The 1,079,787-nt window shown below is 46.5% G+C and overlaps 21 protein-coding genes, 2 long non-coding RNA genes, 1 other non-coding gene and 1 pseudogene across 87 annotated transcripts; 10 read left to right on the forward strand and 15 right to left on the reverse strand.

Moving 5' to 3' along the window:
* Positions 1 to 2,687: 2,687 nt before the first annotated feature.
* CORO1C (coronin 1C) lies at positions 2,688 to 82,492 on the reverse strand. The gene is made up of 11 exons (XM_017652983.3): positions 82,335 to 82,492; positions 47,425 to 47,624; positions 27,024 to 27,146; positions 15,210 to 15,339; positions 12,385 to 12,566; positions 11,221 to 11,340; positions 10,314 to 10,418; positions 8,448 to 8,593; positions 6,568 to 6,625; positions 6,215 to 6,460; positions 2,688 to 5,109 (listed from the first exon to the last, which is right to left on the reverse strand). The coding sequence occupies exons 2-11, from the start codon at positions 47,617 to 47,619 to the stop codon at positions 4,990 to 4,992; spliced, it is 1,425 nt and encodes a 474-aa protein (XP_017508472.2). The 5' UTR covers positions 47,620 to 47,624; positions 82,335 to 82,492; the 3' UTR covers positions 2,688 to 4,989.
* A 27,137-nt stretch (positions 82,493 to 109,629) lies between these two features.
* Positions 109,630 to 163,557, reverse strand: SSH1 (slingshot protein phosphatase 1). Of its 6 annotated transcripts, none has more exons than XR_005057558.2 (16): positions 163,361 to 163,557; positions 158,787 to 158,827; positions 139,455 to 139,558; positions 136,272 to 136,336; positions 135,707 to 135,828; positions 131,357 to 131,425; positions 130,237 to 130,302; positions 127,454 to 127,648; positions 126,147 to 126,240; positions 124,977 to 125,105; positions 122,539 to 122,585; positions 120,965 to 121,111; positions 119,221 to 119,421; positions 116,750 to 117,317; positions 113,813 to 115,664; positions 109,630 to 112,076 (listed from the first exon to the last, which is right to left on the reverse strand). XR_005057558.2 is itself a non-coding variant. In XM_073223685.1 (16 exons), exons 1-16 carry the CDS (start codon positions 163,427 to 163,429, stop codon positions 111,994 to 111,996), a joined length of 3,129 nt encoding a protein of 1,042 aa, XP_073079786.1. In that variant the 5' UTR covers positions 163,430 to 163,557; the 3' UTR covers positions 109,630 to 111,993. The 6 variants fall into 6 exon arrangements, 5 of the variants coding, with proteins under 5 accessions (XP_073079786.1, XP_073079787.1, XP_073079789.1 ...); XM_073223685.1 differs by having other exon boundaries at positions 114,536 to 115,664; XM_073223686.1 differs by having other exon boundaries at positions 109,630 to 112,921; positions 114,536 to 115,664.
* Positions 163,558 to 174,525: 10,968 nt separating this feature from the next.
* DAO (D-amino acid oxidase) lies at positions 174,526 to 192,929 on the forward strand. Its single transcript, XM_017643512.3, has 11 exons — positions 174,526 to 174,680; positions 179,106 to 179,308; positions 180,352 to 180,466; positions 181,710 to 181,786; positions 182,462 to 182,527; positions 183,952 to 184,006; positions 185,159 to 185,263; positions 186,106 to 186,188; positions 187,273 to 187,390; positions 188,056 to 188,154; positions 189,291 to 192,929. The coding sequence occupies exons 2-11, from the start codon at positions 179,115 to 179,117 to the stop codon at positions 189,420 to 189,422; spliced, it is 1,044 nt and encodes a 347-aa protein (XP_017499001.3). The 5' UTR covers positions 174,526 to 174,680; positions 179,106 to 179,114; the 3' UTR covers positions 189,423 to 192,929.
* A 2,024-nt stretch (positions 192,930 to 194,953) lies between these two features.
* On the reverse strand, positions 194,954 to 274,686 carry SVOP (SV2 related protein). 6 transcript variants are annotated; one of them, XR_012125847.1, is made up of 17 exons: positions 261,930 to 262,176; positions 245,008 to 245,168; positions 242,106 to 242,191; positions 240,979 to 241,077; positions 236,619 to 236,690; positions 228,183 to 228,307; positions 218,451 to 218,514; positions 216,875 to 217,000; positions 214,926 to 215,054; positions 212,770 to 212,843; positions 210,921 to 210,997; positions 205,607 to 205,714; positions 203,163 to 203,274; positions 202,174 to 202,255; positions 197,860 to 197,949; positions 195,600 to 196,584; positions 194,954 to 195,158 (listed from the first exon to the last, which is right to left on the reverse strand). XR_012125847.1 is itself a non-coding variant. In XM_073223622.1 (17 exons), the coding sequence occupies exons 4-17, from the start codon at positions 242,181 to 242,183 to the stop codon at positions 196,378 to 196,380; spliced, it is 1,443 nt and encodes a 480-aa protein (XP_073079723.1). In that variant the 5' UTR covers positions 242,184 to 242,191; positions 245,008 to 245,168; positions 272,694 to 272,780; positions 274,491 to 274,686; the 3' UTR covers positions 194,954 to 196,377. The 6 variants fall into 6 exon arrangements, 5 of the variants coding, with proteins under 5 accessions (XP_073079723.1, XP_073079722.1, XP_073079720.1 ...); XM_073223622.1 differs by lacking the exon at positions 261,930 to 262,176 and adding exons at positions 272,694 to 272,780; positions 274,491 to 274,686 and having other exon boundaries at positions 194,954 to 196,584; XM_073223621.1 differs by lacking the exon at positions 261,930 to 262,176 and adding exons at positions 272,694 to 272,780; positions 273,005 to 273,173 and having other exon boundaries at positions 194,954 to 196,584.
* On the forward strand, positions 273,258 to 304,142 carry USP30 (ubiquitin specific peptidase 30). Of its 5 annotated transcripts, XR_012125848.1 has the most exons (14): positions 273,258 to 273,488; positions 277,835 to 277,944; positions 279,015 to 279,197; positions 283,759 to 283,862; positions 289,008 to 289,106; positions 289,693 to 289,738; positions 292,940 to 293,034; positions 297,664 to 297,723; positions 298,224 to 298,310; positions 298,961 to 299,041; positions 299,138 to 299,357; positions 301,031 to 301,151; positions 301,727 to 302,266; positions 303,358 to 304,142. XR_012125848.1 is itself a non-coding variant. In XM_017664905.3 (13 exons), the coding sequence occupies exons 1-13, from the start codon at positions 273,406 to 273,408 to the stop codon at positions 301,989 to 301,991; spliced, it is 1,554 nt and encodes a 517-aa protein (XP_017520394.2). In that variant the 5' UTR covers positions 273,258 to 273,405; the 3' UTR covers positions 301,992 to 304,142. The 5 variants fall into 5 exon arrangements, 4 of the variants coding, with proteins under 4 accessions (XP_017520394.2, XP_073079725.1, XP_073079724.1 ...); XM_017664905.3 differs by having other exon boundaries at positions 301,727 to 304,142; XM_073223624.1 differs by having other exon boundaries at positions 299,168 to 299,357; positions 301,727 to 304,142.
* A 164-nt stretch (positions 304,143 to 304,306) lies between these two features.
* On the reverse strand, positions 304,307 to 316,188 carry ALKBH2 (alkB homolog 2, alpha-ketoglutarate dependent dioxygenase). Of its 3 annotated transcripts, none has more exons than XM_037004334.2 (4): positions 316,066 to 316,188; positions 306,370 to 306,811; positions 305,611 to 305,809; positions 304,307 to 304,632 (listed from the first exon to the last, which is right to left on the reverse strand). In XM_037004334.2, exons 2-4 carry the CDS (start codon positions 306,650 to 306,652, stop codon positions 304,326 to 304,328), a joined length of 789 nt encoding a protein of 262 aa, XP_036860229.1. In that variant the 5' UTR covers positions 306,653 to 306,811; positions 316,066 to 316,188; the 3' UTR covers positions 304,307 to 304,325. The 3 variants fall into 3 exon arrangements, with proteins under 3 accessions (XP_036860229.1, XP_036860227.1, XP_036860228.1); XM_037004332.2 differs by lacking the exon at positions 316,066 to 316,188 and adding an exon at positions 307,389 to 310,860; XM_037004333.2 differs by lacking the exon at positions 316,066 to 316,188 and adding an exon at positions 307,251 to 307,381.
* On the forward strand, positions 314,871 to 325,638 carry UNG (uracil DNA glycosylase). Its single transcript, XM_037004328.2, has 7 exons — positions 314,871 to 315,668; positions 316,315 to 316,524; positions 317,084 to 317,179; positions 319,421 to 319,518; positions 320,170 to 320,258; positions 320,993 to 321,171; positions 324,496 to 325,638. Exons 1-7 carry the CDS (start codon positions 315,537 to 315,539, stop codon positions 324,634 to 324,636), a joined length of 945 nt encoding a protein of 314 aa, XP_036860223.1. The 5' UTR covers positions 314,871 to 315,536; the 3' UTR covers positions 324,637 to 325,638.
* A 4,550-nt stretch (positions 325,639 to 330,188) lies between these two features.
* ACACB (acetyl-CoA carboxylase beta) lies at positions 330,189 to 428,429 on the forward strand. Of its 3 annotated transcripts, none has more exons than XM_017664895.3 (54): positions 330,189 to 330,394; positions 338,110 to 338,321; positions 343,034 to 343,686; positions 355,867 to 355,999; positions 358,514 to 358,652; positions 360,730 to 360,839; positions 361,051 to 361,132; positions 362,470 to 362,568; positions 363,569 to 363,678; positions 363,781 to 363,891; positions 365,492 to 365,701; positions 365,988 to 366,158; positions 367,822 to 367,983; positions 369,324 to 369,487; positions 371,273 to 371,423; positions 371,533 to 371,636; positions 372,680 to 372,761; positions 375,096 to 375,241; positions 376,324 to 376,474; positions 377,728 to 377,862; positions 380,616 to 380,762; positions 382,223 to 382,411; positions 383,907 to 384,007; positions 385,528 to 385,616; positions 385,705 to 385,829; positions 386,498 to 386,611; positions 386,750 to 386,863; positions 387,390 to 387,479; positions 390,382 to 390,500; positions 393,010 to 393,147; positions 393,935 to 394,034; positions 394,122 to 394,229; positions 395,793 to 395,849; positions 396,068 to 396,109; positions 397,070 to 397,285; positions 398,646 to 398,801; positions 399,662 to 399,865; positions 400,762 to 400,917; positions 403,695 to 403,817; positions 403,926 to 404,195; positions 404,970 to 405,067; positions 406,075 to 406,195; positions 416,602 to 416,712; positions 417,581 to 417,724; positions 418,296 to 418,416; positions 419,875 to 419,971; positions 421,537 to 421,633; positions 422,177 to 422,312; positions 423,354 to 423,531; positions 424,974 to 425,086; positions 426,022 to 426,176; positions 426,788 to 426,930; positions 427,067 to 427,203; positions 427,825 to 428,429. In XM_017664895.3, the coding sequence occupies exons 3-54, from the start codon at positions 343,043 to 343,045 to the stop codon at positions 427,863 to 427,865; spliced, it is 7,254 nt and encodes a 2,417-aa protein (XP_017520384.3). In that variant the 5' UTR covers positions 330,189 to 330,394; positions 338,110 to 338,321; positions 343,034 to 343,042; the 3' UTR covers positions 427,866 to 428,429. The 3 variants fall into 3 exon arrangements, with proteins under 3 accessions (XP_017520384.3, XP_017520382.3, XP_017520385.3); XM_017664893.3 differs by having other exon boundaries at positions 330,190 to 330,394; positions 426,788 to 426,958; XM_017664896.3 differs by lacking the exons at positions 330,189 to 330,394; positions 338,110 to 338,321; positions 343,034 to 343,686 and adding an exon at positions 349,136 to 349,383 and having other exon boundaries at positions 426,788 to 426,958.
* Positions 428,430 to 433,342: 4,913 nt separating this feature from the next.
* MYO1H (myosin IH) lies at positions 433,343 to 568,286 on the forward strand. The gene is made up of 33 exons (XM_017664909.3): positions 433,343 to 433,369; positions 437,934 to 438,007; positions 526,669 to 526,830; positions 530,055 to 530,170; positions 531,318 to 531,516; positions 532,283 to 532,363; positions 534,611 to 534,790; positions 536,921 to 537,019; positions 537,894 to 538,007; positions 538,321 to 538,392; positions 538,978 to 539,097; positions 540,025 to 540,092; positions 540,425 to 540,530; positions 540,818 to 540,898; positions 542,186 to 542,277; positions 543,944 to 544,038; positions 547,404 to 547,450; positions 549,938 to 550,018; positions 550,678 to 550,783; positions 551,652 to 551,769; positions 554,364 to 554,477; positions 556,853 to 556,929; positions 558,226 to 558,294; positions 560,728 to 560,812; positions 561,524 to 561,683; positions 562,304 to 562,387; positions 563,168 to 563,261; positions 563,460 to 563,515; positions 564,358 to 564,493; positions 564,909 to 564,979; positions 565,113 to 565,210; positions 566,204 to 566,303; positions 567,325 to 568,286. The coding sequence occupies exons 3-33, from the start codon at positions 526,705 to 526,707 to the stop codon at positions 567,379 to 567,381; spliced, it is 3,102 nt and encodes a 1,033-aa protein (XP_017520398.3). The 5' UTR covers positions 433,343 to 433,369; positions 437,934 to 438,007; positions 526,669 to 526,704; the 3' UTR covers positions 567,382 to 568,286.
* FOXN4 (forkhead box N4) lies at positions 433,608 to 461,723 on the reverse strand. Of its 5 annotated transcripts, none has more exons than XM_037004295.2 (10): positions 460,906 to 461,723; positions 460,029 to 460,117; positions 445,410 to 445,555; positions 443,364 to 443,488; positions 443,148 to 443,258; positions 442,705 to 442,832; positions 442,002 to 442,098; positions 440,760 to 440,967; positions 438,512 to 438,886; positions 433,608 to 437,484 (listed from the first exon to the last, which is right to left on the reverse strand). In XM_037004295.2, exons 2-10 carry the CDS (start codon positions 460,112 to 460,114, stop codon positions 437,225 to 437,227), a joined length of 1,536 nt encoding a protein of 511 aa, XP_036860190.2. In that variant the 5' UTR covers positions 460,115 to 460,117; positions 460,906 to 461,723; the 3' UTR covers positions 433,608 to 437,224. The 5 variants fall into 5 exon arrangements, with proteins under 5 accessions (XP_036860190.2, XP_073078617.1, XP_036860189.2 ...); XM_073222516.1 differs by having other exon boundaries at positions 442,705 to 442,775; positions 443,148 to 443,261; XM_037004294.2 differs by having other exon boundaries at positions 443,148 to 443,261.
* A 155-nt stretch (positions 568,287 to 568,441) lies between the features above and the next one.
* KCTD10 (potassium channel tetramerization domain containing 10) lies at positions 568,442 to 592,973 on the reverse strand. Of its 2 annotated transcripts, none has more exons than XM_073222522.1 (7): positions 592,722 to 592,973; positions 586,661 to 586,874; positions 579,751 to 579,920; positions 577,023 to 577,109; positions 576,652 to 576,704; positions 574,884 to 575,079; positions 568,442 to 570,912 (listed from the first exon to the last, which is right to left on the reverse strand). In XM_073222522.1, the coding sequence occupies exons 1-7, from the start codon at positions 592,956 to 592,958 to the stop codon at positions 570,688 to 570,690; spliced, it is 1,182 nt and encodes a 393-aa protein (XP_073078623.1). In that variant the 5' UTR covers positions 592,959 to 592,973; the 3' UTR covers positions 568,442 to 570,687. The 2 variants fall into 2 exon arrangements, with proteins under 2 accessions (XP_073078623.1, XP_073078622.1); XM_073222521.1 differs by having other exon boundaries at positions 577,023 to 577,112.
* An 86-nt stretch (positions 592,974 to 593,059) lies between these two features.
* Positions 593,060 to 646,736, forward strand: UBE3B (ubiquitin protein ligase E3B). 11 transcript variants are annotated; one of them, XR_005057560.2, is made up of 30 exons: positions 593,061 to 593,229; positions 593,434 to 593,569; positions 594,755 to 594,854; positions 596,214 to 596,316; positions 597,572 to 597,753; positions 597,894 to 598,014; positions 599,368 to 599,427; positions 599,817 to 599,921; positions 601,383 to 601,479; positions 602,780 to 602,865; positions 603,748 to 603,830; positions 613,892 to 613,997; positions 614,292 to 614,412; positions 615,408 to 615,585; positions 617,111 to 617,274; positions 618,442 to 618,609; positions 621,642 to 621,813; positions 623,410 to 623,528; positions 624,160 to 624,274; positions 624,998 to 625,097; positions 628,962 to 629,081; positions 633,434 to 633,610; positions 633,741 to 633,851; positions 635,199 to 635,336; positions 635,685 to 635,750; positions 637,559 to 637,617; positions 640,004 to 640,186; positions 640,697 to 640,808; positions 643,340 to 643,636; positions 644,555 to 644,667. XR_005057560.2 is itself a non-coding variant. In XM_017664897.3 (30 exons), exons 5-30 carry the CDS (start codon positions 597,581 to 597,583, stop codon positions 644,744 to 644,746), a joined length of 3,219 nt encoding a protein of 1,072 aa, XP_017520386.3. In that variant the 5' UTR covers positions 593,062 to 593,229; positions 593,434 to 593,569; positions 594,755 to 594,854; positions 596,214 to 596,316; positions 597,572 to 597,580; the 3' UTR covers positions 644,747 to 646,736. The 11 variants fall into 11 exon arrangements, 9 of the variants coding, with proteins under 9 accessions (XP_036860222.2, XP_017520390.3, XP_017520386.3 ...); XM_017664897.3 differs by having other exon boundaries at positions 593,062 to 593,229; positions 643,544 to 643,636; positions 644,555 to 646,736; XM_037004325.2 differs by having other exon boundaries at positions 593,115 to 593,229; positions 593,496 to 593,569; positions 643,544 to 643,636; positions 644,555 to 646,736.
* A 14,770-nt stretch (positions 646,737 to 661,506) lies between these two features.
* On the reverse strand, positions 661,507 to 672,821 carry MMAB (metabolism of cobalamin associated B). Its single transcript, XM_017664892.3, has 9 exons — positions 672,655 to 672,821; positions 671,451 to 671,512; positions 669,712 to 669,805; positions 667,339 to 667,396; positions 666,298 to 666,370; positions 665,961 to 666,058; positions 665,572 to 665,636; positions 663,819 to 663,878; positions 661,507 to 661,916 (listed from the first exon to the last, which is right to left on the reverse strand). Exons 1-9 carry the CDS (start codon positions 672,768 to 672,770, stop codon positions 661,817 to 661,819), a joined length of 726 nt encoding a protein of 241 aa, XP_017520381.3. The 5' UTR covers positions 672,771 to 672,821; the 3' UTR covers positions 661,507 to 661,816.
* A 190-nt stretch (positions 672,822 to 673,011) lies between these two features.
* On the forward strand, positions 673,012 to 739,391 carry MVK (mevalonate kinase). 5 transcript variants are annotated; one of them, XM_073222518.1, is made up of 13 exons: positions 673,012 to 673,168; positions 674,069 to 674,160; positions 675,061 to 675,208; positions 677,906 to 678,050; positions 679,796 to 679,951; positions 683,549 to 683,652; positions 684,279 to 684,324; positions 688,122 to 688,212; positions 688,575 to 688,691; positions 691,659 to 691,812; positions 705,071 to 705,127; positions 707,028 to 707,148; positions 708,092 to 708,125. In XM_073222518.1, exons 2-13 carry the CDS (start codon positions 674,083 to 674,085, stop codon positions 708,108 to 708,110), a joined length of 1,236 nt encoding a protein of 411 aa, XP_073078619.1. In that variant the 5' UTR covers positions 673,012 to 673,168; positions 674,069 to 674,082; the 3' UTR covers positions 708,111 to 708,125. The 5 variants fall into 5 exon arrangements, with proteins under 5 accessions (XP_073078619.1, XP_073078621.1, XP_073078618.1 ...); XM_073222520.1 differs by lacking the exons at positions 707,028 to 707,148; positions 708,092 to 708,125 and adding an exon at positions 739,162 to 739,391; XM_073222517.1 differs by lacking the exons at positions 707,028 to 707,148; positions 708,092 to 708,125 and adding an exon at positions 721,284 to 721,483.
* Positions 739,392 to 780,367: 40,976 nt separating this feature from the next.
* Positions 780,368 to 839,133, forward strand: FAM222A (family with sequence similarity 222 member A). 6 transcript variants are annotated; one of them, XM_037004320.2, is made up of 3 exons: positions 780,369 to 781,465; positions 809,448 to 809,575; positions 836,663 to 839,133. In XM_037004320.2, exons 2-3 carry the CDS (start codon positions 809,494 to 809,496, stop codon positions 837,937 to 837,939), a joined length of 1,359 nt encoding a protein of 452 aa, XP_036860215.1. In that variant the 5' UTR covers positions 780,369 to 781,465; positions 809,448 to 809,493; the 3' UTR covers positions 837,940 to 839,133. The 6 variants fall into 6 exon arrangements, with proteins under 6 accessions (XP_073079884.1, XP_036860215.1, XP_036860213.1 ...); XM_037004318.2 differs by lacking the exon at positions 780,369 to 781,465 and adding an exon at positions 784,436 to 784,549; XM_073223782.1 differs by lacking the exon at positions 780,369 to 781,465 and adding an exon at positions 785,042 to 785,145.
* Positions 790,257 to 795,592, reverse strand: LOC118969688 (uncharacterized). The gene is made up of 3 exons (XR_005057559.2): positions 794,413 to 795,592; positions 793,721 to 793,948; positions 790,257 to 790,940 (listed from the first exon to the last, which is right to left on the reverse strand). It is a non-coding gene; the product is annotated as an uncharacterized lncRNA (long non-coding RNA).
* Positions 818,487 to 818,593, reverse strand: LOC118969690 (U6 spliceosomal RNA). The gene has a single exon (XR_012125976.1). It is a non-coding gene; the product is annotated as a U6 spliceosomal RNA (small nuclear RNA).
* Positions 839,134 to 846,884: 7,751 nt separating the features above from the next.
* On the reverse strand, positions 846,885 to 882,785 carry TRPV4 (transient receptor potential cation channel subfamily V member 4). 3 transcript variants are annotated; one of them, XM_073223779.1, is made up of 17 exons: positions 882,686 to 882,785; positions 873,827 to 874,130; positions 869,312 to 869,728; positions 865,733 to 865,905; positions 861,976 to 862,128; positions 861,152 to 861,292; positions 860,253 to 860,551; positions 858,701 to 858,880; positions 857,172 to 857,330; positions 856,861 to 856,953; positions 856,495 to 856,568; positions 855,609 to 855,774; positions 855,322 to 855,388; positions 851,005 to 851,321; positions 849,601 to 849,728; positions 848,050 to 848,171; positions 846,885 to 847,619 (listed from the first exon to the last, which is right to left on the reverse strand). In XM_073223779.1, exons 3-17 carry the CDS (start codon positions 869,695 to 869,697, stop codon positions 847,462 to 847,464), a joined length of 2,616 nt encoding a protein of 871 aa, XP_073079880.1. In that variant the 5' UTR covers positions 869,698 to 869,728; positions 873,827 to 874,130; positions 882,686 to 882,785; the 3' UTR covers positions 846,885 to 847,461. The 3 variants fall into 3 exon arrangements, with proteins under 3 accessions (XP_073079880.1, XP_073079881.1, XP_073079882.1); XM_073223780.1 differs by lacking the exon at positions 882,686 to 882,785 and adding an exon at positions 880,949 to 881,316; XM_073223781.1 differs by lacking the exon at positions 882,686 to 882,785 and adding an exon at positions 874,596 to 874,616.
* A 9,186-nt stretch (positions 882,786 to 891,971) lies between these two features.
* GLTP (glycolipid transfer protein) lies at positions 891,972 to 913,439 on the reverse strand. The gene is made up of 5 exons (XM_017652713.3): positions 913,164 to 913,439; positions 899,496 to 899,554; positions 898,340 to 898,473; positions 895,450 to 895,600; positions 891,972 to 893,141 (listed from the first exon to the last, which is right to left on the reverse strand). The coding sequence occupies exons 1-5, from the start codon at positions 913,264 to 913,266 to the stop codon at positions 892,959 to 892,961; spliced, it is 630 nt and encodes a 209-aa protein (XP_017508202.1). The 5' UTR covers positions 913,267 to 913,439; the 3' UTR covers positions 891,972 to 892,958.
* A 16,182-nt stretch (positions 913,440 to 929,621) lies between these two features.
* TCHP (trichoplein keratin filament binding) lies at positions 929,622 to 942,966 on the forward strand. 2 transcript variants are annotated; one of them, XM_017652711.3, is made up of 13 exons: positions 929,622 to 929,817; positions 931,095 to 931,288; positions 932,004 to 932,214; positions 932,804 to 932,860; positions 934,566 to 934,634; positions 935,329 to 935,502; positions 936,191 to 936,303; positions 936,487 to 936,553; positions 937,518 to 937,690; positions 938,544 to 938,625; positions 939,938 to 940,123; positions 940,700 to 940,843; positions 941,526 to 942,966. In XM_017652711.3, exons 2-13 carry the CDS (start codon positions 931,095 to 931,097, stop codon positions 941,556 to 941,558), a joined length of 1,503 nt encoding a protein of 500 aa, XP_017508200.3. In that variant the 5' UTR covers positions 929,622 to 929,817; the 3' UTR covers positions 941,559 to 942,966. The 2 variants fall into 2 exon arrangements, with proteins under 2 accessions (XP_017508200.3, XP_017508201.3); XM_017652712.3 differs by lacking the exon at positions 929,622 to 929,817 and having other exon boundaries at positions 931,155 to 931,288; positions 931,939 to 932,214.
* Positions 942,967 to 947,759: 4,793 nt separating this feature from the next.
* On the reverse strand, positions 947,760 to 948,461 carry LOC140846575 (SOSS complex subunit B2-like; annotated as a pseudogene).
* A 3,103-nt stretch (positions 948,462 to 951,564) lies between these two features.
* LOC140846396 (uncharacterized) lies at positions 951,565 to 954,027 on the reverse strand. 2 transcript variants are annotated; one of them, XR_012125429.1, is made up of 2 exons: positions 953,774 to 954,027; positions 951,565 to 953,049 (listed from the first exon to the last, which is right to left on the reverse strand). It is a non-coding gene; the product is annotated as an uncharacterized lncRNA (long non-coding RNA). The 2 variants fall into 2 exon arrangements; XR_012125427.1 differs by having other exon boundaries at positions 953,748 to 954,027.
* Positions 954,028 to 956,183: 2,156 nt separating this feature from the next.
* On the reverse strand, positions 956,184 to 1,008,849 carry GIT2 (GIT ArfGAP 2). Of its 17 annotated transcripts, none has more exons than XM_073222455.1 (20): positions 1,008,655 to 1,008,849; positions 1,004,594 to 1,004,727; positions 1,003,028 to 1,003,140; positions 1,002,307 to 1,002,412; positions 999,643 to 999,729; positions 999,401 to 999,531; positions 997,290 to 997,384; positions 989,745 to 989,790; positions 988,573 to 988,621; positions 985,347 to 985,419; positions 984,998 to 985,095; positions 983,815 to 983,926; positions 977,188 to 977,330; positions 975,089 to 975,193; positions 971,071 to 971,319; positions 969,321 to 969,410; positions 965,382 to 965,464; positions 964,586 to 964,774; positions 959,962 to 960,025; positions 956,184 to 959,446 (listed from the first exon to the last, which is right to left on the reverse strand). In XM_073222455.1, the coding sequence occupies exons 1-20, from the start codon at positions 1,008,704 to 1,008,706 to the stop codon at positions 959,234 to 959,236; spliced, it is 2,232 nt and encodes a 743-aa protein (XP_073078556.1). In that variant the 5' UTR covers positions 1,008,707 to 1,008,849; the 3' UTR covers positions 956,184 to 959,233. The 17 variants fall into 17 exon arrangements, with proteins under 17 accessions (XP_073078556.1, XP_017508188.1, XP_073078555.1 ...); XM_017652699.3 differs by having other exon boundaries at positions 975,044 to 975,193; XM_073222454.1 differs by having other exon boundaries at positions 988,573 to 988,624.
* Positions 1,008,850 to 1,012,236: 3,387 nt separating this feature from the next.
* ANKRD13A (ankyrin repeat domain 13A) lies at positions 1,012,237 to 1,044,648 on the forward strand. Of its 2 annotated transcripts, XM_073222466.1 has the most exons (16): positions 1,012,238 to 1,012,675; positions 1,015,391 to 1,015,457; positions 1,021,601 to 1,021,733; positions 1,022,361 to 1,022,485; positions 1,024,529 to 1,024,574; positions 1,025,711 to 1,025,854; positions 1,026,477 to 1,026,666; positions 1,030,431 to 1,030,497; positions 1,031,812 to 1,031,893; positions 1,032,812 to 1,032,873; positions 1,033,601 to 1,033,731; positions 1,034,183 to 1,034,340; positions 1,034,989 to 1,035,102; positions 1,040,133 to 1,040,293; positions 1,041,824 to 1,041,891; positions 1,042,616 to 1,044,648. In XM_073222466.1, the coding sequence occupies exons 4-16, from the start codon at positions 1,022,396 to 1,022,398 to the stop codon at positions 1,042,809 to 1,042,811; spliced, it is 1,509 nt and encodes a 502-aa protein (XP_073078567.1). In that variant the 5' UTR covers positions 1,012,238 to 1,012,675; positions 1,015,391 to 1,015,457; positions 1,021,601 to 1,021,733; positions 1,022,361 to 1,022,395; the 3' UTR covers positions 1,042,812 to 1,044,648. The 2 variants fall into 2 exon arrangements, with proteins under 2 accessions (XP_073078566.1, XP_073078567.1); XM_073222465.1 differs by lacking the exon at positions 1,015,391 to 1,015,457 and having other exon boundaries at positions 1,012,237 to 1,012,675.
* A 2,063-nt stretch (positions 1,044,649 to 1,046,711) lies between these two features.
* On the reverse strand, positions 1,046,712 to 1,059,932 carry C15H12orf76 (chromosome 15 C12orf76 homolog). Its single transcript, XM_037004335.2, has 2 exons — positions 1,059,763 to 1,059,932; positions 1,046,712 to 1,047,928 (listed from the first exon to the last, which is right to left on the reverse strand). The coding sequence occupies exons 1-2, from the start codon at positions 1,059,893 to 1,059,895 to the stop codon at positions 1,047,843 to 1,047,845; spliced, it is 219 nt and encodes a 72-aa protein (XP_036860230.2). The 5' UTR covers positions 1,059,896 to 1,059,932; the 3' UTR covers positions 1,046,712 to 1,047,842.
* Between the last annotated feature and the right edge of the window lie 19,855 nt (positions 1,059,933 to 1,079,787).

Here is a 1,079,787-nt window from a genome sequence, read left to right on the forward strand (position 1 = left end):
CCTTCACACTGTCATCTGTGTGCACAGATAAATCTGGACTTGCTGGCCATGAAGGTGGGGAGGTTCTTCATTTGTATTTGCAGCCCTGGCACACTGGGAGAACCCGGGGCCAGCCTAACTCCTCAGTCTTCCACTCTGCAGCACAGCTGCTCGTCCCTTTCAAACCGAAGCTGTCCTTACACTTGCAACTGCCTGCTCAGCCTTTGTCCGAAATCATTTCTCCCCACCGCAGCTCCAAACCTGCTGTGTCATCCTGTCCATAAATATCCATTTAGTCTTTGAGATCAGTGTGAGAAAGCCCCTGTTAAGAAAGCACAACACTAAACCCCCGTGGTTCTGGTAAGAGAAAAGATGTGTCTACTTGATTTTCAACTGCCTTTCAAGCTCCTGAGCTGAGGTACTGAAGTGGGCCGACCTCTCACCTTCTGACCCCTGGCCCCCAGGCATTGGGACTAGCATTGATTTCCCTTGAGCTGTGTTCCTTACCCGAACTCCTTGCTAACTCTGCCTCTTAAAACCAGTTTTCCTACCGTTTCCTTTCCAATAAATGTCAAAGATCCCAGCAGCCTCTCTTAAAGTCACCTTCCTCTGCCTTCCAACCAGTCTAACAAAACCAGCAGCCACCTTATCCTTGAGTATCTCTGCATCTGGAGCAATTTCTCACTCCCCCCTTCTCCATTTCACCTTTTCCAGAAGCTTGCAATTGATGAACTTTCACAAAGTTCACTGTGACTAGTGTGTTCTAGCAAACTTTCACTTCTAAGTTTCTGATAAACTGTTCGCAGGTGTACGAAATATATTTACCAGTTTCCATGGCCTTCATTTTTTTTGACATATTGAAGTCTTAGGTAATTTGATTTTTATGTAGCTAACCTTTCCCTTCATGATTTATTCCATTGCTTTGAGATTTAAGATATTTTTTTCGTTCCTAAGGTAAAAAGGGACTTTCTTCTTCCAAACTTGCAAAAAACATTTCCCTTCTTTTCTACTCACTCCATTAATAAGAATGTATATTGGTGTTGCTGGGAGGCCGCAAGGTGTTCCCACCTCCAGAGCTACTCAATGTCCTTGGCCGATTCCCTTCCCCACCACTGATTTATGATGCTTTAGTGTATTAATTTACCATTCATACGTTAATATTAGTTAACTTCTATCTGGGAATGAAATATATTATTTATAGGAAATTCAGGAAAACCCAATTAAATAAAAATTACCCACAACTGCTACCTCCACATAGCAACACTTATAGTATTTATTTTATATATAAACATGCATTGTATATGCTTATATCCTTTAAACGGTTTGTCAGAAACAATGTTTTGGGGTGCTTAATTATAACCAACCCTACTGGACCAATTTTTACTCTTCTAATTCTTGAATATATTTCCCACTAGTTTCCTTGGGACAAAATTCCCAGGGATTAAAATCCTAAACCAAAGAGTCAGAACATTTCAGACTTCTGGTAGACCCTGTCACACTGCCCTCTAGAAGGCTGCACAGATTTGCACACCCCTCCCTCTAGCAGTGGAGGGAAGAACTTTTTGAAGTTACATGGAATTTTAAAAATTAAAAGAGGAGGAACCAAGGGCAGTGCTGAGCTTGGACAGCAAGTGTTACCCGTCTGTAGGAGGAGAGGGTGCGTCCTGGACCACGATGTACGCCCATGACCCAGGGACAGCTTTAGGGACATTTCAGCATGCCAGCAGAGAGAAGGGCCATTCAGAGTTAACAGATTCTTCAGAGTCAACAGGAAGTTCTTCTGGACAGTAAACACCGAGCACAGCAAGGGAAGTAACCTTTAGAAAACAGAAGTTCTCCCTTGACCAGGTCTGGCCGGCTGTCTGGGGGCTAACACGGTGACCTTAGGGTTCTGGCAAAGGAGACCGGAGGAGGAAAGCCAGCCAGTCGGAAACACCTCCCACCACGCGCCTGCCCCCTGACTGTGGGCACCAAGGGGCTACAGACAGCAGCTGCCAGCCTCTTCTTCCTACAACCACGCTTGGGCTGACCGCAAAACCGGGCTGCCATTCTCACAGACTACAGCAACTTTAGAAGGTATTGGGGAGGGGGGCTTCAAGCCAATTATTCACCATATTTATAAACATTTAGAAAAACCAAACAATGGGAAATTCTTTCCTACAGTCACTGAAAAGTCATGAGACAATGTTTTAGTGTAAAAAGGAAGTAAAAAAAACTATGAAATTAAAATGATCCTGAAAACCTTCTGTTGGGATAAAAATCACAGCCAAGCACAGAGAACTGTACTTCTACTGAAGGAAAAAAATGCTTTCAAAAGCCCTGTGGGGGCATCAGCTTATCTTAACAAGGGCAGCAGCGGTGCAGCCAGGGCTCCTTGTGTGGCCAAAGCCGGAGTATTTCTCTCTTCCGAACTGTACGCAGTTCTCATTTCTCTTTCAGTAACAAAAGGGACTCATCAAGATTAGGAATCTGCCCCATCACACCACTGTGCCAGGCAGGAGGCAGGAGGTAAACATCAGCAGGTCAGGAAGGGCCCCAAAACACTCCACTCTGCGGGCGCTGAGCAGGGCCCACCCACACTTCCCGTACTCACCCTGAGAGAGGAAAAAGTCACCTGGCTCGTTCCTCTGGGTCAGAGGACACGCATCAGGCAGACAGGTGTGGGCTGCCTTGAAGACAGCTGAGGTGTGAAATAAACACGGACACCATTCTGTAATCAATGATTTTTTATCTTTGAAAATGGAAGCAAGTGTTTTGACAGAATACTATGGTCGCTCTATAAGAGCCGATCTAGGAGTAAATTCACTGGTTCTCCTCTGGGATAGCATGGCTAAAAAAAAAAAAAAGACAAAACAGGAAAAGTAATCCACAAAGCTTCAGGCGGCAACTCTGAGCCTGGCGGGGCATCTGCTCATTAAATAAGTCATAAGCTACACACTAAGACCAGAAAAACTTTTCCTTGCCCTCCCTCTTCTCTTGGAACCACATGCCCTGTGGTGCTTCATCACCATCAATAACAATTTTGTTTACTTAATTAATTTGATATCAGAACCTTAAAGCATTCCTGGATCTTAAAAATGAAGGTCCTCAGCAGATTACATTGATAAAGAAACACATACAGGTTTGAATATAAGTCACTGTAATTATTGTCTTTACATCTCATTATCCACTTCAATATTAAAAACATACACATACACACACACACAACCACACCAAACATTCTGAGGCCCTGAAATTGTGGAGACAGCAATCCCAATATTGGGAAAAAATGCAGTGCCCTTCCTACACAGACATCACCTCTGCTTGGCTGTGCCTTCCAACCAGCGTCCCCACACTGCCTCCGTCCTGTTCCCTGTGTACAGATGCTTCCAGCCAGCTCATCCCTACAGCACAAGCAGGTGCACGAGTCCCCAGCGTGGTCCCAATGGCACTACACGTCTCACGTTCCATCACAGACACTCAGCCCTTCCAAAACAAAGGCTCCTTAAATCTTGTTTCTCCAGCATGCAATATGAGAAAATGGAAATGGAGAGTTCTAGCTAACCTAGTAATGAAACGGGTGATCAGAGCTCAGCCTCTGGCCCCACTGAGTCTGGGGAGCCTCTGTGCTTTGACACAGCCCTGGGGTAAGCTGGAGGGGTGGAGCAAGCGTTTGCATGGAGGGTGCAGAGAGATGTATTTGTACACATTAAAGCTATAGCACAGGTCTGTGCTCCTGGCCTTGCTCCCTTCTAGACTATTCTCCTCAGTCTCAATATTTAGTAGCAACCCCAGCCTCACTCATCTTAGCTGAGTGGTTAGGGCTGAAAGGCAGAAAGGAGAGAAGGAATGGCTGGGGGAAGCCCTGAGACAGGTGGCCGCGGAGGTGAGAAGAGGGGAGGGCAGGAGCTCTGGCGGTGCAGGGCGAGCCACCCCTGCCCCCAGCACAGCACGGGACGCGGGAAAACAGAGGATCGCATGGGGCAAACACTCCCCTCCAAGTGCCCTGGTCTGCAGTCCCCTGCTGTACTCGAGGGCTAGGCAAGCTGCTGCAATGGGCAGGAAGGAACACTCCACAGTACGTGGGGCTTTTTGTCCGGGGCGCCCTTGTCAAGTACTGACCAAAACCTGAAACATGATGTTACAAGTGAGGAATGCAGTAGGTTCTCCATGGATAACAGAACTGCAGAAACACATGCTAGTTTCGGTTAGAGTATAATCATCTGAAGCACAGGATAACCAAGAAGCAAAATTCCATTCTGGTACAACCACGCAATCTCTAGGAAAGAGAAAGGGAAGATGGGAAACGATACGCTCGCTATGAGCTTTTTTGATCAGAAGACTCAATGAAATGATGGGGGTGGTAATACGAATCCGCGTGATATTTTCAAGTCTTCCTCTCGTACAGCCATGAAGGTGACTGGGTTTGTGCTGCAAGTGAGCCAGCACGTAGTGGCCACTGCTCTGATTGTTCAGATGAACGTTTATACAAAATAATATCTTCATTTAGTTTATAAACATACACAGTGCTGTCCCTTTCAAATTAAGGAAAAAAAAACCCCACAAATACTGCAAAGTAGCAAAAATACAAAAAAAAAAAGCTACTTTTGGTTTTGGCAACATTAAAAAAAAAAGAAATATAAAAAGCAGTGTGGCATTGGTCCCTGTTTGTAAAAAGAAAAAAAAAAGGTACTTGGGCACGACACTGAATCAGAATTGGTTGGTTTTCTAAAATTCAGAATATCTGGGATTTTAAAAGTAGCACTTTTGTCTTTTAAAAGTTCAACAAGTCACGTAACACTTAAAACATCAAAAAAACTTTCTGATAAAAAAGCTCAGCTTTTAAATCACATTTTGTTTCCGCAAATTTGGGGGACGAACTGAGTTCGTACTGGAATGTGGCCTATCGCTGGTTGACAAATCTGAAATGGAATGTCTCCAAATGGCAGTGCCTCCCTTTGCCACCCCCGGGGACCACACCAGCAACCAGCCACCAAGCGCAAGTCCTTGCTCCCGTGGTGCAGTGGGCCTTCAGGCTGCTATCTTCGCCATCTGCTGTTCCAACTTGGAAATACGCTCGTCTTGATTGCAGATTGTGTCTTTTATAGATTTGATCTCTTTTAGTATCTCATCCAACTTCGCTTCATTTTGCTAAGGAAACAAAAAAGGGGGGAGGGGAAGAAGGTGACTGAAAAGTAAACAGAGTTCAACACAGGTAAGAATCTGTGAGGCAGAAGACGGACTATCTACTCTGGAAGTGCTAAGCCACAGCCACCGTGCTGGGCCTACGGGAAAGTGATTAACACTGGTCAGTCTGGCTGGCAGCCCACAGCAAACAGCGGTGAATGCCAGCTCTGCTTCTGGACCCTGTGCCTGTGTGTTCTCGGGACACAAGGACACTGCAAGCCAAGGCTGACTCCTTCAAGGCCACCCTGCACCCAACCAGCGCAATCGTGCGACTCCATCAGGTGTGGCTGCCACGTGAGTAGGGGGAGGCGTGAGCTTCCAGAGGCTACAGGCTCCTGCTACCTCCTAGGGAGGGTTCTACCCCTTGCCCTGCTTGCTAACTTTTCTAAAGAGACCGCAGCTGACCCCAACATGCGGCTGATTCTTCTAGAAACCTTGTGGTCACCAAAGTCCATGGTATCCTCAGTCGTGACCCATTCCAGCTCCTCCTCTACCTCCTCATTCTGCTTACCTCATTGACAACTCCCGGCCCTGGCTGCCCTGTCCTGTCCTCCAGCCCTGAGCCTGCCTGCCCAGCAGCAGCACCCTCCGGTGGCCAGGCGGGTCCCTGCATCAGGCTTCAGCTCCCCAACCAACATGTAAACGGTTTGCGTCAAGATGCCCAAAGTCGTTTTCGTTCTTAAGTTTCTGTCGCTTGGAGGCTGGACAATATCTGAGCCTCTCACCACTCTTGGGAATCCCCTCTTCCTGGCAGCTGTGACCTCCATGCTTTCACGTTTCATTTCTACCCAAACCAGATGGGTGGAAACAGTTTGGGCAGACAGTTAAGAAAAACCCAAGGGCTCCTGTTTACTCCCAGAAACGGACAATAGACCAACTTCTATCCCGGTCTTTATAAAAACAGCAAAAAGAGCCCCAAGCAGTCACGAAGTCCTGAATGTCAAGTGATTAGGTTCTCATAAACGTGTTACCATTCACAGAAAGTCCTGTCTGTGACAGACCCAACGAGGCCCAGGACAAGACGGAGCTTTCAAGAGCCAAGCACATCCCTGTCTCCCGTGGTCCTTACCACACTGGCCATGTCTGTGGTTTTCTTGGGGACGTTGATCAGGTCACACTTCTTGTTTGCAGTGGGCTTGCTGTCCAGAATGTTCTTCTTGACCACCTTGAGATCCCTGTTTTTGCCTGGAATGTATCCATGCTTCAAGGAGATGAGGATTGGATCTGCGTTCTTCCCCTCGAACCACTCTTCTGCCTCCAGTGCTGCTTCGGGCCCCGCCGTGTCAGGATACAGGTCATCTTGGAAAAGGTCAGACTGTAAGAGACATTTTGGGAAAACCCAAAAGGTAAGGCAGTAGAAAGGTCTGGGATTTTAAAAATTTTCTCAAAGTATACAGACCACCTAGAAAACTGGGCACTTACCTTCCTGGGAACAGTCATGATAATAGGCTCACACTTTCTCTCATGAAGTTTGAAGAATCTTGAAAGGGGAAATAAAGGCAAAGCTGCAGTAAGGTGCACTAAGAAACAGGCCAAGTAGTAGGCTTAGTAACAACTGCTCTTCTACAGGCTGGCTGGGCTACGAAGTGCTTGCCTGCCCTCACCGCGGCTGAGCCACGTAGGGAGTAGGCAGAACTTCACGTTCCCCACTTGCAGATAAGAAAACTGAAGCCAAGAGCAGCGAGGCTAGGAATGACAGACTGGAGACAAGAACCGGGAGTCATGGTCTATGTATTACGGTGACAAATTCCAGGTATGTGGTGGCAGATCAACTGTGATGGAAATGTTAGCACCAACGCCAACAACTCACTTCTGAAAAAAATTACCAAGTCAAACGCCTACATACTAGAGAGTATCAATGGCCTGGATGTCAGGTCTGCCAACGTGAAACAGGCAAACATACGTTGCGTAAATATGATTTTTAAAAAGGAAAAGAAAATCCTAGGAATTAAAAATCTGGCATCCAAGCAAACCACATCATGCATAACACTTAGGAAAAATTTGAAATTAATCCAAAACATGGAAAGAGTGGGAACATTAAGCATGACACTTCTGCACAGTGGTGAGAAGGACTGAGCCGGGGGCCTGACTCTGAGCTCAACTACAACACGCGAGTGCTAACAACCTCAGCAAGACCGAGGTCCTCATCCACAAAGTGGGGGTAAAAGCAGCATCTACCTCACAGGGCTGTTACTAGAAGGGAAAGGAGTCAGTCGACTGAGCATGTTGAGCACAGTGCCTGGCATATACTGAATGCTCGAGTAACACAGTAACAGGAGGTGTCCTAACAAATTGTGCTGACAGTCTTTTAAACTTGAAGATGCCAACAAATAAATACCTTCCCAAAATACTCAATTTACTCTTAAATTTGGATTCAATCTATTTTGAACCATATTTTGATTAGTTTGGTTTAAACCACAATTTTGAATGATCTGTGACAGCTTTCCTTCATTACTCCAGCTATAGAGAATTAAGTGTATTTTTAAAAAGTCACAGGGATTCATATAAAAATGGCTTATAAAATTTTTTATTTTTTTAAAGATGTGTCAATCATTTAATTGTGACCAAAAGAGCATACTCAGATAACCATAGCATTATACAAATGTGTGGCATGACCACATTAATGAGTAATGTAGTGCTATTATCCTGTTGCTTTAAAATGGTCAGTAGTCGATAAGTCTGAGTCTTCCGTTGACTGGTATGAGAAAAAAGCCTGTCCCCTAGGAAGCCTGCTAGCATTATGCAATATAAATTTTTAAAAAACCCACAGTAGTACAGAGAGACAGGAATCATTTCACTGAATTTCCTAAACTGAGCTAACCCAACGCCCCACTCTAGACCTCTGGCTTCTCTAGTTTAGGATCCACAACCCAGTTTGGAACCTGGTTCATCCCCCCACAGGGCAGGAAAGTCCTCCCTCGTTCCCATCTCAGGGACAGGCTTCCCCTGGATGCCACCCAGGAACACTGGCCACAGCCTCCACTTGAAAACAAAAGATGAAGGTTTCGCTTTCAACAGTGTACAGTACACCCCAGCTAAGCCACCTAACTGGTGCACCTCGAGGTAGATCATCTGAAGAATGGAGAAAGGCATGGTTGGATTAAATGATTTTGAAAGGTTCCTTGTTGCTCTAACACTCCATGTTGCTAAGCATGGGCAGGAAATGAGATACCAACTCCACACCACAACCAAAGGGTAGAAAGGCCCGGGCACTACAGCATTACTTGCAGTTCCTATTGCTGTTGCACAAATAACACAGATGGTGTAAACAATCTGAATACTTAATGACACCAATTCTTTACCTGGCAATCTCACATTTGTTAACATCAAGTCCCCTCTTGGGCATGTAGCCCATTCCTCTCTGAGGCTCCTTGCTGCTGAATGTGTTGAGGTAGTGGACATATGGGGATTCATCTGTGATCTCAAAATAGCGGATACTGCTGTCACCCTACAAGAAACCGGAGACAAGTTTGCCTTTAAAGTTAAATGAACCACATGGATTACAGGGGTGTCTCCCTGCCCTAGAAAGACAGCCTAATAGGAACTCGGCTGTAGCGGCTGACCTTTTCTTCCTCCGAAGAGGTCTGCCTGAGATATTCAGTGGTCTGTCTTCCTGGCAGGGAGTAAGGCCTCACTTACCAAACGCTGGCTGGGGTCTCCTCTGCCTCCTACTGAAGGCTCAAATTCTACTCACTGAGCCTAGACACCAAGTCAGAGTCAGAGTGAAATATGAACACCAATGTCCAAACAACTGCACCAAATTCGACTTCAAGAATGAACAGAACAGAAGACGAGGAGGACTTCTGGGAGGACAATTACTATTTGAGTCTTCCTTCACCAGCATGTTCCAGGTGCCAGGGCACTAACCCCAGATATGCAGGTGACATAAACAGTAAGGTTTTTTCTAATTAAGAAATACCAGTTGTAGTGAGTATCCATTAACTTCCGAAGGTAGTGCTACCTGACTGCAATGTATCACATTCTAGAGTAACTGTGCTTAGAAATGGTCAGACTTTCTTGGAGATCTGAAGCATGGCAGTTTCCCTAAAGTGTAAATAACTGCCACACAGTTAGACCAACCTGAGTGGTAAAGGCAATCCTTCCTGGTAGAGGGGAGATACATGCATACGGTAACAGTAGCTGGGCGGTATGATGCCCTCACCATTCTTCTCAGTCCTTATGATTTCCATTTGTTTCAGTGATGTAAATACCTAAAGCAATGGTAATGAAGCTAAACGCATACTATTTTCTGCAAACTCAAAATAATTTCCACCTACTATTAATAACATCTGGGTAAATGCTCCTTTTGTTTGTTTTTTTGATGTAATCTATAGCAGCTGTTAATATCTGAAGTAAAATAGTTTTCAAGGAAACAGACAAGATCACGGTTTCTTAGCAACCGACTTCCCAAGTCTGCAGTGCAGGCCTGCAGCGGGCTCCTCAGTCAGCTACCAGACAAGGGCAGCCCCAGCTCTCCCCTGCATGGGCCATCTAACAGGTCTCGGGGAATTACATCACGGCTCCAGTTTTATTAAGCCATTTATTCCAACTACAAAAATTCTAAGGAATATTCAATACCTAAAATAATAAGGATATTGAGGTTCCTGCCTACTAAAATGAAGTAATAATAAAAATAAAGCTACCAACACTTTAGTTGGGTGAGATCATAAGGCAGAAGGTGGGTTCTTAAAATTTCCGTGGGAGTCTTCCTGTAACAACTGCCATCTCTTGAAACTTTAGTCAGGCCACATATTTTCAACCCCAGGGCCCTCACACTGAACTCCAAAAACAAAAACCCTCTGGGGAGTCTCTGAGGCCCTCAAGGTTTATACCCACAAAGCACTATTCTCTCTACAAGTCCGGCATGAACTTTTTCTTACTAGAGCAACCTGAGCCCAGATTTCTCTGCCGGCCTGTGCTCCGGCACCGTAGCTCAATCCTTGCTTCAGCCACACAGCTGGCATGTTCCTAATGGGCCAGTCTAAAGACCTCAAACATACTGAGATCATCTGTCCTTATTTTAGCTTAAGACACACACACACATACAAACCAAACAAACTAAGATATTAAAATGATACAAAACATTGTCCATCTACTAAATCTCTGAAGGATAAACTCTGCCTCTTACAGGATTAAATTTAGTATCAAACATCAAAGTTCCTGTTTACCTTCCCACATAAGTAAATGATACTGGTGTCCGGGTCATAGAACGGCAGCAATACCCCATTGCTAGTGTCCATTTCATGAAGAGCAATTGGTTCTTGCATATTTTTCTGGGGGAAAAAGGTATATACATGCATGTACACACACATTTTTAAGAGATTAATTTTTGTAACATACATTCTTTTATCCCTAATTAGGTTTAGCCATTTCCCTAGAATGAAAGTTTAAACAATTGACATATAATATTCATACATGTAAACACCAATAGGGGTATTCCACTGAGAACTGTGACTTGACAACATAATTAATGCACAAATCAGTGTGATTTCATGACAAAGATGAGAACCCTTCTCCTTTGTGGCTCCTTTCTTTTTTATACAAGCACTTTTCCTTATTACAAAATAGATATGTGTTCTTAAAAAAGTTAAAGATGCAGGAAGCATATAAAAGTCATCATATATTTCATAATCCCACAGTCCAGTGGGTGGCACAAGCAATTACCATTTTGGTCTAGTTCCTTCTGACACACATGTAAACATACAGATTGGAATTATTTCTTAGAATCTTTTTTTTTCACTGTGCTATTGTGAACATTTTCCTGAGCATGACTACTTTGATTAAGGCACTTTATTAGAACTTTTGTCCCAAGTCTAAAAACACTGGATTCTTCATGCATTCTTTTAAAAATATATAGTCAAGACAGAGATTCCTTGGGCGTATCAAGAATGCATTTTTGTAACACAGTTAGCAAATAAGTCTCCAATGAGGGTAAGAACATCACATCCAATTAAGATAAGCAGGAGTTCAGAAAACTACACTAAGAAGCCCATAATCTACTTACTAACCCCAAAAACCTGCTCAGAAAAGAGAAAGCTCAAGTGTAAGCCAGTGGGAAGGCCGCAAAGGGCATACCGGATTCCAGAGAGCCAGCTGCCGTTCACTCATGCGACTAAAGCCAGTGGTAAAGACATTCCCATCAGCCAGAAAGATGGCTCTCATGGGCCTTGCTCCTTCATGTGCTTTCTCCTTCTCCTGGGGAGAAAAGAAAAATCAAACTACAAGAAGGAAGGGTGGGAGGGTGAGGGCTCATACACAGAATCCAGCCACACCCCACCTGTGAGAGAGAGAGAGAGAGAGAGGGAGGGTTAACCACCTCCCTCCCTAGAAGAGGAAACAGAGATGCCAGGTGATCTGGCCAAGGTCCCTCAGCCAGTTAGCAAGCAAGAAGGCCTCCATCCTCCCACCACACCCAGCTGCTATCCCAAGGCCATGCACTGCAAAAATAAAACACATGAAAGGGCTCTGCCAAATGTGTGTTTCTCATGAGGATAACCTAATGCTTGGATAGAATCTGCAGTTCTCACCAATTGTGGAGGACAGAGGAAGTCTAGTTTATTAACCCAATTCCTTAACCTCATTTGCTCAGTGAGAGTGCACGGATGGGCATTAGCTCTTAAAGGTTCTAGTGGAGAAACCACTCTGCACGGGGCACCAGTCCTCGAAATGGACCAGCCACAATCACTGCCCGACCCGCAAGAAGTAATCCTGCTGAAGAACCATCTTATCGGGAGAGGCGCAATTCCAGGGCCTCGGCATGGGGCTGTCATGAGGCATTCTTGGATTCAACACTTACGGTTTCAACCCTCACTAAAGTCCCAGATCTTCTGTCATGGTTCGCGATTTGGGGAGGCCTAGTTTGGGTGGCAGAAACTAAGACACTGAGCTGATGACAGAACCTGGTGCACCTTTGTGACACACCTTCGTGATAATTTCTGGAACAGGGTAGGGTATCAATTCATTAATATTCAGCACTAAGCCAGGACTGCAGTTAATTATTTGAGTTAGCTAATCTAGACTTGTAAATTCTTAAGGACTCTGGTGAACTGATAAAAACTTTGGCTCCATGAGAACAGAAGTTCCTTTCTTTGGGACCCCGCCCTGTGTCTCTCTTCACCTGACTGTTAGCTTGTATCCCTTAGGGTATCCTTTATTAAACTGGGGCCTGCCTGGGAAACCAGAAAGTTCACTCATTGAAGTGCTTGCAAACACCAGGGTTTTTGTCCTACAAATACTTACAGCAACAATCTCCTGTTTCCTAGGATCGATGACTCTCACTTTCTTGTCTTTGGAAGCCGTGCAGATCAGACTGCCGTTCCGGTTCCAGCTGACATTGTAAATCATGTCTGAATGCATATCATCCAAGTTTATAAGGGCTTCTCCTGTCCCCACATTCCAGATGATGATGGCATTATCACAGCCTGAAAGCCAGCAAAACCACACCCTCAGAGAGTAGAAACATCTGTACAACAGCACATTTGTGAAAACTACACATACAGGGAGGATATATGTTCACGGAAAGGAAGGCGCCTATTTTAAGAAGCCGTATGTACTTACGGTGAATTAAAAGCTGACGTGACAAAGAAAAAAGACATTTGTATAAAAGAAATACTAAGGAGTAACACAGCTTACGTCTGGGTTCACATGAAACAAAAAAACCCCACCAATAAACAACTGCAAAAAAAAGAGAATCCCATGGTTTTGAGTTAACTGGACTGGTGGACCCCAAGCGATGGTACATTTCCTTTTCTAGTAAAAGTAGTATCAGAATGAATGGTTTTTCTTTCCCAGAGGAACTAAAAGTAGAATGTAAATAACTGTTTAGCACACTCAACAAAAATGCTGAACGGCAGGTTATTCAAACCAGTAATGCTCTGAGACATAGTCTTGGATTAAAGCACGGTAAATTGTAGTAAATGAGAAGGAAATGTAAAGACTGGCCTAACCATTTGCTCACCACAGATCTTTACCTTTCAAAGAGGAGAAAAATAAGCTAAGACTGGCCTGATTTGAGAAGCCCAAACCATAAACTATAATCAAGTATGCATGTGGATTCAGAAACTGGCCCTGCTCCCAAGAGGCCGCAATGCCAACTCAGCCACAACCATGCGGCTCCTCAGCTCCGCCTTCCTTCAAGTTTCCCCCCGCCCCGTCTCTGAGGCTCCTTTAAAGAGAGGCACCTAACTTCCAGGACATTAAGTTTAAGGATGAAGCAAAATAAGACATGGACATCCTAGAGGTGAATTCCATTTTGCAGGTACTTCAGAAAAATTGGGGGTATTTCTCTGCACATACATGAATGATTTTACACAAGCAGGTGGGTTTAGACACTCCACGTGACCTGCTTTCTGCACTCACTGGCATGCTGTGGTCCTTTTTGTGTGCCATAATATCTAGACACCTGAGTTGCCTAAAAGTTACAAGTACAACTGAAGAAAAAACCACACAGCAGGATGAAAGCTGGAGCTGAACTCGGATGGAGACTTGACCCTTCCTCTGCCTTGTTCATCACAGGCAAACAGGTAACTTCAGCCACCACAGATGGATCGTTTTGTCTTAAAAGATGCAGAGTACTGCCATCACCTATTCTCCTTTGCCTGTGAAAGGGAGAGTGGGGGTCAGGCTGCTGATGGCACCGTGTGTGACCTTGATGAGAAGGGCAGCAGGACATTTCCAGGATGGAGTTCAACCTTTAGGATCGTTTTATCTCCTAGCAGACTGAAGTTCTGAGTAGAACATCAGAAGGATTGCCAGGTGTAGTCCAATTGTGATTTTGAAAAAGGAGAAAACTATATGTAGCATCTTAAAAAAAAAAAACTAGTCCTTGCTTTTCATAGGTACCTGGCAGTACATTTTCTCATTTAAATTATTATATCATTAACACCCTCTACTCCCAGTTAAAAACTGAACTGTTCCTCACTCCCCTTTCCTTTTAATTGTTGAGGGGAATGATCTCTAGAATTCTGCCACTAACATTAGTATTCCTTCCTTCATAAACCAATTTTATTAAAAGTTTAAGTTACATACAATACAATGCACTCATTTTAAGTATAGATTTACTAAGTTTCAACAAATGTTCATGTGGCCATCATATAATCAAGATATAGAACATTTCCACCGTTCCACTAAGCCTTGTGTCCTTTGAATTGCTTCTAGAAAAGCAATTCAAAAAAGATGAAATGTCAAATTTTAGAGAAAAGAAAAGATTTTTATAAGATAAAACTTGGAAGCTACTGGAGTGGGAAACCAGTAAGAACATTGGAACTTATCACAAGGGTTCCCTGTAGTGCTGTTTAACAGTGAAGAATCAGAAACAACCTCCATGTCCAGAAATAGGGGACTGATTAAATAAACGGAGGTATCTGGACAATGGACTGTTAATGGTGTTAAAAATATCACAGGAAGAACACTTAATGGCACACAAGAAGGGTCATGGTATACCAATGAGTGCAGAAAGCAGGTCACATATAGTGTCTAAACCCACTTGTGTGTGTAAAATCATTCATGTATGTGCATAGAAATGCGGAAAGAAACATCCAGTGAGAATGATGATGTTCCCTCTGGGTGGTGAGATTACAAGTGATTTTCATTTTCTTTCTTTTGCTAATATATATTTTCTGTGACATACATGTACTAAAGGAGAAAAATGAAAATATTTTTTGCAAGGCAGGAAAATATTTGCCTAACAGGATCACCCCTGGAGTTGGCAGCCCAGGGCTCCCAACTCCTGCCCTGTTTCCTTCTGCTTTATCAGGAATAGTTAAGAATGTGGTCCCTGGGGGGGCCCAGAAGGTACCATTAACTTGCTGAAATCACAGGTAAGTAGGTACGTATTTGCTCATTTCTCCACACAGGGCGACTACAGCATCCATCGACAGTCAAAGTGGCCTTAACCCACGTGTGCATGTTAGAGAACCACCGCATCGCAGCACCTCATCACGGACTCCTGACAACCCGCCTCAAAACTGTACAGACACTATCAGACCACATTTGCTGCTCTCCTCCATACAAGGGGCTGCAAGACACCTTGGCAAGGGGGGAGGAGAGGACCGCTCAGCTCCTACCTGCACTAAGAAGCACGTTGCGGGCTGTCGGATGCCAGGCCACGATGCCAACCCTCTTTGAGTGGCCTTCTAAAATCACCACAGGCTCAGTCAGGGAAAGGGTGAGTCCATTTTCTGGGATCTGCCACACCTGTTGGAAGGGAAGAAAGATGGTCCATGTGAGAGCTATCGCCTTTCACTCTCACACTCCCTGTGACCATCCAGTTTGAAGACTTGCTCTGTACAGCGGGAACATACAGTGGTCTTTGGGAAGGCGGAATATTGTGAAATGACTATGTACAGTTGTTTTAAAAATCTAACAGGTATTTAAGATTAGAACATCCATAAGGCCTACAAAACGTTACCTCTTCTCTTTTTTTAAATGTTAGTTGAGATTTTATTTTGAATTCCCTGCTAAGTGTAAGATTCTGGAGTTAGAAGCAAGCAAAAAATTGAAAGAAAAATACAAAATAGTTGAAGGACCTATAAAAAGAAGCACTGGGGAGAAAACCCCTGGCTCAGTCCATGGTTCTGAGTGGTAGTAGAGGGAATTGTATTTTGCAGTTTTTTAAACACTGTGTTTTCTGTAATTTCACATTTGGGAAATGAAAATATACCCAACAGTTCTGTGACATGAACCAAAGAAAAAACAAATCTTGCAAGAGAAAAACAATGATAAATTGAATCCCATCAAAATTAAAAACTTTTGTGTTTAAGAGGACACTAACAAGAAAGTGAAAAAACAACTCACAGAATGGGAGAAAATAAATGTCAAATCATATATCTGATATGGAACGTTTATCTAGAATACATAAAGAACTCTTACAATGCAACAATAAAAGGAAAATAACCCAATTTTCAAAACGGGCAGGGAATGTAAAAAGACATTTCTTCAAGGAAGATACACAAATGGCAAAAGAGCAAATGAAAAGATGCTGGATGTCATTAGTCATTAGGGAAGTGCAAATCAAAACCACAAGGAAACATCACACACCCTTAGAATCAAAGAGACAGACAACAAGTGTTGGTGAGGATGTGGGGAAATGGGAGCGCTCATACACTGCTGGTGCGAATGGAACCGGCACAGCCAGCCACTTTGGAAAATAGCCTGGCAGTTTCTCAAATGATTAAAAATAATTGTATGACCAGCCATACCATTCCTAAGATATCCACTGGAGAGAAATGAAAATATACATCCAAAGACTTATACACAAATGTTCACAGGAGCATTATTCATAATGGCTAAAAGATGGAAACACCCAAATGTCCAGTAACTGAGAAACGGATAAACAAAATGTAATATATCCATACAATGAAATCTTTGGCCACAAAAGGAATTACATACTGATACATGCTTTAACTGATACATACATGGACAAAGCTTGAAAATATTATGCTAAGTAAAAGAAGCCAGTCACAAAAGACCATGTATTATAGGATTCTGTATATATGAAATGTCTAGAATAGAAAAATATAGAAAGACAGAAAGTAGATCAGTGGTTGCTCAGTGTTGGGGGCACTGGGAGGGGAGGGTGATAGCTAATGGGCCAGGGCTTCTTTTTGAGGTGGTGAGAATGTCCTAAGATTGGCTGTACTGATGGTTGCACAATATGTCTGTGAAGATACTAAGATTACTGAATTGTACACTTCAAAAGGGTGAACTATATATGAATTGCATCTTAATAAAGCTGTTCAGAAAAAATCCTCTTGACTGGTGAAGACACACAGAAGAGTCACTATATCTAAGTGGGGCCATGGCTGGGCAGCAGGAGAACAGAGGGGTAGGAAAAGCATCAGAGCAGAAGGAAGAGATTTCATGTTTAACAACGGAAGGCCTGAGTTTCAAAAGGCTAAGAAATACTCTCTATGAAGAAAGGGACTGAGTCACACTAGGTGGAGAAGCACCAAGAATCCTGTAGACAACCAGATATTCAGTAATATTTGTTTTTGAAAAAGCTAAAGTTTAAAATACTTATCATCTTATATATGAAGATTAAAATAAGCAAATTTACCATAAAAAAGGTTTTAAGGAACTAGTTCATGAAAAATTTAGACCTGACAGGGAAAGATCATGCTTGACAGTGGAACAAGTAAGAAACAGAATTTTCCTTTGTTGGGGATTTTTTAAGGAGGGGACGAATAACTGTCTGTTTCAACTGCTTAGTGGGAGGCAGAGATCTGGAGTGAATGAGTATTTATGGCTCAGCTCAGTTCTGTTGTCCTGTAAAAAATTAGAATAAAAATTTTGCCATCCTGAAGAATGGGGAAAAAATCAGAGATTAGGTGATCACTCATGTTTACAGCTAAACTCTGCCCAGGCTAAAGAGCATCCATTATGCAAATTCTGGCAAAATAAACCTGCCTTTTGAAGACCCAGGTGTAGGCTGCCACTTACTTTCCCGCATCATCCAGCAAATCTTAACAATGTAGCTGCAAACAAGCATATAAGGCAAAAGGAAAACTTCTATCCCTCCATTCCTCACCCAGACCCCAGCATCTCTCCACCAGACTGTGACCACATCTCTCTCCCCTGGGATGAGGGTATTTGCTTACCACCCCCAGCATTGCATGTCTGCTTTCATACTGATGATATTCACTACTTTTGTTCAAGGGTTTGAATTTGGTAAAACAGCTCCAAATTGGACTTGGCTATCTGAATATAAAGGATAGAATTTTTGAACAGAAGGAACAGAAAACAAGTACTGATTTGATCCAAGCCTGAACTCAGCAGAGAAACAATCACAAAATGGGACTTTGGTGACTGACTAGGAAATGTATTTTGCGAGATGCTTAGACCTGAGAGTGGTAACACCACCTGCCACCTCCAGATGGCATCCTAACCATGCGCTGCTGGGTTTTCTCGCAAGGACTGCAAAACCTCTGTGCCGGACTCTATGATGAAAACGTGCGTTTTCTACATCGCCAGTGAGGTTTGCAGTGATGGAAAGCTTTGGTTATAATAGTATTTCCAATCTCAAATAGGAGGGCAGAAGCAGAGTTCATAATGGGACCTCACTTTTTCCTTTCCTGGCTTCTTCATCCATCTCTTCCTTGGGATTGTGGGGAAATTTTAATGGTGGAGCAAACATTTATTATATAACTTAAAAAATGAGGACAATTTGTTCCTTTTTTTTTACCTCACTTTCGGCAGATTCAATGGTTCCTTCAGCTAGACTTACGCATTTAATACAGGTACCTAACCCATTTTGCTGCCTTGGATACTCCTTCAAAGCAACATGTTTCCTGAGTAGCTTCTCTAAGGCAGGCTGTGACCAGGCAAGGCAGAAAGGGTGACTATACACAGGCCCTGCTCTCGAGGGGTATACATCTAACAGAAAGCAGAGACTTCTAGGAGACCAAAAATCAAAGACACTAAAGATAAGTGGTGTGATGTGGATGGTTGGAGCATGGGCTCTGGCCCAACAGACCTTCATTCAAATCCTACCTGGGCCATTTACTGTGATGGTCCTGGACAAACAACTCAACACCACTGTGCACAGAGGCAACGTCATGCCTGGACTACCAGGGCTGCCGGGAGGATTCAGTGAGTCAGCAATGCCTCACGCCTTAGAACAGTGCCTGGCATACAATCAGTGCCCCCAAATGTACAAACAGCACAGTGCAGCGGTTAAGAACACGGGCTCTAGAAGGAGAACAGTATTCAATTCCTAACTGGCACATTATCAGCTGTAAGACCTTGGGGATACACACCTAACCTTCGTTAGGTTAGGGCCTTAAGTTTCCTCATGTATAAAATGGGAATAATAATGACCATGCTCTCACTGGGGTTGTTCTGAGGACCAATGTGGTAAAATGAATCTAAAGCATTTAGAGTAACGCCTGGCATAAAGAGAGGCTCTCAGTGACCGTTGCCATTGTGATTGCTGGCATTCTGTACTAGGAAGCCGCAGTGTATGTAACCAATGCCCTGCCGGTTATAGGCCAAGTGAAGAATGAGAATGCAAGTGTCACAGGTCACCTTTTGGCCACCCAAGTCTGGTATATCCAGAAGAGCTCCTGAGGGGATGACCTCTCAGGATGAACAGGAGTCAGATGACAGGAAGGAGAGAAAAGGAGGAAGGAAATCAAGTCTCTAGGTTCAAAAGAAAAATAGATGCATATCACAACTGTCTGAAAAGTGGGTGCCCAGAGGCTGCCTGAGGGGCTGACAGGGAAAAGGCCCCACCCCGTAAAAAAGGTAACACAGGCATGAGTATTTACAGTAGAAGGAGAAAGTGCCTGGAAAAGTCTGTGAAACCAAATAAAGATGACAGAACTCTTGCTGGTACAAAAAGGTGGTGGTGTCCTCCACTGGGGACTGTGGAAAAGAGCTGGGAGATCTGTTTGTCTGTCCACATGAAGCACACACACCCCTGGCCCCACTCACAGACCTGTCATTATGTGGCCCTCCACCCTCTTTAGGGTTGTCTACGGCTTCCACTTTGGAGTGAGGAGGTCTTCCTCCTGCAGCACAAGGACAGCAAAGCAGAAGTCCCACTCAGAAGTTCAGTCATCTTGTATGTCATCTGTGACACAGCGCAGTGTGGGGGAGCAGACGCTGGCCTGGACGTCAGAAGGCACAGGCTCCCAGCAGACCTGGGGCGCTGACTGGCCATGTTAGCACTCACTTCTGACAGTTTCAACTATCTTGTTTGATACTAGAAACAAACAGCATCAGCTCTGCTTACCGGGGCTCCTGGAAGAGTCAAGGCAGCTAAAACATTTTGTATGACCAAAATACCACCCTAATGTTAAATATTGTAAATAGGATGACCTTTGACCAAACAGTGACTCCTGGGCCTGTGTTTCTGAAGTTGTAAAATGGGACATACTCCTGCCTGCTGTTACAATGATTAAATATAATTATGCCCATAAAGACTTAAAGACTTAAAGCCGTACTTGGCAAAAAAAATTGTCAACTCTCTGTTCATTACTATTTTTCCTGCTGTTTGACTCCAACATATATTTTTAGGCATGAGTCTTGTCTTTAAATTAATGCTGCACTGTGCCCAACTCTCTAATTTATGTCCAAGATATCATGTGTGTGAAGGCTCCAGTGCATGCCTGGGCCCGTTAGCACAAATGAGGACAGCTCTGATCTCTGTGCAGGCCAGTTAATCTTTCTCTGTACCAGGGCAGGCTACAGGCTAGCATTTTAACACCAGGAAGCTTTTTCAAAAACAGCAGGAAACAGGCATGCAACAGCCTCTGCCCAGAGTGGGCACCTCAGCATGGTGGGGGATACATGCTAGCCCCATTCCACTTGACTTTTTGTTCTGTCTTGTTTTTTAAATACAACTGTGCGTTCCCTGAAATTTCCTATTTGGACAACACACTGCTATGGCCATGTCTTGTTTTGTTTGGAGAAAAGAAAAAAAACCTAATCAGTCTCAAGGGCTTCCAGACGAAAAAGTAAAAAGCAAAGACCCATCGTGGTTCTGGGGAAAAAAACTACTTTAAGCACACATTCAAAACTGTTGTATCACTGCATCCTTTTCACATGTGAAATTCTGAATATGGAACAAGGACAACTCAAAAGAACAGTTCTGATGAGAAAAAAGCAGGGAAAATTAAGAAACTTGGGTTCCTCTCAAGCAGCAATTTTAAAGTGCAAGTTATTTGATGGTTTTATTTCTAAGCATAGTGCAAATTTAAATGCACACAAAGGGTTCCCATTCACTGCTCCCCTATTTAATCATCCATCATGAACTTACTACTGGGCTGAACACTAGAGTTATAGCCATAAAAAGCGCTATTCCCCTCAAAAGGCCATACTGTTTAAGAAAACCAATTCTGAAGGGAGAATGAAGAAAGAGATGCTCTTAAGCAACAGGCCGAGGCTGGCAGACCCCTGCAGCAGCGGCTGATCCAGTAACCCCAGGAGTAGCATGGAGGGGCCTCAAGATGTTCCTAATGAACCAGGACACTGAGAACAACACTAGTTTAAGAACTGAGAGTTGGCTTCTGAGGTGCAAGGCTGTAATACCCACTGGCAAATGGCCCAGGGGCAATCTGTACAAAGTGGACGTGACATGAAGCCCCAGTGAACCACAGAGGCGCAGGAATTCCAGAGAATGTGCTCTCTTCATGAGTGACAACACCACTTCCATTTTTATTTCAAGGTGAACTGTTTTGGAAAACTTATAAAAGAAGTAAAAATGTGTAAAATAGGGAGTTCCTTTTTGTTGATTTCCACAGGAGTGTAAGACTGATTTGGGAGAAGGGAAAGCATCCATTTAAATATAATCATTTGGGACCATTCAGAACATCTACCTGGAGTCAAAGACTACTCTGCCTGCAAGACTGCTCCCTGTGCCAGACTCTGGAAGAAACAATTATGCAACCCCAATGTTTGAATTAGCCCTTTTTTTGCATCTGTGTTTGATTATTACTCTGCAGGTAAGAGCTAATGCTGAATCAACATCATTCACTAGACTTAACAACCTGCTTGCTCTTTGTATTATTTTGAATCACTATTATTTTCTTAGAGCCCACATTTTTGCAAGTAAAACACTTAGTAGACACATCTTCAAAACTCCATGTGAGGACACTGTTGGGAGAAAAGAACTCACGTTACCAAAAATCTGGAAAACCTAGGAGCAGAGGAAAATTTCTGGGAGGAGGATTCATATAATTGCTACTTAGCAGTATAAAACATTGCTTCAAAAACTAGTACATTGAAGTGTGCCAATATAATCTACTTTTAGGCTGCTTAAAGAAGTCACCTCCAAAAAATGGGGGAGTGCACCATCAGGTCGGCATTCCTCGCCTAAAGCTACAACCAATGTTGACATCACTGTCACTGAATCAATGCTGCAGAATTAACAAATCAGTGCTGGCATGCTGAGGCCTTAATGGAATCATACTATAAATACAAAAGGCAGCTTTGAAAATCAACCCTTTTACAGATCATTTGATAAACTGGTTCTCCTATATTTTTCCTATTGAATTATTTGCTAAAGACTATGAGTCCACTCTAGGTACACATCAAAACTCACTGAAAAAAATAGCAACTCACTGTACATTCCTTCCTTCCTTCATCCTCTCTGCTGGCTTTATTATTATTACCTTACATGTAAGGCAACTGAGGCTGAGAGCATTTAAGCAGCCTGCACCTGCTCAGAACTCCCAGTCTTGGGCTTTTCTTGATGTCTTTTCTCTACTAGAACTATAGCATCATTATAACATCTACTATTTGTACCTCAAGGGTTACCACTAACAGCTTAGGCTTGGGAAACTTCAGCGGGCTTCCCTGTTTTGTTTTGTTTTTAAAGGTGTTAGCTGAAACCATTCGATCTATCATAGTGTTCTTTTACCTTCAGGAGAGCAAAGAAGAAAATGAAATATTAAGAAGCAGCTGGGGTTGGAGAAGATCCCATACTTCTTTAAAATTTCATTTCAATTGCTAAGCTATAAAAACTTCTTGTAATTACCCCAATAACAACAACTGGTTTGGGAGACATTAAGCAACTGAAGTATCAGTGCCATATTTAAAGGCTTAAAAAAACAAACAAACAAACAACATATGAGGATTTATCCCAAAGCATTATTTCATTTACAAAATGTTCACTGTGGCAATACCCATAAAGGGGCAACATTAAAGGATTCTTGGAAGACAGTGTCAGTGGCAGCTTAGTTTTGGGATCTTCCCAAATCCTTCCATAAAAAAACTGAGATTATAAAACAAAAACCCAGGGGCAATATTTATGTAAAACTAGGTGATAACCCCCAAATGCAAGTGTGTTCAAGAAGGCCTCAATCTAGACTCATGCCCTAGAAATCAACCAGAAAGGGCTCCCCTTCGAGACAGGCCCCACCCTGAGGAGAAATTCCAAGGAATGGAATCAAATCTCAGCATGGCAGAAATAAGAACAACAAAGGAATGAGAAAGACCAAACAAGAGGCAGGCCAGGAAAATTCAGAACGCGAGTCATGTTTCTGAACACTACCTGAAAATGACAGAAGGGGGCGCCCTGAGAAGTCAGAACAGCTAAGAGAACCAGGCCATCTTCTAAAAGCTCAGAACACTAAATTGACATGAAAATAAGAGAGAAAAAATGAAGGTTCCAAACGACTGTAAGAAGAAAAAAAAGAATAAGGTGCAGAAACATCCCTACAGACAATACAAGAATGCTAGGAAGACATGCTCAAAAAAGAGAAAAACCATTAACTATTTCAAAATAAGATTAAAAAAACAAGAAATATTATACATCAGAAATTGAAAAACTCAAAAACAAGCTAACAGAAATTTTTCACAAATTAGAATTAAAAGAAAAATCACTTTAGAAATGAAGACTAACCAAGAAACAACACATTGAAAACTTAACAATAAAACAAAACAAAACAAAACAAAACTTAACAATGCCCCCCCAAAATAAAAGGTAAAAAGCAGGAAAAGTTTAAAGTCTAAAAGAAATGAGTAACAAAGAACGTTTGGAGAGAAATGGACAAATATTGAAAAAAGGTCAAGAAGGCAAAGCATATGGACAAAAGGAGTCCCTGAAAATGAGAAGCAAAGGAGCAGAACAAGTACTGAAGACTGTCACCTGAGTACACCTCGCAGAAAAAGAAACTATGCATTGAAAGAATACACTATAAACCTAGAAATACAAACTCAGAATAACCAACAATATTCTAGTAAAATTACTATATTTTAAGAAAAAAAATTACATGAACTTCTGGGCAAAAAGAACATACAAAGTTTACAAGGGAAAGAAAAATAGATTATCATCTGATTTTTTTTTTGACAGCAATACTTTACGCCAAAAGAAAATGGAATACTATATTTAGATACTTGAAAGCTGTGAGCCAAGAAATTTATATCTAGAAAAACTCACCTTCAAGTATATAAAAGTCACAAATAAGCTATTATTGATACAGAAGAACTTAGCAAATATTGTTCCATGAGCCTTCCCTATTTGGTTCTATTCCTTGGAATTTCTCTCCAGGTGGGGCCTGTCCTAGAAGAAGCCCTCTCTGGTTGGTTTCTAGTGTACTGGGGTCTAGAATCTTCCAGAGAAGGAGCTTCAGAAGAGCCAATTGACTAGAGAGACACTGGCCTACGGACGGACGGTGAGCACTAAATGTAGTTACTTCCAGAACTAAACTAAGACAGGGGAGGCTGTTAAATGTAATGGCTCTGTGACCTTGAAATTTCAGAGTACATCCTTTTTAACAAGGAGAACAGAGATAGCATAGGTTTAAAAGTATGTTTTTTAAAAACTGTTTTCAGTAATCATAACTGGCGGTGATACTAGTATTTTGTCCGAGTCTACTGTATGTGTACTGTGATGAAGCACATGAGAGACATCAGGGTAATTTCATTCATCCTCTGCAGTCCTTTGAGAACTGGGATTCAGAGCTGGAAGAAAGGAGATAGAGCTATAACATTAAAGAGGTTAGGCTGAAATTCTTTAAGTCCTCAATTTGAATAGGAAATATTAAGATGAAATCACAAGGTATTATATATATCTTTACATTTTATGTATATTCTAGCCCATTTACTGCAGTGTCAAAAACAATGATCACCTGGTTAACAATGAGGGTTCCTAGCATCCAGACTGTGATCTAGAAATTCCATTTTCCCATTAAAAGAAACCAAAGCTTCTGAGATAAATGGCTGATTTGAGGTGTGGGGCAAGATGTTTAAGAGGAACCTTGAACAACTTAACATGCCAAACAGCAAGGGGGCTACCAAAAACAATGAGGGTCACATCAGAAGGACTCACGACCTTGAAGAGGTTCCCAGTAAGACTGGATGACGGAGCACTGAGGTAAGAATGTAATGCACCTAAACCCATGATGCTCAAATCCATGAGTTCAACATGAAATGAAAGGGGTGGGGGAAGCTAGTTATCTTCTGAGGAACATAGAGAGCCAATTCATTATCTTGAAAATTGGATAAGTAAAAGGAAAGAAGCATTTATCCTGCTTTCCTATATGAAGCCTACTACTGGGTAACTAAGCAGCAGGTAAGAGAGCATCATCTTAAAAAAGTTTTACCAGCTAAAAACTGAACACAAAATAATACAAATTAGTATCCCCATTTTGTGACCCCTAATGAATTGCTGGATCTAGCTGTGCTGTCAATAGCTTCACAGATAAAAAAGAACAAAACCCAGACATCTTGACATCATCTGCCTCCTGACAGAAGAATGTAACACTAGCTACAGTCTAAGAGGTTGAAGCTACATCTGATCACACTTCAGGATCCAGCTGCCAATGTGCAGGGAATTCAGAGGACAGGGGAGCTTGCTAAACTGCACCATAAGCAAGCAATCAGAAAAATTCAGATGGCTGAAAGATACAGGTCAAAGGTCAGGCTTCTTCAACAGTTTCATTGTTAAGGACAAGATAATGATAGAGGGCAAACCTACTTAAAAGACACACCAAGTTTTTTAAACTGACAAGACAAGCTAGAGGGTCTGGAGATGGACACTTGGGTGGTTAGAATCATGAGAAAGGCAAGGAAGTGAGTATCACAAAGGTCAGGATACAGGAAGGCAGGAGCTGTCACTGGCCCAGCACAGGACGAGTCGGAGTGGACGGGAGAGTTCTCTATCTTGAACTGGTGGTGGCCACAGGGGTTCACTTTGTAATGAATCACTCAACTCACCCGAATTCACTAAACTGTTTAGTGTGTTTTATAATACAAAAATCGTTTTACAAGGGCAGTATAACAATGCTGGAGACACTAAGGGATGGATCAGAGCTTCTTCTTCAAGAGAGGGTGAGACCCTTCAGTTTAAGATTTTGGCATGAGGTCTAAGTAATGTTCCTCATCCTCAGCAAAATGTGTCTGCAGCCATTAAAATGATGAGCTCAGCAGGCACAGTAATCAGAACAATTCCTTTTAACAGCAGCATATTTCTTTAATATGCTTTGGCTGCCAAAACGATGAGATCCCAGGAGGAGCTGTCCTCAGCCAGAAGTCCATGAGGAAAAATGTGTAAATGTTTAAACACATTTAGTTCAGGAATTAATTTATGTTTATGTAAAATAATCTTAATAAATACAGCCCTCCTAAAAACACTGCTGCAAGCCTTCTATCACTACTTATTTCACCATTCCCTATCTGTACTTACTTTACGCCTAAACTTTTCAACATATTTTGGGTTAGGATTCAAAATTAATCCAAACCAATAATTACATTTTAGGGCTAACAAGAACATAATCAACAACAAGAAGCTTTGCACTAAAAAGTACCCCAAAGCCTGGCTTCATATACAACCTACTTTTGGAATCTAAATGAGGGAGTGTAAAGAACTTATTTTTAAAATCTTTCAAGTCGTTTGTACATCTGCAAAAAAAGGACTTAGCAGAGTCCACTAGCCAGAACACACCTTAGGCATTAGTTTGGAAATAAGCACTTGCAAAAAAAGTCTTTAAATTTCTCCATATCTGTTACATATCTCATTTTATCTGTATAACCTTCTTATTTCACTATCACATATAATTCATGCTAGTGGCTTTTTTGGGGGGAGGAGGAGTTATCTGGTCCAGCGGCATTCACAGAATTATTGGAAAACCATTTTACTTCCTCTAAAACCTTCCCACGGAGCAGATGTATCCGCGCACCCACACCCCCCACCACACACACACTCTCTCTCTCTCTCTGACTCACTCACTCATACAAAAGAAAAAAAAGACAATATAATACAACCTCTTGATGTAAAGGCTTAAAAAAGGCTTATCTGTATAGTTAAACTTCATAATGTCCCTAATGGACAACCAAAACTGCAATGTCTGCTTTTCAAGCCTCTACATACACAAACACTTTGAAAGCAGGAGGTGAATCTCACTGGCCTGTGGGCATGCCACGCCCTGGGAGCTTACCATAACTGTGCAGTCCTCTGAACCGCTGGCAATGACCTGATCATTGTGTGGGCACCAGTCTATGTCGAGCACTGGTCCTGTGTGGCCACATACCGTAGGGTAGGATTTGTCAATTCGACCGGTCTAAAAGGAGAGAAACAAACCTGTTATTTAACATCAACACCAGAGTCTGTGTGTTTTCTCAGAACCACTTTTCTTTTATTACTGCCACCCAAAAACTCCCACCACATGTCTTCTTATGATAACCTTCCCAGTCAATGTCAACTAGCAAGAACCATCACCTTTTATTTCTATGAACAGTTACCACACGAAGGACACTGCTTCAAATTATAAGGATCCAGATTTCTAGAACCACAAAGATTTTATTCAATCAACTGACCCCCCCAATCAATTAATCGGTCATAATCGGTCACACAGTATCAAAAATCACTAGGCCCAGATGGCTTTACAGGTAAGTTTTACCAAAAATTCAAGGAAAAGATAATCTTAGACAAGTCTTCCAAGAGAACAGAAAAAAGAGGAACACTGCTGGACTCATCACCTAAGCAATATGAAATTTAAGCCCATGACTTAAAATACTGATGCAAAGACCCCTCAACGAAACAGTACAACTAAACCAAATTCAGTGCGGCCTGTTCTCAAAAACATCAGCAAAGTGAAAAGACAAGTTGCAGAGACGAGAAGATACATATGCAACATACATACCTGTCAAAGTCAACAAACAACCTAACAGGATAAAGGGCAAATGATGGGGAATTCACAAGGAAGGAAACCCGACAAGCCAAGAGACCTATGAAAAGATACCTAATCTAACTGGTTACCAGGGAACTGCAAATTAAAACATTTTACACCTATTAAAATTGGCAACAATTTACAAGTCTAAATACAAGTGTTGGGAAAGAGTAACTCATAAAAACTGCTCACAAGAGACTATCTTACCACAATTCCTTTTGAGAGCAATCTGGAATTAGCTGGGGATGAGGATGCCCATCCCTTAGCAGTACCACTTCTAGGTGTGTGTGAGAGAAATATACTTGTGTTTTGCACAAGAATAATATCAATCGCATCCCTGTTGGGACTGTGACAGTTAAAAAAGCAGACTCAATCTAACTGTCCTTTGGTATGGGAATAAGTATTACCTACATAAAAGTTTGACAAACGTAACAACAGTCTATGTTACAGATACATATACATGTAATAGAAGTACAGCAATATGATACACACAAACTCTGAAGAAATGATTACCTCTGGGGAAGGAGAAAAGAAGAAAGGGGAATGGTATTTTAGCTACATCTGTTGTACTTTGTTTTTTAAAAAAGGGAGATATGAAACAAACATGGCAAAATATTAACATCTTTAATTTTGTGGGTCGAGTGTCCTATTTTCTAAAAAAATAATAATAATTAAAATGTAACAAAATTGAGAAACCAATGTATTGTCATGAACTTTGCATTTTAAAAAACTCTACTCCTCAGGAAAAAAGGTTTTCTATCTGAATTATTTTACCTCAGTCTTTGCACTCTTAGGCTCTCTCCAGCAAACTGATAAGGAAAATATTCGACACAGCCATCAAGGTCAGCAGAAAACCCTCCGCCCCCCTTTGCTTTTTCTCTCACTCCCCCGGGCTCTCCATGGGCAAAGTCAGCAGACCACTCCTGGCCACCTCCCCTCACTCCTCTGGGCTCCTTTCACCCTGCTTGCTGCACATGCCAAAATGCCAAATATCAAAGTATGAATTGCTCCCCTTGCTTACGCTCAGGGCTCAGAACTTTGCAGATCACTCTGCTCCGACCCCACCAGTGTAAAATAAACCTCCACCCTCCAAGACCTCCGAGTGCCACTTGGTTCTTCCGTCAGGGATCCAGTCCAGGTTTTCCGATTTTCCGTAACAAAACCTGACCCAGCAACTTAGTGGCAAAAGGTCACTGAACCCTGAACTTCCAAGGACACCAAATATTTTTTTCAATCTGGACTAAGAAGACCTCCTGCTCAAATTATAAAGCAATGTTGAGGAGAATGTGGGCACTAACACTAGTTGTTCCTAATTATTCTGAGAAGCTTACTAAATGATTTTTTTTTTAGGTTAAAATCACACAACTCTGGCTAAACGTTAAGTTATTCACCAGTATTCTTCAGTCAAGTTAGGATATTTAAGAATAGTAATAATCCTTTCTGCCATTCTCAACTCAGCCCTTACAAGCCTACAAGCAACATAAAAGTACTAGAGCCCAACATCTTCAGAAAAATGTGAATGTCATTTAAAGAGCAACTGCCATTGACTCCCTCCTTTCTTTCAAAAGCAAATAATAAAAACAGCTAATACTTCCAGAGTACTTATATTGCATACTAGGAACTGTATGACGACCTTCGTATCTTCATTCTCACAACTACCTTTACAGTATACTGACTTTATTATCCCTATTTTCTAAGTAAAGAAAACTGACGCATAGAGAAAATCAAAAAGCAGAGATCTAAAATATCACTGAGCATCCATACTAGATTTCTACAGGGAGAGAAATTGTCCACTATGCCACAGGGTTTATAAAAAAGACACAGAAGTAACACTGAAATTGCTGGCTTCTGGTCATCAGAAACAGAGTCAATAAAAAATTGTATCTCACCAACAGCTGCTCCTTCTGGTTGTAATATCAGCATAAATCCTTACAACAAATAAAACTGGAAAGTAGCATCATATTACAGCCCAACAAAATGGGAACTGACTAAATATCTGATAGTGATAAAGGAGAAGAAAGTGTGAGAAGAACTGGCATTTAAATGTGCAATGATTGTTTTACATATAAGATGTTTACAAGCCATGATCAGCTGTCTTGATATTAAGGGCTTATGCTTCCAAGTATCTTCTTACCCATAACAAAATCAAATCAGAAGAAAATCACAACAGATTTCACCCAATGAGTATATGGTATTAACACGGCTGGAGCTGGGCAATTATAAACTGCTGAGAGATCAAGTATATGGAAACTGCAGGAATCCATACAATGATGGCCTTATATGGTAAAGATGAGGACACACCATTTCTGAGGCATCTTGCACCAGGACCTAATGAGAATGCATTTCGCATTCATACCCACGACACATCCTCATTTATCATCCAGTGAATAACTGAGGAGTCCATTACTAATTTGCTAGATTGTAAAGGAATAGTCACAACTTCACTCATTGCAAGTCATGGTGACAACACCTGTACCTCTAAGCAGTGAATTTAAATGAATGCTGGGGCTGGAAGGAAGATTTACAAGAGTTTAATACCAGCTTTTAAGTATCTCTTTTTTACTAAACGGTGATTTAAGAACCACTCATCAATTTCCCAAGGCTTATATATAGAAATATTTCATTTACTAAACAAATAAGTCCATGTTACATTAAGGATGTGTCACCTTGGTTGCATTACCTAAAATATTACTACTTTTTAAGCATGGAATTGAAAATTTAGCTGGAGTATAGTCAGTCAGCTGTTTAGACTACTTTAAGTCTGGGGAGAGGAAATTCCGGGGCAAAATACCTCTAAAAATCAAAATCAGTCAAAGGGAGAAATAACCCATTTATTGCTTACAAACTGCAGTCCAGCACCATCTCTCTCCCCTGCTCCTGAGGAAGCAAGCAAACAAGCCCCTCCCCTTAACCTCTCAGGTTTGGACATGACCTCGGTGGCCCAGGTAATACCCATTGACATGGAGATGAACTTCTCCCCACCCCTGAGGATATGTGTAATGCACCAAAGCCAGGCAACATACTCTGGAAACGTTACAATTTTACCCACAGGCTACCCCTCCAGAAATCTCACTTTACAATCTACTCCTTCCCCCTCTTCCGCAATGGTCCCTTGGGCGAGAAAACTAGAGCATTGTGACCAGACTAACGACATAACAATAGCAACAGCAATAAAATTATGACAATCCTCAAGACGGAGGATTTGGCTAGGTTCAAAGTCTTATGTGCAGATTAAGTCCACAGCCCATCCATTCCATAGGCAGGCAGTAGCTGAGGGTTCAGAGAAATCATCACGCGGCAGCTGCAGCCAGGGGGCGCGTTCAGGCCACAAGGACTGTAGGAGAAAATAACCTTAAGGGCGAGGCAGAGGCAAATCTTGTCCATCAGGTAGGACACATGCAAGAGAGTGGTCTTGTGATAAAACGGTGGCAGGAATGGGATCTCGTCCCGGTCTAGTGTACCAGACTTTCACCCACCTCCCTGTGGGAGTTAAAGATGGGTTCACACATAGGGCTACAGGAGGTACATGCACTGGCCATAAAAAACTTCCCTGCAAGATGCTCTTACCTCCTGGACATTTTGGGTACACTACTGTGACCTTTGGGGGCCATTGAGCTGTTACTCCAGGAATACACACGAGGCCAGCTTCCAGGACTTTCCCCAAGGTGCCAGAAGGGCCAGCCATTGCTGGTCCATGTGTTGAAATGTCCAGGGCCAGTTCCATTCAACAGTGTCTCCAGAACTTACTGCAGTAGGGGCTGGCAGCAGGATGCTGCTCTACTGGCCATATCCTGGCTTCAGTAGCTCTTCTTTGGTTTGTATGTACAATTGTATACGAGAGGCTGCAAGGTGTGTGAGCATATCCACAGGAATCAAAGCTCCTTTTCGGGGCTTCTCATTCACATGCCACAGCACTGTCCATAGGCGAACTGACCAACCCTGTAGACTATTGGTGTCCGACTTCAGGCCAGATTTCAACACACCGTTGTACCTCTCTATCATGCCTGCCCCAGTAGGATTATATGGTACATGAAATTTCCACTTTATTCCTAATTGCTGCACCCATTCTTGTAACGCATGTCCAGTAAAGTGGGAGCCTTGATTGCTCTCAGTCACCTGCGGCTGGCCATAGGCTGCAAAGAGACACTCCAGGACCCTCTTGGTGGTTTGCTGATCTGCACGATGTGCAGGAAAAGGAACCATAGTCCAGCAGCCATGTCCACACAAGTCCTGGCATACTGATATCCTTCTGATATGGGCAGAGGCCCAATGTAGTCTATTTGCCACATGACAAGGGGTATTGACCCCCTTACTATTATCCCATGTTGCTGTGGGACTCGGTGTAAGTCACTCTTAGAGCACACAAGGCACTCCTGAGCTTTGCTGACTTCTTCAAAGGTCAATGGCAAACCCCACCTATGGGCTACAGCCCACATTGTCTTTGCCCCATGTGCAACAAATGCTGGTGTAGCCACTGGGCCACATCAGAGGCATGCTTTCCTTCTAGCCAGTGCACCTGGGCCAGTGTGTCTGCTTCATCATTCCCTGGGGATGCCAAAGGCAAATGGCCAGTCACATGATATACAGTAACAGTCTTAGTCTGATCAGAGGGCCACAGGTCTTGCCACAACTCTTGCCCCCAAAGGGGCCAGTGACCAACCATTCAGTTGGCATGATACCATGTCGGTAGCCACAGGGTCAAGCCCCGATAGACGGCCCAGCTGTCAGTGCAGACAACTATGGGGGAGGCCTTCTGGGTGACCACGAGCCATACTGCCTGCAACTCAGCCCATTGGCTGCTCTTCCCCTCTCCATCCTCCATCCATATTGTCTCAGTCTTAGGGTGGAGAGCCACAGCCCTCCACTTCAGGTGCTGCCCACGACTGGAGCCGTCTGTATACCAACCATCTCCAGGTATAGGGGCTTTTCCCTCCTGATAAGGAGTCTCAGCTACCAAGGGCTGAAAAGCAGGTTCTTCCTGCTTCCCACTGGTATAGGTCACTGGCCCCAATAAGCGTTGAAGTTCTCCACTTAAGGGGCTAGTAGAGAGGGCGCTGTGCTGCTCCTCGTAAATATGCACCCCATTTGGCCAGTGTAGGTGTCTGTGCCACGCCACTCCATGGCCTTTGGGTCCAGTCTCACACCTACCCCGCGACGGGATAGATGATTATTACCTTGGTCAGAGCTGTTCTGGTGATGGGTTCCTCAGCCAGCAAGCGTGATACACAGCAGCCAATTGCTTCTCTATCGAGGTGTACAGGAACTCTGCTCCTTTCCATAGTTGTGACCAGAATCCAATAGGTTGGAATATCCATTCAAGCCACTGCCAAAGACCCCATCCATAACCAACTTCAGTTACATGAACATCCAGTTCACAGGGCCTTGATGAGTCCATTACAGTCAAGGCTTCACGGCCTTGACTGCCCACTTGGCAGTAGTAAAAGCAGCTGCACTGTCTCATACCAGTCCTACCTGATGCCCTTTTGTACCAACTGGTATAAGGGCTTCAGAATTTGTGCCAAGTGTGGGATAAACACTCTCCAGTAGCCCAAAAGACCCAAAAACTCTTGTAATACTGCCACAGTGGTAGGGGTGGGCAAAGCCTGGACGGACCTTGTCTGTGACTGCTTCAGGAACAACTTTAGTTTTACCCAACCAGAAAACCACCAAGAATTTCACACACAAACCAGGTCCCTGAACCTTGGTGCTGTTCACAGCCCATCCTTTTTCCTACAGAAGTTGCAACAGCCTAGGAACTGCCCCTTCTAAATCTGAAAGAGAATCAGATGTGAGCATAGCATCATCAATGTAGTGATACAACCGCACTGTTTTGTGGTTTTTCCCATGTGGCCAAGTCCTGGGCTACAAGCCCATGACAGATGGTGGGACTGTGAAGGTATCCCTGTGGAAGGACAGTGAATGTCCACTGCCGGCCTTCCCATGTGAAGGCAAACTGTTCCTGGCTTTCCTGTGCTATGTCAATAGTGAAGAAAGCATTAGCAAGGTCTACTACATAATGATACATTCCCAGCTCATGGCTGAGGGTGTCCAGAATGTCTGCTATAGAGGGGACAGCAGCATGCAAAGGGGGTGTGACTTTATTCAATTCCCTATAGCCCACAGTCATACGCCAGGAGCCATCTGGCCTTTTCACGGCCACACTGGGGAATTAAAAGGACTATGAGTGGGCTTTATGATGCCCACCCTTTCCAATTCCTGTACAGTTTCTCCAATTTTCTTGTGCCCTTCAGGCAATTTATACTGCCTAGTATTTGTCACCCACCGAGGTACGGTCAGAGCTACAGGTGGGTGCTTTGCGTGTTCCCTCAGAACTGCCTTTACCACACATACCCACAGTCTGAACTCACCTGCAGGGGTCTGTGACCACAGGCCCTGCAGGTTATCTACCCCCAAAATATATTCAAGGATGGGAGAAATGTACACGGTATACTCCTTTGGGGGTAAACACCCTATCCCCAGTGAGATTTGGGCTTTCTTCACTCTAACTGCCTTACCCCCATCGCCATCTATCACAGCAGGGGTCCCGGGAAAACGCTCAGAGTTGCCATGAATCAAAGAACACTAAGCTCCTGTGTCCACTGGTGCCAGGACACATTGTATACTCACAGGGGACCAATGAATTGCTAATTCTACATGTGGCCTCTGGTCCCCACTATGTCCCCCAAGGTGGGGACTTTAACCAACCCCCCCCTTCAGTCGAACCGTGATGTCCAATCATTCTCCTGTGGGGGTGAGGGCTCAAGCGAATCCTGAGTACTGTCTCCCTTGACGTTTTGCAGGGACACAGGCTGGGCATGAGGCCTTGTCTCTGGTTTCCGTGTCCTGGACCTCAGCGGCTGGAACTGCTGCTCTGGCTTTAATTGGCACCACAGTTCTAACAATATTCTATCGGGCTGCCCATCGGGTTTTTCTTTCCCTACCCCGGCCTTTATCAAATCAACCTACATCTGGGTCCTCGAGACCTTCACGGGGCCTTTTGCACTTCTCCTTTCAGTCATGGCCTGTACTTCCCTCTGTGCCCTTATTGTTTCAATCTTCCCCAGATCTGCTAAAGTACTGAGTAGCCTCACTTATGGGTCAGTCTTCCCCAGATCTGTTAAAGTACTGAGTAGCCTCACTTATGGGTTGCCCTAGGTGGGGGGCAAGAGTATTCACTAGGGACCCAAAGAGAGATGTGGGAGCTGTATGCAACACCAGGTTTCTCATTCTTACAGTGAACACCTCCTCACCAGGGCCCTGGGGGTCCATATTATAGATGATATTTTTTGTACCCAATTCCCGCAGTTCCTGTTGGAGCTCTGCATACATTTCCCAACTACTGGAAAATATGGTAAATCACCCTGATTAGGCCAAACTACCTGATGGCAGCTGTCAGGCATTCCAGGAGTGTCTGATTCCCTGAGGCATGATGGGTATTTTGCAACCGCAGCCGGGGGGTGGGGGTAGTGAGTCGTGAGGGAAGCCATTCTACTCATTTCAGTACCCGTCAACAATGTTTTCCACCCCCATATCATATCCCGGAGATGTAAAAGCCATGTAGGCACAGATTCCTATGGCCTCTGCCTATACCAGACGCTCATGTCCACCAGCTCATCCTGGGTATAGGGACAGAGCATGGAGTGCCCCACAACCGGGGGAGGGGGCTGCTCCTCCCCCTGAGGAGCCCGCAGTTGTTTCGTTTTTATTTTCTTAATTACAGCTGGGTGGGCCTTTAATAAAACAGGAGAAGATGGTACCTCCAGTGGTGGCCTCGGTAGCAGACCCGCCAATGGCCCCGCCTCCTCTTCTTCTCCCTCGGGCTCCTCCACCAATGGCTCCTCCTCCACTATTTCAGGGGCTGAAGGCTGTACTCTTTCTTCCCCCTCCCTCACCGACTCCTGCAGCAAGGCTTTTCCTGCTGCCTCCCCCCTTGCCACTAAGGAGTCTTCTGGAAGCGCAACCTGCCTTTTCAGTAATTGTCTCTCTTCTTTAATAGCATCCCATAGGTTATTGCCCAGCTCCTCCAAGCGATGCTGAAGTGTGTCTCTCTCCCGCCTAAGTCCCTCTCTCTCCTGTATAATATTTTCCACTATCTTCATGAAAAGAGAACCTACAATGCCAGCCGCTACCTGGCCCCATAACGTCTCCACGCAGTCTTCCAACTCATGGAGGGCTAATTCTGCAACTTCCGGTGTTTCCACCTTTCCCCTGGGGAAGGCTCCACCCCTCTAAGAGGTACTTTACCCTAGACTAATTCCCCACTAGGGGTTCCCAAATTGGAAGCCCCACAGCTGGGGGGGATAGTAACAGGTGAGCTGCACCCTTTGCCACTGCATCCAGTGAGGCCTCCCCGCCATCCACAGGAGCAGACCTCCCAAAGGTCGCACTGATTATGACAGATTTTGGGTTCAAAGGAATCCTGCCAACTACACCAGATGTAAGTCCAGGGATAGGAAATCCCGGGGCAAAATACCTCTAAAAATCAAAATCAGGAAGAAATAAAGTTTAAAACCCATTTACTGCTTACAAATTGCAGTCTAGCGCCATCTCTCTCCCCTACTCCAGAAGAAGCAAGCAAGCAAACAAGCCCCTCCCCTTAACCTCTCAGGTTTGGACACACCCTTGGTGGCCCAGGTAATACCCATTGACATGGAGATGAAATTCTCTCCACCCCTGAGGATATGCAAATGTACCAAAGCCAGGTGAGATATTCTGAAAATGTTGTAATTTTACCCACAATTACCTACTTTAATTTTTTAAAAACATACTGAGTATTTACTAGTCCCAACTACATGACATAGGGCAGCTCTTATTGTATGTCTCCAGCTAGAACTCTAAGTGATGGGAATTACCAGCAAGCTGCTCAAAGGGAGAAAATGACCAGCACTGAACAAGGTAAGTTACCAAACTCTGGCCCACAGCCCAGTCCATAAACCTATGGGACATCAGTGAAATAGGTCAGGGCTATTAGCACTGGCTAACAGACTATTCTTATCTAAAAAGGGCTGGTGGCCCACCAGGGGCACAGCAACATAAGCCCCAGGGAAAATCCAGCATCCAAACTATGTGTACAGCTGGCACAAGAGGTCTGACAGCATAATTCCCATGTGGCTGGTCCCAGCTGAGGCTGATGGCTCTGACGCACTCCAACCAGCAACCCTAACGGTGGCAGAAAACCACCTAGACACCCATACTGTCGTTTACTCTGGGTTTGGGGAAAGTTCTCAAAGATTTCAAAGCAGCCAAAGGACTCATGAGAGCTCCTGGAGACTGATGCTTCCCCTGAACCCACAGGGTTTGGCAACACTTCCCTCTAAGAGGCGCTGGGAGGGGTGTTAATAAAAATGTACCCATCAGTGAATACGTAACCTGCTCTAACTTCTCCCTCAGAAGGAATGTCAGTAGTTTTAATTAACTTTGCAAAACATTTGTCTTTAGGTATACAAACTTAATGTGACTCTTACGAAATCAAAGTTATAGCTGCAAAGACATTTACCATCAATTTCAAAGGGTAGTCACAACTGCTTCCATTTACATCTAACGGCGTATCCTATTTATGTCTCACACCTCATTTTAAAAAGGAGTATGTACTCAACACAGGCACTCACACCACATGCTGAGGGCAGTTCTGTGTGATCAAGAAATTCTGAATACATACGAACATGTAGAGGAGTCTTCTCTGGATTGTGTTTTTAAAGACACTTACGGTATTACAGATGTACCCATAGACATTTCCCCCTCCTGGATTCTCAAAATTCAATGTTGGGATGCTACTAATTTGACTTAGATCATCCAAATAACTGTTTCTTACTGTAAGACCAGCCCTCACATGATCGTTTCCAAGCCACACGTTAGCTTGCTCACTATCAGGGTGAAGATGCTACCAAACTGGTGCTCAGGAAGATCAATAATCCATCTGGTTCCTTCAGCATGTAACATTTTGTTAAAGCCCTACAACACTTTACCCTGCAGGCTTACTCCTCCTCACAAATAACGTTTCCACAGAGTTAAGACATTCCCATGGTGCTCAGAAGTGACACACATTAGTTTTGTCAGTCAAATCAAATATTCCCCTTTAAGATACTCAAGGTATCCCACATACAGTACCTTTCTAGCTTACATTTTAGAGTTCAAGCATTATAAACTCAAACTGTTGAAGGGCGCTGGGCCCTGACTGCCCCTTACCTAACCTAGCATAGCACAGGCAGCTTCCCAGTACTGCTCCAACTTCTAATCTGCACTCTTCTCCTTATCCCAGCTACCTTATAACCTGTTATTATAATATGTGCTTATTATCCAGACTTACACCACCCTCCACCCTCAGATGGAAGGGCCTAAACAAGCAGCCCCCAACCCCATCCTGAGTTCAAGGAACAACGCATAAAGATTTTACAAACTGCTCATCCCTGCTTTATATTCATATAAGTTTTCATTTTAAGAAAAAATGCACATCAAAATCACTTTATGTGCCCACAACTTCAATAACTTTATCATACTGTCCATACATTGAGAGAGATTTTTACAAAGGCACTGAAATAACTCCTTACTGCCTGGCCTCGGAGTAAACACCGAGAACTCCTGAACTCTCGGCAAGGAGAATCCAGTCAATCGTGTAGTCGGAAGCAAAGGAAAAGTTTTCAGCACGGGTATAAAGTTCCACTCACACTGTGCTGGGTTCAAAGGAGTCCAAAAAGGGCGTCTACTGAAGTGGGTTTTCCTCTTTGTTCAACTTTCGTATTCTTGTAACAGTATTATTTGTGCGGCTGCAAGTTCTGTGGAAATCTCTCATGGCCCCATCGCTCCACAGGGAGGAGCTCTGGCAACTGGCTCTGGGACAGAGATGAGCGGCGCTTTTAACAAGACAGGGGCTCCAGCAGCAGACCAGGAAGCCTGAGGAGCACAGTACCTGACCTGCTGGACAGGCTGGTCACTGAGAGTGACAGCTCACAGCCGGGCAATAAAACATTCTGAGCAGGTTGTTTACTTTAAGGGAACCAGAGACACCAACCTTGAGGGCGAGAGGAGGTACCCTGGAATAAAATGTAGAGATTGGGTTACCCGGTCCTGTAGAGTAAGCCGGCCACTAAGGCTGCCAGGCAGAGGCGGTGTGCTTTGTGGAGGCCTCGCTGCCTGCAAGTGAAAAGGAACAGCCTTCATGGGCACAAGTGAAAACGCCGACCGAACCACCGTGGCGCCACAGGCCCTCTTCAGTGACTGAAGTTAATGCTTAATAGACCATTTTAAAAGTCCAGTAAGAGACCCAAGGAAGTTACTGTAAAACTATGGATTTTTATTATCAGAGAGCAAAAAAGTAGAAAAGTTAACATTTCCTGACTCAATCATGCCTAAATACGCAACAGCAAATAGAGAAGGCGCTGTATTTCCTAACTTCCTGACTGAACAAAAAATTTCTAAGTGCAAACCTCACAGTGGAGACAAACAATTCCATGTACTTCTGAGAACAAAAATGAGGAACCCAAGATGAGGCAGAACCTAGTCAAAATCCAGCTTGAAAGCTGAAAAAGCAAAAGAACTGTCAAGAGAAGGGCAAATATAGGAAAGCAAAACAAAGCACTCCCTATGGATCAGACAGGAGGCTCCCTGTTGCCCAGCCCCTTGTACTGAGCAGAGGACACTGGAGATCCCTCCCCCCAGGACCCTCTGTGACTGGTGAACAACTCCAGAGCTGCCACCCCTTTCAATCCCAGCTCTGTATTGGTTTTCCCACAAGCCTCAGAATAAAAATCCACCCTCCTTGTAAGTGGGGATGAAAACCAGAAAAATATCAACTTTTTTTTAGGTAAATGTCTCAGGCTCCATGGTCAAGGCAGTTCACATTTTGCAGCAGCTGTAAACAAGCAGGAGGCCCAGAGGGTAGGCCCAGTTCAGCAGACGGTGTCATTTACTCATGACCTAAAGCTCAGCCAGAAAAGAAACCCAAGTCACTGCTCCTCCAAGAAGGCCAACACGTGCTCCATCACTCAGCTTCCCGGCTCGACCTTCCCTGGACGCCACTCAGGTCCCACCCACAGCCAGCGCAGATAATTTCACTTGGCAGGAGCAGAAAACTTGCTACATATGGTTGCAGGGCAGCTTCTGGACAAATCAGGACTGTGGAAATGTGTCTATTAAACCCGGAGTCTATTTCAGTAATCTGTATTCAGACACCTTTTCTTTGCTGCTTTCCCAGACCTGGGTTATGTTCATACAATGAGGACTCCTGCCAGCAGCACTTGCCCGCGTGCTCAGTATGGACTCAGGCTCCAGAAACACCAGGAAAGAGTTAAACGTTCTTTGCACTTGACTCAGTGGCTTCCCTCCACTACAGGCTCCCAGATCCCACCATTCTCTGAGCGGTCGAGCAGCCAATCAAAGCAAAGGAAGGAAATTACCCTGGCCGGCTGACAGCCCCAGAGCTCTGATGGCCATATATGGTAAAAACCACTGTCAGAGCCCTGTCAGGCCTGCGGCCGGCTGTGGACATATCAGTGAACTGCAGCAGGAGAAGCTGGCCAAGGAAACTCGCACAAAGGACAGGCTGCCTGCTCATCTCCAGGGGAGGGTGGAAGCCGTCATCTGCCAGGGCCCACTCTGAGTCACAGCCACTCACTGTAATCAAAAAATAGCCCCAGGGTGCATTGTGAGGTTCCTTCTGCCAGGACTTTGTGCTCCATTGTTAACTGGGGGTGAGTAGGGTATCCCCTCCACCCGCCCGCCCCCACCAGACTATGGAAAACAGTTACTGGGAGAAAATGAAAAGGCCCTTCTGTGGCACTTCATGTGGTAATGAGGCTGTGCAGGGCTCCTGTGGCTGGCAGCTCATGACATAATTTGGAAGTCATTGTTCTGCACCTGGTGCCTCCCCCTGCATCCTCCTCCCCCACTCCGCCTCCCAGTCTCTCACAGCTCATACAATTGACAGTTTAAGGTGCTCAGGGCATCAGACAGCATAGCATCTATTTCAGGAGGTGGTAAATGGACATCCTATAATACATCAGGGTGCTGGCACTGACTACAGTCTCCTGCCCCAAACCCCAAAGCTGCCATGTGCCAGATGTCCACATCTGTACAAAGGGTTACTGGAATTGCCACCCTTGCCAAAATGGAGCACTGCTATTTGTGGGAATGGAAACTGCCTGTCAGCAGTGTATACAGTAAGGGGGAGATGCAGCCGATGCAAATCCAGCAGGTGCTGGCAGTGACTGGAGGTCACAGAGAAAAAAAAGCACCATCGGGAGACTGCCATGCCTTTTTGAACTAGTCCATGAAAGAAGGCACTTACCAGCACGGCGCCTGGCACTTGAAGGAAGCTCTCAATAATGTGAACTGCTGTGATTTCATCATTGTCAGTTTCCTCAAGGCACAGTGTAGAACATGTACTTTCTGAACCTTAAGACAATTCTCTGAGCTGACAGAAGCAAAGTCCTGACAAGCCAGTGTTTTTGTTATTAAGACTTCTAATCCCAGAGAAAGAATGCCAAGGATTAACTGTCAACTGGACCACAGCTTCCATACAAAAAAACCTTTCACACTCAGTGCAGAAAAAACGTTAATCAAAAATACACATGTAAAATCCAATAAAGAATCAGAGACCTAGGTTCTAATCCACAAAAGACCCATAGCTCTGGGCATTTCACTCATTCTGAGTTCCAATTTCTGCAACTGTAGGACAGAGGTATGACAGCAACCCCACCACGTGCAAAAACCAAGACACCATTTACGAAGGGAGCCCTCTAAGCACATTTTGATTATCATTTTGGTGTCTCACATTTTTAGGAATATAACATGAAGTCACTGCCTTTTCCTGAAGTAGAAACAGAGGAAAGATATTATGTTGATCCAGTTATAACAATAATCCTAAAATGTAGAACAGTGCTTATTTTCTGGTTCTTCTCCATATAACGATCAAAACATTAAAAACATTAATTTTACACTATATACACTGGAAGTAAAGGAAAAAAGATTCAAGAAATACATGATTTTTCTACCAAAAAACTACCCTTCGGCTCTTTATACCACTCCAATCAAACACCCATTTCTCCAATACTAGAAAAGTTCTTTTCAACACCCAGAGATCCAGGAATCCGAAGGAGGAATGTGGCCCCCATCTCATTCTTTGCCTTCCTAGGAACAGAGCTCCTCTGCTGTTTCATTCCCAGCTCCTACACACAGGTGAAACCGGAATTCCAACAACTTTCTCAGTGATGACTTTGACTTCTGAGTCTCAGTTGGAACTCATCTCTCATTGCTGAGTCAAAGCACTTTATGCACACCAAGCTCCCCGCTGGGAAGACTAAAGTCAACTGGTATCAAAGCTTTTTAAGAGCAAGAACCCAAAACAGGCCATGGCACAGAGCAGGTACTAAAATGTCTAAGGATTGAGTATGTGAATGAATGAATATGACTTTTTAAAAATAATTTTTAGACTTCACCAAAGATTAAACAACAATTACCTCTTTACATATGCTTTGGTAATATTGCTAATACTTTTTAAAAATAATCTGTATATGTAATACATTCATGGTAAAACATTTTGGAAAAAGTATACAGGTAATTATAAAGAAAATAAAAAACACCTTTAGTCCTACCATCAGTGTAAACATTCCAGATTTTTTCCCAAAAACCAATAACATAATTTGAAGCTACTCATAAGATAGTGACTATGACCTTATGACACATTTTTTAGATTATTTAAGAGCATTATCGAATACTGGATAACCAAACATTGCCATACAATATAACACTTACTACTGTACAGATTCTCTTATTCAAGATTTTAGAATTCTATATATCTATATGTATTTATACACATATATATCCATCTACATAGAGTTTTTAAAGAAGTGGGAAGAGTGCTCAAAACTACCAGATTTTTTTCGGTCATTATAAATTACTCATTTATTGATGCATTGTATGACCTAACATTATGGGTGAAGCACTATATTCTGAGAATATATGTATTAGCTATCAACTGCTGCTTAACAAGTTACCCGAGAACTTACCTGCTTAAAATAAAAACATTTACTGTCTCACAGTTGAGGGGCAGGAATTCAAAAGCAGTTTATCTGGGCGGTGCTGGCTCAGGGTTCTCCTAAGTCAAGGTGTCAGCGAAGGTTGAAGGATCCACTTTGTTCCTTCTGTTTTCCTTTGTTTTTATATTCCACAACAAGTGAAATCACGTATTTGTCTTTCTCTGCCTGGCTTATTTCACTGAGCAGAATACCCTCTAGATCCATCCACGCTGTTGCAAATGGGAGGATTTTTCTTTTTATGGCTTAATAATATTCCATTGTGTATATGTACCACATCTTCTTTATCTATTCATCTACTGATGGTACACTTAGGTTGCTTCCATTATCTTGGCTATTGTAAATAGTGCTGCGATAAACATAGGGGTGCACGTATCTTTTCAAATCAGGGATTTTGTTTGTTTCAGACTTACAGGTTCACTGTGATCTGAAGTTTAAGTTTTTGTGTGCACGTGTACACCAAGCCCCAAACATTGTTGTGTTTGTGTGAGCCACCACAGTTCATAAAAGGGATGGCAATGCCTCAGTCCCACATCACGAGTGCGGCTTCTCCACACAGAAGAGGCTTGTTCACGCCCACGTGGTAGAGTGCACAAGGGGCTGAAACCTGTGTGATCTTGTGACAAGGCAGCCTATGCAGTTATGGGGGAAAAAATCCCTATAGCCAAAACCACAAAGCCAATTTCTGCTCAACAAGACTGCTATTATTCATCCTCTGAAAGACCAAAGAGTAAGAAAATGTACTAAGCCACACCTTGAGAAGTCATGACAGAATGGCATGCCACAGCTTGACGGAAGCATTACAAAAGAGATCCTGAATCATGCATGAAATTTTAAATTACCCCACCTCAGGGCTGAGTACTTTTCATATTCCTCCAGCAGTGACCTCTTAAAATCTATTTTCTCTGATAAAACCTAACACAAACCTCATAAACCTATATACTTAAAATAAACATGCATTCATTCTTAAGCTTCCCTCTTGCTGTGTGTATGTTTAAATGTATCTGTCCCTTACTACCCTTTCCCCTTCTGATTTTAAGTCCTGGAAGACTGAGACCATGATTCTCCCAAGAAGCTAACCACAGGCCTCACGAGGTTGCCAATAACAAGCCCTATTTACTGTTGATACTAATTAGCTCTGAAGAGAAATTCATGAAAGGCCACGTTTTTAAATAAAGGAACTTTTCTGAAAGAGTCACAATACATGCATATTCAACATTAATATGTACAGAGCTCCCAAAGCACCATCAAAACCAACCTGTCTATAACCAGAGGCGGGGTGGGGGAAAAGACGTTACCAGAAGTCTCTGGTAGTTATTAAAAACCATACCCATCTCTTAAAATTCACGTTTAGAGTAATCCCAGACTGTTATCAACACATACTGGAGCTCAATACACACCTAGAGCATCATTTCCTACAAGCTTGATTTCAAGCATCACGTTATATTCTATGTGGGAATTTGGTTTTTCTTTGCTTTTAAACAAAAGCAGCACACCTCATTATAAAACTACTTCAAAGCTGCCAAGACATTGAAGTTGTAGAAATGCCTTTCCAGGGCAGAATCCTATATTAGGATTAATGGGTTCACCATGTACTTGAGGTCCCCACTATTTCTCTCCTTCAGGCTGCAATCCTAGAGAGGGGACAGACACCACAGGACCAGCAATCTTCTGAGGGAATTAGGGAACCAACCTCAGAGGAAACTAGCTGCAGGCACTCCTGGGGGACACAGGTGCTGGCATCCAGCAGACAGCTCACATGATCAAGCCATCTGATCCCACATGAACAGTCAGAACAATAAACACTTTGTACTGTATAAACAATGAAATATCACCTGTAAAAATGTAAAACTTTTGACCCTTATTCAAATATTCATTATTATACCCAAATTATAAGATGGGTAGAAACCAAGAGGTCAGATCCATAAAGCAGATAGAAATGTAGGTATTCTGACAATGTGGAGCATAGTTCTACTTTCTAGCATCTACTTATGGAGTAACTAGTCAAGGGACAGGGTCTTAGGAAGGAAAGACAGGGGAGTGTCAACTGACACTCCAGGGCTCAAGCCTAGGCTCTGCCACCACCGTGGATCCTTCTAAGAACTCCCCGTGCACAGGACCATCTGCAGGGGTCACAAGACTGACTGTTCTTCTTTGCTAGGCTCAGTCTTGACAGAAAAGCAGCCATAAGTAAAAAGGCATCTACTTTCCAAACTTTGGGGCTAAGGAAGGAAAAAATGAAATGATGGTGTTTCCTTTGCTGAATGTTGGATACCAAATCAGCTGCATTAGAAATCACTCTATAACTGAGGACCACAGGAGATGAGAGGCACTTCTGAGATCATCTCAGATCATCACCAAGGCAGAAAATCACTTTTATATACTGCCCCTCGTGTTACAGATAGAGAAATGCAAGAGCACAAGGACAGAGTGACGTATCTATGTCCCACTACAAGTTAATGACTAAAGCCAGGACTGAACCCCCAGCTCCTAGTTCCCAGATCTGTGTTCTTTCCTCTACACCACCCTGACCCTCAGGACTAAATACACACACTTTAATACATGAAAACCCCATCAATTTTAAAAGTCAATAACCCTAAAAACTGGCTTTATTTCCAGTGGATGTCACTGGGCTTAGTTTACACCAATGTCACCTCCTCCAAAAAGAATATTTAAGGAGCAAAGCTACACAGACAATAATATAATTCAGCCTGGGAAAAAGACCCTCGAGGCTTCTCCAACAATCAACACTTCATCCATAATTTTTTAAGGCAACTTACCGAACCTTAATTCCTATACGGCTGCTTAAACAACAGAACACTAAAATCTATTTATTAAATGTAGGTCACTTGGGGCAAGTGAAAGCCAAATTATAAGATCCAGTTATCTTAGGACTGCAAACAGGTTCCCTTTAAACTGTATAAATGAAACTTAGAGTTTCCTGTTGTTTGTTAAAGGAAAGATGGACTACCCTGAAGAGAACTATCTGCACACAGAGGGAGATGAGCCATTCAAAACTTATTTTGGGCTTCTTAACTGGCTTGTTCCATTTCTTTGAAGCAAAAAATTTATTACATTAATCCCTCCGCCTGTAAAAGGGGGAATAAAAACTCTTGACTCCAAAAAGACCAGGGTGCTCCACTGCCTGATCCCTGGCTGACAAGCTTAGGTGTCTTCTCAGCTGGACGTTGTAAAAACCCACCCTAAGAAGCGGATTTTCCAAACGCTCCATGCTCTTGGTGAACAAGCAAACTAGAAAGTGATGAAGACCAATGCAAGTGGCATTAAATCCAAACTCCCACTCAAAGACCAGGTAAGTAGTTGTGACAGTGTGATGTATTATTTGCAGTTTTATCCACAGAAGTAAAAGTATCTAAGCAGAAAATTAAATTTCAACGTGGTAAATTTCTCCTTTAAAATATGATCGATAACTTTGCCAATTTGAAAACACATATCAAACTTGTTCCCCAACGGTATCCATCTCCTATTTCTCCCGATAGCTGTGTAATATCACATCAATCTGGCCACTAAGGTAAAAATCACATGTTAAAATAAAGCAAGTCAGTCATGAGCATCTGAGAGAAAGAACTGGAGGTATTCCCAGTGAGTTTTCCTAAGAAAAAAACACCAAACTGTAATGGCAAACAATACTTTGACAGGAATTCACTTTACTGTAACCACTTTCAGAATCACGTGATGCGTTATGATGAGATGTACCCCTAACATGCACAAAGCAGACTCGGAGACGCACTGATCTCTGCAGTGGAAGCAGCTGTAACGTGACATTCTCACCGGCACTGAGCCCCTATCATGAGAGCTCAGGACTTGCCAAATGCATTTTCCTCCTAACCGCTAACTAGAAAATGACTCTTTCCAGGCTTGCTCTCTTTACAGCATCACCTCCCCACATCATTTGCAATTCTGGGATTTCCTGTTAAAGCAAGTACAGATTTTCATCTACAATATTCAAGAATAGTCAAAAAAAGTCACAGATCTCCTATCTTCTTCACCACATTGGAGAGGGCTCTCTGGAATGACAAAGTCAGGAGAGTGGAGGAATGGCAAGTCCACTAAAAGCTGATGGTCACAAGGAACCACTTTCAGTAAAGATCCTTTATTTCTACCACTTGCTACCACTTCCTCCTGTCCAGACTTGAAATGTGCATTGTTTGGGGACACTTTCTTGAGTTCTCATCCCATTTACATTTTTTAAAAAAAGAACAAAAAAGAAGACTCAGGACCTATGACTTTACAAAAAAAGAGATAATCTTACAAATTTCTGACCTTTTAAAAAAGGTAACTTTTTTAAATTGCACTTTTTGGAAAAACTTTTGTGAAAAGTAGAGGATTACACACCAAATCATAACATTCCTGTGCATGCCCACACTCACAGCATCATTATAATAACCTTTTCTAATCCATAAAGGGCACGCCCAGAACAGAGTTCACTATTCTGCTACAGAAAAGCTGATGTGGTTAGTAAAGCATGTGGAACTTCCTCAATTACACTAGAATCTAATAGTCTCGGTGTATTATCGATCTTATTCTTAGTGAACTATCAATCTCCAAAATCAATCTACTATGGAATAAACAGAGATTACAAGAGGCTATCTAGTAGAATGGAAAGTCAGATTACTTACCTTGTGCAAAGGAAGAACGAGGAATGCTCCTCCCCCACTCGCTTCTATGATTATGGCAACAAACCTGGGATTGACGGCACAGAAGGAACTATCCCAGGTCACTCGAGAAACCCGGATGTCATCGTAACACTGGTCATTTTTCACTGCTTGTCCAAATACATGCCGAAACTTGCTCTGTCGTACCACTCGCCTCATTGTGTCTGTAGAAGAGCACAAATTATGTTAAAATCATGTACCTAACTGAAAACTTAAGTTTTACAAATGAAAAACTCCCAAGTAAAAAAAAAAAAAAATGGTACGGCATTTTGTCTGCACTCCTCAGAGGTAGTAGCCAAGTGGCAAATCCAAATTTCCTTCTAAAGCAGCACATACCCAGAGAAGACTGCAAAATGTGTTGGGGAAAGAATTACAAAGAAATGAAAAATTCCTTATTCAAGATCCAGAAACACCTAATCAGTTTTAATTTCAGGAGAAAGATCAAGGCAAAAAAATAAAGAAAATAAGCCTTCCAAGGGTTGGGTGGGAACTGAAAGATAATTCACTCCAACCCTCCCCTTTTATAGAAAACTCCGAAGTGAAGTTATCTGGTAGACTTGAAGCTTAAAAAAAAAAACCCAAACCCAGAAGTTACAGTAGCATACTGGACATACAGAGAGAAGAAGTAGAAGCAGCTAGCAGCAAGGTGCTGGGCTAAGAAGCTATGACCCTTAACCAGCCTAAGAAAAGCCTGGATGATTATGGCACGAGTAGGGGCCAGAGGAAAGGGAAATCTCTGGGTTGGGGGGAAACAAACTGAGGATGAGTTTTCATGTGAGAGTTTATTGTTCACCAGAGCCCTGCCCAAGTAAACCAGGGGCCCCGGGGGAGAGGAAGGGACCCCCATCTGGTGTTTCTGGGCTTCCTCACGGGTCATTTCAGAGTCCAAATCCCATTAGATTGTCCAACAGAGATGGGCACTGAAAGCTTCATGGTTTAGGATCACAAGGCCCCACTCAACTGAGGTTTCCTAGGTTGCACCCAGTGTGATTTTTCTATCTGCTAATGCAGGACATTCTGTTTATATTAGGTTGGATAGGAGCCCAGTGAAAACTTAAGTGGAAATGGAACACGGTCAAACCTTGACAACTCAGCTGAAAACCAGCTCTCCTGAGCCCTACGTACCGAGTAAGGCTCACACCTGTCCACTCATGCCAAATGGGATACATGGTGGCCTACTGCTAATTCCTCATGGCTCTGGGTCCACTGCTAAATGCAGAGGAAGGTCATTTTATTTTTACCAGAGCCTCCTTCTACCCTTCCAAGGCATGTGCAAAGTGGCCTCTCCCCAAGCCTGGGGCAAGTGACTGGACTGAGACAACAGACCCTTGGCAGGCAGGTGAGCACCGCGTTCCTCAGCCCAGCTGTGCCAGACCTTTCCAGCTGACTACCAGGACCACACCTGGTATAGGAGATGGCAAATGATTCACTTCCATTTGGCCAGGGTCCTTCATTTGTGAAACAGTAGGAATACTTCCCAAGCTTGAGTAGGTAAGACAGCTTCCATGAAGTGGGAAAAACCAAAAGAAAAGCACATCCATAACAAAAAACAATGTATAGCCAGCTGCTCTCAGGATCCACTTCCCTCCACAGCCATCTGTACAAGTTAGCAAAAGCTGGAATCCCTGCCAGTACCTTCCAGCAAGTGCTTCAAAAGTAAGTTAACACAGATGAAAGGATTGTACCATATGTCAATGAGTTATTTATCTTTCATATATAAAGCTTTTACAAATTCAAAACATAAATATCCCAAGAGAAAATTACACAATGGACATGAAGAGATAATTCACAAAAGAAATACATGCCTAAAATCCTAATAAAATGACAGTAAAGAAATAAAAGCAGGTATAAACACCAAAGGACAAGAGAAAGGACACAGGAAAGGAGCCTACAAGAAATAAAATGTGACAGCAGACTCTGCAGATGGAATGCTATGCTACGGTGCATGTGTAACTGACTGAGGTATTCTCCACTCAGCTGAGCGTCTCAGGACAAGAGGTTCACAAAAGGATGTCAAGGCCCACGTGAAACCTCAGAGCACTCCGAAGAGAAACTATATCTCTACAGATAGGGATGTAGGAGAAAGGCTTGCAGAAAATGGACTGACCGCCTAATTAGAGCCGCTAGACACCCAGATCCCCTCCTCCAGTGCTACAAAACCAGGGCACCGCCTGACATTCACCCTAGCAGAAGCCAGACTGCATGCAGGCCCTGGAGAGAATGACACCCAGTATAGGTGAGCGCAGGCATGAGCACGTACCACACTGACAACCTGTTCCATACAATGGAGCCTCCAGCCTCTTGCTCTAGGGCTCCCAAAACACTGCTCCTTGACCTACATACCCCCAACCCCACCCTTCAGGAGATTAGTTCCTCTGTGGGGTCCATCATTGAACAAGCCTCATACCCACACAGGTATCAGGTTAGCTTTTTGGGGTTCACTTTTAAATGTGTATGGACTTTTGAGGATGGCCTCTAATTTGAAAAATGGAGGCAATCATTCCTCTTCACTTCAATAGGCTAGATACTATCTAATCTCACCAGCAATATGAATATTAATAGGAACATGTTAAGTGCTTTGAATATCTTCATTGCAAGATATTACACAAATCTGCTAGCTGGTTTACATACTAAAATACCTTTAGAAGTCATTTCTGTATTACCCATAATGACAACTTATTTTCATCCTAACTACACAGAGTCAGAATCATATACACTACAACCATGGAGTAGAGTGCTAACTACAGGGCACAGAGTGAGTGAGAAAAGAGGGTGCTTCCTCAGCATGCTGACCGAGCCAGGCATGTTCTGGAGCTTGAATGGCAGCGAGGGCCCATTCACATCCAAGGCTGAACCTGATCTGGGCTCAGCTGTCCACACATGGCACAGCTGCTTTGCTGCACACAAGAGAGAACAGCGGTTCCAAGGGCAGGCTCCAGCCAGCCAGCCACGTGAGTGAGAAGCACAGCTGTACCATTCACCTCCTGGCCTGGTTCAGCAGGGAGAGCCCCTCAATCTCCCTAAGTGTCAGATACTCTATCTGAAAATGGGTACAATACATATAAAGTTGAAGTTATCATTAAATAAGCACTTGATGATGGGATTTTAGCAGGAGATTCATGTTAAAGAAGCTTGTATGACTAGACACAACTAATTACAAAATATACGTCAGCTATTGTTATCATAGTAATACTTGAGATAAAGTACAGACATAATCTGGATTTCAATCCCAGTTCTGCCACTTATTAGTGTATTACTTAACCTTTCTGAGCCTCAGTTTTCTCATCTGTAAAATGAGATACCTATAATAAGAACTAAAAACAACATCTGACAAACCCCAGGTCCAGACGGCTCTACCACCAAAGACTATCAAACTTTTTAAAATTAAAGTATCATTGATATACAATCTTATGAAGGTTTCACATGAACAACATTGTGGTTTCAACATTCACCCATATTATCAAGTCCTCATCCCCCCATTGCAGTCACTGTCTATCAGCATAGTAAGATGCTACAGAGTCATTACATGTCTTCTCCGTGCTGTACTGCCTTCCCTGTGACCTACCTATATTGTGATTGTGAATTACAGTGCCCCTTAATCCTCTTCTGCCTCTCAACCCACCCTCCCCAATTCCTTCCCTTTGGTAACTGCTACTCCCTTCTTGGAAGGACTATCAAACATTTAAAGAATCAACACAAATCTCCCAAAGAATAGACATCCAGATTGGAAAGGAAGAAGTAAAACCACCTCTGAATGCCAATCACATGATCTTACATACAGAAAATCCCAAGGAATCCATTAGAAATCTATTACAATAAACAAGTCCAGTAAAGGTGCAAGATAAAAGATGAATACATAAGGATCGATTGTATTTCTGTATACTCATAACAACCTGAAAACAAAATTAAGAAAATAATTCCATTCATAGTATCAAAAAGAATAAAATACTTAAGATTAAACCTAATCAATATGGTGAAAGACTTATATACTGAAAACCATACAATAATGCCGAAAAAATTAAGACACAATTCAGGAAAGACACCCCATGTTTATAGGTCAAAAGACTTGGCAATGTTCCCCAAACTGAGCTACATATATTCAGTGCAATCTCTAGCAGAATGCCAGCTGACTTCTTTGTAGAAATTCACAAACTGATTCTAAAATTCAGATGGAACTGCAAGGGACCCCAAAATAATGAGAACCATAAAAAATAATAATAAATTAGGAAGATTCACACATCCTGATTACAAAACTTAATACAAAGCAGTAGAAATCAAGACAGTGAGGTACTAGATAGAACAGAGACAGACATATGCAATGGAATAGAATTTAAAGTCCAGAAATAAATGCATACATCTTTGGCCAAGCGATTTTTGAAAAGGGTACCAAAGCCATTCACTGGGGAAAGAACAGTCTTTTCAACATATGGTGCTGGGATGACTAGATATCCACATGCAAAAGCTGGAACCTGACATCACATCACATAAAATCACTAACTCAAAATGAATCAAATATGTAACTACAAGAGCAAAAACTATAAAGCTCTTCAACACAGGAGTTTATCTCCACAATGAAAATGGCAAAGGATTCTCAGGTAGGACACCAAAAACACAGCAATAAAATTAAAAGAGATGAACAGGACTTCATCAAAATTTAAAACTTGTGCTTCAAAGGAAACAATCAAGAAGTGAAAAGACAACCCATAGACTGTAAAGTTTTCCAAATCATGTACCCAGTAAGGCACTTGTTTCTAGAATGTATAAAGAACTACAATTCAAAAAAAAAGAAAAATAATCAAATTTCAAAGTGGGCAAAGGACTTGAATGTATATTTTTCCAAAGAAGATATATATGTCCAATAAGCACATGAAAAGATGCTAGACATCATCAGTCATTGGGGAAATGTAAATCAATACAAAAATACCACTTCACACCCACTAGATGGCTAGAAACAGAAAGAGAATGACCAGTGTTGAGGATGTAGAGAAATCAGGACCCTCAGCAGGAAAGTAAAATCTACAGCTGCTTTGGAAAGCAGTCTGGCAGTTCCTGAAATGATTAAACAGAGTTACCATATGACCTAGAAATTCTACTCCTAGGAATGGACTCAAAAGAATTGAAAACAAGTATTCAAACAAATACTTGTACATAAATGTTTGTAGAAGCATATTCACAATAGCCAAAAGGTGTAAACAACCCACATATTGGATATCTATAGGATGAACACACAAAAAAAGTGATAGATCCATACACTGGAATGTTATTTGGCAATAAAAAGGAATGAAGTAAAAAATATTTTTTAAAAAAGGGATGAAGTACTAATACAGGCTACAACTTGGATGAACCTTAAAAATATTATGATAAGTAAAAGGAGCCAACCACAAAAGTCTGTATATTATGATTCCATTCATATGAAAGTCCAGAATAGTCAAATCTATAGACACAGAAAGGAAGTGTTTGTCGGGGGCGGGGTGTGTGTGAATAGGAGGTTATAGCCAGAGTAGGGTTCCTCTTTTTGAAGTAATGAAAATGTTCTAAATTGACTGTGGTGATAGATGTACATATCTGTGAACACATACACTAAAAACCAATTCAACCACTTAAAGTGAACTGTACACTTTAATGGTTGAATTGCACAGTATGTGAATTGTATCTCAATAAAGCTGGTTTTTAAAAAATCTGCACTGTACCTAACACAGAATCTGTAGCATAGTAAGCACTGTCTAATAAATATTAGCATTTATTATTTAAGAGCCCACTAATAGGTTTCTCTACCTAAGGAGAAAAACCCAAACCAATTCCCTACTGACTATAGGCTGAGGGCATACTTCTTATATAAGAAAATCAGCATCAGTTATTAAGGATACTTTACAAAATTTCATGTTCCCGATTAACAATGGCGGTATGAGAGGTGAGACAGAGGCTTCCTCCTAAATCTGCATATAATACGAAAATATAATTAATACAACTAATCCTGAAAGAGCAACAGGAAAGAGGACTGCGCCAGACTGCATACACCTGGAGAAAAGAATAAACCTCACAGAACAGGGTAATGTACCAAAGCCGTGGCCCGGTGGGACCGAAGCCCTTCCCCCACCCCACCTCACGGGCGGGAGGAAGAGAAACAGAGCAGGGAGGGAGTGGAGGCCTGTGATTGCTGAATACCTAACTCTGGAGATCTGCGCAGGGAGCACAAACTTACTTCATGGTGCTTGCATGGTACTCTTGTGATTAGGGGGTTGGAAGCTAAGACAGGCAGAATTCCTGGAGAGACTGAGATTCCAGCAGCTTGTGGAAAGCAGGGATCCATATCCGGCTCCTCTGAGACAAAAGAAAGGCGAGCAGTCTGAGAGCCTTCCTAACAGCAAGAGGGCTGCTAAAGGGGCAAGGACTGCACAGAGCTTACTCCTCAGGAGAAAGGACAGGTAGACAAAATTGTCTGCGTGCACTCTGCCCAGCAGGTTGGGAGCTTTCATGATTTTCAGGCGCTCCAGCTCCCTGGCTGGCTACACAGCTCCAAAGACCCCCTCCGTGATAGGCAGCCTACTGCGCCTTTCTCCAGGCCAGCCCCACCTGGCTCGCAAACCAGCAAACCCTACCCTGTGTTAGGCCAGCCAGAGGGAAGACCTGTCTACAGCAACTACAAATGCAAAACACAGAGGCTTATACCTGTGTGACTGGCCCACTGGTTCAGGCAGTGAAGACAGGCATAGTGGCTGGGAAGCAGGAAACAGCTCTTTCCTCCCTCCAGGCACCAATACCACTCCCCTACGACCCCCAACATTGCTTCAGGGGCAGAGCAGCTCCAGAAAATAGAGCTTCTGGGCACTAGAGGGCACCATATACAAATATGAAACGCCAAAGGAAACCAGTTCAAAGTAAAATTATGAATACAACTCCTGAGAAAGATTTAAATGACGTGGACCTCATGAATCTTCCTGAAAGAGAGTTCAAAATAAAAATCATTAACATGCTCATGGAGGTACAGAAAAATATTCAAGAACTCAGGAATGAATTCTGGTCAGAGATCCAATCATTGAAGAGCACAATGGAGGGTATTAAAAGCAGATTAGATATGGTGGAAGAGACAATAATGAAATAGAAACTAGAGAAGAGGAATACAAAGAAGCTGAGGCACAGAGAGAAAAAAAGATCTCTAAGAATGAAAGAATCTTGAGAGACTGTGTGACCAATCCAAACAGAACAATATTCACATTATAGGGATACCAGAAGAAGAAGAGAGAGAAAAAGGCAAAGTGTCTTTGAGGAGGTAATTGCTGAAAACTTCCCCAATTTGGGGAAGGAGATAGTCTCTTGGGCCATGGAGATGCACAGATCTCCCAACACAAGGGACCCAAGGAAGACAACACCAAGACATACAGTAATTAAAATGGCAAAGATCAAGGATAAGGACAGACTATTAAAAGCAGGCACAGAGAGAAATAAGATCACATACACAGGAAAGCCTATCAGGCTATCATCAGACTTCTCAACAGAAACCTTACAGGCCAGAAGATTTTCAGGTGCTCCAGCTCCCTGGCTGGCTACACAGCTCCACGTGGCATAATGTATTTAATACAATGAAGCAGAAGGGCCTTGAACCAAGAATACTTTATCTGGGAAGATTATCATTTAAATTTGAAGGAGGGATTAAATGTCCAGATAAGCAAAAGCTGAAAGAATTTACCTCCCACAAACCATCTCTACAGAGTATTTTGTAGGGACTGCTATAAATGGAAGTGTTCCTAAGGTTTGATAGTTGTCACCAGAAGTAATAAAACCACAGTAAAGAAAGTAGAACAGCTAATTACTAAGTGCAAAATTAAATTAACTATCCCTAAAGTCAATCAAGGGATAGACTAAGAGAACAGAATATGATACCTAATATAAAGAATGAAGGAGGAGGGAAAAGGAGGAGAAAAAAAAAGAACCTTTAGATTATGTTTGTAATAGTATATTAAGTGAGTTAAGTTAGAATCTTAGATAGTAAGGAAGTTAACCTTGAACCTTTGGTAACCACAAATCTAAACCCTGCAATGGCACTAAGTACATACCTATCAATAATCACCCTAAATGTAAATGGACTGAATGCACCAATCAAAAGACATAGAGTCACTGAATGGATAAAAAAAACATCTATATGCTGCCTACAAGAGACTCACTTTAAACGCAAAGACATACACAGACTAAAAGTGGAGGGATGGAAAAAGATATTCCATGCAACTAATAGGGAGAAAGAAGCAGGAGTTGCAGTACTTCTATCAGACAAAATAGACTTCAAAACAAAAAAAGTCACAAGGGACAAAGAAGGACATTACATAATGATACAGGGGTCAATCCAACAAGAAGATATGACCACTATAAATATATATGCGCCCAACACAGGAGCACCTACATATGTGAAACAAATACTAACAGAATTAAAAGGGGAAACAGAATGCAATGCATTCATTAGGAGACTTCAACACTCCACTCACTCTGAAGGACAGATCAACCAGACAGAAAATAGGTGAAGAGACAGATGCACTGAACAACACATTAGAACAGATGGACGTAACAGACATCTACAGAACTCTACACCCAAAAGCAGCAGAATACACATTCTTCTGAAGTGCACATGGAACACTTTCAAGAATAGATCACATACTAGGCCACAAAAAGAGCCTTGGTAAATTCAAAAAGATTGAAATTATACCAACCAGTTTTTCAGAAGACAAAGGTATCAAACTAGAAATAAATTACACAAAGAAAATGAAAAATCCCACAAACACATGGAGGCTTCACAACATGCTCCTAAATAACCAATGGATCAATGACCAAATAAAAACAGAGATCAAGCAATATATGGAGACAAATGACAACAATAATTCAACACTGCAAAATCTGTGTGAAGCCAAGGCCATGCTAAGAGGAAAAGTACACTGCAATACAGGCCTACCTCACAAAAGACTAACAATCCCATATAAGCAGTCTAAACTCACAATTAACGAAACTAGAAAAATAACAAATTAGGCCCAAAGCCAGAAGGAGGAGGGACAGAATGAAAATTAGAGCAGAAATAAATAAAATAGAGAAGAACAAAACAATAGAAAGAATCAATGAAAGCAAGAGCTGGTTTTTTGAGACAATAAACAAAATAGATAAACCCCTGGCCAGACTTATCAAGAAAAAAAGAGACTCTACTCACATAAACAGAATCAGAAATGAGAAAGGAAAAATCACTATGGACACCACAGAAATACAAAGAATTATTAGAGAATACTACGAAAAATTATATGCTAACAAACTGGATAACCTAGAAGAAATGGACAACTTTCTAGAAAAATACAACCTTCCAAGGCTGACCAAGGAAGAAACAGAAAATCTGAACAGACAAATTACCAGCAACGAAATTTAACTGGTAATCAAAAAACTGCCTAAGAACAAAACACCTGAAACAGATGGCTTCACTGCATAAAAAAAATAAAATAAATAAAAAATAAAAATAAAAAATAAATAAAAAATAAAAAATAAATAAAATAATATAAATAAAAAAAAATAATAAAAAAAAAATAATAAAAATAAAAAAAATATAATAAAATATAAAAATAAAAAAAATAAAAAAAAAAATAAAATAATAAATAAAAAAAATGAATAAATTAAAGATATAAAAAAAAAATAATAATATAAAAAAAATAATTTAAAAAAAAAAAAAAAAAAAATAAAATAAAAAAATATAATTAAAAATAAAAAAGTAATAAATATTAATAATAAAAAAATAAATAAAAAATAAAAATAAAAAAAAAAAAAATAAAATTAAATAAAATATAAATAAAATAAAAATATAAATTAAAAATAAATAAAAAATTAAAATATAAAAAAAAAATATAGATAAAAAAATAAAAAATAAAATAAAAATTATAATAAAAAAAAAAATAAAAATAAAAATAATAAAATAATATTAATAAATAAAATGAATTTTATCAAACATTTAGTGAAGACCTAATACCCATCCTCCTTAAAGTTTTCCAAAGAATAGAAGGAATACTTCCAAACTAATCCTATGAGGCCAGCATCACTCTAATACCAAAACCAGGTAAAGACACCACAACAAAAGAAAATTACAGACCAATATCCCTGATAAACATAGATGCAAAAATACTCAAAAAATATTAGCAAATTGAGCATGTATAGTACGTGGGGAGCACGGGGAGGGCTGTGCAACACAGAGAAGACAAGTAGTGATTTTATAGCATCTTACTACGCAGATGGACAGTGACTGTGAAGGGGTATGTGGCGGGGAGTGGGTGAAGGGGGGAGCCTAGTAAACATAATGTTCTTCATGTAATTGTAGATTAATGATACCAAAAAAAAATTAGCAAATTGAATTCAAAAATACATCAAAAAGATCATCCATCATGATCAAGTGGGATTCATCCCAGGGACACAAGGATGGTACAACATTCGAAAATCCATCAACATCATCCACCACATCAACAAAAAGAATGACAAAAATCACATGATCATCTCCATAGATGCTCAAAAAGCATTTCACAAAATTCAACATCCATTCATGATAAAAACTCTCAACAAAATGGGTATAGAGGGCAAGTACCTCAACATAATAAAGGCCATATATGACAAACCCACAGCCAACATTATACTTAACAGCAAGAACCTGAAAGCTTCTCCTTTAAGATCAGGAACACGACAAGGCTGCCCACTCTCCCCACTTCTATTCAACATAGTACTGGAGGTCCTAGCCACAGCAATCAGACAACACAAAGAAATAAAAGGCATCCAGATTGGCAAGGAAGAAGTTAAACTGTCCCTGTTTGCAGATGACATGATATTGTATATAAAAAACCCTAATGACTACTCCAAAACTACTAGATCTAGTATCTGAATTCAGCAAAGCTGCAGGATACAAAATACACAGAAATCTGTGGCACTCCTATACACTAACAATGAACTAGCAGAGAGAGAAATCAGGAAAACAATTCCATTCACAGTTGCAACAAAAAGAATAAAATACCTAGGAATAAACCTAACCAAGGAAGTGAAAGACCTATACTCTGAAAACTACAAGACACTCATGAGTGAAATTAAAGAATATACCAATAAATGGAAACAGATCCCATGCTCATGGATAGAAAGAATTAGTATTGTCAAAATGGCCATCCTGCCTAAAGGAATCTACAGATTCAATGCAATCCCTATCAAAATACCAACAGCATTCTTCAACGAACTAAAGAAAATAGTTCTAAAATTCATATGGAACCACAAAAGACCCTGAATAGCCAAAGCAATGCTGAGAAAGAAGAATAAACCTGGGGGGATTATGCTCCCCAACTTCAGGCTCTACTACAAAGCCACAGTAATCAGGACAATTTAGTACTGGCACAAGAACAGACCCATAGACCAATGGAACAGACTAGAGAGCCCAGATATAAACCCAAGCATATATGGTCAATTAGTATACAATAAAGGAGCCATGGATATATAATAGGGAAATGACAGCCTCTTCAACAACTGGTGTTGGCAAAACGGGACAGCTACATGCAAGAGAATGAAACTGTATTATTGTTTAACCCCACACACAAAAGTAAACTCGAAATGGATCAAAGACCTGAATGTAAGTCATGAAACCATAAAACTCTTAGAAGACAACATAGGCAAACATATCCTGAATATAAGCATTAGCAACTTCTTCCTGAATGCATCTCCTTGAGAAAGGGAAACAAAACCAAAAATGAACTCATGGGACTACATCAAACTAAAGAAGTTTCTGTACGGCAAAGGACACCATCAACAGAACAAAAAGGCATCCTACAGTATGGGAGAATATATTTGTAAATGACATATCCGACAAGGGGTTAACATCCAAATATATAAAGAACTCACATGCCTCAACACACAAAAAGCAAATATATATATTTTTTTGAGAGGGCATCTCTCATATTTATTGATCAAATGGTTGTTAACAACAATAAAATTCTGTATAGGGGGGTCAATGCTCAATGCACAATCATTAATCCATCTCAAGCCTAATTCTCGTCAGTCTCCAATCTTCTGAAGCATAACGAACAAGTTCTTACATAGTGAACGAATTCTTACATAATGAATAAGTTCTTACATGGTGAACAGTGCAAGGGCATTCATCACAGAAACTTTCGGTTTTGATCACGCATTATGAACTATAAACAATCAGGTCAAATATGAATATTTGTTTGATTTTTATACTTGATTTATATGTGGATCCCACATTTCTCCCTTTATTATTATTATTATTTTTATTTTTAATAAAATGAAAAAGCAAATAATTTAATCAAAAATGGGCAGAGGATATTAAGAGACAGTTCTCCAAAGAAGAAGTTTAGATGGCCAACAGACCCATGAAAAGATGCTCCACATCACTTAACATCAGGGAAATGCAAATTAAAACCACAATGAGATATCACCTCACACCTGTAAGGATGGCCAGCATCGAAAAGACTAAGAACAACAAATGCTGGCGAGGATGCGGAGAAAGGGGAACCCTCCTACACTGCTGGTGGGAATGTAAGCTAGTTCAACCATTGTGGAAAGCAATATGGAGGTTCCTCAAAAAACTAAAAATAGAAATACCATTTGACCTGGGAATCCCACTCCTTGGAATTTACCCAAAGAATACAACTTCTCAGATTCAAAAGAAACATATGCACCCGTATGTTTATCACAGCACTATTTATAATAGCCAAGATATGGAAGCAACCTAAGTGTCCATTAGTAGATGAATGGATAAAGAAGAGGTGGTACATATACACAGTGGAATACTATTGGGCCATAAAAAAGAAACAAATCCTACCATTTGCAACAACATGGATGGAGTTGGAGGATATTATGCTCACTGAAATAAGCCAGGCAGAGAAAGACAAGTTCCAAATGACTTCCCTCATTTGTGGAGTATAACAACGAAGCAAAACTAAAGGAACAAAATAGCAGCAGACTCTCAGACTCCAAGAAGGGACTAATAGTTATCAAAGGGGAGGGGTGTGGGAGGGAGGGTGGGTAGGAGGGAGGGAGAATGGGACTGAGGGGTATTATGTTTAGTACACATGGTGTGGGGGATCACAGGGAAAACTGTAGCACAGAGAAGGCAAATAGTGATAATGGCATCTAACTACACTGATGGACAGTGACTGCATTGGGGTATGGGTGGGGACTTGATAATATGGGTAAATGCAGTAACCACATTGTTTTTTCATGTGATACCTTCATAAGAGTGTATATCAATAATACCTTAATAAAAAAAAATTTTTTAATTTCGTGTTCCCCCACCTCAGCAAGGTATCTACTATACATTATCTTTCCCTCAAAAGACAGAAAAAATGGGAACTATCTCAAATAGAAAAACTCCACTCAAGAGAGCTGCCTGAATTATCCAATGGTATTAGTGTTTCACCAATTTTTTATGTTACAAATTTCCAAGAAGTCTTATCATCAAACTTAATAGTTCTTTTGAAATGTTTATAAATTTCAAAATTGACTTTCGATGGGAGAAAATGAAATGTGGTTTTTAATTTCCACAAACTTTGGGAAATAATAGTTACCTAAGGCCTTATAATATGTAATTATCATTCTGGCCATATTCCAACAGATGGGGGTCTATTCTAAAATGGTTTTCATGACACTACGAACTGGTATGTCTTTGAAAGACAAGGTGAGAATAGGCTGAGAGCACGGGCTCAAGTATGAAATGTTCTTCTGTGGGAACTGGTTGAAACCCTATTTTGGAAACATGGACCTGCACAAGTTTCCAGTGATACTCAAGGCCAAGAAAGAGGATTAACAGTTAGGTCTCAACCGTCCAGCAACTATCATAATAAATTTCTTACTTTCTAAAAATTTCTTTATATTTTTAATCATCACCACACTATAGATTACATCCCCAGGACTTATTTATCTTAAAAGTGGCAATCTGTACCCTTACTCTTTCCCCCATCTCCGGCAACCATCGATCCTGTTCTGTTTCTATGAGGTCAGGGTGGGTTCTTATTTTAGATTCAAGATAAAAATGATATCATGCAGTATTTGTCTTTCTCTGTATCACTTTACTTCGTATAATGCCCTCTTTGTCACAAATGGCTGGATTTCCTTTTTTTTGGCTGAAGAGCATTTCTCTGTGTATCACATTTTCTTTAACTGTTCATCTGTTGATGTACACTTCGGTTGTTTCCAAGTCTTGGCTATTATGACTAATGTTGCAGTGAACATGGGGGTGCAGTTATCTTTTGAAGATAGTGGTTTCTCTTCCTTTGGATAAATATCCAGAACTGGGATTGCTGGATCACATGGTAGTTATAGATTTAATTTGTTGAGGAACCTCCATACTGCTTTCATAGTTGTCACACTAATTTCCATTCTCACACAAATTTCTATTCAATAGATAATATACTTCCATTTGTTATCTTCAAATAAAGAAAAATCTAAAAGCTATTGATATTCATATTATTTAACTCATCTAAGGTAACAAAAACAATTAAAATTTCCTTTACATGTTGGCTGAACATCTTAACCAATAACAAGTTCTAAAATTAAGGTCTACTTCTATGGTTTAAGGACTTATTTTTTAAGTGTCAGTGGAAAGTTTGCTAGAAATCATTCTCAGAATAAAACTTCATCGTAAAGTCAGCTGATAATCCTCAGCCTCTAGGAGAGTGTAAAGGCTTCTTATGGTACTGCCACATCAAGTTATACACAGAAAATTTATTTCATAGGCCATGTAAGAAATGTGTTGGGTGTTAGGACAAGATGTAGACAAGAAAGGGTGTTTACACTGTAACGGTACCAAATAAAATCACTCAAAACACCTAAATAAATGCTACCATTTTCTATGTCTACTTCCGTCGATCTCATAAAAAAATGACCACAATTTTGACATTTTCCTGTTTGTTGAGAAGGTATCTGTTTAAGGATTCCAGCAGATGTACTTCTATGGTTCATATAAAAGGAAATGCATCCGGCTAGGAACACATACAGGAAAACCCCTATGAGTAGCAAAATCCTGCTTGCACATTTGCTGAGGCCACTGCACAGCATCAACTACTCCGGTGCTCAGCAGACTGAGAAAGTTCCCTAGCCAGACCAACTGCAAGAAGACTCCAGAATGTCCCAACAGGGAAAGAACACATGCCCTCTAAGCTGCTGCTTTTAATGGTAGGCAGGTTTTAATGTGGGAGAGATCAGATGCATTATTTAATAGAAAAAGGCAAGTAGGATATTAAATGAGGAAACAAATGTCCTAAAACCAGCTATTTAAATGCAATGGCAAGTTAAAAATTCCTTTTAAGAAGCTGGAAATGTAATGTTAGCTTACGTAGAATACATGTTCACAAGAGAGCAGTCATCCAAAGCAAATATTTTGGCTAAATGCAAAAATTCAACATTCATCATTGCTGGACAGGCAGGAGATGGCTGAGCTGCACAAAATTTTCATAAAGAAAACCTACCAGTGACACTTGAAGAGCTCACCTAACAAATTATTTTCACTGCACCCAATTCCTTAAGTAAGATTCACATGAGACAGCCCAAGGAAAAATATTTGGAAGAGGGAGAATAAAAAACCACATGCAGCATTTGCTCGGGAAGTCAGATACACAACCACCTCCTACACAGCAGCAATGGCTGAAAGACACTTGTCCACTTGATGACACTGAACTGCTGGAAAAAAATTAGAAAAAAATGTTTTTTTCCCTAAAACAACTACTAACCATGTAAGACAACTGACTGCAAGTATGTTACAGCTGCCAGGTCGGTTCAATTTATCATGACATTAAGAGAGGTAAGAGAAAAGGGGGAAACAAAAGTAAACTCAAAATGGATCCAAGATCTGAATGTTAAGTCACGAAACCATAAAACTCTTAGAAGACAACATAGGCAAAAATCTCTTTAATATAAACCTGGGCAACTTTTCCTGAACACATCTCCCGGGGCAAGGGAAACAAAAGCAAAAATGAACAAATGGGACTACATCAAGCTAAAAAGCTTCTGTACAGCAAAGGACACCATCACAGAACAAAAGGCATCCTATATTATGGGAGAATGTATTTGTAAATGACATATCCAACAATGGGTTAACATCCAAATATATAAAGAACCCACATGCCTCAACACCCAAAAAGCAAATAACCCAATTAAAAAATGGGCAGAGAATATGAACAGACAATTCTCCAAAGAAGAAATTCAGGTGGCCAACAGGCACATGAAAAGATGCTCCACATCGCTAATTATCAGGGAAATGCAAATTAAAACCACAATGAGATATCACCTCACACAGTTAGGATGGCCAACATAGGAAAGACTAGGAACAATAAATACTGGCGAGGATGCGGAGAAAGGGGAACCCTCCTACACTGCTGGTGGGAATGTAAACTAGTTCAACCATTGTGGAAAGCAATATGGAGGTTCCTCAAAAAACTAAAAATAGAAATACCATTTGACCCGGGAACTCTGCTCCTAGGAATTTACCCAAAGAAAACAAGTTATCAGATTCAGAAAGACATATGCACCCCTATGTTTATCGCAGCACTATTTACAATAGCCAAGAAATGGAAGCAACCCAAGTGTCCATCAGTAGATGAATGGATAAAGAAGAGGTGGTACATATACACAATGGAATACTATTCAGCCGTAAGAAAGAAACAAATCCTACTATTTGCAACAACATGGATGGACCTAGAGGGTATTATGCTCAGTGAAATAAGCCAGGTGGAGAAAGACAAGTACCAAATGATTTCCCTCATTTGTGGAGTATAACAACAAAGCAGAACTGAAGGAACAAAATAGCAGCAGACTCATAGACTCCAAGAAGGGACTAGTGGTTACCAAAGGGGAGGGGTGAGGGAGGGTCGGTGGGGACGGAGGGAGACGGGATTGAGGGGTATTATGACTAGTACACACGGTGTGTGGGGATCATGGGGAAGACAGTGTAGCACAGAGAAGACAAGTAGTGACTCTGTGGTATCTTACTACACTTATGGACAGTGACTACAATGGGATATGGGGGGTGACTGTATAATATGGGTCAATGTAGTAACCACATTGTTTTTCAGGTGAAACCTTTGTAAGAGTGTGTATCAATGATACCTTAATAACCCAAATAAAAAATTAAAATACCATGGCTAGGACCTCCAGTACTATGTTGAATAGAAGTAGGGAGAGTGAGCATCCTCGTCTTGTTCTCAGTCCTAAAGGAAAAGCTTTCAGCTTCTCACTGTTAAGTATACTGTTGGCTGTGGGTTTGTCATATATGGCCTTTATTATGTTGAGGTATTTGCCCTGTATATGCATTTTGCTGAGAGTTTTTATCATGAATGGATGTTGAATACTGTCGAATGCTTTTTCAGCATCTATGGAGATGATCATGTGGTTTTTGTCTTTCCTTTTGTTTATGTAGTGGATGATGTTGATGGATTTTTGAATGTGGTACCATCCTTGCATCCCTGGAATAAATCCTACTTGATCATGATGGATGATCTTTTTGATATCTTTTACTTGCTAATATTTTGTTGAGTATTTTTGCATCTGTGTTCATCAGGGATATTGGTCTGTAATTTTTTTTCGTGGTGTTTTTACCTGGTTTTGGTATTAGAGGGATGCTGGTTTCATAGAATGAGTTTGGAAGTATTCCTTCTTCTTAGACTCTTTTTGAAAACTTTAAGGATGATGGGTATTAGGTCTTCACTAAATGTTTGATGAAATTCAGCAGTGAAACCATCTGGTCCAGGCGTTTTGTTCTTACGTAGGTTTTTGATCACCAGTTCAATTTCGTTGTTGGTAATTGGTCTGTTCAGATTTATTTCTTTCTGGGTCAGCCTTGGAAGGTTGTATTTTTCTAGAAAGTTGTCCATTTCTTCTAGGTTATCCAGTTTGTTAGCATATAATTTTTCATAGTATTCTCTAATAATTATTTGTATTTCTGTGGTGTCCATAGTGATTTTTCCTTTCTCATTTCTGATTCTTTATGTGAGTAGAGTCTCTTTTTTTCTTGATAAGTCTGGCTAGGGGTTTATCTATTTTGTTTATTTTCTCAAAGAACCAGCTCCTGCTTTCACTGATTCTATTGTTTTATTCTTCTCTTTTTTATTTATTTCTGCTCTAATCTTTATTCTGTCCCTTCTTCTACTGGCTTTGGGCCTCATTTATTCTTCTTTTTCTAGTTTCATTGTGAGTTTACACTGTTCATATGGGATTGTTCTTCTTTCTTGAGGTAAGCCTGTATTGCAATATACTTCCCCCCTCTTAGCACGGCATTTGCTGTGTCCCACAGATTTTGTGGTGTTGAGTTATTGTTGTTCTCTCTCCATATATTGCTTGATCTCTTTTTTTATTTGGTTATTGATCCATTGATTATTTGGGAGCATGTTGTTAAGCCTCCATATGTTTGTGGGCTTTTTTGTTTTCTTTGCGTAATTTATTTCTAGTTTCATACCTCTGTGGTCTGAGAAGCTGGTTGGTACAATTTCTATCTTTTTGAATTTACCGAGGCTCTTTTTGTGGCCTACTATACGATCTATTCTTGAAAATGTTCAATGTGCACTTGAGAAGAATGTGTATCCTGCTGCTTTTGGTTGGAGTGTTCTGTAGATATCTGCTAGGCCCATCTGTTTCAACGTGTTGTTCAGTGCCTCATGTCTCCTTACTTATTTTGTCTGTTTGATCTGTCTTTCAGAGTAAGTGGTGTGTTGAAGTCTCCTAAAATGAATGCACTCCATTCTATTTCCCCCTTTAATACTGTTCGTATTTGTTTCACATATGTAGGTGCTCCTGTGTTGGGTGCATAGATATTTATAATGGTTATATCTTCTTGTTAGACTGACCTATTTATTATTATGTAATGTCCTTCTTTGTCCTTTGTGACTTTCTTTGTTTTGAAGTCTATTTTGTCTGACAGAAGTACTGCAACTCCTGCTTTTTTCTCCCTATTAGTTTCATGAAATATCTTTTTCCATCCCTTCACTTTTAGTCTGTGTATGTCTTTAGGTTTGAAGTGAGTCTCTTGTAGGCAGCATATAGACGGGCTCTGTTTTTTTATCCAGTGACTCTATGTCTTTTGATTGGTGCATTCAGACCATTTACATTTAGGGTGATTATCAATAGGTATGTACTTATTGCCACTGCTGGCTTTAGATTCATGGTTATCAAAGGTTCAAGGGTAACTTCTTTACTATCAGTCTAATTTAACTCACTTAATACTCCATTACAAAAACAATGTAAAGGTTCTTTTTTTTCTCTCCTTTTTCTTCCTCCTCCATTTTTTATATATCAGGTATCTGCTTAGTAATTAATTGTTTACTGTGGTTTTATTTCCTCTGGTGACAGCTATTTAGCCTTAGGAACACTTCCAACTACAGCAGTCCTCCAAAATACATTATAGAGATGGTTTGTGGGAGGTAAATTCTCTCAGCCTTTGCATATCTGGAAATTGTTTAATCCCTCCTTCAAATTTAAATGATAGTCTTTCTGGGTAGACTATTCTTGGTTCGAGGCCCTTCTGCTTCATTGCATTAAATATACAATGGCACTCCCTTCTGGCCTCTAAGGTTTCTTTTTGAGAAGTCTGATGAAAGCCTGATGAGTTTTCCTTTATATGTGATCTTTTTTCTCTCTCTGGCTGCCTTTAATACTTTGTCTTTATCCTTGATCTTTGCCATTTTAATTATTATATGTCTTAGTGTTGTCTTCCTTGGGTCCCTTGTGTTGGGAGATCTGTGCACCTCCATGGCCTGAGAGACTATCTCCCTCCCCAGATTGGGGAGGTTTTCAAAAATTACCTCCTCAAAGACACTTTCTGTCCCTTTTTCTCTCTTCTTCTTCTTCTTCTGGTACCCCTATAATGCAAATAATGTTCCATTTCAATTGGTCACACAGTTCTCTCATTATTCTTTCATTCCTAGAGATCCTTTTTTCTCTCTGTGCCTCAGCTTCTTTGTATTCCTCTTCTGTAATTTCTATTTTATTTACTGTCTCCTCTATTTCATCTACTCTGTTTTTAAATCCTTCCACTGCATGTTTAATTTCAGATACTGTATTCTTCAATGTTTGTATCTCTTTTCTGTATTCCTCTGAGTTCCTGAATATTTTTCTGTAGCTCCATGAGCATGTTCATGATTTCTATTTTGAAATCTGTTTTAGGAAGATTGATAAGTTCAGTTTCACTTGGCCCTCTTTCTGGTGTTTGTGGGATTTTTGTTTGAACCAGGTTCCTTTGACATTTTTTATTTATAGGTGGTGCCTTCTAGTGCCCAGGAGCTCTACTCTCTGGAGCTGCTCAATTCCTGGAGCAATGGTGGGGGTCGCAGGCAAGTGGCAGTGGTGCCTGTCAGGAGGAAAGTGCTCTTTCCTGCATCCTGGCTGCAGTGCCTGTCTCCACTACCAGGGCCAGTGGGCTGAGCACGCAGGGAAAAGCCTCTCTGCTTTACACTTGTAGCTGCTGTAGGTGGGGCTACCCTCTGGCTGGCCTGGCACAATGGCAGGGACAGGCGGCTTGTGAGCTGGTGCTGACTGGGAGGAAGGTGCAGAAGGCTGCACATTGTGATGGGGGGGGCCTCACAGCTGTGTTGACAGCCTGGGGGAATGGAGTGCCTGATGCTATTAAAAGTTCCCAACCTGCTGGGCAGAGTGCACACAGACAATTTTGTTCACCTGTCCCTTCTCCTGAGCAGCAAGGTCTGTACAGTCCTTGCCCCTTTAGCTGCTCTCTTTCTGTTAGGAAGTCTCTCAGACTGTCCGCCTTTCTATTGGCCCAGAGCAGCCCGATGTGGATCCCTGTTTTCCACAAGTGGCTGGAATCTCAGTCTCTCCAAGTATTCCACCTGTCTTAGTTTCCCAACCCCACTAATCTCCAGAGCACAGTGTAATTTAGGTTCATGCTCCCAGAGCCAATCTCCAGGTCTGGGTGCTCAGCAGTCCTAGGCCTCCCCTCCCTCCCTGCTCTGTTTCTCTTCCTCCCTCCAGTGAGCTGGGGTGGGGGAAGGGCTTGGGTCCCTCCGGATCATGGCTTTGGTACTTTACCCTTTTCCTTGAGGTCTGCTGGTTTCCCCAGGTGTAGGCAGTCTGCCACAGCCTTCTTTCCTGTTGCTCTTTCAGGATTTGATGTATTTGCTATATTTTCATATTATATGTGGTTTTGGGAGGAGGTTTGTGTCTCACCTCTCATGCCTCCATCTTTAATCCTTGATTATCATTTTAGTTTTTACATGTTAAGAACAGAAATAAAAATGGAAAGACAAAAAACACAAGTCAGATCTACCAAGAAGCATCTAGGCTCTGTCTTTAAAGAAGCCTGGAGTGGAAAGAGTTCCAAAGCTCATCTATTCCAGGCCCTTCATTTTCAGCCCAGAAACATTACGTGATTCGCCCAAAGATAAGGGACTTCTGAGAAAGACACAAAGACCTCAAACCACAAAGGCAAGTTCAACTTTCTACCCTTTGAACTTTCATACTTTTTCAATGATAAATTCCCCATCACACATACAATGTGGCTTCCCCAGATCAACCAATGATGCCACTCAGAGTTCCTTCATGGGGGTGCTGCCTCAACAGCCAACAGCTCCACCTGGCCTGTTTGTGCAACTTTTAAATATGAAATTGCACTTTGTTCCCATTTCATAACATACAGACACTGGCTCTAAGCACTCAAATATACTGAGACAAACAGCAGAGAGCATTCGGTATGCCAAAGGAAGCAAAGCTTTACTTCTGCCTGAAAACCCAGTGGACCATGTGCTCCACTGTCCAGAACAACCATGACAGACCATGCATGGAAAGCTGGGGATCTACACACCAAGGGCAATTTCTGAAAAGGTAAGGCTTATACTTTTTAAAGCTTTCTAACAGGAGAACTTGTACTTTACACATTTTACAATTTTGTACCCATTTAGGAATTTGTTACAGAGAGAGGTTGGAGACTACCCATGAGCATTCGCTGAGGACCTGGAGGAGAATGTGAAGCTATGAAAATAACTGCTAAAAACAAAGTCTGACAAGAAGTGAAATGTGCTATATACAGAAATCAAATCACCATGAAGTATGCTTTAAATATCTTATAAATTTTATATGTCAATTATACCTCAATAAAGCTAAAATGTTTTTAAAAGAAATTAAATGGGAATGATATGAACAGCAAAAGAGTGACATATAAAGATCCTAAATACAAAAAAAATTAAAACCCTCAAATTAACTTTCTCACAGAGTTGTATTAGAGACCCTTTGTCAACTAAAAGATGCCATAATAGGGCCTGTAACTCACTTAAAATATAACCAAAAAACATTATAGAAATTTTGCAGTTACTAAAACGCGAAATTAGAAGGTGTTAGGGGTCATCTCTAACTCTTCAATAACAGAAATATGTATCTTTCATTACACTATCAAAATAAGAGCAGGTTTTTCCCAAGATAATGTGCAGAGATGACATGTTTACAATCCCTAATATCTCCCCATTTTCTGCTTATCACCAGCATCTTTATAAACACAACCACCTCTCCCATCCCTGGAGCTTTGAAAAAGGACTGCTGAAGAAACCTCTGTCACAGTGAGTGGGGCAGGCTCTACCTACCCAAAGAACACTAATAAAACCCTCTGGGGCTGCAGGCATCTCCCTGAAGAACACCCCAGGAGAGCAGGCTGAAAAGCTGAACTCTGCCTCTCTCTTCAAAGAGCCAAATTAGTCCCAAGAGCCCTCACACCAACTGCAGAACTTTTACAGACATGACAGACCCAGCAATCTCACTTAAAAGTTAGTGACAAATGTGTTTCAAAATATTTTCTATACTGATGACCTACTTTTCTTATCAACAACTGGTAAAAAGTATACTGTGTATGTGTCCAAACTTGCTAAGGCGGTTTCCACTGCTTAGTCAGATGAAGTTTCTCTTGGAATAAAATTTTAGTAATTCCTTAGCAATATACTTATACCAGGAAATGAAATTACTGGACTCCCAGATCTTTTTTAAGGCATTTTTATGAAGATCTTCATAAGTTAAGTCACAGGCAAAACTGGCAATGTCAAAGAACAAAATAATCACCTCCTACTGAAGAGTTTCAGTCTTCCCTTTTCAATACCCTATAGCCTGGTAAGCAGTTACTAAATAAAAATACTCTTGACAATGTTTCAACAGAACAGTGAGGTAAAGTAGGAAAAACTCTGGCTTGGATGCAAGACACAAGTTTATCCTGACACAGTCACCTAAATAGTAAGTCATTTTGGTCCTATGGTGTTGGTTTCTCATCTATAAAATGGGAGAACTAAAGTAAATTATTTCAAGGGTCCTATTATAATCTAAAGCTTACAAGCCTATATGGAATGCTTCTTTCACTGGGATCCAGTCCACATTCTCCCGGAGAAAACACACACAATTCATTAAGAACTGAATTTGTTATTAGCACCCACAGGGTTATAGAGTTAACACATACATTCAACTGTGAATACTCACCAGGTCTTTAATCCCAGCCATTCACCAGTCATTTATTCAAAGAGTACTTACTGAGCTTTGACCATGAACCTGGCATCATGCTAGATGTCGCAAACACAGTGATGAGCACGGGGCCCTGGCCCCGGCCCTCACGGAGCTCCCAGTCTGCTGGAGGAGACACACCGCTATCAAACACACACACACTAATGTGCTGCTGTGACTCATGCTGGATGCAAAAACACAGAGGGAGGGAGTCAAAGGCCAGGGCAAGAACTACCTTATGGTAGTAGCGCCATAGAGCCTTCTCTTTACAAGTAGGGTGTCTGAAAAGAGGAAAATCCTAGGGAAAATATTTAAATTACTTATTGTACCTTTTCAGATTAATGACTGGATGTGCGCCTGCCTTTAAAAATGAGGTATTTGCCCAGGGAGGCACCTAGACCTTGAAAATAAACATACTTAGCATGCTGTTTGAAAATGAAAGTAACAGTTTAGAATAAAAATCTCCGTTTCCAGAATTTTCAGACATTATATAGAAATGCAAAAGTACACCTCTTAAACTCTTACTACACCTTAGAACAAATATTTTGGTCTAACCCTTTTTTAGTAAAATTAAAAATCATTTCCTTATCAGCAAACCTCTCTTCTAAAGGGGGTTAAAAAACAAACATAAAAGCCCTACAGAATATCAGTACCTACAACAGAGTATAAGAAACTGTAAGAATGTAATTACATTGGTGAAAATGTAGGTAGTTACTACCAAATGAATACTTTACCACCACTCTAATACCTTCCTAAGGTCTTGGTTCTTTAGGAGGAGAACACTACACATCTTATTTCACCAATAAAATGGAAATACCTCCAGGGAACTGTACACAAACAAATAAGGCCCACTTTCAGGAGGAAAACATCTGGGCTAGTAAGTAATTTGGGAGTGACAACTCTATCACGAGAGCTTTTACCAGCTGTAGCTGGTAAGACTATAACCGTAACCATCCCAAATCCAGTTTCCTTCCAAACTGTATGAATATTTGAAAAGAAAATCATAGCCCTTAATTCTTTATGTTAAATTGGACTGCACAATATTACTAAAAGAAAAATTCTATATGCCTCAAATGAAGCAGGAAGAATCCTTGTTTTGTGAGTAGAAGGCTACAGCAGGAAGAATGGGGAGTGGGGGGCCTCCCATCCCTAATACTCCTTAAAAACAACCTTTATATCAACAGCCCCAATAACAAGAAACCCTACACTTACGGTTTGTGGTGATCTCTAAGAAATGCCAGAAATACACACACACACACACACACACACAAATGCAAGTACAACACAATTCTTTTCTTGTGATCACTTATCACAATTACAAAACTATTCTTTTCTGTTACCACATATCATCAATACAATATAAACTAAAGCCTACAGTTTTTCAAGTTTTAGTATTGCACAAACGAACTCCTAAATGATTCAACAGTTGAAATGATGCACCATTTGCCCTATGTTCACATACTCAGTTCTTGTCAATTTCCTAAGTCAAATGAATCCAAATACAGTATATCCTGGCAGTTCCAGGAGCCACTAAAATGACCTGAGACCTGCCCTGTGGTTCCTCTGGGTCTGGGCCTAGAAGCCCCTCGGGGTCCACTGTGGACACTTTACAGTCAGTCAGTGCATTAAGGGAAAAAAACTGGAGAACAGAAAAACAAAAAGAAAGTTTTTTTTCCATGGTTATCTTACCTTTAAATCCTCATCTTGAAGCAAATTACGTTTCTTCCTATGTCTGTTTTGACCAACACTCTCAGAATGAAAGTGTGCCCCCACTAGGAGGTTCCTCTGCTGCATCTTTCTCAAGGCAAAGCTGCTAACCACCCTACAAAACCAAGCCCTAAGAACCCCACACTACCAGTATTTCCAATTTATTCAAGAAGTCAGTTAAGTAAATTTGCAATGAAGTAACAATATGTAATATCCCCCTTTTTCATTATAATTCATGCTTTAAATAACCAGAAGTCCAAAGTTTGCTTTGCAAAATAAAATGTGTTTCAATGAATAAATTTGTGTGTATGTACACACGTGCACACTTTACTAATATTTATTTACAATGAGAATTATGAGGTTAGTTTATTGTAAGATAATTAAGCAAATGCTTACAATTAGCAGCCCTTCCACACCACAGAAAACTTCCTCTAAATGGGAAGAATGAGACAACCTCTATCATAACTGCATCAAAACTGAAATTCAATTATTCAACTAACATTTATTGAGCACCTACAATGTGCTAGGCCATGTGCTGGCAAATGGAGGCACCAAAAATGTATGACAGCCTCTGCCTTCAAGGGATGTGGAATACGATGGTACTAGTGTTCATTTTCACAAACTGAAATATAATTCCATACTTGTATTTATTCTTAAATTTTTAGTCATGTAGCCCAAAACGTTATTAGAATTAGCATAGAAATCACTACCAATAGTGATGCCCACAAATTACATTTTCATCTACCTTTATAATTCCGTATCTAAACTACATTTACGTTTTATTCAAATGCATTCTATAAATGTATATTCTATTATCATGACTTTCCACAATCTGGGCCACCTCCCCTATCCATCTTACACTATTTTCCCCAATTACACCTGTTCCAGATGAGCCCAGTGCTATTTTGCACACCCTCAGGCAGGGCCCACAGACACTGGCTCTCCAGCACCCTGCAGAACTCAGCAACAGATCTGTACACGAGGGCGAAAGGAAGCTTGTAACAGATTTTTAAAACTATTTTCAAACATTTTAAAAGTACAACACATTAAGCTTGCCATTGACACTTTGTAAGACTTTATTTTTAATTGCACCAGAGAAATCAAGTCCCGAATCCCTATAACACTTAACATCATACCATGTTTGAATGAGAACTCCTTGGAAACCAGACAATCCAAACCCTTCAAAGAACCAAAAACAAAAAAAAGAGGTCAATTATTTCTCATTCTTTGAGGAAAGAAGGGGCTTTTGGTTAGAGTTTGTAAGAGAACAAAAAATATAGATAGATATCAGCCCCTCGCTCTGGCCAGCACAAGCTGTCCAAACTTTCAACCATTACCCTGCTTGATGCACTTCTCAGGATTACCGAAATCAGGCACTGCTAAAGCCGAAGACCCTGTCAAGCCATGGTTCCCAAATGGAAAGAGAAAGATCATGAGTATTTTGGAAAAAACAGCAGACTCACTGTTTCAGCGGTAACAGGAAGACTCTTTCAAAAGCAGGCACGGCCTCTTCCTGATTCCAGGGCAGCCTGTGTATGGACCCTGCCTGATCCCACAGACTTTTGCTCAACATTTCCTTTGAAACCTTAACACTGACTGAACACCAAAATTTTACTGAGATGATCTGTTTATCAATAAGGAATCTCCTTTTAAAAAATATTAATACTGTACCTCTGAAAAGGTTCAGGGATGTGAATGAGATTAGATAATACAAATAAAGCCTGTAGACACCAAGCACTGAATAATAGTGGTAATTTAGTAGAAACGGTGGCCATCCAGCAAACACATCAGTAGAATTGAATCTGAACCATCTGCTTTGCTACTACCTTAAAGGAGATCGGCTTACCCAGGGTAGTAGAAGCTTCAAACCACAAGAGAAGGAGAATGAAGAATTTGGAGGGCTGCTATGGCATGAGGTCACTGGATGCCACACAACCTGCACAGACAGGCACCTGGCAGGCGGACAACAGTTCCTGACTTCCATTCCACATGACTCGCAGCACCCAAGATCCAGAATTCCAGTACCACCATTAACAGTTTAAAAAGCTGTACTGTGAATTAAACAGATTTCTTCAGTCTGGCTGGGAACTTACCCATCATTTATAATACTGAATCTACAAAACAAAAAGCCATCTGAATTCCAAATAACTGACTTAGACTTTGGAAGACAAACCAGTTCTGGGTTGGGGACTGAATGTACACGCTGCCTCCAAAACAGAAATCGCATCTGGGCTCTGAACCATTCACTTTTAGAGAATCAGACAGTTCACAGCTATGCTTTGCAGGTAAGATGTACTATTTGTTCCACTTGAGAAATGTAATTCAGCCCTGTGCATGCAAGACATGTTCACACTACAAAAAACCTGCAAGTCTTAGGTTAAAAAAAAAAGACTTCCAACATGTCTTCCTATAGTTGCACTGTAAAGCAATAGTGGCTCACATAATAAGAGCCTAAAGGATGATTACTGTATTTCTAAAACAGATTGTCAGGCATCTTATTAAATATCACCCCAAAGAGTTGTGGACAGCACTCACTGGCTCTGGCCTCTCTCTTGCTTGCCAAGAAAAATTAGGATGACAATGTTAAGCTAAAGACACTACTAACCACAAAATTAATTCACCATCTAGCTTGTAAAGTGACTAGGAGATGATAGCTCAAGTTTACATGTGTTACTCAGGCAGCATTTAAGTTTTTATATTAACAAAATCAGACTCAATTCTTTAAGTTCTTAAGAATGAAAGGAATTAGAATCTTTAACAAGAAAAGAATGACCATTATGAAAAGGAATTTAAGTATCTTTCATGTGAAGTAAGCAAATAATGGAGATTAAACATTTCTCCTAAGGAGGAGGTGCTTGTGAAATTTGTCAAGAACCCCTACAATGTCAAGTGTGAAAAATATATCTCTCAAAGGCTTCACTTTCCCAACACTTCCTTTCCCACATGCGTTTTTATGGCCTTTTATGAAACCGAAAACCTAGTTTTCATCTTCCAGGAGAAGACCTTAGCAGTTATCAGAACATGGGGACACACATCTGATTCCACAATGGGGCAAAAAAGGCTCTTCCACCAAACTGCCATGTGACCAGATTCCCAGTCTGTCTGAGTTCCCCAGAGACAGAATGCCCACACTGTGAAGCAATGATCTACTTCTGCTAATTCCAAGGGGTTTTTATTCCACTTACAATCTGTGTAGTTACAGTCCTGGATGCATACTGCTCCTGTCAAACCTGGCATTTTCATAAACATATGGCCTTATTGGTACAGACTATTGTGGCAGGACACAATTGCAAGGGCACCTTTGCAGTATTAATTGGTCTTTGAAACATCTGAGATAAATTCTTCCAACCACTGCTTATACTAGTGGTCAGACTGTAAGACTGAGGAATTAAAAAGGGACTGATAAGATAGGAACTTAGCATTAAAACTAGGAAATCAAGTCTACCAAAGGGTTATCCAAGAGATTCTGTGTATTTTCAAGCTTCCCCAAAATGTATCTAAAAAACCCTGAAAATCTGGACCAAGCTTCATAGTTTAATACATGTACAATCCAAAGATGTGAGGAAAAAACCCACAAACACTGTACTACCACCTGTGATGATGAACAGAAAAGATAAACTCTGTGAGCAGGCTCAGTTTGTAGATCTGGCAAAAGCCCACGGTGGAAGGTCAAGAGGGAACCGTTACACTGGGTCAAGGACTAAAAAGGGAAAGCATGCCAGGTTCACACCATGTTTAAAAAAATGTTTTCACACTCTACTATAAATCTACCAACTATGAAAATGAATTCACACCACAAATAAAAGGAGGTGGAAGGGAAGTAGGGGAGGAGGGAAGGGACAGTTAAAGTTCCTGATCTTGGGCAAGTCTCTCAGGTTCCATGAGGAATAGACCAGTTAGGTACTTTCCGCTCTGGCTGTGTTTCAGAGTCACCAGGGAGCTCAAGCCCAGGCAGCTGTATTTATAAAGATCTGCAGCTGACCCTCATGGGCACTCAGGAATGAGGACCACTGGACCTGAGAAATGATCTCCTAAACCCACCTAAAAAAGATATATTCTTTAAAAGGTGGTGAGATATTAGAGTTACATATGATCCATTATTCATAACTTTAAAAAAGAAATGTGGCTAATTGCATGACCAAAGGGGGGGAAATGTGCAATGTGAAATTACTGCCTTCGGACATAGAAAATATAAGCCTTCCTACTTCCATTTACATTCCAGTTTCTCTCTGCCACTCTGACCTTTACATTAATATGATGTAACTTCTCTTTACTGTGACAAACAGGAGGAACTGTTTTTTTTTATTAATGTTAGATTCAAATGACAGGCCTAATTTAATGACCCATGAAATTACAGAGGCTTTGTTCTTTTTTCCCACGTAGAATGCTACACTTTACCACAATGCTGCCATTCACATCCTAACCAGATGACTATGTCTCACGCCACGGTGCAATCTCCTTCCAAACCCTAAAAAGATAGATCTTTCAGAGGAACTAGACCTTCTTCCTTAAAATGGAAAGACTTAAGACATCAAATACAAGCCTAAGGCCTTGAATAAGAGAAGCTTGTCTCAATGGACATTTCTAATTCAGAGGGCAAAAAAACTGCCTCATTTTTAATACAACCTTCCTTTCTGCAGATTAGACATTTTTCTTCCTCTTCAGTAATTCAACTTTGATTCAAAGTCGAAAATGCTGAGGTGGGTGGGGAATCCACACATTAATAGCATAACATCAGAAATAAAATGTATTAAAACTTACTCTATTTGATTCTTCCGAGTTCTACTCATGAGCAGACATTTAAGAATGAAGACGAGGGAATGCAAATTTATTGTGTCGACTCAATAACCCAGAAAGGTACCATTAACATCTCCACACTACAGAAGAGGAAACTGAGGCTCAGGGAGGTGAGCAAATTGCCAGTCACAGCTGTTAAGAAGTGGAGCCAAGCGCGAACCCTGGCTCTAAAGGCCTGCACCCTGAATTGCCTCACGTTCTCTGAGTACAAAACTCTCTCAAGAAGCTACGTAAAGAAAGTATGGAGAGCTTGCTGAGCCTGAGACAAAAGAAGAAATGTGAAATTTATTTTTCTTCTTCTCTTATTATGTTACTACAACCCAACCACTTCAATGAACACAAAAAAGGAAAATGTACCCTCCAGTGACCACTTGATTTCTCCTAACTCTCAGGAAGATACTAAGTATTTGTAAAAGTATTAAAAATGAACATAACAGAAAATATAAAGACTACTCTTGGAGTCAGATTCTCTCAGAGAAATAGGAGCATGAACAAAAGAATGAAAAGGAAGAAAGTGTAAAACCCAGTTTATCCCCATTATCAGGCACACACAGGGGTAGTTCCAGCGCTGACTGACTCATACCATCAGGGCGGGTCTGTTGCATTTGGTGTGCCTAAGTCCTACCAAACTACATGTGTTCCCTGGCCATCTGCCCTACTGAGAAGGCTGTGTGCCAGTTCATCACTGTTCATTAGGGGGAAAGAACCTGGATGAGAATGTTCTGCCCTCCGGAAAATGTTGCAAACAATTTTATATCTGAGCAATTTATTTGCTAAGAGCTGGGTTGGGGGGGGCCAGAAAAGCAGAGGGAACTTACCCTTGTACTTCATGTTATTTTAACACAGGCAACAAAGATGTAAATAATAATCGGAGAAACGCGCTTAGAGATCTTTCCAACTAACTTCAATAATCCTTCACTCAGCAAATATCAAGTAGGCGGTGGAGACCTAGCTGTGAGTAAAAGAATCTCAGTATGACTTCCATGGGAATTTCTCTCTCACATGCTGCCTTCCATAGGAAGGCGCCTTTCAGACAGTAAAGAGCAAGTTCAGGCCCAGTTCGCCTTGATCCACAACCACAGTAAGAAGCCTGAACTTCAACCATATACGACAGGTGAACCTTTTTGATATAGAACTATTTCCAATCTATTACTGTCCCTTTCACATTTGGCTTTTAATTTATATAACCAAAATATTAATGATGATGTGACTTAAGATTTAAATAATTTTAACTCTATTATTATCAATTCTGACTCTATTATGCATAAAATTAGACTTCACCACAATTTAAAACTTTTGTGCCTCAAAAGACACCATCAATAAAGTGAAAAGACAACTCAAAGAATTGGAGAAAATTTTTGCAAATGGACATTAGCCATCAGGGAAATGCAAATCAAAGCCACAAGGAGATAGCACTTCACACCCACTAAGATGGCTAGAATCAGAAAGCCATAGAGTAACAAGTGTTGACAACAATGTAGAAAAACTGAAATATTTACATACTATTGGTGGGACTGTAAAATGGTGCAGCTGCTCTGGAAAAGTCTGGCAGTTCCTCTAAGAGTCAAACATGGAGTAACCAATATGACCCAGCAATTTCAAAAGAGAAATGAAAACATATGTCCACAGATAAACTTGTACATGAATGTTCACAGCAGCACTATTCATAATAGCCAAAAAGGGGAAACACCCAAATGTCTTTCAACTGATGCCTGGATGAACAAAACATGGCATATCCATGCAACAGAATATTATTCAACCATTAAAAAAGAACAAAGTACCAACACATGCTACAATACAGATAAACCTTGAAAATATTATGCTTTTTAATAAAAGACAGATGCAAAAGACCACACATTGTATGATCCCACTTAAACGAAATGTCCAAAATAGACAAATTCATAAAAAGAAGAGTAGATTAGTTGTTGCCTGGGGCAGGGAAGGGGGGACCGCTAAATGGGTATGGGGTTTCTTTTTGAGCTGGTGAAAACGTTCTAAAAATGACTGCACAACTCTGACTATAGACAATTTGGATGGGTGAATTACATGGTTTATGAATTACATCTCAGTAAAGTGTTTATAAAATAAAAAAGATTCCATTATGCACTACTGAAATACAAAATAAGCTCCCAAAAAGGAGTGAAGAATCTTGTTCACTCATTTTAAAGGATCTGAACTAGGGCAATGAAAACCCAGAGAGATTCTATTACTTAACATTCTAGGTACTAGGTCATACTGAAATATTCATGAGGATTTGTGTTTTAATACAGAAAAGGCATCTTAAGTTTAAAAAGACATACTCACAAGCATCAGAAAAGAGCTTTCATAACTCAGGAATAGGACACAGGGAAGTCGTCAAATGGAAAACAAACATGGATTTGTACCCTGAATATGGAAATGGCACCCAATTTACTACTGTTCCACCTCTGAAAAATAAGTCAAAGGGTAAAATAGCCCAGTTAATAATGTCTGTTTCTAAAGAACCAATTTGTGACATTCAAAGTATTGAGAAATGAGTTGCTATCATAAAGAACTGAGTCTCCACATTCCCAGTTATGTAATAAGAACTGATCATTCATCCCTTTGAACATTTCAACATTTCATTTCATAGGCATTAGAGTAACTCTCCTCATGGTTGGAATGGATCCCAAAAGTGACAGATGCAGTAAGCATAAAACTTAAATAAAAATCCAGCAGTGTATATAAAAAATGCTATTTGTCAACCCTGAATCTAATCCTAAACTATATATAAAGTAATGGACATACATGCTAAATTAGCACAACGTGCAGGCAAAGTAACAAATGGTCATGAAAAATTCAATCCTGTGTGCACTGCTATCTCATTGGTATATGTCTATTAAAATTCATCAGGCTTTAATGTACCTTCCACAAACACGGAAAAGGCACACTCTGTAATTGTCAAAAAGTTGTGTACCTGACCTTTATACCAATGTTTGTTCAATCCTCAGTCTCACATGACTATCACCTACCACAAAGCACTGTACTTCCAGACCTAATATACAACACAATTCCAGTTTTATTTCTCTTTTTTCGATCTATTTACTTATGCAACCTTTCAGATCCAACGGTTACTATTAGGCTTCAAATCCAAACATTGAGACTCCAAAATGTATCTCCAAGCCAATAAAAATAAAAAATAAAAAATAATTTAGTTTCCTTACAGTAGCTCTCTGAAATATAATCAAGTCCAAAATAATTTTTTCCCATTTCATCAGTTTTACAGGGAATGCAGGAAATAATATAAACATTTCCATTTGCCTTCACAACTGAACAGACGGTACAAAGCAACTGCTTATACTTAATCATGTTTTTGTCTATTCTAGCAGGCCCTGGTGTCAGGAGAGAGTTCTGCCAGATAAAGACAATGAAATGCATTATTATATAGAGTGACTAAGAACCCTGCAAGTGCTTTTTTAGAATGTAATCCCAGGCAGGAAAACTCAGGTAAGAGGGTCTAATATTTTGTGATAATTATTTCCAAAAGTAAATACATTCACCACCCAGCACCAGTTTAAAAACAGGCACTATATTCTATTCTGTTTAAATGTCTTACAGGAAAGAAAAGCTTTGTATCTTGCTACCCTGGGGGAGATCAACAACTTGCAATTTGCTTCTCACACTGAATCCCACGTTTGCAACATGTAGAGCAAGGACTTCAAACACCACAAAATAAGGGCAGCCTACAGTAAGGCCAAATATAGAATGTGATTCTAAACCATGATGCAGTAAAAGCCTACGTTTCCTTTTCCAGCCATCAAAACCCTTTGAACACTCCCAAAAAAGGACGGCAGGGCCAGCGCTTCCCTCCAAGAGGAAGCCCCTTTCTTCTCGGCTCCCCCTGCAGCCTGCCACTTCCCCCAACACGTTCAAATCAAACGAGAGACCGAGAGCTAGTGTGTGCGCGCCTGTGTGGCCAGGCGGGAGAGCTTGGTTCCTGTATTTCCATCCTCAACATCTGACCTCATCCTCAGTCATTTGGGCGCAACAGAGCCCCACCTGCACCTCGCTCCTTTTTACTGCGTTCCTCGCCAGAGGCTCCTCTATTAGGGAAGCACATCTCTGAATCACCCAGTTCACTCTGACGCTCCAGGTCCCCGACCCTGCGGGGTTCCGGCTTCGTTCTTCCTCTCCCAACCCCCCGCCAGTCCCAGCCCTCCGCTCCCATTGCGGGGCTCATCCTCTTCCAAGCCGCCCCCACCCACACTACTCCAGCTCTAGCCGTGCCCCGCCCTTCCGACCCCCAACCTAGATCTTCGGAGCCCAGGGCCGGCCTCTCACCCAAAGCCAGAAAACCCCCAGGCCAGACGGCCGGCCGCGCCCCTCCCACGCCGGGCCAGCTCGCCCCGACCCCACGTGAGCCCGGCCCTTGGCCACCCCCAGCCACTCGCTCTCTAGAGCGGCTCTAGCCCCGCCCTCCGGGCTGGCGCCCCCAGGCTCTGAGCCCTACCCTCGAGATGCCCCTCCCCACCTACTACCCCACCCAACCAGACGGGTCCCTGGCCCCGAAAAACCTTCCTCGGGCAGCCGCGTCTGCACTCGGCCCGCGGTTCCTCACCCGGCCACGGAGGTTCCGGACTCCTAAAAGCCTCCCTTGCCCTGGGCTGCCTCCTCCCCACAAGGACCTCGGTTCATCCTCCCCAGGCCAAGCGACTCTGGCCCCAACTCCCTTCCTTCCCCCAGGATCCCGAGCCTCGGTAGCAGCCCCGGGCCCCACGCCCTGCACATACGGCCAGGGTGGGCCCCCAGCCCACCGTTGCGCGCCCACCACACCCACGCCACACCGGCTCCTGTCAGTCGGAGCCGGCACATGCTGCGAGGACAGGTCCGCCCGCCGGGTTCGCTCCCGAGCGCCCCGCCGGGCGCGCGCTACTCACCAGGACCGAGGTGCCTGAGGCTCCGCCGCCACCGCCTTCGCCGCCGCCAAAGTCGCCGCTGCAAAGCCCGGCAAAAGATCCAACCGCTGCCGCCTTCTGCCTGGCACTAAGCGCCGCGCGGGGGAGGGGCGCGGGCTGCCGCCTCCGCCCCCGCACCGCCCGAAGACCCCGCCCCCGCGCCGCGCCCAACCAGGGCCTCCGGGCTGCGGGTGCCACGCCCATTTCCGGGAGGGGAAGCCCTCTTCCCACCCTGTTCCACGCCTCGCTTTCTCTCCCTAGCGCCCCCTCTGGTGCGGAAGGATGCAAGTGTCCAAGCGCACGCACCGCCCACTAGTCATCCGAGTGGCCGGAGGGCCACGCCCACAGGCGCCTCCGAGCCACGCCCACTGCTCCGCCCAGCCAGGAGAAGCTTCTTTAGAGCTCCACCCACTGACCCGCTTGGCTCTTTAGGGTCACATCCCCCAACTCCTCAGATTCTTACAGAGCCCCTTAAAACCAGAATATCAGCACCCTGTAGGTGCTGCCCACTGCCCTATCCAAACCCTTAACTAGCCTCCTGTCTCCCTAAGACCCGCTGCCCTCCCATTGCTTCAGGGCTGGCCCTTTTGGTGCCACGAAACCCCGTCCCTCTTCTAGAAGCCCCACCCACGGGCCAGCAACCCTCTTCACAACATAACAGGCCACGCCCACCGCTCATCGAGCTGCTTGAAAGTCCAAGCCCCGCCCCTAAGTCTCGATCCAGGTCTCTGGCTTTCGAAGCCCCGCCCCTAGTCCCATCACACCCTCCCACTACTATCCCTGGGAACTCCCGACGCTCCGGTCCCCCTACCACCTTCCACTGTCAAATTCCCAGTAGTACAGGGTGGCTGCCCCTGGGTTGGGCCACACCTGCGTCATCACCACCAGTGCACAAGGAGGTCGTGTCTTGACCCCATTTCTCAGGTGAGGAAAAGAGGGATACGGGGTTCCTCCCTTCCTTTTCCGGGACAAAGTCCCTCACCCACTGCTTAATAATAATAACTGGGCCGCCTAGGCCTGAAAAAGCAGTAGGACTTGAGTCCCAGCTCTGCTGCTGTCAGACTATATATCCTAAGTCAGTTCTCTTTACCTTTCTAGGCCTGAGTTTCCTGATCTTTAGCGTGACATTGTCCTGTTAATAACCAGAGTCCATTTTTGAAATACCAAGATTTGAGGAATCTGAGCAAGTGAATTAACAAAGCAAGCCTGCTGTGGGATAGAGCTATTCATTTCCCAATCAAGATATCTTCGCAAAAAAAAAAAAAATATCTTTGCAATTTACAGGGGCAGTGTAAATTCTAAGCATCAGTCTCAGAAAAGCAAGTTGTGTAAATCAAAGTCCACCTGAACCAAAACAGCTATCACAGCAAATTACCCCCTTTCTAAGCCTCAGTTTCTTTACGGTAAAGTAGGGATAGTAGCAGCTGCTTCCGGGAAGGATTCCATGAACTCACCTTAGTAATGCACTTAGCAGGGTGTCTGACTTACGATGAGCCGATGAGCCTCACTTACCTGTTGCTGCCACTGTTGCTGCTACTGTTGTGCCCGACATTATGAAGGGATGAGTCTCACCTTGCCCTCAGGTGGCCGTCACTCACAGGGGGTGCTGAGCACGCTCCGCAGCGTCTTCACCACTCACTTCATTTAAATGAGATGAAGGTGGTGAACGCCCAGCGCAATGTCAGATATTTGGTGATGCATAAAACTACCGGCTATTATTAGAATTCCTATCTTTAATGAAACAAAGGCCTTGATAGCAGGCAAGTTCTGAGTGGTGTGGGGAAAAGGAAGCTTATAAAGTGCTTTGAGATGAAACGGGGTACAAAGCTGGCATACTCTTCGGAAAGAGATTATTGCTAACATTTTCCATCACTTACATATTCCAGACTCTGAGTGCTGTAAGTGCACAACCTCCTAGAATCCCCTCACAATCCAATGGCCACAAAAACAATTCTTAATCCTCATCTCTAAAGGTGAAGAAAGTAAGCTAAATTACTTGTCCAAGGTCACATGGCTTGAACCAGGCAGAGCTAATGATAGAACCTACATCTATCTAATTGCAGGGTTTGCACGCTTAGCCAGCTACTCTTTGGATTAAATTGCCTCTATGGCAGGATGTCAGGATAGAAAAAACATGGACTTTGGAATCTGACCGACTTGGCTTTAAATTCAGGCTCCACCACTGACCAGTTGTGTAACTTTGGGCAAATCGCTTCCCCTCTCTGAGCCCCATTCTCCTCATCTGTATAGTAGGATTCATTCAAATCCTTACTTAAGAAAGTAGGTTTGGAGATTCAGGAGTTTAGATTTAGTGAATTAAGGCAGAACAAAGCATCCAGCACAATACCCGGCAATAGCAGGTTGTTAAAACATGTTGATTCCCTTCTCCCAATTCATTAAATGATGAAATTAGAAGTAAGATTTCCCATGACATAAACTCCCCCCAGGTGACATCACCATACAGCAAACGTGGAAACAGGCTGATAAAAAAAGACCCCAAGGCCTTTACCTACCAGTTGCCTGTTTCAGTTCCTAGTTTTATCCCTGGGTTGGAGGAAGTGATTCTTGCACAAGAAGCATCTAAAGCCAGAATTGATGGCATCTCAGCCCCCCACCCCAAAATCTGCTCCAAATGTGGCCAGCTGAGAGTGGTTACTCCCAGAAGCAGCGGGAAAATTGCATAACCTTTTGCTGGGAGAAAACCTCCATCATCTCGTTGTCCTTGAATCCACAGCAATCCTTTTGTGGGCCCAAAGGAAATCTTGGCTATGTCCAAGCTCGCCCTAAATGGAAGCATTCAGCCCAGGTAAGATGCTGGATTTGAGGGTCTTTTGCTGCTGTAGCTGGTGATTTCTGAAGTGGTTTAAAAGAGATGCTAGATGAAGAATTTAATGATCAGGAAAAATAAGAATGAACTCAAATCCCACGTGATACAAGTGCCAACTTATCTATGAAGAAGAAAGAATTGTGGGACCTGCATTCAGATGCACCTTAGCAAATCATATTTCTAGTTTCTCTTAGTACCAAATGGGGACATTAGTCTTGGGTTTCCAAGGCAACCTGAAAGCTGAGTGAGTTAGCCCTGTGGAAGCATTAAAAAATAATAATAATAATAAATAAATGAGAGACTGGAAGCCCCTAGAGTAATCTCAGAAGGCAAGACCCCTAATTGAGTGACAGAAGAGGACAAAGCCCAGACACTATTAAAATTCACCCTACATCCATAAACCTTGATTCTCACTTCTTTGAGTGCCGCTTCTGCAAAACAGGAGCTGGAAATGCTTGCCTGGCTACAGATAGATTGCCTCTTTTTAAATTGTTTTTATTATGAGATCATTGTAGATACACATGCAGGTATAAGAAACAAGACAGATCACATGTACCCTTTACCCAGTTTCCCCTGTTGGTAACATCTGACAAAACTATAGTACAATATAACAGCCTGGATATTGACACTGATACAGTTAAGATACAGAACTTTTCCATCCCCACAAGAGCCCTCTTTGCTCTTTTATAGTCATACCCACTTCCCTCCTTAACCTCTGGCAATCACTCACCTGTTTTCAATTTCTATAATTTTGTCATTTCAAGAATGACAAATGAAGTTGTATAGTATACAACCTTTGGGATTGCCTTTTTCACTTAGTATAAATCTCTGGGGATGTATCCAGATTGCTGTATGTATGAATAGTTCGTTTCCTATTACGGTTGAATGGTATGGACATACCACAATTTAACCATTTACCCATTGAAAGATGCCCTGGTTGTTTCTTGTTTGGAGCAATTTCTTATGAGTAAAGCTGCTACAAACATTATAAACATTCATGTACAGGTTTTTGTGTGAACACAAATCTTCATTTCTCCATGAAAAAGTACCCTGGAATACAGTTTTGCTGGGTCATACAGTAGTTGTACGTTTAGTATTTTAGGAAACTGCCAAACTGTTTTCCAGACTGTACCATTTTACATCCCCACCAATCAGCAGTCTATGAGTGATCCAGTTTCTCTGCATCTTCACCAACATTTGATGTTCTCCGTACTTTTTATTTTAGCCATTTGGAAGGTATATGTTAATATCTCACTGTCAATTTAATTTGCATTTCTCTGATAGCTAATGGTGTTGAAAATCTTGCCATGTGCTCATTTGTCATCCACATGTCTTTTCATGTGTTTTGCCCATTTCTCAATTGGACTGTTTTTTTTTTACAGTTGAGTTTTGAGAGTTCTTTATATTCCAGTACTAGTCCTTTGATGGATATGTGGTTTGTAAATATTTTCTCCCAGTCTGTAGTCTGTTTTTTATCCTCATTTTGACAATGTCCAATTTATCAATTTTTCCTTTTATGGATCATGCTTTTGGTATTAAATCTAAGAATTTTTTGCTTATATCCCAAAGATCCTCTCGTGTGTTTTTACTAAAAGTTTTGTATTTTTATATTTTACATCTAAGTCTCCAATCCATGTTGTATTAATTTTTGTATAAAGTTTTTAAGACTTAGGCTGAGGCTCATTTTTTTTTTGGCCTACAGATGTACAATTGCTCCAGCATCACTTGTTCAGAAGGATATCTTTCCTCCATTGAATTACTTTTGCACGTTTGTCAAAAGTCAGTTGGGCATATTTGTATGGGTCTCTTTAGGGACTCTCTGTTACATTGATCTATGTATCTATCTTTTACTTTTACTACACAGTCATGATTACTGTAGCTATATAATAAATCTTGAAATTAGGTAGACTTTCCTCCCACTTTATTCTTCTTTTAAAAAAATGTTTTAGCTGAAAAAAAAATGTTTTAGCTGTTCCAGCTTCATTACCTTTCCATATAAATTTTAGAATAATCTTGTTTATAGGTGCAAAAAATTTTTCTGGGATTTCATAGGAATTGTGTTAAACCTATGTATCAATCTGGGGAGAAATGACAGCTTTAGTATGCTGTCTTCCAATCCATGAACATCACATGTCTATTTAGATCTTTGATTTTTTTGTGTTGTGTAGTATATATACGCCTCAGATGTGTTTTGTGAGATTTACACCTGATTAATATTTTAGCAATTATAAATAACATTGTATTTCTCAAATTCAGTGTCTGTGAGTTCATTCTACTATATTGAAATACAATGGATTTTTTTTTTTTCATGTTTAACTTGTATCCTGTGACCTTGCTGAACCCACTTATTAGTTCTAGGAGATGTTTTGTAGATTCCTTGGGATTTTTTATGGAGACAACCATGTCATCTGTAAACAGAGACTATTTCATTTCTTCCTTTCCGATCTGTATGCCGTTTATTCCCTTTTCTTGTCTTATTTCACTGGATAGAACTTTCAGCACTGTGTTGAATACGTAGTGACAACGAACGTCCTTGCCTTGTTCTTGACCTTACTGGGGAAAATCCTTCATTATTAACTATGATGTTAACTATAGATTTTCTTTATATATGCTCTTTATCAAATCATGGAAGTTCTCCTTATTCCTATTTTTCTAAGAGTTTTTATCATGAATAGATGTTGAATATTGTCAAACACTTCTCTACATCAAATGATACGAGCATGTGATTTTTCTTCTTTAGCCTATTAATGTAGATTACATTGATTGATTTCTGAATATTAAGCCAGCCTTGCATACTGGAGTAAACCCCACTGGGTCATGGTGTATAATTCTTTTTATATATCACTGAATTCTATTTAATAACATATTGTTAAATATGTTTGTTTCTGAACTAATGAGGGATATTGGTCTGTAGTTTCCCTTTTTTTGCACTGTCTTTCAATATGAGAATAAAGTGAGTTGGATGTATTTCTTCCTCTCATTTCTAAAAGAGATTTTGTAGATTGTTGTTAATTCTTTAAATGTTTGGTAGCCTTCTCCAGTGAAACCATCTGGATCTAGAGATTCATTTTTCTGGGAGCCATTAAATAAAAAATTCACTTCCTCAATAATAATATTGCTATTCAAATTACTATTCCATAATGAGGGAATTTATGGTAGTTTGTATTTCTTAAGGAATTGGTCCACTTCACTTAAGTTGTCAAATTTATGTGTGTACACTTGTTTGTAGATTTTTAAAAATATTTTTTGAGATCTGCAGGATCTGTAGTGATAGCCCTGTTTCATTCCTGGTATTTGTAATTTGTGTCTTCTTTTTTTCTTTGTCAGTCTTAAAGATTTGTCAGTTTGAGTGATGTCTTTAAAGAATTGCTTTTTGTTTCATTAATATTCCCTATTGTTTTCCTGTTTTCAGTTTTATTGATTTATGTTATTATTTCCTTCCCTTTGCTTTTTGTTTTGAGTTTATTTTGCTCTTGTTCCACATTCTTGAAGTGGGAGCACAGAGTATTGATGTGAGACTTTTCTTCTTATATATGAATTTAGTACTATATAATTCCCTCTCGGCACTGCTTTAGCTTGTTTGCCACAAACTTTGATATTTATATTGTCATTTACATTCAGTTCAATTTTTAAATTTCCCTGGATACTTCCTCTTTGACCATGAATTATTTATAAGTGTGTTGCTTAGTTTCCAAGTGCTTGGAGATTATGCTGTTATCTTTCTGTCACTGAGTTCTGATTTGATTCCATCGTGGTCAGAAAACACTCTGTATAATTTTAATTCTTTTGAGTTTGTTGGAAAAAACTTAATGGTTCAGCATATGGTCTATCTTGTCCTGAGGTACTTGAAAAGAATGTGCATTCTGTTGTTGTTCAGCAAAGTGTTATGTAATTGTCAATCAGATCCTTGGTGGATGGTTCCTTGCTGATTTTCTATCAAGTTGTTCTTTTAGCTATTGAGAGAGTAGTGTTAAAATCTTAAACTATAACGACGGATTTGTCTATTTCTCCTGTTAGTTCTATCAATTTCTGCTCTGCACGTTCTGCAGCTCTGTAGTTTCGTGTGTACACGTTTATGATTGTTGGACTTCTTGGTTGACTGCCCCTTTATCATTATAGAATGTTCCTCTCTGGTAATTTTCTCTGCTGTGAAGTATACTTTATCTAATATTAGCATAGCCATTCCTGCACTCTTTTGATTAATGTTTTCATGATACTATCTTTTTTCCATCCTTTTACTTTCAACCTGTCTGTATCAGCATATTTAAGGGGAGTTTCCAATAGATTGCATATAGTTGGTTCATGTTTTTTAATCCACTCTGCCAAACTCTGTCTTTTAATGGATGTATTTAGACCATTTACATTTAATTATTGATATGTTAGGACTTAATCTGACGTTTTGTGCTTTGCACTTGTTCTATTTTTCAGTCTGTTTTCTCTTTACTGCCTTCCTGCAGGTTACTTGAACACTTTTTAGAATTCCATTTTGACTTATCTAGAGTGTTCTGAGTGTATCTCCTTGTATAGTTTTTTAATGGTTGCTCTAAGTATTATATTGTAGAGAAAAGCCTATATCAATCTATATCTACATCTATATACTGTAAATACATTCACAGACTACTGGTGTCATCATTTTACTAGTTCAAGTGAAGTACAATGACCTTATCTCCCTTTATGGCCCTTTGTTTGTAATATAATTGTCCTAAAGATTTCCTCTACATACATTTAGAACCATACAAACAGTGTTGTCATTTTTGCTTCAGCTGTCAATCATTAGCATCCTCTGACAGCCTGGGAAGGTGTTCTCAGACAGTGGTGAAAGTCCAGACTCTCCATTATGCCTCCTCTGATACCATCCTGAAGGAGAGAGATGAGCACATCATTTCTGTCAGGTTGGGGTGGAAATCCAGTGACACCAATGGTTGGGGGGAGCTCACGACCACCTAGTGAGGATAAAAGCCCCCACTCCCTACTCAGCCTCCTCTGACACCTCCTCACAGTGTTGCAGGAGCATCCATGAGAAAATGCAGGTTGCACACTCGGCTCAGGGCCCAGCACATACTGGGGGGTGAGTCCATGCTTGATAGCCCTATACATTAAGCTGATGGTAGAAGCCCTGATGTGACAACTGGCTCTGTTACTGGTCCTGGCTCTGTGATCTTGGGTGAATCATGTCACCTCTCTGGGCCTCAGTTTCCCCATCTCTTCAGTGGGGAGAAATGATGCTAACCTGAGATTATGTTTATGAGAGCACTTGCCACAGATACTCAATACAAATAAATACTAAGATGGAGCTGATACTTATTAAGCACTTACTGCTTACCAGGCCCAGTGTTACCAACTTGCTAGGCATTAACTCAATGAACCCTCATAGTAAGTTGATAAAAAATAATATAGCTTTTTAAAATCCCCATTTTATAGAGGAGTAAGCTGAAGTTTGTTACACAGCAAGAGCTGACTGATAAAAACTCAAAAGACTTCAGAAAAGGTATTCTACTTGGGCTCAGTAATTCCATTTTCAGAAATTCATCCTAAGGCAATAATCATGGTCACATGCAAAGATACAGTCAGTTCTCATTATTAACTTTATAGCTATAATCTAAAAGGTTACCACAAACACTGAATTAATGAATCTTTGCTTCTAGGGGAAATACATGCAGGGTTAGGTTTCTGCAGAATCTGTTCACAACATTTTTATCGACCAATCAATATGTAACTTTGTTTTATATGTATTTTGTTTTAAAGTCACCTTATTTAATTATACATTGTTGATTATACACACACACACACACACATATATATAATTGATTATTAACAATGAAATCACAGCCAATTGCACAATAACTCATGTCTGAATGAAGCTTATCTAACACATGTATTTTCTCCATAAGACATATTGCAGCCATCTGGTGCTCAGGAATACTAGACAGCACTTAGCACTATACTTGGGGGCCATTTTTAATAACAAAATTACGTCCTAAGAGCACACAAATTTGGCACCAAATTTACCATGAAAGGACACTTGTTTACAGTACAAGAGCTAAAACCAGAAGGCAGAGTATTGCCTTGTTCAACCTCAGCTGGCAATGTATACATTGACCGACTCAAATTTTTCCCCACTCTGCAAGCACAAGCCCACAAGTGACTTCAAGACAATCATGAGTATGGCTTTTGAGGTTGCAAATAAATTTTATCAAGTATTTGAATTGGCAAATACAGAGTCTGTGGACAATGAGGATCGACTGTATATGTGTAAGGATGTTATTACACCACTGTTTGCCTTGGAAACAACCTTTGATGGAAACAGGACAAGATGGACAGATACATTCCAAGGCAGTAACTGGACAGAAGGCCACAAATGAGAGATACAGTCAGAAAGGTAGACTGAGACTAGACACTGGAGAAAATGGACAGCAGCCAAAGACGTCTGTACCTCATCCTGGAGGCAAAAACGACTTCCTAGAACCCGACACCTGCCTTCTGTCTTCATGAGGTCTGTGGTCTCTGGCCCCATGAGTCCAGATTACACCTGTAAAGGACTATAGTTCACCACTTTTCCTCTTGTGAAGCCCGATTATTCCCAGTCTCCCGGGAGTCACAGAAGGTTTTTAAGCAGGAAATATAAAAGAATTTTGTGGAAGACTATGTGTTGCTTAATGATATATAAAGGTGCTCCGGATGTGCTATTAGTTGAAAAAGGCAGGTCAGAAAGCAGAATGTCCCATTTTTATAAAACACACACACACACACACCACACACACACACACACACACACACAAAGGGGTAGAAATTATCTCTGAGTGACAGGATTCAAGTTATGGGTAAGTTTCCTTTTTCACATTTCCTGGTCTGTTTTTTCTCTTTTCTGCAAGGGTGCATTCAACGGTTTAAAACTTTAGGAAGGTACTTTTTTAAAGGAGGAGAAGGAATTATGTAAGTTCAAGGTGTTCTGTCAAAACTCCCAAGGTTCTATGAAAAATTTTCAAAACCCAAATATGAATCTTGGCACTAAAAGTGCTCGCTCATCCGTGGACATCTCATTATTGAAGTAGTAAACCGTGCAACTGCTTGTGCCATCTGCAGCCGCACAAGCTACAGCCTGCAAAGCCCAACCCGGCTAGCGCTCCCCTCGTAGATCAGGTATCTCAGCCTCACATGCGAAGGGAATTATTTGTTCATTGATGATAACAATGAAGGCTTAGACCAGTGGTTCTCAACCAGCGCCCATCTCGCCCACAACTCAAGGGACATTTGGAGTTGACTGTCTGGAGACATCTGGGGTTGTCACAGCTAGGAGGGGTGGTCCTGGCATCTAGTGGGGATGGGCCAGGGATGCTGCTAGATATCCTACAATTCCCTGGACAGCTTCCATAATGCCCCACAATGAAGTATTAGGCCTCATTTGTCAACAGTAGTGAGGCTGAGAAACCCTGGCTCAGACATGGAGCCTTACTAAGTCTCACTGGGTGAAGAGCTTTATAGGAAGTCCTCATTTAATCCCCACAGCAATCCTAGTGAATAGACCTCCTCTCATGCCCATTTTACAGAAGAAGAACTGAGGCTTTGCGAGGGGAGGGAACCTGAGATTGTATAGCGGTATCTTGCAGAGTCGAGAATGGCATTGCATTTTTGACTTCAGAGCCTGTGCCTCCCCCTCCCCACCTTCTGCATCCAAATTGCTTTGTTATTGCTGTTTGTTTTTTAATTATGGTAACTTTCAGATATAAATGAAAACAAGGAAACCAATCGAATGAGCCCCCTTCAGAGCTGAACTGGGGACCTTGAGGACATAATGCTCTCCTGCAAAATCGAGAATTCCAAACACACCGGGATAAAATCACACCAGGCTCACCCTCTGGACACAGGAGGGACTTCGTTCCCTTTTCCTTTGTAGGTTTATAGGTTTTGATCATAGCCCCCATCAGCTGTGGCCTTTCCAGCAGAAGAGGTAGGTATAAGATCATCTGTTCTCTCCCCAAAGATGTGCCATCTCCTTTTCCAAGAGGTGACAAAATGGCTTTTCTCACAGGAAAGCTGAGATTGGAGAATATACGCTCTGAAACAGACACTCTTGCTACCAACGATGTTAGCAGGAGGAAGGGACGATCTGCACATGGGAGCCAAAGCAGCTTCTCCATGTGTGCCTATGCACATAAATCCTCATGGGAATAGGGGACAGCATCTTTTATTCAAACAAATGCTCTCTGGTTCATACTCTGTGCCAGGATCAATTGTGCTCAATCCTGGAGGACAAGCAGTAGTCAGCTGGCTTCTTTCAAATGAGGCCAGACCTTCATGGTAGGGCATGAGAAACCAGGTCTATAACCCAGATAGAGGCTTCTCTTAGTCCCTATTAATGTTTAAACTGAATTACATGTGCTGGGAAAGCAGTTGAAGGGATAGCTATGAACATGAGCTTTGGAATCAGACAGGCCTGGGTTCAGAGTCCAGGCATTTCACTAATTAGCTATGTGACCCTAGGTAAGTTTTCAGTCTCTCTGAACAACAATTCTCTTACCTAGAAGGTGAGGACTGTTCATTCAGTATGTTTTGCGTCCCTACTGTGTGCCAATAAACGATTTTTATTAACTACTACTTAGAACCCTATCATTTTTCATTTGTTCTTCCCAATATCTCTGCCAGGGACACTGAAGCAGATTGTAAAACTGGTCACAAGTTGTTTTCCTCCATCCAGCCATGCCCTGTGGAGTTGCTCTTCACTCTAACTCTAGCCTTGACCTTGGCCAATGGGACATTAACAAACATGACACACGGAAAGACTTGATAAATGTTTGTGCGTGTATCTTGTGCTCTCGCTGTACGTGGATCCCAAGCCACCATGTAAAGAAGCCCAGGGAGAAGCAGCTAGCCTGCTGAATGATGACAGTCCCATGGCCGAGACACACCCTGTCACCCTGGACAGCCAACCACACATGAATGAGGACATTCTAGACCATCCAGCTGTGAGCTGAACTTCCAGGTGGCCACAGGTGCAGAGCAGATCCACAGCCAAGCCAGCCCCCAAGGGATGAGCTAAATAATGTATATTGTTTTAAGCCACTACCACTTGGGGGTGGTTTGTTATACAGCAGTAGATAACAGATGCATAGTACTTGTCCTCCCACTTTACAGATGAGGAAATTGAGGTTCAGGCTTGTCTGCAGCCATGGAGCTGACACTCAGCCTCTTTCCCCTACACCATGTGGTTAGGCCCCCTCTGCCATCTCTAACCCTGAAACAGGGCTGGTTATTGGTAAGAAAACTGATGGGTAAGGGCTGTGCTCACTGCCTCAGCACAGTGGCCTGCTGGGAGACCCTGGCCATGCCCTTGGCCTCATTAGCCTGGTGGATCTATAATTGGCTGCTTAGAAGCTTTGCAGAGATACGTCCAGCCTGGAACCTGGGGCAGAGACCCACACAGTGAGTTAAAGGATACCACCTCTTTGAGAACTCACCATTCACTGGGGGACCTTAAATGTCCGTCGGTCCCTTCTGTGTCCTGGACACCTACTCTGTATAAATGACAGCTAGCACAGGGTGGATTTATGACCTATCCAAAATGAAAAACACTTTCCTTGGACTAGAAAGAATAATACAGGCAAAAAATACCCAGCAGCTTCCTTTATAGAGCAAACCCTATGTTACTCTGAGCTCAGCACTTTACTCGTGTCGTCTGATTTTATCTTCCCCCAAACCTGCAGAGTTAAAAGTTCAGAGCCCTGGCTGGGGACTCAGCCACTTAATAGTGAGTGATCTAACTTCCCCGTGCCACACCTTGCCCAACTGTAAAATGGGGATATAAAATAGCACCTACTTCATACAGCTGTTATGAAAACAAATGAGTTAATTAATATGAAGTACTTGAAACAAGGTCCAGCACACAGCTGATGCTCCATTCATATAAGCTGTCATCATTAACACTATGTTACAGATGAAGCCACAAAGGTTCAAATAGGTGATTGCATTGATCAAGTTCATTTGTCTAAGTCGATGGCGGAGCTGAATTTTGTACCCTGGTCTGACAGACTCTTAATAACAAACCCGCTGCTTCTGGAAGTTCCAGGACCATCTGCCCACCACACAGTCCTGCCTCTGCAGCCAGAGTTCCTGCCCCAAAGTCAAATGAGAAGTTGATCTTTAAGGTCCTAACTACACAAATTGATTGCAGGCTGGTTCCTCAGAAATCCATACCCAGCCCTCAAAACCCAGGGGAAAGACTTTTTTTTGTAGCATTTATTATACTCTATTGCCATTATTTGCTTTTCTATCTTCTCTACAGTAGACATAGCTACCATATATTGTGTATCTCTATGTATTGAGCATCCATATGCACATATTGCCTTATTTAACCTGCACAAGAAACAATCCAAATACAGTTCAAGCCACTGAGGCTCAGAGTGGTAAAGGCATTTGTTTCATGACACACAGTTGGGATTCAAATATGGGTCTGCATTATTTTGTGATGTGGGCTCATTCAAAGCACTGTGGGACCTTCTACTTCTAACAATAATAAATGCAGCAATGGTTAAACACATGCCATACTCCAGGTCCAATAGCATTTGTTTCATATGCAGATCTCATTTAATCCTCAGAACATAACAAATACATATTATCTCCTTTTAGAAGACAAAACTGAAGCTCAGAGAGGTACAGAAACCTGTTGAGGGTCACACAGCTAGTAGATGGGATTTGAATCTAGTATAAACTACAGTATCTATGGGCTTTTTACTCAACTTGCTGACTGAATGAACCATAAGAAGCACAAAGACCATGATTTCCACTCCTCTGAATGTTCTCAAGTGTCTGGATGCTAAATATTTACTAAACATATTAATAATTAGATGAATAGAACCCTCAATATTTCTCCAAGTGCCTGTGTAGGTTCTCTGGGCCTGCATCATGTGGGGGATCTTTTGAGCATGTGAGCCAGAGAAATGGAAGCCAGCTTTCTTACCATAACCCTTATTCTGGTTGTATGGCCTCTGATGAAATATTCCTTCAAGAGACAGATGTTTTTGCTTACATTCCTTTAAAAGCTTTTGAGAATACAGAGAAAGAAAGGAGCAATTAACTTACAACAGGCTGGGCTTTCTCTGCTGCCCTTCTTGGGCTATTAGATGGTTTAGCTGGGCACAGAAACAAGCTGTGAACATCTCTTCCTGGAAGTGCTCACGGCCACAAATCGAAAACCAATCTTCATGTGGAAACAGTGTGGAGAGGGCTATTGGTCACAAATGGGGCTTTCCAAATATACTCCACATCCTCAAGCCAACGGGAACTCTTCTCAGGAGTTTACTGTGGATCACCAGGCCAGTTACATGCCAGTGTAAGAGCTGACAATCTGGTAATAAGAAAAGGCAAGGAAAAATGGCATTCTTCATGCTGAGTCTTAGGAATGCTCTGGTCTTGTTCCGGTATATTAGTTACCTATGGCTGCAAAACAAAACACCCAAAATGTGTTGGCTTAAAACAACAAAATCATTTATCATCTCTTGTGGGGTGGGAATTTGGGAGCAGCCTGGCTGCGTGGTTCTGGCACAGAGCTTCTCATGAGGTTGCCGTCAGATGGAAGCTGGGGCTACAGTCAGCAGAAGGCTTGATTGAGACCCCATTATTCTTTCCAAGTTGGTTTACCTGCAAGGCTGAGAAGCTTATGTGGCTGTTGATAGGAGGCCTCAGTTCCTCGTCAGGTGGGTGTCTCCTCATGACATGGCAGCTGGCTTCCCCAGATAGAGAGATTCAAGAGTCTAAAGCAGAGGTTGCAATGCCTTTTATAATGTCGCCTTGTAACTTTGTGATTTCTGCCCTCTCAGGCCAGTTCTAACTCAGTATGGAAGGTGACTACATAAGAGTGTGGCTATTAGGAGGTATGTATTTCTGGGGGCCCCTGTGGAGGTAGGCTACCATTTCTAAGAATCAGGTCTAAAGGAAGACAGCAGGTGTTATAAATGCTTTGGGTATAAAGATGTTCATCACAGAGTTGTTTACAATAGTAAGAAATTGGAAACAACCTATGTCTCCTTCTACATGAGATGGGTTGAGTTAACTCTAGCACAGCCACACAATGGAATGGTGATTACTGTATATATCTATAGATGCCCAGAGAAAGAATCACACACTTTGAGCAATGGGTGGGCATGTGATTGAGTAGTATGGGTTGAAAATTGAGGCTCAGGGTACCCTAATATGGGACCAGTGAAGGTAGTTGGCTCTTCATTTATAAATCCATCCTGCTGGGCTGCTGTCTCCTTAACACCCCCAGAAAATTGAAGCTGACCATTTTGGTATCTGAATACCTGCATGGCTGAGACACCCCTTTACCCCAGATATAGCCTCTCAAGCCAGAGTTTTATCAGCCCCATATATGGTTTGATTCCAAGGAGTAGATGGCCCAGCTGGATGTCAGGGATCAGTTCCCTAGTCCTCTCCATTAGCCCATCGATTAAGACACTGAGAGTTCTCTCCAGCACCTAGGACAAGGAAGGGCCGTGGGGATTCTCCTCCTGTTAATTAGAAAAAACCATTCATTTCCTGCCCCCTTCCCCTCCACCAGTTCAGTGGGAAATGACTAGCCACTTTCTTGACCCCCAACACATTAATTATCCGGGAATTGCAAAGAAAATGAGGCTGTTTCTGGAAGAAATCTGTGGCTCCATCTGTCCCTAATTCCCTAAGGCTCCCAGGTCTTAAAAAGATTTTAATAGAAGCAAATTACAAGTTTCTCCTAGCCAGCTTGCTGCAGTCTCCCTGCAGATCAAACCGAGTCCTTTCTCAGGGCCTGAGCCAATCAATTACATCCCTACGGGAGAAGAGGATGTTGGGTGAAAGTTGGATACTAACTGTTCCTCCACCTCAGTCAGCAAGCTGGAGGTGACAGCGAAAAAGTAATTTTCTGCTGTCATTTTAACACCGATGAAGCAGTTCGGCAGATGAGCACATGCTATGGCAACAACAGAAACCGTTTTGATTTCCATCTCTACCAAAGGCATGCTGTGTGGCCTTGGGCAAGTCATGTCACCTCTCTGTGCCTTCATTTCCTCACCTTAAAAAAGGAGACAGTCAGGATCTTCTGCTCTAGGTTGCTGTGAGGTTTAATGGGATCACATTTAAATGCTTAGCACAGTATATGGCACACAATAAGAGCACAGTAAATGGCTTTGGGGATTATATTATTGCAGATACACACTACACCATATTCAGGAGTGGGCTGGCAACAAGATATATGTGTGGTACATTTGGAAGTACCACCAGTAACAAGAGTATTCCTTGCTCTTTCTGCCCAAATTACTTCCACTTGGGAACTGTGGTGCTTTTTCCCAGAAGGAGAAGTGTGAAGGATGTGCCCTGGGGTCACAGCTAAAAAAGCTGGATTCAAGACCAGGCCCTCAGTTTCCTCATCTTGGAAATGGGAATAAATAAGACATGCCCACCGTGCTGGGATGTTCAGATCCGCTGCAGGATCTGGTGTAGACTGTCAAGCGAGTTTGAACCCCACCTACTGGACCTCACTGTGTGAATCACACCTACCTTCTGCCTTGGTCTTCAGCTGCTTCCAAACCCATTTCCCCTTACCCTGGTAACAGGCTCAGGTCTTCCCATGTCAAGGAGGAAATTCCTTTTCCCTCCCCTGCATAACCCTTCTGTGGCAGCGCTGACCCTTTCACCCAGCTTCTCAAGAGCTGAAGCCACTCGCTGCCTTCTCTTCCTCACTTCTGGTCTCCCTGGCTGGCTGGCTGGCGGCTTCTCCCTCCGCACCCTGTCTGCTCTGTCCCAGGTCACCAACCACCTCCTATGGCTGGGTCCAGGGCCTTGCCGTCCTCGTTCACAGGCCTGCCCGAGGCCCCAGGCATTTCCAGCACTGCTCACTCCTGGCTTCGCTCCTTCCCCCCTGGGCACCTCTCCACTGTCCGTGACCCCAGGGCCCTCACCTGCTCCCTTCCTCCTGCAGCGGCATCCTCTCCTGTGTGTGCCCAGCCATCTCCCAGAGGCCAAGGAATGCAACGGCCTCTTAGACTGCTTCGTGTGACAGCTTGAACACAAGCTTGTCCCGGTCCCCACACCTACTACCTCCCTCCCAGGCTCCCATCATAGGCAACAGCTCCACCATCCATTCAGCTGCCCATGCCAGAACTGAGGCGTCATCTTTAACTTCTGAATAGTCACCCTGGCTTATTGATTCAGCCTCTTGATGTGCTCTTGAGATGACCCTTCCATCTCCAGCCCCATCACCTCATTCTAACCCAGGCCATTCATTTATTCAACAGACCCTTACTAAGAACCTACTGTGTTCCAGGCACCATGTTAGGCACTGGCCACTAGCATCTCTCACTGGATTCCTGACATGCCATCTTCACTGGTCTTCTCTGCATATATTTCCACCCAGAACCCTGAGTGATCTTTCTAGCACAAAGCTTTCCATAGAACTTTATAGAAAATGTTCTATAACTGTGCTACCGATACAGTAGCCACTTGCAGCTATTAAGCACTTGAAATGTGGCAAGTGCAACTGAGGAACTGAATTTTTAAATTCAGTTTGAATTAACCATGTGTGCATTAGTTCAGACTGCCATGACAACATACCCCACTTGGGGGCTTAAATGAAAGAAATATATTTTCTCACAGTTCCGGAGGCTACGAAGGTCAAGATCCAGGTGCTAGCCCATTCAGTTCCTCGTGAGAGCTCCCTTCTGGCTTGCAGACAGAGAGTCCTCACCCAGCAGAGACTAGCGCTGGTGTCTCCTCCTGTGTTTATAAAGGTACCAGCCCTTTAGGTTTAGGGCCCCACAGTTATGACCTCATTTAACTTTTATCACCTATCTCCAAATAGTCACCCTGTGGGTTAGGGTTTCAACATATGAATTTGGGGGGTGGGGTGGGCACAAACATTTAGTCTATAATAGCACCAGCAGCAAGAACAAGGACCCCGGGCCATTCCTCTGAGAACTCACTCCTGCGGGTTGGAGGAAATTATCTGAGGAGGCAGCATTTTTAGTGGAGAGACGGTGGGGCTTTGAAGTCAGACAGAAGTGGAGGTCGGAGCCCATTTCTGCAGCTCCCATCTGCTCACTATGACCCTCAGTTTTCATCCCAGCAAAATGGGGTCAAAGAACCTCCCTGGGTGTTACTGTGAGAATCAGACCTTGTAAGACAGGAGGGCACGCTAGAAGCTCTGAAGCCCTTAGTTTCCCTGGAAGGGGGACAGAGAGGCAAGCACCAAGCCCTGTAATTACAGGGCCCCAGGTGGGGGCCTCCCCCTGTGAAGGAGGAGGAACTGAAGTCTTGTTTTTCAGTTTTAAAGGTGGAAGATCAAGTCCAACTACTCATGGCAGAGATAAGGGAGATGAAGGTCAGAGAGGGTCAGGAGTTTGCCCTAAATCACGGGGCGAGTGGACAGCAGTACTGAGAAGGGAGGTCTTCCAAGGTCCTCCCAGCCCCTAGGAAAACTGTCCCCACAATCTGTAGGTCCACTGGAGGAGAGGGAGACCTCCAAGGTGCTCACCTTTTCGGGTGGGTGAAGAACTGTGCCTTCTTTCTGTGGGACTTTGGGACCATCTGCCCTCTCCGGGGAATTGGAGGCTGTGATGCCTCCCCACGTCCTCTGGGGGGCGTACTGGAGACAACGCACCCGGAGGCCGGTAGCCCCTGGGCCTTCGCTGTGGAGACGCTGAGCACGCGCTCTGCCGCGGACTGCGCACCAGGGGCGGGCGGGTCCCCGGCTCCCGGGCTCCCCGGCTCCCCGGGAAGGGGTCTAGTGGGTATCTGCGTGGGGCCCCGCGGCGCTGCGCCGAGATGCAGCGGGCAGAGGTGCTCAGTTGGCGGGGTCGCGGGGGTAGCTCCGGTCCCCCAATCCCTCCATCTGGCCCAGCGCGACCCCGCCCTGCCCCGTGGGGCTGCGGAAGCCACCTCGCCACCCTTTTACCACGCTGGGAGGCTCTGGACCCGCGGGTGGAGGGATAACGTGACAGGGCTTCCCCTACCCTGCACTTTGGGAGCTTCTAATAACACCCCAAATGCTTCTGACCTTTTGTTTCCTTCCCCCTCGCCTTCCTTCCCAGGATGGGGAGGTCTATTGAACTCCCCTGTGGATAAAATGAGAGTTCCTGTGGCCCGATTCTCACCTGGCCCTGGTTGACTAGCTCACTGCACACCTGTGGGCAATACATGGCTGTTGACTCTATTATAAAGAGCTCTGCCCAGTGCTCTGGGCACAACACGGTGGCAGGGCTGCAAAGCTGCAGGAGACCAGAGCAGAGCACAGAGGCCCAGAGGATGGCTATGCAGGACTGCTGTGCAGAGAGGCCGGGAGGATGGCTGTGAGGACAGAGGGGCCCAGAGGCAGAGACTGGCTTGCTGCATGCACACTCGCTCTGAGTGAATGGGATTCTAGTGACTGACCTGCCACCCGGAAATAAAGTTGCATATAACCCTGTCACCCCAAAGAGCGTTCTGCTGTCAATTTTCTTTGGTCACATTGAATCCATAGCGAACTTGCCGGGGGCTGAAACAAGACATCCCCAAACCACAGAACTCACTGTGTCCCTGGACTGGCTGCTGTCTCCTCATTTAGCAAACAGATGTGGCTCTGGGGTCGAGCTGCATTCCCCCACTGTGTGCTTGGGCAAGTGGCTTCACCTCCCTGAGCCTCGATTTCCTCATCTGTAAAATGGAAGTGACAATAATACCATAGAATTTTCATAGAGTATTTTAGGATTTAGTGAGAAAACAACAAAGGCTTTCAGCGAAGGGGGCTGTCACTGTTGCTCTCCTCCACCCCCACCCACGGTACCCCCTCGGCCCAAGGGGACCCCTGCCTGGTCTACCAGAGGACCAGCCCTGCTGGTGACCGGGGAGAGCAGATAAGATAACAGCTAGAACCAGCCAGATATAGGCTCTGCTACCGTGGATAAATCACTGGCCCTCTCTGGGCCTCAGTTTCCCCATCTGTGGAAGATAGGAGCTGTTCTGTGAAAACTCTGGGACCGCAGAGCTTGGTACATTTATGGAGCACTTCCTGTATACTCCACCCTTCACCTGTTTCCCAACAACCCTTGGGGGCCGCCAGTATCAACAGCCCCAGGAAGTGAGGCTCAGAGAGGTGAGGTGATGTGTCCACCCTCACACAGCTGGGAGTAGTGGGGCTCAGTCAGCCCCCTCGCCCCCATGAGCAGCTTGGTCCTGTGGGGCGCTGGTCTAACTTTGGAGGGGCTTTCGCCCCACTCCCCACCTCCTCTCCAGCCTCTGTGGGGAGGAGCAGCTGCTGCCCCGCCTCCACCAGGCTCTGCGCAAAGGCAGAAGCTCTGCTGCGCTGTCCCCACGCAGTCAGGAAGTGAGGTGGGAACACAGGCGAGGTGGCCTGGGTGGGGAGGGCGTCTTGGGGACCTGTGCTGACTCTCTGGGCCCGCAGCCCAACAGCTGCAGAAATGATATGTGGATCCTACAGCAGTCGGCGCACCTACAGTGTGCCTGGCATGGAGCAAGGCCCTGCGGGTGGGGCAGAAAGAGTGGGAGAAGCCCATACTTCAAAGAGCTCTCCGGAAATCACAGAAGCCCATACTTATGGGGAACTTCTTACATGCACTCCCATTTAATCCTCTCCATGCCAAGTGACATATCTGGAAAATGAGGTCCAGACAAGAAAAGTGATTTGTCTGAGGTCATACAGCTAGTGAATGTTGGAACTGAGCTCTGAACCCTTACAGCCTGACTTGGGGCTTGAATTTTCTCTCTATAGTAGTTACTGAGCTCCCACTAGGTTCAGTCATTGCGGGTCATCTCAAACGCTCCGCACAGAACATACCCTCATTTTACAGAGAGGGAAATGAGATTCAGAGAGGTTAGGTAAGTGGTCCAAGGTCACACAGCCAGGAAGTAGCAGAGTAAAGATTCAAACTCAGGTCTGCCCGATTCCCCCAAACCTCTCATGGCCCAAAAGGGGAAAAAGATCAGCCCCATTATTCATCGCTTATTGATTGATTCATTCAACAGATATTTATTGTGTACCTAATATATCAGGTACTGGGTGGACCACAAGAAACCTGACCATCCCCCAGACTCAGGAGACTCACATGGTCTTGAATATGCCCACAGGGTACTCAGACTAGACAGCCATCTCTTCCAGTTAGGGGGTTGCTGTCAGGGATGGCTTCCAGGAAGAGGTGGCTCTGGAATTCTGTCTTCCTTCTGGCTAAGCCATCTGGGTAAGTCATTACGTTTTTGAGTCTCTTCACCTGAAAAATTGTGATAACCAAGCCCAGCTTGTCCAGTGTGGCTCAAGAGGTGTCACCTGTTGTAACTAACATTATGATCTCAACCAAGCTCCCACTGCAGGGCAAGGAAAGTGGAAGGGAGGGAAGAGGTGTAATGTCACCGAGAGGACAGGCAGGGAGGACTGAGACTCTTGGATTCCAGGAGCAGAGGGCAAACCTTGAAAAGAATGCCCAAGGGCCTCAGACAGGGTGTGGCCTCCATGAGTACAGGACCAGAACTGTGACCTCAGCTAGACCCCCGGGGCCTCCAGCAGGAATGAGGTCAGGGCTGTGGGCAATGCGGCCTGAGGAAAGAAGAGACCTGGTGAGGCTCTCAAGAAGTAACAGAAGCAGCAAAGGAGGTGGCAGGGAAGATTCTGGGCTTAGAGCTGTGGTGTTGGTGGAACCTGGATTCAGACCCAGACTGGACACTCATTAGGGCCTTTAAGCAGGTGGTCACCTCTCTGAGCCTCAATTTCCTGCTCATGAAAATGTGTTCCTAATACCTACACACATGCGTAGAATCAGATCATTTAACAGTTGCATGCATAGCTTGCGCCACAGGCCAGGTGCCATTCTAAGCACTTTATGCATGTGTATTTTAAAGAGAGGCACACAGCACAGGGGCTAGCTCACACACCACCAGTGCAGCTATTGTTGCTCCTCCATCATGTGCTTTTGTTATAAAGACTGTGTTTTACTTTCTAATGAGGAAAAACAACGATAACAACCAGGAAAGCAAATTCCATTTTGGGAACAGGATGGAGCCTAGGGCGCCCCTCTTGGAGCCTGGCTGTGAGCTAGATAAGGATGGGAGTTCAGGAGGGCCCCGTCCTGCCAGGGCTGTGTGCTTGAGATAGCAGGTCCTCCCTGTGGGAAATCTGCCTGTCCTGGAAGGCCACCTTGCCTTCCAGACACACGGAGCACCTGCGTGTGTGTGCGAGTTGGAGCGGGATAGGTGGTTCCTGGAGATGGGGGAGGGCTGGTTTCAGGGAGGTTCCCCAGATCATTGTCCAGCTCCAGGGCTTGCTCTTGCCCCCTGCCCACCCCACCCTCCCACACCCCGCCAGCCCTCACCCATCCATGGCCCCGCTGCCAGCTGCCAGCCCCCGCTGTCTGTTATGGCAGATGTTTGGCTGTGCCATGGCAACGCCAGAACAGGATGTACCTCTGGATCTCGGCAGGGACGAGCCCACGCTCAGAGGCTACCCACACAGGTCCCATCCCCAAACGCTTGTTGTGAGGAACCACTTGGGTCCAGGTTGGGGACAAATGGCGTTTGTACTGCCAGTGTCCTTTTCCCGATGGATTAGCGGCTGGGGGTGGGGGGGAAGCATGCACATGCGGGCTAAGCTCCTCCTCCTCCAGTGAGCTCGCCTGTGCTTCCCTCTGCCCTTGAGCCAGGCTCAGAACAGGGGGGGGAAGAGGAGCTGCCTGTCAGCAGGGTCTGGTCTGGGAGGGGCCCACCAATGTCTTTCCCAGATTTATAGAGGCTACTCACTTTACTTTGTGCCAGGACTTGTACCAAGTACTTTATTTATTAATTTTTTCCTTTATTTTTATTAAGGTATCATTGATATACAATCTTATGAAGGTTTCACAAGAAAGACAATGTGGTTACTACATTCATCCTTGTTATTGAGTTCCCCCCTATGCCCCATTGCAGTCACTGTCCATCGGTGTAGTAAGATGCCACAGAGTCCCTACTTGTCCTCTCTGTGCTACACTGTCTTCCCCGTGACCCCACACACACACCATGTGCACTAATCATAATACCCCACAATCCCCTTCTCCCTCCCTCCCCACCCGCCCTTCCCCACCCCTCCCTACCCGCCCTTCCCCACCCCTCCCTTTGATAACCGCTAGTCCCTTCTTGGAGTCTCTGAGTCTGCTGCTATTTTCTTCCTTCAGTTTTGCTTTGTTGTTATACTCCACAACTTAGGGAAATCATTTGGTATTTGTCTTTCTCTGCCTGACTTTTTTCACTGAGCATATCCTCTAGCTCCATCCATGTTGTTGCAAATGGTAGGATTTGTTTTCTTATGGCTGAATAATGTTCCATTGTGTGTATGTACCACATCATCTTTATCCATTCATCTACTGATGGACACTTAGGTTGCTTCCATATCTTGGCTATTGTAAATAGTGCTGAAGTAAACATAAGGGTTCATATGTCTTTTTTAATCTGATAACTTGTTTTCTTTGGGTAAATTCCTAGAAGTGGGATTCCCAGGTCAAATAGTATTTCTATTTTTAGTTTTTTGAGGCACCTCCATACTGCTTTCCACAATGGTTGAACTAGCTTACATTCCCACCAGCAGTGTAGGAGGGTTCCCCTTTCTCTGCATGCTTGCCAGCATTTGTTTGTCTTTTGGATGGTGGCCATCCTTACTGGTGTGAGGTGATATCTCATTGTGGTCCAAGCACTTTATATAACAAGTGATATCAAAATTCAGATTTGCTTTGTGCTAATTCCACAGGCTAATCCTTATAATGCCACACTGAGGTTATTCCTATTTTGCAGGAAACTAAGGCACAGAGAGGTTAAGTCATTTGCTCCAGGTCACAGAGTGGGTAAGTTAGAGAGCTGGGATTGGGGACCCAGGGCTGTTTTGCTCCAAAGCCCTTAATCAGCTATGTAATTTGCAGCGCCCAGTGCAACATGAAAAGGCCTGGTCTCTGTTACAGAATTCAGTGTTAGGGGCCAACCTCAGTGCCCTTACAAGTGCAGAGCCTCATGAAGCCAGCCCTGGATGCTGCCCCGCTGCCTGCCGTATGCTCAGAGGGGTGGGAATGATCAGCCTGGAGAGGCTCATGGCCCAGGGTCTTCAGACCTCCACCTGGCACCTCTGAGCTGCAGCAATCTGAGAGCACTATGTCTGTTCTAGGGGGCCCATGCTACCTCACCAGAGGGGAGAAAGGACCCTTCCTCTCTCTAAAATGCTGTGTTGAATTCCCCAGGGCCATGAGCCTAGTTTAGAGTGCAATTTTTAGCTCAATACAAAAACATCCTTTTATTAAACTCTTCACATTTTCTTGTTTTATTACAAAGGTAACAAAATCCTGTTGCAGAGATTTTGGAAAATAGATAAAAAAGGAGGAAAAAACACAAACCTTGGATTTTACCCATCCAACCTGTTAGCAGCTGGAATGGATGGATGTTATAAAAGGGCCCTGGTTTGGATGACCTTTTAGATTGTTCTGGACTCTGCAAAATGCAGGATTCTTTGATTTATAGCTAATGGCAGTGTTGCTCGGAGGTTAACTGCAATGTGCCAAGCCCTTGCTGGGGTCCCAGAGGTGACTGAGACACTGCCCTGCCCCACAGGAACTTGGTTTCGGCATTCATGGGTGTCCCCAAGCTTTCCAAGCCTTGGTGAATGAAGCTGGGACTCATTTTGACAACATATTTCACTCATTTACTCTCATCAAAGATTTATTGAACACCTACTCCATGCTAGGCATTGCACTATGTACATTAAAGACTATTTTTTTTTTGGAGAAGATGGTGGGTTAAAAAGTGTATGAATTTGGAATCAGGCACCTTGGACCTCTGTCTCTTCCTGGCGGTGTGGCCGTGACCCATTTTACCTAACCTCTGAGCTTCCACCTCTTCATTTGTAAAGCACGATCACATCTGTTGTGAGGCTCAACTTGATAATACTTGGGCAACACTTGCAATTAGTAGATGCTCAGTATAGGTTCCTTCCTGCCAGTACCAATAACAACAGCCACCACTGATTCAACATGTATACAGTGCACCAGGCAGAAGGGGGTTTCACACATTATCGCTAATCTTCAAAAATTGGCCCCATGAGGTAGGTGGCATTGTCCTTAACCCATTTGGATAGCCAACTGCAAAACCAGAAGGAGCTTGCCACCTCCAATGTGGCACTTGTGGGAGAGTGTGTCTCTCAGCACCAGACCCTGTGCATCGTTTCCAATGCTGGGAGGCTGCTCACACCAACACCATTTTCTTGGCTGGAACAGTTTACAAAGAAAAAGGAATTTCAGGCTGAAACTGGACCCTTTACAGACTTCAGGATGTGTGAGCAGTTTCCTTTTAAAGGCAAAATAAGATCAATACAGTTTGGGGGAGAGAGACACACCTGTGTTGCCCAAATAGCCTTTGGAGCACAATGTGGGTCAGATTTCCCAGGGTCTGGAAGCTTCATTTCTGAGTCCTGTATTTTCTTGCTGATACCTAAAGGGAGATCAAGATGCAGCTTTAGCTTGCTTTTTTCTGCTTCTGGGGTGGGGAAGGGTTTCAGGTGGAGAAGCTGTGCCACCTGGCTTCATGACTTTTGAGCTACAACCCTGGGCAAATGACTTATACTCTAAGGACCTGTTTCTTCATCTGTAGACTGAGGATCATGCTAACAGGGCAGGCGGGAGGACTCAACGGGATTCCTTATGTAAAATGCTGGATACACACAAGGCATGGAAGAATCATGATCTGTCCCCTCCTGCTAGGGTGCAGGATGGGTGGGTGGGTGGGTGGTGGTTTCTGGGTAGGGCTCACTTTGTGTGCTGTTGGTGGACATCTCCTTTAGAGAAGGCTTCTCCACCATGGCCAGTCATCCTCCAAGCTCTGCCTTCTGGAGCCTCTTGCGAACATCTCGCCAAGAGGGGCTTTCTTAGGCGTAAACACAAGCAAGCATGGAGGTCCTCCCCTGCAAGACCAGCCCCGCTGAGGTGTGATCTAGGATCATGCTCAATCTTGGGACTGTTATACTGAGCACAAAGTTAGGGTAAAAAGCAGTCAGCCATAGGAGCGTTCTCCTAGGGTCTTTGGTAAAAATGAGTATCTGACAAGTTTTGGGAACACTTGTATTCTGTTAAGATGATGTGGGTGTTGTCTCCAGAAAGCAAGTGTGGAATGTGATTTAACTAGCAAAGTGGAAGCCTACTCGATTGCATCATCTTATTTCGATGGTTTCTAAATTTGGCCATCAGAATTCCCAGGGACTCCATCAGGAACACAGGGAGTGCTGGACCTCAGTCCCAGGCTCGAATTCACATTTGGAGGCTGAAGAAAACACTAGGTGTCCCCAGCCTTGCCAATGAAGACTGTGCTGAACCATGACCCTCAGTGGTCCCGTTTCAAAAGCATCTTCCAGAAAGGGCTGCATTGCAGCCTGGTGGCATTTACCATTAGATCATCCCACTAAGTCTTTTGCTTTGATTTCATACTCAATAAGCAATTCCTAACCACAATTTGGCTTCAAGCATAGATTTATCTAGAAGGATGCAATGTGCTAATTGGCAAGTGAGTCATCTGGCCTGCTGGACAGCTTTCTTATTGTAGAGTAATACATTTGCATTCTGACTTATCTGTCAGTCTCCTGTGAGTCCAAGTGAGAGCCAGAGCAAGTCTAGGTGAACTAAATTAAGTATTTCTGGCATGTTCTGCAGGCTCTGGAATTTAGTGGTCATGCCAAGGTATTGTGCCTAATGGCCAGTGCTCACCAAGTGTGTGCACCTCACATCTCCCAACACCCTGGCAGTCAGGGTGAGGCCATGTGACTAGGTCTCGCCTATTGGAACGTAAATAGTGTGAGGTATCACATCCACACAGAAGCAGTTGAGTGAATGTGAGTTCCCACGCTCTTTCCCCTGACTGCACAGCTGGACGCTTAAGAACTCTAAGATGGCAGAGTTTTAAATGGAAGCTGCCTGGCTTTGTGAGTCACTGAGGGAGAAGAGCCACCTGAGCTGCAGTGGCCTGTGACATGGGTACAGGACAAGCCCCTGCTGTGTCCAGAGACAGATACTCCCCGGGATTCCTGCCTTGGCCACTGGCAATAATCAGCTGCCACAGTCCCCTCTCCCATGAGGGGTGGTGGGAGGAGCACCGGTGGGTCTCTGAAGCCCACTCTGGCTTTATGTTTTATGCTTGTGTGGGAGGAGATGCCACCCAAAGTCCAAGTCCCACCCTGGCGAAGACAGTTTTTTTGTGGTATACAAATGACCACCCACAAGTGGACCTGTTTTTTCTTACTGATAAATCAGGAGGAAGAAAGACAATTCTTGGAGAAGTGAACATGTCTTCCCTTGGTTCTCTTTGGTCCAGGTTTTTAGCAGGGGCTTAGCACACAGCAGGTGCTTAGTAAAGACTGGCCATCATGGCGATGAAGATGCGCCCAACTATCCTTTCAAGGCTTGAGGAGGCAGCTGACTTTGCACAATTCACAGGTCACCAGCATTTATAAAGAAAAAGTTTATTTTCATCACAAGAAGCACACAGACTATATACAGTACACACCAACATAAGTAAAAAAAAAAAGTGCATTATGCATCTTCTACTGCAAATTCACAGTATAAAAGATACTGCCTTTTAAATACATAATATAAAAAAACAAGGAAAGCAATATAATTAAAAATCATCAATATCATAATGCAACACATTGGAACCCACCGGCAGTTTCTGAAACCTGAAGAACTTATCTTGTGGAGCTCCTGATCTTGAGGTGGGGGGTGTTATTTGTACCTACACCAACAGAGAGGAAAACAGGGTGGCCTAGGTGGTAATAAAATCTGCAAGAGTACAATTATGTGATGGGAGAAACGGGGGGTCGGTGGGGGTACGTGTGCTGGGCTGAAGTCCAGACAGGGCCGTGGACTGTGCCATCCCCCAGCTGGCTACCAAACCAAGTTCCGTTCTTTCCTCGCTACAATGGCACGAAGTGTGAGTCAATGCCTGCCTTGCCTGCGGGAACTACCAGCGCCATTTCTAGCAATGCTCCTCAGGCCGTTGTGGGCACACGTGTCAAAATGTACGAGTAAGGGATGGGCGAGCTCCAGCCCAAACGCCAACCACCACTGACAAGGCAAAGTTTCCAATCACAGAAAGTGAGAGCTTAACAGTTTCCCTTATAAATACACAGTATTTGTAAACTATTATTAAGGCACTCCATTGTAAAACAATAATTACAGTGTAGGAAAAGAGGGAGGAAGCAGCCATCTTCTGGCGCAGCACGGCCAACGTAAGGGCAGCAGGGAACTGGAGGTCTGGTTATAAAGACCCCTGCTTGAGGGACTGACTGAAGCTGGGGCCATAGCACCTACCACAGGACAAGGCAGTCACATCAGATCTGCCGAGGGTAGCGCTGTGCGGTGTCCCGCTGAATCGGTCAAGGTGGCCTGCTTCATGCTCAGTGGCGCAGCATGTGTGTGGGTGAGAGAAGTGATGCACAAGATGATCTTATTCAAGTTTTAAATATGCCTGTATCTATACACGCAGTGGACTCATACACGTGGGTATTCAAATGCAGAGCAGACAATAAAAAAACCAAGTAGTTGAGCACGGGGGGTCAATCAGCTTTTGTTTGGCATGTGGCATCTGCAAGACCCTGAGGGGTGAGACCAGAGCAGGTACTGCACTGTGCTGTCCCCATGTCGCTAATTTCCTGGGCCATCTAGCTCTCCTGCCAGAGAGGCCGTCACCCTTGCTGCGTCATGTGTGTTTTGGGGAAGCCCTGCTAGGTGGCGAGCAGAGTAGGGTTGGGTGAAATATATTCTGGCACCAGGCACTTCTGCTCAACAGAGCGGTCCCTCTTCAGACACCCTGGGTGAGGTGATGTGTGTGATCTTGACTAAATGGTGCCACATTTGTTCTCACTAGGAAGAAATGACCCCAGGGAAGAGGGGGAGTCGTCAACCTTCTGGCATCCTGCCCATGTGGAGGTAAGAGTGCCAAAGTACAGGGTTTACTGAAGATGTTAACTCTATTGCAACTTTGTCTCCGTCCTGTGGCACCTCTGCACTTACCCACAAGGGGCTTTAGAATGGGCTGGAATGCTTCTTAGCTGGAGAGGGTCGGGTGGAGAAGAGGTTGAACAGTGCAGCCACCTGTGAGCACCTGTGAGTACTCTGAATGCCTGGACAGGGTGCCCCTCCCCAGCAGCCCAAAGGTGGGCCTGGGTCCCCACACTGAGATCACAGAAGCAAGGAACGCTAAAAGCAGTACACCTTGTTCTTAAGGTCATGCAATGACGGACACTGCTCCACGACCCTGAAGCAGCCCTAAGAGAAAGCTGGCATTGTCAAATCATGCTCAGAGGACAGCCTGGTTGCCAGACAGACCTCCCTGTATCAATGCAAGGAGATCTAGAAAAGTTTAGCCTAACTTTTGGTACGGCACATGAATGAAAGTGGAAGTCAAAGTGAAAGAAGAAATGCAGCTGACTACACAGGGCATCAATCAAGATTTAGAAAAGTTTTCATTCTCTGTTAATTCAGCAAAGGCATTCCCTGAAAACGGCCGTCACCAAAATCAATGGTTTTCACAGCATAAACCCCTGCCGCTCACCCTGCCACTCCTGTTCAGAATCTTCCCCATCAGCTAGGACTTCAGGCAAAGTATTGGCCAAGGTACGGCATATCTCATGGTGCAAACTTTCTTTTCAGACTCTGGTATGAATCCGTCTTTACCAAGGTGCCCCCAAGCCTGGCAGGATGCTTGTTCTGTCAGTATATTTTCAAGAGCAATTTGTCATATGCTTACATGCAGCCAATCTGGGTCTTGGGAGAAACACCGGTCCTTCTCTCCAGGCCCCAGTGACACCTGTCAGCGCGAGCACGCTTCATTCTGCTCCGATGATGGGCACCTGAGCCCTGGTCTGTTCAGCTGCTGCTGTACGAGCTGTGCTTCTGAAAATGAATGGGTAAGTCTGCCAAAAGCCAAAGACCCACTCATATTTGTAATCCTCCCCCACCTTTTAACTGATTAAGAAAAATTATGGCTATCAAAATTAAAGTTTTTTAAACCATACTGTTCTTATACACAGATGAGCCTAAAAAACCAACATAAGCCTGTCATCACCAAATCTAAAGGATTATTTTGACACAAAAATTGATCCACCACATGAAATTTACTTTGGCAAAACATCGAACTTGATATATTTTATGAGAATACGCTTTTGCTGGCAGGGAAGAGGGGGACTCAACAGGGCTTAAGTAGGTAATCACCATTTCAGATGATCTCAATTGTCAGTGGTGGAAAAATAAATTCTTAAGGTATAAAGTGAAATAATGTATGCTTACAAAAACAAAAACAGAAAACAATGCCAGGGAGAAAAAGGTCCTGGAGAGAGGGTTTTTGCAACGACTATTCACTTGTTGAAATGGGGGCTAGTCTTGCTCCTGAAGACCCTGCCTGGGGTGCTCTCTGGAATGGCTGCTTCGGGAGGCCCAGTTCTGACCAATGTAAGGTGTACGATGGCGACTCATTCGCCCACTTTCAGAAGTGGCCTGGCCTTTGGAGGCTTTCTGGTGTCACCGAATCACTCTGGCTGACCCAGCGGAGAGCGAGTTGCAGATGTGGGAGCACTTCAGCGAGCAGTGCCCCTGCGTGTACAAAGCCACCCCACCTGCAGGGACACAGGTGGGCGACAAAGTCCGGGTGGTGGGGAGGGAAGGGCTTGGCATGACATGTTGAAGAGGCAGGGAAGGCCTTCAAATTTACCCAGCTTCTTCCTGGAGGGCTCTGGGCAGGCCTGTGTTGTCAAATAAAACCAGAGGTCAGCAATTTTTTTCTACAAAGAGCCTGATAGTAGATATCTTAGGCTTTGCAGGTTACATGGTCTCTGCGGTGTATTAGCTTCTTTTTTTATAATCCCTTAAAAATGTAAAAACCATTCTCAGCTCATGGGGCCACACACCATAGTTTGCTGACCCCTGAATTAAAACTTCCTGCCTTCTCTACCAAGCCTCTTCCCTCTCTTCAGAATATTTCATCATCCTGTCTTGCTGACAGTAAGTGAGTCCCTCCACTTAAGCCCAGAGCCTGCAGCAGCATGTCCCACAAAGCTCACCTAATTCTCAAAGGCGCTGCCCCCGAGCCCAGCCAGGGACTACAGACCCCTCCTTTACTCCATTCTCACTGCTGAGAAGAGTGGGAGACAAGCAGGAAGCAGTAAACATCCGGGAAGCTTCTCTACAGTCCAGTTCCTCACAGAGAAGCTGCTTCTGAGTTGCTCCTGAATAGGGACTGACAGGAGAGCCTCACCGCCAACCAACATTTCCTCTCCCTGCCAGACAGGAGTGGATGGGACCTAACAAACCCATGGGCCGGACTGCTGGCAGGGTGACCCCATCTCAGAACCACACCCCTGCCAGACACGCGAGCGCTTTCAAAACCACACAGCCACACTGGGTTCAGCAGCAGGTGAGACTCAACAGTGCTCTGGAGGCCAGGTGGGGAGCAATCTGAACCTCACCATTAGCCCCAGCAGAGGACATCACATCCCCCCCACCGCACCCAGTGCAGGCCAGACACTCATCACTCAGCTGCGACAACACAGCAGGCCAGAGAAGTCCACTGCACAGAGGGTCTCCACGCACCACAGGGCTGGTGCCACAGCATTTACGCCTGTGTATGACTTTACCTGGCAGTGCGTGGTATGGTCCACTTTATAGTCTTAACACTTTTTGGGGTCCCAACCAAAAAAATACAAATTTTGTTTCCTGACACAGCATTTTTCCCTGGAAGGAGCCTTGGTCATTACTGTATTTTAAAAATCAAAAGCACAGCAGGAACAGAGGTAGGACTTATATTGCCATCCAAGAGTTTTCCCAAGAGGGCCTGAACGAGCTAGGAACGTGCCCCAGGGTGATGATCCCGTCACCACAACTATTCTTTCGCATGTTGCAGAGTACAACAGTATGTGTGCATATCTGTCTATGCTCTTCTTTAAACATGATTGGTTTTGAAAAAGAAACACATGACTTGGGGATTAGAATTTTGTGCCTACTGGTTGACAGCTTCTGGTTCCCCCAGGCCACACCACTGACATCTCCCCTTTCTTCTTGTGCTACGTGTTAAGTTATTTTTGTTCCTTCACCTCCCCTGGTGGCAAGAAGGGAAGAACAGTTAGGAGAATGCCAATTGTTACGAGAAATCAAGATGTACTGGGCTGAGCAAAATGCACAGTGAAACTAAGGGAAGAATCATGTGAAAATGTTAAGTCCAATCGCAGCAAAGGCGGGTCAGCTTTTGCTCATCGACGAGGAGCTTCTCAAGTTTTCTGGGGCAGATTTCCCTGACTGTTCAGAGGTTGCGGCTGGATTCCCTGCGGTTGCCTGGGACGCGTTCAAGAAGGAACACTCACTCAGCTTGGCACCCTGGGAGTCGGCTATTGTGGACACGTCGGCCTCACAGGACAGGTCCTCGGTCGAGAAGTTGAGACTTCCAAGCTTGGCAAGAGAGTGGGAGCGCTTCAGTGGGGACGAAACCGTGAGGCCTGCCAGGCGGAGCCGGGTCTCGATCTCCTGCGTCCGCTGCTTCACCAGGCCCGGCTTCCCACGGACGCTGTGGATGCTGTCACTACTGGAACTCCGGGTCAGGTTGGAACTCATGGAGGAGGAGGTGGGTGTGTAGCAGATGGTCTTCAGAAAGTCTTTTGAAAAATGACTGGTGTGGTCCAGGCGGCAGAGGAAGGGAGTGGGGCTTTTCAACGAGGCCCCTTCCGGTGGGGGGTGGGCAGAGTCTGACTTCTCGCCCCCAGCAATGCTGGGTGGAGCCGGGGGTCCCGGGGGAGAGACAGCAGCCAGATCCTGGTTCTCCTCTGGTATGCTGGCCTCCAGCCTGCTGCTGGCGCTGTCCCTGAAGGGAGACGCTGGGTCTGCAGGCATGCCCTTTAGCCTCTCCAGTTCTTTGGTGTGCTTGCGGACCAAGCCTGCCTTCTGCAGCTGAATGATGGATTCCTGGTGCTGCATCAAGTAGCTGTTGGTTGTGGGTTTCTCGGATTCTTTACTGAACAGCAGACGCAGGTCCTTGGCCGGCTTCAGATCTTTCTTAGATGGCGGTTCCTCCTTCACGACTTCCATGGTGGGAGAGTTCTTATCACAGTGAGAGTTCTTCAAAAGGAGGGACTTTGGCAGGACTTTTTGGGTCTCTCTGGAAGGTTCCAAAAGGCTAGCTGGTAGCTCTGGGACAGCCCCTGCCCCAGAACCACTGGAGTCTGGCCTCCTCGAGCCTGCTGGTGGTAGAAATGGGGGACTTTTGGTTGGCCCAGAGGCCAGCTTCTCCAAAGCTCGGGACCTACAAGACATGTGGCCCACAGGAGAAGAAGTGAGGTGGGGCAGGAAGGCTGGCTGGGTGCAGATGGCAGGAGCACAGGGGTTCTCGCACTGCTCCCCCAAGGCCTCTGGAGCCCTGATGGCTGTAGGGTACATGCAGTCGGCACAGGATTTGTAGGAAGGCTTCACTTTGTTAAGGATCCCAAAAAGGGCAGCATGCTGAAAGGGGACAAGAACGTCATGAGAGTGCAGCCCTGAGCCAAGACCACGACAGACCAGCAGGGCATCGGGGGCCAGGGCAGGCGCCGGATGGCAGTGCTCGGATCCCGACCGACCGTGAGTAACAGAGGCTTGGTAGAGGGAGAGCTGTGCAGAGGGCCTGGGGTGGGGAGAAGGGAGAACAAGACAGAAGGGGCAGCAGAGCTCCACCCCCACACACCTCCCAAGCTGTGGATGTCTGTCCTCACCCCATCCTGAACCACTGTCAGCTTGGATTCCCACTTCCAGTCTCTCCCAGGCTGTCTGAAAACCACAGCCAGAGGGCTTCCTAGTGCCCTGGAACATTCAGAGTCCTGCCATCATGCTGGAAGGCTCCATGAATCCCGGCCACCTGTCCAACCTCACCTCAGACCACTGCCTCTCAACGACTGCACCCAGATCCTGTCCCTCACGCACCCACCAGGCTCTCTGCCCTCAGGGGCTTGGCACCTGCTGCTCCTTGGGCCAGGAAGACCCTCCTCCTGGCTCCTTCTCATTTCCTCCCCTCCAAGTTATTTCCCACCATGCCATGGTTTCTCTGTCACTGCTGACCACCAGCTGTACCTGTGTTACATCCTTATGTGCTGACCCTCTGTCCCTAGTTATCTTATAGCTGTATCCCCCCACCAACCTGGCCACACAGTTAATAAACGAGTTGAACAAATGAATGAATGTTTGTCTCTAGGTCCGGCACCCTAGATAATATCACCCATTCAGTCAAATTCTGGCCAGGAAAGGAGGGCTGCATCCTTCATTTACCTTCTTCTCCAGGTTGAAATAGAGTTGGAAGCTGTTCCTGAGACATGAACAGGGTGCATGGGTGAAGAGGGCGTGCAGGGATTAGTCATGTCCCCTACGGATCCCTGATCCTCAGTATGTCTACAGCCCCCATTAGCCTGCAGAATTGCTCTGAGATAAGCCCCTGGTTGCTGGGGGTGAGGGCTGCCGAGCTGGCGGAGAGGAGTGCCAGGGGTGTGCGGGAGCTGCTCTGCGGGGCAGGATGGAAGCCTGCGGCCCGCTGCGCCCGCCCACCGGCCCGGGCTTACCTCAAAGTCGTCCGGGCAGCTCCTCTTGCTGTTGTTGTTATTTAGGTTTTCGCAGTTGAGCAGGGTTTTGTCAAGCTGGGCTGGGGGCTGCCCCCACCTCCCTCCTCCGGGGCCCTCCTCCCTTTCCATCTCCTCCACCTGTGGCAAGGAGCCACAGCGGGCTTCGGGGCTCCCAAACTCTAGTTTCTTCTTCATTTCCTTCTCACAGAGTCCAGAACCTTCCTGGGCATGTCTGGCAGGCTTGTGACCCTCTGCTGGCTGAGCCGTTTCCCCCAACAGAGCGTCCCTCTCCAGGTCCTCCAGGGGGACCACGCTGGCTGTTTCGTCATTCAGGGAGTGCAGGACAGGGTCTGAGAGTCGCCGGAAACAGCAGGGAAGAGCGGGTCCTCCTGAGGACCTGCTGCCTGGGAAACCAGGCTGGGCGGCATCGTCCAAGCAGGGCAGCTGGCCTTCTGGGGTGTCATCCAGGGTCTCTGGCAAGAAGTCCCCAGGCCCTGCAGGGTCATCCACAGGCTGCTGCAGGCAGCTCTTGGTCTGCTGGCGCCACAGCTTGTTGTGCCGCTGTTTGCTGAGGGAAGGACAGAGGAAGGTCAGCAGAGGCCAGAGCCTACTGTGTCCTGGAAGAGGGTGGGGGTGAGCTAGCAAGGGACAGACAAGGCGCGCTTAGGTAAAGCTGCTCTCTATTCATCTGTCCCCAGGAAACACAAGGACGACAGAAGTAACACTAGGACCCTAACTCATGGCCTCCCATCATGGGAAGCCTTGAACGACTTTCTGTCGTGGGATGATGACATGAGGAGAGTCCAGACTTGAAATGCTATCACGATCCTACTGTCCCATCTCATTTTGTGAGCTTATTAGCCATGCCACGTAACGTTTCACCTCTCGGTTTCTCCATCTGCCAAAAAAGAATAATTCTCTCCTAAAAAAAAAAGAATAATTCTCTCCTACCTATATTGTAGGGAGTCAATGGAGATCAAGACAGAGTGTAAATAAGATTTATAAATGCTAACATGATGACGTAAGCATGTAATACACATGAATAAAGTTGGGAAGATCTGAGAAAACTGGAAATGTTTGTCTAGGTCAGAAAGACTATGGGTCAGTTTTTAAAGTATGTCTTATAATAATGTGGTATTATTTTTATAATACATTTTTAACATAAGGGTGAAAAGAAGAGGATGAAAGAAAAAGGCTTATAGTGAAATAAGTAAGTCGCCCCCAGGAACCTCAGAGCAATACCAATGCCACGGGGCTTTGAAGGTCAGGACAAGAGAAAAGTGAATGCCAAAGGACGGCATAAGCTGAGGATTATCGGTTGTTCTTCAATGCAAGGGAGCACCATTGTCATTCTTGACCATTTGCCCCTTATGCAAGTTCCGGGGAAGGCCAAGAGGGCCCTCGGATTGGGCTGTAAAGCCCTGATGGCAGCAAGTGACAAAGAGACAAGGGAAGGTAGAGCAGGATGCAAAACGCCCACCCCGTTCCTGGGGCCCCACCCTGGGGTCTGTCCAGCCACCCTCTGGCTGCGAATGATGGAGTCCAGGGATACCCAGAGCTGTTCCCCAGACTGGACCCCATGGGGCACTCCCGCCTCCCCAAACATGCAAGGAGGCTATCTGTGGACTTGGTCTGCGGCCTCCTCACAATCCAGTCAGAAATAATCCAGAGGGGCTTCATACAGACTGAATAGAGAGGGAATGGAGGAAAGTGAGTCCCAGAGTCCAAAGGGATCCACCAGGGGCCAGCAGGTGGGGAGCCCCCAAGAGGACAGGAAAACCTCAGGGCCTGTCTGCCCTGGAGCTTTGAAGGCTGACAGCCGGACATGTGTCTCCCTTCTGCCACCCACCAGCTGTGTGATGTGGGGCAAGTCACTCTCGAGCGTCGGCTCCTCAGTCTCCCATAAGTTGGGGATAACCTGTACTTTGCAGAGCTTTTTAGGGTGGGGATTAGACATTTAAAAAGAAGCCACATTATTATTAACATGAGTCAGATCCAGCAAAGTGCCTATAAACGTGAGATTGTTCAATACTCATATAAATCTCACGACCCTGTCAGGTGGGCTTCAATTCTTAATGCTGAAGGGGAAACTGAGGGTGAGGGTGACTGACAAGCTTGCCCTAAGCTGCCCAGCTCATCAGCGGCAGCATATGGTCTGCTCTGCAGTCTGGGAGAATGCTATGCTGTGAAGCTTGGCACAGGGCTGGGCGCAAAGCAGATGCTCGGCAAACGGGTGTCCAACATGCCCTGGACACACACGGAGTCATGCCCTGGTTTAGAAGTTAGGCACCGTTCCCTCCAGCAGCAAACTAGCTTCCAGTGTGCCAGCAAAATCAAAACAGATCCCTCGTGGAAACCACTCCTTAAACCCCAGGGGCAAAGCGGTGGAAGGACTGGGGTGGCAGCCCAGCCGGCTTGGCTGTGTGGCTTCTCCAGCTGGGTCTGCCAGTCCTCTGCAGACTGTCACCCACCTCGCATCCAAGATGCCTTCATACTCAGACAGCTGCCTCATAAAGCCTGCGTTGGGGCGTGTAATGCTGCGCTTTTGCTTCACATAGTTGTAAGCTTTCTCCAGAGGCCAGCCAAATTCCTTCATGGCATAGGCTATGACGGTGGAAGCCGATCGACTGACACCCATTTTGCAATGTACCAGGCACTTGGAGTGGTTCCTCCTGCAGTGGTGTGGAGGGGGAAAGGGTTGAAAGCTTAAACAACATTATCTTGGGTTTTACCCAACAGATTTTTTTCCAACCCTGAAGTTCCCTCATTGCTCAGACTCTTGTAGGTCCTGATGTTTATGCAGCAGATGTCCACACACCCTGGAAAGGAAATAACTTGACTGCAAAAATCAATTAGCACACAATGGGACATCGAGATAAACCTGTCTTTGCCCGCCAAGTTTTGCAGGGGAGCTCCCCAATCTGGCACACCTTTAGGGACAAAATGAGACTGGCCGCCTTCAGGGACAAAGTGGGAGTCTTCCCACATGGCTGGGATAGGCCAGGTGACAAAACCTCCTTTGCGGGAAGCAACCGAGCAGCTAAAGGGATCTTTGCGGAAGCTATTCAGCTGCTGGAGCAGATGGAGACGGGGAACCGGTTGCTGTAGAAGAATGGGATCAGCGAACCCAAGCCTGCCAGGCCCTGGGGACAGCGAGATGCTCACCAGACAGGAGCGTTGGGACGCCGGAGCAAGCACAGCAGCAGCGGAGACCCACCGGGAGAGAAAGAAGCCAAAGACGACAGGGCCTTCAGGGTGTCTGCAAGGAGGAGGCACTGGCCCTGGCCTGGCTGTATTTACAGGTAAGGCCGGGACAGCGGCTCTTCAGGCCTCACTTCCCCGAGATGGTGAGGGAACCCCACACTGAAGGGGCTGCACTGCCCCTATGAAGCTTTTCTTGTACAGGAGGCAGACCGACCACCCTGCCTGCTTATGTGAGAAGCAATCTGCTGGTCAGGTGGGCACAGGCTCATTCCCTACACTCTAGGCCTAAAATCTGACCCCAATCTCAGGTTTTTTTTTTAGAATGCTGGTCTGAAGTCTATCCCCTGGGAATGCAAGCAAACTAAGATTTGGCAAGGGATTCTGTGCTTTGACCTGGAGGGGTACAAAGCAGAAGATGGGGTTTCTCTTGATTGCATCTCCAAGGGTTCTCTTTCTGTTCTTGAATAAGAGCTGTTCTGCAGGAGAATAAGGTGAGGGCAAGATGGGTGACACTGGTGACAGGCTTGGAGCAGTGGGGACCTCTGATGGTCTGGCCCAGTCCACGAACAGGCAAATGCACTGACTCAGATGGAAAGCATAGGCCATGGCCGAGGGCGTTCGCCCCAGGCCCCAGAGGGGCTCAGTCCCGGGCGACCGGCCCTACCCTCCTTCCTCCTTTGGCTCACTGACTCCCTGTGGGCTGAGCTCCTAAGAGTGTCCACTTAGTATCAGATCCTTGCTGGAACCAGTGCTGATGATGAGACTGGGGTCAAAGGTCACCATCAACACTAGATGGAAGATAACAAGCTCAGTGGCGTCTCCTCCTGGTGAAGATAAACTTTGCCCCTTTGGTGTTCAGGATTCTGGGGTCTAAAATCAGAAGTCCACCAGACACTGAAGCCTCCACAGACCAGGAGAAGTCTGTGTCTGGGACTGTCATTAATCTCTGCCCACCCGGTGTCTGCCAGTTTCTGCCTCAGCCCGGTTTCTTTGGCTTCTCCGCCCACTTACTTCGCTTTGTTTATGAAATGGTAAGCTTCGTTCCAGTGGGCAAGAAGGTCAGTTGTCTCTTCATCATACACTCGGATGTTATGATACGCAAATAAGCCAGGAAAAAAATTATCTATCTCTCTAGTGACATTCAGAATGTAGTCCACGCTGCAATGAGAAAAAAATAAACAGCAAATTTGGAGAATCAGCATGCGGAACTGCAAAAAATCAGAGTAACAACACATACATTAATAAAGAGTATATGTTGATGGCAGTACTTTTATTTTTCCTTAATAGTGTTTTTTTTTGTATTTCTCTAAATGCCCTCTATGGGATGAGGGAGCTCCCATGACAGTCAGGATCGAGGATCCCATGTACTTTTAATAAAAAGCAAATCTCTTTATAAAACACGTGTAGAAGACGACTCAGCCCAAAGCATTGTTAAGCAATGTTAATTCTAGAAAGTAGATACATTTATTACTTCAATACATTTTTCGACTTTTCTAAATTTCAAAATTTCTAACTATTATATAGAGTGTATAGACGCTCTAAAAAAAACAGTCTCCACTTTGAGATAGCTAAAAAGCAGAATATATCTATCTGTTATTTATGTCCTTGGGAACTGCTTTAAATCCTTTTTGAAACAGGGCAGCCTATAAATAAATAAATACTTGAGAGGGTCTGCTAACCCAGGCTCTGTAGTTTTCTAAATGTAATACTTAAATTCCTGGAAGACCAAAACAATTTCAGGAGTTAGAAAACACCTCAAATAGATTTTCAGAAAGCACTTCTAAGTGCTTTTAAAATTACCTTTAAAAATTATTTCTTTATTTGCAGCAAGAGAAAAAGCACTGAGAGGATCAGCCTACATTTCATGAATACTTTCTGTTGAAAGGACACATTTTAACCAGTAGTTCTAAAAATGTATTTTAAGATTTGTTTAGTCTTGATTTTTAAACGCAGTAATTCAAGAATGCCATCCTGTCAGACCCACAGAATGGTGATTTTGTGGCTGTGTTATTTAAAAAAAAAAAAAAAAGTCCAGACATCTGTTCTTGAAGGTCTAGATTTAAACACTTTTTATTCTTGCTGCTGAGCATTTCTCAGACTAAGACAGGCATATGTTTCTGGCCAACACTGAGTATTCAGTCACAAGATTCCCATCAGGCCCAAATATGTAACCTCAGATGGAACCAGGAGTGGTCAGGGGGTCGGAGTTGCTGACTGGCCCAGCAGTTATGTGTGCCCACACCAGGACTCCCAGCACCTCTGTTGGGCAGTGGGGCAAAGGGAGGGGGGCTCACGGAACTGTCAGCATCCAGGCTGTCCTAGACCATTTGAGTGTGATTAAGAATCCTTCTCTCTGACACACACAATCACACAAAACCCTAGTAAAATCTAAAATCCATGAATTATTCAGGAGGTGGCATTTTGAAGCACATCTGTTTAGCTATGCAAATCAGCCCAGCAGCTGCTTTGGGGACGGGGTGCAGGGTGATTACAGCCAGGCAGCACAAAAGCTCAACCTCCGTGGCAGAGCCGAGGGTTTCTACACAGACTGGAGGGACGAGGGGCAACGAGGGGAGCAGACTCACCCTGAGCCCTGCAGTTCCTCCAGATTGGATGCATTCCATTCCGAGCCCTGGGGGACAGATCACACAAACCCATGAATGTCACATGTCAGCCTCAGCGCTGCCTACAGGATGCAGGGCATGCTAGGCCTGATGGTGGTGGTTATTTTATGGGCCCTTTGCCTCGGAGAACAGAGAGAACTGAAGGGGAGTTCCGGGGGCATTCACAGTGTCGTCAGCATGAGTGGGAGGCCCTCGCTGGCCCCTTGGCCTTCAGGGAAGGAGCAAGTTCAGAAAAACCTGCCTCCCCGTCCTCCCCGACCCACTGCTTCCTTTGCTAAGACTCCAGCAGGGGCCTGGCACCAGAGGCAGTGACCTCTGACCTCTCACTCAGGACAGGGCATGTTCACACCCACTAATTAAAGCAGGATTTGGTCTACATTTTTCTGGGAAGCAGTTTTAAAAGTTCCCATCCTCTGACCCAGGAATTCCATTTATAAAAAGTTACCCTGAGGAAACACCCAGAATTTGCACAGAGATTTATGTACAAGGATATTTACAGTTAATTATAACAAAGCAGTGGAAAAAACCCAAAGGTCCGACAAGGATAAATTATTATAATAAATGATGGTGGCTCTGTATGATGGAGCTGTTGAAAATAAATCATACTTTTGGTGGAATTTAATGACACAGGGAAAAACCACATAGTGAAAAAAAAATTTTTTTTTAAAGAAAGCAGTTTATAAAACTATATAAAGAGTATGAGTCTTTCCTTCTTTCTCTTTAAGAAGCTATATAGGCATAAAAAGAAAAAAAACTAGAAGATGGGAATATAAATAAACCAAAACGCTAACAGTGACTACCTCTGAATTTGTAAAACTGAGACTGCATTTTGTTTTCTTCATTAGATTTACCTGTATTTCCTCACTTTCTATAACATGTTTTAATACTTGTAAACTCATATTTAAAAAAAAAATCAAACCCTCCCTTTCTGGGCATGCAAAGAACACAGTAGGGAAAAAAGAAAAATTATCACTCTGCTTTTAGGAAATGCGAATGACAGTCATAAAAACTGCAGAAGGACCCATCTTTACAGTCTTCTATCAAATTTGCCAAGAGGCAGACCCCTCAGAACGCGTGGGCCCTGATGGAGTGGGCAACGTGTGGGTGTTAGCTGGGTTTTCATACTTGAGGGAGAGGCTCAGGCATAAAAATTCCTTTAGTATCTCTCATGGAAAAAGTGACATAAAGCACCAAATTGCACCAAAAAAATAACGGAAGCGCCACTAAGGCTGGGAGCGCCCTCTTGCCTTGATCACCACCTAGTGGAGAGAGGAGCTGACATGCCTTCTGATCCAGTTCCACCAGGGAAAATAGTCAACTGCTTGGAGATCAGAGCCCAGGGCTGCCCCACAGCTTTCAAGATAGAGGCCTCAAATCCACACATTCATATATTTTAATATATGGAAAGACCGATATACATAAATACATATATATGTAAATATATTCATATATATCATGCCATATGCATTTGGAGAACTATGACTTCCTAGGGCAGAAAACGAAACTGGTCATGCCTTTGGCAGCAAATACACTTTCTCAACTTACCCAGGAATCGGTTTCTGCTCCTAAAGATGTGACCATTTACCAGCACCTACAGAAACTGTGCGCAGTGCTTCAGATACGCATTTCACTTCTCATAATCAACTCATGCATAAAGCTGAGGGACACGAGGAAGAGACTTGCCCCCAGTCACGTAGCCAGTCAGGCTGGGGGGTGGGAACTCGGCCCTGGTGGTCTGATTTTCATTACACTGCGCTGCCGCTCTAATTTTAGTAACGTGCCTTCCTCTATAGTCTCTCTGACTTGGGAAACTTGCCAGTTGCCTTCTATGGAGATTTACAGTACTAAGAAAATGTCAGCAAGGGATGGAGGTGAAGAGAATCCCACAGCCACCCCCTTGCCCCTGCCCCCCAGCTGGTGAGTGAGGCCCACACCCTGTGGGCTCCGGGAGCAGCAAACAGAGGAGCTGTCCAGGGGGAAGCTGCGTTTCAGATGTCTGGTCTGTCTTCCCTACTGTTTCTCATGTCTTGGGACACCTAGGCATAATTCTGGGGTTTGGCGAGCATGCGCCTTTTAGTAGCTGGGGGTTTCAGCCTGCAAACTCTTTGGAGGAGACAAAGGATGGAGAGGGTCTGAAGGCAGGCACCAGTTGACTGTGCCAGAGAGCTTTCAAACAACTCCACGCTGCTCAGCCAGGAGCCACATCTCCAACATCTGGCTTGAAAGCAAACCACTAGGCTGCAGGCCAGAGGCGGGGTTAACTGGGGGAGCTCCCCTGACAGTCAGGATCGAGGATCCCATAACTCAAGTCTCTCCCCCTCTCTCACTTGCAAGCTCCAAACAATCCAGGTCTGATTGATGTTCCCAAACCAGACCCTGCCACGTGCTGTGCCTCTTACGAGATAAAGATGATCGAAGATCAAGGAGGGTTTGTCCATCTGTCCCAGGATAAGCAGCATCTCGTTGTCTATGAATTCTTTGAATTCTTTCAAGTTACAGTTCATCTGTTTCTCTAACTCATTACGGATCTGTGGAGCAGAAAGTATTAGGAAGAGTGATTTTGTAAAAACACAAACAACAACAACAAAGACAGCTGTCCACCTCCAAGGAACTAAAGTCACAATGAATTGCACCTGTTTTCAAAAAGGTGCTGTTTTTCAGTCAGCACATATGCATTTAGTCAGATGCCGTGAACACGTGGTTGATGGGAACACAGGACACTCAGCCTCAAAGTAAATTTTGGCTGGGGGAAGTTTATTATTTCAAATAAGGAATCTGACTCCCGTGGGGTCTTTTCTATTAGGTTTATGGCACTTATAATTTTACAATTTAAATATCAGATACTTCACAGTGAAAATGTAAAATCAGTTTCACCTTGCTATGGAAAGTATCACAATATGATTTTTTAAGTGTATTAATTTAAAAAAAGAATACATACAACATGTGTAACTTGAACCATTGTTGTATATTTGAAACCAACATAATATTGTATGTCAGTGATACTTTAATAAAAAAAAGATTATGTATATGACTTTTTAAATGGCCATTCCAACCTCTTACATCTACCTAACCTATAGCTGTTGTTATAATTCATTGCATTTCTTGAACAAAAAACAACTGGAAAAAAAAAGTGAGCTAGAAAAGCATGAAAAGGCAGCGGGAAGGCAACTTGTGGCTTCATTGTAATCCTGTGAACAAATAAGAGTTTGCTGGAGCTCAAGGAAAACATAAGGTGACACGGGGCAGAGGAGTAGGTGCTAACAGGGAAGTGCTTCCCGGTGCAAACGGGAGGTCTCAGGAAATCCTCATCGAAGTCTTACAGGTTTAGAGAGGTCAGGCAACTTGCTTAAGGTCTCAAAGCTGGTACACCACAGGCTGGATTCAAACTAGAGTCTGACTCTAAGGCCTGTGCTCTTTCTGCTAAGCCCTTCAAGAAAAAGCCTCTGAGAGCTGGTGAGCCCCTTGGGAACAGAGGCCAGGTGCAGGACCTGCCTTCATTGAGCTTTGGGCAATAGGACATACAAACACGGTGTGACTCTGCCCAGCGAAGAAGGGAAGAGCTCTCTTACTTCTTTGGAGGTCACGTTTTCTAGATCCTGGCTCATCATGATGCTCCGGAGTTTGGCTTTGATGAGGCGCTCAGTCCTTTCCCCTTCAGTTGGCCTGGAAAGAAATGCCGTTCAGGAAAGTACACAACTATAGGAAGCCTGAGGGCAGCATTTACAGAAACCCCAGGTGTTCCTGGGCTAAGCAGAGCGTGGCTTGGACTCACAGAGCTAACCTCTGGGTGTGCACGCTCTCAGGTAAGGGAAAGGGTCAGAGAAGTCCTGCTCGGTGTCTAGGACTCCCACAGGTGAACACCCAGTGGAGGGCAGTGGCTGGGACGCACACTCCTCATTCCGATCCTGCAGAGAGTCAGACTCCTGGGGCAGAATGCTGCACCCGCCCCAGGAGCACTCCCACGCCACTGAACCTTTCCGTCCCCACTTCGGGTGCAAGGATGTCACTGCGTCCAGAGTCAGCCCATGGTCCCAACTGTGTCCAGCTCCTATTATCTTTCTTACAAGGAAAACCCATGTGTTTCCCTTAACTTCTGCCCTTCAGTCCTGGTTCTAACTCTTGGGGCCACAGGGACCAGGATAATCCTTCATATATTCAAAGGTGACTACCATTTCTCCCTAACCCTCTTGGAATTTCTCTGAGGCCTCGTATAACGTGGCTCCGGTCCTCTCCTCACTCAAGTCTCTCCCCTCCATCCACAGCCCTTTTAAATGAAGTGTCCCAGAGGAATGTGACGCTCTGGGGGGGGTAGGGTCCTAACCAAGCCACTTCCTTCCTCTGGAACTGGACTTTAATTTAGCGTGGTCTCAGGCCTCATGAGCTCTGCGGGTGGCCACGTGACACAGGCCACTTGCTTCACCACTGCTCCTCTAAGGCAGGGTGCCCTCAGCCTCTGTTGGTGCAGGTGTGTTTGGGGCCCAGATATCACATTCACAATACTCCTCAGAGTGGAGGAAGAGGCCATGGACATTCAGTCTTGTCAACCAGAGGAGGGAAGGCCAGACCACAGAGCACTGCCCAAGAGCTGTAATAACGTGGGCTATGTTTCCTTTTGGGATCTGATGAAGTGTTGGAGCTGTTCCCCAAAAATGCATGCACATCCAAATGTGTCTATCCTTTTAAAAGGTGGGTGGTGGCCACAGACCCCTCCCCCAGCTAAAGACTGCCCATGGGCCACAGCTGAGGCTCCACTGCTTGCAGTGCTGGTTCTGGGGGAGCAGGCCCTCGTCAAGGGACTGTAGGGGAGGTATAACTGGAGAGGAGACTCAGGTCCCCAGGGGTGGGAGCATGGGGGTTGCAGAGGTGCCGCACTTACTTGTCCACGAATAGGGCTGGGGAGTCGGGCCGCGTGGACTCCAGGTCCTGCATGGCATTCCACTCGTTGATGCAGCTTTGATCAGAGCTGATGCAGCTCTCATAGTAGGTGGCCCAGATGAGGGCCACACCCCCGGGGAAGTAGTTGTGCCGTCGTGCCACTTCACAGGCCTTGTGAAGGACCTGCAGGGCAGACCTGGGGTGAGGAAGGGAGGAGCGTCAGGTCTGGGGGGCACACAAGGAGTGCTGGGTTTTCTCCTCCAATAAGGGTTTCAACGGGGTGGGAAAGGGCAGTCCAAAAGGACTCAGTTCCAGGGTCATTCTCACATGTGGGGGATGCAAGGCAGCCCCAAACTTACAGCCTGCCAGGTGACAGAGCCAGTCCCTGTGACATAGGCACTGAAGCCAGATGCAAAAGCATTTCCAACAAGGTAACAAACCCTCCCTAACTCTCCCAATCAGGCTGGTTCATGCACCATTTCGCATGCCATCGATCAACTCCCAAGAATTAAGATTTACTCCGGAGGTTGTGATTAACCTTGAACGTAGGAACCACAACTAAGCCAAGCAGTTGGAGGGGAAGAGTCTTTAATAGGCAGCAAAGATATTTTACTGCATTCTAAATAACTTAATTTTTAACCCCCTGCCATCAATGTTATAATAGCTTAGACGCTTGGGTTTTGCAAGGAAATGAGTTCTAGCAACTCATTTTAATACAGGAACTCAATGAAGAAGAGGTTCAGGAAGGCAGAGCGGGGCAGGAGAAACAATACTGAAACACCTGTAATAGTCAATTTGATCATCTATTTTTACTTTTTTACAAAAATATAGGCTGAAAATTTCTCAGTGAATGGAGTGAACTAGGCATCAATGAAGCATGGAAGACCGAAGCCTTGGACGAAGAGAGGGTCATCAGAGACTGGCTCAACACTGCTGTAAAAACCGCTGCCATCCATGTCACTGCCCAGTCACACATATTTGTCCTATCTCAGGGCTGGCTGAGGGAACAAACTTGAGCTGAATATTTACTAAATTTAGTTTTGGTTCTGAAGTTTTGGAAAAACACATGGGCCAACTTTTACTGGCCTGTAGAGAAAGAGATAACAAATTATCCCAGGATACAAAGGAACAACTGGCACACCTAGAGGATTATGATTTCACGATTTTTCCCGTAAGTGATCCCGAATTGACTGCGGTGTGGAATAACAGAGGTGAAAATGAGGCACAATATTAACTTACAGTCCAGGGGGAAACTGTATTAACTCTCACGGTCCCAGACTAGAGTACTTATTCTGAAACACTGGACAGAACTCTTCTCAGCAGATGCCACCAGCTTTCTCCTGAGTATTTTCCAGATTATTTGAGAGACCGTAATTTTGATTTTGCTGCATAAGTGGTGTGTGAAACCCCCCTGAGGACAAGAAAGGCTCTATGGTGTGTGCCTGGTTCAGGGAAGCTCTGGCTGTGTGCAGCCTTTACCCACCGCTACCTCGTCCCCAAAACAGAGTGTCCATGGAGGCTCTACCCCTGCCCAGGCCCTGAAGGAAGTATCCTGTAGCCCAGCACCCTGGGAAAATGCCTTCCCAGCCCTCGTTGCTATAACAGGACTTGCTCCTGTATTTATGGCCACCTCCCTCATCAGACTGGAAACCCCACAAAGACAGGAATGCTCCCAGGTGCCCAGAGCCTAGCAGAGATTTCCTTCATGGAGCAAACTGAGTGCCTACTGTGTGCCAGGTGCAGTGAGTAGGCGAATGTGCTGGAACGACATTTTGTCAGCAGAAACTGTAGATATGTAAAAACAGTATACCTTCAACTACAAAACCACCCAATGAAAAACTGGCTGAAGGACCTGAATAGACATTTCTCCAAAGAAGATATACAAGCAGCCAGTAGGCACATGGAAAGATGTTTGACAATTCTTAATGTGGGAAATTTAAACAAAATCATAGTGCGGTCACTTCGCACCCACTATGATGGCTATTATGACAAAAAATAAAAAACAACAAGTGTTGGAGAAGATGTGGAGAAAGTGGACTGAAATTGTGTACTGCTGGTGGGAATGTCAAATGATGCAGCCACTCTGAATAACAGTGTGGTGGTCCCTCAAAAAGTGAAACAGAATCACTAGATGCTCGAGCAATTCCCCTTCTAGGTATATACTCAAAAGAATTGAAAGCAGGGACTCAAATAGATACTTTGTTCACCCATAGAAACATTAACTCACAATAGCCTAAATAAGGGTATAAATAACCAAGTGTCCATCAACAGATGAATGGATAAACAAAACTGTGATCTATCTATACAATGGAATATTACTCAGCCCTAAAAAGGACTGAAATTCTGACACATGTTACAGCATGAACTAACCTTGAAAACATTGCAGTTAAGTGAAATAAGCTAGACACAAAAAGACCATTATTATATGATTCCATTTATATGAGGTCCCTAGAAGAGGCAAATTCACAGAGACATAAAGCAGAACAGAGGTTGCCAGGGGCTGGGGACAGAGGAGCTAGTGTTGAATGGGTACAGAATTTCTATTTGGGATGATGAAAAACTTCTGGGAATGAATGGTGGTGACAGCTGCATAACATCATTACGTGTCCTTAATGCCACTGAATTGTACACTTAAAAATGGTAAATTTTACATTATGTATATTTTGCTACACACACAAAATCAATGCGCCTATATGAACTTTTACATAGAAGGGGTTTTTCTATTTATGCTGTCAGCCAGGAAAACATTTCTGAAGAGACAATAGTCCCCAAAACCACACTCACCACATGGCCTGGACGGATACGGGCTTGAAGACGTGCATCCTTCCTGCTGTGCTGACACTGAATCCGCTGAGAATGAGAAACAGAAAGGGAACCCCAGTGAGAGAGCAGACCCCCTAACTCACCCCTGTGGCGATGGGGGCGGGCCCACCACGCACCTGAGGACAGGCGTGGCTCAGGCTGTCTGACAAGGGCCTACAGGTCTGCTGCGTCAGACAAGGGCAAAAGCAAAAAAATGAGAAAAAGAAAAAGGGATATGTTCTCAAATCTGGAGACGTGTTTGTAACCCAGCAATGCGACGTCTACCAAAAATGGGAACTCCGGAAAAGGGCACAAGGCAGCAACAGCGTTCGACGCCATCCCATTCCTGCAACGGTCCCACCTCCAGCTACTTTCTGCCCCGCAAACCTCACCTATTTTCTTTTTGTAATTGCATGGAAAATTTATTAATGGAAGACAAAATTCTAAAAAGGAAAAATATTAACCATAATTCTGCCTCTTTAGAAAAAAATCACTTCTTACTTTTCTCTCTCAGTTTTATGAGGCGACCTAACTGTCACTGTGGAATCTCTGTGTAGGGACAACGTCTGTTCAGCTTCTTTCCACTCGCTGTCGACCGTGTATCTTTCCCAAGAACAAATGTTTGTGGAACCCAGATGGGCCCTTTTTTCCCGTCTACCTGCCCAGGCCGAGCTGAATGGCTCCCCCTCTGCAGCCACCAGAGGCACCTGACACGCTGCTCTGTCTGTCGGCGTACGTCCCTCCCTTCAGCCCCGCAGGCCGTGAGCTCCTGCTGGCATGCTCCTCTGTGAACCACACGGAGCGCTCAGAGTGAACATTAACAAATCCAGGTAAAAGAATGCCAGTTCCTACTGTTCTCAACTTTCATACAGCAGTGGCTCTCCTATAATATTCTTGGGTCGATACTTCATGACCCAAACTCCCTCACGTAATGCCCGAAATGTCCCCTCGCTTGTGGGACTCCCTGGAGGGCATGTTTCATCTCCTGGTGTAATACATACATCACACATGTGATTCTGTTGCTAATGATTAACCAACAGTGCCCAAACCAAGTATGTTTCAAAGTCTACAGTGAAAGAGTCTTTTAAAGAGATCTCCTTACCCATCTCCGTCAAGGTGGATTTTTGTGTCGCTCCACAGTCGGAGGACCATGCCAATGGTGCAGCTTTTACTACTCGGGAGGAAAGAGAAAACGTCTACGGTTAGGGTCACCCACTCATACGGTCCTCCCTCCTTGTGTCTCCGCCCAGCCTGCCCAGCTCACAGAGACCTGAGTCCAGCTGCTGGGTGCGTATAAGGAGGAGCTCTCGGGCCATCTGGGAGGGACCACTCACTGCTGGACTCTAGAAGACTCAAGTCTGGGATGGCCCTGCAACAGGCAGTCGCCAGTGACCCCCTTGGGGAGAATCACAGGATACTGTGGCCCCACCCTTTTGTGTGGATGTAGCTCCATAAATGCCAGGTCTCAACTGTGGCTCTCAGGGCACAAGGACCAGCCAGCGGACCACACGTCTGCATTGCAGCGGGGGACAGGCCACTGATGGCTGGCGCACGCCGGGCACCAGGCCACATGCACTCCGGGGTACACAGGGGAGCAGTGGCAGCCAACGAACTGCAGCCTCCTGTCCCAGGGCGACGGGGCAGAGAGAGTGCCAACCACCGCTCGAGTTCATTTCCGGACCTCTGCTTCTGTACCTTTGTACCACTGCCTTTTAAAAAACCAGCTTTGTTTTGTGTGGCCCATCTCCATGGTGAAATGATGCTTAATGAATTTAGAGACTGGTGCAGCGGGAAACACGGGGAAAAAGGGGCTTTATTGGAGGGTCTCCTCAGATTATAATGAAAATTCTTCAGGCACTTCAAAAAGAGTGCTTGGAAAAAACTGCTGTAACTGTCAAGACCATCTCTGACAACCTCCAGGGAGCCTGCACGTACATGCCTGCCAGCACTTTACAGCCCCCCGGGGGGGGAACAGGACCTACAACTGTGCAGCCATGGGGTGGGGCTCCCAGCATGTGACCCCCCCCCCCCGCATCTGCGACCCCGTGGAACTCTTTCCCACCCTCTGCTTCTGATCTGTGGGGAAGGTGGTTTCCAGCCTTTGGGTCAGATTAGACTGAGCCTTTTACATAAGGCAAATTCTCAGGTCCCCCACCTGCATTCCTACCCATTCTTGATGGGCTAATTCTAGGTCCTTTGTAGAGTTTCAAAATAAAATTTATGGAGACGCACAGAGCTCCAGGTTACTTGGTCATATCAGTGCTTGGGGGGCATGGAGGGGGCCCTCAGGCCCAAAGATGAGTTATACTCAGAGGGCACAAGTCCCCAAGGAACTTCCTTCAGGGCCTCAAGCTGGAGTCAAGTCAAGAGCACAGAGCAGGGCCCATGACACGATCGTAACAACTCTACAAGTTTCCTAACATTTCCTTTTCTGTTATTCTTGTGAGTTTCCAGTAGTCTTGTAGTGGTCAACACTAACATGTTTGCATCACAACAATTCAACAATTCCTGTGGGTTTACCTATCTGAGAACCAGGGAAAGGATATGTAGTCAGGGATACTGGGTCTTTAGAGGAAGAATGGTCTTAAAAGAAAAAGTGGCGGAGTTGGGGGAGACAACTGTGGTAGAAGAGAGCAGTTTCGTCTGCACACAGGACAGAGAAGCCAGCTGGGCTTAGGTGAGGACTGGAGGTCCTGGCAGGAGACAGGCTTGTCCCAAGCTGCACTGTGGAGGCCCTTTACAGTCTGCAGAACACCAAGTGGGGGCCACTGTACGTGCTCTTGGTGTTCAAGGTGTACCCAAATCGGAAAGAAAAGTAATCCAAGATGGGACCTGTGGGGTGGCTGCTCTGGTCTCCCAGGAAGCATGTGAGAAAGGAGACTCAGAGAGAACTCAGGGTGTGCGTTCTCTCTTGCCTCTCCCTGGGAACCCACTGACGTCATCCTTTGGGGACAATGCTCATCTCTTTTTTTATTTTTTTGGACTAAGGTAACAAAATCTCATAGTAGGAGTTTAGAAAAGTAAGCATGTCAAGGTCTCAACAGGCCAAAGGCTTCTGTAAGGACCAGGCCTTTGTTTCCAAGCCAGCGATGTATAAAGTGCCTGGCGCCTGGGAGTGCAGGAGCTGCAGGAGAACGCCTGGTTCCCGGCCCCCACAGGCCTGGGCGTGGAAGACGGCTGCACAGGACCCACAGGGAGGACCACTTAGCTCCCAAACCCCCGCACGCTCTCTGTAGCCCCTCAACCTACCTCCCCAGCTATAAGGTATCGCGCTGGGCAGCACTGCCCTCAGGCTGTGGCTCAGAATCAGACAGTGGAGGGAACCCTGGCCTGAGAGCACAGCCCACAACAGAGACCAGAGGTCCCAGGGAGAGGGGACCCCACGAGAACAGAAGGGAGATGCCAAGAGCCGGCAAAGGTAGGAAAGGGCACCTCAATGTGTGGATGAGAATGAGCACACACACAGGCCTGTCTACTCCAGCTGGTGAAGAACACAGATGGAAATATCTGGGGCCATGGCCATGCCCTCCAGGCCATGAGCTCGGAAACAGCAGAGACTGTCTCTCACTGATGTGGCCCCGGCACCTGGCAGGGTGGCGGGCATGCCCAAAGTGCCAAAAAGTATGTATACAGCATGTTTATGAATAAATGAATGAATAGGGACATGTAGACGAGACAGCAGCAACATTTCAAGGAAAGGGGTCTACACCGCAGGTCTATACTAAAAGCCCTGATTCTGAGTCCTAGCTCTGTACGAGGATGGCCTTGGTGTAACCACCCCAACCTCTTGAGATGTGACTTAGGGCTGTCCACCATACAGGGTGATTTGAGGGTTAAGTGAGACGCTGGTGAAGCATTTTATCAACTGCGCTGTACTCTCCAACTAGAGGAACAGAGGTGACAGGGAGGAGGGCAGACCTCCAGCAGTTCGGGATGAGACAACGGGCATGTTCTACAGGGAGGCTTCAGCACAGGGCCAGAAACTGTTGCTGGATTAGACCACACTTGGTAAGGGGAATCCTTGCCCCTGAAGGATTCAGAAAGCCTGGCTAATCACTCAAACAGATACAACAGCAACTCGGTCAAATACTAAACACCTCTCTGCCTCACAACCATAACACAGTGGCCAAAAAAGATAAGAGTGTTCTCTGCTCATGGCTGAGAACACCTGCTTGGTGGTGGTATCCTGACATCAAGTACTGAGCCCTCTGGTCTCCAATGGGGCTCTACAGAGCTCAGCTCCTAAGACAAGTCATGCTACAGATTCTTCCAGACCCAGATGTCCCACCAAGCCTGAGGCTGCAGGGCCAGCTCACACACATCTCCCTCAGTGCACCTACTTGTAAAAAGCAACAAAGTCTTGGTCCCAGCATGTGACTAACAGCCGCCGCCTCACGGGAACAAAACTGCCTGGTTGCCATGCCATTCATCACCACCGCTGTTTTTTCCCTCCAATTTTGTCTGAAATGCTCTTTGGGTGCAACCCCCTGCTCTGCCCCTACCCCTGAACTTGCCCAACTGTCCACTTGTCTTTAAGTCTCAGCTTAGCCACTGCCAGCCCATGCGGCTTTGGCGTGCCCTGTCTGCACCTGCACTCTCCCCATGCACCTGTCCACCAGCCCCCTGGGTCTGGTTCTCTTCCTGCTGAGCTGATAGGCACCCTGCAGGTGAGAGCTCGGTACTGCTGTCTCTGAGGACCTGGGCCCAGCCCACTGCCTCACACACAGGAAAACACACATAGGGCATCTGCTTAATGAATGAGTAGATTAATGAACATGAATAAAGGGAGTCTACTTTAATCCAGTTTTAACAAATCTAAGTTCTGCAATGATCTCACACACAAGAACATCTAGATGTAAAAAGAGCTATCCACCCACATTTCACACACATAACAGGGGCTATGATATAACTAACCTTCCTCCAGTGATTGGGAAATTCCAAACCGTGCTTCAAGCCTCTGACCAAGGAGCGGTCAACAAGGACCTGGAGTCCATGAGATGGCAATACTGGGTAAGGTGCTCGATAGGACGCCTATCAATTACACACTTCCACAAGGGCCTGTCTGCCTGGAGTGTGCCTTCAATGCTTCCCCTCACTGGCTCCTGCTGGTCCTTGGGTGCTCACCACAGCCGTCACCTCCTTCAGGAAGCCTTCCAGGCTAAGATGCCTTCTTATATAGCATACTAACAGCACCTGCTGTTAAGCCCCTAACCACAGTGTAATTTTTCTCTCTTCTTGGTAGACCTTTGGCTGAGAGCAGAGACTGTATCTAGCACTGTGCCTGGCATGTGAGAGCTGAAACGGTGTGTTTTACTATTCCCAGGGCCTGATCACCTGTGTGCCACCTGCCATTATGCTTCCCACCATCATCTCTTTGGATAAAGAGAAACCTTTATCCAGCAGCAACTCTTGTCCCCATTGTAGAAGGGAACCACCAGCCCATTAGACTCACCTTTCCTTACTGGAAAAGTCGACTCCCAGCAAGATGCTCTCCTCAGTGTCCTGGCGCCCGCTGCTGTCCACCACCACCATGTACCGGACCCGCTCCGCCCAGGCACTCTCCAAGCGCACAGCCTAGACAGGCGAAGATGCTTTCACTGGCCTGCCTTTCCAGGTGGTGGCCCCTACCTTCGCCAAATCAAGGTTAAGGACTTTTGTTTTCTCCCCTTTCCCCTGTGGGTTTAGGAATGAAGATGAGATTCTTATGGACAGGAGCCACATTTTGTTTACACCTCCAGCACAAGGGATAGGTAGTGCCTGACTCAGAGACCTCCAAAGTTTGTTAAATAAGTGAACAAATAAAATCCAGAGAAAGAAGATACCAACTTTGCACAGACCAACATAGAAACCTAACATATCCCTTTTTTGGACCTTCTGTGTACTGAGGGGCAAATCTGGCTTCAGCTTTGGTGAACAATTTGGGAGAACTTGTGGTAATACAAAAGCTCCTCCCACACCGCACCCTATCAAATTTCACAATTAAAAATTACACACTTGCCACTATCGTCTCTTCTTACCAGCTTGATTCTGTCTTCACACCGCAGAAGGTTGATCATTACTTGAAGATGTTGGGGCAAGTCACCTGTTGGCCCAACGAAGAAAGTTTGAAAAGGCAGAAGCCTAGGAGAAGCTCATTTTAAGGGTCTGGAGGAAGACACAGAAGTTAAGATTCCTCTGTCTATACCACAAAACCTCCAAGTCTCAATTTCTCTCACCCCACTCCTGAACGTTGCAGGATGAGAATGGGTAAGATAGAGCTAACTGCCATGTTTTTAAAGGTTGCTTTATTTTCTGAAATACTCAAAATACAGGTTTTCTTTAATGCAAAATATGGAAACTACAGACAGAGCCTTGAGGAGAAATTGCTAAATTCAAGCAAACATTACTTTGCAGGGTGGGGAAGCAGAAACTACAGAAAAGGCTAGAGTAGGGGATGTGCTAAGAGTTGGTCTGAAAGAAAAAGATCTTTAAGCTCTTCTACATTTTTTTGTAATGGAGCTATTACTTCTATAAGCAGAAGGGGAAATGTTTAAGTGACTTTACAGAGAGCAGATATGTGTTAGATGCCCAGAGAAGTAATTTGAGTCAACAGGAATCTGTCATTTTCTTTTTTAAAAATTATGTACTCATTTTTATGCGTTAGTTATTTAAGAGAGGCAATGACAGATTTCAAACTTTTCTTAGCAGCCCCAGGGTCCAGAATGTGCCTCTGGGATGGAGTCTCCCTGGCCACACAGGGCCATCAGCCCCAAGGCGCAGGGGCCCCTCATGGAGGCTCATACTGGGCAAGTAGCAAGGGTGACTCTGATGGCACTTTTCTCCTAGCTTATACATTATAAAAAAAAATGTCTTCATGGGTTTCTTTCAGAAGAAAAGATTCATCTGTAAAAATGCTGATCTAGAAGAACAGTGTGAGTAACTCAGAAAATATATATTAACTTTGATTAATCAAAAAGAAATAGAAATTACCTTAAAAAAATTACTTTGTAGATCACAATTAGAACCTCAGAGGAATCAAGACATTGGATTTGTTCCTTTTGCAAAAGCATTTTTTACATTTTGAGGCAGGTTGACAGGATGTCCAAACTGGAACTCCTGCCTCCAGGAGGAATCAGGTCGCAAGGAGTTTGCGCCTCCAGTCTGTTCTCTCCGTGATAGGATTCCTCAGAGTAAAACACTACCCTGGTGCCACTTTCCAGAGGGAATGGTTCCCATTAAAGGGCACAGAGCTCCCATTCCCCTTCCTCTACCTGACAACACCCTCACCTTCACTGTCACCAACACCGCAATGGCCACAACCACCACAGCTGGCTCCTGGCTTGCCAGGGCCCCAGCATTGTTCGTTCCGAGTCACAGAAGCACACAGATGGAAGCAGAATCCAGCCCCTCTGTCTGATGAGTGCCTAAGTGAAAGGGACATCTTCCTAGCATACTCCTTTCAGTGGAACTGCTTGTGGAAATGAGGGATTGCTGAGGGCCACCACTGCCTCGACATGCCGAAGTGTTCACTGAGCACTTGCAAAACAGTCAGAGAACTAAGACCAAAGCATAGGCCCTAGAAAGAGTCTCAGGTTGATGCAACCGGCGGAAATGACCTGAATTACTTTGATGTGGAATTAGCCTTCAAGTGTGCTCAGCTCTGCGTGGTGATTACTGACGGGCCTGTGGTAATTCTAGAAAAAGAGGAACTGAGGTAAAGTCTGGTCTGTGCCTGCCCCAGGGCCGTTTGCTGAGAGTCACCGGACAGTCAGTAGTCCCCCTGCCTTCCCGAGTGCACCAGCTATTCCAGACTTCGGGGCAGAAGAAACAACAAGGGGCTCCCTTTTGACTCTCATGTGCATTCTAGGGATGCACGAGCCAGCTTAACTGAGGGTTTTTACAAGACGGTTTTGCACTTATATCCCTGAACACGCATGCAGTACGAAAACATTACTTGAATTAGGAAACATTTTATACTTAGGGAACAAGATTTTATACTTGAGCATTCGCTTTGCTGTATGTATTACGGTTAAGACATGAACAATGGTTAAATTCCTAATAGGGCAGAGCCACCAGCAAATTCAAGAAGGTAGGTTCTGTTCATGGTTTTACTGTGCTAGAAGTCACTGTAGTGATGAATATATAGCTACCATACCCTAAGCACATGAGGAGGTATGTTACTGCATATATTCTAAATTCCTTATTGTCTGAGGACCTATATTTTGTGCCCATTGTGAAGATTAGGAAATTGAGGCTCAGAAGGTGACCATGACTACCCAGTAAGGTGCAGAACTGGGATCAGAGGCCTCCTTGTGCAGGACAATTCTTTTCTTAGCTTGAAACAGACTTAAATCTTGATTATAAATATCAGTATGTGAAAATACTGATGGTGTCTTAGTGTTTGCAATAAATTGTAAGATAGGAAATTCTAACCTAGGTGCTCTGATCCAAAACTTTCTTTCACCTGTTGTTCTGAGCGTCCAAGGCCTCTCTACCTCACGTTCAGATGTGTGCTGCCCATCCATGAAGTGCCTGGGAAGCTATCCACCCACTACAAAGACTCACTTATACACAAATGTTTTCTGAATAAATTGCCTTTGGTTTCAGAGTCAAGTGACCTAAGAAAACGATAGGCATTATTCCATCATAGGCATTTATTTGCTTGTTTTTGGACCTAATACTCAGTTTGATCCTCACTTTATTAGTTCTGTCTACTTCCAAAAACTTAACCCACTGTTAGATGATAAAAACTTCCCACCACAGATGAAAGGCTCATAAAGAAATTCCCCAAATGAGAGTTTTCCAAATGCTCAGAGAAATGACAGTGTCCCCTGAGACAGTACACACCAACCTAAAGTTGGTATTTTCAAGGGGACAACATCCAGCTATAATGCATTCTGGTACATTTGTTCAAGAGTCATATTGTAACTTAAAATCTGCAGTTCACTGATGAGTAGGAAATCTTCACATCCAAACACAACACTGCTGAGTACCTGACTTCTTACGTAGACACGTGTGGTCAAAACGGTTGCTAGCTCTTGATGCCCCCTGGAAAACACATGTGGCCTGCTTCAGAAAAGAGCTTCTGCCTGTCACTAGTCATTATGTGTCTGTGTTCCACTATTTCTCTGCCCTTGAAAACCAGCAAACTGCTCACCATCAGTAAAGGAAGGTTCCTCTGCTGTACAGAAAATCTGTTCCAATGAAGAACTTCAGTTTACCTGCATGCTTGTGGGGATGCTGAAGACTCCTCTGGCCTTGAGGGCTGTTTCCCTGTTGTAAGAAGAGGGCTGCTCCTTTCACCATGAAAAAGCTCTCACTTAAGCTGGAAAGAATAAAGCCAGAGCCTCTTTAGGCTGGAATTCAAAGAGGGAAATGGGCAAAGACATGCTGCAGAGGACAAGCTTTAGTCTAGATACATGGCATGCAAGATGCAAAGGGGATAAAATAGATTTTGCAACCATTTCACACTGTGACTCTTCCCAAACCTTTGCTACATGCTTGCTGCTGGACAGTCTATGTGAAATTACGCTTTTGCTAAAAAAACCCAAGGTTCTTTGTGGACTCTTCCAGGACCAATAGCCCCTTCCTGCAGGATACTGTAGAAGGATCTCGCTGTAATACAGCATCTAAATATAGAGACCAACCCTCTGATTAGGAGAGGGTGATTCATTTTGTGAATCTTTCAGACTCTTGATGTTGATCTGTGTTTCTAGCTCCCTGACTTTTAACAACTTCACTGCCCCTTGGTGACTTCCCTTAATGGACTACCAGGAGGAGGAAATTACACCTTCACTCTTCACTTATATCTTAAGAGAAGTGGGTGACTACTGATCTATGATTTAACTTTATCCGGGCTGCTGTGTCCACTACTACTGGAGAAAATCTCAGGTGACCTAATGAATCTCTCAAGAGAATGAATCTCTGGTCTCTGTTACTTTAGGTAGCAATAATTTTCAGGTTCAACCCATAACTTTAAAAAATTACAACTAAAAAATTTTCACTTTCATAATTTGGCTATCAAAAAAATCTTTAGCTTATATAGAAATTAAGACTGTATAAATTGAGACTGCATTAACTATTAATTACCAATTACTAAAAAATAGCATCAACTCTGAAAATTACCCATAAAATACACCAAAATTATTAACAGTGTTTTTGAGGGGTTGGACCCCACACAACTATCTTTTTTCTATTTTTTGTATCTCCCTAATTTTCTCTGTTGAGCAAATGTTAACTTTTTTAAGTGATTATTTTTTGTTTGATTTTTAAAGTAATACAAAACATGTACTATACATTATAATGGAAGAAACATTTTACTTTTATTAATTTTGTGAAAGAAGATCATAGTTCAAATTATAGGTAATGTAAAAATCATTAATTCTCTCTTCTGAGCAACCAGGTAACTTATAAGTGATTTGAAGGGAAATCACTAAGAAAAAACACGTTTTTTCATTTTATAGAAAGCAAATCAGTTTCTGAAAAAAATACAAGGGCTTTTCTGTAATATAAAAAAAGCAAGATCGCCTTTGCCCCAGACATCTAATGTGGGTGGTTAAATGTTCTAATTCCGAATAGAAAACTCAGCTGAGTCTAAGGTAAAACTCTAGGTGCTAAGAAAATTCACCACATGAACTAGCATTTATATCAGCAGTTCCTGAAATCAGAAAATCAGTTATTTTCTATAATATTAAGTCCACAATAAAACAGATCAGTTTTTTTGGTTGAATTCTCATGCTAAAAATAGTGACTACTCAAATATCAAATAATAAGGCTGAGTTCTGCCTCTCTCATTTGGGCCTTTGAATTACTGAAACCGGTTTTATGTATTTCATAATATCAATACTTTACATCTATACAGCACTTCTTCATTCATTACTGCAAATGTGCTACCAAGCCATCCTTTTCATTCTGATAATCGTACGTTTTTGCTGCAAATTTCAAGGATCGAGCACCCAGGATTATAAATAACGAAAGAAACCAGCAGCCTCCTTTACAGTCTCACTCTCACCAGGGGACACAAAAAGCTCTTGGGCACCCATATGGCCAGTTTAAAATCCAGACTGACTTATTTTAGCAGGCTGCAGAATCACCCAACACTTTGCCACCCATAAAACCTGCCACCCTCCTTCCTTCAAGTTTTACCACCAAGTTCATTGTCTGAGATATTCTGTTGTGGACACAGATCACTTACAACTCAGTCCCATCAAAATTTGAAAGAGCTGCCCACTCCAAAATCCCTGCAACTTAAACAGCAAGCCGTTCATGGAAGCAGCTGGGGAAAACCTTTGCAAGGCAACATCAACCTCTTTTGTTTATGAGTTTTAAAAAAAGAGAAAAAAAAAAATCCATACTGACCAGAAACCTGAGCACTCTGGAAACAGCCAGCCATTAACAGTGAGTGACCTTTGCCTTGGAAATCACGGGCAAAAATTCCCCTTGGTTTCCCTTACATTCCTTTGGGAAAAAAGGGAACAATGCAAAAGAATAGGCTGGTTTTATACTGTGATCACTTACAAGGCAGTGGTTCCCGTGTTCCTGAGCCTGATAAAGAATCGGGCCTCCCATCTACACATGAGGTCAGGGGGCTATAGGGATGGGGCCCTGGAACACTCGCCTCTGTCCTTGGCACCACAACCAGGCATGTGCATTTAATACTGTAAAGAGCGAGATGTAAAGCTGTGGGGAAGCCCACAGAGCACACTGTCCCAAGCCTGGGGGACCACCCTGCATCTGGGGAGACAGTAAGCAGGCGCAGCACAAGACTAACTGCACCAGACAGATTTCCAGGGCCAAGGCCACACAGTGCGGGCAGTCACAGGACTTCTGAAAACAACATGCAGGTATTCTTCTGACCCTGTCTCCCGTCTTCTGTTCTGAGCTCCCTCCAGGCCCACGGCCTCATATGGCCTCTGGGTGGCTGATGCGAACACAACCCCCCTCTGTCAGGGCTCCCGTGGGGTTCTCCTGCCAGGCTTTCCATACTGAGAGTCACAGTGCCCCGATTCATCAGTCTCAGGATGCCCTGTCGGGGATGTCCCTTAAGAAATCCATGTTGGCAATGGCACACTCACTTTACTACGTTCTGGGGGCAGGAAGCACAAACACACCCATCCCTGCTACAGCAAAACCAGCCTCTCCCAAAAGATGCTGGAGTCTTAAAACGTACAACTAGAGTTCCAGAAGCTCAGACCCTGACAAGCAAAAACTGTTTTCCTCCTTCCCTTTAAGAAAAATCTTGATAGGGGATTAAAAACAAGTTGAGCCCCTGCCCTCCCTGCCCCCATCCCCAGCTTTTATCTCTACAGACATGGTTTCAGGTGCTGGTTACTGCCATTGTAGAAGACGACACAAGATTATAGAGTTTTTACAAGGCACTGAAGACAGAGGGAAACTTCAATCACTGCACCTCCCAAACCCCAGCCCTTAGAGCACAAACAGCCAGTGCCATCCAGAAACTGACACATGGTAGGAAAACAGAAAGAAGGGGCGGTGATACATACTAATGTGGGCTGCAAACCTCTGAAGAGCAGAAGTAGTGAGTTGGCTGATAAGAGATGCAGAAGTCAGTAAAATAAAAAAGGTGGGTGACTGTCGAATTCACATCTTTAATTGTTCCCAACTCCTGCCTTCCATGCCCTCCGGAGATGAAAGGGGAGGCAGAAGCTGGAGTCCTCCAGCGAGAAGTCCTCATCCTCAGATGGTGTTCCCACCCCGAGAGCAACTGGCTCTTATGGAACTCTTGTCTTCCCCTGATATTTGGGTTTAAAAAGGCCCTTGTCCCTGCATATCCTGATGAAAGAGGGCCATTCAGAGAGAGCAAAACAGCTGAAGTTCCTCTAATCACTTTACTCCTACTGCTTTTTTGTGGGCCTTAGGAACAAGCAACAGGGTGTGTATTAGAAATCAGGAGGGAAAAACAGCTGGCCGCCAAGTCACAAATCCCAAGCAATGAGGACTCTATTCTTGTTAAAATCGACATATTGAAAGGTTTCTATTTCTTTCAAATCACCATCCATTCACTCAACAGAGACTGCAGTGGGCAGCTGCCACAGTTATTCCGCAATTTTCAAAGCACTTTCACATTCTGAAAATTCTTCAGTCATGCTAATTGGTCCGTAAGGAGGCAGATCTGGGTGGTGGGGGGCTGTTGTGGGGGGCGGCATTCCAGGTAGAGGAACTGCATATGCACACACACAGCTGAAATGTGCAAGAGGGGCCCAGGGCAGGGCAGGATGCAGAGGTAAAGTGGGCCCAGGTTCGGGAGGGCCTGACACAGACCCCAAAACCCACGTGGCATGAGCCGGCCAGGAGCTGTCTGTGTGTTTGGCGCTTCTTAAGGCCAGTGAGCTAAATGAAGGATTTGAATAACCATAATGCAGGGCAGAATGGGGTAAGTGCGCTAAGAGACGGACCCTGCCAGTGTCTACAAGAGGGATGAGCAAGCACCCAGCTGGGGGATTCTAGAACACTTCACAAAGGAGACAGCGCTGAGCAGCCTGTGGGGAAGCTCCCCCCAGCTCCCCAATGACAAATTCATCCCCACAAAAGGATTCCGTGAGACACATACCATGATGACTCTCAGTTTGCAGATGAGGAAACTACAGCTTGCCCAGGAACATACATCTTTACCAGATGGGACTAGATGCACATCTCTCTCTCCCATGCCCACCTTCTTAACCCCTGGGACGCCTGGTTCACTCTTCAGAGTGAAAATGAGAGCCACTGCCCTGCCAGCTAACTGCAGTGCGGCTGCTCTGGCTCCGCTAAAGCTCAACGTCACCAAGAAGTTGGAATCCAGACGTGTCTTCAGCCGTTCTTCCCAGCGTGTGAGATCATCGTGCAGGGAACAGAGAGAAGGAATGATTCAGGGAAACAGGAAGAGCACACTCAGCGCCAGGTCCTTCCGCCACTCCTGTTATGGGACTGCCACAATCACAATTATGGGACAGGCCACCTCACTTGGTCCTTCAGGACTAGACCCCTCCCGAGGAGGAGCTCTGTGGGCAGCACCGCGACTGCGACCAAGAAGCTTTCACAGCAGGTTTCCACCAGCCGTCCTGTCACTTACTGAGCTCCTGCCATGTGGCTGGGCCTGTACCAGGTGCTCAGCTATGCCCTGGCACCCAGTTCCCACAGCTCTGTGGGCAGGCATTACTTTCTTTGTATGACAAAGGAAGCCAGGCCAGCTCCTGCAGTAGAGTCTCCAGGGAGAGCCAGGGCAGCCTCATTGCTAACGGACTCCCTTACGGACTCTGGTGCACACTGAGGTTTAAGGCAATAAAATGCAATGGTCTGGGAATCCCTATTTATGGGTTCTAATTTATGGTTTATCAAATGCATGTTCTGATATTCACTTAAAGAGGTCTGTTCATTCACTCAAGTAACTAAATGTTAGTGAACTAAGGAATACAGGCCAAGCCAAGCCTGCCCAATTGTTGATAAGGGCAAAGATAGATAACCATCCTCTTTAAGTGGTGGGTACATGCTTGGGTGGTCTGGGTGTTTGCCATGCCACCTGGAAACTTAATGCCTTGAAAAACAGAAATGTAGACACTACACTACAGAATATTATGCTGTGCCCCAATTTCTAGCTGTTTATACATCTGAAGAACCTATGAAACTTTTAAAACATATTCACACCCAGGCCTAACTTTGGCCTATTCTATTTCAGAATGTCTACTTTAAGTTCAAGTATCTACTTTTTAAAAAGTTCCAGAAATGCTACTGATGCATTATCAGGGTTAAGAACCCCTGAACTTAGTAATAGAAGACACAGACAAAACTGCCTTCCCCCATGGGCTCCACAAAAACACCTTACACATAGTAGGTGCACAGTAAATAAATGTTTTCTGTGGGTAAAAAAATAACAACAATAAAAAAGCATCATCTCCTTAGAAGGAGAGTAACACGATTCGGTACAGTGAAGGGAGGAGGTTACGCTAGGTCAAAAAACAAAACAACACCCTCCTTAGGAGCAGCAAAACAGGTTAGCAAATAACTGCATGTGCCCATTTTGTACCAAATAGTTTCAGAGTGACAAGTGTTCCTGCTCTTGAAAGACAGCCCTGCACAAGGGTTTGAAGGACAAGCATTAGGATGCTAGGCCACCCCCCCGAGCAGCTCTGCTGTTGAGAAAGCATTCTGGAGAGTGTCAGCTCATTGATCTTCGTGGAACCCAAGGCAGACTGAGCAGGCATTACTATCCCCATCTTATAGATGAGGACACAGTATACATTATAAATGGTATGATTTTAGCATTTCTAACGCTAAAGCTCACACAAAATTGGAGAATATGAGCCTCAAGCAGAGGTCCTAACAAGAGTTCCAAATTGACTGGACTGGTTGAAACGACCTGAGCTACTTTTCAATGGATGATAGTTACCTCCCGATTGCACCTGGCCCTGCACGGAGATTACTGAGTGGACTGTGGTTCTCCTAGTGGACTTGATACCTTCTAGAAAAAAAAAGGAACGAAGGTAAAGTTGTCACTACAGAAAAGGTGGATGCCAATGAGCACTTCCAAGACAAGGTTCCATTAATTCCATTTAGATTAACAAATATTTACTGTGCCTAGTCAGTGCTAAGCCCTGGAAATTCAGACATGAAACAAACACAGTTCCTACCCTACAAGAACATTACCTTCCAACAGGTCAGACGGACGCCGGTCAGAAAGTGCAATGGCACACAAGTTTCACAGTGGAAGAATGTATCAGGATACATGCAGACACACAGGAGGGATGCCCATCCCAGCCTAGGGGTCCAGGGAGATCTCCCTGGAAAAAAACACCAAGCTGGGCCTCGAAGGATCAGTCAGCAAAAAAGAGAGGGGAGCAAGACAGTATGATTATGTTACATGTACTATACAGTGAACACAGAAAGATTTGGTCTCTGTTATGAAAGGCCCCATTGTGAATTCATAAATATCTACTCTGGTTTATATATCTGTTCCTTATAAATTTGGTTAGCATAAGTTGGTTTCTCAGGACTTGATCATTTCAGAGTGTACTAATGAATTCAAGTTTCAGAATGTGCAAAGCTAAGAACCAAACCTTGGGCTTTATGGTTGGTCCATCAAGCTGTCAACGTAAGTTCTCAGCTCCTAAATGTCTAGGACACTCATATGTCATAGGCACTCAGGGATTGTTGTTTAAAATGATACCTTCTATCTGAATGGTGCTTTGTAGCTTACAGAGAGCTTTCTCCTACGTTCTTTCACTTAATTCTTACAATTTCATTCTTCTGATAAAAGAATCAAGACAGAGAAGACAACTGACTGGTCTGTGGTCACATGGCTCGTCTGTGGCAGAACTGGATTGAGAGGCTCCAAGTTCTGTGCCCTTCCCACAGAATCTCTAGATCAGTGGGCAGGATGGTCTGACTACAGCAACATAGCAGCAGGTAAAGCCGGATGGATACAGATCGACCTCAGAACCACTACTGGTCATGGTTTGGATGGATTCAGAACCTCATTCCGAGGCTAAGAGGAGTTTATGAAGATATAAAGAAGACTGAAGACACTATCTGGAGAGAGATGGGCCAAAGACTGCAGGTGAAGGTGGAGTTTCTTTCCATGGCTCTCCCACAGAGTCTTCCCTCATTTGGAACTCACGTTCATAAGTCACAAAGATCCTGAGTTGTACCAAGGCCCTGTTCTTTTTTATTTTGTGCTTCCCAGTGGAAGTTGGCAGGGCCTCGCCCCAAACACCATTCTTCAGAGCACAAGAGAACAGGTAACTCACCTGACCCATCTATCAGCTTGGGCTCCCAAATTCTTCCCCTCAACACATAATGCTGAGAATACAGAGATTCTGGCTCTGCAGGGAATGGGGTCACAGGCAAGAAACCCTGGCAGGGCTCATTACAAATGTCTCTGCTGCTGGGGCATGTATTGTTTGGCTAGAAGGCGTAGGCTTCTCTCAGAGAGAAAGAATGTCCAGAAGTATTTCAGACAGTAAGAGACATTCTCTGAGACCAGCTACACAGCTATCCTTCATACCAACGGGTAGGAGCAAGCCGCTGAATATACCAGCAGGTTTGCAAAAGTAGGACTTCCCCCACTCAACACACACATAAGTAAGGCAGCAAATGATGTGCCTTGAGTTGGCTCAACAAACCTTAGGATAGTTCCCCGATAGCACCCCAAGAGCCCTCAGGCCTGTGTGCAGAAGCCAGAGCTAGTGCTACCTTCCTCTGTACACCTGGTATACCAGGATTGTGCCCCTGAGTGAGGGCAGAAGGTAGAAAGGCTGCATTGTGTGGAAAATGCAATGGCAGCAAAGACAGCTTAGCCAGCCAGAAATAACAGACACATGAAGGAAACGTTTTCAAAACAGCTAAGAAATTCCAAGAACAGATTGTCTCAACTGGTCCCAGGTGCTTAGGCCTTCCTTCAGTGTGCAGCCCCATTCCATATTCACTGGTCACCAAGTCCTAACCTTTGCAGGGGCCACTTCCTTCCCAGCCCCTCAGTCCCCACCCCAGTCTGGCCCTTCTCATCCCCAGGAGCCATGTAACATCCACTGGGTCCCAGGCATCATTTGTGTGCCTGGCTCTACGCTAGGTACTCAGAATGTCCCTGCAGGGCAGTTTTGTCCAAGAGAACAGACATGTTCTCCACCCGCACTGTGCAATACAGTGCCACTAACCACAGGTGCCTGCTGAATACTTACACATGGTGAGCATTACTGATGGACTGAATCTGTCATTCTATTTAATTTCAATTCAATTCAATTTTCCTGAGCCATGTGGGGCTAGCCACTATGGTATGAGCAGCAGGGCTCCAGCGGCTTGCAGCCTAATGAGCATCAGGGCAGAGACCTCTGGCCTCTAACCACTCCGAGTAGCTCCTAACCACTGCTCTTGTTACATCATTTCCCAGTTCCAGAACTTTCAATGATGTGACATTATCTCCAGAATCCAAACTTCTTTTGTTAGCGTTCTATGGCAGCCACAATTAGCCATTAGATGTGGTTAACTTAAATGTCATTCATCTCATACTCTCTGACCTCAGGCGCTTATAATACCATTCGAAAAAGTGATTTATATAAAAACCTTTCTTGCAGTGCCTCTGACACTCTTTCTCTCACACTGCACGCATTCTCTGCTCTTTCCCTCTCTACGTATTGTCCTCATAAACTCTCCCACTCTGGCTCTCTATTCACAGTCTTCTCTCTCTTGATCCTGTCTGCCTCCCCACGTTGTGTCCACCTTCCAATGTTCACACCTTCTCCAGGAAGCCTTCTCTCACTGCCCTAGCTACAAACCATGGCTCTTCCCCTTCAGCATCTTGGAGTACCTTTTCTCATTTTACAGTGAGGACATCGAGGCTTAGAGGTCAAGTCATTCATCCAAGGTTATATCCTCAGAAAGTGACAGGAACCCAAGGCCCCCAATTCCCAAACGGTGTACCTGGACCTATGTACCTAGTCACTGGTAGTGAAATTATCATAGTACCAGTATATTTAGACTTTGCAAATGGAACTTAAGGGCCAGGACACATATAACTTTCTAAATCTCCTTCCCCAACTGACATACAGTAGATTTTAAGTAAATACTCATATACAAATGGACCAAGTTGTCCTCCCCCTTGTTCTCAAAGCATTTCATGACTAAGTCGCCTTGGTAATCTCTGAGCAGCTGGAATGCTGGGTGCTCAGCATACACGGGACGAACCAGACAAGACTTGCTGTATAAATGTTGTAGGGGACGTACAGTCAGCTGGCAGCCAGCTGGGTCCTCCAGGCGACCAGGTGCTTCAGACAACACAACTAAGTTCTCCATATCACCCTGGGTATTTTGAGAGCTAAGGCTATGACTTCTCCTCCCTGGGTCCCTCTCAGTGCCAGAAGACAGTGCACACTCAGAAAATGTAACATTAACACAAGTATCTTCGTTGAGTGTCATGCTAAGCACATTATACACATCAACTAACCTAATCTTTGGCATCCATCTGTGAGTATTTTATACATAGAGAAACTGAGGCTCAGAGAGGTTAAGTTGCTTGCCCAAGTTCACATGGCCAACAACTGGAAAAGCCAAGAAAGGAAACCAGACTCTTGACTCTCAAGCATTGTACTTCTGCTGAATTGACACCTCAGGAAAACACAGCATCAAAAATTTCACTTCTCTTCCTGAACAATTCAGCCCTAAAACCATTTGGTGGGCAGAGCAAAGCAGGCATCTCAGATTGGGAGGGGGTGTGATGAGCTGGCGAGGAAGGTAGGGAAGCGGTGGCTACAGGGATGGGAGGTTGGTTACAGGCACTGAGACCAACCCAACAAGTATTTTAGGGACAATTGGGAGCTGGATTTCTCACTATCAGAGAAGGGAGTTAGAAATACAGAGGGAAAACTAGAAAGAACCCCAAGGTGCTGGATCAGAATTGAGGGCACACATTTAAATACATAAAGCTGGAAGCAAATATGCATGCATATGCACCTACAGACACATATTCCCTAGCTCTGCCCACTGAGAGGGCCTGAGGATGGCAACAATAATAGTGCACCTACCTCAGCTGCTAATTCCATTCCCCACTGAATGGAGAAATGATTGGTTCCCGAGATGGGGTATGGAAAGCACAAGATGAAGCCTGGAACATCTGGTGCCAGCAACATGGAAGTGCTTAAAAGATGATGTGCACATGTCAAGGGACACAGAAGCCAGCTTGAACGAGATCCCCCTGGCCAAATCGGGGACAATGTGAACTTTCAAGTCAAGAATACAACTAACAGATTATAAACCGCTGAGTAAAATAGACAAACATGAGCCCATACAGATGTAAATAAACAGAAAACTTGATGGGGGACAGGATATTAACATAATTTTAAAGTATCCCCCCAAGAAATACTTCTTCATGAAAAAGGGGAAAAGAGTAACTATACAGTAAAGAAGCCACGCAAGCCCAGCTCGGTGATACCACCAGTAATCGGACAAACCCAAATCACGTACCATCTGATGGGATCAGTGAGAAGGGCAGAGCACCGCTCCTGTGCTATTCCTGCCAAGGACATGTGACCTGAATCTAATCTCAAGGGAACATCAGACAAACCCAAACTAGGGGACATTCTACAAAAATGATGGGCCTGTCACCTTCAGAAGTGTCCCGATCACGAGAGTTAGAAACTGAGGAATGTCCCAGATTGAAGAGGCAGGACAACTACATGTAGCGGGTGATCCTGAACTGGACCCTTCCACTGAAAAGGACATTGTCAGGACAAGGGGTGCATCTTAAATGGGGCCTGAAGATTAGATGGCAGCCGTGTATCAGGGTCAAGGTCTGCTCTGTACAAGGTCCTTGCCTGTAGTCAAAGGGTGATGGGCATCAGGCTGGCAACTTAAGACAGTTCAGAAAATAAATAATTTGTACAATATTTGCAGCTTTTCTCTAAGTTTTAAATTGTTACAAAATCTAAAAAATTATTTTAAAAATTTCCACTTAATTGGATTTTGGTAAAACAGTACTTGCAGTTTTTCTTCACTGGCCAGTGATGAAAACTTTAGACCATTTTCTTGGTCTGTGCCACTGGCTTATTTCACGGCTTTCCTCTTCTAACCTCTGGATGCTTTTTTACTACCACCCCCACCACCACCCCACCCCCAGTGAGCTCTCTCCCTGCCTCAGGACGCCTTCCCCTCTGTGTTTTACAGAACGGGAGCAGCCTTGCTTCATGTGGAAGGCAGTGGGGCATGACAGGAAGCCCCATTCTCCCGGTTCCTTGGGCTGTGTGTGTCCGGATTCGCGCACACACAGCCCGGGCCCATGTAAAACCTAATTTTAGTATTTCTCTGCTAGGAGACCACACTTTTGGAACAGTGGGAGGCTAACCTGCCCGTGAGCCTCCCATTGTGAAGGGCACATAAGTCAGGATGCTGCAGGCCTGCAGGATGTGACTCAGCATCCTGTTTTCAATGTTTGGGGCGGCCAGCAGCTCTGGCACCGAGCACTGCTGCTGACTTCACTCTCATGACCACAGATACCCAGGTTAATTGGTAGGATGGGCCCGCAGCATGAGCTCTCCCTGTGGGGCTCAGGGCCAAACCTAAGACAGCCTGCTTGTCCACCCATCACACTGGGTCTTCTTATGAACACCCACAGGTGACTTTCAGGAATTCTTCACAGGAACTGACCTGGTGGTATTTTTAAGGACACCATGAGTCAAGCAAGAGATCTTGTTTCTCTCTTTGCTTTGCCTCCTAGGAAGCTCAGAGTCAGATTTACAGCTAAACTCTGGGAACCATACAAATATTGTGCCATAATTTCCATATACAAACTTTCCTCTAACTTCATCTTATTTCCCTTACTTTCTCCACATCCTACTTTTCTCACTAATTTTAGGTTATATTGCTTGCTATAAATTTAATAAGCTGTTTCAAATCCCTTTTGGACAGAGCTATGGTAGACATAGCGCACACACATAACCTCTGGAGGGTAAGGACTCTTTCTGACTTAACATGAAATTCTCAGCAGTGAGTATAGAATCCAATATATATGTAGGCACTAAATACATGTTGGCTAAATTGATAAATAAAGCAAATAACTAAATAAAAACTCCCTCTGTTACCAGCCTGTTTCCCAAGAGATACCTCTCTCTCCCACCCCACATGTGGGGTCTGCAGAGGGGTGGCCAGGCCTGGGGAACAGGCTCCTTGGGGATCTCTCTTGCTACGTGGTTGAACAGGCTCAACCCCAGGCCAAAGAGCCATTTCCATGTGTACCTGCTACAGGCCCAGCACAGAACAAGCATGTCTGGACATCTTGGAAGTGACAAGGGATTTCTAGAGGCAGCAGCTGGCCTGGCTCTTTCCAAACTACACAAATGGTCCCCTCGCCTTGTGGGAATTCTGACCGGACCCAGATTTGGGGAAACACACCTTAGGAACTCTTGGCAAGCTTGTGCCAACCTTGACCAGGAATTCCTCTGCCAGCACCCAGTGGCCCCCAGCAGGGAGAGCACCAGACATTTCCTAACACAGGATCTGGGATTCTGATGGCTTCTTTGAAACAGTTTTTAGGCCAAGCATTGATTATTCTTCTGCCTAGATTCAGCTTGGTTGGCCTTTTGGTATTTCTGTCCATCCACAGAGGGGAAGAAGGTTGGGAAGTGCTGCTGGAAGGATTCTCAGTACCATCAGTGAAAAGAATAGCTACCATGTGTCAGGCAGTACCGGGCAAGCCCAGAATGGATTCTCCCTAAGCCCCACAAGCCACTAAGAGTGAGGACTTCTCCTCAGTTCCAGAGAGGGCAGGTGGCTGGCCCAAGGTCACAGTTGCCCAAGTCATTGGGTGGGGGGCCTGGGTCCTGATCCAGGCACAGGCCTGCCTGCACGACCTCTGTGATTCTCCCCGCCACCCCACAAGGCAGGCGGGCGCAGTCTCATCAGCACACACCTCTACCACGGGAACCCCGCCCGTCCTGGCCACACCCCGGGAGTGGGAGCCCCACAGGCCAGACTCACAGTCTTGTCCCGCCCCCAGCTCAATCACTGCTTATGTCGATTAAGCCCATTTTGATTAATTCTGTTTTCTTACTGTAGCCTTCCTTCAAGCAGAATGACTCATTTGGATATTCTCTGAGTCTTTGGAATTTTCTAATAAGCTGTCCAAACCCAGAGATCTGACCTCACCACATGCACCAAAGAAGGGTTCTAAAGGCAGGGGCCCTTTCTCAGCGGCTGCTGCTGTGTGTGTGGCACTGACACTGAGGGCGCGGAGTGGCTGGCTCACCACTCCACTGAGGAGGAGGTGGGTCTGTGCAAGGGCCTGCTTCCTCCTCGTGGTTTGCTGGCTCAATGTCTTGCCATAACCACTGTTACAGATCCACAGCGAACAGGGGTGCAGTGTAACACAGATCTAGATGGGGGGCGGGGTGGTCTGAGGACTTCATGCTTGGACTTGGAAACCATAATCTATTCTTGTCTCTTCAACTTTACAAAGGGGGAAGTGGAGGCTTAGAGACACTTAGTGACTTGCCTAAGGTTGCACAGCAGATAATACAGCTTGGAACAGAACCCAGGTCCTCTGACTCCCTCTCACAGCTTTGTTCCATTTACCGTAAGGGTGGTCGCTGGTTGCCAATGAAGAAAGAGCACGGGCATTCCTGGTGTGTGCACATGCTCCCCTAGCACACCAGTGTATGGGAAAGATGAAACCAGAGTCCCACAGCATTATTTTGAACTCTTAAGTACCAGTATTTTGGAAGTTTAACAAAATCTACTAGACTCTGAGCAAAATTCAGTTAAAGTTAACCTCATTAATCAGTTTAATTAAGTTCCACCAGAATCAAATTAACTCTACGCCTCTGTCCCCATTTGTTTCTACTCAGATGAGTTTTTGAACAACAAAATTTAACACATACCGGAGGCAGGTTCGGATTTTAAAGGCAGATGTTCCAGCAAACCACCAGAAATAATACCCGAGCTAAACCAGATGCAGCCGCACACAGTGTGATGGCCCCAGAATTTAAAAAGTCTGTGGACCCCAGTGTTTAAAATTGGAAGCCAATGAAAGACTACTGCCTATAATCAGGAAGCAGGGACAGCAAAGGATGAGCTGAACACAAATTTGCAAGTCTCCTGTGCAGGATCAGAGCAGGAAGGGACATGGGTTTCTGAGTCACAGCAACCTGCATTCAAACCTGGGCCCTGGCCTCCCACCAGCCTGCAGTTTCCTAAAATGAGGCAGGCAGTCACTTCGCAGTCGTTGCAATGACGGAAAGAGATTAAATGCACCAAGTCCCAAATCCAGCACCTGCACCTACAGGTACCCAATAAACAGAAGTGAGTACTCCCCGGGTGCTGCCAGGTGAATCACGGAAGGGGTATCCTTGACAATGCTTGCTCTAAGTGGAGTCGGGGAGGTGGGATGACAGCACTTGGCTCAAGCACACCGCTCATGGTAAGACCACTAGGGTTCGAGCCGCAAGAATGGGCTGCAAAACCATGGTTCTTCCGGATAAACTCACTCAGTCTCCTGCTGGGAGACCTGAACCATGTGAGGAGGATTAGTAGAGATGGCTCTTGAATTTTGGGGTTAAGAGAACAGGTTTTGAGACAAAGAGACATGGAGTATGAGGTCTTAGCACTACCAACTTCCTATGATATGAAATCAGTTACCTCTCTGAAGCTTAGTCTTCTAGTCCAAAGAATGGGAATAAAAATGGTGCCTTCCTTACAGGATTTCTGCATAGATTAAATGAAATGATGCATGAAAGGTAGTTCACAGAGCATGTTTAAAGGGTTCACTTGCAGGTCCTCTGTCCCTGTGCCACTCTTTCTCCTTAGCACTTATGGACACACTATTAATCTATTTGTTTACTCTCTTGTCTCCCCGAACAGAATTAGCCACAAGGGCAGGGATTTATTTGTTTAGTTCACTGCCATACTCCCAGCTCCTAGAAATATGACACTAGGCACACAGTAAGTGCTCAGTAAATATTGGTTGAATAAATGGCTCAGAAGCAGGCAGACTAAGACAGAGGGGTACTGAGTTTGATATAACAGTGACTATAATGGCAAACTGCATGGGGAAATTGCAGGAAGAATCTCTTTGTTCTTTGTTTCCTATATGTCATCTAAGGCCACTTTGAGTTCAACGTGAAACAGAACACAGAAGATTCAATTTATGAGACCTCAATGGCCCGTCCAGTGCAGGCCAGGCACTAGGAGGTAGAGGCCAGGAAGGCCCAACCTTTATTGGGGCTCACAGTCTTGTGGGCAGACGCCCTGTGCAGTCACCAAGGCCCCGGGCTCAGGAGGGCCCTCAACTCGGTTAATGCTCTGCTGTTGCCCTCTTAGAATTCTTTTTTTTTTAGAATTCTTCATTTTTAAACAAGGGGCTCCACAATGTTCATTTTGCAGCCAGGCCTGCTAGTGGAAAACATCTCCATACTGAAGTAGATACTACGAAGCAAGATCCAAGAAAATATGAAGGAGAGAAAAATGCACACGGGAAGGAAAAACAAGAGCCACAAGTCACTCCCTACAGAAGCTGGTCCCTGATGGAGGTACAGGCAGCCAGCATCAGCTCAACGTCCTCCGTGGGAGAGGAGATTCATGTAATTATCACAATTACAACTCTACACATGTGTATGATTTTGCCCAGTGGACACTCAGGCCCTCCCAGGGTCATATAATAGCCGAGTGAAGCAACCGATGACAGAAGTGGGGGCCAAACCCAGGCCTATCCCTCCGTAAGGTCAAAATTCATGGAGAAAGATGTAAGGGTCAACAGAGGTGGTAGTTCAGAGGCCAAATATTCAAAGTGGGAGCGAATTCTAGAGATGCCAGCTGCAAGTGTGAACAGCCGTGTAGTTGCTGAGTGGAGAGAATGGGACAGTCATTTGCACGGTGGTCAAACCCTGCAGGATCCCCAGTGCTCCTAGCCTCTTCCCAGGGGGACTGAGCATCCCTTAGTTGGCATCAATTTTCGTGATGCTCCCGTCTTGTCGTATCTGTAAATGGAACAGAAATCTATTTGTTTATATGTCACCCAGACTGAGACAAGTGGGCAGAATTCTGAGATGGACACAGACTCCGGGCCCTGGTGTGGGTGCCATGGGCGAGCCCCATTCCTGAGTGTGGTGGGACCAGGGAACGGGGTGAGGCAGTCGCTCCCTTCATCAGGATATGCTGTATGGCCCAGGTGATGGGAGGGTTGCTCCTGTGACAGCAGTCCCTTACAAATCCTGCGGTGGCAGAGTCTCCTGCTGTCTTGAAGCAGCAAGCTGCTGTGATTCCTATAGTTGTAAGAAAATGAATTCTGCCAGCAACCAATATAAGCCTGGATGAGGACCTGAACCTCAGATGAGACCCCAGCCCTGACTGCAGCTGAGTGAGACCCGAAGCAGAGGACCCAGCTACACCTGTGTCTGGATTCCTGGCCCATGGCAACTGTGAGACAACAGCTGGGCACTGCTTAGAACCACTGAGCTTCAGTAACCTGTTACACGCAGCTGATAACCGATAAGGCAACTTGCGCACCGACACCTTTTGGCAGGACTTAACGAGACAGACTGTCAACAGGGACAGGGAAGTTCAATGTAAGAAACCACCGAGAAAGAGCAAGGAACACCAACAGGTAGACAGGCACAAAAGAAGAAGTACTGAATGGCCATGGGAAAGCATCGCTGGGGAGCACAGACATCCAGCCCTCGCCCATCCTCGTGGGGGAGGGAGAGAAGGCACCACCACACTTCGGACGGTCATAAGCAGAGTGGGTTCCTCTGGGGAATTCCAAGGCCAGACCAAAAGGGGAAGGGAGCATGGAGGATGAGGCAGGGGTGTAAGGGAGTTTACGGTTTACCACTAAAACCAGATTAAGACAAGGAGGCCAAAATCCTGCTGCTTTGGCCTATATGTTTGCTTGGGCAGGCAAGAGAAAAAAAATTGTTTAAACTCTAATGAACATTTTCCTGTGCTTGACTTGGAAACGCTGGATTAAAAAAAAAAAATTCACTCCTGATCCACACTCTGGAAACAACACAACCGTATTCTCTCCCCGGGGCCCTGCCTGGCATACAACCGCTTACGTCTCATGCCAGACTGAGGCAGCTCCTAGCAAAGCCACCTGCTCACCAGTTCCCACAGTCTGAACAGTGTAGCTTCCAGAGGGTATCAGAGGAGGCCGGCAGCAGCCTGCACACGCAGCAGGCAGGGGAAGAGTGAGAGAACTGGATCGATCTTGCTCTGCATCAGTCAGCTTCATTCTGGGCCTGAGATGGTCAGTTCTTGAGACATTTCCCAGAAGGCCTTTGGAGAAACTGTCTGAATTACAACACTGATTCTGCAAAGTGTACATCCCTATTTGCACCTTACAGGGATGTAGCTGGGAAAGGATATAGGCTGCTCCCTATCACATAGCATTCAAGGTGATAGGCCCCTCTAGGGGCCTGCCCAGCATGACACAGTGGACACAGCACGTGCAGGAGTCAAACCCTCTATTCCCGGCTGTGAACCAACACCGATACGCTCATCTTAGGAAGAACACAGGGAGCAGCCATCCCCCAAGCTCATCATGGACCTAGCTCTCTGCACAGAGCCCCACAGACCATGCCACAACCCTGAAAGGTACTGGTCAGAAGGCACACGTATTTTCCTATCATTGCTATTTCTGAGTCCTTATAAACTGAAACAATTAAAAATACTATGCTGTCAGCTTATGAAGGGCAATTTAAAAAGACAAAAATTGTTCTTTGCCCTAAAACCAATGTAAGTGAGAGCGCTAACTGCTATCTCCTAGGCAAGAGCCCTGGGAGAAAGGGATGGAGGAGATCCCGACTCTGGGCCAGCGCTGTAGGCCCAGACGCAGCTGCTCTGAAGGCCTCCCAGGGGCCAGCAGGCCCTTCTCCCAGCACCTCCTGTCCCAAGTAGCCCCCAAAGAGCAGACTTCCACTTCTCCCCTACCCTGCTCTCACCCAGAGAGCCCAACCAGAGACTGATCTACAGTGTGGCCCATTACTGCCCCCTCTTGGAAGTCTGGCTGATCCCAGCCTTCCAGTCCTGAGCTAGCCCCGAGCAAGAAAAAGCCCCAGGGGAAAGAGTCAATTTGTCACTGGTCCTTCCTTGAGCATAACATTAAAATGAGCACCAGTGATTGAAATAAAACATGTCTTTCATTTTTGCATGCTATTCCTCCCTTATACACACAATCTTCAGAAAGAATGCATGCCCCAACAGGAGTGAATATTTTCCCTCCCTTTACTCCAACACACAAACTTCAAAGACAGGCTCAACACATTTCTGCCACTTCTGCATGTGAGATGAACCGGGAGAACATGCTGCTCTGGGTAGAGAGTGGCTGACCCCAGTTTCTGAATACATTTCCTTTTCCAATTAATTTTCCTCCTCCTCACAAGATGAAACAGACTTTCTTTTTAAAAAGAACAATATCCTTGAAACTCTTGTTTACTTTTTTAAACCCTGAGAGTTAGAGTGTAAAACTAGCTCCTTGGTGCAGAATACATTGTATAAGGATATATTTTATAATGCGGTGCTAAATTTTCTGTAAACCAACCAAATACGCAGTGGGAAGGCCTTAATTTTTGGCAAGAACAGAAATGCTTTTGGTTGTCTAGTCATGAAGACAGCAACTGAGGACCACACCTTAAGGGATTTTTTAAATGAGCATACCTCAAGATTTCTCACAAGCACAAAAAACACCTTGAATTAATAAATGTAAGGGGTTGAATGTCTGTTTCAAATCAGCAATGTGCTTACCTCTAAAGGGATACCTTACTAAAAGCAGGATGGAAAATCGAGAGCATAGTACAATGATTATTTCTCTAAAAAGCAGAGATAAAATCTGGAGGGTGGTGAATACTGGCAATTGTTTTCCTTCTTGTCTTTTGTGTTTTATAATGTTATGAAGGTGGCTGAAAGGTAAACATACATGTAATTTTTAAAGCACTACAGTATATACTTTCTGTATAGTTTTCAAAGCACTAGTGAAAAATCGCTATATTCTTTTTTGAGACTGCTCCCTTTTGAAAGGAACAAGAGTATATCTTAGCTGCTTCAAAGAAAGGCTTAAGAACGAAAATGGAAAGTCTGCTTACCTGAGGTTTAACTTCCGATCTTCATCGCTGCCAGCCTCCAACTACGGAGAAAGAAAGAGAACGTCACATGGCTGGCAAGGAACCCCAGGTATAAGTCTCGCATTTTCTGCTCTGGTGTCTGAAAAAGATACAGATGTCCAGGAAACCTGGCTGTTTCCAAACAGCCACACCCGTTCCTTACCGATCCTGCTCTGCTGTTCCTTTGAGTAATTTCCGTGGAAGAATTTTCAAGTTTCCCAATGTTTACCCACAGTCCTGCCACTGTGTTGTGGACGGCCGCTGTCAATTGCACATTCCTATCTGGCACTCTTACTCAGCGTCCTCTTCTCAGCTTTCCAGGGCTGTTTTGGATCTTACTGGTTTTTAAGGGGAAGGAGCTATGTTTTAAGAGAATCCATTTCCTCCATCAAGCTAGGCAATAGCTGAGTGATCAACACGATTTTAAGCCCCAACACATGGGTTTAAAAAAAACAAAACCAAACCATTCTGGACAAGTCTTTCACAATGGAAGGTGGCCAGGATTAGGCTGTCTGTCTGTGGGTTTCCAAAGCTCTTGGTGGTTCTCAAAAAGCCTTAAATGTTTAATATAAAACTTTGTAAGTTATTGGTTTATTTATATAAATGAAAGAAAGGGACATTTAATAATTTTTTTAAGTTTAAAGGCTCAGAGGGTTAGGCTTCAATAGTAATTATAAGTCTTAGGCTCCAACTGCCATTTTTCTTTGTCCTTTCAAGGAGAAAACTGAAATGAGAAGAAACTCTCCCCCCGACCTCAAACAACTCTGCACTGCTGGGACTTGGCATGTTTGATATGTCACACAGAGGGACCCACGGAATGGGAAAAGGAGACCTGGAAAGCAGTGGTGGCTGGGAGAAATGCGAGGCTGATCGAGGACAGAAACCAGACAGAGGCCGATGGCAATGGGAAAAGAATACTGAGCTAATGGTGGTAGTGGTGGAGTCAGGGGCAGGCCTGGGCAGCAAGGGACACACACCAGAGGTGCCAATTCCAATGAAGAATGAGGAAACCAGAGCGTCCCAGGATCCCCACCTGTGATTGGGGTAATATATGTCTACTGCTATAAAGAGGCATACACTGGTGGCCAGTCAGTCAGTTCTCAGGCTCCCTACCCCACAGAAGGAGAAATGGGAAAGCCAGGCAGGCAGGGCCTGCTGACCACAAGGCCATGTGCTTCTGCCCCAAGTGAAGCATAAACAACTCACCCACCACCAACAAATGCTGAACAGAATGTTGGGTTTCACCTAGTGGTCTTCCGCTGGGGAAATTTTTCTCACCAGAACACTGGGCAATGTCTACAGCCTTTATTTGGAGGGTGCTACTGGCATCTAGTGGGTAGAGGTTAGGGTGCAGCTAAGCATTTACAATGCCTGCGACAACCACCAACAGAGAATTTTCGGGCCCCAATGTCAGCAGTGGCAGGATTGAGAAACCCTGACCTAACCCAAAAAAGGGGGACTGGAGATTGCCCATAAAAATTAGTCACCCTGAATCTCTGTCAAAAACAACATTACAGTCCATTCCTGAAAGTTACAGTCTACCTGCTCTTGCGCTCTCTGCCTGTTCCCACAAAGGAATGACACAAGATTAACAGTAAAATGACAGGCGTGAGACAGTTAATGATTGGGGAAATTTTTCAGAAAGACAAGAGGGCTGCTTTGCTGGTCAGGCTGTGATCTCCCTCTGCTCCCAGGCCCAGGGGCAGGATGGGCGGGGTCAGGAAACAGCTGCTCTTTAAGAGTCCCTGACCCAGCGAAGGAGCTGTGTTTTGATGAGTGAGGAAGTGAGTTAGGGAGTAGAAGCTTCAAACCCACTGACTTCTCAGTCACTCTCTGAGATCCTCAGAAGGAAAGGCAGTGTAAGGTCAGTTACTCCAGAAAAGCCTGTGGATGCCAAGGAACATACCTAAGAGGGACACCAGCCCCTTCAGAGGTGGCCCAGGGCAGCGCAGTCCAGAGGCGGAGCCGGTCTGGACCCACATCTCCGGACTCGGGGTGCAAGTACCTGCTCTATTGTCTTGCTTCTTCATGCTTCACCCCACCTGGAGGAAAGCCTCCCCTTCCAGGGAACATCCCAGACTCTGCTCACTGTGTAACTGATGCTGCTGATGGACTAAAGTCAAACAAAGCTGGCTGAGTTTTCTTCTATGCTAATCAGGCCACTGACACTTTGTAAAAATGATGCTTCAATGCGTCCAGTGGAGACAACCCCTATGTCCCACAAAATATGGTTCATCCATATGGTGGAATATTATTTGGCAATAAAAAGGAACAAAGTAGTAACATGTGCTACAATGTGGTTAACTTTGAAAACATGATAAGTGAAAGACACCAGGTATAAAAGGTCACATAGTGTATGATTCTGCTCATAGGAAATGCCCAGAGTAGGCAAATCTATGGAGGCAGAAAGTACATTAGTGTAGCCCAGAGTTGGTAAGAACCAGGAGGGGAGGTAGGGAGGTGGGGAGGGGGGCCGTGGGTGGTGGCTAAGGGGTGTGGGGCTTCTTTCTGGGGTGATAAAAATGTCCTGGAATAGGACAGTGGTGATGGCTACACAACCTTGTGAATATATGAAAAACCACTGAATTATACACTTAAAGATGGTGAATTTATGGTATGTGAATTATACTTCAGCTAAAAAATAATAAAATAAAATATATAAGATGTCTTAAGACCTAGGAATAGATCAGGCCTTAGGAACACAGGCAAGAGGGGCTTAGAATCAAAGACCTAAACTGAGAGGTTCTTCTGTAATCCCTTCCTGTGCCCCAAATCTTCACTCATCCTGCATAGTTTTTGAGAAGGGAACATGAGATTAAGTGCATGGAAGTACTTTGTAAACTGCAGTAATGGTAACGATGTAGAAGAGCAGATTTCTCTGCGGGAAGCAGAGAAGCTACTGCGGCCTAACTTCTCAGTTGCAGGTAACTGGCCACCAATGTTCCTTTGCCTCTACTAAGCGTGTAGAAGAATCTTCTGCCTACAGACAAGATAACTCATTAACGGCCTCTCCTTGAAAGAGGAGGGGAAGGAGGGTTCAATCTTGCAGCCTCTGAAAATGTTCTTGCCAGTCCCTGCACAATAGGCCAGAGCTACCCTGCCAGGAGCCGAAGGTCAGCCAGGGCTGCTGAGGTAAAGACAGGTTCCTCTTCTCTCCTGCTCCCAGCCACACGCAGACCTTTGCGTGTTATCAGTCAACTTCCCCGTGCTCTCCCACAGAGAAGGCGCCTGAGTCACCCAGATACTGGCAGGGCCATTTCCTGGACCTGCAGGGCTCCCCATCCAGCTGTTCTGTCTTCAGGCCAACACCCAGCCTCGCCATGGGCAGGAGTTTTGACCAAAGGCCTTAAAGAGTTCTCTAAGAGAACGTGGGAGATGGTAGGGTCAGCCCTGCAGCTGCAGGAGTGACCTGCTCAGAAGCCTGAGACCCAGCCAAGCGCAGTCCAGACCAACTGTGGACTCAGAGGACCAATTCCCCAATTTGCCCAGAGCAAGAAGCAGCCGGCCAAAGCCAGGCCAGGTCAAAAGCAGTCCCACAGAAACTGTCACGGTGCAGCCATGCACTCTGAGCCCCAGAATGCACCTCTGCAACCACAGAAACCCCAGAATCGGCTGCAGCCATAGACAGACACACATAATTTTGCAGCCCCAAATGATAATATGAAGAGGAAAAACCCAGATTCAATTGTATACAGACATTAAGACACACAGGTACACAGCACGCTGAGCTCACTCAGTCACTGTCACACAGCAACTCACACCAAGAGGCAGACCCAGAGGGGTGTGCAGTCAGGGAAGCAATTTGACATGAGCACCCCATCACCTCTCTCTCAGCATCACAGGCAGTTCCCAGAGGACAGGTCACAGAGCCACACGAGTGAAGCCACATACAGTGTCAGACACAGCCAGGCACACAGGGAAAGGCCCGAGCAGCCCCAGGATCACAACTCACAGACCAGCATCTCACACGGTCACCAATCAGGAGACCCGGTCACACACCCGGCCTCCCACAGTCACTCCCAGAGGGGGTTCACACCCACACACAGCCACTTGTAGATGGGTGTCACACGCACATCCTCACTGCGGTCACCCGCAAATAAGTATCACATCTGTCCACAAACACTTACAAACGGGTCGCACCCGCACCGTCACTCCAGCAAGGCGGAGGGAGGGTCACACACACACACACACACAGTCACCCCAGACGGGATCACACAGTCTCATGCATAGTCACCCCCAGACAGGGGTCACACCCTCACATACAGTCACCCCAGGGAGGGGGTCACACACACGTCACCCCGGACGGGTGTCACGCCCGTACACAGTCGCTGCAGTCACCCCAGACAGGGGTCACACCGCACAGTCACCGCCGGACCGGGATGACACCCGCACACACGGTCTCCCAGACAGAAATCCCCGGCTGGCTGCCCCGGCGGGGTCGTAAGCGCGTCCCCGCAGGTCCGGCCCCCTCGCAGCTGTTCTCCGCCCCCCACTCGCGGCCCAGGCCTGGCGCGGCGGCTGCTGGGCCGGGCGGGGGCCGCGGGCCCGGGGCTCACCTCGCTGTTGCTGGCGGAGGAGGAGGCGGCGCTGGGCGTGGGCGAGCGTTGCAGGGTCACCAAGGCCATGGCTGCGGCGCGGCGCGCGAGTGCCGCCGAGACCCTAAGATAGAGCCGCCGCCGCCGCCCGGGCCGGGCCCGGGGCGCTCCAGGAGCCGCGCGCGGGCGGCCGGGCCGAGCCGGGCCGGGCCCGCCCCTCCCCCTCGGCGCCCGCCGCGCCCCCGCCCCCGCCTCCCGCGCCGGCGCGCGCCGTGCCCGGAGCGCTGACGGGGTGGCCGGGGCGGGGCGCGGGGCGGCGCGCGTGCGCGTGCGCGGCGCGGGATCCCGGAGCGGCGGCGCGAGACCCAGTGGGCCAGTCACGTCCCCTGCGCGCGCCGTCCGCGGGCCCCCGTCCGCGCGCTCCCCTCGCCTGCCTGGGGACCGGGACCGCGCGCGGCCGCGAGCACTTCCGTCTTTGCAGACGAGCCCTCAGCGGGTAAACTGAGGCCCGGCGACTGCGCAGCTAGGAGCGGGCGGGGAGGTGCAGGGACCAGGAAATAAAGACCTGGTCGCTGTGCCGCGAACCCCCGACAGGCAGTCTGCAGAAATTAATTCGTTCGTTCATTCGTTTATGAAATATTTATTGAGCATCTACTAAGTGTCAGGCATGGATATGCAACAGTGAGCAAAATAGATTTGGCCAGCCCTCAGGGATTTTACAGAGGTGAATCCAGTTACTAAGTATGTTTTTAAATTATTTTGCTGATTCTTATATACATGAATGTCTTCTATTTGTCCATAAACCCATCAACACCTTGGGAAGTTGAGGAAGGATTCTCAGAGAAGGGGACGTTTGCTCTGAGTACTGATGGATGAGCAGGATTAACGGGTGAAGGGAAGAGAGACGGCCCCGAGTGGGTTGTAGGGGACAGACCCTAAAAGTGGAAGGAGGTTGCCCATCAGAGGCCAGATCCCAGGGAGGGGAGGAGGGAGAGAGTGGCAAGTTGCTCTAGAAAACTCTGGGTGTTGCATGAAGAACAGAGGAGTGAAGGGAGACGAGGAAGGGGGCTGCTGTTGTCATCTTGAGGAGAGGTGACCAGTATGGGGCTGGAGAGAGGGATGTGGAGTAAGATACCAAGAGAGCAGCACTGGCTTGACTTGGTAATAGGAAGCTTCTCTTTCATCCAAAATAACCTCCCTCAACTTTGTCTCCACGGGTATTGCACAAGGACCCCCGCATGCAGTAGTCCAGTTCTGCATCTTAGCAAAGGGCTCACCATCCATCCCACTGTCACCCAGAAACCCAGGTGGTCATCTGGCTCTCTCCCTCTGCCTCCCTCAGATCTGCAGGCTGGGATCTCCTGTGTATTCCTGAGATCTGGCTCTCAGCACCATTCATCTCCAAGATGGGTCTCAATGGGGCTACTACAGCCCCTTGGAGTGTTTTGTTTTGGGTTGTTGTTTTTTTTAATTAAGGGGAATATTTTTGGTGAGTAGCTGGAAAGCAGAGAGTCACTGACATTTAGAGGGCAGGATCCAGGAGGCTAAAAGTCCTGAGTGTCCACTGAACAGTCCCCCCAAAGAAGAATTGCTCCATTCCCACAAGACACCTGCGTAGGTGAAAAACCCTTTCATGATTATCTGAAGCCAGAACCTAACTCCATTTTATGTATCAACACAAAGGATCTTTCACTGAATTTTCAAAAATGCAACTCTATTCATGTAGAGGGAAAAATAGACTGTCCTGTTGGAGAGCTTTGTCAGTTCACTATTTGCCAAAAGTCTACAGAGGACAACACCACCCCAAACAGCAGAGCAGCTGACCCAACAGATTTGCATTTGTAGCTATCATCTTAGACAGACAGCCACACTTATTTAGCACTTACTTAAAAATATCAAATATAAGATAAAATTGTGGACACAATTTAGCTGGATAGTGAATATCTTGTTTCTCAAATCCAAATACACTCATTAAAAATAGACACAAGCTTCTGTGACTTTGTTACTAAGTACTTACATATTGAATTGCATGTTTCCTTATGACTATTTTCCTTTATGTCTCCTTCACATTACAGTTAGGGTATTATAGAGTTGGGGTCTTTATATTACATGTGTAGGTGGGCTTGATTATTTGTAGATTTTGTTTTTGATTAGTAATCACAAACTATTTGTAAGAGGGGTGTGGCTTTTAGGGTCTAGAACCCTAGGCCAGAGGTTCTCAAATTTGTTTGAAAGTCTAAAGGAAACAGACTTCTAGGTCCCACCCTCCAGTGATTCTGATTCTCCCAGTTACGGGAGAGACTGGAAATTTTGTGTTTCTAACAATTCCTCAGTGATGCCAATGGACTTGGTCTGGGGACTACAGTCTGAGAACCATTGCCCAAAAAAATGCTGAGGCCTTTCTACTGGTCTTCCCTCCCTTTTCTTCCTCTCCAATCCTTCAAGAAATCCATACCAAGAGGAGCTTGGATGACTTTTCCAGAGGTCATCTCCATTCTTTCTGTTAAAAAGACAGAGCCAGCATGGTCTGACTTCTGCTAGGCCGAGTTGCCAAACTGTGGTTTAACACCTAACTTAATTGCAGTTTCAATCTCCCCAAGAAATGTGGTCAGTCAGGAATTTTCTGGTCAGCTCCGATAAGAGAAGGTCCCATGTGTCCTCTCCATCCCCCAAAGGAATCTCAGTAATGAGACCCTTTTGTCCCCAGATGAAGGAGATGACATCCAAAGTATTTTTTTTCTTCTTATGACTTCCTTGTTCTGCCTTAGAAAACCTCTCCCTTTCTGTAGCCCTTTGGGGCATCTCTCTACTTGCTAGCAGGTATGCTGCCCGATTGATGAATTGCTTAATAAAGCCCATTAGCTCTCCACAATTACTCGGATGAATTTTATTTTTTAACACTTCTCATTTCCTCCAAGAGCTGGGAGGCCCTCTTCCCTCCCATAGCTAACTCCTGCTAGACACCACCTTCCCAAAGCCCCTAGGCTTAGTCCAGTGTCCTTCCCAGGATTCCACAGCCACCCCACCCCCCACCCCGTCTACCTGCAAACACACAGCAGGTGTCACTGGGCATTTTCATAACTACCTCTCTGTCTTGTCACACGGTCCCAACGACAAATCTCAGGAGCAGGGCTGAGACCAGGGTGAGGATACAAAATGTAAGGGGGCACCAAAAAACCTCAGTAACCAAGAGAAATATTATTTTGATACAACATTTTGGAGAATCAACGTTAATGCCAAAAAATCCACAATGAACAAAATGTCAACATTTTCAATAAAAGTAGAATCTGTACTGTTATTACTGATTTTCTGTTTATTTTCAGGGCATTTCTTTGATCCTGTCTTTATTTAAAACTTTGGTCATGCTAAACCCTTCTGTGGAAATGTTCTGTGGACTGAACTCTATGGCCTTTAAGAGTGGTAGGGCTGTAGGGGGAGGAATGGAGAAATGAAAGTCTCCAGGCCTCAATCTGTCTGCCTCAAGGGACCCCAGAAAGGGAGGAGGGGACCCAGCTAGAAGAGGCAGCTCCAAAGTTTTCTTACATCCAGTAAAACCCTTTCATTCATTATCACCATAATTTTTAAATCATAATTCAGTTAATCATCTTTGACCTCATCCTTGTGGTCTCAGCTTAATTTTGTAACTATTAAAAATGACAAGTTACTGAGTTATTTGCTGTCTGCTAGGTATTACGCAAAGTGCTCTGTGAGTGTGCTGGAGACACAGTTTATTCACACGTGAATGTCCCCCGTGCATACTCCAGGGTCACCTCTTCCAGGAAGCCTTCCCAGATCTGAGACTGGATTTGGTAACCCTTTTCTGTGCTTCTGCAGCCTCAGTGCCCAGTCCTGGGATGTACTGCTTTATTTGTTTCTTATCACACTGCTGTGATTCTTATTTCGTGAATGAGGAAATCGATGGGAAGAGTAGTTAAATCACATGCCCAAGGTCACATAGCCAGGGAGTGGTAAAGCTGGGATTGGAAGTCACGTTTTCCTGCTTCCAGCAAAAGACAGAGGTTCTCCAGGACAGCCGAGAAGAGGGGAGGGAAGAGAACTCTACTGCTAGTTCCCTTTTTAGAGCAACTAATTTGCAATTCCTCCTTAACTATTTGGAAATGAAATTCAGAGGTCATAAAACTCTTGTCAGCTGAATAATGCCTCTGTCCCCCAAAGATGTCTACATCCCAATCCCAGGAACCTGGAAATAGGTTACCTGACATAGCAGGTGATTTAGCAGGTGCGACTAGATTAAAACTGTTAACGTGGGGGGAGGGGTTTACCCTGGATTATCCAGGTGGGCCGGACAGAATCCCAAGAATCCCTGTAAGCAGAGGGGAGGAGCAGAGAGTAGGAGCTGTGACAACAGAAGCAGTAGGTAGGCATGATGTGAGGGAGGCCAAGAGCCAAGGAATGCAGGCGGACTCTAGAAGCAGGGCCGGAGACACAGTTCTCCCCCTCACAGTCTCCAGGAAGAATGTAGCCCTGCTGTCACCTTGATTTCGGACTTCTGACCTTCTAGAACTACAAGAGAGTAAATTTCTGTTGTTTTAAGCCACTGCCTTTCTGGTAATTGGTTAGAGCAGCAATAGAAAATGAATATAAAAGCCAAACTACACATGTACTGTTAAAAAAAAAAAAAACTTTACCATATCATAATCCAATATGTTCCAGGCACTCCTTGGACATTGAATCATTTCCTCACAACCTCAATTTAGTCAACAAACATTTGTGAAGCATCTATACTCTGCTGGGCACTAGACTCAGAATTTGGGGTCTGTCAGCGAATGAAACAGAATCGCTATCTTCGGAGGGCATCAATCAAGTGGGGGAATATAGTCAAACAACAAACAAGCAAACATAGTGGCTATAATGTATGTGAAATATGTTGTATTTAAATGAATTAATGTCAGTAAAGTTCTTAGAACAAGACGGGCACAGATAAGCATCAAATAAATGAAATATGATGTCAAGTTGTCCAAAGGACTTGAGAGAAAAACAAAGCAGGCTAAGGGGAAAGGAGGATAGAGGGAGCTGTTTAGACAAGTGGTCAGGGGAACCTCTGGACAAGGTGATATTTGAGCAGAGGAATCACATGACAACCCCACCGGGTAGGTGCAGAGACCTTGAGATCTGCTTGGTTTAAACTGCCCCCCCACCCCCAGCCTAGGAGCTGTAGGGCTCCAGGTGAAGCATGTCCTCTGTAAAATGGGGATAAGGATGGCAGCACTTATTTCAAAGACTGGTTGTGAGGAGTGAGTGTAGTAATGTGACTAAAAGTTACAGGTGCTGTCCTGCTCACTGATGTTACCTCGTGTGATGGGTTAAATTGTGTCCCCCCCAAAAGATGCTGAAATCCTCACTCCCAGGACCTGTGAATATGACCTTATTTGTAAATAGGTTCTGGGCAGATGATCAAGTTAAGATGAAGTCACTAGGGTGGGCTGCAGCCCAAAGTGATTGTGTCCCCATGAAAACGGAAACTTTGGACACAGAGTCAGAGACACAGGGAAGTCACCACGTGAGGACTGCAGGGACACTGTCACAAGCCAAAGAACACCCAGGACTCCTAGCAAACCACCAGAACCCAGGAAAGAACCATGGAGCAGATCCTCATAGCCCTCAGAGGGCATCAACGCTGCCAACAGCTTGATTTCTGACTTCTGGTCTCCAGAACTGTAAGGCAACAAGTGCCTGTTGTTTAAGCCACCCATTTTGTGGTACTTTGTTACAGCAGCTCTAGGAAACATATACATCCAATATTATCATTTCCTTGGATGCAGAAACTGAGGCTCAGAGCAGAGCTAGTACTCGAACCCAGGCCGAGCAGCCCCCAGGGCTCATGTGTCCGTTGCCAGCTTTTCTAGCCTGAGAAGTAACAGTTTAGATGTGCCCACTGTGCAGGGAATAGTGTTCTGAGGATTCAAAGCCTTGGCCTCTCGGCACGGTGTCCAGGGATCGATCCGGCAGTTGCTGGCATGCAGAGCTCCTGCCCAGGCATCTCCCTGTGCGGGTTGATGTGCTCCAGCAGCCAGGCAGCCTAGCACTCCATGTTCCTGTGTAGAGTTGGCTAAAGGCTCCTTTCCTCCACCTACCCTCTGATTTAACCTGCTTTTGTGGGTTTTCCCTGATAGGTAGGGAAACTCTGCTTCCTTCCAGGCCTCCCCTAGCCTTCCCAGTGGGTTACTCATGAGACTTGGGCTAGCCTGCTTCGGCCTCTCACTTGAAGTGCGACCACAAACAACACAGGAATCCTTGCTGGGCCTTGCAATCTCAAGTTGTAAGGTGGAATGATTCAGGGTCCCATTGGAGGGATAAATCTGGGTACATGCATATGATGGCCTTCCTAGATGGCCCTCAGGGATCCCCATCTTGTGGTATTCATGTCTTGGGGAGCCCTCTCCACAATGAGGACTGACAGATGGAACACTAGGATATGACAAATGGGCAGCATGTGGCTTCCGAGGCTAGGTCATACCAGACTCTTACATCTTGTTCTCTTTTGCATCACGCACCCTGGGGGAAGCCAGCTGCCATATCTTGAGGACTTGCAAGCAACCCTATGGAGAGAGGTCCTCATGGCAAGGAACTGAGGCCTCCTGCCAACAGCCAGCAGCAATCTGCCAGCCATGTGAGTGAATTCCCTCGAAAATGGATCCTCCAGCCCCAATCAAGCCTTCAGAGGAGGCTGCAGTTATGGTCAACATCCCGACTGCAACCTCATGAGGGGCACTGAGCAAAGACTACCCAGCTGAGATTCTAGACCCATAGGAAGTATATGAGATAAAATGTTTTAAGCTGCTAGATTTTGAGGTAATTTGTTATGTGGCAATAGAAAACTGATACAGCAGCCGTATAAAAAGATATTATAAAACAGCACGACTGTGAAAGATTTTCATAAAATAATTGATAGGAAGAAAAAGTAGATCATTAAACAGTATATGACAGGATCCCAGTTTTGGAAGGAAAATGTAAAGAGTTTAAAAAAAAACTCTATAGAAGAACAAAAAGAGAGACAAATGGAGAGATGGAGAAGCTTTGATTTTGGATGGAAAAACTCATTTTAGTAGTATTATCAATCTCTTTAAATTAAATTAAATGCAATTCAAATGAAAATCCCAACCTGATTTTTTGGGGCATAAGAGATCCTGACAAGAGAAAACTGAACAAGCTGACATTTATAGGGCACATACTGTGCACTGTGTCCTGTGCCTATCACTATCTCATCATAATTCCACAATAGGAGAAAATCTCTAGTTATTTAATTTTTCCAATAGTAAAGTACTATTATTTGCCCTCTCCACACCTTCCACATATTGGCTTCAAGGAGAAACTTGTCTGAGATCTTGGGGACCATGAGGGGGTGGAACTGGGGGTTGACAACAGTCATATTTGACAGTAAAGTGTGTGCTTTTCGACCTCCTGCCATGTGGCCTCCCAAGTGCACACTGCATTCCTTAAATACCAGGCCAAGACCACACAGGCAGAGATGGCAAAGCTGGGGCACCAACTGAGTCCACTTGCCCAACTCCGGAGTCCCTATATCTTAATCACTAACCCCCGCCAGACAGGTAAGCTTGGGAGAAGAGGCAGGCAATCTGAAAAACAAGAATAAAGGAAAAGGATCTGTTCTACCAGATATTAAAACATAGCAAAGCTTCAGAAATTAGAACAGAAGGGGTACTGGCTGCAAAAGCCACAGTCAGAGCAATGCAGAGCCCAGGAATAGACTTAACTCTACAGGAAAGTTTAGTGAATGATAAAATCAGGTAGGTATCAGTGGAGGAAACATGAATGACTCCACAAATGGTTTTGGTGTTATTGCCTAGCAAGTAAAGCTAAGAGTAAAACTGGCAAGGAAAACCTGCTCCCCTCCTGTTCTCCAAAATTAATCCCCACTGAATCAAATGTCAACAAACCAACCAACCCTCAAAGGTTCTGGAAAGTCTCTGTGAATAATTATAATACAGGGCAGGGAGGAGGGGAAACAAGTTTCCTAAATATGACAGGAGAAAATAGGTTTGACCACAAAAAAGTTTTAAAGCCTTTGCACAGCAAACCAGTTGGAGAAAATACTGTCAACAAAAAGTCACTTTATAAAGAAATTCAAAAGGTCCAGCAACGTATGAGATGATCTGCCGTCTCATTAGCAAGCAGGGCTGGAACTAGGCTGAGGCAAGTGGTGGGGGGAGGGTGCAAAATTGAAGCAGGCTTTTAATCTGAGGATGAGAAGGGTGGGTACCTGAGGGTGGACACCTCCTCAAATTTGTCAATTGATGGAGCCCTTCTGGAAGGCCATCTGGCCAAATGGATGAATATTTTAAATGGGCAAAGTCTTTGGCACAAGAATTCAATTTTTAGGAATTGGCCCTAAGGACAAGTGCACCAAGAAACACATCCAGGATATTTGTTTGTAATATCAGAAAATTACAGGGACACTGACTAAAAAGTGTTGCATTCTTATAGGACGGTATCCTGTGTGAAGCAGGTGCTGCAGTTCTATGATCAGAGAAATTCAGTGCGTGCCATGTCGGTAAGTGAACAGAATACACAACAGCACACATAACACTGTCTCATTTTTGTTCTGTGAATATTCACCCAAAATGCTAATGGCCCCAGTTGCTTGGTGGTGGGATTGGTGGCAGGTAATGAGTCCCTTCTTCCCTGTGCCTCTGATCGTATATACATTTGCAGAAGTTTTGACTACCGTAATACTTTTAAAAGTTATAATATAGCTGATTTCATGGGAGAGAGAATGTGTGTGGATTACCTTGATGTTCTGTAACTTCACATGGTCCCTAACAAGAGTTCCGCCTTGTGCAGAGAATTCTCCCAGCAAAGGATCCTTCTGCCCTGTGGGGATGTATTTCAGAAGTGCTAGGAGGCCATGTTGTTTATCCACCAGCCAGTGAGTCAGAAGGCTCTTTGGCTCCTTCCAACCCTGGCAAATAAACAGAAATTGCTTCCAAAAGTCCTCTGGGACTCCTGGGGACCTTCTGTCAGTATTACCCGTGAACTCTGGACTTCACGGGTAGTTTCTCAACGGCCTTGCCCTCACCAGACTCAGTGAGCCCTATACCCAGGTGGCACTTAGGGCACAGCCCTTCCTCTCTCTGGACCTCAGTTTACTCAGCTGTAGAATGGGCAGATGCAGCCAGCTCAGTATTTTTCAACTTCTCAACTTTCTGATAAAGATAAAAAATCTCACATACCTCCTGATAGCTCCCACCTAATTCCATATCCAAGCATTTTCTGTTCAACTTTCTGTAGTTTGTATCATAAAAACAATAGGTATCTCCTCAGCTCATTTTCTAAAATTAAATAATAAGAATGAATATGCTTTTGCACACAGCACAGGACTCCGGGGCCACAGCTCACCTCCAGCCCTGCAGTGTGGGGAGTTCCTGGTGCCTGAGGCCTTTTTCCACTTTCAGCTAAGCCCTCTCGCATGGTGGCTGAGGGCTCCAGCTCTGGAGACAGACTGCCTGGGTGATGGCCACCAGATCAAATGTAAAAGCAGGATGTCCTGTATTTTTAATCGCTACATATGGCAATCCTAACCTGGGTGCAAGTTTGGGCCTCTGCCTATAAGCAGTGTTACTATGAGCAACCACTCTCTTCTTTCTCTTTCTTCCTCCTTCTGTCCCTTCCTCCCTCCTTTCTTTCCTTCCCTCTTTTTTTCTCCCTCTCCGTGCCCCCTCTCTCTTTCTGTGTCAAGCACATTAATCTGAATCCTAAACATGCAGTCTGACGAATGTGTACACATGCAATCACTCCTGGAACCACCACCCAGATTAAGGTGCATGCTTCCAGCATCCCAGAAAATTTCCTTGGGCTCCTTCCTAGTCAGTACCTCCCCCAGGGGTAATCACATTTCCTACATCCTCTGTCACCATCAATTAGTTGTGCCTTTTCTTGAATCTCATTTGTATGGAAGCAAGCCTTATGGGTTCCTTCCTGTCTGGCTTCTGCTCAGCACCATGACTGTGAGACTCATTTTGGTGTGTTGCGTATAGCAGGATTTGTCTTTTTCATTGCTGTGTAATATTTCATGGCATGAATTGTCTGAACACATAATTGTTTTATCCATTTTCTAGCTGATAGAGATTTGGGTTGTTCCCAGTTGGGGGCTATGACGTTCTTGGCCAAGCCTTTTAGTTCATGTGTGTTTTGTTTCCCCTGACTTTGTGCTTAAGACTAGGATGGCTGGGTTGAGGCACTTGTTTAGTTTCTGTGGAAACTAGGAGCAAGTTTTTGAAGTTAAAGAGAGCAACTAATAACAGCACTTCGTTTAAATTCACAAAACACGCATCACTGCTAGGATGGGAGTGAGGGGTCCATGAAGATAACTGGCTAGCTTTGGTTGACTTTTAAGTGTTCCTGTGATGAACTAGAGGTACAAGGAATTTTCCTAAGGTGTGATATAAAATACATGAACAGTGCACACGCACCAAAGAACTTGTGAATGTAATAGACATATAGAGAGTAACAGGTGGTGTTCACCCCATCCTTTTTGTTATTATTATTAAAGAAAATTACTATCCATTAAGTATTTTGCAAGCTTTTTCTTTTTCATCTTCACCTTTTTATTGAGTGCTGAAGGTAGCGGGGGTGGGAGCTAGATGACTCACCCAGGGCTGGTTGGTCCCAGTTTCCATGTTCGTACAGGGAGGTGCCTGATCTTTGGGCTCCGATAATCACAGCTCCAGGTCCAGCTCTAGCAGAGGAGGAACCTGGAGTCCTGCCCCTCTTGTCTCTGGGATACGGGAGCAAAGAGCCACACAGCCGTTATGGCCCAAATTTGTTTTCTGACACCTTGAGTGTCTCCTTGGCCCCGACCACCAGCATCTCAGAAGGGCATTAGGTTGGCCAGCTGGTCCTCAGAACCTCGGTCCCTAGGGGGATGCCAGGCTGACCACCCCCACCTCGCAGGCCAGGCCTCCAGTGGCTCAGAGAACGACCCTCCCCTCCCCCAGGGTGGCAGCAGGAAGAGAAAAGAAAGAGGATCGTCTCCAGCTGGCCCGGGAGACAGACCAACGTGTGCCCATCGGCCTTGCCTCCTCCCTCCCCCAAGGCCTGTCCACAGAGGCTTGGGATCAGCCAGAAAAGTCAGGCAACTTTTCAGGGACCACATGGAGGGGAGGGGCGGTCTCTCTCAGCCTGTGAGCAGTGAAGTCCCAAGCCCCACCCCTGCTGTGCCCTGTCAGTAACTCCAGACTTTGACCCTGAGCTCCAGTCTTGCCTGAGGACAGGATAGCCCAGAATCAGGAGCCTCCTCTGGGGAGACAGGAGCCTGTGCGCACGGCAGCTACCTCTTTTCTCCAGAAGTTTGGCACAGCAGGTGAGTGGAGGTGGGGGTGGGGGGGCAGCAGAACTCAAGGGCCTCCCAGTATCAACACAGAGGGCTCCACATTACAGCCAGAGGCAGGCGTTGGGGTCAGGCAGGGATGGCAGGTAAATGCCTTCCTTCACCTCCAAGTTTCAGTTTCCTCATCTGGAAGATGGGGTCATAATCACCTCTTACAGAATGAGTTTGAGTATTAAAAGAGGGGATGAATGTACAATGCTTAGCACAGAACTGGGCACATAGCAAGTGCTCAATAAATGCTAATTATTATTTAGGGGACTGGAAGCTGGTATCCTGGTTGTCAAACATTTATAGAATCTGTTTCACTTTAAAGATAGACTTTAAAAATGTCAGCTTATAGTAGCCACATGGCACAACCTGGAAGAGCTGATTATGTTCATCTAAATACCTCACCCATGACTTACTGGTTTCTTATGACAAGTCTTTCCTATTTTTTGCTATGCACATGTAGCAATCAAAGGCATTAGCTGCCTCAAATCCCTTTCTACGGACAAAGGAGGTTATAAGCAAACAAACACAAGACTGGAAAACAGAAAAGGCTTACTGCTGGCTGCCTGAATGGGGTTACAGCACAGTGAAGAAAGCTCACGGAGAACTGAGCTTGGTCCTAACGCTGCCCCACATAGGCTGTGTGATTTGGGGAGAGTGACTTCGTCTCCCTGAACCTCAGTCTCAGGTCTGTAGAACCTCCCAGAGTGTGAGAGGATTAAGAAGAAGTCTGTACTGCATCTACATATGTCTGGCATAGCAGACAGCCAAAATTCCCTTCCTGCTCCATGCTTACGCAGACACGTGCATGCGTGTGCACACACACACACACACACACACAGATAAATGCAGTAACCCCAGTTGTTGCACAATCCAAGCATGTGTGGTTGAAGGAATGGCATAAATGAAAGGAGAAACGAAACACTAATAAAAACAACAAGAAAATGGCTGGCTTAACCACTGAGACAGGTGTATGCGAGCCCAGAAGTTCATTACCCACATGCATGAATGATTTTACCTGAGGCCGGGTCTGTCACATCCTGCAGCCTGGCTTTCACTTCTCGTAAGAATCTCATGCATTTCTATTGTACTTTAATACACACATACACACAGTTGCTATAATAAGGATCAAATGTGAGTCACCAAGTTATTAGGATAATCAGCTTAGAATGCACATTTTCCCTTCTCAGTTCTGTTCTATGCATATCACCAACATACTAAAAATCCCCACAGATACTATATTTTATGTGTTCTTCAATGCAGGACCCTGAAATATTGGCTGTTTATATCCACCTGCTTGACCCTCAGATTTTTCAAATTGTGCAAACTGCCAACATTGAAAGATGTTTAAGCACTCAGACTAGTGGGTCAGGCAGCCGAAGTTCCGCTTCTTCCCAGCTGGAGTCTGAGCCTCAGTTTCCTCATCTGTAAAATGGGCATAATAACAACCCTGAAGGTTGTTAGAAGATGAAAGTAGAAGACGCATGGTGACTGCCACATACCGGGAGCTGAGAAGCTAGCAGCTGCTCTTTTTGTCTCCAGATGCCAGTTCTTTTCTTGCCTCAACCTATTCCTGCCTTTCACAGACTTTTTAATCCCAAGACTCCATGAGCCCTTTTGTCACCAATGGGTGGTTTTGGCTGAGGCTCTCCTCTTCTCCAGGCCTTAGTTTCCCCTTCTGTCTAACAAGTCTAGCTCGCCTTTAGAATTTTACGCACTGGCCAAACAGCCCCGTGTCGTTACTTGTCCCTCTTTACCTTGGCCATTTAGCTCCACAAATTGCTCTGGGTTTTCTCTCATGCTCTTCTCTTGGGCATAGGCCGCCACCGCCCCTAATCAGAAGTTTTGATGCACCTTATTGGACTTGTAAGGAGAGACCTGTCATGTGACAGCTCTGCTTCGGTCTGCAGCCTCTTCCTCCCCACCCAGAAACCTCTTACAGGCTTTCAAACACTCTCCTTCAATCGCCTCACACATTTCTATAATATAAGCAGCTCCTTTCCCCCCGAGTCCTTTGCTGTTTTCTTAGATGGCTTGAGAATTGGAAAAAGTCCGGCCCTGGAAAAGGTAGAGCTGGGCTCGTACCCTGCCCTTTTCTGGCTCTTGCTCTGAGACATGGGATAGTTGACCTTGCTCTCTTCTGGCCTCAGCTCTTTCATCTGTAAAATGGGAACAATTTTAATCCACTGTTGTCATTTATGATCTCCCAAGGACTTAACCAGTATTTTCTCTTTTACTCTTCATAAGAACTCCATTCATTCATTCATTTGTTCACTTATTCATTCATTCAGAGTCCCTGCTATGGGCCAGGCACTGAGGATAGAGCAGGAGACAAAAATCCCCACCTCCCTGGAGCTGATATTCTGGAGCTGAGACAATAGGCAGAGAGCTTTGTTAGTTAGCACTTTAAGGTTTATAGAAGAGGAAACTGAGGCTCAGGATGACCAACTCATTCTAGTTTGCTCCAGGACCCTCCTGGATTTAGCACCCAAAGCCCACATCCTAGGAAAACCCTCAGTCCTGGGAAACCAGGGAGGTTGGTTCGCCCTGGCTGCATCACATTAAGCATCTTGCCCAGGGTCACACAGCTGGTATTGCCAGAGCCAGGCGGTGAGCCTGGGTATGTCTGCCCCTAAGCCTGGGCTGTTACTGCCACCTCCCCATGCCACACTGCCTCCTGGATTCATTAAGGGGAATTTGGAAAAAACAGGAAAGCCCTCTATGCCTGTCTTCTTGTTGTTAATATACAAAAGTGGTCAACTCTCCAGAAGTTATGTAGACAGTCAGAAGGCCCAGAGAGGAGAAGTAACGTGGCCAAGGTCACACCGCGAGCCAGAAAGGAAGCCAGGTCTGACTCTCCCTTCTTCCTATCTCCTCCTCTACATCCCTTTACTCGTTGCATTGTTATTTCCAAGGTGCTCGGGGACAGAAGGCTGCCACTTTGTATGGAGGGCCTACTCTGTGCCAGGCCCTGTACTAGGAACTTCTGCCAAGCGAGTCGTCTAATCTTCAGGATGACTCTGTGAGATCGGGGTTAACCCTATTTTACAGAGGAGCAGATTGCATCTCCTATGGGGAGGCAGGGGAGGGAAGAGGCTGGGGGTCGGTGAGAGGGTCTGTCCCTGCAACCAAAGCCAGGCTTGCAGCTGGAAGAATTGCCCAGAGGAATGATGCCTTTCCATTTTGTGGTTTTATCTCCAACTTGGCTGCTGAAACCCCAACAGAGTCCAGTTCTTTTAGGCTGGAGCGATTTTCCCCCTGTTCAAAACTAGGCCATATTGAGAACGTCCTGCTGTTCAGGGCCACAGGCCCTAGTTGCCAGGAGGCAAGGTCTGTGGGAAGAGGGTTGTGAGTAAAGAGGAGGGAAAGTTGAATTTGGCCCTTCCGGGCACAAAAAGTGCCCTTGTTCTGCCTCAGCAGGAGCCGGCAGAATACGTCCCTGCTGTGCAGGCCCAAGCAGCTTCAAGGGCAAAAGCTGCTGGGTCTTCTAAACTTCCAGGACCCAGCCAGTCTAGCATCCCAGGGCAGGCCCTGAGTGGGTATGCTGGGGGATCTCAGTCCTGAGGCCAGAGACTGCATCTCACATGCTCCAGCTGCTCCCACCAGCTGCTCCCACCAGCTGCCAGTTGGCTTGCAGTAGGTGTGCAATAAGTGTTTGTTGAGTTGACTTGAATTGAAATTAAATCCCAGCAATACCACTGACTGACTGTGTGACCTCAGATAAGTTACTTTCCCTCTCTGAGCCTCAGTTTCCTCATCTGTAAAATGGGGCCAGTAACACCAGTTCCTCCCTTCATAAGAGTGTTGGGAGACTTAGATGGAAGCAAGCATGGGAAGCATTTAGCTCTGGAGCTGGCACACAGTAGGTGCCCCACAAATGTCAGTAAAGCCACTTCTTTTGCCCTAGATATCGTGTTAAACTTTTTACATTTGACATCTTTTTAAATCTCCCGTCTACTCTCCAAAGCATGAGTTATTTTTCCCATTTTCCAGAATAAGTTGATGCTCATGAAGCATCTTGCCCAAGGTCATGGGCCAGCAGGTGGCAGAGCGGACTTGAGATTTGAAGCCAGAGCCCTTTATCTTAACCACTAGACTCCCCAGCTGGCTGGGTACTTTGCTAGGCCTTTTTCATTGCCCAGCCTGGGGATGGGATGTTCAGGGCAGCTGAATGATGATGGCCCTGCAGCCCAGAGAAAGCTGCATCACTTACCAGCTGTGTGACCTTGGGCAACTTGCTTTGCCCCTCCGCCTCACCTTTTCCGTTTGTGAAGGTCATTGACAAGATCCATACAGACAGGGCTTGGTGGCACCTGGCACTCCCTAAGCCTTCAGTGGGTGGCAGTGAGGTAGTGGTGATGACAGAGCTGATGGTGATGATGACATGCCTCACCCCTTCCTCTCCTGCAGGCTGGCACGATGCATGTGGTAGTGGTGGGAGCAGGGATCACTGGGCTGTCCACCGCCCTCTGCATCCATGAGCGCTACCATGCAGTCCTGCCGTCCCTGGATGTGAAGATCTATGCAGACCGCTTCACACCACTCACCAACACCGATGTGGCTGCAGGCCTCTGGCAGCCTTACCTCTCTGAACCCAGCCACCCACAGGAGGCGTGAGTGAGGTTCCCCCAGGGTGGCCTGGGAGCTGGAGGGGCTGAGTCTGCAGAGGGTATGCCCCCTCTTAGGGCTCCTGTCACCCCAAACAAGCTCCCTATCAAGGCTTAGAAGAAAATACAAATACAGGTTAAGCCCCTACTATGTGCTAGGCGAATGGAGTCTTTGGCATTCCTCCCCTAAACTGGGGGCCTGTTGGTGTCATACACATTGACGAATCAGGAATACTTCTGAGTGGGTGAATTGATGCTCAGGTTTAGCAAAGAAGTCGCAAAGGTTATTATGTTAGTTTAGAAATTGCCAGCTGCTTCAACAGAGGAATTCTCAAATGAATAAACAGAGGCTTCATTCTTACTCCCATAAATTCCAAAACCAATGTTCCTGATCAGTGGGCAGCCATTCAGGAGCCCAGGCTCCTTCCATCGCACGGCTTTGTCATCCTCCTCTGTGGCTTCTGATGTCACCAACCATACCTGTGCCACTCACTGTACCTTCTTATGTCATCATGCAGTGATTGTGGAAGGAACACACAGACTGAGGACCTCGTGTGCAGAGTCTTTAGGGTCCATTGACCAGCGTGCAGTCACATGGCCACACCTAGCGGCAAGGAGTCCAGGGAATGCAGTTGAGTCCAGGGGGGAGAGGAAATCATTTGGGAGCAGTAAGCTAATGTCTGCTGCTGGCATTTACAGTGCAGGGTGCCCAGAGAGAGCCTGAACTGTGTGGCTCTGTTCCCAAAGCAGGTCAAAGCCTTTATTTAAACTCATAGCAACAAGATCCCAAGCCAGAGGTGGGCTCCAAATGGTCGTGATGGAGCACCCTTTGTTCCCTCTCTTCTCTATCCTAGTAATGAGTAAATATGGAAAGTTTGAGGAGGGGGAAGACCCTTAGGCGTTTGGGGCACTGCAAAAATGAATGTGGTAATTTCTGGATTTGGACACATCTGCACCAGCCTGATCACGGCCCCGTGCAAGCCAACCCTTGGAGCTTTCCTGCCCAGCTTGAGGTATTAGGTGACTGAGACTCTGGGGGCTCCTTCCAGGCACTGGAACCAGCAGACCTTTGACTATCTCCTGAGCCACATCCATTCTCCCAACGCTGCAAACATGGGCCTGACCCTAATCTCAGGCTACAACCTCTTCCATGGAGCTGTTCCGGTGAGTGAGGGGCCCTTGACCAAGGGGCAGAGTCTTGATCAGAGACCAGGGCTGGGGCCCCAATTCTCAGCAATACTTTGAGCAACAGACTCCTATGCTCAAACCAGGTTTACTTTCAATTCTGTTTGCTTTTAAAATATTTTTGTTCCCAATTTTGTTATTAAATTGGCAGAGACCAAAGAATCTTCTGATAAACGGGGGGGAACTGACCTCTGATCTGGTATGGGTGCGACCCAGACAATCCTGCAGTGTTGGATCCTTGGTGCTAACGCTGCAAAGTTCCCCGACTTCCTGGAGATCCCAGGGCTTTCCATCAAGACGGACTAAAACACGCCAGAGAGCACAAACTTCTAAAGCACTTATGTGCCCGGCCCTGTCCTGACTACTTTACAACTAGTGACTCATTTAATTCTCTTAATAACCAGGAGGTAGGTGCTGTCAGGATCCTCTTTTTACAGGTGAGAAATATAGAGGCTCAGAGAAATGGAAGGCTTTGCTCAAAGCCACAAATCTCTTAAATGCCAAAGCTGGGATTTGAACCCAGGCAATCTGCGACCACATGGTGCCCTTGCGCTAAGAAGGATGTAGCCCTGGGGGACGTTCTCAAGTTGCTTGGAGAGGGTGGACTGGCTGGGTGCCCGGAACTCCAAGCCAGCACTCCAAGTTTAGTTAAAGTTTAGCACTGTGCTAAGGGCATTGCCCAAGTTATCTGTTACTTCCCATGGAACCAAGACTGGTTATTAACTACATTATACAGGCAAGAAAACTGAGTCTCAAAGAATTCAAGATGGTCAGTGGTGAGGCCCAAATCTCCACCCAGGTTGTCTGACCCTACCTTCTGCTCCTCCCATTCTCATCCCTTGGTGACCCTGATTGCTGCCCCTTTTTTTATCCCCTATTTCTCCCCTTTACCCTATCACTCACTCCCATCTTTACCCTGAACCTTACGATAGCACAATGGTTAAGATCAGCAACTCAGAAGCCAAACTGTGAGGGTTCACATCTCAGCTTCTCCATCTATTAAGCAAGGTATTAACCTCTCTAAGCTTGAACGGGGCCATCTGTAAAATGGGGATAAAAATAGTATCCACCTCAGTGAATTATTGTGAAGATTAAATGGAGTGGTAGAAGTAAAATGCTTCAAACAGGGCCTTACACACAGCAAGTATTATGTAAGCTTTTGATATTATTGTTATTGGTGATTTTTACCCATTCCTGTCCTGCCCTCTCTCTTCCTCTGTAGGATCCTTCCTGGAAGGACACAGTTCTGGGATTTCGGAGGCTGACCCCCAGAGAGCTGGACATGTTCCCTGATTACAGGTAAGGTAATTATCATGGACAAAGGGGTTGAGGCCCCACAATTCAGACAGACCTGTCCAGAAGGCAGCAGCAGGTGAAAGCACTAAACAGTGAAGACTCCCAGGCCTAGAGCTCCTGGTACCCTGGGTTCCTAATGCTCTGTCCAACTCCTTCAGAGAGACCACCCACCCATACTTGGCCTTGGGCTACAGAAGTGGGGGATATAGAATCACAGGTCTGAAGCTCAGAAGCTCTGTATCACTATCCTCTTTATTGTAGATGAGGAAACTGAGCATCAAAGAGGCTAGGTAACTTTCCAAGGCCACACAGCCAAGTGACCAAAATGGGATTCCAACCTAGTCTGTATGACTCCAAACCCCTCTATTCTTTTCCCTCTAGCCTGATGCCTCTCTAGTCCCTCTTCACCCCACCCCACGCCTGAATCTCCTCTATGCACATGCGTCCAATCGCCACTTGCAAATCCCAGTGTCAGGGATGGCTTTGTCTGATAGAAAATCTTTCCTAGTATTGAGCTAAAAACCACTCCCCACTTGAACCTTTGAACCAGGTTCAAAAGTGGTCCTGGCTCTACCTTTAGGGGCCCCCAAATGAGACAGCTCCCACCTCCATTTGACAGCTTTCAAAAATAGCTCTGATTCTGATCCTTTATTCCCACTTTTGCTGCTGTTACTCAAGCTATGGCTGGTTCAACACAAGTGTGCTTCTGGAGGGGAGGAGGTACCTGCAGTGGCTGACTAAAAGGTGAGAATTTCAACTTGAGTTTGAGGAAAGCACCTGCCAGGGACCAGCATTATAGGAGATGACTGTTCATGGGATTCGTCTTTGTATTAACCAACTCCAATTGTTAAAGAAACCCCTAGGCTTGGTGGGAGCTATTCTCCGTTCTGATCACCTTTGTGCACTGAAGCAATGGTTCCTATACCTAGTCAGGCATCAAATCATGTGGGCAGTTCTTTACATGTGATATTTATTACTCACCTCACTAAAATCAGAAGTCTGTATATTGGCTGTAAATAGATTTTAAGTTTTACAGTTATATTTACATCTACAAAACATAAGTTGCCTTTTATTTTTATACCTTTTATTTTTTCTTGTCTAACTGCTGTGGCCAGTACCTTCAGAACAATGTTAACTAATACAGGTGATAGTGGAGGTTTCTGCCTTGTTTCTGTTATTAATAGGTACCTTGTAGCATTCTAGATAAACAAACATTAGCTTAAGAGATACACATATTTATATTCACATACATTCATATTAAGAAAGGTTCTATATATTTCCCATATATTATTATTTTATTAAGATTTAAAAAAATCTGGAATGGATGGTTTATCAAATGACCTGGGGAGTTTTTTAAAAATATAGATTTCAGGACCCCACATCATATCTACTGAAATCAGATCCTCGGGTGGAGCGCAGAAGTTTGCATTTTAAGAAGTTCCCTGGGTGATTCTAATATCAGTCAGGTTTGGAAACCATTGTATTAAAACATGGCTATACCTCTCCTAACGTTGGAACACTTATGCCTCCCGTCAAGACTCTTTCTGGATGGAATGATTCCAGTTTTTCCATCTTGAGCAAACCATGTAGATACAATAGTCCTGCGGTTATATATCAACTTTTATATGGTATACTTCCTTCATTTTTGGTGTTTCTACTACATTGCTAATAATGACAGATATTTTTCCTCTGGGACATTTAGAGGGAGAGGTAGGTGTTCCCAGCCCACCTCTCTCCTCATGCCTTGCTTCTGACGAAGGGGCATTTGACATTGGTCCAATTCTGCTCCTTCTCAACCTCATATCTCATCCCCTTCGATGGCACAAAGCAATGTGGTGGTAGTAGGAAGCATTTTGAACTAAGAGGCCTGGGTTTGAGTTCCAATCCAATCACTGACTCATTGCATGACCTGCAGCAAGGCCCTTCTCCCATCTTCATCTGTCTACTGAGGCTTGGACCACCTCAGGTTTCCCAAGTGACATTTCATGGACCACTAGTCCATCAAAACGTTCATGAATTGCTTTGACTGCACAGGCATTTTCTTAGGAACATGTTGTGGGACTAATATCCACAGAAAGTTCTTTGGGAAACTTTCCCCATGCCATTTTCTTGGAGGGATGGGACAGAGAACTGAATACCTGGGTTTCTGATGGGTCTGATCATTCCAGGTTAACTGAGAGGGGAGTGAAATTCTTGCAGCGGAAGGTAGAGTCTTTTGAGGAGGTGAGTTGCAGGGCTGGAAAGGGGCTGACTGTGAGAGGGAGTGAAGAGGGAGGCCCCTGCTTCCTGTTGTGGGTGGGGGGCCCCTCCTCAGGCTCCTAAGATCCTCCTGAGACCTTAAGCCTTTTCTTAATCCCAGAAGGACTCAGGAATTCTGTCTTGATGTTGGTGGCAGAAACAAAGCGACTGTGGGATCATGGTAGCCCTGAGGGGCTAGTCTACAGCTAAGTCTCTGGGTTTTGGGCCAGAGAGCCACCTGTCTCTTACCAGTATCAGCTGTACCCTGCCTCCACGGTTGCTTCCTACCAAAATCTGCATTAATGTTTCTGCCAAGTCAAGGCTCTCAGCTGATTCATCTCCAGAGTAATACCACCATCAATAATAATGATAGGAGCAGCTCCCATCGTCAGGCAATGGCTATGTACCAGGAGCTTTGCTGTATGACTTTGCTCAATCCCAGCACCTAGAATAGTGCTTGGCACATGGAAGGCACTTGGTACATGCAGCAACTAGCATTATACAGTGAGCAGCTTCCCTGGGTTGAGCCCCCATAGGCATGTGGAATACTCAATTGACTCAGACTCAGCCCTCATTCCCAAGAAGCTCACAGTCCAGGATAGCAAACCCTGGCTCATGAACGATAACAGCACCTTGCAATGTGTGTGTGTCCCATGACTGACCTGTAATGGGAGCTACTGGGGCTCTTGCTGGGAGGTTGTGTGTCCATCATGCTACATCCTTGAGCTGTCGAATATCCCTTACACACACAGAACTAAGGGTCCCAACATACAGATGACTTGCATCATTTCTGACTTCTTCCAGAAGATTTCAAGAAGTTTTCCCCCTCCTAGAGTACTCCTTTGCAAGCACTTTTATGCCCAGAGCCACACTGGATCCTTATAGCAGCCTATAAAAAGATATTACTAGCTCCATTTTATAGCTAAGGCGGCTGAGCCTTGGGGTGATGGGACACATCTGATGTCACACAGTGGGTGAATTGCAGAGCAGATATTTGGAGCCAGGCCCGTGGGTTCTTCCCTGAGACCCCTCCCCACTGTTCCCCAGGGAGCAGAGCGCTGCAGGGTAGAAGGAAAGGGAAGGGAGGGGAGGGGTTTCCATGGTCCTCACCCCCTCACACCTGTTGGTTACTGCCAGGTGGCGAGAGAAGGCGCCAACGTGATTATTAACTGCACCGGGGTGTGGGCTGGGGCTTTGCAACCAGACCCCCTGCTGCAGCCAGGCCGGGGGCAGATCATTAAGGTAAGTATGAAGGTGAAGGCTGAGACGCCCTGATTTTGTTGGTAGAAAGATGGTAGCTGCCTGCTTATTTCATTTCCAAATATAGAGGACGTGACAGAGACATCTGTTAGAAAAGTCCCTAGTCTTTAAGGAACGATGTGTTAAAAAAAACAAGAAGGACCAGCATAACTCTCCCCAGCATTCTCTTTGGGGTTTCTCCTCAATAGCAAAGCATGTGTGTAAATGTTTGTATATATGTGGAAGCTGCATATGTTTGTGTTATAAAAAAAGAAGAACCAGCATTTACTGAGGGTTTACTAAGTGCCAGGCACAGGCCTGAGTACTTTATAGTGTTAATAACTTAATCCTTAACACAACTCTTTGAGGTAGGATCTATCATATCATCACTTGTACAGATGGGGAAACTGAGGCACAGAGGAATTAAGTAATATGCACAATTTCATACAGTCATAAGTTGTGGAATTGGGATTAGAACCCAGGCAACCTGGTTTAAGAGCCTGTGTTGTGAGCATCATTCCACGTTGCCTCTGTGAAGCATGCCTATTTGTGGAAACCTGTGCATGTGGGAGTGTACATGCATGCATTCACAGGTGTGTGTGGGTATATGGGTGTTCACGCATGTGCGCTGGGCCTTTCTGTGGACCTGTGGGTGAGAGCGTGCAGTGCTTCAGGGGGTGGGTGGCTCTTCCCGCAAGAGTAAGCAGTCCGCTGCAGGCCTGGGGCAGAGGGCTAAGGAACCGACTTGGTGGCCCCGCCAGAACATCAGGTCATAGAGGGGAACAGGGCAGGCCAGCCAGCTGGCCCACCTCCTCTGATGAGACTTCTCCGTTCTCAATCTGCAGGTGGATGCCCCTTGGATGAAGAACTTCATTATCACCCATGACCCAGGGAAAGGCATCTACCAGTCCCCGTACATCATCCCAGGGTGAGACTCTGACATCCTGCGGCACGCTCATGCCCTCCGTATGCTCATGCCACCCAGCTCAGGCCCTGTAGATTTTTTCTTCAGTTTTTTTATGTGAAGTTGATCCATTATATCCCTTGGGAAGGAAGGCAGGACTCAGCCTTAATTGGGCTCTATTTTGAACATGCTTTTGGATGACAGTAGTGGTAACACTGCAGCAAAGGTAGTAGATGGGATGGCAGTGACGTAGAAGTGGTGTGAATGTCGGTAATGGGAATGGCAGTGGGAACGGTGATCGGGGTTGATGGCAATGACATTATGGCAGAGGTGCTGATGTTATGCGGATGGCAGTGGTGTTGATGGGATGACAGTATTGTCGGTGGGTTGATAGCAGTAGAGATAGTATTGTTGTTGATGAGGAAGTCACTGATTGTGGGGGTGGTGATGGCGACATGCTGGTAGATGTATGATGTTAATGGCGGTGGTGTGGCATTGATGAAGAGGTCAATGGTGGTGGCGATGATTGGAAGTGGAGGCGGTATTTGTGCTGATGGAAATGATTCTATTGATGATGATGCTAATAGTATGGCAGAGAGACAGTCTTGGAAACAATGTTAATGGCGTGGCTGTGCTGACTATCTCGGTGGTGACGTTAGTGGTGGTGGAAATGGTGAATGGGGTGGATGGTGATGACATCTCAGTGGTAGCAAGGAAGGCAGTAGTGAAGATGATGTCGATGGAAATGACATTGTCTATGAGATATAACTGGCATACAACATCATGTACATTTAAGACGTACAAGTGGTGATTTGATATACACGTATGTTGAGAAACTGTCACCATAATAAAGTCAGTGAACACATCCATCACTTCACATAATTATGACTTCTTTATGTGTGGTGAGAACACCGAAGACTTACTCTCTGAGCAATTTTCAGGGATGTCAGTAGTGTTAACCACGGTCACCACGATGTGCATTAGAAGAGATGACAAGGTTGGCAGTGATGATGGTAGAGATGGTGGTAAAGGTGAGCATGGTGATGACCCGCATGCATCCCAAAGGCTTTGTTCTCCTTCATCGTTGACTCCTCTCCCTTTTATGTAGGATCCAGGCAGTGACTCTTGGAGGCATCTTCCAGCTGGGGAACTGGAACGAGGTAAACAATATCGAAGACCACAACACCATCTGGGAGGGCTGCTGCAGACTGGAGCCCACCCTGAAGGTAAGGGCGGGGGGCGTCAGTGTGCTAGACCAGGTCCCGGCAGCCTGATCATGAGGGCACGGGAGGGCACCGCCACGGGGATCTTGGGGCAAGTCAGTTCCAGCAAGGGACTGCGGAATGCACAGACTCTGACCGTGTACAGGGAAATCCCACTGAGGGCCGGTGAAACCTACCTGTCCAAAGGGAAGAAATGCTCTCTTTTGAGGTGGCCTCCCTAAAACAACTTAGTTTGTCTTCACAAGGAGGAGAGGTATTTGTTGCCGAAATCTGTTTTCACATTTGCCTGCTAGCGGCAGTGACCGCTGTGAAGGTGGTGAGGGTGGGGGCCGAAGTAGGGGTTGGGGTTGATGGTGATAAAAATGCCGAGGCTGGTGATAATGGCAGTGATGATGTGGTCACTGCTGATAATACCACAGGTGAGAGTGTGGTGGTTAAGGTTGGGGTAGTTGGTAGAACTGGTGGTGAGGTGACAGTAGTGATAGTAAGGACGCTGGTGGCTGATAAAGGTGGTGATGATGTTAGTGGTGATTAATAAAGTGACTGTGGTGGTATTGTTTTTGATATGATAATGAGGTTCCCAAAGCTAACTCTCTATCACCCAAAGATGGCAGCATCAAAAAAAAAAAAAAAATCCAGAGATGAATCACTAACATTTTCCCTTCCAGAATGCAAATATTGTTGCCGAATGGACTGGTTTCCGGCCAGTACGCTCCCAGGTTCGGCTAGAAAGAGAACAGCTTTGCTTTGGATCTTCAGTCACAGAGGTATGATCTCCTGGCAGGGAAAGCAATGCCCTCCCCTGTTCCTAAGAGGGCTCTGGGATCTCCAGGGAACAGTCTCACCTCACCTCCAGCTGCACACAGCCTCTTAGCAGGCAGGGGTAGTGCCAACACCCTTTCTTCTATAAATGGGGAAATTGAGGCTCAGTGATGGAAAGGACCTGCTCAAGTTTACATAGAAGGCAGTGGCTCAGTTTGCTAAAGCCTGGGGTTAACTAGAAGGAAAACGGGCACTAGTGGAGCATCAACTTTGTGCCCATGACGTGAACGACCTTATTGACTCCCTCCTACAGCTCTTTGGGCTGGGGACTGTTTTCCCCACACTTCAGATGAGAAAACTGGGGTCCAAGAGGTGAAATCGTTTGCCTGAATCAGACTAAGGGTGATGGCCATGGCTGGGATGCGGTTTGAATCTGACTCCTCCTAGATGCCCGTTTGGTGGCTGCCCTGTCATCTCTCTGGGGTCCCCCTCCTCCATTCCCTCCACTTGGGCAGGAACTGTCCCGGGCTGAAGGAACCGACCCGAGGAGTGGGTGCTGGCTAGGCTCCCGCCGGGAGAGCCACCCTCCCTTTTCCCAGGCGTGTGGTGTGTGGGACGGGGATAGTCACAGGTGCAGTTGAACTCCCTGCTGATGGTTTTAGCTCTGAAAATGGCCCCAGCGGTCTTGCCTCTGTCCCCAGGATGAATTAGTTTGCCAACCAGAGTCCACCCATGCGGCACCCCTGCTTTTCTTTCCTCCTGAGTTACCTTCTGCTTACGCAGAAGAGTCTATCTGTTAGCACAGGAGGGCCGAGAGTCTGGAGCAGGATGGAAAAGAGGAAGGTGATTTGGGGAACTTCAAACAATTTGATGTGATGGGGGATCTCTGAGCTCAAGGTCTAGGTGATTCTGCATTTTGTGTGCTAAGTTCATAATGCAGGTCCATCTCCTTAGCAGAAGAGGAGTCTAGGGTGCCACCTCCAGCTCCCCAAAGGACCCCTCTTACTGCTGTTCTGGGGTCCCGCCAGTCCCCCAGGGTTCTTAGAGAAGCCCCAGTGCACCATGCCTCTGCCTGGGACCCTTCAGGAAGCTCTGGAACCTTCCAAAGCAGACCTGGCCACCTTCTCTCTTGCCTTTCCAGGTCATCCACAACTATGGTCACGGAGGCTACGGGCTCACCATCCATTGGGGCTGTGCCCTGGAGGCAGCTAAGCTCTTTCAGAAAGTTTTGGAAGAAAGAAAGTTGCTCAGGATGCCACCGCCCCACCTCTGAAGATGCCAGTGACTACTGCCCCCCCCACAGGAGCTCCCCGCTTCCCTTGGCCAGCTGATCACTGTGTTCCTCTGTACGTGCTCACCCCCTCCCCACTCCGCCTCTTTCCTCAAGAGTCATGAGATGAAACCGCAAGGTCAGTCCCTGGAGGTGACTCTGGCCCCACTTGGGGGCCTCTCTGAGGTCCCTCTACCCTCTGTGGGTCTGACATATGAAAAATAGCTGAAGGCTGTTACTCCATGAACCCTCAAATGAAAGGAAAGCTCAGAAAATCAAGAAGCAAGCAGAGAATTGAGGATCATTGAGATTAAGTAACGTGATGACAAATCACACTAGCATATTAAAGGGTCTGAAATGTCCTGCAGCAACGACATCTATCCAATGTTGTTTAATCCAGTCTTCCCAAACCTATCTGGCCATGGAAACCCTTTTCCCAGAACAGCAATGCCACAGAACGCACTCGAGGGAACGCTGTGATCTTGCTGCAGGAAGTTCTAGGTAGGACCGGAGCGTAGAGGAGACAGAAGAGGTAAGACATTGAATGAGTAACACATGATGTCTGTTCCACATCCAGGATTCCAAATGGCACCAGCTGCCCGAGGGGCCCCATGGGCACCATGGAAACGTTGAGGAAGGGCCACTGGAGGGAGCAACCCACAAGGAACCCCTTTATCGAGAACTAAACTCACCGAGCATACTCCCTGTTTGGGGGGCAGATCTAACATCTGTCTTACCTCCCAAGATGGCAAGCAGGCTCCCAGATGGTTTTGGAAGCCTCGAATGAGCTAGAAGGTGCCTCGCATCTCCATCCCTCATCATCTGCCTCAGCCTCTGAGGTTGAATTTTCATCGGTCTGGATTTTTGTGAAAGTCCAGAGCCGTGTAGTCTTCATGCATCCGGGACTAGTGACACCCTATGTGCTGCGAAGAGGTCTTGATGGACGCCTGCCATGCCCTCTGTGTCCATGCCCCTACGTCTGCTCCTTCCCACGACCTCTCACTTGATGGGTTCTTCACAAAGCACCTGCCATGATTTGGCCAGCCCTAAGCTAAGCAGGGTGAGAAAACTGGGATCTAAGTCAGTTTCTACCCTAATAGTGATAATGATAATAATAATATTTAATAATTATAACTATTATTATATAAAAATTCATTTGCATTCTAACCAGGTACCAATGCTAAACTCTTGCATGCATTATTCATTGAATCCTGATACCCCCACTAGCAGCCCCGTGAAGTAGCTATTACTCCCATTTCATAGGTGAGAAGATCAAGGTACAGGGAGGCAGTGCAGTTCAACAGCCAGGAAGGCATAGAATGGAGATGCAGGGCCTGAAATGATGTGATTCTAGGGTGTCACCTTCAGCCACTGCACAACACTGAATCCCAGCTTGGGTGGGGGCGCAAACACACGGTTATGAGGGAATCATTTAGCCTTCTTCCCCAAGGCTGTCTGCAAAACACACTGAAAAGGAACTAGCTCTCTCCTCCGCATAGCCGCATTTGAGCCAAGACGCGGGCACTCTTGGAAGATTCAGGGAAGGGGTACTTCCTGGTGCTGGGAATGAACACATCATTTAGTTTTTGACCAAAGCCATTACTTTACTCGGCTTAAAATTCCCCAAGGAGATCAACCCCCTACTGGTCAAAGTCAGCTGTCAGCAGGAACTCTAAAGGACTCACAACACAGTGAACTCAGAAAAATATCTGGGGTCAGGAAAGTCCACAGTCAGACCCAAAGTGACCCTCCTATTCTTTGTGCAAATGTTAAGGACCTTTTTGCAATGCGGCTGCCTCTCGATTCTGTCCTAAAGCTTGGAATAGAAGAAGTAGGGGGATATTCTGCAACCCCCAAGGCGTGGTAGAAGATTTGGCAAGGCTTGCTGTCTTCAATTTCCCTTCACCTGACATTCCTACCCCCTCCATGAAGGTGATCTGTGGCCACATTTCTTCAATGAATTCTCAGAAGCTTGATGAATTCAGAAAAGATTACCTTTCCCCACTAAACTGTCTCGGCACTTTGGTCAAAATTAATTGACTATCAATGTATGGGTTTGTTTTTAGACCCTCATTTCTATTCTATTGATCCATATATGCTAGTACCACACTGTTCTGATTACTGTTTCTTTGTAATAAGTTTTAAAATCAGGAAGTGTAAGACCTCCAACTGTATTTTTTTTTTTTGGTGACTATTGTAGTTCCATATGAATCTTGGGATCAGCTCACCCATTTCTGGAACAACAACAACAGAAATCCAGCTGGGATTTTGAGAGGGATTGTGCTGAATTTATAGGTCACTTTGGGGAGTATTGATTGACCCCTCAACAATTTTGTCTTCTGATCCATAAACATGGAATGTGTCTCCATTTATTAAGATCTTCAATTTCTTTAAGCAATGTTTTATAGTTTGTACAAATCTCACGTTCCTTTTATTCCTAAGTGTTTTATTCTTTTTGATTCCATCATAAGTGGAATTGGTTTCTTACTGATGAGTTTAGAAAGTGCTTTGTTCTCTGGCATGGTGGGGGTAGGAGTATTTGAAGTGGTTCCTTATCAGATGGTCTTGATTAACCGAGGATGATTATATGTGAAGTATCTGGATGTTCAAATGTCTATACCACCATGTGGAATACAATAAAGTACCACCAGTGACTAAAGTCTGACTGAAAGTCGCTGAATCTTTGAGGAGTCCGAAGGGGTTTCAGGATGATGGAGGGCTTTAGGATTGGAAGGCAGTTATAATGAACAGACTCAAGAGTTTACATATGCGTGTAGTGGGTTCCAGACATACCGATCATTATGCCACCTTGCTGAAAGGGCAGGCCAGCCACCATGTTTGTACCTCTTGACACCACCCCTCTCTGACCCAACTTAATTGCACTAGGCGGGGACCCAACACTACACTGGGCCCATCAGCTTCCTCTCCTGAGAATTTGGGAGTGGGACCCTGAACAGCCAAGTCAGCTATGTTTGCAAGCTGAGCCAGGGTGCAGAAGCCATGTGCACGGGGAGGCATAAGCATTAGCCATAAGGAGGCAGGAGCAGGCTGGTCTGTAGAGAAGGGTAGACGTGAGGCCCGCAGATCTAGAGAGGGGGCCGCCTCGGGCCTTGGTAGCTCCCAGTACGCTGTTGCATTGTGTGAGGTTGCACTTTATTTCGGAGAACTTTCTGACCTTTCAGAGGCTGAAAACTGGCAGCCCATTAACCAAACCTGGCCTGCAGACAGATTGCATGGGACTCACACATCATTTAACATTTTTTGATCCAATATATTAACATTTGGAGATTTCACATAAAAATCCAGATTCCTGTCTTGCAAATTGGAAGATTCCCACTGTTCAACAAACCTAGGGCTGAGTGGTAGCTACCCTGTTTAGGACCTGTGCTCTTACTCTGCCATATTCCTGCCCTCCTCCTATTGTTTCTTATAATTCTGTTTCACACATTGATGTTCCCTATATTAACTACCAATCCCAACCTTATAATAAAGCTGTACTCCTAATTTGAATTAACCTGAGTCCAATTTCTATTCCTTGCAATTAAAACAGCCTTGATGGGAGCTCTGTGGCAAGGCCCCTCTCTACCATTCCCCGGCCCACCTCTATCACCTTCCTTCTTCATGTAACAGAATCCCAACTGTGTGTTCAAGATGCTGTGGGTATCCTTTGATGCTGTGGGACGTAGGCCCTTCCTTCCCCAGCCCTTGTGTTAGTGAGTGAGGACTCATGCTGGGATGGGCATGTGACCCAGGTCTGACTAAGGCAGAGCTATGGTAAATCTGCTAGAAGACTTCCCTTTCCAACCCAAACAACAGACCTTTTAGAAAGCAGGCCTTTTGTGACTGCTGCTTCCCCATTTTACCTTCTTTGAAAAAAATGTGATGCCTGGCACTTTAGCAGCCATCTTGTGACCATGAGGTTTCAGCCATAGGGTCAAATGGCAGAAGATGCAGAAGATGGCAGAGAGGAAAGGCAAAAAAGAAGCTGGGTTACTGATGACATCACTGAGCTGTTGAACCTTCCCTGGAATTGCCTGACTCTAAGCTTGTTAAATGAACAATTAATATTCTAACAAGTTAAGCTATTATTGACTGTTCTTACTGTTGCTTGTAGCTCAAGGTTATGCCAGTCCTTTGATGTTTATTAATAGTAATATTAATAGGGAGATTCTTGATCGCATCTTTCAGGGCTCTCTGTTCTTTAACATTACTTAAAAATAATGAATATCCTATTTATTTCAAAGACCATCCCTAAGACACCCTTTTATCTCCTTATCAACACATCTCATTTATGTGTTCCTAAGAATATTGAAGTATAGGAAGGAAAGAAAGATTATAGCCCTGGCCACACTGAACACCTCTTGCCATTTTCTGAAATCTTCCCTAACACTAAGAGAAACAGATGACATCTCCATTAATGGAAACAGGAGCTTTTGGATAGTTCAAAATTAGATACAAATGCCTTCAGTTAAAGGCCTTGTGTATTTCAGAGGCTTGGGCAACCTCTGTGGCAGCTCTTGTTATCACTCAATAATGATTTTTTTTAAAAAAGAGCAGGCAATTTGGAAGGCAATGAGTTTTCAACTTTCATTCTTCCAAGAAGAGAAGGCCCTCAACTGCAAGCCCCTTTACATCACCCAGCCCTTGCAAAACATTCTTGCCCACCAAACACACCCCTTCCCCACCCCAGCCCCTGCTCCTCCAGGTTATTTGAGGGTGATGGGAGTGGACATGGTCATTTGGCAGAGTCTGGCCATCTGCACAACAAAAAAGACAAGGAAAGGTTTGTTACCCAGGAGAGCTCATGTGGGTAAAATTGCAATATTTCCAGTATCTCTCGCCTGACTTTGGTGCATCTCCATACAATAGGTGTTCCCAAAGGGTGGAGAGAAGTAGCCCATCTCCATATCAGTAGGTAATTACAAGGGCTAGCAAGGACTTATCTGTACCGGAGAGGTTGGGTGGGGGGCTGGGTCTCTTCTTCGGCAGCTGGATCGTGAGAGACACAGGAGAGTGGGAAGTGGACTGCTTGTAAGAAATAAATGGTTTTCTCCCACTTTATTTCTCCCTTTGACTGATTTTGGTTTCAAAGGTAATTTGCCCCAGGATTTCGCCCCGGAGTTACAGCTCAGCAGACCAGAAATAATTAGAGCTATAGCCACTCCTGTTCAAGGAGATGTGAGTGTCAGGGAGACAGAGATCTGCCAAGCTGCCTTCTCTCTGGCTGCCTGGGCCAAGGAGGTTGCAGCCCATATTCCAGAGACATGGGATTGTTTGCAGTCGATCTAGGACCTGCGCTTGAAGAAGTCATTCATTGTGACCTCCTTATCAGAAGAAAGTAATTTCTCCAACAACTCAGAGTCATGATGTTGGCAGCCAACTGTGCAACTTTCCCTTCTTGGAAAGATTATTAAAAGATTATTAAAGATCATAGTAAAGCATTGAGATTACCCTGGATGGACAAAGCTGGCAAGACCATTGAGGTGAAGTGTCAGGACATCATGACAAATGAACGAACTTCAACCCTTGCAATGTCCATCACCAACACATTTTAATAAGAGATGAACGTATACATTTGGCTTTGTCCCAGTGTTTACCCACGCAGATATCTCCCAGCGGAGGGTCAGTCTTCTCCGGCCTTTGATGGGATCTGGCAGCTTCCTCCCTCCTTCTCTAGGTTCCCTGCTTTCACGATGGGGAAAAGGCTTGAGTAAACCATATCCTGGAGGTGGATGTTGTCTGCAGAGACACGGCAGCAGCTCTTTTCCCGAGGCCAACCCGAAACCCAACTGATCCCTCTTCTCTTCCTTTGAAAATGTGCACGTTTCACACATCTGGGCTCTCCTGTTCCTCCCCAGCCTAGCGTTCCTGAGGACCAGTGCTGGAACCCCTGCCTCATGGAAAGACCAAGCCAGCCCTTGACAGCAGGGGTGGCAGAGGAGCTGGGCAGGAAGGATTCTTGGTCTCCAGACCCCGATGGGAGCTGGGGGTTGGCATCTTTTCAGTTTTTCCTCCCACTTAGCAAGCCACCCATGCTCAAAATCCGAAGCGCTGAAACCTGAGTTAATGTTTTCTTTCTCCAAGAGTCACCAATCAGCCTGAGACCCAGATGGGGCCCAGAATGGCCTTCAGTGCTGCCAAAGGGGAGGCCCCTGCTTTGGCTTTGGGCTTGATTCTCACCTCCTTCATCCCCAGTTCCTAGGGTAACAGCTTTCTGAGGCTGTCATCTGGGTGCAAGTTCAGTTGTCCCAATGCACCTATTTGGATCCTCTGGAGCCAGGAACAGCCACTCCAGAGGGGGCCAGGTGGGGGCATGTGGCTCAAGGTCAAATGCATGTCCATCTTCCCGAGTCTCCACTAGTCAGGCCCTGGGGAGGCAAACGAGGGGCCCACCTGAAGGAGCATTCCTCAGACCCAGGAAAAAGCTGCTCAGGCCACCCCGGGTCACCTGCAATTCCAAAGAACAGAGCCTGGGGCCAGGGGGCTAGGAGAAACCTACTGAACAGGTCCAGTGGGTGGGCAGCAGGTGTGGACTCGCTGGGTGGCAGGCCTCCCAGGGCTCTGGGTCTGGACTGTATCTACAGAGACCTTTTGGCTGTTCACCGAGGGTGTGACCGGCTGACTCTGGTTGGCTGCCGGCATCACCGGGCACTCCGATGTGGCAGTTTCCCCATGCAGATTATTCACATTCACAGGTGATTACCAAACCTCCACACACACACACACACACACACACACACACACACACACACACAGAGCCCCCCAGTGCAAATGCCTCCCCTTCCCCGGGTGGATCTTGATGAATATGAGCGAACGGAGTCAAGACACAAAACTGTTGGTCCACGTAGACTCTTGGGTGAGTTCTCGATGTCGGCAGTGATGGTCGGTGCCCCAGCTGAACTCCACCAGCTCCCTGCACTCTGTAGCCTCAAAGACCAGCTCAGCCTCCCATTGGTCACTACTCCTGAGAGCCAGAGTTCGACCTGGTCACACCTGTGCCATGCGTCCCTCGGCCAACCATCTCCTGGCCCCACTCCCGGTGGCTGGACTCCTGTAGTCCTCGGCCTTTGGTCTCGATGGGCAAAAAGCAGGAGGCCAGGGCAGCCAGGAGGCAGCAGCCACTGTAAACTGCCAGCGTCAGGTACACAGAGGATTCCAGCATCACCTGGGGGAGGGAGATGCATGCCGGTGAGAGAATAGCCCTTCTAAAGCGCTGGCTCCGCCAAACATTCAGAGAATGTCCGTAACACCAGGTCCTCTTGCAAGCACTCTGTGAGTGTCCCATTTCGTCCTCACAATAGCTCTGTGAGGCAGGTACTTCACCCCCATTTTACGAGGGAAAAACTGAGGCTCAATGGGGTTAAGTAGCACACCCAAGTTCATACAGGTACTGAGGATGGGGCTGGGATTTGTACCCGGACCCCATCAGGCTCAGGAGTCTTATTATATTCCTTATAACTATCCTCTCTTTAACGTCCTATCTTTATGGCATGGGGCAAATCACACAGCAGAGCTAAAGCTCATTTCCTATCTGCCAAATGGGCCTAAGAGCCGTATCCACCTCCTGACCAGAGGACACTTCAGGGGGTCCTGGCCCCATACAGGCACATGGCAAGCCGTCATCGCACCGATACAAGCAGTGACATGCAGGGGTCAAACACCACAGTGCAGACCAGAAATACTCGGCTAAAACGTGTTGGAGTTCTGTTTATACGAAATATCCAGAAGAGGTAAATTCATACCGATGGAATGCAGACTGGTGGTTGCCAGAGGCTGGGAGCCTGGGGGGTGACTGCTTACGGGTACAGTTTTATTTGGGGGTGATGAGAAGGTCGCAGAACTAGACAGAGGTGATGGTGGCACGACACGGTGAATGTGCTGAATGCCACTGAATTGTGCACTTTAAAATGGTTCATTTCATATTGGGGGACTTTTTACCTTAATAAAAAAAAAGTGATAAAAACAGAAACAAAATTGAATATTAAAAACACAGAAAGACTTCAAAATAAGATCCCTAAAAATGGATAGAAATGCTTCAAGTCACATCAACAGCTGCAGGATTCTGCAGTTTCACCTAATTATCCAACTCGGAAATCAGGGTCTGGGACATCGTTTCCCACGAAATCATGTTGGCCTACTTGCTTTCATCCACATTGTTTTTGGCCAAATCACAAAGCACCTACAGCATCTTCTGCAAAGGAAAGACCTGGGCTTGACTCCCTGCTTCTCTACTTTCCAGCTGCGTGACCTTGGGCAAGTCCCCTTACCCTTCTGAGCCTCTGTTTTCTCATTTGCAAGCAATAGTCCTTTCACAGCCTGGATTGTTAGGATAAAATAAGATGATGTGCACAGAGGGCCCTGCAGAAGCCCTGGCACAGAGTAAATGCTTGCCATGCATTTTGTCATGCCCATCCCCTCTGTGTTTGGGGATGACACCTACCTGAGCAATGAACGGCGTAATGAGAGCACCCACTCTCGCCATGCCACTGCAGGTGCCCAGGCCCAGCGCTCGAGTTGCCGTGGGGTAGACCTGAAACACAGCCACCAGTGTGGACTTGAGAAAATGCAGGTCCCTCCCTCCTCTCTAGCTCAAGAATGATGGGACTGACTCCCCACCGGTGGGCCAGAAGTTAGGGTGAATCCCTCAGGTGTTGGTGACCCTATTTAGGGGTAGGGAACCAGGGTAGGGAGTCTCATCTCTGAAGGGCTAGGAGCAAGCTGTGGGTGGGGTCCAGTAATGGGGTCCTCCCTGTCCTGGGTGGTCCCTGAAGACTCCACCAGGAACCACTGCACATTCAAGACCCAGACAGTGTTCCACCGCCACATTCTGTTAGTTCATCTGGAAGCACTGGTCACAGACATTCAAGGCATTTCATAAAGAAAGAGATTGAAAGGTTTGCCTGGTTTCTTAGTCTGTACCCAGGAGAGCCCCTTGCTGGCTCTCCCGTAGGCAAAGTGGGAAGGGACCATGCAGCTGCCAGGCCAAGGAAATTAAGAAGTGGGCATGTCTTCTCCACTCCTCTCCCCAGTGTGTGGGCCAGAAGGACTGCAAGGCCCTGGGGCACGGCACTGTGGGCATTTTGTGACAAATCAGTCTTTGTGGTGGGGGCTGTCCTGTGCCTTACAGAATGTTCAGCAGAATCTCTAGCTCCGACCCACTAGACACCAGGAGCACATCCGCCCCAGCGCTCCTGAGTTGTGATCACCCCAAATATCTGCAGACATTGCCAAATGTCCTGTGGAAGGGGGTAAGGGGCAGTGTAAAATCACCCGTGGTTAACAAGTGCTGGATAAGGAAAGTCACAGGATGCAAGGAGCTCTGGTCCCTGAATCACTATGGAAACAAAAGCTGCCTGCCAATCTGGAACACCTACATTGAACTGGTTCATAAGTGAGAAATTTCTGTTACATCAGTACATTCCATTAGGGGAGTTGCTTGTTACAGCAGCTAGCATGCCTCTAACAATATGGTACTTAGTACAGAAAGCCTGGAGAGAACGAAAAGCATTAAGTGGAAAAAAAAACTTATGTAGGATCCCAATACTCAGAGATAACCACTGTCACACTTGCATGTATATTATTCTATTCTTTCTATGATTATATACACATATGTATCCATTCATTTAGTCATTCGTTCAACAAATACTTTTTGAGTGCATACCATATGCATCTATGTATGATATTTTAATTCATTCAATGACACAAACAATATATAAATATACTCTCATTGAAAAAAATTAAAACGTCAATTCTGTTTGATCCATTCTGTCTCTCAGGAAAATTCTCCCCACAGGACCCCACTATTATGAAGTTTGGAATGTATCCCCCCCCAGCTGTGTTGAAGTATATGTGTACAATATAGAACATATTTAACAATACTTTTTAAATATAAATGGTATCAAGCCATATACATCAGTGTGCAACTTGCTTTTTTCATTCAGCAATATGTCTTAAAATCCTGTCCACATCAGTATAGATACCTACCTCATACTTTTTGGCTGCTATAATTGTATTCCACAATGGATATTCCAGTTTACAGTTCAATAAATTGATGGACATATTAAGTGTGTGTGTATTATATATGTGTGTATATATACATATAAAACATATATAACAAAATGTGAATGTATACTATATATAGTTATATATGTTAATATATCAAATAATTTATACATTGATATTAATATAAATTAGTGCATTATACATTTATATATTAATATATTATATGACTATATATCATATATAATAAAACTCAGCAACTACACATATTGAAATTCATTTTAAAGGAAGTACAAATGTGTCCAAGAATTTCTAAAGCAGTTCACGTCAGCACTGTAATAGTTGAAAAATTGGAAAACAATACAAATATTCCTTAGTAGGAATTACTGAGTACCAACCATGTTAACATAGCAGCAATTACATAGAAAGATCATGTACAACATGTACTATATAAATAGTCCATTTAGAAGTTATTCAGTCCAAGCATATGCTAGGCAATACATATATAACATACATATATATATAGCATAGTGTCTATATTTATGTAACTGCATACTTTAAAATACGTAACATATATAATTATATGCAGTAATACATGTAATTGCATATATGCAATACATACAAATGTGTGAAATTATGCATATATACACTATATGTTATATATGTAATATGTATGTGCAGTATATAATGTATATCATATATAATTACATACACTATGTAATATATATATGCAATTGTTTAGCATATGATTGGCACTCAAAACTTTTTCAAGTGGATGAATGAATAGTACTAGATTCCCATTTTTCCTTTCTGTCTTGGTGAACTTCAAGCACAGACTAAGCAGAACATGTAATGAACTCTAGTCTCAAGCACAATGCCTTGTGTTAGTTTCAATCACACCCCCTCACTCACTTCCTTTCCCTCCTGAATTATACTGAAGCAAGTCCCAGAGGTGGATAATTTCTCCACTAGACATTTCTGTACATGCTCTTTTTCCTTTTAAAAAAAAAGATTATGGACATTTCCATGTCCATGTTGCTCATATAAATGACTGTCTATTGGATCAGTCCTTTATTTAAGCAACTTTTCATTGTTGCAGCTGGATTAGTTTAAGCCAAGAGTCAGCACATTTTTTCTTAAAGGGCCAGAGAGTAAAACTGGGGGCTTTGTGGGCCATGTCTCTGACAAGGCCTCAGCTATGCCACTGAAACACAAAAGCAGTCGTGGACATTAACAGTGCATGACTGGGTGTGGTGTCTTCCAATAAAGCTTTATTAATGAGCACTGAAATTTGAATTTCATATAATTTTCACATGTCAAGAAATATTCTTCTTTCAAGTTTTCATTCACCCATTTACAAACCACTGTTAGGGCTTGGGCTGCACAAACACAGGCTGCAGGTTGGATAGGGCCTGTGGGCTGCAGCTTGCTGAGCCCTGGTGTACACCATCGTAGACCATGGGCTGCCAGTCCTTGCAGGGCACGCAGCATTCTAGTGCCTCCTGATGCCCTCCAGGGAGGCTCCCGCAATCAATCCATGAGTCTTTGCTGAGGTGGTGCTAGGCCAGACCCATAAGGCAATCAAAAGGGAGACCCAGGCCCTGCCCACAGGGAGCCTTAGTAGGGGTCTCCCTGGGGGACAGGCTGTCTGGCATGACCAAAATTACCCAAACTACCACAGACACTGAGGGTAAAAGGAGGTCAGGGGAGGTGGAAATCTGGGGGGACTTCCTGTAGGAGGCAAGTTTGGAACTGGGCCCAGAGGGTGGGTTGGAGGGAGCAGGGTTCAGGATGGTGACTCAGAGTGAGGCCTCTGGAGTGCCATGCAGACCTGTGGGCAGGAGGGACAATCTAGACACACCCCTCCCCCGGCACAGCATCTGGCCCATCACATGCCCTCCTCCCTTCTTTTGCTCCCATCTAAAGTGAGATGAAAGGGAATCCCATCAACACAAAATAAATAAGCTGTGATCCCTGAGTGTGGGAAAATGGATATGCTCAGGCGATATTGTGTGGAGTGTGAATTGGTGCAACATTTTAGAGGGTGCACTTTCAATGTTTGTAATGCTTACAGGCACTAGCTCAGCAATTCCACATCCTGACATTAATACTAAAGGAAGCACACCTGTGCACAAGGTGGGAGGGAGGAGAGCAGCTGGGGTATTTATTCCCCTGTTCCTTCCCTTCCAAGTTGGCTCAGGCTACCTCAACTAAAGGTCACATCTTCTCTCTACGCAACTCTCTCCTGGGACCCTATAACACCCTTCTGTCTTCACCCAACAGCCTTGGGCGGTAGCAGTGCTCCCAGCCACATTCACCCCATTGCAAGCTCTGGGGTGCTGCTTTATCACTTCTGGGTTTCTCTAAGCCCTGCCCCATGCCATTGTAGTTAGGCCCTTTTTAGACTATTCTCAATTCCTCAGTTACTCAAATTTATACATGTACTAACATTACTATGTGCCTCGAAGAAATCTGGAGGAATACACACTGACCAATTCAAGAAGATTGTAGGAATGGGGGGTGTGAGGCCCTTTCATTTTTTGGCTTTATTCAGTTATGTAGCATTTAGAACTTTTACACTGAATGTTACCTTTTATAAGCAGAAAAAAATGAAAGACAGCCTGAAATAATGAAGAAGTTCACAGTCACCACACAGAGCCCAGGACAAATTTCAGCTGGAGGAGCCCAGGCTGGGTGTTTCTGGGGGCAGAGCTCCCTCCCTCCCGCCCCAGCCGCTCCCAGACACCCTTCCTACCTCAGGTGTGTAAACATAAGCTGCCTGGAAGCCTCCAGAAATAAACGCTCTTGCAATGAAGAGTAACAGAGTGAGCATATTTCTAAGGAAAGAAAAAAAAAAAGCAGGTGAGCAGGTATTTTTTCTACCAGCTTGTTTCAATAAAGTCCCAGGCAAAATTTAAATCCTAGAAATTGGCAAACCCACCTGCACCCAAGAATTCATGCAGCCATGCAGGCATGCAATCCCAGTGCCCTCTTAAAAGCCTGCCTGTAAACATTCATCATTCTCCAAAGTGCCAGGCTGAGAGAGGAAACATCTGTGGCACTCGGGTTGGAGGCAAGGTTGGGGAGGAGGGATATAAACAATCAAAAACCCAGATAGGACTTTGTGGGGACAGGAATTGAGTCAGGAGTTAGCTGAGCCAGGGAAAGTAAACTTCTATTCATTATTTTTAGAATGATCCTCATCCTCCTTCCTCTGCCCTATTATTTTCACAAATGTCTAAGAATACCATTGTTTCAGGGGCTAAGCTGTATCTCCAGACCTTCCAGACTCCTCATCAGGTTTGGTCTGGGGCTTCTCAGAGGTCAAGGGTGGCACAGGCCACTTCCATATTTTGAGGCTCTCGATGGATGGAAAAATGGAGAAATGCCAAAAGGAGATTATAAAACAGGACCTTGAAATATTTCCATTGAGCAAATGAACGCTTTTAACTCATATGTGAACTAAACAGCTATAGGCATGAACTCACTGGGAGATGATGTCAGAAGTCTAAATGTGATGGCATTGGAGCAAAACCTGAACCAAAGTGGGGACCTGCCCACTCCCATCCCCATCAGAAGCCCCAAGTTTGAGCCTGAGTTTTCGGTCAGTTATGCAGCCAAGAGCCTCAATCCTAGGAAGGGGCTGGGGTACCCCTCAGAGGACACCCATGGGGTGTAATCCACACCTGCAGGCCCAAGGAGCCCATGACCATGATCTGAGAGAGAGCTGGTTTCATGACCCACCTTCCAACACAGATAAACAGCAGAAGGCTGCAGAGGGAGAAGATGACGAAGCACAGGGCCATGGTCTTCTTGCGGCCCAGGCGGTCGATAATCCACAGAGTCACCAGGACACCTGCAAAGCAGCGGGATCACCATGGAGGCAGCTTCTGATGTAGCTCCCAATGACCCCCACCTCCTGGTAGGCACACCCCATAAAAAAGTGGGCTGGACTCAATGACTCGCTTCTCATGACTAGAATACAGAAAAGCGATGGGCTGTCACTTCTCAGAGGAAATCATAGAAGACTGTGGCTCCTGTCTTGCTGGCATTCTCTCCCTTCAGGGCTCTTTGCGTGCACGTGCCTTGATGGAGAAGGCTCCCTGGCAAGGAACTGAAGGCGGCCCCTGGCCAACCGTCAGGGAGGAGTTGAGGCTCTCAGTCCAAGAACTCTGGAGGAACCGAATCCTGCCAACAACCACGTGAGTAAGCATGGAAGCAGATCCTGCCCCCACTGAGTTCTCAGATGAGACTGCAGCCAATACCTCCACTGCAGCCTTGTGAAGTTTGCTGAAGCAGAGGACACAGGGAAGCCACTGCCAGGTTCCTGACCCTCGGAAACTGTCAGTAGTAAATATGTATCGTCTTAAACCACTAACATTTGGGATAACTTGTTACACAGCAATGCATAACTAATACAGGCACCAAGGGGAGTGGCATTCACTAGAGCCAGGCAGTGGACACCTGGGAGTCAGAAACACCTGGGTTTTCAGGCTTCATCTTGCCACTAACTGGCCATGTGGTATAGGGCTAATCCCTTGCTTTCTCACAGCCTCAGTTACTTCATCTATAAAATGGGACTAAATAAAAATAGTACCTCTACCTCAGTAGAGACAGTATAGCATAGTACTTATTACTACTAACAATAATTAAGTCTAGGCTAAGCACTTTTACATCTATTACCTCATTTAATCATCAAAACAACCTTCTAAAGTAAATGCTATTAGTAGCCCCATTTCTCACATTTATTCAGTCAATAAATGAAGTGCCTACTGTGTGTCAGGAACTGTTTTAGGAACTTGAGATATGTCAGTGAACAAAAACCATAAAATGATAAACATAATCAACAAGGAAAAATCTGAGTTTCAGAAAGGTACAGTCATGGAAATGGTGAGTGCTTAAAGCCATGGGTATGGCAACTGGCAATGCTGGGTCTAGGTCCAGAGCCTTTAATCTGACCTATAAGATTCTACCTATAAGATATACTCAAAGCTGTATGGGGAAAGGGTTTTGGAAGAATGATAGTCTTAGACTAAGAAAGGAGTGAAGACTCTGGGCTTTGGGATGGGAACACAATTCGTAGCTCTGCCAGCTGTAGGATACTCAGTGTCTTAGCTGGGTTTTCCCAGATGCAGATTCAGTGACAAGTGTCCAGGTGCGAGTGTTTACTTGGAAGGTAACCCAAGGAAGCAGCAGTAGGAGAGGGGGCAAGAAAGACGGGGAAGGGAGGGCAAGAGTGCATATCAAGCAGATTACCACTGTAGGCAACTGTGGCTGCATTCTCCTGGAGGACTCTGGGAGTCAGGGTGGGGCATGCATGTTCGAATTCTCCTGCCTGATAGGCGAGGGGGCTGCTGTACTTACACACTACCTCCTGCAGTTGTTGTTGGAAGGCTGTTTCCAGGCATTAACTCCCTGACACTTCTGGCCCCCCCTTGCTTGCTTTTAGATACTGAGGCTCTCCATTCTACCTGAGATACCCCTCAGACATGGAGATGCAGAAACTGGCAACTGCCAACTGTAGGAAATTTTTGCTACACTTGTCCAAGCCTTGGTTTCTTTAGTCATAAAATGGGAATAATTATACTACTTCACAAGATTAAATGAGACCATATCTATAAAACATTTAGCATAGTTCCTGACATACAGACTAAGCACTCAATAAATATCAGATATTATTGTTATAGGTTGTTTGTATGTATAGCCAATGGCGTTGGAAGGTAGAGATACTGTCTCCTTCTAGAGCAAAGGACAGGTCAGTTTACTATTTGATATAATAAAGATAATGTTTCTCTCTGGAGCAAAGGCTAGGCTGGTTTCTGGCAGCCCATTATCAAAGATTTGGGTTCCTTAAGCTTGAGATTCCACAGCTGTTTTACAAACCCACTGCACTGATACACTAAGCATGCTGTTTACTGTACCGTGCGTAATGATCTTTTGTTTCTGACCCAGAAGTCTCGTGTCTTCTGCCCACATGCCCGATACTGGGCAGCTTAACTTGTTAGCCTGGAGCAAAATATCAGCTCCTTCACGGTTCTGGACAACTTGCAGCTAAGCATTGAAAAAATAATCCCCAGCTCCTGTAGAAATGGGATTTGCCTGCAGGTAACACCAGGTAGAGCCACCAGATGAACAGCTGCCGGTTTCAGACTTCCCTGCCCCAGCCCCCCCTCCCCCAGGTCCCTCACCTGGGAACTCCGAGAGGGTGGTCCACAGCAGATCCATGTAATCCTCCTCACTCAGGTACTCGCAGGCCAGGCTGCATTTGGCCTCTACTGCCTTCTTCTGACTGGAGACTGGGAGGTGGGAAAGAGAGAGCAGGCAAGTGTCATGCACAGAGCCTTGGGTCAACACCCTTTTGCTCCCCACACCTCCTTCCCTGGGTATGATTCAGCGGGGGTGCTATGGACAGAGCCCAGGCTCAGGAGTCAGACTTAATCCTCCGCTTCATCTCTCTGAGCCTCAGTTTCCTCATAAAACAAGGGCTAATAAAACCACTAGGCAAGGTGGTTCAGAGAGTGAAGTTGGGCTGGGCACAGGCACATGCTTTGCCCAGAATTGACCTGTACTAGGTGCTTTTGTGGCAGACAGACTCTAGGGTGGTCCCTGTTACTTACCTGAACCCATCTTCTATTTCTATCTCCCTTGCTCTGCTCACTCTAACCCAGTCACAAAGGTTTCCTTGTTGCTCCTTCAACATTCCTGCCTCAGGACCTTTGCAGGCTACCCTCTCTTCCTGGATTTCATTTCATATGTCCCCATGACTAATTTCCTCACCTCCTTCAAGTCTTTCCTTAAATATCACCTTCTTAAGGCCATTCTGACCACCCGATTTAAAACTTCAACCAACCCACTGCCCCTTGCTTTGCCCCACACTCCTGACCTCCCTTATCCTAGTCTACTATCTTTTCCCACCATATTATTTACTAGGAAATAGGGTGAAAGACTTTGAAATGAGCAAAATGTCCTGTCTCACATACCCTTATGATTATCTCACCTTTCCTTATCTTTGAGCTATTTTACAACTCTGCACATTAAAGAACACTCATACTAATGCAAACTATTTTTGTCAATCGAAACGCAAACTGTGTCTGGTGGTGATGTGATCGGTTATTGCCTCTAATTGTAAATCCATTTCAGCACTTTTTATTGCCCATATGAATGCGTGTTTTGCATTCTCCTTTGAACCAGTCTTAATATCTTACTGGTGTTAATAGATAATTCTCCACACATCTCTCACATTTTTGCATGTTTTATAAGCAGAGGCCCTGGCTGCCTTTGTTCTGCACTCTTTTCAAGGACTTCTTTTTAGCAAACAGTGTTGAAAAATAGAGTATTTTGCTTTGAAACAAAGGGCAGATTTGCTTATAGCCTTTGAAGATATAGGGTCTCCCTGCATGGCAGAGTAGGCAGGCTTAACATCCAGTATAAAAGATCTGGGTGCCTTAAGCTCAGGGTTCCTCTCTCATATATATTCCAATTCTTTTGCTAGTGTTCCCTCCCCTCCTCACATTGCCCTGTGGGAACTGAAGCTCAAGGAACTGATGTAAGGAAATATTAATACTCAAGCTGCTGCTACTACTGTGAGTAATAAGGTCTTTTGTCTCTAACCCAGAAGTGTCATGTCTTTTGCTAGCATCTGTGGAAACTGAAATACTGACTTGTTAGCTTGCAAATAGGTAAAAGCTCACACATTTCACTCTTCTTAACAACTGGTTCATTCATTAAATCATGAAGTAACTAAAATAGAATATTTGACATGTGTTTATTTTATATTTGTATGAGAGGCATGATTTCACCTTTAAAAATATTTCCTTTAACATACCTATCACCTTTTAACATGTCATATAATTTCCTTACTTGTTATGCTATTCTTTCCTTCCTACTCTCATTTTCTCTCCCCCAGACAAAATATAAGCTCACAGGGTAGGGATATTTGTCTTTTGTATGCACTGATTTATCCTAACACCTAGACCAGCACCTGACATGTAGAAAATACTTATTGAATGAACGACTTGCCCAAGATCACACAGCTACTTGGTGCTAGAACCCAGGCTCCCTGACGTCCAGCTGTGGGTTTGTTCCACAGTAAGACTTGAAATTAGAAAGCTTTGTACAGCAAAGGACACCATCAACCAAACAAAAAGGCAGCCCACAGTATGGGAGGATATATTCATAAATGATTTATCAGATGAGGGGTTAACATCCAAAATATATAAAGAACTCATACAAATCAACGCCAAAAGAAAAACAAATAACCCAATTAAAAAATGGGCAGAGGACCTGAACAAACATTTTTCCAAAGAAGATAAAACAGATGGCCAATAGGTACATGAAAAGATGCCCCACATCACGAATCATCAGGGAAATGAATATCAAAACCACAGTGAAATATTACTTCACACCAACACCAGTCAGAATGGCCACCATCCAAAAGACAAGAAATAACAAATGTTGGTGAGGAGTGGAGAAAAGGGCACCTTTCTAAACTGTTGGTGGGAACGTAAACTGGTGCAGCTACTGTGGAAAGCAGTATGGCAGTTCCTCAAAAAAATAAATATTGAAATACCATACAGCCCACTGACTCCACTTCTAGGAATTTACCCAAAGAAAGCAAAATCTCTGATGTAAAAAGATGTATGCACCCATATGGTTTTGCCACATTATTTAAATAGCCAAGAAGTGGAAGTAACCAAAGTGTCCATCAATAGATGAATGGATAAAGATGATGTGGTACGTATGCACAATGGAATATTATTCATCCTTAGAAAAGAAATAAATCCTAATCATTTGGGACAACATGGACAAACCTACAGGGCATTATGCTAAGTGAAATAAGCCAGGCAGAGAAAGACAAATATCATATGATTTCACTTATATGTGGAACCTAAAAACAAAACAAACTAAAATGAACAAAACAGCAGTAGGCTCACAGACACTGAGAAGTGAATGGGGGTTACCAAGGGGGAGGGGTTGGGGTGGGAGGGAAATAGATGAAGGGGATAAAGAGGCACAAAAGCTCAATCATAATATAAATTAGTCATAGGGATGAAAGTACAGTTTAGAGAATATAGTTATTAGTTTTGTAACATCTTTCTAGGTTGATAGCAACTACACTAGTTGGGGTGAGTATTTAATAATGTATATAACTGTTGAATCACTATGTTGTAGACTGGAAGCCAATATAATACCTCAATAGAAAAAAAGAGAGAGATTTTTAACAAGGGTTGGCAAACTCACCTGAAGGCCAGACCGGGTCTCCTGCCTGTTTATGCCTGGCCTGCATGCTTAGAATGTTTTTTTTAACTTTTTAATGATTTTTTAAAAAAGAGGAACTTACATTTTATGATATAAAAAGTAATCTGAATTTCAAGTCTGCATTTTATAAATAAGGTTTTACTGGAGCACAGGCAATGCTTGTCCACTCATGCATTGTCCACAGCTACTTACCTGCTGCAGTGGCAGAAGTGTGTGGCCCTTGCACAAAGCCTAAAACATGTGCTCTCCAGGCCTTTTTAGAAAAAAATATGCCAAGCCCTGCTTTATTTTTCCCCCCTCTTTTCTTTTCTTTCTTTTTTTTTATTGAAGTAGAGTTGATATAACCCCTGCTTTATATCACTCCCCTGGATCCTCTTTGTGATTTTTGCTCCATCAATACCAAACCCTAAATCTACAATTGAGCCAATTTTTCAGAGTAGTTTATTTAGACTCTCACACCGCCCAGTGAGATGCGACTCCACTATCTTATTAAGTCCCTATACCAATAAACAGAACTATTCACTAAGATTACAGATGCTTAATATGAAAAAGACAATTGGGCAAATCCTGCAGGCAAGCAAGAACTTGATCCCTTTATCCCCCATCGTGGGTTCAACATCGGAATCTAGCATATTCTTAGAGACTGAATGGTTTGAGAGCTCAGACATCTTGTATATAGACTTTGCTTTTTATTCCTTCTTTTGTTCAGGGGTTCCCACCTCCAGCTGCACAACAGAATCATCTGGGGAGCTTTTACAACCCACTAATTCCTAGGTCACACGCCCAGAGATGCTGATTGAATTGGTCTGGCCATTGTTCAGTGGGCACTGCATTGTTTAAAAGCTCCCCCAGGTGATTCTGTTGTGTGGCCAGGGTTGAGATTCAACCTGGCTCTCAGACTTAACATGCCCATGAGCATTGCTGTGCAGGGTCATAGCCATCAAACTCGGTGCTGGACCTCCTAGAACTCTTCAGAGGACATAAGATGTGACTCTGCTGTAAGGTCACTGCTGTCATGACAAGATTGTCCAGGTTTCTACAGAGCATCTTGAAAACCACAGCCCAGATCTTCTGTGCTTAGATTTTGCAGAACATTCTCCCTGGGGTTTGTGGGCTAAAAGACACTGGAATTTGTACGAGGCCGGGCCTGCTAAGGATAGACCTTGGATCAGGCAGACAGATATGAGCGGGATGAAAAGAAGGTGGGACCCACCAAGAACTCAGGGAGTTAATCAGATAAAGGCAGAGAACCAGAAAGGACTCCCTGAGTTCACACCCTTTGCCATGTGAGCTCATTCCGCATGCTCTGAATCTGGGCTGACCTTGAGGCTTGCTCTAGCCAATGCAGGTGAGATAGGGCCGAGCATGGGACAAGCATCATGATTAATTTTCCTAAAAATGCCAAGATACGAATAGCCTAATAAGAACAGGAGGGACTTATCTTAAGGCTAAGATTCCATTTTAAAAGAGAGTTGGGACGTTAGATTCCTGGCATATTCTTTGGTAATCAGCCAACAATCTATCTTAAGGCAGCGCGAGCAGTCTTAACTGATACGTTCCCAGTGCCTGGGGACAGCCACTCCCTTGGAGAACAGGAAGTCTACCCTACAGATTATCTGGAGGACTGACTATGGATAATGACATATTGTCTCTCACTGGAGACAGACATCATGAGACTGCATGACAAGCCTACATGCCCCTAACCTTTTACTTTATCCCATTCTTGAAGGCCCTAAAAGACAGAATCCTAGGCCCCTAAGTGCATCTCGTCCCCTCAGATGTTGCCCACACTCCCCTTCCCTGGAGTGTGTATTTTTAAAAGACTTCTTACTGCTCAACTTACTACATTTGTCTCTATCCTCTTCCAGGGGTGCCTCTGTCACTTTGCTATTTCATTCTACTTTTCAGACTTTAAGCACAAGCCTTCCCTCCCTGTCCTACTTCAGATAAGTGGGGAGGGGCTCCTGAGAGCTCTGATTGAGCTTGCAAGTTCCTGTCTATGAGCTTCCCCTTCCTCTCTGCTTTATTCAAGTAAAGCCTTTGTCTATCTTGCCTCTGGCCCGCTCCTCCCTTGGAGCTTATTTGAATAAAACTTTTGCTCCGCCTCATGACTGTGTCTCTGCCCTTCAATTCTTTGGTGCGGCAAGAACCAGGGAACAAAATCAACCCCTAACACCTGGGGTGGGAATGTGTGTATGACCGTGTGTGCTGGCATTGGACTGGTAAAGAGGGGCTCATACTCACTGCTGCAGACATCTCCGGCCTGAAAGAGCTCGGTGGTGAGCAGAACTAATCCATAGTAAGAAAATGCATTGGAAAACCTGCCAGGAAGGAAGCGAGAAAAGGTAAAGAAGCGATCAGAGAAAGGCAAGTCCCCTTTCCCTATCCCCCCAGGAAGGATTTGAGCCTCAGGAGGGAGCCAGCCTTTGGGCATGGGCCACCCTGGCCTTTGCAGGCTTTCCTGGGGTCCAAAGCACAATGAGGTGATAAAGGGATGTGATCTTCGTCCTCTGAAAAACCAAGAACTGTATTATATCACAGACATGCCACCCGCAAGGCTCTTTACTCAAAAGGTTTGGGGCACCACAATTTGGAAGAAAACCATCATTGTTGACATCTGTTAGGGCTTCTGAGTCAAGTTGGCCAACTTGGATAGGAAGAGGAGGGAAAAGCGTTGGTAATATAGAGAACTGGGCTCCAGCCCTACCTGCCCCCCACCGCCCCCCATTCCTGAGAGCTGAATCAACTCACCGAGCCTTTATTAGACACCTGCCGTGTGCCCAGTACAAGTGTGGAGTCTGCAGACTTCACTAGAATTCCACATCAGATTGACACAGCTAATTAATTCCCCACTGTCCCAGGAACCACACAACTCAAGTCCACAGGGTCAGAGCGTTCACATCCTGCAGTACAGTTATGTGGGAACTCGGTCATAATCAGACATCGATGACTGATTTCCTTGGGTTCCAATGTGTGCTAGCAAATTTTGTGATTTCCATAGTGTGAAAAAATGAAGTCTTTCCTTGCCTCAGTATGCAAGCAAGCAATGGTGACTCAACAGAACCACAAGCACTCAAAGATAGATACTCTCAACTCTGTCTCCCCGTCCCCAACTCCTGTTGGAAAAATCCTGCAGACTTCGCACTTGTACTGGGTACACAGCAGGTGTTTAATAAAGGCTTGGTGAGTTGATTCAGCTCTCAGGAATGCAGGGGTGGGGTAGAGCCTGATCCCAGTTCTGAATATTATCAAAGGTTCCCCCCACCCCCTAAAATTGACCACTTTCAGACACTCCCTGCTAACTAGCACCTCTGCTCAAAGATGAAAAAGCGAAGGGAGAACTGGTTAAAACAGAACACAGACTCAGCCAGCGGAGTTCAAAGAAGAGCTGAAATTTGACCAGTTGTGGAATTTAAGGTAATTACTCTCCACAAATGCACCCTCCACCCCCAACCTCCAGCCACTGCCGGTGGTTGTTATTTAAGAAAAGTAGAGAAGGACTGGGACAGAAAGTTCTAAGGATTACATATTGACCAAATCAGGGGTCCCCAAAATATAGGCCTATACCACTGGGGGTCCCCAAGACAATGCGAGAGGAGAGGGGAACTGATATACCATAAATAATAAATCTCACTGTGAAAAAAAATTCCCCTTTAATCTTCCTTTCCATGATTGTGATCATATCCTAGTCTCACTCATGTGCTAATGAGTCCTTAACACCTCCCCTCTCTGTCTCTTAAATACAGAGGCTCCAGAGCCTTGGCAAACCATCAGTCTAGCTTTTGACTGTATTTATCTTTGAGTGACTTCTATTTCTGGCCTGCAATTAAGGTTTTCTCTTTTAAAGCATACATATAAAGTTTCCTTTTAAAAGACATTTATCTGAGTAAAAAGTGAGTCAAATGTAAGAACAGGACTAAGAAAATAATAGTACAGGTGATACCTAGATAAGGCAGAAATCAGGAAAATGATGCTCAAGCTAGTGAACTTTGTAAATGATGCTCTAGATCAGAGTTCTCTGTGCACTGCACTAAAACAAATCCGCAAACAGGGCACCGACGAAGGGGATCAAACATCAGGAAACAGCGCTTACCATATAAACCACAGCAACAAGGTTGTCCATCTAAAATGGGGTGTGAAAAGGTCCCTCATTCTGCCTCGGTCTTCCTGTTTCAAGACAAGGACATGCCATTTACTCTCCTCCCCTCCAGATGTGCGGCCACCGGCTGGTAGCCCGACACTGGTGAACACCCATGACTGGGAGGCTGGAAGGGAGGTTTCTGGTGGGCTGGACACTCAGGATCCAAGACCCCAGGACTCAAACCCTCAGGGAGGCCGATTGAGCCTCTCTTGCCAGGACCCAGCAATGCGCAGAGACTTGATTCCCTACGGATGGAGATGCTCATCATCTTCCCCACCCCCACCCCTGACCTGGAATGCGGGGGCTGGGAAGCAGACCCCCTCAGGCTTGGCCACCTTCCAAGGCCTCTAGGGGTGTCCCATGGACCTAGAGAGCAGAAAACCAGTCCAAAGGGTGTCCAACCATTTCACGCTCCCCTCAAAGCTGGCTCTACGTCAAAGAGACAAAAATTAATGTGCTGAAATCAATTCACCAAAAGCCAATTCGCTAAATGACCAATTGGCCAAATTCATATGATAAATTCTAGTGAATTTATCAACCTTTTGCTTTACAATGTTCTCTTAAAAATATGTATTCTGTGACTGTGATTATATCTTTCTCAGACATATTTAATGAACATATTTTTCTTAGTAGCAGTTTGAGAAATGCTCACTTATGTAGACACGCTAGAAGTGTTTTTAAAAGGCTACAGGTTATTGGTGGTTTAGTCTACCTATGGATGTTATCTTCCTGAGTAGAAATATTTTTATACTGTATTCTTGAATAAAAACACAATATGCATTAAATGTTTACTGAATATATTCGAGAAATTCTCTATTTATTGAATATATTTTTGAATAGTTCATTAATATATTTATAAAGAGTATATTGAGGAATAGATGTATTAATATAATAGGAAAACTGTATTTTGGTAAATTGATATATCAGCAAGTTAATTCAGGAAAACTGGCTATTAGAGAATCGGTCTGCTTCTGGAAAGCCCTTCTCTCCTCTTTTTACTTGTCTGGGGATTCACCACCCCGTTGGTACCTTCCTGGAAGATCACAGGGGAAGTGAGCTCTCTCTCCATGGGCCTCAAGATCCCTGGGGCTGCACCTGCTAAGTACCCGCCCCAGTGACCTCCATCAAAAAAGATGGACTCCTGCCACTGGGTACTGGGGAGCACACAGATGCCCCAGGGGTGACAGCTGCCTTCCAAGGGAAGCCCCCAGCTGGAGCCAGCCTCGTCACTTTCTCTTTGGGAACCCACTGTGTACTCTCTCCAGCCAGAGCGTCTCCACACGACCATGCAGTGAGGATGGGAGGCACATGAGTCTCCCTCAAAGGCCTCCTGCCCTCTGGGCTCTTTGAGATGACCCCCACCCACCCCTGCAGTCCCGAGGGTTATTTGGGCATGTCTCCAGGCCTCCGTTCTCAGACTGTGCCCAAGACCTCTCTCAATCAGGTGAAATTCCATTCAGTTCTTTTTTACATAATATAGAAACAATCAAATGTAACTTGATTTTAAAAGATAATTGCCTTGTAAAGTCTGTTGTTTGCTTAAGGTATTTATCATGTTCTCCAAGGCACTCAAGATGAGGGCAGGGACTATATAGCCTTTAAGCAGGGTCCCTTCTCTCCGTGTGCGCAGCATGCCTGTGCATGTGGTGGGTGCTTATAAATTTTCACTGTGGTGGATTCTTTGACAGTGTGGCTGGGGGACTGAGACACCATCCATTAAGGACGTCTACACAGGTATGGTTTGGTCCCCTAGATCTAAGCCTATCACAGCACTTTCTAATGTGGTTTTATTGTCCAGCCTTTATCAATTGATCACATTTGCTAATCAGACTTCATCCGTGCTGAAAGGTGGGTCTGAAGCAGGCAGGAGCAGCTACCGGATCCATTAGTGGGAGCCACATGACATTTCTTGCTAAATTCTCTAGGTGGCACTTTTAGGACTTGGCAGTGAAAACACAACAGACTGGAGTTGCCAGATTCCCCTTGCAGGGCGACCGCACCACCACCCACTCCATGTACACCCACAACCACGCAGACACGCACGCAGGCCCACCCACATATACGTGCTCGCGGACGTGCATGCTGCAGTCAGCTGGCCAGGCACTGACCTGTCTGGAGATGATGAGTTTCCCCAGTGGCATGGGGGCTCCGTTTTCTGTCGCTATCCTCTTTAAGGTGGCAATGGCCTTTTCCTGGTTCCCAGAGAGCACATCATACCTTGCACTCTCTGGCAGCCACTGTGGGTACAAGGGACCAGGCATGGCCAGTTAGGGTAGAACAGAACATGGGGGCACAGCCCCCCACTCCCATCTGTGTGTGCACCCTTTAAGTGAGGGTTCTGGAGCCAAGTCCTGGCTTCAAATCCCTGCTCTGCCATTGACTGTACTGGTTGTTGACCTTGAGCAGTTACCTGACCTCTCTGTGCCTCTATTTCTTCATCCACAAAATAGGGACAATAATAGATCCTACCTCTTAAGATTGTTGAGAGGATTCAACGGGATATTCTAGACAAAGTACTTAGCAGAGTGCCTGGAATAGGTTAATGTACTTATTGTTGCCATTGCTGTTACTATTATTTGGTGCTGTTGTCAGAGTTCCAGGTGAAGTCTGAATGAAATTAAAGACTGCTACAAAGAAAAACACACACAAAAACTGCCACTCTCACCATCATCAGAAATCTTTTCCCCATCTCTCAAGAAACTACACCTCACCAGTGTTCAGCATCACCTTGCAAACTCAGTCTAAATGACAGAAAAAAAAAACAGGAAGATCTTTAGGCCTAATAAAGTTCCAATCCCAAGTGACTATATAAATACATTTCTGTGAAACAGAAGCAATAGCAATCTGTGAAATGAGAGAACATGAGAGCTGGAGTTAGAAGATCTGGTTCTGTTGTTTATTTGCTGCATGCCCTTTGACCTGTCATCCAGCCTCTCTGGGTCTCAATCTCCTCATTAATAGAATGAGAATGCGGCAGAGATTGCTAATGCCATCGAAATCTGTGCTTCTCTTTCCATAGCCTAGAGCTGTCCTTGGATATGGCTGCCTGGCCAGGAACTACATTTCCCAGCCTCTCGTGCCTCTAGGTGAGGCCATGAGGCAAGCTTCCACCAATGGGAGATGAGCAGAATATTTCTGGCCAAGTTATGTAAGTGAGTCGGCATCTCCACCTGCTTCCCCAGTGTGTATGTAGAAAAGTCCAAAAGCCCTAGAGGATGCAGAGCTATCAGCTGGAAGGAACCTGGGTCTGGACTCTTACTTGCCAAACAAGAACACCCATTCTGGATTGTCACGTGAATGAGAAATAAACTCCTATCGTGTTAAATTACTGAAAGTGTGCTTTCCTTTACTTGTTGCAGCAACTGCTGTCATCCTAACTAATATAGGGGTTCATCTAGTCCTATCTCATATGGTTATTGGAAGAAATAAATATGATAATACAGGCAAAGAACCTACCACAGAGCCTACTCCACAGTTATGCTCAGCAATTATTAATACCTATTGTCATTACCAGGAATTACATTATTTACCATAAATGGGACCTATCCACCTACAGGCTTATTTTGGGGCCCACTGGCTGTAACATGTTCTGTTTGTGGTCTACAGATGAAGTAAGCGTGGTGTGATCTTGCTGGGGGGTGTGGTTTATGCAGAACTCAGATGGAGAGATCATTTGAGCCTCTGGACACAGCCATGCCTGAAGCCAGATATTTAATCCTCTCTTTTCCTCCCGTCAGTTTGATTTGGGTTTCTGTCTCTTACAACTTAAGAATATCAACCATTCCAGTATAGTCACCTTAAGGGTCTTGTAGTAGTGGGGCCAAGGTATCCCTTCATCCTCTGCTGTCTCCCTAAAGAACCTCCCAGCAGTGTGTGTCTGGGGGAAATCCAACACTCCGTGTTGGGTAGGCCCTCTTCCCTGTCTCCCTTCCTGATTTTCAAAAATAATCTTAAAAGTTGGGTTTGGGACCCTCCTCCACCCTCTCTCCACCAAAATCTAGTCACCAGCAGTAGGAGGCCAAGTAGCAAAGGCTGAGCTCTCTTACAGGATACCTACAAAACACAGGACAGCAAACAGCAGGAGCGGGACAGCCGAAAGGATGAGCAGCCAACGCCAGCCCAGCGAGGGCATCACAAACACAGCCAGGACGACCTCGAAGACTGTCCCGATGGCCCAGAAGACCTGGCACAGGAGAATGGGGTTCAGTGATGGGGGAAGCATGGCCAACACCGAGAGCAATTTCAGGGTCATTACAGACAAAAGACTATCGATATGGGTAAGGGGTCCTTGGGGATCAGCAAGGTCACTTTTCCTGTGGGCCATATGGCTGGACCAGGGCCGCCACGTTGTCCATCTCCCCAGGGTGTCAGCCAAACTGTATTAAATTTGCATGGCACCCACCAGAGTGTGCAGTATGGCAGCTCTGGTTACAGTGACCAATATGATCAATGTTGTATGAGATCAACAACGGTTTTCGTCTACTGTATCCATTTCCCTTGCCCAGTAGTGCCTTAGCATCCTTTATTGGAATTGTGTCTACCCTGTGGGGCTGAATATCTTCTGACTGCCTCTCTAAGTTGCCCCATCCTTCTCCACCTTGTTCTTTGTGTGGACTGCATCCAAAGGCCTCCCTGTATCCTGGCAGTCCACTCTGGGCAGCCAGTAGAGAGCCCCATGGGAAATGGGAGGAAGGAGAGATTGGGCATTTATTCCCCTGGCTTCTTCTCACCAGGATGGCCATGGGCTGGGTGCATCCCTAGCTGAAAGTCACCGCGCCTGTCCACCAGCCCTTGCCATATGACTCTCTGGGCTGCTAATAATTCCACCCTTTGCCCCTTTACCTGGGGTGGTAATACCCCTACAGGGACTTCATAAATAGTCCCTTTATTAAACCTTCTTCAAATTATCCTAATTTAAACATGCTGCCTCCTACCGGGACCCTGACTCTAAAACTACAGTTCACTCCAAATCAGGGTCTTTCAGCTTCCCCATCGGTGTTGGGAGTCCCCAAGAACCCATCTGAATTCTCTTTTGCTTCAATTAACCACAGTCTATTTCTGTCGCTGATACCCAGGGGTGGTTAACCAGGGTTAATTCTTTAGTTGCTGGATTATGGGGAGTTCCAGCAGTTCTAGAGGGGATGGGGTGTCAGGCAATGAGAGGCAGTCAGGGTTCAGGATCAGCTGGCGCAGACACATTTCAATATCTAAACAACTGGTTCATCCGTACCAGTGTGAACCAGCTGACTACCATCCTGACTGGGCAGGGGTGGACGCGGTTGGGAGGGTTTAAGTTGGGCTGTGGAGTCAGTGTGGCCATGGTAACTAGGAAGGTCAGAGCGGCATCAGAGCCATCCTGGGGGACATCAGTGTCCAGCAGAGGCAGATAAACCACCTGCCTGTCACCATTTTTTATAAAGATTAGTAGACAGAATTTTCTTGTCCATTGAAGAATTTATCCGTATTGCAAAACAACCGTGTTGGCATTGAGATCACTGATCCTCTTAAGCCTTTGCACACTGAGTCTGGTGTTTTTCTTAAACTCGCTGTTCCTTGTCCTGTGGCTCAAGATGCCTGACAACCTCCTACTCAGAAAGTGAGCGCTCCCTAGAAACCCAGACCACCCTCCTTACCTCAATCAACAAAATACACTTAGCTCTGGCTTTCATAGGCAGGAACTCAGCATACAGTGTCACCCTGGGAAAGCAAAGAGACAGAAAAGGAGTTACGGTCACGCCTGAGTGGGAAGATTGATACAGTTTTCTGAGTTTCTAGGCCAGCATCCCTCCAAGGGTGGTCTGGGAAGCACTTACATCAGACTTTCCTGGAATGATGGCTAAATGCGTAGATCCCCAGGCCCCGACCCAGACCTTCAGAAACAGGCTTTCAGGAGGGGGGCCATGGCATCTTCATTTTTAATTAACTCCTCACGCGATTCTCAAACTTAATAATTCCTGTCATTGAGAACTACTCACAACCCAGTAGATCTAGGGGGAGAAGGGTGACGGGATGATGAGGACTTCCGTCCAGAACAATTCTCAGGCTCTCCCTGATGCTTCTGTCTTGAATGATCTTAAAGAGCATAGACCTGTCGTTCTGAACGTGGCCTCACATTCTGAGTCTATCTGATGTCTCCTTGTGGCCAGACTCAGGCCATGTTTTCTGGGCAGGAACCCCACAGAAATAATGCAGAAGTCTTCCCCGTGCTTCCTATCAGGAGCTCCTGGTGTCAATCCGTCATTAACCATCACTGGACCAGATTGGTGTCTGACAGATTTCTCTACCCTAAAGTTATCATTTTTTCTCTTTGTGATTAATAAGTACTTTGTAGGGAAAAATTTAGAGATTACATCAATGTTCTGTTCTCCATAGACCTCTACCCACCAGACTTAACAGCCCATTCATTGACTATTCCTGCCTGAATCAACCATGACTCTGATGGTAACAAATGGCATTTTCTATTTCCATCATTCTTTCCATATTTATAATTGATATTCTACTTTAAGGAAGAGCTTTCCTGTCTCCCTTTTATCTATCTATCAATCATTTACTTATTTATTCATTTAATCAGTATGGGCTTATGGAGTCCTATTTTATTCAATGGGTTGTAACCCAGTACTACGATTTACTCTTTTGATGGTCAGACTGTCCCATTCTGGCCCGTAGGAGACCTTATAAGCTTATTCCTATGGTTTTTTTTAACATATCCCCATCATTCCTTGAGCTCTTATTTTCTGGCACAGCAAGATGTCCAGAATCATCTTGTATTTTCCTTGCTCCAGCCATGGAGTTGGCTTTTTTCTAAGAAGTCCTGGCTCCTTTTGTGAGAGGACAGTATTTAGAAACCAAGATCTGAATGCTCAGTGTGCTCATTGCTACAGGGATGTCAATGCTTCTCGGCCCTCTTAGTGGACAAAGCTAAGAGATTTATGTCTATGCATCTCTGTCTTTCCATTTCTCTTTCTACATGCACACCATACATCTATAACTGTTTCTATATCTATCTATACATAAGTATTTAAAAAAACAATGCGTTCATGTGGATAATTTAAATTCCAGTCCAACCAGACAGTTAAAGTTCTTTCCAACCTTCCCAGTTTCCATGCTTGTACTTCCCTTTTCCAACATTGAGAAACCTGGGTCTCATTATCCTCAATGTGTTTCTTATGTGCTCAGGTTACTCATTTGCTGAATGTAATCAACATCTTAAATGCACCGGCTGCCTTCTCCATCTGCTACGTCCACACTCCCTCCCCTCCCTTGCCCCTCCTCACACACCTGGACATGCTAAGAGGAGGAAAGTTCTAAGCTACACTCTCATGCTTCCTTCCATTTTGCTAGGAAGGAAAGGCCTCTTTCTCTCACCTAAGCCAAGCAGCCAAGCTACTACATGGCTTCATGTTACTCCTGGCTCCTCAGAAGGGAGGTGGGTAGAGGGAAGCTAATTAACCCTTTTGAGGCAGATGGTGCTGGTGACCCATCTAGATCTCCTGGGATCCCTTTACTAGATCCGTGTGCCCACTTCCCAGTTCCTGCTGCTAATGGCTCATACCTGCAACCTTCTTAGTATTGCCTCACACAGATGTACCTGGGAGTTACACCCCTTTTCTTCAGGGCAAGCCTAGACTGTTATTTCTGTGCCATTTCCAATCCTTTTACAAACATATATTTCATCATATGCATGAATCATACTTTCTTAATAATAACTATCTTTTACTGAGGACCTGCTATGTGCCAAACACTCATGTTTTACATGGATTATCTCACTCAGTAAATGTACAGACATTGCAAGTCAACAGGGTAGGTGACTATAATTCCCACCCTGCATCTTTAATCCCCATTTTCATATTTATATTTATCTATTTAAGTTATTAGTTGACCAGGATCACACAGCTAGTAAGTCAGTAAGTAGAAGAGCCAGAATTTCAACCCAGGTGTGTCTATATTATGCAGCTCATCAATCACTTTCCTGGGTAGATGGTTTCACAATTATAAACAATACTTCAATAAACACCTTTAGGCTGGAATCTTTGTCTTCACATGGTTTCCTAAGGATAGATTCCTGTAAGTAGAATTTGAAGTCAAAAGGGCATGCATATTTTTAAGAGTTTTGATACATATCAAATTGGTTCCCAAAAATGTTGATCCAACTTAACATTCCTACAAGCACCTCTATCAACAAAAACCATCAGCAATTTCATTAACTCAGCTCTGAGAATGGAGACCAAGATGACAGTGATTGCAGAAGATCACTGATTATTATGATGGCTTCTTTGAAATTTTATTCTATTCTCCAAGTGCTGTACTTATATTATATTTAAAAATAAAAAGTAATAGAATGAGAAGTATGTTTACCTTTCCCCCACCAAATTCAAGTCAAACTACTAACCATGCAAAAATGTACAGAAACATCTAAGGGCAAAGCTATTCCTATCCTTACCTATCAAAGATTTATTTTTATAATGAACCTATAGCAAGAAGTCTCCTTTTTTTGTTACAGAAGTAGCACATGAATGCTTTCTCACTGTAAAGCAACTTACAGTTTGCAGCCACACAGTATATGATAATTCTTCCTCTTTCCCATTACTCCTACTTCCAGTCCCTTCCCCCAAATCCCTATCTATGAGTTGGTGTTGCTGCCTTCCAACCCCTTCTCTGTGGAAATAGATAAATGTAAGCAACATGATACCTTTCTTTTCTCTTCCCTTCCCTTTTCCTTCCTTTTCTTAACATACGCAGCACACTCTCGCTGCTCCACCCATACATAGTGCCCCGAATCTCACCACTTCCGAGCTTGCCAGCCCAACGTCCAATTGCCAGCACCTGACACTCTTCCCTGAACGCTCTCTCGGGTTCCTGAAACTTGCTTTGCCAACCTGTGTGGCCGACCAGAAGTGCCAAGGAATTTAAATTTCCCAGGAGCAGCTCTCAACAAATGGCAGTTCCCTTGTCCCTCTAACTGCACAATTTGGAGATGGCTGCTGCAGAGTCTGCCAGAGTAAACTACCTGCTCTTGCATCTGTGTCAGGATCCGCTTCTGATAAGACAGCCTGGAAATCTCCCCATGTTGACATACATAGACCTACTGCGCTATTTTTTAACAGCTGTAACCCTTTTGATTAAGACTTCGATTGTTTTCAATTTCTTGTTTTTGCAACCTGTGCCTCAAGGAACACCTTTTCCTGTAATTGTGCCCCACATTTGGCCATTATTTATAGCAACTCATGATGAAAAGTAGCTGTTTGATCTTCATCCAAACTATGGTGGTTATTACAATCACACCAAAGAATAAAAGACTGAGCAATGAAATTAGCAATGCAGGCAGCAGCCAATACTGGCATACATAAATTGCTACTGCAAATAATTGCATTGACAGCACTTGGCAATTAGAAATTTGCCATTTGGATCACATGCTTGGGAAGAAATGACCTGTGATCTCCAGTTAGCATTTCTGCTTGGTCTTTGGGGGAAAGAGTAGAGCCAAGGACAGGTTTGTGAGCAAACGCATCCTAGAGCCCAATCTGAAGAATCTTTGGAGGCTGGTTTCAAGGTAGAACAGGTGGGCAGCTACCTGGGATAATAATCTTTAAGAGTGGCTAAAACACAAGCAGTGTGCAAGTGACCACAGCCTTGCATCTCAGATTCTTAGGTAAGCGGCAGTCTGCCAACGAGTTTCAGCCCCGGGCAAGTTCACTATGGATTCAGTGAGACCGAGGAATGGAGCGCTCTTATGATGAAAGGGGTTATTACCTGGCTTTTTCTCCTGGCAATAGGTCAAGCACTAGAATCCCGTCCACTCAGAGCGAGTCTGCGTGCAGCAAGTCAGTCTCTGCCTCTGGGCCTCTCTACCCCCGCAGCTGTCTCAGTCTCTGTCCTCGGCGCTGCCAGCTCTCCAGTGTCTGCTCTCCTGCAGCCATGCAGCCGTACGGCCACGCCACTGTGTTGCCCAGAGTACTGGGCGGAGCTCTTTATATAGAGTCAATAGCGACTTAATTACCCACACTTGTGTAGTGAGCTAGCCGACCAGGGCCAGGTGAGAATCCGGACCATAGGAACCTTCCCTTGATCCACAGTGGTGTTTCTGAGGAAGTTCACAGCACCCTCTACTGGAAATAATAATGGATCGGCCCTGGTGCCGATCTGTATCTTGTACATTTTGGTAGGCGTTACATGCAATAAAAGATGATGATTACTTTTTAGTGCTTATTTGCATTTTCTAAATTTTCTAAAGCAAAAATGTATTCGTTGCTTTTATGATAAAAATATAGTTATGTGTAACTCCCTTGCTTGGATTACTGTCTTTATACTTCTCCATGGACAGAAAATGTAATTACTCAGCATCCTAAAAGTGATTCCTTTTTGCTGTCTTAATTAAAGGCAATAGAACCTGCTCAGAACCACCAGTTCTGCATTCCCAGTATTACCTTCAAATCAGTACCAGGAACCCAGCAGACATTCAGGACTTACCAGGACCTTCTGACTATACAAGCTCAGAACCCTTTCACAGTATTTGTTCAAATGTAAAAGCTCTGGCTCTAGACAGACCTGGATTTGAACCTAGTCTGCGTGCAGTGGATGGTTTGCAAAAGTTGCCCCCCTATTTTCCCTCTTTGTATCTGTGGATAAAATGAGTTCCTGTGGCCAGGATTCTCACCTGGCCCTGGTTGACTAGCTCACTGCACACCTGTGGGCAATGTGACTCTATAAAAAGAGCTCCGCCCAGTGCTCTGGGCATGTCATGGTGGCAGGGCCGCAAGGCCGCAGGAGAGCAGAGCAGAGGCTGGGGTGGTGGCAGCGCCGAGGACAGAGGCCCAGAGGACGGCTGTGTGGGACGGCTGTGCAGATAGAGGGGCCCAGAGGCTTGCTGCATGCAGTGACTGACCTGCATGCCCAGTGACTGACCTGCAGATAGAGGGGCCCAGAGGCTTGCTGCATGCAGACTTGCTCTGAGTGAACAGGATTTTAGTGACTGACCTGCCACCTATAAATAAAGTTGGGTATAACCCTTTCACCCCAAGAACGTTTTGCTGTAGATTTCTTTGGTCACACTGAATCCATAGTGAACTTGCCCAGGGCTGAAACCCGTTGGCAAGACAGTATCTATGCTCCCATGCGCTGTGACTTTGTAGCTCACTGAATTCAGAGTCTATTTTCCCATCCCTTGATTTTGGGCCTTGTGCTTGCTTTTGATCAACAGAATGTTGCAGAAGTGATATTGTGCCAGTTCTAGCCTTCGGCCTCAAGAGGCTTTATGGCTCCTGCTTGCTCTCCTGGACCCCTGCCCAGGCGCCATGCAACTAGATGCCTGGGCTAGCCAGCTGGAGGATGAAAGGCTTGTGGCGCATAGATGAGTCGGCTGGGGCCATGCCTAGCCAGCCCCAACCGATTCACAGTTGACTGAAGACACATAAGTAAGCCCCACTCTGACCAAAACAACCAAATTGCCGAACTGCAAAACTGAGTTAAATAAGTCATTGTTGTTTTAAGCCAGAACTGTTGGGTGGTTTGTCACAAAGCAAAAGATAACTCTACACTCCATTTAATTACCATCTGACCATAAGCAAGTCACTTGCAAGCTTTGAGCCTCAGTTTTCTCATCTGTAAAATGGGGATAATAGGATTGTTGATGGGCAAAATGAGGCAGCATGCAGAGAGCACTTAGCATAGTGCCAAGCACTTGGTAAGCGCTCATTTGACATTATTATTATCAGCATCACCATTAATGTTATTATCATTGTTGCAATTACCAAGAACCAATGTGAACAACTGTTTTGGGGGAAAGAAGAAGGAGAGGGAGAGAAAGAGGCACCTAGAAAGGCACAGATCAGGGCAGAGGGATGCACTTCTTATTAATAATGTAACTTGTGATGAGATGCTGGATGTTGACTAAACTTACTGAGGTAATCATTTTGCAAGATGCTTAAGTCATTATGCTGTATACCTTAAATGTCTACAGTCAATTATATTTGTAGTCAACTATATGTCAATTATATTTCAATAAAACTGAAAAACACTTTTTAATTATTTTAATTAAAAAAGAAATGTAATTTGTATTTATATTAAACATTCAGAGTACCTTCTAAATATTTCTGGCTGTTGAGCTTTTAAAAAGGATACAGCAAAGTTTTATTCATTTGGTTTCGTGAGGTGATACAAAGCCTAAATGAATGGTAACTCTCAGTGACATTTAATTACAGAAAAATATCTTCAACTAAATGTTTCCAAATAATGAACATAAGGGGACCATTTTTATAACTAGATAAGAACACTTCATAATTAAGATGTGATTATTTGTATGTAAATGGCTGGGGTGAAAATTCTGGGAAGCCAGGGGCTCTCTTGGGTGGCTAAATACTTCTCCCATAATTTTGTCTGCGGTTTGTATTTGCTGTCCTCATGGACAAAATGGCTATCGAGTGGAGTAGTTAAGAGAATACCTTTGGAGGGTCAAGCGATGTTTAAATCAGAGATCTGCCATTTATTAGCTGGGTGATCTTGGGTATGTTACTTCTTTAAAGCCCCAGGTTTCTTATCTGCAAAAATGGAGATAATAATACCTATGTCTTAAGGTTTTATGAGTTCTTAAATGGCCATGTGTAGAAAGCACATGATCCAGTGCCTGGGATGTAGTAATCACTCAATAAACAGAAGGGCTGTGGTATGTTAAATAGATGAACAACTGCATGAGGAAGTGTGACATGGGGTGTGGGAGTGGGAACAGGTAGGCAAGCTGGGGACCCTTAGACATGAAGTGAGAGAATACATTTGAAGGGTCACTAAACCTTTCTACACCTCAGTTTCTTCATCTCTAAAATGCGGATAAAAACATACATACCTTATAGGGTCACTCAGAATACTGCACAAGACATGTTCAGTGACCTTCCTGGAAGCTCTGTGTCCTTTATTTTATGGTGTAGTGTCTTGTCCTCTCTCCCTGAAGATCGCCCCCCTTAGCAGTTTCAGGAGGTGGTTTTTCTCTCTAGTTATTCTGCCACTGGAATCCCATCTACTTACAACCTTCCACAGGTTCCTCAGAACTAGTCTGCTCGGGGCACCCGCTCCTTGCTGTCCAGCTCTGTTAAAGATCTATTCTATTGCTTACACCTTTCAAGTCATTTTCAAAAAATGTGGGGGAAAAGGAAGTAGAAACGAGTGCTTCTCATCACACCATCCCAGACATTCTGAATCACTGCGGGCCTTCTCGGTATTCAGTTCCTTTCTCTTCGCTCCTTGGGGTGAAGATCAAAGCGGGGTTTGGAGGTCGGTTCCCCTGTCTATGCGAACATCCCAGCAAAGGAATTTGCTGTGTATTCCTGTGAGTGCCTTCCCTCCAGACACTAGGGCAAAGCTGTCCCCTCATCCATGAATGGCTCATGAATGGACCAGTGGCTGTGTCTGCAGGAACTTCTGGAGTTGGGCCAGACGTGGAGCTCGCTGGCCACAAGCCCCTGCCAGCCCAGATTTATGGGTTTGGCCTAATGGCCTCTTCTTCAAGCTCCAGTAGTTTTTAAGGCCATCCAGGCCCAGGAGTGTATGTCTCATGCCTAGTCTGCAGAGCCCTGGAAGGATCGATAATGAATAAGGGAGGGAGGGCTGAGGATAATGGAGTCATTCACTGTCCTTCCAGCTTCTAAGTGGCAGAAAGAGTCCGGGGATTGGTTCCTGTGCTAAATCCTTGTAGTCACACCTTCCCTCTCCCCATTCATTCTTCCCACAGTTACACACCCAGTCCATCATCTGTCACACTGACAACCTTCAGCAGACCAAACACATGCTCACATTGATTGTCCTGGGCACTTCACATGTCCTGTCACTTAATATTCTAAGTGACCCCATGAGGCAGGTAGGTTATAGTGCACACTTTAGAAACGAAAGAAACGGAAGCATAGAAAGGGTAAGCAACTTGCCTAAGGACACACAGGCATTATGTGACAGAGTCAGGATCCGAGCCTGGGGGATCTGGTTTCAGAGCCCACGGTCTGGCCACATGACTTCAGCATTAGCATTACCCTCTTGGCCACTTCTCCCAGTCTCCCCATCCTGACGCTCAGCAGGCTCCAGGAGCCAGTTACAGAACTGTGAACTCTCTGAGGGCAAGGACGGCAGTGGTACAGAGCCCTGATCCTCACCCACCAAACCCAGTCTCTGCCAGCTGCAGAGACCACAACGGAGCCCGCAGGACAGAACCGTCCGTGTTACTTGGTGGCAACTCATTCACGCTGGGCGTCTTCCATTTTGCAAGGAGAAGTGATTCATCTTTCCCAGAACCGGCACAAACCCTGGGTACTGGCTTGTGCTTCCTGCCCACAGGACCCCAGCCAGCACAGTGATCTGAGGGCTTTCAAGTATTTGACCCATTGACGTGCGATCGCGCCTGGGTTCAGGTCCCCGCTCTGCCTCCTAGCTGTGACACTTGGGGCACGTCAGTTTCCTCTCTGTGCCTCAGTCTCGTCTCTTTGTTTGTAAAATGGGGTGAATAACAGAATTTACCTCATAGGGAAAATTTGGGTGTTAAATTAGATAATCTGGTAAACTGTTCAGAACAGCACCTGCCTCTTAGTAAACACTAAATATTGGCTATTATCCTTCAGGATGGGGTCTACACCCTTTTTCTATACAGGGCCAGATAGTAAATATTTCACGGTTTGTAGGCCATAGAGTCTCTGCTAAGTCTACTCAGCTCTATTGCTATAGTACGAAAATGGGCCCAGATGATATGTAAGTGAATGGGTGTGGCTACATTCCAATGAAACTTTATTTATAAAACCAGTCAACAGATCAGAGCTGGCCCACATGACATTGTCTGCTAATCTCTGTTTAGGATTCCCCAGTCTCCCAGGAGAGAGTGACTTCTTCCTATAACTGACGGCTCTCGGTACCTTACGCACAGAAACAAAAGGCACGCAGCTCACATACAGTTAGCCCCATCTCCTGCCTTGCACTTAGGTTAGAAGGCGGTGAGAGCACGCATGGCAGAAGAGTGCAACTGCTGTAGGCAGACAAACTCGGGTTTAGTTCCACCACGCTGTGTGATCTGGGCATGTGACTTCACCCACGGAATCTGTTTCCTCAACTGTGAAATGGGGATTGCCATCTTGGATAATCCATACCTCCTGGGGCTGCTGCAGTGTGGCAGAGAGAAATGTCTAATTAATGCAAGATTGTTGTTAGTATTTCCCATTGATGACCTTCCAGCTATCCTGTTGCTTTGTTGTCCTGAATCATTACAATAGTAACAATGATGCCATTCTCTGGCTGCATCATAGCTCCTTGAAACTAGAAGCCCATCTTTGCATCCCTCCTAAGCCATCAACACAGCTGCCTGGCTGCCTGGCTGGATGGTCAGAGCTGGGGTATTTACTTACGACTGGGGCACCCCTCCGATCCCAAAGCCCACGAGGCCCCGGAGCACGAGGATCCAGCTATACACGGGCGCAAAAGCACTGAGGATGCCGTAGTACAGAGTCCAGAACACACTGATCTTCAGCCCCTGCAGAGAAGGAAGACACCGAGACACAGGCTTTTCAGCACCTCCAGGTCACATGGCCCCTGCACATTTAAAATCACCAACAGGATCGTGCTGAAAGGTAACCCAAGGGGATGCCAGGACTTTTCTATGTGGGTGGTGCCAGCGCCTACAGGGTGTGTGGGAAAACTGTGGGGCTTTCTTGGTTGTCCCAATGGTTGGCATTTAATAGACATGACTCAGAGCTGTTAGATGTTCCACAGTGCATGAGACCCAATGAAAACTTGTCTTAGTCCTGCACCAGCTCAAATCAAATGTCCCACTCAACCATTATACAGCTGAAAATTGCTTATGATTATTTGCACCTCAACCTTTACTCTATTTTACTTATAAACAGGATTTGGGAGGTGGGGGACATAGTTGAAATATACACTTAGTTTTTTCGGAATGTAACTTGTGGGTAAAATCAAAGGAAGACTGTGCTTTGTTTTATCTGGAATTTTACAAAATCATTCATTGTTTCAGAAAACCTTGTTGTCAATGGCAACACTATGTATGGTATGAGTCACTGAGGGAACATCTCAGTATTCACCTGTGTTCACTGGGCTTCCATGAATGCCTCTGAGTAGACTGAGCTGAACTTTATTTCATCATGTCAAATCCACAAGATTCAGTTAAATACAAGCTTATTTATAATCAGGAACAAATATGTACTACCTCCCCTTATCTACAGAGTTGTGCATGAACATTTGCATATTGAAAATAAATTTTATTTTATGAATTACTCTCCTTCAAACTTTCTCCCTCATATCATAATTAGGGCATTATAAATGATTTCAGTTTTAAATTATGTGACTATATTATTTTTGAAATTATTTCTGGATAGACATTAGTAAAAATCTTATAGCTTTTTTTAAGTTAAGGGGACACTGTTTGACAAGGTCAAGAACTACGCAGCAACACAGTGTTGTAGGACATGCTGTGTATTTCTGAGCTGTTAGTTACCCTTAGAGATTGAGAAAAAATTCAAGGTGAATGTAATTTAAAACATAGTTGTTGTATCACAACTAACACCAAATGTATTATGGAGCACAATGCAAGTTTTATGTGAATTTCAGAATTACAACATGAGATCTGCTCAGGTCTCTCTCCCTAGCAGCAATCTCAGATCTCTGGGGTTGAGTTCACCCTCCTGCCCCACTGGGGACACTTTAGGGGACAAGTGAGAAGCATACTGATTTTAGCTTTAAGGTTACAATGAATTAAAAGGCACCAGAGAGAAAATTCGGAGGTCTACCAGATGATTTCAGTTCTCTCAGAAAATGATTTTAGGTAGTAGAGAGACTATTTTAAAGAACTGTACATCACCTTGCAAGAAAGTGATTTCTTTTTCATTTCAATCTTCAGTTCTTCTGATCGTATCCAAGAGAAAGTATCCATGTAGTGTTGGTCTGTCTTTAAAACCTTTTAAAACACCTACTATCTCTTTTTTTAACAGAGAGGGCAAGGGGTTAACCATACCCAGCTAGAATTTAGTAACACTGTTTTGTTTTCACTGTATTTATTTTTGCAGACATTTCATAAGGGTAATTGCTACTGATTTCTCATTTAAGACTCTCTATAAAGTTTCCTTTTCCAAAAACATGCAATTCAGGTGTTTGTTTTTTTTTAATTGATATAAAGACATCAAGTATGTAAGAGAATAGGTGAAACAGGAATTACTAAAGTCTAGGAAGCTCTGGATCTACTGCAATAATAAAACAGCAGCATTTCTGCACTCCTAAATCCATGACTACGAAATTGGTACCTGCCACATGTATACTGAATTCCTTCCTTTCGGGTTAAGCTAACTTAACAGGGATATTCTTCCCTGAAATCCACGGAGTCTTGAATCAGAAACAGATCATCATTAGCAATAAAGAAGATGAAAGGAAAGAAGGAAAACAGAAGAGAAGAGGGAAGAGAAAAGGCTCATGGAAGCTAAGCCTCCCTCAAGGGGCTGCAGGGAGCTGTGTTAGCCCAGTGAGGTCACTGCACGATCCATGCCAAGCAGCAAAGATGGGCACGTGGACCTGTCCTGTTGGGTCACAGTCGATTGCAGCTGGCTCTGCCTTTGCCCGCTGATGTCAGGGCTTTCCAGCTAGCTGCCCAGAAAATGAGAACTGAGCAATCATTTGTAAGTGCTTGTCATGGCTACTGCACGCGAGCCCCATCCAAACACTGCTAGGGGACGGCAGAAATGTCTCACAGGCCTTTCGACTTCTCATTAACTACACTTCTCATTCTGCCTAACATCTGTCCTGCCTTTTAGATTGTTAGCCCCTTTTTCCCTCTCTCCTCCCTCCCTCTCTCCTTCCTTCTTGCCTTCCTTCCATCTTCATTTATTGAGCATCCCCTGTAATGCCAGCCTCTATAGATATATGCATATACATTCATTAATTTGCTCATTCAATTATTCATTCAACAATAAGCATATATTGACTGCTCGCTGTACACCAGACACTAGAGATATTGATATATAGTATTCATTTATTCAATACACATGTAGTGAGTACCTGACGTGTATCTAGCACTGGAAGTACTGATTCCTTCTGTAGGAATCATTCATTCATTTGTTTATTATGCATGTATTGAGCACCTGCTGTGTGCCTGGCAGTCAAGGTTATTATTCAGTCATTCGTTCATACATTATTCATTCATCCATCCATTCACCATGCATGTATTGAATGCCTGCTGTTTGCTAGGCACTGGGCTTTGTCCTGGACTATAGCAGGGAACATGACAGCCAGAGTCTCTGGCTTTATGGAGTTTTCGTTTGTATTTTTTAAAGCGCTGTCACATCATTACACTGGATCCTCGTAGCAACAGAAAGATGTTATTTTCATTTCCACTTTACAAATTAGCACGGTGAGGGCCGAAACTGTTGAGTGATTTGTCCAGGACCAGCAGTCAAAAATGCAGTTGGGACTTACAACTCTGAATGCACCACTATTCCCCACCACCCCCAGGACTTAGATGGCTGCCCATTACCCCAGCCACAGGCATAATGCAGGAAGGACAGGTGGGCCCGGGTGAATGGAAGAGAATTTGCCCCATCTTATCAGCCTCTATTCAGCTCTAGCCAAAAGTTGCCATCATAGAATATGGATCCTGGGCTGCCAGATAACCCGATTTTCAAAAAACACCTATAACTTATTTTTATGCAAAAGACATCATTTTCAAGATAGAGGCAACTGATTCAAAACTCTAAGAAACATTGTATGGGATAAATAAAACACATCTGCAGGCCATATCTGGCTCATGGATCACTAGTTTGCAACCTGTAGCCTGGAAAGGCTTTGAGCTTCTGTTCCAAGAAGCTAAAAGTCTGGCTGCCACTTTGGAGCCAGGCCTGCAACCCCCAAAAGGAGCATGGTACTATCAGTTCATGAGCATTTGCGTCCCTGGTAGACTGTCTGACTCACACCCCCCTGGTATCCTCCAATCAGGCTCAAGTACAAGGAAAATACTCACAGGCGAGGAGACCCAGAGATCTTCAAAATATTGAAATGGAGGCCTAGCGCCTGCCAGCACTTCCTTTTTCCTCCTTAGATATAACATGGATTTAGAGGCTTTGAACTAGACAATGAAGCATTCATATTCTGAATTTTTAAAAATTTGAGTCCAGCTAATAATAGATAACATTGGTTGTGAGATAACAATGCATCAGTAAATACTGTTCTAAGTGCATTATAAACACTTTCTTATTTAATCCTCCTAGTAGCCCCTGAGCTACTACTCCTGTCAATATCATTTTGAAGATGGGGAAACTGACGCACAGGGAGGTGAAGCAATTTGCCTGAGGTTACCTTGCTTGACAGGACGGCATTGGGATATGAACCCAGATATGTTGACTTCCATCCCTGCGAGGCCACACACACGTGTCCTTCCTTTCTGTGGCTCCCATGAGCCCCCAGGGTGTAGAAACTTCTGGAGGAATCAAAGTAACCCACTGAGTCCTAACCTTATGTGTGATTCCCCTGCAAAGTCACACAGCGGACACCCTCACAAAAACCTCCCAGCTGGGCCAAAAAAGATCAAGGAGCTAAGAAAGAGGAGATTCTCAGCGCTTGCCAAAGCTTGCCAGCTGCCCGGCTCGCCCGCTGTTCCTGGAAGAGTTCTGGGGGAGCTTTATAATTAGGGCTGATCCATCCTTCCTGCGGTTGGTCCAGAACTCCATGCAGGGGAGGACGGGGCCCTGCAACCTGGGGAGGGCTTTCTCTCCTCTGCCTCTGGTCATGCCAGCTTGATGTTGGCTGTGGAATCCAGCAAGCTGGTCAGCAGAGCTGGAGGGGCGCTCTGCAGGTAGCCCCCCAGGCTCCATCTGTTTGGGATGGATCAATGTCCAACTGATCGATGGAATCCTGGGGAATAATCCAGTTACATCTCCTGCCACCAAGGTCACGGTGAAGAATGTGGACCCTGCAGCCAGACCTACCTGCATTTTAACACTGGCATTGTTAGTTACTGGCACCATGAGCTTGGGAAACGGTAGGAATAATAATAATGGACATTTATGAAACCCTCTGTGCCAAGAGCTTTCTGTGCAAGGGCCTGTTTACTCCTCACAGCAGCCCTGTGGGAGAGACTATTATTATCCCTCTTACAGATGAGGAAACTGAGGCGCAGAGGTTGAGTAACTTGCTCGAGGTCATGCAGCCTATCAGTGGAGTTGCTGGGATGTGTACCCGAGCAATCTCGCCTCCCAGCCCATGCTTTTCACAATGATGTTATATCAATGTTTCACTGTTCCAAATGAGCCCCTCGGGTAAACACTGAGATGAAAGAGGAGCAGTCCCTGGGGACACAGTCATCTGATGAAATAACTCTTCACAATACTGCAACTTGCCACTCACTGTAGAGCCTGTTCTCATCTCGGCACCATTCACATCTGGGACTTGGTGATTCTTTGGGGTGAGGACTGTCCTGTGTACCTTGGGATAAAGAGCAGGATCTCTGACCTCTACTCACTAGATGCCAGGAGTTCCCTTCCCTTGAGCTATGACCACCATGTCTCCTGACATTAATAAGTGCTCCTGGGAGGGGAGAGTCGGCAAAGCCTGCCCTCCCACAACCTCTCTGAGAACGACTGTTTTAGAAGGTCAAATGTATTGAAAATTCACAAGACTCAGTAAATGGTGTTACTGAAAACTCATCTATGAATCCTTCTAAAATGTAAGCATATAGCTTTGTCCTCTGAGGCCCATCATAAACATGGAGACATCTATATTTCATAGTGCTACCTCCTGGGAACACCACGGGAATGACAGATGTTTGTAGCAGAATAAACATTCTCTTCCAAGGGAAGTCAGGATCGTAAGCTAATGAACTCCACGGGCTTTTTGGGTAAACAAAGAACACTCATCAGTAAAATTACTTTCTGGTCTAGATGGGAGGAGAGAGTGGCAGAAAGAGAAAAAAAGGTGATCTGATTTTCATCCATCCAGCTCAGTCACTCAAAAAATATTAATTTAGTGTCTTCTATAAGGCAGGTGCTATGTCAGGTGTGGGAGCCACATTAGTGAGCAAAACAGGCACAGCCCCTTTCCTCATGGAGTTTACTAAACTCTCCCGACCACCTGCCTGTCCTGTGCCCATGGCAGACATCACTAATGGATCACAGCTCTGATCCCCCTGAGCCTTCTGACTTCTAAAATCCATGTGCCTGGCATCCCCTACTGATGATTAGAATACACACAAGGGGCAAAAGCTCATTTTTCTCCTTAATTCTGGGAATTCAGTAAATGGTAGCAATGGTAGTTGATACTAACTCAATTAACATCAACTTTTATCTAATCCAATCTCCTCTGATGTTAAGGAAACTGAGGCCCAAGGGGGTGGAATGATTTGTTTTCACCATCCAATGGCAGATCCATGCCCCAGATTAAGGTATTTTTACTCCATCACCCTGTATTCCTCATGGCTTCATGGCTCAGCAATTGGCTAATAGAATTTGGGGCACAGTAAAATTTCTCATTATGGCTTCCTGCATTTTTTGTGCATATGCATGTTTGCCATAGGAACAAGTAAATAAAAAATGTTTTCAGCCAGAGACAGAGGAAGGAGTCAGCTACCTCCACGCCCAGTCTGTGCAGGAGAAAGCCATGGTGAGACTTTACAAGAGCTTTTCCTGTGATTATTTTAAAGCGGGAAGATTAATGTTAAGTCCAGCCTCAGAAAGCCACAGTTTTACAGTTAAAGACCTGTTGCAGCCACGGCAAACACATGGCTCTGCTTCAAGAAGTGCCTCTCCTTCCCTCCCTTCCCTTCCCTTCCCTTCCCTTCCCTTCCCTTCCCTTCCCTTCCCTTCCCTTCCCTTCCCTTCCCTTCCCTTCCCTTCCCTCCCCTCCCTTCCCCTCCCCTCCCCTCCCCTCCCCTCCCCTCTCCTCTCCTCTCCTCCTTCCTTCCTTCCCTTTCCACATGCCCTTCCTCCCTACCTCTGTTCCCTCTCTTTGGCTCTGCTCTGCCTTCCAATCAAAAAGCATCATGAGAGCCACGAATCACACCCTCCACAGCCGGGAAGTGGGGCGGAGAGGAGGCGGGGGGCAAAGTCTAGAGAGCTGCCCCTGACAGAGTGATCCGGCTCCTGTTCTCTTCGGGAGGCCTGAGGAGGTCTTCCCACCTGACCTCTCCAGCCCCTGGCCCTGCCACAGCCCCTTTGGGGCAGCTTGATTAGCCAACATCTCCCAGGTGCCTGCTGGCCCACGTGTCTCCTGTCCAGTCACATGGGGAGGAGCTGCAGCTGGATTCTACTTCCTGTACAGCACTGTCCAAACATTAATTCATTCATCGAGCCAAAGTACATTCATTAAGCACCCACAGATTCAAGCCCTGCACAGCATGGTTAAGGCTAGGGTCTAAACTTAGAGTGAGACCTGCTCTGTGACACACAAACTGCAGCCTTGGGCAAGTTGCCCACTCTCTGTGCCTATTTCCTTTTCTGAAAAATCATAGTGAAAACAGTACCTACTTCAGTGGTTGTTATGGGGGTTGAGGGCACATTGCCTGCCTTACAGGGCACTGTTTTATTTTCAGTCCCCCACATGCTGGCTGTAGTACTCCTTACCTACTACCTACTCAGCACCCGTATCTTCCTTCCTGACAGAATTCTGAGTTTGTTTAGATATCTGCACCATTCCCAGCTCCAGGGAGTAGATATTTACTACTCTAAGCCAACAGTTCTCAAAGTGTGGTCCTGGACCAGCAGGGAACTTGCTGGAAATGCTCTATTGCAACACCAGCTCATGTGCCCCATGCCTATGATATACCCAGCATTGCACAAAACCATTTCTACCCATGGCCTTTAATCAACCTTTCAGTGTAGATCCTGTCATTTTCTTCTTTTTATATGTGAGGAAATTGGTGCTCAGAAAGGTCAGTTTTCTTGCTGAAGGTCATACAACCAGGAGTGGCAGAGGTGGGACTGCACCCGGGTTCGCCTGACTTCAAAGCCCAAGCACATAACCACTACACCACCCTGCCTCTGGAGGAACTGCAGGCTGATGAAGAAAGTCCAAGGAGAACTAATAAAGCAGTCAGGGGGTGCGATAGCTCAGAATGTGCTCTGGTGAAGCAGCGGCTTTTCCTGAGGAAGTAAAGCTTGCCGGGATCTATGGAGATCTTTTCCCCTGCTAAGGCCCTAGTTTATAGCTTAGAGAACTGTAGCCCCACGTGCTGAAAGAACCAAAGAGCCCAGTTGCAGTTCAGTGGAACAAGAGCAACATAAAATACAAAGGGGACTGTCAAAGTCATAAAGTAACAAAACACTGGGAGCTCCATGCAATTCCAGGCCTCTAAGTTCCCGTCCTCCTTCTTGCTCGCAAATCTATTTCACGTCATGTCTTAGGCTGGGCTTCCCCCAAAGCAGACCCTGACACAAGGATTCTAGTACAAATAGTTTATTTCGAGGGTGATCCCAGGAGGGACAGGGAAGGCAGACAGTCCAGGTGCCTTCCTGAGCAGGGACCCCGGAGCTCAAGCCTGCTGGGATCAACAGCTGATCTACTTTAGGGCAAGAAAGCTGATGTCTTTAGTCCCGTGCGAGGGTACGGTGAGTGCCAAGGGGGTCAGGGTGGGCATCAATAGCATCACCCACATTCTGAAGTGCACATGCAGGGGCCCCGCTAGGAACGTGACTTCAAGAGACTCCAGCCTCAATGCAATCTCTTCTCATTGCATTTGAACATAGCTCCTAGTTGGGCCTCCCAGGTGCTCGAGCAGCACAGGTTCTTGCTACATGTCAACCATCATGGGGATAACCCAGAGGGCTCATGCTTAGAAGAGGAGGTCGCCTTACTGTTTTCCTGCCATACTGGTCTGAGATGTTTCCCCAGAGGGTGGAGCTGGACATCATGCCGACAAAGACCACCTGTGGGTGCACAGACAGCTTCTGTTAGACAGTGACACAGAGCATCACAGAGAAAGGGAACAACAAACTGAGCCAGTGACAACACACCCTCCTAATAGCAAAGAACCAACACTTACTGAGATCCTGTTAAGGTGCAAATATTATCCTATGTGCTTCATGTTACCGTTTAAGCCTCAAGACAATTTTACAGGGTGATTGTAATTATTATCCCATCTTACAGATGAGGAAACTGAGACTCAGAGAGGGAGGGTCACTTGGCCAGTGTCACACAGGTATAACTGGCGTAGCCTGGGCTGGGATCAGGCAGTATGACGACAGAGCTAGCATTTCACGAATTTCTCACCGTACCAAAGAAATGTCTTGCCCTCTTGCTAAGAAAAATATCAAAGATTGCAACAAGAGAGAGTTTAGAAGATATGAAGAACAGGAGATAGGAGGTTGGGATGGGAACTGTGTGCTATCGGTAAGGTTACGGACTCATGGGTTCATGCCTGTGTGCCTGGTAGAGTCATCCTTGAACAGAACTACTGCAGTTGAATTTTATACTCATACAGATGGGGAGCCTCAGGCACAGAAGGGTTAAGAAAACTGAGGTAGGCTAGAATAGGGAGCAGAGGGACAGAGTTCAAATCAGAAGGTATGAGATAACAGGATGCTTACAAAATACAAAGTAACAGGATTCTCAGGGTTCAAAACAGGATGATTGCAGGCCTGGACATACAAAATAAAGTCTCAATGGTCTGCCTACCCAGTCAATTTCCTCTTAAGAAGAAACACCTTCTCTTTCCCCTACTAGGCTTGTGCAACCCAGCCTATTAGGCAAATTGCCCTTCCCTGCATACATGAATATTCACCCCATAGTTAATAAGACCCTTTTTAACCCCTAAACCACCACACCTCTGGGTTGCTCACCTCTCCAGCATGCTGGGCTCCCTCCTTGAGTATGTACTTCTGCTTTAATAAACCGCTTACACCTGCTCAAGATGCTCATGAATTCTTCTCCAGGGTTGAGGTCTCACCTAGCCACAGGGAGACCTCCCCAGATTGGATTTCCCTTCAACAAACCTGCTCAGTATCCCAGGGAGGAGAGGGCACAGGTCTTACACACAGGCAGCCTGTCCAGAGCCTTTACCACCGTGCTCTATCTTTTCCCTGGGGATTCACCAAGTGGTGGACACTCTCTAAATGCTTCATACACACATCTTAGCAATGCTTACAGCAGCCCTACCAGATGGGTGCTATTATTATCTCCACTCTGCAGATAAGGTAACTGAGGCCCAGAGAGCGGAAGGCTCTGCCCAGGGTGGTCTGATCCCCAAAAGCATTCTTGCAGGTGTCCTAGGGTAGCAGGCTACAAATGGGGGCCTCGCAGAGGTATTTTAAGGGAGGAGCAGACATTGCTAAATTTAAAGGAATTAATTTCCGGATCCTCAACTTGTGCACAGACTCTATCCTGAGGACAGGTCAGAGGGTTCACCTGCTCCCTGCCCCTCCCTCACTTTCGCCACCACCTCCCCCTGCTTCTCACTTCCCCATCTGAGGAGTGCACCTCACAGTGCCCTGCCTGTTGAGGCGAGACCTTGAAGGAAGCCTTCAAAGGGACATCAGTGACACAGTTACAAATCCTTTGACAAGTCATCTGAATTCCAATTCCTTTTTATTATTTTTAACCAAATTGAAGGAGAGCTCAATCAAACTGTCACCAAATTAGATCACTAAAAATAATTTTTCATAAGCGATGGCCCTGTGCTCTTCGGCATGTAACTTGGAAATTGTTGAAATAATACAGCGGCATTAGTTTATTGAGTGATTGCAAAACTCTTTCAATACCCCCAATTTTTATTATATGTGAATAAAGCTTTTCATATTCTCATCCATTCAGTAAAAATGAAAAACAGGAGTGGAATCACTCTCTGAATCCTGTCCCAAGAATACATAACATAATTGGGAAATACTCCATACCCCTCATTAGGAGGGACATTCCAGATAAAAATTTACTTAAGTTTAACAGTTATTTATCAAAATTAATTATTTCCTGTTTTAATTTATTGCATATTACTGAAAATTATGATAATTAAGTGGAGAAAAATTTTCATAGTCATACGATCTCTGAAAATTAAAAACAGTCATTTAAAATTTATATAGACTTTGTCCCAGAAAATCATGAGAGGGTGGTAAATGAAATACTTCCAAACATAGTAAAATATTACGGATAACTTACGTGAAGAAATGGAATGGAAGTACCAGTTCAAGAAGAAAACAAGACAATGCGAATTTTCCAAATTCTTCTGAACACCTTATTCATGCTATTTTAAGCAGAGGGTGATGGGTATCAGGTATTTCAATTCCATTAGACATATTTTAAAAAGGGATATGAAATTTTATTTAAATGTCTAATCTTTCAATACACTGGAAATTAACCTGCAACCTACCATTTAAAAGCATTTAATGTCCATTTTAAAGCCTGTGAGAACTGCATGATTTTTACACAATTCTTTTCTAGATTTGTGAAGATTACTGTCTTGGGATAAGGTGTTACTGTAGTCAGATACTAAGTAATGTCCTTGCCTCCTGAGAGGATTACAGATCACTCCAAACATGGCTTTTCCCCATTCTCTGTTGCCCAACGGAGGGATTTAGCTACAGCAGAGTACCAGTTATACCAGAGTCACTGCAGTAATCTCCCGCAGTATTTTCCGCGACGGCGATGACAGTCCATCTCGCCCTCCTTCTGTATGTCATGCTGCTAAAGCAGCTCTGGCAGTGTTCCAACTTTTCCATTGAAAACTTGACCAAGGAACTTAACAGTTTTATCTAGCCCATGAGTCCAAACTTTGTACCGAAAGCGAGAAGCCCAGGGCAGTGGCCGGGAGCAGAGGCTCCGAGGCCGCCAGGTCGGACCTCACTTCTGCGTCTGCCTCTGGCTCTGCCTTATAGGCTGTGTGAGCTTGGGCAAGCCATCCCACCTCCCTGAGCTTTGCTTTCCTAATCTGTAGGACTGAGAATGATAGTAGCACCTCTGTCACTGGGTTGGGAGTGTTAAAGAGAGAATGTATAAGCCTGGCACAGAATCAGTGTTCAATAAATGGTGGGTCTTATGAACCAATGGCAAGAGACCAGAAAGGCCCTGCATTGCAAAAACACAGGCCCCTGGTTACTCTTCAGGGCCCATCAGGGAGAACGCGGACTGTAAGAAGGAATTTCTCAAGCCCTACCATGTGCTAGGCACTGTGTGTGTTTTGTTGCCATCCACAGAGAAACAGGCTTTATCACCCCCATTTTGCAGGTGGTGAATTACAGCTGTAAAGGGCTTCACTGTGGTCACACAACTAGGAGGTAACTAAACCACAAACACTAGGTGTAGGTGTTTATGAAACTCTTCCCACTGAGCTGTATGACCTTATTGCTAATATCAGACTTAATATCAGACCTGATGTTGCTGAAGGCACTCCAACTATTCCAGATCAGTTATCCACATAGAAACAGCATTCTGGGAAGCATTCTTAGCAATTACTCTGACACTAGCTAGGCTGTTTGACCTTTCATGAGTGACTTAACCTCTCTGTGCCCCATTTTCCTCATCTAATAATACTGCCTATCTCATAGGGCTGTGAGGATTAAAGAGCACAATGCATATTATGCATAGACTGCATATGGTATATGTAAAGCCTTTTGTACAGTAAGTGCTCAATAAATATTAACTTTAGTGAATATCCTTATCATTATCCTCTTATCAAGCCTGTCTTTTCCCCTCCTTTTTAGAAGGTTGCTGCTGAACTCCCCCTAATACAAATTAATAATAAAAATTGAGGATTCTGCCTAACTCTCCTTCAAGTCTTAATTCAAGGAAGTGGGAGCATTCCACCATTTATTGAACATCTACTATGCATCCCACACACACTGTGTTGTTTCCAATCTTCAAATCACCCCAGCATGGGAGGAATTGGCATCTCCTTCATGCCATCAAGAGAAGTGGGCCTTCAGGGTTCAAGCCTTAAGGCAGAGAGTGATATGCCCAGGAAGAGTTCCACCTTCCCAGCAATTGAGGAGGGTGTCTGGGACCTCCGGGTAGCTGGACCCCTGGGTGGAATGGATTTGGCTGCAAACCTGCCAGGATGTAAGAGGTGGGGTGGGGAGCAAAGGAAGCCAAACAGGGTCATGGTGTTTCCATCCAGGGCTTAATTCTTTTCTGCCGAGTCCTTGGCAACAGCAGGAGGAGGGGGCACCCCGCAGAACACGCCAGGGCACAGGGGTATACACAGCGGGAGAGAGCTGCTGGGCTGCCTACCGAGGTCAGCAACGCCACCTGCCAGCTGGGGAGCCGCCACTCGCAGTGCAGCTGCGGTGCCAGGATGCTGAGGATCATCATTTCCATGGCATCGGCCATCTGCAGGGGGAAGACAACTTCATGAGACCAGGATGCTGCCCCCCTCGCCAAACCCATGACTCCAGAGAGAACCCGTCTTCTACTGCCTGCTGAGTGCCCTAGCACACATCAAAACATACTGAAAAACAGTATGGGATATTCAGGAATTGACAAACAGGCATTTAACATTCTCTGTGTGTGTGTGTGTGTGTGTGTGTGTTTAAAAAAAACAGAGGCATTCCCTGAATGAAATAGGAAAACATCATATTTCTGAAATCTAAGAAAAAAAAATTTGTATAGAGGTAGCAAGACAATGATCTTTACTCTTTGGCTCAATTAAAGACTAGTCTGTCTCTGGTGAATAGGTCATTCTTCACGTAGAATTGTCAATATATTTAATAAGTATAACCTTTTACTAGATTAAAATATACTAGGAAGCCCTGGCAATTATACACTGTGGTACCTTTATGGGACTAGACAGATAGAACCATGGGACAGAAATGAGAGTCCAGAGCAGACCTGTGTGGCCATGGGCATGTGATGGATGATATAGGTGGCCTTTCAAATTAATGGAGAAAATGATGTGGGGACATCTTAGATCCATTTGGAAAAAATACGCAGTTAGCTTACTACTTTGCACTATTCACAAACATTTGTATCAAAGGTCTGCATGAGTTCTTTGTTGTAGGTAGATTAGGGGATTTTAAGCTACCTAGGGGATTTTAACTTCTCTTGAAAAAGTTTTTCTAGAGTGAGCCCCACAATGACATCATAATCTCATAGTAGCCCTAAACTCCAGAGATTGAGAACCACTCAATTAACCCGAAGCTTCAACTCCAGTTGTGGAAGGCAATTGCCAACCATGCCCGACTCCCCCTAAGCAGAGACCTTCATTATGACCAGGGCCACCCAATTTACACGTTGCTAGTTCAAGCAACAGTTCTGTGTGAAGGGAAATGTGTTCTCCCTTAAGCCGGGGAGACCCCGTTGAGCAGCAAGAAGTTTCCCTGGAGACGGAATGTGAGGTTACTGCCCCCAGATATACTTGCCCAAGCCAAGCCGGTGAGAACAGACAGCTTCCATTGAAATTTTCCGAACCCAATGGCTTCCACCGCATCTTCCACCATGAAAGTATCTGGGAAGGAGAAAGGGGGAGGGGAGGAAAACTTAATCATCCTGCAGCTGTCCTAGTCTGGGGGAGCGGTCCCTGCCAAGCTCATTAAGCTAGTGCATGCTACTTCTAGAACTTATCCTAGAAAAACATTCCAAAGAGTGTGAAGAGATATCTTGCTGCCAAGTCCACTGAGACATTATTTACAAAAAGGAAAACTGGAAAACCCAGAATGTCTATCAACAGGGGTTGGCTAAAAAAATCATTATATATATTATAATTATATATGAATGTTTATGTAGCCACATTATGAAATGTGACCTGTTAAGAACGTGCAGATACAGAAAGATGCACACAATATATTGTTAGCTTTTAAAAACAAAACAAAATAGACAACGAATTAGTATGGTTCTTTTCTTGGAAATGTATGCATGTGTGTATATATGCATATGCCTAGAATATATACACAAAACTACATTATGGTTTTGTTTTTTTTTGTCTTTCGAGGGAGGAAGGGAGAAATCATAGGAGACTTTAGCTTTCTTGCTAATTTATGACTTTCATAATCAGGAAAAAAAGTAAATGCCTTGTAAAAGCAGAATTTCATCTGCACTCTGATGGACAGATGCTCACCCCATGCTGGTGAGTGACAAAGGCATCCTGTGGAGGGCAGGGTGTTACCAGAGCTCTCTTTGCGATACAATTGGATGTACACGTGTGTGCACCACTCCTGGCAAGTGAGACTGAAAGTCAACAGGGTCATCTGTGAGGACAGAGCTCACTTTCCTACTTTGTACATTTCTATAATGTCTGCTTTCCAAATAAACATGTTATTTTTTCCAAATAAACATGTTATTTGTATGCTCAAGAAAAACAAGGATATAATTCATAAGCTAAGTGTTTTGAAAAATACTGAAAGAACAAATACAATGAGGTCTGCTAGAATGTGTGCTGTGACAGCATGCCAGAGGAGCTGGTGAAATCTGTACAGAGTCTGGGGTTTAATAAATAGCATTATGCCAATGTTCATTCCTTAGTTTTGACACATGTACCATGGTTAGGTAACAGGTCAATGCCAGGGGAAGCTACATGAAGGGTATATGATATGGTGGCTCTCTGAACTATCTTTGCAACTTTTCTGTAAATCATCTTTTTGGAATTCCAATCATGGGCCTCTTACTTCAATCACAATTTTCTCCAGAAGTGTGAGCTGGGGCTTATCACACCAGCAGGGGTCATTTCCTCCAGCAAAAATACCGAGGAGAAAGCAGAGTGAGTCCTACAACGTCATCAGTAATAAGAACAGTAATAATAATATAATGGTTTGTTTACTGAGTGCTCACCATGTGCCAGGCACTGTACTAAGGGTTGATGCACAGTATCTCATTAGTTCCTCTCACAGCTGCTAGCTCAGGCCCAGTCTTAGCTCCGTTTACAGAGGAGGACAGTGTCGCTAGTGTCACAGGGCCTAGCCACTGCAGCTCTGGGAGTGGAGCCCAGGCAAGCGTCAGATGAAAGCCGCTGCTCCTAACCACTGCCTCCCCTCTGCAGTCATCGCCCCCTGAGATCCACCAACGCCAGGCCTTGGGCTCAAACCATCACCTCTCTCATGCTGGGGATCCGGGCCTTTCAGGAATGCATGGGGTGTTTCAACCATCAGCATCACGTGGTCCCAAAGCACCGCCTCAGGTCCCTTGTTTGATCAGCTCTGCTCTGAGGCAGAATAGGGTCCTGGGTGAGAATGTGGGCTCTGAGGCCAGAGGCCTGGGTGTAAATCCCGTGTGCTTAACTTCCAGCTGTGTGGCCTTGGGCGGGACACCTAAGCTTCCTGTGCTTCAGTTTCCTCTTCTGCAAGATGGGAAAGATGATTGTAATAGTTTCAACTGAGACATTTGTGAAGATTAAGTGGGCGATATGTGTAAAGAGCTTAGAACAGTGCCTGGCCAGAGTAAATCCTCGGCCAACGTCAGCTGCTCCTGCACTATTGTCACCACCACAGGCACCACCACTATCACCACCACAGCTACTGACATCACCATCACCACCACCACCACCATCTCACCACCGCCACCGCCACCACCACCTCACCACCACCACCATCACCACCATCACCATCACCACCATTACCACTATCACCAGCACCACCTCACCAGCACCAGCACCACCACCACCACCATCACACCACCACCACCACCACTACCATCTCACCACCGCCACCACCACCACCGTCTCACCACCACCACCACCACTACCATCTCACCACCACCTCACCATCACCACCACTACCACCTCACCACCACCATCACCACCATCTCACCACCACCATCACCACCATCTCACCACCACCATCACCACCATCTCACCACTACCACCATCACCACCATCTCACCACCACCACCATCACCACCATCACCATCACCACCACCATCACCACCACCACCTCACCACCATCACCACCATCATCACCACCACCACCATCACCACCACCACCTCACCACCATCACCACCATCATCACCACCATCACCATCACCACCACCATCACCACCATCACCACCATCACCACCATCATCACCACCATCACCATCACCACCACCATCACCACCATCACCACCATCATCACACAGTGATGCTGACTGGTAGAGATGGTCATGTAACCTTGCCTGCTGAAGTGAGCCATTTAGGCCTGGCCCACACTTCTGGTGTCACCCCTCGGCCCTCTGGGCCCTCCTACTGCCCTTTCACCAGATCCCTCTGAAAGCACCATCTGGGGAAGCAACCTGGCACTTCAGAGCCCCTGACTGTGATCTGTGCTGATGCCCCAGCTTCAGGGTCCCCTCACCGTCAGTGGGATTGGCAAACTCCTTGGGCACAGCTGCCCCATCATCCAGCTCAACGGCCTCTAGGCCTGTGCGGACCCCTTCGATCTGGACCTCATGTTCTCCCGAAGCTGTGTCGTCCTCTGACCTCGCACTCTCGCCTGTGCGACGGAATTTCACCACCCTAGGGGACAGAGCAAATTTGGTCATGATGGCTTGAATTCCCCTTCAGTGGCCTTGCTGCACAGCTCTTGTGCCCAAGACAGGTGGAAGCCTTTCTCATAGTCCATAGAGCTGAATGGGTGGGGGAGTTGGCATTCCTGGTGAGCTGAACTATGGGGATGTGGGTGACAACTTCAAGAATCACCTATCAGGGCCATCCATCAGTTGTATAGGTTGGGCACTACACACAACTCCATGAGGACCCTATTCATACGGCAGGCTATGTGAATGAGTGTATCTTTGTTCTAGACCTGAATACTGTTTGTAAACACGTTTCGGAATTTAGATGCATCTCTCTGTATCTAACAGAGGTAATTTGTTTATCTAAGGGTTATATTATGCTCACAAAAAGCTGTCTACACAATATATATTTTTTAAAAGTTAAGGTGGATGCCAACATTTTTTAATTGAGAGAATTTACTTGAAAAGTCAGATTCCTGACATCTCAGTAGAAAGTAGAGTATTTGGCTACCCGGGGCCCACATTCCTGAACAGTGTGTCTGGATCTGGGCAGTGTGCCCCTGTGAATGGGACACACTCCACATTGATCACAGTTTCTTTGTCTCCAAATCCTGCCCTGGGGGTCCTTTGCCACATATCCTGGCACTTGCTCTGCGTTCCTCTCATTTGGCACTTTCCCCATTTGTCTGGCTCTACGGGCATTTGAATTTGAGACCCCAGAGACTCCGTTTCATGCAATGCAGTCCCTTACACTGTGCTGTTTCTTGTTACTCTGGGAAAGCCTTGGTTTCTCTGAGAAGCAATTTATCTGAGACTTAAAGACAAAATTATCTGTCTCCTTCCAACTTCCTCTCTGCCAAACACAGAGCTCCTGCTATCTGCCAGCCCTGCAGTGGGTTCTGACATCACATCAGTGACAAGACAGGTATGTCCCTGCTCTCGCAGGAGAGAGCAATATGGAAAGAGTAATGTCCGTTTCTATCAGGGCTTTGAAAAGAGAACCTGGGATGTCATGGACATGAATGGCAGAGGGCTACGTGCGCAACTGGAGGGCAAATCTGGGCAATACTTTAAAAAGGCAAGAAAGGAGACATATCTAAATAAAATATACCTCCATTATTATTAGGAATAATTCATTGTTGCATTATTCCATGTATTTCACCAAAGAATAACTAGTGCTCTGGCATAGAAAGGGTAAACCTTCAAACTTCAGAAGCGTGGGGCATATGTCCTGCTTGTGAAGTTGGAGAAGAGACTGATGAAATCACAGCAGTATTATAAATACCTGAAACACCACTCGTTGCCAAGACTGGGCTTGGAAAGCCTGAGCTGTCAAGCTCATCTTGGGCTAGAAATGTGGGGCTGAGCACAGATCACAGGGTTTGCAGGCAGACCAGCTGGGATTGAAGCCTGGAGCTAACACTCCATCCCACTTACCAGCACCACCACCACCACCACCAGCTAGTGGCACTGAGCTTGTGTGCTGTGCCTCACTCTAGGTGTCGTTTTGCCTGCCCTTGATCTGCACACCTGCTCTGTGAGGTTGGTATTATTGTCACCATTTTACAGACAAAAAAACCTGAGGCCCCACTCGTCACATGACTTGGCACAGCCACACAGGGATCAAAACCCTACCCAAAGGCAGGATGCTACCACTCCAAGCCCTTCCATTGCTCCCTGTTTATTCCAACATTTTTTATAAAGATATTTTATTTAGAAATATTTAAAGCATATAAAATTATATACATAACAATGAGAGAAATATCTTTGCTTCTACTGTCCTGCTTAAGGACCAAACACTAGTGTTAGTTCAAACCATATGAAATTGCCAACACTTGACCACAACTGTCTTGAAGGCACTGTGCCTCCTCGCCAACCTCCTTCTTTCACATCTTTGTAGGTGATAACTTTTCCTTGATCAGGGGACTTTACATGTTTTAATCTTATTTGATTTAGTTTGATTTAATCCTCATAATAACCCTGGGAGGTGGTGACTATCATCATCCCCACTGGATAATACATACAGTCGCTCTGAGTCTCAGTTTATCTCATCTATAAATCAGGTGTCATAATTGTGCCATAGGTTACGTTCCCTAGAAGCAGAGCTTGTGATAGGATTTTTTTTTCAATTGTGGTAAAATACATATTACATAAAATTTACCATTTCAACTATTTTTAAGTGTACAGTTCTGTGCAACCATCACCACCATCCATCTCCAGAACTTTCTCATTTTCCCCAGCGGAAGCTCTGTAACCATTAAATACTCTCTCTCCCAGCCCTTGGCAACCATCATTCTCCTTTCGGTCTCTATGAAGTTGATTACTTTAAGAACCTCATACAGGTGGAATCATACAGTACTTGACCTTTAGTGACTGACTTATTTCACTCAGCATTATGTCCTCAAGGTTCATTCATATTTTAGCACATGTCAGAATTTCCTGCCTTTTTTAATGCTAAATAATATTCCACTGCATGGCTATACCACAGCTGTTTATCTACTTATCCACTGGTTCTTCCATATTTTGGCTATTGTGAATAATGTTGCAATGAACATGGACATACAAGTAAGTTCCCACTTTCATTTCTTTTGGGTATATACCCAGAAGAGGAATTGCTGGGTCATGTGGTAATCCTATATTTTACTTTTTGAGGCACCTCATATTGTTTTCCATAGTAACTACACCATTTTACATTCCCCTAGGCAATGAACAAGGGCTCTGGTTTTTCTATATCCTTTTCAACACTTATTATTTTCCTTTTTTTTTCATTATAGCCATCTTAAAAGATGTGAAATGGTATCTCATTGCGGTTTGGATTTGCATTTCTCTAATATTGAGCATCTTTTCATGTGTTTACTGGCCATTTGCATATCTTCTTTGGAAAAATGTCTATTGAAGTCCTTTTTAAAATCAAAGAGCTAAACCTATAAAGCTCTTAAATCAGGTTGTTTGTTTGTTGTTGTGATTTGTAGGAGTTCTTTATACATTCTTGATATCAAACCCTTTTCAGATATATGACTTGCAAGGTTTTTTTCCCATTGCATGGGTTGCCTTTGTGCCCTACTAACATGCCCTTTGGTGCACAGAAGTTTTAAATTTTTATATACTACAACCTACCCCAACTTTTTTCACTTTCAACCTGTGCTTTTAGTATCACATATATATCCAAGAAATCATTGCCAAATCCAGTATCATTAATTTTTTCTCCTATATTTTCTTCTAAGAGCTTTATAGGTTTAGCTCTTTGATTTGTTTTGAGTTGATTTTTGTATATGGTGTAAAGAAAGAGTCCAACTTCATTCTTTTGTACAGGGATATCCAGTTTTCCAAGTACCATTTGCTGAAGACTGTCCTGTCCCCACTGAATGGAGTTGGCACCTCTGTCAAAAATCATTTGACCACACATGTAAGGTTCTGTTTCTGGGCTCTCTATTCTATTCTATTAGACTATGTAGTTGTTCCCTAGGCAAGTACCACACTGTTTTCATTGCCATAGCTTTGTACTAAGTTTTGAAATTAGGAAGTGTGAAAGCACCAGTTTTGTTCGTATTTTTCAAGATTGTTTTGGCTTTTCAGTGTCCCTTGAGATTCCACAGGAATTTTAGGATGAATTTTTCTATTTCTGCAAAAATAAGATGGGAATTCTTGTGCAAGTGATTTGTTGAGGAAACACTCTCAAGAGAAACCCATTGTGAAGTAAAGGAAGCAGGTCAAGGCAGGGGAAAAAACTAAGCAATGATATGATTTCTGCTGGAATCTGATCCCATGGGGAGCTCCGCAGTATGAATTATACCACTGAGAGTGTTTTACCCATAAGTCAGTCCTTAGCACACCATCCCAGGGGTGGAGGGCGTAACCTCCCAGGTATCCTCAGGTGAGGTGGCTCTCCTCAACCAAGGGCAATCTGCTAGAGGAGACTCCAGCTGTGAGCTGTGAGCAGCCACCCCTGGCAGCAGCTGGGGGGTGCACCAGCCTGGTGAGGGGCATCTGGACCAATGGTATCTGCTGCCAATAAGCCCTTCCAGAGTTGTTATGCAAACAAATTTTACAGCACTGTAAACATATGAGGAATGAATCATTGAATTCCTCTCCCTCAAACTTCTTAGATAATAGCTCTCAAACCATATAGCTATCTATTGAACATTTGCTATTTGCTAAGACCTATGCTATAAGCCTTTTACATTCTCTCCTATTACCCTGACAATCAACCTATGAATCCAGTACCATTATTTTCCCCATTTTACCAATGGGGAAATAAATGCTCAGAGAGCTTAAGGCACTCATCCAAAATCAGCTTGAAGAAGCCGAGGTTTCAGCCCAGTTATCTTTTGTATTAGAGATCTGGGTCCTCATCACTGGGCATCAGTGCCACTCCCCAGAAATCACGTGTCTGGGGGATGAATTCAAGGCCTGAACTGAACTGGCCTGTGTGGGAGACTTTCCCTACAGAGGAAAATGGTGTCTTCTGCAGCAGAAACCAAAAGGCACAGCTCAGTTCCAATCTGACTGACAATTCTTCAGGTCATCACATTTGTGCAGGGGTTCTTGAACTGGATGGAGCTTCAGAACCCCACAGGGCTTGTTACAACACTGATGGCTGGGCCCCACGCCCAGAGGGTCTGATTCAGAAGGTCTTGGATGGGGACTGGGATTTTGCATTTCCCAGAGTACCCAGGTGGTGCAGCTGCTGATCCAGGGACTGATTCAGGCATCAGCGTCCGACAAATGGCTCTGCTCTCTCCCCTCCTCCACCCTATGTCATGAAGCAATTATGCAGAGGATCAGCTCCCCAAGAGGCCCAGAACCCCGATGACAGTACTTAGACAAATGTCCTGCAGTCTGGAGCAGGGGTATTCCTTGCAAAGGCCAGGAGACGCTGCCTTAGGTCTGGAAATATGGTTAGAAGTTGGGATCTGGGGCTTTGCTTAAGCAGCACTCTCCCAGCAAGAATACGGCTCTGTTAAGAGCACGTGTTTATTTGCGGTCCCTTTGAGGGAATGCTGATGGAGATGATGGCAGTGCTACCTACAAATCGAATCTCAAATTCAACTCCCCAAATCACACTGATGTGCAGCATTGGCCAGTATCTGTGGGGTGAGTACTCCACCCAGGACCAATTATAAGCTGCCAACAGTTAAATAACAGGCCCTGAAAATCCCTGATTATTTAACTATCAGTCTGCTCTGCAGAGCCGGCACGAGCCATCTCAGCGCACCACTGTACAAAGTCCTCAAGCCACCGACACGCCACAGCGTGGAGGAACCGTGAAACATGACGCCGAGTGAAAGAAGCCAGTCACAGATGGTCGCATGGGCATGGGTCCATGTATATGAAGTATCCAGAAAAGGAAAACCCGCAGAGACAGAGCACGGTGGTTGCCAGGGGCTGGGAGAGGGAGGAATGGGGAGAGACTACCTAACAGGCACAGGGCTTCCTCTGAGGTGATGGAAATGCTCTGGAACTAGGAAGATGAGATGGTGAGATGGTTACACGCCTTTGCGAATGTACACGTATGGTCATGGCAGCAGTGTTCACTACAGTCCAAAGGCAGAAACAATCCAAATGCCCATCCATGAGTGGATGAACCAACTGTGGTACATCCATTCAAGGGAACATTATCCTGCCTTAAGAAGGAAGGAAAGGAGATTCTGACACATGGTAATGTGGATAAAACTTGAAGACATCACGCTACGTGAATAAGCCAGCCACGGAAGGACAAATATTGCATGATTCCGCTGACATGAGATACTTAGGAAAGTGAAATTAGTGTAGAAACAGAAAATAGAATAGAGGTTGTCAGTATGGGTAGAGAGGGGGAGTTGGTGTTTCTTGGGTGCAGAGTTTCAGTTTGGGAAGATGAAAAAAGTTCTGGAGACGGATGGTGGTGCTGATGATTGTACAGCAATGTGAATGTATTCTATGCATAGAAATGTACTCTTAAAAAATGGGTTAAAGTGGTAAATTTTATGTTGTACGTGCACCAAAAAAAACACAAAAACCCAAACCTTCAACCTTAGCGCTGCCATGGATGGTACTAGAATCCATTTGCTCATTTATTTAACAAATATTTATTGAGCACTAGCTCTGTATCAGACCCAAGGGTGTTGCTGGGATTCCAGACATGGCCAGACTCAGGCTCCTTCCTGCGGTGTCCAGTCTACCGGGAGGGCCAGGGGAAGACAGGCCTTAGAAATTGTTTTATGCGTATGCATATATAATATGTATCTATCACTACACTGATGTCTTGTATCTTGTGAGAAATGCTGCAAATCGAATAAGCTGGGTACAGTGAAAGGCTAGCCAGAGGGTGACATTGTAACTCTGAAACCCCCTGCGGGTTCCAGGAAGAGAATGGCCAATGAGCAGGACCCTTTGACCCCAAGAAGCACCCCCAAAATCAGAAACATAAGAAGTCCCTCAAGGTATTCACAGAAGATAGACATACAGAGAATTATTAGACAAAGGAAGGAAATGAACATTTACATGCATTCTCTTTTCATTTTCAGAGATGAAGGGAAGGTCAATGGTTTGCCCTTGATGCTGAAGGTAACATCACAGAAGGAAATGAATTCTGTGACCTGATAATTTTCCTTGAATTCTGTTTTTATCACACCCTCTCCTCAAGGACCAGCCAGGGCTCCATACTCCCTTCTGTACTAATAGCAACTATTGCAACCTATTTGGAAGGTAATCTGTGATGTCTTTCAAAATTTTAAGTACTCTGTGCTCCCACCCAGAATCGTTCTGCTGGCATTTGTTGAAGGAAGAGACACAAGTGCCAACAATTTGTCGTACGAATAACAGCTGATATGGATTGTTAGCTTGCCATGTGTCAGGTCCAGTGCCAACAATTCAACCAATTGTTGAATTCAATCTTCGTTTTCACTATCCCCACTTTACAGATGAGGACACTCAAGGACAGAGGGGCCGGAAGCTTGCCCGAGGTCACACAGTTGGTGTCTAAGCCAAACTTTGGCAAAGCCACCTGACTCCAGAGACCCCACTTCCGGCCACTCTACTGTATTCCCTTCTGGTGCTAGCATGCTGTTTGTACCTTTGCTGTGATAATAGAAAACTAGAAACAATCACCAGGAGAGAAATAATTAAACAAATAATGGTCTATCTACTTAAGAAAATGTTTTAAAAAAATTTAAGTTTATTTGTATCTCAATAGCCAAAGGCAGAAACAACCCAAGTGTCCATCAATAATAGATGAATGGTAAACAAATTTGGTCTTTAAATACAATGGAATATTATTCGGCCTTAACAAGGAAGGAAACCCTGACACATGGCACAACATGGATGAACTTCGAAGATATTAACATTACATGAAATAAGCCCAACACAAAAGGGTAAATACTGTATGATTCCACCTATATGAAGAGGCCTACAATAGTCAAATTCACAGAGACAGAAAGTAGAATGATGGTTACCAGGGGCTGGGTGGGGGTGGGGAATGGGGCATTAAGTGTTTGATGAGACAGAATTTTAGTTGGGCGAGATTAAGAATTCTGGAGCTGGATGGTAGTGATGGTTGTACAACACTGTGAATGTACTTAGCTGTATGCTGAAAATCGCTGAAATTGTAAATTTTATGTTATGTGTACCTTTTCATAATAAACACACACACACACAAACATACACACAAGTTGATCTGTAAGAGCCAACAGGGAAAGATTTGGGGGGGGGTCCTTATTAATATGCTAAAATAAAACTCCTGTGATCTAGGTCCTTCTACTAAGATTTATGTGGTCTTGAACCAGGGGCTCCAGCATCCCCTAGGGGTTGTTAGAAATGCAGAGTCTCAGGCCCTGACCCAGACCGACTAAATCAGACCTACTGCATTTCAACCAGGTCCCCAAGCAATCTGTGTACACAAGTTCAAGTCTGAGAGGAACAGCTGAAGAATATGTATGCTTCTACAGTCCTAGACTTTCTGGAAGGTTACCTAAGAAGCTGCAGACGGTTTGCTTCTGGGATGGACGACTGGATGGAATTGGGGAGTTCTGAAGGAAAGGAATTTCTTTTTTGCTCTTCATTTTGGACACTTCTGTAACATTTGCCATTTTTAACGTAGGCATCTATTACTTTAATAGTAAATATAAATAACAATAGTGGTTGAAACAACCACATATGAGCTCGTTGATCATGTAGCATCTGCTAAGCAAGTGAAATGGGAACCAAAATAGGCTTGTAGGACAGTTGTGAAGACTGACTGAGCTTGATGAATGGGAAAATTGTGGGCACATGAGTAAATATTAGTGCCCCTCTGACCTAGCCTCACTTAAGTCATCTTTCTGCAGTGAGCATCATTGACCTTTGTGAAATGAGACATTGAGAAAGTGGCTTAGCTCCCTGCAGTTTTAAACCAGGATCTGTTCACATTCCTCCTCCTGAAAACCCACTAGAAGCCAGGGCATCTTTATTTATGAACACTTGTTTTTTAAGACAGAATGTAAAGAGAAACCTTTGACATTAAGTTATACTCAGAAAGCCAGACTACATTTTGAATTGGTTGGGTTCCTAAAAGTATTTATCAACTACATAAGCCAAGATTTCCTAAGGAAATAAAATGCAATATGAAAGAAAAAGAAAATAGCAGTGGCATATGTTAAATACAGGAGGGCTTTGAAACAGGCTGGCTCACAATTTCTTGGCATTTGTTGGATATATATATATAGGATATAATTTACCAAAATAGCAAGGAACATTTATTTTACATAATTTTGCTATCTAAAGAAGAGAAGAGCTTGAGGAAATATCTGTCAACTTAAAGATCTCGTTTGTACCATCATGTAATTCATTTCAGTACCCTTAAATTAGGGTCTGAGGCTTGATTAGGGTATTTAGATAAGGATGTGTTTTCTCTTTTCATCTGAGCTTCCGGGCTTTTATCCTGTGAGTTTATCAGTCAATCAGACTGAAAAGAAAGCTTAAACTGACTGTGATTATTGCAGAGTGGCATTTAGTGTCCTGCGTGAAGAGAGGTGGTCTGCCAGAGGGAAGCATAGAGCCCAGCGGTGGCAAACATACTGAGGGGTTTGAAGTCTCCGCCCATGCCGTTCAGTTTCTGGGCAGGCTACTCTACCCCTCTGAGCCTTAGTTTTCTCCCTGGTAGAATGGAGTAGGTAATTGCTACCACACAAGGTCGCCACGGAGATGGAAGGAGTCAATATACAGAGATCTTGGTACAATGATCGAGTATTTCAGTAAGTGCTCATTTTGGGCTGAGGATGCACAGGAGGACCAATAGAAGTGGCCCCTGCCCTCAGGTTGACACTGTAGTTGGGGAGATGGTTACTTTACAAGTAAACAAAGAAACTGTTATACTTTGCAAATGAAAGGCTCTTGAGAAGGAAACCAACAGAGTGCGGAGATTAAGAGCAATTGGAGGGAGAAACAGTGAGCACAGACCTCCCTGAGGAGGTTGAGGTCCAGAGGGCAAAGACAGCCTGCACAGGTGAGGGAAGAGAGAGAGAACAGCTAGTGCAGAGTCCCTGGGGGAGAACCAAGGGGTAGGGGTCAGAGAGCCGGGCTGGATCACTCAGACTTCTGGACACCACAGTAAGGATTCTTCATGTTATCCTGAGACCAGTGGGATGCCATGGAAAGGTGAGAGGGTGGAAGATGATCAGAGGTGAGTTTTGAGAAGGCCACTCAGGCACATTTTTTTTCCACAAGAAGAAGACTAGTGGAGAGTGTTTTGAAATATAGGTTTTATTAGTATTTAGGTATGGCAAGGTCAACAGATCAGGAGACAACTGCCTTTGAAAACACATACTTGGTTGTACTCCCAGATCCCAAGGGCACACCACGCCTTGGGGAGCCATAAGAGGAAGCATCGGGGTCAGTAAAGAGGCAGAGAAGGGAGGGGAAAATGTGGGCAAGAGCGCTTAGTGTGGTTTCTGCTGGAAAGAACAGGCCAACCAGGGTAAGCAGGTTGCAGACTGGCTATTCTGAATAATATGTGCAGGCTCTGAAGTACAGGGGCTGCCCCTAAGTTGTCTGGTACTTTGGGCCCTGGGGTGATGAGGCTCCGGACTGTTTGCTTATGAAAGGTGCACTGGCAGTAGGTTACTAGTTAACCTGGGAGGGGCAGTCCCTCCAAGGTTAGCAAGACCCCAAGATGTCAAAACATCAGAATAGAGAAAATAAAAGGCATGGTTAACGCATAAAGATGGCGAGAGGAAGCAGGGAGACCAGGGAAGAGGATGTGTGTGGAACTGGGTGACAGGTGATGGTGGCTTGGACTGGGGGTGGGAGTGGGGAGGAACGGGGGTGGGGGGTGCTACAGCAGGGGAAGAACCTGAAGCCTTTATTATTTATCCTCCCTCCCACAGCCCCACTCCAATCAGTAGAGGAAGACATCTGCACAGGGAGGCCCATCTGCAAGGCTAAGCAGCAAAGGGCCAAGGTATAACAAGTGTCCGCACGTTTGGGGAGCTCAGTGACTCAACAACATGAGGACCGGCACCCCTCAGCTTTGTCCTTGGTAATCAGCTATGTCACACTGTGACTTCTTTGCAATCTGCCTCCCAGTGGCAAAGGGGGTTAGATGCTGTGGACCCAAAGGAGCAGAAACTGCCAAGGTCACTAAAAAATGGACTTGTTTTGTCTCCTTCAAGACAAGACCTGGCCATTTCCTGATCTGTATGATTTGGAAGTGTCTTCTCAGGGGCTGAACCTCTGTCTTCAAAGATTTGAAGTTCTGGCAGGTGAAAGAAGGTGCTTGTTCAACTTGGACCCAAAGAACAGAGCATGAAGAAAGTATAAAGCAGATTTCAACTCAATATAAGGCTCCTTCTTAGTCAAGTCCAGAGATGATACAGATTGCCATAATAGTAGTGGGATCCCCTTCATAAAAGGTGGACTAGGAGAGGCTGGTATCCATGTGTTAAATCCATCATTACTCAGGAGTAATGACGTTTAATATGCAACATTTCAGCATCCCAGAGGCAAGCCTCTGAGCTATGTATACTTACTATCTTGTGCAATCTGTTCAATAATCCTAGGTGGGAGGCGTTATTAATTTTCCCAGGTCATAGACCAGTAAACCAAGGCTCAGAGAAGTCACACCAATTGGTGCAGGTCTGCTGGAGAGCACATAGCGTACTAAGTCCCTGACCTGAGTAGCTCCAGAACCCCTGATCTTAGCCGACCTGCTGATGCTTCTCTGAGGCCAAGAACACCCTGAGGGAACCAGTTAAAATGCTGATTTCTGGGCCATTCTCCAGGCCTAATACTTGTACATCTCTGCAGAGTAAGGCCCAGGAATCTGATTTTTAGTAAGTTGTTGAAAGTGGTCATAGATATTTGAAAGTCACCACTTGATGCCTTTCTGCCCGACTTGGGGAGATGATGTACAAAGGGTTGGATGTGATGGCTTTTAAGGTCCCTTCCATTCCTGAATGTCTAGAAGTCTACAATTAAAAGAAACCTTAGTTCTATGTGGATTTTATTTTATTTACATTTTCCTGCCACCCCCATCAACCTGAATAGCATTGACCCTGTTCCCTGGATGGTGGACCACTAGCTTATATTCTGGACAAAAGGTAAAGATGACAAGTAAATAATAGCTAACATTCATTAAGCTTACCATGTGCTGGTAGCTCCACTAAGCACTTCATGAGCCTTACGCCCTATAAGGTAGATGCCACTGCCATCCCCACTTTACAGATGAGGAAACTGAGGACTGGAGAAGAAAAGTAACTTGCCCAAGGTTATCTCCCAAGCAAGCAGGAAAGTCAGGATTTGAATCCAGGTCTGCTTACATAGAGAGCTCTTGCACTTAATCATTCTGGGACATGGCCTTACTGGAGGGGGATGGGTAACTTCTACCAGGGAGAGCAGAAGCCCTGTCTATAGCTTTCCAGGTAGTTTGTTTTTGTAACTTATTTATTAAGTCATTCAACAAACACGTAGTGAGGAACCTTCTATGTGTCAGACTAAATTCTTGCCCTCACGGGGTTTATAGTCCTTTCCCAAAGGCCTACCGAGGATGGAGGAAGATGCACAAGTTGCTGCCAGAACTTGTGCTAGGTCTTGACATGATTAAGGGAAGAAAAGTGAGATTTAAAGAAAGATCTGAAGATGCTCTAGAAATAGACCAAATAACTTATTGTCTAAACTAGAACACTTTAAAGCAGCAGTTCTCAATGTGGGGTGATTTAGTCCCCCAGAGGACACTGGTAATGTCTGGAGACAGTTTTGATTGTCACACTGGAGGGGAGGGTGGCTGTGATATCAAGTGGCTAGAGGCCAGGGATAGTGCTAAAAACCCTATAGTACATAAGACAGCTCACACCACAAAGTACTCTCTGGCGTAAAATGTGAATAGCGTCAAGGTTGAGAAATCCTTCATTAAAGAGTAAGCAAGGGGCTATTAGTACGTGCACCGGAACAAGCGCCATAATCCAGGATGGTACCAGGCACACTTGTCTAGACAGCTTAGAAACACAGTCTCTTCAAGCTGAAAATGCCCAGGCACCCGCTTAGGTCTCAGGGAAATTAAATGAATGGCCCCAAGATCACACAATGATTCACATGCAGATCTACATAATTCTTTTAGATAACCCAGAGATGAGCTTGGCTGGGGCTGGAACGCCACCACCTGGGCCATCAGGCCCGGGGACCATCCTCCCTAAGACCTAAGATCATCCAAGCAATGGCGTCTTTGCAAGGAGTTCTTTCTTTGGACTCCAGACTGTTCCCCTTAAGTAACTGAAACATACATGTCTAGAGTTCATGAAGCTGGCTGGCATGTGTTTGAAATGATGGGGTATAAGCAGCTTTGAGCTTGAGGTTCTAAAGGGTTTTGCTGGATTAACCTTGAGGATTCAATAACTCCCTACTTTTTGCCTGTGTGGGTGACAATGAACCCCTATCTCTCCTCCTTGGCCAGGGATCCTATCCTCTCCTTTTGGGGACATTTACTTAGTGTTCTGAAAAGGAGACCATGACTTCCAGGTGCTTTGCTATGTGAATGTGTTGGAGGACACGGGAAACAAATCCAGAATGGATGGAGGAAGGCAAATAACACCAGCTCTGTTAACCGAGACCATACTTGGAGCCAGGCACCGTGCCGACAGCTCCTGCTGATCATCTCCTTTATCCTCACAACTGCCCTGCCACGCAGCTATGCCATCATCCCAACTTGACAGAAGGCACCCAGCCTTTGGGAGATGAAGTCACTAGCCCAGTGTTCGAACCCAGGTCTGCCTGAATCAGAACCCATACTTTTACCCCTGCTGTTGATTAATCCCAGGACGTCAGGGGAAGATTCATTGAGGAGATGAACATAAACTCAATCTTGAAAGACAGGGTTTGTAGCAAAGGAAAGAGAGAGACTGGATTGAACAAACACAGAATGAAGTTCCAACTCCTTGTCTCATACTACGGGGTCCGGTAAGGCCTGGTTCTTGCCATTCTCTCAGCCTTCCCTTGAGCCACTGGTATTCTGCTCCACTGGCCTGATTTTGAGATACAACACTTTTTTTCCACTTCGGGGCTTTTATCCACACAGTTCCCATTGTCTATAATGCTTTTCATCCCTTCTGTTTCCTTGGATGACTTCTACACATCTCTGAGGGCTCAGCTGCAGTGTCACTTCCTTCTCCGATCCTCTCCCTCCCTCATCTAGAACAAGTCTCAGTGCAGCCTGCACTCATCCTTGGTAGCCCTTAAGACAGTTCTCATAATTACTGTGCAATTATGTGTTCAATGGCTGCCTCTCCCATCAGACCAGCACTCTCCAATAGAACTTTCTGTAGTTATGGAAATGTTTTAGATTTGTGATGTCCTATATGGTAGCCACTAGCCAAAGGTAGCTATTGTGCACTTGAAATGTGGTTTGTGCAATGGAGAGATTGATTTTTCAAATTTCACATATTTTATTTATAAATTATATTGTAATTGGTATATTATCCTATAGAGATTATTTTATATACAGGTTACATAATTTAAATTTAAATAGCCACATGTGGCTAGTGGCTACCAGCTGCAGCCCTAGATTGTGAGCTCCTCAAGGGCAAGGAGTATGCCAGCCTTATTCAGTTGTAGAATCCCTTCTACCTAGGACGGTGCCCAAGTGAACTGAATAAATGAATGAATCAATCAATTAGTCAATCAGTCGATGTAGTCTGCAAAACTTGCTTTCAAAAAATCTTCTTAGGAGAGACCCAGACACACAGAGACCCTGACTTGCACAAGGTCTCACAATGAGGCAGAATTAGATAGAAAATCTCAGCCTCTTGAACATTCTGTGCATGGTCCTGTGCCATGGACAGCAGGTGAAAGGCAGAGGTTGTTTGTGGTCTCAAATGAACCATCCTCGAGCTCTGTGAAGGAGCCTCTAAAGTGCAAGGAAGGGCAGTTTTCTTAGGCACTCTCATCCCCTTTCCCTCTTCCCTGACCCTGTAAACTACTTAGTGATTTATAATCTCTCAACACTTGGCATCCCATGGGACTGAGCCTGTTCCAAAGTCTACTTGCCAACCCTCTACAAGGTACTATGTTTTTTTAAAACCATATTGCTCTTAGGAAATTTGCTGCCTGCAACCTGTGCATAATATACACAGGGTGTGGTTTGAGAACATCTAAGTCGTGATTTGTAAACCCACTCAGATTCATATAGTTGTTTCTTTTATTTACTTGTTTTTTATAAATCGAGGTTCAACATATTTCAGAGTTAATTTTGATTTCATTCAAACGTTTAGTTTAGGGTTTGCAGATTACAATTTTTGTGAGTCCAGCACAGGAAGCCTGTATACTTTGCTTTTATAAATTATTTTTCAGATGTAATAATAATTATAGCTAAGATGTGTTGAGTGCTTTGTATCTGCCAGGCATTTAGCACACATTACATTATCTAACTTCACAATAGCCCTATGAATCAAGTACTTTTATGACCTCCATTTTCTAGGGAAACTGAGTCTCAGTAGGGTTAAGTCAGTTGCTCAAGCCACATAACCAGGAAGTGGCAGTCAGGATCTGAACCCAAGTCTGTCTTACTCAAGAGCCAATGTTCTTAACCAGTATGCAATTTGAGGTTTCTAATATATATTCTCTGTATTTGCATGCATAAAATATCAGAAAGAATAATCAAGACACAATACAGGGCTTTGGGAAGAAAGACTTACTGTTCATTCTTGTACTTCTTTTTGAACTTTATTTACCCTATTTATAGATTATACTATACAATATATATTAGTATAGAAGCTAAATTAATTTATAAATTTAAATAAGCAAAATCTTCATATTATTTTCACTTTTTTTTATTAAGGACGAAACTGTCACAATGGCATCATGTCTTATATTAGTAGATTAAATACACATGAACCTGAGTAATTTACAAAGTTCACATGCTTTGTGAGCACGACATTATTTGAAAATTTATCCCAGTAAAACTATAGCTCCAATATGAACTGTATTCTTATTCTGAGTACCAAATTTTGTATTTCAGTTTCTGAATTATTTGTTATTTTGATATAATAGGTTGGCTTTTGAACATGATATTTATTTTCAATGAAGTGGTATGCTTTCCTTGAGAAATTTACACTTGGATATGTACATTTTTTATATTCATGCATCATCTTCTGTACATGATAACATCCTTTAGCATTTGTGAAATAATGCTGAATTACATAAGACATACTATTTGAGGATTAATTAATAAAGCTTAAAAGTAAACTTTAAATTAATTAAATGTTTTAAATAAAAATTAATTTCACACTGATTAAGAAGTAAACATTGCAATATTCTTCAGTACTCAGAGCCTCAGAGAGCTTTATCATTCACACTAAAAGTCACTTGGGAGAATTCATCAGTGGCTCAGAGAGAAAAACAATTTAAGTCAAGGAAATACACACATCCTAGCAATAATGTATCCTTTCCAACAAATCCAAATGGTGCCCACTTTTACCGTCTAAATGGCTAGTGCTTCTAAAAAATAAAACAACAATCCTCACTAATGATCTTGCCCCATCTAATATTCTTGGGATTTGCTTAACAAGTTACCATTGGCTTGTGGTAGGAAAAATCTGTAAGCCCCTCTGTAAGGCCCCTGTCCTTGCTTGGTTGGGTTCCCCCGAGATTGTGAGAGCAAATCTGGTATGCCTTAAAAATCCCATCCTCCAAGCAGCGTATTCTGATGCTCCCAAGGATAGCCGTAGACAGCGAGTGTCACTCCAGCTGGCTGTTACAGAAACCTTTCATTCAGAAGAAGGCAAGAGGTTTCAGAGACTATGCACAGCCTTCTCATCCACTCACTTTATAAACCGGACTTCGCCCAAGCCTTTTCTAGGAAGGAATTCCAGCTTTTTGGAAACCAGTCTGCAACACTGGTATCCTTCCCTTCCAAAAGACCTTGCAGAAAAATCAGGAATTTCACAGCATAGGATAAGGTCTGGAAAAAACCGATGTCATTGCATGGACTCCTCAATTCAGTCCCCATTTCAAAACAGCAGCTAATGCTTTCTTAAAGCACACAGACTTCAAAATCCCTTCAGGACTGAGAGCAATTAAAAAGGAAAACATAATACCCATAACTCCTCGTAAGATTCTGACGGATCTGAAAAATCGAACTAAGAAATACAAGAAGCTGGGCTGCTGGGGTAGGAAAATGGCTTGTTTCCTCCAGGCCTAATTTTCTCCTCTGAAACAGTTCCCTTTAAATTCAAGAAGCCATGCAGAGATGCCCCCCTGCAGGATTTTCATTTTTAAAAGGAAAGCCTGTCTGCCTCTCACTCGCCCCCAGGATACTCACGGCAGCTGCCTTAGCTGGAATAAGTCCTCCTCCATGTCCGCGCTGCGCCAGGACGAGCCCTTTTCATGGCTCTTACATGGTGGTGGTGGATGACGAGCGCTCGGGGTTTCAGCACCGGGGTGCTGGACAGCTCCGGCTCTGCTTCCTCCCTCCAGCGGCAGCTGTTGGGGAGGGAGCCGCCAGGGACCGACCCACGAGACAAAGCCGCCGCCGCGGGGAGAGTGGGCGGAGAGGAAGAGGCGGAGGGCCGAGCTAGCTGCGCGGGGAGAGGGGGCAGGGAGAGCCCTTCTGATTAGAGGAATTTACAGGTTCTCTGTGGCTGGTGGTGTTTTACTGGGGTGCCTGGAGGGCACTCGAGCCCATGAAATGGGTGTCGAGGTACCAATGAGTATCCTTTGGTTGACGACGCCTCTCTAAATGTTTGTTTGTGGGGGTTCGTTAATGCTGGTATCAGTATAATATTCTTGAAACTCAGGCTGCTATAACAAATGCAGATAATGGAAGTTTTAAGGATATATTCGTGCATTAAAGTACTGTTTACTGAGCACCAACTGTGTGCTAGGCACTGTAATGGGCGCTGGGCATATGACAAGAGCACAAGTTAGTCATGTTTTTGTCATCACAGACCTGAAGGTCTAGTGAAACAAATCAAGAAAAAAAGTTTAGTATGAGAAGGCCAAAGATCACTCACTCATTCATTCAACAAGTATTACAGGTGATTTATATAGTAGCCCTGACACTGAGGAATCAAAGATAAATAAAACCAAATCTCTACTTTCAAAACCCTCCCCATCTAGTTCAATGGTTCCTCTCACTAAAATGTCTGCTCCCTTTACAACTTAATCTCCATAAAGGTTGTTGATGTGTCCCCAAGGGCCTAGAAGAATAAAACTTTATTTATGGACACTGAAATTGGAATTTAAATATTCTTCACTAGACTTGATCCCAGGGCTTTGCATTGTGGGCATTCAATAAATGAAACTGAAATCACAAAGGTGAGGAGGGATTCAGTATTTATTTTAAGTGATGGTTGCAGGGGGCATGGTTTATATCAAAGGTGGCACTGGGAGGTCTATTGGTAGGGTATCCAACTCATTCTGGTTTGTGCCGGACTTTTGAGTTTCACCATTGAAAATTGCACGTCCTGAGTAGCCCTGATCCCAGGCAAACCTTGGCAGTTGGTTACTCTACAGGTATAACCCAGATCCAACATAGAGATGTGTTTTGAGTAGCTTGAAGGTTTAAAAGAATACTTTTAAGTGTAAGATTTAAAACTTTAAAATGCATAGAAGAAAGCATAGGAGTAATCTTAATGGCCTTGAGTTAGACAATGGTTTCTTAGATGCAACATCAAAAGCATAAGTGACAAAATAAAAAGATACATTGGACTATATCAAAGTTACAAGTTTTTATGATGCAAATGATACTATCAAGAAAGTGAAAAGACAACCCAAAGAATGGGAAAAAATATTTGCAAATAATACATCGAATAAGAGACAGATTCAAAATCTATAAAGAACTCTTACAACTCAATAATAAAAAGACAAATGACCCTGTTTAGAAATGGGGCAAAGGATATGAATAGACAGTTCTTTAAAGAAGATAAATAGCCAATAAGCACTTGATATCACTAGTCATAAGGGAAATCCAAATCAAGACCACTCTGAGATAGCACCTCACACCCACCAGAATAACTAGAATAAAAAACACAGACAGTAACTAGTGTTGGTGAAGATGTGGACACTCTCCTCATATGCTGCTGGTGGGAATGCAAAACGGCACAGCTGCTTTAGACAACAGTCTGGCAGTTCCTCAAAAATTTAAACACAAAGTTACCACATGACCCAGCAATTTCTAGAACCACACCTAGAAATGAAAACTTTTACAGAATGTTCATGGCATAATTATTCATGATAGCAAAAAATGGAAACAACTCAAATGTTCATCAACTGATGGATGGATAAACAAAATGTGGTCTATCCATACAATGGAATATTACTTGGCAATAAACATAAATGAAGTACTGACTCATGCTATAGCATGACAATAGCCTTGAAAAATTATGCTAAGTGAAACAATCCAAGCACAAAAGGCCACATAGCATATAATTTTATTTATATGAAATATCAAGAATAGGCAGATCTATAGATACAGAAAGTAGATTAGTGGTTGCCTAGGAGTGAAATTAGGGAACATGGAATGGAGATTGACTACTAATGCATGTGAGATTTCTTTTAGGGGGAACAAAGATGCTCTAAAATTAGATGTGACAGTTGCACAGCCATGTGAATATACCAAAAAACATTGATTGTACACTTAAAAAGGATGACTGGCATAGTATGTGAATTGTATTTCAATAAAGCTGCCCTTTTGAAAGAAATAATTATTTTTAAAGTTGGTTTCCAATTTTCCCAACATTTAAATAGAATGATTTCACCTAACAGGATTATCATCTTCTTGGGAAAAGAGAGGCAGTGCTCCTCCAAAGGGTCTGGTCACTAGCAACGGGGGTCTGAAAGTAGTCGGCCTGGCACTGTTCAGGCTGCAGCCAGCCACGGCAGGCTTTGCACATTCATATTCCCAGCCTGGGCTCTGGAGAATTTTGAGGGACATACCCTGAAAACTGGGAGAATAGTACTTAGTATATCATAGACATTTAAAAACATCTTAGAGATGGTAAAAGGTCAGCCTCTTCAGCAGCTAGTGTTGGCAAAGCTGGATAGTTACATGTAGGAGAATGAAACTGGATCACTGTCTAACTCCATACACAAAAGTAAACTCAAAATGGATCAAAGACCTGAATGTAAGTCATGAAACCATAAAACTCTTAGAAAAAAAACATAGGCAAAACTCTCTTGAATATAAACATGAACAACTTCTTCATGAACACATCTCCTGGGGCAAGGGAAACAAAAGCAAAAATGAACAAGTGGGACTATATCAAACTAAAAAGCTTCTGTACAGCAAAAGACACCATCAGGAGAACAAAAAGGCATCCTGCATTATGGGACAATATATTCATAAATGACATATCTGATATGGGGTTGACATCCAAAATGTACAAAGAGCTCACACACCTCAACAAACAGAAAGCAAATAATCCAATTAAAAAATGGGCAGAGGATCTGAACAGACACTTCTCCAAAGAAAAAATTCAGATGGCCAACAGGCACATGAAAAGATGCTCCACATCCTTGGTCATCAGAGAAATGCAAATTAAAACCACAATGAGAAATCACCTCACACCAGTAAGGATTGCTACCATCCAAAAGACAAACAAATGTTGGTGAGGTTGTGGAGAAAGGGGAACCCTCCTACACTGCTGGTGGGAATGTAAATTAGTTCAACCATTGTGGAAAGCAATATGGAGGTTCCTCAAAGAGCTCAAAATAGAAATACCATTTGACCCAGGAATTCCACTTCTAGGAATTTACCCTAAGAAAACAGCAGCCCAGTTTCAAAAAGACAGATGCACCCCTATGTTTATCACAGCACTATTTACAATAGCCAAGAGATGGAAGCAACCTAAGTGTCCATCAGTAGATGAATGGATAAAGAAGATGTGGTACATATACACAATGGAATATTATTCAGCTATAAGAAGAAAACAAATCCTACCATTTGCAACAACATGGATGGAGCTAGAGGGTATTATGCTCAGTGAAATAAGCCAGGCAGAGAAAGACAAGTACCAAATGATTTCACTCATATGTGAAGTATAAGAACAAAGAAAAACTGAAGGAACAAAACAGCAGCAGAATCACAGAACCCAAGAATGGACTAACAGTTACCAAAGGGAAAGGGACTGGGGAGGATAGGTGGGAAGGGAGGGATAAGGGGAAAAGGGGGCATTATGGTCAGTACACAAATGTTGGGGACGGGGGCACAGGAAGGCAGTCTAGCAGAGAGAAGACAAGTAATGATTCTATAGCATCTTACCATGCTGATGGACAGTGACTGTAATGGGGTATGTGGTGGGGACTTGATATGGGGGGAATCTAGTAACCACAATGTTGCTCATGTAACTGTATATTAATGATACCAAAAAAAATCTTAGAGAATGAATTGCTATGATGTTTCTCTTCTTTCTTAGAAATCTGGTTATATTTTTTCTAAATCAGTAGTTTTCACCTTTGAGTATGGGTTAACATCACCCAGGGGACTTAACACACAGATGGCTGGGCCCCACTCCCAGAGTTTCTAATTCAGCAGGTTTGGGGTAAGGCCTGAGAATTTGCATTTCTAACAGGTTCCTGGGTGATACTGATATTGCTAGTCTGGAGATCATTCCAAGAACCCCTGTTCTAAAGTTATTTATCTGGATGAGATTATAAGCCAAGAAAAATATGGTCCATGTTTGTTGATACCTCTGATCTTTGAGACATCCTTGAGCAGATAGGGATAGTATAAAGGTAATTTCTTCCAGCCAACCACATTATCCTTCTATCTGGGAAACTGGGGCATGCCAAAAAACAGATGGGTTTTATTTCACATCATGATTTCCCCCCTTAGAATTTTAAAACAAAACTGAAAATTTTTAAATAGAGCCTGGAATAAAGATTGACAAGCTGCCCCTTAGCCTGAAATACTGAATATAAAATCATGTGCTATGTACAAGTGATTCTCCAATCAGCTGTGTTCTACATTCTATTTTTATCAAGACAATATTCTACCAGTTAGAAAAACGGCACTTAATTTAAGAAAAGGAAGCCCATGGATTTAAACTCATAAAGAGATTTGTCTTTTTCCCTTGGAACTGAAATTGGATTAAAAAAACCAAAATGGCACAATTGGTGGTAGATCCCTGCTCTGCTAGCCATGCTGGTGGCACAGCCCTTCCACCTGTAGTCACTCCCAGAACCCTGGCATATACTGGAAGCTGTTAAGTTCCTCCTGATTTGTCCCAGGAGCCAGCTAAAAGGGGAGACTGGGCTCAGAGGTTAAGCTTTTGTTAAAAAATGTAAAGGCATGCAACTTAAAGAGTCCCTCAGTCACATGTCCCATTCTGTTATGAAATACAAGATGTCTAATCCAACAACTAGAGAGACCTGAAAAGGGTAGAGAACATTTGTGTGGCTGATGCAAAGCACAAACTCTGAAACTCTAATAAAACCATGACCCCTCAGACGATGTGTTTTCCAGAAGGATGTAAAATAAGCAAGAGGTGGAGGTGAATTAGGGGCCAGTAGACCTGTCCAGACCTAGGGAAGAAGTTAATGACCAGAAGCGGTTCAAGACATCTGAGAAGTCATCAAAGAAATGGTGGTCTTCTTTTCAAAGTATTGTGACTTGTGTTTTCATTTTCATTCATTCAAAGCACTTCCTAATTTCCCTTGTTAATTCTTCTTTTACTTACTGATTATTTAGGAATGTGTTGTTTAATTTCCACATATTTATGAATTTCCCAAATTTCCTTCTGTTATTGATTTCTAATTTCATTCATTATGGTTGGAGAACATACTTTGTATGATTTCAATCTTTTTAAATTCATTGAGATGTGTTTTATGGCCTAACATATGGTCTATCTTTGAGAGTGTTCCATGTGCAGGGGAGAAGGAGGTGTATTCTGATATTTTCAGGAGGAGTGTCTCCGGATGTCTGTTAGATCTAGTTGGCTTACAGTGTTGCTAAAGTCTTCTTTTTCTTTGTTGATCTTTTGTCTGGTTGTTCTATCCTTACTGAAAGTGGGATGTTGGAGTGTCCAACCATTAGTTCTGAATTGTCTATTTCTCCTTTCAGTTGTATTCTTTTCTTCTCATGTATTTTGAGGCTCTGTTGTTAAGTACACGCATGCTTACAATTGTTATGTCTTCTTGATGGGTTGACCATTTTATCATCATAAGAAGTCCTTTTGTCTCTAGAACAATTTTTGTCTTAAAGTCTATTTTGTCAATATTTAGCATAGTAAGTCCAGCTCTCTTTCGGTTAATGTTCGCATGACAAAACTTTTTCTATCCCTATATTTTCTCAACCTGTTTGTGTCTTTGAATCTAAAATGAGGCTCTTGTAGGACAGCATATAATTGGATCATGTTGTTTTATCCATTCCATCTCTGGTTTTTAATTGGAGAGTTAATCCATTTAAATTTAATGTAACTAAACCACAGATCGGTCATGGATCATGTAGAAAAAAAATCCTGTTTTATGTCTCTTGTTTCTCAATTCCTCCATCACTGCCTTGTTTTGTGTCTTTATGTATTTTCTAGTGTACCATTTTAATTCACTTGTCATTTCTTTTAATACATATTTTTTAGTTATCTTAGTGGTTGCCTTGAAGATTAACTTTACTTCTCAATTTTTAACAGTCTAATTTGGATTAATACCAACTTCAAGAGTATACAAAAACTTTGCTCCTATATATCTTCATTTTTTTCTCACCCCAGTTTTAAGATGTTATTATCACAAATTACATCTTTATCCACTGTGTGCCCACTCAATGAAGATTTATAATTATTGCTTTATGCAGTTGTCTTTTAAATCAGGCAGGAGACAAAAAGGAGTTACAAACAAAAAATAAATTTTTTCCATCTTTTATATTTACCTACATAGACACCTTTATTGTTGCTCTTTATTTCTTCATATGGGTTTGAATTACTCTTTACTGTCCTTTAATTTTAGTCTGAAGGTCTAGTTTTCTCCCACACCAAGAAATTCTCTGCAACACTAGTTGGTTGTCTACAATTTAACTCAATTCTGATACTGTCTACTTCAGATGCCAATCACAGTTAGCAGGTCCCCCAGGTTGCCTACCACTTCTTTCCCATTTGGCTACAAACTGGAGTTTCCCACAACCCCCTCCACAGTTCGATTAATTTGCCAGAGTAGTTTACAGAGCACAGGGAAACACACAACCGGATTATTAAAGGATGTGAATAAGGGATCCAAATAAACAGGTATTAAAGAGATACACAGGGTAAGGTCTGGGAGGGTCCCAAGTGTGCAAAAGCTTCTGTCTCCATGGAGTTGGGGTGCATTCACCAACTCTGAAGCTCTCCAAACCTCCTACTATTGGGATTTTATGGAGGTTCCTCACGTTGGCATGATCAATTATTAACTCCATTTCTAACCCCTCTCTCCTTTCTGGAGTACGGGGGTTAGAGCTGAAGAGTCCAGGCTTGTAATCATGACTTGGTGTTTCTGGTGATCAGCCCCCATCCAGGAGCCAACCAGGAGCCCACCCAGAGTCACCTCATTAGAACAAAAGACGCTCCCAGTGCTCTTACCACTTAGGAAATTACAAGGGTTTCAGCTCTGTGGCAGAAACTGGGGGCAGATACAAACACTTTTGAAAAACTGGCAGTTTCTTGAAGGAATGTGCTAAAGCCTTCTGTTTGAACAGGAAGAAGTGACTTTGAAGTTAATGCCATTCTTACAGGGGAGAAAAAAAGGAATCTAGTCAATGTTTGACAACACATGAATTAGCATCAAATAGGAGGAAACACGCACAATTAACCATATCCAAGTTCTTAAAAGCCTCCAGGGGCTTGCTGATTTAAGAAAGTGAATATATGTGATATAGGAGTTGATCAATCATATAAATTAGGTACTGATTACTGCAATTATTGCAGGTTATTTTTGTAAAGGATTTATATTGAAGAGCTACCTAGGAAAGCTTAAATGTGGGTTTGTTATTATGAGGATCTGAGGTAAGATAGTTTAAAAGCTGGGTTTTAGAATCTCTTTAGAGATTGGAGATCTACCAAAACAAGGAGGCTATAAGTTACAAGGCTACAACAATTCAGAACTACTGCATAAAGACAAACTTAAAAGAATCGTCTTTTTAAAATTGTTTCTCTAATTATAAAACCAATAAATGCTCATTGTAGAAGTTCAGATAATACAGAAAAGCATTCAGAAAACAATAAAAATTACTACTAATTTACCACAAAGATAATCAGAGTTGCCAGTTTGGATACCCTTCCAGTCATCTGTCAGTGCCAGGACACTAGTATGCAAATATCTTTTTGCAAATTCGAGATCATATTTCTGTATCAGATGGTTTGTTTTTTTCACTTTTTTTAAGCCTTAGTGAGCCTTTTTGGACAAGAAGGGATGTCAATTTTGATGCTATGTTTCCTCTATGTCTTCAAGTTTTAAATTTTTAATTATTTTTAAAATAAATAATGCATGCCCATGGTACAAAATTCACAAAGGACAAAGGGATTTCTTTCCCTGTCCTCAGTCACACAGTTTCCTTACCAGAGGCAAACAGTGTTCCCAGTTTCTTGATTATCTCTATAAACACTATTATAAAACATTTGTTGGTCAGTGACAGCCACATCCTACTGGTGAGAGGAACAGCAAGCTGCAGGAAATATTGTTAACTTCTGTAATATGGAATACACATCTTCCTCCGCTTAGACGGGGTTGCATCCCAATAACTACATCGTAAATTAAAAATGTAAGTTGAAAATGCATTTAATACACCTAACTACTGAAAATCATAGCTTTACCTCGCCTATCTTAAACGTGCTCACAACACATTAGCCTACGTTTGGGCAAAATCATCTGCAAAAAAAGGCCAAATTTATAATTAAGTGTTGAATATCTCCAGTAATTTACCGAATACTGTACTGAAAGTAAGCAACAGAACGGCTGTTCGCATACAGAATGGTTCTAAATGTGTGGGTTATTCACCCTGCTGATTGCCTGGCTGACCGACCTGTGCCTTTCAGCTGCTGCCAGCATTGTGAGAGAATATCCTACTGCATGTTGCTGGTCCAGGAAAAGATCAAAATTCAAATCGAATGCCCAGTGTTTTCACACCATCATAAGGTTGAAGAAAAATCGTTAAGCTGAAACATTTTAAGCCAGGGACTGTCTATACTGTTGTGACTCATGTGGTCATTACGAGAATTCAATAGAGATAAGGCTTGTAAAATGCTAAAAAATATTTGTGAATTGATTGGCCATACTCTATAAATGCCAGTTACTTAAAAGAGCCTAGAATGTAGACTCTGAGCAGATATGGGGATGGGAAATCAGGGTATTCACTCAGGAGGCTAAAGTAGTGGCTGCAGCATAGTTACAGGAGCCCTTCTGGGGCACCCATCAGGGGGGTGTTGAGGTCAAAACCATTTGCACAAAACATTAAGACATTATTTGCCTTTCCCATTCCATTCACTCATGAGTGTGCCCTGGAGTTTTCCAGAGACTACACAACATGTGATGAGGTCATGGCTTTGATGTTTAATGGAATGTATGCTTTGGTATTCCTGGGTTTAAAATTTTTTCTCAGTCTTAATTGGTGGTTTCCATCTGCTCGGGTTGGATAGAGGAGCTGACTACAAAGGGACAGGGGGTAATGATTTTAGGGGGGTGGTGATTCTATATGTTGGTTATGGTAGTGGTTACATGACTATGCATTTGCCAAAATTCAGAACTACGCACTAAACATAGGTGAATTTTAATGTATAAAATATACTTTAATTTTTTAAAAAACTAAACATTATTTCTCAACTTTGTTTTCTAATAATATAAGTATAGTTAGCTATAACCCCATAAATGAAAGCTCTCCATAATGTTTAAGCCTACCAAGGGGTCCTGAGATCAAAAGTTTTGAGAACCCACTGAGTAAAGCATTGATTTCTTTACTAAAGCAATGACAATTACTTGCTCTGGAGTTGGGAAAGTGATTAAAAGGGAGGCAAATTCTCTCTAGCTCTGTAAGCCGTGTGGTCCAGTGTGGTAGCTACTGGCCACATGTGGCTATCAAGCACATGTTAGTTCAAATTAAGGTGTACTTAGAACAGAAAAATAATGAAAATATTTCATTAATAAATTTTACATATAAAGGACAATATTTTGGACATATTGGGTCAAATAAAAGCTATTATTAAAATTAATTTCATCTGGGTTTTTAACTAACGAATTAAAAATTTTTAATCTTTTTTATTTTTAATGTGACTACTAAAAATTTAAAATGCAGCTTTCCTTATATTTCTATTGGACAGCACTCTCTGGAGACACATGGTCTGGACTGCCAATCTTGTTTCTACCACTTACAAGCTGGATTACAAGACATTGCTTCTCTAACCTTTTTGGGTTTCCTGGGCTGTAAAATGTGTGTAATGTCAGGCAGGGTTGGTGTAAAGATTTAATATGAATTTTGCATGTGATGTACTTAGCAGAGCATTTAAGTAAACAATACGTTTGGTGGCTGTTTTTATTCAATGCCTCAGTTTCCATTCATGCCTTCAGAGACGGGCTCTTTACATGCTTGGTAAAGGTCCTTCCTCTGTGACCTGTTTCCATTCTGACGACAATAATATGGTGGCTGAGGCCTCTTCACACCGAAAACTTAAAATGACCCAGGGTCCTTTCTGGAAATGGTGAGACAGGGACCATGGGCTTAGACAGAATAGAATGAGGGCCTCTGGAAAAAGCAAGGCAGGATATTTGCAGTCAGAGCAATGTAACTATATGCAAGGAAAACCCCCTACCAAAACTCTGTGTTGAACATTAAGCTCTAGAGTCATTCTTCAGTGAGATCAGTTAATATTCCCCAGGTAAAGAAGAGTAGAACATGTTTTTATTATGCTAATCATTTGTAATCATGTGTAAGATTCACCTTAGCATGCTAAAGGCCCAGGCCTATGTGCTGTCTTTCCTCCTTCAGATCTGATAAGGTGATTTTGCAAACTGGGCAACTAATTCAGCATGCAGACCCAGCTGTAAACAACATAATAAAAGGCAAGAAGCATTCCACCTTAAAGATAAGATTCCATTTTATCACCCAGGAAGTTTAAGAAGATTCTTAACTTACTCTTTAGCAAACAGACAATACCTCAGCCCACCTCAGGGGCTGGGCAGGCGGCCTTTTGATACGTTCCTAGACCAAGACGCCAGTATCCTATGGAGAAATCAGAGCAGTAAATTTCTTGTGTTAGGTTTTAATATTCAGGGACCACTTAACAAGTCCACACACCTAAGCTTTTTATCTGGTTTCCAAAAGTCCTCAACTGCCTATAAAACCCCTAGGCAATGCACCACTCCGGGCTCTCTTGTCCCCTTCTGGCTCGCGCCAGGCGCTCTGTCCTCTCACTCTCTCAATAAAAGTCTCCCTGGCTCTCCTACCTTGATTGTTTGCTCAGTTCACTCTTTGACTCCTCAAACAAGAACCCGGGCATCAGTGGGACATCTGTATTTATGAAGGGAGCTGGGGCAAAAGTTGCCAACCAAGCGTCCGCGACCGCAAGGCCTCCCTTAGTAACCGACGCCTGGGCCCGTTGCTAAGGGGGAAAAGAAAAAAAAAAGGACATGGTCCGTCGTCTATTGTTCTCCGATGGTAGCTGCTTCCGGTTCTCCCGGGAGTCCGTGCTTCGGTCTATCTTCCCTGGAGGAGCTGGGACTTCGGCCGCAGGTTCCGCCGTCTCGGGAGCCCGGGGAGCCCTCTGTCCAGCCGCGGTGGTAACGGCGGGGACAGCGGCGGGGACAGCGGCGGGGGTGGCGGCGGGCCTCCTGCGCGGCCCTGAGCGATGTTGAGCTCCGGGGCCGAGGCGGTGATGACTGCGGCCGACAGGGCCATCCAGCGCTTTCTGCGGACCGGGGCGGCTGTCAGGTGAGCTTTGGGGGGCGGGGCGGGCGGAGAGGCCGGGACTAGGGTTCCCAGCCTCGGTCTGAGGCAGCCTTTTCACGCCCTAGCCAGAGTCCCGAGGGCCGGAGAAAGCATTCCGCAAGCTTCTGCGTCCGGCAGGTTGGAGGCCCAGGCCCTGAGGCGGGAGGCGGGAGGGGCGACCGGCCTCTAGAGCCTCCACTTCTTTGACAACGCCAATTCTGGCTGCACGCCCCAGTTCTGCTAGCGCCCCAAATTCTGTCAGTGCTCTCCCCCCGCCTGCTAGTGCCTCCTCCATCCTGTCATTGTCCCCAGGACTTTCAGGGACCCTCAGGCTCGTCGAAGTGCTGAATTCTGTCAGTGTCCCTAGGACCTCTCAGTGCCTCGCAAGCCTTCCAGGACCCCTTAGTCCTTTAGAATCACAATCCTTCTGGGCTCCCGAGTCATATCAGTTCCTGGCCTGCTAGCGCCCCTCAATCTTGTCAAGCTCCTCAGCCCTACTATGGTGCTAACAATCCTGTAAAAAGTGCCCCGGGTCTGCTAGCACCTCCTACCCCCCGCCCTGCCACATTCTGTCAGGACCCCTATTCCTGTCAGCGCCCGACTCCCAGGTATGCCAGGGATCCCTTATTCTGTATAAGTTGCCAATCTTATTAGTGACTTCTTATCTTGCAAGGATCCCTAAACCAATCAGGGCCTCTTAACCTGTTAAGGCCCCCCATTTGTGCTAGGACCCCCAATAATATGGGTCCCCAATCCTGCGAAGACCCCTGTATTTCCTTTCCTTCTGCCATCTGCCCTCCCATGGGCTCCAGACGTCTGAGCTGAGCATTGCAACCTCCATTACTGACCCTATATGACTGAGACCTGTTGCTCAGGTCAGCTGCCCTCCTCTGGGACTGGAATGGGCCTAAAGAGCTCATTATCCCAGGGCTGGAAGCCCTCAATGGTTGCCCTGTCCAGTACTCCCATTCTGTTGATAGGAAACACGCTTTGAGACAGCCTTACCTATAGTCCAATGGCTGGGGGGAGAAGGCAGATCTTTTCACACCCAGGCCCAACTCCTCTCCTCTCCTTGCATTGTCACTCTGCAGAGGAAGGGGGTTTTCAGAGTCACCACTTGCCCCTGGGTTTTCTTGTCCACGCCTGCTAAGGACCAGGGCAAGTCCTCTCCCCCACCCCTTTGACACTCTGTCTTTCAGCTTCCAGCATGAGCTTTGTGATTCAAGCACTGACTTGGCAGCCTGACAGACAGGAGTTCAGCTGTCTTAGTCACCTGACCAAGTTGGCTGTGTCTCTTAGTTTACTCATCTACAAAAATGGAGATGATAGTAGAACCTACCTCCGTGGGATTGTTTCAAGAATGAGATAAGGTTATCACAGTGCCTGGCATAGAGCATGTGCTCTTAAGTATTAGTGTTTGATTGGGGATTTAAAAGTACTTGTAAAGTACTGTAGAATTTCAATAATGGTCCTTTTGAAACTTTCCAGGCATTTTTATGACTACACATATTGTGTAAAAGTCAGCACAATGATGCACTGAGAGACTTCAAGAATAACTTTTGTGAATGAAACCGAGATTATAATGCTTAATAATCCTAGCAGCTAACATTGATCAATCAATTACTATGCAACCTATGCATTAGCGCTTATTTAATCCTCACAATTGCATGAAGTAGGTCTCATGATTGTTGTACAGATGAAGCTTAGAAAGAAAAATGATGGCCCAGGGAGTAGAACCAGATTAATGCCATTCCACTTTCTTAACGAAGTCCTGTGGATGTTCTACTGACTCTGTCTTGGGAGAACAAAGATTTATTTGGAATTCAGTTATCAGTTATGGTAGACAACATTGTAGACAGACTTAACTAGTGTCACTAGTGACTCTTCATTGAGTTAATGTGACTGAGCTGAGATCAAAACAATTATTCACATGATCCAAATTGTGGAATAAGAATGTATTACATGTATGTGCAGGTCTATGTTATATATATACATACATGTATTCCTGTCTTATTTTGTAGAAATACATACCTTTGTGTAAGAAATGTTTTAAATTGCTGGTGAAATTTCTTCGTTTGTAGTAAAAGAATAACATTAGTTTTTAAGCCTAAAATTAAGAAATCTTTAAAAAATATCTAGAAAACCGAAACATATATGGTCAATTGATATATGATAAAGGAGCCATGGACATACAATGGGGAAATGACAGCCTCTTCAACAGCTAGTGTTGGCAAAACTGGACAGCTACATGTAAGAGAATGAAACTGGATCATTGTCTAACTCCACACACAAAAGTAAATTTGAAATGGATCAAAGACCTGAATGTAAGTCATGAAACCATAAAACTCTTAGAAAAAAACATAGGTAAAAATCTCTTGGACATAAACATGAGCGACTTCTTCATGAACATATCTCCCTGGACAAGGGAAACAAAAGCAAAAATGAACAAGTGGGACTACCTGAAACTGAAAAGCTTCTGTACAGCAAAGGACACCACCAATAAAACAAAAAGGCATCCTACAGTATGGGAGAATATATTCATAAATGACAGATCTGATAAAGGGTTGACATCCAAAATATATAAAGAGCTCATGCATCTCAACAAACAAAAAGCAAATAATCCAATTAAAAAATGGGCAGAGGAGTTGAACAGACAGTTCTCCAAAGAAGAAAGTTAGATGACCAACAGGCACATGAAAAGATGCTCCACATCGCTAGTCTTCAGAGAAATGCAAATTAAAACCACAATGAGATATCACCTCACACCAGTAAGGATCGCCACCATCCAAAAGACAAACAACAACAAATGTTGGCAAGGATGCAGAGAAAGGGGAACCCTCCTACACTGCTTGTGGGAATGTAAATTAGTTCAACCATTGTGGAAAGCAGTATGGAGTTTCCTCAAAAAACTCAAAATAGAAATACCATTTGACCCAGGAGTTTCACTCCTAGGAATTTACCCTAAGAATGCAGCAGCCCAGTTTGAAAAAGACAGATGCACCCCTATGTTTATCGCAGCACTCTTTACAATAGCCAAGAAATGGAAGCAACCTAAGTGTCCATCAGTAGATGAATGGATGAAGAAGATGAGGTACATATACACAATGGAATATTATTCAGCCATAAGAAGAAAACAAATCCTACCATTTGCAACAACATGGATGGAGCTAGAGGGTATTATGCTCAGCGAAATAAGCCAGGCAGAGAAAGACAAGTATCAAATGATTTCACTCATCTGTGGAGTATAAGAACAAAGAAAAAACTGAAGGAACAAAACAGCAGCAGACTCACAGAACCCAAGAAGGGACTAACAGTTACCAAAGGGAATGGGACTGGGGAGGATGGGTGGGAAGGGAGGGATAAGGGCCAGGGGGAGAAAGGGGGTATTATGATTAGCATGTATAATGTGGGGGTGGGGGCATGGGGAGGGCTGTGCAACACAGAGAAGACAAGTAGTGATTCTACAACATCTTACTATGCTGATGGACAATGACTACAATGGAGAATGTGGGGGGAACTTGGTGATGGGAGGAGTCTAGTAAACAATCTTCCTCATATAATTGTAATGATGCCAAATAATAAAAAAATTAAAAAATTTTAAAAAAATCTAGAAAACTTTCTATATTATTTTATGTCCCATCCCCATCTAATAATGTAAACAATGAATTCATTTCTGTATGTTTTCTCCAGTGTGCAATCATTCAATAAATATTTCTAAGTGGGGAATCTACTAAGTGCCAGGCACGATCTAGGCATTTGGGATACATCAGGGAGTAAAACGGAGATCCTGCCCGCAGGGACTTTACATTCCAGCTGAGGGAGGCAGACAGTAAACCAGTCACTTATAAATGTTTCAAGTTAGTGAATAAGTGAATCTAAAAAAAAAAAAAAAAAAGGGAAAAGTAGAACTGGGTAAAAGGGACCAAGAGTGCAGGTTGTAATAGTTTGTTACAAGTGCAGGGGAGGTGAGGCAATGTGCCAAGCAATGATCTGGGGGGAAGAGCACACCAGGCAGAGGGAAAAGCAGCGCAAAGGCCCTGAGGCAGGAGCCAGGCCAGGGTGGTAGGGGAGTGAGAGGCAGGGTAGGAGGAGAACCCTGGCTTCTCCTCTGAGTCAGCTGGGCCTTTTGGAAGGTTGTGCTCTGACTTGGGTTTTAAATCCTTCTGTGTTAACATGCAGATATTCAAGACATCGTCCTGTACCTGTATTATTACTTTAACACGAACATTAGGCATTTGGTGGGCCTGTGGGTTATTTTGACATAATGTTATTTCTGTGTACTTATGTCTGTATATACACATGTTGTGTGTGTGATGAGGGAAGACAGTAAACTTGTTTTCTTTTTTTAGATATAAAGTCATGAAGAACTGGGGTGTTATAGGTGGAATTGCTGCTGCTCTTGCAGCAGGAATATATGTGATTTGGGGTCCCATCACAGAAAGAAAGAAGCATAGAAAAGGTAAGGAGGAGGCCGCTGCATCATGGCCTACAGACCTGCCCCAAACCCTTCTTACCAAAAATGGCACCAGAAGAGGTGGGCGTGTTTGGTTCTCTCAGATCTTCACTTTTATAACTGGATTTTGCTTAATGCAAGAGTTTTATGACTCATTATCTTATCTCCTGTGGTAAAAAGATTTATAGTTCATCCCCTTTAGAAGTCTTGAGACGTGGCTGTGTAATGAAAAATTTCTCGTGGCTTAATTGCCTGTGTTCTCATTAATATGGCAATTGTGTTTTTCAGTAGTACAGCTGACTAATTGCATGACGCATCTGTGGTTTCCCTGACTAGCATTTATGGTTTCAGTGACTAGCTGCTAGTTTGCAGTTGTGTCTTCATGAATACAAATATCTGTTTCTTCATTTTTTAAAATGCCCCCTTTTGTAAATGTTGCTCTACCTATAATGATTAAAATTCATCTAAAAAAGCTGGAAATGGAGGGAGAGGGTGTGGAGGGGAGATAGAATGTAGCAGAATGTGGATCACTGTGAAATCTGGGGATGGCTATAATTGGGGTTCATTGTATATCTTCTGTATTGTGCATGTTTGAGAACTTTCATAATAAAAAGTTTAAAAAAATTTTTGGCAGAAGAGGGAAGTAAGTCAGAGGGAAGGATTTTGCGGATCTCTTTGCAGAAAGATAATCAGAATTGCTATAATGGTGGCTTTCCCACTGATTATAAGAATGAAATCATTGTCTTGGGGAGCAACAATAGAACAATTGTTTTCTTCTGTTGTGAGAAACATTGAGAGAGAGAGAGAGAGGCAGGGGGAGAGAATGGGGTGGGGGAAAGAGAAATGTTAAATAAGTGTTTTTGTACATTCAGTGTAAACCAAACTGTGCCAGACACTTTCAAAAGTAACATGCAACAGGGGTGCCCCCCCTACCTCCTCCCTGTGGATGGGGACTTTCTGAGACTGGGATTTCATATTCAAGGCCATAGGGCAGAAATTCTGGGATCCTAATGGGAGAAGGAAAAAGAGTTGGTCAAATGTGATGTACTTTCTCTTCTTCTCCCCACTTTTTTAAGGGCTTGTGCCTGGCCTTGTCAACTTGGGGAACACCTGCTTCATGAACTCCCTGCTGCAAGGCTTGTCTGCCTGCCCCGCTTTCGTCAGGTGGCTAGAAGAGTTTACTGCGCAGTACACCGGGGAGCAGAAGGAGCCCCCCGCACACCAGTATTTATCCTTAACACTGTTGCACCTGTTGAAAGGTATCTAGATGGGAATCTAAAGGGGATTGTGTGCATTTTCAGAAATTTCAGAAATCTTTGTGTAGAAAAAGATCATACAGATTATTATGCAAAAAACACTAAGAGCCCAATAATACAAACATATTTTTAAAAATCAAAGATGTAACTATTTATTTTAAAAGTTGTCAGTTTAGTAACAGCTTTTAAGGGATGAAAATAATCCATTGCCAGTTAAGCATTTTGATTGTACTCTGGTTTCAAAAATATTAAAGTTTTCTAAAAAAAAGTACTCTTAGCCTAGCAAATAAGGTAATTTTCAAAGGAAATAAGAGAAATTGTATTTAGATACATACAAAGTGACCTAACATTCAAATATTTAACATGGCCATCATCAAGGATATATAAATAACATAATAGTAAGGTACTATTTTTTTGCCTGTCAACAAAGATAGACAAATGCAGAATCCTGACCACCAGTGGACATGTTCATACACACTGGTGGTGGTGTAATTTAAAGCAGTGTTTCTGGAAAGAAGGTTGGAACTACACAGTAATAGCTTACAAAATGTCTAGTGCTACTTGACCTAGTAATTCTGTGGACCATGATTTACACTCGCCTGAAATGGAGTTCAAACTAGCAAATGAGTTTGGGAATGACCAGCACTGGCCCCAAGGTTGAAGAGTCACAGTATACACACTTTGGTAAAGTTTTAAGAAGGTACCAATGTAATTTCATTTTTCAACCATTTTTTTACTGTAAAAGTGTTGTTTCCTCCCCTTCACATCTGTTAAGATCCTGAGGACATTCCACAGAAGACAGTTTGGGAAGGGCTGTTATATGCACAAATGCTGTTATAACACTAGTTATAATGTGGTGAAAAAGAAAGAATGTGGTTGCCCCATAGTAGAGTGAATAAGCAATCTATGGAATATTACGTAGCCAGAAAGAACCATCTTTATGAGGTTTTTTTTTTTTAATTTGGGAGAGGGCATAGGCTATAATATTAAATTTAAAGGAGCAGGATACAAAATATGATATAATTTGACTTCAGCAAAGCAAAACTTTCCTCAAAGGCTGGACAGAAAAAGACCAAAAATGTTAACCATGGCCATTTTGGTATTGTGTACTTGATAGTTTAAAACCATTAAACAAACGAACAAAAAAACCCTAATTGTACTTCTCAAACTTTCAGCAATGAGCATATGTTACCCTCACAATCAGGAAAAAATGGATTTAAAAAACACTCAGTATTTAATAATGTATATAATTGTTGAATCACTATGTTGTACATCTGAGACCAAAATAATATTGTATATCAACTATATTTCAATTAAAAAAAGAAATAGGGGAAAAAAACCCACTCAACTTAATATTGCTTCCCTGAGGTACTTTCCCAGGCGACCTCAGCTTGACACAGCAATCTTCAAGAAACAGGCTCTGGTCTTCTGTATAGGACCCGATTTGAAAATAAGTTCTTGTACGACCCTGTTTAACAAAGAAAAAAACATTCCGGAGGCTGAAAAGCTGAAGCGTCCACATTGGTGTTCTGTGCAGGTTTAGGAGCTGTCCTGACGGTGACGGAGCCATCCCAGGGCGGCAACACCTAGAATATGTGCTCCCTTCTCTGCGTCTGCTTCTCAATGTCTTTTATTGGCTTTTAGAGCTTAGTTTTAATTATAAAAGTAATGCATGAATCAATTCTTGTAAAAGGTAAAGCATCACAGATAGGGCAAAAGTTCCCTTTATCATTACCCCAATCCTATTCCTCTCCTTTCCCAAAAGGAAAATATAAGTGCATTCCCCCAGACCAGAATGCATTTAAATATGTTTGTAAGTACCCATAGAAATTGTATATTGCTTTATATTTTTTTATAACCAAATAACATAATATACATTAGAGAAATTTCCATTTCAGTACCTGTAACTCTACCTTGTTCACTTTTTCTCTATTTTAGTGAGTTTATTGGTCTTTTGTATTTTGCCTTCTATGAATGGCTTGCCCATATCCTTTGCCCATTTTTTAAAAATTGTATTAAAATATCCATCACATACAATTTACCATCTTAACTATGTTTAAGTGCTAGCGCTAGTTCTGTAGCATCAAGTACCTTCACATTGTGGTGCAACCATCACTGCTGTTTATCTCCAGAACTTTTCCATCGTCCCACATTGAAACTGCGTATCTGTAACTCCCCATTCTCTGTTAGCCCCAGATGCTAGTGACCACTATGCTTTCTCTTCCTGCTTTTGACTATGTACCTCATGTAAGTGGAATCACAGTATTTGCCCTATAGTGTCTGGCTTATTTAACTTAACATAATATCCTTGAAGTTCATCCACATTGTAACATGTGTCAGAATCTCATTCCTTTTTAAGGCTGACTATGAATAATACTGAATTGTGTGTGTGTATGTATATGTGTATATGTGTATAGTTCATTCATAAGTCAATGGACATTTGGATTGTTTCCACCTTTTGGCTAATGTGAATAATGCTTCTATGAATATGGGTATACAAATATCTGTTCAAGTCCCTGCTTTTAACTCTTTTGGGTATATACCCAGAAGTGGAGGTGCCAGACCAAATGGTAATTCTGTTTATTTTTTGAGGAACTGCCATACTTTTTTCTCTAGTAGCCGAACCATTTTACATTCCCACCAGCAGGGTACAAAGGGTTCTACTTCTCCGTATCCTAACCAACACTTGATATTGTCTGTCTTTCCGATAATGGCCATCATAATGGGTGTGAAGTGGTATCTTATTATGGTTTTGATTGGCATTTTCCTACTGATAAGTGGGGTTGAGGATCTTTTCATGGACTTATTGGCCACTTGTATGTCTTTTTTGGATAAATGTCTATTCAAGGTCTTTGTCCATTTTTTACCTGGGTTGTCTGTGTTTTGTTGTTGAGTTTTAGGAGTTTTTTCTATGTTCTGGATATCAATCCCTTATTAGATATGTGATTTGCCATCTTCATTCACTTTTATGATTGCACAGTACCCATAATATTGAGATACCCCAACTTCCTTAGCCGTTGCCTTGTCATCTGGGGCCTTCCAGTGTCATTGGGTGTCATCCTGCAGTGAACATTCTTGTACATGCCTGGTGTGCACATGAGCATTTGTTTCCATAGGATAGATCCTGAGAAGGTCAAAATGCTGGATTGTAGGCTGTGAATATTCGTAGACATTACCAAATTGCCTCACAGTGTTTTAGTCAAAATTGGGCTAAAGGGGACATTAAACTTTTCCTCAGGAGAGTAAAAGCTAACAGAAGGGCTGCCAGAGGAGTATGGGAGGAAGAAGGAAGTACAGTTCCTGTTCTCAGGAGCCCTCTTTGTTCTGGGGAGTAGATACCTGACTTCAGAGTAATCTGCACTGGTAAGACACACCCCAGGACTCCTCAGCCCTGCCTGCTAGGGCTGCTGTGCTTGCACAGGTCACCACCCAGGCACAACCACGTACAGAGGGGTGGTTTAGAACTTCCAGAGTGCAAGAGGTCGTCAAGGGAATCTCTCAAGTTCACTGACTGCAAATCAGAGAGAAGAAACAGGCTCGTTTAATTTATCTGGAGCATTATGTGTCACTGAACCTCCTGGAAATTACACTGAGAAGGCAGGCCCTGTGCTTTTATCTCCCATAGCCCAGCAGTACTGGTCCAGCCTGATGTACAGTGGAGGGGGGCGATCAAGATCGGGAATTAGCAAACTGTGTCCCATGAGCCACATCTGGCCCACCACCTGCTTTTGTTTTCCTGCAATTTTTTATTTTTATTTATTTTTTATTTTTTATATTAAGGTATCCACCTGGTTTTATAAATAAAATTTTAGTGAAACACAGCCATGCCCATTTGTTTACCTACTGTCTATGGCAGCTTTTATGCCGCAACAGTAGAACTCGGTAGTTGCCAGAGATCATACAGCCCTTAAAAGCCGAAAAGTTTACTTCCTCATGCTTTACAGAAAAGTTTGCCAATGCTTGATCTAGATGTAATTATAAATTCATAAGCCCATCAGATTTTTATTTTTGTTTATGGGGCTTGATTCTACTCAATGACTGAAAAGTAAACCACCCAGCAGACCCCTTTCAGTCTGCCACATGCAGCTTGGTGGTTCGCCGTGATAATCAGAAGCTCAGATGCAGACAAATACAAGTGAAGGCCTTTGGCCACGGCGGAGAGTCCTGTGAGGGAGGAGCTAAGCACTGAGTGTGGGGCTGGGCTACTCGAACGTTTAAGGTCCCTCTTGCTCCTGAGAGTTGTGAGTTAAAATCATTTTATTCAATAAGAATCTTGCAACAATCTATATTGATCATGGTAATTCAGATATCTGAAAATCAGTTACTTCATCTAAGTGCTGCAGCCTCATGAAAAATTATATTCATTCAACAAACACAAAGTGCCTAGTAATGGACAAAGCATTAAGTAAAACTATAAAGAAGAATGATAAAAGAGATATAATTCCAAGGCAAATTTTACAGTCCTTAAATTTTTAATTAGTTTTGATATGTTGTGCTGTGCAGGTTTTCTGTTTAGTTGCTTTGCTGGTGAATTTAATAATTGTGTTAACTTTTTTATTCCCAGCTTTGTCCTGCCAGGAAGTTACTGATGATGAGGTCTTGGATGCAGGCTGCTTGTTGGAAGTCTTAAGAATGTACAGATGGCAGATCTCTTCATTTGAAGAACAGGTGAACATACATTCAAAACAATCCTTCCCACTAATGTGTTGGGGCCTGAGCTCACAATGATGGCTGCTACAACATGAAGAATAAATGCCAGTATTGACCATGCAGTTGCCCAGCCTGAGTGTACATCTCTGTGACATTTTGGACAGCCTTAGTGTTCTGGGACCAGATCACAAATTGTGTTCCTGTTCTCATCAGCACAGAGGAAATACAGCTTTTCATCCAGTGGATGAAAAGATTAGCAGGAAAGGGCATAAAACACAGGTGCCAAAGAACAAAAATCTTTTTAGTTTTGGGATGACTTTGCACTTCAGTGAATGATAGGAGTACCTGGGATCTGTAGAGAGAGGCAGGTGGCTTTACCTTAGCGGTTTGAAGGTTCAGGTAAGACCTTTTCTTTGGATCACACTGTCATAAAAAAAGAAAAGTCATTCTTCAGAGGCTAGTTTAATTCAGGTGGCCCCAAACCTCGAGCAGCTGTCATTTGCAACCCCCGGGCCTTTTTCCAGCCATTCCTAGCCAGTGCTGAAAGAGTGAAGTTCTAGTGTTGGGAAAGAATTTGGTTTGGAGGTGCAGAGAAGTCAGAATACCAGGTGAGAAAGGAATTCATTAAAGCGAGAATAGCAGGGAATGGCAGCTGACTTGGAGGAAGCAGAGAGCAAGGAAGAACAGAGGCAGGAAAGGGAACCTCATTGAACTCCTGCTCGGCATAGGGCAGATCCCTTGCCAACTCTAAGGCCAGGGTTACCTGGCATTCAGTGTCCACTTGAATCAGTACAGCATGGGAACTGAGTCTCTACCATCCCAGGATTTGGGGGAGCCACAGAGCACATTACCATAATGTTCTGGGAACATTCAAAGCAAAAACGGAGATTTTCAGGCAGGCTGCTAAAGAGGATTGTACAGCTGCAGTCCCATCCGGGTCACCCAGGCAATGGGAACTTGCAAGCTCAAATCAGAGCTCTCAGCAGCCACTCCATACTTATCTGAAGTAGGACAGAGATGGAGTGAAGACTTGTGCTTAAGTCTGGAGAAGAAAATGAAATAGCAAAGTAACAAACACACCACTGGACAAGTCTTTGCAGACAAAGTACAATGAGCAGTAAGAAGTCTTTATTTAAGGCAAAAAGGTGAACACTCAAAAAAAGGGGAGTGCAGGCAACCTCAGAGAGGAGGTGCCCTTAAGGGTTTGGGGTTTGGAGTGTTATAGGGCCTTTTGGGTAGGAGTCAGCATAAAGCATGATGTATATGGTGATCATTGTTCCATTGAAGTTTTTTTTTAAGAATATGGTTGTTTAGGTGACTGTATTGGTCCAGATCTCAGCATTCTTTGTCCACAAAGGTACACTTTGGCGGTCTGTCTCCTGCCCTGGTTACAAAGTCACTTGATTAAGGAGCTGGAAGAAGATGAAGAACAGCATATAGATTAAGTTAAAGAATAATCTGGGCCTTTTTAGCAGCCTAAGTAGATTTTACAATGGAGTGATCTAATTGGGGCTACTCTCTGATACTTTTCTTTACTTGGGGGATATCTGGATGTTCCAAGTTGCTCCTGGACTTTGAAACTTCAACTAATTAATTCTTTAACTCTGTGAGTCCTTTCTCGCTCTCTGGTTTTATCTGGTTAACTCTTGAGTCCCATTTAGGGCGCTCCACTGGCCTTATTCTCCCTCCACTGGCTCATATCTTGTCTTTTTGCCTAACACTAGGCAGGGCTGTGCTGGCACCTGCTCCCCAGGCACACTTCTGTGTGCCTAGACTGGGGAGGCTGCGTCTAGCTTTGTGTTGGCTGCTTCTGCCTCCACCATCCAGACTCTGGAACAGAGAAATGGGAGCTGGCCTTTGGGTTCCCAGAAGCGTGGGGCTGAGCGAAAAGCAATAAAAACCCTGAAGAGTGAGGTGGGAAGGCTTTCTAGCTCCCTTATTTTTCAAGATTATCTGTTTCCACTTTAATATGAAGCCATGTGTTACTTTTTAAACATGATGCTGATGAATTCTGTACTTTACTACAATGCATCTTGGTTAATCTAATGTATGTTGCAAGGTTTACCCATTGAGAAAATTCTCATTAAACCCTCCTCTAGTAACTGGAATTATTTAGCTGCATTTTTCGTTTCTCTAAACTGAGAGGGTGACCAAGATTTAGTCTCCAAGGCTGTCAGATACCTTTTCTAAGTCCTGCTCTTCTGTCGAGGACCCATTTTAAGTCTCAGTTCTTCCTTGGAAGTATTTCCAGCATGTTCAGTTCATGTAATCACTGAGTCACGGAGCTCTGTAGTCTGGATGAAAAGGAGATGAGCATGTATGTCTGTCCATCTCTTCCTCCTTGAAGGCATCGGGAGCATCAGCACGGGGCCTTGTCTGCATGTTCATCATGATTAACCTAGTCAGTCAGCAGCAAACCTCCACTCAGCCACCTCGCAGCCTCAAAAGCTAGAGCTGTGGGGGATGCATTGGGCCGAGGGCTTGCTTCCTGTGGATTATCTGCTTTGATCCTCACAACAACCCTATAGGGAGTTCCTGTTATTGCCCCGTTTTACCAGTGTGAGCACTGAGACGCGAAGTGACTTGCCCTAAGTCAGGCAGCCCTCTAAGTGGCAGAGCCAGGATTCGAGCCAGGCTGTGAGAAGTATGCATTTCAGCTCCACTGTCTTGTGTGAAATGCTCCTTTTCTCAAGGCCAGGTGGTTACATGGCTGACTGTGACAGCATAGGGTTTGGATCCAACTCCACTCTGTCTTAGGACTTTTCTCCCGGAGGAGCCCCTGCTCGTGCTGCCACGGTTGGCCCAGATGCCTGGCTCTAAGTGCTCCCTAGATGCCTGGCTGTAAGTGCTCCCTGGGCCTCTCCAGAGGAGCTGATCCTCCGCCAGGCTCCTGGGCTCCTTGGTGGGAACAGGGCTGGAACGCTGTGCTGATAGCTAACAGCTAGGCTCCACTTGGAGCCCTGGATTGTGGGTCCCTCCAACAGCGGTGCCTTATTTATCTCTGAATCTCCATCACTCACTTGCTAACTGCCTGTTCTTAGCCTAGGAGGGGATTCCAAAGTACTTAATGCCAAGTACTTATTGAGTGTCTGCCTGGGGCAGGGCCTGTTGGGGGCCTGGGGTTGTAGCAGCAAACATAACTTTCCGGGTCGCTGCTCAGGGTGCTCACACTCTCCTGGGGCTGGGGGCAGTAAGCGGAAATTACAAGGTGTGCTCACAAGAAAATAAGTGTGGTGGTGTGACAGGGTGTGAATGTCAGGGGCTGGGAGCTGGGGTGATTGAAAAGCCTTGGGGAGCCTACTTTAGATGGGGAAGAAAGGGTCTTCTGGAGACTGGAGGTTTTGGCTGAGACCTAAAGTCTAAAAAGCAGTGAGGCCTGTAGAGATCTGGGTGCAGAGTGTTTTGACAGAGGGACAAGCCAGGGGGAGGCCTTGAGACAGCAACAAGGATGCAGTGTTTGGAGCAGTGGCTGGGATCGGATGGGGAGCGCTGCAGAGGAGAGGGCGTTGCAGACGTTGGCAGGGAGCAGCTCAGGCAGGGCCGGGGAGGTTGCGGACAGGGGTTGGGCTTCTGTTCTGGGTGCTGTGGGGACCCATTAGAGGCCCTGGACAGGGGACTGCTTTGATCCTATTGATGTTGGAACAGGATTGCACTGGTCGCTCTGTACAGGAGAGATGGGAGGCAGGCAGGACGGAGGCAGAGAGGACAGTTGGACGGCAGTGAGAGATATCCAGGCCGTGGTGGCATGGCTCAGACAGGATGAGGTGGGGAGAGAGCGGGGCCTCAGGGATCTCAGGTCTGTTTTGGAGGCAGAGCCTGCAGGACTGTGGCTGAATTGGCCAGGGCTGGGGCAGCTGAGGGGGACGACCTGAAGGCTGAGGAGGAGGCAGCCACGTAGAGGTCTGCACCAGGCTCCACAGGCGAGAGCACATGAGAGACCCAGTCCTGAGATGGGAACCATCTTGGTGCTGTCAGGCAGCAAAAAGAGGCCGGCAGGGCTGGTGAGGGAGAGAGTGCTGGGCCGGGTCAGCCACTTGGGGTGCTTTATTCTAGCAGGGGAGCCTTGGAAGGTGGAAAGCAGAAGAGTAAGTCATTTGCCTTTTAAAGATCACACTGGCGACCCTGGAGAAGACTGCAAACGGAAGGAAGCCAGGCTGGTGAGAGTCAGTGCCTGCAGAGTGCGGGGAGGAGAGACCTGTCCCTCCAGAAGGGCAAGGCTTCGGCTTTGGGGGAAAGGGACACCTGAGCTGGGTTATAAAGGGCAGTCCCTGCCATGTAATGGAGCAAGTCCCCTCCTGGGTGTACCCCCGGAAGGACTGAAAACAGGAACTCAAAACAGATACTTGTATACCCGTATTCTCAGCAGTATTACCCACAGTAGCCAAAAGGCGGAAGCGACCCAGGTGTCCATCAACAGGTGAATGGATAAATAAACTGTGTGTGCATGTGTATGTATACACACACCGGTATATACTTATGTTACACATACAAGGAATGTTACTCAGCCTGAAAGAGGAAAGACATTCTGACACTGGCTACAGCCTGGATGGCCCTTGAAGACCCTACACATAGTGCAATGAGCCAGTCACAGGAGGACACATACTGTATACTCCCACCTGTATGGGGCTCTTAGAGCAGTCAAGTCCGTAGACACAGAAAGGAGAAGGTGGCTGGCTGGGGCTGGGAGAATGGGTTGGGGAGTTACAGTTTAGTGGGGACAGAGTTTCGGTTTGGGAAGATGAGAAAATTCTGCAGATGAATGGTGGTGATGGCTGCACAATGATGTGAACGTGCTTAATGCCACAGAACTGTACACTTAAAAATGGTTGAAATGGTAAATTTTATGTAATGTGTGTCTTTTGCCATAATTAAAAAAAAAATGTCAGGTAGAATGGACGTCTGGACCACCTCGATAAAGCCAAAACATGCTCAAAGACAGTTGGCACTGTCTTCCTTTTCTTCTCTCCCCTTGGGCCTCTCTGTGGGGGATCTTTACTGTGAAAATGTCTAGGATGCGACGGTTCCAGTTTAATGAGCTGGAAGGGGGGAAAGTGCATTCTGCCCCATTGGCAGTAGGGGGTCTGCCCGGTGGTCCACGTGAGGGTGGTCCTGAGGCTGCCCGGACTCCTCGGCCTTGCTGAAGAATGCTTTGCCCTTTGACAGGACGCTCACGAGTTATTCCATGTTATTACCTCATCTTTGGAAGATGAGCGGGACCGGCAGCCCCGGGTCACACATTTGTTTGATGTGCATTCCCTGGAGGTAAACCATTAATATTTTCAATACATGTAATGTGGTTTGTACGTATTTAATAGATGTAGGGGCCACATGTATATACTTTGTACAACTTTAAACTCAAAAGTAAGATTCAGTAAAAATCAGTAGTGGGTGTGGGGCTAGGGAGGGGCTTAAACTGCATACTTTACATTTGCTGGCTTTGGGTAACGATGTCAGAGCTCTTTAAAATGATCCATCGCTGCAGATCATGTTGGCTTTGAGAAGAAAGAATGTATTTTTCCCCTTTTTAATACAGGGGAACAGGGAGCCAGAGGAATGCTGAATGAATCCTCATTTCCCTGGAACATTATAAATGTTAAGAGAGTTGATGAGAGTTAGCTAGTGAAAGGGGTAAACACTCAGAGAGGAAATGTATGTTAATTGCATTTGATGAAAGAATAGGTCCAGTCACTGAGTTGGGGATAAGTAAGGCTCCTTCTAGAATCCTCTATGAGAAGTTGCCTTTGAGTGGTGCAATCAGCACAGAAACTCGTAAGAGTTAGGGATGGGAGGAAAGTGATGGGAGGATTGCAGCTGGGTGCTCAGTCTGGTTCTTTTTCTTCCCCTACAGCAGCAGTCAGAAATAACCCCCAAACAAATAACCTGCCGCACAAGAGGTAGGCTTTAGATGTGACAATAATGTGCTTATTTAAGAAAAATTTTTTTTCTGGTGATGTCTAACCCAGCTTGAACTGTGTGTCCTTGCTGAGGAACTTGTGTTTTATTTATTATTTATCTATTTATTTATTATGAGTAATTTCTTTTTATTTTGGTATCATTAATATACAGTTACATGAGCAACATTATGGTTGCTAGATTCCCCCCATCACCAAGTCCCCACCACATACTGCATTACAGTCACTGTCCATCAGCATAGTAAGATGCTATAGAGTCACTACTTGTCTTCTCTCTGCTATACTGTCTTTCCCATGGTCCCGTCCCCCACATTGTAATGCCCCTTTTCCCCCTTATCTTTCCCTTCCCACCCATCCTCCTCAGTCCCTTTCCCTTTGGTAACTGTTAGTCCTTTCTTGGGTTCTGTGATTCTGCTGCTGTTTTATCCCTTCAGTTTTTGCCTTGTTTTTATACTCCACAGGTGAGTGAAACCATTTGGTAATTGTCTCTCTCCACCTGGCTTATTTCACTGAGCATAATACCCTCTAGCTCCATCCATGTTGTTGCAAATGGTAGGATTTATTTTCTTCTTGTGGCTGAATAATATTCCATTGTGTATATGTACCACATCTTCTTTATCTATTCATCTACTGATGGACACTTAGGTTGCTTCCATTCCTTGGCTATTGTAAATAGTGCTGTGATAAACATAGGGGTGCATATGTCTTTTTTAAACTGGACTCCTGCATGCTTAAAGTAAATTCCTAGGAGTGGAATTCCTGGGTCAAATGGTATTTCTATTTTTAGTTTTTGGAGTAACCTCCATACTGCTTTCCACAATGGTTGAACTAGTTTACATTCCCACCAGCAGTGTAGGAGGGTTCCCCTTTCTCTGCATCCTCTTCAGCATTTGTTGTTGTCTTTTGGATGGTGGCCATCCTAACTGGTGTGAGGTGATACTTCAAAGTGGTTTTAATTTGCATTTCTCTGATGATTAGCGATGTGGAGCATCTTTTCATGTGCCTGTTGGCCATCTGAATTTCTTCTTTGGAGAAGTGTCTGTTCAGATCCTCTGCCCATTTTTTAATTGGATTATTTGCTTTTTGTTTGTTAAGGTGCATGAGCTCTTAGTATATTTTGGATGTCAACCCCTTTTAGGGCATAGGTCTTTCACTTCCTTGGTTAGGTTTATTCCTAGGTATTTTATTCTTTTTGATGTAATTGTGAATGGAATTATTTTCCTGATTTCTCTTTCTGCTAGTTCATCGTTAGTGTATAGGAATGCAACATATATCACTTATGTATATATTCTCCCACACTGTAGGATGCCTTTTTGTTCTATTGATGGTGTCCTTTGCTGTACAGAAGCTTTTTAGTTTGATATAGTCCCACTTGTTCATTTTTGCTTTTGTTTCCCTTGCCTGTGGAGATACATTCATGAAGAAGTTGTTCATGTTTCTATTCAAGAGAGTTTTGCCTATGTTTTCTTCTAAGAGTTTTATGGTTTCATGACTTACATTCAGGTCTTTGATCCATTTCAAGTTTACTTTTGTGTATGGAGTTAGACGGTAATCCAGTTTCATTCTCTTACATGTAGCTGTCCAGTTTTGCTAACACCAGCTGTTGAAGAGGCTGTTATTTCCCCATTGTATATCCATGGCTCCTTTACCATATATTAATTGACCATATATGCTTGGGTTAATATCTGGACTTTCTATTGTGTTCCACTGGTCTATGGGTCTGTTCTTGTGCCAGTACCAAATTGTTTTGATTACTGTGGCTTTGTAGTAGAGCTTGAAGTTGGAAAGCAGGATCCCCCCTGCTTTGTTCTTCCTTTTCAGGTTTGTGTTGGCTGTTCAGGGTCTTTTGTGGTTCCATATGAATTTTAGAACTATTTGTTCCAGTTCGTTGAAGGATGCTGTCTGTATTTTGGTAGGGATTGCATTGAATCTATAGATTGCTTTAGGCAGGATGGCCATTTTGACAATATTAATTCTTCCTACCCAAGAGCATGGGATGAATTTCCACTATCAATGTCTTCTTGAATTTATCGTAGGAGTGTCTTGTAGTTTTCAGGGTATAGGTCTTTCACTTCCTTCTTAGGTTTATTCCTAGGTATTTTATTCTTTTTGATGCAATTGTGAATGACATTGTTTTCTTGATTTCTCTTTCTGCTAGTTCATCGTTAGTGTATAGGCATGCAACAGATTTCTGTGTATTAATTTTATACCCTGCAACTTTGCTAAATCCAGATGGAGCTTGTGTTTTAGAGCAGCTTTCAGTTATTCTCTTGGTGAACATTTGAATTGTTCCCTCACCATACAGTTTCCTCCAAATAGGCTTATTTCTACTTCAAACAAGGGTTTTCTTTTTACTTCTAGAATTGACCTTGTGAGGAATTTACAAAGCTGAAACTGTCATGTCCTCAGCATGTCCACTTTGACCAAGTGTTACTGAAAATTATCACAGTCCTTAGAAGGAGATCATTGTTTTCTTAAGACTTCAAAAAGAGAAAAAGACATATTAACTCCTTTGTTCATTAGCAGTAATAGGAACCATGAGCTTTTGAGCCCATACTGTGTGCCAGATGCTGCATTCTCTCATTTAAGCCTCATAATAGCACTATGAAATTGATGATAACTGGGGATAATGGGATAATAATTATTCCCATTTTCAGCAAACCAAAGCTTACAGAGATGAGGTGACTTCCCAGGGCTCCTAACTAGTAAGCAAACCAGGACTGAGCCCAGGGCCACCTGACTCCAGGGCCTAGCATATCACACTGTTTATTCCACTAACCCCCTCTTTTACCCAGAACAACCTCCAGTTTTTCAGAAGTTGCTTATTCTCATGATTTCAGAAGTTTATCTCACTTTATGGAATATTCACTTATGGAACCCTTCTTTTGACATCTCAAACATTTTAAGTATATGTTTGTAAAAAGACGTTATTAACACAAATTCCTTTTTTAAATGTGGCTGTCCTCATAATACGGAAACCACGTTTAAAAACCTGTATAAATTCTCCTGTGAAGGAAATGGGCTTTTTGATGGAAGTCAATAAGGGAAGCAATTTCCATTTCTTTTTCAGGAACATTTTTTAATAAAGAGGGGGTTTCTACCACATACTAAAAAGGAGGGTGAATTTTGAAGTTGGTACCATAGGTTTTAAGGTAGCATGTCAAAAGATGTTTTGTGTTCCAGGGTCACCTCATCCCACATCCAATCACTGGAAATCTCAGCACCCTTTTCATGGAAGACTTACTAGTAATATGGTCTGCAAACACTGTGAACACCAGGTATGGTACCAATACTTGATATTTTCTGGCAGTTTTTCCTTTAAGATTCATGAAGGATCAAGCGAGTGTGGACCAACACGGGTATATGGCATTTGTGATTGTCTGGGCTCTGCACACTTAGCAGACGTATGCCTTCCTGTAGTCACTGCTAACATTCATTTGGTCCTCAGATGGTGTCTTGAGCAGCACCCTATTGTGGATTGGCAAGAATCTGAGTCCTAAGGTTGGGTCTATACTGACAATGGACACAACAGATTCTAGGACTGTTGTTTTGGCTTTTTGTTTTTGAGGTTTTAAAATAATTGTTTATTTGAAAACTTTTCAACATAATCCCAAAATAGAGACTTGCACAACTATTACCTCAATCAATTTTAGAATATTGTTAGCACACCCCAAAAAAACGTATGCCCGTTAGCAGTTGCTCCTCATTTCCCCCTTACTTCCAGTGCTAGGCAACCACCAATCTACTTTCTATGTCCAGAGATTCACCTGTTTCAGGCATTTCATATAAATGGTATCATATAATGTATGGTCCTTTGTGCCTGGCTTCTTTTCCTTAGCATGTTTCCTTTCTGTGTTGTAGCATGTATCAATACTTCATTCCTGTTTATTACCAAATCATATTCCATTGTATGGATATACCACATTTTGTTTATCCATTCATTTACCAGTTGATGGACATTTGGGTTGTTTCTGCTTTTTAGTTATTATGTGTAAAGCTGCTATGAACATTTATGTACAAGTTTTTATGTGAACATATGTTTTCATTTCTCTTGGGTATATACCTAGGAGTAGAATTGCTGGCTTATCCAGTAACTCTGTGTTTACATTCTGAGGAACTGCCAGACTGTTTTCCAAAGTGGCTGTACCATTCTGCATTCCCACCAGCAGTGAATGAGGTTTCCAGTTTTTCTATGTCCTCACCAACACTTACTAGCTTACGTTTCAGTCGTAGCCATCCTAGTGTGTGTGATGTGGTGTCTCGTTGCGCTTTTACCTGGCATTACCCTGATGACTGATGATAGCGACTCTCTTTTAAAAAAATAAGGTCCATACATTACAATTCATATGTCTTAAATGTCTTTTAATCTAGAAGTTGCCCATTCATCTTTCTTATTTTTTCCTTGAAATGTGTTTGTGTTCTGGTGCTATTGTAAGCGGAATTTTTGTTTGCCACTAGTTATATAAAAATATAGTTGTTTGTATATTGACCTTGTACCTCGAGAGCTTACAAAAATTCCTTTGTTAGTTCTAATTTTGTTGTAGAATCCTTAAAGTTCTCCATGTATGTAAACAATCATGTTGTCTGTGAATAGAGTTTTACTTCTTTCTTTCCAATCTTTATGCCTTTTATTTATTTTTCTTGCCTTAATACCCTGGCTAGAACCTCCAGTACAAAGTTGCATAGGAGCAGTGATAGGAGACATCCTTGAATTGTTTCAAATCTAAAGAAGCAACTATTTGATATGTCATAATTAAGTATGATATTTGCTTTGGGTTTTAGTATACCCCTTTTATCACACTGAGAAACTTCTATTCCTAGTTTGCTGAGAGTGTTTATCAAGAATAGTGTTTGAATTTTGTCATGCTTTTTCCACATGTAGTGAGAATTTCAGTGACTGATTTTTCTAATGCTACACTAACCTTGTGTTTCTGGGAGGAACTCCACTTTATTGCGATGTATTATTCTTTTTATATACAAGTGGGTTTGATTTGCTAATATTTTCCAAAGGATACTAGTATCTATGTTTATGAGGAATATTTGTTCTAGAGTTTTCTTGTAATGTTTCTGTCAGGTTTTGTTATAAGGATTATACTAGCTTCATAAAATACACTGGGAAGTATTCCCTTTGCCTCCATTTCCTGAAGGGCTTTGGTTAATATTGGCATTGTTTCTTCCTTAAATGTTTGCTAAAATTTGTCTTTTTCTTTTTCTTTCTTTAACTATATTTTTGCTGAATTCCTTTTGAAGCTTTGCTATTAGGCACATACACATGTATTAATAATGAAGAGTTACTGTCCTGATAAAATGTCCCTCTTCGTCTCTGGGAGACTTCTTGTCTTGATGTCTGTTTTGTCTGATGAGTTCCATCTAACTAGGGTTTCCATGGTAGATCTCTTTCTGTTCTCTTATTTTTTACCTATCTTTGTCTTTGTATTTAAATGTGGCTTTTGTAGACAGCATATAATTGGGTCTTGCTGTTTTATCCAGCTTTTCATTGTGCCTTTCAGTGGGCATGTTAGTCCATTTACATTTAATGGAAGTACTTATATGGATTTAGGCCTATTACCACTTGTTTTCTGATTTATTTTTTGTTCCTCTGTTCCTCCTTTTCTGCCTTTTTTGGGCTAATTGAATAGTTTTTAGTATCACATTGTAATTCCTCTGTTGGCTTTTTAGCTATCCCTCTTTACATTTGTATGTGTGTGTGATTACAACATGGAGTTTTAACTTACCATGGGCTGTTTCGAGTTAGTATTAAACTGTGTAAAGTACAGGAAACTTATAAAAGTGTAGCTCTATTACCTCATCCTTTGTGCTATTTTTGTCATATACGTTTACATCTATATACATTATAAACCTCACAATGCCAACATAATTTTTGCTTTAAATGGTTATGTGTTTTTAAAAAAATTAAAAGGAAAAAAAATTTATATTTGCCATTTTTGGTGTTCTTCATTCCTCAGTAGGCCCAAGTCCATTTGATGTTTTTTTCCCTTTAGCGTAAAAAGATTCCTTTAGTGTTTATTGCAGGTCTGTTGGCAAAAATTCAGTTAGAATTTTATTTATATGAAAATGTTTTTGTTTTGCTTTCATTTTTTATATCTATAGAATTTTGGGTTGACAGTGTTGCTGTTGTTTTGGTTTGGTTGATTATAAATTAATCGTTTTACAGGCATTGTTTTCTGTTGTCTTTTGGCCTGACATTTTTTCTAATACAAAGTCAGCATCATCCATATGTTTCTGTAATGAAGTGTCACTTGTTTCTCTGGCTGCTTACAAGATGTTCTCTTCATTTTTGGGTTCCAGCAGTTTGACCATGCTGTGCATAGGTATGGTTTCTTGTTATCTGCTTGGAGTTTGTTGAATTTCTTAAATCTGTACACTTATGTTTTGTCACCAAATTTGTAACTTCTTTTATTATTTTTTCAAAAAATGTTTTGCCCCATTCACTGTCAGTCCCATGTTAATCCCTAGGTTTTGGAGGCTCAGTTCATTTTCCTTCAACCTCTTTCCTCTTTGTCCTTTGAATTAGATCATTTCCATTGGCACATACTTGAGTTTACTGACTGTTTTCCATCTGCAGTCTCTGTTTGCTTGTGCAGTGAATTTTTTGTTTTAGTTGTTATGCCTCTTGGTTGCGTAATTTCCCTTTGGTTCTTTATAATTTTGACTTCTCTTCCAAAATTCTCCATTTGTCCTCCACTGGAACTAAATAACTCTATCTTCCTTTATGTTCTTGAGCATGTTTATAATAGTTCTTCTTAAGGTCCCTGTGCTAATTGCAACATCCAGGTCATCTCATTTTTCCCTTTACTATGGTCACATCTTCTGTCTTTGTATTTTATGTCTAGTAATTTTTTATTGCATATTTACCATTGAAGTAGAGACTTTGGATTCTGTTACATTTCTCTAAAAAATAATGAATTCTGTTCTGGTGGGCAGTTAACTTGGCTGACCTCAACTCCAAATTGTGTCTTCCCTATATTGGGCAGCAAAATCTTTGCTCAGTTTTTTCAGTTTCAAGCTGCTGCTTTTTGCCAGGCCCCTGTGTGGTCCAGGGGTCAGCCGTGATATTGGGTAGGGATTTATACACCGGTTTGCGGGCTGATCCTTTCTAGAACTCTGCTGTTTCTGGGATTTCCCCCAGCCTCTGCAGTAGCCTTGAACTTTGTCTTCTGATACCTCCATCCTGTAAGACTGAACTGCATAGATCACTGAGGTACTCCCCTCAGGCGGAAAGCCACACAGGACAGCTCTCACCCACGGAGTTCCTGTTTCTCTAAGAGTTGACTCCTTTCCCATTTCTGCCTGATTTTGGTAGCTCTCCAGTCATTCAAATTATTTTGTTTTGGTCCAGATTTTATAGTTGTGATCTTAAGGAGAATTAGTTTAGCCAAGCTGCTCTCAGTCTCCTAAAGCAAGAACTCTTATCCTATCATCTGTTTTTTTGCAGTGAATAATACAACATGCACATCTTTCCACATACTCATGCATTCTTCTACTACACTATTTTTGATACAGTGTTCCATTCTGTAGGCATGATATAATTTATTTACTCATTCCCTAGAATTTCACCTATTCACATTTTGCTGTTATAAATAATGCTATGATGAACATCCCTGTAGCTATGTCCATGGTTATTTCCTTAGGATAAAGTTGACAGATTGCTGGGTCAGGTATATTGGAGTTTTTCCAAACTATCTTTTAGTATTATTATTACCTCTTAATGTTTGTATATAAGGTTGTTTTTTAATAGAATTTACTTCTAGGTAAGTACCTTATATTTCATTATTTTTATGTTGGCATCTAAATATTAAACTGTTTCACAGGCTTATATCTCCCCATCTGTAAAGCTTTGAATTGAACCTAAATCCTTTCTGGATTTTCTGCAATATTTGTTTCAGAGTCCTGTTCGATTTGATACCTTTGATAGCCTTTCACTAAGTATTCCAGCTGCCACATGGGTATGTACTGATCCATGGTTTATTTTGGGTCTGTTTTGGAGGCATTTACATCTGAAAGGGACTGGGGGCATTTTGTGTCACCAAATACTATGTGTTACCCAGACACATGGTTGAACCGTCTTAATTTTTATGTATGGCACCATGGCCCAGTTTGTGGGGGAAGAAGGTGGGCAGTTTCCTCTTGCTGCAGAAGTTTGGGATTTTTTTTTAAATGGAAACACACACACATATTAAACTCAAATTCAAAGATATCTAAGAAGCCCATACTGCAGAAAAGTTATGTCCTCATACCCTTGAATCTATCTGTAGTAGCAAGTATTAGGGTGCTAAGTGTACTCTGAACTCCACATTCATTCAGGAAACATCCAGTTGTGTATTTGAAGCTTTATTACCTACATAAGCAAAGATAAAGCTGTGGGATTCACATTGCCATCTATTAATAGTTTCAGTATAGCTCTCCTTTGAGTTGTAATAATGAGTTTTCTTCCTCTCATGTGTAGGGTCATCCATTGACCCTGGATCACTGCCTTCACCACTTCATCTCATCAGAATCTGTGCGGGATGTTGTATGTGACAACTGTACAAAGGTATGCCTTTAACCCCAAATGGCATCTCCCCAATGGGCCTGTGTGTCCTGATATGGTGCCTCTCACGTCATTGGTCCTGTGCCCTTCTAATTATACCCAGAGGACCTTTTCAACCATAGCCATTTCTGCCTAACGTGGTTAGGAATTTGGCAGCCCATGGACCAAATTGCTCTCCCAAATGAGTTTTATTTCATCCACAGAATGTTTAAAGAAAAACACTGGACACTTTGCTTTGAGATGGGACATGCCTTCTCCAATTTGCTACAGCCCCCTCCATTCTCACTTGTCTCACACCTTCCTTACCTACACTACCTGCCTGGTGCCCCTAAGCAATTGAATTTCATCCTCTGAATTAAGAAAAACTGTATGGAACAGAATTTTTTAAAACAAATTTTTTGAAGACACAGAATAAAAGTCTAGATGCCATTGTCAGAGCCTCAGTGTTGTGCTTCATTCCTCTTGCCTCTACTCGCAGTTACATAAATGACTAAACAGGGAAAACAACTCACAAATAGCTGGGCAGCTGCATTCTTTCAGCAGGTACAAGTCAGATGCCAGGTGAATGCAGGTGTAATACCAACCTGACCTGCAGCTCCTCATACACGTCCTATTTCAAGAATTTCTGCCGAGAGATGTTTCTTTTATTTCAGATTGAAGCCAAAGGGACGTTGAATGGGGAAAAGGTGGAACACCAGAGGACCACTTTTGTTAAACAGCTAAAACTAGGGAAGGTGAGCACACACCACACACCTTGTCGGCTTTGCTCTCAAGGATGCCCTGTGTCCCGCTGTGGACACATGGCTCTGTCTGGTCTCTCCCACGCGCAGCTCCCTCAGTGTTTATGCATTCACCTCCAGCGGCTGAGCTGGTCCAGCCACGGCGCGCCCCTGAAGCGGCACGAGCACGTGCAGTTTAATGAGTTCCTGATGATGGACATCTACAAGTATCATCTCCTCGGACATAAGCCCGGTCAACACAGCCCTAAGCTGAACAAGACCACAGGGCCTGCACTGGAACTGCAGGATGGGCTGGCGGCCCCCAGGTCAGGTGGGTGCTGGGGAGTTAATGCAGCTGAAATTTGCAGCCCAGAGAAAAGGAGTTGGGCATCAATGCCTTCTAAGCCCTTATGCCACGAGGGCGAGGTTTGTCCAGTGGTTGCTTAAATTCTTGAGAACAGCAGGATTGGGAGCGGCAGAGAGAAGATTTCTTAAAAGAGATTAAAATTATGTAGTGATGAGATGTGTAATTTAAAAAACTGGATCACAGATAAACTAATATAGGAAGAAAAGCTTACGATTGCTTTCTGGTCTTTTGACTAAACAGTAATTGGCTCCCATCATTCCAGTGAGTTTCTTCTCTTCCCGCAGTACAGTTATCTCAGTTATACAGGAGCTGCGGGAGGGAACATTCTGGCCAAAGACCAAGAACATCTTATTTGGGTTGATACTTCTTTCCTGAATGACTTACTTACCTATTCCGTTACTGTCCTCATTGGAAACTAGTCATAAGGAAGGGTCCCCATGGAGCTGGGTTGCTCCTATCATCCTCAGTCTGGCTAAGATTGAGGCTCCTGGAGGGGATGCGACTGGCCCTAGGGCTACATCAGTCCTCTGGGAGAAGAGGCCCTAGAAGGTGGTGTTGGGGCAGTGTTTTAAAGGTATTTTCTGTAATTCGTTGAGTTCTTTAGAGTTAGAAATGAGGAAAACCCACTGATTTTCAGTGCTCTGAGCCTCGGCTCACACCTGCGTGGTGCTCCCCTGAGTCGGGGCTGCCTGCCCCACACCCTGCGCCTTCCTGACTTAGCATCCCTCGCTACTTTTATTCTCTTTTGCCTCCACAGTTGTGTGGCCTGGCAGGACATCCTTCCCAACAGATCCATATTAATGTCGATCCATAGATTAATGTCAGGGGCCGCTGGGGAGGGAAACAGGCTGAGTCTTTGGCCTCGCTTTAAATCTAGGCCCTTGTTGCCTAGCTGCCCTCTCCTGGGTGGCCACCGACCTACTCATGCTCACAGCACAGCAGCCACGGTTGAAGAGGCCAGCAGTGACCTGCCTGGTGTTTAAAGTTCCCCACATACAACACTTGAAAGGAAAAGATCTGTGAATATCTCCTTAATTATTTTATCTACATTCATAGACATTAACTCCAGTATATGCTGATGCTCCTTAGAAGCCGATAATTAAAGAAGAGGGGATGTTTAGGTCAGTGGTTCTCAGTGGGGAGATTTGCCCCCCAGGGGACATCAGACAATGGCTGGTGACCCTTTTGGTAGTCACAAGTGGGAAAGGGGTTTGACGGGCATCTAGTAGGTGGAGGCCAGGGAAGCTGTTAAACATCCTAGGGTGCCCAGGGTGGCCCCATCACAGTTATCCAGCCCCAAATGGCAACAGTGTTACTGGTGAGAAGCCTTGGGTTAGGTCACAATGCCAGTAAATTAACTACTGCTTAACTCTGACTTGTCTTTAGCAAACAAGGGCAAGAATCTCAAAGATCCACAAAGTGAGCAGTAGGCCAGGAGCTAGATATACTTTTCCTATTTGGGATTAAAACAGGGGCACAAAGACAGGAAATTTTATGAATTAATGTAACCAAAGTGAAATACTTGGTTTTGTTCTGTAGCATCATCAGGGAGTTAAATTTCAAGGCAATCAAAGCCACGTTCTGTTTCCCCAAAGCCACTGCTAATTTTAACTGCCTCAGCCTCTTTTCTCTTGCAGTTCTGAGTCACCCAGGGGGCCCCAAAACCCAAATTTTTATGAATGGCGCCTGCTCCCCATCTTTGCTGCCTACGCTGCCAGCCCCGCTGCCCTTCCCCCTCCCAGTTGTTCCCGACTACAGGTGAGCTGCTCTTGGGAAGCACATTCTTCATCGCAGGCTGCAGTTGCTCTTGATTTCCAAAATCAGCTTTTCACAAAAATAAGCGACATTGCAGAAATTGTTTTCTTCCCTTTTAAGGTGGAACTTTACTATCACACGTTCCCATTTTTGTCCAAAGTGTAAGCCACTTTAAAAATAAGAATTATAAAAGCTCATAAAATTTAAATATGCTTATGTTATGTGTATGCGTGTAGATATGTATGAACCTATATATAAATGAAGCATGAAGGAGAAAATTTTAAATGTCTTGGGAAAATCACCTAGAGATGACTAGTTAAATCTTTAAGGGTTTCAACACTGTGAAGTTGTGTGGGTGTCTGTATACTATATAATGTTCGTATACTCACCGAGTGGACATCTTACCATGCCAGCAACTATTGATCAAGTATTTTAATGGTTGAATAGTGTTCAGTTGTCTGGATGTACCACTGCATCAATCCCCTATTGTTGAACAACTAGGAATCTTTGATTTCTCATTTTGCTTATAAACCTTCTGTTTTGTTTGTAAACCACTGGCATTTGTTCCTACTGCTCAGCTCCTCCACATATCTCTTCCGGCTGATGGCAGTTGTCGTCCACCATGGAGACATGCACTCTGGACATTTCGTGACTTACCGACGGTCTCCACCTTCGGCCAAGAACCCTCTCTCAACCAGCAACCAGTGGCTATGGGTTTCTGATGACACTGTCCGCAAGGCTAGCCTGCAGGAGGTCCTGTCCTCCAGTGCTTACCTACTGTTCTACGAACGTGTTCTGTCCAAGACACAGCACCAGAGTCAGGAGTACAAGTCTGAAGAATGACTCTGCCCCAGCCCCAAAGCTAGAGCTGATGTGTCCAAACTGGCCAGGAAAAAGGCAAAACCAGACGTGTATGTGTGTGTGTGCAAGCAGCCCCACTAGAGCCCTTCAGCCTCCTGGTGTGTCCTAGGAGCAGGCTGCATCCGGGAGCCCGTGGTCCCAGTTCAAACCAAGCGAGACTCCCTGAGCAGCTGGGCTGGTGTGCACTGTAAAGTGTCTCCATCATGTTGGGAAGGCGTCCATTGTGTCCAGAGTGTCTTTTTACTCACCTGATACAGGTAATTAAAATAAATCAGACTCTGGAAACCACCTTTTTTATATTCTAATATGTTAGGTGTCCTCAAAAGGGAGTTAACTTTATCTAATCCTCTGATGTTTCAGCATAGATCTCTTATTTTTAATAAGTAGGTCCGTAAAAATTGTTGACAAGAGTTAGTAAAATAATTAAAGGCAACAATTGAGAAGAAAAAGTGCCTTTCACTTTCAATTGCTTTTGTAGCACGTCCATTCTGGAAAATACAGTGTCTAAGAGTCATATAAGCAATTTTTGAAACACTCCACTCCTCCCTAAGGTACTCAGTGGCTGGCAGAGGGTGGCTAATAGATGCCTAAAGAATACCTGCCCTCCCTTTTGTATGTCTTTTTCTAATCTTTCAATTCTTTGTATGCAGTAAAAGCTCATCTGCCAGATCTGCTCCTTGGGGACATCCTTTCACTACTTTGTCAATTCTGAGCGATCCCTGACTTGCTGCTTTGTCTTTTACCTACTGGGCTGAGACGTGATTATGTATTATAAAACTGTGCAAACAGTCAGAATCGAGCAGTATCGCCAACACCTAAAATTGCTCTGTAGGAAGCCCTTTCCCCCCCAGAGTCCACTGGGTGGTTTTTCTCACCTCTTTACTTATTGCCCATGGAGAGCTCCTCAGGTTTACAGGTGAAGCCACAGGCTGTGTACACAGACAGCCCCTGCCTTGGTTTGAGAGCTGGACTGGGAAGGAAGGGTGCTGACACTGGGTCTGCAGCCTCTCCGGACTTGGCTCTCCTCATTTGTAGAGTGAAGAGTTAGATTTCATAACCACCAAAGTTCAGCCATTTCCACAAAATAGAAGAAAGTTTTCAGTCTTATTTAAAACATATTACTACAGCTGATACTTAGCATCATTTTCTTATAGATCCACCTTGGAACATCTGTTCATTTCCAGGAGACTAATACAAAAAGACTAGGGTGAGCATTGTCTTCCCTTTCCAAATAAGTCTCCTAAGTGCAGGCCAGGGCCGAAGGCATTGTGATGACACGGTAGTATCTATGCTTTTAGCTAGGCTTTTTTAAATCAAAAAAACAAACAAATTCAAACTGTCTCTTCAGAGAGAAAGGAATAGACCTATCCAAAAGGTCACCTGAGGTGAGGCGAAGAACCCTGCTTCCTCTTTTGGGGCGAGCTGGCGGACACCTCGAGACAATGCCTTGGGGTCAGCTAAAAAAAGCCCAAGAGGCCCAGGTGATCACCATTCTGCTGGGCCCAGCATGCATCGTGGGGACTCAAAACTCTACCTATAGAATATACTATGAAGGTTGTCCAGACCACAGACATCAAAGAAGGTTGCAGCTTGAAGCATCTGAATGTTCGCTGCTGACGTCCCTTCCCGATTCCCCTGCAGACCCTGGCTTTGAAGCTGAAGTCAGCGTACCTGTCTGATCCGAGTCTGGTGGAACAAATGCCCAGTTGTGTGCCCTTAAACTGCATTGCCAAGCTGTAGCTTTGAGTTACTGCTATTCTGCATTGCTTTACTCTTTGAAATCTGCCACTGAAGAGAGGTGGCTGCCAGGAAAGGGGTAATCCTTTGAACTTCTCTGGTCAGAGGCCAGGGTTTGAGCCAAGGTTGTAAATGTGAAGATAATATGTGCAAAGTCTCTTGGCCTGACTTAAAGCTGACTTCCTCATTTCGTAAGTTATTAGACATCAAGTAGCAGCCAAATAATCTTATTTCTACTTTTAAGTTATTTACAAGGTAGCTTCTTTTAGCAAAGACCTAAGTTAAATTAGTAGTTTATACCATAGGAACTGCTGATTTATATATTTGCTAAAGGTACCTTTTGTATCTGCTGTGTATTATAGCAATAAAAGGATCTCTTTGTTAGCAAAAAAGCAACTGGTTTTCTTTCATAATTTACTAATTGGATACAAACGTTCTCTTTCTGAATTCTGCATTGTTACGTTATAAGCTCTATTCTTGGGTTAAACCTTTTCTCTGTTCCCTGTTGGTAAAAGGAAGCCCAGCTCCCTCTTGGGAGTAGAGAGGGAAGGAGAGAAATACACAGTGTGAAACATGTTTTTACTTCTTAGTAGGCAGAATTTTACGGAACGTCAGATTGACCCGCGGAGCCAGAATCTTCTTTCGGACAGGGAGACTGTGGTACCAGTGAGTGTTGGTCGGGGGGTTCATCATAAGTAAACTTCCGTGGGCCAGCTGAAGCCTGACCACCTCCACCCTCCTGGAGGGGTTTCCCCCTCGAGAATCCTTATGCCGGAAGAAGAAATCTCTGCAGGCCCCGAAGGAGACAGAGGCAATGGGGCTGCCCGGAGCCAGTTCTCTTTCATCATCACGATGCTCACCAATGTGGTCACAGCCATCTTTGTACCTGCAGTGAGAACAGCATGGTTTAGAAAACAGCCCTCTGCTGAAATGCACCAACACTGCAGAATCGTCATTTTCTTACAGTCTGGAAGGTGCTGTGAGTGTCCCTGCTAGAGGCCCTTTTCCAGTTCTACACATGAGCTAAGCCTGAACCAAACCATTTTCACTTTGTTATCAAGTCCTATTTGATCCTTGAAAACCTAACACCCATACAAGCCAAAAACACATTTTCTAGTTCTGGTTCATATATTAAACTTATATCATATAAAATGGTTTCTCCCTCCATTTAGAATAAAATCCATATTTCCTGCAGGTTCTGGTCTGAGCTCATGCCATACCCTTCTCTCTCATTCATTGCTTTCTGGCAATATCGGGGTTTCTGCTCCATAGATAGTCCATGCCCCCTCTGCTCTTCCTCCCCATGTCTGTGTGGCCCGAGCTCTTTCTCCATAGCTATGGGCTTCTCCTCTAACCACCTTCCCCTAAACCCAGAGTTGTTAACCAGGGTGATCTGACCCCCCAAGAAGAGCAGGCAATATCTGGAGACATTCTGATTGCTGTGACTGGGGGAGGGGGTGCTACTGGCTTTTAGAGTGGGGAGGCCAGGCAGAGATATGCTTCACATCCCACCATGCCAGAATTATCTGGCTGAAGCCATCAATAGTGCTGTTGTTGAGAAACCCAGACCCCTCCCTTCCAGCCATTCTTAGTCAGCTCAGCCTGTTTAATTTCCTTCAAGATGCTCGTCTACATCTGAAATTGTCTTGTTCAACTGCTCATCGGTCAATCAGCCCTCACCCCCCATGCACATGAGCTCCAAGAGTGAATGCTCATGTATATTACATCCCTGGCACACCGAAGAACTCTTTGTTGTACAAATGGGTAAAATATGGTGGAACCCTAACCTCTTCCTCCTACAAGAGGTAAGAGTTATTAAATTCAGTCCAGTGGCCAAAAATACAAAACAAAACAAAACGGTCACCTGTTGACAAGCACAAAGTTGAAGGTCTTTCCAGTCACCAAAGAAACGCAGTCCCGGACGTGCTCTAGAACTGGGACCCAGGGCTTTGGAGACAGAGTAAGGCCTGAGAACGTGTAGGTCAGCCCAGCGTCGCCATATGTCGCCTGTTTCCTGGGCACACTGTGCCACTTCCCAAACACCTGGACCCTGGCCAGTGCACCTGTGCAGATGAAACACAGCAGCTCAGAAAACCAGGCAGGTGAGTTCTCCACACCTGCTTCCTCAGTATTCAGGATCGAAAAGGAGCAAGTCCTCCAGGAGACGCTGAGAACCCCTCTGCACAGGAACTACCTGGCTATCTGCCATCTCTCCTGCTGGACCAGGGCTTCCCAGCCCAGGCTGCACACTAGAATCCCCTGGGAGCTTTCCTCAAACACTGACGGCCCAGGCTGTATCCCTAGCTATTCTGATTCAACTGGCCTTTGGTAGAACCTAGTAGTTTTCTAATCTTCCCAGATGATGCAATCAGTAGTCAGGTAGCAATTCACTCTCACCCGCCAGCTGCCTGGCAGGCCAAGCACAGCAATCCTGTTTTTTCCCAAATTTGTATCCCAAGTGTCTATCAAGATGCTTGGCCCAGAGATGCCCAGAGAATAAGTGTTGACTGAGTTAATGGACTCATCAATAATTAATGGCTCCTGATTTCAGATTTCTGCAAAACACAGACCACTAGTTTTGTCAACCAAGCCTTCAACCCACACCCCTCCATCCTAGGCTTACCTGTAAAATATTCCACTTCTTGCTCTAACTCTTGGAAAATCCTGTCTGCTTCAGCTTTGCCAAACAGGACTGTGTAATCGCAGTCCAGACCCTCAGCTCGAATGCGCCGCCAGCTGGGGCCTGCTAAGTCAGTTCCATTCCCAGTCCCTGGGGTTTCTCTCCTGGGCCGTTTCCTGCTGCTTTCCTCATCTCCTCCCAACTCTGCAGGGCCTTCTCCAGAATTCTCCTGCTCTTTCATTCTCCAAAGGCCCCCGCAAGCTCCCTTCACCAGGAATCTGTCCATCTTGTCTCCACAAAGCAAAGACCTGGCTGCCAATTACTGGGTCGAGAGGGCTTGCACAGGCTCTGTCCCAGATGCAAAAACTTGCTTGGTGCAGAAAGGTCCCACAGCAGTATTCCTCCTCAGTGTTTTTAAGTTTATTTTAAAGTTTAACACCATGTCCTAGAAAGGAAGTAGAGGAAAAGAAAATGGAAGGGTTCCTTGGGATGATCTGGGGGGCCGGGTGGGGTGGGAGTTCAGGGGTGGGGTGGGGGGAGCCTGGCTATGCACCAGAACCGGCTGGCTAGCTTGCAAAAACCCAAATACTTGCCCTGCACCAGCAAACCCCTGAATTTTTTAAGAGACCCGCCCTTCCCTTCCCAGGAATGCACATGCCACCGAAAAAATTGGAAAGTACAATCCAAACCGTCATTTTACTGGTAGGAAAACTGATACCGGGAGAAGGGGAAGGATTTGCCCGAAGTCACTCATAAAAGCAGTGGCTCTATCCACTTCACCTATAACCAGCCTTCCTATGCTTGTATTAAAATAAGTATAGTGATCCTGAAATGGATAGGATTCAGAATTTAAATGTAAACCAGTTAAACGTGGTTATACACACACGCCAAATTCTGATGGAAAACACGAACGTGCATGGGGTCGAGACAGCGAGTATTCTCATTAAAATCTATGATGGCACTAGCGAAGCTCCGATCCTGTAACAACGTTATAAGAGACTGGCAGGAAAGAGAACACTCACCCCCGATCGCAGCACTGCTTCCGGGTAGGTCCCTGTTGCAAGCTAGGAAATGCAGGCCAATTTGCAAAACAGGGTAGCGGGCGGTCTCATGGCGCCACCTGTAGGCCTTCCGGGCGCGTTGCAAGCATTACAGTTCCAGAGTAATGCCAGCGTTGAGGATCATCTGCGTTTGGGGAGCTGTTGTTTGGTGTCTTCCCTCCCTGGGGGTTAACTTGGGACTTGAGCCACTAACATATTGTGGCAGGTAGTTCAGCACGAGTTCTGCAGTCTGACCCCGTGGCTCCCTTTTCTGTCTCTTCCACTCTGGCTATGTGCCTCCTACAGGTCATTTAACCTCTCTGGGCTTGAACTGCCTTATCTGTACAGCGGGAACCATAAAATTTATGCCACTGGAGCACCATGAGGATTAAATGAAAGGATGCGTGAGAAATGCCTCTGTGCTCCAAATAAATGTCAGGTTCTGTTGGGAGGAAGTCGGTTCAGAGACGCAGGGAAGTCAGAGTACAAGGTGAGGAAGGAATTCATTAAAGCAAGGGTGTCAGGGAGTTGCAGAACAGAATGATGAAGGAAGTTCATTGAACAGCTACTCAGCATGGGGCACATCCCCCGCTAACTCCTTAAGCCAGCGTCACCTGGTGTCCAGTGTCCGCTTAGACCTGCACAGCGTGGGAACTGAGCCCCTACCAGCCCAGGCTTTAGGGGAGCTGCAGAGCGCTTGCAAGGGTTCTGTGAACTTCGTAGGGGCAAAGAAAGGAGACCTGCAGGTAGGCTACCAGAGAGCAGGACTGTAGGCTGCAGTTCCATCTGGGTCACCCAGGCGACGGTAGTTTACAAGCCAAGATCTGAGCTCTCAGCAGCCCCTCCCTACTTATCTGAAATAGGACAGAGAGAGCGAAGATTTGAGTTTAAATCCCGAGGACTGGAATGAAAAAGCAAAGTAACAAAGACACCACTGTTAAAGTACAGAGACAAAACGTTAGAAGTTGAGCAGTGAGAAGTTTATTTAAGGCAAAAAGGTGCACTTAGAGAAAGGGGAGTGTGGGCTACCTCAGAGAAGAGGTGCTGGAAGGTCTAAATTTTATTTAAGGCTACACACAGAAAGTATGGGTGACCTCAGAGAGGTGTGTGCTAAAAGGTTGGGGGTTCTCCCTTTTAATGATTTTTTTCAGGAATGACAAAGGGGTAGGGAGTGCAGACTTGTTTAGTTGTCCCAAGATGTTTATCTCTGAGGAGAGACATTAAGTCTCGTAAGCAGGCGCCAACGAACAAAACTAAGAACCTCCCAAACCACACCTTCTAATAGTCTCATTAAAATAAAATTCTGGTTTTGCTCCGCCCACCTGCCACGGACTTTTCTGTGTGCAGTCTGGGAAAAGAAGCGGGCACAGAGGAGTGGGTGGAAGACTGGCGCTGTCAATCAAATAACCTCACCCTGTCAATCAAAGGAAGTGCCTCCAAGCTAAGTGGTGATAAGCCCTCCCCCCAAAGTTCCTTGCCTTTGTCTACCTTTAGTCTGGCGCTGTCTAGAAGTTCCCCTCTGCTTCGCTGTTGTGTCTCTGCCTTTCAATTCTCTGTTGCTGCGGGGACAAGGGCCGGGGAGTACGAAGTCAATTCCCAACAGATTTGGCGCCGGGTCTCGGGATAGCGGCTCCCGGCGAACCGCGTGTGTCTCGCCGCCCTGGCCGGAGGCATTCACCACCTACCTGTTCTCTGGGAATCCCTCCCTTCCTTTTCTGTGTTCTCAGATTTCTCTTACTCGCTGCATTTCTTTTCCTCCCCTCCTCACTTTTGGGTCACCTATCGGTCAGCTAATTGGGACGACCCCACAGAGACCCCATCTCATGATGCCCTCAGCCCGTAAGAGGTCCGCAAGACCGGCCGGAGGCGGTGCCCACGGGTGCGAGGCTTGCGGGAACCCCTCTGCGGGAGGCGGGTAATGACTGCGTCCTCGGGAAGGTCGCCCGGAGCAGCCCGCGGTTTCTCCCTTTCACCAAGGGCGCCCCCCGGGAGCTAAGAGCCTTCTCACCCGCCTTGATCCTAAGACCCTTTGCTCCTTGTGCGCTTAGATGGGCGCGCCCGCTCCTGCTCTGTTTGCTCTGTTTTCCATTTAGAGAGAACTGAGACGTTTGCTCTGCGATGGGATTTTCAGGTCTGACTTGACTCCGCCCTCCCATCGCGAGCCCTCTGCTCCTACCTGAGGCGTCTGTGGGAGCCACAAAGTCTAGGGCCAAAAACCTCTTCCTCAGCAAGGCAGGTTTTTTCTCACAGCTGCCTTAACCCAAGGCAGCCGGAGACCGTCTTTCCTAACTAGTTTGATGCTCTCTCTCTCGGTTCCGGACCTTGACTCAGGCCTCTCCGTACTGACCCCTGACTAGGCTCTCAGATCTCCAGGAGGCTTGCCTGGCCAGAGCCCTCCTTCTTTGTGTTCTGCTGACTCTGGGGGCTCAGTTGAGAGCTGCCTCCCTCTTCTTCCTTTACCCTGGCACCTGTAGCTGCTGACAAAACCTTGATCACAATAGAGACCCAGCAGGTGTGAAGACCAAAGTTACCTTGAAGATCACTCCCCTAGAATCCTATTCTCCCATTTCCTGTGCATATGATTGGCGGTGGCTCCACCCCTGCCCCTTCTGATAAGGGCAAACAATCACAGGGGCCACCCACTCAGTGCAATGCTTCAGCTTAATGTGTGAGGTTTCCTGGAGCCAGGAGTGTTACCCCTTGGGGGTGCTGTCCCTCCAGATTTCAAAGACTAGGGTTCGCCAGACTCTTTACATGACCCTCCACCCTGGGGATGTCCAAGAGGCACCACTTGGAATCTCCATCTTTGATCCTGAGCCTTGCCCTAATCTAGTGAGTTGCCCTAATCTAGATACATGGGAACCGATGGCAGTGAAAAGGTACCATTTCAGCTGTCACAAACACAATGCCTGGGGACATCCATCCAGAGCAGATGAAAACTAGGCCACTGAGTGACAGACAACCTCAGGATGCTGGGCTTTCTCACTCAGTAGTCCTTCTTCACATCCATTCTAGATGGGGAACCAACACTTGACTCCCTGCGATAGCCCCTCGGGTTGCATCCTCAATACTGGGAATGTTTTGACCCCCGAGACCCTGAGGAGATCAAGGCTCAAATTTATGCATGACAGCCTGATCCCAATACAAATTCCCCAGTGGGAAACTTGACCCCCAGAAGGGAACCTAAATTACAATACCATCCTGCAAGTACACCTAGTCTGCAAATGGCATGGTAAATAGCCAGAGGTCCCCTATGTCCAGGCCTTTCTCTTGGAGAATGGAGATCTGTTCCATAAATGCAAACTAACAACACTGGCTCTACTCCCTGCAGGCCTCCCCTGAGACTCCCCAGAACCTAAGCTTTCTACAGAGGGCAGGGATCCAAACAAGCCAGTGCCCTCTGAGAAACCTCTACTCTGTCCCACTTTGCCCCCTTACCCTGGCCTTCATCAGACTGCAACCCCCTGGGGCCGTCAACCCCACCCAAATACCCTGCTACTCCCAAATCTTCCCATATTCCAGGTCTCCCTGTGCCCCCAGATGTTCCCCTGCTCTGGAGGGCCGCCCCACCATGGGACAGCAACTATTACGTCCACAGAGGGTCTGCCCCCTTGTGGAGGCAGCAGGGGAATTGCCGCCCCCCCTCCCCACTTGTCCATAAGTCCTTCTCTCTCACCGAACTTAATAAAACAGACCCGGAGTAACCACATTGTTTTTCATGTGAAACCTTCGTAAGAGTGTATATCAGTAATACCTTAATAAAAAAATTGTAATAAAAAAAAAGACCCCGGAAGCTACACTGACCATCCTGATGGTTATATACTGTCCCTCCAAGGATCCCAGATGGGACTGTAATCTGACCAACGCTGGTTTCAGGACCATTATTTGATTTGCATAAAGGCTGGGCTTAAGGCTGGCAGATAGGTCATCAGCTGTACAAAGTCTCTGCTGTGACCCAGGAGCCCACTGAGAACCCGCTGCTTTTCTAGAAAGGCTTGAAGAGGTGTTCAGTAAACATACCAAGCTAGACTTGGACTCATAGGAGCGCAGGGTCATCCTGAAAGATAGATTTCTGACCCAGTCAGCACCGGACATTAAGAGGAAACTCCAAAAAGTAGTTCAAGAGTCTGACTAGATACTGCTATTTGGGTTTTACAGTAACAGACACACCCTTAGCTCTTGCCAATACATCCTTCCCTGGTGATATCCCTTCTCCCCCCAGCAGTGGGGCTCGCAGCTCTCCTGGGAACTGCAGGGGCAGCCACTGGAGGCTCCTCCCTAGGGATTCAATCCCAATTATTCCAGGAAATAGAATGTCCACCAAACAGCTGCTGCCAGGACAGGGCTTTGGAACCATCTAGACACAGTTGCTGGTGGCTCTTCAAACTGCAGAGCATTAGACCTCTTCACTGCGAGTGGGAAAGGAACCTTCCTATATCTAAGGGAAGAATGATGTTTCTACACCATCAGGCCAAGCACAAGGAGACATCCAGAGGGTCCTAGACTCCACGGATAAGATTCAAAGGTTGGACAAGGAGGCCACAAGCTGGAGCCTAACGTCTCTCCTTCACCCTTGGCATTTCCGTTTTTATTTGTTGTAGCCCCTGCTGCTGGACCTCCATTACTTCACCTCTTTATTTGATTTCTCTCTTCCCGGCTTCAGACTCAACCATCTGCAAATGATTCAAGATACCAGCCAGTTCAGACCTCCTTACCCACCATCTGTATGGAACCTCTAGATCCACTAGAACCTTAATCTGGGCATAATGTCCAGATCCTGGGCCCCACAGGCCTCAACCAGCCAGTCATAAACCCCAAACCGCAACTGACAGCAAGCATTGGGACCCAGTTCATGTGCACCACCCCTCCTTCAGCAGGAAGCGGCTAGAGTGGTCATCGCCCCAGTGCCCACAGAATTGGGTCCCACCTGCTTGAGGAGGATTGTTAGGTAGAAAGATAGACCTGAGCAGCAGGGTAAGGGGAAGATAAGGTGCATGGAAAAAAAACCTGCCCGAACTCTGCCCAGGTAGGGGGTCCCTTGTGAAGACAACAAAGGCCTTTCTGGGAGATAACTTCTTGCCTATCGGGACCAGACCAAACCAGTCCCAACCAGGCCCCAATTCAGGTGCAATCGAACTAAACAGAACCACCCAAACTACACTTCATAATCTCATTAAAGTTGTGATTTTGCATTATCTCCCCACCCCCACCCGGGGTCTGAGAAAAGACCACACCAAGAGGAATGGGTGTAGAACTAGAGCTGTCAATCAAATGGTCTCCTTGTCAATCAAAGAAAGTGCCTCCCAGCTAGGTGGTGATAAACAGATCCTCCCCTAAAGGTTCAGTGCCTTTATCTACCATCCTTCTGGTCTGCTGCTGTGTCCCTGCCTTTCAGCTCTTTGTTCTACTGGGGACAAAGGCCAACAAGAATGAACTCAACCCATAAGAACAACCACCAGTCACAGTCAAGATCTAGAACAGTTCTACGGCCCCACAAAATCCCCCCAAGCCTCTTAGTTATCAATTTCCCACCCCCACCCAGCTGGCACCTGGCAACCACTGATGTGTATTCTGTCCCTACAGAAATTCTTTTTCATAATTTCTTACAAATGAAATCATAAAATATATAGCCTTTGTGTCTGGCTTTCACTTTGCATAATGCTTTTAGATGTATTTGTATCACTTTATTCCTCTTTACTGCTGAGCAATGTTCCATTGAACTGATAGCCCACAGTTTGCTTACCTGTTGGAGGGCAGAGACAGGAGACAAGCATCATGATTAGTTTCCCCAAAAAAGCCGAGATACAGTAAAAGCAGGAAAGAGTCCATCTTAAGGCTAAGAGTCCATCTTAAAACCCAGGGAGTTGAGATTCCTAATGTATTCTTTAGTATAAACAGACAATAACCCACCTTAAAGCAAAGCAGTCTTAACTGATAGTACACCCAGAGAGAAGTCACTATCCTGAGAAGGTACCGGATCAATACATTTATTTAGCCAAATTAGCCAATTTAGCCAATAGAGGAGACATGATGTCTCTCACCAGAGGTAAGGATCTTGAGACCACTTAACAAGTCTACACCCCTTGGCCCTTTGTCACATTCCTGAAAAATCCTTAAGAACCTAGAAAACTCAAGACCCCAAACCCTTAGGCACACTTCCTCTCTGAGGTTGCCCACACTCGCCCTTCTCTGAGTGTCACTCTGTTCTACTTCAGATAAATAGGGAGAGGCTGCTGAGAGCTCTGATCTGGAGCTTGCAAGTTCCTGTCACCTGGATGTCCTGAACAGGACTGCAGCTTTGCGATCATGTTCCTTAAAAGCCTACCTGAAAATCTCTTTTCTTTGCCTTTGGGAAGTTCTCGGAACATAATCTCACTTCATCCTGTGCCCCATGGCTCCCCCAAGTCCTGGGGTGGTAGAGGCTAGCCCCCACACTGTGCAAATCCAAAAATCCAAGCGGACATGGGACACCGGGTGACTCTGGCTTCAGGAGCTGGCGAGGGAGATTGCCCTATGCCAAGAAGTTCAGCAAGCTCCCGCTGCACTTTCATGCTCTCAGCTGCCTGCAAGGCCACTGCCATTCATTACTTCTCTTGCTCTAATGAATTCCTTCTTTACATACACTCTTCCAACCTGCTCAAGAAAGTCTCGTTCAGAGTCAAGAACTTGCCCCTGCCCAAAAGTTTACCTAGTGCACAGGGAGAGACCTTCCAGATGCAACTGCCCGGCAACATACCCACCTGCCTATTGGGGGACATATGGGTTGTGTTCCAGCTTGGAGCAATTACAAATAAAGTTACTATATAGATTCATGCATAAGCTTTTGTGAACATGTCTTAATTTCACTGGGGTGAATACATCTAGAAGTGGGCTTGCTGGGGCACATGGTAAATGTTTCACTATACAAAACTGCTGCACTGCTTTTCAAAGTGGCTATAAGGGCAAATGATTTTAAATTATGAGCTGCTCTCCTTTCACAGCAAGCTCCCAGTCCTAAGCGCTGGAACACAAAAGCAGTTAAGGACAAGGTCCTTGCCCTCACCCAGGTCACATTTTGGAGATGGAGACAGAAAATAACAAGGAAAGAATAAACACAGTCATCTTAGCACACAAGCTATCAATAGAGTAACAAGCTAGAAGGTAAGTCAGGAGGCGGCCTTTCAGAGCAAAGGTCCTGAGCTGAGATCTGAAGCTTTCCAGGCAGGGGTACAGCATGTGCAAGGGTGTAAAGGCCACACTAGGCACCAGCTGGATATGCCAGTGGATATGCTAAAAGCCAGCTTCAGTCATGGCACAGTAGAAGGGGCTTTTGTCAGAGAGGGAAGCAACCTTGCCAGCAGGGTAAGAAGGGGAAGTTCTGTTCTAAGTCTATTTGGAAACTAGAAGAGGATTATTAACCTGGGGATTGTCATAATGTAATTCGCGTTTCAAAAGGACCACTTGGGTAGGAAAGGGGAGACCAGCTGGGACTGTAGTCAGGAGATGAAGAGCTGCAGTCGAATTTGGGGTTTATTTTGCCGACGGATCCAAGGGGACCTGTTGATGGTTTGGATGTGATGAGGGAGGGAGAGAAGAATCCCAGGTGTTCCTAGGGGTACTGGTGGTGCCTTTGAGAAGATGACTAGTTTCAAGTTTAACTTTCACAACCTCAGACTACTTGAAACCACACAGGTTATGCAAAATGTTGGTCCTCTCTTGGCCATAGTTTGCAGTCGGTAAAATAGGTTATAAAAATTGGCTGAGATCGTGTATCTATGAGCAAACCGAATACTATTTTAATGCTAAATTCATACCCTGCGGGCCAGGTACTTCTTCCCAATGGCGGAGAGGTGGAGAGACTTCCCTAAGGCAGAGGTAAATGAGTGAATACAATGAATGAAAGAACAAATAAATGTGAACCCAACCATGGCCTTGCCCTCGGCCACTGTACAGTAAGCCCCACCTCGCTTGTCGCGCAGCAGCCCCCTCCTGCACATGCGCACTAGGCTCTCCGCCGCCCCCTGCCCAGCCCCACGTCCCCCATCGTCGGAGCATGCGCGGGCCGCTTGGCGCCAATTGTAAACCGCCTCTGCTAGCGCCAGCCTCGTGGGTCCCCGGGCGGCGCGTGTTTGCTTCCTCCTCGGCTCCGGGATGATCGGCCAGAAGACACTCTACTCCTTCTTCTCCCCGAGCCCAGCCAGGAAGCGACGTGCCTGCAGCCCCCAGCCGGCCGACGCGGGGACCGGCGTGGCGGCGGTAGCTGAGGAGAGCAGGGATGAGGCGGTGAGGCGCGGCGGGGGCCGCTGGTGGAGACGGGGAAGGGAGAGGGAGGAGGGCGGCGGGCCCCGTGCGACCAAGGGACTCATTTGCGCCGCTGGCCGGGTAAAATGAGTCCCCGTGTTCCAAACAGCTTCCACGTGTTCAAAACAGCCGCCGAGGTGCTCTTCGGCGGCCATGCCTTGGGGCCTGCCAATGGGGACGAGCTTAGGAGCCCATTGTGCCAATCAGGGGCGAGGGGCCCTCCCTGCTCGGCAGGCCGTCCAATCAGAGGAGGGGGAGGGCGGGCCCTCGGGGGGAGGGTTTTTGCCGCGAAAAGGACGCGTGGGGACGCAAGTGGTGGGCCCAGCAGGCTCCGCGGGGCGGGACTCCGCTCCCTGCGGTGGTGCAAGGCTTTTCTTACCTCGAACCCTTCTGGAGACGCCGCGAACCCTGCGCACAGCCTCCCACAAAACTGGAATTTTGGGGCAGCGGCCTGCTAGTTCCGGACTGTGTTCCCAGAGTCCAGTTTTGCTCCGACTTGCCGGGTTCTGCTGAAGCCCCAAGGATGGGCGTCTCCCGCTGTGGGCCGTTGGGTTGGGGGCGGAAGCTGCGGGCGCCCGGGAGAGGCCCTCTGCAGCTCGTGACCCGCCTCTGCGGGGACCACTTGCAGGCCAGCCCTGCCAAGAAGGCCCGGGCCGGGCCGGAGGAGGACTCCTCCACGCCGCCCTCCTCGCCGCTGAGCCCCGAGCAGTTAATCCGCATCCAGAGGAACAAGGCTGCCGCCCTGCTCAGACTCGCTGCGCGCAACGTGCCGGTGGGTTTCGGTGAGAGCTGGAAGAAGCACCTCAGCGTAGAGTTCAGAAAGCCGTACTTTATAAAGGTAAGCGTGAAGACTTGGCGCTCTTTGTCTTGTTTGTGTAGCAGGCCCCACCCACTATATAGGAAACTGGTTTCGTAGGCTCCTCTTTCCCCCCCTTCAACGTTTTTTTTTTTTTCAAGCTACGAGGATAAAAGTAAAGCTGTGAATCCGCACATTTCTATTAAGGTTTTTAAGAGACTGTAAAATGATACCGTGGCATCTCTTTATTTTTATAGTCCGGACTCTAGGAAATAGGGGCAGGGCAAAACCACAAACCGAACTGAATGAAACCTGGTTGGGTCTTTAAAATAAAATAAAAAAAAGAGGGAGTGGTTGGCACCAAAAGAAATCCAAGCAGCCAGACCAATCAGCTTTACCCAGCTACAGGAAAGGAAAAGGGTTTTGAAAGAGCGGAGCAACTTAAATGGGGGTCAGGTTCGGTTTTTCTTTGTTACTTTTATGAAAGGATTTGGATATAAATCTTGGCAAAGAGCTAGATAATGCTTCAGTTACGTTGGAAACACCGAGTTCTTACCTTTTCCAGTGCCAATCTGATTAAACCTAAATTTATTTAAATTAGCTGATGGGATTCGTTGCAGAAGAAAGAAAACATTATACTGTTTATCCACCCCCACACCAAGTCTTCACATGGACCCAAATGTGTGACATAAGAGATGTAAGTACAAGTTGTTGACGACTTTTAATACAAGAGGACTGGGCATCAAATAATATTTCTCAGGTACACTGGAGTTAGCTACTGTCCATAAGTCAGTAGCAAATAAAATACTGAAATTGTGAGGTGTGGTTGGCTATATTTTAGCCTATATATATTTTTTAACTTCAGCATGTTCTGTTGTATGTAGACCTTGGGTTTACATGCTCTGATTTCTTGTATTTTAATCCTGAAACCAACGCCATGCCAGTGTTTTGTGTTACTGTGATGATGATAGGGAAACTGAGGCATGGGACAGTTGATCTTTTTCTGCTGGTTATAATGGACTCCACCTTGATGTGCTGCTTAGTATTCTGTCTGATCACACTGTGTTTTGTTAATGTATTTGAGCTCTTTGGCCTGAACAGTTTTGTGTCCTGTTAGCAAATCACTTTGCTTTTGTTTATTTTACACAATAGCTGGTGACTGGTCACTTGAGTCTGCTATTCAGAAGCTTGTTTGTGGCTTCACATTATATGAACTAGGAGAGCTGAACATGCATTGGCCGTGTCCTACTTCCAAGCCTCACCCCCACCTCCCATTCTCCTGCTTGAGAATTGGAAGTGTGGCAACCCTCTCTTCACTTCTGTCTTTTGAAAACCAACTAGACCCTTTGTGATACCTTCTTCAACCTGTTGCTTACCACCTTTGTGATCTGATTTCCCTCTAAACACCTCCGGTTCATTTAGTATCTGCTTAAACTGGAGGCTTTATATTGTGTTCTTATGCTTTTTCCCTCCCCCACTTTGTAAGCTAAGGGCTGGAATCCTGCCATTTGATAAATACATGTTAAGTCAAATAGAAGTGGAATAGGTGAATAAGCTATCTTGATAAGGTGGCCACACCTAATGCCAATACCTAATAACAAACTTTGTGAAATTTTTTGTCTTTGAACAAGTACTTTGAATATCGCTCCTTGTTCCTCAGTACTAGTTTATGCCTTGTTTGAATGGTGTGTCCTGTTTGAATACCAGCAATCATTATAAATAGGTAAGAAAAAGAAAAGCATGTATCAGATGGCCCAGTAGGCGTGTGTGCAGATGAAGGTATGGAGGGTCAGGGAGGTAGAGTGGCTGCCCCAAGGTCACCCCTTATCTAGGACCAGAGCCAAAAGCTTCTGTACTGGGACAGGTTACTTAGCTAGGGATAATAAGCTGAGGGTGCTGTGACCACCAGTGGGAAGAGCGGAGAGGTCATGAAAGCTGATCGTGGGAATGCCTGAAGCTGGACTTTGAAGGTTATAGTGTATATTACTATGGTAGAAGATCAAAGAAGGATCAGCATGGGCAGAAGCATGAGAATGAAGAAGAGTGGACAGGTACTGGATGGAAAGGACTTGCTGTATTTTAGCACCGCCTGTGACAGTGATCCCATGACTCCCCATTGCATTGCATCTAGTCATCTCCCATGGTTGACCTGGCCTCATTCTCTTCTGGTTTCATACCTTATAGGATACAGGGGAACAGGTACCTTTGTATGCTGCTGGTGGGGGATTTGAATTGCTTCCACTCATTGAAAAGCAATTTGACGTGTATTTTCAAAAACTTAAAATACACTTATCCTTTGACCAGCAATTATGCTATACTGAATCTATTCCATAGAAATAAAAGCAAAAGTATGTAAGGATCTAAGTACTGGGATATTTACTGCAATATTTTTTGTAATGGAGTGAAAAAAATTGGGAAACAAGCTGGCTTCCCACCAGTGATTGAGTTCTCATCCTTCAGGATGCCCAAGACATATGATGTAAGAAACACAAAAATGTAGGATGATGATTACAATAACCCTAGTTATGTAGGCACTTAAAAATGATTGAGTCATAATGGGATGGAATGGCCAGGAAATAATAAGCCACTTCATGTTTCTGGATGGTTGTACTTGTGCAAAGGGCATGTTTGGTTTTGTAATTTAGAAAATGAAAGGGATAAAAAACAAAGTTCACCCCAACTTGCTTCAAGCAGCTATGTCAGAGGTGGGAGTGGGGTGCTGCAGCAGGGTGGTGGGTGAAAGAGAAATTTGGCAGTGGAAATCAATGGTGCTGCCAGTGACCTTTCCCTGGGGTCAGGAGGGAGCTGCCCTTTTCCTCATTATGTCACTTTGTATAGGTACATATTTATATAGGGATATATGGATATCAGTCAGCCAAGTGCTTGTTTGAACTGTCTATGCTACAGTGTTTAATTTCTTGCCACCTGGTATTCGCAGGTGAAGGTTGTGATCCTGGGGCAGGATCCATATCATGGACCCAGTCAAGCTCATGGGCTCTGCTTTAGTGTCCAGAGACCTGTTCCACCTCCACCCAGGTACGATTGCTTTACAGGTGACTCAGGTCCAATGGTGATTACTTTTAGATGTGTACTTTGCAAATTACAGGCATGCCTGTTAGGGGGTCTTTTACTAGCCTTTGGAGCCAGGATTTTTCAGTCTTGGCACTGTTGACATTTGGGGCGGGGTCTTTGTGGGGGACGAAGAGCCGCCCTGTGCATCGTAGGCTTTAGCAACACTCCTGGCCTCTATCTTCACTAGATGCCAGCAGCACTGCCCCCCTAGTTGTGACCAGGAAAAACCTCTTCAGATGTTGCCAGAAGTCCCCTGGGGGGAGGGGGGACAAAAAAAAACCCTGGTTAAGACCACTGCTTTAGAGGATTTTACATATTGTATATGTAAATATAATACATAAAATACATACAACTGTGACCTAGCATCATTTAGGAGGGGCTTGTAACTTCTGGGCTGGTTTACTGAGGTTTTCCAAAGTGCTGTTCTTGGTGCACGCACAGCCCAAAGTAAACGTCTCAACCAGGATTTCTGTCAGGAGGAATGATGGTGTTTGCTCCTTAATCACTGGTGTTTGTCTCAACATGCTCATCAAGGGCTGGCTTTCCGGGCCATATATTGAACTTTCAGAATTGTGCTCACACGTCTTTTTTGTTCTTTTTCTGGCTTGCTTTCAGTTTGGAAAACATTTATAAAGAGCTGTGTACAGACATAGATGGCTTTGCTCATCCTGGCCATGGAGATTTGTCTGGATGGGCCAAACAAGGTAACATATCCACTGCTGGATATGTTTTGGTGGATTTCAACAATCTCTTTTTGGTCCTGCTTACTTCTGTTTGTAGAAGACAGCCGTGAAGAAGTAGAGAGTGCTGATAAAATGGCTACATTTATATAAGTCAAAAATTTTATCCTTCAGCCAGTGTTATCTCTCATGTTTTAATCATAATTTGAAAGAGAAAAGCTTGTTCCTTGGTACTAGTATTTTAAGTTTATCCACTTAACCTAACTGACCACTCAGAAGTTGGCCTTATTTCGACACACAGGCCTTAGTTCATGTGTTTAATACTTATCTGCAGGACTTCATTTTTTTTTTTTTTCCTTTCTTAACAAATGAATTATAACCAGAGTAAGGAAAGAGTATTATTCTTTGGTTTCTTGCAGGCAGATTTTTGTTTCAGTGAAACATTTTGGCCTGGGGTTATTCATTATCATTTAGGATATTTTTTTTAAAACAATCTTTCTGATGACTGCTAGAACGCACGTTCACGGTTATAAACTCTGATGTAGAAAGTGCACAGGCACATGAGAGAGTAAAATGCCCTCAACTTGGCCCTGTCTGTACCCACCCATCATGTCGTAATGCTGTTGTTATGACCTGATTTCAGATAGCTGCAGTGTATTGCATCCTGGGAATGAATGGTTTCACCTTGGGGTGAGCCCGTTGGGTGTTAGCTGACCCTTCCAGCCCACCTTCAACCCCTCTCTTCTGTGTGTTCGCAGGCGTTCTCCTCCTCAATGCTGTGCTTACTGTCCGTGCGCATCAGGCCAATTCTCACAAGGAGAGAGGCTGGGAGCAGTTCACCGATGCAGTTGTGTCCTGGCTGAATCAGAACTCAGATGGCCTCGTCTTCTTGCTCTGGGGCTCTTATGCTCAGAAGAAGGGCAGTGCCATTGATAGGGTAGGATTTTTTTTTTTTTTTTTTAACACTTCAGACCAGTTTATACCAGTCCTTGCTCTGTGGTTCTGGAGAATCCATGTCACAAGGTAGCATTTATTTTGCCATAAGTCTGTTATTAGCATGGGGATTCCCATTGAAAACTGAGCAAAATTCAGACAAATTTAGGTGAGGATGAGAAAAGCAACTGGCCAGCTTGTGGTTTAAATACGTTGTAATATAGGCATCAACTTGCCACATACATAGGAAGATACACAGCTCCTGGGTACCATTCATTTAACAAATCATGTCATAAATGACGAATAGGGTAACTTTCTTGGCTTCATGAAGTTTGAGAGTATATAGAAAACACCAAGAAACTTCATCACTTCATCGCGAGTGTAACACCCCCGCCCCCCGCCATGAGAATGCTGTTGGTGATAATCATTAAGCCAGTACCCGACACTACCCCCACATGACCCTCCTGCATCCTTCTCTTGAGGTCCTTCTCTGCCATTTACTTAGGGCAGCACCTGCATACCTGGTTGCTGTGGTGGCAAACTGGAAGTCATCTTTGCATCCTGTCCTTTACCTCCTGCCTTTAAGTCCAGTCAGTAAGTCCTATCGCCTTGCCTCCTAAAAACATCCCAGCCCTGCTGCTGCTCACAGCCAGCCGCACTGCTGCCACGCTGGGGTGAGCCTGTGTTGCTTCTCCAGGATAACTGGACATGACGGCGGTCCAGTGGAGAATGGGGTAACGGAGGAAGAGAGGTGGGGGCTGGAGGGAGAGGGGAGTCAAGAGCGAGTGTTCAGCTGGAGCTGCTGGAGAGACACCGAATCTAGAAGTGGAGGTGGGGGAGAGGTTGTAAACATTTAAGCGAAATAAGGGGAGTAACTGAGGTCACCCAACAGTACTTTGTCGTGTATCAGCAGGAGGTAACTGGTGGACCAAAAATGTGCAGATACACTGTCCCCTTCCCCTTGTCAGGCATCTAATCAAGCACTTTTGACGCAGGATCTTGCCTAATACTCTCACAGAGGCTAAGAGGATAGGCATACTCTGTGCCCACTGTGCACTGGGGCTCAGAGACTAAGTCACTTGCCCCAAGTTGCCAGGAATTCGGGGAGCCAAGGTTAGAGCCTGCCCTGGAGCTTCAGCCCTCTCCCCTGGCTGGGCCCAGGGTGAGAGCCCTGCGTAGCCCACAGGGGAGTGTGCTCGGATTCTAAGCCAGGCGTGGAGTCTGAGTCTGCCGACTCTACTCGTAGGTCACCTATCTCCGTTTTCTTTTAAAGGGAATTGGCCTTTATTTTGTAGTTCAGGGTCGTTTTTAAGATTTTTGATGCACATGATTAAAAAATAGAAAAAGATACCAAGTTGTGTTGTAAGAAGTCTCCCAGTTGGGTCCTATCTGCTGTTGCTCCTGGACTTAGATGAGCACTGGCTTATAGTGATGTCTCAGGCCAGTGTCTTTTTATGCATAGAAAAGCAAATAGCAAGAGTGTGTAAGTCAATTAAAAGGCTTCTTTCTTTATAAAGATTCTTGTGATGGCATGAGATGATAAAACGCCTACGTCATGAGATGAAGTGAGGTGAAGGACACAGGCACTGAGATGGAGTGTTAGGCTTTAACTGGCCTTCTCATGGCACCTCAGGAGGAGGGTCATCTGCTCCCAGACCAGAGGGTTACAGCAGGTCACTGACACCAAAGGAACTTGTGTCATCCATGTACCTCGTTTCATCTCATTACAAGGGCATTTTATCACCTCACATCATAGCAAGAACAGTGAGTTCAGCTCAATAAGATACTATGACAGAGCACATTCACATTTTTATGTGAGTATATAATTTTAAATGTTCTATTTTATTATTAGTTATTGTTAATCTCTTACTGTGCCTCATTCATAAATTAAACTTCATCATAGTCCACCCCTCAGCCACAGCTCCCTTCTCTCCGCTTTGAACTCTAGGCTAACTGGACTGACCCGACTCTTGTCTGTCCCATTGAACGTCCTGCTTCCTCTGTCCAGAAGGTGGAGGGCTTTTCCTTCCCCAGAGGCCAGCTCGTCCTTCAGAGCTAAGCACCTCTAGTATTTTCAGGGGCCTGCACTGCATGCCAATGGTGCTTGACCTGCATCACTTCTAATACTCTGTACACATGGTCTGTCTTTTTGTTCTTGATTTCATAAGCTAAGCGCTGTTCTAACCAGTTTACAGATGAAGAATGAGATGCAGTTTAGACATTTGGTGACTTCCCCATAGCTGAAACTATGCAGCAGAACCAGGACTTGACCCCCAGCAGCTGGCTCCTGGCTTTGTGCTCGTAACCACAGTAAGCTGCTTGGCTTTAATTATGGCCCCTCCTGGATCGAGGTACTTAAAGGCAGTGATATTTTGAAAACAATTACTTGTCAGGTGGCTTTTGTTTAAGTACAGAAAAGAATGATGGGGATAATCTTCCTCCTTTGCTTAGTTTAACTACAGTTGACATTTTGTGGTGAGAGCGCTCAAGGCCCCCTTGCTCCAGTGGAGCTGCTCACCCCTTTACCAGCCCTTGCTAAGCCCCGGGAGGGTTTCCGGGGAGCGTGTGAGCTGGACAGTGGCCAGGGGCTCTAGGATGGGCCCTGTTCCAGTCAAGAGTTGCACCCTGAGCCCCAACAATTTGGACAAAATACTCCATTTTTGTTTCTTAAAGAAAGGCACAAAATAGAAAGTAGATGCTTTCTACTATTTCCCCTAAAGGAACTACTAAAATAGTGTCTCGGGTATTTCAACCTCCACCCTCCATTTTTAGGGCAACTATCACTTCTCTTTTTTTTTTTTTTACCCCTTGATGTATTTTGGAGGTCTTCCTCCAAACTCAGCATACATAGCCTGACCTGGTTCTTGTAGCCCCGTGGTGTTCCATCGTAAGAGCTTTAGAAAGATCTTAGTTGTGCGACACAGACATACATTAGGTTTTAGCTGACGTAAGCAGTGCTGCAGTGAACCTCATACCTGCATCTTTGTGTAGGTATGGGCATCATGGGGTCCTTTATTTATTAGCAAATTCATACCTAGCAGTGGAGTTGCTGGATCATAAGATACCACAAAAGATGGTACCCAGTTGCAGGCTGAGACTAGCCCTCTTTTCATCAGCACTAGCACGGGTAGTCGCCCTATGAATGAACAAATGCACTGACATTCTAGTATAGATGCTGAAGGTAGATGCACTTTGAAAAGTGGGAGAATTTAGAGTGGGCGAGGGAGAAGTTAGGGTAAGACAGCTGTCTTAGAGTGCAAGCCATAGTCCTTTTTTTTAAAGTCCCAAATATGACACCTTTCATTCATTCATTCTTGTCCTCTTTCAGAAGCGCCACCACGTGCTGCAGACCGCTCATCCCTCCCCGTTGTCCGTGTACAGAGGCTTCTTCGGATGCAGACATTTCTCTAAAACCAACGAGCTGCTGCAGAAGTCTGGCAAGGCTCCCATCAACTGGAAGGATCTGTGACCCTGAACTGGAGGGGTCTCTGGGTAGTTTTCTAGAAGATGCTTTTGAAGTATTTGTCAGTTAAAAAGTTGGGTTGAAAAAATAATTTCCCTAGGCTTTCTTAAGCATTCTGCATAAGGGGAAAGTTTTAGTACAGCAGCCATGATGTACCAGGCTGCGCAGGAGTGGCAGCTTATCCAGCGAGAAGCAACAAAGGCTGGGCCCTGTGACCTAATGTGTCTTTTCAACGTAGCTTTGGCCCAACACGTGTTGTCAAGTAAGTTCTTGGAAGAGAGATGAGGTCAAATACTCTAGACTGTCCTCCCCTTTACCTGTATGGTTAAAGTGGGAAGAGAGAAGCACCTTCTGGGTATGGCCCACTGCTGCTTGTTTTTCATTGGTTAGACTTCAGGTTATTAGGTATTGGGATTTTTATTTAGAAAGAGCCCCCCTTTGCCCAGCCCAGCCCAGCATTCCAGTCTGGGCCAGGTACACTGCCCCTTTGATGGTAACAGCCCTGAGACCCCTCCTTGAAGGACGCATGAGGATGGTTTGCAAGTTCCCCAAAGTACGGGTCAATTCCCTGATTGTAGTGGAGGTGAAAATTCCTAAGCGATGACCCTTGGTGTGCGCCTTCAGACAAGCTGAGGCAGAAGTGAGCCGGGTCTTGTTTATGCTGTTACTCTTAAGTTGTTTCTAGGAATAAGCAGTGGAAGTTAAATAGGAAGAAGAAAGGGTTTATTTTTTTTTTTTTTAAGAGCATACATGCTTTTCTTATAGGTATATCCTGAGTTGGCAGATGCATTTTTTTATGGACTGAAATCACTTTGGGGAAATCTTTCTGAACACTGTTAAATTCTGCTTTTTTAAAGAATGTACCAATGTGTGTGTATATATATATATATATTTTTTTTAATTCTTTAAGAGACAATCTTTATTAGGTCTGCACTTCTAGCCTGTTCCGCTGTTAGCCGGGTTAAAGTTTTGACCCTGCACAAGTTTGGTAATAAAAGATTGTTGACGTTTCGCTCTGCCCAGTGCTCTTGAGTGCCGCCCCTCCGCTCGCTCTGGCCCAGGGGCTTCTGCAGGCGCCCTGGGGCCGTCCTTGGATGGGTAGCCCGTGTCGCCGTGGCAACCGTTGTGGGCCGGAAGGGTTGCCCCGGCACGTCCTTTCTCCTGCCCCCGCCCTCGGTTCCCGGGAGCCGCCCACCCCTGCTTCGCCCTGGGTAAGCGCTGGGCGGGGTCCTGGGAGGGCCAGGGAGGACCTGAGGGGCCTGCACGCTGACACTAATAGGGCTGCCCCGGGGCAGGATCCGCGGAGACCCTCTGGGCGGTGCTGCTGGCTGGGAGAGCATTTCTTCCGGGGTCTTGGCATGCCCATCATGGCTGCGTGTCCTGCCGAGCCCTGGGACAGTGCTGGGGCCTCCCCCACCCTCCTGCTGGAGTTGTGGACTTACTGGGAATCCGCCCTTGAGGTGTGAGGCCTGGGCATAGCACTTGGGTATAGTGGTTGGGGCGAGTCATCAGGATGGAGGCTGGACTCCCCTGGGGGCAGGTGTAGACAGCCAGGAGTGTGAGGTCTGGTAACGCGTGTGCTGGTGTTTGGGTAGGTGAGAAAGCACATCTCCAGTGAGAACACCTAGACCGCATCTATCATGAGCGCAGGGATTTGGAAACCCCTGTTGCTGGAGGATATTGCTTCCCTTCCTGGCCTCGGTTTTCTTATGTTTGAAAAGAAGGGTTTACCAAGTGGCATCAGAAGCAGGCTTTTAAGAAGGAGGATGCAGAAAAAAGATGGCTTCTCAGTTTGCCCTCTGGTAACTTCGGGGTTCCGCCCCCCACCGCCAAATATTACAATGGACTCCGTTATCCGAGGGAGAAATCAGGCGATGCTATTTCCCTCAGTTATGTTTAGACATTTCTCCCAAGGCAGGACTAAGTAGGAAGCAAGCAGTGAGCTTAAGAGTTACCACAAGTCAAAAAGCAAACCGACTACATATTTTTAATATATTGAACTCTAGAAGTATACTGATGCTTTAAACAGGACAGATCAAAGTTAAATGGTCCATGAACAACCTCCCCCACCAAATACAAAAGGAATACAAATTCAATCACTGATTTTTAAGAAAAAAGGCTCTTTCTGATAAACTTTTTTTTTAGGTATGTATTTGTAATTTTTTTCACATGTTTTCAGTTTTGCTATGATTACAGCACTGGGTGTGCAAAATGAATAAAAGGCAGTCTTGGCCTTTTAGGTCAGGAGTTGGTGTACTTGCTCTGTAATGGGGTCTGATAGTAAATATTTTAGGCTTTGCCCCCATCCTGTTTCTGGGAACTGCTCAACTCTGCATTGTAGAGAAAGCAACCATGTGCAAAATGTAATTGAACAGGTTCTGATAAAATTTATGGACACTGAAATTGAAACTTCATACATTTTTCATGGCATGAAATCTTGATTTTTTTTTTTTCTTCAAACACTTAATGTGAAAACCACTCTGAGTTCGAGACCCATGGGAAAGGAGGCCATACGGACCATAATTTGTGGACCTGTTCCAGAAGCTCCCCCTCAGGTGTCCCCAAGGACAGCCATCTGTGGGTCCCTCTTACTCTGGGCAGGACTGTGTGGCTTGCCCTGGGAGCATGTGAGAACCTGGGCAAAGAGGATTCCTGTCTGCTCCCTGCTCAGGTGAGGAGAAGAGTTTCTGCTCGAGGGCATTTGGAAACAAGGAAGTCAGTTACACAAAATGTCCTGTCCTAGGAACCCCAAGTTGTAAAATTAGCGTGTGAAAGTCATTATCAGTGAGGTGAGTCCAGCAGGGGCAAGGTCAGGAGATGGGGATTTTTTTTTTTTAGACTTTAGCATGCTGTTAGTACATCCATTATTAGATAATCCATTCCCTCCCTTTTAAAAATGTACTCTTTGTTTTGGTTTGCTCCTGGTTTTTTGAGTTCCCATAAATGAAGAATTAACCTGAATATTCCTTTTTTAATATATTGGACCTTAGAAGTGTAGTGATGCTTTAAATGGTTTTGGATCAGAGAAGCCAGCTTCGGTGTGTGCATGTGTGGCAGTGCCTTGCGTCCTTGTCACACCTTCCAGATGTACAAGGAAAAACAGGTACGGGGCTCTGGGCAACCTAAGAGGGTCGTGGTGTGTTGACTGATGGGGACTCAAGCTGAGGAAAGATCAGAACATGTGCCTGCTGCAGACAGCCTCTTTTCCTACTTAAAGAGTCCTTCTGACACTTTTAATCTGGGTCTCACACCCTAAAGTTACCTTGTGGGTTCTCTTGAGTTGTACCCGGTTCTCAAATTTTTGAAGTGCGTTTGGAAATAGAAACAGTGATGAGTGGGCAGAACCAGGAGATCAGTAATTTGCATGCTTTGCTGCTCAGCTGTTTATTTCCTGTGTCCGAGTGTCCCTCTCAATTAGTGTATTTGGTGTGATGGAGAGGAATGGGATTTGGAGGCTTCAATCAAGGTGTTAGTTTACCCCAAGCTCATCAAGAGGAAGTGAAAAAATACTGATGCCAGGCCCACTCCCAGAAATTGTGATTGAATTGGCCCTTGGGAGCAAGAGATGCCAGCATTTTCATAGTACCCAGTTTGCAGGGCCAGCAGCTTCCTTCCAGCTGCCCAGTTTCCTCGGGCCATGTGGTCAACTTTATTTATTTATTTGGTCGATTAAGTTGATAAGTATAATTTTCTGAATCTAATGTGTTTGAAGAAGTACATCTTTCTATTAACGTTCTTGTGTTTGGTGCAAAAAGTTTATGAATAGCTTTGGTTTCAAGCCTTCCGTTTGGCTTCTAGAAGATGCCTGTGCTGTAGAGAGTGTCAAGGGAGGGCTGAGCTGCCAGAGAGTCGGGGTTGGGGAGCAGGCGAGTTTTCCTAGACTGTGAAAGTAAGAAGTTTCATTAGAAAGATGTTATTAAGTGCTAGTTGTGAGCATGCCACTGTACTAGAAGCGCAATGTATGTCATTTTATTTAATTTTCTCAATCATATGGTAAAGTAGTTGGATGAGGAGACAGACTCAGTCATTTGCCCAAAGCCATAGGTAACAGAGCTAAGAGTCAAACCCATGTCAACCTGATTTCAAAACCCTATAGCACTATAGATGCTGCCCGAATCATTGTTATTTGACATCATTGGGAAGAATTTTCCATGGAGCTTATAAAAGAAATTTCCCTTGAGTCACAGAGCTCTCCCAGGAAGCACATCTATTGAAAGGTGCCTCTTTCCAAGGATCGCATGAGCTGCTCTAGAGTACCGTTGGCCAGATCACTAAGCACCATCCATCTGGGGGGCTCTGATTATCAAGAACCTAAGGTATGTGGGCATTGTGCCAAGACCTTGAACTGCAGTATTTCATCCTCAACTGCTGTAAAATAAGTGAAGCTCTCCCAGGTTACGGCTGATGATCCCAGGGCTTTAAGAGGACCCAGGGGGCAGGCAAGAAATGTGCTTCCTGCTTCTATGTCCAGTGGAGAAATTTCAAGAAATTGCTATGTGGTAATTTTCCCTTCTTGGAAAACAAGCCCACAGATTAAGTTGCTCCAGGCAGAGTGAAGGCTGCACCTGTTGTCACAGTTGCTGTTTAATCGTTTTGCCTAAATTCAGCATTTTGGGTTTTTTTTCCACGTGCCATTTAGGGAGGGCCATTCTGGTTTACTGAAATTGGGGCCCCTAAAGTGCTCTTTCCCCTTACCTTCTGTCAGAACAATGCCCTTTTGTGTGGCCTCTGCTTTACACGCTCTGGTTTGGACCCGGAGGTGACCTTTGTCCTACATGCCTCCAGCCCTCCCCACGTGGCAGAACATTCTGTAACTGCTGCAGACGCTGGATTTCCATCTTCTCTGCCGAGCCAGAGTGAGAGCCAGCTGACCCTGCGTGGGAATGGAGCTGTTCCCCGCCCCTCCCCACCAAGCCACAAGAAATAGGAAACACTTCATTGAGGGGTGTTTTTCATGGAGAGGGTTTTACCAAATCTTTTCTGGGGAGAGAAGCCAGCGATCTTCTGATAGTGATCACCTAACCCATTCAAGCTTTCACCGTGCACTGTTGCAGAAGCCATTTTCCAAATGACCAACAACCTGTATCCAGTTAATTTTCAGCAGGCCAGAGGAGGGTTTGAATGACTTTGTATTGCTTACAACAGCTTGGACTTCAGACCCCACATGGCTTAGATATCTAAGAATTTTGAAATAAAGCCAGTTAGGGGGAGGAAAGGTGGAAAGCAGAACGCCGTGGATGGCAACCCCTTCAAGTGGTTTGGTGCAGGAGCCTTCTCCGCTTTGCCTGGGTTTTTACTGCTCTTCAGCACCCTGAAGGTTAAGTGCTCCGGGATATTTTTAAACAGCAGGGGCTAGTTAATCTAAAAGTGACATTTACAGTCTCAGCAGTGAGCAGCTAGCTGGCTTAGACTCAGGCTCTCAGCAAACAAGGAACCTGGAAAACAACCCTGAGCACACAGGGAGAGGACATGGGAAAAGGTGGAGAGGGAAGTGGTGAGTTCAGCCCTCCCTTGGGTCACTTGGTATAAAGCCAGCGTCCACGTGAGCAGGGTTTCAGTGCTCAGTGAGAGCGGCCCCTGTACAGAAGAAGTATGCACGCAAGGTTTCCAAGGATGAAACAGTTCTGTTAGGTTTGCGGGAAGCTGATCCGAAGGGCCTGCCTGAAATGTACTATAGAGGAGAAGGGCCTTTCTTCGCTTCTATAAATGGTTATGTTACTGGGAATCTCTGCAAAGTCTTTCATCAGTTCTACAAAATGAAATGGTAGGTTTGGGTTTTAGGTTTACCTACAAGAGTGCTCTGTGATTTACTATGTCCCCAAAGCTTCTGTCTTAAGGAAGAGTATTCTGTTTCTCATAGATGTCCAATCTCTCAAACTGTTGGTCATTTTTAAAAAAGAGGCTCTGAGCATAAAGCATGTGTAGTGGTCCTGTATTGCTAGAAAGATAAGATTTTCTGTAACTCTTAAAAAGTGCACTATAAAGTAAAATCAGGTAGCACACAGTTGGGTGTAAAAATTCCCAGGCCTTGCTTCCGGAGGACCTTTCATTCTGTGCACTCACCTGGTACAAAGCTTTACCCTCCACGCCTGTCGTTATTAAATTAAATGGGCTTCTCCATAGGTAGGGTGACCATAGGTAAGTTGGCCCAGGTGAGGGGAAGTCCTGGGAAGTGAGGCTTTCCATGTAGAACCTGGAAGATATAGACATTGTTTTATAAATTGTGTTTTCCTTATAATAGTGTCTCAGGAGATCTTTACAAGGCGTGATTTCTTTACTGACTTATCCAGGTTTTAAATGGAAAGACCCAGCCAGGCCTAAATCATGTGATCAAAGGTAGAAACTTCCCCAATTCATGACTTTCCTTGAGCAGCTCTAGGGAGGCTTTTAATGTTTATGCAAAGGAATTCTATTGGTGGGTACAGTGTAAACTCCTTCCTGGCTAATCACCTTTAGATCTAGAACAAAAATTAGAGTTAATGTTTCATGACGTACTTGATCGTTATGGGAAAACATATTTTAATCTTTTGAAATGGAGGCTTTCTCCGTATTGTCTATGTAGAAACTTTGGGAATCCTTATCCCAAAACTTCCTTTGAATTTCGACCCTGGTATCTTTATTTTTTAGTGGGGAGCGCATCTGTACTGAAGGAAGCCTGGAAGCATAGTAAGAAATCTTGCATTTTATCTGATAACTATGCTGATTTCACATTCTATTCTGATAGATCACTTTGTTTGTTATATTGGTAAACTTATGACCAAAGAGTAGAAGTGGTTCTCTGGGAAGAGAAGCCGCATTCATTAACTTCATGGATCTCCAGGGCTCTACACTGGACAGTCCGGCTGGGCACAGCAGGGACCCGAGGTATGGCTCATTGAGCAATTGGCGTGCACCAGGTGTTTAATTCACACTAGGGCCATCTTAGGAGGGGGTGTTGTATACTCCGTTCCACAGACCAGGAAACCAGGGTTCGGAGAATTTCATGACAGGCTCAGGTCTATCAGATGTAGAATAACAGTCTCCACCCAGGTCAGCCTCACGCCTGAGGTGCTGCTCTGTGGTCCTCTCTGGGCCGCCCAGCCTACCTCGCACCCTTACCTGTGCTGGGACCCCAGGAAACAGCTACTCTTCATTAGCCTGAGGTTCTGTGCCACTCCTGTGGACTAAAGCACCTCCTTTTCAAATTAGACCAGGAGTGAGAGTGGTAGGAAAGAGTTCTGGACACTCACCTTTCTATTTGGAAGTAAATTGGTCACAGGCTCCAGTAGTAACTAGAAAACTGGTTGTTAGAGCACCCCCTTTCACAGGTTTGCCCCACTTTGTTATAAAAAGGCTGTGATCTCCTATTTCTGCATTCCCAAAGAAGTGGAACTTTTGGAGCCCTCCTGTTTGGAATGATAACGCTTGCAAGGAAAAAGGGACTCTGGTTCCAATCCATTTGGGAAACATTGGGCTGCCTGTGGGGAATCCAGACCTTTCTGGCAGGACTTCTCAGAGCCTTTAATGTGCTTCCTTGCAGTGAGCCTCTCCAACATGTGCCTTTGGGATCAGGCAGGGATGCGGACCATCTTTCAGGGCTGGTATCCCATAGCCACTTAAGAAACACTGAACAATTTCATTTCATACCTTTCTCGCTTTCCTTCAGAATCCTCCAAGGCAGGACTGTGGAGTGGGTAAGGTTCCCAGGCTCGAGCTGTTGTGCAGGGCTCAAAGACTGCGCGTGTGTGTGTGTGGAGAATGTTCCACATTCTGGATCTGGCTGATCATCTTCCAAGTGTCATTTGACATGTTCATCTGTCCTTAAAATAAGTACTAAGGTTTAGAGGCTTGAGTCAGTTCAGGACCATATCCTTGGCAAGACTACAAAGATGTTGCTGTGTGCGCACTCTTGCATCACATCAAGAAGAAAATAATGTCAAGGCATCCCACTTCAGTGATGTTGAATCATCAGTGAGTCTGGGGATGTCAGCCTCATCTCTTCTGTAAGGTTCCCCATTGATCTTTCACCAAATAGTTGTACAAGCCAGTGATCATCAGAGTCTAGATCATTATTATTGCAAATACGGTTTTCTACTTCCATCATCCTACCTTATTAATCAGCTTTCATTGTTCTCTACCAGACGACCTTCATCAACCATTTGATGACCCTGAAATAGAGCATCTTCCTATAAGAAAGGCAGGATAAATGCTTGATTACATCCTTTTTTGTTAGTCAATTTTCAGAGTAATGACTAGTGTCACAGCAATCTTCCAAAGTGTCAGTGAGGTTGTTTTGAGTAATCTTATGACCTGATTTTTGAAAATTGACCTATTTCCAATCACTGCAGCCCCAAGTATCTTCTCCTCAGCAGGGCAAGTCCCTCAAGGGTCCTTTGCTTTCCCGTAGGACAAGAACTATATCAGAGCATTGTGTACATTTCTGCCTTAGCCCTGGCATCAGCCATTTCTCCAAGTAGTCCTGGTTTCTTTTAGTGGGAAATAAAGAAGAAATCATAATCTGGACACCAAGGGAGTTTGAAATTTTTTTTACAAGATCCTCCTGGCTTCTCTTTGCACAATGGACTGGAGGAAGTGAGGCCGGGAGAAGGGGCTGGAGGCTTGGGCAGTCGTTCAAGTGAGAGATAACAGTGGCTTGAACTTGATCTTAAGTCAAAGCACTTAGCACAATGCCTGGTATATCACGGAGAGTGCAGTAAATTATTAGCACACTCATTATTTGTGCTATTGTAGTTCATGTAAACCTCACCAAAGCTATGAGGAAGGTGTTCTTGTCGTTCCCATTGAGTAAGTGAAAAAGCAAGGCTTAGAGAGGTAAGGAAAGTTGGTCAAGGTCACACAGGAAATAAAAGGCAGAAGTAGAACTTGAATCTAGCACTTCCAGATTCCATACTCCAACCGATAAACTGGTGCCTCGAGGGGTCTTCATTTCAAACTCAAAAATTACCTAGATTAGGTTTGGGCATAAAACCTGATCCATTGGTGAGGCTGGCTGGTTTACACTTGATCAGATTGTATGCTGAGATTCCAGCAAGGGGCCTGAGGGCTGGGCCATCTTCAGAGCCTCTCCCTGCCCCTCAAGATTTCTGCGGCAGTGCACGTCAGCACTGAGGAGGGCCAGGCTCCTCTTGTTTCTGGACTTCATGTCTCCTGCGCCATCTGCCTCCAATACTTCCTCCACCTTCCCGGCCCCTGCCCCTTCCCTAGGTCACACTTCCTCCCAGCTCAGCAGAAACATCCTGCTTTGAAAAAGCCTTCCCTCACCTCAAGAGACCAAGGCAGGGTCCCCTGTGACGTGTTCTTGTGGCACAGCAGGGGCTCTTCGGTGGCTATTTTCCTGGCTGTGCCCTTCCCTTGGTCTGTTGTCTCACACAGTGAGTTTGTAAACCCCGTGTAGGCAGGGGCATTCCTGTCTTTGCTGTGTCTCCAGCAGCCAGAACCACGCCTGCCTCGTGCTCAGTGAATACGCGCTGATGAATGAGTGAATGGTTGAAGAAGGCAAATTCCTGGTCCAGAAGGAACAGAGGAAGACAGGAATCATCCATCTGCAAAGATGACAGTGGCCCAGGTCCTAGGCTGTGCTGGACAGTCAGCTTCAACGGTTTCTGCAGGGATGGCTCAAGTGGACGCTAGTGGAACAGATGAGCTGATAAGCCCTTTAAGACAGTGGAACAAGTTTTCCATTGAAGCTGTGGGACTGGCCCCTCTTACATTTCTCTAAGACAGGGGCAGGGCTGGCACCTTTAGGCCAGCTTTGCCTGGGCCTGCAGGTCAATCCCATCAAAAGATGGGTCTGGCTTCCAGGAGGAAGTTGAGCACCTGCAGTGTGCCAGGCACGCCGGAAATGCCCCTTTTTAGGTCAGTGCCCCCAGAGGCCCCTGGGACTTCTGATAACCTGAGCCGTTTCCTGACTGGGGGAAAGCTGAAATTCACAGACTTTTCTCACTGAAAAGTTCCTCCCTAAAGTTGTCCCCAGGTGGGCAGTCCCTCATGCTGCACTCCTGCTTGACTCTAGGATCAAGTTTTTTGGGATTTGGCACAAAACCATAGAGATGGAGATATTTATGCTTATTCTAACAGTATTTGCTGGGATTCTCCAGACCTCCAGGTGTTCTGGCATGTAATAAACGTTTGAGAACTGCCAACTCTGGGTCTCATTTCCAGACTTCTGATTCTACCCATCCACGAGGGTAGCCGATTAATCAATTCAATCAACAGCTTGCTCAACACCTATTACCAATCGACGCTCTGGAGTCAGGCCAAGCAGGGTTGAATTCCATGTACCTCCAAGCTGTGTGACTTTGGACAAGTCACTCCTGTTTGGGCTTTGGGTTTTCATGCCCCATCTGTGAAATGGAACAAAGATGATCCGTCCCTTGTAGGACTGCTGAGAAGAGTAAAAGAGATCCTGAATGCAACAGCCTTGTTACATGGTGCCAATGGAAGGTGGTGTCATTACTGATTATTAGTATAAGGCACCTTAGTATTGGTGGTTAGGGAGTACAAAGAGCAGAGTGTCTTAAAGGTGAGGGCTGGCTGTCCCCAAGCCTTTCCTCCTCTGGGCTAAGGAGTTGTGACATCATACCAGTGCCTTCAGCCACAATCACAGGGGAAGACGAGGTTCTCGATTACCCAGGAGCCTTCTCAGTCTTACGTTTATAGGGAGGGTACACTTTCCTCCACTGTCACCTGAAGATTGTCACATATCTTCTTCAGGTGCAAATACATTAAACAAATGATTATCCCTCACAATAGAACCAATTTGCTAATTGCTGTTCCTGATTTAGTAACTAGCAGAATTCCCACCTTTGCCAGCAAAGGTTGCATGGCGCCAAAAGTAAATTCTTCTGGAGATGTCCTGTTAGCAAGCTGGTGAACTCTTATCCAGCCTTGAAAGGCCCAGAGTGGATGATTCCTATTATCTCTCCCTCCCACCCATCCCTTCCCCTGGAAGGAGTTCTTTCTGCACTGCCTTCCAGAAGTGGCTTTTCCTGATTCCAGGATTCTAGTGGCTAGATCTTGATTTGAAAGGCTTTTTCTTTATTTGGGCAGAACTCTCCTGCCTCTCCCAAAGCTTTCCCAGGAGAAGACCCCATGTATAAAGTAGTTTTGTTATTTATTTCATGGATGTATTTTAGTTCCTTAGGAATGGACACAGAGTTTTAAAAACAAACCCACAGCTCTAAGAAACCAAACAGTACACTTCGACAGGACCTGCCTCTTGAGTTGAGATCTTTTTCAAGGCTTGGAGGGATATTCTGCACATAGAGAAAGAAGGCATTAGGAGCATGGGCTTCCAAGTGAGGCCACATGGGTCCCCAAAGTATGGACCTGGGGAGTGACAGCCTGTTTCCTCACCTATACGAGGGGAGTAAGAAGTGGTACCTGTTGTGGAGGGTTGCAGGAGAATTTGATGAGATCATGCATGTAAAACATATTGTAGTGGCTCTGACAGATTGCACACTCAATAGCCACTAATGACAGAAAATCACTCTCTCTGCTTTATTAGGAGTCTTGTTTCTTAGAGGAAAAGCTTTCAGCTTTTTACCATTGAGTATCATGAATGGATGTTTTTCTGCATCTGTTGAGATGATCATATGGTTTTTATCCTTCCTTTTGTTAATGTGGCGTATTATGTTGATTGATTTACAGATGCTGAACCATCCTTGCATCCCTGGAATAAATCCCACTTGATCATGGTGAATGACCCTTTTGATATGTTTTTGAATTCACTTTGCTAATATTTTTGGGGGGATTTTTGCATCTATGTTCATCCAAGAATATTTGTCTTCAGTATTTTTTCTAGTGTCTTTGTCTGGTTTTGGTATCAGGGTAATGCTGGCCTCAGAATGAATTTGGAAGCATTCCATCTTCTATTTTTTGGAATAGTTTGAGAAGGATAGGTATAAACTCCTTTTTAAGTATTTGGTAGAATTCACCTGTGAAGCCCCCTCGTTCTTTGTTTTGGAGGAATTTTTTGATTAGTGATTCAATTTTATTACTCATAATTGGTCTGTTCAGACTTTCTATTTCTTCCTTTTTTGTCTTGAAAGATTGTATGTTCCTAGGAATTCATCCATTTCTTCTAGGTTATCTAATTTGTTGACATGTAATTTTTCATAGAATTCTCTTATAATCCTTTATATTTCGGTGGTGTCATAACTTCTCTTTCATTTCTAATTTTACTTATTTGAGTCCTCTCTTTTTTTCTTGATGAGTCTGGCTAATGGCTTATCCATTTTGTTTAACTTTTCAAAGAAGCAGCTCTTAGTTTCATTGATCTTTTCTGATTTCTTTTTAAGTCTCTATTTCTTTTATTTCCACTCTGACCTTGATTATTTCTGTCCTTTTGCTAACGTTGGGCTTTGTTTGTTCTTCTTTTCCTAGTTCCTTTAGGTGCAATGTTAGACTGTTTAAGATTTTTCTCATTTTTTGAGGCAGGCCTATATCACTATAAACTCCCCTCATGGAACTGCTTTTGCTGCATCCCAAAGATTTTGAACTGTTGTATTTCTGTTTGCATTTGTCCTAAGGTATTTTTTTATTTCCTATTTGATTTCTCTGTTGACCTATTTATTGTTTAATAACATGTTGTTTCACCTCCATGTGTGATTTTTTTCCAGTTTTTTTTTTCTTGTAATTCATTTCTAGTTTCATACCATTGTGGTTGGAAAAGATGCTTGATACAGTTTCAGTTTTCTTAAAATTTTTGAGGCTTCTTTCGTGCCCAACATGTAATCTATCCTAGAGAACATTCCTAGTCCACTTGAAAAGAATGTGGGGCTAGTTGATTTCTGCTGTGCATGATGCCTCAGTATAGAAGAAATACTGGCCTGGAGTCAGGAGCATGGTGCTGGCCTTGGCTGTGGTGACATGTGACTTCTGGCCTCTGCTCATTTATAAAACAAGGACACTGAATTTGCCAATCCCCAAGTATCTCCCATTAGGTGACTGGTTGAAGCAGGTGGTTTTTGGGAAACGCTGTGACCTGTGACACACTCGTGGGCTGCTTGCATTTTAAGGTGTACACCAGTCAGTGTGGAACACCCTGGCAGCCTCATAGGGCTTGCTCCTGTCACCTTAATTATCCCTGAATTTGCAAAAGGACATTGTGCCATCCACCTGCCAGCTGGAGCATCCTTGGCCACCCATTCTTTGCCCTGACAATTTCTCTTTCCATCATACCCAACTTGGTCAAAGCTAGGTTCTGCTGAGACTTACCCTCCCCTCCAGGTAGGTGCCCTGATCAGTGAACGTGTAGGAACAAGAGGTTGTTGAGGTTATGGGGGTGTTTAAAACATGCTCTCAAGGTGCACAGTTGGGCAAGGAGCGATTGCTCAAGCAGCAAAGTGGGCCTGAGTTCAGCAATGTGGCAAGCCAGGGGGAGGTAACCTGTGGACTGACAAGTCCAAGAGCACAGACAGACTGTTAAGTACAGGGGAGGGCTGAGCAAGGACCTTCACGAGTGGCTTATATTTGCAGGTGACAGATAAGGGCATGCTGCACAGCTGACGGAGAGGAAAAGTCACCCGTGTTGGAGCACTGGCCCATCCAGACTCCTCCCCCATGGCCTGATGCATGAAACCAGCCTCCCGCTGAAAGGTGACACTCTGTGGGACAGGTTCCCTTAGTCACCCTGTGGGCACTTGTCAGCCCACAAGAGAATGGAGCCGACGGCTGTGTCCGCAGTGACGGTAAGTGGCAGCAAGCACCTGGAAGTTCATCCTGGTGGGATGAAAAATCCAAGTGCGAAGCAGGACTGCTGGTTTAATGCTGACATTCTGTGCCTTGGCCCCTCTAAGACCTTGCCAGGTGGGTGTGTGTCGGTGCGGGAGCTGGGGAAAAGGTATATGATGCCCTCTCTCACCAGCCCTTGTTTGGCTGCTGCCCAGCACTTGTTGGGACCCAGCAGTTTCCTGCATTCATTGTAGCCAGGGCCCTGGTTGCTCTGGCACTGGCAGCTATTTTGCTTGGGTTCAGTTTGCAAGAAATAAAAATAGCTTTGCCCACTGCTTGGTTATTTCAGTGAAGGGCAGCAGCTTGGTCCGCAGAGGTTCACTAGAAGGACTCCCCTGGCTTTGACCGCCCAGGACTCAAACCACACATGTATTTTTCCTTGTGGGTACTGTGCACATTTGGCATTGTTAGTTGACACATCGCCTGTTGCTCCGTCTTCCGGGGATACAGCCAGGTGTCTGGTTTTAGGATTATGCTTGTAACATCCTCCACTTTATGGAATTTATATCCAGTTTCGGAGGTGGAGCAGCGGGAAAGGTATGGTTGTCGGGCCTGGATTTGAGCACAGTCAAGGCACCCAGCTTGTGTGAGCCACAATTTACTGAATTGTAAAATGGGAGTAAAATAATGACAACAGCAACAATAATACCCATCAAGTTGTTCTGAGAATTGGAAGCTGGAAGGTGCTCTGCGTTTTGATGGTTTATGTATGTGTAAGTGCTATGTATTTTTACACGTTATCCAAAGAGCAGCCGTAAAACAGGTGAAACAAGAACTAGTATTCCCGTTTCATAGATGAGGAAACAGGCTCAAAGAGTTTCTTCGGGGGCTGTCTCAAACAGATCCCTGTTTGTCTCCATGTACTTGCTTGGGAAAATTTCTTATGTTGTGACCTTTGGATCCCATGTTTTCTCCACAAAGAAAAATGAAAAACCCCGAGGTGATTTTTTTTGGCCAGGTAACCTTTGCAAGTTAGGTTTGGGGTGTTCGATCAACTGACCCCCATCAGAATAACAACAGGTCTTAAAGGATTTGCAGGGGGAGAGAGGAGGCCAAATGGGAGAGAATATTGGATGCTCTATTCATTAGTGCTTTCACTTTAGAGCTTGGCAGCTTCGCCCACCATCCCTTGATTGCCTACCGTAAATATATCTCTCCACCTTACCCATCTGCCCATCCACACAACCCCTCTCCATGTACCAGCCGTCCACCCTTCCTCCTGTAGTTCCAATCAGCTATGCATTCCTCCAGCCAGCCAGGATTTCCTGAGCAAGTTCCCAAAGAGCTTGTTGCAAAATTGGCATCATTTGATTGATTTTCCAATGGGAACCAATGTAGAGAATGCATTCTCAGGGCTCCTAAATCCCAAATCATTGGAGCATATTTTTGCCTGGATGTTACTCTTTTGAAGTTAGAAAACCTCGAGTGTTGGGGTAGGAGGATGCCCAGCATTTCAATTTTATGTACTTACGATTTCTTGTACCTCATAATTTGAAATGTACACATTTCAAATGTGCCCACAACTGGCCACATTGGTATCAGGTGTCCTGCTTGGCACTGAGACCTGCCCTGGAGACACCCAGCTTGTTCACCTGGCATTCCCGATACACTTTCAAAAATGAGACTGTCACATCAGAACTCCAGCTCTCCTCAAGACATCAGTCGGTGCTCGATGTGTATGCATGGACTTACCATTCATTCAGTACACATTTTCTGAGCACCTACTATGTACTGAGCACCAAGCTGGCCACAGGATTCAGAAATGAATGACAATTGGTCCATGTCCCCAAGGGCCTCTGAATCAGCCAGGGGAGACCCACAAACAGGCTGTTTCCATGCTGTTGTCTCTGTTACCGCAGTGGAGGTCATATTCACTGGTTAAGTCAGTCAGGGTGAGCTAGGCAGAGAGAGGGCTCTGAGGGAGTGAGGGAGTGAGCTGCCAGGTTGTGAAAGCACGTGGCCTCTGTGGCCAAGAGGGCGTGGAGGGGAGTGGTCATGTGGCAGAGATCTAGAACTTTTTTTTAAAAATTTTTTATTAAGGTATTATTGATATACACTCTTATGAAGGTTTCACATGAAAAAACAGTGTGGTTCTATGTAAGAACTTATTCATCATGTAAGAACTTGTTCGTTATGCTTCAGAAGATTGGAGACTGTTGAGAGTTAGGCTTGGGGTTGATTAAGGATTGTGCATTGAGTCCCCTATACAGAATTTTATTGTTGTAAACAACCAGTTGATCAATAAATATGAGAGGTGCCCTCTCAAAAATAAAGAAATAAAAAATAAAAAAGAAACAGTGTGGTTACTACATTTACCCATATTATCAAGTCCCCACCCATACCCCAATGCAGTCACTGTCCATCAGTAGAGCAAGATGCCACAGATTCACTATTTGCCTTCTCTGTGTGTGCTACACTGGTTTCCCCGTGACCCCCCACACCATGTGTACTAAACATAATACCCCTCCTTCCCCTTCCCCCATCTCCCCACCTGCCCTCCCCCACCCCTTCCCTTTGGTAACCACTAGTTCTTTCTTGGAGTCTGAGTCTGCTGCTATTTTGTTCCTTCAGTTTCGCTTTGTTGTTATACTCCATAAATGAGGGAAATCATTTGGCATTTGTCTTTCTCCACCTGGCTTATTTCACTGAGCATAATGTCCTCCAGCTCCATCCATGTGTTGCAAACGGTAGGATTTGTTTCTTTCTTATGGCTGAATAGTATTCCATTGTGTATATGTACCACATCTTCTTTATCCATTCATCTACTAATGGACACTTAGATTGCTTGCATATCTTGGCTGTTGTAAAAAGTGCTGTGATAAACATAGGGGTGCACATATCTTTTTGAATCTGAGAAGTTATATTCTTTGGGTAAATTCCAAGGAGTGGGATTCCTGGGTCAAATGGTATTTCTATTTTTAGTTTTTTGAGGAACCTCCATGCTGCTTTCCACAATGGTTGAACTAGCTTACATTCCCACCAGCAGTGTAGGAGGGTTCCCCTTTCTCTGCATCCTCGCCAGCATTTGTTGTTCTTAGTCTTTTCGATGCTGGCCATTCTTACTGGTGTGAGGTGATAATTTGCATTTCCCTGATGATTAGTGGTGTGGAGCATCTTTTCATGTGTCTGTTGGAGATCTAGAACTTTCATACCCCATTATGTCCTTCAACCTGGGGAGGGTATAGGACTTTAACCTGTTAGGACTTGGAGGAAGTGAGAATAGCCTTTGTAACTAACATTTTTGATGATGCTGTCTGCCAAGAAATAATTTCAGAATTTGTCCTGAGGACATGCATGAACTGGCAGTTTCAGGAACACTGACCTTTTTTGCCACTGCTCTTTAAGCTTTTGTTAATGACTTACTATGTGCAAGAGATGAGTCAGAAATAGACACTGTCCCCAGAACCTCCCACCTCACCATCTGGCACAAAATTGGCTCAGAAATTTCAATATGTTCAGGTCATGTTTTTATTTGTTTGCTTTTTACTAATATTTCCTTCCAATAACAATGATCTACTCACTCATAGGGCACAATTAGCCGGATGGGAAGAGGCATGAGTTAGGAATCAGACTATCTGAATTCATTTATTCAACAAAATGGGTTTTGTCCTTTGTTGAGCACTCCCCTCTACCAGGCACTGATCTAAACCCTGGACCAGAACAGACTCTCCTTGGTCTGGTTGCACTTTCATTCTAGTTAGAAGTATTCCCCCTGTTGGGTGTGCTAGGCTGTGAGGAAGATCGGGCATGGTGCCTGTCCCCCTTGCAGGGCCGTGATGGTGGCTATGATGGCAATACAGTAATACAGCGATGACGATGATGATGGTGATGAAGGTGGTGGCGACAGAAGCAACAGTTCCCTTATATCTACAAATTGGAATATAGTAAAGAGTCTTATGTAACAGCTCTATTGAGATATACTTCACATAGTATACAATTCTCTTATGTAAAATGTACAATTGAATGGTTTTCAGAGTAGAGTTGTATTCAGTATACCCACCACCCCAATCAATTTTAGAACATCTTCATCACTCCAAACAAAACCACTCAAAAACAAAAAAAATACCCTTTAACTGTATATCCCACTAGTTCTAGGTAACCACTAATCTTCTTTCTATCTATGAATCTGCCTATGGTGGGAAAATTTACATACATGGAACCATATACAATGTGGACTTTTGTGGCTGGCTTTTTTTACTTAGTGTACTGTTTTCAAGATTCATTCATGTTGTAGCATGAATCAGTTTTTCATTCCTTTTCAAGGCTGAATAGTATCCCATTGTATGGATGTACCACATTTTGTTTGTCCATTTGTGTTGTTTTTACTTTTTGGATATTAGAATGCTGTAAAAAGAGTCCTTTGATATGCACGATCTCATTTAGTCCTTTCTCACATGCCTGTGTACGATTTACAGCATACATGTGTTAGTATACCTATATTAGGGGTGAGAAATGGAGATCCGGAGGGGTTCAGGAATGTGCCCAAGACCACAGAGCACATTGTGGACAGAGCTGGAAGGAGACCCCCTTCTCCACTCCGTCCTGTGTTTCTCCCGTCTAGGTCTCTTAGCTAAACACACACAACCCCAGCTGCCTTTCACCCCACTAGCTCCCTTAAGAGAGAACTAGTTATGTGGACCCTAACACATCTCTCCTTTTCTCCTTACAGATTTTGTGAATGATCCTTCTTCTTTTTCTGTCTTCTCTGGTTTTCTCCTGCCTGACCTTTTCCTGGCTAAAAATCTGGGGGAAAATGACAGACCCCAAGCACGTTGCCAAGAGTAATTTGGAAGCAAGCTCTGTTCCAAGCCAGGAGCCCTTTCCAGCCCCAGACAGCTTAGAGGAGCCACTGCAGAAAAATGACAGCAGCTCTCTGCCAAAGACTCCTAAGCAGGCTGAGCCAAACTCCTACAACAGCTCCAAAGATGCCTGTCGGCTCAGAACCTCCGAGCCACCCCTTTGCCAGGATCTTCCCCCGAAAACCCTTTCCTCTGATGACGCCTCCCCAGCACCCCAAGCCAATGGGATGGGACCCGAAGGCATGAAGCCCCCAGAGACCAACGGCCTGTCCTCACCAGCCAGGTCTCAGGGCCAGCACGCCAGACCCCTTTCCAAACACGACAAGAAGCAGGAACACATCAAGAGGCAGCTGATGACTAACTTCATCCTGGGCTCCTTCGACGACAACTCCTCCGACGAGGACCCCGGGGCCAGCTGGTTCCGAGAGTCTTCGCGGAAGGGCAGCCGAGCCAGCCTGGGAGCCCTGTCTCTGGAGGCTGCTCTGACCACAAGCGAGCCTGAGACCCCTGTCCCCACTCTAAGGTAATGTGCCCTTTGTCCTCCCAACTGGGAGGCGCAGAGCCGGGTGGAGTCTGCACCCTTCCCCTCTCAGTCCAGCTTTCCTCTGATGCCAAAGCTTGAAGGGTAACTATGTGGAAAGTAGAAGACCTCAGCCTTCTCTCCTTCCGTTCCTCCTTTCAAAGTCATTTATCGAGCATTGACTGCGTGTACAGGGCCCCATGCCAGGAAACTGGCTTTCTAGAAGATCTCAGCCCAGGGAAAGATGACCTTGTGTGTAACTAGTTCTAAGTTGAGCTGAATGAGCCACCAGGGCTGATGGGAGACTGGAGGAAGGCACAGTTTCCCTGCCTCCTGAAAAGATAGTTATTTACTTTTTTGTTCATTAAACAGGCGACTAACAACTGAAAAACACACATTCTCCCAGTGATGCTTTAAAAGCAGGAACTCAAATACTGTAATCACATCCATCAGTTTGATTGTTGGAAACAAATACCTATAGGTCCATTACAGGGCGGACCATCTCAGAGGTGCGGCTGGTGGCTTTGATTTTTGTTGTCATCAAGCTTTGCCACCTCCACCTCCGCATTACAACCAGAATACAGCAGTTCCAGGTAGAAAACCTGGGACACAGAGAAGAGCAGAGAGAAGAAAAGAGCTACCAACCATAACTTTGCCAGCCAGAGAGAAGTCTTCTCCAGCTCTGGTGTTCTTTCTTCCAGGCTGTTTTCCTTCCCTGGGGGTAGAATCTTGCTGGCTCTTTTTTTAAGCCTCTTGCACCCTCTCTACCAAATGAGAAAAACCTAGAGGAGGAGATGGGTTCCTCCAGTGGCACCCATGTCCCTAGTAGGCTTAATTTTTAATCCTGATTAAAAGTAGGAGATAAGGAAGAGAGAAAATGCAAGCATTCCCTATACTGACTGTCTTCAGGGCAAGACTCTTCTGAGTATTGGAAGGGTTAAAAGAAAAGGAGGCTTCAGGGTCCGGTACAAAGAGCAGGCTTTGGAGTTGACGCAGAGTTGGGTCCAACCCTGGCTCTGCCAACTTGCCCTGTGTGGTCACCTTTGGGCACAGCCCGCCCTCTCTCCCAGCCTCAGTTCCTTCTCTGTAAAACACTCAAGGGATTAAATGGGATAATGTTTGTAAAGCATGCGGAGTTTGGTGCCCAGTAAGTACTTAGTAAGCCATAGGTTCCTCTACAGCTCCTTTCCCAGGCCTGTCCATTGCCCACCAGGACAGGTTCACGTTTGCACAGCTGCGGTTCTGAAATCCGAACTTACAGAACTGAGTTTCATAAATTGGCAGTGAGCTCATTTAGCAGCAAAACCTGTGAAGTTGTTGTGATCTCTGTTTATCCCACGTGGTGTAAATAGTCAGTACTAATAGCCTTCAGTACTAACACGAAAATGTGACATAAATTTTTACCTTCCTAAAAAAAAAAATATCCTAATTCCAAAACATATCAGGCCCTGGGAGTTTTTGGATAAGGAATTGTGGACACTTGTATGTAATGTGTTTAGAACATTCCCTAGCACAAAGTAAGCACAAAAAAATGCTTGTGCTTAATAAATATGTGTGTGTGTGGCTGGAGATGCTATAAGGAGTGTCTCAAAATAGTTAATATTCACTGTCTTCAGTAGGAACAATTTAAATTTTCTTTTTCATTTCCTAATGTCCTGCTATAAATATTGTTATAGAAGTTTTAACATTGTTTAATAATAAAACATTATAAGAAAATATTGGGGGGAAAAGTGAACCAGTCATCTCCCTTCCTAGATAAGAAGCTGATAAGAAGAGGCCCAGGGATTGTGTGGGAGGTCTCCCAGCAGGATGACTGTAGGCCCAGAGTGCCGTTCGGACCCAGGCCCTCAGCAGATGTGGATCAGAAAATGGTCTGTGAACTCCAGTGTTTCTGCCTAACATGGGCCTCAGCAAGGGCACCTCTACCCTCCTAACTTGTTCTTTCCTTTAGTGGGAAAAGTTGGGAGATGGGGTAATTTCTAGGGCTGCCATCAAACTGTGTGACCTTGGGAATGTCACTTCCCCACCCAGGGAACTAGATTGGATGCTCCAAGGTCTTCTGCAGCACTGAAGTCTCTGGTTTTCTTTGTTATGGAAGGATGTGCTGGGGGTGCTGCGAGATGGGGGAATAGAGCGGCAGGAAAACTGGGAGAAGTTTGTTAACCGTGTTCTCCTTGGCCGATTATTACAGGTGGTCTGGGCTCCAGGTGAGCATAAGGGTGACTAAGAGATGAAATGGTCAAGTGAGGAGCTAAGGTTTGTTGTGTCCCTTCATGAGCTTGGGAGCATTTATTGCAGCCCTGCTGGGTGCCAGGCACTGTGTTTGGCACAGAGGGTGCAGAGACGATGAGACTCGGCCTGAGAGGCCACAGCCCAGAGCACTTCCTGTCCAGGTGGAGAGAGTGGTGAAGTGGTTAGGCACTCACGCTGAAGGCCGGCTGAGGGCTGGCCGGCTGACTCCACTGCTTGGCCAGCAGGTGGCCTGGGGTCACGTTGTTACATCTCTGTGCCTCGCGCCCTCCAGAAGGAGGTCATAGTGGTGCCCACCTCACAGGGCGGGTGTCGGGCTTACCTGCATAGCACTGAAAGCAGTGTGGTCATTGTCATTCAGCGCAAAGCACAGTGTCATAGTAAGGGCCCAGGTCTGGGGTTCAGATCTCACACCGGTCCCATGACCTCTCTCAGCTGCAGCTCCCTTCTCTGTTGAAGTGGGATGATAGTAGTGTCTACCTCAGAGGCATGCTGAGCTCACGAGAGAGGAAGCCAGAGGCTGCCTCGGTTAGCTGAATGGGCATCTCCCAAAAGTTCTCGCCTGTGGCCATGGCTGCTCCCAAGCCCTGCCGGGCATACACCTTTAAGGTTTAGCATCCTGTGTCCACAGAGGAAGAAGAACAATGGGAGAGGCAGGTTTCTGATTAAAGGATAAAATACAATGTAGTATGTAGGTGTTGGCTCTTTTCCCCTGCCATCTCCTAAACTGCTTACTTCCTGCTGGGAGCTGAGTTTAAAAGAGGTTTTGCAATGCAGACTTCAGATCCCAGGAAGGTGAGTGAAGGTTGGTGGCTTCTGTGCATGAAGGAGGGGCTCAGCCTGGCAGTGCAGGAACACCAGGAAAGCCATCTGAGCCCTCGAACCTTGCCTCAGCCTCCCATCCCAAATAGCCTCCTGGGTGGGCTTGCAGTGGGTGCCCCCTACCCCCAGCTCCTTCCTGATTAGTTGCCTTCTGTACCTCATTAGCTCCAAGTAGGGAGCAGGTCATAAAACCTTAAATCGTCTGTAAATACTTTTATTTGTCCTTAAATGGAATGCCACAGATCTTTCAGTGTTTTACTTATTCATTTATAAATTTAGGAAGGGACTGGCAGAAACTCCATTTTCAAATCTTTTTAGCTCCTAAGATGTTTTCTGAGAGTTTGGGAGAAAGAGAGTCCCTGTCTTTGCATTGTTCTATTTGTGGAATGGATATTGAGGTGGGGGCGGGGGGAGGTTGACTATTAATAATACAGAGTCCAAAGCAACTAAACCCTCTGACTTTCTCCTCTCCCTTAAGCATGAATATCCTGCTTAGAAAAATCATTCACGTCGGCTCTATATTTAATGTAATGTTTCCCCCATTACAAATTGAAAGGGATTGTTGTGTTTTTCTTTTAATGAAAGCACACGTATGGGAATGGCTTTACAGATGGGGAAGTGGAGAGAAGGGATCCACCCAAGGTTGCACAGTGGATAGGGGCTAGCTGGAGGCCACTCGTGGCTCAGTTCTTTCCTCGGTGCTCTTAGTCACTCGCACGTGAATATTCTTGTTGATTTTGTGCGTGTGTTGTCATTGACCTGTCTTTTCCCTCAGCAATTCCAACAAGTTAAATTTAGCCTCTGAAGAGTCTGAGGACTTACAGCACGAGACTGCAATTAGAGCCAAGTTTAAATTGTTTCATGGAGAATCACAAGTATCGATGTTTGTGTTTGTATAGAGGTAGTGTTGTGCATAAGGATGCATATTACTCTTTACTTCCCATCTTCTCTTCCCTAATAAGGCAGGCAGAGAAAAATCCAAATCATTATCCCTCTGATGGCATGCAAAGCCCAGCCGTCTAAGAGAAATTCCTTTCATGAGAGCTGGATGTGTTAGGATGTCTCTAAGGTTATATTGGCAGAGACTTTAATATATCTACACAGTGTTCAAGTGTTTGACAATACGGGATAAAAATCTAGAGCAATTCAAGTAAACTGGTAAGACTTCCCTCCCGAATGATCCTTTGGTTAGGGGAGGGGTGTTTTGAAATACCTTCATTGCGTGATTTTAATTGTTTTCCCTATTTTGAGGTAGTAACATTTAAATTTGGGTCACTTGAGGGGTATGAATACTTTTGGTTTTGGTTTGAAACTTAAAAAATAGGCATGAGATGGGTTTCTTTTTTGGAGGGAGTGAAGACAAGGCTGTGAAGGACCTCCTAGAAATTGAAGAACTGAGAATTTTGTTCGCCTGTTTTTTCTTAGACCCATTGTTAAAACATTATTTAATATATGGTTAAAGCACAGCTAACCAATGCCCGCAGGCAGGGCTGCTTACACAACTCTTAGGGGAGTTCAAATTGTGACTGTGTGGACAGCGCCTCCTGGAGGCGTGGCCCTGGACTTGAAGGGAATTCATTTGAAAACATGTACATTGCTTTTTGCTTGCTGTGAACACAGGACACATTCTTGTTTAAATCATAACTACTTGGAGAAGCTTTTATTCATTTATTCTAACTGGAATCAATCTGCCTGGGTTCAAGTTCCCGGGGCTGTTGGGAAACATACATCTTTGGGTCATTCTTCCTTACCTGCGTTATGGGAATAAAATCAGTAGGACCCCTTCGACGATTAAATAAGGCAAAGGCACAAAAGAGCACTCAGCCACAAAAGAGACAGTCTGGGCCCTGGGGCCGGAGTCGGCTTCAGGGTTTTAGAGAGTGCAATGCTCTGCATCCCAGTGAAGCTTACCAGAGAGAAGCGTATTTAGGGTCAACAGGGCAGCTGGGTCTTCCCTGTCTCGAAGGGCTCACTTTTCTAGGGGACCCAGGTTGTTGAAAGTGTGTGCAGAGGTGAAAGAAGCAAGCAAAATAAGAACTTGGAAGACAAAAGTTGACAACAGGGGCATTTACCAGGCACCGTGGTGACATCCGACTCACATTTTAAGTGACCCACATTTTCCACCACTTCCCTATTTTTTGCGAGTTTTTTCTTCAGCTGCCAGTGCGTAGGGCATACCAGCTGGAGAGGAAAGTAGCCAAGAGGTTTTTTAATCTTCGAGGTTCTTGCCCGGGCCCAAGGTCAGCTGCGGCTCCGCAATTGGCGGGTCCGTGGGGCGGGACCTCGTCGGGAGAGGGCGGGGTCGGCAAAGGGGCGGGTCCTCTTTGGAGGCGGGGCCTGAGCGGGCGCTTCTGCCAGGGACTCTTGCGCGCAGGATGCATTTCGGGATGGAGGAAGCGCGGCGCCGATTTGGTGCCCTGCAGGCTGCAGCAGGGTCCGGCCAGAGGTGCTCTAGAACCGCGCCTTCGCCTCCCTGTGACAGTCTGGGCCCTGGGGCCGGAGTCGGCTTCAGGGTTTTAGAGAGTGCAATGCTCTGCATCCCAGCAGGTTCCCGGTGGCATTGGATGGCCGGGCGGTCAACATGAGTCCTGCCCAGTGCAACGTCTGTTTCCCTGAACTCAAAGTAAAGTAAGTAAGCCTGAATCTTAGTGACAGCTAAGTTAACTTTCAGCAGATGCGGCGTCCCCCCAACCTCTCGCCCCAGTGAAGACAAGGTGTGTGTACTCTTAGCACCACCCCTTTTTCCTCCCTCCACGCAAAGAAATGCAGACTTAAGTTTGGCCGCCGGGGAGAGGGAGCTCGCCTTGTAAACACGAGCTGGCCTTGGTGGTTGAAGAGGAGGCCGGATATGGCCACTATGTGGATCGAAGGAAGGCCCGCGTCTGACCGGTGGGGGCGACGCTGGCTCCCGCCTCCTCCCCTTAGCTTTGATAAAGGCGGTGGTAGTGGAAGTCTTTTCGAAACCTAGTGATGGTGAAGGTCCGCTCAAATCACATCACCCATTCAGGGTTAGTTTCTGAGCAGTTAGTGTGGGCATTTCTGTGCCTGAGTGCTTCTTAGCCACACCAGCTTTATTTTGTTTCCTCTTGTCATTTTGTGGCAGTTTTTAAAATTACCAAAGTGATGCTCTGTTTGTTGTTGAAAATTCAGAAAAGTATAGATCAAAAAGGGACGAACAAAAATCACCTATAACTAGGCCCCCCATGACCTTTATTAACAGTCGAGGTACAGCAGCCTTTTTTAAACATGTGGGTGTATTTTAGCTTATGGACTTGAAGTATACAGAACATTGTATTGTAACTTTTTTAGTCACCATTAAGTACTCTACCACTTTCTCAGCTACCATGGCCTGCAGACTTCGCATGGCTTGCAAGCAAAGGTTTTTAAATATTTAGATGACTGGAAAAAAATCGAAAGAAGAATACTATTTGGTGTGACATGTGAACATTTAGATAAGATTCAACTTTCAATGTCTACAAATTAAGTTTTATTGGAACACAGCCACGTTCATTGTTTATGTAGCCTCTGGCTGCTTTTCCAGCTTCAAGGCCAGGCCCAGTGCTGAACCGTGGGCACACATTCTATGAGGGAGGTATTAGTAATATGAGGGAGGTATTTTCATAGTGTGAAGAAATTGAGGCAGAGTATTGAAGTACCTTGCCCGAGATTATAGAGGTCGGAAGTACTGGATTATAGATTGAAAGCCTGAGATGATGGCTCTGCTCTACCAGGATTTCTCAGCTGAGGCACTGTTGATGATATATTTGGGACCCAGTAATTCTTGGTGGTAGAGCCTGTCCGGGGCATCATAGGATGTCAGGCAGTGACTCTGGCCTCCACCCACTAGATGCCAGTAGCATGCCCCTCTTAGTCGTGACAACCAAAAATGACTGCAGATACTGCCACGTGTTCCCCAGGGAACAAAGCTGCCCCCAGTTGAAACCCCTGCATTATACATATTGCCTCTCAAATGTTAAGACCTTATTTTGTAAAGTCTAGACGGAAGAGGTACTTCCATTTATCGCAGATATCTTTCTGCTTTGAAATTAGGTTCTGGGAGTCAGATAGACTTAGTTTGAAAGCTAAGCTTTGCCCCTTTCCAGCTGTGGGACTTGAGTTCGCGGTGCCGCTGAGCTCAGTTTCCTCCTCTGAGCAGGAGATGATGACCTCCCCGCGCAGGGCTGTGGGGATGCAGTGAGAAGCCCTTGCGTCTGATCCATAGCAGCACTGGAGAATGTCCCCTCTTTCCCAGTGTGGTTCTGCCTGGTCCGGGGCCTGAGCAGCTGACTGGCTTTGGTGTTTGGCTGACAGCTCTGCTGCTTAGTTGACTGTACCCAAAGCCATTTCCAAAGTCCCCTTGGAATGGTTCAGCCTCCACACTTGCCTTGGAAGAAATGCTGGCCGAAGGTCAGCCCTCCAGAGCCATTATTTGCCTCCAGGTTTTTCAAAAACGAATAAAAACAGCCACTAGCCTGGAGACAGGGCCTGAAGCAAGGGCACTTCAGCAGCTTGTGTGTTCGCTCACCAACTTTGCTGGGATGAACTTGTGACCCCCACTGAGAGAGGGACACTGTCACCAGTTTTGAAGCCAAAATGGCGGCCACAAATGGTTTTTCCCAGGCCACAAAGTTTTTCTAATGGTTGACTTTTCCTTTGTTGTGCTTTAGGTCAAATGACAAACGTTTTAATGTTTGTGTGGATGGAAATGGGATGTCTCGGACTACCTGAGGCCAAAGGGTCCAGCCAGCTGGTTGGGGATGGTCACGGGCAGAGTCGGGAGAGTAGACAGGTGGGGATCAGGTCCCGGGCAGAGGGCGGGCCTGATGCTTTCCCTGGTGAGTCTGGGGAGATTAGCCGCTCCTGGTCCTCTTGTCATCACTGCACTGAAATAATAATACAGAGTTGACTGTGTTGCCACACGCCATCTTTTACTCTCTTGGTATTAATTTATTTCATCTTCACAACCCAGTGAGGTGTGTGCTATTATTATTTTACAGTTGAGGTTACTGAGTGCCTTACCCAGTGGATACCAGAACGGCCATGGCTTTTCAGTATCCCTATTACAAAATTAATAGTTTTTTATTCTTACTGAAAATAGTACATCATTGCAGAAAAGTTAACAAATATAGGCAAAGAGAAGAAAACAGAAACCACTCATAGTTAGGCCATCCCGAGATAACTGCTGTTAGCATTTTGGTGTCTATTTCCCTAGATCAGGGGCCTGCAGATCGTGACCCTCAAGCCAATCTGCTTGTTACTATAAAGAAATAAACTTAAAAACAAAATGAACTACTTGCTGGTTAATGGAATATAATTATGATAAAAGCATTGTTCACATTTGCAAAATTATACTGACCTTCCAAAATACTCTTCTAAGCCCCATTTCATTCAGCAACCCAATCCTAGGATGTTTTAGTAGAAAAGCTGCTTGCAATTTATAGGAGGCGGCAGAGTCATCCCAAGGGCCTGAAATCATTTGCTTATTCATTGAGGCAGTGTGCACAAGCCTAGGTAGGCAGAGAAAGTCTTAATTGAAAATACATACCTTGTCGTGGCCTATAAAATGTAATTCCTCTTTTTGTTGCCCTGGCCTGGAAATCTGTTTCTCTTCGTCTCTGATAGGCAGAGCCTTTGGGGGCTCACATGGGAGCAGGGGACAGACTGCAGGTTTGTAAAAAGCTTTTCCCATGGGGACCTGGACTGGACAAAGACACTTTTTATAGCAGGAAATGTCCGTACCCAATATTTCCTGGTTTGGTGGAGAGAATCCCAGGCCTGCTAATTTGCAGAGTGAAGGAAAAGGTCTGATGAAGCAGACAGAGCTCCAGGCCTACTGCTTTGCTTGGTGACCCCTTTGCCTGGCCAGGCCTCAGTTTGCTCATCTATCAAGATGGAATTTCTCTTCCTCGACTGCTTATTTGCTTTCAGTTTTGCTTTTCCCTGCTCAGACTGTCGATGGAGGTGTGCTAGTGGTGCTCCCTATGATCGGTCAGTTCTCCACCAAAACTTTGGCTGCCTGAACCCACTCAGTCCCCCAAGAGACCTGATGACACAGTAGGTGGACAACTGCGGGGTGGTTAACCTCCAGCCTAGTTCCGCTCCGCGGACGGCTCCCAGCTTACCCTATTGCCGGATTAAGAGAGTGGACTGAACGTGTGTGGCAGATTGTGCTCCTGTCTAAACCCCACCAAGTGACAGCAGGGAGATTAAGAGAGAGACACCATCAAGCCTGGTGGAGCAGGAGGGGAGATGAGCAACCATATTGTGAAGCTAAAAGCATATGGACAAGTGGTAACTGGCTTAGCAAAGCCAGGAGGGCCAAGCCGTATAGCAGCAGCGAGAAAGGCTGAGAACCTACTGGCTCTGTACCCCAAAAAGCGCAGGGACTGGCAGCATCAGGTGCCTCTGCAGTAGGGGGAAAGGGAGCACCAAAATGAGAAAGCCTTGGGGGAAGGCTCTTGGGTCCTTCACCTGCTCTGGGAGGCTGGGGGCTGCCCACTCCCCGCTAACAGAAGTCACGTGGTTTATTCTCTGGAGAAGGAACAGCAGAGGGTTTTGGGACTGGGGCTGATGGGCACAGTGAAAGGTGTGGGGCCCATATCCCTAACAAAAAGGTAAGGGTCTGTGTACGTGCTGAATCCTGAAACCTACCTTGCCTCCCAGACCTGTTCCACCTACCCCTCTGCCCCTACTCCCTAGGCTCCTAGCCACTTGGTAATTGGACCAATAGGAGAGGAACTGTAAAGATATGTGGGGGGCTCCCCAACACACAGACCTCCCAGGTCACCCTGCATTGAGTTCAGGGTCCACTGGCCTCACCACGTGCTCATTCTCATCAGCCCTTTAGTTCCTGCTCTTGGTCATGAAGCAGCCAAGGCTTACCAAACATTTGGGTGCAGTCTCTAATATAGAAGGCAGACCCCAAACAAAGGGACCAGGCAAAGTTGGAAGGAACAGAAAGCATGCTAGGAGAAGCTATTGATTAGCTATCATTAATGCCCTTATCCAGGTTGGGTAAGATGCTGCAAACTTAGGAGCAGGATGCCTAAAAGGGAACAATTGCAGACCAAAAACAAGCTCTTGGACATTAAAAAAATGCAGAAGTGAAAAACTCCCCTGTTAGAAGGCTGAGGGAATCTCTCAGAAAGTAGAAGGGAAAAGAAAATAGGAGAGGGAAGTATACATAAACTAGTGGACTAGTCTAGGAATTTCAACATCCAAATAATAGGAGTAATGGAAAGAATAGAGAACCAGGAGGCAGGGAAACCACAAAGGAAATATTTGAAGACAAATTCCCAGATATGAGTTTCCACATTGAAGGAGACTGGCAGATTCCCACCCTCATTAGTGGAAACAGACACGTATCTGAGCATAGCCCTGTGAAATGTAGATGTGGAAGAGGAAGGGAAGGTCCTGTGAGTTTCTGGGTATGAAAAAACAGGTCACCACCCATAGGGCAGGGACCTTTGGTCTGTTCTCTGATGTGTCCCAAGTACCTGGAACAATATCTAGCACATAACAGGCATCCAATAAATATTTGTTGAATAATAATAATAAAAAAAAACAGGTCACCCACAGAGGATCAAGGATCAAGTAGAGCTCTGGTTCTAGCATCCTTGGAAGCCACAGCATAATGGCACAAGGCTTCCAAAATTCTGAAGGGGGTTTTCCTTCCTGGAATTCCATACACAGCCAAATGATAGGGTCAAATGTGAGGGTAGAAGAGAGACAGTATGAGAACTTGGAAGGCTGCAAAAACATTTACCCGCTAAACACCTTTTCTTAGAAAGCTCCTGAAGGATGGCTTCTGCTGAAACAAGAGTGTAAACCAAAGAAGAGCAGCACATGGGAACTAGGAAACAGAGATCCGACATAGAATCAAAGGGAATCTTCAGGGTAATGTTGACAAGGGGACCCAGGGCAACCAAGAGTGGGAGCTGACATGCGAAGGCACCATCATCATGTGCCCTGCCATTGTATCATCTTTTTAGTAGGATGAAACTGCTGGAGATATGCCCCAGCAAAACAAGGGAGTCCACTAAAAAAGAGGGAGCCTTCTAATCCCCCAAATTAGGGGTCAAAGTCCGAGGAAAGGCAAAGGGAATCCTAAGGACGTAAGCAAACGGAAGTCCCAGAATGGTGGCTGTGTAGGGGTCTAGTGAACAGTCAGTCCGGATGAAAGGGGATGTAGCCAGTGGAAAAACAATGGAACCCGTCAGTTGTTCTTACGTGTATTGGGAGGATAGGAGGAGCAGAATGAATTAGAACAGGTGTGAGGAAAACCAGGTAAATGAAAGAAAACCATTAACTCCAGGGGAAAAAAGTCACAAAGAAAGAAAGAAAAATCAGGTCTATCACAAACCTCATCTGTGAATAATGATCTTAGATTCATAAAACACTGAGTACTGAGTTTTCCAAAATGTAATATGCCTGTGTTGAGAGGCTGGGGGAAGGGAGTGGATGAGAGGGCTGCATAAGAGCGCTGAATTCTCATCTCTCAAGGTAGGAAGGTTGTCGATGGGCATCTCAGATGGATGACTCCTAAGATCGCAGACATTGTTCAGAACTATGGAGGTGTATAAATGCCAGAGAGGTGGTTTCCTTTGGTGTGGGGTTCTGGAGGGGGGACAGGGGCAAGCAGTCTCTTTTGTTGTTAACACGCTTTTTGTTTTCAGTTTTTAAAATAATTTGATATACACATGCTGAAAAGTGCACGAAAAAAAAGGCATTGATACTGTTTAACAAGTCTAAGTATTAGACTGTGTGGACTTTTTCCCTGATCATAAACTTCCCTGCCATTATAAGCTTTTTAGTAGTATTTGAGTTCCTAAATGAGGAGCATACAAAGTAAAAATTAATTTAGGATTAGAAATCTAAGCATACAGCTTGGGGCAGGTCAAGGGATCAATCCTGCTTCATTCGTGGGCCAGCTACTTGAGTGTCCCTGTGAAATAAATGTTTCAAGGTCTCCTGAGAGGGACTGCAGAACGGGGGTTCTGATGGGCTTCAGCTTCTCTGTTCACATTGCTTCCGGAGGTGCCGGGCACCTGACTCCCTCCATGTGCGTCCTGGCTCCCTGGCTCACTGGAGTCTGTCCTGTTCCCTCCACAGGCCCAGCATGTCAGGGCTCCACCTGCAGAAGAGGGGCCGCGAGCAGAAGAAGCTGGACTTGCACAGAGACTTTACCGTAGCTTCCCCGGCTGAGTTTGTCACACGCTTTGGTGGGGATCGGGTCATCGAAAAGGTACAGATGGGGGTCCTTGAAGGCTGGGATGGGGTGGGCCCCCCTTCCCCCAGTTGGAAGTGGGGGCTTCTGCTTCAGGCTCATCCTCCTGCTGCAGAGAAAGGGCCAGGCCTGCCCTTCAGTGAGCACTTGCTAATGCTGGGTGCCGGATGTCAGCCTCTTAGCTGTAAGACAGCCTGAAGCAGCAGGTGCATGGCCCCCATTTCACAGAGAGGAGACTGAGGCCTCTGAGCAGGGTTGGGAGGCTCCCTCCAAGGACCCTGAGCAAGGGAGCTGCTTTCTAAGTTATTGGGAGAGCATGAAACCCAGCCCTGTCCTCCGGGCATGTGAGCTCCTCAGAAGAGACCCATGTCCTCAAAAGGAAACCGTTCTAACTTGCTTTTTATGAAGGCTTTCCACATCATTTCCCATTCCATCCCTGTAAGGCCCTGGGCCACAGACTGTTTGATTATCCCCATTGTATTCATGGGGAAGCTAGGATTCAGAGATTTGGTATTGGTTGGTTATGCAAAATCCCGCAGCTAGTAAGTGCTGGGGCTGGGGTTTGAACCCAAGTCAGTTTGACTAGAAGGCCTTGTTCTTTGCTATTTTACTTGAGTGTGGTGGTAACATGAACACTGACAATAATAATAATAATAATCATAATAATACTTCAGGGTGATGGTAATAGTAACAAAACCAGCAATAAGAACAATAATAATAGCAGCAGCCATGGTTTATTGAGGGCCTACTCTGGGCCAGGCATCCTGTCAACTTTTACATCATCATATCTCACCTAGCCATGCCCACAGCCCAGCCAGATGACACTGAGGCCCAGAAGGGGAGCTGGCTTGCATAGGTCTTACAGCTGGTCAGTGGCAGAGCTGGGATTTGAACCCTGGCTGTCAGACTGCAGAGCCCATGCACTCACCCAGGCATCAGAAGTACGGTGCTGTGCAGTAGAGATTCACACAGGCTCCCAAACGTAGCTGCCGTCCATCTTGCTGGCTGAAAATACTATTCCTCCGTCTCATCCCAGACGCCTGGAGTTAGAATCTCCCAGGTGGGGACCCAGAGGCTGCATTTTGCCACGCTTACCACGTTCGCCAGGGGACTGTGTTGCAGCCAGCCCACCTTGTGGCTCGCATTCTGCCCTCAGGAGTTGAGAGGCTAAGGTGGCTGCCAAAGCCTCAGCCCAGAGCAGCACAGTCCCTGGCTTTGGAGCTGACCGTGGCTTGCCCTCTCCCTGGACTCCTCGCGGGAAAGTTGCAGCGGTGGAGAATAGAACGGCACGCCAGCCTGCAGCAGCCTTCCCACCCGGGGGCTCCTAGAGTGTGCTAGAACAAATGGGGCCCAGGGAAACTGACTGTAGTCCTTCCCTCTTGACCAAACCTTGCTTTGGTGGTAAGATGGGGAAAGCTGAAGCCTAGCTGTTCTGCATCACTCCTGTAGAGGCATTTTTGAAGAGGCGAAGGAATGCTGAACCGGAGCTCTGGGGTCCAGCTGCTCTTGGCCACTATGGGAGAGGACATCTGAGCTCAGTTTCCCCTTCTGAAAGGTAGAGGCAGCCACGTTCCAGATCTCTAATGGGACTTGCCCTTCAGATGAAGCTCAGAGCAGAAAGGAAACTGCCTAATGTCCCCTGGGAAAGTTCATGAATCCAAGATCCCTTCTGTTGTCCTCTGTTGCTGGAGACAGCCCGTGTCACTGCTTTTCCTCCATACTGTATCTGGGACCTTTAACCTTCAGGATGCAGAGGCCACCACAGGGGGCAGTTCAGAGCACAGGTCACACTGGAGTGCTCACATGTCCCAGCTCTGCCACCTAATAGCTGTGTGACCCTGGACAAGTGCTTTAACTCCTCTGAATTTTAATGTTTTTAACCCCAAGTAGAGATAACAATACAACCTCTGTTAAAGGGCTGCTGTGAGGATGGAATGAAATAATGTTGGTGAAAAACATTGTGTGATAGCTTGGTAAATACTAAATACTGAAAAAATGTTAAATGATGATCATGGTGCCATAGGAATTAAAATCATCCATCCATCCATCCATCCATCCATCCATCCACCTATCCATCCATTTATACATCTATCCATTTATCCATCCACCATCCATCCATCCATCCATCCATTCATCCATCTGTCCATTTATACATCTATCCATCCATCCATCCATCCATTCATCCATCTGTCCATTTATACATCTATCCATCCATCCATCCATCCATCCATCCACCTATCCATCCATTTATACATCTATCCATCCATCCATCCACCATCCATCCATCCATCCATCCATTCATCCATCTGTCCATTTATACATCTATCCATCCATCCATCCATCCATCCACTTGATCATATTCATGCAGCCAGCAGACTTTGAGCACCTGCTCTGTGCCAGGCTGCATGCCGTAGAAATACAAAAAGGTACTGCAGAAGGCTCTGCAGTTGTGAGATGGACCCCAGGGTAGCATGCAGCCCCCACCAGAGGTAAGTGTGCAGCTTTGGCCCCTTCCTCATTTTCCCTGTCCAGGTGCTCATCGCCAACAATGGCATCGCTGCTGTGAAGTGCATGCGCTCCATCCGCAGGTGGGCCTATGAGATGTTCCGCAATGAGCGGGCCATCCGGTTTGTAGTCATGGTGACTCCAGAGGATCTGAAGGCTAATGCAGGTACCTGGGCCTTGACTCCCTCTTCTCCTGCCTTGCCCCACCCTTACCTGCCCTCACCCCCTCCACCCAACCTGGGGAAGTCCATTCTGGACCCTGGAGTCCCAGTATACCTCTCTTGAGCCTTTTATTTGCCTTTTCATTGTTTGATTAAAATGTCTGCTGATAACAAAAGCAACTCATGGGCCTTATAAAAATGCGAATGGTTAACATGCAAAGTGGAAATGCCATCTTTGAGAAGTGTTCATGTCACAGCAGGTTGGTGTCTTTTCCTCCAGATGTTTTTTTCTTGCAAATGTATATACTGTATTTCAATCATTCATTCATTTTTCTGTTTACTTACTCCTCTGTGTCTATGAGCATTGAATCAGTAACTGTTGGACAATTTGCTTTTTTCCCCTGAATGGTCTCATCCCTTTACAGACCAATCCTGTCAGCCCCTCCTTAAACGCTTCAGAGGCTGCAGTGCCATCCCTAACACCAGCATCCTCTGCTCTGTCCTCAGACCCCTCCAGAGTGCAGGCCGTGGGTGCTGCCCTGCATAGATGCAGCCTCCTTTTTATTCACAGCAAGCAGTGAGGACAGTGATTGTCAGCCCCATTTTATGCAGGAGGCAGTTGAAGCACAGGGATATAAATCACTTACCCAGGGTCATACACAGGTGGTACATGACACTGCAGGATTGGAACCCGGGGCTCAGTTCTCAGCCTTATCCTGTGGGGTCTCCCATCATGCTTGGACTAAAATTCCAGATCTTCCCCTAGGCCAGCTAAGCCCCCACACGCCTTGGCTCCTGCCCGCCTCCTGGCCCCATTGCATGCCTCACCGTCCATCCCTGGGTCCCAGGCACACTGGCCTGGCCTGTTCCTGGCCCAGCCAGGTTCTTTCCTGTGGCAGAGACATGGGATGTGCTGGACCTTGTGCTGGCAGCAGGCCTCCTCCCCTCCTGCCTGACCTTAGGGTCTCGCCCTTCTGTGCACCTCTCTCAGAGCCTCGACACCGACCACAGTCAGTGGTTAGTGTGTTTGTTTCTTGCTTGTCTTCTCCAGCATTAGAATAACACGTGACGGGAAGAGAGGGAGCGTGTCTGACTTCTCGCTTTATAACCTCTGGAACATCCCCGGTGGCCCACGCTCGTGTGTTCCATAAACATCAGAGGGAACCTCTTGGTTTTCTTTCCAAGGCTGCACATAAAGTTTCCACTGTTCCTTCTCAGGATATAGAGGATTCCGCAGTGCAAATGAACTAACCCTCAACTTTGGATTGAATCTGACTTGTCACAGTTCAAAACATGGCCCAATAAACATCCTCTTTCATCACTCTTTGGCTTCACTGATGAGCGGGTTTTTTTTTTTAGGACATATTCCTAGAAGTGGAATTTCTGGCTTAAAGAGCATGAATATTTTAATGAAAACATTGTATTATATTCAGCCTTAAAAAGGAAGGAAACTCTGACCCATGCTATGACATGGGTGAACTTGAGGACATTATGCTAAGTTGCAATAAGACAGTCACAAAGGACAGATACTGTGGGTTCTGCTTATGTGAAGTCCCTAGATAGATTCCTAGAGACAGAAATTAGAGTGGGGGTTGTGGGAGGGAAAGGGGGCAGTTGTTTTATGGGTACAGAGTTTCAGATCTAAATGTTGTGGAGATCTGTTTCACAACTCAAATGTCCTTAACACTTTTGAACTGCACACTCAACAAAACGAGTAAGATGATGAGTTTTATGTTACGTGTTTTTTACTGTGATTAAAATCAAACATTGTATTGTTTCATGGCAGAACAATATTGAGATAAACCTTCAATAGGAATAAAAATAAAACCCTGCCTCTAATTCCACTACCCTAATAGCTTGCTTCCTTCTTTTTTCTCTTCTGGGCCTGGACCAGATGTATGATTATTGTCATAATTAATAAAGTTATACTCAGTTTTCTTCTGATTACCATGCTGTGCATTGCCATAGAATCTTCATGGTTATCCTTCACGGCCGTATGTGGTGATGTCTTACAGACGTCCTGCAGCCCACACACTTCATTCTCTCAGTTGGTCTCTATGTTTCTCTCCCATTTAACTCCAGAGTTTATCAAGATGGCAGATCAGTACGTTCCTGTTCCAGGAGGGCCCAATAACAACAATTACGCCAACGTGGAGCTGATCGTAGACATTGCCAAGAGAATCCCCGTGCAGGTAGGTCGGATGGAATGCCCCGGACTGCCCAAGGGGAATGATGCCCTGACCTCTGAGCAACTCAATTCTGCATTTCAGAAGGGGTGGGGGAGCCTGGTCCTGCAAGACTTTGACATCCAGGGCTGATATAACACAGCAAAGAGCTTTCGTTGTGTGATGGGAGGTGAGTTCTTGAAGAAAGATCTTCATTCACACCTCTCTGTGTTTGCAGGCGGTGTGGGCCGGTTGGGGCCATGCTTCTGAAAACCCCAAACTTCCGGAGCTCCTGTGCAAGCACGAGATTGCTTTCTTAGGTAGCGTGTCTCCATCGGATACGTGGGAATTGGGGTGTTGATAGGTCACTCTGTGAGGCCTGATTCTGTTTTAGTGCAGCCCTGTAAGGTGAGGGACGGTTTGATATTCTCACTCACTCTTTCATTGTTAGGGGGCAGGTGAATCCAGGAGTGGGCGGGCAGCCCAGGGAAGGAGGAGCCGTTACCATGGTTACCACAGTGGACTGATGCTGGGGCAAACAGAACCCACTGCCGGTGTTCCTGTTGGTACTGAGACACCAGTCATATTCAGATTTCTGACTGGGTTTGGTGGTCACATTTCTGATAAGCCCACGCCTTGGCTTGGGGCTATTCCCAGGCCTTTGGAATGCCTTAACCCCTTGGGACCCAGAGCCCTCATCTCTACTACTTACTGGGCAAAGTGATACTTACTGTTGATGGCATCTGTTTGTTTCAGTATTTGTATTTGTGTTTGCAAGCTTTATGTGTGCAGTTGTCTGACATCTGGCAGCTAATTGCACATAATAATAATTAGAATAATTATCAGCTATCTGACCTCCTTGTGTGGTTTAGGGAAATCATTACCTAATTATGTGACACTAATGCATAATAAATGCCTGTTGCTGCTCCTTACCTCTGGGCTTGCAACACAGACTTAATATGAAGCAGCTCAATGCAAATCAACATCTGATATTCTGAGGGCCTGCCTGGTGACCTTTCCCCGCTGATGCTTTTCTCTGTCCATGATCCTTGGTTAGCTGCCACATGGGACTCTCATCCCTCAGTTTTATCTCCTTTCGAGGTTGATGATCCAACCCACAAGCTGGCAAACTACAACCTATGGGTCAAATCTGGTCCCCTGCTTGTTTTTATAAATAAAGTTTTATTGAAACAGCCCTGCTCATTCATTTATGTATCGTCCAAGGCTGCTTTTGCCCAACACTGGCAAACTTGAATATCTGTGACAGAGACAAGCAGCCCACAAAGCTTGAAAAGATTTCCTGGCTGCTTGTTGTAGGGAAAGTCTGCTGACCCAAGGTCTGGTTTACTGAGGTGCCAGCTTGCCCCCTTGGTCTCGCTTTTTGCCCTCTCGCCCCAAAGTGAATTCTGGGTATGCCACCCAGCGTAGGGTGTACCTCAGGCCAGGCTTACACTCCACATGTGTGGAAAGCTGCACGCTTCATCCACACCTGACAAAGTGCCAGACTGCCCACCAGACGTTTCCCTCCCAGGCTTGATGTCACACTCCCTAGGAGCTGGGACCCGAGTGCTTTTCTGGGTGCCCTTGGCTGACCCTTGGCTGCGAGGGGCTGGTGGCCGGCTTGACTCTGCCTTCCCCATTGTCCCCGCTTCCTCAGGCCCTCCCAGCAAGGCCATGTGGGCCCTAGGAGATAAGATCGCCTCCACCATCGTGGCCCAGACGCTGAAGATCCCAACGCTGCCCTGGAGTGGAAGCGGTAAGCAGCCCTGAGCTTCGCCCGTGGGAACTTCTCGGCCCAGTCCTGCTGATGTGCACAGAGAGGTGGCCGGAAGATGCGTTTTTATTCTTTCACTTAAATATTTGGTTAAACAGGTGATACGGTTTTATTGTAGAAAACCTAGAAACTGTGAGAAGTAGAAAAGAGAAATAAGAGTCATCCATAATCCTACGACTTGGCTTTGAACATTTGTTACCCTGTACGTATCTGTCTTTCCAGCCCCTTTTTAAGGCACATCCTTTAAAAAATACCAGAGACCTTATATTTATTGGTTTGTGACTTGTTTTTTCACACTTATCTTCCTATATCAACATTTACAGCACTTAAAATGCCTGCATAGGATTATGTCAGATAGCTGTACCATCATTTACTTCACAGTCTTCCACTGTTATACATTTAGGTTGTTTCCAGTTATTTTGCTCTAATTATAATAATATTCAAAGCAATAGAGCCTTGTTAATCTTACAGCTAAACCTCTGTGTACATTTTCATCATTACCTTAGGATAAAATTCCCAAAAGTGGAATTTCTAGGATACATTAAAAAATAAATAGGAAAAAGTCTCAGGAGTTTCCTATTCAATTTGATTTTTTTCCTCCAAAGATTGAATTTTAAATTTGGAATGGAAAGTCTGCCTTTGTTTCTGCTTTTTATTCTTCACAGGGTTCTGGAAAATAAAAAATGATTCACGTGTCAGTGACTCCACCGGGTAGAACTGGGAATTTTTTTTTTGGATTCAGGTTGATAGGGTTGTTCTTGGTAGACTCAGCCTGAGTTTCTTAAGCTTGACTTCCCATTCAAGGTTGAGTCATTCCTTAAGAAAGTAAAAAGCCACATGGGAAGCCGAAGGACCATGTGTGTGTTCTGTTGGTCCAGGGGCCAGGTCTAGTGCAGTGTGGTGAGGAGAGGCCCTGTGGCTTCTGGGTTGTGTGTGTGTCTGCCATCCTTGGGAGGACTCAGCTTTCTCTGTGACTCTCCAGGTCTGACGGTGGAGTGGACGGAAGATAGTCTGCAGCAGGGGAAAAGAATCAATGTCCCAGAAGATGTTTACAACCAGGGTTGTGTGAAAGATGTAGAGGAAGGCTTGGAGGTAAACAGAGCCTGGGGGCCAACGTGCTAGAACCTTCTCATTGTCCTGGTAGCGTGGAAACTGTCTAACCTCTAAAGAGGTCTCTTTGTCCTTTGCCCCCAGGCAGCAGAAAAAATTGGTTTTCCATTGATGATCAAAGCTTCTGAAGGTGGTGGAGGGAAAGGAATACGGAAGGCGGATAGTGCCGAGGACTTCCCAATCCTTTTCAGACAAGTGAGCTGTTCTTGTTATATTATTTTTCCATATGTATCTGGGAATTGTGTTTATCCAGTCGTTGGCCACCAGATTATTTCCATTAGCATTGCTGGGTCACAATCAAGATGTTTGTGAGATCTGGAATATTGCTGTGTTGTGATTGTAGATTATGTAGATCATGAACCTTTTTACCATATTGTTCCAGTCCTTACAATTATTTTGATGGTTGTACAATATTCCCTGTGTGGCTGTTGCCTTGTTTATCAAACCTTTCTTTTTTGTTAACTGTTAAGCTTGTTCCCATTTTCATGATTCTGAATAAGGCTACTATAGTATGATATGGTATTTACTACTATAAATAATGCTTAGCTTTTTCTTCTGAATTATTTTCTTGGGTGAAGATCATAGGGGGAGAAGGACTTAGTTAAATAGCATGCACCTTACATGCACTTAATACATACCAATAAATTGCCTCTAAAAAGGCTTACCAGTGATGCAGCTGCTAGCAGTATGTGTTACATAAAGCAGCGATTTCACTACCATGGGTTTCCGTTGGGGTGTATGGGTTTTGGGTTACTCTGGGGAGAAGAATTTATATTTTCAGGCAAGTTCCCGTCCATCCTCCTCTGAGTTTCCCCCTTGTTAGCATCTATAACTATGTCTGTCACAACCAAGAGATAACAGTGTGCGTATCTGTTAAGTAGACTCCGGACTTAATTCAGATCTCACCATTTTTGCCCACAAAAATCCTCTCCTGTTTTCAGGATTCAGTCATGGATCCTACATTATGCTTAGCGGTTGTCTAGGTTTTAAAGCTTTTTTTCTCTCTTTTTATAAAATTAGGCTTTACTTTTTAGAGCAGTTTTCAGTTCACCATAAAAACTGAGCAGAAAGTGCAGAGTTCCCACATACTCACCGACCCCACAATGCACTGCCTTTCCCAAGCTTTTTTCTTTTAATTTCATGTGTGCAATAGGAAAATGTTCTTAGAAAACACTCAAGTGTTTCAGTGACTTGTTAAGAATAAAAAAGGGAAAATTCCCTTTTTATCATCACCTCCGGCCCCTCCCTTCTCAGCTGTGGCCCCAATTTACAGCTGGGCTTTTTCCCAGCACTTTTACTGTATGTGGTTTTATATAGACACTTGTACAATTCTGCCTTATTATTTTTCACGTAAGTGGGGTCATCCCATATGTCATTGCTTGCTTTTTTACAAAAGTTGTCTGAGGAATCATTCCATGTGCATACTTAGTTTTTAAATTTTCTTTCTTTGAGAATCTCTGGACGACATGCCTGTAAGAAAATGCCTTTTAGCCATTAAAGGCTTGGGGTTTGTCTGTCTGTAGGTTCCACCGTGAAGAGCTGGCTGGCAGAGGGCGTTAAATAGGAGTCAAAGAAAGCTCCAGAATAGTGTGTTTTGGTCCTATTTTCATCTAAAGAAACTGTGTGTGTATGTTACTGAATGTGTAGCAGAAAACCAGTTGGTACCCAACTCTTAATGGCACATCATCTTTAAGAGATGGGATTGTAGGGAAATTTCAGTTTTTTCAGCATCTATCTTGACCATGTCTGACCTAGAACAGTGATAATGTAAGGCCTGTAAACGCCTTCCCCCCAGGTTCAGAGTGAGATCCCAGGCTCCACGGTCTTTCTCATGAAGCTGGCCCAGCATGCCCGCCACCTGGAGGTCCAGATCCTCGCGGATCAGTACGGGAACGCCGTGTCTCTGTTTGGGCGTGACTGTTCCATCCAGCGGCGGCACCAGAAGATCATTGAGGAGGCGCCAGCCACCATCGCCACACCAGCTGTGTTCGAGTTCATGGAGCAGGTGGGTCCTGCTGAGGTCACGGGCATGGGGGCCGTCACAGATCAGAGCTGGCGAGGACTCTCTACAATGTGCTCTGCTGAAGCAGGGTGGGCGTCCAACAAGAGACCAGGAGCCCATCACAGAGATGATTTCAGTCTCGCATGGGCTTATAGGAGTATGATCTATGAGGTCCCAAGGTAATTGACACATAGCAGGTGCTCAGTCTGTATTTGGTGGGGGAACTAATGAGCCACCACTGAAACTACCCAAGAATGCCAGTAGAAACCCTTCATCTCTTTTTTTACAGTGTGCAGTCCACCTGGCCAAGACTGTGGGCTACGTGAGTGCAGGGACGGTTGAATACCTCTATAGCCAGGACGGCAGCTTCCACTTCTTGGAGCTGAATCCCCGCCTGCAGGTGGAACACCCCTGCACGGAAATGATCGCTGATGTCAACCTGCCAGCCGCCCAGCTACAGGTAAGGAATGGGCTCCAAGCCCTGGGGCTTCTTCTACCTGGGACGGGGTGCCCTGTCCTGCTCAGATTAGACCTTCCTGCCCATGCCTTGGCTGGCTGTCCCTGGGGAATGACTGTTACGATGTGTGAGTAGCACTGGGAGCCGCGTAGTTTGCCACCCTTGTCTGGCCCTGTAGCCCTTTGAGGGCCAGCAAAAGCTGTTGACCTTCTCCCTGGAAAAGAAATATATACTTTTCAGGCATTCATGGATCCCCTGACACCCTCTGATTCATAGACCCAGAGAAGTGTTTCTCAACCTTTTTTTTTTATTATTGCCCCTTCCCCCACTAGGAGTCTTTTTAGACATTTTCCCTCCAAATTTCTCCCCCATGAAATTTCAATATCGCAGATATCCTGTGTATCTGTTTGGGAATTGTCAGTATGTCCATGCTTTATACATACAAGGAGTATGATTTTTCACCCCCAAGAGCAAATACTTGCCCCCCTGGGGTTAGTATCACCTCCCTGGAGGGCTCCTGGCTGGGAACTCACCTTCGTTTTATTAATGTCTCTTCCTCCCTGTCTTTCTTCCTTCCTCTACCAGAATTTCTGTTTTCTTATTTTGTCTCTCTCTTTAGTTGGAGAAATTTCAGGGAAGTTATAAGAATAACACAGCTGACACCCATTCCCCAAACCTAGCTCTACCTGTTATTAGCTTCTCACCTACTTAATTTCTATATGTATGTCATTCAAAAAAAATTTTTTTAAACTATTTTGTATAGTTTTTTTGGCTTAACCTTTTGAGAGATGTCTTGACTTGGGACCTTTGTGGCACTTTGCCTCTGAATACCTGAGTAAAAGGACCTCCCGAGAACAATTCCATAATAAAATCAACATACTTGGGAAATACAGTCTTAATGCTACCGTGTATTTGACTAATATTAGTCACATCAACATTTTCCCTGTTGTTCCAACAATGTCCCTATATAGCTGTCTTTTGCTTGTTTGTTTTTTAAAATCCAGGATCCAATCCAGAACCACGTATTTCGTTTCACTGTCATGGTCTCTAGTCTCTAACCTGGAATAGTTTCCCCAGTTTTTCGTGGCTGCTGTTCTTGACCCTGGCATTCGTGAAGAGTTCAGGCAGATTGTCCCTCAGTTTGGACCTGCCCGATGGCTTCTTCCTGACGGGAGTCTTGCCTTTAGTCAGGACACCACCCGGGTGCATTGGGTCCTCCTCGGGGTGGCGTCCGAAGACACAGGATGTTAAATCTGATCATTCGGGTAAGCCGGTGTCTATAATTTTCTGCTGCTTACTCATTCTTCGAGGCCAGCTTTCTCTGAGTACTCTGAAAAGCCTCTGACTGTGCAGCTGGACTCCCTTACCCCTCACTTTCCACGGCACTAGGAATCTGTCCCTTTCATTTGACATGCATATTTTCTGGCATGATGTTTCATGAATATTGTTTCTTTTCTCAAGGACACTGTGTGCTCCTGGGAGCAGAGTCAAGCCTTCCATCTTCCTCTTTCCTTGTAGCACAGTGTTGTATGCACCGTAGGCACACATTTCATCTGAAGTCATTCACTGAGTCTCTTCCGCCACTGCACGCAGTGCTGTGCTCCGTGTTTGGGGGCCAGGGTTCTAGCATGACTGACAGTCTGTGGGATGGGATTCTTGATTTCAGATCGCCATGGGCGTGCCGCTGCACCGGCTGAAGGATATCCGGCTTCTGTATGGAGAGTCACCATGGGGGGTGACACCTATTTCTTTTGAGACCTCTTCCAGCCCTCCCCTCGCCCGAGGCCACGTCATTGCAGCCAGAATCACCAGTGAAAACCCAGATGAGGCAAGTTATGGGGCCTGCTGTGCTTCTGCCATCTCCAATCTCTGTGGGGCAGACCCCAAAGTTAGCCTTGGACGAGACACCCAATCTTCTCAGTTTACAGGGAAACTGAGGAGTGGGAAGGGACAGACTTATTGATACATAATGTGTGCCAGGCACCGGGCAGATCCCTTTGTGCACCTCATTGCTCACTGACATGTCAGCCCTGGACACTGTTACCCCATACTCCAGCTCAGGAGGTGGGGTTACTGCTTCACACCTGGGACCTGCTGAGCCCCCTTGTGGACTCTGAAGGCCATGTCCACATTTGGGATGAGCAGTCAGGTTTAGAACCCAAGTCCGTAGCTTTCCAGCCCCATGTACTTTTTGCTGCAGCATAAATTCAGTCTGGCCCTTTGTAAGGAGCTCCTCTGTGCCACCTTCTTACTTGTGCCTCAAAAAACCAGCCATCTGGCATCTCTCACTGTTTACACGCTTATGTGCCTGTGATGTTGGTTGTCACATAATCTTACTCCACTGCAACCTAATTGTTTAATGATTACATTCAGGAAACTTGGGCTAAGAGACGTTATTTTCCTCCCCTCCCCACTTTGATTAAAGAATTATAAGCTACGGTAGCTGTATTAGTTTGGGGTCTTTGGCTGCAGGCAAACTGATTCCAGTGGTGGACAAGCAAATGGGAATTTTTCAGAGGATAATGGCTTTTTTTACAGGTGCCTGGGAGGATGGAGGACCAGGTATGGAAACAGCCTGGGCACCTGGAATGCTCCATCTCTTACACCCAGCCACTTCTTCTAAAATACTTGCCTCTGTTTCCTACTTCAGGAGGCCTAATCCCATGGAAAGGGTCCATGTCCACCCTCTTTACCAAAATTACACTCCAGAGGGGACGGGCCATTCCCCCAAAGGGAATTAGATATGTATTAGTGTCAGCAAGAGCTAACACTAGATTTCTTTATCTGCTGGAATTTTCATAATCTGTAATTGGAAATTCAACTCTTTTATTTAAACTTTTTATTATTGGCAAGGTCAAGTGTACAAAATCAGAACGTGCCTTTAGTCCATTTCATCAGTGATTAGCACTTGGTCATATTGTATCTGCACCTCTCCCCTCCTCCCAAGTTGGTTATTTGTTTTTATGAATTTTTTTGAAGTAAAAATACTATGTCCTACTGTGCTCACATGGATATGCCCACACCCCGAATGCGAGGTACCCATATGTTACTGATCATGCTGGGCTCTTTGTCATGGCGCAGGTTCTTAGGTCTACCCAGGACTTAATTCTGATGAAACTGTATCCGGAGTAACGACGTCTTCCGTTTGGCTCTCTGTCTGGACTACAGGGGTTTAAGCCGAGCTCCGGAACAGTCCAGGAGTTGAATTTCCGCAGCAGCAAGAATGTGTGGGGGTACTTCAGCGTGGCTGCTACTGGTGGCTTACACGAATTTGCGGATTCCCAGTTCGGACACTGCTTCTCCTGGGGAGAAAACCGGGAAGAGGCCATTTCGTCAGTATCTCCCTCTCTCCTTCCCTCCCTCCTTTCCTTCGTCCCTCCCTTCCTTCAGGAAACTAAGTTAGCCTGTGACTCCAGACGCAGGAGCGCTTTAGGTCAAGGGAGCTGAGTCGCAGAGCAGACTCTATGTTAAATGACCTAAGTTGAAGTCCAAGATCAAAGTCTGCTTTCTTCCCGTCTTGGAGGTCCCGGAAGGACCATGGGCTCACCAAGGGCATTTGATCTTGAGCTTATTACAGGCTGAACTTGAAGGAGATCCAGAGAATATGCAGGGTGATTCTAAAAGTTTAAAAGGTGCTGAGGACTGTAGCTTTATAAGAAAAAGTGTGTATGTGTGTGGGGGGTACTCCTTTAAATGTAAACCCCACAAACAGTCCCTGGAGAAACCCACACTGACCACGGGGCCCCTGCATCTTACATTTCTCCTGCCTTGACCTGGGCACCAAAAGGTGAAAACCAGTTCCCATTGTAATGAAACCTTCTTGTGTGGGTAGATAATTGTCCTTTAGGGTGAAAAATCCCAAAGACATTTGGATATTTTGTTTAAAAAGCATTGAAATCTGTCTGGCCCAGAGCACTTAGTCATTATGAATAAAATTGGGTTTAGTGGTTTTGATGAGAGGACTTTCTTTACTAGCTTCAAATAATTAGTGTTAATCATGCTCAGTGAAAAACTAAGGCCCTGAAGCTGAAGGAGGATTGCAGCAAATGAGGTGAGAGGGAGGCCACGCAGCCCTGTCCACTCAGAATGAAATGGCCTGCGGCTTGTCCCATCTGTGAGTGAGCAGTAGTAACTTTAACAGAATTCAGAGGAAAAGATTCAGCTTTTCCATTTGCTTGTCAGAGGGGGGAATCAACTATCCCAGTTTTCATGGGACTGAGGGTTTCCCAGCATGTGGGATTTCTTGGGGCAGAAACTGGGAAAGTCCTGAGCGAGCTGGGACAGCCTGGTCACCCTTGAGTCCAGTGGTTTGCATCTTAGATGCAGGTTTCCATCCCCAAACTGACTTTCCGTAACCTATTGATGCCCTCATCTGACCTCACTGCATCTGCATTTTCTCACCCCCAGCTGGGGTTATGTCCCTCTGCCACACCTGCTAACAGCCCCAGGAACAGGTGTGAAGGCTCCTCTCTCCGAGGAAGAGAAGTGTTCTAATGCCTCTTTTTCTGGTGCATTTGCCCCCAGATGCTCCCTTTGATTTCAGCCCTTTGGCCTGGAGGCCCAGTGTGGGGGAAGGCAGCCCTTCTGGTAGGTGGGAGGTGACCAACTACTGTGGCACATGCAGGCTGGTGACCACCACGCCCCACTGGGGTAACAGCATCGGCCATCCACAGGTGCACCCTGCACTCACCGGGCAGAGCAACCGGCCCAGCAGCACCAGGGCATGGACATTAGAATAGGTCTTGGGAAGAAGAGAGGCAGAGCAACTGGCAGTGGTTTGCAGAACTTGTAATCACAGTAATTAATCATGTTCATAGCCCCTGGCGGTATTTATCAGCAATTGTGTGCTTTATATAGATCATCTCATTTTAATTCTCAAGCACCTATGTGAAGGCAGGGTTATGTTCCCATTTCCCAGATGAAGAAACCGAGGCCCAAAGCAGTTACATCACCTGCTTAAGATTACTTGCCAGTAGGTCCTGGAAGGAGCTGGGTTTTTGCCTGGGCTGACTCAGGGCCCTCTCAGTTTCCCTGCCGTTCTGGCTTTCTGAGAACCAGCAGGAGCTCTGTTGACACCTGTGTAGATTTGGGAAACAATCTATGCCTTTCCTCTCAAGGAACATGGTGGTGGCTTTGAAGGAACTGTCCATCCGGGGTGACTTCAGGACCACCGTTGAGTATCTCATTAACCTGCTGGAGACGGAGAGCTTCCAGAACAATGACATCGACACTGGGTGGTTGGACCACCTCATCGCCGAGAAAGTGCAGGTCGGGAGCTGCAGGCACCTCCCCTTGGGGTCACAGAGACCCCCCATCCCCGTCGCCCCACTCCCTGTGAGCTTGGTTGCCGTGGTTCCTGAAGCACAGTCTTTCCTAGGCTGAGAAGCCAGATATCATGCTCGGGGTGGTGTGCGGAGCCTTGAATGTGGCCGATGCAATGTTCAGAACCTGCATGACGGATTTCCTACATTCCCTGGAAAGGTGGGGTGCATGGAGAATTCTTTTCCCCTTTTGGGGTATGTGTCAGGGGCAAGTAAGGCAGAACATGCTTTGTTTGCCAATGAGTCACCAGGCAATTAGCACATCCCACTTGTCTGCTTGCCTCTGAAATTTCTTGGATAAACGTGGGCTGCCCTGCAAGAGGCTGGTGGGGCTGGGATTCTCCAGGCCAAGGCAGCAGTCAGCATACAGATAGTACGTACTCCTGACGGCTTGTATAGGGTAAAAATCATAACACTCAGGAGGTAGAGAGGAGGTAGTTTGAGAAGTGAAGTGTGTTGTAAGTCACCTCTACACACGGTTCTTTCCCAGACCCTCACCTGAACCAGAAGGTGGCTAGTGAAGCGGACCAGCACGGAAGCCGTCAGGTGCCCACTATTAGGGCAGATTGGGCATTCTTCCTCAGCCTCGGCACTATTGACATTTGGGGTTGCTGCCCTTCTTTGTTGTGGGGGCTGTCCTGGGCATTGTGGAAGGTTAGCCATATCCCTGGCCCCATCCATAGTGTCCACCTCAGGAAGTCACGACAATCAAATATGTCTCTGGACATTGCCAAATGTCCCAGGGGTAGAGGCAAACATTGCACTTGTTTGAGAAACACTGTGATGGCGGATGAAAGTACCAAAAAGAAGAGGAGGATAAAAGATTTCAGCCCTTGGCTGTCATGCTCTTGAATGGCAATAGAATCTCAATGCATGCGTGCGCTGGTTTCTTTCCTAATCAGGTGGCAGGATTCCCAGGCAGGGGATTTTTTCCAAGAAGAAGCCGTTATGGAATTTGCTTCCTAGAAAGCCCTTTTGAAATTTCCCATCCTTCAGCAAGTGTTTCCTTACGTTCTGAGGAATGTCAGGTTCCTTGGGATTATCCAGGTTCCTTGTCATTTAATCAGATTTAGCTTTTTTAGTATGGCCAGGTATACATGCTTAGGAGGGGCAAAGAGCTGGGAGATATTCTTAAATCCAGAGGATGCCTGCAGAGTTCTCAGTGACTCCCAGGGCTGACAGCAGGTCTGTCTTCTCTTTCAGGGGCCAGGTCCTCCCCGCAGATTCTCTGCTGAACATAGTGGACGTGGAATTAATTTATGGAGGCATTAAGTACATTCTCAAGGTAAACACCCCATGTTTCTCTGATATCTCTAACATTCTGGAGGTTTGAGGGAGTTTTATTTGTGCAATGAGCCATTCCTAGACTGGCTTTTCTCAGGCTTGGGGTGTCAGGACTCCCCGTGTGGTCTCATGACCTTGAAACTAAGCACTTGGGGTTTCTGAACAGGTTCTTTTGAGCAATCTGCACTGGGAGTGTGTATTAGTTTCTTGTTCTAACAAAATACCATAAACTGATAGCTTCAAACAACAGAAAGTCATTCTCTCACAATTCTGGAGGCCAGAAGCCCCAAATCAAAGTTGCCCTGGGAGTGGCCTCTTTGCAGGCTCCAGGGAAGAATCTGTTCCTTGCTTCCCTAGCTCCTCCTGGTTCTGGGCAGGCCTCGGTGTTCTTTGGCTTGTGGGCCATCACTCCCATCTCTGCCTCCAGCTTCATGTGGCTGCCTTCTCTGTGCGTGTCCGTCCCCACTTTGTTTTCCTTCGATGCCTGTGTGTCTGGGTCTCTTCTCTTACATGAAGACCAGTCACATTGGATTTAAGACCCACCCTAATCCAGCATGAACTCATTTTTACACGTGCAAAGACCCTATTTCCAAATAAGGTCGCATTCTGAGGTTTTGCGAAGGACATGAATTTTGGGGGACGCTGTCCAACTCAGTGTGTTGTGTGAGCAGGACCATCGCTAAGCTGGCATCGTGTCCAGGTCTGCAGGCTCTGAGGCTGCCTTTTCCTTGTGTCTCTGCACCAAGAATCAATGTATGGGTTTCTGACCTCTTCCTGGTCCACCTCTGGCTTCCTTGGATCTTGCTTAGGGGTGCTTTCCTCTGCCAGAAGCATCAGGTTACCCTTCCTGGGCTGTCCGAGGCCAACTCAGTGGAGATTGTCAGAGAATATCTGAGATATGCAGGCACAGGGTGAGGTCCTGGGTCCAAACTGGGGAACCTGTGGGGCATAGTGTTCCTTGTAAGGCAAAGCCAGCCTGGCACTTCCCAACTTTACATTCTAGGGAGAGAAAAAATGACAGGTTTATTTCTAATATTGCTAAGCACATGTTGAACTTTGAACTTTGGCAATTTTCAATCTTAGTTCAGCCAAATGAGCATGCTACCCATGAGGTGTGCTGTAAAACCACTCCCCTTTTACCCCTTCTCCCCCAAGCTTCTTGGCTGCCTTTGGGGACCTGGGTTCTCCAATTCAATTTTAAGTACAGCACATGCTCATTGCATAAAATTTCAAAGTTTCAAACAAGCATAAAGGACCTGAAAGACAAATCCACCACGCATTGATCCCTGGAAATGATCCCTATGAACATTGCAGCAGATTTCTTTCTATTTTTTTTCTTATCCATTGCTTTTACAAAGTTGAGATCATGATGCAAATACAGTTTTCCTGCTTTGATGTCAGCATGGCATAATGTCTTGCTGTGTTATTAACAAGTTTAACATCAGTTTAATGTCTGCAGTACTGTCCAATAGAACTTTCCGTAGGGATGGAAATGTTCTATATCTCCTCTGTCCAGTGTGAGCCACCTGTGACTATTGAGCCGTTGAAATGTGGCCAGTGTAACTGAGGAATTGAATTTTATGTGTTATTTAATTTTAATTAATTTGTATTTGCATAGCCATGGGTGGCTACGGGCTACCTTATTTGACAGTGGAGGTCTTGAGTATTTCATTGGGAGGTTGTTGATAACTAGTTCGGTCCATAAGTAATGTTGCAATAAATATTTCTTTATTCCTTGCTGTCTTTCTGTCTTAAAATGTGTGTTTTACAGGTTGAGGGCTCTTCAGGATGTTTTTTTTTCTGAGAGAGAACACACACATTGAACTGAGGGCCAGTCAGGGCTGGTACTTCATATTGAAACTCATAGGCCAGGACCTGCCCCCTGTTCCTCTCCTGAGTGTCCCAAACCTCTCGCGCCCGGGGGCAGAGCCCTGGTTACTAGTGGAATTTCCAGGGCTGCCTCACCCACAGTGAGACCCCCTCCACCTGCTGCTTGGGGCGGATGCCCGGAGGCGGGAATTAGAAGGAAGCCCCCAGCCCCCAAGGGTGCACAGGTGGCCAGGGATGGCCAGACAGGGGCTATACCTGCAGCCAATGGCCATTAGCCTACCCATGGGGCAGGTGTGGTGCACTCATTTCAGGCTCTTGCCAGCCCCCCCTGGCTGCTCCCTTGGGGGGAACTGAAGTCTGGGAAATGAGAGGTGGAGGAGTCCACCTTGGCACTTCTGTAGGGGACACTAGCCCTTGCTTGGCAGGGGGCCAGATGGTGCTCTGGAGGCACGGGGACAAGCATGCATCCTGAATTTAGGTGGGGACATTGCTCCTGTCTCCCCAGGTGGCCCGGCAGTCTCTGACCATGTTTGTCCTCATCATGAATGACTGTCACATTGAGATTGATGCCCACCGGCTGAATGACGGTGGACTGCTGCTGTCCTACAACGGTAACAGCTACACCACCTACATGAAAGAAGAGGTCAACAGGTATGTGGGGCAGGGCCCACACAGAGCCGGCCCTCTCCAAAGTACAAAGCCAGCCTGTGCACAGTCCAAAGTGCCTACTCCTATAAATGCCGGAGCCCTCGGAGAGGTTAATCTCTTGGCTGGAGTTCCACGCAACTGGCAGATAATCAGGGAAGGCCCTCAGCCCCATGGCCTGTGGGGTGTGTGACCAGATGCCAGCTGCCCTGTGTCTGAGCTGCAGTGTCCCCACTCATCTGAGCACAGGCTTGGAGGGGATGCGGCCATCCAGTTAGGGCAGCAGCTGTTAGTGGAGCCTCTGCTTGAACTGGGCACAGGGCTACGGGTTGGGGTAGAACCACGGTCATGACTCTTGGAACCTGTGGGGGAACATGGTCCCCACATTAAACAAGGAGACAGTGGCAGGAAGTGTTGCTGTGTGCCTGGGAGGATGAAATACAGAAAGCCTTGGAAGCACCCAAAGACCCTCCTTTCCGGTGTGCCTGACCGCTGACCTCTTGCACTGAAATGTAGACCAGCCCTGCTGAGCAGGCAGCACAGACCCCGCAGCCAAGGAGAATGGGGTGGGGGTAGGAATGGGAGTGCCAGAGGCCCCATGCCTGAACAAGCTCCAGCTATAGTGGAGTCTCCGTTTGAATCCTCGAGGTTTTGGAAGAAGGAAGACTAGATTCATCCCAGGCAGAGCAGTGTTTTATGACCTCTGCTCATGCTCTGTCTGCCAAGAATATTCAAGATTGTCATTGGCCCCACACAGGGGGCATGTTTTCCCCAGTTACAAGGGGAAGACTTACAGTCAGTAAATATTTATTGAATGACATTTATCGATTGCTTTCTCTGCGCCTGTTTGAATTATGTCAGCAAAAGGACTAGGTTTTAGCCAGAAAAGGGTCGTGCCCTCTGCTCACCCAGTTCACTCCCATTATCTCTACAGTAACTGTCAAACCACCATTTGGGAAAGTGAGTCCCCCAAACCATAGGGTGCACTCATGGCTGCCTTTAGGAAGGGGGAAATACTGTCAGAAGCCTAACTTGGGCATGTTGGGTCAATAGTACCCCCCAATCCACTCTCCCTCACCCCCACTCAGTTACCGAATTACCATCGGCAACAAGACATGTGTGTTTGAGAAGGAGAATGATCCCACAGTCCTGAGATCCCCTTCGGCTGGGAAGCTGGTGCAGTACAAGGTGGAGGATGGGGGCCATGTCGAGGCTGGGAGCAGCTACGCTGAGATTGAGGTGAGGGCTGGCCCTTGGGGTGGGGCTGCAGCCAGGCTTCCCCTGAACCCCTGCTTCCTCAGGGAGGGCCATCTGGCATTGCTTCTGTACCCACAGGCCTCACTGTCATCTGGGCTGTTGTGTGCAAAGACCTGAGAGGGCCAGTGTGGAGGGTTTAGCCCCAATTCCCTGCAGTATTCAAAGGGAAAATCTCAAAAATGTACACCTCCCTGGGAATGAGTAAGAACTGATTAATCAGTGACGGTGACAATTAAAAAATGGTCCACCAACATTGCAAAGCACTTACCACATAGCAGGCACTATTAAAAGCATTTTACATATCTTCAATTACCTTCTTTAATTTTCTTAGCAATGGGATTGATTAGGCACAAATATGTCCCTATTTTATACATGAGGAAGCAGAGCCGCTTCAGGATCACACAAATCAGGATTCCGACCCAGCCTCTATCCCATGCTACCAAGGAAAATAATAATGATAATGGCAAAGAAAATCCAGCAATTGCAGGAGTAAGGTTTGTTGGCCTCCTTTCATGTGAAGGTTCTTCATCTTGTTTAATCCTTGTAAGAGCCCCATGAGGCAAGACTGGTGTTACTCCCCACTTGATGGGTGGGGAAACTGAGGCTCAGAGAGGGGAAGGCACTGGCTGCAGATCATGGAGTGATGGGTGGGGTGCTGGGGTTCCAGCCCAGGCCTGGCTGACTTGGGTGCCCCAGCTGTGAACTGCCAGACCAGCCCTGACTGTCTGCCGCTCACACCACCGCAACAAAGCTCATCACATCCACGTATGCAGACCCTCAGGCCACTTAACGGGGCTGATGACTATACAACAAACACACTCATTATTTTACAAAGGGTACCCAGAGGGTTTTCTCACTGCTTTTAAAAAAGAAGGTGGTCACAGAATGCACATTGTAGTAATCAACCTATGCAGTATGATTAATGTGTGGTCCTAAGAGAGAGACTTTACTTTTGAAAAAGAGATTCGTTTCCTTGTCTGTAAAATGGGCACTGTAAACACCCACCTTCCCAGCCAGCTTTGCCGCTGGAGAGGATTCACGAATAGCACTGGCACACAGGAGCCTTTGGTAAATGCTAGTGCCCTCCAGCCTTTCCACTTGAACTCTGCCCAGGGAGACACTCTATTTAAATGACACAGTTCTCATGCTAGAGTTACTAGTTCTGAGTGACTGGGTGTCACATGCACAGGCCAGTCCTGCTGGGCTCCTTTATATTTACTCTTTCTGCCAAACAGGTGATGAAGATGGTCGTGGCCCTGAGCGTGCAGGAAAGTGGCCGGGTGAGATACATCAAGCGCCCCGGGGCCATGCTGGAAGCAGGCTGCCTGGTGGCCAGGCTGGAGCTTGATGATCCTTCTAAAGTGCACCCGGTATGTAGCCCCTGACACAGCACGTCAGACTTCTGGTTCTTCTGCCATAACTGCTCCCAGCAGCCAGCATGTTGGGTGCAGAAACAAGGCCACCTTTGCTCAAATCCCTCTTAGTGGCTCCCCACCCAGTTACAGTAAAATCCAAGTTCTGATGACCAGCAAGACCCCAGATGAGCTGTCTTCCCCGCCTTCCTCCTAGGCCCATCCTCTCTCCTTCCCTTAGCAGAACACACTAGACCCCTCTGCCCAGGGCCTGCTCCCTCTGCCTGGCAGGACCTTCCCCCTTCCTTGCAGGGCTCACCTTCTTGCCTCCCACAAGCATTTACACTGGGATGTCATCCCCCCACCGAGGCCTTTCTGGTCCACCTTAAAAATTTTATATATATATATATATATATATATATTTATATATATATATATATATAAGAGCAGTTTTAGATTTGCAGGTATATTTGAGCAGACAATATAGAGAGCTCCTATATGCCCCACCCAGCGTTTCTGTTGGTAACATCTTGCATTAGATGGTACCTTTGTCACAATCAGTGAAGCGATATTGGTATGTTACTAAAGCACACACTTTCTGCAGATTTCCTTAGTTCATTTTTTTAAATTGTGGTAAAATATATATAACATAAAATGTACTGTCTTACCCATTTTGAAGTGTACAGTTCTTTAGCATTAAGTACATGCTTGTTGTGCAGTCATCATCACCATCCATCTCCAGAACACACTATTTTATGAAACTAAAACTCTTTCCCCATGAAACACTTAACTCCCCATCCCACCTCACCCACCTCCGGGCAACCACTATTCTACTTTCTGTCCCTCTGAATTTGGCTACTCCACAAACCTCTTATAAGTGGAATTATACATACTTAGCATAATGTCCTCAGGTTTATCTGTGTTAGGGCATGAACCAGAATTCCATTCCTTTTTAAGGCTGAATAATATTCCATTGTGTGGGTATGCCACATTTGTTTATCCACTCATCCGTTGATGGACACTTGCGCTGCTTCCACCTTGACTATTGTGGATAATGCTGCTGTGAACTTGATGTATGATCCCCTTAGCTATAACTAATGTCCACGATCCTGTCTGGGTCAGTGCATTATTAATAGTTGTCATATCTCCATATGACTTCTCTTTAAAGTTGCGTGCATACACAACACACACACACACACGCACACCCTGTTTCACACTCCTGTCCTCCCCTTGATATCCTCTCCCAAATGTTCATCACTATCACACTGAGGATGTATCTCACTGATTGTCCTATTGACATATTGTTTGGCCTTCACTAGATTAGAAACACTGTGAGAACACTGCTTTTCATTTTTCTTAACCATTGCAGATTCTCAGTGCCTAAAACAGGGCCTGGCACATAGTAGGTGCTCTATGGGTATTTGCTGGATAAACATACAACTGAAGTGCAGCTGCTGTGGGTCAGCATGCTGTCCTGGGGACCAGCGGATAGTGTGCGACTGTTTGTTGTGTGGCCCCAAACTCAGGCTCCTGCGAACCTCTGATTTAGATCTTGTTAATTAATCGTTCAGCATTTGTTAAGCCTTCCTGTTATTAAGACTGTGAGTTCTGAGGTCAAGGACTACTCTTTTTATCATTGTATCCTTGGTCCCTAGCACAGTGCTTCAGGGCATAGAGTGTATTCAGAAAAGAACAGGTCTTGGTGATGAATGGATGAATGTCTCCACCCTCCTAAGAAAGCCATGCATATAGGGAGGTAGCCAGGCAGTCATGTGTGTATTGTTTTTTTCTCTACAATAATTAGTATATGTACCCAGAAAAAAAAGCTGAAAAAGCATTTTTTTAAATCAAATGATCTCTTTTCACCAGAATATCCTATTAGTTCTGTTTGTTTTTTCCTCATTTAAAAAGTTATTCTCTTTAGGGGCTTCCCCAAACCAGAAATAGACTGAGCGTTTTTAGGTCACTGGGAAGATCTATGTACCTACATCACGACTCCTTTGAGCCAACATTTCCTGGCACGGTTCCTGAGATAGGGCCCAGCCACTAGTCCCTGTAGGCTCATAGATGCCTGAGATAAGCCCTTGTCACTCAGTGAATGCAGTAGGAAGGGGCTGCCTTTGGGCCTCAGCTGTGGGGTCCGCGATGGAGAAGCCAGCATCAGATTGTGAGGTAAACCCTGCGGTTAATCTTGGGTTAATCTTGAAGGGCGGGAGGAGCCTGCAGGGCTGGGGGCCAGCAGAGCAGCACGTCTCAGACCTCCGGGGTCTCCGTGCCTCACACAGGGTGGCCTTCAGTGGACAGTCGTAGAATGAGTTAACAGATGAGCGGGCACACCAGTCAGTGCTGCCCCTTTGGGGAGCCTTCCATTTTCTGGTTCCCTAAGGCTCAATGGTTATGATTTACAGAAAGCAGGTAGATTTGTACGAGCATTTCATAAATTTCCAGCCTGCTGGGCATTTATTTTTGGGAGACTGAAAATAAATAGAGAAAATAGGGAGATAATCTGGGTTAGAAAGCCAAAATGAACAAATCTAACCCCCTCCAAAATTATTTGGGGTACATAATAACTGACTGCGGCATTTGCAAAGAACGTTCAGGAAGCACTAAGTCGTAACTTTCCAAACAGATGTTTTTTTTCAGTTTTTTTCCTCAGGCTTCTTCCAAACTATATTGTCTATATGTGCGGTGGTAGATCTGCCTCCAGGGCTGGGCTGTCTGGGAGGCCGCGGTGGTGTCCTTGACCTCTGCTTCCTGTTGTGTCTCCTCAGGCCAAGCCATTCACAGGAGAGCTCCCTTCCCAGCAAACCCTGCCCATCCTTGGGGAGAAACTGCACCAGGTTTTCCACGGGGTCCTGGAAAACCTGACCAACATTATGAGTGGCTACTGTCTGCCAGAGCCTATTTTTAGCATAAAGGTAGGTCACGGGTGAAGGGCAGATGTGTATTCTACCCCCGTGTGCAGGTCCATGTGAAGAGCCGGAAGGATTCCCTCCGTGAGATCAGAGGTCGTCTGGGAAGCAAGGCATGAAAACGTCGGGCGCCCTCCGCTCTCTTTACAAAGGACCTGTTCTCAGGGAATTCGTCTGTTGGATTGTAGCCATTGGTGTGTGGTTTTCTTTGATGGTCAACTGTTGTAAAAGGTGCATTGGTTTTTTGTGGTCCGACTCAACACAGCTCAACACCGAGAACGTTCAGTCCTAAGTGAAGAAAGAAGTCCGTATGGGTCACCCTCTGAGAGAGAGAGCGCGGGGGGCGCCTGTCACAAACAGTGCTGTGGTTCTTCATCGTCCGGGCAGAGGCTGTCTACTCGCTCTCTGGAGAAATAAGAAATTACATATTCTCAGTCGTCTGTGGAAGGCCTGTAGTGCTAAACTCGACATCTACAGCAGGGAAACAGAGCTGCGTCTCAGAACAGCAAATTGTGGTGGTGGTGGTGGCAGTGGTGACAGATCGTGGTGCTGCTGCTAATAATTAGGCGGGGCCTGTAATGCCAGCCCCCATCTAGCACATACTGTGTGCCAGCTACTGCTCTAAGCCCTTAAAATGTACTGAGTCATTTAATCCTCCCATCAGCCTGTGAAATAGGAACTGTTTCCATTCCCATTGTGCAGGTGAGGAAAATGAGGCCCAGAGAGGTTAAGAAACTTGCCCTGTCTCACCCAAGAAGAGGCAAAGATGGTATTTGAACCCTGGCTTCAGGACCATGCTCTTAGCTCCTATGCTCTGCTGCCCAATTGAGTTTGCTACAGTTGCAACATTATTTAGTCTTTGTGCTTGCCTGCAGCATTTCATTTTTAAGCCTCACAGCCATGCTACAGGGTCAGGACCATTATCCTTCTCATTCAGAGGCGGTCAGCATTTTGGCTGCTGGCAGACCCTAGGACAGCTGTTAAGGGTCTCTGGGGCTACATGGCCGGAGTTTTCTTCTTACTAGCTGGGTGACTTTGGGTAACTTAATTAGCCTCTCTGTTTCATTTTCCTCAACTGTAAGTGGGCATAATAATTTACCTACTTTGCAGGGTTATTTCTGAGGATCAAATGAGAACATGCACTTACAGGTTTAGAACAGTGTCTGGCACGAAGCAAGTGTCCCACAAATGTTAGCTTGTCATAAATGAGACCTTTTTCCCCTCACCCCGTTGGCCGTCTGCATGCATGGAGGGGGAGTGGGGCATTCTGGGTGGTGAAACTGGGTATTTCCCTGGTGGTCAGGGGGCCATTCCATCCTGGACTGTTCCAGAGACCACTGAGTCCAGATCATTGGCCACTCGAGCATGTGGGGCCTGCACCAGTCGAGTGTGTTGGGTGCCCCATGGTGGGTCGTGGTGCCCCCACCCCTGCAGGGCCTCTGGCCAACACTGTGTTTCCGCTGCAGCTGAAGGAGTGGGTGCAGAAGCTCATGGTGACCCTCCGGCACCCGTCGCTGCCGCTGCTGGAGCTGCAGGACATCATGACCAGTGTGTCGGGCCGCATCCCTGGCCCCGTGGAGAAGGCGGTGCGCAGGGTGATGGCTCAGTATGCCAGTAACATCACCTCGGTGCTGTGCCAGTTCCCCAGCCAGCAGGTTTGTGTCCGCCACCCAGCCCCCGTGCCTCCTCAGAGACTCCCCTCCGTCTGTCTGGACGCCGGGCCTCCGATGGTAGGCTTGTGAGGCCCATGTACAGCCCAAGGTATGGGGGGGCTGAAAGTTCTTTTGAGCCTCCTCTGCAGAATCCCCGCATTTTCCCCAAAGCAGCAGCAGTTTAGATGCACATGAACAGCTGCTAGGCCCCACTCTGTAAAACTCAGATTCAGAACAGCAGCAAGCCGTTGGTGCAAACAGGGCAAATGTCTTCCAAAAACACGCTGGCCACAATCGAGGCATCTGAGTTTTGCTTGCAGCTTTTCTTCCTCTGGTCTTTCAAGGTAGTGATCTTGGGACTATATGTATATGTAGTATTTTTTTAAGATTGGAAACATTCCCAGGGGTGTATAAAATATCGCTAGTCATTCTATGTTGGCCTCATTTGTTCTTTTTAAAATTTTTTTGGTGGGTTTTTTTCTTTGCTTTTCTGGTTTCTTCTGTCAAGCCTTTTAAAGGTAATTTGCATTTGGAGGAGCCCCCTGTGCCAAACCGCCTTTTGCCCTCTGTGTGGTTAGAAGAGCCACCTACCACTGTCACTCCCCTGCCCCCAGGAATGATTTGGGGAGCTAGAGGTCAGCGTAGGTCAGATCATTCTCAAAGGTCAACCACTCTAGAGGGTGGAATATTGTTCTACCATAAAAACGTATGAAATACTGATTCATGCCATCACATGGCTGAACCTTGAAGCTGTTTTGCTGAGTGAAAGAAGCCAATCATGACAGACCATGCGTTGCATGATTCCGTTTAGGTGAAATGTGCAGAGTAAGCAAATCCATGGAGAAAGAAATTAGATTAGTGGCTGTCAGGGGCTGGGGAGGGGAATTGGGAATGGCTGTGAATGGTTATAGGGTATCTTTTTGGGGTGGTGAAAATGCTTTCAGGTAGTGGTGATGGTCGCACAACTCTGTGGCTATACTAAAACCACTGAATTAATTGTACACTTTAAAAAGGGGAAATACTACGGTATGTGAATTATATCTCAACGAAAAAATAACCATAACAAAACTCTAAAGGACCCTGATTGAGAAAAGTAGACACTTGGACCTTTCAGGAATTTGTCATTGATGCAGGTTTTTCTCTTAAAAATTTTTTTGTTGTTGACAAAAGCAATACGCCTGTAACATTACATTTAATTATAAAACGAGAACCCCCACCCAGTGCCCTTATTCTCCCAAGGTTGGAAATTCCCTTCTCCTCTTTCCCCAGAGCATTCCTGTCTGTGGGGAGGTATATTATGAATGTGCATACATCTTTCTATTGTCTGAGCGGAATGAAGAGAGCTGTTTCTGGGTGGCCAGAAGGCTTTGGGGCTGGAATTTTGGGGTTTTGAATAGAATCTCCTTGAGAGCCCTTGGTGAGCCCTTCCTGTGACTTCTGTGCGGCCGCAGAATTGTGTGCTTGCGAGTGGCTAACCCTGTCCTGTTTTCCCACCCAGATAGCCACCATCCTGGACTGCCACGCAGCCACCCTGCAGCGGAAGGCTGACCGGGAGGTCTTCTTCATGAATACCCAGAGCATCGTGCAGTTGGTCCAGAGGTAAGTCCCGGGTCCCCCACGGCGTGCAGTTGTCACACTGACTCCTCCCATGTGTCGCACTAATATGGTGCTTGTGCTTGGGGGCTCTCTTAAGGGCAGGCTTGAACCAGGAGATGACACATGGGGTCCAAAGACCCTGATTATGGCCCTGGCATAGCCATTGCTAACAACAAACACTGGGCAAGACTTTACTTCTGAAGATCTCAACTTGCTAGTCTGTAAAATGGGAAAAATAACACATCACATACGTAAGTCATTCTGAGTTAAGAGTGGATTAACTTTTGTAAAGTGCTGACACGCAACGAGTACTCGTGGTAGTTTTGATTATGAGACAATTGGATGAAATGCTTTATGTGCCAGAAAGAACAATGTAAATTATCAGGGCTCTTTTAAGGGATCATTGCAAAGGAGAGTTGATGAAGAATTTGTATTTTGTCGTAAGTAGCTGTTGAGTGCAGAGAGCTGTTCTGATGATAAAAAGAACTGCCATTTTGTACGAAAACCCTCCCTAGCAAGAAAGCTTTGCTTATTCGCAGACTGTAGTGAATTAATTCAGAGCATGTTTACCAGGTACAGACAAACTACCAGAAGTGCAGAGAATGTAGGACTATAGGAGACTGCCCTTCTTTTCAGGGAGCTCCCTGGCTCGTGGGGACTCATGTTGACAATTTAGGGTTGCAGCTGAGGAGGGGGATCTTAGTGGGGATTCCCCACGAAGAGAGGATCTCACAGCCCAGGGTTAGGGGGAGAGTCCCTCTCCAGAACACTTCAACTGCTAACCTTAAACCCATCCATTAGCCTCAGAGAAATGCCTAGAAAAGAAACAAAAAAATGACAAATTAATCAAATTCCCTAGCAGATTTTTATAGGTTACACATAAATATCAAAGCTCTGTCCTGTGTGGCCTTTTTTTTTTAAAGTCACATTTGAATAAATGAATGTTGTAGGTTCTTTTTCTGTCATTGTCTTTGATGATTCTTAGGTTAAACTGGTTTCAACGTCCCTAAAACTCAGTGTCCCATGTCCTAAGAAACTAATTTCCCTGAGTTCAGAAATTATTTAGAAGAGGAAATGTTTTAGGAAGCATCCAGGTTAGAATTTGGTTTTAAAAAAGAAGTGAAATTTACACAGGGATCTTCTTGATACTGTCTTTTTAATTTTTTTTTTCAAACTTATACCTTGGATGGTTAATAGGTAGTTTTTGTTTTCAACCCTGCTGATACCTTTCAGCATCCCAAATCTGTATTTTTCCTTCTCTCTGGGGGCAGACAGGCGCCATCCACAGGCTCAGGTGTGGCCTCTGGTCTGATGTCTGATGTTGGGCAAGTCCGTGCTCTTTGGCCTGCAGGGTTAGTGCAGATGGGCTGACTCATGCATCCCTCTCAGGCATGAGGATTAGAGCATGCAGCCTCCAGATACTTTGTCTGTTTTCTCCTTTGTGAAATCGTAACAGCACTGGCTGTAGATACTCAGGGAGGCCAGGAAGTGGAGTTGATCATTAAAGCAGCCTTCCTCCCCAGATACCGCAGCGGGACCCGCGGCTACATGAAGACAGTGGTACTGGATCTCCTGCGAAGATACTTAAGCGTCGAGCACCATTTCCAACAAGGCAAGGGTCTCCACTGGCATTGGTGACAAGCCCACAGGGCATGAGGGGACCCCAAGCCCTAACGTCTTGGCCTTTTGTCTCCCTCTAGCCCACTATGACAAGTGTGTGATAAACCTCAGGGAGCAGCTGAAGCCAGACATGTCCCAGGTGCTGGACTGCATCTTTTCCCATTCGCAGGTGGCCAAGAAGAACCAGCTGGTGATCATGTTGATTGTAAGCAGGAAAGGGCACCCTGTGCCTAGAGCAGGAGTGGCTGAGGGGTCTGCATACTTTTTCTGGAATGTGACAGAGAGTAAATATTTTAGATTTTGCTGGTCAGGGAGTCTCTGTCCTGACCTCTCAATGCTGCCCTGCCATTGAACAACATAAGTGAATGGGATGGCTGTGTTCTGCTTAAAAACTTTGTTTGTAAAACCAGACAGTGGGTGGGATTTGTCAGCCCCCCTGGGGGAGATTGTAATTTAACACAGAGCACCTACTGGGCCTTGGGCATCCCAACATGCTTTGGGCAAGGCATATTGCCCCTCCCAGTCTCAGTTTCCACATCTGTAAAATGGGGATCATGATAGTAACTCCTCAGAGAGTTGGGAGAATCTGGGGACCTGAATATGAAAGGGTCTTTCCTGGCACATAGTAAGGACCTCAGAATCACTGGCTACTCATAGTGATGCAGAGACTTGTTTCTCTCTTCTTACCGGGTGTTTAGAGCATACTTTGAGGTGGATGAATGGTGGGTACAAGTGCCCAGTGGCTGAGAGTTTATTAGGCTGCGCCAGGTGTGTTCAGAGAGCTGAGCAGCAGTCTGGCGTGGGTGAGTGAGTGCTGGCATGTTTCCTTGTGGTGGAGAAAAGCCATTTGGCTTGGGCTTCTGTCCCCCAAAGGATGAACTCTGTGGCCCAGACCCTTCCTTGTCGGACGAGCTGACGTCCATCCTCAACGAGCTCACTCAGCTGAGCAAAAGCGAGCACTGCAAGGTGGCCCTCAGAGCCAGACAGGTAGGGCTGCGAGGTGCCATCGTCCCCGCTGTACACAGCCCCTCTGCTGCCCTCCCCCGCCTGACCTGCACGGCCTGGCCTCGGCTTCTACCCTGTGAGGTTGGGTCACCCCCGCCCCTCCATCTCCTCCCCGTGCAGGTCCTGATTGCCTCCCACCTCCCCTCCTACGAGCTCAGGCACAACCAGGTGGAGTCCATTTTCCTCTCTGCCATCGACATGTATGGCCACCAGTTCTGCCCAGAAAACCTCAAGGTGAGGCTGTCTCCTGTCCTTCCATCCACCTTCCACAGTGTGCACTGTGGCCCCAGGGGGGCCTCGGGGAAGTGGCTGCCCCTGCCCTATATGTGCTGGCCCTCAGATGGCCAGGGCTGCCCCAGGGGGCCTCAGGGAAGCTTTGGGAGAAGTTCCACCCTGCAGGACGGACAGCAGCAGGTGGCAAGGCTCATCCAGGAGTGTGATTTAAACAATTCAGATGTGATGGAGCATGTTTGAAACTGCAAGCACTCACATGGCTGAGACATGGCTTCATCTTTCCAGGGCCCCCCCACCCCGCAACTCTGGCTCATTAACAAGCTTCCAGGCACCCTCTCTTTGTGGGAAACCAAGAGCCCTAGGTACAGTCATCCAGGGCTGCTTCCTGTCCCAGACCTTACAGGCCTGGGGCACTGGCAGCGTTTCGTGATAATGATGACACCACTGGCTTCCCCTCCTTGCCCCCCACAGCTCATCTGACTGTTGGTTAAAGCCTCCTATTTCCTCTTTTCCCTATTTCCTGTAGAAATTAATACTCTCAGAAACGACCATATTTGATGTCCTGCCCACTTTCTTCTACCATGCTAACAAAGTCGTTTGCATGGCATCCTTAGAGGTAAGTAGGCAAGAGGCCCACATAGCAGCGTCAGTACTGACATGCCAGTTGTAGTATCTGCTGTCTGTCTGCCACATGCCTGACCTCAGGCCTCACGCCCTGCAAATGTGATCTGTCAATCTCTACAAGGTAGGTACCGTTACTGTACCCACTACAGAAAAGGGAAGTGAGGCTCAGAGAGGTGAAGCAACTTCCCCAAAGGCACACAGCTAGGAAGAGGCAGAGCCAGGATTCACACTAGGTCTCCATGCAGAGTCCTTGCTGGTAAGCCCTGCTGTCTCGTGTGCCATTCTAGCGCCAACTAGGTAGGGCATCATTATGTACTGGCCGCCAAAAGCTGAGTCCCTGGTACCTTTCCAAACTTTCCTGCTCCCTTGCATTGGATACCTTTGAAAGACCTTCCTACCTGGAACCACAAGCGCTGGAAGGAGCCGAGGAGATGATTTAAGGTGCCCTTCCTGAGGGATGGGGCTGAGAAGGGCCTGACAAGCAGCAAAACCCCGCTTAGAGCCAGGCTGCCTGCTCCCCGTCTAGGCTTCCTGAATTCAGGGGCTGAAAGCTTTTCTGTTAGTTTCAAGACAACACAGAGTTAAATTTGCTCCTTGAGAATCCTTTCAAGGAAACAGGGGATGATGTCCTGTTTCCAGTTGGACTGTCTTCCCTTGGTGGTTTTTCCTCACTTCTTCACGCTATGATCTTGGAGTCTTGGTGCCCTGTGGCCACCACGGCGCCTTCTAACATCGTTTAGACTCTGTGGGTCACCCGTCCTGGTGCTGGAAGGTTGACTGGGTCTCCATGGAGACCACTTCAGGCTTGTGAGTATTTAATAGCCAGAGAGTCAGTCCACTGGACCTGCAGTTTTTACCTCCTTCCTGGTTTTGACTCAAGGAGTCCTGCTCAGGACCTGCTTTTCGTTTTCAGCAGTGAGACACAGTGCAGCTCTTACATGCTTTGCTATCCTCTCTCCAATTTTTCAACAGCATTTTTTGAGCGCTCCTACCATATGCCAGGCCGTGGGAATATAGCGGAGAACAACCAGAGTCTCTGCCCTCTTGGAGCTCCTTTCTGGCTGGGGAAAGACACATGAAATATTCTTTTAGTTACACACGGGTCATTACAGAGGGAAAATACAGCCTTGGGGAGAATCGGAAAGCAGGATTTCACCCTACGAAAAGCTTCAACTCAGGCTTTGATGAGAGGGTCATATGGAGGCATATAAAGAGCAAGCACGAATTGGTGGGAGGGAGAAGTGGAGAGATTCCAGGCAGTGAGAGCAACACCTGCAAGGTCTGAGCTGTTTGATGTCTGGCAAGTTTCTTTCCTTCTTTGGACTTTGAGAGCCTCATGCTTTAGTAAGGCGGTGACACCTCCCTCACAGAATGATGTGCAGGTGAGTGAGTGAGCATCTGAAGTGCGTATCGATCACTGTTGCTGCCTGTCATCCAAGCATCTAACCTATTTGGGGGGGGATCCTATGTCAGGTGGAAAGCAGCAGCCTGTGTTCCTCATTTTCAAAGTGCTAAATCCCATTTATTTCTAGGAAATTTTCTAGAGGGCTTTATGCATTCCATCACTTTGTTCAGATTGATTGAACATAATCCAACCTTTCCTCCATGACTCAAGATGAGCATTGTGAACATAACATTATTACTTGGGCTCTTGAGATATGTAGAGTTTTGTTCTGCTTTAAATGTGTCTGGAGCCCCCAAGACCACCCCATTTCCAGGTTTGCTTTGCTAGGAAGGCTCGTGCCCACAGCCGTGAGGACACAAGGCACAGAGCAGAGGGAACAGCTGCAGGGGTTGAAGTCCAGAGGAGACCGGGCACAAGCTTCCAGTGGTCCTCCAGGCACTTCTAATTCCCTAAGCAACGGGTTGTGACAGCACAAGTGAAATGAAGCTCATTAAACACTCAGCACTCAGGGTTTTTATTGGTGGCTGGTCACAGAGGCACTCTTTGCCTACCATGTACCAAAATTCTAAACTTCCAGAAAGAAGGCACATGTTCAACATAAGTCAGTATTTGCATATTAGGTGCCATGAACCTTTCTTATTTGTTCCCCAAATCCAAGATCCCAGATATTAGCTAATGGCCAGCCTTGCAAGCCAGGCCTTTTAAAGGATGGCAATTAGGCCTGTATGTTAATTCTTATGACACAATCGTTGGATTCCTCATTCAGTTAAAAAACTCCCAATTGTTAAACTTCAGAAGTGTGCTGTCCAGTAGGACAATCCCAAGCCACATGTGACTTAGTGGGCACTTGAAATGTAGCTTAGTTTGAATTGAGCTGTGCTGTAAGAGTAAAATACACACTAGATTCTAAAGACTTTGTATAAAGAAAGGATTTTAAATACCTCTATAATTCTTTGTATTGATTACATGTTGAAATGATATTTTAGGTTTGGGGGATGAAATGAAGTATATTATTAATATTACTTTACCTGTGACCTTTTTGTTAAGTGGCTACCAGGAAATTTTAAATTAATTTAAGATTACCTACATGGCTAGTATTCCATTTCTATTGGACAGTGTTACCCTAAAGCAGAAGATGGTGACCTATAGACTGTGAGCCACATCTTGCCCATTGCCTGATTTGTAAATAAAGTTTTATTGAAACACCGCCATGCCCATTCATTTACATGTTGTCTGTCGCCACTTCCATGCTCCCACAGCAGAATTAGTTGCAATAGAGATTATCTATCCCACAAAGCCTTAACATATTTACTATCCAGCTCTTTGCAGAGCAAGTAACATTCTGAAATGTGAGCAAATTTGCTTAACTACTGCCTGGAGATCATTTAGAGATCATTTCCTGTATCCTTGTAGTCTGAGTTTTGTCAGGTTTTGAGGGCACTGGGTGGTGCCCACTGAGAGAATGTCTCCTGCGCTTCTGCCCCACTAGGTTTATGTGAGGAGGGGCTACATCGCCTATGAGTTAAACAGCCTGCAGCACCGGCAGCTCCCAGACGGTACCTGCGTGGTAGAATTCCAGTTCATGTTGCCCTCCTCCCACCCGAACCGGTATGGAGTGGTGCGCACTGGGTGGGAGTGGGGGAGGGGCCGGTGTTTCTTTGCTACCTGACCCCTGCAGTCCTGTCCCTGGAGGGACCCAGCACATATGTCTGGGAACACTGCTGGGGAGATGTCAGGGGCCCCACTTCTGCACCGTGGGGCCTCCCCATATCGCCGTTCTCTCCTCTGCAAAATGGAGATAATCCATTGCTACCTTGTACACCTGAACTGTCTCATATGGTAACCACTACCCACATGTGGGCTAGTTAAATGAAAATGAATGAAAATTAGATTAAAAATCCACTTCCTTAGTCATCCCAGCTGAATTCCAAGTGCTCAATAGCCACATGTGGCTTGTGGCTGCCATATTGGACATTGCAGTTCAAGAACATTCCATCACAGAAAAGTTCTGTTGGGTGGTGCTGTCCTAGACCATCATGAAGAGCAAATGAGAGAAGGCACATACAGCATTTAGGACAGTGCCTGGCCTGCAGAAGGTTGTTGGTGACTGTCAGGGACCCTATAATGATGATCACAGATGCTGTGAATAGTATCCAGCCGTGCGTGGCCAGGCGCTGTGCTAAGTGCTCCTACCCTCTGTTTCGTTCAGCCATCACCAACTGTTGGCCAAAAATGTGTTCTCATCTCCACTTTACACATGTGGAGCCTGGGGCCTTAGCGTGATGTGGGCCCAGCTGCTTCTCCTCGCTGGGTGGGAATCTGAGCAGGGGGGCACTGTCCCCTCAGTTCTTCCCGCAGCACTGGAGCACCCTCCGGGGCCGGCAACGGGGCGCGTGCTGCCTGTCTGGATCCCCACATTCTCAGCTGGGGACGTCCCGGTGTGTCTCTGTTGCTCTGTCAACACGTCTTTTTTCAGTCCGTTTTTTTTCAGGACCCGAGGATCCACTCTGGTCAGGTAGAGAGCAGATGCACTAACGCAGTCTCGTCTGCCCCGATGTGGGCGTTTTCTTTCACTCGTCCTTGTCCGTCTGTGTCCAGTTCTCTTGGGAGTTCCCGAAGGCCTTGTTTATGGCTGGAACAGCCTCATCGTGATGTGAGCGTTGAGTCCATCAGATCTTACGTCTGTACAGACAACAGGGTTCATGGCTTTCTTGCAGCAGGGATTTTTCTGGTCTCGGGATTTAAAACAATACATTTCTCTTCCCATTGGTTTTAAGAAGAAGGATGTTGCTCTGTTATGGATGAAGAAAAGGAGGCTTCCCCAAGAGGTGCCTCCTATCATATTTATCATTTATTTTTACCTTTCTTATCTCCAAAAAAATGACTAACATTTTGTGTGATGGACAGAAAAGGGGACTCAGCACTTTTGGCCTGGAATCGTTTTGGGGACTGTGGGAGGTGTGGTGGTAAGAACTTTTGAAACTGCCTGCCCTGAGGAGAAATTCTTTTCCTTCTTTGACTTCATTGTCTCGGCTGTTCATGCTTGGGAAGGGAAGGCAGCCCTCCTGAAGTCCGTGGGCCGCTCTGCCTTGTTAGGAGGGACCTGCACTGCGTCGTGGTGTTGGTTGTGGCCCTTAGTTTGGGCATTGGGTGCTGTGTTGATCCTCAGAGACCGTGAGTCCTGGAGGGGTTCCCTGACCCCTTCAGGTCCTTGCTGTCGCTGTCAGCTGGGTGTGCCAGAAGCCCATGCTGGGCCGCGGCCTCCGAGGAGAGCCACCTGCTGCCATCCCCACACCTCTGCTGTTCAAGGCCTCCTTACGGGAAGGGCCATGAGGAGTAAGGTGTCACCCCCAGGAGGCCTGGCTGGGCTCTCCACACCTGTGTGTTAGAGCCAGAAGCATTGTGAGTTGGGTCAGAGGACCTCGGGGGAGGTAGGATGAGAGGCCAGCAGGGCTTCGTGGGGGCTGCAGCCAGGACAGGTCCAGGCCCAAGGGGCTGTGAGCGCAGCCCAGAGGTGGGAGCTGGAGAGTGTGGCCCTGCTGGAGGGGCTGCTGTTCTGGCTCCAGGGAAGCAGCCCAGTGAGGCCAAATCTTTCCACATTTTTCTCCAAGAGAAACAAAATATCTAGACTTAAAAAAAAAAAAATCCCTTAACTTTTCAGTAACTAATATATAGGAGTACATTAAAAATGCTGCATGGACCAAAATCAATCTGTGGGCCAAATTCAACCTCCAAACCAAATCTGACCCCTTACCAGCCGCCTGGGAGTGGGGGTCTCCAGGAGAAATGGGGGCTGAGTACTTGTTCTCTGTGGCTCAGTTCACCGCCCTGGATTTCCCTGGGGACCGTGTTGGGCCGGGACTTGTTCGCATACGTCATTTGCTCAACCCCTCACTTGTTGAGCTCTTAGTCTGCACCAGGTCCTGGGGAACCAGACGAGACTCTGCACCCCTGCCCAGATATCAGCCCCTCCCACCCCCAAATTCAATACAAATGAGAGCCCATTTGGGAGGGCTCTCATGCCAGTCTGGCTCGCTGAGGCTTCCAGGGCAAGAACAGCTCTTGGGGCCAGCTCTGCGACCAGCCAGCTCACTCCCCACTTTCCCTCTCCCTGCAGGATGGCCATGCCCATCAGCATCACCAACCCTGACCTGCTGAGGCACAGCACTGAGCTCTTCATGGACAGCGGCTTCTCCCCACTGTGCCAGCGGATGGGTGCCATGGTCGCCTTCCGGAGATTTGAGGATTTCACCAGGTACCCAGCATGGCCCGGTCTCCCCAGCACCCTGAGCAGAGGGGCCAAGCGAGCTTCTCCTGCTCCCCTGCCTTTGGGGGTCCTTTTGACACATGGGATGGGTGCGGCACAGTGAGTTAATAATAGCAAAATAATAATATCAGAGCCAGGAGTGTGGGCTTTCAGGTCATCCCACCTGCATTTGAATCCTGGCCCTGAGCTTCCTAACTTTAAGCAGGAGCAAATTATTTAACCTCTCGGTTCTGTAGTTTTCCCACCTGTGTAATGCAAATAAGAGAAGGACGTATTTCATAGGATCACCATGAAAATTAAACAAGATAGTATATATTCAACATTGTATTTAAAGTATAGTTAATATCTAAATAATATGCTCATTGGATGTTAGCTGTCAGTCCTAATATTATCGCCCTTTTTCCAACCCGTTCCTCTGTGGGATGCATTGTGCCTGGATTATTTTGTTGTGTCTTCACAGCAGTCTCAGGAGGTGTAGCGATTACTTGTATTCTCCTTAGTTGACTCGGAGAGGTGAGGTGGGGTTGGGAGGGCCTCCCAGCTGTGGACAGGAGCCCAGCTGATGCCCCAGAATGGTGGACATCCCTGCCCAATCTCAGCTCACATAGGTTCATTCTTCGCTTTTGGGAAAGACCCAATTGGCGGCGCCTCGGAACTGAGCAGGCTGCACGGAGTTGGCTGAGCTCACAGCGTGGTGGTGGGAAAGAGGAGGGTCTGATCTGTGGCCACGCGTGCAGTGGCCCCTCAGCCTTCCCTCTCTTTCCCACGCTCCTAGGAACTTTGACGAAGTCATCTCCTGCTTCGCCAACATGCCCAGGGACATCCCCCTCTTCAGCAAGGCCCACGCGTCCCTGTACTCTGAGGACGACAGCACAGTAAGTGTCCGAGTGGGGAGCAGGCTGAGGAGGGGGCGGGGTGGGGCCCCAGGCCCTTCCACCACCCACCCTGTTTTGCTCTCCCAGAGCCTCAGAGAGGAGCCAATCCACATCCTAAACGTGGCTATCCAGTGCGCCGACCACCTGGAGGATGAGGAGCTGGTGCCGATTTTCCGGACGTTTGCACAGTCCAAGGTATGCTGGGCATGCCTCTGTGCCTGGGTCCCTGCAGGAGGGGGAGGGGCTGTCTCAGTGAGGCGTCCCATGCGTCCAAGTCCTGCTAGGTGCTTTAGAGCCAGAGACTTGGCCCCAGCCGAGTCTTCCCCCTCCTTGGGGCCGGAGACTGTGGGCAGCGGTGGCTGGACATGGCAGGTCTTAGCTTCTTCCCCAGTAACACCGGGCTGGCATGTCTCTCTCCGAGGATGTTGCAATGATGAAGTAACACAGTACATACACCACTTAGACAGAAGACACATACCATAGGTAGTTTTGTATTTAGGGGGATGTTTTTGTTGAGATAACCCAGAAAACTCGTAATTTTCAGATGATTACTTACACTGACAGCCACGTATGTAAATAGCCGCAGGTGGTTTTATAAATACATGGAAGCCATTGGCATATATTCTTGCCCTGGTGGTAGGGACAGCTGCTACATGCACTTGAGGACCTCAGCTGCAGACAGATGTGGAGCAGCGTGGCAAGCGTGGGGAGCAGATCCCTACTTTCCCCATCTGTAAAATGAGATGCTGAGATTCTTAATAAATTATACATTTAGATTATCATAAATTAATCAGATCTGCCAGCCATGCTATCTTGCTGTTAGTTCTTGACCCTCCTGACTTTGTCTCCAAGAAGACTTTGCTTTTTAGTTTCTTTTTCTATTTATGTGTTGTATTCTCTGTATTATCCTGGTGAGCAGGACACCTCTTACCTACTCTGACTTGACATCCCTCAGGGGACCTGGCCTGACATTTCCTAGGCAGGAAATGTTGGGCAAATGATGCTGTGTTGAGGATACTGCCATGAAAGCTCAGGGACATTATCGTTGGTGATTCATTCAGCTTTTATGTGATTAATCAACAAACGTAATGATGTTCATTGTAGAAAATACTTAGGGTGCAGACGTATCTGAAAAGTAAGTTTTAAAACCAAACCCACCACCCCACCATCATCCAGCCACGTGATGAAAATATCGGCCTGTTTCCCTCCAGCCTGGTTTTTCTTGACAGAGCTGACGTCCTTCCTGGATTTTCAGCTTGGCATTCCCTGGCATAGATAAGGTGACCTTCAAGCTGGTGGAGAGTTTGCCTTCCCCCCAAACCAAATCTACTGGCATTTGGGTACTTGGTGTCATTTACCTGAGAGGGCGGTGGGAGGGATGCCAGAACCACCCATGGAAGGTGTGAGCCGTGAGGAATCCTGCAGTGTGGGTGATCACGATAATTATATTTTAGAACATTTTCACCTCCCAACCTCCCCACCAAAAAAGACCCTGTACGCATTAGTGAACACTCCCATTTCCCCTCAACCCCACACCCTTCCCCCGGCCCTCAGCAACCACCGATCTTCCTTTTATCTCCATGGATTTTCCTATTCTGGACATTCCACATAAATGGAACCAGACAGTATGCAGTGTTCTGTCTGCCTTTCACTCAGCATCACATCTTCAGGTTCATCCATGTGGTGACGTGTACCGGCGCATCATTGCTTTTTGTGGCTGAATACTGTTGCACGGTGTGTTTGGTTTTTTTAATGCAGAAAAACATCCTTGTGGATTATGGGCTGCGAAGAATCACGTTCCTGATTGCCCAAGAGGTCAGTCCGCTCCTCCGTGTGTCCGCGTGTGCCTTTTCTGTTCCAGACTCTGTAGATGGGGTGGGTGAGATCGATCTCTGAGGGGGAAGAGACAGCCTCCCCAGTGATTCATGCTAGAAGTGGCTTGGGTCGTGGTTTAAAATCGCCAAACAAGTATACACACGTTCATATCAGTCTGGCTTGATTTAATCGCCTTTTGTATGGATTTCTTTTTGCAGAAAGAATTTCCCAAGTTTTTCACATTCAGAGCAAGAGACGAGGTATGATGAAAGGGAATGACATTGTTCTGTCTTCCTGGCACCTTTGATATTCAGGAGGAATATAGTCTCCATTCCTAATTGTCCCCATATTCTGAAATATGCAACTTTTGTATAGACTCCAGGCTTCCTCTGGGCTTATGGTTCCGGTGAGAGCCCTGTGTTTCGATGTGGCGCTCAGACCTTGTGCTTCCCACCTGCCAGCCTTCTCTAAGCTTCTCTTTCATGTGGATAATTTTTGTGGCTGCTGGTGTACCCAGGCCAGTTTTCCCAACCTCTCTGTCTTATGTTCTTTTAGAGCAGTGGTTGGCAAGCCATGGCTTACAGGCCGGCCTCCTGTTGATTGGAACATGGCCACACCCAGTTGATGGCGTCTTACCAACTGTGGCTTTCTCGCTCCGTCGGCAGAATCAAGTAGTAGTGACACACTTAATGGCCCATGAGCCCAACACCTTCCCTCTCTGGCCCTGTAAGAAAAACCTGGCTGACCCCTGCTCTAGAATAGGTGGGCTTGCCCCTAGCGAAGATTCAAGACTCCCCCCAGTTCAGTATTTTGTATTTTAATTTATCCAAAGCCTTAGTTAAGACCCAGCTTTTCTTTAGGTTCTTTATCTTCTCTCCAGTTGTTTCCAGCACTGTGAGTTGCTTCCCTTTGGGGACCAGTTTCCCCAAAGAAACCAGGGTTTAGCGACTTGCTGAGAAATGCTCTGTGCTGTGACAGTTGGAGAGTAGCCCGGGTGTGCCGGTGGGTGCTGCGGACTAGCCAGGCTCACCTGGCAGCTGTGGCAAAGGCCAGCACACCAGACTTGCAGTGCTCATGGCTTCCTCCGGACCTGTGCAAAATCCCAGATCTCGTGAGCCCTGGGGGTTGCTTACAGTGACTGGTACAGGGTGCAGACCAGTCAGGGGACCCCATTGTCAAATTCCGTGTCTGTGTGTCTGCTCTCCCCGGACGGCCTGCAGTTTGCCGAAGATCGCATTTACCGTCATTTGGAGCCCGCCCTGGCCTTCCAGCTGGAGCTCAGCCGGATGCGCAACTTTGATCTCACTGCCGTGCCCTGTGCCAACCACAAGATGCACCTTTACCTGGGCGCTGCCAGAGTCCAAGAAGGCACAGAAGTGACAGATCACAGGTTCTTCATCCGTGCCATCATCAGGCACTCGGACCTGATCACTAAGGTAAAGCGTCCTGGAGGGTTTCTTTCTCCCTCTGAGTTTGTCACTCATGTGCTGGCCTTCCCTTCATTGGGTTCCTGTTCTGAGCTGCATGCTGGGGACCATGCGGTGCCCTGAGTACACAGAGCCTGCAGCTGTGACGCTCTGGCCTTGGGGCAGGCAGATAGCAAAATGGCCTATTTTTGTGTCGGCTGGTGCCCTGCGGGTCTCTTTCCATGTTTTGTGTGGATCTCTCTGCATAAGGAAAGAATTGAGAGAATAGAAAGATACTGGTTTATTCAGGGCATTTCTCATATTTACTTTTTGAGTACATGATCATTTTTCATTGTTTCTTGCACTTACAAAAGTTTTCCTTGATTATATTGTGAACATTTCAAGTAATACTGAAAACCACTTTTAAAAATCAAGGAGAAGGACCCAGAATCCTGCCATGTGGGTCAGTCCTGTTGGTGACCCCCTTTTTAGTCATAATTCCATACATAAAATTGTAGGTGTGATGTTACAGATGGGAGCTTGGGGTGGACTGATCATTTGAAGACTGTTGCTTTTTGAGTTTTAGAATTCTTTCCATGCTAATGAAGATGATCCGTTTCCTTGCATGGATGTGCCGTGTGTGTGTGTGTGTGTGTGTGTGTGTGTGTGTGTGTGTGATCGTTCGTTTTACTAGTCCTCTCTTGATGCACGTTGACCTAATCTCAGATTCTTGCTGTTTCAGTCCACTAGATATTTGAATAGGTTTTGGTATTGTTCAGGTGCAGTAAAGCCAATGGATCAGGAGACAGCTGCCACTAAAAAGATTGTTACTCACAGATTCCCAAGAGGAGTGTGTGTGCCACACTAGGGGGCCACGTTGGGGAGCACCAGGGTCGGTCAGGAGGTGGGGCAGAGGGGGAAACATGAGCAAGAGCCTTTATTATGGTTTCTGCAGGAAGGAACAGGTGAGGCAAGGTAAGCATGCTTAGAATTGGCTAATTTGAATAATTTTCATGGGCTTTGGGGCACAGGGACTGTTTCTAGGTGTCTGGTAGCTGGGCCTGGGGTGAGTCGAGCAGGCGGATAGTGACTAGGCTTGTGCTCAGGGGTACATTGTTTGCCATCTCTAGAAATGAGTGGTCCTGGTGGGGGCAGGCCTTCCAAGGTCAGCAAGGCCCCCAAAGCCAAAGCATCAGGATCCAGACGGTGAAAGACATAGCAGATACACAAGGCAGCCCTTGGCAGCCCTTCACCGTGGAGCCAGGGCCCTGCCGTTCTCCCCAGGCGAACTTCCTGGGGAAAGGGAACACGTTCCTCTCCCCCTGCCTCTCTGAGGCCTCGTTTCAAGCCCCCTGCCCTTGCCTTAGTGCCTACCCCTCTGCTTTGGCAGGAAGCCTCCTTTGAGTACCTACAGAACGAGGGTGAGCGTCTGCTTCTGGAGGCCATGGACGAGCTGGAGGTGGCGTTCAACAACACGGCTGTGCGCACGGACTGCAACCACATCTTCCTCAACTTTGTGCCCACCGTCATCATGGACCCCTCCAAGGTCTCACCTCGGGGGCTCTCGCCGGGCTCTGGAACCCACTCCCCAGGACCTCTGGCTCTCCATGCTTTGCCACTCTTAGGTGTCATCTCTTGGCACTCAAGACCTGAGTTCCAGGATGTTTTTGTGCATGCTTGAGCCTCAGTTGCTGTGGGTGAAGAACAAACCTTGTGTCATTTCATTCTAGAGCCATATTTTATTTTAGTCAGTGCCCTTGGGTTTATCCCTGTCCTGATGTTCACCCTCCATGGGCATGCTTCACTTTTAGGACAACACATGTCCGAAATATCTTGCAAGACAAACTTTTGTCCCCAGCCCCAGGCTCTGTTGGGGACTGCATGTGGGGGCAGTCGGGGAAGAGAACTCTTTTCCACTCTATGGATCTTCATGAGCAGGCAGAGTTTATGGTGGTGATTTTGGAATGAAAAAAGTCCTGGGACAGCTACTTGGCATCTGTGGGGTGCAGAGGCCCATGCTGATGCCCTGACTGTACCAATCCACATAGTGAACAGAAAAGAAAATGGAAAGGCTTGAGATAAATGATGTAGATAAAGATGGTGTAACAAAGGAGCACCAGCCCTGTGCCTTACAGCCTCAGTTTCCCCATCTGGCAAGGAGGGACAAAAAAGCCAATCTTTCGGAATAATTACAACAGTGAAATAAGATAACACACTTTAAATCCTTAGAAAAGTGCCTTTGGTTACTATTAGCTCATAGTTATTGGCTACTAAGTCCAGGCGTTTTGCATTCAAGATATCTTATCCTAAAATCATCAGTGTTATAACTATTATAAACAGTGTTATAACTATTATAAACATGTGTGGGATGGACTCTCAAATTGGAATTGCTGTGATTTGGGGCAGATCGAGGAGTCTGTGCGCTCCATGGTTATGCGCTACGGCAGCCGGCTGTGGAAACTCCGTGTGCTACAGGCTGAGGTCAAGATCAACATCCGACAGACCACCACCGGCAGGGCTTTTCCCATCCGCCTGTTCATCACCAACGAGTCAGGCTACTACCTGGACATCAGCCTCTACAAGGAAGTCACTGACCCCAGATCTGGAAACGTAAGGTTGGGCGGGGCCACGGAGAGCCGAGTCAAAGCAGAGGCCAGTCATTGGGGAGACCAAGATGTAGGTTAAAATGACATTTGGTGACTGCCGTCAATGCCGTGCTGGATTGCGGTAGCTCTCAGAGTGTTTGCTGAACATGTTAGCTTCTGAATCCCAGTTGTTCATTCCTGGGAAGGAGAATAAATCCAAAGTTTAATCCATTCTAGGACCATATTTAGGTTAAGATGTGGAGTACCTCGTTGACTATAAATGAGCTGCCAGATTAGCTCACTCAGAGAAATACGGATATTTCCCCCAACCATGTTTTAAAACACATTTGTAAAGTGAATTAGATACCCTATTGACTGCCTATATGATTACATTATATAATGTTTTATATATATATATATATATATAAAACTTTATTTCAAAATAATTAAAGATACTCAAGAAGTTGTTGTAAAAGTAGCACAGAGGGGGAAAATAATAGTATAGAGTTCCTATGTACCCTTTACTCAAGTTCTCCCGATGAGAACATCCTTGCATAACCGTAGGACCCTGTCAAAACAGGAAATTGACATTGCTACAGTACTGTTAAATCAAGTACAGACTTTATTCAGATTTCACTAGTTTTTATGCACTCTTGTGTAGGTGGGTGTTGTGCATGTATAATATTATGATAATTACATTTTTGGAGCTGTTCCCACACCTCCCGCTGTTGCTCCTTGTTCTGGTTGCCCACAGTGGCAGAGAAGTGGAGCTCTCCCTGCAGACACCCTCTGTCACTTGGCATGACAGGCTTTGCTTCCTCCCCCTGTGTTTCTGTCGAGGACTGGGTAGAAATAAATTGGGCAGGAGCATGGTTCTCTGAGATGTGCCTCCCTCACTGTTTCTCTTTCTTCTTGGCCCAGATCCTGTTTCACTCCTTTGGCAACAAACAGGGACCCCAGCACGGGATGCTGATCAACACTCCGTATGTCACCAAGGATCTGCTTCAGGCCAAGCGCTTCCAGGCCCAGTCCCTGGGAACCACCTACGTGTATGACTTCCCAGAGATGTTCAGGCAGGCAAGTCCTACAGCTCTGGGGTGGCACCACCCCAGGTCCCCTTAGGGACTCCATCCGCACGTCCACCTGTCGTTAGTTACTCTCCTGAAAACCCCTGGCTGAAGAACGAGGCCTTCATGAAGTTAAAAAGAAATTAAATTGGGGATGACCTCACAGTATTGTTTTCTAAAATAGACCTAATGTCATCCCGAAAGTAATTAGAAAGTGCAGAAAATAAAAGAGTGGAAAGAAGGAAAAAAGTGACTCATAGTTCCATGTCCTAAAGACAGATTGCTTAACATTTTGATATGTTTCCTTCTCGTCTCATTTCTTATTTTTAATACTCATTTCTTCGGTGCCCACTACTTGCTAGTGACCCTTTTAAAGATGAACAGATCATGAGGAAGAAGGTGGAGTCACTGCTTCTGAGGAATGTTTAGTCTACTTTTAAAAGATAATGTCTTTCTGATTATTAAACTATTGGAGAACACAGAAAAATAGGAATAAGCAAATAAAATTTCACCCATATATAATTTATCCATCATTGATGAATATAATATCATTTTAGTGTATTTCCTTTAATTTTTCCATGTCTTTATTTTTTTTATGTGGGGCCTTTCAAAGAGACTGAGCATGCTAATGCTGGCATTGGTGACATGGATGTCTGTTTACCTCCCTTCCCATTGCCTTGTGAATGATGTTCATGAAACTGAAAGTCTCGGACCTTCTCCTGCAGGCAGGAAAACATTAGCTCACTCCAGGCATAGGATATGCAGAATAGTAGAAAACGCTGCTACATAGAGTCACTCAGGCCTGGACTTGAATCCTAGATTTGTCCTTTCCTTTGCTTCCTGTGTGCCCTTCGGCAAGTTCCTTCACCTCTCTGGGCCAGTTTCCTCCTCTGTAAAATCAGGATATTAATAGGACCTATCTCACGAAGTTATGAGACATATATGTAAAGTATTCAGTAGGTGCTTAATAAGTGGAAACATTTATCATTAAGAATGTCATTATCTATATCCTTTTGCTTCAGACCTCAAGGACCATAGGATAAGAGACAAATCAGGAGCAAATCCATCTCCTTTCTTGTTCCTTTTAGATAAAGAAACTACTATGGGCAACCATAAATTTGAAAACATGAAAATTTCTAAGAAAAATATATCTTATCCAAACTAAGAAAAAATAGAAAATCTAAATAGATTGCTAGCATTAATGAAATTGAATTAATAGTTCAAAGAAATTTATCTTAAAATTGGGCCCAGGTGGTTTTATAATTTCTGTCAAACCTTCAAGGAACAGATAATTCGCTTTATATACAAATTCTTTAGAGAGTAGAAAAAACAAAGGGATAGATTCTTTTTGTTTGTTTGGTATCATGAGTCATTTAATTTTTTTTGTATCATTAATATACAGTCACATGAGCAACACTGTGGTTACTAGATTCCCCCCATTAGCAAGTCCCCACCACATACCCCATTACAGTCACTGTCCATCAGCATAGTAAGATGCTATAGAGTCACTACTTGTCTCCTCTGTGCTGTACAGCCTTCCCCGTGCCCCCTAACCCCCGCATTATGTGTGCTAATCGTAATGCCCCCTTTTCCCCTTCTCCCTCCCTTCCCACGCATCCACCCCAGTCCCTTTCCCTTTGGTAACTGTTAGTCCATTCTTGGGTTCTGTGATTCTGCTGCTGTTTTGTTCCTTCAGTTTTTCTTTGTTCTTATACTCCACAGATGAGGGAAATCATTTGATACTTGTCTTTCTCTGCCTGGCTTATTTCACTGAGCATTAATACCCTCTAGCTCCATCCATGTTGTTGCAATGGTAGGATTTGTTTTCTTCTTATGACTGAATAATATTCCATTGTGTATATGTACCACATCTTTATCCATTCATCTACTGGTGGACACATGGGTTGCTTCCATTTCTTGGCTATTGTAAATAGTGCTGTGATAAACATATGCATGCATATGTCTTTTTGAATCTGGGCTCCTGCATGCTTAGGGTAAATTCCTAGAAGTGGAATTACTGGGTCAAATGGTATTTCTATTTTTAGTTTTTGGAGGAACCTCTGTACTGCTTTCCACAGTGGTCAAACTAATTTAGATTCCCACCAGCAGTGTAGGAGGGTTCCCCTTTCTGCACATCCTTGCCAGCATTTGTTGTTGTTTGTCTTTTGGATGGTGGCCATCCTAATTGGTGTGAGGTGATATCTCATTGTGGTCTTAATTTGCATTTATTTGATGATTAGCAATGTGGAGCATCTTTTCATGTGCCTGTTGGCCATCTGAATTTCTTTAACCCCTTATCATTTATCATTTATGAATATATTCTCCCATACTGTAGGATGCCCTTTTGTTCTACTGATGGTGTCCTTTGCTGTACAGAAGCTTTTTAGTTTGATATAGTCCCACTTGTTCATTTTTTCTTTTGTTTCCCTTGCCTGGGGAGATATGCTCATGAAAAAGTTGCTCGTGTTTATATTCTAGAGGATTTTGCCTACGTTTTCTTCTAAGAGTTTAATGGTTTCATGACTTACATTCAGGTCTTTGATCCATTTCGAGTTTATTTTTGTGTATAGAGTTAGACAGTAATCAAGTTTCATTCTCATTCTTTTAAAAAAAAGTCTTAAGCAACTATGGAAAAATTATGATTTGGGAAAAGTATGAGATAGGTACTTGGGTCTTTATTTTTTTATTCATGTTTTTCTGTGTGCTTGAAATAGTTCATGATTAAAAAAGGAAATTGTGCATCCCTGCCGATGACTTGAGGTGCTTCTCTTTTCTCTCTTCCCCCAGGCTCTCTTTAAACTATGGGGCTCTCCAGACAAGTACCCCAAAGACATCCTGACATACACTGAACTGGTGCTGGACCCTCAGGGCCAGCTGGTGGAGATGAATCGACTTCCTGGAGGAAACGAGGTAAGAACTCCGCAGACCCCAGCCCAGGGTTGGAGTTGCCCATTCAGAAAATGTCCCCCTGAAGAAACAAGTCCGTTCTCCTTGTTCATTCATTCATTTCCTCGCCAGGTGGGCATGGTGGCCTTCAAAATGAGACTTAAGACCCCAGAGTATCCAGAAGGGCGGGACATAATTGTCATCAGCAATGACATCACCTTCCACATTGGATCCTTCGGCCTGGGAGAAGACTTTCTGTACCTGCGGGCGTCTGAGATGGCCCGGGCGGAGGGTATCCCCAAAATCTACATTGCAGCCAACAGTGGGGCCCGTATTGGCCTTGCGGAGGAAATCAAACACATGTTCCAGGTGGCTTGGGTGGACCCAGCAGACCCCTACAAGGTGCGTGACGAAGCTGGGGCAGCGGTGTGACTCACTCCACTAGGATTGTGTTTTCCTTGGAATGATAATGAAGAGAAATTGTAAACACTGAGCTGGTATATACTGCGCCTCTCCTGGGTGCAGTGTGCCCTGAGACCATAGAGATAAAGAAGACATAGACTCTGGCTTCAGAGAGTTCTTCAAAATCATCTGGCTGCAATAAAAGGCCAAATGAAAGAAAAACATGCATTTTGTGATGTGCATGTGCAGGGCACAGGGTCATTCTTTGCAGCCAGAGCATGCATTCTCAAGGGGAGGATAACATCGCCACGAGAAGGGGCAAATTTTTTTTTCATGTAAAAAGCATACGCATATATTTGTATACATACACACCCATATATACATATACAGCCATACACATAGTACATGAACAATATATTTATAATAAAATTTCATTGTTGGGGAGCTGGCAATAAGGAAAATAAAAATATCAGAAAAGGCTCCTTAGGAGAGTGATAATAGAAAGATGATTGAGAAACACTGCATCAGAGAGACCAGGAAAATAGCGAGGTGGTGGAGTGAGGATGAGTGGGAAGCACTTAGCACAGGGCAGACCTTCCGTTTGTCGTGTTATTAATATGGTATCAACATCAGACACGTTAACTGTGTTATTAACACCTCGTTGTTGGCCTGTTACTAAATCTGCCCCTACAGTGTGGATGATTTTTTAAAAACATTGGCTGTTGTGCACAGGAAACTGGATTCATAGCCTTACCAGAGTATGTTTTTTTTAAGGGATTTAAATATTTGTACCTGACCCCCCAAGACTACACCAAAATCAGCTCCCTGAACTCTGTCCACTGTAAACACATCGAGGAGGAGGGAGAATCCAGGTAAATCCTCAGGCAGCTCCCTCACTTCGCCTGTGGTTCATTTCAGCTACCGGTGGGGAATCCATCTCTTCGCCTCCCGGCGATTATTTTCAAATGGGCGGTGGTGTTTGTGCAGTGGAGCCTCGGAGCTTCTGGGCACTGATGGCTTAGGAATCTGGGCCATTCTCCAGAGTGAACCCATCCTTGTCATTCCAAAATGACTCATGAGTCTCACGAAAGTAGCACATCACATAGGGAGAGTTAGATTGGATAGCTCGATGTCCTTGGACCTACAGACTCACATTTGGTGACCAGATTAGCCAAACTGGCACTGAGGTAGGTGATTTGGCAAGCTGGGGAGGTGTGGGCAGGGTAGGAAGCTACTCCATAAGAACATCAAAGGGGCTGTCTGCTCTCTTTTCCAAGGAATGTTTTAGGTTTATTTTTTAGTGAAGTTCACTAAATCAGAATTTGCCAGGCTGGGTTTTCTAGAATGTTAGTTGGTAATTGGTGGGGAGGGGAGAATTTCCACAGTCAAGTAAAATTGGAAAACACTGGGTTAAATGAGATCTAATGAGCATCTTTACTGCAGGCTTTCTCAGAGCCTTCAGTGTGTGAGATGTCCTGTGAATCTAACAGGGGTTAACCTGTACAGTGTCTCTTACATGGCCGTGGAATCTTGATTGTGGATTGTGAGCTAAGTGGCTTCCTCTTATAGATCCTCATCTCTCTATAGACCAAACGCTATTCTAGATTACCTTTGGAGGAATATGGGGTAGGGGTAATGTTTTATTATGACAGCCTCCAAATAGGGAGACATCTTTGGTTAGAGGGTGATAATTATTGATGCTGCACTTGCCCTTTTAGAAACTTTAGGGCCTATTGTGAGGGTCCTAGACCCCTGCTTTTCACTTCACCTCTGGCTGCTTGATTGCCCATCCTTCCTGCCTCGGGTCCTGGGGAAACACACCCGCTGTGGGTCTTTCTGGGCTGGAGCTTGGTCTGTAGGCCGTGTTTGGTTCTTGAAGGTACGTCATCACGGATATCATTGGGAAGGACAATGGCCTGGGCGTGGAGAACCTGAAAGGCTCGGGCATGATCGCTGGGGAGTCCTCGCTGGCGTACGACGAGATTGTCACCATCAGCTTGGTGAGTCTCCTATTCTATTGCCTTTTACTGTCCAGCTTTTTATTATGGAAATTTTAAAATAGTCTCAAAAGACAAGAGAATTGATAATGAGCCCCATGTGCTTATCATGCAGCTCCAGCAATGGTCAGTGTGCAGCCATTCCATCGTCCCGGCCCCTCCGCCCCCACTGCTGTGGAGTATTTTCAAGTGAACCCGCTTTACATCTTGCCCTCTGTAAAGTTCCTCAGTGTGGAACTTTACTGGATAAAAACTTTTCCGCCTTTATTACAGAGCCACGATGCTACTGATGCACCTGACAATGATAATTCTTTAGTATCATCAGAGCCCCATTCATGTTGTTTTAACAATTATCTCAAAAACATATCTTTTTAGAGTTGGTGTGTTTGAATCAGGGTCCAGTCTCCTCTTACGTAAAATGTATTGAATATTTAAAATAATTTCTGTCTGATTTTAACTGGAACTGAATGAGTATCTTCCCCTTCTGCCCTCTTGACCTTTCCAAAAATATTTTCTGTTTCTAGTAGTAGTAGTAATACTCTTTAATGAGCTTATTTTACCCTTAGTGTTATATCTTCAGTTTCCAAGGTGGAAATGCTGGCCATGAGTGGAAATGCTAGCCTTAGGCTTGTTTTCTAGATGTCATTTATATATACATCTTACGTATTTCAATATAAAAAGACACATAGAGATATAAAGGTATAAAATATATTAAAAGATATGTATGTTTTTATATATCCCAAAATCAAAATTATATGTGTGTATATGCGTGTATATATATATACTTTAAAAAAAAATATTTTCAGACTCACCAGAGGTCACGAGACAGTATCCCGAGGTCCCGTGTCCTCCTCACCAGTTCCCCCCTGATAACCACACATAACCACAGTACATCCTCAGAACCAGGACACTGATGTCACATGCTCTTAACTCAGTACAGACCTTACTCAGATTTCCCCAGTTTATAAACACTCCTAAGATGCCCTCTGGTTGCATGAGAAACTGCATAGCTCACGAATGCCCCAGCTCAGCAGAGATTCATGCGGGAGCCTGCCTCTCAAAGCAAGAGCCAGAACATTTGGTGTCTGTTGTCTGTTTTGTTTTGTTTTGTTTTGTTTTGTTTTGTTTTTTAATAATCATTATATTTTTTATTCAAAAAATCCATTTAATGATATATATTGAGAACCATATAGTCATATCCTTTGATCAAATATTGCTATTTTAAGAAATTCATAATAAATAACCCAAAAGGCACAGAAGTATATGCTCCAAGTTATTAATGACAGTTACATTGATTGGAAGTAATCAGTGAGTAGTTAATTAGGTCATAGACATCTTCACAATAGGATATACTATTTTTTTTTTTTTTTTTTGAGAGGGCATCTCTCATATTTATTGATCAAATGGTTGTTAACAACAATAAAATTCAGTATAGGGGGGTCAATGCTCAATGTACAATCATTAATCCATCTCAAGCCTAATTCGCGTCAGTCTCCAATCTTCTGAAGCATAACGAACAAGTTCTTACATGGTGAACGAATTCTTACAGAGTGAATAAATTCTTACATGGTGAACAGTACAAGGGCAGTCATCACAGAAACTTTCGGTTTTGATCATGCAATATGACCTATAAACCATCAGGTCAAATATGAATATTCATTTGATTTTTGTACTTGATTTATATGTTGATCCCACATTTCTCCTATTATTATTATTATTATTTTTATTTTTAATAAAATGCTGAAGTGGTAGGTAGATGCAAGATAAAGGTAGAAAACATAGTTTAGTGCTGTAAGAAGGCAAATGTAGATGATCAGATGATCAGGTGTGTGCCTATGGACTAAGTACTAATCCAGGCTAGACAAGGGCAGCAAGACATCCACGGATGCAGAAGATTTCTCTCAAAGCAGGGGGTGTGAGGTTCTGAGCCTCACCTCTGTTGATCCCCAAATTCTCACCTGATGGCCCCCCTGCGACTGTGCCTGTCTTAGGTTCCCTTGAGGAATTCCCTTGAGGATTCCCTTGAGGAATCTTACCCGTCTCTGGCTAACCAGTCATCTTCCAGGGCCATACAGGGAAATGTAAAGTTGGTAAGTGAGAGAGAAGCCATATTGTTTGCAAAGGTTAGCTTTTTACTTCTTTGCAGATTTATGCCCTGTGGCTTCTATGCCCAGCACTTGTCTCGAGGTATCTTTACCACCTGGAGGAATTATGATACTCGGTAAATTCGATATGAGGCACGAATTCTATTTAAGGTTTGTAATTAGGAAGGAAGAAGAAAAGCTGTAGATGTAGCATATGAAGGAAACTTGGGAGGATTGATTATTTCTTTGATATATCTTCTTGTATAGTACCTTAAGTATGTATAGGTTTTAAACTACTAACTAATTTGCACACACATATTAACATAATAGGAATACGGTGACATAAACAAAGCAAATCTATAATTACCAGCCATCTCCAGTGAAGCCAAGAAAACCATTTAGGCACCCTAGGCATTTGTGAAAATTTATCTATGATATGATGGATATTTTCCAACTGTACTTGAACCATCAGACAAATTAAAGCAGCCCATTTCTGGGATCTGTTCACATCCCATATGTTCTTTTAACCATAGATAGTCTATAGTCATGAGATTTTGGGGTGCTACAACTTGCACCCCTCCCAACTCCTGGTTGAGTTCCAACAGTACAGATCCGGTCAAATTCATTGTCTCACTTATGCACATGCCAGCCTAGACATCTCCCTCCTCCTTCTTATGGCAAGTCCAGGAGACGGTGGGCTGGATGCAGCCACAACCGCAGCATCGTCCGGATCCCTGTGGAGGCTTTTTGATGATCATCCCCCGGCACGAGTCCTCCAGAGAGTGCTGATGCCGGAAGCTCCTCCTCATATCGTATCTTAGTTCATTTTCTGGGTATCCAAGCTAGGCCTTGATCTTCTGCGTAGAAACAAACAGACCCTTTGCCCACACTTTGACATGCCCTCTATACCACTGTGCAGAACTCATTGGAGGTCAGCACACAGTAACTGCTTTTTTTTTTTTTTTTTAATTAAGAGAAAGGAATATTATCAGAAAAGAGTACCTCCATAGCTGATCATCTGACACCCTTTAAGTGATCAACATTAAGGATATTTAAAGCATGCGTTGATCTTTGATTTACCAATAGTTTTATCCTGTTAAGGAGTAATCCCCCTTTTCTTTCTTTCTTTCTTTTTTTTTTTTAACTTTTTAATCTACACTTACCTGAAGAATACTATGTTTACTATGCTCTCCCCTATATCAGGTCCCCCCTAACAACCACATTACGGTTACTGTCCATCAGCTTAGCAAAATGTGGTAGAGTCACTACTTGTCCTCTCTGTGTTGTGCAGCCCACCCTCCCCTTTCTCCCTCCCCCCCATGCATGCTAATCTTAATACCCCCCTTCTTCTTCCCCCCCCTTATCCCTCCCTGCCCACCCATCCTCCCCAGTTCCTTTCCCTTTGGTACCTGTTAGTCCATTTTTGGGTTCTGTAATTCTGCTGCTGTTTTGGTCCTTCAGTTTTTCCTTTGTTCCTATACTCCTCAGATGAGTGAAATCATTTGGTATTTCTCTTTCTCCGCTTGGCTTATTTCACTGAGCATAATACTCTCCAGCTCCATCCATGTTGCTGCAAATGGTTGGATTTTTCCACTTCTTATTGCTGAGTAGTATTCCATTGTGTATATGTACCACATCTTCTTTATCCATTCATCTACCGATGGACATTTAGGTTGCTTCCAATTCTTGGCTATTGTAAATAGTGCTGCGGTAAACATAGGAGTGCATCTGTCTTTCTCAAACTTGATTGCTGCGTTCTTAGGGTAAATTCCTAGGAGTGGAATTCCTGGGTCAAATGGTAGGTCTGTTTTGAGCATTTTGATGCACCTCCATACTGCTTTCCACAATGGTTGAACTAATTTACATTCCCACCAGCAGTGTAGGAGGGTTCCCCTTTCTCCACAGCCTCGCCAACATTTGTTGTTGTTTGTCTTTTGGATGGCAGCTATCCTTACTGGTGTGAGGTGATACCTCATTGTAGTTTTAATTTGCATTTCTCTGATAATTAGCGATGTGGAGCATCTTTTCATGTGTCTCTTGGCCATCTGTATTTCTTTTTTGGAGAACTGTCTGTTCAGTTCCTCTGCCCATTTTTTAATTGGGTTATTTGTTTTTTGTTTGTTGAGGCGTGTGAGTTCTTTATATATTCTGGACGTCAAGCCTTTATCAGATCTGTCATTTTCAAATATATTCTCCCATACTGTAGGGTTCCTTTTTGTTCTATTGATGGTGTCTTTCGCTGTACAGAAGCTTTTCAGCTTAATGTAGTCCCACTTGCTCATTTTTGCTGTTGTTTTCCTTGCCCGGGGAGATATGTTCAAGAAGAGATCACTCATGTTTATGTCTAAGAGGTTTTTGCCTATGTTTTTTTCCAAGAGTTTAATGGTTTCGTGACTTACATTCAGGTCTTTGATCCATTTTGAGTTTACCTTTGTATATGGGGTTAGACAATGGTCCAGTTTCATTCTCCTACATGTAGCTGTCCAGTTTTGCCAGCACCATCTGTTGAAGAGACTGTCATTTTGCCATTGTATGTCCATGGCTCCTTTATCAAATATTAATTGACCATATATGTTTGGGTTAATTTCTGGGGTCTCTAATCTGTTCCACTGGTCTGTGGCTCTGTTCTTGTGCCAGTACCAAATTGTCTTGATTACTATGGCTTTGTAGTAGAGCTTGAAGTTGGGGAGTGAGATCCCCCCTACTTTATTCTTCTTTTTCAGGATTGCTTTGGCTATTCGGGGTCTTTGGTGTTTCCATATGAATTTTTGAATTATTTGTTCCAACTCATTGAAGAATGTTGCTGGTAATTTGAGAGGGATTGCATCAAATTTGTATATTGCTTTCGGCAGGATGGCCATTTTGACGATATTAATTCTTCCTAGCCATGAGCATGGGATGAGTTTCCATTTATTAGTGTCCCCTTTAATTTCTCTTAAGAGTGACTTGTAGTTTTCAGAGTATAAGTCTTTCACTTCCTTGGTTAGGTTTATTCCTAGGTATTTTATTCTTTTTGATGCAATGGTGAATGGAATTGTTTTCCTGATTTCTCTTTCTATTGATTCGTTGTTAGTGTATAGGAAAGCTACAGATTTCTGTGTGTTGATTTTGTATCCTGCAACTTTGCTGTATTCCGATATCAGTTCTAGTAGTTTTGGAGTGGAGTCTTTAGGGTTTTTTATGTACAGTATCATATCATCTGCAAATAGTGACAGTTTAACTTCTTCTTTACCAATCTGGATTCCTTGTATTTCTTTATTTTGTCTGATTGCCGTGGCTAGGACCTCCAGTACTATGTTAAATAACAGTGGGGAGAGTGGGCATCCCTGTCTGGTTCCCGATCTCAGTGGAAATGCTTTCAGCTTCTCGCTGTTCAGTATAATGCTGGCTGTGGGTTTATCATATATGGCCTTTATTATGTTGAGGTACTTGCCCTCTATTCCCATTTTGCTGAGAGTTTTTATCATGAATGGATGTTGAATTTTGTCAAATGCTTTTTCAGCATCTATGGAGATGATCATGTGGTTTTTGTCTTTCTTTTTGTTGATGTGGTGGATGATGTTGATGGATTTTCGAATGTTGTACCATCCTTGCATCCCTGGGATGAACCCCACTTGGTCATGGTGTATGATCCTTTTGATATACTGTTGAATTCTGTTTGCTAATATTTTATTGAGTATTTTTGCATCTACATTCATCAGGGATATTGGTCTGTAATTTTCTTTTTTGGTGGGGTCTTTTCCTGGTTTTGGTATTAGGGTGATGTTGGCTTCATAGAATGAGTTTGGGAGTATTCCCTCTTCTTCTATTTTGTGGAACACTTTAAGGAGAATGGGTATTATGTCTTCTCTGTGTGTCTGATAAAATTCCGAGGTAAATCCGTCCGGCCCCGGGGTTTTGTTCTTGGGTAGTTTTTTGATTACTGTTTCAATTTCTTTGCTTGTAATTGGTTTGTTTAACTTTTGTGTTTCTTCCTTGGTCAGTCTTGGGAGGTTGTATTTTTCTAGGAAGTTGTCCATTTCTTCTAGGTTTTCCAGCTTGTTGGCATATAGGTTTTCATAGTAGTCTTTAATAATTCTTTGTATTTCTGTGGAGTCTGTCGTGATTTTTCCATTCTCATTTCTGATTATGTTGATTTGTGTTGACTCTCTTTTTCTCTTAATAAGTTGGGCTAGAGGCTTATCTATTTTGTTTATTTTCTCAAAGAACCAGCTCTTGGTTTCGTTGATTTTTGCTATTGTTTTATTCTTCTCAATTTTGTTTATTTCTTCTCTGATCTTTATTATGTCCCTCCTTCTGCTGACTTTAGGCCTCATTTGTTCTTCTTTTTCCAGTTTTAATAGTTGTGATGTTAGACTATTCATTTGGGATTGTTCTTCCTTCTTCAAGTGTGCCTGGATTGCTATATACTTTCCTCTTAAGACTGCTTTCGCTGCATCCCACAGAAGTTGGGGCTTAGTGTTGTTGTTGTCATTTGTTTCTATATATTCCTTGATCTCTATTTTGATTTGTTCATTGATCCATTGATTATTTAGTAGCATGTTGTTAAGCCTCCATGTGTTTGTGAGCCTTTTTGTTTTCTTTGTAGAATTTATTTCTACTTTCATACCTTTGTGGTCTGAAAAATTGGTTGGTAGAATTTCAATATTGTGGAATTTACTGAGGCTCTTTTTGTGAGCTAGTATGTGGTCTATTCTGGAGAATGTTCCATGTGCACTTGAGAAGAATGTATATCCTGTTGCTTTTGGATGTAAAGTTCTATAGATGTCTATTAGGTCCATCTGTTCTAGTGTGTTGTTCAGTGCCTGTGTGTCTTTACTTATTTTCTGCCCGGTGGATCTATCCTTTGGGGTGAGTGGTGTGTTGAAGTCTCCTACAATGAATGCATTGCAGTCTATTTCCCTCTTTAGTTCTGTTAGTATTTGCTTCACATATGCTGGTGCTCCTGTATTGGGTGCATATATATTTAGAATGGTTATATCCTCTTGTTGGACTGAGCCCTTTATCATTATGTAGTGGCCTTCTTTATCTCTTGTTACTTTCTTTGTTTTGAAGTCTATTTTGTCTGATATTAGTACTGCAACCCCTGCTTTCTTCTCACTGTTGTTTGCCTGAAATATGTTTTTCCATCCCTTGACTTTTAGTCTATGCTTATCTTTGGGTTTAAGGTGAGTTTCTTGTAAGCAGCATATAGATGGGTCTTGCTTTTTTATCCATTCTATTACTCTATGTCTTTTGATTGGTGCATTAAGTCCATTTACATTTAGGGTGACTATTGAAAGATATGTACTTATTGCCATTGCAGGCTTTAGATTCGTGGTTACCAAAGGTTCAAGGTTAGCTTCTTTAGTATCTTACTGCCTAACTTAGCTCACTTATTGAGCTGTTATATACACTGTCTGGAGATTCTTTTCTTCTCTCCCTTCTTATTCCTCCTCCTCCATTCTTCATATGTTGTGTGTTTTGTTCTGTGCTCTTTTTAGGGGTGCTCCCATCTAGAGCAGTCCCTGTAGGATGCCCTGTAGAGGTGGTTTGTGGGAAGCAAATTCCCTCAGCTTTTGCTTGTCTGGGAATTGTTTGATCCCACCATCATATTTAAATGATAGTCGTGCTGGATACAGTATCCTTGGTTCAAGGCCCTTCTCTTTCATTGCATTAAGTATATCATGCCATTCTCTTCTGGCCTGTAGGGTTTCTGTTGAGAAGTCTGATGTTAGCCTGATTGGTTTTCCTTTATAGGTGACCTTTTTCTCTCTAGCTGCCTTTAAAACTCTTTCCTTGTCCTTGATCCTTGCCATTTTAATTATTATGTGTCTTGGTGTTGTCCTCCTTGGATCCTTTCTGTTGGGGGTTCTGTATAATTCCATGGTCTGTTCGATTATTTCCTCCCCCAGTTTGGGGAAGTTTTCAGCAATTATTTCTTCAAAGACACTTTCTATCCCTTTTCCTCTTTCTTCCTCTTCTGGTATCCCTATAATACGAATGTTTTTCCTTTTGTATTGGTCACATATTTCTCTTAGTGTTGTTTCATTCCTGGAGATCCTTTCATCTCTCTCTATGTCAGCTTCTATACGTTCCTGTTCTCTGGCTTCTATTCCTTCAATGGCCTCTTGCATCTTATCCATTCTGCTTATAAATCCTTCCAGGGATTGTTTCACTTCTGTGATCTCTTTCCTGACATCTGTGATCTCCTTCCGGACTTCATCCCACTGCTCTTGCATTTTTCTCTGCATCTCATCCCATTGCTCTTGCATTTTTCTCTGCATCTCTGTCAGCATGTTCATGATTTTTATTTTGAATTCTTTTTCAGGAGGACTGGTTAGGTCTGTCTCCTTCTCAGGTGTTGTCTCTGTGATCTTTGTCTGCCTGTAGTTTTGCCTTTTCATGGTGATAGAGATAGTTTGCAGAGCTGGTACAAGTGACCGCTGGAAGAGCTTCCCTTCTTGTTGGTTTGTAGCCTTTTCCTGGGAGAATAGCGACCTCTAGTGGCTTGTGCTGGGCAGCTGTGCGCAGACAGGGCTTCTGCTTCCTGCCCAGTTGCTTTGGGGTTTATCTCCGCTGTTGCTGTGGGCTTGGCCTGGCTGGGGCTGTTCCTCCAAAATGGTGGAGCCCCGTTGGAGGGGGAGCAGCCGGGAGGCTATTTATCTCCGTAAGGGGTCTCTGTGCTCCCTGCTGCCCAGGGGGTTAGAGTGCCCAGAGATCCCCAGATTCCCTGCCTCTGGTCTAAGTGACCTGTCCTGCCCCTTTAAGATTTCCAAAAAGCACTCTCCAAACCAAAACAACAACAGCAACAATGAGAGAGGGAACAGAAAGAAAGAGAAAAAAAAAAAAGGAAAAAAAAGGAAAAAACAAGCGATTTTTTTTTTTGTTTGTTTGTTTGTCCTCAGGTGCAGGTCCCAGGCACCCGCTCACTGGTCCTGCTGCCCTGTCTCCCTAGCACCAGGGTCCCTGTCCTTTCAAGGCTTCCAAAAAGCACCCACCCACCGGTCCCGCAGGGAAGGAACGCTCGATATTCTTTGTCCTCAGGCACTGGTCCCACGCACCCGCTCACCAGTCCCGCCGCCCTGCCTCCCTAGCACCGGGGTCCCTGTCCCTTCAAGGCTTCCAAAAAGCACTCGGCAAAAAGAGAGAAAAAAAGGGGAAAAATGCGCGATTTCTTCCATCCTCAGGTGCCGGTCTCAGGCACCCACCCACCGGTCCCACAGGGAAAAATGCGGGATATTCTTTGTCCTCAGGTGCCGGTCCCAGGCACCCGCTCACCAGTCCCGCCGCCCTGCCTCCCTAGCACCGGGGTCCCTGTCCCTTTTAGGCTTCCAAAAAGCACTCGCAGAAAAGAGAAAAAAAAAAGGGGAAAAACGCGCGATTTCCTCTGTCCTCAAGTGCCGGTCTCAGGCACCCGCCCACCGGTCCCGCAGGGAAAAACGGGGGATATTCTTTGTCCTCAGGCGCCGGTCCCAGGCACCTGCTCACCAGTCCCGCCGCCCTGCCTCCCTAGCACTGGGGTCCCCGTCCCTTCAAGGCTTCCAAAAAGCGCTCGCCAAAAAGAGAAAAAAAAAAAAAAGGGGAAAAACGCGCGACCTCCTCCGTCCTCAGGCACCGGTCTCAGGCACCCGCCCCCCGGTCTCGCAGGGAGAAACGCGGGATATTCTTTGTCCTCCGTCGCCGTTCCCAGGCACCTCCTCACCGGTCCCGCCACCCTGCCTCCCCAGCAACGGGGGCCCGTCCCTCTAAGGCTTCCAAAAAGCGCTCGCCAAAAAAAAAAAAAAAACCGCTCCGGTTTCTCTCCACCCGCCGGGAGCCGGGGGGAGGGTCCCGCCGGGCTGGGGCTTGTATCTTACCCCCTTCACAAGGCGCTGGGTTCTTGCAGGTGTGGATGTGGTCTGGATGTTGTCCTGTGTCCTGTGGTCTCTATTTTAGGAAGATTTTTCTTTGTTATATTTTCATAGCTCTATGTGTTTTTGGGAGGAGATTTCCACTGCTCTACTCACGCCGCCATCCTGGCTCCGCCCCTACTTCTGTTTTGTTTTGTTTTTTAACAGGAGAGAAAACCACAGTTGAATGATGTACCTACAGGGAATCCACAGACGTAGATTCCCTGTTGTCTGTCTGTATTACACTGTTCTTCACTGACCACACTCCTTCTGGATAGGAAGCCTAGAAAGCCTGAGGAAGAGGCTTGTGTCTCTGCTGTTTGGCTCCCAATCAGGTTGCCCAGTGGCCAAGCTGTAGCTTCCATTTATACCCCGAGGATTTCTGGGCAGCACCCCACTGTGGGGTGTAGAGCACGACACTGTCAGGAATTCAGAAGGGATCCTGTCTCTGCAGGTGACCTGCCGAGCCCTCGGGATCGGGGCCTACTTGGTGAGGCTGGGCCAGCGAGTGATCCAGGTGGAAAATTCCCACATCATCCTGACGGGAGCAAGTGCTCTCAACAAGGTGACCAAGACGGGGCCTGTGGGGCACGGAGGTGCAGGGCCCAGGGCTCATCTGAACATCCCCGTTTCCCTCTGATGGGTTTTCTCAACAGGAAACCAGTTTCATTCCTACTAATGTATGAGCTGTTTTTCCAGTTTGCAGTTATCTGGGCCTCTTTGGAGCCAAAGAAAAGAAAAAGAAACAAGTACTAGGCTCTTTTGGTGAAAGTAACTCCTTAAATTACCAACATTTAAATTTAAAAAACTACATTTTAAAACATTTTTAAAATGGCATTGTACCTTGCAGAGAATTTGAAAAAGACAAAAAGAGTGATTTTGATTTTATTATAATTTTGGTAAATTTCCCTGTTCTGTTTTTATATGACTCCTGGAGAAGGTGTAGTTTGGCATTTTGCTCTTCTCACTGTATTAAAACTTTCCCCACATTGTCAGAAAACCTCCATAATACATGTCTGGTAAAATCCCCCCGAGAATCTCAGAGTCTGGTCCCTGGACCAGCAGCATCAGCATCATCTGGGAGCTTGTTAGAAATGCACATTCTCAGGCCCCACCCCAGACCCACGAATGAGAAATTCTAGGTAGGGGTTTGCTTTTGAGATAACCAAAGCAGCCAGCAGGGTCCCTGCCTCTCAAAGTGGGCCACATATTGGAATTATCTGGACATTTGGAAAAAAAAAATACTGATGTGTGGGGTCCCAGCCCCAAAGATGCTGATGTAATTGGTCTGGGTGCAGCCTGAGCATCGGGAATTCTGAAAGCTCCTGGGTGATTCTAACATGCAGTCAGGGAGGACCACCAAGGGGTGTGGTTTCCAAGCAGGAGGGCCCTGGGCTGGGCAGGACCTTGCTAACCATGCCGTGTCAAAGCAGGTCCTGGGCAGAGAGGTGTACACGTCCAACAACCAGCTCGGCGGCGTGCAGATCATGTATTACAATGGTGTCTCCCACATCACCGTGCCAGATGACTTCGAGGGTGTCTGTGCCATCCTGGAGTGGCTGTCCTATATGCCAAAGGTGCAGTATCCCCCATGCAGCTGAGAGCCTGGAAGACTGTGACTAGGTTCCCTTGCTGGGTGGTGGTGAGGGTTAAGTGTTCTTTACTCCTCCTCCCCCACTCACACCCAGCCCTGTACCAGCTTTTCTTCGCTTTTTTCCCCAATGCCATTGTAAAGATACTGTTAGTCCTTTAAAAAGGGGTGGCAATGGCTCTTGTCAAAACAAGCATCTGCACAATAGAGAATCCTCAACCCCTGCAGTCAGGCTGGACTGGATTCCTGGCTTCCTCCTCCACAGCAATGAGACCATGGGACAGACTCTTAATCTTAGCCTCAGTTTCTTCATCTGTGAAACTGGAATAACAAAGCCCCTGGTGTTGTCATGATGATTGATTGAAATGATGTTTAGAGCCCAGCACTTGGTAGGGCTTTGCCAAATACTACTCAAAGTTGAGATAATTGTCTGGTGTCCGTTGGATTTCTGCTGCATGACCAGGCATAATCATAGAAGAGAGAGGCACCAAGAGCAGGTCACAGGCATTGTGGAAAAGCACAGGAGACTGGGCTGGAGACCTGGCTTTCTTTTTTAGGATAACCACAGTCCAGTCCCTATCATCACGCCCACGGACCCCATCGACAGAGAAATTGAATTCACCCCAACCAGGACTCCCTACGACCCCCGCTGGTTGCTTGCAGGAAGGCCTCACCCAAGTAAGTCCCAAAGTGCTTGGCCTGAGACCTGGGTCTTTTTCTTTTCTGCATCTGGGATAAAGGACTGCTTAGGGGGAAGCATTGCTGTTGGGTCAGATATCCCAGGAGGGCTATCAGAGTTCAAATGCAGAGAGAGTGGAGGAAGGGAGAATTTCTTTCTGTACTTTTCCTGAACTATTGACCAAGAAGGGGTGGAAACAGCTTCCGGTGTCTGGCGCTGATAGATGGAGGTGAAGTACAACAGAGATCACGGCCTCCCTCCCTAACCGGGCTGCATAGGTGGAAAATCTAATGCTGAAACATCAGAGTTTCAGAGACGAAGGCATCGCTCTCTCACTTTCTTTCTCTATTTGGCTTAACTTTAATAAGGTAACTCTCCAGCAGATTACCTGGGAGGGGCAATTTAGCCTCTTCTACACATACACACGCACACAGTACGAACACACATGCATAAACATGCACACACATTCTCTCTCTTTCTCTCTGAAAGGGGCAGGTATGTCTCCTGGAGGTGTATGATTACATTCTGAACAGCCAGACAGAGCAGGAAAGCTGAGCTACCCCCGTTACCATAATCCCAAGTCTAGAATTTCACATGCAGCCAACCTTTAGAAATTGGCCTGCTCGTCCAGATGCGTGGTGCAGGAGAGATGCCTCTCGGAAGCATGCCAGACTCCACCAGCAAAAGAGGCCCGGTGGCTGCTGTGCTGTCTTCCATTTTTCTTGGGCTTTCTCACCTGTGAACACTGAAGGGCTAGCACTATCTTGATTTTTTAAATGTCTGACTTACTACTGACAGTTTACTCCATTTAAAGAAAAGATGGGCTGCTTCATTTCCAGCCTCCCACCTGCAGTTGGAGACCCCTCTTGCTGCCTGGCTCCTTTCTTATGTCCAAATTGCAGTTCATTATTCCCTGGTGAGGATTCAAGTTGCCCTTCCTTCTCCAGGGATGGCTGCACTTGGCACCATCACATTCTTATATTCTTTCTCTCTCTCTCTCAGAAACTGAAAGCTTTCCTGCCAGTTCTATGGTTATTAAATAAGCATTATTAAATGGTTATTTCAAACCAATTAAATAATGGTTATTAAGCTGCAGCCAGCAGATTGGGGATGAATTTTTCGGGGTAGGTGGTCCCTTCCTGAGATCTCACCTTCTGAAGGTGTCCTGAGCTCTCTCTGCCTCTTGGAGGACCTTTGTGATTAGCACATGTGTTTGGCACTGATGGAAGCTGATGTGGTTAAACGTTCCATAGGGACTCAATTCCTAAGTGGGTATATTTGCGGCAGCTCAGGTTTGTTTGTGTTGGTTTTTTGGAAGGGGGGTGGGATCTGGGCATTCAGCTGTCGTGGTCAGGCTGCCCTTAAAGAGACTGAAGAGCAGTCTGCCCCTCCAGTGGACCCTGGGGACCTTCATCAACCTGGGCCCTCGACCTGGGCTTCTGTTCTTCTGCCCGCAGCTCTGAAGGGATCCTGGCAGAGTGGATTCTTCGACCAGGGCAGTTTCAAGGAAATCATGGCACCCTGGGCCCAGACGGTGGTGACGGGCCGTGCAAGGTAACCCTGCATGCACCTGGCCCCCCCGGGCGCTGGGACTCCCAGGCACCAGGCCAGGGGTTCTTTTCTTACAGGTGGCTCCCAATGACCCTCTCTTCTTGGCCCCAGGATTTTCTGAAAGGAAGAATCAGTGTAGGGGATGCTATTCTGGTTGATGAGCTGCTTCATAAAGTCTGTGGCCTTAGAAGCCATCTCAGCTAACTTCCTTCTGGGGGCCAGGACCCTTTGCCCTCACATCCACCCCTGGGACAGGGCTCCCTGCCATGGGGCCACAGACCCCTGGGAATCAGAAGGTGGCCCTGGGTGCTCTCGCTGGAAAACTACACAGACACTCAAAACGGTGGATTCCGTTTTAGGAGGGTCGTAAGCAGGACCTCGGTTGCATTCCACAGCTGGTGGAGGGCTAAATGCCTGGATGCCTTTAGAGCTGAGCGGCTCACTCCTTAGCCGTGGAGCCCATCTTTTTGGACAGCTCCGGCTACCGGAAAGTTCCTTCCTATACAGAGCCCAGAGGAGTGTGCTCACAATTTAGCACCCAGAGTCCTGGAGTGATGTCATTGTCACAGGTCCAGGCTCTGGAGTCAGACTTTAGGTCAAGCTCTGTCCCTCACCCTCTCTGGACCTTCACATCCTCATCTGTAAAATGGGAATGATAATTTTACCCCCAGAGGATTGCTGTGATGATTAGAAGAGATCACCTATGTCAAGCACTTAAAATAGCATAAATGCTGCATAAGCGATAGTGGCTGCAGTCATCTTGTTATTATTATTATTTACACCCTGGGTGAGAAATATTAAAGTATTCCATACAAAACCTAGTATTGGCACTTAGTCACTTCTCCATAAGTGTTTTACTTTAAAAACACTTTTTTAAAGCCTTGGATGAATCTCCTCCTCCCATGTGGAAGCCCCTCCTTTACTGGAAGACTGCATTCCCGCTGCTGGCCTCGTACGTTGTGAAGGAAAGTGATTCATTAACACACACCCTGCACAGGGCCAGCCGGTGGCAAGCAGACAGTTACTGATGTCATGGCATCCCCTGAGCAGAAGCCCCTTCCATCTCAGCATCCCTCTACCCTTTCCAAATGTGATTTGGCCTCTAGACCTGTCCAGCATAGCATCTGCTGGCCATATGACAATTCAAGTTTAAATTAGTTAGTTAAAATGAAAGGGTGCTCAGTAGCCACATGCAGCTTGTGGCTGCTGTACTGGGCAGTGCAGAGAGAGAACATGGCATTGTCACAGAAAGTTCTAGTGGACAGCACGGTTCTAGTCCCTGCAGTGACCTGAGCCTCCCCAACCCCCAGCAGCTGTGGCCCCAAGGGCACAGCTTCCCAGCCTGCCAACTAGTAAGGAGGCTTGTATTGCTTTGAGGAGCTTCTATCCTTCCAGTAAGATAACCTGCCAGAGTGAAGCCAGTGCTCTCTTGTGATGCCGCCTCCCAGACCTTAGCAAGCATGTACCCAGAATGCCCATAGAACAACAGCCAGGGCTGAGGGGCCCATCTGTCCCCAGGTCCATAGGCGTGCTGTCCATGCCCTGCTTCCCTGTGCCCCACCTTGCAGGCTTGGGGGGATCCCTGTCGGAGTAATTGCCGTGGAGACACGGACTGTGGAGGTGGTGGTGCCTGCAGACCCTGCCAACCTGGATTCTGAGGCCAAGGTTAAGGGGACATGGATCTGGGGCTGCTGTTTCCTCTGGCTCAGCTGCTCAGAATGGGTCCTGGGTGGTCGCATGCCTGTCTTTCCAGCTCAGAGACTGAGAGGAGCCCTTGGTCCTGGGGGCTCATTACCTTTTCTTCTGGCTCTCTCTCTGTGGGATGCATGTTCCCCACTGTCTTCCTCCCTCCTCAGGGGATGGCAGGTCCCCAGACATCCCTCCTGCCTTTCGTGCCCCCTGCTCCTTGCTACTATGGGCTGCAGCACATACTGGGAGGAGCTCAGGAGTCAGAGGGCGGGGCCTGGGCCTGCCCTTGTCACTCTACTAGCATGGCGCTACCCCCCACCACCCGCCCAGTCTGGAGATGGGGCCACAGGAACGTTCCCAGCTGCAGTGTGTGGGTCGCTCCCTGGAGCCCTGGCGCTGGTGTTGGCACCAGCTCGGAACGTATTGCCCACCCTCCAGGGAGCGGTGCGAGTGGCTGTCCCTGCATCCTGGGGCTGCTCTTGCAGGAGAGAGTCTGATTCCAGTTGCTCTGTGTTCCAGATACTCCAGCAGGCAGGCCAGGTGTGGTTACCAGACTCGGCCTACAAGACGGCCCAGGTCATCAATGATTTCAACAGGGAGAAGTTGCCCCTAATGATCTTTGCCAACTGGAGGGGCTTCTCCGGTGGCACGAAAGGTAAAGCCACCCCACTGTGGGTGCCTGAAGCTGCGGGTCAGCACCAGGACAGGGCAGCCCTCTCAGAGTGACGACATTGTTTTTATGAGTATAGTTCCATTGCTGCTGTAGCCAAGCCCCCCTACAATCCTGAGAGATGGGAGCAGTTCAGGTAACATCCACCCACTTCACAAGTAATGGACTGAGGGTTTCCGATGTCACTTGCTGGAGGTCATGCCATTGATTGCGGGCGTTGGGGGGCAGGAGTGGCCCTGGGAAGCTGCCCTGTGACCTGGACTGTCACCTCCCTGCTTGGTAGAATGAGGAGGTACGCCTGCACTGCCTTCCTCGGGTCCACTCGGAGCCCCAGGGACCTAAAGCCTCCTGAGCTTTTGGAGATGCAGTGGCTCTCAGTGGAGTGGCAGAAAGAGCCAGACTGGGAAGCAGGCGGACCCGGCGTGAATCTTGGCTGGCTGGGCAACCTCTCCTGGTCTGTTTCCCTCCTCTGTGAAGTGGGGTAAGGACAGGATCGACTTCAAAGGGCCGAGGTGAGGATGTGATGAGCCAATCACTGGCCCGCGGTGTTAGCTCCCAGAGTGATTAGTTATGGTTCATTTTATTGCATCATTGTAACCACACAGGGTGCCATCTTGGTAGAAAATAAGGGCCATGCTGGCTGTGGGCAGGAGGGACAGGCCTGTGTTATGGTTGGGGAAGGTTCTGGGTGCTAGCCACGGCGGGGTAGGGAGGGGCAGTCATGGGTGAGCGCATGTCAGAGTCAGAGCTGGAAGGAATCTTAGCAATTACCCTACGTCTCCTTTTATAGGTGGGGACACTGAGGCCCAGGCAGGAAGAGTGACTTGTTAAAGGTCACGAGATAGTTACGGAGTTATCTAGGCCTGGTTCCCCCTTCTGACTCAGCTCGGTGCTCTTTCCACTGTGAAGCCCCCCAGCTAAACATGCTCTCTCAGGACCCCCAGGACGATGAAGGGTGTTGGCTTTCCGTGTAGCTGGGTGCTAGAGCCCAGAGTCGCCTCACCAAGTGGCTGCTTTGCTTTCCAGACATGTATGACCAGGTGCTGAAGTTTGGGTCCTACATCGTGGATGGCCTCAGGCAGTACAAACAGCCGATCCTGATCTATATCCCACTCTGTGCGGAGCTCCGGGGGGGCTCCTGGGTGGTCTTGGATGCCTCCATCAACCCCCTGTGCATAGAAATCTACGCAGACAAAGACAGCAGGTAGGTGTATCATCGTCAGTTTGGCTTAGCCTTCACTTGTTTTCATTCCTAGTTCTAAGGCACCATCACTTTTGAGCCACTGGCTGGCAATCATGGGGGTGTTCTGAGTTTCTAAAGGATGGAGAGCCCCAGTTTGAAACTAGCAGAAATACAGTATGCAGTTAAATTTTCTCAGTAGAGTTTCTGGCTAGGCTCCAAGATGGCAGAGGAATTGTTTGTTCTTTCACAACTTATATTCATCTGCTTCCCAAGAAAACTTGCAATCAAAAAATAAGGAAAGAGCTAAAGCATCTGAGCTTCCTGGTAGCCAGGATGAAAAGGGGAATGTGAGTAGTCATCTAGTTCTCACTTGGTTCTGAGTGTCTCCCAAACTATTAGTTCCAGTAAGGGCTGTGTTTTATTTCATTTCATAACTCAGGGCCTAGCACAGTGCCTGGTCCCTAGTGGGTGGTTGGGAAATACTGGCTGAAAAAATGACTGACTAAATACTTCCATGAGAGGATATCAGTTCTTTAGGTGAGAGAAAACTTTCTTGGCACTCTTTTTAGGAGGAAGTCATCTTAGGAACTCTTATAGAAAAGATGACAATAGTACTTACAGTCCAGTATAAGCACCTTGAGTACCTTCAAGGTGAAGAGTCTGCGACATGTCTTGCAGGACACAAAGGCCTCACGAGTATTTCTGCCCCAATATGGGCACCTCCTTCCTGTATCCACTCTTACTCATTCATTAATTCAATGAATATTTACCAAGTACCTACTGTGTAGCAGTCATTACATTTGGCACTGTAATATGGTGCAAATGAGCCAATCCTGTCTTGCCTTCTCAGTTTACCTAGATTCTCATGGGGTGCTGCTGAGGTCAGCTTTCTAGGAAGATGCAGGACATGAGCAGCCTCAACTGAGGTCATCTTTAACTTTCCACCCCAGCCACCAGGAAGCTCAGAGCTCATACAGTATTCTTCAGGGCTTCCAAGCTATGGAGAAAAAAAAAGGGGTCAGTGGGAGACTGAGGGGTGAGTGAAAGGGTTAGAAATGAGAGGTCAGCTCAAACTGGACCATGTTGAACTCCTCATTGTGTCTGTGTAAGCCTTAAGGAGAGAAAAACAGGCTCTGGGTCTAGGAGAGTGGAAATTAGGAAAGTGAAAAAGGACTGTGGCTGAAGAACAGGAGGTTATACTGTTCTGGAGAAAGTTGTATACTCTTGGAGCTGAAAGAGCCTTCCAGAGTTCAGAAAACTTTGTTTTAAAAAGTTGGCTCTGTCTCTCATTTTATGGATATAGAAGCAGATGACCAGAGAGGGTAAGTGACTTGCCCAAGGTCACACAGCGAGTCCATGAAAGAGCTGAGAAATGACACCCAGATTTCTTGGCCCTCCTGCCTCTATGTCTGTTGCTTGTTGGGGGACCTTTCATGCACACCCCCTAACCTCTTCTTTTTCAGGCAGAGTATTTTGGAGCCAGAGGGAACAGTAGAGATTAAGTTCCGGAAGAAAGATTTGATAAAGACCATGAGGAGGATCGACCCAATTTACCAGAAGCTCGTGCAGCAGCTAGGTAAGAGCGTCTGAAATGCATTAACTCTGAGAAGTGACCTCTAAGAGAAACTCAGCCTTCTCCGTTATTGGAGATTTCTAGTATGTTAAAAGTCAAGTGAAGACATATTAAAACACAGCCACAAAAATTGTGGGATGTTTTAAATGTCCTCATATAGCAAATCAACCCCTTTAACATTAAAAAATATGAACAATGCCTTAGTAAATTTATTTTTCAGCACACATAACATAAAACAATTGAGGTATTTTAGGCCAAATGAAGAACATCAGAATTTTCATGGCAAAATGTCCCAATTTCGAATGAGACATAAAATATTTTACCAATTTTGTTTGAGTGATAGCTTTGTTTCACTTGTAACCTTAGATGTAATTCTCTTTAAAAGTCCTTATTATGTGGTAATGTCTTTATAACTGTGCTATTCATGGGATTCATTACTCTGTGTGTGTGTATAATTTCTTTGGTTAGGTGTCAGGGTAATGCTGATCTCATAAAATAAGTTGGGAAGTGTTCCTGCCTATTTCCTGAACTCAAATTGATATTATTTCTTTAAATCTTTGATAGGAGGTTTTTAATACAAATTCATCTAATTTACTATATATAGGACTATTCCTGTTATCTGTTTCTTCTTAGGTGAGCTTTGGGAGTTTGTTGTATATTTCAAAGAATGTATTTGTTTCATCTAAATTGTTCAATTGGCATAGAGCTGTTTATAACAGTCTCTTATTATAGTTTACAATTTGTATTAAAAAATAGTAATTGGTAGTGTCATATAGCACAGCTTTGATAAAAGGGGCAAATTTAAAGTTGCATGTGCAATGCTGTTTCCCCCTTGTGAGTGTGTTTTGGGGATTGTATGAGCAACTGGATTTAGGGGGACCATCACAGAGAAAGCTTAGGCCTGTCCTGCAAACCTTGCTCTGGGCGCTTGCCTGCAGGAACGCCTGAGCTGTCCGACAAGGACCGCAAGGACCTGGAGGGCCAGCTGAAGGCCCGGGAGGACCTGCTGCTGCCCATGTACCACCAGGTGGCGGTGCACTTTGCTGACCTCCACGACATGCCTGACAGGTTGCTGGAGAAGAGCATCATCTCAGTAAGAGCCTGAGGCTGCAGGGCCCAGTGTGCACGGCCCATCCGAAGGGCACCAGCTTTCCAACACACGGAGTAGATTTGGGCTCAAACACTGCACGTTAGAATCATCCAGGGAGCTTTAAAAATTCCCAGTGCTCTGGTGACTTTCCAAACCAATTAAATCAAAATGTCTGGGGGTGGGAGCCAGGCATCAGTATTTTTTCAAATCCTCAAGTGATTCCAATAGGCAACAAGATCTGGGAACCTCCAGCCTGACTTCTGTTTGTGACTGTAACTGCCGGGCTAGATTTGGGGACCACTACTACCCCCCCCTGCTTTCACCCATCACCGTCACAGCCCTGTCCTACTGCCCCACCCCTGAGAGGACCTCCCGCAGTCTTCCACCACCCCTGTGTCCAGAGCTCCTTTCCAGCTGATGCGAGCCTTCCATGCCTCTGGCAAGCCAGTCTAGAGGCCTGACAAAGTCCCAGCTCTGCCACTGCCTGGAAGGCGCCTCAGCTTCCTGGGCTGTAAAGTGATCACAGAGCCTGCACCCAGTGTGGGGCCGGGTCCCAGGCAGTGTCCTGCATCTCCTGCGCCTTCCTGGGGCTCAGACCTGGGGCTTGCCCGCAGGATGTCCTGGAGTGGAAGACCTCCCGCACCACTCTGTACTGGCGTCTGCGCCGCCTCCTGCTGGAGGAGCAGGTCAGGCAGGAGATCCTGCGGGCCAGCAGCGAGCTGAGCCACGCGCACATCCAGTCCATGCTGCGCCGCTGGTTTGTGGAGTCCGAGGGGGCCGTCAAGGTGGGCCTGGGGTGGAGCCGGGGCCGGGGCTGGGTACATGCCATGGGGGATGAGGGCTGGCCTGTCCCACAGTGGGGACCCCCTCTGAGGTCGGCTACCCTTCCCCAGGCCTACCTGTGGGACAACAACCAGATGGTGGTGCAGTGGCTGGAGCAGCACTGGCAGGCGGGGGACAGCCTGCACTCCACCATCCGTGAGAACATCGGGTACCTCAGAAGGGACTCCACCCGCAAGACCATCCAGGGGTGAGTGGCCCCTGGCCCACCCACCCATCCCTGACCCTTACTGGCAAGTCCCGGAGCCGGGATTCGCCTCCAGCCTCCTGACCAACTGTGCTATGACCACACGAATCCTTCACGCTGCGTGGTCGCCGGGCCTCGGGTGCTGGGTCCACAGCTCAGGACTCCATTCCTTGTGGGAGTATAAAGGGAGCTTGTGCAGGGTCGTGGCTAGAGTGTGTTTGGCACCCCCGGCCTTAGGCTGCTTGCCCCATTTGGCATCAGCCTCTCTGGAGGCCTTCTCCCTGCATTGCCACGACTCTCCTCTGAGGCAGGTAGTGGGTCACGTGGGACCCCGTTTGGTGACTGAAGCTGAGATTCAGGGGAAGTGCTGTTTGTTCAAGTCATGCGCTGAGTGACCAGCAGGGTCCTCTGTCATTTCTCAAGCCTTCTGATCCCCGAGCCATATCCCCTCCTGCCCCACGGGACTGTCCCCTATGAGGTGACCACAGCAGGAGATTCGGGAGCTCTGGGTTGTTGGCCCCCAGGAATGTGACAGGCACTGCACAGGGATTCGAGGGGCCACCCTAGGGCCCATTGAACTTAATGGTAGGAATGACCCCAAACCTTCTCTCCTGTCCTCTGCAGCCTGGTTCAAGAAAACCCTGAGGTGGCTGTGGACTGCATAGTATACATGAGCCAGTTCCTCAGCCCGACTGAGCGGACCCAAGTCATTCACCTCCTGTCCACCATGGACAGCCCAGCCTCCACCTGACCTGGCCCCCCAAAGCAGGACCACGGGCCAGAGAAACCATGCCAACCCGCCGACCACACACGGGCCCTCACTGGGACCTTGGGGGGTTGCCTTAAGAAAAAAAGATCCTGGGCATTCCTGCAGGGCTGCAGGCCCCCAGCTTACGTCTGTCTCAATAAAAGACCCCGGAGCACCTCCTTCCAAGCAGCAGCAGCCTCCTTCCGTGACTGGGAAGTGGGTTCTGTCTTATGTCTTGGGACAGCATTTTTGCTGCATCCCCGGATCAGCAGGACGCAACACCCCCGCCCCCCACTCCATTTGCCTTGGCCTTCCAGTGCCTGGCATGCAGGATCTAGGTGTTCTTCCCATGCTCGTATTGTATCAGATCATGGAATCTTTTATTTTTTTACTCTGAGACCAACTCTGGATGTAAGCATCTTAAATATTTCAGCAGAATAAACAGGCCAAGGGAAGAAATACAGATATAAGAAAAACCTTATTTTTGTAATGATGCTGATTTGCATGCTGGCAAGTCATCCACAGAAGGGTATAGATGATTTTTTATTAAGAGCATCAAATGGTATTTTGTTCCCCAAATGGCCCCTAGTGAATCACTAGGAATGTCCTGTTGGCAGACCATGTTTAATCCTTATTAGCAGAGATTCTCTTTTGAAGAGGGAGAGAGTAAGATGAGCAGAATTTCCTGGCGGTAAGCTCCAGGGCACTTGGAGGCTGCTTCTACGTGGCTCACAGCCCTCCGCCCTGCCTTCGCTCCCAGGAGAACAAGGACCAGCCCCCTCCCCAGTCACGTGCCCTCCTGCCCGGGCTGGGAGCTCCGAGGCAGAAGGGAAGCCTTCGCAAACTCACAGCCCCACTTGCCTACAAACGTCCCTGCTGTGATCGCCACCAACCCCTCGGAGGGCCCATTCAGGCCACCATCACCCCCTTGCCAGGCAAAGCTGTTGGTTCCCAGGGACCCGACCGCGCCCATTTGCTCGGGGAGGCCTTCGCGACTCGCACAGCAGCACCTGGCGCTGAAGGCGGCAGAGTCAGCATGACGGGTCCCTGTCACCAGCGATGGGGGGATGTGGCCCTTCTCTGCTGCTGTGCCGGGCAGTTTGTGTGAGGACACCGTGTTACGCCTGGCCAGTTTGGAGGCCAACAGGGTTGCCCAGGTAAGCCCCACCAGCTGGAGTGCTGGAGGATGTCTGAGTTTACGAAGTCTGGTCATCAGCCAGTGACAGCTCTGGCAGATGAAGGTGGCACGGGGCAGTCAGGAAGGTGAGCTATCTGTTCTACCCTGCAGCCAGTGGGCTGGGGGAGTCCATGCTGCTTTGGGAACCTATCATTTTGTGTGTGGGCAGGCCCTTGGTTCGGGAGGGAAACTCCATTCATGGCTAGCTGCTACCCAGGAGCCGTGGGCGGGAGAACCTCCCAGGGGATGTGTGGAATAAAGCATTTTTTAAAGAAAGCACTTTGGCCTTGACTTACTGTCTGGGACAGGAAAGGCCTGCGGCCTCCTGCACCAGCTGAGATCTTGAGCAAGCCCCCATCTCGGAAGGACAGAGTTCTGCGTCAGGTTCATATCCCAAAGGCCACAGGGGACTACTTAGCCTTTTCCGCTTGATTTCAAATACAGACATAAGTGGCTGTCTGCCGGCCGAGGATACTGAGTTCACCCCATTGGAGACAGCTGCTGGTGGCTTCCCTGATGACGTTCCTTGCACGGGGACTTAGCACAGGTGTCTCCAGCGAAAGGAGAAAGGAGCAGACCCCTGAGTGTGGACGGAGGCTTTGGTGGGCAGCTCGGGTCCAAACTGAAAGCTCAGGGCAATGGCCGCAGGCTGTGTGCAACGCCCTGGCCTCGTCCCACACAACCCTCACGAGCCTCCGAGGTGCGTGCTACTCCACCCTCATCTTTATAGACAGGAAAACCCAGCTCAGAGATGAACACACTTGCCCAAGGTCAAGCTGGGAAGAGGCGAGGCCCGGCATCCAGGCTGAGGCAGACCCAGTCCACTATGTGTGATTCCCTTAAATCCTGAACCGTTCCAAGGGTTACGTCCTGCGGTGCGGGGACGCCGCAGACCAGGCCCCACTCCTTCCCTCTCTCCCTGGCTAACGCAGCCAATGTCGCCATTCAGATCCTCCTCAAGATCTCACTTCCCTGCCTCACACTGGGACGACCTGCCCTATATCCTTTCACCAAAGTCTCTCCCTCGATCAGCAGTTCTGGTTCCCCCAAACCACTCCGATGAACCCCATGTCCTCGTACATACAGCTTTTCCAGGTCATGAGTGTGAGGTGCTGCCAAACGTGGCACCCCCCTGCTGAGTCACCCCAGCTTCTGCCCCTTCCTTTGACCTCTACTTCATTTTCATTCTCAGCTCCAAGAGTCAGTTGGCCTTTATTCCAGGGTCATTTTTTCCTTATACAAAATTCTCTAAACACCGAAAAGTTGGATTTATTTACAGCAGACTCCAGATTACCCACCATCTGACACTGTCACAGACACGGTCCTCTTGTATCGGCTTCACTGCCTGTCGGTCCATCTGTCCATCCCTTTGTCAATCTCTTCATCCATTCTTTTATTTTCTTTTCTCGATCCATTCTTATGTTGACACATTTCAGAGCAAATTGTAGGCATTAGCATACTTCTCTAGGGTTATTCTTTTCACTTCAAGACACTTTTTTCTTTAAATCACTTCCTGAGCTTATCTGCAGCCACCGAGAATGACAGAGCTGTGTTGAGACGAAGCGGCCAGCTGTGTGGCTGGAGAGGGATTCTCTACCTTGCAGTGCATGTGGCCCCAGCTAGGTAGTTTCATCGTTATTTATCAAGCATGTACTCTCTGCCAAGCATCATGTGAGGGGGCTCAGCCATGAGCAAGGCAGCCTACTCCTGCCCTAGGGAGCTGACGTCCAGGTTTCCCAACAGCTGTTAGTGGTTAATCACACGGAGACCTCAAAGGTCGTAAGTACTCAAAACAGTTTTAAATCCACAAATGTCAAAATGTGTTTTGATGTCCTGTTTCTTTCAGAGACAGGTCCACCTTTCAAGATCCCTGTGATAGGTATGCGATGAAAGGAACTAGGTTCACCCAGACAGACCACAGGAAGTTTCCCCAAATGACCACCAGGCACAGGAAAGTCTGTGTAAACTAGTGTGGGCACCCCACCCACTCGGCTTTGCTCATGCAACTGATGCTCTGACCCATGCCAGGGCTCTCTGCCAGGAATCTACCCTCCATAATGCATCCTCTGCTCAGCAGCCAGAGGATCTACCCCAAATGCTTTCTTGCTCTAAATGCACCAGGACAAAGGTCTTACTCCATCCCATAAAGCCTGGCATGAGCCAATCCCAGCCCCCACTCCTCTCCCACTGAGCCTGTCATCACCCACCAACCAGACTCAATTGTCAGTTCACCTCTTGTTCACCTCCAGGTGACTACAGATGGGTTCTGCTAGAAACACTTCCCCTTGGCCTTTGCCTGGCTGACTCCTATTCATCCCTCAAAACCCAACTCAGATGATGCTTCCTCAGAGCAGCCTTCCCTGACCACTTCTGCAGTGGGTTAGGAGCCCATCCTCTAGTCCCACAGCCTCTGTGCTCCCACTTTTGTATACTGTATATGAAATGTGGATTTGAAAGTGAAAGGTATACTTAGAGAGCCCTCTGGCTGCTGAGCTGAGGGTGGATTTTGGAGAGCAGTCTACTGGCAGAGAGATGGTCCCCTTCTGGAAGATGAAGTAAAAGGCTGCACGTTAGCTTGTATCTGGTGATCCCCTAACTTATGGGGTATATCTGAGTGGCATCACATCCAGAAGCAAAGGGCAGGGACCTAGAATCTTTTTTTTTTTTTATTGTGGTAAAATAGTCATAATGTGAAATTTTTAAGTGTACAGTTCAGAGGTATTAAGTAAATTCATGTTGTGCAACCATCACCACCATCCATTTCCAGAACATTTTCGTCTTCCTAAATGGTAACTGCGTCTGTTAACTCCTATTTCCCTCTTCCCTGTGGTGGGCAGCCCGTGCCAACCACCATCTCCTTTCTGTCTACGAATCCATCTGCTCCAGGAGCCTCATGTATGTGAAATCACCCAGTGTTTGCCTTTGTCTTACTGCATCCGCATGAAGTCCTCCTGGATCACGCATTTTGTAGCATGTGTCAGAACTTCCTTTACAAGGCTGGATAACACTCCACTGCACGTATGTACCACTGTCATAGTTTGGGCTGCTATCACAAGGGGCCACTAACTGCGTGGCTGATAAACAACAGAAATGCATTGCTGAAGGCTCTGGAGACTGGAAGTCCCGATCAGGGTGCTGATAAGGCCGGGTGGGGCCCTCTTCTGGGTGGCAGACTCCTCGTTGTGCCCTCACTCGGCAGAGGGGGCAGGGAGCTCTCTGGAGTCTGTTACAAGGGCACTCATCCCATTCATGGGGGCTCCACCCTCGCGGCCTCATCGCCTCCCAAAGGCCCCGCCTGCCTCTGCCACACACAAACATTCAGACCACATTTTGCTTATCCATTCGCCCATCAGTGGACAGTTGGGCTGCTTCTGCCTTTCGGCCGCTGTGAATAAAGCTGCTGTGAACGTGGGTGTGCAAATACCTATTCGAGTTCCAGCTTTCACTTCTTTGGGGTAAATACCCAGATGTGGAATTGCGGGATGGCAATTCTGTGTTTTTAGTTTTTGAGGAACCTCTACCCTGTTTTCCACAGGGGCGACACCATCTTATAGTCCCACCAACGGTGCACAAGAGCTCTGATTTCTCCACACCCTCCTCCACACTTCCTGTGTGTGTGTGTTTATAGTAACCATCCTAATGGGTGGAGTAAAAATTAGAAGTAATTTTTACTCAAAAGCCATTGAACCTTTTTGCTTGCATCCCTCAAACGTCATAGACAGGATATGCAGACCCCATCTGTGAGCCTTTAAATCCGGGATTCCTCGGCCTCTGCTTCCACTTGCCCCGCCCACCCACTGCTCCTGTCCGGCTGCCCTGCCTCCCTTCTTTCTGAAGAGGAAGCTGCCCACGTTTCATCTGCCAGCTTGGTTTTGTCCTACTACCCCTGGGCTCAGGCGGCTGAGACTCCAGAGATGAAAGGCTCAGCATCCTCAGAGGAACAGCCTTTACACAACCAGCATTGCCCAGAGGCTCCATCCCCTCCTCTCCCACTTCTGCTCATTTATTCCTTTCCCTAAACCTCCACCAGCTGCCCTTCGGGTGCAAACACAACAGCAGGCAGCGAGGTGTTGTGGAAGAGGCTGGTTGATTTACGGACCTGAGCTTAAGCCTCTGCTGTGTAATCTCGGAGTTTTTGCTCCTCTTCCAACCAGCAAGCACATGGCGTCAGCTCGCTCGCTGACATGGATTATAGTCAGTGGGGAAGCAGAGAGTCGTTGGAACCAAATCTCTACCAATCACAGGTAAGCTTCCTAGCCTCTCTGAGCATCAGTTTCTTCTCTAAAATAGGGGTGCTGGTTCTCTACAGCTGCTGTAACAACACAAACAGGGGCATGAAACAACACAGATTTATTCTCTTACAGTTCTGGGGGTTGGAAGTCCCAAATAGGTCTCACTGGACTAACACCAGGGTAATGGCAGGGCTGCGGTCCCCCGGAGGGTTCTAAGGTGTCTTGCCAATGGGTTTCAGCCCCCAGCAAGTTCGCTGCGGATTCTGTGTAACCAAAGAAATGACAGTGGAACGTTTCTTTGGGGTAAAGGGGTTTATTACCCGGCTTGTTCTCCCAACGGTAGGTCGAGCGCCAGCATCTCAGCTTCCCCCCAGAGCACTGGGCCAGCACTCTGAATAGCACAATAACAGCTTATTGTCTAAAGGTGTGGAAGCGGTAGCCTAGCAACAGGCCATTCACATCATCAGGTGGTTTAAGTTCAGTGAGGATTCTGGCCATAGGAACCCCAACTTCCCCACATAAGGGCATCGGTTTTGTTTGCTTTATTTCGCTTCTGGAGGCTGCATTCGTCCTTCAGAGCCAACCAGTAGAGTCTTCAGAGCTGACAGCGCCCCTCTGGATTCTTCCCTCTCTTCACATTGAGTCCACCTGGATAATCCAGGTGCGTCCCTGTTTTAAGGGCAGCTAATGAGCAACTTTAATGCCACCTACTACCTTAATGCCCCTTGCCATGTAACAAAGTCACAGGTGCTAGGGACTAGGACATGGCCACCGTGGGGACCATTCTGCCTACACCGGCAGCATTCCCCTGTGGGGAGCAGGAGGAATAAATGAGGTAAGCCAAGCCACAGTGCACGCAGCATGGAGCAAGCGCATACACGTCAGCCTGTGCTGGTTTCTTGTTGGAATGTGGATAATTTCTCATGGTGAGGAGAGAAAAGCTGCATGATCACAAGCTCGGAGACTCAGTTTTCTCATCTGGGAAATGGGACCATCCCACTGACTGGGGGTTGTGCTGTTTCAGGGAGTTGAACTTGGTGCAGCACACAGCTGGTACTCAAAGGGCAGAGATTAGGATTTTGCTCCTATTAGTTGCCCAGCTGCAGAGGGACCTCAGTGAAGCCTCATCGCCCGGGTCTCCCCATGCTTGCTTCTCGCGTCAGCTTGCTCCCTGCCCAGGTGGGGCTCTGGTGTGGCTGGGGCTGTTGCCCACAGCTTGTGAGCCTGTGACCTTCGCATTTTTGCTTCGACCCTGTGCATACCTGGCGCCACTTGCCTGTGCTAAGAAATGGTTGTCAGATCTGGGTAAGGGCTCCCCAGCCCTCTCCAGCCACTCAGGCTTCATCCTCCCAGTCTAGCACCCCAGGAGGAGGATGCCCCTGTCCTGTAGCTTCTAGAGTCCCCAGGTGATGCTTATTGGCTGTGGGCTCCTGTCCCCTAACCGAGCCGATCACTGGGGGTGGCTGGGGACTGTGATACTATTTTGGGCTGGGCTTGGGTCACAGTGGGGCCTGAAGCCAAGCTGAGGAGGGGGTGCTACAGGCACCCTCTCCCTGCTACCTGCCTGGTCTCCCCTGAGATAAGGCCTCACGCAGCACTTCCTGATACCTGCACCCCGCCAGCCCCATGATCCCCTAACCCTTCCTTACTAATCATTGCATGTGTGTGAATCTGATTTCCCCAGTGAGGCTACAAGCCACTTCTTGGGGGGGGCTGAAGAGTTCGACGGACTCCTAATTGATATACCCTTTTGCTGTTACCTTGGATGGCAAGTCACCTCCTTTGTTCCTCTGAGCCTCAGGTTCTTTATCTGCAAAATGGGCATATTAACTAGGCCCTGCCTCTTAGGATTGTTGCAAAGATTGAGCTAATGAACAGCAGTGACTAGCCCAGGGCCCGGTGCCGAGAAGGACTCATCTCCTACCTTGTTCCCTTCCGGAGTTTGCACCAAAGAGGCAGCATGGAATGGCACCCCTGGGCTCCGCGGCTCTGGAGCCTGGCACACAGATGTGGTCCTGCCCCTTCACCTGTCCCCGAGACCTACCAACTCCTGAGCCTCCACTTTCTGAGCGATAAATGGAGTTCACATGCCAGCCTGAGACAATGCCTGTCTAGAGCCTGGCACTGAGGGACCGCGAATGGCAACTCTGCTAATTTTATGGATGATAACAACCCCTCCGTTTCCAGTGTGATGGGAGCCAGGTAACAGAGACCTGAGTTCAGTGTTGCTGTTGTGTTGCCTCTCTGGGCCTCAGTTTCCCCATCTATTAGTGGGAGTCTCCCCTGTGAGGGGCGGGTGGCACACCTCCCTCTGAATCACAGAGCCGCCGTTCAGCCTTTATTAACAGAAGTCCGCTCTCCTACGCCACACTCAGAGTCTCTGTATCCCTTAAACATGACTCTTCATTAACAACAGACACCTTAACTTATCAGGGGTCATGTCACACAGGCAGCTGAGCAGGGCTGGCCAGATGGGCAGCACCAGGCTGTGTCTGAGGATGACAGATGCTCGGTGGAAAGTTCCAGAAACAGGAGTACTTACAAATGGCCTTTCAAGACAGGCCTAAATACCAAAGCTCCCTGGCTGGCTGACTGGATGAATTGAAAAATTCTGTCCTCAGGGCTTGGGAACTCAGAGCCAAGCCCCTAGCTGGTCAAGCGTGGACAGTGTTGTAAGCCACCACTGCAGTGTTTCTGTTTCAGTGTAGCTGGAAGACTCCTGGTTGCCTTCTCTTTCCCCAGTCCACTAACCCAGCTGTCCACAGAACCCGCCACTTGGAAAACTGGGACTTGGCAATGAGAAAAAAATATATACAAATGGCCGTGGGGCAGTGGCTAGGCAGACGCGAACCTGTGCTGCCCCTGCGCCGGCTGCCACTGGCTGCGGGAAACCGCTCTTCTTTCCGTCAGGAGTGCCTTAAGATCCAGTACAAAGAGACCCCCCGGGATCCCTTCCATTCCCATCCTGCTTTGCCTTAGAAAGCTCCAGAACCCCAAACTATGGCTCCTTGCCTTGCCTCTTAGGCGTACATGGGAAGAGATCTGAATCATGATTGAGCAGTTAGAAAATAACTGGTCTCAGATTTTTAACAATGTGTTTGATAGTATTGGAAGTGCTTGTTCTAAAAAGCAGCCCAAGTCTGCAGAGGGTGGAAGAGCCAGTGGAAGATGCAAGTCATTGATGATTTAGGTGTTAGGATTGCAAGGGTGTGGGGAGGGGCCTGGGAGTCTCAGTCCAGGGGCCACGGGCGGGGTTTGAACAGCTTGTGTGGATGGGCTCCAATAAATATAAATAAATGTACACAAGGTCACAGTGCCTGGCAGGGCCAGGGGATCTGCTCTGTGATGGTCTGACAGGCTACTGGAGAAGTGGGCCTGGAGGCCGCAGGGGGAACCCATTTCAGAGTTCAGCCTGTCTGTCAAAAGGTCTGCCAGCTGCTCCCAGCCTCAGGGCCTGTCCGCTGGAGGCTAAGGAGGAGGTTTCATCCCAGAAGAATAAATTAAAGGGCCCTCCAGCCGGGGTGTTTCCCCGGCACACCAGTGAGTCCCGAAGCAGGCAGCAGGTCGCTGGGAGCACAGCTGGGAACCAGGCTGGAGATGGCGTGTCTCAGGTCTGGGAGGAGGGTCAGGGGGCTGGGGAGTCCAGGATGCCTGTCCACCCTCTGTCCTCCCGACTGGGGAGGCCTCAAGGCTCCCAGTGGAGGTGTGAGGGCCAGGGGCGCCGACAGGAACTGCTTGCCTGTAAGCCAGCAGCCCCACCAAAGTTTCAGAGGCCTGTGGGGACAGGAGGGGCCTTGCTTCTGGGAACACTTGGCTGGGTGGGCGCTCTGCCTGGGCCCCGGTTCCAGGGCAGGCAAGGCTCTTGGCTCAAAGCAGGGCTATGGGCTTGTTGCCCTGGGCACCTAGGTACTGAGAGGAGGAGGTGGCAACTGACGCGGGTACGCTATCTGGGGTCGAGTATGCAGTGTAGAGCCCTGTCACCTGCAAGTCTGGGAAGGACTGGTCACTGCTGCCAGGAATGGGGGTCAGGCCCGAGGCCCCGAGGTCACAGCCAAGTGGGGAGTCTCCGAAGGCCCCCAGCGTGTCCAGACTGAAGCCCTCCTCCTTCATCTCCTCCCAGAGGTTTCCTTTCAAAGACAAAAGCATTCAGGTGAGCTGGCTTCATGCCAAACAGGTGTGAGTTTGAATCCCATGTGTGGGGCTTAAGTCAGGTGTCGCACAAGGAGAGCAAGGGGCAGCCAGAGTTCTGGCCCTGGCCCCACCCTTCCCACTGGGTGTCCTTGGGGATGGTGTTGGCATCTCGGAGCCTCAGTGTCCTTGGGGAGAAATGCAGATGACCAGGGAAACCACCCAAGGCCTGAATGAGGGGAGGTGTGGAGAGCACTTGGCTCTCACTAAGTGGTGCCCTCAAGGTCAAGGCAGGGGACAGACCAATGGTCTCCCTCTCCTCAGCACAGCCTAACTACACAAAAATCCTGGGGGAGAGGCAGGGAGGCTCTAACATACCTATTTCACAGCTCTAACTCCCTGACTAGCTAACTACCTAACCTGCTAACTCGTCCATTTCCCTCTCTAGACACAGAACTTGAGGATGGAGCAGGTCGTGGCCATTGGCTGGCACACAGTAGGTGCACCAGTGTTGCCGAATGGGTAAGTCATGGAACCTGAACTTCCCTTGTTCATTCGTTCATTCATTCATTCAGTTCCCACATATGGAGGATGACCATGTGGCAGGATGCAGGGCAGCATGTGGCCTGGCATGAGGTTGGCACATGCACGTTGTGGTTACTGAGTAAAAGTTGGGGGTCAGACGGACCTGTTGAAATCCTGGCTCTGCCACCTACTAGCCAGCTGACTGTGGGCCAGTGACTGAACTTTGCCTCAGTTTCTCATCAGCAGAGTGGGGATGTGAAATGGCAGTGGCCTCATAGGACTGCTCCAGGGTGAGATGGGATGGTGCCTGGTACACAGTAAGTGCTCATTCCATGCTTGCTGTGATTCCCCCACTATTAGGTAGTTGGGAAGTGTTTGTGGAGGAATGAGCAGAGGGGTAGATGCAGACAGCCCTCCTCTCCGTCACCCTCCTCCGTCTCTCTGGTCCCCAAACCCCCCCGTCCCCCTTCTATTCCCATCACCCGTTTCCTCCAGCCTCACCCTGCAGGGCAAAGTCTATGATGCTGGGGTCCAGGGCATCCACCTCGGTGTTCATGTCGGTGCTGATGTTGATGAAGTCCGCAGGCGCCCTTCCCATGGCGGGCTGGGGCAGGGGGCTGGGGCTCAGCTCCGGCAGGGTGTGCAGGGGTGGGGTCTGAGCCAGTGCAGGAGAGTCCGGGGCGAGATGTGCCTGGGGCTGGACCTGGTGGTGCAAGGGGACCGACTGCAGGGACAGGGTCATCAGTGGTTGGGGTGGGAGCTGGGAGACAGGTAGGCAGCCATGCACCATGGCCACAGTGGTTGCATGGGTCAACACGGGGACCTCAGGGCGTCGGCAGCTCTCCGGTCGGTCTGAGATCAGCTTGTCCAGCTCCTCTGCAGGCAAGTGGGAGAGGTCACTCAGAGCCACCCTGCAGTTCCCAGGCCCCAATGTCACCACCTGTGTGGCCGTGGCAAGCCTCTTGGACTCTGAACGTCAGTCTTTTCATCTAAGGATGGCATCATACACTCTGCACAGAGTTGTAGAAATGTAAAGAAATCACACATTGTATAGGGTCTTTGGGAAATCAGAGGAGCCTCAGATGATAACAACAGCTCCTCTCATCGGGACAGTGCCCACAGGACAGTACTATCACTCTGGGGCTTCACTTGAACTTCCTAACAGCCTTGTGAGGGGAGGCAAGGCAGTGACTACAAATCCCAGGAGACTGGGGCAAAGCTTATTAACAGGCAAGTGGTCCTAGTCACTCCCTGCCACTGAAGAGACATTAAGTGTGGCTGTGGGCTGAGAAATGGAGCCTCCTTCATGCTCCTGGATATAAACCAGACTGAAATGACTCTGAAAGTATTTCTGTTGTTGGCTGTGTCTCATTGAATGTAACACCAGTTTGAGACGGGACCATTAAGGTTCCAGGATCTATTTGGGTTGGACCCATTTAAAAAATGAGGACACTTGAAATCGAGACGGTGAAACGGCCTGCCCCAGACGTCACAGCAAGTCTGTGTCAGGGCGAGCCCTGCGCCTTGGACCAGACCCGGAGCTCCGCAGGGCGATGCTCGGCGGTGCTCCCTGGGCTCTTGGGTCCTGCTCGGCTCTTTCCTCTCTCTCTGGGATTCTCATCTCTGACCGGTACTCCTATCCTCTTTCCTACCCAAATCCATAGGCCCAGGCCAGATATTCCTAAGGCTGGGTGAAATTTGCCTCCTTTCACACATTCTCCATTCATATATCACTTGTCTGTTCCTTTCACATCTCTTAATTTTAAAAAAAGCAGATGCAGTATATTTGCCTACCATTAAAGTAATTCATGAATGGGGTGTAAAATTTGGAAAATATAGAAATGTGAAGAATATAAAATTATCAGCAGTCTCTCCATTCACAGGAAAGATATTTCTTCTAGTCTCTGTACACATGTGTGTATATACACATATATACATATATACATAAATGGGTGTGGATATATGTATATCTATATATACATGTATGTGTATGTATGTATTATATGTGTATACACACATGTACATGAATGGAATGGACATCCAGGCATTTTTAAATGTCATGCTGTGTATATTATTACCTCCTTTTCACTTATTGGGAGCATTTTTTTATATTCCAAAAATATTTTTATTCTAATACTTGCATAGTATGACGTATCTATCTAACTAATGCCCTATTGCGGGATGTCTAGATTGCTCTCAGTTTTTCACTATTAGAAATAATTTTGTGATGGGTAACTTTATTCATAAACCTCTTGCTCAAATTCTTTGATTTCCTCAGCATACATTGCCTGAAATAGAATAACCGAACCCACGAATTGGTACAGTTTGCAGGGTTTTGATATATGACTTTGCCCAGGAAAAGTTTAACTTACATTCCTGCCCGTCACACCTCAAGGTACCTGTTTCTCCACATCCTAGCCCACACTGGGTATTATTATTATTTTTTTAATTTTAAAAATCTGTGCCAACATGGTGATAGGAAAGTAAGAAAGCAATGTTATCCCACAGTTGTTCAGTTCAGCATTTTTGTGTGAGAAACTAGGGGTTGCTCAGTGAGATCCAACAGCTCTTCATGTTTCTGATCAGGCCTCAACTTCCCAGCCACTGGGTAGGGCATGCAGTGGGGGAGGGAAGCTCCCTAGGCATCCGTGTCCCCCGCCAGTGTGGCTGAGACTTGCAGCTGGCTGGGGGGATGCAGGCGGAGCAGGGCTGCACGGGGGGCGGCGCAGCGGGGAGCACCTGGCCTCACCGGGGTTGGCCATGCTCCTGCGGATGGCGGCCAGGTCCTTTCTCTTCCACTTGTGCATCTCCTCCTCCATCTTGTCGATGCGGGCCAGGTTCAGCGCCCACAGGCAGCCCTTGCGCGAGGAGCCACTCATCTTGTTCTCCACCTTCTCGAAGCACTTGTTCAGGGACAGGTTGTGCCGTACTGAGTTCTTCCAGCCGTCAGGGGCCGTCTGTGCGGGGGAAACGAGCATTCAGAGGACCCCTTCCCTTCAGAGAGCTCCCTTAACCCTTTGTCTCCAGGGGGATCTCAAACTCAGGCCTAGAGGGACAGGGAACAACAGTGGCAGTGGTAGAATGAGTATCCAACACTCAACCTTGAGTTGGGAAGACAAAAGAGAGTGGTGGGGACTGTGGCAAACTGGAGGGCCATGCCCTGATTAAAGGGGCAGCTGCACATCAGCTCCAGCCAATGGTTACTACATGGAGCAATACCCAGGGTGGCCAGATCTTCCTCTCTTTCTCTCCCACTCAGGAAGCAAGCAAGATGATGCTAATACATGCATAACTGGCAGAGTGTATTAAATGCAAATCATCTTCAAATACTTACAATGCACCATATACCCTATTCATTTCCACTTTCCCTCACTCCCCCCACCACCTTTCTATTACACACACACACACTCTCTCTCACTCTCTCTCTCTCTCTCTCTCTCTCTCTCTCTCTCTGCTATAATATTTCTGCTAAGGATACTGTCCAGACCGGGGACTCCAAGTCTGTTACCCTCTGATCAGTTGCTCCTTTGTGTGCTTTGATGCCAACAGGGAAGATATTACTAATGGCCAACCATGTGCCAGGAGCTACGAGGCTATGAGGCCCTTTACATTCAGAATCCTCACTAACTTTGCCAGGTGGGTATTATTCTCCCCATCTTACAGATGAGGAAACTGAGGTGCAGAGAGCAAAGGCTGTCGTCAGGTCTGTGTTTTGCATCATTAGGTTTTACTAGGTTGCCCCTCTACCCTTTGCCCCTTGGGATGCCTGATGAGCTCCTCTTCCTCCTTCAGAGCCCAGCTCAAGTGTCCCCTTCCCTTCCTGGATTTCTTTGCCCATGTCTGTGGGAGTGTACACAGACAGGCACCTATGGACATAACAGGGGGCCTAAAGGGTGGCTCAGTTTGGCCTGGGACCAGTCCTGGGTTCTGGCAATGCCACGGGAGGCCAGAGAAGCTCCAGCCCCCCCCACCCTGGGCTGGGACCCTTCACCTTAAAGTAGGGGAAGTGCTCCTTCATGAAGCTGTAGATCTCGCTCACCGGCAGGCTGCCTGTCTTGCTGTTCTTCAGGGCCATGGCAATCAGACAGCTGGGGGCAAAAAGTGGGGCAGGCCGTGTGTGAAGGCATATTAGGCTAACAGTCCAAGGTCCCATCCAACAGGAAGGCTGCCCTTCTTGACCCCACTGGTACCAGCCCTGATAGTTTTAGCTCTCGATATCTCCTCATGGCCCTGCGTCTTTCCTATCCCCTGCCCTTCCCCTTTGACCCTGTGCTCAGCCATTGGTACTGATTTGAGACACCTTGTCTTTCTCTTTATCCTTTCCCCATAAATTAATTTCTATGAGCCTGTAAACTTTAGGCTGCTTCCCCCTTCCCCAAGCCCCTGTGAGGTACCCAATACTGTTATGTTGATGACCTTTTGCATCAGAGGGAACTGAGGCTCAGAGAGGTCAAGCCACTCCCCAAGGCCGCACAGCTTATGAATGATGGAGTGGAGCACTGAGCTCTGTGTCTGGGAGTTGACTGAGCACATGATAGCCCTTCTGAGAGTGGGGCCCACCTGAGTTCCCACCTTCCAAAACCTCCTGTTGGAAGTCTGGGCCTCCACACCAGGCTGCCCCCACAACCTCCACCTGAAGGCACCTTCCCACTTCTCCCCCAGGCCCCCAGGCCACAACCCACCCTGCACCTCACCTGTATGAGTAGATGGGCTTGGGGTAGTGTTTCGGGTGCAGCTCCTGAGATGAATGCATGGCCACGCGGGGCTGGGGGTAGAGAGGCCGTGCCCCAAATGGGGAGCCATAGAGGCCCACAGAAGGGCACTTCCACAGGCAGGGGCAGTGCGACGCAGAGAAGGGCAGAAAGAGCAACACTCACCCACTGTAGCCCACCCCGCCCACCCCAGTCTGCTTTTGAAGCGAGGGGAGGTTTACAGCCCATGGAGACAATCTTATCTCTGCCCAGTGCATAGTTTTGGGGGAACTAAATGAACAACCCCACCACATAACATGGGCATGGTGGAGAATGTTACCCCCATGTTCCAGATGGGTAAACTGAGGCTCACAAAGTTTCCCTAGCCAGCCCACACCAGGGGCATGTGCCTCTGAGTCCACGCCCTCACCCCACAGCCGCAGTACCTGCTGGGTGCCTGCGGGGAGTGGGAACTGTGGTTGGGAGGTGGGGGAGTACAGCTGTGGCAGGTCCTGCAGGCCAGATGAGGACTGGGCCACCACAGGGAGCTGGTTCATCTGCTGGGGCCGGGAGAGGGCAAGACAGAGGTCAGGATGGCGGTGGGGCACCCCAGTCCTGGAGGACACCCACCCCTGCTCCCCGGCCCATGTGGAGGCGCTTACACTGGCTCCGTGGCTGGCCATGGGGCCCAGGCCCAGCACGCCTGGGGAGGCTGTGCCAGCCAGGCCATGGAGCAGTGGACCTGGGGTGGCTCCCATATGCAGGTCAGCTGTCCTGGTTAAGGCACCTGCAGGAGTGAAGCACAGAAATGCCACTGGGCTGGAGGCATGGTGGCTGCAGACAAGGACATCTCAGTCCCTGGGACCCCCAGAGCAGGAGACTTCTCCTACCCTTGGGACCAGATGCTTAGTAGGTGCTCGGAAAATCTCTTCCCTGGGTGTAGTGGTGAAGTGGGTTCCTACCAGCTGTGTAACCTTGGGTCAGCCTCAGTTTCTCCATCTGTAGAATGGAGCTACTGAGGTTACCAACCTATACAGTTGTTGTGAGGCTTAAATGAGATAATGTCTATAATCTGATTAGCACATTGCTGAGCATGTGATAATATCTCAATAAATATGAGTCCATAATAGTAACAGTGATAAAGATATAGTTAATACATTGGTTTCTTGCCCTTCATGTAACTAAAACATCAATTTATTGTTCATCTCTCCTCAAAAACATGCCTTGGTTCCCCCCACTGCCTCTAGGTTTAGACCCAAATGCCTTTGTACCTTCCTTCCCCTTTGCCAAGCTCTGCTCTCCTGCCAAGGATTAGCTCAGGAATAACAGAAATACATACATACATACCCCCAATCCCATGCTGGGCCTGTGACAGACATTGCTAATCTATCCCATATTCTCCCTGCACCAGCCTGATTTTAGGCAGTCACCTCCAATCAAAAAAGTTGACCCGCAAGATGATCCTGCCCTGGGGTCATCTCTTCCAGGAAGCCTTCTGGGTCCCTGCCCCAGCTTGCCTCGAGTTCTGGCTGCTACCTGGGCTCATCCTTTGTGCCTTTGGTCTGTCTGCTTTATCCTCTTTGACCAGACCCAGACCCTCAGCTGCCTGAGAGCCAAAACCACATCTTACATGACTCAGGGGTGCAAACGCCTGGCAGAGTGACAGTAACACGTGTGGGGCAACACAGTAGAGAAGGCAACAGGTCAGAGAGGAAGGTACTTCCCTCAGGTCACACAGCTGTCCTCTGGAGGTTCTAGATCTGGGTTTGGCAAACTATGGCTAGCAGGCAAAATCCAGCCCACAGCACGTTTTTGTAAATAAAGCTTTATTAACGCACAACTGCACCCACCTGCAGGCTGTTTATGACTGGTTTTGTATGGCAACGACAGAGTCCAGTAGTTTCAGCCAAGACTGGATAGCCTATACAATCTAAAATACATACTACCCGGTCCTTTACAGAAGAAGTTTGCTGACTGCCGCTATAGATGTTTTAGCCAAGAACAATTTGCTCAATGAAAGAAATTCTCCTAGACAATAACTTTTCAACTACTGGTACTTCTCACATATTGTGACGATTGTATTTGTTGATTGTTTTTCTTCAGTGCTTTCTGTGTCTCTCAGCATTTAATCCACTTGCTATGACTGTAATTAGCGACTATTATGGAGCCCCTGCTGTGTGCCAGGCCCTGTGCTCCGCACTGTCCATGTATTGCCTCTTTGCAGACAGACCTGGCATCAGTAAACAAATATTTTGTTTATAAATAAGGGCCAGAGAGCAAATAGTTTAAGCTTTGCCAGCCATATGGTTCTGCCTTCTTTGTTTTGGTACAACTGTTGGAAAGTGTAAAAAACAGGTTTTTTTTGTAAAAACCATTCTTAAGATAAAGGCTGCATAGAAGTGGGCTGCAGGCTGTTTGGCCCGCAGGCCACAGTTTGCCAACTGCTCTAGGTGTTCAAGGTGTACCAGGGTGGGGGCAGGTCTGTCTTTATTCTCCACTGAATCTTTGGCTCACATAGAGTCTGGCACGCAGTGGTGAGCCAGGAAGTGAACCTCCTGTCTCCGAGAAAGCACAATTAGTCACATTTTACAGATGCAGAAACAGAGGGAGAGAGAGCCCTTGGCACAGACACACAGTGGGTAGGTGGCAGGGGGTGTTGCCCCTCCCGTGTCACCCCCCACACAGCCCCCTCTTGCCCCCAAACCTACCTGGGTGTGGGTGTGGCGTACTGTGGCCGCCCAGGTCCGCACGGCCACTGGCCATGTGCTGTAGCCGCGGCACATCCACGGCCGTGAGCCACGACAGCGACTGCAGGTCCCCAGGAAAGTCATCATCACCAGTAGTGGCCAGGAGTCTGCAGGGAGGGGCAGGAGCTCAGGCGGGGCGGGGAGCTCTGGCCAGTTCCTGGGGGGGGTCCCCAGCTCTGGAATCACCCCTGACCCCTCCCCTCTGTAAGCTGCCCCAATCTGCCCAGGGCTGGGCCTGGGAACCCAAGCCCCAGGACGCCTTCCTTGGTAGCCAGAACACACATCTCCAAACCATTCCTTCACCTACTTACTTATTTAACACATCTTAGCCCCTTCCTGAAAACAATGAACATTAATGCTTGTTGCACACTTACTATGTGCCATGCACCATATCAAGACTGTCACAGGTATGAACCCATTTCATGCTCCAGGAGGCAGTTTCCCATTTTACAGATGGGGCAACTGAGGCAGTGGGCACCATGGGCAATAGGCAGTCCCATTCAATCTCCAGAGTAGCCCTGAGAGGTGGGATATACCCACATCCCCTTTCACAGATAGGAAAACTGAGGCTCAGAGCACTGAGTCACTTGCCCAAGGTCACACAGAACAGGAAGTGGTGGGGCTGGAACCCAGGCAGCCTGAAGCCCAAGGCAGCCCCCGGAGGCTCCAGCTGGCACCCAGGCCCACCACCCTCACCAGGTGCATGAGCAAAAGCATCACTTCCCAGGGAAGGGAAAAGGCTGCCAAGGATGCCAGGCAGGGGCCCCGATTGGGAGTGATGATTCCCCAGTGCCCTGAGGTCGTGCCTGCCACACGGCTCCCAGGGTTCTGGGCCCCACAGTGGCATCTGGCCCATGTTTTAATGTGTCTGTAAACAGGCTGGGAGCCCAGGCCAGCTCCCCCAACACCTGCCAGCCCCGCAGGCCCAGAGAGCTCATGTTTGTTGTCCACAAGCCCAGGACCCAAAGTCTACGGGGCAGGTTTCAGAAACAGGTGTCTCGGGCTTCTTGGAAAGGAGGACAGAGAGAGAACAAATGCAGTCTCTGGTTTCCGGGTGCAAATGGCAGTGGTCCCCAGTGGGACACTAGCCTGTCCCCGGCCCCCTGGGAGGCTGTCTCAAGCTGGCGCTCGCTCTCCCGTCTCGCTGTCTCTCTCTCTGTCTCTTCCCCTCCTTCCCATCTCTCCTGCTCTCTTTCCTTGTGTTTTAGGGCCACAATTAGTGTTGCCATGGCCACTGTTGCTCAGTTGTCGAGGGGCCTGGGCCCTCAGCCCACCGAGCTGGCATCAGGTGACTGCCCGGCTGCCTCGGCGATTGGCTGCCTCGAAGGAAAACAGGGCCTGGGAATGATTTGAAAACTCGGCAGGCCCATGTCAGCAGCAGCAGTTGGCCTGGCTGCCGTTCCCTGGCGGCCCATTGTGTGACAAACGACTGTTGCCCTCATGGCACGTGGCCCCCATTGTTCTGGGGTCTCCATGCAATTGTTTTTGCAGCCCCCTGGCTGCCGCCCTTCCAGCCCGCTCGTAACTCATCTGGCCTAGTGACAGCCACGGCCCAGGCCTAAGCGATGCCATCTGTCCCCTTGGCCCCATGGAGACCATGGGGTGAGGCAAGGGGAGGTCCTGGTGTGCTGCCTGCTGTCAGGGTGCCTGGCCAGCCCCCACCCATGGCCGCAGACCTCCCAGTGTCTGGGGGTGTGAGCTCCGCTCCTGCTCACTCACCTGCTGTGGCTCCCCATGGCCCTGCCGCTCTGCCTGGTGCTGGGGAGGTAGGGAGCAATGGAGGTGAGCCCTGCGGCAGTTTTCTCAGGGCAGGGGACCCAGCAGAGGCCCCTGAATGACAGTGGGAGGCTTAAAAACAAATGAGGTTCCTGGGCGCCTCTGTCGAGCAGAGTCCCTGACAGTGGGCAAATCTGATAGGTGCACCATGAAGATTAAGAGCGTGAGCTCGGGGTTCTAATCCTAGTCTCCATTTACCTGTGTGCCTCGGGCCCTGATTTAACTTCTCTGAGCCTTTGTTTTTTATCTGTGAAATGAGAATGATAACAGTTCCTGTCTCTTAGGGTATTGTGAAAATTAAGTGTCATTTCACGTCTTGGAACAGTGTCTCAGTTGTCATTACTAATATCTATATTAATTTACAGATAATAGTAGCCCAGTCCCCAGAGGATGGAAGTACACTGAAGCTTTGGGCTCTGGGGTCACACAGACCTGCCCCTGCTATTGCAACCACGAGTGGCTTCCACTTACTGAGCACTTCTTGTATGCCCGACCCTGGGCTACAGGCTGCCCCCATTTTACAGAGAAACAGACTGTCTCCCATTGAGTGGAGGAGCACACAGTGTGACCATGAGCCGAGCACCTGGTAGGGCCGAGTGAATGGTGCCATCCCAGTCGCTCTTTCTCCCCTGCTGTCTGTGAGCTCAGCTGGCTCCTCGTCCCTTGGGCCCCACGCAGGAAGGAGCAGCAGCCACTGCAGCCACCTGGCGTGCTTCCTGTCCCTGGCGCCCGGGAGCGGGCTCACCCCCAGGCCTTTGCACCAGCCGCTCCCCGTGCCTGGGGTGCTCCTCCCGTACCCCCACACACACCATGCCCATCCCTAGAGGCTCGGCTCACTTCGAATTCTGTCTTCTGGCCTCTCACTGCCAAAGTCCCTTCAGACCCCACCTGACCACACCCCTCCTTTTACCCCTGCGGAACCGGAGGCCAAGATGAGGGAGGCCATCTGCACCCAACTCATGGTCCAGAAAAGGGCCAGAGCTGGGGCTCTGGCTCCTCAGGCGTGGACCCCCAGGAGTGGCCGTCCCTCCGGGAAGTCTCTGTCACCCAGGCCCCAAGCCAGGCCCTGTGAGTCCTACACTGCCATCTCTGCCCACACACAGTGGGGCTACATAAAACCTGCTCAGCTGGTTGAAACATGCTGACCCCAGGCTATTAACCCAGCGAATGGTGTGACAATGGCTGTCACGTCCAGTACTTTTAGTGCTCACAGAGCTGTCCTCTGCCCCCTCAAGTCCTTTGATAACCTTAGGACAGGGATGGGGACAGGGACAGGGAACAGGCGGCTCCACTTTACAGATGGGGAAACTGAGGCCAGACAAGTGAAAGCAAAGGTGTGACCAGGACCTGAAGCTGGGTCGTCTGCTCTGATCTCGGGTTGTTCCTGTGGCACCACAGGCAGAGAATCAGATGTCCTCTGGGGCAGGTGTCCCACCCTCAGTCCAGGTCTCTCAGCCAGGGACCTATGTGAACCAGCATCACCCAGGAGCTGGTGCAGAGTCAGAGTCCAAGGCCCAGCCCAGACCCTGGGGTCCTACCCGCAGGAAGCTGTATTGTAGCACGTCCCAGCCAAGTGCAGCCCTGAGGGGGTGTGGCAAGGGCTTGGGCACAGCTCAAGCTTCGATTGGACACATCGGGGTTCAAGTCCTTGTGACCCCTCTGGCTGTGTGACCTTGGATAAACCACTTCAGGTCCCTGAGGGTCTCCCAGTATTTTCTCATCTGGAAAATGGGACATCAGTGTATGTCCCTGGGTGGTTGTGAGGATCAAATGAGCCAAAGCGTATTTCACTTCTAACACGAGCCTGTCCCCCATTCTCCCTTCTTGGGGGTTCGCTGTTCATTCGTGGGGGTCCATGACCAAGCCCTGCTCTCCTGGCTGCCTCAGGCACCCCAGAGATGGGCTGGCCTCCCTCCCGCCCCAGGCCTGCTTCAGGGGGCTTGACGCGTGGCCCTGGCCCCCCTGCTGCTCTCCTGCCACGGACGTGGACACCCCGAGCTGGGAGTCCACTGGCCCCGCAGCCTGGCTGGCTTCCTGTTGTCTTGTAGGGTCATGTGGTGCTCAGGATAGCACTTCACGGGGCAGGAAGCAGGGCTGATGTGCCGGGCCTACATGAGAGTGTCCCACTGCCGCTGGCTGGCCTGGGTCCTCGGCCATCCCTGTCCCCTTCTCCTCCCCTGTCTTCTGTCCCCACAGAGAAGCACATGAGCACAGCCATTCCCCCGGTGGCATGTGCAGGCACCCCAAGGCTCTCCCTCACCAGTGCCTGGAGCTCCCTCACTAAATATGCCCCCAAGTGTCCGCTTCTTGCCGTCTCCTAGTGCTTTACTTCAAATGGCATAAACCACAGGGTCCCTGACCTATGGCACAAGCAAGACGTCTTGGTTCAGGAAACACTCTGGCTTCCCAGCCAGAGGCCCTGTTAAGGGCAATGAATCTCCAGCCTTAGTTTTCTCACCTGTAAAATGGGCACAAATAATAATAGCAGTCCCGTGTACCCCCCAGGACTGGCAGGGGGTGTGGAGTTGAAGGGGCTCAGTGAGCTCCCATTTCAGTCTCCTGAGGGGGTTTTCCTCTGCTGGAAAATGACAGGACATTTTGTGATTCAAAGGAAAAGGCAAACCCGGCCCCACTGCCCTGGGGTCTCCCAGGATGTGTCCTGCCCCCTGGCTCTGGCTCTGGTGAGGAGGAAGTGAGCCCCTCCTAACCCGGAGTCCCCACGTCACTGACGCCTGCCCCCCAGAGTCACCTCCAGGGCTGGCTGCAAGAAGGAGACTTCAGAGAGCCCTCTGTGTCCGCCTGCCGTGCCCACTCTCTCCTCCAGCCCTCGTGCCACCCCACCCCTCTGTTCTGACTCCCCCACCCTCTCCTTTTCTGTGCCTCCTTCTGCCTGTATCTCTGTGCTTCTCTCTGGGAATGAGACTCGCTCTCTCTGTCACTGTGACGGGGGGCCCTGTGATAAAGTCCTGGCCCCACTCCTCCTGCCCGGTGGCATCAGATGTGCTTCCAAAGAAGAAAAACCTTCCTGAGCCTCAGCTGACTCATCTGCAGCAGGGAGTCGTGGTGTCAAGGCAGAGCACCCATGGGAGGCTCCCAGCAAACACCCATCATCTCCTCTGCCCCTTGCTCTCTGACATGTGCCTAAGGTTCCCTGGTCCTGCAGAACCACCACATTCCACACACCCATCGATCCCGTGTACCCACCATCAGGGCCACCCAGAGCCGCCAGGTCAGGTCTCCTGGAGATGAGGCCAGCACCCGCAGTCAGCACCCTCCTGCCCCCACGCGCCTCGCGTGCCCAGGGCTGGGAAGCCGTGGCCCCAGCCCCGACCTGCAGCCAGCTCAGAGGGCCCCGTGCTCCACCAGGGGCATGACTTGTGATGGGCCCTCTGGCCCAGGGTGCGCTGTAGGCCCCAGGTGCAGCCAGGTGTTGTTCCCAGCCCTCCTGCACACCATCGCTGTGCCTTTCTCTGTGCCTGCGCAACTTCTGTTCCTTCACAAAGGCTACCTTTCCCTCTCCCTCTCTGGACCTTTCAGGGCCCCCCGACTTGAGCCCCTAGGGAGCCCCTCATTGGCCATAAGTCTCCACCTTCTCCTGAGGTGTCTGTAGGGACGGCAGAGGCTATAGCCCCAGGTCTCAGTGGGGAGAAGGCCAGGACAGAGGCCAGTGCTGTGTGCAGGTGGCCCTAGGGGGACTGGCCACTGAAGGGAACCTCGCACCCCTGAGAGAGGACCCGAACCCTGAGAGCCCAGCACAAGGCCAGGAACACAGAGGGTCCTCAGGAAGTCCTCACAGACTGGACCAATGAGCCAACAGACCCAGCTATTTCCAGATGTCCCAGGCCCTTCTCGCCCCCTTCAGGGAAGGATTGAAGAATGTGCTGTGAATTCTAGAGAATTCCTGCACTGTGCTATCCAGTCGGTAGCTGCACGTGACCGCTCAACTTTAAATTCATTAAAATGCAGTAAAATTACAGATTCAGTTTCTTCATCACACCAGCCACATTTCAAGGGTTCAATGGCCACACATGGCCAGCAGCTGCCAGGCTACACTGGACAGCAAAGATGTGGAACATTTCCATCACCCAGAAAGTTCTACTAGGAGGCAGTGGTCTGGAACATTCTTTTCAATCCTGATGGGAAAATCAGTGGCGTTTCGACATTGCCTTAAAACAACTGGAAATTTGATTTCAGTTTGGAAATTTTAGGAGCTGATTTCACAGAAATTCGAGTTTTAGTATGTTTTATTATAAAAGATTCCCCCACTTCACCTGCCCCCCCATGCCCCCTCCACCGAGCATGGCCAGTACAGGAAAGGATGCTGTAAAAATGGGAGGGACCCACATGCTAAGGCAACTCATGTAGTAGTGAGCTCTCCACCCTGGGAGCATGCAAGCAGGGATGACCTGTCGGGCCCCTGTGGGATGAAAGACAAGCCCAAACAGCCTCCCAGTCCCTTTGGATGCAAAGACCCTATAATTCACGGGAGTGATCTGTAGGTAAACCCCCTGGCTGCATTTCTAAGGTTCTGTCATCTTGGGCAAGCCCCCTTTCTTTCTCCAGGCCTCAGTTTCCCCATCTGTATGCAGCAGTGGTGGAACAGAGGGTCCCTCAGGGCCCTGCTGGTGCTTGGGCTCCAGGAAGGCAGAGCAGCAGAGCAGTTAGGAGCAGGCATGAGCTCTTCCTGGCTGGGTCACCGTTACCTGCTCTGGCCCTCAGTTCCCCGATGTGTAAATGGAGATAGCACCAGCACCTGCCCTAGGGGGGCTGTTGTGACTATGGTGACAGTCCCTGTCAGTTCATTTAAGCACCAGGTGAAACTCGACCATGTTCTCTGCTGAGGAGGCAGGTGCCACTTTTAGTTCAGGGGCCCCAGAGCTGGCCCTGAACTAGGCATCCTCCTCAAACCAAGTGGGGGATTTGTCATTACAAGGGGTTCCTCATCAGTGAGTGGAGAGCTTTGGGGACAAAAGGGAAATGAAGAGATGCATCTGGCGCTCTAGAGTCCCCTTCCGAATTCAGTCGTCACCAACCGCTCACCACCCCATACACGGGGCACTTCTTTCTTTTCAAAGCCTGGCTACATCCCCATTTTCCTTATGAAAACACACTCCTGGGAGGCGTCATCACCCCTTTCATGGCTGGAAAGGTGAGGCTGAGCCAGGTGAACGTGCCTGCAGGGCCTCTCAGGGTTGGGGACTGAGGAGGGGATACCTGCCTCAGCACCTCAAACCTAGGCCTCGGTTCCTCCATCTGCAGAGCCAGGGGGTCGAGCACCTCCCATCTCTGTGGGGCCAGCAGGGCCTCTCAGGGTGGGGGACTGAGGAGGTGGGCAGCCTGCCTCTGCTGGGAAGTGGGGGGATGCTGAAGGGGATGGTCCCATGCTGAAGGGGCCCTGATTAGGAGAGAGGCGGTACCAGCCACATTGTCCCGGTGCCTCCCAGGTGTTTATCACTTTACCTGTCTTACCTGTGCACCTTGGGAATTTTGTTCAGAAGGCTCTGGGCTCATCAGAAGGCCCAGGGCCTCCACTGTGCCACATTCTGAGCCCATCCCAGTGGGGAGCTCGGGCCGTTGCCCACCCGCCTGTTGCTGTCTCTGCGGCATTTCAGTGTCGTGGTTACCAGCACAGGCTCTGGGGTCACCAGACCTAGGTTTGAATCCCATCTAGCCACTTCATTGCTGTGAGACTGGTCTGCAGTCAGCTACCTCTCTGAGCCTCAGTTTGCTCACCTGTAAAGTGGGGTGCTAACAGTATAAGGGTTGAGGGAGATGGTGCAGGGGGGCACCCAGCCCATCAGTGTGCATTGCATGGTGGTGGATCACACTGCGGTAAACGTCCTCTGGAGTATGAATTCAGCATGAAATGGGCTCTGTCAGGAGGGCCGCTGGCAGAGTGTCTGACATTCAGTAAGCATGTTTCATTCCATAAATATCTCCTGAACTTGCCAGGCCCCGTTGTGGCAAGCCTATGAAAGTCCCTCTGTCCAAGCAGAGAATTTTCTAATTCGCCAAGCAGCACAAACGAGGGGAGGGCCTCCCCATGCTGTGCCTGGCCCTCTTAGGTCTCTATCTCCCTCATTTTGACAGCCTGTGGAATCGCTACATATACCTGTTTTACAGATGTGACAGCTGAGGCCCAGAGAGGGGAAATGATACCCTTCAGCCACATGGTGTGTCAGCAAAGAAGCTGGGATTTAATGGGGTCCTGTGCCTCGGACACTCGGCCAGTCTGGCTGAAATATATCAGCAGAGGAAGGGTGAACCATCCTCAGGGTTTTTAGAAGGATCTGCTAGGTGCCTCCATGGTGACAGGGCCCCTGATCAGGGGACACTGTGGTGGTCCTGGACAAAGCAAGACACCACTGGGGTCTGGGCTGCCATCCTACACTGTCCGGGGGGCCAACCTGACAATATTAGTGAACAGTGTCCTTAATTAATTGCCATGTTGCCAGAGGGATGCAAGAGGAACTGGGAGAGCAGGGCACTGCAGGGGTGAGCCCAGGGGGGCCTGGATTCCAGTCCCAGCTCCACTCCCAGTGGGGTCCTTGTACAGGTGCCTCAGTGCCTGTTCCCTCATGTATGGAACAGAGGTGATAACCAGCCTCTTGGTTCATGGTAAGTAAACCACAGGAAGGGTGCGCTACAATGTTTGGTTCGAGTGCTAGACAACTGTTTGTGGAATGGACGGATTTAACAGCCAGCAGTCAGAATGACCTTTTAAAAGGGACTTCAGAACCTGTCACTGCCCTTAAAACCCATTGTGGGGTGTAATGGTCCAACTCCTTGCTGTGATCTGGCCCCTGGTCACCCTTCCCCTTCTCCTCCACACCCCTTCCCTCCTATCCCCTCTGCTCTAGCAAACCTGTTTATCTTTCAGTTCTTCAGATGTTCTAAGTTCTCTTTGCACATGCTGTTCTCTCTATATTGAATGCTGTTCCACACACTCATTCATGGTTGGCTCTTCCTCATGCTTCTGGTCTCAGCCTAAATCTCCCCTGCTCTGAGAGGCCCTCTCTGGCCACCCACTCCCAGTGGTCCTTCCTGTGTGTGTCTGCATTGAAAAATATACCATTTTTCAATAAGGCATTCATTTATACATGTTTCCAGTCTTTCCACTCTAGGACGGCAAGGACTGAGAGGCCCTCTATTTTGTTTAGCACCTAGTATAGAACCTGGCACCCTGGGGGTATTTATTTCATACCAACTTCAGCAGGGTACATAATAAATACCCCCAGTCCAGCCCAGCTCCAACATAGCTTGTGTTGCCCAATCTCTATTTCCTACCCAGCTTAGACACCACCTCCCCCAGGAAGCCCTCCCAGACCAGTCCAGTGTCTCCTAGTCTTTCCATCTCTTGGGACTGATGTCAGTAATGTCTACACATAGCATAGGCTCCTGAGATCACCCATTAATTTTATTCAGGTGTGTGTTCTTATCTAACCCTGCCTTCTAGATGCTAAACTCTTGAAGAACAGGGATGGCTTTGTCTTACACTGAATGTAGACCCAGAGTGACCAGCCCAGCTTTCATCCTTTCATTTGACAAAAATTTGTCCCCCAAGGCAAACTGGACCCACACAGCCACTGCCCTTTGTTGCTGTAAAGGTGAAATGCAGTGGTGCACTTGCTGAGGGGCTGGGCAGGTGCCTGCACAGGGCCTCACATGTTGGATAGCTTGCATTTTCTGCAGTGATTTTTGCCTCCAGAGCTGAAGTCCAGAATCTACACTTAACTTTTTATTTCCTGTCTTGGGGTTCCTTAGAGTTGAAACAGCAGTTATGAAGTGGAAGGAACATCTGTTTGGGATTCAAATCCCATCTAAACCCCTTTGTAGCTGTGTGACCTTGAACAAATCAGTTCACCTCTCTGTGCCTCACTTTTCCCATGTGTAAAATGGAATAAGAGTTCCCACCACAGAGGGCAGCTGTGAGAGTAAGATCAGATAACCTGTAAAACAGCCGGGTACACAGCAGGCACTCAAAACGAGTTCCTTCCTCCCCAGTGAGTTCTCTCCTCCTGCCTTGCATAATCCTGGGTGGCGGGGTTGCCCAGCGAATATTGTCTCGGGGAGCGGGGTCAAATCCCAGTGGCACAAAGATACACCTAGCTGGGCCTGGGATGTCACTTCTGCTGTGTTTACAACGAGGAGGTTCCACCTGCCTTCTGGAGATGTGGTTATGAAGAAACTGTTACATCACCACAAACAGTTCTTGTTTCTAATCCAACCTTTACACAAAAGGGATTAAGCACGCAGGAGGTGTTTATTTAGCTAACATATCTTTTGTAATATATTTTAAACCGTTTACAGGACAAAGAAAACCAAGAACACCTAAGCAAGTTCAGAAATTCTCAAATGGGCCAAGAGTGAGCACAATGTGAAGTGGCTTGATTAGGAATTTGAAAAAGAGAATCTTTCCTTTCTAGAACTTGGTTTGGGATTTTGAGACAGAGAGAGAGAGAGAGAGAGAGAGACAGAGAGAGAGAGAAAGCGTGCGTGCGCCTGCACATGTTTCTGGGGGGTGGAACTGCAAGACCCCAACGGAGGGCTGGACCCAAAAGAGGGATGCCTCTCTCTCCCTTGCCCACAAGGTAGCCTAAGGAGCTGTTCTGGCCACCCTGAAGGTGAAGGGGTGTCAGGATGTTGGGATGGTCACTGCCCCTGACAGATGGAGCCCTCCCCCTCCCCCCCGCTGCTGCAAGGAGGTTGCAACTGATGGGTGGACCCACACTGATATGGGGGTTAAACCATCCCCAGACGCAGCTCAGTGTGTGGGGCTTAAGAGGAAAGGCAGGTGGCATCTGCCTGCCCTGGTGCACGTGACATGATTCTGTCATTTGAGCATGAAGCCTCTCTGCATTTCCATGGATATATTTTTTCTCATGTGACAGTCATGCAGCTATCTACCCAATGAATATTTATTAAGTATCTGCCCTGTGCCTGGCACTGTAGGTCACAGATGAGAAGGGTTTTGCCCAAGGTCACCTCATTTCTTAGAGGAACTGAGGATCTGGCACAAGGTTCTGTAAGGAGAGCCACTGAGCCGCATGGCCCTGGGAGAAGGTGAGGAGCCGAGGAGCCAGCATCTCATCTCTCACCTCTCCAGGCCTCGGTTTCCTGATCTGTAATAGTTGGTGGTCGGACCTGACCTCTAGAGTAAGTTCACCAAGTTGGGGCAGGTGGTTGAAATGTGCTGTCCCATGCCTTCCCGGATGTGTGCCTGAGCCTCATGCCTCTGGGCCTCAGCGTCTGTGCCTGTAAATTGGGATAATTCCAGCACCCACCTCACGGTTGTTACTGAAGATGAAACGGGATGGTGCACTTGCTAAGGGGCTTAGCAGGTGCTTGGCACACAGTGGGTGCTTGGTGACTGATTGTTTTCCAGGACCTCTGAGGGTGGACTTCCCTCCCAGCTTTGAGCCAAGGGGGGATGGGCTTACCATGTCAAGCATGAGCTGTTTGCTGTTTGCTGTTACCCAGGAGGCCAGGGCTACCCCACCCCCCAGCCCTGGCCCCAGCATGGCAGGAGGGGAGGCTGCTGCCAATTTGCTGTCTAGGCGCAGCCCCTGACTCCCAACAGCTCCCTGGGGACAGGGCAGTCACCTCCAGCTGCTGTCTCCCCACCCCACTTCACCCCTTCCCTCCCCGCACACAGCCATTGAAAGCTAACGGCCACAGGCAGTCCTTGGGGATGGAAGGGCAGGCGGCTGTGTGGAGGGCTGTGTGGGGCTGGAACCAGGCTGGACCAGCAGCCTGAGTGGTCCTTGGAGCTGTTCCCAGGTGACAGGGCAAATGAGAAGCCCATAAACTCACGGGCTATTATTTGGGGGAGAAAAATGGGAGTGGTTGGAAGGGGCAGAGAAGTCACTGCATGGTCATGAAAGTCACTGCATCATGTGTCACCATGAGAAAAGGCTCTGTCCCAGGCCTGGCTAAATACCTTTTCCAGATGGAAAGTACAGAATCCTCCCAATGACCTGTGAATTGGGTTCTCTCATTGCTCCATTTCACAGATGAAAAAACTGAAGCACAGAGATGGACAGTGACTGTCCAGGGTCACACAGCTGTCAGATGGTGGAGCAACTTGTTCTGTTCCAGCCCCTGCACTCTTCACCCGTAGGGCATGGTAGGGGTTGTCTGATACCCTCTGGTGGGACAGCCTCAGGTTCATGTCCCACTTTACCCATAACTACCTGCACCATCGCATTCAGCCATTTAGTGTGGCTGGGCCTGGTTCCCTCACTCTACCCGACGTGCACAGAGTGCCCCTCTCATGGGATGGTTGTGGCACAGAGCAGGCAGGAAGTGTGAAGGTTAAGAAGCCACCAGCTGCTGTGATTATTATTGTTATTACTCTGTTATGCTGCCTTCTGAATATGCTAGCTATTTAACACAAAAAAAGCCCTGAATCCATGCAAACAGAATGGCAGGAACCCTGGGCAACTGTGGATTCCTAGCAGATGACGGTCTCCTCCTTCCCTACATCTCCACACCCCTCTGCCAGCTGGTTGGTGACCTGGGTAGGCATTGCCAGGTCCTCCCAAGTAAGCTCACTGCCTGCCCTGTTTCTGGAGAGGGACAGCTGCCCAGTACCCTAGACAGTTTGCAAGTTGGACTGTCCAGTAGTCACAGGACGAAGACCCGAGGGCTTGGAGCTGGGGGGAGCCCTTTTTGGGGATTCAGGGATTCTACCCTCAACCCTCATTCCTGCACAGCCCCACCCCGGAGGCCCTCCTTCCACAGACCCTGTCTCTTGCAGAAAGCTGGAATCATTCACGTAACTAAGTTGTAAGACAACAGCAACTACTGGGTCTGCGTCTCTTGCTGCACAAGCTTATTTACTTAGTCCTCCCGGCAACCACAAGACGGACATGCCCTAATCATGCCCATTTTAAAGATGAGGATGCCAAAGCAAGTCACATGACCATCCAAAGCTGGACGTTGAACGTGCATTGACTCCAGAGCTACTGCTCTACCCATCTGACTGTGTCCTGGGTGCTTTTATGGGGCACTTTAGGCAACAATAAGAATCTATGGTTAGGACTTTTCCAGCCGTTCCAGGCAAAGGCCCAGCTCTCAGGCCTCCAGCTGGGAGGACAGAAGGAGATTCATCCCAGATACATGGAGTGCCTGCTGGCTGCTGCGTAATTTCACAGATGCTGCATTTAAAACTCTTGAGACACACCTCTTATTATCCCTATTGAAAAATGCATGAAGGTTCAGAAGTGAAACTACTACCGAGGATCATATAATTGGCAAGTGGCCATGTCAGAAATCATTGTTTGTAACAACTCCATGCAGTGGATAACTATTTCTATTCCCATTTTATGGATAAGGAAACAGAGGCTCAGAGAGCTCCACACAGCCAGAGAAGCTGGGAATAATCACAGTTTAAAACTGATTTCAGAGCCCAAGCTCCTAACCCTTAAGCTGCCCCCACTTCACCTGCCATTATTTAAACCCTTTCAGTGCTGGAAGGAAGCCCGGACGTCCTTGGTTGTGTGATCTTGGGAAAAAGATCTTCATTTCTCTGAGCTTTGGTTTCCTCGCCTGTAAATGGGGGCTCATTAGTGCAGCTCCCAAAGTGGGCATACAGTAGGTGCTCACAAGCTGCTGCGTGCCTAACCCACGTCTGGGGTGCCAGCTCTGCACACAGCAGACTCTCAGCAAATACCTGTTTGGATTGTTGTCTTCATTTGGGTCTCAGAAGGTAGCCTCCAGGTCCACAGTCATCTGGAAGCAGCCTCCCTCTAGCTGAGGCTGCGTTCTCCCCCAGAAGGCACTGGTGGTGAGTTGCAATGGCCCTGGAGGGCCAGACAGCCCCTGGGCACAGGGCTGATCCAGGGTGACAGCACGCTCTTCCCAGGCCAGCCCCTGTCCTGTCCTCACTCCATAATCTGAGCTGTGGCTCTTCAATGCATGGACACGGTGCTTGCCCTGGGGGGTGGGTTGGGGGGCACTAGGAACCCAGTCAGGCCTCAGGCTCAAGGGAGAGGGTCTGGGAGGACTCAAGAACCTACCTTTTCTCCCCCTCCCTCCCTTTGCAATGTGGCCTTTGATAAGCCCCTTCTCCTTTCTCGGCCTCAGTCTCCCCATCTAGAAAAGAAGAGGGCTGGACCAGTTGACCCCCTAGGGGCCCTTCCAGCTCTAAGGTTTAAAGACAAAAAAGATGAAGGGCTCTGAAGAGCTACCCCCAACCTGTCATTTGTATCTTCATTCTGTCCCAAGAAATTCTTTATTTGAGCACCAGTCTCCCTCTAATTTATTCTTCAAATACTCAAGACCCAGCAGAGACCTGAGGATCATCTAATTTAAGAGCACCATTTAACTGAACAACAAAACGAGGCCCAGAGAGGGCAAAGAACTTGCCGCAAGTCAGTCAGCAGGGCTCAGAACCCAGGAGTTCTCCCAGTGTTTGCAGCATCCTAGGAGGAGGGAAAACAATTCCCCCACCCCCAGAAAGCTTTTGGGAGGGCATTCCTGGAGCCCTGTTGGGGCCCCTGGAGGGAAGCAATAGCTGCTACTGTCATCTTAACCTTCACCAGGATGCCCAGTCTCACCCAGGAGGGGACTGCTCTTGGCGGCCACAAAAGACTGCAAGCATTTAGTAATCCCGTTGCCCCAGGCCACAAGCACACACATCCCAAGAGAGATCTACTTTGAAATCAAGATCTTCTAGCTCTCCAGCAAGAATCACAGAATTTAATGTAGCAGTAGTTCTTGGGTCAGTTTCAGAAACCACAAACAGCGCATAAACACTTCGAACAATTAAAAAACAGATCCCTTGCTATTGCTGAAGCTCACCTGTACTCCTGTGGAGAGGGGTGGTGATTTTGCCCCGAGTGTCGAATAATTCCTGACATCATGGAAGAGATGTCACTTTCTATCATCTCCTTGGGGGAAAAGACAAGCAGAAAACAAAGCTTCCATCAGCAACCAAGTGGACAGGGCAGAAACCCACAGTTTTCCCACAATTCAGAAGGATGGAGCTCAACCAACCAACAGAATACTTAAAAAAGAAAAAAAAGTACTAGAGGATTTCTGGGCGTCACAGGTCACTTTCCCAGGGGAATTCTACAGGGTTTTAGAAGCAAATGAAGAGAATGGAATGAAATTCCAGGTTCTTTCCACCTAATGGGGGAAGGGCGGAGAAAGGCTCTAGACTCCAAATGTCAGGTCTTGGAAAATGTGGACTTGAAAAATAGGAATCAGAAAACCCTGATTCCCTTCCATGCCTTATATTTTCAACCGCAGCTCAGTTGTGCTCACTTTGAAAATAAAAAATGAAAGGGAGAGCTTGACGTGCCACCAATTTCCCGGGGAGCCAATTTCCCACTCGCAAGGGGAATAATCCCAGGAGAGCGCCCGCCCTGGAAACACCTGCAGAAATGCCGCATGCCTTGCTGTAAAACCACCTCACCCCTGCCACACACAAACACGACTTAAAAAAAAAAAAAAAAAACTTCCCTAAGTTTCTCGAACTCCAAGCCTGTAACTAACACGGAAATCCACCAAAGACTCTCAGTTGAGACCCGAAAGTCACCAGGGATTCCCGGGAAGGAGGGAAGGGGAGCTGAGAGAAGTTGCCCCCACAGCCCCTGCGCCCGGGTCTCCACCCTGGGGATGCCATGCAGGGCACTGCCCGGAAGGAGGGAGCAAAGCCGACCCCGTAAGGCGGTACCTGGAGCCGATCCACGCCGGCCGCCGCTGCAGGCGCTCCTGGGCGGGAGGGGGATCGGAGGGGGGTTTCCCTCGAGCTCGCCCCTCGCGTCCCGCACTTTGGTAGCCGTCGCGGCTCGAACCGTTTTTAAATTTCCCTCTCTGGAGCTGTCCAACTCAGAGCATGCGCAGTAGCGGTGCGGGGGGCTTTTCCCCAAGGGTCAGTTACAGGGCAGGGTCAAGGGGTTTGCAGCGGGCGTTTCCCAGCAGCCGCGAGCCTTGCACGCCCCGGGGCTCCGGGTGGGGCGGGGCGGGGCGCAGGGGTAGGGACACCTCTCTTTAAACTTTGCCGGCAGTGGCAGCAACTGCGTGCCCGCGAGCATGCGTTGAGGAGCGGTGGGAGGGTGGGTGATTAAGGCCAAAAGAATTAAGTTGCCAAAGGATGCTGGGTGCATTAAAACTTGCCAGCCGCCACTGCCCAGAGAAAAGGAGGTGGGTGGCGGGGAAGTCTGGGGCTCTCTCCTGCAAGGGGGTGACCGGCCGGGAGGCCGAGGCGCGACCCCAGGTGGACGCGGATTCTGGCCACCTGTCCCTTTAAGAAAGTTGCGCCCGCGTTGGCGGGCGCGCGGCGGAAGGGGGCTGCGGGGCCGGGAGCGCTCGCCGGGAGCTTCCACCTGCCGGGGCCGCGGGGAGGCCTGTCCGAGCGCCGCGGCCGGTCTGCGCGCCGCGCCCCGCGTGGAGAGGGAGTCCGCTCGGAGCGAGCGCTGCCGGACTCGGCGGCGGCGGCGCCCGGGGTCCCGCGCAGCCTGCGGAGCCTGCCGAGCCGTTGGGGGCCGCGGCCCGCCGGTGCGCCCGCGCTCCCGCCTTCCCCGCCGCCCTGCCCGCGCCCCGCCCCGCCCGCCGCGGGAAAGGTGGCGCGGACCGCGGTCTGGCGGGCGCGCGGGGCCGGGTCGGGCCGAGCCTGGACAAAGGTCTCCCAAGACCCCGTAGGGGGCTTGCACTAGTTCGATCCCTGAGAAAGTTTGCATTTCTGGCGCCCTAACTCTTGAGCGCTCGCTGGAATGATTTGCCATAGTAACAGCAATATAATAGCCACGGCCCCCTTTTATTTACATATTTATTTCCGCCTTCTCGGTTAGTCTTCACACCGGGGGTAAGAAGATCTCCTTTTTGCACGTGGGGAAACTGAAGCTCTGAGTGGTCACTAGGGGGCCAAGGGCGCCCAGCCGGGAAGTGGCCCAGTCGGGAGTCGAACCCTGTCTGCAGGATTCCACAAACGCCCGCACCCGCTGGTGGACTTTTCGACTCGAGTGCGTGCAGCCCCGGCTGAGTCAGGCCAGGAAGCCAGGGCTCCTTGAGTTTCTCGCGGCTGTGCTCGCGTTTTGAATCCCGTAGCCTGCGGGGGAACCGCGTCTCTGCACCGTTGTCGGGAAGTCTCTCCTCCCCTGTGTTTAAGTTCAGGAAGGAGACCGGGCTCTCTAGGCTGGCTGTTCCTGGACTTCATTTTTCATTCAGGTGGGCTGTGACCTTGGCGCTGGTCCATGTCCTCCTGAATGGTTTTCTTGCAACACCTGGGCACTCTTACACCTTTCTTCTCTGCCAGGAGTAAATAGATCAGCTTGCCTTCTCGCGGGGGGTGAGGGAGGGAATGTAGTTTACAGATGTTAAGGTCATTGTCATGAAACTTTCTCAGTTTTAATCTCTCCCTGACCTGCTTATATTTAAAATTTGTATTTTGACAGGCTATGAAGGTAGTTTACCATTGCTTTGAATGACCTATAATTAATTCACGGATTAAGTTGTAAGTATTCAAAGCATTTGAGTTTATTTCTGTTAATCCTTAATGGAGTTGTAAATAAACAGGGGTGACTTGACAACCTCTTGTTGAGATAACAGTCTTTTTCATTAAAGAATATTTTTAAAGTGGTTTGAAAAGAAAGTCTCTCTGAAAGCCGATGGATTCAGTAAAGCTTTTTAAAAGGTATCTGGTATGTGAGTTTTGCAAATCTGTGCACTGTGGAAAAGAGTAGGACCTTTCATGGAGAGACCAAACAAATAAATAAAAATTCAGGATGTTATGGGCAGCCCTCAAAACTCCTCTTGTCCTTTGAGGACTTGGCTTCTCTGCCTGGATTTGTGTCTGGGAATTGTGTGGCCAGTTCACTAGCAAATCGAGATTTTGAGTTCTCAGTTTCTGGAATGGTTGGTAAAAACATTGCCTCTCAAACTCCTACTGTTGAGTTGTTCAGAAAACCTGGCTAACTTAACAGAAACTCTTCTTATGCATTAATGTATTTTCCCCTTTTATAAATTGTATGGATTGATACCTTCATACCATTACAAGTGGTCTGAATTATAAGAGTTGCCTGGAAATTAGAACCATAAAAGGGAAGAGCTAGAGAATCCTTATTTTTTAACAAGGGTCAAAGGTGATTCTGTGATCAATTAAGTGTGCGCACATGTACTCGGTGGGTGACTCCTTTACGGAGATGGCCAGTACCGTTTTCTGTTTTTAATGAAAGAATGTGAAGTTCACCTGTGTCCACAGCTATATAGCACCTTATCACTTGCTTCTGGGGAGGCACAGTGTTCACATTGGTCCTGACTCTGCACATGTACCTACGAGCAAGATTTCCACCGGCCTGAACAGAAACCCACTTTCCCAGACTTCTGATTATACAGAAGCAAAAGCAATAGGTATTCGACTTTTCTACTTACTGTCTCATTGGATGTAGTGGAAAATGCTCTAATCTGGGCCTATGTTTGATACATTTTGATAGTTGAGCGGTAGAGTGACTTACCTGGTCTGTTCAGAGCCAGGGAGCCCATGGCTATGTAAGAAATATTTGTTCATAATGTTGGTGATGAACTGTTAACTCAGCCGTAACTGGGAAGACCAGTTCCTCATATGCAACGTGTAGGTACAGGATTCATGTTGAAGGATTAAAAGCTATTAACTCACTTAGAAAGTTGAAAGCATGTTTTGTTTGAATAAGAAGAAGCTCGATTTTATTACAGGCCATACCCATTTCTTCTCCTTGGACTTTCACTTTGCTTATTCAGGCTTTTGGGTAGTAAGGAGAGAAAGGGAGCATGGCCAGCAATACATGATATGTGGCATAAATAAGCAGTTTTCTTTCTTCCACTCTGACCCCTGGCTGGTGTGGTGAACTGCAGGGCATATCCGTGAAGCAGAAATATCAAAGTGTTTTTTGCATGACCAGTTTATACTACAACCACTGCCCTAGACCAGAGCACTCTGGACTGCATCTGGCACGTAGTAGGTACTCTGGAGATTAGCAGGCTTTAAGATTTGTTTTCTTTGCCAATTGCTATAAACTAGCTAGCTAGCATTTTCTTGTAAGAAGATTCTCAATGGAAAGCTTACCCAGTATTCACCCATGAAGGATCGGGGCACCTCCAAACGTAACTTTTGATTCTGATTTCCTAAGATGTCGCTTCCGTATCTCTGGGAAGCCACTGTTTAGTGTCTAAGTGCAGCTTCTGAAGATGGGAACGCAGAACTTTTTTTTCTTGTGGGAGACCATGAAAGTACCCTGATGGCTGATCCCCTTTACTCTTGTTAGCGTGACTGATATGTGCAGTATGGTCTCTTTGGGAATGGTCTGTAGAGGAACTGATGCTTACAATTGCTGTCATGCATCTTATTTAATAAAAAGACGCTCAACCCTTGGATGTTTCCAGGAAGGGATGTTTTTGTGTCTTTATGATAGCCTACTGCCTCCGCTCAGCCCCAGTTCATCCTCTGTCCTCCTCAGGAAGGTGGTTAGTAGCTAATTAAGTGAAGCCTATTAACGTGCACCAAGCAAACTGCAAGAGTCTTTATTTTTTCATGCTTTCCTTTCTCTTGCCTTTTCTAATAACCTCATTTAGTAGTTGTTTTTGGCCCTATGTCTAGGCATTCCTCTATAAAAAAATTTTTCTTTTGAGATTTTTTCTTGAGAGTCAAAAGAATAAAAACCAGAGGATTTTTTTGTCTGTGGTTCCATGAAACAGACAAGATGACCAGATTGTAGTTTCCGTGGCTTATGTTCATCGGTATAAGAGAAAGCTTTCTAACAATTAGAGTGACCCAGGCCAGCTTTTCTCCTCTGATGGCAGGACACACCCTTCACCAAGCTGGTGAGGCAGATACTGAGCTCAGGTGAAGGGGAACTCACAAACCAGACAGACAAGTTGGAGTGGACCTCTGAGGCCCACCCAATGCCAAAATTCCATAGTATTCTACATTTCATCTTTGAAGTTCAATGCCAAGGCCGTGCACTTAAACAGCAAATTTTCTGTTGAATGTGGGCAATCAAGTTTCTGATGTTTTAACAACTTCTATATTTACATCTAATTGTAGTAATTCTGAGGAGTGCCAAAATACATGCTTTGAGAAGAAACTTGAAATAATCTTGTATCGTCTTCATGCATCTTGCTAATGACTGCACTGAAACTACTAGGTAGTTTATCTTTCTACTTGCCTTAAGTTTAAAAGCGCAAGACAAAGAGTTTAGAGACTAAAACGGTCTCCTCACAGAAACAGTGTCTTAAAACTGGGCCATTTCTTGGGCTGGTATTACTGATTTTCTACATTATAATGCTAACTGATATCAATCTGGCCCGGGAAAACTCAGAGATACCTTTTGAAGCAAAACCGACATTTCAAGTCATTTGGTGTAATCTTAACCTCACCCATATTTTGTTTTTGGAAAGTGAATAATCCCTGTCATTTTAACATAGCAATTCCTTGTGAATTAGAATATTTATTCAGAAGTGCCCATTCCCTGCAGACTCTAAACGTGGTGACAGCTCTGCAGAGGAGGGCTTCGTGATGGCTCCGCTGAGAGCCCAGCCAGGGTGCAAATCTCTGCGCTGACCTTTCTTGGCTGAGGGGCTTTGGGTGAGTTATTCCTGGTGCCTGTTTTCCCACCTCTTAAAAAAGGAAGAGCAATACCCATCTTACCAGGCCCTGAGAGGCTGGAGATAGCACCGAATGTGTACAGTAGGTGCTCAACCAACAGCGGGGCTGTTTCAAGTGCTTTTGTGTCTCCTGAGACTCTTCTCATTGTTTGGCAGCAAGATTCTCCTGGAGAAAATAAGGCATCAGCCAAGTTACTTTAGGAGGCTCTCTCAGCTTTGTAAATCAGTAGAATCTGGGTCTGCCACACAGTTTCTCTGCTGATCTGAAAGGTCTGACACAGCCTTTTCCTAGCTTCCAGGGAGAAAGGAGCTTAAGCTCCCTCAAGACAATGATGCATTAGGTGTTAAAAAATATTCAACACCCTTATCGTCTGCCCCAGTCCATCACTTTACCCAATCAAAGAAAACCCTTCTCTTCATGATTCCAGCAGGAAATCCCATTCAGCAGTCACCACTGGGGGAGAGCTGTTTTGCCCCTAAATTCTATCATTGATGTAATCTGACTACTTTGTGTATCTCTTGTATTTGCTCACAGGGCAGGGCATACTACTCCAGTCTCTAAATCTGTGTTATGGGTATGATTAATGTACAATTCCACATCTCATCTGTGTCTGTTATTAAACAGAACTGTGGCTATTACTCTATTCTATAACCCATTTTCTTTGTTTCCTGTTGGCTTCTATGGATGATCTTGAACCAAGGGTCCACAGGCCACATTCAGCCCCAGACAGGTTTTGTTTGGTTTACAGCTTTGAAAAAAAGTTAAAAAAGAAAGACACTTGACTTAGAAGCCAGCATGTTAAAATCCTTCAGCTGGGATTTCTAGCTTTTCTAGACAAATCTGAGAAGTGGCTCACAGTAGGTCCACAGTCCCTCAAGGCAGCCAGCAGCTGGGACTGCATGCAGCTGCCCCCAGTTAGAGGGATAGTGATACGCTCACCAGTTTGCCACAGGCTCCACCACTCCTTATCACCCAACTCCAATGCCTCCATCTTTGCCATTTGTCTTTGAACATGTTTTTCACTGGTCTTTATTTTTCTAAGACAAAAAAGGCACAAGTAAATTTTGGGGGTGCTCATGTTACTATGGAAACCTCAGAAAGATTGTCAGTAGCAAATAAAAATAATCTAGCCTTTTTGTACAACTTACTCGGCTCAACAATGTGCCAAGTGCTTTGCAAGGTATTGAGTCCTCCTGGTAGAATGCTGTGAGGTGGGTGTTACTGCATCCATAGGAGAGATGAGGAAAGAACTTCGATGTGGCTCACTAATTTATCTGATCTCTGCCAGGGTCGGGAGAGGGAGGAGGTGGTGCATAGGACTCCTCCCTCTTACTTTTTGGCACCACATGGTTTCCTATGGGCAGAACTTTTAAGGCATCTCTTAATGTTGCATGGCCTGGGATAAGGCAGGTCCCACCAGTAAGGATACAGCTCCCTCCCAGGGAATGGCTGCCCCTCACACTGACCCCATAGAGGTCATGCATTTTGTTAATGAGGTAAATTAAAAAATAGAGTTGAGCAAACCTGCATAGACCACTTTATGACTCTGTTAAGGAACTGGTTCTAACATCTCAACCATCTTATCCTTAACTACCACAAAAATTTCAGGAAAACAAAATACCTATATTTGTTTCAATCTAGTAGAAAGGTTTCATTGTTAGTAAAGTAGATGAAAATGTCCCAATACTTGGTATCCTTTTGGATAACATATTTTGAAATTCATAGTTATAACTTTTGGAGTATTACCTTTTGTGTAATAATCTAAGACACGGAAAGGTGCCTCATGGAAAGGAATAAATTCTCGGCATGCTTCAAACCATCGCTTTTTAATATCACAGACTGATTTTGGAGGGTCCTCTTTTGTACACAAAAAGGCATTTAATAGTTCATTGTTCAACAGAGAATCCAAACAGGTTTTCCACAGCAAGCAGCTTTATCCAGCAAATACCAAACAACACTGAGTGGTTTTAAAAACGCTGCTCCAAGCACTCTGGCAGTCTTACCAGTACTGATTGTTTAGATTCTGTTTCCCAGTAACAAAAAGCCAAAGGCAATGTCTTTGCTTCTTAAAAACCCCCTCCCCAGGTTCTGGACTGTTCCTGTTTTGTTTTGTTTTAATCTCTCTTCTCATTTGTGTCCAAAGGGAAGTGAATGGAGAACAGCAGAACTTGTTAGAATATAGCACCCCATGGACACTTTCTGTTTTTTATTGCAAGGTAACAATCCCGGCTGTTTGTTTTAGAAATGGTAATGTTGTATCATTGTAACAAATTATACTTAAAAATCATTTAGTGTGAAATTGCAGATTAATCCCATAGGGACAGGGTATTAACAATCACCCAGCCCTTTGGAGCGTACAGATGGTGAATCTGAGATTTACAATGGGAACAATCGCTGATTACATGCATGGGTGTAACGGACAAAAAGACCTCCACAATTTCTGCCTGGAGAATACAGTGGAGGTCCTAGTGCCTGACTTGTTTGGGATACTTGGGTCCCAAAGAATGTTTGCATTTATCACCTAGCTAGCCTATGTGTGCTTTGAAATCGGCCAAGTGTGTATGCAGAAGCATTCTGTCAGTATGCTTGGCTTGCACCTACACTCCATGAGAATTTGTTTAAAGAGCAGCTTCCCGGTGGAGTGTGCACTGGGAATTTAGCAGGTGTTCCAGTGGTGAGAGCTCCTTATCAAAACCAATACCTGCTGTTCCCTAATGGCTGGGAAGAAAGTCCTCACTGGCTGCGTGGACTGGGGACTGGGAAGGGCTCACCTTTATAAATCAGTCTGCACCTTGAATTGGAAAGGACTTAAGCACAATGCCCCTGATTGCAAAACTGTCATTCTACGGAGCCACAGACTGAGAACCCCATGGTGTGTTTGCTTTTGAGAATGAAAAGGGCACACTTGCACCCACAGTCTTGGATACGCACCATGTTACAGAAAATGCCCAGCCAGCATGTGCTTGGGACTCTAAGCAAATAAGGCTGTCTTCTTTGAAACCATTTATATTTTTTTAATATTCACTAAATTTAAAAAAATCAGAGAGTAGCCATTTCTGTGGTAATGTAGATTCATTTACAACTTCTGATTACACCCCAGTAAGTTCTCCCCTGTAATCTCTGGTTTAGTTTCAGATGCAAAAGTGAGAAATGACTTTCCAATCAGGAGAACAGGTTATTTCAGAAGAAAACCAAAAAGCCAGAATGCTGAAGGAATTTCACACAATGCTCTTGGCCTTTTAGGGCTTGGTGCTCAAAGACAAAAACCTGTATCAGAATGAACTCTTATTTATGCCAAATGTTCTTTTTCCAAACACTATTTTGTTATACAGCTCAAGGGAAATAAACGTGCAAGTGGACATCATGTCTATGTCTGACTGTAGGAGCTGTCTTGCTTTTTAGGCATGTGCATCCCACACGGGTTTTATTGCTTTTCCCAAACCTAGCGATGCATGTGCATCCCACACGGGTTTTATTGCTTTCCCCAAACCTAGCGATGTCTGGCAGTGATAGGCCAGCTGAGTGATAACAGTGATGTCCTCTCTCTCTCACTCACATGAATGACCTTCCCAGGAGGGTTTCACAGCTCCGTCTTGGGGGGACGCTTATAACCTTCTCAGGATTATTCTGCAGGTGCTTTGCAACTGGACCTTAATTCAGCCCTGTCCCTGAGGCACTGGGTTGGATAACATCTAGTTCAGAATGATCAATGTGGCCTTCATTGTCACAGCTATTGCCGACATTAGTAACACTGAGGCAAGGCTCATTCTTTGGAAAAAGCTTGTTTTTATCAGCTTTGAAACACATTAAGGTATCGAATGCAAACTATATGGTTGTTGATACACTGTTTTAAAAAGGCAAGGAATGGCCAAAAATCTTCGGCAATTTTTATTACATTTATTACTTTATACAATTATTATAAAGTTTTAATAATCCAAAACGTTTGGATTATAACCCAAAGTGTAAGGTAAATATCCATGAGTACATACACATATAAATGATTGAAGAAACTGATAAATGAAGAAGAGACAAATATTCTTTACAGAAGAATCGCAACTGAGGTCTATACTCCCTCTTTCCCCATCCTCCTTCACTGGTGGGCTGCTCTAACTAACTCACCTCCAAATAGCAGGGGGAAAGGGGGAAAATAGGACCTTTATGGCGGTGCAGCATGACACACACAACCTTAACCAAGCAGTGAAGGTTAACATCAGCATCGATGGCATGTGGATGCCATGACCTGCCCCTGATGGGACACAAGAGGGTGAGAAGGCACATGGGTACTTCACCTCTGTGATATTCTTTCCAAATTCCTAACTTCAGTCTGTTTGTGAGAAGAACATGAGACAAACCCAGACTGAGGCACATTCTAAAAAACACCTGATCACTAACTACCCTTTGAAACTGTCAAGGTTATGAAAAACAGGAATGAATGAGAAGCTGTCCCAGGCCAGAGGGGACTGGGTGGGCATGACAGCTATAAATGCAGTGTGGTGCCCAGACTGGATCCTGGAAGAAAAAAGGACATTAGTAGAAAAATCGATACAACCAAATCAAGTCTGGAGTCTAAGGAATGGAAACGTGCCACCATTGGTTTTCTTAGTTGTGGCAAATGTGCCGTGGTAATGGGAAGTGATGGCAGTGAGGACTTGGGGAGGAGCGTAGAGCAGCTCTCTGTATAATTTTGCAACTTTTCTGTAAATCTAAAATCATTCTAAAACAGCTTATTTTAAATTAAGTAAATGAAACATCCAGGCTCCATAACATTAATCACAATAGCCAAGAGGTGCAGTCACACCAAGGGTCCAACAATGGATAAATAAAATAATACATACACACAAGGGAATGTTCTTCAGCCTTAGAAAAGGAGGACATTCTGACACATTCTAGAACATGGATGAGGCTTGAGGACATTATGTTAAGGGCAATAAGTCAGTCAGAGAAGGACAAATACTGCTAGGATTCTACTTTTATGAGGTTCCTAGAGCTGTCAAATCATAGAGACCAAAGTAGAACGGTGAGTGCCAAGGGCCTGGGGCTGGAATGGGGAGTTTGTGTTTAATGGGTACAGAGTCCTCTATTTTGAAAGATGAAAAAGTTTTAGATATCAGTTGTACAATAACAGAATTAAACACATAAACATGGTTAAGATGGTAAACTTTATGTTATGGTTTTTTTCTACCACAATTTAAGACATTTTTTTGAGGATTAGGGAAATATAACAATTGTGTGAATTAGGAAAACCTTAGCTTACCGTGAAAAATGCCCATGACAGGGTTCTTAACCTTGGCGCCATTGACATTGATATTTGGGCTTGATGATTTTTTGTTTGTGGGGGATGGGGGCACTGTACTGGGTATCTTAGATGTTCATTTTTAGCAGCATCTGTGTCCGTGAGAAACCAGGAGCACCCCTTCCCTTCATTGTGACAGCCAGAAATGTCTCCAGACAATGATAAGTGTCCTCTGGGGCTCAGGGGCAACATCACCCCTGGCTGAGAACTATTGGCCTATTGAAAGGCTGGGTTGGAAAGGAAACCCAGCCTTTATTGTTCTTTCTTAAAACATTGTGGTATATTCTTGTCTCCTTTGTTGCATATTAATTGGCTCCTTTGTCATAAATTAACATGAGTTTATTTCTGGGCTCTGTTCCATTGATCTATGTGCCTGTTTTAATGCCAATACCATACTGTTTTGATTACTATAGCTCTATAATATAGTTTGAAATCTGGAAATGTGATGCCTCCAGCTTTTCTCTGTCTCAAGATTGTTTTGGCTATTCAGGGTCTTTTGTGGTTACAAACAAATTTTAGAATTGTGTTTTCTATGTAAAAAATGCCTTTGGAATTTTTTGATGGGATTGTATTGAATCTATAGATTGCTCTAGGTAGTATGGACATTTAAACAATATTCTTCCAATTCATGAACACAGAATATCTTTACATTTATTTGTTTCTTCAGTTTCTTTCATCATTGTCTTATAGTTTCAGTGTACAGATCTTTCACCTCCTTGACTAATTTATTCCTAAGTATTTCATTCTTTTTCATGCTATTGTAAATGGTATTACTTTCTTTAATTTCTTAATTTATCTTTCCAATAGTTCATTGTTGTAAAACACTTTTATGGAGAAAAGGTCTAAAACTTTTAAGTGTCTGGAAAAAAGACAGGAATGAATGGAAAGAAATACTTTTCATAAATGGGATAATTATTTCTGATAGTAAAGTATACATAACTTAAAACCTACCATCTTAGCCACTTTAAAGTATACAGTTATGTAGCATTAAGTACATTCACCTTATTTTGGCACCCCTCACCACAATCCATTTCCAAAACTTTTTCATCTTCCCAAACTGAAACTCTGTACCCATCAAACACTAACTCCACATCTCCTTTCCCTCCAGACCCTGGTAACCACTATTCTTTCTGTCTCTATGATTTTGACTATTCTAGGAACCTCATATAAGCAGAATCATAATACTTGTGTTGTGATTGGCTTATTTCACTTGGCCCAATGTCTTCAAGGTTCATACATACCATAGTATGTCTCAATTTCTTTCCATTCTTTTTGAAGACTAAATAATGTCCCTGTGTATGTGTATGTGCGTGTGTGTGAGAGAGAGAAAGAGAGAAGAGAACACACACACACAATATACACCACATTTTATTTTTCCATTCATCTGTTCATGGACCCTTGGGTTACTTCCACCTTTTGGCTATTGCAAATAATATTGCTATGGGCATGGGTATACAAATATCTATTCAAGTTCCTGCTTTCAATTCTTTTGGGTGTACACCCAGAAGTTAATTTCTGCATCATATGGCAGGGACTGTTATAGAAGGAAATGAGTACAGAATCCTTACTAGATTGCTCAGGCTGCTATAGTAAAATACCATAGAATGAGTAGCATAAACAAAAGACATTTAATTTCTCACAGTTTGGGAGGCTGGGAAGTCTAAGATCAAGATGTTGGCAGATTTGGTTCTTGGTGAGGGTCAGAGGGCCATCTTCTTGCTTTGTGCTCACATGCCTTTCCTCTCCCCCTTCTTATAAGGGCGCTAATCCCTGTGTAAGGGTTCCAGCCTTGTGGCCTCATCTAAACCTAATTACCCCCAAAGCCCCCACCTTCTAATACCATCACACTGGGGATTAGAGCTTCAACATATGAATTTGGGAAGGACACAAACATACAGTCCATAATAGAATCTCTATAGATTTTTACCCTAAATCTTTTATAGTTTTTCCCCCTACTTAATTTAATACAAATTAACCCCCAGGCCACAATATCTTTGTAAGACTTATTGAGAGATGTCTGTGCACTCAATTTTCATTGGTTTACCTGAGGTTGAAATGAATTTATTACAATAGCAAGTTTAATAGGTACAAATAGGTTTGGGAACAAATACAGGTGATTTTTAAGCATTCAATCCAACTGGTGGGGAAAGAGACTCATAAATGTTCTAGATAGCCCTGTTTCTCAGACTTTGCAGTACATATAGGTCATCTGCAGATCTTTTTTTTTTTAAGGTATGATTAATATACACTCTTATGAAGGTTTCACATGAAAAAACAATGTGGTTATTACATTTATCCATATTATCAAGTCCTCACCCATACCCCATTACAGTCACTGTCCATCAGAGCAGCAAGTTGCCAGAGATCCACTATGTCCTTTCTCTGTGATATATTGTTTTCCCCGTGATCCCACACACCATGTGTACTAAACATAATACCCCTCAATCCCCTTCTCCCTCTCTCCCCACCCGCCCTCTCACACCCCTCCCCTTTGGTAACACTAGTCCCTTCTTGGAGTCTGTGAGTCTGCTGCCATTTTGTTCCTTCAGTTTTGCTTCATGGTTATACTCCACAAATGAGGGAAATCATTTGGCATTTGTCTTTCTCCACCTGGCTTATTTCACTGAGCATAATGTCCTCCAGCTCCATCCATGTTGTTGCAAATGGTAGGATTTGTTTCTTTCTTATGGCTGAATAGTATTCCTTTGTGTATATGTACCACATCTTCTTTATCCATTCATCTACAGATGGACACTTATGTTGCTTCCATATCTTGGCTATTGTAAATAGTGCTGTAGTAAACATAGGGGTGCATATGTCTTTTTGAATCTGAGAAGTTGTATTCTTTGGGTAAATTCCAAGAAGTGGGATTCCCGGGTCAAATGGTATTTCTATTTTTAGTTTTTTGAGGAACCTCCATGTTGCTTTACACAATGTAGCTTACATTCCCACCAGCAGTGTAGGAGGGTTCCTCTTTCTCTGCATCCTCACCAGCATTTGTTGTTCTTAGTCTTTTCGATGCTGACCATCCTTTGCTGACCATCCTTTGCAGATTCTGATTTAGTAAGTCTGAGATGGGGCCTGATATCATGCAGTCCTAAGTGCTCCCAAATGGTGCTGCTGCTGGTCCCAGACCTTATGCAACAAGGTTCCAGAAGGTCTCTTGCTGCTTTTGAGAGTCCAGCAGGCCTGAGTGCCATCAGCGTGTTGTTCAGCAGGGTATGGAAAGCAATGGCCAATCTTGGAATTTGGTTCATGGATGTTATTAAGACATTATATTCCTCGTTGTTTCAGTTATTACTGGGGAGTAACAAGCCACCCAGACTTAGTGGCATAAAACAACCACCCTCTCCTTATGCTTGCTGGTTCTGTGAGTGGTGAATTCAGGCAAGGCACAGAGGAGTGAGCTTCTCTTTGTCCCTTGATGTCTGGGTCCTCAGCTAAGACACTGGAAGGCTGGGGTGGGAGTGACTTGAGAGCTGGGTTTGAACCATCTGAAGACTTGTTCGGACTTATGTCTGACCTCTGGCTGGAGGGATGGAGGACTGGAACTGCTGGCCAGCAGGCCTGCACACAGCCTCTCCGTATAGCTGGGCTTCCTCACAGCATGGTGGCTGATCTCTGTCTTGGCCCTAGATGCCCCACAGACTCTCCTCTGCCTCATTCAGTTGGTTACAGGTGAGTCACAAGCCCACCTAGATTCAAGACAGGGAATTAGACAATACCTTTTATAGGGGAATGGAAAGATCTAGAAGAACAGGTGGAATGAGAGCTATTGTTATGACCATCTTTGGAAAATCCAATCTGCCAAACTTAATTTTAAAGCTTTTTTTCCCCTCTGTATGATTAAGATGTTGTGTTTTTTTTTTTTTTTTTTTTGAGAGGGCATCTCTCATATTTATTGATCAAATGGTTGTTAACAACAATAAAATTCAGTATAGGGGGGTCAATGCTCAATGTACAATCATTAATCCATCTCAAGCCTAATTCTCGTCAGTCTCCAATCTTCTGAAGCATAACGAACAAGTTCTTACATGGTGAACGAATTCTTACATAGTGAATAAGTTCTTACATGGTGAACAGTACAAGGGCAGTCATCACAGAAACTTTCGGTTTTGATCATGCAATATGACCTATAAACCATCAGGTCAAATATGAATATTCATTTGATTTTTGTACTTGATTTATATGTTGATCCCACATTTCTCCTATTATTATTATTATTTTTATTTTTAATAAAATGCTGAAGTGGTAGGTAGATGCAAGATAAAGGTAGAAAACATAGTTTAGTGCTGTAAGAAGGCAAATGTAGATGATCAGATGATCAGGTGTGTGCCTATGGACTAAGTATTAATCCAGGCTAGACAAGGGCAGCAAGACATCCACGGATGCAGAAGATTTCTCTCAAAGCAGGGGGGGTGAGGTTCTGAGCCTCACCTCTGTTGATCCCCAAATTCTCACCTGATGGCCCCCCTGCGACTGTGCCTGTCTTAGGTTGTTCCTCCCTTGAGGAATCTTACCCGTCTCTGGCTAACCAGTCATCTTCCGGGGCCATACAGGGAAATGTAAAGTTGGTAAGTGAGAGAGAAGCCATATTGTTTGCAAAGGTTAGCTTTTTACTTCTTTGCAGATTTATGCCCTGTGGCTTCTATGCCCAGCACTTGTCTCGAGGTATCTTTACCACCTGGAGGAATTATGATACTCGGTAAATTCGATATGAGGCACGAATTCTATTTAAGGTTTGTAATTAGGAAGGAAGAAGAAAAGCTATAGATGTAGCATATGAAGGAAACTTGGGAGGATTGATTATTTCTTTGACATATCTTCTTGTATAGTACCTTAAGTATGTATAGGTTTTAAACTACTAACTAATTTGCACACACATATTAACATAATAGGAATACGGTGACATAAACAAAGCAAATCTATAATTGCCAGCCATCTCCAGTGAAGCCAAGAAAACCATTTAGGCACCCTAGGCATTTGTGAAAATTTATCTATGATATGATGGATATTGTCCAACTGTACTTGAACCATCAGACAAATTAAAGCAGCCCATTTCTGGGATCTGTTCACATCCCATATGTTCTTTTAACCATAGATAGTCTATAGTCATGAGATTTTGGGGTGCTACAACTTGCACCCCTCCCAACTCCTGGTTGAGTTCCAACAGTACAGATCCAGTCAAATTCGTTGTCTCACTGTATGCACATGCCAGCCTAGACATCTCCCTCCTCCTTCTTATGGCAAGTCCAGGAGACGGTGGGCTGGATGCAGCCACAGATGTTGTGGTTTTTTGACAAACCACAACATCCTTTCAATACAACTTTTATTAAAGTTGTCATTTGATTAGAGTTTCGAATCTTGCTCAGGCAACTAGGGTTAGAGGTAATGGAATCACACTAAATTCTTTCCAAGTTGATCACCCAGACAGCCTCTGTTTTGCTTCCTTTAAGGCTACACAAGTCAACTGCATCCTTGATAACTACTCTTCATTCCTGGAGAAAGGCCCTGTCTAGAAAGCATTTCTGTGCCACCTGAGGGCTTGTTGGCCTGTAGTAGCCTTTGCCTGAAGAACCTGATCAGACTCCTTGGGAGCACCCTGCTGGCTTGTCTGTACCTGTCCAGGTGTTCCTTCCCACCAGGTGAGGAGTCCAGCCCTGTCCCCGCTGCCCAGGACCTCAGCAGTCTGTATGTTTCTGCATTCCTTCCTGCTGCGTCCCCTCCACAACCACTCAACCCCATTACACCGTCTTTGTCTCTCCTTTTCCATTCCCAGGCTAGCCGGTCCAGTTGACAGGAATGCTTATGTCATTTCTTAGTTGAGACAAATGTACCAGGTTATGTAAGATGTTATCTTTAGGGGAAGCTGGGTGATGGGTATTTGAGAACTCCGTATTGCTTTTGCAACTTTCTTATAAGCTAAAATTATTCCAAATAAAATGCATGTGTGTATGTATGTATTCACACATAAACACACACGCATACACACAGACCTGCATGAAGTCAGCTGTACTTCTTTTTCAGTATCTTTTAAACATTTAAATGATATGGTCATTATTAAAAAGTTTTTAATATTAATAGACGCGCCATTTGCTGAAAGTATATCCGAATGTGGTGGAGTATAAGTGGCTGATGGAGGAACGTCTCATGGGGTTACCCCTGCTTCCTTATTTAATAACTGGATTCGTGAGGGCTTTGTAAGCCTGAGTGACCCATGCTTTGTTACCAGGCCTAGCCCAGTGACCCCTACCAAAACCCCTGTCCCAATTCATCTATCAGAAAAAAATGAATCTATTTCAGGAACTATCAGTCCTCATTACTGCTAATTGGGTCTGGCGGCTGGAGACAGGCCTCATTATTTTTAATTGGGGCCCATCGTTCTAGAACGAAACACCACCCAGTTTCATGCAGATCATGCCCCGATATTTGCTTGCAAGTTCAAAGTGAAATTACGTTGTGGGAGTTCTAGGAAATCACACAATTCCCCATCCTTTTGTTTCGCCTAGCTTTATACTTGTCGTCTTGGGTGGTTAAACCAAAAACAATCATTGGATTGGGACTGCCTATGTTAATGTCAGAGGGTTTTTTTGTTTTATTTTTGTTTTTGGCATGTGGGTGACACTGGGGGATGCTTTTCTTTCAAAATTAATGAATGTTATAATCCAGGACATAATTTGACAGATTGCTCACTTATGTAGCATTTAAATGCTGCTTTGGGCCTGGCATTATGCCATGGATAAATTTTCCCTGTTTCAAGGGACTCATTTTTGCTAATTCTTTGAATTTACTATAAAATAGATTGGGCTTCACATAGCATATGCTTTTGCATTTCTTTAATATTGTCCTGAAGTTACCAAATCACCAGCTGGTAGGAAAGTAGGAAATCCTTTCTAGAAAAATCTACAAGGGTGTCTGTCTCCACTATTGATTTTTGAGCGTTTTCCGTCGTCCCAGGTTTCATAATATATTAGCAATCCAAGATGGCAAATAATGCTTCCTGTGACAAGCTTGTATGCCTTCTAAAAGCTCTCTGAGGACATCTTCAGGACGAAGTTCTGCGATCCGGCAGGTCACAACCCTTGAGAGGGCATGCCTATGTTGGCTGGGGACACTGAGGTCTCCAGATGCCCTGCCGAATGTTTAGACAAAAAGTCTGGGCCCTTCTTAGAGCCAAGAGCTTGGGACTAAAGCAGGCCACCCTGGAAGGAGAATTTTAGGAGTGGCTTTTGCTTTGCCTCCTTAGGGAGACTTTTGTTGTAGACCTTTCAGAAACAAGAAAAAAGGCCAGGGTGGGCCTTCCATGGAAGTGAAAAGGTCAGTATGCTGGGGTCCATTCCTTCCGATCCCATGCAATGGTTTCTTCTCCCTCCTACATGCAGCTTTAGAGCATAGCTCCTGTATTAAAACTGGAGATGAAGGGCTTTTGTTTAATTTGCTCTTAATGCTTTTCTACTTCGTGTAGTTCTGTAGCATATACACAGCTTAACTTGGTAAGGATTCTCTGGCGCACACTTCTGTTTGAGATTTAAAAGATATATGGGATTTGGTGCTATGCCTTTTGGTGACATAAAATATGGGGACTTGTCACAGATCTTTCTGAGTTAATCCTGAGCAGCTGAAGACTGATATCTCACTTTTTAATAAACAAAAGGAATGTGTCTTGCAGTTCTCTTTGCTCCATGGATACTCAAAGAATATTTACCAATGAGGACGACAGTTAAATAATGTCAGAGTTGATAGTCACTGATTTCCACAAGTATAGGCGCTGCTTTTCCTCGATGTGTGTAGAACATGTTTACAGTTCCAGGTATCAGCCCAGTGTAACCTCTTGATCAGCAAAATTTGTCCCTTTGCAGAGAGGGGGAAAAATATAACCCCGTGCTCTCTAATGTGTGGGAAAACCTTTGGTCACATCATGACAAAACTATTCATTGAGGACATTCTCTAGACCTTACATTCATCTTTCAGTTTATTCTTTTCACAGCAGAATTGGACATAAGGTGCCTGGCCATATTTCTCCCTAAGAAGGGGTCCTGTTCACTGTTTCCTCAGAAACACATGTAAGAGGGATGCCAGGCTTGTCTCCCGCCCGCAGGAGAGCCCCAGCGTTTTGATGCTCAGACGAGACTTGCTCGCTGGGTTCGTGTGTGTTTTATACCCTTGCAACTTCATTTTCACAGCATGTTCGAAAAGTCGGCTATCTTCATGTCTCTTAAGAAATCATTTCAACCCATTACTGACACAAGTTGATAAATAACATTTTGGTTTTATCACACCTTATAAGATGAACGTTTTCAAGGTATAATTGAAGAATGTGTGGAGTATAGAAGAACTAAGTTCTATAGCTGACTCCCCAGTGAATTATTTATCTCATCTGTGCTTTGTTTCCTCAAAAACAAAGAATAGCAGGATCTATCTTGTGGTTGTTATAAGCATTAAATGATGTGATACGCTTAGAATAGTGTTGGCCACGGAGTAAGTGCTGGGTCGGGATTTGCTGTTATTACCAGAAGGCGGCAGGATTTTCATGAACCTCAGTCCTCTTCAAGCCACGTTCCTACGATAGGTGGCACCTAGAGGCCTTAGCTGCTCTGTGCTGCATCCTGTCCTCTAATGACTCAGCCATTCGCTTACTCATTACCCTCTCTTTCTATTTGTCCATGTGCTAGCTTTCTCTCTCTCTCTGCAGCGTCCAGTCCCCCCTAATGTTCTTACCCTTACAGCCTCTTCCTATTCAGCCTGGTCCCTGCCGCCTTATTCTTTTCCTGGAGATGCACACAGATGCACATGCCTGTGTCTGCCATGAGTTGTGATCCTACTGTGTGCCAAGGTCTGCATATGAAGTTCACAAACTTGCGTACCAACCCTGGGAAGTAGATATTCTTATCCACATTCTTACAGATGAGAGCATGAGGCTCAGAAAAATTAAGCAATTAGCAAAGCCAAGACTAGATCCATTGGAAATGCCAACTGAAGCTACTACACTTTTTTACCACCTCAAGTCTCCTCCTCTTCAGCAGGATGTTCCCTTGGCCATGTATCTAGATGCCTCTGCTTCATTTATAAACTTCTCCCCTTCTCCTTACAGTTAGCATGCTTGTTGTGTGGCTAATTTTTCTTCCCTGTTTATTACTGTTTTGCTTTTTTATAACAGTTTTATTGATATAATTTGCTTATATAAAATTTGCCCTTTGGGAGTGTACAATTCAGTGGGTTTTAGTGTATTCACAAAGCTGTATAACCATTGCCATTATTCCAGAACATTTTTATCACCTCAAAAAGACACTATCCCCATTAGCAACACTGCTTTTTCCCATCACCACTCAGTTGTTGGCAACCACAAATCTTCTTTCTGTCTCTGGATCTGTCTGTTTAGGACACTTCGTGTAAATGGAATCATTCAGTATGTGATCTTTTGTGTCTGACTTATGTCACTTAGTTTAATGTTTCCAAGGTTTATCCATGTTATAGCATGTGTTAGAACTTCATTCCTCTTTATAGATGAATAATATGCCATTGTATGGATATATCACCTTTGTTTATCCATTTATGGGCATACCACATCTGTTTATTTATAGACATTTTGCTATTTTTTTCACGCTACATAACTTCATAATTTCTATGGTCTTTTGGGAATTGACTGGATTAGGAAGCTTTGTGGCAAATGAAAGCATTTCTTCTAGCACTATGTACATATTCCTTCCCTTTTTGACAATATTGTGCAGAATTACTCTCTTTATAGTGTAAAAGGAATCAATCACAAATCAGATTTTTTTTTTTTAACAATGAGCTTTGAATCTCAGCAGGCCAGGATGAGGCAAATGAGACAATAGCCTCAGGTGGTCAAAAAAGAAGCTCAACATAAATAATATTTTTAAAAGTCAATATTGATGAAAAAATCCACAAAGAATAAATAAAAGTAAAAAAAAGATAGGATAAATATCACAAAAATACTGTATCTTCCACACAGTATGACCAAGCTCTTTACTGGTAATATAATATAATCAAACCTTAGAGAACTCTGAATCTATAATGAAACATTTGAGACCTCTGCGTTGGCACCACACCAGTTTCTGTGAGATCCGCATGCAGGCAAGAACATTTGGAAAAGAAGTAAGTCTCACATATACCTTTGCATGTTGGGACCAGGTGGAATAGAGGAGGAGGGCCTGTTTTTTGGCCAACAAAGAAAAGTGCAAAGAAAGTTCAATGTTTAAGAACAGTTTAGGGTGTGATACTGTGATTTATAAGAAGTACATGTTTGGTGTTTGTCCATAGTTCCTGGCTCACAGCTCTCCAAATGCCTGGAATTTCCTAAGCGTTAAGAGTGTCAAAAGTCTTTTTTGTGTGTGAATGAGGTGACTTTCAGAAAGCACCCAAGGTTGGGAGCTGGTTTCCAATCAGCCAGCTTTGTGATTAGAGGGTTGAAATTTTCAATCCTACCCCCTGACCTCCAGGAAGGCTTGAATCAGTTACCAATGGCCAGTGATTTAATCAGTCATACCTATGTTGATAAGGAAAATATTCAACACAGCCTTGAAGGTCAGCAAACCACTTTTTTCCTCCAGTTGGCAAAGCACTCCCAGCTTCCTACTCCCCTCCTCCAGGCTCTTTTGCCCTGCACATGCCAAAATGCCACATATCAAAGTAATATAAATTGCCCCCCTTGCTTGTGCTCAGGGCTCAGACCTTGGGAGAGACTCCCCTCTGAGCCCGTCGTTGTAAAATAAACCTCAACACTCCAAGACCTCCGAGTGCCGCTTGGTTCTTCCATCAGTGACCCAGTCTAGGTTTTACAGTATTTTCCGTAACAATGTGATGAAGCTTCTATTAAAACTCAAAACGGCAGAGTTCCGAGAGCTTCCCAGTTGGTGAACACATGGAGATCCGGGGAGAGCGATGCTCAGAGAGGTTGTCCCTGAGTTGTATCCTTTTATAATAAGCTGGTGATCTAGTAAGTAAAATGTTTCTCTGAGTTCTGTGAGCTGCTCTAGCAAATAATCGAACCCAAGGAGGGGCTACGGGACCCTCCGGTTTGTAGCCAGTCAAGCAGAAGTACAGGTAACCTACCACCTGGGATGACGACTGGCATCTGAAGGGTTGTGGGGGACGTTCTTATAGGACTGAACCCTTAACCTGTGAAATCTGATGCTGTCTCTGGGTAACTAGTGTCAGAATTGAGCTGGACTGTTGGATACCCAGCTGGTATCCCAAGAATCACTTGTTTTTATGTGGGGAGCCTGCCTCCTCACACGGGAATTTGGTGACCAGAAAACAAAAAGAAGAGTCTTTAGGAATTTCTTTAGGAATATGACCAATATAACTAGTCTTGTAATTATCAGACACATATCAAAACCAAATCTTGGGTCAAAAGAAAGAGTGGTTATGTTTTGTTTCTTAATTTTAAAACCTATTTGCAAGAATAATAAAAGTGCCAGCATTGTCATAGTACAAAAACCACCATATACCCTTTGCCCAGATTCACCCCTTGTTAACACTTCATCCCATTTGCTGGTCATCTGTGTTCCCTTTACCCCCACATCACTTTCCTTCTAGCATCCCCTCCCCTCCCGTGCAGGATTCAGTCTAGGGTCAGGTGCTGCACTTAGTTATCATGTCTCTTTAGCGTCCTGTAACTGGAACTCTTTTGTGGCCTTCCTTTGTCTTTACCACATTGACGTTTTGGAAGAACACCGTGCCTCTCACCCCCATTTTATTGAAAGAAACATTCCTCGTCTTGTGTTTGGCGTTTCCTCCGGATTTGATTCTGGTTTTGCATTCTTGGCCACAAGACTCAGAGATGCTGTTGCGTCCTTCACCGGGAGTCACATCTGGATGCCGACGATGTCCCTTTGCCCCTCATTGGTGATGCTAACTTTTATCACTGAACAGTCTGACTTCTCCACTGTTTAATGACCGTTTTCCTCTTTCTGCTAATTCGCAATCTGTGGGAGGATATCCTGCAACTCGTCAAAATTTTCTCCTGGATTCAGTATCCGTTGAGGATTCTAGCTTGATCTAGTCTTTACTAAGATGGTTGAAAATGCTGAGTTAACCTTTCTAAGGTTGCACAAAGACTATAGAAAAGAAAAAAATCACTAGAAGTTTTTGTTTTCATTATGTCAGGACATGCTGAATGAGAGCTGGCTGCACTCCCCCGGCACCCCGTGTGGTGGTCAGGAGTACCAGCTCGAGTGTACCCGTTGTCACCGCTTACTAGCTGGTTGACCGCAGGCGGGTGATTTGGTTTCTCAGATCTGTAGCTTGCCCCTCACAAAACGGGGTTACTAAGATTTGACTCAGAAGGTGCTTAGAAGGTGCGATGTTTATTGCCAACCTGACTGGGCTAAGGGATGCCCAGGCAGGCAGGGAAACATTATTTCTGGGTGTGTCTGTGAGATTGTATCCGGAAGGGATCTTAGCATTTGAGTTGGCAGGCTGAGTAAAGAAGGTTGCCCTCCCCAGGGGGTGGGCATCACCCAGCCCACTGAGGACCTGAACGGAGCAAAAAGACAGAGGCAGGGTTGATGCTTGAGCTGGGGCGCTCTTCCCTTCCTGCTTTAGGACAGCAGCATCGTCGGTTTGCAGGCCTTCAGACTCAGACTAAATTGTAACATCAGCTTGCCTGGATCTTCAGCTTGTTGACAGCAGATTATGGGACTTCTTGGCCTCCATGATCACATGAGCCAATTCCCATAATCTCTCATATAGAATATATATAATATTATATAAATAATATATAATTATATATAATATTTAAATATGTAATATCTATCTCCTATTGGTTCTGTTTCTCTACAGAATTCTAATACATAAGGATTAAGTGCAAAAATGTATACACATTGCTTGGCACATACACAGTGCTTAGTAAGATGGTGGCTGCTGTTGTCTCACATCCCAAATAGAAAAAGGCTGGGGGAGCATATTTTTACCATGTGAACATAATTCCAGGCAATTATGAATGTATCTGATGAGCCCAAATATTAATTATGCACCCCTTTTTGCCTTGAATATGCTATCTTAAATCTGAATAACGGTGATGTTGGAAGGAGAAGACCATCTGTGTTAAATTAGTATTTTCAAAATGTGACCTTTGAAATACCTGCATATTAGACACAGGCTGTGATGGGTGACATAGTTGGTGCCCCAGAACCCCCATTAGAATAAGATCTTTGTTGTTTCTGCCACGTGACATTCTTTTAGTGACACTCATAAGCAAAGAAAAGTAACAACACAGAATGATGCTCATACCCAAACATTTTCAGTGAATGTATATCTCATGGAATAAATCAGAAATTGCAGAGTTTACCCACTTCATGGATTTAAGGTGGTTTTAGGTATCAGACAAGTTGAGTGGTTTTTAACTTTTCTTCATATCTATTCATGTACCTAAAATAATAGTTATTGTAAAGAAAAGCCCTATGCCCATAGGAATCTTGGGTATTACTAAAGGAAATGAAGAATAAACTTTGTAAAAAATAAGTAGTTACATTTAAGGAATTCTTGGGTCACCCATACAACCATCAATACCTATTCATTTGCGTATGCATCTATGGTATAGGAGGTGCAGTTGTGCCTGGGTGCAACACAGCCATGAGGATACATCCTCGTGGGTGGGGTAGACAGATATTAAAGAGTTACACTACTAATTAATGAGTTATTTTTGTGGAAAATGCTACCAAAGAGAAATATACATATTAAGAGGCCTGAGTCCATGGAGCTAGTGAGAAGCAGATGTCCAGGAAACCTCTCTGAAGGAATGACTTCTAAGTGGTCATAAGACATACGAGATGAATAGGAATTTGGCAGGATTATTTTATATATACACACCAAGTATATTCCAAAGACCTTGATGTATGAACAGGTCTTTTGGACAGGGACTTGGAAATACTGCTCTTTTTCTCCCCAAAACCTCCTTTCCTCATCCCTTTGAATAGGTCGGAGGGAGAGAGTCTCAGACAAATGGGAATTTGTCTTTAACACTTCTATTCACCACCCTAGAGGTACTGATGATCCAGACAAGTAAGTTTGAACAATTGCAGGTGGACACAAGCAAGGCAAGGAACCAGAGTGGGTAAAGTCATTGGTTGGAGAGGGCCTTGGGTGACAGAAAGGGCAGAAAGCCCTTGGACACACCAAGAGCCCAGTCAGCACATGGATACAGAGCATATTCTCTATTCTTAACATAAACATAGTGAAGTAAAGTTTCAGCTGACATAAAATATTAGTTGATCTAAAGAATGAGACATTTCCCATTTTATCAGAAGTCTTTTGGTTGCTATCAGGTTTATATAATTGAAAATTCCAGAGACAGGATGGGCTTCAGGCACAATTTGATCCAGCATTGATTAATGGTATCAAGGGCACCCCCTTTCTCCCACCAGTCCTCAGTTTCTAAGTGGTTCTCTCAGCTCTGCTGTATGTGTGGCCTCATTCTCAGGCTGGTCCTCTCGTGGTAGCATTAGTAACTGCAGGGATGCCAGACCTCATGGGCTTCTACCCCACCAACAAAAGGAAGGAAAGAACCACTGCCTGTTGTTTCTGTAAAAGAGATGAGAATCTTCCTTTCTGGAAGGATCTTCCTTCTCTAAGAATGTTTCCTTGTTTCCAGTTGGCCCCATTTGCACTATCTGCTCATGGGACAGTTGAGGACTGAGACCAGAGTCCAGTCCAAGAGTGGGAGGGATGGACTCACTTCCACACATCCATATGGCTGGGTATTCATTGTTAGGAAGAGGAAATGGGACATGGGAGCTGGATGGGCAGCCACACATATCTGTTACATTCATGGTTCAATGTTCAAGCAAGGTATCCACTGTGTTAGCAGAGAGAGAGTACCTATCTGATGGGTGTTTGGGAGTAGACTGTGCCTGTGAGGGGGAGCCAAGGGCCTCAAAGACCCCCTTCCTAAGGGAATTTTTTCATAAAACCTCTCCTGAACTCCAGCTTCCTCCAAAACTCTTAACCATCCCAGCAATAACACCTCCCTTGATTGGTCTTCTCACAGTTTGGTGTCTCAAGTTTCAATCCCAGCCATGCCTTCTCTCCCTCCTGTCATTGGATATTGTGGGTCATCTCGCTCTTGTTATTTTCTTCCTTGCTGTTATTATACTCCAAAATTTCCATGAGTACTTTATTTATTTTCCTGCCCCAATGGACCTAACAGGGCTGGGATTATGGGGAAATGAGTAAGGTGATTCATGTGGGTATGGGGTCTGATCCTGTCTTTATCATTGCATTCATCACGGATTTTGTTTCATACAACAGCTTTATAGAAATTTAATTCACACCCATTTAAATTGTATATTGCAATGACTTAGTATATTCAGAGTTGTCAGTCCTAGACAACAGTTGACCTATTTTCTATATGAATTTGCCTATTCTGGACATTTCATGTAAGTGGACTCATACATGTGCCCTTTTGTAGCAGCCATCTGTCACTTAGTATAATGTCTTCATGGTTCATCTGTATTCTAACATGCATCAATCCTTCATTCCTTTTTGTTGCTAACATTCCATTACATAACTATGTCACATTATATTCATTTATTTTGGATGGACATCTTGGGTAATTTCTACTTTTGGCCTACAATGAATAATGATGCTATGAACATTTATGAATAAATATTTACATGGGCATATGTTTTCATTTTTCTTGGGAATGCATACAGGAGTAGAATTGCTGGGTCATGTGGTAACAGTGTTTAATTAATTGAGGAACTTCTGGACTGTCTGCCAAAGTGGCTACACCATTTCACCTTCCTGCCAGCCTTGTATGAGGGTTCTAATTTCTCTACCTCCTCGTCATGGTTCTGGAGGCTGCAATTGCTTTATAGATTCGCTATAGATTCTTAGCTTATAGATTCTAGTCATCTTAATGGATATGAAGTGGTATCTCATTGTGGTTTTGTGTTTGAGTGGTTTTATTGAGATATAATTGACATGTAACACTAGTTTGAGGTGTACAACATGATTTGCTATTTGCATATATTGCTAAACGACCTCTACAATATGTCTAGTTAACATCCATATATGTGGTTTTGATTTTAATTTCCCTAATGTCTAATAATGTTGAACATCTTTTCATATGTTTATTGGCACATTTGTGTATCTTCTTTAGCAAATCTTTTGCTGTTTTTTAATTGGGTTATCTTTCTTTTTAATATTGGGCTGTAAGAGCTCTTTATATATTTTGAATCGAAATCTCTCGTCAGATGTATGATTCACAAATATTTTCTCCCAGATGTGAGTGTTGTCTTTTCACTTTCTTGATGGTCTGTCATCATGGATATTTTGTATTAATTTTTTGCTTTATAAAATATTGCATTAAAATATTATTTATCTTGATTCCTGCTGTGAACTGAATTGGGCCCTTCCACCGCCAAATTCATATGTTAAAGCCCTAACCTACAATGTGATTATGTGGAGATTGGGCCTATAAAAGAGGTAATTAAGGTTAAATGAGGTCATGAGAGTAGGAGGCTGATCTGATAGGATTTGTGTCCGTTTAAGAAGAGACATCAGAGAGCTCTCTCATTCATGCACCACAAAAGGTCAGGCGAGGGCCTAGTGAGAAGGCAGCTATGGGCGAGCCAGGAGAGCTCTCACCAGAAACCAAATCAGCTGGTACTTTGATCTTGGACTTTGCAGCCTCCAGAACCATGAGAAAATAAACGTGTAATATTTTGTTAGGGCAGTCCTAGCTGACTGAGACACTTGCTGCGTGTTTTGAGCCTCTCTTAAATTTGCACCCATGTTAAGTCTCATTTGCCTCAACCTACTGCTGGCCCTGCTGGCCCCTGAGCTCCCTGAAGTCAGGCATCTCATGTCTTGTTCACTCCTGCATGTCTAGTATGTGGCACACAGTAGGTCCTCAACAAATATTTATTAAAGGATACACTAATGATTGCATATGGGCATCCCACCTGGGCTCTCTGGGCTTCATGGTGACTGTTCACACCATTCACAGAAGAAAGGGGACCTAGCATCTGCCTCACCTTGGAGTATGATTCATCACCAGGCATCAGCCTCGTGTCAGCTGCAGTCAATGCCCAGTTCGCGTGCCCTACAACTTGCCACTTTCAACTGTACGATTCAATCATCTTCAATATATTCAGAGTTGTGCAACTATATACGTAAACATAGAACTCTTAGAGCTCTGTAATCTCCTAATATCTTGGTAGCACAAATCCCCCTCAATCAGAATCTTGTCTATTATCGCCATCCTAACCAATTAAAAGTTGAACTCTCTTAATCAGTAGAAAGTTAGGATGCACTGCAACGATTTTCTGATATCTTTATGAGTGTACACACGATCTCTCCACAGATACAAAAAGTTGCCAAGATTTTAGCAAGGGTTCGATTTAGGGGCGGTCTGTATCAGAAACTGAAAAGGCCATTTAAGCAAAGAAAAAGGAGAAAATGTCTCTTAAAAGGTAAAGGGCTTAAAATCATTTAAACTATCAGCCATTCACTAAACACGAGGAGCTTTGGTGTACTGTACTTTAACCTGGAGAAAAGAAACTGTAGGCCCAGTATCTGAGTGTCTTCTTAAGAGGAAGTCTGTATAGTGAATGACAGCGACTCAAAGGGCAGAACAGATAATGTCTGAGGTCCAGGATCCCAGGTCTCTTTATCCTGCGGCTCTGCCATCCCGTAGGGGCTCTTCCATTCACATGGTCGAAGCCAGCTTTCCACCAGGTCTGCAATCCAGCCCAAAGCAAAAGGAAAGGTGGGAGGAAGGAGCCACACAGTCTCCTGTTAGGGAAGCGATGCAGAATGTGCGCTCATCGCTTCTGCGCTTGTTCTGTTGGGCAGAACTGGGTCACGTGGCTGCTGCTACTTGCAGGGAGGGTTGGGAAATGTAATTTCTAGCTGGGCCGTGATGTGCCTGGCTAACAGCTGGGGAAGTGTTTCCTGAAAAGAAGGGGAACATGCCATATCGGGTCTTTGCTGTTTGGCAACCTGAAGTGAAGGAAAAAGAGTTGTTTTCTATGCTAAAACCTCACAGAGGACCACAGGAGACTCACTACAGTTTGCCTGTCTAGCCAGCTGCTTGCTTCTAGGTATCCTGAACTCTACCCAAAGCTAAACATTTGCTGATTTTTCTGCGAATTTTTAATTACCTTTGTCTAGAAAGCATTTTTTACCCTACCCTTCAAAGACCATCTCAAGTATCCCCTCCTGCACAAAGGCTGGAAATGGATCATGCACATGGATAGCCCTTCGCCCACCTCTTTCTCTTGGCCTACTATATTGGTTACTTGTAGTCTTGCCTCATCCAATCACTTGCATTTTGTGCTGCTTGGTGGGTGACTGTGTGTCTCTTACCTCCTACATAGTAGCTGCTTAATAAATGGGAGTAGCTGACATCCTTCCAACTTTCATTAAATGGTGTCGATAATGAGTCAGGAAATCATTCTGGGCTCCGTGGGCTAATTACGTCCTTTAATCCAAAGACAATGCTGTGAGGTAGGGAATATTGTTTGCTCCTATTTCACAGATGTGAAAACTGAGGTGTAGCTGGATTAAGACACTTTCCCAAAGTTACTTAGGAAATAGTGGAGATAGACCTCACACCCAGCCCATTGGTGTCCAAAAGGCCTTTTCCCTTACAGTATTCCCTGTGTTCTTGAAGTCAATTGGATAAAACTTTTTTCTTTGTTTGTTGGGAGTGGGAAGGGAACAATAATGTTCCTAACTGTAGCTCTTGCGGGAAGGGTTCTCCTTCCTGGTGCAAATTCTCCTATGAATCCGGCAAAACTGAAGTAAGGCAAGGGGAAGGGCGGGCTGGGAGAAACTCTTTTTACTGCTCACGAGGAGGCACCGGCTGCACCCGCGCCTCTGGCCCCAGAGCACTCTTTGCTTCTCCCCACTCACCCCCTCTGGGAGGAACTCCATAGGCAGGTCTTTGGTGACTGGCAGACGCCAGACCAATTACATACCAGGAATGGAGCTGGGGAGAGAATGGCTGTGTTCTCTCCACCTCTTACCCTGGACCCACCGGAGGCTCAGCCATTGGTATGTAAATGAACTAAGGGTAGGTGGGAGATTTTGGATATTCTGCCATTTACCCCACACTACCATAGTGCTTATGCTTATAGGATGCTTTCAAAATCTTGTATATTTCCCCATAAAAGAGTGGTTCACTCATAGCACCTCATCGTTTCATATGTAAATTTTCAGGGGGAAACAAGGGCTTCCCATTGATAAGTTACTATTTCTACTTGAAGCCATTGTTGTCCCCCTCAGAGACTAGAGCCCTTAGAGTACCATAGATCCTCTTTGAGCAAAATCCCAGCCTAGGAACCATAAAGGAAAAGACGTCTAAACAAATTTAATTATAGTTGATTGAAAACAAATCTTGGAAAATCCTAAATGTCAAAGGGCAAGAAACAAACTGAGATAACTGGAAACATTTGCCAGAGGGCCAATTTCCTTAAGTTACAAGATGCTTTTACAAATCAATTACAAAGAGTTCAACAGTCCAAAGTGGGGATGGGTGGGCAAATGAAAGATTAAAGATAAAGAAATTCACATGAATTTTAAACATGAGAAAAGAGGCCCAACCTGCTTTACACTTGAGAAAATGCTGCTTTCTGTCCCTCAGATGCCACAAGTTAGGCTTCTGATAATACGGATCGGTAGCCAGCAAGCCATGTTGTGATGGAAACCACACACATCCTTAGTCCCTGATGGGAATGTAGATTTGTGTATCCTTGATGAAGGACAGTCTGGCAGAATGGAGCAAAATGCTAATGGCATTCTAACCTTGATTTAGCAATTCCACTTAGGAATTCAATATCCTACAGTTTTCTGTATATTTGTGCCTCAAAGTCAGATGTACAACATTATTTATAGTAGCAAAAAACTTGAAACAACCTAGCCTGGGGTCTGGTTCATTATGTGATGGTGCAGCCACACAACAGGAACCCATATGGCAGTGAGAAAAAACATTAGACCATATAGTTGCATATCTGGAATATCTGGCACTTACAGAGGGCAGTTTTTATACCCTTCTCTTCTACACAACAAAATTATTTTCAGTGACAATTATGAAATGAAAAAATTGCAAAATGGTCAGAAAACAATGGAGAGACTGAAATTCGTTTCACTGAAATTTGTATGTATAAAACCATGCCCGTGAAGGGGCTCAGAACAAGCCTTCTCAAATGTGCCATTTTCGCACATTGACTGTTTTGAGCTGAAGGCCATCAAGGCTATGTGAGCTCAAGAGAAACTTTTGCTCCTCCCTTATATACCCAGAAAAATCTAAATTGAGGTCTTTCCAAAATAAAATTTTTTTCTGGTAAAAACTCTTTTCCAAGTGACTCATATATACAGGGGGTAAACATCTAGTTACCAGACATTTCTTCTCGTTGCTGCCCTGTGAATTGCCCTTGTCCCCTTTGAAGTCCCAGGTCCCCATCTATTCCTAGCTTAGAATGGGGTATATATACCTCATTTTACCTTTCTGTCTTTGAATCTCTCATGTATGTACATATGAAATTAAATTTATTTTTCTCCTGTTAATTTGTCTCACATCAATTTAATTCTCAGATGAGCAAAAAGAACCTTGAAGGGTAAGGGAAAAATTTTCCTTCCCACACCAGCAAAAAAAAATGTCAAAATTAATATAAATATTGCAGTACAAAATAGGAAAAGAAGTAATGGATTAGTACTTTGTCATTATACTTAGTACTTTTTTGACAAAAAGGGGAAAAGTTATACCTATATATTTGTCTGTCATAATAATGAATAATACTTGTTTTTAAGCCTTTTGTAAACTTGTCAATGACTTCATCAATACTGATTGATCATTTTTGCATGTGTGTTCAATAGATATGAAGCAACAGATATACAAATAGGAAAAGATTTACATGTAGGAGAAGTTTGATAGAGATTCATAAAAATTCCTTTCACAATACAGTCCAGAAATGGCAATATTATCCATGTCTTTGTTTCCTCAGATCAATTGTTGCAGCTTTCAAAGGTTTCCATAGTCAAAAATTTCCACTAAAATAACTTCACTAGAGAATGCATTATATTTAGTAACAATTTCCAAAGTTTTTCTTCTACAAAAATCAGAGTAAGTGACTGAATGATAGTAGCTGTAGAAATAAACAGAGACCAACTAAATGAAAACAAAGGCTATTTATTCAGAGCTTACTATAACAAGGAGTCCACTACTAGCACTTGTGTTTTGGCAGAGCCTCTAAGGCAAGCAGAGTCCTGGGAGAGAGGGAAGGCTTCAAGTAAGCTCTGCGAGGAGGCTGTTGGCCCAGGGAAGCTGGAGGCAGGCTAACGACACAGGGCGTCCTGTGTGATTGGCTAGAATGCTTATCTGGCTCCCTCTGGTCAGTCCTAAGTTGGAAATAAGAACATAAACTAGGGAAGTTGGCAGTTATGAATCAAATCCTGGCCATTCTGAGCCAATCCTTATAAAGGTTTTGCTTTCCTGGATTGTTAGTAGAGATAGGTAACAGTCTGGCCTCCTGAAAATTTGATAGCAGTCTGGCTTGCTGGGCGTTTGTTAGAGGTAATGGGTTGGTGTCCTGGGCAGGTTGCGGCAGGTTGTCGGTTGGAGTTCTGTTTTTATATATGGGCTGGCCATTATCCATTTGTATAGTCAGTCTCTCATAATACTGATGTTACTTCATCCTTTGCTTTAAAACAAAACTCCAGTTGTCAGTGGAAACAATAGAGGCATTTAAATAGAGGCAAATAAAAACACAGCTGTTTTATTTCTGCCAGTAAAACCAGTATCTTTTGTTGGTTCTTCTGAAAATCTCTTTTTTATTACATTTTCTTATTTACTTACTGAAATATAGTTGACACGTATTAGTTTCAGGGGTACTGCAATAAGTGTAGTTACCATACAAAGTTATTATAATATTATATGTATTATAATGGTATATAATAATATTGCATAATAATATAATATTATATAATAATAATATAATATTCCCTATGATGTACTTGTCATTCCCATGACTTATTTTGTATTTGGAAATTTGTACTTCTTTATCCCCTTCACCTATTTTTATCCATCCTCCATCCCCCTTCTCTCTGACAGTCTGTTCTCTGTGTCTGTGAGTCTGTTTCTGTTTTATTTTGTTTTTTAGATTCCAGATATAAGTGAAATCATAGGATACTTGTCTTTCTTTGACTTATTTCACTTAGTATAATACCCTCTAAGGCCATCCATGTTGTCGCAAATGGCAAGATGTCATTCTTTTTTATGGCTGCTTAATATTCCAATGTGCGTATATACCACACCTTTATTATCCATTCATCTATCAATCAAATGGACACTTAAGTTGCTTCCATACCTAGGCTATTGTAAATAATGCTGCAGTAAGCATCGGGGTGCATATGGGTGCATATATCTTTTCATATTGGTGTTTTTGTTTTCTTTGAGTAAATACCCAGAAGTGGAATTACCGGATCATATGGTATTTCTCTTTTTAATTTTTCAAGGAACTTCCTCCATACTGTTTTCCATAGTGGCCGCACAAGGTCACGTTCCCACCAACCGTGCACAAGAGTTCCCTTTTCTCCACATCCTCACCAACAATTGTTATTTCTTGTCTTTTTGATTCCTTCTACTCTTTGAAATTTGTTTTTGGTTTTTTTTGTATATATCCATTCTTTACCTTTTGCTGATGAATAGTTAATGGCTGTCACACAGTTTCTGTGTGAGGATCTTTAGGGGACAGTTTTAAAGGCTGGTGTTCAGGCTGATTGTGGCTCTTCATAAATATTTTAATGACTGGTTAAGCTCATTTAAAATACCACATAAGAAAAAGATAATTCTGAAAAGAAAAAATTGCACGTAGCTATCATTATTTCTAAGCCACGGCTTAAGCTCAGGGACTTAACAAGGACTGGAGACACAGCACACCCAACATGGGCTGAAAAATTGTGATTCAATATGACCTTGCTCTCCAAAAGGGGCACACGTAACTGAGTCTGCGTGTGTCAGAGGGTGAACACATAACTAGGAATTCTCCATATTAACTTCTATGTAGAATTCAATGCTTTGAAGGATAAGCCACAAAAATGTGCTCATTTGAAGTTTATATATGGATTATTAAAATTCAACAGAAATAGTTGAGCTATAATTATTTAAAATTTGGACCAACAAAAGCTTCTTTGAGGGGAGAAGTATTTTATCACTGGCATTGTTTAGAATTGCTGGTGCCTGGTGATAATAAAAAGCAAGACTGAGTTTTAGTTGGTTTCATTATGATTTGTGAATTCTCCACAGACCCCTGGGTGCCCCTGGGGTTTCTGAACCCCCACCGTACACCTCTGGAAGTGTGTTAACAATGGAATGATCCCCAGGCATGACTAAGGAAAAAATCAAAAGCAGGGAGTAGAATGAGCATATGTTGCACACTCCCAATGGCATGTATTTTAAGTGATCACATATTTCTATATGTATAAGTATTTAAGCATGGAAGGACTACAGAACAACATAGAAGAAACTGTTCAAATGATCAATTTCAAGAAGAAACCTGGGAAACTAAAGGTTGGAATGGAGGCTGATTTCGGTCTGGTTGATTCTATGGCAACAGTGTCTGTTCGTTGAGGACCTCGCTGGATCTAGACTGCAAGGTCAGGAGAATTTTTTTTTATTTATTTTTGTAGCTCACTGAAGGTCCTGACTGTAACAGTCAGTGACTAGTCAGGAATGTAAGTGACTAACCAATGATCAGCAGTGGCTGCAATGTAATCTCAAGGGAGGTCCGGTTTCCAGTTCTTATTACTTCCCAAGCAGCCCCGTGTGCCCACAGATGGGTGGCCAGAGAAGGCAGTCACCTCCTCCCGCGATGAATTATGAATGCTGCTCCACCCAGTGAGCTAGAATTGCCTCATACCTTGCTGAGAGTCGTGCGTTGCCGGATCATAAGCCAGTGGGAAGCAAGCTGTGAATGGCTGAGGTGGAATAATTGTTAACGACTCACTGTCCTTCTGTGCAGGATGACGTCCCAGGTTTGTGACTGGGAGGTGGCCTCCCTCTGATGCCCTCTCTTCCACCAGGTGTCGTCTAAATGGCAGTGGCCACTAGGCCTCCAGTAGGCATGGAGAGAGACCTGGGTTCATTCTCTTAAGAATGTGTGTTTGGTGAAAATTTCACTTGAGACAATCTTTAGAGGCCCACGCGTATTGGCTGGAGGAGGTGTGGTCATTTAGAACAGAAATGTGGAGTGTTACCCATTCATTTCAAACTGGTCTAGAGCAGTTCTGCCAAATTTCCTGTGATTATGGAAATTGTCTATATTCTCCATGTCTAATGCAATGGCTGCTGGCCACACAGGGCTAGTGAGTGTTTGAAAGGTGGCTTGCGGACTGGGGAAGTGAGTTTTAAATGTTACTTCATTTCAGTAGCCACATGTGGCTACTGGCTGTCCTGTTGGGTAGTGCAGTAGAAACTTAAATAATAGATGGTGATCTGATGTTGAAGAAAATTACAATAATTGCCCTTACATGTAAGACTATTTATAACTTTTCTTTTTAAATCCCAGATATATTCTGTTTACTTTTAGATCTGGTAACCCCAAGTTGTCCCAGGCAAAGATCCCCGTAAGAAGCTAGAACTGAGCTATTTTCACTAGCATGTAGACAATGAAAAAATGTTTGTGGGGCAGTCTGAGGCAGAATTTGAGTGTCAAACCTATTGTATTTTTTCAAGGAGTTAATTAAAGGCATAAAGATTGAGAAGGACAGTTTTTTCCGGTCTCTCTTTTTTCCCCTTTTTTTTACATAACCATCTCATGTGTTGTCTGTTTAGAAAATATTTTTTGTTGAAGGATTCTTTCTCCGTTAGATAGCCCAAAAGGTTATAGAAGCATTTATATGTTAGAATAATTTAGTAGCTGGCCACAGAAACCTCATGCACAATGAGGAAACTCTAGCTGCAGTCTGTCATCGATCCATTCAGTCCATGATCCATTTCTATAGCACCTAATAATGTTGCCTTGGAGACGGTAACTTCAAATGGCATTGTCCTTGATCAAAAATGTATTTGACCTCTTAGAGGTCCTGGTTTTACTTACCATTCCTGCAGTACATCTCAAAATTGTAACTCTAGGAAGCATAATGCCCTGGGAGAAATACTTCAGCTGACTGGTGGCAGAGGAACAAGTCTTGCAGAGGAAATGTACCTGGAAGTCCCATCTGCAAACAAGGTCTCACGTGGCATATTCTGTCGTGGCTCTGTGCAGGTCATGTGCTGGTATATATGCAGATTTATCAATGCGTAGTTGTACTTTAAAAAAATGAATGAAGCCGTCTTTCCTTGTCAATTAATTCCCAGAGTCCCTTGGTAAAACATTATTTGAGTGAGATTCTACTCCATAATAAAGAAGAGCTAGCTATTGATATATCCAACAACTTGAATGGATCTCAAGGGCATTATGCTGAGTGGAAAAAGGACAACCTCAAAAGGTTATATGCTAGTGGACTCACAGACACCGAGAAGGGACTAGTGGTTATCAAAGGGGAGGAGTTAGGGAGGGAGAAGGGTACTAAGGGCACTATAATTCACAATCACAATATAGATAGGTCATGGGGAAGGCAGTACAGCACAGAGAAGACAAGTAATGACTCTGTAACATCTTATTACGCTGATGGACAGTCAGTGACTGCCATGGGGGGTGGTGAGGACTTGATAATATGCGTGAGTGTTGAAACCACTGTGTTGTTTATCTGAACCTTCGTAAGATTGTATATCAATGATATTTTAATAAAAAACTCTTAGTAAAAGCAGGTTAAATGCTATACGACTCCATGTATGTATCATTCTCAAAATGACATGATTATAGAGGTGGAGAACATACTACTTGTGAAGTTAGAGAACTGGATGGTATGACTATCCTTAGAGTTGATGGAGCAATTCTGAATCTTGACTGTCATGGTTACATGAGTGCACGCATGTGATAAAATTCGATAGAAACACACAACAGTGCATATAAGGATTAGTGAAATCTGAATAAAGTATGAAGATTGTCCCAGTGTCAATTTCCTGGTCCTACATTTAGTTACCTTTGGGGGCAGCTGGCTAAAGCATACATGGGATCTCTCTGTACTAGTTTTGCAACTTCTTGTGAATATATAGTTGTTTCAAGATAAAAAGTTAAACTTATTTGGAAATAATAGAGACAGAGCATTCAGAAATGACCTCAGGGGAGCTGGGTTTGATGAACAAAGCAAAATGAATAATGATGCTGATGTTAACCCAGCATGTGCTTTATGCTTTTTGACTGGGCATCCTCCACACATTGGCATATTTAGTTCTTGGGTAATTCATTCAAAAGCTCACTTTCTGCAAATCATCTGGACAGCTGAGCCTCCAGGTTAGTTGGGTTGTAGAGACTGTCAGAAATCAGTAAGATCCCCTGTCAGATAAGAAGAGACCCATGGTTTACATCCATGTCCAGTGTTCCTAGAGGATGACTTCCCCATATTAAAATAATAGGTACTTTGCCATGGTTCAAATATACTTTTGTGACTTTGTCTATTTTTGTGACTTGATAACACATCAAAGAATCAAAATGCAATGGGTAATTTCAAAAACCTTTCTGTTTCAATATACTTATAGATTCACAAAGAGTTGCAAAAATAGTACAGAGAGGTGTCACATACCCTTCACCAGTGTCCCTCAATGATTACAGCGTATATAGCTGTAGTGCAATATTCAAACCAGGACAAATGACATTGGTATGATGTGCGTGTGTAGTTCCACGCCATCTTATCGTATCTAGAGATTTGTGGAACAACCACTACTATTGAGAGTACTTATTTTTAGAGGATCAAATGCTAGTTAATTAGGGCCATTAAGTCTTTAGCAGGTTCGTCCTCATGTTAGGACAGGAGGCAGTTTAACGAGAAGGTAGGCACAATGGCATCCAGGTCATCTGTTGGGTTCAGAGGAGAATTGGGTTAAATAAGCTGCCTCCTGGATCTTATCTCCAAATCTTCATTTTTAATTTTGCAACTGATTTTTATATGACTATTTTAAAAGCAAAGCTACGTCTATACCAGGCTGGTGTGTAAAAACTATGAATGCTTTCCTTTGGCCAACAACCCCCATTCTCTTTTGACTGACAAGCGTTTTATATGGAAATCTTGAAAAGCAAAATCACACACAATCTTACAGCAGAGACTTAGGACGCTATTTTAAGTAACTTCCTAATAAGCCATTTTTAAAAATTGCAATCTGAGTAAAAGCCATTTAAAAGGTTAGGCATTGAGTCCATGTTGTTCACTGTTCCTATAATTGTGTTTTATTTCTGAAGAGATTGTACATTCCTGATCACCAAGTTCTTCCCATAATGCCTTGCACACAATAGATGCTCAGAAATGAATTGATCAAGTGCTGAGTTCAGGTGAAAAAAAAAGGAAGAAAGCCCCCATAATTATGATGGTTTCCATCATGCCTGTGTCCCCCTATATTATTAAAATCACTCAACTTTCTAATGTGATCATTTGCTTCTTAGGTTGACAATATACTTCCTATGGCCAACATTTCCAGTAGTAGTTGAGCAACTGAATTTAACAATAATTGTTATACAGTTATTTCATTTTGTCCCTGCTTGTATCAAGCATCGCCCAGCAGAAGATTCTGTGGTAGTTGGAGAAGCTGGTTCTAATTTGCTTTTTAAAAAATTACCACTATCAAGACTGACGAGAATTAGGCTTGGGGTGGATTAATGATTGTACATTGAGCATTGAGTCCCCTATACAGAATTTTATTGTTGTTAACAGCCATTTGATCAATAAATATGAGAGATGCCCTCTCAAAAAAAACCAAAAACAAACAAACAAACAAAAAATTACCACTGTCAGAGAAATTCAATCTATTTTCCTTCCCATATATTTTCCTAGATAATCAGGATTCTGTCAGATAAAGCTTTGCTCTCTTTCTTTGCTTCAGAATTTTCCCAGTGACTGGAACAAGAAGGTACTCTTAAGACAGTTTAGAAAATGATAGTTTTTCCCCCTCATTTCAGGGGTAGATCCCTTGTAATCACAAAAGCGTGACTCTGCTCATAATTTCACTTTCAATAGAGGTTTTAAAAGATGATATTTATTGATGAAAATAATTCTAGTCCTTAGTGTTAATACTTGAATCAGGAGTACTTGGGCAGAAGATTGATAAGCAATGCCTCTGTGGCTCATAGAACTTATTGGGAAAGTAACTGTTGTCTGAATTTTGATTTCTAACCTTGTAATTCTGGCTGTTCAAATCCAGATGATTTCACACTATGTGATATTTTTAGAGTCATTCTTAATTTATGAGGATTAATCATGTTATTTTTTTTAAGTGACATAAAACCATATATAAAACATTATTTCAGTATTTTTATAGACACACATGTACAGGCTTGAGAAGCACTAGAAGGGATATTCCAAAATGAAAACAGTGATCATTTCTGAATGGTGAGATGACAGATGATTTTTATTCTCTTTATTGCATTTTTCCAGAATGTCTAAAGTGAACGTGTAAATCTTTTAAAGTTAGACAACAACAACAAAAAAGATAGCATTTTAAAGAGCTATATCCATGGGGGGGCTTTTAATAGTTGCTTAATTAGTAAGTATACTTTTCATCTAATTGTGCACTGAATCTAGTAGAATGGTACATGTCCTTTATATCTCAATTTAAAAAGTGTGTGCAAAGGGGACAAAAACTATAAACTTCCAGAGATCTTTCTTCCTAACATTTATCGTTGGGAGGTAGAGAAGTCTAGGCCTTGAGCTTGATATTTTTTAGTCCCTACTTAGGCTGAAAAAATACGGCCATATAACTGCAAATGTTTTTCTCCACCTGCAACTCCCAGGGGGCAATTAAGAATCCATGAACTGCTCTAATTTTTCTCAGGAGACCATCCAATCCCTAAGGTAATTTAGAAGCATTATTCTGTTTGCCGATAATCATAATTATACTCATTCAGTAGTGATTAAGAGGCTGCAGTTGGATAATAAAACACCAACAGTCTTCTTGTCATTTGAAGAAAAGATGGTCCCTCATTTTAAGTGCTGAACTGTCAGTGATGAGCAAATCAGATACATGAAAACTTGCAGTGTTATGATGCTTTTATCTCTCAAGTTTGATCCTTGTTGGTTCCACAGCTAAGATCCCTTGAATCAAAATACTGGAGCAGCCTTTCTTTTGGGATTCATTTAAATTTTAGCTGCCGCTGAGTACAGCCACTCAGAACAGGGGACAGCACCCTCAGAAGGGTTACTTTGAGAGCTAGACATGTCTGTCTGTCTGTCTGTCTGTGGAGTAAACACTCATTAAGTTCTGCTCCAGAAACTGCTACCTGCTGTTTGCAGTGAATTCGGTTTGTGTCTAGTGAGCAAGGGATCAAAAATGGGTTTGGAAAGGTAACCTCTCCACTTGGGTTCCAAATGACCTTATTTTTCAACACTGTTAGGCACTGTCGAAGTAGAGAATACAAAAGATCTTAATTAAGTAACACAGCTCTTAAGTTGAGGGATATGTCATAAACCTTTAAACATTTCCTTGGAAAGGGTTTTATGTTTGAAACTCCATTTTGCTTCTCTAGGTACACGGGGTTTTTAAATACCATGGATTCAGAAATCTAGTTCCTAAGGAAAATAGGTGCTAACCAGGATGTAAGATTTCCCAGCAAATATTATCTGTAAAGGACCAGATAATAAATATTTTCAGCTTTGTGGGCCATCCAGCCTCTGCTGCAAACACTACACGTATCTATTGTAGAATCTAAGCAGCCACAGACATACAAATCATAAGTGTGTCTGTGTTCCAGTAAGTATTTATGGACACTGGTATTTGAATTGCATATAAATTTCTTATGTCATGGCATATTCTCTTGATATTTTTCCCCTCTCAACCATTTAAAACTAAAAACAGGCAGCTGTCTGGATTTGGCCCGGGGGCCACTATTCTCTGACACAGAGCAACAAAACTGTTTTTAGAGTATCACTGACCACTGGCCAAGCTTCTAGGCTTGGCTTCATTATGAATTTTGCTTTTTCCTTAACTACTCACTGAGCTAATCTAGTATCTTATCTTACTGTTTGACTCTGTGACCAGAGGTAGTTTTTTTTAAAAATAACACAGCATAGATGATGAAGAGAGGTAAATGTACCATGCAAATGTCAGGCTTGCTGTATTAGGGAAAAATACCAATACATTGGCATGAGTCATTTTTGAGAATCTATGAAAGCCATGTGGCTCTTTATCAGTGCTTTCTGGAAACATCAGTAGGTACACACACCCTGTAGCATATGCAGAGTAGAAATGACACTAGAAGTATTTAGGTCTGTACAATTCCTGTATGATCAGCAACATTCACAAGTGAATCCGGCCTGACTGTCAGGATTGGTTTTTTTTCCCACCACTTTGGGGAAGGGTCTTCTCGAACGTCTTAGAAAATGGCTATAAGACAACTATTTCCCAACCTCTCCTACTAAGAGGCTTCTAGGTCTTTGGGTCTGATATGAAAAAATGGAGACATTAAGGGAATATACATCTCGTCTACCGGGAGTCGGTGTGTGGATCCGTTGCTGATGTAGCAAATCTTCCCAGCTGTAGTTATTAATGACAGGTTTGGGGGGCTGCCCCGGGGGGATGGCCCTTCGCGACAGGAGGGTGGGAGGTGCCCCGCTAACTAACCCGCCTGCGGGCCGCGTTTCTGGCCTGAACTCAGATGTCTGAGCGCCCCATAGCTCATAGGGAACCTGACGGGCAATTGTATTATGAGAGCTGACAGGCTGAATGGGCCGCTTTTAGCGATATTCTTTACCTGTCTCTTTGTGTTAAAGTGGGAAGAGAAGCAAAGTAGCCGAGGAGAGGGCCGAGGAACGCGGGAGGGAGCCGGCAGGTGGAATAAAATATGGGGCGGCTCCATGTGTGGAACCGATGTAGACTGTGTAACAAGAAAGGGTGCACAGAACAAATCTCTTTTGTCCCCTGTCATCTTTAAATGAGTGTCAAAGTAGGCAGGGGGCTTTGACCGTTAACCGCACAATTTAGCCGGCCTGTTGTGTCCCGCAGGCCCCACCTCCCTGGAGTTTCTCAGATTAGAAAAGAAGGCCCCGGCGCCTCCTAAATGGGCCATCTCTTGTTCTTTGTGTCCAGACTGCACAGTGTGAAATGCACAGTGACGTTAAATGTTTTCTAATGAATAATTCCTGAAAGGAAATGGAGGACTATATGTGTAATGGATTGTAGCGCATGAAAATGTTTTATTTTGCGCACAAAAATGTTGTCCTTCACAAGCACCCTGATTGTTGCAAAAAGGCCTTTGTGCCGGACCTGTTTCAATGGATTATCTGCAAGCGTTTGCAACCCAAGTGGGAATCAAAGGCCGCCTTTGGCAAACTAATGTTTTTCAAGATGGCAGCCATGAAACACATTTAGTATTTAAAGTGGCGGGTTTTAAAGGAATGTCTGAACTCGGGAGATTTTCTCACTTACTTTCCCTCCTTTTGATTTGGGGACGTGCAGTGGCTCCCCCGACCTCTGTCCCGGCGGCCGAATGGTCACCTTTACAAGCCTCTTGGAGCCTATTTCTCAGCAAACATGCAAGGGGTCCCGGGAGTGGGTGGCCTGCATTTTCTCTTTGGCTAAATGTTCTTTCCTTCTTTTTTTCCCCAATGTGTGTGGATAAATATGAGATTGCAGGGAATTTCAAGTGTCACCTTGTTGTGAACTTATTAAGGGTCTCCCAGTGGGTTTTACTAGGGAAACTCTTGGGATTTGAGTGGCTATTCAACGTCTAAAGTCCCGAGACGCTCGGGTCTGTGCACCGGCTCTAATCGGTTTAGGACAAAACTAACCGGAGTTTCTGTGCTTCTTGGATCGGTGTGGAGATGTCAGCGTCAGAGTCTCAATGCTGTTCTCTTATCCATGAGACAATCGCCATAGCAAGGGTCTTCCCTCTCCTTCTGGAACTTGACCAGTAATGTTAGGGAGCTGGAGACAAGGGTAGCTGTGCGCCTTGCTGATACTTGTGGGCTAAAATTTTTTGAAAGGTGTAGTAGATTCCCAACTGGTCATCTGCCTTCATGGGATAGAGGTAGAAGTGTTAGTTCCCTGGAAAAAGCAAACTTTGGTCCTCACTGGAGATTGTGTGAACTGGAGTCCAAAACCCCCACAGTCTAGTGTTTCTCTGTGGGAATGACTGTATGCAAGAAAGATAAATGGTAATAAAAAATGGTAAGTTTCTCTTCTGTGAATACGTCTTGGTGGCAAGACTCTGCCTCAAACCCTTGCTGGTTTTAAGCTTTAGACATGAGGCAACTCCAGGATTCTCGGTGAGAGAAGAGACAGAAGCAAAAATCAACACTTCTTAGAAGTACAGCAGAACTGATATATTCTCGTTTCTGACACCTGAGTGTACCACCCATCTGCCAGTTGTTCTCTTTTGATCGATGCTATTCACCTGTTACCTCCTTAAGCCTAACCAATTTTTCAAATGAAACAAGTCTTCTCAGCAATTTGGCTTCTCCCTCTACAATTTTATAAAGAATGAGTGAAAGCTAAAGTGGCATTCCTCATGGGTACTGCTGTCCCGTAGCCTCTACCGTGAAAGGAAACGCAACAGAATCAGGACACGTGATGTCTTGTAAAGGCATTTTTATTGTGGGATATAATGCACATACTGAAAAGTGCACAAAACCAATGTGCATCTCAGCTACTGTAAGGCACACCCTCATGGAGCCACCATCTGGGACAAACCATAGAGCATTCTAGCACCCCAGACACCCTTCAAAATGCCTCTTTTATTCAATTCCCTCACTTCCTACCCACTAAAGACAACCACTACTTGGATTTCATGACTTGTTCTTCAGTCATTTGCTGAGTGGTTCCAAGAAAAAGTGACCACTTAAAAAAATCAGACTAGTTTCACAAATTGGAAGCATCTGGATGGCTTCTCACTGGTACAGACATGAGCATAGTTATATCTTAATGTGTATCATAAAAAATAACTAGGAAACCCAATGCATCGGTATTGAGGTACTATTACTTAGCATCAGACTAAAATAAGCTCTATTGTTAGTCATTCATCAATGCAAAACAAAAACACTCATGCACACACGAAACATACGGAGTCAAAATGGAAAAAGCAAGACTCTGACACAGCAAAACTCACAACGAAAGTGTGGCGCCACGGGATTGATTGATGATTGTCTTTTGGATTGGGGTGGATTGCATTGTGTTTGAGTTTGGAAAGAGAAAGCAAACAGCCAACAGGATTTGTTGCTCAGCCCCTAAAGGCTTTGTAATTCTGTCTTAAAAAAATGAGTGTTTTCCCCGTCAACCTCAAGTCACTAAATAATTGTTGAGAAGCATCAGGGTGAACGGTGTGTCCTTAGTTATTTTGTCAGGGGAGGGTGGGACTCCGCTGACTGAATTGAGACATAGCCCTGCATTCAATGTGTGGTTTTATAAACTGGAGCTCTAATGTGAGCCAAAAAATAATCTTTTCTCTTCTGAATTGAAAACTGATTATTAAAAAAACTCTAGCCACTATGTTTTGTTTTGTTTCATTGGTTGCAAGTGTTAGAAACAACCCCAACTTATTCCAACAAGGAATTACTTATTTCTCTTCTTTTGACCTTTGATGCAGGTAGTAAAGATGGAGTGTCCCCAGTTCCCATCACACAGGCACTGGGGTCTTTTTAAAGCTTCCCTCCTGATTTGTTTTGCTTCTTTCATTTCCTTTCAATTCACCTCCCCAGTTAGGGACTCCTGCCCCAGTGCATTAAATACGGCTATCTCCCTGTGCAACACATAGCTTTGTTTTGCATATTAATCAATAGCATGCTAGTTAAATGGTACATATGTTTCTTTTTCCTTCATAATGCATTTAACATCTTTCCTCCATGCTGTGAGAGTATTTCCCAGGGTACATCTCCCATGCTAACCTAGTCCCTAGTGGTGGACATTGGGCTGCTCCCAAACCAGGCTGTCAGCAATGGCCATTCGGCTTCTTTACACCCTTCTCGTTGAGATCTAAGTGGAGAGAGAAATCTGAATGTCTGTGCTGTCTCTTCTTGGCTAGAGGTGGGAGCATCTTGTTGGACTGTTCCAACCAAGACCTTCCAGTGCGGGGAGAGGACACACCCCCAGGGGAAGTTACAGGGGGAGGCACAAGGGACAGGAGGGCTAAAACAGATATCTAACCCCACAATAAGAAAAAAAATAAAAATTCCCTTGGACTCAGTGTCTGACCAGTCAGTGGGGAAAGCAGACAGACACCAGAAATGGAAACGGTGTGCACAGCCCAGTAGCTGCCCCTGCCCCCTCATGTCCCAGTCCAGTCTGAGTCCACATGCAAACATATTTTGTAATTATAGTGCATGTATCCAATTGTATTCTGTTACTCTCACTTAAAAGGGAGAATCATTACATAATCTTCATAAGCACTAATTTAATATCTTCATATTCTGTCTAGCCGGTGTCATATATTTGTTTGCTCTGGTAAATTTAATGTAAATCGCCATTTTAGATAATACCACAGAAACATAGATTAATGCTTTAATTGTTTGAAATATTTCCTTAGTAGAAATTCTACAGAATAGTATTCATGGGCCAAATAATATAATAGTTTGAATGACATTTCACGTATGACACTGCCTTTCTAAGGGACAGTCAAACTTTACAGTACTTGCAGTACATTTGGGTTGTAGTTTTACCTCAACCTTGCCAGTATTGTGTATTATTTTTTTCCCTTTGTCATTTTATGGTAATAACATGGTACCGCTGCTGTTTTCATTTGTATGCATTTAATTGTTCCTGATGTTGAGCATCAAAAGGTCATCTTTGGTCAGGATGCCAGGAACTGGGTTTCAGTCGCAGTGACGCAGTGCCACATGGGGAATGCCACCTCCTCCTTCCAGTTTTGTTCCAAATCTGAAAATACTTCCTAGGCAGACAGTGGAATCTAGCAAAACCGAAGTAGATCAAGCTTCTGTATAGAAGGAGGGCTTTGGAATTTTCTTTAGCGCTTTCCTTCTATCTCATCCTTCTCCCCATGGGTGCCTGGAAGCGTCTCTGGAGATGGTGAGCACGAGGTTGGAGGTAAGAGCTCTGGAATCAGGCTGCTGGGGAGGATCCTGCCTCCCTCGCTTACCACCGGTGGGCTGTGGCTGGTGCAGCCAAAGTTTTGTGTTTTGAAAGACACCTACCACAGCAGCTTTGGAGGGATTGAAAGATGATCCACATGAGTGAGGCCACCTAGGGCTGCATTTGGGGCCCATCAGCCACGACAGTGGGGGGTGAGATGCTTCTGTGACCACTCAACCACCCACACCACAGGAGGGGTCACCACGCGGGCGTGTCTTTCTGGGAAGAAAACATACTTTTCCTTTTCAATTTGCTTCTTTTTCCCAAAATGCCTTAAACCTGTGTCCCATCAGCTTTAAGCATCTCAATGTAGCCCAAAGCAAAGGGGTCCAGTAGTGAATTTTTAGCCAATGCTGCAGTTTATCCAAGACGGAAAAAAGTTTGGAAAAGATAGGGGGCTTTCTGTACTACCCAAGTCTAAACACATAGGAGCCCTTTAAACAGCTTTAGGGCTGGCTTGACATCATTGCAGCTGGGATTTTTCATTCTGTGGGTTTAGTGAGATGAGCAAACCTACTCAAGATTCCAAAGCAGTATCCTTGCTACAGAACCGGAAGATCCAAATGCAGTACAAATCTGTGTTTCTCACAGATGCAGATAATTATAAATTCAAAGGGATAAAAATGGGGCATTCAAAAAGACATAGGAAAACACTTGGATATTCTGTGTAAGAGGTGGAGTTGAACAGGAAAGAAGAATGAGTTTGGAGTGACAGATGTAGGATGAATCCCAGCCCCACCCCTTACCAGCTTTAGGAATTGAATCCTTTCTTTTTATTACTTTATCATTATCTTGTTATCCAATCCTACTGGGGGAAGGACTATTTTTTTATTTGGTGCTGTATCTAGTTAAATATTGTTATCCTTACAACACATCTGTTAAATATTGTGACCTAAATTTATAATGAGCTAGAGGATTATATTACCAAGTTTTAGAAAATACAAGCCCAGTCCAGTGAATTCAAGAGTTTATTTTTGTTACAGGTCACAAGAAACTCAGAGGGATCCAATAAGAGGTAAATAGTGATGGAATCTTTAAAGGAGAGAAATCATTTTCATACAGTTAACTGCATCAGATAGTTCTCTGCACTAAAGATTCCATAATCAAAGTCAAGGACAAAGGGCAAATGGGGAAAAATATTCCCAGCACATGGCAGAGGGCTAACTTTCTAACTTCACAAAAAAGTTGTTCACATAAAGACAAAAATAAGGTCTCTTTTAGAATCTAAGGAAAGATATGAGCAGGCAGGTCACAGAAAAAGAAACACAAGCACCCAATAAACTTACAAACAAATGCCCCCTCCTGCTTGCCATTCATAAAATGCTCTCATGTTCATAATTAAAAAGATCCTTGATAGCAGTATTGGAGAGATTTGGGGAGAAACTGCATTTTCATACCCATTTTGTTGAGGGGAAGTTGGAGCCATCTTTTGGATGTGTGTTTGCTTAGCTGGCTTCCAAATGTCTTTTGATCCAGCATTTCTTCCCGTGCCAATGTTTCCCGCTGGTCCCCTTGCGAAAGAGGGCACATTGCAAGTGGCAGGATGCCCCTGACAAATGCTTTGTGACCCTAAGAATTAAAAAATAACCTCATGTCCATCTGTAGGAATGACAGCTCCTCAAGGATGGGGATGATTTTCTGGCTTGTTCAACTGATGCATCCCAAGCAAAGGCCCCTAGAATGGGGCCTGACACATAAGAAGGGCTTAATCAATATTAGTAGATAATTGAAGGTGGTAACCAAAGAGATAGTATGCTATTCATCTATCTATTCATGCTGATGCTATTCATGCTGGTATAATAATAAATCTAGGATATATTGTTAAGTGAGGCAAAAAGCAGATGTTATATGCCAGATAGTATGTGGTTCCATCTGCTTAAACAGAAAAATCCAATGCTATATATGCATAAATTTTCAGGAGGCACAGTAGTAAACCTTTGAGGAGAAAACCTAAGGTTTAAAGAGTTGAGAAAGGCTTTTTAAAAATTTTGGGGCGGGGATTGTTTAACATTTAAGAATTGCAGATATTGTATGTCAACTATACATCAATAAAATGTTATAAAATCATACAGGTATTATATTAATATTGGAAAGCTTCCCCCCTCCCCACAGTATATACACACGTACACCAAGTTACAAAAGGTGGCCAGATCTAATGGGAACCAAGACGTTATGGGACGGTTCTGAGTGTATCTTTGTCTGTCTCTAGGACAGTCAATTGCTACCTTCGCATCTACGTCGGCTAGCATGGCCAGGAGCGCTGTTGTCGTAACCTTGCAATTCACGTCTCCGTGATGAAGACAATTTAGGTCCATAGGCTCCCCAATCCAGATTCCCAGGCCAGATTCTGTTCCCCCCGTTTAGGCCTATTCCCCTCCCCATCTGAGGCCAGGGGAGGGCCATGCCCTGGCCCCCCTGTGACCGGTTCTACTCACCTCTGAATTCAGTGGGAGCAGGAAGGAGGATGTAGGTGGGAAGGCAATTCCTGTCTACCCTGCTGAGGTTCAAGGGCCTCAGTGACAGGCTCAGCGTCATGCAGCAGCTTGGCAGTGGGGCTAGGCTTTAGACAGGTCCCAATCCCGAGACCTTCCTACAGCTTCCCTGTCACTGCTCTGTTTTTACTTTCACAATGTGAGGGAAAGGCCATCTATGTGATGAGTTGTCACAGATATTGCATGACAGAGATATTTGTAAATTGCCAGGGCACCATGCACTATACATAGTACAAATGCCATAAATAGAAAAGACTGCTACCCATTTTAATACTACATTTTATTGGCAGGAATACATTTGGATATACCGATATTGATAATCTTTGGTTAACCTGTGCTTTCTCCCAGACCAAGGACTTTAGCTGCAGTGACCCCTCTTCAAATTCCCTAGATTGTTTCCAACGTGTATCAAAGTACAGACTTGGAATAAAATTCTGATTCACCCACTTGAGAAATTTACTGGGCTCCTATTATGTGGCAAGACCTGAACTAGAAGCTGGGGATGCCACAGTAAACAAGATTTACTCTAGAGAGGCTTCTAGAAGGTGTTGGCCTAAGATCAAGGAATCATGTAATTAAAATAGCTGCAAGTTGTAGAAAGTCAAATAAATAAATAGGGTACAGAAAAATAAATTTTTTTGTAAAATTTCTTTTAAAATAGATATTACAAATGTAAGGTATAAGATTCAAAATACACAAACAGGTATACAGTGAACCTCAAGCCTCATTTTCCAAAAGCAACCACTGTTGCCAATTTCTTTTGCGTATTTTCAGGGAGATGTCATGAAGTTGTAAGTACATATGTTTGTGCATGTATATATATTTTTGCCTTAAAAATGATAATCTATTCAGGAAGTTCCATATCTCTAAAGTATTCTGTCGTATTGCATGTACCATGATTTAATTTACCTGTTCTCTATTAATGGATATTTTTATTTTGTTGATGTGAGAGCATATTTATAGGATAAATATCTAGAAATGAAGTTACTGCATCAAAGAATATGTATTTAATTTTTAAAATATATTATCAAATTACATTTCATAGAGGTTCTACATATACATACCCTCCTACCTGTAGAAGTCAGGACTTCTTTGCCCCACTCCTACCAAGCATATGTTCTCACACTTTATCTATCAGATTGCCAAAAATGAAAACTGGTTTCTCAATGTATTTTAATAGCATTTCTCTTTGGAGTAAAGCTGAGTATCTTTTTCTTATGTTTAAAAGACAAACTTTCATTTTCTGTTCTGTGAGCATTTTTATCTTTTGTCTACTTTTGTTGTGTATGTGGGGAAGGGGTTGGACTTTTCTTACTGATTTATGGAAGCTCAATGTATTAAGGAGGAAACTAGTCACGTGTCTGGCATGTAAGCTGCATATATTTTTTCCAAAATCCTTTTTGTCCTTTGACTTTGATTGTGGCATTTTCTAAGCAGAAATTTTTCTGTCATTGAATTAATTAATATTTTGCGGCCTCTTAGTTTCGCATCATATTTACAGAAGCATTCCTTCACATACATTTTCTTCTAGTATTTTTTTTTGATATTTGAATCTTTAATCCAGCTGGCATTTGTTTTAGTATAAAGTATGAGGTAAGCATCTACCTTTTTAAAAAAATAGATCTATCTAGTGTCCCAGTACAAATATTGAAAGTTAAGTTAATAAAGGTATAATTTATATGCAATAAAATTCACCCTTCTTAGATGAAGAGTTTTCTGAATTTTCACAATTGCCTAATGCCATTTAAGTAATTCATTTTCTGACGATGAATTTGAAGTCCTACCTTAATTACTTTATAAATTCACCAGTAAGTTTGGGACAAGCTCTAGCTTCTGTATTCAGAGACATTGAATTGCTTGTCTATTTATGCACAAGCATACACCATTGAGTTTTATTGTATTTTCCTATTGATTAAGACTGGTACCTTCTTATTAATCTTTCTGTTTCTTCCAGAAACTTCCTGGATATTCTTACCTACCTTTCCAAGGTGAACTTTAGACTGTATTTTAGTACCTAAAAAATCATGAAAATAATTTTAATGGGATTTTATTTACTTTATTGTTGAATTTAGTGTCTTCTTCTCCAAGAATATGGTGTGTTTTTCCATTTATTCACATCTTTTGTGGTCCTCAGTAATGTGTGAAAACTATTTTTATGTAGACCTGGCATATTTGTTGATAAGATTTTTCCTATATTTTGCTCTTCTGTAATATTTTCAGTCAAGTTTCTTCTTCCATAAGATTTCTAACTAATAATTATTTGGTTATGTTAAAGCTCTTGATTTATGATTATTAACTTTGCATTTGGCCTGTATGTATATATCATGTATAATTTTTGTTTGATTTCCTCAGATTTTCCAGGTAAGCATTTAGACAATCTGCAAATACTTTCATCTTTTCTTCTCCAATATTTCTATTTCTTATTTTCTCCTCTTGTCTAATCACGTTGGCTGTTACCTCCAGAACAATGTTAAATAGGTTGATAAAGGACATTCATGTCTTATTCCTTACTTAAGAAGGTATGCTTCTCTGTTTACTATTAAGTATGGTGCTAGCTCTTTGTCCTACAGTTTCCCATTCTGGATTTAGGTGAATGTAAACTGCATGTTACTTAAAGTGTTTTTCATTCTTCGACATCCTTTGCGTTAGAAGTATAAAGTAGACCTGTGCTGTATAAACACTAGTTACTAGCCACCTTTGGCTATTTAAATTTAAACTAAGTAAATTAAGATTTCAGTTCCGCAGTCCTACTCACTATGGTTGAAATGCTGAGAGGCTGGGCATGGCTAGTGGCTGCTGTATTGGACCGTGAACCCATAGGACATTTTCATCATCTCAGAAAGTTCTGTTGAAGTGGTAGTCTAGAGGCTTGATTAGATTCTTCCTATGACTTGAATCATTTGAAATTTGAGATTTGCTTCATAGCCCAGGCTGTGGTCAGTTTTTGTACACAGTTCTATATGCTTTTTAAACAAAAAGTATACCTTGCAATTGTTGTGTACAGTATTAAACTTGTGTTAGTTAATTGTATTATTTAAATTTTCTATCTAAAAACTATCTTCAGAATGTTTTAATCTTTAGAAACTTCGAAATGCTACCTTTAGAATTTCTACTGATCGTTTTGCATTGTGTCCACTCAGTTTCTGAGAGACATTAGTTAAAAGCTTCCACTGTGGGGCTATCTGAGTAAACTATAGGATGGTACATGCATGCAGTGGAATACTTTGCAGCTCTAAAAAAGGAAGGAGGAATGTTGTTGTAACCAGCTCTAAAGTGATCTCCAGGGTAGGCTTCCCAGTGAAAAGATAAGGTAGAAAAATAGTATGTAGAGTTTGCAAATATATGCCTAAGAAAGGAGCAAAAGAAATCTACACATGTGTTTGCTTTCATTTAAGAAAAGAAATGGTTATTCACAGAAGGAAGGGTGAATAAGACACAAGGGACAGAATAGAAGCTAGGTCTTTGAATATGCCTTATTTTGTTCTTTGGAACCATTTAAAATTTCACATAATTATAAAATAAAACTTAAAAAGTAATACCCCCCCAAATAAGGAATATAACAAAAGAAATGAACCTTAGCGTGTAACTTTTTCAAGAGAGCTTTAAAGCACAGTACTATACCTATGCAACTCCAGTGACTTACACTCTGAAGACAAATATTTTTAAAATTTCAAACTGTTTTTTTGGTCATCATGTTGGTGATAGCATTAGTATTGTTATTTTGAAACTATTGTATATGTGTTGTGGCATAAACCAATGATTTGATTCTGTCACTGAATTTGTATTTTTGGTTGGAGACAGGGGAAGAGATGAAAGAAAAACAAAGTACAAACTCCTTAGTTATGTATTTCAATTGGTAGAATCAGAATAAACACATGATGTATTTGATTTAAAAAATTCTTTCTTCCTCTAAGATCAGGAGCAACACAGGGTGCTTATTTTCAGTAGTCCTAGTCAATAAAATATTGGAAGTCACAGCCAGAGCAATCAGGCAAGAAAAAGAAGTAAAAGGTATCAGAATTGGAAAGAAGATTGCTCTATTTGCCAATGACATGATTTTATATTAGAAAACCTTAAATACTCCACCAAAAATCTGTTATATCTATTCAATGAGTTCAATTAAGTTGCATGGTACAAAATTAACATTAAAAAATCAGTAGGATTTCTATACACTAACAACAGATTATCTGAAAAAGAAGTAAAATGATACCATAAAAGAAAACTTTCTTGTCCTCTCTACTGCAAAGGCTTAGAAATAATGACCAACCCAGTAGCAATGAGCACCCCTAGTGTCAGATTGTGGTATCTGCCACTTCCCTACTGAAAGAAAGCAGAGCTCATGGGCACATGTGAGGTTTGGATTATGAGTATAAGAGAGAAGTCTGAGATAATTCAGAATCCTCATAAGGAATTATCAAAGGCTATTAAGACCATGTAGAAAGGACCCAAGGGCCCACAAGTAGGTCCTAAAATGGGTAATTTAAGCCAAAAATGGGTACTTTGAGCATCAATAAGGATAATAATTGCCACAGAGTGAAACACAACAGACACATTTAAATCCATGAACTCGTGGTGATTTAGAAAACTCATTGTCATCTTTGGAGGATGCTACAGAACCAACTTGTCATTCTGAAAACAAGTAAATCAAGCATTTATCCTGTCTTTCCCATATAAGCTATACCTCAGGGTAGCCAAATGGTTGATAATGGAAGTTTCTCTTTAAAGAAAGATCCCAGCTAATAAATGAGGAAGGAACAATAGAACTGGACTATTACTATTTTTCTTTTGCAAACTCCTAGAAAATTTGGATTCAGACGATGTGCATGAGAACAATGGCATCTCTGAAAGACAGCCAGACCTTACGTGTCTTCTGCTGGAAGTCTGTTCTTCACTGCCTATGAACTCTGATTGAAAACAAATCAATCCTGTATTTCCTCAGGCCTCTAGATCAAACTACTGGTTTTCAGGAAATGCAGGAGACAGAGGAACATGTTAAATGACCCCATAAGAATGTTAATGAATACAATCCAGAATGTGGGAGATTCTGTAGGAAAAGTTGTCCAATTTCTTCAACAAATCGCAAGAATAAAAGGGTCGGGGGAGGGATTCTGCAGAGCAAGAGACTTGAGAGACACGTTACCTAAATGGGATGCATGGACCTTGCTTGGATCCTGATAGGAGCAAACCAACTGCAGAAAGTATAATCAGAAATTTGAACACTGGGATGATACATTAACGAAATATTGTGAAGTTCTTTATGTATGATAATGGTGTTGGGTACATATATTTAAAATAGTTTTTATAGAGATACCTACTAAAATATTTGTAGGTAAAGTGTTACGATAGTTGTGACTTACCTTGAAAGTATTCATTGCTGGGAGGAGTTGGTGGGGCCCAGCAGAAATACGAGAGGCCACAGGTTGGTATTTATTGAAGCTGCGTAATGAGTACATTGGTTTGTTTTGCTTTGATACTTTTAGGGATGAACATTTTTCATAATGAAAGAGTTAACTGTATAGGAAGAAAAGCTATTTAAAGAAATACATGAAGTAAAAAAATAGTACTGGTTGTGTACGGGTATGACTATAAAAGTAAAGGAAGTGCTCAAATAATAAAGCCTGGGGAACATGATTCAAGGGGGGTACAGAGGGGTTTTGCAAACTCTCTGCTGCCCAGGAGTTGCCAGACTGTCTCCCACATGTCCACGGGCAACCCAGTGAGACTTTCACCTTTCCTTTAATCAGAAAGGCTCTGCTTTCCTTAATTTTATATATTGAGGTTTCTTATGGCTTCCCTTAAACAAAGCGTTCTAAAGCATAAAATAAAATTCTAAAGCTCTGACTCTAGGGCTTATCTTCTCCCCTTAATAAAAGGCTCTCTTCTTATCTTCTAAACTTTAGTAGACAAAACAGCTGAGGTTAATGTGCAAGAGCTGTGACTCACATTCAAACTGCTGTTCCTCCCAATGGAAGAGCCCTTTTGAGAACCTGTATTAGTCAGGATAAGAAACCTTAGGCTACAGTAACAAACAGCACCCACCCCCCCCAACCCAATTCTCAGAAGTTTACCGTAACAGGAGTTTATTTCTTGCTTACACGAAGTCTACTGTGGGTCTGGATGATTCTTGAGGACATCTCTCCTTCATGTGATTACTCAGAAATCCAGGCTGTTTTAATTTTGTGGCCAGCCCATTCAACAAAGAACTTCTGTAATTGCAGAATTGAAGGAGTTCTCACAACCCAGTGGAGGGTTTGCACAAATGTCACTCCTCTTTACAACCTGTTGGGCAGAAGTAGTCATGTGACTCTACATAACTGCAAAGGGAAATGTCAGGAAGCCCAGGGAATATTTCGCAGGCACTTTGTCTCTGCCATATCATCTCACCATCTTTATACCCATTGTGTACATCGTGCGCACACACACACACACACACACACACACACACACACACACACAGTCAAGTGCCAGATTACATAAAACGTGGCATGACTAGATGGTCATTGAGCATACGACATTTCCAAAATAATGATCCTGGCAGGAGCATCTCGTTGAGTCCTTTACCATCAGATAAGCGAAATATCTAAACCATCCAAGATAAAGGGTGGCTTGCTTTATTTTGGAGTGTCTGCTGCAGAGGTTGCAAACTAGTGTCCGGCAGGGATAAATATAGGTTATGAGACGTCACATAAAATTCTAAATTTCTGATTTTTCTTGAATGATTAGAAGGTCTGGTGGCACAGACCTTGTATTCAGACCTGGTGTCAACTAGCTGGAGCAAGCAATGGCTGCCCACCATAGATGGCCATTCATTACCTGGTCTAAGTGAGCCCCCAGCAGCTTGACTAACCCTGGTACCTGCCTGGTACAAAACCTGTAGGCAGCAGGGTTTGTGAGCCTGCCCGCTGGGTTTGCACAGAACGGCCCTCTACAGAGTTCCAGCACGTCAAAGACAGAGTCATAAAGACCTCTCATTTGGTCACTTCTGGATTTAATATTGTATTCATAATAAAGTCTCTTAATCATGTTCTTTTTGGCCAATGCTAAATTATTTCAATTTCTCTATTCCTCTGTCTCCTTCTGCCAAGTATTTATCCCTCTGGCCATTTTGTCACTCTTATGAGGACACCCGAGTTTCCCCCTTGCTCTTTTCAAGATCTACTGAAATGAGCTAGATAAAATGAATCCAGATATTTGAACTGAAACATTGTGGCAAACCAAACTCCATTCTGAAGTGGATGGAGTACATGTTGGTTCTTGCAAGTTAAAATCACTGTCACATGCCTTAATCTTTGCGATTTTGTCAAATCTCTTAGGGCTGAAAGTCTCAGAGGGCCCTGGGACTGCCTGCAGGGCTCACTCTAATAAGCACACCACCTTTCTGTTCCCTCTGGGTTAAGGTTTGTTCATGTCTGCACCCTCCACCTGCAGAGCTCTGACTGCAGAAATATTTGTGGGTGCAGCTCCAGACATTATTTCCAACTTTAGCTTACTCCCAATTTGATAGGGGCTTGTTGACTGCTAACAAGATTTTTTGCTTTGTTATATTCTTCTGATAATCCTATTATTAATACTAATGAAGACAGAAGCAAATGTTCACAGAGCCAACATTGTGTCTGGCACTGTTCCAAGTACTTTCATGGGTCTGTTCAAACCAGCAACTCTTGAAGTAGTTGCATCTATGAGCCCATTTTACAGACATGAAACAGACGGGGGCTTGGCGAGAGTAAGGGACTCCCAAGATTGTACCACTACCAGGAAGTGACAGAAATGGGATTTGAAACAGGACAGGCTCATGTTTCAAAGTCCTTGTATTTAGTCACTATCCTATCCTGCCCTTCTTATACAAAAGCAAACAGTCTTTAAAATGGGAATATTTGGAATCACTAAAATATTGTTTGATCCAAATGCATCGTTTTGATCCTTAGCAGGTGATCGATTCTAGCTCCATTTAGCTAGTGTAGGGAGACACCTGGTGGCCATTCTTTTTTTAAAAATCTTTCATAATAAAAAATTTAAAATACAAAGTAAACAGCTGTATAATAAACCCCTCCTGTACCCATCATCCAGCTTCAACAATCATTATCACTGTCTGCTTTCACTTATGCCTCTATCCACCCTTCATCCCCTCTCCACTTAACTATTTTTTATGCAGTGATTTAAAAAATGTGCAGATGTTGAAATGCACAAAATCTTAACAAGAAATCTTGACAAATAGATTCACCGTGTAGCTCCCAGCCCTACCAAGAGAAAGAATGTTTCCATCACTACAAAAATGTCCTTTGCCAGACAATCCCCTAAGCGGGAACAATTCTGATTTTTCACTGTAGATTAGTCCTGCTTGTCCCGGAGCTCCATGTCAATGGAATCATACAACATGCGCCCGTCTGCGTCTGAGTTCTTTCACTCAGCATAATGTCTGAGAGAGTCACCCGTGCCATTGTGTGAACCAGTTGCTTCTCTTCTATCACCGTGGCCATGCTATTGTGTAGACGTCCACAGCCGTTCTCCAGCTGATGGAAATTTGGGTTGTTTCCAGTGTGGGGCCATTATGAATAAAATTGATGTAAACCTTCATGTTCCAGTCTTTTTGTGGACATGTGTTTACATTTCTCTTATGTAAATACCTAGGAATGGAATTGCTGGATCAAAGGGTAGAGACATGGTTAACTTTATTAGAAACTGCCAGACCTTTTAAAGTGACTCTGTCACTTTACATTCCTACCAGAAAGCCGTTTCCTCCACATCCTCGCCAATATTTGATACTGTTAGTTTTTCTCATTTGAACAATTCTACGGACATCTCCCTGTGGCCCCGATTTGCATTTTGCTGATGACAAATGACGTGGATTGCTTCTCTACGTGATCATTGGCCATTTGTCTGTCTTCCTTTGTGAAGTGTCCATTCAAGTCTCCTGCCGAATTTTTACTGGGTTTGAATTTTTGTTACTGAGCTGAAGGAGTCTTGTTCTGGATACAAATCTTTACAGGCATGTATTTTTGGAACATTTTCTGCCAGGCTGTAGCTTGCCTATTCATCTTTTTTTTTTATTAAGGTATGATTGATATACACTCTTATGAAGGTTTCACATGAAAAAACAGTGTGGTTACTACATTTACCCATATAATCAAGTCCCCACGCACACCCCAATGCAGTCACTGTCCATCAGAGCAGCAAGATGCCACAGATCCACTATTTGCCTTCTCTGTGCCATACTGTCTTCCCCGTGACCCCCCACACCATGTGTACTGAACATAATACCCCTCAGTCCCCTCCTCCCTCCCTCCCCACCCACCTTACCACATTTGCAACAACCATTTGCTACAACATGGATGGTAACTGCTCCCCTCCCCTTTGGTAACTGCTAGTTCATTCTTGAAGTCTGTGAGTCTGCTGCTATTTTGTTCCTTCAGTTTTGCTTCATTGTTATACTCCACAAATGAGGGAAATCATTTGGCATTTGTCTTTCTCCGCCTGGCTTATTTCACTGAGCATAATGTCCTCCAGCTCCATCCATGTTGTTGCAAATGGTAAGATTTGTTTTCTTCTTCTTTTTTTAAATTTTATTTATGTTTTTTTATTTTTTCTTAATTTTGTTATCATTAATCTACAATTACATGAAGAACATTATGTTTACTAGGCTCCCCCCTTCACCAAGTTCCCCCCACATACCCCTTCACAGTCACTGTCCATCAGTGTAGTAAGATGCTGTAGAATCACTACTTGTCTTCTCTGTGTTGTACAGCCCTCCCCATGCCCCCACCCCCACATTATACATGCTAATTGTAAGGCCCCCTTTCTTTTTCCCCAGCCCTTATCCCTCCCTTCCCACCCATCCTCCCAAGTCCCTTTCCCTTTGGTAACTGTTAGTCCCTTCTTGGAGTTTGTGAGTCTGCTGCTGTTTTGTTCCTTCAGTTTTGCTTCATTGTTATGCTCCACATATGAGTGAAATCATGTGGTACTTGTCTTTCTCCGCCTGGCTTATTTCACTGAGCATAATACCCTCTAGCTCCATCCATGTTGTTGCAAATGGTAGGATTTGTTTTCCTCTTATGGCTGAATAATATTCCACTGTGTATATGTACCACATCTTCTTTATCCATTCATCTACTGATGGACACTTAGGTTGCTTCCATTTCTTGGCTATTGTAAATAGTGCTGCGATAAACATAGGGGTGCATCTGTCTTTTTCAAATTGGGCTCCTGCATTCTTAGGGTAAATTCCTAGAAGTGGAATTCCTGGGTCGAATGGTATTTCTATTTTGAGCTTTTTGAGGAACCTCCATACTGCTTTCCACAATGGTTGAACTAGCTTAAATTCCCACAAGCAGTGTTAGGAGGGTTCCCCTTTCTCCACATCCTCACCAGCATTTGTTGTTCTTAGTCTTTTCAATGCTGGCCATCCTTACTGGTGTGAGGTGATATCTCATTGTGGTTTTGATTTGCATTTCCCTGATGATTAGTGATGTGGAGCATCTTTTCATGTGTCTGTTGGCCATCGGAATCTCTTTGGAGAACTGTCTCTTCATATCCTCTGCCCATTTGTTAATCAGATTATTTGCTTTTTGTGTGTTGAGGCATGTGAGTTCTTTATATATTTTGGATGTTAACCCCTTGTTGGATCTGCCATTTACAAATATATTCTCCCACACTGTAGGATGCCTTTTTGTTCTGTTTATGGTGTCCTTTGCTGTACAGAAGCTTTTTAGTTTGATGTAGTCCCATGTGTTCATTTTTGCTTTTGTTTCCCTCACTGGAGGAGATGCGTTCAGGAAGAAGTTGCTTGTGCTTATATTCAGGAGATGTTTGTGTGCTGTCTTCTAAGAGTTTATGGTTTCATGATTTATATTCTAGTCTTTAATCCATTTCAAGTTTACTTTTGTGTATGGGGCTAAACAATAATCCAGTTTCATTCTCTTGCATGTAACTGTCCAGTTTTGCCAACACCAGTTGTTGAAGAGGCTGTCATTTCCCCAGTGTATATCCATGGCTCCTTTATCATATATTAATTGGTTTATATCTGCGCTCTCTAGTCTGTTCCATTGGTCTATGGGTCTGTTCTTGTGCCAGTACCAAATTGTCTTGATTACTGTGGCTTTGTAGTAGAGCTTGAAGTTGGGGAGCATAATCCCCCCAGCTTTATTCTTCCTTCTCAGGATTGCTTTGGCTATTCTGGGTCTTTTGTGGTTCCATATGAATTTTAGAATGATTTTCTCTATTCGTTGAAGAATTCTGTTGGTATTTTGATAGGGATTGCATTGAATCTGTAGATTGCTTTGGCAGGACGGCCATTTTGACAATACAATTCTTCCTATCCATGAGCACGGGACGTGTTTCCATTTATTCGTATCTTCTTTAATTTTTCTCTTGAGTGTCTTGTAGTTTTCAGAGTACAGGCCATTCACTTCCTTGGTTAGGTTTATTCCTAGGTATTTTATTCTTTTTGATGCAATTGTGAATGGAATTGTTTTCCTCATTTCTCTCTCTGCTAGTTAATTATTAGTGTATAGGAATGCCACAGATTTCTGTGTATTAATTTTGTATCCTGCAACTTTGCTGAATTCAGATATTAGATCTAGTAGTTTTAGAGTGGATTCTTTTGGGTTTTTTACGCACAATATCATGTCATCTGCAGACAGGGACAGTTTAACTTCTTCCTTGCCAATCTGGATGCTTTTTATTGCTTTGTGTTGTCTGATTGCTGTGGCTAGGACCTCCAGAACTATGTTGAATAGAAGTGGGGAGAGTGGCATCCCTGTCTTGTTCCCGATCTTAAAGGAAAAGCTTTCAGCTTCTCGCTGTTCAGTATAATGTTGGCTGTGGGTTTATCATATATGGCCTTTATTATGTTGAGGTACTTGCTCTCTATATCCATTTTGTTGAGAGTTTTTATCATGAATGGATGTTGAATTTTGTCAAATGCTTTTTCAGCATCTATGGAGATGATCATGTGGTTTTTGTCCTTCTTTTTGTTGATGTGATGAATGATGTTGATGGATTTTCGAATGTTGTACCATCCTTGCATCCCTGGGATGAATCCTACTTGATTATGATGGATGATCTTTTTGATGTATTTTTGAATTTGGTTTACTAATATTTTATTGAGTATTTTTGCATCTATGTTCATCAGGGATATTGGTCTGTAATTTTCTTTTTTTTGTGGTGTCTGCCTGGTTTTGGTATTAGAGTGATGCTGGCCTCGTAGAATGAGTTTGTGAGTATTCCCTCCTCTTCCATTTTTTGGAAAACTTTAAGGAGAATGGGTATTAGGTCTTCACTAAATGTTTGATAAAATTCAGCAGTGAAGCCATCTGGTCCAGGTGTTTTGTTCTTAGGTAGTTTTTTGATTACCAGTTAAATTTCGTTGCTGGTAATTTGTTCAGATTTTCTTTCTTCCTTGGTCAGCCTTGAAAGGTTGTATTTTTCTAGAAAGTTGTCCATTTCTTCTAGGTTATCCAATTTGTTAGCATGTAATTTTTCATAGTATTCTCTCATAATTCTTTGTATTTCTGTGGTGTCTGTAGTGATTTTTCCTTTCTCATTTCTGATTCTGTTAATGTGTGTAGACTCTTTTTTTCTTAATAAGTCTGGCTAGGGGTTTATCTATTTTGTTTATTTTCTCAAAGAACCAGCTCTTGCTTTCATTGATTCTTTCTATTGTTTTATTCTTCCCAATTTTATTTATTTCTGCTCTAATCTTTATTATGTCTCTCCTTCTACTGACTTTGGGCCTCATTTGTTCTTCTTTTTCTAGTTTCATTAATTGTGAGTTTAGATCGCTTATATGGGATTGTTCTTTCCTGAGGTAGGCCTGTATTGCAATATACTTTCCTCTTAGCACTTCCTTTGCTGCGTCCCACAGATTTAGTGGTGTTGAATTATTGTTGTCATTTGTCTCCATATGTTGCTTGATCTCTATTTTTATTTGGTCATTGATCCATTGGTTATTTAGGAGCATGTTGTGAAGCCTCCATGTGTTTGTGGGATTTTTCATTTTCTTTGCGTAGTTTATTTCTTGTTTCATACCTTTGTGGTCTGAGAAACTGGTTTGTACAATTTCAATCTTTTTGAATTCACCAAGGCTCTTTTTGTGGCCTAGTATATGATCTATTCTTGAAAATGTTCCATGTGCACTTGAGAAGAATGTGTATCCTGCTGCTTTTGTAGATGTCTGTTAAGTCCATCTGTTCTAATGTGTTGTTCAGTGCCTCTGTGTCCTTACTTATTTTCTGTCTGGTGTATCTGTCCTTCAGAGTGAGTGGAGTGTTGAAGTCTCCTAGAATGAATGCATTGCATTCTATTTCCCCTTTTAATTCAGTTAGTATTTGTTTCACATATGTAGGTGATGCTGTGTTGGGAGCATAGATATTTATAGTGGTTATATCTTCTTGCTGGATTGACCCCTTTATCATTATGTGATGTCCTTCTTTGTCTCTTGTGACTTTGTTTGTTCTGAAGTCTATTTTGTCTGATACAAATACTGCAACTCCTGCTTTTTTCTCCCTAATAGTTGCATGAAATATCTTTTCCCCTCCCTTCACTTTCAGTCTGTGTATGTCTTTGGGTTTGAGGTGAGTCTCTTGTAGGCAGCATATAGATGGGTCTTGTTTTTTATCCATTCAGTGACTCTATGTCTTTTGATTGGTGCATTTAGTCCATTTACATTTAGGGTGATTATCAATAGGTATGTACTTATTGCCATTGCAGACTTTAGATTCATGGTTACCAAAGGTTCAAGGTTAACTTCCTTGCTATCTAAGAGTCTAACTTAACTCACTTAATGTTATTAAAAACACAATCTAAAGGTTCTTTTCTTTTTCTCCTCCTTTTTCTTCCTCCTCTATTCTTTATATATTAGGTATCATATTCTGTACTCTTTGTCTATCCCTTGATTGACTTTGGGGATAGTTAATTTAAGTTTGCATTTGCTTAGTAATTAGCTGTTCTACTTTCTTTACTGTGGTTTAATACCTCTGGTGACAACTATTAAACCTTAGGGATACTTCCATCTATAGCAGTCCCTCCAAAATAGACTGTAGAGATGGTTTGTGGGAGGTAAATTCTCTCAGCTTTAGCTTATCTGGAAATTGTTTAATCCCTCCTTCAAATTTAAATGATAATCTTGCAGGATAAAGTAATCTTGGTCCCAAGCCCTTCTGCTTCATTGCATTAAATACATCATGCCACTCCCTTCTGGCCTGTCAGGTTTCTGCTGAGAAGTCTGATGATAGCCTGATGGGCTTTCCTTTGTATATGATCTTATTTCTCCCTCTGGCTTTTAATAGTCTGTTCTTATCCTTGATCTTTGCCATTTTAATTACAATATGTCTTGGTGTTGTCTTCGTTGGGTCCCTTGTGTTGGGAGATCTGTGCATCTCCGTGGCCTGAGAGACTATCTCCTTCCCCAGATTGGGAAAGTTTTCAGCAATTACCTCCTCAAAGATACTTTCTATCCCTTTCTCTCTCTTCTTCTTCTTCTGGTATCCTTATAATGCGAATATTATTCCGTTTGGATTGGTCACACAGTTCTTTCAATATTCTTTTATTCTTAGAGATCCTTTTTCTCTCTGTGCCTCAGCTTCTTTGTATTTCTCTTCTCTAGTTTCTATTTCATTTATCGTCTCCTCCACCATATCCAATCTGCTTTTAATACCCTCCATTGCGCTCTTCAGTGATTGGATCTCTGACCAGAATTCATTCCTGAGTTCTTTTACATCTTTCCATACCTCCATTAGCATGTTAATTATTTTTATTTTGAACTCCCTGTCAGGAAGAGTCATGAGGTCCATGTCATCTTTCTCAGGAGTTATATTAATTTTACTCTGAATCACGTTGCTTTGGCATTTCATATTTGTATATGGTGCCCTCTAGTGTCCAGAAGCTCTACTCTCTGGAGCTGCTCAGCCCCTGAAGTAATGTCGGGGGTTGCAGGGGAGTGGTATGGGTGCCTTGGGGGAGGAAAGAGCTGTTTCCTGCTTCCTGGCTGCTATGCCTGTCTCCACTACCTGAACCAGTGGGCCGAGCACACAGGTATAAGCCTCTATGCTTTGCGTTTGTATTTGCTGTAGACAAATCTTCCCTCTGGCTGGCCTAACGCCAGGGTAGGGTTTGCCGGTTTGCGAGCCAGTTGTGGCTGGCCAGGAGAAAGGCAGTAGGCTGCCTATCACGGAGGGGGTCCTTTAAGCTGTGTAGCCAGCCAGGGAGGTGGAGCACCTGGAAATCGTGAAAGCTCCCAACATGCTGGACAGAGTGCACCCAGACAATCTTGTCTACCTGTCGTTTCTCCTGAGCAGGAAGCTCTGTGCAATCTTTGCCCCTTTAGCAGCCCTCTTGTTAAGGGTTTCTTGTTAGGAAGTCTCTCAGAGTGCCCGCCTTTCTTTTGTCCCAGAGCAGCCAGATATGGATCCCTGCTTTCCACAAGCAGCTGGAATCCCAGTCTCTCCAGGAATTCTGCCTGTTTTAGCTTTCCAATCCCCTAATCATTAGAGTATCATGAAAGCACCATGAAATTTAGGTTTGTGCTCCCAGAGCAGATCTCTGGAGTTAGGTATTCAGTGATCCCAGGCCTCCACTCCCTCTCTGCTCCTGGTTTCTTTTCCTCCCGCCGGTGAGCTGGGGTGGGGGAAGGGCTTGGGTCCTGCTGGGCCACAGCTTTGGTACATGACCCTGTTCCATGAGGTCTGCTCTTTTCTCCAGGTGTATGCAGTCTGGCGCAGTCCTCTTTCCTGTTGCTCTTTCAGGATTAGTTGTATTAATTATATTTTCATATTACATGCAGTTTTAGGAGGAAGCCTCTCTGTATCACCTCTCATGCCACCATCTTTAATCCCAGCTGCCTATTCACCTTAACAGTATCTTCTCATGAGAGGTTTTAGATTTGATGAAGTCTAATTTCTTATTCTTTTTTCTCTTGACTATTTCTTCATGTGTCATAAGAAAACTTTTCCTTATTCTGGATGCAAAGATATTCCTCTCTGTTTTCTCCTTGTATCTCTACAAATTTTGCATTTACACTTAGATCTAAGATCTGTTTCAATTATATATAATATACATATGGTTTTATATATAATATATATATGTTTTATATAATAGCATATATATTATATATTAAATATATATTAAAAATATGTTATAAATTTAATTTGTACTATAATTTGTATTTGCTGATATACAGAACATATATAAATGTATATTTTATATATACATATATATATAATATATATACACACACACACACAAACCATCTATCAAAACAATTCAGTACAAGAAAGGAAAATCTTTTCAACCAATGATGCATGACCAACTTGAAATCCATAAGGAAAAAAACTTAATTTCAACCCCTATCTCATACATATATAATAAACATAAAGATATACACATATAAAAATATAAAAAAATATATTTTATAAGATATGTTTCAATATTATATTATTAAAATATCATTTCATAATACATATTTTATTTGAAATATAAAATCTATTGCGATAAGGGTTGTTTAATATATTAAAAATTTTTATAACACGTGTTTTTTTAATATATATCTGGTATGGGTTGAAATTTAATCTTTTCCTTATGGCTACCTAGTTATTCCTGTACTACTGGTTGAAAATATTTCCATTTTCTGCACTGGAATTGTTTTGGTACCTGTCAAAAATCAACTGACACAGTCTTACTTAGTTCAAGTGAAGAAGTGTAAACCCACTAGTTTTATGTTTCTTTTTCAAGGTTGTTTTGGCTGGTCTAGGACCTTTGCATATCACAGATGCCTGTTGTCAATTTATTGTCTCTCAAGTCCAAGTGTACCCTTTAGTATCTGTGTTGTGATCGGAAACGCAGGCACTTTTCCTTGAAGTGAGCATGATATTAATCTTTATCGCCAGAGGGCGCTGGAGGGACATTTCTCTAGCAGGGTTGTGTTTTGGCTCCTTTTGCGAACAGGGTGCTGTGTCTGCTCTTCAGCGGCAGTCAGCTGCATGGTGGCATGTGAGTGGGACATGCACTGCCTGTGTGCCCAGAGCACAGAGTCCCTTGGTGACTTCACAACCCAGGCCCAGGCCCAAACCTTGCTACAGCCCTCCCAACAGACACCCCACACTCCAGGCTACCTGCTACAGCAGCCCCACGGCCTTCCCTCTGCACAGCCTGCAGCCTCAGCTTGCCTGAGCCCAGGAGAGCTGTTTCCCCACCCTACTGATTCAATGGGGCAGCGTCAGGTCTCCCCCCTCGAGCAGAGATCTGACCCTTTGTGCTCGCCTGTGCCCAGCAGGGTTCTGCTGCCCAGGAATTACAGACCAGCGCCAGTCCTGGCAACCCAGAGAGATTCTCCGCTGTCCAGTGGGCTGTAACACCTTCTCCAGGGGGAGGTCTGACGCCCTGCCTTGGGGAAGGGACCCTCCTAACTTGTCCTTCCTTGAATACTCCTCTGTAACAAGAAATTCCTATTCTGGTCAAATTCCTCACCACCCACCTGGGAATTACATACTGAGTTTAGGCGACTAACACTTAGTGAGTACATGGTCAGAAAAGCAGGCTCTGAGGCCAGGCTATCAAGGTTCATATCCCGGCTCTGCCTTTTGGCAGGCCTTGGACATGTGTTATAACCTCTCTGTCCTCAGTGTCCTCATCTGTAGAATGGGCACAATAATAGAACTTACTTAGTTCTTAGGGTCAAAATGAGGACTAAAGGCGAATACGCATGTCAAGCACTTATGTAGCACCTAACACAGTAAATGCTCAGTTCCTGTCAGCTGCTGCTGTTGCATCACTGTTGCTTTTATTATCATCATCTTGTACCACTAACCAGATCATAAGCTCTTAATGAAGAGAGGATAATTTAATCCCAGCTCTCTGCTAACCCCAGGGTTCAGTGTTTTGCTATTTCCATATTAGAAGTGCAGGAGAAATTAGAAGCGAGCTGCTGAGGAATGTTCTGTTTCCCATAGAAAGAAGCAGCGAGGACGAAGCACATCCGTCTGCACATGGAAGGCGCGCTGACCGCCCGGGACAAGGTCGGGGTGCAGGATTTTGTGCTCTTGGATGCGTACACCAGCGAATCTGCTTTTCTGGACAATCTTCGGAAGCGTTTCAGCCAGAACCTTATCTATGTAATGTAACCCATTCCTCAGCTGTTTTCCTATGGTGGCAGTTCCTTTCCTGCCCTCACAGCCTTGAGAATCATGAACAATATTGTTTGGCAGAAAGACAGATGTGAGTGGAATGAAAAGAGGGTGGGGCTCACCAAGAACTCAGGGAGTTAATCCAGAAAGGACTCCCTGAGTTCACGCCCTTTGCCATGTGAGCTCATTCCGCATGCTCTGAATCTGGGCTGACCTTGAGACTTGCTCTAGCCAATGCAGGTGAGATAGAGCCGAGCATGGGACAAGCTTCATGGTTAATTTTCCTAAAAATGCCAAGAGACGAATAGCCTAATAAGAACAGGAGGGACTTACCTTACGGCTAAGATTCCATTTTAAAAGTTAGATTCCTAACTTATTCTTTGGTAATTAGCCAACAACCTATCTTCAGGCAGGGCAAGCAGTCTTAACTGATGTCCCTGCACTTGGGCGTAGCCACTCCCTTGGAGAAGAACAAGTTTATCCTCCACAATTGTCTAGGGGACTGACTGTGGATAGTAACAGTGTTTCTTACCAGAGATAGACATCATGAAACCGCCTGACAAGCCTATGCTCCCTGACCCTTTACCTTTATTCTATTCTTGAAAATCCTTAACAGACAGAATCCCAGCCTTTAAGCACACCTCCTTTCTGAGGTTGCCCACACTCTCTTAGAATGTGTATTTTTAAGACTTCTTACTGTTCAACTTACTACATTTGTCTCTATCCTCTTCCAGTGGTGTCTTGGTCATTTTGCTATTTCATTCTATTTTCCAGACTTTAAGCACAAACCTTCACTTTCTCTGTCCCACTTCAGATAAGTGGGGAGGGGCTCCTGAGAGCTCCGATTTGCTTGCAAGTTCCTGTCAATGAGCTTCCCCTTCCTCTCTGCTTTATTCAAGTAAACCTGCCTTTGTCTCCCTTGATTCTAGCCTATTCCTCCCTTAGAGTGTATTCAAACAAAGTTTGTGCTCCGCTTCCCTGCTGTGAGTCTGCCCTTCAATTCTTTGCTGCGCAGGGACAAGAACCGACTCAGCCCCCTAACAATATCCCTGTAGTAGGTTAGCCATTAAGGGAGATGTTGAGGGATCACGGTCTGATGCACTTTGTTCCTTTGTGTTAAGGCCTTTATGGCTGCCAGGGAACCCAATCTAGGCCCCAAAAGGGAATCTGTCAACCTATGTAACTTTAGGGGCTAGGGATAGATCTAAGGCCTCGGATGCCATCTTGAGGACTCTTTTTCATCTCTCTGCTTTCTTTTGCATTAGTTTCCTTCTGGGGCAGCCTCTCTGTCCCAGTGGCAAGATGACTGTCAGCAGGACCACGCTGGCACGTTATTAATTTAGACACGTTATCCACTGAGAAGATGGCAAGTCCTCCTGGAGATGGATGTTGGTTGGCCCTGATTGGCCCATCTTGGGTCATGTGCCTATCTCTGACCCAATGCCCATAGGTGGAAATGAGGGATATTCTGATTGGCCAGGCTATACCCAAGCCCAGCCCTGGAGGTGAAGGCTGAGAGCTAGAAGTTTCCTCAAAGGAATCTGTTGGATAAAAGGGGACTAGAGGCCAGGAAGACAGAAATAAGAGATGTCTACTGTCCCATGAATCTTTCAGGGTCAAGACTAAAGCCCTTGGCCAGAACTCTTCTTGGATTGCTCTGGGGGCATTTTTATTAAATTCTCTATGAATCACCCCCCCACCCCCCGCCCACTTGTGTGATTGGTCACTTTTCAAGTAAGGGCTTCAAAAAGTTGAAGAGTAATAGAATCCACCACGGAAATCTAGGTAAATTCTACAGTGTCTCTGTGTGTGTGGCAGGTGTTTATTAAATGTGTTTAATTTTATTGAGATTTATTACCTTCGGTAAGAGTAAGACAGTCAGAAGCAGTTTAAAAAATTTATCTTGCAGTTATTTTGTCTGTGACTTAATCTATATGTTGAAAGTAAGGTTACCAGGAGAAACAAGCAGTGTGCCTCTCAGGCTATGTATTTTTAGTTGTAGAAGTAGATTTTATATGTAAATTCATCTTATGTATAAGCCAAGAGAAAGACCATGGCATGCAGAGGTATAAATGCGATGACAGGATCATCATATATAAACTAAATATTCCCAGTTTGAACAGATACATTTCAGAAACTACCCCGGAAGGTGTCTACCGATTGAAGCAATGCAGGATTTTAGTCAAAATACTCGTCTCTGTTCCAGTTCTCCGTTCAACTTTGTCCTGGAGATTTGGAAACATTCATTGGAATGATTTTAGCATAATTTCTTATAAGCTTGAGTACTGCCAGTATTTGAGACTCTGGAATGAGAAGGCACCAACCAACTCAGAATCTGAAAACACCAAATGCGTTTTCAAAGGAGGCCACATGTTTTTTTTTCCTATATGAGTTTAGTGCTTTGTTTATTCATAACTATATTCTGAGAAGTTTTGCATTCGTGGTCCTATTACAAATGTAAGTACTTGAAAAAGCTGAAGAGTAATAGAACCCACCACGGAAATCTAGGGAAGTAAAGGCCAGTAGTGGGAGCGCTTGCCCAGCTTGAAATGGCTGGCATGCATACTCGCCCTTTCACGCAAGGGCCAGAGAGCCCTTTGTGGAAAGTACGTCAGAGGACCGCGCTCCCTGTTCAAGCTGTCCGCCTCACCTCACAGTTACATGGCACGCAGGCGTTTCATTCCAGTAGGGACAGTGGGTCTCCACCACCACTGCATTAGGAATAAGCCCCCAAGGGCTCCACGCCCTGTGTGATCTGAACCTGCTCCCTCTTCATCCCCATCTTTTACCATTTTCCATCCTCCCCTCCCTCCCTGGCCTCAGACGTAGCCAGCCTGCCAGGCTTGTCACTTCAGCCTGAAATGCCCTTCCTGCCGACTTTCCTCATGACTGGCTCCTCATCCTCAAGTCTGGGTTCAGATGTCACCTCTTGAAGAAGCCTTCCCCGCGCCCGCTGGCTAAGGCAGGCTTCCTCAGCCGCTTGTTCCCATTACCCTGTTAACACCTTTGTCACCCCATTGAAGCAGTCTTCATCCCTTGGCTGTCTGCCCCACGCCCCCGCTTCCACTCAGTGGCAGTTCCCTGAGCGCAGAGACGGCACTTGTCTTATCTGTCATGCGCTATGCCCGGCGCTGAACGAATGCATGGGGATCTTGGGCCGTAGCCTTGTGCACTCCGGAACTCCTCACTGCTGCTTTGGTCCGCTCCTCTAGACGTATATCGGGACGCTCCTTGTGTCTGTGAATCCATACCAGGAGCTTGGAATCTACACCAGGAGCCAGATGGGACTTTATCAAGGGGTCAATTTCTTTGAACTGCCACCACATGTGTAAGTAGCACCGATGAGGTCATCAGGAGTATTTTTCTATTTCTTTCCATCCTCTCTTTTTTCCTTCCCTCTCTCCCACCGTCCTATCCATCTATCCATCCATCCATCCATCCATCTGTCTAAATCCTTGATAAACATTCATTAGGTTCTGTGCCTAGCTTACTGTATCCACCTTCCTGTGAAATAAGTCTTTCAATGCAGTAGAAAACATCAGATTATGGTGAAATCTCAACTCAGATATGATAAGAAATGGAATCTTTGTGTGACTGTGGAGGAATCCAAGAGCAATGGCTCGAGAGGTGTCTTCTCTGGGAAGTGGGCTGCTACAGTCCCTCTACTGGTGCCTGAGTAGCAAGGCGGCTAAGAAGAAGGCCCATTGGTAGAAATTCACCAGGGCAGCTGATCTGAGAGACAAGCAATTTCCTGCCTGGCCTATACGTGACTCAGCTTTGCAGAATTTCCCATTTCTCCTTTCTGGTTGACTTCTGGGCTAATATTTGGGTTCTCCCTCCATTTTATCTTGGTGACGCAGCTATTTCACCTCCCAAAGCATTTACAAACTTCTGCATCACTACCACCAGTGATTCTGAAATAGCCATCTTTCAAACTTGGCCGGGTTATACTCTTGGGAGACCTTCAGCCTTTGGTTTCTGATCTTGGAGGTAAAGTCCATACTTTTACCTTTTGTCCTAAATATAGCACAGAAATTTTAAAAATCTTTTTGGTTTTCTGTCTTTATCCTCTGTATTCTAGGTTTTGAGGGAAGGAGAGAACATGAGATCTATCTATCTAATTTAATATTTAGACAAGATGTCATTTCCACCTACAGTGAATAGAATATCTCTTTGGGATGTAATTTAGTATCTGGTTCATTCTGATATCAATGCTGGTGGCTTTAAAAAAATAAACTAATAAATGTTCAAAAATAATTCCCCGATTGCTTAAATTCTTCACTTCAACTCTCTACTATTTGAGTTTCGCTATCTAGTACACGCCACGTGTGATCAGCCAGTGGTCGTGGTGGGGGGTTGCTCTCTGTCTGAGCTCAGTGTCCTTGTCCAACAGTATGCATGCGGCTTCCTGGAGGCAGGGGCCTTTGCCCTTAGGCTCTTGGGGGTGTCAGAGCCGCTTCCCACTCCTTCCGCAGCTATGCCATAGCTGACAACACTTACTGCACGATGTGCTCTGAGCTAAATAACCACTTCATCCTCATTTCCGGAGAAAGTGGGGCAGGGAAAACGGAAGCCTCCAAGAAGATTCTCCAGTATTTTGCAGTGACCTGCCCAATGACCGAGTCACTCCAAATAGCCCGTGACAGGCTACTGCTCTCCAATCCAGTGCTGGAGGTAAGCAATCCTTGAGGACCGCGAGAGGGCAGTCCAGGGAGGTCACTGAGTAAGGAGAGCCCTTTGCCCGGGGAGCTCACTGAAGCGGTCGGGTCACAGTCTGGGTAGTGATGGCACTTACCTGCGTGCACAGGGTACCTGCCTCTTAGGAAGTTTGGAGGGTTAAACATGATGAATGCATAAAAAAATATGCAGTACTTGCATAATGCTCTATTATTTATTAATTTTTTCTTATTTAATGAAAATCAATTCATTATTAGTTCTGCTGCTGCAATCCACTGACTTGATGATTTGAATGTTATGTTCTCCTGAGCTTTTGTTGCCCTTCATGTGAAAGATGTTTATGGGTTGAAGGAATTTTCCCAGCAGACCTTTGGGCTAAATGATTTATCTCATTGATACAAAAAGGGTCTGGTGATGGAGGCTGTCAACTGTGCCTTCTAGCATAGGAAGGGCCTCGGGTCCTATAATCCTCTCCTTAGGCCATTTCTAATCTAGCCCTAGACTGGATTCTATAGAGAAGATATTTTTCCCTTCTTTTCTCTGGGACCAATATTGATGTGTTTATCATTAAATCCTCTGTACATCGTGATTCCTTCTTAGAAGATAAAGTATTTAAGACAGCTTTTATCCCTGGCTTTCCCCGCCCTCCTCCAGTTTCATAATAAGCATATCATTTGGAGTTAGGAATCTGATGAGCATGGTGAGCTTAAATGACAGTAGAAAATAATTTGGTTCAGTCTCTGCCCCTGCTTTGTATTCCAAGGCTTTTGGAAATGCCAAAACACTCCGGAATGACAACTCCAGCAGATTTGGAAAATACATGGACATACAGTTTGACTTGAAGGTACATGGAAGTTCCTATTACTGGTTCATAGGGACCCCTCCACTTGTCAGTGGCAGATTCCCAACCCAAGGCACCTTAGGGGCAGAAGGGTATTCACTGGTTCGAATAGTCAAAAATCCAGGATTAGGGCTAGTTTTAGGAAATGCAAACAAAGACCATATTATACCATCTAGATGGGTAGAAATTAAGAAGTCTGATAATTTCAGGTGATGGGGAAGTTGGGAGTCCTTAGGAACTCTTACATAATGCTGGTGGGATGCACATTGGTGCAACCCATTTGGAAAATAATATATTGTGAAATTGAAACCACATAATCTCAGGTGGAGCCATTTCACTCCTGCAGATATTCCTACACATGTGCAAGGCTCCTGATGGTCAAAGGACTGGTAACAACACCATCTGGAGAGGACTGAATGTCCATCAACAGGAGAACAGCTGAACTGTGGGACAGTCTCACAGGGAGGTGTTTTATAGCAGTGGGAGCCAATGAACAACAGCTACACCACATGGACGGCTCTTGGGAACACACTGTGTCAGTGTGATGACATTTCTTACAAAGCTTGAGAACAATCAAAAGTAAATAATATTCTGTTTAGTCATACATGACTATATGGCATGGATTGGCAAACATTTTCAGATGGGGCCAGATAGTAAATACTGCAGGCTGCATGGGCCACAGGGCCTCTGCTGCAGCTACTCAGCCCTGCTGTTGCAGCATAAAAGCAGCCAGAGACAAGACATTAAGAATGACTGTGGTTGTGTCGTGCCCAGAATTTGATGGGGCTAATAATGCCTGTGGGAAGCTCTCAAGGACATATGATTGCAAGTGACAAAGTGACACTTCGACTGGAGAACAAATGCAGGCTGAATGTTGAATATAGTTATGAGGATGACTGGCTCATGTTTCCCAGAGGCTGGTACATGGCCTTCTAGTGGATTGCATATAGACTCTGAAAAAAAATATTAATAGGTATGTTTTCAAACTTTGTATGGAAATGCAACACACATAGTGAAAAGAACAAAAGACATGAATACAGTGCAATGAATTTTTACATGTCTCTACCTGTGCAGCCACCATGCAGCTCTAGATATAAAAATTTCTAGCACCTAGAAGGTTCTCCCATCTTTTTCTGACAATTCTCCCCTTCCCAAAGGTTGCCACTGTTCTGACCTCTATGGTCACACATTAATTTGCTGGTTTTTAAATTTCATATAAATGGAGTTATACAGTATGCTTTGTGTCTAGCTTCTTTCAGTCAACATGTCTGTGAAATTCATCTATGTCACTGCCTGTAGCAGTTCATTTTTGATTGTACAACTCTTATCACACCTGTTCTCCTGCTGATGGACGTTTGGGTTGTTTCCAAGGTGAGGCTATTGCAAATGATGCTCTGAACATCCTTGCACATGTCTTTTTGTAGATGCAAAACACTCATTCACACAGGGTATATACCCTGGAGTGGCACTGCTGTGTTCTTACAGCAATGTTATGATAGTTACTGACAGTTCCAGTTGTTCCACACCCTTGTCGACATTTGGTATTGTCAGTTCTTTAGTTTTAGGCAGTCTGATGGGGTCTTTTGTTTATATCTCCTCACTGTAATTTGTTTATATCTCCCTGAGTATTAATGAAGTTTTGTTCATTGGCAACTCAGAGATCCTCTTTGATGTTGAAGTCTTCTACCTATTTTTAATTGAGCTGTTTTTTTCTTATTGATTTGCAAGAGTTCTACATATATTCTGAAATACAAATTCTTTAATGGATATATTAAAAATAATAAGACAGTGTGATGTTGATACAAGAATATGAACAGGCTAATGGGCCAGAATAGAGTCCAGAAAGATCTCTATGGATATGGTCACTTATGCTTATGACAATAGCATCTCTGTGATTCAGTAGGGATAGGATTGTCCTTCCAATGGAAATCCATACAGATAAAAAGGTCTTTGAACTTCTACCTCACTCCATGGTCAAAAATAGTGATGGATCATAGCCCTGAAAGAAAAGTAAAACAATCATGCTTCTAGACAAGAACATAAAAAATATCTTCATACCCTTGGGTAGGCAAAAATCTTAAAAAATTTTTTTTTTGCAAAATCTTTTTAAACAAAATCCAGAAAATGCTAAGCATAGAAGATTGATAGATGGGACTTCATTCTAATTAAGAATTTCTGTCCATCAGAGGATACCAGTAAGAGAGTGGCTCGATAGTTGTCACTGCCACATATTTTTGTCCTATTTCAAAGGGCATTCCCATAGGCGGGCATATCATCTGTTACCTGATAGAGAAGTCTCGAGTCGTCTATCAAAACCAGGGCGAGAGGAATTTCCACATCTTCTACCAGCTGCTAGAGGGTGGCGAAGAGGACCTTCTGGCTTACCTGGGACTTGAGCGAGACCCCCAGCTCTATAAATACCTCTCACAGGTCAGAAGAACCAGTACCTAGCTTTGGGAGCCCTTTGCAGGGGAGAATCTGGGGTAGTTTGTGTGGGGTTAGGGAGTACTCTGTGGAATGTTCAAGAACTTCCTCATTACTATCTGGAGGTATCCTCCTAACTGGTTTCTTGACACTTATCATAGCCCCTCTACTTGTGCCTGGCAGCCATATCATCTTGGTAGAGTGGCCAGTATCTAGATGAGTCATTCTCGGCCCTGGCTGGTATCAGAGTCACCCATGCATCTTGTTAAACACACAAATGCCTGGGCTCTACCCTCCAGAGATTTGGATTTAATTGGCCTGGGGTGGGACCTGAACATCAGGCTTGTTTTAGACATTCCCCTGTGATTAAAGATATTTACATCATCCCCTGGTGATTCTAATGCACAGCCCAGTAGGGAACTGCCGGGCTAGGTGTGACAGCACACGCTGTCGATCTGTGCCCACAACCTGTGCTGCTTTATTCTGCTTTCAAAACAAGTTTGGAAGACTTGTTCTACCTTCCTGCCTGCTACTCTAGGATTGTTAGCTGCCAAATGATGTACTCCTTTGCAGAAATAGTTCAGGCCATGCCCGTACGGATTCCTGGGACCTAGTGATGTAAAATTGACTTTCGGAATATAATTTCCCAGCACTAATTTTTCTGCAGCCAGCACTGAGGCTCTAGAATACCCAGACTGTGTAGCGTTTATCAGTATTTGAGATCACTAGAACTTTTTTGCCCCAAGATTTTTGGGTCTTTCTCTTCTCATTGGGCCTGACTTTGAATGGAGGTCACTTGACATAGTTCAAGTAGGGACCTCATTTGAGAAAGAGAATAAGATCTTATAAAGTGAATCTTGTAAAATGAGGACCAATGTTTCATAGCAAGCCATGGGGAAAAAGCAGACATAACTGAAGCTTATCTTGAAAAGTGAAGCTAAATAATGAAAATAAAATAATCCTATCATTTCATTTTATATTCAACAAATTTTGTACTAATTCTTAGAATGAAGAATGAATCAAATTTGATTTTTTTTCTTTTTGAGGACCTAATTTTTCCAGCAGAGCTGTATGGTAGCATCACATTTGGCTTTTTATAGCATGACTGGAGAGGATCCGTTTGTAAAAATATTTGAGGGCTTCACTCGTTTTCCCAAGGGCTTCTCCTAAGCCTTTGATGATCAGATCATTTTCTTTTGGCATGATTTCCTCGTGCCGCAGTGGCTCTGGAAATGGTTTGGGCAATTCTCCAGTTTTATTTCGATCATGCTAATATCTCCCCAAACCCTGGCAACCTTTGTGGCTTGACTTTGCATTGTGTTTGCCCAGCTTCCAAACCTCAAGGTGTCTTCCAGGGACTGACTTAAACTGACCCTACCCTTGCGGGTGTGGGGGCAGATGCTTCTGGTTGAGTGGGAGCAGGGATATTTGGGAGGCTGCAGATATAGCCCTGGCCAGTTCACTGGTAAATATTTTCATGGTATGACGTGTTTCGTTTCCCCACACAACAAGGAAATCTCTTAAGATAACAAATCTTCAGATAACCAGGAAACTGGGAATACACTCTAGAGTGCTTTCCCTTTAAATTGTGACACTGGAGGTCTGTTATTTATTTAAAAGATACCTTCTAGATTTAGTGGGCAATCACATCCATACAATCTGTGTTTCTCTACAGGCTTGGCTTTACTTCCTTGAGTGAGGGTCTCCTTCCGGCTAGTCCTAAAGTGAAGTTTCTGCTGGAGGTTGCTAAGTGCATCAAGATAGTTTTCTGGATTTAAATACTGTCATTTCCTTGGTGTTTCAGCAGATGTTTACTCAGACAAACAACTTCCATTTGCTTAGCAAAAATGGCAAAAGCAATTTTTAAGAACACATACGAAGAGATATACCAAGAATATGTAACTTGGAAAGTTTTCCCCAAACAGATAAAATTCCAAATAAACGTGAAAAAATCAGCGGCTGGCAAATCGTCATCACATGCTAGACAGAGTAAAACCCATTTTCTCACAGTTCAGAACAGTGCGGACACTAGCTCTTGCACGCTTGTAGAGAAAACTGTTTTGATTTAGGAATAGGTGTTCACACGCCTACCTCTCATAAAAAATGCTGTCAAGTGACCCAATTTTATGTCAACAGGGTCATTGTGCCAAAGAGTTGTCTATTAATGACAAGAACGATTGGAGAACTGTTTCCAGTGCCTTTTCTGTCGTCGATTTTACTGAGGATGACCTTGAGGTATGGGTCCTGAGCGCAGAACAGTCAGTATGGTCAGGGAGTGAGGGAACAATCCCAGTTTCCTGGGGACTTCGTAGTAAGGTTGCTAGATTCAGGAAATAAAAACACAGGACACTTAGGTACATTTTCATTTCAGATAATGACTTTTTTTTAGTATGAGTATGTCCCATCATTGCATGGAATGGAAAAACTATACTGAAAACTTAGCCCTTGCTTATTTGAAATTCAAATGTTAATGGGCCTTCTGCATTTAATCTGGCAGCCCTAAATTTCCCCTGTGTTGTGTGCAGGGAGGAAGCCATGTTTCCCTTCCCTCCAAGACCAGTCTCAGATATTTAGATCCCCTAGAACTACGGGATTATCACTTACTGGTGCTCCTATTTGGGAAACAACTGGAACAAACTGTAGGATATATAAACATTTTTTTACATCTTTGTCCTTTTTCTTGATGATTAAAACTATTGTTCTTTCACAGACCAGAATAGAATTAAAAAAATACACATATGCACACACACATGCACATGCATATATATATATATATATATATATATATATATATATATATATATATATATATATATATATATATATATATATCTGAGAATATGGCATTTGAACATTAAATGGTTTATTGCTGGGGCGGGGATGGGGAAGATATAAAAATAGAAGTGTGCGCTGGAGAGGGAGTGAGGCATCTTCCCCACCCACTGCTAAGTTCTTGCCCCAACTTCCCATAATATCTGAAGTAGATAAGAGGCTGATTCCTGGGGAAGGAAGAAACTTGGGGTGATTGTCCTTCAGGCACCTCCTCTGATGGCATAGCTAGGCAGCCACCATTTTCTCTCTCTGTCCTCACCTCTTCCCACATTCCTAGAATCTCTTTGGAATTATTGCCAGTGTCCTACACCTGGGGAACATTTGTTTTGGAGAGAATTACCAAGGCTGTGCCACCATACCAGACACCCACGAGATCAAATGCATCGCCAAGGTGATGTTGCGCTTTTGAACCCAGACTCAGACCCCAGGGGCAGGGGAGGGGAGCTTGAGGCTGGATGCCTACGTCCCAAATGGCTAAAACCATGTTCTTCCAGCCCGTACTGGTCAAGTTTCCATAGTGTGGGCAGGGAAGGGGGCTGGTAAAAGCCAGTTGGTTGAAAGATCAACTGTGATCTGTTTTGCGTTAAAACACAATTAATTCTGTCAGGGAAGTAAATCTGGGCCTGGAAATCCACGAACTCTTTATAAGTTAACAGAAATCAAAATCCAGTTGCTGAATGGCATTTTGGTTCCCATTTATTCAGCTCCTGGGGGTCCACCCACCGGTCCTTCTGGAAGCTCTCACTCATAGGAAGATTGAAGCCAAAACTGAGGAGGTAAAAATGGCTCTAGATGGAGATGCGCCTGCCTTTCTACCACTGCTGCCTCCCTTGGATAACAGGGTGGAAGTGGCCCTGGAGGAGGCTGGATCCCTGAACCCAGCCTAGCAGGTCCTGTGTGGTCCAGCTCCTGTGGGGTCTCCTGTGTCAACCCCCGCCACCCCTACCCTGTCACCCCATTACTAGTTCTCCATGCCTGCCCACCACGGGGCCTTTGTACGTGCTGTTCCCTGTGCTTCCTCTAGTTAACCCCTCATCCTTCAGTTCCCTGGTGCTCACATCTTCCAGGAGCCTTCCCTGATCACCCCCGCACACTTCCGAAAGCACCACATGTATCTCCTTAGGACATCTAAGCTGTGAGCCCACAAAGACTGGAACTGTTTGTCTCGGTTATGGCTGTATTAGCAGCCTCATACTATGCCTGGCACATAGTGGGCACTCAAGAAATAGCCACTGCATGACAGGGTGCCTGCAGGGGTGGCATCTTTCCCTAGCACGAAGCCTTTGCTGGTCATCATTGAAGACTAATTTGAAAACTTGGAGAGCTTTTTTTCTCTCTAATGATGCACCTGTTTTTCCCAGGTGGTCTGCCCATTGACGCCAGGACTCTCTGTGTACGCCAGAGACGCAATGGCAAAGGCTGTCTATGGAAGAACATTTACTTGGCTGGTCAATAAAATCAATTCCTCCTTAGTGAACAAGGTTAGTCCCCATGTTTTGGGTGACTTATTCTCACTAATGGGGTTAATGTTCCATTAATCAATGTTGTTACTTAAAGAATTTGAGAAACTTCAGTGTAAGTTCCTAATGGGCAGGGGTGGTTGTCTTTTCACGTCTGCATTTCTAGTGTGAGACTCCCAAAAATGCATGCCAAGTGATTGTTTCAGTGTGACCCATTTGAAGTATGCCAGATGGTTTTAAGTGTAAGAAGAAACTTTTAATTTTAATAGTTTATTTCAACACATATAAGAAACAAAACAATGACTCCGTTGAACATTTTGTTTTTCAGTGGAGATACTTAAATGAAAAAGGAAGTTTACTCAAAGCTAGAAATTAAGAAAATGATACTGAGCATGGAGTATGTGGGGAGAAATTCATAGAGGTGGGATGCAAAGGGCAGATTTGGGAGGCATTCACACAGCACCCCATACAGAATGTTAAGTTGTGTAAAAAATAACAACACAAAAAACAAGCTTATTCTCTTTAAATATCCATCCTTGCTGGACAGCACTAGGTCCTCCATTTAAATTTATATCCGTACCATCTGTCCACCTGTCCTCTCTCCTGAATAAATATCTCCCTGGCTGCCATCTGTAGGTGTCCGTCTGTGTCTCTCTATGACTGAATAAGGGTTGGGGAGACTGCAGAGGGTGGAAGCAAGGGATCGAATCAAAAAGGGAAGATCTCATTTCTCTAGTGACCAGACGGAAGCTCCAGGGCTCTGTCAGGTGGCAGGCAGGTGCGGGCCGGGACATTTGTTTCCACCCTTTGGTTCCTGTGTGCACCATAGCTGAAGAGAGAAGACGTGAGCTGTGTAGCCAAGTCCCAGCTTGGGGGACAGCTACTGGTTTTGAGTGTCACAAAATAAAAAAAAATGTAACAGTTAATGGTGTGTGTTATTTTGACAAGGATTTCACCAGGAAAACTGTGATCGGATTGCTGGATATCTACGGGTTTGAAGTCTTCGACAAGAACGGGTGAGTTTGCTGCTACCCAGCCGTCCTCGATTTTTCTTTAAGGTCTGAGACTGGTTGGAGCATCTCTAACGTTATTGGAATTGATTTTCCTCTCCCCAGGATTCTCCATAGTCCCCTAGCCCCTAATTGATAGACTTATGGAAGTGGCATGCCCATTGAATAGACAAACGTCTTTTAGCTCGACTCTTCTGATCTAGTTAGGAAATTAGTTGATGAATAAAGACTTTGCTTTTTCTGTATCTACAAGCATCATTAAAAAAAAAGTAAACACCATTAAAACAAAACCGGTCTGCTCACATAGCTTTACTTATTTAAATCGTTTGCATCTCTAGTTTTGAACAGTTCTGCATAAATTACTGCAATGAGAAACTCCAGCAGCTGTTAATTGAGAGTACCCTAAAAGCGGAACAGACAGAATATGAAATGGAAGGTATAGAGGTAAATGTTATTTTCTCATCATCTGATTTCTTCATCTAATGAAAGACATTTACTTGAGAAATATTATTTCATCAGAGATTTTTCCTGCTTAGTATTAAGAATTATTTTGCACTTCTTCTCTGCTTATTTCCTGGGAAATTATTTTGATATCCATAAAGTCGTATTTTTTAAAGTTAGACATCAGAATCAGATTTTGAAAAAAAAGGTTGGAAAATCTATTTAAAAGCAATCGACTTTTTGCTCCTCAAAATCCTCCTTGGAGAGTTATTTCTTTTTCATCATTCTAGTGGGAACCAATTCAATATTTCAACAACAAGATCATCTGTGATTTGGTAGAAGAGAGACACAAAGGAATCATTTCCATTCTGGTGAGAAAATTAATGTTGACTTACAGCCCTTTCACACCGTGTTTACAGCACATGGAGAACTTTTTCCCAGGCTTGAAAAGGGTTCTGTGTGGAATCCGCTAGATGATTTAAGGATGCAAATGAAGCTTTTTTGCTGAATTCTCTCTCGGAGCTCTAGGCTGAGCTTTCCCCTCTCATTTAGACTCACAGACCTAAATTACAGCCCATCGAGACTAGCAAAGAAAGACCTTTGAAATGGAAGCATGCTTGTCAGTCTTCCATAGACGTGGGAAGGTGCGCCTGGGGCCGAGGGGCCCAGTGGAGGCAGGTGCTTGGTGGCGACTGGGGGAGAGCTGCTTTCGTGCTTAGTACTGAGCAGAACGCCAGGAAACTGACGAAAGGACGGCTTCCCAAAAAACACCCATTGATCCTGAACTGAGGCTCCTTGGAGAGGGCCCGTGACCTTGTTCTGAACTATTGTGGCTTCTGAGATCAGTATCCTCAAAGCCACAACTGTGCAAACTCAAACATTCATTTAAAAAATATATCCTAAAGGTCAATGAGAAATGATTTCCTTGATTTGCTTTTCTTTGGGGATCATCTGCACCACAGCTTGCCTTCCTCTTAATGAAAATAACTGGCCCCCTTCCTCTTCCTGCACTGCTCCCCTCTACAACCTAGCTGCTCTGTGGACCCAGCACTCTAAAGCACAGCAGGCACATTAATGGGTGGTGACTGTCGTTACCAGGAACACAGGCACGACCTCGATTCAAATCCCAGCCCCATTACTTACTAGCTGTGTGACCTTAGGCAAGTGTCTAACCTCTCTGAGCTCCAATTTCATCATCATTAGATGAGGATAGTGATCACAGTCCTCAGGAGGTGTGAGGACAAATGAAGGGAGATAATACAGGCAGAGGGCTTAGAACTATGCTTCATAGCTTTCTTTCCAGGAGGACTTTGCTTCTAGTAAAAGAGAATAAGTTCTTGGCCAGCAATGACTGGTAAAGAGAAAATGTAGTTGTATGTTTAAGTAAGCTGGTCATGGAAGCTGCAGAGTGTCCTTGGGAAGACTTGGGAAATATGGGTCAAATGGGTGGGAAAGTCGACTTTGCATGGAAATTCCAATGTCTCTGAGAAGCTAGGCACATGCAATGGATTACTGCCCCCACCTCCTATGTTCACCTGACTCATGTGAGATGGCAGGATTTCAGTCCCGTACATTCTGCCTTAGCTGGTGAAAGCATTTAAACTTGGAATTGATGGCATGTGATGTTATGGATCGAGGCTCCTCTTTTTCTTTTGAAGGATGAAGAGTGTATTCGCCCTGGTCCTGCTACTGACTTGAGTTTCCTGGAGAAATTGGAAGAGAGAGTGGGCAAGCACGCACACTTTCAAACGTATGTATCTCATTTGACAAGCTGTTGCCTGGGGGAAGATCATTGAATGTCCATTTTCTGGGGCAAGGGCAGTGCTTCCTAAAAGTACAGCTTCTTCTTCATTCATAGAAACAGCGTCATGATATACCAATTCATATGCACGCATGCCTTTTGCTAGTAGAAATCAAACTCAAATGAATTCCAAGTAGAATTTTTTTTGTGATTTTAATGTCTTGCTTTATTCATGATCATTGCATTGTGGACATGCCCACAGGCATGAAATAGTATTTTTTAAAGTCAGGTATGACATACATACAGTGATGCATGTAGATCTAAAGTATATAACTCAATAAATTTTTGTATTTGTGGGTACCCATATAACCACTACACATATCAAGTTTTAGAGCATTTACAGCATCCCAGAAAATTAACTAGAAATGTAACAGTCTTTGAGACAGAAGGAGAGAATTTAAGCTCATATGCTCTGGAATCTTAAAGACCTGGTTTTGAATCCCAGTTCAGCCACTTATTAGACACAACACCTTGGGCAAACAATACTTCCGCATTTAAATCACCCCTTCTGTGAAATGGAATACGAGTACACCTACCATGCACCACTATGCAATTAAGTAAACTGGTCATGGAAGCTGCTGCAGAATGTCCTTGGGAAGACTTCAGAAATATGGGTCAGATGGATGGGAATTTCCATGCAAAGTCGACTTTCTCACCCATCTGACCCATATTTCTGAAGTTTTCCCAAGGACCCTCTGCAGCTTCCGTGACCAGCTTGCTTAGTAAATAACTATATAAATTGCCTAGTGTAACTTCTGGCCATGGTAAAGTCCCAATAAGTGATAGCGGCTTTATCAAACCTTTTGTAGAATATTGCAAGGGTAAGTAAATGGAGTTGGATAAGCAAATGAATCAAGAACAGAGAAATGTCTCGTGGTATAGTCACAAATGAAATAATACATAGCCTTGAGAATTAACAATCTATAACTATATGCAATGTGGGTAAATTACACAAACATGTAAATAAGAGCAATCAGACACGGAAGAGTACATGTTATATGAATCCATTTCTATATAGTATAAAGCAGGTAAAATCAATCTATTTTGCTAGCTGTCACGTTTACTGGAGAGGGTTCAAGGTGAGGCGTTCTCACAGGTCATGTTCTGTTTCTTGACTGGGTGTTGGTTACACGGGTGTGTTAAGTTCACAAAAATTCATTGAACTGTACCTACACTTTGGATATGTGCAGTGTCAATATATAGATATATACATTTCAAGAAAAAGGTATAAATTATAAATCACCAGAATCTGAAGAAAATGACGTTTCATGAGGATATTAGTCTCTTAACATCATAAAATGTAATGTAGCAAAACTTGTTCATCACCTGAAGAAATAGAAGTTATGTCGTACAAATAAATATGTTTCTATGACTCATGTTTGCTTTTTACTCCTCAGTTCTTATGAGAAGGAAGGATCTAATCTAGACCTTGGTCTATAGCCTGATGAAGTAGGTGGTGGCATCTGGGGGTGCTTCCTGGGAGCTGCCAGGAGTGGTTAGCTTTCCTAGACAACCTGTCACGGACTTCTCTGTCATGCTTTATTTTATATACTGGTGCATTTTGTTTCAGTGAGGTGGAAATGTTCAATGCATGTCTCTTTCTGTCTGCTTATAGCCGGAAGCTGGCAGGTCCAAAGGGCCGAAAGAGGATTGGCTGGATGGAGTTCCAACTCTTCCACTATGCGGGTGAGGTCACATACTGCACCACAGGTGAGTGCCCAGGTCACAGGTGACAGCCCTGCAGGTGCCCCTGCGTCCACTGAAGAAATGGCTGCATAGCTGTCTTGAATATTCCCTAGTCCTGCATGCAAGCATGCCCTTTGAAAAGTTATTATTTTTATGTATAACCACTTTATTGTGATAATTCACATATCATATATCTCACCCATTTGAAGCATACAATTCATTGGTTCTTAGTGTATTTTCTAGATAGTTACGCAAACATCACCACAGTCTACTTTAGAATACTTTGCAACCCCAAAAAACTGTTGACAGTCACTCCCTATTCTCCACAGCCCATCCCCCACAGCCCTGGGCTACAAACTTATCTTTTTCTGTCTCTATACATTTGCCTACTCTGGACATTGCATATAAAGGGAATTACACAACATGTGACTTTTTTGTGGGGCTTCTTTCACTTAGCAGAATATTTTCAAGGATAACTCACGGTGTCGTTCCTTTTGACTGCCAAATACTATTCCATTGTATGGATAGACCACCTGTTGTTTATCCATTCATCAGCTGATACACATCTGGCTTGTTCACAGTTCCTGGTTGTTATGAATAATGCTGCTATGAACATGCCTGAATACGTTTTGTGTGAACGTATGTTTCATTTCTCTTGGGTCAGTACCTAGGCATGGAATTGCTGGGTCATACGATAATGCTGATTGATCTCTTGAGTACCTGCCAGACTGATTCCAAAGCAGCTGCACCGTTTTACCCTCCCACCTGCAGTATATGAGGGTGCCAGTTTACCTCGTCAACACTTGGTATTGTCTGTCATTTGTTTGAGTATGAAGTGGTGTCTCATTCTGGCTCAATTTCCCTAGTAACCAATGACTCTGAGCATCTTTTTCATGTGCTTATTGGCCATTTTTTATATCTTCCTTGAAGAAATGTCTATTCAGATTCTTTGCCCATTTTTTAAATGGGTGTTTTGTCTGTTTACTATTGAGTTGTAAGATTTCTTCATATATTTAAATATAAGTCCCTTATTGGATATATGACTTGCAGATATTTTCTCCAATGTGTGGGTTGTCTTTTCACTTTCTTGATGGTGTCCTCTGAAACACGGAAGTTCTTAATTTCGATGAAGTCCACTTTATCTTCTTTTACTTAGCATAATGTTTTCAAGGTTCATCCATGTTGTCATTCTGTTTTTATTGTCAAATAATATTGCCTTGTGTAGACAGACCACATTTTGTTTTTCCATTCTTCAGGTAATGGGCATTTGGGTTGTTTACACTTTTTAGCTATCATGAATAATACTGCTATGAACATTTTCTTACAAAACACTTTAAAACCATTTTCTTTCATTGCTTCTGCTTTTGGTTCCAAATTATTTTTACTTCTAAATAAGTTTATTTCTCTAAGAAGCTTCAAAAAGTAATATAACATGTATTAGGATTTTTCCCCTCAAATACAGTAGTACAAAAAATTTTTTAAAACTAGGGTGAATCTCTTTATGAAGATAATCTATTGATTTTTGTTTAAAGAATACAATAATGCACATGTAAGGCTAGAAATTACTGACAGTACAGAAACGTACTAAAAGTCCCTTTTACTCTTAATGTCTCCATAAAGTTACTACAGGAACCCACAGTTTCTTGTAATTGCTTTCAGGAAAATATAAATATTTCATGCATATACTTGCATATGTGGGGATACATACACATGCACACCTAAAGAACAAAGATTGTTACTTTGTGTTTTCTATCTTGCATTTTTCATTTCATGAATATTGAAGATCATTTGGATTCCAACTAACACACATTGAGCACTTACTATGGGCCAGGCGCCAGGCCAAGTGCTTGACTTCTGTTGTTTGTCTAAAGTGACCCTGTGAGATGGGAGCATTATTAGTCCCCTTTTAATCTGTAAGGCATCTGAGCTCAGAAAAGTTAAGTAGCCCAAGGCCACATAGCTAGCAAGTGTCAGAGCTGAGGTTCAGACCCAGGCCCTTTGCATCCAGATCTCCACCACTCTTCACAGCAGCAAACAGATTTCACCACATTTCTCTCAAAAGGCTACAGGCATTCACCACAGGACTGTGTCTGTTCATCCATTTGATAGACACTGGTTATTTCCAGCTTTGTCTCTCATCAACACTGCTGCTGCGTTTGGTGTCTATTTCACTTGGCCAGTGTGTTCGCGTTATGTACGTAGGATAAATCCCCAGGAGAGATGTTGCTGGGTTAAAGGTTCTATCTATACCCAAAAGAATTGAAAGCAGGGACTAAAACAAATGCTTGTTATTCGCAGAAGCCGAAAGGGGAAAGCAACGAGAGCATCCATCAGTGGATGGATGGATAAACAAAATGAATCTGTATGAACAATGGAACACGATTCAGTCTTAAAGAGAAAGGAAATTGTGACAGGCTACAACATGGATGAACCTTGAAAACATACTAAGTGAAATAAGCCAGTCACAAAAGGACACATACTGTATGACTCCACTTAATACAAATTACCTAAAGTAGTCAAATTCGTTGAAACAAAAAGCAGAATAGTGGTTATCAGGGGCCTCAGAGGGGAGGGAGGAGGGAGTCAGTGTGTAACGAGTATGAAGTGTTAGTGGGGAAAGGAGGAGTTTTGGAGATGGACGGTGGTGACTGTTACACAACGTAAATGTACTTAGTACGACTGAACTGTACACTTAAAAATAGTTAAAGGTAAAATTTATGTTATGTATATTCTATCACAATAAAAAATATTAGTTTTGAGAACTCTAGTTGTCTCAGAAGTTTGTATCTTAGACATTTTTGATGCATATCTTTTTGCTCTGTTGTGTATCTTTTTCAGCTGGTTTTGATTTTTACAATGTTACTTAGTTACTAATTTAGTTATTAACTGATTAGGTTTGAAGTGAGCATTTATAAGCCAAGTTTTAACATTGGAAATGACATGTCTTCCTTTGTATGAAGTGTCATTGGGTACCATTATCCCTGCTGCTTGAGTCTGATTTTTGTAAAGGGTAAAAATGATTGTCTCATCCATCTACATAGTCTAACCTGGCCACCACTGAAATTCATTAATGCTACATTCTTTCGATGTAATTCATTGTATGTCTCCTTTGTTACTAGACTAGGATGCGTATGCACTCCTTAGTGTAAAGGCTCTGCATTCACGTGATAGCCCATCAGAAGGCGCTACTGCCCTCTACTGGATGGATGCCAGATATGCTGTTCAACGCCCAAAGTGCACAGGACAGTTCTCTTAACAGTTATCCGGCCCCAAATGTCAGTAACGCCAAGGCTGAGAAACTCTGATCTAGTCCCAAGAAATTAATGTTAGGATTTCTCTTTTTTAGACAAAGCCATTGGTTCAATTTTTTTAAATTCAATGTTTTACAGGATTCTTGGAGAAAAACAATGATCTCCTCTACAGACATCTGAAAGAAGTAAGTCTGAAACATGTGCTTCTGTAGGTTACAAGGTATCGCCCATGACAGTGATTTGGGGGTTGATTTGGCCTTCTGGATTTTTCTCTCCTGTGCATTACATGAGAACTCCAGCATATCGTGGCCAGAAGAGACATTTAAGATCATCTGTAGGAAACCTTGACTCAACAGATCTATTCAGATGTCCATGGTGCCCCTCCTGTGTGCCAGGCACTCGGCCAGCTCTGGAATTTCTCAAAGGAGAAATACAATGAATGGGATAGTCTTTGTTCTCAGGGGGCTTATATTGTGGGGAGAAGTAGAAGGAGAGTGGCTGAGAATAAATATATATGCAAATAAGTTACCCATAAGTGAGGAGTGCTATGAAGAAAATAAATAAGAACTATGATTGAGGGAGGGCATTTTCAATTTAGTTTAGGGAATCTGAGAAAACACCCCTGTGGAGGTAACTCTGAGTTGAAACCTGAATGAGAATGATCTTGGCCATGGAAAGCTTAGAGGCTACTCCCGGTAGGCAGACCAGCATGTGCAAGGGCCCTGGGCCCCCTAACCAGTTCAGCATGTATTCAGTGAGGGGTATAATGTTAGGAGCAGAGACTGAGGGCTCAGCAAGTGAGGGCTCCAGGGAGGACTAGAGGTTTTATTTTGGTGCAGTGGGAATACAGTGTGGTGACATCGACCGAGGGTAAGCAAACACACCCAGAGAGGTCTGGACTTGCCCAAGGTACCATCCTTAGGTGGAGCTGGAGCTGAGATTAGCCCCTGGGGCCGCTACTAAAACTCCCAGTCTCCTTCCATCTACTTCACCAGTCAGAGAAACCTTGGACTTTTGAAGCCTTTATTTTGTATTGAAGTAGTTAACCGTTTTGTAAAAATCGGATTTTATTAATTAGCTTTGTTTATAAAAACCTTAAACCTAGGGAGACATTTTCCAAATGAACATGCAAATAGTTCATCTCAGGAGTGTTTCCTGCCCTTCTCAAGGTTTGCCTACCTCTTCTAGGACCACTCGTCCCACACTCTGGGATTCAGGACAGATCCGCGATTCCTCGTGCTGTGACCTGCTCCGGGAGGTGCTGCCTGGGTCCGAGTCTCAGCACCCGCTTCCTGGCTGGGAGTCTCGGGCAGATCTCCCCATCAGTGAAGTGGGTCTGACGGCCCCTTCCTCTCGGAGTAGCTGTGAATGATGCCCAAGTGGCGAGGCCTGGCTGACAAAAGATCTTAGACCTCTCATGGTTTCCCCCACCAGGGGCCATGCCCATCTCCTCACAAACCCATCGGCGGAGGGTGCTTCCTGCACAGAACACCTTGAGTTCAGTTCACTCACCAGGGCTGAAGTTCCTTATGCTTTTGTTTGACTTTGAAGATGGGCCACGTCTAATTTTTTCTCTCCTGCCTGCTAATTATTCCTTCATGCCACTGTACATCCAGAATTGGAATGGATTAAATGAGAGAATCTTTTTTATTTTAAAAAAACTTTAACTGTGGTAAAATATACATAATATACAATTTACCATCTCAACCATTTTTAAGTGTGAGTTCCGGTGTTCAGTCCATTCACATTGTGGTGCAATCTCCAGAACTGTTTTCACCGTACAAAACTGATGAAACAATTTACTAGATCATAATTTCCCCCTAAACAATAATTAAAAGTAAATTCCCATTAAGCAATAATTCCCTCCTCTTCCAGCCCTTGGCATCCACCATTCTGCTTTCTGTCTGTATGAATTTGACTATCTAGGTGTCCCATATAAGGAACCATACAGTGTGTGTCCTTTTGTGACTCGCTTATTTCACTCAGCATAATGTCCCCAAGGCCCATCCATGTTGTAGCATGGCCACAATTTCCTTCCTTTTTAAGGTGGAACGAACAAGTCATTGTATGGATATAAGGAGAGAAATTGTAGTGTCGAATTCAAATTTTAAAGCATTAAAGACGTTTGAGTAATATAGATTATTTTGAAAATATGTGTCCAGGGGAAAACAGTCGAAGTACAAAAGCTGGTGTCCATGGCCCCGTGCCACCAAGTCCCTCTCCTGAAAGTCAGTGGCTCTAACCAGTATATCATGTATCCTTGCAGGAATACTAAATGCCAGGATGTGTGTGGATGCATCACCTTTTTCTTTTCTCTTCATACAACAGCCATGCACTGTGCATGTGGTCCCACATCTTGCTTTATTCATTCCACATTGTGTCTTGGAGATCATTTTAAAGAACCTCAGTATTCCATGGTGGCTGGGCTGGGAATAATGGTTGCTTCATCCTTCAGAGGAAGAGCAATCAGATGGCCCTCCCAAGTAGACAGAGCAGTGGATTTAGTATTTAAACATTTCCTTCCACATGTGACCATTTTTTTTACCCCTTTCTTCAAATGCTCACAAAGCAAATGACTGTGGTCTGCTGTGCACACTTACATGAGCTTTCCTGAAGACCCCTAAGTGATTGCTGTAGCAGCAAATGTGGAGCTCATTTCTCTTTACTTCCAGGTGCTATGCAGGTCCAGAAACAGCATCCTGAGAGAATGCTTCCTAGTGGCTGAGTTAGAGAACCGGAGAAGGCCACCAACGGTGAGCAGGAAAAATGCCCATACAAAACTGGAAAGGTGGCCAAAACCCCCCAGAGGATGGAATTATCTCCAGTTACCTACCCTTTTTCAGCCACCTTTCCCTTTCTGGAAGTATCACTCTCTAACAGGTTCTTTAAATATATACTTTCCAAGCTTAGCCACGAGTGCATTCAATTGTAGACATTCACTGAGCACCTACTGTGTGTCAGGCACTGTGCGGGGGCTCAAGGGATTTAGCAATAACAAAACAGGCAAGGTCCCTGCTCTCATGGGGTTTACGATCTAGTGGGAGAGCGTATAGGAAGATGCCATCAAATAAAGAACTTGTAATTGTGTGAGTGTCATCAAGGAAGCTTGGTACCCAGGAAACAGGAAGGTGGTGGAGGTAATGGTCTCAGGAGCGATGCCGGCTCCTATGAGGTACTCATCACGTAATTGAAAAGTAGGAGAAGCATCCTGGACAAATATTACCAGTCTCTGCTTGACCAGACTGAGCTTGGGCTTCTCAGGACAGGACATCCAAAGCCTTCTCTTAATGGGTAAAACGGTAGCAGGTAGGACAATCTGTTCAGAGTTTGGACCTAGAGGCCCAGAGTCTTCTGTCCTACTCTGTATTAATTGGGAGCAGCAATGTCTCCTTAGCTCATTTTCTTTCTGCAGGTGGGGACTCAGTTTAAAAACAGTCTGAGCAGCCTTCTGGAAATTCTCATCTCCAAGGAACCTTCGTACATCCGTTGCATCAAGCCCAATGAGAGGAAAGAACCCGGTGAGTCATGAACTGTCCTGGGCGTTGAGTAGGGAAGAAAACCAAGGTGGTGTGGGTTAAATCCTGAAAACCATGACCGGCTTGCTCCTTGTCCTCTGTACATGAATTGGTTTTCATTTTTAAATAGTAGAAGGTAAATGAATAGGGAGGGAGCCTTCTTTTGGTGGTTCTGAGTGAGCATTCCTCAGAGCCTGGTGAATTTCAGGAGCCACACAGCTCAGACAGGCAGAATTCAGAGGTAAGGGGAAGCAATATTGCTTTTCTCTAGCCAGGGAACAATCTTTCCAAATGGTCTATGACTTAGGTATTTTCTAAGCTTTTGCCATGGTCTATGATAGTACCACACAGTCAAAGGCTTACAGAAGCCGGGCAGGAAAAGCAAATGGATGAAGCAGGCTGTGTGTAAAACAATAGAGAGTGAAGGGGACTGCGGCAAACTGGAGAGGGCATACCCTGTCTAAAGGGACAGCTCTACTTCCTTCCAGCCAGTTGTTGCCATGTGGGACTCTAGTTCCAGAATGGCCAGATCTCATGGTTTTTCAAGAGAAACCAGAAATACATATTTTCCTGTAAAATCCTGCCATTAAGCGCACGCACGCACACACACACACACACACACACACACACACACACACACACACACACACACACACACACACACACACACACACACACACACACACACACACACACACACACACACACACACACACACACACACACACACATATATATATATATATAATTGGGACTTAACAAGACATGTCTGTGGCCAGACCCAGCAAACAGCTTGCAGCCTCTGGCCTGTCTTGATTGAAAGAAAGCCAGCGGGTCCTTTACTGTCACTCTCCCTTCTGTGTTTCCAAAGGCAAATTTGACGACTTCCTCATAAGGCATCAGGTCAAATATCTGGGGCTGATGGAGCACCTGCGGGTGAGACGGGCAGGCTTTGCGTACCGGCGGAAATATGAGCATTTCTTGCAAAGGTAAAGTTGTTGATCTGAAACCAGTAAAATCACACACCCACTATGTGCAAATCTCCAGATGTGATGAATAAAAGGCCACCTCCCAGGGAGCTCAGTTGGCTCTTAACTGCTGAACTGTGACACTGATGAACCCTGACATTTCAGAGAATAGGAGGCTTACTCAGTTCACCACCTTCCCTTCCCTTCACTAAGCCCCTAACTTCTTAGAATCCAGGAAAACTCAAGGGCAAGTGCATAGACCGGCCTCCAGGGGGCAGACGTGGACAGTCCGCCGCTTGGGTTTGTTCTCCGCTGGCGAAGAGCCTCCCGTGGTGTGACCCCAAGTGCTAGTTTCGGGCCAGCCTGGAAGCAATCCCTTGGCCACATCGGCTGTTGAGAGAAATTACTGTAGTGATGGGAACACGGGCACCGGCGCCACAAACGTGGGTGGGAATCTTCATTCTACTTGTTCTAGTTGCAACTATTTTGTTATGTGTAAGATGGGGATTCAGTTGTCTGCTGTCAGGAAGTTCCTAGGATTTAATGATATAGCCCCACCACACCACTACCGTTGCCCAAATTGCTTGTGCACCAATATTTCATTGGCTATGAGCTGCACGTGAGTTTGTGCTACCGAGAAAGTGACACATTCTCACACTTTCAAGAGAAGCTAATAAAATCATTTCTGTAGGTTAACATAGTTGAATATCAGCAATTTCATATTTCAACCTATTACTAGGCTTTCTTTGAAGTGCAGCTTTATAAAAATCATGTGCATGATCTTACATTTTTACCTGAATTTCTTGCATCGCAACTAACCTCAAGATCCTGCACTCTGAAACATCAGCATTTTCTTGCTCTTTTTTAACCCCTAATTGAAGGATCTTGATTTTTCTCTACCAAGGTTTGTACTTGTTTTTCTTCCACAAACCTTGTGTCTTGATCATTGAGGATCTACTTACATGCACTTATTAATAATCTCTTTCCTCACTGTTACTTTAATGATTTACATACCTGCTTGCATCTGAACCTCTGATGGGTATAACCAGCATTAACCTTTTGAGTTGATACAATTTCCCCTAAACGCACTTAGGGTTTTATTGACTTGTGTGGTCCTACTTTAAGGATTGACATAATTGTCTTTGGGATTTGGAAACAATGGAAACAGTTACAGACAGTTCCACCCCCAGTACTGCCTTTGAAGGCTCCCTAGGGGGAGCCCACGTTTGTACAGTTTTGATTGTTCATGTTGTACAAGTGAGGAGGGGAAATGACATGCCCAGCTCCTGAGCTGGGCTCGGACCCAGGCCATGCTGTTCCAGTCCAGAGGCTTTAGCTTGATTGCTTCTAGCCTTGGTCCACAGGCACTTTCAAATTCTGCATTCACTTATTTCATTATATTACAGACATCATGGTTATCTCTACAATGACCACATATTAGAAGGGAATTCCATTTATTTTGTGCTGAAATCGGTTTCTTAAGACAACTTCAGGTCCCAAATGATCCTTGAAAAATCCCTCCTCACTTACCCAGCATGGTACCTTTTCTGCACATGCTGGACCACTTGTATTTATCACTTTTCCACTGACAGACATTTGGGTTGTTTTTACCTTTTATGTGTCATGAATAATGACACTATGAATCTGCATTTAAATGGAGTGGATAGAAGTAACTGCTTGTAAATCTACATAAATTCCTAAGAAATTAATTCTCCAGGCTCTAGATGAATACAGAGTAATTTTGGTGTATAATTTTGCATGGACATATGTTTTCACATCTCTTACATACATACCTAGGAATGGAATTTGTCGGGTCCCCTCCCTGCCTCTGACTCGCAGATGAGGGAAGAGACGCGATTGTTCATCGAAGATCTTAAGGACTAGCCAGGGGCCTCAAGGCGTGACAGCGCAAGAGTGGTGCCAAGAAGGCATCTCTCATATTTATTGATAAAATGGTTGTTAACAACAAAATTGGGGTTTCCATGCACAATCATTAATTAAGTTCAACTCTCAACAGTTTCACAATCTGAAGGATAACAAACAAATCCTCATGGTGAACGAACACAGAAACTCTTTCTGTCTTGGCTACTGTTTCTGTCTTGACTACAATCATGAACCATAAACAAACCATCAAAGAAAAAGTGCTTATACATATGATTTTCATACTTTATATATAATTCCATATAATTCCCACAGGAATTGAGTTTCTTGGGTGGTGTCTAATGATGTCATTGTTCTACAAAGTAGGCCAAAACTTCTGTCTTACTGAAACTATTCCTCTTTTATTTCTTGCCAAGTGTATATCATTGATTTTTTTTTGAAGATTATTTCTTTGACATATCTTCTTGTAGAGTAACATAAGCATGTATAGGTTTTAAACTACTAATTAAATTGCGCACACACATTAACATAATAGGAATACAGCTACATAACCAAAGCAGACCTACAATTACCAGCCATCTCCAGTATATCATTGATCTTAAGAAAGTTAAGAGTGATGAGTCTATTACATTATGCTGAGTGGCTGCCACGCCACGGCAGAATGAAGCTGACCTCTAGGAGGTGCTAGTGTTTAAGGTCTGCCATCTTTCTTCCTGTGCCTCTCTTCTCCCTAGGTACAAGTGCTTGTGCCCAGACACCTGGCCGCACTGGCACGGGCCCCCAGCAGAGGGTGTAGAGCGGCTGATCAAGTACATTGGGTACAAACCTGAGGAGTACAAGTTAGGGAGGTAAGTGGCTGGGAATTTGCTGTCAACATGTTTCATGCAATGACCTGTATCCATCTAGAGCCTGGACAATTAATTTCTTAGGAATTTATGTAGATTTACAAGCAGTTACTTCTATCCACTCAATTTAAATGAAGGTCTTTAACACAGAAAATCTCCTGTGGGTCTCCCCTACTCAATACTCCAAATTCAGAGCACCACAATACTCTGGCACCTGCTGGCTGTCCTTCAATGTAACTCAATTCTGATGCTGTCTACCTGGAGGTTAAGGGCGGGGTCTCATAAGACCATCCCTCCTCCCTTCAGACACCAATTGCAAGAACAGGCTGTCACTTGTATTTCTGACTAGCTAGCTATAAATCAGAGGTTCCCGGGACCCCCTCCTTGGGTTCAATTAATTTGCTAGAGCAGTTCACAGAATTCAGGAAAACATTTTACTTGCTGGACTACCAGGTTATTACAAAAAGATATGACTTGGGAACAGCCAGATGGAAGAGATGCATGGGACAAGCTATGTGGGAAGGGGCACAGAGCTGCCATAACCTCTTTTGGTGCACGCAGATCTCCAAACCACGTCCTTTTTGGGTTTTCATAGAGGCAGCTTTACATAAGCATGACTGATAAAATCATTGGCCATTGGTCATTAATTCAACCTCCAGCCCATATGCCTTCCCAGGAAGTGGGGCTGAAAGCTCCAACCCTCTGATCTCAAGATTGGCGCCCCTGGCAACCAGCCCCCATCCTTAGTTTATCTAGGGCCTTCCAAACATCTCTTCAGTAGCATAAACTCAGGTGTGGTTCAGCTGAAAGGGGTCTGTCATGAAGCATAAAAAGCAGCCATTTCACTTTGATCACTTTGCAGCTATTTCAGGAACAAATACCAAATATTGTAGAAAAAGATGCCCCTAACCCTATAGGAAATTACAAGGGTTCTGGGAGGTGTGACACTAGAATGGGACAAACACCAAATATATATCTTAATATAAATCTCAACATTACAAACTCTCAGAGGTTAGAAGGACTCTATTACTGCCTTTTGGGGGAGATTATGTTATAAAGGAGTCCTGTGTTCTCAACCTAATGGGGCTGGGATCAAGCTTGCAAAAGAGTGAGGAGACCAGGGTGAATCCCCTAAGCTTGGGGTCCTAATCTTTTATTGTTCAAATGTAAGCAGGACCTCTCAGAGGGGATATTGGGATTTACAGGGTGTAAAGGCTCTCTAACATCCCAGAACTGGTATTCTGGAACCCCCGAGTATCGCTACTATAGAGTTGTGGTTGTCCATGAACAGAACTTAGGTACGCATTAGAAGCCTTGAGGCAGAACTCCGTAGAGTGAGCCGGAAAGATTTTAGTCTGTTCTGTTAGTTATATTGTCAGGGTTCATTTGCTTATAAGGAACAGTGCCCAAGTATGTAGAGGGTCTACTTCCAGGCCATGAAGATTCCAGCTGCAGGGATCTCTGTCTTTGAATCTGCCCATGGGGTCTGCATGCCAATGCCTACATCCCACTTGTACACAGCCCTCTGCGGCCACCGTGACCCCTCTCCAGCTTTACGCTTCTGTTCTGGGGCCTGCTGCAAGAATCAGCTACTTTTCCAAGCCAGCTCCTGAGGGGACTTGGGCTTAGCATATCCTGAGGGAGGCAGGCCCTGGAGGTCAGAGGTGGTCATCTGTCCCCATTCCTTAAGCTCAAATGGGGAAGCGGGACCACTTGGTGTGGCGCACGGCTGCCTCCCAGTGGCTGCCCTGGGAAGTTCCTCTCAGAGCGTGGGGTATAGAACATGAGATCAGTATTTACAATTTATCTTTGCTGGTTAATGGGATCTTCTTTTTTGCTTAGATCCGTATTGTTTGTCATTTTTTTTTCTTTGTCATTACTTTTTAAAGCCCAGGGAGGTAACTCTGGGTTAGGATGTGTATTAGATTCCTAGGGCTGCTTGACAAAGTACCCCTGACTGGCTGGTTGAAAACAACAGAAATTGACCCTCTCACAAGTTCTGGGGCTAGAAGTTCAAAATCAATGTGTTTTCAGGGTCACACTCCCTCTGAAGCCTCTGTGGAAGGATCCTTCCTTGCCTAGTCTGGCCTACAGCAGCTCCTGGCTTGTGGCCGCATCACTCCGGTCTCTGCCTCTGTCTTCACAGGGCCTGTTGCCTGGACCTCCCTGCCTCCTTTCCCATCATGTATAAGGACACTGTCATCGGATTTAGGGTCCAGTTCAGTATGACCTCACCTCAATCCTTACATTGAGTACATCTGCAGAAACTCTGTTTCTAAATAAGTAGACGTGAAGCTGGTGGCGGGACAGCACTTTTCAATCCAATACAGATGGCAATTAACCAAGGGATCATTAAAACTTTTCTTTTTTACTTCTAGAACCAAAATATTCATTCGTTTCCCCAGAACTCTGTTTGCTACTGAAGATGCCTTTGAATTTAGTAAACATCAACTAGGTATGATTTTTCTGCCTTGATTTCAATAGAAAGTGCAATGCATATGCTTAGCTTGGAATACATCTTAAACATAAGTGTTTGATGTAATATTAGAAACATTCACTTGGGAACCCAGAACAAGATATGTGATTATGGTAAAATGCATAAGAATTTATGCCTTCATGAGTGTTTGGAGGAAACTTGGAACCTGGACTGCTGCCCCTTTTCTAGCTTAGATCCAACTCCATTATGCCACACTAGACCTTAAATGAAGGTTGTGAAATCTCATTTGTGTAAGTGTCTGATACTGGAAGGTGTTCTTTGAAGCCTACAGCTAGGATGTGCGGTTGTGAATGGTAAATGAGAAAATTGGATGGAGGTGGGGGAATGCAGAAAAAAAATCACAACTACTAAGGAAAAAAGGGCTTCTCCCTTGGAATCTAAACTGTTCAAACAGCTCTGCTGGAGCAATCTGAGTGCTCACTGTGTGCCAGGCGCCCACAAAGCCCTGTACACTCACCGTCTCATGGTATTCTCAGAGCACACCAAGGGAGTGATGTGGTCTCCACCTAATATTCAGGAAACCTGAGGCCGCAAGATGCTGGTAAATTGCTGAAGGCCACAACAGCTAGGAAGCTGCAGAGCTGGGGTTTGAACACAGGTCTGACTGGCTTCTAGGCTTGGGCTTATAAGCACTGGGCTTGGTGGTCTCATGTTTGGACCCCGACACAGCAGTGGGCACAGATCACCGGGACCTGGTTAATGGGCAGGTGGTGGCTGCCAGCTCCCAGGGAATGGACGCTGCTGGGCAGCAGGGCCCTGGGTGAGCTTGGCCTGTGAGAGCCCAGAGGCACTGTGTGGAACATGCGGGCGGAAAATGGAGAAGTTGAGGGCCAGTGCATGTGGTCCCACAGCCCTGCACCCACATGCCTGAGGAGCTGCGTTGCCTGGCACCCCGCGTGGTATTCACCCCGAGTCTGCACTCAAGTGTGTAACATGCATTGAGGCCCGGTGGGGTGTAACAATGGAATCTAATGCTAGCACCGAACCAGAGGCCAGCAGCCCTCAGGACCCGGGACTCTTACTGCTGGGTCTGATCCTTACCCTGGCGGGGAGGAAAGCGGAAGCGCGAGTCACTGGAGCGCCGGCAGCCAGGCCCAGTGTGAGCCGCCGCTCTCATCTCTGCCCCGCCGCGTTGGCCTCCTGTCAGCTCCACACCATGCACCCTGAGGGCCCCTGCCAGTGTCCCTTGTGAAGGTCACAGCTACAAAGGTTCCCAAGAAAGCCCTTTCACCAAAACTTCTGTTTTATTTTAAGTTGCAAGAATTCAAGCCACATACAAAGGCTGCCTGGAAAGGAGAGCATATGTGAGAAAAAGACAAGCGGGTAAGGATTAAACAGAAACTTGCCGGTCTGGGATGGGCCAGAGCTCCGAGGCTTCATTCTCGTCCACGTGGCCCTGGAGGCCCAGGCTCCTTCGTGCCTTCCCTCCCGCTGCCCATGCTTGAGACCTTGGCATGGGGCAGCCTTGGGGTCTAGTACTTCATCTTTACTCCAGTGACGAGGTTATAACATTGGGTCCTGTTTGTTCCACAGACGTGTTTCATTTGATCCCTAACAAGTGCATATTTAAAGAATCTTTATAAAAACATTACTAACACCATGAGTTCCCTTCCCTCTGTTCCCATCACTTCTCAGTTCCCTCTACCCTGACAACACTCTTCTGAATTTTGCATTTATCATTCCCTTGTGGGTCTTTTTTTTATAGTTTTACCATCTATGACTGCATCATTGAACAATATATTTATAGGCTGGCATGTTTTGAACTTTATAAAATTATACTGTTTGTATGTTTTTTGCAACACTTTTGTTTCTGAATTTGACCACTAGACATGTATAGATTCATTTTCATAGCTGCATAATATTCTACTATAGTAAAGGTTGGCAAATTATTGTTTTTTTTATTAAGATATCATTGATATACACTCTTATGAAAGTTTCACATGAAAAACAATGTGGTTACTACATTCACCCATATTATTGAGTCCCCCCCATTTGCAGTCACTGTCCATCAGTGTAGTATGATGCCAGAGTCACTACCTATCTTCTCTGTGCTACACTGTCTTCCCCATAATTCCTCCAAGTCATAATACCCCTCAATCCCCTTCTACCTCCCTCCCCCCACACCCCTCCTCTTTGGTAACCGGTAGTCCCTTCTTGGAGTTTGTGAGTTTGCTGCTGTTTTGTTCCTTCAGTTTTGCTTCATTGTTATACTCCACAAATGAGGGAAATCATTTGATACTTGTCTTTCTCTGCCTGACTTATTTCACTGAGCCTAATACCCTCTAGCTCCATCCGTGTTGTTGCAAATGGTGGGATTTGTTTCTTTCTTATGGCTGAATAGTATTCCATTGTGTATATGTACCACATCTTCTTTATCCATTCATCTACTGATGGACACTTAGGTTGCTTCCATATCTTCACTATTGTAAATAGTGCTACAGTAAACATAGGCATGCATATGTCTTTGTAAATCTAAGATTTTGTTTTCTTTGGGTAAATTCCTAGGAGTGGAATTCCAGGGTCAAATGGTATTTCTATTTTTAGTTTTTTGAGGAACCTCCATACTGCTTTCCACAATGGTTGAACTAGTTTACATTCCCACCAGCAGTGTAGGAGGTTTCCCCTTTCTCCACCTCCTTGCCAGCATTTGCTGTTCTTAGTCTTTTCGATGCTGGCCATCCTAACTGGTGTGAGGTGATATCTCATTGCGGTTTTAATTTGCATTTCTCTGATGATTAGTGATGTGGAGCATCTTTTCATGTGTCTCTTGGCAATCTGAATTTCTTTGGAGAATTGTCTGTTCATATGCCCCACCCATTTTTAAATTGGATTATTTGCTTTTTGGGTGTTGAGGCATTTGAGTTCTTTATATGTTTTGGATGTTAACCCCTTGTTGGATATGTCGTTTGCAAATATATTCTCCCACACTGTAGGATGCCTTTTTGTTCTGCTGATGGTGTCCTTTGTTGTACAGAAGCTTTTTAGCTTGATGTAGTCCGTTTGTTCATTTTTGGCAAGTTATTTCTTAAAGGGCCAGATGGTAAATATTTTAGACTTGTGGGTCATACGGTCTCTGTCACAACTACTCAGCTCTGCCATTGTAGCATGAAGGTAGCTTTAGGGGCAATATATAAATGAATGGGCACAGCCATGTTATAATAAAACTTTATTTATAAAAGCAGGTGGCTAGCCCCAGGGCTGTAGTTTGCTGACCCCTGTGCTGTACACCACGATTTAGCCATTCTGTTGATGGACATTTGGGCTGTTTCCAGTTGTTTGCTTTGGTAACAGAAACAATGCTGCTCTAAGGAATAAAAAGTATTTAGAAAAATCTGAATAAGTGTAAAAATCTGAAGAGCATTTAAAAATTGGGAAATAAGCCAGAAATCTGTGTGTGTCTTGATTTGTGTATCCCAACTTTTAAATATAGACAACTTAATCAAACAAGCACTGGGTGAAACAAACCAAATGTAGTCCAAGACTAATCTGCCATCACAAATACCTTCTTGCCCTCAAAGACCTTAGGAAACTGGCTCCCTTGCATAAAAAGGGGGGGCTTCCCTTTGGACCTTGTGTTCCTTTGTCCATCTGAGCACCCCTGGGGAAATGCTGATGACACACACCTGACCTTCCATCCCTGGAGTGCTCTGGGTGGGCACCCAAATGTTTGTGGAATGGATGAATAATTCTGAAAAAGCCTTTGGTATTTAAATATGACTGTGCTGACCTTCTAATGCCAGCAGTGAACTCTTTCAGCCATCAAACTTGAAGCGCACTGGCGTGGAGCCCTGGCTCGCATGGAGGCCAAAAGGAGAAAGTGGGCCGTGCAGATTATAAGGAGGTAAATTCTAGGGTACAGCACGGAGGAGAAGTCCCGAAATGCTGGTGGGCTGCAGAGCGTGGTCCCGGACGCCATGCCGAGCATCGGTTGAGGTTTTTGGCTTTGTGCAGAAAGGTGATCTTCCTTTCAGGATGTCAGCTCAGGAATTCAGTTCCATGTCTTTTCTCTGAGCTGCCTAGTTTGATGGTGATCACAACTCAGTATGTTTTATAGTTTCTCTTAGCCTAGTTCAAAAGTCACAAAGTCAGAAGCCTTCTGATGCCAGCCATGTCTTGCGCCATGAGCTGGGATAAGACAGTAAGGTATGGTGGGGACTGTGGCGAACCGGAAAGCTCAGTGCACCTGAGGGGCAGTCACTGCTTCCTTTTAGCTGACCGCTGCCATGGAGAAATGCCAGGCGAGTGTTGCTGCATCTTTTGATTTTTTTTTTTTTCCTCCCAAAGACAGCTGGAAAGGAAGAGTTTCATGTAATTTCTCTCCATTTGTTCTTGTGGGCAACTAAACAAAGCAAAACCGAAAGTAGTGTGGGTTAAGTAGAACCTATCTTTGGGGGCAGATCTGGCCTGTGGGCTACAGTTACTATATAGCCCTACATGGCGATCAAAGGAATTTCTATTATTTTGGCCTCCTCTGAATCCAGCAAATGGGGAGAAAATGCAAGTTGCAGTGAAGAAATGGGCCAGAAAACTAACAAAACACTTTCCTGTTCAGGTTCATTAAGGGATTCATCAATCGCAACAAGCCCCTTTGTCCTGACAATGAGGAGTTTATCATGTTGGTGCGCAGGAATTACATCTTGAACCTTCAGTATCATGTCCCCAAGAATGTCTTGGACAAGAGCTGGCTGAGGCCTCCTGGCTTGTTGGAAAATGTAAGGACTGAACTCCTGTTGCAAGTGGCTCAGGCCCTGATGGAGCTTAACTTCTGTATGCCTTTGTTGTGCCTCCCTTGGCGTGAAAGGGCTGCCTTAGCGAAGCATTTCCTTGTACGCATGCTGCACAGGAAATCTCATGCCTCTGGATTTTAATATCCTCACTAGAATTATGAAGCCAACAGAGGTCTTTTACACAGAGCACTTCTGAATGGTTTCTATCCTTAATGGAGCCTTCCACATGGGTTTAGTGACTGCCACCTAGAACAGTGTTTCTCAAAATATGTTCTGAGGACATCCCTGAGTCTGGAGCACAAACCAGGGCAACTGTAAGATTCCTGGGCCCCAATATGGATCCACTGAGGCAGCACCTCTAGGAGTCTTGTTTTAGCCAGGTCCTTAGGTTGCTCAGAACACATTCAGGTTTAAGAACCACTATTTAGCAATAGTGATGTTAGTGTAAGATTTTCTGTTTTCTTTGACTATTGAATAGTAACACCGTACTTCAAACCAAACTGAATTCAACTGAGCTCTTTAAGCTTCTGTTTTGGTAGCCAGAGGCCAAGACGGTGGGAGGGAATGAGTAAGGCAAGTGGAAAAGGAGTCTGTTCTCCATGCAGGCATCGGATCTGCTCAGGAAGATGTGCACAAGGAACCTGGTGCGGAACTACTGCCGTGGGATCACAGCCGAGAGGAAAGTGCTGGTAGGGACGTGGTGGGCAGGTGGGTGGCAGAATAGTGAAGGGTGGGTGCTGGCCCGAGAAACTACTAGTCAACAGTCCTTACCATTTCACCTGTAAGCCAAGGGTCACACCAGGCCCATGCCTTGTACATGTGTTGAGGATTAAATCCATGTAGCCAGTAGCATGGAGCCCTCGTTAAATGGCATCTGTTTTAAGTAGCATCGCTCACACTGTCACCTCTGGTATGGAATCCACGTGGCCCCCTCATTAGAGAATGCCTGACCCCTTCTCTGCCGGAGGTCTGGGTTATGCTTTTCTGCAGGGCAGCTTTTTCTGGAAAGGGCCAGAGAATAGTATTTGAGGCTTTGTGGGCCACAGAATCTCTGTTACAATTATTCAGCTCTGCTGATGTAGCCCCAAAGCTGCTAGAGACAATGTGAATGAATGGCATTCATTTCCATGAATGGTAAAAACTTTACTAACAAAATCAGGTGGCAGACTGGATTCGGTCCGCAGTCTGTAGTCTGCCAGTCTCTGACCTAAAGGAAAGAAACCGCTCTCTGAAACTACGAGAATTCCACTTCAAGGAAGCCAGTGCAAGAGACAAGCCAGTGCAGTCCCTACTGGTATGTTTTAGGGAACTTTGGCCAAAGCCAGGAATGTGTTCCGACTTCGGTACGGCAGTGTGACGAAGCTCCCACAGCTTCTCCAGGAAAGCAAGCACCGCCATGGACCTAAGGGTCCTCCGTCCCAAGGAGCCTCGTGGCTACCATTTCTGTATTTTTGATTATCTGTTACCAGATGCAGCAAAAGATGGTTACAAGTGAAATATTCAGGGGGAAGAAGGAAGGCTACGCAGAAAGTTTAAGTCAACCCTTTGCCAACACTCGGATAGGTAAGTACACTTTTTCATCTGTGTACTCATTTTTCCTATTTTAAGACAAGTCAAAGAAGATGCTGGACTCCGTAGCATTTCCTCACTGCCCTTTCCCCAGTTGTGCCCTTGGTCGCAGACGGCCGTGATATCATGGGCTCTCTCATGCACAGGAGTAGTGTTTAGTGATGGTCTGCTGTGTTCTGGTTCCCTCCCTAGATGAAGGAGACATTCACCCCAAAGTGTTTCAAATCGTCAGCAAAGAGAACATCCAGGTAAGAAGACGAGTGTCCTCACCTCGAATGGGATTCCCTTACGGAGTCTGCAAACAGGGTCTGTTTTCCACGGGAAAAGTGTCTGGAAGCTGTTTCAATGCTGAGGTGCCTGTGGGTGGGCTGGGCTCTCAACTGCCACGTTCTGCGTATCACTGAGGCTGCAGGGACTACATGAGTGTTAGATGCCTGTCGTCGTTTCAGTCCCCATCTGTCACTCTGGAACTGTGTTTGGCTTTCTATGAAACTAAGTGGATTTCAGCCATGAACTTAGTCATGAAACATGCCCTATGGGAAGGTGGCAGGGTGCCAATGTGGGCCTTGTAACTTAGTAGCTGCACAGTCCTGGGCAGGTTCCTTAAGCTTTCTCGGCCTCTGTCCTTCTGTGAATAGGGATGACAGGGTGACTGAGGGGCTGAAGGGGTTGATGGAGTGAGTGCACAGGATGCCACCTGGCATGCAGCAGCTGATGAGTGTGGCTCCAGGGGCTGCTACCACTTTGGGTTCCCAGAACAAACCTGTGCTGGACCAGACTGCCTTCTGGCTGTGAGGCCTTTAGTGCCTGCAGAGCGTTTTCATCTCTGTTGACCTCTCAAAGCAGCCCTGTGAGGCAGGTGGCCATGGCCTTGAATTCTGTGGAAGAGCAATGCCATGGGCAGAACTGGGACTCAAAATCTACCCTGCAGAGAGTTAGGGTGCAGGAAAAAACCTATGTAAAATCTGTTCGTCCCTCTCTGAGTGTTTTAAGCAACTTTACCAGAGTCTGAGTGACAAGGAACTTGGCCATGTGCTCCCATCCCCCCATGAAGTAACCTCCCTGAGTAGTGATGGTGACCTCCTTGCAGTATGGCATCCCGGTCATTAAATACGACAGGAAAGGCTTCAAGGTGCGACAGCGGCAGCTCATTCTGACTCAAAGAGCAGCTTATGTGGTGGAACTTACCAAAATCAAACAGAAAATAGAGTATTCCACACTCAAAGGTAAGAAGCAGGCTATCACGGGGCCTTCGATTCACTGGGTGGTCTTAGCTTCTGGGCACACCGGTAATGAAGGGGCCCTCAGCTGGAAGACCTAAGTGCCAGTGCCCATAAAGCCTGGGGCTGCCTGGGCCCAGCCTGGGCCTCTTGGTCTGGCATCAATATCCGTGGTGCCTCCTTCACTCAGCCACCCAGGTTGGACAGTAGTCGTCTTCCATGGCCTGTTTTTTCATTCAGAGCCCAGACCTTTACAGCCCCGTGGCAGGCAGCATGCGGACTGCTGGACCCCTTTGTCCTGCAGGGCCCGGCTGGGAGGGAAAGTGCGTGGGGGGTCAGGGGGCCCAGAGGAGTGCTTCTTTTTCCTGTATTAATGTCAAGCTGTTCAATTCCTGGCCCCTAACTTTGGACCTGTCTTAAGGTGTCTCTACGAGCAACCTTAGTGACAGAATCTTCGTCATTCATGTCTCGCCAGAGGGCAACAAGCAAAAGGTAAGGGAAGGCCACCAGTCCCACAGAAACACTGCCACATCACTTCACTGCCCACCGTGAAACCTCGGTGCTGGAGAGTATTTTTCCTTTAACCTGCCACTACTGACCCCACTGTGTCCTCTCTCCACCTCAGGGGGACGCTGTCTTACAGTGTGAGCACGTATTTGAAGCGGTTACTAAACTAGTCATGCTGGCTAATAAGGAGAACGTTGTAAATGTCGTTCAGGGAAGGTAGGTGGTTTCAGCTTTAGCTCAGGAAGTCATTCAAGTTAATATGTTAAGTCAAACAAGTTGATATATTTATTAATGGATCGGGGAAGGAGCAAATGTTGACAGTTTCCCCCCTGCCTGCCAGTAAGGGCTGCGGAAGGGAAGTTGCCAGTGACAAGTCAGTGATCCCACCCTCGCCTACGGAAACAGGGGACTTACCATCCAGTTTTTCAAAGGAGGTGCTTTTGTCCCAGAGGGAAGCTGTCACCAAGTGAAAGAGAGACCTCTGGGCCACAGCAGATGACACACTTTTGCTGTCAATGCCTGTTTTTGGGGACAGGTGGTTGAGCACAGTGGGCCTCAGCTTTGCAGGCTGCTTACAGATTGATTCAGGAAAAGGGCTATAATTTCTTTTAGACATAAATGAAAAATACCCAGCACAAAAGTATTCTTACTCAATTCTCTCAACAACTCAGCAGGTGACACCTTTCCCATTTCCTGGGCACCAGGTGGTTCAGCAACCTGCCCAATGTCACACAGCCAGTCAGGGACAGTGAATGGATTCCTAAGGCCATGCTTGGTTCTCATTCTCAGACTGAAGCAGGCACAGAGCCCCTGTGAAAGCAGACTGCTTCTATTCAGTCTCCAGTCTTTATAACCCAATGAGGAAATTCCTCTGTGGACAGGGAGAGGGAGGGGGTGCTTTGGAGAGGGAGGGGGTGCTTTGGAGAGTGGTGTTTCTGTCGGGCTGTACGTCTGAGGGAAGACCCAGCCCACTGTGAGTTCCAACCTGAAGAGATAGAGGTAGTTCTGCAGACATCACATTGGCCGATTCAATGTGCCACTTCCTGGTTGTGGACATGACTGTCCTTTCGTTACTTAGATATGCGGTTAAACTCTGCAGTAAACAGGAATTCAATCTTGAAACTAGTAAAGCTTCATAAGTGAATTTCTTTTGCAGACCAATGGCTGAAGGAGAAAAACAAAGTGATTCATCATTTTGTGCATTTTAAGTTTACAGTTTTATATTAGTCCTGGAAAAGAAGGCACAATCGTTTTCGACACCGGGCCAGAAGAACAAATCTATAAAAATAAAAATGGACAGCTAACAGTGGTGAGTGGCTGCGTGGGGGAGGGAGGTAATCAATTTTAAATGAGAAACTAGATGAAAATTCTACCATTTTGTCACTCCTCTTACATACTGACTAGAATCAAAATATAGTTCATGTCTTCCTCTATTCCTTACTCAACATCCGAAAAACAAAAATAGATTGATACTAGAGAGATTCAAACCCTGGAAGAAAAGGGAGAGAAGAGGTTTACCATGTTTAGTTGTCCAAGAACTGGAAGTTGACACTAATTCCTTCTCAGTTTTAAATGTCAAAACCCACATTTTCACTAGATGGTGAAGCTTATGCCTCATCACTGTGGTTCTCTAGGTCTCCACACTAGGATCTCCTGGCGAGCTTCAAAACCTATCAGGGCTCGAGTCTCACCCCCAGACACTGATGTAACAGGCTGGGGTGTGTGCGGCCTGGTGTTTGGAAAGGAAGCGATCCCAGGTCTAAGGAGCAGAGGCCTGGGAGCCACTGTCTTAGGAAGTCAAAGCGGGGGCTTGGTGCTCTGCCCTCCCTGGCAGTCCTCATGGGCAAGGAGTTCACAGAACTTATTTTGATCCAGTTTTGCTGGGAACTGATACAGTAAAAGCTGAATGGGTTGAGTCTTCATGCACACATTTAAATTTATATACATTTAACTATAAAATTGTTTCATGGGTGTTATCTGTATACAAGTCTTTTAAAACAAAACTTCCCCTAAGCACAATGCAAGGTGATTTTTCTGTTTACCTGCTGTCCTAGAACTTGCGCCCTGAGGATCAGGTCTGTCTTCAGAAGTCACACTGTCTGGTCAGCTCAGCCGAATGTGCCAACAGGCCTCGTGGGGCCATTTCTAAGTGTGGCTTGCCTCGTGGCGGGGCTGGGGAGCGGCAAGGGGGGTGCGGGTGGTGGCGGGGCTGGCTTCTCGGAGGCAGGTCCACATCCAGTTTGATGATGCCGACGGTTGGGTAATAACCGCTCTCGTCCACAAGGCAAACGCCAAGGGTCTCTAAACCTCAACGTGGCCTCTCTCCCAAGGTGTCCGTCCGCATGAAGTCCTCTGACCTCTCTCATCACCATTTTTGCTCCGACTGAGGAAAGTACCCAGGAGGTGGGAATTTGATCCAGTTAAGCTCCGTATCCAAGGGAAGATCACAGCAGCTCGGAAAGCATCACATCTAAGAAAAGTGAGTGGCCATCTTATACCAAAGCCTGGCTCCAGCTTCTCAGCTGCCCTGTGGCACCAAATTAAAATGTCCTCTTCAGAGAGCCGACCTCAAGTCACCTAAAGGGGTGTGGTTTAAAGGGTCCCAAATAGGACCTACACTTAGCAGGTATTTGAACATGTCATTACAGGGTGGGAAACAGATTCTGGGCTTTTATCAAGCTGTCCCTGAGGCATGTTTATGTATTTATATATGGTCTGAGAGTAAGTGAATTTCATAAAGCTGTAAAATTTGAACTTAGGTTTCAAGTTCCATTCATTTAAAGCAACCTGATAGACTCTTTAGGTTCCAGATGGTAAGCCTGGAACCTACCTCTTCCCACCCGACCTCCCCAGTATTAAGGTAGTGGCAACACCAGCTGATTCATTCTGCTTTTCCACAAGCCTGGCAGCGCTTCTACCCAAGACATCCTTTCAGGGTTTAAATTCAAACACTACAGAAAAATGACTCATCTTTTCCACCCTCGGTACCTTTAAGGAGATAAAGTAGAATGTAGAACCTCTGCCTTACTCCCTCTGCTATAAATTACACTTCTGTTCAATGCCTTGATTGTGCTGGGTGTTTCTGAAAAGACCCAGAAAACAGATTTGAATGAAGCATTATGATTTTTATTTTACATATGTCCACCAATGCCTGTACAACATACAGTGGCTACTTCTAAAGCATACAGCATTTTTTTCATAGCACATAGAGACAGAAAGGTTAGTGACACACAGATGTGCCCCAGGACGTGGGTGGAGCCCTAAAGAGCACACATTTGGGTCCTGAATGGCTGCTCTGAGGGACAGGTGGGGTCCCCGCACTGTGACCAATGTGCTCAGCCACCGCAGGGGGCGATGGAAGAGGCGCCTGGGCTGTCTCAGGCCCAGGTCCCCAGTCACCACAAACAAACCAGGACTTCTTTGGAAAAAAAAGAAACAAAACAAAACTTGATTACAAAAGACCAAAGGCTGGTCTATTGTTTTAATTGTAAACTATTACATGCAATGAAATGTTAGTCTTCACCAAATCTCAGGCCAGCGTTTTACTTGGATGGCTAAATGTAAAACCTTTGTTTGCCTTCAGTGCTAGCATAAGAAAATCAGCTCCTTGCAGGTATTTGCTAACAGAGCTTGGACCGGCCAACAGTTGGTCAGCTCATGGCCGAGCGGCTCACAGTATCATTCACCAGGGACTGTTTTATGAACCTGTTCCTATCCCAGGGAAGCAAAGACTCAAAACTACAAGTGCAAAGTTGGAGGAAAAATGAAAGTAGACTGCCAGAAACATTAGGTCATAAGGTGGAGAAGTCCAAACAAAACAGACCATTCCGTAAACTTGTCATATAAACATTTAAAAAAGCAATTTATATGATGGCTTTTCCATTCCAACAGAAAACATCAGAACTGACATTCACTTAACCTTCTAAAAAAGTTCAACCCAAATGGCAGGGTTGGGGTTTCAAACTTAAATAGTATAAAATATTTTTTACAAAAAGTTTTTTTAGTCCCCCTATCCTTAGCAACAAAATCTGAATGGCCTACTATGAAGTTTCCCAAACAACAGTTTAAAAATCATCTACTTGATACATGTTTAGGTTCAGTCATGATTGTTTGAAAGTTTTATTGAAGGCTTTGCTGCTGGATACAAAATAAAGGCATACAACTGTCCCAAGTAGGGCACACAGTACACACAAAGTCTAAGCTGTAAAAACCATTTCAAAATATAAACTCGTTTTTTGGAATACATGTGTCAAAGGCTGCCCAAGTTAATACCTTTGGTATAAAACAGTAAAGTTTCCCTTGAAAAGCAGACAAAACCCACCCACCACCTTACACACATTCACACCTCCTTATAACTAGACCTGGTCTAGTCTCAACCACTCACATTGTCACAAGTCACTTCTGTCCCTTCACAGGTGCACAGGAGACTGGGAGGTAGGTAACTGAGAACATCTGTCCTCCATGAGCGCCGTGCAGACCGCCGGGCTCCAGCACCTGTGCCCCACAAATGCACATCCCTGTCACCAGCTGCACACATCCCTTAAACAAACATGAACACGGACACTAAACAGACCCCAAAGGATCTGCACACATGCACATACTCTGCTCACTTGGGGGCCCCTCCGCACTGTGTAAAAATCAGGTAAAGCCAGGAAGAGGCGCTCCAGGTGATGGCTGCATTTACAGCAGGCAAGCTACCCTGAGACTGCTGGTGGGAGTAGCGTTCCTGCCTGGATGCCAGGCTGGGAGTCTGGGCCACATTTCATATCCAGACAAAAGGCAGGGCATCCACTTGGGCAGTAAGCCCAGCTTACCAGGAAAGAAGGCCAGGGAGAAAGGACTGGATCGCACAGAGCAGTGGTTTGTGAGCTCTGCCTGTGACGAGGCCAGAAGGCCTTGCCGGGGGCAGAGTGGGACGACGAGGAGGGCAACTGGAGGGGCAGGGAAGGAGCCAGGAACACAGCTGAGGACTCGCTGCCAGAGACAGCTCTGCCCTTAGCCAGTCAGGTGGGGTCCCAACAAGCCCGACCACAGATCAGAAAGGCAGCAACAGGCCTTCCCCTTAAACAGAGCCAGGCATCCAGAGCTAGAGCTACACTAGGAACAACGATTTAGAGGCACGAAGCTCAAGCAACAATTATTTACCAATGAGCTGTAGGCACACGAAAGCCTGTTATGGAACAGACTTCTGGCAAAGCTGTGGAGACTGTGCCTGGTCTAGTGTCCAGGGCCTGGGAGCCAGTGAGCTGGGCTGAAGGGCTATGAGACAGGAAGCTTACAGACGCCTCTGGTGGCCACCAGCCCTCTCAGAGCTGTCACACTGAGCCCTGAAGGGAATGCCACCCAAGAAGAACAAACAGGTAGTCAACACCCACAAAAATAAATACTGCAAACAGAAGTTCTCATGTACACTTCATACCATTCATACTTTTCTGCGAAGAACGAAGACAGCCTGGCTTCAGGGATTCTCAGATTCTCATGAAAAGCAGAGACCCCGACACAGCTCGCAGGTGCAGTTACCCGGGTAAAGACAGTCACCTTGTCAAGAAATATCAAAATAACCATCTGGCTTGTTACAAAAGTATCTCCAGACTCCAGGGCAAGTGGAAGGTGCCCGGGAGCCTGCAGAGGATCTGAGTGAACAGCGGGGCGGAGGAGGAGGGAGGACGGAGAGCGGCTCGGTGCTTGTCTGCTCACTGGTGCAGGTGGGCCCGGTCGTCCGGGCGCTTGATGTGGATCCGTCGCACACGCTCGATCCGTTCCCGCTCCCGCTCCTCGTCTTCGTCCAGGTGGTGGGAGCGCCCCGCGGCCCCACCAGTGGCCTCCAGGAGCGCATTGTCAGGTCCCCGGCCATCCTGGGCCTCATACAGCAAAATATTCAGGGTCTCCTCATAAATCCGGGCTTCAGGGAACTCCACCTGCATCCCCACGAAATACGGGGCAGGTAAGTAGCATTATACACACACCCCACCAGGTCTGCCGCCACCCAGAACAACACGAGCAGGGCTGTCGGCTCAGTGAGGCTCCTGGGACTCCATCTCAGACTGTCACCAGCATTTTTAAAGTAGTCATTACTGTCAGTAAGGGACACTTACACGTGGTGCTAAATTCACAAGATACAAACGGGAAGCAATGTAACAGGTCTCCCTGCACCCCTCCGTTTCCCTTCTCAAAGACAATGCTTATCATTTACCCCTCTCCAAGGGGTCCCGTGTATATAAAGACATGTGCGTTCACACACTTTAAAACACACAAAAGGTGGCTCACCAGACTCTTGCTCTTTTCCCCAACTGAACTTGGAGACTGTTCCACATCAAGGAATCACAAAGAATGTGACAGTGCAGTGACCCAGCTCATGCTGAGGAAAACTGAAGTCATTTCCGGTGTGGTGCTGCTAAGCAACAGAGCTGAGCCCATGTGCACAGTCATTCCACAACTTAAAGCAGCGTCCTTTTTGAACAGGGACCAGCTGGGGACCCTCGTGAAATGGACGCGACCCCTCCTCCTGCTTGGCAAAGCACTGTGTTTGCTTGTTGCCCTTGGGCTCTAGGGGCTGTGAACAAGGAGGCGCCGCACAGGTGGGTCCCAGGCACGTGACTCACAGAGCAGAGGCTGTGCTTTCAAGGACAGGAGCCTGCTTTTCCGGTTCTGGGGGAAGAGGACTGAGCACACTTGCCCCTGCTTTTCCCATTGAGGCTATGAAGCCAGGATTGTTCACAGCAGTCACCTGAGGACTGAGACGTAAATAGTGGCAGATGGAGTGTGGGGAAAGACCAGAGTTTGAAGTAATGCCTAACCAGGAGTGAATTTAGTCTTTTTCCCATGCCAGTGTGCCCCAGCCTGGCTCAACGCGGCCTGTGACCCTGGAACAGGCTCCAGGAGACAGCAAGCTCCAGGAGATCATCCCTGGCGGCCAGAGGAGCCTCCCAACATCTAGACAGCTGGTGGAGGCGGGCAGTTCCCTGTATGTCTTTTTCTCTTTTCTCCATTTTCTTCCACTCCAGCCCTCAAGCAACCTCATGGTGGCAGCAGCTGTGGCCGCAATTGGAGCCTGCGAGAGTCAAGACTCTGGAGGGAACCTTTCTTTCTGATAGAAGAAACATGGTTGCCACAGGATGGGGGATCCCTGCCATTACTTCTCTCCATCTTCATGACACTTGGCTGCAGATACAGTCAAAGCCACAGCGCAGGGTAACTACAGCCCCATGACTGGCTTTCTGACCCAATGACTGAAAAAGAAGTGCCCTAGGGAAGGGGAAATGAGAAGGAGATTGTGAGGGGGAAGCTCAGGAAAACGGCTTCTGGAGGCTATGCATGAACTCCTGGGCTCACTCCCCGCAGGTGACCTGACTCTCAGCAGCACATTTAGACATTAAGAACTGAGCCACAGGACACAGACTGTTGTCCCCAGTGTGGCACACAGGTAGCGCAGATATGAGGGCTCTGAAAACTGTCATTGGAACAGCAAGCTAGTTCGAACTTGTGTCCTGAACCCAACTGGGTCAATGGCCTGCTAAAACAAAAATATCAATGTTCTTCTTAGGATTTCAACATGACAGAGTCTCACAACATCCAAAATGCCCAGGATACAACTCAAAATTTCTTGACATATAAAGAACTAGAAAAATCTTAGCTCTTGAGGCAAAAGATAATTAATAGATGCCAAAGCCAAGATGACACAAGATGCTGGGATTATCTGACAAAGACCTGAAAGCTGCTATTATAAAAATGTTTAAGTAAGGGCAAACACTCTTAAAGCAAATGCAAACATAGGAAGTCTCAGCAAGAACGCAAAGAAAATCCAAATGGAAATTTTAGAACCGGAAAATACAATAACCAAAACAAACACAAAAGCAGAAAACTAACTCACTGGAAGGGCTCAATACTAGAACAGAGATGACACAGCAAAGAGTCAGTGAACTTGAAGACAGACAGATCCATGTGATATGGTCCGAATGGGAGAACAAAGAAAGACCGCTGAAGGCAGGATTCTGTGCTTAACTACCATCAGGTCCTAAGTAACTAAGAACTAAGAGCCGAAATGGACAATGTGTTGTTAAACATCTGCTTAAGCCACACACTTTCCATCTTAACCACCAAAGAGTGCAATGATGAGTAAAACAATTAGAAAGCACTTGGAATGTTGTACAATGGAAGATGAGATACCAACTATGTAAACCCAAATGGACCATCTGTACAGTTACTTGACACAACAGAACATGAGTGTCGGCTCCAAAGCACAGCTCCCAGAGGTCTGTGCTCAAGGAACCTGTCCCCGTAGGGGCAGCCATCCCCAACACCGACTCTCTGGAAAGCCAAAGTCACACACTCCTCTTGGAGAAGAAAGCAGCCCTTCAGGCCAGGATGGCAGAGCAGAAGAGGCAGAAAGAGGGGTCCTGGCCCTACCGCTAGCCAGCTCACAAACACAAGCACAGGCGGGTTCCAGATCCTGTCCACTAATCTACAACACTTGGGACCAGATCATGTGATCTCTAAATCCTTCGTTCCTTGTCAAGCTCTAAAAATGTAAAATCAATAAAGCTTAATCAATATGATTATCCCTTAATATGCAAGGACAGAGGCAACTCATGTATGTGAAAAAAACAAACTGTGACAAAATGGGATAAAAGTGGAATTCACAGCCCAAAAAGTTCACGGGAGAAAAAGAGGCCTGTGCCTTGCTAATGAGGAGCCTACAACTCTGGTTCCCCTGCTAACTCGAAAAAACAAACACACACACACCTCGGTGTTTTCTCTTCTTGGCTACCTTAAAACAGCATCATTTAGGATGTATTCTAAATACTATTGAATAAAATGTTTAAGAAGTAAAAAAAAAAAAATTTAAATACTGGTTTCTACTTTGTGGTCTGATTTTCTCTCATGTGCCTTTTGCTTCCGAGGCCAGCTCGAGAAGTGCACAGAAATATGTGCTGTTGCAGCCACAGTAACAACCTCAGTTGGTGATCTACTGACTTGTACATGGTAATCTAGAGGCCTGAAAATGTACCCGTGGCAGACCTACAGCAAGTCCCTTGTAATCAGAGTTCCCTTAGGTAGGCTGAGAAGAAAATGGCAGAGTGTACTGTATGATTTTTAAAAAAAAGAAGAGAAAACCAAGTTGCATAGGCCAAGGAGGGCAAACAAACAGAGGGCCTAACGGGAAGGCCGGTTAACAGCGGACCACATCTCTGAAACAGCACTTTGCAGCATCTTCCAGCTTTGCAGAGCAGAACAGAGACAGAAGGCAAGGGAGAGGTCAAATCTACTGGTCTGGAGAGGACGACAGAAAAATGGACCCATCAGGGAGTCCAGTGCTCAGACGGAAGCCACCAAGGCTGGGAGCTAAGGAATGCCGAGGGGTCCCTGGGAGGGTGGAAGGCTGCTCCAGGTTGAGGGTCAGAGGACAGACAGATGGAAGTTAAGTAGTAGGTCACGACTAGAAAGCCAAGGTCTAGGCCATGAAAGGTAGCACTGCTGCTCTGATGGGCGAGACAGGATGGGGCTATGCCGGTGGGAGGCAGTGCGGTGTGGTGGGCAAGGAACGGCACGGGCGGCGTCAGATCGCCGCGGAGAGAACATGCTGGCAGCCGGATGGCACACAACTCTAAGGATACAACTGAATCTACATTTATGGCAAAGGAACTTCAGTGTGGTATGACTGCCGACGTGCTCAGTGTCAGAAAGGAAATGCCATTCTGTTTCTCCGAGACCTACATTTGGTCCAAAAGATAATGAATACTTTCACAATGAGCAATCACGAATCAAGGAAAGCATTCCTAAAGCCTTTCCCTCTTTTAAGTTTATTTTGCCCACAGGGAAAGGGAAGTCGTACAAGTACATATTTCAGACCGGCCCCCCGCCCCCCGAACCATCCCCGCCCAGCCCTTACCTTGGTCTGTTTCTTCTCAGTGGCATAGACGATGGAAGTACAACAGACTTCGGCAATCTTGCGGCCCTGACCGTAAAAGGACCAGCAGCATATTTCATCTCCAATGACATCCTTTATGAATAGGACCCTTCCGTTAAAGCGCAGAGAGAGCTTATCAAAGAGTTCAATGTTTTTCAACATATTGTCGTCGGAATTGCTGTAAAAGAGCATTTGATAAGGTGACCACAGGCTGGTAGTAACTGCCACAGCTGCTTGTTTCCGTGCGCTGGCCGTTACCTCCACTGGCCCATTTCAACCTCAAGACAATCCCACGAGAAAGGCACAACAGCCCCCACTGCTCAGAGAAGGAAAGGGGGGGTCAGAGAAATAAGGTACTTGCCCGAGGCCAAAAACTAATAAATGGCAGAGCTGGGCCTCAAAAGAGACAGCTACCCACCCCTCAGCCTGTGCTCTGAGCCAGCAGACTACAGCGGCTGCTCTGCTCTGCAGAGCTGAGCCACAGGACCGGTAGCAGAACGCGTCTGCCCAAGGGAGACTTGGCATCCTGGGTCAGTTCATGGGTCTTGAGGAACTGCGTTCAGTCCCCCCATATCCCTCAGGCTCTTGATGAAGAGCCAAACGTTCCCAAGAGCCACAAGGCGTTCTAGAAACCTGCATGTGTTGCTGATGGAAATACAAAACGGCGTAGCCACTTTGGCAAGCAGTATGGCAGGACCCCAAATGACTAAGCCTAGAGTTAGCACATGACCCCACAATGTCACTCCTAGGTATGTATCTGAGAAATGAAAACGTATTTTCACACAGAAAGTGTACATGAATGTTCATAGCAGTATTCATAATGGTCGAAAGGTGGCAACAACCCTTAACTGTCCATCAGCAGATGAATGGATAAGCAAAATATGGTATATACTCTCAGAGTGGAATATCATTCAAGAAATGAAGTACTGATAGATGCTACAACATGGACGAAACCTGACAGCAGTAAGCTAAGTGAAAGCCAGTCACAAAAGGCCACCTATTGTAATGTTCCACTTACATGAAGTGTCTAAAACAGGCAAACCCATCGAACCAGAAAGCGGAGTAGCATTTGCCTGGGGTTAGGGGTTGGGGGTGGAGTTAGAGGGAAACGGGGAATAACTGCTATGGGCACAAGGTTTCTTTCTGGGGTGATGAAGATGTTCAAAAATCAGGTAGGTGGTGATGGCTGCATAACTCTGTAAATATACTAAAAATTGAATTGTCTGTACAATTGACCCTTGACAACATGGGTTCAAACTTCACGGGCCCCTTATATGCTTATTTTTTTCAACAAATAAACTAGAAAAGTTTTTTGGAGATTTGTGACACTTTGAAAAAACACTGTCTTTTCTCCAGCTCACTATATTGTAAGGACAGTGTATAACATATGTAACATCCAAATTACGTGTTAATTGACTATTTATGTTAGAGCTTCTGGTCAACAGTAGGCTATTAGTAGTTCAGTTTTGGGAGAAGTTATACATGGATTTTCAACTGCACAGCACGTTGGCACCTCCAACCCGTGTTGTTCAAGAGTCAACTGTTCCTTAAGGAGGAAAATTTTACAGTATGTGTGAATTAGATCTTCCATCTATCATCTATCTACCTTTCCTTCTATCCACCTATCTGGGCATCCGAGAGGTGCCAACGGGCCACCCTCATCTGAGGGGAGCAAGAGGAACTGTGCCAGGCTACTGTGAGTGGAGGCTTTCCTAGTGGGCGGATGTGTCTTTTCTGGCCCCCGCCTTACCTGGTATATGAGTATTTGTTGTTACTTCTGTTGTAGAGCAATTTCACGGCTGGCTGCGGGCAGTTTTAAGAAGGGAAGAAGACAGTTAGCTGGGGAGCAGGTGCAGTGGACCACCGACTCCCCATAGGCTGGGCCCTGCCACCAAGTCCAAGAGGCAGCCGAGCACAACTTGCCGGCTGTGGTGGGGCTGGAGAGGGAGACTGTATGGCCCAGTTCCAGGGGGAACACAAGATGAGCTGAGGTTCCCATCCTCAACCTCTTCTTGGGCCTTGCTCAGGCAATCACACAGTTTCATTTCAAGACTTATTCAGAAGAACCTCCACCATTTCTGGTAGCAAAAGAGAAATACCATAAGGGTGCCTCTAACATACCTTATTTGAAGTAGCTATAAGTTTCTGTTCTTCCTTGGATGAGGTGATGACAGGAACTTTGCAGAAAGGCTCATAAGTATCTTTGTTCTGCTGGAACAAAACAGGCTTTCAGCCTAGGAGACCTTCCCAGCCCTGGATTATTTGAGCTGGCCTGCTGGGCAAAGACAGGCTCTGGCAAAGGAAGGTGGGGGCGTCACAGCTGGGAAGAGAGGAGGATTCTTACCTCCAGTGAATTAGGATGGGGGCTGACCAAGAGTCAAGTTTTCCTGTAACTCTGTTCTTTGGCAGGACTGTTACATGCTAGTGTAAATACTAACAACGATGACCCATTTCCACAGCCTAGGAAGCCACTCAAAACTAAACCTGAAACATGGCAGAGGAAATACAATTGCATCAAAACTCCTAAAAACCCACTGAAATGACTGCAAAGGGCTAAAACAGTATAAGCCCATAAAGAGAAGAAAAATGGGAGAAGTGAAGCCAGCAGATAGAAGATGTCAAAAATTTGAGGCAGGAAAGCAAGGGATAACTAAGGAGAAAGAGAAAGCTGGAACCTAAGTCAGCAGATGGGAAAGAACCCTGGAGATTTTCAAAGAACAGCCCTGAAGGCTGGTGGGCACAGGGCAAGGGCGGAGGAGTGCTTGCCAGTTGGCAGAAGCACCAGTGAGAACCCCAGAAGGATCCCCTACCCCAGCCTGGAAGAAGAAAGGTCCACTTGCTTGGAGTGATCTGTACAGTAGAAGACAGGGTTGCGTTGTGAAAACAAGGGTAAAGGGAATGGCCTGCACACTAAATGGTGAGGCTCCTCGCCTTTTCCCCAACTCAGATCTCAGGAGGCAGCCGGTTAGATCTATACCCACCAGGAAAGAGAGTGGTGGACTCCTCCCTGGGGACCTGACCTGTCCAAAGCAGGCTTACAGGTTCTGACACTGGAAGTTCCCACGGTAAAGGTCAGTCTTATCACCACGACTGAAGCCCACCAGACCACAAGGACTTCCCGTGCACACACATCTTTTCAGAGCCTTACTTTTAGGTTTCAACAGACAAAGGATCATCAAATTATAGGTGGAAAGCCTGTCAGAAGACATCAGTGAGACCAAAGCTCAAACAAGGAATCGGATGATGAAGGCAATAGAAAAAAAATTTCAACGAGTATCGTCAGATAGATGAGAGCAGATACTGCATCCTGTGAAACAAGATCAGCATACTGTGTAAAGAGCACCTGGGGAATAAGAAAAGGCTCTTGAAAATTAGATACATGATAGCAGAGATGAAAAATTCAATTGAACGGCTGAAAAGATAAAACTGAAAAACACCTCTGAGAAAGTAGAAGAGAAAGATAAAAGCAACAGAAACTCAGAAGATATCAGTCTTGGAGGTTTAACCTCAGACTAACAGAAGCCACAGAAAGAGAACCCAGAGGGCACGCCTCCAGGGCAGAGATCCACCGATGGGTCTGCACCCACCAACAACAGGAGACTGGTCTTCTGAAACTTCAGGGCTGAATTAGAGCAGAACGTATTTAGAAAACCAAGCAAACAAAACAATGAAACAATCACTAACTCTGGAGATTTTCTGGCAAACTGGAAATTTCCCCAAGAAAATAATCACTATATACTCTGTGGCTCAACTCTTAAGACTATTAAGACATTACAATGTAAATCTGAATCCTGATTTAACCAAAGCTGTGATAAGCTATATTGGGAGAATGGAAGAAGGAATATGTGTATGTAAGTTTGGTAGTGGTTGGGGGTAGGGCAGTGCATGAACTAAATCTTACTTTTCTATAGTAATGCCCATAGATAATGTTGACAACTGAAATGTCAATAAATAGCAGTATAACAAACATGAAAGTAAACAGAACTCCTGAAAAAAATTAAAAGAGGCTGTCAGTGGGATGGGTGCAAGGGCATAGAGTGGTGTTTTTGACTTCAGCCTTGCAATACTATGTGATTTCTTCAATAATGTGCATGCATTACTTTGATAAAACATAAAAATGGAATAAAAATACTAAAGTAAAGGCTACAATATGCAGTTAGATTTACAGTGAGTTCACAGACATGGTGTGGCGGTGGCGTGAACCAAGAGTTCCTCGAGGAGCTAGCCATTATGTGCGCTGCTCCAGCAGAGGCCAGACAGCCCTGCAGCTTGCAGGAGGCACAAACCAGAGCCTCAGGTATACAGACCCACCTCCCATGGCATCCGAAAGGGACTCTCCTGATTCTCCACAGTGTCAGAACTTCACTGGAAGTAGACAGCTGCTGGCTGCATCTTGAAGCTTTTTGGTTTTATAGGGATTTTGCTATCCCTAGACTTGAACCCAGTCGTCCTGCCCCAGGTCCAGCTGAGTAGTGAGGGGTGTGTATGTCTACATAGATCATACTAGGCTCTAAACAATGACTTGTGGGTGAGAATAAGTCCCAAGATGGATCCAGAAACCGAATCAAAGTTTATATCCTATGGCTCAGTACTGAAAGGTTTCAATATACATTATGAGATGACCATCAGGACTGAAGTAAGCCAGCGAGTAGTTCGGTGGCCTAAGCACTATAGGGAGGCCTCTCAGGGATCACTCTGACCAAAGGGGAGAGGCTCCAGGGTTAATTCATTAACTCTCATAACATCTCAGAAATGTCGAAACCGCCCCCACTTTGCAGAGGGAGAAGGTGAGGAAGGCGGGTAGGTCTAGCGCCGCCCCACCCTGGCAGGAAGAAAGGGTGATGCCCACTTGTAGTGCTGCCTGGCATTCCTCCACCAGGCCCTGGACCAGGTAGTACTTGGCTTCTGCCAGCAGCTCCTCGATCTCCCGGCGGCTCTCAGGCAAGGGGACCGCCCCGTCACGAAGGTAGTTGAGTATCGTACCAAAGTGCTTCCCACAGCGGTCGATGAGGATCCAGCCTGCAGGGGAAGGAGGAGGAAGCGGCGGCTGGTTACCTGGGCGCTCCTCCTCTGGAAGGCAGTGAAGAGATCTGGTGTCTCTCAGCTCCCTCCACCCGCAGGGGACAGCAGGGCCCCCGAGAGGGCTGCAGGCTGATAGGCCTTACTGGCCGGAGACAACCACAACCTCAGCCTCATCGGACCTCAGGCTCTTCTGGACACGAGGGCCCCTGAGGCCTAAAAGCACAAGTCTAAAGTACCCTCAAAAACCCCTCAGACATGTACATCCCAAGAGGGCCCTAGTGCACCACAACTGGATAACATGGGTCCAAATGACCACACTGCAATGAAAAGGGAAAGGCTTATGGGGTAAAAATACCTACTCCCTCTTTCTACAACCATTTTTACAGACTCCCAAAGGACAAAGCCATTTCTAAGAAAGCAGAAGGCTCATTCCCATAGACCATGACCTCAGACTGCAACCTCTGGCTCCAAAAGGTGATGCCCAGACGCTCGCCAGCACCACCGTGGATAGTTCTAGAGGTAACTCCCCAAATGAGCACTTACAGGCTAGTGACAGCCACTGAGACAAAGTGGTGAATGAGACAGACTGTCCGCAAGCAGTGAGTCCAACACGGGCAGATGGAACTTGCTCTTATTAGCTATGGAAAAATGCCCCAAAGCTGACTAGAAGCAGGCACAGTGGAAAACTCTCATGGGACAACCCCTTGGGCTTCTCAGTGGCCTCTCCATCCCAGCACTGGCCTGCTTTTCCTCTACCAGAGATGCCATGCGCTTTCACAATTCCTCTCCTGAGGTGCAGGTGTCCCTGGGAGTGGTGCTTGCAGAAGGAAATGAGACTGGGGCCTGGCAAGAGGCAGAGAGGCCAAAGAGAGAGGTAGGGAGGGAGGGAGTGAAGATGGGGCACATCTCAACAGAAGCTGGTGAGCGCTGGCAGGAAGCCTTGCTGGACCAGCAGTGCTTCCCCAGGTAAGGGGCTTCCCACATTACAGGGGAAAGGACAACTGCACAGGGCAGGTAGGTTTAAACAGGAATCAGTAGTACCTGCCCCACTTTCCCCCTCCCTTTGCTCAGTCTGGAAGAAGGGGCTCATACTTCCACAGCTGACACTGCTGCACCCTGCCCCATGGCCTCCTCAGACCACCCCCTGCACCAGCAGCAGAGGCCAACAAAAGCCAAACATGGCAAAGACACCTTTTTGTACCCAGAGCCACAGTCCCCCACTGTTCCCCAAATCCAGCCCTGCCAAGTGCACTCCCAAGGTGTTAGTGCACTATTCAGTATCTGCAAGGCCCTAGGAGAGTTTGGTGATGGGGCCATTTCCATGCCCCCCTCCTGCAAATACTCCTCACTCAGCTTTGGTTAAAGGTCTAGTCTTATCTTTCCAGAGGCTTCCACACTGGTACCATTTCCTCCCTACAGTGAGAATAATCATCCCCAATGGGGCAAATACAATGCAAATGTGTGGCCTGGAGTCAAACCCCACCTTAGAGAAAGGAAGAGGCCTTCACAGGTGTGGTAAATCACACCATCCTGACAGTAATTGCTGGACATCATCCCACCCACCACTCCTTTCTGCATTTGAGACAACAAAATATAGACTTGGTATCCCTTAGGGAGCTCAGATGCCTGCAGGGGCCCTGAGAAAGTAGCACAGATGGGCCGGGGCTGAGGCTGGTGGCTGACCAGAGACCACGTACCCTGCCCCTGGAGGGGTGTGCTTCTCACTCCAGCCAGACTGGCCTGGCAGGAATGTGGGCCCAGGGCTGCACAGGCCTCTGATATTCCACGCAAAGCCCGAAGTGCAGATTTCTCTGTGAAATCTCATTTTAAAGAATGGTAAAGTAAGGTTTACAAAAACTCTACAGACAAAGCATCTGCAGGCTGTACTGGACCTGCAGGCCCCCAACTTGCAACTTCTATGCTATTGGAGCCAGCGCCTCTTTCAATGAGCTGATACAGCAGGGAAAGATGGCGGTATCTTCCCAACAGTTTTTTTTTTATTTTTTGAGGGAGGCTCATTCCCCTGAATTTTCCACGGATGAAAACAGAGACTCACAGAGGCTTGGTGACATTTCCAAGGGCAGCAGGAGGAGGTAAGACTAGATTGCAAAGAACAGACAGAAACTCAGAGGAAAACTTCACCAGGACTGAGAAGACAAGTAGAACCTCAGTCTTAAGAGAAGTGGCAAGCAATTCAACTCAGCTGCTTTGGGAAGAAAACGTCCACATTCCGCCTTTGCTGCACAGACAAGTCAGCTGCTCTGAAGGAGCAGGGCCCCTGAAATCAAGTGATGGTCCAGAGTTTCCATAAACGAAGAGGCGGCCCGAGACACTGGGCTCCAGCTCAAGAATGCCATCAGGAAATGCTTGTGGTGAAGGAATCAGACTTTGGACAAATAAGGGCAAAGGAGCCGAGCACACTCTCCATGCGGTTTCAATTAGCATTTTGACTTTAGAATAGTTTAGTTGCTTTCGAAGCCAGAATCTATCCCTTTGCAACAGTCAGCTCAAATGCCCAGCATGGAGAAAAGCAAATGGGAGTCCAGCAGGTCCCTGCTGCCTGTCTTTCCTGCTGCCACAGAGTACATGGGCTACTTAGGAGGAAGGCTGTTCACATCAGGGCAGCCTGGGGTCTGACGGCTCTTCAGCAAAGGCTGGAGAACGCAGCAGGCGGGTGGAGACCCCGAGGCTCTTTGAGAGATGCAACACAGCGCAAGGGTTGAGAGCAAAGGCTGGGTTGGAAACCCAGCTCTGCCACCTACTTGCTCAGTGACACTGGTGTTTCATTTAACCTCTCCACCCGGCAGTTTCCTCTTCTAAAAATGGTACCTTAACGGGCTGGCATAAAGGTGTAATGAGAGAATGTACGGGAAACAGAGCACAATGCTGGGTCTATTGGCAGCTCTCAAATTAGGTCTTTGATGATGAGCCCTTTACACATGTCATCATCATCGCTGGAGAACAGGGCAGCAGCAGTGTCCAGACACTCCTGTGGTGAGCAATCTGAACAGTCATCGCCAGGATCTGGATCCACAGATTGCAGCCTGTTCTAGAATGGAACCGTCTACAACAGGGAAATGTTGAACTAGAGCTTTTAATTTACGGCTTGATCTGACAAGCACAATGCAAAAAAGGTTACAAATGATGTGATGCCATTTATATATATATAATGTTTGAAATCACATCAAGGAAAAGTCATTCATGGGAAGATCTGCGCAGTGGTTCTCAACCCTGGCTACACATTTAAAGAGCCTTAAAAGTCCTCACACCCTATCACACACTACTCAAATACATGTGGCTCTCTTGGTGGCACCAGGCATCAGAATTTAGCTCCAAAGGTGACTCACTGTGCAGTCAAGGTTGAAATCCACCTAGTGACCCAAAGTCAGGCTCGTGGTTCCCTCTGGAAGGGAGAAAGGAGGGAAACAAAGAAGGTAGAGAGAGGTCCGGTCAGTCCAGGTGATGTTTACTCCTTGTCAGAGTCAGAGCACAGGGGAGTCTGTTTTATTATTCACAATTTAGAAGCTTTCAGTGTATTTCAGAATTTTACAAAAGAGTACATTCTAACTCAAGGCAGGACGCCTGGAGAACTCACGGAAACCCCCAGGTTCAGCAGTTTTCCCACACAATACCTAGCCTTTCCCACTGGTGTTCTAGGAACTGTGTACAGACAAGACTAATGGCTCTCATCTTTAATCTACTTTACATTAAACTACTCACTTTACAATCATTAGCAAGAGACCAAATACCATTTAAGAGGGCAAATATGGTATCAGGCAACTGGGATGAAACAGACAACAACAGGTGTGTGCTGAGCGGAACTCTCCTTAAAAAGGTGCCACAATAAGTTCACACTGATGACGACTCATTAAGAACTGAAGCTTTCTGGGGAGAGGTCTGGGCCACTACCCAGGCGGTACTGGAGACCAGCAGCACACACCCCAGAAGCCAAGGCGGGCCACTCTCCCTAACACGTGCTACGACCTGCTTCTCCCCAGTGCTCTTGGCCACCTCTACACCCACACCAGGCAGGACACATGCCAAACCGAACAGCTCCCATTTAGTGAGTCTCCCAATGGGTCAGGCACTCTATCAAGTACCTTCTAATATCCTCATTTGATCCCCATAACAGCCCTGAAAAGCATGCAACTTGGAAATGAGGAAATGGCTCACAGACAGAGTCACTTGGCCAGTGTCACATTACCAGTACACAGCAAATGAGCCTACATTAGCACAAGGTTCCATACACACACAGCTCCATAAACGTTAGCTGTGACTGTTACGGTGTGACAGAGACCGGAGTCAGACCCAGGTCCACCTGACTCCAACAGCCCAACCCACTCACTCCCAACTTCTCTGGGAATTATATGCACACAGTACAAAACTCAAATGGGCAGAAGGGCAACATGCTGGGCGCCAGAAGCAACCAGTTTCTCTGGCATCCTTTAGAGATTTCTAGCAACACAACATGCATGCTACTAGGAGCCCTCAGAGGCCTTGTTCTTTAGCCAGCAGGCCATACTGCTGGATCTACTTGCCTGGTTGAGCCGCACTTGGTATTTTGGCCTTTGGTGTTTGTGGCAAATTTCCTTGCAGTTGAAAGGCTTCCTGTCTGAAGTCCAGGATGAAGTTGTGAGATGCAGGAAATTCATCCTGATATGTAGACCCAGGGATGTAGCCGAGGCAACATTGAGGGGACGGGTCAGGCTGTGCAGCAGTTTGCCTTACCAGAAGCAAACAGGATTACTCTGCCTGGCACAGCACTGGCTGGAAGAGCAGAGACCCAGCCTGATATGACAGCCCAGGGCCTCCCAGGGCCCCAAAGGGCTCCAAGGCGAAGGCTGCGGTGCACCGTAAGGCTGCCATGCTCAGGAGACCTGGCCTGGGGGTGGGGCTCACAGCCACCACGCACGGCAGATGGTGAGAGGCAGCAGGGCCTAGGTTCCGTAGCTCCACTTGTTTTTGTTTTCGTTTTTGTTCTTCAAAGCCCTGTAGTTTTTGAAACAGCCATCCCCCTGAGATGTGCATTTCTCACTTAGCAAATGGTAACAGTAGCACTGTTAAGGGTTAGGTGAGAGTTAAGGTGAAGACTAAATAACACCCATAAAAATGCCATACATGGGCTTTTCCCATGGATATGAAGGGAGCTGTAGGGAAACAAAAACAGCCGAAATTTGGACTGTCAATGACAACACTCGTTCCCCAGAGATGCTGGGTTTTCCAGGAACCCTGGAAAAGGCCATCCCCTAGCAGCTGTCTGGAAGCCTAAGCGGGCCCCCTGGTGCTATTCCCATGTTTCTCCCAGCTGGGGGCTGGAAGAGCTTGAGGACTCTGTCCTGCAACATGGCATTAGGCCAGCAAGACAGGGCTCTCAAGGAGATGAGGCTTCCACATCACTTAAAGCAACTCAGCTGCCAGAGAGAGGCGGGCGGAAGAAAAGCTACGATCCTGGCTTTTCAGATAAAGTCTGTTTCCTTCGGCAGCTGGGGTGCTATTGTCTTGATTTCCACAAATACTCCTGAGCAGTACTGGGTGTGGCACAGCAAAGGGGATCCTCCCACTCATAAAAAGCTTGGTGTTTTCTGGCTGAGGTGCAGAAGGCAGCTCTGGGGCCCTGACCTCATTTACTTGCTGTTGGGCCAGAAACGCAAGTTCACAGGAAGCCCAGGGAAACACCCTCCCTAGTGGACAGTCCGAGCCTCTCAGAATCAGAGGATGCACTGTGCACACCAGGCTTAGGGCTCCCAGCTCCACCTACTTGTATCAAAACTTGCCCGCCTCCCAGGAACCAATGTCCCTGGGAAGGCAGGGCATCAGCACAGACACCAGCCTCAGAAACAGGTGCGGGAGGGTCGAGTCAGGCTATGGCCTGGCCAGGTCTGAAGTAATCTCAGGACAAGATATGAAGGACAGGACCATCTTTAAGCCCCAGGTGACTTGCCCCATAAACCCAGCCAAGTAAGGACGTCCCTCTTGCCAGGGGCTCTTAGGATTCCCGTGGGTGGGGGTGGGAAGCAGTTATGTACAGTAAGACCACTCTAAACGATTCCTTGCCTTTCACTGACATGACTTACCACACAAAAAGAGAGAACATGCACTGAATATACATGTATATGTGTTGTACATATAAATATATATATGGAAAGAGAATATTCACTGTGTGCCAATGCCCCCACGAGGCGGGTATCATTGTGCCCGTTCCACCAAATGTTGAAGATGAGACATCAACAGTTTAGACAACCTGGTTAGGATCACCAGACATTAAATCGGAAGTTGCAACTCAAATCCAGATCTGTGGGTGTGTTGGGACCCCATCCTAGGAGGACAAGGGCAAAAAGCTCACGCCTCTCACAGCTGCATGTCACTCTGAAGTCACAGAATCATCTGGAGAGAACCAGAAGGGCCCTTTTAAAGAGCTAAGGCCTGGAGTGAGGGAAGGACTTTCGACACAGCAAGTCAACAACTAAGTCAAGACTATGAGGCCTCGTCCAGGTAACTCCTACTCACCCACAGGACGCGGAGTAAACGTCCCTCACTCAGGGAAGCCCTCCTTTAGCACAGCCCCCAGACCAGACCTGGCCTCCCTGCTACTCTCAAGGCTCCCTGCACACTGTGATAATGCTGAGCACGACCAGAAACCGGCACCTGTGGGAGCACCCGCCCATCCATGTTGGCCGTCTGAACCAGAATGAAGCCCTCAGGCACAGACGGCCCCAGAACCCGGAGGGCGGGCTCACCTTCACTGTCGGTGAGCACTTCCATGCGCCCACTGAACATGGCTTTCAGCATGGTGTCTTGCTTGGTCAGTGTCTGCATGGTGGTGTAGTAGAGCGCTCCCCCCACATTCAGCTTCACGTACTTGGAGCTAGGGCTCGTGCCCTTGAAGGAAGTGGTGCGGGTAGCAGCTGCTGGCACCGCTGAGCTCACCACACTTTCTCCTGACATCTCTTCCTGCCGGGGAGAAAACACAGGGTCACCAAGGTCATGGCACAAGGCTTGGTTTACCTCTTACAGCCGTGGGCTGAATCTGGTCTCCAGGTGTGATTTGCTTGGTCCAAGTATATACTGCATTTAAAACTTAATGTTTGCTCCCAAGGTTGACAACACAAGAGAATTCACAGAAAAGTTTGGATTTCTGGCTTCTTTAAAATAAGAGGCCAACAACTGGTGGGAGCTAGGGTACTGACTGTGTCAAGAGGAGGGGCACACATTCGCCAATCTGCCCAGATAGCCTTGTACACTGACCTCACCTGCTGACCCGGTAGGCACAAGCTTACCAGCAACTCTTGTGTTACAAAGACTTCCTTTCTGCCCACTCCCCATATAAATGCACACTCTTGGCTGCAGCCTAAAGCATCGCCCAGATCTCTGTTTATCCCCATGCATCCTGCTCTGCTGAAAGCACCTTTCAGCTGAAGTACAGATGAAACGGGCTTTTATGAAGTTGAGTGGGATCCCAACTAGACTCCTAATACTTCCTGCAGGGAAAAAAAGTGTTCTGAGGACTAAACAACAGGCATAAAAACCATTGGAAGCAAGTTATTGCAACATTAGAAACTTCCTGTACTAGCGCCACCCAAAATAGCAAGATCCAACGGTCTGCCAGCTCTCATGTCCATCTCAGTTAGAGAGATGGATGTAGTGTCCTTGAGGCAGGCCTACCTAGGAAAGGAGGCCAGCACCTGGCACACGTGCGCTCAAAGCAAATGTTCCTTAACAGTAACATTCTATAGCTGGAGAAGATGTCCAAGATGGGCTGAATTTACTGCCTCCGTGACAGAGCACTGAAAAAGCAGCCTCTGACAGGCAGGGCCTGGCCTCGCACGCACAGCTGGGCTCTCCTGTTCCCACTGAACATGAGTGATTTCATAGCACATCACCATCAAACAAGGCCATGCAGTGGCTGATGGCTCAAGACACAGACAAGACCACTCTATAGTTCTGCCTGAACACAGACAAAAAGAATACGGTCCAAAACACAAAGATGACCAAACATCCTTGTATCCTGCCAAACATGAGTCACCACTGCTTCTTGAACAATTAGAGCTTTAGCCACAATCCATTCCTGCCACCTTCAGAAATGGGAATTACTGAGACCCACTCACAGAATTAGTCCTGCTTCCTGACAGCATTCAACACAGAGCAAAGCCCACTTCCCTGGATGCTCCCCCCAAATCACCCAACTCAAGCCCAAATCCTGAGACTCCCTGCAGTTCTCCCTCAAGGCGACATGGAACATAACCCAGCTCTGTCCAGCTACAGACGTGCCTCTGGTGGCTTTGGCTGGAGGGCACTGACAGAATGAAACTTTGAAACACTATACCCTGAAACTGAAAAAGGATTGCTTTTTTAATTCTTACACCTTTCTTTTTCAGATCTTTCAAAATAAACACTGATTATGTTGATCATTAGTAAAACGCGAATGTTATTTTTTTCAATGGGATAAAGGGCAAATGGGTGGCAACCTGCTATCTACCGGTAACCGCAGAGGCAATGGCCAACCCTCTCGACCCCCATTCCCCCAAGAGAGTGGCCTGGAAATCACTCCTGGGGGACTCCTGTCAGAGTCCTGCAGAGTGACACAGAGGAGAATGGCCTCCTGGAAAGAAAAGTGTTTTCTCAAGAAACTGTTCCTGCTTCATCAAGTGAAAACACCACAAAGAAGGTAAGTTTTCAAAAGCTCAGGCTTAGCTAACCTGGGGTCTCTGCGGTCTGATGCCAAACATAAAAGAAAAGAGGCAGAGAGGAAGCAGTGACCCTTCCCTTCTAGCTTTCCTTTGAAAACAGTCCCCAGAAACCCTACACACTAACCATTTCCCCAGCAAAGCTCTTTCTCCTGGGGATGACAGAAGCAGCTTACGGGAATAAAGAGTTTCTAAAGAACTGAACCTGGAAGGGGAGAAGGCTTGTTGTTGCGGAGGGGGGTGGTGGCAGTGTTTGCCGGGGTAGGGGGGGGTGGGGGGTTAGTTAAGGAAATCTGTTCCAAAATGGAAATACTTTTTAAATTACCCTTTACAGATCCAAATTTATACACACAAAAAAACTTTTTTGTAAAAGGTCTAGCATTTTGTAAGGCAATACCATGAATCAGACAAAAGGGTCATTAAGTGTGCTTTAGCCACTTTTTTTTTGCTTTCCATTACCTTTCCAAAGATAACTTGCACACAATAAAGTATATTTTAAGTGTACCATTTGAGTTTTGGTCAATAAATGCATCTGTGTGGCCCCTACAGCAATCAAAATAGAGAACATTTCTATGGCCCCAGAAAGCCCCTCAATGCCCCTTTTCCATGCCATTTTTCATTTCTACCACCACATTATAACCATTTAAATTCCAAACAACGCTGGAAGACAGCTATCGTTATTTCCATTCGTGCTTTTGGACACTACAGCCCAGAGAAGTAACCACTTCTCAAATTGAGTTGGTGACAGAGGTACAGGTCAGTGACAGAGCAATGATGGATGTGGGCAAGTCCTGCCTGGCCTCGAGCCCATGATTTTATCAACAGTCATACTTCATAGATACAGAGCTATGAGATACAAACTGAGAAAGGAGAGCCTCACCTCCTCTTCAGAAAATACAAAAAAGCCCCCCACCAAAAGGTGGGAGGCAATGTGTGTTAAGGGCTTGGTTTGGAAGTCAGACCTGAGTCCAAGCGCCCAGCCCTGCCTTTTGCCAGCTCTGGGTCATCTGGGTGAGTCTAGTCCCATTTATCAAATAGGGACAACAGCGGGGTTTCCCTCCTGGGGCTGCGGTGAGGGGTGCCACAGAGAACTCAGCACAGCCTCAGACTCAGAACAAACACTCAAACGTAAAACAAACCATGATGATTTGAGAATGCTCTCAAACTCTCAAATTATCTTCTCCTCTTTGTAGACTGCTTCCAGCGCTACTGACACTCAACTGAATTACTAAGAGATAAAGGCAGAAACCATCCTGATCTAGCTTGAGATGCCAGAAACGACCAAGAAAACTCTGAATCTTCCGGAGCCCACACTTCCAGAGGTCAGTCACTTCAATACTAGGAGAGACGCTTAGAGAAGAAGTTCTGGCTGTGTTCACTTCCCTGAGTCCATATTACAGTGAGCTGATGACACACAGCAGTGGACAATAAGCCTCTCTCACAGCAAACCTCTCTACAGAGGACTCCCCAGCCATTGATACTGGGGTCCTACTTTTTAACTTGTTTCAAAGGTTTGATTTCATTATTAATGGGTTGGGGGTGTGTGTGCAAGAGACAGCAAAACTGGTTTCAAGACACAGTGGTAATTAACACTTTAGGTACTGGTTATCCATGTTATTCAATCAGAAAAGAAGTGTATTCCAGTTAGAGGGGTAAGTCAAGGCTTCTCTCTTTCACATTTCCCCTTAGTATAATGTTGCTGATTCTAAACAGTAGCTTTCCACTTAAAAAAAAAAATACCAAAGGCAGGGTCTAAACCATGGAAACTGCTGTAATTGGTCTGGGAGTGTGGCCTGAGCAACAGCATTTTCTATTTTAACTGCCCTAGGTGATTTCAGTGAGTAACTAAGATTGCAATTCACTGTTCTAAAAAATTCTGTACACCTTAGTTAGCCTACAATTAACCTCACGGTCTTGGATGAGCTCCCCAACATCTTGCTCTGATGACTCAGTGAATTCCTGACCACACATAAAAACAAAGCATCATAAGCAAAAGCCCCCCTACACTTCACAGCTTGGGGCACAGACAGGAAGCAACTGGATGCATGCTTAAAATAAAAATCAGCCCAAGGGGGAAAGCCATTGACTTGAAAGGAGACCCAGGGAAGTACAATGGAAAAAAAAGGGTACCAAACCCCTCACCCTTAACTGATCTCTGTAGAACAGACCTCCCTTGTATGTGCCGTGAGATGTGTGTGTGGAAGGGTTGATGGAAAGTTTGGTGAACCCAGACTACAGTCCCAGCCCCACCGCTTCCTGCATGATGTTCCGACAAATGATTTAACAGTCTCGGTCTCCTAACTTGTAATATGAAGTTATAGGCATAATCTCCATAATAACCCTCAGGGATGAATGTTATAGTACATGGCACCCGGTCCTATGTGTAGTTTCTTTCTGTCCCTTAAGTTTCAAAAATAGAAGCCCCCAGCCTCACTGTATTAGAATCACCTGGGTGCGTTTATAAGGTGCTGATGCCTGGCCTTCACCCCAAACCAATCAGCCAGCATCAGGAAGAAGCGGGGTGAGGCAGCTTAGTCGTGTCTAAAAAAGCATTTCAGATGATACTAATGTGTGGCCAGAACTGAGAGCTAAAGTGTTCCTTTAACCAGTCTGATCCAAAAGTTACTGTCTTGAGGCTGATTATAAAACCTCCCCAAATTGAGGACTTTTCTACAACTCAGAAGTCTGCCATTCCATTTCGATCAAACTGAAGCGAATCAGCCACATAACTGTAGCGTTATCTTGCATCCAAAGTTGCTTATAGGACAACTGCCATTTCCAAACATTCTGCCCAATTACATTCTCTTCCTTTGTGTAGCACTCAAACTACTGGCCTATTATCTCAATAGTCTAGTGAGGAAGATGTCACTCCACATTTTAGGGGAGAAAATTAAGAATCAAAACTGTAAAGATCCTCTGACTCCAACTCTCCCGTCCCTTTCATTACGTAGCCCAAATCAAGATATCATTAATCCCCATGAGGGCTTGTTAAAACAGATTGATGGGCCCCACCCCCAGTACTTAGTGGAGGGGCTTGAAAATTCAGCTATTTCTAACAAATTCCAAGGCGATGCAGCTGCTACTGCTGGTTTGGGGACCACAGTTTGCGAAGCACTGGTTTAATGCCTTCTTCCCCTTGGATAGTCCTTATTTTGCACAAAATAGAGAGATCAAAGGCAGACACAGGTTGACTCAGTTTTCTTTAGCAGTGTCCTTGGCACTGATCTGCCCTAAAGACTGCATTTTCTAGAGAAAAAACACAGGGCAAGCAAGTAAAAGAGGATCCTAGGCTGAACTTTGGTCATTCCCACCCAGGGACAAAGTGCTATTTAAGGAACACATCAGTGAAGAATCACAAGCAAACAGAAACCTTCCCACAACTGAGAGAGACATCCTCAACTCTTTAGGTGTGGCCACCCCGGACCTCAACGGAAGTGACTAGATAGGTACCGTAGGTATCAGGTGCCAGCTGAGGCGCTGGTCCGTGGCTAAGTTCCCTGACCTCAGGCTCCTAGCACCCCTCCGCGGAGTTTCGATCACAGAATGCACGCCCGCCCGCCGGCTCCCTCTGTTTCTTTCCTACAGCGAGGGACTCCGCTCGCCCCTATGTTCACACGCACGTGCATGACCCTTCTTCACTTGCCCTAAACCCAGCGACTCCAGTCACAACTTCCAAGAACGCCAAACGTTCCGCCCAAGGAATCCCGTTCCGCCTCTCATAACCTATCCATTCTCCTTCCAACGCGCCCCCCATCTCTCTTAATTTTCACCCCAATGTCCGTCTTCAATGACATTTCTTTGTTCTCTTCACAATCATTTCCAACAAGCATTCAAGGTTCAGAGACCGCCCCCCGCCCCAGCTCACACACATATCTACTCCCCAAGTCCAAATGCCCTTTCCCGGATCCTCAACATACAGGGACCCCCAATTCTCCACCCAAAGCCCTTCCCCCATCCCCGGCCGTGCCCCCATCCAATCCCCCAACCGCTTCCCCCCTATCGGTACAGCTCCTCATCGTATCCCGTCCTCTCTGTCCCTTCCCCCTTTATTCTGCCCCTGTCCGGCTGTCTTGGCCGCCTAGAGCCACCAGTCAGCGGGCACCGCCCTCCTTACCATGAAAAGTAGCAAGACGCCAGAGTCTTCGAACCTAGACTGAGAGGCAGGAAACACCCAGCTCGCGCAAGTCGGGGACGGAGGCGGGGTCGGGGCGGGAACTTCCGCTCTCGCAGCCCACTTCCGCCCCGCAGAGAGCACCTGCCTGAAGGATCCGCTGTTCGCCCAGACGTCAGCCGCTTCCTTCCACCCTCTTCGGCGGATTGGGTTACATCTCCTGTAGGCTGGGTCAGGCATTGATCCCGCTTCTGAATGTTTCGCTTTTTCAGATCCCAAAAAGGAGGACAAGGTGCAGGGAGGTTGTCCTTTCTGGGAGGAGAATATCTGCGGAACTGTTGTTTCCCGGAACCGGATAGTTGCTTCCCGGAGGAGCTCTTGAGAGCGAACACCCCGGGGCAAGATTGCGGTCGAGCCTCGGCCGCTGCCCCGGGTCTGGCAGAGCTTGAGGGTATTAGGCTGAGGCGGCGGTAGCTGCGGCCCCGACCCCGAGCGCGGGGGCCTCGAGCGGGTAAAGGTCTACGGCCTGCGGGTAGCGAATGGGAACAAGGTCGTGGGTTCTCCGGGTGGTGGGGCTGGGGACTTGGAGAGAGGTGTCCCTGTGAGCGGGTCCCTGCCTCTCCTGGTCAGAGGGGCAGATGCTTGGGGCTTGCCTTGGCCCTCCAGGGGTTCTCTCGGCAGCCTCTTACACCTCTTTTCATCTCTGGGGTGATAGGCCTTTATAAACGGACTAATGCTGGGTGAAAAAGATTTGTTATTATGGTTGTTGATGCCAAGGAAAGACGCCGGGCCTCAGGAGTCACCCAAACCCGAGTTCGAATCCTGTTCGCTCGCCCACTCTGTGACCTTGGGTGAGTTCCCGCACCTTTCTGAGCCTTAGTTTGCTCCTCCATAAAATGGAGTCATTAACCTTGTTTCACAGAGGATGTCGTGTAATAAAAGGTTTAATGCTGTGCCTGACACCCAGCTCTCAATAAAGGCAGCTGGTGTAAACGGTTTCAATAAAGAAAAACGTGATCGTAATTTGACTCTAAACTCCGCCCCACCGGCAGCTTTGCATTCTCACCTTTTCTCTGTGAATGGGCGAGTCTCTGGGTCTTGTCTGTTTCACTTAAAATAAATCATTGATTTGGAGTTAGATATGGCTTCAAATTCAAGAGCCTAGCAAACTCTGACAAGTCATAATCCTCTGCATTTCATTTTCTGTGTGTGAAGATGGGATCGATAACCTCACACACCTAGATAGGCCGTAGCCTTCAATAAATGATAGCTGTTAGTATTAATATTGTAAGTCCTGTTGCCTATTCTTAAGAAAAATTGGACTACTGAGACCTGACAGACCTAAAAGGACAGAATTGGTTATCTGTACAGTGTCTGACTCATGGAGGTCATTAAACCTGGCTGCCCAGCTATTCCCAGTGTGGGGAGAATCCTTTTGGGCTCAGTCAGCAGTTGGTATTTATGGTGCTTCATCTTTAGACAGTACCACTTCTGGACTGTCATGTGCTTTCATAGTTCTCCATGAAGTTGGCCTCATCCAGAAAAGACTGAATTTGAGCCAGTCTCATAGGACTATAGAAGTAAAGAAGCATCTGAGCCCTGTCTCTTAGTATTAAAATCTTGGCTCTGCCCCTTACCTGGTATGACCCGTACTATAGGATAGACAAAATGACTTCACAGGGTTGCTGTTCTTACTAGATAAGATCACATACAAGACTTGACACATAGTGGGTACTCAATCAAAATGTTTCCCATTTGCTTTTTAAGTGATCATATCACCAACCTCATTTCTTAATCTTTTCACCTTATCGTTGTTTCCCTAACTGGATTGTAAGCTTCTTAAGGATAATACAGTAAAGCTCACTTATGTGCTATGTGCTTTCAGTAAGAGAAAATACTCCTTATTAATATTTTCCCATTTAATCCTAATCACAGTGTTTAGTGATGACTAAATTGAGGTTCAAGAAGGATCAATATTTTGTTGAATTCTTTAGTAAGGCTAGGAGGTAATTACTATTATTATCCTTAATTTGCAGATAAAGAAACTGAGGCCTAAAGAGGATAAGTAACTTGGCCAAATGAAGTAGAACCAAAAACCAAGGGCTGCTTTGTCTAACCCAAGGCCTTTTCTGCTACGTAAGCCTTTGCTTTGATTCACCATGGCATTTGGTAGAATAAGTACTTCATTATGTGTCTTATTTGATGAACTGTAGTAGACATAAGAGGTAGAGGAGATGAATAAGAAATAATTAGAAAAACTGCAAGATATAGACTACTAAGTGGTGTAAACAGAAACCAACATATAGCGTTGCTGAAGGGATGATAATCTAAAGGGAGGGATCTTATCTTGCAAGGCCCCCTGGGAGAAGTGAAAGTTTGGAGATAGTCTCACAGGCACTTCATCACAGTTGGCATGCAACCTGCTGTTTTTTCACTGGGAAGAGGCTTCCTCTTCTGCTCCTCCCAGTCCCCCAAATGACGGCCTGTCTACATGTTAAGGGAAGAGCATACCATTGTGCTCATTCCCTGGGCCCTGTCTTTTGCAGTTCTCAGGAGCTTGAAGCTGTTTGCCAGTCTAAACAGGCCCAGGGGTTTATAGCCCAAGTGATAGGGCTGGTGAGTCTTAGTGCCCCCAGGGATAGGAAAAAAATTAATGGGTGAGGATTGTAAAGGTTCCAGCATTATTTTCTACCCAAAGAACCTTGGTGACTGTACATATGGGAATCTGTGCTGAAGACTTTTTTAAAAAAGAAATTTTTGTGTCTGTAAAACTAATACATCAATTAGATTTATTGACTATGTACCCTGTCAGCCACCCCAGTATGTACTTGATGTATATCACCCCTTTTAGCCCTCATGACCTGCCTCTGAGGCAATTGACAGAAAGGCTCTAAACCATCTCCTGTAGTACATGGCACAGCTAGGGACTGGCTCCAGCTCTGTGTGACTCCATAGCATGCATGTCTCACACAGTAACATGCCACTTTACCATGTGCTTCCTGGGGAAACTTTGGAAACCAGACTAAGGAAGCAAAAATTCTACTACTTCAGAACAATCATTCTAACATGGTGTATTTTTCCCCAGTTTTGTATCTGTATGCACATATATTTCTCCTTTTCATTATCTAACTGGGATCTATTGGTTCACAGGCAGCCCTTTTTTCTTAGGCGTAAACATTTTTCCATATTGCTTAAAATGTCAAACATAATTTTCTGTGGCTTTTGAACATTCCATCCCTTCCAGTATTCTCACCATCACAAAGCATGTACATCTGTAATTCAAAAACTTCTTTGGAATTATTTGAAGCCTCTTCCTTTTAAACTAAGCACTGGGGAGATACAGTCCATAACATTTAGATTAGACATTAACTAAAGGGGACACAAGCATTTGTTTTTAAAACCAAAGACACTGTTCTTACTACTTTTATTCATATATAATGTCCTATGGGTAAAACTTAGCCCTAAATCTGGATGTTTTCCTTCTTCTTGTGCCAGAAAAGACAGGATCTTCTGAAGTGAGAAGCTGCTCTCAGCTGTGAGTCCTGTGCAAGATCACTAATGATTACCTGGCATTTCTGGATCATAGGCAGGTCCTCAGGTGAGCTCAGACTTCCACTGCTAGGTAGAAAGAGTGAATGACTTCGAAGACTGCTGTGTTTTTCTTTTTGGCCTTCTTACTTTCTGACCCTTCCTCCTGTGATCATGTGGGCTTTGTTTTGTTTTGAGAATTACTGACAAGAGACCCATAATTGAAAAAGTCTTGTGTAACAGATGTGAGTCAGTATTGCAAAGGGGTCACAGCAGTCCATCCATATGTTGACATGTTTTCAGGTGGACACTGCTTTGAGTAAAGAAACCTGGTAAAGATACTGTTTTCCAGAAGACTGGATTTCTAAATAATTCATTTCAGTGCTTTTGTGAGCTGGGTTGATTACATATTTTGCATAGAATTACAAAGTTATCAAGCATCTAAAGAAACCGTCTTGGAGTGGGATGCTCCGTGGACCAGTGCTGAGTGTTCTAGGTTGATAGCCAAAGCCATCACTTGAGAAATAACAGTTACTTATGGTTTAGATAAAAATGTAATTGATAATTTAGAGCTTCTGTCCAAAAAGTGCGAATCAATGGATGGCAGAGGTTCTACTCTAAAGTCTTTATCAGCCTGTGGCAGGATGGGAATAGTAAGGACAACAGAATAAGTTATATATAAAACCAAACATATTTAATTCAATATATTGTTTTGCAGTCTGGAATCTTTAGTTCTACCCCCCCCCACCACCTTTTTTTTTTAATGACAGGCTTCTTTTGTGCTGGGCACAAAGTAGGTACTGTTAAATATTTGCTGAGTGAATAGGTGAATAAAATAATGGTGACAGTAAATAGCTATGTTGGTTTTTTTTCCCCTTTAGTCTTACTCTTTGGCAAATAAAAGTTGAATGCTCAGTATTGACTTCCCAGATATTGTGGACTGCTTCAGAAAATTCAAATATCTAGAAACCTTTGACTTAGAGGATGCCTGGTTTGAATTAGAGCTCTATGGATGCAATTGAATCATGCTTTGTTCATTTGTTAAATGATTACAGAACCTGTGCCCTATGCCAGACACTGTGCTGTCTCTTAGAAATGCAATTATTTAATACAGGAAAAAGCACCACTGGTCTTGGTGAGCTGCATGAAAGGAGCCGATAGGAAGTTGGGACTTGTGCCAGGAGAGCGATTAACCTTTTGAAGGGCGCTGGAGGGTCCTGAGTAGCTCTGCTGCCCATCCCTGCCTGCCCTTTGCCCATGAGCCCTATTCTGTGCTGGTTTTTCATATAATAACCTGCACCAGCCTTTTGCCTTTTGCCTTGCAGGGCTTGTGCATGTTTGCAAACATGTTCACTGCTTCTCAGACCTCGAGAGCATGGTTCATTGATAGAGCCCGTCAGGCTCGAGAGGAAAGGCTTGTGCAGAAGGAGCGGGAGCGGGCAGCCGTTGAGATTCAGGCCCATGTACGGAGTTTTCTCTGTCGGAGTCGACTGCACAGAGAGATCAGGTGGGTGCCAGGGACTCAGCACATTTTTCCTTGCTTCCATCTAATAGCAAGAAAAGGTTTTTCTCTCACAGTTCTTGAGAAGCCTTCAAGCTGTTGTGAACTTCAATTAAAAATCTCTTTTTTTACCCTTCCCTCCCTAGGAGAGAGATCGATGAGTTTTTTAGAACAGATGACTCTGGGCCCAGTAAAAGAAGCGCACTTTGTATTTTCAAGGTTGCCAGGAAACTGCTATTCTTGTTCAGAATTAAAGAGGATAATGAGGTAAAATAACAATAGTAAACATATGTCATGCTCACTATCCACCAGGTCTTTTGATACAGATTTTATAAATATGAACTCATTTAGTCACAGCAACTCTGTGAGATCAGTCCTGTTAGCCCACATGCCACCCCTTTGGGATTTATATTTTTGTGTATTTACTGTTCGTTTCCTTGGGACACATTTTGTAGGGATTATGTTCAGTGTTTCTGCGAAGCATCGTGCTAGTTTTCATCTTGACTGTTGTAAGTGCATGGTCTCAGGTGCCTGCAGGAGCCAGGCAGGTTAGACAAAGAAGTCATTTGAAAGGAGCCATTTCTGAGATGAAACGTAATACAAGTCACATAGATGGTAACTGGCAGTAAAGACATCTGAGGGAGTGATGGGTCTGGGACATGGCCTTCCAGAAGGGGCAGCTGCTGCTTGGCTCCAGCCAGTGGTGGGCAGATCACACTGATTTTTAAAGAGGTGCTGGGGATCTTTATATTCAGTTCTCTGATTTGTAAAAATTGGTAGCTCATTTGAAATTTCTCTTAAATTCTGCACGTCAAACAAAACATGCTGGTTGAGCCTTCAAGGTTAGAAGGACCAGCACAGCAAATACAATTCCAGGGGAGAAGGTAGTTCTCTGTAATAGTACTAATGATACCGTTGAGGCTTGTCCCTGTATAACCAGTGGGTAGGCATTCATTACTGCTAACCTTCACATTGTGCCAGACCCTCTTTTAGGCAAGGGGGCCGTGGAAGGAAACCAGGTGGGCAAGGTCTCTACCCTCGTGGTGCCTGTAAACCAGCAGGAGAGGGAGGAATATCTGACCGTGAACGCAGAGTCACATAGGTGGAGATAGGCGGGTGCAGTGAGGTGAGCCCCATTCACAGAGGAGGAAACTGCAGCTCAGTGTGCCAGGGCGGCTGCCCAGGGTCACACCTCTGTTGCAGATGGATCCAGGGTTGGTATAATCCGAGTGTAACCTGGTTTCCAGTTATACCACTTTTCTTCCTTTTTGCATTTCAAGATAAAAAAGATGATCTTGAAAGTGAGGTAAAGCTCAGTATCCATTGTGCTTACAAAGCGGCAAAAGGAGTGATTTAGGAGACAGCTATTAGTGTCAGAAGGAGACCCCATCTAAAGCATGTGCATAGGGCTCACCGAGCCTGTGGGCTACCAGTTTGAGAGCCTTTCTTTAGCCTTTCTGATCATCAGTTTCCACACCTCTAAGACGGAATTAAAAATGATCACGTATGTGAGTCATCTGGCATAATGCCTGCGTGTGCCAGGTGCCCACGGAGCATCGCCTCTTTCCCATGTCTGTATCAGCGGTGGGAATTTATGACCCCCATTCTGCCTCTTTGCAGAGATTTGAGAAGTTGTGTCGCTGCATCCTGAGCAGCATGGATGCTGAGAATGAACCCAAGGTAAGTGGGGTGGGAAAGTCTCACGCAAGCTTCCTGGCCAGCCTGTTTGGCTCTGAAGGTCCTGTTGAATGTTACGACTTTGCATATGTTCACACGCACGTGTGAATAAGTAATGGGTCAAAACAATAGCAGAGCACAACACTTCCTTAGTCTCTCCTCATCTAAGGAGCCATGTTCTCTCTTGCCTGTTAGGATGGTAAATTCCCTTGCTAGGCTATTTTATCTTCGGGTTTAGTGTTAAAATAAGTCCTGTTGCTGCTTACTCACCCATTCATCCCCACTGCCTTATCGGGCACTGGGCTTAGCTGGTCGGTCCTGCTCCATATCTAGAACGTATATAATCCCACCCCTGTAGTAGCCCATCACGTTTCTCTTTTTCCTGCCTGTAGGTGTGGTATGTGTCCTTGGCTCTGTCCAAGGATCTCACTCTCCTGTGGATTAAACAAATCAAAGACATTCTGTGGCACTGCTGTGAGTTTCTTGAGCAGCTCAAGGTAAAAAACAAACAACAAACAAAAAAATAAATATTTCCCATATGAGGCCTTTAGAATATATTTTCAGAGTCCTCATGATTCCCTCATAGGTTAAACCTTTGGAGATCTGTCAGTCAGAGTCTAATAAAGAATTATTGGGACCCCTGTTCTAGAAGAGAGTGAGTTAGCTACAGTTACCAGTACGGGCACTTCTCTCATATACAGTATTTTGAACATTGACCTGCACTTACCATAGTCTTAATGCTGGGATATCTGTAGCCTTCCTCCTTTCACACTTTGTAGTGTATATCATTATACTAATCCGGCCTCTTGTTACAGGTGCAGAAACCCACCATGAGTGCAGCTAGTGATAAATACAAGCTAGGGAAGAAGGAGGGTATTCCGTCATTGAATGTATCTGTAACATGGCGGCTGGGGGTGGCCAAGACAGGGCCTTCTGGAATCTCCCTCTTGTTCCTTTCTTTTATCTCTGCTTCCTTTGGAGTCACCTTGTCCTGTCCGGCTATAATCATGGTGCCAGCAGTTCTGGCCTCTCATCCTTATTCTGTCTTGGCCAAAGAGAAAAGAGAGGACTCCCCCACCAGTTCAAAAATCTGGGAAGACTTATAAAAACCCAGCGGGATCCTGGTGTCCACCATCAGCTGGTCACAACCATGGCAGGAGGGATGGTGGACAGGAGTGTGAGTGAATACAAACAGCAGCTATTTCCGCTTTGCATGTAGGGAGGGAAAGTTTTAGGGCAGAGGCTTGGCAGGGACTTAGGTTGCAACTGCACAATGGGGCAAATGCCCCCAGAGCCCATGGTGATCCATCCCAAGCCATTTCTCTTGAGGGGCTTTGAGTGGCTCTTGGCCTTGGCCAGGCAGCAAGCATACATGACCACCATGTTTACAATAACAGCCAATATTACATGGGGTTATTATCTGTGTGCCAAGGACAATTTTCAGTGCTTTAAACACATTAACCTATTTATTTCTCACAACAGCCCTTTGAGAAAACCAGGGTTGCTATCTCATTAGTGGATAAGGAAACTCAGAGAGGTTAAGAAACCTACCCAAGATCACACAGCTAGTAAGGATAAAGCCAGAAGTCTGAGCCGAAGTCCCTGTTATGCTCAGTGGCCCTCCTACCCTCTTGCTCTGGTGCACGCACATAAGTACCTGTGTGCACATGTAAGTCCATACAAACAGCAAGCCAGCCCCAGCATCTGTTCCCCAAGAATTCTCAGCTCACCATTCCCAAGAGTATTTCAGATTCCATGGCCAACCGCTGATGTGCAAAATCCCCTGACGTGTAACTCCTAGAGTGGTCATTCCCCAAGAGAAAAGGAGTAAAGACTCACTTATAATCCCAACTCACTTATTTGAGCCTTAGTGTATCCTGAAAAGCTGTGAAGTGGTTGCTGCACTCTCTGGGGCTGGAGGGCATGTGTCCTAACCAGCCTCTCTTTATGGTTTCTAGCCTGAAATTCTACAAGACTCCAGACTTGTCACACTGTACCTCACGATGCTTATCACCTTCACGGACACTTCAACATGGAAAATTCACCGGGTAAAAGGTGTGTGGGATTTGTTTCCAACTCTCTCCTAAGTAGCATTTCATAGAGAGCCTGGGGACCTTTCTGCCTGCTTAAGTAGCATTTCTGTCGCCACAAACCTCAGGAAGGGCCCTGAAACCACGCAGTGAAGGTGCCCTGGCACTCCCATCAGGTTGCATTGTAGTACCCAGAGTATGTTCAGGATTGTGTGTTATACTGTGTTCTTTCTTGGAATTCATGCTTAAAGGCACAGTCCCTCTGATCTCCTTTTTTATAATTCCCACAGTACCTCAGCCTCCAAGTGATGCTATTCGTTTGGGCCTTGTCATTTCATTGGGAGAATCATTTGGCAGCAAATAACTATATTCTGCCCATAAAATCTGCATTGTAAAGCTGCCTCCTTCCCTGAATATTGTACTTAACCATACATGTTCCATATAGTCACGTCATTCATCCATGCAACAAATAGCCTACTATGTGCCAGATACTGTGCAGGCACTGGAGATACAGAAAAGTCCACAGCCTGCTAGGAGCCCTTGGTGCTGAACTGCTGCTGTGTGCCTGTGCTTTGTCACAGAACTAGGGGGGAGACAGACATTAAAGAGAAGCATATGTATATGTGAATTTATATGAGTAATAAATAGGTACATATGCATGAATAGCAAACATGAGAACACATATATGTCATGACAATAGTGTGATAAGTGGTACTCGGAAGGAAGAGTACAAGAGAAAGATGGCGTTTTGTGGGGTCAGGGAGGCTGGCCTTGCTCTTCTTGGGGCTCAGGCTTTCCAAAACAAGCAGGGTCTGAGCTACAAGCTGGAGAGAGAGTCAGAGTTCACAGAGTGAAGGGGAGAGACAAAACCGAAAGCAGAGGAAACAGCATTTGCCTGGGCTCCAGGCCAGGACAAAGTGTTTACTTCAAGGCATCCTGGGCTCCAGGGAGATTTAAAAGTGATTTCTGAGCCTTTCCAGGGACCTTGTAACCCAGTGGAGAGAGGAGGCAGCCACAGAGAGGGGAACGTACCAGGCCCTCCAAGGGAATTAGAATAAGTACTCCAGGAGCTTGGAGGCTGGGCCCTCCTTGTTGGGGAAATGATGGGACCCACCTCCTAAGAGGTCACACATGAGCTGGCCTTCCCGGAGAGAGGGAACTCAGGAGATGCGGCGTCCCCCTGTATTCTGGCTCCAGACCTGAGGCGAGTAGGAGGTGAACCTGAGAAAGTCTCCTTGTTTGTTGGCCTTGGGCCTGGGGCATGATTTTCTGTCCCACATTATGGCCAGAGATTTTTTTTTTCTCACACCTTTGTCTTTGTTTAGGTGAGAGTCTTCGACCGGCCATGAACCACATTTGTGCAAACATAATGGGACATCTCAACCAGCATGGATTTTATTCTGTGCTGCAGGTCTGTGACCCCATCCCCTAATATGTGACCTCTTTCTCCAATACCTGAACTAGGATTCTTACATGTGGTTTCAGCATATCTAGTTCCTACCCCACATAAACACTTTCTGTGGGAATTGCTGAATGCCTAGCATCCTCTCCTTGCTTGGCCCCTGGCCTTGAATCACTGTGGTTTGTGCAGGGAGAACAGTGGCACAGGGGTCCCTTTATTACACTACAATTTTGGTTACAGGGATAATCCAGCCACTTGAAATTTAAAGTCAGGAAGAAGGCCTCAGGCCTTGTTCCCTCAGGGTCCTTCTTGGTTAGAGTCTGAAATTCTCTTTCTGCCTCTGTGTCTCTGAACAGCTTTCTGTCCACACTGTGCCTTATTGTGCCTGCTCTTATATCCAGGGAATTGTCAGAAATCCAATCTCTGTTTAAAAGTACTTTGAAATTCCTGAGTTTGAGAAGGAACACTGATTTAGCCCTTCCTTCTGGCCCGAGCTGAGACAGGCTCCTTCCGAGTGGGTTTCATGTTCTCCTCACAATAACCCCGTGTGGTGGTGTGATGGCCAAAGATGGTGTTGTCAACAGTTGCTTTCAGTGAGAAAGCATCTACTTGACACCAGGACTCTGAACTGCTGCTAAAAGAATAGTGTCTTGACATCTTAAGTCTTTTTATTGACTGTTAACTTTTTTAACTAGTACTTAAAAGTTTTAAACATAATATTTAAGGTAGAGAGTGGTATAATGGACCTCCATACCTATTTCTTTTCTGTCCCTTCCTTTTTACAAAAAATTTTGTTACCTGAATTACTAGTTTTACTTTTATGCATTTTTTCATGAAAAATGAACACAAAGTTGGCATTGTCCCCTCACCAGTTAAAATGTTCTCTTTCAGATACTGTTAAACCGTGGCCTGGCAAGACCCCGGCCTTGTCTGTCCAAAGGCACTTTAACTGCAGCCTTTTCTTTAGCACTGCGGTAAGTAGGAAACCATAGCTGAGGGGTTGGCATGCTTCTGAGGGCTTCCCCCTCCTGCTTTTCTTGTCTCTTGTTAGGTCTGGGCTTCCTACGTTATCAGAATTTGTAGGAAGTGTTATTGTTGGGGGAAGTGACAAAGCCGTGACCACTCCTTTTCTTAGTCCTCCATCAGTGCCCCTGAATGTTTTTGCATCATGATTTGAAGGAAGCTATTCGAAGTGAATTGCTTTCATTCTGCCAGGTGCCAAGATAATCATTTTTCCTTTTGAGCTTTTAACTGATAATATATAGGAAACGCTAAGAGCTGGGGGAGACCCAGCAAAGGACAGGGTAAAAGGGTTAAGGCAATAGTGTTGTAAACATGGGTTTAAAGTGTTAGAATTTTGGAGGACCAGCAAGATGTGATATTTGCCTTCACTTTGTTCGGAGATGTGAAATACATAAACAGCTAAACATTTCCTTGTAGAAATTATACCTGTGATTCTGAGAGCTGCCATGTGAAACACTGTGCTTGCTAACGAGTATAGAACATTCTTAAATTGTTGAGAACAACACTAATTTGGAGAGATGTTAACAAGACAACCTGATGATCTTAACTCCCCAGATGATAACTCAGTTAAGGAGCGTCCTGGTCCAACCAGCTGGCGGGCTGCCCGCTCTGCTCCTTCCTGCTCGTCCACAGAGCGCCCGCCTGCCTAGAGCTCTGACGAGTGCCACGGTAGCAAGGCCCAAACGGTATCTGAATATTGGGTACCCTCGCCCAAGTTTTGGAAGATTCAGTGTGAAAGGAAAAATGATAAACTACTTTTAATTAAAATAATTTAAAAATATTATGTGTAGAAATAGTATTCTTGATAAACTTATTTAAATACATTGTTAAACATAATCTCCCCTCCCTTTTGTCCTTTTTAATTAAATATGGTTCTCATTACGTTTCTCCTGGGCAATGCTGCTCTAGACCAGCCTTGTCCAACAGACCTTCCTGTGATGATGGGCATTTCTATTAATATCCCATGGATTCTTTTCCACGGAACAGCAACTTGGAAAATGATAGTCTAGAACATCATTTAACAAACTTTTTCTGTGAAGGGCCAGCTAGTGAATACTTTCGGTTCTGTGGACCCTGCAGCATCTGTCACGACTGCTCTGCCATTGTAGCTCAAAGCGGCCATAGACAATACATACACCAATGAGAATGGCTGTGTTCAATAAAACTTACAAAAATAGGCCATAGGTAATGCATAACACAAATGAGAATGGCTGTGTCCAATAAAATTTTATTTACAAAAATAGGCAGTGGGTGGAATTTGTGAGCCATAGTTTGCAATCCCTGGTCTAGACTGTGCTTTCCACTAACCACTAACCGCATGGGACTGTTTAAATAGAAATTTATTAAAATGAAGAATTCAGTTCCTTGGTTTCATTAGCCACATTTCAAGTGCTCAGAGGCCACATTGACTAGTGACAACCATGTAGGACTGCATAAACATGTGCATTTCCATCATCACAGGAAGGTCTGTTGGACAAGGCTGGTCTAGAGCAGCATTGCCCAGGAGAAACGTAATGAGAACCATATTTAATTAAAAAGGACAAAAGGGAGGGGAGATTATGTTTAACAATGTATTTAAATAAGTTTATCAAGAATACTATTTCTACACATAATCAATATTTTTAAATTATTTTAATTAAAAGTAGTTTATCATTTTTCCTTTCACACTGAATCTTCAAAAACTGGTGTATATTTTACACTTAGAGCATGTCTGAATTTGGACTAGCCACATTTTAAGTGCTCAGGAGCCACACCCAGCCGGTGGCTACTAGACTGGACTGAACACCTCTAGAGGCTACACCCTCATACCAGAGGAATGATTCTCATAACAGGATTCAACCAGTTATGCTAAGGTAGCGAATGTTTTAGTAGCCAACGATACCTTCGTTTTGTACTTTGGAAGGAGTTACAAAGAGTTGTAGTTAGCAAGTTATAGCTCCTAGGTACAAACAGGTTTTCCTTGCAGCAGGTTTACTGCGACTCCCTTTCCCAAGTCCCCTTCTGGGGCAGCTCACTCAGCAGCATCGCTGGCTCTCCTCCTCCCTTGGAGGCTGTGAAGGTCAGCACCAGATGCCTGAGCGCTGGGACTCAGGCAGCCCGCCTCCTCCTCTGTGTCCTGAGAACACAAATCCATCTGTCTTTCAGCTGCAGCATCCCTCCCTGCCCCGACGTGGGTGTAACACACAGTGTATTCAGAGGGTCTCATCTTATCATCCACCACATTTCTCTTCCTTTAAGAATACAATAGTACCTGTCATTTTAGGTTTTTTCTCTATATATGTTAGAATCCATTGACTCACTCAAAGCTGGACTGCTCTGAAGCCTTTTTCTTAGAGTGTAACTTTTACCTCCTCTGAATATTTGTATGTAAATGAACATGAACATGACCAGGAACTTTTTTTTTTTTTTTTTTTTTTTTAGGCATTTGTGAAAATTTATCTATGATATGATGGATATTTTCCAACTGTACTTGAACCATCAGACAAATTAAAGCAGCCCATTTCTGGGATCTGTTCACATCCCATATGTTCTTTTAACCATAGATAGTCTATAGTCATGAGATTTTGGGGTGCTACAACTTGCACCCCTCCCAACTCCTGGTTGAGTTCCAACAGTACAGATCCAGTCAAATTCGTTGTCTCACTGTATGCACATGCCAGCCTAGACATCTCCCTCCTCCTTCTCATGGCAAGTCCAGGAGATGGTGGGCTGGATGCAGCCACAACCGCAGCATCGTCCGGATCCCTGTGGAGGCTTTTTGATGATCATCCCCCGGCACGAGTCCTCCAGAGAGTGCTGATGCCGGAAGCTCCTCCTCATATCGTATCTTAGTTCATTTTCTGGGTATCCAAGCTAGGCCTTGATCTTCTGTTAGTCCATTTTTGGGTTCTGTAATTCTGCTGCTGTTTTGTTCCTTCAGTTTTTCCTTTGTTCCTATACTCCTCAGATGAGTGAAATCATTTGGTATTTCTCTTTCTCCGCTTGGCTTATTTCACTGAGCATAATACTCTCCAGCTCCATCCATGTTGCTGCAAATGGTTGGATTTTTCCACTTCTTATGGCTGAGTAGTATTCCATTGTGTATATGTACCACATCTTCTTTATCCATTCATCTACAGATGGACATTTAGGTTGCTTCCAATTCTTGGCTATTGTAAATAGTGCTGCGATAAACATAGGAGTGCATCTGTCTTTCTCAAACTTGATTGCTGCGTTCTTAGGGTAAATTCCTAGGAGTGGAATTCCTGGGTCAAATGGTAGGTCTGTTTTGAGCATTTTGATGCACCTCCATACTGCTTTCCACAATGGTTGAACTAATTTACATTCCCACCAGCAGTGTAGGAGGGTTCCCCTTTCTCCACAGCCTCGCCAACATTTGTTGTTGTTTGTCTTTTGGATGGCAGCTATCCTTACTGGTGTGAGGTGATACCTCATTGTAGTTTTAATTTGCATTTCTCTGATAATTAGCGATGTGGAGCATCTTTTCATGTGTCTCTTGGCCATCTGTATTTCTTTTTTGGAGAACTGTCTGTTCAGTTCCTCTGCCCATTTTTTAATTGGGTTATTTGTTTTTTGTTTGTTGAGGCGTGTGAGCTCTTTATATATTCTGGACGTCAAGCCTTTATCAGATCTGTCATTTTCAAATATATTCTCCCATACTGTAGGGTTCCTTTTTGTTCTATTGATGGTGTCTTTCGCTGTACAGAAGCTTTTCAGCTTAATGTAGTCCCACTTGCTCATTTTTGCTGTTGTTTTCCTTGCCCGGGGAGATATGTTCAAGAAGAGATCACTCATGTTTATGTCTAAGAGGTTTTTGCCTATGTTTTTTTCCAAGAGTTTAATGGTTTCGTGACTTACATTCAGGTCTTTGATCCATTTTGAGTTTACCTTTGTATATGGGGTTAGACAATGGTCCAGTTTCATTCTCCTACATGTAGCTGTCCAGTTTTGCCAGCACCATCTGTTGAAGAGACTGTCATTTTGCCATTGTATGTCCATGGCTCCTTTATCAAATATTAATTGACCATATATGTTTGGGTTAATTTCTGGGGTCTCTAATCTGTTCCACTGGTCTGTGGCTCTGTTCTTGTGCCAGTACCAAATTGTCTTGATTACTATGGCTTTGTAGTAGAGCTTGAAGTTGGGGAGTGAGATCCCCCCTACTTTATTCTTCTTTTTCAGGATTGCTTTGGCTATTCGGGGTCTTTGGTGTTTCCATATGAATTTTTGAATTATTTGTTCCAATTCATTGAAGAATGTTGCTGGTAATTTGAGAGGGATTGCATCAAATTTGTATATTGCTTTCGGCAGGATGGCCATTTTGACGATATTAATTCTTCCTAGCCATGAGCATGGGATGAGTTTCCATTTATTAGTGTCCCCTTTAATTTCTCTTAAGAGTGACTTGTAGTTTTCAGAGTATAAGTCTTTCACTTCCTTGGTTAGGTTTATTCCTAGGTATTTTATTCTTTTTGATGCAATGGTGAATGGAATTGTTTTCCTGATTTCTCTTTCTATTGATTCGTTGTTAGTGTATAGGAAAGCTACAGATTTCTGTGTGTTGATTTTGTATCCTGCAACTTTGCTGTATTCCGATATCAGTTCTAGTAGTTTTGGAGTGGAGTCTTTAGGGTTTTTTATGTACAGTATCATATCATCTGCAAATAGTGACAGTTTAACTTCTTCTTTACCAATCTGGATTCCTTGTATTTCTTTGTTTTGTCTGATTGCCGTGGCTAGGACCTCCAGTACTATGTTAAATAACAGTGGGGAGAGTGGGCATCCCTGTCTGGTTCCCGATCTCAGTGGAAATGCTTTCAGCTTCTCGCTGTTCAGTATAATGCTGGCCGTGGGTTTATCATATATGGCCTTTATTATGTTGAGGTACTTGCCCTCTATTCCCATTTTGCTGAGAGTTTTTATCATGAATGGATGTTGAATTTTGTCAAATGCTTTTTCAGCATCTATGGAGATGATCATGTGGTTTTTGTCTTTCTTTTTGTTGATGTGGTGGATGATGTTGATGGATTTTCGAATGTTGTACCATCCTTGCATCCCTGGGATGAACCCCACTTGGTCATGGTGTATGATCCTTTTGATATACTGTTGAATTCTGTTTGCTAATATTTTATTGAGTATTTTTGCATCTACGTTCATCAGGGATATTGGTCTGTAATTTTCTTTTTTGGTGGGGTCTTTGCCTGGTTTTGGTATTAGGGTGATGTTGGCTTCATAGAATGAGTTTGGGAGTATTCCCTCTTCTTCTATTTTGTGGAACACTTTAAGGAGAATGGGTATTATGTCTTCTCTGTGTGTCTGATAAAATTCCGAGGTAAATCCGTCCGGCCCCGGGGTTTTGTTCTTGGGTAGTTTTTTGATTACTGTTTCAATTTCTTTGCTTGTAATTGGTTTGTTTAACTTTTGTGTTTCTTCCTTGGTCAGTCTTGGGAGGTTGTATTTTTCTAGGAAGTTGTCCATTTCTTCTAGGTTTTCCAGCTTGTTGGCATATAGGTTTTCATAGTAGTCTTTAATAATTCTTTGTATTTCTGTGGAGTCTGTCGTGATTTTTCCATTCTCATTTCTGATTATGTTGATTTGTGTTGACTCTCTTTTTCTCTTAATAAGTTGGGCTAGAGGCTTATCTATTTTGTTTATTTTCTCAAAGAACCAGCTCTTGGTTTCGTTGATTTTTGCTATTGTTTTATTCTTCTCAATTTTGTTTATTTCTTCTCTGATCTTTATTATGTCCCTCCTTCTGCTGACTTTAGGCCTCATTTGTTCTTCTTTTTCCAGTTTTAATAATTGTGATGTTAGACTATTCATTTGGGATTGTTCTTCCTTCTTCAAGTGTGCCTGGATTGCTATATACTTTCCTCTTAAGACTGCTTTCGCTGCATCCCACAGAAGTTGGGGCTTAGTGTTGTTGTTGTCATTTGTTTCTATATATTCCTTGATCTCTATTTTGATTTGTTCATTGATCCATTGATTATTTAGTAGCATGTTGTTAAGCCTCCATGTGTTTGTGAGCCTTTTTGTTTTCTTTGTAGAATTTATTTCTACTTTCATACCTTTGTGGTCTGAAAAATTGGTTGGTAGAATTTCAATATTGTGGAATTTACTGAGGCTCTTTTTGTGAGCTAGTATGTGGTCTATTCTAGAGAATGTTCCATGTGCACTTGAGAAGAATGTATATCCTGTTGCTTTTGGATGTAAAGTTCTATAGATGTCTATTAGGTCCATCTGTTCTAGTGTGTTGTTCAGTGCCTGTGTGTCTTTACTTATTTTCTGCCCGGTGGATCTATCCTTTGGGGTGAGTGGTGTGTTGAAGTCTCCTACAATGAATGCATTGCAGTCTATTTCCCTCTTTAGTTCTGTTAGTATTTGCTTCACATATGCTGGTGCTCCTGTATTGGGTGCATATATATTTAGAATGGTTATATCCTCTTGTTGGACTAAGCCCTTTATCATTATGTAGTGGCCTTCTTTATCTCTTGTTACTTTCTTTGTTTTGAAGTCTATTTTGTCTGATATTAGTACTGCAACCCCTGCTTTCTTCTCACTGTTGTTTGCCTGAAATATGTTTTTCCATCCCTTGACTTTTAGTCTATGCTTATCTTTGGGTTTAAGGTGAGTTTCTTGTAAGCAGCATATAGATGGGTCTTGCTTTTTTATCCATTCTATTACTCTATGTCTTTTGATTGGTGCATTAAGTCCATTTACATTTAGGGTGACTATTGAAAGATATGTACTTATTGCCATTGCAGGCTTTAGATTCGTGGTTACCAAAGGTTCAAGGTTAGCTTCTTTAGTATCTTACTGCCTAACTTAGCTCGCTTATTGAGCTGTTATATACACTGTCTGGAGAGTCTTTTCTTCTCTCCCTTCTTATTCCTCCTCCTCCCTTCTTCATATGTTGTGTGTTTTGTTCTGTGCTCTTTTTAGGGGTGCTCCCATCTAGAGCAGTCCCTGTAGGATGCCCTGTAGAGGTGGTTTGTGGGAAGCAAATTCCCTCAGCTTTTGCTTGTCTGGGAATTGTTTGATCCCACCATCATATTTAAATGATAGTCGTGCTGGATACAGTATCCTTGGTTCAAGGCCCTTCTGTTTCATTGCATTAAGTATATCATGCCATTCTCTTCTGGCCTGTAGGGTTTCTGTTGAGAAGTCTGATGTTAGCCTGATTGGTTTTCCTTTATAGGTGACCTTTTTCTCTCTAGCTGCCTTTAAAACTCTTTCCTTGTCCTTGATCCTTGCCATTTTAATTATTATGTGTCTTGGTGTTGTCCTCCTTGGATCCTTTCTGTTGGGGGTTCTGTATAATTCCATGGTCTGTTCGATTATTTCCTCCCCCAGTTTGGGGAAGTTTTCAGCAATTATTTCTTCAAAGACCCTTTCTATCCCTTTTCCTCTTTCTTCCTCTTCTGGTATCCCTATAATACGAATGTTTTTCCTTTTGTATTGGTCACATATTTCTCTTAGTGTTGTTTCATTCCTGGAGATCCTTTTATCTCTCTCTATGTCAGCTTCTATACGTTCCTGTTCTCTGGCTTCTATTCCTTCAATGGCCTCTTGCATCTTATCCATTCTGCTTATAAATCCTTCCAGGGATTGTTTCACTTCTGTGATCTCTTTCCTGACATCTGTGATCTCCTTCCGGACTTCATCCCACTGCTCTTGCATTTTTCTCTGCATCTCATCCCACTGCTCTTGCATTTTTCTCTGCATCTCATCCCATTGCTCTTGCATTTTTTTCTGCATCTCTGTCAGCATGTTCATGATTTTTATTTTGAATTCTTTTTCAGGAGGACTAGTTAGGTCTGTCTCCTTCTCAGGTGTTGTCTCTGTGATCTTTGTCTGCCTGTAGTTTTGCCTTTTCATGGTGATAGAGATAGTCTGCAGAGCTGGTACAAGTGACCGCTGGAAGAGCTTCCCTTCTTGTTGGTTTGTAGCCTTTTCCTGGGAGAATAGCGACCTCTAGTGGCTTGTGCTGGGCAGCTGTGCGCAGACAGGGCTTCTGCTTCCTGCCCAGTTGCTTTGGGGTTTATCTCCACTGTTGCTGTGGGCTTGGCCTGGCTGGGGCTGTTCCTCCAAAATGGTGGAGCCCCGTTAGAGGGGGAGCAGCCAGGAGACTATTTATCTCCGTAAGGGGCCTCTGTGCTCCCTGCTGCCCAGGGGGTTAGAGTGCCCAGAGATCCCCAGATTCCCTGCTTCTGGTCTAAGTGACCTGTCCTGCCCCTTTAAGATTTCCAAAAAGCACTCCCCTTCGCAAGGCGCTGGGTTCTTGCAGGTGTGGATGTGGTCTGGATGTTGTCCTGTGTCCTGTGGTCTCTATTTTAGGAAGATTTTTCTTTGTTATATTTTCATAGCTCTATGTGTTTTTGGGAGGAGATTTCCACTGCTCTACTCACGCCGCCATCTTGGCTCCCGCCTCAGGAACTTTTTTAAAAAGAAGGTATTCAGTGGTTTTTGTTCTACAGGGATGTATTACTTATAGTCTGCAAAATTGTAAATGATGTATTTAGACAGGATCACCAACTCCTATAATACAAATAGTTAATATTGATGGGCTGCATGTTGTTTTAAGACTTACACTCACATTAACTGACTCACCACCACATTCTCTTATCTCCATGTTATAGATGAGGAAGGAAGGCTCAGAGAGGTTGAATCACTTGCCCTTGATCACACAGCAGGGAGTGGCAGGGCCAGGAATTAAACCCAGGCTGTCTGAGTCTGGAGCCCATACTCTTTCTTCCTTATTCTTTATACTTGCCTCCCATATTGGGCACATTTTTATGTTCTAAGAACAATATATATTTCTTGAATTAGTAGCACATGGGAACCTTCCCAAACTCACCCTGCATTTACTATCTGGGCTGTTTTTGCCCATGTGCAGGTACTGCTGGTCCTGCTTTCTGTCGCTCCCTGTGTGCCTGTGTGATTTGCAATTCCCTGATAGCTAATTATCTTAACCATCTTGTCGTGTGTTTGTTAACCATTTGTGTATCTTTCTTTGGAGAAATGTCTATTTAGATTCTTTGCCCATTTTTCAGTTGGGTTATTCATCCTTTATTATTGAGTTGTATGCATTCTTGATCTGAATAAAAGCCCCTTTTCAAATATTTCCTCTCATTCTGTGGGTTGTCTTTTCACATTCTTGATGGTGTCTTTTGAAGCACAAAGTTTTAAATTTTAATTGTGATTTTGGTGTCATATCTAAGAATCACTGCCTAACCCAAAGATTTACTCTTGTATTTTCCTGTAAGAGTTTTGTAGTTTTAATTATAAACCCAGCATTTAGGTCTGTGATCCATTTTGAGCTATTTTTTTATATGGTATGAGGTAGGGGTCATTATCTTTAATGATGTTTATCTCTCTTTCTCATTGTGGAAGTAATACATGCTTTTTGTAGACATCTGGATAAAACAAAAATGTAAGATAGAAAAAATGTTTCTCAGGATTCTACAACCAGAGATATATTAACATTTTTTCTACTTGTCTTCCTGGTCTTTTTTATACTTTTATAATTATGTGTTTATATATACATATTTATATTAACATCATAATATATTTGTAGTAATTGTGTAATTGCAGTATGAGTTATTGGCGAGTTATACCACATAGTAAACACACCTGGGTAAGCACCATCCCCATTGAGAACTAGAACAGTACCACCACTCTAGAAGCCCCACTTTTTCTCTCCCCCAGTCACTACCCCCTCCTTCCTTTCCCATGTATGTAATTTCTTATTCTGCTTTTTTAAGTTTGCTGTAACAAGAGTATTTTCTCATGTTAGTAAAACTTCAGAACTGATTTTTCATAGCTGCATCATATAAGTGTAATGTCCTTGACTCAACCACCCCCATAGTGAATGTCCCCATTTCCAGCCATTAGTTTTCCTAGAAGTCCTGTGAAGCATCATTTCAAGGGATTTGAGGCATTGGTAGGGTTGTTCTTCCACTCCCGGTTCACATGCAAACCTATCTGAATAAGGTGATCTGTCTGTCTCTAGACCTGTGATTGCTGCACAGTTTTCAGACAATCTGATTCGTCCATTCCTCATCCACATCATGTCTGTGCCTGCTCTTGTGACTCATCTCAGCATCGTAACCCCTGAGGTAAGTGGGTTCCGTGAATTACCCCCACGTCCATTTTTGCTTTTCTTCTTGGAAATTAGAAAGTAAAATGTTTTCTGTGTTAATTTCCACCTCTTCTCATATTTTTTCTCAGTAGCCACTGCAGACACTCATGTTAGTAGCCCAAAGAAACAGGTTTTCGTTTATGTTCATTGTCTTCTTGGCGTTTGGTAACACATTTCCCAGCCAGCGGGTGAACAGCAGGTGATGAAGTTCATGTTCTAGCAGGAATGCTTCCTGTCAGTTTCCACTTTAATGGTCTGCAATTGTTTGCAGCGTCTCACTGTTTTAGAATCTCATGACATGCTTCGTAAATTCATCACATTTTTAAGAGATGAAGCTCGATGCCGTGACGTTTGTGAAAGTTTAGAAGGATGCCATACGCTTTGTCTGATGGGTAAGTATCTATTGCTGGGATCTGACTGTGTGCTGGGCAGCAGGAAAAGCCCAGGTGTTTTGTTTTTCACCACTCTGGAGAGCACGAGCTTTTTTTAGTAACAGTTGGAAACTCTCACAGTGAGACATGTAATCAGATGGACAGTTAAAATAGACGTGTAAAATTGAAAATTACATGGCAAGTATATCAACCTGGCAAACTAGTTGAGTGACTATAAATGAATGTGAAATTTCAGTCCTTAGCTTCCTGGCAGCTAAGGGAAAAATGAAAGTGTGATGAATTGCCCTGGTAATTCCCATTTCAATAGAGAAGGGAGGTGTGCTGAGTGGAGCTTAGCTCAGAGTAGGACCTGCATCATATGTTTAACAACATTTTCATTGTAGATGAAGAAAGGGTTTGTGGATAGAAGCATTTGAGAACAGCAGTGATACATAATTCTCATTGCCTAATAAGAAATTTATCTCACAAAGAAGAAGGTTCTTGGGCCTAATTTTAAGTGTATATTAAGAGTCCTCACACAGCCATATTAAATAACTGGTGAACATTGAATAACAGTGATTTCCCCGGACATTCAGATATTCTTCAAAAGGTCATTTCTTATGTGAACCCTTGATTTTAAAATCCTAGTGTTAAAATATTAAAGTGTTATACTAACTAAATATCTAATACCCCTGTGTGCTGGACATTTTACATGTTACTTCATATAATCCTCACATCAAGAATGGGGATCACTATTCCATTCTTACAGATGAGGAAACAGATTGTAGAGATGGGCTGAGGGTCACATATCTCATCTGTGGCAGAGCTAGGATCTGAAGCCAGGTCGGCCTGTTTCTTAGCCCTGCTCTACACTGATGGCACTGACAGGTGCTTCTCTGCGTGGAATTTCTTCCTGCACATAGATGTATCTGCTTGAGCCACAGGCAGAGGGCGGCGCTGAGAAGTGGCAAAGCGTGCCTGCCCGGGCCCGCGCGCTCAGCCTTCTCTCTTTGTAGGCAACCTCCTGCACTTGGGCTCCCTCCGCCCCAGCATGTTGGAGGAGGAGACGGATGGGTTTGTGGGTTTGCTCACCCAGATGCTGGGCTACTGTCAGAAGTATGTGTCCCAGAAGAAATCCAACCTGACGCACTGGCACCCTGTCCTTGGCTGGTTCTCCCAACCCGTGGACTATGGGTGAGTCCCAGGGCAAATCGCTGTCTTTCTTGTCTCCTCCCACCATCTCCCCGCTCTTTCTTTTTCCAATTCCTGTTGTTTTATTGCAAAAATAATATATATTCATTGTATAAAATATAGATAAGATCTAAAGAAAATAAAACCTACCCCATAATGCTAGTACATAAAGACAACCTGCGTGAGCATCCTTTTGGTCTTTTCCTTAATTGTAAATATCAATCATTTTTTTCACAAAAATGAAATCACATTTTGTATTTCATTCTCATTCAGTAAATTCTGAACACTATCCATTAATATTATCTTCATCACTGTCATTTTTGGTGATCACCTAGATTGCCATATTTTGGAGATACTAAAATAAAATATGATTTAAAGGGACTAGTAAGTTTCCTCAGATCTTTTTTAAGAGGTGGAACATAAAAAAATTTAAATTACAAACTTGAAAATATTAAAAACACAAGGCTAGAAGAGAGATCTAAGTAAGGTGGCAGCACAAGTTTGAAAACAAAACATGTGCCCTGGGCTGAGAGGAAGGAGGTATGGGAGCTCAGGCGGCTGTGGAGCCCAGCTGTTTTCCTGTTCAGGCATCTGCCTGGAACCCGGGGGACATCCTTGCCAGCTGCCCTTGAAGCAAGAAAGTCAGGGCCAGGGAATGCAGTCCCCGGATTTTCTCCCTTTTCCTCCTACCTGAGTGACATCCAGTGAAAAAGACTGCCAGCTGATGACCTGCCCCAGTGTGACACCCTAGCCCGAGGAGAGCAGAACGGGAGGGATGCTGGGAGGCGGGTAGAGCAGGGAGCACAACAGTGGGCAGCCTGGTCTCAGCTCCCGTGCTCCTCCAAGGGGCCTTGGACAAGTCGCTTTACCCCACTTCCCTCACCTGAAACTTGGGGATAATTGTTGCAGTGCCTCTGACAGGGTTGTCTCATAGGACTGAATGAGACCATGTATGTAAAGGGGCTGTTACCACGGTGATGCTGGAAGACGGCAGCCTTTACGGTGTCTCAAGCGGGTCTCAGGAGTGTGAGTCTGACGCTGGGGGTGCAGCGTGGAGTGGAGAAAGGAGCACCCGAAGGCAGGGGGACTCACAGGAGGCTTGTGAGTCAAGATCTGTGGGTCAGGCCTGCAGGCTGGCTGTGAAGAAGAGGGCAGCACAGCATACATCAGATAGCTTTTGTCCACCAGGTAGTAAATGAGATAGAATTAGGATGAAGAACAGATAGAGAGTGTGTGGGAGGTGACGGACATGTGCGGGCCTGGGGACCTGGGGAGAGCAGCAATGGTGTTGGACACACAGGAATCCTGGGTGGAGCGACAGAAAAGGTAAGGAGGTCAATGCCTTACACATCTAGACCCTTCATGGCAATTTATGGATCCCACTTTCCTTTTATATCATTGTATTTACCATGCTGAGTGGCAGGCCCTAGCTACCCCTCCACATGGAAGGCCATTAGGGAGCTGAGTGGGCCTTCTCTAGGCATCCATCAGGAAGAACTGACATGCCTGCTCTCTCACTCTCTCCCAGCCTTAATGAGTCAATGCCCTTGGTCACCAGACAGCTGCAGTTCCTCTGGGGGGTGCCTCTGATCCGAATCTTCTTCAGTGACATCCTGAGCAAGAAGCTGCTAGAGAACCAGGAGCCAGCCCCCGTGCAGCCAGCACCCCCGCAGAACGTGCTTCCCATGAAGAGTGAGTGACTGGAACAGGCCTGACCCCCGTGGCTCTGCTTGGCCCAAGTGCAGCTCCTGGTTGTTCATGTGCTATCTCCTCTCTGTTTGTGTGATACTCTGACTTCTCCCATGAAGATGTTAAGACTATTTAAGTCAAGCTTACATTTACCAAAACAGGAAATCCTCAGGAATAGAAAACAAGCACAGGGAAATATAAATAGGTGAACAAGATCAAGGTCATGTATAGGGAAGAACGTCTGCAGATAGATGAGGCCTGCTCTGGTCATCTCTGAACTTCATTTGGCTCTGAATTTCTAGTAGCCAGAAGGAAAAGGGATTTGTTGACCTTGTCATATTCCTCATTAATGGGAAGATGGATGGAGACCTACTCCTTTAGGGGAAGTAGAGCTTTTTCTGAGTTCCTAATCATAAAAGAAATCTCCCAGATGGGGCTTCTTATATAGGGGACACTGGGTCACTGCCCAGCTACCACCTCAGCAGTGTCCCTATTGCAGAGTTAGTCATAGGTCCCACAGAAAGGTCCTTGTTGCTTACTCTGATAAAGGTTAAGGAAATGCCCCTAGTACATACTTCATGGAGTTACCTGCCCATGGCAGATTTCCAGGTCAGAGGGGCTTTTCTTCTGCCACCTAGTATGTTGCAAAGCTCTGTCTTATAGCCGTTAGTAATCACAGGCTCAGTGTAACTTCAGCAGGATATAAATGGGAAGGTCTAAATCTCAGGCTGAGTATAAACCAAACCGAATTATCAGTACCAGAGGTTGGCAACCCCTGCTTCCCTCTAAAAGCACAGAAAATTGGGAATCATCCAGGCCCCCACCTTTTCCCCTCTTCCCCTAATACAGTCCTTGGAATTTTTACCTTTGTGGGTTCTGAAGTTAAGTGGTACAGCAAAAGACTGCCCTGTGAGACTTGAATATGACTAGCTGCTTCTGAGTAATTTTTTGATATTTCGAAGAAGTCTTTGGGTTCCCCTAAAAACCTATTTTTCATGCTTTTCTAAGTTATCCCAAAGAGATGACTTAGAATCATCTTGACTTGAATCAAAGCAGAAGTCCCACTGTCTGGTTCTGACTGTAAATTGGAGCTTTATTAAAATGCTCTTTGCAGGGTGGAATCTGGCAGATGGCTGAACTTCTGCTCACACTTTCTTCTCTCCACACCAGATCTCCTAAAGCGTGCGTTTCAGAAGTCTGCATCAGTTCGGAATATACTCAGGCCTGTTGGGGGTAAACGTGTTGACTCTGCGGAGGTGCAGAAAGTTTGCAACATCTGTGTTCTCTACCAGACCTCGCTGACAACTCTAACCCAGATCCGGCTGCAGATACTCACAGGTTTGGAGCCTGAGTGTTCTTCCATCTTTCACATTTGGCAGACAGTTTTTCTTAGAAAAAGTTGATTTTCTTCTGGCTTCCTTGACTCAGAGAGTAGATTTTGAAGAAGGGTGTTTTTGAGTTGTGCTTCTTAGAGGTTGGCACACCTCAGTTAGGTAGCTCAAACTAATCCCAGGCCTCTTAATCCCACAATCCACAGAAAACCACCTGTGCCTGAGTGTGTGTGTGTGTGTGTGTGTGTGTGTGTGTGTGTGTATATATTTAGATTGAAATATACAGTTTTATCCTTCCCTTTCCATTAATCACTTTAGAAGCATTTCATCCTGTTAAAAACTCCTCAGAAACCTCATTTTTATTGGTTGCATGATAACTCACCACATGGATATGCCTGCCATTTTCATTTTTAGCTGAGCAAGGGTGAAAGCGCCTCTGATCACAAAACTCTGGCGTCAGGGGCTCTAAGTTGCGGAGCAGGAGTTGTTAGTGTGAAGTGGTATTAAGAGGACAGGTATATAAGCCATAAAGCTGTTTACTACACAAAGGAGTAACTTCTTTGTTGCCTTTCACATTTTTTTATTAAGGTATTGTTGATATACAATCTTACGAAGGTTTCACATGAGCAACATTATGGTTATTATCAAGTCCCCCCGCCAACACCCCAATGTAGTCACTGTCCATCAGCATAGTAAGATGCTATGGAGTCACTACCTGTCATCTCTGAACCTTTCACATTTTTTAAAGATCCTAAATTGCCATTTCTTCTCTCTTTCCCATTTATTTATTCATCTTCAATCATTTATAGAGCACCTATGTATGCGAGGCACTGAGGATACAGAGGTGGATAAGACAGCCGAGGTGGCTGTTCCCAAAAGGATTATATTCTAGGGGTGGGGAGACCAGTCATAAGCAAGGGAAACATATATTTAATGTAATGATGGGCGCTGTAACAAGGGAAATAAAGAGGGGCAGTGATGGCTTGGACTAGAGCAGGTGCTGCAGCCTCAGCATTGTTGACATTCTAGGCCAGATAATTCATTGTGGAAGCTGTCTATGCATTGCAAGGTGTTTCACAGCCCCGCAGATGCCAGGAGCACCTTTCCCGGAGTTGTGACAACCACATATGTCTCTAAATGTTGCCAAATGTCCCTAGGGGGCAAAATCACCCCTGTTTGAGAACCACTGGACTGGTGCAGTGATGGGCATAGAAGCGGGAGGAGTTCTGATATGTTTTAGAGGTTGTGTCTACAGGTCTTACTCGTAGATTGGATTTGTGGGAGTGAAAACTAAAGTTTCAGAAATAATGCCAGATGTGTGCTGACATTTGCTGAGCTGGGGATGACCATCTGGGGTTGGGAGGTGGAGAATTCTGTTTGGCTGTGGTGAGTGTAAGGTGCCTGCCAGACTTGCAGGCTGATGCGTGTACTCATGAGTAAGGGGATGGTATGTAAGTCCTGGGCTTAGGGCACATTCCCCAGGAAAGTGCAGAAGGGGAAGAGAAGGGGCACCCTAGTACTCAAGGTGAGGGTTTTCGAAGCACATTGAGTGAGATAATTTTGAGGTTATGGCTTATGTTCATTTTTTTAAGGGGACCACAAATTTACGCATTCCCCCCTCCCTTGTCCTAATGAGAGAATCCAAAAAGAAGTTTTTGGCTCCCTTCTGTCTAAGTTGCCCCAGTGCAGCCCCCCTTAAATCCATGTAGGATGCTTAAATGAGTATCTCCATCCACACTCTGATGCCGTCCACAGAATGTGAAGGTAGTGGCTTTCCTTTGTTCAGTGAGAGTTTATCTGTGATTGCCACAATATAACTACTTGTTCTTTTATTTTTAACTACTCTTAAATTGTGAGCTTTCTGCATTTTCTAATCACATCCTGCCAGCCTCGAATCTGTGGGGTCATACCTTTCGGGATAATGACTAAATGGGCATTACATTGGTCTCCTTTACAGTTCCTTCAGCTCACCCTCTAAGCATCCATAGTTGATTGAGTCTGCTGTCCTATCTCCGCTCCTGCCCCAGGCTAATCTATCTTCCCCAAACAGTTCTTTGCTCCAAGTTAAGTAATTCAGAGTGTCCTATAAAATGAGAGATAGTAGAAGAACTCAAATGTAAGCTAAAATATGAGGAATAATTGGAAGACACACCTTACTATATATTCATGACACATGGAACTTCAGAGGCAGACTTTCTAAGTCATTAGACTTAAAATATAATGGTAATGTAGCCTGTGTGTCTGAGGCCTCATAGCATCAGGAGGCCTACTTAAGATACCCTGTTTCACCCAAGGTTAAACTTTTGTATAACCCTTCAGAGTATCTCTGCCACAGTCATTCACTGCTTTTCTGTTTTTCACAGAGATAGAATAATAGAAGTAGATGAGAGGAAAGCTTTGCTAATGTGGGTGAGCCTGCAAGATGTTTAAAACAGGGTTAGCAAACTACAGCCTGTGGGCCACACCACCACTTGGTTTTGTAAATAAAGTTTTGTTGGAACACAGCCACATTCATTCATTTAAGTATTTATGACTACTTTCATGCTAAGAGGGTAGCATTTGGTAGTTGTGACAGTGTCAGGCACATAAAGCCTAAAAATATTTATTCTTAGGTCCTTTCCAGAAAAAAATCGCTGATCCCTGATTTAAAACATAAACACTAAGTCACACAGATTGGGTTTCTGTTCTTGGCTTTGACACTTATTGGCTTTGTGATTTGGGACCAATTACTTAACCTCTCTGCACATCAGTTTTTTCCCTTATAAAGTGGAGAGAACGGTGGATTTCATAAGGTGGGAAGGAGATAATACATGCAAAGTACTTGGAATGGTATCTGGAACACAGAAAAGCACCCATTAAATGTTAGCCATTATTATTCTTATGGTGATCATGGTTTTCTTAATAATTGCACCTTCTTTCTCTCACACACATTAAATGTCCACTAGCAGGTTTCAGTGTTTTGTTTTCCAGATGGATAGGAGAAATAATGGACCAGATGGAGCCCCCTCCTGAAGCTTGGGTTTCTCTATCATTTTCCAGGTCTCACTTACCTTGATGACCTGCTGCCCAAACTGTGGGCGTTTATCTGTGAGCTGGGGCCCCACGGAGGGTTAAAGCTCTTCTTGGAATGCCTCAACAATGACACTGAAGAGTCCAAGCAGCTCTTGGCCATGCTGATGCTGTTCTGTGACTGTTCCCGGCACCTTATCACGTAGGTTGACGCTGTTGGGCTGAATTCCTTTGCTAGAATGCGGAGACCAAATTACAACGTCAGCAAGAAGCAGTTGCTGATGGAATTACTGCAAGTGTTCAGACCTATGTGCCAGAGGCATTAGAAGAATTAGAGAAGAAAACATTTACAGAGTGGGTGGCATATAGTTGGGGTTAAGCAGTTGTTCCTATCCTTCCAGGAGAACTGGGTCAGTTTGACGGAGGGTGGGCTTTGGGGGTCTCCTGGAGCTAGGTTCAAATCATACACTGGCCATTTACTCGCTGTGCTAGTAGTTAACTGGAAGATTCCAGAGCCAGAAAGCCAGGGTCCAAATCCTGGGTCAACCACTCACTGAGACACCGTGGGCAAGAGGGCAAGGGGCTCTGCCTGAGCCTTGTCTGTGGGTGGGAATAACAGCACCTGTCCTTGGCCGTGTGTAGGGATTAGACAAGATACCGCATACAAAGTGCTTAGCACAGTTCTGGCGCAGAGGGAGCATTCGGTAGGTGTTGGCAGTTACTGCCAAGCTGACCCTGGGCAAGTTGCTTAACCTCTCTGAGCCTCAGTTTCCTCGTTACTAGAATGGTGATAATATTACCCATCTGATAGGGAGTAAATAAGGAAAGGAATGTCAAGTACTTAGTACAGTGCCTGGCACAGAGGGAGAAATTAACAAATGTTCATTCCATTCAGTTCCTTTGTTTTTTAAGGTTATGTATCTACTTGTATATTAATATTCTTTAAATTCCATGTTTTCTCAAAAGTTTGGTGAAGAATTATAAGATAGAGTGGACCTAAGGCACTATCTTTAGGACAGAAGACATGGACAGGAGGGGTCAGGGACATGTAGGTGGCAAATTGAGGAAGGGGCTCGGTGAATATTTGGAGGTGAGAGCAGGGGTCTGTAGGGCTGGTGAAGGCACCCTGAATTGCTGGGTCAAGGGGGACCCGAGAACAACTCTGAAGAAAGTGAACAGTTTTAGGAAGTTTTATGATTGAGCTCTATCTTAAATGGTCCATTTATTTATATCTTTTTTCAGATATTTAATCATTCACTTATAAGTACTTCTCAGGTACCTTCCAAGTGCCACTAGGGTCTGTCATTGATGCAGAATAAGCTTCCATGACTTTCTTCAGTGGATACAGACTCTCAGTCAAGATTCCTTGATACTTAGGTATGAATAAAGCATGAATTCAGGCATAAATTAAGAAAATGTAGCAGTCAGATTCTTAAGAATAAGAAAAGTGTAGAGTAGAACTTATTATCATCTTTCTCAACGGTGCTTTTTAACTTTTTACTGTGGACAATTTCAAATAAACAGGAAGTAGAATAGTGTGATAAACCCTCATGCCCATCACCGGCTTCAGCAGTTACCAACTCATGGCCAGTTTTCCTTCATCTACACCCCGCCTCCCCACTCTCCTCTCCCAGGTTATTTTGAAGCAAGTCCTTGATGTCACATCATTTTATCTGTAAATTTTATCGAAAAGATAGAGCTTGTTTCTTAACCTTTTTATATCTACTAAGAGGTACAGATCTCATTTTTTTCTCCATTCCTCAGTGGGAACTTATGAATAATTTTCTGTCTGATGTAGGATTCTTGATGATATTGAAGTTTATGAAGAACAAATTTCATTCAAACTGGAAGAGCTGGTCACCATCTCCTCTTTTCTGAATTCCTTTGTGTTTAAGATGATCTGGGATGGAATCGTAGGTAAGGTAAAGATGTCAGCCATTGTTTTAATTGCTATTCACGGGGAGGACACCGTCTGTGACAGCAACTGATTCTTAGCTTTATTATCAAAGTTAACTGAAAATGTGTATCTATTCACCTAATTGGAAGTTTTTTTTTCTTCACTCTCTACTCATGACCACTTTAATAGTGTGGTTATGGAAGTTCTCTCCCTGGTGGCCTTCAGGATTTACATGCACATGTGAAGGATTATTAATGGTGATTAACTTTTCCCTGAATCTTTTTTTATTATCTGAGTTGATTTCCATGAAAATAAGATAAGTGCCAAGTCACATTCAAATTAGCGTTCACCTTCTGAAGTGTTTCCAGTTGTTCAGTACAAAGCCCTTAGATTAAAAAGGGCTTTGTACTCTGATGACTTAGTAGTGGGATGAGTGGGAATGATTGTGTCTTAAAGATCCTTGGGTCCTGCAGACACTTAGGACACACCCAGAGTGCCTCTTAATTCCACTGGTTCCATGTAAAACAGAGTGAGGGAGAGGAAGTCTTGGTGGGACTGGATGATGACCGGAGGAGGCAGAGGCTGTCCTCCCTGCTTTCGCCAGTCCTCGTCCGACCTGTGAAGGTGACTCCTCGTTTGTTTACCCCACAGAGAATGCCAAGGGCGAGACCTTGGAGCTGTTCCAGTCCGTCCATGGGTGGCTGATGGTGCTGTATGAGCGGGACTGCCGGCGGCGCTTCGCCCCCGAGGACCACTGGCTGCGAAAGTGAGGGCCAGGGTGGGAAAGGGGGTCCGCGGAGCCAGAGTCCCTTCCATCACGCTGCTGAGTTGCCCGGGTGTGAGAGAGCACTGTGTGCTCCTCTCCTTCATCCCTGGTCTGCATTAGGAGGGCTGCTGTTCCCGTGAAGCTCCTGTTAGGACAGGTCACCTGGCAGCCGGGCTCACCCTGAAGAGGGCTAGAGCTTAGTCATGGCGACACAGCCAGATCCCATTTAGCAAATGTTTCTTATCCAAACTGGAAAAAAAAGTTCTTTGAGCTGATTTGAGCAACAGGATATGATAGCTAAATGGAAGTTTTTGTTAAAAGATTTAGTATAAAAACTAGGTTTTTTGGGGGTGTGTGGTGGAATTCCTCTTGCAATAAATAACAGAAGATCATGTCTGAATTTTTTTTTATCAATGACATGTCAACTCTTATGTAATTCTAGTGCAAGAACTGGCAAACTTTTTCTGTAATGGGCTAGACAGTAAATATTTTAGGCTTTGCAGACCAGATAATCCCTGTCACAGCTGCTCAAGTCTGCTACTGTAGGATGAGATCAGCTGTAGACAATATATAATGAATGAGTGTGGTTGTGTTCCATTAAAACTTTATTTTCAAAACCTAGCAGCAGGCTGGATTTGGGCCACAGGCTCTGGTTTGCCAGCCCAGCACCAGAGCACAACTTTCTTGTTTTAACGATCCCAAACCCATGTCTGTCTTCCTAAGGGATCTCAAACCTAGTGTGCTCTTCCAAGAACTCGACAAGGACAGGAAACGGGCACAGCTGATCCTGCAGTACCTCCCTCATGTCATTCCTCACAAAAACGTGAGTTGTGCTCAGAGCTGGGCTCCTAGTACATCTTTCTGCTGTACCATGTAGCTCCTGACTTTCCATCTTCCTTACAGCAGTTAGCAATATGAAGGTTGAAGGCAGTATGAGCTGGCAAATCTTGGTGGGGGTGGGGAGGATGGATGCTGTGGGAGCCCAGACAAGGGACCTGACACAGCTGGGAATGAGGGACAGGGGGTCAGGAGAAGGCTTCGGAGGCAGAAGTGGACAGTGTTAAGGCCTGAGGTGGGAGAGACTGTGGTGTGATTGAAGAGCCAGATGTGCAGTCTGACTGGAGAGAACATAGAGGAGGGAGGAAAGAAGCTGAAGTTTGTAGCAGCTGGAACAAGAAGGATCTTGTAAATCAAGGGCCTGGACTTGGGTGGGGCTACAGGAGCAGAAAGACGATGAAGTTGAGAGGTTTTTTTTAACGAGGTAGCACCTACAGGCCCTAGAGAATGATGGCTCTCAGAGGAGAAGGAAAGGAAGGATTCAGATGATGCTCAGTTTTCTGGCTTGGCACCTGGGTGCTTGGGAGAGGCATTCCCTGAGGTAGGAGAACAAGCGAGAGCGGGTCTGGGAAACGCTGAGGTCGGCTTCAGGCGGGTAGCATGTGGGGTGTCTGTGACTCCCCAAGGCCACTGGACACAGGGCTCTGGAGCTCAGCCGAGAGGACTGGGCTGGAGAGAGACTCCACACGTGGGCAGCACCCAGATCGTCTAACTGTGCTCATGGACATGGACTAGGAGGTCAGGGACTCACAAGAGGTAAGACCAGGGGACAGAGGCCAGAGCCCTGCAGGGCCTTCCTTAAAGGGCCAGCACAAGGAGAGAAGGTGTCATCAGAGGAAGAAAACCAGCAGAGGGTGGCATCAGACCCGAGGACATGAGGTGCGTGGTCAGGTACTTGTCAGGAGCCTCCAGGAAGTGAGGGAAGGTGCTGCTCACGCCCTGGTGTGTAGTGAGCACCTCAGACATGTCTGCTGGTGCAGGGACACTGCTGTGCTCCTTTGGAAGGGGCTCTGTGTTTCCTTTCCTTTCCTTTCTCTTTTTTTGACAAAGTGGATCTTTTTTAAAAACATACGTCACATTTTTGTGAACTAAATCTCACTTCTCATGGATACTTACTCCTCACTGCTCCCCATACTGTTTTGACCTTGACGTTAATACTTATGGTTGCTATTCTCTACCCTCAAGCAGTGATTCACAAACAGTTGTTTACGTTGTTATTGCACTTGACAGCAAAGGCTCTCAGAAATGAAGACCCTTGTGGAGATTACTTAGTCAAACATGGCCTCCATGAAGGAGCCCCTTCAATAATATGCCTGACCTTGCCTCAGGTAGAGAAGGCGCAGCTTTGCAAAGCAGGCCATCCTATTGCTTTACACTCTCCAGTGATGGCACATTCTTCCCCATCTTAAGTTGAAATGCTTCTCAATAACTTCTACCCTTTGGTCCTTCAACAACCACTAAAAGTGGAATCTCTAAATCTTCTGAGGTTCTCAGACAGCTCTTGTTTGCCTTTTGAATCTTCTGTTTTCCAAGGGCAGCATCCTTCCTTTCTGCAACTACTCCCTGTAGAAGTGGCTTCCAGTCCTTCATCTCCTGGGCCTAGACCAGTTTGGTGGAGTCTGACTTCCAACACAGCACCTCGTCCTGGACCATGTGCCTGAATAGAGCCCCGGACCGTAGCATTCCCGTATCAGAGTCTGGAATGTCTGTGTATCTGCAGCTCACAGATGGGGTGCTGAGGTGCCCTGGGGTGCCTAGGTTTTTGAGGGAAACAGTGAAATCTGTTGGACACTCTGTGAAGTACTAGCTCGAGCTCACAGTTTCAACATATTTGTTAAGCTGCATTTGAAAAATGAAATTAAAATATTTTCTATTTTAATGTATGTGTATTTTTAAATACCACTACTAAATTCTTAGCACATAAATATTTTTTAAGTTGTTAGGAGCCTGACTACCTAGTAAATAGAATTGTTAAGTATTTCTTGTGCCCCAGAAATGCCGTGCAAACGTAATTACTGAGCCATCCACTAGGGGTGCTGTGAGCAAGAAGGAACCTCTGACATCAGTTGGCATGACTTGTAAGTCCAGGCTGTATTCTGATCCTCAGCATTTTTTTTGTTGTTATTGTTTGGGAATTTTGTGTAAGATTGCCATCAAGGCTGTCTGTGGCTCATGAAATCTTTCCCTCCCTTGGGAAAATGGGGTCTTTCCTTACCTCCCAGGCCCTGCCCTCCCTGTGATGGTGCCAGCAGGCCTGGAGGGTACTGTGTTCCCTCAGTCTCCACCTTCACTTCCCGCCCAGTGGGGCGTGGGCTGCCCTCCGCCACCGAGATCTTCTTGCTGGGGCCCACAGGAGGGCAGTAGATCTCTCCAGGCCCGCTTCCTGCCTTTCATCTGTTAACTCTATGGTATCTGCCCCGACGGCTGACCCTCTCCCTTGTTCTTGATCTCACTTGAGTGGGTGATTACAATGCCTGTCTTGCTTGCCTTAACATATTTATAGGCCTCCACTCTGCCCGGGTCACACACACAGCGCCTCATTCTCTGCAGTCTCTTATGTTGTTTCTACACATTTATGTGCAGCTTGGCTCCCCATGGGGACATAAGGCCTCTCTCTCTCTTTCTCTCTTGTTTTGGCCAGAAGGCTAGCTCCCCATTGGGTGCACAGTGCTGTGTGGTGTGGTGGTCTGCACATGGGCTCTGGGTTTGAATGTGCCCACCAGCTGTGTGACCTTGGGTGAGTCAGTTTCTTCATTTGCAAAGTGGGGGTAATGATCCTACCCAGGTGTCTGCTGTGGTTGCTGAGGTCTCCCAGCCCCTGGAGGGCTCCTCACGGTTGCCCCACACCTTCGACACCACATGGAGATCCAGTGCCCCATCGAGGCTTCCCTTAGTTCTTGAGGGGCCGGCATTCTCATGCTCACCCCCAACGTTTGCTTCTGTGTATGTTTTCTCTGCCCCATTGTAGAATAACCCAGACGTGAAGTGCTTTGTCTGCCTTTTGTTCCACTAAGTGACACCCTTGTTCAGGCAATCATGCCAAAGATTTGGGGTCACAAACATTCGTGTCACATGGCCCCACACAGGCTATTGCTGGTAGGACTGTTCTTATTTCTGTTTAACAAAACTCTTGACTTTGGGGAGATTCCCATTTTTTAAAAAGGTAGCCGTGGTTGGATTTCCTCATTCACGGACATGAGGAAGCACAGTTGGGGCGGTGCTCCTCACACCCAGGAAGCGGGGAGGCCTGTCAGCTCTCCTGAAGGGGCTGCCCAGAATCTTGAGAATGGGGAGAGAAGGTTCTTTTCAAACAGTAATTGAGAAGTATTGCTGGTGGGACTACCGTGTGCTTGAGGGCACAGAGGAGGCAGATAAAAGGTCAAGGACCTTTATTCCATGGGATCATTTAAAAATTTTCTGACACTGAAAAAAATTATCTTTGAAATGTTTCTGTTTTTTAAATTCATAATATTGATTTCCTTTAAAGCAGGCACAGCTATATAAAGCAGCCTCTAACTTGTCTGGCTGCCAGGTTTTTACAATGGATTATTGACTGAATGAGGAGAATGATTTTTCTCCCAGACTATTCTTAGCTGGACCCTGGGTTCAGCCAGACCACTCTTTCTGGAACTTTTCTTCCTTGACAGGTACTAAACTGTATTTCTAATTCGCAAGATTGTTTTTAGGAATGTTTACTATTCCCAGAAGACACTTCTAACCTATAACTCTTACCAAAGTTCCCAGTTTGTTTGCTTCTCATGTGACTTAAATTTCACTAATTTTATACAGTACATTTGAGGGAATCATCAGTTGCTGACCCTGTTTCTGCTCTCACCTTCATTGATTTCAGAGAGTTCTCCTGTTCCGAAACATGGTTACCAAGGAGAAGGAGAAACTGGGGCTTGTGGAAACCAGCTCGGCCTCCCCTCACGTCACTCACATTACTATCCGACGGTCCCGGATGTTGGAGGTGAGGAGCCTTTCACAAAGAGGTGTGTGCTCTGTGAAATGTAGGGTTTTCAATGAACAGTAGGATTTGGTCTTATCACTCCTCCATCTAATGACGCAGAAATCAAGGCTCTGGGAGCAGGAACAGGGCCATTTGCCCTATTGTGTGTTCTCTGAAGAGCTGCTTGATTAAATGTGTCCTCAGTGCTGGGGACGCAGAGTGCAGTGTTTCCCTTCCTTTTCCCCGTGAGAGACCCTGGGCTGGAGCTGCAAGCACTTCGTGCCCCTTTGAAATGAGGGCAGACATTCTCCTGTCTGTGTGAACCCCATTTGTCCTGATGGGCACTGTTCCCAGACTCTCAGCCATCAGCGTGGGCACTGGACTGGAGGTGTTAAGTTGACTGAGCCATACTGAGAAATGCATTTATCACAGAGCCAGAAGTTCTTTGTAGACAGAACTTAGGGGTACAAGTGAAGTGGGCCACTTAGCCAAATCCCATGTCCAGGGTTACCACTATATGATGACTTCGTGTGAGTTAGAAATAGGTGCCTGTCCTCAGAACACTTTACCTCCATATGTCAGAAAATTGTCATAATATATTAATTTTGTTGGAACAAGACCCCGACTGCCATCTGCTGAAAACATTGGGGTAACTATACAAGCCTGCCATGACTGCATTGTCCGTGCCACACTCTCCCCCAGGGCTCTGCGGTGCACCGCCTGCCCATATGTGCTGGTCTTGCTAGTGGTGGAGTTGGTGACTGAGCCCCACATGCCCTTTCCCAGGAGAGGCTTTGCTTGAGTTAGTTGCCCACGCTTGCTCTCTGGACCTTTTATCAGACTCCCACCATAGTTTCTCATTAGCTACTCAGCAGTTTAGGGCAGTCATGGGATCCGAGGGCAGGACATGGCCACACAGCCAGCCACCAACAAATAGCAATGACAGCAGCCCTTCCTCCTCACATGTTTTCATTTTCTCCTTCGGGGTATTCACTCTCTTTCCTGGAGAACTTCGTTTAAAAGGTTCCTCTGACTGGTGATTGACACTGAGTTCTGCTGGGGAGGCACATGTGGTGAACAGATGATGTTTTTTACTTTCTTAAATGTGGGAATAAGAAATTTAAGTGCCTACAGGGATCCTGTAGATCACGGAAATGGGTAAAGCTGGCTGAGTGTGTCTCAGCGCAGGAGCATCTTGTTTGCATGCTAAAAAATAGAAATATTCTGCACTTCCACTGCTCTCTTATTTTTCTTGCAACAGAGCCTTCAATGTAGGTAACTCAAAAAAAACAAACAAACTCCAGAAGTGAGTTGACAAATGACAGCTGACATCCAGCCTCAGTGCTAAGGAGCAGTAGAGGGGGGTAGGCAGGTGGAGAACACATGTACCCCAAAAGAAGCCACCTCCACTCAGCTCCACCTGACTTCTGTTGTGTGCAGAATTGGGCCCCAGAATGCACTGGTATTTTAAGAGAAGGCCAAAATTCAGGGTGTTATGTGAAATCCCCAGATCCTTCATGTTGTGAACTAACGAACGTTTGTAAAGTACTGGAAAGGTCAGGTAACACCCGTCTTTCCAGTGAATTCAACCTGTGGGCCACCAGTTTGCCACCTTTGCTTTGACTCAAAGAAAAAGCTCAACTGTGTTGTAGAAACTCCCTTTCCCAGCACTTGGTGCATCATACGTGACTCACCTCTCCTGTCCCTTGAAGTCCTCAGTCCCATTGCCCATCATACCCACTCAGACATGGCCAGCACCAATGAGAAGTCTGGGGTAGCAGAGACTGGGGTGCCCCCTGAGAGTGACAGAGTCCTTGACTCTCTTCTCAGGTGTCATCGCTTACAGGAAACTCACTTGACATCTGGTTGTCCTGGGCTTGCTTTTTAAAACACATCCCTCGGGAATGTCAAAGGAGGATATCTGCCTTAGATTTCAGGCAAAGTCCATTTTCCTCTTTACATTCCATTAGAGTGTATCTTGTCATGAAATCGGTCACTGTGTTCTCACTGAATTTGGAAGGGGAGAGGCTCATTTCTCTAGTTCCCGCAGTTGTTCTCCTGATCTGGTGGTTTGTTTATTAGAACATGAGAGCCCAGCAGCCTTTGCTTGATTTGGGCACAAGGGGGCATCAAAAGATGGTATTAGACGCATGACCTCCTGGGCTTTTATTCTGTTTCCTCTTTATGGTTTGTATTGAAGGCAGTGCTTCTATTTTAGGGTTCCAGGTCTGAAGTCCTGCAGGAGGCTCCCCCTCACGGAGGGCGCACTGGGGCTGGAACTCCAGCAGGGCACAACTGAAGGAACCTTAGACATACTCTTGTCCAGCCCTTCCCCCTGCCCTGTCAAAGGCAGAACTGAGGCCAGAGACGTTAGCTTCTCAGTCAAGGTCACTCGCGGGTCTGTGGCAGAGCTGGGTCTGGGAACCAGCTCTCCTGTCCCCAGGTCTACTGCTCCTTGAGAGGCAGTAGAGAAGAGCCATGCCCTATTCCCAGTCACCTGCCCAAAGGGCACAGAAATGATCCTCACACAACAACAGGGTGCCCAAGGGGTAGTGGCATGCAGCAGGAATGATGTCAGAGGTGGCAGGTGGAAAATCCCAGTCTACAACTTTTCAAAGAGGAGGCTAATGTAGAACTAGCAAAGAAAATTGCTTCAGCAAATATTCCCTGAGCACCTGCCATGTGCTAGGCTTTCAAAATTACCAGCTCGTTTAGTCCTATTACCACTAAGATACCTACTAACGTGTATTAAGGTTAGGAAGCCATCATTTTAAAGCAGAATGGAAGAAATCCTGCAGGCAAGCAGGAACACATTGGAATTCTCCACCCATCCCTGACTCAGTGCCAATATAATTATCCCAAGTTTAGGCAGAATGGTTTAAATACTGCAGCAGCTGCATGGTGACTTCCTGTTTTTCCTTTTTTTTTTCCATCTAGCATAATAGTTTCCAAACTTCATGTACATAAAAAGTACTTTTCAGGACTGTGCACCCAAAACCATGAGACTGTTCCTTCGGGTGACTCAGGGGACATTCAGAGGAAATGTTTCCCATGCCTAACACCTGATAGGATTGGGAGCCACCATCCAACAGTCCTTCGGTTCACTAGGTGAACACAAGGGAAATGTGATTGGCAGGAAGGCAGCAAGGCTCCCCAAAACAGGTCTCGCCATACTGTCCTCATTTGCCTTGTAACAAAGGCCCAGACTGGCAGACGAGTGGATGCTATGGAGACAACCTGTCTCCTGTTAGCAAAACGTCTGACAGCACTGCAGGTGTGGCTGAGATGGAGCCGTGTGGGCTGGCCTCAGGAGGGTGTTGCAGTTCATTTGCAGCTTACATGATAGAATCTAAAGACACCGGTTTCACCCTAATGGTGGGGCCTCTCATGTTGGACCAAAAGACTCTTCCCTGGGCCCTGTCCTATTCAACACTTTTTTACAATCACTGCTCTGAAATGAAAACCTAAGCAGCTTGCTTATCAGTGCCCACACTGCAGGAATACATTTGATGACAGAATCAGGAGCCAGGAAGAACTTGACAGATTAGAATCAAAAGACAAACTAAACAAGATGACTTAGTAGAACTCTGAAGTTGTGACCCGGAGTTCTGGATAGGGGAGACATGTGGAATGGCTGTGTGTCGTGGGAGAGCTGACTGCAAGCCAGAGGTAGGCTCAGGTTTCTTCCTCCCACTGCTCCTGGCTTCGTCCAGGCCCAGCATCATTCCTGCACCCCTGTTAATTTGTTTCCTTTGTGCCCTGCCATCCATCTGCTTTGCTACCAATAGAAGGACCTTTTTAAGACAAAGCCAGCCATGTCACTCTCTGCCTAAACTCTTCTGTGTTTAAACTCCGTATTGCCTTCAGAATATAACCTAAATTTCTTAGCATGACTCACAAGGCCTTTCATGTTCTAGGGGAACATCCAGGAGTTGAAGGCTGGAAGTTACTTTTACTTTCCATCTTATAGCAGGCTGTGAGTTTGACTGATTGATTGATTGATTTTACCATGAGCTAAAAGATACTCTTGGCATTAAAATAGAGTGAGATTTGCCCCGGTGCCTCCCTTCCTTTGTCTGACGGCGAGAGCGTGTCATGGCTCGCCCTGTTTCCCTGTCCTGCTCTGCATCGTCTTGAGGGCAGTCTCCTCTTGCCACAGTCACATCCCCAAAAATGAAATCTTCTTTTAACAGACTCTCATCTAAAAGCAGGTGAGAACTGTTCTTCTCATGCACCCAGGCATCCTAATTTGCACATATACTAATTACACTGAGAAAGAAAATTTGTTCAGGGGGAAAGGAGCCTTGAAGAGAAGCCCTGGATTATGCAGAAAGCCTTGGGTTCCTGATGGACTGTGATTCTGCCCTTGGCAGGATGGCTATGAGCAGCTTCGGCAGCTCTCCCAGCACGCCATGAAGGGCGTGATCCGTGTGAAGTTTGTCAATGACCTCGGGGTGGACGAGGCCGGGATTGATCAAGATGGCGTTTTCAAGGAGTTCTTGGAAGAGATCATCAAGAGGGTGTTCGACCCAGCACTCAACCTATTCAAGGTATTTAAGGAGAGCTAGAGTGGGGTTGACAGCAGCCAAATTTGAGGTGACAAATGAGAAGTGAAAGTCTGGTCTTGCTCATGACAAGGCATTTAACCTCTCTGCGTCTATCCATCCTTTTGTCTTGCAGACAACCAGTGGGGACGAGAGACTCTACCCTTCGCCCACATCCTACATTCATGAGAATTACCTGCAGCTCTTTGAGTTTGTGGGCAAGATGCTGGGGAAGGCTGTGTATGAGGTAGGCACATTAGGAAGTGTTCAACTGCAACGGAAAATAAAATGTTAGAAGGACAGGCACACCTCAGAGACTTCGCAGTTTGGTTCCAGACCACAGCAAAAAGGGGCAATAAAGGGGACGGGAGAACATCCTTGACTCCTGAATAATCCATCATTCTTTCTGGTAAGCAGCCCCTGGCCACAGGCTGAGTCCTGGCCATGAGGAAGTCAGGTGCCCCAGTGGGGCCCTGCCTAAGCACCCTTCTGCCCTCCTGCCCCAGACTGGTTGGCGCTGGGCTCATTCTTTATGTTTCTGTTCCCATGTCTGGAAAATGGAAACAATTTCTCAGTTGATCCCTGTTGTAAAAAGAATCCCTGAGAACCTGCGTCGGCACGTGCCATGTTTTCCCTTTAAACATGCAGTTGTGATGAGACCCAGAAGAGCCTGGGCCAATGAAAAGCATGACCTCCTGGCTTCTGTGAACATCCTCCCCCATTCCTGGGCCCAGTCTCTGCTCCCTCTCCTACAGTAAAGTACAGATGACAGAAACCAGGAGGTGCGGGCCCTGTGTGAGGAGCAGCACGCTTCACCTCACTCACCCCGTGACCTCTGTGACAGGCCCTCACTGAGTGTGATTGTCCCTTCTAAATCTCTCCACCTGGAGTCTGTCAGTGGTTCTCCCTGGCATTTCATGAGGGCTTCCTGCCTGTATCCCTGCCTCCTGTTTTCCTCCTCCCGTCCATTTCCTACATAAAGTACAAACCTGGCGCTTCCCTGCCTAGCGCCTCCTCAAGGCTCCCTGCTGCCCCTGGGGTAGAATTCAGACCCCTGGGGGCTTATGAGGCCCATCCTGGCCAGGCTTTGCCGCCTCTGGCTGCATCACTCACCTTCCCTTCTTCACACACTGGGCTGTGTTCTAGCCCTACAGCAGGCCTGTGGGCCTTGCGCCCCTTTAGGGCTAGCTTAAATACCGCCTCCCGCCCTGCCTCCAGGAGAGAGCCTTTCCTCTGTGCTCCTCTGCAACCTGCCTGTTCAATCCTAAAACTGGGGGGGCTGTGCCAGTCCCCATTTACAGAGGAGAAAGCTGATGTCCCGTGGCCTGGCAGCCATGGAGCTGGGATTTGATCCCGCAACTGTGCAGCTGCAGCGCCTGTGTCCTTCACCACTCTGCTGTTGTGTCCCCAGGAGGCCCTTGATTGTGTTTGTTAAATGATGGGGAGGTATTGCTCCTCAGACTGAAGTGTAGGAAGTGCCTAGAGATGCCACTGGTGTCGTCAGAGCCCCACTCTGCAGTCAGTGCCACCCCTGATGGATCCCTAAGAGGGAATCCTGGTGGCAGACGGCAAGCTTGTCTCTCTTCTCTCCCAGGGAATTGTTGTAGATGTGCCTTTTGCATCCTTCTTCCTGAGCCAGCTGCTTGGGCACCACCACAGTATCTTCTACAGCTCTGTGGACGAACTTCCTTCCCTGGACTCCGAGTTCTATAAAAACCTCACCTCCATTAAGGTCTGTGGAATGTCAGATGGGCCATGCTGGGTGCTGGGTGCTGGTGTGAAGTCAGTGAAGTGCGGCCCCATAAGGCTCAACTTTACCTCATCATCGTGTGGTGGACTGAGATGTTCTGCTGTGGCAAAGGGACCCACCTGGTAGTCACCGCAGGCCCCATGTCCCCTTCTAAGCACTTCCTTTCAGGCCTGACACAGCCTCCTTCCTTGAAGTGATGAGGGGCCTTTCTGTTGGTTTCAAGCTGTAGTGCAGCCACAGTAGTTACTGCCCACCAAGGGGAGGTGTTAAAGCCTTCAAGGACATTGGCGCTTCTTAGTACCAACACTTTTCCCCTCTCTGTCGCATTAGCGCTACGATGGGGACATTGCTGACCTGGGCCTGACGCTGTCATATGATGAGGATGTCATGGGTCAGGTAGGTGAGCCTCTGGCCGAGCTCTCTTCCCTTCCTCCGTTGTCTTCCTGAGACCTGCCCTACTCTTTGTTTTCCCTAGGAGGGCCACACACTGAGGCTGTGTCCTCTAGTCCATGGTCTCCCTTGCCCTTCCTCCTCCGCATATCTAGGAGGGAGGGCGTTCCTACTTCATTCCCAGTTGACCTGGCCTTGGCCTGCTTTCCCCTCAGGCAGCTCCCCCCAGAGACCCTGCTTTGCTTAGATGGCACATTGGGTCATTCCTGATGGAAGCTGTAATTCCCCGTTTGTAACATGGCTTTTTGTTGCCATGGTGAAGATTAGCGGTTACACGGGGAGGATTGTGACTTAAAGAGGGGGACGAAGCCACTTGGAAAGAAGAGCCTCTGACAGAATCCCGTCCGTGTTCATGCTTGCCATGGAGGGCAGAGCAGGAAGAAAAGGCCCCTGAAGTCATGGTGGCAGAGGGGTTTTCTCCCAGAGCTTTCTGTCCAGCTTTTCTCTAAAGTGCCCTCAGCCCCCTCCAGTTACACCCCCGTGACCTGAGTGAGCCTCTGCACGTGCTCTGAGGGCTGCTCTGGAGAAATAAGCCATGAGTTCATATGTGCAGAGCTGGCTTCTTGGAGCCCTGCTTGTGTCTCCTCAGAGAGGTCACTCAGTCTCCCGGAGCCACGCTCCTTAGCTCACACAAGCAACCGTTTGCTGAGGGAGTCGTTGCTGAGATCCGCGACACAGACACTGTGAACACCTGCTTGTCCCACCGAGCATGCTGGTATACCAGGGCTCTGAGGAGCCTGCAAGATAGAAACCTGCTGTAGTGGCATTAACCTCAACTTTCCCCAGCTCGTTTGACTGTGGAAGTCCTCTTCCAAAGGAAGAGAGAGTGCTGTCTCACAGAGTGATTCCGCAAGCGAGAGCTCATAGACACGGTGTTCGCTGGAGCCCTTCATGGGAAACACCAGGCTGGGTGATTACTAAAGGTCCTTCCAGCCTTCAAATCCCTCAGGGTGCCCCCAGGGGTTGGCAGCAGTGGGTTTAGAGGTCACTGTTTCTCCTCTCTACATCTGTAGAATGATAGCATACTATATTGATAGAATTTTTATTAAAATTAGCTTTAAAACTAGGCATTCTTTGATTTTCAGGTGACCCACAGTTCTTGGAGTTGAGAAAAGCAGTTGATTCTGTAGCATTTTCAAATCTTTAATTAAATTTTGAGCCTGCCCCCTGACATTCTTAATTTTCTCTCCTGACAAAAAAAAAAAAATGCAAACTCTTAACCAAAAATTCAGCTCTAATATGAACATAAAGATGAAAGTGAAAACCACCTACAAGGATGTTTCCAGGAGAGTACCAGTATTAATGTGACCCGTGTCCTTGCAGACTTTTCTCCCTAGGTGTCCACACACACTTCTTTGCAGAAATAGCATACCATGCTGTTTATAATAATCTGCTTTCCCCCCCACTTTTTCAATAAATACACATCTGCATCCTACTTTTGAATAGTTGCATAGTATTCCAAGGGTATGGTTATACCAGCATTTATGTAAACAGATCACTGTGTTCGTACATGCTAACACATCCCCCTCCATGACATCCCGAAGGCGTAATACAAATGTCGGGGGACCAGATGAGAAGAAACCTTTCGTATTGATTGCGCAGGGTCTGTTTGTTGATACTTAAGGCCTGGCTTTTTGTGAAAATGTTCCCAGATATGTCCTTTCTTAGTTCTGTTGTTATTACAGATGTTGGCATCAAAATTTTATTTGCCCATTGGAATTCTCTCAAATAATTGCTCCCCATCTTCTCCCCAGCTTGTTTGCCATGAACTGATTCCTGGAGGGAAGACCATTCCTGTTACAAATGAAAATAAGTGAGTATAGCAATTAGATTTTTAAGGTCACCACTTGAAAGGACTTCATTCTGGCTCTCTAGGCTTACTTTGAGAATTTATTAAGATAAATTGAAGTAGAAAGAGGCCATAAATATCATAATGGAATTTACTGGTTACAGTTCAAAGGCCAAAATCGTATTAAATTCGATTTGCAAAATAAGAATTGACAATTTATTTTTTGCGGTAGCACTTCTAAGGTCAGAGGCACCCAGGTCACAGTGTCCCTAGGAATTTAATGATGGCTGTAGATGCAGACAGATGGATTCTGAGCCATTCAAGCACACAGTCCTGAACCCAGAGGGCACGGAGGCAGAAAGATACCTTGGAGGGGCAGGTCATTTTGGAATGATAGCATGTGGCAGTTGTACAAAACACCGTTCTTGAGAAGACACAGTGATGAATTCAAATAAAGTAGACAGGTCCTTAGACATGGGGAGAGTCTGAGACCTGGCAGCTATTGTCACAGATAACAAGCTTTTAGGAATCTATCATAAATGTCAACCTCTTTGGTCCCTAGACGCAAAACCCCTCAATGTACTGTCTCTACCCAGCCCTCTTCTTACCAAATTAAAACAGTAGAACCTGGCTGGAGGAGTAGATCTTGGCCCTTTCGTCAATTCGTCAATCTCCTATGGCCAGGCTCAGCTGAGCATCTGAACTGTTAATCTGAACATCACTCTCTTCAATGACAACTGAGAGCTCAGTCCCATGTGGTGAGTCGTGTGGATCCAGTGCATATTATAGCCCACTATTCCCCAGCATTGTGTTCCTCTCTGGTCGGGTGGTTTGGTCAGTCTGTGTGCTTAGGGAGCTTTTTATTTAGACTGCTAGTCTAGCCAGAAGAACAGACCCGATTCTTATGATTGAAATGCACCAGTTTTGCCGCTTGGCCTCGGGGCGTTGGTTTGGCACCTGAGAATAGAGAGCACAGGTTGGGAGGAGCTGCCTAGGGCGTCAGAGCAGAGGTAGATCCTGACCCTACTCACCCTGTGCCCTGTAGCCATGCGTTCAGAGGGCTTCACGGGAGATAACACATGTAAAACACCTTCAGGATGTCTGACTCAAAGGAGGGCCTTACAGGACAGCAGTGATTGTTACTGTCATCGGATATGTGACAGGTCACATGGAGCCCACCACCCTCAAATTGGCCCCGTTTTACCAGGCATTATGGCAGGCGGGTGGTGGGAGGAGCTGTGTGTATGAGCCAGAGGAAGAGGGTCGATGCAGCCTGTGTTGGAGTGAAGTTCCCTGGAAACCTCCTTTGTGGAAAGTCTTTCACAAACTCTCATGTGTTCTTAGCACAAAACCTCAGTATAAGGGCAAAGGTGCTCAGTTCTGCAGACTTACCTTAAAAGGCTTGGCAGCGCCAGTTTCCCCTCCTTGGTGGTGATACATGATCCTGCACTTGCTGGGTGTTCAGTGGGAAAGCCTCCCACAGCCCCTCTCTCTTGAGGAACAGTATTAGTTACCTGCTTCAAATAGTGCACAAAAGGAACAGCAATAATAGAAGACATCATACTTAAGGTATGTCAGTGTGCAAGTTTGCTGCCGGATAATTTTTTTTAATACAGATATTTTCAAGGTCAATAACTTAGATCTGAGCAATTGTGGAGTAAAACATTTATTTGGGCTGGCCTCATTTTCTGGCATCTGAGTAAATGGTTGGCTAAGAAATCGGTGATGCTATAAGGCCTATTAGAATGTATTTACCCTGTTCAAAAGAATTGTATTCCGTTATACAGTTGTAGATGAGGTCATTGTGTTCATAAAAGCAGACCCAGAAGACCATCTGCTTGGAACTGTTGTTAGCGCCCTGACTTCCCAGTAGAACCTAAATGTAAGCCAGCTGCCTCTGGGTAAAACTTCCTAAACACTTACCTTTTCACAGCCTAGACTCTTGGTTAGCAAGGTTTTGATTGAAGTTTCAACATGAAACAATTTTTCTCTGCTTTAAAGCTTATTGAAGCACTGAATTTATATCTTAATTGGTTTATGTTCAAAAGGATGAAATTAAATAGAAGTCCAAAAAGCACCCTTTATACTAAGACAGGTCCTCTACCTACCTGGAGAATGTCTTACTTTGATTCTTGACACAGTGGAGTGTTATCCTGTTGTATGGCCTACCCACTGGTTTTTGGGGAGAAATAATGAGGTAATGCCCTTGAGTGCTTAAGGCATCGACAGTGGCAACAGTGTGCCACTCAGGAGAGCTGTCATCATTGGCATCACCATTGTTCCGGTGAAACGCTCTGATACTGTTAGTTTTTGTAAGATGGTTCAGAAATGACTGGACTCATCTTTCAGTCTTTTGGTAACAGCCTGCCCTGTCCTTTTAATTTCCACTGTTTTCTCATGTTGGCAACAGAATTAGCTACATCCATCTGATGGCACATTTTCGAATGCACACTCAAATCAAAAACCAAACAGCTGCCCTCATTAGTGGATTCCGCTCCATTATTAAGCCTGAGTGGACCCGGATGTTCTCAACCCCTGAGCTACAGAGACTCATCTCCGGTGACAATGCTGAGATTGATCTAGAAGATTTAAAGTAAGAAGCAAGGGGGGTGGCGGTGGAACCTCAGGCCTCCTGAAAAGCAAGCTGATCCCTTTCTGGGTTCCCTTTGGAGGGATTTTTCAGGGGCCCATCTCCAGATGTACTCCTCCTTGATCACTGGGTAAATTGCTTTAGAATAAAAGCTCAACCACTTGTCTGCCTAGAGGCTGAGAAGCGGAAGCAAATGGAAGACTGCCGGGCACTCGGAAGTTCTAGGAAGCAGTATTGCAAAATCTCCTATTAGCTTCCACTTGGGAATAGCAGGGCCAGCTTTTGAACTTCCTGCGCATTTAGCTTCCAGGGGCATGGGGTTATTAAGGCATGGACTTCTGGCTTTAGAAGAAGTTAGTAGTTAACCCACACCTACCAGAGTTCTCTGTGCTGCCTTGCTAAAGGCAATAAAAATGGAATCATACCACTTTGCCAGCTGCTTTTCTATTTGATGTCTCATATTTCGTGCCCATCAGAATGTGTGGCTGAGCCCACTGTCTGGATTGTTTTCAGGAAGCACACAGTGTACTACGGTGGTTTTCATGGAAGTCACAGGGTCATTATCTGGCTCTGGGATATTCTGGCCTCCGACTTCACACCTGACGAGAGAGCTATGTTTCTGAAGGTATTTTACACATTACCTATGCATGTATTCATTTGTACATATTCTCATAAACCTAGAAGGCCAGTTGATATGATTTACACTGGAAAAAAAAATGATCCAGAGGACCTCATAATCAGCATGTCCTCTCCCATGAGTGAGTCAGCTCTGTAGGTCAAGCAGAAACCAGAGAGGGGCTAGAGATGAGGCAGAGGCCTAGAGCAGGAGAGCCCCTGGGCAGCACTCCGCAGAGACAGGCCTGCACGGGCAGGCTCACATGTTGGCCTCAGCATTCCATCTCCCCGCTCACCTGTGCTGGCCTTGCTAGCATGTCATTCCGTGACTCTCAGGGTAGAAGTCAGCAGTGTTTATTACCTTTCCTTAAGAAAATACAGACAAGTAAGCCTAACAGTCTCCATTCCTGCTCACCAGGGACTACCTCTGTGTACCCTTTTTCTCAGTAGTGTGAAATGTGCAAGTAGAGTGGCTGCATTAACCAGTTCTCCTGTAGCGGCGTCTTTAAAGTTGTGAATGTTCAAAATGTGCCCCTGATGCCCTCAAGTTGTTTTTTGTTCCTGACATTGGCATATATGACACTGGGTGACACACACACACTTGTCTGTGTGTGTGTTAGGCATGTGTGTATTTTTATAAGAATGGAATCATACCACTTTCCCATCTGCTCTTCTATTTGATGTCTTACATGAACATTTTATCATATTCTGGTAGTAAACGTAAGTGTCTCGAAATACTTTCTTTTGGACATTTGGGTTTCTAGAATGGCCTCGTGTGATCTCAGTTGTTGAGGCAACATGGCAAGAAAGCCATGGCAGCAGGTTGTCTTTTTCCTTGGTTTCTCGTTCTGAGGTGAGTTCATTCCCATCGAGGCCCTCACTCCAGTCCACAGATGCAGACATGCACCAGCCATCCATGCAGATCTGAAGGCCGGGCGGGCAGGCAGACAAAATTCAGAAGTTGACCTCTAGGAGAATTGGTCCAGTTTTTCCAGCAGTGCCCCTTGTAGGCAAAACAGTCTCTGCCGCCATGTTAACTAGTCACCCCTGCCTGTCCTAGAAAGAGAGGAAGGCCAGCATCTCACACCCACACGCCCCTGGCCCCCCACAGCAGGTGTGATTCTGTCTCTGGATAGCCTGTCACTAAACCTGCAGTTCTTTGCTGTGTGCCTGCCCTTCTCGTCAGGTGTGGGCAGGCCCCAGAGCCCGGTGGCGGACGCAGAACAGGCGCACAGGAGTGATGTGACTGCTTTTTTTAAACATCATGATAGCAGAGCATCAGCAGGCTTCCAGTGCCCCCTGTCCTTCCTCTGGTCCCAGGAGGGTGACCCCATGGGGGTGAAGCAGCCCTCCGCCCTCTGACCAGCCCTGGCCAGCAGCAGGTCTCAGCAGCCCGAATCGGAATGTGAACTCTGCTTTGTCCTCATCCTTAAAACAGGTGGCGTCACACGGCATCCACGGAGTGGTTAGATGAGGTCGGTTCACAGAGTGGAAACTCAGCAGTGCGTTTTAAATAGAAACTGCTGCTATGGTTTTTATGTTGGAAAATAGAATATATTAGAATAGCGATATATCTTGCTGATATTTTTTGTAAAAACTGCTTTTGAAGCATGGTACTCATCAACTGTCTTTGAATGATCTCAGGAATCTCACAGTCATTTACAACATTGTTTAAATGGTACTCCTTATTTTAAGACCCACTCACTCAACTTGCCATGGAATTTTGAAGCACAGGTTGATGTTTTAAGTAGCAGGTCCCTACCATCCCTAGCAAAGGGAGAGCATTTTTGGCTAATGTTCAATTAAAGAAAGTGAATTGTTTCTCAGGACTTCTTATGCCAGTTTATCACTTGAATCTCCAGGCTGCTCAGATGTCCCTGTCCAGGTGTGAGCTAGCACATCTGGGGACATAGCACAGGTGCTGCCCTCTGGGATATGCAAGGACTTCCAAAAGTATAGCAGGGAAGAGTGGCTGCCGCCCATAGGCCCCGATTTGGACGCCCAGTATCTCAGTGTGCCCCCGAGCCTCACTGGCTCCTGAGGCCTGGTTTTTGTTAGTGTGCCAAGAGCAGATTAGTCTGTCAGAGAAGGGCCCCCAGAAGCCAAGCTCACAGAGACAGCTCTGCAAACCAGCAGGACAAAGTACACAGGTGGGCACGCCTGCCCAGCCTCCCCTGTGTGGCTAAGAAGCTGAGCAGGAAGCCAGTTGCAAAGCGAGCAAGTGCGGTTGGTGGTGTGATCGCCCCAGGGCTCCCTGTGCCCCAGCTCCAGGGCCTGAGGCTCTGGTGCCACACTTAGCGGGCACCACTGGCTTCCACTTCACCCTCTCCTCCCAGTGTCTCGTTGCAAGGTGTGTCTCTAAGGAAGGGTGTCAGTCAGCAGCTGTCACTCCTGCTGCCTACATGACAGTCCCACTGGAGCTCAGTCACCTGGATGGGAGTCTGTGTTCCTGAACTCTTCAGCCACACATTCTCACCAGCCCTGGGTTGACTCCCACAAATGACTAGTCCTATCTGTGGGTTTGGATCTCATGTGTTTTAGCCCCAGAGAACAGCATGCTGAAGAGAGACGTGGGATGTGTTCCGTTCTTGGCCCGAGCAGACCCTCTATCACGCATCCTGCCAGCTGAGCAGTAGTTAATGATATAGTGGGTCGAGAAACAAAAGAGCACAGCCCGGCTGTACAGGGCCCGCCACTGAGGGCGCGTGAGCCCCACTCCTTCCCCGACCCTGCCTTGTGTTGCAGTTTGTGACCAGCTGCTCCAGGCCCCCTCTCCTGGGATTCGCCTACCTCAAGCCTCCTTTCTCCATCCGCTGTGTCGAAGTGTCAGACGATCAGGTACCACTGCTGGGGGAAGAGGCGGTCCCTCTTGGTTGTGTTCTGCTGCGCCCACCAGGTAGGCTTTTCCCTGAGTCTATGGCTGCAGGGTGAGCAGCTCGGCTCCCCAGAGCTGGTGAGAAGGTTCTGCAGCTCTCTGGCCAGGCTGGCCCCGCAGAGGCTGCCACGGCCTCGGCCTGCGCTGGGGCCTCAGCTCTCGCCTGGGAAGAATACCTGGGGGGCATTTTTAGGAGCTTTTGGTCTGAGAGGCAGTGTGGGAGAGGGGTAAGGATGAGGGCTTAAGAATTAGACAGGCTCAGACATGAATGCCAACTTCTTGGCCTGTTAGCGGTGTGCATCCGGGCCAGCTGCTTCTTTTCCTCATCTGTAAAGGGGAAGTGAATGCCGTAGGGGTTGCTGTGCTCTGTGTAGGGGGTGCTCAAATAGCAGCTGTTGTGAAAAGTATCTCACCTCCCACCCACCCCGGCCCCCATCCCCGGCATAAAACCCAGTGGCCTGAGCAAAGCTGCTTTCTAGGATGCTGCAGTCTGGGCTCCGCGTCACTCTCATGCTAGACAATCCTCAGCACCCCCTAATTAAAGAAGGCACTCTAAGTTACAGTCTGCCACAGGCCACAGCACCGGTGAGGGCAGGGAGGAAATGTTAGGCTGCATTCAGAAATGTTTTGGTACCTCAAGTGTTTTTACAGTATTCTTGCTTTTTTAAAATTGGTTAACCCATAATCAGCGGTTAACCAGAGGCCCCATTTCTGAGTGCATAAAGGTTCCCCTGTGTAGGACCTGAGGCCCTGGGGTTGTTTCTGTGCACTCCCCTCTCAAGGCCAGCTGTCCTCTGTTTGGGGGTGCCCTCAGGCAGTGGTGTGCACGCTCACAGCCCAGCCCAGGTGCCTCTCAACAAGGCTGTGGTGTGTGCTTGCAGGACACTGGGGACACCCTGGGCAGTGTCCTCCGGGGCTTCTTCACCATCCGCAAGCGGGAGCCAGGTGGCCGTCTGCCCACCTCCTCCACCTGCTTCAACCTGCTCAAGCTGCCCAACTACAGCAAGAAGAGCGTCCTCCGGGAGAAGCTGCGCTACGCCATCAGTATGAACACGGGCTTCGAGCTCTCCTAGCTCCCGCTACAGTCCACCCACCCGCACAGACTCCTGGGCTACCAGGGACCTTCAGCTTCGGGAAGCAGCCTTCTCCTGGGAGTGTGACCCACAGACCCAGTGATGTCGGCCCCCAGACCTCTCTATAGCCATGAGACTCCCCTGCAGCCTCAAGAACTTTAGACGCACATGACGACTCTGCAGAGCGTTCTCCAGGCGACACTAGTGGAAAGGGGATGTATAAACCTCCAGATTCTGTCCGCGTCAGCCCTTCTTCCTCCTTTGCAGTGGCCTGAAGCCCAGGCCTCTGATTGCAGAGGGGCTGCTCTTTTTGATGGATGGGTCTGTGAGTCTTTTTCTTTCCTTAACTTTCTGCGTGAGCTGTTCATGAACAAGGCCCAGGAACTCCAAGGGTCCAGAGTAGTTTTTGTGATGTGGGCCTGAGTGCAACGAAGCCTCCTACACATGAGTCGTTCTCCTTCCGTTTCTGAAAACTCTACTCAGGTCAGGCCTTGCCAAGCCTCTATGCACCCGACAAAGCTCTGCCTCCGTCCCATCGCAGTGGCCTCTCTGCAGACAGCAGGCTCGCCTGTGCCCCAGGGAGGCAGAGGTGCCTGCCTTGCAGGAAGTTTAAAGCACCGACCCACCTCAAAGCCACGCATTCCGCACTCGATCACCCCACCGACCCCTCACTCTCGTAGCGAATGCTCTGAGGCCTCAGCAGGCCAAGCTGCCAGGGGGCCTCCACTGGCTCGTTCCCATCTTGTGCATTCACGTTGGCATTCTGGGTTTGGGAGAAAAAGCAGAAGGCACTGGCTCTTACCCAAAGCTCACTGATTCCCACAGGGGCAGCTGCCTTTCCCCTGCTTGTTTGCCTGCTTGTTATCTACTAAGGAACAAACACTAGCTGAAGGTACCTAGGCCTAGGGCATGCGGGCAGTGGCTCTACTCCATAGGTGTAAACTTCCAGGAGACTTGGGTCTTGCCTCCTGTCAGGGAACCTGCAGCCCTTTACACTGAAGGAGGCTTGCAAGGCTGAGGAAACCCATGCACCCTCTGGGTTGGGTTTTTTTTGTTGCAGTTTTTTACTCTGTTTTCTCTTCAATCCATTGTGCTCCTCTGCCCTCATTCTTCACCTTTATCATGAGAACTTAACTTCAGATCCAGGGAACTGAGGCCAAGGCCAGTTGGTGGTCTGTGCTGACAGCCATCCACCCTCACCTGCCTCGTCACTCTCCTTGTGCGTCTCCATGACTGAGAGTGAAGCTAGAATAAAAGCCAGGAGGATCTGGTCCCCACCTGTTCTGCGGAGCCAGCTGAGGGCTTGCAGCTCTCTTCCAAGCAGCCAGACACCTTCCAGCAAGAAACTTCATATTAGCAGCAAAGTGGGCAAGACCTGTCTTCCATCACCTCCGTTAGGGGACCTCAGCAGGGTTCCAGGGTGCAGGCCTGGCTGCGTTAGAGTCCCTGGCTTCTGGAGAACAGAGTGCGTGTTTTACTTTGATGGAAGAAGATGACAAGGAATCTAAAGACAAACAGGAATTTACTTATATTATTTAAGATTTGTTAGTTCCTCTGATTCTATGGATTTGCCACTTTTTGTGAAACACTCGATTCCTTTGATGATATCTTCTGAACGTGTGTGTGTACATTGAACAGGTTTGTACATTTATGCAGGGGCCAAGTAATTGTCAACCTGCACAAAGAAGTTTGATCCCATCTTGGTTTTTATTACCTGAGAATCAGCCAGTGGGGGAGTGGGGAGAGAGTGGTTTCTAAACACCAACATCAACTTCGTTTTCTTGACGAGGAGGGGTAGTTTGTAATTTCATTTAAGTTCTTCTCTTCAACAGCTGGAAATATTGCACTATCTAAAAACACTGAACCTGTACTTTTATAGCTGGTGTTCATTGACACCTCGATGGCTCTTGATGGCTCTAAAACGCTGTGGGCTTTTTTGTTTCATAGATAACTTATAGATCAAAGGCTTTATTAAATTTGTACTTCAGCACATGATGGCTGTGTTCCTTTTGTCTGAAGAGGGCGTATGTTCCCACCACATGCCTGTGGATAGCTCGAGATGGGGCACCTGGGGCTTAAGGAACACATGGGCTCCCCAGTGGAAAGAAGATACAAAGGAGAGTATAACAGACATCTAAGTCGCACTGACTAACCAGAGCTAGTAGCCATTGACATTTGTCATTTCCATTGCTTCCAGTTTTGCTTTAAGAAGTAACACATTTCAGATAAAGCTAAAGTCCCCTTCAGCACCATCCGTGCTCCCGTCCCTTCCGCGCACCCGCCTCCTGGAGGCAGCCATCACCCTGGATTATGTATTTCACACAGTAATAATGTATAAAAGTAGTACGGGTGTGTTGAGAAGAACCCAGATAGTTTTAAAGTGTCTGAAGTAAAATTTTATAGCTACAACTGGGTATATTCTGCTTTTCTGCTTCACTGAGGACCTTACTTGCAGGACACATAGCCCTGTCTCATTCCATTAACAAGCCCAGATTTACACTCAGCAAAAAACCCACCTCTGGCCGGCCAGTTGTTCCAACTCTACCCTCAAGGGCTTATCCCTCACCCATGGCACCCCATGAGTCCTCAGTACCTCCCCTGGCCTGGGGGCACCTCAGGGTCTGAGCACAAGGCAGGCCTGTTGAAATCTAGGGATTCAGAAAGAGGTTTTGAAAGCCTGACAGGCCCTTTTACAACAGTTTGGACGCCTGGCATTTGAGGAGTTCGTCTGTGCTGGGCTTTCTTAACATGGAGCATTTCTGCCATGGAAGGAGAAAACACCGCCAAGACCCCAGGACGCCTCAGAGCCTCCAGTGTGAGGCGCTCCTGCCTAAATGCCTAAAGGCTATTCCATGACACTAGGCCTTTAGTTACAAGTCATCACTGCAAAGAGAAAATCTGTAACTAGGAAAAATGGGTTTTTTAGAATTATCATTAAGATGAAGGCAATTTTAACATACTGACAGAACTTGCAAGTGCTTAAGAATATTTAGGTGAAACACTGGTGTCCATTATGTTTCTGACCGCAGCAAAGCCATCAGCTATCTCTGTCCTGTTCATTTAACAGCTACCCCACTGCTAAAATCGAGTGACAGGGCTTGGACAGATAGGTCACACTCAGCCTGGTTAACGTGAAGGTCCAGGGCTCCTTTAGGCTCAGACTTACTTCCTGGAAACTTACTAAATTGGTAAGGGACTGAAGAACCATGGAAAGTGGTTCTTGGGGTGTCCTTTTCCAAGAAGCAGATTGAGGGCTGTGGACGGCAGAGGGGAGCTGCCAAGCCAGTCCCTCACCTGCTGGCTCTGAGTCCTGTGGGGCAGCCTCTCTGCATGTTTCCTGAGTCCCACCTTCTTCAGCGGCACCGTACGGTGCACCCAGCTCCGTTCTGGCTCCAAGTCGGCACTCAGATGCTAGTCACCTTCCTGCAGTTTCTCACCTTCCGCTTTAAGCAGAGCTGCCCATGACCTGTTGATCAGGCTGTAGCTAAGCTTCCAGAGTAGCTTCTGCTGCTACCAACAGTTGCAGTGGGGAGAAGAGAAATTACATGGGGAAGGGCCACCTGTTTCCCCTGTGGACCTTCTGCAGAATGGGAGAAAGGCACACTCTATCTGTACTGCCTGTGGGGAGTCAGCTGAGTGGGGGAGACACAAGCAAAGAGTTCTTCTGCCAGAAGCTCCAGGCTTGTGCCTCACTGTGTCCCCCAACTGTGACCAACCAACACACACACACACACACTCAGTGCTAGACTGCGAGGGAGAAGAGGCTGCCCAGAGGCCCAGACAGGATCCGCAGTTGTCAACAGCCTGTGGCGCATGCAGCCAGAAAGAAAGCTTCCTCATGCTAACCAGCCATCCTGACAGCTAGCCTTCGTTTCAAGAGTCACAACTGACTGCAGACCCCAAGCTGAGTACTATAGATCCAACTGAGGGCTCTGGAGAGAGCAGGGCTGCGGAGCACTTGGAACTGTGTTCGCAACCCAGTGTTGCCGCTCACTGGCTCTAAGGCTGAGGACAATGCCCCTGGCTTCTCTGGGCTACTGTTCCATCTTCCATAAAATAGGGGTAGTAGCAGCAGCTGCCACAGCGTTGCCTGAAAAGCCCCAGCCTGCGCTGGGCTCTGCTGACATTCAGGGACTCACGACCATCACAACTGTCATCATGATTTTATTCCAGGAACCTAACTGATGTCCTCTCTGGAGTTATCTGTGTCTTTCAGATTCCTTGTTACTGGTGTCCTCAGATGTTTAGCAGGCCATTCTGATGAGCTTCTGCCTAGCTTCACCCTCAGCCCCCGGTCTTTGGCTCCTCCTTTGCCTGAGCCCTCGCCACGCCCTGAGCTTCCACATGCACTTTGATGCCACATCTCCCCAAACCTGGACTCTCAGCCACATTCCCTTCGTGGTTTTTCTCAGCCCTTGGCAGTGGGTGGTTTCTGAGCCATCAGGAGACTCAAAGCCTTGGTGGATGGGACGGCGTCTGTGTCGGTGCACAGACCCTTCACCAGGAGAGCCAGACTGTGAGAATCCACCCCGTGATGGCAGGAGAAGTCCCGCCGAAGATGTGCCCCGCAAGAAGCCTGCCGAGGAAGAGAGAGGTATGTAAACCCAAACCAGAGCCTCCCAGCCCTGTGCACACGAGTCACCAGGAGACCCTGACTGAGCAGGTCTCTCTGGGGCCCAGGATCCTGCATTCATGACAGGCTGCACTGCACCACAGACCACACTCTGGGACGCAAGGATCAGAGCACATTGTCCACCACAGCCCAGCGTTATAGGCACGTGAGTTAAGACTGTGAACTTGGCATCAAATACTAACCCAGAGCAAGTGTCCAACTCCGTGAACCTTCTTTCCTCTTCAGTAAAATTGTCCCACCACCCAAAATAATAATTACTGCCCTGAACTTCACTCAGGCAGTGATGGCAACATGGGCTCCACCCACTGGCTGTGGGAGCTTTGGCCACCTCTCCCAGCCTGACTTTCATCTGAGAAATGGGCATCATGTATCACACCTTAAAAAGCATCTTCATAGTAATGGGACAAGTATGGGGTCAGAGAAGAGGGGTCCCATCTGTTTAGGGAGAAGGGGCCATAACGGATGTGTTATTTTGTTTTCACATGAACAGAGGCTTTGCATTTTGGAGACAGGAAGGGAGGCATTCGGGCCAGAGGAAGCAAGCAGACCAAAATGTAGAGGCAGTGAACAGTGGGAATTAGAAGATATGTGTCACCAAGGACAGGAGTTGGGGGTGTCATCATAAATGGCAATGGCAGTAGCTGCCATCCCACAGCCAAGCACTGTGCTCAGCCCTCTGCACAAGTGGTCACATTTAATCCACCAGGGACACGGGACACTGGGAGTAGATGACATGGAGGTAGGTTCAGAGAGATGGGTTTGCTGGTGTGAGACCACACAGCTAGACAGTGCTAGAGGCAGGATTTGGTCCTAGATCTATAATTAAGAAGGTCCCCCTTCAAGCTGCACTAGCTTTGCTGGCACAGGGAAGCATCTGTGCTGGACATCCCGTGAGTAGGGGGTGCTGGAGGTGAGAGAGCCAGGCAGGGTTAGAAGTCACTGGGTACAGACTGAGGGGGGCTCAGGAGAGGGGCATCTAGGGGGAGACAGGGGAGTCAGAAGCTGAGAGCAAAGAGACCAGGTGGGGGGGTACAGTAATGCTTTGTCTTGACAATTTTGCCTGCCCTGGGCACCTGTTCCAGATATCAGGCTCCGTGATCCTTTCCCCACTGACTCCCCCTGATCCGCTCTTGTCCCACCCAGGCACTCAGGGAAGGGAGCACCACCCTGCATGGGGCAGGGCAGTGAGGGGCTGCGTGGAGTTCACCATGCAGCCTGGATGGCTTTGTTACCGTTGCAGATGGTGCCAGATGGGCCTGGCAGCTGGCAGGTGTCCCAGTAAGAACTGGCCTAGAAAGCCAGACTGCCAGGGAGTTAAGGCTCAAAGAGCTCACTATGGGATGGGGGCAGAGGTGTAACTAATCTGAGGAGATGTTGACCACAAACTGATCATTTATCCCCAGTGCCTAGTACGACCCTGTTAGGATGCCTACTTCACAGCTGGGAAAACTGAACATCAGAGATGGTAAGCCCTTTGTTCAAGGTCCCAGAGTCAGTGAATGGCAGAGCCAAGATTCAAACCCTAGTCTGCCACACTCCAGAGCCCCTACCAGGTTTGAGCAGGCAGAACAGGCTGGAGAGCCTCGCAGGCCAAGCTTGAGCCTCTCTCTGGGGCTGTTCTGTCCCTCCTCCAAAGCCTGCCATTTCTGTCTCAACTACTCTCGAGGGGGCTGCTGGAGAGAAAATTGTGCCTGCTTTGCAAATAAGACCTTGCAGCATTTTTAAGGACTTGCTTAAACCTCAGAGCTGTGGTCTCCCTGAGTCCTGGCAAAACCAGGAGAGGTGCCAATGTGCAGAACAGCACTTGTCCCCAGCTACAGAGCCAAAGATGCAGAGTTGGATTTGGGAGTGGGCCTGAGCGTGGGGTGACCTGTCTGCTGTGTTACCATCCCCCAACCTCTCTCCACCCATCAAAGCTCCCCACCTGGAAGGTGTCTGCCGGTGCTTCAGGACCCTCACCACTTAGCCTGTCTCTCCTATCCCAGTGAGCTGAGCCCCTCTCCTCCCCAGCAGAGGCAGGGACCCAGGCAGGGATCCAGAGTGGTTCCTTGTGCATCTGGGAACATGATGCATTCAGGTCGGCAGTGTCTGCTGCTTGAAGGCCTGGGCCTTCAGCCCTCAAAACATCTTGATAATGATGGTGAACTTGCCCCTGCTTCCACAGCAGTGGCCACAGGGCCTTGGTCTTCCCTCTTGATTTACCATAACTGGCTCCTGGTCAACAAGCTGGCCGGCTTGTCCCACACTGTGAAGCTGGGAAGTTAGAAACTGCCCACCTCCAGCCACCATCAAGGGTAGTCTGTATCAACTAGGGTTCTTGAACACACGCAGCAGAAGCCAGCTCGGCCTCACATAAACCGAAATGTTTACTGGCAGATACTGAGACTAGAGGACCAGGCCTGAGCCAGGGCAGTTCAGGGCATCTGGGTGGCAGGCTGCAGCTGGGTCTTCTCAGGACTCTCTGGGCATGGATGGCTCAGCTCCAGCAGGAACCTGTCATCGTTCAGATCATACAGTCTTCAGGGAAATTCAGGCAGCGAAAGTAGATGGGGCAGGCACTGGTGTCATTCTTCCATTTAGTCACTCAGTAAACATTGCTGAGCACTGTTCTAGGCACTGAGATACAGTCTCCTCTGGGAGAGAAAAACACGGAACAGGAAACCAGTAAGGTAATTTCTGATGTATTGAAATAAGAGCCACATGGAGATTTACCCCATGGGGAAAAGTAAATCCCCTAAAGGAAACTGAGGCATGGCTATCAAGAGAAGAGGGACAGGATGTTGGGTCCCCAAATATAGCAAATATCCCTGAGGGGGTTCCTGCCATTTTCAGGGCTTTCAAATCCTGCTCTGGCCTGCAGGATAGTGGTAAGAATTCAGTTACTGGAATTAGACTAGAATTCAAATCTAGCTTCAGCCACTTCCTTACTGTGACATGGGGCAAGTGACCTAACCCCTCCAAGCCTGCAAAATAGGGATGATCTTCCCATGGAGAGTTGCTGTGAGGTCTGATGAGGTCATGCATGTTATGCCTGGCATAGAGTGAGTTATTCCCCATGCCCAATACTCAATCACATCTTGGGTGTGTGTGTGTATACATATGTGGGTCATCCAAGCCAGGTCCTCGACGCCAGTGTAGTCCATTACAGTTTTAGCCTCATTCATTCCTCCCTCCTTCTAGGTAAGATTTGTTAAGATACCTAATCATAGAACTATCCCTGCTTCCTTGAATCCACCTCTCAATATGAGGCGACATCCCCTAGGTCCTTTCTAACACCTTCTGAACCAGGTCCCCATGATGTGTGCTCTCATTGCAACAAGGCAGTCACTCGGACTTTGTTCAACTACAGGTGTGTTCTTAACAGCCTTTGGCGGAAAGGTATTATAAACTTAGAAATATCCCCCTGAGCAAAGTGTTTGCTTCAAACACAGCACCTAAGAGGGGTGCTGGACCTGGTGCCTGGCACAGCAGGAAATTGCACCAGGGGAACCAAGAGAAAAAGCAGCCAAAGGGGAGTGGTTTCTAGAGCTACAGCCCCTGCACTTAGGAGGCCTTCCTGCTGGCAGGAGGGGGGACAGATGATGTGGCAGAGGTTGGAGGTGGGTTGAGGGTGGGAAGTATTAATCCATTTCTCACTGGCTTTAATCTTAATTTTGCGTGCTTAATGCAAAATGTAATTACAGATTCTGAATTATGGTGGCAAGCTTGTCAGGGCTGACTAATCAATTAGATTTATAAGTATTTGGTCCTCAGAGCCCTATGACTCTGATGTGTCGCCTCAGAGCTCTGAGAAATCCGTCCTGGCAGTTTCCTCTCTTGGGGAGCTGTGGGGTCGGAGAGCCGCTTTTAGGGCTGGCTTGGAGGAACAATCTGACCACTCGCAAGCAGCCTGGAGGCTCTACCTGCCTCTGAAGTCTCCACCCTTTTGAAATCTGTGAGGACTCTGGCCCAGGAATCCAGAAATGTCAAATACACACCATTTGTTCCACTACCTCCATCAGAAGCGATGGCATCACCTGCATCAGGTAATCCATTTCTAATGGGTCACCGAACTCCTTCCACTGAATCTGGATCCAGCCTCAGGCTCCTTCTGAATATAGCCCCACAGGAAGCCACTACCAGTCCATTAAAATTGGCATTTCTTTCTGACCCCTGGGAAAAGCCCTTCGCTGTTCCAATAGAACAAAGTTAGGAAAGGAAGCTGGATTTTGATACAGAATGCCCAGGTTAAATGCTAGTTTTGCCACTTGCTGACTGTGGCACACTGAACTCATCACGGTACTGGGTGGGGCACCAGTTTGTCCAGGTTAAGTGATAATCCAGGATGAAAATCCGTGTAAGATAAAAAAAGGTAAAAGTCCTTTGTCTACTGTCAAAGCTACAAGTTAAAGATGCAGCAGCCAAGAGAGGAGAAGGGGGATGCTGACATCCTGAGCCTCCTGCGAAAGCTGGTGTGGTCGCCCTCCGGGGGCAGTCCCCGCGGGGCTGTGATGGTTGTTCTTCCCTCTTCTGCTGCTCTGGAATGGAAGCCAAGCATCCGCATTCCGGCTGCACGGGGGCTGCCCTCCAGGTAGCCAGCTTCTCCAACAGAATGAACACAGGGCAGATTCTCCAGCCTCCTGGACTCAGCAGGGGCCCCACGGCTTTGGCTACTGGACGGCGCCCTCCCTTCCCAAGAGAGATGAATGATTTATTACAGGCAGGGAAAGCAGTTGTCACTATCTTTTCTGTTTCACTCATTTATTTCACAAGTGAGCTTTCGTCAAATCCACCCCAAAATCCATTGTAAAAAAAAAAAATTAGAAAATCCTGACAAACAAAACTGAAAGTTAAAATCACCCATAACCCAGTGACTTAGAGATGAGTATTATTAACACGTGGAACTGATCCTTGCGTTGTCTCCCTATGGTATATATATACCTACACACATTTCTTTTCAAGGAAGCGGATTATTCTGTACATATCATTTTATAACTTGGGGGTTTTTTTTCCACACAATAGATCACAAAAACTTTTCCAAAGTAATGTATAGGCACCATCGTTTTCAGTAGTTTTATGATGTTTCTTATGGTGCCTTATTGTTATATATTTTACTTACTTGGTAGTTAGTTCCCTATTATAATTTTTCACTGTAATGAGCAGGACTGCCCTGAAAAAAAAAAAATTCTTATGGCTCCACCAGTGTATCTATTTTCCTCCACAGAAAATCTCAGACACAGAGTCACTGGGCCAAAAGGACACAAATTTCTAGGACTTTGGTACGCGCTGCTGAACTGCCCTCCTGAAAGATCATGCCTATCTCCATCCCCCGAGGAGTGGAGTCCCTGTTTCCTCCTTCCTGCTGACGGCTGCAGGTGGGGATCCGCAGGCTCAGAACTCTCCAGCCGGCACATCCTGTGGCCATAGGAATCAAGTTCCTCCTCCCGCACTCCCCAAAGTGCCCTGAGAGAGTCCATTGCCAGCCAGGCGCAGGGTCCTGCTGTCACCAGGCGTGGTGGCTCACAGACCCTAACCTCCGCCTTTCCACATAGATGCCTGAACGTCTTTCCTTGAGGCCTGCTGCCCACCCTTGTGATGGGACAGCAAGCTTTTGAGTTATCATCAACCTTATTTCCCTCTACAGCTCCTACAGAGTGAACAGATGTACGCACGTCTGAGGCAGTCATGTGGCAAGAGACTTTGGGGCCAATCCTTCCCCGTTTTGACAGTGTGTAATCGAGGTGAAGCCATAAATTTTATAAACAAGAATAAACGACCCTTAGCAACATATGTCTGCTCGACTGTTCCAAGGTGATCGTAAATAAAGGCACCTGCTCGCCAGGGAGGGATGTGGGCGCTGCAGATGGCCAGTGATGAGGGCCGAAGGATCTGTGACTTGGGAGTGTCTGGGATGGTAGGGGAGGTCACCTGGCGACCCCCAGGTCCTGAGTCAGCTGAACACCTTTCTGCCATTTATTCCATCTGTTCTCCAGGCTGCCTTTGCCCCTGTGCCATCCTGAAATGGTGCCTTTCTCTCACCATTCCTTGGAGAGATGGCTTGTTACAGGGTCAGTAGGGTCCTGACAGGTTTATGGAACCCATTTCTCCCCACCCCACTTAATTGTCAATCACGTCCTCATCACCACTGTCTCCCACATAGGAAAGTGAAGACTGAGGTCCTTGTCCTGGTTCCGCTGCTACTCACAGACCTCAGGCAGCGTGAATCGCCTTGGAAAGGTAAGACTATGCTGGGGACAGATCCGAGTGCACATTCATGTGTGGCCTCTTACTCACTGCATGACACGTCTCCCTGTGCCTCAGTATCCATGTCTGTATCTGAAACAGAGATACTAATATCTACATGATGGGGCTGTCTGGGGAGTAAATGCTAAGTGCCTACGGACGTTGCTCTTGTATTGCTCTGGTGACATGGCTTAAAAAGCTCTGCACATAAGAGCTCTATAAATGTCAGCTATTAATTATATGATAACTATCATCATCACCCCAGTAGACACCCTGATTTTGAGCAAGTGCCTTTACCTCTGTGAGCCGCAATGTCCTCACCTGTGAATTGGTGAGAAAAACTACATACCTCATGGAGTTCTGAGAAACAAGAGGCCTAAAAAACCTGGCATTTTGGTATGACTGAAGACATAGCTGAGTGTTGAGTAAATGCTAGTCGAGGTGTTTGGAAGTATAGAGCCCTGATTGAAAGCCTAGCTTCACCTCCTAAAGCTGTGCAACCTTGAGAAAGCGACTTCCCCTCTCTGGGCCTCAGTATTTTCATCTTTAAGTTGGGGATGATAGTAGTATCATAATATCAACTTCATGGGCTGTGGAATGAATTAAATAGACTATGGCATGTAAGGGGTTTAGCAACATGCCTGGTCACAATCAATGCTCCAATTTATGGTCATTATTAATATTTACTTAGTTCTCTCTTAGCCTCAGTTTTCTCACCTGTAAAATGGGGGCAGTGATCTCTGAGATCCCTTTTGGCTCTCATTGCTCTGGGACTGAGTCACCACTCCCTTCACTTTGGCATGGTGTTCCTGAAGCCATGTGCCCCTGGTCTGACTGGGACTAGCCTCCTCTGGAGGCCAGCTGTCTCCCCCAGCCCTCAGCAAGTCTAAACAAACTGGAGGCACTGCTTGTGGTCCCCTGGGCTTCACCTGAGCCCGAGCTATTTGCAAATGCTTTGAACAGAATACAACAGGATTTAAGAACAATAGCTGTTCTTTTTTGAGCTGCCATGTGCCTGACCTGTGGGCTTACTCCCTGAATGCTTGGGAGTTGGTATCATCCTCAGTTGTAAAAGATGAGGATTGAGGCTCAGAGAGGTTAAATGATTTACTCAAGGTAACTCAGCTAGGAGGTGGTGGAGCCGGAACTTGAGTTCAAACAACAATAATAATAACAACTAAAATAATAGCAGCGAATATTTGCCAGGAAATGTGCAAAGTCTATTTATTTATTTATTTATTTATTTAGGTATCATTAATCTACAATTACATGAAGAACACCCCCCTTCACCAAGTCCCCCCCACATACCCCTTCACAGTCACTGTCCATCTGCGTAGTAAGATGCTGTAAAATCACTACTTGTCTTCTCTGTGCTGCACAGCCCTCCCCATGCCCCCCACACACTATACATGCTAATCGTAATGCCCCCTTTCTTTTTCCCCACCCTTATCCCTCCCTTCCCTCCCATCCTCCCCAGTCCCTTTCCCTTTGGTAACTGTTAGTCCATTCTTGAGTTCTGTGATTCTGCTGCTGTTTTGTTCCTTCAGTTTTCCTTTGTTCTTATACTCTACATACGAGTGAAATCATTTGGTACTTGTCTTTCTCTGCCTGGCTTATTTCACTGAGCATAATACCCTCTAGCTCCATCCATGTTGTTGCGAATGGTAGGATCTGTTTTTTTCTTATGGCTGAATAATGTTCCATTGTGTATATGTACCACATCTTCTTTATCCATTCGTCTACTGATGGACATTTAGGTTGCTTCCATATCTTGGCTATTGTAAATAGTGCAGCGATAAACATAGGGGTGCATCTGTCTTTTTCAAACTGGAGTGCTGCATTCTTAGGGTAAATTCCTAGGAATAGAATTCCTGGGTCAAATGGTGTTTCTATTTTAAGTATTCTGAGGAACCTCCATACTGCTTTCTACAATGGTTGAACTCATTTACATTCCCACCAGCAGTGTAGGAGGGTTCCCCTTTCTCCACAACCTCGCCAACATTTGTTGTTGTTTGTCTTTTTGATGATGGCGATCCTTACTGGTGTGAGGCGATATCTCATTGTGCTTTTAATTTGCATTTCTCTGATGATTAGCGATGTGGAGCATTATTTCATGTGCCTGTTGGCCATCTGGATTTCTTCTTTAGAAAACTGTCTATTCAGCTACTCTGCCCATTTTTTAATTGGATCATTTGCTTTTTGTTTGTTGAGGCGTGTGAGCTCTTTATATATTTTGGATGTCAATCCTTTATCAGATCTGTCATTTATGAATATGTTCTCCCATACTGTAGGATACCTTTTTGTTCTATTGATGGTGTCCTTTGCTGTACAGAAGCTTTTTAGCTTGATATAGTCCCACTTGTTCATTTTTGCCTTTGTTTCCCTTGCCCGGGGAGATACATTGTCCTAAGTCTATTTAAATACTGCCTCATTAGACTCTCCTATTGGCCCAATGGGGTAGATGGTATTAGTCCCATTTTACAGATGAAGGATAAAGTCCAAGAAAGAAGGAATAACTTGGCCCAGAGTCACGATACTAGCAAGTGACAGAGCTGGTCTTGAACCCAAGTCTGCCTGAGGCCAATGCCCAAGTTGTGTATTTGACTGTTGTTCACTGCCCTACAGTTTTGCAACCATCAAAGGTCATCTGACAGCCTCCCCAGCCAGCCTCAATATTCCTAACACTTCAAGGCCTGGAGCTATAGAACTCCACAAAGAGGCCACTGGGGCAGGCAGCCTTGTGAATGCTACTAGCTCCTGAGGAGGGGGCTGCAGTGGTTATTTCAGAACACGGATTCTTCCCTAGGGCTTCCATGGACTTCCTGAAATGCAAACCATGAACACGTGTGTGTGTCCTTCTATGGAGAATGTGCATGAAGCCTTCATCAGAAGCTTCTGATTCCGTGGAGTGAGAGGACAAAAGGGCCATCCCATGTTCCAGGCTGCCCCCAGCCTGCCTGTCCCCTGCCTCTGCTTGGACTCAAGCACTGTCTTCCAGAAGCAATTCCCAGAGAACAAAAGCCACAGGCCAAGACAAATGAAAACTACACCCCGTGCTGAGCTGCGGAGGTAAGTTCAGTCCTTTGGACCAGCCTGGGTCCAGTGTTGCCAACAAGATTCTGGGGCCTGGATGAAGGGAGAGACGGGCCACAAATCCTTCCATGCACTGATTTATGTAGCACTCATGTGCAATTTATTATACAAAGGATTTTATTCAATTAAACTTGAAGTGCATCTGGATTCTTAAGGTTCAGTAGTGATAACTGGGACAGAGCAATCATAAACCTGGATGGGCTGTCGGGGAAAGGTGTCAGGGAGGAGGAGAGGGTGACATTGCAGCTGACGGGATTCAGAACCAGAACGTTTGTCATTGGGATGTTACAAGTTCAGGCTGTGAAAATTACTCGGTGAAAAATGCACATTAACAATAGCCATGAAATATCAGTTAAGGGAAACTAGGTTGAGAAATGAGACAGCAGAATCTATTAGTTCCTGACAGTGTTCTCAGTGGCCCAGGTCGTGATTAAAGCGACTGTCAAGTGGCGGTGGAGAGGGAGGCGGGAGTACCGGGACAGGAGTCCCAAGGCCATGTCCTGGGCCCACATCTTGGTGCTGACTCCCTGGCACCAGTTGGTTCACCTGGGCCTCAGTTTCCCACCTGCAAAGAGAGAGTACATAGAAAGTGCCTCTCTCGGGTTGTAGTGAGGTTTAAATGGGATGCTGTCTGTGGAGCCCTGGCAGGGGGCCAGGCACGAGGCAAGCCCTTCCACAATGTTGGCTGGCATTATTGTCAGGTTCTTGCCCATGAGATATCCAACCGCCAGCTTGTCTCTGGCAAGGGTATTCAGTGTGTTCGCAAGAGCCAGACCTGCACTGGGGGAGTCAGGTGGGGCACTTTCTTGGGTGCAGAATGTAGAGGGGTGCCAAAAACCCTAATAATCAAGATAGATAGTATTTTTATGCAGTGTTTTAAAAAATTAAAATTATGCAAAAGACCTATGATCAATAAGGTATCAATAATTTTAAATAAAAATAGCCTGCTGTCTTTCCCAACCCTGCATTGCTGTGCAAGGGGATGATCATTTATGAGGGTTGGCAGTGGTGTGCAGAGAGCTCTGGCAATGTGGGCTTTATATATAGTCGTGTTTGGATTGTGGAGCTTGCATTAACTTTTCCCATTGGGTTCAAGACATGGAGGATATGTTGATAAGTGTATATAGGGGTACACATTGTTCCTGTTGTTCAGACTCCAGTATGGCTTTGCAAGGCACTGCAGAAGAGCAAACATTGCAAACCAACCCATCCTCTGGGCCTCAAAGTTTTGGCAAGACAGGAGACCCCCCTGCCTCCAGAAATGCCAAGTCCGGCCTGCACCTGGGCCGCTTCTCTGGGAATGTTTGCTGGTGAAAGGGTAGATGCAGAGGCGGGGCCTGGGACAGCCCCTCCCAGCAAGGGCAGGTGGGGACAGGATTTGGCAAAAGGCAGCTTCCTTGTTTCGAAAGTCATCACCTCAGGATGCTGCATTTACTAAAGAGCTACTCTCGTCCTTTGCAGGATATGTTTTACCCTGGCTAAGAGGACAGAACTGTTGTTTCACTATGTGTGTCCTGCCCTTTCTAGAAAGATTCTGAGGAGTAAGCAGCATTGAGGGAGTTGAGGGATTTGCCACAAGCTGTCAGAACAAACTCTTCCCTGTGCAGCCTGAGTGCCTGCAGGGCAGTCAACCACTCTGGCCGCTCCTGCAGTGCTGGGGCTTTTACTGTTTTCAGTTCTGAGCACCTGCTGTGTACCAGACAAACACTGAGCACCTGCTGTGTACCAGATCTGGGCAGGCAGGGGAGGCCTGGACATGGCTGTGTGCAGGAGAGTTTCCACTTCCACTCACACTCACCTGCACCTCAGCTGCTCTGCCCAGGCTTACAAGGGTCACTGCAGCCTGCCCGGAACCAAGGGACCCAGATGGATGAAATGTACCTGTTCCTCCAGGAAAATCAGCAGGCGGAGTGGTTAAGAACGAAAGCAAAAAGATGCATGTGACTGGTCATTTTAATGGTTGTTGCCTTGCCTGCAAGGACAGGCAGAGTGACCACGCTTCCTGAGCCTAGTGGGTGCCTCGTGCTAAGCAGACACTCAGTAAATAAATGCCGCTGCAGGGAGTGCACCAGGCATCGCAGCCCTGCCAGTCAGCAAGAGCCTGCCCTTCCCAAGTCACTTCCTGCAGTTAGCAGCGTGGGCTCCTCAGTTCTTCAGGGCTGCCTCCTCGCCCTTCATATATATTCCCCTTCCCAAGGACACAGCTGGCACTGGCAGTGTCATTTCCTAGTGGGAGGGAGCAGTGGTGACAACTGAAATGAAATACAGCCGTGGCATGGAACTCAGAGGCATAAGCAAGCCAAGCTGCAACAGCAGAGAAATGTCTTGTCTGCGTCAGCCTTGCTGGAAACTGAAGATCTTATGTCTCACACTGAATCCACTCCACTTCAGACCCTGAATGCCATCTGCCTGGCAAGACATGACCTCCCTTAAGCAGCATTGTTTCATTCGCCAGAGTCTCTATCCCTTGAGGAAGACTCCCCTTTGAGAGAATTCCCCAGGCTGGGCCCCCCTCCACGCACACTTCAATCCAAGTCACTGTTCCTGAGGCTTTGCCTGTCAATCTCAGCTGTCCTCCCCCCACATTTAGGTGGTGATGGGTGGCGCAGAGGTAACTGAACTTCCAAATCCTGTCTGCCTTCCCACTGTAAAGGACGTTTGAAGCCCCTTTGGCGCAGGTAAATCACAATTACATTTCCAAGGGCCACTGTTACCATCCCAAATCTGTGCCCAGCCTAAGCTGGCAGTGGAAGGGCGCGATGACTCTCTCTCTCTCTGTCTCACACACACTCACAGCTCAAGCTTTTCCCACTTTACTTTTTCCCACGTGGCTTTATTTGCAGCATTTCACTTCCCTTTTCTGCAATATTGAATTCATCCCCACTACCAAGACCAAGGAGATCCGCAGGGTTGGGGCAGAATCGTCCAACAACCAGGCTCCTTGAGAGAGGTGGCAGGGGGTCTGACAGGAAGCCCAGTCTGGGCAAGAGCAGCTTCTAGCCCCCGCTGGGTGACAGCTCCAGGAACTAGGACTCAAAGCACAAGCTCTTCTCTTCACTTGTCACCATGGTGCCAGCGGGTGGGGTCCACAAAGCTCCCCCCTTCCATTATTTCCAAGCACCTCAGGCTTGGCCTGACGGGTCATTTTTCTTGTATATTTTTTCTTGATTCCCCTCCTTCATGGCTGCGTATCTGGCTACCGTGAAGAGATAGTCACTGAGTCTGGAGGGGCACAGAGAAGCAAAAGGAAGGATTTGAAATGAGAGATCAATGCTAACTGAGTCCTTCCCATATTAGCCTTCGAGGAGGAAATATAGATCACATGCCCGAGAAGCAACGGACATGACAGCGGCTGCTCGGCCAACTTGGGCTTGATGGATGACACTCAGGGCCAGTTTCTGTGAGAGCCAAGCGCCCAACTCTGGCACCAGGGCCCATGGTTCCTGTAGGACAAGGCTGCTACCACCTGATCTCACAGGGCTGGTGACTTTAGGCCACTCCCTGGGCTGGTTTCTGCCCCTTCCAGTGACCAGGACTGGTGCCTCCCCAACTGAAGCATGCACACAAGTCACTTGGGGACCCCAGTGGCATGCAGATTCTGATTTGGGTGGGGTGGGCAAGGCCTGGGATTCAGCAGGTCTAAACTGCACCCAAGAGACCCTGCTTTGATTAGAGGGGTCTCACAGCAGGGTTCTCAACCATGGCACTACAACCTTCAGGACCATTCTTGGTGGCTGGATAATCATGGTAGGGTAGAGGGTCTGTTACATGCAGTGTAGGACAATGAGCGGCATGCCTGGCCTCCACCCATTCGATGCCAGGAGCAGCCCCACCCAGCTGTAACAACCAAACTCGTCTCCAGACTTTGCCACGTGTCCCATTTAGAAGCACTGGCCTAGAATATTCTAGTGGCTTGACCCTGGTTCCCTCTCCCTTGTGTCTTTGAACCACTAGTGATGGGGTGTCAGGGCACAGGTGAGGGTAGAGAGAAATAGAAGAGGAGATGCCTGCCTCGAAGGGGCCTGCAGTGAGCTCGCGAAGCCCCGCCTCTTGGCTGTCCTACACTCTTCCTTCTTTTCATGCCGAGCACTCACCCCCACTGTCTTCCATCTCTCCCTGCCCCAACCCTACCCCCCGAGGCCAGCTCCACACCAGGTCCTGTGGGTCCCTGGCCCACACCCCCGCTGGGATTAGGTCTCCCTCCTCCTCACACCTGGCTGTCTGAGGAGGGACAGTGGGAGAGATTCTCCCCTGGCTGTCTCCCCCTTCTGGGGTGGGGGGCTGACATGCTTGATTCTCAGCTGCTCACCGATGCCTTATTTGCTGAGGGAATGAACTGACTTGGCCCATACACTACAGGACCAGGGGTTGCTGCTTCGGTAATAATGGAACATTCCCCAATCTCCATGGGCCCCAGTCCCCTCCCAGGAGGAAAGGAGCAGGTCAGGTCCCGTGAAAGCACAGTGGGAGGAGTGACCCCAGTTAACGGGCCACATGCCAGCTATGAGGTCACTTTCTGAACACCCGGGACAGCTGCCAGGGGTCCCTCAGCTCCTGGCCTTGCCCACACGAGCTGCTGGAGCCAAGGCTGGAGCCAAGTCCAGCAAAGCAGGCCAACCGAGCCACAGCCCTGCTGCAGAGGCTGACCACGAGGTTACAGGAGCCTCCCTCCTCCAGCCCAGCTGCTGGGTCCTGCGCCAGGGCTCTGGGCCCGTGTGGTCTGAGCTGGCTTTGCAGGGCTGTCTCCTCTCAGCTCACACTGCCACACCGCCGTGCAGGGAGGGGGCCTGAGGGGGCCTGACTCCTGCCTGGGCTCCCTGGTAAGTCACAGCCACAGTACCTTATGAGGCCTCCCAGGTCACCCAGCCTCCAAGTGAGCCCCTTGCTCCCATGCTGTCATCTGTCCTTACGCTTTATAGCAACCTCTCCCAAGACCTTCAGCTCACTAGGAGGGACAGGGATGGTACCTGCATTGCCCTCAGCTATGTCCCCCTGCCTGGCACATAGCGGATCCTCAGTGAGTACAAAAGGAATGAATGAGTGCAGGAGGCCCGTGTGTTGTTACTTCCCACAATGTGCCTAGTTTTTCAGATGTGAGAGACTCTCCCAGTTCCATCAAAGTACCTGTTTAAGAATTTGGCCACGTTTGTGTCCGTCTCACCCATCTGGACAAGAGGCACCACGCTGGAAAGGCAGGAAACAGAGCATCACGGGATGGGCACACCATGGGACCCAGGGCTGTGTCCAAAGGTAGCACCTGACAGCGCACTGCAGCTTGCCCTGGGGCTCCTGGCAGTCTGTGCACAGACCCTCCAGACAGTAGAGTGCTGGCTGCTGAGCAGCGACATGGCAGGCCCTTGCTGTGCCCTTCAGGCACCTACCCTCGGCTACATAACCCTTGCTGGCAGGTGCTCCCCAAACCCAAGTCCCTGCCCAAGGAGCTTTCCACCTTCAGGGTCCCATGTGCTTGCCTCCACCTCCCTGCCTGGGGTACTAAGGACCCAGCCTCTGCTTGGCTATTCCACAGTTAGGCCTTTGAGTTGTCTCCAGTTTTTTGCTGTTATGACCACTGTTTATATGGATGGCTTTGTACAAATGACTGTTTCTCTCTTTTGAAGCCAAGGCTCACTCTTACCCAGGATCCCTTTGGGAACCACTTGGGCCCAAGAGCCTTTCATGAAGAAGGAAGCCTTTATAACATGGGGCTCTGGACAGAGCTCAGGTCTAGACCAGACAGACCTGGGCTTTGTCAGACCATGTGGGTGGCCCTGGTCATAATGTCACCTCTCTGAGCCTCAAATTCCTGTCTCCTATAACTGGGGCTGCCATCATTGCTCTCCTAAGGTTATCACGAGGAATCAATGAAATAATGAATATAAGGTGCCTGGCACAGCCCTACCTGTTATATAAAAGTAAGGCTTTACTTCCATTTTTCTGTAAAGCTGGGGGGCAGCCTGGTCTATGAGTGCTGTAGATTGAGATTCTGTAATAACTGATTTAAAGTTTCCTTAAAAGGCTGCCAGTAGCTTTAGAGGGTCCTTCTTTCCCCTGACTTTGAGTTAGGGGTGTTGGGCAGCAGGTGGCTTGTCTACTGACAGCTTCCACCTGGGCATCACCAACCATGCAGGTCCCTCTGGGCCTTCTCTACCCAGCAGCCAGCAGGGTCTTTTCATGTCACCCCATGGCCTAAAACCCGCCAACAGCTTTCTGTCACTCTCAGAATGAAGGCAGACCTTCTGGGCCTAGAGGCCCTGCTGAGCCTCGCCTGGGCTCAGCCCCTGGCCTCATCGTGCCCCACACGGGGATCCAGACACAGCTTCCTCTGTCCTTTCAGTGCAGACTGCCACCTCTGCCCTTGCTGCCCCCTTGTCCTGGACACTGTTCAACACACCCTGCCCCCCTAATCTTTCAGCAGCTGGCTCATACAGCATGGAGGGACCCTCCCCCGTGCCCATGCCCCTCTCACAGCCCTTCTCCCAATAAGGGGTGCTCACCTCATGTCACTGCATTTACATTCACCCCCAGGATGGGGGGCGCTGGGGCACAGGGGAGGGAGAATTTTCCGTTAATACTCCTTTGACTTTCATACCACATTGAGTGTAATAAATAATCAGCTAGACCCACTAGGACCTCCCCTGACCTGTTCACCTGTAATTGCGTCTCTCCATAAGCCCTGATCTTGATGTGTAGTCACATCATCTGTCATGTGGTCACAGATCATTCGTTGCCCTCTACAGTGTAGGGCACCGAGGACAAGAGCCTGGTCTCGCCTAGCGTCCACCGGGCACCGTGACGGTGGACGACGGTCCAGGAGTGGCTGGACAGCACGGAGCTGACCCCGCCCCCGTCGGCCCCTCCCCTCGCCCCGCCCCCTTACCGTCTCTCTGCTCGGCGGCACACAGCCCGACAGAAATGCAGGGCGGAGCTGCTCTTGCCTCCAGACTGAAAGAGAAGTAGCCTTGGCTGGGGCAGAGGGGTGGGCAGCTGTGCCCACTGCAGCGGGAGCCCTTTGGATGGACAAATACGCGGGACCTGCCCTGCAATGGGCAGTGTTCTGCCTCCAGGGCGCCCTGCTCAGCGCACCCACTGGGCACCCCCCTCCAAAGTGGGCAGGGTTAGGGAGGGAAAGTGAGGGTATTTGAAGGGGACTTGGGGCACAGCGGGAGATTCCCATCACTGTTAAAAATTAAAGGGGGGGTACTTATTCAACACCCGTGTGTTTCTGTCAATACATTTGGCCCCAGGCTGAGGCTACCCAGTACCTACAGGCAGGATAAAAGTGGTGAGAGGAGGGAGCTGGCTGGAGTACTTGTCGATCCACTGCTCCAGCTCCAGAATGGGCCCTGCCTTGAATGCAGTGTGTTCTGAGGAGTCAAGGGGCAGAAGGACACTTCCATGAGACACATAACCCACCAGACTGTCACAGAACAGACCCCCACATGCCTTCCACCTGGGTCCCTGCAAACCACTTCCGCTGGCTCAGAGGGTACCTTCTTGCCCAGGGTCTATGGGCCAGGCTGACAGGGGTCCCAGGTGATGCCCAGGAGAGAGCCCCATCCCAGGCCCCCAAAAGCACACTCAGCAGGTTCACAGAGAGAATTACTTAAGTGGGCCTCCCTGGCCGAGGACTGCGGGGTCGCCAGGGCAGAGCCGATGTCCTGCAGCAAGCACTGAATCTGGGAAGCAACAGAAGGTACAAATGGATCTACTCGTGGTGGGCCAAGTAGCAATGACAGGTGTCCACGTGCAGAGGTGCCACCTGACACACTGGCAAGGCACGCAGCGGCTGGCCTATTGGGGACTGTTAGAACCTTTAATTAGCTTGCATGTAAAGGCTAAATAGCAAACTGTGTCTGAACCTTCAGCATGTCTGCATTGGACACCAGCCCTCTGGAGAGGGCGCTTGGTTCCTTTGGGAATTCTGAGTTACACATACAGTGAGAGTCAAGTGCCCAGTGATGGTCACCCCAATCCTCATCTCCCACACACCTGGGCCCTGTGCAGTCTTTTTCTTTGCTCTAAACTGACAGCTTTGGTTTCCTAAACTGTAACAATTAGGCCAAGAGCCCAAATGTGACAGTGCTTTCTAAACCATAAAGGATAAAGATGTATGAGAACATGTTCAGCTGAGGTGTGTGGAGTGTTCTGGGGCAGGATGCATGACTGGGTAAGGCCCGTGCTCTACCCCATGAGGGATAGGATGGAACAGGCTTGCTTGGAACAGAGGTGGCCTGCTAAGCTCTCCTGAAAGAACACCAGGCCCTGCATGACAAATGACCACCTCTGACTTTGTGCCCAGCAGGATAGGGGTTGTGGGGAAGGTGGGGTGGGGAGAGCACCCCTACTTCCAGTTATGACAACCAAAAACAACTCCAGTCATTGCGCAGTGTCCTTTGGGAGGCAGAACCGCCCAGTTTGAGGCCACAGCGCTTTACATTTCCCTCTCCAGTACCATGGTCACTGCTTGCCTGTACAGGATCATTTCTCTATGTCCCCATTTTATAGGTGAAGAAATTGAGACTCACAGAGGGAGAGTGACTAGCCTCAGGCCACAGAGAGAGGAGGTGATCGTCAGATGCCAAATCCAGTTACAGCCACCTCAGGGATAACAAATCCTAACTTGGAGACAGATGCTGTTACTCACTTTCTGAAGCTCTTCAGCAAATGGGTGGCCCTTTTCTGTGATGAATTCCATAGCAAACCTAGGAAGAGACATGAAAGAATTTGCCTCTAATGTAATGTCCCCAAGGTTCTGTCTTCTTGTAAGACAATAGATTCTCAGGGGTAAGTCACTTAGCTAACTTAACAGCCCTGGTGTTGTTTTTCTTATTGACAATAAGAACATCATAACCTTCTATCTCTCTGGTTAGGGGTGTTTGCTTCTCAAAATGCCTTTTCTTATACTCATTAACTCATCTGGTCAATTCCTTTTTCAGAGCCTGCTCTGGCTAGGCCCAGGCAATTCAGTGGTGAGCAAAAGTGATACATGCTCTGTTCAACAGGACAGGGAGCCGTGAATGGGATCACATGACTGAATGTGATGCTTCAAACTGAGGTCAGTGACCTGAAGGGTGCAAGTCTTGGGAAATAGCCTCAGCTAGGGCTCAGGGAAGGCTTCCTGGAGGAAGTGAAGCTGGAGGTGGGGCTTTGAAGGCTGAGTAAGAGTTCCCTGGCACTGCAGGGGATGCGGGGAAAGCAAAGTGCTGTAGATGCCAACTGGGACCCTGGCTCCACCTCCTGCAGAGCTCTGCACTCCCTTTCTGTGCCAGTCAGGGCCCTGGCAGGAAACAGACAGTGGTGCATCCAAAGGGTTTCCAGAGGAAAGCTTTGTGACAGGACTACTGACAGTGTGGAAGAGTTACAGAAACTGGCAATGGATGGCAAAAGTTGACAAAAGTTGACAAAAGTTGGCAAAAGTTAGCAAAAGCCTGAAGGAGCAAGGGAGTCGGGGTCAAAGGTGTTATGGATCCTGGAGAGCTGGATTCTTGGTGGGGGCCCCCTCTGGGAGCCATGCAGCTTAGCCAAGAGCAGGTAGAGATCCCAGCCAGTGCCAGAGCCACACACAGCTGGGGACCAGGGCAGTAAATGCTCCCACACCTCCCCCCACCCACTGTCTGATCTCCTGCTGATGCCTCCCAAGGCCAGACCTGCCCATGAGCCAGAGGACAGGGCAGCAGATGGAAGACTCACCAGGTGATAAAGGCCAGCCCCCTGAGCACAGAGGCAACGAAGGGTGGAAAATAGCTTTGAAAGGGCAAAGAAAACCAGGGAGGGCATCTTCCCAGCCTGTCTTACAGGTAGAACTATGTGGTGTGGTCTTCCCCTCTGGACTGCAGGGAAGGGCTGGCTGGGCCGGGATGCGGTGTGTCTTCTCACAGCAGTGTCCTCATGCCCGGCACAGAGTAGGTGCGCGAGAGTATCCGCTCCCTGAGGATGTTCCTGACTGCAGGCCAGTAGCAGGCCCCCCTTGGTGCTTGCTCCATCCCAGCTCCACCACCTGCCATTGCCCCGCTAGTGTCTGCCCAGCCCTGACCCTGCCGACTCAGGCCCCTTGAAGGCAGGGCTGAGGCTCTTTACTTAGCAGGGGCTGGCACATGGAGATGCTCAATCAGTACCTGACAAAGGAAGAATCCACAACTGAGGTGTCCCCAGTCTCCTGCCCCACATCGACTGAGAGGTGATGGTTGCTGGTTTACTAATTCTCAGCAGCTGATGCCCGAACGCACCTTCCTCCGGCTCCACACACACCTTCCTACACACACCAAGGGTCTGCCTTCTCTACTCTGCTGGCAGACTGTCTCCCTTATCGGGTGTGTCTGTGTGACTGGGACTAGACAATGAAATGTGAGCAGATGTGATGTGTCCCTTTGTGGAAACTTCTATGAGCTTTAGCATGCATGATCTCTTCTCTCTCTGCCACAATTGCTGATATTGTTCTAGACAGAGGCTATCAGCCTGGGCCCCAGAATGATGTCACATGGAGCAGAAACACATTCAACCCATGACGGGCTTGAAGAAAGAGCAAGAACTATACCATAAGCCATGGGATTTGGGGGCTTTTGTTCCTCAGCACAGCCTGGCCAATCCTGACTATTTCCCTGAGTTCACCTTCTAAACTCTGGCTGTGGATATAGTTATTTAAAGCACAAGACTCACAAAAGGGATCACATCTAATGTCCTGTGTACTGTGCTCAACTTACCTCTTTCAACTGAAATGTGTGCCTCAGTGGCACACACATACTTAACTGAATATTGAGAGGAGCCAGGGATGGAGGGGTCAGGCAACTTCACACCACAAGGGACAAATGACGGCAGAGGCAGACAGGCCAGAGGGAATGGCGTCTGCAGCCCAGCAGCCTTGTGGGGCTGACCAGATGCCCTGTGCTTCCAGGCCAAGGCAGGTTCATTGAAGGCTGGCAGTCCACAGGGCTAGCCAATACTCTCAAGAGCTTCACATTTACTACATTTACTAATGCCCAATTCAAATTCAACATCAAGGCCAATCCTGTCTCCTTACCCAATAGCTGAACTTAATTCATCTGTAGTTCCCAAAGCTTCAAACACTTGGTTGTCTTTGGGTCTCCTTTCTCCAGTGAAAGTGCTAGAAAACCCTGTGAAAGAACATTTAGCAGCCCAAATTAAGAATTTTTCCTCCAATATACTCTTTTAAAAAAACTTTCCAATTGAAGCATAACATATACACATTAAGGCACTCAAATCATAAGAGTACAAGTTGATGAATTTCTGCCAACTGAATATACCTCAGTGACCAGAGCCCACACCAAGAAACAGAATATGACCAGCACCCATAGGCTCCCATGCACCCCCTTTCCGTCTCTACCCCCTCAAGGGTAACCATTATGCTCACTTGTTTCCTGATATGCTTTCATTTTAAACTTAACAGTCATGTAATAACCATCCTCCTAACGAGATAACAAAAGATATATGTAATATATGTACACATTATGATTATATCTCACATAACATCAAAGTCCTCTATATCTCTCCCTAGCTCACATTTCTCACCTTTCTCTCCCAACCACTGAGAAATAGAAAACCTCCTCCTGACAGCCCAGGAGCTGGCCTAGAACTAGTCAGAAGGCTATGGGGCTGCCAGGTGCTGCTGAACTTGAATGACTTCACAGATCATCACACAAGCGACTCTATCTGTGACCATGACGAATCAAGGCCACTCCATAATCATAATCTGAGCCCACAACACTGTCCAAACTATAAAAACGACATAACATCCCCCTTTCCTGGTTAATGTGAGTGGCTGCTGCTGCTTCATCAATTACAGCTTTAGTCTCTCCTTGTCCCGCCCACCTCCTAGATAAAAGTGATTAAGATTCCCAATTACAGAATTAGCCCAGCTTCCTGACAGCATCTAATCCAGAGCAAAGCCCCACTTCCTTGAACTCTCCCCAAATCCCCTAATGCAAGCCCACTCCTGTAAGTCCTTTCCAACACCCTCTGAGCTGCTGCACTGTTCCCATGGTGTGCCATCTCCCTGGCTGTAATGAGCCAACTTTATCTGACCAGATAATCTCTGGAGGTCTTTGGATGGAGGGCATCAACACTACCTTCTGTTTGTCACGCCTATGCATATTTTCTTTTATTTTATTGTGGTAACATATACATAAAATTTACCATTTTAGTTATTTTTAGTATATAGCTCAATGACATTAAATACATCCTACGTGTGTTTTTATACTTTTACCACTTAAGTATATATCCAAGAAACAATATATACTAGTGACCTGCATGGTTTTAAACTTTAGAAAAATACATCTCCTGATATATTCTTCTATATCTTACTTTTTTGGGTACATTATGTACTTGTATTGTTTAAATTGCCAAAGTAATATATGCTCATAATAAAAAGTAACAGAATAGAAAAGCATATACAGGCAACAAAAGCCCTTCTGTTCATTCCCCTGTCCCACAGCTCAACCTCTCTCCCGGGTAATAGTCCAATAGAGAACCTTTCAGACTATTCTGTGCACATCTGATCACACACATATATATACACACATACACAATTTTCTCCAAATAGGTTCTGATTATTTGGATTGTTCTACAATTTGCTTTTGTCATCACTTACTATATCTTGGGCATCTTTCATTTCACACCACATTTTGGTGATGTATACTGAGATCTGTCACATACTTTTTAATGGCTGTAAAGAATTTCGAAGAACTTTAAAAGGCAGTCTGCCATGTCTTTCTTTGCTTTTTTCACCTGATCCCACCCTACCTTTGTCTCCGGTTTTGGTATAAATCTTGGGTATCTTGGGTGTCTTCGAGGAAATCTGTGGCCTAATGAGAAATAGACATCAAGAGATGGTGAGTGGGGGTGGCTTGCACAATGAAGCTCCTCCTTCAACAGGTCATAGCCTGCTGTAGTCTGAGGTAGCACTTAGCACCCCTCCTCCGTGCTTGGACCTGACACCTTTCCCATCCATCTCACTTAGTTTTAAGCCCTTTGTGGGCAAGCTCTGTCTCGCCCATATCCACATCTCCACAGCAGCTGATATAGTGCACTGCTCAAGGCAGATGTGCACTAAATATTCAATGAAAGAATTTATCGATCACTTTCCATAGTCCCTGCACTGTACTAACTGGACTACCATCTTTATCTCCTGGAATTATCCCTGGAATCATCTCTCAGCCCCAAAGGTAGGCACACGTATGACCTTCATTTTACTGTTGAGGAAACTGTAGCTAACAGGATGAGACTCAACATTCCTAGGTCACCCAGGCAGGAAGAGGTAGGGCTGGAAGTCATGCCCAGACATCTTACTTCTGATCCCAAACTGTTAACCTGCTACCCTTCAGAAACTCTTACCCTCTCCTCCACCAAGTCAGGGTCTCTCGAACGGAAAAGTACTTGGGCTATTTCCATTCTTTGAAGCTTCAAGTATACTCAGAAATGAAGAATTGCCAAAACGGGGATTGAAAACTGGCATTTTCAAATAGTTACATAATACCTTTAATACAGACTTCAACATTAAAATAAGACATTACAAAGTTATTCGGAGGTTAAGTTACTGGATCTATGAGATACATTAATCCATTATTCTGGTACTCTGCAGGTCTGGGAAGGTGGTGGAAGTGTCAGGGTCTATGATGACAGCCATCTTTAGATCATGCTGGTGCCTCTGTGTCTTAAAGTATAAACTGTTTTGAAGACAGGTCAAAATCTGAACGAGGCCCCTCCTGGCCACATGGGATATGCCCTGCCCTTATGGGTGACAGCTGGGCTTCGTCTGGACTTGTCCAGTGCAAAGATATCTCGGTATCTGGCTTCCACGGCAGCGATGTTGCCATGATGACGACAGGATTGGGCGAGGACGTCACCTGGCCGTTGCTGCAGTGACCTAACGGGTGTGACGTAACCGTGGCGACGATACCACACTTCACGGCAGGTGTCTGAGTTACCCTCCCAACCAGGAACTCACCTGTCCCCGTCTTCCACGCCCTGGGGGCCGCGGCTCTGCAGACGGGGATATAGTAGCCTGCCGGCGCCGAGGCACCCGCGCAGGGCAAGGTGGCCTCCGAGGCCCCACACAGCCATGCACTGCGTCGCGCGTCAGGGTTGACCCCGCCCGGCTCCCGTCCGGGTCCCGTGGAGACTCCACCTACCGCCGGCCGCACCACCTCTCAACCACCATTTTCCATTGGCCCGTGGCTCTCGCCCGAGGGAGGGACAGTCCCAGAGGCTTATTTTCCATCGGTTCATGGGAGGAGCTGGGCGGGGAAACCAGTGGCGGCTTGGTTGCAATTCCTATTGGCCAATGCTCAAGCCAATTGGTAAAGGGTTTGCGCACTCTGATTGGCTGGATGGAAGGAAGCTGCCACCTGCTCCCGTGGCTCCAGCTCTTGGCTATCAAGTCCTGGAGCTACTCCGGCTGTCGCGTAGAGTTGCTGTGTCAGTAGGAGAGAGGCTGTCATCGCGGGGCCGGGTGGTGCGAGGTACGAAGCCGCGACCCAGGGCGACCCCTGGCGACCCCGGGCGGGCTTCCGGCTGCCCTGGCTCAGTTTCTCCAACTCTTGAGACTCCATGTTGAGGGGTCAGCGACCTCGAATCTAACGGCGGTGATTGTGAGTTTCGGACAAGCAATAGGTTCCTCGCTTCGAGCCTCAGTTTCCCAGCCGAAGAGACCGGGATCACGATAGTACTTAGCTCACAGTGCTGTTTAGGTGTTACTGCGTTGAGGAAATGCACGCAAATCCTTAATGGGTGGTAACTGAATTATGTATAAAAACCAGAAGTGCGCACACCCTTAGACCCAGCAGGGGGACTGCTAGGACTGTTTTCTAGGACTCATGTTGCAGAGGTCCTCGCGTAAGTGTGCAAAAAAGGGTGTGGCAGTGGTTTTCTGCAGGCTGTTTCTAATTGTGACACTTTGGAAACAGCCCAACTGTCCGGGAAGGTGTTCTTTCTGGTCCATGATTTCATTTGATTTTTTACCTTTTGTAGTAGTAATAATATAAGCTGGAACCAAGAACAGAGCCAGTAGTAAATAGCTATCAGTAATAGAATGATTATATGTCAGACACTGTTTCTCTTGCATTAATTTGTCTTTCCAAAACCTTCTGAGGTGGGTACAGTTATTGTCGCCTTATAACATATGAGGAAACCGAGGCATAGCCTTTTGAGGGAGAGCCGAGATGGTATCACCAGGGAGTTGCGAGAGCTGCAATTTGAACCCTCGTCTTCCCAATATGTCTAGTTGACAGCTGCATTCACTGCCTTGTGGGCACAGAGCAAGTGCTGAATGGTAGCTGCCTTTTTGGTTGGAATGATGAGTTTGACCTAAGCATTCTCTGAGATCTGGGGACCTTCCACCCTCTCTTTGGCTTCCCTTTCAGGATTCCTGGGAGCCATGTTGTCAGAAGCCCTGCTGGTGTCTGCTCCAGGGAAAGTCATCCTCCATGGAGAGCATGCCGTGGTCCATGGCAAGGTAAAAGGCCCCCAGAGCCTTCCAGGATTGGGCGTCACTTCTCCCTGATGCTAACCTTAAAAGAAGCTAAAATGGAGCCTTGAGGCATAACCTAGGAGTATATCAGAGCAGAGGTCTGTTTCTCCTCTGCAAGGCAAGGAAAGGTCAGGTCTTATGTCCACTAAAGGGCATCTCTGGCCTCGCTCAGTAAGATAGCAAAAAGATGATATGTAAAGTCTTGCAGGTGAAATGGGATCACCTAGGAAGTGATCTTCAGGAGAGAAGAAAAGAGGTTGGAGGGCCCAGCTATGGGGTAGTCCAACGTTTAGAAGCTGGGAAGATGAGTAGGATCCAGCAGAGTCTGAAACATGCATTAGCTCATTTAATGTATCTCAATATCTCTACCTTTTGAGGTTAAACTTTATTATCCTATTTTTATGGACACTGAAGTTGAGGCTTAGGAGAGGATTGGTAACCTCACCAAGGTCCCATACATCTTGGTAGAACTAGGAATAAACCTAAGTCTGTCTGAACCCAAAGCTCATGCTTTTTCTATTCTTCCACTCTGTCACTTTTTATGTTCTTAACATACTTATCTTTGATTGTAACATGGTCATTGTGGGGAAACCATTCCTTGGTGTTGAGAACCTCTGAAGTTTTACACTCAGAGGACAGATATAAATAAATATTGACTTCTGGTTGACTGGTAGTGGCTAGTAGCCAGGCCTAGTGGGAGAGCATGCCAATGTTGCTTAGCAGCGTCTGACAAAGGCATGAGTGGAAGTGGCCTATGCATGCTAGAATTTGCTCTCTGTTCTCCACACACTGACTCTGACCTCTCTTTTTCCTAAGACAGGAGCCATGCTCGTTCCCCCCACCTGCATCCCCGGGAGCTAATTGGTTTTGCCCTTTATCCTACAGGTAGCACTGGCTGTGGCCTTGAACTTGAGAACATTCCTCCGACTTCAGCCCCACAGCAATGGGAAAGTGGGCCTTAACTTACCAAACACTGGCATCAAGCGGGTTTGGGATGTGGCCAGGCTTCAGCTGCTGGGCACAAGCTTTCTGGGTAAGTGCAAGGAGAAGGGACCAGGTGTGGGAAGAGGCTGGGGCCTGAAAGAGGATGGCTGTCCCCAAGGGAGCCAGAGGCCGTCCACTCTAGGGGTGTTTTCTCTCCTGACCCCATAAAATTAGTTGCACTTATAATTTTTAAAAATTTAAAAACATAAAGTGAGGCACTAGGTCTCTGTGGACTGTTGCGGACAGAGCATCAAGGCTTACTGCTGAGTGAAAAAAATGCAAAAGAACACGTATGCTGAGGAATGAAACTAAGTATCAGTATGTTTGTAAGTGCATAAAAAAGGCTGGGATTACATACATTCAACTGACATTGGTGATCAGTTACCCCTGGTCCTTAGGTTCATGCAATGGAGAAAGGGAACCGTCCTTCTATGATGTTTTAATAAGGAGAATGTCTTGACATTTTGTACTAATCAAAAATAAAAGTAGCCTGCTTATTGTTGGAAAATACAGTCAATACTGAAACATTGCTAGTAAAAAAAAATTAATCTGTTATCGCTGCCCACCCGTCTTCCCTAGCCCAGCTCCACCCCCATGGTAACTGTAAGCATTTTGGTGTTAATCCTTCTGGATTATTTTCTGTAGGTGTCTAGATTGATTTGGATATGGAGATAACATTTTTTAACCAAAATCAGATCAGGCCACATAAACTCTTCCGAAATGTGTAGGAGTTTGTTTTCTTCGGTATATCAGGACTCTCTTTCCATGCCAATAAATAAAGACCTCCATGCTCATTTTTGGTAATATCGGGAATGTTGTGTCCACTCAGAAGCAGGTCACGTTTTTTCATCAGCGGAGTCACCACCTGCCTCGAAGCTGGAGTGTGTTTTCTGTTCTCAGTTTGCTGTCTCCTCGGCTGATGCCTCGTGGTTTGGAAAAGTGTTTCTTAGGTAGCGTAGGCCAGGCCGGTGATAATCCTCTAGGGGTGTTTTCCGAACTGTCCCTTGTCACCCGTGAGAATTAATCCAGAGCAAGCCACTCAGCCACTCTCACTGCCGTAAGGAGATGGAGTCAGTTGAAAACCCCCATTTTTGAGCAATCATTTTCAACCCCGTCCCGCCTTGAGATCCCCTCGAGAGGTTTTTGTTGTTCTTAGCAATACAGATGGATTCCTTGCCCTGCCCCTCTCCTGTTAAGAATCAGGAGTGGTGGTAGGGGTCCAGGTAGGTGTATTTTGAAGTAGGTCCCCTGGGTGATTCCAGGGACACCTTCAATTAAGGGCTACTTCTTTGAAGCATGCCTCAGAAAACAGCCATCCAGAACAACCTGGACTTTGCTTTCCGTGGCGTACAGAGCTGCCCAGCCAGGCTGGAAATGTTCCCCAAGGACTGGCTGCTGCTTTTATGTCTAAGTAGCACAAATGGAAGCAGCCAGGTGTTGTGACACATGTCTCACCACTTCTGACTGCCTGGGTGGGCCCGGGCAGGTCACCTGACCCTCTGAGCTTAGGTGAGCAGAGTTGTGTTGCCTGGGAGGCCTGCTGTGAGGATCCGGCAGGATCAGAGGTGGGTGCAGGCCTGTGCTGCTGGGAGCAGTACCTGTGTGGGGGGGCTTGTTAGTTACCTTTCTAAGGAGGCGACAGAAATCAGAGACTTTTGAAGACATGTTTTCTGCTAGATTGCAAGGATTTGCTATCTTTTTCTTCATTGTTCTTTGGTTGCCTCCTAATAGAAATAAACACAGTATGCATTTATAGGGCATTTTCATGCAATGAAAATGTTACTCACCTAGTGTGTTATGTATGTTAGTACTGTTCTGGCTGTAGGTGGAGATATTCATCCCCATTTTATGGATGAAAAAACTGAGATTTAGGGGCCAAACCCCTTGAGTCACCCAGCTTGGCAGTGATACGGAGAGGATTCTGACCCAGATCTTAATGAACTCCAAAGCCTAGGCTCTTAACAAACCATTGCATCTCCATCACAGAACCCTAGGAACACTTTTTGACCTTTAATGTGTCATTAATTCAGTCAAAACACAGTACTTAATAGGTGCCCCACCCCAAAATTTCCTAACACAGGCACACCCAGCTCGGTTTATTTTATGTTCCCTTCAGAATTTGACTGGGGCCCAGGGAGTGTTCTGTAAAGAAAAGCCAGTCCGACTTGTTCTGCCTCCTCTGTGCCCTGGAAAAGAAACTGTTACCTGGCCTTTGCCTCTTGCCCAAATCTCAATATTTCACATTCACTGGTTTTATTTGAATGTCCTGCTCTTGCTAATTGTGTTTGGGAGAGGAAAATATTTGGGGAATAAGGTAATACTGCCTTTGGTTTTCGTTTTGTACGGTGGAGGTCCAGGCCTTTGAGCAGTGGAGCTAGTGTTCACTTTGTGTGTGTGTGTTTTAAAACAACTGTTAACTAAGCACTTCCTGTGAGCCATTCTGGGGATTCTGTGCACCTTATTTACCTTTATCTTCATGACAACCCTGTGAAGAGGTACTGTGGTCCCTTTTTACCAAGGAGGGAAACTGAGGTTCAAAGAGGTTGCCATGTGCTCAAGGCCACAAAGCCTCTAAAGCCTGAAGGCCGCTGACAGACTTGGCAGTGGTGGTCAGACCATGTGCATCTGGAGTCTGATTCCCATGACTACTTGTGGGAGTCAAACTACAGTTCTGTGTGTTCTGGTGACTGTCCAAGCCCCTGAGGCCCTCTCACCTATCCATGTCGCTTCTTTGCCTGTGTGATAGAGCCAGGTGACATCACAACGCCCACCCCAGAGCAGGTGGAGAAGCTGAAGGAGATGGCGGACCTCCCCGAGGACTCTGCCAACCACAAGGGCCTGGCTGTGCTGGCCTTCCTGTACTTGTACCTGTCCATCTGCCGGAAGCAGAGGTGGGTGTGTGGTCTGGGGAGGAGTCCTGGTTCAGTCTCTCCTGGCAAGTGGGCTAGGGCTCCTGTTGTTTGGGCTGCTGGAGAATGCTCGCCCTCCCTTCCTGGTTTCTAGTGATAGTAGCCATTGGCCGTCACCATGTGCCGGCCACCATGCTGGACACTTGATATACGGTCTGCTTTTAATAATGATCACAACCACCGCACGTGAGAGGCACTATCCTCATTTTGCAATGGGAGAAACAGAGAGTACTCAGATCAGTACACTTAGGGCCACAGCCAGTTAGTGGCAGAGCTGAGAAATCAACTCACTTTAATACCAACGCTTGCATTCTTAACCCAACATCGACAACTCTGGCCTCTTCAGTTCAGGAGAACCAAAGCCGTATTTCATTCTTGGATACACCGTGTGGCTCTTCCTGTGCCATGTCCGCAGAGACATCCTTGTTCCACATTCCACAGGCTCCAGGGAAACTCCATGATCAGCAGAGAGAAGGCCTGTGTCTGCTTCACCCCTTGAGATAAGATCTGGGTTGTTTGCCCTTTGGAAGCCAGCTCTATGAGGGTAGCAGTACTGTTGGGGCATGTCATGTTGTGGCAGAGAGTCAGATATTGGTTCAAACCCCAAGGCAGCCACTTACTAGTTTGCTGGAAGTTCTTCCCTGGCCTGAGCCTCAGTGCCCTCATCTGCGAAATGGGGGTAGTAATAGTACCTACCCTGTACAGCTCTTATGAGGTTAAGTGACACAGAGCCTGGCACATATCTTGGTATATGTTAGTTATAAAAATTACTTTTTGTCCAGAACCCAAAGGGAAAACCTCAAGAGGCAGCTCTTCACCTGTGCAGCAGACACCGGTTAAGCGAGCACCGGGTGCCAGGCACTGTGCAGGGGACACATTCATAAATGTCTCTACACTTGCTGTCCAGTGCCACGATTTTCACCTTGAGGGGGGCATGTCCCCTTCCGGAAGCAGCAGGCATTTTGGAGTCCCCTGAGTTGGGTGGGGTAGGCATGAATAGTTTGAAAAGGCAGATTTAGTATTATAATTTTGTTTGGAAAATGGGAGAATTACTCAGTGGGAGTTAGAGAACACGAACTTTGACAGTCCTCACTTGGGGGAAAGTAAGAGGCAGTGATTCTAGGCTCTCCAGTGAACATGAGCAGGCCAGGATTACCTGCAGCTGGGAAACTCCAGCCCAGGGTAGGGTAGGGGGGCATCCTTGAACACACAGCACACTATGACAAGGTGGGGAAAGGTTATGAAAGAGTACATGCTGGGCTTGCTGGAAAGGCCTCTGTGGGTGCCAGGGGAAGCTGCACAGTGGAAGGGACATTTGAGAAGGGCCTGGCAGGGTGGGTTGGAATTTCCCTGGGGGAGTAAAGAGGAGCAGAACCATCCTGGGCAGGGGGCCCAGCCCGTGTGCGGCCCAGCCTGAGCAGGGCCATGAAAGAGCTTCCCTTGTGGAGAAGCAGGAGTTCAGAGAAATGGTTGGTGGTTCCCAAGGCACTTTAGGAAGAGCTCTGGCTGGAGAGTATAGCGTGTTAAATGATGCTGGCACCCGTTTTCAAGTTGTCTGTTAACCATGGGTTTCTGCCGTCCAGTAGGGATGCTTTTGGGGTTGGGAAATCTTCCTGAGTTCAGCAAACTAAGCTAACTGCTTGGAGTCGGGCCCTGCCCACGTCCATTCCTGGGCCGTGTTTCAGCGTTGGCACCTCACTGCCTGCCCTGCTCCTGCTGTGTTTCAGGGCCCTGCCCAGCCTGGACATCACCGTGTGGTCGGAGCTGCCCACTGGTGCTGGCCTCGGCTCCAGCGCAGCCTACTCCGTGTGTTTGGCAGCCGCCCTTCTGACTGCATGTGAGGAGATCCCCAACCCCCTGAGGGATGGGGAGTCCACCAGCAGGTAACTGGCCCTCACCCTGGTCTCGTTGCTTTTCCTGAGCGCCACGACCTGAGTATAGGTCCTTGGACTGAGAACTTGCCGCCACCCTGTGAGGTGAGAGGTGTCATGTGGCCATTTTGAAGATGAGAAAACTGAGGCACAGAGAGGCCAGATGGCTCTCCCAGGATAGCTAGTGATGGCAGAACAAGACTTGGACGCAGGTGGTCTGAATCAAGCCTGAGCTCTCCACCCCTGTGCTGAACCTCTTCTGTCCCCCCCCCATTTCTCCCCATGCCAACCTTGCCTCTTTTGGGTTCAGGGGCTCAGGATCTGAGCCCAGACATAGGGGGCAGTGGGTTAGATGGGCTGTTGGGCCCACCTCCACCTTTGGCTCGCTGCGGACCTGGCCAGGCCGCTGCCCCATTGGGGCCTTAGTGTCCTCTGTGATGGTGATGATAATGCTGAGATGGGGGTCTCCAGGTAATACCAGATGGTCATGGGAAAGAATTGTCATGTGCCAAGGAACAACCACAAGGGTGTGTCCATTAGCTGAGGGTGTCTCACCTCTGACCAGCCCTCATCCAGGCAGAGCAGTTCTCACTGGGAGTCAGTGAGGCTTGTCAGGATGGGGTTGCTGGCAGACCGTTTCTGTCACTTGGGGAAGGCACCTGGAGAAACCACCCTGAGCACAGGGGTTATGCAATTTTCCCTGGCCCCCCTCCACCCCAAGAATTGGGTCTGAGGCCCCAGAGTCCAGCCTGGCAGCCTCTTGGGGAGGCCTGTCTCTGGGCCCACTTGGCTCAAGGGAGCCCTCCACTGGGGACCTTGCATAGCAGCTGTGTGGAGCCCATGTGCCATGCATGCCTCATCCACCTCCAGCGTGGCCAGCAGAAGAGAAAGCTGCTCGGACAGTGCTGGCTGCCAGACTGTGTGCTGCCGCCCAGAGCAGCCCCTGCGGGCCCTCCATGCGCAGAGAGGAGCAAGACCCAGAGAGCACGCCGCCCTGGCCTGAGGCTGGAGAACTGTGTCTTCCTGAGTTTGGTTTTGAATTGAGGTGTTCTTCCTGAAGTACTATGGTTTTGTTTCCCCAGGCCCTGTTGGGCGCCCTGTCACGGCCAGTCATTGCTCTTCCGAGACATGGAGGTCAAAATACAGTTGGATTCACATTAAGCCCGGCGGTTGAATTGATCCTCGTGGCCACCGCCGGTCGGGGGACTGCTGATGTCATATGTCTGGCAGCGCTCCCCTGAGTCACTTTGAAGGGCTGCTGCAGATGGAGAGAAGCTGGGGCGGGGGAGGCAGGAGGAGGCAGCTGTTCATCGGGGACAGGATCCAGCAGGGTGAGGGACCTGTGGGTGATGACAGGAGGGGCCGGTTGTCAGGAATTCCAAAAAAGGTTTGCATGGCCTTGGGTGACCCCTTTTTCTCTCTGGGGCTCCTTTCCTCATCTGAAAGTGAGGGACTGCACCTGATGATCCCCCAGGGGACCTTCCACTTCCAGCCTTGACATTTGGTGATCCTGTCCTAACATGGTGACTCAGGAAAGAGGCTTTGGGACAGCTGCTTGTTACTGTGTGCTGATGGCTGATTATAACCGGCATTATGCAGGCTGGTTGCCCCAGGTCCCCTGCAGAGACAGCCTACCCGCAGGCCAACAGACCAGCGCTGCCTTTCAAGAGACATAGCTGACGTGTGCATGCGTGCGTGCGTGTGTGTGCATGCGTGCATGTGTCTGTGCGTGCGTGTGTGTGTGTGTAGGTGGGTGAGGTCTTTCTCATGCTGCTTCTTTCCAACCAATTCTCCCATGTCCCCGAAGATCCAGTCATTCTCAGAATCTTTGCGGAGAGCAGCTCTGCCCTCCCAACCCCAGCATTTCCAGATCAGGAGCTGGAATGTGGTCTCTGTGAAGACTCGGTTAGGAGTGTGAGCCCCCTGAGGGACACACCGTGCTAGCAGAGCAGAGCTGGAAGCAGACCGGTTTGTTGAAGGGCCCCTTCCCCATCTCACTCCCTCACTGTTAGGTCCTGGAAAGGGCCAGTTCTTGTCCAGTCCCAGACACCACACTGGTTGCCTAGCCTAGGGCTGGAACACTCTCCCCCAACATGTTGCCTTGCTGACCCACTGGCTCCCCCGCTGTCAGAATGGGGCATCCTCCACGCAGCCTGCAGTGCCCTTCCTGAGGCACAAACACTGATGCTTACTGACATCCACTCTCTCCCTTAGACTGCAAGCTCAGGCAGTCAGGGGCCCTGTCTGTTTCACTCCCTGCTGTGAACTTTATCACAGGCACAGAGTAGATGGTCAATAAATGCTGAACAAATGAGTGAGTCTCCATGAGTAGCACTGTGCTCTTGGCAACACGATTTTACCCCCCTGAGCCTCAGCTTCCTCTTCTGTAAGACAGGAGATAGTAACTGACCTTCCCTGCAGGGTTGTGGTGAGGATTACAGCAGATGCCCATTTGAGAACAGCACCGTGCCTGCCACTTGGTAGTCAGTGACACGTGCAGTGTAACTCATGATCAGTCACCGCCTCACAACCGCCATGTGAGTTGCAGGTCCATACAGTCCTCATTTGACAGATGAGGAAAGAGGCTCAGAGAGGATGACTGACTTGCTTAAGGGTCCACAGCAAATGAATGGTTGGAGTAGACTTGGAGTGAATCCGGGAGCCATGACCCCAGGTGGCCTCTTTTATGTAAAGCACATACCAGCTCCTGGGCATTTTACAAAGGACTTGCATATTCTTTCCATCTTACAATATCCTCTTTGAGGGAGGCACTGTTGTCCCTATTTTACTCACCAAAAAACCAAGGGTCTACCACTGAGCCATGCACTCAGAGGCTGCAAAACCCCACTGCTGGCTTCTATTCCATGGGCAAGGGATCAACAGGAAGGAAACAAGCTGAGAGAGCTGGGCCAGCAGTGGGATGATCATTGGCCTTGTTTGACTCTCGTATGTTTAGGTCTGTTCGCTGAAACTGTTCATGAGCCTACACCCCTTCCAGGGAAGGCAGCATGGCCACGGGCTTGGGAGAGATCCAGAGATGGCCAGAGCAAACCTGGCCCACCAGGGGTGTCTGAGGCACCTGGATTGCAGTTGATAATGGTTGTACTTTTGAGCTATTCGCAGGGCTCTGGGAAAGTCACGCCTCTGCTTGCTCTTCTTAAAGGTGGGCAAGGTTCCGGAGCAGTTGTGCTTAGGTAGGAGTGTTTTATAGCAATAACTGCTGTCTGCTGTTTGCAGGGCACCTTGCTGGCATTTGACACACCCACAACTGGTCTTTGAGTTTCCATTCTACAGATGCGCAGAGTGGGGCTCCGAGAGCTTAGATAATGGGCTCAGAGCTACTCGGCTAGGAAGAGTCATAAAAGGACCGTATGTCCAGAAGCCGTGGCACCTTCCACTCTGCCAGCTGGAAGGGACAGGACGGGAATCTATGGCATGTTCTGTAGCCGAAGGTTCTGAGCCATCTTTTTCTCTGTCTGAGTTGAAGGGCCCAAGCCCCTTTGCCTTTTGGTCTCCACCAATCTATGGACCCTGCCCTCTGTTGCCCATGGTGACCGCTGGCTCCCCACTGGCTGCCACTGTAAAGGTGAATTTCTGTGTCTTCTTCAGGTGGGCCACAGAGGATTTGGAATTAATCAACAAGTGGGCCTTCCAGGGGGAGAGGATGATTCATGGCAACCCCTCTGGAGTGGACAATGCGGTCAGCACCTGGGGTAGGTGCTGCCTCAGGCTTGTTTATTTTTATTATCTTAAAAATTCTAATGACAATCGTAGATGCCCAGGCTCTGTTGGTTTGGGTGATTGGAACTTATGGATTCTGAGGAAAATAGTATTGTCCTGCTTTGGGGGGGGAATGGGAGAAATCTTAGGGCTCTGTGTCACACCTCCTAAATCCGAATTTCTGGGGGCTTGGCCCGGGACCTGCAAACCTACAGCTTCAGTGAGCTCTGGGTTGGGGCTGGGGAGGGTGTGTACATTAAAGCCAAAGAGCCACAGCTACGGAGTTTGCAAACCGCCCGAGCTATGGCTGCCCTCTGGTGAGGATGCTTGCCTCTTGGACCTGGCCACAGCTCTGAGCCCCACCTTCACCACATAGCCTGTGGGAGAGAAGCTGGCAGGGACGGGAGAGACCCTGGAGCCCAAGGCCTAGCAGGGCTCCCCGGCGCGGTGTGGAGTGCCTCCATGCCCTACTGGACCTTTTGTAACTAAAATGACTAGTTACAGTGCTTATTCTATCCCTGGGTGGGGTAGAACTCTAACCCCACCTGGAGTCCAGCCTCTCCCCCAAGAGGCAGAGACACAGCACCTGCAGCTCTGACCCGCTGCCTTCTCTCTTTAGGAGGAGCTCTCCGGTACCAAGGAGGGAAGATTTCACCCCTAAAGAGGTAACCCTGGGGTGGAGCAGCACCTCACAGCGTGGCTGCAGTGATGCATCCCGCGGTGGAGCTCTATTTCTTTGTGAAGTAACCTGGGGGGCAGATGCCCACAGGCTTTCCCTTGATGTGGCCCTCCTAGGCCATCGGCTGTGAGGAAGCCCTGCTCTTTCCTTCTCCACTTGAGCTCTTAAATTGCCAAGAGATTAGGGGGGGAGTCATGCATGCCCATGTCATTTGCCTTCCAGAAAGTGGCTGTTGCCCTAGACCCTAGCTGCTCATTCATTTATTCATTCATTCGTCTTTCTCACTTAGTAAACGAGAATTGATATCCTCCTAGTCCCTGTGTACTAGGGCGTGAGGGTATAAAGATAGATCCTGGACACAATTTTGGTGAGGAGAGAGGCAGAGACAATATATACAAAAGCCGCTACGAGACAGTGTGAGAGTTGCCATAATGCAGGCATTCAGGGCAGGGCTGGGGCTGAAGCCCAAGGGAGGACTGAGTGGCTAAAAGCTGGGGTGACAGTTGGCAACTTTCAGCCTGTTCTGTTTCTTTACCTCCTCCCTCTGGAGTAAAATTGGAATTACAGACATGCATCTTGCATTTCCACATTCTCTGTTCTATTTGCACTCTGGGGGACATGCAGGGGCAGGTGCTTTGGGGCTATTCCTTGAGCCTTAGATAAAGTTGGGTAATGGTGTTTGTCCCAGGGCACTTTGCAGCCTTGGTGGGCCTTTCCACAGCCATGAGGGTCCCAGGGCCCTCTCTCAACTTCTTTACCCAGGGCAATCTTCTTTGCAGGTGGGCAGCAGGTCTGGCCCGCTGCCCTTACCAGCTGGGCCACTCCGTTAGTGGCTCAGCGACCTGGCATGAGATGGTGCTGTGTTCCTGCTACACCTGCACCTCTGAGATCTTCCTGCCTCAGCTCTGTTGGCTTCCCATAGCCAAGGCTGCCTTTCTGAGGCTCTACATTAAGGTTTCCTAATCTCAGTACTGTTGACATTGTGCACTGGATAATTATTTATACAGAGAGGCTGTCCTGTACGTTGTTGAATGTTTAAAAGCATCCCTAGGCATCTGCCTACTAGATGCCAGTAGCACTTCCCTTCTCTCCCAGTTGTGACAACCAAAAATGTCTCCAGACATTGCCATGTATCCCCTGGAGAGCAAAGTCTCCCTGGTTGACAACGTCTGCTCTATACAGAGGAGGAAGCAGAGCCATTTAGGAGCATGGGACAGCTTCCTCTGGCTGCTCTTGGAACCAGTGGCATTGGAGCCTAGGGCCCAGGCTGGGCCGGCCCTGCCCGGGGGACTGAATCCCTCCTGTGCAGCAGGAGTAGAAGTCTGCAGGATTCTGAGATGTGTAGGCCTGGGCCCCTTGGGGCTCACAGTCTCCTGGAGGAGGCAGGCAGACTGTCCTCCTCAGAAGGCATACCGAGGGTTCTAAAGCCACTGTGGAGGACAGTGAGGGGTATCATAGGTCAGGCTGCAGCTTGGGGGAGGTAGCATTTAGTAATTCAGTGTTTCCTGAGGACTTGTTGTATATCCTAAGCAGAGAACTGGGCCCCAGGAATAGAAAACCAATCAAGACATGGCCCGGGCACTTCCCCAGTCCCCTTGGGGGAATCAAGAGATGAGCGGTGGAGGGTTTCCATGGTGGAGGGAGACGGGGAAAGGCCTAAGGCGTTCTCAGTGGCCACTTGGTGATGGTATGTGTGTTGGACAGAGATGGGTCCAGAGGCCTGGGTTTGAGCCCAGTTCTGCCACTTGGCAGCTGGGTGCCCTTGGATGAGTCACATTTCCTGAGGCCTCTGAAATTTTCTGATTTCATCCTAAGCATGAAATCAGAAATGGTATTGATAAAGTGCTTAGCTCGTTTCTAAGTTTAGACATTTGTTCCACAAATATTATTGCGATAACTACCACATGCTGGCTGCTGGGGCCTGAGCAAGGGCCAAAAAGCCCTGCCTTCCTGAAGTTCACATGTTGTGGGAGGAGACAGCCAACAAATGAATTGCTCTGAAGAGTATGTCAGGCAGTCGTAAGTGCCTTCAGAGAAAGCAGGGCGAGGGGCCGGAGGGGAAGGAAGGAGTAGCTGGATGGTCAGGGAGGCCGCTGATGAGATGCCATTTGAGCAGATACCTGAAATACAAGTGAATCATGGAAGACAGGGGTGAGTCCCTGGGAAAGGAAATATCAGTGCAAAGGCCCTGTGACAGAAATCAACCTGGTGTGTTGAGTGGCAGCTAGGAGGCCAGAGTAGCTGAGTGGAGTGAGACTCAGGGAGGGTGGGGATGAGATGGGTTTGGAGAATTAGCCGGGCTGAGTGCACACAAGCACTTGGAGGGCATGGCCCTGGGTGGTGATCACTGGTTGTCATAGGAACCCTGGTTTTGTGGGGCTGGCAGGGCTGGCAGCAGGCCCATTTGCAGGGGGCTTGTCTAAGAAAGATGAAGCAAGCTGCTGCCCCGATGGATGGGAACACAGAACAGATCACTGTCGCTGCTGGTGGCAGCTGCCACAGTGTGCAGATGGTGGATTCTCCGAAAAGCAGGAGGTCAGACTCCACATTAATCCAGCCGATGGCTTAAGGAGGAGCCCTTTTCTCCCCAAACCACACATGGTGCCGCTCCATTAAAAAAATGCATTGTTCGCGAAGTGGATCAAGATGTGGCCTCCAGAATGCTGCCCTTCTGAGGAATGGCTTATCTTTAAAGAGAAGAGAAAAGCCAAACAGAATGTTCATCTTTTGTAAAGTTAAAAAAAAAAAAAAAGAAAGAACAGGGTTGGCCTCCGAGGTTGAGAATCGATATTAATTTCATGGGTTTACGGGCGGTGAGATCAAGCAGGTTTCTGGCAGCCTTTTCCAGCCCTATTGGCTTTTACAGTCTTGAATCGTGAAAAGCGAATACAGGTACCAAGGGATTTGCCTGTGTTCAGTGGTCTTGGCCCAGAGCTCATCAAATTCTCTGCCCTCTATCCCCGGTCTCCTGAAAGGCAGGTTAGGGTGAAAATAAATGGTGGCTTGAATCCCCAAAGATAGCTAATTGGGATTGTGGCTTTAGGAGGAATCATGAAGCTCAGAGGGCAGATGAGGGCAGTGGCGTTGTGCCAAAGAGCGGGCCTGCTATGCTACCCTGCATCCTCTGTTCTCTTACCCAGGGCAGCCAGATGGGTGACTGATTCCCTCTAACCTCAACTGGATTTGTGCCAGAGCCACTGGTCTGGGCACCATTGAGGCTGGGCAGGAATGGGCTCAGCATGCTGGGATGCCAGCATCTCTGCAAGCCCTCTCTTATCGCGCCGGTGTTGACCCCACCAGCTGACCTGGACATCTTCCCTCTCTGCGCCCCCTCTGGGACCATCTGGGTCCCGCTGCTTTTTCTTTCTAAATCTCCAGAGTCTTCCACGACAGAAGCTTGGCTCCTTCTTATACCCTGATGTGGTGACTTTGAATGTCCGACTCCATGAATGTGGAATGTTCTACCACCACCAGGTTGAGCTAGGCCCCGACATGTGCCTAGCACATAATAGGTGTGCCTACTTGGAGTTGAGTGAGTAAGCAGGTACAAACCAAGGGAAAATGTCCCTCTGTCTAGGGGCTGAAGCAGAGGCGCATCTGGGGTTGGCAGCAGGCACACTGGGCTGGGCGTCAGGAGCCCCATGCTCCCCCAGCTCCCCCGTGATGCCACCTCCCTGGGCCTCTGCTTGCCCCGCTGTCAGGTGAGGTGGAGTCCAGGACTGCTGCTCCCCCTGACCCATCTCCTCCATCCTGAGCTCACTGTGGACCCCCTTCACCCCACAGGCCACCAGCTCTAAAGATCCTGCTGACCAACACCGGAGTCCCTCACAGCACCAAGGCCCTGGTGGCAGTTGTCAGGAGCAGGCTGCTTAAGGTGCTTCTTGTTCCACTCCTAGACGGGTTTCCAGCTGAGCCGTGGCAGTCCCGTTTGGGTGTTCAAGCTCTCCCTCTGCCTCTTGGGTTAGTGGAGGAGTGGATGGGGTGGTGGGAACTTGGGGAGGCAGTTTTGGCAGAAGAGGAGGTGGTATCTGTTGACACCCCAGCTGGGAGGCAGGATGGAGATTGTCGATATGCTGGCTTTGCAGCAAGAATCCCCTCCTAGGGCAGCTGGGCAAGGCAGAGACCAGGCTGGACGGAGAGGAGGTTTCCTCGGGGCAGGCATCGACCATTACCAGGGCAGCTGTCCAGTGTCTGCCTGTCCCTAGGCCTCACATTCCCTGCTTCCTTTCCCTCCAGTTCCCAGAGATCGTGGCCCCCCTCCTGACTTCCATAGATGCCATTTCCCTGGAGTGTGAGCGAGTGCTGGGAGAGATGGCGGCGGCTCCGGCCCCAGAGCATTACCTCGTGCTGGAGGTAAGAGCCCATCTGCAGGACCTGGGGTCACTCACCTGCACCGCTAAGACAGGGGTCCCCCAGTCTGCATTCAGAATCCCTGGGAGCTAAATGAAGTGCTGAGTACCATGGGCCAAGCTTGGGTTCACACGTGTAAGGAGCACTGGGATATTGCTGCCGTCACCTTCCATAGGCCCAGGAGTGACTGATCTGGCCGCTTCTTCTTTTCAGCTAATTTTGCTAACTGCATTTGTTCATTCAGTGAGTCTCACCTGCATGCTTTGGATTGGACATATCCTAAAAGTGCTCTTTCAGCGTCTTCCCCCAGCCACCACCCTTTGCGTAATTCTAGCGTAAAGGTCGAGACCTCATGCTTTGGATTTGATGAGGCCCAGGACTGAATCCCAACCCCACCCCTGCGGGCCTCCCTGGAGCGTCTTAAGGGTGCAGTGAGGTCTTGAGGGTGACATACAAGCACAATGCCTGATGAGCCACCAGCTCAGTATGCAGAGGGCTCAGGTTCATCCTCGATATGGGCCATCTGGCCTGGTGAATGTGGCTTGATGTTTAAAAAGCCATCTGGCCTCCTTTTAGGAGTCAGAGGACCAGGCAGTCCCAGCTGGCATGGCTGTGCATCCGCAGTCAGCTGGAGGTGCAGAAAGTGCCCCCTCGAGAAGGGCCTGAAGGCTTCCTTTCCCCCACAGTCCCCACCACTCCCTAATTTGACCCACAGCTGCCACAGTTGTTGCCTGGTGCCTCCCTGTCCTTTTGTACACATTTGACCTGCAGCTTTTTTCATAAATGGAAGCTACTGCTCTGCCAAGCCTTTTCACAAACGATTTCTCACTTGATCCCTACAACAACCTACCTGTGAAATGTAGGAATGTTGCCTCCATTTTACAGACACAAAAAATGACCTACAGAGAGCAATTTTCTCCAAGGGTTTCCAGTGAGTGGCCGAGCCAGGGTCGAACTGACTTTGTTTATTCCTTCAGTCGGCAAGCCCTTAATGAGCGCCTTCTGTGGACCAGGGGCAGGGACTGCATTTACCTCCTGTGGCTTTGCCCTCGCCCCCCTGCCGTCGGCCTCCATTCCCCCGGCCTGTGCCTCGCTGGCTCTCAATTCCGTTCACGTAGGAAAGAGGGAACACAGTTCTCCTGAGTAGGAAATTAATAATGATAGAGTACTGCCTAAAATATACCCCACTGAGCCTCCAGAGAATGCACAGAACAGCACGTCGATTATACATTGTGTATATTTTTGGCTGTGGCAGCCGCTGAAGTGTGCAGCTCAGCTCCTGGACAGCTTTGTGCTCCAACCAGTGAGCGGTTCTCCAGTGTCACAACCTGTCATCTGATCCTTGACAGATTTTGGATCAGAATATGACAGGTGTCTGAAACCTGCCTCCGCAACGTGACACCTGGCACTCAGGCGCAGAGAGAGGCCCCCAGAAATTTTCCCTCACAGCCAGTCCTCGGGGCTGGTGAAAGGCATCCCGGGCCGCTGCTGGGCCATCACGCCTGTCTGCCCATTTGTCAGAAGTGCTGGGGTGTGTGAGGCGGGCTGCAGGGGAGGTCTAACCCGACCCTGCCTGATGGCTCCGAATGGGAGAACCGGGTGAGCCTCAGCAGACAGCTCGGTGATGGGCAACCCTCACGGCACACGGGCACTCCTGGCCACACACCATCAAGCCACATAAGCAAGAAGCAGGTGGCGGCAGCAATGCCGAGGGCCCTCTCAGAGGCAGAGTAATGTGAGCTTTACATCAGGCAGATCCGGCTTCAGGTGCTAGCTCAGTACTCTACTAGCTCGGTGACCTCAGGCAGTCACTTTCCTCTCAGAGCCTCAGTTTCCCCCTCTGTAAAATGGAATGATGGTGATGTAACCATAAATGTTCTATAGCAACTGCTGTTTGCTGAGTACTCACCTGGCATTGTGTGAAAGACGTGCTTCATCTTATCCTTGCAGCAATGAGGCAGATATTCTTATAATCCCTGTTCTACAAGGGGAGAAACTGAGGTTCAGAGTAGACGACCAAGACGTACACCCAAGGACAGACAACCAAGAGGTGGCAGAATTGGAACTCAAACTCAGGCCTACTTGACTCGAGGTCCCACATTCTTAACTTCCCAGCAGCCGGGACCATAGGTGGGCGTGCATTCTGAAAGTCCCACATCTAGCGCAGTACGTGGCACATTGAAGGTTATTTGGCAAATGCAGAGGGAGTAAATGAAATGTAAATAAGGGGTGCCTGGGCAGAGATAGGGGTTGTTTTATTATTCCATCAGCCTGCATCTCACTTGCTCCTCGGGAGAGCAGGAATTTTATTATGCATAATCAGAGCAACCTGAACATTTAACTGTTTTGTCCACTTGTGACCATGCTGTAACTACAAAGCAGGTCTTACTCTGAAAATCAGTACCAGAGGCAGCTGTAGGATGGCATATTACTTAAAACTTCACATGACAGAAATCCATCTCAAACAGGCTTTGGCAGAAAATGAATTTATTGGCTCATAATTGAGAAGACCAGAGGCATAGTTGGATCCAGGGGCCAAAGCAGTCTAGTCTGAAATTTCTCCATCTTGTGTGTAGTCTCTGAGCATGTGCAGGGCAGATAACTCTGGCTGCCTACCTTTGAAGTCAGTCAGTTTTAGTAGCTCCTGTGGAAGGAGGCAGAGTAAACCCTTTTGGAGAGCCTTGATTGCCCAGCTTGGGTCACTGGCCCATCCCTGACCAGTCACCATGGCCAGAGGCTTCACTGGCCAGGCCAGGACACGGGCTCTCCACCAGCTCCATCCCAGTCCCATGGGAAGTGCTGCAGGGTAGAGAAGTCCATTTACCAACAGAGAGGGACTCTCCTCTCCAGTGTGCTGGTAGGCAAATCCACTTGCTCTCCCAAACCAGTGGCTTGTCCAATGGTTGGGATGGACAGAGGACCTCAGCCTCAGGCAGGCCAAGCAGAAACAGACTGAGCCTCCTCCTCCAGGAGCTCATCGACATGAACCAGCACCACCTGAGTGCCCTCGGTGTAGGCCATGCCTCGCTGGACCAGCTCTGCCGGGTGACCATGGCCCATGGACTGCACAGCAAGCTCACTGGCGCAGGCGGCGGGGGCTGTGGCATCACGCTCCTCAGGCCAGGTACAGGTTTGGGGCAATGGGCAGGGTTGCCAGCTGGGCTCGTACAAAGGTTCTACCCGGGCAATTCCCTGGGGAGGAGGAAGTCTGCTAATAGTCATTCTCCCCTCTACTTTGTGGCGCTTGTCAGGTTAACTAAACTCTCCAGGCCTTTGTTGCTAAATTGGTAAAGTAAGAATTCGAACATCTAGTTTATAAGGTTGTTGCCCAGATTCAGGGAGCATGCATGTAGAGAGCCTAGCCCAGGGCTAAGCTGTGGCAGGGGCTCATGTAGTGGCTGTTCCTACCACCTCTTCACCTGCCAAGCCTCCCACAAGCTTGAGAAATAACCAGAACATCGTCACCACCCATCTACCCAAGTCAGCCTCACATGCCCTGCTCTCACCTCTTGATGTGGCCAGGACGGGGACCGACTTGCTCTAAAACAAAGGGGTTTCAAAAGAATCAAAATAAAAAACGCCAAAAAGAAACCCCAATGGGTTTCTTTCCCCTTAGTCTTTAGGGAAAGAGCAGGGCCATGTGATGGGCTCGGAGAAGCCCCTGCACTAGTGCTGGGGTCAGCAAGGGCCTCCCGGTGTGTCTAATCAACACAGCACACCTGCCTCAGGACCTGGCCCTAAATGCCCCCACCCACCTGCACTCCCTTCTGTGCTTGTCCCCTCCCCTTGCCTCTCCCCTCTCCTTCTTTACCTTCTCCCCTTGTCACCCCACCTTTTCTCGATTGCTTTGCCGTATGCCCGCAGTGGCTGCAGAGGCCTCCCCTCCCCTCACTGGGACTCCCAGGCCTCAGACAGTCACCACGCCCTGACTTCAGCAGACTTTGTTGGTTCGTAGCTCAGGGTCAGTGACGAGGGTGGGACAGGACATTTCTGGAGCATGTGTGGTGTATCATGTGCTGTGCCAGGCACTTGACCTGCATTTTCCCATGTAAGCCACGCAGTGACCCTTGAGGGGTAGGTATCATCATTAGCCCCACTCTCAAATGAGGAGACAGGCTTAGAGAGGGGCAGTTACTTGTCTGAGTCCCCATGACTGATACATGACAAGGCCAGGTCCGTGTAACTCCAGAGCCCATGATTTTAACTGCTCCAGAACTCCCCCAGAGAGGATGAGAGGCTCAGCATTCCAACAGGAAGTCCTGGTCCCCAGGCCTTTGAATGGGGATAAACATCCTCCAAGGTAGCGGACGGTTGTCAGGGGTGACCTGCTGCTTTCCTTCCTTCCCCTCCAGATCTGGAGCTGCCAGATGTAGAGGCCACGAAGCAGGCGCTGACCAGCTGTGGGTTTGACTGCTGGGAGACTAGCATCAGTGCCCCTGGTGTCTCCGTCCACCTGGCCACCTCCCTGGACACCCCCGTCCAGCAAGCCCTGGGTGGCTTGTGAGATGAGCCCATGCTGCAGCCCCACCAAGAAGCCCCTTCCTGGATTATTATGGGTACTGACCTTGGCCCCTGTGCTGGCCAATGGGCATGCGGCTCCTGAAACTGACAGAGAGGCCCCCAGCCTCTGATGCCTCTCCTGTTGGCCATGGCCCTCCAGTCCCAGCACTGGGGCCTGGAACCTGCAGTGGCTGGGCTGCCCAGAAGACATGGTGTATTCTGCATTCTCTTGAGCTGGCCACACAGTGGGGCTGTGTGGGGTCCTCAGAGACTTTAGACCTGAGAAGTAAGGGGCTGTCCTGTCCTCTCTGAAGCTCCCACAGACCCAATCTGCTTTGGGCCTCTGCCTCAACCCCCAGGCCCACTTGGTTGGGTGCCAGGTGCAAGGGTCTGTTTCTGGAGCAACGTGCCTTTCCCCACCCTCCACTCTGTACTTCTACCTATCTCCCAGGGCCCCGGCCCCTCCCACCTCCTGCAGGAAGTCCTCCCTGACCCCTGGCAGGGTGACCCTTGTTGTGCCTTCCTCCCTGCACACCTGCCATCTGTTTGAACTCTTTAGCACTTTGGTGGCTTGCTCATCTCTCCAGCTAGACCATGGGCCCCAAGGGGGCATTCAGGTGATGGTCTTTGCCTGCTGAAGGCAGGATTAATTTGCAGTCTCTGCCCGTCTGTACCTGAGGAGTTTGCAGAAAAGACAGCAAAAGGGGAATAAAAAGTTCTTGAGTAAACAATACTTCACTCCTTGCAAAGAGAGGTGAGTCTGGTAGTGTGCAACCCACCCACACCTGACTCCTCTGCTCCAGTCCCTGCTCCAGCCACTCTCTTAGTGGAGCTCTTCAGGAGTTGGCAAAAAGAAGGGCTTTGGTTCCCTTGGCTGTGTCTCAGGGATGGCGTGGGGTTTTCCCAGAGGGCCTTGGCTGGACCGGTTCGGATGTCAGGATAGTAAGGCTCTTGGCCCACCAGCACAACTCCAGCCCGCTTTTCCAAAAATGGCAAGTTTTAAGCTCCCTGTCTCCTGGAATCATGAACATCTACTAATTCACAGGCTTTTTGTAAGCCTTGGAAATAGAAATCTGTAGGTCTTAGAATTTTCTGAAATTGCCTCGGTGGCCAAGAGACTTACGTGCTTGTTAGCCCAGTGCCTGGCACCCACCTGGCCCTATTTGAAATTTATATTACCAGCCCAGGCTCTTTCTAAAATGGTAGAATCCATTTAAAAAAAAAACCTGTAGATAATATTTTGCCAACAGAAGTTCCAGCAGGTCAGCCCTGGACCTGCAAGAGGCCAGGCAGGAAGTTGGGGGCTGGGGCCAGGATTTCAGGATTTGGTTAAAATGGCTCAGTGTGCTTCTGCCCTTGGCCACTAGGGGGCAGCTGGCCCCTTTCCCAGCATTCTCATAGGGAGGGTGAACTGTCTGGAAGAGCAGAATCTGAGCTCTGCCCCCTCGGCCAGGCCTCTCTCCCGGCTCAGGGCTCTGCCTGGGGTTACTGCCAGGGTCCTGAGGACTGTCTGCTCCAGGCTGTCTGGTAAAGATGGCCCTGATGTCACTAATGGGGGGGTTGCCTGCTTCCACTCTTCAAAACCCAAAATGCATGAAATGGTAGTATTAATACTGAGCATTTAACCGTGTGCCAGGCACTGTACGTACACCATCTCTCAATCTACTCCAGTTTTGCAGGGTGGTTGCTAGTCTTGGCCCAATTTTACAGATTGGGAAACCAAAACTCAGAGAGGCTGAACAACTCATCCAAGACCTCACAGCTAATCAGCATCAGGCACCTGATTCCAGCACCTGCCCTCAGCCCCTCCAAGCCTCTGCCTGGACAGGTTTGTTGTGATTCTTGTGGCTTTCCATGCTTGCCCTTGTTACTGCCCGTGGATTCTGATCTACTTGGTCAGAGCAGGTCCTGGGCCTGGGTGTTTTTCCAGAGTTGCCCACACAATTTGAATGAGCAGCCAGGGCCGAAAGGTGCTTTCTCAACAGCCTTGTCACACTGCAGGAAGCAGGCCTGGGAGCTCCCTGGCATCGCATAGATGCCCATGGCAGTGTCCAGGGCTTCCTGGGAAGCATCCAGAAATGCTTCCTCTTCTTCACTCCCTGAGGACCATGTGTCACTCCTGGAGCAGAGGCCAACCTGTGACTCTTGCCCCAGTGAAGCAGCCATCTGCATGCCTTGGCCAGCACGACCTCATCCCAGCTGCCACCACCGGCCACCCCATGGGCCTGCTGGCACCCAGTCCTGGCCACTTGTTTCTGCTGTTACATTTGTAGACAATTTGTATTTGCAGCCAACATCACCCCTTGTCATTGCCTGCAAACTAGTTCTCATTCCCAGTCAAGACCATGCAGGAATGCCTGGCCCCAGACATCCTGATTTAACTAATTTCAGGCAGCACTTAGTCAGGAGTAGTTGTCAAAAGCCCCCAGGTGATTCTAATGTGCAGCTAGTGCTGAAGACCCTGAGCTGGATGACCTCTCACGTCACATCCACAGGCCCTCATTGTGCTTGAGAGCTCACGTCTGCCTGGGCTCCTGTTCAGCTGTGCCACCTACTAGCCATGTGACCTTGGGCAAGCCAGTCGGCCTCTGAAGGCCACAGTCTCCTTGTCTAGAAGATGGAAATAATAGTAATATCCACCTCATAGAGGTTTCGTGAAGACTGAGGGAGAAAATGCCTGTAAAGTCCTTGGCACGGTGCCTGGCACATAGTAAGTACTCGTAAAAGCTCATTATTATAACTGTCCTGTGTTGAGAGAGATGGTGTCTCTCAGAGCCCAGCAGTTTCAGAATGGTGCTCAGAGCTGGGTAGAAGCACCCAGCCCAGTTTGTCCAAACCTCCTCGGTTGAGGTCCCTGGGGTCACTGTTGGAGAAACACGCCTAATGCTGACGGGCTCTCCATCCTCCTGTCTTCCTCCCCAGAGGCACTTGGTCCCAGAGCCCCGGCGCCCTCTACCAGCTGGAAAGCAGCAATTTCTCGGCTGCACTTGGAGCTGCAATCCAGCCTCTGCAGCTGATTGTGGATTTAACATCCACCCTCACAGCCTGAAGGTCACAGAGAACTCCACTGGTCTGGCAGAGGTTTCGTGTTGGCACACAGGCAGCAAATACTGTGGTTCACACCAGACAGAGTAGCTGCTGCAGTGACACCCATGTTCTTTCTGTGGGTGAGTTTTTCTCCCCGAGATTGTCCCCTGGACTGCTGGCAGCCTGTCGAGGTGGGCACTGGCTGCAGGCTAGCAGGCATGGTCAGGGCCCTGTCCTCCAGCCGAGTGTGTTTGGGCCAATCCCTTTGCCTGTTGAGGGAGGTCTCCATTCTCATTTCATTTCCTTCATTCTATAAGGCATCTCACTTGGGGCCCAGCACCTAGCAGGCGCCCCCTCCCGCAGCCCTTCCTGGCTTCCAACTAATTTGGGGCCAGCTTCTTGGCTGTTTCTTAGCACCTCCTGTGTGGCAGGCCCAGTCATTGTCTTAGATGAGGAAAACAAGGCCCAGAGAGGTAAGCAACATGCCTACAATATGTTTTCATCTTTAATGCCCAGGCCATAGTCACATTTCCCCCCAGTTATCTCCAAAATGTCCAAAATCCTGTCCAGGACCATACATCTGGCTGTTATGGTCCTAAATTCTCTTTTAATCTAGCATAGCGATGCTACACACACATGCAGGATGTCAGCAAAACCCAGCCTGGCCTGGTGAGGGAAGCAGAGGAAGCCCTGGGCCTGCCTGGTTCCCACTCCGTGTGGCCACCTACCTCCAAGCTGTCACCTGAGACACCGCCTCTCTGAGCCTCAGTGTACCCTCTCTGATAATAGCAGCAGCTCCTACCTACTGTGCTCACTCTGTGCACGAGGCGCCCAGCTACATGTGCGATGTACATTGTTTTGTAGTATTTCCACTTTAGGCATGAGAAAGCTGAGGCTCAGAGAGGTGATGTGGCCAGCCCAAGTCACTCACCGCTTGGTGATCAGGCCACAGAACGAGGCCAGACCTACCTGCTCCCAGAGCCCACAAAACAGTCACTACTGGGAAGAGGAAACAAGGACACGACGGCCAAGCTCCCGGCACCATGGACGGCACCATTATTTCTATGGATGGGGAAACCAAGGCCCAGAGAGTGCAAGAGACCTACCTAAGGTCACACAGCGAGCTGTCTTTTGGGTTTTCTCCTCATAGCGAGGAAAAGCGCTGTGCCTGGAGTCCAGAGACCCATCCCAGGGCCTAGCTTCTGCATTTGCTGAATGTGTGGATTCTAACAACCCACAACGGACCATCCGTGTGGCCGATGTTGAAGACCACTGCCCTTGTCTGTTTCAGCTGTGAGAAGACACAGGGTGTGCTGCTTGATCAACCCAGGGCCCAGGCTTTCCCTGGATGTGGGGAGACGGGCTCCTGGCACATTGCCAGGAGAACACGTGCTCTTCAGCATTCAGTCGGTCTGTCCATCTGTGTTGGCAGGACCATGGGAGCCTGAGGGATGGGCAGCAACGAGGGCAAATACATGCACATACACACACCCCTACTCTTTTTTTTCCCCAGTACGTGGCTCACCTGGGAGGCCTGGCCAGTCGCCCGACAGAGTGTCCCGTCTTTGGCACTGCTCGCTCAGTCGAAGCTCTCCCCATGAGCTTGCTGGCTCCCGAATCCCTAACAGACCATCTCCTGAGCAGGTACCTGCTCCATGCCCAGCCGGGCGCCTACAGCTTTATGTGCCTGATCTCTGGTAGAATAGGTATCATTCTTACTCCCATTCTGTGGATGAGTAAGCAGAGGCCCAGGGAAGGGAAGGGACTCACCTAAGGTCACAAGGCAAGCAAGCAGCATAGTGGGGCTCAATCCTAGGTCTGTATGTCTTCAGAGCCCTGCCTCTCAGCCACCATTCTGCACCGTTTCTCCAGAAGAGAACCATCGACCGCCAAAGCCCCCTCCTCACTTCTGCGTAATTGTCATCACTGAGTTGTTGCGTCTGATCCAGAGGACCAGGGAAGGGAAGGGACTCACCTAAGGTCACAAGGCAAGCAAGCAGCACAGTGGGGCTCAATCCTAGGTCTGTATGTCTTCAGAGCCCTGCCTCTCAGCCACCATTCTGCACCGTTTCTCCAGAAGAGAACCATCGACCGCCAAAGCCCCCTCCTCACTTCTGCGTAATTGTCATCACTGAGTTGTTGCATCTGATCCAGAGGCCCCGGCTCAACTCACCTGCCCTGCCCCCCACTTAAGTCCCAGCAACTGCCTGGTGCAGGTAGGACAAGACCACAGTCCCTTACCAGAAACCCTGGGGCCAGGTGTGATTTGGAATTCAGAATTTTGCAGTTTTCGGTATAGATACCCTGTGTTCCATCCTTCATGATGTCTGGGACAGCAACTCTCCAGGCTCTGCAGCAAAAGGTGTGGGGAGTAAAGGTCATGGTATGTCAATCCCTGTTGTATCTGCTCCAAAATGAGTTTTGGTGCCAAGCTTCTGGATTTTTGTGTCTTGGGATTTGGGGCCTGAATGATCTTCCCATACTGCCAAGCAGCAGACAGATGCTCCTTCAGAGGGAAGTTCACTGCGTTGTCCAAGGCCATGGAGCTAACAAGGGGTGAAGCCTAGGCTGGAACCCCATCCGTCAGGTTCAGGTTGGCTGTGACTCCCCTCATTGCAGGGTCTGACCAGGGCCCACTTTTTCTGTCAGGGTGAGGGGTCTTTGCATCAGCTGGTGAGGGCCTAGATGCTCTCCTGCTTGCTTGGTGCAGGCTGAGGGCAAGGGGCACTGGGCCCCGGGCCCCGGGTACACTGGCTCAAGCTAGTTAATCCAGAATCCTCCATCTTATTTGTTTTTCTACCGTAAAGCTTGTAATGTGACCACCTGAAAGTGGCCCATAATGGGCCCAGGCCTCCGGCTGCAGGGCCCAGGCCCTCTTTGGAGTTTGCTTCTTCCTGCAAAGCAGGGGTAGGAACAGGGAGCCACAACCGAGGGAGAGAGGAGAGGCCTCCTTTCCTCCTGGGCCACCCCAGCCCCCCTCCAAGTAGCGGGAAGGGGTGGGAGGGCCCCAGGGCGTCAGTTCTCACCACAATCATGGGCTACCTGGGAGCAGCCTAATCACACACACGGGAACAGACAGCAATCGGGCTGCTTTCGCAGGCTGCTCTGCCAAACCCCTGGCTCAGGAGATTAACTGGGTCTGTTCTCATCCTAGATTTTAAATCTGATAAGGAAAATATCTATTTTGAGGCATTAGCATGATATATTGGCTGAGGCCAAGGTATCGCCCTGGATGTTGATGGGGGCACCTATCCTCCTGGCATCCTCCCTGCCCGGAGAGAAAAGGGGTGCTCTCTAACCCCAAACTGCCAAGGGCCATGGGCAGATCCTGGCCCTGATCTCACAGACACTAGTTATTCAGCACATGTGCACCTTCTATATGCCAGGACCTAGGCATGGGGCTGCGTCTACACTGTGGGCACACTGGCCTGTGACTCTGGGTACTTTCACATGCATTCTTTCCACTCACACCCACAGCAAGCCTGTGAAGCAAGTATGCTGAGCCCCATTTTACAGATGAGGAAACTGAGGCCCAGGCTTGGGAGTCCCTACTCTAGGCCACACATTCAGCAAATGCAGAAGCTAGGCCCTGGGATGGGTCTCTGGACTCCAGGCACAGCGCTTTTCCTCGCTATGAGGAGAAAACCCAGAAGACAGCTCGCTGTGTGACCTTAGGTAGGTCTCTTGCACTCTCTGGGCCTTGGTTTCCCCATCCATAGAAATAATGGTGCCATTCGCTGTGCCGGGAGCTTGGTCGTCGTGTCCTTGTTTCCTCTTCCCAGTAGTGACTGTTTTGTGGGCTCTGGGAGCAGGTAGGTCTGGCCTCGTTCTGTGGCCTGATCACCAAGCGGTGAGTGACTTGGGCTGGCCACATCACCTCTCTGAGCCTCAGCTTTCTCATGCCTAAAGTGGGAATACTACAAAACAATGTACATCGCACATGTAGCTGGGCGCCTCGTGCACAGAGTGAGCACAGTAGGTAGGAGCTGCTGCTATTATCAGAGAGGGTACACCGAGGCTCAGAGAGGCGGTGTCTCAGGTGACAGCTTGGAGGTAGGTGGCCACACGGAGTGGGAACCAGGCGGTGCCTGACTCCAAAGCCCAGGGCTTCCTCTGCTTCCCTCACCAGGCCAGGCTGGGTTTTGCGGACGTCCTGCCCTAAGAGGGAGAAGATTGGGTGGGACTTGGGTGAGGAGGCAGATTTGGCTGAGCTGCCGCAGATGCTGTGGTCCCCGAGACCACAGTGCCAGCCAGTGATTATTATGGGTCTGGCAGTTGGGGGACATGACCCTGGAGGAAGAGGCTCCCCTTGAACTAAGCACGTGCCTTCCAGTGCCAAGACAGTAGCCACATCTGCTCTGTACCCCTTTTGACTTTTCACAGGGAGGGCAAGTTCTTCACCACAGCCAGGCTGGAGGTTGGGGCACATGAAATGACCCTCTCACAGGCCCACGTTGTCACCCTGCAGTGTGCACAGCTGGCCTGTCCTTAGCAGGCATCGATGGGAAGGACACTCCCTTAACCCCAGCTTCCCAGGTCCTGCCATCTGCCTCAGAGAGAAGGGATTTGAGAAGGGATGTCCTTCCATCAAGAGCCTTCCCTGATAGAGCCACAAGGACCTACATCTGCAGATGGGGAAACTGCGGCACCGGGAAGGGAAATGATCTGCCTGTAGTGCCACAGTGTGTTTGCTACAGAGCTGGGGCCCGAACTGAGGCCTCACGACCAGCTGAGGGTACAGGCAGAGATGGGGCCTTCCGAGGCCGGGAAAGGAAGCAAGAGGGCCACTGATATATCCTTGCTTGTCCTGGTGGATGCTCGTGCCTCTGCCCTTGCCCCCAGGGAGCCCTGGCCAGGGCCTGCCAGGAGGGCTGACGGCACGTGCATGGACACAGGAATCTTAATGGCTTGAATGGGGAGCAGGGAGGGGAGGTGTGGTGGGGCCAGAGTAAGGACTCCCCCACCTCCCACCATCTCCCCACCTGCCTCATGTGGCTGAGGAGAGCGTGGTCCAGGAAGTGGGAGGTTTCTGACATGCTGTGTGACTCAGGCAAGTGGCTCCCCCTCTCTGGGCCTTGGTCTCCTATCATTTCTGAGGATATTATTTCTAGCCCTGTGAAAAATGCCCTGCCCACTCAGAGGTCCTCTGCTCACAGCTCCAGGGCCAGGCAGGTGACACAGATCAGGGTCCGGGGAGAATGCAGGGCCCCCTTCCCAAGCCCCAGACAACTGTCCTGTGGGGAGATAGACCCACTGTCGCCCAACCTTTCTATCTAGTTCTTGAATTTTTTTGTAAAATGCTCTGGTTTTTAAGTATCATCAGCCAATAAAGAAAAAAAACAATAAAAAAAAACAGTGGCCAAATCAAGCTCTTCTGCAGACAGAAAACTGCCCAGGGTTGAGCCCTCTTTCAGAAACCATCTCCCCCTGCTCTGCAGGTGAGCTCAGGAGTGGGGCCCTGCCTGTGGGAGGGCACCCTGCCCGCGCGGAATCTGATTACCCCTGGGTGCCCCCATGAAATGGCAGGAGGGCGGGGGCAGGCGGGGGCGCCAGAGGTTGGGTTGAGAGCTCTTCCCTGTGAGGCACAGATGGTATTTTTTTTTATCAGTGTCAGCATTGGCTTCTTTCTGCTCTGATGAATAGATTCTAAAGAGGCAGTGACATTATTCGAGATAACAGAGGGAACAGAAAAAGGGTCAGCAATGGAGAGAAAATGGCAGAGCCAGCAGATAAAGGGGAGGCAAGAGGGGTGGAGTGCCCTGGCTGTGGTGCCCCCCACCGTTATTGTGATGCCCGCCCCCCCAAGGCCCGGCTCTCTGCAGTGGGGGCTTGAGCACCTGGACCAGGGCCGGGGAGGTCCAGACAGCTGCACTGCGCGCCTGCTCTCCCCAGCATCCCGCCTCTGTGGCCTGGCTGCCCATTCCGCCTTTTCAATTCGATTCAATTAGGCCTCGCCGCTCGGAAGCTTGTCTCCTCTGATATCCAGTTTAACTGACAGGGGATTAGAGCTGTTTGTATTACACACACTCTCTCAGGCTGCTAAACCGCCAGCAGGGCTCAGGGATCCAGGTTATTTATGGAGCCTGCATCCCTCTCAGATCTGCTTCCTTTGGGGAGGCCGGGGGCCCTGCTGTCTGCTGCACACCCACACTCTCCCAACCCCCACTCTGGGCCTGGGCAGTTGAGAATAAGAGCCCAGACAGAACTGGATTCTTATCCCAGCTCTGTCACTTGCTGGCTGTGTGGCCTTGGGTAAGCAACTTTACCTCTCTGAGCTTCAGTTTTTTCATCAGACAACCAACTAGTAGGGTGGTGGTGGGAATCCAGGTAACAGGTATAGGGCATTTAGCACAGTGCCTGTGTATTCATTATGATTATTCACTCAACAAATATGATTGAGTGACAACTCAGTGTCAGGTTCTGGTCTGAGTCACCAAGGAAGTAATGGTGGACCAGCGACTGACCCTGTGCCTGCCTTCAGGAAGCTCACATTCCAGTACAGGAGATGGAAAATTAACATGGACTCGTTGCTGGTGGTACATGAGTACATGGAATGCTGGCCTGATGAGAGCAAAGATGATGATGGTAGTGGTGATGATGGAGACAAGTACCACCACAGGGCCTTTGCCTCTGCTGTTTCCTCTGCCTGGAACACCCCCACCTCCACCCAATCTCTCCCTTTGTTTTATTTCCAAACTGTGCAGTCCTATGCCATTATGTATGCCATTATGTCACCTGTTTCCCAGTAAATTGCCAGCCCCCCAGGGCAGCTATCATGGCTGGCTGGCTCACTGCTGTCTCTCCACATCTAGCACAGTGCCTGGCACATAAGAGCTTGAGGTCTTCTGAATGAATGAATGAATGAATAAGGAAAGTAGACAGAAAGTGGCCTCTCTTGCCTGCAATATGCCTACCTGCTCAGCTCAGGAAACCTAGCTGCCCGGAGCCCACCTTTCCATCCCTCCAAAGAGGGTTGCTGGGTTTCAGAATAGAGCAGGGTTGGAGTCTCGGTCAGAAAGGGGTGGGTACTTCCATTCTTATCCCTTCTTTACTCAAAGAGAAAGAAGGGCCTCCACAGACCCTCCCTTTCCCAGCAGCCAGGGGGCTGGTGAGACAAACAGCATTTCTAAAGTCCTTTCAAGTGTGGGGCTAGAAGGCCCCAGGCATAGGAAATGTCCTCATTGTTGGGGAAGGGGCTTATGCTTCATCACTCCATTTACCGGACTTAGGGGGTACAAAGTGGCTCTGGGGGGGTGCAGGTCTGAACATTTACAAAATTCAGTGTAATAAATAAGAGCCACTCCTTCCTGCATGCATTCCTCATGTCAGGCCTGACATGCGTGACTGCATTTCATTCTCAGAGTAGTTCTCAGAGGTGGGGATTGTCTCCATTCTCCAGAAGAGAAAAGTGAGGCTCAGAGTTGTGGCAGGGCATGCCCAACATCACCCAGCCAGGAAAGAGTGGAACTGAGATAGAACCCAAGACTTTGAGGTTAAATACCTGTTCATACTTAATTACATCTGTTGTGTGCCAGGTACCTCCAAATACATTGTCTCCTGATGTCTTGAGAAGTGGATATTCGGACCCCCATTTTGCAGAAGGGAAACTGAGGCTCAGAGAAGTGAAATGGCTGGCTCTCAGTCTCACAGCCTGTTAGAGGCAAAGCCAGGTAGAAATAGGTCTGCCTGACTTCCAATCTAGTTTGCAACATCTACTCTGCAGTTTCCTCCTCAAATTGAGTGCCCAGATTTGTGTTAAGCCCTGAGTTGGCTGTGAGGTGTCAAATCAATCAAGCAGCAATTGTTAAGCCCCTCAAGAGCCCCTGAAGTATGACACTGTTCGTACTGGTAAGGGAGATGTCATCCAATTGAGAGGGTGGGTAACATGTTAATATAAAGAGTTACTAAAATTAAACGACAAATAGAATCTTTGTATTAGGTGGAAAGATAGACATGAGCAGCTGGGGAAGGGGAAGATAAGCTTCAAGGAAAAAACTGCCCAGTTAGGGGATCCCACTTGAAGACCACAAAGGCTTTGCAGGGAGATAACTTCCTTGCCTATTGGGACCAGGCCAAACAGGTCCCAATCAGATCCCAGTGAAGGTGCAGTCAAGCAAAACTAAGAACCGCCCAAACCACACCTCATCATAATCTCCTTAAAATAAACTTGCGGTTTTGCTCCTCGCCCCCCACCATGGGCTATTTTGTGTACGTTTAGGGAAAAGATATGCACAACAAGAGGAAGGGGTGTACAACCAGAACTGTCAACAAGTGAGACCAACCCCTGTAAATCAAAGAGGTGTCTCCCAGCTAGGACATGACAAATAGACCCTCCCCTCAAAGTTTGGGGCCTTTGTGTACTTTGACTCTCACCCACTCCTCCCTTGGAGTATATTCGAATAAAACTTTTCCTCTGCTTTGCTATTGTGTCTCTGTCTTTCAATTCTTTGTTTTTGCGGGAGAACCCAGAACAAACTCGACCCACACATGTTTGGTGCTGTGACTTGGATTGCTACTCCTGCCATTAAGGTGTGCTAAACAAACCACCCTGCCCTGTGGCTCTAACCCCCTATCAGGTCTCTTGACTGAATTCTTTCTTCAAGAACACAAGAACTAAGGAATTCTACAATCCAATGCCCAGTAACATTTGGACACTCTTACAGGGTGTCTGTATGATTCATAATTCTGAGGAATGGGTCAGGGAGGCTGGTCTTGAAGGACACGTGGATTTTGGAAACAAAAGTCCACATGATGATCTTACAATTACAGTGAATCAATCATCATTATAATGATACTAACCATTAATAATCTATAATTAGGCCCATATCATAGGTCTTGCTCTTCCCATTTCACAGATAAGGATCAACTGAGGCTCAGAGAGAGGAAACAACATGTCCAAGACCAGTCAACTGGTAAGTGGGACTCAAGCCCAAGCCCTCTGACCCCAGAGCCAGTTTCTCTCCCCTGACTCTGGGAATCTTACAGAATGTCACAGGCATGAGAGGCTCTCTGGCCCAGGTACTGCCTGAGCTCAAGCTATGTGCTGGGTACTGGAGTCTCAGGTGTGAATGAGACCTGTCTCTGCCCTGTAGGGCTCACAGAGCAGAGCTAATGAAGCAAACTGACAATGACAGTAAAGAGCAGCAGGTTCCAAGTTATCATGGGAACCCAGGGAAGGGTGGTACATATCCGAACTGGAGTGTGGGAAGGGAGTCAGGGAAGGCTTCCAGGAGGAGGAGGTGCGCAGGCAGAATTTGACTGAGCTGGGAGGTCAGGGAGGGCATTCCAGGCAGCAAATGCACTGAGGTGAGCACTGCTAGAGTGCAGGGAAGCCACACGTAGTACAGCATTCAGATGGTATCTGTTGTATGAAGCAGGGCCTGGGTCCATGCAAAGTGAGGGTCAGCCTGAGGGCCCCGGGGGGGCCATGGTGGAAATTGGGCATGGAAGCGAGGTCACAATTATGCTTGAGAAAGTCTTCTGGCTGTGGTGTGATGGATGGAAGGGGGCAGTGGCATTAGGGATGGATGGAGAGGAGGTGACAGATGGGAGGATTACATAGGGACCTGGAGGGGCCTTTCAGTTTTGGAGGCCAGCTTGTCTCCCCTGTCCAGGAAGCAGGTGGGTACACCTCTTTTTGGTAGCCTGCTGCCAAGGGCAGGGCCTCTTAGCTGGCATGGACGCCCCTTGTGTTAGTGTCCTGGGGCCACTGTAACAAAGCGCCTTAAATTGGGCAGCTTAAAACAGAGGACATGTATTCCCTCGTGGTTCTGGAGGCAGAGTTTGAAATCAGGATGTTGGCAGGGCCGTATTTCCTCTAAGACTCTGGGTAGAATCCTTACCTGCCTCTTTCAACTTCCGGTGGTAGCGTCAGCCCTTGGCATTCCTTGGCTCGCAGTTGTGACCCTCCGGTCTCTACCTCTGTCATCACACAGCCGTCTTCTCCCTGTGTGTCTTTTCTTCACATGACGTTTCCTCTTACAAGGCCACTAGTCACACTGAACTAGGGCCCCTCCTAAAACCTTCTCTTCACTCGATGACACCTGCTAAGGTGACATCCGCTATTTCTAAATAAGGTCATATTCACAGGTGCCAGGGGTTAGGGCCTGACCGCGTCTTTCTGAGGGACACAACTGAACTCACAGCACTCTTACAGGCAGAAGTTTTTCTGCTTCAATTCTGCACCTGCTGGCCCCAGCACAGAGCCTGGGGTACGCCAATGCTCAGAGGGGAGCCAGGGATGGGCAAAAGAGTGGACAGAGTGAGGGCATCCAGCCTCTCCACGGCCGCCCCCGGCCGCCCTGACAGCGGGCATCTGGGCAAGGAAGTCTCCAGGGCCACCTTTCCTGTGGGTTGTTCTCAGAAAGAAGCGGTGTCGATGTGAGAAGATGAAGATGTCACTTTCATTTCCCAGCAAATCTAAACTGTCAGAGTAGGTGAAGTTGTCACTGGGGGTCCCTGTGTTTTGAGATGTTATTGGCAGTTTCACTGGCACCGAAAAAAAAAAGCGTTTTCTCTGTTGGCATTTTCATCAGGTGATTCTGGGGGCAGGAGGAGGATGTGGGGTTGGCTCCTGGAAACAGGTTTTGTTAGGTGGGAGGTGCTGGTTCTGCCAGCCTTGGGGCACCAAGGGGCAGAGGACCCCTGTGGTGATGAGTACCAAAGACTGCTCCGTATCCCCTCCCATACGGCAGGGAAATGAGTGTCAGGAGAGGAGGGCCCACTGAGGGCCCCTGAAAATAGCCATGGGGGCCAGATGGGGCAGCCCAACCCCCCATGGCGGGTCCTCAGGCCCTTCTCCCACCCTCCCAGGGTGCTGGGGAGGGAGCGTGGGCCGTGGAATCAGACCACCTGGGTGCAGCTCTCAGCTCGGCCGTGTGCACCGTAGGACAAGGGCTTCACCCTGCAGATCCTCAGTGGCCCCATCTGTCAGGTGGGTTGGTAACACGGCTCCCTTTGGCTGAGGCTTCATCTGGGCTGGGTACCCATGTCCGGTTCGGTCCCCACCAGAGCCCACATTGCTGGGTGCTGTCAGGGTCCTCACTTTAATGGTGTGGAAATCAAGGCTCAGCGAGGTGGGGCAGCCTGGCCAAGGCCACACAGCTGGGAACTGGCAAAAGCAGACTGAACCCAGGCTGTGAGGCTCCAGGCTCGGCTGTGAGTCCATCTAGTGGGATCTGTGGGAGACTGCAGGCAGTAAAGAGTCACGCAGCACCAGGAGGCACGTGGGGAAACGATGTCCACCATTATCATTGCTGGGCTGGAACTGGACCCTTGGCAGCCTTCCCATCCCTGGGACTCTTCAGACATCACTGGGTGGTGTTGGCCCACAGGGCCTCTGAGGCCTGGAGCGAGCCTAGTGGTTGCACAGGGGCTGAGGACCCAGTCAGGGGTCCTATCCCGCTCCATGCCATGGCCTCTGTGCACCCCTTCCCTGGCCCCTGCAGGACTCGGGGTACAGCTGTCACTTACCTAGTGGGCAACGTCAACTGGCTATAGCATCAGACTGACTGAGGCCTTACAAAGCCACTTCACTGTGTCCAAGCTGCACAAATGGGAAGCAAGGCCCAGAGAGCCAACCTTGCTTAGGGCTGTGAGCCAGGCAGGTGAACATAGTAGTTTAAACCATAAATTCTGGAGTCAATGAGATCCGAGTTTGAGTTCTGGGGTGGCCACCTGCTGGCTGGTGACAAGTCTCAACTGAGACTCAGTTTTATCTTCTGTACAGTGAGATAAGAAAAGGTCCCCTTTGCTGGGTCAAGGGGCTAAATGTAGCGCATAGAGAACACTTAGCCCAGGGTCTGGCACACAGAAAAGAAGACAAAGTTTCAGCACATAAAAGCTCCTGAAAGACCTCTGACTCCAAACCCCCGTAGGTGCCCAGGAGGAAACTGAGGCCCGGATCGGGGAAGGCTTCCTTTCTTGGCCACCTTGCAGAGCTGGGTATGGCTCCTCAACCTCCAGACTCCTGGTCCAGTGCTCCAGCCACCTCCCCACCCAGCTTGTCATCTGAGCCCCCTCCGGCCCTCACCTGCTCTTCTCCCTGGGTCTCTGGCCCCCATGGCTTCAAGAGCCCGAGCCACAGGCCCGCAACGAGGAATGCCATTCTCCCTCCACCCGGCACACTGAAGGTTTTGAAAGTTAAAGTATTACCGTCGGCTTTGTTGTTGCCTAACTACGACAGACAAATTGAGAACCAGTTGTCAAAATGTCAGTGCACAATAAATCAACATGCAAAACGAGTCACAGCGCTCTGTGGTGTATAATTAAACAAAAAATCCCTTTTAGAAATTTCAGCAAGCGTTGGTTCCACTTTATATTTGTCTGTGTGATTAATAAAGGCAGCTAATTTTCAGACTTTAAAAACAGCTAGAAAATAGCTCCTAATTACATATTAGGTTCCTCGCGGCCCCCGCTGAGCTCCGCCGGCATTGGTGGGCCGAAGAATTTGGCAGAGCCTTAATTGCATTCTGAGCATCATCTAATTTTAGTTAAATGTAATGTAATCAGCAGCAGATGTCTGAAATAAAATATGAATTATGAATATGATGAAATTTCATTCTTGAATAAAAAAGTAATTTGCTATTTAGTTCATTAAAGTCTTAGAGGTTTATTAGGGACAGGTATATACAGCCCAATGAGGTGATATATTAAACGGTATCTGGGAGAACGAGAGAAACCCCAAAGGGCTGGGAAAGTTTATCCAGGATTATCCAGTTTCATTAATTATTACGGGACTTAAGGGAGGTCCTGGGGCCTCCGAAGGCCACACCAGCCCAACGACTCCCTCAGGCCCTTTGAGGTGGGCCCAGGGTTTTGCGGGTAAGGAGGGTTGGAGTGGGAGGTTGTGGGTACCTCTGGGGCCTGTGGTGCCCTTGGCATCCCACCCCCATCGCCTCCCCACCCTGAGCTAGTGTCCCCTGGCTTCTTAGGTGAGCATGTGGAGGCTCCTGGTGACACGGCTCTATGCCAGGCACTCTGCTGGGCTTGATGACACTGTGTGAGGCAGAGATCTGCATCCCAGGTGCTGAGCAAGGATTTGGTCCCAGCCCCTCACTGTCTGACCGCCACTTGGGGCCTCAGCTTCCCTTTCTGTAAATTGGGGATAATAACAGCACCCATCAGACACTGAACATTACCCGGAACGTGGCAAAGCCCCAGTCAGTGCTGGCTGTTGCTGTTGGAGTCATTATAGGTCGTAGAGGTCATAATAGGGCAGTATTAAAATGGCCCCTTTTGTTTCATCTTTAGAAGTGGCCTGTGATGCAGAGATCATGAACTGTTTTGTTTTTCAGCTGAGGCTTAGGAGTTAAACAGTTCGCCCAAGATTGCACAGCTCATAACTGCCAAGGTCAGAATTTGAACCCAGCACCATCCCTGCTCCCTGTGTTTCCCCCTGCATGCCGGAGCAACACCAGGAGAGCTGGCTTGGTGGGGTTCCTGGGCTGAGGACTCTGGAAGGGGGCTAGGTAGGGAACAGGAGGGAACAGGGCTCGTGTGCACCGGGTTCAAGACAGAGAGAGGCAAGTAAGGGGCAGGAGGCCACGCAGAGGGTCAAGGTTGGTGTCCCGGGCTCTGCCAGAAGCCGCTCTGGGAGTCGGGGGAGCAGAGGTGACCTCTCCACCCCCGCTGCACACCAACCAATTTCCTGCAATTACCTGGAAAAGATTAATTAGCAAAGTGCACCATATTGACTCGAGGCTGCCCTGGCCATCAATAAACTTGGGAGACGCTCCTGGGCGCCTGGAGAAAGGACCAGAACTTGAAAGTGGGGAAGGAAGGCCAGCTCTGGCAGGTCTGAGACTTCCTTCCCAGCCCTGGAGAAGGCCACTCGGCTCCCTGGGTTGAAACCCAGCTCTGCATGATACCTTGTCAGCTTTGAGCAAGTCCCTTTGCCTCTCTGCGCCTCGGTTTCCCTACATGTAGAATGGGGGCTGGGCTTCCGCTCCCACGCTCTCTGGGGATGCAGGGGCTGGTGGAGTGGCTGCTGTCGAGGAAACTACTCTTCTCTTGGGCTTGACTTCCCTTTGCTGGTGTGGAAGCCTGCTGGGGCCAGGGAAGTGTAAGACTCACCATATCCGCCTTTCGAGGTTGTGGGGAAATACCCGGTCTTTCCAAAGAGTCGTCAGTGTACAGCAAGAGCTCTCCGCTGGCTCTGGCTTCTAGCTGGGGCAGAGCCGAGTGTGTGCAGATTGGGGGTCAAGAGGATAGGGCTGGGGGTCAGGTGGACAAAATTCAGATCAAACCCTGGCTCCCCGCCATTCCAGCAGGGCAGGTGTGGGTGAATGGTAGCTGCTGTTGCACAGTGAACTCCGATTCCCACTCCGTGTGCATCTGCCAACACGCCGGCAGGGCTGGATGGTTCTGTATAGAGAAGCGCAAGCCAGCCAGAGACATTGAGACCTTCAGGGCCTGGAAACAGGAGGGACTTAGACATCAAGGGGCATAAATGGAGCTACCAGAGCCCAGTAGTTGGGGGAGGCAGGCGGAGCAGGGCAGAGGTACCCCACCCTCTCCCTTCTCCCACCCCTCCCATCCCCCATCAGATGATCCCTCCTGGAAGCCAGAGGGTGGAAAAGCCTGTGGAGAACAGCTTCCCAGGGCACAGAGCCAGGCAGAGAAATGGGGACAGGTGGAAAAAAGACAAAACCCACACAGCCCTCTTCCCAGGAATTTGGAAAAGTTTAGAGGGGAAGAGGAGGCTTCTGGGTAGGAGTGGGGCCCAGGGGATCCGAAGCAGACCTGGTCTTCACCCCATGTTGCCACACCAGGCCCCATGTGACCTCTCTCCACTGGGCTCACCCTGCTCCTAAGGATCTCGCTTCAAATCTGGTGCTCCCAAAGCAGAATGCTCGTTGGAAGCTGTAGAGGATGGCCGGACAGGCCTGGGTTCTCTGGTTCCCTGCTAGCTTGTGTCCTGGGCTTAGTGGGTTCACCTCTCTGCGATGAAACAGGCTGCGTCAGCACAGTGCTTGACACATAGTAGGTGTTCCATAGTGCATTCACCTCCTTCCCCTCCCCATCCCCTTTCAAATAAGCCCAGTGCCATCACCCATTCATCTCCCAGTGACTGGGCTCCTGTTATGTGCCAAGCCCGTGCCAGGCCCCGACTGCAAACTGCAGCGAAACTGAGATTCATTTGTCCTACAGTGAAAACTGACGGAGCATCTCCTACAAGCTCTGGGGACATGGCGGTGACAAGACGGCACCCGACTCTGTTCTTGTGGGGTCCACTGTGTCTCAGGGAGGCAAGCTTGAAGCTGGGGTTTCCAGGGTTTTGGGTGCTATGGTGGGGATGTCTCAGAGGACTGCATGCTGGGGGCCCTGGCATCAGTCTGGAAGGAACCCCCACCCTGTATGCTCATCCCAGGACCTAAGAACCTGTCCGTGGATGGCAGGCTCAGTGTGCAAAACCCCAGTAGGTGGGTCTAAGCAGCCCTATAGCCTGGGCATTCAGGGGCCCAGGAAGGCTGGATCTCTCAGGTGCCTCCCTCTCCCCTCACTTCATGGGGCTGCCCCCACCTTCCTGGCCCTGAAGCCACCTGCCTGCTGCCCCTGGCCACTCCCAGGCCCAGGTCAGCTGCCTGTCCCTGCTCTATTCATCAAGGGCATGACAGCTAAAATTCATTTGAAGATGAAGAAAGTGCCCGCTAATCCGTTCTGCAAGACATTGATAGACTAGCAGCTCAGGGAGAATTGCACAGCAGTAATGAAATTAGGCTAAAACTGCTGGCGGATTGCAGATAATTGCCCTTGTCTGTCACTAGGAATAACATCTCCCAAATCCAACACAAGGATTGTTCAACTTGCAGGAATTTCTTTTCTTTTTTAAAGAGAGGCAGGAGAGGCAAGCCAGTCCGGGGCCTGGAACCTTTGTCTAGGTAGCAGCCTGGAGTGAGCAGTGGTGACTGCTCCTGAAGCCCCCAGGAGCCCCCAGCCACAGCCGGAGGGATGAGGGGGCAGGAGAGAGGGCTGAGCCACAGTCCCAGGGCCTTCCTCCCACAGCCCTTTGTGGGTCCTTCTCTGAGCCTTGATTTCTCCTCAGTGCCCTCTCACCAGTATGTCCTAGCTGGCAAGGCCCTGGGTAGAAAGTAGGGATCAGGGAAATCTAGCAGAACTGGGGCTACAGGATTGATGGTTTGAACTTCTGGGGGGGCAGAATCTGGTTGGAAGAAGGGCCCTAGGACTTGTATTAAAGTTGTATTTGCATTACTTGAGATGACATCCATCCTTCATATAAGAGAATGGACTGTGGGGGATGGGCGCAGGTAAAGTCTCCCTAAGCCACTCACTCTCTGGGTACCATCGTGAGGGTCTAGATTCCTGGAGAAGAAAGGTCTGAGAAGGGATGGTTTATGGACTCCTAGGTTTCCCAGGGTGTCCTTGATGTCAGCAACAGCATGTTTGAATGTCAGCATACTGGACCTTTTCTCATGTTAACCTTATAGACTGTTTGATGTCAGTGTCACTGGATGATGTCATAGAACATTTGAATGTCAGGATCATGTTACATTCAAAAGTCAGTGGACCCGTAAGCGTGGATGTTCCTCTCTTAGGAAGTTGGACCATCAACATCATGGACTGTTAGCATGTGAATATCATTGACGCAGAATTTAGGAGCTGTAAGGAATCTTTAGGTCCAAACTCTTCCTTTGACAGATAAGGAAACTGAGGCTCAAGAGAGGTTAGTGACTTGCCAAAGCAAGAAATACCCTGATTTTCCTCAAGGTCACAGTTTTGTCTAGGTCAGGAAACTTAACCCCTCAGAGAACTTGCGACTCCTTCCTCTCCTCCAGGCCCCACCCATCCCTGTCCGCACAGGGTGCTGGTCCTTCGTGCTCAGCTTTTGGGGATACACCTATGTTCTGGGGTTCATAGCAGGATCTCCCAGAATACTCTGGCCTGCTCAGCACTGTTAGCCAGTGCCACTAATCAGCCCCAGACATTGGCCGAGCCACGCTTTCCATCTCATTCCTTTAGATCAGCCTGGGTCTGTTGAGGGCTTATTGTGTCAGACTGAGTACTGGGGACGAGCTGAGGCTGGAAGGGAGTGCTGAGGGGACAGGAGGTTAGGAGGGGGGAAACATGATCCCGCCGAGGGCTTATATTCTAGAAGGCTTCTGGAAGAACGTGAGTTTGAGCTGGGCTTTGAAAGAGCCCCAGGGTTTTCTTCAGCAGCCTCAGTCAGAGTTGGGATTGGGAGAGGATCTGGGCATAGGGATGGGGGTCATTTGCCCCCAGGAATGAGGAGGAGGCTCCAGATGGTAAGGGTGGGTTGATGGTACCTGATGACGTGGAGTATTCAGTAGGGATTTTTCAGCCATCAGACTTCATCCATGTCTTCCAACACCCCTGCTGGCTCTGGGGCATTGACCAGGGGTGCCTGTGAGATCAAAACCTTTTTTCCTAATAACACGAAGACATTATTTGCCTTTTTCACGTGTTGGCATTTGCACTGATGGTGTAAACGCAGTGGGTGGGTAAACTGCTGGTCTCGTAGTATGAATCACAGCAATGGTACCAAACCGTAATAGAGATTATTGGGTTCTTTCCCCAAACCCCCCTCTCAATTAAAAATTTTAAAAAGCAGTTTCACTTAAGCGTGTTCCTGCTGAAAAGTGAGAATTATTAATGTTTAAAAAAAATCTCCCTCTTTGACTGCTCATCTTTTAAATATTCTGTGTAATAGACAGGAAGTACATACATAAAGGCCATCGCCATCCCCTTGCTCCAGAAGCACCATGTGACTGGTGGCGAGCTGCGCCAGCCTCTTTGCCCACTGAACACCGTTTTTACTTGAAATAACGACCGTCAGACTAGCCTTTCAGGTGTGGCTATTTGGCAGATATTTTCTTGAAAGTGAACAAAGTTGCCTGTCAACTGACAGTGTTTGTTACCAATGATAAAATCTGACTTTCAGGCAAAAATTAGAATTTTGGAGAACTTGTACCTGCCACTGTGGGTTTGACAGCTTCCTCCTGAAAGACTTTCCTGAAGAGACTGGTGGTAATACTAGCAAATGTGACTTTTTTTTGATATTGTATAATGAAATATGTCAACATTTGGAAGAGCTGCATAACTGAGGAAATTAATATTTTCCCAATGGCCAGTACATAATGTGTTACAAGATGAGAAGAAGGTCCATTCTCAGTGCAAAATAGACTGATGGGTTTTCATGAACAGAGTGTGAGTTAGTTGATGTGGTTTCAGGAGCCAGACTGCTGACCCTTAGCAAGCCACTGCAGGGGCAGTTTTGAGTTTAGTATCAAAGAACAATATCCATAATGATCTCTGAGGGCTATTAAAATACTCTTCCCTTTTCTAGCTGCGTATCTGTGTGAGAGGCCAGATAGTCTTTATATACTTCAGCTACAACACCGTGTTGCAATAGATTGAATGCCGAAGCAGATGTGAGAATCCAACTGCCTTCTGTTAAGCCAGACATTGAAGAGATTTGCAAAACCGTAAAACAATGAATGAAGCCCCCATTTTACAGATGCAGAAACTGCAGCTCAGAAGGCCTTGGACCAAATCCCTTTTCCTGATGGGGCCTTATTCTCCCAATCTTCTAAGAGCCCACTGGGCAAAGGTCTCATGTCTCCTGCCAGGCATCTGAGAGGCTAGATGGGCACAAAGCCAGGCCCTACCCCACCCTTCTCATTATGCTGCCCCGGGTGGGTGGGGGCCAGGCCTGGGCAGCTGGCAGCTGGCCTCACACCCCTGGGCCCTGGGAGGAGGTGACCAGGGCAGTTTGTGGTAATGGATTGAGGGTGGGTGGCGGCCGGGTGAAGGAGTGTGCTGGCCAAGGCCCGTAATGCCTCACGAGCCAGCTCTGGCACGGGTAATTTACTGCTGCCGACAATAACATATTTCACTTCCCGTCGCCCCGATGAAGATTAGTTGTGTTTGAAAGTGGCTGAGTACACAGTCAATTCCGCTTAAACGTTTACAGTCAACTGAGCACAGATAATGCCCCCTCCGAACATGCGTCTGGGCCCCCTGCGGCTTGGGAGGGGCTCTGAGCTGTGGCAGGGGGTTCCCACCCCAGGAAGGGACTGCAGCTGCTTGGAGGGAGGGATTCGGGAGCTGGAGGCTGGGCAGAGATGTACGGCTTTCTTGGCCCCACTTTCCAGATTGCCTTTCAAAATTGTTCATTCAGCAAACACTTCCCTGGGACTGGCCAAGGGCAGGCGTATAGGCTTTGGGTACAGGGAGGATTCAAAGCCATGATTACATTTGATCCTAAAAACACCCCTGGCAGGCAAGTTTTATCTCCAGCTTCCCAAAGAATGGAAACTAAGACTCAGAGAGACCCCCCAGATTTTCCAGTGTTGCACACCCAGTACCAGATGGAGCAGGGATTGGAACCCAGGCCTGATGGTTTCTGAGTCTCAAGTTTTTCCAGCAATGGCCCAGGGCTTCCAGACTAACTCTAGATTCACATCCTCTATGCGCCATGTTTGGGTTGATGGCAGGCTCCAGGGCTCAGACTTGGAATTCCCGGCAGACTTGGATCCCATGGCAGGGCTAAGGGGCCAGGAGCCTGACGGGATTTGAGGCTGGACAGAGTCCCAGGCCCAGAATGCCCCTTGCCCCTGACAGCTTCGTGCGGTCTTTGGGAGGCAGAGTGCTTGAGGGTTGCCATGTCCAGTCCTGGGCCTAGCTCCCCACAAGGCCTACCCTTTATACTTGGAGGTGTCTGGATCAAGGTACAGAGGGAAGCCCCAGCACCCCCACCCCCGGCCTTCTCTTCCCAGCCTGGGCTGTATCCATAACAGCAAGGGCCTTGAGCAGAAACACCAGCCTTCCAGGCCAAGCTGGATCTACACCGGTCCCCTCAGATGGCCGTCCCTTGACCACACCTCAGGCTTGGGGGTGCTCACATCAGTGGCAGGTTTGTCTTGGGAGGATGGACCACAGATGGGCCTTGGGAAGAGGCCTTTCACGCCTCAGAAACAGGACCCTGGCTTCCTGAATGTGGCTAATAGAGACACAAGCTCCTGGTGGGCATGTGCCCTTGGCCTGTAGATTCCTTGCCTGGTGGGAAGCGATGTGGTTGGCCCTGTAAGACACAGGTGGCCCTGGTCCAAGGTGGTGCTGCCATCCTACCAGACTTGCTCCTGGGGGTGGAGTGAGTGGGTGCCCTGGACTCACTCCCCTCCACCTCACTCCCTGCCCAAGGCCAGTCCCTGAAGTCCCCAAGGGGCCCCTCACATGGTGACCATATAGGGACTGCCCACCCACACCCTGCCAGGAAGAAACAGAGGCCCATACGCCTCGCCTTGGCTGGGCCTTCCCCAGCCACAGTCACACTAGAAGTAACAGACCTTCATGAGCACCTGTAGTATACCAGCCTCTGCCAGGCCCTGTGGGCACTTTATTTCACTCAAGCTTCGTGGATGGCTGTTCCTTTCTCAGAGGAGGAGACTGGGACTCAGAGCGGGAAGGGGGAAAGAGAAGGAGGAATGAGCCGGGACCACATGTTCCTGAAGGACAGGGGTATGTCCCACACTGTATGATAATGTGTCTGGCAAATCACACCAGTGGATGCCACGGGCACTGCTTCCCCTGGGTTGACATGGTCCCATTACACTGTGTCTATCCATGGCCCTAGGACATGGCTGTGTGACTCCAAGTTATGTGTGTGACACTATCTATCCATGTCTTCTGACCCTGCTGCATGACCTTGTTGTCCAGGTGCTGCTGTCCAGGTGGAACTGCATTCTAGGGCCAAGAGTCCATGCTGGGCCCTGGGTGCTGGCAGAGCTTGGTGACTGATGGGTCCACCTCTGCAACCCCAGCCACTCTGTCCACCCACCTGGCCATTCCTGGATGCTGAGGCCTGGACCCTGGAGTAGGGGAAGCCACCGCAAAGGCCGTGGTCCTCGGCCACACAGACCATGGTGCCTGTGGCTGGGCAGGGCCAACTCCACACAGGGGGCACCTCTCCCCAGCACCTCTATGTCCTCAGGGGCAGCAGCAGAGGGCCCTCCATTGCGGGCTAGACCTCATCCCAGCCATTTGTTAACGTGATGCCGCTGTGGGACTCCCAGGACCCTCCATGCATTCACTTGCCAAGCTCCACCAATGAGCCAAGCCTGTCTCAGCCACTGGAGATTTGGTCAAGTCCCTGCCCTCACTGAGCACCATGTGCTCAGGCCAGGAGCACCCCCATTAGTTCACCCTCAGATGGCCCCACAGCGCAGCTGAAGCCTCCTGAATAGGAGGAGAAGGAACTTGGGACAGGATCTGTGAGCCTGACTGGCGACCCCTTGCTGTGTGACCTTAGATATACTGCTTAATAACTTCTCTGGACTGAGACATGTCATGACCTAAGAAAAGGTGTGACAATCTGGAAATGAGATGAAACAGCAGAATGCCCTGCATGGCCTGGAGCTCTGCACTGCTCAGAGGGCTGCTGCTGGCACCATTGGTAACCGTGGAAATGGCAGCTCCTGTCTCAGCCCAGGTCTTGGGTCCAGGGTTTGCTGCTGCCTTGAAGGCAGGCCCTCTTCTGTTCTCACTTTGCCAATGTGGAAACAGGTTCAGAGAGGGCAAACGACTTGCTCAAGGCCCCACAGCAAGAGACTAACAGAACAAACCCATATTCAGGACAACCCCTCCATCCCCTCCAGTGTGTCCAATACGGATGAGGCATGGCAGGAATTTGTCAGCCCGTTTACAGAGATAGAAACTGAGGCTCAGAGAGAGGGTGTAATGTTTTGGAGTCTCTGGACTCCCAAGCCAGTGCTCTCTCCCACCCTTCCCCAGCCTCTCTACCCTCCTGAGTACAAATCACCATGATGGGGTTGGGGAGGGCTGGGAAGGCAGAGAGGCTGTCAGAGACAAAAGGCTGCTGTGGCCACACAATGGTGACTGTCCAAGCCAGAGCCAGACACTGGGCTTCAGGAGGAGCTCAGCGCCCACCTGCAGCTTCCTCTTGACAATGGAAGCCTGTGCTCCGGGGAGGGGCACAATAGCACCCTGTGTTTGGGACCCGCCTCTCCCTGCACTGCCCTGGGGTGCGGAATGGCCCTGGCAGCCGTGCCCGGCCTGGGAGCAAAGGGGACAGGAATAACGGTGGTTGAAGGGGAATGGGCAGCCCACCACATTGTGGGCTTTGGAAGGCCTGTCTGTCCTGGCCCCAGAACCCCACCTTGAGTGGCCTGTTACCATGCTCCAAAGCATATAACTCTATTCCCTTGCCTTTGGGCAAGAGACGTGAACAACTCACAGCCTCAGTTTATCCAGCTGTAAAATGGAGATGACCGACTTTGCTTGGCAGAGATGCTATGAGAATTAGATGAGGGAGACACGTGCAGTGACACATACTAATGGCTGGAGATGTGTCAGTGCCTTTTCGTGATGGACGCATGGATGGATACATGGTGGGTGGCAGGATGGAGAGGTGGGTGAGTATGAGGTGAGGGTCTGGGTAGCAGGGGGAAGGGAATGGCAGATGAAAGGAGGAATGATGGCCAGGATAGTCAGGGAAGACTTCTAAGAGGAGGTGAGCTACAGATCAGCAGAGAAGTGGGTGCTGTGTGCTCCTCACAGGCAGGCAATACAGCCCTGGGACTCCATACAGGACAGGTGCTCAGAGATTGTTTACTGAACTAATACATGTTTTTATGCTCACAGCAGCCGTGGCAGAAGCCCTCTCCCTGGATCCCAGGTCTGTGCCAATCCAGGCCTCAGCATATCCCACCCCTCACCAGGCCCTTCTGGTGGATGGGACGCGAACTCTGGTCTCCCTCCATCCTTGGAGGGAGTTGCAAAAGGCAGGAGACTGAGTCAGGTGGCCTGGGCTCCGAGTCCCAGCCCTACCTGCTAGATGGCTTCAGGCCTGTCCCTTCCCCTTTCTGAGACTCAGGTCCCTCTACTCTGTAAACGAGGCCCTCTCCTGACCTCACGCTGCTGTTGTGAGTGGGAAGAGATGACGGGGGGTGGGGGGAGCTCCTCACACATAGTAGGTGCACTGGAACAAGTCTGGCTGAAGTGTGGGGCAGAGGAGGAGCAGGAAGGCAGTGGGAGGTCTCAGGGCCCAGAGCCCCTGCTGGGCCTGGCCTGTGGCTTCCTGAATCCTCAAGGTCCCCTAACTCTGTCCTCCAGCCCTAGAACTGGAAGAGCTGTTGGGACATTGCATAATTTAAAGGGAACGAGCGAGAGCGAGAGACTCTCAAACTGCTGCCGCCTCTTAATGGAATTACTGAAAAGGGCTTTTTAATTCAAAATAAGAAGTTGGGGACAGGTTCATATCCATAATTCAGGGCCCTGGCACTATGACTGCCCAAGGTTTCATTTCCCTCTGTGTCTCAGTCAAGGCGTGATCTATATTGTTAAAATCCTGCATGAAAAATGGGCCTGGTTTTCAGGTAGAGCTGTAAATATTTACCCTGCCTCACATGGGTCCCCCCGTCACGGGAAGCTTAGGGGCTTTTAAACGCAGCTTAAGACATCCCAGAGATGTTTCATTAAAATGCAGTCTGACTTTTCCATCCGCTGTGATCGGTGCTCACAGGGCATGGGAGATGCAACTGTGAGGGCGGCATGGAGGTTGGGGGGTAGGTCAGGGGGCCCCAGCTGTGCAGGCTGGATGCCTTCTCCTGTGGGGTCTCTGACACCCCAGCCCAAGAAGGGCAGGTAGGGCAGGGGCGGCAGCCTGGACTGGCTCTGTCTGTGGGAAGGGATGCTTAGAGCCCAGGGCTGGCGGGCAGGCCTGTGGGCCGCTCCACCTCATCTCCCCTACCTGGCCCTTCTTGACAGAGCCATGGGGTCTTCCTGAGTCCCTCCCTCATTCTCTCTGAAAATGCCACTCTCTCCCGAACCTCTACCTCTAGGCCTTCACCCCTGCTGTTCCCTCTGCCTGAAATACTTTTCTGTCCCTGAGTTGCTTTATTTTTCCTCCTTAGCTCCTTTGGGTCTCTGCCCACAGTCTTGACTCCCTGGGAGACCATCCTGTACCTGGGTGGGTTAAGGGCCCCTTCCTCTCTGTGCTTGCCCCAGTAGCAGCAGTGTCACTCTGGGCTGTCATTTCTGCCACCTCGTCAGCCCACCTTCCCTGCACCACCCGTCTGTGGCCTCCTGGAGGTACCGCACAGTTCCTGCTCCACACCGGGACTGTGGCCCCAGCACAGGGCCCGGAACGCTGAATGAGTTTTGACCAGCAGGTCAGGTGCGGGACTGGTCTCCGGCAGTGGTTCCCTATGTTACTTCCCGGGCTGTGCCACCAGGCCCTGCCCAGCTTCATGGGGTGTCTGAGGGCCTGGGGGCACTCCAGCAGGGCTGTCCCTTTGGCACAAGAGCACAGTGTGAACCACAGAGACTCTGGGCAGGGGTCTACTCACTGGCACTGCTGGTCTTTGTTTTCTGCAATAGCTTTGGTGAGATGTAATTCACACATTTGAGGTGAATCATTCAGAGGTTTTTAGTATATTCACAAAGGTTTGCAATCAGCGCCACAATTTCAGAACATCTTTATCATTTTCCCCCAAAGGAATCTCCTCATTAGCACGCGTGTGTGTGCGCGCGTACACACACACACACACACACACACACACACACACACACTGTGCCCCTGGCAACCACTAATCTTACTGTCTCATGGATTTGTCTGTTCTGGGCATTCCGTGGGAACAGAGTCATACACTGTGTGGCCTTTTGTGCCTGCCTTCTTTCATTTGGCATCATGTTTTCACAGTTCACCCACGTGGTAGCACGTATTAGTGCTTCATTCTTGTTTAAGGCTGGATAATATTCTGTTGTGTGGACAGAGTACATTTTGTTTACCTGTTCCTCAGGTGATGGACATTCGAGTTGTTTCCACTCAGGGGCTCTAATGAATAATGCTGCTCTGAGCATGTGAGGAGCAGAATTGCTGGGACGTGTGCTTGGGTTTCATGATGGCACCATGGCAGCTCACCTGGGTGGCGGGGGAGGAGCCCATGCTGAGAGGCAGTGGCAGGGCTGGGGAATCTGAGGAGCAGAGCAGCAGTTGGGGACCACCTGCCATGGCACCTGGGCAAGTCGCACCATCTCTGAGCCTTGGCCTCTCCCTCTGCCAAACAGGGACAATCAAGGCACCTCCCAGGGCTGCTGGGAGCCACGGAATGACAGACGCTGGGTGTCCCACTCGGAACCATTCTCCTGCCCAGGTGTGGGAAGGGCCCTGGAAACACTGTGTCAACTACCTGTCAAGTGCTGCTGGTCCAGCAGGGGCTGGAGAGAGAAGAGCCAGCCTTTGTGGGCTCTGATCGTGTTGTCCTGGGAGGAGGCAATATTGTGGTGCCCATTTTGCAGCCGAGGAAGCTGGGAAGTGAAGTCACCTGCTGAGCTCACAGAGCCAGCCTGCACCTGTCAGACTAAGTCCCTTCCCTCAACCTGCCGCCAGCCTGGCACCGCCTCCTCCTGGCTGGACATGATGCAGCAGGAAGCCAGGCTCCCTCTGCAGGTGTGCGTCTCCTGAGGGCTGTGTCTATCTCGTCTCTTGAGGTGGCCCCAGGGTTCAGAATAGCCCGTGGCACAGAGGGGGCACTCAGTAATTTTTCGGAAAGGATGCATGACTCAGTGACTTCATTTCCTCATCTGTGACATGTGAAGACGTGCAGGGCCTAAGCTTGTAGACAGAGCTCCCACCTCGCCCTTATTCCCCATGGGGATAGTGTTGGGGGCGGATAGGAGTGGAGGTGGCAGACATGCGCATGGCAGTTCCTGCCCTCGCAGAGCTTGAGGGCACATCTCCTGCTGCCCTGGCCTGTTCCCAGCCTGGGTGCTGTCACTCCTCTCCTGCACACCCATCTGGAGGCTTGGCCCCGTGGTGCTGCCTGTCCTCGGGGTGCTGAATGATTGTCTGTTCTGCACAGAGACGCCCTCACTCACTGTCTAGCTGATGGGGCCAGTTAGTGGTGTCAAGAGGTCCTCACTTGTGATGGCATTACGACAGCCAGATTTTCAAAGTCCAGAGTACCGGGTGCCCAATGCCACCCCTCACCCACCCAGAAATGGTAGCAGAGGGAGGGGTGCCCACAAGGTGGGCTGGTCAGGGGCCTGGCTTGGAGGGGGCCGTGATTTCTGTTCCCCTGTGGACAAGCTCTGCTCTGCCAGGAATCAGCCCCAGCTCTCTGTGGGCTGTGAGCTGGTGGGGAGGGGGCACCAGGCCTCTCCCGTTCTGACTTTCTGTCCCTGCGCCAGCTCACACAGTCCTCACAAAGACAGCACAGTGACTGTAGAGCTGGAATCCCCTGGGGCTGAGAGCCTCAGAGCCCATGCTTTGTCAACCTCTATGACAGGTCATTGCTGTTCCTGTTATTATTACTGTCAACGTCCCCCACAGATGCACATCGCAGAATGCTGCTCTGGAGGAAGAAGTCGTGGAGCGGGAGGGAGAGCCTGGCTCCTATCTGTAGTGGGTGGCCCCAGTGGCCTTGGCACACCCCACCCCTCCGGGCGTCGAGTCACATGTGTACAGTGCAACATCTTGCAGTGGCCAGGACCCAGGTTGGGAGCTCTGACGAGAGGCGGGGAACCTGGGGCAGATGACCTCAACACTCAGAGCCTCTGTCTCCTCGTCTGTGAAATGGGAGCATGACAGTCCTCACCCCACTGGGCTGCGCTGAGGATCTATGTTGGGGTTCCATGTCCTGTGCCTGACTCAGAGCAGAACTCAGTAAATAGCAACAAATGTTCCCAGCCTGGAGGCCAGCTGTGGGAGGCCATGGAGGAGATGGGTAGAGGATGTTTGGGGAATTACCCTGCAGTGGACCAAAGCGGGCAGGCGGGCCAGAGGAATGAAACCACAGGCAGACTCCCTGGCTGTGGTGTGGGCCTGGCACCACTCGCCCACAGTACTCCTTGCCTGTGGCAACCACACAGGTAGGTGTGTGAGAGGGGTGGTCCACATCTGTCACCCAGGGACCACAGTTGGAGCAAGCCACCGTTTGTGTCATTTTCCAATCTGCCACAGGGATTCAAAGGCTCTGACGGGTCTGTTTAGCGCCCATTCTCTAGGGATCACTCAGGCAATTTCTGCTGCCTCCGTGACAATGGCCCATAATTAAGGTGTCAGCATATCGTTTAGCCCTTTCGGTGCACAGCCCAGAGACAGGCTGGGCAATCTTCAGCCTGTCTAGTGAGAGATGCACAGAGGGCGTGGGAGGTGGGAGACAGAGCAGCGCGCATGCACAAGATGGGGTGCCCATACCCCAGGAACCTTTGGGCCTGAGGGGATGGACCCATCCAGAAGGCAGGTGGGTATCCGAGCGGTCTTAGGAGCCGTGCCTTGGAGGTGGGCTGGAGATGAGATGGCACAGGAAGGAGAGAGGGGCACAGAGAACCAAGGGCAGGCTGGTGTGGCTGCATCGAGTGTGCCCACAGTCCCCTGAGCCCCTGTCCACACCCTCATGGGACCGCTTGGCCAATGGCCTGTGCAGCCTCACCCTCCCTTCTAGATGGTGAGCTCCTTGAAGATGGGGACCATGTGTGTCACCTTTGTCTCTGTGTCTCCAGTTCCCCTGTGCAGAACTTGGCAGAGAGAAGCAAATGTCTGACAGTACCAGGGATGGGGGGTGGAAATGACAGAAGTCTGACAGAATGGTGCAGGGGAAAAGAGCTGTGTGTGTGTGAGTGTGATGGGTTGAACTTGAACTGTGTTCTCCCAAAAGCTATGTGACGTTCTGACCCCCAGTGCCTGAGAATGTGACCTTATTTGGAAATTGAGTCTTTGCAGAGGTCATAGTGTTCAGATGAAGACATTAGGGTGGCTCCAACCCAGCAGGACTGGTGTCCTTTTAAGAGGAGGAGGAAAGACACAGAGAAAACGCCATGTGATGATAGTGGCAGGGCTGGGCAGATGCAGCTGCAAGCCGAGGGGTGCCACGGATTGACGGCCGCCCCCAGGAGCCAGCACAGGGCAAGCATCTCACAGGAAGAACTGCTGTTGGTGTCCTGATTTTGGACGGCTGGCCTCCAGAACTGCGAGAGATACATGTCTGGTACTATAAGCCACCTGGTGTGTTATGGCAGCCCCAGCAAACTAGTATAGTGGGTGCACACACACACGTGTGTAAGGAAGAGAGGAAAGACAAGAAAGGAGAGAGACAGAGAAGGAGATGCACAAACAAAGGGTTGAGTGCCTGGGCCTCAGCACAGCCTGGCTCAGTGTACTTGCTGTATCAAGAGAGTCCCTTCACAGCAGCACCGCCATGGCCACTGTCACCAGTGCCACCCCTGCCTCCATCACCATCACCACCATCATTACCATCACCACCACCACAAGCATCACAGCCAGTGATTTGCCACCACCCCATCACCGTCACCACCACCACCGTCACCACTGCCACCAACACCATCGTCACCACCACAACCCTCACCAGCACCTCCACCACCACCACGACCATCACCACCATCACTACATCACACCATCACTACATGTGTGGGAGGAGAAGGAAGGAGGGAGAAGGGAAGAGCCCCGGGGAGCATCTGCGTTCAAGAGGCAGGCAGAGGGGGTGAGGCTGCGTACATACAAGACCGGGCAGCACGTCCAGGGAGGGGGGGAGAGAAAAGACAGAAGGCATCCCAGACCCAAAGGGAGGAGAGGGCTGCCAGGCCTGACTCAGAGCAGCATCCAACCCCACAGAGAGGCCGGGAGGTGGGGCTGGCACATGTCCAGGGCTGGAGGCAATGCCTCAGGGGACAGGAGGCCGGGGCAGATTGCAGTAGGTTGGGGAGTGAGTGGCAGGTGGGAGTGGGGTGAAGGCACCAGGCTGGGAGTTGGGAAGATTCCCCTGGTTGCTGGGTGGGGAACAGGCAGAGGGGACAAACCTGAGCCTGGCAAGCTGGAGGTGGGGCACCTGGGGGCTGGTGGAGGACAGTGGCAGCCGCACCTAGGGCAGAGGCCTGAGAGAGGGGCCTGGGAGCCGCAAAGGAAGAGCCCCTGGCCGGGCTCGCTACCCGGACAGCTCCCCCTCGTTCCCACCGCATGAGCCTGCAAGGGCTGTTGTAACAGAGCACCGGAAGCTGGGCGACGTAAAGCAACAGAAATGTCCTCCCTCACAGTTCTGGGGGCTGGAGTCTGAAGTCAAGGTGTCAGCGGAGTCCGTTCCTCCTGGAGGCTCTGAGGTCAAAACCGTTCCATGCCCCTCTCCGAGTTTCCCGTGGCAGCTGGTGATGGTTGGCATCCCTTGGTGTGTAGCTGTGGCACTCCAGTCTCTGCCTCAGTCATCACACGGCATTCTCTGCATCTGTGTCCAGATCTCCCTCAACTTACAGGGACACTAATCATTAGGTTTAGGGCCCATGCAGATCCAGCACCACCTCATCTTAACTTGATCACATCTGTGAAAACCCTTTTTTCAAATACAGTCACATTCACATGACTTCGACATTATCATTTTGGGGGGACACAGCTGCCCAATATAGCCATTGGCACACTGTCATCTCACCACTAGAGGCATTTAATAAGCACCTCATTGCCCTGGGAGCTGGCCCAGGTGTGGGGCTCCTGGTCCCCCCAAGCCTACAGTCCATAACCAAAACGCATAGCAGAAGCTTTGGTGAACAGGGCTGGGGCCCAGCAGGCTCACGAGGGCCTGAGGACCCCCCACCAGATTGCTGCCCTCAGAGCTGGACTAGGAAAAGGAGGCAGGCAGGGGAGAGGGGGCTACCGCTTCAGCCCCCGGCCTTTCCCTCCTTCCCCGGCGTTTGGATAAATGCGCAGAGGAGCCCGTGACATCTGGAGCCTGTGTAAACGGAGCATAAATTAGCTCACAACCACACCTGCAGCCGCAGCGCTGCAGCCTGCTTCCTGCCGAACCCTGAGGGGGGGTTGGGGTCAGGGTGGGAGGGCAAAGCTGGTTCCACACAGACCCGAAACCGCCCCCCCCCCTGTGAGCTTCACCGTGCTTAGAAGCTTCAGCTGAAGTGCGTTTGTGCTCGTGACCCTTGGACAGGGAATTCTTTCCCAAGTCATGGAATCAGCGTGTGAAGATGTGGACCCAGAAGGGACGTGCTTTGAAAGGTGCAGGAGGTGCGGTGGGACACCTGGGCGTGAAGGAAATTGGGGGCAGACCAAGTGGCTAAGTGGGCCTCGGAAGTAGGGCATAAGCAGGAGCCAGCTACACACGTGCCCCCACGCACGTGCCCTCACACCAAGATGGGAGTCCCAGAGCCAGACAGGTGGGAGGGGAGCCTGGGGCCACCATGGGCCAGACTGTTACATAAAGTAGCTCATTTCACTTCATCTAATCTTGACCATGTCCTTGTGAGGGTGGTTTGTATCATCCCCATTTCACAGATGGAGAAACTGAGGGGCTCAGACCCTCCCATTAGGAGGTACCTGAGCCAGGACCCAAACCAGGGGCTTTGACTCTTCCTTGTTGTCCCGCCCTACACTCAGTCACAAAAGGGTGTTGCACAGTGTGTGCATGCGAGCATATGTGTATGGATGAGTGTGTAAGGGTGCATGTGTGTGAGAGAGTGTCTGTGTGAATGTGGGGTGGGAGCAGCCTCTCCGCCAACCCGGGGCCAGAGGGTGGGAACCAGGGCCTCCTCTTCCCCACCTGGCCCCATCAGCAGGGCTGCCTTGGATTGGTGTCCCTCGGTACTGAGCGCCTATTTGGGAAGTGGCTCCCTGAGGACAAGGACCGTGCCGTCTGGTTCGTGCTGACCCGCAGCTCCCAGCACAGGGCCACACATGCCACAGTTGCACCATACATGTTTGTCGAATGATTATTGGTTGAAAGGTGGGCAGTTTCTCAACATGCAGAGTCGGTGCTGGGGCTGTGGGCAGAAGCGGGAAACGGCGCTGGGGTGGCAGGGGAGATTGCTCTGGGCCTTGGAGGCCGCATGAGAGGCTCTGATGTCCTTCTGACCGTAAGAGAAGCCCTTGGGGCATGTTAAGCAGAAGAATGTCAAGCACATCATGGCCCTCCAGAGAGGTCCCATCCTAATAGCCCAAACCTGTGACTCTGTTACCTTACGTGTCAAAAGGACTTTGCAGTTATGGTTAAGGTCAGGATGCTGAGATAGGGAGGTTATTCTGGATGATCCAGATGGGCCCAATGCCATCACAAGTGTCCTTATAAGAGGGAGACAGGAGGGTCAGAGTCAGGGGAAGACCCTGACAGAAGCAGAGGTCAGAGTGATTTGGGACCACGAGCCAAGGAATGTAGAAGGCCTCTCGGAGCTGAAAAAGGCACTGAAGTAGAATTGCCTAGAGCCTCCAGATGAGAAGGCAGGTCTGCACCTTGACGCTGCCCCATAAAACCCATTTTGGACTTCTGACCTCCGGAGCTGTAAGAAAACAAATCTGTGTTGTTCCAAGTTGCTAAGCTGTGTGGTCATTTGTTACAGCAGCAACAGGAAACTCATACACATGGCAACCTCAGATTTTCATTTTTAAAAGAGCCAGAGTTCTCCCTTTGTAGAGATACAAAGATGACATGTCACTGCTGTGGATGGAAGGCCCTGGGCTGGGCTCTTGCCCTCTTTACCCCTCTCTCTGCCTTGACAAGTCCCTGGGATCTTATCCCATCTCATGCTTTAACTAGCATCTATGTGCTGGGATGCCCCAGCTTCTATCCCCAGCCCTCAGTCACCCCCACGTTCCAGGGCCACGTGTCTGGCTGGTCACTTGGCTTCTCCTGCAGGCACTGCAGACTTGCTCTGTTCCCCAGGGAGCTGTGAGGATGTGGACAGAGTGCAGGTAGGCTCCTGTCGCCTTGAGCTCTGGGAGGCGGCCGCTGCTGTGCCTCTAGATATGCTGCTATACCCACGTTGCAGATTCTGAAACTGAGGCTTATTTGTTGAGGAGGAGATCACAGCCCCGAGGGCCTGGGTGGCTTGCCTAAGATTTCCCTCATGCTTCTCAGAGGAGCCCAGACTCAAATGCAAGGCTTTCTAACGTCAAACCCCATTCTGTTCATCCCACACCATTTTGGGGGACCACTTTCAGGCTCTGACCCTGCGATGTTAGATTCACCATGGGAACTGGTTTGAAAAGGCCTTGCTCAGGAGGTTCTGTTTCAATGGACCCTGTTGGGACCCAGGACGCCGCCTTTTTAGCCAGATCCCAAGCCAGTTCCATTGCTTTCTGAAGTGAAATCCACTGTCTACACTCTGCTGCCGATCAGGGTGTGAGACATGGGGCTCAGGACCCAGCAGTTTGAAAGCAAGAGAGAACCAGACAATTTCTGCCTCCCTGAAGGTGGCTGGTTCCCATCCCCAGGCCCCCTGGAGTCCTGCTCAGTGGGGACTCAGGTTTCTGCCTCTGCCTGCCTCCCTCCACGGGGGTTGCTGCCAGCGAGTACAGCTTTGCTGGTAAAGTCTCTATCGGGAATGTCGCCTAATGCATTCATATCAAACAATAGCGCCTCATACATCATCCCTGCCAGAGGCCACCTCTGCTAGGACAAGTACAGTCCATTACCCTGACGGGTGCAGGCCATGCGCAAAACAGATAACGGGTCCTGGCATTGCCAGGGGGATGTGGGGCAGGGACTTGTCATGGGCCCTGGAGAGCACGAAGAGGGCCCCGGGCAGCTGTCACCCTAGGAAAGTTGAGACATAGGGCAACTGAGGTCCCAGCCTTACAGGATGGCAGATAGAGTGTTGGCTGAGAACCTAGCTCTGTATCCTCAGGGAAATGACTCCACTTCTCTGAGCCTCATTTTCCCCATCTGTAAAAGGGAGCTAAGAAGAGAACTTGCTTTACCCAGAGCTGTTGGGCTACCTTAAGAAGAGAAGGCCAGTAAAGTGCTAGGCACAATGCCTGGGGAAAGGGAACATTCCACAAATGGTCGCTCTGACTATTGCTTTACTATCAGGACCCATTCACTCTGGCCTGCCCCTTTCCAGGACAGTCTTCAACACTTACTGTCTCCAGACTCCCATGGGCATGGAGGGACAAGTCATCTGCTGGTTCCCCAGACTCTGAGACAAGTGTTTGATTACAAGTCTGCAAGTATTGATTTTGAAAGTGAGGCTCACACCAGGATCTCTCCCTGGTGAGGGTCCAGTGGGGACAGCCAATAATAAGTACCTTATAAAGCCCAGCTCTCCCTGGGGTGAGTGGGGCAGAATCCTGCCAGGGTACTCTCAGACACGTGTGGAACACGCAGCGGCCTAAGGAGCTGGGAGCCAGGTGCTTGCAGATCAACTCCATCACCATTGAGATTGCTCCAGGAAACACGGATTTCCTGAAACTTCTGGCTTGCTATCCAAATGGCAAAGCTGGCTTCAGAGAATGCCTTCAGGCAGAGAAATGTAGGTGCTGGTAGCTAGGGGCTGGACTAGTGTGCCCCCAGTTGGTATGGGTGGGGCACTGTGATGGGCTGAACTGTGCCCCCACCCCAAATCCCTATGTTTAAGTCCTAACCCCCAGGACCTCAGAATGTGACTGTATTTGGAGATAGAGCCTTTAAAGATGTAACTAAGGTAAAATGAGGTCTTATGGGATGGACCTACTTCAACATGACAGGTGTCCTTACAAGAATTGATTAAGACAGACACACATAGGGGGAAGCCCATGTAGGAGTTCAGGGAGGAGAAGATGACCATCTACAGGCCGAGGAGAGAGGCTCCCAAAACCAAACCAGCCGATACTTGATCTCAGATTTCCAGCCTCCAGAATTATGAGAAAAGACCCTTCTGTTGTGTGAGCCCCCCGGTCTCTGGTATTTGGTTGTGGCAGCCCAAGCTGTCTGATGCACATGGTGAGCTTGAGACCAGTTCAGAGTTGTTTGCATTCCCCTTTCCCATCAGCACAGTGCAGGCACACAGTAGGTGCTCAATAAATAATTTTTATAAAGAACAAGATCTGTGGGGGACCTTGTCTTTATTTGCCTGCCTGCCTGGTAGGTTCTCCCTGGTTTTCACTGGCATAGTCAAAAGCTATGGACATGCTTTTTCTCATCACCACCTCTGCCAGGAAGGAGTGGGTGACCAGTTGGGCACCCTGGCAGTGGTGCAAGGAAACAGATCCCCCACAGTTCAGGACCAGGATGTACAAAAGGCTATTCAGTTCTACCAGAGGGGTCTGGGGTAGATTAGGCTAGATTGGCCACTGAGGACCATGGGAGCATCTACTGTTGGTGATACTGGTGCCCAGGGTGAGGGTGGAAAGAGGCCTCTGTCCCTGCTGGTTCTCACTGACTTGTCACTCTAGCTCCAGGAGGCAGCCTGAGGGGGGTGGCAAGATTGGAGACTCGGAAACCCGGTCTCCTGGATTCAAATCCCAGCCCTGCAACTTCCTGGCTGTGTGTCTTTGGGCAAGTTTGTGAAAGTCTCTGGGTCTCTACCTCATCTGTGAAATGGGCTAATGGTAACCACCTCAGAGAGTTGTTCTGAGGACCAAATGTAAAACACGATGGCGTGTGTTTGAATATAATAGAATTGGTTCCCCAGAACCCCCTGTTGGCCAGCTGTAGTCATTTGGTGAACAATACTTGTGACTTTCTACTGTATGCAATTGAATACTTTGGTACCACTTTTAAATATTATGACAGGGGTTTTACTGCATATGAAGTATTTGCATAGTGCTATGAAGTGTTAGCTATTAATCCCATTGTAAAGATGACAAACCTGGTACCAGAGCTGGCAGCTGGCAGAAGCCCAAGGGCAGGAGAGGGCATTTTGGTGCCCCCTGAGGTGTGAGCACAGGGTGGCTTCAGACATCAGCTTCTGGCAGGTCCCAAGGGGTAGCAGCTTCATTACCTGCCCCAATCTCCCCACAATCAGCTGAGTTGAGTGAAAGGATACCCAATTGTAAACCAGGGTTTCATTAGCTGCCTTACTGGTGGCTGGACTAGATCTCCTCCTTCTGGGTTCAGAAGCTGAAAGCTCAGTGGCCACTGCCCACACAGCTGCCTGAGTCCCAGAACAATCCAGAAGAGCATACTCAGAAAAGACAGGAATGCAGGTTGGGTTTGGGATTGCATAGCAGCCCTGAGAGTAGGGGAGTGGGCCAGCATGTGATTAAAGACCCTAGTAATTGTGTCTGATGGGGGTCTCATCCTCAGGGCTGGGCAGGAGGGGGACCCCAAAGCCCAGATGCGGCCCAGGGTCAGAGGCTGACAGGGGGTGGGGAGCACCCCCTCAGAGCCCCTGAGTAGTGAGTCCTGTGGTTCTAGAAGATGGTGCCATACATCACACGACACGCCTTTCCCTCGGACCGGCCTGGCTGACAGCAGCCATTTATCTGAATGTCATTGGCAGTAAGCTGGTGCGGGGGAAGGCAGTGAGGAAGGAGGGGTACAAGGGGAAAGTGGAGGGCTCCTTGGGAATTTCCCAGAGGCTAATTCACAGCCCCAGCTGGGGGAGAGGGGCAGTTCTATGGCGGGGATGGGGTGTGACTCTGTCCGTGGTGCTGAATCTGCTGGCACCTTCCTCTTTCTCTCTGGTGACACTGGGTGTGAGGCAGGGGAGGCCTCAAACTGAGCACTTCCCTGGAAGTCAGGTGGGGGCTGGGGGAAGCTCCAGTGGTGAGACACTCTGACAGGGCATGGAGGTGACAGTCATATACCACTGTGGTTATGGGCATGGAATTTGGAAACATATCCTGGTGTGTTCATTCACTTAAAGGACATTTATTTATCAAGAACCGGTTTCCTAGAACATAGTCCCTGCAGATGTCAATCAAACAGTCATATAACATAAGGAAAAAATTTCAACACTAGCTGTGTGAACTTGGGCAAGCTACTTAACCTCTCTGTGCCTCAATTTCCTCATCTATAAACTGAAGATAATGATCATAGCCACTTTGGAGGGCTGTGAGAGGATTATGTGGGATGATATAACTCAAGGGATTAGAACAGTGCCTGGCCCATAGAAAGTGATCAGTAAGTCCTAGCTAGTTACTATCATTATTAATTCTATGAAGTGTATGGGGAGTTCCAAGAGGCAATATCAGAGGGACCAGACTTTTTCAGAGAGCCATGGCAGAGCTGAAGGATAATGAAGGCTTGCATGGGGGCAGGTGTAAGGCATTCTAAGTGAAAGGGACAGTGTGGCAAAGGCCCTCAGGTAGGAACAGGGCAGGATACCATCAAAGAGCTAAAAGCAAGCCAGAGCCCCTGGACCATGGAGAGGGAGGGAAAGGCCAGTTTCCCCCTCCTGAAAAGCTGTGAGGGTCAAGACTGTGTGTTCAAGTTCCCAGCAGAGCCTGAGTACTCAATAGCATTGTCTTGCATGATGATTGGTTAGAATTCTGGTTCCTGGGGGCCAAATTCGAGTAGCCACACCCCACATTAAAGCTGCAAGGGACTTCGGAGGCCATTCATTTTACAGACAGGAGCATGGAGGACTTTAGAAAGTTCCACTGCAAAGGGAGGCTACTGGGGCTGCCTGACGTGGCTCCTTGGGTGGGGGCTGGAGAGGCAGGGGAAACAGTAAGCATTTGAGGGGCCGAGGGGTGGGTTAAATCTTGACTCCAATGCCCACCTGCTGTGGGATTTGGTCTGATGGATGTACCCTTGGCGCACTTAATTTCTTCATCTGTAAAATGGGAGTAATAGCACCCATCCAGAAGGCACTCATGGTTATAAGAGGGAGTCAGCACTCAGATGCCCAAAGGGCCCAGTGGGACACTGTGGCACTGGGAAAAGGTAAGCGCCACCTGAAGGGCAGCTACCCCCGGCAGCCCCGTGGGAAAAGGGGGCTTGGTGTTGCCTGGTAGTCCAACTTCTCAAGAGAACCTTAAATCCTGATTTTATGTAGGATATCCCTAGTTGTAAGTATTGGAACTGAATTCAATCTTTTAACAACACAAAGAAGCCATGTTCATGGCATGGCCTGAATTGACCTATGGACTGCCAGTTTGCAGTTCTGGGGAAAGGTAATGCACCGCACTTAGTAGGTGCTCTATAAATGAGCTCCCTTTCATTGGGAGTTGCTCTCTGTCCCTGGTCTCCAGGCCTCTCCCTCAACTCGCTGTGTCGCCGCCTGCCTGCTTGGAGGTCAGACCATTCTAGACTGGGCTGGGGCCCAGGACCGAAGACCCAGAGCCCTAGATTTCAGGAAGAGATAAGCCCCTCCCATATCTAAGCCTCTTGCCATCCTCACCCCCACTCTGTCCCCATCCTGGAAGGTTCCATCTTGCCAGAAAGGCGCTACCTGCCTGGGGACCCAGGATCATGAAGCATGCAGGTGGCTGGTGTGGGAGGTGCGTGTCCCAGCCTTGTCACCACCGTAGCTGCTCCTTCTGCCCGTCTGTGGCCTAAGGAGACCCTGGGAACCAGGTGGCACAGCTCCCCAGGGCTGCACCTGCCTCAGGGGATGGTGACTGGGACTCAAAGGTGCAACGAGGCCCAGATGCTGGCACACGTCCTGGTAAAACAGGCAGAAACAGAGTGACAGGAGGTCAGAGCTGCAAGGGGCCTTGGAGGGCAGCCCATCATTGTTCAGTGGGGAAACTGAGGCCTGGAGAGATGAAGGTCACACAGTGAAGTGGTGGAATCCATGTCTGCTAATTCTCAACTGAATGCCCTTTCTATGTCACACCAAGACCTAGAGCAGGGACCTGCGGCCAGACCACATTCCCTGACCTTCTGTTTCCCCTGGGCCATGGAAAGAGGGCAGAGTACTAGAAGCCTGAAGACTATGTCCCCATCCTGGTTCTACCACTTACTGTGTGTCCTTGGGCAAGGCACATAATCTCCCTGGGTCTCAGTTTCATCATCTATAAAATGGGAATAAACCCTTTGCCAAGGTTAAATGAGAGCTTGTGTAAAATGCACACTTCTTAATGGATGCTTAGAAGTTTTTTTGAAGGTGCTTTTATCTGGCCTCATTTCAAAAAGGCTTAGAAGTGGTTTACAAATATACATTATATGCCAAAATAGAGAGGACCAGGATGATGGCATGGTGGGGTAAGGCCCTGTATAGTTGTAAGCAGTGGCCTGCACATCTGGTTCTGAGTTTCCTGGCAGCCAAAGCAAAGAGAAATGTGACCATTATATGACTCTTAGTGACCATAAACAGAGAAGCTACCAATTGCTTTAAAAAACTGGCTTTTATAAGAAGAAAACAAATCCTACCATTTGCAACAACATGGATGGAGCTAGAGGGTATTATGCTCAGTGAAATAAGCCAGGCAGAGAAAGACAAGTATCAAATGATTTCACTCATCTGTGAAGTATAAGAACAAAGAAAAAACTGAAGGAGCAAAACAGCAGCAGACTCACAGAACCCAAGAAGGGACTAACAGTTACCAAAGAGAAAGGGACTGGGGAGGGTGGGTGGGAAGGGAGGGATAAGAGGGGTGGGGAAAGAGTGGGGGCATTATGATTAATATGTATAATGAGGAGGGGGCACGGGGAGGGCTGTACAACACAGAGAAGACAAGTAGTGACTCTAGCATCTTACTACGCTGATAGACAAAGACTATAATGGGGTATGTGGGGGGGACTTGGTGATGGGGGGAGTCTAGTAAACATAATGTTCCTCATGTAATTGTAGATTAATGATACCAAAAAGAAAAAAAAAACGGGCTTTTGTTGATCAGGAGATGTGATTGCTCATGCGGTTCTTCAAAAACGGGCCCTGTGAGAAGAAGGGTTAATGCTCTTTCTGCTCCCTCAGTCTCTTCCCTGGCTATCCCTTGGGGTCACCCAAACCCTACAACCATGGCTGATGGTATAATGATTAAGAGGCCGGGTGCTGAGGACAAAACCAGTCCCTACCACTGTGCAGCCTTAGGCTAGAGACCTCCCTCTCTGAGCCTTTTTCCTCATCTGTAAAATGGGGGTGGGTATAGTGACAACTACCCCACCAGCTTGTCTCAAAGATTGGAGAAGCTCTTGTATAAAGACCTTGAAGTGGTATCTGGCACCTATTAAGTGCTCAATAAATGGTGGCTGCTCTTTACAGCAGAAACTCAATAAATGTTCAGCGAATGAATATTACGGGGCAGCAAAAGCATTTGATCTCCCCAACTGGTCTTCAGTGCTTCTCGGCAGCAGGCTTTCTCCCCAAACCAAATTGAAGCTGTGTGTGTGTGTTTTAATCAATTCCATGGTTTGTGGGAGCCAAAAAGCCCAGGTTAATGGAACAGGGCTGACTCCCCGGTGGATTTCAAACCCTCCTTGAAAGGCCTTTTGCTTTTTCCTGCTCAGCCACTGGGAAGCCACTGCCTCCACTTGGGGAGGAGAAATTGAATAATTGATGCAATTTGAATAACACTAGGATTTGTAATGATATTGAAATGTAAAGATAAAAAGGGGCGTGAACGGGTGCTGATAGCGGAAGGGGAAAGTTGTTAATAGCCACTTAGGGGCTCGTGTGGGGACAGCACCACTGGAAATGCTTGCTGAAAAGGCATTTAGGAGAGGAGGTGCTGGGAGGGGGTGGGCTGGGAAATCTCCACCTGATGAGGGGGAAAAAAAACATATTCATAAATAAGATGCGGAAATTTCTCCCGACTCAGCAGCGCTAACAGAGAGTGGATAATTATTTAAATGCCAAATCATTCCGTTCATTAGAATCCCAAATTATTTCTGAAGAAACTGATTGCCCAGGGCAGGACTGAGAGGGGGCAGGGGGAGGAGGGAGGTGGCTAGGAAAGCAGGAAAGTGGGGCAGGGGACCTCCCCAGTTTCTGGTCCAGGCCAAGGCAGATGGGGCAGAAAGGAGGGCAGGATAGTAGGGAGGGTAGGAAGAAAGGTTGGAAAGCCAGACAGACAGGGGCGCAAGTCCAAGATCTGATACTTCCTGGCCTTGGGCCTTGAGCATGTTACCTTGCCTCTCTGAGCCTCAGTTAGCCCAGCTGAAAAATGGAGTCAGTGCCAAGATCTACTCTGCAGACAGTGAAATGTTAGCTGCTATGATTAGGAAAGGATTCTGCGAGGTAGGTAGGACTAAGAATAGGTCAGGGAGGAAAATGGGTTAGGGCTGGGGGAGATGGGAGAGAAGCCTCAAAAAAGCGCCAAATAAGGCTCCTTTCTCCTCCCCCCCACCCTTTCCTGCCCCTGCCCCAGATGTAGGAGATAACTTAAGAGGCAGAGACAGAGTCCCATAGAGGGTAAAGGACTTGGCCAAGATGCCACAGCAAGTTGGTGGCAGCAAGGGGCCGCAAGTCCATACCTATCTTACTATTCACATGGGCCCCCAGCTCCTAGCCTGATCTGGCTGCCGTCCGGGATGCCGAGAGGTCTCCAAGGTGAGAGCTGGCTCAGCCCCTGGGAGCGCTATCATGTCTGTGGACCAGAGTCACAAGGGCAAGTCAGTAACAATTCAATTAAGCTGAGGGATTCTGGGTGGGCTGGCGCCCCCTCCCATGGCAGATAACCATGCCATCCTTGAGGCACAAGCAAGCAGGCATCCTGGAGCAGGGGGAGCCACAGGTGGGCCACCTGGGCTCAGCTGGGACAGGAAACCCCCAAACAAGTAGGCAGTGTGCGCTCGTGAGATCTCAGTATAACAATCGGAATAGCAGTAATAAGCCAATGGCACACTTGTCAGTCTGACAGTGTCTACGGCTTCTATTCTGTACCAGGCATTTTATATCTTATAATTGTCATAAGCACCCCATAAGCAGGGACTATGGGGAAACTGAGGCCCTGAGAGGTGAGGTGTCTAGTTCATGTAACCCAAGGCTAAGGTTTGAACCTGTCTGCCTGCACCGCAAGCCTCTAGGAGTAACTCAGGGCTACACCCAAGCCTCAGGGCGGAGCCAGTGCCTGGCCTTCTCCTCACCACAGCTCTGGGAGCTCCTTGGGTGCTGTTTCAGGGTGAGGCCTTGCAGAGCCCCACAGAGAGTTGGAGGAGCCGGGATTCTGACATAGGTCATTCTGATCTCAATCCCATGCAACCCATTGTCCGCCCCTCTCTGAAACCTCAGACCCACACTCAAGCCCACTTTCCTGTCCACCCTCCACCCTACCCCAGTCCCATGGCCTCCCAGTCAACGTAGAGAGCTGCCTCGCTACAACCTCTCCCATCCCTTCAAATAGGACTTCTGATACCTGCTTGCCCAGCCCAAGAAGCCCCAGGAACTAGCCACAGGCTCCTAGGTGGGACCCCACCCACTTGCTTTAGGTTACCCTGCTGCTCACATTCAGCTAAGGTTGCCCGGGTAGTAATTGAAACACTGGCTTTTTGAATATTTCAGTGACCTGGACCTGGAAGGCAATTCCTTAAGCTCTGAGGCCAGGGATAGTCGGAGGATCAGGGTTGGAGCCTGCCTGCATCGCTGTGTGGCTTTGATCAAATCCCTTGCCCTCTCTAAGCCGCTGTCTGTTACTTGAGACATCAGTTCTTCCTTCCTCAGAGTGTTGATTGGGATTGGCCTGGGGTCTGGCATGTAATAGGTACTCAATAAATGTTTGATTGCCTTCATAAGACCTCAATACTTTCCAAGATGAGATACCCATTCTACTTACTCCAGAATCCCTCAGGGCTCTTATTGCAAATACAGACTCCTGGGCGCTACTCCAGGGTGCTGGGGCCCTGGAATCTGCATTTGTGGCAGGCAACCAAAGTGACTTCCCCCAGAGGACCCTGCCCAATACCCTCTATTTCTAGTGTGGTAGGAGGAGCCTAGGTACTGGGACAGGCTGAGCCTATGTAGATGGGAACTTCACTTCTCCAGATTGCTGGGAGGAATGAGTGAGATACAGAGCTCTGCACGTAACAGGTCCTCAAGCAATGAGATTCCCCTCCCACCACCCAGTGTCCTTTGGTGGAAGGCCAAGCATCAGCTCCCCAGAGAGGGGATGAGAGGGTGTCCTGCCTCTTGAGAGGAGCCTTGTCAGCAGGGCCTGCTCCAAATCGATCTTTTTCCCCCATTTTCAAACATGGTGTCAGCATCTCTTGGGGCGGCAAAGAAAATGCCAGCGTCAGCACACCACGTGCCCCAGCCAGACACCGCTGCTCTTTATTAATTAACTGCCAGATGTTAGTTTTGCATCTTTTATCAGAGGGAGGTTTATCACCAGGACCCTGTATGTCAGGTCATTAGGGAGAGGCAGGAAAACATCCCTTGGGGGCCCCTGGCGTTGGCAGGGTGCCAGGTGTCCAGCCCCCGCCTCTCTGGGTACATGGCCCCCAGCCTGGAGCACCCTTCTGCCTCTCTGGTCATACCCATGGCCTTTCAAAGGGCATCCGTGAAGCAGCTACTCCGGTGAAACATCAGATCAGTCGGACCACCTTGGTGAGCAAAGCAGACCCAGTGTCTGCACTCTGAAGCTCAGGTTGGCTGGAGAGACAGCCACAACCCACTAAATGCAACTGAATAACATTAGGGCACATTGTGATCGGTGTCATAAAGGAAACTGACAAGGTTCCAAGAGAGAGTGGATAGCCAGCAGGGGACCTAATTTATATAGAGCGGTTTCCCCTGGGGAGGTGACATTTAAGTAGCTTCCTAGAAAAGGAACCAGAAGCAGAAAGTTCCAGACAAAGGGCACAACAAGGAGAAAGGCCCTGGGGAAGAAGCAAGCTTGGTCTGTTTAAGGACCTGAAAAAAGATCCAAGAGGCTGGAGCAGTATGAAGGAGGCCGCCAGCAAGGCTGCTGAGGTCAGCCGGGTCTGGGCCGGGGGTCCTAGCGGCTCACCAGGAGGAGTGTGGAAATTTCTGTGTCAAGAGCACTAAGGAGCCACAGCAGGCTTTTGAGCAGAGGAGCAATGTGATGATGGGATTTTAACATTAGAAAGAGCCCTCTCACTGCCATGGAGGCTAAGGAGTGGAGGAGGAGATGGAGAGAAGCCAGGGAAGCCAGGATGCTCAGTTTAGGAGAGATGGTGACACCGGGGCAAAGACCGAACAATGACAGCATTTATCAGGCTCTTCCATGGTGCCAGGCCATGTGCACATTCAAGAAATGTTTGCAAGCAGAAATGGGGCGTGAGGAAGAGAGAGGGGTCTAGAGTGACTCCAAGGGCCCCGCTCCAGACACGCCTGAGTCTTTGCATGTGCCCAACACCCTGTGAGACTGGAATTGTGATTGTCTTCATTTCAGAGATAGAGAAATGGAGGCCCCGAGAAGTGCAGCAGCATGCTCAAGGTCACAAAGCTAGGAGCAGCAGATCGCGCATTTGAACCTGCTCTTCCTGTCCTGCCTGCAGACAGCTGCCGTGCTCAGGTGACCTTTCTGCTTTGTGAATGCCTGTGCTGTCCTCCCCACGGTGACCTGGAAAACACCACTGGGTTGAGCAGAGGGCTCCCGGCTGGCCTGACCAGGCAGAGGGTCATCGGGTCCCAGGTCCAGCCCTTGACTCAAACAAGGTACAATAAATGCAGACAGGTCTACATGGTCTACTTTCAAATAGATATGGAGCCATTACCCAGGGTTATTATTTTCTGCCTGATCCGCCTGCCATCTGATAAGCAGATGATTACATCTCCCAGTTCAGTTTCTGATTTGCATACAACAAAATATCACCCCCAGGAAGTGTGTGTGTGTGTGTGTGTGTGTGTGTGTTGGGGGGTAGAAACAGGGTTCATGTCTTATTTATGAGAATAAACAGGAATGCAAGCTCTCATAATCAACACATATTTAATCTGGCCCTTATGTACCCTTCTGACTTTAATCAGTCCAGGTCTAAGGGTAGCTCTGTGTGTGTACACACTCACAGGCTGCAGGGGGATACCCCTGCCAAGATCTGTATCCCATCCTGGCCGGAGCTGATGGTGGGGGCATAGACTGCCTAAGAGAGCCGCTGACCCTAGGAGTCCACCTGTGCTTCTCAAGGGGTAGTTTGGGAATCCCGGCTCAAGGTATGGGAAGGGGGCATTTGCTCCCCCCAGCAATTTTGTAAAGGGAAGAAAATTTAAGTATTGCCAAAATGTTCGAACAACCAAAAGTATCAGCAATCTAAATTGTGCACTGTTAGCCAGAGTTCTGTTTGCAGTGACATCTAGCATCACATATTTTTCATCAAAATAGAAAGGCAAAACTGAAAAGAAAAGAAAAAAAAAAAAGCCAAGTGTTGCATGGGATTCTGGTCACAAATGCCAGAGCCAGGACTTGAACTTGGGACTCTGACTCCGAAGCCCAAGTTAGCACCACCCCATGGTGTGCCCCCCTGGTACAATGAGTAAGAAATATGGAAGGTCTACTCGCCTTCTGCCATCCAGCCCCTGCCCCACTGACACAGAACCGAGGCCAGAGAAGTACAGATCTGCCAATGGTCATACCCATTCCACGGCAAAGCTGGAATTCACATCCAGGTCTGCACTGTGTGTGTTTTAAGTGGCTTTGTTGGGACGTTGACTTAGGCAGGGCACAGCAGGGACAGCTTGTGTTTGCTCAGTGGTGACGGGCCCTCATTTGGTGTGGCTTAAGTGACTAGAAGTACGTCTGGGGTCCCCGTTCTGGCCGTCAGGGGAGTTCCTTGGCTCCTTCGCCAAGTTGTGTGTGTCGGGGCTGGAGGGTTCATGGTGGTGCTCTCACACACCTGCCTGATGCCCGGGCTCACTGGAGGGGGCAGCTGGGCCAGCCAGGTGTCCTCCTCTCCCGGCAGACTCCCCATTTAGCTGACTCGGGCCTCCTCAGAGCAGGCGGGCTCAGGGTGGCCCAGACTCTTTACGTAGTGGCTGACTTCCATCACAGCGAGCATTCCAGAATCTTGGCTGTGATTTTTATTTTAATATGCTTGTTTGTTTTTATGATACATTGTCTTTACACAAACACAAATGATGATTGGATGGATGGGTAAAAATTAGAACAGTACAGAAAAGTGCAAAGATTAGAGAAAAAGATCACTCAAGATTCCACTACTCCAAATTTACGTTTGGTGAACCTTAATCAGGGAAACTTCTACAACAGAAAAGAAAGATGGAAGGATGGATGGATGGGTGTTTAATAGATAAGTGGGTGGGTAGGTAGACAGGTGATAGGATAGATGAATAGATGGAGAAACAAAAGATAAAATGAAGGAAGTAATTCTAACTTTTGAGGGTTTTAGGAGCTGGGGAGAGAGACAGTTGAGGTCCTGGATGCTGGGAGTGGTGGTGAGAGCCCTGGCCCCGTCGGCCCTCACTCCATCCATGGGGTGGCCAGGGCTGACTGATCGGCCACAGAGTCCTGACCCCACTGGGATGTTGGGGTATTCTGAAAACAGACCACTTCCCCCAGGCGAGTTATCTAAGAGGAGATGGTCAGGAGCCAGGGTCCAGCCCTAGCCACCTTCCTGAGTCCTCCGGCAACTCAACTCACAGCCTTCCCTTCCCTTCCGTGGCTCCCTCTGCCTACATTTGGGTTCCTAAGTGGAATTCAGACTATTACTCTAGTAGTAGTACTGCCACTCCTTTTACTACCACAGTTACTCGTGCTCATACCACCTTAATACTACTATTACTGATACTATTACTGTGACTGCAACCACCACTGTGAGTGGCGCAGGCCACGCTACTCATGCTGTTTGACAAGGTCCAGGCACGAAGAAGAATCTGAAAGTCAGGAAACCTCACAGCTGGTACTCATGCTCATACCACCCTTATTACTGCTATTACTAACACTATTACTGCGATTGCAACCACCACTGTCAGGACTGTCACTAGCACTATTACCACTATAGCTGTTCTTATCATCACATGACCACTATTGCTGGTACTATCGCCACTATTACTACCGCTATTACTACGATTGCTGCCACCACTACCAACCCTGTTACTACTATTGCTATTGCCACACCACTATTTACTACTGTTCGTGTGACAACCATCACCATTACTACCACTATTGCTACTTTTACCGACGCTACGGTCACTGTTACTACCCACCGCTACTGCTACTATTACTATCACCATTATTGCTGCCACTATGGCCACTATTACCAGTGTTACCAATATTGCAGTTAGTAGTGCTACCACGGTCACTGCCATTACTTCTCCTCCTCCTCCTCCCTTTTTCCCTTCTGCACTAATTTTTGTTGTTATTTTAAAACTCATACTACAGACATAACACATGTTCATGATAGAAAAATCAAGAAATTTGAGATAATTTCAAAGAAAAATTAAAACTGACCCCCAAATATCACCATCAGAGGTGTGAGCCCGCATTAGGTCCCCATTCCTCAGCGGGGTCCGCAGGGCCCTTGGTGGCTGGCCACTGCCCACCTCCCCATCCCATCTCCTGTCTGACTGTGTGCTCTAGTCAGACCAAACCTCCACCATCCTCAGGCCCGCCGGTCCTCCTTTCCCCTTGCCTCTGGGCCCGTGCATGTGCTGTTCCTTCTGCTCAGCATGGCCTTCCTCCTGTACTCCATCTGCCCGACTCCACACCCCCTGGGCTCTGAGCATAGACCTAGGCCCTCTAGGGAGCCTCCTCTGGACACTCCAGCCCTCAGGCTGGGTCAGAGACCCCTTCTAGGTCCCCACAGTCCCCGAGTGTCCCCTGCTGTAGCACACCTCACCCTGCTCCTGTGATGAATTCCTGTTTACCTGTCTGCTCCTCTGTAGAAAGCAGAGACCATGTTGAGCCCCCTATGTGTGCCCAGAACAGGCCTGCCACATCTTGGGGGCTTCCACACGTGCTCGGTCAAGGAGTGAGTGAACACACTTGCTTGATGCCGTGTTTCAGTCATGCCCTCACGGTGGTATTGAGGAAGGAAGCGGTCAGGGTGTAGGGCCGGGCAGCTTTTTCTGCACCAAATGGTAGGTCTCCTGCATTGACCTCTGACCGGGGCTGCCACCTGGGCCCAAGGGCCCCATGTTTGCAAACCCAGAAGGCTCGCAGAGTGGTGGGTTCAAGGAGGCCAGGCAGCTCTTGCCCTGTGCATGCCACCAAACAGACAACCTCAGACATGAGAAGCAGGGTTCCTCTGTGTGCTATTGATTTTTCATAACCACCAGCTGACAGACAAGGTGAACAGCTCGCTTTTATGAATCCTTGTTAACGGTGCAAAAAGAGATATTTCACTTTAAGTGCCCCCTTTCTGCTGAAAAAAGTAAAAAGAACAGGAAATGTAAATTATCTTATCATGGAAAGACACTGAGAAGTCTGAGCAGGTCCTTCAGAGGAGACAGAGCAGACCCTGGCTGGAGTGTGAGTAAGGGAGGCCCCTTCATGCCCCCAAGTGGTCAAGGCTGCCCCAGGGGCCTTACCAAAGCAGAGGTTGGTGGGGAAGCCACACCTGATACAAGGAATGTGGCCAAGCAGCTGAGTGCTGTATAGCAGGTGGTTACAACCTAGAAGCTGACTCTGTGCCTCCACATGGGCAAAGAAAAAGTATAAGCATGTTCATGCCAACCTTAAAAACAAAAGCATAAAACCAGGAACAACCTAAGTGTCCATCGACAGGGGACTGGTTGAATGTAAATTATAATATGGCCATTTAAGAGGAGTGCTACACAGCTAGGAAAAAGAATGAGTCCTGTGTGGACCAATAGAGAAGAAAGTATACAAGATATTACCAAGTGGAAAAAGCAAACTATAGGATAATTTATATGTGCCACCATGTATGTAAAAGAAAGCCTCTGTGTGCTTGATGTGTGTTTATGTACACAAACATCTATTCACACTCGTCCTCTCTGGGAAGTAAGACTGAATAGCTGGGGGAAGAAGACAGCTTTTGACTTTCACTTCATTCACTTATGTGCTAGGTTAATTTACTTTTTACTGTGTGCAGTATGACTTCCATCATTTAAAAAATTTTAAATATTTTAAAATGTGCAGCTCAGGGGTAGTTTAATTTTTTTCCTTTGTATCTTTCTCTGTTGTTTGAGGTTTTTTTTTTTTTACAACAATACACTATTATGTCTGTAAATATAAAAATATAATTCACATTTTTTCAATGAGAAAATCCCAGCTTTGATGTCAGAAGGCGGCCGACCAGGTTCTTGTTCTCAGTCTTTCCTTTACCAGCTGAGTGCTATGAGGCAAGATATTTAACTTCTCTGAGTTTCAACCTCTTCCAGCAATATTGGATGTTAATAGTATGTACAGAGCAGACACGCAGTGCATAGGAGCTTTATCATCATAATTATTGCAATCCCATAGAGAGAGGTGGCAGACGCTCACACGCCGTGCCAGCTGGTGACTTAACGCCCATCTCTATGACAGACCCTATGAAACTGTTCAAAATGGTGTTGCCCAGTAATCTTGTAAACAGTTTTTAGGTATGTGATTCATTGATAAATGAAATCGTCAGTGGGAACCCAGTATGTAAAACAGGAATGAAAATGTTTTAGCAGCGTTCGAAGAGTGACATTTATACCCAGTGGATGTCGGCAGCCTTCTGGCTGTCCTGTGTCCTTTCTCCTTCTTTTGGTGACAACAGCCCCCAATCTTTCTCTGGGGAGTTTGTCCTTCCCCTACGCTTGGCCACCTCCTCAACAGCAGTAGGCATGGACCCAATACCAAAGATATCCCTTGGCCACAGGGAAAGGTTCAGGGATCAGACTGTGACCAGTGTGGACCAGTCAAGTTTGTGACTTCCATGCAAACTGTAGAGGGAGAGAAGGTCCTTTTCTCCTTTTTCTCTGGATTAGAGCCTAGGGTGGGGAGGGGTAAGCCTAGAGCTGTCAGCGTTCACCCTCAGAATCTAAGAATGAAACCAATACTGTCAGTGGCAGAGCTGAAGGATGGCAAAAGCTTGATCCCTGGTGACATCATGAGAGCCCCTGAATCACACTGTCCCTGAAGCCAGCCCCACCCCTGCAGGCTTTTGTCTCAGGAGCCATTATGCTCCAGCCGGTTGGGTTTTCTGTGTCTTGCAACCAAAGGTAGGCTAAATAATAGAACAGATTTGTTCATATAGCCAGTTAGGAAGATCAGTGGAGCTGCTTTGACAGATGTAAACATTTGAAATCAAGAATTAGGGATGACAGCCGCTGTCTGACCAACTCTATATCCGATTTACTTCTGTATTTGGCTTTGGTTGCCCAGCATCAAGAAAATCCTAATTCACAGGTAAGTTACAACAGTTCACTGTAAAGCTTAGGTTCCCAGACTCTGGTGCAAGACAGTGTGGGGTTCAGGTCCCTGCCTGATACTCAGTAGCTGTGGGAGCTGGGTTCGCTTCACCTCTCTGAGTCTCTGTTTCCCAGCACCTACCTCGTTGGAGGGTTGGGAGTAGCTGAGCCAATGCACGTGAAAACATTTAGCTAGTGCCTGAACCCGGCATGGGTGACCTCTCATTGCTGTTCCCCCGCTTTCCTCCTCACCGGGGCACCTGGGTGCTGCTATGGGCTGACAGCTTCACTGGAATAAAACTTTGCCTGCTATGGTAGTTTTGTTGACACACACCCTGAGATGGCAGGGAGGCTTTTACCAAACTGGTTGACAACTGTTTATCTGTGACTTAGGCTTCTCTGGACAGTGACCTTGGAGCCGTGGTGAGGGGAAGAGGGGATCCCTAGGGAAGTTTTAGGGAAGTGAGTTTGAGCTCAACATACGGAACGTTTTCCAGGGCATAGAGTTGTCTAGAGAGGGACCAGGCTGTCCCGATGGGAAAGGGTTTGCCTGGAGTCCTGTGCAGTGAACATCGTTGTGATAGGGATGCCAGCGCCATCCACTCACTCATCAAATATTCACCATGACCCAGGCACTCGGCTGAACATTCCCACCAACTCTGAGTAGATTATTTCATAAAAGGATTCTTGCTAAGAAAGGAAGCACTCTACCCATCATTCTGGGGGCCAGTTTCACTTTTAAAGAGGCTCAAGTGTCAATGCTAATGCTAAGGAATGAGTTTCTAATGGACTCTGAGGCACTTTGGCAGCTTACCTGGGCATAGAGACAGGAGGCGGCCCCACTCACCTCACCTCACATCGTACCTGACCACAGTGGGTGGAGTAAAGGAGAGGGACACACCCCACCAGCTCCCAGGCCGAGGTCAGATCACAGTAACTGCATCAACATGACCAGCTGACACATGGGCTCATGGGACAGCTCGTTTCATCTCAACTGACCTGGGCGGCGGTGGGGCTTCCTCTGGCCAGCAACTTGGCCTCAAACCATCCCCCCCTTCAGCCTCCCCCAGCCACTGGAAGTCCTCAGCCTCCTCCAGTACTGGGTGAACAAGCAGGCAGACTGGAGGGTGGACAGTGGTACCAGTGGTGGGAACAGCAGACCAATCAAGTTGGGTTTCCTGGAGAGCCCAGGTCATGTGTGTCAGGCAAGGGGCAGAGCACAGGCTCCAAGATGTGGGAAGAGAGGGGCAGAGAAAAGGCAGTGGGGGGAGCCCCCACATCCCTGGAGGGTCCTAGCTCCCCAGAACAGAAGGAAATCTCTGTCCACTGAGCATTGTCTGTGTGCCTAACACAACAGTAGCAACAGGAGCTGGTATTTATTGACTGCCGACTATGCCACACACCTGGCTTTGTCCTCATACACCTCTGTGAGGTGGTACTTTCATCTTCTCATTTTCCGTGAGGCTCATGAGGAAGAGGTCTTGCCCAAAGAGCAGGACTGTCTGGCTTCAGAGCTCCAGCCCTACCCATGCCACTACGCTGTTTCCACAACTCCCTGAACCTCGCAAACCTCCATGGGTAGTCTTATGCCCATTTCACGGGTGCAGAAACAGAGGCCCAGAGAGGCGAAGTCACGTGTTCAAAGCCAGACCACAGCCCAGGTCCATTGGTCCTTCAATCCTGGGGGTTCCTTTCCCTTGCAGCCTCCCTGAACAAGACCCTGAAGAGACAAATGGGGTGCACAGGCCCATTTCTGACTCAGGGGACAGTGTATGTAGTGGGGGTGACTGGGCTCCAGGACTGTGGTGGAAACCCAGTGACCCCACACCCCCTTCCTCTGCAGTCTAGGAAATATCTCATCTCTGAGGGGCTGTTGGTATAGCAAATAAATTTTTATGTTTCTCCCTCTAAATGTAAATGGCAGGCGAGTAGGATGTTATGGGTTTGGGAAAAATAAAAAGCAACAGAAAGTCATTTACATTAGGTATGTAAGCAGCTCTTGACTCAATCTCAAGAGGCACGGATTCAAGAGACATGCCTCTAGGGTAAATTCAGACCCTCCACCTTAGAGGGTGGTAAAAGGCCTTCATGTCCGGCTGCATCTCAGGAGGCCAGCTTCTCCCCCTTCTCCCTGCCCTCCTCTTCCCTCCCTCTCACCTCTCCTCCTGCCTCCTAACCCCTCCTCTGTTTCCCAGCTCTCTGATTTTCTCTCTCCCCAACCCCCCAGAACCCTGCTGGTGTTCTGCACTGAGAGGCAATTTATAAAGCAGATGTTTATTGCAAGGTTTCACACGAGCTGGGTGCCTCGCCAAACGTTATAGTAATTGGAGGCTGTGTTTAATTACTGATCAATGTAAAGTTGGGACGAGACAGGCCTGGAAACTGCCTTTGGTCTAGACTCTTCTCTCTGCTTCAGAAAAGGCAGGAGCTCTGGCCTTCCATGGTTCAGCCCATTCTGAGCCAAGACCTGAGCAGGAAAGAAGCTGTGGTCTTGCAAGTAGCCACCAGCCCACTGACCTCTAGCAAATGGCCTTGGGGGAGAAGAGACCAGATTCTGCTGCAGCCCTTTTCATGCCATCCTAGCATTGCGGATGCCTACTCTGTGCCAGGCACTATGCTGGACATTGGGGTCATAGGGATTAATGAATTTCTCCAGTGTCTGGGTGAAGAGCTTTACACACATTATTGTTCAATCCAACACTAGACGGGTATGGAAGCCAGACTCCAAGTTGGTTCCCAGTGACCCCTACCCCCTTGTGTTCACCTGTTGCATAGTCCTCTCGTGTGTGAAGAGAAAGGCCTGGGTAACCAACACTGCAAAAGTAACAGTTTGTGGCTTCTGAGACCCAGTCATTAAAGACATTGTGGCCTCTGCCTTGCTATCTTAGATCACTGGCTCTAGGAGAAGCCAGTTGCCATGTCATGAGAGCACTAAAGCAGCCCTATGGTGAGATCCACATGGTGGGAAACTGAGGAGCCACTTAGGGAGTGGAACCTCCCTTCCAATCAGGCCTTCCAATGAGACTGCAGCCCTAGCCAACGTCCTGACTGAACCTCATGAAAGACCCTGAGCCAGAACCACCCAGCCAACCTGCTCCGGTTCCTGACCCACAGAAACTATGAGAAGCTAAAAAGGTTTTGGGGGATGCTGCTAAGTTTTAGAGTAATGATAACAAAAAACAACAACCATGGGAAAAACAGAAACATTAAAAAGACTGATAAATAGGAAACACAAACAAATGTGGCAAGAAACAGTCCAGCTTTATATCACATGATTTCATAATCACTATATGTACAGAGACAGATTTTTTGATATAGTGATATATTGGTAAATATATATTTTATACATGATATTATAATATAATCACAATAAATGTGAATGAGTTAAATTCACCCATTAAAAGAAAAATATTATTTTATTCTTTCCTCAAAATAATCCCATGAGATAGGCATTATTATACCACTTTACAGATGAAGGAATTGAGCTTCAGAGTGGAGAAAATTTGCCCAAGGTCTCCCAACTCGAAGGTAGTAAGGTTAGGATCCAAATCCAGGTCCTTCTGACTAAGAAACCCAAAGATCTAACACCATATTGTATTATTATCTCCTTTGGACAGAAGAGGAAACAGAAAGGGTGAGTGACTTGCTCAGGGTCACACAAGTCATTTCAAAACTGGAGTCACAAGCAGGCATCTGACTCATTGCCTGATGTCTACCCCACGGACCTTTGGAGCTCTGCCATCAAAGCACAAGAATCTTAGGGGTTTTCTGTCTTCATACTTGGTTAAGAGAGCTGGAAACCCTTGGCTGTGGCTGTGGGTCAGGTGGGTGAGCCTTCTCAGTGGGAAGGACAGCAGCACAAAGCAACAACATGCCAGGGTACAGGGCGGGAGTTGCTCAAAGCACCGAGCTCAACTCCGGTAATTACATCAGGGCCAGCAGCATAATTTGTATCTTGGTGATGAATGTCTGTGTTTGCAGGCCTGATTGCCCTATTTACATTTAGAATTTGCTGATCTATTATTAATGTCTCCTGGAGACCAGGGTGACAGGCGTGAGCAGCTGGGGAGTCCCCTGCCATCCAGGGAGCACTAGCTTTAGACCCTAAGTACCCCCTCTGTGGGACCCTTGCTTTCACAGGGCTCTTGGACTCATTGGCAGAGAAGCTGATCTGGGATGTTTCCCAACCTCTTCTAGACCCATGCACACACATTCCAGGGTGTATATGTGCAGGTTCAGCATGTGCCTACATGCACACACTTGCACATGTATATACATTCACACCCTTATATATCCGTGGGCACCTTCACATGAATATGCACATACCTGAGATGCATGCATGGAAATGCAACATACTTGTGTGTGCATGCATACATGTGTGAACATGTGAATACATGTACAGCATTCATACTGTTATGGACTGAATGTTTGTGTCCTCCCTTCTGCCAACGTGCATGTTTTCAAGCTCTAACCTCCAATGTGATGGTGTTTAGAGATGGTGTTTGGGAGGTCATGAGGGTTAGGTGAGGTCATGAGGGTGTGTTCCTCATGAGGGGATTGTACCCTTATTAGAAGAGATGCCAGAGAGAGAGATCTCCCTCTCTCCATGCATGGGAACTGAGGAAAGGCCATGTGAGCACACACGAGAAGGCAGCTGTCTACAAGGCAGGAAGAGAGCTCTTACCAGGAACTGAACTGGCAGGCACCTTGATCGTGGACTTCCTGGTGTCTAAACAATTTCTGTTGAGAAAATCAGTTTCTGTTACTTAAGCCACCCATCCAACTAGACACACACATGCCATCGTGGGCCCTACCGTGCTGGAAGCGGGACAGCAGCTGGCCAAGGCTCCCAGCTTGAGAGTGGAATGGGTGGATCCATGAACCATGGACCCAGACAGTCTGGATTTGAATCCCAGCTCTGCCACTTACCAGCTGTGTGACCTTGAGCAAATTACTTCACCTCTCTGTGCTGCTGTTGCCCCACATGGGAATGATAATGTTACCATCTCATGGGGCTGTGGTGAGGATCAGATGAGTTAATGGAACTCACTTGCCTGGTGCACCATTGGCGCTAGATGGATGTTTGCTAGGTCATTATTGTTACTGTCGTTTATGTGCCTGTCACATAATAGGCTCTGAACCATTCAAGATGATTAAACACGCCCCTCCATACCCACATACCCATAACACACACATACCCACCCTCTGTCCCTCCCCTCCCCCATCTCTGCGTCCCAAGGACCTTCCAGGACTCCATGGCTTCTCCCTGAAGCCCTCCTGACTGCTCACTCCTCCACATTCACCTCAAGGCTGCAGGCAGGAGGGGATTAGGAAAAGACCACTGAATTTGGCAGCCCCAAGCCAAGTATCAGACCCTAGCTGTGCCACTTGCTGGTAGCATGACCCTGGCCCTGCATTCCTAAGCCTCAGTTTCCTGGTCTGCACAATGGGGGAAATGATAGAAACGATACCTCACAAAAATCAAACAGCCAGTGGATGGCTGATGGTGGAGCATTCCCTGGCTAGGCCGCCCGCTGAGGACTTGACTGCACTGTCATGCAAATGAGCATGCAAATAAGTTCATTCCCTAAGACTGTGGGAGGCCAGTCACTCCCCAGGCTGAAAGGCTTCCAAGTCCAACCTCCCATGTCCAGTGTCTTTGCTGAAAGACCGAGAGCACTGGAAAGGGAGTTGGGGGGATGGGCTCCGTGGATGATACGTGTGGGTCCGGCATGCACAAGCTCACATGTGCGTGTACACCCACATCCTTATATGGTACCAACACAGAAACATGCACATACATAGGAATGAATGGGAATGCATGAACATTAATGAGGAAAGGACCTGGACCTGGAGGTGGTACTGTGTGGCCTTGCCTCAGTCTCTGTACCTCTCTGGGCCTCTGTTTTCCTATTTTGTAAATGGGCTAAGTCAACCTGGCCCATATTTGGTTGTGGTGAGGACTGAATGGCATAGTGGATGGCAAGCTATGACCATGGGGCCTGGTATACAGTAAGCACTTAATATGCCCCATCTGTGAAGTGTGAGGCTGGAGGAGGTGCCTCTAAACTCCTGGCCAGCTCCAAGGTCCTGTGGTCTGTTAGTGGCATCCCCCACCCTTACCAGATCCTGCCAGCCATCAAGGATGGAGGACTTTATGTAGGTTCCAGAAATTGGCCTACAAAGGTGATTCTGCCACTCCTCCATTATGCTGGAACCTCTAGCCCATGGCAGTAACGAGTATTATGCTTGCTGGCAGGCCCTGTGACAAATGAAGAAACTGAGGGAGCAGTATGAGTCACCAAAGCCAGCTCAGAATTGGGACTGACGCTGGAAACCAGGCTCCTTGTTGCTCGGGGCTGGACTCATGCAACGATCATTTTCTGCAGCCTTCTCTGCTCCGAGCAGAAGGAACTGGTGGCCCACCCTAGGTGTCCTTCTACCTGAGGATACTTTAAGACATGGCTCATCCCAGGGTCACCAGGCCCCAAACAGTGGCACCAAAAAAAATAGACAAATAAAATGCTTAAGGTCGTATAGCTTAAAAGTAACAGTGTTGGGACCCAAACCTGGGTCTTTCTGACTCTAGAGTACAGGCCCTTAGCTCATACTCCAGCACCTACCCATAGAAGTAAAGCAATGGAAAACCAGGTTTGCAAACTGCAACAGGCCAGGCCCACCTGAGGACGGAGGCCTGGATTGCTCCTGGGGCTGATCGGAGGGGACAAGTGGTCCAGCGGCCACTGCACAGAGTCGCCTGCTGCTCTCCAGAGCGCCCCTTGTTTCCCCGCCATCCCAGAAAGGTCAGCAGCCAGCACATTAAATAAGGCCATAAATTTGTCATGAAGGCCTGGAAATGAACAGAGCTTATCATTTATGGATGGAATAATTAAGCCACTGCGCTCGGCGGTTCACCAAGGCCTGAGCCCAGGGACCAGTTTGGGGCCTTCACTGTTGTCTTCCCCACCAGCAGCCAGGGTAGTGATTCACACAGATCAGTTGCAGTGCCCCACCCTTGTGATGTCCTAACAGCCCTGGCCAATCCCAGGGAGCTTTCTTTCGAAGCTCCGCCCTGGGGTGCCCTGCCCCTTAGTTAGAGGTGCTGGTCTGGCTTCTCCTTGGGATGCAAAGAGGCCGCCTCATGTGGTAGAAAGAGTAAGAAACCTGGATTGACTTAGGTTCAAATCTTGACTCTCTCACACTCCAGCTGTGTGCCTCTGAGCTAGTCCCTTCACCTCTCTGGGCCTTTGATTTCTCTCAAAAATGGACATGATAATATATTCTATGGATTATGTGGAGGATCAAATTAAATAATAGCTGTAAAGTACCATGTGAGGGCCGATAAGCATACAGTAAGTGCTCCACAAATCCAGCGTCTCATTCCTTTCTTCTCCCAACAGAGCAGTCAGGCAGGCGGGAATCAGGAGTCATATAGAGGTAAAGGGACTTACCCAAGGATGCGCAGCAAGTGAGTAAAAGTGGGCATCTACTTCCTTCCCCCCGAGTCCCTGTTATCTGTCACTTGTGGGAGGGCTCATTCCCCAACAAAGGGTTCAGACTCCTGTCCCCTCCTTGCCCCCAGCTACCCCAGGTCAGCAGAGAGAAGTGGTTGTAATGGGTGATCAAAACCAGTAACGTTATAGAGCCTTTGTCCTAGTGCTCTGTAGTTATGGTGTCACCTCATTCTCCAGAAAATCCTAGATGTAGGAACCATTATTATTCTATTTTAGAGGGGAGGAAACTGTAGCTCTGACTCGAGTCACTCAGCCAAGAAGTGGAATTTGTGTGATTTCCTGGGTGCCAGCAATGCCGAGCTTGCAGGGAGGGTGGCAAATTAAAGACTACTTGGATCCTGAAAGAGATGTCACTTGACTCAGCCAGAACGTTCCAGAATTCCAGGTTTGCTACTCAATACTCTCAAATGGGCTCATGCCCTCATTTTACAGATGGGAAGACTGAGTGCCAGCCATCAAAGGCAGAACGTTGGGACTTGACCACCAGTTCTCCACGGCCTGTCCCATCAGTGGTGGACACTGAGGCTGGGACAACTAGGGAGGCCCCTGGCACCTGCCTTGGGGAGGAGCCTGGACCCTCCTCATGTCCCTATCCCACCCACCATCACCATGGCAACCATGCAGGTGAGCCTCATCACTGCTAATCCTCTAATTACCAGCCACCTCTTCAATCGGCTGTAATTACTTTGGGGACACAGTTAACCTCTCATTAGGAACGCACGGCCGCTTTCTCCAAAAGCGCAGTGGTGACATGCCTAGTAATTTACCGCCCCGGCTTGCGGGGCCGCTTTGTGTTTAACTCGGGCGCCATCGCATCCCTGTCATTACTCCAGCCTGGTTGTCATGACGATTAATCATTCAATCCCTCATCAGCAACTTTTGCCAAATGTCACCCTGCTCTTGATCAAAATCTATCCTGCAGCCCAACACTGGGGCACTAATGACTTGGAAATAGGCTTCTCCATTCCCAAGAGCTTTTCCCCAAGACTTCTCGGCTCCCACCAGGAAAGGGAGAGGAGGGCCTGAGCTCAGTGTGGTGGTGGTGGTGGGGGGGTGAGAGGGATAGAAAAACTGGCATGTTTTGGGTGCTTCCTCTGTGCTGAGCACCTGAGTGGCAACGATGCATTAAACCTTCATGACAACCCACTTCCTGAAAGGGAAAACTGAGGCTCAAGGAAGCCAGTGGCTTGTCAGCAAGGAAGTATGGAAAGATCCTTACTCAGACCCATCTGACTCCAAAGCTGAGCTCTTTTTACCAAACTTCAAGGATAATGAGCCTCACCAACTAGCAAAGATTGTGGAATGTCAGAGTTTGAGCAGCATTGTGGAAATTAGCTGACCCATTAAATTCAAGGCAAAAAGGCTTAAGGACAACTTTGGGCACTTTATGATAAGAAACCCAGTCCAGAGTGAGCAGCTAACTGTCATGAATGCCTGTGCCCCAAACAACATGGCAGCAACGTCCAGCAGACAGCAGCCTCAGGACCCACAGGGAGAAGTAGAAACATTGGTGGTACGTCCATGAAGTGATCTAGACTGATTCTTGACCAGGGGTCCTTGGAGCTTTATGACCTCAGTGACCTATGAGGCCCCTGAAATTGCAGGCTACATTATGATTGGATGTGAATATGTGCATTTTTTTTAGGGAAATGCCACAGAAAATGTTAAGAACTACTGCTCTAATACATTTCTCTCATCTTTCCCTGAATCCTTATTTTACAAAAGGGGATGCTGAGGCCCAGAGAGGAACCATGACTTGTCCAAAGTTCCAGGTAAATTCAGGATGGGAACTCCCGTCCCGAGAAAGGGTGAACTCTTTCTTCGGCACCCCGGGGGCAGCCAGGGTCTGTGCAAGGGGAGGAATTTTTCCTCCTTCACAATGGCTTCCAGCCCCCTAGTCCCCAGGCTCCTGAGGAGGCCCAACCCCCACCCTGCTAAAGGAATCTTTCCGAGGCCCCTCCCAGGGACCGTTCCTGCTGGCTGGGCCGCCAGCATGTGTGAGACATAATTACAGCACGTTGTAAATGGCATTAACAGACTGTCACAGCAGCCACATGGTATTAGCAAACGGCTCTGTCTTCATCATGCAGTCCCCGCAGCCCCTGGGCAGGAGCACTTCCCAGGGGGTCTCCTTCCAGGTCCAAGTTGCAGAAGTCTCCTGGTAGGGGGCTGGAGGTGGGGGCAGTGATTCAGCTCACAGGGGCCTGGAGAGTCCCCCAAGGCTTGCTGAAGCCTCAGCAAAGAGCTGAGTAGAAACTTAGGAAATTTGATTTGTAAACCCGGTTCGGCCTTGAAGAACTAACCTTTATGGGGCAGCTACTTAGGAGCCAGGCGCTCTGGAACACAATCTCGTGCAAACCTCATAACAACAACCTAACAGGTTATATTCTTCATTGTGCTGTATAAAGGTAACTGAGAGGGCTTCACTGAGTTAACTAAGGCTCAGGGAGGACAGGTGACTTGCCCAAGTCCCTTCACTAACGAGTAGGTTCGCACCAAGTTCCGATGCCTCCAGGCTGTGTGCTTTTCCGTATATCCTGTTGCTTCCTTGGAAAAGTCTCTGATCAGGTTTTTTTTTTTTTTGCCAATAGCTACTATAGCCTTGAAGGTAATTCCTGAAAGCTACCAGCCTACCAGAAAGTCACTAGCCCCAGAACTCTGCTTGTTGGGGCTTCCATAGGAGCAACATAGTAACAACATAGTATTAATTAAGATTATAACAAGTATTTTGTGTTTCCATACAGTTCTCCTATGATCTTTGTAGCAAACCCGGGAGGAAAAGAGGAACAATTCTTATTTAAGAGAGTTGAGAACTAAGGCCCAGAGGGGGAAAGTGACTTGCCCAAGCCTCCACAGGAGGTCTGTGGCGGAGCTAGAATAAACTCCCCTTATCTCTGGATTCCTAGTCCTGGCTCTTTTCTGCAAGCACTGAGACAGTGTCCCTACACCTTAGACCTGTGACCAAGGACTGAACAGAGGGCATTTCCTCTGCCAGGTGCCTCCTGCCCTCCTGCCTGCCTTATGGGCACCTGTGATTTATGCTTTACCAGGAGGCCTCCAGGCTGCAAGCAGCCGGATGGGCTGCCTCCCTATTGGTAAGCAAATCCCCTGCTGAGCAGGTCATATTTTATCTGGGCACCACCTGCCAGCTCATTTGCTTACAGATACAGGTGCTTCATCAGGGAGGAATTAGTGATGACTTAGCCCAGAGGCCCTGGCAGACAGAGAGCAAGCCAGGGTGAGAGCTGAGGTAGGAAGCCAGGGGCCTCACTGTGAGGTCTCCATCTCCTCCCAGCCCCCTTAGCCCTGCTCTGGAAATGGGTGAGGAGTGAAGGATGGAAAGAAGACCTCTCTGCTTTGGAGGAAGCTGACCCTCCCTTCCCACCCTGTCCAGATTCTACCAGTTCTCCAAGGCTTGGGGCCAATATTCCTATTCCCTTTAGCCTTTCAAGACCCTCTGCTTCCCCTGCCAAAAATGATTACATAGTAACTCTGACAGTCGTAGAGTGTTATCGGTGCCTACTACTTTATATACATTGCCTCATTTCATCCAAATCAACTAGCAGTCAGCATTTTAAAATCCCCATATTGCAGATGAAGAAGCTGAAGATCAGATAGATGAAGCCATTTGCTCAAGGTCACACAGTAATTAATGTATAGAACCCAGGCTTTTCTGCTTTCAGATGTTCCCCTTAACTAGAACATCTTGCCTCTCCCAAGCTGCTCCCCAGACCCTATACTTGGCTTGTTTGAGGTCTTATTTACTCATTTATCAATTTACCTATTTTTTCAATAACTTTTAATCTCAGAACAGTTTTATGCTTACAAAAAATTACCTAGATAATACAGAGAGTTGCCATATGCCCCGCACCATTTCCCCTATTATTAACATCTTACATTTGTCACAATTAATGAACCAATATTGATACATTATTATTAACTAAGGTTCATTCCTTATTCAGATTTTTAAAGTTTTTACCCAATGTCCTTTTTCTGTTCCAGAATCCCACCCAGGCTACATTTAGTCATCACTTCTTACTAGGCTTCTGGCTGTGACAGTTTCTCAGGCTGTCCTTGTTTTTGGTGACCTTGACAACATTGAGGAGTCCTGGCCAGTACAGGAATGTACCTCAGTTGGGATTTGTCCAATGCTCTTCTCATAATTAGACGGAGGTCATGTGTTTTGGAGAGGAAGACCATAGAGATAAAGTGCCATTCTCATCAATCTCATCAAGGGTACATACTATGAATTTGAAATATCACTGTTGATCTTGACCTTGATCACGTGGTGGGTAGCATCTGTCAGGCTTCTCCACTGTAAAATTACTTTTTCCCCTCCTTTCTACACTGCCCTCTTCAGAAGAATGTCACTTTGCACAACTGATACTTAAGGAGTAGGGAGCTATGCTCTCCCCTTGAGGGCAGAGTGTCTACATAAATTGTTTGAAATTCTTCTGTCCAGGGGAGTTTTTTTCCTTTCATTTATCTATTCAGTCATTTATTTATATCAGTATGGACCCATGGATATTTATTTTATACTTTGTGTTACAATCCACTACTACCGCACGCTTTTAAAATGACACTGGATTCTTTCTTCCTTGGTTTATCAGCATTTCCCAAAATCTATTCTGAGACTATCTCATTCCAAGTCAATTGGGGCAATAGTGGTTGAAAAGGATTGAAAAGAGATCTTGACTATAGAACTTGTCAGATCTCTTAATGTGCTAATAATGTGAGTGGGGAATCACCCAGAGGGGAATCTAATAGGCAACATTTCCCACATTCCTTTTCCTGACACCTTGGGGTGGGGCGGGAAAGACACATATGAGAAAGTAATCTAACTATGTATCTCATCTTCCCCTGAATACCAGGACTTCTTAAGAGAATATATTATGCTTTATTCTCCTCTTTAACTCTAGAAATTAGCGCTGAGAAGGTACTAAGGGAAAGTAGTTGGATAAGTGGAAGAATGGGTGCTGAAAGAATGGGTAGATGGATAGATGGTGGGGTGAGATGGGTACATGGATAGATGAACACACAGTAGGATTTGTGGCTGGTGGATGGATGAATGGCTGGGAAGTGAATGGATTGGTAGGTGTTGACTTCTGGTTTTGGTAGTGGCCCTTATTAGAACTAAGACTATTTCCCACCTCTCAGTCACCAGACTGAGGGCTTGAGATAATTGCTCACCTGACAAGGCAGTGAAAGGAGTGACCATTCATTATGCCCTGACTGTGTGCCAGCCACTTTACATGCTTTTTCATCCTCCTAACAGTCTGTGTCATTATTTCTTCTCATTATTCAAAGAAAGAAACTGAGAATCAGGGAAATGAAGAAATTTAGACAAGGTGCCCAAGCAGGATAAAGTGACGGAGCTAGAACTGGAGCTGGGATCTAAGTGTCTTTACTCCCGTGGCCCTGCAGGCCTATAATCAACTCTGATTCCCTTCTATGGGCCCACCGGGCCAGTAAGAAAAAGAATAGAGATCTTCAGGGACCTGGAGAAGAGAGAGGCAACTCCGCAGGACCTCTCTTTTAATTCAGCACCAGGTTCCAGAATGCAGCAGGTGAGGGAGGGCAGAACATAGACAAACCAAAATCCCAAGAAGCAAAGAGTAAAGAGGTCTTCAGACCAGATGTGTATAAATGTGTCTATGCGCCTTTGTGTGCCTCTGTGTGCATTTAAAGATAGTTACTGTTTGCTTCAAAAAAATGATTTGAGGTATTTAACATTTAAAAAACCCAGACTAGTTAAAATTATACCATTCAAACTAGAAATAGAATACAAGGGCCAAGTATAAAATAGTTGGGAGCAGAGAAGTAGCCAGCATCTAACATCAGAGGAAGAGGGTGGGGAAGCAAGCCTATACCAATGGGTGAAGGTGCAGGGGATGTGCACAAAAAGGGCTTCATTCCTTGACTACCTTCCTTGTTTTTAACAGTCTTGCAATATAATTATTAAGTCAACATATTCGAGAAAATATTTAAAAGGTACCTCTTTGGTAGAATGTGTATTTTTTCGTGACAGTATGTAAGGAAACAAATTGTATCAGAAAACCTAGGGTAAGACAGAGATCAACAATTGAAATCTAAACCCAGTCTTGAGCTTCCTAGCAGCCATGGCAAAAAGGCAAACAAGTCAGTTTTCCTAGTTTTCATTGTTTAACAAAAGCAAAGTTTAAGAGAAGTAAAACTATGGGTTGTCTAGAAAGAGAGACATTTCTCAGGTTTGAATGCTGAGGGATGTGTTCCCCCAGGCCATTATAGATCTATATAATATAGAATGACCATGGACAACATTATGGATCAGTTTCTTGATAGCAGTTTTGCATAGAGACATTCCACATATGATTTTTTTTTATATAAACTGTTAGCAACCACCAAGGGCTCCATCACTTTGTAGCCGAACATAGACAAACATAGACAAACCAGAGTCTCCTGGGAAAAGGGTAATTTGCTCTGACTTGATCCAGGGACAATGCCTGGATAATGTGGAGGATGGAGGATGAATATCTGATGCAGCAGCAGGAAGTAGGACTCTGGTATCATGAGCACAGGAGGGTGTGTGCAAGGAGCTGGGTGCAGAGCAATTGACAGTTCCCTAATATTCAGGATCAGACTGATGCCCATCTTCCTCCCTGTAAAGGCACAACCAGGGCATTTGCCCACCAGGAAAAGGCCTCCACCTAGCCCAGTAAAATGGCTTTGATATCAGACAACCAAGGCTCAGGTCCTGGCTCTGTCACTAGCTGTGTGATCTTGCACAATCTCTTAGCTAATTCGAGTTTCAGTTTGCTCGTCTGTAATGTAGGAACAGCTACCGCACCGCAGGTTGCCTTAGCCGAGCTAATACATGTGAAGTCAGCTCCACAGGTGCCAATTTCCGTCCCACCTTCTTCTCTTCTTGCCCTGTGGACGAATCCAGTGGCTGCATGGGCCCCCTGTGGGGAGAGGGAGCAGCATCTGCTTTTTCTAGCATGGGAGTTGTTGGGGGTCCGTGGATAGGTTTTACTGTGCCTATGAACCCCTGAAAGAATCTGCAAAACTGTTTATGGGTAGAGAGTCCATACCTTCCATTAAATGCCTATGACCCCCAAAAGCCAAGGACCGCTGCTCTGAGGTCTGGATCCAATTTTCTGTCACATGCTGCCCCAGCCCCGACTCCAGGCCCAGTCCTCAGGTCATCTGCCAGCCTTGCTATCATCAGACCCCAGTCCTGCCACAGGCAGACAGATGGGCAGGCCTGGTTCTCAGGAGGGCGCAGGCCAGGATCCGGGCTGTTGCCGGGGAATAAAGGCCCACACGTGTGCTGAGAACCTATGTGGGCCCCCACATGGCTGCATATGTCATCTCCTTCAGTTGTCCCTGAGCTCTGGGGTGGAAGGGCTGTTATCCCCATTTTAGAGATGAAGCAACTGAGGCCCTGAGAGGGGAGTAGAGGGCACATGCAGAGCTGGAGGCAGCGCTGGGATCTGGATCCAGAACTAGCTGCTTACAGAGCCTGTATTCTTTCCATGGTGTCAGAGGGGACCGAGGCAGGTGCTGGGGTCCAAAGATGGGGACTGGGCTGTAGGATACAGCCAGTTGTTCAGGTTGTGCTCTGCCTAGAGGCTCCTGGTTGAAGCAGTGGAATTAGAGGTGAAGTGCATCTGAAATCGAGCTCGCAGTGCTAGCTGAGGCTTGTACCAAGAGCCTTCCACAGCCTGGAGAAAAGGCTGCCCTTTGGTAATTATTGCACTTGGAAGGGTGCTTTTTCCTAATGGGTCTGCCCAGGGGTGATGCTTTTTCCTAATTCCAACAAAGCCCCAAAATGAGCTCTGTGGAATCCTGGTGGAAACACATTTTCAAAGGCGAGCACATTGGCAGGAGCTGAGAAATTCTGCCCAGCTTTTAAGATGACATTTTTCAAGGTGGGGTCCCTGAAGGCTCACTTGCAGGAAAGAGCCAGCGCAGCCTTGGTAGGTGGGAAACAGTTGCTGACATTCTCCCAGGCAAGCTGGGACCAAAGAGGAGGGGGTGTCACGACCCCATCCACTATGCATAGCTGCCCAAGAACACCCTCCCCCATGCCCACCCACCTCTAACTTCTGAAATCCAGGCAGGGGAGACAGGGCCCCACACACAGTCATTTCCCAAGCCAATCTGAGCAAAAAATGATATGGCTTTCTAGGGAAGGGTGGGAAGGCCCTCCTGGTTCCCCAGAATACCTCCACACAGATGGAGTGGCATCCCCCAGGGGCTATGGCAGTTCTTCCCCAGGCACACCAAAGGGCCACTTGTAGGGAAGGACCATCTGGGTCCTCCAGCCCTCCGCATCCATGCTCCTCCTCCCCTGCCCTGCCACCACCTCCAGCCTGGTTAAATCCCCCCAAATCTGCCAGGCCACAGTGGCTAATCAGGCTCAGGTGCACTAATTGGTACTCGAAGACCTGACACATGGCTCCAGGATTCCGGGGCTGGGGGGGGCCAACCTCCCACACCCACACCACTCAGGTTTCTTCCTAAGAGAAATTAGTTGGACCCCTGGGTGGGAGCAGGGAGCAGAGGACTGAGGGAGAGCCCCACTGTGACCCTCTGAGGAGCTCAGCTCTGCCACTTCCTGGCTGTGCACCTTAGGGCAGATTCTCTCCCTCTCTGAGCCTAGTATTAGGGTTCCTGCACTACCTGAATTGAGCCTTGTCTCTAACTTTAGCTCCTATAACTTGTCCCTTGCTCTCCATCCAACCTACCCAATCATGGGGACTTAGTCCCAGCTCCTGGGGAAAGAAGCATATGCATTATATGTGTGTGTGCACGTAATTATAGCTTTTTTTGATATATTGTATTGATATTGCTGTGTGGCACACAATTTAAAAACAATAGCAAAATACACAATAGTCTTTATTATAAATTCCATAGGCCAATTGATTCTCATAAAATGCTTTCATTGATTTTTGCCAAACTCTGGTATCAACAGCCAACCTATGGTTGCAATTGATGAACAAGTGTAGCTCATCATGAATATTGGTTGCTCTTTTCATTTAAGTGTTAGTGGGTATGCAGAAGGGGAGACCATGAAAATGAATGTCAGGACTTCACTCATTTTTCAGTGATGTGAGCAACTTCTCTGCTGAACTGCATAATGGTTGTTGAATACTGGAGAATATTTCCTCAGTTTTTTGTGCTAGTCACAGGTAATGGCTATAAACACAGTACACTTTTAAGCTTAATCTGTGTTATTAACATTTTCTCCATTACTTTCTAAGTTTAGATAATCAACAACACAATAGGTTAAACCCTACTTTGGAGCACCTGCCAATTTCTGTGGTGTAAATACTCTCATTTCAAACTTACCGACATGTTACTGAGTATGGAATTGGGGAAAAACATGCAGATACCACTGCAGCACTTCCATCATCTAGAAAGGATAAATGGAAATAACCTCAAGAGCATAGATAATGGCAAAATAGAGTAAACATACAATTATTACTGTTATGATTTATTTGGCTGTAAATTTATATAATTTAAATTTCAACAATTGCTGTATATTGTAGCAAAAGAATGTGACTGGCCTTTAACCCTGGTTCCCGAGAGGAAGACTAGATCCTTGGAATTTCTGGAGTGATAGGAGGGTCTTTGTTGGGCCCCCTGGATCACACTCAAGTTTACGCTCAGAGATGAGATGATGCAGGATGGGGTCTAGTGACCAGGAAGACGGACCGTGTGACTGGAAGGTGGAGGCTTTGAGCCCCTTCTCCCACCTCAAGGAGTGGCAAGGCCTGGAGATTGAGTTCAATTAAGTTTAATAATCCAATCAACCATGCCTAGGAAATGGAACCCTAATAAACACTCTGGACACCAAAGTTCAATACAGCTTCCTGGTTGGTAAACCTATGGGTGTGCCCTGATTCCAGCTCCGAGTTCTGGAACCTTCCAGACTCACCTTGCATATCTCTTCATTTGGCTGGTCCTGATTTTATCCCTTATCATAAAACTGTAATCACAAGTATAGTGCTTCCCTGAGTTCAACGATCTGTTCTAGCAAATTATCAAACCTGAGAGTGGATAAGGCACCCCCTGATTTTGTTCCCAGTGGATCATAAGTGTTGGGACCCCTACATTTGCTGCCATCATCCGAAGTGAGCACAGTCTTGTCGGGAACCGTGCCCCTAACCTGTGGACACTGATGCTAGCTGCAAGCGGTCAAGCATCAAAACCAGATGGAATGGCAAGCAGCCGTTGGTGTCAGAATAGTGTGTTTCACAGCTGGCTCACAAAATTCCTGAAAATGTCACAAGTGGCTCTCATTGGACCGGTACAAGGGCCACTGCTTAGTTCCACCTCTGAGCCTTTGTCTCTGCCATTCCTTCTCCCCGAATACCCTCCCTACAAGCCCTCCCTTCCCTTGTTCCTTCACTTGCTCACCAGGGCTTCCTTGGGCACATGCATGTGCCAAGTGCCATGTTAGGCACTTGGGAGAGTGAAGAAAATAGACATCAGCTGCAGTGGGTACGGTCACTAGATACTCTAGGGTCTCTCTGACCATTTCTGTGTGACCAGCTTCTGTGTGCTTTTCTTCCATTTGCCTACAATTGTGGCTCCTTCAAAGAACCATCCTTAGGCTATTGGAGCCACTTTTCTGATACCTGCAAAGAGCCAAGGAGCTTATATCCCCACCACCCACATGCTGGGGCAGTTCTTAGTGGCTGTCAGTGAGGGTGAAAGCCAGGTAGGTCCCTTGTCTGGAATCAGGATAACTCTCTGGGATAACTCACACCCCCCGCCTCCTGTGGGATCAAGCTGAAGCCACCTTCCATGGGCTTGGCCTAAAATCGCACCCTACTTGGCTTCCTCCCCATCCCTGTCCTGCTTCCCCTCCTCCCTTACTCATCTCCCATGGGATCGCTTCCTTAAACAGTCACTGCACAACAATCCACCATTCCTTGTCCCAGGGCCCAACCCAGCACTCTGTCTCTGCCCTGTGGAGCTCACAGTCTAGTTGGGAGGCAGGCATTGTTCACAGTTTCCTTAAAAAAGTCTTTATAAGTGGAGATCAGTGCTCCAATAGGAAGCAACAGAATCAGGAACAGGGTCTCTGAAAGCTGTAACAGAAACATATAACAGAATCAGGGAAGGCTTCCTGGAGGAAGTAGTGTTTCCTGTAGGATGAACTCTGAAGGCTAAGAGGGAGCTTGGCCAGCAAAAGGGGACACGGGGAAGGGAGAAAGCTTTGCAGGCAGCAAATGAAGTAAAGGCCCCATGAGAAAAGAGAGAAGTGTGGCTAGAGCACAGAGTGAGATGAAGTCAAAAAAACTGGTAGGGATAGGACCATGCAGCTTGTGAGTGTGAGTGGGGATTTGGGTCCCTTTTCTGAGGGGAGTGGAAACACATCTAAAAGTCAAAAGAGGGCTGACTTGAGAAATTCACATTTTGAATTTTGTCAAGTTTTGAAATACAAAGATTCTTGGACTCACAGATATTTACCCCAAGGAAAAGGCCACCTGCATGTACAAGGATATTCACTGCAGCACAGTGTGTGATAAAAAATGAAACGCAGCGCCCACCAAAATGTCAATCAGGAGAAGACAGGTTCAGTAACTTTGGTTCATCCATTCAACGGACTCCTGTACAGCCTTTTAGAAGCATGAGGGAGACGTGGATATGCTCACACAGAACTCTCTCTAGGCTGGGCTGTTGGGTTGGGGGGAAATGTGCAAAACAGACTGCTGTTTATTCACATCCACCTGAAGCAAAGTATAACCAGACAAAGTTTCTAGAAAGTCACACACATACAGCACAATTTTTTTTTGAATTTATATATATACTTTTGTTTTTGTTTGTTTTTTTAATTAAGGTATCATTGATATACAATCTTATGAAGGTTTCACATGAACAACATTGCAGTTTCAACATTCACCCTTATTATCAAGTACCCCCCACCCCACTGCAGTCACTGTCTGTCAGTGTAGTAAGATGCTATAGTCACTACTTGTCTTCTCTGCAAACAGCACGGTTTTAAAAGTAGGTTCAGTGGTGCATGGTACATAGTAGATAGCATTGAGTGAGTGAATGAATGAATGAGTGCATTTTTGCTTTGGGGAGTAGAAATGAATAAGGAAAGGCTTCCCGGACCTTCATTTTAAAACATTTAAAAAACATTTTACTTGTTTACTTTGTAATCTTATATTCTTCCAGGATGATTGTTTTCTATTTGCATGTGTTGTTTTTTTTTACTTTAACTTTTTTAGTTTTGTGGAAGTGTAAAGTACATACTACAAAATTCACTGATTTTAAGTGTGCCATTTGATGAGTATACAAATTCTACAAATGCATACAGTTTAAATACAATTGTATACAGTCATGTCATCAACACCATAACGGAGCATAGAACATTTCCATGAACCCCCAAATTTTCCTCAGGTCCCTTGGCAGTCAGTTTCCATACTCCACAGTTTGGCCCCCCAGGCGGCCACTGATCTGCTCTCTGTCACTATCTATAGTTTTGCCTTTTCTTGAATTTCATGACATGAAATCAACTGTGCACAGTGTTTTGAATCTGACTCTGAAGGATGAGGGGGTGTTAGCCAAGTAAAGGGGAAAAGGGTGGGGGACGGTGGGTAAGGGAGGAAGCTTTGCGGCAGATGGCATAGCAGGTGCAAATATATGTTTTTCAAGATTCACGCGTGTTGTTGCTTGCATCAGGTGTGCATTCCTTCCTGTCGCTGAGAAATACTCCATCATCCAAGTGGGCCACAATCCCCTTCACTCTCCTTGCAAACCTGTTCACACACCTGCTCACATGGCCCCACCTCCGCCCACCCCGGTCCCCACAGCTCTGCCCCCTCCCTGCACCCCACACTGCAACCCTCACACACCCAGTGCTCTGCCCTGCACACGCCCACTGCCGCCTTAGTGCCTTGCCCCCCGTGAAGGGAAGAACTGCATCTCTCCACAGTGACCCTGGAAAGGTGTAGGAAAAGGCGGTGGTAGTGAGGCCCGCACTGTGGATGGCCATGGTAGCTGCCTCCTCCACTAGTGGAGGCCAGGCCTTGGGTGTGGGAGGAAGCTGGGCAGAGGGCCAGGCAGGGGGCCTCGGCTGAGGCCTCTTTCCCCTGGGGCTCCAGCTTCGCCTCCTCTGAGCCTTGAGAAAGGAAGCGGGTCTGGAGGGGGCAGGAGGGACCACTAGATCTTTGAATGCTATCAAGCATCTCACGGGGACAACCTCGTTTAATCGCCACACTGCCTTTTATGGTACAGGGCTCCCCATTTGGGAAATATTTGCCCAAATGGGCAAGGGCGGCTCATAGAGGGCAAGGGCTTGTCCAAGATCACACAGCTCAGAGTGGGGACTTCACCTCCTCACTGGCTGCTGAGATGCTTGAAGTTCCCTTGAGATCCAGAGACGGCAAGAGAGAAAATGTCCTCGACATACTCAGGCCACCGGGAAAGTTGGTGGAGCCTGGCGAGGCCTTGTTCCTCCCTCTGGCCTCCGCCACTGGGGAACCTGCCAGGGAGCAGGGGACACTGTAGCTTCTCTGGACTGTTAACTTGGGTCTCTCTCTCTATCCCTGAAGTGAGCTAGCCTAAGTCCCCAGCTGTCACCTGACTGAATAGGAGGGAAGAAGCGAATGAGGCATCCCCCCTGTCAGGCAGGGTGAAAGGCAAGATCCCAGGGTTAGGGGGAGGGGCACAGCCACCTCCTCCCTAAGAGCTCTTCTTTCTACCCTACCGGCCTATTTACATTCCCTGCCATCCTCCCTCCCTCCCAATAAGCCAGTAATAATCATCCATTTTTCAAACCCCTGCCGTCCCTGCTGCTGGGCTCAGGGACGTGAGATAGCAGCCTCTGGCTGTCGGTGAACATGAGAGACAGATGCTGCCAACATCTGGAGATGAGGGAGGCCCGGTCCTGCTTGGAACCGGGAAGAGTGCCTGGCTGGGTGGAGTGCTCCGGGGGGAGGGGACCCCTACCTGTCATTCATCTGGAGAGGGGCCACTTCCACCCCAGAAGAGAGCCTCTAGACCCTAGCCAGGGCTCCCAGGCTTGGAGGCCCTTTGGAGGGGAAGCTGGGCGGTGCTGCCTGCAGGGAGGGGACTTCAAAGACTCCCTAATCCCCAATGACATTTTCAGACTTGGGAGTTTGCTTTTTTTATGCTGCAGATCAAAGCGCAGAGCTTTATAAATAACCCTCATAAAGCTACGGGGCTTGTAAAGTTGAACAATGAGTCAAAGAGTGTGAGCATTCAAGGGCAGGATGGGGGCTGAAGGGGGCTGGCCTCTCCTCCTGCTCTGCCCACCGGATGGCTGCCTACCTCCACCCCCAAGCAGGCGAAAGATCCAAGCAGTAGGAGGTCGGGAGGCAGGCAGAGGGCTTGGGTTGGACTCGAGGCTCCTTTCCAGCTCCCACCAACCCATAACAGGCTTCGTAGAGCTAGCCATTCATTCATTAAATCATTCCTTCACTCATTCATTCTTCCACTTAGTCTGTCAATCAACAAACAAGCCCCTTCCCCATCAAAGAGCTTCTGTAAGTGTGCACAGGTTGGCAGCAAGTCCATTTCATAGATGAGGAAGGAAGCTGTGGCCCAGGGTGGTGGAGGCATTTGGCTGTGGTCACCCAATTAGATTGTGCCAGGACTGGAATTTGAACCCAGGCACTGCAGATTCCAGATCAGCCTTTCCTGCTGCTTCTCTAGACACCAGACGTGGGCAGCCCGAAGCTGGTTTCTCCCCAGCAGCATCCATCTACCTGACCCAGCCGTTCCGGAGAAAGCCAACACACTCTTGGAGCCAAGAACCTGGCTTTACACCTGTGCAGCTCCTTTTACGGGGGACTCAGATGTAGCTGCTGCCAGCTTCCTGCTTCTCTCCAAATAGGGAAGAAGGTCGGAGAGCCAGGAGTAGTGGGCATGTGTCTTTGTCCATTACAGCTGCTTTAACAAAATGCCAGAGACTAGGTGGCTTATAAGTAACAGAAATTTATTTCTCACAGCTCTGCAAGTTGGAAGTCTGAGATCAGGGTGCCAGCATTGTCAGGTGAGGGTCCTCTTCTGGCCTGCAGACTTCTCACTAGGTCCTCCCATGCCGGAAAGGAGCGGGAGTTCTTGGGGCCTTATTTTATAAGGGCACTAATCCCATTCATGAGGCTCCACCCTCATGACCTAATCCCCTCCCAAAGGCCCCACCTTCCCATACCATCACCTGGGGCGTTACACCGCTAAATCTGGGGAGGGCACTAACATTCAGAGCATAGCAGCGTGCAGGTGAATTCCATTCATTGGTTCCGTCATTCACTCACACAGTGAGCGAGTCAGTCATTGAACAAATGTTTATCAGCACCTACCATATGCCAGGCCTCATGCTGGACACACGCCAGGGCTGCAGCCAATCCAGTAAGGGCCCCTGCCCTGCAGAGAGGACAGTGAGGAAGCAGGTGGTGTAGTCCAGTGTGATTAGGGCAAGGCTGGGGAGCACAGAGGTGGAACTCAATCCATATGTGGAGGAGGGTCTGCGAGAGCTTTCCGGTGGAGGTGACAGTTGAGCTGGAACCCAAACAATAAACAGAAGTCAGCCTGGGAAAAGGGCCAGGAAATGCATTTCAGGCAGAGGGAACAGCCTGGGAAAAGTGAGAAGGCATGGGGTGCGGACACAGAAGGCACCATCCCCCACAGCACTATACTGTCCACTTTCAGGATGGAATCCTCTGGGCAGCAGGTGTGTCTGCCATCACGTGATCCTCACATCCAGCATGCCCTCCACCCACTTTCCCAGGTAGATATCATTTCCATTATGTCATCTGAGGTAAGGGAGTCTCAGAGAGGTTGAATAATTCCCTCAAGGCCACAGAGCAAAGGCGCTTTGGATCTAGATCAGTTTGAATGTGGGAATCGAGGAGATGTTTGTCAGGCGCTCCCTCAGAGCCTCCCTGGTGTATGGCCTGCACCCTCAGCAAGTCACCTCCTCTTGCTCAGTCCCAGCTTCCTCATCTGCAAAATGAGACAGAGGTGACGTCCTCTGACACACAAACACCTATTACAGCCCCATTGCTCACTGACCTCATTAGGGGAGTTGGCCTGGAAGCAGTGGTCCTTGGGGGAGGCTTAGCCATAAATCCTGTCCCAGCTAGGCCAGGGACAATAGGATTCCCCCTGTGGGCACCTGGCCTAATTGGCAGTGGACCTCAGGAGCTGTGCCAGCTTTGTTATGATCATTTCACAACCCGTCAAACACTTGCCTGGAACATCTCTGAGTCAACCCCAGGACCCAGCCTCTCTGTGGCCAGAGGCTGGGCTTCAGATACCGAACCGTGCCTCCCGTGGACGCTCTCGCTTGATTCCCAACGCACCAGGTGAGGTCACTACGTGTGTACCCATTTCCCAGAGAAGGAGCCCCGGGGAGCAGGGTGACCATCCACGGAGCCCTCGCCGTGCTGGAGGCAGCCCTTGAGGAGCTCCCTGGCATCCTGGGCCTTGGTCACTTCACCTGGAAATGAGGGTGGCGAGGCCCCTTTTGTGGGCAAGGCACTGGCCTCAGTTTCCTCAATCTGTAAAATGGTATAGATCTGACTTGCCAGGTTAGTGTAAGAATTAACCACCAAATAATAACAGTCGTGCACAATTATTGAGCACCCGCTGTGTGTCGGGTACTTTTTAGGGGCTCTGCATGTATTCACTCTTTTACTTCTCATTGCAGTCTTGGAAGGTAGCTCCTGCTATTATTCCCATTTTACAGTTGAGCAACAGAGGCAGTGAGAGGTTAAGAAACTCAGCCAAACGCAGATAAAAGCCTTAGCACAGGAGGCCTCGGGAAATATTAGCTTATATTTCTGTTCCTCTCCCTTCAGGGTCCAAAGAACCCCAGTCCACACTCCTTACCCTAGCAGTTCTTCTGCCTCCTTCTGGACAGCAACAGAGGGTGTCACTCATGGGATCACCCAGGGGACAGTTGCAAATGCTTTCACTTTGACTAACGTTGGACAGCAGAACGAACTTCCCACCACAGGGTCTGTGAGCAGCGTGAGTAGATTACATCCCCCACGGTTAAGGCTGAGGGATGCTGAGATAAAAGCCCATCCTGAGACAGCAGTAGGGACAGATGGCCCTCCCAAGTTCCTTCCAGCCTTAGGATTCTAGAAGCAGCACTCTAGTGGAACCTGCTCGGTGCCATCTCTCTTGTATGTTTCTTCCTGAGGTTGAGGAATGCCAGGCAATTGTCTGGCACTGGGGGAGGAGGAGTTCCTCAGTGACAGGATCCTGGGATTGGCGGGAACACCCCCTTCCCCACCTCATGCACGCCAGCCCCCCAGAGCAGCTGGGCAGCATTTCTGCCGTCTGTGGGCTCATTTATCATTCCGAGGGGGACATCACCATACTGAGGTCCCCTGGGACAGCTCTGCTGTGGCCCTGTCTGATTGAAATCCAGGCCCAGGGCACACTCAGCCCGGAAAAGTGGCCGCCTGGAACCCAAAATAAATAATACCACAGGCAGGAGGCACAAATCTGCTGCTAATTACAGCATATCCTGATTAAATGGGGTGCGTAAATAAATATCTCAGCCTGGAAGATGAATAGGTTAGGAGCACCGCCCAGCCAGCCCTGCTCTGAGTCTCGCTTGTCCCGCATCTTCCTCATAAGGGCAGACAATGGACCGAACCCTGGCCCCACTGGCTATGTGGCTCAGACCAGTCCCTCCCCTTTTTGGTTCAGTGGCCTCATCTATCAAACAAGGGTCAATGATGACCCATCAGTCAAGCTCAAAAGTCTGGAGTGAGAATCTGAAAGGGCATTTGGGGTGACCAGGTTTTGACAGAGCTGTGAAGGCAGTAATTGTGGATAGTGAAGAGCTAAGAATTCGGGGCCAGTCAGTCTTGGGTTTGAACCCCAGCTTTGGGACCATTCCTGAGCCTTAGTTTCCCCTTCTGTCAGTTTGGTGGATGTGATGAGCCAATCAACCCTCGGAGCTGCGTCTAGCACACACCAGTGGCCACCACTCTAAGGATAAGCAACACCACACACTTGAGTCTTGGCAGTTATTGTCATCACATGTGGAGGTCCCCAGGAGACCCAGCCCTGGGCAAAGTTCACACCCTCCACACCTGCTTGGAGGCCCTGCCCGGAGACTTGTGTGTCTGTCCTAGCAGATGCCACCTACTCATTTCCGAGAGGCAGAGCTATAATAGAATTGGGGGCCCAGGGGAGACGAGAAGGAGGAAGAATCATCCTGGAAAAGTTTAAATCAATTAACTTCCTTCCAGAAAACAGGCTGGGAAATGTAATGGAGAAATAATGGCTTTTCTCCACAGGATTAAATGACATAGACCAGGGCCCAGTGAGGAGTCACAGAGGGAGGCGCAAGAGCCCTGCCTGTGACTGCTTGTGTGACCCTGGGCAAGTCTTGTTTCCTTTGAGCCTTAGCTGCCCCATCTGTGCAAGGGGAGGGATTGGGCCAGCATCAGAATGACTAATAGATAGCACACCTCCTCTCTCTGTCCCCTTCCTTGCTTGTGGCAGGCATCACTAATTGACTGCAGCACTGTTCTCACTGAGCTTGGATTGGATAGCAAAACCAATCCAAGCCAGAGCTCCAGGTATTCCCCCTGGGTGGGTCAGAGTGGGCACGCAGGCACAGGGCTGGGTTTAGATGGTCTGCAAGTCCTTCTCTAGCACTACGTCAGTATTCATCAGTAGTGTTATTACTGCTGTAGTAGACGCAGAGTCCACCATAGCATAATAGCAAAGGTTGACATTCATTTGAGTATTAGCTGTGCTCCAGGCACTGTTCTAAACAGTTTCATATAGCAACTGGTTGAAACCTCATAGTCATCAGATAAGGCAGTTACTATTTGGCCCAAGGTCACACAGCTCATATTAAGTGGAGTCAAGATTTGAAGCCATGCCCTGTCTTACCTGAAATGGTCAGATGGGGTAATGGGACCCTTCTCTCCTCTTCTAATTGGAAGTCTGGGGAGGAGTGTCACCGTTTCTGCACACCCAACTCTGTGCCATGAGTCACACACAGTATCAGTTTGGAACTGCTGTCTCCCTCAGTTTATAGAGTAAGAAGCTGAAGCTCAGAGGAGTGACAGGCCCTGCCCAAGGTCACACGACTGGGCATTTGTTGGGGTAGGGTGAGGTGGCACTGTTCATTTCCCACCTGCCTCTCTCCCTGCAGGAATAGTGCCCATTTATTCTGGAATCCCCAGTGCCCAGCCCAGAGCTGGCACACTGGAGTCATGGAATGAATGAATGGAGACAGCTAGTCCTAAAGGTACTAGGATAGGGTACACACCACCCTTTCCATCACTGGCCCTTGGATCCCTAAGCCAACTCCCTGTCTCTGTCCCTTGCTGGCCCACCTACCCCAGCTGGGTGACCTCTCACCTCTGCTCATGGCCCCAGATGACCCCTGGGGCTTCTAGTCAAAGCCCAAATCCATCATTCCCGAGTGGGCTGTCCAAGCCCTGCCTCCCCCATCCATCTTCCCATTGCAACTAGAGAGAAGGAGGTGGGGCTGAGATGGAGGGGAGGGTCTCACTTGAGTCCTCTCCGAGCTCCCCCGCATCACCTCCCAAACAGCTACTCCCCACCTGCAGAACCCTTTGGTCACATATCTTGGAACCATCGCAGTGGGACAGCCACGGGCAGGGTCCCGGCTAGAGGGTGCAGTATGGGAGGGAGTCTTGCCCAGTGCCTGACACACCTCCCTGCCTCCCGAGCCTTCAGGGTGGCTGCCCCAGAGAACCACCCTAAGAAAGCCCTGGAGAAGAACTCTGCCCTGGGGACCAGGAGACCTGGGTTTGAATCCCTGCTCAGCCACTGGCTGGCTATGTGACCTGAAGCAGGTCTCTTGCCCTCTCTGAACCTCAGTTTCCCCATTTGCAACTTGAAAGGATTGAACTCAGTGGCTTTCAAACCTCTGTTGTTAAAACAATGAAAACCTTTTTTCAAATTAAATCACACATTGAAAAAGAGATGCAATTGAACCTTCTCTAGTTGAAGTTGGTGAGGTGGGAAACGGAGTGTAGACCCCACGCTCCCCCTTTTCTAGTTTCCTCTGCCCACTCCCATCACAGCTAGTGGTTCCTGATGCATCTTTCTAGAACCCTGGGGTTCCTAGGATGATTCTGAAAACACAGGAACGGATATTTTTTCAATCATTTTCTTATGAAACATTTCAAACAGAGCAAAGTTGAAAGACATTTACAGTGAATACTTAAATATCCAAATATCCACTACCTAGATTCTACGATCAATATTTTACTGTACTTGCTTTATTAAACAAAGGCACCCTTTCAGCTTTGCAAAGTTCCATGACCCAGAGGGGGCCATGGAGGGGGGCTGTTCCAAGTCCTTTCTGGGAAGACTCCTGTGAATTTGTGATGGCACCACGGCTCGGCTGCTGTAACAAATAGACACCAGCACCTTAATGGTGTAACTCAGCTCAAGAAGCTCGTTTCTCATATAACACTTCAAAACCTGTGTTGTTGGTCAGTAGGTAGACCACTTTTCTCCATCAGTGATCTAGGGACCCAGACTCTATCCACCTTTTGGCCCTGCCCTGCCCTGGAAGGGTTGTCTGCCTGCCTTGTAGCAAAGAGAAAACTTGTATTGAAGAGGTGTATGTCTACTTCTTATATCATGCTTACTCACATTTCACTGGCAAAAGCTGCTCATTCAGAAGTACCTAGAAATATACCCCAGCCACATACTCTCACTGAGCTCTGCTTCCCTGGCATCCATTCCATCCCATGGCAGTGGGGATGAATTTCAGGGTGAGTTGACTGAATCTGCCATACCCACTATGGCTGGAAGCCCTCCCAAGCACCCTAAATCATCCTAGCCACCCCCTTGTCTCCATTCTACCCATGTGAGATCTGAAGGGGCCCAGCCAGCTCTCCAGAGGAGTGTAACTTTGTTCAATGAACATTTATGGAGCTCTTACTGTATACCTGGGCTCTGTACCAAACCTTAACCATACAAAGATAAACAAGACCAGGCCCCTGTCCTTTTAAGAACCTTCCAGTAAATGGAACAGACTACTTTTTCTTCTTGAGCCCTCATTTTCCTGAGGGAAAGCCCAGGAGATTTTCCATTTTGTGAGGGTAGGTAGATTTGACTCTGGAACACTGGGAAAGGATCTGATTTGATAAATTTTTACTAGGTATTATCTTCTGTGTGCCCAGACCAACAGTTCATGTGGTTGAGCTCATCTCATCCTTCCTTCCCTCTTGCAAAGGCACTTTCCCCATTTTATACAGGAATGAACACCAAGGCTCAGAGTGGTGCAGTGACTTGCCTAAGGTCACCCAGCTAGCGGTGGAGTTGGGATTTGAACCCTAATGTCACTTCTTAGTTCCCTGCTCTTTTCTGCTCTATCAGGATGTCTGGGGGAATATACAGTACAAGAGAGACACAGAAGGTTAGCTTCCTGACACAGACCCTAGCTAGGGCTTCACATGTGTCCCTTCATTTCTTCCTTCCTACCCTACACCATGCAGTAGGTGCTGTTATTCTAGGTATTTTAGAAATCAAGAAGCCAAGGCTCAGAGAGGTAAGGTAACTTACCCAAGATTGCACAGCCAGCTTGCTTTCATATGCTGGTCTATTTGATCCGTTTGAGGCACATCTTGATGTATGGGTGGCTTTTGTAGCTAAACATAGAGGAGGCGGGATTGTTTCCTGTCACAAGGATGGCTTAAAAGGCAAAGGGATGCTTTCTCCATTAACAGTGGTGTGAACATATTTTAAAGCAGTGGAATGGCGTCTCTGAACGGCTGCAGACAGTTTAGCAGATCCCTTCCCTGCTCGATCCCAGCCAGAAAGGGGGCTCTGGAGCAAGGGCGGAGTCACCTTCCTGGAGCTCTCTGGGTCTGAGCCAGGGCTGGGGGCTGTGGGAGGGAGCCCAAGGCCCTGGGCAGGAAGCAGGGACCCCGCCTATTGGCCTATCCAGGAGGAGGCCGAAGGGCCCAATCAATGCTATCTCCCCAGGCCATGCCTGGCCAGACATTGATTTTTGCCGCTGTTGTTAACTCCCTGTTTATGTAACGCCTGAACTTTGCACAACTGAACCTTTCATGTGCAGAAGAGGGCCTGTTGCCATGAACACCGAGCTGCACATGACAGCCGGGATGCGGCGGAATCCCTGTTTTATTGGCCTGAGCCGAATGTATTTTAACCTTGATAAGTCAATAACTTTTTGTACAGAAGAAGATATGCCAGGTGGGCTTGCGAGGGCCTGCTGGCCCTTCTAGGCCTGAGGGTAGGTGGTGGGCTGGGTTTAATACCCTGGGAATCTCCCTGCCACTCAGAGCCTGGGGGAACCAGGCCCAGCTGGCCCAGGGAGCAGAGATGGCCTGGGCTGGTTGGCCGTGGGGACCACCCCCACCTCCAGGCACTGTTTCCTGTTTGTTAAGCCCTTCAGCTAAATCAGAAACTTTCTATCTATAAAAGACCCATCAGGGTTCAAATCCTGGTCACACCCACTCAGGAGCTCTCTGCCACCTTGAGCAAGGCCACTGACCTCAGCCTCTGCGTCCACATCTGTAACACAGGCCTGGGGTTCCTCTTCCTAGGCTTGTCGCAAGGTTTACAGACGAGGTATGTGAAGCACTTGGGGTAGATCCTGGCCCACAGTGGGGCCTCACTTGATGGATATTGTTATTATTGTTGTCACTGTATTTTACAATGATAATCATTATATTTGTAGAGCCCATTAGGCTTTTGGGTATGTTGTACCTATTTTCTCATTACAGTCCTTGAGATAGGTAGGGATGGGGTAAATAGTCCCAACTCTATGAGGAAACTGAGGCCCAGAGAAGTTGCCTGACTCTTCCAGGGGTCACATGATGAGATGAGGGGATAGTTGAAGGGAGGAAGCCTCCTGCCTCCCAGTCCAAAGCTCTTTCAAACTATTCACAGGAATAGCCACTCCCATCTGACAAATACACGCACTAGTTCCCAGCCACAGACTCGTGGCAGACATCACTATTGATGGCAGCACATCACTCTTTCCCTTTTGTGCCTGGGTGAGGCCTCAGAATCCTCCTCAGCACAGAGCTGGTGTTTGAGATGAGAGTCATATAGAACTGTGCATCCAAACCTCTGGGTTCAAGTCCTGTCTCTGGCCCCATACTTACTGCGTGACTTTGGACCAGTGCCTTCTCCTCTCTGGGCCTCCTGACTCCCAGTGTGGAAACGAAGGGGGCATTTAATGGTTCCCAGATTCTCTGGAAGGTCTCACGGATAGAAGGGACCCTCACCACCTTCTGGTTCCTGTCTCAGCTCCCCAGGCCTCTTGAACCTTCTCCAATTCTGTCAACAAACATTGACATTGCATCTACTATGTGCTAGTGACTATGCAAGGTGCTGGATGACAAAGAGTCCTCCCCTCCAGGAACTGACAGTCTAGGCAGGGAGACAGAAAATGAACAAGTCAACCCACAAGTGCTCAGGGAGTTGCCGACAGTAATAAGTGATAGGAAGGGAAAAGTAAAAGGAAGGTGCTCTGGGGAAGCTAATTGCAGATGGGGTGGTTGGGGAGGGCTTCTCTGAGGAGGTGACATTTGTTCTGAGACCCAAAGTATATTGACAAGCCAGCCATACAAAGCACAGAAGGAAGAGTGTACCAGGTGGAGGGAACAGCTTGTGCAAAGGCCTTGAGGTGGGAAACAGTATGGCACCTTTAAGCAACTAAGAGGAGGCCAAAGCAGCTACAGGAGAGGGAGTGAGGGGTGCAAGGGTCAGTCCCAAGGCTACCTGGGCCTGCTCAGCCCCCTCCTGTGGCCTCTTTGCCCCATCCCCCTAGGCTACCCCAGGGAGAGGCTCCAGGTGCTGGGCCAGGGCTGGGTGAATAATAAGGTTACACGTGCCCCTTCTTCCCCCTTTCCTCCAGGAGGAGCATAAAGAGCTCTTTCTTTCTGCTTATTAATAGCTCTGATTAAATTATCTCTGAAAAACCTACGGGGTGTGCACCAATGGGGGCTCAGCTCCCTCCAGGCTCTGGCCTAGATTACAGTAATAAGGGCAGGTGAGGCAACTGGGGGCTGGGGTGGGAGGCTGGGGCAGGCCTGCTCCCCCACCAGGACAAAACTCAGTCTTGGCCTCCTCGCCTCCCTCCCCAGCCCCAGCTCAGCCTCTGACCTACCTCTACTCTTGGACAGTCACATTTCCCTTACTTGGGACACTAGGCCTTTGCGTTACTGTTCCCTCTGCCTGCCCCTTGGCTACCTCCTCCTTTTTCACAAGGCAGTTGATCAGTCCTTCCACCATCACCAGCCCACCAGCTAGGTCGGGTGCCTGCTCTGTGCTTTCCCCCCTCTCCTGTTACCCTGAATGATAACTGTTGTTACCTTATCCCCCCATGAAACAAGTTCCCCAAGGTCAAGGGCTATGTTGTGTGTGGATCATCGCTGAATCCCCGGTGTCTGGCACAGAGCAGGTACTTAGAAAATGTATGAATGAATGAATTAGCAGAGTTAAAGAGGGAATGAGCATGACTAACCTTATATAAATGGGAGGGGTAGAAACAAAAGTTCCAGGCTTCAGACCCCTTGAGCAGTATCCTTGTAGCAATTAACCCCATTTCACAGGTGGGGAAAACTGAGGCAGACAGAAGATGGGTCACATGGCTAGTAACCTAAAGTGTGAAGATCCAAACACAGGCAGGCTGATTCTACTCCCTCCTCCTCTCCCTCTTTCCCCTGGCCCCACAGGGAAACAAAACAAAAGCCTACCACAGTCATTCATTGATTCAGAGATTAATTCAATAAACCTTTATGGACCACTGACTGTATGCCAGGACTGTGTTATGATAAAGCAGTTTAAATTCAGCCCCTGCCCTCATAGAGCCCTAGGTTGGTGGGGAAGACTCTCCAATCAGTGCGCCACTATAAAACAGATGGGCACATCTATGAAGGGGAAGTGCTCCAGCCTAGATGGCAGTAGTCAGGGAAGGCTTCCCAGAGGAGGTGGTACCCTAGCTGAAATCTGAAGGGGGAACAACTACCTGGAGGGAGGATATTCTAGGTGGGGGGAACAGCATGGACAAATACCTGGAAGCCAGAGGATGGGAGAATTTGCAGGTATTTCAGCAAGGCTGTTATGTAGGGGGTCTACAGGAGTAGTAAGGAATGAGGTGCTCTGTGTGCCTGCCTCTTGGACTCCTGGCTGGAGCCAGGGTTCAGGGATGGCTGCCTGGTGGTTCTGTGGACCGTGGTAAATCCATCTTGACACTGTCTCCATTCACGTAATGCAGAGTTATTGGACACGACCAAGGTGGGGAGCACGGCAGTGGGGCCTGACTTCATGGGGTGTGTGTGTGGGGAGTGGTGTGGGCTGGGGGTACTGTGTCAGGGCAGGGCATATCTGAAGGACTGAGGCTGAGCATCTGTGAGGTGTTCACCTGCCTGGAGGATGTGACAGGCACCTGGAATACTGAGCGACATAGCTACCTTCGTGCCTGCTGCTGTCTGAAATCCCACTGTTAGCACATGGCCTCACAGACTGTCAGAGATGGAGGGGCCTTTGAGATCCTAAACCTCTGTCTGTACACTGGAGTCACATGGGAACCTTTAGAGGCTACTGAGGCGGAAAGGGGGTGCCAACTCCAGAGAGTCTGATTGGTAGGGCTGGGTTATGAGCCTCACCCTCCACTTTACAGCAGAGGAAACTGAGGTGTGGAGAGAAGAAGAAACTTGACCTCAAGTGGCTGTACAACCAGTGGCTGGTACAGGGAGCAATAAACCAAGGTCAGGGGCTCTGGTGTTTGAGAACCAGTTCTGTCATTGTGTGACCTTACTGCAAGTCACATGGCCTTCCTCAGCTGCAGGACGGGGAGAACAATCGAAAAGACTTCACAAGTTGCTGTCAGGGTGAAAGGAGATAGAAATAATGTGATATAAATAGGACTGAGCACAATGCTGGGCACATAGTAAGTGTCAAGTCATGGAAACCTACAATGGAAAAAATTGGAAAAAAATTCCAAACTTCAGAAAAATGATTGTGTGATCCTGCTGCCTTCTCCCCATCCTGCCCTCTTTTTCTCCCTGGGGTTTGGTTGTCACTGTCCCTTGACCTGCTGTTGTCCCTTGCCCTGTGCCTGGCTTGAGTCTGGCTGTGCATTCTCCCATCTGTCCACACCCTGGGTTCACCCAGTGTGCTGCTGGGGCAACCTGCCTGATGTCACTGTCAGCCCTGATGGCTGGCCCTGAGCCGAAGCTGCTGGTGGCTGGATCATATTTCCAGGTAAACTCCAGGGATGTTGGGTGGGGCAGCCAGGAGAACTAGAGCAGGGCACCCAGGTGGGGAGCTGCTGGCAACGGCATGCATGGCAGCCTGAAACAAGGCCAGCTCCTGCCCTAGATAAGGCAGCAGGTGGCCTACTTGGTCTGGCCCTGGAGGATCCCTGCCGGCGCGTCTCCCAGACTCTGGGTAGGGGTGGGTTGGCTCCTAAAAGTAGGTTAGGGCCCAACTATAATCGGCCCATTCCCCTGGGTATATTCACCAGGGTCTCCAAAGCTCTCTCCCTCTAGATGACCATACTGGGAATTTACTGACCATTTACTGTGTTCTGAGTCCTTTCCACACAATAATTCACTTTGCCCCATAACTCTGTAATGTGGGAATTATGATACACACACAGGAAACTGAGGCACAGAGTCATGAAGATAAGGGTCCAAGGCCAACAGCTGGCAAGGACAGGGCTGGAATCCCATTCAGGTTCCTTGGGGTTCCAGCAGTCACACGGACGTAGCCTGAGGGAGGTGGGAGGCATTCTGGCTGCTGCTTTGCATTTTTGTAAGCATCCGGAGGTTTTTTCCTGGAAAGCTGGCTCCTCCACTTTCTGGGTGATGGACACAGGGCAGTTGAGGGCATTGCCCCTCCCAGGACTCAATTTCTCCAGCTGTAAAATGGGACTGCTAAGCAGGCCAACCATAGGATATCAGGCAGACCAAATGAGAAGCCATGAAGCTGCTTAGAAAGTAAAAGACAAGGTGCCATATAGTTTGATGGACTCAAAATTTGGGCCCCAGATGATACTGTGCCTCAGTTTCACCACCTGTTACATGGGGCAGAATACCAGTGCCTGCTTTCCATATGTCTGGTGTGGATTCCATGAGGTGGAACTTGCCAAGAGCTCAGCATAGTGTCTGGGTATATATTAGTGCTTCACAGATGGAAACTGTGATACCAAAAATCTATCACTGCCCAAAGTATGCTTTGGGGTATAACACTCTTAACCTCACGTCTCTTAACCCCTATTTCCTCTATAAGTTGGGAGTATATTATTATGCCTGCCTTATCAGCTGTCTCATCTGTAATGAGATGGGATGATAATACAGGGTGGTTGTGAGAATTTAGGATTACGTGGTAGCTTGCTATTCTTTTTATTATTTTTGAAAAATTCCTCATGGCATTGTTTCCAAGATTAAGTGAAACGATACAGATGATACATTTAGCACTGTGCATTGCCCCAAATATGTGCTCAATAGATAGGTTTTTCGTCCTCTCCATTCGCGAGACTACAAGTACCAGCATGCCCTGCGCCCCCAGTCGGGTCCCTCCGTCCAACGCGGGCGCGCTGTATGCTAGGAGTTGCAGTCCTCGCTAATCAGGCCCCGCCTTGCCTCAGCTTGTGGGAGGAGGTTGGAGAGCCGCCCTGCAGGCCTTTGAATTTTGCCGCGAAAAGCGCGCGTGGCGGCCGCCGGCCCCGCCCTCCGCAGGACGCGACGCCGCGTCACCCTGGTAACCGCCTCTCGGCCGCCACTGATTGGGCCGGACCACAGGGGGCGGGCGGGGGGCGAGACTCGGCTGCCGCTGCCGGCGCTCGCGCCTGTCAGTCGGGCCGGAGCACAGCAGCGTGTCGGACTGCCGGGCCGACGGCTCCACGGAGAGGCTGCGCGCGCTAGCCGGGTGAGGCGAAGAGCCGAGCCCGCCGCCTTCGGGCCGCGGCGCGCGGCACCCGGGCCTGAGGCGAGGCGCCGGCGCGCGCTAGGCGGCGCGAGGCAGAGGCCCCGGGAGCCCCGCGCGCCGCCCGGGGCCATGGGCGCGTGAGAGCCCGGCGTGCGCCGCCCCTGCTGCAGCTCGCTAGCGCGCACGCCAGGTGCACAGTCCTCTGGGCCGTCCGTACATCCACCCTGCGCCACCCCGACTGGTTATTTCTCGGCACCGAGGCCTCTGGGGCTGCATCCGAGCCTCCGCCGCCCGCTGCAGCTGCCGCGGCTGCCACTGCTCTCCGGCTTCCCCTCCCCCAACACCCGGGGCTCGGAGCAGGAGGAGGAGGAGGTGGGGCCGGTGCATTCTCGCCGCCGCTCTTCGCAACCTGCGGGGACCGGTGCATGCCCCGCGAGGAACTGGGGCTGCTGCAGGTGCGTGCAACCCCGGAGGAGACGACTCCCCCACCCCCCGGCCAGCCGGGGGGCTGCAAGCCGCGGGCGGGCGGTCGAGCGAGAGGAAGCAACAAAGACAGCCTGCAGCTGGGGCCAGCGAGAGGGGCCGAGGCCTCCAGGCTCCTGGCTCAGGAGGAGAGGGAGTCCCGAGGAGCGGCGCCGGCCGAGCTGCTCTGCTCTGAGCAGGACCCCGAGGAGAGGCGCAGCGCCGCCCGGCGCACGCTGTGAGCGCAGGCCTTGGCGAAGATGCGCCGCCTGAGCGCCCGCGCGGCCCTGGTTCCTGGAGGGCGCGACCCCCGCTGAGCAGAGACCCCCCACCCCCTCCCCAACCCCCACCCCGACTTCGGACAGCGCCGGCCGGTGCCTGGATAGCTCTCACAGCCAGCGTTTCTTCCCACCCGGAAAGAGGCATCGGCCCCTAAGGGGGGCTTCCTCAGGCAGCCTTTGCCACCTCCGCATGGCTGCGACCCAGCGAGCCGAGAGTCGTCGCTGCTGAGACCTGGTGCCCTTCCACAGCCTGGCTGATCCTGTGAGTTCCGCGGGGCGGGGTTCCGGGCTGGAGCTAGAGGCACTCCCTGGCGTTGGGGCAGCCGGATTGGAATTACAGGGGCCTAGGACTGTTGGGGATCGTGAAGCAGCGATGCTCCCTGTCTGCCCCTTTTCTTACACATGCAAGCTTGTATAGACCAGCCAGCCGGCCCATGTGGAGGTTGGGGGCCCGTTGTGCGGACTCCGCGGAAACCCTGGCGGGGTGTATGCCGGGGAGGAAAGGTCACCGCATCCCTAAACCCAATAAACAAAGGTAGCGGCTCCATCATTCGAAAATTCTCTGGGAACTCCTGCGTCTTGTGGGGGAGGGAGTACCCAGGATGAAACACCTTGGGGTTCTCCCAAGCGGCCTCTGAGATCTTCAAGGGACATCAGCTCAGAAAAGGATGTGGAGTCCAAACCATAAAGGGGGCTGCTTTAGAGGACTGTCACCTCTTGCGGCTGGATCGTAGCAGGGTTCCCCTTACAACCCACGTTCTTCTAAAAAACCGCGGGGACCTTGGGTTCCAGTGGGGCCGTGGCATGATGTTACTTAGGCCTCTGACCTCACGGGTTGCCGTGGTGACGTGGCTTGTCTTGACCCAAAGCCAAAAGGGGGGGCGAGGGCGTGGTAACCAGAGCAAGGCTGGATACCTTTAGATAGTGGAGGGGTGAAGGCAGACTTCCCCCACGCCGAGCTGCAGTCCTTTGACCTAAATCCCCAGCTCCCCTGTGAGGTGGGGGAGGGAGGCAGTGCCAGCTGTCCCTGCTGATGCTCCTCCCGCCAAGAACAGGTGTTCAGCTTTGCTCAGATAGCCTGGCAGTGCCTGGGGGCTCACGACTCTAACATAGCAACTTTCTGCTTTAAAAAGGAATGCTATAGTGGGGACCTCCCTGAAACCCACTATGTACCCAGCCAGCAGGCTGAAGTCCCCAGGGTCTCTAGAGAGATGTGGGCCTCTGGCTTAAAATGGGCTGCTTTTGCCCAGGGAAACCGTGGTTGCCCACCCCCAGCCAGGGAAGGTGCAGAGGAGCTGCTGCCCTTCAAGTCCAGGGCACCCCGCTGCTGCTCAATCGCAAGATAAGGGGTCTTGGCCCAGCCTGAACTCCTAATTGCCCCACTCTCCTTTGGTGTTTAAGTTGATTTTGACCCTGGGCAGCATGATGCTTATTAAGTGAAAGGAGGGCAGGTCAGGCCCATCAGTGCCAAGGTTTAAGTAAAGTGTGTCCCTACCAGGGGCCAGCTTTGATGGGGGTCAGACACCAGCCTTCTCTTCCCCACCACACCCCAGTACTGGCCCAGTTCCTTTTGAAAGCCCAGAGAACCCCCAGCCGGCTTCTTGCTAATGGCTGGTTGATTCCCCTTCCAAGTTCCTTCCAGCAATTGCTGCCAGTGTCAGATGTGATCACATTTCTAGGAAAAGGTTAAAGAACTGTGTCACCGCTTCAGTGTCACGGGGTAGGGTGAGAGCAGAGGGGAGTGTGGGTGGGTCATTCTGAGAAGCCAGGCCCCCGTTTCCATTCAGCGAGCATTTTTTCCTGTTCTCCCAGGCTCTCCAGCTGGATTAACAGGTCAATAAATATCAGCGATGCTTCTTTTGGGGACTTGGCAGGGAGATGGTATTTCCAGCTGAAATGGTGTCGTTAAACACACAGGCTTCCAAGGACAGAGCAACAGCAGATGGGGGGAGAGGTGGGCAGAAGGGCTGTTTGCACTGCCTCTCAAAGCTTCCCAGTTTAGAAACAAACTAGGAGTGCGCGCCAGAGATCCACAAACACAGGCAGTTGGAGGTCCTCCGTGGAGTATTTACACTTACACAGCCAAGGCAGAGGGAAAGGCTGTCAGAATTGGGCGATTCCTTCTGTTCCCTTCCCTGGGCTTGGCAATAGCACCAGACGATGAGCAGGAGGGAGTGCCAGCTTACTCAGCGTCTCCCTATGTGCCAGGCATTGTATAGGATCTCAGTTGCTCCTAGGAGTGGCTCCTGGGGTTGGGGCCCATTTTACAGGTGAGGAAACTGAGGCTCAGAAGAGGAAGTGATGGGCTACAGTGCTCAGCCAGGCAGCCACAGAGGTTTGGCGCTGAATTGCCTTGGCTCAAGTCCTCAGGCTTTCCCAGCCCCTTCCATGGCTGAAAGGAATACTTGTTAGGGTCCCTGCAAGAATGAGTGGCTATCATCTGTGGAGGGAGTCCGGCCTCACCAAGATGCCTTGGCACACTGAAACCTGGGTTTGAATCCTGCTTGCTCATTACTTACAGGATGGTATTGAGCAGAGTAGCAACTTCTGCCCTACCCTCGCGGGCAGCCTGTTCACCTCTCCCTGGCACCTCTTTCTCCTACAGCACTGGGGGAGGCAAAAGGTATGGCAGAAAACCCACCTGCCGGGAAGGGTTGAGAGAGCCGGCCCTGGGCTCCTTGTCATCTGCCCCTCTGGGCTCACCTCGGGGAGTGGTGTGCAGCTGCCCTCAGCCATCCAGGGACCCTCTTGACAGGCACTCAGCTGGTGGGGGAGTTAAGGATGTAGATGGGGCAATGGCAGTTTTGGTAATTTGCTTCCTGAGCCAGCCTAGAGTCAGGAAGGGCCCTGTAGGAGGCGTGCTGTGCAACTCTCAGGAAGGACGGAGATCCACCAGGCAGAGGAGTGGAAGGCGTGTTCTGAGCATTGGGAGTGGCCATGGAGTGGGCCTGGGAGTGCTGGAGTGTGCTGAAGTGGTGGCCCTGTGTCCTGGGGGCGTAGGTACGTGGGCCAGGCATGAGCAGAGGAGAGAATCCAGTTAGGGCTCCCCTGACAGGGATGTTAACCCTGGACACCCTTTCCAGTGGTGGGAGGGTTGGGGGCGGCCTTCTCAGGACTCTGGGGAGTCTCCTCTCTCAAGGTTAGCTCCCTGCTTTCCACCCCCCAGTAATCCTTATCGCTTGTCTAATTCCATGTAAGCTTGCCCATCCGCTATCCCTTCTGAGCCTCACAGTTGCTCCGGACCAAGGCTGGGGTTGGGCTGCTTAACCCCCAGTGGTGGGCAGTGGCCCATGGGTAAGAGCCAGGCTGTGGATTGGGTCCACCCTTGTTGGCTGTGTGACCTTGGGTAAGTACCTTCACTTCTCTGAACCTCATCCTCAGAACAGGGCCTTGAATGGCTCTCCCTGTCCCTCTTGCAGACAAATGTGAAAGACTCCAGGGCAGGCAGGGACCCTCACCCTTCCAACTGCCTCTTCTGGGTCTCCCACACACCTACCCAGGGCACCCCACGTGGTGAGCACACGTGGCTCCCATCTGAGCTTCTGGGGGTGGGTCCTGCTCCCCAACCTCGCTCCTGCCCCCTCCGCCTTACAATCCCTCACAAACCGAAGGAAGCGGAGCAGCTCATATTCATGAACCGTAATTCAATCAGGCGGCGATTCCTCTGGGCTCGGGGGTGGGGGTAGGAGGGTGGTGAGAACGAGGAGGCGCACACAAAAGGGCCGCTTTATTACCTCCTGCGGGCCGGGAATTGCTGCTCTCCCCCAGCAGCGGCCGGAGCCGCCTTTATTGTGTTAACCCATTTGCGTGTCAAGAGCTATTGTGCGCTTTCTCCGCCTGTGCGGGGTGGACAGCGGGCGAAGGGCCGCACACCGGCCGGCTGGTCACCTCCGCGGGCGCCGCCCACCGTCCTGATTGGTTGCTAAGTGATTTGCATCCAAGGTAATCACTTTTATCTCAGAAGGATGTCGACTATAATTATAAGCCACTGACATCTTTTGAAATCTGCCTAATGACTATTTTAGTCTGCACGGGCTTGGGGTGGGAGGGAGGATTCTAGAGGCTGGGGTGGGAAGGGCGGAGGCTGGAAGAGGGGTGGATTCTTTCCACCTGGACTGTTGATTAGTTAGTTGAGAAATATCTGAGTGCCTACTGCCTGCCTGGAACAAAAGACGGGTCACAGAGACTGGGGCTGTGTGTGTGTTTGGAGGAGACGGGGGCTGCATTCCTGCGGGCGGAGTTTGTGCCATTTCAGACATGGTGAAGTAGAGGCAATGAGGAATGAGCCACCTGCCCAGAATCACATACCCTGTAAGTGGTTGGAGTCTCTGACCCCCAGATTCATGTGCTGTGCACTCCAGTAGGGTTCAGGCAGCGGTAATGATGGTAATGGTTCCTGGTAGAGGTCACCTGTCTGGTCCTTCCCAGGGTTTATGTCATAGCCCTAAGGAATGCAGGTGCTGTTACTACCCCCATCTTACCAGGGAGGAAGCAGGGTGGCCAGAAGTGGGGGCACATCATGGGCAGTGAGAAGAGGGTGGAAGGGCAAGCCTGTGTCCCAGTTCCCCCCTCCCCAATCCCCTCTAGGTTCCAGTCGGGTAAACATCCAGCAGCAGCCTTGGGGAGGGCAACCTACTGGCCACTCTCTGGGTGGCAGAGGAACCAGACAACCCACAGCCTCCGTGGGGAGTAAAATGAATCTGCAACTAACTTGGATTCTGGACAACACCAAAGCAGGGCTGGAGAACAGACACTGAGGAGGGCAAAATTACAGCTGGTCATGGAGGGCTTCCTGATGGAGAGGGCTTTTGCTCTGGACCTTGAGGACTGGGTGGATCTGCCCAGCATGGAGTGATTGGGGTTGTCACTGACTGAGGGAGTCTGCGAACCAAGGGCATAGAGCTTATAAGAAGATGGAGGTAAACTAGGAGGGTGAGCCTTGAGTTCCCAGCTAAGGACCCACCTGTCCAGAGAACAACAGCTGGAAGTCCGTGCAGGTGTCTGGGAAGAGGGGTGTGACTTGATCTGGGGGCTGTAGAGGTTAGTCTGGCCACTTTTGCAGGGTTTTGGAGTTGCGGACTGGGATGGAATACCTGGCCTCTGCACTCTCACTGGCAGTGTCCCTCAGAAAAGTCACTTTACCTCTCTGGGCCTTACTTTCCTCATCTGTTCAAGGGAGTAATAACAGTTTTCTCACAGGATGAGCTTACTGAGCCTTTCAGAGCTGGGTGGGCTCAGACACAGGCCCTGGACAGCCATCCCGGCCCCACAGCAAACCAGCATCCCAGCCACAGCAGCTGTTTGGGGCCCTGGGAGCCCCTGCCATTGTGAAGAGGGCACAGGAGACAAAGGCCTGGGAGGTCAGGGGGTAAAGCCCAGGCTGGCTGTGAACAGGCTCCTGGGGATGGAACTTAATGATGCAGAACTTCATGACCCAGAGTCTGTGGGGAAGGGGAGGAGGAGAAGGCAGGTCCAGCCACCAGCTCTCTGCTCCAGGGTCCCCTGCCAAGGAAGGGCAGCTTCCTGACAGGTTCAGGCCTGAGCTTGGCACCGTGGGAGGCAGAGGTGGCAGAGCCCACCAGTCTGCAGTCCCAGGCCTGAATTTGGGGATTGGCCCTGCCCGTCAGCATCTGTGTAACCTCAGTCCCCTCATCTGTCAGATGGGCCAAGGATCCACTTTGGAGGGCAGCTGTGAGGCTTGGCAGTAACCGACAGCAACTGGACAGTAAACAGGAACTGCTCTTTTTGCGCTTTATTCATCCATTCATTCAGAAAGATTCACTGCTCCATGCCAGGCTCCCTGCCAGGTGCTGGGGACACAAAGATGCACAAGTCCAGTTGCCTTGAAAGGTGGTGAGACCTCAGATACAGTCACAGTACAATGGGTTAGTCACCACAATACAGGAATTCACAGTGTATAGGCAGTGTGCCAAGAGTGAAGGGACAGCAGTGAACAAGCTAGGTCTGGCCTCTGCCCTCTGGGGCCCCCAGTCTCTCCAAGCATGCTAGGAAAAGAGAGAGAAACCATTACTTCTGGCTGGGGTAGCCAGGGAGGGCTCCCTGGAGGAAGGAGGCACTTTTGGTTGCTGGCTTCGGGGACTTCCACCTAAACCCCTTTGCTTATCATGGGAATCACAGGACACTGTTGGCATCTGCTGTGTGCCAGACTGAGCTTCCTACTTTGGCATTGTTCTTTCATTTAATCCTCATATGGTTCTGGTTCTGGGAAGGGTGTTTTTATCCCTGTTGTATAACTGAAGAAACTGAGGCTCAGCAAGATGAAGCAGCCGCCCAGGGCTACATGGCAGGTTAACAGAATCCTCTTTGTTATCTATGCAAGCTTTTGCCTGTCCCCTGCTTGTGAGGGCACTGGGCTGGGTGGGGCCATCATAGGAGGTCCTTGAGCAGGGATTGAAAGGGCCCAGTTCTGGGCCAACTGTTGTCTGTATGACGTGCATGACCTTGAGCAAGTCACCTCCCACCCCAGCCCAGCCTCAGCTGTGTTCTCTGTAAAATGTCAAGGATGGCAGTCTGTGGCAGGCCTGGCTGGCCTTATACTGTTGTGCCCTTGGCAGACATTGTCAATCAACCGCTGCCCTCTTCCCCTGCTGAGTTCTTCCCCTGACCTTGGGTTCTTTCCAGGGCTCTGGGCAGGCAGCATCAATCAATCAGTGGGGCCTATGAGCTGAAGCCTGCTTGCCTGCCTGGCCTTGAGCTCAGAGGTTGCTCTGTCCTGTCTCCATGTGGTTCAGAGGACCAGGGTACCAAAATGAGGGATTCTGGGGATCTTCTTTAAGGGTATAGATTCTTTAGCCACAAGAGCTATTGAGTGTGAGAGTTTGTTCCCTTCCTCCAATTCCCAGAAAGACCTGTACCCATGAAGCCCAGCATGTGCTCATTGCAAGCACTCTGGGAAGATTCTGGATGATTTTCAGTCTAGATAATAATAATAGCATTTATTGATCCCTTCCTGAGAGCTAGGTCCTTCATGGGTACCCCATGTTCATCATTTTGCAGATCAACTGCAGTGTGCCTCTTAGCACTTCTAGGAAAAAGGCTGAACCCATTTTAGAGGTGAAGAAACCAAGGCTCATAGTTGGTAGGCAGAGTAGGGTTGTACACTTGCCGAGTGGCTGAGCTGGCATTCACACCCAGGTCTCAAAGTCCACAGCCTGAGGCAGAGCTGAGGGTGGCAGGCAGGGCAGCCTTCCTGGAGGAGGTGTCATTAAAGCCCTTATTGGCTAGAGGGCTTCTCACAGGCAGCGCTGGGCCTCCTAAGAAAGGGAGGGGAGCCCTTCTAGGTGGAGGGAACAGCATGAGAAGCAGCTCAGAGGAAGGCAAGCAAGAGTGCCTAAGTTGAGGGACTAGTGTGTGGCTGGAATGTGGGGAGAGAGGGCCCACAGAGGGAGGCAGGGCTGTCTTTGCCTTTGGACTTTTGCCCTCCTGTAGCAGGGAACTGTGGCAGTTCTTTGAATAGATAAATGATCTGGTCCCAGTGTGCATATTCAATATTTCCACAACTCTGGGGTGAGGTCAGCTAGTGCTTGGGGCTACCTCTGGTCTATTGGAAGCTTATGCCTAGAACACTGCCTGGCACTCAGTAGGCAGACAACCAAGAAATGCTTGTTGAATGAATAAATGAATGCTCACTGGACCAAAATGCTTCTTACCTCCCTGTGGGCCCAGCTACAAGGAGAAGAGGCCAAAGTCCCTCTCTCCAGGACAAGTTGAACACTGGGCCTGGGCGTTGGGGCTGAGGAGGCAACCAGGCTGGGGCAGAGCTTCTCTCCCAGCACCACTGACCCTACTGCCTGTTCTCAAGACCCTTACTAGACCTTCCTGCAGGGCTGTCCATGCCTGGCGAGCAGCCTGGACCCAGCACTTGGGGGGATAAAAGATGAAGGTTCGTGACCATTTTTTAACTCAATAAAGGGGAGAGACAAGCTGCAGGCTGCAGGCCGGAGATATAATTAGTTCGCAGCAGTGGTGCTTTCTTGATTTAGCTTCTGAGAGAACAAGACAAGGATGTTATACCCAATTAGCAGTAACATCCAGTCGGAGCCTCAATAGGTGAGATAACAAGCTATTTTTATGACTTTTCTTTCCCAGCTTGGGTTGGGGGAGCAGTATCAGGGCCTTATTTCTTTTCATCAGGGAATAATTATTAGCGATCTCAGGATTTCCCAAAGCCAAGTGATGCATTTGCTAACCCAAACAAGCAAGCATCTCAGGGCAGCAGCTGGGGTGGCAGGCTGGTGTTTTGAGTTCAGTAGTGGAAGGGGTGCAGGCCCCTAACCCCCATTCTGAAAGCCCTCTGAAAAGGCTCCAGATGCCGAGAGTTCATTGTTTTGGCAAGGGAAGCCCAGGTCCTTGAGATATTCTCAGTGCCTGCCTCAGTTTCCATACCTGCCTCAAAGAGGCATAAGGAGGCTGGGCCAATTCCCCTAGGGATGAGGAAGGAGCTGGTTGTGGCCCTTGGCAGCTCTTCCTGGCACCACCTTTCTTCCAGCTGGGCCAGAAGCTCCGACTCTTGAACCTGCCATTGCACTCCACCTGCTAGACCCCCATTATAGCTTGCACTGCCCAACCACCCTCCTGCCTGTCCTGGGTCCCAGATCCAACCTCTGGCAAGGGCTGAATCATGACTAGCTCCACACCCCCCTCCTCATTACCCCTGCAGCCAGAGCACCAAGCACTGGCCAAGTCTCTGCTGGGCAGGGAAGCCCTGCCAAGCCCCACCCCAGCTGCCTGGCTGCACTCCGACTACTGGCGAAGGCTAGGGGATGCCCAGAGAGGGAGTTGGCATGGCCATTGTGACATCCCATCAGCTCGGGCCCCAAGCCCAGAGCAGGTTCCTGGGCCTCCGCCCATCCTGCAGAATCTGGCCCCACCCCACCCTGAGTCCCATCTCCCTGTCAGTATGGAGCCCCACACTCGTGGTTCAAACAACTGACAGATCCAGCCATGCAAAGTGGGAGTTTAATTGCAAACAGTTTTTATGGATCATGGGCCCATCTGTGCCACCATATGCAAAAGGGAAAAAAATCCCCATTAAAAAAAAAAAATTCTCCCTACCCCACACCCCAAACTGACTCCAAAAGAAACAGTTGCCAAGGTTTTTCTGGCTGGAGCCAAGCATGGAGCTGGGACCCCTCCTGGGGGCTTCCTGCAGGGTGAGTCTGGCAAAATCAGGGCTGAGAAGGCCCTGTCGGGCCTGACTGCTGAGAGGAGCCCATGACCTTGACCTCCACACCCACCAGCAGTTCTCGAGCCTGCTGGCTTCTCTCGCAGCTCCGGGCCTTTGCTTGTGCCACGCAGCCATCCAAGTACCCACTGTTCTTTCTCAGCCACCTTGCTGTTTGCATGGCCTCTAGAGCAGGACTTGGCATGGAGTGGGCACTGCACAGCATGGGAAGGTGGAAATGGACAGCGCTGTGGGCTTCCTTCCCATTTCTAGCCCAGGAGGATGAGGCTGTCCAGGCGTCAGAAGACTCCCTTCTTCCCAGTGGCCCAGGCCTCCTGCATGGTGCCCAGCCCAGCTTGGCAGATGAGCGCTACCCAAGGGCTCAGCAATCTTTAGGCCCTTAGAAAGGGCTTCCACCTGGGGCCTGGTCTTTAGGCGGTTCTGAGAGGACTCACCTCTGGGCAGCCTGCCAGGATTCAGCTGCCATGCCATCCATCCCAACTGAGTGACTTCAGATTATCATTTCTCCCTCTCTGTGCCTCAGTTTTTCCCTCTGTAAAATGGGATAAGAAGTCAATGAGATGGTGCATGTGAAATGCTTTTATATCTGTCATCTCTCTTCCCCAAGGAAGGTCACTTTGTTCACCAGTGTCTTCCCTAGTTCCTAATCAGGACACTCAATGTTTACTGAATGAATGAATAAGTGAGGTATTTGGAAGACTCTCTGGGAGAGAATGGGACACAGGCTTCTTTGACTTGCTAGAAATTCAGGGTTTTTACACCCTTTCTTTTGGCGTCTAGAAATGGCTCAGAAACCTGTGGGGATTATGAACTCCATTCTACAGATGAGGAAAACGGAAGCTCAGAGAGACCAAGGGACTGTCCCAAGGTCATGCAGCTGGAAGGGGGCCAGAGCTGGGACTGGAACTCTGAGCCATGTGGCTTCTAGTGACCAAGTCCCTGCCCCTCACATTCTAGGTGAAGAAGGATAGGCCCACAGTGGAGAAGGGATTTTGCCAGTGTCACCCAGCAAGGAAGTAGTTGCCAGCATTTGTGGGGGCCTTCCTACCCCCAAGTAAGATAAGGAAACTGAGGTGCTCCAGCGTCAGAGCCAGGCCAGCCAAATCAGATCCAGGTCTGCACCCAGGATCACTGAACCCGTGGGCTTCCCCATCAACTTTACAAGCTGGCAGCAGAGTGGGTGCCAGCAGCCAGGCCCCATGCAAGGGTCCTGATGTCCAGGGCCCTGGACCTGCGTCCTGCAACAGATAGCAGGGAAAAGTGGGACCCCAGGGACCCAGGTAAGCACAGGCTAGCCAGGCCCCTGGCAGGAGCTCAGGCCAGGCTCCAGGCAGCCCATTCCCCGCCCGGCAGTGATCACCAGCTCCCGTTGTAATCATTAAAACTATTAGAAGGAAGCGTTCGCTTGAAGCAAATGTCAGGCGCCGAGCTGTGCTTTGTAAACGCTCACAATTAATGCCAATCAGGCCCGGAAAAAAGCCGGCCCGGAATCCTGTCTGTTTCGTCTCATTTGTCATCTGGTGCCGTTCCATGTTGCACATTTTCATACAATTGCTATAAACATAAAAGGGAAACTCCACAGTGTTCCTGGGCGCCCGGATGGTGCGCGCTGGCTTAATTACTTGGTATTCCGCTGTTCACTTGGCCGCCCTGAGCGGGTGGGAGGGAGAAAAGGGGACTTTTGTATGGCATGGTGAGGGCCCCTGGAGGTCAATCAGGGAGATGGGTCAGGCTCCAAGCCCAGTTCTCCTGCCCAACTCTTTGTAGGTCGTGTGGCCAACAGAGCTGAGGACACTAATGAAACAAGAAAAAACTGCTAAGATATGTTTGTAATATCTTCAAGGAGAAAAGGACTCAGAGTCCACCAGCCTTGGCTTTGAATCCTGAGTCCGTCTCCTGGAATGATCCATCTGATGTATTGCCTCCTCCTGCAGGGTAGGCACTGTTCTACTTGGTGGCTAGGCCTCAGTTTACCCATCTGTGAGTTGGGGGTAATAGCCTAGTGGTCAGGATTTCAAGCTTGCTGGGACTGGATTCTGGGCTGAGGGCATCAAGCAACATTTTCCTCATTTGGTTGGTTGAGGGAGCGTCAAGGCCCAGGGAGCATGAGGCCCAGAGTGTTATGGCTAGAAGTGGTGCTGGGACTTGGACCCAGGTTAAGGAACTCCAGAGCCTGTTGTAACCATTGGCCTATCCTTCCATGCCCTCCCAGGGCAGCCATAGGGTTAAAAGAAGCTAAAAGTCCTAGCATGCGGTAGGTGTTTTCATAAACAGTAGCTGTTGTCCTACAACTGCCTGCAGATGGGCCAGGGCAGTATAGACTCAGACCTTGGCCTGAGGGTCAGTACCCATACGTGTGGACATTGCTGGATGGAGAGTGGAAGATGCAGTGGACTGTGAGGGGTGCCATTCTCCTCCCTCCCCAGGGGGCTGGGCCCATGAGGCTTCCAGGATATGGGAGAGGGAGATGCTGACAGCATGCCTAGCCAGGCCCCAGGAACTCCTGACTGCCTCTCCGTCCCTCAGTTGCCTTAAATCTGGCTCTGAGGTGCTGTTTGCCCAAAAGGCCCTGCATCATCTAACTGAGCCCTCAGCAGCCCAGAGAGTTGGGCATGTTATTATGATTGTCTCCATTGTACAGATGAGAAAACTGAGCTCCAAACTGACCTAAGGTTATAAACCTGGGGAAGCTGGAGCCCAGTTCAGGTTCATCCATTCCCAAGTCTTTTTGACACCTTCCTAGCCCCCTCCTCATCATGGCATGGAGGTGAGGCCTTGCCGCACACTACAAACCCATCCCAGGGCCCTCTCTAGCTCTCTGTGAACAGGGTCTTCTAAGGCCAGGCTGGCTCTTCAGGGACACACCAGCCTTTGTGTAGGCTCGAGTAGGCTCGGGCCAGGCAGAGCCGCCAGTGGAATAGGGAGAGGGCGGTGCAGCCCAGCCGGCCAGGAATAAATGCTCAGAGTGGGGAATAGAGGCCCCTTTGTGTGGTGCTCAGTGGAGGAGGAGGTGCTGCCAGCTGCCACCTTGTGTGACCAGCGAAGCCCGAGCCCTCCACAGAGGTCTGCCGCCACCCCCAGGGGACCTGCCTGGGAGCCTGCCATCTTCTTCCCACTACCTCCTATCACCATGATTCGCCTTTCTCTTGTTTCCTGGGGCCTCTGGCTGCTAGAGGAGCCAACAGCAGCCATTAACCTGGTTTGCTGTGGACCTAACAGACCCTTCATCAACCCTGCGGGTAAAAGACAGTCATCCCAGGTTACAGGTAAAGATACTGGGGTCAGGGAGGACAGGCGATTTACTTTACTCACACAGCTGGTTATGAGGCCAGGATTTCACCAACTTCGAAGCCTTTTCTTGCTATGGAGTTGCCCTTTGTGCCCTGCTCGTCTTTGGTTCCAGGACCCAGGGCTGCAACTTGAGCTGCCCACCTCAGTTGCCTGGGTGGCCTCCAGAAGGCTGTGGGTCTGTCCCTCGGTGGGCACCAGGCATCCTCTCCATCCCTCTGTCCTGGCCAGGCTCTGGGCTCGTGACTGCAGCTTTAGTGGAGATCAAGGACAAGACCCTGTTAAGGCTTCCCTATCCATTAAACTTCTTTGAGCCTCAGTCTCTTTACCTTAGAAATGGGAATGAAATAGAATGCACCCCCAGGAGCACTGGGGGATGCTGTGCCAGGACAAGGGTAAACGGGCTCTGAGCTCAGCACCTACACATATTCAGACTGCACAAATTTGCTGTTTCTGGCATTCCTACCACCTCCTGGGAGAAATAAGGGGACAAGCTGAGACAGTAGGTTGGTGGCAGGGATGTGTGGGGTAACTCTTAGGAGCATAAGCACATGGCAGGGATTGTCTCATTGGGTCCCTGCCGCAACCCCGTTTTACAGGTAAGCAGACTGAGGCTCAGATGACTTGTCAAGGGTGTCAGGGCCCCAAGAAGCCCAGGAACACAGGGAAGGTGGCTTCCCGGAAGGCCCAGCCCTTAGTCTCCTCTGGACTCTCACCTGGCCCATCGGGCAGCTGTCCATCGCCTACGCTGACCAAGTCCTCTTTTTAAGGCCAGAACCGCACCTAGGAGCCCTCGAGGGCTGCTTGGCTTCCTGTGGCATATTCTGGCAACGTGGCGATTCCTCCTCTGTGACTTCACTCAGGCAGGGCCTTCCATGCACTCCTCTTCCCTGGTAACCCTCCACCCCTCAGTGTGGCGCATAGGAGGCCGCAGTCAGGTCTGAAAGGGAGATGCAGCCCTGGCCCTCAGGGACCTGGTCCCCGCCTCACTGGAGAAACAGGTACAAACAGATCAGTGACAAGGCGGCATCCACTGGGATGGGTTCAAGTGCAGGATGCCCTGGGGGGCAGGAAGCCACCACCCCTGCTCTCCTTCCCCTTCAGGAAGGAATAAACACTTCCAAGCCCTACTATGCTCCTGAAAACGTGGCCGTCTCATTTTAGTCCTCCTAGGGCAAATCAGGGGTGCTAGAGATGGGAAAAGAGCGTCAGGAAGGCAGATACCAGGTGAGACCACGCAGCTTCTGAGAGTGGAGGCTTGGCCCATCCCACCCCATAGCCCATGCCCTTCTCCAGGGCAGAAAACTCAGGTGCCCGTGGGGACCAACCCAGTGACACAGTGAACAGAGCCCCTGCTGCTTGGCCTCGTGGGAATGGGCTGAATGGTACCAGAGCTGCTGGTAGTTGGTTTTCAAGAGAAAGTAGACAATGAGAATTTTAGGTGGAATTTTCATTTTTCTTAATATTGGCAACCATGTCACAGTTTTTTACTGCAGCAAACAGGGCAAAGAAAAGCTGTTTGGGGCGAGGTTTGCACCCTTCAGTGACGTGGTGGTGTCTGAGCGGAGGGCATGACAGGGGTCCCAGGATGTCTCGCCTTCCCCATCCCTGGCCAGCAAGAGTAGCTTTGAGCAGTAGCACCCCTTAAGACACCCCCAGATGCTTTCTCTACCGCCAGAGGCAGGAGGCAGGGCCTGAGCCCTGTGAGGGCACCACCCAAATAGCTATAATCAGCAGCCTCGCCAAGACTTCAAACTCACCCAATTATCCTGCAAGAGAAAAAAAACACAAAATGAAAACAAATTAACATGTTTGCATAGAAGCCGCTGCAGCAACACACACAGACGCGTGCACGCACATGCTGGCGCACGCCCCAGCAAAGCTCAGAAATGCTGCCACCCCTCTCTAGGTCTGGCACCCACCCGGCAGGGCTGGGCTGGGCCAGGCGGTCCTTACTGCCCAGGGCCAAAATGTGCCCTAAGCCCAGAGACTAGATTGTCCCTAAGCTTCAGTAGGCAGTGTCTCAGTCTGTCAGCTTTCAGTGTCTTCGTGTTTATTCAATTTAATAAACACATGAGATGCCTTTTGTGCCAGAATTTAGCCTCATTGATCTGATGGGGAAACCAAAGCCCAGAGAGGTTCATTGACCTGCCTGAGACTGCACAGCTGGCAAGTGGAAGAGCTGGGGTTTGAACCCAGACAGGCCAGCTCCAGGGTGCCCATTGTAACCACCACACCTCCATAGTTTTCTCTTGTCTGTGGATGATGTGCCAAGACCTCAGCCCAGCCTTCAAGGGCCCTCCCCGACCCAGCCCTTCCAGCCTGTGTCCATTCTCTCACACACCCTACCCAAACTGCCTACCCCCACCCTGTGTGCTCTCTCATGCCCACATATGCAATCTACCAGTCCCTTACTGGATGGCTTTGGGCAAGGGGCTTCCCCTCTCTGTGCCTCAGTTTCCCCTCTTGGAAGATTGGGATAATAACAGTCCCTACCTCAGAGAGGTTAGGGGGATTCAGTGGATGAATAACTGCTAGGTACTACCTCTGACATCTCCCCATGGTGGGTGGTTCCTGCACCAGAACGCCCTTCCCCATCCCTGCACTACGCAGTTGGCCCTGTGAAGCCTGGCTCACCCAACTCACTGAGTCCCTATTGGGTGCTTTTGGGCTCCATGCAAGGTGCTGCCCTTGCTCCCAGAGCTCACAGTCAAGGCATTCAGATGCTCCCTCTTGCAGAAAGCTGCTCCTCCTTGGAACAACCCCGCTTTTCTGGGCTCCCTTGAAGCTCCATGCAGGTTGCCAGGCACGTGCCTAACCACCCCGGCAGTGCCTGGTTCTTCTCTGGTCCCAGCAGCCCAGCACATGGCAGTCCTTGGGCAGGCGCTGGGGAATGGAGCCATAGCCTCTCCCATGCTCACCTGGGAATATCTGGGGTTCAACCCTGGGAGGTGAGGGGTTGGACTTCAGGTCTCAGAGCTAAAGGGTCCCCAGGCCAGAGCTGCCGATGCCTCCCTGACTGTGGACAAATCCCTTTTCCTCTCTAAGCCTCTTACTGTCATCTTTAGCCCGTGACGGAGGAAGCTGAGGGTGGACATTGCCAGCACAGGGAGCGCCCAGTGGATAGTGGATTTCAAGGAGCTAAGAGGAGCCATGCTGAGAGTGGCCACTGCCACTGAGTGTGGGGTGACATATTCCCGAGTAGTTCCTCACCATGGGCGGGCGGGAGGTGTGCCTCTGTTTTTCACATGGTGCTCTGTTTTTCACATGGAGAAACTGAGGTCCCAAACGACTCAGTGACTAACTCGAGAGTCCTGCTGATCAGTGCCAACACTATAATCCTAGGTGTGTGCTTTAGCCGCAGTGCTGTTGGGCCCTTCCTGGATGCCACTGGTTCAGGGCTAAAGGGGACAGTGTCTCTCAGACCTAGAGAATAAGGACTAGTAGGATGCCATCCTGGTTGTGGTGGTACAGGGCTGACTTTATTGGCCTCAGGACGGCCCCTTTGACATCAGCCTCTTGGCCTGTAGTCATGCTGACCATTCAGGGCCAGAGGAGGTGACCCAGTGCCTGCACAGGAATAGCCAGTGGGACATTGGGTGCCCACTTGGAATCCCAGCCCTCCCTTGGCATGGCCCTGCCACAGGCTTGAGAATCCAAAAGACCCAGTTTCATGTCTAGAGCCCACCAGGTGTTCTCTCTGAGCCTCTGCTCCCTGCTGGAGAATGTTCAGTGTTGGTGTACCCACACCTCTCAGGATGGGTTCTAGGCTGAGACATGGCACCCAGCACATGGCCGCTACTAGATAAAACAGCCCCCTGCCCAGACCTCCTGAGGAAGGAGCACCCCCGTTCCTCCAGAAGCTTCCCAGCTCTTGAGCATCCACGACATGGCTGGGGATAGGGCTCGTGTTGCCTCCCAGCTCAGGCCCCACTCACCCACCTGCATTGATAAGCACCTACTCTGTTCTCTGGGGGCCTAGATGTTCCAGATGTACACAGGGATTTCTTGGATTGAGGTGGTAAAATGCAGTGAAATGAGAGGGGAGAGACTCAGAGGGCAGATGACCAGAGAGGAGAGGAGAGCTGTGAATACAAGGAGTGATGGGAAAAGAAAAGCCCCAACACATCCCTCTGGTTTGTGTGGATTTATTGAGCATCTACTAGGTGCCTGGCCTTGAGATAAAGGAGACTGAACATGGGCCATGCAGTCTGTGTGGACCCAGCCTTCTTGCACAGGGCTGTGGAGAGGGTCTCAGTAAGATGACATTAGTACTAAGTGTTGAGAGCCTGGGATTGTACACAAGGAGATTCAAACCCCTGCCCTGTCCCGTCGGGGTAGGAGCCAGTTCCTGCGGCTGTCATGGAGCTCTGTATGGCAGGGAGCATGGCCTCTTCCTGCCCAACCTTCTGAAGTTCTGAGAACAGAAGCTGGGGGGAGGGGTGCACAAGTCATCAGGAAAAGGTTCTTTTTCCTTCTCCATTTCAAAAGTAATATTCATCTTTTAGCACTTGGAACTGACAAGTCTGATGAAGAAAGATTCAGCCATTACCCAAGTGCCCAGAGCTAAGCACTTGGTCCCAGTTTGGGGACATTCTTCCCAGGTGTTGGCCATTTGGGGAGTGTCTGATTTTGGCTTGCATCAATGACCATTGTGGTCAACCAGGGCTCATGTGAGTTGGTACATGGATGTGGCTAAGCCTAGGGCCTGGCCCCAAGGAAGAGCCTACTACACGCTAAGCCTTCTCTGGGCCCCGTGCCAATCGGCACTTTCCAACCTGAGCTTCTGGGAGCACCCTGGCCGACTTGCCCACCCTCCCAGCCCCCCATCGTCTGGTGTGGGGGCTCAGAGCAGTCGTTGTGCTGCACACATCTGATCCTGTCTTTGCCACATCAGATCATTTGTAACCGTCACCAGGCATTCGGGCCTGTTGCTGATTCAATCTCGTCTTTGTGCTGTCACAGCCATTTTTCTGTGCTGGGCTGATTTTGAAAAGGAGGCCCATCCTTTGGGCCTGCTTTATCAGAAGCAGGGAGGGATTTTGGTGGGGGCAGTTGTGTGTGTGTGTGTGTATGTGTGTGTGTGCATGCACTCACACACATGCACACACGTTCCTCACATGTGCATACACACACATGTACAGGCCTCTGCCTCTTGTCACTGAGAGTAGAATTTAGAATGAGGTGGGTAGACAAGGGCTGTGAGCTGCCATCACCATTCCCACCCAAGCACCTACTGTGTGCCCCGGTGTGCAAACACAGCAGAGTCTGTGCTCTGGTAGACAAAATACATGTTAAGCCATTCACCAATAAGATAATTTCAGGGTAGTAATGACAGTCAAAGAACTGCAGTGGTGGTGGTATAGTGGTGGGGGCAGAGGGTTGCCAACTTACAGTGGTCAAGGAGGGCCTCTTGGAGGAGATGATGTTTGAGTTGAGGCTTGGATGAAGAGACAGACTTGTCATAGATAGCCATCCATACTAACTGAGATGTCCTATAAGTAGAAAATCTACCCCAGATTTCAAAGATTTAGTATAAAAAAAAAAACACAAAATATCTCTCCAGCAATTTCTGAATATTGATTACATCTTGAAGTGATATTATTTTGGATATATTGGGATAAAATAAAATATTAGTAAACACAATTTCCCCTGTGGGTCCTAGAAAATTTATAATTAACTTATATTTCTGTTGGAGAGCATTGGTGTAGTCTTTAGGTAGAGACAAAACTGTAAGTGCAAAGGCCCTGGGTGAGACCAAGGTTGGCCTGTTAGGCCCAGGGTGAGCGAGAGGAGAGGAACAATGTGGGTAGAAAGCAGGGAAGGAGTTCATGCAGGCCCTCAGAGGATATTGCTAGAAAAATGCCATGGAAGCCAGTGGGGGAGTTTTGGGTTTCACCCAAAGGGTGTGAGTTTCACGTGGAAAAGCTCATCTGGCCCCTGCAGGGTGGACAATGGGTAAAGGGGCCTGTGCAGAGTCTGGGAGGTGATGGGGCACATGGTCAGGGCAGGGGTCTGTTGAAGAAGAGTTGCCGAAAGGACCTGCTGAAGGGTCGGGTAGACTGGACTTGGCTCCCCAGAAAGCTTACTGCTTCCCTTGGCTCCTGGATTTTGAAGCCTCTAGGCCTTCCCTTCCTGGTGCCTCCCTCCCCGCACATCCCCACCTTCCCTGGCTGCTGCCGCCTCATCCCTGAGCAGCTGCTCTCTGTCATGTCAGTGATTCACAGTACGCCCCAGCTCCTTGTCTCCAGGTGGTCAGTGGTTGAAATCCCTTTTGAAAGTTATTTAAAAAAAAACAGAAGTGATGTGTGTTCACTGTAGAAAAATTAGCAATACAGAGAAGCACAAAGAAGAAAAATCAAACTCCCAGAAATAGACATAGTCAGATGACCAGGCTGACGCAGAACTGGGGTTGAACCCAAGGGGGTCTGGTCCCTACACCCCAGTGCTGCAATCATGGTACCCTGTGACTGGCACGAAGGGAACCCCCCCACCAGAAAAGGGCTTAGAAACTTGGCAGCCCCAGTGCAGCTCTCAGCAGAGGGCAGGAACTGCCCCCCTGGCCCACATATGATTGGGGTTTGCTCCCAGGGGGTAATATGTTTGTGTGATACATATGTTTTATCTCTCTCACACACACACACTGTTGTCAGGCTAGTGTGTGCTCTGTCCTATTTCTCTGCCTCTAGCTGGAAGGATACTCATTTCTGCTTCACCCTGACCCCCAAGGAGCATCTGTTGATCCTTGGCTTTGGGCAAAAAAATCAAGAACAACCCTCACCAGCCATTTTTATCCACTTCGGCAACCTGATCCTGGCCTCTGTATCCTCAGCACTCCTGCCATTCCTGCCCGGAGTCCACTCCTCTTCCCTTCCTCCTACCCCCTTGGGATCTAATCCTCAAGCCCACTGGGCCCAGCCGCACCACTTCCACTGGGCTTCCTGCCCCCTGCACCAGCCCTGTGGCCCTGGACACCCTTTTCCTCCTCCACACAGACTGTAGTGATTATCTGTTTTTCCTGGTTGTGGAGTGGGTTAAATGAAGTGATGCCTGTAAAGTGCTGAGCCCATGGGTAACACTAAAAATAACGACGAGCTCCTATTATTGCCCTGATGATTAGATTTTCTCCTTCCCGGTCGCTGGGTTAACCCTAAATTGTGGATGCAGGGACCTGGGTGGATGGAGAGGGGAGGGGGATGGCTGGGAGTACCTAGCCCCTCCCAGCTCCACCACGGGTCTTAACCTTTGCCCTCTGCACAGTGCTCCCTTTTCTGGATCCACTGTCCCTGGAGTCCTGCAGTAACGCCCACTATCCTTTTAGTCTCCACTTACATGTTCCTCCTGGAAGGGTCCATGGCCTCCTGCAGAAATACTGTGTTGGGGCCTTTCTGTGGAGCCCCACAGCCCCTATTATGGCATTATAGCACTGATGGCATTCAGCACCGATTCCTGGCTTCCCACTCCCCAGCCCCACCCCTGCCCTACCCTTTGCTGGAAGGTGACAAAAGAGACTTGAGTGCCACTTGGCATTACAGAGCCAAGGCTGGAACTAGGGGAGGAATGAATGATGTGTATAGTCTCCCCTCCTTGGGGCCTGGCTCCTGGGTAAGAGTGCTTCAGGAGGTGGAGCTAGGAAGGGGGTCTGAGATTTGGGGGCTTTGCTCCCCCAGCTAGGGCTTCCTGAAGGCTCCTTTTCATAAGAACAAGTGCCTGCCCCCTTCATTCCTGAGATACTGAGCCTCGGGGGACCTGGGCTTGGGGAGAGGTTGGGGACCCTGCCCCTGTTCCCTCTGTCCGGGTGGCCCTGCCTGGCCTCACACAGATGGGGTGCTCTTGACTACTCACTAAGAGGACTAAGAGGGTTTCTTCTCCAGCAATGCGGAGATGGTTTAATTCCCCACACTCACCAATTTTTGTCAAGTCTCCATATTCTGCCTGAGACCTCATTCCCCTGCCTTCCTTACCGAGCTATTTCCTACCTACCTGTTGATAATAGTAATAAATATTACTGAATAACAGCTACCACTTAGGGGGTTACAACTATGACCCTGGCACTTTATTGTACTAATTACAAATTAGTAAGGAGTTAACCCCTTTTTCAGACAAGGAAACTGAGGCTCAAAGAGATGGTGGGATTTGTCCAAGGCCAGAGTTAAGGAATAAAATTGGAGTTCAGTTAAGGCTAAAGCTCAGGTGTGTGGCTCCAAAGCCCATGACAATACTGTCACCCTCCTTGTGAAGCGACAGGCTGTCCTTTCACCTTGGCTACCACATGTCACCCTGCCTTGTAATTCCCCTCTCCCTGCCCCTCTCCCTTGTCAGAATCTGTCACTGCCTCCGTATCTAGCACTGGACCTAGCATACACAGTAGGTGCTTAATGTGTCACATCTCCAGAGGTTGGAATGCTGGCCAGGGCAGATAATGTCAAGGTCAGTCTCCATGGTGACCGGCATCACTGTGCTCCCAGGCTCAGCCCAACCCTTCCGCAGGGCACGTGGGTGGGGAGCTGGCCGTGGTGCTGAAAGGCCCAGGACAGCCCCCCGCCCCCATACCCCAGACTGCAGCCCCTGGCCCAGTCAGACACTGCCTGCCTCGCCTTGCCCTGATTTCCTAGGCCAGCCTCCTGCCCTTACATCCTTCAGGAGCCAGTTTCTGAGGGCCTACTATGCGCATGGACACAGGTCATAGCACAGTGAACCTGTGAAGGAGGGATCAGGGAGAGCCAGCTGAGGAACTCCATTCATTAGATTATTCGTCAGCATTTACCAAGCACCTTGTATGTCTCTGAGAAGCCCTTGAGGAATCTAGGCTTCAGTTGAAAGTCAAATAGAATTTCAAGGGGTAGAGACACAGGAAGGGCTCGCAGGCAGAAGGGATTACATGGGCACAGGCCAGCAAGTGTGGCAGTGAGAGGCTTGTGCCCACCTCAGGACTCCTGCTGCCTGCCACCTAGAATTCATGATTTTTTGGGCTCTCCTGTGGCCCAAAACTACACATTATCTCTTGCTCCGTTGCCCTGCCCAGGGACAGGCCCAGACAGGTGCTGAAACAGAAAGCCAAGACTGAAGGAAGGGATGTTGTCCGCCAGGCCTGTGAACAGCAGGAGCCAGATATGCTCTGTGGCCAGATTTGCATTTTAGAGAGACCTCTGTCCCTGGCGGGGTGGGAATGGATGCAGCAGTAATCCTGGCAGATGAGGCCTCCTGTTGAAGGGGGCAATGCCTCTCCACCCTCAACTTTAAGAGAATTAAAATCCCCTTCTGGAGCCACAGCCCAAATGGCAGTAGAAAATAATCACTTTTCACAGGCCCCTTATCCACAGCAAGCCCTGCACCAGTTTAATCAGCAGTGGCAGTGTGACTTGAAGATTCTGGGGCTTGAGAGATCAGGAGAGGGGTTAAAGAAAATTACCCTCGCCTCCTCCATGCTAATGTAATCTCTAACCAGATCTGCCTAGCCGCAGCTCAAATTGCTTTTTAGATTAACATTTAATTATTAACAGGGTCCCCTGGAAGGCCTCTGGCTTGAACAGGGATGGGGGAGGGAAGCAAGAGGGGAATGGGGGTGGGCTTCTACTCTGGCTGCCTCAAAGCCAGACAGACTTGAGGGGGTGGAGGGAAGGGGTAGGGGAGAGTGGGGTCAGGAAGGGGGTGAGATACAGAGCAGGAAGGGAGGAGGAAGGACACCAGGACAGGGAGGGAGAGGGAATCAAGGGACAAGGATAGAGACAGTAGATCCTCCTGTCCACCCAGATCCCCTGTCTGGGCAAGTGTCCTCCACCCCGCTGTCCCGCCCGTGGGGGGGCCATTTCCCGCCCCATGCTGTTTAGGGAGCACTGAGCTTTCTGAGGCTTCATGCTGGCCCTACTTGTGCTGGGGACTGTCCCAGAGAAGTAACTCACTTAGGGCCACACGGCTGGGTGTGCCTCTTCCAGGCCCCTAGCCCAGTGCTCAGTCCCCTCCCCAGGCCCACCACCACTTCGAGGTCTTCCCTGCATTTGGGGACCTGCTCTTTGGCCAGGACAGGGCGGAGGAGAATGAGGCTTCATGTATAGCAAGGGGGATCCGGGTAAGGATGGTGGGTGGCCCCTCGTCCCTCCCCACGCGGGCTGTGGGCCCCTGAGGAATGAGGGGCAGGCTTCTCCTTCCCCTTCCTTTCAGGAAACTCAGAGTCTCAATAGCCCACTCAGTGGTTTCCATGAACTGCTGGCTTTTTCCAGTTTCCTGTCGGGTCCCAACTGAAGATTCTAAATTCCTTCAGGACAGACTACATCTAGAACCTTCTTTGTGTGCTGATGGGCTGAGGACCTAGCCCTGCTGCCTTGTGCGCAGCTAGTGCACTGGATTATGTTTGAAAACCAGATTGTAATGTTCCCTCATGTCCAAACTGGAAGGCCATCCTATGATTGGCTGGGCCACCCCCCATCAAGATTCAGAGAGGGACTGTGATTTCCTCAAGTTCACTCGGGCAGTCGGAATCCCAGTGCTGGCAGGTGCCACCTTGAGACCTCTGGGACCAGCTCTCCTGTCTGAACTAGTCCCATTGGACACCAGGTCAGGCCTGGCAGGACCTTCCCCTCCAAGCCACAGCCAGTCTTTGGCCTCAAGGAGAGCCACAGAGGCTTGAGCAAGCAGCTCAGGGGAAGGGAGAAGGACGGGGGCTGGCAGTGGCGTAGCGTGGCCTTCATGAAGTCACAGCCTCACCATGCTGTGGAGCCCAAGCACGTCCTCACGTTCTGCCCTCCTCCAGAGGCAGCCAGCCCAGCCAAGGGCAGTAGACACGAGAGAAAGTTCTGCCCACCTGCCACTTCAGGGAAAGATTAGAGGCTAGAGGGAGAGCCAGGAAAGTCCATTTTTAACTTGCTGGATTTGGGAGCAGGAAATAAGTTCTGGCTGGATGCTTGCTTTTGGCAGCACGTTCTTACCCATTTCCATACTGTAAATGGCCCAGGGCAGACACGCAAAAGATGCTCAGGGAGTGTTTGCTGCTTGAACGAATGAATGAGTGAAGGAATGGGTGGGTAAATGACAGACCTCTCAAAAGGGTTCCCTCCACAGTGGTAGGCCCGGGCTATATTCATCTCAGTATTGTGCTGCCCGGCAGAGTGTCCTCCGTGGTTCAGTTCACGGGGTGAATAAGTGGTCCCCTGGGAACCCCTCCTCCTCCTTCCCCTCCTCTCCTTTCCCTCTCTGTGATCCCAGCTCCTCTCAGAGTAAGTAGATTTGGGCCCTGGGGAGAAGCAGGCCTTTGCTTCTGTTCCTTCCTGCCCAGCTGACGAGGAGTTGGGGGCCAAGAGGGACCCCCACCATGATGAAGCAGGGGTGGGGGCCGTACAGTGGGGACTGAGGGTGCAGGCTCTGGCTGGGGTTGAGAACCTCAGGCGCTGCCACCTGAAGCTGTGTGACCTCATGCAGATTACTTCCCTTCTCAGTGGCCACTTCTTAATCTGTAAAATGGGGCTAAAAACAGAATCCACCACAGAGGCTGCTAGGAGGCTCTGGTGAGGTGTAACAGCTAGGATGCGTGTGGGAAGCAGAGGGCTGGAGGGCACATTCATTAAGTGCCCCCACTGCTATTTTTAGCACTAATGTTGGGATTGTTATTTTTTAGTGCCCCCCTCACTGGCCTAAGGGCTTCCCAAGGCCCCCTGCAGCCAGACCGGCTGGGAGAGACGACAAAAGGCAGGCAGGGCCCAAGGCCCCAGTTTCCTGTTCTTTTAATAAAAATAAAGACAGCCGGCTGCTATGCTTTGTTCTGCCAAGGCAGGCAGCACAGACTCAGTTCCTCCTCGGACTTGGAAAGTTCCTTCCGTTCTTTCCCCTCCCCTGTCACATTTCTTTTATCTAAATCCTCAGCCATGAAAGGTCACATCGACAGCTGGGGGTGTTATCTGGTGGAGGGTCCTTTTCCTAGGGGTGCCTCTGAGATAAGGCGTCTTATCAGCCCCCATGTCAGGGGCGATGCCAAAGCATTCTAATCATTGAAGCTTGCGACATTTTCTCCCTCCCTCTCTCCCCACCCCCACCCCCTTTATTATTAAAGTCACAAAGGACCTTGGGCTTCTAAACAGCCCGATTTGCAGACGGGGTTTCAAAATGAGCAGAGCTCTCAGGATGGTCCCCAGCTAGGGAGTAACGATTTGGGGTGAGGGCTCCAAGGGGCTGGCTTTCTGCAGATGCGATGATGCCAAGCAGAGAGGGGACAAGGTGGCGTCACGGGAAGAACAAGAGTGTTTTAGGCATCTGCCCCAATCCTGTCCTCAGCTTGCTGTGTGACCTTGTGCAGGATGCTTGGCTTCTCTGGACCCCAGTCATTTCATCTGACAACAACTGATTCATTGATTCAGCCATTCATTCAACACTTATTTATTAAATGATTATTTTTTGCCAGGCACTGGGGAGAGAGAGACAAATGAGACATGGTCCTTGCCCCTGAGAAACTCACAGCCCAGTGGAGATAGTCAGACATGAAAATTGGCAATTACAACTCGGTGTGATCAGCACTGTGAAGGGGGCACCCAGAGGGGGGAGCAGCCGAGCCAGAGTCTGAGTTTAGGGGGATCAGGGTAGTGGTGCTGCAGACTGAGGGACCAGCACAGACAGAGGTTTGGAGGTATGAGGCAGCGGCCAGAGGGAGGGCTGGAAGGGAGCCCGGAGAGTCGAGGGGGCCGATCATGGGGTTCTTGTGTGCCAGGCAGAGAGGGCTGGGCTCCATTCAGAGGACATAGAGAGGTTGAAAGGCCAAGGAGAGGACTCTGACTTGGTCCTGTTTGTAGATGACTGTGGTGATACAGGAATGAGGACTCCACTGATCCTCCTGCCTGGCTGGCTCTGGCCCTGCTCCCACACTGGATCCCCTCCTGCCCCAGCAGCAGGGCACAGGGCTCCAGGGAGAACAGCAGTGAGCTGGGGAGAGTGGAGGTGCAGAGGGAGCTTTCCTCCTCTTCAGGTGGACATGGTCTCTCTCTCAGGCTGCAAGGCCCTGCTGCTGGTCCTCCAGAAGTGAGGGCTGAAAGGACCCAGGCAGCTGCACCACGAAAGCTCTGAGGCCTTCATGTGGGTACAGTCTCCTCTCGGGAAGCCGCTGTGGCCCATGGAGCTGGGCCAGGTGACCTCTCAGCTCCCAGAACTGCATGGGCGTTAGAGCATTCTGCAAAGCAGAGCCCCACTGGGAGGGCAGTTGATGGGGTCCAGAGAGACCCCAAAATAGGCAACCTGCTCCTCATCCTCTAAGAACTGCACCCCCAGCCTGCCCTTTTCAACCATAAAGCGTGCTGGAATGCAAAGTCCCTGGGGGTCCTGCAGAGGGGCTGGGCTTCTGGGCCCTTGGCACCTGATGCCAGGCCAGAGGTGGGGAGGACCTCCAGGGCTGGGACCGGACATGGCCAGGTCCCCGGAGGAAGGTGACCTGAGAAGGAAGGATCATGGAGCTGCTTTTACAAGATGTAAGCAGAAGCTCCCTGGGGTCACAGCAAGGGCCCTGGGTAGGAGCAGGCTCCGGACTTCCAGCCCAGGTGTCCTCAGCACACTAGGTCGCTCATTGCCCTCCTTCCCAGCCTAGTTCTGCCCTGGCCTGTGGGCAGCAGTGTAGCCTGGTGGTGAGGGGTCAGGCTGTCTGCTGGGTGGCCCAGGGCAGGTGTTGCCTCTCTCTGGCTCTGTTTTCCCCATTAGTGGAAGGAGGGGGCTTTGACCCTTTTACCTGTAGCTGGCCAGCCTCCCCTGGCTCTCCTCTGTCCCCCAAACCCTGAGTCAGAGCACCGGAAAGTGGACAGTGCTCTCTGGGTTGGAACAGGCGGGGACAGAGGCTGGGCTGCTGGGGGCGACCTTCCAGGTGCACACATGTGCGTGTCCAAGGACTGCCTGTGTGTGCCAGAGGGCGTGGCAGAGCATGTCATTCAGGGTGAGGCAGGTCTGTGGTGTGCCCATCTGGGGGAGAATGCATGTAGTGATCATGTCTGGCACATGTGGACACCCGGCACAGCGGGTGGCATGCCCGCATGTCCCCAGGGATCAGAGCTGGGCAGAACGTGCCTGCTTGTGCAGATGTGTCCTAGAGGGCCACATCCAAGTCCCCGAGGAGCAGCCCCTCGCTCCCGCAGTCAAGGGCTTTCATCCCTGCAATAAGCCCCACTTCATTCCCTTTTTAAACTGTATAATTTTTGCCTGATTGTAATGGCATATTTTAAAATTACCAGAAATCAAAGCCGGGAAGTGGATACTGCAGCTTTTATCGCCTCGCTGCTTTGAGGCTGGCGATTGTGGGGGTTGGGGGGGTGAGCGCCACCTCCCCTCCCCCACCCGCCCCTGCTTTCTCTCGCACGCTTTTTTTTTTTTGAGACAGTAATAGGAGAAAATTGGTTTTGAAACTGAATAAAAGTCCCTTTCAGAGTAAATCATTTCTTTCAGGGTACCTTTGCTGAAAGTAAAATAGAGCATAATGAAAGGTGGTTACGTGATTGTCTTTCATTTACTGAGAGGCCAGGACAGACAGGAGGCTGCAACCGTCTCGGAGAAATTCAAGATTGGAATAATTGCGCAGTAACAAGGAGCTTGTTGTGAAATTAGTATCTTAAGAAAGTAGTGAAAAAAGGCTTTTCCTCATGAATACTTCATTATTAGAAGAAAGCAGCAGAATTTAAGGGCTCCAGACACCTGTTTAGTATTAAATAACTTCCTTTCTTCCCCTTAAACACATCCCCTCCTCTTTCTTCTCCTTTTCTGAAAGCAGCACCAGGATGGAGTTGGCCCAGCCTGGCTGCGCGGGAGGTGCGGTGGGAATGGGGTGTCCGGGCGTGGTGGACGCCAGGCTCCGGCTCAGCGAGAAGGGAGCCGGCATCAGGGCAGGCCCTGCCTGTTCCGCCTCTGTGCCCTGGGGGCCATGGGTTCTGGAAACGGGGTTTAGGAGGATACATCTGCATGGGAACTCGGCCTCTGACTCGGATGACTGAGCACAGCATGGACCCGTCTGGACCCACGTCTAAGCTGCTGCTCTGCCCATCCTGGGTGGTCTCGCCCTTCCAGTCTGGGATGGGGGCTCCATCAGAGAACTCCGGTGGTCCTCAGGGCTCAGTGTGAAGCAAAGGTCAGGCCCAGTGCAAGTCAGGGCTGGGGACCCCTTGCTCTCCCAGGAATGCCCTCCCAGACATCTCTCCTCTTGGGGGCTGTGAGAACGCCCCCAAACCGACATTTCAGTAAACTTGAACATCTGTGTGCCCACTGGCAGTTCTGGGGCACCTTCATGTAGCTTCCCAGGATGACCACATGGGATCTGTGTCCTCGATGGGCTCAAGGCTGAAGAGAGGGGACAGATCCACTCACAGGTGGTTACAAGAGAGCCAGAGGCCACCACCGGCTGGAAGGGCACCCTTGCACCAAGGGGCTGAGTGTCTGACCAGGCCGAGGGGTGTCAGGGATCCCTTAAAGGACGTAAGCCCTCACACTGAGCAGGGCCAGGGCCTGCCTGACCTGTCCCTGCTGGCCCTGTCATGTTGGAAGTCTACCACTCAAGAGACTCCCTCTCCCCCCGCACCCCAGTCCTTTTCTTCACTGTGAGGCCACAGATGAGCCTCTTGATGTCTCCGGGCCTCAGCCTCCACTTCTGTCAAATAATGGAGAAAGGAGTCTGCTCTGAACAGCTCCGATGTTCTGCCCAGTAGCAGAAAGGCGGCTGGCAGAAACTCTCAGCTTGGGGAGGCGGGAGGCAGGCACCAAGCAGCCCCGTGTGACGAGCACCTCATTTCCTTCCTCTCAGGGACCCTGCTGCAGAGCGCGCCCTGCTGTGGCGCCCCACCTCAGCCATGCTGGCCTGTCTGCAGAGGACCCAGAACCCACCGGGCCAGCACCTGGCCTGCCCCAGCAAGAGCCTGGAGCTGCGCAAGTGTGAGTGGGCACCTCTCCCCTTCCACTGCCCACCGAGTCCACGGGGGGCTTTCTGTTCCTGGACACACCAAGCCCTTCCCACCTTGGGACTTTGCAGGGCAGTCCCGAGCAAGGAATGCCATCCACACCCCGGCAGGTCACCCACCACGACCTGGTTTTGAACTCTCCCTGCTCCTGGAGGCTTTTGCCCATTCTGGCTGCCTCCCTGGAGAGCCTCCCCGACTGGTTCCCAGTCCCTTTGTCTGGTCCCCAGTCCCTTTGTCTGGTCCCCTCCCACTGGGTGTGACCACCTCTTCCCAGCAGCCTTCTGACCCCTGCCAGCACTATGGCCCCGGCTGGGCCCCTCTCCTGGGACCCAGCAGTATGCCATGTCGGTCTCAGTCACTATCATGTTCCTGCATTATCAGAAAGCCAGATAATGTTGAAACATAGTCTTAAATGGGATCCGAGCTCAGGGCCTGATATGGTATGTGATCTTGGGCATGTCCTTCCCCTCTCTGGGCTTGCTTTTTCAATGTGTCAAATTAAGGAGCTGGACTTGGTGACCTCTAAGGGTCTGTTCTCCTTGACTATCTAGGACAGAGATCATCAACTCTCTTTTAGTCACCATAGGGTTCTTTTAATTGAAAATATTTGAAAACACTTAAAAACAGGGAGGTCTGCATAAAAATCTAGATTTCTAGTGTGTCTTGAAAAAAAAAAAGTCAGAGGATATAGCAACATAGGCCTGAGTTCCTGAACTGTAGCTGTTGATGAGAACTATTGTCTCCTTAAAGGGGACCTCTAGCTCCAATTCACCACAGTCCCCACCTCTCCCTATTGCATCTGCCTTATAGCACAGGATTGGGTGCCATTTATCATTGTGCTCATGCTGTTGCTTTTTTCTTCCCTAATATGAATTTATCTTTAGACAAGGTCAACACACTGATATGGTCCAGTATTCAAAAGGAATGAAGGGGTATATAGACAAAAGTTTCCCTCTCCTGTTGCCCAGAGGCAGCCAACGTTGTAAGCTTCCTATGTGTCCTTCCTGATGTTTTATGCATGTCCCAGCATACCTGGAACATAGTCCTGCTCTCCCTTTTTCACTTAGCAATACATCCTCTGTCAGCCTCTAAAGAGCCTCCTCATTCTTTTGCCACATCGTTTTCCATAGCAAGGATGAGCCATAATTTGACCAGTGCCCTGTATAGACTGGACCCAACCTGTTCATTACAAGCAGCACAGCAGGAAACCACCATGTATGTGTCCCAAAGGTGCGAATAAAACTACAGGATAATTTCTAGAAGTGGAAATAATGGAGTCAACGGTATGTGTGATTTGGTACTTTGCAGTTCGGATAGGTGTGGCCTGACACCATTAGAGGCTGTTGTGTGAGAGAGCCTGTTTCTCCACACCCTCACCGTGGCATCAGACTCTCGGGCTTTGCTTGCCTGACTAGTGAAAACAGGATCACAGTATAGTTTTAAGTTCACTATGAATGAGGTTGGACATCTTTTCATGTTTGGCCATTTGTTTTTCCTTAGAACTTACCTATTTGTCTCCTTGGTCCACTTTTTCTATTGGGTTCTTTTTGTCCTTATGGATTTGCAGGAGCTCTTTGTATGATGGAATTAGACCCCCCTCCGTCTTACGAATTGCAGGTGTCTTCTCCAATTTGTCATTTGTCCCTGATTCTGCCATGGAGGAATTTTCTTTTGAGAAAAGAAATATGTATTTCCTTTCATGGCCTTTGGATTTTGTGTCATACTTAGAACGTCCTACCTCTTGCTGGGATTGTTTTGATAAAAATTTCCTTAGGATTTCTATGTCTCTTATGGTTTAGTTTTAACTTCTAGTCTTTCATGGTTTGATTTTTAAAATAGATGATCTCTGTTTTGTAATTTATCTGGTATAAAGTGTGAGGTGTGGATCCAAGCATGTTCAAGTAATCAGTGCAATATGGTTTTAATTATTGTAGTTTTAATACCTTTCTAAAAATTTTAACAGTTTTGTTGAAATGCACATACCGTACAGTCCATTGAAGTGTACAATTCAATGGCTTTTAGTATAGTCACAGAATTTTGTAACTACCACCACAATTTTAGGATATTTTTATCACCTCAAGAAGAAACCCCTTACCCATTAGCAGCCACTCCCTTATTCCCCCAGCCCCTCTTCTTTCTGCATAGATTCCCCTATTCTGGACTTTCGTAAATAGGGAATTATACAGCATGTGGCCTCTTGTGATTGGCTCTTTCACTTAGCATAATGCTTTCAAGGTTCATTCATATTGTAGGATGCATATACCACATTTTAATATTTGGTGACATCTGTAGTTCCTTGTGATTCTCCATCCTCCCTCCCCATGCAGAATTTCCTTGGATGTGTTCTATTTATTTTTCTGTCTGAACTATAGAATCAACTTATCTAGGTAAGACCAAAAATCCTGCTTGTGTTTTTACTGGAATTGCATGAAATTTATAATTTAGGAAGAAGTGTTTTTATGATGATGTCTTTCCCTCCAAGAACATGATACACCCTTCTGCTTTTTCCAACATCTCAGGAATATTTTAATATTTGCTTCATTTAGATCTTTCTTGCACATTTTTATGTTTACTTCTGGATATTTAACCTTTTTGGGCCAATCTTCTCTTTCATAAATAGAGGTTGTTATAGTAAAGACTATTAACTTCCGCTGCCTTACTGAATTATTGTTTGTAACCATTTTTCAACTTAGCGCTTAGATTTTCCAGTTATACTGTTTTATCATCGGAAATGGTAATTTTATCTCCTACTTTGGAAATTTTATACCTTAATTTCTTTGTCTTTTTTAATGCTGTGAGCAATTATCATTGGAACAATGTAAAATAATAGTGGTGAAAATATGTACTCTTGCTTCATCCCTGACTTTTAATGAGATGCTTCTAGGATTTTCCCAGTACACAAAATGCTGGTTTTGGGGGCAGTTATTTCACTATGTTAAATAAGTGTCCCCCTATTCCTGTTTTATTAAGAATTTAAAAAATCTAGAATGGAAGTTGAAGTTTACAAAATGACTTCTCAGTATATATGAAGTTGATCATATATTTTCTTTTGATGTATTAATAGGAGTAATGATATAGATTTCTTAATATTGAACCATCCTTGCATTCCTGGTTGAATCCCCTGTGGTCTTGGTGAATATTTCTTCTAATATGTTGCTGGATTAGATTTGCTATTTTATTTAGAAGTTTTGCCTCAATTTTATTAGTGAGATTAGTCTTCAATTTTCTTTCTTGGGATGGGTTTTGCTATCAATTTTATAGTTGCATCATAAAGAGAATGAAGGCTTTCCTTCTTATTCTATGTTAACACATTTGTAACAGTTTAAGTAGAAATGGATTCTTTAAAGATTTGTTGGTCCTCTATGAAAACTCCCCAGACTAGTACATTTATTTGGGATAGGTGAGTAGCTCTTTGATAATTGTCTGTGTTTCTTCTGTAATAGTGACCTGTTTTAATTATTCTACTGCTTGTTAAATTATGTTGTTCTGTAAAAGTATTCATTTTATTCAGGTTTTCAAGTTTATTTGCATGAAGTTGAGCTAAATAATTTAGAATTCTTTTAAATGATTATTTCATCCTTATTTCTTACATTGCATATTTTATCCTCCCACCAACACCATTTTTCTTGATTAGGTTAGTTAGCTAATGAGGTTATCTATCCCCCTTTCCCACAGATGCATCTTTAGGATTTATTTATTAGTAATTACACTTTCCTGGTTCCTAATTTGTTAATTTATGCTTTTATCTTCCAGCTTTCCTTTTTTTTAAAAATTTCTTTAGAGGCTTAAAGTTTTTACTGGTAAACATGAAAAAATGGAAAAATTAAGGCTATGAATTCTCTGAGTACTCCTTTAGCTATATCCTATAGGCCTAATACATAGTATTTTTCTCATCATTTTCTAGATATTTTATAATTTTGGTTTGATTTCTTCTTTGGCCTAAGACTCATTGGAGTCCCACCTATCCACCTAGATAGGTACTTTTATGTTTAATTATTTCTAGTATTATTGCATTATGATCAGAGACTGTTGCCTGTGATTTCTACTACTTTGTATTTTAGTGAAGTTTTCTTGACAGTATAATCTATGATTATCTTTGTGAGTCTTGTGACCTTTTCATGGGACTTGTAAAGATGACATGACTCTGTTTTCAGGATTCAGAGTTTGGTGTATGCCAATCATATCTACCCCATTGATTATATTAGTTAGATCTTCTATATCCTTACTTACCTGTCATGAATAGAGAAATGAATTAGACACCTAGTGCTAATGTGTTCCAGTTTATTTCCTCTTGTCCCTATACCTGTGGCCTTATGAATGGTGTTGCAGTGTTATTTAACTCAGATATTAATACCTTAAATCTTCACAATGAGTTGCATCCTTCTTTGCTGTATTTAATTCTTTCTGGCCTGGATTCAATTTTGTTGTTGTTGTCGTCGTTGTTGTTGGCCATCCTAACTGGTGAGAGGTGATATGTCATTGTGGTTTTTTTTTTTTTTCTAGCTTCGTACCTTTCTGGTCTGAGAAGCTAGTTTGTTACAATTTCTTTCTTTTCTTTTCTTTTGATATCATTAATGTACAATTACTTGAACAACATTATGGTTACTAGACTTCCCCTATTATCAAGTCCCCCCTACATATCGCATTACAGTCACTGTCCATAAGCATAGTAAGATGCTGCAGAATCATTGCTTGTCTTCTCTGTATATACTGCCTTTCCCATGTCCCCCCGTGTCGCTACATTGTGTGTGCTAATTGTAATGCTCCCTTTCCCCCCTTATCCCTCCCTTCCCACCCATCCTCCCCTTTGGTAACTGTTAGTCCATTCTTGGGTTCTGTGATTCTGCTGCTGTTTTGTTCCTTCAGTTTTTTCTTTGTTCTTATATTCCACAGATGAGTGAAGTCATTTGATACTTGTTTTTCTCCACCTGGCTTATTTCACTGAGCATAATACCCTCTAGCTCCATCCATGTTGTAGCAAATGGTAGGATTTATTTTCTTCTGATGGCTGAATAATATTCCATTGTGTATATGTACCACCTTTTCTTTATCCATTCATCTACAGATGGACACTTAGGTTGCTTCCATTTCTTGGCTATTGTAAATGGTGCTGTGATAAACATAGGCGTGCATATGACTTTTTCAAACTGGGCTCCTGCATTCTATATCAGTAAATTCCTAGGAGTGGAATTCCTGGGTCAAATGGTATTTCTATTTTGAGTTTTTTGAGGAACCTCCATATTGCTTTCCACAATAGTTTCACTAGTTTACATTCCCACCAGCAGTGTAGAAGGGTTCCCCTTTTTCCACATCCTCACCAACATTTGTTGTTGTTTGTCTTTTGGATGTTGGCCATCCGAACTGGTGTGAGGTGATTTCTCATTGCGGTTTTAATTTGCATTTCTCTGATGATTAGCGATGTGGAGCATCTTTTCATGTGCCTGTTGGCCATCTGAATTTCTTTGGAGAAGTGTCTGTTCAGCTTGTCTGCCCATTTTTTAATTGGCTTATTTGCTTTTTGTTTGTTGAGGTGCGTGAGATCTTTCTATAAGTTGAATGTCAACCCCTTATTGGATATGTCATTTATGAATATATTCTCCCATACTGTAGGATGTCTTTTTGTTCTACTGATGGTGTCCTTTGCTGTACAGAAGCTTTTTAGTTTGATATAGTCCCACTTGTTCATTTTTGCTTTTGTTTGCCTTGCCCGGGGAGACAGGTTCATGAAGAAGTTGCTCATGTTTATGTCCAAGAGATTTTTGCCTATATTTTTTTCTAAGAGTTTTATGGTTTCATGACTTACATTCAGGTCTTTGATCCATTTTGAGTTTACTTTTGTGTATGAGGTTAGACAATAATCCAGTTTCATTCTCTTACATGTAGCTGTCCAGTTTTGCCAACACCAGCTGTTGAAGAGGCTGTCATTTCCCCATTGTATATCCAGGGCTCCTTTATCGTATATTAATTGGCCACATATGCTTGAGTTTATATCTGGGCTCTCTGTTCTGTTCCACTGGTCTGTGGGTCTGTTCTTGTGCCAATATCAAATTGTCTTGATTACTGTAGCTTTGTAGTAGAGCTTGAAGTCAGGGAGCGTAGTTCCCCCCGCTTTATTCTTCCTTCTCAGGATTGCTTTGGTTATTCGGGGTCTTTTGACATTTAATATGAATTTTAGAACTATTTGCTCTAGTTCATTGAAGAATGCTGTTAGTATTTTGATAGGGATTGCCTTGAATCTATAGAGTGCTTTAGGCAGGATGGCCATTTTGACAACATTAATTCTTCCTACCCAAGAGCATGGGATGAATTCCATTTATTAGTGTCCTCTTCAATTTCTCTTAAGAGTGTCTTGTAGCTTTAAGGGTATAGGTCTTTCACTTCCTTGGTTAGGTTTATTCCTAGGTATTTTATTCTTACTAATGCAATTGTGAATGGAATTGTTTTCCTGATTTCTCTTTCTGCTAGTTCATCATTAGTGTATAGGAATGCAACAGATTTCTGTGTATTAATTTGTATCCCGCAACTTTGCTGAATTCAGATATTAGTTCTAGTAGTTTTGGAGTAGATTCTTTAGATTTTTTTATGTACAATATCATGTCATCTGCAAACAGGGACAATTTGACTTCTTCCTTGCCAATCTGGATGCCTTGTATTTCTTTGTGTTGTCTGATTGCCATGGCTAGGACCTCCAGAACTATGTTGAATAGAAATGGGGAGAGTGGGCATCCTTGTCTTGTTCCCGATCTTAAAGGAAAAGCTTTCAGCTTCTCACTGTTAAGTATGATGTTGGCTGTGCATTTGTCATATATGGCCTTTATTATGTTGAGGTACTTGCCCCCTATACCCATTTTGTTGAGAGTTTTTATCATGAATGGATGTTGAATTTTGTTGAATGCTTTTTCAGCATCTATGGAGATGATCATGTGGTTTTTGTCCTTTTTGTTGATGGTGGATGATGTTGATGGATTTTCGAATGTTGTACCATCCTTGCATCCCTGGGATGAATCCCACTTGATCATGATGGATGATCTTTTTGATGTATTTTTGAATTCAGTTTCCTGAGTATTTTTGCATCTATATTTATCAGGGATATTGGTCTGTAATTTTCTTTTTTTGTGGTGTCTTTACCTGGTTTTGGTATTGGAGTGATGTTGGCCTCATAGAATAAGTTTGGGAGTATTCCCTCCTCTTCTACTTTTTGGAAAGCTTTAAAGAGGATGGGTATTAGGTCTTCACTAAATGTTTGATAAAATTCAGCAGTGAAACCATCTGGTCCAGGTGTTTTGTTCTTAGGTAGTTTTTTGATTACCAATTCAATTTATTTGCTGGTCAGATTTTCTGTTTCTTCCTGGATCAGCCTTGGAAGGTTGTATTTTTCTAGAAAGTTGTCCATTTCTTCTAGGTTATCCAGTTTGTTACCATGTAATTTTTCATAGTATTCTCTCATAATTCTTTGTATTTCTGTGTTGTCCATAGTGATTTTTCCCTTTCTCATTTCTGATTCTGTTTATGTGTGTAGACTCCCTTTTTCTTGATAAATCTGGCCAGGGGTTTATCTATTTTATTTTCTTGAAGAACCAGCTCCTGCTTTCATTGATTCTTTCTATTGTTTTATTCTTCTCAATTTTATTTATTTCTGCTTTAATCTTTATTATATCCATCCTTCTACTGACTTTGGGCCTCATTTGTCCTTCCTTTTCTAGTTTCATTAATTGTGAGTTTTAGACTGTTCATTTGGGATTGTTCTTCTTTCCTGAGGTAGGCCTGTATTGCAATATATTTCCCTCTTAGCATGGCCTTCACTGCATCCCACAGATTTTTGTGTTGTTGAATTATTGTTGTCATTTGTCTCCATATATTGCTTGATCTCTGTTTTTATTTGGTCATTGATCTATTGATTATTTAGGAGCATGTTATTAAGCTTACATGTGTTTGTGGGCTTTTTCATTTTCTTTGCATAATTTATTTCTAGTTTCATACCTTTGTGATCTGAGAAGTTGGTTGGTACAATTTCAGTCTTTTTGAATTTACTGAGGTTCTTTTTGTGGCCTAGTATGTGATCTATTCTTGAAAATGTTCCATGTGCATTTGAGAATAATGTGTATCCTGTTGCTCTTGGATGGAGTGTTCTGTAGATGTCTGTTAAGTCCATCTGTTCTAATACATTGTTCAGTGCCTCTTGTCTCCTTACTTATTTTCTGTCTGGTTGATCTGTCCTTTGGAGTGAGTGGTGTGTTGAAGTCTCCTAAAATGAATGCATTGCATTCTATTTCCCCCTTTAATTCTGTTAGTATTTGTTTCACATACGTAGGTGATCCTGTGTCAGGTGCATAGATATTTATAATAGTTATATCCTCTTATTGAACTGACCCCTTTATCATGATGTAATGTCCTTCTTTGTCTCTTGTTACTTTGTTTGTGAAGTCTATTTTGTCTGATACAAGTACTGTTACTCCTGCTTTTTTCTCACTATTAGTTGCATGAATTATCTTTTTCCATCCCTTTACTTTCAGTCTTTGGGCTTGAAGTGAGTCTCTTGTAGGCAGTGTATAGATGCTTTTGGGTTTGTCTTTGGGTTTGAAGTGAGTCTCCTGTAGGCAGCATATAGATGGGTCTTCTTTTTTTATCCATTCAGTAACTCTATGTCTTTTGATTGGTGCATTCAGACCGTTTACATTTAGGTTGATTATCAATGGGTATGTACTTACTGCCATTGCAGGCTTTAGATTCATGGTTACCAAAGGTTCAAGGGTAATTACCTTACTATCTAACAGTCTAATTTAACTCACTTCATATGCTATTACAAACACAACCTAAGGGTTCTTTTTTTTTTTCCTCCTTTTTCTTCCTCCTCCATTCTTTGTATGTTATGAATCATATTCTGTAAAAATATGGAATGCTTCACGAATTTGCATGTCATCCTTGTGCAGGGGTCATGCTAATCTTTTCTGTATCATTCCAAGTTTACTATGTGTGCTGCTGAAGCTAGCACCCTGGATTCACTTTTACCTATTAAGTTGGTAACCTCTGCATTTTGAATTCACATTTTTCTTGAAACCTTTGCCAATCCTGTTACTTTAACCTTTCTGAATTACTTTAAGATGTGACTCATACTATAGAGTTGGATTTAGCTTTGTGATCCAATCTGAATGTCTTTTTAAAACTTTTTGAGAGTTTAGCCCATTTACATTTATTGATGTAACTGATATCTAGTCTCCAGTCATTTTGGGCTTTGTTTTAATTGCTTTCAAAGGTTTTTCCCTATGTGACCTGTGTTCTCTGCTTTGTCTCTACTATTCATAAGGAAGGCTGGTGATTTTTTTCTAGTGATACAACTTTAAGTAATACCCCAGTTCTTTTATTTCTTTGGACTAGTATCTATTACTTTCCCTAAGATGGACAAAATAATGAAATTAATGTATTTACTTTCTCTGTACAACTTCTTGGAGTGCATGTCATCATTTTAAACCTCTGTTATTGTTTTAAACCTCTATTACCTGACATCAGCTTTAAATGATGTCTTTTGATCCCAGCTATTAAAGATGAGGCTATCCATGTACTTATACTACTGTCCCCTCTTTCCCTTTTGTTACTAGCAGAACCTTTGCTCTATTCCCAAGGCTTATGCTGTGAGAACCACAGCCCTGCAGCTGTTTCAGTCTGAGTCTCCTACATAAATAGGGTTAGTGCTCACCACCAATCTTTTTCCCTTAGCCTCCCATCATCCCAAATTGGCCCTCTAACAGATGGCTCAAGGCTTCATATGAACAACCCTCCTGGAGTCCCTGAAAGTTCAGATGTCTGTCAGCTTCCCACTTAAATGAGTAAAACGTAATCCCTGGGTCACTTTGTTTCCTTGAAGATTTTTTATAGACCTTCTTCTATTCTCTTCTCATGCTGAATGTTGCCATGGAGAAGTTGAAGCCTGTTTTTTTTCTCCTTTATATTTCTTTTTGATCTTTCCATATTTTTATGCCTTTACTTTACTAGCATGTGTCTTGAGGTTGTCTGTTCAGTCTCTTTTTCTTCGAACATACCACCATACCTTTCTGACAGGCAGATCCACAGCTTGTATTACTTTAGTTTCTTATTTGGGGACTCTAGTTAAGCATAGATTGATTGACTGTCTTTCATCTTTCTTCCCTATATATCCTCCTCTAACTTAAACTTTTTTTTCCTTTTCATTTTGCTACCTTTTTTTCCTGTGTTTTCTTTCTTCCTGTGTGCTCATTGTGTTTTCCCCATTTGGTTTTACAATAAGTTTTTTCTTCTGCTCTTGTATATCTCCTTTGTGTTTTTGATATAGAAACAATTGTGTTTCTAAGTATTTCCTTCACAATTAAATATTTGGCTATAATCTTCGTCTCTTCTGTGGCCACATTTTTCTGATGGAAGTGTTTTGTGCCAACCACTACTTAACTTATGCTTTGCTGTTCCATCAGTTTTCTTATATATGTTGACTAGGTTCTGTACTGGCTCACTTTTGATTACTTGCCTCTGAAAGAGGTGAGTTTTTCCAGGTCCAGCTATTTCCCTCCAGTTGCCTCAGAGACACACAGTCTCCTGAAAATATAGTTTATTTGTGGGATTTCTTATTTAGCCCTACCTTCTTTGCTCTTTGGAACAAATTGGGTCTAGGAAAGCTCTGTCACCAGCTGATGTACTCCTGGTTTCACTGCTGAAGGGGGTTTAGATTTTGTACCTCACATTTGGTAAGTGTACAGTGCTGGCTCTTTCAGAAATCTATAGCTGTGGCACCCTCTGCCTCCTCTCTCAGGCCCACTTGATCCCTGTTGTGTTGGGCAGCCTGTCCACTTTTGGGGGGAATTCAGTTGGTATATAATATTATATTGGTTTCAGATGTACAACACAGTGACTCAGTAATTATATACATTACTGGATGTTTGTACCTCTTTACCCACTTCACCTGTTTTACCAAAACCCACCCCATCCCCATGGTAACCAACAGTCTATTGTCTATATTTGTGGGCCTGTTTATTTTTTGTTTTGTGTTTTAGATTCCACATGTAAGTGAAATCATATGGTATTTGTCTTTCTCTGCCAGGCTTATTTCACTTAGCATAATACCCTCTAGGTCCATCCAGGTTGTTGCAAATGGCGAGATTTCCTTCTTTTTAGGGCTGAGTAATACTCTATTATGTATATAAACCACATCTTCTTCCATTCTTCTGTCAGTGAGCATTTGGATTGCTTCCATATCTTTGCTATTGTAAATAATGTTGCAGTGAACATAGGCATACATATATCTTTTTGAATTAGTGGTTTTGTTTTCTTTGGGTAAATTCCCAGGAGTAGAATTGCTGGGTCTTATGGTATTTCTATTTTTAGTTTTTGAGGCACCTTCATATTGTTTCCACAGTGGCTGCACCAATGTATATTCCTACCAACAGTGTAGGAAGGTTCCCTTTTCTGCACAGCCTCACCAATATTTGTTATTTCTTGTCTTTTGGGTAGTAGCCTTTCTGACTGGTGTGAGGTGCTACCACATTGTGGTTTAATTTGCATTTCCCAAATGATCAGTGACATGGAACATTGTCTTTTCATGTGTCTATTGACCATCTGTATATTGTCTTTGGAAAAAAATCTATTCAGGTCCTTTGCCCATTTTTTAATTGGATTTTTTTTTTTTTTTAGTGTTGTGTTGTATGAGTTCTTGATCTGATAAGGGGCTAATGTCCAAAATATATAATTTGCAAATATATTCTCCCACACAGTGGGTTGCCTTTTTGTTGAGGGGGTTTAGCTAGCTCCTAGCTTTGCCAAAAATGGAACTTAGGTTTTTGTTCCATGTTGCTTTCAGGGTATTTTCAGGAGTAGTAGGGGCACCTAAGATATTATAGTAACATCCTCAAAAGTGAAGGTCCTCTGTTGGGGTTCTTCCAGAGAGGGGTTTAGATAAATATTTGTCTGCCTCATTAAAACAGAATAGTGAACAGACACAGATAATTTGGGAAGGCCTTTGAGTTTGTTTGTTTGTTTGTTTATAAGTATCATTAATCTTATGATAGTTTCCCATAAACAACACTGTGGTTTCAACATTCACCCATATTATCAAGTCCTCACCCCCTCTGTTGCAGTCACTGTCCATCAGTGTAGTAAGATGTTATAAGGTCATTACTTGTCTTCTCCGTCCTATACTGCCTTCCCCGTGATGTACCTGTATTATGAGTGCTAATTATAATGCCGCTTAATCCCTTTCTCTCTCCCTCCCCAACTTCTCCCCTTTGGTAACCACTAGTCCTTTTTGTTCCTTCAGTTTTGCTTTGTTTTTATGCTCCACAAATGAGTGAAGTCATTTGGTATTTGTCTTTCTCTACTTGGCTTATTTCACTGAGCATAATACTCTCTAGATCCATCCATGTTGTTGCAAATGGTGGGATTTTTCTTTTTATGGCTGAATAATATTCCATTGTGTATATATATCACCTCTTCTTTATCCATTCATCTACTGATGGACACTTAGGTTGCTTCCATATCTTGGCTATTATAAATAGTGCTGCAATAAACATAGGGGTGCATATGTCTTTTCAAATCAGGTATCTTGTTTTCTTTGGGTAAATACCTAGGAGTGGAATTACTGGGTCAAATGGTGTTTCTATTTTTAGTTTTTTGAGGAACCTCCATATTGCTTTCCACAACAGTTGAACCAGTTTACATTCCCACGGAGGGCCTTTGGTTTTAAGAAAAAATATTTTTCATGCACAGCTCCTCTCATACATGACCTCCAGGGAGAATATCTCATTGTCTTTTATAAAACTAAGTACTTAACTGAATAGATTGTCCATGGCACCCAATTCAAAAATAGGAAGAATTTACAGCAAAGATTTTAACTCTTCCTAGAGGAAATCAGCATTAGCAGCTTCTTAAGTACCTTCCAGAAAAGTATGTATATTTGTGAGGGGCAGTAATACCTTTTATATAAACATTTGCCCCCCAACACATTCTTCCCAGCTCCTTGCCTCTTTTCCTCACTAATATATCTTGGCGATCATTCCACATCTGATAGAAAGAATGCCCTCATTCTAATACTTGCATTGTATTCCATTGCACTAAGAATAACATTTTTAACCATTCCTCTGCTGATGGACATTTAGGTTGTTTCTAGTCTCGTGCTATTCTGAACAGTGCTGTAATGAGCATCTTTGTACATGTGTAAATATCTGTGCAGAAAAATTCTTCCAGGATGGACTTGCTGGCTCAAAGGATCAATGCATTTTAGCCTTTGATTGTTACTGTCCAGCTGCTGGGGTTCCCTGCCTTGACCCCTGCTGGCAGGCTAGGCATGACAATCTGGGCTATTCCTCCCTTCCCACTCCAAGGCTGGAACCAGAGGCCACCAAGGCCATCCTGCTTCCCTGCCCACTCAGAACCTTTGACATCTTGATACTTATTGGGAAGGACACTGACTGCTGTAATTGAAGAGTACAGGAAAGAGGGAGGCAGGAAAGGAGATAAGCAAATTAAATTGGGTGCCCTGCTGCCGGTCAAGGCCTGGAAAACTGGCAGAAGAGGCTCCTGCCCTTGGCTCCTGGGCATGACTGCTGGGCTGTCAGTCTCCAAGTGGACCCTCTTTTTCCCTGCAGCCCCACAGAACTGAGACAGGAAGGACTGGCCCTGAGCCTTATGACCAGACCGTGAGCTCCAGTGTTTCTCACCAAGGGAGACAGGTCTCGACAGGGCCATGTGCAGGGTGATGAGTGGGTTGGCCTGTTGGGGCCTGTGTCTCCCCCTCTGGGAAGTGAGGGCTCAGGTCAGATGAAGCCAAGAAGCCGTCCAGATCTGACCATCTGTGATGATACTGTTGAAAGCCTGGTAGGGGGAAGATGTGGCCTAGTTTGAGACCCTCTCCTGCCTCTTCCTGTGAAAGGGATCAGAGAGGGCTGACTCCACAGGGCTGCATGGGGACCGACCTCCGCATATGCACAGAACGTGGCCAGTGAACCTTAAATGGCTGCAGTTCCCCTCTCTGGGACCTGAGGTCTGGGAGGTGGAGGAGCAGGGGCCACAGGTGGCCGTCTGTTATAGCCTGTTCTAGGTGACTAGACAGCTATCTGGAGAAAAAGAAAGGAAAAAAAAAAAGGTGTGGGGGAAGGAAAGTCCATTTCCCCTCCCCTACCTCAGGCCTAAGATCCTGGGCTGCTCCCAGCTGGGCGCACTCCCTGGGTCCCAAACAGGACCTTCCCACGCCTGGGACAGAGGCCTGTTTTCCTCAGCTGCTCAGGACCTTTCCCACTAATAAATATTTGACTTTCTCATCACGGTGTGGATACATAAGCTTTGAGTCACACACTGCTCAAAGTACAGGCTGTGCAGAGAGCCCCAGAGAGGCACTGTGGTGGCTTGGCTTATGGGGGAGCATCGGGTACTCAGGGACCTGTCATTCAAGGAGGGGGAACCGAGGCAGCTGCCCCTGGAGACTGCCTGCTGTGAGCCTCCACCCTCACCCTGCCAGAAGTTGGGTAAGTGACACAGCCTCTCTGTGCCTCAGGCTGCTCCTCTGGGGGTGAGGGTCGTGCACCCACGCTGCTCACCTCCCCGAGACCCCAGGGCAGGCTTTGAGACTAAGGTGCCCTGAATAGGCCGTGTGTGTGGTCTTGGGCATGAGTGGGCCTCAGTTTCCTCCTGTGATGTGAGGATGAGGACAGGAGAGAACCCTAGGGATCTGGGAGCAGACACACACTTCACCTGCCCCATCCCCCAGGAGGGGAAGCCCCCTTCCCACACGCACAAGGGAACCAGAGGTTCCCTGGCCCAGCTCTCTCATCTTCATGGGCAATAAGTTTGAAAGGCCTGCTAAGCCTATGTGATCGGGGGGCTGCTCTTCTCCCCACTCCCGCCTGTTGCCTCTCGCCCAACAACCCTGCCCTGGGTGGGCTGGAGCCACTGCCCCACAGGCATCCCTGCAGGTGCAGCTGCTCCCCCTGACACTGTAAAGTGTGGGAGAAGCAAAGCCATTTAAAATTCCAATAAAATTAAAAATAAGCCTCTGGCAGCAGATTCAATTACGTAGCTGTTACCGAGTGCAGCCTGGAGGACGAGGAGAAGGTCCCACACGGCCCCTGCCTTTGGAACTGCCCCTGGGCGAGGACCGCAGCTGGGGAGGGGCCGGGTGGGCCAGAGGCAGGTAGCCCCCTTTATGATCTAACAAAGACACTTAAGTTTTTAGGGAACCAGGAAGGCAAGCAGCCTCTGTCTTCTGTCGCACAGTATCCAGCCACAGTCCACAGCACACCAACCTGAGGTGGCAAAATCAGAGGAAGGTGAAGATCCAAATGGCTGCCTCCCCGCACTGTACAGAGGTCCTGACAGCGCAGTAAGACAGGGAAAGTATACAACAAGTTGTAAGGATTAGAAAGAAGTAAAACTATCCGTATACCCCAAGAAAATAAAAATTTAGCCAGACAGCAGTTAAAGAGTAACACACAAACACAGTTGTGTTCCGTACAACAGATTGGCAAACTTTTTCTGTGAAGACCTGTTATTTTCGGCTTTGCAAGCCCTGCAGTCTCTGTTTTAACTATTCAGTTCTGCTTTGTAGTCTGAAAACAGCCACAGACACACAGAAATGAATAGGCATGGCTGTGTTCCAATAAAACTTTACTTACAAAAGCAGGTGGCAGGCTGGATTTGGCCAGTATATAGTAGTTTGCCGGCTCCAGCTCTACACCAACAGAGTTGGAAAATGTATTTTTTAAAAAGATGCTATTACAATTCTTTTTGGAAATAGTTTTTTGTGTATGGCAACACATACCATACAATTAACCCATTCAAAGCACTAGTGAATTTTTTAGTAAATTCAGAGTTGTACGACCCACCACCATTAGCAGAACATTTTCTCATCACCACAAAGAAAATCCCAACAGCCATTAGTAGTCACCCCCTGATTTCCCCTGCTAGCCCCCTCCCATCCCCTGGCAACCACCTAAACTACTTTCTCTCTAGATTCACCTGTTTGGGACAATGCATATAAATGGAATTACTCACTATGTAGCCTTATGTGCCTGGATTTTATAATGTTTTCAAGGTTCATCCATATAGTAGCATAAGCCAGTATTTCATTCCTGGTTATTGTGGAATATTTCATTGTATGGATATGCCATGTTTTATTTACCATTTATCAGCTGATGGACATTTGGGTTGTGCTGCTATGAACATTCATGTATAAATTTTTGTGCAGATGTATGTGCTAATTTCTCTTGTGTATTTATCTAGAAGTGGAATTGCTGGGTCACATGGTAATTCTATGTTTAACTTTTTGAGGAGCTGCCAGAATGATTTCAAAAACAGCTGCACTGTTTTACATTCCCACCAGTGGTATATGAAGGTCCAATTTCTCCAATCCTCACCAAAACTTATCATCTGTCTTTTTGATTATAGCCATCCTAGTGGGTGTGAGGTGGTATCTCATTGTGGTTTTGATTTATGGGTACTGTTTTGATTGCCATTGAATCTCTTTGTTATAGGTCTATTCAGGTTTTCTATTCTTAAATCAGTAGTTTTTGTGTCTTTCTAGGAAATGTCCATTTTATCCAAGCTATGATACACTACAATTTATTAAGGAACCTAAATTGACAAAAGAGGTAAATGACCTTTATGGAGTAAAATCCAAGTTTACTCAATATTTTTTTTAAAGACTAAGTAAACCTAGACATATGTCATGTACATGGACAGAGATTCAATATGGGAAAAATGCAATCCAATCCCTAATCCTGATGGTGTATGTATGTGTGTGTAACTTGAAAAGCTGACTTCAAAGTCGATAAGGAAAGACCAAGAGGCCAAGAATGGCCATGGGCTTTTGACCACAAGGATAAGGGTAGGGAAGGCTCAGGTCCTACCAGGCCTGGAGGCTGGGGTAGTGACCAGCAGAGGGGGATGGAGCAGCTCAGGCTGGCACCATGTGGCTGAGCCATTGCTGGGGAGGAGATAGGCAGCCTGCGGTATCCGCCTATCCGCAGAGAGTAAAGGACACCGGAGCCTGCCTCACATCACACCACACACAGAAAGTAAGTCTAGGAAGACTGAAAACCTAATACTGTGGGAAGCAAAGACCATACCATTCTTTGAAGACAATGGTGGAGAGTATCATCCTTAGTTTAGGAAGCATTTGCAAACTGAAAGAATGCCCAAATAAAGAAAGTAACTTGGGCCACATTAAAATTAACCACAGTTTAAAAGCAACATGTACCATAAAGTCAAGATCAGCCAAAAATTGAGAGAGGGCATCTGCTACACTTCTAATGGACCAGCCTCCAGAATAGAGAGCCACATGGCTACAGAAGGATGGCGGTGTGGAGGGATGAGCACGAGAGCTGGAGGCAGAGGCCGCAGTGGGAGGGAAGGGGAAGGTGGCTCAGGCCAGCACGGACGCGGAGACAGGAATAGGTATATGGCCATAGTTCACAGGGCAGGGGCAGCCACCAGGAAGACAGAGGACAGGCAGAAATGCAACAGGGGGAGTTGGGACACAGATGAAGCCAGGGGCTGGGTACAGGGAGCCTGAGGAGTGGGCTCCCAAAGGCAGCGCAGTCAGGGAGCGTGTGAGGGAAACTGAGGCACAGGGTAGGGTCTGGAAAGTACTCCCAGCCCCATGCACAGGGACACCTCAGCCACTCCAGGGACACATGTGCCTATGAGCACCTGCCTGTGAGCATGTGTGTGAGCCTGCACACATGTGTACACGCACGTGGCTGGAGGGCAAGAGACAGGGTCCTTCGTGCAGTGCCCAGTGATAACCCTGCCCTGCCCAGCTGACCCAGAAAGTGAGAAGGCCAGGCGCCCAGCCTCTTCTGATCACCCTCTTTGTGCCAAGCTTTCAGCTGCACATTCTTTCATTTGATCTTCACTCAGTCCCCTTAGGGAAATGGAGGCCAGGGAACTGCCGTCACTCCCCTGAGGTCCCCCATCTGGTGAGTGGGGCACCTGGCTTCACACCCTGCTCAGGGCCCGGCTGGGGGCAGGTCGGGTCCCACTCCACATGCCTCCCAGTGGAGGCCAGGGAGCAGCTGCATCTGCCCTGGCCCAGCCGCCTCCCTGCACCCCCTCCTGGGCAGCCTCATTAGGGATTCTGCTGGTACCACCAGCTAATTAGTGTCACGTTAATTGAGCATTCAGGAGGCTGCCACCTCCAAGGGCAGTGTGGCAGTGAAGGGGAATGCAGATGCAGGCTGCTCCCCACTGTGGGCTGGGCGGGCCCTCTGCCCCTGGAGCAGCCCTGGACACCCTCCGCCCATTTCAGCACAGATACTGCTGCTGTGACTTCCTGGGCCCATGGGAGGAGGCGGTAGCACAAGCAGCCACAGCCTGGGAAAGAGTGGGCATTTGCTGAAAACCTACTGTGTGCCTGCACACCTTTACTTCTCCCTCCCCTCCTGTGGAAGGCTACAGGTAACTCCACTCTACAGCCAGAAAGTCCAAGGCCCACTAAGGGAATACGTTCTCCAGGGGCGCGTCAGCGGGACAGTACCACAGGGACTGGCATCTACCCACGGAGAGCCCTGCGGTGTGGGACAGGGACTCTCGGCGACGCCCCACCTCCACTGCTCCTTGATGAGCAAGTAGCACATGCCTTCCTGTGCAGAGCACCGCCCCGACCTCAACAACCCATGACGCGTCCACCCCTTCATCGCCTCAAAGATGAGAAGTTAAGGGTCACATTAAGTCGCTGGCCCAAGGTCACCCGCAGCAAGTGGTAATGCTGGGCGTCAGATGGCCACAGCCTGTCTATAGTCAGGTCCTCCGAGCTTCTCACTTCTCTGCAGGCTCCCCGCAGAGCCCCACCCTCCATCCACCCTCCCCTCCTCCCCGCTCCCGAAAGGCAGGGTGCCGAGGCCCACTCTCGGTGTCTCCCTGTAGCAGTATTAAATCCCCCTCAAAGAGCTGCTTTTAATTGGCTTAATATACTCGTTAATAACCACGTCTATTTAACACACCTGTAAAAGGCCCATAACATTAAGTTAATGGCAGTGACGACTCACCCGCAGTTCCAGCCAGCCTTTTAAATTTCCCGACAAGGCTTTAGTGGGGCCCTGGTGGGCAGAACAGGGGCAGAGGCGGCGTGGTTCACAGCGCAGAGGCCTTTCTCTGCCCATGGGCGTCCCTGCTCTGTCTGTGGCGGCTGGCCTGCAGCCTCCTGGACACTAGGGATTTGCTGGGCTCTGCGCCGTTGTTCATGCACCTTGTCCCAAGCTCCTGCCGTGGTTCCACAAGTTCTTTTAGGCACCAGGGTGATGAGAGAGAGCAGGGCCTGCCCTCAAAGGCCTCCAAATCTAGCCCAGGAAACAAGTCAATGGACACAGACATCATGGGGCTCTGGGGGGCATGTCAGGACTGGAGGTAGGGTGGATGTCAGCAACATGTCTTACTTCACTCTCCCAGCACATAATTCAAGCACCTACTGTGTGCCAGGCACTGTGTGGACAATTCCACCCAACCCCAGATCGATCTGGTATTGGGTATAACCAGCCACTCCTATCTGGTGTTGTGGGGGACCCAGAGGCAGGAGACTTCCCACCAGGAGGGGAAGGAAGCAGGCAGGCACAGACCCCATCAGTAGGTTGTCCAGCTGGGCGTCACGCAGGCCACACTCTGAAGGACCAGTGGGATTTGGGTCACTGAGAGAAGGTGCATCAGCTCCAGAAGCCAGCCGGAACATCCACGGTGCCCAACGACTGAGAGCAGGGGCCCGGGGGGTGGGGGGTGGCCAGGTCTCAAACTCTGGCTCACAGATCCTTTCTGCACCACCAGAAGTCTCAAACTGGCGGCCCACAGGCTGCATTCCACCTACCAGGTGTGTGGTTTGCCCTGCGCACTGTTTGAACATGGTTTTCAAAGTGAATGCCTCTGGGCAGGGCCCGCCTGGCCCACCCACTTCAGTCCCTGCCCAGCCTTGGGCCTCTGGCTCAGTCCCGGCCCCTCTGTCCACCAGCAGTCAGCAGAAACACGGCGACACTCTGCTCCTTGAATGTCTGACTTGCTCTTCTGAAACGCAGGACCCCCCCTACTGGAGCCAGGCCTGCAGAAGGGCAAGGCCATAGGACTTGACGCAGTGCCTGGCCCAGAGCCGGTACTCAGCGGAGGGAGAGCCGCTGAGGGCGGTCAGGGCCAGGGGGCCGGGACCTCGAAGGCCACCCTGAGCAGCTCAGACTTCAAACAGGCTTAATAGAGGGTTTCACAGAGAGAGGCAGTAGAGGGGCTTCAGTGAACTCATCACTGTCAATAGCCGTGGCACCCGCTGAGGGTAGGCCCCTGTCGTCCTCATAAGAACTCAACAAGAGCACAGCCACACCACTGTCCCTCAGACAGAGGCAGCCGCCTGCCCAAGGCCACACAGGGTGGCGGAGCCATGATTTGGACGTGTTCTCGAAAGACTGCCCACTGCCATCTGTGCTGCACCCTTGAGCCTGGCAGTGTGGCAGCGGCGGTGGGCGAGGAGCGGGAGGGCCCTGGGCCACTCAAGGCCAGGGGAAGTGGAGGATGCTTTGAAGCAGGCTGCATGACGCAGCCACCAGGGCAGGACCCTGGGAGGAGGGGGAGCCGTGCACCCGGGTCCCACTGGAAAGCCACCGTGGCTGTGGCCAGCCACACGCAATTACAGAAGCGCACAGAGGAAAGATAAGATGCCCCCTTCCCAGGCAGGGCTACTGCCGGCACCCAGGGCTCTTCCCAAGACTTGGCTTGCCCCCCTGAGAGGGAAGGCGTATTTCTGGGTGCTCCGTCTCGTGGGGAGTCGCGGCACTCCCGGGACCCCTGCCTCGGGCCCCTGTTCCCGCCACTGCGTGAGCCTGAGGGGCCTCCCCAAAGCCCCCCTCTGCTCTCCTGCTCCTGGAGCAAGAGCCCAGGTCCTCGTGGGGGCCCCGGAGGCCTAGCCTGTGTGCTCCCCACACCCATGCCTCCTCTGCTGGGCCTACCCCCCAGCCACACGGCCACGGCTCCCCTCAGCCTCTGCTTGCTGTCCCGCCGCCCGCACCGCCCTCATCAGACGTCCGTGGGCCCCCACTCCCTCACCTCTGTCCAGCCTTTCCTCAAAAGCCTCTTCATCAGAGAAACCTTCTTTGCTGATCACTGTGTCCACATGAGGCGTCCCTTGGTCCGCCATACCCTGCTGTCCTGGTCACTGTGGCTGTGTAACAAATGACCCCAAAACTCAGTGATGTCAAATAGCCACTTGGTATGCCAGGGATAGGGACAGGGCACAGGGGAGACGGTGTCTGTGCTCCACTTGTCACAGGGAGTGGGGTGCGGGGCCTGCCGGGAGCCCGGGCTGGGGGCTGGAACCTTCTGCAGGCTTGCTCCCACACGCATCGGGAGGCTGATGTTCGGGCATCCCAGAACACGGTGGCTGGGTTCCAGGGCCGGACATCCCGAGAGACAGAGTCACCTGGATCTCCAGGTGGAAGCCACAGTGCCTTTCACAGTGTGGCCGTGGTGGTCCTGCGATGCCATGTCTGCTGCATCCCAGCCAGCAGGACTGAGCTGCTACGTTAGTTCAGGTGAAGGAAAATGAGGCTCAACTTGCAGGAGAAGTGCCAAAGGATTTATGGGCAGGTTTTAAAACTGCCAGCCCTGCTTTATTATTGTTCCTGGGCTCCTTGCTGTCTGACACATTGTATGTCACTGTCTCCCACCCCCCACAACTAGATTGTCAGCTCCGCGAGGGCAGGGACTCAGGTTTGCTCTGTGCCACACCTCCAAGGCCCACTAGAGGCCCGCACACAGGAGGGGCTCGGGGGCAGCTGGGGGATGCACGACTGGAGGGAGGCTCCTGAGGGGCAGCCCCCCAGGAGCTCTTTGGCTCAGTTCCTCCAAGGACTAATTCCCTCCAAGTGCGGTGACTTGGCGCAGCCACGCCGTCATCCAACACAACGTTCCTGAGCACTGACTGTGTTCTGCAGGCAGTGGGACAAGCGGCTCGGGAGCCCCAGGCCACCAGAACCTGCCATGGCCCATACGGGGTGAAGCCCAGGCCTGGAGGAGAGCTCCAGCGGGAGGACCCAGCCCGGCACAGAGGGTGGGGCCCAGAGGGACTGCGAAACTGCCCCCATCCTCAGCACTGCTTTGAAGCTCACTGCAGACAGCGGGCTCGACTGGCTGCTTCCTGTGAGGCCTTCCTTTGTGTCATTACATTTGCACTGAACACTGGTGGCTGGGCCCTCCCCCAGGAGAGGGTCAGGAACCTTCACCAGGCTGCGGCAAGGGTCCTGTCTGGCCCAGCTGGCCAGAGAGCCCAAGCCATGGCCACTGTACCCTGGGGTAAGTCTGGGATTGAGGTGCCCAGGAGAAGGTATAAAGTGGGGGCTGTAGACTCTCAGCCTCCCAGGGGTCACAGCAGCACCGTGACCAGGCCAGGTGACCTGCAGGTCCATGTCCCTCCTGAGGTTGCTCACATTCAAAACCCCGAAGACCACTATGCACACACCCACCCAGGTGAGACCTGCACAGGCCCTCCAGGTGGCAGTATCTGGGAGCAAGGCAGAAGCCAGGGCAGGGGTGAGAACTGCCTGGCCACGCAGCCTGTGCTGGGGCCCTTCCAGCCTCCCTGAGCCTCCAGGCTGACTGTCCTCCTCCTAATTCGACGGAGAAAGAGAGAGGGCCTCAAGAGTATCCTGGCTTCATCCGGTGCCTGCCCCTGGGTACGCAGGGGTCACGGGAGATGACTTGGAAGGCAGACAGACAGGCCCAAACTCCAAACTCTGCCCATCGCCAGTTGTGTGGTCTCAGGAAGCTGTAGGCCCCCATTTCCTTATTTGCAAAATGGGGCCTATCTTCAGTATCTGTTGCTGTGTAACAAGTTGCTCCAAAACGTTAATGGCTGGAAACATCAATATTCACATGCTCTCATGGTGCCGGTGCGTCAGGAATTCAGGAGCGGCTTAGCTGCGTGGTTCTGCTGCAGGTCTTAGAAAGCTGCAGTCAGGATGTCGGCTGGGCTGCACCACCTGAAGGCTCAACCAGGGCCGGGTGGCTTGCTTCCAAGAAGGCTCACGTGGCTGCTGGCAGGAGGCCACGCGCCCCTGTGTGGGCCTCCCCATGGGCTGCCCCAGTGTCCCCCTGTGGCAGCTGCTTCCCCCAAAGCATGTGATTGTCAAGAGAGAAGGAGCAAGAAGGAAACTGCAGTGTCTTTTATGACCCAACCCCGCAAGTCACACCCCTTTGCTTCCGTGCTGTCTCCTAGGTCACACAGATCAGGCCCATTTGGAGTGGAAGGGGACCACACAAGGGCGTGGCCACCAGGAGGTGAGGATCAGTGGGGTCCGGGGCATGGCAGATCTTGGAGGCCACCTGCCAAATGCCGTAACTTGTCTGCTTCCTTGTCCCCCTCCCACCTCTCAGAGTCGTCAGGCGCTCCGAACAAGAAGCTCTGAGGGGTGCAGCTGGCATGGGGCTTACCATGTACTGAGCCCTGCCAACTAGTCTGGGCCAGAAGGCCCCTGCTTTCAATGAATGGGAACGAGTAACAGGCATGGGTTTTTTTTTTTCTTCTTAAGGTTTTAAACACCTAATTTATTCTGCCCATTAGATAGATTTTGTAGATTTAATCATTTTCACAGTTGGTGGCTCATTGGATACTCAAGATAAACTCCAAATGAAAGTATAATGGTGAGGACAAATGAGTTTTCACACCACAATGGCAGAAACTTGCTTGGGAAGAGAGTTTAAGAGGAACAAAAATACATACAGATATAATTTTTTCCCCCGGCAGCCGCTTTTGCTGACTATAGTAGGTTACCACAGTTAATTTCACCAGTTTTGTTCATCTGTAAAATTGCATAAAAGTGACGTTTTTGTGCTCATTACAGCAAGTGCTGATTTATGGCTGGTAAATGAAGAGCTGGTCCCTTTTTTTGTGGGACTCTCCGAGTGGCGCTAAGTGTCCATGAAATTGCTTGTATAATGTAGTTTAAATCCAATCTCGGAGAAAGATTCCCCCGTTGGCCAAAGTGACATTTCCATTCTCCACACCGTGTTTATTTTAGGCCACTTAGGTGGGGGCTGCCCCAGGCCGGGGTCAGGACGGACGCCTGTGACTAGCCAGGGGTCGGCTCCACCTGCCCGGCCCGGATTAGGCCAGAGGGATGGACGGGTGCCAGGTGCGGCCTGCCTCTCTCCTCCCTGCTCGCTGCCCAGGGCCGACCACATCCCTGCCCCTCAGGGCAGGGGCATGACCTTTCTAGCAGACAGGCCTGCCTCAGCACTTCCCAGCTTAAACCCCTCCCTGGGTGCCAACACCCTGGGCAGAGCTCCACCATTGCAGCGCTGCTGACGTTGGGGCAAGGGGCTGTTCTGGGTCCTGTAGGGTGCCGAGCAGCACCCCTGGCCTCTACACATCTCATGCCAGTAGCACCCCCTCCCCAGGAAACAAACGTCCTGGTGGAGGGTGGGCAGAACCGCTGAGAACCACTGCCCTGCAGTGCAGAGGCCCCACCTGCACTGGCCCATGCCCTCTCCGGCCACCCCTCTTGGTCTCTCCTCTACATGCCTGCCCTGGGTTCTGCTCTCCTAAATTATTTACAGTCCCAGCGGGGGTATGCTTCCTCTCCTCTGGACCTTTACCCATGCTGTTCTGCCTGAGGTACATTTCCCTCTTCCCTCCTCACCCCCTTCACCGTGGCCCTAATTGAGATGCTCTTTCTTCTGGGAAGCTGTCTTGCTTTCCAAAGCCCCAGCTCGGTGAGGCTTCCCATACTGTCTGCACGTGCCCATCACGGTGTATATTTTGCTCAGATTGTCTGTGAGACCAACAGGAGGCTGAGGCTCTTGGAAGGATGGGATTCAGCAATGTGGGGAGGCCTAGGGAGGGCGGTGGGTCTGCCCTCTGCCCCAGCCACATTGCCAGGCCCACCTGAGCTGGTCCGAAAGGAAGGCGGTACCTCTGTTCCAGGCAGACGGTGGAGGGGTGTCCACATTCCCACTTAGCACCCACTTCTGCTAATTCACTTCCCCACATTTGAATCCTTATACCTTTGTGGCCACCCTGGGAAGTAGCAGTAACAGCAGGCTCAGTGGAGAGGCCACAGCCCAGTCCCCCAGGCACTGGTAGGCCCCAGGGCTGCCCACGGGGCAGGAGGAGCCACGGAGACCTTGTAGGGTCCTCACACAAGGGGCAGGTAGGTCACGTCTCCCGGCACTGCATGCTCACCCTCCACTCAGCCCCTCGGCACAGCTGTTCCCTGGGCCGCCCTGCAGAGCTGGTGTGGTCATTTTCCCTGTTCCAGAGGTGGCGAACTAGACTCAGCAAGGCGAACAACTTGTTCAGGGCCACAAACCCCACCAGCAGGCAGGACTCTGCCCAGGCAGCCAGTTCCAGAGCCCCAGGGGCCTCCACCTGCCTCATGAAGGTTCCCTACCCCAGGAAGGGTCCTGGGTGGCACTGAGGAAGTGTGTCAGGACCAGAGAGGGACTCTGGATGGAAGAGGGGGTCTATCAATGAGCCATGTCCCTGCAGCAAGGGCCAGCTGTGCCCACCAACAGTAGGGCCAGTCAACCTGCCGCACACCTTTTAGCCCCATGCTGACAGCTCACAAAAAAGGCTCTGGCTACCACACTGGCCTTGCAGGTGACAGGCAGACTTGGGGAGGGGTTGGGCAGCCGACATGGACAAAATCCCTGTGTCTCACCTGCTGGCTGATTGAGCAAAGGAGTGGGGGGGAAGCCTCCGCCTACACCACCTCCCCACCTGCCAGGCCTCCTGCTGGGCTCTGTTCATGGCAATGCACGTGATCTTCCCACAGAGGTCAGCAGGTCGTCCGCATCCCATTTTACAGAGGAGGAAAGGGAGGCACCAAGAGGGCAGGTAAAGCACAGAAGGAAGGAGCGGACAGCCAGCGGAGACGTCAGATTGGCAGGCAGACAACACCAAGTGCCGTTGCGGGCGTGGGAGCCCCGGAACTCCTGTGCTCTCCAGCGGGGGCGCAGCCTGGCACAGTCTCTGGCAGATGGTTGGGCATCTTCTGAAGCTGAGCATTTGCCTCCCCCATGTCCCGGCAGTTCTACTGCTCATATTCTCAAAAGAATTCACGGAATATGTGTGCCAGGGGCTGAAAGCACTACAGGCTTACCTTGGAGATGTCATGGATTCAGTTCCAAACCACCACAATAAAGCAAATACCACAATAAAGCGAGTTAAATGAATTTTTTGGTTTCCCAGCACACACAAAATTATGTTTACACTATAGTCTATTAAGTGTGCAATAGCGTGACATCTAAAACAAGTACATACCTTCATTAAAAAATACTGTATTGCTAAAAAAGCTAACCATCATCTAAGCTTTCAGCAAGTTGTAATCACTGACCACAGATCACCATAACGAATGTAACAATGAAAAAGCTTGAAGTATCGCGAGAACTAGTAAAAGGTGACACCACTTGAAATGAGCAAACATTGTGGGGGAAAATGGTGCCACCAGACTTGCTCCTCAAAAGGAGGCCACAAACCTTCAGTGTGTAAAACACACAGTATCTTTGAAGTGCAGTATAACGAGGTGTGCCTGTATTTGTATCAGCCCCAAACTGAATATGACCCAAGTGCCATCCACAGTAGGAAGGATGAGTAAAACTGATGTAGTCATACGAAAACGCCACACAGCAGGGAGAATGAACCACAGCCACACCCGGCCACCTGGATGAATCTCGCAAACCACCTGATGATGGGGGACAGAGCAGACGCGAACGCGTTGCAGGTACACGACCAAGCACAGCTCGTCCAGGGAGCCCTTGAATGGTGCATGGCTAGTGACCGGGAGGGCTGCAGGGGCCCTCTGGGGGACTGGCAGCGGTTCGCCTCCTGACCTAGGTGTGGTTATACAGGTGTGGTCGTTCTGTGAAAGTTCAGGACACTGATGGTGTGTGCAGTTTCCTTTATGTACTTTGTGCTTTGAGCCAAAGCTTTACAGATGGAGAAGGAAAAAATGAAGGAACAAGCGAAGGGCAGCCCATGCGTGCTTTTAGGGCACGGGGGCTTGGTGGGTGGGGGCGTCAAGTCCTCCCCTTGTCACTGGGTTGGCAATCACCTGTGCTTTCCTCTCCTTGCTTGTGCCCACAGGCGAGACGGCCTCCAGCTCCATGCATTCCTCCCGCTACCCAAGCCCGGCCGAGCTGGACGCCTACGCCGAGAAGGTGGCCGACAGCCCGCTCTCCATCAAGATCTTCCCCACCAACATCCGAGTGCCCCAGCACAAGCACCTCAGCCGCACCGTCAACGGCTATGACACCAGCGGCCAGCGCTACAGCCCCTACCCGCAGCACGCCGCCGGCTACCAGGGCCTGTTGGCCATCGTCAAGGCTGCCGTCTCCTCCTCCAGTGTGGCCACGCCCGCCGGGCCCACCAAGAGTGTGCTCAAGAGTGCCGATGGCAAGCGGACCAAGCTGTCCCCGGCCACCGTGCAGGTGGGCATCGCACCCTACCCGGCGCCCAGCACTCTGGGGCCCTTGGCCTACCCCAAGCAACCCGAGGCGCCAGCCCCACCACCCGGCCTGCCCATGGCTGCCGCCACTGCCGCCTCTGTCATCCCCCTGCCGGGCCGCGGCCTGCCCCTGCCACCTTCCAACCTGCCCTCCATCCACAGCATCCTCTATCAGCTCAACCAGCAGTGCCAGGCCCCAGGTGCCGTGCCCACCGCCTGCCAGGGCGTGGCTGTGCCCCACCCCAGCCCGGCCAAGCACGGCCCTGTGCCCAGCTTCCCCAGCATGGCCTACTCCGCTGCAGCCGGCCTGCCTGACTGCCGAAAAGGCACTGAGCTGGGCCAGGGAACCGCAGCAGCCTTGACGTTGGCTGGGGCCACTAGGCCTGCAGGGTATGTGGACAGCGGCCTGGATTACCTGCTATGGCCACAGAAGCCACCCCCACCACCACCGCAGCCACTGCGGGCCTATAGCGGGGGCACAGTAGCCAGCAAGTCCCCCGAGGCTTGCGGGGGGCGGGTGTATGAGCGGGCCAGCGGGTCGCCCCTCAACTGCAGCATGGGCCTGCCCACCAGCTTCACTGTGGGTCAGTACTTTGCTGCCCCCTGGAACAGCGTGCTGGTGACCCCCACCAGTGACTGCTACAACCCGGCCACGGTGGCAGTCACTGAGCTGGGGCCTGCAGCGGCCCGGGAGCTGGCAGGGCCGCCTGCAGAGGCGCTCTCAGGCCTGCCCAGCAAGAGTGTGTGCAACACAGCGGTGCTGAGCAGCAGCCTGCAGTCGCTGGAGTATCTCATCAATGACATCCGACCGCCCTGCATCAAGGAGCAGATGCTGGGCAAGGGCTACGAGACCGTGGCTGTGCCCCGGCTGCTCGACCACCAGCATGCCCACATCCGCCTGCCTGTCTACAGATAAGGCCTGCCGGGCAGCCGCATGGACAGACCAGGGTGTCTGGGGGGAGGCAGGCCAGAGAACAGGGTGGGTGGCATGCAGGTGCCCGAGTGCCTGCTGGTGCCCACAGGGAAGCCAGGCTGGCTGCTGCCATGCGGCTACCTTAGGGGGAGTGGCAGGGTGACCTCATTCACCGAAGCTCACCCCCGGCTGCCCCAGGTTATGGGGAGGGCCCAGGGCAGCTGCTGATGTCCACACCTTCCTTCATCCGTGCTGGCAGAGACAGGGAGGAAGAAACCACTTCTAAGTAGGAATGGCTCTTTCTGGCTCTCTCAGGAGAGGGGCTCGGGCCAGGGTGGGATACAGGAGGAAGTGTGATGGTGTAGAGTCAGGTGGGCTAAGAGCAAGCCCCAGGGGTCAAGCAGCTCCCACCCTCCTGGAGAAGGGGCCTGTACGAAGTAACAGGGCCCACAGCGTCCCCCAGGTGAGGACCACTAGCAGAGGCTCCCCCGACTACAGTCCCCCTGCCCCTCCCCTAGACTCTCCTTCCCCTCCACTCAGTCCTTCCCAGCACAGAATTGTACTCCCACCCCCATGCTCCAAACCGTGGACTACCGTATTCCCCTTCCCTCCAGTACATCTTACAGGGCTGCTGGGCACAGTTGTATGGGCTGTGCACTGCACAAAGGCACCTTGTCCAAGGAGACACCACTTGCATCCTAGACTTGTATATTTATTAATGCAATTTTCTGAATCTTGAGGAAGGGGTGCCATTTTCCTATTCGCACAAAGGCAGCACGGGCTAACGATTGGCCTGTCATATTAGACACCAGTCAGAGGCACCCTACGCTGCCTTCTCCAGGGGCTCCTCTAGGAGTCAGAAGGGAGGCAACCCACTGGTTTTAACTGGGGACCCAATCCATCTCCTTCCTGCAAGCCACCCTCCATTGCCTGCCCCACACCAATGTGGTGAGGCAGGCAGGGGTCTCCCCATTAAGTCCCCAAGGCCCCAGTTCCCCAAGTCCTGGCCCCTCTGGCACTCCGGAAGTGGTACTGTATCTCTCTCCAAGGCCTGTTCAAGCACTAAGTGCATTTACAAATCTCTGAGAATGTTTTTTTTTTTATACTAAAATTGACCATTATATTCTACTGTGAGAAGTGCAGTCTGCACTTATATTGTTTTAAAAACGAAGAGAAAGAAAAAAAAAGGACAACACAGATGGTGTCTCAGCTGTGGGCTTGCTTTGTAGCTCTTGTTTCTGTTCTTTCTTCCTCTCTTAGGAGTGAAGGGCCGTTCTCCCCAGCTGGCCAGGCTTGGGCCCTGAGGAGAAAGGCCGGGAGCCTCTGGCACCTGCTGGGCGGGGCCCCCCTGCACTCCGTGTGCCACTTACTCTTCCAGCCCTTTGTACATGGGCTCAGTGTACATGGTATCACGCAGGCTGATCGCCACTGGGTCCCGGCCAGGGATCAAGGCCGTAGGATGGCTGAGATGGAACTGAGCCTGGGCCCCTCTGGCTTGTCCCCTGCAAGGTACTGAGGGAGTCTGGGGGTGGTGCCCCACCTGCCTCACTAAATTCCTTCCCAGCTCTCCCTCTGTCTACACACTCTAGGCTTCCCGGGGGGCCGTGTGGCTCGGCAGTGGCCATCTCTGGCCAGCCCAGCACGCAGCCATCGCACGTCCTGGTGCCTGTGGGTTCGCAGGAGAGCACCCAGCCCCAGGATGCTCAGCATTTAGCAGGTGCCCACTGTGCACTGGGCATTTTCATATTCGCTGTATCTCTCTGGAACTTGCCATACCCTTGCAGGGTCAGAAGTGTCTGAGAGGAAGATGCTCAGAGATGTGAAGTGCCTTGCTCCAAGGGCACATAACAAGTCTGGAAAGTGGGGGTTTGAACCCCACAGCAAGGACTCCTCAGATCCTGTGCCCACTTCTACTTTGGCCTGCCATCCTGACATCTGGGCTGTGGGCACCTGGGGGGCCCCCAGGTTGATGCAGGCCTTCTGTCCCATGCATGGTGCCAGGGCAGGACCCAGGCCCTTCTGAACTGGGTCAGTGAACCACCCCTGGGCAGCGGGAGCGGGGTTCTGCTGCGTGACACACTGGGGACGTCAGCGCCGTGTGGAGGGCCCCTGGGAGTAATCATAAACGGGAGGTAAAGGGCAGTTGGCAAAGTGTTTTTCTGACCTCATGTAATTGAATCTCACAACAATTCCATCAGAAATGTAATAAAATCATTCCCATTTTACATACAAGGACACAGAGAATCTGAGAAAAGGCCACCAGGATGGTAAGAGGGAGCCGGGTTCTGGCATCAGGCTCCTTGTATTGTGGGTCAGGCTGCCTCCAGACCTCCCCCCGAGCCTCCAGCCTCACCCACAGCTGAGTGGGCCTGGGGGATATCACAGCACCCAGAGAGGCCCCTGGAGGCGGGCACACCTCTGCAGTGAGCTAGAGGCTGATTCCTATCCTGGCATTGCTACTTTGATGCTAACCAGTCTGTCCCCAACCAGAACCAGAGACAGAATTCAGGGAGATGGAAGCCCAGTGTGGGTACCTGCGGGAGGGGCAGGGCAGAGCAGCGGGGTCTAGGGCCAGGTTTACAGCTGAGCTGGAGCCTGGGGCTCTGCTGTTCCCAGGGGCCACCTCAGCACTGTGTGGTCTGTGGGTGTCCAGGCCAACACCACCCTCACCCCTGCCCGGGGCATCAGGAGGGGAAGGAAGTAAGACTGGAGCCACTCACATTTGGAGATCCAGGCTAGGACCTGCCTCCTGCCCTGGGTAAACCTCATCCTCTGCAGGGCAGGTCTGCATGCAGGGCAGGTGAAGACATGGCACAGGTAGTCTGTGCATGCGGCCCCCGAGTCCAGCTGGGGTTCCAGCTCTCGCCTAGCCCCAGCTCCCTGGGAGCTCAACTAGCTGGTCTTAACGGGCCCTCCAGCATCCCCGTCCTGGCCTGAGGCACCCCTGCCTTTCCGTATTCCCTTCTGATTACCGCAGGCAGCTGGTCACCAGGTGCGGTCTGTGTAGTCCTCATAACCACAGGGCACATTCCCATGCCACAGATGAGGCTAGAGCGGCCCAGGGAAGGGCGGTCACTGCCCAGCCATGCAGCTGGGACAGAACACAGGCCTGTCAGATTCAGTCCAGGCTCTGACTTGCTGCAGTATGCAGAGAACAGGAAACTACCACAGCCCCCAAATGTGGGGATCTGGCTCCAGAACCTAGGTCCAGCCTTGGTTCCCTGTCTGCCGGGCCTTAACTGGGGGGTGAAGAAGGCCAAGGACAGAATCAGCCACCCCATCTAGGCCCTGTCCCCCATGAGAGCTGCAGTCCTGTGTCCCTTAAGTCTCTCGTTGGGACACTGGGATCCTCCTCTCCATGTGGTTCTCTTGGGCTCACACTGCTTGGAGCTAAGCTGTCCAGCTGGAAAGAGGGTTTGAACCCCACAGCATGGACTCCTCCTCGCGTCCTGTGTCTGGCACATAACCCCGACTACTATTACCTCTTACCGTCATAACAACCATTAGAAGACCACCCGGCTTACAGAGATGGCAGAGCTGCCCCAGAGGGGAGAGACCAGTCCAGGGGATGCTCACCTTTCCAGGGTGACTCGTGCCGTCCTGACCCTTATCCCAGCCTTTAGGGCACTGCCCGACTTCTGAGGAGGGGAAACAGACAAGTTCCACCCCTGACTTGCCTACAAGCAGCGACGTCAAACCAGCGCTGCTCCCAGCTGGCGCCTGGACTCTCGGACCTGTGCCCACCTGTGCTCCTTGTGCACCTGGCTCCACCGCGCCGCACTGCGCCTGCGCATCCCGCACACCTGGCGCTCTTAAAGAGCCTTTGCTGTCCCCCCACCAGTGCCTCCTTTGTGCTGGCCGGGAAGGCGGGGCCTGACCCTCTGGGTGGGCAAGCCAGGTGGATGAAAATTTTCTGTGTAAATCGCCACCATCAGCAACTCGCTAGAGAGTTACAGGGGAAGGCAAAGAGGCAGGAAACTGACCTCAGTATCCCATTCACTTCATAGGTGACCCTGGGGCACTTGCTTGGGTAACCTCGCTGGGCCTCAAGTCCAGATCTGTCCAAGGACGTGTTAGCACCCGAGGGACTGGGATGGCACCAGGTCGTGTGAGATAAGGACAAGAGGACTAATTAGTTTTGTGAGAGGGACCCCACCTCCGAGGGCAGTGGGCCTGTTGTTTTGAGGGTCAGCTATGGTTCCAGCCCTGATGCTGCCCCTCCCGAGCATGTGGCCCTTGACAAACGATCACCCCTCTCTGAGCCATCTGCTTTGCAATGTCAAGTGAGACTAATATAAAACGTGTGCCATGTGGGGTTGACCAAGGAGCCAGGCAGGTGATCAGCCCCCCGAGGTAGCACAGAGCCTGTTCCATTCATGTCTGAAAGGTGTGTGATCTCTGTCAACACCTAGTCCAGCTGATTTTTCACCTTGGAAAGTAGGTTTCCAGGTTGAGAGTTTGAGAAGCAGGTGTGTATCCCCTCGTTGTGCCGCAGTTGGGGAAACTAAGTCCCTTCTCCTCTCTGTTTCCCCAGCTGCAGCACAAAGATGCCTCATGAATCCGCGGTAGAGCAAGGCCTGACCCGAGGGGGTGGGCCTCAACTCTGGGCCACCACATCCCAACTGGTCTCTTGGTCCACCGTGTGGAGCAAGACCCAAAGGAGAGGGGAGACCCCCCCAGGGAGAGAGAGGATGCCCCCATTTGAGAAGTGGGGATGAGTACCCCTATTTTGAAAATGTGAAAAGTGGGGTTCAGAGGAGAGCAACTTGCCTGAGGGCACACAGCAACTAGGTCCTACACTCCAGAGGCAGATGTAGGCCATCTTCTCTCCCTGTGGGGTGTGGGGGTGTTTCCTGAGTCTTACAGTCTCAGGGTACATCTAATGGGGAGCTCTCTGCTAGGGGCTCTTCCGGATCGAGTCCCTGGTTCCAAGTTTCCCTCTGGCCTCTTCGGAGGAGGCCCCTGGGTGTGAATGCAGCGGCCCCTGCTGGCCAACCTCCAGGAGCAGCGCCCCACCCCTTGCAGGCCAAAGGCAGATCAGCGAAATGCAGCAGATGCATCTAAAACTGCGGTGGACTAAGAGTAACGGGGGGCTCTGTGCTGTCACTGAGCCCCTTGGGATGCTGAGAGGACTGAGTCAGGATCTGGGGACCTGGGTCCAAGTCTCACCTCCACCCAACCTCTCCTGTCCTCATCTGTTAGAGGTCATTATTACATCTGTTGTAGAAAAACAGAATATGTGCATGTGTTGGAAAGGCCAAAACACCGAGTAAAAAAAGGATATTCTGCCACCCATCCCCCTAGAAGATTTCTCTTCCTAAGTGAGTGTTCAGATCCTCATTCCACCACATGCAGGCTGTGTGTCCTTAGGCAAGTGTGTTTACTTCACTAGGTCTCGCTTTCTTCATCTATAAAATAGGGATAAAAATGCATTCTTGTATCTGCATGATTTCGGCAGAGTAATAAACCCTGCCTCACTGGCTTAAATGAGAAAGAAACATTATGATCTCCTAAGGTAGGGTAGCCCAAGGGTGAGTTAACTCAGCAGCAGGACAGTATCATCAAGGATCCATGTCCTTTTTACCTTTCTGTTCCATCAAGCCCCTTCGCGGTCACAAAATGGCTACTGCAGTACCAGGCATCACATCCAGACCTGGCAGTGCCTAGCAAAGGAGAAGATGGCGCCTATATTTGTCTTATTTTCCCAGAACTCCCCCTCCTTCAGCAGACTTCCCCTCTTGTCTCATGGGTCAGAACTGGCTCACATGGCTGTTCCTGTACCAATGCCTTGTAAAGGAAGTAGAGCCACAGTGCTTGGCTCAGGGAAGCCCAGAACTGTGGAGCTGAGTGGAGAACCCTAAATAAAATGAGGTGCTGTGAATAAAGAGGAAGGGCCAGGACTTCTGGGGAGGCACTGATACCGGTCCATGAACTCTGCACGTGGGTCCTGTGATGAGAATGCCAAACGCTGAGCATGGTGCCTAAGCCTTCTCTCTGGTCATTTGCTTCCTCCTTTTCGTGATTCTCTACAAACAGCCCAGACAGCCCGCTTGGCCTCTCCTGACCAGCCTCCCACTCCCCGCCCTCGGGGCGTAGGTCCCTGTTGCCCAGTGTCCCTCTACCCTGTCTTCTGGTTCCACAACTGCCTCTCTTGTTTGCATCTCAAAAGCTCAGGATGAACAAAGATCTCCCCATTGTCCTGGATGACTTTGGTTTCCTAAAAAATAAGAGGTAGGGGGTGCTTAATTCTCATGCAAATGCTTTTGCCAGAGAATAAAAAATTAATAACAGCATGAACAGAGGCCTGGAGTATTTAACCACCCTGTCCAAACAATCAAAATGATCAGAATCCACCGTTATCCAGGCAAGAAGGTATGCGGACCACGACATTGTTACATTTGGAAATGTCAGAAGCGTGCTTTCAGGGGGAGATGAACGGTGTAGTTGAAAATGGCTTTTGATTTTTAAAAAATCCCCAGCATTCATCTACAACAATAATAACAGCTAATAATAACAGGGCATGTAATAATGAACTATTCATAGGCATAAGAGGTAATTGTTCAATTAAGATCTGAGAGTGTCTAAGACTGTCTTTTCTGATGGGGTCCCATTGTTTTTGACTCGAGTAACACTCATTTCCCCATAGTGCTTTAAACTTGGGATGAAAAAAGCCCTCCTGTCAAATATGACATACAAGTGCTTCATCATTATTAAATACACATGCACACACATAATAAGACATCCTTGTTGGAATCAAGTTAGGGGTATGTTCAAAAGGAGAAGGTTCTGGATGGGAGCTGATAGTCTCTGGGGCTCAGCAAAATGTCAGGAGATAGTGTCTTCCCTGCAGAAGTGACCTGGACTTGTCCCCTCTCGCCCATCAGGGGTCAGAGTTTTTCTCTCCAGAGTGGGGTCTGACAGCAGAATGCCTGGGTTCAAATCCCAGCCCCACCACTTACCAGCCAGGTACCCTGGGCAAGAGTCTTCACCTCTCTGAGCCTGTTTTCTCATCTATAACATGGAGCTATTTTTGACCTGCTCAGGTTCTATTTGCTATTTCTTTCAGTGTCTGTATCCATTACTTCTTGCCACAAAATTGATGCCTGCACTTCAACAAAATGACAAAATCTCAGTGGCATACAAAAACATTTCTTTGTCATGCATCCGTGGGATTCCTCTGATCTTAGGTTCACCTGGGACGCCATAGCTCTGCTCCAAGTACCTCTCATCCTCTCGGGGTGAGCCCAGGCGAGCCTGCTAACACCCCATTGGTTAAAACTAGTCACATGGCCAAGTCAAGCCGGGAGTTGGAAATTATGTTTTGCCCACAGTGGGAGAATAACCATAAAGTTATACTGCAAAGGCATGGGTAAAAGGGAGAATGGCACAGGCGCCAACAGTCCAGCGTCCCTCTGAACTGCCCTTCCCCGTTCTCAGTCCCTGTAGTCTGGGGGGATCTAACTCCCTCCGTGGTCCGGCAGCCCTTCAGAGGTTCTGAACCTCAGGCTTTTCTCATTAGAGACAGAGATTTGCAAGTGTTAGCAAGACCTTAAAAACACAGAAGCACCCAACGGAGACCTTGTTATAATGGGGAAGGACAGAAAAGTGAAAAGGGTGTATGCGTTCCTCTACGTGATTCTACATCCAATGTTCCCATGAAGACCAGTCCAAGTCCCACACTTGGAAGGACATTGGAAAAGGTTATTTTAAGGTCTTACTGGAACAAACAAAATCTCAATGACTTCAAAACATTTTAAATTCCCCCTAAACAGCTTTCAACTTAAAGAGAATCAATACCCAAACCATCAAATTTTGGAAAGTCACAGTTGAAAAAGGGCTACCCATTTAGCTAAACAAGGTTCTCAGAGGAAAATTCATAGCCTACAATTACCTTGTTATTTTAAAAGATGAATGAATGAAGCATTCACCTCAATAGTTACGGAATCCCTTTGAGCTGAGGGGGTGCTTTGATCTTGTGGGCAAGCCCATCCCATTACCCCCTAGAGATGGGACCTCTCCAAGCCCCAGAATGAGCCACAGCCATTCTCAGTGGCAAAGCTGGCCACCCACCAGTCTGTAGCAGATGCTACTGGCTGCCTGAGCAATGCTGACTGCCCCGTCATCCTCCCCCACAGAACGCAGACCTGGCTGGGGGAACTACCTTTCTCCAAATTGCCCTCTGCTTCTTCAGAACAACTGCTGCTTCCTGCCAGCTGATTGGCTGAAGCATAGGACACCTGACACAACTCTGGCCAATAATACAAGAGGGGAGTCTGGTTGGGGGACTTCAGGGAAAAGTCTCCTCCCCATAAATAAGACACAGGAAAACTCATCTCTCCTTTCTCAGGATGTAGCTGAATCTCGGTGTGGTGCTTGGAACAGTGGTGCCCTGTTGCATCCTTGAGGAAAAAGCCAGCACCTCTGGGCTGGTGGTGCCTGGCACAGAGCCTGACAAGTGCCAAAGGGATAAATGAGTGGCAGAACTCTAAATTGATGAGACTGAATGAACAGGCCTTAATGCCCTCCTTAATTGGGCATAAATTCCTGCTATCTGAGACAATAATATTCCTTTTTCTTTATGCCAGTGTAAATTTCCTATTACTTGCTGCCCAAAACATGTAACTGTGTGAGCACTATACCCACGATCCTCCCTTTGAAAAGCCCAGGGAATCACTTGATCTTCACAAAGGCTGTGTCCCATTTGACAGTTGAGAACATTGAGGCTCAGCATTCATGATCCACCCAGGTACCTAGAAGGCGGGGCTCAGCCAGGGGGGGCATCCTATCCTCAGGCCATGGGATTGGCTCAGGCACGTTACACGACCAAAGTCCGTCCAGTCAGAATGGCTCTTGGGACCCACCCCCACCCCATACCTCCCCACCCACATGGTGCTGGGGCCATGCCTGTTCCTGCCCCCCCCCCAGGCCATCATGCCAGCATCTCTGTCATCAGTGAATGAATATTTATTGAGCACCGGCAAGTCCCACCTTCTCTGCAGAACACCCAGAGGTCATCGACCCGACCCTGAGGGTCCCGGTCCCTCAGCAAAGCCACCACACTACTGCTGAACACAGTGACGTGTGCAGCCAGGACACAGGCCGGGCCGGGCCTCGGCCAGCAGTGAGCCTGGAGTGGGGTCCTGAGGCCTCTACCGCGGTCCAGCTGGGGGCAGGGGTCACAGTGCTTTCCTGAGAGCAGAGCAAATAAATAATGGAGAAGCGGGGGTCTGAGCGCCCGTGGGCAGAGAGGCCCTGGAGTTGGCTTAAGTGACTCCATGGGAGCAAGACAGGCAGCCAGGAGCCTCCTACCCAGGGTGGGCAGGCACAGCTGGGGGTGCCAGCCTGGGGAGCAGAGGGTCCTGGGGCCTCCCCAGCATCTGCACCGGGCCCTCACCTCTGGGGAGCAAAGGAGTGTGTGAGGAACACCCTGGGAGGCGTCACTGAAATGCAGGCGGACTAGAAACGGGCGTGGGGGGGAGGGGAGGGTCGCTGCTGTCCAGAGACCCCTACCCCTGCCCACGGCCCCTAGAGGGGGGCATCGTCAGTCCCCCACTTGGGGGCATAACCCTGCTGGTGGCCGTCACAGCTGGGGGTGCCCATGCTGCCCAGTGGCACCACCACCTCGTCGGGGCTCAAGGTCCTGTTCAGTTCCACCACGCGCGGCACCACTGAGGACCAGCGATCTGCAGGGGGCATGGCAGAGGGAGGGGTGAAGATGGGGAGAGAGTGTACGTGTATATATTGAGTGCTACTGTGTACCAAGCACTCTAATAATAATAATGGGTATCATTATCCCCATTTTACACAGGTGGAAACCGGGGCTCAGAAAGGTCAAGGCACCTGCCCAGGGGCACACAGGAGTAAATGGAAGAATCAGAATTCAAGCCCGGGCCAGAATGCCGGGCTCCAAATACTCAGTGTAGTGGGAGGGAGGTGCCCCAGGCACTCACGGGCAGCAAAGAGAACTCAGCGGTCAGCCCACCCGACCCTCCCATTCTGCAGAAATGAACACGGAGTCCCAGAAAGGGGACAGGACTGCTCAAAGTAAATAGTGATGAAGATGACGAGGCACCCCCTCTGCACCCGAGTCCCCCCTAAACCCCCACCACTCACCCCTGCGGAGGCGGCCCACAGTGTGCGAGAAGCCGTAATACTGGTAGTTCTCGCTCTTGCCTGGGTCCTCGTTAATGATGCCCAAGTTCTGGTTCCAGTGAGACCAATTCACCTCGTCCACTCTGGAGGGGCCGCAGCAGAGAGCAGGTCAGGGGGAGCGCCCACTGAGACGGCACCCTGCCCCCACCCCGAGGCAGCCTCCTCCTTTCTCTCTTCCGGGCACAATATACTGACATAAACATTGCCATGTTAACCATTTTAAAATATGCAATTCTGGGCATTAAGTACACTCCCAAGGTGGGGCAACCATCACTGCCATCTCTTTCCGATCAAATAGAAAACTGCTCGTTAGGCACTGACTGCCTGCTCCCCATCCCACCGGCCCCTGGTAACCTCTGCTCTCCTTTCTCTCTCTGTGAACACAGCCGTTCTGGACGTTTCGTGTAAATGAGGTCATGCACTGTGTGGGCGTCTGCAGCTAGCTGATTTCACTTAGCATGATATTTTCAGTCTTTGTCCATCGTGGAGAATGCATCTGGATTCCATTCCTTCGTGCGGCTGGACGCGGTCCCATTGCATGGCCAGCCGCACTTTGCTCATCCGTCCATCTGTGACAGACACCCTCTTTCTTGACACTCCCACCTCTCATGACTAGGACACCCTCGGAAAGTCAGGCCACAGCCTCCGGGCCCAAATTGGCTCAGTATAATTTTACCTTTCTAAGATAATTTTTTTTGTTATTTTCATTCAACTGCCATTTTTTTGAGCAACTGCTATGCGTCAGAACTCCGCAAAAAAGATACACATCCCCTGCTCCCATTTTACTGATAGGGAAACTGCTTGTTACACTCTTCATCTAAAGTCACAAAGCTGATTAGTGAGAGAATCAGGATTTGAACTTTGCATTCAAATTGAGTAAATTCATCCGGCGGGCCTGTGAGGTGGTGCCATACTGTCCCCACTTTGTAGATGAGGAGACTGACTTCACCTGACTCTAGACGTGACACTTGTAGCCTATGCCACAATCACCTTATAAAGAATGATTCTCCCTAGATTCTCCCTAAAGGTAAAGATTCACCCAGGGCTTCCTCTAGGGCGATGGCGCTCCCGTGCATCTGGGCCGTGTCCACATGCTGGAAGCTGCTGATTCCCATTTCCCCTTCCAGTTGGCACACTGAGGCCCACCGCGGTGTTTTACGGACAGAGGGTGATGCCCTGAGATGAGCGCCTCCTCCAACTCCCCCTGCTTCCCCAGCAAGGAACAGCGCGTTGACGCCAGCTGCTGTGCGAGTGTCCCCGCGTTCATCGGGTGCTGGCCAAGCTTGGCCCACGTGCCAACCCATCCGATCTGCACAGCTGGCCTAGGGCAGTTGTCCCATTGCACAGATGGAGATGCAGGCTGAGAAGTAACCCGACTTGCCCAAGACCACCTACTAGACCTGAGCTGTAGTTGGGCCCATTAGGCCTCATGGCCCAGGCAGTTGCAATGGGTGGAAAACCTAAGGCGGCCCGGCGTGCCTGAGATGGCTCGGTCCCGCCCACCAGCCTCACCTGAAGCACCACCGGCGGTCCGGGGTACCATCTGAGCTCTTGCCCACGGTCACCATCTCGCCGGAGCGGAAGGCCTTCCGCAGGAATACGGGGAAGGAGCGCTCGATGTCCAGGATGGTGGTGGCCCACTGCGGGAGCGAGCGTGTGCAGGCCGTTGGCGAGCCTCCCCCAGACGGGTGGCAGAACCCACAGGACGGGCCGGGGTGGGGTGGGCAGGGAGCCAGGCTTCCCGGCCCCTCTGCTCCCGGAAACAGGGTTATACACTCACAGACCCCGCAAGGGCCTGGCAGGGGAGCGAACGAGTGGAGCAGGATGAGAGGCAGGAAGACCACAGCCCCAGCCCCAGCCCCGTGACGCGGGCACAGCAAAGTCGCCACTGGGTGCTGGGGCCCACCGGGAGGCGGATGCCCCATGTAAAGGGGCAGCTGCCTCTCACCCACCAGAGCACTGCCAGGCAGGAATGTGGGCAGGCTTACAGCTTTTTGAGAAAGGTCAGCAATCTAGACTTTTACGTGAAATCTCTTCATTTGAAAATTTTGAATTTTTTGAAGGTATGGTAACACAGAAAAATTAATTTGGCTGCTCAGATCCGGTCCACAGGCTGCCCATTTGCATCATATGAGTTACACCCAGCAGGGAAACTGAGGCCCAGTGAAGTAAGTGATATGGATAAAGATTAAGCCCAGACCTGGAGGATGACCTAGGGGTTTTCATCTCCTGGCACCTTTTCCTTGAAATGCACCGAGTCAGGGTAAATGTAGGTGCTGCATCTCTGGGCCTTGCAATAGCACTGTTTACTGTGAACCCCCAGGGTCATGAGCTGCCCGAACCCCCTGGGCCCCTGCTTTCTAGGATTGCATGGAAACCTTTGGGAGGCAAAGGCAGGAGCTGCCAGGTGCCAGCGAGGCCCACATCCACCCCGGCTTCTCAGGGCGCTGGAGCCTGGCAGCCACATCTGAGCCAATAAAAGCCCCTCTGATGAGAATGCTGACATTTCCCTGTGCTGGGGTGGCCTGTTCCCATACCAGCCTTGTCTCTTGGGCAGTGGCGGGCACGTAACAGCCCTGGGCTCAGCGCAGGACCCCTGCCAAAATGCCACCGCTCTCTGAGCACTTCCTGTGATGACAAGCTCACTCGGAGGAGCCGGGTGAAGCTGACTGTGATCTGGACCACAAGGTGAATCTGAGACCACAGCTGGTGGTCACGCAAGAAGCTGCCTGCAAATGCCCTAGGCAGCTCTGGGAAGTAGGCAGCAGCCTTCAATGCCCATTGTACAGGCAGGGAAGTAGAGGCAGAATGAGATGACGTGGTTCGCCCAGTGTGCAAGGCTGCAGAGGTGTGGCGGGCCCACCTCGGAAGGAGAAGGGTGGCAGGCAGGGCGGGGACGGGGCTCCTGGGCCTCACCTGCAGCTTCCAGATGTGCTTGCTCTCCTTGGACACCTGGCCCACCGTCTCCCCCATGAGGGCGATGAGCATGTTGAGGAGCAGCACGAAGGTGAGGATGATGTAAGTGACGAGCAGGATGATGAAGACCACGGGGTACTTGGTGCTGCTCAGCATCTCCAGGTCGCCCATGCCAATGGTCAGCTTGAACAGGTCCAGGAGGAAGGCGCTGAAGGCCTCGCTGTCGCGGCACGAGGGGTACGTGGGCACCGTGCAGTTGGTATGGTCCTCGCTGCACACCTTCATGTTGGCACATGGGTTCAGGAGGGACACCAGGGCTGGGGAAGGGACAGGGGTGGCATTTGCTGAGTGTCAGGACACAAGCTGAGAGGTGGGGGTCGTCATTCCCATTTCATGGAGGGGAAAGCTGAGGTGTGGCGAGGCGAGAGCATTGGTCCAGGGTTACCCAGCATGGCAAGGGGCAGAGCTGGGTCCTCCTGAATCCAAAGCCTTTGGAAACTCTTGCTAACAAGGAAGAGGTTCCAGGATCTAGGCCAGCAATTTTCAAGCATGAGTAACTCCCACTGCCCCAGGGGACATTTGGCAATGTCTAGAGATAGGTTTGTTGACACAGCTAGAGGGGCAATGCTTCTGGTACCTAGTGGGTAGAGGCCAGGGATGCTGTTAAACATCCGGCCCCACACAGGATGGCTCCCACATGGATAATTAGCTGGCTCCAAATGTCAGTCATGTTAAAGCTGAGATGCCCAATCTAGCCTGTTCTTAGAGGCCTTAAGAGCCTGGAATGCCAGCATTCCTGGGGGGCAGGCTCTCCCCCATGCTCCTGTTTCCCAGCCCATACCAGCTCAGAGAGGAAAGGTGGCAGCTAAAACCAGGTACTAGTCCTGACAGTCCCAGAAGCCATGCTCACTAAGGCCCTTGCCCCCTCCACACATCTCAAACTAATCACAGTGCTCATTGCTTCCCATTAAACCCAGATGAACCCTCAGAGTCCTTCTCATTCAGCAGCAACAAGTGCCCCTGCACCATCCAGCGCAGGGGGCTGAGGAGGCCGAGCCCCCCCCAGTCAGTGTAGTGAAGCATGTCATAGAGCCTTCAACCCAGGGTTACAGTAAGCAGGTCTCAACTCATATGCCATAGCTATCCAGCGGCGTAGTGGCTGCTGAGATGCGTGTTCAGAAGGATTCTGAGACCATGTCTGGACCCATCAGAAAACTTGCTCTGTGATCCATGACCAACTTCTGCCGTGGGCACAAAAGTGGGGAGCAGAAGCACACCTGTCATGCTTGTGCTCTGTCAGCCTCACACCAGGGATCTAGGGTCCCTCATTAAGAGAAGCCCTGGGCCCAGAACTAAGCTGCTACTTTAACCCCAAAGCTTCTGCCTCAGTTTCTATAATTAGGGCTAGAGTAGGACTGGACTCCTCACCTGAATCCTAAACTGTTGTGGAACCCTTGATACTCTGTCTAGTTCTTCTAAGTCCTATCCCTGGGAGGGGACAACTGTATCCTGTCCCTACGTCCCCAGCTAAGGCCACAGTTCCACTTCCCCCCAAATAATCCCAGCAGAGCCTCGGCACTAACTGGGTTAAAATATCACCACCATCAGAGAGCCCTGATACAAACCCAACCATATATGTCAATTAATATATGATAAAGGAGCCATGGACATACAACAGGGAAATGACAACCTCTTCAACAGCTGGTGTTGGCAAAACTGGACAGCTACATGTAAGAGAATGAAACTGGATTATTGTTTAGCCCCACACACAAAAGTAAACTCAAAATGGATTAAAGACTAGAATATAAGTCATGAAACCATAAACTCTTAGAAGACAGCACACAAACATCTCCTGAATATAAGCATGAGCAACTTCTTCCTGAATGCACCTCCTCAAGCAAGGGAAACAAAAGCAAAAATGAACTCATGGGACTACATCAAACTAAAAGGTTTCTGTACGGCAAAGGACACCATCAACAGAACAAAAAGGCATCCTACGTATGGGAGAATATATTTGTAAATGACATATCTGACAAGGGGTTAACATCCAAAATATATAAAGAACTCACATGACTCAATACCCAAAAAGCAACTAACGCAATTAACAAATGGGCAGAGGATATGAAGATACAGTTCTCCAAAGAAGAAATTCAAATCCCCAACAGACACATGAAAAGATGCTCCACACCACTAATCATCAGGGAAATGCAAATTAAAACCACAGTAAGATATCACCTTAAACCAGTAAGGATGGCCAGCATCAAAAAAACTAAGAACAACAAATGCTGGCGAGGATGCGGAGAAAGGGGAACCTTCCTACACTGCTGGTGGGAATGTAAATTAGTTCAACCATTGTGGAAAGCAGTACGGAGGTTCCTCAAAAACTCAAAATAGAAATATCATTTGACCCAGGAATTCTACTTCTAGGAATTTACCCTAAGAATGCAGCAGCCCAGTTTGAAAAAGACAGATGCACCCCTATGTTTATCGCAGCACTATTTACAATAGCCAAGAAATGGAAGCAACCTAAGTGTCCATCAGTAGATGAATGGATAAAGAAGATGTGGTGCATATACACAATGGAATATTATTCAGCCATAAGAAGAAAACAACTCCTACCATTTGCAACAACATGGATGGAGCTAGAGGGTATTATGCTCAGTGAAATAAGGCAGGTGGAGAAAAGTACCAAATGATTTCACTCATCTGTGGAGCATAAGAACAAAGAAAAAACTGAAGGAACAAAACAGCAGCAAAATCACAGAACCCAAGAATGGACTAACAGTTACCAAAGGGAAAGGGACTGGGGAGGGTGGGTGGGAAGGGAGGGACAAGGGGGAAAAAGGGGCATTACGATTAGCGCACATAATGTAGTGGGGGGGGTGCACAGAGAGGGCAGTATAGCACAGAGAAGACAAGTAGTGATTCTATAGCATCTTACTACACTGATTGACAGTGACTGTAATGGGGTATGTGGTGGGGATTTGATAATGGGGGGAGTCTAGTAACCATAATGATGTTCAAGTAATTGTACATTAACGATAGCAAAATAAAATTAATTAATAAAATAAAATAAAATATCACAACCATCAGACTCCTGTCTCCATGCCAACCCTCTCAGATGTGAATATAACCTGGAGAAGCCGGAGATGGCCACTCTCTTTTGGATGCTGGACATGAGATGGCAGATCACCCACCCCTTGGGGATCAGCCCGGTGGTTCAGTTAGTTTCCCCATCCCTGGTCCTCCCCCAGAGGCCTGTGTCACTGAGGTCCCACGGCATCATGAAGCCAGTATTGGGCTCTACAGGAAGACCTAGGCTGGCCGGTTCATTATTGAAATTCTCCCCTCCCTGTACCTGTGCCTCTCGTGTGTGGCTTTGCAGCTCTTCCCATGAGGAGGGAGAGTCTATTTGCCACCCTTTGAGTCAAGGCTGGCTGTGACTTGCTTTGGCCAATAGTGTGAGTGATGCTCTTTGCCAGACAGTGACCCTTAACGCTTCCACTCACATTCGGGGAAGCCTCAGACCACCATGCAAGCAAGCCCAAGCTAGCCGGCTGGAGGATGCATGACCATGGGGAAGACAGCAAAGTCACCCCCACTGAGGCCATCCCAGCCAGACCAGTCAGCCGGCAGCCTGCAGCTGACCACAGACACAGGAGCCCACTGAGATCAGCCGACCACAGACACAGGAGCCCACTGAGATTGGCCAAACGGCCCAGGTCAGCACCACGACCCAGCTGACATGGAGACTTGTAAGCAGTAATAAACGGTGGTTGCTTGAAGCCACTAAGTTTTGGGGGGCTCCCTTATAACAATAACTAATGTGCCAGTGTAACCATCTCCTAGCTTTTGCACTTGGCCAAGTTATTTAACCTTTCTAAGCCTCAGTTTCCTTATCTGGGAACTCTAAGTAGTACTACATAGTATAATAGTATAGTATAACACTATATTATATAGTGTTATATAATATTAACTAATACATTAATAGTAATGATCACATTATGTTAATGTATATAATATAAATATAACTATATATCAACATAAGTTAATATAAAATCAATAAATTGACATTATTCTTACAGTATTATATAATAATATTACATATAATACTAGGATACAAGAATAATAGAAGTATAAACAGATAATAAAGGCACTTGCCTTACAGACTTGTTGGGAAGATTAAATGAGGCAGGGATGGAAAAGGGCTCGGCCCAGAGCCTGGCACGCAGTGGGAACCCAACAAGCGCCGGCTTATAGTTGCCCTTCCAGCCCTTGCACCGCCTGCGCCAGGCCCGCCGGGCACCCAGAGCTCACCTGAAGCATAGCCAACCATGAAGAGCAAGTAGACCAGCAGGAAGCGGAAAAGGTCTTTGAAGAGGATCTAAAGACCCCAGTGGGGATACGGAGGCAAAAAAACAAAACATGGTTTCTCTCTTTCCCAACCCCTCCACCCCAAACCTTCTTTCCAGTGCCACCCTTGTCCCTCCCCAACACCCAGCCCCTGCCCGCTGCCCCTACAGTGTGCCATGTCCTCAGGGCCAAGGAGCCAGGGCCGGCTCCCCCCAGGGACTCACAGGCCCAAGCGCTCCCCGGCTCTGTACCTTCTGGATCATGATGCTGTAAGTGCCCGTCAGCTTCAGCCCACGAGTGAAGTAAAGGGCATTCATCCAGCCCAGGACCAAGGCAAAGACCATGACAGCCAGGTAGGCCTCGATCCCCGCCAGGTAGAGTGCCGCTGAGACAATCACTAGTACTGAGTAGATGAAGCTACGGGGCAGCAGAGACAACAGGAAGAGCCCAAGGGGAGAGGGGACCATGAGGCTCTGGACAGGGAGACATGCCCCGAGGCCTCCAGGGAACCAGAACATAGGGTACCTTCCAGACCAGAAGAGAAACAAAGTGCATTCACTGGGCTCCCCAGCATTCTGTTAACCAAAACGCTTAATTAATTGCCACCTAATATGTGTGTAATGGCTCTGAGGCCTTGCAAGATCCCAAAGAGATGCCATTTGGAATTGCTAGAGCAAGATTCAGTGGTGCTTGGTGGAGATTTTGTGACTAAGTGAATTTCATTGTTCTCCGGCTCCAAGGGAAAAGGAGATATAGTGAACACACGGCGGCTTCTCATCCTGCCCTAGGCAGACATCATTAATCAATCACAGCACTCTTTTGCCCTAAACACAGACCCAGCCTCAAGATGCTTTTCAACATGGCACTTCAGGCAGACATTAGCAATCAACCACCAGCATAAAAGATTCTATTATTTCTCTCTGTGGGGCATATAGTGATAAGTCTCTAGCAACCAGAATCTTGCTTTAACCGTTAGAATCTATCGCTTGACATTGGCCTTGTCCTGACTTTGGGCTACAGCTGTCCAGGCTGGACGAATTCACTCCAAAGAGAGTCATCTCCCCTGAATCTGGATGAGGTACCAGCCCAACGCCACCTTCCCCAAGCAGAAGCTGCCAGCCCGGGGCCTCTACTCACTAGAGTAGCTGGAAAGAGCCATCGATGAAGAGAGAATTCACGCCAGGGCATTTCTTCATGAACAAGTCTTTGATCTGGGAGAGAGGACGAGGCATGTGAGCAGGTGGAGTCGGCAGGGGTGCACAGGGGAGGAGAGAGGAGAGAGCCGAAGGGAGAGAAGAAAGGGAGGCACCGTGGTACAGAGAAACGACGGTGGGCTCTTCCGTTGGGAAAGGAGGAAAAAGCAGACAAGGGAAGGACAGGGTTGGAGAAGGTGGCAGAAGAGAATGGGAAATAAAAGCAGGAAGGAGGGGCGAGAGGGAAGCTAAACAAGGTGGGGGAAGAGAAGCAGGAGGAAGGGCAGGCAGGACGGAGCCACGGACTCACGTTGGTGAAGAAGAACAGGACGCCAGTGAAGAGCGTGACGGCCTCGCCGGCCAGCCGCAGGTAGTCCGCCGTGGTGCGGTAGGGGTACGGCGGCTGGGGGAGGCACGCAAGGTCCTCACCCAGCCCCGCCGGCACCGGGCCCCAGACCCGGACGCTCCCCAGTACCCCGAACATTTGGACCCTGCAGAGCCTTCCCCCTCCCTCTTCCCCCCGCCCCCGGGTGTGGGAGGTGCCTCCGTATCCAGCTGGTGAGCCCCCTTCGGTCCTCCTACAGAGGCCCCACGAGGCCCCAGGACACCCCAGTCACTCACAGCGCCCTCCAGCGGCTGGTAATAGGCGGTGAGGGTGAAGATGATCATGGCGCACAGATAGGAGACCACGTTGATGTAGAAGGAGACAGCCCCAAACTTGCGCCACTTGTCCCGAAGCAGTTCATTGATGGGTTCCACAGCCAGCATGTCATGGCGGTTCTGTGGGAGGCAGGGTGGTCGGGGGCTACCCTCCCGATGGGGGGCATCCAGACAGGCTGATTCCACCACACCCTTCCCCACCCTCTGCCCTGTGAGCACTCCTCCTTCTAACCCATTCTTCAGCGACACGCAAGGATTCACAGGGAACTAACTGCATGGGATGCAGGATCAACCCCAAAGTCCTGGGCTTGGCATTCAAGGCTCTGCCCAATTCTGCCCCAACTTGCCCTTCCAGCCTATTCTAGATTCAGAGAACCCAGAGCCAGAAAGCTCTTCTCATGGTCCCCAAACTCCAATCTGTGGATTGTATGGAGCAGCTGGTAGCAAAATTACCTATGTAGTTTGCCAAAAAATATAAATCCCTGGGTTTCAACCTCAGAACTTCCGATTCAGGAAGGAGGATTGGGAAATTTAGTTCAAGGATGATAAATACTTAAAGCCATAATTCACCAGTTCTGAACCCAGGGCAGGCATCAATACTTGAGCCCTGCACAATTAGTTCTCGATACAGTTCCCTGGGCAGACACTACCAATCAATCAGTTTGTACCAGAGATGCTAAATGACTTGCCACCCCCCCAATCTAAATCAACTGGTCACTAATTTCAAAAATGAGGGAAGTGAGCTCTCTTAAGGGAAGGCGTCTGTCCCGCTCACAGGGCCAGGGCTGGAAGGGAGACTGTGCAGCCAGGCTCTAGCATTTTCTGCCTCATTTGTGCAACAACATCCTGTCTGTTTAACATCTTGAGTTTCTTTATAACCATGGATCTGTGCAACAATATAGCCACAAAGATCCTATTGCAGTATTATTCCTGGTAGTTAAGGCAGAAAAAAAATCCTCCAACGACCAGGAATAGAGGAATGGTTAATTAGAATGTGGTACATTTACATGCAGGAATGATACTGCCGAAGAATATTCAATGGTGCAGAACGATATTCACAAAATACTGCTAAGTATAAAAAGGAGCCTTCAAAACTTCATATAATGACTCCTAATGATGTTGGCTGATATATACTGTGTACTTTACCAAGCTTTTCAAAAATGAACTCACTTGATCTTCCCAGCAACCCTACGAGCTATGCACCATCCTTATCCCTGTGTTATAAAACAGGAAGCTGGGACTCAGAGGGGTTGGGTCACTTGTCCCGAGCCACACAGCATATAAGTTACAGAGCCAGGATCCTGTCCCTGAAGCCAGACCCTGACAATCCTTCATTTTCTTCCAGGGCCAGATGCTCCTCTGGACACTTAGTTGGCACCTTCTTTTGGACTTAGATGCACTGCTTTGGGCGTTAGAGGCCTGGGCTCCCCAGCCCAGCCCCAGGGTCCCTTCCCTCCTCCCCCAGGCCCCCGCCCTGGCGCCCAGCCCACCTCGATCTTGCTGTTGTACACCAGGATCTCCAGCACGGAGGCCTCCTCCCCACACGTGTCCAGGGAGGAGAGGTCATAGAGCGAGGAATACACTGGCCCATAGGCCCAGTCCTTGAACTTGCGGGAAAGGTGCCTTGTGTCCTCGTCCGTCACCTCCCGACGAATGATGTGCTGAAAGACCTGCATGGGAGAGGGGGGAGTCGGGGGTCCCTCACATCCGAGGGTCCCCAGTGAGGCTGGGCGCAGCCCATCAGATGGCACCAGAGAGCAGGATATTGGCCGGGCTGGAATATTTACTGAGCGGCTGCTGCATGCGGGACTCTTTGCTCACATCCTCTAAATTTTACTTTAGTCTTGGGTTACAGACGAGCAAAGGGTGGCTGGGAGAAGAGGGGTTTCCTTGAGGCCACACAAGCAGACTGCTGAAGCCAGGCTCAGGCCAGGCCAGCCTTAAAAACCCAAACTACAACAAATGTCGACTTCATGTAATTAAAACAGCAACTAATCAATCCTATGGATATGTTCATTCTGGAGATAGTTATCTTATTTGGCCCTTCCTGTGATTGCTCTCCCACTGTCTGCACAGAGCAGCTGAGGAGCAGAGAGGGCTGGGAACGGCCCAGGGCTGTGTGGCTCAGGAGGGCAGACCTGGAACGTGAACCCAGGCCTTTGCTGTGCCTCGGGACTCCGCTATAACTGCAATGCTAGTAATTTTGCTGTATCTTTTATAGAGCAGTGATCACCCTTCCTCTTTACTGAGCCCTTGGGGTCCGTCCCAGGGTCTTCATCAAGAGCTGGAAGGAGATCACCATCTAGTTGTCAGATGACCCTCCACCACAGAACACTAATATTATCCCCATTTTATAGATGAGGAAACTGAGGCACAGAGCGGAGCAGGGAGATGTCTGTGACCACATGATAGGAAGGGGTGGAGCCAGGCTTCAGACCCAGGCTCCTGACTCCAGAGCATCCAGGTTTGGTTCTTAGTCAGGGCAATGGTACCCCCCAGGGGAAAATGCGTGGAGGCATTTTGGGGTGTCACCATGGTGGGGGAATTGCTAGCATCCAGTGAGCTAAGGCCGCGGATGCAGCTAACATCTCACAATGCTCCGGACAGCCCCACGCCCCAGAACCAGTCCAAATGTCAATAGCACCCAGGCTGAGGAAGACTGTTCTAGCCCTGTGCTGGGAGGCTGAAGAGGAAAGGAACTGGCGCAGGACCCCAGCAGTGGAAAACAGGGGAGTACTCAGGGCTAGAGCCCTGGGACTCAGTTTTCTACCAGCGGCTTGTCCTGAATGGCAGAGTGGGGCAGTGAGCATCCTGAGGGGTGTGAGGACAGTGGCTTTGGGATGAAGTTGAGTAGCTTGGCTGGACAATAGGGAGCCATAGCAGGTTCTTGAGCTAAGACATCTGTACTCTGGGGTTGGCATGATGAGTGGTTAGAGGGTACATTAATAATAATGAATGTCAACAGCAGCCCCTCTGTGTGTGTGTGTGTGTGTGTGCACAGGACAAACGTGTATAGGCAGTGCCCCCTGGCCCCACACTCACCCCAATCTTGCCCGTCTTGGCAGCCATCATGAGGGGCGAGAGACCATCATTATTGAGCACAGCCTCTAGGTTGCTGTCGGGGAAGAGGCGAGCGCATTTGAGCAGCAGCAGGTCGTACATCTTGGTGACGAACTTGGTGTTCTCGCGCGTGTTGTCGGCGATGGCCACCAGCGCGTGCAGCACCGTGTTGCCGCGGGAGTCCTGCCGCCGCATGTCCGCCTTCTTGTGCGGGTTCTCAGTCAGGTAGTTGACGATGTGCGGCTGGTTGGTGCAGGCAGCCAGGGACAGGGGCAGCTCACCTGCAGGCCAGAGTGGGTGCGGGGCAGTCAGTGCAGGGCCCTGGGGCTGTGCCTGTGGGTACCCAGTGACACAGCCCTGCAGTCAGTGGCCTGTGGCAGTCACACTGCTCTGCGGGCTGTGCAGGGGACATGTTTGGGCGTGTGGCCATGTGATTTGGAGACGGAGGGATTCTTTGAGGGACTCTGCCCCTGAATCCCAAATAACATGTGCCTTTAAGCAGGGGTGACATTCAGCATGTCCCATTGGTACAACTGGGACACGGCAGTAATGGGGTTTGGGCCCAGCAATCCGACCACTAGGCCCAGTGTAAATTGGACTAAAAGATGATATCACCACGTGATAAGGTGCAGGGTGCTGATACCCCATCACAACCTTTAGGGTTCTCATGATCCCCCTTGTACAGATGGAGAAGTTAGGGCTCAGGGAAGGGAGGTGAGCCTATTTCTCAATGTGCAGCCTGTGTACAGGGCGCCATCAGGTCCCAAGGCCAGGGTGGCTCTGGGCGTCTGGGGAGGGGCTGGGGCTGCAGACACCTCCATGTCCTCCCAGCCCCCAGCTCCTCCCCCATGCGCCCCAGTGCCCACTGGGCCCCTCCTCACCAAAGTAGAAGTAGCCTCCCTCATCCTTGGGCTGGAAGAAGCGGCCCCTGGCCTGGGCGTGGACATCAGCTCCCTGGGTCACAAGCAGCTCCACATAGTGTTTGCAGCGTCGCTCAATGGCAATGTGCAGGGCGGTCTGACCTGGGGCGGGGTGGGAGGACAGTGAGCCCAGACAGAGGCCAGACCAGGCTTGAGGGCAGTGGGGTGCCAAGCATGGACATCGGTGGGGGCTGCAGGCCAGAGCCTCAGCCGGTCCCACCCGGCGGCACCAACTGGCCCTGCAGACACTCCCCTGCTGTGGAGCTGCTGTTGGAGGCCTGGATCTGCCGCACCAAGCAAGCAGCTTTAGGCTCAGAGGAGATCCAGCTTGTAGGACCCCAGATCTTACTTCTCAGACTCACAAGAGCTTTTAATCCTAGAGGAACAACAGCAATCTGGTCTCAAAGAACTTTGGACTCGGGATATAAAATCCACAAACTTCGAATCTTCATACCCAGCGGTCTGAAAGGTCAAGTCTGATTCTAGAATTTCAGACTTCTCATCTGAGAGCTGGGACTGGTGACACCTTTGCCTTTTAGCGCTGTTGGCTCATAAAGCTTATGATAAGGCCCTAGGGCATCGGGAACCACAGCGTCTCCAGCCCAGAAGTCCAAATTCATGGACCACTAGACTGATCGCTTCTAGAATCTTGGAATACTCAAGTTGGAAGGCGTTACTGTTCTTGCATTCCTACCACTGTTTCCTGGATACATGCCGGCACTCGGGGGGTCAGACCAGCAAGGACAGTGCCCCACCGCCACCCCACGTGACTCCCGGGGCCCCACCTCGGTAGTAGATGTCCCTGAAGGGCGAGTTGATGAACTCGCGCGTGTTACCCGTGCGCTCCGCGACATCCAGGAGCACGGGGATGGTGTCGTTGCGGCCATTGCTCAGATTCAGCAGGGCCTTTGGAAGGCAGGTCTTCCCGGTGGACGGCTCTGGGGGGAGAGAGAGAGAGGACGAGGGGTACTCGGCCCGGGGCCCGAACTGCTAGGCAGTGGGGGACAGGGTCCCGGGCGGGGCCAGGGCTCCTGAGTCACACCTCCTCTCTGAACCTGTTCCCTATTTCCCCGCAGTGGTTAAGGGGAAGGGTAAATAAGCGTGGAGGGGCGGAAGTTCTTTAAAATGTGGGAAAGCATAGGCTGTAGAGCAATTGGTTCTTCCCAAAACATGTTTGGAGGGACTTTTACAACTCAAATGTTTGGGAGGGGATGCTGGGTTAAACACCATATTTACTGATTACAGAACTTCTCAGAGCCTTTAATGTTAACAGAGACCGCGAACTAAAAGCCAGACAGCAGGCAGCGTTGGCCCACCTGTTTATAGACTCCTTTTCCTGTGAAGTATTTACACTAGTGCCCCCTAGATGGGCGCAGAGGAAGGGCAGCATTTCCCAGGGTGTGAACTGCCTTGGTAGAAAGCGCGAAATTACCTTAGGACAGGTGGGGAAGGACCTTGGGGGTCCCCACAGAGGCAGCAGTAACAACACTGAAAGCCCCCTGTGAGCAAGGTTTCATCCTCGTCAAATCTCTCTTGTGAAGTTGGTCTCCATATGGTACTAATGGGTCCTTAACACTGCCCACTAATGCTTGCTAATGTCCCTTTGCAATTTTCTTTCCCTTGTATTAATTTTTATGGTTACATGAGTTGATTTATATCTTTTATAAATAAAATTCTCCTGTGACGTGTGAATCAGGCACGGGGTAAAACCATACTGCTCAGGAATGGCCCGATGCAGGATGGTAGATGAAGGCGTGGGCTGAGATGCCCGCTCTGGAGCCAGGCGCACTGGGATTCAAGCCCTGGCTTTGTTCTTGATTTCTGTGCAACATTTTCTCTGCTTCAGTTTCCTTTCTAGGTGAATTGATGCCGCAAAGGGAAATCAGTGAGCCAACCAGCATTCGCCAGTGAGCCCCGCACCAGACAGATGAGAGTCCTCGATAAGCATCACTGCTGGAGTTACTCCACAGAAGGTGTTCTGGGAACTTCTCCCCAGATACTGGGAAGCAGTGGGGAGAACAAGAGAGACTCGCAGAGACCTGAGTTCTAGTCCCAGCACCCCCAGAAGTGAGCTTACCTGGACAAGCCTTCTCCAGGGCTGCTTCCCACTGTGCCCCTGGATCCCAGCCCAGAGTCGACACCAGGCAACTATTACTTCAGTGAATAACAGACTCCAGTGCCCCATCTGGGTAAGTGCAGGAGGGGGAGGCAGGGCTTCCCCACATGCTGGCCAAGGCCCGTGGGGATCCCATCCAGACCCACTTAGGGTCAGTCCGTTGAGGCGGTATCAGTCCATTTTCTCCTCGTTTTCTAACTGTTGGGCAACTTGCAAGTCTCCGTACTGACATCATGATCTTTCCCTCTTCAAACCTACTCCCAGCCTGCTTGTCAGAGGACTGTGTCCGCAGCCAGCCAAAAACCTGAGTCACCCTTGTCCTTATCTTCCCTTCTCCCCTACATCCACCCCCCACCATGCCCTATTGGTTTTACCTCCCTTTTCTTCCAATCCCTCTGCTGTTCTCCATCTCCACTGCCACCCTGGCCCAGCCACCATCACATCTGCAGCCCGAGACACTTGCTGGTTTCCACTGGCCTTTCTGGCCTGCCTTCAATCCACACAGCAGCCAGAGTGGTCACCTTAGAGTACACCTCATCACAGTAAGCCACTTGGCCTTTGCACATGCTGGGTCCCTTCATCCCCCTCTGTGTTCCTTCTTCCTCTTTCTACTTGGTTAACTGCAGCTCATTCAGACTCAGCTCAAGTGTCACCTCCTTCAGGAAGCTCTCCCAGATTTTCCTGACTAGGTCAGATTCTCTAATACAGCCTCTTGTAAATGTGTATTTATTTCTCTGGCTGCTTCATCGATGTCATCTCAGACTATGATCAACTTGAGGACAGAGCCATGTCTGCCTCACTCACCATTGTTCACCCACACCAAGCAGAGTGCCTGGTACTTGGTAGGTGCCCGATAGCCATTGTTGAGTTAATAAATATTCAGTGAAGGGATGAGTGAGGCACTACAGTTAATTCCAAACCACAGATAACCCAAGGTGGTTTGTATGAGACATAGAACTAGACCCAAGATTTGGGCTTCCACACCCCAGACCCAGGCTTTAACAGGGTGGGGAGCTGCCTGCCTGGGTACAGGAATAAGAGGTCAGTCAAGAACAGCTTCTTCCCAGGAATAGGGACACGCAGTTCGAAGACTCAACCACCAGGTGGCGAAGTGACTCTGCCCACAGGGGCTGCTGGATCCAGGGGCCCCAGTTGCCACACTGGAGGTTGTCAAACTTCGGGGGCGGGGCCACAGACTCCCCTGAGAATCAGAAGTGTTCATGAGCCTCTGGCTAGAAAAACATGCTGGCGTGATCCAGGTTTTGTGGGGCCTGAGACTTACACAGCTTGGGGGGCCTATCTATGAAACTAACATACAATTATGAACTCAAAATTAGGTGCAGGGCCTTAGAAGGGGTTGGAGCAAGTGAGGGGCCCTGAAGCTCATTAGCACATGGACCTCCTGGTAAACCCACACACACACGCACTACTCTCTACATTTTCAGAGACCCCCCTCACACCTGTCTTAGAGTCCCCCACCCACGCTCAGCACAGACACGCTGGTCTGAGTGTTCCAGCCAAGGTGAAGGGCCACCGGCTAGTCCTGGACTCGAGAAGCAGGAGCTGTGGCAAGCCCAGCCTGGCACCACACTGCCCTGCTGCAGGCACAGGGGTTCACTCCGCCCCTAAGCTCCCCCACTTTTGCTGAATGGGTTTGGGGGGCCAGAAGGGGCCATTGGCCAGAGCTTATGTGTGGCTTACCTCCAAATGAGGTGATTCACATCATCACTGAAACTCGGGCTGGGAGGCTCACAGGCCAAGTTCTCTGATGCGTGAGGAAGGCCTGGGGCGGCAGAGGGAGCCGGTGCCCTGAGGGTGGTATCTGCTGCCTGGGCAGAACTGGAGGGGCTGGGATGAGTCCCGGGGCAGTGGTGACTGGGGTTCTTGCCTAGGAAGGGGATCTGGAAGCTGGGCAGAGGTGGGAGCCAGGGAGGCAGATGCAGGATTCCTGGCCCCAGGGTCCGGCTACCCCTCCAGAGCTCCTCCCAGAGGGGGCAGGGGCTCCCGGGACCCCAGCTGCCTAGTGCTCAACATCACGGAGTTAGGTATTCTCAGAAGCCAGGACTAGGCTAATTATTATTCCCCAGATGAGGAAACTGAGGCTCAGAGAGGCCACATGCTCCTTAAGTGATGGGGGTAGGATTTGAACCCAGGTGGGTGGTCTCTGCTCACCTATGACACTGACATTTCCATGAATGAATAAACGAACAAATGAACGAATGAATGAATGAGTAAAAGTAGCAAAGGCCCAGAGAGGCTAAGTAATATGGTAAAGGACACACAGGACCAGACTCTGTCCAATGCTCTTCCAAGCTAGTGCAGCCCACTGAGGGGTGAGGAAGATGGTGAGGGGTAAAGGGGCCCCCGGCACCAGGCCTCCCCCAACCCCTGCTGGCCCACCCACTAGTCCTGCCTGGGTGGCTTACCCCGGAACTCTTCGTCAGTCAGTCGCTTCTTGTGGGTCAGCAGGAAGGGGAGCAGCCCATCCAGATCAGCAGTGGAGCCCCGGGACACGATGTCAAAGAGGATAGGCCGGTTGAAGACTTTGAGGATGGGGGGTGGCTGGGGCGCAGGAGCTTTGGGGCCCTGTGGCTGCTTCCTGGAGTGGGGAGCATGGGGTGGAGGGCTCGTCCACTGCTGCCTGGTCACCTCTGGCCTTAGAGGCTGGGGGTAGCTGAGCCCTGGGGAGGGGGAAGACTAAGGGGGAGGGACAGCTGGAAACACCACGGAATGTTCACCCCAGTAACTACTTAGTACCTACTGTGTGTCAGGTGGAAACAGAAAGAAACACACAAACCCACCTATTCTTCTACCCACCCACCTATCCATTCACCTACCTGCCCACCCATCTACCCACCCACTGAACCATCCATCCATCCACCCATCCTCCCATCTCTCATTTATTGAGTACTTACCAAGCCAGAGGCTGAAAGAGATAAATATAGTGAGAAAATTAAGGGGGAACACCAGACAAAAAGATAGAGCGACTCATTCATTGATTCAGCCATTCACTCATTGAGTTATTCATTCAACAAACATCTGAGGCAAATGAGCCCATGCACATAGGTGCTCAGTTCAAGGCCTGCCACACACTAAACAATAAGTGTTAGCTGATGTTACCATTAATATTTAGCACCTACTGTGTGTCCAGAGCCTGTATATGTATGGGAGAGATGCTGAGCTACACAGGGCAGGTGGAGAAAGGACCGGAACAGAGAGCGCCGGGCAAGGGGAAGTGGTGAGGAGAAAGGAAAAAAGCACACATTCATTCAGTCATTCACAAACATTAACTGGGCACCTACTGTGTGCTAGGTTTTGAGAGACAGAGCTGGGAGCAGCACTAGCCCAGGGGGCACCACGAGGGCAGGATCTTCTGTGTCACATCTGCTCCCTCTGTGCTGGGCACACATGGGGTGCAGTAAGAATCTGTGAAATGAACAAGAACAGCGGGAGAAGGCGGAGGCGGAGACAGAGGCTGGGAGAAGAGAGAGGAGCCGTGACAGAGAGAAGGCAGGGCCAGGGGGAGGAGAGACTGAGGCCCTGCGGATGGCGGGGCACAGAAAGTGGGCAGCTGCTCTCCCACCTTCCCTCGAGGCAGGGCCTCCAGTGATGGGGCACCAGGGAAGGGGGACAAGGTCCTCCCAGACCATGGGGGCCCGGAGACTGGTACTGCCCCTACTGAGGGCACCTGAGCAGCACCCATTTGATCTGCTCCTAAAATTTTACCTTTGAGCCAACCTATGAAGTGCAAAGAACCCCCTCACCCCCAGACCTCACTGAGCTGGCCTTTGAGGTCTCTGGACCCCTCAGTTACACCCTAGTACTTCCATGGCCCCTCCAAAGCCATTAGTCTGACTGGGCTAAGGATATGGTGAGGGCTTGAAGGAAGGGGTCCTGAGGGAGGGGAAAGGGGACATGGAGCACACCAGCTTCCAATGGGACACTGGGCCACGTTGATGCCTTGGGTCCATTTGTGCCTCTGAGCAGACGTGGTGCAGATAGGCCAGTAGCATGTGGGCTGCGAGGCCATGTTCCCTGGACACGTTGAGCCTCTCCACCCCCGGACCCTTGTTCATGCACTTCCCTCCACCTCCCCCTCCCTCCACCTGTCCTGCCTTAGCTCTGGGCTGACACGTGGGCTCCTACAAGCCCTTCCGGACCGGAGGGCCACCTTTCCCGTTTCAGCAGCTCCCCTCTCCCCGCTCAGTACCTTCCCCGACTCAAACCTTCTATTCATATGCTTCTTTGCTTCCTTGTTACCTGTCTCACTCTCCAAACTGAAGGTGGAAGTGAAGGCTACTCAGGGCCTGAACTGACAGGGGCCATACCCAGCCCAGCTCACTGCTGGAGCCCCAGGGCCAGCCTCAGTGCCTGGCATGCGGTGGGCGCTCAAGAAACAGTCACTAACTGAATCACTGTCTCAGTGAATGAATAAAGGGGAGCGCTCCTGACCAAGCAAGGGCTGGGAGGCGAGTGAGCTCCATCCAGGGGTGTCAATGAGTCTGTGATCAGCAAGGGGACAGACAAGAGCAGGCCACGACAGGACGTCTCCAGGCTTCAAGACTGTTCCCCACATGCACACAGAGGCCCGAGAGGGGTTCCTCGGGGGATGGCTGGACAGCCAGATGGCAGATGGACAGATGGGTAGGTAGATATTTGAATGAGGGCTGATAGATGGGTGCACTGGACAAATGGATGGACAGGTAGAAAGATGAGTAGCTGGACAAATGGCTGAGTAACTGATGAAGGAAAGAATGGAGGCAAGGGGCTGGTTTCCTTATCTGGGTCGATCCAGGGCACGTTAGCAACAGGGCCCAGTCCTAGGAAGGGTCATAAACTTCACTAGTTCGGCAGGAGCAGAGACCAGGGGCAGAGGGGACCATGTGGCTATAAGCCCCACCTCCTTCTCTAAACTGCCAAAAGTACGGGAAGTCCCTGGGCTCCCTTAGGGACTAGGAAGGGGGCTCAACCGCATAAGCAGGAGGTCCACAAGAGACAGACACCAGGGTCATGGTGGACACGGAACTCTGTGGGGCCGGGGCTTGCCCACACCGGCCACAAGAAGAGGCTGGGCAGTGGGCTGTGAGTCTGCAGGCCTGGCTGCAGGACTCAGCTCAGCAGAACCTGCCGCGGGAGGATGAGGCCCAGACAAGGCAACGTGGGGAGTTGGAGGCTCCCTGTCCCCAGCTGGGCCTGGCCTGGGGCATCACTGAGGATGGCCATGTGCAGTTGCCCACCCACAGGCTTCTCTTTACTCTCCTTCTCTTCTTTCAGCCAGGCCTCCTTCCTGGCAGAGAAAGGAGAATGGAGCTGGTGCTCTGAACTCACCCAAAGCCCCAGGAAAGCCACTGGATGCCCAGGAATGAAGCTGATGCTTGGAGAAGGCCCAGGACGGGCAGCAGGAGAAGGTAGAAGGATAGATGGTTGTAGATGGTCAAATGGGTGAGAAGATGAGTGAATGAGTCAGGACTCAGCAAATGAATGAATGAATGAACAAATGAGTGGACAGGTGGCTGGGTGAGTGTACATTGGTAGGAAGGAAGAAAGGGGGGTGGGAGGGAGAGAGGGAGGGAGGAAGAAACGAGGGAAGGGGAGAGCATTAGAAATGAATGAATCACTTATGAACAGCCTGATAGATAGCTGCCTGGCTAGATGAAAATAAATAGTGGGTAGACAAGAGAACGGATGGACGCTCAGATGAGTAAACAGTGGATGAATAGAGAGTTGGTTGTATGGGTAGATAGCTGGACAGATAGATGACAGACGGACAGATGGTAGATAGATATTTCAATGAGTGGATAATGGATGGACGGATTGGACAAGTGGATAGTCAGGTGGGAAGATAAGTAGCTGGATGAATGAGTGAGATGATGGAGGGATGGAGGGATGGATGGTGAGCAACAAGTACATGGAAATGTGGACAGGTGAGTAGACTGGTAGGTGGATGGATGGATGGGTTCAACACAGAAGAGGACACTGTTGGCCAATCAGCCAGAAATACTCACTCTATGACCTTCTTCCTCCACCGCTTGTTGTCACTGGGGTGGTGACGATAGGTGCCATAGTCAAAGAGGGAGTCCATGGGGGCCTTCTTAGGCCCAGGTACCACTGAGGACTCGTACAAGGTGGACTCCAGCAGGTCGATGGGGTTGGGCACCCCCTTGCGGAAGGCGCCCTGGAACTTCATGCGCAAGTTTGGCCGCCCATCACCTGGGCCGGCAGGGCGCCCAGGATCAGCTGGTGAGGGCGAGGGGGAGCCATCGTCCCCCTCAAACAGGTTGGCCAGCGAAGAGAGGGGGAAAGCTTCCCCACCAGGGGTGCCACTCTCATCCCCGGGGGGCTCAGCCACCTCCCCAGGCCCCGTGCGGGGGCCTTCGCTGGGATCCGCCATGCTGACCCTGGGCCCGTCTGCACTGCCTGGCCTGCAAGGGAACAGGGAGGGGAGTCAGGCCGCGCCTGCCAGTGGTGGAGCCTCCAGGAAGCCCCCTCCCACGTGGGTAAACAGCCCCACAGCCAGTTGCTTCAAAGCCACCGTTGTAGTAACAGGAGTGTGGGGTGGCTACTCCCAGATGTGCTGGCTGCCTGCCCCGGGCAGGGGCTGCAATAACAGCCTCTTTCAGAGACCTGGGAACGTGAGTTTAGGTTCAGCTACCCTGGGCATTAGCTGGAGAAGGATAACCTCCTGGAAACCCAAACCTGGAGCCTGACCAATGCAACCAGCTTCAGGGCCCCAAGAGCAGGGCTCAAATCCAGGCTCCACATCAGCAACTGTGTGACGTTGGGCAAGTCAACATTTCACAGCCTCCGCCATACAAGTGGGAATGTGGAAGCCAAGAGCACGTGTCCCACTGCAGGCCACGCAGTGCCTGATGCACAGAGAGCACCTACTGAACGGAACCATTAAGTGCACACTTTGGGCATAGTACATGCTCAGAAAATATGTGTGAACCCACATGGAGCCAGGAGTCCCCATTTTCCTCATCTAGCACCATGATGGACGCCATTTTACAGGAAGGAAAACAAGGTTCCAAGACTTGCTCTGACCCCCTGTAGTGCCAAGACTCTGCTCCCCAGTGTCAAGTGCTAGTCCCTTCCCTCCCCCTTGGCCTGGCTGACCACCCACCTGCATTCTCAGCTCAATGGTCCCTTCTTCCAGGAAGCCCTCCTGACCATTTGTCCACGGGAGTACTTAATTCCTGGGCTGTGGGCTCCAGGAGGCCGGATGCAGCTGTCTCATTCACACTTGCATCCCCAGCACCCAGAAGGGCACCACATGGACAAACGACCTCATGATGAAGGTGTTACTTGTTCCCACTTCTCAGATGAAGAAACTGGAGTTTTTCTTAAAGCAGTCACAGAGCTCAGAGGATTTGAGCCCAGGCCTCTCTGGCTGCAGGATCAATGTCTACCCAGGAGCACAGGCCAATGCTGGTAGCCCCCCTGCCCTCTGTAGCACACTGCTGGGGGGAGAAGGCAAGTTTCCTGGAACTCCTACCGTTCCACCCAAGCTGCAGGGAGATGCCTGAGAAGCCTGCTTTTCTGTCTCTCCCTCCCTGCCTGGCACATGAGCAGAGAAACAAACAGAGACTTCCCACTTTGTTTGTTTTGTGGCTGCCAGGAGGAAGGCTAGGGCCAGAGAGGTGGAGGTCCTGTAAGAGGCCTCTCTTGGTGGGCTCAGCAGGGCACAGGGTCAGAGCTCCTGCTGGGGACCAGCCCCACTCTGGGCCCCAGTGGGAAGAGAAAGCCTGGACTTTACAGTCATTCAGGCCTGGGTTCAAACCCCAGTTCTGCTATTTACATGCAGTGTGACCGTGGGGAAGTCACTTTAGCTAGCTACCCAGCCTCAGTTTCCTTGCTGTAAAATGGGCACAATTGCAGCAGCTTTTATCATAGGTTTTCTGGAAGAGTTAAATGGGGTCAGGCACGTCCAGTGCCAATGCTGGAATTAAATTGGGAGCTGTCAATGATTACAATCAAAGGAGGAGGGGTTAGGAGCACAGATTCTGAAGTCAGATATACATGGTTGCTGTCTTGGCCCAGTAAGTAGCAGCTGTGTGATCTTGGGCAAATCACTTCCTCTCTCTGGGTCTTTGTTTCTCCACCTGTAAGACCGGGGTGACTCCGCCTCCTCCCAGAGTTCTTGAGACCTCAGTGACCTCAGGAATTTGCAGCACTCACTCAGTGCTGACACCCAGTAGGACCTCAGGAGACTTTAGTCCCTGTCCACCTGCCAGTGGGGAGAGAGGACCTGGGCCCTCCACCCCCAAGGATGCCACATGACTGTGGGCTTTGTTCTGCAGGGATGAGGGCACGTGGAGGCAGGGAGGGTTTTCCACCGGGATGCAGGCAGTGAGTGGGAAGGTTAGGCTTCCCGGAGCACACTGGGGACCCAGGGTTGGGGAGAGGAGGCATTTGAACATGTGCCTCTGCTGTCAACGCCCCCCTGATCTTCACACCCCTTCCCAAGGTCTCCCTCACCCCCTGGGCCAGGGCCCAATGGACACCCCTGCCTCAGGAAGCTCCAAAGGCTGGACGAGGCAGTTGGGAGGGGAGGGCCCCCCCCGGCCCCCCCGCCCTCTACCATGCCTGCAAACCCCTCCCCGAAGGAACCCCAATCCAGACAGCATCTGGGATTTGGGGGTCTCCAGAGCAGGAGGTCTGAGGTTAGCCAGCCTCTCTCAGCCATTCACTCGCTGCTCACAGCTTTGGGCAAGGCACACAGTGATCATTACTGACATTTGAATGGTGATGAAATACTAATTATGAAAGTAACCCCCATCGACATGGTGGCAAGGTTGCGCACTCTGTGCCAAGCGCCAGCCTGAGTGTTCTGCACGTGTGCTCTCAGCCGATCCCCACTGCAGCCCAGACTGGGGCTCAGCCAGGGGCCGTCTGCTCCCAGGGCCACTTGGCCACAGCTGGAGACATTTTGGTTCTCACACTGTGCAGAAGAGAGAGCGCTCCTGGCATCTAGTGGGTCAAGGCCAGGAAGGCTGCTGAACACCTTGCAGTGTGCAGGGCAGCCCCCGCTGCAAGGAACGGTCCAGCCCCAAATGCCAACAGTGCTGACATGGTGAAACCCTGCCCAGGAAATCGGTATTGCCATAACTCCCATTTTACAGATGAAGAAACTGAGGCTCCGAGAGGTTAAGTGACTTGCCTGAGGTCACACAGCATGTCAGCGACTGAGTCAGGATTTAAATCTGGGCAGTTGGCTAGACACGGCCTGGGGCCCTCCCTGAACCCTTCCAGGGTCTTGTTCAAGCTGCACAACAGCCCTGGGAGGTGAGGATTATTACTACCAGCCCATGCTAATCTCTCTGAGCCTCAGTTTCCCTACTTGCAAAATGAGGGTTGCAGCACAGTTTCAGTCCTGCAGGGCCTCTGTGACATGAGGCAGATCAGGGGCCCTTGGGCACCTCGTAGGCACTTGGTAAATGCTTCGTGGGCATCAGCACTGCGATGACCCGGTGCCCATTCACCTGTCCTCACCGCCTCCCCACGCACACGCGGGCAGCACTACAGCCAGGCCGTCTAGGCCCAGGCTGCAACTCACTACGTCCTTCCCAGCCTCTCCCTCGGTGAACGCCCAGAGCCTGGCGAGCCAAGCTGGGCCACTGGTCCCGCTTTACAACTGAGGAAACTGCGGCGCACAGAGGCCACCCAGGGAGCGTCCGGCCATGGACCTCCAAGCCCGGACGCCTCTCACACTACCCCATCCAAGCCCGTGTGCACACTGTGTGCATGTACACGTGCACAAGTGTAAACACACACACACACCCAGGGAGCGAACGGCCATGGACCCCCAGGCCTGGACTCCTCTCACACTACACCATCCAAGCCCTCTCACACTACACCATCCAAGCATGTACACACATGCACACATGAAAACACACACACACAGGGCCTGCCCTGGGGCAGTTCCTCCCCAAACACTGCCCAGTCATCTGCGGTCGGGCAAAGAGTTCACTCCCTGTTCTCATTTGCCCTGTAGGCTGTTATTACACAGTCCAAACCCAAGCCAGGCAAGGGGGAAGGCGGGCTGCAGGCGGGGAGAGAGGCCCAGAGTCCTCACGCGTCTCCTCTGCGGGTTGATGCCATGGGAGCTTATCTGTGTCTTTCCCCGTGTGTGCGTGTGCCTCTTTGACCCACGGGGGCTCCCCTCCACCAGGAGTGCCCTCGTAGTAGGTGGCACCCAGCTGACACCAGGGCACTGGGACTCACCCAAGGGAGCTTACGCCTGAGTGTGAACCTCCCCACACTGTACCACCACCGCGTTCATTTAAGACGGTGGATTTCAAACGTTTTTATTTTAAGCATCCTAACCCTTTTTTAAAAATACGTATACCAGACTGTAGTCCACACACAGTAGCTGTGACAGGATGGACAAGGAGGGGAATCTGAGTCTCAGGGCCCGAGGAGCAGGATTGGAAACCACTCATCTATACACGTACTCAATGAGTATTTATTGAGCACCTACTACGTGCCAGATATGAACAAAACAGAAAAATCCTGCCCACCTGCGGCTGCCCTTCTGGTGGGGAAACTGAGTAAATGAACAGCTAGACAAAGAGGCAGGGTGGTGTCTGGTGGTGGTGAGAGCTGTGTAGACCAGAAGGGCTCAGGAGTGGCTGATTCAGGGGTGAAAGGTCCTGAGCAGGGCGCGGAGATGGGGCTCAAGCCGGGAACCCCCAGGCTTCCTCTCCGCCCTGAAAGAGGCTCCAGGCTTGCCAGGAACACTGTTCAAAGTCCTGCGTCTGCTCCATTGGCCCCTGGGGACGCAGTCGGGCAGCCAAAACCCCTCTCTCCCCGGAGGAGGGGCACCTGGAGGGAGAGAGGGGCACGGACAGAGTGTGCATTTTGACGTCAGACAGATCGGGTCAGCAGCTAGACCCACCGCTCATTAGCTGGGGGAGCTTATGCAAGTTACTTAGCCCTGCTTGCTTTCCTCACCTGCTCCTGGGGACCTTAATTGCGTCGTTGTAACAGTTATGTAAGTTGACTCAAGCACCTGCACAGAGTAAGCCTTCAATAAACAGTACGACTAAGTGCTGGGCAGGCACCTGCTCCCCCGGGAGTCCTAATTCAAAGGGGCTGGAGGCCTTCTCTCCGTCCTCATGCCCCCCCGCAGAGGGTGGAAGGAGGGGCCCATCCTCACCTTTACCCCACGGCTTTGCTTGACCTCATGAAAACCCTGGCACATATTTGTCAAATCCCATCCTCCTGATTACATGACCGAGGAAAGCTGCTTAAATCTGGGGGCAAGTTTGGGCTTGCAGGACTACTCACCCCAGATGGGAGACTTCCACGGAGCTGGTGGCTCCCCATTCCCCCCATCCTGGGATCGCTTCACTCCAAAAAACACTCACTGAGTGCCACCTGTTTGCAGGGCACCCAGGGGAAGCATAAAAGAGTGGAACCTCATGTAAGAGGCTCTGAGGGAAGGCAGATGCTGTTCCCTCTGCCTGGGATGCTCTTCCTCCATGGTAGGCACGGGGAGGCAGCCGTGGTCTTGTTGCGGACAGAGAGGGGCTACAGGGAGGCTGGGTATTTGGACTGGGGCTTGACAACTGGAATGGGATAAAGGGGCGGGATGCAACAAGGAAATGCAGGGGACTGAGGAAAGGTGTGGCCTGAGGCACTGGTAGAAGAAAGGCAGGAAGAAAAGACGCTAAGGGGGTGGGTGAGTGGGGAGGTGGGGAGGAGGCAGGCACACCTGGGGGAGATTTGGGGACAGACCCAGTACACTGCCTCCTCCCCCCATCCTGGGGCCCCATGCCCAATCTATGGGGCCCCCACTTTCTGCAGTAACCCGGAAGAAACATAACTGTGAGCGCCTGTCATTCCAGATCAGTCTTGGAGGGGAGGCGTGGGCGAGGAAGGGCCTCGGAGCACAGGGATCCCGAGCTCTGCTTGGGCCCGAGAGGACACTCCAGCCCTGCCTGACCCCTACCTTCCCTGGGAGGAGATGGAGGCTCAGAGGTGCGGAGTCACACACACAGCACTGCCCAGCTCCTGCGAGGGGAAAGCCCATGGGGCCCCAGAACCCGTGCCTGCAGTGGATTCTTTACAAGGATCCAGGGACTCGAGAGGGGAAGGATGGAAGGTGGGGGTGGAGGAGTGGTGGGGACCACAGCCACCAACTCACCAGCTGTGTGACCCTGGGCAAGTCACCTGGCCTACCTGTGCCTCAGTTTCCCCACCTGTAAATGGTGATGATCGGGGAACCTACCCCAGAGGATTGTTCTGAGGTTGAAAGGAGATTGTGTGTAAAGCACCGCGGCACAGTGCCTGGCAGAGTGCATGCCCTCCGGAGGGGACGGCTGCTGCCCACATCATCAGGATCCACGACCATTAAAAGAGGGATGAATAAACAGACCGTGGACCGAGGAAGGAATGACTACCAGGAAGGGTGGAGTGGCAGGGCCCAGGGCCTGGGACTCCAGCAGCCACCTCAGAGGAGCCACTGGGAGCTCAGCCCCTTGGCCAGGAGAAGCCTGCCTCCTGCCAGGCTGCTGAGGCTCCCCGGGCCCTGGTGACCATGCCATGTGGGCACCTTCCCCAGCCAGCCTGTATTTACCTAACAGGTCTCGGCCTAGCCCGCTTCCTGTTTGCTGCACAGGGACTGCCTGTCCAGGGCAGACAGAGCCCCAGTGTGCTGACAAGTCCCCCCACCCAGGGAGGGTGCCCCCCTCATGCTCACACCACCCAGGTGGGGCAGGCTGGGTGACTCACCGGGCCCCACAGAGAGTAAAGCCTGTGTGGCCACAGTCACTCAGTCATTCTGCAAGTCCGTGGCTCAAGGGACTCTGACAGGGCACACAGCCACCCCTCCAAGCTTTCACGGCCACCCGTCCACTTCCAAGGGCCCCGGTGTGGCTCAGGGGTAAGAGCAAGTGCCGTGCAACATGAAAGGTTACATGTTATAGGGACCCGTTTACACGGAATGTCCAGAATAGGCGAATTCCTAGTGACAGGAGGTAGACTAGCGGTTGCCAGGGGCTCAGCAAAGGGTGGGGGGGCGACTGCTAATGGGTACGGGGTTCCTTTTCTGGGCGGATGAAAATGTTCTGAACTGCACACAGGTGATGTCTGCATGACTCTGAATGCACTGAACCCCACTGAACTGCAGACTTGGAGAGTGACGCGTATGGCATGTGAACTACATCTCAATAAGCCCTCCTGGCTTGGTGACCCTGGGCAGGCGGCTTCTCCCTGAGCCTGTTTCCCCAGAGCCACGTGGAAACAGCAGGAGGACTGAACATGCGGGAACGGTCGGGCACAGTGTCCGGCACACACGGGGTCCAGCGGAGACTCAAGGACACAATGTCCCTGTCCCAGGAGGTCTGTCCCCTCTCCCTTTTCCTCACCTCCCAGCCCCAGGAGCTCACCCCCTTGGACTCAGCCCTGCTGCAAGCACGGCGCTCCAGCCCAGGAGAAAGGGGGCCTCAAAACCTTAGGACCTCCTTCTCCCTGGCCCAACCCCTCTCCTGGAAGACAATCACAGCCACAGAGACCGGAGAGGATGTTGTAGCCGCAGGACCCCCCTGAGCTATGTTCTGTTCCCTGCCTGCCAGGCTGGCTGGGCAGCTTTGAGCAAGTTGCTTTTCCTCTTGGGCCTCAGTTTGCCCTTCTGTAAAATGAGGGAAATCATTACTGCCCCCTGGGAAGGGTGAACCCACATCTGCTTTTTTAATTGCTTGTTGCACTGTACATTCATGCTTTAAATTTAAAAATAAGATGATAGCTCCTAGACCAAAGGGCTGCTGTGAGGACTGAATATGTTGACTGGAGTCTAGAACAGTGCCTGGTGCATACTAGTGCTCAACAAATGGCAGCTGCTGCTTTCTTGCTGCTAGCATTCCCCCCATTTACATCTGGGGAGATGAGGCCTAGAGAGGGCAGAGTGGAGGGGGCGCAGGGACCGGGACTTCCCAGCTCCAAGGCCAGGGCGTGTTGTGACTCTGCTGGGACATCTCACTTCCCAAGAGGGTTTCCCCTCCTCATTCCATCTCTTGCCTTCTCTGGGAGGCTGTCAGGACAGGCACTGCCCCATTTCCCAGCCAGGAGACTGAGGCGCCAGGAGGACAGGATACCCGCTCCCCCAAACCTACACCCCTCCCCTTCAGCCTCACTTGCAGAAGCCCTGGCTTAGCAAGTCAGAGAAGAGAGCAGACGTCCGTGGAATAAATGGGTCGGGCAGGAGCCAGGGAAGGCAGCCCAAGGCATCAGGAAACCAGTTTAGATCCCCTGTCGGCCCCGGTCCGCCTCAGCACCAGCCTTCGGCAATGACAGGCTGCTGCCGCTGGTTAACTGCTTCCTTAAGGCCGAGGCTGGTGCCTGGAACCCCACCATCGGCAGTGCCAGCCCTCACTGGTACATTTCACACAGCACCTTCTCTCTGTTCAGCTGTTACTGTCTCCATTCAGATAAATAAACTAAAGTTCAGGAAAACGGAGGTGGGGGGCTGTTTATCCAATGCCTACCATGTGCTGAGCGCTCTCACATTTGCCTCTCATCTGAGGTAGGTGTCGTTGTTTTCCCCACTTCACAGATGAGGAAACAGGCTCAGAGAGGCCAGGACACTTGCCCAAGGCCACCCAGTGTCAGAGCTAGCCCGCATCCAAGCAGGTGCGCTCTGCCCATGGCCCTGCCTGTGGACCCATCTGTAGTTCCTTCCTTCCTTCCTTCGCTCCGCCTGCAGGAATCCCTGAGCCACAGGGAAATGAGAGCCAACCAGGCCGACGGGTCTCCGCCTGAAGTCGGTTGGCCCTTGCCCGCTGGGGTCTCCCTGAGCCTGTGGGGTCCATCCAGGGCCTGCACTGGAAGGGGGCCCCACCATGCACACACACGAGGAGCTGTCCCAGAAGATGGCCAGCCCTCCTGGTCCTCTGGGTGGAACCCAGGCCACTCCACCCTCTGGGAAAAACAGGCGCCCAGTGAGACTGAGAAGCCCTTTGTGCAGGGGGCAGGCAGGGAGGGCGGCAGGAGGGGTAGATGTTACTCACCACCCAAAGCAAAATAAGAGTGTTCCCTTTGGGTCAATACCCTGCCTGTTTGCACCCCCCACCCCCTGTGCCTCCACCTCCTCCTGTGGCCTTCCCCGCCCTCTGACCTCATCTGGTGCAGACCAGCAAGCGTTCATGGAGGGCTTCCTAGGCCCCTGATGTGGTGTCCATGACCCTCCCTCACCTATCAGGAAAGATGCTCAGAGAGGTGGAGTGATGTGCTTGGTGTCACACAGCCAACAGGGGCCGGGGCTGGGACAAAAAGGAGAACCCGACGATCAGGAAGGGGCTCAAAGGAGAGAAGGAAGTGGAGTCGCAGTAAAAGTGAGGGTTTTGCCTCACTTCCTCATTCCTGCTCACCATGGCGTCAGCTCACGGGACCGAGGGGGAGCAGCGGCCGGAAAAACCGAATCTAAGGCAGAGGGCTGACCTCCAGCAAATCCTAGGTGGCAGGCCCAGGAACAGAGGTTAAGCCATGTCCTGAGTAGCACACAGCAGTGAGTTGCAGAGGGGGGAAATGAAGCAAGATGGGTCAGCCTCCAAAAGGGAAGGGTGAGTCCAAAGAGACTTTCCAGGAAGGAAGCTGAGCCAGCCACTGGGCTTAACAGGGACCCAAGGGGACCGGAGATCTGGCTTCTTCCAGGTCCAGCTCTGCCATGAACTCTGGGTAAAGTGATGCTCTTTATGAGCCTCAGTTTCCTTAGCTGTAAAATGGGGTTCAGCCTTCTGGTCCCTGCCTACCTCCGGTGGCGGCAAGGCTGTGACATCAAGGTGAACATCAGGCGATAGACGTTGCTTATGACCTAAACAGTGTTGTACCAGAGACTGTCCACAGTGACCCCACAAAGTAGGCACTGTCCTCATCCCCAGGTTACAGATGAGAAAACCAAGGCCCAAGGAGTGAGGGCACTTAATGGGAGCCAGGATTTGAACCAGATAGCCAGGCTCGGGCCCTTGTTTTTAAACATTAAATCAGGAAAGTAGGAAACAATGATGTTTCCTGGCACACAGTCAATGTCCATAAGTATTTCATGAGTGAAGAGGTACCATCTTTTGTCCAAATGCAAGTCTAGCTTTGCCCCCACTACCTTCCACCCACCTGCCTGGCACGGAAGGGCCCTCAGAGGGTGCCCTAGAGATGAGCTGGGGGAAAACACGCCTGGGAACAGGCCAGGGGACAGGAAGGGGAAGAAGATGGTCCTTCTGTGTGCCTTGGACTATCCTTGCAAAATGGGAACTGGGAGCTACATTTCAAAGAAGAGGAAACTGAGGTTCAGAGAAGCTGGGTGCCTTGCCTGGCTCCCCTGGTGAAGGAATGGGCCTAGGATTTAAGCCCAGGCCCTGTCTGAGCGATTCAGGTTCTTACTGCTTTACTGCAGAGTACCTTCCCCATGACTGTGGGACCAGATGAGAAAACCAGGGACAGGCCACCTTGAAAGTTAAGGGCATGGATTCTGCAATCAGATAAATGGAGTTCACACCCCAGCTCTGCCCCTTCCCAGCTAGGAGACCCTGGGCAAGCAACTTCACTACGTAAACCTCAGTTTCTCCCTCTCAAAATGGGTACAATAATAGATTTGGATCCAAATCTACTTAAGAATATTTGGCTCGTTGCATGACACATAGTAAGTGCCCAATAAATGCTTGCTACCACCGTAATGACTACTTATGCAGGCCAGACTTGGTTACAGCCAGGCAGAACCTTGTACTCAGTGTTCACAGTGGCAGCGGCAGGGCCCAGGACCACAGTATCTCAAGAGATCTGAATTAATCTTTAACAGGTGAATTCCACTCCAAATTGGTGATGCGGAGCATTCCAGAGGGCCTGCTGGCATGAAATGTTCTCTCGGCTCCCCAGATCCTGAGTGTGACAAGAAGAGAGGCTGTTCTCTGAGGCCCTATGATTTGGGGAGGGGCCTGGAGCGCCTTTCCCAGAGCCACATGGGGGAACTGAGGCAGGCTTCAGGTCGGGGGCTTGTGACCACTCCATGTGGCCGCCTGCCTGCCCGCAGGAATAGACAAAGGAGCTGAAAGGACCCTAGCCTTCTCAAAATGATGCGTTCAGTCAGTCAACCATGCCAGAGTTTCCTGAGCACCTGCCATGTGCCGGGCACTGTGAGACCAAGGCCTGTGCGTTTCTCTCCCTCCTACATCTCTCCAGCGGCCTCTCTCCAGACCCCACCCAGGGCCTCACTTCTCTCGCCCAGATGACTTTCCCAGTCTGGGGACTGGCCTGTCAGCTTGCCCTTTACTCTGAGGCCAGAGGGGCTTTTCCAGACCACACATCCGGCATTTGCCTCCCTGCCTGGACTTTCAGGGCTTGTGGGTCTGACCGGGCCCCTGCCGGTCTGATCCCTTGTCCTTCCTGTTCACATCACACACTCCACACAGAACAAATTCTCAGCTCTCCAAACCCTAGTTTAGCCACCTGGTAACAGGCAGGCGTCAGGTCTTCCTCACCTGAGTGCCTGTTCCCCTATGTCTGCATTTAGTTCTCAAGGTGCGGCTCAAATGCCACCTTGATCAAGCCCTCACTGATCACTTCCCAGTCTGTTCTCCTGCCCCACGGCATTCTCTCCTGGCCCCCTTTCCTTCAACAGGGTACATTTCCAAGCATCTCCTGTATTCGCTCACCTTACTGGGTGCCCACAGCTCAGGAGCAGGTGCTGCCCGCCTGGAGGCCGCAGCTGGCACAAGGGGCGATCCCAGCCCAGCGCTGGGGAGGCAGCTGGGACGGGACAGCCCTTCCTCCATCTTGCCATCTCTCTTGGACCACCCAGTTCATGTCCCTCGGGCTACATCCAGGCTGCCAGGACTCGGCACCCAGTCCAGGGCTGGCACAGGTGGGGTTTCCAGGAGGGTTTGCTGGGCAAAGGAGGAAACGGTGGAGGCCCAGCTCACACTAGATGAGGCAGGAGAGAAGGGGTCTGGTCTGGATTTCACTTGGGGAGCCCAAAACACCTTCACAAAGGCTGGCACCCTCACACCCTCCCAGTCCCCAGCCTTGGGACCCTTCATCTCAAATGACCCCATCCTGGTTTTACAAACGTGAACCTGACCAGCCATGAGCGCCTTTTGCCACTTGTTTTGGGAGCCCCCCCACCCTCTGATTTACCAGTACAGGTGGGAAAGAGGGGTCCCCAGCCTCTGTGGTTCCCCTCTTTATTCAAACAGAATGAACCAGAGAAATACGGAAATGGCATGGCCAATGACTTTCTCACCCTTTCCATCAAGGAGACCGTTTGGGGCAACAATCACAAGCCTTCTGTCCTCATGACAGCCCTGGGGTCACCCTCAGCCTAGCCTCATTTTACAGATGAGCTGCCCCACATGGCTAAGGGACTAGCCCAAGTCCACACAGTAGCGGGGTGGCAGAGTGAAGGTTCAGAGGCCCACACAAGTCTCGCACTTTTAACCTCACAGGTAACCTGGGCCTGACTCTTTCATCTGGCATCTCAGAAGAGGCCACCTGGTCACCTTCCTCTGGAGGCACTGAGATAATGCCTAAATCCTCAAGTGGTTCTTAGTGTCCCAGAACAAAGCTCACACCAACGTCACACCCATGTCCCCACCCTCAGCAGAAGCCCTTGTTTTAGAGGTTGACCCAGAGCAGCCATAGGCCCCCCTTTCCCAGTAACTTCCAAGGCACCCCCCACCCAGGCAGCAGGTGGGGAGGGCTTTGGAGTCCGATCACTCTGGGTTTGAATTCCACTTGGCTACATTCTGGCCTGACCTGAGCCTCAGTTTCCTCATCTGCAAAATGGGAGGGCAGAGGGAGGGACCACTCGGGGCCGGGCCAGGCTCCATCAGCGAGTCTGTGGTTGGTATCTCCAGGGAGCAGGGCGCGTGGGCCAAGCGGGCCGTCTCTCCCTGTCCTCAGGGGCCTCCCAGAGGCTCCTGGGCAAAGCCGGAGGTTAAAGATTTCCCTGCCTCCTTGCGGGAGAGCCCTCCCTGGGGCTGTGCCTTGAGAAGTGGCCTTCGGAAGTATCAGCCTCGTCATTCCTTGCTTGCTATGCTAAGAGGTGGAGAGCAAACTTTATGCCCTCCAAGCACCCCCAAAGTGAAGATGCCTCCAAAATGGGCTGCAGGGCCTCCTGCGTTTGGTTCCGGGGCTTGGGTCTCCGTTCCGGGAACCCCCTGTCCCAGACTCGCAACCCCAGGCCCTCGCTGGCGCCCATTTCACAGCTGATAAAACTTTAGCCCATAGAGGTGGTACCCGGCCCAAGGGCACTGGGGGGACCCCAGGGCCCCGCGTCCCCGCGCCCAGGCCGGGCACCTGGGAGCCTCGGAGCCGGCCCCAGGGGCGCGCGGGGACCTCAGCTCGGCCGCCCCTCCCGGGGTGTGCGCCCCGAGGGCCCAGGCCCCACTCACCTCCGGCACAGCGGGGCTCGGCGGGGCTCGGCGGCGGAGCGCGGCGCTTCCTGCCTCCGCGGGCCGCCGGCGCCCGCCCGCCCGCCGCGGTCCCTCCTCCCCCGGCTCAGGTTCCAGCGCGCGCCGCCCCGGCCTGCATCCCGCCCACTCGGCTGACCGCGCCGCGGCTGCCGGCCCTGGGGGCTCGGGCCCCCCACCTGGAAAGTGGGCGTCACAATTCCCGCCGTCAGGGGCAGGCGCTCCTCGGAGAGGGCTCGGGATGGAGTCCTGAGATTTCGGGCTCCTAACTAGGCAGCCCTGGGGCCGTTTCTCATCCGTGAACCGGCATCTCGTTCATTCATTCATGCACTCATGCGTTCGCTCATTCATTCATTCAGCAGACAATTCACTCAAACAGCGTGCTTGATGTCCAATAGGGAAGGCCCCTGAGTTACAGGGAGGGCCTGTCCAGGATGAAATCAACGTGCACCCCTTTTCTTCACTTCTTTACCAGCGCTTAGCACAGAGCCTGGCACCTAGTAGGGATCACAGCGTGTGGCTTTATTAGACGGTGAAGGTGAACCCCAAAATGTGGTCTCCACCACTTAAATACCTCCACCGGATGGGCAGCTCACTTCTGCTGGGACTGGTTGGAAGCCTAGTGGGGCCCCAACGCCAGAGCCAGACTCCCTGAGCCCACGCCGCTGCTCTGTGACCCCAGCGGAGCCCCCAGCGCCTGAACCTGTGCTTCAGCGTCTGCGTGGCGGACTTCCGGGAGGGATGCCTAGCACCAGGCCCCCTGCTCGCCCGACCTCGGGCACCAGGAAGATGCTGGGGGCTCCAGGTCTGCGTGGTGCCCAAGGCACATTTTTCACCCTTTTGATCATTATTGTTTTTACTAAACTGAGCTGACCCCCCCCCACTGGTAAGACAATGCGTTAGGTCCCTCCCGCTCAGCTTGCAAATGCAAGTAGCCCCCCAGAGGTGCTGGTTCAGCAGCTAGAAAGTGGAATTTTATAATTGTTCCAGAGAGAGAGCCTGAACAGAAATAATGTGTTCAAACTGCCAGTATACAATATTTACCAAAAAATAAATCGTAATAATTAATTCACTGAGATTCACTGAGAACAGGAGGGTTGCTGTGTGTATGTCAAGTAAACCTTCCTCCCAACCAGGCTGGGATTACTGTGCCCACTTTACACGTGGGAAACTGAGGCTTGGAGGAGAGTGTGGCCCCTCTAGCAGCGGCTCCCTCCACGAAGGGGTGGTTGGGGAAGAGAAACTTTTCCCCCGGGGTTTCCAGGATCTTAAGCAGAGCAAACAGGCGGCTATCTGGCAGTGGTGAGGAATGTAAACAGAAGGCTCCTCATGCCTCCCTGACAGAAAGCCTGTCTGCTGGGCGCCTTCCTGCCTGGGGCTGGGGCCGGGCCAGGCTGGGAAGCAGAGGAGTAATGGGCAGAACTAGTCTGGGGCCCATTTCTGCAGAGACGCTTCTCAAACGACAAGACAAGGACAGGGATGACCCAGGCTGAAGGGGCGACCAGAGATGGACCCATGCAGGGCTTACTCTTCTCTGAGGCTGAGGGCAAGAGGCAGGAGCCCTCAGCATATGCACAGCTCAGCAACTCCCTCCCAACCCCCATTTGACAGACTGGGTAACTGAGGACCCTGCAAGGAAGTGACTCATCTTGGGCCAGGAGGCTGGACTGTGGCTTCTGTGCCAGATGCCTGGGTTCAAACTCTGCCCCGCTGCTGATGAGGTAAGAGCCGTGAGCAAGGCCTCTTCCTCTCAGTGCCTCCGTTTCCTCATCTGAACACTGGATATTGGTTTCCACAAAGCAAGGAATGATGTCTGTCTTGTTTGCGGTGCCCAGCACTTAGTAGGTACTTTAATAATACTGTCTGATTGAGCTGGAGGCGGGGGAGGGGGAGTGGAGAGTGAGTGTTTAATGGGCACAGAACTTCAGTTTTACAAGAGGAAGAGAGTGCCAGGGATGGGCGGTGGTCGTGTTTGCACAGCAGTGTAAATGTACTTAATGCCACTGAATGTACACTTCAAAATGGTTAGGAGTGATTATGCTTGTTATGTGTATTTTCCCATAATAAAAAATATTGGGGACGACACACAGATTAACTGAGAGCGCTGAAACCTTGCAGGGAAGGCGGAAGTAGGCGGAGGCGGTGAGGTGCCCAGGGTTCCTGGCAAGCACTCGCTGGGGTAACCTAATATGAACAAGGGCCACTGCTAAGATGTGACGCCAGTGTTTTACCACTTTTGTCATTGGTGAAACTGTCTGGCCTCTGCCCTGTTAGGACAGGAGGCTGACAGAGAGAACTTTTCCTCCTAAGAAAGGAAAGACCTTTGAGGTTGTTAGCAAGGCCAGAGTCTTGGCGAGACTGCGGCGGGCCCAGCCTTTTGGCCCTTTGCTTCCCCCAGGGGCTCAGCCACTTCCATGAAGGGAGGTTTCTGGGCAGCACCGAGGGTCTGCATTTAGCAAGCGCCTACTGTATACCAGGCTCAGTACCGGGTGCCGGGGAGAGACTGGTAGGCCAGGTGGGTGAGCATCTCAGGAATTTACACCCAGCACAGCTGCCCTCACTCCCAGGGCACCCAGTAATAACAACAAGACAGCCTGGAACAGAGGGATTCTTAGACTATTTTCTAGAAAAGAATACAGGGAGGTCAATTGCCTGAGCTCTCACAACTAGTAAAATTTGAAACCACACCTGACAGTCTCTATTGCCAGTAAGAATATGAGCTCAAAAAGACAGACCCTAACAAGCGGTAGCAAGGTTGTGGAGAAACTGGAACCCTCCTACACTGCTGGTGGGAATGTAAAACGGTGCAGCCACTTTGGAAAACAGCTTGGCAGTTCCTCAAAATGTTAAATACAGAGTTACCATAGGACCCAGCAATCACACTCCTAGGGATACAGCCAAGAGAAATGAAAATATATGACCGCACAGAAATGCATAGCGGCATTATTCATAGTAGCTGAAAAGAGAAACAATTCAAGTGGCGAATGAATAAATAAAATGCAGTATAGATATACAATGGAATATTATTCAGTAATAAAAATGAAGTATTGACATGTGCTACAATGTGATGAACCTTGTATATATGATGCTAAGTGAAAGAAGCCAGTCATCAGAGTCCACATACTATGGGATTCCGTTTATATGAATTGTCCAGGAGTGGCAAATCTACTGAGACAGAAAGCAGACTCATGGTTGCCTGGGGCTGGGGAGAGGTGAGCCTTGGAGGAGGGATACCTAAAGGGCTTGGGTTTCTTTCCAAGGTGATGAAAACGTTCTCACATTGACTGTGGTGATGGTTGCCCTTATTTAGGAATATTCCAAAAGCCATTGAATGGTACACCTTAAATGGTGAACTGTATGGTATGTGAAATTGATCTCAATAAAATTGTTACAAAAGATTTTTTTAAAAAAACAATGCGGTTTCTGGGGTCAAAAGGATCTGGGTGTGGCTCACCCACCTCTCTTTGCTGTGTGACCTCAGGCAGACAACTGCTTCTCTGAGCCTTACTTCTTCATCTATGAAATGGGGCAGTAACCACCTCCACCTTGCTCAGTTGGGAGGTTTGAACACGATAGTGCTCTTAAAGGCTGGGTATTGCGGGAACAGAGCAACTGCCCAGTAAATGGTCACATGAGGTCACCACACTTCCCCCACCAAGACTAAGTTCACTTCCCTCTCATGTGCTCTTATGCATCAGCAGCTCAACCCTGCCTCCCCACAGCCTTCCAAGAGTGGGTCTCCTCCGGGCCTTTTTGCAGATGGACAAACTGAGGCTCCACAGAGTGAAGGCCCTTTGCCCACAGGACCTGCTGATGATACATCAGGATTTGAACCCAGAACCATATGTATTCAAAGGGCACCCTTCAGCCCTCGGGCAGTCACCGGGCCCTGCCCAGTGTGCCTCGACCCCCTCACCTCTGAGGTGGGAAGCTCTGGGTGCGATGGGGCAGATGGGGTATGTGGTGGGGAATTCGGGTAGGCCTTTTGCTCATTCTCCGGTGAGTGCCATGCATGGGCTCCAGCCGTGAGGAGGAGAAGAAAAAGCAGAGAAGAAACAACTGGGGAGAGAGGGCAAGGGAAGTACCAGGGCCACACGTGTGCATTTATGCAACACTTATTGTGTGCTAGGTGCTGCACAGGGCTTTATCCTCAAGGATTTCTCCCAGCTATGGGAGAGGGAACACTCAGAGAGGTGAAGGGAGCTGCCCAAGGTCACACAGCCAAGAGGGCCCAGGGTCTGATCATTTTTCTTTGGGAGCCTGCCCCGGAGGACAGCAGATGCCCCAGGAAATCACATTCCCCCACATATACTGAGAAGCCATGGAGAGAGGATACATAGAGGCTGGGGACAGTCAGCTGGTTTGTCCACCTCAGTCCTGCAAATGGCTGGCCTTCGTCCAAGAGACTGGAGGCCCCCCACCTGCCAGGGACCTTCCATGGGGCTCTTCTGGAATTCTCTGTGACAGAAACCTGAGGCCAGGTGGGGAGGAAGCCCTTCCCCTCAGATGGCCGTTGCCATGGGCACAGCCACTCTTTGGCTCAGCCACTGGCTGTGACTCCATTCCTCTGGTCGGCAGGCCTGGTAGCCTGTGGGTGTGGCTGGGCCACAGCTGGCCACAGGCACTTCGAAGACAGCCTGCATCTGAAGCTCATTATAGGAAAGGAGGGGTGTCTTGGCCTTGGTGCCAATGGGATCTGAGCAATTCAGGGCTTCCCAGCTGGGGTCCCTGGAGGCCCCTGGAGCCGAGTGAATGAGCACTTTCTGGAGGGAGGCCCGTGGCTGTCACAGAGGCTGGGACCCCACCCCCTTGCATGCCAGTGAGGAGGCTCCATTTTCCCAGCCAGGTGAGGGGTGGGGATACAGCCCCTTTTCTGAGTGCAGGAAAGGGACCCATTGAAATCCTAGCTAACAGCTTTTTGAACTGTGAACTGGCTTTGTCACCCTCTACTCATAAAGGTTTGTATCTTCCCCTTCTCTTAGAACAAACACCAAACTCACACTAGCCTCTAGGCTTCATCCCTCACCGTCCTCCCCCTTGATTTCCAGGCTGCAGCCTCTTTGGCCTCTCTGTCCTTGGACCATGCTGCTTTTCTCCTGCTCAGGGCCTTTGCACTAGCTGTAGCCAGCCTCTTCATGGCCTGTTCCTTCTCCCCCTTCTGATCTCAGCTCAGATGTCACCTCCTCAGAGATCCCTTCCCTGGCTTTCCCCATCTAAATCTCTTCCAGTGGACTGTGAGCCCCTTGGAGGGTGGGGCCTTACCTCTTTGTCCCTGCAAGAGAGGCCTTGCACAATGGTGGTGATCAGTAAAAAGGAGTGGAATGACTTGCCTTCCAGACAATACTCCAGGCTAGATCAGGGGCTGATTAATCACCCTCACTGCTACATTTTAGCAAGCACCCTCTAGATGTCAGGGCCTGTGCTAAGCACTTGGCACATGTGGTCCAGTTAGATGTCGTAAGGAGGGACTAATGTCCCTGCTTGTAGATGGACTGTCGATTTCACTGGAATTATGAATATAAACTGGTGCCCTGTTTCAGTGACAAGAGGTGTCTATTGTAGGTAGACAGAGCTGGGAGTGAGCTCTGAACATCTAATCCCTATTTTATAGATGAGGAAACTGAAGCCCAGAGGAGCAGAATGACTTGGCCCCAAGTCACGCAGCAAGGTCAGAGCAGAGTGAGGACAGCCACCAGATTGTGGGACACTTTGTGGGGTGCTCCTGTTAGTGTGCTGACACGGGCCCTGCCGTGGATTTAAGAACATGGGCTAAGTGAACATGCTATGGTTTAACTGCGTTAGGTGCCGGGTTGCCCCTCCAGGACCCCCTGGCAGGCCACAGCAACATAACAAATAAAAAGATTAATAAAAGCCATTTATTGAACATCTTCTATGTGTGCATGTTTCACATTATTTCAGGGAATCTTGTGAGGTAGAGGTGTTCCTGTCCCATTTTACTGATTTGGAAACTGGGGCCCAGTGTGGTGAACTGACTTCCTGGATCGCACAGCTGCAGTGTCACAGAACCTGGACTTGGACCCAAAAATTGTTGGGTGGTGGTACTAGTGGTGGTAGTGGTGGTGATAGTAGTAGTAGCGGTAGTGGTGCTAGTGTCAGTGGTGGTGGTAATAGTAGTAATTGTAGTAGTAGAAGTGGTAGTGGTAATAGTGACAGTGGTGGTGGTGGTAGTAGTAGTAGTAGTGGTACTAGTAGTGGTGGTGGTGGTGGTGGTAGTGGTACTAGTAGTGGTGGTGGTGGTAGTGGTAGTGGTACTAGTAGTGGTGGTGGGAGTAGCAGTGGTACTAGTAGTAGGGGTGGTGGTATGAGCAGTGGTACTAGCAGTGGTGGTGGGAGTAGTACTGGTAGTGGTACTAGTAGTAATGGTGGTAGTAGCAGTGGTACTAATAGTGTTGGTGGGAGTAGTAGTGGTAGTGGTAGTAGTGAGTGGTGGTGGTGGTAGTCATCGGAGTACTAGTAGTAGCAGTGGTGGTAGTAGTGGTACTAGTAGTAGGGGTGGTGGTAGTAGCAGTGGTGCTAGTAGTGGTGGTGGGAGTAGTAGTGGTACTAGCAGTAGTGGTGATGGGAGTAGTGGTGGTAGTGGTACTAGCAGTAATGGTGGTAGTAGCAGTGGTACTAGCAGTGGTGGTGGGAGTAGTGGTGGTAGTGGTACTAGCAGTAACGGTGGTAGTAGCAGTGGTACTAGCAGTGGTGATGGGAGTAGTGGTGGTAGTGGTACTAGCAGTAACGGTGGTAGTAGCACTAGAGGCAACAGGGCACACCTTTGACACAGGCTGACATGAATAAAGTCTGAACCCCTAAGCATCCACTTGAGAGGCTTCGAACTCGCAACAGGGTTCAAATGTGGCTCCTTCACCGCTTTGAAGCCGCCCGAGCTCTTTAGGGAGGCAAGGGCCCCGACGCACACCCGTCGGGTGCAGCCAGGAGGCGGGAAGCTCGCGAGGCGCAGACCCGCGGGGCCCCCCATGTCGCCCTGACGCAGCGCCGACAGCGCCACCTAGCGGGACCCGCGGGAGCTGCGGGCGGCTAGCGCGCAGGCGCGGGGCGGTGGGCGGTGAGCCCGCCGCGCGGCCGGAGTAAACCAAGGAACCAACCAACCAATCAACCAAACCCCAGGAATTGGGGCTCCTCCGTTCTTCTGCCGGCCTCTGCGGTTAATGGTGACCGCGGCAACTCTGAGTGATCACGCAGCCAAGTGCCTGCTCCGGCTGTTTCACTGACTCTCGGTGAGCCAGGAACCGTTAGTATACTCACTGCACGGATAAGGGAACTGAGGCCCAGAGGGGTGAAGTGATTTGCCCGTGGTCACACCGCCAATAAGAAGCGGAACCAGGACTCCAGCACAGTCACATCACACACGCCCACACACCCTCCCCCAAGCAGTTTCATTTAACAGGATGACGGCTTTCTATGCTTCAGACACTTCTAACTGCTTTATAAAAAAGTAACATCTAATATGAGCCTCACAACCTGTGAGGTGGGTTTTAGCAAGACACCCACGATACAGAAAAGGAAACAGGCTTTTTTAGGGAGCAATGGGCTTCAGTTCCTTGTCTATAACAGGGATGTGTTACAATGGATATGAAATGATTTATTACTATGGGCTTGAACTATTGCTCAGTGAAGTTTAACCGGAAAGAATCAAGTGAATAAATGAGTCAACCTTCGCCAAACTTTTGGGCTCATTCGGGTTTCTGAGCACTGTCAGGTTAAGCTGGGTCAGATACACGATGGGAATGTTCTGGCAGGGAGGCATGCTCACTCCCTCAGCGGGGACAGCAGCAGGCGTGGCTGGGGGGAGGTGTGGAGTCAGATGTGAAACCCCAGTGCCCTCTTGCTCCACCCCCTTGCTCCAAAATGGGGTTCTGGAAGGGGACTTCCCCAAGGTCCATGCTGGGCAGGGTTCTGTGCTACTCATGGTGTTGGAGGGAAAGGAAAAGGCCAGGTCCTCTTGCTCCACCCCCTGGGGTTCAGTTTCCTCACCTGACCAATGGGATGCCCACGTCAGGGAGGTTGTGAAATGGTGTCTGTAAAGCCCTTATTTGGGGCCTGGTATACAGCTGGTGCTCTATGTGTGCCCCCAGTATCACTTCAGCAGGGGTGAAATGTGAAGGCCTAGATGCACTTCTGGCCTTGTCTCTGGGAACCCAAAGAGTACCCAGGGGCCTAGCAGATACCAGGAGTGAAGGATGCTATGCTGGGAAAATCTTGAACTTCCACAAAGAAATTGCCTTCCCAGGTTTATCATGTTACGTTAGAGACACAAAAAAGCTCTTTTTAAAAGGAAGATTCTATTGTTGGCAGAATTTTGTATGTCTAGGAAACCCAAGGGGAAAACAACCTGAAAAGCAGTGAGAGCTTAGAAAGGTCGGTGGCATCCCTACTACCAGCAGTATTAGAAAATATAATGCAATCCGAGACTGTAAAAACTTAGTTCAGAAATCCATCCCTTCACCATGCCGGAGGGAGCCCTCCAAACTGGCCATGTCACTGGACTGTGCACAAGACCCGTGAAGGTGTTTCAGAATTTTCTGGGCCGCGTTCAAATCCCTAGGTTAGCATGTCAAACACACACACACACGGCCGAGTTCAAATCCCTAGGTTAGCATGTCAAACACACACACACACAGACACACACACACACGGCCGAGTTCAAATCTCTAGGTTATGTCTTGGAGTGTCCCCTGCCCTTTCTCTGCCAGGTTCCTCCCCACCCATCCATTAAGGCTCAGTGTAAGCCCTGACTCCCTGTGATGCATCCCAGGACCCTTGTCTGTGGCCCCAGGTTCCCTCCTGGGCACTGACCACTCTACATTGACGTTGTTGATTTACTGGTCCATCTTGCCCACTAGACTATCAACTCTGTAGGTACAGGAATGAAGTGAAATAAATATTCCCTCAATATTTAACTCTAGTATCAGAAAGACCATCACCCTAGGATGAAGTCAAATAACCACTGGGCACATGCTTGTGGAGGTAACAGGGACTGGGGGGGCTGTGGAGAATACGTGTGCCCACTAGCCCTAACCACCCAAGGGGCAGTCACTTCTCAGCTCCTGCCAGGCGGTCTGATTTTTTCAAAAGAAGCTGGAAGCCAAGATTTTTATGTGAAATTTCCCCAGTTGCTCAATGCAGCAACCAGTTTTGTTTTATTTAAACCATGGAGGCCAGGAAACAGGTCCTTGGCTAGCACCCAGTTGGAACTTCTGATCCCAAAGAAAAAGAATCAAGAACCAAAACGGCACACCACTGTGATTCCAAAATAGATATCTATTTATTAAGGGTTATTTAGTGTCTGCATAAAAATCACCAATTGTTCCTTATTGGGTTTTTAACACACATCAATTCTTTTGGGGGTTGCTTAGTTCACCCCAACACTTTAAAAAATACCCCTTTTTAGTGCCAGGAAGGACAGTTAAGGCAGCGAGGCGTTTTCTTGTGTCTCAGTGGACAGAGGGTTCATCCTCTCCCCCTAGAGAGAATACACTTGGTAGGCAGTTTCTTAGGTAGGTTGGAAAAGCTGTCCCTGAAGAAAGTAATTATGCAGAAGAATTGAAATACAGTCATTTATGGTCAATTATTTGTGCCTGATAGCTTAAAAATACCCCCCATTCTTGGCCATCAAAGGCTTGCTGGCTGGTTTCGGCTATAAAAGAACTGTCTGCCAAGAGACAGTGAGAAACAGCAGGATCTATAATGAAGTGCTGTAAGGTTGAGCTGTGCAAACCACACGAGCACACACACTGGTTTGCTTTAAAAAAAAAACCCACCATAGGGTCCCTGTATAATTTCAAATCAAACTCCTCATGGCGCTTAAAATACCCAAAACATCATTCAGCCAGGTCCTAAGAACACTTGCTTATTTTCAAAGTGAGGTGTATGACACCATTCCCCAAGTTATGCTCTGCATGGGGAAAAAAAAAAAATCTTAGGACCTGATTTGTTAGGAACATCCATCAATGTATACCACACTGAAATGAAGGTATAAAGCGTAAGTCTGTGCTGCTTTAAAATTTAAAGGGGATTCGGAAGTAGGATCGTTATTTATTGCTCCATTAGGATGAACCCCAAAAACTTTTAAAAAGACCAGGGCCGTCCCCTGCAGACTGCAACCAGACTCTGGGCTGTTCTGGGGGGTACGCAGGCCAGGGGCGGCCTGCCAGGTTGATTCACAGTGATCCGGGTTTGCCTGGTTCTGGAGTGGCCTGTGTCGGGCGCTGTGTCGCCCCCAGTGCGCCTACACCTTGTAGTTGAGCTCGGCGTTCATCTTGGTGTACATCTCGTAGATGATGTCGATGGTGGCCGTGTAGTTGACCAGGAAGAGGCGGACCTTCTCCAGGCACTCCTCCTCTGTGACATTCTGCCCCTTGGAGAGCGCTTTCAGGAAGTCGGACTTATAGGGGGCCGCGTACAGTGCTGCCTTGAGACGGGCAAGAGGGGAGGTGGCACAGGATTAGAGGGCGCCGAGCTGGCAGGCTGGGCAAAATGGGGTTCTGGAAGGGGACTTCCCCAAGGCCCATGCTGGGCAGGGTTCTGTGCTACTCATGGTGTTGGAGGAGAAAGGAAAAGGCAGATGTGTGTTCCCTTCTGCCCCGGTGAGGGGCAGCAGGAAGGACGCCAGCTTTGGGGCCAGACAGACCTGGATTCACATTCCAGCCTGTGCCGCCAACTAGCTGTGAGCCTTGAGCAAGTTACTTAGCCTCTCTGAGCCTCCCTCAGGGTCCTCATCTATAAAACAGGGATGATGACAGCACCCGCCAGATTGGGCTTTCCTTGTAAGTATCGAGGAGGGCGTACAGGGCTCAGCATGGCACCAGCACGCAGGTGCTCAGTGAGGGTGAGCCTCTTCCCTCTGGGTTGCCTGCTCTGCAAAAGGTGAGCTGCTTGTCCAGAAATCTCACTTTCTGAGCTGGGGAGATGACAGCTAATCTGTGCTGTGACCTCTTCTGTCCTGCAGGGGCCGACACTTGCCCCAAGCTTAAGGGCTTCCCTGACAACTTAAAAAGCAGAGAAGCACTTACAGCACTAAACTATGTTTTCTACCTTGATCTTGCATCTACCTACCACTTCAGCATTTTATCAAAAATAATAATAATGAAGAGAGAAATGTGGTATCCACATATAAATCAAGTATAAAAATCAAACAAATATTCATATTTGAACTGATTGTTTATAGTTCATAATGCAGGAGTAAAACCGAAAGTTTCTGCGATGACTGCCCTTGTACTGTTCACCATGTAACTTATTCACTATGTAAGAATTTGTTCTCCATGTAAGAACTTGTTCGCTATGCTTTAGAGGATTGGAGACTGACAAGAATTAGGCTTCGGGTGGATTAATGATTGTGCATTGAGCATTGAGTCCCCTATACAGAATTTTATTGTTGTTAACAACCATTTGATCAATAAATAGGAGAGAGGCCCTCTCAAAAAAAAAAAAAATACAGACTTCCAATTGTAAAATAAATAAGTAACTGGGATGTAATGTATAGCATAAGGAATATAGTCAAAATATTGTAACAACTTTGTATGGTGATAGCTGGTAGCTAGAATTATCATGTATATAAATGTTGAATCACTGTGTTGTACACCTGAAACTAATGTAATACTGTGTGTCAACCACCCTTCAATAAAAAATAATGGAAAAAAAAAAAAAAGCAGAGAAGCAGAAATACACAGAATTGAAGAACCAGAAGGAGAAAGATGCACGTGGATAAAAAATGGAGTCTATGAGCTTGGCAGGGCGAGGAAATTATAAAATAATACGCGCCGTAAGAATAGAAATGGTCATACCTTTGGTTTACTGAGTGTAGCCACAGGCCAAGCACTTCAGACACATTTACATACTTACACACTTCATTCTTCACAGGGACTCTCTGAAGTAGGGCCTGTTTTACACCCATTTGACAGATGAGGACACTGAAGCTCAGAAAGGTAACCTCCCAGCACCCCACCTTCATACTCTGTGACCTTGAGCAAGATATCTGTCTGAGCATCAGCTTCCTCATCTGTGAAATGGTGGCGGGGAAGCGCCCACCTCTTGGTGCATCCGTGGCAGTTACAACCCGGGGCAGACCACGCTGGGCCAGGCCCACAGGACGCGCTGCCATCACAGGCGGTGGATGTGAGGCCTGCGAGAGGGCGATGGGCCATGGGAGGGCAGGGCTTTTGTGGTGCCTGCCTGGGGTGGGCCCTGTCCTCAGCCATGCCAGGGTGGGCAGCCCAGAGGTGGCCATGTTACTGCCCAGTACCCAGCACTTCTTGCCTGGACAGACCCTACAAGCCCCCAAACAGCCAGGCTGTTGTACCGTTTCCAGGAGCTATGGCCAACGTCTCCCCAACACAAGCCACCAAGAGCCCTGTGAGCGTGTGTCCTCTCAACAGATACCCAGATAGGCTCAGGGGCCCCTCCTCCCCTCCCTGCCCAGGGTGAGGATGCAGGCGCACCTGAGGGGCCAGTCAGACCAGCCCACCGTTGGCCTGAGGTCTCCCCGAGTCTTTCCCGGGGTCCCTCCCATGGCCCCTGGTCAGGTGTCCTGGGATGAGGCACCCCACAGAAACACCAGGGTAGAGCTAGGCAAGCACATGTGGGTCCTCAGTGCCCCAGCCTCACCCACAAAGACAGGGGGGCTCCTCCTGAGCCCCAGGGGGCAATCCCAGGCTCTGAATGGCCACAGGTAGGGAGCGGCAGAGTGGCGGCCCCCCAGCTTGGCCCCGAGAGGGGCTCACCTGGAAGATCTTCTGCACGATCCAGCCATGGTACTTCTTGAGGGCCATCTCGTAGGCCTTGGTGGCGTTGACGCGGATGAGGTTAGGGTGGTTCTCGTCCCGCTCCCCGTCGCAGATGCTCTGGAGGAAGACCTGGATGAAGCGGAGGCCTCTGCAGCCCGGAGAAGAGGTGGCTCGATAGGACCCTGTGTGCGCCTCTGCCTCCCCAAATGCCCTCCCAGCCCCTAGAGGGCCCGCTGGGCAGCCAGGAGGGCTCTGTGCACGACAGACCCTGGGGTACTATGCGCTGGGCACCTGCTGTGGGCCAGGAGGGTGCACACACAAAGGGCGGTGGTCCTTCAGCACCGGTTACCTTACATGTGATGCCACCCATGTCACCACCTGGCTTAAGGCAGCAGTTACCAGGCACCCAGTCTACACTATGCCTGGTCCCTGCCTCTGACCACAGTCTCTGCTGGGCTGTAAGGTCAGCAAGGGCAGGGGCTGGGCCTGCTTGGTGTGTTTCTGTGTCCACATGGCCCCCCGGGGCCAGCAGCCGGCAGTGCTTGAGGAATGAAGCCGCGGCGCTGGCCCTCACAGGCCACAGGCACTCTGGGCACGCTGACAGGCCGGCCCGGGCCCCCCCGCCACCACCACTGCCCCGAGTCGCGCTCTGCACCCTCCAGCGCTGCTTGACTCTTCCTCCCGGGATAGGACAATGCAGGCTGTGGGGCATGGCAGGGTGACCACATTGGAAACTGAGTCAGTGCCAGCCCTTCAATCCACACTGCCTCATCTGCTGCCCTCTGCCCCTGAGGCCAAGCTCGGCACCAGCTACCCATTTCACAAGGAACTCCGAGGTACCCAAAAAGGCTCAGTCAGCGGCTGGGATATGAACCCAGCCTGTCTCACCCCAAATCGGGCTCCCTCTTCCGCCATCCCTCACTGTCCCCCTGGAGGTCCCTGGATGAGCTGCTCTAGTTCCTCCTGCAGGGAGGCAGGGATCAGGTTGTGGGATTCTTAGGGTCTTAGGGGAGGTGACTGGGCCTAGGGACTAAAGGGTCTCTTATTTAATTTTATCACCTTGGAGGTGAAGGGAAATCCTCCCTGCTTAGAACAGAACCTCCAACCATCAGGGGTCAGCCTGGGATGTGGAATGAGCTCAGGGCACAACCCCAGCCCTGTCTGGGTCAGCTGCCTCTCCCCAGTCTGGGCTGATTCCTTTTCAAGCCCCATCTGACCTACTGTTGCCCAGCTCCATGCCCCTCAGTGGCCACCCTGACCAGCTGCAACTCACTCTGTCCAACCCAGCCCTGTCCCTGCTCCCATCTCCCATCCAAGCCCCAGCTGGACCAGATGCCCTCAGAACAGCAGACATGCTGAGCCTCTTGCCCTCCCACCTCTCCAGGGCCTCACAGTCCTCGGACCCCCTGGCTCAATCTTGGAGACTCTGCTTGCCACCCTCCTCCAGGAAGCCCTTACTGACCTCTCTCTGCCCCAGGCTTTGATACCCTGCTGTCAGGATCCACTCACCAGTCAGATGCTCCACCTAGCCTGTGACACCTGAAGATGACTGTGCCTCATCTGATATCCCATGGACCCAGCACAATGCACAGCACACAGCAGGTGCTCATTATATGCTTAGCTTGCTGGTGCCCACCTGCACCTGCCCTCCCAGCTGCCTGGCTCTCCCCCTCATCTGCCCATGGACAATCTAACTGATCTGAATATTACCATCTGTCATGTTCCTCCTGAGAAAAGCTATAGAACCTGTGGGTGGGAGGCCCTAGGGGTGTTTCGCATTCCAGGTCTGAGAATCTTCTTCTGACAGACAGAACCAGCCAGCTGAGTGGGGCCAATTCCTAAAACCCACTGCAAGGGTGTTGGTCAGAGCCCACCTTCCCCCTGCTGCCCTCTCAGCTGCACCCGCCCAGGAACAGACTCCCCTTGCCCCATTTCACCCAAGGCGTGCGGTGGGGAGAAGGGGCTGGCCTCAGGGGAGAGACAGGGAGGAGCACCCCTCCCGGCTGCTGGCTCCTGACTCCACTACCCAGAGAGAGGGCCACAAGGGGAACATCCATGGGCCACAGAACGGGTCCTGGGCTTCACGGCAGCTGCCAGGCGGCTGTGCTGTCTGCACTGCCAGAAGACAATTCTGCAGCTGGCAAAGAGTGATGGGAGCTCAGCAAGCAAGCTACCTGGCCTCTCTGAGCCGTGGTGGCCTTGTCTGTGAGATGGGAACAACTATGTGTGGCTTCAAGTATTTGCTGTAAGTACAATATACACTGTGGTTATGACCACTGTCGATTCTGGGGCAAGATGGTCTGGGTTCAAATCCCTTATCAGGATACCCTGCTCTAGTCCATACAATGAATTTCTGCAAATTAGATTGAGTTCCTTCTCAAGATGCCGTGTTTCTGACAAGAAGCTGCGTAATATACAGATCCACCATGTGTATGATGTCACCAGCCCTGGGCAGTGCACAACTGCACAACTGTGCTCAGCCACTCGGTCCCACCTCTGACCCTGGGACCGGAGCTCGATTAGGCCTCAGAAGTCGCCATGGCCTCCCTCCGTGAGAACGGGATAATCGCCACGCCTAACTCACAGTGCATGAAGTACGGTCAGGTGTGTGCAGAACTTAGCACACCGCCCAGAGTCCCGAGTCCAGAGTCTGAGGGGACTGGGACAAGGAGTGTCCCTGTCGGGCAGGTCTTGGCCCCTGGGGCACTTTTTCTCAGCCACTAACTAGCATCACACAAGAAGACAGCCTATGAGAAGTAAAGGATGTGGCCTTCCCCACCAACCCCGAGCAGACGTGCTGGGGCAGCGGCAGCGCTGGCTGCCCCGCCTCTGCAGTGCAGGCCCCATGCCCAGCAGCCACACACACCCTGCCGCCGGAGCCCGTCACCTTTTCAGCCACATCAGTGCCAGTGTGGCCCCCACTTTGGGCCACTCTGCTCCGTACATTTCCTTCTCCACCTCCAAGATGTTCTGCAGGGTCCGGAACTTGGCTGGGTTGGTGTCATACACAGCTTTGATTTTCTGAAATGGAGAACACGGGGTTTGCCCCTTGAAAAGCCTACCCCCATAGATGGCCGGCGTGCAGGCTGGGTGGAGGAGCACCCTGCCAGGGCCTCTGTCCCCTTCCCATCAGCCCCAGGGGCAGAGCTTGCAGTAACAGTGACCAGCACAACGGCTCGGGTTTACTGAGCACCTCCCATCTGCCGGACGTGCGAAGGGCTTTGCGGGAACTGCCTTGTTTGGTCCACACAGCAACCCTGGTGTTGCTCTGTCGTCATCCCAATTTGCAGATAAGGAAACTGAGGCTCAGAGAAGGTAAGTGATGTGCTCGAGGTCACACAGCTGGTACAGGTGAAGCAGGTTCTGGCCCAGGCCAGCTCCAGAGTACATGTTCTCTGACCACTATGGAGAGCACCTCAGACACCGAGTATCTGATGTTTCACTTTTGTGGACAAGTAAAAATGGGCTTTTAGGATTCAAAGATGTCCAGTAACGGGTTGGAAACCAGGTAGTTTGGCTCTGAATCCCACCTCCGCCACGGCCTTTGCTGTGTGACCTTAGGGGAGTCCTTCAACCACTCTGCACCTCAGCTTCCTCATCTGTAAAATGGGCATAATGACAGAATCAGTCTCAAAAGGCTGCTGGGATGAAGGAATGAGATAATGCAGTGTGTCCAAGCCCCAGTCCAGGCCCTGAGTGCATCTTCCAGGAGGGGTCAGAGGCTGGGGGACGGTCCTGGGAACTCCCAGGACTGGGGAAGGGTGGGGCTGGGGCCCTCTGGACTGTAGAGTTTACTTCTTATCTGGTGGGCGTGGACAAGAACCACTAGATCCTTTCCCAGGCTAGCCCTTGAGACTGTGGTCCCATCAGGCTGTGGCTGCTTGGCCCTGAGTCACAGGCACGGGGGACCGGACCCACTGCCACACCTCCTTCCTGCGCCTCAGCCCGGGGAGCCTGTGGCAGGGAAGCTGGGCACCGGTGACTTGCGCAGGTTCAGATCCCCAATGCGGATACAGGGCAGCGCTGCTGGGCCAAGTACATACCGTGATATTGCCACTGATGTCCGCCTTGATGGGCGTAAACACTGGGGACCCGAGGCAATCTGGGGACAAAATAAGAAGAGAGATTTAGATTCCCAACAAGGTTGAAATTCATGGGTCACAGAGGCCAGGGGATAGATAGGATGGAAGGTCACCTGGTATGTTTAGGGACAGGCAGAGCTCTTTATATGTGTTAACATGGCTTGTGGGCTAGTAAATTTGGAGCTCTGGGCTCCGGGTGGGACCAATTCCTTACTGTGGACTTGTCAGAGCCTTTAAAATGCAACTGGGTCTAGCTTGGGAAACCCTCTTGTCCTAGGACATCGCTTTCTGCAATGATGGAAATGATGTCATGTCCTCTCTATGTCTGTCCTATTATGGGACACATGTGGCTACTGAGCACTGGAAATGTAGTGTAGCTGAAGAACTGAATTTGTATTTTGTTTAACTTTCATTTAAACAGAAATAGCCACATGTGGCCAGTGGCTACCATGTTGGACAGTGTGGCTGTACAGTACCTTGTAGAACTAGTGATCTGAGACACCCATCTCGGCCATCAAGTAGAACTAGTGATCTGAGACACCCATCTCGGCCATCAAGGCAGGTCACTGCTTAGTAACCAGCTGGCCAGGAGACAGGCTGGGAATCCTGGCAGGTGAGAGAAGAGGAGCCCTTCTTTGATTGGTTAAAGATGCCCTTCTCACTCAGCTGCTTTTAAGGGAGAAATGAGCTGATGACCCAGAGGCTCCATGGTTCTGAGGCTGCAGAAGAGCGCAGAACCCAGCCGCAGTGGGGTCCTGGTCACTCAGAAGAGCCTGATGGACGCTGTGCTCTGCACGGCCCTTCAGCTTTCATCTAGCAAATGGGACAACAGAACTGATCAGACATGCCATGAGGATGACTTGAAACAATCCATTTCCGACACACATATTTTGTTCATCTCTGGAGCTGTAATGTTCTTAATTGGAGGTGTTTTTCCTTTCTTGGTGGTTCATAAAACAATGGAGCATCTTAAACAGGTGACACCTCTGATTATCGAAATGTAGTCCTAGAAACTGCCTGGGACTCCGGGGCCCCACATGAAATGCGAGCAGCCTATGGCCTGCCTTTCCTCCTCTCCCTGGTTTGTGACCCCTCTGCAGGCTGTCACGGGCACCAGAGACTCCGGGACACCAGGGATGGTAGGGAGGACACATGCAGGGAATGGCCGGTTCTCTCCTAAGCAGGTTCAACACAGACTTCAGTATGGGGAGGACTGGTGACTGTGCTTCCCCAATACCTTCCCACTGTCCCCTCTGCTAAGCCCAGAGACCTGCCATGCCTGATACAGATCTAGGGACAAATATGCCCGAGCACGCCACAAGTGGTACCAAACTCACAGCAGTGCCAGCTTCCCCTTGCCCAGCAGACCAGGCAGGGCCCCGGTGTGCATGCCAACTGGCTGCACAGGAGCAGAGGACGGGGGAGAGACATCAGTGGGCTGAACTCCACCCAAAGTGGCCAGCACACTTGGCCAGCCATCTGGAACATTCTAATCACAGATGTTAAGAGATATATTGGGGAAACAGCATTAGAAACTATATATGAAATACCCCATAACCCAGTGGAAAGGAAGGTTAGGGATCCCAACAGACAGGGTTTGAATCCTGGCCTGACCACTCACCAGTTAAGTAAGTCTCCTTGCCTCTGTGTGCCTCAGTTTCCTCACATGTCAAATGGGGCAGTAACAGTACTTATTTCATAGGGCTGTCACAGGAATTAAAAATGCATTAAATGCATTTGGCAGGGTGCCCAGTGCATGAGCACTCAATGAACAGACTGATCGCTTTTTGTGACCTCACAGTATGACTAGGTCAGGCCCAGGAAATATCATTCAGGTGTCACCTAGTTGGGCTTGGAAGCCTGCTGCAGGCTCCCAGCACAGAACCCTCAGGCAGAGCAGTGAAGCCTCTCCTTTCAGCTACCGGGCCTCTCTCCCATGCTGTGGGGGCAAGTCCCCCTCCACAGGGCCATGGAGCCTCCCCTACGGTTGCCCAGGACACTTACCACTGGCTCCCCGAAAAAGGACAATGTATTCTAGACTTCAGTAACAATGCAAGAGTCAAGTGATTTTCCTCCCCCAGTGATTATTCCCTTCTTGACTATACAGCCAGGGGTCACCAATTCCAGCCCTCACAGGGGCCGGGCAGGTGCCGTGCATGTGCTCCATGGGGCTGTCAAAGCCCTTCTAAAGGGACGGCTGCTCCTCAAGTCTGGCTGATGGCTTTACATCCTCACCTTCTGAAAATGTATCATGTCCAAAAATATAAGGCAGACCGATGGATGGGAAAAGAGATGGACAGGTACAGTAAAATATTAATGGCAGAATCTAGGTGGCAGGTGTACAAATATTCCCTGTAAAATTCTTTCAATTTTGATGCAAGTTTGAAAATTATCATATAAAATGCTGGAAAAAATGTTAGGTTGTTGTTGTTCGTGGAAGTCATAGTTCTTCCTTCTACTTTTCCTCCAAGTCCATCTCACAGAGGGAGCAACTGTAGTTACGTGTATAGCTGTTTACTGTCCGTCTCCTGCCACGAACTTAGGATCTGCACGGGCAGGGCCTGGGTCTCAGGGCCCCCAGTGCCCGAACTGCAGGAAGCATGAAACTGGAGGCGTACTTCCTGCCAACCTCTATTCCCACCTACTTCCTCATGGTGCAGATGGGCTCAGTGCACTGGTTCTAAGCACCCATTCAACCAAGATGGCAGAGAATATGGGAAGCAGCTTGGGCCTCAGTTTCCCTGTCTGTAAAGCGAGAACACGAGGAGGACCTCACTAGTAGGACTGCTGGGAGGGGGCAGAGGCATCCTATTGCAAAGTGGGAGCTCAGAGTGCTGGTCACAGTCGCTGTTACCACTAGGGGCCGAATTTCAAGCACAGCCTTCTGACGGAGAAGATTTGAGACCAGGGCTTGGTAACAGATCACCATCAACCATGCATGGGCGGTTTATGAGCTTCTCCCAGGAACTCAGGTCACTCGACATGCATGTTAGAGATGCGCAAGAGTGTCATTCAGCTTCCTCGGCTCAAACGGCTCTGGTGCAGTTCTGAGCAGCCCTGGGCTGACGGCGGGAGAGTCTTTTTGTTTTGTGTTTTCTTGACAGCGCTATGCGGGTCACGAGGCTGCCATGGTCAGCAGGAGCCGGGCCCTGACAGCAGCTGTTACTCTGTGCCATGGCCACCACATAGGAACAAAGCTTCTGCTCAACTGCAGGAGAGGAATGTGCGGCCCAGAGCGTCTCTGTGGAGCTGGGAGCAGAGCAGCGGCAGACAGGAGGCAGGGCCAAGCCCAGAAGCCACTCCCATGCTGCACCCAGAGGGGGCTGCTCGCAGGAAGAGGCATCTCGGCGTCTGTGTAACTGTGTGCCCCGGAGCCGGTCTGGGAGCACCGGGAAGTGGGTCACTCGTAATTAGGGAAGCAGTGCAGTGCTCTAGAATCTGTCAGTCCTGGGTTCAAACCTCAGCTTTGGTGTGACTCTGGACAAAAGACAACTGCACAGGGCTCAGAGCCCTCACTTTCCACGGCCCAGAGGTAGGGGTGCAAACAGGAGGTGCTCCAGCTGCAACTAGGCTGAAACTTGCTTCAACATGACCCCCCAAAGCTCTGGCCTTATGTGTGTCTTTGGTGCCGTCCAAGGCCACAAGGCCAAGAAAAGCCAAGTGACTTGTCCCGAGTCACAGTGAGAGTGAGGCACCGAGACACAATGACAGAGGCACGCTGCTTTCTCTACTCCCTCACCTTTCTTTCTATTATGTTTCTATCTGTATAAACTCAGAAACAGCAAGAGGACTCTGAGAAGAAACTCAGAAAAGTATTTCAATCCCCAAGCACATGGTGGCCTTTCTAAAAGTTTAAACTCAAGATTGCCCTGCTCCAGACAGAGCACAGCAGCTTCCAGGTTACCCAGGCTTACCTTTCCTACAGAATGCAGCTCTGCCCCCAAATTACCTTTCTTGTTTTACCAGTTTTGCAGTTTCCCCAAACTTGTTTTTTTACTGTTGTCAGCAAACAGGCTCTTTAAAATGCCAGCTAGAACCTGTCTGCCAGAAGGGAGGGAGGGGGCTTGGAGGGTTTTCTAGTTCATCATCTTGCCTCCAGGAGAAAGGAAATTGTCTCACAAAACAAACAAAAAAAAAAGAAAAGAAAGAGATACAATCCAACCTTCTTACTTAATGGAACCAACTCTAATGTGCACAAATTCTGAATACAGTGAAGACATGGATATCCAGAACACGTGACAAATGGCCCCTTCTGTTTGGTGTAAAAGGGTTTTCTAAGTATGCTAGTTACCCAGATGGCATAAGGAAAAGACCATAAATGTGATTACAAGAACCAGAAACCTCTTACAAGGGACAGGGCGGGGAGTCCCACTACCAATCAGAACCAAGCAATAGATTGTTGGGGGTTGATCTGTATAATAAATATCATAGACTGAAGAATATTATCCCTAAATATGAAGAGCTCTAACAAACCAATAAGAAAAAAACCCTATAGAAAAACTGGCAATTCACAGATGAAAAGATGCTTAATCTCAATAATAAAAAGTAAATAAAATTAAAAAAGTGAAATATTTTCCATCTACCAAACTTCATGAATGCACCAACCTTCTCTAGTTCAACCGTTCTGGATGGAACTCGTCTAAATGTAACACGAATGTCCCTGCTTTTGGCAACCCATTTGCAGTTTGCTGAATAGGACAACCACTGAAAAAATACTAATTATGACAAAGTGTGACCCAGTAACATCACAGGCCCCCGCGACCCTTCACTAAATGGCTCTACATGGTGTGCTTTCAGATGTTTAGGATAGCTCTGTGTAGTTGAAAAAAAAAAGCTTCTCTTGACAGGCGATGATCACTTCCTCCTGTTTTCTCTACAATGCTTTGATTCTGCTAGATGCTTGGAAAACAAACTGCCAACTGTGTCAGCATCACCTGTAAAATAAGAGACAGGTACCAAGCAGCACTGTGTGCATGACCTCTGTGACAATTCTGGCTGGACAAGAGGCATTGAGGGCCTCCTGCGTGGGTCTTTGCCATAGTTCAGATGGGTGAGATGGCCCAGAAAACACAATTCCCCATAGGCCCGCAGTCATCACTTACCACATAGAATCAGACTCACTTTCCTCCCCTTTTTGGCCTCAACATGGTTGGAAAGCATCAGTCATTATACTCAGCAAGACCACAGCACATATCCAAGCTGCCCCTCCACACAGGCCCGGCAGTGGGCAAAAGGGTACCCAAATGCCCACCCTCTCGTTTTATCTCAGAAATAATTTTCATTCAAGAACAAAAGGAATTCTGTTTTTAAGATGCACAGCTTCACTTTCAGCCGGCATGATTCAGGATGGGGATGCCTAACTTACCCCTAAATACTTACTTCAAAAAGGAAGAATAGGATGCTGTGTTGCAATGTTAGGGGCCTGGTTTGGGGAGCTTCTGTTTCAAATTCTTTTCTTTTTTTTTTCTTTCCAAAAGCTGGATAATAAAGTTCCGTTGTTAAACACATGGGGCAGATTACCTTTACAGGTCCTGGGTTACAAAGACCATAATGAGGGCCTCTCAAATGACAGCTGATGAAGATGGATCATTTAGTAATCCACAGGTATGTGGTGCGTAGGTGTGCGAGAGTGCAGTTTGCAATAAGGCCTATTTGAAGGATGTGAGCCCCTGAGGACACCCTCCTTCCTAAAACTAATTCCCCTTCTAAATTCTATTATATCAAGAAAAATATTTACAAGACAATCCAAAACGTTGCTTTTAAAAATCACCCCCATGACAATGCTAACCCTCTTTGTCCACAACTGCCCCTTTTGGCAAAAAACAGCCTTGACTTGGGAATGCAGTTGGAAAATGAGTTCTCTTACTTGCTGTGTGGCCTGGCAGAAATCAGTCAACCTCTCTAAGCCACTGTTTCCTCCTTTGTGAAATGAGGCTAACAGCAGCCCCCACCTCCCAGGGCTGTCCTGAGATTTTACATGAGATTGCATAAAGGACTTAGAACAGTTTCTGGCAACTAGTAAATGCTCAATAAAAAAGAAGGCATCCTTGATGATTATTATCATAAATTCTACCATCATCTTCATCCTTCCCAACGGGCAGAGCTTTTTCTTTAGGGGGGATATCCGGAAAACAATGATGTCAATGACCAAGAAATCAAAGGAGAGAGAATGGGAGGGACGGAGGAGAGGGCAACACGGATTGCTTGACATGGGTAAAATTAGCAGGAATCCTCCAATAAAATGGCTTCAAATGCATTACAGACCATTGAAAAAGACATCTCAGAAGGGAATGGAGAAAGGGATTTGGAGGAAACAGCAATGCAAAAAATGAATCACTTCTGAGCACGGAGAAGTGGACCAGGCAGCGGAGGTGGGAAGCAGAGGTTTTAGAGGACTCTGGAGAGGGCTGATCTGCTGTAATAGCTTTTAAAGCTCAGATACAGTTAACACACAACCATATAAAGGCGGGTGGGGGTGGGGGGTGGAAGCCTGATACAAGTAACACCAAGAATGTAACAAAAGGAGTTAACATCCAAGCAGGCCATTTTTAAACCGAAACAAGGAAACCTAAGACTAGAACCTGACATTTCCATTCTAATAAACTCATTGAAAGAAGCCCATTGTCAGGGTGGGAACTTCCTAGCATTCCCCTCCCTGCTACACAGCAATAAAGGGCTGATTTTGCCCAGAAAAGGGCTTCAGATATGCCAGCCTCCGTGGCTGCAGGACCATCCCACTTCAAAGCCTCGTGAGCCACTTCCTGGCTGTGTGACCTGGTCAAATCGCTTCACCACTCTGAACATCGGTTTCTTCTTCTATAAAATGGTGACCTCCTCCTCCTAATCCATGAGGTCATTATAAGGACTGGAAATGTGAGATCAGCTAGTTCAGTGCTTGGCTAGAAATGGGTGATGCTAGTAATGACTGGGTCATGCATTATATTTACAAAGCCCTCTGTCACGCATTCTTTCCATTCCATGCTGGTTTGACACTGGCCGGGCACCTACGCTCTGCCAGGCACACTGCTCGGTTCTGGAAGGGCCCAGCTTCTGCCTCTAAGAGATTCACAGTAGAGCCCTGTTCTTCCAGGCAGAAGGAATGGGGTGAGGGGTGGCTAGAAGAGCCAGCAAGTGACAGTGTGGACACTTGGGGCTTTTCCCTCCTGTTGCTCCAGCCTGTTCCCTCCAGGGCCAGAGGCTAGACTTCAGCCCTTGACCTCAGGGCTAGACTTTTCTGAACACAGAGGCTTGAGAGGATCTACTCACCATCACTGGGGGACAGGGTGGGCAGGTGCCACCGTGCATGCTCTGCACTGGTCTTTGGATGCTATGAATGAGGGCGCTGGAGCAACTGTCAGTTGGCTCAGACTTCAGTCCCAAGCCCTGGCGGTTGGTCACCAAGATCCAGAGGCAGCTTCCTTCTGGAAGATCCTTATTTCCCAAGGGCTATGAGGCAAGAGGTATAGTTTCTAAAGGCCTGAGGCCATCTCTCCTACTTCGACAAAGATGGAGTGATTCTAAGTACTGGGAACCAAATCATTATGGGGAATCACCTCCACCGACCCTCCAGGGAGTCCTGGCTTCCCTGCTTCACAGTCAGGGGTGTGGCTTAAAGGGGAAGAATTTGCACATGGACACACAGCTTTGGCCCCAAGGAGCCAGGACACAAGCTCAGGCTGGCTCATCTGGAAGCCAGCGCCATGCTTCTCTCCATTCACCTACGTATCACACTTGTAGCAGGAACTTCAGTGGACAGCAGGCCCTGGTTCAGCGCAAACTCTCCCAGATGAGCCTCAAATACAGCCAACCCACGGGCTGCTACAAAGACAGAGAGGATGACCCAAGAGGGGCCCGTGGCAGCCCTTCCCTTCCCTCTGGTGTTATCAGGGTGCCCTCAGGCAGATGAAATCACATGTGTGATGCACAAGAATGACATCAGGCCAGAGCAGGCACTTCTAAAGGCCACGGAATCCTCACTTGCTGCTTGCAGACACACCTCCAGCTGGTGACAAGAGTGCAGAAAGTTTATTCGGCTTCTTCCCCCCACAGAACACTGTTTCTTCTTCCTAGAAGTGTCCCCCGCCAGGCACAGGCTCCACCCCAGAATCGGCTCTGAGCAGACACTCAACCCAGAGGCTAATCAAACATTATAGAGAGAGGGTTATAGTACAGGGTCTTGTTTATCTTTCTTGGGATATTCTAACAAAGCCAAAAATGAACATATATTTGTATAAATTTAAAAAAAAAAAGCACTGGGGAGATGTGGTGGGTGGTCCCAAGTCCCTGGAGGGCTTGTTGCAAGGGGAGGAGGAAGAGGGAGAATGGGACAACTTCTCTTGAATACGAACTTCTTACTCATAGACCACAGTGTGCTGGCAGGGCTGGTTCCAGGTGCTTGATGTAATGTCCCAGTCAGAGGAAAACTGGCCTGTCTGGGCCTCCCTGCCTTATGGCTTCCATACCCCAGCCATTCACATGCAAATTTACATTAAACTAACTAAGAGTTATGCACCCAGCCTGGCAGGCCGATTATGAGGCACATACCTCAAAGGAAACCTGCATGTCTGGTCTGTGGTTCCCAGCATCTTGGACAAGTCACTGTGGTGCCCGCAGAGCCACTGGACTTCTTCAGTAGCCGAGCAGGCTTACTACGCTGGGGTACTTCTCCTCTATTGGACAGGAAGCCAGGACAGCAGGCAGGCACCATGGCAAAGCCACAAAACCACTGCGCAAGGAGCCCAGAGGCCTGAGTTCTACCCACTGTCTGTGTGACCTTGGTAAGTCACCTAACCTCTCTGGCCTCAATTTCTTTGGCTGCATAACAAGGTAATTCTGTGCTTCTAGGCTGCCATTGCCCACCCCTACCCTCACCACCACCACACACACACACACACGCACACGCACACGCACACGCACACGCACACACAATACAGCAAGCACTGGACCAAAGTAATGGAAAACCACTGTTGGGGGGCCTACTCTAGCACTAATTAATAAATGTCAGATCAGGTACCTGTAAGGCCCAATTCAATGGCCATCCATTTAATTAGGCTAAAAGCCTGAAGAAAAATTACCCCAAATTTGGATCTCAAGAACTGAGAGGTAGAAATCATTACCTTTGGTTTCTCCTCAAACAGTGGGAGCCAACAGGTGTTACCTCGTGCACCAATTCTGACTGACCTGGAGTGGTTGTGTTAAGAAAGATGCGGAGGCCGTGACTAGACTCAAAGGAGGAAACAGTATCATGGCTGATTAACAATGTCTGCCAAGGGAACAGGGTATGAGTTATGTATTGAAATTTGGTCATGAGTTTTAATTTAGAAGGAGAGAGAAAAGCAAAACACTTTCAGAAAGAACTCAGAAAAAACAGGAACGGAACCAAAAGCATTCACTCAACAAATATCCCTACCTCGCCAAGCACTAGGCATGGCAATAACTCAGTTACGGAATGTGATAGGTTCTGTGGGAATCTAAAGGAGTTAGGAAAGACTTCCTGGAAGAGGTGACTGACTGCTTAGCTGATGCCTTAAGGATAAGTGGGACCCAGCCAGGCAAAGGGAAAGTTGCAGGCTGGAGAGGAGGGGTGCACCAGGCAGAGACTGACACAGGTACAGCTCCAGAGGCAAGTGATGGCATGATACCATTTGTGGGGCTGCAAGCCATTCAGAAAGGCTACAGCACAGATTTCAAGGTGGGGTAATAGGGAGCCACTGAAGCTTCTAGGCAGGGAGTAACAAGATCTAAGTCTCTCCCTCCCTTCACCCTCTGATTGTTAATGCCCTAGAATAGCATTAGAGTTGCATTACTGACCTAAAAGATGAGAGATCAGGCCTCACAGAAGTCAGTAGGAAGCCGATCAGACAGAGGGGAGATCTAATTACTGGGTCAGGGTGGAGAAAGAAGATGGACAAAGGGTTGGCCTCTACGTGGACATGGTAAAACCTGTACAACTCCAGAGATTCAGGATGGAGATATGAAGGAAGGGCTAGCTCAAGCTGTGGAAGCTCTGAGCCACATGTGACCTGCAGCCCAAAGAGTCAGCATTCATCAAGCCCAGCCGATTCTATCACAAACCACATCTGATGAAGTTTCAAGAAATGTGGTTGCTCTAAGAGGTTAAAAGCATCCATACCCTTTGACCCAACAATTTCACTTCTAAAAATTGGAAATAAACAAAGAAGTACACAAAGACATATACACAAAGATGTTCACTGTAGCACTGTTTAGAAGAACAAAAAATGAGAAGCAATGTGACTGTCCAACAGCAGGGGACTGGTTAAATAAATCATGGCCACATTCAAACAATGGAATTCTAGGCAGCTATGAAAAATGATGACTGACTTGGAGAGTCATGCTATTTTGCTGGGTGGAAAAAGCAGCTTATACACTTTCCCTTAAAGATAGACAAAAATGAGTCTGTAAAGAAAATACTCTTGAAATGTCAGCAGAAATTCTCACTTAAAAAAAAAAAACCTACCTCAAAGGGTTCTGAGATTACATGAACTAGTCTACAGAGAGTACAGAGCACACAGTAAGTGCTCAGTAAGTGACAGGGCACTTATTTGTCATTTCTTCTTGCTCAATTTTCCTTCAATAAACAGATCTCCCTTGCAGAAGTAAATACTTTTTAAAAACACAGCTTTCAGCCCTTGACATGTTTCTATTAAGAACAGTGGTTCTCAACCAGGGGCGATTGTCTTCTTGCAGATATTTTGGGTTGTCACAGCTTGGGTAGAGGGGGTGTTACCAGCATCTAGTAGACAGAGCCAGGGGTGCTGCTAAATACCCTACAGTATGCAGGATGGCCCCTCCCCAAGGAATGGCCCCACTCCAGGTGTCAGCAGTGCCATAGAGGAGAAACCCTGATATGGAGGGAGCAGTCCCTGGGACTCTGTCGCTGTCAGATTTCTTGCATACTTATCCCTGACCTGCTCTTCAACACACGCACACCACCCAGATCATCTAGGTAAGCAGAAGCTCCCAAGATCTAAGCACAGTCCCTGTGATAGAGCTGACAGTGGATCTCAATGGACCCAAGTCCCAGAGAAAAGCCACTGGTGGGAACATTCTCCTGAAAGTTAACCGCTCAGAAGGAACTCTGCCCCCAGAAGAGTATAATGGCTCAAAATGGATTATCACGTTTTTTTGAGAGTGCTAAGAATTATCCTGTGTGGGCCGACCCACTGAGGCTTCTGTATAAAAGGCACTTCTGTCAACAGATGTGATGCACCATAGCACACAGCTCACAGCAGGGACAAGGTTCCTTTGAGATGATGGAAAGGGAGGGGGAGATGCTCTCCAGCTCTGGCACCAGCTCACTGCTGGCTCCAGCTGCCACCACTCCCTTTCCTCTAAAACCAGCCAGGTAATCACATCAAAGGTGCCCTCAGATACACAACCGCAGCAAGGACAACCTTATTGAAGATAAGGGACCAGAAAGCCACAGAACTTAACTCGGATTTCCCCACCTGGGCACCACAAACATTTGGGACTGGATCAATTCTTTGTTGTGGGGTGAAGCGGGGAGGGCCTGTGCACTTTAGGATGTTCTGAGCGTCCCTGGCCTCTACCCACTAGGTGCTAGTAGCATATCCCAGAACCACCCCCCCCCTAAGTTGTGACAAACAAAAATGTCTCTAGACATTGCCAGATGTGCCCCAAGATTACCCTCAGATGAGAACCATGAGCTTAAACAGATTCTGAAACCTTGTCCAGGGCAAGCTGGCTCTGTCCTGCAAATTTTGGCCTGGGCAGCTCCATGCCCCCACCAGGCGAGGGCCGCACCGGAGCTGCTTGGCTCGGGCTGTGGAGGAACGCAGGAGGAGGAGGAGGAAACACCTGGGGAAAGAGCACCCAGCAGTGGCTCTTTCAAAAGAAAAGAAAAAAGAAAAGTCACACAAGTAAACAACTCCTCAGTGGTGAAGCCAGTTACCTCCCAAGATCCAGCCTGGAGATTCAGTGTTATCTCAACACTGTGATACCCACAATAGACACACTTTGTGTATTCAACCAGTACTAACAACACATCCACTATGTGCCAGGCACTGTTCTGGCTCCTGAGGGTGCAGCAGTGGACATAAAAGACCAAGACCCCCACTCATACAAACCAGGCAATTACACTCACTCAAACATTAATTAATCTTCTAATATCTGAAGGAACCAAAATTGGACCCAGGAACTCATATAATAACACCCCACCACCACCACCATTATTTGGCACTTAAGGCCTCAGAGCTTTACACACACCTGCTCATTTACTCCTTGCAGCTTGCCTTGGGGATGAGCATCCCCATTTCACAGATGGGGACACTGAGGCCCAAGAGGTGAAGGAGGAGAGCTGGGATACAACTCTAGGTAACCACAACCACCCCAGAGCTCACAGCACTGCATCAACTGCCCACATCAGACTCTGATCACCCACTAGGGGTAAAGTGAATGACTGCCCTGCATGCCGAATCTCTCCAGGCCCAAGCCAGGGTTAAGGTTCTGTCACCTTAGGTTCAGGCGGACTCTCTCCCAGAGACAGTATCTTGAGGCAAGGCCACCTGATGAACCAGCAAGGGAGTGGGGGGGGGGGGGCGGTTGCTAGGCAAACCCACATGGAAGAGACAAAAGCAGAGGGTCAGGTTACACGGTTTACCCAGGATCCGAAAGGCAAAGGGCAGGGGCAGATGGTATCGTGTTCTGTTTCCCATTTTCCGCCCGAGGCTCCAGACCAAGGGAGGGAAGGAAGGAAGCTCTGAAACAGCTTTAGGGACCGCCTTGGTGGTGCCCCCAGGACTCTCCTGGACAGGGCAGAGGGGAGACGGGTCTCTTTGGGAGCCCATACCAAGCATCCTGTGTTTGAGATCACCCTGTGCCTGGCGGTAGTTTCCTCCTGACCCCTGTTCTAAACGGAAGGAAAACTTTAGGTGGTTCCCCCTAGAAAGGGATGCTGGAGTTCTGTGACTCTGCCTTCAAAATCCCCTCCTCACCGGGCCAGGCTTCCTGCCCGCGGAGTGGGGGTGGGGTGTGATCTAGAATGGGGGAATTCTGAGGGAAGAAGGGTTCACAACGTCCCCCCAGGGAGAGATTAGGCGATTTTAAGGAAAAGAGAGGGTTTATCAAGTGCAAGACAATTTTAAGGGGACGGAGTTGAGAGCCATTCCTAAAGGGCAGAAGGGCATGATGGGGTGTGGGATGACAGGCTTTGGGGGAGAAGGGGGGTGATGCTTGCAGGGAGACGCTGCAGAAACTGCCATTTGGGAAAGTAAGGGGTGTTTGGGGAGATGGCCGACTGGGGGAGCCAAGGAAGCGGAGAACTGGGGAGGAGGCATCTGAAGGACACGGTGGCATGTGAGGTGTGCGGGGAGACAGAGGATTGGGCTGTAGGGAGATGAAGGACTGGGTGTCCGGGAAGAGACGGGGAATACGACTTGTTGGAGGCAGAGAGCAGCTGGGAGGAGCGGTCTGGGGGAGAATGTGAGGGTGCCTGGGGGGAAAGCGGGTCTTGGATGGCCGGGGAACTAGGATTTGGGGCGTCTAGGGGAGAGATGGTCTGGGGATGCTCGGGAGAAGGAGGGCTCGCGTACGTCCGGGGGCGCTCCGGGGCAGGGCTGCAGGCCGGGTCCCCCACCCAGCCCGGCTCACCGAAGAAGGGCGGCAGGTGGGACACCGCTTCGAGGAAGGGCCCCGTCTCGATCTGCTTGTCCGCGGGCAGCGGCTTCAGCAGGTGTTCGGCCAGCAGCGCCATTTCGGGGTCGAGGCCCGCAGTGATGCCCCAGCCGGCGCCGCGGCCGTCCGCGCCGCCCCCCGGGCCGCCGCCGTCAGCGCTGGGGCCGTCACTGCCGCCCGCCGCAGACTCAGGGGACGCCAGCGTCGCCACTTCCGCCCGCGCCGGGCCCCGCGTAGCCAAGCGCTGAGCGCCGCCAACCGGCCGCGCGCCTAAGCGGCCCGCCGCGCCGCCCCGCCCCCGCCAGCCCGCGCCCAATCCGTGCCCGCCTCCGTGGTCCTCCGCGCTGCCATTGGTCAGGGGGCCTCCCACGAGGAAGCGGGCCCAGCTCCGCCCAGGTGAGACGCTGCCAGGTGCTCTTTCCCCCGGTGATTCCTCCTCCTCTTGCCGCGTTCCTCCACTGCCCGAGCCGGGCAGCTCGGGTGCGGCCCTCGTCTGGTGGGGGCGTGGAGCTGCGCAGGCAAAACTCACAACCCACCCACCAACCCAGATTACAGCCCAAGTGAGCCCGCGCCCCCCAGGACACCCGTTTCCCCAAGAACAGAGCCTGTCCCTGACCAGCCTCAAGAGACCTGTTGGACACTGCTCGGGTCACAAGTTCATTCGGCCATGCCTAACTCGGAGTGCTGCCTCCCGAAATCTAGGGTGCCGCCTGACCAGATCAGTCCGCTGTTACCTGCTGGACCCAGCCCAATTTACAATCCAACTCAGCCACCATCTGACTGGGTGCTTGCTTCCCCAAATCTAACCTCACCTCACCTTCTCCAGAATTCTAACACATAATTGTCAAGAGCTTCTCACTCATTGCAGAATAAATATTCATTGTGCCTCCACGACATGCCATGCACTGTGCCAGGTAGGCATTGTGAGGATGAAGTGATGAACAGCACAGCAGAATCCCTGCTTGCATGGAGTGGCATTCTAACTGGGGAGACAACACAGTACAATACAATACACAAATGAGACAATTTCAGACATTGAGAAGTATAAATGAAGAAAATGAAACAGTGGAGTGACAGCGATGACTAAGGTCATGGTTGAGACAGGATATAGAAGGTTAGGGGCAGTAAGTACCTATGACGAGCTGAGACCTGAAGAAGTAAGAGACAGCCACAGTGGCTGGAACATGTGCAAAAGCCTACGGGTGGCAAAGAACTTGGTGTGTGCTACCTATCAGGAGGACTGGGTGGGAATGGGAGTTGAGTGATAGGAGTTGAGCTCCGGGAGGTGAGCGGGGCATGTTGGGTTAGGTTGGGGGTGGTATAGAGTTTGGATTTAATCCTAAGGGCAATGAGAAATCACTCGTGCCAGAAAAATAACTGCCAAATCTTATTAAGTATTTTCAGTCTAATCTTTCAGAAGACAGATGAGAGAAGAGGTTGTTTCAAACCAAGGACATGACCCATGTACAGTCAGAGAGTGAGATGGTCTGGGTGAGACAAAGCCATCACTTCTTGATCCTGACATGCCCCATCAAGCCAGATCTCCCACTAACAGGAGCCTAAGCCATCAGCTTCAGCATGTTCCCACCCCACCCAGCCCCTAAGATACCATCTCCTTGCAGCCTTACCAGCCCGCCCAGCACCCTGACCCAGTGCCAGAACCCCACCCATCTTTCAGACACCTCCAATTCCACAGGGAAATCACAACCACATAGAGGCCTCTAGCATCAGACAACACCCTGATTTCTCAACTTGCTTTACCCCAGCCAAACTACCCAGAGACTATGGCTGATGCAAGAAAGTCAAGTGTACAAGAATTGTCTTGCCGCGGAACATAGGTTTAGTGCGCTGAGAAAGGTCTTTGTTCTAGGTTAATGAGGTATCTTCAAAGTTCTTCCATCTATCCATTTGACTACCCACCCATCCATCCGACAGACATTTTAAGTGCCTGCTCTGGGGTGGTTTCCCAAAGCTTATGGTAGGGGTTGGGCTGGTCCCAGGGGCCAGGCTGGTAGCATAAATGGGCTGTGGGCTGGGTGTTACACAATAGGAAGTGGTCGAGACTGTGGAGAACTGGGGGGTCACATGGCCCATCTGAAGGGCACTGTGCCTATTCACCAGGCCAGTTATTGCCAAGCATGGTTAGCCTTTCAGATTTCTCAAGATAAGTCAGAAACCTGGATCTGAAGGTAAAAATCTCCTGACTTTGAAATGCTGACAACTAGATGTTGGCCTGTGCTGGGTCTCCTCACCCCATGTGGACACTCTTCTTACCCCATTTGAACTATGGTACCTCTCTGTGGACCAATGTGTACCCTCTGCTCCTTCCCCCTGTTGCTTAAGTTTATTTTGCTGCAACCCACCTAATGGCATTTAGATCAAATTGCTCAAGAACAGAAGGGAAGGGAAGAGTAGTGAAGGGAAAGGAGGAGAGGAGATGGAAAGAACAGAAGCCACAAAAGCCCTCGGCTTTAGCTACTGGCCATCACTTTCTCCCTTTAGCTTCCTGTTGGGCAGATGTTCATGCATTCAGTAAGTATTTGTTGAGTGTTTACTCTGAGCTAAAGAGGGCAGAGGATGAAATCAACAATAAATAAAGTGTTATTGGAAAAATACTCCCAGCCACGGCAGAGCCACCTCATCTTTTTAGATCGTTGGGCCATCACACTCGCTCCAACAGTTGCAAACCACCTCTCAACTGAATTTGCAGGACCAGCTTGGCCGGTGGATTTAATCCCAGTGGTTGGAATTGACTCAGTGGAGATGAGGTGTTCACCCTACGAAGTTTCATCATTTTCCTGAACCAGCTCTACCTGTGTTAGTAGCTTTTCCCCAAACTGAATCATCAACTCCAGGATACTCAGATGGTCTCTCCCCAGCAGCACCCACTGGGAGGGATAAAGCAGGCCACGTTCGTGGTATTTTTTACTTTTCATCCTGTAACTCAGCCTCCCCACATGCAACATCATCATCATCGTCATAGGTGATGTTCATCAGGCACGTACAAGACAGTCCAACACCTGGGCTCTCTAGTTGTGTGGCCACAGACAAGTCACTGCCTTTCTAAGTTTCCTGTGGCTGCAGTAACAAATGACCACAAACTCGGTGGTCTAACACAACCAGAATCTATTCTTTCCAGTTCTGGGGGCCAGAAGTCTGAAATCTGAATGACTGGGGTAAAATCCAGGTGTCAGCAGGGCTGCACGCCCACAGAAGGCTCTAGAGGAGAATCTCTTTCCTGCCTCTTCTAGCTTCCGGTGGCTCCAGGCGTTCCTCGGCTCATGGCTGCATCCCTCCAGGCTCTGCCTCAGTCTTCACAGGGCCCTGCTCCCCTGTGGAGCCTCCGTCTGTCTCAAAGGACCTTGGGGCAGCATTTAACGTCTTCCTGGTTAAGGCAGGATAATCTCTCCAACTCAGGATCCTAATCGCATCTGCAAAGACCCCTTTTCCAAATAAGGTCACCTTGAGAGGTTCCAGGAATTGGGACCTGATCTCTTTGGGGGCCATTACTCTGCCTACCCCAAGTTTCCTTTCTGAGTCTCAGTTGTCTCATTTGTAAAAAGAGGATAGAAATAAGGGTAACGTCCCTCAAGGCTGATGTGAGGTTTAAACGGCTAATATAAATCAGGCAGTTGGCGAGTTGGCAGGCAGGCAGCCCTCGATGAATAGCGCGGTTATTAGGAATTGATTTCTTAAGTTATTTCTACCCAGTACTGGCAATTGTGGAGGTAATTGATTCCAGTGATGTCACCTCTCCAACTGCCAGGTTTTCAGCAGGATTAAAAGTGCCAAATGGGCTTTGTTGAGCCAACTCCTCCGGGTGTGAAGAGCCGCCATGCCAACCCGTCTGCTGCCTCTCCCTAATTAACGCAAAGGCAACACCCGCGAGCAGGCCCGCTTGCTGCCATCCCAGGAAAACAGCGCAGCGCACTACAGCTAAATATTTGAACATTTTTTCAGTTTCTGGATGAAAATAGTATTTGGGGCATTTAAACCGCACAGAGGAGAGGTGAGGGAGAAATGCCACATCATTCTTGTGCCCATACATGCAGCCTCGAGAAATGCTGCAAGGAAACCCAACCATGTCACTGACTGGAGACAACGTCGCAGCAAACTACCATTGTGGTTACACTGGGGAAATAAAAGAGTAGAAAGCTGGCCATCTTCATTCCATTTAGTTCCACAGTTGCCTCTTGAGCTACTCCCTCAAACCAGGCTTTGCCAGGCATTGTGGGTCCAAAGAGGGAGCTCACAGGCTCCTGTAACCCTATCGGGAATGAATCACATGCTGAATCTGTGCACCTGAACATGAGGACGCAAGGGAGTGGATAGGAGTACACTGCCCAGGTTCTGGAGTCAACAGCAAGCACTGGATCCCTCCCTAGCTCTGATTCTAGCTGTGTGCCCCTGACCAAATGACAATCTCTCTGGGCCTCAGTTCCTTTATCTGTAAAATGGGAATCCTAACAGCTCCTCCTTCAAAGTATTGAGACTATTCAAGGGGACGGCTTATTTAAGGATCCACCTGGGATACAGGTTGGCACTCAACATAAGACACATGGAGAGGCTGAAAAGGAGGATGTTGACAATTACAGAAATGCCCTCCCAGTTCCCAGAAGGTCTGTGTGAAGGCAGGGAGTCCAGGGAAGTGGAAAGCAGCCAGGCCCAGCTGTCGGGCGAGCTGGGATCTGATCCTAACTGTTTTTGATGGGTCTCAAAACTATTTCCCTTTTGAGCCTCAGTTTCCTGGTGTGTTGAATGGGTCTAGCATGATGATCTCAGAGACCCCCTTCTGCCTTCTACTTCCAATAATGGCTTTAGGGGTGTCCCTCACATTACTGCTGCCAGTGACGTGAGCACTTTATTGCCCTAACGAGGGGGCACACCCAAGGGGACAGGACAAGTGGTGAAGCTTTTCTGAGGAACAAAGCCTCTGAAATTCAATGGAGGGGTTTGGGAACATCCCAGGGGCTTGCTCCCCAGGGTCCACACTTCACTTCTAGGGACCGGTCCTGGGCCACTGCCGGAGGTCTAGGAAAAACCTCTCTAGCAGAGGTACAGACTTCCATCTCATGCCCCCACGCTCCTGACAAAGAGGACACTTGGGCTAGTGCCCCACTGGCCAGCATTTCATTTACTAGTTCACAAAGTATTTATTAAGCACCTACTATGTACCAGAGGCTGGGACACACCACAGGCACGATCCCTGCTCTCATGAGATTCACAGTGTAGTGTGGGCAGGATATTAAGTCTTACAAATCGTTTATTTAACACTGCAGTGAACACCATGGAGGGACAATTCAGTGTGTCTTGAGGCCAGGTGACCTGACCTAGTAGGAGGGGATCAGGAAGGGCTTTTCAGAGGAAGGGGCATTTACACTGAGAACTGAAGGGTGAGGAGGGATTGGAAGGGAGAAGAGCTTTTCAGGCAGACAGAACAGCTGGAAACACCGGCCTCGAGAATTACAGGGAAGGCCAGTGTGGCTGGTGAGGCTGGCCAGGGCCCAGAATGTTCTGGGTTCAGTGGCTTGTTCACGGTGTGGGCTTCATGTGGAGGGAAATACAGAGCCCAGGAAGGCTCAAGGTTCAGCTGAGAAGGGAGCTGCTCTGACACCAGCCACCAGCCACCTTGAACTTGGGATCTTAGGAAATGAAGGTTCCCTGCCATCCAGGGATGGCCAGCGGGTGTCCATGTCCAAGAAAGTCATGGAAAACACAGCGTTGGCTCCATGCCCCATTTTGGTGAACTGCACCCACATCCAACGGCCCTGCAGAACAGAACCGCATGGGCTCTGGGATGGGAACCAAGGTTCACTATACAGGCCGTGAGAGTCCCTGCCAGACCACACTAAGCCTCCATTTTCCCATGAAAAGTGGGCTCGGGATAAGCCGTACTTCCTGGAGATACCGTGAGGATGAAGGTAAGTCACGTGGGCACAGGACACGTTCAATAACTGTGAAGCAGGGGCCGGCTGGGTCTCTTCTTGGCAGCGTCTGCCTCTGCACACCGAGGCCGCCAGCCACTCTCACTGGATACGCTGGCTCTGCCGCTTCCCTTGTTTGGGCACACCCTCCCCGTCTCTGGGCTTGCTTCCCCCTGATAAAGCAAGGGATTTGGGTGGGGTGAGCTCCATGAAGCCGGGCCAGCTGGTTCTTGAACTGTGGTGAGGTCAGACCCAAGCGGGGGTGCTGTCACAGACTGGTGCTCTTGGTCCCCACACCTCAGAGAGAAGAGGGCAGGGACCTTTGACATCACTTCCCCAGCTGTCATCATGGTTTAGGAATTACACTGATTCCAAAGGAGAGGATCTCACACACCACATTTTTTTTCCAGAACATGCTATTTGCATGTGGTATAGGCCTGTCTTCAGGGATGCAGCTGTGGCAAGGGAAACCAGCCCGAAGGTTGGCAGCTCTAGCCCATGCCCCCGGTGCCCCACCGGAGAACATTCTCTCAGACCTCTCTCCCGCATGCGGGCCGCAGCACGCTGCCTGCCTGTCTGGGGAAATGAGTGTTCAAATCCTTGTTTTCTAGTGTCTTTACTTGCCAATAATGCCCCACCCATGGACATAGCCATACCCACAGTGTGATGTGTGGGGCAGGATTATTATTATTGTTATTGTTATTTCCATGACCTGATTTTTTACACTAAATAACAGTTGAGGAACGGTTACACAACACTGTGAAGGTATTACTGTCATGGAATTACACATCTAAAAATGGTTAAAATGGCTTATGGTTTATGTTATGTGTATTTTACCCCCTTACTCCCCAATATAATTTGCATATATATTATATAGTTATATATAAACGTATATAAAAATATATGTAAGAATTGAACTTTGAACAATGCTGCTCTAGAAAAGTCTATTGGTGGGAATGCTTCCTGGTAAGTGGGAAATGACTTAAGCAGGAAGGCCCTTTATTTTATCCTCTGAAAAGGAATCCTGTTGTGTGTATAAATCACATTTTCTTTATTCATCAACAATTATGTACTGCATACTTAGAAATTCATTAAGAGGGATAGATCTCAAGTGATATGTTTTTTGTCATAAAATCAAAAAGGAGAATCTTAAAAAAAAAAAGGAAGCCCAAGCTAGGGGATGCGGGCCCGCAGGTGGGTTAATTCTATTCTTGACATCACCCTGTGGGACAGACTTTCCTCTCCTCCTGCTCTGTGACGGTCACAGTCGGCCACACAGGGGAGCTCCCACCTGGTGGGAGGAGGCCTGCGGCAGGACCTCGGGTCCCCTGCAGGTGTGACAATGCCCAGCACCCCATGCCCAAGCAGATGTCCCCTCAAGTGTCATGGGGTAGACCGGGCCCAAGCCCACTGCCGGCTCAGTCACCCGCAAGGGCATGGGTCCACCACTGTCGGCTTAGACAAATCAGGATTTACTCATGCTGAGCAAGTAAGTGACAGTTTCCCGGCTCCCTCCTTTAGGAGAGCGAACTAAACCCAGCACATATTGAGGCAGGTGCTATGCAGAACCTGTCAGTATCAGGGCAGTTATAACACTGACACCAAGGGGTATCATTTATCGAGTCCTGATAATGTGCCTGGCAGTAGGTTAAGGCAGCTGTTAATAACACACCAGTGCTATTATCTCCATTTTATAGGTGAGAAAACTGAAACTCAGAGCTATGAAATAATTCAGAGCCAGAGACAGAGGCTCTTTCCTTCATATTGCTGGCCTTGAAAATAATATGAATACCAAAAACGTCAGTGCCATTCTATGAGATGAATGTATTCCAGCAAGTGGAAGCAGGCTAAGCTACCTGAGGGTTCTGAATGGACAGTTCCAGAACAGGATTCCATTTTCCAGCTTACTCTACACATAGGAGCAGGCCTGTTAGCATAAGGTCTGGTGAGCTCACCTGATTACACATGAGGCCTCAATGAAGGCATGATGGGAGGTTCCAGCCACACAACTGGAAAATGCTTGGAGGGGTAGCAATGTGGCCGAAAGGGACAGGACATGCGAAGAATAGTCAGAGAGAGGTGCTACTCAGCTGGCTTTGAAGATGAGGAAGGGGCCATGAGCCAAGGGACGTTGACAGCCTCTAGAAGCCCGAAAAGGCAGAGAAACCTACTCTCCCCTAGAGCATCTAGAAAGGAAGATAGCCCTGCTTACCTTGAACTTACCTGCATGAAGCTTGTGTCTTGCAGAACGACATGATGTACATGAAATGTTAATAACAGGGGAAAATGGGTGCAAAATATAAGGGAATTCTCTGCACTATTTTTGTAATTTCTCTGTAAGTCCAAAACTGTTCTAAAATAAATGTTTATTAAAAATACAGATGCCTGGGCCCCATCCCTGACCAAGTAAATCAGAACCTCTGTCTCGGGGATCAAGCATCAGGATTTTAGAAAATCCCTCTGGGTGATCCAGATCTGCAGCCCAGGGCTGAGAGCCACTCATGCACTAAAAGCACCTCGTCAAGTATAAAGCCCAGTGGAAAGGCAGGTTGTGATGATCAACCAACCAATATATTATCTTCTAAAAATATTAGCCAAGTAACGGTGATCATTGTAAATCAAAAAGCCCAGAGAGAAATACCAACAGAAATCACACCCGATCCTGCCCCCTAGTGACAGTTACTGTTTTTGATGAATGACCTTTTACAAGTTTTTCCTCTCAGACACCTATATTCGTTGTTTTTCCTCACTATTATTAAAGCACAGAACAGAGCCCCAGTGTCTATGAGCTTGCCTGTCTACTTCTGCATCCTTTGTCTTCAGAGAGGGTGGGGGGCTGGGCCCAGGTGGGAAGAGAGAAGCCGGAGCAGTTGAGGGTGAACTGCAGTGAAACTCGGAGTAGCTAGGAGTGCCTTGGTAATACCACCTGCTTGTCAGTGAGACTGTTGTACATCCTGCAGCGCTGTCACATTTCAGCGGCTGGGAGCTGTTCCCACGTGGTCATGCCACCTCCCTACTCCTGTTTCTCCTCTTGTGCTAGGACACCCAAAGACTCAGTCCAGGAACAGCCCCTGATCACAACACTGTGCTGGCCTCGGGCCCAGCGTGTGCAGCGTCCCTGTGGATGGTTCTCTGCCAGGGCTTCCTCTCTCAGCCCTTGGGGGCTGGTTATAACCTGTCACTCAATATTTAGTATTGTTGAACCCTTTGTATGGCCCCGCTGGTCCACATCTGATGGCCTCTTTTAAGAGCTACACCTGCAAGTCACGAATGCCTGGAGAAGCAGACTGAAGGGCGAGTCACGAGCTCTGGAGGTTGGGGATAAATCTTGGCTCTCATAATCCTTGCTGTGTGGCCTTAAGAGAGTTGCTGGACCTCTCAGAGTCTCAGTTTCCTTGTTTGCAAATGGGAGCAGGGACCTCACAGGTTGGAGAGAGGCTTAAACAGAGGCTACGCTAAAAGCATCTGGCACATGGTAGGTGTTCAAACAATGTCAGTTCTTTTCTGCTTTTCTGCTTGCTTTCAATACCATCTAGGCCTTTTCCTTTGGATGAAGGAGGAGAAGGGACTCCAAGCTCGGAGATCAGCTCATTCATTTTCAGCGGTGTTCACAGAGTGCCTACCCTGCCAGGTGCCAGGCCGGCAGTCAGGAAGGTGAAGACTGTGGCCCTTCTGGTGCTGCCGGGAGGGCCCAGGCCCTGGAGTCAGAACTGAGTCCCCATCCCAGCCCTGCGGCCTAAAACTGTGCTTCCCTGGGCATGTGATGCCATCTGTCTGTGGCTCAGTTTAGACAACTCTAGAATGGGAGCAGCAGAGTATCTCATAGGGTTCCTGGAGGAACAAAGGAAAAGACCTCAGTGAGAGGCTTGAGGAGCTACAGGCTGCTGTGTACTGATGAGGTTAGAGGCGGAATGGTAGCGGGCCGGCGAGACGGCTGCCCTGCAGAAGGGGCCCAGAGGGCAAGGCCTCCAGGACCAGGCCCTTGAGTCCCCACGGGAGCTTGTGTGGTCCTTTGAGACCATTATACAGATGAGAAAACCGAGGCCCAGAGAGTGGAGCGGCCTTACCCAAGAGGCACCAAATAAGGACCTGAAGCCGTGTCTTTCAAGACCCAATTCACATATTTCTGAGGTTCCCACCACACTAGGGGGGTCCCACCAACAAGCACTGATGTTTGGGCTCTTTTGCTGGGTGGCCGCTCTGGCTGGGCTGATTATAGTTGGGGGGCTGTCTCCCCTGCCCACTGGGGGCACAAGGTAGAAAAGGGGCCAAAGGGACAGGGACCAGTAGGGGGGTAACCTGGGGAATCTCATGCACGGGGCACAGCAAACCCTGAGTAAACACGTGTCAAGTAAAGGGAGCTGGGAAAGAAAGCACACCTCCCTGAGAAGCACTACAGGCTCTCTCCGGGGCGCTCTGCCCTGAAACCTCACTCCTTCTCACAAGGGCAACCCTAGAAAGCAGCGCTGTTACTGTTCTTGTTAAAAGGTAAACTGAGGCACATTAGAATTTTTCAAGAGTTTATCAATTCAAATTGGGCAGTGACAAACCAACGGGGGTGAGAAACACCTCGACCAGCACACGGGAGCCAGGGGAGAGGTTTTTACACAGGAGACGTGGAAGCGAAGCAAGGAAATCATTTAGCGACAGCTTAAGCAGTTGCCTTATTTGGGAGATGTTAGTTGGCCGTTTGTGATTAGTTGTTCTTAAGTTTAATTTCCTCGGATTCAAGAGCTTTGATCCTGGCTTAGGTTTTGTCTCATTCGCATAGGCTCCCAGGGCCACCCCAGTCTAACGGCCTGCCTTTCCAATCACTCACTTGACATTCTCATTTCACAGATGAGGACACAGAGGCACAGAGAGATAAAGTAACCTGCCTAAAACCGCACAACTAGCATGGTGGGGGGTGGAATAGAGGCCGTGACGTTCAACGGACACTATACTGCCTCCAGGAAAAACAGGGAAGTCAATAAAGGACTAGAAGAACGAAGGGAAGAAAAAAATAAAGAATGGGAGAATGAAAGAGAATGAATGAATATTTCTTTAGTATCCTTTTTTTGTCCCACAAGCAGAGTAATTTAATAAAACAAAGTACACACTCAAGGAGGGAGTGCGGGCACGCCCCAGGGGTGAGCAGCACGATGCTGGGGTTTGGGTGGGTGGTCTTATAGCTGGAGGTCAGGCACGGGTGGACTATTCATTGGGTCAGCTGGGGTCTTTCTTGGAATGGGGAAGGAGATTTCTGGGACCTAGGGTGACACCCTCTTTTTGTCCTTCGATGGCCTTCCTCAGATCTGTCATGGCACCAAGGGGTGTGATTTTTACTATGCTAATAAGCATATAATATACTTTGAGGTGAAGTCAGGGCCAACTTCTTCATGTCAGTTCTAGCAGGTCTGGTATCTATATCCTCCCTCCCCACAACCCAAGAGACCAGTTTACATGGAATGTTTAGAAAATAAACAAGCATCTAACCAAATGTACACACCGGCCAAAGTCCCCAACGCGCTCCCTGCTCACTGGCCGCTCACCTGCTGTAACACGCCCCTCTCTAGGGAAAGTGAGTGTCAGTCACTCTTCGGCAGCCGCGGGGCGCTGACCCTGCCTGTGGGTCCAGCAGCTCCTCGTGGCCTGTCAGGGAGGGGAGAGGCCATGGGGTTGCCCCAGCAGTGTTTGTTTGTAAAATAAGTTTAGCGTCAGAACACTTAGCCTGATTATTTACGTAAGTGCAGCAAGAACTGCAATTGATCACATAGGCTCTCTTAAATGCACTTTGCTGAAACGTTTCATAAGGAATTTCAGATTGAACTGTCAAAGGCCTCTCCAAATGGAGGAAGCCAAGCCAGGGATTCGCCATGAGGTTTCACTGGCAGCACCTATAGATTTGGGTGAATTCCTCTCTTCTTGAGGTCCCCGAGATATTCTGAATCCTGCACTTGTCAGGAAGTGACCTTCCTTCCTCACCTGGTAAGGCTGCTGGGAACCCTGTCAGCAAGGTCCCAGGCCAGTTCTTCCAAGGGGCTTTGTCGGCTCCATAAAATCAGCCTTAGTTCCTTCAGCTATCTGACCGTATGAGTCTATGCATGTCTTTCTCAAATATGACATTCCAGTCAAAGCCTTGGTAATACAAACAAAGTTTTCAGTTGTGTCCGGTTACAAGGAGAATAGATTCTTACAGAACTTATGCAAATAAATAAATACACTGCCATATAATACAAAAATACTCACTGAGAGTTTCCAAATTGTGGAGGGATTAGGTAGAGAAACATAAATGTTTCAGTTCTGCTTGTAAAGGTATAACTTACTAAAGTGCTGTAAGTTACAGTAAGAGAAAAAGTTTAAAAACAAACACTTCTTTTTTTAAAAGATCATTAACATTTTGAGATGGAGCAGGGAAATGGGACAAGGGTCATGCCATTGTAAAATCTATTTAGCCTGTGAAAAAGGCCCATCATATTCTTTAACTTAATCTGTATTCTGTTTTTCCTCTTCTTCCGCCCCTTAATCAATTAAGTACCTTTGTAAGCAGGACTGACGAGAGATGGACCTCTGAAGTGTAAATGAACCCATGTGAATAAAGAATGTTGAGATCCAGATCAACACGGTCACCTAAATAACCCTTTTCTTAAGATAAAATTTCAAAGGAATTATGAATCACCAGTATCATCATGCCGTATGCCAGCCCCTACCCAAATGACCCTATAAAGCCCCAAACCCTAAACCCTTAAGCATGCCTCCTCTCTAAGGGAGCCCACACTTCCATCTGCGTGTGTACTGTCTTATATCAAACAAACTTCTCTGTTGCATATGCCAATTGCACTTGTCTCTGAACTCTTCTCCGCGATAAAGGCAAGAACTCTCCAACCTCCACCTCTGATGGTAAATGTCTCTGTCACTTTGCTACTTCATTCAGCTTTCTAAGTCTTAACACAATCCTTTTTTCTCTTCCTGTTTTATTTCAGACCCCTAGGGACATGGAAGTTCTCGGAACATAAACTCACTCCATCCAGGGCTCCATGGCTCCACCAAATCCTGGGGTGGCAGGGATATAATTCCCATGCCATGCAGGTCAAGCGGACACTGGATGCCAGGTAACTCTGGCTTTAGGAGTTAGCAGAGGATCTGCCCTATACTGACAGGAGGTCAGTGACCTTCCTTTTCCTCCCTCTGTTCTTCCTTGCTCTCTGCTTTGGGTTTGGGGATTTATAGGGTCGTTTGGGTAGGGGTCGCCATAAGGCATGATGTATACTGGTGATTCATAATTCCTTTGAAATTTTATCTTATTCTTCCTTACCTACACTTGACCAACCTGTTCGTGAATTCTTTCTCAATCAGAGTCAAGAACCCTCCCCTGCTGGGGTTGAGGTTCACCTAGTGCACAGGGAGAGACCTCCCAGATGCAGCTGCCCGGCAACAATTTGAAACAAGAATTCATAAAAATTAGAATCATCCTCCTCAGTTTATTCAGTCTTATGTACTTAATTCTTCTGCTTAAATCCAGTTTTCTACTAATTCCGGAGTAAAACAATATCTGTAAATGACAAAAGACTTAAAAATGGCAATGGTTAAATATCTGATGAGTCCATCAGAAGGCAATTGATGAGGAAATTCCGTTATTTCTATAACAATAAACAGTTCAGTAATCTAAGTCTAGCATCATTCAACTCACAATGTTTCCCAGGTAATTTTACATGTCAAATTAATAAGCCGAATTAGCTGAATGGTTCTCCTTTACTAGGAAAAAAAATCCTCTGATGTGTTCTAGGGACCCTCTGGAAAATCTCAGCATTAACTAGAGGCAAAAGGACTTTATGCAGAATTTGATTTTGGGGAGTTGTCAAAATTTTCAAAAGGTTTTAAGGCACTTGCCTAAATAGGACTATAGGGCACCATGAAACAATACCTATCCATTTAACCAAGGTGATAATAAAAGATTTTAAAGGCAAATACAGGTTACATAGTTGTTAGCAAAGCTCAGCTCTTTCAATATTAAAATTTTGTTTTTTTGAGTACTCAAAGACCTGATTCAGACAACATGAAGCACAAAAAATTATTCTGATAAAACAATTAGAAAAACCCTTCATAATCTCTTAACATTAAGAGCAGACCAATATTTCAAAAAGACAGATGCACCCCTATGTTTATGGCAGCACTATTTACAATAGCCAAGGGAAGCAACCTAAGTGTCCATCAGTAGATGAATGGATAAAGATGTGGTACATATGCACAATGGAATATTATTCAGCCATAAGAAGAAAACAAATCCTACCATTTGCAACAACATGGATGGAGCTAGAGGGTATTATGCTCAGTGAAATAAGCCAGGCAGAGAAAGACAGGTACCAAATGATTTCACTCATCTGTGGAGCATAAGAACAAAGAAAAAATTGAAGGAACAAAACAGCAGCAGACTCACAGAACCCAAGAATGGACTAACAGTTAGCAAAGGGAAAGGGACTGGGAAGAGTGGGTGGGAAGGGAGGGAGGGAGAAGGCGAATAAGAGGCCTTACTATTAGCACACATAATTTTGGGAGGGGGCGACGGGGAAGGCAGTATAGCACAGAGAAGACAAGTAGTGACTCTCTAGCATCTTATTACGCTGATGGACAGTGACTAATGGGGTATGTGGTGGGGACTTCATAATGGGGGGAATCTAGTAACCACAACGTTGCTCTAATAATTGTATATTACTGATACCAAAAAAAAATGTTCTGGAAAAAAAAAGAGCAGACCAATATTCAAGAAAACTTTTTCCTTTAACAAACAACAAAATTCTAGTCTTGCTGTGTACTTGGTATCAAAACTCATTCATTTCAGTCTCACATAGCATGACCACATTAAATTCCCTTTCCACAAGTGTAAGTCTGGGGAGAGGAAATCCCGGGGCAAAACACCTCTAAAAACCGAAATCAGTCAAAGGGAGAAATAAAGTTTGAAACTCGTTTATTGCTTACAAACTGCAGTCCACGGCCGTCTCTCTCCTCTGCTCCAGAAGCCAGCAAGCAAGCCAGTCAGCAAGCAGCCCCCTTCCCTTAACTTCCCAGGTTCAGACACACCCTCGGTTGCCCAGGTAACTACCCACTGACATGGGAGATGAACTTCTCTCCACCCCTGAGGATATGCAAATGTACTAAAGCTAGGCGAGATATTCTGAAAATGTTACAATTTTACCGACAACAAGCCTTCTACAACCTTCTTTTTACATATAGAATTTTCCCTCCTTAAATAACCAGCTGTACTTTAGATCAAAATTATCTTTTCCCTCAATAAAAGCGCATTTCCATTTCTCACTCCTTATCAAAACACACATCTTAATTTTCTTGAATTCAGAGAGGTTTCCCTTATTATTTCAATTATCAGAACTTAAAATCCTTAGAAACCTTAGTTTTCAGTGAAAACTAAGAAGCAATTGTACACTGTTACACTAGCATTTTTTAGTGAACGCTAAATTTTGCATACATTTCATAATTTCTACAAACACGTGCTTCTTCATAGTAAAATTTTTCAATAAGCACAAATAAGTTTACTAACAGCCCCATACTTGTTTTTCACTGTAATAAGGAAGCCCAAAGTGGATAAACTCATATTCAGTTATTAATGTTTCATTATTTTATCTTATTTGGAAATGATCTATTCCATTCACTGCAGGCGGGGGAAAGACATGAACCTGAGAGTAAGCAGCGTTAGACTGAGTCACGGAGGCGGCGCCGGGGAGCGCCATGCGTGCGGGAAACGGATACTTGGAAGCTGACACCATAACCTATAGGAGAAGGTGCCATGGGGTGACGCGGCTTGTGTTGCTTCGTAGTGTTACCTTGACGCACGGACATTGTCTTGAGGTTGGCAGGTGGATTGACTGCGATGGAGAAAGAATTCATGAGCAGGAGGAGCAGGTCCGAGCAGAGTAGTTTAATAAAGCAAAGTATACAGTCAAGGAGGAAGTGTGTGTGTGCTCCAGGGCACCTGTCTTTTTAATGGAATAGTTGATACATAAACTAATACTTGTACCATATGTGAGTCATAAAAGATACTAATAGAATGAAAAGCACCCTGAATCCACCACCAATCTAAGACGATAGAAAGTTACCAATGACTTGTATCTTTGCTTGTATCAGGGTTCTCTGAGCTGGTGACGCATCCGGGGAGCTTAGACAACCATTCATACCCTCCGGGACCCTGACCGGATTTGTCTAGAGTTTGGCTGGGCATCTGGAATTTTTATTTTAAAGGCATCTGGGTTTTTAAGACTCTCCAGGTGATTCTCATGCGCAGCGAGGTTTGAGAACCAATTGCTTACATTCTCCCTGTCGTGTTTCCGTGATTCTCCCCCCACACCCCACACCATCTTCGCCCCAGGTAACCATCATCCTGAATTTTGTGAAGAGAGGGGATCTTTTCCTTCATCCCTCCCTTTTTGCCAGGAGTAGCGATGTTTGAGATTGATCTCCCGCCCACCACGAGGGGGCACTAGAGGGGGAGGTGGAAACCACAGCCTTTCTCTCCGAACTTCCGGTATCGAGCTGGTGTGTAGCTTGGCCCTTGCGGCGCGCCGTCGCCCGACCCGTTGCCCAGGCAACGAACCGGGAAACGCGGGCGTTGGTGAAGCGAAGCCCGGGAACATTGAGGCAGGACGGGCCCGGCTTGGTTGGCGCTTGCAAGAGCTCGAGTTGGGGCGTTCTTCGGAAACTCCGGAACACAGAGAAACGTAAGTCAAGAAGTTGGGTTCGGCTGGGAGCCGCACAGCCCGGCCCCCCGATGGCCCTGCGCTGGAGGGAGCCGTGGAGGGCGTCGGGTCCCTTTCCCATCCTCACTCTGCTGCCTATGCGCTCCGGGTCCGACGCTTTGTTCTGTAATCCCTTTTGTCACGTGTGTATGTTGAGGCTGAGAAAGGGATGCGACTTGTTCAAGAAGCAGCCCTGCTTGTTGGTGGCCGATCGGGGACCGGGATCCCGTTTCTTGACTCCGGGCGCAAAGATTTAGCCGCGGGCGGCTTTGAGGGCAAGGGGTAAAAAGTATGTCAACCCAGCCACAGCCTCAAAGCAGGTCACAAATTGGCAGCTGCACGCTATACTTGGTCCATAAACGCAGAATATTATCCTCCAGGCCTGGAGGATGCTGGACTGAGACTTGGCGTGGACCTAGGCCTCTAAGCTTATTCAACAGACTCTACCCAAGCACGGTCGTACCCAGGCACTGTGTGCATCCGCACGCAGGGGCTTCTGGCTCAGAGGAAAAGGTGCCTAGAGTGAGAGTGCTTTCAAGCGTCCAGTTGTGTTCTCAAATTGTTTTGTGACCTGGGCAAATCGATTCCTTTCTGTGGATCACAGTTTCTCTATCTGTAAGATGAGGGGTCTGCCCTCCATGGTAAACCAGAACACTTCCACGTCTGGCACCTGGCCTATGCTCCTTCCTGGACTGCCAAAGCCAGGGTATGTTGGTGTCTACAGAGCCTGCGCCCTGGTCTCACTAAGGGGAATTGGGACCCCAGCTTTTATTTCCTCTACTTCATGGCTTTGTAATCTTGGGCAAGTCACCTTACCTCTTTGAACTTAAGTTTCTTCATCTGCCAAATAATGGGGTGAGTATAACAATAAAAAAATCCAAATCTGTCAAGAGCTTGGCACATACACATGTTCCTTCGATTGTTATCTGTTACTTTGTGCAGAGCATAGAAGTCCGTGTGTGCTTGGTGTGGTGCCGCTGGTTTCCTGTCTTTGTCGGCAGTGTCCTTGATGATGTGTGGCTCACAAACGGGTACAGTCTAGGTTTATTTAGACTGATGATTTGCAGCTCTGATGGCACAGCATTTAAAAAATGCTGATGCTTTGGGCCTACACTAACTTTTCATTGGTCTGAAGTGGGGCCCAGGCTCCAGAAATATGCAGCTAAGGGGTGAGGACCACTCACTGAAGAGATGAGGCCGAGCTTGTGCCGGCCCCTGCTGTTGCAGCAGGCTCATTTTCCTACCATTGCTGTTCTCAGATGGCACTCCCCACGCTGCCCTCTTTGTGGTGCAGCCAGAGGCTCCTGGATCAGCAGACAGCACGACAGCGACACCGAGAGAAGGAAGCTCAGATTCGGCAGCAGTGGGATCAGAACAGCCGCTACTTCAGGATGTCTGACATCTGCAGTGTCAAACAAGCAGAATGGAGTTCTAAGAACTCCTATCAGCAAAGGTAATTGTGTGGTGACCACAATTGTAAAGAGGTGGGTGGCCACTTGCTGATCAGGGGACATGGCCTTAAGGACCTGGGGGTTTGGGGACAGCATGGTAGTTTTCCAACTGGCAGTTGTAAAAAGATTATCAGTGAAGTAATATATGTATTGAAAAGGATGGAATGATAAGAAATGTATGGAGAATTGGGAAGTGTCCTTGTGACATCCCCAGAGAGAACCATAATTAACAGTCTTATGCATATCCTCCCATACTTTTTCCTATTTGTGTTTGTGTATAAATACACATACATACATTTTTATAGAAATACATGGAAGTTAAAAGCATGGGCTTTCGAATGAGATAGATCTAGATGGAAATCCTGACTGTTACTTACTGTACAAATTAGCCTCAGTTTCCTCATCAGTGATTTGGGGCTAAAACAGAACCTATTTCATAGGGTTTATGTGATGATTACTAGAACGAGCCATATATAGAGTACCTGGTAATTACTCACATAGTATTAGCTAGCACTATTATCATATACAAGCCTATTATACATTTTCTTACTGCTAAAACAAGGGTTCTGTGACCTGCTCTTTGCACTTTGACTGGAGGACACCTTCCCATGTCACCACACCATGTCTGCCTCAGCCTCTTTTATCCACACAGCAGAGGAAAGCATGCCACGTGTGGCTATAGCACAACTGATTTATGGAGGGCTCCTTCTCACCCAGCATGCATGCCTATCAGCGTGAGAAGATGAAGGAGGAGCATAGGAAGCGTCTGGAGGCCAGACGGGAGAGGCTCCAGCAGCTTCTGCTGGAAGAGCAGGACCTGCTGGCCAGAGAACTGGAGGAGCTGAGGCTGAGCATGGACTTGCGGGAAAGAAGAATCCGGGAGCAGCGTGGGAATTTGAAGTCGGCCCGAGAAGAGCAAAGGAAGCTGGTAACGTCCCCCGGCCCTCTAGGTGGCTGTGGAGCAGGAGCACGCCCAGCCTGTCAGTGACCCGCATGTGGGGTTGCCCCCGGGCACTCTGGTCTGACTGGACGGCAGTTAACTCCAGAGCCAGCCGGGAAGAGTGATGACGTTCTTCTCATGTGTTTTGCACAAGTCACTTCTATTCTCTTTGGCCCCTTGAGCTATTACATCTGGGTCCTTTTTCTTTCTTCCAGTTTTGTGGTCCCACAAAGTCTGGACTGATATATTTTATCTCCCAAAGTAGTTGGGTGGAATGGTGAGCCCGAATCTGTGTTTTAAAGTCTGCTGTATATTTCGAACGATCCGTAGCATCAGATTTTGGCTCCCTTTCCTCACTGCTGTAAGAGTCCCTTGTCAGGGCTATCCGGTTCCACTCAGGCGTCTGCCTCCCAGAGCTGTGGTGCAGGATGGGCAGGAGGTCTGCAGGGTGGCTGCAGTGCCAGTGTGCCACCGAGGAGCTATCAGCCTGAGCTGACTTCCCGAGCTGTGGGTTATGGGAAATGTGAATGGACTTGAAAACTGACCTCAGGCTTCCCTCTCTGTGTTTTCTTGACAGATTGCTGAACAACTTCTGTATGAACACTGGAAGAAGAACAACCCCAAACTTCGAGAGGTGAAAACCAAGGAGATCCTTCCTCTGTTTTGCCAAAGCAGATAGAATAATGTTTCCCATTTTGTTTTTAAGCTTGCATCTTGTGCTGTGGTGAAACAGAGAATACTCTAGTCACCTAAATACACCACGCCGAAGATCTGGTTCCTTCAATCGCTTAGCTAACATTTGCTGAACATTTGCTGCAAGCCCACCGCCTCGGGCATGGAGATTAGATGTGGGCCCCACTCTTGAGGAGCTTATAGTCAGTGCAGGAGACAGTGGGCAGCTCTCTACAGTGCGGACCTCAGGGTTCTGGGCAGGTCCAGGAAGATGGGTATCAGGGCAGCACCCCCCTGAGTCAGGGGTTGGGGAAGTATCCTACAGGAGTTTCCAAGGTGGAGGAGTTTGGTAGAATATGGGTGTGAACTTGACAGTGCAGAGTTGAGGAAAGGACATTCTAGATTGAGGCTACCATGCAAGAACCAGGCCTGAGTCATGAGAGCAGAGCGAGTCCAGGGAGCTCCACGTGGCTGAGAGGTGGATGGCTGAGAGGTGGATGTCAGGTAGCTGAGGCTGCTGAGGCAGAAGGGACCAGGCTTGGGATGGTCTACCTCTGGAAGCACTGGTCAGTGCTTGGATGTTTTCTAAGCAGGGGTGCAGGGGATCCCAGCTGTATTCTGGGAGCAGTAGCTCCGGCAGCAATGTCGAGGTGGGCGGGAAGGGTTGATGCCAGTTGAGGGGCTGCTGTGTCAGCCCAGGTGAGGGAAGGTGAAGGCCAGACCTGGGTGGCAAGAGAAAGGACAAATTTGCAAGGCCTTCAGGCAAAGAAGGGTGCATCGTGGCCTGGGGGACACCGTCCAGTAGAGATCGGCTTGGGGAGAACAATCCCATGACTGACATCAAATTATTTCAGAACTTTGTGTTCAGTTTGGATGGTGGTCGGTTATGTAATTACTTAGAAGGCGCCAGACACTAAGTTAATGGAGCACCTCGGCGCTCTGGAGTCTTGTGCAGATGCTCTAGACCACAGCGGGACTCCTCGCCCTGCCCAGCTGTAGGTTCAGGGGTGTCCTCCAAAGTCACTTACTCAGAAATGTTTATTCAAAACATTCAAGGTAGTTGCAAATGTTTACATTTGTAAGTTGAGAAGGAAATTTAGAACTTTTATAAACGATTTCCTGAACAAAAGCTTTTGGACAATTTTGTAGTTCGTTTTCTGATCCAAAAGATTCCCTAAACCCAAATCTTTTCTTAACCCCAAGTTTGTTGTATATATTGATACAGGAAGTACATGTGTTTACAACTACTGCTTTGCAGAAGCTGTGGGGAGCCAGGCAAAGGGTTGTGTCTGCTTACCTAGCTCCTGCTGCCCTGGGGCCTGGCGTGCTTTGGACTAACCAGGGGTGGCCTTTGAGATAGTATTTCCATTTCAGTGTCTGCTGACCTGTTCCTGCTTGACACCAAGGGTATTGGGAGAAAAGTTTCTGTTACTCTGTTTCAACTCTTGAGATTGGTTTAGAACTGCCCAGTCTTTTGTTTGGTTTTCTAATTGACATGCATTCGGATTATATGTTGGGGTCACCTGTGCTCCTTTGCAAGACACCTGGGCCACTGAGTCCTCACAGGGAAGCCTGGTCATGCTCTGGTGCAGGGCACTGTGCCCTGCAGTGAATGTCTGTCAGATGAACCAGTGAGGAAATTAATATTCTCTCCCTTTCATCCTCAGATTGAATTGGACCTTCACAAGAAGCACGTGATAAACTCTTGGGAAACTCAGAAAGAAGAAAAAAAACAGGTGTGGTACATGACTCTGAAATAGTCCCACATGCTATGGTGGGAGTCCTATGTTTCCATGTTTTTGATTTTTCTTGTTTTCAGTGTTAAGGACCCCCAGGCCAGGAACAGACTTTTTCTCAAGTTACTTAACACATGTTAAAACAAGGTTTGCTGCTCTCACACATTCTAGAATCCTATGTGATCCTTCCCAGGGGCAGAATAAGACCAGGTGACCAGGCGTGGTCGATGGTAGGTGGAACGTGCATCTGAAAGGTCATTTTTGTTGCTGGCAGGCTCTTGATGTAATTTGCATCATAAACTCAACCTTGGCTTACAGCAGCCCCCTTGGGATAAAAATCCACTCCTCCAAGCACTTTTACCTCCATATCTTTACTTCTGGTTTATTTTGGAAAGTATCTTGCTGACTATGGAAGGGGAAGGAACGCCGACATTCTTGAGCCCCTGCTGTGCCAGGCATTGTGCTGAGTCGCTCCTCACCTCTGAGGGAGGTGTTGCTCCAGCAGTTCCCACAGCGCAGCAGCCCAGCAGGACACACCCTCGTCCTGGGCACAGCTGCTGAGGGGCACCACTGCACTGCTCTGGTGCAGACACGGACTAGGGAACCAGGCCCTGTGGCCTGAGGCATAGAGGCAGGAGTGGGGTTTTTGCTGGCTGTGAAGGATGCTGATCTGTGTTCATTTGGCCCCATGTAGCAAGAAGCCACTGAAGGGGAAGAGAAAAAACGGTACGAAAACGAATACGAAATAGCCCGGAGGGAAGCTCTGGAACGGATGAAAGCCGAAGAGGAAAGGAGGAAACTGGCAGACAGGCTCCAGGCTGAGGCACTACTCCAGCAGATGGAGGAGCTGAAGCTGAAGGAGGTGGAGGTGAGGGCAAGCGCAGGCCACTGTGGCCTCTTGCAGCTGCTTGTTCTGAAACGAGCGTTTAAAAACTGCACGAAGACAGGTCATGTTGGCGGAGTGAGGCTAAGGAGTGCAGCAGCACTGGGTTCTCCCTTGTGCGGTCTCTCCATACTCCTGGGTTGTGTGCTCGGATTCTAGAACATGAACGCTGCGGAGACAGTACCTGTTCTCTCAGGTGTGCTCAAGGTCGGCTGTGTCAGAGTCTTTTTAGAACTTGGATTTTCCAGTGCTCTGAGTAGACCTGACTTAGTCTGATGTTCTGGACCATAGCTCTCCCCAGCAAACTGGTTTGAGATCTTAAGGCACAAAACTTGAGGGACTTTGGTTCAGGAGGCTGCTTTGAAAATACTGTGTAGTGTTGGTGAGGGGCCTGGATCTTCCCGCTGAGTTGGAGGCCCTTCCCCAGGCCTGAATGATTGAACATCTAGAGCCACGGTGCCCCTGCTGCCTCTAGGTGCTGAGCACCGGGCTGTGTGCTAGACAGACAGCCATGAGCAGGGCCGCAGTCCTGGCCCTCGGGCAGCAGCAGCACTGGGCAGAGAGACAGGGGTGAAGTCACTGCTGCACAAAGTCTGCTGAAAATGGAGATGAGGAATGAAGGGAGGACACCGACTGTCATGCCGCACCGGGTTTACTGTCACTGTGACCACAGGCCGCCAGACTGAAGGAGGAGCAGGAGAACCTGCTGAAGCAGCAGTGGGAGCTGGAGAGGCTGGAGGAAGAGAGGAAGCGGATGGCGGCCTTCCGGCAGAAGGCGGAGCTGGGGTGGGTGTGAGACGCCCCCCCACCCCTGCGCCTGCCCGGCCCAGGCAGGCCATCTCTCGCCGTCTCAGCCTTGCGCTGGGACGCCTGATGCCAGAAAGGATACAACCTGTAGTAAGTCACTGTCTAACCTCTACAAAACTCTTTACAAGCCACTGAAAGAACCCATATTTCGCCTATTTTTAGACGCTTTCTAAGACATCAATATAACGCGCAACTCAACAGACGGACACAGCAGATCCAAGAGGAGCTGGTAAGTCTGAAGACACAGCTTTGCGTTTCTTTCTCTCTTTGGAAGAAACTGTTTGCCACACTCACTAAGGAGCACACTTGAGTAAGAGTGAAAACACCAAGGGAGATCCCGCGGGACCAGCCCCTGCAGTCCCTGCCCCCCCCAGAGGGGTCTGTTTGGTGTGCGTCCTTCTAGGTATATTGTGTATACACACGTTCCTCATGTACTTGAAGTGGCATTCCTCGGCATAGTTACCCAACAGTAAGCCTCACACTAACGCTGGCCCACTTGGAGGGAGCTTGTTCCTTTTGGCTGGCTGCTCAGTCTTGTCAGGTATTTTGATGGGCTCCCTCACTGAGATCGGGACAAGGCAAGTGAGGGAGAAGCCTATTTCCCTCCCATCCCTGCCTGCTGCAGTCAGGGAGGTCCTTGGGAGGCAGCGCCACTGCTTTTGCTGTCTCACAGCTTTCCCCCCAGTACATCTTTCCCAGGGCAGGCTTGCCAGAGTGCCTTCTTGCTTGCCCGGCGCCCACTGTGGAGACGCTAACAGGGTGTCAGCTTATTTCTGGTTCTTCCCTCTTACATAACAGCTACAGGAAGCGTTCTGTGCATGTATCTGTGTGCATCTGTGTCTCTGTGGTCTGTGTTCTTAGAAGTGGAACTGCTGCTAAATTGTGTTCTAAAAAGCTATGCTACCAGGTGTGTCTGAGGGCAGGGACACGTGTGTGATGGCAGAGGGGCCTCTGCTTGTAGGCAGACAAAAGCTCCTAGGCCTCCACAGTGTCCTTTTAAACCATCCCCAAGAGTTTACATGACTCTTCTGGAATCATCCCAGCGTCTTCCCATCTCTATCTCGGGAGCATTGAGAAGCATGATGAGTGTCTGCTTCCAGTACCGAGTGCAGAGAGGAGAGGGGCTGGCAGGTGGGAGGCCGTGGCCGGCAGGGCTCTGCAAGTGCCCGCTGTGCCTCCTTGCCCTCCCTTAGGAGGCGGACAAGCGCATCCTGCAGGCGCTGCTCAAGGCGGAGGAGGAGAACCAGCGCACACACTTGGCCAGGCGGGAGCAGGCCCTGGCTGATGTGGAGTGGATGCAGCAGGTCGTGGAGGAGCAGCTGCAGCTGGAGAGGGCACGGGAGGTGGAGCTGCAGACGCTGTGGAGGTAAGAGGCAGCAGCGTCCGGGCTGGGCACTCCTGGCCTGACTCCAGCCCCTTGGATGCCCGCAGGCCGCCGTGAGGGTTGTCTGTGTTACTGAAGGATCTGTCCTTGTTGATCTCTCCGTTGCTCATGAGGAGCACAGCTTTGTTAATGGACCTGGCTTGTGGGGCTGTTTCCCTTAGGTTATTGAAGTTGGAAGTCATTAGGGTGCAGAGTAAGGATCTGTTCCTCTAAAATCTTAGAAATTTGAAAATTATAAATTATAAATCATGGAGGTGATAGATGCTTATCAGTGAGTGTGGATCCTAAAAATTTATCTGGCAGATTAAAATAATCGAATCACAGGTAACATTTTTTGAGCCTCCCTTATTGTGTGCCAGACACTGTGCAAAGTACTTTTACTGTCTTCATCTTCTTTAGTCCTGACATCCAGCCAACCGGCAGGTACCTGGGTCGCAGAGACTCAAGGAGGTCTCTTGCCCAGGCCCCAGGGTGAGCTCGCAGTGACCCCAGGAGCAGGGTGACAGCAGCTCAGGCCCTGGCAGTGCTGCCCCCTCTCCTGCTCCTGAAGGGTTCACTCACCTCAGTGTTAACGGGTCTGGGTGCAAGTCATCACAGGTGCTTTTTGCCAGAGATGGGGCATAAGGTAAGTTACTGCAGGAATTAATTCCTTATTATAGGGATGCACTCTGTGAGGTTGTCCTTGATTGTAATCGGGCACAGTTTGTGTGGTGCAGAAGTTTACTGGAAGGCTGGCCCCACAGATGGCGTGTGCTGCCCTCAGGGCTTTAGTTCTCTTCTGGCATCCAACAGTGGTGGGAAGGAGCCTGCTGTCATCTGCTTTGTGTTTCCCTAGGGAAGAAGCCAAGGAAATGTGGGAGAAGAGAGAGGCCGAGTGGGCCCGGGAGAGGAGCGCACGGGACCGACTGATGAGCGAGGTAATCCCAGCTGGACCCCAGGCAGGCGTCCAGGAGTTAGTGACCACATGCCCTGCCAGTGTTCTGGGGAGAGAGTCCTCTCTGCTTATTTTAAATGGCCTTTCACTATCATTATAAAAATGATACAAGCTTATTAGAAAAGACTCAGAAGTACAGAAAAGTAAAAGCAAAGTCCCCCAGATCCTCCTCATGTACAGAGCCCCTATTACTCTATTTCCTTCTACTACTTTGAGGCTTCTATGCCAAACGTTTTTCTACATATTTCTCATTATACTGTGCTGTTTGATCCCAAGCATTCTAACATGCTATTGCATCATCTTTGTAAATACCATCTTGGTGGCTACATGATATATCATCACATTGGGTATACTACAGTTCTGTTTTTTGATTACCCTCTGTGGGCATTTTAATTTTTTTCTAGTTTTGAGGCTTTGGGAGAGGTAATTGCAGTCAATGTCTTGGTGCATGAGGCTTTTCCATATTTAGCAAATTTTTCCTTGGGATGCATAGCCAGAAGTAGGTGAAAAACATAACCTTTTCCTTTGTCATTATTTAAGTAATGCATGTATGACACACCCCAACTAAAAGCAAGTCTTTGGGGAAAAAGGTGTTCATTATCCATGGTTTGTCCTACCGTGGTTTAAAGTGGAAGTTTTATTCTGTGTATATCATTGTGCTACATTGTGGAATCTGGGAAATTGGGTCCCAGTGATGTTTTCACTTTTGTAAATACCACATATTTCCCAGCATCTTTTGATTTTCCCCATTAAAAATGTTCCTCCTAGTTGTGACCAGGAAGCCATAACTGTTGAGTTTAGCAGGTGGTTTCCCTCTGTTCCTGGTTCTTAAGTCCTGACCATGGTCTGGATGTGGTCCTGCTGTGCCCAGGTCTCCGCTCCGAGCAGTAAATGTAAATCCAGAAGGTTGAGGGGATGGCCCAGACTCTGCTTTTGGTCACCTGCGTGGCTGTGGTTCCTTTCTTTTTCTGGTGGGGAGTGGGGTTCACCGTGCTGCTGAGTTTCTGTACCCTGGAGAGTGAGCCCCACCCCGTCTCCTTTGATCTCTGGTGCTCGGCTGTCTCTTCGTCACACACAGTCTGTGCGTTTTGTATGTGAGGGGATGGGCGGGAAGCGTGCCCGAGGCTCAGAGCCATCCTGATGTCTGGGCTTGCCTTCATCTGGCTTAGTTAGGCCCGAGGCTGGGATCAGGCTGCATCTTGGTGTAGCTGCAGCTGCAGCCAGTCCATGGCTTGTGCAACAGGTTATCTGTTAGTCAAACTAAAATCATCCCCACTCCTTTCTGCTGAGGATAGGTCCTGACGGGGAGACAACTACAAATACAAGAGAAGATTGAACAAAACCGGCAGGCTCGAGAAGAATCCCTAAGACACAGGGAGCAACTTATTCAGAATCTTAAGGAGGCAAGAGAGTCGGCTCGACGTGAGAAAGAGGAGAGTGAAGAACTGAAATCAGCCAGGAAACAGGAGCTGGAGGCCCAGGTGGGGCTCTGTCCTGGGCTGGGAGGCGGCCTCAGCCGGGGGGCGAGAGCGGCAGGCAGCAGGCGCTGACATGGCTCCCACGTCATGGCACAGCATTCGGAGAGCCTGACTTACTTCCACAGCCAGGCGCTGGTACTTTGTCCAAGAGGCCCACGTTTGAGAGCTCAGTGCACCCCTCTTTATTTCCAGCTGAAACCCTCACCATCCTGATAGTAGTTCAGGCCCACTCAGGTCCTGGGAGCACGGCTGGCATTACTGTCCATCATCTCGTTTTCCTGTCTGCAGCCACAAGCATTTGGCTCACTGGGCCACAAATCTCTATTACTCAATTAAGTGCCTAATAGGTAACAGGATAATCTTGCAAACACGAGGCCACATCCAGAGCTTTTTACAAGTACATAGCAGCACACACATCAGCTTTCCAACCCCATAAATGCCCGCCCCCTTCTTGGCATTTGCTGTCACCACTATGTAGTTCTGATTGTCAGCTCGGGTAGATCCACAGGCTTTCCCTCCGATCAGAGGCAGGCTCTGCCCTGTAGACCGTGTTTGGGTGACTTGGTGCTTGGTGGGCAGGTTGCAGAGCGCCAGCTGCAGGCGTGGGAAGCCGACCAGCAGCAGGAGAAGGAAGAGGAGGCGGCAAGGCAGGCGGAGCAGCTCACAGATGCCTTGCTGCAGCAGGAGGCGAAGAGGATGGCTGAGCGGGGCTACCGGCCCCAGGTGAGGAGCCTGCAGGGGATGGGCCTGGGCCCTGCTCCCCCAGGTCTGTGTGAAGCCTTTGCTCAGCCCTGCTTCCCAACCAAGCTTGGATTCTTCCTTGCATTTCTCCCTTTCTTGACTAGTAGGGGACCTTGACACAGGGTCTGTATCGGTCCTTGGTTGGGCCTTGACTAGCACTTGAGGTGATTTTGCTCTGGCTCCTGCTGCTGCAGCCCAAGGACTGAGGTCCTGACTGCTAAGCTGTGACACAGCCTGGTGACCCTGGTCGGGCTAAAGTGCAATCCAAGAAGAGCTTTGGCACAGCTGGGGGGAAGTGAAGGCACAGTGGTGCTTATTGCTGACTGTCTAGGCAGCAGAACCGGGCAAACAGTGGCTGTTTCTCTTCCTCTCCTCCTCCTGGCACCTTTGGTTTCCCCCTCCCCATTGTCTGATCCTCTCCTTGGAGCTCTCGAGGTGTTCAAACAGCATTTGCTAAACTTGACCATGGATCAATGAGTGTCTCCAGATCAGGGGTTCACAGAGCACACTTTTACTTAAAGAAAAGTCAGAGTGCTTCATTTATGGCTTAGGGTCAAAGATTCTTCTGCTGTAAATGAAAAGTGCCTTTAGCTCTTAATTAAATGGGGTTAATTCCCAATCCTCCAGACTGCTGATCTGATCAGTCTTATGTTTCTTTTCTCAGCCTTATGGACATCCCAGAATTGCTTGGAACTGACTTCCCTGGGACTATAAGCACAGACAGCAAGATGCTGAGGTCTTCACTATGCAGTCGCCAGACAGTTCTACAATGTTCTTTTCTAGTGTTCGTGTCACTGTGAAATAGTTCATCGAGTCTGTTCAGGTCCATGATTCAGCGGAGCGAGGGGCTGGCCATACTTTACGGTGCTGTGGCTTTGCAGCATCTAGCAGGAGCCCCTATCCCGCCTTTCTCATCCAAGAAAGGGGTTTTTACAGTCACGCGTTGACAGTCCTGTCACAGTCTTGTAATATATCTAAAAATAATGTAAGAGTCTAAATCAGTGCTAGGAGCTACAAGTTGTGTCCACGATAGGATATCTGCTTTCCTGTTGTCTTACCCTAACTGTCAACCTCTGGTGAAGACTCCAGCTGGAGATAGGAGGGAAGTTTTTCCATTTTTAAAATGCCATTGTAGAGATTAATCTAGAACTGTGGTACACTGATGCACAGTGGGAAGACACATTTTTGGCTGATCTTTTGGATCTGATCTTGTTTCTTCAGGTTTGGGTTAAATTTAAATTTAAATTTAACTCTTCTGTTGAAAACAAACTCAAGTCTTGGTTCAGCTTATTTCAGGGTTTATTAATTATGGTCCCAAAAGGATCACAGCTTGTTTTCTGGATGGAAAGAACTGTGATCCCTAAGACAATCTGCTGTGGTCCATGGATGCTTTCTGGAAGCGTGGTGAGAAATGTGTCTTTCCTCTTTTAAGAGGCATTTCAGTAGACTTTCCAGGAGAGCGCTGTGTGGTAAGGGAGTGATCCCAACATATGTTACTGAGCCTCAAAAGGTCACCTGGTTGGCTGACTTTTTGACATGGCACTTTGGACTGCTAGTGTCTCAGGAAGGCCTCAGCTCCGTGGAGCCTTCTGGGATTTATGTGCCAGAGGAAGGGCCACTGAACCTGAAGAAACTAGATCAGCCTCAACCACAGATCAGCCAAAAACTTCTCTTCCCAGTGTTATATCAATGTGACGTAGTCCTAGATTAATCTCTACAAAGAGCTTCAAGCCCCTTACAGCAATAATAATATTTTATGACTTGTATTTTTTTCATATTCTTCCTATTAGGTTTCAGTTTTCATTATATTGTGTTCCAGATTGGGTATCTTGGTAAATTACAGCTAATTGCAAGACTATGTTCCAGGTTATTAAAAACCAGAGTTTATTAAAAAAATCTTGAGTCTAAGGGCTGCAATGCCTTTCACTTCCATTGTGCTATGAAAAGAAATTGAGCAGCAAACTGTATCCTTAATCTGTTTTCCATTTTCTTGTCTTGAATTTCTTGGCCATGCTTTCCTGAGCTTCCATTTCATTATGCATGCTCATATTTACTTTCCCTGTTTCAGATGTTCATCAATTGTGAAATAAAGTTATGGTTTGATGGCATTGCTTCCAGGCTTCGTTACTGTTGATATTAATTGCTGCAAAGTGGGTTGTGTGGAATGATAGATTTTTACTGATTTAATCCACATTTTCTACAGGGTTGGGTATTTCCTGTGACCGGTCACATCTTCTGGGTTATATTCATTTTTCCTGTGAAAAGTGGTATTGTCTCTCCTCTCATTTCCATTGGAGCCTCTTCCTAGTAAACTTCAGAGAATTACTAACAAACAGTCATTCTGTTGCCTGAGCTCCTGTATAGAATCCATGTGAACAGAATGCTTGGTAGATAGATACTCAAATATTTACTGAATATTTTTTATTTCTTTGAATTTCTTGTTTTTGAATCTGCTGGTAATCTTCCTTATTAGCATTAAATAGTATGTTATACTGCTTCTCTGCCCTAATATATTTATACGTTTTCTCTCTAAACTGGGCCAAAATACTTGTTTCTAAATTTAGAGTTTCCACTGTCTTACTGTTTCTGGTGTGGCTCATACTCCTCTTATCTCATATATATTTTGATTGTGTTGTGGTTATATATACAAATATTGTTTTTATTGTTTTTAAGCACCTTTTTCTAATTACTATAAAAATTATTCTTCATTAGATTCTTCTATAAAGTTGAGTTTCTTCAGAACAGATAGTATTGAAGCCACTACTAATAAAAAATGATTCTTATTTTGTTCTGTATGTGAACAATTTTTACTCTTTGTACTCATTCAGCAGCTTTTTTCTCTAGGGAAGATGTAGTGCTAAGCCTGTAGTTACAAAGCTAAACGAGAACAGAGACAGGAATCAGACCCAGGACACAGATGAACAGACGTCACTGGCAGGCACAGAGCCAGTTACAACTCGGGAGACTGAAGGGCCCATTTATGCAATGAATATATTCAGTATGTCCATATTTCTTTATGGATATAATGAATATTTTTTCATGATATGGGTTTTTAGGTAGTTTTCAGTGTTTATAAAATATAATGCATCAACAACATGGATGGAGCTAGAGGGTACCATGCTCAGTGAAATAAGCCAGGCGGAGAAAGACAAATACCAAATGATTTCACTCATCTGTGGAGTATAAGAACAAAGCAAAACTGAAGGAACAAAACAGCAGCAGACTCACAGAACCCAAGAATGGACTAACAGTTACCAAAGGGAAAGGGATTGGGGAGGATGGATGGGAAGGGAGGGATAAGGGGGAAAAAGGAGGGGCATTACTATTAGCAGACATAACGTAGTGGGGGACACGGGGAGGGCTGTACAACACAGAGAAGACAAGTAGTGATTCTATAGCATCTTACTACACTGATGGATAGTGACTGTGGGGGGGACTTGGTGATGGGGGGAGTCTAGTAAACATAATGTTCCTCATGTAATTGTAGATTAATGATAGCCCCCAAAAATATATATATATATATAATGCATCATTATAATGCCTTCAAAAGCATTAGCCTTAGCGGTGCTTTGCTGACCTTTTATTGTAGGGAGTTTGACATTGCAGTGCTTTCATCTTAGAAGGGTATTTACTTCATGACTTAATGTTATGGTCACTCAAAAATCTAAAAAAAAAACTATCTCAAAGGATACAAGTCTGATTTTCTTTATTATTAAGACTCATTTCTTAAGAGTGGATTTAGGTTCACAGCAAAATTAAGGGGAAGGTATACAAAGATTTCCCACCGAGGCCCTAGCCCCACACATGCATTGCTTCCCACATCATCAGTATCCCTCACCAGAATGGGACATTTGTAATAACTGATGAACCTACACTGACACATCCTAATACCCAAAGTACATAGTTTACTTTAGGGTTCTCTCAGTGTCGTATGTTCTGTGGATTTGGACAAATGTATAATGACGTACTCATCATTACAGTATCATAGAGAATTTTCACTGTCTATTCATCTGTCCCTCCCCTCAACTCCTGGTAACCATAGATCTTACTGTCTCCATAGTTTTACCTTTTCCAGGATATCACAGAGTTGGAATCATATAGAATGTAGCATTTTCAGACTGGCTTCTTTCACTTAGTTACATGCATTTAAGGCTCCTCTGTCTCCTTCATGACTTGATAGCTCATTGCCTTTTACTATGTGAGTAATATTCCATTGCTCGGATTTACCCATTTACCTACTGAAGAGTATCTTGGTTGATTCCAAGTTTTGGCAGTTTTGAATAAAGCTGCTATATACATCTGTGCATAGGTTTTTATATGGACATAAGTTTTCAGCTCCTTTGGGTAAATGCCAAAGGGAATGATTACTGGATCATATACGTAAGGATACGTTTAGTTTTGTAAGAAACCACCAAACCGTCTTCCAAAGTGGCTGTACCATTTTGTAGTCCTACCAACAATGTGTGAGAGTTCCTATTGCTCCACATCATATAGCATTTGGTGGGTTAGTGTTCCAGATTTTGGCTATTCTAGTAGTGCGCAGTGGTATCTCAGTTTAACGTACATTTTTCTGATGACAAACGATGTGGAGCATCTTTTCCTATGCTTATTTGCTATCTGTTTATCTTCTTTGGTGAGGTGTCTGTTAAGATCTGGCTCACTTTTTAATTAGGTGATTTGCTTTCTAATTACTGACTTTTAAGAGTTCTTTGCATATAAAGGCTAACAGACCTTTACCAGATGTGTCTTTTTGTTTTTTTAGGTCTTTCTCTCTTTAATCTCAACATGGTAAAAGGTATCCATACTTCCTAACCTTGCATTTTTTTTTCGTCCTGAGGTATAATTAGACAACCAACGTTTGACTGGTAATGTGCCAGAAATCATTCTAACCACTCACATAGAAAATCTTAAATAACTTTACAAAGGGGTACATATTACTTACTCGTTTTTATAGTTGTGAAACCTAAGGCTTACAGAGGTTTCAGATGTAATAGCAGGTCCAGCATCACAGGTGAGGAGATAACGCAGCCCGGATTGGGAGCTCGACAATCCATACCTGCTTATTTCAACTTTCCAGACTCCAAAATTCTTTCTTTTAAAATCACCTTTAATACTATATTCTCCTACAAATACCTTATATTGTTTCTACCTTGTAGATTTAAAAGAAAAAATTACATACTAATTTGTACCTTTTTTTCTTTAAACATCTGTAATTTTGTGAACATCTTAGTCATAAATCCAAATTAACTATAATTATCAGTATATGAGTAAAGGGAACTTTTTTTCAGTAATATATAAATCCCTATTACTGAAGTACTATATAGATCATAAACTCAAGAATATCCATTACTTCATCAACCACTAGCACTCTCCACATGGTACCTAAAGTAGTGGGTACTGAAATATTCATTAGATATGCTGAATTAGACAAATAATCTGGCACAAATTTTTATATTTAAACGCTAAGGTCACGCTAAGGTCAGAAAACAAAGTCTACCTAACTTACTTTGTGATTTGAGATGGGAGAAAAAAAGACAAAGCGACAAATACAGAGAGGTAAGTAGTCGCCAGGCTGAAGCCAAAATTAAACTATCAGAAAATGTACATCCTGGCTCTCCTTACACATCACTAAAAGAGCAAAACTAAGGTAGGTCTTTTAACATTAATGTAAGTTTTATTCAAGAGATAATATTAAAGAAAAGTTGAATTCTAACAAAGGAAAAATTTACCAGTGATCCACCCTAAAGTAAAAAGTGGAACTGGTGACTGTTTACAACACAAATAAATTATGCTGTATTGCTTCTTTGAGAGAACCATTTCTTAACATCTACTGATAAGGCTTTGTGAACTGTGTTCAGAAACTTTAAACACATACACACACACACACACACACACACACACACACACACACTCCTTTAAGAAAGTACCTTGGATTTTTACTCCAGGCTGTTTCTGCAAGTACCTAGGACCCTATAACTTTAAAAAGATTGTGTATTTCTACCTGAATTGGGACCCTATAACTTAAGACTGCATATTTCTACATGAACTCAATTTGCACTGCCTTAGCTATATTATTTACCACGATTTTAAAAAATTAGATCAGTATTTATTATGACTTTGTAACTCCTTCAAATTATACTTTAACATTTGACATGGTACTTCAAAAAATAAATATTCAAGGCCTCAGTTTTTGATAAGTATTAATAGGAATATCCTAAAAGTAGCTTTCTTATAAAAATTACCTGTTATAATACAGATCATATTCTATTTCATAATTCTGATAGAGAATGTGTTTTTTGGTAATGAAACAAGTTTAGGATGATTCATTCTTTAGAAAAATCTTAATGGCAGTCATTCAATGAAGCAGTCAATCATTCCTAAATTCACAAACACTCAGAAGCTTCTGTTAGCATTGACCGAGTTTTGGGGACTCTTTTTGGTGGTTATTGCTTTAGTTGGCAATACACAAATTTAAGGAAAAAGAACATCTCCCACTAAGCCTTATTTTAAATATTACAAAATTTACACAGAAGATAGACTCACAGAGGCTATAATGTTGGTATCTTATGTAACTGCACCAATGGGTGCAGGTTTTTTTAGAGAATATTGTTTTTTAGCTCTAAAAATAAATGCCCCCCCCAATTGGAAAAATAAAGACATTTGAAGTAGAATAAATAAACAAATAAATGCCCCTACTTTTCAGAGTGTTCCCATTCTTCAACAGGAGACTTGAACAGCTGAACAGGTTTGCTATCAAAACAAACCACTCTTGTTAACAAACCAAAAACATGAAACGAAACCGATAAAGAACAGTTTTCACAGTTAACAATAAATAAAAGTGTAGTAAGTGTTGAAGTAGGGCATGTAGTTTAAAAACTACATGAGTATTTGACATAGGTCATCTCTTAAAGGCTCTCCAAGGGTCCCTGCCATTACTTATTGTGGTCATGACTGTTTGATTGTTAGCTGTTCCTGGTGGATTTATAGGCCTGTGACCATTGCTTCTACCAGCATATAAAACGGCATCCCCGTGATTCTGGGCCAGTTTGAACCCCATTTCCCACTGATCCAAATGTACCTGTACCCATATTACCACTCATGGAATTATTCTTCTGTTCATTGTGTGCCCCTTTGTTCTGTTGTCCTCGATAATCTGGGTTGGCCTCACTGAAATTTGGCATTTCTGAATAAACCATACAAAATTCTCCAATTTTTTGAAGTTCTCCACCCCTTCCAGTATAAAGTGTCAGACATCCTTTCCACATGGGTGCATAGCCTCTGGTCAATCGTATATCCCCTGACTGTATAAGACCTCCGATTTCATCCCACATGGAAATAGTGATGCTGCCCATTCTATCTGCTACTTTGCATGATCTCACTTCGTGGCTGTCTTTGGTTTTGGTCATGCGACCTGTGAGGATTTAAAAATCAACAGGGGGAAGGGGTGTATTAGATACTGAGGACTCCCAGGAAGGCACACTCCTCCTCCAGGGTCACAAGGGGTCTGGCAGCAGGAGAGCTGTAGTCTCCAGATGTGTCTTTTGCAAATAGTTTCTTATAGGCTGTGGCTTGTTTTTTAATTTTCTAAAAAATTATGGTCATACCCAAGTTCATCTAGGTTTCCTCCTGCATTATCTTCTAGGAGCTTTATAGTTCTCCATTTAACAATCAGGTCTGTGATTAATTTTGAGTTAATTTCTATGAAGGGTGTAAGGTCTGTGTCTGTCTTTTTTTTTTTTTTTTGCACGTGGATGTTCAGTTGTTCCAGCACCATTTGTTGAAAAAAATTATCTTCACTCCGTTGTCAAAGATCCACTGCCTTTGCCCCTTTGTCAAAGATCAGTCGACTCTATTTATGTGGGTCTTTCCGGGCACTATCTTCTATTGCATTGATCTATTTATCTATTCTTCCTCCAATGCCAGACTGTCTTGGTTACTGTTGCTTTATAATAAGTCTTGACGTCAGGTAGTGTCAATCTTCCAAGTTTCTTCTTCTCCTTCAATATTGTATTGGCTTTTCTGGGTCTTTTGCCTTTCCATATAAACTTTAGAATTAGTTTGTTGATATCTATAAACTAGGATATCAAACTAGGATATTGCTAGGGTTTTGACTGGGACTGCATTGAATCTATACATCAAGTTGGGAAGGACTGACATCTTAACAATATTGAATATTCCTATCAATATTTCTCCATTTATGTATTAATGTATTATTTCATTCATCAGAGTTTTGTAGTTTTCTTCATATACATCTTGTACAATTTTTTTTTAAGATTTATACCTATAGTAATTTACCTTTTGGGTGCTAATGTAAACAGTATTGTATTTTTCATATCAAATTCCACTTGTTCATTGCTGGTAAATAAGAAAATGATTAGCATTTTACATTAATCTTATATCTGGCAACTTTGCTATAAATGCTTATTAGTTCCAGGTTTTTGTTTTTCTTTTTTTGTCAATTCTTCTGGATTTTCTACAGAGGTGATCACGTCATCTGTGAACAAAGACAATTTTATTCCTTCCTTCCCAATCTGTATAACTTCTACTTCCTTTTCCTGTCTTAGAGCATTAGCTAGAACTTCCAGTACTGTGTTGAGAAGGAGTGGTGAGAGGGGACATCTTTGCCTTGTATCTGACCTCAGAGGGAAAGCTTTGAGTTTCGCACCACTAGATATGATCTAGGCTGTAGGGTTGTTACAGATTTTTTAATTAAGTTGAAGAAGTTCCTTTCTATTCCCAGTTTGCAAGAGCGTTTAGCATAAATGGAAGATGGATTTTCTCAAATGCTTTTCTACATCTGTTAATAGGAAGGATCATGTGATTTTTCTTCTTTAGGTTGTTGATGTGATGATTGACTTTTGACTGTTGAACCAGCCCCTACATACCTGGGATAAATCCCACTTGGTCATGGTGTGTAATTATTTTTAGACATTACTGGATTCAGTTTGCTTATGTTTTGTTGTGGATGTTTGCATCTGTGTTGATCAGAGATATTTGTCTGTAGTTTTCCTGTAATGTCTTTGCCTGGTTTTGGCATTAGGGCAATGCTGGCCTCATAAAGTGGGTTAGGAAGCGTTCCTTCTGCTTCTGTCTTCTGGAAGAGATTTCAGGGACTTGGTATACTTTCTTCCTTAAATGTGTAGTAGAATTCATCAGTGAAACTATCTGGCTCTGGTGTTCTGTTTTGGAAGGTTATTAGTGATTAATTAGTGATTCCGTTTATTGTAGGTTTACTTACATTGTCTGCTTTCTCTTGTGTGAATTTCGACAGATGTGTCTTTCAAGGAATTGGTCCTTTTCATCTAGGTATTCAAATTTGTGGGCGTAGAGTTGCTCACAGTATTCCATCTGACCCTTGTTCTCAGGTAAGTGAATGGCACCACCATCCATCCTGCCAGCTGAAAGAGCCATAAGCTGAGGGGCACTGAGTCCTGCTGCTATGCTCTCCTGAAATCTCCGAGCCCAAGCACTGTGCTCCCTTTCACCACCATCTCTCATGGATACCACTGACTTCTGTCTGCAGTCACCCATCCACCTCACATTTTCTCCATCCTGCAGAGATCTTTTACAAACACACACCTGAAATGAAAATCTTCCACCCTTTTCAATGGTCCCCTTCTGCACTTAGGACTAAGACCCAAATTGCTTCCCTGGCCTATCAGGTTGTATATTGGCTGGCCCTCCAGGAGCATCCCCTGGACGCACTGTGCTGTCTCCCGACCCTCCAGGAGCATCCCCTGGACGCACTGTGCTGTCTCCCGGCCCTCCAGGAGCATCCCCTGGACGCACTGTGCTGTCTCCCGACCCTCCAGGAGCATCCCCTGGACGCACTGTGCTGTCTCCCGGCCCTCCAGGAGCATCCCCTGGACGCACTGTGCTGTCTCCCGGCCCTCCAGGAGCATCCCCTGGACGCACTGTGCTGTCTCCCGGCCCTCCAGGAGCATCCCCTGGACGCACTGGGCTGTCTCCCGGCCCTCCAGGAGCATCCCCTGGACGCACTGGGCTGTCTCCCGGCCCTCCAGGAGCATCCCCTGGACGCACTGGGCTGTCTCCCGGCCCTCCAGGAGCATCCCCTGGATGCACTGGGCTGTCTCCTGGCCCAGGAAATAGAAGCAGCAATCAGTCTGGTGAAAAGATGATCCTTTCAGCATTAGTTACAGTAGCAAAAACTGATAACCTAAGATGTCCAATACTAGAATTGAGTTTGAAATAGTATGCAGTGTGGTAAAATGAAATGGAATACTTAAAATTTTTTTAAAGTTCTGGAGAAATGTTCATACTGTGTTAAAAACTTGTTTAAAAGCAGTATTCACATAATTCATTTTTAAGAAAACAATCTTACTTTGTATTTCTTAAAGTTGGGATGATGGGTATTTTTCATTTTGGGTGCTTTTCTGTATTTCACACAGAGAATAGAACCTTTGAACTGATGGGAAAATGTTATTTAAAAAATAAAGAAAAAGGTAAATCCTAGAGATAATTAACAAAACTGCCAGATAAAACTAAACAACTCTCCTCTGTTGCTTAAGGAGATATTTTGCACCCTCAGGCTGCGCAAATTAAGGACCCATTCCCCAATATGGCTGTGGGAGATTTCTGGTCGGGGCACAGTCCTACAGTGGTCTCTGGGGCTCCTCTTCAGCACCTTGGTCTCTGAACAACTTGGATGAGTATTATGAAAAAACTCTCAAAAGGTCACACGCTATATGAGTCCATTTATTTAACATTCTTGAAAGGACAAAATTATAGAGCTGGAGAAGAGATTCGTGGTTGCCAGGAGCTGGGGAGTGACTGAGGGGCAGCACCAGAGACACGTCCGTGGTGATGCAGCATGTCGGTGTGCACTGTGGGAGCGACAGGAACCTACACATGATACAGCAGCATGGAGCTACGTGCACAGCACGCACACAAGGGCATTCACAACCCGGGGACACAGGCCTGTGACTATCAATGTCAGGGTCCTGACTTTGATAACCATATTTCAGTGTTGTAAGATGTTACCACGGGGGGAAACTGAATGAAGGGCCCAAGGGACTTCTTTACTGTTTTTACAACTACTTTGCGAATCTATGATTATTTCAAAACAAAACATAATAGTAATCTAGTACAGACAAAGCTTCTTAAGACACAAAGAACATTAACCATAAGGAAAAGATTGATACATTTGACTATACTAAAACAACTTATCTTCAAAAGACACTTGAGGGAAAAGAAATGCCACAGATGGAAAAGGATGTTTGTAAAACAGACAATCAACAAAGGACTAGTTCTCAGCACATTTAAAAAACTCCTATGAATAATTTAAAAAATAAACAGAGAACCTAGTGGAAAAATGGGTAAACACTCGAAACAGGCACTTCACTAAAGAGGAACTCAAAATGGCTAATAAACATGGAAAAGCACACAACCATATTATTAATCAGAAATGCAAATGAAAACATACTACACAAACCCACTGGACCACAAAATTAAAACAGCTTATTATATCACCTTTGATGAAGATGCAGAACATGAGAAACATTCTGCTGGTATGGCGCTTTGGCAGACAGCATGAAAACAGTGAGTGCTACAGGTCAGGAGATGCACACATTCTATGACCCAGGAGTTCCACACCCAGGTGTATGTACGTACCCCACAGAGATGTGGTCATCTGTCAGCAAAAGACATGATTTTTATAGCATTTCTTTTTGTAAGACCCCAAAACTAAAACAACATTAAAATACATGTAAATCATGGTGTATATGTTCCATGAAGATACACAAGATGGAAAATCTACTACCTAGAGGTGTGCCTGTTGCTCTAGTTGGAGCTCGCAATATGGAGGGAAAGAAGAGAGCAAATCGGTAGGGTTCTCTTCGTATGTTCAAAAACAGGCAAAACAAAGCTCTTCCTGAGGGGTGCACACACAGGAGTTGGACCAAAAAGCACGGAGGCTATCAGCACTCAAGTTCGGGAGAGGGAGCAGCCCACAGGGGCTCCTACAGGAAAGGCATTTCCTCCTCGCGGTGCTGGTTACACAGGTGGTCACCTCATGATCCTATGTGGATGTGTCAGGCACATATCGGTATTTAGAGTTCACAAGGCAAGGAGACAAACAAGTGTGGGCTGTGGTCCAAGCTGGCCCGGGTTCCGGTCCTGATGCGCTACCACTTGGAGGCCACGTGACTCCTCTGTGGGCCTAGTTTCATCTGTGAAATGTGGAGAATGGCAGTGCACACATGCAATAAGATAAATACAGAAAGCACAAAGCTCAAATGAACCCACTTTTCCTGCCAAGAGGAAGCCACTCCACCTCTAGGAAACAGGCTGCCTATGGTGGAAATGCCCATCTCTGCCATTGGACTTGGGCAGGATTTTCATCTTGTTTTAATCAGAAGCAGCAGGTCAGACTCCACTCCTCTGCAGGCTTCCACCCTAGGTGTGTGTGTGGGGTGCTCTCCTACTATGCTGGGGTCAGGGTAGACCCCCTACCCCTGCTGTGCGGCCCCACAGGGAGCCCTCCTGCTTCTTGCACAGGGCTGCTTCTTCCAGAAGGACTGACTTGGGCCAGTCAGCAAGCTCCACGGAACCTGTGGGGTCCCCAAACTGTTGAACAAAGGAATTGGGCAAGATCTTCCACTCACAGATCAGTCTTACTTGAACAACAGTTACCAAGTGTCACCATTTGAAACAGAGAAGAGAAATACTTGTGGCAAAAACAAGGGATTGGAAGATGGAACACAAACTTGACCACCCAGGCTCCATTCCCCTCAGCTCCCACGGAGGGGAGAGGGCCAGAGACCAGGGCCCCACCTATCCCTGGCCTTCCTGCCCACACCCCCCAGGGCAGGCAGGATGTTGGCAGACAGCAGCTATCGAGTCCGCCCCACATTTCCCCCCACCTTACCTCTGCTGATGTCATGGGCTCCTCACCTTCGGCTTCCAGAAGGTCAGCCATCTGCCATGCTCTCCAGGCCTCCTCCTCCTGGACGGTCCCCTGTGCAGCAGAGCCCAGTGACGGAGCGTGCAGGCCCATGCTCTTTTTCTGCCATCACTGGGCTGTGAGGGCCCAGCTTCAGTTCCCTCATCTGCAAAATGGGGGTAGGTTCAGTCCCTACTTAATGAAATTGTACATAGCCCAGTGGCTGCACACAGTGAGTGCTTGGGTTAACTTAGCCCCTCTGATCTGAAAGGAGTAGGGTGGGGTGGGTGGGGGGTGTGGAATGAGGTCCTGGGAAGGAGGGTGCTGGAAGAGCACAGTGGTGAGGTGTGATAGACGGGAAGGCTAAGAGGGCTGCCTCAGACCCAGGGGGTTGGGGGCCAAGTCAGATCTCAAAGTGCTCTGGGGCTGTGGAAACAAGACTAGGGAGGGGGGCCAGGGGAGACGTCTGTGGGGCTTAGGGGCAGGGCAGGGGGTGAGGGTTCTGAGAGTAGGGGAAGACGAGTCCTGAGAATGGATGGGTCTGGGAAGCGGTGAGGGGTGAGAGAGGGATTTTGGAGGAGGCATGGGTCCTCAGAAGCTACAGCTGGAGAAACAGGCCTGAGAGATTCCTAGGGGGTTCAGAGTGTCTGGGGCCTGGGACAGCACAGTCAGGAAGCTCTGCAGGCAAGGGCCTGAATGTGGGAGGGGGATGGTGGGGCCGGCACGAAGCGAGGGTTCATGCTGGTCCCTTGGTCCCCAGCAGCCCCTCCGCTGTGGACCTGCTCTGTGGTGAGCTGAAACATGCTCCATGGTCATGTGTGGCTCTGGCTTCTGGCTCAGTGGTCACCGGCAGAGGCAGGGACCACAGAGCCTTCCGCACAGGGTCTGTGGGCCTCGGAGACTGGTTCTTGGGCAGCCTTGCACACCAGCCGGCCGAGCAGCAGCTCACCCTCAGTCCCCGTAGTGAGGCTGCCCCTGTGCAGCCCTGTAAGTGGGAAGGCCCTGCTCACAGGGCTGGGGACCAGTGGACAGTCCTTCCAGTTGGTCACTCAACAAACGCTGGAGGGGTCCTGGTGCCCAGAGCTCAAGGGTGAGCGACAGCCCCTGCCCGAGGGGCCCATCGGAGGGGTTATGTACTATATACCACTTGTCCAATAAAGCCATTTGTTCAGTCTCGTGTTGCCCACCAGTCCCCCTCTGATCTAGCTTCAGGGTAATGTAGCTGCCTCGCTGTTTCACCTCCACGTGGAGGCCACATTCTCTGAGACTCCTCAGTTGTGGACCCTGCGGGCCTGTGAAAAGCCAACCTGGCTGATTTGGAGGAAGACCAACTGGACTAACAGAACTCAACATGTTCCCCCTCTTCCCTCCAACTTGACCTCAGGGGTGAATTTCCTCATCTATACAATGGGAACTTCTCCTTCATGGGATCATAGTAAGGACTGAATGAGTTAAATCCTACTTAAAGTACCCAGCACAGTGCCTGGCCCAAGGTAAAGAGCTGATACATGACAGCCATAATCAGAATTATTACAAAAACATGCTCAGAGTCAGAAGGCAAGGAGCTGTGTGTGTGGGCGGAGGGTGGGGGTGGGGCCTGGAAATGGTCCTCCACGGTGCTTCTCAGAGTGTGGTCCCTGGACCAGTAGCATCCACATCTCCTGGGAACCTGCTTGAAATATAAGCTTCCAGGCCCCATCCCAGAGCTGTGGAATCAGAGGCTGAGGTTCAGCGAGCCCTCCTAGGCCATGATGTGTTTTATTTGGAAACCCCTGGCATAGAAGCAGCTTCCAGGGTGAGCTGATGGGTTGGCCTGCTGGTTCTGGATCCACAGACAAGCTGGATACCCAGTGAGGATGCTCCATCTTCCCAGTCTTGTCACTTGGGAAGACAACCATGGTGGCCAGGTCCTGCCACGTGTCTTCTGTTTGGAAGAAGAGCCACATATCATTTCTACAGAGGACAACGAACTGTAGGGCACTGAGGGTTGCCCTGGTTGAACCCAAGGTTACAACCATATTCCAGTCTCCTGGGTTGCCTGAGCCTGGGCTTTGCTCTCAAAACAAGGCTGGTGGCTCTAAGAGACCAAACTAACTCCACCCCTGACCACCTGATGCAGGGTGGCAAGGGCACCTGTACTCAGCTGGGTTTTGCTGGAGTGAAAAAATTGAAGTTGAGGAGCGAATACATCATGGTAAGATGCATGGAACTGACATCCCGATGCAGGACCTCTTCTAAGAAAGCTACTGGCTAAGCAGAGGAGGAAAAAGATCATCATTCCTGTAATGACGCGGCCCGCAGGGCGAGAGCGCATCCAATACTGTCCCATTAAACATGGGGTCACGTGAGGAGAAGAGCCTCCTTGGAACTTCGACCAAGTACCTGGAAACATCAATTGATGGGAAACGTAGAATCACCACAGACACTTACAGAGCCTGTTTATTGTATAACTAGCAGGCATAACTTCCAAAATAATTTTACAACGCTTAAAGGGTTGTACAATTACAGGAATAGAATGTACAGTAAAAATGAAAAAGTACAGAAGAGTGGATGACCTGGGAAAACACATTTGAATAAAAGGCATCTCATTTTTCCTATGCAGCATTTTCTTTTGTAAAAACAAGTGCGACCTTGAACTGGGGAAGAAAAGAAGGAAAACTGTATGACTGGGAAGCTCACAGCCGCTGTGGAGGACAGACACATGCTAGTCTTACTCTTGGTTCTGCAGCTTAAGTCGCTGGAAGAATCAGGCAACAGCTCCTGAGTTGTGCGTTTACAGTTCCAATTTTATGAAATTCTGTTATTTGATCTTTGGGCCCAATTCATTGTTCTTTGGCAAATACGAACTATTTGCATTCTGAAGCAGATGACTTCGGTTAAAAGGAGCTTAGGGGTGGAGCTGTCTCATCTTCAGCAAGCGCCAGTTTTGTAAAGTGCACGTCCATCCTATCAGCTTTGGGAGGGGCGTGGAGACTGGAGAATTAGGTAAGAGAATGACGGTACAGGACACAGACACTAGTGCAAGGCTGTGGAACCCATGTGCAAAAGGCGTTGAACAACTGTGCAGACATGGTGCGATTTGCCAACAGGACCAGAGAACCTCCAACGCTGGGTCTCAGACGGGGCTGAGGAAGCGGGCGGGGCACCTACGGAGAAGGAAGACTTGCACCCGCTGTCACTGTGTGTCCCCCCACCTGGGAACATCCTTCGGGAGCTTTGGCACTGTGGGTTAACCGCAAACTTCTGTGTTCTTATCGCTGGAAGTGCTTGTGGATCCCCACATTCCTTGAGTTTCTCTAGGGACACAGACCCACATCCTCTGTCTCAGTCTTTGCATGTTCAAGTGAAGATGTGGCTTCGCCTACTGCAGGTGACTCATTCTGAGCCCTCCCGGGCAGGCCAAGGGCACCAACTCAGGACTGCTGCTGGGCCTTTCCTGCAGACCCGTATGGGACCAACAGGAGGGCAGGTATTTGCAAGAAAAAGAAGGGACAGCTAAGTATGTGCAGTAGGTAGGGAAGGTATCAGATGGTGCTTGAACTGAAGGGAGAAGGTAGCCTTCAAGAAGGTGTCTCCTCAGTGTCCAGCAGGAACATGGCACTTGGGGTTGGGCAGACAAGCCAGTGGCTGAGTCTTTGGAGATGTGGACCCCCTCCTCACACTATCAGTGCAGCAACACCCGTCAAAAGCATTCACACACAGTGACTTAGTAAACCAAACACCATCATGGTGTTCCTTTCCCAACAGCATACGGTCAGCATAAAGGTGTGATCAAACAGTTTTGTGACAATACATGCTCATTTAGCATGTAGGTAGACAACTTTGATTATTCTGGCTTCTTCACGTGTGAATGAGCACTACAGAACAGAAGATATGGGTGAAACGAGAACTACCAGCAACTTACCAGAGGGCAGGGCAGCCACGCTGCAGGGAAGGCTCAGAGAATAAATAGGGTATGACCAGGGAAGCCAGGCCCTCAGCGTGCAGTTTACAGGGGCTGGGGAAGAGGCCATGAGCTGGCAGCCTAGGCCACAGCTCACCCACACGTGAGCTGTGAAAATGTTTAGCTGTCAACATTATAAACAGAGACATGGCACACACACACAAAAAATCCAGTTTTCTGGTGTGTCCTGAAAAATCAAAGCTCCGGGAAACCCTTGACCCTCTTTTCCACATGATAGTCTTAGGAGAGCAGGGTAGCTGCTATCCCTAGTGGGTGTGCGTGCGCTACCCACAGACCCCATCCCCTGCTCTGCACCTGCTCATTTTATTCATCTCTGTCACTACTGCCTGGCTCCTCTTGTCTAGTTCAGGGTCTGAGCCACACAAACACATAGCTGCTGCAAAAAGCAGGGACAGGAATATGCTTTAACATTCAGAACAAGGAAGGTCTTTTTAGTAACTTAAGAAACTATCCCAGTGTGTTCCATACTTAAACCTGTACTCTTCCGCAGCTTTGGGATAGCTGGTGGTCAGCTAGAGTATACTCTCCAAGGAATTCTCGAAAGCTGACATCTTATTTTTAAGTACAATGAGGTAATGGAAAAATGAACTCAGATGGTAGTATAAATCTTGCCAGAAGTCCTAAGAGTGATGTCGGGGAGCAGATTCTTTCTCTCCACAGTCTATGGCAGTGATCCCTGAATGGGGTGGTACACAATCAGTATGGCTTGTGGTACCGATTCTCCTCTTTGCTGCACTTGGGAATGAAATGTCTGGCTCCTGTCACAAGGCAGAGCACTGACACATGTAACAATGGGGGGCTCTTACTGAACACGGCCAAATGGCTGGCACATGACATGCAGGCTGAGTGCTTATCTGATGCCACTGAGACTTCAGGGTGACACAGTAAAATGGAAAGAGATAAAGAGAGAAAAAATTAAATAGAAGAACATCTAACATGATAGAACAGTCAAAGAGAAATGAAGCAATTCATTGTTGCCTTCCAAGAGAGACTGTTACACTACTTTTAGGAAGTGGCAAAGTCCTTTCTCTACATACATACCCCAAACGCAGAGATTCTTGCAGTAGGCTGGAAAATGCGCTATTGCATAATGCTTGGTAGGAACAGGGAATTTTATTTTTTTATCCCCAAACTCTCAAGAATATGTTTTGCTAAAAAATCTCATTTATAGTTTTGACCATAGGCAGGGAGTTTTAAAGGATGGAAAAGTTCTAACAAACTTGAAAACAATGAAGCTATGCTGGGATGTCTCTGATCATTAACTCAACAGACACTGACAGCACAACAGAACATTGAAAAGTAAACCGGCAAACAGGCACAAAATAAGGCAAGTGGGTTAAATTAATAGTTGAAAATTTGTTAGAAAACATGCAAAAATAATACTGAATTTTTAAAAATGTTTTAAACTTTCATTAAATGTTTGTTTCTGTAAAAATCAGAAGAGTTCCATAAATTTGAAACCAGACTTTACAAAGCCTAGAAAACGGAAGGGCCAGCACTCTGAGGCTCAGTTGTTGTTCTCTTTGGTGGTGATGGTAACCAGCTGTTTGGCGGCCTTGGCTATGTCATACGCACACTGGATGACCTGCTGGGTGACCAGCTGGATGTCTGTGGATGGGCCAGAGTCCCCCAGAAGGGTCTTCTTGCACTCCGACTGGAGGCGGTAGGCACTGGATGTCAGTAAGCGAAGAGAAGTCCTCACCATGTCAGACTTGGGTTTCTAAACAGAAAAACAGAGCCGTTCGCCATGAACTGCAGGGTGAACATCCAGGAGCAAAGACAGGCATTCTTCTGAAAACAACTCAAGCTGTTCCACGGCAACCGGCAGTTCTATCATGCACTTTTTAAATGAGGATGCTTGGAACACCGCAAGCTTTGCAACCCACAGTGGGAGATGCCAAAGTACTCTGACTCAAAGGTCAAAGTGCATGCAGTGTCATGTTAATAGTATGTGCTATTCTGAGGTAGTTTTCAAAAAAATATGAATCCACTTGGGTGAAATATTCCAGATAAAATTTTATTCTATTAATGCTTTGTCTTTTAGCATTTGGCTTATATATTCTTATTAAAACCAACATTCATATAGAACAAAAAAATGTTTCAATGTCCTAGATGACTGTGTGCCCTATTTAAAACTCTGTACTACAAAAAAGCTAATATAATGTAATGGTCATGAAGAAATTTCTTGCAGCTCATTTAAAATAATCTGAATCAAGTAAGCAGGAAGTGACTTACTTTGGGGAATAATGCTGCCATTTCTGTAACAGCTACGTGTATCCTCTCTGAGCAGGGAATATAACTGTAAGAATATTGAAGAGGTTAATCAGACAGTAAAAATAATTCAGAGACAGAAAATACTCAGGAGCTACAACAGGTTCCATTTATACTCTCTTAATGAAGGGCTGAAGTTGTGGCCAGTCCACTGTGGATCCGACACCAACAGAAGGCACTTGGTTATAAAGCAAGGTCCCCATCCCTTCTTGAAGATTCACTCAATCTGCAGAAAACAGTCTCCACATATGAAACGTAGGTAACATATACTACTAGCCAGGAGAAACCACAAAACAGTCTACAAAGACATTCACACCTCCTCAGGTTGGTCATTTGTTTCTCATTGTGTTTCATTTTCCTAATTTATTGAAAGAGAACAAGGATTTCCATGCAAAGGATGAAAAATTATCCACTTGCTCATGAAGTTGCCACGACTTTGTAATAAAATGCTATGAGCAGGCTGCACTCTCTCTGCTTCCTGGGGAGCTCAAAGACGACAAAGCCATTAAATCTGCCTTTGCTGCTCCTTTCGTCCAGGATGCCTGGCCTTATGTTCACCTCTCAGAGCTGAGGCCTCAGAAGCACCGACTGCATAGCAGGCTCTGTTCTTGGTGCTCTGCAGAGACACACATCATCCTCCCAACAGTCCTATGTGGTTGGCACTATTACAATACCCATTTTTCAAATGAGGAAGCTGAAGCCTGTAGAGGCAGAGAACTTGTCTGAGATCCGACAGCTGGTAGAGAGAGCTGAGCTCAACCCCAGCTGCCTGGCACCAAAGCCTGGGACCCTCACTACTACACCGCAGGCCTCTCTCGGCATCAGAAGGCAAGAGACTCACATCTTTCCTAGCACAAGCCTCTTCTCACTGGTGACCGGTGATTTGGGTTTCTCAGGTGATGAGAACGGGGAAGAACGGAGACTTTGCTTTCATTCAGGATTCTAATTCTTAGTATTGTGACAAGCAACATATGGGGCTAGTTCCCTGCACCATCAAAAGGTTAGGGTTCTGCCCGGAGCAGTGTGTGTTACAAGGTGCAGAGATAAAGACAAACTGAAGATGGTATCGAGTGATGGTACTTAGGTACCATGTTGCCACCAGGCCTGGATTTTGTTTCTAGAACTGACCCACAGAGCCCAGGAGGGAAATGGATGTAACAAAAGCATTTTAGGGGCCTGTTTTTAGCATGTTAGGAAATACGGTGCCAACACTCAGGTTTGGCCTCACATTAGAACCCATGTGGCTGTGTTTTAGACTTTCCCTTCTTAAGATACAGAACCAAATGCCATTCAGCATCCATTACAGCTTAAGTAGTACACTTTCCCCTTTTATTAAGTTATGAGGTTGGCTTCTGCTTAAAGATTGTCATAAGCAACCTCTGTAGTTCATCTTTATAAAAAAATCTAGTTTCAAAATTATTTTAATTAAGGCTGCCTACATTTTAAATTATTACATTTCAAGAAAATGGTTTATATTATTCCAAAATGCCTGCAAATGGGAAATCCTGACTTTTACCTTAATAAGCAATTAGAACCACACACTCTGTAATAAGAAAAACACCAATGTATAAGGAGTTATTTAACTGGTAAATATGAAGGAGCGACAACCCATTTGGTCACACAGACACCCAGAGAGAGAAAAAGGTACTGTCCGAGCAACCCCGGTACCAGGCATGAACGTGTCCTGCACCAGCAGGCCCATTAACATCATAGTAACTGAAAACCAAGCCTAGGAATTTTATGTTTTGCTGGTTAGGGTTTTTTTTGTTTTTACCCAGAAATACAATTCACCCTTTCTACCTACTACACAGAGAAGACATTTCTCCTAAGGACATCTCTCAAAAATTTGCTCATTATGAAATATTTTAGGAAACCATCAATAAGCCACAAAAGAAAGCACACACAGATTAATGAGAAAGTCCTCCTCTGTCAGAGGGAGCTCATGTGGCAGGAAGCAAGGCTGGAGGCCCAAGGGATGGACCAGGCTGAGGGAAGGTGGGGACCACACGTGAATGTGTCCACACGGGCTGCTGGTCCACTAGGATGAGCCGAAATGATGGATCAAGAGGAAAAAACAGGAGGGAAAGCCATAGGTTTAATTAGTACAATGTGAAGTTATAAATGAAGTGTCTCAGATATGTAAGTAACCAGAGATTTTAATAGAACTTTGGGCAATTTATAAAATATAAATTCTCTAGACCAAATCTGGTTTAAACCAAAAGAGTGAGCTAATGATTAAAATCTCTGCATCATTCTCTCATGGTCTTAAAAGAAAGAAATCAGATCTTAACATTGATTGAATGGATTTGTACATCTTAGGAAAAAAAACCCTCAAATTTTACCAAGTATCATATTGTGATTTTTGGAGCCAGAAATGGCCTCAGGGCAGATATTTATATTTTTGACAACTCTCAAAGAGAACAATGCAATGTAAGCACACTTTTTAAAAAGTTAAGTAAATACAAGCACAGCACTCTTTTGAACTAGGGTAAATGAAAAGTGAAGCACATAGTCAAATGGCAGGGAAGCACTAGGAAAGGAGTTAATCAAGATTTCTTCAAAGCTTATACTCTGGGAGGCGGTGAAACATTTTACTTTTTGTGTGAAGTTGCTTTCTGCCAAGACTATGGTGCAGAGCAAAGGAATGCCGGTAGCATGGGAGGCATGAAAGGCATGCGATCAAGAAGATGCCTGGGTTAGGAACAACAAATGCTGGTAAGGATGCAGAGAAAGGGGAACCCTCCTACACTGCTGGTGGGAATGTAAATTAGTTCAGCCATTGTGGAAAGCAGTATGGAGGTTCCTCAAAAAGCTCAAAATAGAGATACCATTTGACCCAGGAATTCCACTCCTAGGAATTTATCCTAAGAATGCAGGAGCCCACTTTCAAAAAGACAGATGCACCCCTATGTTTATCGCAGCACTATTTACAATAGCCAAGAAATGGAAGCAACCTAAGTGTCCATTGGTAGATGAATGGATAAAGATGTGGTACATATACACAATGGAATATTATTCAGCCATAAGAAGAAAACAAATCCTACCATTTGCAACAACATGGATGGAGCTAGAGGGTATTATGTTCAGTGAAATAAGTCAGGCAGAGAAAGACAAGTACCAAATGATTTCACTCATCTGTGGAGTATAAGAACAAAGAAAAAACTGAAGGAACAAAACAGCAGCAGAATCACAGAACCCAAGAATGGACTAACAGTTGCCAAAGGGAAAGGGACTGGGGAGGGTGGGTGGGAAGAGAGAGAGAAGGGGAATAAAGGGCATTACTATTAGCACACATAATGTGTGTGTGGGGGGCACGGGGAAGGCAGTATAGCACAGAGAAGACAAGTAGTGACTCAACAGCATCTTATTACACTGATGGACAGTGACTGTAGTGGGGTGTGTGGTAGGGACTTGATGATGGGGGGAATCTGGTGGCCACAATGCTGCTCATGTGATTGTATATTAATGAAACAACAACAAAAAAAAAAGAAGATGCCTGGGAAGGAGGAAGATAAACAGCTGGGTAATTTTTGTGGTGGGAGGCTGAGAAATTCTGCAGGTCCCTCTTGTTCTCTCAGGATCCTCCAGCAGTCTACCTGCAAAGATCGACTCTCATCCTTCAATAAACAGTGCCTAGTCTACGAGTGGGAAATAATGACCCGGGGAGGTCTGAACTGTATAATAAAGGGAAAGGGTAGGAGCCTGGGAGGTCAGCACAGCAGCACCAGGAACACAGAGACACAACAGACACTAGTGTGTCTTTATGTGGAAGAAGAGAACAGAGAGGAGAAGCCGGAGCAGTCCTGTGCTCCTTGAGTGACTTTCGCTGAAGCCCCAGACTTCACTGATCAACTGTTCTTGGGTTTTGACTAAACTCCACCTCTTGCTTAAACTCAATGGGATGATGTTCAATGTTCATGAGTTATCTATGAGGCTAGTCCCAAGAAACTAGGATGTCACTGAGAACAGCTAATTCACCAGAAGTTTTTGGAGAACAAAATGGAGTTGGGATGAGAGCCAGTCCCTTCTCTACAGCATGAAATAACATTGTGGAATATGGTTCTGCTCAGCGTGAGCAGACTCTTCTTTCAGGAGCAGAGAATTACTTGGGAGATGATTACTTCAACTTTTGTATGTAAATCACTATCAGATGTTTACACACATGCACATACACACATACACCCACACAAGGGAGGCCAGCAAGAAATCAGGTTCATAGGTCAGCAAACTTTTCTTTAGCTAAGGAGATCAGAGGCAGCAGCAGTGGCTGGAAGAATCAATGACAAGTTTTGAGGTAGCCACTGGCCCTGCCGCGTGGAGCTAGGAATACCACTACGGCAGATACGCGGCAGTTCTATTTCTAGAGGCATTTGTTTTCAGAGAACTTCTTAAGATGAAAAACGGAAACCACAAGCACACATACACAAAACCCAAATTTAGAAATTTGTTTTTAAGCCTGTTATGTAAACCTGAAGTTTTCAACAACCTTTAAAATCAGCATATAGAAAAGAATCCCTGCTCATTAAAAGGAGCAGCATCTCTTCCAAAGCACACACACTTTCCACAGCAGGATTTTCCGGCCCCTTACCTGTCGTGTTTATTTTCTTGGGCAGCTCTTAAGAGCTCCTGTATGTTTTTGGTGATCTGCTCAGTCTTCCTGATGACGTCTTCAGTGCTGGGGAGGATGGGGCTTGGGACCGTGTGGGCTTCTGCTACGTCTGGCACCGAGCCATCCCCTTGCCACAGCACACTCCTTTGCCTTCCCTTTCTGCTTGACCTGTGAACATTGAAGGATGGCTAAATGGACAGGTACCTATTAGCTGTTTCTGGGCTTCTAGGAGCCACAGCATATGCATCTGCCTTATGTACGAGCGGGCTGCTTCGGTGGTTTCCTTTATCCTGTCTGGCAGGAGACTCACACTAAGGCTGCTTCATCAACAGGCAGCCACAGCTGACATGGAGGCTGTTTCATTCTACAACAGGGCTGGAGATCATGACTCGCAGAATGGGGAAAGATGGGAAAAGGGAGGGAGTAACTGGAATGGAGAGTGCGCCGTTATAAGGCCACCTCTAATTGAGTCAACTCCTTGGGATACAAATGCACAATACAATCTAATGTTAACTTAAAAATAAAGTAAAGTACTGATTTACAAGCACATTACAGAGACTTAGAGATGTGTATAACATGCTGGTACAAGAAAAAAGGTGGCAATAAGGTGAGATGAGAAGAGGTGTCAACTATAAACAATGCCTCAATATTTTAAGACCTTATGGGTCTGCAAATAAGGAAAAGGGGTGCAGGTAATGAGCTGGTCTCCTGACCACCGCCTGCTAGGTCTCTGGTGTAAGAGCCCAGCCCCAGCAAACATTGCCTCCAGATGTACCCTGGGTCATCTGGGTCCACATCATTGGGAGTGTTGTCATAGTCACTTTCAGGTGTGCTGTTCTGCTTCTCTAGCCTGGATGCCTACAAGAGAGAAACAGTGACCCCGTTAGTTTAAGAGCACCAGACGCTTCTTGGAAGCCTTCCCCAGGAAGTATTCATTACCTGTTAGGCTACGTGGCCTTCATGCCCCAGATCTCATCTGGGACAGGAGCCAACCTTCTACTGAAAATTTAGTAAAAGATGAACAGTGGATCCAGAAATATTTTTTCCTTCTTTGCACCATTTTCTTCTTAGCTCAGTGGCTACTCCATGAACAGATCCTTCGTACAAACTAACACAGACATGCAGAGTGACACAACCATATTTAGTTCTCTAAGGGATAAGGAGTTTATGTGTAATATGATGAGACCCACTTAAAAAGCAAACACACCAGCGCTTACATACCCACAGACCTTCAGCACTGGAAGCCACCTGCAGATCACCTAGTCTCATCCCAGATGAGAAAATGAAAGGCCAAAGAAGCAGGATGACACATCCAAGGCCACAGGGTTGGGAGAAAAACAGGGCCAAGAACCCAGGTCTCCAGTCACCTCTAATATTCCACACCTGGGGCCCTGAGGATCGCCACTGCTCAGAACACTCACAGCTCTCTACAACTACCTTTTAGCAGCCCAGCACAAGTGTCTTATATTTGTCTATTTGGCTGGGACCAAATAGAGCATTTGGGGGAATGTTCAGAGATGGCCTGAATGAGCCTCACAGGAAAGCCAGTATTATTAGTTTATTTCCACATGTTGTCTATGAACCAAGGTGGATGAACTCAGTGTGACACTTGGTTTCCAACCACTTTTTTCCGTTTCCCAAAACATCTATTCTCTCAAAATATAAAGATTTGAAGCAACTGTGGAGATTAAGAAATGGGATGTACATTCAAAAGAGGAATCCTAAAAATGTTCTGAGCAAATGGCAGCACTGCTAAGTATATGGCTTCCCAGGGTGGCAAAATTTGAAGGGGAGCACATTCCTTGGAAGGGGCCTATGCTAGTTCTGAGGGTTTAATAACACTGATTTTCCCTCAGTGTTTTTTTTATCCATAATTTTGGGGATTTCTTCATCTAGAAATCAGTGGATGCTGATTCAAAATCTAAACTGATTACCTTGCAAAACACAAATATGAGTTATTTCCAACTCTGTATCTTGAATTTAATCCAAGTTAATCAAAACATGTGACTAAGGAATTGTACTGATGCTGTAATAAAATGTGGCTAAAGATACAGCTGTGAATTAAGAGCCTTGCTTAAACATATGTGGACCTTGTAGCTTCACCTGTAAGAATGGCTACCTTAGAGTTAAGTCAGTTTAAGAAAGTCTACATGAAGTCTGATTATTTGTTGCTTACTGATCATGCTGCTTGGCCCTCTGAATGCCCCATGTGGACACACAAGGCAGCCAGCCCCAAAGTGGGGGAAGACTCCTTATTCACACCAGCTTTTGCTCACTAGCCCCATGGCCTCTCTTGTTCCCCTGCAGAGCAAAGGCTCCCTTTCCCTCCTGAGGTTGTTCACATTTCCCCCAAATGCTCTATTTGGTCCCAGCCAAATAGACAAATATAAGACATTTGTGCTGGGCTGTTAAAATTCAGTGTGAACTTATACATACTTCACCCACTCAAATTCATCTGGCAAATGACTAAAAGTGTCTACTTGGAACCATGTGGAGAGTCTATAAAGCTAAGTTCTGTAAAATCTACTAAAGCTTTTAAGATCCTTTTGTTTATGTCTCCTACCAGCAAACAGTTCTGCTTCACTGCATCTGGCTTTATGAATCCATCACTGAGTTTAGTTATCAGCCACTAGAAGCCTAGATGAAAGACCACTATATCCAGCAGGAAGTGAAACCAGGCTCTTCCAGAGGTGACCTAAAAGAACCAGACCCCAAACAAAAAACCCACCCATCTTACCTTTCATGGAGAATGTCTGACTAATTTTTTCCTTTAGTTTTTATAAATACACACACACATGTATGGATAAGTATGTTTATGCATGTGTGTGTGCATGTACTACACACACATATACATAAATGGTATGTAAAAAACCTTCCTTTGAATTATTCTAGAAAACTCATCCGCAGATGCTCCAGTAGAAAAAACCTAGAAAACAGAGTTAAATCCAGAAAACCTCACTTCTTCATAGTGGATCTTTTGGCCTTTCTTGATATAAATGTGATCATTATAAATCAAATGTATCACCCCACAATGATCAAAAGTGCCAACTTTCATCTCAAGATTTTAGAAGAGTAATGACTCATACATCTAATAAAAGTACTCAGGAAATGTTCCTCAAGCACAGAAAACAACATATTGCAGTAGCCAGGAAACGAGTTACTTACACATTAAGTCCTTCATTGTTGTCAACAAAAGCTTATGTATGGGATACCCAATTAGCCAGCATTTAATTTTATGAAAATTATTGTAAACATGCAGAGCTAAGATCTATTAGTTAAAAGTGCTGCTCTCTCAAAGCTGTTACTAGAAAAGTTACCTTATAGCTGGTGCTGGTTCAGTTTTACTGAATAGATTTGCAGTTTTCTCTGAATACAGACATGCCATAAAAACCTAAACTCATGATGAAGCTGTCAGGAACAATGAGGATTATCAGTTTGTATTCATCTTGTATTCATCTTGTATTAACTATTCATCTTGTATTAACACTCTGTTCTCAGCAAGCAGCCCTCACAATGATTTCCAAAACTACTGAAAAAGAATTTAAAAAAAAAACCCCGAATTTCAGTGGATAAAAGTTTTACCTGATCCTTACTAACAAGATTTCAAATGAGACATTTTACTTCTATTTAACTGTCCCTTAGCTTAACTGAAACATTATAATTAAAACATTCCAGTTTAATTTCAGAACTGCTCAGAAGACTTTTAAGTACCACTTATCATAAAAGGGCCGCGATGAGCTACAGGCACTGGCTGTGGGAAAGGATTCTTCATCACTCCTACTGATGTGGAAGGACTGGACAAAGACCTAGAACAAATCCCACCTTGTCTGTAAGGTGGTCTCTCAGCCACAGCCCCCACCCCTCCTCTCACCTGAGTGCTATCTTGTGGTTAAAAAAAGAGTGAGCTGGGACCTGAACAAAGGTGTTCAAAGCCTGTGCTTCTGCCTCGACTTTATCAGATTGCCATGTGTACTCTTCGTGCATGAAAGTAATTGTTAGACTGACAGTGCTCTGGGGAGCAGGGATGTCACTCACCGAAAGGCTGTGCATGGAGAAGGTGCTTAATACTGCTGCCTGACTCTAAAAGGAACTTACCTGAATCATGCCCTGTTATTGGGAATGTAAACTATGCATCAGCAAGCTGGACTTGGCCAACTATAAAGGAAACAGCTTCATACTAACAGTTGCCTATATCTCTGATGCTATGTGTTATAATCCTGATGCGGGACATTCAAACCTTGGCTTGTTAAGTACAATGTGGATATAAAATACATCAAGAGGTACAAGAAATAAAAAAGCATGATGTCTTAGTGTTTCAGTTAGTACAAATACACTAGTTTTAATCTGAACAAATTAGATTTGCCCTATTACAATATTTAACCAGCAACCAGCTAATTGTAGGATTGTTTTAAAAGATAGTGTGCTGAGAATAAATAAAAGGTAGAAAACTAGAGTGAAGTGCAACCTTTGTTAAATATTAAATGAAACTGAGCAATGGGTAGTAGACAAAAGGGAGGCCGCCTCCCACAGACATGCTTGCGTGTGAGCGTGTGCACGTGCGTGTGTGTACATGCCCCTGGGTTGTGAGACACCAGGAGGGAAGCTCTGCTTCATGCGGGACAGAAGGGCAGTTAGTGGAGGGCCAGGAGAAGCACAAAGCACCCAGGAGCACTGCCCCTCCTCCAGAGAGCAGACCATTCAGAATGTACTTAACCCTTCGGGTGCTTTCATCCCTCGACCAGGAAAGTGTGGAGGGGAAGGAAGGCAGAGACGAAGAGGAGGTCACAAGTGCACTCCTCCCGATCTAGAAGGGGAAAAGAAACACACTCGGGAAAACACAAAACAAACAAAAAACCCTATTAGCTACCTTGGCTTCAGCCCAGGTTTCCTAGTAAAAAAATCCTGAAAGGCATCTCACTATGTGAAATCAGTGCTGACATTTCTGCGACAGGTGGGCTGACTGCCACGTTAGCCCACGACAAATCCCCAGAGATGTTTAATCCCTTAGTGAAATGCCTTCTGGAAATTATTTGGAATTTATAAAGGTGCTCTTCTATGAGAAAACAGATAATTCCTAGCACAATTCATCAAATTTACCAGTAGTTTTTTAATGGATGGCCATAAACAAATATTTGTTCTACAATCAGGATAATGTGAAATGAGAAACTATATGAATAATTGAAAGTTGGTATATGTTATCAATGTACTCTTTTTTTTTTTTCAATCTGCTCTTTAGTACAGATACAGAGCTTTTGCAATATGGCATTCTTACATTCTAAATGTTTCCAAAGTTTAAAATGCACACTGAAAACTAACAAAGGTTGCTTTTCTTAAATTTTGTTTTCAGTTATAAATAGGATTTCTTAGTGCAATGGCATTCCCATTACACCAAATGTATCAAATCAACTGCTTTAGACAATTTAGCCCAAAAACTTAAAAACTTGAAGTAATGGACTCCTAAGTATAATATAATAACACTGTAATTTTACCATAAAATTAAACCAGTTTGACAAAATTAAACTAGGGCTTAACTTACTAGATCATATCCTTAACTATGTGTTTACTTCGAGAATTTTTTGGGAAACTGTAAAATTTGCTAAAAAAATAATAATTTGGTTAGTCACATACTCAAAAAGACAAATATAACTCTGAAAAAAATCACAGAAGTTCAAAATGTGTGTAACATTTTGTCAAAACACAGGTTTTTAAAATAAATCAATCCAAAAGTAATATAATAGTTGAAAACCTTACAACACAATACTTATCCCATTGTAAAATAAGACTGTTAGCAGCCTGTTACAGAATACAATCTTTGGAATACAACACATATAAAATCAATGTAGGGTTTTTACATTTTATCTTGATGAAATGACAAAGCAACACTTTCTCCATGAAGGGGAAACAGGGATGCAGAAGCTAAGCAGACAGGTTGACCACCGGGGGAGAGGCTATGGAGGCCAGGCAGCTTCCAGGTCTACCTTGCATGCCCAGGCCGCAGACACCACCTGCTCCACTGTGAGGAGCACAGAAGGCACTTTGAATTCTAAGGGCTCCATTCATAAAGGGTCATGTATCTGTCTACCTCAAAGAAGATGGCACTCACTTCTGCTGGTGACCTTTACAATGTTTTTATTTTTGGAAGTGGGGAAGGAAACTTGTTACAAAAACAGTTCTAGTACTGGCTAGTCAGGGCAGATATTATGGATACAGGGGAGAAAAAGGGGAGGGAGGTTGAGCAAGAGCCAGAATCCCCAACTTAGTTGGAAAACTTTCAGCCATTGCCCTGGGTGCTTGTGGGAACACTGGAAGCCATCTGTCGACATGTTAATACAGCAAACACAAGAATAACTCTCTAGACCAATTTGGCAAAGCAGAGATGTGGGGATCTGCAGGTTCAGAAGGGGGAATGCAGGAGTCAGGCTGGACAGAGAGTGAACAGCGGAAGCGCCAGTGGTGTTACTTACGTGTGCAGGGAAAGGCTGGAGTCTTGTTCTGCTCTCCTCAGGGCGGTTCACTTCTCCCATGGGGAGATACGGTTTCTGACCTGATCCCGTCTCGTACATGGACATGGGCCTACTGCCCCGGGCAGATGGACGTCGCTTTAAGGAAGAGTGGTTGGAAGTGTCTGTGTACTCAGAACCAGTTTGCACCTGATATATATTGGTTGTGGACTGTTTCCTGAGGTTCGAATTTTCACTCTGGAGTGTTTGAAGCTGAAAGAAATGTTTGGCAGTGGGACTGTGTTTTTCTATAGCAAGTAGAAAAAGCAAACACCATGTAAATGCACACAACTACCAGCTTTAAACAAAAAGAACAGTAACAGCTAGCTGGGTTGAAAGTAAAAGGCAATACCAACGAGAACCCTTTCTTCTAGCATGAAGGAAACACAATCAACTCACTTCATCCCTTAGGTAAATCAAATAGCTTAATTTCTGAATGTGGAAAAGTTGCAGTTTGGACTCTTTTAAAAGAAAATGTCTAACCACGTAAAACTTGGCCACGGCAGGCCTGGGATTTGTTTGCAGGAGACCTGTACTCTGGATTATTGTGAGGCTGTTTCAAGCAAGAGTTTGAGCTCATTTAGGCATTGCTTAGGTAACTTGCTTTTCAAATGAGCCCCGAGCAATTTGCAAATGCCAAAAATGCCAGCGGACACCATGGAAGCAGCACAAAGATAATCAGTTGCTTTGCAAAGCAAGAAAGACGGTGAAGTTCAGCTTATGAAAAAATCAGAGTAGCTACTGCTTCCCAAAAAGCCAACAAGAAAAATTACGATCAACAAGTTTTTATTCAATAATACTCTTGATATTCCAAACAATTTAGCACTTAAAAAAAATAGAGGACCAAATCACGGTAAGTTTGCTATATTAACATATCACGAAGAAAACTGGAGACCTATTGAACTATGTTAACATCTTCGTCTGAATGCTCCATGCAGCACGCTTGCCTCCCTCTGGTGATCGATCATCTTTCAGCCAGGGCTGGAATATCTGGCCTCTCTCCTTTGGCTTTGTCACCCCAAAACGCGACCACGGTGGTGTCAGCTTTAAACACTCTAATCTGCCTGGCATCACCCCATTTTAGTGAGAGGCTGTCACTTGGAGACCCTGAATGCTCTTTCCATTCCTCACATGCAGGCTGCTTCGTGGTGTCTGATGAATTAAGGTTAAGGGGTCAGCAAGGAATCGTGTTACTCTTTAGCATCTGGCATCTTAAACACAATTAACTGAGTCCAGTCTGCACAGTGTCCTTCCCCTCTGGTGCTCCTTCATCTTCCATGACATTTTATAAGCTGGGTGTGGCGTGAGTTCAGCTGTCTACTCTTTGACAGAGATTGTAAAATCTGACCAAATTCCCCACCAGGGCCAGGTTTAAGTCCGCAAGCAACTGTATTTGCACCAGATGATCATTACTTTTTCAATAGCAAACCCATTCAGTGTTAGGAGTTACTTTCAATTTTTATTTAGAAAGCACCGATCTGTGAAAAATACACCAATAGTGGCTGCTCCTCTTCATTAATTAGCATCTTTTCCAAGCAACTGTTAAATATGAAAGATCAAATACAAATCATGCTACTTTGTCAACTGTATATATTTTAAAAACTTAACCTAACTTTGAAATAAAATCAATATATCTTTGCTAAATAAACAAATTCCCCATACTTTATATTAATAGTGCCAAACTTTTATGAGGAAGTCTGACTTACTGCCTCTGCCACAGAAATACTCTCAGTGTCAGTGTCCTCAGAGAAGGATCCACCGAGGACGAGTAAATTGCTTCTACACCACAGGCTTCCAGGGTATATAACTTATATTTGCAACTCCTGTTCCAAAGAAAGAACAGCTGCAAAGTGACAAGCAGCCATTGAAAATTCCTACATTCCAGAATACAGACAGGAGTAAGGTACTGTCACGGTCAGAGAACCCATATCTTAAAGTGAAATGGTCAAGACCCAAAGGATGACTCACATAACTGACACATGCCCCTCAATGAAGGACGGGGTGTCGGGGTGTCTAGTCACGTGTTTGTCTATTTAAAATCCTTAGTGTTTTTTAGACAAGGCCTTGAAATCTGAAACTGCATCTTTTCACACCTCTAAAATACCCATCCTGGATTTTGCTTGAATGTGTTTTGATAACAAGTTCCTGTTCTAAATTTAAAAAAATTTTAGCACCCTGTATTTAAAGAGACATCCTCAGATAAATCTTAACAATGCTCATCTTAATAAGAACCAGACAACATTTTTTTTGTTTGGAAGGAGTATAACAGGAAATGAAAAGTTACAGATAATTCAATCATTTCAGAAGTCAAAAGCATTTCTAAGAACCGAGGAGATAATCTACAAGCAATGGCAAACAATTTCACTCTCTCTGCCTTTCTTAAAGAAGCTCAAGACATTTGCTTTCAGAGATAGGAGGTTATCTCTGGCAATTTCTACACACACTAAAAGGAGCATTATAGAATTTTAAAAGGTGATGGCAAGCAGATTGATTTATAGTGGCAAAGTCAGCATATTTCAGAAAAAGTCACCCTAACAAAATTATTAGTTCAACTATTGGGACAAAATGTAATTCATTAAACATAGGATATTTTGGAAAAGACAGAGGAAATGCAAGCCCTTTATGTTACAGCAAAAGGGCCCTTGGTTTGTCTTGTTCATGGATGCTACGAGCCCCAGAGAGGGCCAGGCAGAACAGAACAAGTGTTTGATTAACATCAGATTGACCTTCGGGCATTCTTGTCCTCTTCTATTGCAGGTATTGGAGTCATTTATCTAAAAAAACTGATGTAGGACTCAAACCCAAAGAACTCTAGACTCAGCCCCAGAAGACAGTGCACTCCAGCACGCTGCTGTGACAAGCAGAGGGCTCAGGCCTCTTTTTAGTTTTTGGCCCTCCTTTAGGAGCCATCACTGAAAAGGGCCCAGCCACAAATGAAATGCACCGTGCCCTCTGTTCTTAGTAAGGATCCTGAAGCATTATTCTTCAAGTAACAGAATGAGGTTATGTATGAAGACACAGATATATACTTTGTTTCTGTTTGACGGAAGTGTACAAAATCTCATTTTGTACATGGAACCCACAAAGTCTTGGGCCGAACTTAGAATTTTTCTTACTTTTTTTTTTAACTTACTTTTCTTAGGGAAATTTTCTTATTTACTTTTCTTAGCTTTCTCATAAGGAATTACATACATAATCCCCCTCAAGTATATTCCTACTATTAGTCACACTTCTTTTAGGGATTAATATATTCATATATTTCTGACTCTCAAAAGGCAAATGAGAAAATGTTGAGTAAATGGGAGTGCTTCTCACTATTGAACAGTTCTTGCTACTGCAAATGAAACACATTCTTACATTTACTGAATACTTACTCTATGACAGGCCCTGCTCTAGGCTTTGAGGACATCATAAATTAATGGTAAACAGTAGTAAAAAATAAAGTAGGGATGTAGGGGACAGGGTTGCCAGGGGCAGGTAACAGGGATGGCACCCCTTGCATGGCATGGGATTAGGTCTGGAATGCTGATAAGCACATACAGCTGTCTAGGGCTTTCATCTTCTCGGTCTTCATGGTGTGATTAGTCTTTACGATGAGCAACAGAAAGAACTATATCCATGGACTGGCATCCAGGTTCCCAAGAAGCACAGAATAGTGCAAGGGTTACTATGACTGACACAAACACTTAATAGGTTCTTGTATTTCTCCTAACTTGGGACACTTACTCTGGACTTATTTCTAATCAAGGCTACTACACTTGAAAATCCAAATATATACTGCTTCCGGAAAGAGACATGGGCCCAAAGATTTTTAGGACTTTTATAGTTAACTGTTTTTCTTCCCTCTGACCACAAGTATTGGGTCATTATACCTGGGATTCTTCCTTATACTATGGGGTTAAAGAGTCAATCATCCTGGCATTTATGAACATGTTACCTTTTTCTGCATAATTCTCAGCTCGTCACTCAAGTTGTTATTCACCTTCATTAGCTGTTGTATCTTGGCCTCAGAAGCCACTAGAGCGTTTTTGACCTCCATAAATTCCTGCACAGTGACTGGTCCATCTGATAAATCTGAATCTAGGCTCTAAAAATAAATTGGGGAAAATGTTCACAATCTGAGACCATGATAACATTCAAGACTGACAGCTAAAGAATTTTAAATTCTGACCATGCCAGCTGGATTGCAAAGTTAATTAAACTAAATCAAGGCTTCTCAGAATAATGCAAGACTAAAATGTAAGGGCAGAATTATTGTAATATTTGAAAAATTTTAGAGTCAATATTGTCTAACACAATGGGGTACAAATCTACTCTGACAATGACTCTAAGTGTATTTGTCTTGTCTGCCTTTCTCTTGCTCATTCCTTTTTCTTTTTTGTTCATTCTTTCATGAATCCATTTCAACAAAATTTTTTTTCTGAGCATCAAGAAGTGTTCCAGGGGCTTGGGATATATAAAAAAGAAAATAGACAAAGATTCCTGCTCCCATTGGGTTTACACTGCAGCAGAGTAAGAGAGGGTGGAAATAAAAATAAGTAGCTGTATACGTAGTATGAGAGAAGGGGTTATGTGCTATGGAAAATAGATAAAAGGTGCAGGATGACAGGCTGGTTAGCTAAAGTAGGGGTCAAGGTGGGTGCGTTTTAATTAGACAAGTGAGGTAAGCCTTTGGGTGGGTGAGACATGGGCAAGAGCCTGAAGAAATGAGGACATTAGTCAAATGGCTGTCTGGACGAACAACGTGCTAGCTGGTGGCACAGCACAGCTAGGAAGATCATGTGTGCAAAGTGAGTAGGAGGATGAGGCCAGTCATCATGCATGTCATGACTCTGGCTTTCACTCTGAGTAAGCCTGGTGCTTCTGGGAGACTGAGCAGGCGCATCCTGGATGGGACAGGTGACTAGCCATCCCCTCTGCATTGCCTGTATCTGCCAAAAGTACAACTATTCTCAGTTATATGAGCTAGAAAACTCCAGATACATCTTCTATAAACCAATCTCCCTATTACAAACATCCAACTTACTGCCAAAACTTGTTTACTCTATTTTCCTGTTCATCCACTGTCAAATGTTTGCTGAGCCCCTCTGTGGGCCAGATGCTGAGACTTCAGCAGTGGGTGGACCAGGGAGGCCCAGAGCTCACACTCTGCTACCGTGACTTCTTCCATCCAGATGCTCCCGGGCCAGGCTCTATAACGGCCAGTGTCAGCTGTTGTTTGCCCATCTTTAGCAGTGCCCTAACTGGCTTCCCTTCCTCCACTCTCCGACCTAGCAAGGCAGTCCTCACAAAATGAGGACCCAGAATGGCTGGCCATTGCCCACTTGCCCCGCCTAAAAGCTTCTTGGGCTCTGCACTGCCCGCTGAGGTCCAGGCTCTACTGGCCTCACGTTCCTCCATGGTACGAGCCCCGCTGTCTGCTGCAACTTTGAGTCCCACCCACTCTCTTTAGGCTGTCTCACACATGACAAGATTTTCCCCCTAGACATCCTTGTTCCAGCTTCTCTCTGCCTAGACTACCCTTCCCTGCCTCTCCACATGCGTAGATCCTATGCATCCCTGAAGGCACATGTCATTTACAAAGCCATCTCATTTACAAAGCCATCTCATTTACAAAGCCCTGACTCTCCTCCTCAGCAACAAGGTACATCTCTTTACACACACACGCCCCCTTCTGTTTGCATTTCATGGCTCACATCACTCTGTACCTTTTATTGAGGTCTCTCTCCTACTAAGCTGTGGCAGCCTCATGGGAAAGGGGCTAGGCCTCATTTGGGACGGTATCATACAGATAAGTAACTCGGCAAACATTTATTCAAACAGTAAAACATACTAGCTCCTCTTCACAAGTTTCATAAAGTCACAATTGCAGTAGGGTTGTGATTCAGCAACTGACTCAGGGACCCTTTATTTTTAAACTGTTTACCTCCCTGGCCCACACTGGTAGTAAGCCCAACCTCACCTCCATAGCACTTTTCACAGGGCTAGCCCTCCAGTGATTTACAAATAAGGTAATTCTGCAGGAAGAAAGATTTTAAAGAGAAGCATATTCTCCCCTTCCGTGTGTAGGTGTCACCTCACCTTCTGCCTGTTTGCCTTGCTTGCAGCAGCTTCCAGATCTGTGTCTTCGTCTGATGCCACACTGTCATAATCTGGTTGGTCATTGTCTTGACTCTCAATACTGTGCTGGTTATTGATCGTTTTCAGTATGAGCTCCACATTGTCTATCAAGAGAAGCAAATAACTTTACTTCAGGATTAACAAGTTTTTTTTCTTCCCAAAAAACTTTCGGGATGATTCTGGGGTTTAGCTGTTTAAAAGACTAAAAGAGAGCAAAGTACATAGCTGTAGAGGAAAACCGCAAGAAACAAGAACAATCCCAAATAAATAGCCTAAACTCACAATTAAAGAAACTAGAAAAAGAAGAATAAATGAAATTCAAAGTTAGTAGAAAGAAGGACATAATAAAGATTAGAGCAGAGAGAAATAAAATAGAGAAGAATGAAACAGAAAAAAAAAAATCAATGGGTTTTGTGAGAAAATAAAATAGATAAACCCCTAGCCTGACTTAGTAAGAAAAGAACAGAGTAAGAAATAAAATCAGAAACGAAGAAGAAATAATCACAATGGACACCACAGAAATACAAAGACTTATTAGAAAATACTATGAAAAATTATATGCCAATAAACTGGACAACCTAGAAGAAATGGACATATAAAACCTTCCAAGATCAACCCAGGAAGAAACAAAATCTAAACAGACCAATTTCCATCAATGAAATCGAACTGGTAATCAAAAAACTCCCAACAATCAAAAGTCAAGGACCAGATGGCTTCACAGCTAAATTCTACCAACCAAAAAAAGAAGAACTAATACCCATTTTCTTAAAGTATTCCAACGAATAGGAGAGGAGCCAATATTTCCAAGCTCATTCTATGAGGCCAGGATCACTCAAATACCCAAACCAGACAAAGACACCAGAAAAAAAGAAAATTATATACCAATATACCCCTGATGAACAAAGATGCAAAACTCTTCAACAAAATATTAGCAAACTGAATTCAAAAATACATCAAAACTCCAAAACATATAGAGCTCACGTACCTCAACAAACAAAAAGCAAATAATCCAATTAAAAAATGGGCAGAGGAGTTGAACAGACAGTTCTCCCAAGAAGAAATTCAGATGGCCAACAGACACATGAAAAGATGCCCCACATCACTAATCATCAGAGAAATGCAAATTAAAACCACAATGAGATATCACCTCATACCAGTAAGGATCGCCACCATCCAAAAGACAAACAACAACAAATGTTGGTGAGGTTGTGGAGAAAGGGGAACCCTCCTACACTGCTGGTGGGAATGTAAATTAGTTCAACCATTGTGGAAAGCAGTATGGAGGTTCCTCAAAAAGCTCAAAATAGAAATACCATTTGACCCAGGAATTCCACTTCTAGGAATTTACCCTAAGAATACAGCAGCCCAGTCTCAAAGAGACAGATGCACCCCTATGTTTATCGCAGCACTATTCACAATAGCCAAGAAATGGAAGCAACCTAAGTGTCCATCAGTAGATGAATGGATAAAGATGTGGTACATATACACAATGGAATATTATTCATCCATAAGAAGAAAACAAATCCTACCATTTGCAACAACATGGATGGAGCTAGAGGGTATTATGCTCAGTGAAATAAGCCAGGCGGAGAAAGACAAGTACCAAATGATTTCACTCATCTGTGGAGTGTAAGAACAAAGAAAAAACTGAAGAATCAAAACAGCAGCAGAATCACAGAACCCAAGAATGGACTAACAGTTACCAAAGGGAAAGGGACTGAGGAGGATGGGTGGGAAGGGAGGGATAAGGAGTGGGGGAAAGAAAGGGGGCATTACGATTAGCACGTATAAGGTGGGGGAAGGCACGGGGAGGGCTGTGCAACACAGAGAAGACAAGTAGTGATTCTACAGCATCTTACTACGCTGACGGACAGTGACTATAATGGGGTTTGTCGGGGGACTTGGTGAAGGAGGGAGTCTAGTAAACATAATGTTCCTCATGTAATTGTAGATTAATGATACCAAAATAAAAACAAACAAATAAATAAATAAAAGCTTCTGCCTTGCTCTCCTAAAAAACGAACAAACAAACAAACAAACCTAGGAAAAACCTAACCAAGGAGGTGAAAGACCTATACTCTGAAAACTAAGACACTCACGAGAGAAATTAAAGACAGAAATAAATGGAAATCTATCCTGTGCTCATGGATAGAAAAATTAATATCATTAAAATAGTCATCCTGCCCAAAGCAATTTACATATTCAATGTAATCCCTATCAAAATACCAATATCATTTTTTAATGAACTCGAACAAACAGTTCTAAAATTCATGAAACCACAAGACCCCAAATAGCCAAAGCAGTGCTAAGAAAGAAAGAAAAAGCTGGAGGTATTCAGCTACCTGACTTCAGTCTTCACTACAAAGCTACAGTAATCAAAACAGTATGGTACTGGCATAAGAACAGACCCATCGATCAATGGAAGAGAATAGAGAGCCCAGATATAAACACCCCACATATATGATCTATTAATATATGATAAAGGAGCCATGAATACACAATGGAGAAAAGACAGCCACTTCAATAACTGGTATTGGGAAAACTGAACAGCTTCCTGCAAGAGAATGAAACTAGATTACTGTCTAACTCCATACACAAAAGTAAACTTGAAATGGATCAAAGACTGATTTAAGACAGGAAACCTTGAAACTCTTAGGAGAAAACATTGGCAAAAATCTCTTGAACATAATAAGTATGAGCAATGATACCAAAATAAAAAAATACATAAATAAAAAAAAATAAGTATGAGCAATTTTTTCCTGGACACATCTCCTTGGCAAGGAGAACAAAAGCAAAAATGAACAAGTGGGTCTACATCAAACTAAAAAGCTTCTGGACACCAAACAACAAAGGACACCATCAACAGAACAAAAAGACAACCTACAGTATTTCAGGAACAACTCATTAGAAAGGGGTTAACATCCAAAATACATAAAGAACTCATATGCCTCAACACCCAAAAAATAAATAATCCAATTAAAAAGTGGGTGGAGGACCTGAACAGACATTTTTCCAAAGAAGAAATACAGATGGCTGACAGGCACATGAAAAAATGCTCCACATCGATAATCATCAGGCAAATGCAAATCAAAACAACAAGATATCACCTCACATCAGTTAGAATGGTCACTATCCAAAAGACAAGAAATAACAGGTGTTGGCAAGGATGTGGAGAAATGGGAACCCTCCTATACTGTTGATGGGAATGTACATTAGCATAACTGCTGTGGAAAACAATATGGAAGTTCCTCAAAAAACTAGAAATACCATTTAATCCGGTAATTCCACTTCTAGGAATTTACCAGAAGAAAACAAAATCCCTGATCCACAAAGATAGATGTACCCCTATGTTTATTGCCACATTGTTTACAATAAGCCAAGATATGGAAGCAACCTAAGTGTCTATTGGTAAATAAATGGATAAAGGAGAGGTGGTACATACACACAATGGACTATTACTCAGCCATAAAAGAAAAGAAATCCTGCCATTTGCAACAATCTGGATGGCTCTAGAGGGTACTGTGCTCAGTGAAATAAGCAAGGCAGAGAAAGACAAATACTGTATGATTTCACTTATTTGTGGAATCCAAAAACAAAGCAAAACAGAATGAACAAAACAGTGGTAGACTCATATGCACTGAGAAGTGACTAGTGGTTACCATGGAGGAGGGGCTGGTGTGGGTGGGTGGGTAGGGTGAGGGGTATAAAGGAGCACAAAAATTCTCAATCATAATATAAGTTGGTCACAGGGATAGTAGTACAGCATGGAGAATATAGTCAATGATTCTGTAACATCTTTCTATGTTGACAGATAGTTAACCGCACTAGTGGGGGCAAGGATTTAATAATACAGGTAATTGTTGCACCACTGTGTTGTACATTTAAAATCAAAATAAGATTGTATATCAATGATACTTCAATTAAAAATAAGTTTTAGAGAAAGACTAAAAGAAAATGACAGGAGTAGCAATGTTATATTCATACCACTACAGGAATAACAGCAAGTTATCAACCAGCCAGCCAGCCTACCATAACCTCCATATAGCGATTGAAGCATCCTTCTGAGCTACTCACTAAATGTGGGCAAATAAATTAGAAGTTTTAGTAAAGAGCTGCTCAGGCAAAGGAGGTAGGTTCCCAAGTCTCTAATCATTCAAAGATATAGTTCCAAATCATGAAAACAAAGTCAGCCATAACTAATGTAAGATTAACTGTATTTCAATTATAACTGTAACTTGTTTACAAGGTAATGTCCAGTCAAAATAGGAAATTGTACAAGGAGCCTAGAAACTAAATGCTCAAAGAATAGGCACGTTGGTGTTCAGTCAGCTGAATGCCAGTGAGAGACCAAGAGAATGGCCTAGTCGACACACACATGCATGTCAGGAAGGTATCACCTACAGAGAAGAGCTGGTTCTACAGGCTCTAACACATTGTGAATAAAAGAATTCACAAATTATCCAAGTCTCTCCAATTCCTTTCAGGCAACTCAAGCTCATCTCTGATTTCTAATATTGTTTCTGGATATTTTCATGAACATCTGCGTGATAAATTATGGTTACTTAAACCAAAATGTTGCTCATGTGAAACCTGAGCATAAGATTGTATATTAATGATACCTTAATAAAAAAAAATATGGTTACTTAAAAGGAATTTTTAGTTTTAAAATTAGTACTTAAAATATACATTTCATTGATTACAGAAGTAATAAAGACTCAGTATGGAAGTTGGAAACTAATGATAAAGTAATAATTCACAGCCACTGAATGTTGGTCTATATCCTTTCAGTCTTTTTCCTAAGTATATACATTTTCACAATTTTATTATTGATAGTAGTTATGGGCTATCAAGTTGATGTGATGTCTTGAATTAGCAAATACTGAATCATTTATTGTTCTGAGTTGAGACATAGAGTTAGGTTCCTGCAAGCCTCTGGTCAGTTTCGTCAACTGATAAACGTGTGTTTCTGTTTAATGACACCTTTAATATGTATTGTTGATTCATTAACATTGAACTCATGGCCAAAAACACTGTAAGTTATGCCTGAACAAAGCTAACCTAACACACATATATTCTCCATACGGCATATCACAGCCTTCCTGTGCTTTGGAACACTAGTCAGCACTTCAGCACTGGGCTTGGGGGCCACTTTAAACAGTGAAATCATCAACAAAAAGCACAACATGAAAAATGTGGCACGAAGGCAACCTCAAAAATGACACATTCCCAGTATGAGAACTGAAACAAAAGGCAGTGTGGCCTTTTCCATTCCAGCTGGGGAAGTATGTTTTAGGTAACTCAAATCTTTTGCCACTTGGCACATGTCCACACACTACCATGAAGGTGCTGTGAGTACTGATTTTGGGGTTATAAATAAACTTTAGCAAATAGGAGAATTTGTAAATATGGGTTACAGGAATAATGAGGATTGTGTATTTATACTTATATATTTACATACATATGCTTATATGTGGTGTATTTACTTAATACATTCATATGAATGTATGTATATATATGAATGTTTTCCTTCTACAAGTTGGATCACATAAAACTTATATAAAAATTTTTATTTTATTTTATACTTTATACTGTCATCACATATTCTCTGGGGAAAAAAGTCTGTGCACTATTCACACTAATTGTCGCTCTATTATGGGTTGTTTCTAACTTTTGCAGTGTTATATATAGTATACATATAACATCTTTGATTATTTCCCCTCAATTAACACCTAGAAATGGAACAAACAAATCGGAGAGTATGTGTATTTTGAGATGTCACATTTACGAAAGGACCCTTACAGCTGCACCTTAGTCAAAACTTAGGAAATTCTCTTAGAATTCGTCTATTCTGGTTGAACCAGGAAAATCAGGAGGAGCGCACTGCGGCCGGTTAGCGATTGCTGCCTTTGAGGAAGCAACACTGATGGAAAGCTTAACTTCCATGCCACATATTCCTTCAGTTTAGTGTTTCACAATTTAAGAATGTGTTATTCCTGTAATTAGAAAAAAACAATGAGGATTACAGTATTGAGGATGGGGAGAAGGAAGCATGTTCCTAAGCACGGAGACAGCACCCTGAACTACTTAATCAGACTCAGCAGGGCACCTCAGAAATAACTGTTCCGTGTTCTTGTTACAGTTTTAAACCACGAAATAATTCTCACCATAGACATCTCAAGTTTAGTAGAAAATTTTAATTATTTAGAGCTCAGTTCTGGGGGTAAACCAACACCAGGTGAGCTATAATTTCAATCAAGAGGGTTTTTTATTTTTATGTCCTATAACATGACCTAAGTCAGCCTTTTGGGTTAATTTCAGGACACAATTTTACAGGGAAGATAGGTGACCCAAGAGAAAAAATCATATATAAGATAAATTTGAATGGCAGTTAATATTTGAAATATTTATAATATACATCAGGGTTCAAAGAGGTAAACTATTCAACACAACATATTACCAATAAAACTTACAGGGCTGGAACTAAGCTGTCATGTTGATGACTGTTTTAATTAATTTGTAACTTTAAATTTAATTGCGTTAAGTTAAGAAGGCCAAAGATGCAAACACTTAGAGGTTTGAAACAGTTACCTTTCGAGCTAGAAAGAGGACTGCCTTGCTGCCTCCTCTTGGCATCACTGAGAATGTCGATAACCAGTGTGGCAAACTCATGGGCGTTAAACCGAGCTAATTTCTGTCTGCCCTGAGGGTGAGAAAATTATTGGAAATATTCCCAAATGTAAAAATACACATAAATATTCACATAAAACTAGCTGGACTACTGTTAGACTTTGACAAAGACCTGCTGGCATGACTAAAGCATCATCAATTGCAGCCACAACTTAATCAAACGATAACATCTTCTTTGCAATTTAAAACTATCTGCCCTAGAGAACTACGTAACATTTTTGTTCTCACAATGCATTTATTTTTGTGAACAAAAACAAAAGTTCTACTTAATGCTTTTTTTCTAACAACAGTTCAGTTTTGAAGTAGATCTCATAATGAAAAATTAAGTTGGAGGTAAATTTTTAAATTTCAAGAGAAACAAAGTTATAGTCTAGATCCTGGGACCCCATCATTTTACATATATACATACATACATACATATATATATATATATATATATACAGCCATTAATCAATTAAAAATTAAAAGGCCTTCTTAACTTACTTACCTTTTCTCCTTTTGATGGATGCTTAGACGGTTTTAATGTTCTATTAGTTGTTATATACAGCACTTCGATGAAAATTACTGTACATAAATCTCTATATTTTTATTAGAACATATTCCCAAATAAGGAATTCCCATGTGAAAGTATGTACTTGATTTTGAGGTTTCTGAAACCAGTTAACCAACTGCTCTTCTAAAGTCTGCAGCAATTTAAACTCTTAGGTATAGCATGAGAAAGCCCACTTTGCCATTTTACCAGCTTAAAGTATCTTCTATTATATACACTGTGTTAATCTGATTGATGAAACTTTCATTAATGACTTTAGGTTGCTTTCTTTGATGACTTATGAGGTTAAACACCTCTTCACATCTGTAAACCATTTATATTTCTTCTGTGAACTGTTTTGTATTATTTTCCAATCATCTATTTACATCTACTGCTTTTCTTATCAGTTTGAGTTTTGTGTGTGTATATATAAAGGATACTCACATTTCAATCAATCAAAAAGTTTAAAATGCCTGTCCTGGGAAACCTGAATACCATGATATCAGCCATTCCTAAAATGACACTACAAGTTACTTTTCGGACTAGGCTACTTGCCTGGTTTCGTGTCGATGAGTACTCAGGATTGACCGGAAGGAAGGGGACAACAGTTGTCTCGGTTACCAGGGTGCTGTGGTTTTGCGTGGCAAGCCAGACTAGCCAGAGGAAAGAGCCAGAGATAGAATCTCATCACCATGGTGAGCCACTGCTCCTCTGAGGGCCGCGGCTCCCGCGTCACTGGGGAGACTCGGGCAAGTACACTCCGAAGCCAACACACACAAAAGGAAATGTCGACATACGCATTATCAGGACAGTAGAAACTAGGCAAGTAAAACACTGAGGTGGGCAGCTTGTCACCACCCACTGATACAAGAAACTTATTAGAAAAAGCCACATGGTAAGTCACCTGCATCAGTCTCTCGCCTGTCAACTTCATCGTACACATCCATGGCAAGTTCTTCAAACAAATGATTACTTAGCTGAAAGTAAAAAAATACCAGGAACACAAGGGACAAAGATTAACACTAGTAGGAGAAGGTGTGGGGATTGTGACTTAGTCACCATTTTATCTCCAATGTCTTATCCAAAGCAAGTGTTTAGTAAATACCCACTGTTAAACAGACAACATTTCCAAAATAGCACAGATCTTCTAGAAACACCTGCCTCCCACAGCAGCCTCCCTCCTTTGTGATAGACATACAGGGTTGTGCTCTAAAGGAGCTAAGGGGCACCTGAAGTGCATAATCTCAAAAACAGGGTCCAATTCTCTACCTTCCTTGTGATGTCATTAAGTCCCCTCTTCTGCTCTTGAGCATTTGCTGGTGCCCCCAAATATAAGGGATCTGAAACCCCTGGTGGGAAAAAAGATGCCAAAATATGCCATCTTGAGAGGATAAAATGTGCCATTGCATGAAAATGTCACCCAGACCTGGATAAGTCTCCTCAGCAGCAGGCCTCCAATCCCGTCAAAAACTGAGCTCCCTAAAGGGATAGCCTGTCTAATCGGTACTCTGTGCAGTGTCAGCCAACAAAACCATCCCACACTGGCTGGGGTGGCTGCTTGGCAGAACTGGGTAGGCAGGACATGAAGGTCCTCCTCGATGCAGAGGAGGCTAGGCCCCTGCCAGGGTGGCTCTGGCTCTCTCTGCAGTTTTCTTTTTATAAAACACACCCTGATGCTTGGTGGCTGTTACTTTCAGTTGACACTGAATTTGTCCTATTTCCTACTGTGTTCCTCATATCCACATACAGTACCGAGCTGTATTAGGATGGGTGGGGTGCTGCCCAGAGGTATTATTATATGCAGCAATTTAAAATGCTGACAACTACACAGACCTCATGGGAACTCGCTAAAATGGGCACAATATACATTGTTGGGTGAAAAAAACTGGATATAAAATTCTGTAATGATGACTGAGCTTCAGTAAAAAATGCATATATACATACATACATGCATATGAAACAGGAATTAGAAAAACATACAAAAATATTGAGCCTGGGTCCATTAATACAGTGAATGAGAATGATTCCCCCCCTCTATTTTCCAAATTTTTTTTAGTGTGATTATATTACATTTACAATTACAAATAAACTCTGAGAGCCTTTCGTTGGATAAGGTAAAGGATTGAGAACTTGAACTTGCTCACATCCCAGGCACTATGCTAATATCATCATATTTAATACAATACCTTTATGGAGATAGGAACTACTATTATCCCACTTTTCAGACAAGGAAATTGAGGCACAGAAGTTAGTACCTTGCCTGAAGTCACAAAGCCAGCAGGTGATGGACTGAGATCCAAGTTTAAGTCTCTCCAGAATGTTGGCACTTACTCATTCAAGGAATACGTTAGTCTTATTACTTCTCCCTCAGCTTTTCATTAGGCAGGGAGGGAGGAGGGAAGGAGAAGAAGGAACAAACACTGAACTGGCACTGATGAGAGCTGTCACCTCTGAGGAGAGACCACAGGTGGGATCAGAAAGCAGTGACAGGCAGCCCACCCTCACTGAGGGTTCCGATCTGCAGCCCTGCTGGATCATCACCTTCCTTCCTGGGATGGGCACAAGTCTGACCCACAGCTCAAGTTCTTGAGAGCTGCACTCTAACACTATTTTGTTCTAGATAATTATCTAGTGCCTGTCCCATGTTAGATATTACAGACGTAACCCCAGTTTTCGTGCAGCTTTCAGCCTAACAAATACTGGACAGTCAAATGGAGCTTGGGTTTTATCTATAATGCTTGAATTATTTAAAATAAAAATTGGTTTTACATATTATAAGTAATTAAAAGGAAATCGCAGCATATTTAGTGCTGACTCCAAAGCTTATCATCTTAAATATCATAGTATATGACCTCACTTAAGGCAATAAAACACAGACACACAAAACCATAGATATAGAACACAGAGACATCAAATTGCATAAAATACATTTATTTCTTATTACAGTAAAATACTAGTAATGATAAATTCATTTTATGTAATATTTAGTACTTAATACTACATGAAGTTCTAACAAAGTCTTCTGTGAAAAAGGCAATGAAGAGAAAGTCATAAAATAGGGGGTTGCAATTTTAGAGTTAGGCTTTGGAAAAACTACCTACATTTGAAGGAGGTCAGGTTTCAGCTACTTAAATGATGAAAGGGATGGAAGCTAGGAAGGAAGAACATTGCAGGCCAAAAAGGATTCCTGGAAAAGGACTGAAGGCGGCCTCAGAGAGTGCTAGCCCATGAAGGACTATTTCAACACACGCACACACATGTGCCACGTGTGTGCACACAACACACACACACACACAGGGAACCAGATGGGAAGCAGGGCATAAAATGAATGGTGAGAGTCAGGTGACAGCCTTAAAGGTTATGAAAAGAAGTTAAGAATATTGGTTCTGATACAAGAGCAATGAGAGAACAGCTGAGGTGGGTAATTGACAGTTAAAATGGCTGGGGAAGTGCCCTGATGAGGCTTCATTTGTGAGGGCTGAACAAAGAGAAATCATTCCCAGAGAGGTAGATTTCTTGGGCCCTAACACTAAGGTGGGCAGACTGGAAAGAAACACGCTGACTACAGTGAGGCTGTGACCTATAGAACAGGGCAAACTCTGAGCACTTGCCCAGCACAGACCACCAGCTGTTAAAAGCATGCATTTACAAAGCTTGATGAATGGCACGGAATGTGCAAGACAGTTACAACGGGCTAGGATCCCAAATAGCAGTGCAGTGAGTCAATCTGCGTACTCACTATGCCAGCCTCAGCTATTATCACTCCCAGCATCCTATAAGGTTACAGGAAGCAGTCCTAAGAAGTGGTCCCACTTAACGCATTTACACTGAGAGAAATGAAGAGACTCTTGTAAGAGAAAGTTTCCTAATGTCAAAAGCACAGTTTTTACTTTTAAAATGACAGAGCAAAATGGCATCATTTGTAACAGAGCCATCAAATTGGACATACTAAACTTAATAGCACTTTCAATCTTCTTTGCTACACACTCAATGGTCTGCTTCTGATTTAACATCTTAAAAAGAGTATGAAATAAAAGTCATTTGATGCAATAGACAATGGGCTGAGAACAGCTACTAGCAGGATACATAGTTTCTCATACTGGAGTTCACTAAGAAATAGACATACTCACAGATTGAAGTTTCTTCTTAGCAGCTTTTGCCAATTCAGACAAATCCAGGCTGCTAAGAAAATGTAAAAAACTAATAAGAAAATAATCATTTTCATGAGCTCTAGGTAGCCAAGTAATTAAGATATTAATTACAGTTTACAGACATGGTCAGATCCAAAAATTTTATAGCCTAATAGAGTCGGTAAAGAACCTTTGAACAGGACAACTTGGGAAGTAATTCCTTCTAGGAATATCATAGGCATGTAACATGGCAAAGAAAAAAAATAATCACCTACTAACTAAAAGACAAAAATTACTGCCAGGTTAGTCCACAGACCCTTTTTGCAGGAAGTCACAATTTTTGAAGCATTAATAAAAGCATGTCAGAAGAAAATATTAAAAGGGAAGAATGTGAAAAACCAGATGGCAAGATTACATATGGAATAGCAGGTAATCATTTCATAAACTCTTCATGACATGTGTGCAAAGGTAATTGGCTAAATAAGGACTTAGGGTTCATTCTTGCAACGATGAACTCATTTAACCCTATAGACCAGGGGTTATTACAGCCCCCTTTTATATCTGCCATGAGCTAAGCATGGTTTTTACATTTTTAAATGGTTGGGAAGAGTGGGGGGAGGAAGAATATTTTATAGCATGTGAAAATTGTATGAAATTCAAATTTTAGTGTCCAGAAATAAAATTTTATTGGAACAGATATGCCCTTCATTTACGCAGTGTCCATGGATACTGTCATCTACAACTGGCTGAGTTGAGTAGTTGTGACAGAAGCTCTATGGCCCACAAAGCCTAAAATACTTACTAGTATACTTAACAACAAAAATCTGCCGATCCTTGTTATAGACAAAGAAGGTACTTCCTTGTAACAGTGATATAATTGATGTAATTCTGTAGTATAATCTATAGACCCAATATACTGTCATGACTGGCTAAAACTGTGACAATATCACTGACTTCAATTTTCTCATTAGTATATTTGTTACTTGTGCTCTTTCAAACTTAAGTTTTATATGGTGATTTACTTACAGCCGTCTTATTTCCAAATTGTATAGCCATAAAAGAGAAAAATGTACGGGCTTTGTTAAACACAAAATACTATATACACTTAAGCATTACACAACAAAGGCAATATTAGCGACAGATAAAATTGATCGGTATTTCAATGGCCTTACCTGTCTGCCATTTGAGGTATTATAAAGTGCTGTCCATTTTTGTGATCTGAAACAGAAACCAAGCCAAGGTTTTGTTCATATAAATATTGATAAGCTCTATAAAGGACTACCACCAGACCACCACCATTATTTCCTTAATTTATGTTCTGCAATTAGTATCTTCCCATAATTATGAATGATGTAGGGGGACAGACTAGCCACAAACTCCCAAAGACTTGGCCAGGAACAAGAATCATATTCTTGCTTTCTTCTGGTACAAAGGTCAGACATCACGAAGCGGAAAGCCTATTTCCGCCATAATCTTATACTTTGTTCATCCTCAGTATAACTGATCTTCAGCCGTAGACAGAATTTTTAGGGAGCTGAATTAGCTCAGAACAGGATTCCATCAGCTCTCCAGGTGGAATAGTGGAGCTTTCGTGCTTTGGTGACTTCCTTTCATATTAATCTGTTAGTAGAAAAAGTCAGAGCTAGGGCAGGTGGTCTTGACAGATCCAGGCAGAGGCTCCACCTCCTACAATGCTTACCAACTCAGTCCTAATCTAGTTTCTGGAGGACACTGGACACATGCCAATGAGTAAAGCCACCATAAGCATTCACATATAGGTTTTTGTGTAAACGTAAGTCTCTCTTTTGGATAAACACCTAGCAGTGGGAGTTCTGGGTTATAGGTAAATATATGTTTAACTTGGTAAGAAACTGCTAGACTTTTTTCCAGAGTAGCTCTATCACTTTGTTTTTTCCAACCATCAAGGTATGAGAGTTACAGCTGTGTCTTCCGCAGCACGTCTTGTTTTTTCTTTTAGTCATTCTAATAGGTATGTAGCTTTACCTCACTAGGGAAATTCACATTTCCCTAATAACTAGTGATGATGAGCTTCTCTTTTCATGTGCTTAATTATTTGCCATCTGTGTATTGTCTCTACCCAGTTTTTACTGGGTTGTTTTCTTACTATTTGGTTTTAAGTACTTAGGTACAAATATTCTGAATCCAAGTCCTTTGTTGGATATGTGACTCCCAAATATTTTCTTCCAGTCTGTGGCTTGTCTTTTCTTTCTCTTAACTGCATTTTTTGCAGAGAAGTTTTAAATCTTGACAAAGTTCAATTTATCAGTATTTTCTCTTACTGAGTGTTCTTTTGGTATTATATCTAAGTACTTAATGTAATCCAAAAATAGCAAAGATTTTCTTTTAGAAGTTTTATACACTTAAGTTTTACATTTAGACCTATGATCCATTTTGAATTAGTTTTTACACAAGGTGTGAGGTTTAGGTTGAAGTTCATTTTTCTGCACATGGATATCCAGTTGTTCCAACACGACATACTGAAAAGACTATCTTTTCTCTACAGAACTGTTTTTGCAGTTTTGTCAAAAAATCAACCCATCATATTTGTGAGTCTATTTCTGGATTTTCTCTACTGTTTCAAATGATCTGCATGTCTGTGTCTTCACCATAACCACTGTCTTGAGTACAGAACTTCACAGCAAGTCTTAAAATTGAGTAGTGTGGTTCCTCCCACATTATTATTCTTTTGCAATACTGTCTTGGCTATAATAGTTCCTTTGCCTTTCCATGTAAATTTTAGAATCAGCATGCCTATGTCTACAAGGAAATTCTTGAATTGCATTAAATTTACAAATTAATTTTTGGAGAATTGGCATGTTAACTATATTGAGTATTCCAATCCATAAACACAGTGTATCTATCCACTCTTTCAGGTCTTCCTTGATTTCTTTCAGCAGCATTTTGTAGTTTTATGCATATAGATTCCACACATATTTTGTTAGATTTATACCTAAGTATTTAATTTGGAGCTATTATAAATGGTATTGTTTTCCTACTTTCAGTTTCCAATTGTCCACTGCTGGAAATATGATTGATTTTTGATGGTTCATCTTGCTAAGCTCCTTTATTAGTTCTAGGAACCTTATTGTAGATTCCTGGGGATTTTCTACAAAGAAATTATATCATTTATGAATAAGGGTAGTTATATTTCTTTCTTTTCAACCTGTATGCCTTTTGGCCTGGTTAGGAATTCCAGTACAATGTTCAATAGATGTGGTAAGAATGGACATCCCAGCCTTATTTTTTATCTTTGGGCAAAAGGATTCAATCTTTCATCATCAAGGATGATGCTAGCTGTGGGTTTTCTATAGATACTTTTTTTATCAGATTAAGGAAGCCCCTTTTATTTCTAGTTTGCTAAGTTTTTCTCTCTTTTTTTTATCATGAAGGAATGTTGAACTTTGTTAAATGCTTTTTCTGCAACATCTGATAAAATTAGTTTTCCTTTTTTAGTTTGTTAATATGATGGATTACCTTAATATTACCAGTCTTAATATCTGGAAACCCCATTTAGTTATGCTGTATAATGTTGGACTCAATGTGCTGATATTTTGTTGAGGATTTTGGTGTCTGTGTTTGTGATGGTTATTTTTTGTGCTGTCTTTGCTGGGTTTAGTAGCAGGGTAATGCTGGCTTCATAAAATGACTTGGTAGTGCTCCCTCCCTTTCTATTCTTTAAAAAATATCATACAGAATTGATGCCATTTCTTCCTCAAATGTTTGGTAGAATAGTCTCATTTTATGAGCAAAACTTGAGATGTTAATTCCATATACTTAAAAATATCCATTAAGAATCAAAATTGCAAAGCTAGCAAACTGTGAGTCATAACCATAATTACTGTATCGCTATATGACAACACCACTACAGTGAAATCATCAGTGAAAACATCTGGGATGGGATTTTCTTTTTAAAATTTTAGGTGTTTATTTTATTTTAAAAATATTTTTATTATTTTTATTTATTTTTTAATTAAGGTATCCTTTTTACTTTTTTAAGTGTTTATTATCATTTTTTATTAAAGTATCATTGATATACACTCTTATGAAGGTTTCACAAGAAAAACAATGTGATTATTACATTCACCCTTATTATCGAGTCCCCCCTCCCCCATACCCCATTGCAATCACTGTCCATCAGTGTAGTAAGATGACACAGAGTCCCTATTTGTCTTCTCTGAGCTACACTGTCTTCCCTGTGACCCCACACACACCATGTGCACCAATCATGATATCCCACAATCCCCTTCTTCCTCCCTCCCCACCCACCCTCCTCCACCCCTCCCCTTTGGTAACCACTAGTCCCTTTTAGGAGTCTGTGAGTCTGCTATTTTGTTCCTTCAATTTTGCTTTGTTGTTATACTCTACAAATGAGGGAAATTATTTATTTGTCTTTCTCTGCAGGCAGAGAAATTATACTGAGCATAATTATGCTCAGCAGAGGAATTATACTGAGCATAATATCCTCTAGCTCCATCCATATTGCTGCAAATGGTAGGATTTGTTCCTTTATTATGGCTGAATAGTATTCCATTGTGTATATGTACCACATCTTCTTTATCCATTCATCTACTGACGGACACTTAGGCTGCTTCCATATCTTGGCTATTGTAAATAGTGCTGTGATCATCATAGGAGTGCATACGTCTTTTTAAATCTGAGAAGTTGTTTTCTGGGCTGGGGTTTTGTTTAATGAAATATTTCTAAGTACAAATTCAAATTCTTTAAAATGTAGGATTACATATTTACATTTTTTCCTTCTTCTTGGGGAGGTGTTGGTAGTTTGCGGTGTTCAGGAAATTGAATTATCTGAATTGTCCAGCTTATGTGCATAGTTATTTATAACATTTTTGCATTATACTTTAATGTCTGTGGGGTTTATTGTGATACCCCATGTGTATTCTTTCCTTTTTGTCTTTGTCAGTATGGCTGGACATTTGTCAATTTCATTGTTGTTTTGAATCATATTTGGCTTCACTGATTTCTCACTACTATTTTATCAATTTTATTGATTTCTGCTTTTATAATTTCCTTCCTTCTGTTTGCTCTGGGTTTATTTTGTTCATCTTATACTAATGTCTTAATGGGGAAGTTTAGAGTAGGGATTTGAGACCTTTCTTCTTTTCTAGTGTAAAAATTTAATGCTACAAAATTTCCCCTAAGCATTGCTTTAGCTGCATCCCACAAATTTTGATATACTGTATTTTTTATTTCATTCATCTGAAAATATTTTCTAATTTTCCTTAAGACTTCCTATTAGACCCAAGGATTATTTAGAAGGATGTTGTTTAACGTATTTTCCAGTTATATTTTATTATTTATTACTAGTTTAATTCCATTACGGTGAGATAATATACTTTGTAGGATTTTAATTCTTTTAAAGGTTTGTTTTATGGCCCACAATATGGTTTATCTTGGTGACTGCTGAGTGTGTACTTGAAAGGAATGTGTACTCTGATGTTGGGTAGAGTACACTATAAATGTCATCTAGAGGCAGTTGGTTGATGGTTTCAGTTAAATACCCTTACTGATTTTCTGTCTACCAGTCCTATCTATTACTAAATGAGGACTGCTGAGTCTCCAACAATAATTTTGGATTTGAGTTTTTGTCCTTTCAAAGTTCTATCAAAATCTGCTTTGTGTATTTTGAAGCTTTGTTGCTGGGTGCGTATACATTTAGAATTGCTGTCTTGGTGAATTGACCCTTTTATCATCATGCTATGTCCTTCCCTATCCCTGTTCATTTTCCTTGCTTCGAAGTCTTTGTTTAGTATTAACACAGCTCTCTTTCTTTTATTTAGTATTTGGATGATATATCTTTTTATGCCTTTTTGCTTTTAACTTATCTATATCATTATATTTAAAATGGGTTTCTCATTGACAGCACATAAGTTAGGGCTCGTCTTTGTTTTAAATCCATTCTGGCAATCTCTGCTTTTAATGCTTAGATCCGTAACATTTAACATAATTATTGATATGTTTGGATTTAGTCCATGACTTTATTATTTAGTCTGTATTTTAGCTTCAGTTTTTTGTTGCTCTCCCTTTTCTTCTCTTTTCTGGAATACTCTAAATCAAAATATCTTTTGATTATTTAAGTAATTTATAACATTACATTTTAATCCTTCTCTAGAGTTTTTGATCATGTATTACTGCAGTACTTTTATAAGTGGTTGTGCTAGGGATTATAATATACATTAACTTTTTACAATTTACTTAGAAATAATATTTTGTCATTTTGAAAAGGATGCAGAAATCTTACCTCCATTATTTCTTTTCTCTCTCCCCCTTTATGCTATAGTTGTCTAATGTATTATATTGACACATGCTGAAAGCTCCAATGGACGATGTTATAACTTGCTTTAAACTGTATATAAACATAGATATCTTAAAGAACTTAAGAAAACATAGTCTATTACATTTATCCAAATACTTATCATTTCTGTTGCTCCTCTTTCATTCTTAAACTCCAAGTTCTGGTATCATTTGCCTTCCACCCACAGAACTTTCTTTGACATTTCTGTTAGAGCAATTAATTACCTTATTTTTCTTCACCTTAATATGCCTTTGTTTTGTCTTCATTCCTAAAGGTTATTTTTACTGGAAATAGAAATCTCAGTTGACAGGTTGTTTTCTTTCATTACTCTAAAAATATTGTTCTACTTCCTTTTCATTTCCATGGTTTCTGAAGAGAAATCCATAGTCATCAAATAATTTTCTATACATCATGTGCCATATTTTTCCTTGGCTGCTTTCAAGATGTTTTTGTTGTCTTTGGTTTTCAGCAATTTGATTTTGATGTGTCTGAGTGAGGATTTCTTTTTTATCCTGTTCAGAGTTCTCTAAGATTCTTAAATCTGTAAGTTTATGTCTTTTACCAAATTTAAAGTTTTTAGCCAGTATTTCTTCAAATATTTCTTCTGCACCACACTTCCTGATTTCTTTCTGGAAGTCCGCTGATACAGACATGATCTTCTGACACGGTTTCCACAGGTCTTTTAGGCTCTCTGTTCAACTTCTTCTTCCCGCTCTTCTCTCTGTTGCTTTAACTGGATAACTTAGTGATTTACTTTCAATTCCCTGACTCTTTTCTTTGTCATCTCCAATCTACTATTAAGCCCACCCAATGAGTTTTAAATTTTTAGTTACTACAGTTTTTCAGGTCAACATTTCTGTTTGGTTCTTTTCTATGTCTCCTCTTTCTCTGCTGAGACTTTCTGCATTTCTGTTTGTCATAAGAATGTTCACACTTAGAGTATGATGTCACTACCTGCTTTAATCTTTGCCTGATAATTCTAACATCTGTGTAATCTGGGCTTAGCATCAGTTGGCTACCTTTTTCCCTTGCAAGTCTTTGGGCTTTTCCTGGTTCTTCATATGCCAAGTAATTATGGATGGTATACTGGACATTTTGAATATTATGTCTTAAGACTCTGCATCTTTCTTAAATTCTATGGAGAACATTAATTTCCTTTAGCAGGTGACTGACCAGTTTAGGTTCTGCCTCCCAAGCCAAGCATGAGAGAATACAGAGAAAAATAAAGCAATCAGGATTCCCCTCACACTCTCAGTCAGAGATAGACTGTGCAGCCATTGCTGTTACCACTATTGCAGCCATAGGATTGCCTAGAGGCTTGGGTGGGGGAAAAAAGGAAGGAGAAAAAAAAAAAAAACCCCAGGGGAATCCCCCTCCCCTCTGTCCTGTAGGGGTCCCATTTCCTGTTCCTCAGAACAGAGAAGGCTTCACTGCACTTGTCACACAGTTCCAGGTTTCAGGCTGTTACAGTGGTCTTATCAGAAGTAAAATAAACTGGGCACTCACCACCAGCTTCTGAGTTCCCTAATCCACCAGCCAGAGTCCTTAGATAGTTTCTCCATGCATTTGGTCCAGGGTTTTTAATTTGTATTCAGCAGGAGAGACAGGGTAGGGTGTGCTTATTCCATCTTACCAGGAACTGGAACCACACCAAGGACTCGACTCGGCTCTACTGGACAACCAGGATGGAGAACCACTATATACATTTATGTGGATATTTTACATCAGGGTTTGCCAACTTTTTCTGTAAAGGGCCAAGAATCAATTACTTTAGGCTCTGTAGCTATATGGTCTTTGTCACAACCACTCAACTGATCAACTCTGTTTGCACTACAACACTGTAGTGCAGAAGCAGCCATGGACAATATGCAAATGAATGGGCATGGCTACCTTGCAATAAAACTTTAAGAAACAGGTGATAGGCTGGATTTGGCCCATGGGCCATGGTTTGCTGACCCCTGTTCTACCTCAAAAATAAAGTCAGCTAATGGCAAAATTCACTTTTGGGACTTTTTTCTGTTCCTTGGACAGCAGAATTCTTCACATAACTAAAAAAAGGTATTGCATTGTTCTTCCATTCCATTTCCACTAGGTGTAAGAACTGTGGAACACATTCTGTTTTGGTTCAATTGTGCTCTTTGATTCTTGAAACAGTGACTCATCTAGAGCTAAAAGTTTTAAAAACTAAAATTCAAGATTTGACAGACCTTGCATCTTTTACATATAACTGAAAATGCAGTAGCTCTCATTTCAAATAGAAATCCTTATTTGCAATTTTCTCAAGGATATGTTAAAGCAGAGGTCATAAATAATAGTGTCCCAACTGGTTTTTCCAGAGACTGACTATCTAAAGGTATGGAGAAGCTGCTCTCCTTTCACTCACCTGGTTTTCTGCCACAGAGATAGAAGGCTAGTCTGTCTGTCAGCTCATACTGTATTTCTACAAGGCGCTCTGCCAGCTCATGGTGCCCTCCTTGCCTACCAAGAGAAAACAAAGTACCATTTATACTGCTCACTAACCACTGGTTCTAGAATAGATAAGTACAGAGATGTCTCTGGAATAATGTGACTGGCATCACCCGAGTGATTTATAAAATGTGACTTTGCACAAAATAACCTTTTGTGTGAGGTAAACTGTCCAGGTCTACTTTGATTTCTGCCTTTATTAACTGTTTTCACAATATGAACTACCCCTTTCCTTTATTAATTTATAAGATAGACTACTTAATAAGGAATACAAACACTTATATGAGAGGGATAAAGAATAACTTCATCTCATGGTGCAGAAAATAAAATTAATAAATGGCCTAGGGTAGAACTTCTCAAAAATTAACTAGAGTCCTTTAAAAAATATACAGATGTCCAGGCCCCACCCTTGGAAATTCTAAATCAGCCAGGATGGGGTGAGTGTGGATATCAATATTTTGAAAAAGGTCATTCCTCTGGATGCTTCTGACAGCCAGTCTGACTCAGGATGAGAGTTTAGTAACCACTCCAAGGTATTCGAGTAGGAAAGAGACAGACCAATACACAGCTCACACACTCACCTGTAGCTATTTTCACCTTCTTATCTTTAATCTCCATAACAGAAAACATTTAAATTTGCCTTTGTTCTTTCATGAAATAAATATTTAAGCTGCTTGAAATCTTTTAAGTAACAAAGGAGTATAATAAATCATTACATCGAGAGACTATCATACATGCAAGGTACATATGATGAAATTCCAGAGTAAGTGATGAGTATCATTTACTGAGGTCTCTCTTCCTCTTAAAAGATGTAATTTAGTTTCTGCCAGTCTCTCTTCCTGCCATTCAAGGTACTACAAAATGTCCTCTGATCCACGACACATTTTTTATTTCTGGGATGTACATCTTTTTTTCTCATTTTTTAAACATATGTGAAACCAGGAAGTACCCTACAATTGATAATGCATCATCATTTAATTGGCCAAGTTTTTTCTTTTTTAATGGTGAATGAAATAATGACGACTCGGACCGTCAGTGGGGTCTTGGAGCTGATGAAATCCTGTAGTCCTCAGTACCTTAGCTCTTATTCTCCCCAGAACACTCTTCTCTATCTGGTCGGGTCTTCTACTGTGCCAGACATGCCCTGCCCATCCCTCCCTCCCTCCTGGACTCCTGCCCTTCCTCTCCCCTGGAATTCCTTGGCTGTTCCTTCACACACCCCAATACAACCCATTCTTCAAAGACCAACTAAAGAAATAACGGTTAGGGCCAAAATGAACACACCCTATTTATGTTTTTTAAGACCAGTTATCCATATTGGCAATGAGCTCCACATCTTGCTTTTTTTTTTTTAACTCTTTCAGGAATTTATGAATCATCTCCATGACAGTAAATTCTGGCAGAGCAGAGATTTACCATTTCACCCATTTCATCCCCTGTAAAGCTGAGTATAGTGCTTTGCAGTTAATAAAGTTAATTTGGAAAAGAAGGTAAGATGATCCATCATCTATCATTTAAATGATATTTAAGACTAACCTATGGATTTATTTATTTTTCCAGTATTTCACAGTCAAAATTTTTAAACAAAGAAAGACTTGAAGATTTTTACAGCAGGAACCCAGATGTCCACTACCTAAAACCTACAATTAACATTTTACTATCCTTGTTTCATCTACCAATAGATTTTTCAAGCAATGACTAAAATTAATACAAAATTGAGCAGTGGGTTCTGCAATTCTTGATACTTGATTTGGACTCTGACTATGGCTCAAACAACATTATGTTATAAGGGATCATATGACAGACTAGAAGCTAAGCACAGTCACTGGCTAATGGTTCTACCTTCTCTGACTTGGCCAGGTTCTGAGCTTATAGGTATTTGAAGTGTCTTCATCTGCAAAATAATAGAATGTAAACCTCTAAATGGGCTAAATGTTAGTCATATACAATGGAGTCACTTAACAATGAATCATAAGCACCACAAATAATTCTAACTAGAGAGAAGTGACAAGAATCTAGGTCTCTTACCTTGCATAATCAGCAGGAGTTTTCCCACTAGAATCTTGTGTGCCTGGGTCTGCTCCATATACTGCCAATAATTCTGCCTGTAAAATCTGCCCTGCTTTGGAGGCCACATGGAGTGGAGTGTTTCCCTTCTCCTAAGAATCATTAATAAAAAGTACACAAATAAATTAAATAAACTAAAGGCTACATGATCACAACCCACTTAATTTCCATTTAATATCTGAGTCAATTCATGCTTTTCTTACAGGGTGAAAGAAGTTGGCTTGTGCTCCTAAAGATAACAGCCTTAAACAGGTTTCAAGATTCCCTGTTCTCACGCTTGAATGGAGTTGCTGAAAAACACACAGAGAAGAATATTTGTTGAAACTGTAAAGAACAATGCACTAGAGCAGCTGGTAACCATTTTGACATATGCTATCACATAATATACATCAATATGTGTATGATATATATTTCCTTATCATGTAATCTTAACTTGGTTCAGTAAAGTGGATAAAGCAATCTCTCCCTTGCTGGTCACAAAAACCCCTGGGCTCTAAGGTGGGGTCAGGCCCATTTTATTGATAAGGAAACTAGGGCTGGGAAGGCTGACCTATGCAAATGCATGACTTGTCCAACCAGACCCTGAGTGAGAGGCAGTAAGAGGAGGTGGCTGAGCATGGCTCTGAAGTCTGATAGACGTGAATTTCAAACTGTACACCCTTCAAGCTGTGTGAGCTTGAGGAAGTTCTTTGAGAAGTATGAACCTCAGTTTCCTCATCTCTAAAATGGTAATAACAATGCTACCTGTTCACAGGGTTATTGTAAGGAGTCAATGATATAACAAAGTACTTAGCACAGAGCCCTGTACATAGGAAGCGCTCAAATACAGCTGCTATTATTATTATTATTATTGTTTTTTTACTCTCAAAAAATAGCTTTGTCTTTATAAAAAAAGAACACATGTTCTTTATAAGAACAAAGAACATAGTAAAGTAAAACAATGAGAGCAAAGTCAGTCCAAATTCAATCATTAGGTAATAATGATTAATGCATTAGTGTATGTTCTTGCAGACATCCTTTATACACATAACAGTATAGATTTTATATAAACAAGATCATTCTATGTTGACTAACAGTTTCTAGATATTTAAGTTCTTTAACTTTTTATTAACCACTGGCTAGATACAAAAAATATTTATGACGTAAAAAGAAACACTTTTGTCACCAAACACCTTTAACCTACTCCCAAATTGAACATTTCTGTTATCTTTAAAGTCCCCTGTGAGCCTCTCTCCAACAACATTCTTCTCCTTTTCCCTCAGGGTAACTGCTGTCCCGAATTTATGTCTATCATTGCCTTGTTTTCAATTTGACCACATATATTTGTTTCTCAGACAATGTATAAATTAGTTTTCCATGTTTTTGAACTTTGTACAAAAGGAATCGTGCTATAGTTATCATTCTGCAATTTGCTATTTCCTGATAACCACAGTGTCCCTGAGACCATCCATGTCACTGCCAGTAGATGTAACTCATTCATTTTCACTGCTGTGTTCATGTATCTATTCCACTGTTGCTTGACAGTTAGATTGTTTGTTTTCTTGGTCTCAGAGTGTGGATATGAACACATGGACAAGAGTTTCTCTTGACTACATGCCCAGGAGTACAACTGCTGGTCTGTAAGATATGCACATCTTCAACTTCATCAGATAATGTCAGTGGTGGTGCCAGCTCACAGTCCCACTAGCAGCGTGAAAGTGCTCCAATGACTTTACATTCCCACTGACACTTGATATTTTGCATGTATCTTTGTGTACTACCATGCTGCTCAAAGTAAAATGAGAAATTTGTGAAAGGTATTGCTAAATTGTTCCTTAAAATGATCTTCCCAATTTATACTCATAGCTGCTATTATTATTATAATTATTGTTATTGTTACTGAACCTGGGGCTTTAGGGAGTTCATACCCTACACTGTAAACTATAGGATTCTGCCTTACACCATACCCTCTCCATGACACTACTCTTGGCTTTCTATCCAATGCTTTAATGAAGTCCTTCAGGGTTGGAAACAGGCCTGTGGTACACCAAACTTTGTATCACTGCAGAAAAGCTCTTATACATTCAGAAGACGAGCTGCCTTCAAGTCTAACCTACAACTGTCCAAAATGCAATAACCCCTATCATAGGAATGGAGAGATAAACTCTAATATTTTCATCCAAGTCTTACTTTTTAAATTATTTTGTTTTCAAAAGTTGTGGTAAAAAACACATACCAAGTCTTATTAATTAATGGAAGTAACAATTATTTACAATTACATATTTCTATGCAAAGTTTAAAATTCTGAATTGTGGAGTTCATATTCTCTGTAAGCATTTGCTACAAGCAGTGCTTTGAAAACAGATACATATTCCACATGGCATCTCTCAAAAACCTGCGAAGGCCCACATAAAGGAAACCATCTACTCATTTTACAAGTATAATAAACCATCCTGGGTACTACAGCTTTCAGTCACACCCTGCTTCCTGAAGATCCTACTCAATATGCAACCTACAAACCTTAAGAAGTCCCACAAACTTTCTAATCCCTTCTAGAAACAAACTGAGATGGTTTCTATTTCAAAGTTAAACAAACAAAACACTTGTAGAAATAAAATTTTAAAACCATATTTGAAAAACACAAATAGTTTTCTAGAAACTTATTTTTCCTCTTTGCTCTTATACCTCCTCTAACATGAACAGGTACCATTTGAATTAAGATTAAAGAAAAAACCTATTTTAGAAAAAGTTGTAATTAATTATTTAGTGTACAGAAAGGAGTTTTTGTTTTGTTTTTCTCTTCTTCCTTTTTAAGTTTCTTTCAAACAAAACACAGAACAATATACCATTTTATCCAGCAGTTTGGGGATTTTAAAGGTGTGACCCACCTTACTAAGATCTTTAGCAGTCACACTATCATCATCCCGGCAGGGCAAGCGATGGACAAATGCTAACATCTGATACTTGGCTCTTATGAATTCCGCTTTATTTGGACTGGTTGGAAGACAAAAAAGAAAATAGTTCACTCGCAGTTCAGATACGACATTCCCCATTCTTTAGACTGTAAAAAGAAGAGGAAGTGACCCACATCTCCGACTCAAGAATAACATGAACAATACTGCAATAAGTTTCAGCAGTGTTTAAGTCCTAAAGTCGGACAATGTATATCAGTCATTATAATGGCCAGGACTGCAAAATACTTGCTTTCTATAGTATCTTTCTTCTCTTTGTTTTCTTAACTGACTTAGCAACCTTGTGAGGAAGCAGCATTTCACACTATCTTACAGGTGAGGCATCAGGCAGACTGGAGCCTAGAACCTAGATTTCTGGTCTGAGTGCTTCTTGTCTGAGAATCTAATCTTAAATATTATTACAGCAACAGCCTCCAAGTCTTAGTCTCTAACCTGGAGACACTGACTTGTGCTGGGTGAAAGAAATAGTCCCATGCCTGGCCTCATTCTGTCTTCCTAATAGCAAAGAGCTCAGTGCACAATTGGGGTAACCACCCCCTGCTGCCCTGATGGAGGCTGGTCAAAAATAGCTGCACTCCTTTCGGTGGGCCCCATGTGTTGCGAAGAAATAAAAAGTATTTATAAACATTCCACTTACTGTACTTTATCCTGTGGATTAGCTTTACGCCTTCCGCTCATAATAGAGGCAGGGTCCAGCAAAGAATGCTCCCATATAGAATTAGCACCATTATTATACAAGGTTTCAACCATCTAAAACCAAGCATTATAAAAAATCTCATTTTAATTTCTTGCCATAAATATTCAGTGGGAATCAAAGACTGAAGTGGGGAAATAAAACCCCATTACAACACTAGAATGACTGGAATATCACACACTTCATTATTTTCTCATTTTTGAATGAGAAAGATGAACCTATAAGCAATATTCAGTTTTGAGCAACAGGATAGCTAAATACCTAAAAGGGTTTAATTATATTATTCTTACAGATTATGAAGGAAGAATACTTTGACATTTTAGGGCAATGCTTCACAAGCCTGATCATCCAAATACTATTTTCAAGATTACTAACAACCACTTAATGTTTTTCTTTAAATTCACTCACTTTCAAAACTTTACTAGCAATTATGATTTGATTTGCTAGCTAACATTTTCTTCTATACATTAAAATAATGCAACCATTAAAATAAGTATTTGAGTACTACCTACATCTGTCTTGAGTACCCTGGTGGTTCATGTGCCATACTTTGGGAATTATTGTTTAAGGGTCAACCCTGGCATTTTAAACTACTTATCTTTGGACTTTATTCAGATCCTATAATAAAATCTGTAAACAAAGACCTGAGAGCAGTAAATACCCACATTCACATGAGAATGAGTGTCAGAAACTTCTGAGCAAACGTTATTAATAAACCGTATTTCCCAACTGCATCTCACAGCTTGACTCTTGACAAAGCCCCATCTGTTCTTAACATTAGTGGAGATACTGTCACATTAGAGATCCAAACGCACTTGTTCTGGTCCCTTGGTTTATATACGCAAGTTTTAGGAACATGTTGTGCAGCTGCCATAGATTTAATAAAGTAGGTACTCAAGACAAATGAAGGCAAAAACACATGCTTAACTCTGAGTTCCAAGAGAGCCTGAAGAATGTGTACCCCAAAATAGAAATACATGACATTAGGCCCCAAATAAAACAAAGAGTACTGAACACTTAGCAGAGTGTTAAGCATTCAATCAAAACATGTTAACTTGGTCTCTAACTAGTAACAAGAACTTCAAGAAAACTTAAATCAGATGTTTCAGAGATTTCTGAAGAATCCCAGTCCATGCTTCTATCAAAGCAGGAACTGTATTGAACAGTTTCTAAGGCAGTAGCTTTCAGAACATTCCTCATGGTATATGGAAAAGATGGACTGTTTAAAAACAATTCCTGGTAACATTCTAGAAAGTTAGCAATGAAACATTACCAAGAAATTTTAATGACTGTCTATCCATCTGTCAACAAAAGTTATGTTAGGAGAAAAAAATCTTAAGTGAATTCAATATTTATATGTAGCATTAATAGGCACAGCACTGCTGTTCAGTTATAACTCAAACATTTTTATAAGATTTAAGAAGTGCAGTAAGAGAAATTTTAGATGCTATAACAATGAGCCCTAAAAACTTAAATTATAAACTGTGAGAAGGATTCTTAATTCTTTACCTGAAGCAATGTTGGAGGCCAGGGCGTGTGTTTAAGATGCCTTACTTGAGAGATATGGCGTCCTAGACTCCGATGGACACTGCAGCACTCATCACATATAAAAGTTCCCCTATTTACTGATGCCCAGGAAGGATCTGGAAATAAGAATGAGATCTCAGCGGCGAGGATATCAGGTGGTTTGCTATACTGCCAGATGGCAAAAGATGAGTGAGGTTCGGTTTTTCAGAAAATGAGACATTTTTGTGGTATTGGTATGCTGGTCAACATATCAAGCTGGTGAGCTTGTCTGATGGTACCACCTATCTTGGCTGACTGGGTACAATGTTTACTGAGAGTAAAAACATGAGTTGAGGCCCTGAATAAGCAGTTATCTCCTTTCTGGTTCAAGGCCACAGACTGTAGCCCAAGTGTGATTGATCTACCATCTCAGATGCATGCTTGTTCATTCAATGTAAGAGAAGCAAATTGAGAAGGTATAGATGAATCATTTCAAATCCATCTCCATAAACAGCAAGATAATATAATTCTGTCAATGGATAATCCATATAGCGTTATCTGAAGTAAATGCTGAGAAGATTGCTACCTTAATAGACTGCTACACATCTACATGCTTCTACACTGAGCAGAAAGCTGTGAGTGACACAATATAAAACCGCCCAGCTGCTATAATTCTGAGGACAGACTAGGAAACCTGGCGTCCTCCACTAAGAAATGTTCTCTATGATATCCATTAGTTGTTTTACATAAGCTACTAAGTCAACCTGATCTGAAAGAACAAAGAACAGGAGATGTAATAACAGCAGCTTCACGGAGAGAAAATTGTAAAATAAAAATAAAAATGAGTAACGGTGTGCGTACAATGTTTTTTTCCTATGAAGCCCTTTTCTTATGAAGACACCCTTTGAAACAAGGAATAATTTACACCTGGTAAACAGTATGAATAATTCACACTGACTAAGCAAACTGAATACTCAGAAAGCCAAAACAAAGATAGACCTTCTACAATTCATCAGATTCACAATCTGTTGACAATGACAACAGGTGCCCCTCAAACTGTCTGGTCTAAGGGTTGTTATTTAAAAATTTTTCACTCAATGTCCACAAAAATCTCTAAAATGCATGGACACCATCTTTACCATTTTTAGCAGTTTACTCAAACGCTTTCCAACCATATAATGAAAAGTTACAGGATTTCAATCAAAGACAAATCCTCGGAGTCGAAGTGTGTGGTGGCTGAGAGGGTTGGCTCTAAGGAAAGTAGTCCAGGGTTTGAAACCCCAACTCTGCCACTTCTTGCCTAATGACCTCAGGCAAGTTATTTCTCTGAGCGTCTTCACCTTGTATCAAATGGGAATAATCACATATCTCAGAGCAATGAGGATATAAAGAATAAGTAAAATTCCTTGCATATTAAGTACTTAGCAATGTTAGCTAGTACAACCTCTAGAAATCATTTTCTAAGAACTATTCAGATATTTTCAAGAGCCCAGTGAAATTCAGGACCACTGGAAGATGGTTTTGATGATTAATCCTTAAAACATCAAATGTTTCCCATGAATCCTATAACCAGATTGAAAACTCTCAAGTGGAGTTTTCAGGTAGTTTAACACAAAATAGGATGTATTTAAAATGAGCTAGAGCCATTAAAAAAGAAAAGTAAAGTATGTGCTAAGACTGTGATCAAGGTTAAATGTTTGCCATGAAATAAAACAGAAACAAAATAATTGTATGAAGTATAACTCTGCCAGTACTACCATGCCATTCTAAAAAGCAAAGACTAGATCAGGATGAAGGATCCTACAAAGATACAAAGCAGCATTGCTTTTTGCAGATATGTATTACCACTACTAACCAAAAAAAAAGAAAAAGGTCTTTGTTTTGAGGCATAGCTTTGATTTTCACATATCATTCAGAGGCTTCAAAGTGTTCTTGGAGGAAATAGGAACAAGACAGTAAGGATTAACACACAGTAAGCAAGGTTCTTCATCACTTTAACATTATGGATCAGAATTTCCATGGAAAGAATATTAGAATGTTAACGATACAGTAAAAGCAAGGTTATATGAATGAGGTTGGGTTACATGTTTCCAGTTTGCCCGAATGTTTTATGTCAGGACTTCTTAACCTGGGCTTCAGGAACACCACAAATAGGCTTTAGAGCTATCTATGACCCCACTAAGAAATCATAACAGAAATTCTGTGTGAAAGAGTGAGCGCATGTGCATTTTCTGGGGAGAAGGCCTTAGCATTTATCAAAATCTTCAAAGGGATCTCTAAGAGAAAGAGGTTAACTCACTAAGGCTCTGCAGAAAAGGCAGCACAAATTCCTAGCTGCTCAAGTTCACACAACACATTTCAAGGTAGCCTAATTATATTCAAAACAGGAAGGAAATGACTCAAGTCTCTGTAGATAGGCATAAGAGACAACTAAAATGATACAATGGGAGGGAAAAGGTTCCGAAATGCACAAAATGCTGCACAAGTGCAAGACAGTGTTTAGGGTGGCAGTGGGGCAGCAGTGTTCCTTTGGCCTGTATCATCCTTTGAGAAGTGAAGAATACATATTCCAAGAGGAAGTCTGAATCTAGACTCATGTGAATCAAACGCATCACAGAAAGTTCAACTGAAAACAGGCCAGAAAATAAGGAAGTGGAACAAATAACACTTTAAGAGAATAGGATGGAGTCCGTATAACCCACACTAACTTGGATGGTATAAAACACCTTCTTTTAAACTCCTGCATCAGCTCCCTGTCTTCAAAGGAAACTGGTAGCCCCACATGCACTATACAGGCCATGAAATAATCACATAAGGTTTGCGTTTTCACAGTACTATTTAAAATCAGTCTCTGTTTCCATATGACAGGATGAAGTTCAGAACCCTTACAAAAACAGTGGTGTTCAATGATTTCATTAAGATTGTTTATAGGACGCCGTTGTTCCAAGGAAGCCATTTTACCTTTGAATTACTTCAAATCTAAAGCAGATAAATCCAAGCACTGAAAACAGCATAGAGACCTGTCAGTTCAGTCCCAAGTGCTAAGGCGGGTCTGAACTCTAAAATCTGAAAACTAGGCCTGGGAGGGATGGTTTTGGCCTTTCCATGCTCCCATATGCCTATACCGCTGGAAAGGCCAAATATATCTATTTGCCAGTGACTTTGTGTTTGTTTTCTAAGTTGTATTTCATGTATGATTTAGAGTCTCAACTCTAACTTTACACGATGTCAAAGGTTCTGTGGGGAAGAATACAATACAAAAAAGAAAAAAAAAACTTGGATGAGATGAACCTAAGAACATTTAATGACTCTTTTTAACCACTGAGCGTGGTACTCCCGATTATCCACAGCGGAAGAATGAGGAAAATAAGGCTGGGCCCCATGAAGTCTAACTAGCCCAACGTCACTCAAAGCAAAATCCAGTTTGAACCCAGGCCGGTTCGGATCCCCAAACTTGACACATGCAGTGGCTCCTAAGCGCTAGTTGTGTTTGCAAGACCCCGACGTCCTGCATATTCTCCCCGCTGTAGAGGAAGGTGGAATGTCAGGAGCAGGGAAACCATCTCCAGGGGGGGCGGGGATCCTCTGGCGAATCTCGGTGGGAGGAAGCGACGAGTGTCACTCGCCTCGGGCAGGGCCCCCTAGGGAGGCGGGGGTCCGGATGGCTGTGTGGGGAGGTGAGTGACACCTGCAGCCTGCGGGGGCCGCAGCCGGGAGGACGCTCACATTTTACTTCTGTAAACGGCTTTCCTGTGGATTGCCCAAGCCCCTTCCTGTTGGGGAAGCGGCCCCGACCCCGCAGCCTCCTCGTCTGGCCGGGGACAGAGGGAACAAGAAGGAAAAGAGGGACGGAGGGACTGGAGGGCGGCGGCCCCTGCCCGCCTGTCTCTGTCGGGCCCCGAACGAGGCCCGCCCCAAGGCCGCCCTGGTTCCTCCTCGTCGCGACCCCGGGCACGTAGTTCAGGGCTCGACCGCCGGGACCCGCCCGACCCAAGGAGGCGGCCCCGGGACAGGGGTCCCGGCCGGGATAACTGAGGGGAGCGGGCCCAGCCGGCGCGACTCACCCGGCCCGCTGCAGTCAGCGCACAGCTCGCTGCTCCGGAGCCGCTTCGACATGGCTCCCGCCTCCCACCTGCCAGGAACCAAGGGTCCCAGGACCGCGAAGGCGGCGGCGGCTGCGCTTCCGCTCTAACGGGTCCCGCAGCGGCGCTGGCGGCGGCGCCTCTCCCCTCAGCGCCTCGCAGCCGCGGCGCAGCACGCACGCGCGGGGAGGTGCCCCACGGCGACTGTAGGGTCATGTGACCGGAAAGGGCATGCTGCCCCGTCGCCATCTTGAGTGAGGGCAGATATTTGCCCCAGCTTCTTCTGCCCGCCTTCTAAGTCTTGAGTTGGGTCTCCCAGTCTGGGGAGAGATTTGCTTTGTGCCAGCACTGATTAATACCAAGGTAAGCAGCAAAAAGTGACCAGAACTCTGCAGTCATAACATGCCTGGGGCAATCAATAGTCGTTACTTTAAGTAACTTTGGCCAAGTTCGTTAAGTTACTCATTCCTTTAGTCAACAAATATTTATTGGGCATCTACTATGTTCCCATACACTGGAGAAATAGTGAGCAAAGAAGACAAAATTTCCTGTCCATAGGGAGCTTACATCCTACTGTGGTAGGTCTACAGTAAAATAAGTAAAATAAAGATATGTTAGATGTTTCTTTAGACCGCAATTTTAGCCTTAACTGCAAAATGGAGATAAGGTTTGATCTACCTGTAGCCTGAGATTTGCTTTTGTGTGGCCTGCTACCTAAACATGATTTTTTACACTTTTAAAGGGTTATAAAGATGAAAAAGGAGAAGAGAAAGAGATGAAGACTCTGACAAAACTCATGTATGACTGGCAAAGCTAAATATTTATTATCTGGCTAAGGACAAATGGAATAATTTACAGAAAAGTGCGGTGTGCCTGTCCCCTAGTAAGCCCTCAATAATAGAAGCTCCTATTATTATTGGTGTTTAGTATTACTATTGTTTTCTAATCACAACTTTTTTTTTTCAAGAATAAGAATAGAAAACCTAGGGTAATTTATACCAGTAATTAACAGGATGGTGTGAGAAAACATGAGATAAGTTTAAGCAGTGTGAAGGAGAAAAGAGATGTGATCCTAATGTTATTGAATATTTAGAGTATGCATTTCATGTAAATACAGCTATGATCACCATTCAGCAAATACTGGATGCCTACTGTGGGCCAGGTACTGTTTTGACTTTAGGTACTTTGGTAAGCAGCCATTGCGGCATTTTCCAATTAATGAATAAGAGAGATGTTCAATAAACATGTGATGATGAAGAGAAAGAAGATTAATTTGCACAAGGCTTCTGAAAGGAGAAGTCCTGGAAGAGGTTTCAGGAGCACTGGTCTTTGGTCCATTTCTCCGTTTTGATAAACAGGTGCTGTGGGAATAACCACGTAATTCCCACACAGACAGCAGGTAGAGCTCCTGGGTACCATCCTGATGCTCCTACATCCTGTGGTGGTTTGCGGATAAATCTTGTGAACTCAGCATGCATGGAGAGTGGATAGGCCAGGATTCTTGGAGAGCTGTTGCTGTAGGCATCTGAAAAGCTGGATGTGCAGAAGATGGAAAGCAGGGCGTATGCTTTCAGAATGTATTAAATAACTTCACCCAGCTGAGGTACAGCAGGGACATGGGACAAGCATCATGATGAATTCTTTCTGCCTATGATGAAAATGTCAAGATATGAATAGTATAGAAAGAACAGGAGGAACTCCAGCTTAAGGCTAAGATTCCATTTTAAAAAACAGGGAATTAGGAGGTAAGATTCCTAACATATTTTATGGTGATTAGCCAACAACCGACCCTATCTTAAGGCAGAGTGAGCAGTCTTAAAGGATGTTTCCACTGCTTGAGGGTAACTACTATCTTGGAGAAGAGCAGGATCAATAAATTCCTGTGTTTATCTCACAAACTATCTAGAGGACTCTGGATGGTGACATAATGTCTCTAATGGGAGGGAGACATCATTAGACCCCATGTCGAGCATATACCCTCCCACAGCCCTTTGCCTCATTCTTGAAATTCTTAAATGACAGAATCCTAAGACTTTAAGCGCACTTCCCTTTCTTCGAGTGCATACTTTGCCTTAAATAAAGACTTCTCACTGCTCTAAGAGTTTTGCCTATGAGCTCTCCCAGTGGTAAGCATCTTTGTTATTCACAATTTCATTCAATTTTCTAGACTTAAGCACAAGTCTTCACTCTGTCCTACTTCAGACAAGTAGGGAAGGGCTACTAAGATCTCTGATTTAGGCTTGCAAGTTCCAGTCACCTGGGTGATCCAGATGAGATTGCAGCTGTACAATTAGGCTTTCTAGTAGCCTGCCTGAAAATCTCCTTTCTTTGCTTTAGGAAGTTCTCAGAACATTATCTCACTCCATTCAGTGCTCTGTGGCTCCCTCAAATCCAGGGGTGGTAGGGACTTAGTCTCCACACCGTGCAGATTCAAGCAGACACTGGATGCCAGGTGACCCTGGCTTAGAAGTTGGCAAGGGATTTGCCCTAGGCTGAGCAGGAGTTCAATAAGCTTTCCAGTCCTCCCTCCGTTCATCCTTGCTCTCTGCTGCTTGCAAGGCAGCTGCCATTCCCTACTCCTCTCGCTTTAATGAATTCCTTCCTTACCTTTACTCATTGACTTGTTCAAGAATTCTTTCTCGATCAGAGTCAAGAACCCTCCCCCATCCAAGCTGAGGTTTCACCTAGTGTGCAGGGAGAGACCTCCCAGACGAAGCTGCCTGACAACACAGCTATGTGGTCTACTTGCAGACAGCTGTGCAGAAAGCTCAGGCTTGTGAGTAGGTGCAAGCTGACTTGGTTGTTCACTGAAATAAGGAGCCATAGTGTATTAGGTTGAAACCCAAAGAATAAACTAAACTTTTGCTGAATATGCCAAGTCTGGGTATTAACTTTTCAGCCATAAGCCCAGATACTCATATGTAGGAGAAGCTACCATCATAGCTAACTTGAGATCATTAAACCAGTGTGGAGTTCAGATAGAACAGTGTTCTCAATTGGGGGTGATTTTTCCCTTTCAGGGGACATTTGGCAATATCTGGAGGCATTTCTGGGGGTAGTGTTATTGGCATCCGGGGGGTAGAAAGGCCAGGGATGTTGCTCATCCTCGTACAAAGCACAGGACAGCCCCATAGGAAGAATTATCTGGTTCAAAATGCTCCTGAAGTTGAGAAACCCTGAGATAGAACTATCCCCTTACTATCCCAAGTATTTAACGCCACTTCGCCAGAGTTCATAAATCCACTTTTAAAATTGTTTGGTGTTGCCCACTTCAGAATGGCTTCTGACCGATTATGGAAGCGTCTGCCCAGGTCCAAAAAGACTGCAAGGGAGTCAATAGCTGGAATGGTTTGGTTCAGCTCCTTTACTGTCACCCCCTGACCGCAAAGCCGATGGAAGAGGCCCGGTTGTGGGCGGAACCATATGAGATCGTCGGAGCAGGGGGGAAAGAGGTTGATGACAAGTAGACTGAGTTTTCCATGCAGAGATCCTGGGCCGAGTTTTAGGTCTTCTCGGTGATCACATTGTTTCTCCGTGTGGAGTCGGAGGTGCGTGGGATCGAGCGGGCCCTGGCTCCGGGTGGTTGGCCTCGCCTCCCCCGCCCCGGTGTGCGGTGGTTCACTCCGCGCACTTCCCCGTTTGGGGCAATTCTGCCCGGCGCGCAGAAGTCGGGTGCGGGGCGCGGGGTGGGCGCGGCCGCCCCTGTCCCTGACCCGGCCCGCGACCGCCGACCTCCCGCACGCCCCGCCCTCGGCTCGCTGGGCCACCAGGCTCCGTGCCGCGCCCCAAGGTCGGTCTCCTCGTTCTCTCTCTGGCTGGCCGCCGGGCGGGCGGGCAGGCGCCGGAGTCCCCGCGGGGCTGCGACTTGGCAGGCGGGTACTGAGGGCCCGGCTGCGTCCTCCCCGCCATGTCCTCGGCCAGCGACGCCAGCGGCCGCTTCCCTCTGCACCTCCTGGTCTGGAACAACGACTACCGGCAGCTGGAGAAGGAGCTGCGGGGCCAGGTGAGGAGCGGGGCGGGGATCCGCGACCCCGTGACAGAAGGGGGAGTCGGGGGTCGTTTCGCCTCCCTGAGCCCATCTCCAGCCGTCTGCCCTCGGGGCCCCGCACACCCCTTCAGCTCTGCAGCCACGGGACAGTAATAATAATAGGCCATGTACTGGAGTGCTGTGTGCCAGGCCCTGCGCCGAGGACCTTATATACGTTACCATTTTACCATTCCAGCAATCCTAGGAGGGAGGTAGTACTATTGTTACATGTGACAGAGAAGGAAACTGAGGACCTTGTGCAAGGACGCCCACCTAATAGATACCAAGTCGGGATTTTGATTCTGGCCCGTGGGCCCCAATGTGCACTGTCTTACCCAGATAGGCTCTGCTGCTTCTCCCACATATGTAAGTAAGCACGACGCACGCCCCTCACAAGACCCAGCCTTTTTGTAAAGATGGGCTTGGTCGGGTTTGAGTCCAGGTTCTAACTCGCCCTTTGGCCTTGGGCAAGACGTATCCCTCAGGTATCCAGGCCCAGGGAGGCGGATACATACCAAAGTTTGAGAATCACTGGGTGCACAGGATCCTTAAAATCCCTTCCTGTTCTAGAGTGCTTTGATGCCTTGTCTTCTATTTATTGCCATCTCTTTAAAGCCCGTGGTTCTCAGTTGGAGGCACTTTTGACGCCCCCCGCCCATTCCCAAATGCTAATGCATGGAGACATTTTTGGTTGTTATAGCAAGTGGGTGCTACTGGGAGCTGGTGGTAGAGGTCAGGGATGGTGCTCAACATCCTACAGTGCCCAAGACAGCCCCCAACTGAGAATTATCGGGTCCAAAATGTCGGGAGTGTTTGCTTGAGAAACCCTGATTTTAGAGGCATCTCAACAATCCTGGGAGCTGTTGGTGCCCTCCGGTTACAAGCTAACCGACTTAGCAGTTAGGATAAGGATTTGTAATATTAGTAGTCATTGGTCTTAATTAGATCATGCCCCCTGCCCCCAGTAAATGATTGACCAGTAGGCATCTCAGCATACCTTATGATTTAATTCCCATTTTGTTACTCGACATGGCTCACAGGGAATCCACTACCATTTTGCTTTCAGTTCTAAGTCTCACCTTGGACACTGTAAAAATGAGCAGACTGTCCTCACTCAGTATCATTTTGCATCTGCACTTCCTCAGTATCAGGGCCACCCAGCTTCTTGTGAAATATTGAGACAAAGTACAAAAAAAGTCACAGAACTACAATCCCATTTGATAAGGAGTTCATCATCATTAAACCACCCACTTTTCCAATACTGATTTCTGAAACCACCAGTCTTTCTATTCATTGGAGGTGAAGAAAAGCATTTAAATGAAGTGCAGTTTTTCTTTGTTGATAAGTTTGTTTGTTAAGAACAAAGTCTTGGTTTATAATCTAAAATGTGGCATAGTTGAATTATCTCCTTTACTGGCAAGTGGTGATAAAAGTGTTCAGTGAAAGTTTTCTTTGCTTTACCTTGAATAACGTTCAGGACATTTGGGATTAGAGAATTACAATTTTGCAGCACATTTTCCTGGAGTAAATTGGTCCTTAATGCCTTCAGCTGTCAAGGGGGTCAAGGAAGAGTATACTTGCTAATTCTTTGGTTTTGACTGTAGGTCATTTCACAGCATACCACCGGTTCCCCCTGGGAAAGAGGTAGTTGAAGTGTATTCATACAGAACATCTTGAAGGAGAAAACTTGACTGTCATGCCCATGAAATCCAGTTTCCATCCTGAAACATGGCCATGGCGAGCGTCAAGATGGGGCTGGCGTCCAGGGTGTGCTGTGTTCAGAAGGGGATTGTGCCTGTTTTAATGCTCTGATGTTACCACCTCGAAATTCTTATTTATTTGAATAAGGGGCCTTGAATTTTCATTTGTCACTGGGCTCTGCAAATTATGTAGCTGGTTCAGGATCAGGAAATTGATAATTGATACCATTAAAATATGTGGCAGGAAATACTTTGTAGCTTTCCTATTTCTTGAGACCCTCTGTTAATTATGAAATAGGTACCTGCATCTGTGCCTTGACGGCAGTTGGGTTCATGGCCCGTACTAATGCTGATTCAGTTGTGAGTGTGGGTGTTTTTGACCTTTGCTAGATTGTTTCATCACCTGTAAAAATGGGGAGAATAATACTGAAAGCTTACTATTTGACCAGGCACTGTGCTGAAATGTTTTATGGACATTTTAGATTTAATTCTCACATGAGCCCTCTGATGATTCCCATTTTACAAATAAGAAGACTGAGGTGGAGAGGCTCAGTTGCGCACTTAAAGCAGGGATGGAAAGTCGGTCAGACTCTGCCCTAATCCTATAGTCTGAACCCTTCTTCCTGTATTTCTTTTAGTAAAGTGGCTTCATTTCAGAATTGTGGGAAATGAGGCAGAGAACAGCTCTGAAAGTACAGGCACATAATAAATGGGAGCAATACCACTTACCATAGTGACTGCTGTTATTACTGTGATCATCCTGGATATTTAGTTTCTTTTAACCATGTTCCAGTTTTTGTACAAGGAACATGATTTGGTTGCATAATTAAAAACAAAAAATTCCTATTGTCCCATCAGTAAGACCAGCTGTTTGGCTTAATGACTTGCTTGCCAGTAAGCCTCTGCTGTCCGACCCTTCATTCCTTCCATCCCACGAGTGAGACATGAAGTAGGCGCACTGGTAGCTGTTAAGAATTTTACTTTGTTCTAGGAACAGCAGCACAGAAAGACTCAAGTTCATCCAGATGAAGAGGATAAGCCCAGGTCCCTGAGTTTGTGTGAGTTGGACCAACCCCACTGTCTTACTGATAGCTGGAGTTTGCTGTCTGTGTTAACTTTGCCAGTCAAGCTTTTAACATTTGCTCGGCAGAGGCACTTTATTAAGTGCTTCTTAATCCATGAGCTCCTCTGTCTTTAATATTTAATGGGGCCTTGAAGTTGGTTGGTGCAGTTGAAATGGTTCATGTTAGGTTGGGTCATTTGTCATGTAGCTAGAAAGGTCTGCTAATCATCTTTTGGCCTTCTTCCTGAGGCCAGGAGAATGAAGAAACTTAAAGGGACATCTGAAAAGGTCAGTAGTGCATGTCAGGCAGGGGAGGGAAAACCCTGGGACCGAGTGGGGTGAAAGGTAGCAGATGAGGCCTGACTTAGGGCCAGCCTCCAGTTAGGGAGCCAGCAGGTGAAAGCACAAACTCCATGTAAGAGGAAGAAGACATTCGAGGCAGGAGCAGTACTCACAGCCTGATTGGGAACTACCGTGGGGTTCTCACCACTGTCTGCTGCAGGTGAGTGAGGCCACTGGGCACATACTCCAGTTGGTGCCTGTTAGCTGGAGGCCTGCCTGGAGCCAGGGGCTGTGCATGCAAGATGCAGAGCCTGTAGCCTACTCTCAGGTGCTCTCCCTTGGCCCTTTGGGGTTCAGGCTCACTTTAGAGAACCAGGCCTGGGGATCCCTTTCCCTGCCTGGCTTGGGATGGGTAACCAGTTTGACCATAGCTGTACAGGACCAGGACAGTCTTGAGTGCACAGGAAGGGGGGTGGTTGACTCTGCTAAGAGAAAGGAGGGCCAGTTAGCAGCTTCTTGCTGGAGGTCCCCCAAAAGGTAAAAGCAATAATTTACGAAGCCCTTACTGTACCCTAGGTACAGAGGCACAGAAGAGTTGAATAATTCACCTGAGGTGAGCGAGGCACTTGGAAGTGGGCCTGTTGTCCAGCGCTGCAGCGAGCACTCAAAGCCCTGCCTTTTACTTGCACCAGAGGACAGCAGAATGGCAAAGGAAAGTCAGGGGCCTTAAATTAGCAAATAGGAAGGAAATGTGCAGAAATCTCATTCCTTTTCTTCTCTGGGCCCTGTTACAGTTAAAGGGGGTGGGTATTTTTAATTTGGTACAGATCATGACTGAACAAACTTGAAGGAAAAACTTAAACAATCAGCTTGGAAAGTGAATTCCTGTTAAATTCTGAAAGCTCTTGCTCACTGAACTACTGTCAGTAGTTAAAGACCCTAAGCCCCACTATTAAATGTAATGACATTTGAACAAATCCCTTTTAGGAAGAAAGTGACAGCTCATATAAAACTACGCAGTGTGGGTGTATGGTAATGAGAGCTAACTTTTCTTAGCACTTACTATAGGTTGAGGCATTGTGCTTTCACCCTTGTAAGAACTCTGGAAGGTAGGTGTTTTCTATTGTTCCCAGTTTACAAGGGAGCAAACTAAAGCTCAAGAGAAATTAAGGAACTCGTCAAACAGTATATAGACAGTAGATTAGTTTTATATATTACATAAATCCCATATGTACATTGACTTTTTAAAACATCTTTATTGAGATAATTCACTTTATCATTCAATTCATCCATTATAATATTTAATGGTTTTTAGTATATTCACTGAGTTGTGCAACCATCACTATCAAATTCCAGAACATTCTCATCACCCCAAAAATACGTCCCTCACCCCCATTTCCCTTCAACCCCTTCAGCCCCATGAAACCATCGATCTATGTGCCATCTCTCTAGATTTGTCTATTCTGGATATTTCGTATAAATGGGATCAAACAACATAACATAAGGCCTTTTGTGTCTGGCTTCTTTACCTTAGCATGTTTTCAAGGTTCATCCATGCTGTTGCAGGTATCAGTACTTCATTCCTTTTCATGGTTGAATAATTTTCCACTGTTTGGATATACCACTTTGGTTTATCCATTTACTGGTTGTTGGACATTTGCTTTTTCCCCACTTTTTGGCTATTGTGAGTAATGCTGCTATTCACATTTGTGTACCAGTTTTACATTCACATTGTGTAAATACCTGCCAGAGGAATTGCTAGGTCATATGGTCACTGTGTGTTAACTTTTTGAGAAATGCCAACCGGTTTGCAAATTGGTTGCATCATTTTACAATCCTACCAGCAGTGTACAAGGGTTCTGGTTTCTCTACATCTTTGGCAACACTTGTTATTATCTGTCTTCGTGACTGTAGCCATCCTAGTGGATGTGAACTGGTGTCTTCTTGTGGTTTTGATTAGCATTTCCCTAATGATTAGTGATGTTGAGTATCGTTTCATGTGCTTATTGGCCATTTGTATATCTTCTTTGAAGAGAAGTCTTTTCAAATCCTTTGTCCACTTTAAAATTAGGTTGTCTTTTTCTTTTTGAGTAGAGTTCTTCATGTATTCTGGATATTAGCCCCTAATCAGATACATGATTTGCAAATATTTTTTCCCATTCTGTGGGCTGTCTTTTTACTTTCTTTATGGTATCTTTTGAAGCAAAAAAATTTTCTGTTTTGGTCAAGTGCAATTTATGTGAATTTTCTTTTGTCTATTTTGCTTTCAATGTGGTATCTAAAAAGGCTTTTTCCTAATCTGAGGTCATAAAGATGTACTGTGTTTTCTTCCAAGAGTTCTTTTGTCTTAGTTCTTACATTTGGGTTATGGTAAATTTTGGGCTAATTTTTGGATGTGGTATATGCAAAACTTCATTCTTTTGCATGTGGAGATCCTGTTGGTCAAGCACTATTTGTTGGAGGGACTATTCTTTCCCCATTGAATTATTTTGGCACCCTTGTTGAAAAACAATTAACCATAAATGTTTAAGTTTATTTCTGGACTCTTAATTGTATACCATTGATTTATATGTCTATCCTTATACCAGTACCACACTGTCTTGATTGCTGTAACTTGGTGTAGTAAGTTTTGAACTTAGGAAGTGTGAGTCCTCAGACTTTGCTCTTCTTTTCAAGACGGTTTTAGCTGTTCTGGGTTCCTTGTATTTCCATACGATTTTAGGATCTGCTTGTCAGTTTTGTGAAAAGCCAGGTGGAATTTTCATAGTAATTGCACTGACTGTAGCTCAGTTTGGGGAGTATTGACATCTTAAATATTAAGTCTTCTGAGCAATGAACTGGGATATTTTACCATTTATTTAGATCTTAATTTCTTCCAACAAAGCTTTACAGCTGTATAATTTTCAGAGTATAAATTTTTTACTTCTTTTGTTGCTTATTCCTAAATGTTTTATTCTTTTTGACACTATTGTAAATGGAGTTTTCTTAATTTCATTTTTGAGTTATTTGTTACAAGTGTATAGAATTACAGTTGAGTTGTGTATATTCATCTTTATCCTGCAATCTTGCTGAACTTGTTTATTAGCTCTAATGCTTCTTTAGTAGATTCATTTAGGATTTTCTGTATATGAGATTGTGTCGTCTGTGAATAGAGGTAGTTTTACTGCTTCCTTTCCAATCTAGATGCTCAAAAAATTTTTTTTCTTGCCTTATTGCCTGGTTAGAATTCCTAGTACAGTGTTGAATAGATGTTATGAAAAGATAATGTCCTTGTCTTATTCCTTATCTTAGGGAGAAAGCATCCAGTCCTTCATCATTAAGTATGATGTTAGCTGTGGGTTTTTCATAGGTGGATGCTCTTTGAGGAAGTTCCCTTCTATTCCTAGTTTGTTGAGTTTCTTTCTTTTTTTCTTTAAATCATGAAGGGGCACTGAATTTTCTTAAATGCTTTTGTGTGTGGTGGGGCGAGTGTTTGTCATCAGGATAATACCGGACTCATAAAATGAGTTGGGGAGTTTTCCTTTCTCTTCTTATTTTTTTGGAAGAGTTTATGAAGAACTGGTATTAATTCTTTGAATGTTTGGAGAATTCACCAGTGAAGCCATCTGGACCCAAGTTTTTTTTCCTGGGAAGTTTTAAGATTCAATCTCTTATTATAAATTCATTCAGATTTTCTATTTTTTAAGTCAGTTTTACTAGTTGTGTGTCTGTCTACAAATATGTGCATTTCATCTAAGTTCTTTAATTTGCCAGCGTACAGTTTTCATTGTGTTCCTTTATAATAATTTTTATTTCTATAGAATTGTTAGAATATCCCCTCTTTCATTCCTGCTTTGGTAACTTGAGTCTTCCTTCTTTTTTTGGTCAATCTAGCTGAATGTTTGCCAATTTTATTGATATTTTCCAAGGACCAGTTTCGGTTTTGTTGATTTTTCCCTACTGATTTTCTATGCTGTATGTTACTAAATTCCACTCTAACCTTTATTCATCCATTGTCTTTAATCACATTGTCACCATAATGTACTGTAGTATTTTTCCTCCCTGCTCTCTTTTCAAATGAGAATGAGGCCCAGGAGGCTCTGAAAAGTTATAATTAGACATGCAAAGTGTACTGCTATGTGGCTTACAACATACAAATTTCCCTGTGGTCCAAAATAGAAAAAAGTCAACAACTTAATGTATTTGGTTTTGATTTCATACATCATATCTAATGGTTGCCCATTTGTCAAGTTAAGAGCTTGAGTGTTAGTCCTGCCTGAGATGTTAGCTTTGTTCTGGGATGTGAATTGCAGTAAGCAGTTATCCCTTTTGTGAGATATAAGTATTGTTAAGCATCTCCTATGTGTCAGACAGTGTGCTAAACCTAGCACTTCTCATGTAGGTTGAACTTGTTAGGAAGGGAAACAGTTTATATAACATGTGTAAGAAGCTAATGAATTTGCTGATTCTTTCTTTATTGTCTAAACTTCAACTAAGTTCCTAGTTTTCAGTCATACTGCTTTTTTCCAAAAACAATGATTGAATGCAAATTAGAGACTAGGGTGGCAAAAGCTAGGAAATATTAAGACTTGGATCCTACACTTTGGAATTCTCAATCTCTTTGGGGAGAAAGATAAGCCATACCCTAGGGAAAAGTCAAGAACTCCTGGGAGGTGGTGTGGGACCTGTGTCAGGAGACGTGCTGGTGTTTCAGTGCCTGCGAGAACGCTGAGGCCTAGGCAGTCCACGAGGACGTGTGTGCACTTAGCTGAATGTTTTCAACCACTTGTATTACTCCTCGGTAACAGTTTCTGTCTTCACACCAGCTGTGAGACAATTAGTAAAACAAAGAGGCTCAGTAGCTATTGGATAATAGTTTACCCACAGTCCTGCTTCTCTTCCTTCCTGTGGCCAAGAAGTAGCATGTCCTGGATATCTCTGGTGGCTGCAGTTAATGCCTGCACAACTAGCATCTCAAATCAAGATAAAGCCTATTTTCTAAGAAGTATTATGGCACTTAAAACGTTTTGATATTCCCAAAGTCCCATGGCAGTTCACTGTGTCCTTGAAAGAACACTCAAAGGTGTCCTTGGACACCAGTCATTCAGACTGAGCTCGCACGAGAGAAAGTGCCACTTGCTTCTGCAGACCCAGTGCAGGTGCCGGAAGGAGGGCCGGGAATGAGGAGTGAAAGCCAGACGGCTGTGTCCAGCATGGGGAAGAAAACCCTTGAGGGGCAACGGACCAAAATGGCATGTGTGTATTACGTTTATCTCCGACTCTGTCCACATCCATGCCTGGTGGGTCATGCCTATTGTCTGTAGGACCTGTGGGTGCTACTTCGGGACTCTTGGAACGCAGTATACAATAACGAGAGCGGTGTTTTGGTGGGAAGCCAACCAGAGAATGTAGTTCTTGTCTGACCAAATTATCTTCTGTACTTTCAGTTTTGATGAAAGTCCAACACTTCCTGTTCTAGACTTGAATGCTGATTTGTGCTTGAGAAATCCCCCATGTTCTGTGTCATAGGGCCAAAGGGGTGGCATTTCATGAGAGCCCCTGGCCTTATTTAGACTTAATTTAAGTGCTGTTGAGAGCTGAAGGTTGTGTTTGATGATAGGAGACCTGTAGCCAGCATTTAATTTTTAGGCCCTTAACTTTGAAGAAAAAAGAACTCAGTAACTGTCATCTTTGTTTATTGTCCCCAAATGTATATTTCAACCTTTCCCATGTGCAAGCATTCATTTTTCCATCTATTGTTGTAGTTAATGTGTAAATGCTATTTTCTATTTTTATGTTTAAAATGATCTCTCAAGCACATTTCCGTGTTTTAATGTAATGTATCCAATTATATACATGCCAGTGTTTGTTTCACAGAATGTGGAGGCTCTGGATCCACGAGGTCGAACCTTGTTGCATCTTGCTGTGTCTTTGGGGCATTTGGAATCTGCTAGAGTCTTGCTCCGACACAAAGCAGATGTTACAAAAGAAAATCGTGAGGGATGGACAGGCAAGTAGACTTAAAATAATGGAAAGGCTTTCATTTCAGTTTCTTTTTCTGAACAAAGGCCAGTCTCAATCATAATCATCTTCAGAGCTATCTTTATCTTAAGACAAAGTTTCTTGGGACTAGGGGCTGGGGCGAGGAGATGAGAGTCTTGGAGGCTGCTGACTGATTTGCAGCACAATGGCCCAAATTGTGTCCTGGGCCAGAAGCCCTCAGTGGAGAGTGTCTCCTCACCCAGAAGGCAGCTATCAGCGTACAACCTTTCCGCTATGCATGCGTGTGGAGGCCAGACTTCCCCTGAGGAATGTGATGGTAGCTCCAGTGAATCCATCAGGATAGGCAAAATCAAAAGGAAATTGTCAGGATTTCAGAACCGGTGGTAGGAAAAGGAGGAGAGGGACAATGGTAGAGGTTTTATCAAGATGCTAAGAGTAACACTATTTTATTTTCACTGAGTTAAGAGCTAGCTGTGAACAGTCATGATCATAAATGATGAGGCGGGACTGCAGCCTCTCTTTCTCTTTGAAGAAAAAATTGGTCTTTGATCTATACTGACTCTTCTCAGATTGGCTTTGGAATTTGTCAGAAAGCATGAGAATACCGGATAATTAAATTTTACCTGGTTTTTAGTTTTACATGAGGCTGTGAGCACTGGTGATCCTGAGATGGTGTACACTGTTCTTCAACATCGGGACTTCCGCAACGCATCCATGGCCCTCGAAGGAGTTCCTGAGCTACTCCAGAAAATTCTCGAGGTATCTGTAAAAATGTGACAGTGCCATAATTTAAGTGCTGAAATGATAGCTGGAGACACAGCATGACATCCTTGTGTGCCTTCCTAAAGAATTTTATGAATTGTGAATACAGTAGATATATTGAGTATCAAACAGCATTATTCCTTGAGTGTTAAATATATGGGGACTCTCACAAACTCTGTTTCTAGGTCACTAGACTTAACCTTTTAAGTGCTATTTAAAAAACAGTAACTTAAGACAGATGGCCATCAAACAATTAATTTGTCTAAGTACCTGTTTTCTTAAAAGTAGTCTTCTGAGCATAGGTCACCTTCAGGAAATTGTGAAGAGCGTCAGTTGCTGTACATGGATTTGCAGGGCCTGTTAAAGCTCAGAGATCTGTATGCAACTTCTTACCACTCCTGTCGCTTCCAGCCATTAGCATTTGTGCCTTATTGTAGTTACAGGCTTTGGGGCAGTTTATCTGTCCTGTGAATTGAAGTGTATGGGCTCTGTGACACTTGAAGACCTTTCTTTAAAACATTTACCTCTAGCCTCGTGGATTGTTTTGGATGATGGTTGCCATTCTTCACATAGTCTTTGTTAACCTGCAAGAATCATCGTATCAGTCAACTTGTGCAATATTTCCAGGCCAGCTGGAGATAAGAAAGTACCAGTGGTTCAATTTTCATGTCTTTTATTCTGCTAGATATTTCCTAGCTAAATCGGCTTTACAATTTTAGTCAAAACACATTTCTTAAGAAAAATTAACAACTCTGTTGAGAAAAATAACAACTTTGCTATACATTAAGACAATCACTTCTCACTGAGCACTCTTTTTAAAAAAATTTCTATGATGCTCAAATGAAATGATGCCTAAGATACTCACTTTTCTTGTACTACAGTGAAACCTTCCATGAAATATGAAGTTATTGTATGCATTGTTTTTAAATGGGTGTATTTTCAAGTGAAAGATCATGTGGATTTATTGTTTCCTTATCTAATTGCAGGAGGAACTAAAAACATCATTTGCCCATTTTACAAAACAGAAAATGATTTATTTACCAGGGGGTTACTCTTTGTTAAAAAACTTCAGTGTAAAGGATTTTCTCTTTTGACCCATATTGACCTGTACCAATGAATGGCACTGAATTGTAATCTCTGCTGAAGTTATAGACAGCCTGTAAATGACCTGTGTGCTTAGTGGCACCAGAGGCTGTTGTTAACATTTGTCTTTCAAGTGTCTCTTTAAAATGTGCCTGCCTTTCTTACCTCCTAACTGCTGGAGTGTGTCTACTGATTGGTGTAACCCTGGCTGGTTGTACTGTAGGGTAGAGTTTCGGCCCTCCAGTCGTCGGGGCGGGAGGGAACAGAAAACACCTGGCATTTCTAGCATTTTTCTTTTTGGTTGTTAACTGTTGGATCTCTTTCTCCAAGAATCTTTTATAAGAATTCACGGTAGGTCAGAGCCGCATCCTGGTGTTGTAAAACTGCAAAAAGCCAAATTCTAAAAGTCTAAGAGGAGAGTGGGGGTAAAGTCCTTTGTTAACTGGAGGGAAAAATCAACTTCCGGGGGAAGTGATGTCCAGCAGCCTCTCTGGTTTCACAGAGTGGCTGATACGTTAGATGAACTTCCCAGCACACACAAAGCATTTTACCCATCAAGTTGGAAGAGATGGAAGTGGCCTTCCTTGCTCTTGGCTTAGCATAGCCCATTATCCACCCTGCACAGCCCTGCTTCAGCGCGTCCTCCCAGGTTCATCTTTCTGCTCCTGTTGGGATCCTGACTGAGCCCTACATCAGATTGGATTTTATCCCCCTCCAACCTTGTTGCTTTCAGCTACCCTTATTAACTGTCTAGACATACTTTATATCAGGATAAAATAACAGCCTGAATATAAAACAACCATTTATTTTGATGGGTTTGCACTTTATGTTGGTTCGTCTGTTCTCTGTTTTCTCCCCCTGGTCCCCTGTAAAAAAAAACTTTACCATTAACCCTTACTGTATTTTTGTTTAGTTAATAGTGCCAAGAGTAATTTATTTTAAACCTTTGCCCTTCAGGCTCCGGATTTCTATGTGCAGATGAAATGGGAATTCACCAGCTGGGGTGAGTGGCTGTGGGCTTGTAATTTATTTCTATGCCTCAATTTATTGAGCCTGAATATAGGTTTATTTGTCCTTTATAAAAGTTAGGTATGTTTAAAAATCTAAGAAATGCATAGGTAAGAATAAGGAAAACCAGTCTACAACTACTGTTAAAACTGTGGAGTATGTTTTCCCCCTACAGAAGACTTTTTCTCCCAAGCATCTATAAATATAACATATAGACAATTTTGTCTCCTGCTTTTGTCTCTTATAGCTGACATTTGGCCATATTATTAGTTTTTTAAAATGTCACTTTAAATGGCTAAAATTTTAGCAAGGAGATTTACCATAATTTAGTTACTCATTTCCTTATGTGGTTCAACTTGATTCTTTTAATCTTGTTTTTCTAAGAAAAAAAAGGAGAAAAAGATGAGCTTATTTTAACAAAATGGATATACTTCTGTAAATTCTTACGTAAGGCACACTGACTGACAGTAATTTTTATGGATGTTCTACTTTTATTTCTTGTAGATCAGTTAAAGACAGCTCCTAACTCCCAGGTTTTCAGCCATTTTCACTTACAGACTTCCCTGTCAGGCAAGAAGTCATATTTGTAATGAAACATTTAAGTGAAGTAGGACGTGTATAAAAGAAGAAAATCTCAGATTCTTTGAGAAACTAGTTCTTTTCTAAAGCAGATAATCACTCTGATTTTAGGTCTTGTTAAAGAGCAAGCACATTGTAGACAATGGGTATTTTAATGGTAGATGTGACAATATGATAGCCTCAGCCATATAGCAAGAGTAGCATACATGAAGGAGAAAGGCCAGACGGAAACACCCGGGCCCTAATGGCCACCAATAAGAGAGGTTCCTTCTGGGAATGAGAATAGTCCTGGGAAATTCATTTATTAGAGTTTTTTCTGGCAGGACATAGATCTGCACTTTAATCAAGAGCTGTAGAACAGAAAGTGCATTTTTTAGTTTTTAAGAGTCACTTCCTATATTGCAAGTGTAGGAGCCAAGTCCAGTTCTATATGATGGTCACCATCTTGCCATCCCTGTCCTCTTATTATAAAAGTCAGAATCTTGATTTCCTGGGCCTGGGTGTTCTGCTTGGCCCTCCGCTTTTTCCCAGTAGTATATTTCTCTTCTCCAGTGCCCTTGGTTTCCAGAATATGCCCAAATGATGTCTGTCGTATTTGGAAAAGTGGTGCCAAACTGCGTGTTGATGTCACATTGCTGGGATTTGAGAACATGAGCTGGATAAGAGGGAGGCGTAGTTTTATATTCAAGGGAGAAGGTGAGTGATCCCCTTGTATTAATCACTGCTCAGTTAGAGTGATTTTTAACCATCAGAATGCACCTGATCCTGTCTGGGGCATTTAAAAAAAGTTCTTGGTAACTTTTCAGCTCTCAATTCCTGTATCTTATTTCCTTGTCTGCACAGTTCTCTTGCACACATCATGTATTACCCAACACGGTTACCTTTTGACACGTGTCTGTTTCATGTGTACAGATTGTCTTCTGTGCCTTTACGTTCTCTCCATAATCAGACGTGATCCTCCCGAGGGAGGGTGAGTAGTGGCATTGCTAAAGTAGTGTTGTGCATAGGTAATTTATATTAATTATGTAATCATCTATCTTAAAAAAACACACAGAGGAAACGTCACTAACAAAGAATGTAAATTATTTTAAATGTCTGCATCTTTAGGGAAGATGGCCTACAGCCTCCTATGAGTTTCAGAAAAGTGGCCAGGTCACCGCTGTGCAAGTAGGTAATTGATAAGCAGTGGTCTTTTGATTTTAGCAGATAACACCCAGGAGGTAGGATTTTGAACGGTGATGAATTTTAACATATGAGGTTCCCTTGTGTTCGCATCTTCCTTCCACTGCCCTTAGTTGTGTTCTTGATCCATTAACAGACACCTGGGCGGAGTTGATGGAAGTCAACCATGATGACAGAGTGGTCACCACAGAACACTTTGACCTTTCCCAAGAAATGGAGCGCCTCACTCTGGACTTGATGAAGCCAAAAGGCAGGGATATTGAGAGGCGGCTCACAAGCCCAGTCATTAACACCAGCCTTGATACTAAAAATATTGCTTTTGAAAGGTAGGAATTAAGATTCTGCATTTTAATGTCTAATCCCTTTATTGCCATCTTTAGTAGCATGTGTATATTAATTGAAAATTATGGACAGACTGGGATTTTTCTAATATGGCATAATAAACCCTAGTGGGTTTTGAAGTTGATCTCTGCTCTAATCTAATGGAAACCATAGCTGACATCCTTCATTAAATATCATTTTTATAGGACATTGGTTAAGTCTTAGAGAAATGTCTTCATATTCTTTTATGGGCCCTTTCTGATGGATTTTACTTGAATTTTACTTTTGTTTTGGTGTTTGGGGACTCACAAGACTCCCTAGTCCCAAACCATGGAGCTTTGAGTTTCTGGAAGCTAGAAGTGACCCAGTATTGAATATGGTTGTACAATTATTAGCCAGTGAGATTCATACTTACAGAGTTAAATGTGGTTCTTCCCCCCTCCTCCCCGCCCCTGAAGCCTAATAGTTTAGAACAAGAGCCTGGAGGGATTTCAGATCTATTCCAGACTCGACAGGAAGAAATTTCTGGAGAGGCTTGTGACTTCATTAGCCTGGACAAGAACTCTGTCTCTGGCATCTGCCTATGGGCTGTGCAGAGCTGTGGAGGGCCTCTGAGTGTAAGGGAGGTGGAGGTCGTCACAGCTGTTAGCCTAGGTGTTTTCACATAGAACACACTGACCCCGAGGGAGGCTGTAGGAGCCCTGAGGGCTTGCCTAGGATGTCGCATCCAGCTCTTGGTAAACCAGAGCAGCATAACGTGAGCTAACATGGACTGTATTGTCTTGGATTTAGGCTTTCTTTGCTCTTAATGAATATACTAACTTTCCTTGCCTCTTCTTTTTCTTTTCTTGATTTCCAGTATAAAATTTGTTTTCTGTTAAGTCAAACATAAAACTTGTTATGTGCCCTTTCTAATTTAGATTGAGCTGTGGAATTATGGCATCTGTAGTGGAAGAGAAAACCAAAACGCCAGCCTATGTGGGGTCCAGGTACTGCTGGGTCCCTGGCAGTGGCAGGGTCAGCTCTCATGGCCAGGTGACAGCCGATGTCTCCCAGGAACGGAAAAGTTTAGGGACTGTGGCTTTATCTGAAGAGTCTTGCGGAGACATCACCAGGCCTCCGCATCTGCCTCTGCAGACAGGGAGGGCACCTTAGCAGAGGGCTGTGTTCGTGAAGCTGGGAGACAGCTGCCTGCCCTCCCTGCACAGTCGGGCAGTGGATATGGTGGCTGGGAGAACCAAGTGCCATCAACAGTGCTTCTGAGTTAACTGTGTGGCTTTGGGCAAGTGCCTTTGTCTCTTTGGGATTCTGTTTCCTTAGTTGAAGGAGAAAAAGGAGTCTAGAGATGAAGCTTCTGAAGTCCTCAACTCTAAGCCGTCATGAGAAGGAAGAGCCACTGCTCCTCTAGTCCATCAGCAGAGTTCTGCTGGGTCACTGTTCTTAGCCATGATCTACAAAGGGTGTGACGATTATTGGCTGTTAACCCACTGAGGGTAGATGGGAGATGATGGCATGTTCCATTTGTGCTGGGGACCAAGGCACATTTTGTATTTGTATGGTCACAAGGTTTTCAAACAGTTCAAGCTAACCTCCCTTTTGCAGGGACAGTGGGTTGCTGAGAGAGAATTTCTGAAAGACAGCTGCTTTTTTTGTGGTGCTCAGAATTAAATAGGCGATCATTGAGTTTCTTGAGCATTGAGCAAGCATTTAAGCTGCTCAAGCGTGAGGTGTGCTGATAGAAAAAGTGTGCCCATCTGTTTTTTACCAGAGGTGTGTGTTCATTTGATTGAATTTTGAAGGTGTGGCCCTCGTGTTATATAGTCACTTTCATCCATTTTTCTTTTAATTGTTCCTTGGAGCTTGATGCTTCCAAACGAATACCCTTCCTGCATGAAATTTTTGGCAGTTGGGATTTTTTTCTTCTCTGCCCACATTAAAAAATTCCCTGCCACCCTTAGAGCCGTTTTTCAAATTGTGTGGCAGCCTCCAAGCCACAGCTTCTGCTAAGTGGTCTTTGGTGTGTTGGTCTCAGTGGCGAGACGCAGAGGTAAAATGGCAACGGAGGGAAGCTGCCGTCTTCATCCTCCTCTGCATGTGAAGTTAGTCAAGGGCCAAGGAATTGTTAGGATCCGGGTTTTAAAATAGGATGTAGATACTGAGTTTAAGAACTATGCTGTCAGACTGGAGATAGAAGAGGAAGTGGCGAGCCGGGGTTGCGATGGAGCAGATGCGGACAGGCGAGGAGCGCGGAATCCTCGGGGAGCAAAGCGCAGCTCCGTGTTCTCGGCGTGCACGGAAGATGAAGCGAGGCAGACCTAGTCATCCCTGGGTATCTCGGAAGACCTTGTGTCAGAAAACAGTCATTTCCCATGCCAGTATATCCAGTGACTCAGTGGAACACAGGGACTGACAATTGCATTCATTAACTAAAAGGAGTATCTTGATTTTCAATTACTGATGACCGAAAGGGGGCTCTGGTTTATTAATCGGTCAGTGTGGTCCCTATCCCCATCCCCACTGTTAACTTTGTGACATGTTCGTTGGAGGTAGCTAGCATTTGGTGTTAATCTCTTTAGGATTCCTCTCCTCCCTCCGTGGGTCAATGCTGCACTAATTGAGGCAACTAATAGGAAAATCAAAGCTCTGATTCCACCTTTCTTTGGTGGGCAGTAATACACACAAAACTCATTATACCCTGTCTGGGCTAATCTTCATTTACCAAATCCTGTGAGAAGAAAAGAAAACCATTTTGGAAACACAGCATGCAAATAGCCACATACCTTCTTTGTGACTTGGCTGAGCTGCTGCGACAGTGCCCGCACTGCTTGGGTGGTGACCCACTGCACTCCTGGCTCAGCAGAAGGCAGGCAGTGCTCCCCCACAGGGCTGCGCGCAGCAGTCACAGTGGAGCCGGGATGTGATGTGCTGGACAAAGGGGCAGGTTGGGCAGGGCTGCCCGTGAGCGCTCTAGTATCTCCCAGGGTGAGTGCTTTGAAAAAGACACAGAGCCTCTTGCCTGCTCTTGGTCCTGAAATGCATTTCTTCCAGGAGTATATTGAGTAACTGAGTTTCCAGGCACTTCGCCAGCGCTGCATCGGCTGCTGGAATGCTGGGCAACACTAAAAGCAGTTCTACAGACCTGGGTTTGATGGCTGGGCTGACCAACTGCTTTTAACACCCTTTCCCCGTGCTGCATGCAACTTGATAAAACGCATGACTCCCAAGCCATTTTGCAGGCATTAACGGCTTCTCTGAGCAACTTGCCATGTGATGAGTTCCTACCCCACCCATTCATTCCAAGCAGCAGGATGGTCTCTTGTTCTAAGAATTCCTTGATTGAGATACAGCTGCTGTGGGGAAAGAGCCGCTGACATCCATGCCCAGTTAAGATGACCCAGATATATTTTCTGACCCATATACCACCTTGAGGTGAGCGCTTGGACGTTGGTCATGTTCAGTCACTTCTTTAGGACAGCAGTACAATAAATGTCATGACCTTTGTCACCTATTCTGGCAGGTTTTGTAAAGAAGCCAAGAAAGGAGGCTTTTTATGCCAGGGGTGAGGCACATAGATCAATTACTGTGGGAGGTGGGTGGGGGATGTTTAAGCCATCTGTCATTGATAACATCCTTTTGTGGACAATAGGACTATAATTTCCAAGTGTCCTTCACTAACTTAAGCTGGGGGAAAAAAACTATAAAGGCTGCAGGGATAAATCTGAATGGCATATTGTACATGTAGAAATTTGTGGTGTTCACTTTTTATCAGAACTAAATCCGGATTCTGGGGCTGGAGGACAGATAAAGCAGAAGTTGTTAATGGTTACGAAGCAAAGGTAAAAGGAAACTCTTAAAATAAGATTTAATATAGCTGTTTAGCATCTATGCAAATGAGGAGTCTATTCAGATTTTTTTCATGCATCTGTGCCATGGAGATGCTCTGGGGAGTATTGTGTAGTGTATCTCGCTTGGATTTTTATCTTAATTTGACTCTCAGAAAACGGGATAGCATGTCCTAAGGAGGTCTCTAGCTATCAAAGAGAAATAATGTGGTAGGGAAATGAGCACAGTTACCACTAGTTGTCTCAGTAGGAGTGACAACTTTTAATTCCTTAAAGAAAAAAAAAGGATTAGACTTCACATGCTTGTTCACCTTTTCTTAAATAATGTAAGTGGTTTAAAAAATATTGTAGCTTTTAGGAGTCTCCATTTGTTTAGCCAGCCACATTGTAACCAGTAGCTTTTGAGCCCACTTACATGACATCAGTGAATTTAGAGAATAGTTGTCATAGAAGAGATGACAGTTGATCAGCTGGCATTTTTGTCAGCTGGAAAGCTGTTTCCTGGCCTTCTGTTAACCCCGCAGTCCAGCAGGGGTTGGTGGCTCACAGTGGCGGAGCCAGGCACCGCAGGATCCTCTGGTGACCTCTGAGCGAGCAAGCAAAGAAAGCTTACGTCATGCTCAGCAGGACACATTCAGAAACAGCCATTCCAGCGCTGCGTGTGTTTCCTGAATCTTTGAACACTGGGAATCCACGTATGGCACACACTGCTAATTCTGTTTACCGTGCTTGACTTTCAGACCCCTCTGTTCCTCAGTCAGCCTTGAAAACAGAGCATTTACTCTGGCAGTTAAAATAATTTTTGTCAATATGCAGAGCACCTTTTAAAGAGTGACTTGCTGGTCTTCTCTAAATCTTGTAGGTATGGAGAACCTGTGTTTATTCCTTTTTCCTTCCGCCAAACAGATGGCTGTCTAAATCCTATTATAAGATTACCACGAGTCAGTAGAAGTATACACGATGCAGGTTTGGGGACCTTAGTTTATTAGAAATACAGCTGGGAGTCCTCAATTGCAGGACATTGGGAGTATTTAGCAACAAGAAGGGCAGGTAGGAAGACAGAGCCTATCACTGTAGCTTCTCGGGATTTAAAACTGTCAGAGATGCTTTTAAAGTAACTGCTGATGCATTTCTAAGTTGATAGCTTGCGTATTTTCTCTGAGGGATCCTAATGATTCTTAACCATTTCTCATTTTTATTTTGCTGGAATTTTTTTCTTTTTTGCTTCAGCATTCTTGCTCTTGCTATGCTTATCTTTTGAGTTTTGATCCCCTGTGTCACTGTTTTCTTTTGCACACGTCTCTCAAGGTTTACACAGTAAACAATGTGAGTGTGATAACCAAAATACGGACAGAACATCTGACCGAGGAAGAGAAAAAGAGATACAAAGGTAATCTTCCCTGACTTCTTTTTGGCCACGAGAGAGGCTTTGTTGGCCCTGCTAAGTTTGGGAGTTACTGTGATTGGGTCATGCTGATCCTAACCCTAACTTCCCTTTTATAAACATTTCATTAGTCTGACTCATTCTTGGAGGTATTTCCCCATAGTTGGCTTCAGCTATAATTAAAGCCATTCTCGAGGGCTTGATTATGTGTTATGAACAACAATTGTTGGGTTCCTTCAAAAAAGTAGACGAGGATATTGGAGACTATTTGTCACGGAATAAGTGATTTAGTCCAGACTGTCATGATGAAACATTTGTACAGAACTTGGGCTCTGAGCTAAAACCTTTCTAGTATGTGGCTGCCAAGTCCCAGCTCTGTCAGTGGCAGTTCTGCGATCTTGTGGTTACCTGCCCTCCGCCTCAGTTTCCTCAGCAGTGAATGGAGGTGCTGCCAGACCTTCCTTAGTTATTGGGAGGATAAGATGAGTTATTTTATGTGACCCTTTAGGACAAGACCTGCTGTATGTGGCAGGCATAGAGTAATTGTTAACTGCCAACACCAACACCACTATTACTGTTACTCCAGTTTGACAGATGAGGAAACTGAGTCCCAGGACACATGGGTATTGACGAGCCAAGGTGAGACTGGAATCCAGATCTGGCTCACTCCCAAAGCTAAACTCTTTCTACTTTTCTGCTTTAATTATTATAACTGTTGTTTATCTAGAGATCCTAGGAAAAAAAAGTGTCTTATAAAGGACAAATTAACTGATGGTTATTGTGAATGATTTTATCAGCCTGTCCATAAATGGATTTCCTAATGTAGGTAGATTGGATCAGAAACTTTAAAATAGGATGAGAATCTTTTTCTGTAGTCATAAGGAAGGTGTAATATTAGACATTAAACTTCTGCCCCCTCTGTAGCGGACAGGAACCCACTGGAATCTTTGCTGGGAACTGTGGAACACCAGTTTGGTGCTCAAGGGGTAAGTTGAAACAACAAGCTCTCAGCACGGTTCAAAGAAAGGAGATGACTTTTCTGAGCTTGTGATGGTGTTTACAGAATCCCAAACAGGCCACTCTTTCTGAAAAGGCTAAAGAGCATTCCCAAGCTGGAATTCAAGATATTCTTGAGGAAAGAATTCAAGGAGTGTGTCTCTAAAAATAAAGATTTTAGAGTGGGGTGTGATTATAAATAAGATGCTTTCTCATGTTATGAACTACAACTTCTCTGTAAAACTGGAACTTTAGAAGCATTCAGGACTTTACATTTTAACACAGTACCTTAATGAGCATTTTTGGACTTGATTCTCACAATTACTACATTAAGTTAGTACAGTAGGTATCACCGAGGGTCAGAAAATATGTCACAAGCTAGAGAATTACAGAGCTGAACTTAAACCCCAAGTCTTCCAGATCTCAGGTGCTTTCAGATATTTCTCTCTTTCTTTTCTATAATCAGGAGATAAAAAATGCAAAGGAGAGTGGAGAAATGTTTTGAAATGGAGAAATCCATTAGACTTGCCATGTAGTTTGGTAACACCTTTGTCAATTTTCTTGTTCTGTGCAGTAACTTAGTAAAAAAAGAGTTAATGACTAGAACTTCCTGATGTGTAGCTGGCTAACATGTTCACCTCAGAGACTGAGTGCCCGTAGGCCTCCACTATGAGCATCACTTGGCATTTCTGATTACCCTGAGTTCTGGCTCGGCAGGACCTCGCCACAGAATGTGCCACCGCCAACAACCCCACAGCCATCACGCCTGATGAGTACTTTAATGAAGAGTTTGATCTGAAAGACAGGGACATCGGAAGGCCAAAGGAGCTGACGATTAGAACACAAAAGTAAGACTCAGTGGCTACTTTCAACTTAGATTCTTGTTTGGAAGTCGTGTACAATTATTATTCTGTCCCCTTCCTTTAAAAATAATGTTTAAGTTACTTTATCTGATAAAAGCTAGCAGTAGATTGCCCATGTTATTAGCCCCTCTCAAGACAGAATGTAGATTGCTAAGAATTCTGGGTGGTCTGCGCCAGCTGTCAGTTTCTTCATGCTTGCTGTCAGTTCAGGCTGTTGTAGGGGGTGATAAGAGTGCAAGCCATTTCGCGATGGCCAGATTTCTGGGCGATCGAAATTCTTCCTGGCTCTACTCCTTCCACAGCCTGAATTAAGAGACATCAGATAACAGGGAAGACTGGAGTAAGGAAGCTGGTTTACTAGCCTACTGCATACAACTAACTCATCTTCCGTGCACGGTGGAGATGGCCTCAGTCTTGTCTTGGTCAAATCCTGCAGGTTTAAAGCAACGCTGTGGATGTGTGAGGAGTTTCCCCTCTCTCTCGTGGAACAGGTCATTCCCATCATTGACCTAATGGCCCCAACTAGTGCTCATTTTGCAAGACTGAGAGATTTCATCAAACTGGAATTCCCACCTGGATTTCCCATCAAAATAGGTATCGTTGAATAAACCACAGGAGCACTTGTAGGTTCTGATCATTTTTGTGGGTGGCAGAATGTGCTTCAGGAAATTTGAGCACTTGAGGCAAAAGTGGCATGCAGTACATGTGAAGGAGGTCACAATCATCCTCAAGCTTAATTTGATTTAAAGAGGTGTCGTGATTCTTGGCTCATTTTGCGTATCCAAAATAGACTTTCTAACCATTAGTTCTATTTACAGATGGTGCTGACACCTGTAAAAAGGCATAAAAATGTGACACATTCTTTGTTTTACTCTCAAACCTTACTTGAGGCTTTAAGCTACTGCTAGTTTTTGAGGAAGTTAATTTATACTACGATCCTTTAATAACATAACCATATACAATGCATATTTCTTGTGAGAAATTGAAAGTTTGGATAGTTTTATATTCATGACACATTCGTGAATCCTGGCTTAATCACTTATTTACTCACTGTGATCTAGGTAAAGTTGCCTACCCTCTGAAACTCAGTTTTCCCATCTGTGTATTGGGATGGTTGTTTTGATCAAATGAAGTCATACTTCTGGAAAGTATTTGGAATAGTCCTAGCATAGTAAGCACTCAATAAATGATGGCATTATTATTCTTAGTAAAGTTTACTTATAAAAGCTTTTATTTTGTTAGAAATTCCCTTGTTTCATGTCTTAAATGCACGGATTACGTTTGGAAATGTTAATGGCTGTAGCACTGCTGAAGAAACTGTATCTCAAAATGTGGAAGGGACCCAGGCTGATTCAGGTAAAAAAAAAAGTTGGGTTTTGTAATTAAAAAAAAAAAATTCATACATTCCATCATACTGCAAATTCAGCCTGACACTGGAGTATTTTATGAAGTAGATATCTGTGTTGAATGAAAGTTTTAGATCAAGTGAAAAACAAGAGAATATGTATGATCTTACTTTTTTTTAAAAAGTGTATTTTTTTAATGGCTATGTTTTTTTTTTATTAAAGTATCATTGATATACAATCTCTTAAGGTTCTTCACATGAACAACATTGTGGTTAGTAAGATGCTGTAGAGTCATTACTTGTCTTCTCCGTGCTGTACTGCCTTCCCCGTGACCAACCTATATTGTGATTGTGAATTACAGTTCTCCTTAATCCCCTTCTGCCTCCCTCCCCAACACCTCCCCCCCACTTTGGTAACCACTAGTTCCTTCTCGGAGTCTGTGAGTCTGCTGCTATTTTATTCCTTCAGTTTTGCTTTGTTATACTCCAGAAATGAGTGAAGTCGTTTGGTACTTGTCTTTCTCTGCCTGCTTATTTCACTGAGCATAATACCCTCTAGCTCCATCCATGTTGTTGCAAATGGTAGGATTTGTTTCTTTCTTATGGCTGAATAGTATTCCTTTGTGTATATGTACATCTTCTTTATCCATTCCTCTATTGATGGACACTTAGGGTGCTTCCATATCTTGGCTATTGTAAATAGTGCTGTGATAAACATAGGGGTGCATGTATCTTTTTGAATTAGGGATCTGTTTTCTCTGGGTAAATTCCTAGGTTTGGAATTATTGGGTCAAATGGTATTTCTATTTTTAGTTTCTGACAATCTTCCATGTTGCTTTCCACAACAATTGAACTAATTTACATCCCCACCAGCAGTGTAGGAGGGTTCCCCTTCCTCCACATCCTCGCCAGCATTTGTTGTTTCTTGTCTTTTCGATGTTGGCCATCCTAACTGGTGTGAGGTGGTATCTCATTGTGGTTTTAATTTGCATTTCCCTGATGATTAGTGATATGGAGCACATAGAAAAACCATATTCTTAAACTTTATTGAAGTATATTGTGTGTACAGTAAAATGCTCCCATTTTAAGTGTGACATTCAGTGCATTTTGACATGTGTACATACCCATGTAACCACCACCATGATCAAAATGTACAGCATTGCTGTCATCCTCCCAAATTTCCTCAGGCTCCTTTGCCATTAATATTTTGGAGGCTATTGTAAATGGATTTATTTTCTGAATTTTATTTCCCAGTTATCATTACTAGTGTATAGAAATATAATCAAAATTTTTTTCAGGTTTTTTTTGTGTGCATGTGGTAAAACAGTGTTCTGTCTTAGGCTAGTTGAAGGGTACACAGGCGTTTGTTTCATTATTCTCATTTTTATTTTAAGTTTACAGGTATTTCATATACTTTTTAATGTTAACTATATTTCATAAAATAGAAAAAATAAAAAGATGCAATGATGTGACTATCTATATATATACACACACATGCTCACACCCACAAATATGCGTCACATTCCTCAATGGCCACACAAAAGTAAACACTGGTTACCTCTGGAATTTAGAAAATAAACGCTGTAGAGGGAGAAAGCTTTACTTTTCATTTCTCTGTCTTCAGTATTTTTTTCTTAAGACTATGATTTAATTTTATTATTAAAAAAAATCAAGGCAAAAACAGAAAGGCAATATGCTGGATACTTCCCTGTCAAAATTGTCCTTCCTCAAAATCTCTCACATAGTGAACTGTTGATTTTAATAATTTTAATCCTTAAAAAAAATTTTTTTTTAAATTTTGCTATCATTAATATATAATTACATGAGCAACATTGTGGTCATTAGATACCTCCAATTATCAAGTCCCCACCACAGAGCCCATATCACAGTCACTGCCATCAGTGTAGTAAGATGTTATAGAGTTACTACTTGTCTTATCTGTGCTATACTGCCTTCCCCGTGCCCCACCCCTACATTATGTGTGGTGATCATAATGCCCCTTAATCCCCTTATCCCATTATCCCTCCCTTCCCTGCCCCCAAGTCCCTTTCCCTTTGGTAACTGTTAGTCCATTCTTGGGTTCTGTGAGTCCACTGCTGTTTTGTTCCTTCAGTTTTTTCTTTGTTCTTATACTCTACAGATGAGTGAAATCATTTGATACTTGTCTTTCTCTGCCTGGCTTATTTCACTGAGCATAATACCCTCTAGCTCCATCCATGTTGTTGCAGATGGTAGGATTTTTCTTCTTATGACTGAATAATATTCCATTGTGTATATGTACCATATCTTCTTTATCCATTCATCTACTGATGGACACTTAGGTTGCTTCCATTTCTTGGCTATTGTAAATAGTGCTGCAATAAACATAGGGGTGCATATGTCTTTTTCAAACTGGGCTGATGCATTCTTAGGGTAAATTCCTAGAAGTGGAATTCCTGGGTCAAATGGTATTTCTATTTTTAGTTTTTTGAGAACCTCCATACTGCTTTCCACAATGGCTGCACTAGTTTACATTCCCACCAGCAGTGTAGGAGGGTTCCTCTTTCTCCACATCCTCACCAACATTTGTTGTTGTTTGTCTTTTGGATGGTGGCCATCCTAACTGGTGTGAGGTGATATCTCATTGTGGTTTTAATTTACATTTCTCTGATGATTAGCTATGTGGAGCATCTTTTCATGTGCCTGTTGGCCATCTGAATTTCTTCTTTGGAGAACTGTCTGTTCAGATCCTCTGCCCATTTTTTAATTGGATTATGCTTTTTGTTTGTTGAGGTGCATGAGCTCTGTGTATATTTTGGATGTCAACCCCTTATTGGATATGTCATTTATGAATATATTCTCCTATACTTTAGGATGCCTTTTTGTTCTACTGATGGTGTCCTTTTTTAGTTTGATATCTCCCCTTGCCCTGGGAGATATGTTCATGAAGAAGTTGCTCATGTTTATATTCAAGAGAGTTTTGCCTATATTTTCTTCTAAGAGTTTTATGGTTTCATGACTTACATTCAGGTCTTTGGTTTCTTTCGAGTTTACTTTTGTGTATGGAGTTAGACAGTAATCCGGTTTCATTCTCTTACATGTAGCTGTCCGGTTTTGCTAACACCAGCTGTTGAAGAGGCTGTCGTTTCCCCATTGTATATCCATGGCTCCTTTATCATATATTAATTGACCATGTATGCTTGGTTAATATCTGGACTGTCTATTCTTTTCAACTGGTCTATGGGTCTGTTCTTCTGTCATTACCAAATTGTCTTGATTACTGTGGCTTTGTAGTAGAGCTTGAATTTGGGAAGCAAGATCCTCCCTGCTTTATTCTTCCTCCTCAGGATTGCTTTGGCTATTTGGGGTCTTTTGTGGTTCCATGTGAATTTTAGAACTATTTGTTCCAGTTCGTTGAAGAATGCTGTCAGTATTTTGATAGGGATTGCATTGAATCTGTATTGCTTTTGGCAGGATGGCCATTTTGACAATATTAATTCTTCCTAGCCAAGCACATGGGATGAGTTTCCATTTGTTAGTATCTTCTTTAATTTCTCTTAAGAGTGTTGTAGTTTTCAGGGCATAGGTCTTTCACTTCCTTGGTTAGGTTTATTCCTAGGTATTTTATTCTTTTTGATGCAATTGTGAATGGAATTGTTTTCCTGATTTCTCTTTCTGCTAGTTCATCATTAGTGTATAGGAAAGCCACAGATTTCTGTGTATTAATTTTGTATCCTGCAACTTTGCTGAATTCAAATATTAGTTCTAGTAGTTTTGGAGTGGATTCTTTAGGGGTTTTTATGTACAATAACATGTCATCTGCAAATAGTGACAGTTTGACTTCTTCCTTATCAATCTGGATGCCTTTTATTTCTTTGTGTTGTCTGATTGCCATGGGTAGGACCTCTGGTACTATGTTGAATAATAGCTGGGAGAGTCATCCTTGTCTTGTTCCCGATCTTAGAGGAAAAGCTTTCAGCTTCTCACTGTTAAGTATGATGTTGGCTGTGGGTTTGCCATATGTGGCCTTTATTATGTTGAGGTACTTGCCCTCTATACCCATTTTGTTGAGTTTTTATCATGAATGGATGTTGAATTTTGTCAAATACTTTTTTCAGCATCTATGGAGATGGTCATGTGGTTTTTTTCCTTTTTTTTGATGTGGTGGATGATGTTGATGGATTTTCAAATGTTGTACCATCCTTGCATGCCTGGGATGAATCCCACTTGATCATGGTGTATGATTCTCTTGATGTATTTTTGAATTCGGTTTGCTTATACTTTGTTGAGTATTTTTGCATCTATGTTCATCAGGTCTGTAGTTTTCTTTTTTTGTGGTGTCTTTCCTTGTTTTTGGTATTAGAGTGATGCTGGCTTCATAGAATGAGTTTCCCCTTTTTGGAAAACTTTAAGGAGAATGGGCGTTATGTCTTTAAATGTCTGATAAAATTTGGCAGTGAATCCGTCTGGTCTGGAAGTTTTGTTTTTGGGTAGTTTTTTGATTACCGATTCAATTTCATTGCTAGTAACTGTTCTGTTTAGATTTTCTGTTTCTTCCCTGGCCAGTCTTGGAAGGTTGTATTTTTCTAGAATGTTGTCTATTTCTTCTAGGTTATCCAGTTTGTTAGCATATAGTTTTTCATAGTATTCTCTAATTATTCTTTGTATTTCTGTGGTGTCCTTCGTTGATTTTTCCTTTCTCATTTCTGATTCTGTTTATGTGTGTACATTCTCTTTTTTCTCTTAATAAGTCTGGCTAGGGGTTTATCTATTTTGTTTATTTTCTCAAAGAACCAGATCTAGTTTTCATTGATTTTTTTTTCTATTGTTTTATTCTTTTTAATTTTATTTATTTCTTCTTTGATCTTTATTATGTCCCTCCTTCTGCTGACTTTGGGCCTCATTTATTCTTCTTTTTCCAGTTTCAATAATTATGAATTTAGACTATTCATTAATCTTTTTTTTTTAACTTAAAATGTTTTTATAAATTTGAAATGCTGTATTTGATGTGGAAATTAATTTTACTGACTCGAGCAACTGAACTGCCACCTCTGGGTTCCAGCTTCCCCCGTCACAGATTTTGAAGTAGATCGGTCTGTGTTTGAAATTCCTGAATCTTACCACATTCAAGACAACGGCAGAAACATGCACTTGCAAGATGAAGATTACGAGATAATGCAGTTTGCCATTCAGCAGAGCCTGCTGGAGTCCGGCAGCAGCCAGGTGGGTTTGTCAGGGTGAACGGCAGGGAGGGGGGGGCTTTCCCTCCCGCTTGGCCTTAGTGTTGAGCTAACCTGAGAGGCTCGTGCTACCTAACAAGCTTGGCGTATCTGTGGTATTTACAGAGATCACTGTGTATGTGGTACACCCAGTCCTTTGCAGAAGCTTCTCATAGGAGGCATCTGTGTAGCCCTGTCGGCACCACCCACAGGATGCCTCCCTTTCCTTTTCCTGATGTGCGTGCAGGTGAAAAGTCATGTAATATTCTGGAGTGTGCAATATAATTTTCTAGGACTGAAACAGTCAATTCATGCTAGTTTATAGCATCACATTTTTCTGGAATATTAGCCGTGTTGACAGTCTCGTAGGAAGGTATGTGGATCTTAACCCCTTCTTCTTGCCCAAGGAAGGCCGACCATCATAGTGTGGATCTGTGGTGAGCATGTGATGAAGATGGTGGTTGATTCTTGATTAATTTTTTTTATACTCAGATGTTTTATTCTGTTGAGTCTAGCTAAAAATAGAGCTGTGGGTAGGTGAGAACAGCATAAAAAGTTGCCTTTGTCTTTTGTGGCTCTTCCTTCAGGCCTCATCTGCCTGGGACAGTCCAGGGCTTGAGGTCCTCTTCTTCTGTCCACTCCTCCAGCCTCTCCCTCCTGTGGCTTCCTGGCCCTTGGAGGGCGGGGCCTGCATCGTCTCCACTGCTCTTTGGTGTGACCCGGGCTCCTGCTGTCTGTTCATTGGTTTCTTCTTTCCTTCCATTATTCACTCAGCAGAGTGCCTGCTTTATGCCAGGTGCTGGGGATCCTTCAGTGAAGCAGCCCCAGCCCAAATGAGCTGCAAAGCCTTGAGAATGGACCCTACATTCCAGTGTCCCTTTGGCTCATATTTTCAGCATTCTGGTTTTATTCTTGAGTTTCAGAAGTTGGGTAATGGAGACCCCCATGCCCTCCACTTTCCATAGACCCATTCGTAGAGCTGTTCAGTTTTCTGAGGCTGTTGGGCCAAGGACCAGACCCCAAACTTGGTATATTCCCTTTGGGAGACCTCCTGAGAGAAGACCTGGCCCCTGGACATCATTGTTAGACCAGAATTCTTTTCCTTTCCTATGGAAATGAACATGTTCCCCGCCAACCTCCCAACCTCCCCACAGTATCTGCGTAAACTGTGCTGGGCATAAATTTTACAAAGGGTAGTAGCCAAAGTCAAAGACGACAAATACTGAATTATGTATTCTAATCTTGCTCTAAAAGAATTACCTGCTTTGTTCCTTTAAACTTTGCCCAAGGTTAGCTGTTTTCAGTAGACTGACTCTGTGTCAAGTACAGGAGGTTGTGGCTGTTAATCAGGGTAAGGCACCATATACTAACCAGCATGTAGGTGTCAGTTTTGCTATAAGCCAAGCCCCTGTTAGTTTTGCACACAGCACTATCAATAGTGGGTATGTAAATACTGCTAGTTTGTTCTTGCTGTTTTCATTTATCAGTACAACACCTATAGGAGGTATTCATCCATCACATTTGTCTTTTCTAGGAACTTTCAGGACCTGCTCCAAATGGAGGAATCAGCCACACACACACCTATGACGCCCAGTATGAGAGGTAATTGATGAGACTCTTGGTGGTTAAACCAAGGTTGACACAGACACTTAGTGCCAGCATCATGCCTGGTCGAGAGACTTGATGAAGTGTCAGCTTTCCTGCTTCCTCCTGTGTCAGTTACTCATTGCAAGAGCCCTAAACACTTGGTAGCTGAGTCTCTGGGAACAGGTGACACACCTGCTGACTAGTTCAGAGGCTAGCGCCCGTGGCAGAAAAGCACTTAAGAAATGTTTTCTTATTAGCCTGAGCCTCTACAAAGAACATATGATCAGACAGGGTCTAGATGCCCTCAGTGGGAAGTTTATACAACTTGAAGGATGATAAGACTTTGGCAAAGAGCTACTGGGATGATTAGATTATCTAATTTTTAAAACAGAGGACCAGAAAGATCCATTTTATGAAGCATTTTCATATACTTTAGATACATATGAGAACCCATTGAAGAACTTGGGTTTTGCTTTAAAATAGATCCCAGTTGAGTTCCTAGCCTTGTTACTGAGTAGCTGGTGATCGTGGGCAGGTTTCTTAACCTCTCTGAGCCTTGGGTTTCTCACCTGTGCCCAGCATCTGCGTCCCCCATCTGTGGGATTGAAGAGCAGCATGCCCACAGAGTGCATGTAAAAGGCCTGGTATAGCACGTGCTTGGCAAGCAGCAAAGAAATGTAGTTGTTGCTGTGGTAATGACGGTAATCATTTTCTTTCTTCCCGTCTTTTTCCAACCCAGGGCCATCCAGGAGAGCCTTCTCACCAGCTCGGAGACCCTGTGCCCTGGTGCTGCCAGTGAGATGAACCGCTTTGATAGCGACTTGCAGCTGGCCATGGAGCTCTCTGCCAAGGAGCTGGAGGAACGGGAGCTCCAGCTCCGGGAGGAGGAGGCGGAGCTCCAGCAAGTCTTACAGTTGTCGCTCACTGAGAAATAGACCCCTGCCCACAGGCTGCACGCCAGCACGGCGTCACCAGTGCCCCGGGGCCGAGGGACCGCACTTCGCATGTACGCAGCAGATGCAGCTGCCCCCGTCTTCGTGCCCAAGTGCAGAACCAGGGACTCCCAGGCCCATCTGTCGTGCTCCCTGGTGGCAGGGCTGGGGACTGGCAGGCCCCATCTCCAGGCTAAGGGGAGAGGGGCATTGTCACTTTCCATTAGGTATATTGGCTTGCAGGTCACATTTTTACTACCAGCTTTAGACAAAAACCCCAAACCCCGCAGGTTTGTAGATTAATTTTTATCAAGGAGTGATAACAAAACAAGTTATTGCAGAGTCAGGGTGCTTTTATATATGAGAGCAGCAGCCTTTTTAGCGTGTGGTTCCTGAGAATCTATGACACTTCTTTACAGTTCACCAAAGAAATGGATGATCCACGTCACCTACTCCTTCATTTTCACCTTTACCCAGGGTTTCTAGGACAGTTACCACTAGTCCTCCTTCCTACCTTGATCCTTTCCCTCCACCCCCAGCCAAAGTTAAAGAGGAGAGATGTACAGGATCTATTTTACATTAGGGTTAACTATTTGCATCAAATTACGATATACAAACGACCACAGATGTTGCCTTAGCCTTAAAAATGACTAATAGTTTCAAACCACCTCACTCCGCTTTTTGAGGGATCTGATTTGAACGTGTAAAGGCAGTTCCTTTGGGAGCAGGACCCTCCAGGCTAAATCCAAGGCAGCTAATCCCGGCCCTGAAGGAGCAGCTAGGAGAACCTGAGGCTTGTTCCCAAAGCAGCAGGCAGGCTGGCCAAAAATACCAAACAGCATAGAACCGAACCAAGCTGTGTGTTCCATGCCTTCTCTGGTGAAATATTTCCATGCAGAAGCCTGGGAAGACCCCACTGCATGCCCTAGGCTCACTTGAGAGGAAAGAGTAGACTTGAAATTAGAAAAGGGAGCTACAAGCAGAACTCAGTAGCTCTGTAATTAAAAGGGAAAAATGATTCCTCATTGCTTTTTAGAGTTCAGATCAACATCTTTCTGGATAAATATATTTTTTAACAGAATCTTTTTATTATTTTTAAAAGATAAAAATGACCACTCCCATCAGTAGCAATATAAGGTTATTAATATACATTTTAACCAGATTTTCTCAGGCCTTTTTTGGATACCTTTAGTAGTTAACTATTTTATCCAATCCTTCTATAAATAGCCATTGCACAACATATGGAACCCTGGGGAACACAGCCTGAGGGTCCCTCACTCCAGCCCTGTGTCCTTCCCCACAGGCTGCACTGAAATAACCTGGTAAACAATATTCTCCTCTGTTTTGCCTCTGTTTGCTATCTGTTGAGCTCCTTTAGGGATGGGAAGAAAAATATAAACTAGCATACAGTCAGTGTTGCCAGTAAAATTGCTCCTAGTCAAGGAATTGTGCTTGATTCCGTATAATCATCTGCCTTTTCTCGTCAGGGTCTGACCAAAATTCCTTCTCTGCGCACAAGGCTAGTGTACGCAGCATCATGTTTGTTTCAGATACATAGCTTGGCATTGTTTACTCAGTGTTTACCTTAAGTAAAGGCACTTCTTGAGAATTTGGGAATGGTGGCAGTTAGGCCACATTGTTTACCAGTGAGAATCACAGGTGATTGATGTGTTTGTATTCTATTGTTCTGCTTCCCAATGTCTTTGACTTTCTTCCCAGGAAGTCAGTTAAAAAGGGACTGAACATTATGTCAGCCTGTCTGAGCAAGCATTTTTCATGTGTTCATTCCCTCAAAATGCAAATAAAGATTGCTTCCTTAGAGGGTAGGGTGCTCATACAATATCCTAGACAGCTTGTGTCTTTTTTTCTTTTCACATTGTTTTTCTAGTCCCTGAATGTACACACACTTCCATGTGATGTGACTGGAAGATTAAGAATGTCCTTACAGTACTCAATAGTATGTTACAGAGGTGGCAGGCTCCACTCAGCCCTCCTGCCCGTCACAGGGTCCTCACGCCCTGTGTCACTTGTTACAAATGGAAAATGAAAGCCAACCAGGGCCAGGGTCACTCCGAGGCCTCTGCAGCCCTCCTGGAGGTGGACTGGCTCCCATGGAGGGAGAGGGAGGGAAGCCAAGCCAACATCTAGTGGCCCTTGTGACTGAATGTGCTCCCCCTTTGAAGCCCAACTGCTTGGTGAGGCTGTTCTTAGAAGTTCCGGCAGTATCAGGGCTTCCAGACTTAATTCTACACCTAAACATGTTAAAACAAAAAGGACAGTGACAGTAAAAAATGTTTGGGTCCCAGAAATGAGTCCTTGGTATTTTTCCTCTTTTCAGGAGATGTGCTTTTAGGGTAAAATAAGTAGCAATACTTTGAGCCAGTGGGGCACTATGGAAAAAGTTAACTCTTCTTAGGTCAAGACATATAGTAACTATGGACTATTTAATTAAAAAACTAACAGCTTATCTTTAGGTTCATTGAAGCTTGGTTGGTAGCAGCAGCAAGCCTGAATCAAGCAAGTTCTGCATGTAAGACACTGCAAAGCAAGCAAAGTTCCTAAGACACTTTGCTCCATAAAACTTAGCACCCAGTACATAATGTGAGGTGTTGAGAAAGCTAAGTCTGCTCTAAATAATGACAGGAAAAGACCATAACCATCAGTTTAGTGCCAGTTTCATGTGGCACACAGGTGACAGCAAAGACAGCAAGTTGGACTACAGCAACTTCAAATGACTGTTCGCAGTGCAGTAAGTGATGGAATTCAAAGTCCAAGCCAGACCCATGTCTAGAATTACGTGTGGATTTAAGATTGAGGTCCAGCTGGAAAAAGTCACGAACTAATGAGCTTTCCAGGGTCTCTAAATCTCAAGCAGCACTTGGAGATTTATTAACCTCAATTTTAACAGAAGTTAGTACTAGTGTTTGCTAACATAACTGGTGTAAATTAACTGAACATGTCCATTTCGATATATGGTAGGTATTCTGAGTATAGTTGTTGGTGAAGTCTAGGCTTCAGCTACTGCCTCCTCCCATACTCCCAAAGGTGATCAGAAAAGTCCACTTGAAAGTACTAGTTGATGAGTCTGGTGCATGAAAGTTTCTAGTATTCTCTTTCCCAGAATTTTTGTTTCTATCTTTACTCACCTCTCTGTAATAAGCATCTTTCTATAAAGATGATTCTTCTACCTTGAAAGCTCATACTGAAAAAATGGTAACATTAGAATGAGATGTAGGCTGGGTTTTGGGTTTGTCCATGGAATAACTTGTAAGGTTATTTGAGAAAAATGGAACATGATCCTACTGTAACCTGACTAGAGAATACTGAGCAAACAGCAGGTCACAAGGCTTATGAGCCTGGCAAGTTTTTACTGTGTCCTTTTAAAATCCTAAAAATGACAACTTTTTAGGCAGCATATCAAAGCATGGCATTCCAGATGAGGTGGGGATGTGTGTATTCATGGGATGTAAGTCTCAGTGCTAATCAAACCCCCCCCCCTCTTCTTCTAGTCAATAACCATGGACTCCTGTGGGACAGGCCAATTGTGCAGATCCCAACTTCACTTGTGTTAGTTTTCATGTCAGGCGATCTTTACCATAATTAAGGAAGATAAAATGTGTGTATCACCATTTTACAGATGAGAAAACTGAGGCTCTTTTGAGAAGTTAAACCAATTTGTAACTTGTGCTGGGATGAGAATCCAGGGCTTCTGACCCCTGGCCCAGACAGAGATAAATTATGGCTCAGTTTTCTCAAGTTATGTCTTGCCTTGGGGCAGTTACTTCACACATGAATTTAAAATTCTATTTTCACAGTGCTTCCTTGAAACAGGAAGTCATTCACACACACACACACCTGTAATTTAAATGCTTGGAAAATAATTACTAGGAGTAATACAGCATGTAAGATACTACTGTAATTTTAATTGGCATTTTGCTCAAAAGTACAGAACAGTGAACATTTCAATGGCTCAATGTTAGGGTTAGAAACAAAATCCTTAGACAGTTACATAGTGTCCCACATCAGGTATTTCACATTAAATTGCGGACTGTTAAATATCAGTGCTGTGCTTGAATGGAGCACAAAATAAGCATTTCAGTTTAGTAACAAAGAAAAACCTAGCACCTTTCAAGTAAATGCTGATAATCACTTTGCAAGTATGGAAGTATCATTTCAACAGGAGAAAAAAATTCCAGTTCACCAACAGTGCAAGTAGCATTTTCAAAGTTGAAATTAAATTTGTAAACACACACCCACCTGATACCTTTGCCTTGTACAGTGAACACACACCTCTCTTGGTTGAGCCCTCCCCACCCAGGGCTGAAAAGAGTCTTTGCTATTTCCTTTAGATTCCAAATCTGATAAGCTGCCACAGATTTTAGGCCATGGGCTGGAAAGACTCAAGTGCAGTACTTTGAGCAGGATGGGGTACTTCCTCAGATGGGCCAACGAGTAATATTTCTGGCCCAACCCCAGAGCTTCCCAGCCCAAGGAGGCTGGATGCAACATGAAGAGTGACGGCCTAAGTCCCCCACTGCTGACACTGCCTACAATCAGGGCATTCCAGGCCAGGTCAGTATAATTAAAAACATTTGTGATTCTTAACCCATGTGACCAAGTGGTTCTTTCTTGAGTAGGCAACGTCTACATATTAAGATTTTTATCTCATGAATATCTTCAAACATGAAGGATTAGTCCCGTCCAGGGTCACTCACAGAACTGCCATGTTTTCCCATCTTCACATGACCTGGGAGCTTCAGGCCTTACTTTTCACAAGCACAAATACAGCCAGATACTCAAAAAGCAAAACCAAGAAGCAGACTCAATGGCCAGTTATTAGCATTACAGTGTCAAGAAAAAAATAATTGTTAGATATTTTCTCTAAAACATTTAGAATCTATTAACTGTCCAGACCAAAGGTTATTTTCAAGCAGTAAGGTTCTGATTCCAACTTTTCCACCGACCCATGTGCAACACAACTTGATATCCCAGATACTCGGAAGAACCTGCTTGCAGAACCTGCTTGCTTGGCCGTCATCGACGCCGAATGGGCTTGTAGACACACAATGCCATGAGGATCACGGTCACCAGCAGGATGCTGAAAACGGTTCCCATCAACACTGCAAAAGGAAAACAGATTACCTCCTGACGGCAGCTCCAGGGTCTGGGATCCATCCACTCACCCAGGGTGATTTGCCAAATGCCACTGGGTGCCAGGCGCTGTGCCAGGTGCGTGGGCAACAGCCACAGACAGACTCTTGGGATGCTTCCGTATATGTGGCTGGGGGAGAATGTTAGCACAGAGGAGTATTTCACACAGCTTGACATGCCCTGGAGAAAATGTGATAGTGATGGCAGAAGGCAGGCGGGGGTAGGCGGGGTGGTGCAGGAAGAACCTGAAGAGATGACACAAGCTGAGACCTTAATAAAGGAGTTGGCCAGCTGAAGACCTGCAGGGAGAGCGCTGAGGCTCAAGGGTCAGCAAAGGAAAGCCCGTGAGGCCAGAGCAAGCCCATAAAGCCAATGGGCAGAAAGAAGGTAAGTGTGGCTGAGGTGGAAGGAGTGAAGGAAGAAAGGCAGGAAATGAAGCCAAAGAGGAAGGGAAGGCTGGAGCCAGGTTCATGTAGGGCTTTGTAGACCATGAAGGAAACACTGATTTTATTCTAAGTTTAAGGAGAGGATTGTAGGCAACGAGTAACATGATCTGATTTACTTGGGAAAAAAGATCCCTCTGTCTGCTGCTGTGCAAACCACTTGATTATAGGGGACAAGACTAGAAGTAGAAAAAAACCCCAAACAAACGAAACAGAAACAGACTCCTAAATTCAGAGAACAATCTGGTAAGTGGCCACAGGGATGGGGGGCGGGGGTGGGGATGGGTGAAACGGAAAGGGGATAAAGAGGTATAAACTTTCAATAATAAATTAAGTTATGGGGAGGAAAAAGTACAGCATAGGAAACACAGTCATTAATATTGTAATAACTTTGAATGGTGACAGATGGTTACTACACTTAAAGTGGTGAGCATTTCATAATGGAGTCAAAACAAATAGAGGCAGGGAGCCCATTTTATTTTTAAAGGCATTCATAAAAACTGGACATTCATTAAAAGAATAAAGCATTTCAATCTCCAGATAAGTTCTGACAAGGGCCTTCTGACCAAAGAAGCAATTAACTAATTTCACAAACCTATTATGCTCTTAAGAGTAAATTTCACATCTGAAATCTCCCAAGTGCTCAGAAATGGGACCTACAGATGATCACTCAAGCTAAGCCCTGACACAGGGCTAGACTGTAAACCAAAGCAACCTGCTGGAAGTGAGGCGCTATCCTGTTTGGGTGTCTATCTCAGACATCTTGGGTGGTTATGAGGTTAACCTTTAACAAGCAAATGTACGTTTGTTTGCAAGTATGTCAACCCATCTTAGGTTCCAGCTGGGGCTTAACCATGGCTATTACCTGGTCTGGCTATTGTTCCTCTGAAAAACCAAGGCCATAGTTTTATTTAAATCAATTGTGTGGAGGTATCTGTGGACACCCCCACACACAAAATGCCCCCACATGTGACCCAGTCATTATTTAAAAACTGACCATGTAGAAATATTATCTTTTATTTCATGAAGGAGGGGAAGGATGCAGAAGGTGACAGAGACAGTGTGTCATGAATCCAAAAGGCCAGAAGGAATTTTAAAGGTCTTTGGTAACAAAATCTGTGACTTTCATGAGCTAAATATCATACCTCAAAATAGTCCATGTTACCTAAATACCTGCCGTAATTTTCAAAGTCCTGAATTTCATGTTTCTAAGGTTCTAAATGCAACTGGACCTGAAGTTGTCTTATCCATTTAAACTACTTTCTTACACTTTCGGTTTTGGCAGAGGCTTTAAAAAAACTAAAACTCCCAAAGTAGGAATGCATGAGACTAGAACCATAGAACAGAAATCTTTTAAAAAAATAAAAAGAGCTTAAAATCATGAGTTGTTAGTTAAATAATATCTATTTGGGGCTTCATAAAATCTCCCAGTCTTCATCTTTACCTCTCCCATGTTTTGCACATAGTACTGGTTGCCTGAATGGCAAGATTAGGAAGAACCTAAGACTCCTTAGGTCCTTCCTTATGGCCACTTTCTGTTGTTGAGCCTCATTTCCTACATCTGTAAAATGGGACAAATGGAACCCATCTCACAAGGGTTTTCTGAGGCTTAAATATGGTAAGCTTTGAAAAGCAGTCAACACAGTGCTGGACATATAATAAGCACATGATAAATGAAAGCCCTTATGATGACCAAGAGAAGCAAGCAGCACAGCACAGTAATCAAGAAATATAATTTAATACAACTAATCCTGAAAGACAGGAAAGAAGGCTGCACCACACTGCATAGACCTGGAGAAAAGAGCAGACCTCACGGAACAGGGTCACGTACCAAAGCTGTGGCCTGGTGGGGCCCGAGCCCTTTTCCCACCCTAGCTCACCAGCAGGAGGAAGAGAAACAGAACAGGGAGGGAGTGGAGGCCAGGGACTGATGAACACCTAGCCCTGGATATCTGCTCTGGTGATTTGGTGCAGTTGGAAAGCTAAGACAGGTGGAATACCTGGAGAGACAGAGATTCCAGCTTCTTGTGGAAAATAGGGATTCATATCCGGCTGATCTGGGTGGGCCGTCTGAGAGACTTCCTAAAAGCAAGAGGGCTGCTAAAGGGGCAAGGATTGCACAGAGCTTACTGCTCAGGAGAAAGGACAGGTAGACAAAATTGTCCAGGTGCACTCTGCCCAGCAGGTAGGGAGTTTAAATGATCTTCAGACACCCCACCCATCCCCCTGGCTGGCTATGCAGCTACAAGACCCCCACCATGATACACAGCCTGCTGGGTCTTCCTCCCAGCTAGCCTGCACCTGGGTCAGCCTTGCAAACCAGCAACCCCTGCCCTGGCATCAGGCCAGCCAGAGGGAAGCCTGCCTACCGCAGCTACAAACACAAAGCATAGAGGCTTACACCTGTGTGTTTGGCCCACTGGTTCTGGCAGTGGAGACAGGCATAGTAGCCGGGAAGCAGGAAAGAGTTCTTTCCTCACCCCAAACACCAACACTGCTCCCCTGCGACCCCTAACATTGCTCTGGGGGCTGAGTAGTTCCAGAGAATAGAGCTTCCGGCAATAGAGGGCCCCACAGACAAATTATGAAACGTCAAAGGAACCTGGTTCAAAGCAAAATTATGAATACACCTGAGAAAGACTCAAATGAAATTGACCTCATGAATCTTCCTGGAAGAGATTTCAAAATAAAAATCATTAACATGCTCACAGAGGTACGGAAAGATATTCAAGAACTCAGGGATGAATTCCGGTCGGACATCCAATCATTGAAGAGCACAATGGAGGGTATTAAAAGCAGGTTGGATACAGTGGAGGAGACGATAATGAAATAGAAACTAGAGAAGAAGAATACAAAGAAGCTGAGGCACTGAGAGAAAAAAGGATCTCTAAGAATGAAAGAATATTAAGAGAACTGTGTGACCAATCCAAACAGGACAATATTCAAATTATAGGGGTACCAGAAGAAGAAGAGAGAGAGAAAGGGATAGAAAGTGTCTTTGAGGAGGTAATTGTTTAAAATATCCTGAATCTGGGGAAGGAGATAGTCTCTCAGGCCATGAAAATGCACAGATCTCCCAACACAAGGGACCCAAGGAAGACAACACCAAGACATACAGTAATTAAAATGGCAAAGATCAAGGATAAGGACAGACTATTAAAAGCAGCCAGAGAGAGAAATAAGATCACATACAAAGGAAAGCCATTCAGGCTAACATCAGACTTCTCAGCAGAAACCTTACAGGCCAGAAGGGAGTGGCATGATATATTTAATGCAATGAAGTAGAAGGGCCTCAAACAAAGATAACTTTATCAAGCAAGATTATCATTTAAATTTGAAGGAGGGATTGAACAATTTCCAGATAAGCAAAAGCTGACAGAATTTACCTCCCACAAACCATCTCCACAGTGTATTTTGGAGGGACTGCTATAGATGGAAGTGTTCCTAAGGTTTAATAGCTGTCACCACAGGTAATAAAACCACAGTAAAGAAAGTAGAACAGCCAATTACTAAGCAAATGCAAAATTAAACTAACTTTCCCCAAAGTCAATCAAGGGATAGACAAAGAGTACAGAATATGATACCTAATACATAAAGCATCAAGGAGGAAGAAAAAAGAGGAGAGAAAGAAAAGAACCTTTAGATTGTGCTTGTAATAGCATACTGAGTTAAGTTAGACTCTTAGATAGTAAGGAAGTTAACCCTGAACCTTTGGTAACCACGAATCTAAAGTCTTCAATGGCAATGAGTACATACCTATCGATAATCACCCCAAACGTAAATGGACTGAATGCAAAAATCAAAAGACACAGAGCCAATGAATGAATAAAAAAACAAGACCCATCTATACGGTGCCTACAAGAGACTCACTTTAAACCCAAAGACATACACAGACTAAAAGTGAAGGGATGGAAAAAGATATTTCATGCAACTAATAGGGAGAAAAAAGCAGGAGTTGCAGTATTTGTATCAGACAAAATAGACTTCAAAACAAAGAAAGTCACAAGAGACAAAGAAGGACATTACATAATGATAAAGGGGTCAATCCAACAAGAAGATATAACCATTATAAATATCTATGCTCCCAACACAGGAGCACCTACATATGTGAAACAAATACTAACTGAATTAAAAGGGGAAACAGAATGCAATGCATTCATTCTGGGAGACTTCAACACTCCACTCACTCTTAAGGACAGATCCACCAGACAGAAAATAAGTAAGGACACAGAGGCACTGAAGAACACATTAGAATAGATGGACCTAACAGATATCTATAGAACTCTACACCCAAAAGCACTAGATAGAATACACATTCTTCTCAAGTGCACATGGAATATTTTCAAGAATAGATCATCAACTAGGCCACAGAAAGAGTCTCAGTAAATTCAAAAAGATCAAAATTCTACCAACCAGTTTCTCAGATGACAAAGGTATGAAACTAGAAATAAATTATGCAAAGAAAATGAAAAATCCCACAAACATATGGAGACTTCACAACATACTCCCAAATAACCAATGGATCAATGACCAAATAAAAACAGATCAAGCAATATATAGAGACAAATGACAACAATAATTCAACACCGCAAAATCTGTGGGACGCAGCCAAGGCCGTGCTAAGAGGAAAGTATATTGCAATATAGGCCTACCTCAGGAAAGAAGAACAATCCCATATAAGTAGTCTAAACTCACAATTAATGAAACTAGAAAAAGAACACATGAGGTCCAAAGTCAGTAGAAGGAGGGTCATAATAAAGATTAGAGCAGAAATAAATAAAATCGAGAAGAATAAAACAATAGAAAAAAATCAGTGAAAGCAAGAGCTGGTTTTTTGAGAAAATAAACAATATAGATAAACCTATACCCAGACTTATCAAGAAAAAAAGAGTCTACACACATAAACAGAATCAGAAAGGAGATTGGAAAAATCACTATGGACACCACAGAAATACAAAGAATTATTAGAGAATACTATGAAAAATTATATGCTAACAAACTGGATAACCTAGAAGAAATGGACAACTTTCTAGAAAAATACAACCTTCCAGGGCTAACCAAGGAAGACACAGAAAATCTGAACAGACCAATTACCAGCAATGAAATCGAACGGGTAATCAAAAAACTACCTAAGAACAAAATTCCAGGCCCAGATGGCTTTAGTGCTGATGTGAAGACCTAATATACCCATCCGCCTTAAAGTTTTCTAAAGAGTTGAAGAGGAAATACTTCCAAACTCATTCTATGAAGCCAGCATCACCCTAATACCAAAACCAGGCAAAGACACCACAAAAAAAGAAAATTACAGACCAACAGCCCTGATGAACATACATGCAAAATTACTCAACAAACTATTAGCAAACCGAATTCAAAAATACACCAAAAAGATCATCCATCATGATCAAGTGGTATTAGTCACAGGGATGCAAGGATGGTACAACATTCGAAAATCCATCAACATTATCCACCACATCAACAAAAAGAAGGACAAAAACCACATCATCATCTCCATAGATGCTGAAAAAGCATTTGACAAAATTCAACATCCATTCATCAAAGCTAAAAACTCTCAACAAAATGGGTATATAGAGAGCAAGTACCTAAACTTAATAAAGGCCACATATGACAAACCCACAGCCAACATTATACTTAACAGCGAGAAGCTGAAAGCTTTTCCTTTAAGATCAGGAACAAGAAAAGGATGCCCACTCTCCCCACTTCTATTCAACATAGTACTGGAAGTCCTAGCCATGGCAATCAGACAACACAAAGAAATACAAGGCATCCAGATTGGCAAGGAAGAAGTCTAACTGTCACTGTCTGCAGATGAGATGATATTGTACATAAAAAACCCTAAAGAATCCACTCTAAAACTACTAGATCTAATATTTGAATTCAGCAAAGTAGCAGGATATGAAATTAATACACAGAAATCTGTGGCATTCCTACACACTAACAATGAACTAGTAGAGAGAGAAATCAGGAAAACAATTCCATTCACAATTGCATCAAAAAGAATAAAATACCTAGGAATAAACCTAACCAAGGGAGTGAAAGACCTATACTCTGAAAACTACAAGACACTCATGAGAGACATTAAAGAAGATACCAATAAATGGAAACACATCCCATGCTCATGGACAGGAAGAATACTGTCAAAATGGCCATCCTGCCTAAAGCAATCTATAGATTCAATGCAATGCCTATTAAAATACCAACAGCATTCTTCAACGAACTAGAGAAAATCGTCCTAAAATTCATATGGAACCACAAAAGACCTCGAATAGCCAAAGCAATTCTGAGAAGGAATAATAAAGCAGGGGGGGATTATGCTCCCCAACTTCAAACTCTACTACAAAGCCACGGTAATCAAGACAATTTGGCACTGGCTGAAGAACAGACCCACAGACCAATGGAAAAGACTAGAGAGCCCAGATATAAACCCAACCATGTATGGTCAATTAATATATGACAAAGGAGCCATGGACATACATACAGCTGGTGTTGGCAAAACTGGACAGTTACATGCAAGAGAATGAAACTGGATTACTGCTTAACCCCCATACACAAAAGTAAACTTGAAATGGATTAAAGACTTGAATGTAAGTCATGAAACCATAAAACTCTTCAAAGAAAACATAGGCAAACATCTCCTGAATATAAGCATGAGTAACTTCTTCCTGAACGCATCTCCTCGAGAAAGGGAAACAAAAGCAAAAATGAACTCATGGGACTACATCAAATTAAAAAGTTTCTGTACGGCAAAGGACACCATCAACAGAACAAAAAGGCATCCTACAGCAGGGGAGAATATATTTGTAAATGACATATCTGACAAGGGGTTAACATTCAAAATATATAAAGCACTTTCATGCCTCAACACCCAAAAAGCAAATAACCCAATTAACAAATGGGCAGAGGATATGAAGAGACAGTTCTCCAAAGAAGAAATTCAGATGGCCAACAGACACATGAAAAGATGCTCTACATCACTAATCATCAGGGAAATGCAAATTAAAACCACAATGAGATATCACCTCACACCAGTAAGGATGGCCAGCATTGAAAAGACTAAGAACAACAAATGCTGGCAAGCATGCAGAGAAAGGGGAACCCTCCTGCACTGCTGGTGGGAATATAAGCTAGTTCAACCATTGTGGAAAGCAATACGGAGGTTCCTCAAAAAACTAAAAATAGAAATACAATTTGACCTGGGAATCCCACTCCTTGGAATTTACCCAAAGAATATAACTTCTCAGATTCAAAAAGACAGATGCACCCCTATGTTAATTGCAGCACTTTTTTACAATAGCCAAGATATGGAAGCAACCTAAGTGTCCATCAGTAGATGAATGGATAAAGAAGTGGTACATATACACAATGGAATACTACCTGGCCATAAGAAACAAATCCTACCATTTGCAACAACATGAATGGAGATGGAGGACATTATGCTCAGTAAAATAAGTCAGGCAGAGAAAGACAAATGCCAAATGACTTCCCTCATCTGTGGAGTATAAAAATGAAGCAAAACTGAAGGAACAAAATGACACCAGACTCAGACTCCAAGAATGAACTAGTGGTTACCAAAGGGGAGGGGTGTGGAAGGGCAGGTGGGGTGGGAGGGAGAAGGGGACTGAGGGGCATTATGTTTAGTACACATGGTGTGGGATTTCACAGAGGGAACAGAGTAGCACAGAAAAGGCACATAGCGAATATGTGGCATCTTGCTGCACTGATTGACAGTGACTGCATTGGGGTATGGGTGGGAACTTGATAATTTGGGTAAATGTAGTAACTACATTGTTTTTTCATGTGAAACCTTCATAAGAGTGTGTATCAATCATACCTTAATAAAAAATTTAAAAAATAAAAATAAACAAACAAATAAATAAATAAAACATCACAAATCACATTCTAACAAACTACTAACATAGATACATTCTGTAACCAAGAAATAGAAATGATAGTTATATAAATTAGATTCTTGGCTCACGATGAGCAGGGCCAAGTCGAAGTGCAAGTAACACCTATTCTCTTTCCTTTGCCTCATCAGCCGCATTATTCAGTAAATGAAATCAATTAAAACCTGGAAAGAACATAAAAAAAAACTCTTTTCTATATAAACACGAGTAACTTCTTCATGAACATAACTCCCTGGCAAGGGAAACAAAAACAAAAATGAAGTGAGTCTACATAAAACTAAAAAGCTTCTGTACAGCAAAGGACACCACCAGTAGAACAAAAAGGTGTCCTACAGTATGGGAGAATATATTCATAAATGACAGATCCAATAAGGGGTTGACATCCAAAATATACAAAGAGCTCTCACACCTCAACAAACAAAAAGCAAATAATCCAATTAAAAAATGGGCAGAAGATCTGAACAGACTCTTCTCCAAAGAAGAAATTCAGATGGTCAACAGGCACATGAAAAGATGCTCCACACTGCTAATCATCAGAGAAATGCAAATTAAAACCACAATGAGATATCACCTCACACCAGTTAGGATGGCCACCATCCAAAAGACAAACAACAAATGTTGGTGAGGATGTGGAAAAAGAGGAACCCTCCTACACTGCTGGTGGGAATGTAAACTAGTGCAACCATTGTGGAAAGCAGTATGGAGGTTCCTCAAAACACGCAAAATAGAAATACCATTTGACCCAGGAATTCCACTCCTAGGAATTTACCCTAAGAATGCATCAGCCCAGTTTGAAAAAGACATATGCACCCCTATGTTTATCACAGCACTATTTACAATAGCCAAGAAATGGAAACAACCTAAGTGTCCATCAGTAGATGAATGGATAAAGAAGATGTGGTACATATACACAATGGAGTATTATTCAGCCATAAGAAGAAAACATATTCTACCGTTTCCAACAGCATGGATGGAGCTAGAGGGTATTATGCTCAGTGAAATAAGCCAGGTGGAGAAAGACAAGTACCAAATGATTTCACTCATCTATGGAGTATAAGAACAAAGGAAAAACTGAAGGAACAAAACAGCAGCAGACTCACAGAACTCAAGAATGGACTAACAGTTACCAAAGGGAAAGGGACTGGGGAGGATGGATGGGAAGGGAGGGACAAGGGAGGAAAAGGGGTATTATGATTAGCAGACATAATGTAGGGGTGGGGCACAGGAAGGCAGTATAGCACAAAGAAGACAAGTAGTGACTCTATAGCATCTTACTACACTGATGGCAGTGACTGTGGTGGGGACTTGGTGATGGGTAGAATCTGGTAAGCACAATGTTGTTCATATAAGTGTATATTTGTGATACCAAAAAAATATAGAAATTAAAAAATAATAAATAAATATAGCACAGTTAAAAAAATAAAAAAAGAATTCAGGGTTTGAGATCAGCCTGGGTTTCCATCTACACTTACAGGCTACATGACCTTACACAAAATTATACAATGTTTCTTCCTCTATAAAAGTGGAGACAAAAATACCTACCCGAGTGCTTCCTCCTCTTTAAAAATGAAGACAAAAATACCCACTGTAGTGTTTTTCAAACTGTGGTAAAGGGCTAGTTTTTGTAACTTTTAATCTGTCCCAGGCCACTAAATAGCCCTACTGTGCATGACTAATAAGCAGCTCTGTGTACCTGCAAAGCATTCCAGTTCAGGGACACCTGTGGCTATCTACTTGATTGGATGTTGCAACCACGTCAAACCGTTAAATTTCTAAACATTTCATCTCAGTTTCTGTGGTCACCTCTTTGCAGGTAACAAACCACTCTTTGAACAGTGTTTCTACAGCAGCAGTGGTTCTCAACCAGGGAGATTTTGCCCCCAGTGGAAATCTGGCGATGTCGGGAAATAGTTTAATCACCTGGAGTGGGAGTGTGGTGCGCTACTGCCATCTAGTGGGTAAAGGCTGAAATGCTGCTAAATATCTTAAGAGCTCTGAAGACAGAACGTCTCCCCTCCCCCAAAAGAATCACCTGGTCCAGAACAACAGTATTACCCAGGTTGAGAAACCCATTTCTAAAGGATTAAACAGGATGTGTGGAAAAGACTTAGCAAAGTACTAGGCACAAAGTGGTCAATACATGGCGGACAATGAATTCACGTAGAGTCAAGATAACCCAAAAGTGACCCTGGATGACAAGCTGGTAGAGATGCAGATGTACCCATGCGGTATAAGGGAAAGGAAGGGCTTCCATGGAAGGAACAAGAGGCAGTTACAGTGCAGTTGGGCAAGCTTTCATCGCCAGGGTTCCTCCCAAAGCTGTGCACACCCGTGTGTATGTATGTATGTGCGTGTGTATATACGTGTGTTTTAGAGATCCTCCCAAAAGGTCGGTTTCAAGCCCCACAAAAACTAGGTTCTAGTTCCGGTTTCTCCCAATACCTGAAAGTAGAGTGTATGTATGAATCCTTTTCTAAGCCAAAATGATGTGAAGCAAAATTCAATTACCATTCATTCATATGGAAATTTTTTGAGTATTTGCAGACCCCCAAAAGAACCTAAGGCTTTCTGATACCTTAGGGCGCATCTTCTTAACGGATGCACAAAATAAATGCAGGTGAAGCACAGCTGTTCACAGACACAGCTCAAAGCTAGGGCAGCCTGATGCTGATGCAGAGCCAAGGGAAGGGGCCTTGCGGTGCCACTCTCCCTGCTGTAGCTGTGGGCTCACTGCAGAAAAAAACCGGCTGAACTCTATTTTCATTTTCTGCCTTTTTTAAAAAAAAAATAAAGGCGAAATTCTCTTCATAATTCTTGCAGTTAGCCAAAACAGGTCCTAATATAGGCCTTTCATAGAAGTAAAATGGCAAAGCAGAATTTACAAAACGCAAGGGATACTAGTCCTGACCTCCATCACATCCTAGCTGTGTAACCTTGGGCGAATAACTTCATCTTTCTGATGTTTTCTTACCTGTAAAATAGGGCTGAAAACCTACCTTTCTTATTAAGTTCACGTGAGGCTCAAATGAAATTACATATACAAAATGCTTTGCACAACACATAAATAGGAAATACGCAATAAATGTCAATTGTAGTTATGACCATGACTACTAGTCCCATTGGTAAAGAAGAGGAGATGGAGTATGTATTACGCGTCTTGTTGCCTAGGCTGGGCCCACAGAGCCAGAGAAGAGGGGACCCCCTACTTGCAGTTCATTCATGCAACCAGCACATACATACCAAGAGCCTACTGTGTACCACGCCTGGCGCTGGCGGTACAGCTCAGGCCATCCCCTCCAGACTTTGGGGAGTGGGTAGCAGCTGCACCCCCAGCCCTCCTACGTCCCCATCGTTCGCCCTGAGCGTTAGCGTCGGTGGCCCCCAGCAGCAGAAGCGCAGGCGCAACCCCGCCACCCACCAGTCCACGCTGCTCACCCAGATTCTGCCCACGCAGCACGGCGTATGGCCGGCTTCGCTCCGGAGGCTCCGCCGGGCTCGGGGCCTCCGCCTGGTCCTCTAGGAGGCTGCACAGCACCAGGAACAGCCACCAACACACCAGACGCTGCATCCTCCCTGGCGCCAAGGGACAGAGCGAGCCAGCTTCCGCCGGAAGCCCCGCCCCTTCCCTGCAGCGCACCGCCTTCCGTCGCAGCCTCCGCCCGCCGGGCGCGCGTCGTTGCCAGGGTAACCGCACGCCCACGCCAGAAGGTCTCTCAAGAGCTCAGAATTCTTTTGAGAATTACCGTTCCTCCTAGACCAATGTTTCCACCCTGGCCAGTTTTCAGCTGGCTCGCCGTTTTGCCTGATGCGAGACCCACCTCGATTACCCTTCCGCTGTGACCAAAATTCCCCCTTCTTCTGAGCTTCTGGAGGGCCTCTTTCCGTGAGGTCACTTAGGTCCGTTTCGGAACCTACCCAAGGGTTTATATGAAAACGCGCATTTTCTTATTAAATCTTCTCGACAGGCTTAAGAAATATGTTCTCATTTTACAAATGCCGCCTTCTCAAGGAGGCCTTTTCTGGACACCCTTCTCTAAAATCTCAACACTTCCTCTCCCTTGAAATACACGAAATACTCCCTTCCCTTGTTCCCTGTTATCCCCCATCCCTAACTTGTGACCTTTACCTCATACATTTAACGTACATTTTGTTACTCTCTGAGTACCTGCTATCCTCCCTAGAATGTAACGTCCACAAGGGCAGTGATATCATTCCTCACTGCTTGCTAGACAGACAACACGGCCTTCAGAGCACAATCTGAATCTCACTCATTTTTGTACCCTTCTTTCCCCAGTTTCTAGCGAGATGTCTGCTTTGCACACAGTAGGTGCTCAGCAAGTGCTTGTATAATTAATACTTGCATGACCATAGACTAGTACTTATCTATTCATATCCAAGTCCCTGTATCTCAGGTAATATATCTGTAGTCTTTCCTGTAAAAACATAAACAAGAGCAAAAATAGCAAATTTGTGGGAGGTGTCAATCAACTAGCTAGTATCATGGTAAAAATATACATAATTTTTACCATTCAAAAATGTACAAATACATCAATAATGTTGTGTAACCATAAGCAGCATCTATATCCAAAACTTTTCCATCATCCCCAACAAAAATGCCCTTCCCATTAAACTATAACTCTCTCCATCGCCTTTCCTGGTCACTGGGAACCTTTATTCTACTTTCTGTCTCTATGAATTAACTATTCTAGGTACCCCTTGAAATGGAATTATGTAATATTTGTCTTTCTGTGTCTGGATTATTTCTCTGAGCTTAATGTTTTCAAGGTCCATTAATATTTTCATGTATTTCAAAACTTAATTCCCTTTTGTGGCTGAATAACACTCCATTGTATGTATATGCCTATGTTTTTTATCCATTCATTTGTTGATGGACTCTTGGGTTGTTTCAACCTTTTGGCTATTGGAAATAATGCTGCTCTTGTTACGGAAAATACTGGAAACCTGGACTGGATCACTGACGGAAGAACCAAATGGCACTCGGTGGTCTTAGAGTGTTGAGGTTTTATTCTTACACCGGCGGGGGCTCAGAGGGGAGTAATCTCCCAAGGTCTGAGCCCCGAACCTTTGGGAGCAATATATATCTTTCTGCTTCCGTATCTGCAACATTCTTATGTGCATAGCAAGCGAGGAAGCAAGGGGGAGTGAGTTTAGGGAGTGGGCTTACAGAGTGGGTGCCAGCAGAGTGAGGAATTAAGGGAGTGTTAAGTTGTATTTGCTAAGGAGAGGCAAAAGGGAGCCACCTGGACTAGACTGCTGTCCTTGTAAATTTTTCCCTATCACTCTGAACATTGTTGTGCAAATACATACTTGAGCTCCCTACTTTCTATTCTTTTGGATAAACACCTAGGAGTGGAATTCCTGGGTCATATGATTATTCTGTTTAGCCTTTTGAGAAATGGCCACATTGTTTTCCACAGAAGCTGCACCATTTTACATTCATGAGAAATGCAGGAGGGTTCCAATTTCTCCATATACTTATTAATATTTCCTATTTTGTTTTTAAAAAATATACAGTCATCATAGTAGGTATAGCTTTGTACCAGGAAGCACTGGTTTTAACTTAAGAAAAAAGTGGTTTGTTTCTTCAGATGGCCAACAGGCACATGAAAAGATGCTCCATATCACTAATCATCGGAGAAATGCAAATTGAAACCACACTGAGATATTACCTCACACCAGTTAGGATGGCCAACATCCAAAAGACAAACAGCAACAAATGTTTGTAGTAGGTACAAAGTGGTCAATACATGGCGGACAATGAATTCACGTAGAGTCAAGATAACCCAAAAGTGACCCTGGATGACAAGCTGGTAGAGATGCAGATGTACCCATGCGGTATAAGGGAAAGGAAGGGCTTCCATGGAAGGAACAAGAGGCAGTTACAGTGCAGTTGGGCAAGCTTTCATCGCCAGGGTTCCTCCCGAAGCTGTGCACACCCGTGTGTATGTATGTATGTGCGTGTGTATATACGTGTGTTTTAGGGATCCTCCCAAAAGGTCGGTTTCAAGCCCCACAAAAACTAGGTTCTAGTTTCGGTTTCTCCCGATACCTGAAAGTAGAGTGTATGTATGAAACCTTTTCTAAGCCAAAATGATGTGAAGCAAAGATTTAATTACCATTCATTCATATGGAAATTTTTTGAGCATTTGCAGACCCCCAAAAGAACCTAAGGCTTTTCTGATACCTTAGGGCGCATCTTCTTAACGGATGCACAAAATAAATGCAGGTGAAGCACAGATGCTCACAGACACAGCTCAAAGCTAGGGCAGCCTGATGCTGATGCAGAGCCAAGAGAAGGGGCCTTGCGGTGCCACTCTCCCTGCTCTGGCTGTGGGCTCAGTTTCCAGTTTGAGCCCCAGGGGTCACGTGACGATCTATGTGAAAATGTGTAAAGCGCAGCCGTCAAGGAGGCTGGGGGTGGCGGCGGTCGCACCGCACCTGAAGCGGCAGCCTGGCCATTGGCCCGGGCACTCTCCTGTCCTCTCTGAAAGGCTGACGGAGGCCGGGGGCACATGGCCAGTGCACACATGCACATGCCATCGTGCGGCGAGTTGTAGGTAGATACTGTCTGTGTGTCTCTGGCCAGGTTACCGTCCACAGCACTGTCAAACCTGCCCCCGTGAAACCCAGAGCCCTTCTGTGCATATAAGCTGTGCTCAGAAATAAAACGGTATCACTTGTCTGCCACCGGTGGTCAGTGAGCGGCCATTCTAACTTTGGCTTCTGTGTCTTTCTTGTATCTCTCTCTGTGTTTTTCTTGAATCTCCCATCCACCCCTCTCAGGTTCAGCTGGATTATTGCCTAGATGGCCTCTGCAACAATGTACACATTTAATCTTGCGGTTTGGGGGCTATTCAAAATATTTCATTTAGAAAAGCATTAAGTGTAAATTTTTCACTTAACTCAGCCTCAAAGAAATACAGTGGTGAAAAATAGTGATTTTCCCTCTTCATTGTTTAGTGAACAGTCACCTTTTCACACACAAAATGACCAAGCAATTGCTCAGTAAACTCACAAAGATTAAGAGATCTAAGTACATAGTCTTGGCTCACACAGAGAAAAAGTAGGTAGGATACATGTATGATGAGAGGAAAAACATATATTTTGATGAATATATGCTTTAGAGAAATATGACTTTCTAAACTGAATTTCTATTAATGCTCTTTATTTAATCTGGAACTGACTTTAAATCATTCTAGAAATGTCTGGTGACTCAGGATGCTAGAAATGGTTAGGGATGGTATTTCACAGAAAAAATGGGACCCCTAATTATTCTCAAAATGCTTTGTCTTTCCCACTTACCCCTGAAATTTTGGTTATTGACTGTATCTGGGGGGCTGGTCATTTCCCCTTATGTAATGTGTTTAAGAAATGGAGAATAATGTGTGAGACTAGGGTTCAGTTCTTGAAACAGAACTTTCTTTTAAGTGCCACACTTGTCCACTGAATACACACTTGTCTTGACAGAGGTAGTGGGACCTGAGGTGGGTGGGGCTGCATCCACTCTCAGGCTTCTATGATGCGCTGTGGCCACGGTAACGCAGTGATGCCCACCTTGGGTTCTGTTTCATTGGCCACACTGTGAGCTGAGTGGCTCACTCTGGTGAGAGGTGAGAAACTCTCAGCTTCATACCTAGAGCTTTTTGAGATGGGAAACCTCAATTGTTGTACAGGTATGTTCACAAAGATGTTCTCAGAATACTGTTGCTACTAATGGACTTGTCAGCTTTTTCTCAAAGTACTTTTCCCATCTTTTAAAATGTCCTTTCTCTAATTTTGTCTGTATACAGAGTTATAAATATGCTGTATAGTTTTGTTTATTTCTCAATTTCTATTTTTGGTTATTCTATCAAATTGGTTGCCTTATCTTTTCTCCATTTAGAAAAATGTACCATTTCCTCTTATACTCTGCACCTCTCACTTCCCAGCTCTGGGGAAAATATGGCACTTTTTTTTGCCTCATCAATTAAAATTAGCTTCAGAAATTTAGAAGGGTTGAGATGAGCCCGGAGGCACTTCCCACAAGGAAGGGAATCTATCACCATCTCAAACCTTCCCTGCGCTCCTGACACTGAATGTGTGTTGAGGTCCGCACACGGTCGGTCCTGTTACTCCTGTAAATATATAGTTGACCCCTGGACAACGCAGGGCTGGGGGCGCTGACCCCCACCCAGTGCAGCTGAAACTCGAATACCTTTTTTTTTAAATTGAAGTATGGATGATATACAATCTGGTATTAGTTTCAAATGTACAACACAGTGGTTCATATTATTAAATTCTGACCCCAACTAGTGCAGTTACTGTCTGGCAACATAGAAAGACGTGAGAGAATCATTGGCTATATTCTCCATGCTGGGTTACCATTCCCATGAGCAACTAGTATTATGACTGAGAACTTTCGTGCCCCTTTATCCCCTTCCTGCTTGCCACCCACTAATCCCAACCCCTCTCCCAAGGTAACCACCATTCACTGATCAGTGTCTATGAGTCTACTGCTATTTTGTTCACTTTCTTTCGTCTTTAGATTCCACAAATAAGTGAAATCATATGGTACTTGTCTTTCTCTGCCTGGATTATTTGACTTAGCATAATACCCTCTAGGCCCATCCATGTTGTCACAAATAGCAGGCTTTCCTTCTTTCTGTGGCTGAGTAATATTCCATTGTGTATATGTATCACCACTTCTTTATCCATGTATTTATTGATGGACACTGGTTGCTTCCGTATCTTGGCTATTGTAAATAATGCAGCAATAAACATAGGGATGCATACACCTTTACAAATCAGGGATTTTATTATCCTCAGGTAAATTTCTAGAAGTGGAATTACTGGGTTGTATATTTCTATTTCAATTGAGGAACCTCCACCCTGCTTTCCATTGGGGCGGCACCGATTTATATTTCCACCGAGAGTGTAGGAGGGTTCCCATTTCTCCACATCCTTGCCAGCACTTGTTATTCCATTTGAATCTTCCCCCATCCAGTGCACCACCCCAGGGTCAGCCACCTTCTGTTGCCCCGAGGGCCCCCACGCTCCCCTCCACACCCAGGGCCCAACCCTGCACCCTCTCCAGGGTCTCTCATCCTCTGAGCTCACGGATCTGCTGCCTTTAGCCTGAGCTTCACCACATCCACCCCTGGGGGCCTCAACACCCCGGCTGACAGCCCCACAAGTGCAGGATTCACACCCACTCAGCACAAATTTGGGGGGGCCCTGCTGCACCCATGTTCGTTACAAAAAGACCTAAGCCCTCTTGTCCCCAATGAACCCTGTCCCCTGGCTCCTCACGCCTGGGGTCTTGCTAGACATGCAGCCCCTGAAGAGTGGGACATCTCTGGGTCCTCTCCCGCAGGTGGGCTCAGCCAAGGGGACCCTCCCCAGCTTTGGTTGAAAGCCTGGGGCAGCGGGGCCCCCTCAAAATGTGGGCTGTGATGGCCCACACCATGCGCTAAACTGACCCTGTCCACGTGTTCACTCATTTGAGCCCTTACACACCCCAGGTCACCCAAGTGTCCCAGGTAAAGGTGTGGCTCTGAATACCTGGTGGGCAGTAATGGGGGGCCTCTGCCTCGGTATTGGGGAAGGGTGCTGGCAGAAACAGAAGTGCTGTCAGGAGGACCTGCTGCTCCCGGAGTAAACCCCTCCCCTGCCTGACAATCGGTGCCTTCCAGAAGCAGGGGGAGCCTGGCGGGGGCACTGCTGCTGGGAGGGGAGCTCAGCTCTGCAGGGCCGCTGCCCACCGGTGTCCCCTCTCGGGGCCTCCCACGGGGTAGCTTGGCCCGTTAATGCACCACCACCCCTCGCTCTCGCCCACAGCCCCTGTTGGGAAAGGCACATCCCTAAATCTAGGCAAGCCAGCACCCTGAAAATCAGCAACAGGTTACCCATCATGGCTCACAAGCTTCCCATTCTCCGCGCAACAAATTGGCGCTCTGGCCCAATAGGCGTCCTTTTGTGGGGTCTGGCCTTGGTCCTCCAGGGGGGCCAGGCTCATACCTGGGCAGACACACAAGGACACATGTTCAGCCCTTGGGGAGCTGTCCCATGGAAACATGCAGGTCATGGAGGCGGTTTGGGGAGCTTGAGAAGCCAATGGGGATGGCGGTCGCCTCATGGCCTGCTCGTGTTTTGGGGTGTGACCTTGAGGCAGGTGAATTTTCAGGGGCTGCTATTCTGCTCTTAGCCTGAGGCCTGGGAATGATGGGGACCCAGCCTTCTGAGTTGGGGGGCGGGGGGATATGTTGTCAGAGGAGGACCCCAAGGGAGGGGAGGCAAGTGCGCACCCAGGTCCCACGGTCCTAAGGCTGCAGGGAACTTGTGTCAAGACCCTCGGGGAGACCTGTGCACTGCTGGACAGCCGCCCCGAGGTCAACTGCCCTGCTCAATGTGGCAGGAAGAGGTTGTGTGCACAAGCTGTGCTCAGAAACAAAACCGCGTCACTGGCCTGCCAACAGTGATCAGTGAATATCCTGATCCCAGCTTTGGTTTCTGTGTCTTTTTGTATCTCTCTCTGTGTTTTTCTTGAATCTTCCATCCACCCCTCTCAGGTTCAGCTGGATTATTGCAGAGATGGCCTCTGCAACCATGCACACATTTAATCCTACGGTTTGGGGGCTATTCAGAGTACTTCATTTAGAAAAGCATTAGGTATAAGTTTTTCACTTAACTCGGTCAGCCTCAAAGAAATGCAGTGATGAAAATACAGTGACTTTTCTTCCCCTTCATTATATAGTGAAGTTACCTTTTCACACACACAATGACCAAGAAATTGCTCAGTAAATTCACAAAGAGATCTAAGTACATAGTCTTGGCTCACACAGAGTAAAAGTAGGTAGGATACATATATGATGAGAGAAAAACATATATTTTGGTGAATATATACTTAGAGAAATATTACTTTCTAAACTGAATTTTAATTAATGCTCTATTTAATCTGGAACTGACTTTAAATCATTCTAGAAATGTCTGGTGACTCAGGATGCTAGAAATGGGAAAGGATGGTATTTCACAGAAAAAAATGGGACCCCTAATTATTCTCAAAATGCTTTGTCTTTCCCACTTACCCCTGAAATTTTGGTTATTGACTGTATCTGGGGGGCTGGTCATTTCCCCTTATGTAATGTGTTTAAGAAATGGAGAATAATGTGTGAGACTAGGGTTCAGTTCTTGAAACAGAACTTTCTTTTAAGTGCCACACTTGTCCACTGAATACACACTTGTCTTGACAGAGGTAGTGGGACCTGAGGTGGGTGGGGCTGCATCCACTCTCAGGCTTCTATGATGCGCTGTGGCCACGGTAACGTGGTGATGCCCACCTTGGGTTCTGTTTCATCGGCCACACTGTGAGCTGAGTGGTTCACTCTGGTGAGAGGTGAGAAACTCTCAGCTTCATACCTAGAGCCTTTTGAGATGGGAAACCTCAATTGTTGTACAGGTATGTTCGCAAAGATGTTCTCAGAATACTGTTGCTACTAATGGACTTGTCAGCTTTTTCTCAAAGTACTTTTCCCATCTTTTAAAAATTTCCTTTCTCTAATTTGTCTTACCGAGTTCACTGGAAACCTCCATTGTTGTTGTGAAGTTATGTTCATAAAGATCTTCTCAGGATGCTGTGGTACTAATGGACTTGTTAGCTTTTTCTCAAAATATTTTTCTCATCTTTTAAAAATTTCCTTTCTCTAACTTGTCATACACAGTTACAAATATGCTGTATAGTTTTGTTTATTCCTCAATTTCTATTTTTGGTTATTCTATCAAGTTGGTTGCCTTATCTTTTCTCCATTTAGAAAGACATACCATTTCCTCTTATACTCTGCACCTCTCACTTCCCAGCTCTGGGGAAAATATGGCAGTTTTTTTTGCCTCATCAATTAAAATTAACTTCAGAAATTTAGAAGGGTTGAGATGAGTCCGGAGGCACTTCCCACAAGGAAGGGAATCTATCACCATCACAAACCTTCCCTGCGCTCCTGACACTGAGTGTGTGTTGAGGTCCGCACACGGTCGGTCCTGTTACTCCTGTTCATACATAGTTGACCCCTGGACAACGCAGGGCTGGGGGCACTGACCCCCACCCAGTGCAGCTGAAACTCGAATACCTTTTTTTTTTAATTGAAGTATGGATGATATACAATCTGATATTAGTTTCAAATGTAGAACACAGTGGTTCACATTATTCAATTCTGACCCCAACTAGTGCAGTTACTGTCTGGCAACATAGAGAGACATGAGAGAATCATTGGCTATATTCTCCATACTGGGTTACCATTCCCACGAACAACTCGTATTATGACTGAGATCTTTCGTGCCCTTTTATCCCCTTCCTGCTCACCACCCACTAATCCCAACCCCTCTCCCAAGGTAACCACCAGTCACTGCTCAGTGTCTATGAGTCTACTGCTATTTTGTTCACTTTGCTTTGTCTTTAGATTCCACAAATAAGTGAAATCATATGGTACTTGTCTTTCTCTGCCTGGATTATTTGACTGAACATGATACCCTATAGTCGCATCCATGTTGTCACAAATGGCAGGCTTGCTTTCTTTCTATGGCTGAGTAATATTCCATTGTGTATATGTACCACCTCTTCTTTATCCGTATATTTATTGATGGACACTTTGGTTGCTTCCGTATCTTGGCCATTTTAAATAATGCAGCAGTAAACACAGGGATGCATTTACCTTTACAAATCAGGGATTTTATTATCCTCAGGTAAATTTCTAGAAGTGGAATTACTGGGTTGTGTATTTCTATTTCAATTGTTTGAGGAACCTCCACCCTGCTTTCCATAGGGGCTGCACCGATTTATATTCCCACCGAGAGTGTAGGAGGGTTCGCATTTCTCCACATCCTTGCCAGCACTCGTTATTTCTTGTCCTTTGGATAATGTCCATTCTGAACGGTGTGAGGTGGTACCAACTTGTGGTTGTGATTTGCATTTCCTTGATGATGTGAAGCATCTTTTCATGTGCCTGTTGGCCATCTGTACTTCTTCTCTGGGGAAATGTCTGTTCAGCTCCCCTGCCCACTTTTTAATCAGTTGTTTTTTCTTTTTGGTGTGGAGTTCTATGAGTTCTTTATATATTTTGGATGTTAAACCCTTATCAGATAAATCATTTATGAATATATCCTCCCATAATGAAGGCTCCCTTTTTGTTCTGTTGGTGTCCTTTGCTGTACAGAAACTTTTCAGTTTGATGTTGTCCCACCTATTCATTTTTGCTTTTGTTTCTCTTGCATGACGTGTGTCCAGAAGAAATTTGCTTATAGTTTTGTTCAAGAGATTTTTGCCTAGGTTGTCTTCTAAGAGATTTATGGTCTCATGTCTTACTTTTAAATATTTTATCCATTTCAAGTTTACTTTTGTGTATGGGATTAGACAGTAATCCAGTTTCATTCTCTTTCATGTAGCTGCCCAGTTTTTCCAACACCAGTTATTGAAGAGACTGACTTGTGGTCACTGTATATTCATGGCTCCTTTGTCATATTGAACTACAGATGCATGGGTTTATATCTGGGTGATAACTGACTTCCCCCAAATTTAACTACTAATAGCCCATGGTTGATCTGAAGTCTTATTGATAACAGTCAATTAGCATATATTTTGTATGCTAAATGTATTACATATTGTATTCTTTCAATAAAGTAAGCTAGAGAAAATATTAAGAAAACATTAAGAGAAAATCCATTTCCTGTACTATTGTGTATTTGTTGAAAAACAATCCACTTATAAGTTGACCCCCACAGTTCACACCCATGTTGTTTAAGTGTCACCTGGAAATAGTTTTCCAGAAGAGATCATTAGAATGTGTCTATTTGTGGAGTATAACAAGAAAGCAAAGTGTAGGAATAAAACAGCAGCGAACTCACAGACTCCAAGAAGGGTGTAGTGGTTACCAAAGGGGGGTGAGGGAAGAGGGGGTCAGGGGAGAGGGAAGGGTCAGGGAGGAGAAGTGGATTGAGGGGCACTATGACTAGCACACATGTCATAATGTCACAGGTGTCAAGGGGAAGACAGTATAGCCCAGAGAAGACAGGTAGTGACTCTGTGGCATCTCACTATGCTGATGGACAGTGCCTGCAGTGGGGTGTGAGGGGGGCTTGATAATATGGGTGAATGTAGTAAGCACAATGTTTTTCATGTGAAACCTTCATAAGAATGTATTTCAATGATACCTTAATAATAAAAAAGGAATGTGAGTGTCTAGGTTTCAATTTACTTTTATGTTGTAGGTATTATCCAAAATTACATTTTACAGAGAAATCAATTATATGCTACCACCCAACTCATTCAGCACCCCATATATAAGCATGGTGAAATAGAGTGATTATTTTCCCCAAAGAATAGCCATTCTTTCAACATACAATGAAAGAGACAATTGGTTAATGAATTGATTTAGTGCCTGGTAGATAACCAAGTACATAGATTGTTAGTAACACACAAAGAAAAATAGGTAACGTATGTAGCTGAGAGCAATGAAATTTTAGGTAACTAGACAATTGCATACATTTGCAGGGAGAATTACAGCTTCAAAAAAGAATGAGTATCTATTAAAGTGGTTTGAGTGTAATGTGTTCCTCAGTTCCTTGACCTTTCGTCCAGATCTCTTTCTGAAAGCTAAGCTATGGTCTTTTCTATGACTTGGCAAGTATCTCAGGAATTTATGTTCTCTTTGGAAGCACTTGTATTTGTGAGGAATAAATAATGCAGGATGACATTGTTTCCCATATTTGAGAACACAGGACTTTCTAACAGCCGGCGACCGAACCATCCTGTGAGCTGGATGGGGTTCATCTCACCTGAACACACTGTCTGCCCATCGGGAATCTGGCCCCTGGATCGATCTGGAGGACAATGACGCATATGTTTTGTCTGGGGCCACAGGGTGTGGGTCCAGAGTCACCTGATATCACTGACTCATGTGTAGACGGACTGTTTCACCAGGCCTTGGGGGGTCTTTACCTGGAAAGCCACAGGCTTTGATTCTCATGTCTCTCCTGCTTACTCCGCTGTCCTTCCTCCAACAAGGGGACGGCCCAGCAACAGCTCGGTCCGTGCTTGTTAACCACCCACACCCGAGTCCCTCCTTTGTCCAGTCACTCGCAGTTCCCTGAGGAATGCCCGAGCAACGCCACTGTACTGACTCAATTCCGCATCTCCCTAGTTGGCCCTGAGGACGCCGCGGAGCCCTGTGGAAGCAAGGCGGAGCAGCAGGTCCGGTCAGGAGCCACGGTAAGGCTGCCTTCCTCCAAGACAGAAACTGGGATTGCTTTCTCGGCTTCCTTTCCAATCAAGTTTAGATAGGAAAGCTGATCACATACAGACAGAAGATATCAGGTGGTGCTTATTTGGGAAACAGGAATGGAGAAGAATCTTAGCCACTGATAAGTACTTGATTTAAAAGGGCATCCAGGTTTCCTTAGCAATTTTTCCTTTTTGGATTAAGGATTTTGTAATTGCCACACAAACCAGACCGGAGAGATACAGTCTCCAGGAAAAGCTTTTGTCTTTTCCGTATGTGCCCTTGATGCTTGTTTGAGGGGCCTTTGACTCAACCATGGCATCTCATCTGGTTTTCTACAGTCACCAAGAGAACAAAATTCCTATGCAAACAAGACACAAAGGGGTCTGATTCTCAGTGATTTCTCCTCTGTCATTGCAGGTGGCATCAGGAGCAGGAGAAAACCGTAAGTCTCCCAGAATTCCTCACTCGCTATGGAAATAATCTAGATAAGTAACGCGGGGCTTGCTTGCTGACTTTAGTCTCTGGAGCCACCCTCCTTCCAGGTACCTGGTGGGGATGGGGGTTGGGGGTATAGTCAGAAATGAGTTTTCCAGGTAAGGAATTATGGCCAGTTCCACAATCCCTGGGTGCAGCTGCCTTCCTTTTATCTAAGCCTTATCCTGGGCTGCCCAGACTGGGCTCAGAGCAGGAGTGGGACATGGAGGGTCCCAGACGTAATTCATGAAACCACTGAAGCACCAGCCCAAATGGCCGCTTCCCGGTTAATTCACTCTAGCTGTTCATGCAGGGCTGGTCAGCTGAAGGGAAGCTAATTCCTGGCAGACCCTTCATGGGGTCAGAAAGGGACAGAGATGGGTAAGCAGACAAAGGCCTGAACTAACTTGACTAGCCAGAGAGGGGGGCAACTGGCAGAGGGGTCCAAGACTGATAAACAAGATGTGGTGGAAACTGACTGGAACTAGATCTACCAGGATGGCATCCGGTTTGATGGGGAACAGATCTCTGACTTCATCAAAATCTCATTTACATAGTAAACATCACGCCCATCAGTGCCATGACAGTTTCTAATTGTAATGACAACCCCTGGAAGAGACCTAATAAGGAAAACATCCCCTTTCTAAGGCTCTCCCCAGGGAAGTCACTCATGTTCCACCCTGTCCTTCAGCTGCTTGTTGTACTTCCAATAACAGAGCTAACAGACCACCCGGGAGGGGCTCCTCTGCCTGGGGAGCACCCTCTCTGCTTTACTGCATGCCCTGCAACCCCTCTTAATAAATCTGCCTTCTGCTGCACCATTTGATTTCCACCCTGCACAGGCCCAGCACTCGCCTCCCGCATCCTCCTGTAATGGTCACTTGGCACTTTGAATGTCCCAGGTTCTGAGTTAGCTTGGGAGCCAAACAGACCACTGGTCCCTCGGAACGGTCACCTGGCCATCGGGTGTCAGGGTGAGACAGCTGACAGTGTGCAGAGGCTGGGGCGGGTGCCCACAGGGACGTCCACTGCCCCTTCAGAGGCGCTCCCTTTAAGGGAAACTGCTTTTGTTAGGATGGGAGATTGAAACAGAGAGAAAAGGCCTGGGTTAGGATCTGGGCTCTTCTCTTGGCCCAGTCACCTCCTCCAGGGCTTCCACTGTCTCCTGCAGAAGCCTCGGGCAGAAGGATTTGAGAAACGAAGCAAGGGGAGACATTGGTTCAGGGCTCCAGGGCTGGATCTCAGGTGCCCTGGCAGGTCTCAGGGCTTCAGGGATCTCTGTCCCCATGGGACCAACCTGTTTTGTCCCAGATCCACCATAGGTCAGTGTTGTGACTCTGGGCAAATCTTTTAAGATCTGATTTGCCATGCCATGAACCACATGCTATGGGTCCCAGACCCTGTTCTGCCCACCCAACAGGGCTAACATGGGGATCACAGGAGATACTAACAGATATTCTCCATGAGCTGCAAAGCATCACAGCTATGGAAGAGATGAAAAGTAGCCTCTCACCGTCCCCCATCCCCTACCCATCCAAGTCCCCTGTCTGGATTCAATGACTACCAAGCATCCACCTTATTTGTGCAGCCATTTAATGATGAAACACTTACAGTGTACTTCTGAATCACCAGTCTGTTTTCTGAAGACTTTTGCTACATGTAATCATTTTGAGCCTCATGCCATGATCCCAGGAAGTAGGCTCTAGTAACGTTTTCACAGGATGGTGCAGAGACCTGAGGCCCAGTTCAGCAGGAACTGGCCCTGTTCTCTCAGCCGCTGTGCTCTGCCGCTTTTCTATATCGTTTCACCAAAAATAAGATACTTTCTCACATAATTTGTCTGTTGGATTTTTTTTTCTTTCGTGGTAAAGGCACTCAACATAAGATCATATGATTCTTAGCAAATTTTTAAACACACAATACAGTGTCTTTAATCATAGGCCCTATGTTGTACTTACTACACAAATGTACTATATACGTTTACTTACAACTAAAAAATGTATGCATGTGTAAAACTGAAACTCTGAGCCCTTGCACAACATTTCCCTCCACACATACCTGACGACCACCATTCAACTCTCTGCTTCTATGTACTTGACTATTTTAGACTCCACACAGAGCTGATATCGTGAAGTACTGTCTTTCTATGGCTGCCTTATTTCACTTAGCATAATGTCCTCCAGGGCCATCTGTGTCATCAGAGATGCCAGGATCTCCTTTTTTAGGCCAAACAATATCCCGTCGTAGATATATACCACATTTTCTGTCCCCATTTCACTGTCCACGGACACTTAGATTGTCCCCATATTTGGCAACCGTGACTAGCGCTGCAGTGTGCGTGGGAGGGCAGGGGTCATTGTGAGATCCAGATTTCAATGCTCTTGGGTATCTACCCTAAAGTGGAATTGCGATATCAAATGGTAGTTTTATTAATATTTTGAGGAATCTCCCATATTGTTTTCCATAGTAGCTGGGTCTGTTTTTACTCTGTTGCGTGTTTTAAGTACACATCAAGCTGCAAGATCTTCCTGAAGTTCATTCCCAGTCAGGTGGCTCTCCCAGGCAACTGATGAATGGGATGAAAAGTTTGGACTATGAGTAAATTCTCACTTGTTTTACTATGGTCTTCTGACACCATAGTAATGCTCTCTCTACTGTAATGCTTTTTCCAGGATCTTGCCTCCCGTATAGGAGAAAAGCCACTTCTGAGAGGCTTAGGAGGTGTACTGACAGCCTCGACCTCCAGGAGAGAACAACTGGCATCTGCCGAGGCAGGAGACTACCTACCACGAACAAATCAGTTCAAGGCACTGTACAAATTCATTGATCTAAACTGATTCAAGAATTATTATTCTAGTTTAGTCAGTGCCTCACACTTAAGACAAAAATGCTACAGCGTATGTTTTTTCCATGTGTGGATACTTTACCTGGTCAATCACTAATGCCACAACCACACTAAAGAGCTAAAAAATGCATTTACAGCATATTTGGAAAAAAACATGGCAGAGTAGGAAGGCAAGGTGGAAACTCCTCAGAAAGTTCACACAAGGGAAGCAACTACGAAAAATACAGCTCACCCTGACCATGACCTGAAGACTGAAGAACAGACCTCATACACCTGGGGAAGAAGGGAAGCCCACACTGAGGATAAATGGGCAGAGCTGTGATCGATTAGGACCCAAGCCCTTCTCCCATCCCAGCCCACAAGCAGGAGGGAGAGGAACAGAGGGAGGGCATAAGGAATCCTGAGCGTCTAGCCCTGGAGATGGGCTCTGGGCTCTGGTGATTCATAGGGCTGGACACCAGGGAGAGCCGGAGCACTCTGGGAGGCTGAGACTCTTGTTGCTTCTGGGACACGCATAGTCCATTGGTCCCATGGAGACCCAACACAGAGGTGGCTGTTTGAAAGATGTCCCAGCAGCAGGAAGGGTGCCAGAGGGGCGGGGGCTGGGGGAGCTCTCTCCCGAGGAGAAAGGGCAGGGGGATGATGCTCCCCTAGCCCTGCTCACCCAACTGTTTGGGGACCTACAGGAGCCAGCTCCAAATGTGCCCTGCCCTTCTGGGGGCACAGCCCTGCAGAGCACTCCCTTTCCTGCACGCAGTACCTGCCCCTCTGGCCCAGCAGTGGCTGCCATTTCCGACCTGACCTGTAGTCATAGCATGGCTCCAACCACAACAAACCCCAGCAGAAGTGCCTCCAGGCACACAGAGGCATGTAGAGGGTCGCTGCCAGTCCCTGCCACTGCAGACATACAGGCAGGAAGGCAGTCCCACCCACAGCCCACTAACAGCAACCGTGGCCCCACCACAGAGGAGAACCAGGCACCGGTGAGCAGAGTCTTATGCTTTGGGCGCCACAGGACACCTTCTTCGTAAAGGCATTGCTTTCTAGGCCAGGTGGCAAAGCAGATCTCTCTGATACAAAGGAAGGAACACAGACACCCAGACAAAATGAGGAGAGAGAGGAATATGTTCCAAACAAAAGAACAAGATAAGACACCAGAAAAAGGGTTAAATAAAGCAGACCACCACTCTTCTTCATAAGGATTTCAAAGTAAGAGTCATGACAGTACTCAGTGACCTGAGGGAAAGAATCAATCATCTCAGTAGGAACTTCAGCATAGAGATAGATTTGAAAAAGAGCCCCTGAGACTGAAGAATATAGTAACTGAAATGAAAAATATAATGGAGAGAATGAATAGCAGACTCTGGAAGTAGAAGGAAGAATCAGTGAGATGAAAGATAGAGTCCAGGAAAGCAACAAGCTCAGGACCAGAGAGAGAAAGGAATTTCTAAAAATGAGAGGATACTTAGAGAGCTGTGTGACAACAAACAAAAGAATATGCTCATCATAGGGGTCCCGGAAGGAGAAGAGAGAGACAAAGCAGTAGAATTCTCTTTGAAGAGATAATAACTGAAAACATCTGCAATCTGGGGAGGGAAACAGATACCAGGTCCTGGAAGCACAGAGAGCCCCTAACAAGATGAACCGCAGGAAGACAACACCAAGACATACAGTGATTAAAATGGCAGAGATTAAAGATAAAGAGGGAATCTTATAGGCAGATAGTTAACAAGATGGGAAACTCCAGAAGGCTATAAGCAGATTGCTAAGCAGAAACTCTACAGGCCAGAAAGGAGAGGCATGAAATATTCAATGAATTAAAAGGGAAGAACCTACAACCCAGAATCCTCTACCCAGCAAGGTTATCATTCATAAATCCAGTTTCACCTACCCATTCACTTCCCTTTCTCTATAAAATCCTAGCAACCACCGATCTTTTCCATCATCTCCATACTTTTTCTTTCTCCAGAATGTCAAATACTTGGAATCATTATGGACTTTTTCACACTGACTTTCTCACTTATCTCTACTTAACATTCATCTGTGTGTGTTGGGGGGGGGGCTTGGTAGCTCAGTTATATTTATTACAGAATAATGTGTCATCGTATGGATGTATCACTCTGTTTCTCTAGTCACCTGTTGAAGGACAGCTTGGTTGCTTCTAGTTTTGGTGGTTACAAATACAGTCTTTATACGCTGACTTCCTGTTGTCCACCAAGGAAGGTGACCCAGTGGCACCCGACTGCCATACGCTCTCTCCCCATGTCTGTATCACTAAAGACCCCCAAGTAATTCCTGAGCAGCACCACCAAGGGGCTGACATTTTCTCTGGGTCCTAGATCTCCCTGAGAGCCTGGATGAGGAGCTTCCTGCAGACGGGGCAGAGGGAAAGTCTCCATTTACCTCCAAGGTAAGCTTGCCTGTCTTTGCCTAAGAGAGAAATGCTGCTTTCTTGGTTCCTCTCTTTTTGAGTTGAGTTCAGATATGAAAAAACGACAGTGTACATTCTAGATGTTAGATACTATTATCTTGGTGTGGTGGAAGGGGAGGATGTGAACTGTATGGTAGGGACCCTTTTACTCAAAAACCATTTTTTTCTCCATGGATTAAGAGTTTTGCATTGTTCCCTCAATGGTCTTGACAGATACATTCTCCAGGAAAAGCTCATGCCCTTCCCATTGGAGGGCTCTATGCTTGTTTTGGGGGCCTTTGACTTACTACTGCTTCTCATTTCGTTTGCAATAGTTGCCAAACCACCAAGGACACAGTACACACATACTGTGATGCAACAGTATTTTCTCTCATTGCAGGTGGCCTCCACATGGGACCGAAACAGTAAGTATTTGGGGATTGCTCATGTGCCAATACAGGTGGTACACCCTTGCTATCTCCAATATGGAGATGTATACTGATTCCAATTTCCTGCAGAGAATAAGAGTATGAAGTGTGGGGTGGGGAAATGGATTGCCATGGGAAAAACATGTCCTTGTTTCTAAATCACATGGAAACAATGGTGTTCCTATCCTCACCGAGGAAAGTGTTCACAGGATGGTCAAAGGAAAACAACGTGTGTATTGGAGTCACCATGACTTGGCCAATAACGACTTCCGATAATAATAAACCTCACCTCTGAGTAGGCTGTTGAATTCTCCTGAACGCTGTTTGTGCGATGGCGGTTAAAGACAAGCAGCCAAAACGGTATATAACTGGCCTGTGAGAAAAGATGAAATAGAGTCTTGGTTTCTTCTGAAGACCTTTGCCAGGAAATAAGCCAAGAAGAGTGCTGTAAGATAGAAATGAAAAACAAGGTCGCTTACGATTTCACTTCCTTTTGAATCACGACTCCTCTGTGGAGTACAGTGTAGCTTCGTGGAATCTCATTGTACCATAAATGTTGGCCACATGGACAGAACATCTCCATCGTCCCTGAGTGGTAGTTGGGCATTTCGTGTGAAGGTGCCCTGGCTGATCACTACACCCGCAGAAGGTAACCTCCCCCCAACAGTTGGAACTTCAGGGTGTAGATCTGCAGGTGAGAGCGAGAACGGCCCAGTGGAAACGAGGCCGAGTGACAAGGTGAAGGGGGATCCTCGCGCTCATCTGAAGCTTTGCATCTGCAAACAATGTCTTGTTGAAGGGCTCTGAACCCACGGAGCCCAGGGAAGGTCTGAGGACCCAGGGAGAGAGCAGGGCGATGCTGTGAGCCGGCGTGGCCCCAACAGGAGGAGGAAAAGCGGGAGCCCCTTTCTCTCATAACCTTCCTATTCGTGTTTGTGTCTTTAAAGACTGCGTTGTGGAGAGCTTCGTCAGCGGCAGCCCTGATGAGGAGGACTGTCCAGGTAGGGAGCTTCCTCGGGCCAGAGCCAACGGGGCTGGGGTCCCACCTGCAGCTCTGGAGACAGGGGATGGGGAGCGTGGTATCAGAAAGGCAATAGCAGAGGTACTATGCCTTTGGGTTTTCAGAGTGCTGTGCGTATAATCAACTTTTCTTGCTTTCTAACTTAAATATGACCTTTCCTAGACCAGGGCTTGCTGGCTTTGCCTCTGCAGAGCATCAAAGCCTTTGGTCCTGGGGTAGCATGTGGTGGGAACAGAGCAGGAGGCTGCTGGGTTGGGTGTTCCCCCGTGAGTGAGGCACTCTGGCTGGACACAGCTCTGCCACCTGCCCTTGAGCCTGCAGGGAAGTTCTCTGATGGGCACCAGGCAGGTGGGGAGCAGACGCTCCCCTGCACATGCAGAAACCAGTGGGCACCTCCCTGTCCTGTCCTCATGTTCCTGATCAAAAGGGAGCTCCCAGGGCTGGTGGCAGAGACATTTCCCCTCAGCCAGTGCATGTGCTCCAGGACTGGGTGCCTTTTATGTGCTGTTGGGTCGTGTGCACAAGGCTTGGGGTGGTTTGGATGACTCTACAGAGTGTGATTGTGAATGAGTGGGGGTGTGTGTGAGAGAAACAGAGACAGACAGTGGGATGAGGCTGTATGTTTCCCCAGGGGGTGTGTCCCACTTACACTAAACTTGCCAGGATCGATTTTCCTTAAAAAAAAAAAATGCCTTTGTACAGCACATTTTACAGCCATATTGTCAAGGATGGCCCATAGCAGTGGGTCAGTCATGCTTGGTAACCACCTGCTTCTGTACTTTCTGGCCCCATGTCCATATCAAGCATCCCTCCCCTGAGTCATTCTTGAGCAGGACCACCAATGGACTGACAGCTACTCTGTGTCTTTCTTGGCATCCCTTAACGCAGTAACCGAAGTCCTTCCTATGGACCAGGCAGAGGAGACCGTGCCTGTTGCTCTCTCCGAGGTAGAATGTTGTTTTCTTCATATATTTCCTTTTGTTACAAAACAAAATTCACCCAAGCGAATTTGGAGA

Source organism: Manis javanica, chromosome 15 (genome assembly GCF_040802235.1).
Source record: "Manis javanica isolate MJ-LG chromosome 15, MJ_LKY, whole genome shotgun sequence".
Classification (NCBI taxonomy): domain Eukaryota; kingdom Metazoa; phylum Chordata; class Mammalia; order Pholidota; family Manidae; genus Manis; species Manis javanica.

Coding starts and splice junctions, on each gene's coding strand:
- GLTP (XM_017652713.3), bottom strand. CDS start 913,266: ATGGCGCTGCTGGCCGAACACCTGCTGAAGCCGCTGCCCGCGGACAAG. Junction 899,555..913,163: donor CCACCTGCCGCCCTTCTTCG/GTGAGCCGGGCT, acceptor TTTTGTCCCCAG/ATTGCCTCGGGTCCCCAGTG. Junction 895,601..898,339: donor GCACTGATGTGGCTGAAAAG/GTGACGGGCTCC, acceptor TCCGGGCTGCAG/AGGCCTCCGCTTCATCCAGG.
- UNG (XM_037004328.2), top strand. CDS start 315,537: ATGATCGGCCAGAAGACACTCTACTCCTTCTTCTCCCCGAGCCCAGCC. Junction 317,180..319,420: donor AAATGTGTGACATAAGAGAT/GTAAGTACAAGT, acceptor TGGTATTCGCAG/GTGAAGGTTGTGATCCTGGG. Junction 321,172..324,495: donor AGGGCAGTGCCATTGATAGG/GTAGGATTTTTT, acceptor GTCCTCTTTCAG/AAGCGCCACCACGTGCTGCA.
- MMAB (XM_017664892.3), bottom strand. CDS start 672,770: ATGGCTGTGTGGGGCCTCGGAGGCCACCTTGCCCTGCGCGGGTGCCTC. Junction 666,371..667,338: donor TTGCTGAAGAGCTTCAGAAA/GTGAGTAACAGC, acceptor GTTGCTTCCCAG/ATTCAGTGCTTGCTGCAGGA. Junction 661,917..663,818: donor GTGGCCAAATTCTTAAACAG/GTACTTTGATGG, acceptor GTGCCCCTCCAG/ACTCAGTGACTATCTCTTCA.
- DAO (XM_017643512.3), top strand. CDS start 179,115: ATGCATGTGGTAGTGGTGGGAGCAGGGATCACTGGGCTGTCCACCGCC. Junction 179,309..180,351: donor CCCAGCCACCCACAGGAGGC/GTGAGTGAGGTT, acceptor GGCTCCTTCCAG/GCACTGGAACCAGCAGACCT. Junction 184,007..185,158: donor AGGTAGAGTCTTTTGAGGAG/GTGAGTTGCAGG, acceptor GGTTACTGCCAG/GTGGCGAGAGAAGGCGCCAA.
- TCHP (XM_017652711.3), top strand. CDS start 931,095: ATGGCACTCCCCACGCTGCCCTCTTTGTGGTGCAGCCAGAGGCTCCTG. Junction 931,289..932,003: donor AAGAACTCCTATCAGCAAAG/GTAATTGTGTGG, acceptor CTTCTCACCCAG/CATGCATGCCTATCAGCGTG. Junction 936,554..937,517: donor AGCAGATCCAAGAGGAGCTG/GTAAGTCTGAAG, acceptor GCCCTCCCTTAG/GAGGCGGACAAGCGCATCCT.
- MVK (XM_073222517.1), top strand. CDS start 674,083: ATGTTGTCAGAAGCCCTGCTGGTGTCTGCTCCAGGGAAAGTCATCCTC. Junction 674,161..675,060: donor ATGCCGTGGTCCATGGCAAG/GTAAAAGGCCCC, acceptor TTTATCCTACAG/GTAGCACTGGCTGTGGCCTT. Junction 678,051..679,795: donor TCCATCTGCCGGAAGCAGAG/GTGGGTGTGTGG, acceptor GCTGTGTTTCAG/GGCCCTGCCCAGCCTGGACA.
- UBE3B (XM_017664897.3), top strand. CDS start 597,581: ATGTTTGCAAACATGTTCACTGCTTCTCAGACCTCGAGAGCATGGTTC. Junction 602,866..603,747: donor GATTTTATTCTGTGCTGCAG/GTCTGTGACCCC, acceptor GTTCTCTTTCAG/ATACTGTTAAACCGTGGCCT. Junction 635,751..637,558: donor ATGAGGATGTCATGGGTCAG/GTAGGTGAGCCT, acceptor TCTTCTCCCCAG/CTTGTTTGCCATGAACTGAT.
- FOXN4 (XM_037004293.2), bottom strand. CDS start 460,114: ATGATAGAAAGTGACATCTCTTCCATGATGTCAGGAATTATTCGACAC. Junction 440,968..442,001: donor AGCACTTCCCCTACTTTAAG/GTGAAGGGTCCC, acceptor TCCCCCGCACAG/ACGGCCCCTGACGGCTGGAA. Junction 438,887..440,759: donor CAGGAGCATGGCCAACCCCG/GTGAGGCCAGGT, acceptor ACTTGCCTGCAG/AGGAGCTGGACAAGCTGATC.
- KCTD10 (XM_073222521.1), bottom strand. CDS start 592,958: ATGCCTGACCCAGCCTACAGGAGATGTAACCCAATCCGCCGAAGAGGG. Junction 579,921..586,660: donor AGTGCTCACCGACAGTGAAG/GTGAGCCCGCCC, acceptor CTTCCCCTGCAG/GCTGGATCCTCATCGACCGC. Junction 577,113..579,750: donor AATGCCAGGCAGCACTACAA/GTGGGCATCACC, acceptor GTTTTGTTCCAG/CAGAACAAAGATACTTATGA.
- SVOP (XM_037004299.2), bottom strand. CDS start 261,964: ATGGAGGAGGACTTATTCCAGCTAAGGCAGCTGCC. Junction 228,308..236,618: donor ACCAGTATGGCAGGAAAACA/GTAAGGCGACCT, acceptor CCTTCTCTGCAG/GGGCTGAAGATCAGTGTGTT. Junction 203,275..205,606: donor CACCCTCTCGGAGTTCCCAG/GTGAGGGACCTG, acceptor GCTGCTTTGCAG/GTGTCCTGGTGACTCTGTGG.
- GIT2 (XM_017652698.3), bottom strand. CDS start 1,008,706: ATGTCGAAGCGGCTCCGGAGCAGCGAGCTGTGCGCTGACTGCAGCGGG. Junction 988,625..989,744: donor ATACCTCAAATGGCAGACAG/GTAAGGCCATTG, acceptor ACATTTTCTTAG/CAGCCTGGATTTGTCTGAAT. Junction 965,465..969,320: donor GGGATGAAAGCACCCGAAGG/GTTAAGTACATT, acceptor TCTCTCTTGTAG/GCATCCAGGCTAGAGAAGCA.
- ANKRD13A (XM_073222465.1), top strand. CDS start 1,012,580: ATGTCCTCGGCCAGCGACGCCAGCGGCCGCTTCCCTCTGCACCTCCTG. Junction 1,012,676..1,021,600: donor AGAAGGAGCTGCGGGGCCAG/GTGAGGAGCGGG, acceptor TTTGTTTCACAG/AATGTGGAGGCTCTGGATCC. Junction 1,032,874..1,033,600: donor ACCAGTTTGGTGCTCAAGGG/GTAAGTTGAAAC, acceptor CTGGCTCGGCAG/GACCTCGCCACAGAATGTGC.
- SSH1 (XM_073223685.1), bottom strand. CDS start 163,429: ATGGCCTTGGTGACCCTGCAACGCTCGCCCACGCCCAGCGCCGCCTCC. Junction 131,426..135,706: donor GACTTTTCCAGTAAGGAAAG/GTGAGTCTAATG, acceptor CCTCCCGAGTAG/TAAAAGCTGCACCATTGGCA. Junction 121,112..122,538: donor GAGGAACTGCAGGGCTCAGG/GTGAGTCTGCTC, acceptor TTCTCATTGCAG/CGTGGACTACATTCTGAATG.
- C15H12orf76 (XM_037004335.2), bottom strand. CDS start 1,059,895: ATGCAGCGTCTGGTGTGTTGGTGGCTGTTCCTGGTGCTGTGCAGCCTC. Junction 1,047,929..1,059,762: donor GCTGCGTGGGCAGAATCTGG/GTGAGCAGCGTG, acceptor TTCCTTTTGCAG/TGTTGATGGGAACCGTTTTC.
- ACACB (XM_017664893.3), top strand. CDS start 343,043: ATGATCCTTCTTCTTTTTCTGTCTTCTCTGGTTTTCTCCTGCCTGACC. Junction 384,008..385,527: donor ATCGTGCAGTTGGTCCAGAG/GTAAGTCCCGGG, acceptor CTTCCTCCCCAG/ATACCGCAGCGGGACCCGCG. Junction 397,286..398,645: donor ACTCGGACCTGATCACTAAG/GTAAAGCGTCCT, acceptor CTGCTTTGGCAG/GAAGCCTCCTTTGAGTACCT.
- FAM222A (XM_037004318.2), top strand. CDS start 784,494: ATGGGTAAGAGCCAGGCTGTGGATTGGGTCCACCCTTGTTGGCTGTGT. Junction 784,550..809,447: donor TGTTGGCTGTGTGACCTTGG/GTAAGTACCTTC, acceptor CCTTCCTCTCAG/GGACCCTGCTGCAGAGCGCG. Junction 809,576..836,662: donor GAGCCTGGAGCTGCGCAAGT/GTGAGTGGGCAC, acceptor TTGTGCCCACAG/GCGAGACGGCCTCCAGCTCC.
- MYO1H (XM_017664909.3), top strand. CDS start 526,705: ATGGAAGGCGCGCTGACCGCCCGGGACAAGGTCGGGGTGCAGGATTTT. Junction 526,831..530,054: donor TCAGCCAGAACCTTATCTAT/GTAATGTAACCC, acceptor CCGCTCCTCTAG/ACGTATATCGGGACGCTCCT. Junction 564,494..564,908: donor AGAGTATTCCACACTCAAAG/GTAAGAAGCAGG, acceptor ACCTGTCTTAAG/GTGTCTCTACGAGCAACCTT.
- ALKBH2 (XM_037004334.2), bottom strand. CDS start 306,652: ATGGACAGATTCCTGGTGAAGGGAGCTTGCGGGGGCCTTTGGAGAATG. Junction 305,810..306,369: donor AGAAGTGGAATATTTTACAG/GTAAGCCTAGGA, acceptor TCATCTGCACAG/GTGCACTGGCCAGGGTCCAG. Junction 304,633..305,610: donor AACTTTGTGCTTGTCAACAG/GTGACCGTTTTG, acceptor TTCTCACTGCAG/GTACAAAGATGGCTGTGACC.
- TRPV4 (XM_073223779.1), bottom strand. CDS start 869,697: ATGGCGGATCCCAGCGAAGGCCCCCGCACGGGGCCTGGGGAGGTGGCT. Junction 860,552..861,151: donor GGGAGGCTACTTCTACTTTG/GTGAGGAGGGGC, acceptor TCTGGCCTGCAG/GTGAGCTGCCCCTGTCCCTG. Junction 851,322..855,321: donor CATGGTTGGCTATGCTTCAG/GTGAGCTCTGGG, acceptor TCCCTTCCCCAG/CCCTGGTGTCCCTCCTGAAC.
- USP30 (XM_017664905.3), top strand. CDS start 273,406: ATGTTGAGCTCCGGGGCCGAGGCGGTGATGACTGCGGCCGACAGGGCC. Junction 293,035..297,663: donor GCAAACACTGTGAACACCAG/GTATGGTACCAA, acceptor TATTTGTTTCAG/AGTCCTGTTCGATTTGATAC. Junction 301,152..301,726: donor CCAGTTGTTCCCGACTACAG/GTGAGCTGCTCT, acceptor CCTACTGCTCAG/CTCCTCCACATATCTCTTCC.
- CORO1C (XM_017652983.3), bottom strand. CDS start 47,619: ATGAGGCGAGTGGTACGACAGAGCAAGTTTCGGCATGTATTTGGACAA. Junction 15,340..27,023: donor CAGAGGACTGCACAGTTATG/GTAAGCTCCCAG, acceptor CCCTTCCAACAG/GTGTGGCAGATCCCAGAAAA. Junction 6,626..8,447: donor AACAAATGTGAGATTGCCAG/GTAAAGAATTGG, acceptor TCCCCTTTCAAG/ATTCTTCAAACTTCATGAGA.